Source organism: Drosophila novamexicana, unplaced genomic scaffold, assembly GCF_003285875.2.
Source record: "Drosophila novamexicana strain 15010-1031.04,08,12 unplaced genomic scaffold, DnovRS2.1 tig00001429-arrow-arrow-pilon, whole genome shotgun sequence".
NCBI classification, from domain to species: Eukaryota; Metazoa; Arthropoda; class Insecta; order Diptera; family Drosophilidae; genus Drosophila; species Drosophila novamexicana.
The window spans coordinates 17,501-1,001,209 of NW_020824857.1; the positions used below are offsets into that span (position 1 = coordinate 17,501).

General features: G+C 38.5%; 3 protein-coding genes, 3 long non-coding RNA genes and 10 pseudogenes across 12 annotated transcripts; 5 read left to right on the top strand and 11 right to left on the bottom strand.

Annotated features, from left to right (window-relative positions):
• The first annotated feature begins 45,403 nt into the window (after nt 1-45,403).
• On the top strand, nt 45,404-48,316 carry LOC115767624. The gene is made up of 2 exons (XM_030711922.1): nt 45,404-48,151; nt 48,205-48,316. The coding sequence occupies exon 1, from the start codon at nt 45,575-45,577 to the stop codon at nt 47,996-47,998; it is 2,424 nt and encodes an 807-aa protein (XP_030567782.1). The 5' UTR covers nt 45,404-45,574; the 3' UTR covers nt 47,999-48,151; nt 48,205-48,316.
• A 27,163-nt stretch (nt 48,317-75,479) lies between these two features.
• On the bottom strand, nt 75,480-128,894 carry LOC115767625 (annotated as a pseudogene).
• Nucleotides 128,895-128,989: 95 nt separating this feature from the next.
• Nucleotides 128,990-134,241, bottom strand: LOC115767626 (annotated as a pseudogene).
• A 1,603-nt stretch (nt 134,242-135,844) lies between these two features.
• LOC115767627 lies at nt 135,845-141,270 on the bottom strand (annotated as a pseudogene).
• Nucleotides 141,271-144,037: 2,767 nt separating this feature from the next.
• Nucleotides 144,038-144,768, bottom strand: LOC115767639. 4 transcript variants are annotated; one of them, XR_004018399.1, is made up of 5 exons: nt 144,611-144,768; nt 144,494-144,537; nt 144,407-144,418; nt 144,132-144,250; nt 144,038-144,068 (listed from the first exon to the last, which is right to left on the bottom strand). It is a non-coding gene; the product is annotated as an uncharacterized LOC115767639 (long non-coding RNA). The 4 variants fall into 4 exon arrangements; XR_004018398.1 differs by lacking the exon at nt 144,407-144,418; XR_004018400.1 differs by lacking the exon at nt 144,407-144,418 and having other exon boundaries at nt 144,132-144,291.
• Nucleotides 144,769-145,111: 343 nt separating this feature from the next.
• On the bottom strand, nt 145,112-146,725 carry LOC115767628 (annotated as a pseudogene).
• A 656-nt stretch (nt 146,726-147,381) lies between these two features.
• Nucleotides 147,382-148,085, bottom strand: LOC115767637. Of its 2 annotated transcripts, XR_004018394.1 has the most exons (4): nt 147,849-148,085; nt 147,626-147,791; nt 147,509-147,552; nt 147,382-147,421 (listed from the first exon to the last, which is right to left on the bottom strand). It is a non-coding gene; the product is annotated as an uncharacterized LOC115767637 (long non-coding RNA). The 2 variants fall into 2 exon arrangements; XR_004018393.1 differs by having other exon boundaries at nt 147,403-147,552; nt 147,849-148,083.
• A 41-nt stretch (nt 148,086-148,126) lies between these two features.
• LOC115767629 lies at nt 148,127-148,698 on the bottom strand (annotated as a pseudogene).
• A 1,524-nt stretch (nt 148,699-150,222) lies between these two features.
• Nucleotides 150,223-150,926, bottom strand: LOC115767638. Of its 2 annotated transcripts, XR_004018396.1 has the most exons (4): nt 150,690-150,926; nt 150,467-150,632; nt 150,350-150,393; nt 150,223-150,262 (listed from the first exon to the last, which is right to left on the bottom strand). It is a non-coding gene; the product is annotated as an uncharacterized LOC115767638 (long non-coding RNA). The 2 variants fall into 2 exon arrangements; XR_004018395.1 differs by having other exon boundaries at nt 150,244-150,393; nt 150,690-150,924.
• Nucleotides 150,927-150,967: 41 nt separating this feature from the next.
• On the bottom strand, nt 150,968-151,834 carry LOC115767630 (annotated as a pseudogene).
• A 570-nt stretch (nt 151,835-152,404) lies between these two features.
• LOC115767631 lies at nt 152,405-154,600 on the top strand (annotated as a pseudogene).
• Nucleotides 154,601-232,231: 77,631 nt separating this feature from the next.
• Nucleotides 232,232-237,506, bottom strand: LOC115767636. 2 transcript variants are annotated; one of them, XM_030711927.1, is made up of 2 exons: nt 236,622-237,506; nt 232,232-232,869 (listed from the first exon to the last, which is right to left on the bottom strand). In XM_030711927.1, the coding sequence occupies exons 1-2, from the start codon at nt 237,495-237,497 to the stop codon at nt 232,786-232,788; spliced, it is 960 nt and encodes a 319-aa protein (XP_030567787.1). In that variant the 5' UTR covers nt 237,498-237,506; the 3' UTR covers nt 232,232-232,785. The 2 variants fall into 2 exon arrangements, with proteins under 2 accessions (XP_030567787.1, XP_030567786.1); XM_030711926.1 differs by having other exon boundaries at nt 236,610-237,506.
• An 11,521-nt stretch (nt 237,507-249,027) lies between these two features.
• LOC115767632 lies at nt 249,028-250,194 on the top strand (annotated as a pseudogene).
• A 10,005-nt stretch (nt 250,195-260,199) lies between these two features.
• Nucleotides 260,200-261,563, bottom strand: LOC115767634 (annotated as a pseudogene).
• Nucleotides 261,564-358,885: 97,322 nt separating this feature from the next.
• Nucleotides 358,886-959,081, top strand: LOC115767635 (dynein beta chain, ciliary-like). Its single transcript, XM_030711924.1, has 14 exons — nt 358,886-358,894; nt 359,376-359,549; nt 359,603-359,862; nt 442,978-443,317; nt 443,374-443,639; nt 443,701-444,268; nt 444,328-444,440; nt 444,498-444,789; nt 444,845-444,998; nt 643,921-644,754; nt 819,096-819,550; nt 821,211-824,018; nt 885,939-886,036; nt 958,913-959,081. Exons 1-14 carry the CDS (start codon nt 358,886-358,888, stop codon nt 959,079-959,081), a joined length of 6,540 nt encoding a protein of 2,179 aa, XP_030567784.1.
• On the top strand, nt 439,532-440,088 carry LOC115767623 (annotated as a pseudogene).
• Nucleotides 959,082-983,709: the final 24,628 nt, after the last annotated feature.

Sequence of the window (983,709 nt, forward strand, 5' to 3'; positions counted from 1 at the left end):
TTGTACTATAATTTTTTTCAGGTTTGTTTAGAGTTCTGGAAACAAAAGCAATAGGTTGCTCTTGCTGTGTTAAACAGCGCCAAGTGCAAAGTCAATGCATCTGTATTAACTGTAAATTGTTTGTCAAATTCTGGATATTTAGATATCGGATGTGATATAATTAGTGCTTTTTGGTTTTCGAAAGCATCTATATATTGTGGGTCGTTTTGATTGATTGCACAACCTTTTTGCAAATATCTAATCATTGGGTGAGCTTTTTTAGAGTTGTATTTTATAAATTTTCTATATTCTGATTATTTTGTTGAAAATTTTGCTGCTGTCTAGTATTCTGACTTTGGTTGTAATTATGATTTTGATTATAGTTATAGTTTTGATTGTAATTTTTGTTTTGATTATAATTTTGGTTTTGATTACAATTTTGATTATTTCTTACATTTTGGCTTTGATTTCCCTGATTTTGTTCATTCTTCTGATTCCTATTGTTCGAGTTATTATTATTGGCTTGCCTGTTATTTTTGTTGTTACGTCCAGAGTTCTGGTTAAGATTATCTTGGCTTTGAATATTTTGATTTTGATTCTGTCCTTGATTAGAATAGTTGTTGTCAGTGTTTTGTTTAAATAATAGTGTTCGATTTAAATTTCCATAATTTTGTCCGATCCATTTTACAATTTCTGTCCTTACTTTAGATAATGTTGTTTTGGTCATTAATGAAATTGCCATAGGGCCGGATGCTAATTCCTTGACTCGTATTAGCAAGCCACTTTATATGTCCACTATTCTATCATTATTTTCAAATACTAAAAAATCTGTAATTTCTTCAACAATCTGACGAACATTATGATCTAAATCTCGAATGGTTATTACCCTTAAATTATTAATATTTCTGGTGAGGCCCATCCAGATGCACTGGTCCAGAGCACTGGTCTGCTCTGGGGCGGTAATGTTTAAAATTGTTCTTGCCTGACCTTGAATTTTGGTAAGAATATGTCTGGCCACTGTTTCCATACTCCTGCATAACCTGGTCCACCGATGCAATAAAGCCATGTGGGGTACCCTCTTCTCCAGTGAACACAGGTAAGTATCTGGTTTCTCGTTCAATGCTGTTTCGTTGTTTCCTTATTGGGGTGGTATTGTTGCTGCTGCTCCAGTATTATTGATGTTAATGCTTGAATGCATTGCATCATTGTTGTTGTATCGCGATAATTTTCCATATTGTTTAATTTGTTAAAAGTGATTTTAAAATTTTTTTATTATTTCCGACACCGGCTGCGCCAATTATATATGTTTGAGATGTACACAAGAAATAATACAACACTCGAATTTAATTTAATTTAATTTTTGCGTTATTCGTACTGGTTAGATCTGTGGTTTTCTTTCAACTGAATTATAATTCTAAGACAAAATAGTGCAAAGGCTCAGTTGGCGATTTGGGGCTTTTGTTTATAGAGAGCGCCAAGCAGAGAAGCTGCAGAGAGCAACTGAGGCTTTGTTTTATATTTACATTAATGCATCGGAGCGGCATAGCCACTTATGGTTAAATGCTGCGAGGCTCTGGGCTGATCGATTAGGAATTGTTTATATAAAGTGGTCACCATCAGTGAAGCTGTTGTGGTGACTTAACCGAATAATTAATGGGATCTATTTCAAAAGAAGTTGTATTTCAGAAGAAGTCGTATTTATGTGTCAAAATATTTTATATCACTTTGATCTTTAAGAGTTATTATTTTTTATACCCTGAACCCATTTAAAATGGGTACAAGGGTATATTGTATTTGTGCAAAATTCAAATGTATGTAACAGGCTGAAGGAAGCATCTCCGACCCCATAAAGTGTATATATTCGTGATCAGCATCAATAGCCGAATCGATCTAGCCATGTCCGTCCATCCGTCCGTCCGTATATATGAACGCAAGGATCTCAGAACCTATAAGAGCTAGAGACTTGAAATTTTACATGTAGATGCTCCTAGTTCCCGCGCAGATCGAGTTTGCCTATAATCGAAAACTTACACCGATTCCAAGCAATCGATAAAGATCGATATCGAATCCTGTTTTTTTTGGCAAACTTGACATATAGATTCTAAAATAGAATATATATATGCATTTGATGTTGGAAGAAGAGGGTTCAGGGTATCCACTAGTCGGGAGCCCCCGACTAGAACCACTTACTTGTTGTTTCTTTAAGTATAAATATATAAAGATGATTACAGCTACAAAAGTTAATACAAATATAGTGAATAACCTTACTTACTCTTTTTTCGTATTTAAGCTCTGTTATTTCTTTTAAATTTTCAAAATTTTTTATCGACAAATGATCAAAATTTATTGTGTTTTTATAAGTTTGATTGAGTTATTTGGTTGAATAATAATTTAATTTCACAGTTTACAAACTGATATTATTAAATATGAAATTGCATATGTTATAAATAGTACAGCTTTTACTTTATTTTTATTCTTTAAATATTGAGTTTTGTTTGTAGTCGTATGTTATGTTTTCTATTTCTACTACAAATGAATTCTTTTGGTCGATTTGTATAAATTCAGTATTAGGTATGGGAATTAATAACATAATATAAGTTTTTATATATGTTTCTGGTAATTTAATTGCCATTTATTTCATCTGTTGACAATATTCCTGACATAAAAATGTTATTTTTAGCTAAAGCTATATTTTCCTTAATATAATTTATTTTGTATTTAAAATTTTTCAGTTTCTGCATCATTCAATACGATATTTCTATTTTGTTCATTTATATTTTCCATAGTGTCATTTATAATGAGTCTGTCATGCATTATTGTGTCCGCTAAGATATGAATGGTATCGTTAAAGTGTAATTCTATATACACTTAATGATTCATATTATTAATTAAATTGTGATTGTTCTATTCTATAATACTCAAATGTTCTAAAATATCCGTTCTGTCCTCTTCGACCATGAGTCCGAAAGCCATTTCGTTTCATTCTATTGTTGGGACTTTAAGATCTTATTTTTGCTTTTAGTGTATCTATTTCATCTAATAGTAATTTTTTATCTGTGATATTTATGTTTTATATTGTTTTCAACTTTATTAACTATATAAGTGATTTCATCAATGTTTATAATATGTAAAATAATAATTGTTTCATTAACTATTTCCGCTGGATATATTTGCACTGGAACATATCCTGCGTTTTCCTAAATTGGCATAATATGCAACCGTGTGTCTCTCAAAGTCAATGTTGTTAGTATGCAACATATGAAAAATGGGATCTGTAACGCAGTATTTTTATTTTTTATTTATTCTAAGTATTTTTGGCTTATGGCAATGGCTAGAGTAATTAGTAAAAAGTTTTACTGTGCATTGCTATTTGCTTTTAGGTTAGTTTCAAGCTGTAATGGAATTTTTATATTTGAATGTTTGATTCACTTGATAAGTCATTGCCTATTAGTTTAGTATTTCAATTATTGTAGAATGTAAACTTTCAATACCTGCGTTTCCTGTACGTGAGTTGGGTTTTGTAAAATGTACTTCTACCTGTTTTGATTCTAAAAATTTTATTTTTTGTTCTGATCTGAATTTATTGTCCATAATTATCTTTTTAGGTTTGTTAAATTTTGTAAAACGTTCAATTATAATGTGCATCTTTGTTCTCCAATTTCAGTCTTTTATATTATACGCTACCGCAAATTTAGTGAGCTTATCTATAGTGGGTAAAAAACTTTTGTGTTTTATATGAAATATGTCTAAATGAATAATTTCTTTTTTTATTTTGGGCGTTTCAGTGTTATATTAAAATTTGCTTTTATCGGGTTTCTGTCATACTTTATTCCTTTACATTTGTTACAGTTAGATATTATTAAGTGAATATGGTTTCTTAATCTTGAAAAATAAATTTTGTCCTTTAAACTTATATACATTTTATAATGTTTCACTTATGCCACTGTGCAGTGATTCTTTTGTATGATAAAATGAAATTTGCGAATGCAGTTCATCTTCATTTGATATTTCCAAAGCTCGCTTTGTGCATTTATAAAATTTATAATTATTTGTTTCAGAAAATTTCCTTTGGGAAAGCAACATCGGGGCTTATTGGCTTCCGTTAACAGAGGAGCATTGTCGGCGCTATCAAATTGGTAGTGAACACGGCACGGAAGGCTATAGAAGGGATCGGTCGTAAACCAGGTTTTTGACCAAAAACCTTTTTTGGTTATCAGATATCTTGACCAAACTCGGCATTTACTATTTTCCCGGTACTTTTTAGATAGAGTCAAAGCACTATGAGCATTATGAAAAGGTTGGGTCTGCAAGGGTATTAGATCTTCGTCGAGCCGACGATAGCCCTTCTTTCTCGTTCTAAGTATTTTTTGCTTATGGCAATGGCTAGAGTAATAGTAAAAATTTTTATTGTGATTTGCTATTTTCTTTTGGGTTAGGTTCAAGCTGTAATGGTCTTTTTATATAACATGGCTGAACATTTTGTAATTTGGTAAATCTGAAGTAGGTTTCGTCCTTGTGTCTGACTCGCTTATAATTTTTTATTGGTCCTTCTCGTTGTTCTTCGGTGAGCATTTAATTTCAATTATTTTAGAATGTAATCTTTCAATACCTGCGTTTCCTGTATGTGAGTTGGGTTTTGTAAAATGTTCTTTTACCTGTTCTGATTCAAAAAAATTTTATTTTTTGTTTTGATCTGAATTCATTGTCCATAATTATCTATTTAGGTTTGTTAAATTTTGTAAAATGTTCAATTATAATTTGAATCTTTGTTCTCCAATTCCTGTCTTTTCTCTTACACGCTACCGCAAATTTAATGAGCTTTGTTTTGGGCGTTTCAGTTCTATTAAAATTTGATTTAACAGGTTTTTGTCATACTTAATTTCTTTACATTTGTTACAGTTAGATATTATTAAGTGAATATGGACTTTTAATCTTGGAAAACAAATTTTGTCTTTTAAACTATAAAATGTTTCATTTATGCCACTGTGCAGTGATTCTTTTGTATGATAAAATGAAATTTGCTTATGCAGTTCATCTTCAATTGATATTTCTTAAGTTCGCTTTGTGCATTTATAAAATTTATAATAATTTCTTTCAGAAAAAAGGTTAATTAAGATGCATTGAATCTTATGATATTCTTTACCTGGTACCTCTGAATATATTCCTACTGTTCCTTTATGTAGTAAGTTATTTTGAAGTTTCTGTTCTATATCCATTTTAGAATCTGCTGGATTTATTTATATTATTTTTCTGCAATGCAAGTTAATAATATTATCTACTGCAGTATATGCTATGATTATTTGTGTTTTATACGTATAAACAATTTCATTTTTTATTTAAAAATGTCTTAGTTGTTCTTCTTCTGCTGAATGTTGAGTGTCTGATAATTCAAAATTTGATTCTTCATTAATGTTTTTATTTATTAGTTCGGCAGTTTCCTGTCTACTCAAAAAGTCTGCTACTTTATTATCTTTTCTTTTCAAATATAATATTTCATAATCAAACTCCTGCAATTTTAGCAGCCATTTTTGATGTGTGGATGTCATTTCTTTACCTTTAAATTTATAATTGAGATATTTAATGGGGGCATGGTCTGTAACAATTTGAAATTTGTTACCAAATAAAAAGTGTCTGAAATAGTCCACTGCTTGAACAATGGATAGAAATTCCATTGTACTATAATTTTTTTCATGTTTGTTTAGAGTTCTAGAAACAAAAGCAATAGGTTGCTCTTGCTGTGTTAAAACAGCGCCAAGTGCAAAGTCAATGCATCTGTAATAACTGTAAATGGTTTGTCAAATTCTGGATATTTAAGTATCGGATGTGATATAATAAGTGCTTTTAAGTTTTCGAAAGCATCTATATATTGTGGGTCGTTTTGATTGATTGCACAACCTTTTTGCAAATATCTAATCATTGGGTGAGCTATTTTAGAGTTGTCTTTTATAAATTTTCTATAAAATCCTGTCATTCCTTAAAATCTTTTTAGCTTTTTTTCTGCTTTTAGAAGTGGTATCAGTTTAATTGATTCAATTTTATTTGGGTTTGGTTTTAACCCTTCTTTCGTTAGAATGTGACCTGAAAATTCTGTATTTTGTTTCATAAACGAGCACTTATCTGCTTAAATTTTCAAATTATACTCTTGAAGCTTTCTGAAAATTTTTTCTAATGCATATTTGTGTTCCTCCAGAGTTGTTGAAAAAATTAATATGTCATCCAAATATACAACACAGATTTTGTTAATAAAGGCCCCTAATATTTCGTTCATTAATCTTTGAAACGATGCTGGTGCATTTTTTAATCCAAAAGGCATTCTTATATACTCGTATAAGCCCATTTGTGTAACGAAAGCTGCCTTTTCTATGTCTTGTTCATCCATTAATATCTTCTGATATCCTTTTGCTAAATCTAAAGTGCTGAAATACTGAGATTTCCACAACTTGTCTAATATTGCGTCCATGATAGGTAATGGATACTTATCAGGAACGGTAACCTGATTTAAGCGTCGATAATCTACACATATTCGAAATTTTTGTACTCCTGATTGATCAATTTTTTTAGGTATCACACAAATAGGCGAACTGTATCTGCTTTTACTTTCCCTGATTATACCACTTCTTTCCATATCTATAAATTTTTGTTTCATTCATCTACATTGAGGTCTTCAATTCGAATGCAGATTCCATTTTTTCAATCCGCTTGAACAGCACCGCTTGAATGACACCGTGTTTGTAGGCTGGGCCAACTTTTCAGCACTAGAACTTTTCATGGCAACCGAAGAAAGAGGGTCAAAAAAATCGAATTAAGGCTGCACACGAAAATCGTTGGCCGTTGACTTAGTGTCAGCACTGTACTCTAAAGCACGCGCAACAGTTAGTAGATTCAAAACACAAGTAGAATGCAGATAGCGAGACCCAACGCGTCTGTATGTAGGAGTATATATGCTTATGTTCACAGACTCACCTTTACTGCAATTTACCGCATGACACTTGCTCATACATATGTATGTATACAAGAACGGTTTTAAATTGCTGCCGAAACTAGTAACTAGCTAAATTTTAATTTAAATAATTTTATGCAACAATATAATGTTAAATAAAAAGAATCAAGTCGGGGTCACCATAATGTAGGGCTAACAAGCTTTTTTATTAGCAATTAATAGAGAGAGTTAAGGATGTTATAAAAATTCCATTCTTTTTCTTAAAAGTTTATGCAACGGGTTGATTTTTTTATATGCTTATAGCAAGCATATTAACAATATGCGAAAATGTACAATTTTTTGCCAAGTGAACGAAAAGAAATCAGGTATAGCGAACTTACGAGACAGGAGTGCATTGCGGAGTCGCTAGCATTGATACGCAAGTCGCTTAAGACAAAGTGCAAAAGGTAACAGAGCGCGATAACGGAAACTACGATGAGCGCAAAGCGATAAGCGCAAGATAGTTAACAGAAAATAATATTAAGCTATTTAATGACATGCGAGAAGCGCCAAACAAAACAAAATAGTGGCATTGCTTGCCTCGCAGGGAAATATGTAATAGAAATGTTATGCGAACATAATAACAATTTAATTTTTAGCTGCTGAGCCGAACACACTTTTCTTAAGGAAAAAAGTATGGCGGAAAAATATGGCAGATATTGCCGAATATAAATATTTGGGAAAGAAATTTTATATATACTTATCTTTGCCAAAAAAATAATGTGTAGGGGCGAACGGTTGATAAATTCGGCTCGAAGGACCAATGTTTGTGAGGGTGGCTTCAGATAAATAATCCTCAGGTTGTGATTTGAGAAAACCAGTGGTTGTTGTAATTGCACTTTATTTGAAAAATTCATATGCATATAACAAGCTTTGCATTAGAAGTAATTTGCATATTTTTTCGTTGGAGTGGAGACCACAAGGAGAGTAGCGTAGTAGTGGGTGAGTCTGTCTCACTGAGTGCCCCTCTCACACTAAGTGAGGCTCAGTCAATGCTATGTTCAGACAGGCAATCTTGGCATGAACAGTATATTCTGCAGGCATTTTTGAGTTGATTGTTATTCTTATAATTGCTCCTGTACCTGTAGCCATTACCGCAATAGGAATTACCTCTTTTGGAATATAATACAGTATTCACATTGCCAGTATGTCTCGTGATAGCCTGCTCTTCCGGTATACCTTCATATATTGTAGCTGGCTGTGCAATGTCTCCACGTATATTCGCAGAAGGGGCTTAAAAGCGGACCTTCGCAATTCTGTGGACAATTCTCCTGGGCTTCGGCAGGCTTACGGGGGTGGGTGGTTTAATTTTGTTAGTTATTTGGTGTGTAATAATTTGGATATTTTCTGAGTGAGTAGCGGCGTTTGGTTTATCCTGCTTAGTAAAATTTTGCAGGTAGTTGAGCTCGGTTTGTAGCTTCTAAGCTGTCGACCATGCGGGTGTTGTTTTTGTGTATAACACCTATTCTATTTTTATACCCTGAACCCATTGAAAACAGCGGTTGTATTGTTTTCTGTGCTGTTATTTTAATTTATTTTTTTTTTCTCAACTATACACAATTGAGTAGAGGCGGGGGCAAGTGGTGTGGTATGTCGCGAGCTGGAGCCCTACCGAGGAAACTATTTTTTTTTGGTTGTCTAGTGTGGCTGTTGAGTAGAGATGGCGGCAAGTAGTGCGGTTAGTTGCGAATTCGAACACTGCCCAAGGAACTTTTTTCATTTATATTTATTACTACAAATGAGCGCAAAGCGAAGGTTCAATGTATCCCTAGTCGGGAACGCCCGAATATAACCTCTTACTTGCTTTAATTTGATTTATGGGTTGATCAGGCCATTTTCATGAAAACTTTCAGTTATTATACTTTTTTAGCCTATCCTTATGAACTCTATTTTATATTCTTAGAATCTGATATTATTATATTATCCCTATCTTCTATACTAGTGACCTTACATAGTGACCTACATAAATAGCTTTTCCGCTTAGATACTTTACCCAATGAAGTGCTGTTTGTCTCTGTTCGGTTGTACTCCTGTTACTTTATCCATTGGTTAATGATCTGGTTGCGTATGCAACTGGAAGTTGGAGTCAGTTGTGGTTTTAATGGCGTCGTATTTCTTGTCCTCTGCTAAGATTCCTTTGTCTGTGCATTTGTGCCCTACAAATGTGACTTCAGGATATAGCTTTAAGTTGTATTTCCTGCATATGTCAAAAACATCAGTTAGGTTTTAAACCATGTGTTTTTCGGAACAATCTTACTATTAGGTCATCCATATAGTCATCATTCTCTGAAATGAATTCGGCGCTGTTTTTAGACTAGGAGCCATTGCGCGTCGAAAACAACGATATATCTCTTAAATTATTGTCAAGTTCAATTTGGTGAAAAATATTTCACTCTACCTAGTTTATCTAAAATATCATCAATTCTAGGTAGTGAGAACTTATCAGCTAGCAGCTTTTTTTTAATTTGACGATATTCAAATAACAATCGCCATTTTTATACCCTTGCAGAGGGTATAACAATTTTGTTGTGAAATGTGTAACTCATAGGAGACATCTCCGACCCCATAAAGGATATATATTATTGATCAGCATCAACAGCCGAGCCGATATAGCCATGTCCGTCTGTCCGTCTGTCTGTTTCTATGCGAACTAGTCTCTCAGTTTAAAGCTATCTTAATAAAATTTTGCAAAAGTCCGTCTTTCTGTTGCACGCAGCACATATGTGAAAACCAGTTGGATCGGACCACTAAAACATTTTGTTTATCGAGATATCTTGACCAAACTCGGCATTTATTAATTTTAATATGCTCCTCATATATATAAAAAATCCTTCTCAGATCGGACCACTATATCATATAGCTGCCATAGGAACGATCGTTCGAAAATTAAGTTTTTGTATGAAAAAACATTTTGTTTATCAAGATATCTTGACCTAACTCGGTATTTATTAATTTTACTATGCTCCTCATATATATGCAAAATCCTATTAAGATCGGACCACTTAATCATATAGCTGCCATAGGAACGACCGGTCGAAAATTATTAGTTTAACCATGCTCCTTATATAAATACAAAATCGTATCAACATCGGACCACTATATAATATAACTGCCATAAGAGCGATCGGTCGAAACCCAGGTTTTTGATTAAAAACATTTTTTGGTTATCAAGATATCTTGACCAACCTCGGCATTTATTAGTTTTACTAAGCTATTCATATATATGCAAAATCCTATTAAGATCGGACCACTATATAATAAAGCTGCCATAGGAACGATCGGTCGAAAATTAAATTGTTGTATGAAAAAAGAGCGCAGGAGCCGGACAGTATCCACCCGAAGACCGTGTTTTAGGCCAGTGGTGCGCCTTGGAGAATTAAATCTGGATAGATGTCCGAGCCCAAAACCAGATTGGAGATTTCCGGCTGGAGCCAGCGATCGTCTGCCAATCGAACGTTGTTGAAAGGCTCGTTCAGTTTCTCGCTGACGAGCTTCGTTGGAGTTCGTTACCGGAGATTTGGCATCACCTGCAGGATGACCTCTCGCTGGAAGCTAGAGGTCCTGGAACTGATAATGGCCGAGCAAGCGTTGTCTTTACCGACGCGGGTGAAGGATAGCCCGGAGGCCTTTGCCAAGGATGCGTCGATAAGGCTTACCGGACAGCACGGGTCTAAAAGTGCCCGAGTGTCGCGAGTCGCCGTCAGATGTAGCTTCTAGGTGGATGGCTTTGGTGCTGAAGCACACAAAGACGCACACGTAGCCTTTTGTAATAAGACAGGCTCGACCTGTGTAATTTTTTAGGGGCCTGCAAAATCGACTCCTGCGTGAGTGAACGGCCGAGAGAATGTGACTCTCTCCACAGGCAAGTCGCCCATGAGCTGCGTTTGCAATTTCTCTTTTCGAATGACGCAGATTTTGCAGGAATGGATTGTGGATTTGACCAACACCTTCAGCTTTGGAATCCAGTACTGTGATCGTATTAAACGCTTCATGAGCTGGTTGCCTCCATGCAAGGATATAAGATGGGTGAAAGCGGTCAGAAGACGCGAATATGCACATGTGTATGGCAGTATGGTTGGATGCCGCTCATCGTAGCAGAGTGCTTCGGCCGCTCCTACAAGACCACATGCTCGAATAAATCCCTTACCATATAGAAAGGGGTTCAAATTAAGGAGTTTGCTGGAAGTGAGCTGTTTCTTCGTGCTCAAGCAAGTGTACTTCAAAGAGTATGCTTGTCTCTGGGTCAGGAGAATGAGTCTTTCTTGTGCATAAGAAATCTCGCTGCTGTCAATTTCAATATTTGACGGGAGCGACAATCGTTTGCAACGCTTAAAGAAGCGATAGATGTATGCTAACACTCGCAGGGCTCCATCGAACTTGGAGAAGCGCTCGAGGAAAGAAAATGAGGGAGCCGTGTTTGCGAGGTTTACTTTAATCGTACGTTGCTCTATTGTCGTATCTGGGAGGGGATCTGAAGGAATGGGCCATTGGTTCTGAGGTAGGCGTAACCATTTTGGCCCGTGCCACCACAGCTCATTGTTGACTAATACTTGTGGTGGGGCACCTCTGCTCGCTAGGTCCGCTGGATTGTACTCGGATCTTACATGGGACCATTTATTGGAGTCGGTGGCCTGAGTAATTTTTGCGACTCTGTTTGCTACAAAGGTAGTCCAGGCGCATGGTGGCTTATGAAGCCAAGCTAGCACAATTGTGGAATCTGTCCAATAGAACCAGTCGCCACCAGCGGAAGGTAGCTGGGGACTGAGTGCAGCGGATAACTCGGACAGAAGTGCTGCTCCGCACAGCTCTAGTCGTAGGAAGAGGATACCGTCTTGACCGGAGCGACCCGCGTTTTCGCTGTTAGGAGATGTACTGAGATGCGATCTTGTATCTCAGTGCGCATGTAAATGGCGGCCCCATATGCACGCTGCGAAGTGTCACAAAACCCGTGGTATTGAATAGTCCCCTGTGGGCGGAATTCGACCCATCTAGGGATGCAAATCGCACTAAGGCCCGGATACTCTTGCAGAAATAAATTCCACTTACAGGTAGCGGATCGTCCCAGCCCAGTTCTTGGAGCCAGATCTCCTGCATGAATATTTTTGCCTGAATAATGACTGGATCCAGCCAACCTGCTGGATCGAACAGTTTGGCAATCTGTGAAAGGACTTCACGTTTGGAGATGGACTGTTTGGTTGTTAGCTCGGATGGAGCGAAAAAGAACTCATCGGTGTCAGCTTTCCATCTGATCCCGAGTCTTTGCCGAACAGGCTTCTTCGATCTCTAAGAAGTCGGCGCGAAGCAAGTGGTCCTTGGGAATCGCTCTTAGCAAGTCCCTTTTCATTGGGGAACCCGGCAGATTCAAGGGCTTTGCGGAGTTCTGCAATTGCTTGATCTGCCGTTGATTTGAAATGGGCTCCCGCTAGTACATCGTTGACATACATATTGTTTGCGATAATGTGACTTGCTAAGGGATAGAGCGAACGAACGTCATCAGATAACTGATGTAGTACACGGATTGCCAAAAAGGGGGCACAGTTAACTCCAAACGTGACTGCGCTGAGTTCGAAGTCACGAAGTTCGTTGTCCTTTGTTCGGAACAGAATTCTCTGATAGGGCGTGTGTTTGGGATGCACAAGTATCTGCCGATACATTTTCGTGATATCGGCGTTGAAGACATCGGAAGAAGCGCCATCTTAGAATTTGAATGGTTAAGTCGGATTGCAGAACGGGCCCTGCATGTAGCACTTTTACCATTCGATGACGGGTGGGAGGCGTTAAATACTACGCGGAGCTTGGTCGTGGTGCTGTCAGGCTTGTGAACAGCATGGTGTGGTAGATAAAAGTTATCTGAACCATTGCTTGGAGGGACTTGTCGCATGTGACCTAAGTCCAGATATTCCTGGATCACCGCATCGTACTGCTCCTTACGGGGCGCATTTTTTGCCAGACGATTCTCATTTCGTAGAAATTGAGCTAGTGCGATGGACCTTGAATGGCCTAACTGGATGTGATCGGAATTCTTGAATGGCAGTGTGACCAAGTATCTGCCGTTTTTATCACTTTTAGTGTTTTTTTGAAAATTGCGCTCACAAAAAAGGTCGGATTCCTTTTCCAGCTTAACTGGAATATCCTCCACCTCCCAAAATTTTGTGAGCAGTTTATCCAAGCTCGCATTTGGATTCAGCGAGACTTGAGTCAAAAAGGATGCGACAGATTTGGCACTGGTCTTAGAAACGGGGCCTGTAAGGATCCAGCCGAAAATCGTTTCTTGACCAAGGAGAGTGCCACATATGTAGGGATAGGAGCCACCTAACAATATGGATGGGAGGATATCGGCGCCGAGAAGCACGTCTATCTGTGAGCTCCTATAGAAAGAGGGATCGGCCAAGTGTAATTTTGGAAGTTCTTCCAAATCGGTTTGGGGGATGGTATAGGAGGGCAAATTGCCTGCTAGCTTTGGAAGAACATAAGCTGAGGTTTCAATATGAACCCTGGGCTTTATCGGAGAGCCAATATTAAAATGGCAAAGTTTTTGAGGTTGAGCCGAAATAGCTTGATTCAAACCGGAGACCTGTGCGTCGACGGGTTGATAAGGAAGTTTAACCCTTTTGAACAATCGCTCTGAAATAAAGGTCGCTTCAGACCCAGAGTCGATTAATGCCCGAGCTGTATACTTTGTGCCCAAATGACACACTTGGAAGACAGCCGTGCCGAGGAGAACACTATGTGAGTTTGCGGAAAAGTAGTTTTGAACGGTAGCTTGGGTTGAAGTCGAAGTGGACTGTATAGACGAAGGAGGGTTCAAAACTATTGGTGTCGTGGAAGCTGAGGGCACCTGGGGTCTGTCACGGTGGAGCAGCGTGTTGTGACGTCCCTTGCACGTAAAACAACTATGTGCGCTGGTGCAGTCTTTCAACTGGTGCTGTCTGGCGAAGCAGTTTAAGCACAACTTTTGTTCCTTAATGACGGAAACTCTCTCGGGTACGGACATTTGTAGAAAACGTGGGCATAGACGCACGGGATGGTTTTCCTTCTGACACAATTTGCAGTGTTGTGACTTTGTAGTCACTGTTGCTTCGAAGGTTCTCAGGTGGTTGGACTCTTTTCTTGTGGGTTTGGACTGGGGTGGCATATGTGCGGTAGTACATCCTCTATCGCCTCCAAGGTGCGATATCGGTCGATCAGAAATGAATTCATCTCGGACCATTGAGGTATCTCTGCCTTATCGTGGAGGGATTGTTCCCATAACGACAGCGTGAGCTTAGGCAATTTACAAGTCGAGAGCCGTTAAACATCCCTTGATTGTGCCCTGAAGCTCTTTAAAGGCGGCTCCATACTCTTGTGTTGCTGAGGGGAGATTGAAAAGAATTTTCAATTGACTATTGACTAATAGTCGCTTATTCTCAAATCTCTCCGTCAGGCTCGCCTACGCTGACTGAAAGCCGTCATTCGTGAGCGGGGACTTGGAGACAATTGCCCTAGCTTCGCCGCTGGTTTTGGAATTAAGATGGAACAATTTTTCCACCGGCGTCAATCTTGGATTGTTAATATAAACCGCTGTAAACAAGTCTCGGAAAGTAGGCCAGCGTAGGTAATCCCCACTGAAAACTTCAGTGTCGCATGGCGGGAGACTGCAACCCCTGGACATGGAGAAGTTGGAGGGGGGTTGCTCAGCTTGTCTATTTAAAGCCGTGGCTCTTTCTATTTTTTCACTTAGTTGAGCCGCACATCGCTCGTAAACGGAGTACGAGTAATCATATTTGGCTTGCATAGCCACCAGGTCACTGCTGCTGCAAGCGCCTTGGTTGAGAGCTTTGGAACATAACTCGTACTCGCGTTCTACCTTTTCCCATAAAGTATTAATCTGATCTCGGCGGACTTGGAGAGTGAACAGTGACACGTCACTGTCCGCTGCGTCATTGATCTTCACTTCAAACTGGCTTAGTCGGTCAGTTATAGAAACAAAGTCGTTCAGTGCCATTTCGCTTGACTTCTGCATTTTTTGCGTAGTCGAACGGGTAATTTTTGGGGTAATATCTCTTGTTGGAATCGGACTCACAGTCTTGCGGACGGTTGTGCTGGAACTCTCGACCTTGAGTTTCCCGAAAACTGCTCTAAGTGAGGTTAAAGGTCGCTTTGACTCCTTAACGGACGGTGCTATGAGTCGTTTGTGGCTGTTTTGATCACCACCGATTGGCATACTAGGCTCTTCATCGAGCCAAAAATTATAATAACCAGGTGAAATGTGATCAAATACAAATAATTTGAATCAGCCTAGCGAAAACGGACTAAGAAATGGCTCAGGAACAATGAAATCGAGATATCAGAAAAATATGGAATGACCGAAATGGTGTTCACTATTGAGTCCAACGAAATCGGAAAGTTTTGTTAAATTAATTATTTTACTAATAATTTACTAAATTGATTCGTTTATTCTAAACGCAGCTCAATGGAAGGTTTTCTGTCATAGAATTATTTGTATAATTTGTTATCTTATGAAAAATCGCACGGATATTCGATTTATTACGCAACTTGAAAAAGTCTTGACTTATAATTATGATTTATAAATTTTTATAAGAATAAGAAAAAGTAATGCATATGTTTGTATTTTATTAAGTTAAGAACGCAGCTCAATGGCAAAGTGGAAACATACAAAATATAAAAGTTTCTCAGAAAAAGTTTATCGAAAAACGATCTTGATACTTGACAACCCTGATGTTTGTTTACCTTTTGCACTTGCAATTAATTGGTAAAAATAAAAATATAAATTGATCGTGAAGCTGCTGTGGAGCAAAAATAGCAAACGATACACATATAATATGATGTGCGTGTGTGTGTATAGTTGCAGGTGCATTTGCACAGTGTGGTTTTAATTAACTAAAGACCAATCAGAATTGTGTGTCTTATTTTTTATATTTAGGTATGTGATTATTTGGTGATGGTTAGAATGGAGAAGCGCATACACTTGTTGTTCAACGGAGCGAAAGCCTATGTGTGCAGATATGTCTTGATGTACTTGCGTACATCAATATGGCGATCGGTTAAATTTTTGGGTATGCACTTGTACATATATGTATATACATATGTACAGATACCAATATGGCGACCTTATTGGAGTCACTTTCTGTTTTATTTGTTTTAATATTTGTCACTTTGTAGATGCCCTTATGTCCACGAACAATATTTTATTTGGGTTTTTTTTTTTTTTTTGGAATTTTTTTTTAAATACAATTGCCACTCGCTTTATCCACGGACAATGTGAAGCGAAAAAATATGTTCAGACATACAAATATGACTTAATCGGACTGGAGTTGCCGGTCTGGTTTGGCTGTTTAGCTGTTCCTGGGACCTTTTATTGCATATCCACCAATGCTTGCTGCGGCGAACTGGATATGCCAAATGTAGATGAAGTATCCGGCTCGAAGGACCAAAATGTTGTGGTAGGGCGTCTGCAGGGCTTCCAGATGAACTTTGCTAAATTCTGTATCGTTGGGGAGGCGTTTCTGCTCTGCACAAATTTTTAAGAAGGTTTTCAAGAAAACACGTTTGTTCGCTTGCAGGTTATTTTTTTCTTCTCGTATTTTCAGACTACATTACAATGTATAAGTGTAAGTGAGGTGAATTTCGTGTTCCCTGTACTGGTTCCGGAGTTGCATGGCGGTTGGATGGCGACTGCCGGATACACTTCTTGTGTGAACACACTTCTTTTGTGAACATGCCGCCCGCCTTGCAGTATTGCAAAAAGAAAAAGGGAGAGGGAAGTGGCTCTATTCCTACTGGTGAGCGCAGGAGCCGGACAGTATCCACCCGAAGACCGTGTTTTGGGCCAGTGGTGCGCCGCCATGGCTCGGCAGGACGCCTTGGAGAATTAAATCTGGATAGATGTCCGAGCCCAAAACCAGATTGGAGATTTCCGGCTGGAGCCAGCGATCGTCTGCCAATCGAACGTTGTTGAAAGGCTCGTTCAGTTTCTCGCTGACGAGCTTCGTTGGAGTTCGATACCGGAGATGACCTCTCGCTGGAAGCTAGAGGTCCTGGAACTGATAATGGCCGAGCAAGCGTTGTCTTTACCGACGCGGGTGACGGATAGCCCGGAGGCCTTTGCCAAGGATGCGTCGATAAGGCTTACCGGACAGCACGGGTCTAAAAGTGCCCGAGTGTCGCGGGTCGCCTTGCCGTTTCCAATTCGGATGAGTGCTCTCGGGAGCACGGTTGTCCTTTTGTGTTCCATTAAAGTAGACAAGGAGATGGAACCAGCGGATGAAGGCGGCGCGGAGCGTCGCTCTTGGCCCTTGGTGCTGCGCATTTTTTGGGATCGCTCTGGAGATCGCGATGGCATGCGACGCGCTTCTTGGAAATGAAGCAAGGTGTGATGGTCGCCGTGGCACTTGCGGCACTTGTCGTTGCGGCGACAGGACTCCCCGGAATGTTGGTGAGCCAGGCAGTTTGGGCAGTATTTGTTGACCAGAACTGCTCGGAGTCTCTTCTCTGGAGACAGCCGCATGAACCGCTGGTACTTTCGCAGCGCGTGGACTCCTCGGCATACTCGGCATCGGAACGATTGCGTTGCCGGTCGGCTCTTGGATCGGCCTTGTTGTTGGCGTGGAGACACCGTGCTGTTACGTGAAGAAGGTTGAAAAAATATGGTCCGCAGACCAATGGATCGAGAATTCTAGTCTTTACTGGAGATTCTACTGGATGGAGAAAGGAGACTAGATTCTATCGGGAGCAGGATCAGCTTAGAGATAGGTCTCTTGGAGACACCTCGGGCTGTTAACACGTCGACCACTCGGACTCTTTGGTCGTCGCCAGGATAGGTCGTTTGGGTTCGACCAAGACGCCAGTCATTAACTGGAAGATTATCTTCTTAAATAATGACTAGATCGTCCCGTTGTAAGTCTCGCGTTGGAGTTTGCCATTTGTTTCTTTTGTGTAACTCTAAAAGATACTCATGCTTCCAACGGAGACAGAACTGTTGTGCAAAGCCTTCAAGTGCTGACAGCGGTTGATGATGGACGCGGCGTTTTCCTTGATCTCTCGCTCTGTTGCGGAAAGTAGAGGACCCCCGACTAGAAAATGACCGGGAGTCAGAGCTAGCAGTAGGATCTTCCGACATTGGAGATATCGGTCTTAAATTCTGGCATGCTTCAACTTTGGATAGGAGCGTCGAAAGCTCTTCGAAGGTGTATTCGGAGGTCGATGTAGACTTATAAAATAGATTTTTGAAACTCTTTACACCTGCCTCCCACAGGCCACATATGCGGTGCACTAGGAGGATTAATGTGCCAGGACAGTTTCTGGAGACTGTAAGTGGCATGGAGTTGAGTCTTAAGCGCTTCTACAAAATCGCGCGAAAGGACTTTGGCCGTTCCGACGAAGGTTTTGCCGTTGTCGGAATGCATTTGACTTGGGCACCCTCGTCGTGCCACAAATCTCGCAAATGCCGCTAGGAATTTTTCTGTGGTCAGGTCAGATGTAGTTTCTAGGTGGATGGCTTTGGTGCTGAAGCACACAAAGACGCACACGTAGCCTTTTGTAATAAGACAGGCTCGACCTGTGTAATTTTTTAGGGGCCTGCAAAATCGACTCCTGTGTGAGTGAACGGCCGAGAGAATGTGACTCTCTCCACAGGCAAGTCGCCCATGAGCTGCGTTTGCAATTTCTCTTTTCGAATGGCGCAGATTTTGCAGGAATGGATTGTGGATTTGACCAACACCTTCAGCTTTGGAATCCAGTACTGTGATCGTATTAAACGCTTCATGAGCTGGTTGCCTCCATGCAAGGATATAAGATGGGTGAAAGCGGTCAGAAGACGCGAATACGCACATGTGTATGGCAGTATTATAGGATACCGCTCATCGCAGCCGAGTGCTTCGGCCGCTCTTACGCGACCACATGCTCGAATAATTCCCTTACCATCTAGAAAGGAGTTCAAATTAAGGAGTTTGCTGGAAGTGATCTGTCTTTTCGTGCTCAAGCAAATGTACTCTGACGAGTATGCTTGTCTCTGGGTCAGGAGAATGAGTCTTTCTTGTGCGTAAGAAATCTCGTTGCTGTCAATTTCGATAGTTGATGGGAGCGACAATCGTTTGCTTCATTTCTAGACATCACATACCACATATCTTGTTGCTCCGAAAGCTGACATTTTCAAATTGTATCGCTGTGGCTGAGCGACTTCGCCTGATAGTTACTTCCAGTAAAATTCGGGACCAAATCAGCATAATTTCAGTCCAGTGCATGCTGTGGATGGACTCGCCTCAGAAGGACTTGGAAATCTTCAGTCTCCGCAGCCAACTCAGTTTCTGAAGCCAGAGAGAAAACTCGTCAGATGGCCGGGATGTTGTCTCGTGGAATAGCTTATGAGATCCAGTTGCTATTATTGTTATTGGCTGTTAACGTGCCCGATACTCAGCTATCGTGAGTGGGCGGGGTCCATCGGCTGGACACACCTAAAGTGCCTCTCTCAGCGTCGGTGCGTCCCCTTGCTCGTGGTTTTTGTATAAAAAATAGTGTGATTTGGTGATAGAGCGTCTGGACCATTTTTTTGAATTCTGTCTTTATTCTTCAGTCTTATTTTATACATGTAATGAACTTAAGCTAAATACAGTTACCTAGCCCGTCTATGTATATGAGAATTTTTGGGAGCTTCATAATTGCAGTTTTAATTTTGCAGTAGATCCAATTTAATCATCGGGGTCTCCAAATGTTGAGTTTCTAATGTTTTTTAGCAACTGTTTTTCAAACTATTGCCGAGAAATAAAGTCAATTTTGGCTTTTCAAAACAATACGTTATAATTCAGTTTATTTTACCTAATTTGGCTGTGGGTCAAGAAATTCTTTTCTTCGCCTCGATCAATAACGATAGTGTCCCTCGGAACATATCGCCACTCAATACTGGCGGAAAGTTGTTATATGTTGGCTTCACTATTTTCCACGATAACATTGAATTTAAAGGGCCCATCCCTTATCCAGGATAGAGTCACGGACAATTCGCAATTTTCAACGAGATATTAAATTTAATATCGACTTAAGCTATTGTCTCTGTATAGTTCCAAATTTTAAAACAGATTATAATGCATTTGGCAACTTTACCGGACTGTTTTCCGACCGCCAATGGACCAGTATTGGAGAAGAATCGAAGCCAATAAAGCGCGAGGACAAGCACGTAAGTTCCGCTTATGAAAGTGGACTATGATTGCTCGCGTCCCAGGATGCTGGCGAGGCAATATAAACTTGTAAATGTAAGCAAACTCGCGTTGCAGCTTAGAGAACGAGCTGATGACTTGCAGCCTATCGAGAGATCAAGTTGCACTGCAGCTCTTGGTAATACCTTCTGTTGAAGTTCTGGCAAGGATTCGACAGGTACACAGGAGGCAGGCCACTCTTCCTTTTCTTTGCTGAGAAAACTCGGGCCATGGGTCCATAACGGAGACCTGGACAGCACACTGGGCGGCGCTCCTCGTGAAATCATATCTGCCGGGTTTATTTCAGTAGTAATATGATGCCATTCCATGCCAGTGCTAAGCTGCGACTCGATTGGCAACGAAAATATTGAATATGGAAGAATCATTGCGAATCCAATCCAAAACTACAGCAGAGTCTGACCAACAGTAATATCGAGCCAATAATGCAGCTCCGCAGATCTCCAGCTTTGGTACAGTGATGGTTTTCACGTGGCTCTTGAAACTGTGTAGACGCATGCTCCATAAGCGCTCAGGCTGGCATCACAAAATCCGTTAACCTCAACTGGAATTGCTGAGTATGCTCAAAATCAGCGCAGAAGTTGACCCAGGCTGTGTTTAAGGGTACCGGCAAGCTCTCATCCCAGTCCAGTTTTTCTCTCCAGAGATCCTGCATAAAGATGTTAGATTTTGTTATTACAGGACCAACAAGACCAAGGGGGTCGTAAAAACAAGCAATTGAGAAGAGAATTGATCGTTTTGTTAGTCTCCAGGGTAGCCTCAGTGGCGAAAAAGAAAAAAGAAAACAGTTGAGGCTGGATCCCAAATGAGGCCTAACGTTTTCGTGATGTTGCTTTTATCGTTGAACTTAAGCAGCGAATCTCTATCCTCTTCCGGTATGTTTTGGAGTACAGTAGCGTCGCTAAAACACCTTTTTCGCAGCTTGGCGAGTAGTACAAACGTTTGCATCAATATCTCAACTGCTTCTTGAGCACAGCTCCCACCAGATATGAGATCACCCACGTAGAAGTCCCTTTTAACAATGTCAGCGCGAAAAGGGAATGCTTTCTACTCAACCATGGCCAGTTGGTGCATAGCCCGCACTGTATCTTCTGATGCTGAGAATCACGCCACAGGATACCTTGAAGGTAGCTGTATGCTGGTTCGACTCGTACGCATCGATACATGTTGCATATGCACGAAAACGTATCAGTATCGAAAACAGTTTCGGTTGGATGGTAGGCTGCCATCAGTGTATCATCCAGCGAGTGTCCGGAGGTAGTAGCTGAATAACTATCAAACACGACCTTTAGCTTGGTGTAGTGCTATTCTCCTTCAGCACGCAGTGGTGTGGCAGATAGTACCTGCCTTGGCCCAGTGCAGCCAAGCTGTCAAATAACACATGATTAAAGTCAAGATATTCATTGATAAATGCTACATACCGGGTTTTCAAAATTGGGTTGCGGTCTAGTTTCCATTCTAACTTAAGCAATCGGCGAAGCACCTGTTGATAGGAGTCGCCCAGCTGATCCATGCTTAGTCGAAGCGGTAAACGAACCGAATACTCGCCAGTCGGCAGACGTTTACAATAGGCCTGGAAGTGTATCTCAAACAAAAGCGAGTCTTTTGCAGTATCGGCAGTCCAGCAGTTAGTTTAATCTGGCCAACGCAGAGCAGATCGGAAAACAGACTACCTCCAAGCAACATTTTATTTTCTGATAAATTTAAGAATTGAGGATCAGCTAGTTGTAGGGTTGACGGAATGTTCCATGATGCAGGGTCAAGATTGCAGCCAGGCCGATTTTGTGACAAGATCGCTGCAATTGCCAAGAAGGGCTGCGGTGGCTTGCGTTGGTTGTGTCCAGAATGCATCGACAAGTAAATTGATTTCACCAGATTGTATAATTCTGTGAGAAATCAATTCTTAAAATTGAAGTATGTGGCTAAGCAGCTCTCTAGTAATTTTGACTCGAGTTTCGAGTTGCTTGGCATATATAAATTCGAGTCCCCAACCAATCGCCGGTTGGAATTTCAACGTTTGCAATTGCCCTCTACGTCTGATCAGACACCTACGCCTTTCTTGTCCCTTCCTAGCAACTTGGTTGTATCTCCAATGTTGTCCTTATCGCCTTCTCCAAGCGACTGTCCATTACCCCTGTTTCAACAACTGTAGTAGTCCCATCTCTTTGGAAAGAATCATTTGTCTCCACAAGAAAGGTGGGAAGTCTGATACACAAAATTACTGGGGCATTGCAAAACTGTCCGCTATTCCTAAATTATTTGAAATAATAATCACTTCGAATTTGCAGCATTTCTGCAAATCAGTTGCTTCCACTGTTCAATCTGCTTGAGTTTACTTCCTTGGTAAATGATGCTTTCCTTTCGAAAATGCAAACTGATGTCATGTACACTGACTTCAGTAAGGCGTTTGACTCTGTGCACCATGACATTTTACTTTTTAAACTTGACCGAATAGGTTTCCCTCTGTCCCTTTTACTTTGGATTAGCTCTTATATAAAAGGTAGGATCCAAAGAGTAATGCTGAGGCTGACTACCTCTAAATGGATTCACGTTACTTCTGGTGTTCCTCAAGGTAGTCATCTTGTACCTTTACTCTTTACTCTTTTTATAAATGATCTCCCCTCTGTTATATCACATGCCCGTGTCCTCATATATGCGGACGATGTCAAACTGCTTCTATCATACACAAATCCGCTACATCATTTTCGTCTACAAGACGATTTGAACGCTATGCAACTTTGGTGTTCGGCCAATCAATTGCATCTAAATTTTTTCAACGTGTATGTTTATGACATTTAATCGTACTACACCTTATCTTATCTTATACAATCGACAATATCCCTTTGCAACGTATACTAACAGTTAAGGATCTAGGCGTTATTTTTGATTCTAAACTCTGTTTCAATCTTCACATAGATACCATCGTTAATGAGGCAAAAGGTGTTCTTAGATTCATTACGCGATGGTCTAAAGAGTTTAACGATCCTTTTATAACAAAACTTCTGTACATCTCTCTTGTTCGCCCTATCCTTGAATACTGTTCATGCATCTGGACTCCACAGTATAACAATAGCCAGGATCGTATTGAATCTGTTCAGAAGCAATTTCTGCGCTATGCACAATCCTTTTCGCGTACTATGTAAAAATTATAATAGTTTGCATCACGTTTTCTCTACAGAACGGTCTCTACCCCTAATAAAATCGTTGCTTTCAGGATACCTTCGGGAAGTCGCTGACCGTTCCCAGCTATGAGCAGCCGGGCAGGCTGAAAAATTTCCCTCCACAGGGTCGGTGATTTCCCATTACTTTTCTCTTTGTCCTATCTACTTAACACTTTTTATCTAACTTACATTGCTTTACTTTATTAACAATCTTCTTACTTTATTTTTTCCTATTTATTATATTTTCTTTATTAATATAGCAAATAAAGATTATTTTTAATTTTACTTGAGAACACTTTTTTCCTACTTACAACCTTCTGCTTAGATGTAGGCTCTAATAGGGTCACTGACAAAATTAGCTGTGAAAAGGGGCACAGCTGGCCGGACTGGCAAATAAAACAACTCCATCAGTCTGTGATGCTATTTAGAACATTGTATTCTTTAACTAGGCTTTTAGCATATAATTCTATTGTTGTATAACCTATTGAATAATGAGGAAGACACTCGGTTTGTCGACCATTAATAAGTTAAAAAAAAATAAATAAATAAATAAATAAATATCATATAGCTGCCATAGGAACGATCGGTCGAAAATTAAGTTTTTGTATGAAAAAACATTTTGTTTTCCAAGATATATTGACCAAACTCGGCATTTATTAGTTTTACTTTACTCCTCATATATAGGCAAAATCCTATTAAGATCGAACCACTATATCATATAGCTGCAATAGGATCGATCGGTCAAAAATTAAGTTTTTGTATGGAAAAATATTTTGTTTTTCAAGATATCTTGACCAAACTCGGCATTTATTAGTTTTACTATGCTCCTCATATATATGCAAAATACTATTAAGATCGGACCACTATATCATATAGCTGCCATAGAAACGATCGGTCGAAAATTAAGCTTTTGTATAAAAAAAGATTTTGTTTAACAAGATATCTTGACCAAACTCGGCATTTATTAGTTTTACTATTGCTATATGCTCCTCATATATATGCAAAATACTATTAAGATCGGACCACTATATCATATAGCTGCCATGGGAACGATCGGTCGAAAATTAAGTTATTGTATGGACAAGAATGCATTGCGGCGTCGGTAGCATTGATGCGCTAGCCGCTTAAGAAAAAGTACAAAAGGTAAAAGATCGCGATAACAGAAACTACGATGAGCGCAAAGCGATAAGCGCTAGATAGTTAACAGCAAATAATATTGACCTATTTATGACATGCTAGAGGCGCCAAACAAAACAAAATGGTGACATTGCTTGCCTCGCAGGGCAACATGTAACTGAAATGTTATGCGAACATAATACTAGTTTAATTTTTAGCTGCTGAGCCGAACATATTCGCCCCGTTGAACGATTGAGCTTCAACAAGATCGTTAATGGGAAGCAGACACAGGATATAATTGCTCGCTTTATGATTCTATTAGCTGTGTTAAGAACTGCAACGTGTGTGCTCTCATCAGTTCCTTTGACCAATTCAACCACTCTAGCTATTGGCCATTTCAAAGGAGGTAAGTTCTCGTCTTTGACAAGAACGATGTCATTGAGAGCCACAGCTGGCTTGGGAGTCCGCCATTTGGAACGCTGTTGCAGAAGATTTAAATATTCTTCTCGCCAGCGAGACCAAAAGACAATGTGCATGTAGGACACTCGCTGCCAGCTATCTAGACGATTAAAATTAAGCCGTGTCACATCTGGTTCTGTGAACGTGGCTTGTGGGCCACCAACCAAAAAATAAGCTGGGGTAAGAACATCAAGGTCTTCTGGATATTCTGAAACGGGAAGCAGTGGTCTAGAATTAATGACTGCCGTTATGGGGCACACAAGGGTACGAAGCTCTTCGAATCCCAGAACAGTTGCAGTTTTGCAGTTTTACCGCCGCTTCCAAAGGCCACTTAAGTGAGGGGAGCGCGATGGAATGAAGCGCCAGTCAATTGTTTCCGCCGAACAAAACTGGAGCACAGCCTCTTGATGAGCTACTGAGGAAGAGATTTTTTAGCTCCAACAGCTCGTCTTTGGCGCCGACAAGGTTGGTGGCGTTGTCAGTCCAAATCTGAAGTGGCTTGCCACGAGTGCATATAAAGCGCTTTAGAGCATTGAGAAATGCACACGTAGAGAGATCCTTGACCACCTCTAAATGAATGGCTTTCGTGGCGAAGCAAATAAATACGCTGATGTAGCATTTTATATTAGCTTTGTTTCGAGTGTCAGGCTGGTAGAAAAATGGTCCGCAAAAGTCCACACCAGCTATATCAAACGCTCGAGTTTCAACAATCGCCATTAGCCAAGCGGGGCTTGTTCCGGAAACATCCGATGCATGTGTTTACAATGCTGGAAACTGTTTTGCGGCCACCAATCGGCCAATATTGCAAACGAATTGCTCCCAACAAGGCTCGTGGTCCAGCATGGAGACTCCGCTCATGAAAGTGAATGACAATGGCGATGCTAACTGGATGTTGTCTAGGCAGTATAATAGAATGACGGGCCTCATAAGGGTTGACTTTTCGAGGCGCCCCCCAACTCAAAGAATACCAAATTCATCCTGAAAGGGCAATAATGATGAGATTATACTGGAACGAGCGTCCACGCGGGATTGCACGTTCTTTATATTATCCCAAAGAGAGCCCTTTTGAACGTTACGTAAATGTATGAAGGATCCAAAACGTATGTCGGAGATCAAAAGTCCGGGGCGCCGAATACGATGGATAAACTTGTATACAAAGGCAAATACTCGTTGAATAGCAGAGACAGAATTCACATATTTGCACCTTAATATAGCATAATCTGCAGGATCTGTGATGAGCAACACTCTATTGCGTAACTCCAGTATTGTTTTTTCAAGAAGACAAGTCGCAGGCCAGCACCTTTGTGGACCAGTCAAAAATTCAAGACCACATGACCAAGGTTTTAACTGTATAAGCACGTTGGGAGTGGCCCCTCTGGAGAGAATGTCAGCTGGATTAATGGCTGTTGGAACATAATGCCACTGGAAGCCCGCTGTGAACTCCTGGATGGTGGCCATCCGATGACCATCCAATACAACGACACGGAACTTGAATCCCAGACCGATTCTTAACTAGTACAATAGCAGTGGCCAGGAACACAACATTGTTGCTGAGGTTGTGGGCAACAAGAGAGGTAGAGGCGTGGGCTGAAGAAGCTGCATTAAAGTGACAGAGTGAGGAATCGAATGCAAAAGGTCTAAATGCAGAAGTGTGTGGTGTTTGGAGCCACATGTGCGACAAGTTCCGGAAAGATGTCCCCTTTTAAGGCAGTCGAGGCATGAAGCTAATCGTTTTGCTTCCTTGAGACGCATCTCTTGATACAAATTGCCCAAAATCCGGGCATTGCCATATATTATGCTCTTCACCATTACAAAATACAGCAAGTAGTGAGTTAGTAGCAACTTGTGATGTCCTACTGGGCTTAGTCTTTATATTCTTGCCCACCTGAGAGCTCTGCGTATAGGTTGCCATAGCATAATCCACACTCTCGAGGGTTCTGCAGCGTTTCTCCAAAAAGGTAGCAATTTGTGCCCATGATGGAATTAAATTTACAAAGGCGGGATCCTCCAGGCAGGATCCAGTTTTTGCAGTAGCACCTGAACAAGGATGCAACCAGCAATTTGCTCCTTGCTACCCAAACTGGCGATTGCACGAATATGGACATTAATCTTATCCGACAATTCGCGCAGCATGCCAGCGGAGTCATTCGCTACCTTCTTGAGCCCCAGCAGTTCAACGATGTGTGCCTGAAATACTAATCGACGGTTATCAAATCGTTTTTGTAATAAATTATTTGCTATGCAATAATTAGCCTCTGATATTTCCAATAATCGAATGGTATCCAGCGCAGAGACCTTCAAGCAGAGCCGCAAATGGTGCACTTTTCAATTCGTCTGAGTTCGGGATGATTTTCGATTAACATTGAAAAGAAGTCTGACCACTTTGTATAACCTCCAGAAAACGTTGCCAATTTGATTGGCGGTAAGGTCGGTAACGCTCTGGATCTAGTCATTGACGCAGTAGCAATAGGTTCATTTACAAATGTGGAGCTGGACGGCAATGCTCTGCTGCGCTTAGCGATTTCAAACCTCACTGAAGTCTCTAAACTTACTGAAAGATCTCTGCCGATTTCTTCAAAGTCTAGTTCTTCCAATTTGTTTTGAGCGTCTTCGAATGCAGATCCCATTTTTTCAATCCGCTTGAGCAGCACCGACAATAAAAATTCATCATTATTGGCAAGGGGCGTTTGGTTGAGGCTAGATTGAAGCCTGCAACCGCTCAGATGAGGACGCCACCTTGCGCATTAAAAATGACACCCTGTTTGCTTATGTAAAATGTCATGGTGCACAGAGACAAACACCTTACTGAAGATAGTGTAAATGACATTAGTTTGCATTTTCGAAAGGATAGCACCATTTACTAAGAAAGTAAACTTAAGCAGATTGGTCGTAGTTGACCGATTCTTTACGAATTCATGTTGAACAGAGGAAACAACTGAGTTGCAGAAATTCGGCAAATTCGAAGTAATTATTTTTTTAAATAATTTAGGAATACCAGACAGTTTTGCAATTCCCCCGTAATTTTTGTATATCAGATTTTCCGCCTTTCTTGTGAAGAGGAATGATATAAGATTCTTTCCAAAGAGATGAAAATATAGAAGTTTCAAGGGATAGATTAAAAAGCTTTAGCAATGGATTGAGTAGACAACTAGGAATATTGTCCTTCCCAGGAAAGTAGGAACATTTTAAAGGGCTTATAGCTGAAAAGAGAGGAGTGTCAAATAATGGGAGGAGGTATAGAACTAGTGGAAGAAATAGTATAGGGGTAAGAATTAGTATTAGGACAGACTGAAGAGTAAGTTGATTGGAAAAAATTAGAAAAGAGGTTAGCAGAATCAGTGTCATTGCTAGCTTTATCCATCCCAAGAGAAAAAGAAGATAGCAAACTTGAAGACTTACGCTTCAAATTTACAAAATTGAAAAACTATCTCGGATTTTGGGCAAACTGCCTTTTGCAACGAGTTAAATAATTTTCATATTCTTGAGAACTCAAAAGAAAGAAGTTCGCCATGGCTATGGTATATTCAGCCAAGTTTGTACACGAACCAGACTTATTAAACTTTTTAAAATATTAAGATTTTACATTTTTAGATTTGATAATCTGGGAGTAAACCAGGGTGGCTTTGAAGAAGTAGTCGAAGAAATTTATTTGGAAATACATATATCCAAGACGGAGTTTAGGGTGTTATAAAAAAAATTAATAGCAGTATTCATATCATCCGAGTCATATAGGAATGACTAATAATTTAAATAATTTGATTCAGCAATGAATAATTTCGTTTGCCACGGCGGGGCTTATTGGGTGATGAGCACGATATGAGAGGATTACAATTGAACATTGAAACCTCTAAAATAGAATGATATATATCCTCAGAAGGAGATAAAGGAGGGGACCTAGACACAATAGAAATAAGGTAGTCATTAACAAATACAAGGTCAATTTTTCAATTCAAAATTTTAATTGAATTAATTTAAATTAAAATTAAATATTGAATTGATTTGAAGCAACGAATGTTCTAGCATGCAATGTATAAAGTCATGCTGTGCTGAGGGTACTAGATACTTTTCGGCAGTGAATAATAACCAGGAGATGTTTGGAAAATTAAAATCACTGTTGGGCTAACTTACAGTTGTCACCAAATAAACAAATTTTCGAGGTTAAGTCATTAAATAAATTTACAAATATGGCCAAAAATATTTAAATACATTAAAAGCAGCGCTACTAACGAAAGTGACACAAACAGACAAAAATGACGAAAGTCAAATAAAAGCATTACTGTCCAAATATGATGATTCTATAGAGGGAGGCCAGATACCGCATTTAGTAAAGTTTTATTAGACACAATCGGTCCATTACCCCGTACAGAGGATGGCAAAGTGTATGCAATTACTATAATATGCGATCACCCTAAATATCTAGTAGCAATACCAGTAAAAGATAAAAGTGCAAAAACAGTATGTAAAGCAATATTTGAATCTTTTGTACTGAAGTTCGGTCATATGAAGACGTTCGTAACGGACATTGGTACTGAATACAAAAATTCGCTCATAAATGACCTGTGCAATTATATGAATGTATGTAATATACAATCAACAGCACATCATAACCAAACATTAGGAACAGTACATTTAACGAATTTATTCCTCCATATATTTCGAATGGCAAAGACTGTTGGGACATATGGTTGAATTATTTTACATATTGTTTCAACACTCCAACATCGACAGTACATGAATACTGTCCATGCCCATTTATGGTAGATTACCAAGACAGTTCATAGAATTTAATAACGAAACTAGAGTTGACCCTTTACATGACATAGACGACTACGCAAAAGAATTTAAGTTTAGGTTAGAAATAGCTTGTTGGGCTAACAAGCTTTTTTATTAGCACTTAATAGCGAGAAGTTAAGGATGTTAGAAACACTCCAATTTTTCTTATAAGTTTATGCAACGGGTTGATTAATTTATATGCTTATAGCGAGCGTATTGACAATATGCGAAAATATACAATTTTTAGCGAAGCGATCGATAAGAGATCCGATATAGCGAACATACGAGACAACAATGCATTGCGGCGTCGCTATAATTGATGCGCTAGCCGCTGAAGACAAATGCAAAAGGTAAAAGAGTGCCATAACAGAAACTACAACGACAGCAAATAATATTGTGCTATTTTATGACATGCGAGATGCGCCAAACAAAACGAAATTGTGACTTTGCTTGCCTCGCAGGGCAATATGTAACTGAAATGTTATGCGAACATAATACTAGTTTAATTTTAAGCTGCTGAGCCAAACATACTCCCCCCGTTGAACGATTGAGCTTCATCAAGATCGTTAAGAGGAAGCAGACACAGCTTATTTATGATTCCAATAGCTGTCTTGAGAACTGCAACGTGTGTGATGTTCCTTTGACCAATTCAACCACTCTAGCTAGTGGCCATTTCAAAGGAGGTAACTTCCCGTCTTTGCCAAGAACGATTTCATTGAGAGCCACACTTGGCTTGGGAGTCTGCCATTCGGAACGCTGTTGCAGTAGATTTAACTTTTCTTCTTGCCAGCGAGACCAAAAGACTTTGTGCATGTAGTTCGGCCAATCAATTGCGTCTAAATTTTTTCAACGTGTATGTTTATGACATTTAATCGTACTACACCTTATCTTATCTTATACAATCGACAATATCCCTTTGCAACGTATACTAACAGTTAAGGATCTAGGCGTTATTTTTGATTCTAAACTCTGTTTCAATCTTCACATAGATACCATCGTTAATGAGGCAAAAGGTGTTCTTAGATTCATTACGCGATGGTCTAAAGAGTTTAACGATCCTTTTATAACAAAACTTCTGTACATCTCTCTTGTTCGCCCTATCCTTGAATACTGTTCATGCATCTGGACTCCACAGTATAACAATAGCCAGGATCGTATTGAATCTGTTCAGAAGCAATTTCTGCGCTATGCACAATTCTTTTCGCGTACTATGTAAAAATTATAATAGTTTGCATCAAGTTTTCTCTACAGAACGGTCTCTACCCCTAATAAAATCGTTGCTTTCAGGATACCTTCGGGAAGTCGCTGACCGTTCCCAGCTATGAGCAGCCAGGCAGGCTGAAAAATTTCCCTCCACAGGGTCGGTGATTTCCCATTACTTTTCTCTTTGTCCTATCTACTTAACACTTTTTATCTAACTTACATTGCTTTACTTTATTAACAATCTTCTTACTTTATTTTTTCCTATTTATTATATTTTCTTTATTAATATAGCAAATAAAGATTATTTTTAATTTTACTTGAGAACACTTTTTTCCTACTTACAACCTTCTGCTTAGATGTAGGCTCTAATAGGGTCACTGACAAAATTAGCTGTGAAAAGGGGCACAGCTGGCCGGACTGGCAAATAAAACAACTCCATCAGTCTGTGATGCTATTTAGAACATTGTATTCTTTAACTAGGCTTTTAGCATATAATTCTATTGTTGTATAACCTATTGAATAATGAGGAAGACACTCGGTTTGTCGACCATTAATAAATAAAAAAAAAATAAATAAATAAATAAATAAATATCATATAGCTGCCATAGGAACGATCGGTCGAAAATTAAGTTTTTGTATGAAAAAACATTTTGTTTTCCAAGATATATTGACCAAACTCGGCATTTATAAGTTTTACTTTACTCCTCATATATAGGCAAAATCCTATTAAGATCGAACCACTATATCATATAGCTGCAATAGGATCGATCGGTCAAAAATTAAGTTTTTGTATGGAAAAATATTTTGTTTTTCAAGATATCTTGACCAAACTCGGCATTTATTAGTTTTACTATGCTCCTCATATATATGCAAAATACTATTAAGATCGGACCACTATATCATATAGCTGCCATAGAAACGATCGGTCGAAAATTAAGTTATTGTATGGACAAGAATGCATTGCGGCGTCGGTAGCATTGATGCGCTAGCCGCTTAAGAAAAAGTACAAAAGGTAAAAGATCGCGATAACAGAAACTACGATGAGCGCAAAGCGATAAGCGCTAGATAGTTAACAGCAAATAATATTGACCTATTTATGACATGCTAGAGGCGCCAAACAAAACAAAATAGTGACATTGCTTGCCTCGCAGGGCAACATGTAACTGAAATGTTATGCGAACATAATACTAGTTTAATTTTTAGCTGCTGAGCCGAACATATTCGCCCCGTTGAACGATTGAGCTTCAACAAGATCGTTAATGGGAAGCAGACACAGGATATAATTGCTCGCTTTATGATTCTATTAGCTGTGTTAAGAACTGCAACGTGTGTGCTCTCATCAGTTCCTTTGACCAATTCAACCACTCTAGCTATTGGCCATTTCAAAGGAGGTAAGTTCTCGTCTTTGACAAGAACGATGTCATTGAGAGCCACAGCTGGCTTGGGAGTCCGCCATTTGGAACGCTGGTGCAGAAGATTTAAATATTCTTCTCGCCAGCGAGACCAAAAGACAATGTGCATGTAGGACACTCGCTGCCAGCTATCTAGACGATTAAAATTAAGCCGTGTCACATCTGGTTCTGTGAACGTGGCTTGTGGGCCACCAACCAAAAAATAAGCTGGGGTAAGAACATCAAGGTCTTCTGGATATTCTGAAACGGGAAGCAGTGGTCTAGAATTAATGACTGCCGTTATGGGGCACACAAGGGTACGAAGCTCTTCGAATCCCAGAACAGTTGCAGTTTTGCAGTTTTACCGCCGCTTCCAAAGGCCACTTAAGTGAGGGGAGCGCGATGGAATGAAGCGCCAGTCAATTGTTTCCGCCGAACAAAACTGGAGCTCAGCCTCTTGATGAGCTACTGAGGAAGAGATTTTTTTAGCTCCAACAGCTCGTCTTTGGCGCCGACAAGGTTGGTGGCGTTGTCAGTCCAAATCTGAAGTGGCTTGCCACGAGTGCATATAAAGCGCTTTAGAGCATTGAGAAATGCGCACGTAGAGAGATCCTTGACCACCTCTAAATGAATGGCTTTCGTGGCGAAGCAAATAAATACGCTGATGTAGCATTTTATATTAGCTTTGTTTCGAGTGTCAGGCTGGTAGAAAAATGGTCCGCAAAAGTCCACACCAGCTATATCAAACGCTCGAGTTTCAACAATCGCCATTAGCCAAGCGGGGCTTGTTCCGGAAACATCCGATGCATGTGTTTACAATGCTGGAAACTGTTTTGCGGCCACCAATCGGCCAATATTGCAAACGAATTGCTCCCAACAAGGCTCGTGGTCCAGCATGGAGACTCCGCTCATGAAAGTGAATGACAATGGCGATGCTAACTGGATGTTGTCTAGGCAGTATAATAGAATGACGGGCCTCATAAGGGTTGACTTTTCGAGGCGCCCACCAACTCAAAGAATACCAAATTCATCCTGAAAGGGCAATAATGATGAGATTATACTGGAACGAGCGTCCACGCGGGATTGCACGTTCTTTATATTATCCCAAAGAGAGCCCTTTTGAACGTTACGTAAATGTATGAAGGATCCAAAACGTATGTCGGAGATCAAAAGTCCGGGGCGCCGAATACGATGGATAAACTTGTATACAAAGGCAAATACTCGTTGAATAGCAGAGACAGAATTCACATATTTGCACCTTAATATAGCATAATCTGCAGGATCTGTGATGAGCAACACTCTATTGCGTAACTCCAGTATTGGTTTTTCAAGAAGACAAGTCGCAGGCCAGCACCTTTGTGGACCAGTCAAAAATTCAAGACCACATGACCAAGGTTTTAACTGTATAAGCACGTCGGGAGTGGCCCCACTGGAGAGAATGTCAGCTGGATTAATGGCTGTTGGAACATAATGCCACTGGAAGCCCGCTGTGAACTCCTGGATGGTGGCCATCCGATGACCATCCAATACAACGACACGGAACTTGAATCCCAGACCGATTCTTAACTAGTACAATAGCAGTGGCCAGGAACACAACATTATTGCTGAGGTTGTGGGCAACAAGCGAGGTAGAGGCGTGGGCTGAAGAAGCTGCAGTAAAGTGACAGAGTGAGGGATCGAATGCAAAAGGTCTAAATGCAGAAGTGTGTGGTGTTTGGAGCCACATGTGCGACAAGTTCCGGAAAGATGTCCCCTTTTAAGGCAGTCGAGGCATGAAGCTAATCGTTTTGCTTCCTTGAGACGCATCTCTTGATACAAATTGCCCAAAATCCGGGCATTGCCATATATTATGCTCTTCACCATTACAAAATACAGCAAGTAGTGAGTTAGTAGCAACTTGTGATGTCCTACTGGGCTTAGTCTTTATATTCTTGCCCACCTGAGAGCTCTGCGTATAGGTTGCCATAGCATAATCCACACTCTCGAGGGTTCTGCAGCGTTTCTCCAAAAAGGTAGCAATTTGTGCCCATGATGGAATTAAATTTACAAAGGCGGGATCCTCCAGGCAGGATCCAGTTTTTGCAGTAGCACCTGAACAAGGATGCAACCAGCAATTTGCTCCTTGCTACCCAAACTGGCGATTGCACGAATATGGACATTAATCTTATCCGACAATTCGCGCAGCATGCCAGCGGAGTCATTCGCTACCTTCTTGAGCCCCAGCAGTTCAACGATGTGTGCCTGAAATACTAATCGACGGTTATCAAATCGTTTTTGTAATAAATTATTTGCTATGCAATAATTAGCCTCTGATATTTCCAATAATCGAATGGTATCCAGCGCAGAGACCTTCAAGCAGAGCCGCAAATGGTGCACTTTTCAATTCGTCTGAGTTCGGGATGATTTTCGATTAACATTGAAAAGAAGTCTGACCACTTTGTATAACCTCCAGAAAACGTTGCCAATTTGATTGGCGGTAAGGTCGGTAACGCTCTGGATCTAGTCATTGACGCAGTAGCAATAGGTTCATTTACAAATGTGGAGCTGGACGGCAATGCTCTGCTGCGCTTAGCGATTTCAAACCTCACTGAAGTCTCTAAACTTACTGAAAGATCTCTGCCGATTTCTTCAAAGTCTAGTTCTTCCAATTTGTTTTGAGCGTCTTCGAATGCAGATCCCATTTTTTCAATCCGCTTGAGCAGCACCGACAATAAAAATTCATCATTATTGGCAAGGGGCGTTTGGTTGAGGCTAGATTGAAGCCTGCAACCGCTCAGATGAGGACGCCACCTTGCGCATTAAAAATGACACCCTGTTTGCTTATGTAAAATGTCATGGTGCACAGAGACAAACACCTTACTGAAGATAGTGTAAATGACATTAGTTTGCATTTTCGAAAGGATAGCACCATTTACTAAGAAAGTAAACTTAAGCAGATTGGTCGTAGTTGACCGATTCTTTACGAATTCATGTTGAACAGAGGAAACAACTGAGTTGCAGAAATTCGGCAAATTCGAAGTAATTATTTTTTTAAATAATTTAGGAATACCAGACAGTTTTGCAATTCCCCCGTAATTTTTGTATATCAGATTTTCCGCCTTTCTTGTGAAGAGGAATGATATAAGATTCTTTCCAAAGAGATGAAAATATAGAAGTTTCAAGGGATAGATTAAAAAGCTTTAGCAATGGATTGAGTAGACAACTAGGAATATTGTCCTTCCCAGGAAAGTAGGAACATTTTAAAGGGCTTATAGCTGAAAAGAGAGGAGTGTCAAATAATGGGAGGAGGTATAGAACTAGTGGAAGAAATAGTATAGGGGTAAGAATTAGTATTAGGACAGACTGAAGAGTAAGTTGATTGGAAAAAATTAGAAAAGAGGTTAGCAGAATCAGTGTCATTGCTAGCTTTATCCATCCCAAGAGAAAAAGAAGATAGCAAACTTGAAGACTTACGCTTCAAATTTACAAAATTGAAAAACTATCTCGGATTTTGGGCAAACTGCCTTTTGCAACGAGTTAAATAATTTTCATATTCTTGAGAACTCAAAAGAAAGAAGTTCGCCATGGCTATGGCATTAATCTTATCCGACAATTCGCGCAGCATGCCAGCGGAGCCCCCTTCTTGAGCCCCAGTAGTTCAACGATGTGTGCCTGAAATACTAATCGACGGTTATCGTTGTTGTAATAAATTTAATGCTATGGAATAATTAGCCTCTGAGTCCTTCAAGCAGAACGGCAAATGCTGCATTTTTTCAATGTTTGTAAGTTCGGGATGATTTTCGATTAAAGTTGTGAACATTGAAAAGAAATCTGACCACTCCGTATAACCTCCAGAAAACGTTGCCAATTTGATTGGCGGTAAGGTCAGTAACGCTCTGGATCTAGTCATTGACGCAGCAGCAATAAGTTCATTTACAAATGTGGAGCTGGACGGCAATGCTCTGCTGCGCTTAGCGATTTCAAACCGCACCGAACTCTCGAAAGTTACTGAAAGCTCATCAAAAACCTCGCGTAACTCACTGCCGATTTCGTCAAAGTCTAGTTGTTCCAATTTGTTTTGAGCTTCTTCGCATGCAGATTCCATTTTTTTAATCCGCTTGAGCAGCACCATCATTATTGGCAAGGGGCGTTTGGTTGAGAATAGATTGAAGCGCCGGCAACCGGTCAAACGAGGACGCCACTTTGCGCTTTAAAAATGACACCGTGTTTGTAGGCTGGGTCAGCGATTCAGCACTAGAACTTTCCATGGCAACCGAAGAAAACGAAAAAGGTTAAAAAAAACCGAATTAAAACTGCACACGAAAGTGCGTTGACCGTTGACTTATTGTCAGCACTGTACTCTTAAGCGCGCGCAACAGTTCGTCGGATTAAAAACACAAGTAAAATGCAAATAGCGAGAGCCTACGCGTCTGTATGCAGTTGTATATATGCTTATGTACACAGACTCCACTTTACTGCAATTTACCGCATGACACTTGCTCGTACATATGTATATAAGAGCGGTTTTTAATTGCTGCCGAAATAAGTAATAACTAGCTCACTTTTAATTCAAATAATTTTATGCAACACTATAATGTTAAATAGAACGAGAAAGAAAGGCTATCTTCGGCACGCCGAAGATCTAATACCCTTGCAGACCCAACCTTTTCATAATGCTTATAGTGCTTTGCCCGTGTCTAAGAAGCACAGGGAAAATAGTTAATGCCGAGTTTGGGCAAGATATCTTGATAAACAAAATGTTTTTTCATACAACAAATTATTATTCGACCGATCGTTCCTATAGCAGCTATATGATATAGTAGTCCGATCTTAATAGGATTTTGCATATATATGAGGAGCATACTAATAAATTTTGAGTTTGGTCAAGATATCTTAAAAAAAAAAATGTTTTTTCATACAACAACTTAATTTTCGACCGATTATTGCTATGGCAGCTACATGATATAGTGGTCCGATCTTAATAGGATTTTGCATATATATGAGGAGCATAGTAAAACTAATAAATGCCGAGTTTGGTTAACATATCTTGAAAAACAAAATGTTTTTCAAACAAAAACTTAATTTTCTATACTATATATATATATATATATATATAACTTAATTTTCGACCGATCGTTCCTAAGGCAGCTATATGATATAGTGGTCCGATATAGCGGGTTTTCCCATATGAGCTGCGTGCAACAGAAAGACGGACTTCTGCAAACTTTCATTAAGATAGCTTTAAAACTGAGAGACTAGTTCGCATAGAAACAGACAGACGGATAGACGGTCAGACGGACAGACGGACAGACGGACATGGCTATATCGACTCGGTTGTTGATGCTGATCAAGAATATATATACTTTATGGGGTCGGACATGTCTCCTTCTATGCGTTACACATTTCACGATCAAATTAAATATTGAATTGATTTGAAGCAACGAATGTTCTAGCATGCAATGTATAAAGTCATGCTGTGCTGAGGGTACTAGATACTTTTCGGCAGTGAATAATAACCAGGAGATGTTTGGAAAATTAAAATCACTGTTGGGCTAACTTACAGTTGTCACCAAATAAACAAATTTTCGAGGTTAAGTCATTAAATAAATTTACAAATATGGCCAAAAATATTTAAATACATTAAAAGCAGCGCTACTAACGAAAGTGACACAGACAAAAATGACGAAAGTCAAATAAAAGCATTACTGTCCAAATATGATGATTCTATAGAGGGAGGCCAGATACCGCATTTAGTAAAGTTTTATTAGACACAATCGGTCCATTACCCCGTACAGAGGATGGCAAAGTGTATGCAATTACTATAATATGCGATCACCCTAAATATCTAGTAGCAATACCAGTAAAAGATAAAAGTGCAAAAACAGTATGTAAAGCAATATTTGAATCTTTTGTACTGAAGTTCGGTCATATGAAGACGTTCGTAACGGACATTGGTACTGAATACAAAAATTCGCTCATAAATGACCTGTGCAATTATATGAATGTATGTAATATACAATCAACAGCACATCATAACCAAACATTAGGAACAGTACATTTAACGAATTTATTCCTCCATATATTTCGAATGGCAAAGACTGTTGGGACATATGGTTGAATTATTTTACATATTGTTTCAACACTCCAACATCGACAGTACATGAATACTGTCCATGCCCATTTATGGTAGATTACCAAGACAGTTCATAGAATTTAATAACGAAACTAGAGTTGACCCTTTACATGACATAGACGACTACGCAAAAGAATTTAAGTTTAGGTTAGAAATAGCTTGTTGGGCTAACAAGCTTTTTTATTAGCACTTAATAGCGAGAAGTTAAGGATGTTAGAAACACTCCAATTTTTCTTATAAGTTTATGCAACGGGTTGATTAATTTATATGCTTATAGCGAGCGTATTGACAATATGCGAAAATATACAATTTTTAGCGAAGCGATCGATAAGAGATCCGATATAGCGAACATACGAGACAAGAATGCATTGCGGCGTCGCTATAATTGATGCGCTAGCCGCTGAAGACAAATGCAAAAGGTAAAAGAGTGCCATAACAGAAACTACAACGACAGCAAATAATATTGTGCTATTTTATGACATGCGAGATGCGCCAAACAAAACGAAATTGTGACTTTGCTTGCCTCGCAGGGCAATATGAAACTGAAATGTTATGCGAACATAATACTAGTTTAATTTTAAGCTGCTGAGCCAAACATACTCCCCCCGTTGAACGATTGAGCTTCATCAAGATCGTTAAGAGGAAGCAGACACAGCTTATTTATGATTCCAATAGCTGTCTTGAGAACTGCAACGTGTGTGATGTTCCTTTGACCAATTCAACCACTCTAGCTAGTGGCCATTTCAAAGGAGGTAACTTCCCGTCTTTGCCAAGAACGATTTCATTGAGAGCCAAACTTGGCTTGGGAGTCTGCCATTCGGAACGCTGTTGCAGTAGATTTAACTTTTCTTCTTGCCAGCGAGACCAAAAGACTTGGTGCATGTAGAACACTCGCTGCCAGCTATCTAGGCGATTAAAATTGAGCCGTGTCACATCTGGTTCTGTGAACGTGGCTTGTGGGCCACCAACCAAAAAATACGCTGGGGTAAGAACATCAAGGTCTTCGGGATCTTTTGAAACGGGAAGCAGTGGTCTAGAATTAATGACTGCCGTTATGGGGCACACAAGGGTACGAAGCTCTTCGAATCGAACAGTTGACCCGACAACCCGATAGAAGTGATGTTTTGCAGTTTTTACCGCCGCCTCCCAAAGGCCACCAAAGTGAGGGGAGCGCGGTGGAATGAAGCGCCAGTCAATTGTGTCCGCCAAACCAAACAGGAGCACAGCCTCTTGATGGCAGCTACTGAGGAAGAGATTCTTTAGCTCCAACAGCTCGTTTTTGGCGCCGACAAAGTTGGTAGCATTGTCAGACCAAATCTGACGTGGCTTGCCACGAGTGCATATAAAGCGCTTTAGAGCATTGAGAAATGCACACGTAGATAGATCCCTGACCAACTCCAAATGAATGGCTTTCGCGGCGAAGCAAATAAATACGCTGATGTAACATTTTATAGGAGCTTTGTTTCGAGTGTCAGGCTTGTAGAAGAATGGTCCGCAAAAGTCCGCACCAGTTTGTCAAACGCTCGAGTTTCAACAAATCGTTCTTTTGGAAGATTAGCCACTACGTGCTCCACCAAGCGGGGCTTGTTCCGGAAACATCTGATGCATTTGTTTACAATGCTGGAAACTGTTTTGCGGCACCATTTTCTGAGTTCAAAGCAACCTTTAGATAGGATGCCCTTTGTTTGACTTAATACGGCGATCGCCTCTTAGACCGAGCCATCGCCAGATGTAAGGTCATCTACATAGAAATTGCTGCATTGCTCGAACGGCCAGAAAGGAAGTTGCTTTTGTGCCATACGTAACTGTGCCCAACTTGCAGACACTTATTTCAGAATCAGTAGAATTTCGCCACAAGATGCATTGTAGGTAGTTATCTGGGACCGTAACTCTGACACAGCGATACATCTTGCCAATGTCTCCAGTAAGGGCAACAGGGAACGTGCGAAATCGGATCAAAATGTTAAACAGCTTCGGCTGTATGACGGGCCTAGCCATCAACACTCCACTCAGCGAACATCCAATGCTGGTGATAGCTGAACCATCAAACGCGACACGAAGTTTGGTGCTCGTGCTTTGTTCCTTCAGCACGCAATGATGAGGGAGAAAATATTTGCATAAACGTAACGACTCTGTTGGCAACCTTTGAAAATGCTCCTCGCAATTAAGCTCTTCCTTTGTTGCTTTAGCAACAGGGTCTGGAAAACTTTCTATTTCCCAAAATCGTTGAATTAACTCATCAGTTCGGCCATTCGAATAAGTGCGGGCATCAAACGACACACGATTGGTACCGCCTTGCTGGGCACCGCCACCTGAAACTATCCATCCAAAGCGTGTTTTCTGCTGAAGAGGCAATCCCGGAAGCAGTTTTATTTGACCGACACACATTAGCTAGTAGAATAGACCAGCTCCGATTACAAAGTCAACTCGCTGCGGCTTGTAAAAGCAAAGATCAAAAAGGCGAATATATTCAGGCACATTCCATTTAGTTGTATTAAGGGCGATGATTGGCTGGCGATCTGCTATAGTGGAAGCTACGATGGCTGCGATGATTGCAGAGTACTCTGACAGCCGCAGTGCATCCATCAGTAGCGAAAGGGGCGCTTTTCAGGCCAGCAACTGCGGCTGAAGATGGACTTTTCTTCAAATGAAGCTGTTGAGCGAATCGGGATGTAATTAAATGTAGCTGTGACCCACCATCCAATACAGCACGACACGGAACTAGAGTTCCAGACTGATTTTTAACTAGTACAATAGCAGTGGCCAGGAACACAACATTGTTGCTGAGGTTTTGGGCAACAAGAAGGGTAGAGGCGGGGGCTTAAGAAGATGCAGTAGGAGTGACAGAGTGATGAATCGAATGCAAAACGTGCAGAAGTGTGTGGTGTGTGGTGTCTGGAGCCACATGTGCGATAAGTTCCGGAATTGCATGTTCGTAAAAGATGTCCCCTTTTAAGGCAGTTGACGCATAAAGATAATCGTTTCCTTTCTTGAGACGCATCTCTGGCATTGCCATATATTATGCTCTTCACCATTACAAAATACGCAAACAGCCATTGAGTTAGTAGTCCTACTGGGGTTAGTCTCTTTGTTCTTGCCCACCTAAGAGCTCTGCGTATAGGTTGCCATAGCATAATCCACACTCTCGAGGGCTCTGCAGCGTTTCTCCAAAAATTTAGCAATTTGTGCCCATGATGGAATTAAATTTACAAAGGCGGGATCCTCCAGCTTCTCTTCCCACTTCGCCTGCGTAGCAGGATCCAGTTTTTGGAGTAGCACCTGAACAAGGATGCAACCAGCAATTTGCTCCTTGCTACCCAAACTGGCGATTGCACGAATATGGGCATTGTTGCGGGACGAATTAAGTTATCGATTGTTTAGTATTAAGTATATTCTGAGAGTATGTATTTTTGCCCTGTGAATGTACGGGCACATTGTATTTGGCTTGTTGCCGCCATCACTTAAATGTTAAGCTCATTATTGTCGTGAGTTAGAAGGCCGTAGGAGGGAAGACTGCGGTAAGATTCTGAGGGAATATATATTTAGGTTCTAACCTATATAATCCGTTCAGAATAAAACACTTGCACTAGCACGTTTTGCATTACGCTGTCTCTATTAACATCGGAGTAACATGGCCAGTGGCCAGGCGTAAACCTTGCAGTGTTCAAATTGCAACTCCACCTTCGTTTGGCGCGCGACATGATCTTTTATTCGCAGTTCTTATTGTAAGAAACTGCAAGGGCGACTTGCACTGGAGATAAGACGTGGTGTAACTTTGGAGTTACAGTGCGTGTAGATAGACACAGCACAGGCAGGGCCTCCACCCCAGTTATAGAGTTACCATTGGTACGCAGCCAGCGTAAAATATAGTAGAAGTCATCTCCGAGCTGAACAGGATGACACAACGGTCACCCAGGAAAAGCCCACGCCTGAATGATGGCCAGGAGATAACTACCACGGCGAGTGAGGTGCCACCGAAGCGGACAAGTAGAATGGTGAGCACTGTATCACAAATGCAAGTTCCCGCTGTGAGCGCGCCACAAAGCCCCAGCACCGAGGATGTGGGCACAAGGGTACAACCTGCCGGCACTGTGGCCGCAGGAGTGAGTGCACGAGCCAGCATATTGACAGGAGCGCCAAGCCCAAGCACGCAACTCTCAAGTGCTCAAGTCATGGATTTGATAAAGAGAGTCGCTGCGCTAGAGCACGAGTTGCAGAGGTCAAAAACTGGTCAAGCACATGTGAGTACAGTTACTGATCCCGTTAAATTGAGTGATGCTGGCGTGGGTCGTACAGCTAACCTGCCGCCATTTTTGAGTGGAGAGCCATCGTCGAGTGGAAGTTTGAGAGAAACTGCAATTATGAGTGGAGCCCCAAATTCAAGTGTTAGTTTGAGTGAAACTGCAATATTGAGTGGAACTGCCATTTTGAGCAGATCGCCATCTTTGAGTGAGGCATTGCCTACTTCATTGAGTGGAAATTTGGGACCACAGTTGCAAACGGTAGAACGAGCTACAGTTATGGATAACTGTTCTACAACATCAAGCCGCTCGACGCCATATTGTTCTGCAGGCATTGCGCAGTCAACGCTCAGCCACACGCCGGCACAAGAGAACCAACCTGTGATCATTTTGGAGCCAACGCAGGCAACTGGGAACTTCGCATGGGCGACACCCAGGAACGATGTATGCCTGCTACGCAAATTACCAGATCTACCCGAGTTTGGAGGCCAACCTGAGGATTGGCCTATATTCTTCTGCGCGTTTACGGAAACAACTTTGGCGTACAACTGTACGAATCTGGAGAATAACCAGCGATTGTTGAAGGCACTCAAAGGCGAAGCACGTGATACTGTGAAGTCGTTGCTCATACATCCCAGGAATGTGAACAACGTGATGGAACAATTACGTTTTAGATATGGCCGTCCAGAACAACTAATACGCAGCCAGCTAATTAGTATTCGAGAGGTGCAGCCAATTCAAGAGCACAGCATAGCGAAAATCGTGCCATTTGCTACACGAGTGAGTAACCTTGCCGCCTTTCTACGATCAGCTAACGGAGAACAGCATTTAGCGAATCCTACACTGATGGAGGATTTGGTCGCTAAGCTACCACCAAGCAAGAGGGTGGAGTGGGCCAGACATGCAGCTACGATTAGGCCTTTCCCGACTGTCGTACATTTTAGCGCGTGGTTAACGGACTACGCCAATTTGGTATGTATGATTGTGGACGTCGATGGTAAGGAGCAGAAGCGTAGAGTGCTGCATGCCAGCATTGACCAGAATAATGAAGGGCGACACCGAGGTCGCACCAAACAGTGTCCAATCTGTAATGGACAACACGCAGTCAGGGACTGCAACGAGTTTAACTTAGCCTCTCCGCTAAAAAGGTGGACGTTTGTTAAAAGGCACCGGCTTTGTTTCTCGTGCCTACGAGATGGCCACATGGCAAGAGTCTGCAAAAGGGCAAACGAATGTCAAGTCAATGGTTGCCGAAAGAGGCATCATCGCCTTTTACATGATCATGATGCTATGAGTCACAATGCACCGCAGCCAGCGGGTGATAGAGTGATGAATATTGGACGGATGCCGCAGCCAGCGGATCCGCACACAAGGGCACCGCAGCCAGTGGATGCTCAATTGACGCAACAAACGAATTTAAGTTGTGTCGATTCGGATGGAGAACGCCTACTATTCCGCATATTGCCAGTGACATTGCACGGGGCCAATAAGCGGATCGATACGTATGCACTCCTCGACGAGGGCTCGTCCGTAACTATGATAGACGACGAGCTACTGCGCGACCTAGATGTCAAAGGGGAACGCAGGCAACTAAATATACAGTGGTTTGGTGGAAGAGCAACCAGGGAGCCGACCACAGTGGTAAGCATGGAAATTAGTGGAGCGGACAAACGCAAACGTTATGTGCTGCGAAATGTGTACGCCGTGTCCAACCTGAGCTTACCGATGCAAAGTCTGCATCGACGTGATGTACAAATGTTGGACAACGGTGCACGACTTCCAATGAAACCGTATCGCGGGGCGGTACCAAAACTTCTGATTGGACTGGACCATGCGCATCTTGGACTGCCAATGCAAACAAGAAGGTTTGCACCACAGGGACCATATGCCGCAGCCACCGAACTTGGATGGGTGGTTTTTGGGCCGGTAAGAGGTCAACCAACGGCAAGGACAACAAAGTCATGCCTCCTAGCAGTGTCGCAGGAGGATGCAATCCAAAAGATGGTAAACGACTATTTTGATATCGAGAACTTCGGTGTGAAGCTTACGTCACCAGTCGCAGCCAGCGACGATGCACGAGCACAGAAGATACTCGAAGACACCACGGTGAAAATAGGGGAACGTTACCAGACAGGTTTGTTATGGAACCGTGATAATGTTGAGTTGCCACGAAGCTACGATATGGCATACAAAAGATTGGTCAACATTGAGAGAAAGATGAAGCGTAACGATCAGTTTAAACGAGCCTATATGAAAATTATGGACGATTATGTTCATAAAGGATATGCTCGACGCTTGAAGCATCATGAGGTCGCTTTAGCCAACAGCGACAAACTTTGGTATCTGCCGCACTTTGGAGTTGAAAATCCAAATAAGCCCGGTAAGATAAGACTGGTGTTCGACGCGGCAGCAAAGGTCGGTGACATTTCATTGAATTCGGCATTATCCAAGGGGCCGCAGCACTACAAGTCGCTGCCGGCTGTTCTCTTCCATTTCCGGGAAGGTGCGGTTGGCGTTTGTGGAGACATCAGAGAGATGTTCCATCAAGTGTTGATTCGACCGCAGGATAGATGCGCCCAGCGATTCTTGTGGCGAAACGGCGATGACCGCCGGGAGCCTGATGTTTATGAGATGAGGGTAATGACATTTGGAGCAGCATGCTCGCCAAGCACCGCGCACTATGTGAAGACCTTGAATGCCCTGCAGTATCAGGATTCAGACCCTCGTGCGGTTAAAGCTATTCTTGAATGTCATTATGTGGACGACTATGTGGATAGTTTTGATAGTGAAGGCGACGCCATCGCCATATCAACAAGAATAAGAGAAATACATGCAAATGCTGGATTTGAATTGTGCCAGTTTACTTCCAGTTCGCCAACCGTAGCTGACGCCCTGGGCCAACATGGGGCTGCTAGGAGCATCGGATGGGGCGAAGCTGAAGAAAAGATTCTGGGCATGTGTTGGCAGCCAGCCACGGACGATTTCAAATTCAACATGAGGTACCACAAAGTACCCCGATGTGTGCTAAATTTGGAGCGAGTACCTACGAAGAGGGAATTCTTGAGCTTGATCATGTCAACATTTGATCCCTTGGGATTTCTTAGCTGTCTCATGATAACTGGAAAGTTACTTATGCGTGAGATCTGGCGACGAAATGTGCAATGGGATGAACCCTTACCAGATGAGATCGCCCGCGCCTTTAGTAAATGGTTTCAGGATATGAACAATGTGGAAGGATTTCGAAGCTCGCGCCATTACTTTGGCCCAATACCCGTGCGGGCAATACAACTGCACGTTTTTGTCGACGCTAGCCAGTCAGCATTCGCAGCTGTGGCTTACTTAAGGGTAACCTACGACAACAACGACGTGCGAGTATGCTTCGTATGTGCCAAGACGAAATGTGCCCCAATGAAAACGATGTCAATTCCACGACTGGAATTGCAAGCTGCTGTGTTAGGAACGAGGCTGATGGACACTGTCAAAAAGGAGCACAGTATAGCGATCAGCGATGCCATACTATGGACTGACTCAAAGACAGTGCTGCGTTGGATAGGCAGCACCCACCGTCGATATAAGCAGTTCGTCGGAAATCGAGTGGGAGAAATTTTGGAGTCAACAAAGGTTACCCAATGGAGATGGGTACCTACTGCTGAAAATGCAGCAGACGACGCAACGAGGCCGCACTGCCACGTAGACCTCAGCCAACGGTCACGATGGTTAGACGGGCCAACATTTTTGCGGCAGCCGGAAAGCAGCTGGCCGCAGCCCGAACCGGGCACCGAACACTCATCCTGCGATGATGAAGAAGAGATGCCGAGTGAATTTGCCTTAGTTGCAGCAAATAACTTTTTCATTTCATTTCAGAGATTCTCTAGCTACAGTCGGCTGGTGAGGACGACGGCTTGGGTTCTAAGGTTCACGCGCTGGTGCCGTGGACATAGGACTGAACTTGAGAGATTCGGCCTCACCGCTACGGAATGTGAGGACGCTGAGAAATTGCTGATACGGCGAGCGCAATGCGAAGCATTCCCTGACGAGGTTCGAGCCTCGTACAATGAAGAATCAGTCGGTCATCGAAGCGAAATAAGAGGGCTGGCGCCCTACTTGGATGACAATGGAGTCTTGCGTGCGTATGGCAGGATCGATGCCGCACTGTGTATACCGCATAGTGCGAGAAGGCCAATAATCTTGTCACACCGGCACGCACTGACGGAACTGATTGTGTATCACTACCATGTGAAAATGAAGCATCAAAACGTGGATGCAACGATGGGCGACATCAGGACCAGGTTTTGGATAACAAAGCTGCGTCGAGTGTTGCGTACAGTAATATCTGGATGTAGTGTGTGCAAGCTACATAGAGCGCAGCCAGCGCCACCTATAATGGGTCCTTTGCCAGAGGACAGACTGGAGGCCAATGGATGGCCATTTAAGTTTACGGGTCTGGACTACTTTGGACCACTTCTTGTGACCAACGGACGTCGAAAGGAAAAGAGATGGGTTGCCTTGTTTACGTGTCTGACAACAAGGGCCATACACTTGGAGTTGGCACATGACCTGTCAACTGATTCCTGCATAATCGTGATCAGGAACTTTCTTTGCCGTCGCGGGCCTGTACTGAGGTTGCGCAGTGACAACGGAAAGAACTTTGTTGGGGCCGATAGAGAAGCCAAAAGGCTCATAGATGTATTCGAGCCGGAGAAGATTCAGGGTGAGCTATCTTCTAGGGGCATTGAATGGATTTTTAACTGCCCAGCGAACCCAGCTGAAGGAGGAGCCTGGGAAAGGATGGTGCAGTGTGTCAAGAGAGTGCTTCGCCACACAGTAAAGGAGGTGGCACCGAAGCAACATGTGTTGGAGAGTTTCCTGATTGAGGCCGAGAATGTTGTGAATTCGCGCCCGCTTACTCACTTGCCAGTATCTGTGGATCAGGAAGCCCCCCTAACACCGAACGATCTACTCAAGGGAGTAGCCAATCTGCCTGACACACCCACTATTCATGAGCAGCCGGACGAGAGATGCGCCACAAGGAGGCAGTGGCGCATAGCGCGGCTATTACGAGATCGTTTTTGGAAGCGGTGGGTCTTGGAGTACCTGCCTACACTTGTGCGACGCGTGAAATGGTGTGCGCGCGTTGAGCCGATACGCCATGGAGATGTGGTGTTTATATGCGACCCAGCCGTGCCACGCAGGGAGTGGCGAAGGGGCATAGTGGAGGAGCTCTACCCTGGACCAGATGGAGTACCTCGACGCGCCAGCGTACGCGTAGCGGACGGCAATCGAGTGCGACTGATGACTCGTCCCGTGGCTAAACTAGCCATATTGGATGTGAGTGAAGCAGGGCCTTCACGGGGGCGGGGATGTTGCGGGACGAATTAAGTTATCGATTGTTTAGTATTAAGTATATTCTGAGAGTATGTATTTTTGCCCTGTGAATGTACGGGCACATTGTATTTGGCTTGTTGCCGCCATCACTTAAATGTTAAGCTCATTATTGTCGTGAGTTAGAAGGCCGTAGGAGGGAAGACTGCGGTAAGATTCTGAGGGAATATATATTTAGGTTCTAACCTATATAATCCGTTCAGAATAAAACACTTGCACTAGCACGTTTTGCATTACGCTGTCTCTATTAACATCGGAGTAACATGGCCAGTGGCCAGGCGTAAACCTTGCAGTGTTCAAATTGCAACTCCACCTTCGTTTGGCGCGCGACAGGCATTAATCTTATCCGACAATTCGCGCAGCATGCCAGCGGAGTCATTCGCTACCTTCTTGAGCCCCAGCAGTTCAACGATGTGTGCCTGAAATACTAATCGACGGTTATCAAATCGTTTTTGTAATAAATTATTTGCTATGCAATAATTAGCCTCTGATATTTCCAATAATCGAATGGTATCCAGCGCAGAGACCTTCAAGCAGAGCCGCAAATGGTGCACTTTTCAATGCGTCTGAGTTCGGGATGATTTTCGATTAACATTGAAAAGAAGTCTGACCACTTTGTATAACCTCCAGAAAACGTTGCCAATTTGATTGGCGGTAAGGTCGGTAACGCTCTGGATCTAGTCATTGACGCAGTAGCAATAGGTTCATTTACAAATGTGGAGCTGGACGGCAATGCTCTGCTGCGTTTAGCGATTTCAAACCTCACTGAAGTCTCTAAACTTACTGAAAGATCTCTGCCGATTTCTTCAAAGTCTAGTTCTTCCAATTTGTTTTGAGCGTCTTCGAATGCAGATCCCATTTTTTCAATCCGCTTGAGCAGCACCGACAATAAAAATTCATCATTATTGGCAAGGGGCGTTTGGTTGAGGCTAGATTGAAGCCTGCAACCGCTCAGATGAGGACGCCACCTTGCGCATTAAAAATGACACCCTGTTTGCTTATGTAAAATGTCATGGTGCACAGAGACAAACACCTTACTGAAGATAGTGTAAATGACATTAGTTTGCATTTTCGAAAGGATAGCACCATTTACTAAGAAAGTAAACTTAAGCAGATTGGTCGTAGTTGACCGATTCTTTACGAATTCATGTTGAACAGAGGAAACAACTGAGTTGCAGAAATTCGGCAAATTCGAAGTAATTATTTTTTTAAATAATTTAGGAATACCAGACAGTTTTGCAATTCCCCCGTAATTTTTGTATATCAGATTTTCCGCCTTTCTTGTGAAGAGGAATGATATAAGATTCTTTCCAAAGAGATGGAAATATAGAAGTTTCAAGGGATAGATTAAAAAGCTTTAGCAATGGATTGAGTAGACAACTAGGAATATTGTCCTTCCCATGAAAGTAGGAACATTTTAAAGGGCTTATAGCTGAAAGGAGAGGAGTGTCAAATAATGGGAGGAGGTATAGAACTAGTGGAAGAAATAGTATAGGGGTAAGAATTAGTATTAGGACAGACTGAAGAGTAAGTTGATTGGAAAAAATTAGAAAAGAGGTTAGCAGAATCAGTGTCATTGCTAGCTTTATCCATCCCAAGAGAAAAAGAAGATAGCAAACTTGAAGACTTACGCTTCAAATTTACAAAATTGAAAAACTATCTCGGATTTTGGGCAAACTGCCTTTTGCAACGAGTTAAATAATTTTCATATTCTTGAGAACTCAAAAGAAAGAAGTTCGCCATGGCTATGGCATTAATCTTATCCGACAATTCGCGCAGCATGCCAGCGGAGCCCCCTTCTTGAGCCCCAGTAGTTCAACGATGTGTGCCTGAAATACTAATCGACGGTTATCGTTGTTGTAATAAATTTAATGCTATGGAATAATTAGCCTCTGAGTCCTTCAAGCAGAACGGCAAATGCTGCATTTTTTCAATGTTTGTAAGTTCGGGATGATTTTCGATTAAAGTTGTGAACATTGAAAAGAAATCTGACCACTCCGTATAACCTCCAGAAAACGTTGCCAATTTGATTGGCGGTAAGGTCAGTAACGCTCTGGATCTAGTCATTGACGCAGCAGCAATAAGTTCATTTACAAATGTGGAGCTGGACGGCAATGCTCTGCTGCGCTTAGCGATTTCAAACCGCACCGAACTCTCGAAAGTTACTGAAAGCTCATCAAAAACCTCGCGTAACTCACTGCCGATTTCGTCAAAGTCTAGTTGTTCCAATTTGTTTTGAGCTTCTTCGCATGCAGATTCCATTTTTTTAATCCGCTTGAGCAGCACCATCATTATTGGCAAGGGGCGTTTGGTTGAGAATAGATTGAAGCGCCGGCAACCGGTCAAACGAGGACGCCACTTTGCGCTTTAAAAATGACACCGTGTTTGTAGGCTGGGTCAGCGATTCAGCACTAGAACTTTCCATGGCAACCGAAGAAAACGAAAAAGGTTAAAAAAAACCGAATTAAAACTGCACACGAAAGTGCGTTGACCGTTGACTTATTGTCAGCACTGTACTCTTAAGCGCGCGCAACAGTTAGTGGAATAAAAACACAAGTAAAATGCAGATAGCGAGAGCCAACAAGTCTGTATGTAGGTGTATATATGCCTCACAGACTCCGCTTTACTGCAATTTACCGCATGACACTTGCTCGTACATATGTATGTAAATAAGTGCGGTTTTTAATTGCTGCCGAAACTGGTAACAACTACCTCAATTTTAATTTGAATAACTATGCAACAATATAATTTTAAATTAAAAGAATCACGTCGGGGTCACCAAAATGTTGGGCTAACAAGCTTTTTTGTTAGCTCTTAATAGTAAGAAGTTAATTATGTTATAAAAATTCCGCTTTTTCTTATAATTTTTTATTTTTTTATATGCCTATATCGAGCGTATTGCCAATATGCGAAAATGTACAATTTTTAGCGAAGCGATTGATAAGAGATACGGTATAGCGAACATACGAGACAAGAGTGCATTGCGGCTTCGCTATAATTGATGCGCTAGCCGCTGAAGACAAATGCAAAAGGTAAAAGAGTGCCATAACAGAAACTACAACGACAGCAAATAATATTGTGCTATTTTATGACATGCGAGATGCGCCAAACAAAACGAAATTGTGACTTTGCTTGCCTCGCAGGGCAATATGTAACTGAAATGTTATGCGAACATAATACTAGTTTAATTTGAAGCTTGCTGAGCCAAACATACTCCCCCGTTGAACGATTGAGCTTCATCAAGATCGTTAAGAGGAAGCAGACACAGCTTATTAGTGGCTCGCTTTATGATTCCAATAGCTGTCTTGAGAACTGCAACGTGTGTGCTCTCATATATATATATATATATACATATACGTATATACATACATATGAATAAGGCTGCAACACTTTGTTGTTATGCCAACATAAGCAGCGACTTTGTCGCAGCGCGCCTAACGCTAAGTGCCCTCTGCGCATATTCAAGAGCATACGAAATATGATCCGCACTTGATAGCAACGACCGCCCAAATGGCTAAGTCAGCGTTCTCACGCTTGACCGTCGCTGTGTATACATATGTGCGCGCATGACTCTCTCTGACTCTCTTGTTGTATATAAGCCTAAAAAGCATGTATGTAAAACGGCTGCTCACTGCTTCACGGTGGACAGCTCTAACTCCAAGAATCATTGAATAAAGAACCATCAAGAAAGTCTGACGTCTTCTAATCAGGGAACTATTATATGGCGACCGTGACTAAGGTCAAGCCAGACCTGGACATGGAAAAGCAGCAACGGCAGTAACAACAACAACAGCAGAAACAACATAATGCAAAGAAGAAGAAAAAGAGAGCTCCTAGCAGGATCGCCAAAATAAAAAAAAAAAAGGCAGTGAGTAGAGTGTGTGTGCAGAGCGAAGCGGTGTGGTAAAAGACTTAAGGCCAGAAAGGCAGAATTGTTAAAGCTGTTAAACAGCAAAAATGTCATAAGTTGGGACAACTCGGTTAAGTTACATGCCGAAGTTGAACACATAAAAAACTTACTTTCAACACGAAAAAGTCAAACACCAGCCGCGCACACATCCACCTACCCTGATATCAAAAATATTGCAAAGCAACAATTAATCCAACAACCACCCAAATTAAAGGAGATTCCGAAGCTGAATAAAGAAATTGCTCACATTAAGTGGCAATTATATTCACCCAAGGCCAACACACCGTGGAAAGCAACAGCAAGGCTACAGGCCATGCTTGACTTTTATCAGCAACAGCTGAAACAAATTAAAGAAAACCCAACACCACAGACTCACTCAGTGAATATCAAAAATATTCAAATTGTTAATAACAAAGCTATAACCACACCACCTCCCAAAAGCAAAGTGCCTAAGTACGTCAAGCAATGCCCAGCAGATTGCCCTGGACCTCTGGACAGCCCACACTGCAGATCGACTTGCCTGGTAAGGCAATAACCTGTGCGAAGACCGGCACCGGTTCCGCCTGAGCCCATAGGCCCAGGACAACAGCAGCTGAGAAATCAACAAGCGCGAGAGGCACCCCCGCCCCTTGCGCCTTCGAAGGGAGCGTCAGCGCAACCATAATGGTGATGACCAGCTGACGCGGAAGAACAGGAACAGCGGACACCAGCAATAATTTTAAAATATATATATTATTATCGAAACAATTTATGGAAAATTGAGCAGAAAATCTTTTGCCCAATCAGAAGTGAGGCCCATAAAGCCAAACTAAAAAATTAGGCAGGTTGCTATGTCAAAAAAAGAAAATTTTTTTTTACACGTCTCAGGCACTGGGTAAATTACCCAGTAGCAAACAAATTAATCCAAATCTTAAATTCCAAATAAATTTGAAATTTTAAAAATGAAAAAAAATAATAAGTTTTCAGTTCAGTCAGTTTAATCAGAAATCAGAAGAAAAAAAAACAAATCAAATCAAATTGAAGCCATAGGCAGGAAAAATGTTCCATTTATGAATAGTAATGCAATAAGCAAGTTTTCCAAAGATTTTCTAATTCAATCGAATCATAATTTTGAACAAAACTCCAAAATGGGACTATTAGACGTTAAGTCAGTGGATTCCACTGCTAACGTTATAAATAAAGTTGAATCAAACAACACCGATTTAAAATTAACAAATATATTACTGATAATCATAGTTGTTATAATGTGTGCAAATTGTTTTTATAAAATATATAAACTGCATAACAAATGCCTAAAGAAAAGATTCATGAGCCGAGCAAATGACTTGGACAAAATTTAAATTTGCACAGCACAAACAACAATGATTAATCATAATTGACAATATAATAACTATAAGATACCAGTTAAGCAAAAAAAAAGAAAAAAAAAATAAATAATAATGAATAGTAAGAATATCCCAGAATAATCTAAAAAAAAAAAACAAAGTAGCTTGTCGATATTATGGAATGGCCAGAACTTCTTGAGCGGATCCAAAATATTAAAACGACATTTGAAAAAGCGTATAAATGTCTAACACAAAATAGACAAACGCATATAGATACAGTTAATAGGCACTCCATAACATTGATCGACAGCTTTAACGAAGCTCGATTATTGATATATCAACATAAAGATGTATTAACCAATGAAGATTGGTCAGAAACGTCAAGGTTGCTAATAAGACTGAGAAATAATATACAAACAGTTAAAGACAAGCATAATTTAAATTTAATACTACCTTCTATTTTGAATACACCTGCAAAGTTAGAACTCGGTGAAAACCTTGAGGTTCGGACTGAGGATATTCAATTAGAAGAAGAAGATTTAACAAATCTAACAATCCCTGCTGTTATCACACTGGATTCCAAAGATATTTTATCCGAAAGTGAAGAAAGTGATGATAATATCCGTATAATGGTTGACACAGCCGCTGCCCAGAGGGCATATATTAGGGAAATTGCACAAGCAGTCCCAGAATTTGACGGAAAGAAAACCCGTCTTGAAAAATTCTTAACGGCATTAAGACTTGTCAACTTAACAAAGGGAACTTATGAGGAAATTGCCATAGAGTTGATTAAATCAAAAATAACGGGCACAACCCTCAACAAAATAAAAAATGAAACCACAATAGATGGAATTATTGCAAAATTAAAAGCCGTAGTTGTCGGTGAAACACCCGCCAACATAAAGGCAAAAATGGACACTTTAACGCAGAAAGGCAAAACAGCCACTCAGTTCACAACTGAACTAGAAAATCTGCGACAGCTTCTTGAAGCTGCTTATATTGACCAAGGCATACCATCTGAAAATGCTGACACGCTCAGCACTACAGAAGCCATTAACACAATGATTAGTAAAACTAGTCACGAAAGTGTTAAAACCGTTATGGAGTCAGGTATTTTCAGTACCATGGATGCTGCCGTTAGTGCATACATCCGTACTAGCACAAGACTTACTGGTAGTGTGAATACAGTGATGTACTCTAAAAGAGGGAATAACAACAATCGTGGTAACTATCGTGGTAGAGGCAATGGTAACTACCAAAACAGAGGAAATAATAACTACGGTAATCAAAACAACAATTACCATAGAGGCCGAGGAAATGGAAACAACAATTCAAACCGAGGCCGAAACAATCAAAATAATAATAATACAAACAATGTTAGAGTAACCCAGAACAATCAGGGAAACTCTCAACAACCCTCAGATATTCAGCAGTAGAAAATTATGCGGTTCATACCATCAATCTTAGTTTGAATATATTTGTAAACTTTTTCAATGTGAAGACAAATAAAAAACTTGTATTTTTAATAGATACTGGTGCAGACATATCTCTGTTAAAGGAAAATTCTGATATCTTTCATGATATTCAAAAAAAATAAAAAGATCAATATTCAAAGCATAGGCCAAGCATAATACAGTCCAAAGGACACGATTTTCACTTAGTAGATTTGCATTTCGCAATACGTTGTGATGGAATAATAGGCATTGACTTCATTAAGAAATTCAATTGCCAGTTAGATTTCAAACCAAATGAATATTTGGTTCTGGTAATAATTCCATTGTTCTACCAGCAAGATCCCAAGTAGTCAGAAAAATTCACCTATCATTAGATGAAGATAGTGTACTAATTCCAAACCAGGAAATTAAAGAAGGCATTTATGTTGCAAACACAGTTGCAACAACCAAAAATGCATTTGTCCGATTACTGAATACGACCAGTACCGATCAAGTAGTAGATATTAAAAATTTGTCATATGAACCACTTTCGAACTACGATATAGTTCAAAACAATCCCGAAAATAGAGAAAAAACTGTCTTATCTCAATTAGCTAAAAATTTTCCACCACAATTCAAAAACGAATTGACTAACTTATGCACCCAGTTTAGTGACGTATTCGGACTCGAAACCGAATCGATCACTACCAATAACTTCTACAAACAAAAGCTAAGATTGAAGGATGATGAACCAGTCTACATAAAAAATTATAGAAACCCTCAAAGTCAAATAAATGAGATACAGGTACAAGTACAAAAATTAATCGACAATAAAATAGTCGAACCGTCTGTATCCCCTTATAACAGCCCACTTTTGTTAGTTCCGAAGAAATCTCTTCCAGGTTCTGACAAGAAAAAATGGCGACTAGTAATTGACTATCGTCAAATTAATAAAAAACTGTTGTCGGATGAATTTCCACTACCTAGAATTGATGACATTTTGGATCAACTAGGAAGAGCAAAATACTTTTCATGCCTTGATTTAATGTCAGGATTTCATCAAATTGAACTCGAAAAAAGTTCAAGAGATATAACGTCTTTCTCAACAAGCAATGGCTCGTATCGCTTCACGCGATTGCCATTCGGTTTAAAAATAGCGCCAAATTTTTTCCAGAGAATGATGACTATAGCATTTTCCGGATTAGAACCTTCTCAAGCTTTTCTTTATATGGATGATTTAATAGTCATTGGTTGTTCCGAAACACATATGCTCAAAAACTTAACTGATGTTTTCGAGAAATGTAGGAAATACTTAAATTACTTCTTACTTAAATTACTTCCTTCTTAAATTACATCCTGAAAAATGTTCATTTTTCATGCATGAAGTCACATTTTTGGGACACAAATGCACGGATAAGGGAATCTTGCCTGACGACAAAAAATACGACGTTATTAAAAATTACCCAGTTCCACATGATGCGGACAGCGCCAGACGATTCGTTGCATTCTGCAACTACTATAGACTATGCTCGTCCCATAACAAGATTATGTAAAAAAGATGTAGAATTCGAATGGACAGCTGATTGTCAGCATGCTTTCGAACATCTCAAATCGGCACTAATAAATCCGAATTTATTACAATACCCAGATTTCAGCAAAGAATTTTGCATAATAACAGATGCAAGTAAACAAGCATGTGGAGCAGTTTTAACTCAAAACAAAAATGGACTCCAACTTCCAGTTGCTTATGCATCAAGATCGTTTACTAAGGGTGAAAGTAATAAAAGTACAACAGAACAGGAATTGGCAGCAATTCATTGGGCAATAACTTATTTCAGACCATATGGTAGACACTTCAATGTCAAAACAGATCACAGACCATTAACATACTTGTTCTCAATGGTAAATCCAAGCTCTAAGCTAACTCGTATGAGTCTTGAACTAGAGGAGTATAATTTTACAGTCGAATATCTGAAGGGTAAAGACAATTTTGTAGCGGATGCGTTATCAAGAATAACCATTCAACAGCTACAACAAATAAATGGATCAATAAAGAAAGTCACTACAAGATATCAAAGTAGACAAAATTCCTGCGCAGGAAAAGAAAAAATAGAATTGCCATGGCAATCTATAGAAAAAGCTTCAAAGCCCAACGTATATAAAGTCATTAACAATGACGAAGTACGTAAAGTAGTGACCTTGCATGTAAAAAATATGCGATGTTTTTTTAAACATGGTAAGAAAGTTACTGCAAGATATGATGTTAGCGATTTATATACCAATGGAACTCTTGACTTAGGTCAATTTTTCCAAAGGCTTGAAACACTAGCTGGTATAAATAAAATCAGCCAACTCAAAGTGGCACCGTGGGAAAATATCTTTGAACACGTTTCAATCGATAATTTCAAAAATATGGGCAATAAAATATTAATTTCATTGAGAGTAGCGCTACTCAACCCGGTGACCCAAATAGAAACAATAAAAGAAAAAGAAGCTCTATTGTCTACATTCCATGATGATCCAATACAAGGAGGTCACACAGGCATCTCAAAAACCTTGGCCAAGGTCAAAAGACATTATTATTGGAAAGGTATGACTCGAGATATTACTGAGTACATACGAAAATGTCCAAAATGCCAAAAATCAAAAGTGACAAGAAAAATAAAAACTCCTTTAACAATAACTGATACACCAATACACGCTTTCGACAGGGTTATAGTAGACACCATTGGTCCACTACCCAAGTCTGAAAATGGAAATGAATACGCAGTCACTTTAATTTGTGATCTGACTAAATATCTAGTCGCGATTCCAATTCAAAAAAAAAGTGCTAACACAGTAGCAAAAGCGATTTTTGAGAATTTCATTCTAAAGTACGGTCCAATGAAGACGTTCATTACGGACATGGGAACAGAATACAAAAATTCTATAATAAATGATTTGTGCAAGTATTTACAAATAAATAACATAACATCAACTGCACACCACCACCAGACAGTTGGAACAGTTGATAGAAGTCACAGAACTTTTAATGAATACATACGTTCATACATATCGGTTGATAAAACTGATTGGGACGTATGGATCCAATATTTCGTTTACTGTTTCAACACAACCCCATCTATGGCGCATGACTATTGTCCATATGAACTTGTTTTCGGTAAAACAAACAATTTATTAAAACATTTTAATAGCACAGACACCATAGAACCTTTATATAGTATAGATGATTATGCTAAGGAAAATAAATATAGATTAGAAATAGCATATAAAAGAGCTTGAATTATGTTAGAAGAAAATAAGAGAAATAATAAGGAATTATATGATAAAAAAGTAATAAGCATAGATATATCGGTAGGAGATAAAGTCCTACTTAAGAATGAAACAGGACATAAATTAGATCCAACTTATTTAGGACCCTATACAGTAGAAAAGTTAGAAGATAACGATAATATAATAATTAGGGATACTAAAAAGAAAAAACAAAAAGTACATAAGGATAGATTAAAATTTTATAATAATTGAATTGAAAACTTTAATATAAACAAAGAAAATTGTTCAAACAAAATAATACAAAACAATAAAAAGAAAAATGGAATTCAAGAAAAGGAAAAAAAAAAAAGAAAAGAGACAACATTAAAAATAAAATACTAAAACATACATATATTTTTTTAAATACACATAGTTTTAAACATATACATTTACACATAAATATTATCAAACATTTTTATATTAAAATAATATAAACAAAAACAAAAAAAAAAAAAAATCAAAAACAAAAATAATTAACATTAATACTTAAAATAACTACATAAATTACGTTATTTTTTAAAAGGAGGGAGATGTAGCATGCGTACATATGTATATACATACATATGAATAAGGCTGCAACACTTTGTTGTTATGCCAACATAATGCAAACATAAGCAGCGACTTTGTCGCAGCGCGCCTAACGCTAAGTGCCCTCTGCGCATATTCAAGTGCATACGAAATATGATCCGCACTTGATAGCAACGACCGCCCAAATGGCTAAGTCTGCGTTCTCACGCTTGACCGTCGCTGTGTATACATATGTGCGCGCATGACTCTCTCTGACTCTCTTGTTGTATATAAGCCTAAAAACCATGTATGTAAAACGGCTGCTCACTGCTTCACGGTGGACAGCTCTAACTCCAAGAATCATTGAATAAAGAACCATCAAGTCTGACGTCTTCTAATCAGGGAACTATTATACTCTAGCTAGTGGCCATTTCAAAGGAGGTAAGTTCTAGTCTTTGACAAGAACGATGTCATTGAGAGCCACATCTGTACAATTTTTAGCGAAGCGGTGGATAAGAGATCCGATATAGCGAACATACGAGACAAGAATGCATTGCGGCGTCGCTAGCATGATGCGCTAGGCTCTTAAGACAAAGTGCAAAAGGTACAAGAGCGCGAACTCAGAAACTGCGATGAGCGCAAAGCGATAAGCGCTAGATAGTTGACAATAAATAATATTGAGCTATTTTATGACATGCGAGAAGCGCCAAACAAAACAAAATAGTGACATTTCTTGCCTCGCAGGGCAATATGTAACTGAATTGTTATGCGAACATAAGACATGCCCTTATTGGCTACTGTGAATATTATTATGTTCTTGCCCACCAATGAGGCAGATCACTAATATGGCCAATAAATGTTAAAGTATGTGATGTATGTATGTTGGCAAGTGAGCATATAAAATTGCGCTCCTATTCTTTAAGCACGTATGCATACAATACAACTGTAACTCTTAATATGATACTGTACATTTGTATGAACAGTTGCCGCACTTTATTGCCAATACTACATGTAACAAATTTTCAAGGCTGATTTACAAATCTTTTGACACTTTTCACATAAATCGCCGGCCTGTTTTCTGGGTGAATTAAGTGTATTCCAATTAATTAAATTAATTTAGTGTATTAATGTTAAGCTTCTTCGGATTTAGACCTTATCCTCAGGTCGTCCGAGCGTTGGAATTAAAACTTACTCGACGGACAAACTGATTACAGTTCAATGTACAATACATCGATCGACAATATCGATAGTTGCTCAATTCAATTAAAATTTCAAGGCATGAAGCAAAAATACAAAGTAGCGCTGATACCAATCACTAACGCTGCCGTCAAACACATTATGTATGTAGCAAGCTAACAATTCAAAACGAGTACCAGAGAATTTAAGCTACTATTTACTTATCAGGTTTACGCGAACGTGAATTTTATTGAAGCTTGTGAGGTTATATGACTGGTAAGCCAGATAACACAGTTTGAAAGCCAGTGTTCACATTTCCGTGTGAATTGGCATTGTTTGCAACTGAGCCACACAGTTTTCGTAACCGTAGTACTGAAACAAAGCCAGTGAAAGGTCCAAAACTGGTGGACAACAAGTGTGCCGAGTATTCCATATTACCATAGATAACACTGTATATCACCAACTAAATCTTCATAGCTACGCGTTGTCAACATGACAATGTTGACTACCTAAGCTATTTGGGGCAACAACAAAATATTCTCGCCAATCAAAATATAGTAAAAGACACAATAAACAGCTAAAAAAAATAAAAATGGTAAAGCACATCCGAAAATCATGAATCACTCTCAGGAGAGACACAGAGGGAGGTTGCTTAGTTGCTAGACACTTATTGCCACCATTTAGCTAAAACACTAAAACAACGACCAAACGCATATCAAATGGCAACATGTTTGATCATCAGAGTAATATCGAAGATAACTATAATAGCTTCATGCGTGCACTCATCTGGCGATTCAATAATATATCTTCTTTTAATAGATTACCTACAATTGATAAAGGCAACCCTGTTGTTAGTGATAAATTCTGCTTGCTTTCATAACAGAAAAAAACACAAAAAAAAAAACGACCCAGTAGGCTGTGCTGGAAAGGGTGTCCGATCTTTGTTGTGCAATCCAGAAGAATATTTACCAAAAGGGGCAAGGAAAAAAACATCAAAGTGAACTCATTACAGATCTAACTTGTAAAACACTCCTGAAAAAGAAATGAAAAAGAGAAGAAAAAGATAATGGGATATTTGGAGGGTCTGGGAACAGTATCACATTTCCTCATGACGCATTAATAGCGGTGCTTGACTAATAACGAAGAATAAATCCAGCTAATCTTATCTAAACTGCAAATGTAGTAGATTTCAGATGTCAAATCTTAGTGAGTTGGGTTTTTGGGTCGGGGCTTGCCGGATAATTCGAGCGGCTGAATGGCTTTCACGGGCCCCACGTTGGGCTACATAATTTATTTAATTAAAAAACATGTAATATACAATCTAAGATTGTATATTGCATAGGTTGATGAATGAACTTTTGAAGAAGTACGCGCTGGATCCAGCTCATCTTCGTCGGCAATATGGGCTGTCGATCACATAATGACCACAATGATTCTCGCATGTTTTTTTAGTTTTTTAAAATTGATACTCGCGTACTGTTTTGAAGGGAGAATCTTTGGAGGCCGATTGAAAAAGCCTCGCTGGGTAAGGAAAAGAGATTTATAGATTTCCTCAAGCATCCATAGTGGTGTTATGGCCACTACATGTTGGGATACCGTGACTTGATGCCCCACCCTACCGTGGTCACCATGCTGCTCGCCTAGCTTTCGAATAATGGTAACCCCTTTGACACACTATGGCATTTTTCTGTTGGCAACGGCGTACTTCGGTGCGACACAATTTTCGGATTAAAACGGTAGTTTATTAAAGATTCATTGTAAACATTTTATTTCTGAACATTATTATTCATACTAAAGAAAATAATAATAAGGAAGTTCAAAAGATACACTTCTTGAAGTAACCATAAAATATTATTATATTATTATACTAGCGGATAAATGGAAAATAATTTTGAAAATAACGGTAAGCAAATAACTGTCATATAATCGCTTTTCGCCAATTTACCACTGTTGCCGGTGGTATTTCCAAATCGCTGAAACAGGTATTCCTATGTAGAGCTGAAAATAAGTTTGAAACAAATCGCACTTTTTACCGAGGATGCTTTGATTCTGCGAAAAATGTGAAACACGTTTCAAATGATTTTTTATATAGATCCGAGGATATTTTCTCAACAAATCTTATAGTTAGCGGTGCTTGACGTATAATGAAGAAGAAATCCAGCTCATCTTATCTAAACAGCAAATGCTTAATGCTTCAAAGTTATTCAAGGTTATTATCAACAAAACAAATAAAGGAAAAAGACCCAAGGATGGGTTTGTTTGGTGGGCGATTGTATTCGTGGCTACTACTAATGTAGTTGACTTGGTGGACACGTAAACATAAATGAACACTGTACTGACTGTACAAGAGCTGCAGGATTGGCAATGGAGACAAGCAATAAATATTTGGCTTAACTATGCGGATCTTTATTAGAACAATTTCATTCAACAATAATCAAGAACGAGAAGTCGTAAAAAACAAAAAATTTGTCCAAACAATATCTAAATTTTCGACCGGTCATTCCTATGGCAGCTATATGATATAGTGGTACGATCTTAATAGGATTTTGCATTTATATGAGTATAGTAAAACTAACAAATACCGAGTTCGGTCGAGTTATCTTGATAAACAAAATCTTTTTTCATACAACAACTTAATTTTCGACCGATCGTTCCTATGGCAGCTATGTGATATAGTGGTCCGATTTTAATAGGAGTATAGTAAAACTAATAAATGCCGAGTTTGGTCAAGATATCTTGAAAAACAAAAGATTTTTTTCATACTTGCATCTACTTTTCACCAGATCGTTCCTCTGGCAGCTATATGATATAGTGGTCCGATCTTAATATGATTTTGCATATGTGTGAGGAGTATAGTAAAACTAATAAATGTAGAGTTTGGTCAAGATATCTTTATAAACGAAATGTTTTTTCATACAAGAACTTAATTTTCGACCGATCGTTCCTATGGCAGTTATATGATTTCGTGGTCCGATGATAATAGGTTTTGCATATATATGAGGAGCTTAGTAAAACTAATAAATGCCGAGTTTGGTCAAGACATCTTGAAAAAAAAAATGTTTTTTCATACTTGTATCTACTTTTAATAGGATTTTGCATGCATATGAGGAGTATAGTAAAACTAATAAATGCCGAGTTTGGTCAAGACACTTTGAAAAATAAAATGTTTTTCATACAACTTAATTTTCGACCGATCGTTTCCATGGCAGCTATATGATATAGTCGCCCGATCCAGCTGGTTTTGATATATGTGCTGCGTGCAACAGAAAGAGGAAGTTCTGCAAAGTTTCATTAAGATTTATTAGATAAGCTTTAAAACTGAGGGACTAGTTCGCATAGAGACAGACGGTCAGACGGACAGACGGACATGGTTATATCGACTCGCCTGTTGATGCTGATCAAGAATATATATACTTTATGGGATCGGAGATGTCTCCTTCTAAGCGTTACACATTTCACGACATAATTATAATATCCTCTGCAAGGGTATAAAAACCACTAGGAAGGAGGGATAACTTGGACGACCTTACAATCACCAATAAAGAAAGAACCTTTACGTGAGCCATCAGAATTTTTCTTTTATCTATTTTATATCACATGACCGTGTACTCATGTATGCGGACGATGTCAAACTTTTTCTTTCATACACTAATCCCCTACATCATTTTCGTCTACAAGACGATTTGAACGCCATGCAACTTTGGTGTTCGGCCAATCAATTGCATCTAAATTGTTCAGTTATACAATCGACAATATCCCTTTGCAACGTATACTAACAGTATATTTTTGATTCTAAACACTATTTCGATCTTCACATAGATACCATCGTTAATGAGGCAAAAGGTGTACTTGGATTCATTAAACGATGGTCTAAAGAGTTTAACGATCCTTTTATAACGAAACTTCTGTACATCTCTCTTGTTCGCCCTATCCTTGAATACTGCTCTTGCATCTGGTCTCCACAGTATAACAATAGCCAGGATCGTATTGAATCTGTTCAGGAGCAATTTCTGCTTTTTGCCTTACGAGGTTTAAATTGGAACCCGAATCTTCGGTTGCCATCCTACTCCAGCAGACTGCTTCTTCTTAACCTTTCGTCGATAACCAACCGTAGGACAATTCTCGGTGTTGTCGTTCTACATAAGTTGATTATTGGCGAGATAGAATCTCCTTTTCTGCTAGGGCGTCTTCAATTCTGTGTTCCGGCTAGACCAACTAGAAATTATCGCGCCTTATTCCTATCTACGTTCACAACTACGCTATGCACAATCCTTTTCGCGTGCTATGTAAAAATTATAATAGTTTGCATCACGTTTTCTCTACCGAACTGTCTCTACCCCTAATAAAATCGTTGCTTTCAGGATACCTTCGGGAAGTCGCTGACCATTCCCAGCTATGAGCAGGGGTATAGCTTGCCGGACAGGCTGAAAAAATTTCCCCCAACGGGTCGGTGATTTTCCATTACTTTTCTCTTTATCCTATCTACTTAACACTCTTCATCTAACTTACATTGCATTACTTTATTAACAATCTTCTTACTCTCTTTTTTCCTATTTATTGTATTTTCTTTATTATAATATAGCAAATTAAGATTATTTTTAATTTTACTTAAGAACACTCCTTTCCTACTGACACCCTTCTGCTTAGATTGTAGGCTCTAATAGCGTCACTGACAAAATTAGCTGTGAAAAGGGGCACAGCTGGCCGGACTGGCAAATAAAACACCTCCATCGGTCGGTGATGCTATTTAGATAATTGTATTCTTTATCTAGGCTTTTAGCATATAATTTCATTATCTATTGTATAATATATTGAATAATGACGAAGACACTCGTTTTGTCGACCATTAATGAATAAAAGAAATATAACTCGATTTAGTATCATAATTTGCTTCTCTTGATATCTCTTCTAAGTTCATATGATGTATTTTTAAAATAATAATACTTCATTCATAATAATACTTAATAATTTCATGTTTTTATGATAATAATTTCATTGTGACCCTGCTTAAAAGACATTGCCGTCTTTGACATTAAGTCAGTTACGGCGTATGTGGGGAAGCCGTCCTTCCATTTCTGCGGCAACTTGGTCTCGCACGTTGGGCGGTAGCTTTCCGTTCGCTGTGCGCACCGTCCGGAATCACGGGTCGCCATTCATCTGCGTCGTCCTCTGCCGCCGTTACCGCGTCTTCGAGGCCAGGTTCCCAACCCTCGATCCACCTAGTATCGACTTTAGCCATTCAATCTGCTCTACTAAGTTTCTACGATGCAGCTTGCGACTTTTCTTATAGAAAGTTAAAAATGTTAGTTATTATAAGTCATTCGTCATCTACTATTCGTCTGTTTGGTCTTCTCTCGGTCCTCCGCTTTCACCGGGGTCTTCCTCTTGTGGCCCGTGATAGATCTTCAGCTGGGCAATCTTAGCTATCCGCTTCTTCCGTTCGCCATTGCGCGCTAAGCGCACGATATTGGGCGACACGAATTTTACGATCCGATCCTGGCCTCCATGTCGCATTGTGGCACTCCTGCAAGACTGCCTCTGATTGCTGGCGACACATAATTTCCACGGTACGTAGTCTTCGTCGTCAGCTCGGTATCCTAGGTGGCGGTGGATTTGGCCGTTCTGGACAGCGTAGTCCGGTTACTTCTCTGGCACCTTAGTAAGTTTTTCCAGCCAGCTTTTAATGGCTGTTGGGATAGTGCGTCAGTTTTCACGTTCCCCTTTCCTTGTTGGTAATGCACGTTAAGCTGGAATTGCTCTCTAAGGCGTGTGATTGTTCCAGACGCACTCTCTATTGAATTGAGCCATTTCAATACCATGTGGTCGGTAATGACGTCGAACCTGTAACCCTCCAAATAGCACCTCAACTTGCGACATTCTTTCTGCGTGGCTAAATAGTTGATCTCTGCCTTCAGGAGCTTCCTACTGGCGTACGCAATGACTCGTTCCACCTCATCGGCGCCGAGGCCATGCAGCATGAACTTTTTGCTGAAATCCGGGCAGGCGACGACCGTGTGCCGCCCCTTGAGTTGCCCCAATGCATTCTGCTGCTCTACGCCCCACGACCATGACTTGCCCTTTTTCAGGAGATGTGTCATCCGCTGCACCACCAACGCAAAATTGGGCACGAAGCGTCTATATCACGAGGCCCCAGGCACTGTCGCATCTCCCTACAATTCGTTGGGGCTGTCAGTCGTTGGATCGCAAGTACCTTTGAGGGGTACGTGCGGATTCCTTCACCGTTCGCAATGTGCTCCAAAAACACCAGCGCCTTCCGGAAGAATCAGCATTTTCTCTGTTCAATCTCAGGTTCGTTTCTCACAGTCTTCGGAATCTTCTCTCTTGCTTCCAGATTGGCCACGTGCAGCTTCTTGGTCGCACCTATGACGATTATGTCGTCCAGATAGCCGAAAGAGTTTTCCTATGGCTCCATTTATAGCTACTCCTCCTCCCTCGGTGCCAATAGTGCCCCTGGAACCACCCCACTGAGAGCCACTCCGCCCACTGGCGATGAAACCACCCTGAACGGATAGTTTATGCCGGTCGTTGTCTACGCTTGCTCGTCGCCTAGATACGTACCCATGCTATTCCCTAGTCGACATCGCGAACCAGATGGGTACTGTTGACCCTGCTGCATTATCCCTTCGTATTCAACAGGTACCTGTAAGAGTTTCGACAAATCGTGTCGCCGCACATACAATTTAAACGCCCTCGTTCATCGCCCTAGGTAACCTGTCCGGGTCGATGTCGTATGATAGGGATCGATCGTCGATGGCCTTTACGAAGGACAATGGATCAGTTTGTCCATCGAATCGTTTACCCCACTTCCTGACTTGTTCGGGTACGATGCAGTGTCCCCTCAACGCCAATGGTCAGCGCGTCGGTGCTTATGGGACACCCTCAGCAACACGAGATATCACCGATTCCTTTACCCTATCTCCCGCATCACGGATCTTCTGGCTCGGGATCACCGGGAATTATATAAGAGGGGGGGAGTTATATAAGAAAGATCAATCGGTTGCATAAATAAGCTTGTTCAGCAAAGAATAATTTCCTTTGCGAAAGCAACATCGGGGCTTATTGGCTGATGAGCACGAATGAAAGGATTACAATTGAGCATTGCAATCTCTAAAGGATGATAGACATCCTCAGGAAGAGATAAAGAAGGGGACCTAGACACATTAGAAATAAGGTAGTCGTTAACAAATACAAGGTCAAGTGTGCTATCCAAATGTTTGGAAATTAAATTGATTTGAAACAATGAAAGATCGAGCATGCAGTCTATAAAATCGTGCTGTGCTGAGGGCACTAGATAATTTTTAGCAGTAAATAATGACCAAGAGATGTTCGGCAACTTAAAATCACCCAACACCATAAATAGGTCATTATCACGCACGTGTGAAGAAACTTCTTTAATACAAGTAATATATTTCATATAAACTTGAATATCAGAAGAAGTTGGGACATAAGTGCATGCTACATAGATATTCCGTGTGGGAAAAGACACCTTAACTGAGACAATCTCAGCGTCAGTAGGCGTACTAAAACAGAAAAGTTCTGACTGGAGAGTGGCTTTAACGGCAATTAACACCCCACCACCTCGAGTCGGCCGATCATTTCTATCGAAATAAAGTTATTTGATAAAATCTCAAAATCAGATATGGTTGAGTTCAACCATGTTTCTGAAAATGCTATTATATCCGAATTGAAGGAAGTGCTGGCCATGAAAAGATTTTTAAGTTTTGAAATGAGACCTCTAACATTCTGATAATGAATAAAGATTTGGTCAGAAGATGAAGCTAGTTTTTTGGTTCAGAAATGGTACCCTGTATTGAAGGGACTGGAAGGGTGACAGGCTGGTTACGCTTTTTAGGCTTGAGCTCGTAAACAATCATGTGTGGAGGCCAAATTTTGGGATCACAAATGATTGGGAACATATCATGTGAAACATTTATTTTGAATGATGATATTTCACGAGGGGTGGAGAAATTAAATTTGGTTATTGACACGCTAGCAGAAGATTTGCTAGCATTATAGGCTGCCAATGACTCAGAAGTGGTGTCCGACGAAAGTCGAGACACAAAAACTTGCCTACGAGGGGCAACTACCGTTAAAGTAGGCGCTGATGGGGCTGTAGGTAATACAGGAGTTGGAGGAGCTAACGAGGCACAATGATTGTTTTTAACAATCTGGGCAAGATTGCGCTACCTTTGCGGCCAGGAGCTGATGGGGCTGAGGCAGTGTGATTAATTGGGACGGGATCAGGTACGGGCTCTACTGGGACTAGTACAGGGGTTGAAACAGGGGTAATTGGACAGTCGGTCATATTCTAGTCGGGGGTTCTCTTAGAAAATGCCACGACCATCATCAACCGCTTGCAGCGCGAGTATCTTTCAGAACTACAAAAAAGAAACATATGGCAAACTTCAACGAGAGACTTACACCTGGGACGATCTAGTTATTTTTAAAGAAGATAATCTTCAAGTTAATGATTGGCGTCTGGGTCGAATTCAAACGACCTATCCTGGCGACGACCAAAGAGTCCAAAGAGGTGTCTCCAAGAGACCGATCTCTAATCAGATCCTACTCCCGATAGAACCTAGTCTCCATTTTAATGATTCAGCATATTTATGCAGAACAATTTCCTTTGCTAAAGCAACAGCGGGGCTTATTGGCTGATGAGCACGATATGAAAGGATTACCATTGAACATTGCAATCTCTAAAGTAGGATAATATACATCCCCATGAAGAGATAAAGAAGGGGACCTAGACATATAAGAAATAAGGTAGTCGTTAACAATTACAAGGTCAAGTGTTCTATTCAAATGATTAGAAATTGAATTGATTTAAAGCAACGAAAGATCAAGCATGCAGTCTATTAAATCGTGCTGTGCTAAGGGTACTTGATAATTTTCGGCAGTGAATAATGACCAAGAGATGTTCGGCAAATTAAAATCACCCAACACCATGAATAGGTCATTATCACGCACGTGTGAAGAAACTTCTTTAATACAAGTAATATGTTTCTTATGAACTTGAATATCAGAAGAAGGAGGGACATAAGTGCATGCTACATAGATATTCCGTGTAGAAAAAGACACCTTAACTGAGACAATCTCAGCGTCAGTAGGCGTACTAAAACAGAAAAGTTCTGACTGGAGAGTAGCTTTAACGGCAATTAACACCCCACCACCTCGAGTCGTTGAGTTTAATCATGTCCGAATCGAAGGAAGTGCTGGCCATGAAAAGATTTTTAAGCTTTGAAATGAGACCTCTGACATTCTGATAATGAATACAGATTTGGACAGAAGATGAAGCTAGTTTTTTGGGGCAGAAATGGTGCCCAGTATACTGGTTACACCTTTTAGACTTGAGCTCGTGAACAATCATCTGTGGAGGCCAAAATTTGGGATCACAAATGATTGGGAACATATCATGTGAAACATTTATTTTGAATGATGATATTTCACGAGGGGTGGAGAAATTAAATTTGGTTATTGACACGCTAGCAGAAGATTTGCTAGCAATATAGGCTGCCAATGAGTCGGAAGTGGTGTCCGACGAAAGTCGAGACACAAAAACTTGCCTGCAAGGGGCAACTTCCGTTAAAGAAGGCGCTGATGGGGCTGCAGGTAATACAGGAGTTGGAGGAGCTTAAGAGGAACCATGATTGCTTTTAACAATCTGGGCAAGATTTCGCGCAGGTCTACCTTTGCGGCCAGGAGCTAACGGGGCTTAGGCAGTTTGGATAACTGGGACAGGATCAGGTACGGGCTCTACTGGGACTATTACAGGGGCTGAAACAGGGGTAATTGGGCAGTCGCTCGGAGAAGGCGATAAAGACAACATTGCAGATAAATCCAAGTTGCTACGTAGGGACAAGAAAGGCGTAGGTGACTGAACAGACGTAGATGGCAATTGCAAAATGTGGGGCTCCAACCGGCGATTGGTTGGAGACTCGAATTTGTATTTGCCAAGCAACTCAAAACTCGAGTCAAAATTACTCGAGAACTGCTTAGCCACATTATTCAATTTTAAGAATTGATTTCTAAAAGAATTATACATTCTATATCATATATCTGCCATAGGAACGATCTGTCGAAAATTAAGCTTCGTATGAAAAAACAATTTGTTTTTCAAGATATCTTGACCAAACGGCATTTATTAAGTTTACTACACTCCTCATAACAGTCAATTTCCTTTTAATATCGGACCACTATATTATATAGCTGCCATAGGTACGATCGGTCGAAAATTAGGTTGTACGAAAAAACATTTTGTGTTTCAAGATATCTTGAACAAACTGGGGATTTATTAGTTTTACTATACGCCTCATAATCGGCAAAATCATATTAAGATCGGACCACTATATCATATAGCTGCCATAGGAACGATCGGTCGGAAATTAAGTTGTTGTATGAAAAAAAATTTTGTTTATCAAGATATCTTGCCCAAGCTCGGCATTTACTATTTTCCCTGTGCTTCTTATATACGGGCAAAGCACTATTATGAAAACGTTGGATCTGCAAGGGTATTAGATCCCCGGCGTGACAGAGATAGCCTTTCTTTCTCACTTGTTTGTTGTTGTATTTATAAAACAGGTTCCACATAACATAAGGCAACGTATGCCGACGCCGCTTATTACTTCACTTTTCGCACTTTCCCCGCTGTCTTATTCACAGCGCGATTTCGGCCCGTACCAAACGATTTGCCCCACGGTAGGCTCAGGCGCTCTGCCAACTAGCGACACACGCTTATGCTTGTGAGCATTCATTAGTATGTCATCGTAAGCACTAGAGCGCTCAAACGAATTCGCTCACTCAACGAGAAATTTTATGGGCGTCCGTTAGTTTCTCGCGTCTCTTCCTTGCTATTCCTCTCCTATCACCACTTATCTGCCTGCACGTGTGGGTTTAACGCTGACACCACAGAGGGACTTTTGATGCTCCCTTTTCTATGCAGCTAACTTCTCAGCTAGCACTGCCTTTTTGGCCTCATATATCGGCGAAATCCTAGTCAGATCAGACCACAATATAATATAGCTGCCATAGGAACGGACGGTCAAAAATTATGTTGTATGAAAAATATTTTGTTTTTCAAGATATCTTGACTAAACCTGGCATTAATTGGTTTTAGTATACTCCTCATATATATGCAAAATCATATTAAGATCGGACCACTATAGCATATAGATGCCATAGGAACGATCGATCGAAAATTAAGTTGTATAAAAAAACATTTTGTTTTAACTATACTTCTCATAATAGGCAAAATCATTTAAAGAGCCGGACCACCATATCATATAGCTGTCATAGCAATGATTGGTCCAAAGGTAGAAGAATCTACTTTGGTATGGTAAACAATTTGTTTTTGAAGAAATCTTGACCGAACTTGACATTTATTAGTTTTACTATGCTCCCCACATATATGCAAAATCCTATTAAGATCGGACCACTATATCATATAGTAGCCATAGGAACGACCGGTCGAAAATTAAGTTGTTGTATGGACAAATTTGTTATTTTCCCTGTGCAAAGCACTATTACATTATGAAAAGGTTGGGTCTGCAAGGGTATTAGATCTTCGGCGTGCCGATGATAGCCCTTCTTTCTCGTTTTTTTTCTATTAGGGTCAGCGGGATGAGTAGCGCTACTTGTAATATTTTCAATATTTTATTGCCCATTTGATTGAAATTCTTAATTGAAACTTGTTCAAAGATATTTTCCCACGGTGCCACTTTGAGTTGGCTGATTTTATAAATACCGACTTGCATTTCGAGCCCTTCGATGAACTGACCTAATTTAAGAATTGCTGTAATTTTTTCCATGTTTTAAGAAACATAGCATATTTTTTTCTTGCAAGATCACTACCTTACGTATTTCGTCATTGTTGATGATTTCATATACGTTGGGCTTCGAAGCTTTTTCTATAGTTCGCCTAGGCTTTGGTTGTAAGTTACTTTTTTTCTGCTAATTTTCTGTTACTTTTTACTTTTAGCAACTTTTATAAGTGTGAGTTTTAGTTAATGAAAGCTTAAGTTAAATATTTCCAATCTGTATATTTATGTACATGTTAATTTTGCTTCATTATAGTCGGCGTTTGGCCGGGTCTATACGATAACTCTTTTTAAGCCTCCTTCTTCGTCTCCTTAGCAGGTTTCTTGCCAAGACGTTAGGGTGGTTGCGGAGCTAAAATAAGTGACTTGCTGTTTGTTGGTTAATAAGGTCTCCTACCATAGTTACCTTTAGGTCCTTTCCAATGTCTCGTGTTCGAATATACCATTCGGCTCCAGAGATTTTTTGCAAGATCTTGTCCTGCATGATGCGAAGTTTGTTAAGGTGCGTCTTCGCGGCAGTTCCGTATACCTGGAGTCCATATCGCCATGCAGGGGCAAGTATTACTTTATATATTAGGACTTTATTCCTGAGCGAGAGTTTGTTGTTTGGGTTTAGCAGTCAGCTCAGACGCCTGATTTTGCTTTTCAAGTTGTTGGTTACCTCGGTGACATGTTTTTTGAACGTAAGTCGTCTGTCGAGTGTAATCCCTAGGTATTTATGGCCACGCACCTGCTCTAAGAGCTCTCCATGAAGAAAAAGTCCAGGGGATGAGTCCTTGCGCAGGGTGTCTGTTGCTTCGTAGACGCAATTATTCTTGGCAAGGATTGCCGTGTCATCAGCAAACGTAGCCACCAGGGGATCCTGCCGACTGACGAGGGCTATTCCGCTTGCCTTGGGCATATCGTGCGTGAAGAGGCTGTAAAGAGTGGGACCCAAAACGCTAAGTTGTGGAACTCCCGCTCTTATGCGTTTGGTATGAGAGGCTATGCCATTCTGTACCACTCTAAATGTCCTCTCGTTCAAGAAGCTCGCAATGATGTTAAAGAGCTGCGGATTCAATTTGCCCTTAATCTTGGAGCGGAGTCCTGCGTGCCACACCCGGTCAAAAGCTTGTTGGATGTCGAAGTATGCTGCCTCCACATACTCCTTTCTGTGAAAGCCGTCCAAAATAAAATTTGTGGCCCGATGGAGTTGCTCAGGGGTACCGTGTTTCAGTCTAAGCCCAAACTGGAACTTCGGGATTAAGCGTTTTATTTCCGGGGTATCCAGGATCCTTCTAAGGATGCACCTTTCCAGTATCTTGCCAAAGGTAGGCAGGAGGCTGATGGGGCGATAAGAGTCCAGTTGATTAGGGGGTTATCCGCTCTTGTGCAACATAATGATATGCGCCTTCTTCCAGGCTACTGGAAAATGACTTAGCCGAAGAGTTGCATTAAAAATGGCTACGAGAAAAAGCACCGCCTTGTATGGCAATAGCTTAATTGTCTGGTTGTCCAACCAATCTTCCCCAGGGGCTTTGTTGTTTTTTAGGCTCTTTATCTCCTGCTTTACTTCTTGGAAGGTGATTGGTGATAAAGGGAGTGCCGTTTGGAGCGGCGCCTCCAGGATTTGCGCGACTCGCTGTATCCTTCTATGCGATGCGGTCTCAAACGGGTTGAAACGCTCCTCCAGGTTACAGGCGAAGGCTTCGGCTCTTTCCATTGGCGACCTGGCCCAGGTGCCATCGGGATGTCGAATGGGAAATTTTGGTGCAGGTTGCCGTTTGTATCGACTGGTAAGTTTCCACAGTGCGAATTTGGAGCTCTCGTCTGCCGTTGCTTCCTCCAGCATGGTGTCTGTGGCATTTCTTCTCAGTAAGGTTAACTCCTTTCTGACTCTGTTGGCGATACGGCGATAGATCGTATCGATTCTGGGGTCCTGGGTCCGGACGTGTGCCGCTCCTTGAGTTGCCCCAATGCATTCTGCTGCTCTACGCCCCACGACCATGACTTGCCCTTTTTCAGGAGATGTGTCATCCGCTGCACCACCAACGCAAAATTGGGCACGAAGCGTCGATATCACGAGGCCCCAGGCACTGTCGCATCTCCCTACAATTCGTTGGGGCTGTCAGTCGTTGGATCGCAAGTACCTTTGAGGGGTACGTGCGGATTCCTTCACCGTTCACCATGTGCTCCAAAAACACCAGCGCCTTCCGCAAGAATCAGTATTTTCTCTGTTCAATCTCAGGTTCGTTTCTCACAGTCTTCGGAATCTTCTCTCTCGCTTCCAGATTGGCCACGTGCAGCTTCTTGGTCGCACCTATGACGATTATGTCGTCCAGATAGGCGAAAGCGTAGATAACGCGGCATACTGCTACCTTCCATTGTTATGCCAATATTTTTGCTTTAAATCCAGCATCCATATGTAACGCGCGTGCCGTAGGCGCTGTAAAATGTGGTTTATCTGGGGTTCTGGGTATGCGACAGGGATCGAATGTGCATTGAGCTGCCTATAATAGATGCACATTCGTTATTTCTCCGTCTTATTTTTCACCAGCACAATCGGCTCAATGGCTCCCGTCCGGAGCAATTCCTCCACTTGCTTGACTTGACTTGCTGCATTGCCAGGTTCCTCAGGTAGTACGTCTGCTTGATGGGCTCGTTGTCCTTCATCATAATACGATGGCTGGCTCCGTGAGACACGCCCTTCAATACCCCGAATCGCGCCAACTCCGCCTCTAGAAACACCTGTACACTGGGTTCCAGGTCTGCTGGCCAGATGTCCTCACTATTAGGCCTCTCCTCTCCAGACCCTTCACCGATACTAGCCTCGTGACTAGTTCTCGCGGCCGGGCTTTCCCCCGCGATTAGCTCACCTGCTATCACGACCTTTTCTGAGGTGTTAGGTTGATCCTCTTGCCCGTTGGATCCACCCTTCCCAGCTTCGCGCCTTTAGATGCTGATCCACGCATAAGGTCCGAATTCCAGACTTTACTGACCTCCGTCGTTGCCGGCCCTAACTTTTGTCGAGTTCCCCTTACGCTCCAGTTTCCAACGTTTTACTGGCGCTTTAGACACTCCCGTGTTGTCTGATCGCGTCTCTAGCGGCACCCTGGACACCGTACTCCAGGATTCTCTCCACGGATGGACTGCCACCCCCCTGCCGAATCCCTAACCTTGCTGCCGGGATCAGCTCAACAGGACGACCAGTCGCCCCTTCCTGATAGCCAGTTTTTCCGGCGTTCCTACCGTCATATGGATGTCCCCACAACGTATCGTCGTGCCTACCGCTCGAAAAAGTCTATACCTAGAATCACTTGGTCGATGCCATTATTAGTAGAGGCACGCGATAGTGCACCCCTCTAAACTGATTTCCGCGTTAACCATCCGTGCGACAGCTATCTCTGATCCATCCGTTAGCCGTATCCTATCCACTAGTGCTGCGTATTCATCCTCGCCGATTTTCATGGCCGCGACGACACGACCCCATTCGACACGCAAGATCCTTACTGGTTCCAGGCTCCGTTGACATCACTGCCCATCAGCTCCCGGTCCGGATGGAGTCGCTGCCCGTTTTCCAATGGCTCCATTTATAGCTACTCCTCATCCCTCGGTGCCAATAGTGCCCCTGGAACCACCCCACTGAGAGCCACTCCGCCCACTGGCGATGAAACCACCCTGAGCGGATAGTTTATGCCGGTCGTTGTCTACGCTTGCTCGTCGCCTAGATACGTCCCATGCTATTCCCTAGTCGAGATCGCGAAGCAGATGGGTACTGTTGACCCTGCTGCATTATCCCTTCGTATTCAACAGGTACCTGTAAGAGTTTCGACAAATCGTGTCGCCGCACATACAATTTAAACGCCCTCGTTCATCGCCCTAGGTAACCTGTCCGAAGGACAAAGGATCAGTTTGTCCATCGAATCGTTTACCCCACTTCCTGACTTGTTCGGGTACGATGCAGTGTCCCCTCAACGCCAATGGTCAGCGCGTCGGTGCTTATGGGACACCCTTAGCAACACGAGATATCACCGATTCCTTTACCCTATCTCCCGCATCTCGGATCTTCTGGCTCGGGATCACCGGGAATTCGAGCAGGAAAGGAGTGCTCAGGTGGGGGCCGGAATCCGAATCGGATTTCGACCGCCGAACCCATTCAACAGGGTCGGGTTCGTGCTGCATCTAAGAAGGAGCTTAGGGTGTTGTAAAAAAAATTAATGGCAGTATTCATATCAACCGAGTTATATAAGAAAGATCAATCGGTTGCATAAATAAGCTTGTTCAGCAAAGAATAATTTCCTTTGCGAAAGCAACATCGGGGCTTATTGGCTGATGAGCACGAATGAAAGGATTACAATTGAGCATTGCAATCTCTAAAGGAGGATGGTAGATATCCTCAGGAAGAGATATAGGAGTGGACCTAGACACATTAGAAATAAGGTAGTCGTTAACAAATACAAGGTCAAGTGTGCTATCCAACTGATTTGAAATTGAATTGATTTGAAACAACGAAAGATCGAGCATGCAGTCTATAAAGTCGTGCTGTTCTGAGGGCACTAGATTATTTTTAGCAGTAAGTAATGACCAAGATATGTTCGGCAACTTAAAATCACCCAACACCATAAATAGGTCATTATCACGCACGTGTGAAGAAACGTCTTTAATACAAGTAATATTTTTCATATAAACTTGAATATCAGAAGAAGTTGGGACATAAGTGCATGCTACATAGATATTCCGTGTAGAAAAAGACACCTTAACTGAGACAATCTCAGCGTCAGTAGGCGTACTAAAACAGAAAAGTTCTGACTGGAGAGTAGCTTTAACGGCAATTAACACCCTACCACCTCGAGTCGTTGAGTTTAACCATATCCGAATCGAAGGAAGTGCTGGCCATGAAGAGTTTTTTAAGCTTTGAAATGAGACCTCTGAAATTCTGATAATGAATACAGATTTGGACAGAAGATGAAGCTAGTTTTTTGGGGCAGAAATGGTGCCCACTATTGATGGGACTGGAAGGGTGACAGGCTGGTTACACTTTTTAGGCTTGAGCTCGTGAACAATCATCTGTGGAGGCCAAAATTTGGGATCACAAATGATTGGGAACATATCACGTGAAACATTTATGTTGAATGATGATATTTCACGAGGGGTGGAGAAATTAAATTTGGTTATTGACACGCTAGCAGGAGATTTGCTAGCAATATAGGCTGCCAATGAGTCGGAAGTGGTGTCCGACGAAAGTCGAGGCACAAAAACTTGCCTGCAAGGGGCAACTTCCGTTAAAGAAGGCGCTGATGGGGCTGTAGGTAATACAGGAGTTGGAGGAGCTAAAGAGGAACCATGATTGCTTTTAACAATCTGGGCAAGATTTCGCGCAGGTCTACCTTTGCGGCCAGGAGCTAATGGGGTTAGGCAGTTTGGATAACTGGGACAGGATCAGGTACGGGCTCTACTAGGACTATTACAGTGGCTGAAACAGGGGTAATTGGGCAGTCGCTCGGAGAAGGCGATAAAGACAACATTGCAGATAAATCCAAGTTGCTACGTAGGGTCAAGAAAGGCGTAGGTGTCTGAACAGACGTAGAGGGCAATTGCAAAATGTGGAGCTCCAACCGGCGATTGGTTGGAGACTCGAATTTGTATTTGCCAAGCAACTCAAAACTCGAGTAAAAATTACTCGAGAACTGCTTAGCCACATTATTCAATTTTAAGAATTGATTTCTAACAGAATTATACATTCTATATCATATAGCTGCCATGGGAACGATCGGTCGAAAATTAAGTTTTTGTATGAAAAAACATTTTGTTTTTAAGATATCTTGACCAAACTCTACAATTATTAGTTTTACTGTACCTCTCGTATATATGCAAAATACTATTAATATCGGACCACTATATCATATAGCTGCCATAAGAACGATCGATCGAAAATTAAGTTTTTGTATGAAAAAACATTTTGTTTTTCAAGATATCTTGACCAAACTCGGCATTTATTAGTGTTACTATATTCCTCATATATATGCAAAGTCCTATTAAGATCTGACCACTATATCATATATCTGCCATAGGAACGATCTGTCGAAAATTAAGCTTCGCATGAAAAAACATTTTGTTTTTCAAGATATCTTGACCAAACGGCATTTATTACCTTTACTACACTCCTCATAACAGGCAATTTCCTTTTAATTTTTTTACTTTACTATACGCCTCATATATCGGCAAAATCATATTAAGATCGGACCACTATATCATATAGCTGTCATAGCAATGATTGGTCCAAAGGTAGAAGAATCTACTTTGGTATGGTAAACAATTTGTTTTTGAAGAAATCTTGACTATGCTCCCCACTTATATGCAAAATCCTATTAAGATCGGACCACTATATCATATAGTAGCCATAGGAACGACCGGTCGAAAATTAAGTTTTTGTATGGACAAATTTGTTATTTTCCCTGTGCTTCTTATATGCGGACAAAGCACTATTAGCATTATGAAAAGGTTGGGTCTGCAAGGGTATTAGATCTTCGGCGTGCCGATGATAGCCCTTCTTTCTCGTTCTTTTTCTATTAGGGTCAGCGGGATGAGCAGCGCTACTTGTAATGTTTTCAATATTTTATTGCCCATTTGATTGAAATTCTTAATTGAAACTTGTTCAAAGATATTTTCCCACGGTGCCACTTAGAGTTGGCTGATTTTATAAATACCGACTTGCATTTCGAGCCCTTCGATGAACTGACCTAATTTAAGAATTGCTGTAATTTTTTCCATGTTTTAAGAAACATAGCATATTTTTTTCTTGCAAGATCACTACCTTACGTATTTCGTCATTGTTGATGATTTCATATACGTTGGGCTTCGAAGCTTTTTCTATAGTTCGCCTAGGCTTTGGTTGTAAGTTACTTTTTTTCTGCTAATTTTCTGTTACTTTTTACTTTTAGCAACTTTTATAAGCGTGAGTTTTAGTTAATGAAAGCTTAAGTTAAATATTTCCAATCTGTATATTTATGTACATGTTAATTTTGCTTCATTATAGTCGGCGTTTGGCCGGGTCTATACGATAACTCTTTTTAAGCCTCCTTCTTCGTCTCCTTAGCAGGTTTCTTGCCAAGACGTTAGGGTGGTTGCGGAGCTAAAATAAGTGACTTGCTGTTTGTTGGTTAATAAGGTCTCCTACCATAGTTACCTTTAGGTCCTTTCCAATGTCTCGTGTTCGAATATACCATTCGGCTCCAGAGATTTTTTGCAAGATCTTGTCCTGCATGATGCGAAGTTTGTTAAGGTGCGTCTTTGCGGCAGTTCCGTATACCTGGAGTCCATATCGCCATGCAGGGGCAAGTATTACTTTATATATTAGGACTTTATTCCTGAGCGAGAGTTTGTTGTTTGGGTTTAGCAGCCAGGTCAGACGCCTGATTTTGCTTTTCAAGTTGTTGGTTACCTCGGTGACATGTTTTTTGAACGTAAGTCGTCTGTCGAGTGTAATCCCTAGGTATTTATGGCCACGCATCTGCTCTAAGAGCTCACCATGAAGAAAAAGTCCAGGAGTCCTTGCGCAGGGGGTGAGTGACCGTAGCACATTTTTGGGGGTTCACGGAGATATTCCACCTGCAAGCCTAGTTTTCGAAGCGTTTCAGATACTCTTGAAGGTTGTCTGTTGCTGCGTAGACGCAATTATTCTTGGCAAGGATTGCCGGGTCATCAGCAAACGTAGCCACCAGGAGATCCTGCCGACTGACGAGGGCTATTTCGCTTGCCTTGGGCATAACGTGCGTGAAGAGGCTGTAGAGAGTGGGACCCAAAACGCTACCTTGTGGAACTCCCGCTCTTATGCGTTTGGTATGAGAGGCTATGCCATTCTGTACCACTCTAAATGTCCTCTCGTTCAAGAAGCTCGCAATGATGTTAAAGAGCTGCGGATTCAATTTGCCCTTAATCTTGGAGCGGAGTCCTGCGTGCCACACCCGGTCAAAAGCTTGTTGGATGGCGAGGTATGCTGCCTCCACATACTCCTTTCTGTGAAAGCCGTCCAAAATAAAATTTGTGGCCCGATGGAGTTGCTCAGGGGTACCGTGTTTCAGTCTAAGCCCAATCTGGAACTTTGGGATTAAGCGTTTTATTTTCGGGCTTTCCGCTCTTGTGCAACATAATAATATGCGGGGGGCATTGTTGTTTTTTAAGCTCTTAGCTCCTGCTTTATTTCTTGGAAGATGATTGGTTATAAAGGGAGTGCCGTTTGGAGCGGCGCCTCCAGGATTTGCGCGACTCGCTGTATCCTTCTATGCGATGCGGTCTCAAACGGGTTGAAACGCTCCTCCAGGTTACAGGCGAAAGCTTCGGCTATTTCCATTGGTGACCTGGCCCAGGTGCCATCGGGATGTCGAACGGGAAACTTTGGTGCAGCTTGCCGATTGTATCGACTGGTAAGTTTCCACAGTGCGAATTTGGAGCTCTCGTCTGCCGTTGCTTCCTCCAGCATGGTGTCTGTGGCATTTCTTCTCAGTAAGGTCAACTCCTTTCTGACTCTGTTGGCGATACGGCGATAGATCCTATCGATTCTGGGGTCCTGGGTCCGGACGTACTCCCTCCTCAGTCGTTTTTTCAGGCAAAAAAGGCCGGCAGCCGCGGTATGTACTTGATACAGCAGGGTTTGAACTGCAGCGTCGGCATCCTCGGCTGTCAAGATTGGCATGCTTAGATCAATCATGCCATCAAAGCTGAACTTGAAGCGTTGTATGTTCGACTGGGGGTGACAAGCCTTCGCTTTTTTACAGTCCTTTGACCAGACGTAGATACCGTTGCAAGTAGTGGTAGATGGTCGGATGAAAGCTCATACTCTTCGCGAACTGATATTAAGCTGTTGGGAATACCCTTGTGTACATAGAAGTCAATGCTCGAAGGAGTACTTTGCCTGTTATACGGGAAGTGGGTTGGTCTCCCGGTGGCCAAGGCCTGGGCTGAGCAGCTGGTGAGCGCTTCATTTAGCGCAATGCCTCTGTTGTCAGCTCTGTAGCTTCCCCACAGCCGGTGTTTGGCGTTGAAGTCACCTCCAACGATGAATTTATGACCAAATTGATCAAGGAGAGAATCGAATCCAGCTCGGCTCCAGGATAGATTTGGTGGTAAGTACACTGCAGCTACAGGTATTTCGCCCAAAGGAGTCCCCACCATAATAGCAGCCATTTGTGTTGCGCTGAAAGTCGCCTGAGGTAGTTGGTAGTGCACCAAGTTCTGCTTGACAAGCACCGCAGCACCTCCTCTGGCTTGATTTGCTGGGTGATCCGCACGGTAGCAAACATATCCCTCCATGGCGAAGTACAGGCCGGCGTGTAGGTGGGTTTCTGAGACAAGCATGATGTCTATTTCATGTTTTCTCAAAAACAGTCTGAGCTCGTTTGCATTTTGTAGGATGCTGCGAGCGTTCCACGATTCGAGGCGCATCTGGGCAGCCATTATTTGCGGTGAGTGGGAAGACCGAGCTGTAGAGCTTGCGCGTCCTTCAGCTCCTTGATGCTGACCAGGATACTTGTGACTGCCGCATTAAGTGCTGCGATCGACTGCTGGAGTTCTTGAAGGATACTTCCGAGGGTGTCTTGCCCCTGAGATCGATTTTGGAGGTATTGGGGCTGCATTGTTGTAGCGGTGGGCTGATTGCACACGCTTGTGCATTTTGCTGGTACGTGTTGCGTCCTGGCCGCAACGCGTTAGTATACGACAGGCCTTGCTGCACAATTCAGGAGGGTACGAACTGCGAGTTGATGCGCCGTGCAGGTTGCTGTTGTGTCGTGCCGGGAGGGCAACATTGATGGCCGGTTGTCGGGCATTCAAGCGCTGCTGGAATGCTTTGCATCCTTTATAATAAGCAGCATGGTTTGGGAACCATGTGATGGGTCACAGTTTGAGCATCGCAGGTCTGCCACCGTTTTGGCCTGACATTGCTCCGAAGTCGTCCAGTGGGGTTGGCCGCACCGTCCACATATGGGCTTTTGAGGCAATAGTTTTTTGTGTGGGCGAACTCATAGCAGCGATAACAATGCCTGATGCTTTTATTCTTTCTCGGAAGCTCAACTTGGACCCTCTGACGACCAACCTTGCTAATTAGAAGCGCGTCCCTGTTGTTTTGGGCCTGCTTCAGATCTACGAACCAGTAGTTGCGAATTGGCGAATCGTTTGCGGGGTCAGCATCAGCGTCACTTGTAGGTAGCCTGGTCCCCGGGTTGTAACGATTTTTTACAACGTGGCCGTGCATTGCAAAGGCATTTTCGATTTGGCTTCTGGGAGTAGAAGCGGGACAGTTTTTGACGACTATGCGATATGGTCTGTCCTCCTTGAGACAGAAGTGCGTGAACTGGACCCTGACATCAGTGAGTTTGCGAATAATGGCTCTATGAGTGTCGGAATCTTTCGCGTATATTCTCAGCGTGCCGGAGGGAGAGACCTTAAATTCGTAGGCATCTGGGCCAGCTGCCTGGTCAAGTGTCTGTTCCATTGCGACGATGTCGTTAACTCTAGGAAGTGTTATGGGCCTGGGCTTAGGGACCTTTTTTGCAGGGATGAGGTTCGGGACGAGCTGGCGGAGCTTCGTCTGCTATTTCTATTTCGTCGTGTTCGATGTCAGAGGCTAGTGGAGCATATCCGTTCCCATTTGTCAGGGAGGCACTGCGAGCTGTTGACCTTTCTCCTGCCTTGCTGGTTTTCCCGTTTTTTGTAGGTACTTTCCCTTTTTTGATGGCTTCGGCCTTTAGTGTTGTTCATTGTCGTTTTTTGTTTTAGTCGGTTGCCAATTGACCAGCGCTTCTTGGAAGGCTGGCATATTACCTTTGCTCTTTAGTGGGTGCAGAACAGGGATATGGCTGCAAAGACCGCTGCAAGACGCAGCTGCTGGGAAAGAGCTCTGGCCGCTATATGTTTTTACCGGGATAGCTTCATTGGTGCTTTTGCGGTATGTTCCAGAGGGCTCCAGTGCGGCACAGCTTGGTCCTGCAGCCGCTACTTGAGGACACGGTGGTTGTAGTTGCTGTGGTTGCCGTTGTGCACACAATGCCGTGTTGTTGTAGTTGTAGCTGGTGCGACTGTACCCATCCCTCAGGAGTGTACACGTGAACCTCGTTCATGTAATGAAGTGAAGATCTACTTGCTTCAGTGAGCGGGGTTAGAAGACTGTGTACTTGATTGCTGTTGACTTCGGGGTTAGTTGGCGGTGGGATATTGCTAAACACTGCATGACTGGAGCAGGTGTTGCTGCGTGTGTTGTATGCATGGGTAGCAGGGACGTCATCGTTTTTTAAGTTTTTATTTGCCATGGAAGCCTGAACGATATTTAAGCTGGCTGCTATTTTTGTAGGCAACTCGGCATTGTCGTTGGCAGCACTGACTTTGACAGCTCCCAGTTTTTGCTTGTTTGCAAATTGCACATTTGCAGTTTTGATTTTTGGGTCTTTCTTTATTTTAGGCACTTTAACGAAGTTTTTTATTTTTTTGGGGCGCAATTCACTTTTAGATGTATTATTATGCAACTGTTAGGTGGGCTAGTCCGTTTTTTGTCACTTTTTTCCACGATTTTTGAGGAGCACAATTCACAAAGCGATATCGATAGTTATTCGATACGACTTGAACTGACCTCGCTTAGGCAATTCTATATCTTTATCTCCTTGCGCAGGATTTTTGTCTACTTTGATATCTGGTACTCACTTTCATTATATTTCTTGCGATGTCTTGCAGTTTTTTGATGGTTATTGTTGATAACGCATTAGCTACATAATTTTTTTTCCCCTTTAAATAGTCAACTGTGAAATCGTATTCTTCTAATGAGCCGCATGCGTGTTAACTTTGAACTAGGATTTACCATTGAAAACAAATATGTTAATGGACTGTGATCTGTTCGGACTGTAAAATGTTTGCCATAAATATATGGTTGAAAATGTTAAATTGCCTAGTGTATTGCTGCTAATTCTTGATCTGTTGTACTTTTATTACTTTCTCCCTTAGTAAATGAATATGATGCATAAGCAATTGGGAGTTGGAGTCTATTATGGCTTCCTTACTTGCATCAGTTATTATGCAAAATTCTATTCTGAAATCTGGGTATTGTAATAATATTGGGTTTATTAGTGCCGATTTGAGATGTTCGAAGGCATACTGGCAGTCGGCTGTCCATTCGAACTTAACATCCTTTTTACATAATCTTGTTACGTGACGAGAATAGTCGGCAAAATTTTATATTAAACGTCTGTAATAATTGCAGAATGTAACAAATTTTCTAGCTCTGTCCGCATCGTGTGGGACTGGATAGTTTTTATTGACGTTAAATTTTTTGTCGATTCCTTTATCGGTGCATTTGTGTCCCAGAAATGTTATTTCATGCATAAAAAATGAACCCTCTTCTTCCAACATCAAATGCATATATATATATTCTATTTTAGAAGCTATGTCAAGTTTGGTGACTCTAGCTCTTATTATTTACCCAATTTGCTAAAAAAAAAAACATGATGTCGAAATCGATTTTTATCGATTTCTTGGAAACGGAGTAAGTTATCGATTATCGGAAACAAACTCGATCTGCACGCGAACTACGAGCATCTACATCTAAAATTTTTCCAGCTCTTATAGGTTCTGAGACAGACAGGAAAAACAGGATGTCTAAATCGATTATTATCGATTTCTTGGAAACGGAGTAAGTTATCGATTATCGGAAACAAACTCGATCTGCGCGGGAATTACGATAATGAACTTTAGATCCCCCGGAGGCTCTGTTATTATTATTATTATTATTATTATTATTATTACAACCATGGCTGTTAATACCACCGCGGTAGTAGCCATGGACGTATGAGTTGTTACCATATGAGCCGGTTACCTCAACCGCGGTTACCGCCGCGCTAAGAGTAATTCTGGCAGAATAAGATACTGTTGGACTGCCGTGTTGCTTTTGTGCAACTATTTACAAACTTCGATACCGCTTCGTTTATTATATAGAAGGTGCCTGCTTGAATGATAAGATTTACCTTATCAATGGCGCAATTTTGTCAATCTGTATTTCTTAGATAGTTCCGGGCTTAGACCATCACTGATATAAGCTCCTTCAAGAGACTGGGTAAATTTTTCGACCTCTTGGGTATACTGATTTGCCGTTTTCCTCTTTTGCTGCTTTGGATAATTGATTAATAATGGCAAGAATTGTCTGCTCATAACTTATCAAATTTCTAGCGGGGCCTTTATATTTAATCTTTAGAATGCTTACAGGAGTTAGTTCATGAGCTCCTTTTAAGGAACCTATTAGAATCAATGCATCCAAGGAACTTTGTAGGTTTTCGGCTTTTCCATCGAACTCTGTTAAAAGTGACGAGGCTAATTTTAAAAACTCTATAACTGTCTGTGCCATGTTTACTAATTTTATGTCTTCTATCTGGTCGTTTTCCGTTGAGTTTGTCTATAGTGACTTATCAAACGTTACTGCCAATGGCAAATAAAGCTGTAGTCGTAGCACGTTTAGTGCGCGTGTAAGAAAATCTATATATGAGCCTCTTTATTGAGTCTATATCTGACATGGTATTTAATCTGTTTGTTTGCCTTATTATTTATTATTTGAATATCTAATCTGTTTATCATAGCCAATTCTGCCTAAAAACATTTTATATTACTAACGAGAAAGAAGGGCCATCTTCGGCACGCCGAAGATATAATACCCTGGTTTTCGACCGATCGTTCCTATGGCAGCTATATGATATAGTGTACCGATCTTAATAGGATTTTGCATATATGACCGATCGCTCCAATGGCAGCTATATGATATAGTGGTCCGATGTTGATAGGATATTGTATATATATAAGGAGCATAGTTAAACCAAGAAATGCTGAGTTTGTGTCAAGATATCTTGAAAAACACAATATTTTTTTATACAACTTAATTTTCGACCGATTGTTCCTATGGCAGTTATATGACATAGTGGTTTTGACATATCTGCTGAGTGCAACAGAAAAAAGGGACTTCTGCAAAGTTTCATTAAGATAGCTTTTAAACTGAGGGACTAGTTCGCATAGAAACAGACTGACGGACAGCCGGTTAGACGGACAGACGGACATGGCTATATCGACTCGGCTATGGATGCTGATCAAGAATATATATACTTTATGGAGTCAGCATCTCCGACTCCCTCTGCCTGTTACATAAATTTGCATTTCGCACAAATACAATATACCCTTATACCCATTTTTAATGGGTTCAGGGTATAAAAATACCATTGTAACAATCTCTAGAAATAATAACAATAATAAACACACATAGAATAATCTCCAAAGCTAGATACAAAGAAACAGGAGAAATAGAATTTTTAATATTCAGTTTTCAACCGTTCTTTGACGGATTACTGGGGCTGGACATCCTAAACTGACAATGAGCAACAATAGACCTGGACACAAAAGTATTAGAAACACCTAATACAGTTAACCCTCAGGATGGAAACATAGTTTCAGACTTAATATTAATACCAGTAAAAAGCCAAGATGTTGCCCCAAATAACAGTTAAGATTGAAAAAAGGGATATTTTCTGCCGCATGACATTTATTACCCCAGAAGTTATAATCTCAGAAGGAGTATACACGAAGCACAAAACTACACAGCTCAGGTCTAAATAAGAAACGAAGGCTCGCAAGACCACAAAATATGTATAGAAATACCCCAAACGGTACAGAAATATAACCACAAACACGTTGAAATACACAGCTTAAGAATAAAGAACGAAGGGGAGCAAAATAATAAAGTAGACATAAACATGGACCACCTTAATAAAGAAGAACGAGAAAGAAAGGCTATCTTCGGCACGGCGAAGTTCTAATACCCTTGCAGACCCAACCTTTTCATGATGCTTATAGTGCTCTGCACGTATCTAAGAAGCACAGTGAAAATAGTAAATGCCGAGTTTGGTCAAGATATCTTGATTAACAAAAAGGTTTTTAATCAAGGCCCTAGTTTTCAACCGATCGTTCCTATAGCAGATTTATGATATAGTAGTCCGCTGTAAATAAGATTTTGCAAAAATGAAGGGAGCATAGTGAAATCTTTGAATGCCGTTCTTAATCAATATATCTAGAATGAGATAAGTCTTAGTTTTCGACCGATCGTTCCTGTGGCAGCTATGTGATTTAGTGGTCCGATCCAGCTGGTTTTGACATATGTGCTGCAAGCAACAGAAAAAGGGTCTTCTGCAAAGATTCATTAAGATAGCTTTTAAACTGAGAGACTGGTTCGCATAGAAACAGACAGACGGACATACGGGTATGGCTATATCGACTCGGCTGTTGATGCTGATGAAGAATATATATACTTTATGGGGTCGGAGATGTCTCCTTCTATGCGTTACACATTTCAAGATAAAATTATTATACCCTCTGAAAGGGTATAAAAACAGGAACTATATTTTACAAAGAAAGACAATAGTTAACCTTCACATGAACAGACGAAGTACCAATCTCTATTAGACCTTTTAGATACGCACAAACAGAAATAACAGAAGTTATTAGACAGAAACGAAATGCTAGATCAGGGCATTATTCAACATAGCCACTGACAATGAGGTGCCCCATTCTGGCAAGTACGAAAAAAGACAGACACCGCAGGAAATAGAAATGGAGACTACCAGTAGACTTCAGAAAACTAAACCAAGTCTTTCAGACAGATACCCCTTACCAATAATATCCGACATCTTAGACCAAATTGGTAGAGCTAAATACTTATCCGAACCAGAACCCTAAGGACCTACAGAAAACGGCGATTACAGCCGAAGGAGGACACTTTGCGTTTTTAAGAAGGACGTTTGCGCTGACAAACGCCCCAGCTAAATTCCAGAGGGTCATAAACAACGTTCTTGGGGAACTAATAGGAAAAAATTGTATGTTTTATATGTAGTATTCTCTCCATTGCTACAAGACCACATAATATATTTAGAAAAAGTCTTTAATTATCTATGACAGGCAAATTTCAACTGCAACAAGAAAAGTCAAAATTTTTAAAAAGAAGAAAAAAACAAATATTTGGTACACAATCACACAAGAAGGGATTTAACCATACCCAAACAAAATGAAGCGATAAAAAAGCTTTTCTAGGAATGTTACGGTACTATAGGAAGCTCATCAAAGACTTCGCGAGGCTGACAAAACCATAAACCCAACAACTAAAAGGAAACAAAACAGTGGAAATAGACGAAAAATACAAAAAACCTATTGAAAACTATTAACTATGTTGTGTAACGCCCAATACCCATGTATGACTAGGGAATACTCTTAACCCTCTTATTCCAACACCAAATAAATTAAAATATTTCCTTGGCAGGGTTCAAACTCGCAACTGCCCGCAATACTTGCTATCGACTCTACTCAACAGCCACACCAGCAAAAAAAAAAAATACTTTCCCCGGCAGGGCTCGAACTCGCGACGGACCGCACCACTTGCTATGCCTCCACTCAGCAGCTACACCGATAATTTAATACTTATGATAAAAAAGAAACTAAAATAGAATTACAGAAAAAAGTCGCAATTACAATGGTGTTAGAATGGGAAGCAGACGCGCATGAATGTGTGTGTGCATGTATACAAAAATTCTTAAAGCTGCTGCTCCATCCAATTGCGCAGTTGCATATAACTTTGTTTTTTTCTTATCCAATCTTTATGAAATTTTGTACAGTATATCTAATTGTACCGTAGAATATTTGTGTGTTCTGAAAAATTCAATTGTATTTAAATTGTGGCTTAAATTGGTTCGCAATAAAAGTTGGGTTATTAACTTGATTTATAGCTCTGTGGTGGTAGCGGGGAGGTAGCGATAGGTATAAAATTAAAGATACTTGACATATATATAATATTCTAGAAGCAACATATCATGTTTGGTGACTCTAGCTCTTATTATTTACCCAATTTGCTCAAAAAAAAGCAGAAGTCGATATCGATTTCTTTGAAACGGAGTAAGTTGTCAATTATCGGAAACAAACTCGATCTGCGCAGGCACTAGGGGCACCTACATCTAAAATTTCAAGTCCCTAGCTCTTATAGGTTCTGAGATCCTTGCGTTCATACATACGAACGGGCGGGCGAACAGACAGACGGACATAGCTAGATCGACTCCGCTATTGATGCTGATCAAGAATATAAATACTTTGTGGTCGAAGATGCTTCCTTCTGCCTATTACATACATTTGGATTTTTCCAAACACAATATACCCTTTTTACCCATTTTCAATGGGTTCAGGGTATAAAAATCATTCATACTGAAAACAGACGCAAGCAATTAAGCGATAGGAGCTGTTTCAAACTCAAGAGAGGCTTCAATAAGGAGCGTTTCCTTGCGTTCCCTCTAAGCTGGTTCTCTGCCGTCGCACTCCCACGTCCGGTAGTTACGCTCGCGGCTTCCGCCTCCGCGGCACACTTATCTGTCCGGTGGGCAACAACTGGAGTCACTACGCGTGTGACGGGCACCAACGGCGGCATCACGTCTACCGGGCCGAACCATGCCTCCTCCATCTCCCTTCAGGAAGTGGTGTCGGGTGCCTGTGCGCGTATTATAGGTACTAGATCGCATCCTCATCTCTGGTCTGCTGCTCCTTTGCAACCATCTGGGAGACGGTTATTGGCGCCCCAAGGATTGGAGCATCCACCTGGGGGAGTGACCGCGGCTCCGGAACTACGGTTATCCTTCCCACGCCGGGGTGGATCCTTTTGGTGCTCGTGGGGTGAACGCGGCACGCGTAGTTTCGGTTCATCAGACCCCTCGGGCTACGAGCGAGACCTTTTGGGGGCCGATACCACCGTTCCCTCGACACTGGGTTGCCGTTGGCTCCCACTTCGGCGACGCTTACCTCGGGTGGCTGTTTGACGACGCTGGCGGTTTTGCCGACGTTTTCCGCCAAGACCTTCTCCCATGCTCACTTTCCTACGCTTTGAGAGGCCAGAACGGGATACATCCACCCACCTCAGGGATCTTTGACAGGTAGCGCAGAGTGATCCGCGGGAAACGGGGGTTGGCGAGGACTCCGGTGCCGGTTGGTACATTTTCTCGACGGGGTCCGCAAATTTGATTTATTCGTTAGCTTTTCCCATTACTTAGTTGTTAAGTTGTTATTCCTACAGTGCGGCTCTCATTCTACTAAGCCCCTCCTAGCAACGCTGCTAGTGTTAGTCTCATCTAAATTTAGAAAGTGGTTACGTAGGGTGACGGGTGCCGACGGTAGCCTATCTGCCTTCGTCCTAGGGTCTAACGCACTAGTTGCGGACCCCGAAATCAACGTATACAGCAGCCGGATGCCCTGCATCAGGAATGAATTCCGTCGAGTCCGACGCAGTCGTGTTAACCGCTAGCGATATCTCGGGCAAAACCTCGCCCCACGAACTCTGATGGCCCTCAATAAATTGCGCTATAATAGTTTTCACGGTCCTGTTCGTCCTCACTATAGAATTCTCTTGTGGACAGTACGCTAGTGAACGTCAAATTGGAAGTGGTGCAGTTCCAATGCCAATCGTGCAATCCTTCCTGAAGGGCTCTCGTTTGAGTTGAGCCACTTGAGTGCCAGATGATCCGTTATCACGTCGAACCGGTACCCTTATAGGTAGCAACGCAACTTCCGGATCCACCATATAATTGCCAGGCACTCTCGGCTTTCAGCAACTTCCGGCTCTCGTACGCTATCACCCGCTCCTGTCCCTCTGTCAGCACTGCCTCGGAGCAGTCACTCAGTCGCGTCACAGTCACTCTCTCGCGTCAGTCTGCAAGACGAATTTGGCGGATAAGTCCGGACAAGCCAACACGTTGACGCAATGCATACTCCTATTCTTCATCCTACGACCATTTCCACTCTTTTGTGATGTATGTGAGTCACGAAGTTGGGAACGAGGGGCCTGTACGATGAAGCCATCCCAAAACACTGCCGCAACTCCTTACAATTAGTCTGGGCCTAAGGTTACGTATCGGCTCCACCTTCTGTGGATCGGTTGGTATCCCTTCCTGGCAAGTAAAATGTCTCATATAGACCAACCTCTCCCCGAAGATGTTGCAACCTACGAAATACCCCAAATTGACTATATGTTGCTCTTTCGTGGCCCCTATTTCCAAGATATCGTCTAGATAGGCGAACGCATGATGCTCCATCTCTGGTCCTATTATCGTGTCCAATGTTCGCTGGAAGGTCGCACACGCTGAGTGCATTTCAAATGGCATCACCCGCCAATAGGCCTCCTGTTGGGACGGTGAGTGCCGTACACCCTACTTTTGTCTTTGTCTTTTGCCTTTGTTCCTTATAATTTGTTCTTTTTTTCCCTGGGTCACTCCACAGAAAATAAAAAACAAATTTCACTTTCGCCACTTTTATTGACGAGTTTTTACCGCACGTAAGCTGAATTCGTCCCACTGTACACCCGATGCCGCGATGCCTTAAGGACCCTTTGACGCGGGTCCTATGACCGTTTCCAGTGCTCGCTGAAGAGTCGCACACGCTGAGTGCAGTCCAAATGGCAACGCTCGCCATTGCAATAGGTCTCTTCATAGTACAGTAAATTCCGGGCTGTCCCTACTTTTGTATTTACCTTCCGTTTTTCCAGTCCCGATAATATAGAAAACAAAAAATTGCACTTGACGTTCTTTCTAAAGCCGCTGCCGCAATGCCTTAACGGCCTTATCGGCCAATTTATCACCAAAAACTATTCGGTCAGCAATAGTTAAACAAAACTTTTAATAAACACAATGTATGCATGTGGCAAAATAAGTCGCGAAATTACATACATAACTTATGTACTTATGTATGTAATTTCGCGACTGAATGTGAAGAGCACATAAAATATATAAACATAATAAGTTGTCTACTCTGCAACATGATATACACGCCTCTGATATACGCCGCCTGTGAATGACAGCTATATACATAGGTTCTATAAGAACAATGACACTTTTGAATAAAACAGCTTATATCGTGCCTTCTAAATGAATAGTTAATTTATCTAAACGAGGATACTTAGAGCTACTTTGACAAAAGAGGACCAAGGCACATCATCGAAAACAAGGAACAACATAAATAAATATAATAAGGCGAGAGAAGACCCCTGCAGGAAACCTTGTACCACCCATACTCAACGTCCACATCGTGACTTAACTGGCGCAGCCGACAACCTTGCAGGACCGGGAAGAGGGCCAAGGAGAAGAATCAAGAGAAATGCAGACATTATTATTAACAATCACGTTATAGTGTGAAGCACGACAAAAATATATTAATAGTTAAAATAAAAAAATCACACAGGCATTACTGAAACAAAAGTAAATAACAATAAAATTGCGTAAAACTATCAAAAATATTCAAAGCGAAAAGCCGACACAATTAACAAAGTTCAAGTGTTCATTCCCAATGAACCCATAACACTAAAACAACAAATAATTATGTCAAACAAAAAGATACAATATACCATTTAGAGTGCAACAGGTGTGACCACCCACCCAAATTGGCTGTTCGGTATTCAGAATGATATCGCGAGTGCCCTAGCGGGAAGGCTAATATGCTTCAACGTTCTTAGTTGATATCTGGCGAGAAGCCGCCACTAACCATAATGTCAGATTTTGGCCCCAGAATCCGTAGCTGTAGCAGGCAGGACGTGTAGGACATATTAAAAACAAATATTTATATATTATTACATCTATACAATATCTATTTAACATAAATCCGTTATAAACACATTATGCACGATTAAAAAACTGTGTGGCGTAAGAACACAGATTAAGCACTATTATAAGTACATAAATACTTAGCTAAGAAGAAAATATTCAGTACAAAAAGTTCACAAGTATATATACATATGTCGGGTTTTCTTTCGGGTTGTTACTCATTTTTATAAGGACAGTCATATACAAACAGGCCAACTACGCTGCAAAATTAAACATACCTATAACATAATACAAACAAGATTCAATTATATTTTATCGGAAACCGATAAGCGAACAAGCATCTGGCAGAAATATTAAATATCAGGTCTATGACACAACCCCAGAAGTATTAAGTGTCAGAGCTATGTCACAGCCCCAATATCAAAAGCCCTAGCAAAAAGACCAAATCCATAGGAAAGAAACTGATTCCCAAAACAATGAGTCTAGACGAAATTTTTGAATCCATGAGAGCAACAACCTCGCTAATAGACCCGATATTGGTAATTCCAGAATAAAAAATACCATTGTAATAATCGATAACAATAAAAATGATAATAAACCCACATAGAATAAACTCCAATGCTAGATACAAAGAAAGAGGAGAAATAGAATTTTTAATATTCAGTTTTCAACCGTTCTTTGACGGATTACTGGGGCTGGACATCCTAAACTGACAATAAGGAACAATAGAGCTGGACACAAAAATATTAGAAACACCTAACACAAAGTTAACCCTCCGGATGGAAACAGAGTTTCAGACTTAATCTTAATACCAGTAAGAAACCAAGATGTTGGCCCAAATAGAAAAAGGATACATTTTCTGCCGCATGACATTTATTACCTCAGAAGTTATAATCTCAGAAGGACTATAGGAAGCACAAAATTACACAGCTCAGGTCTAAATAAGAAACGAAAACAGGCAAGACCACAAAATATGTATAGAAATATCCCTAACGGTACAGAAATGTAACCACGAATACGTTGAAATACACAGCTTAAGAATAAAGAACGAAGGGGAGCAAAATAATAAAGTAGACATAAACATGGACCACCTTAATAAAGAAGAACGAGAAAGAAAGGCTATCTTCGGCACTGCGAAGATCTAATACCCTTGCAGATCCAACCTTCTATAATGCTTATAGTGCTCTCCCCGTATCTAAGAAGCACAGGGAAAATATTTAATGCCGAGTTTGGTCAAGATATCTTGATAGCCATAAAAGGTTTTTAATCCAAAACCTGCTTTTCGACCGATCGTGCCCAACTATATGATATAGTGGTCCGATAGTAATATGATTTGCTTATCTATGATGCGTATAGTAAAACAAATGCCGAGTTTGGTCAAGATATCTTGAAAAACAAAATGTTTTTTCATACAATCAAGAGATTAACAAAAAGGTTTTTAATCAATAACCTAGTTTTCGACCGATCGTTCCTCTAGCAGAATTATGATATAGTAGTCCGATGTAAATAAGATTTTGCAAAAATGAAGGGAGCATAGAGAAATCTTTATGTGCCGTGCTTAATCAAATTTTTAGAGTGACATACAACAACTTAGTTTTCGACCGATCGTTCATGTGGCAGCTATATGATTTAGTGATCCGATCCAGCCGGTTTTGACATATGTGCTGCGTGCAACATAAAAAGGTAGTTCGGCAAAGATTCATTAAGAGCTTTAAAGCTGAGAGACTAGTTCGCATGGAAACAGACAGACGGACAGACGGTCATCGACTCGTTGATGATGCTGATCACGAATATATATTCTTTATGGGGTCGGAGATATCTCCTTCTATGCGTTACACATCTCTCGGCAAAATTATAATACCCTCTGCAAGGGTATAAAAAAAAGGAAAGAAAAATAAATCAAAATCGCACCTGTATTAAATATAACAAAACATGAATAAATAAAGTAAATTACACACACATGGCAGTACAAACAGTGAAGTTGAAACAGTTGCAGTTGAACTCGTATTTCAAGGCGACTCACGAATTTCAACGCAACGTTATGTTCATAATTACTAAAAATTATATTTCTTCTATATTGCAAGTTCGTACCGCATTACGAGCCAATTTTCTGCAATTGATGATCCAATGTTTCTGCCACAAGAATGCGCATAACGATTGAGCCGCGGCATGTAAATTGATTCGATGAGTGTAACTTATTTATTGCCTCAAAAAAATCAGGGTCCTCCCACCATAAGGTTGCATTGTTCAAGTTCGTTGGTTACAATCCCCTGGGTACAATATTTACTGGGTTTAATTTTGACTCAACTTTATACCAATCCTGAATATTGCATAACTTTCGTATTGCAGCTACCCGGTTGAGCCCAATTGTGGAGTCTGTAAAATATCGTCCCTTTACCATAAGTCTCGCAATTGAAAGTGCTCCTTGCAGCTCTAAGCGGGGCAAGGAAGCCACTCTGACTGGAGCGACCTTGCACTTGACAGTCACTAGGCGCACTTTATTACGCACGCGAGCTTAAATCGCTGCACCATAAGCTCGATTGGATGCGTCAGAGAACCCGAAGTGCTCTAATGAGTCCACCTTAAACGTGATGGAAACCACTGATCGCGGCACGGAACTCTGATTTATGAGACGCCGTTACTGGACTTGCACGAAGCGTCAAATACGACGCGCAATTCGGTCGTCAGAATTTCCGGCCTGAGCACAGGATGACAGGGCATAAAGTACAATATGTCCTTTATCCTAGCGGCCTCTACTATTTCGAAATGGCCCAAATTTTTTTATTCTTCAATAAATTCGGAATACTATTTCTGTAGAGAGGGATTGCGATTCAACTACTTTTCTAAATTTAAAAATCTAGTAATTAAAATCTGGTATGTATTCGCTAGTACTATCTCGGGACTTTTGAATGGATGTGCTACAGTTAAATGCCGAGTTTGGTCATGAGGAGGAGTATAGTAAAACTAATAAATGCCGAGTTTGGTTAAGATATCTTCAAAAACAAAATGTTTTTTCATACAACTTAATTTTCGACCGATCGGTCCTGTGGCAGCTATATTATATAGCGGTGACTTAAAATGTTTCAAAACAAAAGAAACTTCCCTCGCACAATCGGTTCGAAAACAGCTGCAATTGGATATGTATTTCAGTGCGACTTACATAGCCAAAGGCGGCAATGCAAACGAACCAACAAGCAACACGTCACAACAAGTTTGAAGAAGTCGCAGCCGTGGCTATATATCAGGGCGACTTATAGACCAAAGGCAGCAACAACACACAACACACACCTAACAAGTCGCCTACACGACACAACAAGTTCGAATATACGGCAAGTGGTGCTACATTTCAAAGCGACTTGCACAGCAAACGCAGATTCTCAATTTATTAAAAAAAAGACTCATCCCAAACACCAGAAGTATACAAAGAATCAGTTCTAGCGTTTCGGACGTTAGACTTGTTAGAGCGGACGACAACACTCCAATGACGTCAATATCAAGCCCTAAAAGAAAGAGAAATATATTTCTGACAAGAAAATAGAAAAAACAAGTAAGAGGTTCTAGTCGGGAGCTCCCGACTAGGGGATACCCTGAACCCTCTTATTCCAACACCAAATAAATTAATAAAAAAAAGTTCCCTTGGCAGGGCTCGAATTTGCAACTGACCGCATTACTTACTGTCGACTCTACTCAACAGCCACACCAGCAAAAAAAAAATAATAATACTTTCCCTGGTAGGGCTCGAACTCGCGACAGACCGCACCACTTGCTATGCCTCTACTCAGCAGCCACACCAACAATTAAGTACTTATGATACAAAAGGAACTAAAAGAACATTACAAAAAAAGATGCAATTACCATGCTATTAGAATGCGAAGCTGACGCGCATGAATGTGTGTGTGTAGATGTATACAGAAATTCTTAAAGCTGCACCCCATTCAATTGCGCAGTTGCATATAACTTTGGTTTTTATTAACCGATCTTTATGAAATTTTCTACAGTATATCTTATTGTACCATAGAATATTTGTGTATTCTGAAAAAATCAATTGCATTATAATTGTGGTATAAATTGGTTGGCAATAAAAGTTGGGTTATTAACTTGATTTATAGCTCTGTGGTGGTAGCGGGGAGGTGGCGATAGGTATGACATGAAAGATACTTGAAATATCTATAATATTCTAGAAGCAACATATCATGTTTGGTGGCTCTAGCTATTATTATTTACCCAATTTGCTAAAAAAAAAAAACAGGATGTCGATATCTATTTTTATCGACTGCTTGGAAACGGAGTAAGTTATCGATTATCGGAAACAAAGTCGATCTGCGCGGGCACTAGGAGCATCTACATCTAAAATTTCAAGTCTCTAGCTCTTATAGGTTCTGAGATCCTTGCGTTCATACATACGAACGGGCGGTCTGGTATTCAGAGTGATATCGAGTGCCCTAGCGGTACGGCTAATTTGTTTCGACATTCTTAGTTCATACATAGCGAGAAGCCGCCACTCACCATCACGTCAGAATCTGGTCCCAGAATCCGTAGCTGCAGTAAGGCAATAAAATTCTCGCAGAATTGTGTTGTATAACTAAATATACATGTTCTTAAAACATGTAAAATCTTCACTCATTTTATACCCTGAACCCATTAAAAATGGGTATAAGGGTATATTGTATTTGTGCAAAATACAAATGTATGTAACAGGCAGAAGGAAGCATCTCCGACCCCATAAAGTATATATATTCTTGATCAGCACCAATAGCCGAGTCGATCTAGTCATGTCCGTCTGTCTGTCCGTCCCCCCGTCCGCCCGTATGTATGAACGCAAGGATCTCAGAACCTATAAGAGCTAGAGACATGAAATTTTAGATGTAGGTGCTCCTAGTGCCTGCGCAGATCGAGTTTGTTTCCGAAAATCGATAACTTACTCTGTTTCCAATCAATTGATAAAAATCGATATCGATATCCGGTTTTTGGGCAATTTCGGTAAATAATAAGAGCTAGAGACACCAAACTTGACAGCTTATAAAATAGAATATATATATGCATTTGAGGTTGGAAGAACAGGGTATTCCCTGGTCGGGAGCTCCCGACTAGAACCTTTTACTCGTTTTTCGTACATTCGCCAGTTGCCTGCTTACCAAAACCTGAACCAACCCAATAATAGTGCAAAATTCATCAAATTTGATCGTCTGTTGATTATCATTGTTACAACTCGGCTGCAATGGAGTGGTGTCTGAACTTATTTTGTTTGTCGGTAGATTACTTATTTTCTACTAAATTAAATAAAATTAAATATGTCTTCGTGACAAAATTAATATGGACTTCAACAACGACATATGTCTTAATTCGTTTCTGTCAGGAATTAGGGGCCCATTGTAAGCTACTGTTCGGTCCATGAGACCAACCAACCTTCGAGAGGCCCTAGAATGGAGGGCCCATGCACTAAAAGAAAGAGAAATATATATCTGACAAGAAAATAGAAAAATAAGATCAAAATCGGAAATATAGACCACGAGATAACAAGCCTGGACGCAACGATAGTAACAACAAAAATCAAAACAATAACGAGAGACATGCTTAATTGCATAATTATAACGAGGATGCAAATTTTCAAATAAGCGCCTCGCCGAACAGACAGGAAAATAGTAAATGCCTAGTTTGGTCAAGATATTTTAATAACCAGAAAAAGTTTTTATCAAAAACCTCGTTTTCGGCCGATCGTTCCTATGACAGCTATATGATATAGTGGTCCGATCTTAATTAGATTTTGCCTATATATGAGGAGTATAGTAAAATTAATAAATGCCGAGTTTGGTTAAGATATCTTGAAAAATAAAATATTTTTTCATACAACAATTTAATTTTCGATCGATCGTTCCTATGGCAGCAATATGGTATATTGGGTATATTGTATTTGTGCAAAATCGAAATGTATGTCACAGGCAAAAGGAAGCATCTCCGACCCCATAAAGTATATATATTCTTGATCAGCACCAATAGCCGAGTCGATCTAGTCATGTCCGTCTCTCTGTCCGTCCCCCCGTCCGCCCGTATGTATGAACGCAAGGATCTCAGAACCTATAAGAGCTAGAGACATGAAATTTTAGATGTAGGTGCTCCTAGTGCCTGCGCAGATCGAGTTTGTTTCAGAAAATCGATAACTTACTCTGTTTCCAAGCAATCGATAAAAATCGATATCGATATCCGGTTTTTTGGGCAATTTCGGTAAATAATAAGAGCTAGAGACACCAAACTTGACATAGCTTTTAAAATAGAATATATATGTGCATTTGAGGTTGGAAGAACAGGGTTCAGGGTATCCCCTGGTCGGGAGCTCCCGACTAGAACCTTTTACTCGTTTTTCGTACATTCGCCAGTTGCCTGCTTACCAAAACCTGAACCAACCCAATAATAGCGCAAAATTCATCAAATTTGATCGTCTGTTGATTATCATTGTTACAACTCGGCTGCAATGGAGTGGTGTCTGAACTTATTTTGCTTGTCGGTAGATTACTTATTTTCTACTAAACTAAATAAAATTAAATATGTCTTCGTGACAAAATTAATATGGACTTCAACAACGACATATGTCTTAATTCGTTTCTGTCAGGAATTAGGGGCCCATTATAAGCTACTGTTCGGTCCATGAGACCAACCAACCTTCGAGAGGCCCTAGAATGGAGGGCCCATGCACTAAAAGAAAGAGAAATATATATCTGACAAGAAAATAGAAAAAACAAGATCAAAATCGGGAATATAGACCACGAGATAACAAGCCTGGACGCAACGATAGTAACAACAAAAATCAAAACAATAACGAGAGACATGTTCAATTGCATAATTATAACGAGGACGCAAATTTTCAAATAAGCGCCTCGCCGAACAGACAGGAAAATAGTAAATGCCTAGTTTGGTCAAGATATTTTAATAACCAGAAAAAGTTTTTATCAAAAACCTGGTTTTCGGCCGATCGTTCCTATGACAGCTATATGATATAGTGGTCCGATCTTAATTAGATTTTGCCTATATATTAGGAGTATAGTAAAATTAATAAATGCCGAGTTTGGTTAAGATATCTTGAAAAATAAAATATTTTTTCATACAACAATTTAATTTTCGATCGATCGTTCCTATGGCAGCAATATGGTATATTGGGTATATTGTATTTGTGCAAAATCGAAATGTATGTCACAGGCAGAAGGAAGCATCTCCGACCCCATAAAGTATATATATTCTTGATCAGCACCAATAGCCGAGTCGATCTAGTTATGTCCGTCTGTCTGTCCGTCCGTCCGTATGTATGAACGCAAGGATCTCAGAACCTATAAGAGATAGAGACATGAAATTTAAGATGTAGGTGCTCCTAGTGCCTGCGCAGATCGAGTTTGTTTCCGAAAATCAATAACTTACTCTGTTTCCAAGCAATCGATAAAAATCGATATCGATATCCGGTTTTTTGGGCAATTTCGGTAAATAATAAGAGTTAGAGACACCAAACTTGACATAGATTTTAAAATAGAATATATATTTGCATTTGAGGTTGGAAGAACAGGGTTCAGGGTATCCCCTGGTCGGGAGCTCCCGACTAGAACCTTTTACTCGTTTTTCGTACATTCGCCAGTTACCTGCTTACCAAAACCTGAACCAACCCAATAATAGCGCAAAATTCATCAAATTTGATCGTCTGTTGATTATCATTGTTACAACTCGGCTGCAATGGAGTGGTGTCTGAACCTATTTTGTTTGTCGGTAGATTACTTATTTTCTACTAAATTAAATAAAATTAAATATGTCTTCGTGACAAAATTAATATGGACTTCAATCTAGCCTCTAATAGGAATAATTTTCCCTCCTAATCCATAACATTTTTCCAAGCATGGTCTTAATACTAAAGATTTTGAAACTAATGATTCATTAATGAAACTTACTGGAACACCGGAATCAAGAAAAGCACGAATATTGTGTCTCTGCTCACCAGGCACTACTCATAAATCAATCAGCGGCATCATAGAAATTGTCGTACACTCCTCTAATTTTGCTCCAGATTTGGATTCCTCTTGCGACATCACTGTGCAGCCATTAACCCCCTGCCGCGGGCACTGACGATACTGATGCTCGTTGCTCCAAAACTTAAAGCAGGATCCCTCCGTTATTTTGGGCTGCTTAATATCAGATATCCGATACCCCAACTGACGGCACTTAAAGCACCTTATTTCTTGTTGAATCAAAGATGTCCTCGGCTTAGAATTTCCGCTAACTTCAGCTTGAGCAATAGCAACTGCTGGCACTTCTCGAAACTGATCACAAATGAGGAGATTACACGCAATTCACCCAGTGATGTACAATACCCCATAGACGCAGCAGCGCCTGTTTTATTTTGCAGTCCGTTGACAATAAACTGAATGACGTCCCTCGTTGCCAACTCAGCTTGCATAGCAAGGCTGCACATTGCAACTAAATACTGTTTTTTTTGTTTTCCATGTATGGATTAGCTTCTCTTTTATGTCCTTCCAAGTTAATATTCCAGTATTGTGAATATATAATTGGGCAGATCTGGCCAGCAAATGTTTAGCGTAAATAAATCGCTTCATCGACTTTACGTTGTTGAGATCCATAATATCCTCAAAATCACGTGTCCACATTGACACGGGGCAGTTTTCGTCCCCAGAGAAATAACGTACCAAAACTTCAACATCTTTGATGTTCAAAGCACCTTTTTTCACTGGCTCAGTGCGAATTTCATTTTCTGTACTGCCACCTGCAGCTCGGCAACTCGTTTTTTGGCAGAAAAAAGTTTTTTCAACCGGTCCAAAGGTTGCATTTCGGCCTCATCGTTTTCCGGCTTTCCGTATAATTGGTCTGCATTTGCGTCGTTCGAGATTTGTGCTGTACATAACGGTTGTTCTGCCATTTTGTTTATTCCCAGAATTTCATTGAAGGCCGGCGCCAAGTTGTCGGCGTTGCTTGTCTCGAAATCTGGTTTGGATCCTCCTCATCGATCAGATTGTCCACATTTTCCATATTTACAATCTGATTTACAGCCGAACGCAATTGTTGAATTCACGCACGTTCACTTATTCACCCGCCAAAATTTTTAATTTAGTACTTAGTTCTGATTTGGTTTTACAAACGATTTCGCTATATTGCATTACTTGAAAATCAGCGAAAGATCTGGGCAGATCTCATAAATGATATGTAAAATTTTCAGTCTTCTCTTATTCTCTTCATATATCTTTATTTCAGATCTTCTTAATGTCCATTCAGTTCAACCGCTCAAACTTTTGCGCCGTCTCCCCTCCTTTTATCTTATTTCTAACATCGATGTTTTATTTCCAACATCGATACATTCACTTTTTCTATCGATACAGACATCGCCTAAATCTCATACCTGAGTATTTACTACCATCCTTACAAACAAAAACGAGAAATAAAGACTATCTTCGGCACGCCGAATATCTAGTGTCTAAGAAGCACGGGGAAAATAGTTAATGCCGAGCTTGTGCAAGATATTTTGATAAGCAAAATGTTTTTTCATACAACTTAATTTTCGACCGATCGTTCCTATGGCAGCTATATGATATAGTGGTCCGATCTTAATATGATTTTGCTTGTATATGAAGATTATAGTAAAACTAATAAATCGAGTTTCGTCAAGATATCATGAAAAACAAAATGTTTTTTCATACAACTTAATTTTCGGCATCTATGATATAGTGGTTCGATCTTAATATGATTCTGTCTATATATGAGGCGTAAAATAAAACTAATAAATGCCTAGTTTGGTCAAAATATCTTGAAAAACAAAATGTATTTTCATACAAAAACCTAATTTTCGACCGATCGTTCCTATGGCAGCTATATGATATAGTGGTCCGAACTTAATAGGGTATCCTAGACGGGAGTTCCCGACTAGAACCTCTTGCTTGCTATAATGTAGAATCAGGAAAAAACTGGTATTTTGAATAGATACAGGTGCAGACATCTCAATTTTAAAAGAAGATTCCTATGTCTTCAATAACATCCAGTTGAATAACTATAGACATTCGAGGTATAGGTCAAAGAGTCATAAAATCCAAAGGCCTCGCCCCAATAGAGTTACAAGCAGACAAATATATAATTCCAATAAAGACCAATTTATTAATATAAGTAATCTAAGCTTTGAACCACTTTCGAACTACGACGTGGTTCAAACTACTCCTGAAAAGAGAAAAAACACAGTAATAGCTCAATTAAATAAAACAACTTTCCAAAACAATTTTAACCACAATCAATAGAATTATGCACCAGTATAGTTATGTTTTTGGACTTAAAACCGAATCAATAACAACAAGTAATTAGTATAAGCAAAGATTGAAGGATAGTGAACCAATTTATATTAAAAACTATCGAAGCCCGCATAGTCAGGTAGATTAAATTAATAAACAAGTATGCAAATTAGTCTCCGATAAAATTGTCGAACCATCAGTTTCAGAATACAATAGCCCACCTTTACTAGTTCTAGAGATAGCACTTCCAGACTCAGAAGATAAGAAATGGCGATTAATAATTGACTATCGTCAGATTAATAAAAGCTATTGTCTGATGAATTTCCACTACCTAGAATTGATGATATTTTAGATCAACTAGGTAGAGCAAAATATTTCTCATGCTTTGAGTTAATGTCAGGCTTTCACCAAATTGAACTTGAAGAAAGTTCAAGAAATAAAACGTATTTTTTTTGGTTTAACAATAGCGCCAAATTTATTTCAGAGACTATGTCATTCTCTGGACTCGAACCTTCTCAAGCACACCTTTACATGGATGATCTAAAATATAAAGCGCTGTCCGCATTGTGTGGGACTTGACTTGTTTTTAATAGTTTTCAGTTAAAAGTGATCGACGTGTTTTACTTGTGCTCCAAGATTTTTATTTATTTTTGCGCTTCTTGAATCCTGCTTTTTATTTCTAAATTTTCCTTTTTGTGTTATTTAAAAAGCTTTTATAAATTGTGCAAAGTGTTATCTTTCGTGCAGCGTATGTCTGTTAATTATTGCATTTATAACACGTGGCGTCAGTTCCGCGTTGTTGTTATTGCCTGTTTTGATTCTTTTGCTTTGGTGCTCCCCTGTGTATACACTTGCTTGTGCGTGTGTTCGCTGCATACTTTCTGCTTGTGCATCGCGCTCTCTCAAACAATTTGTGTACGAATAATTGTTTTTTGAGTGTTTACTTGCTCTATCTTGTGCACCGTTTTCGTTTTGTTCTGCGCTCTCGCAACTTGCATACGCATTAAATAATTATGTCGTGCAGTAAGAAACCGTGCACAATCAAGCAGACTGATGATTCTGCACTGCCGCAATTTGTTAATTGCTGGCTGTGTGAGAATATGATGCATGCTAAATGTGCAGATCTCACTGGGCGTGATTGCGACAAGATCGCTGCAATTGCCAAGAAGGGCTGCGGTGGCTTGCGTTGGTTGTGCCCAGAATGCGGCGACAAGCAAATTGATTTCTCCAGATTGTATAATTCTGTGAGAAATCAATTCTTAAAATTAAATAATGTGGCTAAGCAGCTCACGAGTAAGCTGACTCTCGCGTTCGATACCCTCCCAACCATGATCTTCAGCGTTTAAGGTTTTGAAGATCCCAAAAAAACATTCTTCTACTACATTATATCACCATGTCACTAGGAAAGAAAACTTAGCAATTCATAATCAAAATCCGTAATTAATATTTATTATAAACAAAAGCATTATTCTATGAAACTGAATCCTTCCGTTAGATGATCTGCATCTTATTACAAGTGGCATTAATGATTCAACAAGAATTCAGTAACTAAAACTAGTCAGTTAATATTTTTACAATGGCTCAAAAATTCTTCAAAAATAATTTATTTTATAAACTATTCAGTTAATATTTTTTTTCTTATTGAGCAAAATAAAAAAAAAAACTCTCAAAATTTCGCTAAAGTGCATTTTAATAATTATAGAATACAGCTAGGCAAGAAAAGCTAGGCAATGAAAATGAATGAGAAAATGAAAAATTATTATAATAGAGTCAATACAATTGTAGTTGATGGTTAATTGTATGGTCGAAAAAAAACTATGGGCAACAGAAGGTTAATCTCGAAGCGCATGGGCAAATCGGAGCGCAGCGCAACCAGCTGATCAGTGAATACGATGATACATCTTTGTGTACATATATTTGATTCTGTTAAAAATCTTTTCTTTTAGGTTGCTTCTGTTTCAGCTAATAATTGAGCGGGGTGTAGGTAGAATCAAAGATGGTAAGCATTCACCAGACTGACACGGTCATAAACATATTGATCGGAGCTAAAGCGTAATGTGAAACAGAAAAAAAAACTCAGCAGGTGCGCATGTCAGTTTGGCTGTGCTTATCTGTGCCAAAATAAGAAAATATACTCAAAACAAAACGTACAAACTTACATGTATTCCTCGATGAAAGGCCTTCCAGCGGAGAGTTTGCAGCAAATTTTATTTTATTTTTTCTTTCATTTGTTTTCTTTTGTCTTCTGTGGGGCTTTAAATTGTTTTGATTATATTATTATGGCACAGTCGGGTTTTTTAAATTGTGAGTACTAAGAAGATACTCTCCGAAACTAAGTGGGAAAATTAAAAAAATAAAAAAATTAAATTAAAAAATAAAAAAATTCAGAAATGACTTTGGACTCTACCCCAACAAGAAGGGGGATAGATTTATACTATTATTCCTTTCTATATATATAAAGATATGTATATAGATGTACATTTTTTCTTTTTTCACTGCACTTGCACGCGGTTTTTTGAGGGCCCTAATAAATGCACTTTGCACAAACTTTTGGATGTCTCTCACAAGATTTAATTAACAATTTTTTTACTAAAAACATTTAACAGCAATTTTCATGCATCTGTACGTTCCGGCCAACTTAATGGGCGATGTCATCTGGGCTTCTGATCAGCGGCGCGTCAAAGGGGCCCAAAAGGCTACTCCCTCTTCCGGATTCCAGACTGTGGAAACGGCGCCTGCCCGTTCTTGCTGGCATGAGCAAGGGAATCTAAATAGACGTCATTAAATATGGGGGCAGAAATGACATTGCCGTCCCAAGAAATTACAGTGTCGTCCAATGGGCACACATGGCGGTTGCCTCAAAATAAGTGGGTTTTTATGTCAGAGACGGCGGCGGCAAGATTGATTCCTCCAAAAATTACTTTCGGCAGGCAGACAAGAACTGGTTAAAACAGTGACCAGATCTTGACACAAAGAAATATATGCCGGTGAGGTGCTGGTGGCCGGCTGGCGTAGCGAAAGGTTTATCATCAAACGAACAAAAAAAATTGATATTTCGCCCATCGGCCACTTTTTTTATTTTTTTGTTTTTGGTTCAATTTAGTTGGAATTTAAATTCAACGAATTAAACGACTGATGCTTTTAGTTTAATTTTTTTGGTGGGGCTATGTCCGAACCGCCGTAGCCAGACCTTCGATGGTCAAGAAATTTTTGAAAAAAGAATGGTTATATCCGGGACCTACAGGCTTATATAGGGTCGCAGAGCTTTTTTCTTTCGCGGATTAGATTGAAGATAGCTGCGCTGCCAACGTGCACGCAGGCGGTTTATAGCAGCGGCAGAATCATTCGCAGCTGACCGTGACAGACAAAAGCTGATCGCTATAGCGTCGTTATACAAACGCAAGCTGTTAGGATCGCTTACGCGGTTTAATTCAAATAGGAAAATTGCGACCATTACAAATGCAACCTTTGGACCGGTTGGAAAAACTTTTTTCTGTCAAAAAACGAGTTTGCGAGCTGCCGGTGGCAGTACAGAAAATGATACTCGCACTGAGCCAGTGCAAAAAGATGCTTTAAATATCAAAGATGTTGAAGCTTTGGTACCTTATTTCTCTGGGTAGGTTACTGCCCTGTGTCAATGAGGACACGTGATTTTGAGGATATTATGGATCTCAACAACGTAAACGCGATGAAGCGATTTATTTACGCTAAACATTTGCTGGCCAGATCTGCCAAAATATATATTCACAATACTGGAATATTAACTTGGAAGGACATAAAAGAGGAGCTAATCCATTTAGGCATAGAGTGTGTAGCGTGTGCGTACTGAGCAGATAGATTTTATCTCGCCTACTTGTGCATAGCGGAATCAGAAGTCGTGCACTTCTACCCTTCTTCTTTAGACTAAGCTCGTCGGATGGGCTATGGGCTCTTTCTTCATCCTGCTATGCTACACACTAGCACAATGATAAGTGGACTTTCACAACGATAAAACTACAAGTTCAAAAAAAGAAATGTTGAAATTGAAAACGGTAACCGGTATTATGTCAGTCGTTGTCGGCTCAGACGTTTGATTTGGTTGTGGGGTAACAAGGATGTTAATTTACCCCACGGTCTGTACCACCCTACCTTAGTGGCACGGCGAATGTCACGGCCACCCCTTGTTCATTAATTTACTGGCTTGCACATTTTTTAACCACGAAACCACGAAAGTTTTTAGTTAAGCATATTAATTTCGATTTCCATATTATTTATTGCCCATTTGTTTCGTACAGGACATGTTTATGCGGAAAGCACTAACGATCAGTCAAAACTGTATCATGGCTACAGGATAAACTATATAACTGATTATAACTCTGAGATTGTAAAAAAAAAAAACACAGAAATCATACTGCCTGGCAAATGTTAAAGGGCTTTGGAGACGGTACATTCAAATTACATGAGATTCCTATATCGGGTAGTGCTGAAGGCTCGCCGATTTACAATTATTATTTTATACTTCAAACTTTTCTGCTGGCTTATGTGGCCATTGCATACTCACAAATTGAAACAAATAAATCCATCGATGCGTACGTTGGGCCCATCGTCAGCATTGTGGTAATATCTGTGGAGCAATTTACATTAGTTAATCTATTTACAAATAATTTGCGATATACCGTACACTCGTCGCCTAATTCTCATGGCACATAGATTTCAGTTTACTTTAAGTTTAACATTCTTACGTTAGCAACATATTTTTAAAGGTTATGTTTCAAAATTACAAAATAGCTTGGCTCTATTGTTTTGCCAAAGAAAGGAAGTTTCTAAGACAGTCGCATTTTATACTATTATAATTTCATTTAAGCAAAGCGAAAATGGTTTAAAAATACTAATTCATGAGCATTTAGATCGACGCGGGTACACAAAAGAAATCCAACCGAACACGTTACGCTCAATCAAAGTGCGAACTCCTTGAGGCCATTCCCTTGGCAATTTGTATTTGATCTTGGTATGCGGACACCTAATTGGTTCAATTCCTTGCCAGCGGCACTCCGTTCATCGGGCTGGAACGGTAAGTTCGACCAGGAGGTAGCTTGGTTACAAATGGATAAGTGCGGGGTGCAGGCTCAGCCGCAATGTACTGGTGTTGCCCCAGTCTTTTTTTGTAGCGATCCTACAAAAATCTTAAGTCCTCTTGACCTTTTCCACTTTCAAAATTTCCAAGTTGGCTATGACCGACCAGCCGCGCTGAATTTGTCGGTATATATATATAAGAATACACGAAGCGTGGCTGGCCGGTAGCTAAATAAGATTGTACCCACTGATGGCGGAAAACTTCTGAGCGTGGAGTTATGAACACTGGAGACTTGAAATTCGTTGGGTAGTAGTAAAACTTATGCGCACTCAAAATATGCGTCTTGCTTGTTCTGCTGTCAAATTAAAAAGAACGCAGCGTGGCAATCGGACCTTCTGTCTAACTTCAATTTCAGCAAAAACACACCTACAAATACAATTGTATTTCACATCTAAATTATAACGGTGATATGGCCTGATCTATCGAGCATTCCTTCATTCTCGCGTGAGTGCGAGCAAAGCAACGCACCGTCGCTGAGATAACGCATTTTGCAGCATCACGTAAAAGCAAAAAGCGATTACCATGGGATGAATGCATACATTTCTGGTAACTTTTCTGACTGTTAACGGCTGCTGGTACAATGGGACGAATCAATCAATATAGTGCCAGCTGGTCCCTACAGGCTTTTTCCAAATTGAACTTGAAGAAAGTTCAAGAAATTAAACGTATTTTTCAAAGAGAAATGGCTCATATCGCTTATCGCGATTACCTTTTGGTTAATAAATAGCGCCAAATTTATTTCAGAGACTATGTCATTCTCTGGACTCGAACCTTCTCAAGCATACCTTTACAAGGATGATCTAAAGTATAAAGCGTTGTCCGCATTGTGTGCGACTTGATAGTTTTTAATGACGTCGTATTTTTTGTTGTCTGGCAAGATTCCTTCATTGCTGCATTTGTGTCCCAGAAAAGTGTCTTCATGTACAAAAAATTAACATTATTCAGGATGTAACTTCAGGATGTATTTGCTACATTTCTCAAAAACATTAGATCGTCCATATAAATTACTTGTTTTACTTGTGCTCCAAGATTTTTATATATTTTTGCGCTTCTTGAATCCTGCTTTTTATTTCTACATTTTCCTTTTTGTGTTTTATTTAAAAAGCATTTATAAATTGTGCACAGTCTTATCTGTCGTGCAGCGTAAGTCTGTTAATTATTGCATTTATAACACGTGGCGTCAGTTCCGCGTTGTTGTTATTGCCTGTTTTGATTCTTTTGCTTTGGTGCTCCCCTGTGTATACACTTGCTTGTGCGTGTGTTCCCTGCATACTTTCTGCTTGTGCATCGCGCTCTCGCAAATTTTTTCTATTGCTTTTCACTCCAAACAATTTGTGTACGAATAATTGTTTTTTGAGTGTTTACTTGCTCTATCTTGTGCACCGTTTTCGTTTTGTTCTGCGCTCTCGCAACTTGCATACGCATTAAATAATTATGTCGTGCTGTAAGAAACCGTGCACAATCAAGCAGACTGATGATTCTGCACTGCCGCAAATTGTTAATTGCTGTCTGTGTGAGAATATGATGCATGCTAAATGTGCAGATCTCACTGGGCGTGATTGCGACAAGATCGCTGCAATTGCTAAGAAGGGCTGCGGTGGCTTGCGTTGGTTGTGCCCAGAATGCAGCGACAAGCAAATTGATTTCTCCAGATTGTATAATTCTGTGAGAAATCTATTCCTAAAATTAAATAATGTGGCTAAGCAGCTCTCGAGTTGCTTGGCAAATACAAATTCGATTCTCCAACCAATCGCCTGTTGGAGCCCCACATTTTGTAATTGCCCTCTACGTATGTTCAGACACCTACGCCTTTCTTGTCCCTACGTAGCAACTTGGATTTATCTGCAATGTTGTATTTATCGCCTTCTCCGACCGACTGCCCAATTACCCCTGTTTCAGCTCCTGTAATAGTCCCAGTAGAGCCCGTACCTGATCCTGTCCCAGCTATCCAAACAGCCTAAGCCCCGTCAGATTCTGGCCGCAAAGGTAGACCTGCGAGAAGTCTTGCCCAGATTGTTAAAAACAATCATGGTTCCTCTTTAGCTCCTCCAACTCCTGTATTACCTGCAGCCCCATCAGCGCTTACTTTAACGGTTGTTGCCCCTCGAAGGTAAGTTTTTGTGTCTCGACTTTCGTCGGACACCGCTTCTTAGTCATTGGCAGCCTATATTGCTAGCAATTATTCTGCTAGCCTGTCAATAACCAAATTTAATTTCTCCACCCCTCGTGAAATATCATCATTCAAAATAAATGTTTCACATGATATATTCCCAATCACATGTGATCCCAAATTTTGGCCTCCACACGTGATTGTTCACGAGTTCCAACCTAAAAAGCGTAACCAGCCTGTCACCCTTCCAGTCCCTCCAATACAGGGTACCATTTCTGCCCCATTTCTCTCATTTCTCTCATTTCAAAGCTTAAAAATCTTTTCATGGCCAGCACTTCCTTCGAATCGAAACATGGTTAAATTCAACCATATCTGATTTTGAATTTTTGTCGAATAATTTTATTTTGTATAGAAATGATCGGCCGACTCGAGGTGGTGGGGTGTTAATTGCCGTTAAAGCAACACTCATGTCAGAACTTTTCTGTTTTAGTACGCCTACTAACGCTGAGATTGTCTCAGTTAAGGTGTCTTTTCCTTCACGGAATATCTATATTACATGCTCTTATGTCCCTCCTTCTTCTTATATTCAAGTTTATAAGAAACATATTAGTTGTATTAAAGAAGCTTCTTCACACGTGCGTGATAATGACCCATTCATGGTGTTGGGTGATTTTAATTTGTCGAACATCTCTTGATCATTTTTCACTGCCGAAAATTATCAAGTACCCTCAGCACAGCACGATTTTATAGATTGCATGCTTGATCTTTCGTTGTTTCAAATCAATTCAATTTCTTATCATTTGAATAGAACACTTGACCTTGTAATTGTTAACGACTACCTTATTTCTAATATGTCTAGGTCCCCTCCTTTATCTCTTCCTGAGGATGTATATCATCCTACCTTAGAGATTGCAATGCTCAATGGTAATCCTTTCATTTCGTGCTTATCAGCCAATAAGGCCCGCTGTTGCTTTCGCAAAGGAAATTATTCTTTGCTGAATCAGCTTATTTATGCAACCGATTGGTCTTTCTTATATGACTCGGTTAATATGAATACTGCCATTATTTTTTTTTATATCACCCTAAACTCCCTCTTAGATGTGTGCATTCCTAATTCAATTCCTTCGACTTCATCTTCAAAGCCAAATTTTTACATCTAAAAAATGTAAAATCTAAATATTTTAAAAAGTTTGAAAAGTCCGAGATAGTTTTTCAATTTTGTAAACTTGAAGCGTAAATCTTCAAGTTTGCTATCTTCTTTTTCTCTCGGGATGTATAAAGTTAGCATGACTCTGATTCTGCTAACCTCTTGGCTAATTTTTTCCAATCAACTTACTCTTCAGTCTGTCCTAATACTTATTTTTACCCTTATACTATTTCTTCCGCTAGTTCTATACCTCCTCCCATTATTTCACACTCCTCTCCTTTCAGCTATAAACCCTTTAAAATGTTCCTACTCTCCTGGGCCTGACAATATTCCTAGTTGCCTACTCAACAAATTTTTTCCCTTCTTTATCCATTGCTAAAGCTTTTTAACCTATCCCTTGTCTTTCCATCTCTTTGGAAAGAATCTTAAATCATTCCTCTTCAAAATAAAGGTGGAAAGTCTGATATACAAAATTACAGGGGCATTACAAAACTGTACGCTATATCTAAATTATTTAAAAAAATAATCATTTCGAATTTGCGGCATTTCTGCAAATCAGTTGTTTCCCCTGTTCAACATGGATTCATATAGAATCGGTCAACTACGACCAATCTGCTTGAGTTTACTTCCTTGGTAAATGATGCTTTCCTTTCGAAAATGCAAACTGATGTCATTTACACTGACTTCAGTAAGGCGTTTGACTCTGTGCACCTTGACATTTTACTTTTTAAACTTGACCGAATAGGTTTCCCTCCGTTTCTTTTGCTTCGGATTAATTCTGATTTATAAGGTAGGACCCAAAAAGTAATGCTGAGGCTGACTACCTCTTAACAGGTTCACGTTACTTCTGGTGTTCCTCAAGGTAGTCATCTTGGATCTTTACTCTTTACTCTTTTTATAAATGATCTCCCCTCTGTTATATCACATGCCCGTGTACTCATGTATGCGGATGATGTGAAACCTTTTCTATTATACACAAATCCCCTACATCATTCTCGTCTACAAGACGATTTGAACGCTATGCAACTTTGGTGTTCGGCCAATCATATAGCCATGTCCGTCTGACGTCTGACCGTCTGTCAGTCTGGCTGTTTCTATGCGAACTAGTCTCTCAGTTTCAAAGCTATCTTTATGAAACTTTGCAGAACACAGTTACAACACAAAAGAATACATATGTCCGACTTCTTAATATGACCAATAAAGACCAATTTATTAATATAGGAAACCACCTTCGAGCTACGACGTATTTCAAACTTCTCCTGAAAACAAAAAAACACACTAATAGCTCAATTAAAGAAAAAACTTTCCAAAACAATTTAAGCCACAATCAATAGAATTATGCACCAGTATAGTTATGTTTTTGGACTTAACACCCAATCAATAACAATATGTAATTAGTATAAGCAAAGATTGAAGGATAGTGAACCAATTTATATTAAAATCTATCAAAGACCGCATAGTCAGGTAGATTAAATTCAAAAACAAGTAGGCCAAAACAAGTAGGCCCACTTTTACTAGTTCTAAAGAAAGCACTTCCCGACTCAGAAGGTAAGAAATGGCGATTAGTAATTGACTATCGTCAGATTATTAAAAGCTATTGTCTGATGAATTTCCACTGCCTAGAATTGATGATATTTTAGATGAACTTGAAGAAAGTTCAAGAAATTAAACGTATTTTGCAACGAGAAATGGCTCATATCGCTTATCGCGATTACCTTTTGGTTTATAAATAGCGCCAAATTTATTTCAGAGACTATGTCATTCTCTGGACTCGAACCTTCTCAAGCATACCTTTACAAGGATGATCTAAAGTATAAAGCGTTGTCCGCATTGTGTGCGACTTGATAGTTTTTAATGACGTCGTATTTTTTGTTGTCTGGCAAGATTCCTTCATTGCTGCATTTGTGCCCCAGAAAAGTGTCTTCATGTATAAAAAATTAACATTATTCAGGATGTAACTTCGGGATGTATTTGCTACATTTCTCAAAAACATTAGATCGTCCATATAAATAGAGATGTTCAGTTAAGAGTGATCGACGTGTTTTACTTGTGCTCCAAGATTTTTATATATTTTTGCGCTTCTTGAATCCTGCTTTTTATTTCTAAATTTTCCTTTTTGTGCTTTATTTAAAGCATTTATAAATTGTGCACAGTCTCATCTGTCGTGCAGCGTAAGTCTGTTAATTATTGCATTTATAAAACGTGGCGTTAGTTCCGTATTGTTGTTATTGCCTGTTTTGATTCTTTTGCTTTGGTGGTCCCCTGTGCATACACTTGTTTGTGCGTGTGTTCGCTGCAGACTATCTGCTTGTGCATCGCGCTCTCGTAAATTTTTTCTATTGCTTTTCACTCCAAACAATTTGTGTACGAATAATTGTTTTTTGAGTGTTTACTTGCTCTATCTTGTGCACCGTTTTCGTTGTGCTCTGCGCTCTCGCAACTTGCATACGCATTTAATAATTATGTCGTGCTGTAAGAAACCGTACACGTTCAAGCAGACTGATGATTCTTCACTGCCGCAATTTGTTAATTGCTTGCTGTGTGAGAATATGATGCATGCTAAATGTGCAGATCTCACTGGGCGTGATTGCGACAAGATCGCTGCAATTGCCAAGAAGGGCTGCGGTGGCTTGCGTTGGTTGTGCCCAGAATGCAGCGACAAGCAATTTGATTTCTCCAGATTGTATAATTCTGTGAGAAATCTATTCCTAAAATTAAATAATGTGGCTAAGCAGCTCTCGAGTAATTTTGACTCGAGTTTTGAAGTGCTTGGCAAATACAAATTCGATTCTCCAACCAATCACCGGTTGGAGCCCCACATTTTGCAATTGCCCTCTACGTCTGTTCAGACACCTACGCCTTTCTTGACCCTACGTAGCAACTTGGATTTATCTGCAATGTTGTATTTATCGCCTTCTCCGACCGACTGCCCAATTACCCCTGTTTCAGCTCCTGTAATAGTCCCAGTAGAGCCCGTACCTGATCCTGTCCCAGCTATCCAAACAGCCTAAGCCCCGTCAGCTCCTGGCCGCAAAGGTAGACCTGCGCGAAGTCTTGCCCAGATTGTTAAAAACAATCATGGTTCCTCTTTAGCTCCTCCAACTCCTGTATTACCTGCAGCCCCATCAGCGCTTACTTTAACGGTTGTTGCCCCTCGAAGGCAAGTTTTTGTGTCTCGACTTTCGTCGGACACCGCTTCTGAGTCATTGGCAGCCTATATTGCTAGCAAATATTCTGCTAGCGTGTCAATAACCAAATTTAATTTCTCCACCCCTCGTGAAATATCATCATTCAAAATAAATGTTTCACATGATATATTCCCAATCACATGTGATCCCAAATTTTGGTCTCCACACGTGATTGTTCACGAGTTCCAACCTAAAAAGCGTAACCAGCCTGTCACCCTTCCAGTCCCTTCAATACAGGGTACCATTTCTGCCCCGGAAAACTAACTTTATCTTCTGAACAAATCTTTATTCATTATCAGAATGTCAGAGGTCTCATTTCAAAGCTTAAAAATCTTTTCATGGCCAGCACTTCCTTCGAATCGGATATAATCGCATTTTCAGAAACATGGTTAAATTCAACCATATCTGATTTTGAGATTTTATCGAATGACTTAATTTTATTTATTTTCTTGGGGTGTTAATTGCCGTTAAAGCCACTCTCCAGTCACAACTTTTCTGTCTTAGTACGCCTACTAACGCTGAGATTGTCTCAGTTAAGGTGTCTTTTCCTTCACGAAATATCTATATTGCATGCTCTTATGTCCCTCCTTCTTCTGATATTCAAGTTCATAAGAAACATATTACTTGTATTAAAGAAGTTTCTTTACACGTGCGTGATAATGACCTATTCATGGTGTTGGGTGATTTTAATTTGCCGAACATCTCTTGGTTATTATTCACTGTCGAAAATTATCTAGTGCCCTCAGCACAGCACGATTTTATAGACTGCATGCTTGATCTTTCGTTGCTTTAAATCAATTCAATTTCTAATCATTTGAATAGAACACTTGACCTTGTAATTGTTAACGACTACCTTATTTCTAATATGTCTAGGTCCCCTCCTTTATCTCTTCCTGAGGATGTATATCATCCTACCTTAGAGATTGCAATGCTCAATGGTAATCCTTTCATTTCGTGCTTATCAGCCAATAAGGCCCGCTGTTGCTTTCGCAAAGGAAATTTATTTTAAAAAGTTTGAAAAGTCCGAGATAGTTTTTAAATTTTGTAAACTTGAAGCGTAAATCTTCAAGTTTGCTATCTTCTTTTTCTCTCGGGATGTATAAAGCTAGCATGACTCTGATTCTGCTAACCTCTTGGCTAATTTTTTCCAATCAACTTACTCTTCAGTCTGTCCTAATACTTATTTTTACCCTTATACTATTTCTTCCGCTAGTTCTATACCTCCTCCCATTATTTCACACTCCTCTCCTTTCAGCTATAAACCCTTTAAAATGTTCCTACTCTCCTGGGCCTGGGCCAATATTCCTAGTTGCCTACTCAACGAATTTTTTCCCTTTTTTATCCATTGCTAAAGCTTTTTAACCTATCCCTTGAATCTTCTGTCTTTCCATCTCTTTGGAAAGAATCTTAAATCATTCCTCTTCAAAATAAAGGTGGAAAGTCTGATATACAAAATTACAGGGGCATTACAAAAATAATCATTTCGAATTTGCGGCATTTCTGCAAATCAGTTGTTTCCCCTGTTCAACATGGATTCATATAGAATCGGTCAACTACGACCAATCTGCTTGAGTTTACTTCCTTGGTAAATGATGCTTTCCTTTCGAAAATGCAAACTGATGTCATTTACACTGACTTCAGTAAGGCGTTTGACTCTGTGCACCTTGACATTTTACTTTTAAACTTGACCGAATAGGTTTCCCTCCGTCTCTTTTGCTTCGGATTAATTCTGATTTATAAGGTAGGACCCAAAAAGTAATGCTGAGGCTGACTACCTCTTAACAGGTTCACGTTACTTCTGGTGTTCCTCAAGGTAGTCATCTTGGATCTTTACTCTTTACTCTTTTTATAAATGATCTCCCCTCTGTTATATCACATGCTCGTGTACTCATGTATGCGGACGATGTGAAACCTTTTCACTATATATTATATTAAAAACTATCAAAGACCGCATAGTCAGGTAGATTAAATTCAAAAACAAGTAGGCCAAAACAAGTAGGCCCACTTTTACTAGTTCTAAAGAAAGCACTTCCCGACTCAGAAGGTAAGAAATGGCGATTAGTAATTGACTATCGTCAGATTATTAAAAGCTATTGTCTGATGAATTTCCACTGCCTAGAATTGATGATATTTTAGATGAACTTGAAGAAAGTTCAAGAAATTAAACGTATTTTGCAACGAGAAATGGCTCATATCGCTTATCGCGATTACCTTTTGGTTTATAAATAGCGCCAAATTTATTTCAGAGACTATGTCATTCTCTGGACTCGAACCTTCTCAAGCATACCTTTACAAGGATGATCTAAAGTATAAAGCGTTGTCCGCATTGTGTGCGACTTGATAGTTTTTAATGACGTCGTATTTTTTGTTGTCTGGCAAGATTCCTTCATTGCTGCATTTGTGTCCCAGAAAAGTGTCTTCATGTATAAAAAATTAACATTATTCAGGATGTAACTTCAGGATGTATTTGCTACATTTCTCAAAAACATTAGATCGTCCATATAAATAGAGATGTTCAGTTAAGAGTGATCGACGTGTTTTACTTGTGCTCCAAGATTTTTATATATTTTTGCGCTTCTTGAATCCTGCTTTTTATTTCTAAATTTTCCTTTTTGTGCTTTATTTAAAGCATTTATAAATTGTGCACAGTCTCATCTGTCGTGCAGCGTAAGTCTGTTAATTATTGCATTTATAAAACGTGGCGTTAGTTCCGTATTGTTGTTATTGCCTGTTTTGATTCTTTTGCTTTGGTGGTCCCCTGTGCATACACTTGTTTGTGCGTGTGTTCGCTGCAGACTATCTGCTTGTGCATCGCGCTCTCGTAAATTTTTTCTATTGCTTTTCACTCCAAACATTTTGTGTACGAATAATTGTTTTTAGAGTGTTTACTTGCTCTATCTTGTGCACCGTTTTCGTTGTGCTCTGCGCTCTCGCAACTTGCATACGCATTTAATAATAATGTCGTGCTGTAAGAAACCGTACACGTTCAAGCAGACTAATTGCTTGCTTTGTGAGAATATGATGCATGCTAAATGTGCAGATCTCACTGGGCGTGATTGCGACAAGATCGCTGCAATTGCCAAGAAGGGCTGCGGTGGCTTGCGTTGGTTGTGCCCAGAATGCAGCGACAAGCAATTTGATTTCTCCAGATTGTATAATTCTGTGAGAAATCTATTCCTAAAATTAAATAATGTGGCTAAGCAGCTCTCGAGTAATTTTGACTCGAGTTTTGAAGTGCTTGGCAAATACAAATTCGATTCTCCAACCAATCACCGGTTGGAGCCCCACATTTTGCAATTGCCCTCTACGTCTGTTCAGACACCTACGCCTTTCTTGACCCTACGTAGCAACTTGGATTTATCTGCAATGTTGTATTTATCGCCTTCTCCGACCGACTGCCCAATTACCCCTGTTTCAGCTCCTGTAATAGTCCCAGTAGAGCCCGTACCTGATCCTGTCCCAGCTATCCAAACAGCCTAAGCCCCGTCAGCTCCTGGCCGCAAAGGTAGACCTGCGCGAAGTCTTGCCCAGATTGTTAAAAACAATCTTGGTTCCTCTTTAGCTCCTCCAACTCCTGTATTACCTGCAGCCCCATCAGCGCTTACTTTAACGGTTGTTGCCCCTCGAAGGCAAGTTTTTGTGTCTCGACTTTCGTCGGACACCGCTTCTGAGTCATTGGCAGCCTATATTGCTAGCAAATATTCTGCTAGCGTGTCAATAACCAAATTTAATTTCTCCACCCCTCGTGAAATATCATCATTCAAAATAAATGTTTCACATGATATATTCCCAATCACATGTGATCCCAAATTTTGGTCTCCACACGTGATTGTTCACGAGTTCCAACCTAAAAGGCGTAACCAGCCTGTCACCTTTCCAGTCCCTTCAATACAGGGTACCATTTCTGCCCCGGAAAACTAACTTTATCTTCTGAACAAATCTTTATTCATTATCAGAATGTCAGAGGTCTCATTTCAAAGCTTAAAAATCTTTTCATGGCCAGCACTTCCTTCGAATCGGATATAATCGCATTTTCAGAAACATGGTTAAATTCAACCATATCTGATTTTGAGATTTTATCGAATGACTTTATTTTATTTATTTTCTTGGGGTGTTAATTGCCGTTAAAGCCACTATCCAGTCACAACTTTTCTGTCTTAGTACGCCTACTAACGCTGAGATTGTCTCAGTTAAGGTGTCTTTTCCTTCACGAAATATCTATATTGCATGCTCTTATGTCCCTCCTTCTTCTGATATTCAAGTTCATAAGAAACATATTACTTGTATTAAAGAAGTTTCTTCACACGTGCGTGATAATGACCTATTCATGGTGTTGGGTGATTTTAATTTGCCGAACATCTGTTGGTCATTATTCACTGCCGAAAATTATCAAGCACCCTTAGCACAGCACTATTTTATAGACTGCATGCTTGATCTTACGTTGCTTCAAATCAATTCATCCGGCATAGGAGATATCGGTCTTGAATTCAGGCATGGATAGGAGCGTGGAAAGCTCTTCGAAGGTGTATATGGAGGTCGATGTGGATGTTATAAAATAGAGTTTTAAAACTCTTTACACCTGCTTTCCACAGGCCGCCTATGTGTGGCGAACTAGGGGGGTTGAAGTGCCAGGACAGTAAGTGGCCTGGAGTTGCGTCTTAAGCGTTTCCACAAAAGTTTTGCTCCAACGAAAGTTTTGCCGTTGTCGGAATGCATTTGACTTGGGCACCCTCGTCGTGTCACAAATCTCGCAAATGCCGCTAGGAATTTTTCGGTCGGGTTAGATGTACCTTCTGGCTCTGGTGCTGAAACACACAAAGACGCACACGTAGCCTTTTGGGCCTGCAAAATCGACTCCTGTGTGAGTGAACGGCATGGAGAATGTGACTCTCCACAGGCAACTCGCCTATGAGCTGCGTTTGCAGTTTCTTTTTTTGGATGACGCAGATTTTGCAAGAATGGATTGTGGATTTGACCAACACCTTGAGCTTTGGAATCCGGTACTTTGATCGTATTAAGCGCATCATGAGCTGGTTGCTTCCATGCAAGGATATAAGCTGAGTGCATGCGGTCAAGAGACGCGAATACGCACTTGTGTATGGCAGTATTATAGAATGCCGATCATCGTAGCCGAGTGCTTCGGCCGCTCTTACGCGACCACATGCTCGAATAATTCCCTTACCATCTAGAAAGGAGTTCAAATTAAGGAATTTGCTTGAAGTGATCTGTCTTTTCGTGTTCAAGCAAATGTACTCTGACGAGTATGCTTGTCTCTGGGTCAGGAGAACGAGTCTTTCTTATGCGTAAGAAATCTCGTTGCTGTAAATTTCGATAGATGACGGGAGCGACAATCGTTTGCAACGCTTGAAGAAGCGATAAATGTATGCCAACACTCGCAGGGCTCAATCGAACTTGGAGAAGCGTTCAAAGAAAAAATACATTACATCCAGCATCGGTACCGCCAGCGCAACAAGCTGTGCCATCGGAATAAGTGCGAGAGGCACACCGCCACTTGCGCATACGAGGGAGCATCAGCGTGCCACATCCGGCGACGCCCAGCTGATGCAACGATGAACAGTTGCAGTTATACCCTTAATTACTTTTAATTAAATAAAAAAATTTTTGTAAAATTGAGCGGAAACACCTCCGCCCGATAAGCAGCATAGCCCGTAAAGCTATGTGAAATGCTAGGTAGTATTTTGTGTTAATAGCAATATTGAAACCTTGAAACTAAAAACATTGGCATTTAAAACTAAAAACACTATTGTTACATAAAAACATTATATGAATTTAAAAACATTATATAAATTTTTTTATGAAATTTTAATTAATATGGGTTTGAAAAATCAGCTGCAAATGTAATAAATAACGTCAAAGTAATTGACCATAAAGAACATTTACTATTTTGCTATTTATAATTACTACAGTATCTCTTGTATCACTATTCAAAGTGTATGCAATGCATACAAAGAAAATTAAGAAACGCTATAGCAATAGAGCAGACGGACTAGATAAGGTATGAATATATTTCAATATGCCAGATACAGACGCACTCATTGCGCTTACGTATAGAGATGAGCCAGATCTTTGTACTCACGCACTAAACGTGCAGCGACGGAATGGAATCAAATCGTTACCATTCTAAGGGAACAACGTGAGGAATTTAATAAATCTTTCAAGTGCCTTAACAAAAGCGCACCTGTCTCAAACGAGACAAAGTTAAAATTCGTTAAAATTCTTGTAGTTTCCTACAATATCTGCCGCCAACTTATATGCGAGAATGCAACTAGACTAAAAGATTTGCATTTAACACAGACAACTGATGTATTAAGCACGTTAAGAGACAACATTAGACGAATTTCGGAAGGGCATAATATAACAATATTCCTTCCAAATTCTCTTAACACTTCAGCTTCATTCGACGAGAAACAACTTTCATTGTCAGCTGATACTAAACCATCACATTCTGAAATCAATACCCAATAAATTGACAACACAATGGCCCAAACAGCTATAACTTTTCTCAAACCAGCCTCATCGCTCTTGCCAGAGTTTAATGGAAAGGCAGAAAACTTACAAAGCTTCAAAGATGCTTTGAGTCTTATAGACTCTCCAAATAAAGATCATGAAGCAACAGCTGTCAGTCTTATAAAGACAAAATTAAAAGGCCATGCACGAAACTTGATATGCAACGAAAAAGCAATCGTCGAAATAATATCAAAATTATCAAGAACGGTAAAATGAGAATCAGCAAAAGAGCAAAACTGCCAACATTTATACACAAGAAGTTGAGCAACTGGCAATAGCTCTGGCAGGTGCTTATATTAATGATGGTTTAAATTTAGATTTAGCTACCAAATATAGCACTGCCCAAGCCGTAAAAGCTATGACAAAGAACTGCGCTATAGATAAGGTAAAACTTATCATGCAGGCAGGCACATTCCATAACATGAATGATGTCGTCTCAAATTATGTTAATAGTTGCACAGAAGCAACCGGACAAACTAATACTGACCTTTATTACCAAAATTACTCTGATGGCAGTGGAAACTGCGGTAGAGGTAATTACACATACAACAGAGGCGGCTACAAATAAAAATAACAAAAGAGGACAAGGTCAAAATAGAGGAAACTTTAGAGGCCGTGGAAAATCGAACCGAGACCACAACAATAACAGAAACAATGTTATGGTAGCCCTAAATAATTCGGGAAACCAACAACCCCCCTTAGTACACAACTAATAAAGGTTCATTCAATAAACTTCAATATCAATAATTTTTGTCTCTTTTTATAATATAGAATCAGGAAAGAAACTGGTATTTTTAATAGATACTGGTGCAGACATCTCAATTCTAAAAGAAGATTCCTATGTCTTCAGCATCCAGTTAAATAACTATAGACATTCGATTTAATTAATTTAATTAATTAGTTTAATTAAAGGTCTTAATTGTAAAATATACCTAGAACCGCCCGAAGATTGGTTTATAATAAGACCAAACAATATAAATATTAAAATTTATGTTCTCACAAAATAAATAAAATATAAATAAACAAAAATAAATTTTTATAATTATTATACTTATAAACTCTTTCTCTTGCCATAAACATTAATGAACAAATTCATAAACTCAATAAAACTAACCCATAAGAAAGTATATCACTCCCTAAACAATAAGAAATATTTATTCAATAATTTATAAAATTATTTTTTAATAAAAATAAAAATCTAATAAAAAATAATAAAACTTGTTCCATTCAAATATATATATTCATAAAACAAAGAGGTAATAAAAATATTAAAATAAAAATTAATGTTAACATTATATAATTCTAAAAGATTGAAAATAATCATTCCCATGTGTTCGAATTATAGATACTAAAATAGATAAACCTAAAGCACCTTCACAGACTCTAAAAGTTAAAAATATTATTCTAAAATAACTTTCTTTTTTTTACTATATTTAAGCAAATAAATGAAATAAAAAATAAAATTGAAAGCATTTATAATAAATGTTTTATAATCATTAGTTTTAAAAGTTTAATAAAAACATTGGTCTTGTAAATAAAATATGATATATTCTTTTAAAACTTCAAAAGAAAAGAATTTCTTTTTCATTAATCACCAAAATTAATATTTTATATAAACTACCTCTTGAAATTCCTCAATTAATTTTATATTCTTTAATTTTCTTAACTTCAATTATTTTTATAAATATAATTCATCCATTAGCTATAGGGTTGACACTTTTAATCCAAACAATTTTAATTTCTTTAACCACACGGCTTATAACAAAACCATTTTCATTTTTAAATATTTTATTTTTAATTTTTCTAAGAGGTATATTAGTTTTATTTATTTACGTTATATCACTAGCTTCTAATGAAATATTTAATTTATCAATTAAATTAACTTTAATTTCAATTATATTATTTTATGTAAGTTTAATTTTAATTTTTTTTATAGATAAACCCTCGATAAGATTTTTTTACTAAACAATGAAATAGAATCAATTTCATCAAACTACTCTTGTTGGCACCGAGATTAGTGCCGGGGCGCGTATTCGGCAGGGATTTCTAGCGTCGAAAGAAACAACTCGATTCAATTCGATTCGTACGAGGCGGTACGATATAATATAATTCGAACGCTGAAATCATTATTATTCTTTCATTATTTAACAAACTACATTTTACATGATTATGAGACTTACATTCGTGCTCCGCACGCGCTTCTGTTCTCTTTCACTTCTGCTCAGCTGCAAGCACAAAACGAAAATGAACCTCGACAAAAATGCAGATTGTGCAGCTGCGTGCGATCGATTTATCATGTCAAAACTAATTCTAACGGGGCGCTTCCAGTGTAAGCAGCGAGGGCTGCTTACAGAAAAAATGCGAGACCCAGTAGGACTTAGTCAACAGCTATTTTCACTTCGCCCCGTAACATTCCTCATCCCGTAATTCACAAACGTCCGTGCAGTGTGTTACCAATTTTAATGTCAAGCTTAGCTAGCTTGACAGCAGGACGAGTATTCCATCGGCGGTTCGCACCACGGCACTTCGGACCTGGCCATCCTTTGAATGGTGCACATCTACGACCACTCCTCTTGTCCAACAGTTTCGCTTGGCACCGTCGTCCACTATTATGACGATGTCGTCGACTGATATTGGTTCGAGTGGCGGTTGAAACCACTTAGTACGTCTGGTGAGTGTAGGCAGATACTCGCGCAGCCATCTCTTCCAAAATTTATCAAAATTTGACTGGCGACTCAGAAACCTCGTGCCAAGCTAGCTCCGCCTTGCTCCCGTAATCCTCTCTCACGCAATCCGCTTGAATGACCTATGAGAAAATGATTTGGAGCCAGGGCTTCGGATTCAGATGTCCCCAAGGGAACATAAGTGAGTGGCCTTGAGTTGAGCACGCTTTCTACGTCAGCCAATGCTGCTCGTAGCACCTCCTTTCGTAACCCAGAGGGCTGCAGAATTTCCGACAGTATTGACTTTGTAGAGCGAACCATTTTTTCCTACGATCCTCCCATGTGGGGTGATCCTGGCGGGATAAAGGTAAACTCGAGTTCTGGGTGCTGTCGCTCGATCAGAGCCGGCGATATACGTTCAATTTCATCTTTTAATACTCTGCTGGCGCCTCTGAAATTTGTGCCATTGTCCGACAGCATGCGGCGGGGGCAGCCGCGTCTGGCCACGAACGACTTCAGAATGCATAAGTATGAGTCAGTTGAGAGCGACGTAGCTATATCTAGGTGAACGGCGCGCACCGTGAGGCATGTAAATAGAACGCCCCAGCGCTTCTCGCGACGCCGTCCAACGACAATGTCGTAGGGGCCGAAGTAATCCACTCCAGTATATGTGAACGGTGGAGTATAGGGCGATAATCGTTCGATTGGCAGGTCGCCCATCCCTGGCGGCTTTGGGCGGGCGCGTCGTATGCGGCACGCTGGGCAGGTATTGGAAACTTCTCTCACCAAAGCTCGTAAGCCACAAATATTTACTTCAATAATTATTTTATCAACTTTATTATTACAAAGAGGAGAAGCCCCATTTCATTTAATTAAATTTAATTAAAAAAATAACATCAATAATATAATTCAATTAATTAAATTTAATTAAAAAAATAACATCAATAACATAATTCAATAAAAGTAAATTTTAAGGCTATTCAAAAATCTTTATTTTTTTTTTTTTTGCAATTTATGAAAAAATAAGTATAAAGAAAATATATCTATTTTAAAATTAATAAATTTGAAAAAAAAAAAACATTTTTGTATACTAAGTCTAGATTAATAGATAATCTATATATATATATAAATATTTAATATATTACAATAGAGTTACCAATTTAAATAAAAAATTTCGCACCATTTCATTTTTGATTCCCTTATTTAATAGAGGGGTTAACTTGAAGAAACGCTCTTCTTTTAATAACATGACAAAAATTTCTCTTTTAATGTTAATTTCTTATTGAAATTTTAAAAATTTATTACTTAGTGTAATTCTTTCTGTAATTATCGGAGCAATTGGAGGTTTAAACCAAACTTCTTTACGAAAACTTATGGCTTTTTCTTCTATTAATCATTTAGGTTGAATATTAAGAGCACTCATAATTAAAGAATCGATTTGAATAGTTTATTTTTTATTTGATTCTTTTTTATCATTTTTTTTAACTTTTATATTTTATATTTTCAAATTATTTCATTTGAACCAATTATTTTCATGATACAAAGAAAATTTATAAAATTTACTTTACTTATAAACTTCTTATCTTTAGGTGGATTACCCCCATTTTTAGGATTCTTACCAAAATTAGTAGTAATTCAACAATTAACTTTTTGTAACCAATATTTTCAATTAATTATATTATTAATATCAACTTTAATTACACTATTTTTATACCCTGAACCCATTAAAAATGGGTATAAGGGTATATTGTATTTGTGCAAAATCCAAATGTATGTAACAGGCAGAAGGAAGCAACTCCGACTCCATAAAGTATATATTTTTGATCAGCATCAATAGCCGAGTCGATCTAGCCATGTCCGTCCGTCCGCCCGTCCGTCCGTTCGTCCGTCCGTTAGATGTAGATGCTCCTAGTTCCCGCGCAGATCGAGTTTGTTTCCGATAATCGATAACTTACTCCGTTTCCAAGCAATCGATAAAAATCGATATCGACATCCTGTTTTTTTTTAGCAAATTGGGTAAATAATAAGAGCTAGAGCCACCAAACATGATATGTTGCTTCTAGAATATTATAGATATTTCAAGTATCTTTCATTTCATACCTATCGCCACCTCCCCGCTACCACTACAGAGCTATAAATCAAGTTAATAACCCAACTTTTATTGCCAATCAATTTAAACCACAATTTATATGCAATTGATTTTTTCAGAATACACAAATATTCTATGGTACAATAAGATATACTGTAGAAAATTTCATAAAGATCGGTTAAGAAACACCAAAGTTATATGCAACTGCGCATTTCAATGGGGCAGCAGCTTTAAGAATTTCTGTATACATGTACACACCACATTCATGCGCGTCTGCTTCGCATTCTAATAGCATGGTAATTGCATCTTTTTTTTTGTAACGTTATTATGGTGTGGCTGTTGAGTAGAGTCGACAGTAAGTAATGCGGTCATTTGCAAATTCGAGCCCTGCCAAGGGAACTTTTCTTATGCACTTGCAGAGGGTATTATAATTTTGGTGTTGGAATAAGAGGGTTGACGGTATCCCCTAGTCGGGAGCTCCCTACTAGAACCTCTTGTTTATATTTTATTTTATTTTGTTCTATAAATTATTACGCTTATATACCCTCTTCACCTAAATCAAATGAATTAAAATATATTAATTTAATTTCAATAACTTGAAAATGATAACAAATTTATTTTCTGTATTTGACCCATCAGCAATTTTTGGATTATCAATAAACTGAATAAGAACATTTTTAGGTCTTTTTATAATTCCTTCTATTTATTGATTAATACTGTTGGTTATATACTGTTTTTAAAGTGGAACTAAACAGGAAACTGAATCGGATTAATAGGTTTTTCTTTTTATTACGCATCTGTACGTCTACATTGGTCGGTAGTTCATAAGCGACAGAGAATGGTAAACTTAAGAATAAGAATAAGCACAAAGCAAAACAAAAGATTTAAGTGTGACCAGGATTCAAATATTAGTTGTTGCCGAAAAACTTATGCATATTTCAATACTCCTCAACAATTACATACTTGAAAACTTATTAATAACAATTCATTTCATTAATACATTTTACATGCTTGTTCTTTTGCAAATTTTTAGTTAGTACACAGCTCCAATTAAATGATTAACTTTATTTTTTATTTTTTCTATTTTATTTTATTTTGTTTTATAAATTATTACGCTTATATACCCTCTTCACCTAAATCAAATGAATTAAAATATATTAATTTAAATTCAATAACTTGAAAATGATAACAAATTTATTTTCTGTATTTGACCCATCAGCAATTTTTGGATTATCAATAAACTGAATAAAATTTTTATAATTCTTTCTATTTATTGATTAATACCTTCTGCTTAGATGTGGGTTCTATAGCGTCACTGACAAAATTAGCTGTGAAAAGGGGCACAGCTGGCCGGACTGGCAAATAAACCACATCCATCGGTCGGTGATGCTATTTAGAAAATTGTATTCTTTAACTAGTCTTTTAGCATATAATTCTATTATCTATTGTATAACCTATTGAAAAATGAGGAAGACACTCGGTTTGCCGACCATTAATAAATAAATAAATAAATAAATAATTAAATAACATACAGTTATTCATTTTATTAAATTTATTTAAATACATATATTTATATTTACACATTAATTTAAATAATTATATTATACTCTAATAAAAATAAATGTCTACACATTTAAATCACCCATTTCACTTAGTTGATTACAGACAATGACCATTAACAAGAGCAATTGGTACTATAACTACTGTTTCAGGAATAATTAAATGATTTCATCAATATGAAAACTCATTATTTTTTTAGGAAATATTATTACAATTTTAACTGTTTACCAATGATGACCAGATGTCTCTCGAGAAGGAACATATCAAGGATTACATACTTACCCAGTAACTATTGGTTTACGATGAGGAATAATTTTATTTATTTTATCAGAAATTTTATTTTTTGTAAGTTTTAATTTGAGCATTTTTCCATAGAAGTTTATCGCCAGCAATTGAATTAGGAGCCCCATGGCCACCTGCTGGAATTATTTTTTTTAACCCTTTTCAAATTCCTTTTTTAAATACTGCAATTTTATTAACATCAGGAGTTACTGTAACATGAGGAGTTTACTTGAAGCTTACTTCAAGCTTATGAATATATTGAAGTTCCATTTACAATTGCTGACTAGCCACAGGATTTCATGGAATTCATGTTCTTATTGAAAAAACATTTTTATTAATTTGTTTACTACGACATTTAAATAATCATTTCTCTAAAAATTATCACTTTGGATTTGAAGCAGCAGCATGATACTGACATTTTGTTGACTTAGTTTGATTATTTTTGTATATTACAATCTATTGATGGTTAATAAATTTATTATGTCAATATAGTATAAAAGTATATATGACTTCAAATCATAAGGTCTATTAATAAATAGTATTGATAATTTTTTCAATTCTTGTTATCGCCTCAGTAATTATAATAATTTCATTTATTGTAATAATTCTAGCTTCAATTTTATCTAAAAAAAAACTTTAGTTGATCGAAAAAAAGATCCCCATTTGAATGTGAATTTGATCCTAAATCATCATCTCGTTTACCGTTTTCTTTAAGACTTTTTTAATTACAATTATTTTTTTAAGTTTTGATGTTGAAATCGCTTTAATTCTTCCTATAATTATTATTTTTAAATTTTCAAATTTAATAATCTGATCAACAACTTCAATTACTTTCATTTTAATTTTATTAATTGGATTATACCATAAATGAAATCAAGGAATACTAAACTGATCTTAATAAATAATAGGGTTGTAGTTCATTATAACATTTGATTTGCATTTAAAAAGTATTAATTTTTCAGTCTACCTTATATTAATGTATGAATATGAAGCGATTTATTGCATTTATTTTCGACCAAATTTTAGGTAATTTTACGCTTATTCTTTGAAGCCTTGAAGCCAAACTAGAAGCCTATCACTGTTAATGCTAGAATTGAGCTTTTACTCCAATTAACGAAGTATGGTCAAGTATGGTCAACTTTTTTCTTTTAATGGTTAAATTCAATTTATACTTCTAATCACATAGTATAAAATAAAACTTTACATTTTCATTGTAAAAATAAAATTTTTATTTTATAAATTTCTAAAATAAATTCACTATATTTAAAAATTAAATAATCTTCCCAACATCTTCAGTGTTGTACTCTAAATATAAGTTATTTAAATATAAAAATACAAAACAAATTTACTAAAATTAAAATCCAGAATACAAATAATATTAAATAAATTTTTAAGTTATTATGAATTAAAAACAAAGTTTGAGAATAACCTAATAATTTTTAATATAAATGTTGACCTCCAAAATATTCTGATCAACTTTGATCAAATCTTTTACCAACAATTTGCCCATAATTTAAAGAATAAAAAATAGCTCCATAAGTACTAATATAAGGTATAAACCATATTGAACCTATAAAATTTGTTAAATTATATAAAATTATTGATTTAATATTCTACCTCCAATAATTCTTATAACTAATAAACCTATTATTTCCCGTAATATAACTCAACTTTCATCATTTAATTCATTTAAACCTATACAATTTAAATCCCCAGTTATTGAATAATAAACTAAACGAAATGAACAAACAGTTAAGCCAGTTGACAAAAAGTATAAAAAAAAGAAAAAATGTTATTATTACTAATTATCACAATTTCTAAAATTATATCCTTTGAAGAAAACCCTACATTAAAACAAGCATGGGGTAACAAGTGAAATATAGCTAGTTTATAAGAGCCTATAGATAAGATTCTTATTATTAATCCCAATTGACTTAAAGTGGATAATGCAATAATTTTTTTAAATCAAATTCAAAATTGGCTCCTAAACCTGCTATAAATATAGTTAAACCTGATAATAAAAGTAAAAACTGTCCTATTCATGTATTTATTAATAAAATATTAAGTCGAATCAATAAATACACTCCTGCAGTTACCAGTGTTGATGAATGAACTAAAACAGAAACAGGAGTTGGTGAAGCTATCGCAGCAGGTAACCATAATTTAATATTCATGCAATAGCCAATATTAAAGCTACATCCCGAATTCGATTTGATAAAGCTGTCAACATACCAGCATTATAAGATTAAATATTTTGAACATAAATAACTAAACAATATTAAACTAATCCTAAACCAACTCACCCTAATCTAAATTAGGTCTAATAATTAATATTATATATATTAAAGCTAGTATAATAATACGATTAATATTAATATCTCCTTATATACACTTTTCTGTAAAAAATAACTAAAGAAGAAATTATTAACACAAAAGATATAAGTAATAAACTTATTCACTCAAACAAAAAAGTCATAGTAATTGATATAGAATTTAAAGAAAGTACTTTTCATTCAATAAAGTAAACTAAATTATTCAATAAAAAATAAAATCTACAAAAAAAAAAAATTATTCTAATAAAAATTAAATTTAAAAATCTAATTCTAAAAATTGACGAATATTTCACGATCTAAAATGAATTTAGAAAATTGTATTCTTTAACTAGTCTTTTAGCATATAATTCAATTATCTATTGTATAACCTATTGAAAAATGAGGAAGACACTCGGTTTGCCGACCATTAATAAATAAATAAATAAATAAATAATTAAATAACATACAGTTCTGATAACAATTCAATACTTCAACCATCAAGCTCAGAAGTTATCCGAAAAGTGGAACTAACTTCAAGTGAAGATAGTATTTGAATCCCAAATTAGGAAATTCAACCTGGCACTTACGTTGCAAACACAGTTGCAACACAAAAGAAAACATATGTCCGACTTCTTAATACGACCATAAAGACCAATTTATTAATATAAGTAATCTAAGCTTTGAACCACTTTCGAACTACGACGTGGTTCAAACTACTCCTGAAAAGAGAAAAAACACAGTAATAGCTCAATTAAATAAAAAAAACTTTCCAAAACAATTTTAACCACAATCAATAGAATTATGCACCAGTATAGTTATGTTTTTGGACTTGAAACTGAATCAGTAACAACAAGTAATTAGTATAAGCAAAGATTGAAGGATAGTCAACCAATTTATATTAAAAACTATCAAAGCCCGCATAGTCAGGTAGATTAAATTCAAAAACAAGTAGGCAAATTAATCTCCAATAAAATTGTCGAACCATCAGTTTCAGAATACAATAGCCCACCTTTACTAGTTCTAAAGAAAGCACTTCCAGACTCAGAAGATAAGAAATGACGATTAGTAATTGACTATCGTCAGATTAATAAAAGCTATTGTCTGATGAATTTCCACAACCTAGAATTGATGATATTTTAGATCAACTAGGTAGAGCAAAATATTTCTCATGCTTTGAGTTAATGTCAGGCTTTCACCAAATTGAACTTGAAGAAAGTTCAAGAAATTTAACGTATTTTTTTTGGTTTAACAATAGCGCCAAATTTACTTCAGAGACTATGTCATTCTCTGGACTCGATCCTTCTCAAGCATACCTTTACATGGATGATCTAAAATATAAAGCGCTGTCCGCATTGTGTGGGACTTGATAGTTTTTAATAGTTTTCAGTTAAAAGTGATCGACGTGTTTTACTTGTGCTCCAAGATTTTTATTTATTTTTGGGCTTCTTGAATCCTGCTTTTTATTTCTAAATTTTCCCTTTGGTGCTTTATTTAAAAAGCTTTTATGAATTGTGCAAAGTGTTATCTGTCGTGCAGCGTAAGTATGTTAATTATTATTGCCTGTTTTAATTCTTTTGCTTTGGTGCTCCCCTGTGTATACACTTGTTTGTGCGTGTGTTCGCTGCATACTTTCTGCTTGTGCATCGCGCTCTCGCAAATTTTTTCTATTGTTTTTCACTCCAAACAATTTGTATACGAATAATTGTTTTTTGATCGTTTACTTGCTGTATCTTGTGCACCGTTTTCGTTTTGTTCTGCGCTCTCGAAACTTGCATACGCATTTAATAATTATGTCGTGCTGTAAGAAACCGTGCACGTTCAAGCAGACTGATGATTCTGTACTGCCGCATTTGTTAATTGCTGGCTGTGTGAGAATATGATGTATGCTAAATGTGCAGGTCTCACTGGGCGTGATTGCGCCAAATCGCTGCAATTGCCAAGAAGGGCTGCGGTGGCTTGCGTTGGTTGTGCCCAGAATGCAGCGACAAGCAAATTGATTTCTCCAGATTGTATAATTCTGTGAGAAATCAATTCTTAAAATTGAATAATGTGGCTAAGTAGCTCTCGAGTAATTTTGACTCGAGCTTTGCTTGGCAAATACAAATTCGAGTCTCCAACCAATCGCCGGTTGGAGCTCCACATTTTGCAATTGCCCTCTACGTCTGTTCAGGCACCTACGGCTTTCTTGTCCCTACCTATCAACTTGGATTTATCTGCAATGTTGTGTTTATCGCCTTCTCCGAGCGACTGCCCAATTACCCCTGTTTCAGCCCCTGTAATAGTCCCAGTAGAGCCCGTACCTGATCCTGTCCCAGTTATCCAAACTGCCTAAGCCCCGTCAGCTCCTGGCCGCAAAGGTAGACCTGCCGGAAATCTTGCCCAAATTGTTAAAAACAATCATGGTTCCTCTTTAGCTCCTCCAACTCCTGTATTACCTGCAGCCCCATCAGCGCCTTCTTTAACGGTTGTTGCCCCTCGAAGGCAAGTTTTTGTGTCTCGACTTTCGTCGGACACTACTTCTGAGTCGTTGGCAGCCTATATTGCTAGCAAATCTTCTGCTAGCGTGTCAATAACCAAATTTAATTTCTCCACCCCTCGTGAAATATCATCATTCAAAATAAATGTTTCACATGATATGTTCCCAATCATTTGTGATCCCGAATTTCGGCCTCCACACATGATTGCTCACGAGTTCAAACCTAAAAAGCGTAACCAGCCTGTCACCCTTCCAGTCCCTTTAATACAGGGTACCATTTCTGCCCCGAAAAACTAACTTTATCTTCAGAACAAATCTTTATTCATTATCAGAATGTTGGAGGTCTCATTTCAAAGCTTAAAAATCTTTTCATGGCCAGCAATTTCTTCGAATCGGATATAATCGCATTTTCAGAAACATGGTTAAATTCAATCATATCTGATTTTGAGGTTTTTGTCAAATAATTTTATTTTGCATAGAAATGATCGGCCGACTCGAGGTAGTGGGGTGTTAATTGCCGTTAAAACCACACTCCAGTCAGAACTTTTCTATTTTAGAACGCCTGCTAACGCTGAGATTGTCTCAGTAAGGGTGTCTTTTCCTTCACGGTATATCTATATTACATGCTCTTATGTCCTTCCTTCTTCTGATATTCAAGCTTATATTTTTTTATTTATTGCATTTCCATCATTACGTTTATTATATTTACTGGATGAAATGAATAAACCTTCAGTAACTTTAAAAAGAATTGGTCAACAATGATACTGAAGTTATGAATATTCAGATTTTAACAATGTTGATTCATATATAATTCCTACAAATGAAATTTCAAAAGATAGAATTCGTTTATTAGATGTAGATAACCGAATTGTTCTGCCTATAAATTCCCAAATTCGAATTTTAGTAACCGCCGCTGACGTAATTCATTCATGAACAATCCGTCCAGGTTTATTTTATGGCCAATGTTCAGAAATTTGTGGCTAATCATAGTTTTATACCAATTGTAATTGAAAGAGTTCCTGTAAATTATTTTATTAAATGAAGTTCTAATAACGTATATTCTTCATTAGATTACTGAAAGCAAGTACTGGTCTCTTAAACCATTTTATAGTAAATTAGCACTTCTAATGAATTATAAAAAAATTAGTTAAAATTATAACATTAGTATGTCAAACTAAAATTATTAAACGATTAATATTTTTTAATTCCACAAATAGCTCCAATTAAATGATTAACTTTATTTTTTATTTTTTCTATTTTATTTTATTTTGTTTTATAAATTATTACGCTTATATACCCTCTTCACCTAAATCAAATGAATTAAAATATATTAATTTAAATTCAATAACTTGAAAATGATAACAAATTTATTTTCTGTATTTGACCCATCAGCAATTTTTGGATTATCAATAAACTGAATAAAAACATTTTTAGGTCTTTTTATAATTCTTTCTATTTATTGATTAATACCTTCTGCTTAGATGTGGGTTCTATAGCGTCACTGACAAAATTAGCTGTGAAAAGGGGCACAGCTGGCCGGACTGGCAAATAAACCACATCCATCGGTCGGTGATGCTATTTAGAAAATTGTATTCTTTAACTAGTCTTTTAGCATATAATTCTATTATCTATTGTATAACCTATTGAAAAATGAGGAGGACACTCGGTTTGCCGACCATTAATAAATAAATAAATAAATAAATAATTAAATAACATACAGTTATTCATTTTATTAAATTTATTTAAATACATATATTTATATTTACACATTAATTTAAATAATTATATTATACTCTAATAAAAATAAATGTCTACACATTTAAATCACCCATTTCACTTAGTTGATTACAGACTATGACCATTAACAAGAGCAATTGGTACTATAACTACTGTTTCAGGAATAATTAAATGATTTCATCAATATGAAAACTCATTATTTTTTTAGGAAATATTATTACAATTTTAACTGTTTACCAATGATGACCAGATGTCTCTCGAGAATGAACATATCTAGGATTACATACTTACCCAGTAACAATTGGTTTACGATGAGGAATAATATTATTTATTTTATCAAATTTTATTTTTTGTAAGTTTTAATTTGAGCATTTTTCCACAGAAGTTTATCGCCAGCAATTGAATTAGGAGCCTCATGGCCACCTGCTGGAATTATTTCTTTTAACCCTTTTCAAATTCCTTTTTTAAATACTGCAATTTTGTTAATATCAGGAGTTACTGTAACATGAGCACACCATAGATTAATAGAAGGAAACCATTCACAAACTACTCAAGGTCTAATTTTTACTGTTCTTTTAGGAGTTTACTTGAAGCTTACTTCAAGCTTATGAATATATTGAAGTTCCATTTACAATTGCTGACTCAGTTTATGGTTCAACATTTTTATAGCCACAGGATTTCATGGAATTCATGTTCTTATTGAAAAAACATTTTTATTAATTTGTTTACTACGACATTTAAATAATCATTTCTCTAAAAATTATCACTTTGGATTTGAAGCAGCAGCATGATACTGACATTTTGTTGACTTAGTTTGATTATTTTTGTATATTACAATCTATTGATGGTTAATAAATTTATTATATCAATATAGTATAAAAGTATATATGACTTCAAATCATAAGGTCTATTAATAAATAGTATTGATAATTTTTTCAATTCTTGTTATCGCCTCAGTAATTATAATAATTTCATTTATTGTAATAATTCTAGCTTCAATTTTATCTAAAAAAAAACTTTAGTTGATCGAAAAAAAGATCCCCATTTGAATGTGAATTTGATCCTAAATCATCATCTCGTTTACCGGTTTCTTTAAGACTTTTTTAATTACAATTATTTTTTAAGTTTTGATGTTGAAATCGCTTTAATTCTTCCTATAATTATTATTTTTAAATTTTCAAATTTAATAATCTGATCAACAACTTCAATTACTTTCATTTTAATTTTATTAATTGGATTATACCATGAATGAAATCAAGGAATACTAAACTGATCTTAATAAATAATAGGGTTGTAGTTCATTATAACATTTGATTTGCATTTAAAAAGTATTAATTTTTCAGTCTACCTTATATTAATGTATGAATATGAAGCGATTTATTGCATTTATTTTCGACCAAATTTTAGGTAATTTTACGCTTATTCTTTGAAGCCTTGAAGCCAAACTAGAAGCCTATCACTGTTAATGCCAGAATTGAGCTTTTACTCCAATTAACGAAGTATGGTCAAGTATGGTCAACTTTTTTCTTTTAATGGTTAAATTCCATTTATACTTCTAATTACATAGTATAAAATAAAACTTTACATTTTCATTGTAAAAATAAAATTTTTATTTTATAAATTTCTAAAATAAATTCACTATATTTAAAAATTAAATAATCTTCCCAACATCTTCAGTGTTGTACTCTAAATATAAGTTATTTAAATATAAAAATACAAAACAAATTTACTAAAATTAAAATCTAGAATACAAATAATATTAAATAAATTTTTAAGTTATTATGAATTAAAAACAAAGTTTGAGAATAACCTAATAATTTTTAATATAAATGTTGACCTCCAAAATATTCTGATCAACTTTGATCAAATCTTTTACCAACAATTTGCCCATAATTTAAAGAATAAAAAATAACTCCATAAGTACTAATATAAGGTATAAACCATATTGAACCTATAAAATTTGTTAAATTATATAAAATTATTGATTTATTAGTAGTGTAACAATTTCTTACTGAAATTAAATAACCAAATAAACCTCCAAAAATACATACAAATAAAGTTAATAATTAAAAAAAAAGGGAAACAAATTATATAAGGTACAGGAAAAATTAACCAATTTAATATTCTACCTCCAATAATTCTTATAACTAATAAACCTATTATTTCCCGTAATATAACTCAACTTTCATCATTTAATTCATTTAAACCTATACAATTTAAATCTCCAGTTATTGAATAATAAACTAAACGAAATGAACAAACAGTTAAGCCAGTTGACAAAAAGTATAAAAAAAAGAAAAAATTTTATTATTACTAATTATCACAATTTCTAAAATTATGTCCTTTGAAGAAAACCCTACATTAAAACAAGCATGGGGTAACAAGTGAAATATAGCTAGTTTATAAGAGCCTATAGATAAGATTCTTATTATTAATCCCAATTGACTTAAAGTGGATAATGCAATAATTTTTTTTAAATCAAATTCAAAATTGGCTCCTAAACCTGCTATAAATATAGTTAAACCTGATAATAAAAGTAAAAACTGTCCTATTCATGTATTTCTTAATAAAATATTAAGTCGAATCAATAAATACACTCCTGCAGTTACCAGTGTTGATGAATGAACTAAAACAGAAACAGGAGTTGGTGAAGCTATCGCAGCAGGTAACCATAATTTAATATTCATGCAATAGCCAATATTAAAGCTACATCCCGAATTCGATTTGATAAAGCTGTCAACATACCAGCATTATAAGATTAAATATTTTGAACATAAATAACTAAACAATATTAAACTAATCCTAAACCAACTCACCCTAATCTAAATTAGGTCTAATAATTAATATTATAGATAAAACAAATATTAAAGCTAGTATAATAATACGATTAATATTAATATCTCCTTATATACACTTTTCTGTAAAAAATAACTAAAGAAGAAATTATTAACACAAAAGATATAATTAATAAACTTATTCACTCAAACAAAAAAGTCATAGTAATTGATATAGAATTTAAAGAAAGTACTTTTCATTCAATAAAGTAAACTAAATTATTCAATAAAAAATAAAATCTACAAAAAAAAAAATTATTCTAATAAAATTTAAATTTAAAAATCTAATTCTAAAAATTGACGAATATTTCACGATCTAAAATGAATTTAGAAAATTGTATTCTTTAACTAGTCTTTTAGCATATAATTCAATTATCTATTGTATAACCTATTGAAAAATGAGGAAGACACTCGGTTTGCCGACCATTAATAAATAAATAAATAAATAAATAATTAAATAACATACAGTTCTGATAACAATTCAATACTTCAACCACCAAGCTCAGAAGTTATCCGAAAAGTGGAACTAACTTCAAGTGAAGATAGTATTTGAATCCCAAATTAGGAAATTCAACCTGGCACTTACGTTGCAAACACAGTTGCAACACAAAAGAAAACATATGTCCGACTTCTTAATACGACCATAAAGACCAATTTATTAATATAAGTAATCTAAGCTTTGAACCACTTTCGAACTACGACGTGGTTCAAACTACTCCTGAAAAGAGAAAAAACACAGTAATAGCTCAATTAAATAAAAAAAACTTTCCAAAACAATTTTAACCACAATCAATAGAATTATGCACCAGTATAGTTATGTTTTTGGATTTGAAACTGAATCAGTAACAACAAGTAATTAGTATAAGCAAAGATTGAAGGATAGTCAACCAATTTATATTAAAAACTATCAAAGCCCGCATAGTCAGGTAGATTAAATTCAAAAACAAGTAGGCAAATTAATCTCCAATAAAATTGTCGAACCATCAGTTTCAGAATACAATAGCCCACCTTTACTAGTTCTAAAGAAAGCACTTCCAGACTCAGAAGATAAGAAATGACGATTAGTAATTGACTATCGTCAGATTAATAAAAGCTATTGTCTGATGAATTTCCACAACCTAGAATTGATGATATTTTAGATCAACTAGGTAGAGCAAAATATTTCTCATGCTTTTAGTTAATGTCAGGCTTTCACCAAATTGGACTTGAAGAAAGTTCAAGAAATTTAACGTATTTTTTTTGGTTTAACAATAGCGCCAAATTTACTTCAGAGACTATGTCATTCTCTGGACTCGATCCTTCTCAAGCATACCTTTACATGGATGATCTAAAATATAAAGCGCTGTCCGCATTGTGTGGGACTTGATAGTTTTTAATAGTTTTCAGTTAAAAGTGATCGACGTGTTTTACTTGTGCTCCAAGATTTTTATTTATTTTTGGGCTTGACTCCTGCTTTTTATTTCTAAATTTTCCCTTTGGTGCTTTATTTAAAAAGCTTTTATAAATTGTGCAAAGTGTTATCTGTCGTGCAGCGTAAGTATGTTAATTATTATTGCCTGTTTTAATTCTTTTGCTTTGGTGCTCCCCTATGTATACACTTGTTTGTGCGTGTGTTCGCTGCATACTTTCTGCTTGTGCATCGCGCTCTCGCAAATTTTTTCTATTGTTTTTCACTCCAAACAATTTGTATACGAATAATTGTTTTTTGAGTGTTTACTTGCTGTATCTTGTGCACCGTTTTCGTTTTGTTCTGCGCTCTCGAAACTTGCATACGCATTTAATAATTATGTCGTGCTGTAAGAAACCGTGCACGTTCAAGCAGACTGATGATTCTGTACTGCCGCATTTGTTAATTGCTGAGAATATGATGTATGCTAAATGTGCAGGTCTCACTGGGCGTGATTGCGCCAAATCGCTGCAATTGCCAAGAAGGGCTGCGGTGGCTTGCGTTGGTTGTGCCCAGAATGCAGCGACAAGCAAATTGATTTCTCCAGATTGTATAATTCTGTGAGAAATCAATTCTTAAAATTGAATAATGTGGCTAAGTAGCTCTCGAGTAATTTTGACTCGAGTTTTGAGTTGCTTGGCAAATACAAATTCGAGTCTCCAACCAATCGCCGGTTGGAGCTCCACATTTTGCAATTGCCCTCTACGTCTGTTCAGGCACCTACGGCTTTCTTGTCCCTACCTATCAACTTGGATTTATCTGCAATGTTGTCTTTATCGCCTTCTCCGAGCGACTGCCCAATTACCCCTGTTTCAGCCCCTGTAATAGTCCCAGTAGAGCCCGTACCTGATCCTGTCCCAGTTATCCAAACTGCCTAAGCCCCGTCAGCTCCTGGCCGCAAAGGTAGACCTGCCGGAAATCTTGTCCAAATTGTTAAAAACAATCATGGTTCCTCTTTAGCTCCTCCAACTCCTGTATTACCTGCAGCCCCATCAGCGCCTTCTTTAACGGTTGTTGCCCCTCGAAGGCAAGTTTTTGTGTCTCGACTTTCGTCGGACACTACTTCTGAGTCGTTGGCAGCCTATATTGCTAGCAAATCTTCTGCTAGCGTGTCAATAACCAAATTTAATTTCTCCACCCCTCGTGAAATATCATCATTCAAAATAAATGTTTCACATGATATGTTCCCAATCATTTGTGATCCCGAATTTCGGCCTCCACACATGATTGCTCACGAGTTCAAACCTAAAAAGCGTAACCAGCCTGTCACCCTTCCAGTCCCTTTAATACAGGGTACCATTTCTGCCCCGAAAAACTAACTTTATCTTCAGAACAAATCTTTATTCATTATCAGAATGTTAGAGGTCTCATTTCAAAGCTTAAAAATCTTTTCATGGCCAGCAATTCCTTCGAATCGGATATAATCGCATTTTCAGAAACATGGTTAAATTCAATCATATCTGATTTTGAGGTTTTTGTCAAATAATTTTATTTTGCATAGAAATGATCGGCCGACTCGAGGTAGTGGGGTGTTAATTGCCGTTAAAACCACACTCCAGTCAGAACTTTTCTATTTTAGAACGCCTGCTAACGCTGAGATTGTCTCAGTAAGGGTGTCTTTTCCTTCACGGTATATCTATATTACATGCTCTTATGTCCTTCCTTCTTCTGATATTCAAGCTTATATATTTTTATTTATTGCATTTCCATCTTTACGTTTATTATATTTACTGGATGAAATGAATAAACCTTCAGTAACTTTAAAAAGAATTGGTCAACAATGATACTGAAGTTATGAATATTCAGATTTTAACAATGTTGATTCATATATAATTCCTACAAATGAAATTTCAAAAGATAGAATTCGTTAATTAGATGTAGATAACCGAATTGTTCTGCCTATAAATTCCCAAATTCGAATTTTAGTAACCGCCGCTGACGTAATTCATTCATGAACAATCCGTCCAGGATTATTTTATGGCCAATGTTCAGAAATTTGTGGCTAATCATAGTTTTATACCAATTGTAATTGAAAGAGTTCCTGTAAATTATTTTATTAAATGAAGTTCTAATAACGTATATTCTTCATTAGATTACTGAAAGCAAGTACTGGTCTCTTAAACCATTTTATAGTAAATTAGCACTTCTAATGAATTATAAAAAAATTAGTTAAAATTATAACATTAGTATGTCAAACTAAAATTATTAAACGATTAATATTTTTTAATTCCACAAATAGCTCCAATTAAATGATTAACTTTATTTTTTATTTTTTCTATTTTATTTTATTTTGTTTTATAAATTATTACGCTTATATACCCTCTTCACCTAAATCAAATGAATTAAAATATATTAATTTAAATTCAATAACTTGAAAATGATAACAAATTTATTTTCTGTATTTGACCCATCAGCAATTTTTGGATTATCAATAAACTGAATAAAATTTTTATAATTCTTTCTATTTATTGATTAATACCTTCTGCTTAGATGTGGGTTCTATAGCGTCACTGACAAAATTAGCTGTGAAAAGGGGCACAGCTGGCCGGACTGGCAAATAAACCACATCCATCGGTCGGTGATGCTATTTAGAAAATTGTATTCTTTAACTAGTCTTTTAGCATATAATTCTATTATCTATTGTATAACCTATTGAAAAATGAGGAAGACACTCGGTTTGCCGACCATTAATAAATAAATAAATAAATAAATAATTAAATAACATACAGTTATTCATTTTATTAAATTTATTTAAATACATATATTTATATTTACACATTAATTTAAATAATTATATTATACTCTAATAAAAATAAATGTCTACACATTTAAATCACCCATTTCACTTAGTTGATTACAGACTATGACCATTAACAAGAGCAATTGGTACTATAACTACTGTTTCAGGAATAATTAAATGATTTCATCAATATGAAAACTCATTATTTTTTTAGGAAATATTATTACAATTTTAACTGTTTACCAATGATGACCAGATGTCTCTCGAGAATGAACATATCTAGGATTACATACTTACCCAGTAACAATTGGTTTACGATGAGGAATAATATTATTTATTTTATCAGAAATTTTATTTTTTGTAAGTTTTAATTTGAGCATTTTTCCACAGAAGTTTATCGCCAGCAATTGAATTAGGAGCCTCATGGCCACCTGCTGGAATTATTTCTTTTAACCCTTTTCAAATTCCTTTTTTAAATACTGCAATTTTGTTAATATCAGGAGTTACTGTAACATGAGCACACCATAGATTAATAGAAGGAAACCATTCACAAACTACTCAAGGTCTAATTTTTACTGTTCTTTTAGGAGTTTACTTGAAGCTTACTTCAAGCTTATGAATATATTGAAGTTCCATTTACAATTGCTGACTCAGTTTATGGTTCAACATTTTTATAGCCACAGGATTTCATGGAATTCATGTTCTTATTGAAAAAACATTTTTATTAATTTGTTTACTACGACATTTAAATAATCATTTCTCTAAAAATTATCACTTTGGATTTGAAGCAGCAGCATGATACTGACATTTTGTTGACTTAGTTTGATTATTTTTGTATATTACAATCTATTGATGGTTAATAAATTTATTATATCAATATAGTATAAAAGTATATATGACTTCAAATCATAAGGTCTATTAATAAATAGTATTGATAATTTTTTCAATTCTTGTTATCGCCTCAGTAATTATAATAATTTCATTTATTGTAATAATTCTAGCTTCAATTTTATCTAAAAAAAAACTTTAGTTGATCGAAAAAAAGATCCCCATTTGAATGTGAATTTGATCCTAAATCATCATCTCGTTTACCGTTTTCTTTAAGACTTTTTTAATTACAATTATTTTTTTAAGTTTTGATGTTGAAATCGCTTTAATTCTTCCTATAATTATTATTTTTAAATTTTCAAATTTAATAATCTGATCAACAACTTCAATTACTTTCATTTTAATTTTATTAATTGGATTATACCATGAATGAAATCAAGGAATACTAAACTGATCTTAATAAATAATAGGGTTGTAGTTCATTATAACATTTGATTTGCATTTAAAAAGTATTAATTTTTCAGTCTACCTTATATTAATGTATGAATATGAAGCGATTTATTGCATTTATTTTCGACCAAATTTTAGGTAATTTTACGCTTATTCTTTGAAGCCTTGAAGCCAAACTAGAAGCCTATCACTGTTAATGCTAGAATTGAGCTTTTACTCCAATTAACGAAGTATGGTCAAGTATGGTCAACTTTTTTCTTTTAATGGTTAAATTCCATTTATACTTCTAATTACATAGTATAAAATAAAACTTTACATTTTCATTGTAAAAATAAAATTGTTATTTTATAAATTTCTAAAATAAATTCACTATATTTAAAAATTAAATAATCTTCCCAACATCTTCAGTGTTGTACTCTAAATATAAGTTATTCAAATATAAAAATACAAAACAAATTTACTAAAATTAAAATCCAGAATACAAATAATATTAAATAAATTTTTAAGTTATTATGAATTAAAAACAAAGTTTGAGAATAACCTAATAATTTTTAATATAAATGTTGACCTCCAAAATATTCTGATCAACTTTGATCAAATCTTTTACCAACAATTTGCCCATAATTTAAGGAATAAAAAATAACTCCATAAGTACTAATATAAGGTATAAACCATATTGAACCTATAAAATTTGTTAAATTATATAAAATTATTGATTTATTAGTAGTGTAACAATTTCTTACTGAAATTAAATAACCAAATAAACCTCCAAAAATACATACAAATAAAGTTAATAATTAAAAAAAAAAGGGAAACAAATTATATAAGGTACAGGAAAAATTAACCAATTTAATATTCTACCTCCAATAATTCTTATAACTAATAAACCTATTATTTCCCGTAATATAACTCAACTTTCATCATTTAATTCATTTAAACCTATACAATTTAAATCCCCAGTTATTTGTTGCATTTGACGTTATCGGCAGCACCGAGGGTTACTCAGTTGGTTGCGTGCGATATTATCGGCCACGCCGATATCTTTTGTCATATGGTCGGAGTATGCGGGGTGACGCTGGGCCCACGGCGGAGCCCAAATTTTTGAAGGGTGGCAACGCCAGACATGCGATCCACGGCGCCAAAAGCGACGATTGCTATTGGCCGCCCGGTTCGCTCTTAAAGAGAATATGAGGAGAGTGGATCGCATGCCCTTGGATATGCCCTTGGCCTTCATTTGGGCCGTTGACCCAAAAAAATGCAGCTGTGCAGATGAGCAGCAACGGTGCCCGCCTCGCAAATGTATGCGTGTGCCGAAATTCGGCACCGATGGTGTGGCTGCCCAAAATGTCGGGGCGTTCGATTTGTTCAGCGGTTAACGGCGGGCGTGCCAGCTCGAAGTGAGCAAAAAAGTTGTATATTGCATATCTGCTCAAAACTCTCGAATTTTTTCCCTTCTACAAATTAAGCCGGCGCGTAACACAAATGACTTAACAGACAAATAAAAGTTTTGGTTTTGTGTTTTTTTTGCCCTTTAATAAATATATCCAAATCAAACCGCTCGAGTCACAAAAAAAAAAATATAATAAAAAAATTAAAAGAGATTTAAAACTTAAGTGCGACGAGAGACGAACCAAATAAGCCAAAAATTAACGGCTCCGGCACCAAGGAGACCAGCTCGCGCACCAGAGAGGCCCACGAAACATTCAAAGGCCAGGATTCAGTTCAGCGGCGCAAACCAGCCATATCCGCGACGCCGCCAGCAAGCGTCGGCGCAAACCTGAAGGCGACGAGACGAGCCACCAACGACCGGGCTCCAACAACGAAGAAGCGGCCACAGGCGAGACCCCGCCCACATCCACCGAGTGAGTCCGTTCCATATTTTTGCCCATCCTCGTTCGAGCCCCTGGCAGAGTCAGAAGAAGACTCCTAATTGCACTCCCTGAAGAGGAGTAGATTTTTTTTATCGTTAAATTTAGTTAATTTGTATTTATAAAATATATTTATACATACATAGGCACTTACGCCGAGCTTCACTTTAGAGTGCGAACGGTGAGGGAAACTCCAAAGGTGATGCATCTGCGCCTGTAAAATATAAAAATCTAAAATTAGCACTTGCGCGAACTATGCTCACATACTTACCCAATTTGAATTTACGCATTTATATCGCCCCTTACCACCCCCAGAGAGCTCTTTAGGTAGGGTAAGGTAGAATTAAGCGATTTAATACATACAATACATAATACGTGACATACCCAGTTTTAAGTAATTGTGTGGGCCATTGTTCCTAAATCGGCGCAACGATCGCCTCTAAAGTGCCTTCTGGCGCGTTTATTTTGTGGCGACTAGCAATATCCTTGTAGTATTTCGTCGCCTGTTCCATTCAGTGTTGTAAAAAAAATAAAAAAATTAATTCTATAATATAAGAGAAAAATTTAGGAATTAATGCACTTTGTCAATTAGTATAAATATATGCAACAGTAATACGCACCTGGAGAAGAAATGTTCACGTGCATGAATACGAATTTACCTGAATAGAGACCTCGTGCAAATTGGACAGAAATAAAAGAAATATTAATGCCAATAATTATAAGAGTACACAAACCATTATACGCACCTGTGAAGTTAATGAATTATCCGCTTGCATGAGATCCTAAACAGCTGCAAGATAAATGCTATAAGCAATGATTATGATTGTTATACATTTTAAGAAAACGCAACCAATTATACGCACCTATTGAAAGAAATCATGTCCGGCTAAAATAATATTGTTGGGGAGAGTGGGCATTATGGCCGACACGGGCTAATATAGGCCATTTAGTGGCCAAAATGAGGGAGACGAGTGGAGGTGATCGTCTCATGGTAGGGCGGGTACGCTGGGTCCGGAACCGGGGCCCGTTCTGGAAGAGTAAGGTGGATAAATAGTGTTTTTTGTTAATTTATATTGAGTGTCTTACCTTTGTTGTTTACATTTTCATAGTTTTTACAGCTGTGTAGTTTGTTCATGAGTTAGTAGTTCCGAATATTTGTTACCGATTATGCGGTTCATTTTGAGTAGTGTTGTGTGAGTCTGTTTTGCTGCAGACGTGTAGCTTTGTTGTTATCGATTGTGCGGACTGCGGGCCAGGGATGGGACCACACCCAGAGAATCCGATGAGCCAGCCGGCGCGGCCCACTGAGAAACAAGCAGTTCCGTAACATATTGAATAATAAACTAAACGAAATGAACAAACAGTTAAGCCAGTTGACAAAAAGTATAAAAAAAAGAAAAAATTTTATTATTACTAATTATCACAATTTCTAAAATTATGTCCTTTGAAGAAAACCCTACATTAAAACAAGCATGGGGTAACAAGTGAAATATAGCTAGTTTATAAGAGCCTATAGATAAGATTCTTATTATTAATCCCAATTGACTTAAAGTGGATAATGCAATAATTTTTTTTAAATCAAATTCAAAATTGGCTCCTTAACCTGCTATAAATATAGTTAAACCTGATAATAAAAGTAAAAACTGTCCTATTCATGTATTTCTTAATAAAATATTAAGTCGAATCAATAAATACACTCCTGCAGTTACCAGTGTTGATGAATGAACTAAAACAGAAACAGCAGTTGGTGAAGCTATCGCAGCAGGTAACCATAATTTAATATTCATGCAATAGCCAATAATAAAGCTACATCCCGAATTCGATTTGATAAAGCTGTCAACATACCAGCATTATAAGATTAAATATTTTGAAAATAAATAACTAAACAATATTAAACTAATCCTAAACCATCTCACCCTAATAAAATTTGTACTAAATTAGGTATAATAAATATAGATATACAAATATAGGTAAAACAAATATTTAAGCTAGTATGATTAAACGATTATTATTAATATCTCCTTATATACACTTTTCTGTAAAAAATAACTAAAGAAGAAATTATTAACACAAAAGATATAAATAATAAACTTATTCACTCAAACAAAAAAGTCATAGTAATTGATATAGAATTTAAAGAAAGTACTTCTCATTCAATAAAGTATACTAAATTATTCAATAAAAAATAAAATCTACAAAAAAGAACATGTTATTCTAATAGAAATTAAATTTAAAAATCTAATTCTACAAATTGATGAATATTTTACGATCTAAAATGAATTACTCATATCACTAACACCACAAATTAGTATTTTTTTTAACTATTTAAATATAATCACAATAATTAATAAATATTCACGAATTTTACCTATTCTTTAGAATAAGCCCCAGAAAAAATTTTTCCATGTTGACTAAATAAATATAAATATAAAGTATACGCTGCTCTAAAAAAAGATAATAAAGTAAGTATAATAATAGATCAAGAAACAATTCTATTTAATTAAGAAATTTCACCCAATAAATTTAATGTTGGAGGAGCTTCTATATTAGCTGATCTTAATAAAAATATAAATAAAAATATATAAAATTTAATAATCCCTTATTAATTAATAAACTTCGTCTACCTAATCGCTCATAAGATACATTAGCTAAACAAAATAACCCAGATGAACAAAGCCCATGAGCAATTATTAATCTATAAGACCCACTTAGCCCTCAATAAGATATAGTTAAAAGTCCTGCTAATGCAATTCCTATATGAGCCACTGAAGAATAAGCAATTAAAGCCTTTAAATCAGTTTGACATAAACACACAAATCTAATTAATCCTCCCCCAACTAATCTGATTCTAATTCAAATAAATCTATATTTTAAACTTATTACCTGTAAAATTGATAAAACCCGTAATATACCGTAACCTCCTATTTTTAATATAATCCCAGCTAAAATTATAGAACCAGAAACAAGAGCTTCAACATGAGCTTAAGGTAATCACAAATGAACTAAAAATATCGGTATTTTTACTAAAAATGAACATACTAAACAAAAATATAATAGGTCATTAAATATAAAATTATTTATTAAATAAAAATTTATTTATCCTATTTAATTTATCAAATAAAAAATACCAATTAATATAGGTAAAGAAACTATAAAGTATAAAATAATAAATAAATACCAGCTTGTAATCGTTCAGGTTGGTACCCTCAACCTAAATAAAAAATAATATTCAATATGATAATAGAATTATATGCTAAAAGACTAGTTAAAGAATACAATATTCTAAAAAGCACCGATGGAGGTGCTTTATTGCCAGTCCGGCCAGCTGTGCCCCTTTTCACAGCTAATTTTGTCAGTGACTCTATTAGAGCCTACATCTAAGCAGCAGGTTGTAAGTAGGAAAAAAGTGTTCTCAAGTAACATTAAAATAATCTTAATTTGCTATATTAATAAAGAAAATACAATAAATAGGAAAAATGAAAGTAAGAAGATTGTTAATAAAGTAAAGCAATGTAAGTTAGGTAAAGAGTGTTAAGTAGATAGGACAGAGAGAAAAGTAATGGGAAATCACCGACCCGGTAGGGGAAAATTGCACTTTGTCAATTAGTATAAATATATGCAACAGTAATACGCACCTGGAGAAGAAATGTTCACGTGCATGAATACGAATTTACCTGAATAGAGACCTCGTGCAAATTGGACAGAAATAAAAGAAATATTAATGCCAATAATTATAAGAGTACACAAACCATTATACGCACCTGTGAAGTTAATGAATTATCCGCTTGCATGAGATCCTAAACAGCTGCAAGATAAATGCCATAAGCAATGATTATGATTGTTATACATTTTAAGAAAACGCAACCAATTATACGCACCTATTGAAAGAAATCATGTCCGGCTAAAATAATATTGTTGGGGAGAGTGGGCATTATGGCCGACACGGGCTAATATAGGCCATTTAGTGGCCAAAATGAGGGAGACGAGTGGAGGTGATCGTCTCATGGTAGGGCGGGTACGCTGGGTCCGGAACCGGGGCCCGATCTGGAAGAGTAAGGTGGATAAATAGTGTTTTTTGTTAATTTATATTGAGTGTCTTACCTTTGTTGTTTACATTTTCATAGTTGTTACAGCTGTGTAGTTTGTTCATGAGTTAGTAGTTCCGAATATTTGTTACCGATTATGCGGTTCATTTTGAGTAGTGTTGTGTGAGTCTGTTTTGCTGCAGACGTGTAGCTTTGTTGTTATCGATTGTGCGGACTGCGGGTCAGGGATGGGACCACACCCAGAGAATCCGATGAGCCAGCCGGCGCGGCCCACTGAGAAACAAGCAGTTCCGTAACATATTGAATAATAAACTAAACGAAATGAACAAACAGTTAAGCCAGTTGACAAAAAGTATAAAAAAAAGAAAAAATTTTATTATTACTAATTATCACAATTTCTAAAATTATGTCCTTTGAAGAAAACCCTACATTAAAACAAGCATGGGGTAACAAGTGAAATATAGCTAGTTTATAAGAGCCTATAGATAAGATTCTTATTATTAATCCCAATTGACTTAAAGTGGATAATGCAATAATTTTTTTTAAATCAAATTCAAAATTGGCTCCTAAACCTGCTATAAATATAGTTAAACCTGATAATAAAAGTAAAAACTGTCCTATTCATGTATTTCTTAATAAAATATTAAGTCGAATCAATAAATACACTCCTGCAGTTACCAGTGTTGATGAATGAACTAAAACAGAAACAGGAGTTGGTGAAGCTATCGCAGCAGGTAACCATAATTTAATATTCATGCAATAGCCAATAATAAAGCTACATCCCGAATTCGATTTGATAAAGCTGTCAACATACCAGCATTATAAGATTAAATATTTTGAAAATAAATAACTAAACAATATTAAACTAATCCTAAACCATCTCACCCTAATAAAATTTGTACTAAATTAGGTATAATAAATATAGATATACAAATATAGGTAAAACAAATATTTAAGCTATTAAATTATTCAATAAAAAATAAAATCTACAAAAAAGAACATGTTATTCTAATAGAAATTAAATTTAAAAATCTAATTCTACAAATTGATGAATATTTTACGATCTAAAATGAATTACTCATATCACTAACACCACAAATTAGTATTTTTTTTTAACTATTTAAATATAATCACAATAATTAATAAATATTCACGAATTTTACCTATTCTTTAGAATAAGCCCCAGAAAAAATTTTTCCATGTTGACTAAATAAATATAAATATAAAGTATACGCTGCTCTAAAAAAAGATAATAAAGTAAGTATAATAATAGATCAAGAAACAATTCTATTTAATTAAGAAATTTCACCCAATAAATTTAATGTTGGAGGAGCTTCTATATTAGCTGATCTTAATAAAAATATAAATAAAAATATATAAAATTTAATAATCCCTTATTAATTAATAAACTTCGTCTACCTAATCGCTCATAAGATACATTAGCTAAACAAAATAACCCAGATGAACAAAGCCCATGAGCAATTATTAATCTATAAGACCCACTTAGCCCTCAATAAGATATAGTTAAAAGTCCTGCTAATACAATTCCTATATGAGCCACTGAAGAATAAGCAATTAAAGCCTTTAAATCAGTTTCACATAAACACACAAATCTAATTAATCCTCCCCCAACTAATCTGATTCTAATTCAAATAAATCTATATTTTAAACTTATTACCTGTAAAATTGATAAAACCCGTAATATACCGTAACCTCCTATTTTTAATATAATCCCAGCTAAAATTATAGAACCAGAAACAAGAGCTTCAACATGAGCTTAAGGTAATCACAAATGAACTAAAAATATCGGTATTTTTACTAAAAATGAACATACTAAACAAAAATATAATAGGTCATTAAATATAAAATTATTTATTAAATAAAAATTTATTTATCCTATTTAATTTATCAAATAAAAAATACCAATTAATATAGGTAAAGAAACTATAAAGTATAAAATAATAAATAAATACCAGCTTGTAATCGTTCAGGTTGGTACCCTCAACCTAAATAAAAAATAATATTCAATATGATAATAGAATTATATGCTAAAAGACTAGTTAAAGAATACAATATTCTAAAAAGCACCGATGGAGGTGCTTTATTGCCAGTCCGGCCAGCTGTGCCCCTTTTCACAGCTAATTTTGTCAGTGACTCTATTAGAGCCTACATCTAAGCAGCAGGTTGTAAGTAGGAAAAAAGTGTTCTCAAGTAACATTAAAATAATCTTAATTTGCTATATTAATAAAGAAAATACAATAAATAGGAAAAATGAAAGTAAGAAGGTTGTTAATAAAGTAAAGCAATGTAAGTTAGGTAAAGAGTGTTAAGTAGATAGGACAGAGAGAAAAGTAATGGGAAATCACCGACCCGGTAGGGGAAAATTGCACTTTGTCAATTAGTATAAATATATGCAACAGTAATACGCACCTGGAGAAGAAATGTTCACGTGCATGAATACGAATTTACCTGAATAGAGACCTCGTGCAAATTGGACAGAAATAAAAGAAATATTAATGCCAATAATTATAAGAGTACACAAACCATTATACGCACCTGTGAAGTTAATGAATTATCCGCTTGCATGAGATCCTAAACAGCTGCAAGATAAATGCCATAAGCAATGATTATGATTGTTATACATTTTAAGAAAACGCAACCAATTATACGCACCTATTGAAAGAAATCATGTCCGGCTAAAATAATATTGTTGGGGAGAGTGGGCATTATGGCCGACACGGGCTAATATAGGCCATTTAGTGGCCAAAATGAGGGAGACGAGTGGAGGTGATCGTCTCATGGTAGGGCGGGTACGCTGGGTCCGGAACCGGGGCCCGATCTGGAAGAGTAAGGTGGATAAATAGTGTTTTTTGTTAATTTATATTGAGTGTCTTACCTTTGTTGTTTACATTTTCATAGTTGTTACAGCTGTGTAGTTTGTTCATGAGTTAGTAGTTCCGAATATTTGTTACCGATTATGCGGTTCATTTTGAGTAGTGTTGTGTGAGTCTGTTTTGCTGCAGACGTGTAGCTTTGTTGTTATCGATTGTGCGGACTGCGGGTCAGGGATGGGACCACACCCAGAGAATCCGATGAGCCAGCCGGCGCGGCCCACTGAGAAACAAGCAGTTCCGTAACATATTGAATAATAAACTAAACGAAATGAACAAACAGTTAAGCCAGTTGACAAAAAGTATAAAAAAAAGAAAAAATTTTATTATTACTAATTATCACAATTTCTAAAATTATGTCCTTTGAAGAAAACCCTACATTAAAACAAGCATGGGGTAACAAGTGAAATATAGCTAGTTTATAAGAGCCTATAGATAAGATTCTTATTATTAATCCCAATTGACTTAAAGTGGATAATGCAATAATTTTTTTTAAATCAAATTCAAAATTGGCTCCTAAACCTGCTATAAATATAGTTAAACCTGATAATAAAAGTAAAAACTGTCCTATTCATGTATTTCTTAATAAAATATTAAGTCGAATCAATAAATACACTCCTGCAGTTACCAGTGTTGATGAATGAACTAAAACAGAAACAGGAGTTGGTGAAGCTATCGCAGCAGGTAACCATAATTTAATATTCATGCAATAGCCAATAATAAAGCTACATCCCGAATTCGATTTGATAAAGCTGTCAACATACCAGCATTATAAGATTAAATATTTTGAAAATAAATAACTAAACAATATTAAACTAATCCTAAACCATCTCACCCTAATAAAATTTGTACTAAATTAGGTATAATAAATATAGATATACTAATATAGGTAAAACAAATATTTAAGCTATTAAATTATTCAATAAAAAATAAAATCTACAAAAAAGAACATGTTATTCTAATAGAAATTAAATTTAAAAATCTAATTCTACAAATTGATGAATATTTTACGATCTAAAATGAATTACTCATATCACTAACACCACAAATTAGTATTTTTTTTAACTATTTAAATATAATCACAATAATTAATAAATATTCACGAATTTTACCTATTCTTTAGAATAAGCCCCAGAAAAAATTTTTCCATGTTGACTAAATAAATATAAATATAAAGTATACGCTGCTCTAAAAAAAGATAATAAAGTAAGTATAATAATAGATCAAGAAACAATTCTATTTAATTAAGAAATTTCACCCAATAAATTTAATGTTGGAGGAGCTTCTATATTAGCTGATCTTAATAAAAATATAAATAAAAATATATAAAATTTAATAATCCCTTATTAATTAATAAACTTCGTCTACCTAATCGCTCATAAGATACATTAGCTAAACAAAATAACCCAGATGAACAAAGCCCATGAGCAATTATTAATCTATAAGACCCACTTAGCCCTCAATAAGATATAGTTAAAAGTCCTGCTAATACAATTCCTATATGAGCCACTGAAGAATAAGCAATTAAAGCCTTTAAATCAGTTTCACATAAACACACAAATCTAATTAATCCTCCCCCAACTAATCTGATTCTAATTCAAATAAATCTATATTTTAAACTTATTACCTGTAAAATTGATAAAACCCGTAATATACCGTAACCTCCTATTTTTAATATAATCCCAGCTAAAATTATAGAACCAGAAACAAGAGCTTCAACATGAGCTTAAGGTAATCACAAATGAACTAAAAATATCGGTATTTTTACTAAAAATGAACATACTAAACAAAAATATAATAGGTCATTAAATATAAAATTATTTATTAAATAAAAATTTATTTATCCTATTTAATTTATCAAATAGTATAAAATAATAAATAAATACCAGCTTGTAATCGTTCAGGTTGGTACCCTCAACCTAAATAAAAAATAATATTCAATATGATAATAGAATTATATGCTAAAAGACTAGTTAAAGAATACAATATTCTAAAAAGCACCGATGGAGGTGTTTTATTGCCAGTCCGGCCAGCTGTGCCCCTTTTCACAGCTAATTTTGTCAGTGACTCTATTAGAGCCTACATCTAAGCAGAAGGTTGTAAGTAGGAAAAAAGTGTTCTCAAGTAACATTAAAATAATCTTAATTTGCTATATTAATAAAGAAAATACAATAAATAGGAAAAATGAAAGTAAGAAGATTGTTAATAAAGTAAAGCAATGTAAGTTAGGTAAAGAGTGTTAAGTAGATAGGACAGAGAGAAAAGTAATGGGAAATCACCGACCCGGTAGGGGAAAATTTTGTAGCCTGTCCGGCAAGCTATGCACCTGCTCATAGCTGGGAATGGTCAGCGACTTCCCGAAGGTATCCTGAAAGCAACGATTTTATTAGGGGTAGAGACAGTTCGGTAGAGAAAACGTGATGCAAACTATTAGTTCCACTTTTCGGATAACTTCTGAGCTTGGTGGTTGAAGTATTGAATTGTTATCAGAACTGTATGTTATTTAATTATTTATTTATTTATTTATTTATTAATGGTCGGCAAACCGAGTGTCTTCCTCACTAATGTATCTTATGAGCGATTAGGTAGACGAAGTTTATTAATTAATAAGGGATTATTCAATTTTATATATTTTTATTTTTATTTATATTTTTATTAAGATCAGCTAATATAGAAGCTCCTCCAACATTAAATTTATTGGGTGAAATTTCTTTATTAAATAGAATTGTTTCTTGATCTATTATTATACTTTCTTTATTATCTTTTTTTAGAGCAGCGTATACTTTATATTTATATTTATTTAGTCAACATGGAAAAATTTTTTCTGGGGCTTATTCTAAAGAAGAGGTAAAATTCCTGAATATTTATTAATATTACATTGATTACCTTTAAATTTATTAATTATAAAAAGAGGTATATGTTTATTGTGATTATATTTAAATAGTTAAAAAAAATACTAATTTGTGGTGTTAGTGATATGAGTAATTCATTTTAGATCGTGAAATATTCGTCAATTTGTAGAATTCGATTTTTAAATTTAATTTTTATTAGATTAATTTTTTTTTGTAGACTTTATTTTTTATTGAATAATTTAGTTTACTTTATTGAATGAAAAGTACTTTCTTTAAATTCTATATCAATTACTATGACTTTTTTGTTTGAGTGAATAAGTTTATTATTTATATCTTTTGTGTTAATAATTTCTTCTTTAGTTATTTTATACAGAAAAGTGTATATAAGGAGATATTAATATTAATCGTTTTATTATACTAGCTTTAATATTTGTTTTATCTATAATATTAATTATTAGACCTAATTTAAATTAGGGTGAGTTGGTTTAGGATTAGTTTCATATTGTTTAGTTATTTATGTTCAAAATATTTAATCTTATAATGCTGGTATGTTGACAGCTTTATCAAATCGAATTCGGGATGTAGCTTTATTATTGGCTATTGCATGAATATTAAATTATGGTTACCTGCAGCGATAGCTGCACCAACTCCTGTTTCTGTTTTAGTTCATTCATCAACACTGGTAACTGCAGGAGTGTATTTATTAATTCGACTTCATATTTTATTAAGAAATACATGAATAGGACAGTTTTTACTATTATTATCAGGTTTAACTATATTTATAGCAGGTTTAGGAGCTAATTTTGAATTTGATTTAAAAAAAATTATTGCATTATCCACTTTTAAGTCAATTGGGATTAATAATAAGAATCTTATCTATAGGCTCTTATAAACTAGCTATATTTCACTTGTTACCCCATGCTTGTTTTAATGTATCTTATTTAGCTTTATGTGGTATGCCTTTTTTAGCAGGGTTTTCTTCAAAGGACATAATTTTAGAAATTGTGATAATTAGTATTAATAAAATTTTTTCTTTTTTTTATACTTTTTGTCAACTGGCTTAACTGTTTGTTCATTTCGTTTAGTTTATTATTCAATAACTGGGGATTTAAATTGTATAGGTTTAAATGAATTAAATGATGAAAGTTGAGTTATATTACGGGAAATAATAGGTTTATTAGTTATATAATTATTGGAGGTAGAATATTAAATTGGTTAATTTTTCCTGTACCTTATATAATTTGTTTCCCTTTTTTTTTAATTATTAACTTTATTTGTATGTATTTTTGGAGGTTTATTTGGTTATTTAATTTCAGTAAGAAATTGATACACTACTAATAAATCAATAATTTTATATAATTTAACAAATTTTATAGGTTCAATATGGTTTATTCCTTATATTAGTACTTATGGAGCTATTTTTTATCCTTTAAATTATGGGCAAATTGTTGGTTAAAGATTTGATCAAGGTTGATCAGAATATTTTGGAGGTCAACATTTATATAAAAAATTATTAGGTTATTCTCAAACTTTATTTTTAATTCATAATAATAACTTAAAAATTTATTTAATATTATTAGTATTCTGGATTTTTATTGAAATATGCATAAGTTTTTCGGCAACAACTAATATTTGAATCCTGGTCACACTTAAGTCTTTTGTTTTGCTTTGTGCTTATTCTTATTCTTAAGTATACCATTGGTCTGTCGCTTATGAACTGCCGATCAATGTAGACGTACAGATGCGTAATAAAAAGAAAAGCCTATTAATCCGGTTCAGTTTCCTGTTTAGTTCCACTTTAAAAACATTATATAACCAACAGGTTATGGGCCCAGGGCTCTAAACACGAAATTGTGCGATTAACCTTAATTACTGTGTGTGATTATACAAAAAAAAAAAAAAAATTATAAACATGAGTGGACAAGGGTTATATTCCATCGAAAAGTTGGATGACGAAAATTACGCGGTGTGGTCAGTGCAAATGAAAAGCATATTGGTACAAAATGATCTATGGCCGATAGTATGCGGAAGAATCGTTAAAAATGAAGGTGACAGCGAAGAACAGAAGGCTCAGTTTGATACACGGGACGAAAAGGCACTAGCAAACATATTGCTGGCTGTTAAAGCGTCGCAGATTAATTTCATAAAAAATTGCGTGTCGTCTAAAGAAGCATGGGAGAAGCTAATAAGTGTGTATCAACCGCGCGGGCCAGCAAGAAAAATTGCGTTATTTAAAAGTTTGCTTCGATTGAGTATGCCAGAAGGTGCAAGTGTGCAAAACTATATAAATGAGTTTTCCAACATAGTTGAAAAATTAAAAGAAATCGAAATGAATATAAATGAAGACATGCTCACAATTTTGCTGTTAGCGGGATTAGGAAAAAAGTTCGAAAACTTTGTTGTAGCGATCGAAACGCGTGAACAGTTGCCGTCCTTGTCTGATTTGAAAATCAAAATTATTGAAGAAGGACAAAGACAACAAGCAAACAACGAAGAAGTGGGTAATGGCATACAGCAAGCATTTGTGTCGCGTACAAAAAATGCGCATCAGAAAACAGATCCGAAAAGGAATAAAAAATGTTATAGATGCGGCCGCGAAGGTCATTTTATTGCTGAGTGCAAGGAAAACGAGAAAAGTAAAGAAGGCAAAGAGAGAAACGCTGAAATAAGGCGATCGTTAGCCATACTTGCGAATGTGCAGAAAAGCGACAACTTGACAAAATCGACGTGGTGTCTGGATAGTGGCGCCACTGCTCACATGTGTTGTGATAGGTCATGGTTTGTAGATATTAGAGAGCACAAAGAGAAAATATTGCTTGCAGGAGAAAATTTTATAGTTGCCGACGGCATTGGTACTGTATGTATTACTGTCGGAAATTTTTATCTTGAACTGCAAAATGTGTTGTTTGTTAATGAGTTGCAAGCAAACTTCATATCGGTATCAAAAGCTGTAGAAAAAGGATACAGAGTTACTTTTGATAAAGACAGAGCAGTGATAAAAGACAGAGATAATGTGAATATACTGAGAGCATACAAGAGAGGTGATTTGTTCACCATTGATGTTAAAATGAAACAGTGTATGTACTCTAAGGCAAGCAGCACTGAGTTATGGAAATGGCATTATCGATTTGGACACTTAAATCTGGCCAGTTTAAGGAAAATGGCAAGTGGTGAGATGGTACATGGCTTAAAATCAATCAATAAAAATTTTGAAATAAAAAACGATTTGTGTGAAACCTGTGCAAAAAGTAAAATAAGTGTAAAACCATTTCCAAAAGCTTCTGAAAATCGTGCGACTCAATTATTGAGTTTGATTCACACTGACATTTGTGGACCAATTAGCAAACCGTCTGCCGGGGGCGCACGATACTTTGCAACATTTATTGACGATTACTCACGTCACACAGTTGTGTATTTTTTGAAGTCTCGCGACCAAATATTAAGCGCGTTTAAGGACTTTGTTTTGTTTGCCGAGAGACAATGCGGCAAAAAGGTAAAATCAATTCGAAGCGATAACGGGCGCGAGTATGTTAGTCATGAATTTGAAAAATTCTTGTCAGAACACGGAATTAAAAGACAACTGACAGTACCCTATACTCCGCAGCAAAATGGAGTTGCTGAGCGAGCAAATCGCACACTGGTAGAGATGGCCAGAAGTATGCTAGTACACTCGGGCGTAGATGAAACACTATGGGGTGAGGCAGTAGGGACTGCAGTATACTTACGCAACAGGTCAGAAACCAAGACATTGGCTAACAAAACACCATTCGAGGTTTGGACTGGCAAGAAACCGTCTGTATCGCATTTGAAGGTTTTCGGCTCAAAAGCAATTGTCTTAAAGAAAGGGCACAGAAATAAGTTTAGTCCAAAGGGAATCGAATATGTAATGGTTGGCTATTCGATGGCAGCAAAAGCATATCGCCTATTTTGTCCAGAGTCGAAGAAAGTTGTCGAAAGCAGAGAAGTTATTTTTATAGAAAATAATTTAGGTGGATCTGCAAGCGATAAAAAAGAAACAGTGCTGTTTGATGATTGTGCAACAGTAAATCAGCAGGCTGAGGCTGAGAATGTCCTGCAGACACAGGCAGAGATTGAAATCGGAGGGCAACATACTGAAAGGGAAGACACTGACGAGTATGAGAGTGCAAAAAGTGATGATGCAGAACCGCCCGTAAACTGTGAAGCTCGTGGTCCAGGGCGTCCACGAAAGATAAAAACTGGAAAACCAGGTAGACCCCGCAAGCAGTATAACTGTCTGAATATGCTGAAGGCAGAGGAAATCGTCATTCCTGAAAATTTAAGCGAAGCAAATGAGTCAGAAATGAGCCAAGAATGGTCAGCATCGATTCAGAAGGAGATAAAAGCACTTGAAGACAATAAGACTTGGGAGCTTGTGGAATTGCCAGCGAATAAGAAAGCGATAGGCTGCAAATGGGTCTTTGGCATAAAAGTTGACAAGGATGGCTATGTAGAGCGCTTTAAGTCAAGATTAGTTGCCAAAGGATGTGCGCAGCGATATGGCGTTGATTTCTTTGAGACATTCTCTCCAGTTGTGAGATACTCGTCTGTACGAATGATTATGGCATTGGCAGTCGAACATAAGTTGTTTGTGCATCAGATGGACGTGTCTACTGCCTACCTGAATAGTGAGCTTTCAGAGGAAGTTTATATGAAACAACCGGACGGATTCGTCAGCGATGAATTCCCTGATAAAGTCTTGAAACTAAAAAAATCTCTCTATGGGCTAAAGCAAAACGGTAGAGAGTGAAACAGTAGACTGGACGCAGTCTTGAAAAAACTGGGTTTTACTCCATGTGTCAGCGAGCCCTGTGTATATATACGCAATGGGCAAGGTAAAATTAATATAATTGCAGTTTATGTTGATGATATTTTACTTGCCAGCTCAAATAAAGACGAATTGTTGAAAATCAAAGCGTCCATTGCCAGGGAATTCGACATTGTTGATGGCGGCCAGATCAACCATTTCTTGGGCATAGAAATTGAGCGCGAAGGGGAGACTGGAAGCATAACAATCGGCCACAAGCAGTATGTGGAACAAATGCTACATACTTGGGGCATGTCAACGTGTAGGCCTGTAGCTACACCACTGGATGCAGGTCACCAAGTCAAATGTGATGACGTCAACTGCGAGATGGTTAATGAAAAGAGCTACCAATCATTGATAGGTTCTTTGATGTATTTAGCCATAACAACCAGGCCGGACATACTACATTCGGTAGCGAAACTGGCACAACGAAATACCAGCCCTCACAAGGAGCATGAAGTTGCAGCGAAGCGTGTGCTAAGGTATTTAAAAGGCACGGCTAATATGAGACTTCATTATCAGGATACTGGCAAGCAGATCTATGGATACGTCGACGCAGACTGGGCGAACGATGCTGCAGATCGGAAATCATATAGTGGATATGTCTTCATTGGTGCAGGCAGCGCGATTTCGTGGGAATCGAAGAAACAAAGTCTGGTGGCGTTAAGCAGCACTGAAGCCGAATATATTGCCTTATCTACCGCAGCAAGGGAAGCAACATATATTAAAAAATTGTTGCATGAAATGGAATTTATTGAAACCAAGCCTATTTTATTGTATTGCGATAATCAAAGCGCACAGTGCTTAGCTAAAAATCCAATTTTACATAAACGTAGTAAGCACATCGACATAAAGTTTCACCATGTACGCGAGCTATATTCTAAGAACGAAATAGATGTTAAATATATAGGTACTAATGATATGATTGCCGATGTACTAACTAAAAATTTGCAAAAGAACAAGCATGTAAAATGTATTAATGAAATGAATTGTTATTAATAAGTTTTCAAGTATGTAATTGTTGAGAAGGAGTATTGAAATATGCATAAGTTTTTCGGCAACAACTAATATTTGAATCCTGGTCACACTTAAGTCTTTTGTTTTGCTTTGTGCTTATTCTTATTCTTAAGTATACCATTGGTCTGTCGCTTATGAACTGCCGATCAATGTAGACGTACAGATGCGTAATAAAAAGAAAAGCCTATTAATCCGGTTCAGTTTCCTGTTTAGTTCCACTTTAAAAACATTATATAACCAACAATTTTAATTTTAGTAAATTTTTTTTATTTTTATATTTAAATAACTTATATTAAGAGTACAACACTGAAGATGGTGGGAAGATTATTTAATCTTTAAATATAGTGAATTTATTTTAGAAATTTATAAAATAAAAATTTTATTTTTACAATGAAAATGTAAAGTTTTATTTGATACTATATAATTAGAAGTATAAATGGAATTTAACCATTAAAAGAAAAACGTTGGCAGCTTTTACTTGATTACCATACTTCGTTAATTGGAGTAAAAGCTCAATTCTAGCATTAACAGTGATAAGCCTATAGTTTGCCTTCAAGGCTTCAAAAAATAAGCGTAAAATTACCTAAGATTTGGTCGAAACTAAATGCAATAAATCGCTTCATATTCATAGATTAATATAAGGTAGACTGAAAAATTAATACTTTTTAAATACAAATCAAATATTATAATGAACTACAACCCTATTATTTATTAAGATCAGTTTAGTATTCCTTGATTTCATTCATTAATAAAATTAGAATGAAAGTAATTGAAGTTGTTGATCAGATTATTAAATTTGAAAATTTAAAAATAATAATTATAGGGAGAATTAAAGCGATTTCTGCAAATCAGTTGTTTCTCCTGTTCAACATGGATTCGTAAAGAATTGGTCAACTACGATCAATCTGCTTGAGTTTACTTCCTTGGTAAATGATGCTTTCCTTTCGAAAATGCAAACTGATGTCGTTTACACTGACTTCAGGCGTTTGACTCTGTGCACCATGACATTTTACTTTTTAAACTTGACCGAATAGGTTTCCCCCTGTCTCTTTTGCTTTGGATTAATTCTTATTTTAAAGGTAAAGGTTAATGCCGAGGCTGACTACCTCTAAACGGGTTCACGTTACTTCTGGTGTTCCTCAAGGTAGTCATCTTGGACCTTTACTCTTTACCCTTTTTATAAATGATCTCCCCTCTGTCATATCACATGCCCGTGTACTCATGTATGCGGACGATGTCAAACTTTTTCTATCATACACAAATCCCCTGCATCATTCTCGTCTACAAGACGATTTGAACGCTATGCAACTATGGTGTTCAATTGCATCTAAATTGTTCAAAGTGTATGTTTATGACCTTTATTCGTACTACACCTCATCTTGTCAGTTATTCAATCGAGAATACCTATTTGCAACGAGAATACCTATTTACTAACAGTAAAGGATCTAGGCGTTATTTTTGATTCTAAACTCTTTTTCAATCTTCACATAGATACCATCGTTAATTAGGCAAAATGTGTACTTGGATTCATTAAACGATGGTCTAAAGAGTTTAACGATCCTTTTATAACAAAACTTCTGTACATCTCTCTTGTTCGCCCTATCCTTGAATACTGCTCTTGCATCTGGTCTCCACAGTATAACAATAGCCAGGATCGTATTGAATCTGTTCAGAAGCAATTTCTTGTTTTTGCTTTAAATTGGGACCCTAATCTTCGGTTGCCATCCTACTCCAGCAGACTACTTCTTAATCTTCCGTCGTTAACCAACCGTAAGACAATTCTCGGTGTTGTCTTCCTACATAAGTTGATTGTTGGCGATATAGATTCTCCTTTTCTGCTAGGGCGTCATCAACTCTGTGTTCCGGCTAGACCAGCCAGAAATTATCGACCATTTTTTCTTTCCACGTGCACAACAGACTACGCTATGCACAATCCTTTCCGCGTGCTGTATAAAAATTACAATAGTTTGCATCACGTTTTCTCTTCCGAACTTTCTCTGCCACTAATAAAATCAATGCTTTCAGGATTCCTTCCGGAAGTCACTGACCATTCCCAGCTATTAGCAGGGGCATAGCTTGCCGGACAGGCTGAAAAATGTTCCCCCACCGTGTCGGTGATTTCCCATTACTTTTCTCTTTGTCCTATCTACTTAACACTCTTTATATCTAGCTTACATTTCTTTACTCTATTAACAATCTTCTTACTTTCTTATTCCTATTATTGTATTCCTATTTATTGTTTAATATATATATTATTATTTCTTAATTAATATAGCAAACTAGATTATTATACCCTGCATTCGAGCTAGAGTACAGGGAAATTATTAATTAAAAGGAAAATTTCATTCCTAGCAGAAATGCCCATCAGATCCGCTTCAACTCTTTTACTCTACTCCGAAACTGATTACAGTTCAATGTACAATACATCTATCGACAAAATCGATAGTTATTCAATTCAATTAACATTTCAAGGAATGTAAGCAAAAATAATAAATAGCGCTGACATCTTTACTAAATACTTTATACTACATTGTTGCGCGAACATACTCGCCGCCTTGGAAGCGCCTTCCAAAACACCATCTATTGTTGACTCCAGTGGCAAGGGGCAAACTCTATGTACATTGGGCTTGAGAAACCCCGTCTTGGTCTTGAGAGTCACGACACGCAGTGCACCATCGCATCCGGGATGTAATTTTGACAGTATTCCTAGTTACCATTGGCCTGGTACGTTGTCTTCGGCGATCAAAACAAGACTTCCAATCTGAACGTTGCTCGCAGCTGTCCTCCATTTTGAGCGTTCGTGCATCAAGGGCAGGTACTTAGTTTTTCAGCGACTTCAAAACATGTGGTGTACTACGAGAATCCTCTTCTAATGGTTGGTCAGCGATAGTTTGACCAGTGCTCAGTCAAATGGTTCCACTAGCGCATTGAGTGGGCGGCCAACCAAAATGTGATGATAAGGGATACAGCGGCCTCGAATTAATCACGGCTTCCACCTGCGTAACTGCTGATGAGAGATCCTCGTAGTTGAGTGCCGTTCTGTTTACGCAGTGGACCCGCAGCTGCTTCGCAACCTTTACGGCGCTCTCCCATAACCTTCCAAAGTGAGGTAGCGTGGTGGGATAAAATGAAATTTGACTCATCGTTGCCTGATCGTGTCGTTGATAACACACTTGTCAAAACTTTTGACCAGTTGTCGTGAAGCGCCTAGAAAGTTAGTGGCGTTGTCGCAGAACAGGTCGGAGCTTAGTCCACGTCTGCCAAAGAACCGTTTAAGTGCCGCTATGAAGGCGTTGGCAGTCAAGTCCAACATGATCTCTATATGGAATGCCTTCGTCAGGAAACATACGAACACAGCTAAATTAAAATGCATCCAAAGTGGTCCTGCGAAGTCTAGTCCCTGATTGCCCAAGACAGGTCGAAGTCGAAAGCAGGTAATGCAAGCTCGTATCGCATTACGAGCCAATTTTCTGCAATTAATGATCTAATATTTCTGCCGCAAGAATGCGCATAACGATTGAGCCCCGGCATGTAAATTGATTCGATGAGTGTAACTCCCACCATAAGGTTGCATTGTTCAAGTTCGTTGGTTACAATCCCCTGGGTACAATATCTACTGGGTTTAATTTTGACTCAACTTTATACCAATCCTGAATATTGCTTAACTTTCGTATTGCAGCTACCCGGTTGAGCCCAATTGTGGAGTCTTTGCCATAAGTCTCGCAATTAAAAGTGCTCCTTGCAGCTCTAAGCGGGGCAAGGAAGCCACTCTGACTGGAGCGACCTTGCACTTGACAGTCACTAGGCGCACTGAAAGCGCACCGTCTTTATTACGCACGCAAGCTTAAATCGCTCCACCATAAGCTCGATTGGATGCGTCAGAGAACCCGAAGTGCTCTAATGAGTCCACCCTAAACGTGATGCGAACCACTGATCGCGGCTGCGAACTCTGATTTATGAGACGACGTTACTGGACTTGCACGAAGCGTCAAATGCGTTGCGCAATTAGGTCGTCAGAATTTCCGGCCTGAGGACAGGTTGACGGGGCATAAAGTACAATATGTCCTTTATCCTAGCGGACTCTACTATTTCGAAATGGCCCAAATTTTTTTATTTTTTCAATAAATCAATGCCGATTTTGGTCCAGATATCTTGAAAAACAAAATGTTTTTTTCATACAACAACTTAATTTTCGACCGATCGGTCCAATGGCAGCTAAATTATATAGCGGTCCGATCTTAATCTTGCCTATATATTAGGAGTATAGTTAAACTAATAAATGCCGAGTTTAGTCAAAATATCTTGAAAAGAACTGCAAAAACAGCTGCAAAACAAATATAAATTTAAATATAAAATGTGGTACAAATAGTGAGGCAAAACCGTTTGCAACCGAAACGGTATATCAGAGCGACTTAAAATTTTCAACGCAACAAGATGTTTCAAAACAAAAGAAACTTCCCTCGCAAAATTGGTTCGAAAACAGCTGCAATTGGATATGTATTTCAGTGCGCCTTACATAGCCAAAGGCGTCAATGCAGTTTTAAAAAGTTGCAGTTGAAAGGCAGCAACACATTATCAAACCCAGCGAACAAGTCGCCTACAAGACACAACAAGTTCGAATATAAGGCAAGTGGTGCTACATTTCAAAGACAAGTCTCTGCAAACGCAGAAATTCCCAATTTATTAAAAAGACTCATCCCAAACACCAGAAGTATACAAAAAATCAGTTCTAGCCTTTCGGACGTTAGATTTGTTAGAGCGGACGACAACACTCCAATGACGTCAATATCAAGTTCGCCTCCTTTTAATCAATAAGAGGCATTAAGAAACCAAATGGACACGATACCAGCTTAAACGTGACCCGATTTCTACCATCATTCGACGGTAACCCTAAGACACTGAGCGAGGAAGAAATTCTTCTACTTTTTTGAGGAACCGATCAGACCCCTTATGGGCAGATGCTCTTAAAAGCAATTAGGAGCAACACTGAGGGCAAAGCCAACGAGGCTATCATAGAAGCCGAAGCTAGCCTCAACTGGGACGAGATTAAAGAGGCACTTATTGCATATTGCGCAGATAAAAGAGATGAACCCACTCTTATGTATGAATTACATAATTTAGTTCAAGGGGGATCGTCCCTACGCGTTTTATACGACAAAGTCTGTGAAATCAGATTAACCGAAACAAAGGAATCTGAACCCTTATTGATAAAAACCAAGAAAAACTTATTTGCAGACATATGTCTTAATTTGTTTCTGTCAGGAATTAGGGGTCCATTAAGAGCTACTGTTCGGTCCATGAGACCAACCAACCTTCGAGAGGACCTAGAATGGGCACTAAAAGAAAGAGAAATATATATCTGACAAGAAAATAGAAAAAACAATATCAAAATCGGGAATATAGACCACGAGATAACAAGCCTGGACGCATCGATATTAACAACCGCAAGTAAGAGGCTCAAGTCGAGAACTCCCGACTAGGGGATACCCTGAACCCTCTTCTTCCAACATCAAATGCATATGTATATTCTAGTTTAGAAGCTATGTCAAGTTTGGTGACTGTAGCTCTTATTATTTACCAAAATCTATATCAATTTTTATCGATTGCTTGGAAACGGAGTAAGTAATCGATTATCGGAAGCAAACTCGATCTGCGCAGGCACTAGGAGGACCTACATCTAAAATTTCAAGTCTCTGGCTCTTATAGGTTCTGAGATCCTTGCGTTCATACATACGAACGGGCGGACGAACAGACAGACGGACATGGCTAGATCGACTCCGTTATTGATGCTGATCAAGAATATATATACTGGGGTCGGAGAAGCTTCCTTCTGCCTGTTACATACATTTGGATTTTGCACAAATACAATATACCCTTATAGCCATTTTTGATGGGTTCAGGGTATAAAAATCAAAACAATAACGAGAGACATGCTCAATTACATAATTATAACGAGGACGCAAATTTTCAAATAAGCGCCTCGCCGAAAAGACAGGAAAATAGTAAATGCCGAGTTTGGTCAAGATATTTTAATAACCAGAAAAAGTTTTTCATCAAAAACCTGGTTTTCTACCGATCGTTCCTATCACAGCTATATGATATAGTGGTTCGATCTCAATAGGATTTTGCCTATATATAGGGAGTTTAGTAAAACTAATAAATGCCGAGCTTGGTCAAGATATCCTGAAAAACAAATTGTTTTTTCATACAAAGAAGACCAAAATCAGGATCAGGATCAGGAACACTCATTTTGTCAAGCGCCTAAAGGGCAACCCTCAAGAACAGACTAACCACAACCGATGGAGGTTGACTCATTTTCTAAGTCTAGGCAGCGCACTGAATACAGTAAACGTCAACCTAAGGACTCGGTTAAGAAGGAATTTAAGAGTATGATAATGAAAAGGAAAAAGCTTTTTCAACAGCTAACGAAGCTCTCCCTTTCAACACCGCTGTCATTGCCACGATTCGGGCAGTAAATAACGAACCGGTGTACTCCAAAGCCTACCCAAACCTTATGGGCGTTTCCGACTTTGTAAACAACGAAGTCAAACAAATACTAAAAGACGGCAACTTGGGTTGTTGACAAGAAAGGTACTGACGCTTATGGTAACCCGAACAAGAGGTTAGTCGTCGATTTCAGGAAGCTGAACGAACGAACTATTCCAGACCGTTACCCAAATCCCAGCATTCCCATGATTCTACCTTTCAGAGCACGACCGCGAAAAGACATCGTTCTCAGTAAATAGCGGCAAATACGAAGTCGTCTGCCGTTCGGCCTACAAAATTCAAGCAGCATTTTTCAAAGGGCATTGGACGATGTTCTAAGGGAACATATTGGAAAGATATTCTACGCATATATAAATGACGTAATAGTATTTTCAAATAATGAATCAGACCATGTTCGCCACATCGATGCTGTACTCAAGTGTCTAATCGATGCTAACATGAGAAAGCGTAGGTTTCATTGTGAGCAAGGACGGAGCAAAATCCGACCCGCAAAAGGTAAAAGATATTCAAGAATACCCTGAACCGAAAAGCGTATCAGATCCTTCATAGCAAGTTACTACAATAACGGATATACTAAAAGCCGTAATGCGTTCGAGCGCCTTCGCAACATTTTGGCATCAGAAGATGTCATACTTATGTACCCCGATGCCCTTCCAGGCAGAATCTTAACGCTCTTCAAGATGAGCCTAAGTCGGACGCTGCCACCGTTCACAGCTAAATCTCACTAACCTACACAATCGAGGCTAGTCATAAACCACTGAACCGCTTCAGGAACCAAATTGCTCTTGAGGAAGCACGTTTTCCGCTAAATCGGAATCTAGTGATGTTTCGCAGCAAAACATGTCACTTTATCAATTTCACCGATAAGAGCAGCATTTTAAAGTCTCTTAAAGAGCGCGTGAACACAGACGTCATTAACGCTATACACTGCGACCAGATTGCTTATCTCGCTGGCAGCGGCTAATGCACGGATCACCGACTTTTCGCACGCTAACTACATCCCGGTAATAGACGGTGAGGTGTTAGTGTTCGAACAAAGGGAATATTTGGGACACTCAAGTAACCTTTCAGAGTTTAGCAGTATGATAGATGAAACAGAAAAATTGTCCGATTCCTTTTCCCAATCGCATGTGCGCAAATTGCTAGACGTCTATACAGACCACCATAGATTTGCTAGAAGCTTAGACTTTTTAGCGACGGCATTGAGGGCGGTTGCAGTCACACCTGATGCAGCAGATTTCTTGAAGATCAAAATCACCGAGGCGCAACTAGTAGAGTCCAATTCTAGACAGATTACCATAAACTCCGAAACTCAGAAACAGATAAACATAGTTAACAACTAAGGAGGTATAGAATTAGAGGAAGAAATATTATAAGGGTAAAAATAAGTATTAGGACAGACTGAAGAGTAAGTTGATTGCACGACAGATAACAATTTGCACAATTTATAAAAGCTTTTTAAATAAAGCACTAAAAGGAAAATTTAGAAATAAAATGCCGGTTTAAAAAGCAAAAATATACACGTCGACCACTCTTAACTGAAAACTCTCTCTATGTATATGGACGATCTTATGTTTTTGAGAAATGTAGCAAATACAACCTGAAGTTAGATCCTGAAAAATGTTAATTTTTTATACATGGAGACACTTTTCTGGGACACAAATGCACCAATGAAGGAATCTTGCCAGACAACAAAAAATACGACGTCATTAAATACTATCAAGTCTCACACAATGCGGACAACGCTTTATATTTTAGATCATCCATGTAAAGGTATGCTTGAGAAGGATCGAGTCCAGAGAATGACATAGTCTCTGAAGTAAATTTGGCGCTATTGTTAAACCAAAAAAAATACGTTAAATTTCTTGAACTTTCTTCAAGTTCAATTTGGTGAAAGCCTGACATTAACTCAAAGCATGAGAAATATTTTGCTCTACCTAGTTGATCTAAAATATCATCAATTCTAGGTTGTGGAAATTCATCAGACAATAGCTTTTATTAATCTGACGATAGTCAATTACTAATCGTCATTTCTTATCTTCTGAGTCTGGAAGTGCTTTCTTTAGAACTAGTAAAAGTGGGCCTACTTGTTTTGGCCTACTTGTTTTTGAATTTAATCTACCTGACTATGCGGTCTTTGATAGATTTTAATATAAATTGGTTCACTATCCTTCAATCTTTGCTTATACTAATTACATATTGTTATTGATTGGGTGTTAAGTCCAAAAACATAACTATACTGGTGCATAATTCTATTGATTGTAGTAAAAATTGTTTAGGAAAGTTTTTTATTTAATTGAGCTGTTACTGTGTTTTTCTGTTTTCAGGAGTAGTTTGAACTACGTCGTAGTTCGAAAGTGGTTCAAAGCTTAGATTACTTATGTTAATAAATTGGTCTTTATTGGTCGTATTAAGAAGTCGGACATATGTATTTTTTTGTGTTGCAATTCAATGTGTTGGGATTCAAATACTATCTTCATTATAAGTAAGTTCCACTTTTCGGATAACTTTTGAGCTTGGTGGTTGAAGTATTGAATTGTTATCAGAACTGTATGTTTCCGGAACATAAATTTGGATATTTATATTGTTTGGTCTTATTATAAACCAATCTTCGGACGGTTCTAGGTCTATTTTGCAATTAAGACCTTTAATTAAATCTATGCCTCTTATTCCGTCACACGGTAAAGCGAAATTTGTATCGACTTTATGAAAATTTTGACGAATTATATATTTGTCTGCTTGTAACTATTGGGGCGAGGCCTTTGGATTTTATGACTCTTTGACCTATACCTCGAATGTCTATAGTTATTCAACTGGATGTTATTGAAGACATAGGAATCTTATTTTAAAATTGAGATGTCTGCACCAGTATCTATTAAAAATACCAGTTTCTTTCCTGATTCTACATTATAATAAAAGAGACAAAAATATTGAGATTGAAGTTTATTAAATGAACCTTTATTTGTTGTGTATCTAAAGGGGGTAGCCGCCTCTGTTATATGTATAATAACCTCTACCGCAGTTTCCACTACGATCAGAGTAATTTTGGTAATAAAGGACAGTATTAGTTTGTCCGGTTGCTTCTGTGCATCTATTTACATATTTTGATATAAAATCATTCATGTTATGGAATGTGCCTGCCTGCATGATAAGTTTTACCTTATCTATAGCGCAGTTCTTTGTCTTAGCTTGTACGGCTTGGGCTGAGCTATATTTGGTGGCTAAATCTAAATTTAAACCATCATTAATATAAGCACCTGCCAGAGCTATTGCCAGTTGCTCAACTTCTTGTGTATAAATGTTGGCAGTTTAGCTCTTTTGCTGAAGGCTTAGGAGTTTATTATTAACAATCTTCTTACTTTCATTTTTCCTATTTATTGTATTTTCTTAATTAATATAGCAAACTAGATTATTATACCCTGTATTCGATCTAGAGTACAGGGAAATTATTAATTAAAAGGAAAATTTCATTCCTAGCAGAAATGCCCATCAGCTCCGCTTCAACTCTTTTACTCTACTCCGAAACTGATTACAGTTTAATGTACAACACATCTATCGACAAAATCGATAGTTATTCAATTCAATTAACAACAAGGAATGTAAGCAAAAATAATAAATAGCGCTGACATCGTTACTAAATACTTTATACTACATTGTTGCGCGAACATACTCGCCGCCTTGGAAGCGCCTTCCAAAACACCATCTATTGTTGACTCCAGTGGCAAGGGGCAAATTCTATGTACATTGGGCTTGAGAAACCCCGTCTTGGTCTTGAGAGTCACGACACGCAGTGCACCATCGCATCCGGGATGTAATTTTGACAGTATTCCTAGTTACCATTGGCCTGGTACGTTGTCTTCGGCGATCAAAACAAGACTTCCAATCTGAACGTTGCTCGCAGCTGTCCTCCATTTTGAGCGTTCGTGCATCAAGGGCAGGTACTTAGTTTTTCAGCGACTTCAAAACATGTGGTGTACTACGAGAATCCTCTTCTAATGGTTGGTCAGCGATAGTTTGACCAGTGCTCAGTCAAATGGTTCCACTAGCGCATTGAGTGGGCGGCCAACCAAAATGTGATGATAAGGGATACAGCGGCCTCGAATTAATCACGGCTTCCACCTGCGTAACTGCTGATGAGAGATCCTCGTAGTTGAGTGCCGTTCTGTTTACGCAGTGGACCAGCAGCTGCTTCGCAACCTTTACGGCGCTCTCCCATAACCTTCCAAAGTGAGGTAGCGTGGTGGGATAAAATGAAATTTGACTCATCGTTGCCTGATCGTGTCGTTGATAACACACTTGTCAAAACTTTTGACCAGTTGTCGTGAAGCGCCTAGAAAGTTAGTGGCGTTGTCGCAGAACAGGTCGGAGCTTAGTCCACGTCTGCCAAAGAACCGTTTAAGTGCCGCTATGAAGGCGTTGGCAGTCAAGTCCAACATGATCTCTATATGGAATGCCTTCGTCAGGAAACATACGAACACAGCTAAATTAAAATGCATCCAAAGTGGTCCTGCGAAGTCTAGTCCCTGATTGCCCAAGACAGGTCGAAGTCGAAAGCAGGTAATGCAAGCTCGTACCGCATTACGAGCCAATTTTCTGCAATTGATGATCTAATATTTCTGCCGCAAGAATGCGCATAACGATTGAGCCCCGGCATGTAAATTGATTCGATGAGTGTAACTTATATATTGCCTCAAAAAAATAAGGGCCCTCCCACCATAAGGTTGCATTGTTCAAGTTCGTTGGTTACAATCCCCTGGGTACAATATCTACTGGGTTTAATTTTGACTCAACTTTATACCAATCCTGAATATTGCTTAACTTTCGTATTGCAGCTACCCGGTTGAGCCCAATTGTGGAGTCTTTGCCATAAGTCTCGCAATTAAAAGTGCTCCTTGCAGCTCTAAGCGGGGCAAGGAAGCCACTCTGACTGGAGCGACCTTGCACTTGACAGTCACTAGGCGCACTGAAAGCGCACCGTCTTTATTACGCACGCAAGCTTAAATCGCTCCACCATAAGCTCGATTGGATGCGTCAGAGAACCCGAAGTGCTCTAATGAGTCCACCCTAAACGTGATGCGAACCACTGATCGCGCCTGCGAACTCTGATTTATGAGACGACGTTACTGGACGTGCACGAAGCGTCAAATACGTTGCGCAATTAGGTCGTCAGAATTTCCGGCCTGAGGACAGGTTGACGGGGCATAAAGTACAATATGTCCTTTATCCTAGCGGACTCTACTATTTCGAAATGGCCCAAATTTTTTATTTTTTCAATAAATCAATGCCGAGTTTGGTCCAGATATCTTGAAAAACAAAATGTTTTTTTCATACAACAACTTAATTTTCGACCGATCGGTCCAATGGCAGCTAAATTATATAGCGGTCCGATCTTAATCTTGCCTATATATTAGGAGTATAGTTAAACTAATAAATGCCGAGTTTAGTCAAAATATCTTGAAAAGAACTGCAAAAACAGCTGCAAAACAAATATAAATTTAAATATAAAATGTGGTACAAATAGTGAGGCAAAACCGTTTGCAACCGAAACGGTATATCAGAGCGACTTAAAATTTTCAACGCAACAAGATGTTTCAAAACAAAAGAAACTTCCCTCGCAAAATTGGTTCGAAAACAGCTGCAATTGGATATGTATTTCAGTGCGACTTACATAGCCAAAGGCGTCAATGCAGTTTGAAAAAGTTGCAGTTGAAAGGCAGCAACACATTATCAAACCCAGCGAACAAGTCGCCTACAAGACACAACAAGTTCGAATATACGGCAAGTGGTGCTACATTTCAAAGACAAGTCTCTGCAAACGCAGAAATTCCCAATTTATTAAAAAGACTCATCCCAAACACCAGAAGTATACAAAAAATCAGTTCTAGCCTTTCGGACGTTAGATTTGTTAGAGCGGACGACAACACTCCAATGACGTCAATATCAAGTTCGCCTCCTTTTAATCAATAAGAGGCATTAAGAAACCAAATGGACACGATACCAGCTTAAACGTGACCCGATTTCTACCATCATTCGACGGTAACCCTAAGACACTGAGCGAGGAAGAAATTCTTCTACTTTTTTGAGGAACCGATCAGACCCCTTATGGGCAGATGCTCTTAAAAGCAATTAGGAGCAACACTGAGGGCAAAGCCAACGAGGCTATCATAGAAGCCGAAGCTAGCCTCAACTGGGACGAGATTAAAGAGGCACTTATTGCATATTGCGCAGATAAAAGAGATGAACCCACTCTTATGTATGAATTACATAATTTAGTTCAAGGGGGATCGTCCCTACGCGTTTTATACGACAAAGTCTGTGAAATCAGATTAACCGAAACAAAGGAATCTGAACCCTTATTGATAAAAACCAAGAAAAACTTATTTGCAGACATATGTCTTAATTTGTTTCTGTCAGGAATTAGGGGCCCATTAAGAGCTACTGTTCGGTCCATGAGACCAACCAACCTTCGAGAGGACCTAGAATGGGCACTAAAAGAAAGAGAAATATATATCTGACAAGAAAATAGAAAAAACAATATCAAAATCGGGAATATAGACCACGAGATAACAAGCCTGGACGCATCGATATTAACAACCGCAAGTAAGAGGCTCAAGTCGAGAACTCCCGACTAGGGGATACCCTGAACCCTCTTCTTCCAACATCAAATGCATATGTATATTCTAGTTTAGAAGCTATGTCAAGTTTGGTGACTGTAGCTCTTATTATTTACCAAAATCTATATCAATTTTTATCGATTGCTTGGAAACGGAGTAAGTAATCGATTATCGGAAGCAAACTCGATCTGCGCAGGCACTAGGAGGACCTACATCTAAAATTTCAAGTCTCTGGCTCTTATAGGTTCTGAGATCCTCCCGTTCATACATACGGACGGACGGACGGACATGGCTAGATCGACTCCTTTATTGATGCTGATCAAGAATATATATACTTTATGGGGTCGGAGAAGCTTCCTTCTGCCTGTTACATACATTTGGATTTTGCACAAATACAATATACCCTTATACCCATTTTTGATGGGTTCAGGGTATAAAAATCAAAACAATAACGAGAGACATGCTCAATTACATAATTATAACGAGGACGCAAATTTTCAAATAAGCGCCTCGCCGAAAAGACAGGAAAATAGTAAATGCCGAGTTTGGTCAAGATATTTTAATAACCAGAAAAAGTTTTTCATCAAAAACCTGGTTTTCGACCGATCGTTCCTATCACAGCTATATGATATAGTGGTCCGATCTCAATAGGATTTTGCCTATATATAGGGAGTTTAGTAAAACTAATAAATGCCGAGCTTGGTCAAGTTATCCTGAAAAACAAATTGTTTTTTCATACAAAGAAGACCAAAATCAGGATCAGGAACCCTCATTTTGTCAAGCGCCTAAAGGGCAACCCTCAAGAACAGACTAACAGGGACAACCAAGCGCAGGCCCCACAACCGATGGAGGTTGACTCATCTTCTAAGTCTAGGCAGCGCACTGAATACAGTAAACGTCAACCTAAGGACTCGGTTAAGAAGGAATTTAAGAGTATGATAATGAAAAGGAAAAAGCTTTTTCAACAGCTAACGAAGCTCTCCCTTTCAACACCGCTGTCATTGCCACGATTCGGGCAGTAAATAACGAACCGGTGTGCTCCAGAGCCTACCCAAACCTTATAGGCGTTTCCGACTTTGTAAACAACGAAGTCAAACAAATACTAAAAGACGGCAACTTGGGTTGTTGACAAGAAAGGTACTGACGCTTATGGTAACCCGAACAAGAGGTTAGTCATCGATTTCAGGAAGCTGAACGAACGAACTATTCCAGACCGTTACCCAAATCCCAGCATTCCCATGATTCTACCTTTCAGAGCACGACCGCGAAAAGACATCGTTCTCAGTAAATAGCGGCAAATACGAAGTCGTCTGCCGTTCGGCCTACAAAATTCAAGCAGCATTTTTCAAAGGGCATTGGACGATGTTCTAAGGGAACATATTGGAAAGATATTCTTCGCATATATAAATGACGTAATAGTATTTTCAAACAATGAATCAGACCATGTTCGCCACATCGATGCTGTACTCAAGTGTCTAATCGATGCTAACATAAGAAAGCGTAGGTTTCATTGTGAGCAAGGACGGAGCAAAATCCGACCCGCAAAAGGTAAAAGATATTCAAGAATACCCTGAACCGAAAAGCGTATCAGATCCTTCATAGCAAGTTACTACAATAACGGATATACTAAAAGCCGTAATGCGTTCGAGCGCCTTCGCAACAATTTGGCATCAGAAGATGTCATACTTATGTACCCCGATGCCCTTCCAGGCAGAATCTTAACGCTCTTCAAGATGAGCCTAAGTCGGACGCTGCCACCGTTCACAGCTAAATCTCACTAACCTACACAATCGAGGCTAGTCATAAACCACTGAACCGCTTCAGGAACCAAATTGCTCTTGAGGAAGCACGTTTTCCGCTAAATCGGAATCTAGTGATGTTTCGCAGCAAAAAATGTCACTTTATCAATTTCACCGATAAGAGAAGCATTTTAAAGTCTCTTAAAGAGCGCGTGAACACAGACGTCATTAACGCTATACACTGCGACCTGCCTACAGGTTTGCCCTCAGATTGCTTATCTCGCTGGCAGCGGCTAATGCACGGATCACCGACTTTTCGCACGCTAACTACATCCCGGTAATAGACGGTGAGGTGTTAGTGTTCGAACAAAGGGAATATTTGGGACACTCAAGTAACCTTTCAGAGTTTAGCAGTGTGATAGATGAAACAGAAAAATTGTCCGATTCCTTTCCCCAATCGCAAGAGGTTAGCAGAATCAAAATCATGCTAGCTTTATACATCCCGAGAGAAAAAGAAGATAGCAAACTTGAAGATTTACGCTTCAAGTTTACAAAATTGAAAATCAGTCTCGGATTTTGGGCAAATTTTCTTTTACAACGAGTTTGATAATTCTCATAGCATTGAGAATTCAGAAGAAAGAGATTCGCCTTGGCTATGGAATATTTAGCCAAGCTTGTACAAGAACCAGACTTTTTAAACTTAAAATATTTAGATTTTACATTTTTTAGATGTGACAATCTGGGTGGCTTTCAAGAAGTAGTCGAAGAAATTGAATTTGGAATGCACACATCTAAGAGGGAGTTTAGGGTGATATAAAAAAAATGAATGGCAGTATTCATATCAGCCGAGTCATATAAGAAAGACCAATCGGTTGCATAAATAAACTGATTCAGCAAAGAATAATTTCCTTTGCTAAAGCAACAGCGGGGCTTATTGGCTGATGAGCACGAAATGAAAGGATTACCATTGAGCATTGCAATCTCTAAAGTAGGATAATATACATCCCCATGAAGAGATAAAGAAGGGGACCTAGACATATAAGAAATAAGGTAGTCGTTAACAATTACAAGGTCAAGTGTTCTATTCAAATGATTAGAAATTGAATTGATTTAAAGCAACGAAAGATCAAGCATGCAGTCTATAAAATCGTGCTGTGCTGAGGGCACTAGATAATTTTCGACTGTGAATAATAACCAAGAGATGTTCGGCAAATTAAAATCACCCAACACCATAAATAGGTCATTATCACGCACGTGTGAAGAAACTTCTTTAATACAAGTAATATGTTTCATATAAACTTGAATATCAGAAGAAGGTGGGACATAAGAGCATGTTACATAGACATTCCGTGTGGGAAAAGACACCTTAACTGAGACAATCTCAGCGTCAGTAGGCGTACTAAAACAGAAAAATTCTGACTGGAGAGTGGCTTTAACGGCAATTAACACCAAACCTCCTCGAGTCGGCCGATCATTTCTATACAAAATAAAGTCATTCGACAAAATCTCAAAATCAGATATGGTTGAGTTCAACCATCTTGCTGAAAAGATTTTTAAGCTTTGAAATGAGACCTCTGACATTCTGATAATGAATAAAAATTTGGTCAGAAGATAAAATTAGTTTTTCGGGGTAGAAATGTTACCCTGTATTGAAGGGACTAGATGGGTGACAGGCTGATTTCGCTTTTTAGGTTTGAACTCGTGAACAATCATGTGTGGAGGCCAAAATTTGGGATCACAAATGATTGGGAACATATCATGTGAAACATATATTAAATATGGTTATTGACACGCTAGCAGAAGATTTGCTAGCAATATAGGCTGCCAACGACTCAGAAGTGGTGTCCGACGAAAGTCGAGACACAAAAACTTGCCTTCGAGGGGCAACAACCGTTAAAGTAGGCGCTGATGGGGCTGCAGGTAATACAGGAATTGGAGGAGCTAAAAAGGAACCATGATTGTTTTTAACAATCTGGGCAAGATTTCGCGCAGGTCTACCTTTGCGGGCAGGAGCTGACGGGGCTTAGGCAGTTTGGATAACGGACAGGATCAGGTACGGGCTCTACTGGGACTATTACAGGGGTTGGAAACAGAAGGCAACATTGCAGATAAATCCAAGTTGCTAGGTAGGGACAAGAAAGGCGTAGGTGTCTGAACAGACGTAGAGGGCAATTGCAAAATGTGGGGCTCCAACCGGCTATTGGTTGGAGACTCGAATTTGTATTTGCCAAGCAACTCAAAACGCGAGTCAAAATTACTCGAGAGCTGCTTAGCCACATTATTTAATTTTAGGAATAGATTTCTCCCAGAATTATAAAATCTGGAGAAATCAAATTGCTTGTCGCTGCATTCTGGGCACAACCAACGCAAGCCACCGCAGCCCTTCTTGGCAATTGCAGCGATCTTGTCGCAATCACGCCCAGTGAGACCTGCACATTTAGCATACATCATATTCTCACACAGCCAGCAATTAACAAATGCGGCAGTACAGAATCATCAGTCTGCTTGAACGTGCACGGTTTCTTACAGCACGACATAATTATTAAATGCGTATGCAAGCTTCGAGAGCGCAGAACAAAACGAAAACGATGCACAAGATAACACACGCACAAACAAGTGTATGCACAGGGGAGCACCATACAAAAGAATTAAAACAGGCAATAACAACAACACGGAACTGACGCCACGTTTTATAATTGCAATAATTAACAGGCTTACGCTGCACGACAGATAACCCTTTGCACAATTTATAAAAGCTTTTTAAATAAAGCACTAAAAGGAAAATTTAGAAATAAACAGGCGGTTTAAAAAGCAAAAATATATAAAAGTCTTGGAGCACAAGTAAAACACATCGATCACTCTTAACTGAAAACTCCATGTATATGGACGATCTTATGTTTTTGAGAAATGTAGCAAATACAACCTGAAGTTAGATCCTGAAAAATGTTAATTTTTTATACATGGAGACACTTTTCTGGGACACAAATGCACCAATGAAGGAATCTTGCCAGACAACAAAAAATACGACGTCATTTTTTGTGTTGCAATTCAATGTGTTGGGATTCAAATACTATCTTCATTATAAGTTAGTTCAACTTTTCGGATAACTTTTGAGCTTGGTGGTTGAAGTATTGAATTGTTATCAGAACTGTATGTTATCGGAACATAAATTTGGATATTTATATTGTTTGGTCTTATTATAAACCAATCTTCGGACGGTTCTAGGTCTATTTTGCAATTAAGACCTTTAATTAGATTAACCGAAACAAAGGAATCTGAACCCTTATTGATAAAAACCAAGAAAAACTTATTTGCAGACATATGTCTTAATTTGTTTCTGTCAGGAATTAGGGGCCCATTAAGAGCTACTGTTCGGTCCATGAGACCAACCAACCTTCGAGAGGACCTAGAATGGGCACTAAAAGAAAGAGAAATATATATCTGACAAGAAAATAGAAAAAACAATATCAAAATCGGGAATATAGACCACGAGATAACAAGCCTGGACGCATCGATATTAACAACCGCAAGTAAGAGGCTCAAGTCGAGAACTCCCGACTAGGGGATACCCTGAACCCTCTTCTTCCAACATCAAATGCATATGTATATTCTAGTTTAGAAGCTATGTCAAGTTTGGTGACTGTAGCTCTTATTATTTACCAAAATCTATATCAATTTTTATCGATTGCTTGGAAACGGAGTAAGTAATCGATTATCGGAAGCAAACTCGATCTGCGCAGGCACTAGGAGGACCTACATCTAAAATTTCAAGTCTCTGGCTCTTATAGGTTCTGAGATCCTCCCGTTCATACATACGGACGGACGGACGGACATGGCTAGATCGACTCCTTTATTGATGCTGATCAAGAATATATATACTTTATGGGGTCGGAGAAGCTTCCTTCTGCCTGTTACATACATTTGGATTTTGCACAAATACAATATACCCTTATACCCATTTTTGATGGGTTCAGGGTATAAAAATCAAAACAATAACGAGAGACATGCTCAATTACATAATTATAACGAGGACGCAAATTTTCAAATAAGCGCCTCGCCGAAAAGACAGGAAAATAGTAAATGCCGAGTTTGGTCAAGATATTTTAATAACCAGAAAAAGTTTTTCATCAAAAACCTGGTTTTCGACCGATCGTTCCTATCACAGCTATATGATATAGTGGTCCGATCTCAATAGGATTTTGCCTATATATAGGGAGTTTAGTAAAACTAATAAATGCCGAGCTTGGTCAAGTTATCCTGAAAAACAAATTGTTTTTTCATACAAAGAAGACCAAAATCAGGATCAGGAACCCTCATTTTGTCAAGCGCCTAAAGGGCAACCCTCAAGAACAGACTAACAGGGACAACCAAGCGCAGGCCCCACAACCGATGGAGGTTGACTCATCTTCTAAGTCTAGGCAGCGCACTGAATACAGTAAACGTCAACCTAAGGACTCGGTTAAGAAGGAATTTAAGAGTATGATAATGAAAAGGAAAAAGCTTTTTCAACAGCTAACGAAGCTCTCCCTTTCAACACCGCTGTCATTGCCACGATTCGGGCAGTAAATAACGAACCGGTGTGCTCCAGAGCCTACCCAAACCTTATAGGCGTTTCCGACTTTGTAAACAACGAAGTCAAACAAATACTAAAAGACGGCAACTTGGGTTGTTGACAAGAAAGGTACTGACGCTTATGGTAACCCGAACAAGAGGTTAGTCATCGATTTCAGGAAGCTGAACGAACGAACTATTCCAGACCGTTACCCAAATCCCAGCATTCCCATGATTCTACCTTTCAGAGCACGACCGCGAAAAGACATCGTTCTCAGTAAATAGCGGCAAATACGAAGTCGTCTGCCGTTCGGCCTACAAAATTCAAGCAGCATTTTTCAAAGGGCATTGGACGATGTTCTAAGGGAACATATTGGAAAGATATTCTTCGCATATATAAATGACGTAATAGTATTTTCAAACAATGAATCAGACCATGTTCGCCACATCGATGCTGTACTCAAGTGTCTAATCGATGCTAACATAAGAAAGCGTAGGTTTCATTGTGAGCAAGGACGGAGCAAAATCCGACCCGCAAAAGGTAAAAGATATTCAAGAATACCCTGAACCGAAAAGCGTATCAGATCCTTCATAGCAAGTTACTACAATAACGGATATACTAAAAGCCGTAATGCGTTCGAGCGCCTTCGCAACAATTTGGCATCAGAAGATGTCATACTTATGTACCCCGATGCCCTTCCAGGCAGAATCTTAACGCTCTTCAAGATGAGCCTAAGTCGGACGCTGCCACCGTTCACAGCTAAATCTCACTAACCTACACAATCGAGGCTAGTCATAAACCACTGAACCGCTTCAGGAACCAAATTGCTCTTGAGGAAGCACGTTTTCCGCTAAATCGGAATCTAGTGATGTTTCGCAGCAAAAAATGTCACTTTATCAATTTCACCGATAAGAGAAGCATTTTAAAGTCTCTTAAAGAGCGCGTGAACACAGACGTCATTAACGCTATACACTGCGACCTGCCTACAGGTTTGCCCTCAGATTGCTTATCTCGCTGGCAGCGGCTAATGCACGGATCACCGACTTTTCGCACGCTAACTACATCCCGGTAATAGACGGTGAGGTGTTAGTGTTCGAACAAAGGGAATATTTGGGACACTCAAGTAACCTTTCAGAGTTTAGCAGTGTGATAGATGAAACAGAAAAATTGTCCGATTCCTTTCCCCAATCGCAAGAGGTTAGCAGAATCAAAATCATGCTAGCTTTATACATCCCGAGAGAAAAAGAAGATAGCAAACTTGAAGATTTACGCTTCAAGTTTACAAAATTGAAAATCAGTCTCGGATTTTGGGCAAATTTTCTTTTACAACGAGTTTGATAATTCTCATAGCATTGAGAATTCAGAAGAAAGAGATTCGCCTTGGCTATGGAATATTTAGCCAAGCTTGTACAAGAACCAGACTTTTTAAACTTAAAATATTTAGATTTTACATTTTTTAGATGTGACAATCTGGGTGGCTTTCAAGAAGTAGTCGAAGAAATTGAATTTGGAATGCACACATCTAAGAGGGAGTTTAGGGTGATATAAAAAAAATGAATGGCAGTATTCATATCAGCCGAGTCATATAAGAAAGACCAATCGGTTGCATAAATAAACTGATTCAGCAAAGAATAATTTCCTTTGCTAAAGCAACAGCGGGGCTTATTGGCTGATGAGCACGAAATGAAAGGATTACCATTGAGCATTGCAATCTCTAAAGTAGGATAATATACATCCCCATGAAGAGATAAAGAAGGGGACCTAGACATATAAGAAATAAGGTAGTCGTTAACAATTACAAGGTCAAGTGTTCTATTCAAATGATTAGAAATTGAATTGATTTAAAGCAACGAAAGATCAAGCATGCAGTCTATAAAATCGTGCTGTGCTGAGGGCACTAGATAATTTTCGACTGTGAATAATAACCAAGAGATGTTCGGCAAATTAAAATCACCCAACACCATAAATAGGTCATTATCACGCACGTGTGAAGAAACTTCTTTAATACAAGTAATATGTTTCATATAAACTTGAATATCAGAAGAAGGTGGGACATAAGAGCATGTTACATAGACATTCCGTGTGGGAAAAGACACCTTAACTGAGACAATCTCAGCGTCAGTAGGCGTACTAAAACAGAAAAATTCTGACTGGAGAGTGGCTTTAACGGCAATTAACACCAAACCTCCTCGAGTCGGCCGATCATTTCTATACAAAATAAAGTCATTCGACAAAATCTCAAAATCAGATATGGTTGAGTTCAACCATCTTGCTGAAAAGATTTTTAAGCTTTGAAATGAGACCTCTGACATTCTGATAATGAATAAAAATTTGGTCAGAAGATAAAATTAGTTTTTCGGGGTAGAAATGTTACCCTGTATTGAAGGGACTAGATGGGTGACAGGCTGATTTCGCTTTTTAGGTTTGAACTCGTGAACAATCATGTGTGGAGGCCAAAATTTGGGATCACAAATGATTGGGAACATATCATGTGAAACATATATTAAATATGGTTATTGACACGCTAGCAGAAGATTTGCTAGCAATATAGGCTGCCAACGACTCAGAAGTGGTGTCCGACGAAAGTCGAGACACAAAAACTTGCCTTCGAGGGGCAACAACCGTTAAAGTAGGCGCTGATGGGGCTGCAGGTAATACAGGAATTGGAGGAGCTAAAAAGGAACCATGATTGTTTTTAACAATCTGGGCAAGATTTCGCGCAGGTCTACCTTTGCGGGCAGGAGCTGACGGGGCTTAGGCAGTTTGGATAACGGACAGGATCAGGTACGGGCTCTACTGGGACTATTACAGGGGTTGGAAACAGAAGGCAACATTGCAGATAAATCCAAGTTGCTAGGTAGGGACAAGAAAGGCGTAGGTGTCTGAACAGACGTAGAGGGCAATTGCAAAATGTGGGGCTCCAACCGGCTATTGGTTGGAGACTCGAATTTGTATTTGCCAAGCAACTCAAAACGCGAGTCAAAATTACTCGAGAGCTGCTTAGCCACATTATTTAATTTTAGGAATAGATTTCTCCCAGAATTATAAAATCTGGAGAAATCAAATTGCTTGTCGCTGCATTCTGGGCACAACCAACGCAAGCCACCGCAGCCCTTCTTGGCAATTGCAGCGATCTTGTCGCAATCACGCCCAGTGAGACCTGCACATTTAGCATACATCATATTCTCACACAGCCAGCAATTAACAAATGCGGCAGTACAGAATCATCAGTCTGCTTGAACGTGCACGGTTTCTTACAGCACGACATAATTATTAAATGCGTATGCAAGCTTCGAGAGCGCAGAACAAAACGAAAACGATGCACAAGATAACACACGCACAAACAAGTGTATGCACAGGGGAGCACCATACAAAAGAATTAAAACAGGCAATAACAACAACACGGAACTGACGCCACGTTTTATAATTGCAATAATTAACAGGCTTACGCTGCACGACAGATAACCCTTTGCACAATTTATAAAAGCTTTTTAAATAAAGCACTAAAAGGAAAATTTAGAAATAAACAGGCGGTTTAAAAAGCAAAAATATATAAAAGTCTTGGAGCACAAGTAAAACACATCGATCACTCTTAACTGAAAACTCCATGTATATGGACGATCTTATGTTTTTGAGAAATGTAGCAAATACAACCTGAAGTTAGATCCTGAAAAATGTTAATTTTTTATACATGGAGACACTTTTCTGGGACACAAATGCACCAATGAAGGAATCTTGCCAGACAACAAAAAATACGACGTCATTTTTTGTGTTGCAATTCAATGTGTTGGGATTCAAATACTATCTTCATTATAAGTTAGTTCAACTTTTCGGATAACTTTTGAGCTTGGTGGTTGAAGTATTGAATTGTTATCAGAACTGTATGTTATCGGAACATAAATTTGGATATTTATATTGTTTGGTCTTATTATAAACCAATCTTCGGACGGTTCTAGGTCTATTTTGCAATTAAGACCTTTAATTAAATCTATGCCTCTTATTCCGTCACACGGTAAAGCGAAATTTGTATCGACTTTATGAAAATTTTGACGAATTATATATTTGTCTGCTTGTAACTCTATTGGGGCGAGGCCTTTGGATTTTATGACTCTTTGACCTATACCTCGAATGTCTATAGTTATTCAACTGGATGTTATTGAAGACATAGGAATCTTATTTTAAAATTGAGATGTCTGCACCAGTATCTATCAAAAATACCAGTTTCTTTCCTGATTCTACATTATAATAAAAAGAGACAAAAATATTGAGATTGAAGTTTATTAAATGCACCTTTATTAGTTGTGTATCTAAAGGGGGTAGCCGCCTCTGTTGTATGTATAATAACCTCTACCGCAGTTTCCACTACGATCAGAGTAATTTTGGTAATAAAGGACAGTATTAGTTTGTCCGGTTGCTTCTGTGCAATTATTAACATATTATGATATGACATCATTCATGTTATGTAATGTGCCTGCCTGAATGATAAGTTTTACCTTATCTATAGCGCAGTTCTTTGTTATAGCTTTTACGGCTTGGGCTGTGCTATATTTGGTGGCTAAATCTGAATTTAAACCATCATTAATATAAGCACCTGCCAGTAGTTATAGTACCAATTGCTCTTGTTAATGGTCATTGTCTGTAATCAACTAAGTGAAATGGGTGATTGGAATGTTTAGACATTTATTTTTATTAGAGTATATTATAATTATTTAAATTAATGTTTAAATATAAATATATGTATTTAAATTTAATAAAATAAATTAACTTCTCTAGAGTAAAGTGTTATAGCTACAGCTGATTCAAGAACTAATAAAGCAATTTGAGCAATTAATAAAAAAGTAACTAATATATAAGATATAGAGGGTCCAGTATTCCCCAATAAAGTTAATAATATATGACCTGCAATTATATTAGCAGTTAATCGAACTGCTAAAGTTCCAGGTCGAATTACATTTCTTATTGTTTCAATACAAACTATAAAAGGTATTAAGACTGCCGGAGTTCCTTGAGGTACAAGGTGAGCAAATATATGTTGGGTATGGTTAATTCATCCATAAATTATAAAGGATAGTTATAAAGGTAAAGCTAATGAAAGGGTTAACGTTAAATGACTTGTTCTTGTAAAAATATAAGCGAATAGACCTATAAAATTATTAAAAAGAATTAGAGAAAATAAAGAAATAAAAATAAAAGTTGATCCATTGTGGCCTGAAGGTCCTAAAAGAGTTTTAAATTTTTTGTGTAAAGTTGATAAAATTGTGTTTCAAAAAATATTATAACGTGAATAAATAGAAAGAATTATAAAAAGACCTAAAAATGTTTTTATTCAGTTTATTGATAATCCAAAAATTGCCGATGGGTCAAATACAGAAAATAAATTTGTTATCATTTTAAGTTATTGAATTTAAATTAATATTTTTTAATTCATTTGATTTAGGTGAAGAGGGTATATAAGCGTAATAATTTATAGAACAAAATAAAATAAAATAGAAAAAATAAAAAATAAAGTTAATCATTTAATTGGAGCTACTTGTGGAATTAAAAAATATTAATCGTTTAATAATTTTAGTTTGACATACTAATGTTATAATTTTAAATAATTTTTTTATAATTCATTAGAAGTAAGTGCTAATTTACTATAAAATGGTTTAAGAGACCAGTACTTGCTTTCAGTAATCTAATGAAGAATATACGTTATTAGAACTTCATTTAATAAAATAATTTACAGGAACTCTTTCAATTACAATTGGTATAAAACTATGATTAGCCACAAATTTCTGAGCATTGGCCATAAAATAATCCTGGACGGATTGTTCATGAATGAATTACGTCAGCGGCGGTTACTAAAATTCGAATTTGGGAATTTATAGGCAGAACAATTCGGTTATCTACATCTAATAAACGAATTCGATCTTTTGAAATTTCATTTGTAGGAATTATATATGAATCAACATTGTTAAAATCTGAATATTCATAACTTCAGTATCATTGTTGACCAATTCTTTTTAAAGTTACTGAAGGTTTATTCATTTCATCCAGTAAATATAATAAACGTAAAGATGGGAATGCAATAAATAATAAAATATAAGCTTGAATATCAGAAGATGGAGGGACATAAGAGCATGTAATATATATATACCGTGAAGGAAAAGACACCTTAACTGAGACAATCTCAGCGTTAGCAGGCGTTCTAAAACAGAAAAGTTCGGACTGGGGTGTGGTTTTAACGGCAATTAACACCCCACTACCTCGAGTCGGCCGATCATTTCTATGCAAAATAAAATTATTTGACAACCTCAAAATCAGATATGATTGAATTTAACCATGTTTCTGAAAATGCGATTATATCCGATTCGAAGGAAGTACTGGCCATGAAAAGATTTTTAAGCTTTGAAATGAGACCTCTAACATTCTGATAATGAATAAAGATTTGTTCTGAAGATAAAGTTAGTTTTTCGGGGCAGAAATGGTACCCTGTATTAAAGGGACTGGAAGGGTGACAGGCTGGTTACGCTTTTTAGGTTTGAACTCGTGAGCAATCATGTGTGGAGCCCGAAATTCGGGATCACAAATGATTGGGAACATATCATGTGAAACATTTATTTTGAATGATGATATTTCACGAGGGGTGGAGAAATTAAATTTGGTTATTGACACGCTATCAGAAGATTTGCTAGCAATATAGGCTGCCAACGACTCAGAAGTGGTGTCCGACGAAAGTCGAGACACAAAAACTTGCCTTCGAGGGGCAACAACCGTTAAAGAAGGCGTTGATGGGGCTGCAGGTAATACAGGAGTTGGAGGAGCTAAAGAGGAACCATGATTGTTTATAACAATCTGGGCAAGATTTCGCGCAGGTCTACCTTTGCGGCCAGGAGCTGACGGAGCTTAGGCAGTTTGGATAACTGGGACAGGATCAGGTACGGGCTCTACTGGGACTATTACAGGGGCTGAAACAGAGGTAATTGGGCAGTCGCTCGGAGAAGGCGATAAAGACAACATTGCAGATAAATCCAAGTTGATAGGTAGGGACAAGAAAGCCGTAGGTGCCTGAACAGACGTAGAGGGCAATTGCAAAATGTGGAGCTCCAACCGGCGATTGGTTGGAGACTCGAATTTGTATTTGCCAAGCAACTCAAAACGCGAGTCAAAATTACTCGAGAGCTACTTAGCCACATTATTCAATTTTAAGAATTGATTTCTCACAGAATTATACAATCTGGAGAAATCAATTTGCTTGTCGCTGCATTCTGGGCACAACCAACGCAAGCCACCGCAGCCCTTCTTGGCAATTGCAGCGATCTTGTCGCAATCACGCCCAGTGAGACCTGCACATTTAGCATACATCATATTCTCACACAGCCAGCAATTAACAAATGCGGCAGTACAGAATCATCAGTCTGCTTGAACGTGCACGGTTTCTTACAGCACGACATAATTATTAAATGCGTATGCAAGCTTCGAGAGCGCAGAACAAAACGAAAACGATGCACAAGATAACACACGCACAAACAAGTGTATGCACAGGGGAGCACCATACAAAAGAATTAAAACAGGCAATAACAACAACACGGAACTGACGCCACGTTTTATAATTGCAATAATTAACAGGCTTACGCTGCACGACAGATAACCCTTTGCACAATTTATAAAAGCTTTTTAAATAAAGCACTAAAAGGAAAATTTAGAAATAAACAGGCGGTTTAAAAAGCAAAAATATATAAAAGTCTTGGAGCACAAGTAAAACACATCGATCACTCTTAACTGAAAACTCCATGTATATGGACGATCTTATGTTTTTGAGAAATGTAGCAAATACAACCTGAAGTTAGATCCTGAAAAATGTTAATTTTTTATACATGGAGACACTTTTCTGGGACACAAATGCACCAATGAAGGAATCTTGCCAGACAACAAAAAATACGACGTCATTTTTTGTGTTGCAATTCAATGTGTTGGGATTCAAATACTATCTTCATTATAAGTTAGTTCAACTTTTCGGATAACTTTTGAGCTTGGTGGTTGAAGTATTGAATTGTTATCTGAACTGTATGTTATCGGAACATAAATTTGGATATTTATATTGTTTGGTCTTATTATAAACCAATCTTCGGACGGTTCTAGGTCTATTTTGCAATTAAGACCTTTAATTAAATCTATGCCTCTTATTCCGTCACACGGTAAAGCGAAATTTGTATCGACTTTATGAAAATTTTGACGAATTATATATTTGTCTGCTTGTAACTCTATTGGGGCGAGGCCTTTGGATTTTATGACTCTTTGACCTATACCTCGAATGTCTATAGTTATTCAACTGGATGTTATTGAAGACATAGGAATCTTATTTTAAAATTGAGATGTCTGCACCAGTATCTATCAAAAATACCAGTTTCTTTCCTGATTCTACATTATAATAAAAAGAGACAAAAATATTGAGATTGAAGTTTATTAAATGCACCTTTATTAGTTGTGTATCTAAAGGGGGTAGCCGCCTCTGTTGTATGTATAATAACCTCTACCGCAGTTTCCACTACGATCAGAGTAATTTTGGTAATAAAGGACAGTATTAGTTTGTCCGGTTGCTTCTGTGCAATTATTAACATATTTTGATATGACATCATTCATGTTATGTAATGTGCCTGCCTGAATGATAAGTTTTACCTTATCTATAGCGCAGTTCTTTGTTATAGCTTTTACGGCTTGGGCTGTGCTATATTTGGTGGCTAAATCTGAATTTAAACCATCATTAATATAAGCACCTGCCAGTAGTTATAGTACCAATTGCTCTTGTTAATGGTCATTGTCTGTAATCAACTAAGTGAAATGGGTGATTGGAATGTTTAGACATTTATTTTTATTAGAGTATATTATAATTATTTAAATTAATGTTTAAATATAAATATATGTATTTAAATTTAATAAAATAAATTAACTTCTCTAGAGTAAAGTGTTATAGCTACAGCTGATTCAAGAACTAATAAAGCAATTTGAGCAATTAATAAAAAAGTAACTAATATATAAGATATAGAGGGTCCAGTATTCCCCAATAAAGTTAATAATATATGACCTGCAATTATATTAGCAGTTAATCGAACTGCTAAAGTTCCAGGTCGAATTACATTTCTTATTGTTTCAATACAAACTATAAAAGGTATTAAGACTGCCGGAGTTCCTTGAGGTACAAGGTGAGCAAATATATGTTGGGTATGGTTAATTCATCCATAAATTATAAAGGATAGTTATAAAGGTAAAGCTAATGAAAGGGTTAACGTTAAATGACTTGTTCTTGTAAAAATATAAGCGAATAGACCTATAAAATTATTAAAAAGAATTAGAGAAAATAAAGAAATAAAAATAAAAGTTGATCCATTGTGGCCTGAAGGTCCTAAAAGAGTTTTAAATTTTTTGTGTAAAGTTGATAAAATTGTGTTTCAAAAAATATTATAACGTGAATAAATAGAAAGAATTATAAAAAGACCTAAAAATGTTTTTATTCAGTTTATTGATAATCCAAAAATTGCCGATGGGTCAAATACAGAAAATAAATTTGTTATCATTTTAAGTTATTGAATTTAAATTAATATTTTTTAATTCATTTGATTTAGGTGAAGAGGGTATATAAGCGTAATAATTTATAGAACAAAATAAAATAAAATAGAAAAAATAAAAAATAAAGTTAATCATTTAATTGGAGCTACTTGTGGAATTAAAAAATATTAATCGTTTAATAATTTTAGTTTGACATACTAATGTTATAATTTTAAATAATTTTTTTATAATTCATTAGAAGTAAGTGCTAATTTACTATAAAATGGTTTAAGAGACCAGTACTTGCTTTCAGTAATCTAATGAAGAATATACGTTATTAGAACTTCATTTAATAAAATAATTTACAGGAACTCTTTCAATTACAATTGGTATAAAACTATGATTAGCCACAAATTTCTGAGCATTGGCCATAAAATAATCCTGGACGGATTGTTCATGAATGAATTACGTCAGCGGCGGTTACTAAAATTCGAATTTGGGAATTTATAGGCAGAACAATTCGGTTATCTACATCTAATAAACGAATTCGATCTTTTGAAATTTCATTTGTAGGAATTATATATGAATCAACATTGTTAAAATCTGAATATTCATAACTTCAGTATCATTGTTGACCAATTCTTTTTAAAGTTACTGAAGGTTTATTCATTTCATCCAGTAAATATAATAAACGTAAAGATGGGAATGCAATAAATAATAAAATATAAGCTTGAATATCAGAAGATGGAGGGACATAAGAGCATGTAATATATATATACCGTGAAGGAAAAGACACCTTAACTGAGACAATCTCAGCGTTAGCAGGCGTTCTAAAACAGAAAAGTTCGGACTGGAGTGTGGTTTTAACGGCAATTAACACCCCACTACCTCGAGTCGGCCGATCATTTCTATGCAAAATAAAATTATTTGACAAAAACCTCAAAATCAGATATGATTGAATTTAACCATGTTTCTGAAAATGCGATTATATCCGATTCGAAGGAAGTACTGGCCATGAAAAGATTTTTAAGCTTTGAAATGAGACCTCTAACATTCTGATAATGAATAAAGATTTGTTCTGAAGATAAAGTTAGTTTTTCGGGGCAGAAATGGTACCCTGTATTAAAGGGACTGGAAGGGTGACAGGCTGGTTACGCTTTTTAGGTTTGAACTCGTGAGCAATCATGTGTGGAGCCCGAAATTCGGGATCACAAATGATTGGGAACATATCATGTGAAACATTTATTTTGAATGATGATATTTCACGAGGGGTGGAGAAATTAAATTTGGTTATTGACACGCTATCAGAAGATTTGCTAGCAATATAGGCTGCCAACGACTCAGAAGTGGTGTCCGACGAAAGTCGAGACACAAAAACTTGCCTTCGAGGGGCAACAACCGTTAAAGAAGGCGTTGATGGGGCTGCAGGTAATACAGGAGTTGGAGGAGCTAAAGAGGAACCATGATTGTTTATAACAATCTGGGCAAGATTTCGCGCAGGTCTACCTTTGCGGCCAGGAGCTGACGGGGCTTAGGCAGTTTGGATAACTGGGACAGGATCAGGTACGGGCTCTACTGGGACTATTACAGGGGCTGAAACAGAGGTAATTGGGCAGTCGCTCGGAGAAGGCGATAAAGACAACATTGCAGATAAATCCAAGTTGATAGGTAGGGACAAGAAAGCCGTAGGTGCCTGAACAGACGTAGAGGGCAATTGCAAAATGTGGAGCTCCAACCGGCGATTGGTTGGAGACTCGAATTTGTATTTGCCAAGCAACTCAAAACGCGAGTCAAAATTACTCGAGAGCTACTTAGCCACATTATTCAATTTTAAGAATTGATTTCTCACAGAATTATACAATCTGGAGAAATCAATTTGCTTGTCGCTGCATTCTGGGCACAACCAACGCAAGCCACCGCAGCCCTTCTTGGCAATTGCAGCGATCTTGTCGCAATCACGCCCAGTGAGACCTGCACATTTAGCATACATCATATTCTCACACAGCCAGCAATTAACAAATGCGGCAGTACAGAATCATCAGTCTGCTTGAACGTGCACGGTTTCTTACAGCACGACATAATTATTAAATGCGTATGCAAGCTTCGAGAGCGCAGAACAAAACGAAAACGATGCACAAGATAACACACGCACAAACAAGTGTATGCACAGGGGAGCACCATACAAAAGAATTAAAACAGGCAATAACAACAGCACGGAACTGACGCCACATTTTATAAATGCAATAATTAACATACTTACGCTGCACGACAGATAACCCTTTGCACAATTTATAAAAGCTTTTTATATAAAGCAAATAAAAAGCAGGATTCAAGAAGCGCAAAAATAAATAAAAATCTTGGAGCCTTAGTAAAACACGTCGATCACTCTTAACTGAAAACTATTAAAAACTATCAAGTCCCACACAATGCGGACAGCGCTTTATATTTTAGATTATCCATGTAAAGGTATGCTTGAGAAGCTTCGAGTCCAGAGAATGACATAGTCTCTGAAATAAATTTGAGCTATTGTTAAACCAAAAAAAATACGTTTAATTTCTTGAACTTTCTTCAAGTTCAATTTGGTGAAAGCCTGACATTAACTCAAAGCATTAGAAATATTTTGCTCTACCTAGTTGATCTAAAATATCATCAATTCTAGGTAGTGGAAATTCATCAGACAATAGCTTTTATTAATCTGACGATAGTCAATTACTAATCGTCATTTCTTATCTTCTGAGTCTGGGAAGTGCTTTCTTTAGAACTAGTAAAGGTGGGCTATTGTATTCTGAAACTGATGGTTCGACAATTTTATCGGAGATTAATTTGCCTACTTGTTTTTGAATTTAATCTACCTGACTATGCGGGCTTCGATAGTTTTTAATATAAATTGGTTGACTATCCTTCAATCTTTGCTTATACTAATTACTTGTTGTTATTGATTCGGTTTCAAGTCCAAAAACATAACTATACTGGTGCATAATTCTATTGATTGTGGTTAAAATTGTTGTGGAAGGTTTTTTTATTTAATTGAGCTATTACTGCGTTTTTCTCTTTTCAGGAGTAGTTTGAACCACGTCGTAGTTCGAATGTGGTTCAAAGCTTAGATTACTTATATTAATAAATTGGTCTTTATTGGTCGTATTAAGAAGTCGGACATATGTATTCTTTTGTGCTGCAACTCTATTTGCAACGTAAGTACCAGTTTGAATTTCCTAATTTGGGATTCAAATACTATCTTCACTTGAAGTTAGTTCCACTTTTCGGATAACTTCTGAGCTTGGTGGTTGAAGTATTGAATTGTTATCTGAACTGTATGTTATCGGAACATAAATTTGGATATTTATATTATTTGGTCTTATTATAAACCAATCTTCGGACGGTTCTAGGTCTATTTTGCAATTAAGACCTTTAATTAAATCTATGCCTCTTATTCCGTCACACGGTATAGCAAAATTTGCATCGACTTTATGAAAATTTTGAGGAATTATATATTTGTCTGCTTGTAACTCTATTGGGACGAGGCCTTTGGATTTTATAACTCTTTGACCTATACCTCGAATGTCTATAGTTATTCAACTGGATGTTATTGAAGACATAGGAATCTTCTTTTAAAATTGAGATGTCTGCACCAGTATCTATTAAAAATACCAGTTTCTTTCCTGATTCTACATTATAAAATGAGACAAAAATATTGAGATTGAAGTTTATTAAATGAACCTTTATTAGTTGCGTATCCAAAGGGGGTAGCCGCCTCTGTTGTATGTATAATTACCTCTACCGCAGTTTCCACTACGATCAGAGTAATTTTGGTAATAAAGGACAGTATTAGTTTGTCCGGTTGCTTCTGTGCAACTATTAACATATTTTGATATGACATCATTCATGTTATGGAATGTGCCTGCCTGCATGATAAGTTTTACCTTATCTATAGCGCAGTTCTTTGTCATAGCCTTTAGGGCTTGGGCTGTGCTATATTTGGTTTAAATCTAAATTTAAACCATCATTAATATAAGCACCTGCCAGAGCTTTTGCCAGTTGCTCAACTTCTTGTGTATAAATGTTGGCAGTTTTGCTCTTTTGCTGAAGGTTTAGGAGTTTAGCTGATAGCACTTTTACTAATTCTCCTTTTACCGTTCTTGATAATTTTGATATCAAGTTTCATGCATGGCCTTTTAATTTTGTCTTTATAAGACTGACAGCTGTTGCTTCATGATCTTTATTTGGTGAGTCTATAAGACTCAAAGCATCTTTGAAGCTTTGTAAGTTTGCTGCCTTTCCATCAAACTCTGGCAAGAGCGATGAGGCTGGTTTGAGAAAAGTTATAGCTGTTTGGGCCATTGTGTTGTCAATTTATTGGGTATTGATTTCAGAATGTGATGGTTTAGTATCAGCTGATAATGAAAGTTGTTTCTCGTCGAATGAAGCTGAAGTGTTAAGAGAATTTGGAAGGAATATTGTTAAATTATGCCTTTCCGAAATTCGTCTAATGTTTTCTCTTAACGTGCTTAATACATCAGTTGTCTGTGTTAAATGCAAATCTTTTAGTCTAGTTGGATTGTCGCATATAAGTTGGCAGAGGATATTGTTGAAATCTACAAGAATTTTAACGAGTTTTAAGTATGTCTCGTATGAGACAGGTGCGCTTTTGTTAAGGCACTTGAAAAATGTATTAAATTCCTCACGTTGTTAGGGAACAAGGGTAGAATGGTAACGATTTGATTCCATACCGTCGCTGCACGTTTAGTGCGTGAGTACGAAGATCTGGCTCATCTCTATACGTAAGCGCAATGAGTGCCTTATCTAATCCGTCTGCTCTATTGGTATATCGTTTCTTAATTTTCTTTGTATGCATTGCATACACTTTGAATGCTAGTGATACAAGAGATACTGTAGTAATTATAAATAGCAAAATAGTAAATGTTCTTTATGGTCAATTACTTTGACGTTATTTATAACATTTGCGGCTGATTTTTCAACCTTGGATTCGTTCGAACCCATTTTAATTAAAATTTCTTACAAAAATTGATATAATGTTTTTAAATTCATATAATGCTTTTATGTAACAATAGTGTTTTTAGTTTTAAATGCCAATGTTTTTAGTTTCAAGGTTTCAATATTGCTATTAACACAAAATACTACCAAGCATTTCACATAGCTTTACGGGCTATGCTGCTAATCGGGCGGAGGTGTTTCCGCTCAATTTTACAAATTTTTTTTTATTTAATTAAAAGTAATTAAGGGTATAACTGCAACTGTTCATCGTTGCATCAGCTGGGCGTCGCCAGATGTGGCACGCTGATGCTCCCTCGTATGCGCAAGTGGCGGTGTGCCTCTCGCACTTATTCCGATGGCACAGCTTGTTGCGCTGGCGGTACCGATGCTGGATGTAATGTATTTTTTTCTTTGAACGCTTCTCCATGTTCGGTCGAGCCCTGCGAGTGTTGGCATACATTTATTGCTTCTTCAAGCGTTGCAAATGATTGTCGCTCCCATCAACTATCGAAATTGACAGCAACGAGATTTCTTACGCACAAGAAAGATTCGTTCTCCTGACCCAGAGACAAGCATACTCGTCAGAGTACATTTGCTTGAGCACGAAAAGACAGATCACTTCAAGCAAACTCCTTAATTTGAACCCCTTTCTAGATGGTAAGGGAATTATTCGAGCATGTGGTCGCGTAAGAGCGGCCGAAGCACTCGGCTGTGATGAGCTTCATCCTATAATACTGCCATACACATGTGCGTTTTCGCGTCTCTTAACCGCATTCACCCAGCTTATATCCTTGCATGGAGGCAACCAGCTCATGATGCGCTTAATACGATCAAAGTACTGGATTCCAAAGCTCAAGGTGTTGGTCAAATCCACAATCCATTCTTGCAAAATCTGCGTCATCCAAAAAAATAAACTGCAAACGCAGCTCATAGGCGAGTTGCCTGTGGAGAGTGTCACATTCTCTCGGCCGTTCACTCACACTGGAGTCGATTTTGCAGGCCCAAAAGGCTACGTGTGTGTCTTTGTGTGTTTCAGCACCAGAGCCATCCACCTAGAAGGTACATCTGACCTGACCGAAAAATTCCTAGCGGCATTTGCGAGATTTGTGGCACGACGAGGGTGCCCAAGTCAAATGCATTCCGACAACGGCAAAACTTTTGTGAAAACGCTTAAGACGTTTCTCCAGGCCACTAACAGTCTCTATAAACTGTCCTGGCACTTCAACCCCCCTAGTGCGCCACACATAGGCGGCCTGTGGGAGGCATGTGTAAAGAGTTTTAAAACTCTATTTTATAACATCTACATCGACCTCCAAATACACCTTCGAAGAGCTTTCCACGCTCCTATCCAAAGTTGAAGCATGCCTGAATTCAAGACCGATATCTCCAATGCCTGAAGATTCTATTGATCTCTTAGCTCTGACTCCCGGTCATTTTCTAGTCGGGGGTTCTCCACGACCATCATCAACCGCTGGCAGCGTGAATATCTTTCAGAACTACAAAAAAGAAACATATGGCAAACTTCAACGCGAGATTGACACCGGGACGATCTAGTTATTTTTAAAGAAGATAATCTTCCAGTTAATGACTGGCGTCTGGGTCGAATTCAACCAACCTATCCTGGCGACGACCAAAGAGTCCAAAGAGGTGTCTCCAAGAGACCGATCTCTAAGCAGATCCTACTCCCGATAGAACCTAGTCTCCATTTTCATGATTCAGCATATTTATGCAGAATAATTTCCTTTGCTAAAGCAACAGTGGGGCTTATTGGATGATGAGCACGAAATGAAAGGATTACCATTGAGCATTGCAATCTCTAAAGTAGGATGATATACATCCTCAGGAAGAGATATAGGAGGGGACCTAGACATTAGAAATAAGGTAGTCGTTAACAATTACAAGGTCAAGTGTTCTATTGAAATGATTAGAAATTGAATTGATTTGAAACAACGAAAGATCAAGCATGCAGTCTATAAATTCGTGCTGTGCTGAGGGCACTAGATAATTTTCGGCAGTGAATAATGACCAAGAGATGTTCGGCAAATTAAAATCACCATAGCACCATAAATAGGATATTATCACGCACGTGTGAAGAAACTTTAATACAAGTAATATGTTTCATATAAACTTGAATATCAGAAGAAGGGACATAAGAGCATGTAATATAGATATTCCGTGAAATAATTAGAGGAGGTATATAACTTGCGGAAGAAATAGTATAAGGGTAAGAATTAGTATTAGGACAGACTGAAGGGTAAGTTGATTGGAAAAAATTAGCAAGAAGGTTAGCAGAATCAGTGTCATTGCTAGCTTTATCCAAGCCAAGTAAAAAAGAAGATGGCAAACTTGAAGATTTACGCTTCAAGTTTACAAAATTATAAAACTGTCTCGGATTTCGGGCGAATTGAGAATTAAGAAGAAAGAAGTTCGACTTGGCTATGGAATATTTAGCCAAGTCTGTACACGAACCAGACTTTTAAAACTTTTTAAAATATTTGGATTTTACATTTTTTAGATGTGATAATCTGGTAGTAAACCAGGGTGGTTTTGAAAAAGTAGTCGAAGGAATTTACTTAGGAATACACACATCTAAGAGGGAGATTAGGGTGATGTAAAAAAAATTAATGGCTGTATTCATATCAACTGAGTCATATAAGAAAGACCAATCGGTTGAATAAATAAGCTGATTCAGCATAGAATAATTTCCTTTGCGAAAGCAATAGCGGGGCTTATTGGCTGATGAGCACGAAATGAAAGGATTACAATTTAGCATTGCAATCTCTAAAGTTGGATGATAGACATCCTCAGGAAGAGATAAAGGAGGGGACCTAGACACATTAGAAATAAGGTAGTCATTAACAAATACAAGATCAAGTGTTCTTTTCATATGATTAGAAATTGAATTGATTTGAAACAACGAAAGATCAAGCATGCAATCTATAAAATCGTGGTGTGCTGAGGGCACTAGATAATTTTCATAAGTGAATAATGACCTAGAGATGTTCGGCAAATTAAAATCACCCAACACAATTAATAGGTCATTATCACGCACGTGTGAAGAAACTTCTTTAATACAAGTAATATGATTCATATAAACTTGAATATCAGAAGAAGGTGGGACATAAGAGCATGTTACATAGATATTTCGTGTAGGAAAAGACACCTTAACTGAGACAATCTCAGCGTTAGCAGGCGTTCTAAAACAGAAAAGTTCTGACTGGAGTGTGGTTTTAACGGCAATTAACACCCCACTACCTCGAGTCGGCCGATCATTTCTATGCAAAATAAAATTATTTGACAAAAACCTCAAAATCAGATATGATTGAATTTAACCATGTTTCTGAAAATGCGATTATATCCGATTCGAAGGAAGTACTGGCCATGAAAAGATTTTTAAGCTTTGAAATGAGACCTCTAACATTCTGATAATGAATAAAGATTTGTTCTGAAGATAAAGTTAGTTTTTCGGGGCAGAAATGGTACCCTGTATTAAAGGGACTGGAAGGGTGACAGGCTGGTTACGCTTTTTAGGTTTGAACTCGTGAGCAATCATGTGTGGAGCCCGAAATTCGGGATCACAAATGATTGGGAACATATCATGTGAAACATTTATTTTGAATGATGATATTTCACGAGGGGTGGAGAAATTAAATTTGGTTATTGACACGCTATCAGAAGATTTGCTAGCAATATAGGCTGCCAACGACTCAGAAGTGGTGTCCGACGAAAGTCGAGACACAAAAACTTGCCTTCGAGGGGCAACAACCGTTAAAGAAGGCGTTGATGGGGCTGCAGGTAATACAGGAGTTGGAGGAGCTAAAGAGGAACCATGATTGTTTATAACAATCGGGGCAAGATTTCGCGCAGGTCTACCTTTGCGGCCAGGAGCTGACGGGGCTTAGGCAGTTTGGATAACTGGGACAGGATCAGGTACGGGCTCTACTGGGACTATTACAGGGGCTGAAACAGAGGTAATTGGGCAGTCGCTCGGAGAAGGCGATAAAGACAACATTGCAGATAAATCCAAGTTGATAGGTAGGGACAAGAAAGCCGTAGGTGCCTGAACAGACGTAGAGGGCAATTGCAAAATGTGGAGCTCCAACCGGCGATTGGTTGGAGACTCGAATTTGTATTTGCCAAGCAACTCAAAACGCGAGTCAAAATTACTCGAGAGCTGTTTAGCCACATTATTCAATTTTAAGAATTGATTTCTCACAGAATTATACAATCTGGAGAAATCAATTTGCTTGTCGCTGCATTCTGGGCACAACCAACGCAAGCCACCGCAGCCCTTCTTGGCAATTGCAGCGATCTTGTCGCAATCACGCCCAGTGAGACCTGCACATTTAGCATACATCATATTCTCACACAGCCAGCAATTAACAAATGCGGCAGTACAGAATCATCAGTCTGCTTGAACGTGCACGGTTTCTTACAGCACGACATAATTATTAAATGCGTATGCAAGCTTCGAGAGCGCAGAACAAAACGAAAACGATGCACAAGATAACACACACACTAACAAGTGTATGCACAGGGGAGCACCATACAAAAGAATTAAAACAGGCAATAACAACAGCACGGAACTGACGCCACATTTTATAAATGCAATAATTAACATACTTACGCTGCACGACAGATAACCCTTTGCACAATTTATAAAAGCTTTTTATATAAAGCACCAAAAGGAAAATTTAGAAATAAAAAGCAGGATTCAAGCAGCGCAAAAATAAATACAAATCTTGGAGCCTTAGTAAAACACGTCGATCACTCTTAACTGAAAACTATTAAAAACTATCAAGTCCCACACAATGCGGACAGCGCTTTATATTTTAGATTATCCATGTAAAGGTATGCTTGAGAAGCTTCGAGTCCAGAGAATGACATAGTCTCTGAAATAAATTTGAGCTATTGTTAAACCAAAAAAAATACGTTTAATTTCTTGAACTTTCTTCAAGTTCAATTTGGTGAAAGCCTGACATTAACTCAAAGCATTAGAAATATTTTGCTCTACCTAGTTGATCTAAAATATCATCAATTCTAGGTAGTGGAAATTCATCAGACAATAGCTTTTATTAATCTGACGATAGTCAATTACTAATCGTCATTTCTTATCTTCTGAGTCTGGGAAGTGCTTTCTTTAGAACTAGTAAAGGTGGGCTATTGTATTCTGAAACTGATGGTTCGACAATTTTATCGGAGATTAATTTGCCTACTTGTTTTTGAATTTAATCTACCTGACTATGCGGGCTTCGATAGTTTTTAATATAAATTGGTTGACTATCCTTCAATCTTTGCTTATACTAATTACTTGTTGTTATTGATTCGGTTTCAAGTCCAAAAACATAACTATACTGGTGCATAATTCTATTGATTGTGGTTAAAATTGTTGTGGAAGGTTTTTTTATTTAATTGAGCTATTACTGCGTTTTTCTCTTTTCAGGAGTAGTTTGAACCACGTCGTAGTTCGAATGTGGTTCAAAGCTTAGATTACTTATATTAATAAATTGGTCTTTATTAGTCGTATTAAGAAGTCGGACATATGTATTCTTTTGTGCTGCAACTCTATTTGCAACGTAAGTACCAGTTTGAATTTCCTAATTTGGGATTCAAATACTATCTTCACTTGAAGTTAGTTCCACTTTTTGGATAACTTCTGAGATTGGTGGTTGAAGTATTGAATTGTTATCAGAACTGTATGTTATCGGAACATAAATTTGGATATTTATATTGTTTGGTCTTATTATAAACCAATCTTCGGACGGTTCTAGGTCTATTTTGCAATTAAGACCTTTAATTAAATCTAAATTTGCATCGACTTTATGAAAATTTTGAGAAATTATATATTTGTCAGCTTGTAACTCTATTGGGACGAGGCCTTTGGATTTTATGACTCTTTGACCTATACCTCGAATGTCTATAGTTATTCAACTGGATGTTATTGAAGACATAGGAATCTTCTTTTAAAATTGAGATGTCTGCACCAGTATCTATTAAAAATACCAGTTTCTTTCCTGATTCTACATTATAAAATGAGACAAAAATATTGAGATTGAAGTTTATTAAATGAACCTTTATTAGTTGTGTATCCAAAGGGGGTAGCCGCCTCTGTTGTATGTATAATTACCTCTACCGCAGTTTCCACTACGATCAGAGTAATTTTGGTAATAAAGGACAGTATTAGTTTGTCCGGTTGCTTCTGTGCAACTATTAACATATTTTGATATGACATCATTCATGTTATGGAATGTGCCTGCCTGCATGATAAGTTTTACCTTATCTATAGCGCAGTTCTTTGTCATAGCCTGTAGGGCTTGGGCTGTGCTATATTTGGTGGCTAAATCTAAATTTAAACCATCATTAATATAAGCACCTGCCAGAGCTTTTGCCAGTTGCTCAACTTCTTGTGTATAAATGTTGGCAGTTTTGCTCTTTTGCTGAAGGTTTAGGAGTTTAGCTGATAGCACTTTTACTAATTCTCCTTTTACCGTTCTTGATAATTTTGATATCAAGTTTCATGCATGGCCTTTTAATTTTGTCTTTATAAGACTGACAGCTGTTGCTTCATGAAAAGTTATAGCTGTTTGGGCCATTGTGTTGTCAATTTATTGGGTATTGATTTCAGAATGTGATGGTTTAGTATCAGCTGACAATGAAAGTTGTTTCTCGTCGAATGAAGCTGAAGTGTTAAGAGAATTTGGAAGGAATATTGTTAAATTATGCCTTTCCGAAATTCGTCTAATATTTTCTCTTAACGTGCTTAATACATCAGTTGTCTGTGTTAAATTCAAATCTTTTAGTCTAGTTGGATTGTCGCATATAAGTTGGCAGAGGATATTGTTGAAATCTACAAGAATTTTAACGAGTTTTAAGTATGTCTCGTTTGAGACAGGTGCGCTTTTGTTAAGGCACTTGAGCTTGGTGGTTGAAGTATTGAATTGTTATCAGAACTGTATGTTATCGGCACATAAATTTGGATATTTATATTGTTTTGTCTTTTTATAAACCAACCTTCGGACGGTTCAAGGTCTATTTTGCAATTAAGACCTTTAATTAAATCTATGCCTCTTATTCCGTCACACGGTATAGCGAAATTTGTATCGACTTTATGAAAATTTTGACGAATTATATATTTGTCTTCTTGTAACTCTATTGGGGCGAGGCATTTGAATTTTATGACTTTGACTGGATGTTATTGAAGACATAGGAATCTTATTTTAAAATTGAGATGTCTGCACCAGTATCTATTAAAATACCAGTTTCTTTCCTGATTCTACATTATAATAAAAAGAGACAAAAATATTGAGATTGAAGTTTATTAAATGAACCTTTATTAGTTGTGTATCTAAAGGGGGTAGCCGCATCTGTCGTATGTATAATTACCTTTTACCGCAGTTTCCACTACGATCAGATGGTAAGGGAATTATTCGAGCATGTGGTCGCGTAAGAGCGGCCGAAGCACTCGACTACGATGAGCGGCATCCTATAGTACTGCCATAAACATGAGCGTCTCTTAACCGCATTCACTCAGCTTATATCCTTGCATGGAGGCAACCAGCTCATGATGCGCTTAATACGATCAAAGTACTGGATTCCAAAGCTCAAGGTGTTGGTCAAATCCACAATCCATTCTTGCAAAATCTGCGTCATCCAAAAAAAGAAATTGCAAACGCAGCTTACAGGCGAGTTACCTGTGGATAGTGTCACATTCTCTCGGCCGTTCACTCACACAGGAGTCGATTTTGCAGGCCCAAAAGGCTACGTGTGCGTCTTTGTGTGTTTCAGCACCGGAGCCATCCACCTAGAAGGTACATCTGACCTGACCGAAAAATTCCTAGCGGCATTTGCGAGATTTGTGGCACGACGAGGGTGCCCAAGTATTCCGACAACGGCAAAACTTTCGTCGAGCAAAACTTGTGTGGAAACGCTTAAGACGTAACTCCAGGCCACTTACAGTCTCTATAAACTGTCCTGGCACTTCAACCCCCGAGTGCGCCACACATAGGCGGCCTGTGGGAGGCAGGTGTAAAGAGTTTTAAACCTCTAATTTATAACATCTACATCGACCTCCAAATACACCTTCGAATAGCTTTCCACGCTCCTATGCAAAGTTGAGGCATGCCTGAATTCAAGACCGATATCTCCAATGCCTGAAGATTCTATTGATCTCTTAGCTCTGACTCCCGGTCATTTTCTAGTCGGGGGTTCTCTACTTTCCAACACAGAGCCAGAAATCAAAGAAATTGCCACGACCATCATCAACCGCTTGCAGCGCGAGTATCTTTCAGAACTACAAAAAAGAAACATGTGGCAAACTCCAACGCGAGACTTACACCTGGGACGATCTAGTTATTTTTAAAGAAGATAATCTTCCAGTTAATGATTGGCGTCTGGGAAGAATTCAAAGGACCTATCCTGGCGACGACCAAAGAGTCCAAAGAGGTGTCTCCAAGAGACCGATCTCTAAGCAGATCCTACTCCCGATAGAACCTAGTCTCCATTTTAATGATTCAGCATATTTATGCAGAACAATTATTGGCTGATAAGCACGAAATGAAAGGATTACCATTGAGCATTGCAATCTCTAAAGTAGGATGATATACATCCTCAGGAAGAGATAAAGGAGGGGACCTAGACATATTAGAAATAAGGTAGTCGTTAACAATTACAACGTCAAGTGTTCTATTCAAATGATTAGAAATTGAATTGATTTGAAACAACGAAAGATCAAGCATGCAGTCTATAAAATCGTGCTGTGTTGAGGGCACTAGATAATTTTCGGCAGTGAATAATGACCAAGAGATGTTCGGCAAATTAAAATCACCATAACACCATAAATAGGTCATTATCACGCACGTGTGAAGAAACTTCTTTAATGGCGTCACTGACAAAATTAGCTGTGAAAAGGGGCACAGCTGGCCGGTCTGTCAAATAAAACACCTCCATCGGTCGGTGATGCTATTTAGAAAATTGTATTCTTTAACTAGGCTTTTAGCATATAATTCTTTTATCTATTGTATACCCTATTGAATAATGAGGAAGACACTCGGTTTGTCGACCATTAATAAATAAATAAATAAATAAAACAAGAAGTTTAATTCCAATTTTATTTTTAATTTTAGGTTGAGAGTACCAATCTGAACGATTACAAGCTGGTATTTATTTATTATTTTATACTTTATTAGTTTCTTTACCTATATAAATTGGTATTTTTTATTTAATAAATAAAATAGGAACAATAAATTTTTATTTAATAAATAATTTTATATATAATGACCTATTATATTTTTGTTTAGTATGCGCATTTTTAGTAAAAATACCGATATTTTTAGTTCATTTGTGATAATCATTCATTGCATTCCTGCTAAACCTAAAAAATGTTGTGGAAAAACGTTAGGTTTACTCCAATAAATATAATAATAAATTGACTTTTTAATCATTTTTTATTTATAGTTAATCCTGTAAATAAAGGATATCAATGAATAAATCCAGCTATAATAGCAAATACAACTCCTATAGATAATACATAATGAAAGTGAGCAACTACATAATATTTATCATGTACAATAATATAATCGGATGAATTTGCTAATACAACTCCAGTTAATCCCCCAATTGTAAATAAAAATACAAATCCTAAAGCTCAGAAAATAGCTGGTGAGTAAGAAAGTTGTGTTCCGTGAAGGGTAGCAAATCAACTAAAAATTTTAATTCCTGTAGGTACCGCAATAATTATTGTTGCTGATGTGAAATAAGGTCGGGTATCTACGTCTATTCCGACTGTAAATATATGATGAGCTCACACAATAAATCCTAAAAATCCATTTGCTAGTATTGCGTAAATTATCCCTGAAGACCCAAAAGTATCCTTTTTACCTAATTCTTGGCTAATAAATGGGAAATTATTCCTAATCCAGGTAAAATTAAAATATAAACTTCTGGGTGACCAAAAAATCTAAATAAATGTTGATATAAAATGAAGTATTAAAATTTCGGCCTGTTAAAGCAGGAAGTGATAAAAGAACTAAAAGAGCTGTAATTACAACAGATCAAACAAGTAACGGTATACGGTCTAAAGTAATTCCTGAGGGTCGTATATTAATTACTGTTGTGATAAAATTTACAGCCCCTAAAATTGAGGAAATTCCTGCTAAATGTAAAGAAAAAATAGCTAAATCTACTGAACCTCCTCCATGAGCGATTCCTGCTGATAATGGTGGGTAAACTGTTCACCCTGTTCCGGCTCCATTTTCAACTATTCTTCTGACTAATAATAATGATAATGTAGGGGGTAAAAGTCAAAATCTTATATTATTTATACGAGGAAAAGCTATATCAGGAGCTCCTAATATTAAAGGTACAAGTCAATTACCAAATCCTCCAATCATAATTGGCATAACTATAAAAGAAATTATAATAAAAGCATGGACTGTAACAATTACATTATAAATTTGGTCATCACCAATTAGGGCTCCAGGATGACCCAATTCAGCTCGGATTAAAATTCTTAATGATGTTCCAACTATTCCACCGAAAATAAAATTTAATGTTCCAATATCTTTATGCTTTTTTGAAAATAATCATTGTCGCGATTAAGTGGCTGAAATTAGGCGATAGATTGTAAATCTATTTATAAGAAATATTCTTCTTAATCAATTGATTAGTAAAATTATTAATTGGTCTTATAGTCAACAATGACATCAAACTGCAATTTTGAAGGAGTAATTTATTACTAAGGCTTAAAGGATTTCCTAATTTAACTTAAAGCCTTTAATCTAAAATATAGAATAATATATTGAAATTATAAATAATCTAATTCTAATCTAAAATCTAGGTACAATTTTATACTAAAATTATTGATTTGAATGTTAATAACCCAGTTACTCTCTTAGTAATTTAATATAAATGCCGAATAACAAATTCGTAGATAAAAAATAGTGTAATTAAAGTTGATATTAATAAAATTATTAATTGAAAATATTGTTTACAAAAAGTTAATTTTTGAATTACTACTCATTTTGGTAAGAATCCTAAAAATGCGGGTAATCCAGCTATAGATAAAAAGTTTATAAATAAAGTACATTTTATAAATTTTCTTTATAAATAAATCATGAAAATAATTGGTTCAAATGAAATAATTTGAAAATATAAAATATAAAAGTTAAAATAAATGATAAAAAAGTATAAAATAAAAAATAAACTATTCAAAGAAAGAAGAAAAAGCCATAAGTTTTCGTAAAGAAGTTTGGTTTAAACCTCCAATTGCTCCGATAATTACAGAAAGAATTACACTAATAAGTAATAAATTTTTAAAATTTAAATAAGAAATTAACATTAAAAAAGAAATTTTTTGTCATGTTATTAAAAGAAGAGCGTTTATTTAAGAAAATCCCTCTATTAAATTAGGGAATAAAAAATGAAATGGGGCGAAATTTTTTATTTAAATTGGTAACTATATAATAATAATATATTAAATATTTATATATATATAGATTATCTATTAATCTAGACTTAGTATACAAAAATGTTTTTTTTTTAAATTTATTAATTTTAAAATAGATATATTTTCTTTATACTTATTTTTTTATTTATTATATGTTATAAATGTTAATTTTTTATACATGAAGACACTTTTCTGGGACACAAATGCACCAATGAAGGAATCTTGCCAGACAACAAAAAATACGACGTCATTAAAAACTATCAAGTCCAACACAATGCGGACAGCGCTTTATACTTTAGATCATCCATGTAAAGGTATGCTTGAGAAGGTTCGAGTCCAGAGAATGACAGTCTCTGAAATAAATTTGGCGCTATTTTTAAACCAAAAGGTAATCGCGATAAGCGATATGAGCCATTTCTCATTGAAAAATGCGTTTAATTTCTTAAACTTTCTTCAAGTTCAATTTGGTGAAAGCCTGACATTAGGTCAAGGCATGAGAAATATTTTGCCCTACCTAGTTGATCTAAAATATCATCAATTCTAGGTAGTGGAAATTCATCAGACAATTGCTTTTATTAATCTGACGATAGTCAATTACTAATCGCCATTTCTTATCTTCTGAGTCTGAAAGTGCTTTCTTTAGAACTAGTAAAAGTGGGCTATAGTAATCTGCTATTGTATTCTGCTTTTCGGATAAATTCTGAGCTTGGTGGTTGAAGTATTGAATTGTTATCAGAACTATATGTTATCGGAACATAAATTTGGATATTTATATTGTTTGGTCTTATTATAAACCAATCTTCGGACGGTTCAAGGTCTATTTTGCAATTAAGACCTTTAATTAAATCTATGCCTCTTATAGCGGTATAGCGAAATTTGTATTGACTTTATGAAAATTTTGACGAATTATATATTTGTCTGCTTGTAACTCTATTGGGGCGAGGCATTTGGATTTTATGACTCTTTGACCTATACCTCGAATGTCTATAGTTATTCAACTGGATGTTATTGAAGACATAGGAATCTTATTTTAAAATTGAGATGTCTGCACCAGTATCTATTAAAAATACCAGTTTCTTTCCTGATTCTACATTATAAAAAAAAGAGACAAAAATATTGAGATTGACGTTTATTAAATGAACCTTTATTAGTTGTGTATCTAAAGGGGGTAGCCGCCTCTGTTGTATGTATAATTACCTTTTACCGCAGTTTCCACTACGATCAGAGTAATTTTGGTAATAAAGGACAGTATTAGTTTGTCCGTTTGCTTCTGTGCAACTATTAACATATTTTGATATGACATCATTCATGTTATGTAATGTGCCTGCCTGAATGATAAGTTTTACCTTATCTATAGCGCAGTTCTTTGTCATAGCTTTTACGGCTTGGGCTGTGCTATATTTGGTGGCTAAATCGGAATTTAAACCATTATTAATATAAGCACCTGCCAGAGCTTTTGCCAGTTGCTCAACTTCTTGTGTATAAATGTTGGCAGTTTTGCTCTTTTGCTGAAGGTTTAGGAGTTTAACTGATAGCACTTTTACTAATTCTCCTTTTACCCTTCTTGATAATTTTGATATCAAGTTTCATGCATGGCCTTTTAATTTTGTCTTTATAAGACTGACAGCTGTTGCTTCATGATCTTTATTTGGTGAGTCTATAAGACTCAAAGCATCTTTGAAACTTTGTAAGTTTTCTGCCTTTCCATCAAACTATGGCAAGAGCGATGATGCTTGTTTGAGAAAACTTATAGCTGTTTGGGCCATTGTGTTGTTAATTTATAGGTATTGATTTCAGAATGTGATGGTTTAGTATCAGCTGACAATGAAAGTTGTTTCTCGTCGAATGAAGCTGAAGTGTTAAGAGAATTTGGAAGGAATATTGTTATATTATGCCTTTCCGAAATTCGTCTAATGTTTTCTCTCAACGTGCTTAATACATCAGTTGTCTGTGTTAAATTCAAATCTTTTAGTCTAGTTGCATTGTCGCATATAAGTTGGCGGCAGATATTGTAGAAATCTACAAGAATTTTAACGAGTTTTAACTTTGTCTCGTTTGAGACAGGTGCGCTTTTGTTAAGGCACTTGAAAAATGTATTAAATTCCTCACGTTGTTCCCTTAGAATGGTAACGATTTGATTCCATTCCGTCGCTGCACGTTTAGTGCGTGAGTACAAAGATCTGGCTCATCTCTATACGTAGGCGCAATGAGTGCGTCTGTATCTGGCATATTCAAATATATTTATACCTTATCTAGTCCGTCTGCTCTATTGCTATATCGTTTCTTAATTTTCTTTGTATGCATTGCATACACTTTGAATGCTAGTGATACAAGAGATACTGTAGTAATTATAAATAGCAAAATAGTAAATGTTCTTTATGGTCAATTACTTTGACGTTATTTATAACATTTGCAGCTGATTTTTCAACCTTGGATTCGTTCGAACCCATTTGAATTAAAATTTCTTACAAAAATTGATATAATGTTTTTAAATTCATATGTTTTTATGTAACAATAATGTTTTTAGTTTTAAATGGCAATGTTTTTAGTTTCAAGGTTTGAATATTGCTATTAACACAAAATACTACCTAGCATTTCACATAGCTTTACGGGCTATGCTGCCAATCGGGCGGAGGTGCTCCCGCTCAATTTTACAAATTTTTTTTTATTTAATTAAAAGTAATTAAGGGTATAACTGCAACTGTTCATCGTTGCATCAGCTGGGCGTCGCCGGATGTGGCACGCTGATGCTCCCTCGTATGCGCAAGTGGCGGTGTGCCTCTCGCACTTATTCCGATGGCACAGCTTGTTGCGCTGGCGGTACCGATGCTGGATGTAATGTATTTTTTCTTTGAACGCTTCTCCAAGTTCGATTGAGCCCTGCGAGTGTTGGCATACATTTATCGCTTCTTCAAGCGTTGCAAACGATTGTCGCTCCCGTCATCTATCGAAATTGACAGCAACGAGATTTCCTACGCACAAGAAAGACTGATTCTCCTGACCCAGAGCACGAAAAGACAGATCACTTCAAGCAAACTCCTTAATTTGAACCCCTTTCTAGATGGTAAGGGAATTATTCGAGCATGTGGTCGCGTAAGAGCGGCCCAAGCACTCGGCTACGATGAGCGGCATCCTATAATACATCCATACACATGTGCGTTTTCGCGTCTCTTGGCGAGGCGAGGCAACCAGCTCACGATGCGCTTAATACGATCAAAGTACTGGATTCCAAATCTCAAGGTGTAGGTCAAATCCACAATCCATTCTTGCAAAATCTGCGTCATCCAAAAAAAGAAATTGCAAACGCAGCTCATAGGCGAGTTGCCTGTGGAGAGTATCTTTCAGAACTACAAAAAAGAAACATATGGCAAACTCCAACGCGAGATTTACACCGGGACGATCTAGTTATTTTTAAAGAAGATAATCTTCCAGTTAATGACTGGCGTCTGGGTCGATTTTAAACGACCTATCCTGGCGACGACCAAAGAGTCCAAAGAGGTGTCTCCAAGAGACCGATTTATAAGCAGATCCTACTGCCGATAGAACCTAGTATCCATTTTCATGATTCTTATGCATAATGATTTCCTTTGCTAAAGCAACAGCGGGGCTTATTGGCTGATGAGCACGAAATGAAAGGATTACCATTGAGGATGATATACATCCTCAGGAAGAGATAAAGGAGGGGACCTAGACATATTAGAAATAAGGTAGTCGTTAACAATTACAAGGTCAAGTGTTCTATTCAAATGATTAGAAATTGAATTGATTTGAAACAACGAAAGATCAAGCATGCAGTCTATAAAATCGTGCTGTGCTGAGGGCACTAGATAATTTTCGGCAGTGAATAATGACCAAGAGATGTTCGGCAAATTAAAATCACCATAACACCATAAATAGGTCATTATCACGCACGTGTGAAGAAACTTCTTTAATACAAGTAATATGTTTCATATAAACTTGAATATCAGAAGAAGGAGGGACATAGAGCATGTAATATCTATATACAGAAAAGTTCTGACTGGAGTGTGGTTTTAGCGGCAATTAACAACCCACCACCTCGAGTCGGCCGATCATTTCTATGCAAAATAAAATTATTCAACAAAAACCTCAAAATCAGATATGGTTGAATTTAACCATGTTTTTGAAAATGCGATTATAGCCGATTCGAAGGAAGTGCTGGCCTTGAAAAGATTTTTAAGCTTTGAAATGAGACCTCTGACATTCTGATAATGAATAAAGAGTTGTTCAGAAGATAAAGTTAGTTTTTCGGGGCAGAAATGGCACCCTGTATTGAAGGGACTGGAAGGGTGACAGGCTGGTCACGCTTTTTAGGTTTGAACTCGTGAACAATCATGTGTGGAGGCCAAAATTTGGGATCACAAAAGATTGGGAACATATCATGTGAAACATATATTAAATTTGGTTATTGACACGCTAGCAGAAGATTTGCTAGCAATATAGGCTGCCAACGACTCAGAAGTGGTGTCTGACGAAAGTCGAGACACAAACATTTTCCTTCGACGGGCAAAACCGTTAAAGTATGCGCTGATGGGGCTGCAGGTAATACAGGAATTGGAGGAGCTAAAGAGGAACCATGATTGTTTTTAGCAATCTGGCCAAGATTTTCGGCAGGTCTACCTTTGCGGCCAGGAGTTGACGGGGCTTAGGCAGTTTGAATAACTGGAACAGGATCAGGTACGGGCTCTACTGGAACTATTACAGGGGTTGAAACAGGGGTAATTGGGCAGTCCGCTTGGAGAGGGCGTCAAAGGCAAAGGCATTGCAGATAAATCCAAGTTGATAGGTAGGGACAAGAAAGGCGTAAGTGTCTGAACAGACGTAGAGGGCAACTGCAAAATGTGGGGCTCCAGCCGACGATTGGTTGGAGACTCGAATTTGTATTTGCCAAGCAACTCAAAACGCGAGTCAAAATTACTCGAGAGCTACTTAGCCACATTATTCAATTTTAAGAATTGATTTCTCACAGAATTATACAAATTGGAGAAATCAATTTGCTTGTCGCTGCATTCTGGGCACAACCAACGCAAGCCACCGCAGCCCTTCTTGGCAATTGCAGCGATCTTGTCGCAATCACGCCCAGTGAGATCTGCACATTTAGCATGCATCATATTCTCACACAGCCAGCAATTAACAAATTGCGGCAGTGCAGAATCATCAGTCTGCTTGAACGTGCACGGTTTCTTACAGCACGACATAGTTATTAAATGCGTATGCAAGTTGTGAGAGCGCAGAGCAAAACGAAAACGGTGCACAAGATAGAGCAAGTAAACACTCAAAAAACAATTATTCGTACACAAATTGTTTGGAGTGAAAAGCAATAGAACAAATTTGCGAGAGCACGATGCACAAGCAGAAAGTTGACACGGCAATCCTTGCCAAGAATAATTGCGTCTACGAAGCAACAGACATCCTGCAAGAGTATCTGAAACGCTTCGAAAACTGGGCTTGCAGGTGGAATATCTCTGTGAACCCCCAAAAATGTGCTACGGTCACTCACACCCTGCGCAAGGACTCCTCCCCTGGACTTTTTCTTCATGGCGAGCTCTTAGAGCAGGTGCGTGGCCATAAATACCTAGGGATAACACTCGACAGACGACTTACGTTCAAAAAACATGTCACCGAGGTAACCAACAACTTGAAAAGCAAAATCAGACGTCTGAGCTGGCTGCTAAACCCAAACAACAAACTCTCGCTCCGAAATAAAGTCCAAATATATAAAGTAATACTTGCCCCTGCATGGCGATATGGACTCCAGGTATACGGAATTGCCGCGAAGACGCACCTTAACAAACTTCGCATCATGCAGGCCAAGATCTTGCGAAAAATCTCTGGAGCCGAATGGTATATTCGAACACGAGACATTGCAAAGGACCTTAAGGTTACTATGGTAGGAGACCTTATTAACCAACAAACAGCAAGTCATTTATGTAAGCTCCGCAACCACCCTAACGTCTTGGCAAGAAACCTGCTAAGGAGGCGAAGAAGGAGGCTTAAAAAGTGTTATCCTATAGACCTGGCCAAACGCCGACTATAATGAAGCAAAATTAACATGTACATATACACACATTGTAAATATTTAACTTAAGCTTTCATTACCCAAAACTCACGCTGATAAAAGTTGCTAAAAGTGAAAAGTAACAGAAAATTAGCAAAAATAAAAGTAACTTAAAACCAACAAAAAAAAAAAAAAAAAAAAAAAAAAAACAAGCAGAAAGTATGCAGCGAACACAGGCACAAGCAAGTGTATGCACAGGGGAGCACCAAAGCAAACAAATTAAAACAGGCAATAACAACACGGAACTGACGCCACTTTTTATAATTGCAATAATTAACAGACGTACGCTGCACGACAGATAACAATTTGCACAATTTATAAAAGCTTTTTAAATAAAGCACTCAAAGGAAAATTTAGAAATAAAATGCCGGTTTAAAGAGCAAAAATATACACGTCGATCACTCTTAACTGAAAACTCTCTCTATGTATATGGACGGTCTAATGTTTTTGAGAAATGTAGCAGATACAACCTAAAGTTACATCCTGAAAAATGATAATTTTTTATACATGTAGACACTTTTCTGGGAAACAAATGCACCAATGAAGGAATCTTGCTAGACAACAAAAAATACGACGTCATTAAAAACTATCAAGTCCAACACAATGCAGACAGCGCTTTATATTTTAGATCATCCATGTAAAGGTATGCTTGAGAAGGTTCGAGTCCAGAGAATGACAGTCTCTGAAATAAATTTGGCGCTATTTTTAAGCCAAAAGGTAATCGCGATAAGCGATATGAGCCATTTCTCGTTGAAATATACGTTTAATTTCTTGAACTTTCTTCAAGTTAAATTTGGTGAAAGCCTGACAATAAGTCAAGGCATGAGAAATATTTTGCTCTACCTAGTTGATCTAAAATATCATCAATTCATCAGACAATAGTTTGTATTAATCTGACGATAGTCAATTACTAATCGCCATTTCTTATCTTCTGAGTCTGAAAGTGCTTTCTTTAGAACTAGTAAAAGTGGTCTATTGTAATCTGCTATTCTGCTTTTCATATAAATTCTGAGCTTGGTGGTTGAAGTACTGTACTGTATGTTATCGGAACATAAATTTGAATATTTATATTGTTTCGTCTTATTATAAACCAGTCTTAGGACGGTTCTAGGTCTATTTTGCAATTAAGACCTTTAATTAAATCTATGCCTCTTATTCGGTCACATGGTATAGCGAAATTTGTATCGACTTTATGAACAATTTGACGAATTAAATATTTGTCTGCTTGTAACTCTATTGGGGCGAGGCCTTTTGATTTTATGACTCTTTGACCTATACCTCGAATGTCTATAGTTATTCAACTGGATGTTATTGAAGACGTAGGAATCTTATTTTAAAATTGAGATGTCTGCACCAATATCTTAAAAATACCAGTTTCTTTCCTGATTCTACATTATAATAAAATGAGACAAAAATATTGAGATTGAAGTTTATTACATGAACCATTATTAGTTGTGTATCTAAAGGGGGTAGCCGCCTCTGTTGTATTTTTACTTTTACCGCAGTTTCCACTACGATCAGAGTAATTTTGGTAATAAAGGACAGTATTAGTTTGTCCGGTTGCTTCTGTGCAACTATTAACATATTTTGACATCATTCAAGCTATGTAATGTGCCTGCCTGCATGATAAGTTTTACCTTATCTATAGCCCAGTTCTTTGTCATAGCCTTTAGGGCTTGGGCTGTGCTATATTTGGTGGCTAAATCTGAATTTAAACCATCATTAATATAACCGCCTGCCAGAGCTTTTGCCAGTTGCTCAACTTCTTGTGTATAAATGTTGGCAGTTTTGCTCTTTTGCTGAAGGCTTAGCAGTTTAGCTGATAGCACTTTAACTAATTCTCCTTTTACCGTTCTTGATAATTTTGATATTATTTCGACGATTGCTTTTTCGTCGCATATCAAGTTTCGTGCATGGCCTTTTAATTTTGTCTTTATAAGACTGACAGCTGTTGCTTCATGATCTTTATTTGGTGAGTCTATAAGACTCAAAGCATCTTTGAAGCTTTGTAAGTTTGCTGCCTTTCCATCAAACTCTGGCAAGAGTGATGAGGCTGGTTTGAGAAAACTTATAGCTGTTTGGGCCATTGTGTTGTCAATTTATAGGGTATTGATTTCAGAATGTGATGGCTTAGTATCAGCTGACAATGAAAGTTGTTTCTCGTCGAAGTGCGTGAGTACAAAGATCTGGCTCATCTCTATACGTAAGCGCAATAAGTGCGTCTGTATCTGTCATAGTCAAATATATTTATACCTTATCTAGTCCGTCTGCTCTATTGCTATATCGTTTCTTAATTTTCTTTGTATGCATTGCATACACTTTGAATGCTAGTGATACAAGAGATACTGTAGTAATTATAAATAGCAAAATAGTAAATGTTCTTTATGGTCAATTACTTTGACGTTATTTATAACATTTGCGGCTGATTTTTCAACCTTGGATTCGTTCGAACCCATTTTAATTAAAATTTCTTACAAAAATTGATATAATGTTTTTAAATTCATATAATGTTTTTATGTAACAATAATGTTTTTAGTTTTAAATGGAAATGTTTTTAGTTTCAAGGTTTCAATATTGCTATTAACACAAAATACTACCTAGCATTTCACATAGCTTTACGGGCTATGCTGCTAATCGGGCGGAGGTGCTCCCGCTCAATTTTACAAATTTTTTTTTATTTAATTAAAAGTAATTAAGGGTATAATAAACCCCTTATAACTTATTCCCCGTAATATAACTCAACCTTCATCATTTAATACATTTAAACTTCAACAATTTAAAAATGTATAAAAAAAAAGAAAAAATGTTAATATTACTAATTATCACAATTTTTAAAATTATATCCTTTGAATAAAACCCTGCTAAAAAAGGCATACCACATAAAGCTAAATTAGATACATTAAAACAAGCTGAAGTTAAAGGTATATGAATTCCTAACCCCTTATCAAACGAATATCCTGAGAATTATTTATATTTTGAATAATTGCCCCCTGCACATATGAATAGTAAAGCTTTAAATAAAGCATGGGGTAACAAGTGAAATATAGCTAGTTTATAAAAACCTATAGATAAGATTCTTTTTATTAATCCCAATTGACTTAAAGTTGACAATGCAATAATTTTTTTAAAATCAAATTCAAAATTAGCTCGTAAACCTGCTATAATATAGTTAAACCTAATAATAAAAGTAAAAACTGTCATATTCATGTATTTTTTAATAAAATATTAAATCGAATTAATAAATACACTCCTGCAGTTACCAGTGTTGATAAATGAACTAAAGCAGAAACAGGAGTTGAGGCAGCTATCGAAGCAGGTAACCAAGAAGAAAAGGAATTTGTTCACTTTTAGTTATAGCAGCCAATATAACTAATGACCCAATTAATATTTTTTCAAATTCAGTTTGTATAACTTCTAAACAAAATACATAATTTCATCTTCCATAATTTAATATTCATGCAATAGCCAATAATAAAGCTACATCCCGAATTCGATTTGATAAAGCAATCAACATACCAGCATTATAAGATTAAATATTTTGAAAATAAATAACTAAACAATATGAAACTAATCCTAAACCAGCTCACCCTAATAAAATTCTTACTAAATTAAGTCTAATAATTAATATTATAGATAAAACAAATATTAAAGCTAGTATAATAAAACGATTAATATTAATATCTGCTTATATAAAAAATTTGTTGGTTATATAATGTTTTTAAAGTGGAACTAAACAGGAAACTGAACCGGAGTAATAGGTTTTTCTTTTTATTACGCATCTGTACGTCTACATTGTTCGGTGGTTCATAAGCGACAGAGAATGGTAAACTTAAGAATAAGAATAAGCACAAAGCAAAACAAAAGACTTAAGTGTGACCAGGATTCAAATATTAGTTGTTGCCGAAAAACTTATGCATATTTCAATACTCCTTCTCAACAATTACATACTTGAAAACTTATTAATAACAATTCATTTCATTAGTACATTTTATATGCTTGTTCTTTTGCAAATTTTTAGTTTGTACATCGGTAATCATATCATTAGTAATATTAATAATATTTAACATTTATTTCGTTCTTAGAATACAGCTCGCGTACATGGTGAAACTTTATGTCGATGTGCTTACTACGTTTATGTAAAATTGGATTTTTAGCTAAGCACTGTGCGCTTTGATTATCGCAATACAATAAAATAGGCTTGGTTTCAATAAATCCCATTTCATGCAACAATTTTTTAATATATGTTGCTTTCCTTGCTGCGGTAGATATTCGGCTTCAGTGCTGCTTAACGCCACCAGATTTTGTTTCTTCGATTCCCACGAAATCGCGCTGCCTGCACCAATAAAGACATATCCACCATATGATTTTCGATCTGCAGCATCGTTCGCCCAGTCTGCGTCGACGTATCCATAGATCTGCTTGCCAGTATCCTGATAATGAAGTCTCATATTAGCTGTGCATTTCAAATACCTTAGCACACGCTTCGCTGCAACTTCATGCTCCTTGTGAGGGCTGGCATTTCGTTGTGCCAGTTTCGCTACCGAATGTAGTATGTCCGGCCTGGTTGTTATGGCTAAATACATCAAAGAACCTATCAATGATTGGTAGCTCTTTCCATTAACCATCTCGCAGTTGACGTCATCACATTTGACTTGGTGACCTGCATCCAGTGGTGTAGCTACAGGCCTACACGTTGACATGCCCCAAGTATGTAGCATTTGTTCCACATACTGCTTGTGGCCGATTGTTATGCTTCCAGTCTCCCCTTCGCGCTCAATTTCTATGCCCAAGAAATGGTTGATCTGGCCGCCATCAACAATGTCGAATTCCCTGGCAATGGACGCTTTGATTTTCAACAATTCGTCTTTATTTGAGCTGGCAAGTAAAATATCATCAACATAAACTGCAATTATATTAATTTTACCTTGCCCATTGCGTATATATACACAAGGCTCGCTGACACATGGATTAAAACCCAGTTTTTTCAAGACTGCGTCCAGTCTACTGTCCCACTCTCTACCGCTTTGCTTTAGCCCACAGAGAGATTTTTTTAGTTTCAAGACTTTATCAGGGAATTCATCGCTGACGAATCCGTCCGGTTGTTTCATATAAACTTTCTCTGAAAGCTCACTATTCAGGTAGGCAGTAGACACGTCCATCTGATGCACAAACAACTTATGTTCGACTGCCAATGCCATAATCATTCGTACAGACGAGTATCTCACAACTGGAGAGAACGTCTCAAAGAAATCAACGCCATATCGCTGCTCACATCCTTTGGCAACTAATCTTGACTTAAAGCGCTCTACATAGCCATCCTTGTCAACTTTTATGCCAAAGACCCATTTGCAGCCTATCGCTTTCTTATTCGCTGGCAATTCCACAAGCTCCCAAGTCTTATTGTCTTCAAGTGCTTTTATCTCCTTCTGAATCGATGCTGACCATTCATGGCTCATTTCTGACTCATTTGCTTCGCTAAAATTTTCAGGAATGACGATTTCCTCTGCCTTCAGTATATTCAGACAATTATACTGCTTGCGGGGTCTACCTGGTTTTCCAGTTTTTATCTTTCGTGGACGCCCTGGACCACGAGCTTCACAGTTTACGGGCGGTTCTCCATCATCACTTTTTGCACTCTCATACTCGTCAGTATTTCTCCTTTCAGTATGTTGCCCTCCGATTTCAATCTCTGCCTGTGTCTGCAGGACATTCTCAGCCTCAGCCTGCTGATTTACTGTTGCACAATCATCAAACAGCACTGTTTCCATTTTATCGCTTGCAGATCCATCTAAATTATTTTCTATAAAAATAACTTCACTGTTTTCGACAACTTTCTTCGACTCTGGACAAAATAGGCGATATGCTTTTGCTGCCATCGAATAGCCAACCATTACATATTCGATTCCCTTTGGACTAAACTTATTTCTGTGCCCTTTCTTTAAGACAATTGCTTTTGAGCCGAAAACCTTCAAATGCGATACAGACGGTTTCTTGCCAGTCCAAGCCTCGAATGGTGTTTTGTTAGCCAATATCTTGGTTTCTGACCTGTTGCGTAAGTATACTGCAGTCCCTACTGCCTCACCCCATAGTGTTTCATCTACGCCCGAGTGTACTAGCATACTTCTGGCCATCTCTACCAGTGTGCGATTTGCTCGCTCAGCAACTCCATTTTGCTGCGGAGTATAGGGTACTGTCAGTTGTCTTTTAATTCCGTGTTCCGACAAGAATTTTTCAAATTCATGACTAACATACTCGCGCCCGTTATCGCTTCGAATTGATTTTACCTTTTTGCCGCATTGTCTCTCGGCAAACAAAACAAAGTCCTTAAACGCGCTTAATATTTGGTCGCGAGACTTCAAAAAATACACAACTGTGTGACGTGAGTAATCGTCAATAAATGTTGCAAAGTATCGTGCGCCCCCGGCAGACGGTCTGCTTATTGGTCCACAAATGTCAGTGTGAATCAAACTCAATAATTGAGTCGCACGATTTTCAGAGGCTTTTGGAAATGGTTTTACACTTATTTTAATTTTTGCACAGGTTTCACACAATTCATTTTTTATTTCAAAATGTTTATTGATTGATTTTAAGCCATGCACCATCTCACCACTTGCCATTTTCCTTAAACTGGCCAGATTTAAGTATCCAAATCGATAATGCCATTTCCATAACTAAGTGCTGTTTGCCTTAGAGTACATTCACTGTTTCATTTTAACATCAATGGTGAACAAATCACCTCTCTTGTATGCTCTCAGTATATTCACATTATCTCTGTCTTTTATAACTGCTCTGTCTTTATCAAAAGTAACTCTGTATCCTTTTTCTACAGCTTTTGATACCGATATGAAGTTTGCTTGCAACTCATTAACAAACAACACATTTTGCAGTTCAAGATAAAAATTTCCGACAGTAATACATACAGTACCAATGCCGTCGGCAACTATAAAATTTTCTCCTGCAAGCAATATTTTCTCTTTGTGCTTTCTAATATCTACAAACCATGACCTATCACAACACATGTGAGCAGTGGCGCCACTATCCAGACACCACGTCGATTTTGTCAAGTTGTCGCTTTTCTGCACATTCGCAAGTATGGCTAACGATCGCTTCATTTCAGCGTTTCTCTCTTTGCCTTCTTTACTTTTCTCTTTTTCCTTGCACTCAGCAATAAAATAACCTTCGCGGCCGCATCTATAACATTTTTTATTCCTTTTCGGATCTGTTTTCTGATGCGCATTTTTTGTACGCGACACATATTTCAATAATGTACAATAATATAATCGGATGAATTTGCTAAAACAACTCCAGCTAATCCCCCAACTGTAAATAAAAATACAAATCCTAAAGCTCAGAAAATAGCTGGTGAGTAAGAAAGTTGTGTTCCGTGAAGGGTAGCAAATCAACTAAAAATTTTAATTCCTGTAGGTACCGCAATAATTATTGTTGCTGATGTGAAATAAGCTCGGGTATCTACGTCTATTCCGACTGTAAATATATGATGAGCTCACACAATAAATCCTAAAAATCCATTTGCTAGTATTGCGTAAATTATCCCTAAAGACCCAAAAGTTTCCTTTTTACCTAATTCTTGGCTAATAAATGGGAAATCATTCGTAATCCAGCTAAAATTAAAATATAAACTTCTGGGTGACCAAAAAATCTAAATAAATGTTGATATAAAATGAAGTATTAACATTTCGGTCTGTTAATAATATAATAATAGCTCCTGCTAAAACCTCCAATCTAACTATAAAAAAAATTATAATAAAAGCATGGACTGTAACAATTACATTATAAATTTGTTCATCACCAATTAGGGCTCCAGGATGACCCAATTCAGCTCGGATTAAAATTCTTAATGATGTTCCAACTATTCCACCGAAAATAAAATTTAATGTTCCAATATCTTTATGCTTTGTTGAAAATAATCATTGTCGCGATTAAGTGGCTGAAATTAGGCGATAGATTGTAAATCTATTTATAAGAAATATTCTTCTTAATCAATTGATTAGTAAAATTATTAATTGGTCTTATAGTCAACAATGACATCAAACTGCAATTTTGAAGGAGTAATTTATTACTAAGGCTTAAAGGATTTCCTAATTTAACTTAAAGCCTTTAATCTAAAATATAGAATAAAATATTGAAATTATAAATAATCTAATTCTAATCTAAAATCTAGGTAAAATTTTATACTACAATTATTGATTTGAATGTTAATAACCCAGTTACTTTCGTAGTAATTTTATATAAATGCCGAATAACAAATTCGCAGATAAAAATTAGTGTAACTAAAGTTGATATTATTAAAATTATTAATTGAAAATATTGGTTACAAAAAGTTAATTGTTGAATTACTACTGATTTTGGTAAGAATCCTAAAAATGCGGGTAATCCAGCTATAGATAAAAAGTTTATAAATAAAGTACATTTTATAAATTTTCTTTATAAATAAATCATGAAAATAATTGGTTCAAATGAAATAATTTGAAAATATAAAATATAAAAGTTAAAATAAATGATAAAAAAGTATAAAATAAAAAATAAACTATTCAAAGAAAGAAGAAAAAGCCATAAGTTTTCGTAAAGAAGTTTGGTTTAAACCTCCAATTGCTCCGATAATTACAGAAAGAATTACACTAATAAGTAATAAATTTTTTAAATTTAAATAAGAATTAACATTAAAGGAGAAATTTTTTGTCATGTTAATAAAAGAAGAGCGTTTATTTAAGAAAATCCCTCTATTAAATTAGGGAATCAAAAATGAAATGGGGCGAAATTTTTTATTTAAATTGGTAACTATATAATAATATATTAAATATTTATATATATATAGATTATCTATTAATCTAGACTTAGTATACAAAAATGTTTTTTTTTTCAAATTTATTAATTTTAAAATAGATATATTTTCTTTATACTTATTTTTTCATAAATTGCAAAAAAAAAAAAAAATCGAAAGATTTTTGAATAGCCTTAAAATTTACTTTAATTGAATTATATTATTGATGTTATTTTTTTAATTTTTTATTTATTTATTTATTAATGGTCGACAAAACGAGTGTCTTCCTCATTATTCAATATATTATACAATAGAATTTTATGCTAAAAGCCTAGTTAAAGGATACAATTTTCTAAATAGCATCACCGACCGATGGAGGTGTTATATTTGCCAGTCCGGCCAGCTGTGCCCCTTTTCACAGCTAATTTTGTCAGTGATTATTTATCTTGTAAATATATTATCATCTTGTAAATTATTATCATATATTAATAAATTTATAAAAATTAATTTTATTTAACTTATTTATTAAAAAATTTTTAAATTTTTTTTCATATTGCGATTTTTGAAAATTATCTTAAGTATAAATTAATTGGATTTATACAATACTAAACTGTAATATTATGTTTAAAATTATTTATTTTTAAATTATGTAAAATTTTTAAAAATTAGGTATTAATATGAAAAAGTAAATAATAAATAATTTTCATTTGTTTGTTTTAAATGAAAATTTTATTAATAGGGGTTTATTTTTGATTATTCTATGATTTAGTGATTAATAAAGTTTATTTATAAATTTACTATAATACAATTTATAATTAATTATATTTATATTAAATTTTTAAATTAAATTCATAAAGTTTTATTTTGGCTTAAAAATTTGTTATTAATTTGATTTATATGTAAATTTTTGTGTGAATATTTAATAATTTTAAAAATTATTTTATTTATTATATGTTATAAATGTTAATTTTTTATACATGAAGACACTTTTCTGGAATCTTCACCAATGAAGGAATCTTGCCAGACAACAAAAAATACGACGTCATTAAGAACTATGAAGTCCAACACAATGCGGACAGCGCTTTATACTTTAGATCATCCATGTAAAGGTATGCTTGAGAAGGTTCGAGTCCAGAGAATGACAGTCTCTGAAATAAATTTGGCGCTATTTTTAATCCAAAAGGTAATCGCGATAAGCGATATGAACCATTTCTCATTGAAAAATACGTTTAATTTCTTGAACTTTCTTCAAGTACAATTTGGTGAAAGCCTGACATTAAGTCAAGGCATGAGAAATATTTTGCTCTACCTAGTTGATCTAAAATATCATCAATTCTAGGTTGTGGAAATTCATCAGACAATTGCTTTTAATAATCTGACGATAGTCAATTACTAATCGCCATTTCATATCTTCTGAGTCTGAAAGTGCTTTCTTTAGAACTAGTAAAAGTGGGCTATAGTAATCTGCTATTGTATTCTGCTTTTCGGATAAATTCTGAGCTTGGTGGTATCTGAACTGTATGTTATCGGAACATAAATTTGGATATTTATATTGTTTTGTCTATTTATAAACCAATCTTCGGACGGTTCAAGGTCTATTTTGCAATTAAGACCTTTAATTAAATCTATGCCTCTTATTCCGTCACACGGTATAGCGAAATTTGTGTCGACTTTATGAAAATTTTGACGAATTATATACTTGTCTGCTTGTAACTCTATTGGGGCGAGGCATTTGGATTTTATGACTCTTTGACCTATACCTCGAATGTCTATAGTTATTCAACTGGATGTTATAGAAGACATAGGAATCTTATTTTAAAATTGAGATGTCCAGTATCTATTAAAAATACCAGTTTCTTTCCTGATTCTACATTATAATAAAAAGAGACAAAAATATTGAGATTGAAGTTTATTAAATGAACCTTTATTAGTTGTGTATCTAAAGGGGGTAGCCGCCTCTGTTGTATGTATAATTACCTTTTACCGCAGTTTCCACTACGATCAGAGTAATTTTGGTAAAAAAGGACAGTATTAGTTTGTCCGTTTGCTTCTGTGCAACTATTAACATATTTTGATATGACATCATTCATGTTATGTAATGTGCCTGCCTGAATTTTTCTTTGTCATAGCTTTTACGGCTTGGGCTGTGCTATATTTGGTGGCTAAATCTGAATTTAAACCATTATTAATATAAGCACCTGCCAGAGCTTTTGCCAGTTGCTCAACTTCTTGTGTATAAATGTTGGCAGTTTTGCTGTTTTGCTGAAGGCTTAGGAGTTTAGCTGATAGCACTTTAACTTGCACTTTTACCGTTCTTGATAATTTTGATATTATTTCGACGATTGCTTTTTCGTCGCATATCAAGTTTCGTGCATGGCCTTTTAATTTTGTCTTTATAGGACTGACAGCTGTTGCTTCATGATCTTTATTTGGTGAGTCTATAAGACTCAAAGCATCTTTGAAGCTTTGTAAGTTTGCTACCTTTCCATCAAACTCTGGCAAGAGCGATGAGGCTGGTTTGAGAAAAGTTATAGCTGTTTGGGCCATTGTGTTGTCAATTTATTGGGTATTGATTTCAGAATGTGATGGTTTAGTATCAGCTGACAATAAAAGTTGTTTCTCGTCGAATGAAGCTGAAGTGTTAAGAGAATTTGGAAGGAATATTGTTATATTTTGCCTTTCCGAAATTCGTCTAATGTTTTCTCTCAACGTGCTTTATACATCAGTTGTCTGTGTTAAATGCAAATCTTTTAGTCTAGTTGCATTGTCGCATATAAGTTGGCGGCAGATATTGTAGGAATCTACAAGAATTTTAACGAGTTTTAACTTTGTCTCATTTGAGACAGGTGCGGTTTTGTTAAGGCACTTGAAAGATTTATTAAATTCCTCACGTTGTTCCCTTAGAATGGTAACGATTTGATTCCATTCCGTCGCTGCACGTTTAGTGCGTGAGTACAAAGATCTGGCTCATCTCTATACGTAAGCGCAATGAGTGCGTTTGTATCTGGCATATTCAAATATATTTATACCTTATCTAGTCCGTCTGCTCTATTGCTATAGCGTTTCTTAATTTTTTTGTATGCATTGCATACACTTTGAATAGTGATACAAGAGATACTGTAGTAATTATAAATAGCAAAATAGTAAATGTTCTTTATGGTCAATTACTTTGACGTTACTTATAACATTTGCGGCTGATTTTTCAATCTTGGATTCCTTCGAACCCATTTTAATTAAAATTTCTTACAAAATTGATATAATGTTTTTAAATTCATATAATGTTTTTATGTAACAATAGTGTTTTTAGGTTTCTGTTTTTAGTTTCAAGGTTTCAATATTGCTATTAACACAAAATACTACTTAGCATTTCACATAGCTTTACGGGCTATGCTGCTAATCGGGCGGAGGTGTTTCCGCTCAATTTTACAACAATTTTTGTATTTAATTAAAAGTAATTAAGGGTATAACTGCAACTGTTCATCGTTGCATCAGCTGGGCGTCGCCGGATGTGGCACGCTGATGCTCCCTTGTATGCGCAAGTGGCTGTGTGCCTCTCGCACTTATTCCGATGGCACAGCTTGTTGCGCTGGCGGTACCGATGCTGGATGTAATATATTTTTTTCTTAGAATGCTTCTCCAAGTTCGATTGAGCCCTGCGAGTGTTGGCATACATTTATCGCTTCTTCAAGCGTTGCAAACGATTGTCGCTCCCGTCATCTATCGAAATTGACAGCAACGAGATTTCTTACGCACAAGAAGGACTCATTCTCCTGACCCAGAGAAAAGCATACTCGTTAGAGTACATTTGCTTGAGCACGAAAAGACAGATCACATCAAGCAAATTCCTTAATTTGAATCCCTTTCTAGATGGTAAGGGAATTATTCGAGCATGTGGTTGCGTAAGAGCGGCCGAAGCACTCGGCTACGATGAGCGGCATCCTATAATACTGCCATACACATGTGCGTTTTCGCGTCTCTTAACCGCATTCACTCATCTTATATCCTTGCATGGAGGCAACCAGAGAGAGAGTTCTCAGTTGTGAGTGATTGACGTGTTTTACTTGTGCTCCAAGATTTTTATATATTTTTGCGCTTTTATCCTGCTTTTTATTTCAAAATTTTGCCTTTTTCGGTGCTTTATTTAAAAAGCTTTTATAAACTGTGCAAAGTGTTATCTGTTGTGCAGCGTAAGTCTGTTAATTATTGCATTTTATAAAACGCTGCATCAGTTCCGTGTTGTTGTTATTGCCTGTTTTGGTTATTTTGCTTTGGTGCTCCCCTGTGCATACACTTGTTTGTGCGTGTGTTCGCTGCATACTTTCTGCTTGTGCATCGAGCTCTCGCAAACTTTTTCTTTTGCTTTTCGCTCCAAACAATTTGTTTGTGTATTTACTTGCTCTATCTTGTGCACCGTTTTCGTTTTGCTCTGTGCTCTCGCAATTTGCGTACGCATTAAATAATTATGTTGTGCTGTAAAAAACCGTGTACGTTCAAGCAGGCTGATGATTCTGCACTGCCGCAATTTGTTAATTGCTGGTTGTGTGAGAATATGATGCATGCTAAATGTGCAGGTCTCACTGGGCTTGATTGCGACAAGATCGCTGCTATTGCCAAGAAGGGCTGTGGTGGCTTGCGTTGGTCGTGCCCAGAATGCATCGACAAGCAAATTGATTTCTCTAGAATGTATAATTCTGTGAGAAGTCAATTCTTAAAATTAAATAATGTGGCTAAGCAGCTCTCGAGTAATTTTGACTCGAGTTTCGAGTTGCTTGGCAAATATAAATTTGAGTCCCCAACCAATCGTCGGTTGGAGCCCCACATTTTGCAGTTGCCCTCTACGTCTGTTCAGACACTTACGCCTTTCTTGTCCCTACCTATCAACTTGGATTTATCTGCAATGCCTTTGCCTTTGACGCCCTCTCCAAGCGGACTGCCCAATTACCCCTGTTTCAACCCCTGTAATAGTTCCAGTAGAGCCCGTACCTGATCCTGTTCCAGTTATTCAAACTGCCTAAGCCCCGTCAACTCCTGGCCGCAAAGGTAGACCTGCCGAAAATCTTGGCCAGATTGCTAAAAACAATCATGGTTCCTCTTTAGCTCCTCCAATTCCTGTATTACCTGCAGCCCCATCAGCGCATACTTTAACGGTTTTGCCCGTCGAAGGAAAATGTTTGTGTCTCGACTTTCGTCAGACACCACTTCTGAGTCGTTGGCAGCCTATATTGCTAGCAAATCTTCTGCTAGCGTGTCAATAACCAAATTTAATATATGTTTCACATGATATGTTCCCAATCTTTTGTGATCCCAAATTTTGGCCTCCACACATGATTGTTCACGAGTTCAAACCTAAAAAGCGTGACCAGCCTGTCACCCTTCCAGTCCCTTCAATACAGGGTGCCATTTCTGCCCCGAAAAACTAACTTTATCTTCTGAACAACTCTTTATTCATTATCAGAATGTCAGAGGTCTCATTTCAAAGCTTAAAAATCTTTTCAAGGCCAGCACTTCCTTCGAATCGGCTATAATCGCATTTTCAAAAACATGGTTAAATTCAACCATATCTGATTTTGAGGTTTTTGTTGAATAATTTTATTTTGCATAGAAATGATCGGCCGACTCGAGGTGGTGGGTTGTTAATTGCCGCTAAAACCACACTCCAGTCAGAACTTTTCTGTTTTAGTACGCCTACTAACGCTGAGATTGTCTCAGTTAATTTCCTTCACGGAATATAGATATTACATGCTCTATGTCCCTCCTTCTTCTGATATTCAAGTTTATATGAAACATATTACTTGTATTAAAGAAGTTTCTTCACACGTGCGTGATAATGACCTATTTATGGTGTTATGGTGATTTTAATTTGCCGAACATCTCTTGGTCATTATTCACTGCCGAAAATTATCTAGTGCCCTCAGCACAGCACGATTTTATAGACTGCATGCTTGATCTTTCGTTGTTTCAAATCAATTCAATTTCTAATCATTTGAATAGAACACTTGACCTTGTAATTGTTAACGACTACCTTATTTCTAATATGTCTAGGTCCCCTCCTTTATCTCTTCCTGAGGATGTATATCATCCTCAATGGTAATCCTTTCATTTCGTGCTCATCAGCCAATAAGCCCCACTGTTGCTTTAGCAAAGGAAATTATTCTGCATAAATATGCTGAATCATGAAAATGGAGACTAGGTTCTATCGGGAGTAGGATCTGCTTAGAGATCGGTCTCTTGGAGATACCTCTTTGGACTCTTTGGTCGTCGCCAGGATAGGTTGGTTGAATTCGACCCAGACGCCAGTCATTAACTGGAAGATTATCTTCTTTAAAAATAACTAGATCGTCCCGGTGTCAATCTCGCGTTGAAGTTTGCCATATGTTTCTTTTTTGTAGTTCTGAAAGATATTCACGCTGCCAGCGGTTGATGATGGTCGTGGAGAACCCCCGACTAGAAAATGACCGGGAGTCAGAGCTAAGAGATCAATAGAATCTTCAGGCATTGGAGATATCGGTCTTGTCCTCTGTTGTTATTGTTGTAGCCGCCTCTGTTTTACGTATAATTACCTCTACCGCAGTTTCCGCTACGATCAGAGTAATTTTGGTAATAAAGGACAGTATTAGTTTGTCCGGTTGCTTCTGTGCATCTATTAACATATTTTGATATGAAATCATTCATGTTATAGAATGCGCCTGCCTGCATCATAAGTTTTACCTTATCTATAGCGCAGTTCTTTGTCATAGCTTTTACGGCTTGGGCTGTGCTATATTTGGTGGCTAAATCTGAATTTAAACCATCATCAAAGAGAGAGTTCTCAGTTGAGAGTGATTGACGTGTTTTACTTGTGCTCCAAGATTTTTATATATTTTTGCGCTTTTATCCTGCTTTTTATTTCAAAATTTTGCATTTTTCGGTGCTTTATTTAAGAAGCTTTAATAAACTGTGCAAAGTGTTATCTGTTGTGCAGCGTAAGTCTGTTAATTATTACATTTTATAAAACGCGGCATCAGCTCCGTGTTGTTGTTATTGCCTGTTTTGATTCTTTTGCTTTGGTGCTCCCCTGTGCATACACTTGTTTGTGCGTGTGTTCGCTGCATACTTTCTGCTTGTGCATCGCGCTCTCGCAAACTTTTTCTATTGCTTTTTGCTCCAAACAATTTGTTTGTGTATTTACTTGCTCTATCTTGTGCACCGTTTTCGTTTTGCTCTGTGCTCTCGCAATTTGCATACGCATTAAATAATTATGTTGTGCTGTAAGAAACCGTGCACGTTCAAGCAGGCTGATGATTCTGCACTGCCGCAATTTGTTAATTGCTGGCTGTGTGAGAATATGATGCATGCTAAATGTGCAGGTCTCACTGGGCGTGATTGCGACAAGATCGCTGCTATTGCCAAGAAGGGCTGTGGTGGCTTGCGTTGGTCGTGCCCAGAATGCATCGACAAGCAAATTGATTTCTCTAGAATGTATAATTCTGTGAGAAGTCAATTCTTAAAATTAAATAATGTGGCTAAGCAGCTCTCGAGTAATTTTGACTCGAGTTTCGAGCTGCTTGGCAAATATAAATTTGAGTCCCCAACCAATCGCCGGTTGGAGCCTCAACTTTTGCAATTGCCCTCTACGTCTGTTCAGACACCTACGACTTTCTTGTCCCTTCCTAGCAACTTGGAGGTATCTCCAATGTTGTCTTTATCGCCTTCTCCAAGCGACTGTCCCTGTTTCAACCCCTGTACTAGTCCCAGTAGAGCCCGTACCTGATCCCGTCCCAATTAATCAAACTGCCTCAGCCCCATCAGCTCCTGGCCGCAAAGGTAGACCTGCGCGCAATCTTGCCCAGATTGTTAAAAACAATCATTGTGCCTCGTCAGCTCCTCCAACTCCTGTATTACCTACAGCCCCTTCAGCGCCTACTTTAACGGTATTTGCCCCTCGTAGGCAAGTTTTTGTGTCTCGACTTTCGTCGGACACCACTTCTGAGTCATTGGCAGCCTATATTGCTAGCAAATCTTCTGCTAGCGTGTCAATAACCAAATTTAATTTCTCCACCCCTCGTGAAATATCATCATTCAAAATAAATGTTTCACATGATATGTTCCCAATCATTTGTGATCCCAAACTTTGGCCTCCACACATGATTGTTCACGACTTCAAGCCTAAAAAGCGTAACCAGCCTGTCACCCTTCCAGTCCCTTTAATACAGGGTACCATTTCTGCCCCATAAAACTAGCTTCATCTTCTGACCAAATCTTTATTCATTATCAGAATGTCAGAGGTCTCATTTCAAAGCTTAAAAATCCTTTCATGGCCAGCACTTCCTTTGATTCGAATATAATAGCATTTTCAGAAACATGGTTGAACTCAACCATATCTGATTTTGAGATTTTATCTAATAACTTTATTTTGTATAGAAACGATCGGCCGACTTGAGGTGGTGGGTTGTTAATTGCCGTTAAAGCCACTCTCCAGTCAGAACTTTTCTGTTTTAGTACGCCTACTGACGCTGAGATTGTCTCAGTTAAGGTGTCTTTTCCTACACGAAATATCTATGTAACATGCTCTTATGTCCCACCTTCTTCTGATATTCAAGTTTATATGAATCATATTACTTGTATTAAAGAAGTTTCTTCACACGTGCGTGATAATGACCTATTAATTGTGTTGGGTGATTTTAATTTGCCGAACATCTCTTGGTCATTATTTACTGCCAAAAATTATCTAGTGCCCTCAACACAGGACGATTTTATAGACTGCATGCTTGATATTTCGTTGTTTCAAATCAATTCAATTTCTAATCATTTGATTGGAACACTTGACCTTGTATTTGTTAACGACTACCTTATTTCTAATGTGTCTAGGTCCCCTCCTTTATCTCTTCCTGAGGATGTCTATCATCCAACTTTAGAGATTGCAATGCTAAATTGTAATCCTTTCATTTCGTGCTCATCAGCCAATAAGCCCCGCTATTGCTTTCGCAAAGGAAATTATTCTATGCTGAATCAGCTTATTTATTCAACCGATTGGTCTTTCTTATATGACTCAGTTGATATGAATACAGCCATTAATTTTTTTTACATCACCCTAATCTCCCTCTTAGATGTGTGTATTCCTAAGTAAATTCCTTCGACTACTTTTTCAAAACCACCCTGGTTTACTACCAGATTATCACATCTAAAAAATGTAAAATCCAAATATTTTAAAAAGTTTTAAAAGTCTGGTTCGTGTACAGACTTGGCTAAATATTCCATAGCCAAGTCGAACTTCTTTCTTCTTAATTCTCAATTCGCCCGAAATCCGAGACAGTTTTATAATTTTGTAAACTTGAAGCGTAAATCTTCAAGTTTGCCATCTTCTTTTTTACTTGGCTTGGATAAAGCTAGCAATGACACTGATTCTGCTAACCTTCTTGCTAATTTTTTCCAATCAACTTACCCTTCAGTCTGTCCTAATACTAATTCTTACCCTTATACTATTTCTTCCGCAAGTTATATACCTCCTCTAATTATTTCACACTCCTCTCTCCTATTAGCTATAAACTCTTTAAAGTCTTCTTACTCTCCTGGGCCGGACAATATTCCTAGTTGTCTACTCAAGGAGTGTAGTTCTTCCCTTCTTTATCCATTGCTAAAGCTTTTTAATCTATCCCTTGAAACTTCTGTCTTTCCATCTCTTTGGAAAGAATCTTATATCATTCCTCTTCACAAGAAAGGTGGGAAGTCTGATATACGAAATTACAGGGGCATTGCAAAACTGTCCGCTATTCCTAAATTATTTGAAAAAATAATCACTTCGAATTTGCAGCATTTCCGCAAATCTGTTGCTTCCCCTGTTCAACATGGATTCGTAAAGAATCGGTCAACTACGACCAATCTGCTTGAGTTTACTTCCTTGGTAAACGATGCTTTCCTTTCGAAAATGCAAACTGATGTCATTTACACTGACTTCAGTAAGGCGTTTGACTCTGTGCATCATGACATTTTACTTTTTAATCTTGACCGAATAGATAATACATAATGAAAGTGAGCAACTACATAATATTTATTATGTACAATAATATAATCGGATGAATTTGCTAAAACAACTCCAGTTAATCCCCCAACTGTAAATAAAAATACAAATCCTAAAGCTCAGAAAATAGCTGGTGAGTAAGGATGTTGTGTTCCGTGAAGGGTAGCAAATCAACTAAAAATTTTAATTCCTATAGGTACCGCAATAATTATTGTTGCTGATGTGAAATAAGATCGGGTATCTACGTCTATTCCGACTGTAAATATATGATGAGCTCACACAATAAATCCTAAAAATCCATTTGCTAGTATTGCGTAAATTATCCCTAAAGTCCCAAAAGTTTCCTTTTTACTTAATTCTTGGCTAATAAATGGGAAATCAATCCTAATCCAGGTAAAATTAAAATATAAACTTCTGGGTGACCAAAAATATAAATAAATGTTGATATAAAATGAAGTATTAAAATTTCGGTCTGTTAATAATATAGTAATAGCTCCTGCTAAAACAGGAAGTGATAAAAGAAGTAAAAGAGCTGTAATTACAACAGATCAAACAAATAAAGGTATACGGTCTAAAGTAATTCCTGAGGATCGTATATTAAATTCTGTTGTGATAAAATTTACAGTCCCTAAAATTGAGGAAATTCCTGCTAAATGTAAAGCAAAAATAGATAAATCTACTGAACCTCCTCCATGAGCGATTCCTGCTGATAATGGGGGGTAAACTGTTCACCCTGTTCCGGCTCCATTTTCAACTATTCTTCTGACTAATAATAATGATAATGTAGGGGGTAAAAGTCAAAATCTTATATTATTTATACGAGGAAAAGCTATATCAGGAGCTCCTAATATTAAAGGTACAAGTCAATTACCAAATCCTCCAATCTAACTATAAAAAAAAGTATAATAAAAGCATGGACTGTAACAATTACATTATAAATTTGGTCATCACCAATTAGGGCTCCAGGATGACCTAATTCAGCTCGGATTAAAATTCTTAATGATGTTCCAACTATTCCACCGAAAATAAAATATAATGTTCCAATATCTTTATGCTTTGTTGAAAATAATCATTGTCGCGAATAAGTGGCTGAAATTAGGCGATAGATTGTAAATCTATTTATAAGAAATATTCTTCTTAATCAATTGATTAGTAAAATTATTAATTGGTCTTATAGTCAACAATGACATCAAACTGCAATTTTGAAGGAGTAATTTATTACTAAGGCTTAAAGGATTTCATATATTTACGGCTTTGAAGGCTATTAGTTTAATTTAACTTAAAGCCTTTAATCTAAAATATAGAATAAAATATTGAAATTATAAATAATCCAAAAATAGATAAAATTGTACAAATTAGGTTTAATTTTATACTAAAATTATTGATTTGAATGTTAATAACCCAGTTACTTTCGTAGTAATTTTATATAAATGCCGAATAACAAATTCGCAGATAAAAAATAGTGTAACTAAAGTTGATATTATTAAAATTATTAATTGAAAATATTGGTTACAAAAAGTTAATTGTTGAATTACTACTGATTTTGGTAAGAATCCTAAAAATGCGGGTAATCCAGCTATAGATAAAAAGTTTATAAATAAAGTACATTTTATAAATTTTCTTTATAAATAAATCATGAAAATAATTGGTTCAAATGAAATAATTTGAAAATATAAAATATAAAAGTTAAAATAAATGATAAAAAAGTATAAAATAAAAAATAAACTATTCAAATCGATTATTTAATTATTAGTGCTTTTAATATTCAACCTAAATGATTAATACAAGAAAAAGCCATAAGTTTTCGTAAAGAAGTTTGGTTTAAACCTCCAATTGCTCCGATAATTACAGAAAGAATTACACTAAGTAATAAATTTTTAAAATTTAAATAAGAAATTAACATTAAAAGAGAAATTTTTTGTCATGTTATTAAAAGAAGAGCGTTTATTTAAGAAAATCCCTCTATTAAATTAGGGAATCAAAAATGAAATGGTGCGAAATTTTTTATTTAAATTGGTAACTCTATTGTAATATATTAAATATTTATATATATATATAGATTATCTATTAATCTAGACTTAGTATACAAAAATTTTTTTTTGTTTTTTAAATTTATTAATTTTAAAATAGATATATTTTCTTTATACTTATTTTTTCATAAATTGCAAAAAAAAAAAATAAAGATTTTTGAATAGCCTTAAAATTTACTTTTATTGAATTATGTTATTGATGTTATTTTTTTAATTAAATTTAATTAATTGAATTATATTATTGATGTTATTTTTTTAATTAAATTTAATTATCTTGTGAATTTATTATCATCGATATTGTTTTATTTAAATAAATTTATTAAAATTAATTTTATTTAACTTATTTATTAATAAATTTTTAAAATTTTTTTTTAATATTGTGATTTTTGAAAATTATTGTAATTATAAATTAGATTTATACTATACTAAAATGTAATATGTTTAAAATTATTTATTTTTAAATTATGTAAAATTTTTAAAAATTAGGTATTAATATGAAAAAGTAAAAAATAAATTGTTTTGAGGAGATGCTAGTTTGCACCCCTCTTCGGCCCTTTTATGTTTTATAAATTTAAATAAAAATCAAAGGAGCCTTTAGACTGCTTGTAATGCGTGATTTACTTCTCGAACTTTCAACAATAACTATCGATAGATTAGTGGTGAGCAATTTACAATGGTATTTTATGGTGGTTTAAAAATAATAGTATGTGACTTCAATATCGTGATTTGAGAAGTAAAGATATATTGTAATTCAGATATAATATTATTCAGAGGGCGTTCTGCTGCGAACATGCTCCCCCCGTTGGAAGATACAAGCTTTCAACCGATGTGGTCTCGATTGGCAGAACGGCGATTTTGGCAATGGCTCTCTTGACCAGACCATTTTGTGTACGAATGACTGCTACTCTCACAATGCCGTCGTCACCCGTGATGACGCTGTCGACTCGACCAAGCGGCCACCTGAGTGGTGGTGCATTGTCCTCCTTGAGCAGCACGATGCTGCCGGCCTGAAGATTTTGCTTGGACGATCGCCATTTCCCGCGCTCTTGGAGCAACGACAAATACGATGTACTCCATTTCTTCCAAAATGATTGCTGCATGTGACATATTCGCTGCCAACGGCTGAGGCGACCTATGCTTAGGTGAGTTATGTCTGGCTCGTCGATAGTGGCATTGGCTTTGCCCCAGATGAAGTGCCCAGGCGTGAGTATCTCCAAGTCATTCGGGTTTTCTGTAATAGAGCAAAGCGGTCTTGAGTTAAGCATTGCGGATATTTGACAGATGAGAGTTCGGAATTCGTGGAATGAGAGAAGAGAATTTCCAACGACGCGGTAAAAATGATATTTTGCTGACTTGACAGCGGCCTCCCACAATCCTCCAAAATGTGGCGAACGGGGCGGAATGAATTTCCAGTTGATTCCCAGAGCTAGGCAGTTGCGAACAATCTCATTGCGCTGGGGATCGCTTATAAACAGGTCGCGCAGTTCCTTTAGCTCATTTCGAGCACCCACGAAATTTGTGGCGTTGTCTGTCCATATTGTAAGCGGTTTCCCTCGAAGGCTGATGAATCTCTTCAAGGCAGCGATAAACGATGACGTGGACAGGTCCTCTACCAACTCTAAATGCGTTGCTTTCGTTGCAAAGCATATAAAAATTGAGATGTAGCATTTCGTTGGTGAGCGATTCCTGACCTCTGATTTGACGTAGAAAGGACCGCAAAAGTCGATGCCAGTTACGTGAAACGTCGGACTTGGCTGCACACGCTCAGCTGGTAGCGGGGCCATGACTTGCTCCAGAAGTTTAGGTCGCATTCGAAAGCAGCGCACGCACCTGTTGATGATATTTGAGACAGCCTTGAGACCTCCGATGGGCCAGTATCGCTGGCGGAGTGTTGCTAGAAGGAATTGCGGACCAGCATGAAGAAATTCCAAATGATAATATGTGATCATAGCTGCGGTGACTGGGTGGCGTTTAGGCAACAATAACGGATGCTTTGCTTCATATTCCAAGTTTGAGTTCTGAAGGCGCCCGCCGATGCGCAAGAGTCCCTCAGCGTCCAACAGTGGGCACAATGAACGAAGTTTGCTTCTTGTTGGAAGCGGCCTTTTTAAGCTGAGTGCTTTGTACTCTTCGGCGAAGTGCGTAAGTTGAATGTTTTTTATAAGTAAATGCGTTCCGCACTTGATATCATCTGGAGTGAGTGGACCTTTTGAACTCGTCGAATCAGATCTTTTTAGCGCAATAAATCGATACACGTATGCGAAAGTGCGCTGTTACTTGGCAAATGTGTTGTTGAATTTACAAGATGCCGATAGGTCCGTCTTCGTTGATACTACCAGCACTTTCTGGCGTCGTTCTGGAAGCTCAATGGGATAGGCGACGTTTTGAGGCCAAGTCGAGCTAGCGGCCTGTATAAATGGGGGTCCATTATGCCATAGCTGTGAGTCTAAAAGTTCCAAAGGTGTGCATCCACGTGATAAAATGTCCGCAGGGTTCAGCTGAGAGGGTACATGATGCCAGGTCATGCCCTTGGTCCGCTCCTGTATTTGTGATACCCTGTTGGATACAAAGACGTTAAACTTTGAAGGTGATTCACGAATCCATGCAAGCGCTACTGTTGAGTCGGTCCAGCAATGATATCTGCATTCGAACTGAATGCACTTGGCAATGTTTCCTATGAGCTCTGATAATAAAAGTGCAGCTGCCAGCTCAAGCTTTGGGATTGTCAGCGTCTTTAATGGGGCGACCCTTGATTTAGAGCATAGCAAATGTGATGAAAATACCCCTTGCATTTCGGATCTGACAAATACGCAAGCACCATAAGCGGCTGTGCTGGCGTCGCAAAACCATGCAGCTCATACGTAGCTAGCGGCATCAATACAAAACGGGAGAATTTCAAGCTGCTGACAAATGAGAGTTTCGATATGAGTTTGATCCATTCGAAGTGTAGCGACTACGACAGGCATTCGTCCTAATTGACCCTTTCCTTCCACAGTGCTTGGAGAAATACCTTTAACCTGGTAACGATGGGAGCGATCAATCCGAGCGGATCGTAAAATCTCGCTATCATTGATAATATGCTCCACTTTGTGACTGGTCCTTCGGGTACGATCTCCGCAAAGTTGAAAAGCAGGCTATCCGAGCTAGGGCTCCAAGCTAAGCCAAGCGTCTTTGCAATGTTGGTGCCATCCTTGAACTCCATTAGCTTCTCACAATCGGATTCGCTTTCTCCTTTTAATGCATCAGGCTCGTTTGAGCACCACTTTCTGATTGGAAAGTGACCTTTAGCCAGTAGCAGTTTTACTTGCTGTCGGATCTGAATGGCTTCTTGTATAGAGTCCCCTCCAGAAACTAAATCGTCTACGTAAAAGTCGCGACAAACTATCTTTGCAGCTAGTGGAAAGGTAGGCTCTTCGTCGTGGGCCAGCTGCTGCATCGCTCGAATTGCTAGAAACGCAGCGGGTTTGGTTCCATACGTTACTGTATCCAGGGTATACGTCCTTATGCTTTCATTTTTGTGATCACGCCATAAGATGCATTGCAGAAATTGATCTGGATGCGTTATTCGGGCACAGCGGTACATCTTACAGATGTCACCGCACATGGCAACCTTTAAAAAACGAAACTGAATTAGAATGTTGAATAATTTGGGTTGAATTGCTGGGCCTGTATGCAAAAGATCATTCAGAGATGCGCCTGACGTGGATTTGGCTGATCCATCAAAAACGACGCGCAATTTGGTGGTTAAGCTATCTGGCTTTTCTACGCAGTGGTGGGGTAAATAGAATTGTGGGACAAGCTGCTGCTTGGAAGCCAAAGACATGTGGCCCAAGTCGATGTATTCGCGCATGAATGCAGTGAATACTGCCCTGACTTTAGTCGCGTGTAGCCTTGGAGAAATAACTGCTCACATAGTGCGTCTTCATCAGAGAGCGCAGGGGTTGTACCGCAGCAATTGTCGACTTCCCAGAATCGTTTTACAATATCCGACAGTGGATCCTCCCATGGATTAGGTTCCTTGTAAAGGGCTGAAAGGGATGTGTGTTTGTTGTGTACGCGAGAGAGTCCGCCAGACGCAATCCATCCGAGCTTGGTCTTTTGGAGCGTTGGTAGGTTATCCGCCATTCGAATTTGGCCGATGCAAATGAGATCGAAAAATAGTCCGGCACCAAGTAATAAATCTATTCTTTGAGATTTGAAAAACGTTGGATCCGCGAGCGAGATGTTTTTGGGGATATTCCACCCAGAGATGTCTAACCCAAAGTGGGGCTGATAATCCGTTATAGTGCGAATAACGACTGCTGAAAATGATGTGCTGAAGCTCCTATCACGTGACTGCGCTGATATGTCAGTGGACATGTTAGAAGATAGGGTTGATTCGCCTATACCAGATATTGATACGGCAGCATGATGAGTTTTGAGTTGGAGCTGCTTTACTAGACGAGCGGTGATAAAGTTGAGTTGAGATCCAGAATCCAGTAATGCACGACAGGGTATGAATAAACCTGAGTGGCTCTTTGCATATAAGATGGCGGTTGGAAGCACCACATAGTCTACAGGCAGGGCATTCGTGGCTTCAGGCGCGAATTCAAGAGCAGTGCTGACGAGAGTTGAAGATGGTGGATTACTTGAAGACGATGCGTGAGGCTGGATCGTGGCTGCAGCCTGCAAGCTTGGTGTACACAGGGCAAATGATTGAGTTGTGATGGGGCTCATGTGCAGCAACGAATGATGTTTTTGTTGACAATGCCTGCAGTGACCTGAGCGACATTGCTGCAAGCCATGGCCTTTGCGCAAGCAGTTTAGGCAAAGATGCAATCGCTTGGCCTCCTTGTGGCGCAAACTTGGGGACAGATTAAAAAATAACGGGCATTTAACAAGAAAATGCTCTTTTGAGTCGCAAAAATTACAATTTTGCTGGTAATTGTTAGATGAGGATGCAATGAATGTGTTACGATTCAATTTTTGTACATTTCTGGTAACCTGGTGGCTAGGCGTAGGTGCCGTAGCGCCTTTCAAGTTTTCCATCATGCGGCATCTCTTCTCTAAGAACGCCGACATATCCGTCCACCTGGGTAGCTTATCCGTTGCAAGCGCTTCCTGCCACTTTTCCTGGGTGTGGTGATCGAGCTTGTGCGATATTGTGTGTATGAGTAATCCGTCAGCCAGCTCCTCAGTTGTTGACATGGTGCTAAGCGCCCGAAGATGAGAGTTAATTTTGTCACTCAACTCACGCAACGCCTCTGCTGATCCCTTTTCAACGCCTGGCAGGCCGACTATAGCCCGCACGTGGCCCTGAAAATGTAGCAACTTATTATCAAAACGCTTTATGAGTAACTCCAACGCCTTGTCGTAATTCACGTCGACAGGCTCTAACGATTTGATTGTGTTGAGAGCAGCACCATCCAAGCACGCACGTAAATGTTGTAATTTCTCAATCTTACTCAGGTCCTCATTGCTGCCAATGACAGTCTTGTACATGGCGTAGAAATCCGGCCAATCCTCGTAGGAGCCGCTGAACCTGGGCAGCTGCAATTCCGGTAGGCGAGACTTACGGTTGAACGAGTGAGCAAATGTGTGCGTACTTTCAGCAAAGCGTGGGATAGTTGTTGAATTGGCGTCAGTCATACGTCCCTTAGTGACTATGTCCATTTGACGAGCGAGAGTGGATTTGATCTTCCAGTAAACCTTCTCGAAGTCTGAGCGAGCGTCCGTTGAAAGCTCGAGCAAATCTAATTTTTCTAGCCTTGACTGGCTGATATCAAACTCGGCCTTCAAGCTCTCCGCCGATTCTATACGCACCATCAGATCGGCCTCGTCAAAGCTGATCATCTCACCAGCGTGGAAGAATTCGTTCATTGCTAATAGTTGGCGTTGAACAGAAGCGCATTTGGCTTTGCAAAAGTCTTTTTCACTTGTCGAATTTTCCATTCTGTTGTTGGCGAGGTTATGTTCGGTTGGTACGTTTTGTTGAGTGCTCACTGTACTCCGGCCTGTCACCAAAGTCCACTTATGGAGAAGAGCTTTGCCCTTAACCACAGAGTGAGCAATGCGAGAATGAGATTACCGTTTTATGTGTGCAGCGGCTTGTGTATGTGTATGTATCGAGATCAATTGTAGCGGCACTTGCATTCACATTCATATGTATGTATGTAAGTATGTAGGTATCTGCTCGACGGCTTCTTTTCTACATATGTACATATGTCTGTACTTGAGTTTAGTGCCTATGCTGCAGCAGCAAAAGAGCGATGAACAACGAAAGTGAGATTTGCGGCAAGACGAGAAGCAAGAAATAAAAAAAATCACGTCGGGGTCACCAATGTTTTGAGGAGATGCTAGTTTGCACCCCACTTCGGCCCCTTTTATGTTTTATAAATTTAAAGTTTTGTTATTAAAAATTTGTTATTAATTTGATTTATATGTAAATTTTTGTGTGAATATTTAATAATTTTAAAAATTATTTTATTTATTATATTTTATAAATGTTAATTTTTTATACATGAAGACACTTTTCTGGGACACAAATGCACCAATGAAGGAATCTTGCCAGACAACAAAAAATACGACGTCATTAAAAACTATCAAGTCCAACACAATGCGGACAGCGCTTTATACTTTAGATCATCCATGTAAAGGTATGCTTGAGAAGGTTCGAGTCCAGAGAATGACAGTCTCTGAAATAAATTTGGCGCTATTTTTAAACCAAAAGGTAATCGCGATAAGCGATATGAGGCATTTCTCATTTAAAAATACGTTTAATTTCTTAAACTTTCTTCAAGTTCAATTTGGTGAAAGCCTGACATTAAGTCAAGGCATGAGAAATATTTTGCCCTACCTAGTTGATCTAAAATATCATCAATTCTAGGTAGTGGAAATTCATCAGACAATTGCTTTTATTAATCTGACGATAGTCAATTACTAATCGCCATTTCTTATCTTCTGAGTCTGAAAGTGCTTTCTTTAGAGCTAGTAAAAGTGGGCTATAGTAATCTGCTATTGTATTCTGCTTTTCGGATAAATTCTGAGCTTGGTGGTTGAAGTATTGAATTGTTATCAGAACTGTATGTTATCGGAACATAAATTTGGATATTTATATTGTTTGGTCTTATTATAAACCAATCTTCGGACGGTTCAAGGTCTATTTTGCAATTAAGACCTTTAATTAAATCTATGCCTCTTATTCCGTCACACGGTATAGCGAAATTTGTATCGACTTTATGAAAATTTTGACGAATTATATATTTGTCTGCTTGTAACTCTATTGGGGCGGGGCCTTTGGATTTTATGACTCTTTGACCTATTCCTCGAATGTCTATAGTTATTCAACTGGATGTTATTGAAGACATAGGAATCTTATTTTAAAATTGAGATGTCTGCACCAGTATCTATTAAAAATACAAGTTTCTTTCCTGATTCTACATTATAATAAAAAGAGACAAAAATATTGAGATTTAAGTTTATTAAATGTACGTTTATTAGTTGTGTATCTAAAGAGGGTTGTTGGTTTCCCGAATTATTTTGGGCTACCCTAACATTATTTCTGTTATTGTTGTGGCCTCGGTTCGATTTGCCACGGCCTCTAAAGTTTCCTCTATTTTGACCTTGTCCTCTGTTGTTATTGTTGTAGCCGCCTCTGTTGTACGTATAATTACCTCTACCGCAGTTTCCGCTACGATCAGAGTAATTTTGGTAATAAAGGACAGTATTAGTTTGTCCGGTTGCTTCTGTGCATCTATTAACATATTTTGATATGAAATCATTCATGTTATAGAATGCGCCTGCCTGCATCATAAGTTTTACCTTATCTATAGCGCAGTTCTTTGTCATAGCTTTTACGGCTTGGGCTGTGCTATATTTGGTGGCTAAATCTGAATTTAAACCATCATCAAAGAGAGAGTTCTCAGTTGAGAGTGATTGACGTGTTTTACTTGTGCTCCAAGATTTTTATATATTTTTGCGCTTTTATCCTGCTTTTTATTTCAAAATTTTGCATTTTTCGGTGCTTTATTTAAGAAGCTTTAATAAACTGTGCAAAGTGTTATCTGTTGTGCAGCGTAAGTCTGTTAATTATTACATTTTATAAAACGCGGCATCAGCTCCGTGTTGTTGTTATTGCCTGTTTTGATTCTTTTGCTTTGGTGCTCCCCTGTGCATACACTTGTTTGTGCGTGTGTTCGCTGCATACTTTCTGCTTGTGCATCGCGCTCTCGCAAACTTTTTCTATTGCTTTTTGCTCCAAACAATTTGTTTGTGTATTTACTTGCTCTATCTTGTGCACCGTTTTCGTTTTGCTCTGTGCTCTCGCAATTTGCATACGCATTAAATAATTATGTTGTGCTGTAAGAAACCGTGCACGTTCAAGCAGGCTGATGATTCTGCACTGCCGCAATTTGTTAATTGCTGGCTGTGTGAGAATATGATGCATGCTAAATGTGCAGGTCTCACTGGGCGTGATTGCGACAAGATCGCTGCTATTGCCAAGAAGGGCTGTGGTGGCTTGCGTTGGTCGTGCCCAGAATGCATCGACAAGCAAATTGATTTCTCTAGAATGTATAATTCTGTGAGAAGTCAATTCTTAAAATTAAATAATGTGGCTAAGCAGCTCTCGAGTAATTTTGACTCGAGTTTCGAGCTGCTTGGCAAATATAAATTTGAGTCCCCAACCAATCGCCGGTTGGAGCCTCAACTTTTGCAATTGCCCTCTACGTCTGTTCAGACACCTACTACTTTCTTGTCCCTTCCTAGCAACTTGGAGGTATCTCCAATGTTGTCTTTATCGCCTTCTCCAAGCGACTGTCCAATTACCCCTGTTTCAACCCCTGTACTAGTCCCAGTAGAGCTCGTACCTGATCCCGTCCCAATTAATCAAACTGCCTCAGCCCCATCAGCTCCTGGCCGCAAAGGTAGACCTGCGCGCAATCTTGCCCAGATTGTTAAAAACAATCATTGTGCCTCGCTAGCTCCCCCAACCCCTGTATTACCTACAGCCCCACCAGCGCCTACTTTAACGGTAGTTGCCCCTCGTAGGCAAGTCTTTGTGTCTCGACTTTCGTCGGACACCACTTCTGAGTCATTGGCAGCCTATATTGCTAGCAAATCTTCTGCTAGCGTGTCAATAACTAAATTTAATTTCTCCACCCCTCGTGAAATATCATCATTCAAAATAAATGTTTCACATGATATGTTCCCAATCATTTGTGATCCCAAATTTTGGCCTCCACACATGATTGTTCACGAGTTCAAGCCTAAAAAGCGTAACCAGCCTGTCACCCTTCCAGTCCCTTCAATACAGGGTACCATTTCTGCCCCAAAAAACTAGCTTCATCTTCTGACCAAATCTTTATTCATTATCAGAATGTTAGAGGTCTTATTTCAAAACTTAAAAATCTATTCATGGCCAGCACTTCCTTCAATTCGGATATAATAGCATTTTCAAAAACATGGTTGAACTCAACCATATCTGATTTTGAGATTTTATCAAATAACTTTAGTTTGTATCGAAATGATCGGCCGACTCGAGGTGGTGGGGTGTTAATTGCCGTTAAAGCCACTCTCCAGTCTGAACTTTTCTGTTTTAGTACGCCTACTGACGCTGAGATTGTCTCAGTTAAGGTGTCTTTTCCTACACGGAATGTCTATGTAACATGCTCTTATGTCCCACCTTCTTCTGATATTCAAGTTTATATGAAACATATTACTTGTATTAAAGAAGTTTCTTCACACGTGCGTGATAGTGACCTATTTATGGTGTTGGGTGATTTTAATTTGCCCAACATCTCTTGGTCATTATTTACTGCCAAAAATTATCTAGTGCCCTCAGCACAGCACGATTTTATAGACTGCATGCTTGATCTTTCGTTGTTTCAAATCAATTCAATTTCTAATCATTTGACTAGAACACTTGACCTTGTATTTGTTAACGACTACCTTATTTCTAATGTGTCTAGGTCCCCTCCTTTATCTCTTCCTGAGGATGTCTATCATCCAACTTTAGAGATTGCAATGCTAAATTGTAATCCTCTCATTTCGTGCTCATCAGCCAATAAGCCCCGCTATTGCTTTCGCAAAGGAAATTATTCTTTGCTGAATCAGCTTATTTATTCAACCGATTGGTCTTTCTTATATGACTCAGTTGATATGAATACAGCTATTAATTTTTTTTACATCACCCTAATCTCCCTCTTAGATGTGTGTATTCCTAAGTCAATTCCTTCGACTACTTTTTCAAAACCACCCTGGTTTACTACCAGATTATCACATCTAAAAAATGTAAAATCCAAATATTTTAAAAAGTTTAAAAAGTCTGGTTCGTGTACAGACTTGGCTAAATATTCCATAGCCAAGTCGAACTTCTTTCTTCTTAATTCTCAATGCTATGAGAATTATCTAATACGTTGTAAAAGACAATTTTCCCGAAATCCGAGACAGTTTTATAATTTTGTAAACTTGAAGCGTAAATCTTCAAGTTTGCCATCTTCTTTTTTTCTTGGCTTGGATAAAGCTAGCAATGACACTGATTCTGCTAACCTGTTTGCTAATTTTTTCCAATCAACTTACTCTTCAGTCTGTCCTAATACTAATGCTTACCCTTATACTATTTCTTCCGCAAGTTATATACCTCCTCTAATTATTTCACACTCCTCTCTCCTATTAGCTATAAACTCTTTAAAGTCTTCTTACTCTCCTGGGCCGGACAATATTCCTAGTTGTCTTCTCAAGGAGTGTAGTTCTTCCCTTATTTATCCATTGCTAAAGCTTTTTAATCTATCCCTTGAAACTTCTGTCTTTCCATCTCTTTGGAAAGAATCTTATATCATTCCTCTTCACAAGAAAGGTGGGAAGTCTGATATACAAAATTACAGGGGCATTGCAAAACTGTCCGCTATTCCTAAATTATTTGAAAAAATAATCACTTCGAATTTGCAGCATTTCTGCAAATCAGTTGTTTCCCCTGTTCAACACGGATTCGTAAAGAATCGGTCAACTACGACCAATCTGCTTGAGTTTACTTCCTTGGTAAACGATGCTTTCCTTTCGAAAATGCAAACTGATGTCATTTACACTGACTTCAGTAAGGCGTTTGACTCTGTGCACCATGACATTTTACTTTTTAAACTTGACCGAATAGGTTTCCCCCTGTCTCTTCTGCTTTGGATTAATTCGTATTTAAAAGGTAGGACCCAAAGAGTAATGCTGAGGCTGACTACCTCTAAACGGGTTCACGTTACTTCTGGTGTTCCTCAAGGTAGTCATCTTGGACCTTTACTCTTTACCCTTTTTATAAATGATCTCCCCTCTGTCATATCACATGCCCGTGTACTCATGTATGCGGACGATGTCAAACTTTTTCTATCATACACTAATCCCCTACATCATTCTCGTCTACAAGACGATTTGAACGCTATGCAACTATGGTGTTCGGCCAATCAATTGCATCTAAACTGTTCAAAGTGTATGTTTATGACTTTTAATCGTACTACACCTTATCTTGTCAGTTATACAATCGACAATATCCCTTTGCAACGTATACTAACAGTTAAGGATCTAGGCGTAATTTTTGATTCTAAACTCTGTTTCAATCTTCACATAGATACCATCGTTAATGAGGCAAAAGGTGTACTTGGATTCATTAAACGATGGTCTAAAGAGTTTAACGATCCTTTTATAACAAAACTTCTGTACATCTCTCTTGTTCGCCCTATCCTTGAATACTGCTCTTGCATTTGGTCTCCACAGTATAACAACAGCCAGGATCGTATTGAATCTGTTCAGAAGCAATTTCTGCTTTTTGCCTTACGAGGTTTAAATTGGGACCCTAATCTTCGGTTGCCATCCTACTCCAGCAGACTGCTTCTTCTCAACCTTCCGTCGTTAACCAACCGTAGGACAATTCTCGGTGTTGTCCTTCTACATAAGTTGATTATTGGCGACATAGATTCTCCTTTTCTGCTAGGGCGTCTTCAATTCTCTGTTCCGGCTAGACCAACCAGAAATTATCGCCCCTTTTTACTATCTACGTGCACAACAGACTACGCTATGCACAATCCTTTTCGCGTGCTATGTAAAAATTATAATAGTTTGCATCACGTTTTCTCTACCGAACTGTCTCTACCCCTAATAAAATCGTTGCTTTCAGGATACCTTCGGGAAGTCGCTGACCATTCCCAGCTATGAGCAGGGGCATAGCTTGCCCGACAGGCTGAAAAATTTTCCCCCACCGGGTCGGTGATTTCCCATTACTTTTCTCTCTGTCCTATCTACTTAACACTCTTTATCTAACTTACATTGCTTTACTTTATTAACAATTCTTCTTACTTTCATTTTTCCTATTTATTGTATTTTCTTTATTAATATAGCAAATTAAGATTATTTTAATGCTACTTGAAAACACTTTTTTCCTACTTACAACCTTATGCTTAGATGTAGGCTCTAATAGCGTCACTGACAAAATTAGCTGTGAAAAGGGGCACAGCTGGCCGGACTGGCAAATAAAACACCTCCATCGGTCGGTGATGCTATTTAGAAAATTGTATCCTTTAACTAGGCTTTTAGCATAAAATTCTATTGTATATTCTATTGAATAATGAGGAAGACACTCGTTTTGTCGACCATTAATAAATAAATAAATAAATAAAAATAAATAAATTAATATAAGCACCTGCCAGAGCTTTTGCCAGTTGCTCAACTTCTTGTGTATAAATGTTTTGCTCTTTTGCTGAAGGCTTAGGAGTTTAGCTGATAACACTTCAACTGATTCTCCTTTTATTTTTAATTTTGATATTATTTCGACGATTGCATTTTCGTCGCGTATCAAGTTTCGTGCATGGCCTTTTAATTTTGTCTTTATAAGACTGACAGCTGTTGCTTCATGATCTTTCTTTCGTGAGTCTATAAGACTCAAAGCATCTTTGAAGCTTTGTAAGTTTTCTGCCTTTCGATCAAACTCTGGCAAGAGCGATGAGGCTGGTTTGAGAAAAGTTATAGCTGTTTGGGCCATTGTGTTGTCAATTTATTGGGTATTGATTTCAGAATGTGATGGTTTAGTATCAGCTGACAATGAAAGTTGTTTCTCGTCGAATGAAGCTGAAGTGTTAAGAGAATTTGGAAGGAATATTTTTATATTATGCCTTTCCGAAATGCGTCTAATGTTTTCTTTTAACGTGCTTAATACATCAGTTGTCTGTGTTAAATGCAAATCTTTTAGTCTAGTTGCATTGTCGCATATAAGTTGGCGGCAGATATTGTAGGAATCTACAAGAATTTTAACGAGTTTTAACTTTGTCTCGTTTGAGACAGGTGCGCTTTTGTTAAGGCAGTTGAAAGATTTATTAAATTCCTCACGTTGTTCCCTTAGAATGGTAACGATTTGATTCAATTCCGTCGCTGCACGTTTAGTGCGTGAGTACAAAGATCTGGCTCATCTCTATACGTAAGCGCATATATTTACACCTTATCTAGTCCGTCTGCTCTATTGCTATAGCGTTTCTTAATTTTTTTTGTATGCATTGCATACACTTTGAATAGTGATACTAGAGATAATATAGTAATTATAAATAGCAAAATAGTAAATGTTCTTTATGGTCAATTATTTTGAGGTTATTTATAACATTTGCGGCTGATTTTTCAACCTTGAATTCCTTCGAACCCATTTTAAATAAAATTTCTTACAAAAATTGATATAATGTTTTTAAATTCATATAATGTTTTTATGTAACAACAGTGTTTTTAGGTTTAAATGCCAATGTTTTTAGTTTCAAGGTTTCAATATTGCTATTAACACAAAATACTATCTAGCATTTCACATAGCTTTACGGGCTATGCTGCTAATCGGGCGGAGGTGTTTCCGCTCAATTTTACAACAATTTTTGTATTTAATTAAAAGTAATGAAGGGTATAACTGCAACTGTTCATCGTTGCATCAGCTGGGCGTCGCCGGATGTGGCACGCTGATGCTCCCTCGTAGGCGCAAGTGGCGGTGTGCCTCTCGCACTTATTCCGATGGCACAGCTTGTTGCGCTGGCGGTACCGATGCTGGATGTAATGTATTTTTTCTTAGAACGCTTCTCCAAGTTCGATTGAGCCCTGCGAGTGTTGGCATACATTTATCGCTTCTTCAAGCGTTGCAAACGATTGTCGCTCCCATCAACTATCGAAATTGACAGCAACGAGATTTCTTACGCACAAGAAAGACTCATTCTCCTGACCCAGAGACAAGCATACTCGTTAGAGTACATTTGCTTGAGCACGAAAAGACAGATCACTTAAAGCAAACTCCTTAATTTGAACCCCTTTCTAGATGGTAATGGAATTATTCGAGCATGTGGTCGCGTAAGAGTAGCCGAAGCACTCGGCTACGATGAGCGGCATCCTATAATACTGCCATACATATGTGCGTTTTCGCGTCTCTTAACCGCATTGCATGGAGGCAACCAGCTCATAATGCGCTTAATACGATCAAAGTACTGGATTCCAAAGCTCAAGGTGTTGGTCAAATCCACAATCCATTCTTGTAAAATCTGCGTCATCCAAAAAAAGAAATTGCAAACGCAGCTTATAGGCGAGTTACCTGTGGATAGTGTCACATTCTCTCGGCCGTTCACTCACACAGGAGTCGATTTTGCAGGCCCAAAAGGCTACGTGTGCGTCCTTGTGTGTTTCAGGACCGGAGCCATCCACCTAGAAGGTACATCTGACCTGACCGAAAAATTCCTAGCGGCATTTGCGAGATTTGTGGCACGACGAGGGTGCCCAACTTAAATGTATTCCGACAACGGCAAAACTTTCGTCGGAGCAAAACTTTTGTAGAAACGCTTAAGACGTAACTCCAGGCCACTTACAGTCTCTATAAACTGTCCTGGCACTTCAACCCCCGAGTGCGCCACACATAGGCGGCCTGTGTGGAGGCAGGTGTAAAGACTTTTAAAACTCTATTTTATAACATCTACATCGACCTCCAAATACACCTTCGAAGAGCTTTCCACGCTCCTATCCAAAGTTGAAGCATGCCTGAATTCAAGACCGATATCTCCAATGCCTGAAGATTCTATTGATTTCTTAGCTCTGACTCCCGGTCATTTTCTAGTCGGGGGTTCTCTACTTTCCAACACAGAGCCAGAAATAAAAGAAAATGCCACGACCATCATCAACCGCTTGCAGCGCGAGTATCTTTCAGAACTACAAAAAAGAAACATATGGCAAACTCCAACGAGAGACTTACACCTGGGACGATCTAGTTATTTTTAAAGATGATAATCTTCAATGATTGGCGTCTGGGTCAAATTCAAACGACCTATCCTGGCGACGACCAAAGAGTCCAAAGAGGTGTCTCCAAGAGACCGATCTCTAAGCAGATCCTACTCCCGATAGAACCTAGTCTCCATTTTAATGATTCAGCATATTTATGCAGAACAATTTCCTTTGCTAAAACAACAGCGGGGCTTATTGGCTGATGAGCACGAAATGAAAGGATTACCATTGAGCATTGCAATCTCTAAAGTAGGATGATATACATCCTCAGGAAGAGATAAAGGAGGGGACCTAGACATATTAGAAATAAGGTAGTCGTTAACAATTACAACGTCAAGTGTTCTATTCAAATGATTAGAAATTGAATTGATTTGAAACAACGAAAGATCAAGCATGCAGTCTATAAAATCGTGCTGTGTTGAGGGCACTAGATAATTTTCGGCAGTAAATAATGACCAAGAGATGTTCGGCAAATTAAAATCACCATAACACCATAAATAGGTCATTATCACGCACGTGTGAAGAAACTTCTTTAATGGCGTCACTGACAAAATTAGCTGTGAAAAGGGGCACAGCTGGCCGGTCTGTCAAATAAAACACCTCCATCGGTCGGTGATGCTATTTAGAAAATTGTATTCTTTAACTAGGCTTTTAGCATATAATTCTTTTATCTATTGTATAGCCTATTGAATAATGAGGAAGACACTCGGTTTGTCGACCATTAATAAATAAATAAATAAATAAAATAAAATAAGTTTAATTCCAAGTTTATTTTTAATTTTAGGTTGAGGGTACCAACCTGAACGATTACAAGCTGGTATTTATATATTATTTTATACTTTATTAGTTTCTTTACCTATATTAATTGATATTTTTTATTTGATAAATAAAATAGAAACAATAAATTTTAATTTAATAAATAATTTTATATTTAATGACCTATTATATTTTTGTTTAGTATGTGCATTTTTAGTAAAAATACCGATATTTTTAGTTCATTTGTGATAATCTAAAGCTCATGTTGAAGCTCCTGTTTCTGGTTCTATAATTTTAGCTGGGATTATATTGAATATAGGAGGTTATGGTATATTACGGGTTTTATCAATTATAATAAATTTAAAATATAGATTTATTTGAATTAGAATCAGATTAGTTGGGGGAGGATTAATTAGATTTGTGTGTTTACGTCAAACTGATTAATTGATTTAATTGCTTTAGCTATGTGGGTCTTAAAGATTAATAATTGCTCATGGGCTTTGTTCATCTGGGTTATTTTGTTTAGATAATGTATCTCTTATAGACTAATAATTGCTCATGGGCTTTGTTCATCTGGGTTATTTTGTTTAGCTAATGTATATCATGAACGATTAGGTAGACGAAGTTTAATAATTAATAAGGGGTTATTAAATTTTATACCAGCTATAGCTTTATGTTGATTTTTATTAAGATCAGCTAATATAGCAGCTCCTCCAACATTAAATTAATTGGGTGAAATTTCTTTATTAAATAGAATTGTTTCTTGATCTCGAGTTTCTATAATTATACTTTCTTTATTATCTTTCTTTAGAGCAGCGTATACTTTATATTTATATTCATTTAGTCAACATGGAAAAATTTTTTCTGGGGTTTATTCTAAAGAAGAGGTAAAATTCGTGAATATTTATTAATATTATTACATTGATTACCTTTAAATTTATTAATTATAAAAAGAGGTATATGTTTATTGTGATAAGATTTAAATATTTAAAAAAAATACTAATTTGTTGTGTTAGTGATATTAGTAATTCATTTTAGATCGTGAAATATTTGTCAATTTGTAGAATTAGATTTTTAAATTTAACTTCTATAAGAATATCATGTTTTTTTGTAGACTTTACTATGCCTTTTTTGTTTGATTGAATAAGTTTATTATTTATATCTTTTGTGTTGATAATTTCTTCTTTAGTTATGTTTTACAGAAAAGTGTATATAAGGAGATATTAATATTAATCGTTTTATTATACTAGCTTTAATATTTGTTTTATCTATAATATTAATTATTAGACCTAATTTAGTAAGAAATTTATTAGGGTGAGATGGTTTAGGATAAGTATCATATTGTTTAGTTATTTATTTTCAAAATATTTAATCTTATAATGCTGGTATGTTGACAGCTTTATCAAGTCGAATTCGGGATGTAGCTTTATTATTGGCTATTGCATGAATATTAAATGATGGAAGATGAAATTATGTATTTTGTTTAGAAGTTATACAAAATGAATTCGAAATAATATTAATTGGGTCATTAGTTATATTGGCTGCTATTACTAAAAGTGCACAAATTCCTTTTCTTCTTGGTTACCTGCTGCGGTAGCTGCCTCAACTCCTGTTTCTGCTTTAGTTCATTTATCAACACTGGTAACTGCAGGAGTGTATTTATTAATTCGATTTAATATTTTATTATCAGGTTTAACTATATTTATAGGTATACAAGCTAATTTTGAATTTGATTTAAAAAAAATTATTGCAATATCAACTTTAAGTCAATTGGGATTAATAATAAGAATCTTATCTATAGGTTTTTATAAACTAGCTATATTTCACTTGTTACCCCATGCTTTATTTAAAGCTTTACTATTCATATGTGCAGGGGGCAACTATTCAAAATATAAATAATTCTCAGGATATTCGTTTGATAAGGGGTTTATGAATTCATATACCTTTAACTTCAGCTTGTTTTAATGTATCTAATTTAGCTTTATGTGGTATGCCTTTTTTAGCAGGTTTTTATTCAAAGGATATAATTTTAGAAATTGTGATAATTAGTAATATTAACATTTTTTCTTTTTTTTTATACTTTTTGTCAACTGGTTTAACTGTTTGTTATTCATTTCGTTTAGTTTATTATTCAATAACTGGGGATTTAAATTGTAGAAGATTAAATGTATTAAATTATGAATGTTGAGTTATATTACGGGGAATAATAGGTTTATTAGTTATAAGAATTATTGGAGGTAGAATATTAAATTGGTTAATTTTTCCTGTACCTTATATAATTCGTTTCCGCTTTTTTTTAATTATTAACATTATTTGTATGTATTTTTGGTAAAAGATTTGACAAAGGTTGATCAGAATATTTTGGAGGTCAACATTTATATAAAAATTATTAAGTTATTCTCAAACTTTATTTTTAATTCATAATAATAACTTAAAAATTTATTTAATATTATTAGTATTATGGATTTTAATTTTAGTAAATTTTTTATTATTCTTATATATAAATACCTTATATTTAGAGTACAACACTGAAGATGTTGGGGAGATTATTTAATCTTTAAATATAGTGAATTTATTTTAGTGATTTATAAAAGTAATAGAAATTTTATTTTTTCAATGAAAATGTAAAGTTTTATTTTATACTATATAAATAGAAGTATAAATGGAATTTAACCATTAAAAGAAAAAAGTTGGCAGCTTTTACTTGATCACCATACTTCGTTAATTGGAGTAAAAGTTCAATTCTAGCATTAACAGTGATAAGCCTCTAGTTTGGCTTCAATTAAAGAATAAGGGTAAAACTACCTAAGATTTGGTCGAAACTAAATGCAATAATTCGCTTCATATTCATAGATTAATATAAGGTAGATTGAAAAATCAAGATTAAAGAGTCTTGATTTTTCATGCATATCAAATGTTATAATTAACTACAACCCTATTATTTATTAAGATCAGTTTAGTATTCCTTGATTTCATTCATGGTATAGTCCAATTAATAAAATTAAAAGGAAAGTAATTGAAGTTGTTGATCAGATTATTAAATTTGAAATTTTAAAAATAATAATTATAGGAAGAATTCAAGCGATTTCAACATCAAAAATTAAAAAAATAATTTTAATTAAAAAAAATCGTAAAGAAAACGGTAAACGAGATGATGATTTAGGATCAAATCCACATAGGGATCTTTTTCTCGATCAACTAAAGTTTTTTTTAGATAAAATTGAAGCTAGTATTATTACAATAAATGAAATTATTATATTTACTGAGGCGATAACAAGAATTGAAAAAATTATCAATACTATTTATTAATAGACCTTATGATTGGAAGTCATATATACTTTTATACTATATTGATATAATAAATTTATTAACCTCCTCATCAATAGATTGTAATATACAAAAATAATCAAACTACGTCAAAATGTCAGTATCATGCTGCTGCTTTAAATCCAAAGTGATGATTTTTAGAGAAATGATTATTTAAATGTCGTAGTAAACAAATTAATAAAAATGTTGTTCCAATAAGAACATGAATTCCATGAAATCCTGTGGCTATAAAAATGTTGAACCATAAACTGAGTCAGCAATTGTAAATGGAGCTTCAATATATTTATAAGCTTGAAGCTTCAAGTAAACTCCTAAAAGAACAGTAAAAAATAAACCTTGAGTAGTTTGTGAGTGGTTTCCTTCTTTTAATCTATGGTGTGCTCATGTTACAGTAACTCCTGATGTTAATAAAATTGCAGTATTTAAAAAAGGAATTTGAAAAGGGTTAAAAAAAATAATTCCAGCAGGTGGCCATGAGGCTCCTAATTCAATTGCTGGCGATAAACTTCTATGGAAAAATGCTCAAAAAAACTTACAAAAAATAAAATTTCTGATAAAATAAATAAAATTATTCCTCATCGTAAACCAATAGTTACTGGGTAAGTATGTAATCCTAGATATGTTCATTCTCGAGAGACATCTGGTCATCATAAGTAAACAGTTAAAATTGTAATAATATTTCCTTAAAAAAATAATGATGTGTCATATTGATGAAATCATTTAATTATTCCTGAAACAGAAGTTATAGTACCAATTGCTCTTGTTAATGGTCATAGTCTGTAATCAACTAAGTGAAATGGGTGATTTGAATGTGTAGACATTTATTTATAAAAGAATTAGAGAAAATAAAGAAATAAAAATAAAAGTTGATCCATTGTGGGCTGAAGGTCCTAAAAGAGTTTTAAATTCTTTGTGTAAAGTTAATAAAATTGTGTTTCAAACAATATTATAACGTGAAGGTATTAATCAATAAATAGAAGGAATTATAAAAAGACCTAAAAATGTTCTTATTCAGTTTATTGATAATCCAAAAATTGCTGATGTGTCAAATACAGAAAATAAATTTGTTATCATTTTCAAGTTATTGAATTTAAATTAATATTTTTTAATTCATTTGATTTAGGTGAAGAGGGTATATAAGCGTAAAAATTTATAGAACAAAATAAAATAAAATAGAAAAAATAAAAAATAAGGTTAATCATTTAATTGGAGCTATTTGTGGAATTAAAAAATATTAATAGTTTAATAATTTTAGTTTGACATACTAATGTTATAATTTTAAATAATTTTTTATAATTCATTAGAAGTAAGTGCTAATTTACTATAAAATGGTTTAAGAGTACTTGCTTTCAGTAATCTAATGAAGAATATACGTTATTAGAACTTCATTTAATTAAATAATTTACAGGTACTCTTTCAATTTCAATTGGTATAAAACTATGATTAGCCCCACAAATTTTTGAACATTGGCCATAAACTAATCCTGGACGGTTTATTAAAAACTTAGTTTGGTTTAAACGTTCCGGGGTTCCATCAACTTTTACCCCTAAAGCTGGGATTGTTCATGAATGAATTACGTCAGTGGCTCTTACTTAAATTCGAATTTGGGAATTTATAGGCAGAACAATTCGGTTATCTACATCTAATAAACCAAATCCATCATTTAAAATTTCATTTGTAGGAATTATATATGAATCAAATTCAACATTGTTAAAATCTGTATATTCATTACTTCAGTATCATTGTTGATCAATTCTTTTAGAGTTACTGAAGGTTCATTCATTTCATCCAGTAAATATAATAAGCGTAAAGATGGTAATGTAATAAATAATTAAAAGCTGGTAAAATTGTTTAAATTATTTCAATTAATTGTCCATGTAAGAGGAATCGATTAATATAACTATTAAAAAATAATATAAATATTAAATATCCTACTAAAACAGTAATTATTATTCCTAATAAAGAAATTGATGACCCGATAGTTGAAATTACATTTCATGTTGTGTAGGCATCTGGATAGTCAGAGTAACGACGTTGCATTACTGCTAAACCTAAAAAATGTTGTGGAAAAACGTTAGGTTTACTCGAATAAATATAATAAATTGACTATTTAATCATTTTTTATTTATAGTTAATCCTGTAAATAAAGGATATCAATGAATAAATCCAGCTATAATAGCAAATACAACTCCTATGAAAGTGAGCAACTACATAATATTTATCATGTACAATAATATAATCGGATGAATTTGCTAAAACAACTCCAGTTAATCCCCCAACTGTAAATAAAAATACAAATCCTAAAGCTCAGAAAATAGCTGGTGAGTAAGAAAGTTGTGTTCCGTGAAGGGTAGCAAATCAACTAAAAATTTTAATTCCTATAGGTACCGCAATAATTATTGTTGCTGATGTGAAATAAGCTCGTGTATCTACGTCTATTCCGACTGTAAATATATGATGAGCTCACACAATAAATCCTAAAAATCCATTTGCTAGTATTGCGTAAATTATCCCTAAAGGCCCAAAAGTTTCCTTTTTACCTAATTCTTGGCTAATAAATGGGAAATCATTCCTAATCCAGGTAAAATTAAAATATAAACTTCTGGGTGACCAAAAAATTTAAATAAATGTTGATATAAAATGAAGTATTAAAATTTCGGTCTGTTAATAATATAGTAATAGCTCCTGCTAAAACAGGAAGTGATAAAAGAAGTAAAAGAGCTGTAATTACAACAAATCAAACAAATAAAGATATACGGTCTAAAGTAATTCCTGAGGATCGTATATTAATTACTGTTGTGATAAAATGTACAGCCCCTAAAATTGAGGAAATTCCTGTTAAATGTAAAGAAAAAATAGCTAAATCTACTGAACCTTCTCCATGAGCGATTCCTGCTGATAATGGGGGAACCTGTTCACCCTGTTCCGGCTCCATTTTCAACTATTCTTCTGACTAATAATAATGATAATGCAGAGGGTAAAAGTCAAAATCTTATATTATTTATACGAGGAAAAGCTATATCAGGGGAGCTCCTAATATTAAAGATACAAGTCAATTACCAAATACTCCAATCATAATTGGCATAACTATAAAAAAAATTATAATAAAAGCATGGACTGTAACAATTACATTATAAATTTGGTCATCACCAATTAGGGCTCCAGGATGACCTAATTCAGCTCGGATTAAAATTCTTAATGATGTTCCAACTATTCCACCGAAAATAAAATATAATGTTCCAATATCTTTATGCTTTGTTGAAAATAATCATTGTCGCGATTAAGTGGCTGAAATTAGGCGATAGATTGTAAATCTTTTTATAAGAAATATTCTTCTTAATCAATTGATTAGTAAAATTATTAATTGGTCTTATTGTCAACAATGACATCAAACTGCAATTTTGAAGGAGTAATTTATTACTAAGGCTTAAAGGATTTCCTATATTTACAGCTTTGAAGGCTATTAGTTTAATTTAACTTAAAGCCTTTAATCTAAAATATAGAATAAAATATTGAAATTATAAATAATCCAAAAATAGATAAAATTGTACAAATTAGGTATAGTTTTATACTAAAATTATTGATTTGAATGTTAATAACCCAGTTACTTTCGTAGTAATTTAATATAAATGCCGAATAACAAATTCGTAGATAAAAAATAGTGTAATTAAAGTTGATATTAATAAATTTATTAATTACTACTCATTTTGGTAAGAATCCTAAAAATGCGGGTAATCCACCTATAGATAAAAAGCTTATAAATAAAGTAAATTTTATAAATTTTCGTTGTATAAAGTATGAAAATAATTGGTTCAAATGAAATAATTGGAAAATATAAAATATAAAAGTTAAAATAACTGATAAAAAGTATTAAATAAAAAATAAACTTTCAAATCGATTATTTAATTATTAGTGCTCTTAATATTCAACCTAAATGATTAATAGAAGAAAAAGCTATAAGTTTTCGTAAAGAAGTTTGGTTTAAACCTCCAATTGCTCCGATAATTACAGAAAGAATTACACTAATAAGTAATAAATTTTTAAAATTTAAATAAGAAATTAACATTAAAAGAGAAATTTTTTGTCATGTTATTAAAAGAAGAGCGTTTATTTAAGAAAATCCCTCTATTAAATTAGGGAATAAAAAATGAAATGGGGCGAAATTTTTTATTTAAATTGGTAACTATATAATAATATATTAAATATTTATATATATAAAGATTATCTATTAATCTAGACTTAGTATACAAAAATGTTTTTTTTTTGTTTTTAAATTTGTTAGTTTTAAAATAGATATATTTTCTTTATACCTAGTTTTTCATAAATTGCAAAAAAAAAAAAAAAAAAAATAGAAAGATTTTTGAATAGCCTTAAAATTTACTTTAATTGAATTATATTATTTTTTAAATTAAATTTTATTATCTTGTGAATTTATTATCATCGATATTGTTTTATTTTAATAAATTTATTAAAATTAATTTTATTTAACTTATTTATTAATACATTTTAAAATTTTTTTTTTCTTATGTTGTGATTTTTGAAAATTGTTGTAATTATAAATTAATTGGATTTATCTATACTAAAATGTAATATTATGTTTAAAATTATTTATTTTTAAATTATGTAAAATTTTTAAAAATTAGGTATTAATATGAAAAATAAATAAATAAATAAAGTCGCAGTAATTAATTTTATTGATTAAAGAAATAAAAAAATATAGGAAATAGCAATATTAAAAAGTATAGATTAAATTGGTGCCAGCAATCGCGGTTACACCAATTATACAAATGAATTTTATTAGTAAGATAATTAAATTTATTAAGTGAAATTTTAAATTTAAAGTTTTTATAAAGTGAATAATTGAAGCTTAAAAATTTTAACTAAAAACTAGGATTAGATACCCTATTATTTAATATGTAAATATTAATACTTAAGTAGTAATAGATAAGTTCTTGAAACATAAAAAATTTGGCGGTATTTTAGTCTATCCAGAGGAACCAGTTTTGTAATCGATAATCCACGATGGACCTTACTTAAGTTTGTAATCAGTTTATATATCGTCGATATCAGAATATTATATAAGAATATTAATATTCAATAATTTTTATTAAAATTTATACTAAATCAAGGTGTAGCTTACATTTAAGTAATAATGGGTTACAATAAATTTATTTAAACGGATAAAATTATGAAAAAATTTTGAAGGTGGATGTGGTAGTAAAATTATAAAGATTAATAATTTGATTTTAGCTCTAAAATATGTACACATCGCCCGTCGCTCTTATTATTAAGGTAAGATAATTAATTAAGATAATAAGATAAGATTGATAAGATTTTTGTGCAAATCAATATAAATTGATTAAATTATAATTATTTTTATTTGTTTTATTTTAAAATATTAAAAATATATAAGAAAAAGTTTTAGTATTGTTTAAAGAAAAAATGACTTTAATAATAGTTTAATAGTATTGTAAAAGAAAATTGAAATATTTTGAAAAATTTTTAGTATAAAAGAAAATTTAATTTTTTGTACCTTGTGTATCACCGTTTATTAAATAAAATATATTGAAATTTATTTTTCTCGATTTTAAAAGAGTTATATTAAAATTTCTAAATTTATTTAAAAAATTTTTTAATTAAATAATTTATAATTTTAATATTTTATGGGATAAGCTATAAAATAAATTTTTAAAAATGATAGATAAATTTAAAACATATATGCTTAGAATTAGCTATTATTAAAAATTGTGTTATAATTTATTTTATAAATTAAATTATTTATCATATTTTAAATTTTTATTGAAATGTTAATTTTAATTTTTAAAATTAAGTCATAAAGATAGAATTAGTATATTTTATTGTAAAATAAATTTAAATGATAAGTTTAAGTAAAGAATTCGTCAAAAATAATACCCGCCTGTTTAACAAAAACATGTCTTTTAGAATTAAATTTAAAGTCTAAAAAATTTGTAAATGGCCGCAGTATTTTAACTGTGCAAAGGTAGCATAATCATTAGTCTTATAATTGATGGCTGGAATGAATGTTTGGACGAGATATTAACTGTTTCATTTAAATTTTTTATAGCATTTTATTTTTTAGTCAAAAAGCTAAAATTAATTTAAAAGACGAGTAGACCCTATAAGCCTTTATATTTTATTTATTTTAATTATAAAGATTATTATACCCTGAACCCATTAAAAATGGGTACAAGGGTATATTGTATTTGTGCAATATCCAAATGTATGTAACAGACAGAAGGAAGCATCTCCGACCCCATAAAGTATATATATTCTTGATCAGCATCAATAGCCGAGTCGATCTAGCCATGTCCGTCTGTCTGTCCGTCCGTCCGTCCGTCCGCCCGTATGTATGAACGCAAGGATCTAAAAAACTATAAGAAATTTTAGATCTAGATGCTCCTAGCTCCTGCGCAGATCGAGTTTGTTTCCGATAATCGATAACATACTCCGTTTCCAAGCAATCGATAAAAATCTATATCGATATCCTGTTTTTTTGGCAATTTTGGTAAATAATAGAGTCACCAAACTTGACATATAGCTTCTAAAATAGAATATATATATGCATTTGATGTTGGAAGAAGAGGGTTCAGGGTATCCCCTAGTCGGGAGCTCCCGAGTAGAACCTCTTACTTGTTTTTATTATAATAAATTAAAATATTTTATTGGGGTGATATTAAAATTTAAAAAACTTTTAATGATTAAAATCATTAATGTATGAATATTTGATCCATTAATAATGATTAAAAATTTAAGTTACTTTAGGGATAACAGCGTAATTTTTTTGGAGAGTTCATATCGATAAAAAAGATTGCGACCTCGATGGGGTGTAGCCGTTCAAATTTTCGACTTTTAAATTCTTACATGATCTGAGTTCAAGCCGGCGTAAGCCAGGTTGGTTTCTATCCTTAAAAATGTATAATATTTTAGTACGAAAGGATCAAATATTAGAATAATTTTATTTTTATATAGAATAATATTAATTAATATAACTATTTTGGCAGATTAGTGCAATAAATTTAGAATTTATTTATGTAATATTTATTACAAATAGTACTTGTTTTATATAGAATTGATTATATCTTTAGCAGGGAGTTTATTAATTATTTGTTAATTAGTAAGAGTAGCTTTTTTAACATTATAGGAACGAAAAGTTTTAGGTTATATTCAAATTTGTTACTCCTCCAATTCCTCCTCCTAGTTTGTTAGAAATAGACGGAAGAATTGCGTAGGCAAATAAAAAAAACCATTCTGGTTGAATATGAGCTAGTGTTACTAATGGGTTAGCTGGAATGAAATGATCTGGGTCTCCTAATAAATAAGGGTTAATTAAGATAAAAGAAATTAATAAAAAAAATGATAATGATAAATCCTACAATATCCTTGTAAGTAAAATAAGGATGAAATGGAATTTTATCTCTATTTGAATTTAATCCAATTGGGTTATTTGATCCTGTTTGGTGTAGAAATAGTAAATGAATTAATGTTATTGCTAATACAATAAAAAGTAAAATAAAGTGGAATGTAAAAAATCGACTTAATGTTGCGTTATCAACAGCAAACCTTCCTCAAACTCATTATACAAAATTAATTCCTAAGTAAGGTATTGCTGATGATTTGTAATAACTGTTGCTCCTCAGGAACATGTTTGTCCTCATGCTCTACATAACCGATAAAAGTTGTTCCTATACTACTACTAGAAATAAAATGATAACTCCAATTATTCATGTTGGTGTAAATAAATAAGATCCATAATAAATTCCCCGACCTACATAAGAGTAAATACAAATAAAGAAAAAAAAGCACCGTTAGCGTGTTTTGTTCGTAATAATCATCCGTAATTTACATCACTGCAGATACGATTAACACTATTAAAAGCTAAATTTACATCTGCGGTGTAATATATAGCTAAAAATAATCCATTTAAAATTTGAATAATTAAACATAATCCTAGTAAAGATCCAAAATTGTATCATCTTGAAATATTTACAGGTGCAGGAAGATCAACTAATGCATTATTAGCAATTTTAAATAAAGGGTGGGAGGTTCGTAAAATTTTGTTCATTAATTTCGTAATTCGTAATTTGTAATAGTCCTTTGAATATTTTAGTAATTTTAACAATGACAATTAAAGTAATTAATAAATAATTTATTAAAAGAATTGTAATTAAGTTGGTAGGAAAATAATAAAGTTTATTTAATGATAATGAATTTTCTATGAAATAAGAGTGGTTACGGGGCGAAGTGAAAATAGCTGTTGACTAAGTCCTACTGGGTATAAGGGTATATTGTATTTGTGAAAAATGTATATAACAGGCAGAAGGAAGCTTCTCCGAGCCCATAAAGTCGATCTAGCCATGTCCGTCTGTTTATCCGTCCGTCCGTATGTATGAACGCAAGGATCTCAGAACCTATAAGAGCTAGAGACTTGAAATTGTTTTAAATGTAGAGGCTCCTAGCTCTTGTGCAGATCGAGTTTGTTTCCGATAATCGATAACTTACTCCGTTTCCAAGCAATCAATAAAAATCTATATCGATATCCTGTTTTTTGGGCAATTTTGGTAAATAATAAGAGCTAGATTCACCAAACTTGACATATAGCTTCTAAAATAGAATATATATATGCATTTGATGTTGGAAGAAGAGGGTTCAGGGTATCCCCTAGTCGGGAGCTCCCGTCTAGAACCTCTTACTTGTTTTTATTATAATAAATTAAAATATTTTATTGGGGTGATATTAAAATTTAAAAAACTTTTAATGATTAAAATCATTAATGTATGAATATTTGATCCATTAATAATGATTAAAAATTTAAGTTACTTTAGGGATAACAGCGTAATTTTTTTGGAGAGTTCATATCGATAAAAAAGATTGCGACCTCGATGGGGTGTAGCCGTTCAAATTTTAAGTCTGTTCGACTTTTAAATTCTTACATGATCTGGCGTAAGCCAGGTTGGTTTCTATCTTTAAAAATTTATAATATTTTAGTACGAAAGGATCAAATATTAGAATAATTTTATTTTTATATAGAATAATATTAATTAATATAACTATTTTGGCAGATTAGTGCAATAAATTTAGAATTTATTTATGTAATATTTATTACAAATAGTACTTGTTTTATATAGAATTGATTATATCTTTAGCAGGGAGTTTATTAATTATTTGTTAATTAGTAAGAGTAGCTTTTTTAACATTATAGGAACGAAAAGTTTTAGGTTATATTCAAATTCGTTACTCCTCCAATTCCTCCTACTAGTATGTTAGAAATAGACCGAAGAATTGCGTAGGCAAATAAAAAATACCATTCTGGTTGAATATGAGCTGGTGTTACTAATGGTTTAGCTGGAATGAAATGATCTGGGTCTCCTAATAAATAAGGGTTAATTAAGATAAAAGAAATTAATAAAAAAGATGATAATGATAAATCCTACAATATCCTTGTAAGTAAAATAAGGATGAAATGGAATTTTATCTCTATTTGAATTTAATCCAATTGGGTTATTTGATCCTGTTTGGTGTAGAAATAGTAAATGAATTAATGTTATTGCTAATACAATAAAAAGGAAAATAAAGTGGAATGTAAAAAATCGACTTAATGTTGCGTTATCAACAGCAAACCTTCCTCAAACTCATTGTACAAGATTAATTCCTAAGTAAGGTACTGCTGATGGTTTGTAATAACTGTTGCTCCTCAGGAACATATTTGTCCTCATGCTCTACATAACCTATAAAAGTTGTTCCTATTACTAGGAATAAAATGATAACTCCAATTATTCATGTTGGGGTAAATAAATAAGATCCATAATAAATTCCCTGACCTACATGTAAGTAAATACAAATAAAGAAAAAAGAAGCACCGTTAGCGTGTTTTGTTCGTAATAATCATCCGTAATTTACATCACGGCAGATACGATTAACTCTATTAAAAGCTAAATTTACATCTGCGGTGTAATATATAGCTAAAAATAATCCAGTTAAAAGCAGGAAGATCAACTAATGCATTATTAGCAATTTTAAATAAAGGGAGGTTCGTAAAGGTTTGTTCATTAATTTCGTAATTCGTAATTCGTAATGGTCCTTTGAATATTTTAGTAATTTTAACAATGACAATTAAAGTAATTAATAAATAATTTATTAACCGAATTGTAATTAAGTTGGTAGGAAAATTGAAAAGTTTACTTAATGATAATGAATTTTCTATGAAGTAAGAGTAGTTTGATGAAATTGATTCTATTTCATTGTTTAGTAAAAAAAATCTTATCGAGGGTTTAGCTATAAAAAAAATTAAAATTAAGTTTACAGAAAATAATATAATTGAAATTAAAGTTAATTTAATTGATAAATTAAATATTTCATTAGAAGCTAGTGATGTAACGTAAATTAATAAAATAAAATATATGAAAATCAAAATGTTTTTGATATAAGCTCTGTGGTTAAAGAAATTAAAATTATTTGGGTTAAAAGTGTCAACCCTATAGCTAATGGGTGAATTATATTTATAAAAATAATTGAAGTTAAGAAAATTAAAGAATATAAAATTAATTGAAGAATTTCAAGAGGTTGTTCTTCTTTCATTAGAGTATACCTTATTTTTGATTTACAAGAGCAATGTTTTTTTAAACTATTAAAACTAATGATTATAATTTTATACTGAACACATGGGAATGATTATTTTCAATATTTTAGAACTATATAACGTTAAAATTAATTTTTTTTTTTAATATTTTTATTACCTCTTTGTTTTATTAATAATATATTTTGAATAGTACAAGTTTTATTATTTTTTATTAGTTTATTTTTATCAATAAATAATTTTATAAATTATTGAATAAATATTTCTTATTTTTTAGGGTTTGATATACTTTCTTATGGGTTAGTTTTATTGAGTTTATGAATTTGTTCATTAATGTTAATGGCAAGAGAAAGAGTTTATAAGTATAATAATTTAAAAATTTATTTTTGTTTATTTATATTTTATTTATTTTTTGATAACATAAATTTGAATATTTATATTGTTTGGTCTTATTATAAACCAATCTTCGGACGGTTCTAGGTCTATTTTGCAATTAAGACCTTTAATTAAATCTATGCCTTTTATTCCGTCACACGGTATAGCGAAATTTGTATCGACTTTATGAAAATTTTGAGGAATTATATATTTGTCTGCTTGTAACTTTATTGGGGCGAGGCCTTTGGATTTAATGACTCTTTGACCTATACCTCGAATGCCTATAGTTATTCAACTGGATGTTATTGCAGACATAGGAAACTTCTTTTAAAATTGAGATATCTACACCAGTATCTATTAAAAATACCAGTTTCTTTCCTGATTCTACATTATTATAAAGAGACAAAAATATTGAGATTGAAGTTTATTAAATGAACGGTTATTAGTTGTGTATCTAAAGGGGGTTGTTGGTTTCCCGAATTATTTTGGGCTACCCTAACATTATTTCTGTTATTGTTGTGGCCTCTGTTCGATTTGCCACGGCCTCTAAAGTTTCCTCTATTTTGACCTTGTCCTCTGTTGTTATTGTTGTAGCCGCCTCTGTTGTATGTATAATTACCTCTACCGCAGTTTCCACTACGATCAGAGTAATTTTGGTAAAAAAGGACAGTATTAACATATTTTGATATGACAATCATTCATGTTATGGAATGTGCCTGCCTGCATGATAAGTTTTACCTTATCTATAGCGCAGTTCTTTGTCATAGCTTTTAGGCTGTGCTATATTTGGTGGCACCTGCCAGAGCTTTTGTCAGTTGCTCAACTTCTTGTGTATAAATGTAGGCAGTTTTGCTCTTTTGCTGAAGGCTTAGGAGTTTAGCTGATAGCACTTCAACTGATTCTCCTTTTACCGTTCTTGATAATTTTGATATTATTTCGACGATTGCTTTTTCGTCGCATATCATGTTTCGTGCATGGCCTTTTAATTTTGTCTTTATAAGACTGAAAGCTGTTGCTTCATGATCTTTATTTGGTGAGTCTATAAGACTCAAAGCATCTTTGAAGCTTTGTAAGATTTCTGCCTTTCCAGTAAACTCTGGCAAGAGCGATGAGGCTGGTTGGAGAAAACTTATAGCTGTTTGGGCCATTGTGTTGTCAATTTATTGGGAATTGATTTCAGAATGTGATGGTTTAGTATCAGCTGACAATGAAAGTTGTTTCTCGTCGAATGAATCTGAAGTGTTAAGAGAATTTGAAAGGAATATTGCTATATTATGCCTTTCCGAAATTCGTATGTTTTCCTTTAGCGTGCTTAATACATCAGTTGTCTGTGTTAAATGCAAATCTTTTAGTCTAGTTGCATTGGCGCATTTATATGCGACAGATATTGTAGGAATCTACAAGAATTTTAACTAGTTTTAACTTTGTCTCGTTTGAGACAGGTGCGCTTTTGTTAAGGCACTTGAAAGATTTATTAAATTCCTCACATTGTTCCCTTAGAATGGTAACGATTTGATTCCATTCCGTCGCTGCACGTTTAGTGCGTGAGTACGAAGATCTGGCTCATAACTATACGTAAGCGCAATGAGTGCGCCTGTATCTGGCATATTCAAATATATTCATACCTTATCTAGTCGGTCTGCTCTATTTCTATAGCGTTTCTTAATTTTCTTTGTATGCATTGCATACACTTTGAATGGTAGTGATACAAGAGATACTGTAGTAATTATAAATAGCAAAATAGTAAATGTTCTTTATAGTCAATTACTTTGACGTTATTTATAACATTTGCGGCTGATTTTTCAACCTTGGATTCGTTCGAACCCATTTAAATTAAAATTTCATACAAAATTTGATATAATGTTTTTAAATTTATGTTTTTATGCAATAATAGTGTTTTTAGTTTTAAATGCCAATGTTTTTAGTTTCAAGGTTTCAATATTGCTATTAACAGAAAATACTACCTAGCATTTCACATATCTTTACGGGCTATGCTGCTAATCGGGCGGAGGTGTTTCCGCTCAATTTTACAAAAATATTTTTATTTAATTAAAAGTAATTAAGGGTATAACTGCAACTGTTCATCGTTGCATCAGCTGGGCGTCGCCGGATGTGGCAGGCTGATGCTCCCTCGTATGCGCAATTGGCGGTGTGCCTCCCGCACTTATTCCGATGGCACAGCTTGTTGCGCTGGCGGAACCGATGCTGGATGTAATGTATTTTTTTCTTTGAACGCTTCTCCAAGTTCGATCGAGTATACATTTATCGCTTCTTCAAGCGTTGCAAACGATTGCCGCTCCCGTCAACTATCGAAATTGATAACAACGAGATTTCTTACGCACAAGAAAGACTCATTCTCCTGACCCAGAGACAAGCATACTCGTCAGAGTACATTTGCTTGAGCACGAAAAGACAGATCACTTCAAGCAAACTCCTTAATTTGAACCCCTTTCTAGATGGTAAGGGAATTATTCGATCATGTGGTCGCGTAAGAGCGGCCGAAGCACTCGGCTACGATGAGCGGTATCCTATAATACTGCCATACACATGTGCGTATTCGCGTCTCTTGACCGCATATACTCAGCTTATAGCCTTGCATGGAGGCAACCAGCTCAATACGATCAAAGTACTGGATTCCAAAGCTCAAGGTGTTGGTTAAATCCACAATCCATTCTTGCAAAATCTGCGTCATCCAAAAAAAGAAACTGCAAACGCAGCTCATAGGCGAGTTGCCTGTGGAGAGTGTCACATTCTCTCGACCGTTCACTCACACAGTAGTCGATTTTGCAGGCCCAAAAGGCTACGTGTGCGTCTTTGTGTGTTTCAGCACCAGAGCCATCCACCTAGAAGGTACATCTGACCTGACCGAAAAATTCCTAGCGGCATTTGCGAGATTTGTGACACGTCGAGGGTGCCCAAGTCAAATGCATTCCGACAACGGCAAGACTTTCGTCGGAGCAAAACTTTTGTGGAAACGCTTAAGACGTAACTCCAGGCCACTTAAGTCTCTATAAACTGTCCTAGCACTTCAACCCCCCTAGTGCGCCACACATAGGCGGCCTGTGGGATGCCTGAATTCAAGACCGATATCTCCAATGCTGGATGAATTGATTTGAAACAACGAAAGATCAAGCATGCAGTCTATAAAATAGTGCTGTGCTAAGGGCACTAGATTATTTTCGGCAGTGAATAATGACCAATAGATGTTCGGCAAATTAAAATCACCCAACACCATGAATAGGTCATTATCACGCACGTGTGGAGAAACTTATTTAATACAAGTAAAATGTTTGATATAAACTTGAATATCAGAAGAAGGAGGGACATTAGAGCATGTAGTATAGATATTCCGTGAAGGAAAAGACACCTTAACTGAGACAATCTCAGCGTTTGTAGGCGTACTAAAACAGAAAAGTTGTGACTGGAGTGCGGCCTTAACGGCAATTATCACCCCACCATCTCGATCATTTCTATGCAAAATAAAATTATTCGACAAAAACTTCTAAATCAGATATGGTTGAATTTAACCATGTTTCTGAAAATGCGATTATATCCGAATTGAAGGAAGTGCTGGCCATGAAAAGATTTTTAAGTTTTGAAATGAGACCTCTAACATTCTGATAATGAATAAAGATTTGGTCAGAAGATGAAGCTAGTTTTTTGGGGCAGAAATGGTACCCTGTATTGAAGGGATTGGAAGGGTGACAGGCTGGTTACGCTTTTTAGGCTTGAACTCGTGAACAATCATGTGTGGAGGCCAAAATTTGGGATCACAAATGATTGGGAACATATCATGTGAAACATTTATTTTGAATGATGATATTTCACGAGGGGTGGAGAAATTAAATTTGGTTATTGACACGATAGCAGAAGATTTGCTAGCAATATAGGCTGCCAACGACTCAGAAGTGGTCTCCGACGAAAGTCGAGACACAAAAACTTGCCTTCGAGGGGCAACAACCGTTAAAGAAGGCGCTGATGGGGCTGCAGGTAATACAGGAGTTGGAGGAGCTAAAGAGGAACCATGATTGTTTTTTACAATCTGGGCAAGATTTCGCGCAGGTCTACCTTTGCTGCCAGGAGCTGACGGGGCTAATGCAATTTGATATGAATACTGCCATAAATTTTTTTTATATCACCCTAATCTCCCTCTTATATGTGTGTATTCCTAAGTTAAATTTTTTCGACTATTTTTTCTAAACACTCTGGTTTACTCCCAAACTATCACATCTAAAAAATGTAAAATCTTAATATTTTAAAAAGTTTAAAATGTCTGGTTCGTGTACAGACTTGGCTAAATATTCCATAGCCAAGTCTAACTTCTTTCTTCATAAATCTCAATGCTATGAGAATTATCTAACTCGTTGTAAAAGGCAATTTTCCGACACAGTTTTATTATTTTTTTAACTTGCGCAAAAATATATAAAAACCTTGGAGCACAAGAAAAATGTTCATTTTTTATACATGAAGACACTTTTCTGGGACACAAATGCACCAATGAAGGAATCTTGCCAGACAACAAAAAATACGACGTCATTAAAAACTATCAAGTCTCACACAATGCGGACAGCGCTTTATACTTTAGATCATCCATGTAAAGATATGCTTGAGAAGGTTCGAGTACCGAGATTGACATAGTCTCTGAAAAAAATTTGGCGCTATTTTTGAACCAAAAGGCGATATGAGCCATTTCTCGTTGAAAAATTCTATTAAGATCGGACCACTATATCATATAGCTGCCATAGGAACGATCGGTCGAAAATTCAGTTTTTGTAAGAAAACACATTTTGCTTATCAAGATATCTTGCACAAGCTCGGCATTAACTATTTTCCCTGTGCTTCTTAGATACGGGCAAAGCACTATAAGCATTGTGAAAAAGTTGGATCTGCAAGGGTATTAGATATTCGGCGTGCCGAAGAAAGTCTTTATTTCTCGTTTTTGTTTGTAGAGATGGTAATAAATACTCAGGTATTAGATTTAAGCGATGTATGTATCGATAGTAAAAGTGAATGTATCGATGTTGGACATAAAACATCGATATTAGAAATAAGACAACGATGTTGGAGATCAATAAAAGGTGGGGAGACGGCGCTAATGTTTGAGCGGTTGAACTGAATATACATTAAGAAAAGTTGTGAAATAAAGATATATGAAAAGAATAAGAGAAGACTGAAAATTTTACATATCATTTATGGGGTTTGCCCAGTTCTTTCGCTGATTTTCAAGTAATGCAATATAGCGAAATCGTTTGTAAAACCAAATCAGAACTAAGTACTAAATTAAAAAATTTTGGCGGGTGAATAAGTGAACGTGCGTGAATCCAACAATTGCGTTTGGCTGTAAATCAGATTGTAAATATGGAAAATGTGGACAATCTGATCGATGTGGAGGTTCCAAAGCAGATTTCGAGACAAGCAACGCCGACAACTTGGCGCCGGCCTCCAAGGATATTCTGGGAATAAACAAAATGGTAGAACAACCGTTATGTACAGCACAAATCACGAACGACGCAAATGCAGACCAATTATGCGGAAAACCGGAAAACTATGAGACCGAAATGTGTAGCATGTACTGTGGTGAAGCTACTCTAGCAATACATATCGGGTAGCAACGGTGACGGCGGTTGTCAGCCAATCTTCACAAAATAATTCGGGAAGTATTCACCGAGGCTCCTCGTGGTTGAGTTAGCATGGCCGGGCGGGATCCTTTTGCTCCCTAGCTCTTTCGGGTGGGGGGGTTCTTTTTCTTATGTCTCGACCTGCATACACAATTTTTTTTTTAGGATCCCTACAGAATCTAAATTGGAGACCGATACTCCGAAGAAACAAAATCTCAAAAAAACATTCTTCTACTACATTATATCACCATGTCACCAGGAAAGAAAACTTAGCAATTCATAATCAAAATCCGTAATTAATATTTATTATAAACAAAAACATTATTCAATGAAACTGAATCCTTCCGTTAGATAATCTGCATCTTATTACAAGTGGCATTAATGATTCAACAAGAATTCAGTAACTAAAACTAGTCAGTTAATATTTTTACAATGGCTCAAAAATTCTTCAAAAATAATTTATTTTATAAACTATTCAGTTAATATTTTTTTTCTTATTGAGCAAAATAAAAAAAAAAACTCAAAATTTCGCTAAAGTGCATTTTAATAATTATAGAATACAGCTAGGCAAGAAAAAAAATGACATTAGTAAATTGAACTAAAGTGTATTCAGCAAAAGCAAAACAGTTATTATAATAGAGTCAATACAATTGTAGTTGATGGTTAATTGTATGGTCGAAAAAAAACTATGGGCAACAGAAGGTTAAGCTCGAAGCGCATGGGCAAATCGGAGCGCAGCGCAACCAGCTGATCAGTGAATACGATGATACATCTTTGTGTACATATATTTGATTCTGTTAAAAATCTTTTCTTTTAGGTTGCTTCTGTTTCAGCTAATAATTGAGCGGGGTGTAGGTAGAATCAAAGATGGTAAGCATTCACCAGACTGACACGGTCATAAACATATTGATCGGAGCTAAAGCGTAATGTGAAACAGAAAGTCGAAAAAAAAAATTAACAGGTGCGCATGCCAGTTTGGCTGTGCTTATCTGTGCCAAAACAAGAAAATATACTCAAAACAAACTTACATGTATTTCTCGATGAAAGGCCTTCCAGCGGAGAGTTTGCAGCAAATTTTATTTTATTTTTTCTTTAATTTGTTTTCTTTTGTCTTCTGTGGGGCTTTAAATTGTTTTGATTATATTATTATGGCACAGGCGGGTTTTTTAAATTGTGAGTACTAAGAATATACTCTCCGAAACTAAGTGGGAAAATTAAAAAAATAAAAAAATAAAATTAAAAAATAAAAAAATTCAGAAATGACTTTGGACTCTACCCCAACAAGAAGGGGGATAGATTTATACTATTATTCCTTTCTATATATATAAAGATATGTATATAGATGTACATTTTTCTTTTTTCACTGCACTTGCACGCGGTTTTTTGAGGGCCCTAATAAATGCACTTTGCACAAACTTTTGGATGTCTCTCACAAGATTTAATTAACAATTTTTTTACTAAAAACATTTAACAGCAATTTTCATGCATCTGCACGTTCCGGCCAACTTAATGGGCGATGTCATCTGGGCTTCTGATCAGCGGCGCGTCAAAGGGGCCCAAAAGGCTACTCCCTCTTCCGGATTCCAGACTGTGGAAACGGCGCCTGCCCGTTCTTGCTGGCATGAGCAAGGGAATGGCAGCTGATCCGCAGTTGAGACTGACGTCTAAATAGACGTCATTAAATATGGGGGCAGATGTGACATTGCCGTCCCAAGAAATTACAGTGTCGTCCAATGGGCACACGTGGCGGTTGCCTCAAAATAAGTGGGTTTTTATGTCAGAGACGGCGGCGGCAAGATTGATTCCTCCAAAAATTACTTTCGGCAGGCAGACAAGAACTGGTTAAAACAGTGTCCAGATCTTGGCACAAAGAAATATATGCCGGTGAGGTGCTGGTGGCCGGCTGGCGTAGCGAAAGGTTTATCATCAAACGAACAAAAAAAATTGATATTTCGCCCATCGGCCACTTTTTTTTTTTTTGGTTCAATTTAGTTGGAAATTAAATTCAACGAATTAAACGACTGATGCTTTTAGTTTAATTTTTTTGGTGGGGCTATGTCCGAACCGCCGTAGCCAGACCTTCGATGGTCAAGAAATTTTTGGAAAAAAGAAGGGTTATATCCGGGACCTACAGGCTTATATAGGGTCGCAGAGCTTTTTTCTTTCGCGGATTAGATTGAAGATAGCTGCGCTGCCAACGTGCACGCAGGCGGTTTATAGCAGCGGCAGAATCATTCGCAGCTGACCGTGACAGACAAAAGCTGATCGCTATAGCGTCGTTATACAAACGCAAGCTGTTAGGATCGCTTACGCGGTTTAATTCAAATAGGAAAATTGCGACCATTACACCACCCGATAATATCCTACCGTTAGACGGGTATATTAACGGGAATTAGACTCTAATGTCCTTGGCATGAAAAGTGCCAATTTCTTTTCCTTGCTGATTTTCAAGGGAATAAAAACAATTGCCGAGTTTCTTTTTGACACGGCATTTAATAAACTGGGGAGCCAGTTTAGCATTAAAATTGTGTCCTTCACGAAAAGAAACAGGCTTGCTGCGTAAATTATATTGAGCCGCATTGCCCTCATAGGCTTTCCTGATGTTTTTCTGAATATCTGTCCTTAGCAATGCCAAATGGTCAGACCGCAACAGGGGGACCAGCGGTTCTTCCAATAAGGACAACGCCTTCAATAATTTGTAATCGGTACCATGAGTGATCATATCCACCCCGAATAGGGCACGGTATGGAGAACACCCAATCGATTGGTGCAGAGCAAACCTTAAGGAACATGAAATCCCTGTAATATGGTCATCCCAATGGGTCTGATCCTGTTTTAAATACGAGCGAATGGTGGCGAGTATTGAGCGGTTAACTCATTCTGCAGCATTGCTTTGCGGTGAATATAGAGCTGTATACAGATGTTCAATGCCAAGTTCGGCTAAGAAGGCATTGAACTCACGAGCTTTGAACTGGGTGCCGTTGTCACTTATTATAGTTTGTGGCACACCAAAACAATGGAAAATTTGTTCAAGAAGAAATTTTTGTATCACAGCTGAGGTGAATTTCTTCAGGGGCTGCAACCAATGATACTTGCTAAAGTGATCTAAGACTATTAACAATCCCACATGACCGCTTTTGCTTCTAGGGTATGGCTCAAGCAGGTCAACATAAAGCCTTTGAAATGGTTTGCAAGTTGGGATGTGAGCACCGAAGGGTATAGTTTGGAGCCTTAGTTTCTTTACATATCTCGCAATTTCGTATGTATTCACGTACATCTTTAACTAATCCTGGTTGAAAATCTGCGGATTTTCTCAATGGTTTTTTGCATGCCGGCGTGAAACGATGTTATGCTGTCATGGGCTTGTTTGAGCACATCGAGTTTAAGTCGATCAGGCACCCATTGTTTCCACGAGGGACTTTCTTGTGTTGAGTCTCCTCTTGAATGTTCGGTGCGTACATACAAAAACTTATCAACGATTTTTATGTTCGGAACTGAGTAAAATTTTGGGAAAATTTATTTTTAATTTGTACATAGCTAGCGTCCATAAATGTATCGTACTCAAGATCTATTTCAGGACCTATGTCTAATTGAGCGATTTCATTCTCAGGCGACCGAGACAAAGCGTGGGGAACAATGTGTTCTTTGCCTTTCCGATGGGAGACGGAAAATTCAAATTGTTGCAGTCTAAAAACCCAGTCTACCCTATATATTTTGGTGGCGTATAAGCCATAGCAAACTAGAATGGTCGGTAACCACTTCAAATTCCTGGAGTTCCAAATAACTTCGGAACTTCTCGATGGCTAATATGACTGCTAGGCATTCACACTCGGTAACACTATAGTTTCGCTGCGCACGGCTTAATTTTTTTGATATGAAAGCTATCGGTGAAGACATTATCTTCAGACATCTGTACTAAAACGGCGCCAATGCCAACTAGCGTCACAATGTAAGAAACATTTATTCTTAAAGTCAGCAGTTTTTAAAACCAGCGAGGATGTTAGCACTCTTTTTAAGTTGTCTATTGCGGTCTGTGCTTCAGGAGTCTTTTTCTTTTCTTTGTCGATAATATGTCCGTTATTGGGCAAGTGAGATCGGAAAAGTTATATATAAACCGACGATTCCAACCGAAAACTCCTAGAAATCCTCGAACTTGTTCAAGTTTTTTGGCGGCAGCCAATTTACAATACAAGCTACTTTTTCCGGATATGTACAGATACCTCCGCTACCAATCACGTAACCAAGATAATTGATACCTGTTACACAAAATTGACTTTTCGAAATATTTAAAGTCAAGTTGGCTTTTCTAAACTGCTCAGCGATGCGAACTAATACCGCCAGATGTGAGCTAAAATCCTCTGACACATTACACAGGTCATCTAAATAACCAAATACACAATAGCACAGGTCAGAAGGAATTATCTCGTCCATTAACCGACACATGGTACAAGGCGCGTTTCAAAGGCCAAAGGGCATGACCTTAAACTGATATAGCGGTCTTCCGGGGACCGTAAAAGCAGTTAGAGGCTTTGAATCCTCGGAAAGTTCTATTTGCCAATAGGCATCTTTCAAGTCTAGTTTGGAAATTATATTCGCCTTAGGGAGCCGCGAAAAAAATGCCATCGTTGCTCGGCAGAGGATAAGCATCTTTTTTTGTGGAGTCATTCACTCTTCGAGCATCCAGACAAAGGCGAACCTTGTTGGGCTTAAGGTCGAGTCGCATAGGCGAGCTCCAGGCGCTTACAGACGGCTCAATAACTCCAAGCTGCAACATGCGATCAGTTTCTGCATATAACAACTTTTCTACGGCTGGACTTACAGGATTGAATCTTTGTTTCACTGGACGTGCGTCTTCTATATCTATATGGTGTTGGACCAATGTTAAGCGGCCTAATCTATCAGGCTCGTAGGGGAACAACTGCTTTAGCTGTTGCGTTTGCTGGCTATCTAAGGGGTATGCAATCGACTCTGTTTCCTGCTCTTTTTCCATTGAGTTCAGTTCTACAGAATTTATAATGCTTGGCGCAAGCTCAAAGGCTCTCCAAAAATCATGACCCAAAATTAGATTTTGGTTTATAGAAGGAATCACATACAGTTTCAAGGACTTGGTAGCCGATTTATACTGCATTTTAACTTCGAGCACTCCGATGACTTTCTGACTATGGCCATCTGCTGTTCTGACATGCGATTTAATAGGCTTAAATTCCGGCATTGCGATAAAATCTTGTTGCGCAAGCGTAGAACCTATGCAGCTAATATTCGCGCCTGTATCCAATTGACCAATCTCGGTAAAGGTTAAAAATGACACTTCGGCATAGCTGCGCATATCGGTGGGATTGCAAAAAACTGTCGAAACTAAAAGCTTGCTATGTTGCTTGATTTTTGAATAATTATTTTTTAAGCGCTGCGTTCGCTGAGAAATACGGGGTTTTTCTTCATAAAAAATCTTATTTCGGACATGCAAATAATTAGCTAACCGTTCATGATACGGTAAAAATCGTAATTTAATAGTTTTAGCTATTTCTAAATTGTTGGAATGTGACTTTAAAGTCGGTGTAGGGACCAAGCTTTTGCTTCGGTCCACAGGTACACAGTTCGTATGGGAATTAATTAGATTTTTGGGGGCATCCGACTGCTGCTGGATGCACCCTTCTGTTGGTTTTCCGAAGCTTTACGGATACAGTTTTGTCACTGGGGCTTATAAATGTTGGGTGCCCCGCATCCGTAACAGAATATACGGCGGTCAGCAAGGCAATTTTCCCACAGATGCCCTTGCTCTTCGCAGTTCCAACATTTAAAGTTGGCATGACATCTACGAATTGCTGCGATGTCAAAGTTTGTATCTTCTGAATTTTCTACCTCCGGTTCAATAAAAGACTCTTCTAGTCCATATACTTGGCGACGGCCAATAGTTCTGGATTTATTCATACCATCAGTGCGACAACTGAGCATATGAACTAAATTCTCGTTCATTTGGACCAATCTACGTAGATGGCCAACTGAACTTATTGGCTGGTATAGCAGTTTATGTCGGGTTTCGGGTAATAAATTATTTTTTAAAATTTCGATTAACTCCTCCTCGTCAATTTTAATTGCAAATTTATCGATCAGTGACGCTACAGCGTCATGGAACGACACAAATGATTCCCCAGGGTTTTGCTTCCTAGCTCTTACTAGTTCCTTGCTCATAAAATCAGAGCGATAATCTTTGTACTGATGGCGAAGTGCAGTAAAAAATTCAGTCCAGACTATGTGGTCTACCTGCTTGTGGTACCACCAGTACCAGTCACGGGCTTTGCCTAAAAATAGCACATGTAAGTGCTTACAGAGACCCAGTTTTTTTTTTTTTTTTTTTTTTTTTTTGATTTTAAGTTACTTTTATTTTTGCTAATTTTCTGTTACTTTTTACTTTTAGCAACTTTTTTCAGCGTGAGTTTTGGTTAATGAAAGCTTAAGTTAAATATTTACAATGTGTATATATATGTACATGTTAATTTTGCTTCATTATAGTCGGCGTTTGGCCAGGTCTATAGGATAACACTTTTTAAGCCTCCTTCTTCGCCTCCTTAGCAGGTTTCTTGCCAAGACGTTAGGGTGGTTGCGGAGCTAAAATAAGTGACTTGCTGTTTGTTGGTTAATAAGGTCTCCTACCATAGTTACCTTTAGGTCCTTTGCAATGTCTCGTGTTCGAATATACCATTCGGCTCCAGAGATTTTTCGCAAGATCTTGTCCTGCATGATGGGAAGTTTGTTAAGGTGCGTCTTCGCGGCAATTCCGTATACCTGGAGTCCATATCGCCATGCAGGGGCAAGTATTACTTTATATATTTGGACTTTATTTCGGAGCGAGAGTTTGTTGTTTGGGTTTAGCAGCCAGCTTAGACGCCTGATTTTGCTTTTCAAGTTGTTGGTTACCTCGGTGACATGTTTTTTGAACGTAAGTCGTCTGTCGAGTGTTATCCCTAGGTATTTATGGCCACGCACCTGCTCTAAGAGCTCGCCATGAAGAAAAAGTCCAGGGGAGGAGTCCTTGCGCAGGGTGTGAGTGACCGTAGCACATTTTTGGGGGTTCGCAGAGATATTCCACCTGCAAGCCCAGTTTTCGAAGCGTTTCAGATACTCTTGCCGGATGTCTGTTGCTTCGTAGACGCAATTATTCTTGGCAAGGATTGCCGTGTCATCAGCAAACGTAGCCACCAGGAGATCCTGCCGACTGACGAGGGGTATTTCGCTTGCCTTGGGCATATCGTGCGTGAAGAGGCTGTAAAGAGTGGGACCCAAAACGCTACCTTGTGGAACTCCCGCTCTTATGCGTTTGGTATGAGAGGCTATGCCATCCTGTACCACTCTAAATGTCCTCTCGTTCAAGAAGCTCGCAATGATGTTAAAGAGCTGCGTATTCAGTTTGCCCTTAATCTTGGAGAGGAGTCCTGCGTGCCACACCCGGTCAAAAGCTTCTTGGATGTCGAGGTATGCTGCCACCACATACTCCTTCCTGTTAAAGCCGTCCAAAATAAAATTTGTGACCCGATGGAGTTGCTCAGGGGTACCGTGTTTCAGTCTAAACCCAAACTGGAGCTTCGGGATTAAGCGTTTTATTTCCGGGGTATCCAGGATCCTTCTAAGGATGCACCTTTCCAGTATCTTGCCAAAGGTAGGCAGGCTGATGGGGCGATAAGAGTCCAGTTGATTAGGGGGTTTTCCGCTCTTGTGCAACATAATGATATGCGCCTTCTTCCCGGCTACTGGAAAATGACCTAGCCGAAGAGTTGCATTAAAAATGGCTACGAGAAAAAGCACCGCCTTGTATGGCAATAGCTTAATTGTCTGGTTGTCCAACCGATCTTCCCCAGGGGCTTTGTTGTTTTTTAGGCTCTTTATCTCCTGCTTAACTTCTTGGAAGGTGATTGGTGCCGTTTGGAGCGGCGCCTCCAGGATTTGCGCGACTCGCTTTATCCTTCTATGCGATGCGGTCTCAAACGGGTTGAAACGCTCCTCCAGGTTACAGGCGAAGGCTTCGGCTCTTTCCATTGGCGACCTGGCCCAGGTGCCATCGGGATGTCGAATGGGAAATTTTGGTGCAGGTTGCCGTTTGTATCGACTGGTAAGTTTCCACAGTGCGAATTTGGAGCTCTCGTCTGCCGTTGCCTTCTTCTCAGTAAGGTCAACTCCTTTCTGACTCTGTTGGCGATACGGCGATAGATCCTATCGATTCTGGGGTCCTGGGTCCGGACGTACTCCCTCCTCAGTCGCTTTTTCAGGCAAAGAAGGCCTTCAACGATGGGCGGAAGCGTCCTCGTGGGTTGGCTTGTAGGCGTAAAATACATTTGTGCTGGCGCAGCGTTGGCAGCCGCGGTATGTACTTGATACAGCAGGGTTTGAACTGCAGCGTCGGCATCCTCGGCTGTCAAGATTGGCATGCTTAGATCAATCATGCCATTCAGTTCAGCTTTGAAGCGTTGTATGTTCGACTGGGGGGTGACAAGCCTTCGCTTTTTTACAGTCCTTTGAGCAGACGTAGATACCGTTGCAAGTAAGGGTAGATGGTCGGATGAAAGCTCATACTCTTCGCGAACTGATATTAAGCTGTTGGGAATACCCTTGTATATATAGAAGTCAATGCACGAGGGAGTACTTTGCCTGTTATACGGGAAGTGGGTAGGTCTCCCGGTGGCCAAGACCTGGGCTGAGCAGCTGGTGAGCGCTTCATGTAGCGCAATGCCTCTGTTGTCAGCTTTGTAGCTTCCCCACAGCCGGTGTTTGGCGTTGAAGTCACCTCCAACGATGAATTTATGACCAAATTTATCAAGGAGAGAATCGAATCCAGCTCGGCTCCAGGATAGATTTGGTGGTAAGTACACTGCAGCTACAGGTATTTCGCCCAAAGGAGTCCCCACCATAATAGCAGCCATTTGTGTTGCGCTGGAAGTCGCCTGAGGTAGTTGGTAGTGCACCAAGTTCTGCTTGACAAGCACCGCAGCACCTCCTCTGGCTCGATTTGCTGGGTGATCCGCACGGTAGCAAACATATCCCTCCATGGCGAAGTACAGGCCGGCGTGTAGGTGGATTTCTGAGACAAGCATGATGTCTATTTCATGTTTTCTCAAAAACAGTTTGAGCTCGTTTGCATTTTGTATGATGCTGCGAGCGTTCCACATTTGCGGTGAGTGTAAAGACCGGGCTGTGGAGCTTGCGCGTCCTTCAGCTCCTTGATGCTGACCAGGATACTTGTGACTGCTGGAGTCCTTGAAGGATACTTCCGAGGGACGTGTCTTGCCCCTTAGATCCATTCTAGAGGTATTGGGGCTGCATTGTTGTAGCGGTGGGCTGATTGCACACAGGGGGTTGGCACGCTTGTGCATTTTGCTGGTACGTGTTGCGGCCTTGTTGCACAATTCGGGAGGGTACGAACTGCGAGTTGATGCGCCGTGCAGGTTGCTGTTGGTTGTGTCGGACCGGGAGGGTTGTCGGGCATTCAAGCGCTGCTGGAATGCTTTGCATCCTTTATAATAAGCAGCATGGTTCCCATCACAGTTTGAGCATCGCAGGTCTGCCACCGTTTTGGCCTGACATTGCTCCGAGTTGGTCCAGTGGGGTTGGCCCCACCGTCCACATATGGGTTTTTTGAGGCAATAGTTTTTTGTGTGGTCAAACTCATAGCAGCGATAACATTGCCCGATGCTTTTATTCTTTCTCGGAAGCTCAACTTGGACCCTTTGACGACCAACCTTGCTAATTAGAAGCGCGTCCCTGTTGTTTGGGGCCTGCTTAAGATCTACGAACCAGTAGTTGCGATTTGGCGAATCGTTGCGGGGTCAGCATCAGCGTCACTTGTAGGTCGCCTGGTCCCCGGGTTGTATAGATTTTTTACAACGTGGCCGTGTATTGCAAAGACATTTTCGATTTGGCTTCTGGGACCTTTAGTGTTGTTCCTTGTCGTTTTTTTTGTTTTAGTCGTTTGCCAATTGACCAGCGCTTCTTGGAAGGCTGGCATATTACCTTTGCTCTTTAGAGGGTGCAGAGCAGGGATTTGGCTGCAAAGACCGCTGTCTTGCAGCTGCCGGGAAAGAGCTCTGGGCGCTATATGTTTCTACTGGGATAAGCTGGAAAGCTTCATTGGTGCTTTTGCGGTGTGTTCCAGAGGGATCCAGTGCGGCACAGCTTGTACCATTGGAGGCAGAGGTCCTGCAGCCGCTACTTGAGGACACGGTGGTTGTAGTTGTTGTGGTTGCTGTTGTGCACACAATGCCGTGTTGTTGTAGTTGCAGCTGGTTCGACTGTCCCCATCCCTCAGGAGTGTACACGTAAACCTCGTTCATGTAATCAGGTGAAAATCTACTTGCTTCAGTGAGCGGGGCTAGAAGACCGTGTACTTGATTGCTGTTGACTTCGGTGTTAGTTGGCGGTGGAATATTGCTAAACACTGCATGACTGGAGCAGGTGTTGCTGCGTGTGTTGTATGCATGGGTACCAGGGACGTCATCGTTTTGATGACTCCCAGCTTTGACAGCTCCCAGTTTTTGCTTGTGTGCAAATTGCACATTTGCAGTTTTGATTTTTGGGTCTTTCTTTATTTTAGGCACTTTAACGCAGTTTTTGATTTTTTTTGGGGTTCAATTCACTTTCAGCTGTATTATTATGCCACTGTTAGGTGGGCTTGTCCGTTTCTTGTCACTTTTTTCCAAGATTTTTTAGGAGCACAATTCACACGGCGATATCGATAGTTATTCGATACGACTTGAACTGATACAGAGACCCAAAAAGTCGCTGTCCAAAGTTTCATCAGTCAATGTTTTGACTCTATATAGAAATTCTTCTACCCCTAATCCTTCGGTAGACCCATCGAAATTAAGATTCCATTTTTGCATGGTGTCAGCAATTTTTCCATTTCGGAATGACGAACTACTAGGCGACACCGGGATCGGGGTTGGCAACACTCTTGGAAAGGGTGTTGCTTGTATTTGCAGTGATGACATGACGCGAGTGATTGATTGTTCGATCATCTCCTGAATTATCCTATAGTCCACTCCCTGATTTTGGCGGGTATTATTGGACTGAGTGGGTCTTCCTCTTCTTCTTACACCAGGAGCTGGTCGTGCAGGAGCGATTTCAGGTGGATTCGTGCTATTGCTAGCGTCGAGTCCTGATTGTGGTACATCACTAACATCTAATAACCTTGCTGTTGGATTCTCGCCACTCAGGGTCGGACCAGGATTTAGAGATTTTGCTAGACTGCGCGTTACCGTTCTCCCTATGTTCGTAGGTGGAGGTGGAGCAGATTGTTTTCCTCTCGACGAGCAATCTCCAACAACTAATTTAATTGAGGCTGGGTCAATCACAGCACTACAACTGGGACATTTAGCATGGTTTACCAACCAACCTTCCAAGCAAAGTTTGTAAAAAACATGCCTACAAGGGGTGCAATAGCAAGACTGTGTATTGTCCATTACTAACTGGTATAGAACACAGTGGTTATCAGCTCTCTCTGACGACGGCTGTACATTTTGTGGGCTGCGTAAAGGCAACATGATTAATTAAATTTTTCCTGATTCGTGACATTGGTTTGGTAACATAATAGAGTAGAAGTTTTTTTTTTTTTTTTTTAATTTTAATTACGAATGAAAGTAGGTAATTTATCTGGTTTATTGAAACTACTTTAGAAAGCGGTTTGTAACATTCAACATTTTAATCCAGTCAGAAATGTTCGGCAAGGATATGCAAAGCAGCATATGATCAAGTTCCGGGCAACATTCTAACTATCTTTGATAGTATCGTTAATACAAAACCATTCAATCTGACTTTATAACTTTTGGCTCCACGAAGACTGAGATTTACTTAACCATCCACAAGCTATCAAGTAGCAATCAGTACTGATATCTTATCAAAATATGCAGTATTCTAAAATTGCATATGAAAGTATTTCTACCTAAGCAAACCTAATCTGTTGTTTCTCCAAAATTATAAGAAAGAAAACCAGCAAATGTATGGGACCGATTGTATAGCTGGTGTTAATAACTATAGTCGTGTTTATATATAGGCACTCAACAATATAGTAAGGTCAGATTCTCGGCATAATTCAAGCTCTGAATTGTAAGCATCGTAGACCTAATTACTATCTTGTATACTACCAGTATCTGCGCATACGGAAGATAGACTAAACCAGTCACATCGACGACAGCGTGCGTGGACAATAATATAAAGACTCATTTTTTTTTTTTTATATAGACAACCTCGGGCCCCATGATTGGGCGCCTAAAATTTATGTTGCATGTACTGTGGTGAAGCTACTCTAGCAATACATATCGGGTAGCAACGGTGACGGCGGTTGTCAGCCAATCTTCACAAAATAATTCGGGAAGTATTCACCGAGGCTCCTCGTGGTTGAGTTAGCATGGCCGGGCGGGATCCTCTTGCTCCCTAGCTCTTTCGGGTGGGTGGGTTCTTTTTCCCATGTCTCGACCTGCATACACAATTTTTTTTTTTAGGATCCCTACAGAATCTAAATTGGAGACCGATACTCCGAAGAAACAAAATCTCAAACAGGCATAACTTAACGAGCACTTAAAGTGCCAATACAATGGTGATAGCTTTCATTAGGGCATATATATTCCGAAGAGGCGAAGTCTCGGATGTAAGCTGACTCTCGCGTTCGATACCCTCCCAACCATGATCTTCAGCGTTTAAGGTTTTGAAGATCCCAAAAAAACATTCTTCTACTACATTATATCACCATGTCACCAGGAAAGAAAACTTAGCAATTCATAATCAAAATCCGTAATTAATATTTATTATAAACAAAAGCATTATTCAATGAAACTGAATCCTTCCGTTAGATGATCTGCATCTTATTACAAGTGGCATTAATGATTCAACAAGAATTCAGTAACTAAAACTAGTCAGTTAATATTTTTACAATGGCTCAAAAATTCTTCAAAAATAATTTATTTTATAAACTATTCAGTTAATATTTTTTTTCTTATTGAGCAAAATAAAAAAAAAAACTCTCAAAATTTCGCTAAAGTGCATTTTAATAATTATAGAATACAGCTAGGCAAGAAAAGCTAGGCAATGAAAATGAATGAGAAAATGAAAAATTATTATAATAGAGTCAATACAATTGTAGTTGATGGTTAATTGTATGGTCGAAAAAAAACGATGGGCAACAGAAGGTTAATCTCGAAGCGCATGGGCAAATCGGAGCGCAGCGCAACCAGCTGATCAGTGAATACGATGATACATCTTTGTGTACATATATTTGATTCTGTTAAAAATCTTTTCTTTTAGGTTGCTTCTGTTTCAGCTAATAATTGAGCGGGGTGTAGGTAGAATCAAAGATGGTAAGCATTCACCAGACTGACACGGTCATAAACATATTGATCGGAGCTAAAGCGTAATGTGAAACAGAAAAAAAAACTCAGCAGGTGCGCATGTCAGTTTGGCTGTGCTTATCTGTGCCAAAATAAGAAAATATACTCAAAACAAAACGTACAAACTTACATGTATTCCTCGATGAAAGGCCTTCCAGCGGAGAGTTTGCAGCAAATTTTATTTTATTTTTTCTTTCATTTGTTTTCTTTTGTCTTCTGTGGGGCTTTAAATTGTTTTGATTATATTATTATGGCACAGTCGGGTTTTTTAAATTGTGAGTACTAAGAAGATACTCTCCGAAACTAAGTGGGAAAATTAAAAAAATAAAAAAATTAAATTAAAAAATAAAAAAATTCAGAAATGACTTTGGACTCTACCCCAACAAGAAGGGGGATAGATTTATACTATTATTCCTTTCTATATATATAAAGATATGTATATAGATGTACATTTTTCTTTTTTCACTGCACTTGCACGCGGTTTTTTGAGGGCCCTAATAAATGCACTTTGCACAAACTTTTGGATGTCTCTCACAAGATTTAATTAACAATTTTTTTACTAAAACCATTTAACAGCAATTTTCATGCATCTGTACGTTCCGGCCAACTTAATGGGCGATGTCATCTGGGCTTCTGATCAGCGGCGCGTCAAAGGGGCCCAAAAGGCTACTCCCTCTTCCGGATTCCAGACTGTGGAAACGGCGCCTGCCCGTTCTTGCTGGCATGAGCAAGGGAATCTAAATAGACGTCATTAAATATGGGGGCAGAAATGACATTGCCGTCCCAAGAAATTACAGTGTCGTCCAATGGGCACACGTGGCGGTTGCCTCAAAATAAGTGGGTTTTTATGTCAGAGACGGCGGCGGCAAGATTGATTCCTCCAAAAATTACTTTCGGCACGCAGACAAGAACTGGTTAAAACAGTGTCCAGATCTTGGCACAAAGAAATATATGCCGGTGAGGTGCTGGTGGCCGGCTGGCGTAGCGAAAGGTTTATCATCAAACGAACAAAAAAAATTGATATTTCGCCCATCGGCCACTTTTTTATTTTTTTGTTTTTGGTTCAATTTAGTTGGAAATTAAATTCAACGAATTAAACGACTGATGCTTTTAGTTTAATTTTTTTTGGTGGGGCTATGTCCGAACCGCCATAGCCAGACCTTCGATGGTCAAGAAATTTTTGGAAAAAAGAAGGGTTATATCCGGGACCTACAGGCTTATATAGGGTCGCAGAGCTTTTTTCTTTCGCGGATTAGATTGAAGATAGCTGCGCTGCCAACGTGCACGCAGGCGGTTTATAGCAGCGGCAGAATCATTCGCAGCTGACCGTGACAGACAAAAGCTGATCGCTATAGCGTCGTTATACAAACGCAAGCTGTTAGGATCGCTTACGCGGTTTAATTCAAATAGGAAAATTGCGACCATTACACCACCCGATAATATCCTACCGTTAGACGGGTATATTAACGGGAATTAGACTCTAATGTCCTTGGCATGAAAAGTGCCAATTTCTTTTCCTTGCTGATTTTCAAGGGAATAAAAACAAAGGCCGAGTTTCTTTTTGACACGGCATTTAATAAACTGGGGAGCCAGTTTAGCATTAAAATTGTGTCCTTCACGAAAAGAAACAGGCTTGCTGCGTAAATTATATTGAGTCGCATTGCCCTCATAGGCTTTCCTGATGTTTTTCTGAATATCTGTCCTTAGCAATGCCAAATGGTCAGACCGCAACAGGGGGACCAGCGGTTCTTCCAATAAGGACAACGCCTTCAATAATTTGTAATCGGTACCATGAGTGATCATATCCACCCCGAATAGGGCACGGTATGGAGAACACCCAATCGATTGGTGCAGAGCAAACCTTAAGGAACATGAAATCCGTGTAATATGGTCATCCCAATGGGTCTGATCCTGTTTTAAATACGAGCGAATGGTGGCGAGTATTGAGCGGTTAACTCATTCTGCAGCATTGCTTTGCGGTGAATATAGAGCTGTATACAGATGTTCAATGCCAAGTTCGGCTAAGAAGGCATTGAACTCACGAGCTTTGAACTGGGTGCCGTTGTCACTTATTATAGTTTGTGGCACACCAAAACAATGGAAAATTTGTTCAAGAAGAAATTTTTGTATCACAGCTGAGGTGAATTTCTTCAGGGGCTGCAACCAATGATACTTGCTAAAGTGATCTAAGACTATTAACAATCCCACATGACCGCTTTTGCTTCTAGGGTATGGCCCAAGCAGGTCAACATAAAGCCTTTGAAATGGTTTGCAAGTTGGGATGTGAGCACCGAAGGGTATAGTTTGGAGCCTTAGTTTCTTTACATATCTCGCAATTTCGTATGTATTCACGTACATCTTTAACTAATCCTGGTTAGAACAAATGTCTGCGGATTTTCTCAATGGTTTTTTGCATGCCGGCGTGAAACGATGTTATGCTGTCATGGGCTTGTTTGAGCACATCGAGTTTAAGTCGATCAGGTACATTAAAATTACATGAGATTCCTATATCGGGTAGTGCTGAAGGCTCGCCGATTTACAATTATTATTTTATACTTCAAACTTTTCTGCTGGCTTATGTGGCCATTGCATACTCACAAATTGAAACAAATAAATCCATCGATGCGTACGTTGGGCCCATCGTCAGCATTGTGGTAATATCTGCGCAGCAATTTACATTAGTTAATCTATTTACAAATAATTTGCGATATACCGTACACTCGTCGCCTAATTCTCATGGCACATAGATTTCAGTTTACTTTAAGTTTAACGTTCTTACGTTAGCAACATATTTTTAAAGGTTATGTTTCAAAATTACAAAATAGCTTGGCTCTATTGATTTTCCAAAGAAAGGAAGTATCTAAGACCGTCGTCGCAAAGCGAAAATGGTTTTAAAATAATAATTCATGAGCATTTAGATCGACGCGGGTACACAAAAAAAAATTGAGGCCATTCCCTTGGCAATTTGTATTTGATCTTGGTATGCGGACACCTAATCGGTTCAATTCCTTGCCAGCGACACTCCGTTCATCGGGCTGGAACGGTAAGTTCGACCAGGAGGTAGCTCGGTTACAAATGGATAAGTGCGGGGTGCAGGCTCAGCCGCAATGTACTGGTGTTGCCGCAGTCTTTGTTTGTAGCGATCCTACAGAAATCTTAATTCCTCTTGACCTTCTCCACACCTGTATGGCTGTCGCTCCCTTGGGCGGACGAATGCTTTCAAAATTTTCAAGTTGGCTATGACCGACCAGCCGTGCTGAATTTGTATGTATATAAATATATATATATATAAGAATACACGAAGCGTGGTTGCGCAATGGCTGGCCGGTAGCTGAATAAGATTGTACCCACTGATGGCGGAAAACTTCTGAGCGTGGAATTATGAACACTGGAGACTTGAAATTTGTTGGGCTCAATATGCCCTGGACAAGCCGAAGCTGTGTACAGCCTCTGCACTTTTAATTAGTAAAACTTATGCGCACTCAAAATATGCGTCTTGCTTGTTCTGCTGTCAAATTAAAAAGAACGCAGCGTGGCGAGCATTCCTTCATTCTCGCGTGAATGCGAGCGAAGCAACGCACCGTCGCTGAGATAACGCATTTTGCAGCATCACGTAAAAGCAAAAAGCGATTACCATGGGATGAATGCATACATTTCTGGTAACTTTTCTGACTCTTACCGGGTGCTGGTACAATGGAACGAGTTAATGAATATTGTGCCAGCTGGTCCCTACAACGCAGTTACGTCGGCTAAGATTTTCTATAGAGGACGTTAACTGAAAAAAGAGCAGCTGGTAATCCAGACTCAAGTTCGTATATCCTTAAGACAATATACGCCCACAATTTTTCCTGACTCATTTCCTAATTCATAATAAGACTGACCAAGCTTTCGAACAACTGTGGCTCTCTTAAATACAGGTGCTATCTCTATCTCCACTATCTCCAATCCTAAGTTCTTTAACGCGACTGCGCAAGTTATATTTGCGAGCATTTGTATCATTGGTTTCGGCTATCTTCGTTTTCGCTGCTCTACGCGCTAGCTGCATCATATCAGTCCGATTTAAAATGGTATCGTCGCTCACCAGATTCAGTTTACGCAAAAGTGCGTAGTCGCGACCGTCTACGATCATATTCTGGACGAAGCATAAGAAGTATGGCGAGTAACCAGTGCTACGGTGTATGGATGCTCTTAAGGAACCGCTTATCTCATCAAGATGTAGGTCCCAATTTGAGTGATCCGTACCTATGTACGCTCGAATGGCTGTATAGTTTCGCTGCGCTTTCGACAACTTCACCGACAAATATGCTATGGGCATTTCCGAGCCATCATCGCTTTCTTGAGCTAAAACGCAACCAAGTCCATGTAGACTTGCATCACATATCAACAAAAATAGCTTGGAGAAGTTCGGCGAACTTAAGACAGGAGCCGAGGTCAACTTTGCCTTAAGGTGGTCAAATGCGTGCTGAGCTGAACTATTCCAAACGAATGGCTTGCTTTTTCTCAATAAATCAGTTAGCGGCTAACACTAGCATAGTTCTTTACGAATCGTTGGTACCATCCCGAAAGTCCTAAAAATCTTCGCAGCTGAATAGCGCTGACCTTATCAGGATCAGTACTCAAATTTCCATAGCCGAAAATGAACCCCAGATACTTAATGTCTTTCATTTAAAATGATTTAGCAATGTTGATGGTCAAGTTCGCTTTTCTAAAACACAGAGCCACTTCGGTTAGGAGACTAATGTGAGACTCGAAATCATCAAAAAGGAGAAGCAGATCGTCTAAGTAGACGAAAACTCTTGTTCGAAGGTGAGGCGGAATGACACGATCCATTAAACGACATAGCGTCTGCGAGGCGTTACACAATCCGAACGGCATCACCCTGTACTGATACAGCGGACGGTTCGGGATCGTGAACGCCGTACATTCGCGAGACATTTCTTCTAAAGGGATCTGCCAAAAAGCATGCTTCATATCTAGCCCCGTAATGAAACGAGCAGGAGGAAGTCTGCTTAGAATCCCGTCGATATGCGGAAGGGGATATGCATCTGTCCGAGTGAATTTATTGACTTCCCTAGAATCCAAACATAGACGAACTTTTGCTCCTTTTTTAACCGGAATACAGTTGCTGCTCCATGGACTTTGGACTCCTCAATGACTCCTAGAGCCAACATGTGCTCAATTTCTGCAAACATGTCCTTCTCCTTAGTTAGAGAGACTGGCCAATGTCGCTGTTTAATGGGGGTGGTGTTTCCAATATCGATTTTATGTTCGATCAGATCAGTGCGCCCTAATCCTTCCTTTTCGAAGGATGATATCTTGCATATAGCATTCATTAGTATTTGTTGTTGATGTTCGTTCAAAATGTGTACTTTTGGTATCTCTTCATCATCTCTACCAACATCAAGTTCTTGTATGTCCCCAAAAATCAACGCCAAGATGCTTGAGGTCAGGTATTATGTAAAAGTCGATTCCTTTAGTGATGCCTCGATATGTCACGTTTGACAGAAGACGACCCACTACTATACACTCTGAATTGCTTGCGGTTCGAATACGACCTGAACATCTCTTGACTTTTGGATGCATCACTAACTGTTCCGCAGCCTTAGCGCCTATGCAAATAATCGTAGCGCCGGAATCTAGTAAAGCGACATAATCATGGCCTTCTACGCAAATCTGGGTGAAAATACGATTGTCAGAACAGTGTAGTATTGAAGACACAAGTTTGTCGCGACTGGAACGGATCTGTTTCCAGAATGATCGCATTCGCAAAGTAGAACGTCTAGGTGGTTTGAATTGCCTAAATTGACTAACTTCTCCAAAGATTCGATTTCAAGCAGCCATGTAGTGCGCTAGCCGAATGTGGTAAGGTAGACAAAAATTATTAGTTGGCTTAGTTTGACCGACAAGGTTACTCTGAACGCCCTGTCGGCTATAGTCTGAATCGGCGTCGTCTTCAGACTTCGAAGAATCGCTTTGGATGGGATGGAAGATCTCTCTTCTGTGCATCCTTCAGTGCGTTTCCCGAAGGGTTACATACTGAGCATTTTGACTTAAATGTGTCCTTGGCCCCGCATCCATAGCAAAATATAGTGCGTGGCTCCAGACAATCATCAAACCGGTGACCTGGATGGCCACAATTCCAACATTTTAGCGGCTTTCGCTGAATAGCAGACACCTCCGCTGAATCATCCAATTCCGAAACGCCGGTTCGATACGGAAAACTATTCGTTTGGACTGGCAGCGTCTGCTGTCTACAGAACTGCTCATGGGTGCGTATTTCCTCTCTCAAACGGGATAGTGTGCCAATGCCCAGGTGCATAAGCTCATATCTAAGCGAAGTTTTCGCATTCCGAATTAAGACTATCGATCGGACTATCGAAAGTTCGGAAATTGAATTACGCAACCTCCCTACTAATTTTTCCACAGAGAATTGATATTCTTCAAAGGGTTCCCTCTCTCCTTGCCGTCTGGAGTTAATCGATTCCCAGATATCCATATCGGTATCGCTGTCTTCGAATTTCTTACGAAAATCAACACAAAACTGTTCCCATGTGAAGCTTGTATTGGCTTGGTGGAATTTCCAATACCAGTCGTTTGCTTTGCCCCCAAAAAGAAGATGCAAATGGTCACATAACAGGCTATAATCTCCTTGCAAATTCTGCTTAGTCAACGCGCGAATCCTGTAGAGGAATTCTTCCGTCAGGAGACCTTCTTTGGAACCTTCAAATTTGACACGCCAGCCTTGGATAATATTACCAACTTTCTCAGGTGGGATGGGACCACGAATGGTGGTGTTTCGACTACTGTAAGCAGTATCACTGTCTGCCCTGCTACTTGAGCTCTGGTCAATTGACCGGATGGTTCAGCCTGTTCCGTTGAGTCATTAGAGTCCGAACTACTAACCTGAGTCGTGGATAGCTGCGTTTGAATCAAGGCCGTCAATTGTTGCATCAGTACTTGCTGTTGATATTGCACAGCCCCTTGAACGATTTTGGTAATCTCGGCTGGTTCCTGTTCACACGAAATATTTACTGATCTATTGCCAGTGGCAGCGTTGTCGCTATTATTTGCCATAAGACTTATCTTAGTATTTCTAGTCGACATTCCTCTCCGTAGACTATTAAATTTACCCCGAGATTCACTTCTACTGCAGACGTTTTTACTGGAAGTTTGCACTGGTTGGGGATTCACTGATTGTCTTGATTGAGCTCGTGAAACTGTAGCTCCAGCTGTGTCACTGGCTTCACCCAACTCTGCAGCGAGGTTGTTATTGGACAGTGACAATTGTTGTGCCGAGCAGGCTTGCTTTCAAACAGGACAACTATTTGTACTTTGCAGCGCCTCTGTAATGCAACGATGGTGGTATTTGTGCTTGCAAGGTGACACTGCCGTGAGAACATTAAGAGAAATAATTTCATAGCAAACTCCGCAAAAAGATTCTTGCTGCTGAAAAGCGGTAACTAAATCTTCACTACTACGGTGGACTGCCATCTTTTATTTTCACTGTTTTTAACAAATTTAGAATTTTCGAGTATAAACTTACGTTCGTCACTTTCCCCAAATGAAAGAAAATAATGTGCAAAACAATAATCGAAACTCTTTACCGTCGTCAGACTGATTGATAGGCTTATCTATTTATTGATCTGAATTGAACGCTGTCAGATGCATGGTCAAGCTCTCAAACGCTTCTCTAGGTGCTTGCAACTCCAAATGCGAAAGAGCAAAGTTCAACAACAGACTTGGGTTATGAATTGCAGATTTCTTACGAAATTGCAGAAATATGTAACACGCTCTATCTGGTCGACCAATCCGTATATAGAATCGAATTGAAGTCGCTATTCCGAAATACGAGATTCTGAAAGACAAACTACATATTGTAAGATTCTACTCTTCACTTTGAATGGGCTTCATTTCAGGACGTTAACGTCAATGTTGTGAGATGGGTCCCTTCTCTGGGCGACCAATCCGCATATAGAATCGAATTGAAGTCGCAATTCCAAGAGTTAGATTTCCCTATCCCCTTAACGTCAAGTCGAGAAACTTAAACGCATTTTGAAAATACAAAAGGGTTAAATAAATTTGGATGTATAAGAACAATTTCCGTGGCACTGATTGACTTTCTGCATGTTAGCAACTCCAAATGCGAAATAGCAAAGTTCAACAACAGACGGGTTATGAATTGCAGATTTCTTACGAAATTGCAGAAATATGACTGCTAACGGCTGCTGGTACAATGGGACGAGTTAATGAATATTATGCTGGTCCCTACAAGTGACAGTTTGGGAAACTGGAAGGCAGATGGAGTCAAGAAAAATTAAAAAAAAAAAAACTGTAGTTAGTTGCAATGTGCAGCCTTGCTATGCAAGCTGAGTTGGCAACGAGGGACGTCATTCAGTTAATTGTCAACGGACTGCAGAATAAAACAGGCGCTGCTGCGTCTATGAGGTATTGTACATCGCTGGGTGAATTGCGTGAAATCTCCTCTTTGTGATCAGTTTCGAGAAGTGCCAGCAGTTGCCATTGCTCAAGCTGAAAGTAGAGGAAATCCTAAACCGAGAACATATTTGATTCAACAAGAAATAAGGTGCTTTAACTGCCGTCAGTTGGGGCATCGGATATCTGATAGTAAGCAGCCCAAAATAACGGAGGGATCCTGCTTTAAGTGTTGGAGCACCGAGCATCAGTATCGTCAGTGCCCGCGGCAGGGGGTTAATGGCTGCACAATGATGCTGCAAGAGGAATCCAAATCTGGAGAAAAATTAGAGGAGTGTACGACAATTTCTATGATGCCGCTGATTGATTTATGAGTAGTGCCTGGTGAGCAGAGACACAATATTCGTGCTTTTCTTGATACCGGTGTTCCAGTAAGTTTCATTAATGAATCATTAGTTTCAAAATCTTTAGTATTTAGACCATGCTTGAAAAAATATTATGGATTAGGAGGGAAAATTATCCTCATTAAAGGCTAGATTGAAGCCCATATAAATTTTGTCACGAAGATATATTTAATTTTATTTAATTTAGTAGAAAATAAGTTATCTACCGACTAACAAAATAAGTTCAGACACCACTCCATTGCAGCCGAGTTGTAACAATGATAATCAACAGACGATCAAATTTGATCAATTTTGTGCTATTATTGGGCTGGTTCAGGTTTTGGTAAGCAGGCAACTGACGAATGTACGAAAAACGAGTAAAAGGTTCTAGTCGGGAGCTCCCGACCAGGGGATACCCTGAACCCTGTTCTTCCAACATCAAATACATATTATTTTCTATTTTAGAAGCTATGTCAAGTTTGGTGTCTCTAGCTCTTATTATTTACCGAAATTGCCCAAAAAACAGGATACCGATATCTATTTTTATCGATTGCTTGGAAACAGAGTAAGTTATCTATTTTCGGAAACAAACTCGATCTGCGCAGGCACTAGGAGCACCTACATCTTAAATTTCATGTCTCTAGCTCTTATAGGTTCTGAGATCCTTGCGTTCATACATACGGGCGGACGGGGGGACGGACAGACAGACGGACATGACTAGATCGACTCGGCTATTGGTGCTGATCAAGAATATATATACTTTATGGGGTCGGAGATGCTTCCTTCTGCCTGTTACATACATTTGGATTTTGCACAAATACAATATACCCTTATACCCATTTTTAATGGGTTCAGGGTATAAAATGAGTGAAGATTTTACATGTTTTAAGAACATGTATATTTAGTTATACAACACAATTCTGCGAGAATTTTATTGCCTTACTGCAGCTACGGATTCTGGGGCCAGATTCTGACGTGATGGTGAGTGGCGGCTTCTCGCTATATATGAACTAAGAATGTCGAAACAAATTAGCCGTACCGCTAGGGCACTCGATATCACTCTGAATACCAGACCGTCAGTTTTAAAGCTATCTTAATGAAACTTTGCAGAAGTCCTTTTTTCTATTGCACGCACCACATATGTCAAAACCAGCTGGATCGGACCACTACATAGGAACGATCGGTCGAAAATTAAGTTGTATAAGAAAACATTTTGTTTTTCAAGATATCTTGACCAGTCTCGGCATTTATTAGTTTAACTATACTCCTCATATATAGGCAAAATCCTATTAATATCGAACCGCTATTTCATATAGCTGCCATAGGAACGATCGGTCGAAAATTAAATTGTTGTATGAAAGAATATTTTGCTTTTCAAGATATCTTAACCAAACTCGGCATTTATTAGTTTTACTTTACTCCTCATATATAGGCAAAATCTTATTAAGATCGGACCACTATATCATATAGATGCTTTAGAAACGATCGGTCGAAAACCAGGCTTTTGATGAAAAACTTTTTCTGGTCATTAAGATATCTTGAACAAACTCCGCATTTACTATTTTCCCGGTACTTAAGATACGGGCAAAGCACTATGAGCATTATGAAAAGGTTGGGTTTGCAAGACTATTAGATCTACGGCGTGCCGAAGATAGCACTTCGTTCCCGTTGTATTTGTTCTTGAATTTGCTGTCGTTCTTTTATATTATACCGAAATGGTTTGGTATAGATTGGTATTTCGTCCGTTGTCTTGACTCTATGTTTCGCTACGTTAGTGAAGGAAAGGGTTTCCTACTTGGTAAAATAGGTTTGGAAATTTTAAGCAGCTTTTTTTAGTTCATTTTTCTCCTCGCTGTTTAAGTGGTCAATACGTATACTAGAGATGAAAATTTGTCCCTTAAAGGGTTCTAATATGAGGTTAACTTGCAAATAGTCTTCCTATATTTATCGACTTCTAGTCGTGTATCTTCTTTGCAGAGTATAGTCCTCTTGATATAAATAAGTATTTGTTAATAGTAGTTGGCTCGCACCAGGCTAGTTGTATTACTTTCTTAGATTCTACTTCTACAGTATGTAGGCTTGATACTATTTATCTTCGATTTTGATCTCGATGTTGAAGGTTTTTGTTTGCATACGATTGCTTCTAATTAATGTAGAATACCTTTTCATCAATCAAACCATCAAAATATGGGTGGAATAGGTTATACAATAGATATAGAATTATATGCTAAAAGCCTAGTTAAAGAATACAATTTTCTAAATAGCATCACCGATCGATGGAGGTGTTTTATTTGACAGACCGGCCAGCTGTGCCCCTTTTCACAGCTAATTTTGTCAGTCACGCTATTAGAGCCTACATCTAAGCAGAAGGTTGTAAGTAGGAAAAAAGTGTTCTCAAGTAACATTAAAATAATCTTAATTTGCTATATTAATAAAGAAAATACAATAAATATGAAAAATGAAAGTAAGAAGATTGTTAATAAAGTAAAGCAATGTAAGTTAGATAAAGAGTGTTAAGTAGATAGGACAAAGAGAAAAGTAATGGGAAATCACCGACCCGGTGGGGGAAAATTTTTCAGCCTGTCCGGCAAGCTATGCCCTTGCTCATAGCTGGGAATGGTCAGCGACTTCCCGAAGGTATCCTGAAAGCAACGATTTTATTAGGGGTAGAGACAGTTCGGTAGAGAAAACGTGATGCAAACTAATATGCTCAATTACCCGTTTCAGCCCCTGTAATAGTCCCAGTAGAGCCCGTACCTGATCCTGTCCCAATTAATCTAACTGCCTAAGCCCCGTCAGCTCCTGGCCGCAAAGGTAGACCTGCGCGAAATCTTGCCCAGATTGTTAAAAACAATCATGGTTCCTCTTTAGCTCCTCCAACTCCTGTATTACCTGCAGCCCCATCAGCGCCTTCTTTAACGGTTGTTGCCCCTCGAAGGCAAGTTTTTGTGTCTCGACTTTCGTCGGACACCACTTCTGAGTTGTTGGCAGCCTATATTGCTAGCAAATCTTCTGATAGTGTGTCAATAACCAAATTTAATTTCTCCACCCCTCGTGAAATATCATCATTCAAAATAAATGTTTCACATGATATGTTCCCAATCATTTGTGATCCCGAATTTCGGGCTCCACACATGATTGCTCACGAGTTCAAACCTAAAAAGCGTAACCAGCCTTCACCCTTCCAGTCCCTTTAATACAGGCTACCATTTCTGCCCCGAAAAACTAACTTTATCTTCAGAACAAAACTTTATTCATTATCAGAATGTTAGAGGTCTCATTTCAAAGCTTAAAAATCTTTTCATGGCCAGTACTTCCTTCGAATCGGATATAATCGCATTTTCAGAAACATGGTTAAATTCAATCATATCTGATTTTGAGGTTTTTGTCGAGTAATTTTATTTTGCATAGAAATGATCGGCCGACTCGAGGTAGTGGGGTGTTAATTGCCGTTAAAACCACACTCCTGTCAGAACTTTTCTGTTTTAGAACGCCTGCTAACGCTGAGATTGTCTCAGTTAAGGTGTCATTTCCTTCACGGTATATATATATATTACATGCTCTTATGTCCCTCCATCTTCTGATATTCAAGCTTATATTTTATTATTTATTGCATTCCCATCTTTACGTTTATTATATATACTGGATGCAATGAATAAACCTTCAGTAACTTTAAAAAGAATTGGTCAACATTGATACTGAAGTTATGAATATTCAAATTTTAACAATGTTGATTCATATATGCTAAAAGCCTACTTAAAAAATACAATTTTCTAAATAGCATCACCGACCGATGGAGGTGTTTTATTTGCCAGTCCGGCCAGCTGTGCCCCTTCACAGCTAATTTTGTCAGTGACGCTATTAGAGCCTACCTCTAAGCGGAAGGTTGTAAGTAGGAAAAAAGTGTTCTTAAGTAAAATTAAAAATAATCTTAATTTGCTATATTTATAAAGAAAATACAATAAATAGGAAAAAAGAGAGTAAGATTATTAATAAAGTAAAGCAATGTAAGTTAGATGAAGAGTGTTAAGTAGATAGAATAATGAGAAAAGTAATGGGAAATCACCTACCCGGTGGGGGAAATTTTTTCAGCCTGTCCGGCTAGCTATGCCCCTGCTCATAGCTGGGAATGGTCAGCGACTTTCCGAAGGTATCCTGAAAGCAACGATTTTATTATTAGGGGTGGAGACAGTTCTGTAGAGAAAACGTGATGCAAACTATTATAATTTTTACATAGCACGCGAAAAGGATTGTGCATAGCGTAGTCTGTTGTGCACGTAGATAGTAAAAAGGGGCGATAATTTCTGGTTGGTCTAGCTGGAACAGAGAATTGAAGACGCCCTAGCAGAAAAGGAGAATCTATGTCGCCAATAATCAACTTATGTAGAAGGACAACACCGAGAATTGTCCTACAGTTGGTTAACGACGGAAGATTAAGAAGTAGTCTGCTGGAGTAGGTTGGCAATCGAAGATTAGGGTCCCAATTTAAACCTCGTAAGGCAAAAGCCAGAAATTGCTTCTGAACAGATTCAATACGATCCTGGCTATTGTTATACTGTGGAGACCAGATGCAAGAGCAGTATTCAAGGATAGGGCGAACAAGAGAGATGTACAGAAGTTTTGTTATAAAAGGATCGTTAAACTCTTTAGACCATCGATTAACGAATCCAAGTACACATTTTGTCTAATTAACGATGGTATCTATGTGAAGATTGAAAAAGAGTTTAAAATCAAAAATAACGCCTATATCCTTTACTGTTAGTATACGTTGCAAATAGGTATTCTCGATTGTATAACTGACATGATGAGGTGTAGTACGAATAAAGGTCATAAACATACACTTTGAACAATTTAGATGCAATTGAACACCATAGTTGCATAGCGTTCAAATCGTCTTGTAGACGAGAATGATGCAGGGGATTTGTGTATGATAGAAAAAGTTTGACATCGTCCGCTTACATGAGTACACGGGCATGTGATATAACAGAGGGGAGATCATATATAAAACAGTAAAGGTCCAAGATGACTACCTTGAAGAACATCAGAAGTAACGTGAACCCGTTTAGAGGTAGTCAGCCTCGGCATTACTCCTTTACCTTTAAAATAAGAATTAATCCAAAGCAAAAGAGACAGGGGGAAACCTATTCGGTCAAGTTTAAAAAGTAAAATGTCATGTGCACAGAGTCAAACGCCTGAAGCCAGTGTAAATGACATCAGTTTGCATTTTCGAAAGGAAAGCATCATTTACCAAGGAAGTAAACTCAAGCAGATTGGTCGTAGTTGACCGATTCTTTACGAATCCATGTTGAACAGGAGAAACAACTGATTTGCAGAAATGCTGCAAATTCTAAGTGATTATTATTTCAAATAATTTAGGAATAGCGGACAGTTTTGCAATGCCCCTGTAATTTCGTATATCAGACTTCCCACCTTTCTTGTGAAGAGGAATGATATAAGATTCTTTCCAAAGAGATGGAAAGACAGACAGTTTCAAGGAATAGATTAAAAAGCTTTAGCAATGGATAAAGAAGGGAAGAACTGCAATCCTTGAGTAGACAACTAGGAATATTGTCCGGCCCAGGAGAGCAAGAAGATTTTAAAGAGTTTATAGCTAATAGGAAAGAGAAGAGAAGAGAGAACAATGGGAGGAGGTATAGAACTAGCGGGAGAAATAGTATAAGGGTAAAAATTAGTATTAGGACAGACTGAAGAGTAAGTTGATTGGAAAAAATTAGCCAAGAGGTTAGCAGAATCAGTGTCATTGCTAGCTTTATCCAAGCCAAGAAAAAAAGGAGATGGCAAACTTGAACATTTACGCTTCAAGTTTACATCTCGGATTTTGGGCAAATTGCCTTTTACTACGAGTTAGATAATTCTCATAGCATTGAGAATTAAGAAGAAAGAAGTTCGACTTGGCTATGGAATATTTAGCCAAGTCTGTACACGAACCAGACTTTTTAAACTTCTTAAAATATTTAGATTTTACATTTTTTAGATGTGATAATCTGGGAGTAAACCAGGGTGGTTTGGAAAAAGTAGTCGAAGGAATTGACTTAGGAATACATACATCTAAGAGGGAGTTTAGGGTGTTATAAAAAAAATTAATGGCAGCATTCATATCAACCGAGTCATATAAGAAAGACCAATCGGTTGCATAAATAAGCTGATTCAGCAAAGAATAATTTCCTTTGCGAAAGCAACATCGGGGCTTATTGGCTGATGAGCACGAAATAAAAGGATTACAATTGAGCATTGCAATCTCTAAAGTAGGATGATAGACATCCTTAGGAAGAGATAAAGGAAGGGACCTAGACACATTAGAAATAAGGTAGTCGTTAACAAATACAAGGTCAAGTGTTCCAATCAAATGATTAGAAATTGAATTGATTTGAAACAACGAAATATCAAGCATGCAGTCTATAAAATCGTGCTGTGCTGAGGGCACTGGATAATTTTTGGCAGTAAATAATGTCCAAGAGACTTTGGGCAAAATAAAATCACCCAACAAGAGGTCATTATCACGCACGTGTGAAGAAACTTCTTTAATATGTTTCATATAAACTTGAATATCAGAAGAAGGTGGGACATGAGAGCATGTTACATAGACATTCCGTGTGGGAAAAGACACCTTAACTGAGACAATCTCAGCGTCAGTAGGCGTACTAAAACAGAAAAGTTCTGAGTGGAGAGTGGCTTTAACGGCAATTAACAACCCACCACCTCGAGTCGGCCGATCATTTCTATACAAAATAAAGTTATTAGATAAAATCTCAAAATCAGATATGGTTAAGTTTAACCATCTTTCTGAAAATGCTATTATATCCGAATCAAAGGAGGTACTGGCAATGAACAGATTTTTAAGCTTTGAAATGAGACCTCTAACATTCTGATAATGAATAAAGATTTGTTCAGAAGATGAAGCTAGTTTTTTGGGGCAGAAATGGTACCCTGTATTGAAGGGACTGGAAGGGTGAAAAAAGGAAGGTGAAAAAGGCGTGTCGTTAGCAAATTCTTTTAAAAGTGGAAGGATCGTTTTGTTGTGTAATTCGTGTACGTTCAGTACGGTTTTAATCGCTATTGGCGTTTGAAGTTTTGTTTATTTTGCATGAGTTACAAGTTTAGGACTTATGAAGGAAAAGGTTGCACCAGTGTCAATTAAAAATTTTGAAGGGATACCAGAATCTAGGTGCAGTAAGAAATAAGGTAATGGTGACACTGCGTTTTCTTTGATTAGGCATCCTGTCTGTTCGGCGAGGCGCTTATTTGAAAATTTGCGTCCTCGTTTTAATTATGCAATTGAGCATGTTGTTGCTCGACATTATGCATGGAGCCTTTAGGTTGCGAATTCCCTGGAATTGTCTCTTTCATAACTTTTGTTATGTATGTATGTCGTACCGTCTCTCGTTATTGTTTTGATTTTTGTTGTTACTATCGTTGCGTCCAGGCTTGTTATCTCGTGGTCTATATTCCCGATTTTGATCTTGTATTTTCTATTTTCTTGTCAGAAATATATTTCTCTTTCTTTTAGTGCCCATCCTAGGGCTTGATATTGACGTCATTGGAGTGTTGTCGTCCGCTCTAACAAGTCTAACGTCCGAAACGCTAGAACTGATTCTTTGTATACTTCCGGTGTTAAAGCTGATATCGTGTCCATTTTGTTTTTTAATGCCTCTCATTGATTAGAAGGAGGAAAACTTGATATTGACGTCATTGGAGTGTTGTCGTCCGCTCTAACAAGTCTAATGTCCGAAAGGCTAGAACTGATTCTTTGTATACTTCTGGTGTTTGGGATGAGTCTTTTTTTTAATAAATTGAGAATCTGCGTTTGCTGTACAAGTCGCTTTGAAATGTAGCACCACTTGCCGTATATTCGACCTTGTTGTGTCGTGTAGGCGACTTGTTTGCTGTGTTTGATAATGTGTTGCTGCCTTTAGTCTATAAGTCGCCCTGATATATAGCCACGGCTACAACTTCTTCAAACTTGTTGTGACGTGTTGCTTGTTGGTTCGTTTGCATTGCCGCCTTTGGCTATGTAAGTCGCACTGAAATACATATCCAGTTGCAGCTGTTTTCGAACCGATTGTGCGAGGGAAGTTTCTTTTGTTTTGAAACATTTTAAGTCACCGCTATATAATATAGCTGCCACAGGACCGATCGGTCGAAAATTAAGTTGTATGAAAAAACATTTTGTTTTTGAAGATATCTTAACCAAACTCGGCATTTATTAGTTTTACTATACTCCTCCTCATGACCAAACTCGGCATTTAACTGTAGCACATCCATTCAAAAGTCCCGAGATAGTACTAGCGAATACATACCAGATTTTAATTACTAGATTTTTAAATTTAGAAAAGTAGTTGAATCGCAATCCCTCTCTACAGAAATAGTATTCCGAATTTATTGAAGAATAAAAAAATTTGGGCCATTTCGAAATAGTAGAGGCCGCTAGGATAAAGGACATATTGTACTTTATGCCCTGTCATCCTGTGCTCAGGCCGGAAATTCTGACGACCGAATTGCGCGTCGTATTTGACGCTTCGTGCAAGTCCAGTAACGGCGTCTCATAAATCAGAGTTCCGTGCCGCGATCAGTGGTTTCCATCACGTTTAAGGTGGACTCATTAGAGCACTTCGGGTTCTCTGACGCATCCAATCGAGCTTATGGTGCAGCGATTTAAGCTCGCGTGCGTAATAAAGTGCGCCTAGTGACTGTCAAGTGCAAGGTCGCTCCAGTCAGAGTGGCTTCCTTGCCCCGCTTAGAGTTGCAAGGAGCACTTTTAATTGCGAGACTTATGGCAAATGCACGATATTTTACAGACTCCACAATTAGGCTCAACCGGGTAGCTGCAATACGAAAGTTATGCAATATACAGGATTGGTATAAAGTTGAGTCAAAATTAAACCCAGTAGATATTGTACCCAGGGGATTGTAACCAACGAACTTGAACAATGCAACCTTACGGTGGGAGGGCCCTGATTTTTTTGAGGCAATGTATAAGTTACACTCAATGAATCAATTTACATGCCGGGGCTCAATCGTTATGCGCATTCTTGCGGCAGAAATATTGGATCATCAATTGCAGAAAATTGGCTCGTAATGCGGTACGAACTTGCATTACCTGCTTTCGACTTCGACCTGTCTTGGGCAATCAGGGACTAGACTTCGCAGGACCACTTTGGATGCATTTTAATTTAGCTGTGTTCGTATACTTCCTGACGAAGGCATGCCATATAGAGATCATGTCGGACTTGAGTGCCAGCGCCTTCATAGCGGCACTTGAAGGGTTCTTTACTAATTGTACGAGAAATATATTTTTTAGTAATTATGAACATAACGTTGCGTTGAAATTCGTAAGTCGCCTTGAAATACGAGTTCAACTGCAACTGTTTCAACCTTACTGTTTGTACTGCCATGTGTGTGTAATTTACTTTATTTATTCATGTTTTGTTATATTTAATACAGGTGCGACTTTGATTTCTTTTTCTTTCCTTTTTTTTATACCCTTGCAGAGGGTATTATAATTTTGCCGTGAGATGTGTAACGCATAGAAGGAGACATCTCCCACGCCATAAAGAATATATATTCGTGATCAGCATCAACAGCCGAGTCGATGACCGTCTGTCCGTCTGTCTGTTTCCATGCGAACTAGTCTCTCAGATTTAAAGCTGTCTTAATAAAACTTTGCAGACGTCCCTTTTTCTGTTGCACGCAGCACATATGTCAGAAGTACCTTTTTCTGTTGCACGCAGCACATATGTCAAAACCAGCTGGATCGGACCACTACATCATATAGCTGCCACAGGAACGATCGGTCGAAAACTAAGTTGTTGTATGTCATTCTAAAAATTTGATTGAGCACGGCACATAAAGATTTCACTATGCTCCCTTCATTTTTGCAAAATCTTTTTAACATCGGACTACTATATCATAAATCTGCTAGAGGAACGATCGGTCGAAAACTAGGTTTTTGATTAAAAACCTTTTTTGTTAATCTCTTGATTGTATAAAAAAACATTTTGTTTTTCAAGATATCTTGACAAACTCGGCATTTATTTGTTTTACTATACGCCTCATAGATAAGCAAATCATATTAATATCGGACCACTATATCATATAGCTGGGCACGATCGGTCGAAACGCAGGTTTTTGATTAAAAACCTTTTATGGCTATCAAGATATCTTGACCAAACTCGGCATTAAATATTTTCCCTGTGCTTCTTAGATACGGGGAGAGCACTATAAGCACTATAGAAGGTTGGGTCTGCAAGGGTATTAGATCTTCGCCGTGCCGAAGATAGCCTTTCTTTCTCGTTCTTCTTTATTAAGGTGGTCCATGCTTATCTCTACCTTATTGTTTTGCTCCCCTTCATTCTTTTTTCTGAAACTGTATATTTCAACGTATTCGTGGTTACATTTCTCTACCGTTAGGGATATTTCTATACATATTTTTTGGTCTTGCGAGTTTTCGTTTCTTATTTAGACCTGAGCGGTGTAATTTTGTGCTTCTTATAGTCCTTTTGAGATTATAACTTCTGAGGTAATAACTGTCATGCGGCACATTGTTGCTCATTGTCAGTTTAGGATGTGCAGCCCTAGTAATCCGTTAAAGAACGGTTGAAAACTGAATATTAAATATTCTATTTCTCCTCTTTCTTTGTATCTAGCTTTGGAGTTTATTCTATGTGTGTTTATTATCATTTTTATTTCTATCGATTATTACAATGGTATTTTATTCTGGAATTACCAATATCGGGTCTATTAGCGCGGCTGTTGCTCTCATGGATTCAAAAATTTCGTCTAGACTTATTGTTTTGGGAATCAGTTTCTTCCCTATGGATCTGGTCTTTTTTCTAGGGCTTTTGATATTGGGACTGTGACATAGCCCTGCCACTTAATACTTCTGGGGTTGTGTCATAGCCCTGATATTTCATACTTCTGGACACACCCAGATGCTTGTTCGCTTATCGGTTTCCGATAAAATATAATTGAATCTTGTTTGTATTATGTTATAGGTATGTTTAATTTTTCAGAGTAGTTGGCCTGTTTGTATATGACTGTCCTTATAAAAATGATTAACAACCCGAAAGAAAACCCGACATATGTATATATACTTGTGAACTTTTTGTACTGAATATTTTTTTCTTAGCTAAGTATTTATGTACTTACAATAGTGCTTACTCTGTGTTCTTAGCCCACCCAGTTTTGTAATCTTGCATAATGTGTTTATATCGGATTTATGTTAAATAGATATTGTATATGCATATGTAATAATATATAAATATTTGTTTTTAATATGTCCTACACGTCCTGCCTGATGCAGCTACGGATTCTGGGGCCAAAATCTGACATTATGGTTAGTGGCGGCGTCTCGCCAGATATCAACTAAGAACGTTGAAGCATATTACCCTTCCCGCTAGGGCACTCGCGATATCACTCTGAATACCGAACAGCCAATTTGGGTGGGTGGTCACACCTGTTGCACTCTAAATGGTATATTGTATCTTTTTGTTTGACATAATTATTTGTTCTTTTAGTGTTATGGGTTCATTGGGAATGAACACTTGAACTTTGTTAATTGTGTCGGCTTTTCGCTTTGAATATTTTTGATAGTTTTACGCAATTTTATTGTTATTTACTTTTGTTTGAGTAATGCTTGTGTATTTTTTATTTTAATTATTAATATATTTTTGTCGCGCTTCACACTAAAACGTGATTGTTAATAATAATGTCTGCATTTCTCTTGGTTCTTCTCCTTGGCCCTCTTCCCGGTCCTGCAAGGTTGTCGGCTGCGCCAGTTAAGTCACGATGTGGACGTTGAGTATGGGTGGTACAAGGTTTCCTGCAGGGGTCTTCTCTCGCCTTATTATATTTCTTGATGTTCTTCCTTGGTTTCGATGATGTGCCTTGGTCCTCTTTTGTCAAAGTAGCTCTAAGTATCCTTGTTTAGATAAATTAACTATTGCCGACCGAATAGTTTTTGGTGATAAATTGGCCGATAAGGCCGTTAAGGCATTGCGGCAGCGGCCTTAGAAAGAACGTCAAGTGCAATTTTTTGTTTTCTATATTATCTGGACTGGAAAAATGGAAGACAAATACAAAAGTAGAGACAGTCCGGAATTTACTGTACTATGAAGAGACCTATTGCAATGGCGAGCGTTGCCATTTGGACTGCCCTCAGCTTGTGCGATTCTTCAGCGAGCACTGGAAACGGTCATAGGACCCGCGTCAAAGGGTCCTTAAGGCATCGCGGCATCGGGTGTACAGTGGGACGAATTCAGCTTACTTGTTGCGATGGAACCTCATGCGTTCGCCTACCTAGACGATATCTTGGAAATAGGGACCACGAAAGAGCAACATATAGTCAATTTGGGTAAGGTGTTCCGTAGGTTGCAGCTTTTTCAGGGAGAGGTTGGTCTATCTGAGACATTTCATTAACCGGGAAGAGATACCAACCGATCCACAGAAGGTGCAGCCGATACGTACTTAGGCCCAGACTAATTGTAAGGAGTTGCGGCAGTGTTTTGGGATGGCTTCATCGTACAAGCCCCTCGTTCTCAACTTCGTGACTCACATACATCTGCTCATATCGCTCTTAAAAAAGAGTGGAAATGGTCGTAGGATGAAGAATAGGAGTATGCATTTCGTCAACGTGTTGGCTTGGTCTTGGTCTTGCAGACTGACGCGAGAGAGTGTGACGCGAGTGAGTGACTGCTCCGAGGCAGTGCTGACAGAGGGACAGGAGCGGGTGATAGCGCACGCGAGCCGGAAGTTGCTGAAAGCCGAGAGTGCCTGGCAATTGTATGGTGGATCCGGAAGTTCCGCTGCTACCTATAAGGGTACCGGTTCCACGTGATAACGGATCATCTGGCACTCAAGTGGCTCAACTCGAACGAGAGCCCTTCAGGAAGGATTGCACGATTGGCATTGGAACTGCAACATTTCCAATTTGAAGTTCACTAGCGTACTGTCCACAAGAGAATCCTATCGTGAGGACAAACAGGACCGTGAAAACTTATTGAGGGCCATGGGACGAGGTTTTGCCCGAGATATCGCTAGCGGTTAACACGACTGCGTCAGACTTGTAGCGTGTGCGTACTGAGGAGATAGATTATATCTCGCCTACTTGTGCATAGCGGAATCAGAAGTCGTGCACTTCTACCCTTCTTTTTTAAACTTAGCTCGTCAGATGGGGTATGGGTTCTTTCTTCATCCTGCTATGCTACACACTAGCACAATGATAAGTGCGCTTTCACAACGATAAAACTACAAGTTCAAAAAAAGAAATGTTGAAATTGGAAACGGCAACCGGTATTATGTCAGTCGTTGTCGGCTCAGACGTTTGATTTGGTTGTGGGGTAACAAGGATGTTAATTTACCCCACGGTCTGTACCCACCCTACCTTGGTGGCACGGCGAATGTCACGGCCACCCCTTGTTCATTAATTTACTGGTTTGCACATTTTTTAACCACGAAACCACGAAAGTTTTTAGTTAAGCATATTAATTTCGATTTCCATATTATTTATTGCCCATTTGTTTCGTATAGGACATGTTTATGCGGAAAGCACTAACGATCAGTCAAAACTGTATCATGGCTACAAGATAAACTATATAACTGATTATAACTCTATGAGATAGTAAAAAAAAAAACACACAAATCATACTGCCTGGCAAATGTTAATGGGCTTTGGAGACGGTACATTCAAATTACATGAGATTCCTATATCGGGTAGTGCTGAAGGCTCGCCGATTTACAATTATTATTTTATACTTCAAACTTTTCTGCTGGCTTATGTGGCCATTGCATACTCACAAATTGAAACAAATAAATCCATCGATGCGTACGTTGGGCCCATCGTCAGCATTGTGGTAATATCTGCGCAGCAATTTACATTAGTTAATCTATTTACAAATAATTTGCGATATACCGTACACTCGTCGCCTAATTCTCATGGCACATAGATTTCAGTTTACTTTAAGTTTAACGTTCTTACGTTAGCAACATATTTTTAAAGGTTATGTTTCAAAATTACAAAATAGCTTGGCTCTATTGATTTTCCAAAGAAAGGAAGTTTCTAAGACCGTCGTTTTTTATACTTTTATGATTTCATTTAAGCAAAGCGAAAATGGTTTTAAAATACAAATTCATGAGCATTTAGATCGACGCGGGCAATTTCCCTTGGCAATTTGTATTTGATCTTGGTATGCGGACACCTAATCGGTTCAATTCCTTGCCAGCGACACTCCGTTCATCGGGCTGGAACAGTAAGTTCGACCAGGCAGGCTCAGCCGCAATGTACTGGTGTTGCCGCAGTCTTTGTTTGTAGCGATCCTACAAAAATCTTAAGTCCTCTTGACCTTCTCCGCTCCCGTAGGGCTGTCGCTCCCTTGGGCGGACGAATGCTTTCAAAATTTTCAAGTTGGCTATGACCGACCAGCCGTGCTGAGTTTGTATGTATATATATATATATATATAAGAATACACGAAGCGTGGTTGCGCAATGGCTGGCCGGTAGCTAAATAAGATTGTACCCACTGATGGCGGAAAACTTCTGAGCGTGGAATTATGAACACTGGAGACTTGAAATTTGTTGGGCTCAATATGCCCTGGACAAGCCGAAGCTGTGTACAGCCTCTGCACTTTTAATTAGTAAAACTTATGCGCACTCAAAATATGCGTCTTGCTTGTTCTGCTGTCAAATTAAAAAGAACGCAGCGTGGCAATCGGACCTTCTGTCTAACTTCTATTTCAGCAAGAACACACCTAGAAATACAATTGTATTTCACCACATCTAAATTATAACGGTGATATGGCCTGATCTATAGAACATTCCTTCATTCTCGCGTGAGTGCGAGCGAAGCAACGCACCGTCGCTGAGATAACGCATTTTGCAGCATCACGTAAAAGCAAAAAGCGATTACCATGGGATGAATGCATACATTTCTAGTAACTTTTCTGACTCTTAACGAGTGCTGGTACAATGGTATGAGTTAATGAATATTGTGCCAGCTGGTCCCTACAGTTACGTCGGCTGAGATTTTCTTTATAGGACGTTAACTGAAAAAAGAGCAGCTGGTAATCCAGACTCAAGTTTGTATATTCTTAAGATAATATACGCTCACAATTTTTCCTGACTCATTTCCTAATTCATAATAAGACTGACTAAGCTTTCGAACAACTGTGGCTCTATTAAATACAGGTGCTAATTAACTATTGAATTTGTTTTTGGCATCGCTCTGGGCAAAATTCCTCGCGTATACCCAATCTCCAACCCTAAGTTCTTTAACGCGACTTCGCATGTTATATTTGCGAGAATTTGTATCATGGGTTTCGGCTATCTTCGATTTCGCTGCTCTACGCGCTAGCTGCATCAGATCAGTCCGATTTAAAATGGTATCCTCGCTCACCAGATTCAGTTTACGTCTATGATCATATTCTGGCCGAAGCATAAGAAGTATGGCGAGTACCCGGTGCTACGGTGTATGGATGCTCTTAAGGAACCGCTTATCTCATCAAGATGTAGGTTCCAATTCGAGTGATCCGTACCTATGTACGCTCGAATGGCTGCCAAAACCGACCGATTAAGACGCTCACTTGCGTTGGCTTGTGGCGAATGTATAGCCGTACAAAGTTGCGAGACACCAAACCGAGTCAAGAATGCCTTAAAATATCCGGACTTAAACTGCGATCCGTTATCCGTCAGCACAATTTCAGGAACTCCGAAAGTGTATAATATAAACTGTTCCAAATATGTACAAGTCTGAGGAGCAATAAACTTTTTCAAAGGGTGCAAAAAGTGAAATTTAATGTTGTGATCAACCACAATCAGGAGCCCAATATTTCCATTCTTGGAGCGAGGGTATGGCCCCAATATTGTCCATTATCTTACTCAAGCCAAAAATCAACGCCAAGATATACGTCTTGCTTGAGGTCAGGTCTTTTCTTCTAATGGAATCTGCCAAAAAGCATGCTTCATATCTCGCCCCGTAATGAAACGATCAGGAGGAAGTCTACTTACAATCCCGTCGATATGCGGAAGGGGATATGCATCTGTTCGAGTGAATTTATTGACTTCCCTAGAATCCTAACATAGACGAACTTTTGCTCCTTTTTTAAACGGAATACAGTTGCTGCTCCATGGACTTTTGGACTCCTCAATGACTTCCTCAATGTCCTTCTCCTTAGTTAGAGAGACTGGCCAATGTCGGTGTTTAATGGGGGTGGTTCAATATCGATTTTATGTTCGATCAAATCAGTGCGCCCTAATCCTTCCTTTTCGAAGGATGGTATCTTGCATATAGCATTCATTAGTATTTGTTGTTGATGTTCGTTCAAAATGTTTACTTTCGGTATCTCTTCATCATTTCTACCAACATCAAGTTCTTGAATGTCCCCAAAAATCAACGCCAAGATATACGTCTTGCTTGAGGTCAGGTATTATGTAAAAGTCGATTACTTTAGTAATGCCTCGATATGTCACGTTTGACAGAAGACGACCCACTACTAGACACTCTGAATTGTTTGCGGTTCGAATACGACCTGAACATCTCTTGACTTTTGGATGCGTCACTTACTGTTCCGCAGCCTTAGCGCCTATGCAACTAATCGTAGCGTAGATTAGTAAAGCCACATAATCATGACCTTCTACGCAAATCTGGGTGGAAATACGATTGTCAGAACAGTGTAGTATTGAAGACACAAGTTTCTCGCGAATGGAACGGATCTCTTTCCAGAATGATCGAATTCGCAAGGTAGAACGTCTAGGTGGTTTGAATTGCCTAAATTGACTAACTTCTCCAAAGATTCGATTTCGAGCAGCCATGACTGCGCTAGCCGAATGTGGTAAGGTAGACAAAAATTAATAGTTGGCTTATTTTGACCGGCAAGGTTACTCTGAACGCCCTGTCGGCTATAGTCTGAATCGGCGTCGACTTCAGACTTCAAAGAATCATCGAGTTTTACTGCTTTAGATGCGACAGAAGATCTCTCTTCTGTGCATCCTTCAGTGCGTTTCCCGAAGGGTTACATACTGAGCATTTTGGTTTAAACGTGTCCTTGGCCCCGCATCCATAGCAAAATATAGTGCGTGGCTCCAGATAATCATCAAACCGGTGACCTGGATGGCCACAATTCCAACATTTTAGCGGCTTTCGCTGAATAGCAGACACCTCCGCTGAATCATCCAATTCCGAAACGCCGGTGCGATCCGGAAAACTATTCTTTTGGACTGGCAGCTTCTGCTGTCTACAGAACTGCTCATGGGTGCGTATTTCCTCTCTCAAACGGGATAGTGTACCAATGCCCAGGTGCATAAGCTCATATCTAAGCGAAGTTTTCGCATTCCGAATTAAGAGTCGGACTATCGGTATCGCTGTCTTTGAATTTCTTACGAAAATCAACACAAAACTGTTCCCATGTGAAGCTTGTATTGGCTTGGTGGAATTTCCAATACCAGTCGTTTGCTTTGCCCCCAAAAAGAAGATGCAAATGGTCACATAACAGGCTATAATCTCCTTGCAAATTCTGCTTAGTCAACGCGCGAATCCTATAGAAGGAATTCTTCGGTCAGGAGACCTTCCTTGGAACCTTCTAATTTGACACGCCAGCCTTGGATAATATTACCAACTTTCTCAGGTGGGATGGCACCGCGACTGGTGGTGTTTCGACTACTGTGAGCAGTATCACTAGTCTGCCCTGCTACTTGAGCTCTGGCCAATTGACCGGATGGTTCAGCCTGTCCCGTTGAGTCATTAGAGTCCGAACTCCTAACCTGACTCGTGGATAGCTGCGTTTGAATCAAGGCCGTCAATTGTTGCATCAGTACTTGCTGTTGATATTGCACAGCCCCTTGAACGATTTTGGTAATCTCGGCTGGTTCCTGTTCACACGAAATATTTACTGATCTATTGCCAGTGGCAGCGTTGTCGCTATTATTTGCCATAAGACTTCTCTTAGCATTTCTAGTCGACATTCCTCTCCGTAGACTATTCCATTTACCCCGAGATTCACTTCTACTGCAGACGTTTTTACTGGAAGTTTGCACTGGTTGGGGATTCACTGATTGTCTTGATTGAGCTCGTGAAACTGTAGCTCCAGCTGTGTCACTGGCTTCACCCAACTCTGCAGCGAGGTTGTTATTGGACAGTGACAATTGTTGTGCCGAGCAGGCTTGCTTTCAAACAGGACAACTATTTGTACTTTGCAGCGCCTCTGTAATGCAACGATGGTGGTATTTGTGCTTGCAAGGTGACACTGCCGTGAGAACATTAAGAGAAATAATTTCATAGCAAACTCCGCAAAAAGATTCTTGCTGCTGAAAAGCGGTAACTAAATCTTCACTACTACGGTGGACTGCCATCTTTTATTTTCACTGTGTTTAACAAATTTCGAATTTTAGAGTATAAACTTACGTTTGTCACTTTCCCCAAATGAAAGAAATTAATGTGCAAAACAATAATCGAAACTCTTTACCGTCGTCGGACTGATTGATAGGCTTATCTATTTATTGATCTGAATTGACCGCTGTCAGATGCATGGTCAAGCTCCCAAACGCTTCTCTAGGTGCTGAATGAATTGCAGATTTCTTACGAAATTGCAGAAATATGTAACAGACTATATCTGGTCGAACAATCCGTATATAGAATTGAATTGAAGTCGCTATTCCGAGATACGAGATTCTGAAAGACAAACTACATATTGTAAGATTCTACTCTTCACTTTGAATGGGCTTCATTTCAGGACGTTAACGTCAATGTTGTGAGATGGGTCCGTTCTCTGGTCGACCAATCCGCATATAGAATCGAATTGAAGTCGCAATTCCAAGAGTTAGATTTCCATATCCTTTTAACGTCAAGTCGAGAAACTTAAACGCATTTTGAAAATACAAAAGGGTTAAATAAATTTAGATGTATAAGAAGAACCATTTCCGTGAGACTGATTGACTTTCTGCATGTTAACAAAAAAATCAGTTCGGCCCCACGTTTGGGCGCCAATTATGTAGCGTGTGCGTACTGAGGCGATAGATTTTATCTCGCCTACTTGTGCATAGCGGAATCAGAAGTCGTGCACTTCTAGCCTTCTTCTTAAGACTTAGCTCGTCGGATGGGGTATGGGTTCTTTCTTCATCCTGCTATGCTACACACTAGCACAATGATAAGTGCACTTTCACAAAGATAAAACTACAAGTTCAAAAAAAAAATATTGAAATTGGGAACGGTAACCGGTATTATGTCAGTCGTTGGCAGCTCAGACGTTTGATTTGGTTGTGGGGTAACAATGATGTTAATTTACCCCACGGTCTGTACCCACCCTAGCTTGGTGGCACGGCGAATGTCACGGCCACCCCTTGTTCATTAATTTACTGGTTTGCACATTTTTTAACCACGAATCCACGAAAGTTTTTAGTTAAGCATATTAATTTCGATTTCCATATTATTTATTGCCCCTTTGTTTCGTATAGGACATGTTTATGCGGAAAGCACTAACGATCAGTCAAAATTGTATCATGGCTACAAGATAAACTATATAACTGATTATAACTCTATGAGATAGTAAAAAAAAAAACACAGAAATCATACTGCCTGGCAACTGTTAATGGGCTTTGGAGACGGTACATTCAAATTACATGAGATTCCTATATCGGGTAGTGCTGAAGGCTCGCCGATTTACAATTATTATTTTATACTTCAAACTTTTCTGCTGGCTTATGTGGCCATTGCATACTCACAAATTGAAACAAATAAATCCATCGATACGTACGTTGGGCCCATCGTCAGCATTGTGGTAATATCTGCGCAGCAATTTACATTAGTTAATCTATTTACAAATAATTTGCGATATACCGTACACTCGTCGCCTAATTCTCATGGCACATAGATTTCAGTTTAGTTTAAGTTTAACGTTCTTTTAAAAGGTTATGTTTCAAAATTACAAAATAGCTTGGCTCTATTGATTTTCCAAAGAAAGGAAGTTTCTAAGACCGTCGCTTTTTATACTATTATGATTTCACTTAAGCAAAGCAAAAATGGTTTTAAAATACTAATTCATGAGCATTTAGATCGACGCGGGTACACAAAAGAAATCCAACCGAACACTTTTACGCTCACTCAAATTGCGAACTCCTTGAGGCCATTCCCTTGGCAATTTGTATTTGATCTTGGTATGCGGACACCTAATCGGTACAATTCCTCGCCAGCGACATTCCGTTCAGCGGGCTGGAACGGTAAGTTCGACCAGGAGGTAGTTTGGTCGCAAATGGATAAGTGCGGGGTGCAGGCTCAGCCGCAATGTACTGGTGTTGCCGCAGTCTTTGTTTGTAGCGATCCTACAGAAATCTTAAGTCCTCTTGACCTTTTCCACTCCCGTAGGGCTGTCGCTCCCTTGGGCGGACGAATACTTTCAAAATTTCCAAGTTGGCTATGACGGACCAGCCGTGCTGAATTTGTATGTATATATATATATATATATATATATAAGAATACACGAAACGTGGTTGCGCAATGGCTGGCCGGTAGCTAAATAAGATTGTACCCACTGATGGCGGAAAACTTCTGAGCGTGGAATTATGAACACTGGAGACTTGAAATTTGTTGGGCTCAATATGCCCTGGACAAGCCGAAGCTGTGTACAGCCTCTGCACTTTTAATTAGTAAAACTTATGCGCACTTAAAATATGCTTCTTGCTTGTTCTGCTGCCAAATTAAAAAGAACGCAGTGTGGCAATCGGACCTTCTGTCTAACTTCAATTTCAGCAAGAACACACCTACAAATACAATTGTATTTCACCACATCTAAATTATAACGGTGATATGACCTGATCTATCGAACATTCCTTCATTCTCGCGTGAGTGTGAGCGAAGCAACGCACCGTCGCTGAGATAACGCATTTTGCAGCATCACGTAAAAGCAAAAAGCGATTACCATGGGATGAATGCATACATTTCTAGTAACTTTTCTGACTCTTAACGAGTGCTGGTACAATGGTACGAGGTAATGAATATTGTGCCAGCTGGTCCCTACAGTTACGTCGGCTAAGATTTTCTTTATAGGACGTTAGCTGAAAAAAGATGTAGGTCCCAATTCGAGTGATCCGTACCTATGTACGCTCGAATGGTTGCCAAAACCGACCGATTAAGACGCTCACTTGCGTTGGCTTGTGGCGAATGTATAGCCGTACAAAGTTGCGAGACACCAAACCGAGTCAAGAATGCCTTAAAATATCCGGACTTAAACTGCGATCCGTTATCCGTCAGCACAATTTCAGGAACTCCGAAAGTGTATAATATAAACTGTTCCAAATATGTACAAATCTGAGGAGCAATAAACTTTTTCAAAGGGTGCAAAAAGTGAAATTTAGTGTTGTGATCAACCACAATCAGGAGCCCAATATTTCCATTCTTGGAGCGAGGGTATGGCCCCAATATTGTCCATTATCTTACTCAACAAGCCAAAATCTTTCCAAAAATCAACGCCAAGATATACGTCTTGCTTGAGATCAGGTCTTTTCTTCTAATGGAATCTGCCAAAAAGCATGCTTTATATCTAGCCCCGTAATGAAACGAGCAGGAGGAAGTCTGCTTACATCCCGTCGATATGCGGAAGGGGATATGCATCTGTTCGAGTGAATTTATTGACTTCCCTAGAATCCAAACATACACGAACTTTTGCTCCTTTTTTAACCGGAATACAGTTGCTGCTCCATGGACTTTTGGACTCCTCAATGACTCCTAGAGCCAAAATGTGCTCAATTTCAGCAAACATGTCCTTCTCCTTAGTTAGAGAGACTGGCCAATGTCGCTGTTTAATGGGAGTGGTGTTGCCAATATCGATTTTATTCGATATTCGATCAAATCAGTGCGCCCTAATCCTTCCTTTTCGAAGGATGGTATCTTGCATATAGCATTCATTAGTATTTGTTGTTGATGTTCGTTCAAAATGTTTACTTTCGGTATCTCTTCATCATTTCTACCAACATCAAGTTCTTGAATGTCCCCAAAAATCAACGCCAAGATATACGTCTTGCTTGAGGTCAGGTATTATGTAAAAGTCGATTACTTTAGTGATGCCTCGATATATCACGTTTGACAGAAGACGACCCACTACTAGACACTCTGAATTGTTTGCGGTTCGAATACGACCTGAACATCTCTTGACTTTTGGATGCGTCACTTACTGTTCCGCAGCCTTAGCGCCTATGCAACTAATCGTAGCGTAGATTAGTAAAGCGACATAATCATGACCTTCTACGCAAATCTGGGTGGAAATACGATTGTCAGAACAGTGTAGTATTGAAGACACAAGTTTCTCGCGAATGGAACGGATCTCTTTCCAGAATGATCGAATTCGCAAGGTAGAACGTCTAGGTGGTTTGAATTGCCTAAATTGACTAACTTCTCCAAAGATTCGATTTCGAGCAGCCATGTACTGCGCTAGCCGAATGTGGTAAGGTAGACAAAAATTAATAGTTGGCTTAGTTTGACCGGCAAGGTTACTCTGAACGCCCTGTCGGCGTCGACTTCAAAGAATCATCGAGTTTTACTGCTTTAGATGCGACAGAATATCTCTCTTCTGTGCATCCTTCAGTGCGTTTCCCGAAGGGTTACATACTGAGCATTTTGGCTTAAATGTGTCCTTGGCCCCGCATCCATAGCAAAATATAGTGCGTGGCTCCAGACAATCATCAAACCGGTGACCTGGATGGCCACAATTCCAACATTTTAGCGGCTTTCGCTGAATAGCAGACACCTCCGCTGAATCATCCAATTCCGAAACGCCGGTGCAATACGGAAAACTATTCTTTTGGACTGGCAGCTTCTGCTGTCTACAGAACTGCTCATGGGTGCGTATTTCCTCTCTCAAACGGGATAGTGTGCCAATGTGCATAAGCTCATATCTAAGCGAAATTTTCGCATTCCGAATTAAGAGTCGGACTATCGAAAGTTCGGAAATTGAATTACGCAACCTCCCTACTAATTTTTCCACAGAGAATTGATATTCTTCAAAGGGTTCCCTCTCTCCTTGCCGTCTGGAGTTAATCGATTCCCAGATATCCATATCGGTATCGCTGTCTTCGAATTTGTTACGAAAATCAACACAAAACTGTTCCCATGTGAAGCTTGTATTGGCTTGGTGGAATTTCCAATACCAGTCGTTTGCTTTGCCCCCAAAAAGAAGATGCAAATGGTCACATAACAGGCTATAATCTCCTTGCAAATTCTGCTTAGTCAACGCGCGAATCCTGTAGAGGAATTCTTCCGTCTAGAGACCTTCTTTGGGACCTTCAAATTTGACACGCCAGCCTTGGATAATATTACCAACTTTCTCAGGTGGGATGGCACCGCGACTGGTGGTGTTTCGACTACTGTGAGCAGTATTACTAGTCTGCCCTGCTACTTGAGCTCTGGCCAATTGACCGGATGGTTCAGCCTGTCCCGTTGAGTCATTAGAGTCCGAACTCCTAACCTGACTCGTGGATAGCTGCGTTTGAATCAAGGCCGTCAATTGTTGCATCAGTACTTGCTGTTGGTATTGCACAGCCCCTTAACGATTTTGGTAATCTCGGCTGGCTATTTACTGATCTATTGCCAGTGGCAGCGTTGTCGCTATTATTGGCCATAAGACTTCTCTTAGTATTTCTGGTCGACATTCCTCTCCGTAGACTATTCCATTTACCCCGAGTTTCACTTCTACTGCAGACGTTTCTACTAGTTTGCATTGGTTGGGGATTCACTGATTGTCTTGATTGAGCTCGTGAAACTGTAGCTCCAGCTGTGTCACTGGCTTCACCCAACTCTGCAGCGAGGTTGTTATTGGACAGTGACAATTGTTGTGCCGAGCAGGCTTGCTTTCAAACAGGACAACTCTTTGTACTTTGCAGCGCCTCTGTAATGCAACGATGGCGGAATTTGTGCTTGCAAGGTGGCACTGCCGTGAGAACATTAAGAGAAATAATTTCATAGCAAACTCCGCAAAAAGATTCTTGCTCCTGAAAAGCGGTAACTAAATCTTCACTACTACAGTGGACTGCCATCTTTTCTTTTCACTGTTTTTAACAAATTTCGAATTTTCGAGTATAAACTTAGGTTCGTCACTTTCCCCAAATGAAAGAAAATAATGTTCAAAACAATAATCGAAACTCTTTACCGTCGTCGGACTGATTGATAGGCTTAGAAATTGACTGAATAAAACCTTCCCGCTTTCGCACTAAATGTCTAAGTTGCGCGATAGAATGTATGGGCTTATAAAGAAGCTCGTGCTGAATTTCTGGCAGCAAATTTGAGCGCAACGATTCCAGCAAGGAGGAATTCGATAAGGGTAGAGACAGTTTGTCGGTCAATATAATAATTGCATCGTAAAAGTCATCGATAGACTCACCCTCTTTTTGTTTACGACGATCAATTGCCGCACGTATGTCAACATCAGTTCGCTCTTCTTTGAACTGAGCACGTAAAGCGACACATAATTCCGACCATACGATAATAGGGACACTCTTATGGTAGCGCTAGAACCAATCGTTAGCGCTGCCTTCAAATAGATGGCTTATATGACGAGCCAACAACTCATTATTTCCATCTAATGTCTCGGCTGTTAACGCCTCGACGCGGTAGATAAACTCATCTATACCCATGCCCGATCGACCAGAAAATCGAAGTTTCCAGTTACTGATTATTTGGCTAAGTCGGTCTGGACGCAAGTTTTCTAATATTGGAGAACTCCTAGACTCGTTTCGTATAGAATTAGCCGGTCTGGGCTGAGGATGATCGACAATACTCATGTTCGAAGTTGGTTGCTGAGCTAATATCTTCTTGCTTTTTCAACAACGGATAATGGTTAGGTTGAGATCCGGCTTACTCTTATGATGTGACCAGTACGAGATCAAAAAGGCAAAAGACAACAGTTTGATCCACTTGGTATAACACTCGTCAGTAAGGCTCCAGAAGCTCTCTCATAAGAAAAAAAAGATTAGGATGCAAGGGATAGCCGTTGCCTAGGTAACGACTTAATATGAAAGTAGTGTTAACTCCATAGCGCAACAGAAGAGTATAATTGAATCGGTGTAGCAGTAATCGGGATTGCCGCAGCACATTTCTCCGCGTATAACAAATATCCAAAGTCTACTACGCACGACCAAGCAATCATACTGGGATTTACATTGTTTTGTAATTATAGATCACGGATTTATAATAATTTAAAGTTAAAACGCATCCAGTTACTCTAAACAAAACATGTGTAATTCGCTATAATAAGTCTTGGCAGTTACACTAATTTAAAGCTGTAGCTGATCCAAAAGAAAAAAGTATTGCAAAAAACAGGATAATGGGTAGTGACGAAACAAATCGATCTAGCTGTGTATTGTCAGGTATTGTTGACAAATGTAAAGATAATGGTTAGTCGGGACCAGCCAGAGTGGCTGCTTCATGCCCCTTAGTTGGGCGCCAAATATATAAATATATGATATATACTATATATACAACGTATGTAAGCGAGCTGATGTCCGTGTAGCGTCTAGCGAAGCACGCGCTCTTAATCGCGGCATTAAATTATCTATTAAATTATTATTAGGCCATTCTCTTTTTTTTATTTTATCGGAAATTAAGTCAAAGAAAAATAAAATTTAAGAGTTTTTCTTTTTTGCTTCACTTACATGCATTCACTCCATCTCCGAAAGCGCTTCCATCGATGTAATGTGCGATGATCTGCTGAAAAAAAAATCACTTCGAATTGCACACCAAAAAAAAAATTTAGAAGAAAAAATAAAAAAGAAGGCACTAGATAACAAAATTATTTTTCGAACTTCATGTGACTTGTATTCTCTCTCTTTCTCTTTAAAATCTGGCTCTCACCAGCAATATGTCGATCCGAATTTTGGAGCATGGAAGGAGAGATACAAATAGGCCAATGGAAAGAATATGTAGGGCAAGAAAAAACGGAGTTAAAGAAAAAAAAAAATGCGGAATAAGAATTTGACCATGCTATTGCACTCTTGCCGAAAAAAAAGAAACTCGCACATACCTAATGAAAAATTTTAAATTATGCGCTTAAGGCGACTTGACTACGCCCATGGCGTTCACAATAGGAATTCAGTTTTTTTTTTCACTTTTTTTGTTAGCTAAGCTAATTATTCATTTTTCCAGCAAAAATATAACACTAAAAAAATAAGATTTCGTTTTGCTTATAAAAAAAATTATTGCGCGACCAAGATAAACGTAGCTTGCTTTGACGACGTCAGCCACCAGGGAACGATTTCCAACTAATTTTTGGAGTTTCGGCGACGGCGATCGTCTCTTACTAATTCATCTTTCGAACTCCCATTTTCGAGTAGGCTAGAGAGCACGAAACGAAACAACGAGATTTGACGATGCGATAAAGATGGACGCAGCTGATTAAGCTATTTGCAACAAGGCGAATTAAAGATGACAATTACAGGCGCTCTGCATATTTTGGGCTTCGGCAGGCAAACAAGAAATGTTTGCCGCTGCTACTTGCAGAAAGTCGAAAGACTATAATATCTCATTATATTTTGTTGATGAGAATATTACGAGCGCCATACCTGCAATAGACAGGTTGAAATATAAGTGCTTTTAAGTCTTTTGGTTCAACAAAAAAAACTGTCTAGCAAAAATCTAACTTACCTCTGATTGGGTCTGGAATTTTTTTTATTTTTTTGTTTTCTCAATTAATTTGCGACCAACTGGCGGCTGAGAAGTGGTTCATCAATATGGGCACTTAACTTAAATGATGCTTCCGAAAATACTGTTTCTAGAGGTTAAGCGCGATTTTAAATAGGCGCACTTTCTTACTTTTTTTTTTTTGTGAGTCAGCCTTTCTCCACGGTGGACCAAAGGTAAAAGAAAGATCTGAGCTCCGATCGGCTTAAGGAAAGCTATTTACAGCGACACCAGGACAGACGCCATTTCCAATTATCAAATTAACATTCCTCTACTATTTTTTTCTCTTTCACTCGTTACAAGCCATATTACGCCCGGGTTGAGCCATAGATGGCGAGATCTACTAGGGGAAGCAAGGTACAAGACGTTGGCTGGATTTACATTGTCTATTTTTGGACTGTTTATTTAAACTCAAACAAATTGTTCTTGCCTCAAGCGCCACTACAATTCCCCTCCGCCAAAATCTGACTTTGGGGGGCTTACATAATTTATTTATTTGAAACCACCAAAGTGCGATCCACGCTTGGAGCGAATATTTTTTTCACCATTTAATTATTGTTTTATGTCTTTCGCATGGTACTTTCCCACGAACTGCCCTTGTAGGTTCTCCAACTCATAGTAACTATTACCAAGTTACGTCGTTTCTTGCCTTGATAAAAGTAGGAGCTAGCTTAGCACTAAAATCTTGAGAGAAATTGCTCTGTTGGAAGTTCCTTCGAAAAACTTCTTGTCCTACAGTAAACAATACTGGACTACACCTTAGATTGTAGGAGTTTTCATTTCGTAGGTGCTGCTTTTGAGTAGCTTTGGCAGCCTGATTTCTCATTAAATCAAAGGAATCATCTCTGCTAAATTGCACTGTTCGATCTTCTAATAAATTCAAGTCTCGTAATAATTTATATGTTGACCCATTGGTAATCATATTCTGACCAAAAGCCAAGCGATACGGACTATAGCTGAATGCCAACTGGATCGCAGTGAACAACAGATACTGCTGCGTTTTTCATCCCAATTAGACTGATTAGGATTTATATAAGCTTTCATGGCTGCTACAACAGATCTATTGACACGCTCGGATGCGTTTGCTTGAGGTGCGTGAACTGCAGTGTACGAGTGGTGTATCGAATATTTTTGAAGTAAATCATTAAGCACTTGTGATTTAAATTGAACACCATTGTCCGACACAATCACTTCTGAGACCCCGAAGCAGTGAAACAACTCTTGTTCCAAAAACGGTAGAATAGCATCTGCGGTCAATTTGCGAACCGGTTTCAAAAAAGGAAACTTTGTGAAATGGTCGAGCACAATAAATATGCCAATATGACCAGCCTTGGAACGGGGATACGGTCCAAGATAATCAACATACAATTTTTGAAAAAATCGACAAGTTTCACCACTTTTTCCCATAGGATGTCTCAAAACACGATTCGGATGTTTAGTCGCTTTGCAAATTTCACATTTATTGATATACTCTTTCACGTCTGAAACTAAATTTGGCCAATAATAATATCGTCGTAATCTCTCTAGTGTCTTATTCATTCCACAATGCGACGCTAAGGGATCATCATGAGCTAATTTCAAAGCATGGGGAACCAATTCTTTGGGTAGCCATAATTTCCAAGCCATGTCATCGGCAACTCTGTTTGCTGAGGCATGCTCGGACCTTCGATAAATAAAGCCATCGATAACTTTGACGTCCGGCATTTGAGTCTGATTCTGCAAAACTTAGACTTCAACAACTCATAACCCTGGGATTTAAAATATGGAGACTGCATATCAATAAAGTCATCGACATCTAAAGCCGATAAATCCTCCGTGGGAGTACGGGATAAAGCATCTGGTACAATATTCTTACTGCCCTTCCGATGTTGTAGAGAAAATATTTATCCTTGAAGCTTGAGAGCCCATCGAGCTAGACGACTACGGAGATCTGCTTGATTCATGAGCCATTTAAGGGATGCATGGTCGGTAATAATAGTAAATGGATGGCCTTCGACGTAAGCTCGAAACTTGCGGATGCTTAAAATTGCTGCTAGACATTCCTTCTCCGTAACTGAATAATTACGTTGGCACTTGTTCAAACATAAATGCTATGGGGACCTCGTCACCTGTATCATTAATTTGAACGAGAACACCACCCACACCAGTGTGACTAGCATCACAATGTATATAGAAGGGAGCTTCAAACACAGGGCCCTTGCACATTTCACTTTTAAGCGCCTGGAAAGCTTGCTCTGCCGCTTCTGACCATTCAAACTTCTTGCGAGTTGTCAGGGCGTCAGTCAATGGCGAAACTATAGAAGCGTAATTTCGAATGAACTTATGGTACCACCCAGTCATACCGAGAAAGCGACGCAATTGTTTAAGCGAGCGAGGCGCTGGATATTCGGTAATAGCAGTTATTTTATCAGCATTCATCCGAATAATACCAACAACATGACCAAGATTAATTAAGAATTAACTTCCTTTAGACAAAACTTGCTTTTTTCAACGTTAATTGTCAACCCGGCATCCTTTATTTTTCCCGCTAGTTCACTTAACACGGAAAGATAACGGTCGAATGTATCAGACACTATAAGAAGATCATCTAAATATATAAACACTTCATTTCTTAAGTAAGCTGGAATTATCCTATCCATCAATTTGGACATCGTTGCAGGGGCGTTAGACAAACCAAATGGCATTACCGTGTATTGGTAAAGGGGTCTACCTGGTACTACAAACGCTGTTTTGTCACGAGAACTGGGCTCTAAGGGTATTTGCCAATAAGCGTCTTTTAAGTCGAGACTGGTAATATATTCAGCCTTAGGAAGACGACATAATTCCATCAATTAGGGGCATCGGATAAGCATCCTTTCGAGTAACGCCAAGGGAAAGCATACGATCAATTTCTTTGAACATTAATTTCTCCCTTGCAGGAGATACGGAATAGTGTCGTTGTTTGATAGGAATTGCGTTACCTACATCTATGACATGAGACAGTAAGGTGGTTTTTCCTAACCCTTTTTCCGCGAATGAAGGAAATAGCTTCACACTTTCTGCAAGACGTTGCTGTTGGTGTGCAGTTAAAGCTCGCAAGGCTGGCCTTAACAAGCATGGACGCAACAGCTCAAACGTTGACCAAAAGTCTATGCCCAAATAAAGCGGTTGAACAAGAGAAGGGATAATAAGGGAAATAATTCGTTTAACCTTTCCACCATAATAAACTTCTGTGCGTAACCGTCCCAATATTTGTTGGGTTTTTCCATCGGCGGTTTTCACCTGTGAAGTAATCGGTTTATACCGTACTTTGTATTCAAAAATTCCACAGCGAAACTACCACCAAAAGAACTTATCGACGCACCGGTATCCAATAATCCTGTAACAGTTTTTCCCAATACGGTTACTTCAGCGTAAGGCCTTGAATCGGTACACACGATCGCTGACACAAGAGCTTGTTTCTCGATCTTACATCGCTAAAAGAAATTTATTCGCCGTAATCGCGCTCGTAATATCTTGCGACTTACAGAAGTATTTTTATTAACAGATTGAGATTGCAAACGAGTATGTAAGGTAAATTGTGGGATAAATGACAAGTCAGGTAAAGATTGAGTAGAGAATTCTACTTCTCCCTCTAGTCGGTATTTGTTGCCTTGGATGCAAATGGTTTGCGTGTACCGGTCAATGGTACACGAGACAGGTAGTTTTTTGGCACATTGTTACACTTGGTACAAGTTGGCTTGTAAGTGTTTGTCTGACCACAGCCATAGCAAAACACTTTGCGTTCGGCGACACAATCTTGATACCGATGGCAAGATTTCCTGCAGTTCCAGCAGACTAGATTGATGGCTGATACATCATTATCGAGAACGACTATCGCATCGGTTCTGCTTCACTTTCAGTTTGTACCTCTATAGCGTGCAATGAGCGACGAGGCGCAGGGCGGGGTGCAAACACTCGAGTCAATGGCGAAACTATAGAAGCGTAATTTCGAATGAATTTATGGTACCACCCAGTCATACCGAGAAAGCGACGCAATTGTTTAAGCGAGAGAGGCGCTGGATATTCGGTAATAGCAGTTATTTTATCAGCATTCATCCGAATAATACCAACAACATGACCAAGATTAATTAAGAATTAACTTTCTTTAGACAAAACTTGCTTTTTTCAACGTTAATTGTCAACCCGGCATCCTTTATTTTTCCCGCTAGTTCACTTAACACGGCAAGATGACGATCGAATGTATCAGACACTATAAGAAGATCATCTAAATATATAAACACTTCATTTCTTAAGTAAGCTGGAATTATCCTATCCATTAATTTGGACATCGTTGCAGGGGCGTTAGACAAACCAAATGGCATTACCGTGTATTGGTAAAGGGGTCTACCTGGTACTACAAACGCTGTTTTGTCACAAGAACTGGGCTCTAAGGGTATTTGTCAATTAGTGTCTTTTAAGTCGAGACTGGTAATATATTCAGCCTTAGGAAGACGACATAATTCCATCAATTAGGGGCATCGGATAAGCATCCTTTCGAGTAACCTCGCTAACTTTTCTGCGGAAGACCAAGAACTCTCCGATTGTTCAATAACGCCAAGGGAAAGCATACGATCAATTTCTTTGAACATTAATTTCTCCCTTGCAGGAGATACGGAATAGTGTCGTTGTTTGATAGGAATTGCGTTACCTACATCTATGACATGAGACAGTAAGGTGGTTTTTCCTAACCCTTTTTCCGCGAATGAAGGAAATAGCTTCACCATTTCTGCAAGACGTTGCTGTTGGTTGCTGTTGGTGTGCTCGCAGCGGATCCTCAATGCATGCAATACTTGGCTGCAAGGCTGGCCTTAACAAGCATGGACGCAACAGCTCAAACGTTGACCAAAAGTCTATGCCTAAATAAAGCGGTTGAATAAGAGAAGGGACTATATAAAGAGTAATTCGTTTAACCTTTCCACCATAATAAACTTCTGTGCGTAACCGTCCCAATATTTGTTGGGTTTTTCCATCGGCGATTTTCACCTGTGAAGTAATCGGGTTATATCGTAGATTTGTATTCAACAATTCTACAGCGAAACTACCACCAAAACAACTTATCGACGCACCGGTATCCAATAATCCTGTAACAGTTTTTTCCAATACGGTTACTTCAGCGTAAGGCCTTGAATCGGTAAACACGATCGCTGACACGAGAGCTTGTTTCTCGATCTTACATCGCTTAAAGAAATTTATTCGCCGTAATCGCGCTCGTAATATCTTGCGACTTACAGAAGTATTTTTATTAACAGATTGAGATTGCAAACGAGTTAAATGACAAGTCAGGTAAAGATTGAGTAGAGAATTCTACTTCTCCCTCTAGTCGGTATTTGTTGCCTTGGATGCAACTGGTTTGCGTGTACTGGTCAATGGTACACGAGACAGGTAGTTTTTTGGCACATTGTTACACTTGGTACAAGTTGGCTTGTAAGTGTTTGTCTGACCACAGCCATAGCAAAACACTTTGCGTTCGGCGACACAATCTTGATACCGATGGCAAGATTTCCTGCAGTTCCAGCAGACTAGATTGATGGCTGATACATCATTATCGAGAACGTCCATCGCATCGGACTCTGCTTCACTTTCAGTTTGTACCTCTATAGCGTGCAATGAGCGACGAGGCGCAGGGCGGGGTGCAAACACTCGAGCTTTAAAAATGGACTGAATAAAACCTTCCCACTTTCGCACTAAATGTCTAAGTTGCGCGATAGAATGTATGGGCTCATAAAGAAGCTCGTGCTGAATTTCTGGCAGCAAATTTGAGCGCAACGATTCCAGCAAGGAGGAATTCGATAAGGGTAGAGACAGTTAGTCGGTCAATATAATAATTGCATCGTAAAAGTCATCGATAGACTCACCCTCTTTTTGTTTACGACGATCAATTGCCGCACGTATGTCAACATCAGTTCGCTCTTCTTTGAACTGAGCACGTAAAGCGACACATAATTCCGACCATACGATAATAGGGACACTCTTATGGTAGCGCTAGAACCAATCGTTAGCGCTGCCTTCAAATAGATGGCTTATATGACGAGCCAACAACTCATTATTTCCATCTAATGTCTCGGCTGTTAACGCCTCGACGCGGTAGATAAACTCATCTATACCCATGCCCGATCGACCAGAAAATCGAAGTTTCCAGTTACTGATTATTTGGCTAAGTCGGTCTGGACGCAAGTTTTCTAATATTGGAGAACTCCTAGACTCAATTCGTATAGAATTAGCCAGTCTGGGCTGAGGATGATCGACAATACTCATGTTCGAAGTTGGTTGCTGAGCTGTGGAGCTGCCTAGTTGAGCTGTAAAAGCAGTCAAAAGATTTTGGAATCCTGACTGTAAAGTTTGGGTCAGGGAGGCTGTTTGTCTTTTTGTGGCTGCTGCCATTGAATCAGAAATTGACTGCTGTATTTCGCTTACCGTGGGGGATACACGAGAGCATGCATCTGGCTCGGCTGCCAAAGGCGGAATACTTCGCGGACGAGGATTCTTCGACATGATGCCTTGGGACAAAATCTCTTCTGGGGGCCCTTGACTTCGGGTTCCAATTGGCATAGTAACTATCGTCGGTTGCTTTGCGAGGGCGTCGTCTACCACACTTAGGTTAGACGGTGAAATTGTTGTTTTGCAAACAGGACAAATATTTTTCTTTCCTACTCTAGTATTATAGCATGCACGATGGAATGTGTGCTTGCAACTCGTTTTGAGGCAAATATAGCACTGTTTCTTATCAATCGAAGCAGTTGTTAAGATTTCGCAACTGCGATGTATTAACATTTCCGGCCTATGCTTTAAAGAAAATACTAACAAGAATTAAAATTACAAAAAAATAAAAGGTGCAAAATCGATAAACAGATCGAAAGTATAGAACAGTATTTCATAAAAATGTGTGGATGCCATGCAGTCGTTTTCATGAATGGTTATAATCTGCATCAGCTTCAAAACTAATCAACTAGTACAAGTAAGGGTATAGGGATGAGAAAACAAAAATTTAATAATTAAGTGACAAGTGGCAGTTCTACACCAAGTACACTTGACTCCAGCAGTAACTAATATTTTCTTGCTTTCTCAACAACGGATAATGGTTAGGTTGAGATCCGGCTTACTCTTATGATGTGACCAGTAAGAGATCAAAAAGGCAAAAGACAACAGTTTGATCCACTTGGTATAACACTCGTCAGTAAGGCTCCAGAAGCTCTCTCATAAAAAAAAAAAGATTAGGATGCAAGGGATAGCCGTTGCCTAGGTAACGACTTAATATGGAAGTAGTGTTAACTCCATAGCGCAACAGAAGAGTATAATTGAATCGGTGTAGCAGTAATCGGGTTGCCGCTGCACATTTCTCCGCGTACAACAAATATCTAAAGTCTACTACCCAACGACCAAGCAATCATTCTGGGATTTACATTGTTTTGTAATTATAGATCACGGATTTATAACAATTTAAAGTTAAAACGCATCCAGTTACTCTAAACAAAATATGTGTTATTCGCTATAATAAGTCTTGGCAGTTACACTAATTTAAAGCTGTAGCTGATCTAAAAGAAAAAAGTATTGCAAATAACAGGATAATGGGTAGTGACGAAACAAATCGATCTAGCTGTGTATTGTCAGGTATTGTTGACAAATGTAAAGAGTTATTAGTCGGGACTAGCCAGAGTGGCTGCTTCATGCCCCTTAGTTGGGCGCCAAATATATAAATATATAATATATACTGTAACATACAACGTATGTAAGCGAGCTGATGTCCGTGTAGCGTATAGCGAAGCACGCGCTGGTTCCGGCACAGTGAAGTCGGCTGGGGTGGGTTGTCTCATAAATGGCTAAGCTACCTGGTCGCAAGCTCTTATTTATTTATTTATTTATTAATGGTCGACAAAACGAGTGTCTTCCTCATTATTCAATAGAATATACAATAGAATTTTATGCTAAAAGCCTAGTTAAAGGATACAATTTTCTAAATAGCATCACCGACCGATGGAGGTGTTTTATTTGCCAGTCCGGCCAGCTGTGCCCCTTTTCACAGCTAATTTTGTCAGTGACGCTATTAGAGCCTACATCTAAGCAGAAGGTTGTAAGTAGGAAAAAAGTGTTTTCAAGTAGCATTAAAATAATCTTAATTTGCTATATTAATAAAGAAAATACAATAAATAGGAAAAATGAAAGTAAGAAGAATTGTTAATAAAGTACAGCAATGTAAGTTAGATAAAGAGTGTTAAGTAGATAGGACAGAGAGAAAAGTAATGGGAAATCACCGACCCGGTGGGGGAAAATTTTTCAGCCTGTCCGGCAAGCTATGCCCCTGCTCATAGCTGGGAATGGTCAGCGACTTCCCGAAGGTATCCTGAAAGCAACGATTTTATTAGGGGTAGAGACAGTTCGGTAGAGAAAACGTGATGCAAACTATTATAATTTTTACATAGCACGCGAAAAGGATTGTGCATAGCGTAGTCTGTTGTGCACGTAGATAGTAAAAAGGGGCGATAATTTCTGGTTGGTCTAGCCGGAACAGAGAATTGAAGACGCCCTAGCAGAAAAGGAGAATCTATGTCGCCAATAATCAACTTATGTAGAAGGACAACACCGAGAATTGTCCTACGGTTGGTTAACGACGGAAGGTTGAGAAGAAGCAGTCTGCTGGAGTAGGATGGCAACCGAAGATTAGGGTCCCAATTTAAACCTCGTAAGGCAAAAAGCAGAAATTGCTTCTGAACAGATTCAATACGATCCTGGCTGTTGTTATACTGTGGAGACCAAATGCAAGAGCAGTATTCAAGGATAGGGCGAACAAGAGAGATGTACAGAAGTTTTGTTATAAAAGGATCGTTAAACTCTTTAGACCATCGTTTAATGAATCCAAGTACACCTTTTGCCTCATAACGATGGTATCTATGTGAAGATTGAAACAGAGTTTAGAATCAAAAATTACGCCTAGATCCTTAACTGTTAGTATACGTTGCAAAGGGATATTGTCGATTGTATAACTGACAAGATAAGGTGTAGTACGATTAAAAGTCATAAACATACACTTTGAACAGTTTAGATGCAATTGATTGGCCGAACACCATAGTTGCATAGCGTTCAAATCGTCTTGTAGACGAGAATGATGTAGGGGATTAGTGTATGATAGAAAAAGTTTGACATCGTCCGCATACATGAGTACACGGGCATGTGATATGACAGAGGGGAGATCATTTATAAAAAGGGTAAAGAGTAAAGGTCCAAGATGACTACCTTGAGGAACACCAGAAGTAACGTGAACCCGTTTAGAGGTAGTCAGCCTCAGCATTACTCTTTGGGTCCTACCTTTTAAATAAGAATTAATCCAAAGCAGAAGAGACAGGGGGAAACCTATTCGGTCAAGTTTAAAAAGTAAAATGTCATGGTGCACAGAGTCAAACGCCTTACTGAAGTCAGTGTAAATGACATCAGTTTGCATTTTCGAAAGGAAAGCATCGTTTACCAAGGAAGTAAACTCAAGCAGATTGGTCGTAGTTGACCGATTCTTTACGAATCCGTGTTGAACAGGGGAAACAACTGATTTGCAGAAATGCTGCAAATTCGAAGTGATTATTTTTTCAAATAATTTAGGAATAGCGGACAGTTTTGCAATGCCCCTGTAATTTTGTATATCAGACTTCCCACCTTTCTTGTGAAGAGGAATGATATAAGATTCTTTCCAAAGAGATGGAAAGACAGAAGTTTCAAGGGATAGATTAAAAAGCTTTAGCAATGGATAAAGAAGGGAAGAACTACACTCCTTGAGAAGACAACTAGGAATATTGTCCGGCCCAGGAGAGTAAGAAGACTTTAAAGAGTTTATAGCTAATAGGAGAGAGGAGTGTGAAATAATTAGAGGAGGTATATAACTTGCGGAAGAAATAGTATAAGGGTAAGCATTAGTATTAGGACAGACTGAAGAGTAAGTTGATTGGAAAAAATTAGCAAACAGGTTAGCAGAATCAGTGTCATTGCTAGCTTTATCCAAGCCAAGAAAAAAAGAAGATGGCAAACTTGAAGATTTACGCTTCAAGTTTACAAAATTATAAAACTGTCTCGGATTTCGGGAAAATTGTCTTTTACAACGTATTAGATAATTCTCATAGCATTGAGAATTAAGAAGAAAGAAGTTCGACTTGGCTATGGAATATTTAGCCAAGTCTGTACACGAACCAGACTTTTTAAACTTTTTAAAATATTTGGATTTTACATTTTTTAGATGTGATAATCTGGCAGTAAACCAGGGTGGTTTTGAAAAAGTAGTCGAAGGAATTGACTTAGGAATACACACATCTAAGAGGGAGATTAGGGTGATGTAAAAAAAATTAATAGCTGTATTCATATCATATTATATATAAAAAATTTCGCGTGCTATTAAAATGTCTAGTTCGATTGCACAAACAAAATTACGGGGGTTAGGAAAAAATCTACAGAGTTACTGAAATTGTATTAGATTGATTAGGGACCGTAGCTGTATATGTTGTTGTTATGCTGCGCTGGTATCAATGCGACAGCTGTTGCCCACCCTACCATGATCACCGGGGCCGCTTGACCAGACAAAAAAGTCGGTGATCCCTAAAACAACACATATTACATTACCCTAACATTCCGACGACGCATGGCTCCAACATATTTGTTGCCTTGGATGCAACTGGTTTGTGTGTACCGGTCAATGGTACACGAGACAGGTAGTTTTTTGGCACATTGTTACACTTGGTACAAGTTGGCTTGTAAGTGGTTGTCTGACCACAGCCATAGCAAAACACTTTGCGTTCGGCGACACAATCTTGATAAGGATGGCCAGATTTCTTGCAGTTCCAGCAGACTAGATTGATGGCTGATACATCATTATCGAGAACGTCCATCGCATCGGACTCTGCTTCGCTTTCAGTTTGTACCTCTATAGCGTGCAATGAGCGACGAGGCGCAGGGCGGGGTGCAAACACTCGAGCTTTAGAAATTGAGAAATTGAAAGTAGTGTTAACTCCATAGCGCAACAGAAGAGTATAATTGAATCGGTGTAGCAGTAATCGGGATTGCCGCAGCACATTTCTCCGCGTATAACAAATATCCAAAGTCTACTACGCACGACCAAGCAATCATACTGGGATTTACATTGTTTTGTAATTATAGATCACGGATTTATAATAATTTAAAGTTAAAACGCATCCAGTTACTCTAAAAAAAACATGTGTAATTCGCTATAATAAGTCTTGGCAGTTACACTAATTTAAAGCTGTAGCTGATCCAAAAGAAAAAAGTATTGCAAAAAACAGGATAATGGGTAGTGACGAAACAAATCGATCTAGCTGTGTATTGTCAGGTATTGTTGACAAATGTAAAGATAATGGTTAGTCGGGACCAGCCAGAGTGGCTGCTTCATGCCCCTTAGTTGGGCGCCAAATATATAAATATATAATATATACTGTAACATACAACGTATGTAAGCGAGCTGATGTCCGTGTAGCGTCTAGCGAAACACGCGCTGGTTACGGCACAGTGAAGTCGGCTGGGGTGGGTTGACTCATAAATGGCTAAGCTACCTGCTCGCAAGCTCTTATAATTATATATAAAAATTTCGGGTGTTATTAAAATGTCTAGTTCGATTGCACAAACAAAATTACGGGGGTTAGGAAAAAATCTAGAGAATTACTGAAATTGTATTAGATTGATTAGGGACCGTAGCTGTATATGTTATTGTTATGCTGCGCTGGTATCAATGCGACAGCTGTTGCCCATCCTACCATGATCACCGGGGCCGCTTGACCAGACAAATGGTCGGTGATCCCTAAAACAACACAGATTACATTATCCTAACATTCCGACGACGCATGGCTCTAACATAAATAGGGCAAATTAGCACATAATTATAAGTTCGTTACACATATTTATTTTTGTAGTGAATTGGGGAGTTAAATCGAAATTTTTCTTAGCCATTAAACATTTTTTTTTTTTATTAGAAAAGAAAAGAAAATTAATAAAAAACTTATATTACACATAGATAAAGAATTTTTGTAGGTGAGGTTCTAATTTGGTCTATGACCCAAATTGGTAAAGGTAAAAACTATTCCTTTCTTTTTTTAATGTGCGATGATCTGCTGAAAAAAAAAAATAAAATCACTTCGAATTGCACACCAAAAAAAATTTAGAAAAAAAAATAAAAAAAGAAGGCACTAGATAACAAAATTATTTTTCGAACTTCATGTGACTTGTATTCTCTCAATTTCAGTTTTAAGCGCCTGGAAAGCTTGCTCTGCCGCTTCTGACCATTCAAACTTCTTGCGAGTTGTCAGGGCGTCAGTCAATGGCGAAACTATAGAAGCGTAATTTCGAATGAATTTATGGTACCACCCAGTCATACCGAGAAAGCGACGCAATTGTTTAAGCGAGCGAGGCGCTGGATATTCGGTAATAGCAGTTATTTTATCAGCATTCATCCGAATAATACCAACAACATGACCAAGATTAATTAAGAATTAACTTCCTTTAGACAAAACTTGCTTTTTTCAACGTTAATTGTCAACCCGGCATCCTTTATTTTTCCCGCTAGTTCACTTAACACGGCAAGATGACGATCGAATGTATCAGACACTATAAGAAGATCATCTAAATATATAAACACTTCATTTCTTAAGTAAGCTGGAATTATCCTATCCATCAATTTGGACATCGTTGCAGGGGCGTTAGACAAACCAAATGGCATTACCGTGTATTGGTAAAGGGGTCTACCTGGTACTACAAACGCTGTTTTGTCACGAGAACTGGGCTCTAAGGGTATTTGCCAATAAGCGTCTTTTAAGTCGAGACTGGTAATATATTCAGCCTTAGGAAGACGACATAATTCCATCAATTAGGGGCATCGGATAAGCATCCTTTCGAGTAACCTCGCTAACTTTTCTGCGGAAGACCAAGAACTCTCCGATTGTTCAATAACGCCAAGGGAAAGCATACGATCAATTTCTTTGAACATTAATTTCTCCCTTGCAGAAGATACGGAATAGTGTCGTTGTTTGATAGGAATTGCGTTACCTACATCTATGACATGAGACAGTAAGGTGGTTTTTCCTAACCCTTTTTCCGCGAATGATTTTTTCTGCAAGACGTTGCTGTTGGTGTGCAGTTAAAGCTCGCAGCGGATCCTCAATGCATGCAATACTTGGCTGCAAGGCTGGCCTTAACAAGCATGGACGCAACAGCTCAAACGTTGACCAAAAGTCTATGCCCAAATAAAGCGGTTGAATAAGAGAAGGGACTATATAAAGAGTAATTCGTTTAACCTTTCCACCATAATAAACTTCTGTGCGTAACCGTCCCAATATTTGTTGGGTTTTTCCATCGGCGGTTTTCACCTGTGAAGTAATCGGTTTATATCGTAGATTTGTATTCAACAATTCTACAGCGAAACTACCACCAAAACAACTTATCGACGCACCGGTATCCAATAATCCTGTAACAGTTTTTTCCAATACGGTTACTTCAGCGTAAGGCCTTGAATCGGTAAACACGATCGCTGATACGAGAGCTTGTTTCTCGATCTTACATCGCTTAAAGAAATTTATTCGCCGTAATCGCGCTCGTAATATCTTGCGACTTACAGAAGTATTTTTATTAACAGATTGAGATTGCAAACGAGTATGTAAGGTAAATTCTGGGTTAAATGACAAGTCAGGTAAAGATTGAGTAGAGAATTCTACTTCTCCCTCTAGTCGGTATTTGTTGCCTTGGATGCAACTGGTTTGCGTGTACCGGTCAATGGTACACGAGACAGGTAGTTTTTTGGCACATTGTTACACTTGGTACAAGTTGGCTTGTAAGTGTTTGTCTGACCACAGCCATAGCAAAACACTTTGCGTTCGGCGACACAATCTTGATACCGATGGCAAGATTTCCTGCAGTTCCAGCAGACTAGATTGATGGCTGATACATCATTATCGAGAACGACTATCGCATCAGACTCTGCTTCACTTTCAGTTTGTACCTCTATAGCGTGCAATGAGCGACGAGGCGCAGGGCGGGGTGCAAACACTCGAGCTTTAAAAATGGACTGAATAAAACCTTCCCGCTTTCGCACTAAATGTCTAAGTTGCGCGATAGAATGTATGGGCTCATAAAGAAGCTCGTGCTGAATTTCTGGCAGCAAATTTGAGAGCAACAGCGCCAGAACCAATCGTTAGCGCTGCCTTCAAATAGATGGCTTATACGACGAGCCAACAACTCATTATTTCCATCTAATGTCTCGGCTGTTAACGCCTCGACGCGGTAGATAAACTCATCTATACCCATGCCCGATCGACCAGAAAATCGAAGTTTCCAGTTTCTGATTATTTGGCTAAGTCGGTCTGGACGCAAGTTTTCTAATATTGGAGAACTCCTAGACTCGTTTAGTATAGAATTAGCCGGTCTGGGCTGAGGATGATCGACAATACTCATGTTCGAAGTTGGTTGCTGAGCTGTGGAGCTGCCTAGTTGAGCTGTAAAAGCAGACAAAAGATTTTGGAATCCTGACTGTAAAGTTTGGGTCAGGGAGGCTGTTTGTCTTTCTGTGGCTGCTGCCATTGAATCAGAAATTGACTGCTGTATTTCGCTTACCGTGGGGGATACACGAGAGCATGCATCTGGCTCGGCTGCCAAAGGCGGTACACTTGGCGGACAAGGATTCTTCGACATGGTGCCTTGGGACAAAATCTCTTCTGGGGGCCCTTGACTTCGGGTTCCAATTGGCATAGTAACTATCGTCGGTTGCTTTGCGAGGGCGTCGTCTACCACACTTGGGTTAGACGGTGAAATTGTTGTTTTGCAAACAGGACAAATATTTTTCTTACCTACTCTAGTATTATAGCATGCACGATGGAATGTGTGCTCGCAACTGGCAACTAATTGTGTAGAAAACTCGATCGCTTTGAGGCAAATATAGCACTGTTCCTTATCAATCGAAGCAGTTGCTAAGATTTCGCAACTGCGATGTATAGACATTTCCGACCTATGCTTAAAATAAAATACTAACAAGAATTAACATTACAAAAAAAAAATAAAAGGTGCAAAACCGATAAACAGATCGAAAATATAGAACAATATTTCATAAAAATGTGTGGATGCCATGCAGTCGTTTTCATGAATGGTTATAATCTGCATCAGCTTCAAAACTGATCAACTAATACAAGGAAGGCTATAGAGATGAGAAAACAAAAATTTAATAATTAAGCGGCAAGTGGCAGTTCTACACCAAGTACACTTGACTCCAGCAGTAACTAATATCTTCTTGTTTTCTCAACAACGGATAATGGTTAGGTTGAGATCCGGCTTACTCTTATGATGTGACCAGTACGAGATCAAAAAGGCAAAAGACAACAGTTTGATCCACTTGGTATAACACTCGTCAGTAAGGCTCCAGAAGCTCTCTCATAAGAAAAAAAAAGATTAGGATGCAAGGGATAGCCGTTGCCTAGGTAACGACTTAATCTGAAAGTAGTGTTAACTCCATAGCGCAACAGAAGAGTATAATTGAATCGGTGTAGCAGTAATCGGGATTGCCGCGTATAACAAATATCCAAAGTCTACTACGCACGACCAAGCAATCATACTGGGATTTACATTGTTTTGTAATTATAGATCACGGATTTATAACAATTTAAAGTTAAAACGCATCCAGTTACTCTAAACAAAACATGTGTTATTCGCTATAATAAGTCTTGGCAGTTACACTAATTTAAAGCTGTAGCTGATCCAAAAGAAAAAAGTATTGCAAATAACAGGATAATGGGTAGTGACGTTGCTGTTGGTGTGCAGTTAAAGCTCGCAGCGGATCCTCAATGCATGCAATACTTGGCTGCAAGGCTGGCCTTAACAAGCATGGAGGCAACAGCTCAAACGTTGACCAAAAGTCTATGCCCAAATAAAGCGGTTGAACAAGAGAAGGGACTATATAAAAAGTAATTCGTTTAACCTTTCCACCATAATAAGCTTCTGTGCGTAACCGTCCCAATATTTGTTGGGTTTTTCCATCGGCGGTTTTCACCTGTGAAGAAATCGGTTTATACCGTACTTTGTATTCAAAAATTCCACAGCGAAACTACCACCAAAATAACTTATCGACGCACCGGTATCCAATAATCCTGTAACAGTTTTTCCAAATACAGCTACTTCAGCGTAAGGCCTTGAATCGGTAAACACGATCGCTGACACGAGAGCTTGTTTCTCGATCTTACATCGCTTAAAGAAATTTATTCGCCGTAATCGCGCTCGTAATATCTTGCGACTTACAGAAGTATTTTTATTAACAAATTGAGATTGCAAACGAATATGTAAGGTAAATTCTGCGTTAAATGACAAGTCAGGTAAAGATTAATTAGAGGATTCTACTTCTCCCTCTAGTCGGTATTTGTTGTCTTGGATGCAACTGGTTTGCGTGTACCGGTCAATGGTACACGAGACAGGTAGTTTTTTGGCATATTGTTACACTTGGTACAAGTTGGCTTGTGTTTGTCTGACCACAGCCATAGCAAAACACTTTGAGTTCGGCGACACAATCTTGATACCGATGGCCAGATTTCCTGCAGTTCCAGCAGACTAGATTGATGGCTGATACATCATTATCGAGAACAACTATCGCATCGGATAGTTCTTCACTCTCAGTTTGTACCTTCACTTTCAGTTTCTACCTCTATAGCGTGCAATGAGCGACGAGGCGCAGGGCGGGGTGCAAACACTCGAGCTTTAGAAATTGACTGAATAAAACCTTCCCGCTTTCGCGATAGAATGTATGGGCTCATAAAGAAGCTCGTGCTGAATTTCTGGCAGCAAATTTGAGCGCAACGATTCCAGCAAGGAGGAATTCGATAAGAGTAGAGACAGTTTGTCGGTCAATATAATAATTGCATCGTAAAAGTCATCGATAGACTCACCCTCTTTTTGTTTACGACGATCAATTGCCGCACGTATGTCATCATCAGTTCGCTCTTCTTTGAACTGAGCACGTAAAGCGACACATAATTCTGACCATACGATAATAGGGACACTCTTATGGTAGCGCTAGAACCAATCGTTAGCGCTGCCTTCAAATAGATGGCTTATATGACGAGCCAACAACTCATTATTTCCATCTAATGTCTCGACTGTTAACGCCTCGACGCGGTAGATAAACTCATCTATACCCATGCCCGATCGACCAGAAAATCTAAGTTTCCAGTTACTGATTATTTGGCTAAGTCGGTCTGGACGCAAGTTTTCTAATATTGGAGAACTCCTAGACTCGATTCGTATAGAATTAGCCAGTCTGGGCTGAGGATGATCGACAATACTCATGTTCGAAGTTGGTTGCTGAGCTGTGGAGCTGCCTAGTTGAGCTGTAAAAGCAGTCAAAAGATTTTGGAATCCTGACTGTAAAGTTTGGGTCAGGGAGGCTGTTTGTCTTTTTGTGGCTGCTGCCATTGAATCAGAAATTGACTGCTGTATTTCGCTTACCGTGGGGGATACACGAGAGCATGCATCTGGCTCGGCTGCCAAAGGCGGAATACTTCGCGGACGAGGATTCTTCGACATGATGCCTTGGGACAAAATCTCTTCTGGGGGCCCTTGACTTCGGGTTCCAATTGGCATAGTAACTATCGTCGGTTGCTTTGCGAGGGCGTCGTCTACCACACTTAGGTTAGACGGTGAAATTGTTGTTTTGCAAACAGGACAAATATTTTTCTTTCCTACTCTAGTATTATAGCACGCACGATGGAATGTGTGCTTGCAACTCGTTTTGAGGCAAATATAGCACTGTTTCTTATCAATCGAAGCAGTTGTTAAGATTTCGCAACTGCGATGTATTAACATTTCCGGCCTATGCTTTAAAGAAAATACTAACAAGAATTAAAATTACAAAAAAAATAAAAGGTGCAAAATCGATAAACAGATCGAAAATATAGAACAATATTTCATAAAAATGTGTGGATGCCCTGCAGTCGTTTTCATGAATGGTTATAATCTGCATCAGCTTCAAAACTGATCAACTAATACAAGGAAGGGTATAGGGATGAGAAAACAAAAATTTAATAATTAAGTGACAAGTGGCAGTTCTATACCAAGTACACTTGACTCCAGCAGTAACTAATATTTTCTTGCTTTCTCAACAACGGATAATGGTTAGGTTGAGATCCGGCTTACTCTTATGATGTGACCAGTACGAGATCAAAAAGGCAAAAGACAACAGTTTGATCCACTTGGTATAACACTCGTCAGTAAGGCTCCAGAAGCTCTCTCATAAGAAAAAAAAGATTAGGATGCAAGGGATAGCCGTTGCATAGGTAACGACTTAATATGGAAGTAGTGTATAATTGAATCGATGTAGCAGTAATCGGGTTGCCGCTGCACATTTCTCCGCGTACAACAAATATCTAAAGTCTACTTCCCACGACCAAGCAATCATACAGGGATTTACATTGTTTTGTAATTATAGATCACGGATTTATAACAATTTAAAGTTAAAACGCATCCAGTTACTCTAAACAAAACATGTGTTATTCGCTATAATAAGTCTTGGCAGTTACACTAATTTAAAGCTGTAGCTGATCCAAAAGAAGAAAGTATTGCAAATAACAGGATAATGGGTAGTGACGAAACAAATCGATCTAGCTGTGTATTGTCAGGTATTGTTGACAAATGTAAAGAGTTATTAGTCGGGACTAGCCAGAGTGGCTGCTTCATGCCCCTTAGTTGGGCGCCAAATATATAAATATATAATATATACTGTAACATACAACGCATGTAAGCGAGCTGATGTCCGTGTAGCGTCTAGCGAAGCACGCGCTGGTTCCGGCACAGTGAAGTCGGCTGGGGTGGGTTGTCTCATAAATGGCTAAGCTACCTGCTCGCAAGCTCTTATAATTATATAAAAAATTTCGCGTGCTATTAAAATGTCTAGTTCGATTGCACAAACAAAATTACGGGGGTTAGGAAAAAATCTACAGAGTTACTGAAATTGTATTAGATTGATTAGGGACCGTAGCTGTATATGTTGTTATGCTGCGCTGGTATCAATGCGACAGCTGTTGCCCACCCTACCATGATCACCGGGGCCGCTTGACCAGACAAAAAAGTCGGTGATCCCTAAAACAACACATTACATTACCCTAACATTCCGACGACGCATGGCTCCAACATTAATAAGGCAAATTAGCACATAATTATAAGTCGAAATAAATCGAAATTTTTCTTAGCCATTAAATATTTTTTTTTTTTATAGTAGAAAAGAAAAGAAAATTAATAAAAAACTTATATTACACATAGATAAAGAATTTTTCCAGGTGAGTTTCTAATTTGGTCTATGACCCAAATTGGGAAAAGTAAAAACTATTCCTTTTTTTTTATGTTTTTTTTTTTTTTTGCTTTAAACGCAGCATTAAATTATCTATTAAATTATTATTAGGCCATTCTCTTTTTTTCATTTTATCGGAAATTAAGTCAAAGAAAAATAAAATTTAAGAGTTTTTCTTTTTTGCTTCACTTACATGCATTCACTCCATCTCCGAAAGCGCTTCCATCGATGTAATGTGCGATGATCTGCTGAAAAAAAAATTACTTCGAATTGCACACCAAAAAAAAAATTTAGAAAAAAAAATAAAAAAGAAGGCACTAGATAACAAAATTATTTTTCGAACTTCATGTGACTTGTATTCTCTCTCTTTCTCTTTAAAATCTGGCTCTCACCAGCAATATGGCGATCCGAATTTCGGAGCATGGAAGGAGAGAAGGAAAGATACAAATAGGCCAATGGAAAGAATATGTAGGGCAAGAAAAAACGGAGTTAAAGAAAAAAAAAATGCGGAATAAGAATTTGACCATGCTATTGCACTCTTTTGCCGAAAAAAAAGAAACTCGCACATACCTAATGTAAAATTTTAAATTATGCGCTTAAGGCGACTTGACTACGCCCATGGCGTTCACAATAGGACTTATTCAGTTTTTTTTTCACTTTTTTTGTTAGCTAAGCTAATTATTCATTTTTCCAGCAAAAATATAACACTAAAAAAATAAGATTTCGTTTTGCTTATAAAAAAATTATTGCGCGACCAAGATAAACGTAGCTTGCTTTGACGACGTCAGCCACCAGGGAACGATTTCCAACTAATTTTTGGAGTTTCGGCGACGGCGATCGTCTCTTACTAATTCATCTTTCGAACTCCCATTTTCGAGTAGGCTAGAGAGCACGAAACGAAACAACGAGACTTGACGATGCGATAAAGCTGGACGCAGCTGATTAAGCTATTTGCAACAAGGCGAATTAAAGATGACAATTACAGGCGCTCTGCATATTTTGGGCTTCGGCAGGCAAACAAGAAATGTTTGCCGCTGCTACTTGCAGAAAGTCGAAAGACTATAATATCTCATTATATTTTGTTGATGAGAATATTACGAGCGCCATACCTGCAATAGACAGGTTGAAATATAAGTGCTTTTAAGTCTTTTTGTTCAACAAAAAAAACTGTCTAGCAAAAATCTAACTTACCCCTGATTGGGTCTGGAATTTTTTTTATTTTTTTTTGTTTTCTCAATTATTTTGCGACCAACTGGCGGCTGAGAAGTGGTTCATCAATGCGGGCACTTAGAATTTTTTTCCTTTTTTTTTTTTTGAAATTACTTCTATTAAAAATGATGCTTCCGAAAATACTGTTTCTCAGAGGTTAAGCGCGATTGTAAATAGGCGCACTTTCTTACTTTTTTTTTTGTGAGTCAGCCTTTCTCCACGGTGGACCAAAGGTAAAAGAAAGATCTGAGCTCCGATCGGCTTAAGGAAAGCTATTTACAGCGACACCAGGACAGACACCATTTCCAATTATCAAATTAACATTCCTCTACTATTTTTTCTCTTTCACTCGTTACAAGCGATATTACGCCCGGGTTGAGCCATAGATGGCGAGATCTACTAGGGGAAGCAAGGTACAAGACGTTGGCTGGATTTACATTGTCTATTTTTGGACTGTTAATTTAAACTCAAACAAATTGTTCTTGCTTCAAGCGCCACTACAAACGATCGGTCGAAAAAAACATTTTGTATAAAAAAACATTTTGTTTTTCAAGATATCTTGACCAAACTCGGCATTTATTAGTTTTACTATACTCGTCATATATAGGCAAATCATATTAATATCTTGTGTGAACACACTTCTTGTGTGAACATGCCGCCCGCCTTTCAGTATTGTAAAAACATATGAAAAATGAGGAGGTAGTGGCTCTATTTTGCTGGTGAGCGCAGGAGCCGGACAGTATCCACCCGAAAACCGTGTTTTGGGCTAATGATGCGCCGCCATTACTCGGCAGGACGCCTTGGAGAATCAGTTCGGGTGGATGTCCGAGCCCAACACCAGCTTTTTAGATTTCCGGCGATAGTCTGCCAGTCGGACGTTGTGAAGGGCTCATTCAGTTTCTCACTGATGAGCTTCGATGGGGTCCGCTACTGACGACGAGGCATCACCTGCAGGATGACCTCTCGCTGGAAGCTGGAGGTCCTGGAACGGATGACGTCCGAACAAGCGCAGTCTATACCGATGCTGGTGACGGACACCCCGAAGGCCGTTGCCAAAGATGCGTCGATAAGACTTACCGGACAGTACAGGTCTAAAAGTGCCCGAGTGTGGCGGGTCACTTGCCGTATCCAAGACGGATTAATGCTCTCGGGAACACCGTTTTCCTTTTGTGCTCCATCAAGGTGGACAGGGAGATGGAGCCAGCGGACGAAGGCGGCGCGGAGCGTCGCACTTGGGCCTTGGTAGTGCGCATTTGTTGGGATCGCTCTGGAGATCGCATTGTGGTGCGACGCGCTTCTTGGAGGTGAAGCAGGGTGTAATGTTCGCCCTGGCCCGTGCGGCACTTGTCCTTGCGTCGACAGGACTCCCCGGAGTGTTGGTGAGCTACGCAGCTTGGACAGTATTTGTTCACCAGAACTACTCGAAGTCTCTTCTCGGGAGACAGCCGCATAAATCCTTGACATTTCCGTAGCGCGTGGACTCCTTGGCATAACATTAATTGTGCGGCTTTATACGGATGTTCCACAGACCTGTGGATCTAAGATTCTAGTCTCTACTGGAGATTCTACTTGATGGAAAATGGAGACTAGGCTCTATCGGGAGTAGGATCTGCTAGAGATCGGTCTCTTGGAGACACCTCGGGCTGTTAGCACGTCGACCACTCGGACTCTTTGGTCGTCGCCAGGATAGGTCGTTTGAATTCGACCCAGACGCCAGTCATTAACTGAAAGATTATCTTCTTTAAAAATAACTAGATCGTCCCGGTGTAAATCTCACGTTGGAGTTTGCCATATGTTTCTTTTTTGTAATTCTGAAAGATACTTGCGCTGCCAGCGGTTGATGATGGTCGTGGCGTTTTCTTTGATTTCTGGCTCTGTGTCGGAAAGTAGAGGACCCCCGACTAGAAAATGACCGGGAGTCAGAGCTAAGAGATCAATAGAATCTTCCGGCATTGGAGATATCGGTCTTGAATTCAGGCATGCTTCAACTTTAGATAGCAGCGTGGAAAGCTCTCCTAAGGTGTATTTGGAGGTCGATGTAGATGTTATAAATTAGAGTTTTAAAACTATTTACACCTGCCTCCCACAAGCCGTCCATGTGTGGCGCACTAGAGACTGTAATTGGCCTGGAGTTGCGTCTTAAGCGTTTCCACAAAAGTTTTGCTCCGACGAAAGTTTCGCCGTTGTCGGAATGCATTTGACTTGGGCACCCTCGTCGTGCCACAAATCTCGCAAATGCCGCTAGGAATTTTTCGGGTCAGATGTACCTTCTAGGTGGATGGCTCTGGTGCTCAAACACAAAGACGCACACGTAGCCTTTGGGGCTTGCAAAATCGACTCCTGTGTGAGTGGACGGCCGAGAGAATGTAACACTCTCCACAGGCAACTCACCTAAGAGCTGCGTTTGCAGTTTCTTTTTTTGGATGACGCAGATTTTGCAAGAATGGATTGTGGATTTGACCAACACCTTGAGCTTTGGAATCCAGTACTTTCGTATTAGGCGCATCATGAGCTGGTTGCCTCCATGCAAGGATATAAGCTCAGTGAAGGCGGTCAAGACACGCGAATACGCACATGTGTATGGCAGTATTATAGGCTACCGCTCATCGTAGCCGAGTGCTTCGGCCGCTCTTACGCGACCACATGCTCGAATAATTCCCTTACCATCCAGAAAGGGGTTCAAATTAGGGTGTTTGCTGGAAGTGAGCTGTTTCTTCGTGCTCAAGCAAATGTACTCTGACGAGTATGCTTGTCTCTTGGTCAAGAGTATGAGTCTTTCCTGTGCGGAAGAAATCTCGTTGCTGTCAATTTCGATAGTTGACGGGAGCGACAATCGTTTGCAACGCTTGAAGAAGCGATAAATGTATGCCAACACTCGCAGGGCTCAATCGATCTTGAAGAAGCGTTTAAAGAAAAAAATACATTACATCCAGCATTGGTACCGCCAGCGCAACAAGCTGTGCCATCGGAATAAGTGCGAGAGGCACACCGCCACTTGCGCATACGAGGGAGCATCAGCGTTCCTTATCCGGCGACGCCCATTTGATGCAACAATGAACAGTTGCAGTTATACCCTTAATTACTTTTAATTAAATAAAAAAATGTTTGTAAAATTGAGCGGTTTAATCCGCCCGATTAGCAGCATAGCCCGTAAAGCTATGTGAAATGCTAGGTAGTATTTTGTGTTAATAGCAATATTGAAACCTTGAAACTAAAAACATTGGCATTTAAACCTAAAAACACTATTGTTACATTATATCAAATTTTGTAAGAAATTTTAATTAAAATGGGTTCGAACGAATCCAAGGTTAAAAAATCAGCCGCAAATGTTATAAGTAACGTCAAAGTAATTGACCATAAAGAACATTTACTATTTTGCTATTTATAATTACTACAGTATCTCTTGTATCACTATTCAAAGTGTATGCAATGCATACAAAAAAAATAAGAAACGCTATAGCAATAGAGCAGACGGACTAGATAAGGTATAAATATATTTGAATATGCCAGATACAGACGCACTCATTGCGCTTACGTATAGAGATGATCCAGATCTTCGTACTCACGCACTAAACGTGTACCGACGGAATGAAATCAAATCGTTACCATTCTAAGGGAACAACGTGAGGAATTTAATAATTCTTTCAAGTGCCTTAACAAAAGCGCACCTGTCTCAAACGAGATAAAGTTAAAACTCGTTAAAATTTTTGTAGATTTCTACAATATCTGCCGCCCACTTATATGCGACAATGCAACTAGAATAAAAGATGTGCATTTAACACAGACAACTGATGTTTTAAGCACGTTAAGAGAAAACAGACGAATTTCGGAAAGGCATAATATAACAATATTCCTTCCAAATTCTCTTAACACTTCAGCTTCATTCGACGAGAAACAACTTTCATTGTCAGCTGACACTAAACCATCACATTCTGAAATCAATACCCAATAAATTGACAACACAATGGCCGAAACAGCTATAAGTTTTCTCAAACCAGCCTCATCGCTCTTGCCAGAGTTTGATGGAAAGGCAGAAAACTTACAAAGCTTCAAAGATGCTTTGAGTCTTATAGACTCACTAAATAAAGATCATTCAGATTTAGCCACCAAATATAGCACAGCCCAAGCCGTAAAAGCTATGACAAAGAACTGCGCTATAGATAAGGTAAAACTTTTCATGCATCCATAATATGAATGATGCCATATCAAAATATGTTAATAGTTGCACAGAAGCAACCGGACAAACTAATACTGTCCTTTATTAACAAAATTACAAACAATATAAATGTCCAAATTTATGTCCCAATAACATACAGTTCTGGTAACAATTCAATACTTATACCAGCAAGATCAGAAGTTGTCCGAAAAATTGAAATAATAATATAATAAAATAATATAAAAACTCATTCCAAATCAGGAAATTCAATCTGGTATTTACGTTGCAAACATAGTTTCAATACAAAAAATTACATTTGTCCGATTTTATAATACGACCAATAAAGACCAATTAACTAATATAAATAATCTAAACTTTAAACCACTTTCAAACTAAGACGTTGTTCGAACCACTTCAGAAAATAGAAAGAACACAGTGCTAGATCAATTAAGTAAAAACTTTCCAAACCAATTTAAACCACTATTAAAAGAATTATGCACCAAGTATGGGAATGTCTTCGGACTTGAATCCGAATCAATAACAACAAATAATTTTTATAAACAAAAATTGAGATTGCAGGATATTGAACCAATTTATATTAAAAACTATCGAAGCCCGCATAGTCAAGTAGAAGAAATTAAAAAAAAAGTAGGCAAATTAATCTCCGATAAAATTGTCAAACCACCAGTATCAGAATACAATAGCCCACTTCTACTAGTCCCGAAAAAAGCACTTCCAGGCTTAGAAGATAAGAAATGGCGATTAGTAATTGACTATCGTCAGATTAATAAAAGCAATTGTCCGATAAGTTTCCACTACCTAGAATTGATGGTATTTTAAATCAAATTGAACTTGAAGAGAGTTCAAGAAATATAACGTCTTTTTCAACGAGCAATGGCTCATATCGCTTTACGCGATTACCTTTTGGTTTAAAATAGCGCCAAATTCATTTCAGAGAAATGTAGGAAATACAACCTTGGGTTACATCCTGAAAAATGTTCAATTTTTATGCATGAAGTCACATTTCTGGGATACAAATACACCGATAAAGGAATCTCGCTAGAATACAAAAAATTTGACGTCATTAAAAACTATTCAGTCCCACACGATGCGGACAGCGCTAGAAGATTCGTTGCATTCTGCAATTGTTACAGACGTTTTATAAAAAAATTTTGCCGACTATTCTCGTCACATAACAAGATTATGTAAAAAGGATGTTAAGTTCGAATGGACAGCCGACTGCCAGCATGCATTCGAACATCTTAAGTTTGCACTAATAAACCCAATATTATTACAATAACCAGATTTCATTAAAGAATTTTGTATAATAACTGTTGCATGTAGGTAAGCTTGTGGAGCGGTTTTAACTCAAAACCACAATGGACTCCAACCTCCAATGCATCCCGTTCATTTACTAAGGGAGAAAATAATAAAAGTACAACAGAACAAGAATTAGCAGCAATTCATTGGGCAATAACACATTTCAGACCATATATTTATGGTAGATATTTCACTGTCAAAACAGATCATTGACCACTTACATATTTATTTTCAATGGTCAATCCAAGTTCCAAATTAACACGTATGCGGCTCGAATTAGAAGAATACGATTTAACAGTAGAGTATCTAAAGGGTAAAGATAACTATGTAGCTGATGCGTTATCAAGAATAACCATCAAAGAACTAAAAGATTTACAAGTTAAAGTCCTGAAAGTCACTACAAGACAAGCAAGCAGACAAGAATTCTGCGCAGGAGAGAAAGAAATAGAATTGCCTAGGCCTTCTATAGAAAAAGCTTCAAAGCCCAAAGTGTACCAAGTCATTAACAATGACGAGATACGAAAAGTAGTGACAATAGGTCCATTACCTAGATCAGAGAATGGGAACGAGTATGCAGTTACACTCATTTGTGATTAATCGAAATACCTCGTCTCCATTCCGATCCCAAATAGAAGTGCAAGCTAAAGCTATTGGAATCTTAAATTCTGAAGTACAGTCCAATGAAGACGTTCATTACGGACATGGGTACGGAATATACGGATTCAATTATAAACAATTTGTGCAAGTATATGAAAAATAAACAACATAACATCAACTGCACATCATCAGCAGACAGTTGGAACAGTAGAAAGAAGTCACAGGACTTTTAACGAATATATATCAGTTGATAAAACTGATTTGGACGTATGGATCAAATACTTCGTATACTGTTTTAACACGACCCCCTCTATGGCACGCAATTATTGTCCATATGAGCTAATTTTTGGTAAAACACCCAATTTACCAAAAGATTTTTATAATATAAATAGAATAGACCCACTATATAATGTAGAAGATTATGTTAAAGAAGTTAAGTTTAGATTAGAAATAGCATATAAAAGGTCTAGGATAATGCTTGAAAAACATAAAGCAAAAAGTAAGGAACTTTTTGATAAAAAGTTATAGATTTTCAAGTAAAAATAGGAGATACAGTATGTCAAGAAATTGTTTTCGCTTTTTCATTGAATGAATAAGCTTTTTAAAATCATAATGGCTCGGCAACTGCTGCCACTCTTTTAGTATAGCAGTTTTAAGTGCAGTTCGGTTCGTTGGATGCCTTTTAGCCACTCTTTTCTTTAACAAAGCCCAGACATTTTCTATGGGATTAAGATCAGGACTTTGTGCAGGTGTATCGAAGACTACCACAGTTATAAAGTAGCCACAAGCGTATCATATGCGCCTTATGCTTTGGGTCGTTATCCTGATAAAATTTAAAATTCGGCATATTATTGTTTATAAACCCAAATTTATTCGCGCTGCTTGTCAACTGGTTCTTCAAAATGCTTAAATATTGTTGTGCGTCCATCGTGTTTTCAATAAAAGCCAAATCTCCGACTCCTTGGCTTGAGATGCACCCCCAAATCATAATGGACAGTTTGCCAAATTTAACTGTCGGAATGATGTTTCGGTTTTCTAAAGATGTTAAGGGCTTACGCCATACCCTTGTTGGCCCATCATTATAATATAGCATCATTTTCGTCTCATCGCAGATGATGACGTCATCCCAATATTCGGCAGGTTGGTTGTGGTACATTGTGGCAAAGGACAAGCGTTTTCCAACATTTACATCAGAGAGCATTGGTTTCTTGCGAGCAGCTCTTGATTTGTACTCGTGTCGTAGTATGACCTGACGTACAGTTTCGTGGGATACGTCTAGATCCAACTCTTCCTTAAGATCTCTTGCAAGAGTTCTCGTCGAAATCATCGGATTTTGGTCCAGTTTTTTCACCAATGCGCGCTCCGCTCGTTTATTTATTTTTTGCTTCCGACCGGCTCCTTTCTTTGGCTCCAATCTTCCCTCGTTTTCAGCGCGATTTATAATATTATAAATGGTCTTACGGGTTACAGAAAACATTTCTGATAATTCCAGCGCACTTTTACCCAATTGGTGATTAAAATACACTAACTGGGCATTTTTAAGAGTGTCTAAATAATTTCTGACGCGCAACAAACGAAAAATAATTTTTTTTCTAGTGTGAAAACAATTTCTTGACATACTGTATTAAGAAACGAAACTGGCAAAAAATTGGATCCAGTATATATAGGTCCATATACAATAGCTAACATTGAAAATAGGGATAACATTCTAATTAAAGATAACAAAAATAAGACCCAAAAAGTTCATAAGAATAGACTAAATTTTTTTTAACGAATAAAACATATAAATGTTCTTTATGAAGTCTTTACGTTCATTTATGAATTCCCAACAAAAAAAAAAAATTTGCCTGATCAACCAACTGAAAAAAAACACAAGTAAGAGGTTCTAGTCGGGAGCTCCTGACTATAGGATACCCTGAACCCTCTTCTTCGAACATCAAATGCATATATATATATTCTATTTTAGAAGCTATATGTAGTTTCTTTATTACTATAGAATTACAAAGTTTCTTATTATAATTTGTTTCAAAGCGGTTAACTTTTACAAATATGTTTAACATTATAAGATGATTGATTAATATTATTTTTAAGTTATTATGGGATGATTTACGTTATAATTAAAACTTTAACTCTTCGACGGACGGCGAGTTCTTCAGTCAACTCCCAAATGCAAAGTGTCCGCATTTTCTTTTCGCGTTGCGCAGCCTGCTCTTTGATGCAAAACTGCAAAGCTACAAGTGAGCGAAGAGAGAGCGATCAGAAGCAACGACCGCTGCCCGTTGTTCTATGTTGCTCGCCTTCTAGGGTTCCCACATTCGGCCCTCCTGACACGTCCTTCGACCCGAAGGAATCCCACATCTTCATATACTCTGAAACTGTTGTCGTCTTACACGGTCCTTCTCCACTGCCTAGTTTCTCAACTTCATATCTACCATGATTCTTAACGTCCACCATCTTACATGGCCCCAAAAATTTTCCCTTTAATTTTAATCCCGTACCATACTGAGTGCGCTTTATATCTACTAAATCGTTTATTTTGTACTGAATATCATTTTCCTTTTTAGATCAAATTTCCTTCTATTTTCATCTTGCAGCTTTTGGATATATTCCCGCGCCTGCTCACGCGTTGCCCTTCGTTCGTCTTCCAACTCATCGATCAAACTTTCTTTCACTAGTTTATTTAACTCTAGATCGTCTGGTATACGCATTTCCAGACCTGTTAGAATATTGAAAGGGGATACTTTTGTGCTCCTTGGTGCAGTCCGGTTGATCACTTGTTGAACTCTTCCCAAATGTTTATGCCAACTGCCAGGACTATCATGGCTTAACTTAGAAAGCATTGGCACAACTATTTTATGCATTCGCTCTACCTGACCATTTCCTCGCGGTACTCCTGTAGCTATAATCAGGTGCGCTATGCTTTGTTTCTTTAAAAAGATGTGACGTAAATGCAGTACCTCTATCAGAAACGATTCGCTCTGGATTTCCAAACAGGACAGATTGCCTTTCTAAGCAATTTAAAACTTCATCAACACCAGTGCTGCGGGTGGGGTACAACCACTCAAATTTGGAGAACCCATCTACCACCACTAGGATGTGGTTATAACGTTTGCTGGTTAGCTCCATTGGCCCTACGTGATCGATATGATAAGTACACAATAGATAAGGGATCTATCGGGGTCAGAAATCCTTCCTTTTTCCCAGTTTTAGCATTCATAATAATGCATTCTATGCAACTATCTACAGTTCGGGCCACCTTCTCCTTTAGTTTTGGTATAAAATAGTTTATCTCCACGAGATCCTGAGTCTTTTTAGCGGAAAAATGACCCTGCTTGTGTGCAATACGAATGATTTCCGTTTCCATTTGACATGGCACAACAATTAACTCCCGATTCGGGTCTTTATACAAGATTTTGTTTTCAATGTAGAAATCTTCATACCCCTTTTCCTCAACAATTTGGCGAATTATCTTTGTCCATTCATCCCCCAACTGTGCTTCTCTCAAACGATGTACTAAGCTATCGGTCAACACATAGCAGAAAACACGGCTCAAGGCGTCAACATGACGCATTTTGGAACCCAAACGATGCTCAATTTCATAGTCGAAGTCTTGCAAGTACATTGCCCATCTGGCTACACGCAAAGGCACTTCTTTTTTCCTCATCGTCATTGTAAACGCATTGCAATCGGTTATGATTTTAAACTTTATGCCTAATACGTACACACGCCATTTTATTAGAGCAGACATGACGGCAAGGGCTTCTAATTCGTATGAATCGTACTTTTCTTCAGCTGCATTTGTCTTACGGCTCATATACTGAACAGGATGAAACAAACAGTCTTCTGGGTCTTTCTGCAGCAATACTCCACCAAAACTAAACTTGCTAGCATCCGTGTGAATTTTCGTTTGTAACTTAGGACTATACAATTTTAATACAGGTCCACTGGTCAAAGCTGCTTTCAATTGCTCAAATGCGACATGCTGCAAGTCTTTAAATTCAAACATTGCATCCTTTCGCAAAATGTCGGACAACGGTTTTGCAATTACTGCGTACCCCTCTACAAACCTACGAAAATAGGATGTCAGCCCCAAAAATCGCTGAATATCCTTTTTATCCCGGGGTATCGGAAAATTTGCAACAGCCTGGGTCTTTTCCTCGCTCGGAGTTATAGTGCCCTTTTGCACTATATACCCTAAGAAGCTAACTTTCCCTTGCAACAGTTGACACTTCGACCAATTTATGCGTAGACCATTCTTTCCTGCAACCTGCAACACTCTTTTAAGCTTCACCAGGCCTTCTTCGACATTGCTGCTCGGAATTATGACGTCGTCCATATAAACGACCGCATCATTATTTTGTATTAATTCTCGCATAACTGCCATTATGAATCTAGTAAACACTGCTGGAGAGTTTGAAATTCCGAAAGGCACGTATAAAAATTCATACTGCCCATTTTGAGTCACAAATGAAGTATATTTTTGCGGGCCTGTTTCAACTGGTACATGGAAAAATCCATTTGTCAAATCTAGAGTAGTGAAAATTGACACACCTTGCAGCTTCTCAATTACAGTATCCATTTGAGGCATAGGAAAATTATCACGAATCACCTTTTCGTTTAGCTTACGGTAGTCGCAGCACAAACGCTTTTTGCCATTCTTTTTGGCCACTAAAACAACTGGTGAGGCGTACTCTGACATACTGGGCTTGATAATTTTCTCCGCTAGCCATTCTTTCACTTGCTCATCAACAATTTTCTGATCACACACGGCTATACGTCTCGGATGCTGAAATACTGGCAGCTCGTCTGTTAAAAGAATCTTCATCTCAATTGGAGAGCTTGGATTTCTGGTTGGTTTGTACGAATGTACTAGTTGCCTAACCTCTTTTTGTTGCAACTTACTCAAATGGGAAAAATCTAATTCGATCGTAACCGCCTCTTGGTCCACAGCTAACATGCACATACTTTCAAACTCATGAAACAGTTCAAAACCAGAACTATTGTCAGCGCTGATCATTTTATTTTCTACATCAACTTTCGGTTTTAATAAAGTCCCCTTTTTAGTCACTTGCAAGTCAACATGATCCAAAATGATTCTGCCAAGAATTGCTTCGAAACTTATATCCTCATCTGGTACGACATGAAATTCGATTTCCATTTGAATGTATTCAATCTTGACGGGTATTATAAAGCTTCCAAACGTCAGAATTTGGCTATCAGCTATACCCGTTAGAGTCTTAGAACATCCTGTTAACTGTCTGATTCCTAACTTCCGATATACACACCTACGCATAAGACACAGGTCCGCTCCGGTATCCACTAAACCTTTGCAAATCACTGCGCCACAAACGACATCTTTTAATTCTAAGCCAGAAGAAGTGAATGTGCTTAATGACTTTAACGACCACTTTTCGTCTCGGACAACATTCGTCGATTTTTCTTGTTTATATTGGCTCTCACCATTACACTGCACGGCACGGTGTCCTGGCTTACCACATTTAAAACAAGAAAAAGTATTTTTGGGACAGTCCTTTATTACATGTGAGTCGGCGCCACATTTAAAACATTTACGGCTTTTGTTTGCTTGAAAGTATTGACCCACGGTAGGTTCTCTTTTTGCAATTGTCGATCCAGGTTTTCTGGGCGGTGGGCAAGAAGCACGAACTTTTTGATAGGTTTCTATCTGAGCTTTCAACTGTTTGATTGTTCTTGCTTGATACAATAGCGACTTGTTAGTTTTAGAATCCGGTATGCCTTCTATAAAATAGTCAATCAAACTCTCATCCTCGAGATCGATAGATTTTGCTATTTCCATCAACGCATATAAAAATTCTAACAATGTCTCGCCCTTTTTTTGCTGTCGCTTTCCCAAACGTCTATGAACTTCTGCTGATGACAACCTTACTCCAAATTCATTTTTCAATGCGTTCTTTAGCGCTTCCCAGTTATTAATACCCCGCTGACTACGAATAAATGATTTAGCGGCACCCTCAAGCAACTGTTTGGCATAGATAAATAACTGTAAGTCGCTCCACTGTACTGTTATAGCGCATTCTTCTAGCTCACTCACCCACTGTTCAATATCTCTCGAGCTCGACCCATCAAATTTGTACACGCTACCCTCAACATCTTTCAGCGTAAACCACGACCTAGCTCTTTCTGGACTCTGCATCAAAGGTGCTGTATTAACCGACGTATCATCACCTGAACCCTCTTCTTCTATTTCCATGCCATAATGTTCAAATAGTCTTGCTTGCAGTTCAGCTTTGCGTCCTGCAGTACTCAATTGCAAATCTGTTAATTTTTCGCGTAATTGATCGACACGAAGACTTAGAATCTAGTTTCTCTCCATTTTACAAAATCGTCACTCGGTTACTTAGATTTTAGGTTTTCAAATTATTCTTATTTACTATTTTCAGTTTTGATATTCTTACATGTAAATTTTCAGCACAACAGCTTCAGTTTGTCCTATGTTAATTAGTAATAACAGCGGCTGCTCTCTTTTGTAGCTTAAGTTTAACAGCCTCGACGGACACTCTCTTTTGTATCTTGAGTTTAACAGCGCTAATTTACAGACGACACGATCAGAACCGATAGCCACTACGTATTTGACGTTGATTATCATATCCTACATTCGGCTGTCCTGACGGACAATTCGCCTCGGATTGGTCAAGCCATGGTTTCATAAACTCTGCCACTGTCAACGTCTTACACGGGCCTTCTGTATCTGCCATTTTTTCTACCTCATACCTTCCGTGATTATTTACCTTCACAACTTTATACGGTCAGAGATACTTTCCCTTAAGTTTTAAGCCTGTCCCGTATTATGTACGCTTTATAGCTACCATGTATTTTCCTTATATTTTCACGAGCTTCCTCTCTACATTTTTCACGTTCCTCGTCGAGCTCTGTAATTAACGACTGCTTCACTAACTCTCTTAAGTTCGGCTCGCTGCGTCTTCGCACTCGCTGCCTCCGACGTTGCCTCTGCTGTCACCGAATTTCACAACTTGAAATTCTGCACTGAGCTTGCTGCGTCTTCGCACTCGCTGCCTCCGACGATGCCTCTGCTGTCACCAAATTTCACACAATGAAATTCTGCACTGAGCTTGCTGCGTCTTCGCACTCGCTGCCTCCGACGATGCCTCTGCTGTCACCGAATTTCACACAATGAAATTCTGCACTGAGCTTGCTGCGTCTACGCACTCGCTGCCTCCGACGATGCCTCTGCTGTCACCGAATTTCACACAATGAAATTCTGCACTGAGCTTGCTGCGTCTTCGCACTCGCTGCCTCCGACGTTGCCTCTGCTGTAACCGAATTTTACAATCCCATGAAATTCTGCATTGAGCCTTCTGCGTTTTCCGCGCACGTCCCCTTAAGTCAACGTCTTACACGGGCCTTCTGTACCTGCCATTTTTTCTACCTCATACCTTCCGTGATTATTTACCTTCACAACTTTATACGGTCCGAGATACTTTCCCTTAAGTTTTAAGCCTGTCCCGTATTGTGTACGCTTTATAGCTACCATGTCATTAACTTGATATTGTCTGTCTGGTTTTCTCTTAGAGTTGAAAGCCTTTTTATTTTCTTCTTATATTTTCCTTATATTTTCACGAGCTTCCTCTCTACATTTTTCACGTTCCTCGTCGAGCTCTGTAATTAACGACTGCTTCACTAACTCTCTTAAGTTCGGCTCGCTACTTATACGCATGTCCATTCCAGTTAATATCTTGAAAGGTGAGACTTTAGTGCTTCGCGGCTCTATGCTATTTATGATTTGTTGAACTTTACTCAAGTGTTTGTACCAGGCACCTGCATCTCCTAGACTCAACTTCGATAGCATCGGTACCACAATTTTGTGCATGCGTTCTACCTGCCCATTACCACGCGGAACTCCAGTTGCAATCATTAAATGTTGAATATTACGCTTTTCACAATATTCACTAAATAAATGGGACGTGAATGCAGCGCCTCTATCTGACACTATTCGTAAAGGATTACCAAAGTTTGTAGCCTGTACTTCCAAGCTCTTAATGACTTCATCTATACCTGTGCTTCGAGTAGAGTACAACCAAACATATTTCGAGAGTGCATCAACCACCACAAAGATATAATTGTACAGCTTTTTGGTTATCTCCATTGGCCCAACGTGGTCAATGTGGTAAGTCAAAAAGGGTCTATCGCCCTTATCTATAGGCGTTAAATACCCCTCCCGCTTTCCAAATTTCTCGTTAACAATAATGCACTCTATACAACTGTGAACAATTCGTGCTACTTTGTCCTTCAATTTCGGAATGAAATACGATCGCTCAACTAAGTCCTGTGTCTTCTTTGACAGAAACGAAGACCTAAGTGAGGGATGGTCAAAATTTTTTTTTATCAAGCGGGATGGCAGTCATTTATCCGAAATTTGGGCTCGGCTTGCCGATATGCCAAAACAATAGAGCCACCATCTGGGGCGTCCTATTTGACGTGGGTGGATGACCGCGTCAGATATCGGAGGGGAGGGTAAATATGTCAGAAGAGATGGAGCCCGCATGGAGGCGGGAAATGGGCAACGGCGTCGCCGACACACTCGGACCAAGCAATAGGACACTCGCTGAAGGTAAATGTTGGCCGAATCGTTGCTACGATGGAAATTGGCGGGCGAGCGAGCGATGCCTGCAACAATCGACACTGGAGCCACCCGCAGCTGTATGAGTGAGGACTGCGTAAGCAGGTGGGCGATTCGGGGAAGAGCGGAGGACGTACAGACGATTATTCGTCTGGCAGACGGGTCTACGCTGGATGTAGGGAAGGCGTTGTGGTTGGACGTTGGCCTAGCGGGGTAGGTGATCAGCATGTCGATGCTTATCATGCCCTCAATGTTAGCCCACGGGAAGGCAGAACTGCTCTTAGAGACGGTGGCGGCACGGTCGCAAAGCCTGGGGCCTTGAAGCAGAGATATAATCCGAAGAATCCGGCCATGCAGAGGGTGATCGACGAGCATGTGGATGAGCTGATCCAGGCAGGTGCCATTGAGCATTTGCGTAGTCCGCACAGCTCCCCAATCGTCTTAGTCACGGAGAAAACTCGCGAGTTGTGCATGTACATCGACTACAGGCAACTCAACGCGCATTCCATCCCAGATGCTTGTCCTATTCCTCGGATTAATCACATGCTTGAGCGGTTACGTCACGCACGGCTCATCTCCACTCTGGACTTGAAGCACGGGTACTGGCAGACACCGATGGCAGCTGATAGTCGGGAATGCACGGTATTCACAGTCCCAGTAAGAAGTCTCTCTCAATGGTAGGTCATGCCCTTTGGACTACATTCGGCGTGTGTGAACTTTTAGCGAGCCTTGGACACGATAATAGGGCCGGATATGGATCCTAATGCGTTCGCCTACCTGGACGATATCGTGGTAATAGGGGCAACGAAAGAGCAACATGTTTGAGGTATTCCGCCGGCTGAGAGCGGCCAATCTCAGGCTAAATAGGAAGTGGTGCAGCTTTAGGGGGAGGCTGGGCTACCTGAGGCACGTCATTTGTACGGAATATGTAAGGATCCAGAGAAAGTGGAGGCGGTAACCTTAGGGTCCCGACTAATTGTTAGGAGTTGCGGCAGTGTCTCGGGATGGCGTCATGGTACACGCACTTCCTTCCCAACTTCGCGACTCAGCTACAGCCGCAAACGGCGCTCTTAAACACAAGAACTGCAACAGTTTCAATTTAAAGCTCAACGTTGTGGCCGACGCACGTTCAAGACATCCTCTAGAGACCTGTCAGCAAGCAGTGGTCGCCGAGTCACTCTGCAAATGGGTCGCGTGTTTGCGTGCTAGAATCGCCGAAGAGCCGGTCAATTTCCCGGACTACACTGAAGAAAATGGGCATCTATATAGGCATTTGGGCCATCGGACGGACGACGAGCACTACATTCCCTGGTAGCTATGTGTGGCTAGTGATCCACGGCAGATGGTATTTAGTGAATGTCATGATACTCCCACGGCCGTGTATTAAGGCGTGAGGAAAACCGTGTCGAGGTTGGTTCAGAAATACTACTGGCCGGGCAGATTCCGCGACACCGCCAAATACGACGAGTGCTGTGAAATCTGCCAGAAGTTCAAGAGCTAGAAACTCAAACCGGCTGGACGTATGCTGACGACAGGTAGCAGAGCCGATGGCAGTACTCTGCGCGGATTTCGTTGGGCCCCTTCCACGGTCGAAACATGATAACACAATGCTACGGGTGTTCCATGGTGCCTTTTCGAAGTGGGTGAAATTGGTCCCTCTCAGGAGAGCCACGGCCGCGCACCTGCAAACAGCGCTCCGAGAGAGGATTTTGGGCAGGTTCGGCGTACCGAAGAAGTTCGTGTGTGACACCGGGGTACAATTCACAAGCCAGAGCTTCAAGGCTTTTCTGGAATCCTGCGTGTAGAGGTCCAGTATACTGCCCCGTACTCTCCGCAAGAGAATCCTTCCGAGAGGACCAACAACAGCCGAGGGACGAGTATTTGCCCGAGATATCGCTAGCGGTAAACACAAGTGTGGACGTGATTCAGTCCCGCTTTCCTGCAGGGCAGGGAGCCGCGGTTGCCTGCTGCTTTGTACGATCAGGTGACTCCGGGGTGCATTCGACCCTAGGACGAAGACGGATAGGCTAAAATAAATCTTTTATATCGCCCCTAGCAACCTTCAGCGCGCATCAAAGGACCATGGTAGACACTACAACCTGCGGAGACAAGAGTAGCGGCCTTCGTTGGACTCGATGGTCCTGATACGGCAGCACCAACTGTCCAACGCCGCTGAGGGCTTTTCTGAAAATTTGGACCCAAATTTGACGGTCGCTGTCGGTTTGTCAAAATCATATCTCCCATCATTGTGCGCCTAGCAAAGCCAGGCGAACTATAGAGGGTGGCCAATATTTCGCAACAGAAGCCATTCCACCAAAAGATGACTGATGACGAAGAAGAGAAACCAGGACTTATGGACGCCCACGAGTGGGCTGTACTTCCAACGGACCAATATAATGACTTCAGTAAGGCGTTTGATTCTGTCCACCATGACATTTTACTTTTTAAGCTTGACCGAGTAGGTTCTTTTTTATAATTTGGTAAACTTGAAGCGTAAGTCTTCAAATAAGTTGTTTCCCCTGTTCAACATGGATTCGTAAAGAATTGGTCAACTACGACCAATCGGCTTGAGTTAACTTCTTTGGTAAATGATGCTTTCCTTTCGAAAATGCAAACTAATGTCATTTACACTGACTTCAGTAAGGCGTTTGACTCTGTGCACCATGATTAATTCTTATTTAAAAGGTAGCACCCAAAGACTATTTGTACTACACCTTTATTCGTACTACACCTCATCTTGTCAGTTATACAATGCTGAGGCAGACTACCTTAAAGCAGGTTCAAGTTAATTCTGGTGTCCTCAAGGTAGTCATCTTGGTCTTTTACTCTTTATTGTTTTTATAAATGATATCCACTCGGTTATATCACATATCATGGTACTTATGTATGCAGATAATGTGAAACTTATTCTATCATACACTAATCCCCTACATCATTCTCGTCTACAAGACGATTTGAACAACTTTGGTGTTCGGATAATCAATTGCATCTCAATTGTTCAAAGTGCATGTTTATGACCTTTATTCGTACTACACCTCATCTTGTCAGTTATACAATCGAGAATACCTTATTGCAACGTATTCTAATAGTTGTGGATCTAGGCGCTCTTTTTGATTCTAATCTCTGTTTCAATCTTCACATAGATACCATCGTTAATGAGGCAAAAGGTGTACTTGGATTCATTAAACGATGGTAAAGAGAGAGAATCGTTAGATCCATTTATAACGAAAATTCTGTACATCTCTCTTGTTCGCCCTATCCTTGAATACTGCTCTTGCATCTGGTATCCGCAGTATAACAATAGCCAAGATCGTTTGAATCTGTTCAGAAGCAATTTCTGCTTTTTGGCTTACGTGGTTTAAATTGGGACCCTAATCTTCGGTTGCCATCCTACTCCAGCAGACTACTTCTTAATCTTCCGTCGTTAACCAACTGTAGGGCAATTCTCGGTGTTGTCTTCCTACAAAAGTTGATTGTTGGCGATATAGATTCTCCTTTACTGTTAGGGCGTCTTCAATTCTCTGTTCCTTACAGACCAACCAGAAATTATCTCCCCTTATTCCTATCTACGTGCACAACATAATATGTCATGCACAATTCCCTCCACGTGCTGTTTGAAATTACTATAAATTACAATAGTTTAGATTACGTTTTCTCTACCGAAGTTTCTCTTCCGCAAATGAACTCGTTGCTTTCAGGATACCTTCGGGAAGTCATTGTGACCATTCCCAGCTATGAGCACGGGCATAGCTTGCCTGACAGGGTATACATTTTTTCTCACCGGCTCCGTGATTTACCATTACTATCGCTCTATCCTATCTACATAACATTCTATATATCATGTTTAATACCTTTACTTTATTAATAATTTCCCTTTTTCTTTTTCCCTATTTATTGTATATTCTTAATTAATATAGTAAATTAAGATTATTTTTAATTTTAGCTAAAGAACACTATTTTCTCTACTAACACCTTTCTTCTTAGCTGTAGGCTCTAATAGCGTCACTGACAAAATTAGCTGTGAATAGGAGCACAGCTGGCAGGACTGGCGAATAAAACACCTCCATCGGTTGGTGATGCTATTAGAAAATTTTGTACTCTAACTAGGCTTTTAGCATTAAATTTTAATATATATGTATATAATATTGAATAATTAGGAAGACACTCGTTTTGTCGATTATTAATAAACAAATAAATAAAATAACAATATTCAATCAAGGTCAACAAAATGTGAAGATCGATATGAATATATCAAATTTGTCAATTATGCTGGAAAAATAAATATGGCTTCCTTTTGATTAGCAAGGATGGCCCAATAGACAATGAAAGATATATAATAGATACATTAATTATAATTTAAATAATTAACTAAAATAAGATTATTGAACATATCACTTTTATGAGGTCTTTCTGTAATCGCAGCACGTTTAGTGCGCGATTACGAAAATCTGGCTCATCTCATATGTAAGTGTAATGATTGAGGCTATGTCTGACATAGTTGTAGTATACTTTGTGCCTATCAAATGTTTTTAGTATAGCCAATGCTTTCAAAATACATTTTACATTATTAAAAATGCGTTTATATACATACAAATTATTGTTACTCTTTAATCTTCGTTATATATATATCGGTTCACAGAAATTCCTTTACAATTAGGCATAGTGGCACCACAGCAAGTCGTTGTAGTCACAAAAAAATAATAAAATGTGCCCTATTACAGGACACTACACTTGCTCTTGTCATTTTACATTCTTCTCTGACTTTAAGTACTGTTAGTGAGCACTTATCAGTAAATACCACACTGAACGCTACACAACACACTCGAGCCATGCTCGATAGAGACTAATTTATTTGTCTCACACCATGCTTTCAGTAGCAACCCTAATACAAATAGGATAGTATTCTATGTTTTACATTCCAAAAAATAGTCACAATAATTGTTTGATATACGACACGTCCTTCCTGACATTTCACACAACCTCGTGTGTTCTTTTCGCTTGGATCATTCCATACTCAAAATTATTGGGTAATATTTATTAGTCATTTATTTACTTTAAATTTCACTTCTCATACGGCAGTATCATCGGTCAATGTAGATTTTGTTTTCTTTCATTCTTTATACCCTTGTAGAGGGTATTATGATTTTGTCGTGAAATGTGTAACGCACAGAAGTATATATATTCTTGATCAGCATCAACAGCCGAGTCGATATAGCCATGTCCGTCTGTCCGTCTGTCCGTCTGACCGTCTGTCCGTCTGTCTGTTTCTATGCGAACTAGTCCCTCAGTTTTAAAGCTATCTTAATGAAACTTTGCAGATCTTCTCGCAGCACATACGTCAAAACCTGCTGGATCGAACCACTGTATCATATAGCTGCCATAGGAACGATCGGTCGAAAATTAAGTTATTGTATGGAAAAATTTTTTGTTTTTCACGATATATTGACCCGATATATATTGACTCGGCATTTATTAGTTTAACTATGCCCCTTATATATACAAAATCCTATCATCATCGGACCACTATATCATATAGATGACATAAGAGCGATCGGTCGAAAACCAGGTTTTTGATTAAAAACCTTTTTTGGTTATCAAGATATCTTGACCGAAATCGGCATTTACTATTTTCCCAGTACTTTTTAGATAGGGGCAAAGCACTATGAGCATTATGTAAAGGTTGGTCTGCAAGGGTATTAGATCTTAGGCGTGCCGAAGATAACCTTTCTTTCTCGTTCTTCTTTATTAAGGTGGTCCATGCTTATCTCTACCTTACTGTTTTGCTCCCCTTCATTCTTTTTTCTGAAACTGTGTATGAACAAATTTTTTATTTTTCACGATATCTTGACCAAACTCGGCATTTATTAGTTTTACTTTACTACTCATATATATGCAAAATCCTATTAAGATCGGACCACTATATCATACAGCTGCCATAGGAACGATCGGTCGAAAATTAAGTTTTTGCATGGGAAAACATTTTTGTTTTTGCGATATCTTGACCAAACTCGGCATTTATTAATTTAACTGTGCTTCTTAGATACGGGCAAAGCACAATAAGGATTATGAAAAGGTTGGGTCTGCAAGGGTATTAGATCTTCGGCGTGCCGAAGATAGTCCTTTCTCGTTTTGTGTTGTTGTTCTGTCATCACACATCTATAGGCTGTGGCTGCCCAGCAACGATAACATGGAGCGGATACAGGTGCTTCACCACGCCATGATCGAGCACTTGTGGAAGGGTCGACTATTGTGGTGGCGTCTAGGTTATAATGTATGAGTTTTTTTCCACCCTAAATGCATTAATGCCTCATAGACATTATTAATGACTGACCATCTGAAGGCTGTGGGTATTACAGGCAGACACTATGTGCTTCCATTTCTTTAAATCTTTCGTACGTCGCTGAGATAGCTACTCCCATATCTTGGTTCTGCAATTTCAAGATTATGGTAGCAATGTCAGAATCTCGTTGCTGTTCGGCTAGAAGCCAATCGTCAGTTATATCAGCTAGGTTTATGCACATTTATACCGTTTTCGCTGAGGATTTATAGTCAATGGGCAATGAATTGCGCGAGAAGAAATCAGCATGCAACATGCGTTCTCCCTTTCTGTATTCAATACTGAAATCGAATGATTAAATATATGCCCACTATCGATGTACCCTTGGAGTAATGCCAATTTTTTTGATACTTACTTTCAGAAATTTGCAATCTGAATGCACAATACATTTTAGACCATGTAAATTAAGGCGAAAGTGTTTTACTGCGGTATAAACCGCGAGGATTGCAAGCTCGTACGATTGACATTTTGCTTAAGTAACTCTGAGTCCATTTTTTATTTTATGCATTAAAATGGCACCATGTCCAATAGAACTTTGGTCCGTGTGTAGTTCAATTGGCTTCGGTCGAAAATAAAGTTATTGTATGAAAAAACATTTTGTTTTTCAAGATATCTTGACGAAACTCGACATTTATTAGTTTTACTATACTCCTCATATGTAGGCAAAATCCTATTAGGATCGGACCACTATATCATATAGCGGCCAAAGGAACTATCGGTCGATAATCATTTATCAAGCAATTTTGATTAAAACCCTTATTTGTTTATCGAAATATCTTGACCAAACTCGGCATTTACTATTTTCCTGGTTCTTCTTAGATACGGGAAAAGGACTATGAGCATTATGATAAGGTTGGGTATGCAAGGGTATTAGATCTTCGTCGAGCCGACGATAGCCCTTCTTTCTCGTTCTAAGTATTTTTTGCTTATGGCAATGGCTAGAGTAATAGTAAAAATTTTATTGTGATTTGCTATTTTCTTTTGGGTTAGGTTCAAGCTGTAATGGTCTTTTTATATAACATGGCTGAACATTTTGTAATTTGGTAAATCTGAAGTAGGTTTCGTCCTTGTGTCTGACTCGCTTATAATTTTTTATTGGTCCTTCTCGTTGTTCTTCGGTGAGCATTTAATTTCAATTATTTTAGAATGTAATCTTTCAATACCTGCTTAACCTGTATGTGAGTTGGGTTTTGTAAAATGTTCTTCTACCTGTTCTGATTCAAAAAAATTTTATTTTTTGTTTTGATCTGAATTCATTGTCCATAATTATCTATTTAGGTTTGTTAAATTTTGTAAAATGTTCAATTATAATTTGACTTTCTCCCTTAAATATTTTTCCAGATAGTCGTATCGATCCTCGATACTGTATATGCAGTATATTAATAGAAATGTTAATGAATCATTTTGTTTCTGCTTTCTTACAGGATTTAATAAAAGAATTTTTAAACAATCCCTTCAAGCCGCGATTAATATTTAGCGTAAATTCGTCGGGACAACTCTACCCCACATTTAATTTCCCTGTGAAGATATATGCAAAAGTGGCCTATTTTATTCGCATCCTTACACCCTTGGAGCTTACTGACGATAACATGTTACAGGTTTGTTTTGAATTCAAATCGTTCTAGTTCCTATAACCATAATTTTCGTAAAGTCTCTTATGATAGGTGATTTACTGCCTAATGCACTTGCAAATCTATCTGTACTGTGCGATGATGTCTTCTTTCCGTTGCTGAACAACACTGTTAATCAAGAAGGATGGACACGAGTAATTGTAAATGATATGAAAACTGAGTCTCAAGAGATGCGAAATGGTATAGCTCAAATGAAAGGACTAGTGATAAACCGCACAATATTTCCTTTGCCTATTTGCATCGATGAAGTCATGAAGGAGGCACCCCATATTGCTGCAATGTGCGTATTATACATATCTGCTATACTTAGACATTCTAGGCCTTCAATAATTAATTTACCCATTTTAAGTATTTATGTCAAATTTTTACTATATACCTATTCCCTATTATGCGAAAGGTTTGTGTGTTCACATGCTAAATGTGTGCAGCGTCGTGACAATTGTTTTTGACTGCTCCTCGCCCTTAGGCATTGACCCCTGCAAAATATTGCGCTTTGGCTTAATTTTCCTCACGATAAATTTAAGATTAAATATTTGCCTTTTTTAAGCATGACGTGTTTTCTCTCAGCGCGGTATGACTTTATAGATTGCATGCTAGGCATTTCCTTGCTTCCAATCAATTCCATTTCTAATCATTTTTTTTGATCATTTTTAAATGTCTTGGGTGATATGAATACTGCTCTTAATTTTTCTTATAACACCCTAAATTCCCTCTTTGATAAGAGTACTTCCAATTTAATTCCTTCGACTACTTCATCAAAACCACCCTGGTTTACTCCCAGATTATCAAATCTAAAAAATTTTAAATTCAAATATTTTAAAAAGTTTAATAAGTCTGGTTCGTAATCCTTTCATTTCGTGCTCATCAGCCAATAAGCCCCGATGTTGCTTTCGCAAGGAAAATTATTCGTTGCTGAATCAGCTTATTTATGCAACCGACGGGTCTTTCTTATATGATATATATCACCCTAATCTCCCTCTTACATGTGTGTATTCCTAAGTCAAATTCCTTCGACTACATTTTCAAAACCCCCCATCTAAAAAATGTAAAATCTTAAAATTTTAAAAAGTTTAAAAAGTCTGGTTCGTGTACAGACTTGGCTAAATATTCCATAGCCAAGTCGAACTTGTTTCTTCATAAATCGCAATGCTATGAGAATTATCTAACTCGTTGTAAAAGGCAATTTGCCGACACAGTTTTATTATTTTGTAAACTTGAAGCGTAAATCTTCAAGTTTGCCATCTTCTTTTTTTTCCAATCAATTTACTCTTCAGTCAGTCCTAATATTTATTCTTACCCTTATACTATTTCTTCCGCTAGTTCTATACCTCCTCCCATTATTTCACACTCCTCTCTCCTATTAGCTATAAACTCTTTAAAATCTTATTCTCCTGGGCCGGACAATATTCCTGATTGTCTACTCAAGGAACGTAGCTCTTCTCTTCTTTATCCATTGCATAAGCTTTTTAATCTATCCCTTGAATCTTCTGTCTTTCTATCTCTTTGGAAAGAATCTTATAAAATTCCTCTCCACAAGAAAGGTAGAAAGTCTGATATACAAAATTAAGGGCATTGCAAAACTGTCCACTATTCCAAACTTATTTAAAAAAATAATCAATTCGGATCAGTTCAACATTGATTCGTATAGAATCGGTCAGCTACGACCAATCTGCTTGAGTTTATTTCCCTGGCAAATGATGCTTCCCTTTCGAAAATGCAAACTGATCTCATTTACACTATAAGGCGTTTGACTTTGTGCACCATGACATTAAACTTTTAAAACATGACCGAAAAGGTTTCCCTCCGTCTCTTGCTTAAGATTAATTCTCATTTAAAAGGTAGGACCCAAAGACTAATGCTGAGGTTGACTACCTCTAAGCAGGATCACGTTACTTCTGGTGTTCCTCAAGGTTGTCATCTTGGACCTTTACCTTTATTCTTTTAATAAATGTTAAATCACATTCCCGTGTACTATGCAATTTTGGTGTTCGGCCAATCAATTGCATCTAAATTGTTCAAAGTGTATGTTTATGACTTTTAATCGTACTACACCTTATCTTGTCAGTTATACAATCGACAATATCCCTTTGCGACGTATACTAACAGTTAAGGATCTAGGCGTAATGTTTGATTCTAAACTCTGTTTCAATCTTCACATAGATACCATCGTTATGAGGCAAAAGGTGTACTTGGATTCATTAAACGATGGTCTAAAGAGTTTACCGATCCTTTCATAACGAAACTTCTGTACATCTCTCTTGTTCGCCCTATCCTTGAATACTGCTCTTGCATCTGGTATCCGCAGTATAACAATATCCAGGATCGTATTGAATCTGTTCAGAAGCAATTTCTGCTTTTTGCATTAAGAGGTTTAAATTGGAACCCTAGTCTTCGGTTGCCATCCTACTCCAGCAGGCTGCTTCTCCTTAACCTTCCGTCGTTACCCAACCGTAGGACAATTCTCAGTGTTGTCCTTCTACATACGTTGATTATTGGCGAAGAAATTATCGCCCATATTCTTATCAACGTGCACAGCAGACTACGCTATGCACAATTCTTTTCGCGTGCTATTTTAAATTACTATCAAATACAATAGTTTGCATTACGTCTTACGCGTACTCGTCAATGACTTTAATTAGTACCTGGATCCATTAAGTATTTTATTATCTCAAAAGGTCCCTTAAACCTGGGATCCAGCATCGATTGATTTTGCTCTTTCCTCTTGAGTAGGACATGATCACCAAGCTTATGTTGTACATCCTTTGCTTTGTTTCTGTTGAACCTAGCCTTATCAATTTTTCTTTCATCTACTATTGTTATCATTCCTAACGGTTTTGCATCTTCTGTGAAGAACAAAAGTCCCTAAGCCTGGAGCTCGCAAAACATATTCCCTGATCAGCTATGATGTGCCGGCACTCCGAATAGTGCAATGGTTTCTTTGACTGCCTTAATGCAGTTTTCCATATCAAGGTTCAGCATATGTTGCTACTTAATTTGCCGTCATGTCAATATGCACGGTGTGCCAGGGAATGCCATCTTAAGAAATCGGGTGCATTTCTATTTGTGGTTTGCCAGATGAAGGTTTTGACATTTAACAAGTAATGGAATTTTCTATAAAACTTTCTTACACATTAGACATTCTCAAACCAGTAGTTGGCATACTGCCATTTATTTGAATCTTTCGTACGTCGCTGAGATAGCTACTCCCATCTCTTGGATCTGCAATTTTAAGATTATGGTAGCAATGTCTGAATGTCGTTTCTGTTCGGCTAGAAGCCTATCGTTAGTTATCTCAGATGGGTTTATGTACATTTCAACCGCTTTCGCTGAGGATTTATAGTCAATGGGCAATGAATTGTGCGAGAAGAAATCAGCATGCAACATGCGTTCTCGCTTCCTGTATTCAATACTGAACTCGAATGATTAAATATGTGCTCACCATCGATGTACACTTGGGGTATTTGTTAGTGACTACCTTGTTGCTAATGTGTCCGTCCCCTCCTTTAGAGGTTGCAATGCTCAATTGTAATCATTTTATTTCGTGCTCATCTGCCAATAAGCCCCGCCGTTGCTTTCACAAAGGAAATTATTCATTGCTGAATCAGCTTATTTATGCAACCGATTGGTCTTTCTTATATAACTCGGTTGATATGAATGCTGCTATTAATTTTTTTTTATTCACCCTAAACTCCCTCCTATATATGTGTATTCCCAAGTCAATATCCTCGACTACTTCTTCTTAAAAAGTCTGGGTCGTGTACAGACTTGGCTAAATAGCCAAGTCGAATTTCTTTCTTCGGAATTCTCAATGCTATGAGAATTATCTAACTCGTTGCAATGGTTTCTTTGACTGCCTTAATGCAGTTTTCCATATCAAGGTTCAGCATATGTTGGAGGTGAACAAATTTTGTAAATGCATCAACTTGAACTATAATATACTATTTCAACTCATTTTTGCTACTTAATTTGCCGGTTATGTCAATATGCACGGTTTGCCAGGAAATGCCTTACACTCGTGCTCCGTACGCGCTTATCTTCTCTTAAACTTCTGCTCAGTTGCAAGCACAAAACGAAAGTGAACCTGCAAATTATGCAGCAGCGTGGTATCGACTTCCATATGTACAAACTAATTCTAACGGTGCTCTTCCAATGTAAGAAGCGAGCGCTGCTTACAGAGAAATGCGAGATCCACCCTGTAATTCACGAACGTCCGTGCATAGTGTTACCAACTTTAATGTCAAACTTAACTAGCTTGACGGCGGGGCGAGTAATAATTCCATCGGCTCGCACCACGGCGCTTCGGACCTGGCGATCTTTCGAACGGTGCACGTCGACTACCACTCCTTTTGTCCAACAATTTCGTTTCGCACCATCTTCCACTATTATGACGATGTCGTTGACTGATATTGGTTCGATTGGCGGTTGGAACCACTTTGTACGTCTTGTGAGTGCGGGCAGATACTCGCTCAACCATCTCTTCCAAACAGGATTGACTTCGTAAAACGCACCATTCGTTCCCACGTTCCTCCCATATGGGGTGATCCTGTTGGGATAAAGGTAAACTCCCAACAGGATCACAGCGACAATATAAGTTCAATTTCATCTTATAATATTCTGCTATCGCCTCTGAAATTTGTGCCTTTGTGACTTAAGTTGAGAGATACGTGGCTATATCTGGGTGAACACCCCAGCGCTTCTCACGAATCCGTCCAACAACAATGTCGTAGGGTACAAAGTTATCCACTCCAGTATATGTCAACGGTGGAGTATAGGGTGATAATCGTTCGATTGGCAGGTCGCTCATTTCTGGTAGCTTTGGGCATAAAGCAGGCGCGTCGTATACGAGCACGCTGGGCAAGCACTGGAGACTTTTCTCACCAAAGCTCGCAAGCTACAAACCCAGTACTGCTGACGCAGTTCATTTACGACGATTTCGTTGTGCAGGTGATGATATTTGCGGTGATAAAACTCAACAAGGAGATACGTCAATCGATGTCGTCTTTGCAGAATTATCGAGTCATTTACATAAGGAGAGGCTTTTGTGATCCGACTTTAAGGAGGTAATCTCACATTAAACTCCTCTTCTTGGCATATCCGAATAAAAATCACAACCATTTCTTTGCTGCGTGTAGGGAGCACCATCTTCTGCAGCTCTAATCGTCCGTCCAATTTGGTCATCTTAGTAACAATCAGTAGGAAATCTAGTACGCATAGCTGTACGGGTCTTATTTTCTCCAGCTTGCTGAAGCGCTGCAAATCTGGCAGGATACATTTCCAAGAGGACGTGTGATTGGCTTGTTCTTCAGCATGGCCACTGCGATTCATTCAGACTCAAAAATAGTGTTCCATTGAACCACCTGGTTGAGCAGTGAATTTCGGGCGTTCTGGTCCATTTTGTGCCATCGTCTGCCACGTTTTGAGCTGATGAGACCCAGTGCCAGCTGTCCACATCTAATCCTTTTAAAATCTCTCCAATACGAAGCGCTACGAATTGTTGGAACTTTCGAGCATCGGACTGGATCCAGTAGAGCACGCCCCTTGAATCCGTCCAAAATGTTCGTCTATGTATGCGTACCGACATTTCCTTTTGGATACATTTGGCCAGTCTCAGACCATACGAGGTATGGACACGGGTTTCAAAGGTGCTACTCTCGTTTTCGAGGCGGCTAAACTGCAATGTACTTGGCCGAAAAAATACAACTCCCGTATAAGCACTAATGCTGGCGTTCACGAATGTATGCATCTTGATTCAAAAACGAGAAAGAATGGCTATCTTCGGCACGCCGAAGATCTAATACCCTGCCGACCCAACCTTTTCATAATGCTCAGAGTGCTTTGCCCGTATCAAAGAAGCACAGGGAAAATGGTTAATGCCGAGTTTGGTCAAGATATCTTGATAACCAAAAAAGGTTATTAATCAAAAACCCGGTTTTCGACCAATCGTTCCAATGGCAGCTATATGATATAGTAATCCGATCTCAATAGGATTTTTCATATATATATGAGAGGCTTAGTGGCTTACTAATAACTGCCGAGATTGGTCAAGATATCTTGAAAAACAAAATTATTTAATTTATTAATTTTCGACCGATGTGCCGTGTCTGCCGTGTATGATATAGTGGTCCGATCTTAATAGGATTTTGCATATCTATGAGGAGTATAGTAGAACTAATAACTGTCGAGCTTGGTACAGATATCCTGATAACCTAAAAAGGTTATTAATCAAAAAACTAGACTGATCGTTCCTATGGCAGCTATATAATATAGTGGTCCGATCTTAAAAGGATTTTGCATATATATGAGGATTATAGTAAAACTAATAAATGCCGAGTTTGGTCAAGATATCTAGATGAACAAAATGTTTTTTCATACATCAACTTAATTTTCGACCGATTGTTCCTATGGCAGCTATATGATATAGTGGTCCGATCTTAAAAGGATTTTGCCTATATATGTGGAGCATAGTAGAACTAATGACGAGTTTGGTCAAGATTGTAAGGAAGATTCCGGCCGGGGTATCATTCTCAGTCTTTCCAGGTCTAGCGAGTTACAAGTTATTTATAATTTTGCTGGGAGAGTGGGCTTAACGGGGGGGGAGGGTGAGTATCCTGACCAAACCAAACCCAGATCTACCTCTACACACCTACACCATCGGGCCGTGGCCTCGCACCATCTATGCTAGCGGGCCGTGGCCTCGCACCAACTCCACTGCCTAATCGCTCTATCTTTCTGCCGGGCCGTGGCCTCGTACCACTATGCTAGCGGGCCGTGGCCTCGCACCAACTACACTATCGGGCCGTGGCCTCGCACCAACTCCACTACCTAAACACCAACCGGCATTGCCCACCCCGGAGCCACAATCTCGTACCGCATGCCCCTCGTTCGAGGTTAGGTCGAACACCGGTTAGTTCCGATGTTAAGGTAAGCCGGGTTACCAGGAAACAGAGAATAATCCAATACTTTCTAGATAATTACAACGTTGGCACTTTATTCACTATTATTCCTTCCGACCTTATCGTAAATCCTAAGCTAAGCCCTGCCGCACTGTTTTCTGGAGCCCTAGCGCTCCACTATACCATCTATGATTTCGTTTCTCTCGCGCAGCACTTCTACCCACCCTTAATGTTCAATCCCAAGTGCCGGCACGCTCGCCGGCAAGGCATGCGCTCGCTTCGCTTGCTCAACTTCGCCGCGAGCTTTCGCAACTTCGCCTCGGAGCTTTCGCTCTTCGCCGCCGAATTGAAGTTGCGCTCTCAAAGACGGTGTTGAGCAACCGATCGACAACGCACGGTTGCAGCGGCGGCCGGCGGTTAAATTCAAACTCACTATTTAAATTAATTATATTATTCGCGGCTCCTTGCCTCTTTACTACTAATGGAACTGCTTATATTACTGATGGCTCCTTGCCTCTTATTTCACTAAGATATTCACCTAATATAATTAATACTTATAACTAAAGAAAATTAATACGTTGTCCCGCCAGCGGCTCCTTGCCGTAATTTGGCCAAAGGGATGAGGGCTCCTTGCCGTAAAAAATGTGGGGTGGCTGGTCTCATTAGCCGCCTCACACCCCCCTCACTTCGGACAGATGACGGTCACGTCGCCTTTCGCGTTCAGCGTAACGCTGTACTCGCTCTCCCCATCGGACACGTGGAACCGAGTACGTCGGCACCGGAAGTGGCGGATTCGCGCCTCTCTGGCGATTAGGTCCACCACGCCCGACGACAACGGTGTTCCAAGAGGAAACACCTTCCAGCCTGCGGGGGTGGAATCGGGTACGGGTTCCTCGACGGGGCCCTCCGGCTTTACCCCAACGTCAGCACTGTGGGCGATCGCCTCGACCTCGGTGTCGGCTTTCTTGGGGTGGCTCTCCGGTGTGACCCTCACGTCGGCACTGCAGGCGACCGTGTCGACCTCGGTGTCGGGTTCCTCTGAAAGTTCAGCTTATTGTTTAACTTACTCTTTACTTATTTGTTAATGCCCTATTCTCTCAGTGCGGCTCACACTTTACTATGCCTATTCTGAATTATGTTGTTAATGTTAGTTTTATCTAAGCTTAATCATAATAGTTTCGTTGGGCGACGGGTGTTGCTCTCATCCTTCGCTTACTCATGGGCATTTACGTGCCCTAGATCTTCTTTTCTTCTTTGTCGCTCGTCGTCTTTCTGTAGAATGGTTTCAATTGTGAGATGTTGGCCACCCTCTTGCGGTCGTCTGATTTCACCAGCCGCACAATATTGGGGGATATGAATTTGACGACTTTGTAGGGGCCGTCAAATTTGGGTGCCAACTTTGCGGCGAAACCTTCGGCAGCGTTGGACAACTGGTGCTGCCTCAACAGGACCATCGAGTCCAACAAAGGCCGCCACTCTCGTCTCCGCAAGTTTCTTTTAGCCTATCAGCCTTTGTCCTAGGGTCGAGTGCACTAGTTGCGGCCCCGGAGTTACCTGATCGTACAGAGCTGCGGGTAACCGAGGTTCCCTGCCCTGCATCAGGAAAGCGGGACTAAAGCCCGTTGAATCTGCCACGCTCGTGTTGACCGCCAGCCAAATCTCTGGCAAGAGTTCATCCCATGAACTCTGGTGGCCCTCAATAAATTGCGCTATCATGGTCTTTACAGTCCGGTTAGTCCTCTCAGTGGGATTCTCTTGCGGACAGTACGGGGCGGTATACTGAATCTCTACACCCAGGGACCCCAAAAATGACATGAAGCTCCGACTCGTAAATTGTACCCCGTTGTCGCACGCAAACATTCTAGGTACCCCGAACCTACTTAGAATCCTCTCTCGAAACGCAGTTTGCAGGTGTGCTGCCGTGGCTCTTCTGAGAGGGACCAACTCCACCCATTTCGAGAAAGCGTCATGGAACACCAATAGCATCGTGTTTCCATGTTTCGAAGGAAGGAGTCCGACGAAGTCCGCGCAAAGTACCGCCAACGGCTCTGCCACCTGCCTCGTCAGCATGCGACCAGCCGGTTTGAGTTGCTCACTCTTGAATTTTTGGCAGTCTTCGCAACATTTCACGTATCTAGTAGTACCGCTGGGCTAACCTCGCCACCGTTTTTCTGACACCTTGATGTCCGGCCGTGGGAGCATCATGACATTCCCGCAGTACCCTCTGGCGTTGACCACTGCCTATGCATAGTTTCCAAGGGATGTAGTCCTCATCTCTATCCGGTGACCCAAATGCCTATATAGCTGTCCGTTTTGCTCGGTGTAATCCGGGAACTTGGCTGGCTCTCCGGCGATTCTAGCACGCATCCTCGCGACCCATTTGCAGGGGGCCTCGGCCACCACTGCTTGTTGACAGGTCTCTGAAGGATGCCTCGACATGGCATCGGCCATGACGTTGAGCTTCCCTCGACGATAATGAACGTCAAATTGGAATTGCTGCAGTTCCAATGCCCATCGCGCAATCCTTCCTGACGGGCTTTCGATCGAATTCAGCCACTTGAGCCCTGGTCCGTTATTACGTCGAATCGGTACCCTTCTAGGTAGCAACGCACTTCCGGATCGACCACACGATTGCCAGGCACTCTTTCTCAGTGGCGGAATAGTTTACCTCGGCATTCAGCAACTTTCGGCTCGCGTATGCTATCACCCGCCCTTGTCCATCGATCGTCTGCGTCAGCACTGCACCGAGACCATACTCACTCGCGTCAGTCTGCAAGACGAACTTGGCGGAAAAGTCGGGGCAAGCCAACACAGGGGCAGTCGTTAAGCTCTCCTTCAATTGACGCAATGCCTCCTCCTGTTCTTGCTCCCATGCCCATTTCTGCCCCTTCTTTAAGAGCGCCGAGACACTGTCGCAGATCTTTGCAATTTGTTGGGGCCCTCAGGTTTCGTATCGCCTCCACTTTCTCCGGATCGGTCCGTATCCCTTCTCCGCAAATTACATGTCCTAGGTAGACTAACCTCTCCCGGAAGAAGCTGAATTTTTTTCTATATAACCGGAGATTGGCCGCCCTTAGCCGGCGGAATACCTCCCTCAAATTCTCTACATGCTGTGTTTTCGTCGCTCCAGGCTGTCGATTCGGGCCGGACTTTACTCCCCTTTTCCTGAACTTTTCCGTCGAAGGCCGAGCAGGTACTCCCTTCTCATGACTTGGGAGGCCTCCCTTTGGCTCCCTCTGTAGCCGAGCAGGTGCCCCCCTGTCATGACTTGGGAGGCCTTCCTCCGGCTCCCTTGTAGCCGAGCAGGTGCTCCCTTGTCATGACTTGGGAGGACTTCCCCCGGCTCCCTCTGTAGCCGAGCAGGTGCTCCCTTTCCATGCCTTGGGAGGCCTTCCTCCGGCTCCCTCTGTAGCCGAGTAGGTGCTCCCTTTTGATGCCTTGGGCGGCCTTCCTCCGACTCCTCGCTCGTTCCTGGCCTCACGCCCGGTGTCGTCGCTGCTTCTAGGACCAGTTCCGCCTCGCCGCAGCGTATTGTGGTACCCATCGCCCCCAAAAAATCCATACTCAGGATTACATGGTCCAGCATTGAGGGCATGATGAGCATCGTCATGCTGATCGTTTTTCCCGTTCCCGGGCTCTTGACTCATCAACTGATGGGCCACCTCTGCGTGAGTTGCAGCGGGTGGGGTGGAGACCCTGATGTCCACAACGGTCGTCCCAGGTCCGTTGGGAGCAGACCGGAACGGATTGAGATGTCCCAAGGACAGCGCCGTCCTCGCCCACTCTGCACTATTTGAACTAGAGACAAGGGTTGGCTGCCTGAGTACTCCGCCCTCTGCCTCACGACGGTCTCGTATTCTACGGCCAGTTGAGTTAGCTGGGATAGGGTAGAAAAGTCTTGCCGTCGCACATAGAGCCTGTATTCCGGAGCGGCGTTCTCGTAGATCCGATGCAGCTCTTGTGCCGGCTCGTATCTAGCGTGGTGCATAAGAGCCCTCAGCTCTATCAAATATTCCTTGAACGCTTCACCTACGCGCTGCCTCCGGGATCGGATCTCGTCCTCAAGCCTCTCGAAGTAACGAGGGGTAAGAAAAACTCCAAGAAATCCCTCCTAAACACGGCCCACGGCACATCCCTTAGCCCACTGCTCAGAAACCAACGAGCAGCCCTATCGCAGAACACCTCGCTCATTGGCCTGGGCATACGGCCGAGGGCTATACCATAGGTGATAGCGCGCTCCTCGAGATCCTCTAAGAACCCAAGGGGGTCGGAGCGTCCATCGTACCTCATACCCCACTTCCGAACTTGCTCCGGGACATTGGGAAGTGGCCTCGCCTCCGATGCCGATAGCCGGACCACCACCCGGTTCAATAGGGGACCTCCCCACCTCTGCGTTGACCGCAGTTGCTCGGCGGTCTTCATTCCCACCGAGAGCAGGAACTGCCTCCACGCTCGAGACGGTCAAACTCGGGGTGGGCGCCTGCAAAAGCCCGTACAGCTGAGAGCTTCTGAGGTCAGGTTCCGACTTTTGCCGGGGCCGTCCACCAAAGTCGGGTGGGACGCCCCAGCTCGGCGAGCCGAGCCCAAATCCCAATCGAATGACCGCCCTCCTGCACGTAGGTGGACAGCCGCTTACGTAGCTCCTCCACGCGCCCCTCCTTTTCCAGCCCAAACTCCTGGACGATCGCCACTAACTCCTCTTTGCGTCGCTAGTGAATCCAGCGGACGCCTACCCCCGGGTTTTGGCAATCACCTGCCTCCATCCTTTATTGTATACTTCCTTGCTAGTCGACGTCGCTGTTTCACTCTCTTTTCGTTCTAGGGGTTCCGTTGGTCCCTTTACTATTGCTCTCTCCTTTTCTTGGTGTTGGTGTCTTTTCACTTTTACGCCGATCTTGCTCAGTCACTTTGGTTCCTTTTAGTTTTCTTCCTTAGTTGTTGTTGTTTTTTTTTCCTTTTTATCTTTATCACCAAACAAAAATACAAAACAATATTCCACAAAAATATTTCCCACCTTTTTTTTTTTTAAAAAACTCAACAAAAGGTATTTCAAAATGTTCTTTTCTCACTTTTCCGCTTTTAGGCTGTTCCTTATGTGGTCGCTGCCTTTATCTTTATTGTGAACCTCGGTTTATTTTAATTTTATTATTATCCACTCATTTTTATTTATTTTTGTTTAGTTAATTTTATTTATAAAAGAAAATTTTATTATTATTCACTTATTTTTATTTATTTTTGTTTGATTAATTTTATTTATAAAAGAAAGTTTTATCCTTATCCTCTCGTTTTTATTTATTTTTGTTTAATTAATTTTATTTATAAATAGAAAATTTTATTATTATCCACTTATTTTTATTTGGCACTTGTTTCGCTCTTATTGTTCCCTTTGTTCACATTCACTTGAAAGGTGACCACTTCACTGTCCCCGACAGCTGTGCTGACGAATTCAACTTTTCACCGCGCGTGAGTTGGATTCGCCTCGCTGCCGCGACGCCTTAACGGTCCTTCGACGCCGACGTCGACTGCGCCGTGCGTGTGGGCTCCCGTGTGCGAGCTGTACTCTCACGACCGACCGTTATGTTTTCGTCTCTTTATCTTACTTGCCGGCTTGCTGCTAGCATTTTTGTCACTCACCAGCTGCACGTGTTCATTTTCTGGCTATGCCTAACACAGGGTATAGAAATGTTCTCTGGGGTATACCGGACTACTTAATACCCTATTTTCATATTTCGCACATACATGACCTTCTCATTTTCTTGCTCTCCGCTAGGTTACCTTCCCTCTAGGGTATACCCGACTAGAAATACCCTATATATATATAATTTTTTTTTTTGCTTTTTGGAAAATACCTATTCGGGCATATTTGCTGGCGTTAATCCGCCGACATACCACACTCCTAAACGCCTCTTGGTCCCTGCTCGGGCGCCACTTGTAAGGAAGCTTCTGGCCGGCGTATAATTCTCAGTCTTACCAGGTTTAGCGAGTTACAAGTTATTTATAATTTCGCTGGGAGAGAGGGCTTAAAGGGGGGGATGAGTATCCTGACCAAACCAAACCCAGATCTACCTCTACACACCTACACCATCGGGCCGTGGCCTCGAACCACTATGCTAGCGGGCCGTGGCCTCGCACCAAACACACTAGCCGGCCGTGGCCTCGCACCAATTACACTAGCGGGCCGTTGCCTCGCACCAACTCCACTGCCTAATCGCTCTATCTTTCTGCCGGGCCCTGGCCTCGTTCCACTATGCTAGCGGGCCGTGGCCTCGCACCAACCACACTAGCGGGCCGTGGCCTCGCACCAACTCCACTACCTAAACACCAACCGGCAATGCCCACCCCAGAGCCACAATCTCGTACCGCATGCCCCTCGTTCGAGGTTAGGTCGAACGCCGGTTAGTTCCGATGTTAAGATAAGCCGGGTTACCAGGAAACAGAGAATAATCCAATACTTTCTAGATAATTACAACGTTGGCACTTTATTCACTATTATTCATTCCGACCTTATCGTAAATCCTAAGCTAAACCCTCCCGCACTGTTTTTTGTAGCCCTAGCGCTCCACTATACCATCTATGATTTCGTTTATATCGCGCAGCACTTCTACTCACCCTTAATGTTCAATCCCAAGTGCCGGCACGCTCGTCGGCAAGGCATGCGCTCGCTTCGCTTGCTCAACTTCGCCGCGAGCTTTCGCAACTTCGCCTCGGAGCTTTCGCTCTTCGCCGCCGAATTGAAGTTGCGCTCTCAAAGACGGTGTTAAGCAACCGATCGACAACGCACGGTTGCAGCGGCGGCCGGCGGTTAAATTCAAACTCACTATTTAAATCAATTATAATATTCGCGGCTCCTTGCCTCTTTACTACTAATCGAACTGTTTATATTACTGATGGCTCCTTGCCTCTTTACTACTAATCGAACTGCTTATATTACTCATGGCTCCTTGCCTCTTATTTCACTAAGATCCTCACCTAATATAATTAATACTTACAACTAAAGAAAATTAATACGTTGTCCCGCCAGCGGCTCCTTGCCGTAATTTGGCCAAAGGGATGGCGGCTCCTTGCCGTGAAAACTGTGGGGTGGCTGGTCTCATTAGCCGCCTTACAAGATATCTTGAAAAACAAAATGTGTTTTCATACAACAACTTAATTTTCGACCGATCGTTCCCATGGCAGCTATATGATATAGTGGTCCGATCTAGCTGGTTTTGACATATGTGCCGCGTACAACAGAAAACGGGACTTGTGCACAGCTTCATTGAGATAGCTTTAAAACTGAAAGACTAGTTCGCATAGAAACAGACAGATGACAGACGGACAGACGGTCAGACGGACTGACGGACATGGCTATATCGACTCGGCTCTTGATGCTGATCAAGAATATATATACTTTATGGGGCCGGAGATGTCTCCTTCTATGCGTTACACATTTCACGACAAAATTAAATTACCCTCTGCAAGGGTAAAAGAAAATACACTCAACAATGAGAACACCCTATTTTAGGAACTAACGACATTATTATGGTGCGTTTGCACAGATAAAATAAAAATGTCTATGAGTGGAATGGATGCTCATCGTTACCATTCTTAGGGAACAGATTGAGGAGTTTGATAAATCCTTCAAGTGCCTACAAAGCTTCGTATAGACTCACTAAAAGAAGAACATGAAGCAACATCTTTCAGTCTTATAAAAACAAATCTAAAAGGCCATGCACGAAACTTGATAAGCGCCGAAATAATATCAAAATTGTCAAGAACGGTAAAAGGAGAATCAGTTGAAGTTCTATCAGCTAAACTCCTAAGCCTACAGTAAAATAGGAAAACTGCCAACACTTATACACAAAAAAGCAAAAGCTCGGGCAGGTGCTTATATTAATGATGGCTTAAATTCAGATTTAGCCACCAAATATAGCACAGCCCAAGCTGTAAAGGCCATGACCAAGAACTGCGGTATATATAAGGTTAAACTTATCATGCAGGCAGGCACATTCCATAATGATGCCAAATTTGTCGATAGTTGCACAGAAGTACTGTCCTTTATTACTAAAATTACTCTCCTCGTGGTGGAAACCGCGGCAGAGGTAATTATAGAGGCTGACCATACAACAGAGACGGCTACAGAAATAACAATAATGATAATAGAAACATTAATAATAGAGGCAATCCTCGAAGCGGCTCGAACAGAGGACCCAGATCCAGTTAGACCAGGCAACTCAGAAAACCAACAAAACCCCTTGAGCTGTAGTCCATATATTAAATACATGTAGTAAACACATTCACTACAAGAATATGAAATCAAAATAAATAATATTAATACCTGCAATAAAACAAATAAAGTCATAAATAAATTATAATTCCCTGAACAATTTAAAAACAAGCTTACTGATTTTTGTACCAAATACAGTGACAAATTTGGTCTAGAAACAGAAGATTTTCAAGTAATAATTTTTATAAACAAAAATTAAGATTAGCAGAAATTAAAAACTACAGAAATGCAGAAACAGAAAAGCCAGAATATGACAGACAGGTCGATAAGCTAATAAAAGATGGTATAGTAGAACCATCTATCTCAGAATACAATAGCCCACCTCTCTACCCAAGAAATCTCCCCAAATTCCAAGTATAAAATATGGCGTTTAGTAGTTGATTATCGCCAAATTTTAGCAGACAAATGTCCAGTGCCAAGAATTGAGGAAATACTTGACCAATTAGGACGAGCTAAATACTTTTTTGTATCGATCTTATTTCAGGTTTTCATCAAATTGAACTAGATGAAAAATCTAGAAATATAACATCATTTTCAAGAAGCAGTGGCTCTTATCGCTTTACGCGGCTACCATATGGTCTTAAGTCACCAAAGTCATTTATGCGAATGATGACACTGGCATTTTCAGGCCAAGACTCATCCCAATCATTTCTCTACATAGATGACCTAGAGGTTATCGGCTGCTCAGAGCAGCACATGTTCAAGAATTTGACAAGCATATTTGATTTTTGTCGAAAACATAATTTAAAATTAAGCCCAGAGAAATGTGCGTTCTTCATGCACGAGGTAACATCCCTTGGGCATAAGTGCACAGACCATGGCATCCTTCCAGATGACAAAAAGTACGATGTTATAAAAAAACTATGCAACCCCTACTGACGCGCATAGTGCAAGACGTTTCGTCGCGTTCTGTAATTACTGCAGAAGATTTGTACACATCTACGCACAACAATCGCGTGCGTAAAATCCCACATCAAAATTAACCACACATAGAAGAATACCAATTTACGGTAGAATGCCTCAAGGGGAAAGATAACCATGTAGCGAATGCATTATGACATGAATAGGAAAATATTAATGGTTTAAACAAAATCATCAAAAAATCGGGAAAACACCTGCGAAGATGATAAAACAAAATTGCAAAAAGATCTAAAAGAGCCCAATGCCTATGAAGTCGATAGTAATTCGGTAAAATAAATTGTTTATTTAAATGAGGAAAACGAATGATTTCACAATTTTCAGTTATTGATTTTTACTCCGAAGGAAAATTTGACTTAAGTCAATTTTTTCAAAGGCTTAATTCAGAAGCCGGAATACATAAAATTGCTAACTTACAGTTGTCATCAAATGAACAAGTTTTCGAGGTTAAGTCATTAAATGAATTTACAAATATGGCCAAAAATATTTTAATACATCAAAAGTAGCGCTACTAACGAAAGTGACACAAACAGACAAAAATGACGAAAGTCAAATAAAAGCATTACTCTCCAAATATCATGATTCTATAGAGGGAGGCCATACAGGGACTAAGAAACACTTATGGTTGAATTATTTCACATATTGTTTCAACACTAATACCAAAATAGACAAAAATGATGAAAGTCAAATAAAAGCAATACTGTCGAAATATCATGATGATCCTAATGAGGGAGGCCATACAAGCATTTCGCGTAACTTGTTAAAAATTAAGGAATACCATTTCTGGCCCCAAATGGCTAAGACCATTACAAAGTATGTGAAAACTTGTGTGAAATGCCAATTAGCAAAAACTACAACACATACTAAAGCCCCAATGATATTAACGAATAGTCCAGATACCGCATTTAGTAAAGTTTTATTAGACACAATCGGTCCATTACCCCGTACAGAAGATGACAAAGTGTATGCAATTACTATAATATGCGATCACCCTAAATATCTAGTTGCAATACTAGTAAAAGATAAAAGTGCAAAAACAGTAGGTAAAGCAATATTTGAATCTTTTGTACTGAAGTTCGGTCATATGAAGACGTTCATAACGGACATGGGTAGTGAATACAAAAATTCGCTCATAAATCACCTGTGCAAGTATATGAATGTATGTAACATACAATCAACAGCACATCATAACCAAACATTAGGCTGAGCCGAACATACTCCCCCCGTTGAACGATTGAGCTTCAACAGGATCGTTGAGGGGAAGCAGACACAGCTTATTGGTTGCTTGCTTTATGATTCCATTAGTTGTCTTACGAACTGCAACGCGTGTGATGTCATCAGTTCCTTTTACCAATTTAAATGCAGAATATATATAATTAATATTCTTCTCGCCAGCGAGACCAAAAGACTTGCTGCATGTAGGACACTCGCTGCCAGCTATCTAGACGATTAAAATTGAGCCGTGTCACATCTGGTTCTGTAAACGTAGCTTGTGGGCCACCACCGAAAAAATGAGCTGGGGTAAGAACATCAAGGTCTTCTGGATCTTCTGATATGGGAAGCAGAGGTCTAGAATTAATAACTGCCGTTATGTGGCACACAAGGGTACGAAGCTCCTCGAATCCCGGAATAGTTGACCCCACAGCCCGATAGAAAAGATCTTTTGCAGTTTTTACCGCCGTCTCCCAAATGCCACCAAAGTGAGGGGAGCGCGGTGGGATGAAGCGCCAGTCATTGTGTCCGCCAAACAAAACTGGAGCACAGCCTCTTGATGACAGCTACTGAGGAAGAGATTTTTTAGCTCCAACAGATCGTTTTTGGAGCCGACAAAGTTGGTGGCATGATCAGTCCAAATCTGACAAACCCTTGACCAACTCCAAATGAATGGCTTTCGTGGCGAAGCAAATAAATACGCTCATGTAGCATTTTATAGGAGCTTTGTTTCGAGTATCAGGATTGTAGAAGAATGGTCCGCAAAAGTCTACACCAGTTATATCGAACGCTCGAGTTTCAAAAAATCGCTCCTTTGGGAGATTAGCTATTACGTGCTCCACCAAGCGGGGCTTGTTCCGGAAATGCATTTGTTTACAATGCTGGAAACTGTTTTGCGGCCACCAATTGCCCAATATTGCAGACTAATTGCTCCCAACAAGGCTCGTGGTCTAGCATGGAGATTCCGCTCATGAAAGTGAGTGACAATAGCGATGGTAACTGGATGTTGTCTAGGCAGTATGATAGGATGACGGGCCTTATAAGGAAGGGTTGACTTTTCGAGGCGCCCACCAACTCGAAGAATATAAAATTCATCCTGAAAGGGCAATAATGATGAGAGTATACTGGAACGAGCGACCACGCCCTTTGATTGCAAGTTCTTTATATCATCCCAAGGAGAGCCCCTTTGAACGGGGCGCCGAATACAATGGATAAACTTGTACACAAAGGAATTCACATATATGCACCTTAATATGGCATCATCTGCAGGATCTTTGTTGAGCCACACTCTTTTGCGTAACTCCAGTATTGGTTTTTCAAGAAGACAAGTCGCAGGCCAGCACCTTTGTGGACCAGTCAAAAATTCAGGACCACATGACCGAAGTTTTGACTGCATAAGCTCGTCAGGAGGGGCCCCTCTGGAGAGAATATCAGCTGGATTACTGGCTGTTGGAACATAATGCCACTGAAAGCCCGTTCCTGGATAGTAGCTATCCGATTTGCAACGAATACGTTCAACTTCGACGATTCATCTTTGATCCATGGCAAACATACTGATGAATGTGACCAACAATGGAATGTACCGGTAAATAATTTAATTTCAGCTACTTCCTGCATCAAGTGGGCTAACAAAAGTGTGCCACAAAGCTCGAGTTTTGGTACCGTAAGAGTTTTAAGTGCAGCCACTCGTGATTTAGAACTGAGAAGGCGTGAACTCGAATGATGTCCCTTTGAAACCACATAAATGCAAGCTCCGTTCGCGGTAATGCTAGCGTCACAGAAGCGGTAAACCTCAACATCGCACATTGTATTGCAAACCAACCGGGGTTAGGTGGATAATTGGAAATTCCTGAAAGTTTGGCAAAATTCCTGCCAGGCAGTATTTAGAGAAGTTGGAAGACTCTCATCCCTTCCAAAGAAGCTGTGGTGGACAGAACAGATATCTTGCCAGGTTTAAGTGTCTGATTGGCTGCCGTGAGAGAAAACATTAATTTATCAGTTGAAGGATCCCACGCAAGGCCCAAGGTTTTGGTAATGTCGCTTCCATCGCTAAATTTTAAAAACGAGTCCTTATCCTTGTCAGGAATGCCTTAAAGCACTGCAGAGTAACTCGATCACCATTTTCTGAGTTGAAAGCAACCTTTAGATAGGATTCCCTTTGTTTGATTTAATACGTCACTCGCCTCTTGGACCGAGCCACCGCCAGAAAATATTTGCATAAACGTAACGACTCTGGAGGCACAGGAGTCATATGTCCGAGCTCCATATACCCTTGAATGAACGCGCAATACTGGGATTTAAGGTTGGGATGACGATGCAACTTTTTCTCAAGCGATATAAATCTGCGAAAAGCCTGTTGATAAGATTCGCCAAATTGATCCAGCGTGAGTTTAATAGGGAGTCGCACGGAATATGCTCCTGTTGGCAACCTTTGGAAATTCTTAACAAAATGCTCCTCGCAGTCAAGTTCTTCCTTTGTTGCTTTAGCAAGAGGGTCTGGAAAAGTTTCTACTTCCTAAAATCATTGAAATAATTCATCGGTTCGGCCATCAGAATCAGTGCGGTCATCAGACGATACACGATTGGCGAAAAGAGAGGTACCGCCTTGCTGGGAACCGCCACCTGCAACTATCCATCCAAAGCGTGTCTTCTGCAGAAGAGGCAATCCCGGTAGCAGTTTTATTTGGCCGACACACACCAGCTCCGATTAATAAGTCAACTTGCTGCGGCTTCTAAAAGCAAGGATCAGCGAGGCGAATACTTCCAGGCACATTTAAATTAGATGTATTAAGGGCGATGCTTGGCTGGCGATCTGCTATTGTGGAAGCTACGATGGCTGTGATGATTGCAGAGTACTCTTACGTTTGAGATTGTGGATTGACGGTCAGAGTGCATCCATTAGTAGCGAAAGGAACGTTGCCCAGGCCAGCAACCGCGGTTGAAGATGGACTTTTCTTCAACTGAAGCTGTTGAGCGAATCGGGCTGTAGTTAAATGTACCTGTGACCTTCCGATACAGCACGACACGGAACTAGAGTTCCAGACCGATTTTTAACTAGTACAATAGCAGTGGCCAGGAACACAACATCGCTGCTGTGTTGGGTTGTGGGCAATAAGAGAGGCGGGGGCTGAAGAAGCTGCCGTAGGTGTGACAGAGTGATGAATTGAATGCAAAACGTCTAAATGCAGATGTGTGTGGTGCTTGGAGCCATATGTGCGACAAGTTACGGAATTGTATGTTCGTAACAAATGTCCCCTTTTTGTAAGGAAGCTTCCAGCCGAGGTATAATTCTCAGTCTTACCAGGTCTAGCGAGTTACAAGTTATTTATAATTTCGCTGGGAGAGAGTACTTAAAGGGGGGGGGGGGGGGGGGGGGGGGGGGGGGGGGGGGGGGGGGATGAGTATCCTGACCAAACCAAACCCAGATCTACCTCTACACACCTACACCATCGGGCCGTAGGTCGTACCATCTATGCTCGCGGCCCGTGGCCTCGCTCCAACCACACTAGCGGGCCGTGGCCTCGCACCAACTCTACTGCCTAATCGCTCTATCTTTCTGCCGTGCCCTGGCCTCGTACCACTTGCTAGCGGGCCGTGGCCTCGCACCAACCACACTAGCGGGCCGTGGCCTCGCACCAACTCCACTACCTAAACACCAACCGGCAATGCCCACCCCAGAGCCACAATCTCGTACCGCATGCCCCTCGTTCGAGGTTAGGTCGAACACCGGTTAGTTCCGATGTTAAGATAAGCCGGGTTACCAGGAAACAGAATAATCCAATACTTTCTAGATAATTACAACGTTGGCACTTTATTCACTATTATTCATTCCGACCTTATCGTAAATCCTAAGCTAAACCCTGCCGCACTGTTTTCTGGAGCCCTAGCGCTCCACTATACCATCTATGATTTCGTTTATATCGCGCAGCACTTCTACTCACCCTTAATGTTCAATCCCAAGTGCCGGCACGCTTGCCGGCAAGCCATGCGCTCGCTTCTCTTGCTGCGCAGAGAGCAAGAAAATGAGAAGGTCATGTATGTGCGAAATATGAAAATAGGGTATTAAGTAGTCCGGTATACCCTAGAGAACATTTCTATACCCTGTGTTAGGCATAGCCAGAAAATGAACACGTGCAGCTGGTGAGTGACAAAAATGCTAGCAGCAAACCGGCAAGTAAGATAAAGAGACGAAAACATAACGGCCGGTCGTGAAAGTACAGCGCGCGCGCCAGCCGGGCGACGTCGCCCACACGCGCGGCGCAGTCGACGTCGGCGTCGTAGGACCGTTAAGGCGTCGCGGCAGCGGTTGTACAGAAAAGATGAAGTCAGTACAGCTGTCGGGGGCAGTGAAGTGGTCACCCTTCAAGTGAATGTGAACAAAGGGAACAATAAGAGCGAAACAAGTGCCAAATAAAAATAAGTGGGTAATAATAAAATTTCCTTTTATAAATAAAATTAATTAAACAAAAATAAGTGAATAATAATAAAATTTTCTTTTATAAATAAAATTAATTAAACAAAAATAAATAAAAATGAGTGGATTATAATAAAATTAAAATAAACCGAGGTTCACAATAAAGATAAAGGCAGCGACCACATAAGGAACAGACTAAAAGCGGAAAAGTGAAAAAAGAACATTTTGAAATACCTTTTGTTGAGTTTTTTTTTTTAAAAAAAAGGTGGGAAATATTTTTGTGGAATATTGTTTTGTATTTTTGTTTGCTGAAAGATATAAAGGCAAAAAGGAAAAAAAAAAAAAACAACTAAAGAAGAAAACTAATAGGAACCAAAGTGGCTGAGCAAGATCGGCGTAAAAGTGAAAAGACACCAACACCAAGAAAAGGAGAGAGGAATAGTAAAGGGACCGACGAAACCCCTAGAACGGAAAGAGAGGGAAATGCGACGTCGACTAGCAAGGAAGTATACAATAAAGGATGGAGGCAGGTGAGTGCCAAAACCCGGGGGTAGGCGTCCGCTGGATTCACTAGCGACGCAAAGAGGAGTTGGTGGCGATCGCCGAGGAGTTTGGGCTGGAAAAGGAGGGGCGCGTGGAGGAGCTACGTAAGCGGCTGTCCACCTACGTGCAGGAGGGCGGTCATTCGACTGGGATTTGGGCTCGGCTCGCCGAGCTGGAATCCCAGTATGCTAAAACTCTTGAGCCGCCATCTTGGGGCGTCCCACCCGACGAAATGAAGACCGCCGAGCAACTGCGGTCAACGCAGAGGTGGGGAGGTCCCCTGTTGAACCGGGTGGTGGCCCCTGCTACACTAGGCCGCATCATCGATCGGAGGCGAGGCCACTTCCCAATGTCCCGGAGCAAGTTCGGTTGTGGGGTATGAGGAACGATGGACGCTCTGACCCCCTTGGGTTCTTAGAGGACCTCGAGGAGCGCGCTATCACCTATGGTATAGCCCTCGACCGTATGCCCAGGGCAATGAGCGAGGTGTTCTGCGATAGGGCTGCTCGTTGGTTTCTGAGCAGTGGGCTAAGTGATGTGCGGTGGGCCGTGTTTAGGAGGGATTTCTTGGAGTTTTTCTTGCCCCCTCGTTACTTCGAGAGGCTTGAGGACGAGATCCGATCCCGGAGGCAGCGCGTAGGTGAAGCGTTCAAGGAATATTTGATAGAGCTGAGGGCTCTTATGCACCACGCTAGATACGAGCCGGCACAAGAGCTGCATCGGATCTACGAGAACGCCGCTCCGGAATACAGGCTCTATGTGCGACGGCAAGACTTTTCTACCCTATCCCAGCTAACTCAACTGGCCGTAGAATACGAGACCGTCGTGAGGCAGAGGGCGGAGTACTCAGGCAGCCAACCCTTGGGACGACCGTTGTGGACAACAGGGTCTCCACCCCACCCGCTGCAACTAACGCAGAGGTGGCCCATCAGATGATGAGCCAAGAGGCCGGGAACGGATATGATCCGCGACGGGCGTGTCGTAGGTGCGCACAGGAGGGGCATTTTGCCAGGGAATGTCCCAACGCCCCTGTTTTATTTTTTTGGGTATGTGGAAGCCGGGGCCGAAGTAGTCGGGAGTGTTGCCGCCGCGCGGAGACGGGAAACGGGCAACGGCGTCGTCCGGACCAGGATCGGGTCAGCGCCAATACACACGGAACGCAGCAATAGGACACCCACTGAAGGTGGACGGTGGCCGGATCGTCGCTACGGTAGAGATTGGCGGACGAATGATGCCCGCCACGATCGATACCGGAGCCACTCGTAGCTTCATGAGTGAGGAGTGCGTACGCAAATGGACGATCCGGGGAAGAGCGGAGGAGATACAGGCACGTATCCGCCTGGCAGATGGGTCCACCCTAGAGGTAGAAAAGGCTTTGAGAGTAGACGCCAGCTTAGGGGGAAAAACGATCAGCATGACGATGCTCATCATGCCCTCAATGCTGGACCATGTAAACCTGGGTATGGATTTTTTGGGGGCGATGGGTACCACAATACGCTGCGGCGAGGCGGAACTGGTCCTAGAAGCAGCGACGACACCAGGCGTGAGGTCAGGAACGAGCGAGGAGTCGGAGGAAGGCCGCCCAAGGCATGAAAAGGGAGCACCTGCTCGGCTACAGAGGGAGCCGGAGGAAGGCCTCCCAAGTCATGAAAAGGGAGCACCTGCTCGGCTACAGAGGGAGCCGGAGGAAGGCCTCCCAAGGCATGGAAAGGGAGCACCTGCTCGGCTACAGAGGGAGCCGGAGAAAGGCCTCCCAAGTCATGACAAGGGAGCACCTGCTCGGCTACAGAGAGAGCCGGAGGAAGGCCTCCCAAGTCATGATAGGGGGACACCTGCTCGGCTACAGAGGGAGCCAAAGGCAGGCCTCCCAAGTCATTAGAAGGGAGTACCCGCTCGGCCTTCGACGGAAAAGGTCAGGAAAAGGGGAGTAAAGTCCGGCCCGAATCGACAGCCTGGAGAACCCAAGAGGTGGCGCATAGAGCTGCAGAGGCAGACTTCTAATGGCTATGGAAGCGGCACGGCGGGAACGTGCAAGAGAAAGGACGGAGTAGGAGCGTTGACCAGAATCCACACGGACATAGAAAGCCAGGAGCGATCGCCAGAATCGAGCGGCCACGGAGTTCTATCTGGAATCGAAATGGTCCCAGGATGGGGCGATAACGGCATCTAAGAGGCGGATTGGCCAGCGGATCTGGACCCAGAACTGAGGGAGTTCCTGGAGTCAGAGCTGGCTCTCTTCGAGGGGCTGCAGGGAATCTCGCACATCGCGGAGCACCGAATCCGGCTGAAGGATGACAAGCCGTTGAAACAAAGGTACTACCCCAAGAATCCGGCCATGCAGAGGGTGATCGACGAGCAAGTGGATGAGTTGATCCGGGCAAATGCCATCGAGCCGTCGCGTAGTCCGCACAGCGCCCCGATCGTCTTGGTCAAGAAGAAGACTGGCGAGTGGCGTATGTGCATTGACTACCGACAACTCAACGCGCATTCCATTCCGGACGCTTATCCGGTGCCTCGTATTAACCACATCCTGGAGCGGTTGCGCCACGCCCGGTTCATCTCCACTCTGGATTTGAAGCACGGGTACTGGCAGATACCGATGGCAGCCGATAGTCGGGAGTGTACGGCGTTCACAGTCCCTGGAAGAGGTCTTTTCCAATGGCGGGTGATGCCATTCGGCTTACACTCGGCGTGTGCGACATTCCAGCGCGCTTTGGATACGGTAATAGGGCCGCAGATGGAGCCTTATGCGTTCGCTTACCTAGACGACATCGTGGTAATAGGAGCGACGAAAACACAGCATGTAGAGAATTTGAGGGAGGTATTCCGCCGGATAAGGGCGGCCAATCTCCGGTTAAATAGAAAAAATGCAGCTTCTTCATGTAATCTGCGGAGAAGGGATACGGACCGCTCCGGTGAAAGTGGAGGCGATACGAAACCTGAGGGCCCCAACAAATTGCAAAGAACTGCGACAGTGTCTCGGGATGGCTTCAGGCGTTTCGTACCCAATTTCGCGACCCAGGTACAGCCACTCACAGCGCTCTTAAAGAAGGGGCAGAAATGGGCATGGGAGCAAGAACAGGAGGAGGCATTGCGTCAATTGAAGGAGAGCTTAACGACTGCCCCTGTGTTGGCTTGCCCCGACTTTTCCGCCAAGTTCGTCTTGCAGACTGACGCGAGTGAGTATGGTCTCGGTGCAGTGCTGACGCAGACGATCGATGGACAAGAGCGGGTGATAGCATACGCGAGCCGAAAGTTGCTGAATGCCGAGGTAAACTATTCCGCCACTGAGAAAGAGTGCCTGGCAATCGTGTGGTCGATCCGGAAGTTGCGTTGCTACCCAGAAGGGTACCGATTCGACGTAATAACGGACCATCTAGCGCTCAAGTGGCTGAATTCGATCGAGAGCCCGTCAGGAAGGATTGCGCGATGGGCATTGGAACTGCAGCAATTCCAGCGTTCATTATCGTCGAGGGAAGCTCAACGTCGTGGCCGATGCCCTGTCGAGGCATCCTCTAGAGACCTGTCAACAAGCAGTGGTGGCCGAGGCCCCCTGCAAATGGGTCGCGAGGATGCGTGCTAGAATCGCCGAAGAGCCAGCCAAGTTCCCGGATTACACCGAGGAAAACGGACAGCTATATAGGCATTTGGGTCACCGGATAGACGATGAGGACTACATTCTTTGGAAACTATGCGTAGGCAGTGGTCAACGCCAGAGGGTACTGCGGGAATGTCATGATGCTCCCACGGCCGGACATCAAGGTGTCAGAAAAACGGTGGCGAGGTTAGCCCAGCGGTACTACTGGCCGGGTATGTTCCGCGATGCCGCCAGATACGTAAAATGTTGCGAAGACTGCCAAAAATTCAAGAGTGAGCAACTCAAACCGGCTGGTCGCATGCTGACGAGGCAGGTGGCAGAGCCGATGGCGGTACTTTGCGCGGACTTCGTCGGACCCCTTCCACGGTCGAAACATGGAAACACGATGCTATTGGTGTTCCATGACGCTTTCTCGAAATGGGTGGAGTTGGTCCCTCTCAGAAGAGCCACGGCAGCACACCTGCAAACTGCGTTTCGAGAGAGGATTCTAAGTAGGTTCGGGGTACCTAGAATGTTTGTGTGCGACAACGGGGTACAATTTACGAGTCGGAGCTTCAAGTCATTTTTGGGGTCCCTGGGTGTAGAGATCCAGTATACCGCCCCGTACTGTCCGCAAGAGAATCCCACTGAGAGGACTAACCGGACTGTAAAGACCATGATAGCGCAATTTATTGAGGGCCACCAGAGTTCATGGGATGAACTCTTGCCCGAGATCTGGCTGGCGGTAAACGCGAGCGTGGCAGATTCAACGGGCTTTAGTCCCGCTCTCCTGATGAAGGGCAGGGAACCTCGGTTACCCGCAGCTCTGTACGATCAGGTAACTCCGGGGTCCGCAACTAGTACGCTCGACCCTAGGACAAAGGCGGATAGGCTAAAAGAAATTTTTGATATCGTCCACAGCAACCTCCAGCGCGCATCAAAGGACCAGGGCAGGCATTACAACTTCGTTGGACTCGATGGTCCTGTTGAGGCAGCACCAGTTGTCCAACGCTGCCGAAGATTTCGCCGCAAAGTTGGCACCCAAATTTGACGGCCCCTACAAAGTCGTCAAATTCATATCCCCCAATATTGTGCGGCTGGTGAAATCAGACGACCGCAAGAAGAGGGTGGCCAACATCTCACAATTGAAATCATTCTACAGAAAGACGACGAGCGACGAAGAAGACGAAGATCCAGGGCACGTAAATGCCCACGAGTAAGCGAAGGATGAGAGCAACACCCGTCGCCCAACGAAACTATAATGATTAACCTTTAATAAAACTAACATTAACAACATAATTCAGAAACGAAATCATAGATGGTATAGTGGAGCGCTAGGGCTCCAGAAAACAGTGCGGCAGGGTTTAGCTTAGGATTTACGATAAGGTCGGAATGAATAATAGTGAATAAAGTGCCAACGTTGTAATTATCTCGAAAGTATTGGATTATTCTGTTTCCTGGTAACCCGGCTTATCTTAACATCGGAACTAACCGGCGTTCGACCTAACCTCGAACGAGGGGCATGCGGTACGAGATTGTGGCTCTGGGGTGGGCATTGCCGGTTGGTGTTTAGGTAGTGGAGTTGGTGCGAGGCCACGGCCCGCTAGTGTAGTTGGTACGAGGACACGGCCCGCTAGCATAGTGGTACGAGGCCACGCCCGGCAGAGAGATAGGGTGTTTATGTAGTGGAGTTGGTGCGAGGCCACGGCCCGCTAGCATAGATGGTACGAGGCCACGGCCCGATGGTGTAAGTGTGTATATGTAGATCTGGGTTTGGTTTGGTCAGGATATTCACCCCCCCTTTGAAGCCATCTCTCCCAGCGAAATTATAAATAACTTGTAACTCGCTAGACCTGGTGTGACTGAGAATTATACCCCGGCCGGAAGCTTCCTTACAAGAGGCTTCCGAGCAGGGACTAATAGGCGTTTAGGGGTGTGGCATGTCGGCGGATTAAAGCCCGCAAGCATGCCCGAATAGGTATTTACCAACAAAAAAAAAAAAAAAAAAAAGGGTATTTCTAGTCAGGTATACCCTAGAGGGAAGGTAACCTAGCAGAGAGCAAGAAAATGAGAAGTCATGTATGTGCGAAATATGAAAATAGGGTATTAAGTAGTCCGGTATACCCCAGAGAACATTTCTATACCCTGTGTTAGGCATAGCCAGAAAATGAACACGTGCAGCTGGTGAGTGACAAATGCTAGCAGCAAACCGGCAAGTAAGATAAAGAGACGAAAACATAACGGCCGGTCGTGAAAGTACAGCGCGCGCGCGCCAGCCGGGCGACGTCGAGACCACGCTCGCACACGGGTGCCCACACGCGCGGCGCAGTCGACGTCGGCGTCGAAGGACCGTTAAGGCGTCGCGGCAGCGGTTGTACAGTGGGGCGAATCCAACTCACGCGCGGTGAAAAGATGAATTCGTCAGTACAGCTGTCGGGGGCAGTGAAGTGGTCACCCTTCAAGTGAATGTGAACAAAGGGAACAATAAGAGCGAAACAAGTGCCAAATAAAAATAAGTGGGTAATAATAAAATTTCCTTTTATAAATAAAATTAATTAAACAAAAATAAGTGAATAATAATAAAATTTTCTTTTATAAATAAAATTAATTAAACAAAAATAAATAAAAATGAGTGGATTATAATAAAATTAAAATAAACCGAGGTTCACAATAAAGATAAAGGCAGCGACCACATAAGGAACAGCCTAAAAGCGGAAAAGTGAAAAAAGAACATTTTGAAATACCTTTTGTTGAGTTTTTTTTTTAAAAAAAAGGTGGGAAATATTTTTGTGGAATATTGTTTTGTATTTTTGTTTGCTGAAAGATATAAAGGCAAAAAGGAAAAAAAAAAAAAACAACTAAAGAAGAAAACTAATAGGAACCAAAGTGGCTGAGCAAGATCGGCGTAAAAGTGAAAAGACACCAACACCAAGAAAAGGAGAGAGGAATAGTAAAGGGACCGACGAAACCCCTAGAACGGAAAGAGAGGGAAATGCGACGTCGACTAGCAAGGAAGTATACAATAAAGGATGGAGGCAGGTGAGTGCCAAAACCCGGGGGTAGGCGTCCGCTGGATTCACCAGCGACGCAAAGAGGAGTTGGTGGCGATCGCCGAGGAGTTTGGGCTGGAAAAGGAGGGGCGCGTGGAGGAGCTACGTAAGCGGCTGTCCACCTACGTGCAGGAGGGCGGTCATTCGACTGGGATTTGGGCTCGGCTCGCCGAGCTGGAATCCCAGTATGCTAAAACTCTTGAGCCGCCATCTTGGGGCGTCCCACCCGACGAAATGAAGACCGCCGAGCAACTGCGGTCAACGCAGAGGTGGGGAGGTCCCCTGTTGAACCGGGTGGTGGCCCCTGCTACACTAGGCCGCATCAACGATCGGAGGCGAGGCCACTTCCCAATGTCCCGGAGCAAGTTCGGTTGTGGGGTATGAGGAACGATGGACGCTCTGACCCCCTTGGGTTCTTAGAGGACCTCGAGGAGCGCGCTATCACCTATGGTATAGCCCTCGACCGTATGCCCAGGGCAATGAGCGAGGTGTTCTGCGATAGGGCTGCTCGTTGGTTTCTGAGCAGTGGGCTAAGGGATGTGCCGTGGGCCGTGTTTAGGAGGGATATCTTAGAGTTTTTCTTGCCCCTCGTTACTTCGAGAGGCTTGAGGACGAGATCCGATCCCGGAGGCAGCGCGTAGGTGAAGCGTTCAAGGAATATTTGATAGAGCTGAGGGCTCTTATGCACCACGCTAGATACGAGCCGGCACAAGAGCTGCATCGGATCTACGAGAACGCCGCTCCGGAATACAGGCTCTATGTGCGACGGCAAGACTTTTCTACCCTATCCCAGCTAACTCAACTGGCTGTAGAATACGAGACCGTCGTGAGGCAGAGGGCGGAGTACTCAGGCAGCCAACCCTTGGGTCAGGGTGTCTTTAGTTCAAATAGTGCAGAGTGGGCGAGGACGGCGCAGTCCTCGGGACATCTCAATCCGTTCCGGTCTGCTCCCAGCGGATCCGGGACGACTGTTGTGGACAACAGGGTCTCCACCCCACCCGCTGCAACTCACGCAGAGGTGGCCCATCAGATGATGAGCCAAGAGGCCGGATATGATCCGCGACGGGCGTGTCGTAGGTGCGCACAGGAGGGGCATTTTGCCAGGGAATGTCCCAACGAATGTCTTATTTTGTTGAGTATGTGGAAGCCGGGCCGAAGTAGCCGGGAGTGTTGCCGCCGCGCGGGTATGGGAAACGGGCAGCGGCGTCATCCGGACCAGGATCGGGTCGGCGCCAATACACACGGAACGCAGCAATAGGACACCCACTGAAGGTGGACGGTGGCCGGATCGTCGCTACGGTAGAGATTGGCGGACGAACGATGCCCGCCACGATCGATACCGGACCCACTCGTAGCTTCATGAGTGAGGACTGCGTACGCAAATGGACGATCCGGGGAAGCGCGGAGGAAATACAGGCACGTATCCGCCTGGCAGATGGGTCCACCCTAGAGGTAGAAAAGGCTTTGAGAGTAGACGCCAGCTTAGGGGGAAAAACGATCAGCATGACGATGCTCATCATGCCCTCAATGCTGGACCATGTAATCCTGGGTATGGATTTTTTGGGGGCGATGGGTACCACAATACGCTGCGGCGAGGCGGAAATGGTCCTAGAAGCAGCGACGACACCGGGCGTGAGGCCAGGAACGAGCGAGGAGTCGGAGGAAGGCCGCCCAAGGCATGAAAAGGGATCACCTGCTCGGCTACAGAGGGAGTTGGAGGAAGGCCAGGGAATCTCGCACATCGCGGAGCACCGAATCCGGATGACAAGCCGTTGAAACAAAGGTACTACCCCAAGAATCCGGCCATGCAGAGGGTGATCGACGAGCAAGTGGATGAGATGATCCGGGCAAATGCCATCGAGCCGTCGCGTAGTCCACACAGCGCCCCGATCGTCTTGGTCAAGAAGAAGACTGACAGCTCAACCAATGTGTAATCGTCAAGTATAGTAATTCACAGAAATAATTATTGTCACGATAGAAGATTTTTTAAACTGCGAAACCAGTCTGTACGGAAGTATTTGTATGCCTCAAAAATTATGAATTGTAAGAAAATTGTTAGTAATATTAATAACAGAATTTAATAATATAATTAATTATAAGCATTAAAAATCCAGGGCAAACAAAATTAGAGTATGAGAACAAGAAAGCGCAAAACAAAAAGTACTCAGACCAATCAATCACAGGTAGAATACACGTTTGACGAGGAAGGAAACGCGCAAGGTAGAGGAAGACGGCGCACATATAGTCCGAGCTCAGCAGAATTGCCTACAGTCGAAGTAGAAAGTTTTCCAAACGTTAATATGGCGGAAGGTCCAGAAGCTAGTGGCTTAGGTGAAACTCTAAGCGCAGTGTTAGAAAGAGTTCTTACAATTAACAACAATACGATGATGAGAGAGATTGCTAATATGCAACGTAACTTAGTAGAAGCCGTACGCGAAGGAAGAGCTAGACCTTCATTAGAAAATTTTAACAATCATTTTGAATTGCCTAATGAAAATGGCACTTCTAGTCGTAACCAGTCACGTAATTTGAATAATTCCAATAATTTTCCTATAGCGAGCAATGACAAAGTGCAAGTGGATAAGTGGAATATTTCTTATGATGGAAGTGATGATGTCGAAGAATTTTTATTCAAAGTAGCTACATTAGTAAAAAGGCACAATTGCTCGAAATCTCGATTGTTAGCAGAGTTTCATGTACTGTTACGAGGGATAGCCAAAAAATGCTATTTGTTCTATCTGAAGCAAGAACCAGAAGCTACTTTCAAGGATTTAAAATTAGCTATTACTCAAGTTCGGAGAGACAGACAACGAATCTGAAAGGTTGATGCGTGTTATTGGGAGACAACAGCAATTTAAGGAAACGTTTGATGAATTGTATATGGATGTAGTCACAAAGAATTCCCGTCTGAAAGAATCGTTAAGTGATGCGAAACTAGCAGATATTATAAAAGGAAATGTTAGAGAATCTTAAGGCAACCTATTGTTCGCCCAAAGCATTTTTAGTTTAGATCACCTTTTGTCGGAAGCTCGTAAGGCCGAAAAGTTTATGGCTCGTAAACAAATTAGACGTTTGCAGCAGACAACTGGTAAATTCGCAAATGAAATAGAAGTATCGGATCCAAAGGCAGAAGAATCTGACAGCGAGAAAGAAATTGAATTATCCGTGTTCACACAAGAAGTGTATCCGACAGTCGCCATCCAACCGCCATGTAACTCCGGAACCAGTACATGGAACATGTACTGAAATTTCACCACACTTATACCAATACACTTGTAGGCACTCTTGTAATGTACTCTGAAAAAATAATATAGATGAAAATAACCTTCAAGCGAACAAAACGTGTTTTTCTCTCAAACCTGAATTAAATTTTTGCAGAGCAGAAACGCTCCCCCAACGACAATTCATTTTATAAAAGTTCACCTGGAAGCCCTGCGGACGCCCTACTACAACATTTGGTCCTTCGAGCCGGATACTTCTACAACATTTGGTATATCCAGTTCGCCCCAGCAAGCATTGGTGGATCTGCAAGAAAAGGTTCCAGGAACAGCTATAAATTCAAACAAGATAAGTAGCAGTGCACCTACCTCAACTTGTCCATTGCCAAATTTCCGGCAACTCCAGTTAATTAATTCTTTTGTGTGTCTGAACATATTTTTTCGCTTCACATTGTCCGTGGTTAAAGCGAGGGGCAATTGTATTTAAAAAATTCAACAAAAAAAACCCGCAGATAAAATATTGTTGGTGGCCATTAAGGCGTCTAAAAAGTGATAAATATTGAAAGAAATAAAACAGAAAGTGACTCCGATAAGGTCGCCATATTGGTGTCTGTACATATATATATACATATATGTACAAGTGCATACCCAAAAATTTAACCGATCGCCATATTGATGTACGCAAGTACATCCAGACATATCTGCACACATAGGCTTTCGCTCCGTTGAACAACAAGTGTATGCGCTTCTCCATTCCAACCTTCACCAAAGAATCACACACTAAATACATATATAAAAACACACAATTCTAATTGGTATTTAATTAAATAAAACCACACTGTGCAAATTCACCTGCATGTATACACACACACACATCCTATTATATGTGTATCGTTTGTTATTTTTCCTCCACAGCAGCTTCAATATTAATTTATATATTTATTTTTACCAATTAATTGGCAAGTGTAAAACGTAAACAAACAACAGGGTTGTAAAGTGTCAAGATCGGTTTTCGATAAACTGATTCTGTGAAACTTTTATATTTTGTATGTTTCCACCTTGCCATTGAGCTGCGTTTACTTAATAAAATACAAACATATACATTACTTTTTCTTATTCTTATAAAAAATTTATAAAACATAATTATAAGTTAAGACGTTTCCAAGTTGCGTATTAAATCGAATATCCGTGCGATTTTTTATTAAAATAACAATTTATCACAAGTAATTCTATGATAAAAAACCTTTTCGTTGAGCTGCGTTTAGAATAAACGTGCTTTTTCTTGAGCTCAACCATCAATAAGCAATAAGCGATAAGCATCATTTTTTTGCGCGATCCGTTTCCCCTACACGGCCGCTTTGTCAAAAGAGAATAAATCCTTTTCTCTGGTGTTTCAATAAAGAAATAATTAGATTTTTTCTCAATTAAAGGAAACTAAATAAGAATCAATTTGGTAAATTATTAGTAAAATAATTAATTTAACAAAATTTTCCGATTTCGTTGGACTCAATAGTGCACACCATTTCGGTCATTCCATTTTATTCTGATATCTCGATTCCATCGTTCCTGTGCCATTTCTTATTCCGTTTTCTCTCTGCTGATTCAAATTATTTGTATTTGATCACATTTCACCTGGTTAGTACAATTTTTGGCTCTGTGAAGAGCCTAGTATGCCAATCGGTGGTGATCAAAACAGCCAAAAACGACTCACAGCACCGTCCGTCAAGGAGTCAAAGCGACCTTTAACCTCACCTAGAGCAGTTTTCGGGAAACTCAAGGTCGAGAGTACCAGCACAACCGTCCGCAAGACTGTGAGTCCGATTCCAACAAGAGATATTACCCCAAAAATTACCCGTTCGACTACGCAAAAAATGCAGAAGTCAAGCGAAATGGCACTGAACGACTTCGTTTCTATAACTGACCGACTAGGCCAGTTTGAAGTGAAGATCAATGACGCAGCGGACAGTGACGTGTCACTGTTCACTCTCCAAGTCCGACGAGATCAGATTAAAACTTTATGGGAAAAGGTAGAACGCGAGTACGAGTTATGTTCCAAAGCTCTCAACCAAAGCGCTTGCAGCAGCAGTGACCTGGTGGCTATGCAAGCTAAATATGATTACTCGTACTCCGTTTACGAGCGATGTGCGGCTCAACTAAGCGAAAAAATAGAAAGATCCACGGCGTTAAATAGACAAGCTGAGCAACCCCCTCCAACTTCTCCATGTCCAGGGGTTGCAGTCTCCCGCCATGCGACACTGAAGTTTTCAGTGGGGATTACCTACGCTGGCCTACTTTCCGAGACTTGTTTACAGCTGTTTATATTAACAATCCAAGATTGACGCCGGTGGAAAAATTGTTCCATCTTAATTCCAAAACCAGCGGCGAAGCTAGAGCAATTGTCTCCAAGTCCCCGCTCACGAACGACGGCTTTCAGTCAGCGTGGGCGAGCCTGACGGAGAGATTTGAGAATAAGCGACTATTAGTCAATAGTCAATTGAAAATTCTTTTCAATCTCCCCTCAGCAACACAAGAGTCTGGAGCCGCCCTTAAAGAGCTTCAGGGCACAATCCAGGGATGTTTAACGGCTCTCGACTTGTCCAGGGTGAGCACCGAAAATTGGGATTGTCTGCTAATTTTCTTGTGCTCCTCTAAATTGCCTAAGCTCACGCTGTCGTTGTGGGAACAATCGCTCCACGATAAGGCAGAGATCCCTCAATGGTCCGAGATGAATTTATTTCTGATCGACCGATATCGCACCTTGGAGGCGATAGAGGATGTACGACCTACCGCACATACGCCACTCCAGTCCAAACCCACAAGAAAAGAGTCCAACCACCTGAGAACCTTCGAAGCAACAGTGACTGCAAAGCCACAGCACTGCAAATTGTGTCAGAAGGAAAACCATCCCGTGGTCACACTGCCATTCAAGAATTCCGATCACATCCAGTTAGGCCATTCAAGGTCCATCGCACTAGCTCAATTTCTACGAAATGAGAATCGTCTGGCAAAAAATGCCCCCCTTAAGGAGCAGTACGATGCGGTGATCCAGGAATATCTGGACTTAGGTCACATGCGACAAGTCCCTCCAAGCAATGGTTCAGATAACTTTTATCTACCACACCATGCTGTTCACAAGCCTGACAGCACCACGACCAAGCTCCGCGTAGTATTTAACGCCTCCCACCCGTCATCGAATGGTAAAAGGGCCCGTTCTGCAATCCGACTTAACCATTCAAATTCTAAGATGGCGCTTCTTCCGATATGTGTTCAATGCCGATATCACAAAAATGTATCGGCAAATACTTGTGCATCCCAACCACACGCCCTATCAGAGAATTCTGTTCCGAACAAAGGACAACGAGCTTCGTGACTTCGAACTCAGCACAGTCACGTTTGGAGTTAACTGTGCCCCCTTTTTGGCAATCCGGGTACTACATCAGCTATCTGATGACGTTCGTTCGCTCTATCCCTTAGCAAGTCATATTATCGCAAACAATATGTATGTCGACGATGTACTAGCGGGAGCCCATTCCAAATCAACAGCAGATCAAGCAATTGCAGAACTCCGCAAGGCCCTTGAATCTGCCGGGTTCCCCTTGCGAAAATGGACATCCAATGAAAAGGACTTGCTAAGAGCGATTCCCAAGGACCACTTGCTTCACGCCGACTTTTTAGAGATCGAGGAAGCCTGTTCGGCAAAGACTCCCGGGATCAGATGGAAAGCTGACACCGATAAGTTCTTTTTCGCTCCATCCGAGCTAACAGCCAAACAGTCCGTCTCCAAACGTGAAGTCCTTTCACAGATTGCCAAACTGTTCGACCCAGCAGGTTGGCTGGGTCCAGTCATTATCCAGGCAAAAATATTCATGCAGGAGATCTGGCTCCAAGAACTGGGCTGGGACGATCCGCTACCTGAGAGTCTTCTCATTAAGTGGAATTTATTTCTGCAAGAGTTTCCGGGCCTCAGTGCGATTCGCATCCCTAGATGGGTCGAATTCCGCCCACAGGGGACTATCCAATACCATGGGTTTTGTGACGCTTCGCAGCGTGCATATGGGGCCGCCATTTACGTGCGCACTGAGATACAAGATCGCATCTCAGTACATCTCCTAACAGCGAAAACGAGGGTCGCTCCGGTCAAGACGATATCCTTGCCACGACTAGAGCTGTGCGGAGCAGCACTTCTGTCCGAGTTATCCGCTGCACTCAGTCCCCAGCTACCTTCCGCTGGCGGCGACTGGTTCTATTGGACAGATTCCACAATTGTGCTGGCTTGGCTTCATAAGCCACCATGCGCCTGGACTACCTTTGTAGCAAACAGAGTCGCAAAAATTACTCAGGCCACCGACTCCAATAAATGGTCCCATGTACGATCCGAGTGCAATCCAGCGGACCTAGCGAGCAGAGGTGCCCCACCACACGCGTTAGTCAACAATGAGCTGTGGTGGCACGGGCCAGAATGGTTACGCCTACCTCAGAACCAATGGCCCATTCCTTCAGATCCCCTCCCAGATACGACAATAGAGCAACGTACAATTAAGGTAAACCTCGTAAACACGGCTCCCTCATTTTCCTTCCTCGAGCGCTTCTCCAAGTTCGATCGAGCCCTGCGAGTGTTAGCCTACATCTATCGCTTATTCAAGCGTTGCAAACGATTGTCGCTCCCGTCAACTATTGAAATTAACAGCAACGAGATTTCTTATGCACAAGAAAAACTCATTCTCCTGACCCAGAGACAAGCATACTCGTCAGAGTACACTTGCTTGAGCACGAAAAAACAGCTCACTTCCAGCAAAATCCTTAATTTGAACCCCTTTTTAGATGGTAAGGGAATTATTCGAGCATGTGGTCGTGTAAGAGCGGCCGAAGCACTCGGCTACGATGAGCGGCATCCAATCATACTGTCATACACATGTGCATTTTCGCGTCTCTTGACCGCTTTCACCCATCTTATATCCTTGCATGGAGGCAACCAGCTCATGATGCGTTTAATACGATCACAGTACTGGATTCCAAAGCTGAAGGTGTTGGTCAAATCCACAATTCATTCCTGCAAAATCTGCGTCATCCGAAAAAAGAAATTGCAAACGCAGCTCAAGGGCGACTTGCCTGTGGAGAGAGTCACATTCTCTCGACCGTTCACTCACACAGGAGTCGATTTTGCAGGCCCCTTCGATGTAAAAAATTACACAGGTCGAGCCTGTCTTATTACGAAAGGCTACGTGTGCGTCTTTGTGTGCTTCAGCACCAAAGCCATCCACCTAGAAGCTACATCTGACCTGACCACAGAAAAATTCCTAGCGGCATTTGCGAGATTTGTGGCACGACGAGGGTGCCCAAGTCAAATGCATTCCGACAACGGCAAAACCTTCGTCGGAGCGGCCAAAGTCCTCTCGCGCGATTTTGTAGAAGCGCTTAAGACTCAACTCCAGGCCACTTACAGTCTCCAGAAACTGTCCTGGCACTTCAACCCTCCTAGTGCACCGCATATGGGTGGCCTGTGGGAGGCAGGTGTAAAGAGTTTCAAAAATCTATTTTATAAATCTACATCGACCTCCAAATACACCTTCGAAGAGCTTTCCACGCTCCTATCCAAAGTTGAAGCATGCCTGAATTCAAGACCGATATCTCCAATGTCGGAAGATCCTACTGATCTCCTAGCTCTGACTCCCGGTCATTTTCTAGTCGGGGGTTCTCTACTTTCCGCAACAGAGCCAGAGATCAAGGAAAACGCCGCGTCCTACATCAACCGCTGACAGCGCTTGAAGGCTTTGGACAAACAGTTCTGTCTCCGTTGGAAACATGAGTATCTTTTAGAGTTACACAAAAGAAACAAATGGCAAACTCCAACGCGAGACTTACAACGGGGCGATCTAGTCATTATTAAAGAAGATAATCTTCCAGTTAATGACTGGCGTCTAGGTCGAATCCAAACGACCTATCCTGGCGACGACCAAAGAGTCCGAGTGGTCGACGTCTTAACAGCCCGAGGTGTCTCCAAAAGACCTATCGCTAAGCTGATCCTGCTCCCGATAGAATCTAGTCTCCATTTTCCATCCAGTAAAATTTCCAGTAAAGACTAGAATCCTAGATCCATAGGTCTGCGGACCATCCGTATAAAGCCGCATCAGTAATGTCTACTATGTTTTTTTTTCACATTCTTCACGTAACAGCACGATGTCTCCACGCCAACAACAAGGCCGATCCAAGAGCCGACCGGCAACGGAATCGTTCGGATGCCGAGTATGCCGAGGAGTCCACGCGCTGCGCAAGTGCCAGCGGTTCATGCGGCTGTCTCCAGAGAAGAGACTCCGAGCAGTTCTAGTTAATAAATACTGCCCAAACTGCCTGGCTCACCAACATTCCGGGGAGTCATGTCGCCGCAAGGACAAGTGCCGCAAGTGCCAGGGCGACCATCACACCTTGCTTCATTTGCAAGAAGCGCGTCGCATGCCATCTCCAGAGCGATCCCAGACAAGGCGCAGCACCAAGGCCCAAGCGCGACGCTCCGCGCCGCCTTCATCCGCTGGTTCCATCTCCTTATCATCATTAATGGAACACAAAAGGACAACCGTGCTCCCGAGAGCACTCATCCGACTCGGAAACGGCAAGGCGACCCGCGACACTCGGGCACTTTTAGACCCGTGCTGTCCGGTAAGTCTTATCGACGCATCCTTGGCAAAGGCCTCCGGGCTATCCGTCACCCGCGTCGGTAAAGACAACGCTTGCTCGGCTTCAATAAGCTCTAGGACCTCTAGCTTCCAGCGAGAGGTCATCCTGCAAGTGATGCCAAATCTCCGGTATCGAACTCCAACGAAGCCCATCAGCGAGGAACTGAACGAGCCCTTCACCAACATTCGATTGGCCGACGATCGCTGGTTCCAGCCAGAAATCTCCAATCTGGTTTTGGGCTCGGATATATATCCGGATTTAATTCTCCAAGGCGTCCTGCCGAGTCTTGGCGGCGCACCACTGGCCCAAAACACGGTCTTTGGGTGGATATTGTCCGGCTCCTGTGCTCAATAGTAGGAACAGAGCCACGTCCCTCTCCCTTTTTCTTTTGCAATACTGCAAGGCGGGCGGCATGTTCACACAAGAAGTGTATCCGACAGTCGCCATCCAACCGCCATGTAACTCCGGAACCAGTACATGGAACATGTACTGAAATTTCACCACCCTTATACCAATACACTTGTAGGCACTCTTGTAATGTACTCTGAAAAAATAATATAGATGAAAATAACCTTCAAGCGAACAAAACGTGTTTTTCTCTCAAACCTGAATTAAATTTGTGCAGAGCAGAAACGCTCCCCCAACGACAATTCATTTTATAAAAGTTCACCTGGAAGCCCTGCGGACGCCCTACTACAACAATCCGCTTTTACGAAATTCGAGAAAAGTTATGAAAGGGCAGTAGATAAGTCCAAGTATAGGTGATGGAACTGTAATCAAATAGGTCACTCGTTTTATGACTGTCCGTCTGCAACAAGGATTCTTTTCTGTTACCGATGTGGAGAGAAGAATGTAACCTCGATTACTTGTCCTAAGCATAAGGGAAACAATTAGCCGAACGTGTGATTAAAGGGGTTACCTCGTTCGAGAAAGAAACCCCAATCAAACAATTAGATAAATCTAAATCAGAGAAATTAAGTGAATTTAAAGTGAATGAATTACATACATTACGTTTAGTGCAAGTTAAGTCTAAGAAAAATATCATCTAAAATATTAAAATGTAGAGAAAGACTTAAAAATAGAATGCATTTACGAAAGGTATTAGAAACTATTATTTGCAGCAAGAGCAATGATAATAGGCCATATGCAAAAATTCGGATAGGCGATGAAGAAGTATATGGTTTATTAGATTCAGGAGCATCAGTTAGTGTATTAAGAAAAAATTGTTTGGAGAGAATGGATAAAATGCGTTTATCAATCAAAGAATTAAAATACTCAATTAAAACAGCTGATGGAAAGTTACAAGACATTTTGGGAACGGTAGAAACAGGGGTTTCTTATAACGGATTAGAGAAAAACATTTTATTTTATTTAGTACCCTGTCTACAACAAGAAGTTTATTTAGGTGTTAATTTTTGGAAAGAGTTTGATATAGCTCCAAAATTGATTTCTGCATTAGAAGTGCAACCAGATAATGTTCCAATGATTAAAAGCAAATCGTTGTCGAATACTCAAACCAGACAACTTAAGGAAGTTATTGAAGAATTTCCATCGTTTACTAAATTAGGACTAGGTCTTACCAATCTAGATATCCATGATATTGATACGGGGACATCAGAGCCATTTAAGCTCAAGCACTATCCTTTGTCACCACCCAGACAAAAAGAAGTTTATTCAGAATTAGATCGTATGTTAGCTTTGGGAGTAATAGAAGAAAGCAACTCTCCTTGGTGCAGTCCCATGGTATTAGTTAGAAAACCTGGAAAGGTCAGGCTGTGTATTGATTCTCGTCGATTAAATTCTATTACTAAGAAAGATGCATATCCACTGCCTCATATCAATGGATTACTCAGTCGATTGTAAGATACATACTTCATCTCAGGTATAGATGTGAAAGATGCTTATTGGCAAATACCGTTAGATGAAGCATAGAGAGAAGAAACGGCTTTCGCTATACCAGGAAGACCTTTGTACCAATTCACTGTTATGCCCTTCGGCTTGTGTAATTCAGCACAAAGAATGAGTAGATTAATGGATAAGGTAATACCAGGATCGTTGAGAGAAAAAGTTTTTAGTTTTTTCAACAAGAAATTAAATACCTAGGTTATATTGTGGGTCAAGGAACCTTGAAAACTGACCCGGGGAAAGTAGAGGATATCGTTCGTTTTCCAGTACCATCAACACAACGGCAAGTCAGACGATTTCTAGGCATGACTGGATATTATAGACAGTTCATCCCAAATTATGCTGAATTAGCAGCACCATTAACGGATTCTTTGCCGAAATCATTGGAATTCGCATTATTGCCTGAAGCAGCACAGGTAGTTGTAAATCTTAAACAAGCACTGATAACCGCCCCAGTGTTGGTACAGCCGGACTTTAATAAAGAGTTTACTATTCAATGTGACGCTTCGCGGGCAGGAGTAGGTGGCGTTTTATCCTAATGCGATATAAACGGCAAGGAACACCCTATAGCTTACGTCTCTCAGAAATTAAAGAAACGAGAAAAAAATTATACAGTCACGGAACTAGAATGCTTAGCAGCTATAGTATGTTTGAAAAGATTTAGACCCTATGTGGAAGTCTTACCATTTAAAGTGATAACTGATCATGCCAGTCTTAAATGGCTTATGACACAAAAAGATGTAATAGGGAGACTAGGCAGATGGAGCTTAAAATTGCAGCAATATGATTTCAAAATTGAGTACCGTAAAGGCTCACTTAATGTAGTACCCGATACTCTGTCTAGGGGATATTTAGACTGTTTAGATGCACCCCAGAAGCTATCAGAAATTGATTTGGAAAATCAATGTTTTCAATCACCCGAGTATGACAAATTGAGAACACTAGTTAGTAAAAATGCCAATTCATTGCCAGATACTTGTGTTTCGCGCAATTTCGTATACCAAAGAGTTCAATTTCGAAAAGGAGAATTTGAAGAGGAAGTCAGCTTATGGCGATTGTGGTTACCTAGTGAGTTACGAGCTCAAGTTATTGCAAGTAATCATGAGGACTCATCGTGTCATGCAGGTTTTGGTAAAACTCTCGCGCGAATTAGAGAAAAGTATTATTGGCCCAATATGTGTAAGGAAGTTAAGGTATTTGTAGATCAATGTGAAAATTGTAAGATGGCAAAGCCAAGTAACATAATTCAAAGACCGCCCATGGGAAAACAAATAATTACTGAGAGACCTTTTCAGAGAATATATATGGATTTGTTAGGACCGTATCCGAGAACTAAACTAGGTAATTCTATGGTATTTATTGCTATTGACCATTTTACGAAGTACATATTCTAAAAAGCACTAAAAAAAGGCAATTGTATAAATATTATGCAGTATTTAGAATAACACATTTCATACTTTTGGTGTTCCAAAATATATTCATAGCGACAATGGTAAACAGTTTGTGTGCGTACAGGCTTATATTCTCCTCAAGCAAATGTCAGTGAGAGAGTAAATAGAGAAATCTTAATTAAACTAAGGATTTTACTTAAGAAAAAAAACGATCAGTGGGATAAGCATTTGTCAAAAATTTGTAGTGTCTAAAATGTACTCCATATTTTAACTTGTTTGGTCAGCCGATGTTAAGGCATGGGAAAAGTTATAAACTGTTACAACAATTAGAAGCGCTGCGAGATAATCAGGTGAATGTAATGCCACATTGCAATAAAATGCAACTGCTACATGACAAAATAAAAGACAATCTATTTAAAAGCAGAAAAATGTTATAATCGAAGATCGAGATGGGTGAATTACTAAGAAGGACAGGAAATTTTTAGAAAGAATTTATTCAAAGCAACGCAAAGTAAAGGCATTAATGCAAAACTTTTACCAGCATATATCAAATGTCGAATTAAAAAAAAAATAGGAACAGCACTATATGAAATAGAAAATATGCAAGGGAAATTTGTAGGAAAATTTTATGCTAAAGATCTAAAAGCTATGTAAGGTGCCCGGCTTTATCTCAGGTTGTGGTCGAGCCTCACGAGAGAAAAATTGTAAAGGAGGATAAGTCAACCGTTTCTTCCTTTTCTTCGGCTTAGAGGCCCGCGAAGAAGGTGGTGTTACGGCTGCCTTGTAAAATACGAAAAGTATGTTTGTTTGTTTTAGCGTAGTCTGAAAGTGTCAGCTGATTCTTAATAATTTACATTTAAGTGGCAACCTTATCTGCTAAGAGAAAATTGTAAATCGGGTGATGTGGCAACGCTAGATGTCAAAAGCATTGGAAGGATCCCGTTGATTGGAGAGCTTTTTTTTTGTATACCGATGCTGAGACCAAACCAAAGCGCGTGGCGTGATTTCTTTTTAATTTCGGCGGCACTACGAAGCAGACGTACATTTAAGAGCTACATCAAGTAATCTTTTGCAAGTCGAGAAGACCGGTTGTCTAAAGACACGTGGAAGAAATTACCACCAACCGAGTACTGATCAGAAGGCCAATATAACAGCCGGCGAAGTTTAGGCCGTGAGAGTCTGACACCACGAGTGTGGAATTCTAGAAGAACTTTCTCTATTCACGGAAAGGCGAAAATTTCGACGGAATGCTGTTGGCATAAGTAGCTTCGACGGCCACAGTAACAGCTTAATTTTCACTGTGAAAGGAGCAACCAGCACGTATATCCTCGTATATAGCCTCAATGCTCAGATGTAGACTTTTAGGGACCACGCGTGCTTCTACATAACCTATATCTTCGGAACGCCAATATAAAAATGAACTCTGCCAAGCCATCTACATATACATAAGCAGCAGCCCTGCCTTCGTTATGAAATATGCTAAAGAAAACTAACAGCGATTTCAAAATAAGATCTTCGTAAATCCAAATTCTTAATGGTGCAGCGTGGACCGACCAGACAGTAGATCCAGAAGAACGAATGACGGGATGTAATTTTAATTGGAGCGCTCCTCTGGAATTTTTCCTAGTATATATAATTTTTTTTGTAAGCCAAGTTAAACAAATATTAACTGATCATGTTTTTCTTACAATGATTTTTGCAAGGAACGGTATACTTGCTTTTGGAATATAAGCTAATTCATATATACGTAAACTAAAGTCTTATTCATTTACAGATGGTGCTGATTTGAGCTCAAACATCACTTTCCTAAATCATCTTTCACCGACATCATTTAAAATTCATCCTTCATCATGTGTTAAACGCTATATTCGCACGTAAGTTGTATCGTATCCTCAATGAGCAAAAACAAGTTAATTAAAGACATGATCAAGATAGCATCCTCTTCTAGCATATAAAGTTTCAAAACTTTAAAAATCAGTTAGTTTGTGAAAGAAAACATATATTGTTAAATATAATATTCGTTATAAGCGTTGATATAATGATCAAGAACAAGATTATTAATATTTCATTAAATGTATCAGTAATATAATGATATTCACTTTGTTGTAAATCTCATTTGAGGCATGCAGATGTAGAAGTATAAAGACGGGGTAGAAGTTTAAAATGTAGCTAAATAGCACTAAAAGGGACAATCTCATATAATTTTACTAACGAGGATTGTCATGGCGTTGCTTTGATCAGAGCAATTTATAGGGAGGGAAAATTAAGTGTGTAGCCTCAGTTATGCCATCCAACTGACCCAAAAACTATCGTGAACGATAACGTCTGTCCGCTTTTCAGTTAGTACCGCTTTATAAGCACCAGTCTTGACACGTGTATTTGTTATTTATTGTTTCGGTAGCAGTAGCATTCCTAGGCTATGAGTTTTGTTAGTTTCAAGATCTCACACCCCATCCGGCGAGCTAAACAACGCAACCAGACGTGTCAAGCAGGAAACGAACACTCATAAGAATAGAGCATCCATAAGTTAAACAGCCCTAGGTATCATGCATATATCAGTGTACTATCCTAGCCGCCTACAGCGCCCAGCGTTACAAAAGAAGCACAGGGAAAATAGTAAATGCCGAGTTTTGGGCAAGATATCTTGATAAACAAATAAGGGTGTTAAACAAAAACCTAGTTTTCGACCGATCGTTCCTATGTAAATAAGATTTTGCAAAAATGAAGGGAGCATAGTGCAATTTTTAAATACCGTGTTTAATCGAAATATCTTGAATGACAACAAAGTTTTCCATACAACTTAATATTCGACCGACTATATGATATAGTGGTCCGATCTTAATATGATTTTTCATATATATGAGGAGCTTAGGAAAAGTAATAAAAACCGAGTTTGGTGATGATATCTTGAAAAACAAAATGTTTTTTCTTACAACAACTTAATTTTCGACCGATCGTTACTATGGCAGCTATATGATATAGTGGTACGATCCAGACGGACTTCTGCATTATTTCATTAAGATAGCTTTAAAACTGAGAGACTAGTTCGCATAGAACTAAACAGACAGACGGACAGACGAACATGGCTCTATCGACTCGGCTGTTGATGCTGATCAAGAATGTATATACTTTATGGAGTCGCAGATGATACCTTCCATGCGTTACACATTTCACCACAAAATTATAATACCTTCGGCAAGGGTATAAAAAAGTAGACAGTTAAGGTATGTCGGATTACCACGATTTATAGGGAGCGACTACGATCTGCAAGCAGAATATGTCAAATTGAGCTGAGGAGCTAAGATGTTGGCTACCCTCGGTCTTCACCGACCCTCCCTGTAGCTGCATCTGCGATTGTCATTGCAACTACCCTGTTGTATGCGATATTATTTACCTAAGGTGCCCAAAAAGAAATTAAGATATAATTTTATTATATAATTGTATTCAAAGAACATTTAAATTCATGATCGTACGCCATTTCTTTTTTTTTTTTAATAAAACTAAACTCAATCTGGGCAAAAACACACATGAATGAGATAACACTTCGAAACTAATATGAAGTTAAATCACTACTGATCTGAATGATCCACAAAAGTTTTATGTAATTACGAAAGCTGATTAGGAGTACACCCGCTGACTATAACCCCGATTCATACAATACGTACAATTAGATATGTTGGCTTAGTACCTTTTGTTCTTTCGCACAGTACTCACTACTTTAGTATAATCTAACGATGTCAGCAGGCCTGTTGACGACGATGATGTGCTGTGGGCTCTTAATTGAACTGTGTAACGTAGAAAAATAGTAGTCAGCGACATATACATCAGGATCGAAAGACAATGTCAGCGATATAAAACGGAAAGAATTGCAATTTAAATTTCATGTGTACTTATGTCCTTCGCTTATACTTACGGCCAGTATGCCGTTTAACAATTATATCAGATGTTGTAAATCCGAGTGAGGGTGCGCACTGGTTAGCTATCCACCAGATTTGCGCTCAAAAATGTCCGGGAATCAATGGGTCGAAAACGTGGTCACGTTGGTCTGCCTGTCCGTGCAGCAAGAACTATTGGTTAGCGAGGTCAAAGCTTATCTGCAGAAAATGAGACGATGCTGACATCTTGGTTCGGCCTTAGGAAATTCGCTCCCTGCTACCAGTGTAGATTGTCGTTTTTTGGTGCTTTGGGTTTTGGCTTTGGCTCCGATAAGGACTATACCCTCGGCATATGTTTGAGGAGTATAGTAAAACTAATAAATGCCGAGTTTGGTCAAGATATCTTGATAGACATATTTTTTCATACAACTTAATTTTCGACCGATCGTTTCTATGGCAGCTATATGATATAGTGGTCCGATCGTAATAGGTTTTTGCACATATATGAGGAGTAAAGTAAAACTAATAAATGCCGAGTTTGGTCAAGATGGTTTGATAAACAAAATGTTTTTTCATACAAAAATGTAATTTTCGACCGATCGTTCCTAGGGCAGCTATATGATATAGTGGTCCGATCCAACTGGTTTTGACATATGTGCTGCGTGAAATAGAAAGAGACTTCTGCAAAGTTTCTTTAAGATAGCTTTAAAACTGAGAGACTAGTTCGCATAGAAACAGACATGGCTATATCGACTCGGCTGTTGATGCTGATCAACAATACATCTTTAATAAACATGCAATTCCGGAACTTGTCGCACATGTGGCTCCAAAAACCATACCCTGCTCCATTAAGATGTTTTGCCTTAGATTCCTCACTCTGTCACTCCTACTGCAGCTTCTTCGGCCCCGCCTCTACCTCTCTTGTTTCCCACAACCTCAGCATCTATGTTGTGTTCCTGGCCACTGCTACTGTACTAGTTAAAAATCGGTATGGGACTTTAGTTCCGTATCGTGCTGTATTGAATGGTGGGTCACAGCTGCATTTAGGTACATTCCAATTCGCTCAACAGCTTCAGTTGAAGAAAAGTCCATCTTCAGCCGCAGTTGCTGTTGCTGACCTGGGAAAAAGTATTATTTAATATATTTTTTATACCCTAGACTCATTAGAATTGAACTTGCTTCCCGCGACCAAAAGCTCCCTGCGGCTTTTTACCTTGCAGCCATAGCGAAAGCTGGTACTACTTGAAAAGAAAACTGATCTAAAACAGGACCACATATGTACATAGAGCATTTGATCCAATCGCAATGGTAATTCTTTTTGTATGTTTTTGTGCACATGTATACAGAAATTCTAACGCTCTGTGCCAGCTGCCGCTGACTCGTGACTGCCAATATAAATGTATATAATCGCATGGCTTCTTTAATAACTTCATAAAAATTTCCTGCATCTTAATGTACTATTGAATATTCGTGCATCATCAAAAGGTCAATTGCATTAAAATTGTTTCTTATATTGGTGAGCAGCATACATTGGTTTATTAACTTGATTTATAGCTATGAGGTAGTAGCGGGGAGGTGGCGATAGGTATTAAATGAAGGAAACTTGATAATATATATACTATTCTAGAAGCAACATGTCATGTTTGCTGAACTCTAGCTTTAATTATTATTCCCAATTTGCTCAAAAAACAGTATTTTTATCGATTGCTTGGAAACGGAATAGTTTATCGATTATCGGAAGCAAACTATCTACGCGGGCACTAGAAGCACACCTACAGCGAAAATATCAAGTCTCTAGCTCTGATAGGTTCTGATATTCTTGCGTTCATACATACGGAAGGACGGACAGACAGATGGACATGGCTAGATCGGCTATTGAGGCTGATCAAGAATATATATACTTCATGGGGTCGCAGACGCTTCCTTCCAAGCATTTGCACAACTACATTTTAAATTTTTTACCCAATTTTAATCTAATGTAAAACTGAATTCAAAGTGGAAAAACATAAAAATCCAAAACTTAAATCAAAAAGCATAGAGATCCATAGGAAAACTGCATATACAACAACTAAGAGGTTCTAGTCGGTTCTAGTGCCGACTAGGGAATACCCTGAACCCTCCTACTCCAGCATCAAATAAATTTAAAAAAAAAGTTCCCTTGGCAGGGCTCGAACTCGAAACTGACCGTATTACTTGCCGTCGACTCTACTCAACAGCCACATCAGAAAAAAAAAAACTTTTCCCGGTAGGGCTCGAACTCGCGTCAGACCTAACCACTTGCTATGCCTCTACCCAGTAGCCACACCAATATTAAGTACTTATGTTAAAAGAAGGAACTAAAATATCATTACAGAAATAGGTCGCAATTACCATGCTGTTAGTACCTAAACAGTGATGCAACCAGCAATTTGCTCCTTGTTACCCAAACTGGAGAGTCCTTCAAGCAGAGCCGCAAATGCTGCATTTTCAATGTTTGCGAGTTCGGGATGATTTTCGATTAAAGTTGTGAACATTGAAAAGAAAACTGACCACTCAAGGTCGGTATAACCTCCAGAAAACATTGGAAATTTGATTGGCGGTATGGTCGGTAACGCTCTGGATCTAGTCGTTGACGCAGCAGCAGTAGGCTCATTTACAAATGTTGAGCTGGACGGCAATGCTCTACTGCGATTAGCAAAGTTACTGAAAGCTCATCAAAAGTCTTGCGTAGCTCACTGCCGCTTTCGTCAAAGTCTAGTTCTTCCAATTTGATTTGGTCATTTTCCAATGCAGATTCCATTTTTTCAATCCGTTTGAGCAATGCAATTCCATAATTGTTGGTAAGGTGCGTTTGGTTGAGGCTAGATTGAAGCTCCTGCAACCGCTCATACGAAGACGCCACCTTGCGCTTTAAAATTGACACCCTGTTTGTAGGCTGGACCAGCAATTCAGCACTAGAACTTTCCATGGCAACCGAAGAAACGAAACAAGTAAAAGGTCATAGTCGGAAGCTCCCGACTAGGGGATACCCTGAACCCTCTTCTTCCAGCACCAAATGCAAATATATATACTATCCTAGAAGCTGCATGTCAAGTTTGGTTACTATAGCTCTTATTATTTACAAGTTTGCCCAAAAAACACGATTTATATATCCATTTTTATATATCCATATTACTCGATAGGACGACCTCGATACGAGGAGGACCTACATCTAAAATTTCATTTCTCTAGCTTTTATAGGCACTCGAAATTTCGTTGACCCTTGACCCTTTGTCAGCACTGTACTCTTAAGCGCGCGAAACAGTAAGTCGAATCAAAACACAAGTAAAATGCAGATAGCGAGAGCCTACGCGACTGTATGAAGGTGTATATATGCCTATGTACACAGACTTCGCTTTATTGCAATTTACTGCATGACATGTACATATGTATGTATATAAGAACGGTTTTTAATTGCTGCCGAAACTAGTAACAACCAGCTCAACTTTAATTTAAATAATTTTGTGCAACAATATTATGTCAAATTAAATGTAAAAGAAGGGCTATCTTCGGCAGGCCGAAGGTCTAAGACCCAACCTTTGCCCGTATCTACGAAGTACCGGGGAAATAGTAAGTGCCGAGCTTGGTCAAGATATCTAGTTAACCAAAAAAAGTTTTTATTAAGAAACCTTGTTTTCGCTATGTGATATAGTAGTCCGATCTTAATAGGATTTTGCCTATATATGAGGAGTATAGTAAAACAAATAGATGCTAAGTTTGGTCAAGATATCTTGATAAACAATATGTTTTTTTATACAAAAACTTAATGTTCGACCGATCGTTCCTATGACAGCTATATGATATAGTGGTCTGAACCAGCTGGTTTTCACATATGTGCTGCGTGCAACAGAAAGACGGACTTCTGCCAATTTTCACTAAGATAGCTTCAAATCTGAGAGACTAGTTCGCATAGAAACAGTCAGACGGACAGAAGGTCAGATGCTGATCAAGAATATATATACTTTATGGGGTTGGAGATGTCTCCTTCTGTGCATTACACATTTCACGACAAAATTATAATACCCTCTGCAAGGGTATAAAAAATCACGTCGGGATCACGAAAATATTGGGCTAAAAAGCTTTTTTATTGGCACTTAATAGAGAGAAGTTAAAGATGTTATAAAAATGCCGCTTTTTCTTATTCATGTCCATGCAACGGGTTGTGTTGGATATCGGCTGCGCCTGGTGCGGACCCGCAATCTGCCCATAGGAATGATGCGGCTTGCGGCGTGGTTACCAAACGAGGCGGCTTTAAGGGTCTTAATTATTTATTTGACTTACACAGAGCATACGTCCGTTGACTTGCACTGACCTTCACAGACTCCCACATGTGTTGCACATTCCGCTGTTGCTAAGCGGGCAAATTCAAGTCCAAATAGAATTAACAAATGCACGAAAATACGATACTTAAAGTGTAACAGGACTGAATGCTCGGGCGCTTGAGAGAGCCACTAATTTCAACTCGAATCAACCGTGATAGCGCGTGATCCATTGAGTGATAAGACATTACTCAAATTCGGCTGATCTAAGTGCAGGTGTATTTTTGTTAATCGCTCTTCATGCGTCCTTTTATAATATCCACTCTTAAACCGGCGCGATTGCTCTTGCTGGTTGGCTGTAGCCCAAACATTCGGCCCCCTTTGTTGATTGCAGCATTCACCATCAAATTTACATCCACCGATGCACTAAACACTGTCGCAATTTCCTCAAAGGTTAACACTTGTTCTCCAATGGTTCTCTTGAGATGATACTTCATGGACTTAACGTAATTCTTCCCATTATCCACCAGTGTGGAGCTGATGAAGGGTTGAAATGCCAAGTGATTCCCTTATTCAGCAATTGTTTCTACCTATAAGCTTGTAGTGTTTTGAGCCACTATATACCACTGGTCACCAAGCATATAAACACGGGAACGTATCCATTTTGTGCTACACGTCCTCATCCCTTGTGAGGCGAAATATTAATACGTCCATGCATAGTCAACTCCGACGGACGAGAAAGCTCCCGAGTGCCGCACACGCACCGCTGGCAAATTTCCCACTTGTTGACTTGCAAACTGAGGCTTCATTTTAAAACATGTGATACATTTAAAACGAAGTGCATAACGCCCATTGATGATCCAATATTTATTTCTTATATAATTGAGTGTGATCGATTAGCCTCTATGCAAGGAACAAGCATGACTATAATTTACGACAAGACTCGTGAAATAATGTTTGGGCAATATATATGGATTATCTTCATTCACTTTGGCAACAATGCATGCGAAATCTTCCTTCGATGGGTTAAGAGGTAATAAACTGCTATCTCTTGTGACCGGCTTGTTAGAAGAGATTGCTTTCAATTCTTTTTCAATACAGTCCTTTTGCACCAATATTATTACTTTTCTGAGGCTTTCCTCTAATTTATCTGTTGTTACCTTACTTCGCTTACACTCAGACTCTATTATGAGACAGTTTCGAATAAAACGTTTAACATATGCCATAACTCGAAACAGTCGTATAAACGATGAATATTGACCTATAATCACCAAGCTAGGCATCTTTCCCAATGATATATCATGGCAAGTCAAGCTTCTTTTCTCAATACTCACATGTGAGAGTGACTGTTGATCAATGTTATTGCAAGGCCATCCTTCTTCCGAACCTTGTAACCACTGCGGTCCTTGTCACCACATTTCACATGGCGTCGACTTAGAGACGCTAATTCCCCGACTCAGATGGTCGGCATGATTATCATTCCAGGGAACATGTCTCCATTGTCTTCCATTCGAGATCTCCAGAAGTTTGTTTATGCGATTTGAAACAAATACTTTCCAGTTTGCAACTTCCTGCACGGATTTTGCAGCTTTAAAAGCAGCACACAGCTCAGCACTACTGGGTATGGTTAATTGTGGCTTAACATCACAAAAAATATGTAATTCTGGTGCTAAGTTATAAAATCCCATGTTATATATCGAGGTATGCGTATGTCTGAAATATTGGGCACCTCCGTTAAAAACTTCTCCCACTCTAATACAAGCAATTGTCAAATTCCCAATTCCAAAAACCCCAAAAGAAATTAAATCATTTCTAGGATTATGTGGTTTCTAAAGGAAATTTATACCAAATTTCGCTAATATAGTAAAACCATTAACACTTAAATTAAAAAAGGAGCAAAAATCAATATAAATGACAAAGACTACAAATTAGCGTTTGAAAAGCTAAAAGTACTCATAACATCCGACCCAATTTTAATATACCCTAATTTCGAAAAACCATTTTCATTAACTACCGACGCGAATAATATGGCAATAGGGGCCGTCCTTTCGCAAGAGCATAAGGCTATATGCTATGCAAGTAGAACTCTCAACTAGCATGAGATAAATTATTCAACGATTGAAAAAGAATTATGAGCAATCGTTTGGGCCACTAAATACTTTAGGTCCTATCTTTTTGGTCGACAATTTCAAATCCTTAGAGATCACAGACCACTCGTCTGGTTAAATAACATGAAAGAACCTAACATGAAATTACAACGATGGAAAATCAAGCTAAATGAGTTTGATTTCCAAATTAAATACGTTCCAGGAAAAGAAAATTATCTGGCAGATGCTCTGTGCAGAATACAATTAAACGAAAACTTCTTAGGCGAAGATACTATTAGTACAAGAGCAACCATACATATTGCTCAAGAAGACAACAGTAACCATTTACAAATCACAGAAAGACCCCTTAATTACTATAATCGACAAATAGAATTTGAAAAAGGAACCGCGAACGAAACAAAAGTTACGAATTACTTTCATAAAACCAACATAAAAATTACATACAAACACATGACTAACGCGCATGCCAAAGAATTAATAAAAGAATTCTTATGCACAAAGAATAGTGTGCTATACTTCCACAACGAAGCAGATTTTCCAATTTTTCAAGAAGCCTACTTAGAAATAATAAGTCCGAGTAATTCAACAAAGGCAATGAAAACTAGTAAAAAATTAATAGATCTTCTAACATTCGAAGAATTCAAAGAACTAATATTAAAACAACACAAAGAATTATTACATTCAGGAATTGAAAAAACTATCTGGTTCAAAGAAACCCTCTATTTCCCAGATTATCAAAATTTAATTCCAAATCTAACAAACGAATGTGACATTTACAACATCGCAAAAACAGAACACAGGGATACAAAATTAACTTTCGAAATAACAAACACTCAGCTTTTATGTGCACAGCTTTACAATTATGGTTAAAATCGGAAGCAGTAAATATTAATATAACCACTAGTAAAAATGGCATATCCGACGTAGAACGATAAGACAGTTAACGAAAAATTAAGAATCATTAACAGCGACTCAGACGTCCAAAATAAACTTACAAAACTTGAAACTATACTCTACACGTACAATCATAAGACAAAGCACAAAACGACTAACAGAACACCAGCGGTGTCATATACGCAGGTACACCAGAGTATGACACTCAAGCTGATAAAGAAAAACTAATAAATAACCTCAACAAAAAACGAACAAATTACGAAATTGACACTAGATACGAACATTCACCATTAGTTTAATCAAAGACGACAACCCCGTTCAAGAAGACAGGTGAACTAAGACAAATCGACGCCAAACATTTTGAGGAAACAAACAGAGGTCCTGCCTCACATTACACATTACAAATATAACAATTACAGGTCAACAACAGACAGCGGTCAAGACATACAAGCACCAGCTTAAACGTATTATTATAATATTACTATCAATAACTGTAAACCACATAAATGCACAAAGCATTGAAATTAATCCTATTAAAGCCCATAACGGCTATCTCATATTTAAAACAGGAACCATAGACATTCCGACAGATTATGAATTCCACTGTTTAACGGTTAACATAACAAAACCCGAAGAAACTAGTTAACATAGTAGGAACAGTATATAAATACTTATTTGGAACATTAGACCAAGAAGACAAGACAGAAATTGAACAAAAAATAAGCAGCTTAGCAGAAAACAGCGTTCAGGTTAACGAATTAAATCACATAATAAACAAAGGAACAGAAATCATGAACGAACTAAATCAAGAGAAACAAAGAGGAAATAAAATAGATATCCTTATATTTAACTTACAACACTTTACAGAATATATAGAAGACATTGAGTTGGGAATGCAACTCACAAGATTAGGCATTTTTAACCCAAAATTACTAAAACAGGACTATTTGTTGCATGTTTCTTCTGAGAAATTGTTGAATACAAAAACTTCCACTTGGTTTAAATCAGATACAAACGAAATACTGATAATATCCCATATTCCTCGAGAAATAATAAAAAGCCCGGTATTCGAAATAATTCCATACCCGGATGATAATAATAACATTTTGACAGAAATAGCTCATGAAAAAATATTTTACCCAAAACAAAAACAAAGAAACAAAAAAAATTATTAATAATGAATGTTTGACAGGAATTTTAAACCAAATAACATCAGAATGTAGTTATACTAAAACTTTGTAAAATTTTCAAATCAACTATGTTGAACCAAATATAATTTTAGCTTGGAATTTACCAAAAACTATATTAAACCATAACTGTATAAATAACGAAATAACATTAGAAGGAAACAATATAATAAAAATCTTTAATTGTTCCTTGCAAATTAATGAAATTTCAATTTCAAACAATATGTTAGATTATACTCAAAGCATTTACGTAAGTAATGATGTTATAAAATTAGAACCACTATCGTTTGTACAAACGAAACAAATTATAAATGAACATACAAAAATTAACAATGTATTTCAGAAAATTACAATAACCATATTTGTAATCATATTAATCAGTTTAACACTGTGTTTAACATATAAGCTTAAAAGCATACCTAAGAAATTAATTATAAAATATAACAAACCAAAAGCAGAAGAAACACCTACAATAGTAGAAGATACACCAATTGTAAAAGAAGAAAATGTTGTACTATACATAAACTTAAACACCTGAGGACATGTTCTTTTCTAATGGTTGGGGGAGTGACATATCCATAGTCGCACCCACCCTTTAATATAACTTAGCTCATAAGCACAACTATAAACTTGTAAACAAAGAGCCTGGTTATAGCATTGATAAAACTGTACCCCTTTGGTAGACATAAACAATTCACCCTAAAAGCAAGCCACTGTCAATGTTCTCACCAATTATGAGTCGAGCGAAGTTTACTAAGCGACGGCAATGGTTAGATAAATTAGTTCAGATTCGGTAACCAAAGCGGATTGTACTCAACATTCACCTTTAGTGAAAATAATAAATTGAAATATATATCATCAGCGATGTAGGTCTCCCACGATGTAGGTCTCTTCAAACACATCCCTGATTGCCGAATCTAAATACATTGTTCTAAGCTCTTCGTTGTCCGGAACTCGTACAAGCTGCTTATGGTTGCGTTTATATTCTGCGATAATTTCTACCATCGATTCGAGCGTGATTTCAAGCTGGGTTTCCGTAAGTGCCGATTCAACACCCTTGTATTTTTTCTGTGATTTATCCAACGGGGTTAACAGTGCAGTTTGCTAAAAAGTTAAATACATGAGATTTTCAACCATTATGAATACCTAACCTTACACGTCAAATTGCACTCACCCTTTCAATTAAGTCGCACTGCCTTCGGCAGTCACAATCCATTGTCCAATCCCGAACTCCTCAGTCCAACCACCAAGAACCGTTCCTTACAGGAGGCACCAACCGAGGCGGCTTTGAGGGTTTTGCACGCAAAAGGAGTAATGTTAAGATTAGTAAAAGACTTCCAGTTCACGAGCTTAGTTGTTTATTTTAATGCGTCAATTTTATTGAACCTAACCTAAATACTATAATTATTAATTTGACTTACACAGAACCTACATCCGTTCACTTGGACTGACCTTCATAGACTTCCACATGTGTCGCACATTCTGCTGTTGCTAAGCGGGCAAATTCAAGTCCTAATAGAATTAACTCAAACTCAAATCAACCGTGATAGCGCGTGATCCATTGAGTGATAAGACATTACTTAAATTCGGCTGATCTAAGCGCAGGTGTATTTTTGTTAATCGCTCTTTTCATGCGTCCTTTTAAAATATCCACTCTTAAACCGGCGCGATTGCTCTTGCTGTTTGGCTATAGCCCAAACATTCTCCCCCCTTGTTGATTGCAGCATTCACCATCAAATTTACATCCACCGATGCACTAAACTCAATTGAGGTAATTCAGCTGTAGGAGGCGACAAGATCGTATCATCAGAAAAAAAGTGACTGGGGGTTAACACCATCAAATCTTCAGGATCATTCGAAATGGGACACAGAGGCCTTGAATTAAAACATGACTCAATTTGTGCTAACTGTCGCAATTTCCTCAAAGGTTAACACTTGTTCTCCCATTATCCACCAAAGTTGATGGAGGGCTGAAATGCCAAGTGATTCCCTTATTCAGAAATTGTTTCTACCTATAAGCTTATAGTGTTTTGCTGGCTCTTAGAAAATTATACCACTGTCACTATAGACCACGTCTACCCATGAATCGATATAAGGCTACTAAAAACACCTCTGACTTTAAATCTCCAACTGGCTCTAAATGTATAGGTCACCAAACACGGCAACGTATCCATTTTGTGCTACACGTCGTCGTCCCTTGTATGGCGAAATATTAATACGTCCATGCATAGTCAACTCCGACAGACGAGAAAGCTCCCGAGGGCCGCACACGCACCGCTGGCAAATTTCCTATTTGTTGACTTGCAAACGGAGGCTTCATTTTAAAACATGTGATACATTTAAAACGAAGTGCATTACGCCCATTGATAATCAAATATTGGATCATTTCTTATATAATTGAGTGTGATCGATTAGCCTCTATGCAAGGAACAAGCATGACTATAATTTACGACAAGACTCGTGAAATGTTTGGGTAATATATATGGATTATCTTCATTCACTTTGGCAACAATGCATGCGAAATTTTCCTTCGAGTCGTAAGACGCGCACCCCCAAATTAAAATATGGGTCAAGAGGTAATAAACTGCTATCTCTTGTGACCGGCTTGTTTCCATTCCTTTTCAATACAGTCATTTTGCACCAATCTTATTACTTCTCTGAGGCTTGCCTCTAATTTATCTGTTATTACCTCACTTCGCTTACGCTCAGACTATATTATGAGACAGTTTCGAATAAAACGTTTAACATATGCCATAACTCGAAAAAGTCGTATATACGATGAATATTGACCTATGAACACCAAGCTAGGCATCTTTCCCAATGATATATCATGGCAAGTCAAGCTTCTTTTCTCAATACTCACAATGAACATGTCTCCATTGTCTTCCATTCGAGATCTCCAGAATTTTGTTTATGCGATTTGAAACACATACTTTCCAGTTTGCACCTCCTGCACCAAAAAACCGATATTTACATTAATTCGCAAATTCAGCTTTAAAAACATATCAATTTTGCAGCTTTAAAAGCAGCACACAGCTCAGCACTACTGGGTATGGTTAATTGTGGCTTAACATCACAAAAAATATGTAATTCTGGTGCTAAGTTATAAAATCTCATGTTATATATCGAGGTATGAGTATGTCTGAAATATTGGGCAGCTCCGTTAAAAACTTCTCCCACTCTCTTCTAACGGCTGAAAAGGCTCTATTTCATCCCAGCCAATCTTATCCTTCCATAGGCGCTGCATCATTTTACAACAATCGGACTCAGCTATCCTACTGGTAGTTCAAAATTAAATTGAAGTCGAAATTCATCCTCCACGGGGCTCCAATGTATACCCAGCGTACGAATTGTGTTCTTGCCATCAAAGTGCAACAATCCATTCGTTTCTCGAAACTCGATAGGTATCTTTTCTAACAATTTTGGGCAATTACTTGCCCACTTTCTTAAATCAAATGTGCCACTGCGTAACATACCAATGACTTGACTCTGGAAAGCTTCCCCCTCTGCAACACTATCCGCTCCAGAAAATATGTCATTAATACATCTGATGTTTCACCACAATGGATATGTCTCTAGTTCCAAACTTAACTGTTGAGCATGCATACTCCTCGATGTGATCGTTCTTATCGGATTTCCATATAATGCGCTGATATTGGGCATCTTCCCCTGGAATATTGTTGCACCTGTACATTTTTTGTACATCAGCGACAAACACGAATCTTAGACTACGCCAATTGAGAATAACTCCACGCAGCTGCAAGTGAAATTTTGGCCCAATGGCTAAAATATCATACAATGACTTCCCATTGCTTGACTAGCTCGAGCCATCGAACCCAACTCGGACCCTCGTATTTGATGATGTTTCCTTTATAACTGGGTGATGAGGTAGATATCAATGTTGAACTCCTCCTTCGGATGAAGGAGGCGCCTGCACGCAGGCACCTGTCCAGGTAATCTAGTCGCTTCAGTGTGCTTCGGTATGACGAACTAATCACCATACTTTTATATAGCCCAAATGCGTATTTTGAGCTAGAGGTGAACCTGTTGATCTTCGGTATGCTTCACATAGCATCAGCTCATCATAAATATCGCTCCCGAGCAAAATGTCCACAGCTTGTGGAATAAAATAATCTGCCACTTCGTGATAGATATTCTGCTATCAGGCATTCTTTGACTCACCTTGGGTAGGACATACGCAAATATCTAATGCTTTACCTGTGGATCATAAAGGGATCCAATTTTAAACTCAATTCGTGTAGATGCTTCGGTAATTCTTTCTTTCGCTAAACCATTGATTTTAATATGTACCCCATTCCTTGTAAGTCGTAGTTGTTGGGCTGCATTCTCCGAAATAAACGGCGCTTGGGAACCCTGATCCAAGAAAGCTCGAAAGTCCAAAGAGTACCCATCTTTGGACTCGATGAGTACCATTGCTGTTGGTAACAAGAGCTCCTGTTTTGCAAAATGTAGGACTTCATCCTTTCCGTTGATTCAATTTGAAGATACTTACTATGCTGTGATATGCTGCACATATATATATATATAAGTATTTAATATAACCGCTCCGCTTCCGGCATCGCTGGCAGCGCAGTTCGCGCGGTCTTAGCTAAGGAGTAGCTAAGTAAAGATTGTAAGAATTATTCATGATTAAGAAATCAAAGACGAAGCAATAAATCTTGCATAGGAGCAGAAGCTCCAACTACTACTACAAACTACTGAGAAAACTAAAATAAAAAAAAACTAAAATCAATTGAGCTCAGGAGTAGGAGGCGACAAGAGTACAACACCAGTGAGAAAGTGACCGGGGGTTATCACCATCTAATCCTCAGGATCATTCGAAATGGGACACAGAGGCCTTGAATTAAGACAACACCCAATTTGTGCTAACACTGTCGCAATTTTCTTAAAGGTTAACACTTGCTCTCCAATGGTTCTCTTGAGATGATACTTCATGGACTTAACTTAACTCTTCCCATTATCCCAATTACCAAATGGTGGAGCTGATGGAGGGTTGAAATGCCAAGTGATTCCCTTATTCAGCAATTGTTTCTACCTATAAGCTTGTAGTGTTTTGTTGGCTCCTAGAAAATTTATACCACTGTCGTTATAGACCACATCTCGCCATGAATCGATATAAGGCTCCTAAAAACACCTCTGAATTTAAGTCTCCAACTGGCTCTAAATATATAGCCTTGATCACCAAGCATATAAACACGGCAACGTATCCATTTTGTGCTACACGTCCTCATCCCTTCTATGGCGAAATATTAATACGTCCATGCATAGTCAACTCCGACAGACGAGAAAGCTCCCGAGGGCCGCACACGCACCGCTGGCAAATTTCCCATTTGTTGACTTGCAAACTGAGGCTTCATTTTAAAACATGTGATACATTTAAAACGAAGTGCATTACGCTCATTGATGATCCAATATTTATTTCTTATATAATTGAGTGTGATCGATTAGCCTCCATGCAAGGAACAAGCATGACTATAATTTACGACAAGACTCGTGAAATAATGTTTGGGCAATATATATGGATTATCTTCATTCACTTTGGCAACAATGCATGCGAAATCTTACTTCGAGTCGTAAGACGCGCTCCCCCAAATAAAAATATGGGTTAAGAGGTAATAAACTGCTATCTCTTGTGACCGGCTTGTTAGAAGAGATAGCTTTCCATTCCTTTTCAATACAGTCCTTTTGCACCAATCTTATTACTTCTCTGAGGCTTGCCTCTAATTTATCTGTTATGACCTCACTTCGCTTACGCTCAGACTCTATTATGAGACAGTTTCGAATAAAACGTTTAACATATGCCATAACTCGAAAAAGTCGTATATACGATGAATATTGACCTATAAACACCAAGCTAGGCATCATTTCCAATGATATATCATATGGCAAGTCACGCTTCTTGTCTCAATACTCACGTGTGAGAGTGACTGTTGATCAATGTTATTGCAAGGCCATCCTTCTTCCGAACCTTGTAACCACTGCGGTCCATGCCACCACATTTCCCATAACGTCGACTTAGAGACGCTAATTCCCCGACTCAGATGGTCGGCAGGATTATCATTCCGGGGAACATGTCTCCATTGTCTTCCATTCGAGATCTTTAGATTTGAAACAAATACCTTCCAGTTTGCACTTCCTGCACGGATGCAACTGATGGCTATCATTGAATCGGACGAAAAAATAGTACTGCTGAAGTTTATATTATTTCGCAAATTCTGTTTTAAAAACTTATTAATTTTGCAGCTTTAAGAGTAGCACACAGCTCAGCACTGCTGGGTATGGTTAATTGTGGCTTAACATCACAAAAAATATGTAATTCTGGTGCTAAGTTATAAATTCCCATGTTATATATCGAGGTATGCGTATGTCTGAAATATTGGGCAACTCCGTTAAAACCTTCTGCCATTCTCTTCTAACGGCTGAAATAGGTCTATGTCATCCCAACCAATCTTATCCTTCCATAGGCGCTGCATCATTTTACAACAATCGGACTCAGCCATCCCATAGGATCGAATAACCTCGCAACTGGTTGTTCAAAATTAAATTGAAATCGAAATTCATCCTCCACGGGGCTCCAAAGTATACCTAGCGTACGAATTGTGTTCTCGCCATCAAAGTGCAACAATCCCTTCGTTTCTCGAAACTCAAAAGGTATCTCTTCTACAATTTTGGGCAATTCCTTGCCCACTTCTCAAATTAAATCTGCCACTGCGTAACATACCAATGACTTGACTCTAGATAGCTCCCCCTCTGCAACACTATCCGCTCCAGAAAATATGTCATTAATACATCTGATGTTTCACCACATCCACTGCCAATGGATATGTCTCCTTTTCGTCCGCAGTTAACTGTTGCATGACTCGCAGAGCTAAATAGGGTGCTGAACTAGTTCCAAACTTAGCTGTTAAGCATGCATACTCCTCGATGTGATCGTTCTTATCGGATTTCCATATAATGCGCTGATATTGGGCATCTTCCCTTGGAATATTGTTGCACCTGTACATTTTTTCTATATCAGCGACAAACACAAATCTTAGACTTCGCCAATTGAGAATAACTCCACGCAGCTGCAAGTGAAATTTTGGCCCAATGGCTAAAATATCATACAATGACTTCCCATTGCTTGTCTAGCTCGAGCCATCGAACCCAACTCGGGCCCTCGTATTTGATGATGTTTCCTTTATAACTGGGTGATGAGGTAGATATCAATGTTGAACTCCTTCGGGTGAAGGAGGCGCCTGCACGCAGGCGCCTGTCCAGGTAATCTAGTCGCTTCAGTGAGCTTCGGTATGACGAACTAACTAACACCATAGTTTGATTCAAATAGGACAAAAAAGGAGACCAGATATAGCCCAAATGCGTATTTTGAGCTGGAGGTGAACCTGTTGATCTTCGGTCTGCTTCACATAGCATCAGCTCATCATAAATATCGCTCCCGAGCAAAATGTCCACAGCTTGTGGAATAAAATAATCTGCCACTTCGTGGTAGATATTCTGCTATCAGGCATTCTTTGACTCACCTTGGGTAGGACATACGCAAATATCTTATGCTTTACCTGTGGATCACATAGGGATCCAATTTTAAACTAAATTCGTGTAGACGCTTCGGTAATTCTTTCATTCGCTAAACCATTGATTTTAGTATGTACCCCATTCCTTGTAAGTCGTAGTTGTTGTTCTCCGAAATATACGACGCTTGGGAACCCTGATCCAAGAAAGCTCGAAAGTCCAAAGAGTACCCATCTTTGGACTCGATAAGTACCATTGCTGTTGGTAACAAGAGCTCCTGTTTTGCAAAATTTAGGTTTTCATCCTTTCCAATTTTTCAATTTGTAGATACTTACTCTGTGACATGCTTCACATATATATATATAAGTATTTAATATACCCCTCCGCTTCCGGCATCGCTGGCAGCGCAGTTCGCGCGGACTTAGCTAAGAAGTAGCTAAGTAAAGATTGTAAGAATTATTCATGATTAAGAAATCAAAGACGAAACAATAAATCTTGCATTGGAGCAGAAGCTCCAACTACTACTACAAACTACTGAGTGAGTAAAGTGCGCCAACAGGAAAATATAGGCGTGATCAGAAAACTAAAATAAAAAAAACTAAAATCAATTGAGCTCAGCAGTAGGAGGCGACAAGAGTACAACACCAGTGAGAAAGTGACCGGGGGTTAACACCATCTAATCCTCAGGATCATTCGAAATGGGACACAGAGGCCTTGAATTAAGACAACACCCAATTTGTGCTAACACTGTCGCAATTTTCTTAAAGGTTAACACTTGCTCTCCAATGGTTCTCTTGAGATGATACTTCATGGACTTAACTTAACTCTTCCCATTATCCCAATTACCAAAGTGTGGAGCTGATGGAGGGTTGAAATGCCAAGTGATTCCCTTATTCAGCAATTGTTTCTACCTATAAGCTTGTAGTGTTTTGTTGGCTCCTAGAAAATTTATACCACTGTCACTATAGACCACGTCTCCCTATGAATCGATATATGGCTCCTAAAAACACCTCTGAGTTTAAATCTCCAACTGACTCTAAATGTATAGCCTTGATCACCAAGCATATAAACACGGCAACGTATCCATTTTGTGCTACACGTCCTCATCCCTTGTATGGCGAAATATTAATACGTCCATGCATAGTCAACTCCGACAGACGAGAAAGCTCCCGAGGGCCGCACACGCACCGCTGGCAAATTTACCATTTGTGGACTTGCAAACTGAGGCTTCATTTTAAAACATGTGATACATTTAAAACGAAGTGCATTACGCCCATTGATGATCCAATATTTATTTCTTATATAATTGAGTGTGATCGATTAGCCTCCATGTAAGGAACAAGCATGACTATAATTTACGACAAGACTCGTGAAATAATGTTTGGGCAATATATATGGATTATCTTCATTCACTTTGGCAACAATGCATGCGAAATCTTCCTTCGAGTCGTAAGACGCGCACCCCCAAATTAAAATAAGGGTCAAGAGGTAATAAACTGCTATCTCTTGTGACCGGCTTGTTAGAAGAGATTGCTTTCCATTCCTTTTCAATACAGTCCTTTTGCACCAATCTTATTACTTCTCTGAGGCTTGCCTCTAATTTATCTGTTATGACCTCACTTCGCTTACGCTCAGACTCTATTATGAGACAGTTTCGAATAAAACGTTTAACATATGCCATAACTCGAAAAAGTCGTATATACGATGAATATTGACCTATGAACACCAAGCTAGGCATCTTTTCCAATGATATATCATGGCAAGTCAAGCTTCTTTTCTCAATACTCACATGTGAGAGTGACTGTTGATCAATGTTATTGCAAGGCCATCCTTCTTCCGAACCTTGTAACCACTGCGGTCCTTGCCACCACATTTCACATGACGTCGACTTAGAGAGGCTAATTCCCCGACTCAGATGGTCGGCATGATTATCATTCCAGGGAACATGTCTCCATTGTCTTCCATTCGAGATCTCCAGAATTTTGTTTATGCGTTTTGAACCGAATACTATCCAGTTTGCACCTGCACGGATCGAACTGATGGCTATCAATGAATCGCAAATTCTGTTTTAAAAACTTATTAATTTTGCAGCTTAAAAAGCAGCACATAGCTCAGCACTACTGGGTATGGTTAATTGTGGCTTAACATCACAAAAAATATGTAATTCTGGTGCTAAGTTATAAAATCCCATGTTATATATCGAGGTATGCGTATGTCTGAAATATTGGGCAGCTCCGTTAAAAACTTCTCCCACTTTCTTCTAACGGCTGAAAAGGCTCTATTTCATCCCAGCCAATCTTACAACAATCGGACTCAGCCATCCCATAGGATCGAATAACCTCGCAACAGTTGACATCTTCGTCGGTAAGCCTACTGGTAGTTCAAAATTAAATTGAAGTCGAAACTCATCCTCCACGGGGCTCCAATGTAAACCCAGCGTACGAATTGTGTTCTCGCCATCAAAGTGCAACAATCCATTCGTTTCTCGAAACTCGATAGGTATCTTTTCTAACAATTTTGGGCAATTACTTGCCCACTTTCTCAAATCAAATGTGCCACTGCGTAACATACCAATGACTTGACTCTGGAAAGCTTCCCCCTCTGCAACACTATCCGCTCCTGAAAATATGTCATTGACGTACATCTGATGTTTCACCACATCCACTACCAATGTATGTCTCTAGTTCCAAACTTAACTGTTAAGCATGTATACTCCTCGATGTGATCGTTCTTATTGGATTTCCATATAATGCGCTGATATTGGGCATCTTCCCTTGGAATATTGTTGCACCTGTACATTTTTTCTACATCAGCGACAAACACCAATCTTAGACTTCGCCAATTGAGAATAACTCCACGCAGCTGCAAGTGAAATTTTGGCCCAATGGCTAAAATATCATTCAATGACTTCCCATTGCTTGTCTTGCTCGAGCCATCGAACCCAACTCGGACCCTCGTATTTGATGATGTTTCCTTTATAACTGGGTGATGAGGTAGATAACAATGTTGAACTCCTCCTTCGGACGATTGCTTGAAATAATAAGTCGTAGGCGTAGCCCGTCCCATTTGGCACAGATACTCATTAATGGTGTGAAAATATGTTTTTTTCAACTTGGGGTCTGCACGCAGGCACCTGTCCAGGTAATCTAGTCGCTTCAGTGTGCTTCGGTATGACGAACCAATCACCATAGTTTGATCCAGATGGGACAAAAAAGGAGACCAGATATAGTCCAAATGCGTATTATGAGCTAGAGGTGAACCTGTTGATCTTCGGTATGCTTCACATAGCATCAGCTCATCATAAATATCGCTCCCGAGCAAAATGTCGACAGCTTGTGGAATAAAATAATCTGCCACTTCGTGGTAGATATTCTGCTATCAGGCATTCTTTGACTCACCTTGGGTAGGACATACGCAAATATCTTATGCTTTACCTGTGGATCATATAGGGATCCAATTTTAAACTCAAATCGTGTAGACGCTTCGGTAATTCTTTCATTCGCTAAACCATTGATTTTAATATGTATCCCATTCCTTGTAAGTCGTAGTGGTTGGGCAGCATTCTCCGAAATAAAAGACGCTTGGGAACCCTGATCCAAGAAAGCTCGAAAGTCCAAAGAGTACCCATCTTTGGACTCGATAAGTACCATTGCTGTTGGTAACAAGAGCTCCTGTTTTGCAAAATGTAGGACTTCATCGTTTCCATTGATTAAATTTGTAGATACTTACTGTGCTGTGATATGCTGCACATATATATAGTGACATATCCATAGTCGCACCCACCCTTTAATATAACTTAGCTCATACGCACAAGTATAAACATTTCCAGTTCTTGTAAACAAAGAGCCTGGTGATAGCATTGACATTGGGCAACATCAAACTGTCCCCCTTTGGTAGACATAAACAATTCACCCTAAAATCACGCCACTGTCAATGTTCTCACCATAGCATTATCCCACGCATAATTGCTGACGCAGCTCAAACTTCACTCAACTATGAGTCGAGCGAAGTTTGCTAAGCGACGGCAATGGTTAGATAAATTAGTTTAGATTCGGTAACCAAAGCGGATTGTACTCAACATAAGTACCCTTCAGTAAAAATAATAAATTGAAATATATTTTTTTACATTAACTGAACGCGTAAAACTTAATTGGCGCAGCCTGTAGAATACGTCGGGAAAAAGTAAAGATCGCTAAAGGATAATTGATTTCCATATCTAACGCACAATCGCGACCGAAATTGTTGTCGGTGTGTAATAAACGTTTCCTCGAATACGTATCCGCACAAGAACCTTCGGGTCACTAGTAGTCTAATAACATTGACCCTTTGGGCAATAAAGTTACTACAGTTAATAACGACTGGCTTTGCATATCTATTGATACCTGCAATAGAATATTACTGGGTCTTTTTAAGACACACACACAAAAAAAAAAGCTATTAAAACAAATAACCAATCACAAACAATAAACTAAATTAAATGTGCAAAGAACAAAAACAAAGTGCAAAATCAAAGAACAAAAAAGTTTAAAACTACAAACTCAAAACTATTTAAAATCATCCAACAAATAAAAACAAAAAAGTGTATTACACTAAGATGACCATGGAATTATCAGAACAACGCCTCAACCAGGCCCTTTCACAACTGAGACAGGTGCCAAGTTTTGACGGATCAACGGAAAATCTCAACGCATTCATTAAAAGGATCGATTACATCCTACACCTTTATCCGACCCGAGATGTTAGACAACACAGCATCTTATACGGAGCCATCAAATTACAAGTCACTGGAGATGCCCAGAGCCAACACTTGGCAGTAGCTGAGAAACGCATTGATTGAAGAGTATAAAGTGCAAACACTATTTGAAGAACTCCTTCGACGCTTATACAACACAAATTCCCAGGGAAACGTCCGTAAGTTCATCGAGGATCTCGAAAGTAAATCTTTTGTTATATTAAATAAGTTAGCATTAGAAAATATACCTAGCAATACGACACTTTACACAAATGCCATGAATAACACAATCAAAGATGTAATTACAAAAAATTACCAGATAGGCTTTTCATGATGTTAGCCAGATACGACATTACGTCGACACAAAAATTAAAGCAAGTAGCTCAAACAGAGGGATTATATGAAAACAGTGTAACTGATAAACCTAAAACTAATAATGTTCAGGGAAATCAAAATAACAATCGTAGGAACATGGGAAATTATCAGCAAAATGCTAACCCAACCACCACTTCAAGTGGCTATTCCAACACGAATCAGAGTTACCACGTACATAATAAACAGCATAATAATTCCGAAGACAATCAGAAAGCTCAACACGAGTTCCAACAGAAATTAAATCAAGGTATATCCCAAAATCCCTTAAATTATCAAAATCAGTCCCATTCACGTTTGAATGCGCCAAACAATCCGACTAAACGTCAAAGAGATAGTAACAGTGTGCAGATGAAAATGGATACATCCGAAAATTTTCATCAGCAAGCCTCGGAAAAATCATAAGAAATCCATTCATAAAATTGATTATGAATGACGAAGTTTTAAAATGTTGTCATTGACACAGGTTCAACAATAAGTCTAATGAAAACAAACCGCTTAATATTTCCTATTTACGAGGATACATTAAAGGTTCACAACATAAATGTTATTGAATTAAAACGGTTAGCAGCAAGCAAATATTGTCCGAGTGAACAAAAATGTTATATTCACGACTTCTCAGAGCATTATGATGTTCTGATTGGGAGAGAATACCTTTAAGCATGTCAAGCAAAAATAGACTATGCACAAGGATCCGTAACCTTAGGAGAATTTAACTTTTGTTTTAGATATAATGACGAAGAGGTTGAAGAGGACATGACCGCACAAGAGTGCCTTGATCCACCCTCAACAGAGGACAGACGATTTAACTTCGCTATTATTAACGAATTAACAGAAAACAATGAGTTTAGGCTAGAGCACCTAAACTCAGAAGAGAAAGAAAAAATTAAAAAAGTTTTACATGAATTTCGTGATATCCAGTACCATTAAACACAAAATTTTAACAAAACATGAGGACCCAATTTATAAGCGTCCATACAGTTAATAAAACAAATAAGCGATATGAAACAAAATATCATACGTAAATCCAAATCCCCTTACTGCTCACCAGTAATAATCGTTCCAAAGAAAAACAATGCATCTGGAAAGCAAAAATTCCGGTTAGTCATAGATTACCGCAATCTCAATGAACTATTAATGATAAATACCCTATCCCGATCATGGATGAAATATTAGACAAACTTGGAAAATGTCAATATTTCACAACCATTGATGTAGCCAAAGGCTTCCACCAAATCCATATATACCCTGGTTCAATACCCAAGACCGCATTTTCGACTAAACATGGCCAATACGAGTATGAACAATCTCTTAGAAGATTTAATTTTTAAGGATTGTCTGGTCTACTTAGACGACATTATCATTTTTTCCACTTCATTGGAGGAACACATTTTGTTGTTACAAAAAGTATTTGAGAAGCTTAGAGAAGCTAACTTAAAACTACAGTTGGATAAATGTGTGTTTATGAGAAAAGAAACTGAATTTCTCGGTCACATCATCACAACTGAGGGTATAAAAACAAATCTCAACAAAATACAAGCAATTGTCAAATTCCCAATTCCAAAAACCCCAAAAGAAATTAAATCATTTCTAGGATTATGTGGTTTCTAAAGGAAATTTATACCAAATTTCGCTAATATAGTAAAACCATTAACACTTAAATTAAAAAAGGAGCAAAAATCAATATAAATGACAAAGACTACAAATTAGCGTTTGAAAAGCTAAAAGTACTCATAACATCCGACCCAATTTTAATATACCCTAATTTCGAAAAACCATTTTCATTAACTACCGACGCGAGTAATATGGCAATAGGGGCCGTCCTTTCGCAAGAGCATAAGGCTATATGCTATGCAAGTAGAACTCTCAACTAGCATGAGATAAATTATTCAAAGATTGAAAAAGAATTATTAGCAATCGTTTGGGCCACTAAATACTTTAGGTCCTATCTTTTTGGTCGACAATTTCAAATCCTTAGTGATCACAGACCACTCGTCTGGTTAAATAACATGAAAGAACCTAACATGAAATTACAACGATGGAAAATCAAGCTAAATGAGTTTGATTTCCAAATTAAATACGTTCCAGGAAAAGAAAATTATCTGGCAGATGCTCTGTGCAGAATACAATTAAACGAAAACTTCTTAGGCGAAGATACTATTAGTACAAGAGCAACCATACATATTGCTCAAGAAGACAACAGTAACCATTTACAAATCACAGAAAGACCCCTTAATTACTATAATCGACAAATAGAATTTGAAAAAGGAACCGCGAACGAAACAAAAGTTACGAATTACTTTCATAAAACCAACATAAAAATTACATACAAACACATGACACGCGCATGCCAAAGAATTAATAAAAGAATTCTTATGCACAAAGAATAGTGTGCTATACTTCCACAACGAAGCAGATTTTCCAATTTTTCAAGAAGCCTACTTAGAAATAATAAGTCCGAGTAATTCAACAAAGGCAATGAAAACTAGTAAAAAATTAATAGATCTTCTAACATTCGAAGAATTTAAAGAACTAATAATAAAACAACACAAAGAATTATTACATTCAGGAATTGAAAAAACTATCAATTGGTTCAAAATTAACTTTCGAAATAACAAAGACTCAGCTTTTATGTGCACAGCTTTACAATTATGGTTAAAATCGGAAGCAGTAAATATTAATATAACCACTAGTAAAAATGGCATATCCGACGTAGAACGATAAGACAATTAACGAAAAATTAAGAATCATTAACAGCGACTCAGACGTCGAAAATAAACTTACAAAACTTGAAACTATACTCTACACGTACAATCATAAGACAAAGCACAAAACGACTAACAGAACACCAGCTGTGTCATATACGCAGGTACACCAGAGTATGACACTCAAGCTAATAAAGAAAAACTAATAAATAACCTCAACAAAAAACGAACAAATTACGAAATTGACACTAGATACGAACATTCACCATTAGTTTAATCAAAGACGACAACCCCGTTCAAGAAGACAGGTGAACTAAGACAAATCGACGCCAAACATTTTGAGGAAACAAACAGAGGTCCTGCCCCACATTACACATTACAATTACACATTACAAAACCAAATTCAAAAAGAAAAAGCAGACTAATCAAAGCAAATATAACAATTACAGGTAAACAACAGACAGCGGTCAAGACATACAAGCACCAGCTTAAACTTATTATTATAATATTACTATCAATAACTGTAAACCACAACAGATTATGAATTCCACTGTTTAACGGTTAACATAACAAAAGCCGAAGAAACTTTTAACAACTTAATTGAACAAAGTAAAGAATTTAATAACCTAATACAAATCGAATACCTAGTAGAAAAACTAAACAGAGAAATGAACGGCTTAAAAATATGCCAAACGCAGCAAAAGAGGGCTAGTTAACATAGGCGGAACAGTATATAAATACTTATTTGGAACATTAGAACATTAGACCAAGAAGACAAGACAGAAATTGAACAAAAAATAAGCAGCTTAGCAGAAAACAGCGTTCAGGTTAACGAATTAAATCACATAATAGAAGCTATAAACAACGGAACAGAAACATGAACGAACTAAATCAAGAGAAACAAAGAGGAAAGAAAATAGATATCCTTATATTTAACTTACAACACTTTACAGAATATATAGAAGACATTGAGTTGGGAATGCAACTCACAAGATTAGGCATTTTTAACCCAAAATTACTAAAACAGGACTATTTGTTGCATGTTTCTTCTGAGAAATTGTTGAATACAAAAACTTCCACTTGGTTAATATCAGATACAAACGAAATACTGATAATATCCCATATTCCTCGAGAAATAATAAAAAGCCCGGTATTCGAAATAATTCCATACCCGGATGATAATAATAACATTTTGACAGAAATAGCTCATGAAAAATATTTTACCCAAAACAAAAACAAAGAAACAAAAAAATTTATTAATAATGAATGTTTGACAGGAATTTTAAACCAAATAACATCAGAATGTAGTTATACTAAAACTTTGTAAAATTTTCAAATCAACTATGTTGAACCAAATATAATTTTAGCTTGGAATTTACCAAAAACTATATTAAGTCATAACTGTATAAATAACTAAATAACAATATAATAAAAATCTTTAATTGTTCCCTGCAAATTAATGAAATTTCAATTTCAAACAATATGTTAGATTATACTCAAAGCATTTACGTAAGTAATGATGTTATAAAATTAGAACCACTATCGTTTGTACAAACGAAACAAATTATAAATGAACATATAAAAATTAACAATGTATTTCAGAAAATTACAATAACCATATTTATAATCATATTAATAAGTTTAACACTGTGTTTTACATATAAGTTTAAAAGCATACCTAAGAAATTAATTATGAAATGTAACAAACCAAAAGCAGAAGAAACATCTACAATAGTAGAAAATACACCAATTGTAAAAGAAGAAAATGTTGTACTATACATAAACTTAAACACCTGAGGACATGTTCTTTTCTAATGGTTGGGGGAGTGACATATCCATAGTCGCACCCACCCTTTAATATAACTTAGCTCAAAAGCACAACTATAAACTTGTAAACAAAGAGCCTGGTTATAGCATTGATCAAACTGTACCCCTTTGGTAGACATAAACAATTCACCCTAAAAGCACGCCACTGTCAATGTTCTCACCATAGCATTATCCCATGCATAATTGCTGACGCAGCTCAAACTTCACTCAACTATGAGTCGAGCGAAGTTTGCTAAGCGACGGCAATGGTTAGATAAATTAGTTCAGATTCGGTAACCAAAGCGGATTGTACTCAACATTCACCTTTAGTGAAAATAATAAATTAAAATATATTTTTTTACATTAACTGAACGCGTAAAACTTAATTGGCGCAGCCTGTAGGATACGTCGGGAAAAAGTAAAGATCGCTAAAGGATAATTGATTCCCAGATCGAACACACAATCGCGACCGAAATTGTTGTCGGTGTGTAATAAACGTTTTCTCGAATACGTATCCGCACAAGAGCCTTCGGGTCACTAGTAGTCTAATAACATTGACCCTTTGGGCAATAAAGCTACTACAGTTAATAACGACTGGCTTTCCATATCTTTTGATCCCTGCAATACGTTATTGATGGGTCTTTTTAAGACACACACAAAAAAAAGCTATTAAAACAAATAACCAATCACAAACAATAAACTAGATTAAATGTGCAAAGTACAAAAACATAGTGCAAAGAAATAAAAGTGCAAAATCAAAGAATAAAAAAGTTCAAAACTTCAAACTCAAAACTACTTAAAATGATCCAACAAATAAAAACAAAAAAAGTGTATTACACTAAGATGACCATGGAATTATCAGAACAACACCTCAACCAGGCCCTTTCACAACTGAGACAAAATATTTTATATACAACAAGTTAACTATCGGTCGATCGTTCCTATGGCAGCTATATGATATAGAGGTCCGATATTAATAAGATTTGCATATATATCAGGAGCATAGTAAAACTAATAAATGGCGAGTTTGGTCAAAATATCTTGAAAAACAAAATATTTTATAAACAACAAGTTAACTTTCGGCCGATCGTTTCTATGGCAGCTATATGATATAGTGGTCCGATATTAATAGGATTTTGCATATATATCAGGAGCATAGTAAAACTAATAAATGGCGAGTTTGGTCAAAATATCATGAAAAATAAAATATTTTATAAACAACAAGTTAACTTTCGGCCGATCGTTCCTGTGGCACCTATGTGATTTAGTGGTCCGATCCAGCTGGTTTTGACATATGTGCTGCGTGCAACAGAAAGAGGGAGTTCTGAAAAGTTTCATTAAGATAGCTTTAAAACTGAGGGACTAGTTCGCATAGAAACAGACACACACACAGACGGACATGGCTATATCGACTCGGCTGTTGATGCTGATCAAGAATATATATACTTTATGGGGTCGGATATGTCTCCTTCTATGCATTACACATTTCACGACAAAATTATGATACCCTCTGCAAGGGTATAAAATCATATAACGGGATCTTTTCATCGCATGCTCTTTTTGTCATTGAGAGAGCATTCGAAACGGAATAAATGTAGCTGGCTTTCAGCAAAAAACAGAGCTAGAGCAATTTATATAATTTCATTTGGGGTGTGCTAAGCTGATGACGCGGAGTGTATATGTATGTAGGCAACAACGCGGCGTAAGCGTTGTTGCACCCAATGGGGTGCTCCTTTTTGCCGCAGACTGTGCATATATCCACTTGTCGAGTAATAAATAAAGCTTTTGCGTCGTGTTGGGCTTTGCACATAAGCCATATATGCTTTGCTTTTTATTCCTGCGGCTTTCTATTAGGTGCGTTTCCTCGCAACTTGCCGACGATGCCGTAATCATCGTTCGATATTGGGACTCGAGTTAAACATAAATGCTAATGAGCGTTCCCAATCTACTCTTGATTGCTTAGGCAGCTTTTGCATCATATAATATACTAAAAGTTGAGATTGCTGTTTTCTTCCAACCCCAGCTTTCTCCAACAATTTCACACATGAGCGACAGGTCTGCGCAAACCGCTTTAGACACTCGACGTGTCCATGTTTATCAGCTAATGATGATCAAAAACATTATGTAATGTAAAAATAATACTCGTTTATTGTCATATAAGTTCACCAGTATTTTCCATGCTACTGGGTAATTCGATTCTATCAAAATCAAATGCTCCATATCTTTAGCAACTTCCTCTGATAACGAATCCTTTAAATAAGAGGGTTGAAATGCCAAGTGATTCCCTTATTCAGCAATTGTGTCTACCTATAAGCTTGTAGTGTTTTGTTGGCTCCTAGAAAATTTATACCACTGTCACTATAGACCACGTCTCCCCATGAATCGATATAAGGCTCCTAAAAACACCTCTGACTTTAAATCTCCAACTGGCTCTAAATGTATAGGTCACCAGGCATATAAACACGGCAACGTATCCATTTTGTGCTACACGTCCTCGTCCCTTGTATGGCGAAATATTAATACGTCCATGCATAATCAACTCCGACAGACGAGAAAGCTCCCGAGGGCCGCACACGCACCGCTGGTAAATTTCCTATTTGTTGACTTGCAAACTGAGGCTTCATTTTAAAACATGTGAAACATTTAAAACGAAGTGCATTACGCCCATTGATAATCAAATATTGGATCATTTCTTATATAATTGACTGTGATCGATTAGCCTCTATGCAAGGAACAAGCATGACTATAATTTACGACAAGACTCGTGAAATAATGTTTGGGCAATATATATGGATTATCTTCATTCACTTTGGCAACAATGCATGCGAAATCTTCCTTCGAGTCGTAAGACACGCTCCCCCAAATTAAAATATGGGTCAAGAGGTAATAAACTGCTATCTCTTGTGACCGGCTTGTTAGAAGAGATAGCTTTCCATTCCTTTTCAATACAGTCCTTTTGCACCAATCTTATTACTTCTCTGAGGCTTTCCTCTAATTTATCTGTTGTTACCTCACTTCGCTTACGCTCAGACTCTATTATGAGACAGTTTCGAATAAAACGTTTAACATATGCCATAACTGGAAAAAGTCGTATATACGATGAATATTGACCTATGAACACCAAGCTAGGCATCATTTCCAATGATATATCATAGCAAGTCAAGCTTCTTTTCTCAATACTCTCATGTGAGAGTGACTGTTGATCAATGTTATTGCAAGGCCATCCTTCTTCCGAACCTTGTAACCACTGCGGTCCTTGCCACCACATTTCACATGACGTCGACTTAGATACGCTAATTCCCCGACTCAGATGATCGGCATGATTATTATTCCAGGGAACATGTCTCCATTGTCTTCCATTCGAGATCTCCAGAATTTTGTTTATGCGATTTGAAACAAATACTTTCCAGTTTGCACCTCCTGCACGGATCCAACTGATGGCTATCAATGAATCGCACCAAAAAAACGATGTTTATATTAATTCGCAAATTCAGTTTTAAAAACTTATTAATTTTGCAGCTTTAAAAGCAGCACACAGCTCAGCACTACTGGGTATGGTTAATTGTGGCTTAACATCACAAAAAAGATGTAATTCTGGTGCTAAGTTATAAAATCCCATGTTATATATCGAGGTATGCGTATGTCTGAAATATTGGGCAGCTCCGTTAAAAACTGCTCCCATTCTCTTCTAACGGCTGAAAAGACTCTATTTCATCCCAGCCAATCTTATCCTTCCATAGGCGCTGCATCATTTTACAACAATCGGACTCAGCCATCCCATAGGATCGAATAACCTTGCAACAGTTGACAGAATTGACATCTTCGTCGGTAAGCCTACTGGTAGTTCAAAATTAAATTGAAGTCGAAATTCATCCTCCACGGGGCTCCAATGTATACCCAGCGTACGAATTGTGTTCTCGCCATCAAAGTGCAACAATCCCTTCGTTTCTCGAAACTCGATAGGTATCTTTTCTAACATGTTGACAGCAGCAACTCCGTATGAAATGCGTGATCCCCGGTTGGAACACGTATATTTGCAACCGCTCCATAGGCTTGAGTTGATGCATCACAAATATATGTAGTTCTGCTGCTGTGTTATATAATCCCCATGTTATATATCGTGGTATGCGCATGTTTGAAATATTGGGCAAGTCCGTTGAAAACTCATCCCATTCTCTTCTAACGGCTGCTGGCACTATTTCAGCCAATCTTATCCTTCCACTGCCACTGCGTAACATACCAATGACTTGACTCTGGATAGCTGCCGCCTCTGCAACACTATCCGCTCCAGAAAATATGTCATCAATATACATCTGATGTTTCACCACATCCACTGCCAATGGAAATATCTCCTTTTCGTTCTCAGCTTACTGTTGCATGCTCGCAGAGCTAAATATGGTGCTGAACTATTTCTAAACATAACAGTTAAGCATGCATACTCCTCGATGTAATCGTTCTTATCGGATTTCCATATAATGCGCTGATATTGGGCATCTTCCCTTGGAATATTGTTGCACCTGTACATTTTTTCTACATCAGCGACAAACACGAATCTTAGACTTCGCCAATTGAGAATAACTCCACGCAGCTGCAAGTGAAATTTTGGCCCAATGGCTAAAATATCATACAATGACTTCCCATTGCTTGTCTAGCTCGAGCCATCGAACCCAACTCGGGCCCTCGTATTTGATGATGTTTCCTTTATAACTGGGTGATGAGGTAGATATCAATGTTGAACTCCTCCTTCGGATGAAGGAGGCGCCTGCACGCAGGCGCCTGTCCAGGTAATCTAGTCGCTTCAGTGAGCTTCGGTATGACGAACTAATCACCATAGTTTGATCCAAATGGGACAAAAAAGGAGACCAGATATAGCCCAAATGCGTATTTTGAGCTGGAGGTGAACCTGTTGATCTTCGGTATGCTTCACATAGCATCAGCTCATCATAAATATCGCTCCCGAGCAAAATGTCCACAGCTTGTGGAATAAAATAATCTGCCACTTCGTGGTAGATATTCTGCAATCAGGCATTCTTTGACTCACCTTGGGTAGGACATACGCAAATATCTTATGCTTTACCTGTGGATCACATAGGGATCCAATTTTAAACTAAATTCGTGTAGACGCTTCGGTAATTCTTTCATTCGCTAAACCATTGATTAATATGTACCCCATTCCTTGTAAGTCGTAGTTGTTGTTCTCCGAAATATACGACGCTTGGGAACCCTGATCCAAGAAAGCTCGAAAGTCCAAAGAGTACCCATCTTTGGACTCGATAAGTACCATTGCTGTTGGTAACAAGAGCTCCTGTTTTGCAAAATTTAGGTTTTCATCCTTTCCGTTGATTCAATTTGTAGATACTTACTCTGCTGTGATATGCTTCACATATATATATAAGTATTTAATATACCCCTCCGCTTCCGGCATCGCTGGCAGCGCAGTTCGCGCGGTCTTAGCTAAGAAGTAGCTAAGTAAAGATTGTAAGAATTATTCATGATTAAGAAATTGGAGCATTGGAGCAGAAGCTCCAACTACTACTACAAACTACTGAGTGAGTAAAGTGCGCCAACAGGAAAATATAGGCGTGATCAGAAAACTAAAATAAAAAAAAACTAAAATCAATTGAGCTCAGCAGTAGGAGGCGACAAGAGTACAATACCAGTGAGAAAGTGACCGGGGGTTAACACCATCTAATCCTCAGGGTCATTCGAAATGGGACACAGAGGCCTTGAATTAAGACAACACCCAATTTGTGCTAACACTGTCGCAATTTTCTCAAAGGTTAACACTTGCTCTCCAATGGTTCTCTTGAGATGATACTTCATGGACTTAACTTAACTCTTCCCATTATCCACCAAAGTGTGGAGCTGATGGAGGGTTGAAATGCCAAGTGATTCCCTTATTCAGCAATTGTTTCTACCTATAAGCTTGTAGTGTTTTGTTGGCTCCTAGAAAATTTATACCACTGTCACTATAGACCACGTCTCCCCATGAATCGATATATTACTCCTAAAAACACCTCTGAATTTAAATCTCCAACTGACTCTAAATGTATAGCCTTGATCACCAAGCATATAAACACGGCAACGTATCCATTTTGTGCTACACGTCCTCATCCCTTGTATGGCGAAATATTAATACGTCCATGCATAGTCAACTCCGACAGACGAGAAAGCTCCCGAGGGCCGCACACGCACCGCTGGCAAATTTCCCATTTGTGGACTTGCAAACTGAGGCTTCATTTTAAAACATGTGATACATTTAAAACGAAGTGCATTACGCTCATTGATGATCCAATATTTATTTCTTATATAATTGAGTGTGATCGATTAGCCTCCATGCAAGGAACAAGCATGACTATAATTTACGACAAGACTCGTGAAATAATGTTTGGGCAATATATATGGATTATCTTCATTCACTTTGGCAACAATGCATGCGAAATCTTCCTTCGAGTCGTAAGACGCGCTCCCCCAAATTAAAATATGGGTCAAGAGGTAATAAACTGCTATCTCTTGTGACCGGCTTGTAAGAAGAGATAGCTTTTCATTCCAGTTTCGAATAAAACGTTTAACATGTCTCCATTGTCTTCCATTCGAGATCTCCAGAATTTTGTTTATGCGATTTGAAACAAATACTTTCCAGTTTGCACCTCCTGCACGGATCCAACTGATGGCTATCATTGAGTCGGACCAAAAAATAGTACTGCAAAATTTTATATAAATTCGCTCACAGACTTCCCCATGTGTCGCCAATTACGCTGAAAGAGCCACTAAATTCAACTCATCTCAACCGTGATAGCGTATGATCCATTGGGTGATAAGACATTACTCAATTTCGGCTGATCTAAGCGCAGGTGCATTTTCGTTAATCGCTCTTTTCATGCGCTCTCTTATAATAACTTGCTAGTTGGGTAAAGCCCACGCAGGTTGATAATTTCTAAGGTCCTTTTCGATAGTTATACCCTGAACCCATTGAAAATGGCTAAAAGGTCATAATGTATTTGTGCAAATGTATGTAACAGGCTGAAGGAAGCATCTCCGACCCCATAAAGTATATATATTCTTGATCAGCATCAATAGACTATAATCGATAAAAATCTATATCGAAATACTTTTTTTTGAGCAATTTTGGTAAATAATGAGGGCTAGACTCACCAAACTTCACATGTAGCTTCTAGAATAGTATATATATTTGCATTTGGTGTTGGAATAGGAGGGCTTAGGGTATCTCCTAGTCGGGAGCTCCCGACTAAAACCTCCTTGTTTGCTTTGCACATTTAATCTTTTTTTTGTGAATTCCGAATCGGTGTTCAGTAAATGTGTATTGCAGGGCTCTAATGATTTGCCAGTCCATTCCAGTCGTTAGACTATTATGAAGTTATCTAATGCGCCTCCTTAATTCTGCTCTTTCAGTGCGATTACCTTCGATTGATTAACAGACGAGTCGATAATAAAATAAAACAAATTGCAATTATATTTAAAAAATCCAAAATTCTATATGAACACATTTATTTATAATAGCAGCACAAGCACATAACACCTAGCACACAATAAAACCACAATTGCAATTATATTTAAGAAATTCAAAATTCTATAAGTGCACATGTATTTAAAAATTCTAAACCAAGAATTCAGTTTAAACTAGAGAGTGAGCACATCTTCGGCACGCTGAATACCCTTGTAGACATTTCGCGCAGATCGAGTTTGATTCCGATAATCGATAACTTACTCCGTTTCCAAGCAATCGATAAAAATCGATATCGATATCCTGTTTTTTGGGAAATTTTGGTAAATAATAAGAGCTAGAGCTAGCTAGAAAATAGAATATATATATGCATTTGATTTTGGAAGAAGTGGGTTCAGGGTAACCCCAAGTCGGGAGCTCCCGACTAGAACCTCTTACTTGTTTTTTTGTTGGAGATTTAGTAATTTGGCTGAAACTACATCTACTGATTCTCCTTTGACTTTGGCTGTCAATTTATCATTTGAACAATTGTTTGCTCATGACTTATTAAATTTCTTGCATGATCCTTCCGCTTAGTCTTTATTAGGTTGATTTCTACTGTTTCATGCGCCTTTTAGGGAATTAAGTAGTTTCAATGTGTCTTTGAAAGTTTGTAAATTCTCTGCCTTTCCATCTAACTCAGGTATGAGTGATGTGGCTAATTTCAAAAATTCATCTACTGCTTGAGCCATGTTTACTGTGTTTCAATCTTCTAGTTTTTCGTGGCTTATCAAATGTTACCGGTGTATTTAACACCGATGGTAGATAAAAAGATCATGCTTTTTATTTAAATTTGTCAGTTTTTTTGCCACTCGTTAACCAAACTCCTGATTTCATTGTATTCGTATACAAGGATATCAGTGTATTTAATTATGGTGGATCTCAAATGGGTCTCTAGAAATGCCACCTAAAAAGCCTACCGAAGCGGCGATAAGAAGGCAGAGCAGAAAAGGGCGGCCGCAGAAGCGCGTGCTGCTGCCAGGAAGGAGCCACCCGCTGCAGCTAAACCTGCGGCTGCTGCCCCCAAGAAATCTGCTGCTCCTGCCAAAAACCCCGCTGCCTCTGCTGGTTCTGCCAATAAGCCAGCCGCTGACGCTGCTAAGAGGCCCCAGTCTGTGCTGGCCAAGCTCTCCGCCAGGGCACAAGCTGCTGCCAAGGGCAAGTAGCCCGTGGGCAAGGCTGGCGCCAAGCCCGCCAAGAAGGTGAAAATCATCAAGGGCGCTTTCGGTACACGCACATGCAAGACCCGCACCAATGTGCACTTCCGTCGTCCAACAACGTTGAAGCTTCCACGTAATCCCAAATACCCCAGGAAGGCGATGCCCACCAGGAAAAGCATGAATGCTTACAACATCATCAAATACCCGTTGACCACGGAAGCAGCCATGAAGAAGACCGAGGACAACAACACCTTGGTCTTCCTTTCTTTGGTTTTGTCTCTTTGTCTTTGGTTTTGATTTTAGTTGTAGGCGCGCCCTATACTCAGCTATTGTGTATAGTTGGAGCGTCCCTTTTTCTCGACTGGAGAAGTATCTTGTAGATCGAACTGCTTTGATTATTGTTGTCTGGCCATAGGCATGATGTTAATATGTTTGCTCACTGTATTGCGTACTTGTTTTATTTGATGCTGCACATGTTGTAGCTTGTTGGCCGATACGCCTTAGTTGTGGTTGCTTAGCTATTTGCAGGTAAATAATTTTATTGAGACCCTTTATTGTTCCCATTTTGATTGTTGTAATATTCTGTTAATTGTTTTTTTTTTTGGCGCTGCCACAGGTCCAGGTCTATTTAGACCTACTGCACGGTAGCCATGTAATAAATTGGACGTGATGGTTACCAAGTAATATGTTGGACATCAAATTAATGCTCTTGCATGATACTGCTCACTTCAATCAGAAACACATCCATGTGTTTTGAGCTGTCTTTATTTATTAAACTTTAATAATTCATATCTTATATTCTAAGCCTTAACTGCGCAACTTCGCTGCCAGTAAACGCCGGCATAGACGTTAAGAAGTCAAAGGCGAGAGAGTGTTATATACATACATAAAGAAGGGACGGTCGCGCATGCTAAGCATGCATACTCGGCACTTCTACTACCCATTGCATACTTGTACGATCATATAACTTTGTACTTGAATTATGCTTGTGACTTCGGCGTGTGTTTCAATTTAAATGACTCTGGATACAGTCTGTATTCGATATGTATATTTATTACATTTAAAGAGCACGTCTGCACGCTCCTATCCAAAGTTGAAGCATGCCTGAATTAAGACCGATTTCCCCAATGTCGGAAGATCCTACTGATCTCTTGGCTCTGACTCCCGAACATTTTCAGTGGCACAGCCAGAGATCAGCCGCTGGCAGCGCTTGAAGGCTTTGCAGCAACAGTTTTGCCCAAATAGTCTGGCCCGTCAGCAATCCGCGGAATCATGTCGGCTCAAGGGCAAGTGACGCAAGTGCCAGATGATAGCTGGTTTCATCAAGTCTGGTGTTGGGCTCGGACATTTATCCCGAGCTAATTTTTCAAGGCGACCTACCGAGCCATGGTGGCGCACCATTAGCCCACAATACTGTATTCGGGTAGATACTGTACGGATCCAGCGGACCAATAAAACAGAGCCACTTCCTTCTCCTTTTGTTTGCAATACTGCAAGGTGGGCGACATGTTTACAAAAGAAGTGTATCTAGCCGCCGATACTTCACTAAAGTTGGGTCTGACGCAGGAAATAAAACAAAAAATAATATTCACCGCTCACACTAACACTTACACTAAAACATTCTAACCTAAACTCTGAAAAATATAACCAGACAAACAAGTGTTTTTTTTTCCTACGAAGGAATATATCAATTTCTACAGGAGAAAACCCCCCATACGGGCAGCAATTTGTAAAGGTTCCAAGTGGAAGCCCTCCAGACGCCCCAGTAAAAACATATATTACAGCACATTATTACACCACAGCGGATGATCCCCGCGACCCAGCATTGTTATTCACAAGCATTTAAATTCAAACAGTTGGAGTTCGTAAACAGCTGTTTTTTTTTTAACAAACTTTGCAGGCCTTGTCGCAGCTGGTATAAAATGCATATTCTACTTTTTCCTCACTCACTAGCATTATAACATATTGTGTAAGACCAAATTTTTCTTTAATTCTTTGCTTTAGTTTTAAACAAGTTTTAAACTAGTCGGGAGCTCCCGACTAGGGAATACCCTGAACCCGCTTATTCCAACACCAAATTCAGTTCGCGCAACGCGCTCGACTAAAGTAATAAAATACAAATTTAAAAAAAAAATTCCCTTGGCAGGGTTCGAACTCGCAACTGACCGTATTACTTGCTATCGACTCTACTCAACAGCCACACCAGCAAAAAAAAAAAAACAACAGGTTCTAGTCGCGATCTTCCGACTAGGGAATACCCTGAACCCTCTTATGCCAACGCCAAATAAATTTAAAAAAAGTTCCCTTGGCAGGGTTCGAACTCGCATTACTTGCTGTCGACTCTACTAAACAGCCACACCAGCAATAAAAAAAAATGCTTTCCCCGGTGGGGCTCGAACTCGCCACAGACCGCACCACTTGCTATGCTTCTACTCAGCAGCCACACCAATAATTAAGTACTTATGAGGAAAAAAGAACTTAAATAGCATTACAGAAAATAGTCGCAATTATCATGCTGTTAGAATGCGATAGAACGCGATGCTGACGCGCATGAATGTGTATGTGTACATGTATACAGAAATTCTTGAAGTTTCGCTAGCTGTGCTTTCTAATTGCGCAGTTACATATAACTTTGGTTTTTTCTGAACCGATCTTTATGAAATTTTCTACAGTATATCTTATTGTACCATAGAATATTTGTGTTTTCTTAAAAAGTCAATTGCATTTAAATTGTGGCTTAAGTTGGTTGGCAATACAACTTGATTTATAGCTCTGAGGTGGTGGCGGTAAGGTGGCGATTGGAATAAAATGAAAGATGCTTGACATATATATACAATTTTAGAAGCAACGACTCGAACTCGCGACAGACCGCACCAGTTGCTATGCCTCTACTCAACAGCCTCGCCAATAATTAAGTATTATTGATGTTTTCTCAATTAAATATTAATTGATAATATATATTTCTTTATATATTTTGCAGTTAATTGTAATTGGGATATAGCTATACGAAAGTTCAGAAAACCTCGACCGAAAGATATACATTCCTAAAATAGGTCTCTTTCTAATATATGTTTAGAATATATATTTAGCTATATTTTTTGTATGCCGATCTAAAATCGGCACAATTAATTGCAATTGGTTTATAGCTATACAAAAGTTTGAAAAACATTTGCAATATAATTTTAGGGAGCATGCATCAGTTAACCACATGATGAAACATTCTATTGAATTTATGGTAGTAAAATGGTTGGACTCTGTGGAAAATCTTGTAGGTGTCAAGCCAACAGACAAGCTGTTTTCGACGGAAAGATATCCACTTCCAGAAGCGATATTTGCATACTGGGAATCTCGGCAAGAAAACCTTGAGAATCTTGCGCATCAATTGGGTGATATTCGAATCAAGACTATAGGATTTGTATTGGAAAAAATACAATCGGTTTTTGAGCATTCCTATCGACGAATTGTTGAGCTAGTTTTGGAGTCTTTAGCCGAGGCGCGGGACATAACAAAATGCTTAGCAGCTCTGGTAAGAAACTAAATCTTGCTAGATTTCTTTGATGAATTATATTGGCAATCTTATAGAAAAAGAAAATTGATAAGTTTGAAATGAACACTATGGATGATAATAGACCGGATATAAGACCCTTAATGCTAACAGTTGGACTTGTATGGGGACATTCTCGTTATTTTCACACCCTTGATAATATGACCCTCTTCTTTAATCTTTTTCATAATTCACTTATTGAATGCGTTATTCGTACAATTGAACCTGATTCCATGTTTCAGGGTGACGTTGAGGAAGCTTACAAGAAAATTATAATGAACATACAGCACCTCGAATATTATAAGTAAGTTGTACCATTATACTGATCGTGTGAATTTTGTAACCTAGCCTCGTTTTATTTACAGAACTATATACAGAGAATGCCGCAACTCATTAAAAAAATTTAAAATCGGTACTACATTCAATTCACAGGACTGGACATGGCAGGCAGCAAAAATTTTTCAACGCTTGGACGGCTTTATGGACCGACTTCATGAACTTAAAGAGATGTTCAATACAGGGCGTGATTTCATGAAGTTAGACAAAATAGTGATAGGTGGCCTAAAGGGACGTCAAATTTCTGCTGCTCTTGAAAAAATTGTCGAAGACTATAAAAACTGTTATCGTGAATGGACCAACATACAGTACAATCCCCTAGATCCGGAAGCTGAAAATTCACTTTTTGAAATAGATCGTCTGCACTTTAAGCAAAAAACAGATATGTTAGAGAGAATGATAGCGACTCAATTCGAAAAAGCTCTTGAGGACTCGCATGATTTGTTACTTGGTGGGCAAATACTACTTCGGCCTATAATTAGGGCTCATATTGATTCATTTATGCATATAATTGTTGACGATTTCGAGAAAGAAATTTTATATGTTAAAGAGGATTTTAATATTCTTAAGCAGATGTATACTGAGAAAGGTGTATTGGTCAGTAATTTTTATATAAATCATTAAACTAAATCTTACTAATAATGCAATACTAATAGGATATACCAACTGACGACTGTTTTCCAAAAACTTCAGGAACCATCGCATTGCTAAATAAACTTCGTCATCGTATTACTGCCATTTATAAAGACGCAGACATGTATGATTACCCGTAAGTATTTAAAGCAAGTAATAAGGTCTAAGGCAAATGTAATATTCTTATTTTTAGACTTTTTGAAAACGAAAGGGGAAAGAATATCTTAGATCTGTATAATCTTATGCTACAGGAAGTAAATAGTTTTATTAAAAATATACTAGCTAAGTGGGTTGTTGAATGTTGGGCCAGTATTCAAGAAAGCATGGCAATTTCTCTGCTAAAAAGTGATGAAAATGACAACATTTCTGTAAATTTTAACGAAAATCTTAAAACCGCTCTTAAGGATATAAAAGTCTTGCGTCTGCTGGAATGTGAGCTTACTCCAAACCTTATTAAATTTTTCAGTTTGGAAGAAGATCTTTGGGTGCGTAAAATACATTTGCCTGTTTTGACAATAAGTGGTCATACTCATATTACAGCAAGCTCGTATAAAATTAGAGAGAATCGCAGAATGGTGCAATGACATTAACGAGAGAGCGCACGAAACAGAGAGGGCGCTTATTGCGGTCGAGATGGCGATGATAAATGAACAAATAAAACCACTAATTGAAAAAATAACATGGGACGCATATAGTAAGTTTTTTATTTTAAGTGAAATATTAGAGTATTTTTAAGCAGAGGTATGAATATTAAGTTGCAAGAGGCATGTCATATTTCGAAGCATTTCGAGACCACTACAATACCTTGATATTATTAGGTCCGCAATGGATAAGAATCAGAAATTATAAAATTCCACATACATGTAAAGAAGATATTTAATCTTAGGAAAGTACAAAAAATCGTGTAACCGTCTGTCTGAACGAAGAATCTAGCATTTTAGGTCTATCAACATGATTTTAAATCTAATAAATGTTATATTACTTATGCACGCATTTACTTTTGTAGGTCATAAATATACTAACAAAGGTATTTTTCCGGGTGACGCAGCTAGGATATTTGCTGCATTTTGCAATTATTACAGACATTTATTACAAAATTATCGAATTATAGATTTTGGCTAAGATAATGTAAAATTCGAGTTGACAGCAGAGTCAGCTTTTGAATATCTACAAAAAATAAATGAATTATTTCATCACTATCCAGCTTTTAGCAAAGAATTTTACATTACAACCGACGAAAGTAAGCAAGCTCGCGTAGTATTTCTTACACAAGATGAAAACACATCTACTGTTAGCACATTCTGTAACTTACAACCTTAGATTATATTAGAGAATTTTTGGAAGCCGAATTACCAACCACGAGTCGTGGCAGGGGAAGGGGACGAGAGAAAAAGAAATATATTTAGAAAGATAGATTTCCTCAAGCGCCCGTATTGGTGTTATGACCACCCCATGGTGGTCAGCCACCTGGCTGCTAGCCTATCTTACGATTAATGGTGTTTTTCTTTAAGCGACGACGTACTTTGGTGCGATATGATTTTCGGATTAAAACGACAGCTTATTCAAGATTCATTATAAACATTTTATTTCTGAACATTATTATTCATACCCAGGCAAATAATAAAAATGTTTGAACGTGTACTTCATATCGGCCATAACGTTAATTTGTATATTCATATTTTTATACCCTTGCAGAAGGTATTATAATTTTGTCGTGAAATGTGTTTCGCATAGAAAAAAGACATCTCCGACGCCATAAAGTATATATATTCTTGATTAGTATCAACAGCCGAGTCGATATAGCCGTGTCCGTCTGTTCTATGTTTCTATGCGAACCAGTCTCTCAGTATCAAGCTATCCTTACGAAACTTTAAAGGAGTCTTTCTTTCTCTTGCACGCAGTACATATGTCAAAACCAGCTGGATCTGACCACTATAATATCATATAGCTGCCATAGAAACATATTTTTGTTCATCAAGATATCTTGACCAAACTCGAAAATTAAGTTGTATGAAGAACATTTTTGTTCATCAAGATATCTTGACCAAAGCTGCATTTATTAGTTTTACTATTCTCGTCATATATTTTGTTTATCAAAATTAAGTTGTTGTATGGACAACTTTTTTGTCATACAAGATATTTTGATGATACCGGACTACTACTACTACTATCTGCCATAGGAACGATCGGTCGAAAGCTAAGTTTTTGATTAAAAACATTTTTGTTTATCAAGATCAAACGCAGCTTTAAGTATTTTCACTGTGCTTTTTAGATACAGGCAAAGCAATGAGCATTATGAAAAGGTTGGGTCTGCAAGGATATTAGATCTTCGGCGAGCCGAAGATATCGTTTCCTTCCGTTTTATCTAATATAATGGAAATAATTAGTGTTTTCTTTTCTGAAGCCACATATGGGTAAGCTAAGGCTAATTGACCCGCCCCTCCAAGATGCAGAAAATAAAATTTTCGGTAAGTTTAAATTTTACACACTTATTATCGAAGAGGAGGGAAACCATGATTTATCACTTTCTCCGAAATTTCTGCGGCTAAATAAAGATTCCATATTAATGTTAGGATTGAATTATTGATAATGCACATTCTTATTTCGTTTGCTTTGTTTTGGGTTTTTTGTACATGCATTTACTCTTGTTTACTTTTCACTGGGTTGGTTATTCAACGACAAAATTAAAGCTTAACATATGTATATACATATATACATAAATACATACATACATATATGTATACATGTATACATGTATACATGTATACATATATACATATATACATATATACATATATACATATATACATATATACATATATACATATATACATATATACATATATACATATATACATATATACATATATACATATATACATATATACATATATACATATATACATATATACATATATACATATATACATATATACATATATACATATATACATTTATACATTTATACATTTATACATTTATACATTTATACATTTATACATTTATACATTAATACATTTATACATATATACATATATACATTTATACATATATACATTTATACATTTATACATATATACATATATACATTTATACATATATACATATATACATACATATACATATATACATACATATACATATATACATATATACATATATACATATATACATATATACATATATACATATATACATATATACATATATACATATTGTAAGCGTCTGGCAATCTCAACCCATTGCCATTCACAGCGAATCTATAATTAGGCGAAGAAGTATCGAGCTAAGCATCACTAGAAAAAAGCATCAAGCCAATAGAGAAAGAGGACGGACGCTTCTTTAGAATCTATGATATAAGCTAATCTTTGTAAAGTTAACGCAGTATACTATTCTATCTTTTACTTATGTTTGCATAAGAGTATTTCACTCAGTCGACCTGACCAATTCTTACAGTAGGCTCTAATATCGTCACTGACAAAATTAGCTATGAAAAGGGGAACAGCTGGCCGGACTGGCAAATAAAACAATTCCATCGGTCGGTGATGCTATTTAGAAAATTGTATTCTTTAACTAGGCTTTAAGCATATAATTCTATTATCTATTGTATAACCTATTGAAAAATAAGGAAGACACTCGGTTTGTCGACCATTAATAAATAAATAAATAATAATAAAAAAAAATGAAAATTATTTATTAACAAATATGTAAGAGTCGGCAATCTCAACCCATTGCCATTCACAGCGAATCGATAATTAGGCGAAAAAGTAGCGAGTTAAGCATCACTAGAGAAAAAGCAGCAAGCCAATAAAGAAGGAGGACGGACGCTTCTTAAGAATCTAAGATATAAGCTAATCTTTGTGAAGTTAACGCATTAAACTATTCTATCATTTACTTATGTTTGTATAAGCGTATCTCACTCAGTTGACCTGACCAATTCTTACAGTTCAGAAATGGGATAGATCTATGTATGGACACAGATATGCCGTGTTCGCCTACACGCAGAGAAGAAACGCATAGAAGTCTGGATGAGAAGTTTGCAGTGGGATATGCTCCCAAAGGTCTAAGTGACAAAGATTACTGCAAGCTGGGATAAGTTCCCACGATCTTAACATCAGACTGTTTCATAAGTTGGAATACATTTCCTGCAGCGTCGGGGTGTATAATTCTCTTGGGAATTCTCTTCGAATTTCACAGATTGAGCTAACATTGCGATTGCCGTTGCGGAGAAGCAATCCACAGAAGAGTACAAGCAAAGCCATGAAGAGGGAGGATCACTTTATCAGCTACAAAATGAAATAATAAGGTTAAATGAAATTATGAGTCAGTTTATAAACATGCAATGCGCTAGTGCTAGTGGACAAGTGTCGAGCAAGCCACCGGCTATAAACAACTTAGTGCAAGATACAGAAAGCGAGGTGGATGATGAGTATCAACAAAGCACAGCCACACGTCAAGCTTCGGTCAAGGATATTGCTAACACGTTGCCTGAGTTTGACCCGACAGATGCCATTTCAGTCATCAGTTCATTGATCGTGTCAACAAAGTGGTTGAGGCATATCAGTGGGACGAAAAGTTTTTAATGCTCGCAATCTACACTCGACTCAAATGTACAGCCAGAATGTGGTTTAACTCTTCGCCAAGACTTCATGCGACATGGCACCACTTTGCAAACGCACTTCGCGACGAATTAGCTTCACATGAAGCAGAAATCCACTACGCCATGGCAAAATCGATTAGACGTCCAAAAGAGACAATAAAGGAATATTGTTTTCGTATGTCCCAGAATCGATAGGATCTATCGCCGTATCGCCAACAGAGTCAGAAAGGAGTTGACCTTACTGAGAAGAAAAGCCACAGACACCATGCTGGAGGAAGCAACGGCAGACGAGAGCTCCAAATTCGCACTGTGGAAACTTACCAGTCGATACAAGCGGCAACCTGCACCAAAGTTTCCCGTTCGACATCCCGATGGCACCTGGGCCAGGTCGCCAATGGAAAGAGCCGAAGCCTTCGCCTGTAACCTGGAGGAGCGTTTCAACCCGTTTGAGACCGCATCGCATAGAAGGATACAGCGAGTCGCGCAAATCCTGGAGGCGCCGCTACAAACGGCACTCCCTTTATCACCAATCACCTTCCAAGAAGTAAAGCAGGAGATAAAGACCCTAAAAAACAACAAAGCCCCTGGGGAAGATCGGTTGGACAACCAGACAATTAAGCTATTGCCATACAAGGCGGTGCTTTTTCTCGTAGCCATTTTTAATGCAACTCTTCGGCTAGGTCATTTTCCAGTAGCCTGGAAGAAGGCGCATATCATTATGTTGCACAAGAGCGGAAAATCCCCTAATCAACTGGACTCTTATCGCCCCATCAGCCTCCTGCCTACCTTTGGCAAGATACTGGAAAGGTGCATCCTTAGAAGGATCCTGGATACTCCGGAAATAAAACGCTTAATCCCGAAGTTCCAGTTTGGGTTTAGACTGAAACACGGTACCCCTGAGCAACTCCATCGGGTCACAAATTTTATTTTGGACGGCTTTAACAGGAAGGAGTATGTGGTGGCAGCATACCTCGACATCCAACAAGCTTTTGACCGGGTGTGGCACGCAGGACTCCTCTCCAAGATTAAGGGCAAATTGAATCCGCAGCTTGAACGAGAGGACATTTAGAGTGGTACAGGATGGCATAGCCTCTCATACCAAACGCATAAGAGCGGGAGTTCCACAAGGTAGCGTTTTGGGTCCCACTCTTTATAGCCTCTTCACGCACGATATGCCCAAGGCAAGCGAAATACCCCTCGTCAGTCGGCAGGATTTCCTGGTGGCTACGTTTGCTGATGACACGGCAATCCTTGCCAAGAATAATTGCGTCTACGAAGCAACAGACATCCTGCAAGAGTATCTGAAACGCTTCGAAAACTGGGCTTGCAGGTGGAATATCTCTGTGAACCCCCAAAAATGTGCTACGGTCACTCACACCCTGCGCAAGGACTCCTCCCCTGGACTTTTTCTTCATGGCGACCAACAACTTGAAAAGCAAAATCAGACGTCTGAGCTGGCTGCTAAACCCAAACAACAAACTCTCGCTCCGAAATAAAGTCCAAATATATAAAGTAATACTTGCCCCTGCATGGCGATATGGACTCCAGGTATACGGAATTGCCGCGAAGACGCACCTTAACAAACTTCGCATCATGCAGGCCAAGATCTTGCGAAAAATCTCTGGAGCCGAATGGTATATTCGAACACGAGACATTGCAAAGGACCTTAAGGTTACTATGGTAGGAGACCTTATTAATCAACAAACAGCAAGTCACTTATGTAAGCTCCGCAACCACCCTAACGTCTTGGCAAGAAACCTGCTAAGGAGGCGAAGAAGGAGGCTTAAAAAGTGTTATCCTATAGACCTGGCCAAACGCCGACTATAATGAAGCAAAATTAACATGTACATATATATACACATTGTAAATATTTAACTTAAGCTTTCATTACCCAAAACTCACGCTGATAAAAGTTGCTAAAAGTGAAAAGTAACAGAAAATTAGCAAAAATAAAAGTAACTTAAACCATAAAAAAAAAAAAAAAAAAAAAAAAAAAAAAAGAATTGATTTCTCACAGAATTATTTCTGAATAAATCAATTTGCTTGTCGATATATTCTGAGCACGAATAACGAAAGCGGCCGCATTCCTTCTTGGCAATTGCGGCGATCTTGCCGGAATCACGCCCAGTAAGACCTACACACTTAGCATGCATCATATTCTCACACAAATTACGGCAGTGCAGAATCATCAGCCTGCTTGATCGTGCAGCGTTTCTTACAGCACGACATAATTATTAAATGCTTATGCAAGTTGCGAGAGCGCAAACCAAAACGAAAACGGTGCACAAGATTAGTTAACACTCAAAAAACAATTATTCTCACACACACAGGGCAGGCTCATGATGCCTGCTTGAATGCGCCAGGCTTCTTACAACACGACATAATAACCAGCAGCGTTAAAAGATAGGTAGAAGCTGCTAGAGCGCAGAGCAAAACGAATCTGTATTTGCCAAGCAACTCAAAACTCGAGTCAAAATTACTCGGGAGCTGCTTAGCCACATTATGCAATTTGCGAGAGCGCAGAGCAAAATGAAAATGGTGCACAAGATAGAGCAAGTAAGCACTCAAAAAATAATTATTCGTACACAAGCAAATTGTTTGGAGCAAAAAGCAACAGCAAAAATTTGCGAGAACGCGTAGCACAAGCAGAAATATGCAGCAGCGAACACACGCACGTATGCCCAGGGAAGCACCAAAGCAAAATAATCAAACAGGCAATGCAACAATATGGAACTGACGCCGCGTTTAATAAATGCAATAATTGACAGACTTACACTCCTCAACAGATAACACTTTGCACAAGCTATAAAAACTTTAAATAAAACACCAAAAATGCAAAATTTAGAAATAAAATGCAGGATTATAGCGTAAAAACATATAAAAATCTTGGAGCACAAGTAAAGGACGTCAATTATTATAAACTGAGAACTCTCTGTGCCCTTTTGGATAGCGTTTATTGTTGTAATTTAATTAATTGTAATTACTTGTGCGAAATGCCAATAAGCAAAAACCACTCAATTATCATTGGGGTTTTATGTGTTGTATGTTGTATGTGTTGTGGTTTTTGCTAATTGGCATTTCGCACAAGTAAATTACAACTACTTTATAATTGTTTTAGTCATTTGGGGCCTGTAATAGTACTTCTTTATTTTCATCAAGGTACACGAAATCGCGTCCTTCTATAGGGTCATAATGATATATTGACAGAATTGATTTATTTGACTTCCGTCATTTTTGTTTATTTGTGTCACCTTTGTTAGTAGCGCTTCTTCTATTATATTTAAATATTTATTGCCCATATTTTTAAATTCATTTTATTTGTTCATTTGGTAACAACTGTTTGTGAACAATTTTATGTATTTCGGCTTCTGAATTAAGACTTTGGAAGAATTGAAATAAGTCGAATTTTCCATTAGAGTAAAAACCGTTAACTGAATATTGTGAAATGATTCGTTTTCCTCTTTTAAGTAAACAATTTGTTTTCACAAAGTTCTTTACGTCGTTATTACTAACGACTTCATAGACATTTGGCTCTTTAAGATCTATTTTGCAATTTTATTTCGCATTCTAGTAAGTTGATTTTTGATTGCTATTTTTTATTTAAAACAATTAGGTTAGAGGTCTATGGTCTGTTTCAACGAAGAATTGGCTTCCGTTAACATGATCTGAAAAGTGTTTTATTGCCCATTGAATAGCAGCTAATTTCTGCTCTTTAGTTGATTTATTGCTTTCTCCCTATGTGAAGGCTCGTTGCGCATATGCGATTGGTAATTTCTTCACGTTGTACTTTTCTGATAGTACTGTGGTAATCTTGGTTTTATTAAATGCGTCATTGCATTCTTTTGTCTTCTCGAATTTTTTGCACAATCTAGTCAAATGACGTGAATATTTTGCGAAATTGTGAATAAATCGTCTGTAATAACTACAGAACGCGATAACATGATGCCATATCTTTATGTGCAAGGCATAATTTCTCATTATCAGCATACATTAATACTCGAGAGTGAGACAAAATCGGCAAAAATGGCGATGACCAAACGAAATCTGGGAGATTAAAGTCCCCAAGAACAAAGTAGGGAGGAGATAGATTTAAAAGCGTTCAGGCTTTGGTAAATAAACATGTTAGATAGTGGAGGCATATAGGAACATAAAATTACGATACGGAAACTTCAAAACACAACTCTTAAATCAACTAACTCAATCCGTTAGATAGGAAGTTCAATGCGTTCTGACTAGCATACTCGACAGCTATGAGTACTCCTCCTCCAATACGGGAAACTCGATCACATAAGTGGTGTGAATTAAACAAGGTCTCAGTAAAAAAGTAAAGCAAGTTTAGATTTAAGTCCTCTAGCTAATTGTCACTTCAGCGGCGGTCGGTTCTCTGCTTCACAAGGAGGATATCGTTAACGGGACCAACATACTTGTAGATATATGACGCGCTGAAAATAGTTAAGGCGATTGAAATTAAGCTTCCTTAAAGCCCTGAAAGTGTAAGTAATGGTCGAAAATTAATAATTGCTGTGATGTGGCAGACGAGCATGCGCAGCGAATCGAAATCGAAGATGGAAGGGCCAACAAAGTGATAAAAATGGTGCTTCGCAGTCTTCACAGCGGCGGGATAAACAACCATTCAATTGAGTCGGATAGGCAAAACTCGTGAACAGCCTTGTTCTTCACTCAGGAACAGGCGGCTCAGATCTCCCAGCTCATTCTTAGCACCTACCAGGTTTGTCGCATTGTCAGACCAGATCCTTGACGGTCGAAAGCGAGTCAGGATGAAGCGATTTAGGGCGTTAAGAATTGATATTGTAGACAAACCCTTTACAAGCGCTAGGTGCACAGCCTTTAGAAGAATGGTCCACAGTGATCATCGCTGACCATAAAGGGATACGATGTGTCGAGACGATTAGCTGGTAGGTCTATGTGCTCTGTTAATTGTGGCTTGGCTCACTTGGCAACAATACTAGAAACTTTTTTACGACCGCCAATGCACCAGATCCGAATTGATGCTAATAAGGCGCGAGGTCCAGCAAGTGGATTATGATTGCTCGAGTCACATAATGTTGGCCAGGCGATATAATCGGTTGTCGCGCTGAGAAGTCCAACATCGAATTTTTCAGCCGTCCACCGATGTGGAGTAGGCCGAAGTCGTAAAGGCGCAAGAGAGGCCATTGAGCTAAACGGTTTGACAGTTCTTCCTTCTATCAAGGCCTTGTAGTCATCGCGAGGAGTGGCCATTTGCACTGATCGCAGCAACAGATGTGTGCCATGATGCACTTACTTTACAGTTACTTCAGCTCCTCGGATCGATTTAAAAACTTGTAAATGTTAGCAATGATCCGCTGCAGCTTGGATAACGAGTTGATGAGCTTGCAGCCAATCGCGAGATCAGGTTGCGCTGCAGTTCCGAGTAATACCTTGTGTACTTCGTAAACGGATAAATATAATAATGCGTAAAATTGGGGGCACCCCCGTCAGGAAGCAAATCGAGCGAACGCGGCCAAAAATTTTTCTGTCGTCAGGTCCAAAGTGCCTTCTAAGTGCTATGCTCGTTTGCTGACGCATACAAAGACGTATACATAGCTTTTAGAGGAGACATATAAAAGTATTTCCATAAGGAAGAAGCATTTGATGTCTTTCGTCATAGCGCAAAGACTCAGAAGTCTTCACACGCCTCGGTTGCGTGCTTGCCCAAGGGCGAGATGGGGTTGAGTTGCCGATAGCCTATATGTCGGACAAATTATCCAAAGCTCAACGGAACTATTCTGTTAGTGAATTAGAATGTTTGGCGGTATTGAAAGGGCTTGAGAAATTTCGTGCGTATAGTGTCAGGATGGGCTTATGCGTCAAAGGGATTTGTCCGGCAGATTGGCCAGGTAGTGAAACTTCAAGCGTTCACGTTTACGAGAAAGCATATTGGTCCTGAAAACGTCGTTGCTGACGCGTTATCGCATCGAAATGAATCTATAGTTGACGAATTTGAGTCAATAAGCCCCATTATCGATTTACAGTCTGTCCCACGAATACTTAAACTTGATAGAACGTATTCGGGTAAGTTAAGCTTATCTACCCGACCTGAAAGTAGTTGGTTACGTGTATACTGAGACACTTTCGAGCAGCACTAACATGACTCACTCCAATTGTGACGTTTGTCATTCTACAAAGTGCCCGAATGAAACCCCCGATACGCAAACCATTGACGTCTGATAGGCCCTTTAAAAACTATATTAAGATCTGCTAAGCCCATATCCGAAAACTAAAGTTGGCAACATTGGTTTACTCATCGTCGTAGATCACAACACTAAATTCGACTTTCGAAAGCCCGTTTAAGAAGTTTACGGCTTCGAAAAATACAAGTACTACCTGGAAAGCACAGTATTATTAACGGATCAAGCTTCCTTGAAGCCTTCCTAACCAAATTTAGCACAACACATCGAGAGGTTGAACCGGTCGGTATTGCCAGCTATGCGCGCTTATGTTAGCAACGAGCGGTCTAATTAGGATGCGAATCTCAGTGCTATAGCAGAGGCTTACGAGCGATTGTGCACCGAAGCACGGGACAAAACATGATCCTTAACGGGAAAGATTCAAAATAATGATACGAGGGCCAATAATCTAAATGCACTATGTTTGTTCGATATTAAACAAGTATAGCTCGTCACTAGGTGTCGCTGCTAGTCTATGAACTTTGTATTACTTCCAAAATTTTCTGTACATTAAGCTTAAGCTGTCGCAAGAGGTCTTTTCTATTTCACTAGAATCCTAGGGATGAGAGTTAGTGGAGCCCCCATATGGGGATACCCATATTGCTAAACTCTCTCGATATCAATCGCTACGACTCCTTGGATGTCCTCATTGGCCACAAATGCTCGCTTGAGTCGATCCACCGAAACTGCAACTTTCTTGCCGTTTATCTCCAGCTCTGTGGCTCCGGCGTTGAATGACTTAATGGCGCCCGTATAACGGGGCTCCAGCGGATGCTTGACTGCGTCTGTACGATTGAAAACATGCTTGTATTTGTCCAATTCTTTTAGAAGAAACATCCTTTGGCATGTAATCACGAAAAGTGCTTATAAAAGTTGAAGGGCAAGTGGTCATGTCTGCGTTATCAAAATATTTATTTGGTAAGCGAATTGGGATGTGCCATACAACATTACAGCAGCTGACGAGTCTGTCTTGCTTTTAGCACGTGCGGATCCCAGAAGCATGATTGGCATAAGTTGAGTCCATGGCGTGTTCGAGTGGCACAAAGGGGTTGCTTCCAAACATCGGTGTAACCCTCTAAAAGTCCGTTTGATTTTGGATGATAGCCAGTGGTCTGAATCTGTTCGCTACCGTATAAATGTGTTCGGTTTTAGTTGCTCCAAACCGCCATATCCATTGTGACCAAAAAGCTTGCGCAATTGTTTCAGCAATGATACTTGTAAGGGGAACTACTTCTGGCCGATCAATCATTGTGAGACAATATCGAAAGTTTTGATGCGGCGGCATGACCACGATGTCTAGATGGACATGATCAAATCTGCGGTTGTGAACGATGATTTTCTCCAGATGATTATGTTTACTGATTTTCGCGCGTTGACATGGCAAACAATTCCTGCACCAGCTAACAATGTCTTTGTTAATGGCTGGCCAGACAAACTTCTGCCAAATTTGATGCAGAGTTGCCCTGCCACTCGGCTCTGAGAGATTATGTGCGAAGCTCTTGCTGTTGCAGAGCTTTTGGTACATACGGACGCACGTATCCCGTGGAACCATCGCAGAATAGGTTTACATTGTAACGACTCTCCTTGTAAAAGGTCTGCTAGCTCATGGTCAGCGGTTTGCACTTCTTCTATCTGCTCTTGTTTCACGGCCGCTGGCATGGAAATCGTGTGTCTGTTCCTTTTACGTGGATTATATAAGTAAAAAATTGTGAAATTAAACCTAGCTGGCGAGGTTGACGAGGTGAGGCTTTATCAGCTCGTTGCTTAAAAGCAAAGAAAGAGCAAGTTTTGTATGTGGAGATGGATGTGACAGGATCGCTGCGTCAGCCACACAGGCATCGAAAGAGCTACGAGTTCCGCTGTCCAATGAATCTTTCGTTGATCGTTTTTTAACCGCTACCGCTGTCTGTGAAATGTCACTTTCTGCCATTGATAAAAAGCTTTTACGAGATCCAGGTTCGAAAATATTTTTCTACTATTCATCTCCGCGTGCGAATGATATGTTCGCTACTTGAGCCGTCGCATGTGGGCCAAAATCTCGGAAGGTTTTATGCCTGCCTCTGCAAATTTCTCCAGCAAACGATTTTTTAAGGCTTGGTATTTGTTTGTGGGTGGAGGGCACATCAGCTCTCAATTTAACGGCGATGATCAAACTTATCATCGTCATTGTTGATGCCATATAGGCGGAACGATCGTTTTTCTTGAGCAAACCACAAGTTAGAGTTGTTGCCGTTGAGCTTTGACAGATGAATTGCAGAGCGTTTTGTTGTCGGAGCAAAACAGCCGCCATTGCAGCTTGTGATGAAGACGCACCAATTTGCAGAGCATTAAATTGCCGCTGCAGTTCTTGAATCTGTTCAGAAGCCCCAAGCATATTGGAGACTTTATTGGACTCCTTCACAAAGATCAGCTCTTTGTTTTAGTGATCGTAAATTGTAACCAGACTTGTGCATAAACTGTGTTTTGTAGTATTAATTTTGTTTGCAAGCGTGTGTAAGTGGCGTCCTTATGCTAGCGCGTCCATAAGGCGCCGTCAAGCCGATCGTGGTTGTGTGTGCGTGTATGTACACATGTGTAGTCTACCGAATGTCAACAGTGTGGCGGAACATCAATTAAGTAATACAATTAATGCAGTAACGCGACGTTGTTTCAATTGTGGTAATGATTACTCGGAAAACCATTTAGAAACATGCAAAACCAAAAATATCAATTGCAGATAATGTGAACTCAAAGGCTATTTCCATCTGTTTTGCAGATCAAAAGGAAAGCAAACGGACAGCAAGGGAACAAAAACGGAGAGCTACGGGGTTAACAACAATGGAATACAAAAACACACACTCAACTGGGAGGGCTCGGATAACTCTGTAAAAATCATTGATGGAAGTGTGAATAGGGCTATTAAAGTATATCGTATTTATAGAATAAATTGGGGTAACGTTGGTAATCAGAAGAAGCGATGGTACAAGGAATATCAGATAGCGAATCAAGTGGTATTGTTAAAGCTTGATACTGGCTCTGATGTGGACTGCACTCCGGCCAAAATAGTGTAAAACATAAAAACAAATTAAATTAATTTGCGTTGATCCAATGTCAAAAATGGAGCAAAAGAATTGGAAACTTCTCACTTTATTGTTGTCGATGATATACATTGTGAACCAATTCTGGGTCTTAAGTCATGCAAGACATTTGGATTGGTTAAGCGATTTGACGTTAGGACTGTCGCTTGCTTGTCACAAACAAATGGGTAACTACAAAGCAATCGTGATGTTTTTGAAGGTTTGGGGAAAAGAAAATTCAATGCCAGTTCTTCACTATAAGAAACGGATACTAAACTTTTTATTGGAGATACTGATACTTATATTGCGGAAAATGATACAAAATGGAATCATTTCACCTGTAGATTACCAAACTTACTGGGTCAATAATTTGAAAATAGTCGAAAAACCAAATTCAGATGAACTTCGAATTTGTTTAGATATCAAACCGCAACATTTTTTGATCCCGACGAGTGATAATTCAAAGTCGGGCTTAGGAAATAAGCGTGTACTTTCAGTTCTCGATTTAAAAAGCAGCTATTGGTAAATGGAATTGGACAACAACGTTCGTGACTCCATTTTGAAAGTTTAAATTGAATCGCGTTTCGTTTGGACCCATTTCGTACATGAGTTGTTTCACCGTGAAATAAATAGAATGTTTTAATAAATTGAGAGGTCATAATTTATTTCGATGTTATGGGTATTTGCGCGGAGAACGAAAAGGAACATGCCTGTATTATGGAGTAAGTAATTGAAAGAGCGCGAAGAAATAATAGAACAATTTAATCCGGATAAATCTCAATATGAGGTGAGGTTAAACTTATGGGAAATATTTTATCGAAAGGGAAAATTAAGGAGGATCTAAAGTATCGCGACGCGATTTTAAAAATGAAAAAAACTGAAAGTAAAGCGGACATTTTTAGATTTTTGGGCATAGTTAAATATTTGGCTAAATATATTCCAAATTTGTCAAAAGAAACCGGCTGGATTGTGTAATGTAACTCGAAATGATGTGGAATTTGAATGGACGGATAATCATGGCTGTTTATGATCCAAAGTTGCCTGCCATTGCTCAAACGGATGCATCATCGAGAGGTTGAACCGGTCGGTATTGGCAGCTATGCGCGCTTATGTTAGCAACGAGCAGTCTAATTAGGATGCGAATCTCAGTGCTATAGCAGAGGTTTACGAGCGATTGTGCACCGAAGCACGGGACAAAACATGATCCTTAACGGGAAAGATTCTAAATAATGACACGAGGGCCAATAATCTAAATGCACTAAAATTGACAAGGCAAGCAGCCAGACACAACATAAATAAATCTCACGCGAAAAGCGCTTCGCTGCCGGTTTGCACAGTCGTAAATTTCAACTCATTGTGGGAGATGCAGTTTTCGCCAGGAATTTTACTCAGAGCAATGCACAAAAAAGGTTTAACCCAAAGTTTGTTTGTTCGATATTAAACAAGTATAGCTCGTCACTAGGTGTCGCTGCTAGTCTATGAACTTTGTATTACTTCCAAAAATTTTCTGTACATTAAGCTAGAGCTGTCGCAAGAGGTCTTTTCTATTTCACTAGAATCCTAGGGATGAGAGTTAGTGGAGCCCCCATAACAACATTTCAGCAGCTGATGAGTTTGTCATGCTTTTAGCACGTGCGGATCCCAGAAGCACGATTGGCATAAGTTGAGTCCATGGCGTGTCCGAGTGGCACATCAGGGCTGCTTCCAAAGATCGGTGCCACCTCTCTAAAAGTCCGTTTGATTTTGGATGATAGCCAGTGGTCTGAATGTTTCCGCTACCGTATAAATGTGTTCGGTTTTAGTTGCTCCAAACCGCCATATCCATTGTGGCCAAAGGGCTTGTGCAATTGTTTCAGCAATGATATTTGTAAGGGGAACTGCTTCTGGCCAGCGTATAAAACGATCAATCATTGTGAGACAATATCGAAAGTTTTGATGCGGCGGCATGACCACGATGTCTAGATGAACATGATCAAATCTGCGGTTGTGAACGATGATTTTCTCCAGATGATTATGTTTACTGATTTTCGCGCGTTGACATGGCAAACAATTCCTGCACCAGCTAACAATGTCTTTGTTAATGGCTGCCCAGACAAACTTCTGCCAAATTTGATGCAGAGTTGCCCTGCCACTCGGCTCTTGCTGTTGCAGAGCTTTTGGTATATACGGTTGTAATAGGTCTGCTAGCTCATGGTCAGCGGCTTGCGCTTCTTCTATCTGCTCTTGTTTCACGGCCGCTGGCATGGAAATCGTGTGTCTGTTCCTTTTACGTGGATTATATAAGTAAAAAATTGTGAAATTAAACCTAGCTGGCGAGGTTGACGAGGTGAGGCTTTATCAGCTCGTTGCTTAAAAGCAAAGAAAGAGCAAGTTTTGTATGTGGAGATGGATGTGACAGGATCGCTGCGTCAGCCACACAGGCATCGAAAGAGCTACGAGTTCCGCTGTCCAATGAATCTTTCGTTCATCGTTTTTTAACCGCTACCGCTGTCTGTGAAATGTCACTTTCTGCCATTGATAAAAAGCTTTTACGAGATCCAGGTTCGAAAATATTTTTCTACTATTCATCTCCGCGTGCGAATGATATGTTCGCTACTTGAGCCGTCGCATGTGGGCCAAAATCTCGGAAGGTTTTATGCCTGCCTCTGCAAATTTCTCCAGCAAACGATTTTTTAAGGCTTGGTATTTGTTTGTGGGTGGAGGGCACATCAGCTCTCAATTTAACGGCGATGATCAAACTTATCATCGTCATTGTTGATGCCATATAGGCGGAACGATCGTTTTTCTTGAGCAAACCACAAGTTAGAGTTGTTGCCGTTGAGCTTTGACAGATGAATTGCAGAGCGTTTTGTTGTCGGAGCAGAAACAGCCGCCATGGCAGCTTGTGATGAAGACGCACCAATTTGCAGAGCATTAAGCCGCTGCAGTTCTTGAATCTGTTCAGAAGCCCCAAGCGTGTGTGAGTGGCGTCCTTTTGCGTGATTGTGTGTGCGTGTATGTACACTTTCATAAGAATTGGTGATCGTACTGCGTTTTTAGATCAAGTGGGGATCACCAATGTGGTAATCTGTATTACTCCCAAGAAGTTTGTTAATGTTCTTTATTGGTCCAAAACTCTCTGTACATTTAGCTTGAGCTATCGCTAGAGGTCTTCTCTATTTCACAAGAATCCTAGGGATGAGAGCTAGTGATGCCAGGGATACCCATCGGCTAAAGTCGTTGACATCAATAAATACTAATCTTACAATATGTTGGACTACATACAACAGATGGCGTGTTATACAGTACCTCCACAAAACTATTTATGTAGTTATAAAGAACAAACACATCAATGCCAGTCACTAGATATATGGAGTGGCAGTCAAGCGTCAACCATCACGAAGAAAATATGATTCAGAGATACAAAAAATGCATGCCATTTAACTTAAATAATTAAAGTCTACTAATTATAATAATTGAACAAGTATTACATGTTGTCAGAAGTAAAAAGTTAGAATACGATAAGGAAAACGAATTGTGTTCGGTACCGAACAAAGGAAACAACGGTGACGTCACGTTTGTGAAATAGCGTGCTAAATTGCATATTGTGGTGAAATACCTAACAAAAATTGGAAAATCATCGGGCGTTGGGAGCGTCATAGTATGAAAAGTTTATATGACCATCAGGTCTTTTCTTTTTTAAACAGTCAGTTAAAGGTAAATGATGTCAAATGATCGATTAACAAAAGAATTGGATTGCACTCACGTGGCACTCACGTGGCAAAGGAGTGGCGACGATAGAAAATTAAATTTTTGATGTACATGCAAGCAACAAAGGCGAAGGAACTGAAAAAATTGCAACGGTGGTTATTGGCCGACAGGCTCGTCAAATCTACGTAAACGGAATTCTTGGAATAGAAAATGTTGTGGTACCGGCTGGGGATGAAAATGCTGAACCAAATGAAAACGATGCTATCGCAGTAGCCAATCGAAAAGCATTTTATTCTTAAATTCAAAAATATTGCGCAAAAAGAGAAACAACCGTTTGTTGAATTTGAAACAAAACTATGGAAAAATGGAGTATAACGAGCGAGTGTTAAAAGATCGTAAAATAATTGGTGTGTATGACAAAAAATGCAATTGAAATTTTTGGATGGCAAGGATGAGCCAATGCAAGAAGAAAATCAGGTATTGTTGAACACAAATAGTTTACCGAGTGTCAACAGTGTGGCGGATCATCAATTAAGTAATCACAATTAATGCAGTAACACGACGTTGTTTCAATTGTGGTAATGATTACTCGGAAAACCATTTAGAAACATGCAAAACCAAAAATATCAATTGCAGATCATGTGAACTCAAAGGCTATTTCCATCTGTTTTGCAGATCAAAAGGAAAGCAAACGGACAGCAAGGGAACAAAAACGGAGAGCTACGGGGGATAACAACAATGGAATACAAAAACACACACTCAACAGGGAGGGTTCAGGTAATTCTGTAAAAATCATTGATGGAAGTGTGAATAGGGCTATTAAAGTAGATCGTATTTATAGAATAAATTAAAGTAACGTTGGTAATCATAAGAAGCGATGGTACAAGGAATATCAGATAGCGAATCACGTGGTATGGTTAAAGCTTGATACTGGCTCTGATGTGGACTGCATTCCGGCCAAAATAGTGTAAAACTTAAAAACAAATTAAATTAATTTGCGTTAATTCAATGTCAAAAATGGAACAAAAGAATTGGAATCTTCTCACTTTATTGTTGTCGATGATATACATTGTGAACCAATTCTGGGTCTTAAGTCATGCAAGACATTTGGCTTGGTTAAGCGAGTTGACGTCAGGTCTGTCGCTTTCTTATCACAAACAAATGGGTAACTGCAAAGCAATCGTGATGTTTTTGAAGGTTTGGGGGAAAAGAAAATTCAATGCCAGTTCTTCACTATAAGAAACGGATACTAAACTTTTTATTGGAGGTACTGAAACTTATATTGCGGAAAATGATACAGAATGGAATCATTTCACCTGTAGATTACCAAACTTACTGGGTCAATAATTTGAAAATAGTCGAAAAACCAAATTTGTTTAGATATCAAACCGGAACATTTTTTGATCCCGACGAGTGATGATTCAAAGTCGGGTTTAGGAAATAAGCGTGTACTTTCAATTCTCGATTTAAAAAGCAGCTATTGGTAAATGGAATTAGACAACAACGTTCGTAATTAATAATAAATATAATAAAATAATAAATAGAATGTTTTAATAAATTGAGGTCATAATTTATTTCGATGTTATGGGTATTTGCGCGGAGGACAAAAAGGAACATGCCTGTATTATGGAGTAAATAATTGAAAGAGCGCGAAGAAATAATAGAACAATTTAATCCGGATAAATCTCAATATCTTCAGCGTGAGGTTAAACTTATGGGAAATATTTTATGGAAAGGGAAAATTAAGAAGGATCTAAAGTATCGCGACGCGATTTTAAAAATGAAAAAAACTGAAAGTAAAGCGGACATTTTTAGATTTTTGGGGATAGTTAAATATTTGGCTAAATATATTCCAAATTTGTCAAAGCAACCGGCTGGATTGCGTAATCTAACTCGAAATGATGTGGAATTTGAATGGACGGAAAATCATGGCTATTTATGATCCAAAGTTGCCTGCCATTGCTCAAACGGATGCATCAAAGGATAGACTGAGTTGTGTATTTGTTCAAAACGGACACCCAGTAGCATATGAACAAAAGTGGGCTAAGATCGAAAAGAAGTTGTTGGCAATAGTTTTCGCATGTCAATTATTTCATTATATTTTGTAGGGACATGAATTTACCGTAAAAAGTGATCATAAGCCGTCGAACACATTAGTCAGGCGTGATATCGATGATGTGACAATGCGACTCCGCATTCTTCTGGCTAACTGCCTTTTACGGGCCCAATTATCGGAATGATATGAGGACACGGATTTAACGGAAATAATTCATACGGTCACTAAATCGGCGTGTTTATCGAAAAACAGTTATGATTTATATGATGAGAGAGTTCTCAGTTGAGAGTGATTGACGTGTTTTACTTGTGCTCCAAGATTTTTATATATTTTTGCGCTTTTATCCTGCTTTTTATTTCAAAATTTTGCATTTTTCGGTGCTTTATCTAAAAAGCTTTTATAAACTGTGCAAAGTGTTATCTGTTGTGCAGCGAAAGTCTGTTAATTATTGCATTTTATAAAGCGCGGCATCAGTTCCGTGTTGTTGTAATAACAACAGTCAATAGCCTGTTTTGATTCATTTGCTTTGGTGCTCCCCTGTGCATACACTTGTTTGTGCGTGTGTTCGCTGCATACTTTCTGCTTGTGCATCGCGCTTTCTCAAACTTTTTTTTATTGCTTTTCGCTCCGAAAAATTTGTTTGTGTATTTACTTGCTCTATCTTGTGTACCGTTTTCGTTTTGCTCTGTGATCTCGCAATTTGCATACGCATTAAATAATTATGTTGTGCGGTAAGAAACCGTGCACGTTCAAGCAGGCTGATGATTCCGCACTGCCGCAATTTGTTATTTGCTGGCTGTGTGAGAATATGATGCACGCTAAATGTGCAGGTCTCACTGGGCGTGATTGCGACAAGATCGCTGCTGTGGTAGATTGCGTTGGTCGTGCCCAGAATGCATCGACAAGCAAATTGATTTCTCCAGAATGTATAATTCTGTGAGAAGTCAATTCTTAAAATTAAATAATGTGGCTAAGCAGCTCTCGAGTAATTTTGACTCGAGCTTCGAGTTGCTTGGCAAATATAAATTTGAGTCCCCAACCAATCGCCGGTTGGAGCCTCAACTTTTGCAATTGCCCTCTACGTCTGTTCAGACACCTACGACTTTCTTGTCCCTTCCTAGCAACTTGGAGGTATCTCCAATGTTGCCTTTATCGCCTTCTCCAAGCGACTGTCCAATTACCCCTGTTTCAACCCCTGTACTAGTCCCAGTAGAGCCCGTACCTGATCCCGTCCCAATTAATCAAACTGCCTCAGCCCCATCAGCTCCTGCCTGCAAGGGTAGACCTGCGCGCGATCTTACCCAGATTGTTAAGAACAATCATTGTGCCTCGTTATCTCTCCCAACTCCTGTATTACCTACAGCCCCATCAGCGCCTACTTTAACGGTAGTTGTCCCTCGTAGGCAAGTTTTTGTGTCTCGACTTTCGTCGGACACCACTTCTGAGTCATTGGCAGCCTATATTGCTAGCAAATCTTCTCCTAGCGTGTCAATAACCAAATTTAATTTCTCCACCCCTCGTGAAATATCATCATTCAAAATAAATGTTTCACATGATATGATCCCAATCATTTGTGATCCCAAATTTTGGCCTCCACACATGATTGTTCACGAGTTCAAGCCTAAAAAGCGTAACCAGCCTGTCACCCTTCCAGTCCCTTCAATACAGGGTACCATTTCTGCCCCAAAAAACTAGTTTCATCTTCTGACCAAATCTTTATTCATTATCAGAATGTCAGAGGTCTCATTTCAAAGCTTAAAAATCTTTTCATGGCCAGCACTTCCTTTGATTCGGATATAATAGCATTTTCAGAAACATGGTTAAGCCAAAGATAATATAAACATTGTCTTTGGTTAAACTCAACCATATCTGATTTTGAGATTTTACCGAATAACTTTAATTTGTTTAGAAATGATCGGCCGACTCGAGGTGGTGGGGTGTTAATTGCCATTAAAGCCACTCTCCAGTCTGAACTATTCTGTTTTAGTACGCCTACTGACGCTGAGATTGTCTCAGTTAAGGTGTCTTTTCCTACACGGAATATCTATGTAACATGCTCTTATGTCCCACCTTCTTCTGATATTCAAGTTTATATGAATCATATTACTTGTATTAAAGAAGTTTCTTCACACGTGCGTGATAATGACCTATTAATTGTGTTGGGTGATTTTAATTTGCCGAACATCTCTTGGTCATTATTCACTGCTGAAAATTATCTAGTGCCCTCAGCACACCACGATTTTATAGATTGCATACTTGATCTTTCGTTGTTTCAAATCAATTCAATATCTAATCATATGAATAGAACACTTGACCTTGTATTTGTTAATGACTACCTTATTTCAAATGTGTCTAGGTCCCCTCCTTTATCTCTTCCTGAGGATGCAATGCTAAATTGTAATCCTTTCATTTCGTGCTCATCAGCCAATAATCCCGCTATTGCTTTCGCAAAGGAAATTATTCTTTGCTGAATCAGCTTATATATTCAACCGATTGGTCTTTCTTATATGACTCAGTTGATATGAATACAGCCATTAATTTTTTTTACATCACCCTAATCTCCCTCTTAGATGTGTGTATTGCTAAGTCAATTCCTTCGACTACTTTTTCAAAACCCAGGGCTTACTCCCAGATTATCACATCTAAAAAATGTAAAATCTAAATATTTTAAGAAGTTTAAAAAGTCTAAAAAATCTATCCCTTGAAACTTCTGTCTTTCCATCTCTTTTGAAAGAATCTTATCATTCCTCTTCACAAGAAAGGTGGGAAGTCTGATATACGAAATTATAGGGGCATTGCAAAACTGTCCGCTATTCCTAAATTATTTGAAAAAATAATCACTTCGAATTTGCAGCATTTCTGCAAATCAGCTGTTTCCCCTGTTCAACATGGATTCGTAAAGAATCGATCAACTACGACCAATCTGCTTGAGTTTACTTCCTTGGTAAATGATGCTTTCCTTTCGAAAATGCAAACTGATGTCATTTACACTGACTTCAGTAAGGCGTTTGACTCTGTGCACCATGACACTGTCTCTTTTGCTTTGGACTAATTCTTATTTAAAAGGTAGGACCCAAAGAGTAATGCTGAGGCTGACTACCTCTAAACGGGTTCACGTTACTTCTGGTGTTCCTCAAGGTAGTCATCTTGGACCTTTACACTTTACTCTTTTTATAAATGATCTCCCCTCTGTTATATCACATGCCCGTGTACTCATGTATGCGAACGATGTCAAACTTTTTCTATCATACACTAATCCCCTACATCATTTTCGTTTACAATACGATTTGAACGCTATGCAACTATGGTGTTCGGCCAATCAATTGCATCTAAATTGTTCAAAGTGTATGTTTATGACTTTTAATCGTACTACACCTTATCTTGTCAGTTATACAATCGAAAATATCCCTTTGCAATGTATACCTACAGTTAAGGATCTAGGCGTAATTTTTGATTCTAAACTCTGTTTCAATCTTCATTTAGATACCATCGTTAATGAGGCAAAAGGTGTACTTGGATTCATTAAACGGTGGTATAAAGAGTTTAACGATCCTTTTATAACAAAACTTCTGTACACTTCGCCCTATCCTTAAATACTTCTCTTGCATCTGGTCTCCACAGTATAACAATAGCCAGGATCATATTGAATCTGTTCAGAAGCAATTTCTGCTTTTTGCCTTACGAGGTTTAAATTGGGACCCTAATCTTCGGTTGCCATCCTACTCCAGCAGTCTGCTTCTTCTCAACCTTCCGTCTTTAACCAACCGTAGAACAATTCTCGGTGTTGTCCTTCTACATAAGTTGATTATTGGCGACATAGATTCCCCTTTTCTGTTAGGGCGTCTCCAATTCTCTGTTCCGGCTAGACCAACTAGAAATTATCGCCCCTTATTCCTATCTACGTGCACAACAGACTACGCTATGCACAATCTTTTTCGCGTGCTATGTAAAAATTATAATAGTTTGCATCACGTTTTCTCTACCGAACTGTCTCTACCCCTAATAAATTCGTTGCTTTCAAGATACTTTCGGGAAGTCGCTGTCCATTCCCAGCTATGAGCAGGGGCATAGCTTGCCGGACAGGCTGAAAAATTTTCCCCCACCGGGTCGTTGATTTCCCATTACTTTTCTCTCTGTCCTATCTACTTAACACTCTTTATCTAACTTACATTGCTTTACTTTATAAATAATCTTCTTACTCTCTTTTTTCCTATTTATTGTTTTTTCTTTATTAATATAGCAAATTAAGTTTATTTTTAATTTTACTTGAGAACAATTTTGTCCTACTTATAACCTTCTGCTTAGATGTAGGCTCTAATAGCGTCACTGACAAAATTAGCTGTGAAAAGGGGCACAGCTGGCCGGAAAGGTTTCGTCTGGCTCCTCGGCGCGGGCTGTGGAAGCGGCCGAGTTCGCCGCGTCCTTGGTGCTGAGATGGTGGTCCTCCACGACCATCTGGCAGACCGCAATCGGTATCGGCCAGGGTTCGGGATGCCCTCCTCGAGAAGCGATCTTGCAGCGACGGTTATCCTTCCCGTGCTGGGAAGGACCCTCCTGGCGCTCGCCGGGCGAACGCGGCACGCACCGCTCCGATCCTTCGGGCTTCTCGGTCTCCGTGCGATGCCTCTTCGTGGCCAACGAGGATGCTCCCTCGGAACTGGGTCGGCGATGGCCTCCACTCCGGTGACGATTGCCCCTGGCGGCTCTCCGTCGACGATGGCGGCTGCGTCGGCGCTTTCCGCCGGGGCCTTCTTCGGCACCCCCCCATTCACGCTTTGCAGGGTTCAGACGGGGTTTGTTGGACTTTTGGTAGGTACCGCAGCGTTATCCTGGGAAACTGGCTGCCCGGGTTTACCTCCAGACGGTGGGTGGCAAGGCGGCGACGGATTTCCGGCTCGTCCTCCGTTGACGGGTCCCCTCCCACTAAGGGTTCTGGGTCGAGGCTTCCCCGTCGTTTGCGCGGATGCCGTTCGGCACCTCCGTCGGTGGCGACTCCGAATCTCCGGCCGACGGGGATATCTCTTCTCCTACCGCCTCCACGTCCTGCGTGTGCTCCTCCGTTCCGAACGGTGCGGACTCTTCCTCGTCCATCTCGCCGGCCGCGGTTGGGGTTGCCGGCTCTGATGATTGTGCCGAGTGGGATGCGAGGGGCGGAGATGCAGGCTCTTCCGCGTACGGTGGCGAGTTCCGGGCGAATGGTGCCTCCACGAACATTGTCGTGACCTCGAATGCCATCAGCAAGACCATCCCGTCTAGCCTCTCCATTATGTTGGTCCGCCGGGAGAATAGTGTATGGCGGAACTGGCGAGGCGGTCCTTCTTGCCGTTCTCTTCGATAGTACTCACGCCCCAGTTTTAAAGCTATCTTAATGAAATTTTGCAGAAATCCGTCTTTCTGTTGCACGCAGCATATATGTGAAAACCAGCTGGATCGGACCACTACATCATATAGCTGCCATAGGAACGATCGGTCGAAAATTAAGTTTTTGTATGAAAAAACATATTGTTTATCAAGATATCTTGACCAAACTCGGCATTTATTAGTTTTACTTTACTCCTCATATATATGCAAAATCCTATTAAGATCGGACCACTATATCATATAGCTGCCATAGGAACGATCGGTCGAAAATTAAGTTTTTGTATGAAAAAACATTTTGTTTTTAAAGACATCTTGACCAAACTCGGCATTTATTAGTTTTACTATGCTCCTCATACACATACAAAATCCTAATAAGATAGGACCTCTATTTCATATAGCTGCCATGGGAACGATCGGTCGAAAATTAAGTTGTTGTTTAAAAAACACTTTGTTTATCAAGATATCTTGCCCAAACTTGGCATTAACTATTTCCCCTGTGCTTCTTAGTTACGGACAAAGCATTATAAGCATTATGAAAAGGTTTGGTCTACAAGGGAATTAGATCTTCGGCGTGCCGAAGATAGCCTTTCTTTCTCGTTAGGCTTCAACTCGCGAAAAATCATGTGTGGAGACCAAATTTTGGGATCACAATTGATTGGGAATATATCATGTGAAACATTTATTTTGAATGATGATATTTCACGAGGTGTGGAGAAATTAAATTTGGTTATTGACACGCTAGCAAAAAATTTGCTAGCCATATAGGCTGCCAATGTCTCAGAAGTCGTGTCCGACGAAGGTCGAGACACAAAAACTTGCCTACGAGGGGCAACAACCATTAAAGTAGGCGCTGATTAATTTTAAGAATTGATTTCTCACAGAATTATACATTCTGGAGAAGTCAATTTGCTTGTCGATACATTCTGGGCACGACCAACGCAAGCCGCCGCAGCCCTACTTGTCAATTGCAGCGATCTTGTCGCAATCACGCCCAGTGACATCTGCACATTTAGCATGAATCATATTCACACACAGCCAGCAATTAACAAATTGCGGCAGTGCAGAATCATCAGCCAACTTGAACGTGCACGGTTTCTTACAGCACGACATAATTATTAAATGCGTATACAAGTTGCGAGAGCGCAGAGCAATATGATGATACTGGATCAAAATATTTTAAAATTTGAAAACAAAGTTGGAAAAGGAAAATAAAAATTATTCTGTCTGATTAAAACGGGAGTAAAGTAAATGCTTTTGGGACAGTTAAATTAAATTGCGTAGAACAAATGTCAAAGTTAGCTCCAGTTGTCATCCCTGCCATGGTGATAAAGAAACAAAGTCCATATTATTATGAATTAATCGACCCTACATATAAGAATCCCGATGTTTTTCATGTAAAGAAAAAACCAAAGTAGTAATATATAAATTCAAAATAGGCGGAACCCTTATGTAAATTAATTTTAAGCTTATATAGTTAGACACCCTGCTCTAGTTTTTTTTTTTGTTTATCTACATAAAGGAATTAAAAACGTGCTGCTGCACGATTGGGAAATTGTACAGACGGTCCCATGTCGGGATGAAAACACGTTTAATCCGGAAATATACAAAGAGCAAGAATAAAGTGCGGATATATAAGTTATAGTGGAGTTAAGCTTAACGAAGGTGCGTTAGATAATCACTGAAACGCGTAGGCTAAACTATAGGTCTCCATTGCAGGCGGGTACCAGCCATATTAATTTAAGAGGTAAAAACTAGGTGATCTCAACAGCTCAGTTAAGAGTTAAGTGGAAAACAGAATAACGGCAGCTCGGCCACAAGTTTGGCTGCTTGGCCATTAAACCGGAGCCAACAAACTACCAGGCTGTACCGGCGTTAAGAGTTATTCTCTGGCGCTCCGCGCCTCCACTTATCGGCATCAGGCATAAAGTGCCAACAACGTCACTTCTACTTCACGGCAGAATTTTCATCGTTAGTGTGTATGACAAAAAATTGAATGAAATTGTTGGATGGCAAGGATGAGTCAATGCAAAAAGATGCGGAAAATAAGGTGTTGTTGAACACCAATAGTCTACCGAGTGTCAACAGTGTGGCGGAACATATATTAAGTAATACAATTAATGCAGTAACACGACGATGTTTCAATTGTGGTAATGATTACTCGGAAAACCAGAGATGAAACATTAGAAACATGCAAAACCAAGAATATCAATTGCCGATCATGTGAACGCAAAGGCCGTTTCCATTGATTTTGCAGATCAAAAGGAAAGCAAACGGGCAGCAAAGGAACAAAAACGGAAAGCTACGGGGGAAATTGCCAGATGATAACAACAATGGAATACAAAAACACACTCAACAGGGAGGGTTCAGGTAATTCTGTAAAAATCATTGATGGAAGTGTGAATAGGGCTATTAAAGTAGATCGTATTTATAGAATAAATTGAAATAAGGTTGGTAATCATTAGAAGCGGTGGTGCAAGGAATATCAGATAGCGAATCAAGTGGTTAGGTTATTTTTTATTTTATTTTTTTATTTATTTATTAATGGTCGACAAAACGAGCGTCTTCCTCATTGTTCAATAGATTATATAATAGATAAATAGATTGTAAATATAGATAAATAATTATATGCTAAAAGCCTACTTAAAGAATACAATTTTCTAAATAGCATCACCGACTGATGAAGGTGTTTTATTTGCCAGTCCGGCCAGCTGTGCCCATTTTCACAGCTAGTTTTGTCAGTGACGCTATTAGAGCCTTCATCTAAGCAGAAGGTTGTAAGTAGGAAAAAAGTGTTCTCTAGTAAAATTAAAAATAATCTTAATTTGCTATATTAATAAAAAAAATACAATAAATAGGAATAAGAAAGTAAAGTAATGTAAGTTAGATAAAGAGTATTAAGTAGATAGGACAAAGAGAAAAGTAATGGGAAATCACCGACCCGGTGGGGGAAAATTTTTTCAGCCTGTCCGGGAAGCTATGCCCCTGCTCATAGCTGGGAATGGTCAGCGACTTCCCGAAGGTATCCTGAAAGCAACGATTTTATTACGGGTAGAGAAAGTTCGGTAGAGAAAATGTGATGCAAACTATTATAATTTTTACATAGCACGCGGAAAGGATTGTGCATAGCATAGTCAGTTGTGCACATAGATAGGAATAAGGGGCGATAATTTCTGGTTGGTCTAGCCGGAACAGAGAATTGAAGACGCAGTATTTAAGGATAGGGCGAAGTGTACAGAAGTTTTGTTATAAAAGGATCGTTAAACTCTTTAGACCATCGTTTAATGAATCCAAGTACACCTTTTGCCTCATTAACGATGGTATCTATGTGAAGATTGAAACAGAGTTTAGAATCAAAAATTACCCCTAGATCCTTAACTGTTAGTATACGTTGCAAAGGGATATTGTCGATTGTATAACTGACAAGATAAGGTGTAGTGCGATTAAATATCATAAACATACACTTTGAACAATTTAGATGCAATTGATTGGCCGAACACCATAGTTGCATAGCGTTCAAATCGTCTTGTAGACGAGAATGATGTAGGGGATTAGTGTATGATAGAAAAAGTTTGACATCGTCCGCATACATGAGTACACGGGCATGTAATATAACAGAGGGGAGATCATTTATAAAAAGAGTAAAGAGTTAAGGTCCAAGATGACTACCTTGAGGAACACCAGAAGTAACGTGAACCCGTTTAGAGGTAGTCAGCCTCAGCATTACTTTTTGGGTCCTACCTTTTAAATAAGAATTAATCATGGTGCACAGAGTCAAACGCCTTACTGAAGTCAGTGTAAATGACATCAGTTTGCATTTTCGAAAGGAAAGCATCATTTACCAAAGAAGTAAACTCAAGCAGATTGGTCGTAATTGACCGATTCTTTACAAATCCATGTTGAACAGGGGAAACAACTTATTTGAAGACTTACGCTTCGAGTTTATAAAATTATAAAACTGTGTCGGCAAATTGCCTTTTACAACGAGTGAGATAATTCTCAAAGCATTGAGATTTATGAAGAAGTTCGACTTGGCTATGGAATATTTAGCCAAGTCTGTACACGAACCAGACTTTTTAATCTTTTTAAAATATTTAGATTTTAAATTTTTAAGATGTGATAATCTGGGAGTAAACCAGGAAGATTTTGAAAAAGTAGTCGAAGGAATTTGACTTAGGAATGCACACATCTAAGAGGGAGCCTAGGGTGATATAAAAAAAATTAATGGCAGTATTCATATCAACCGAGTCATATAAGAAAGACCCGTCGGTTGCATAAATAAGCTGTCTCGGCAATGACTTGGCTTATTGACTGCTGAGCGAAAAATGAAAGGATTGCAATTGAGGATGATAGACATCCTCAGGAAGAGATAAAGGAAGGGACCTACACACATTAGAAATAAGGTAGTCATTAACAAATACAAGGTCAAGTGTTCTATTGAAATGATTAGAAATTGAATTGATTTGAAACAACGAAATATCAAGCATGCAGTCTATAAAATCGTGCTGTGTTGAGGGCACTAGATAATTTTCAGCAACACCATAAATAGGTCATTATCACGCACGTGTGAAGAAACTACTTTAATACAAGTAATATGTTACATATAAACTTTAATATCAGAAGAAGGAGGGACAAACTGGAAGCATTGTACCGTCAGCTGGGACTGGAAAACTGTCGACAGGCAACATTAACTGACAGTGTTGAGTAATGAAGTTTGCCAATTTGAAGCTGCAGCGTGCTAAGGTTGAACAGAATAATGCTGAGTAAGGCAGATAAGAGCATGTTATATAGATATTCCGTGTAGGAAAAGATACCTTAACGGCAAATATCACCCCCACCACCTCGAGACGGCCGATCATTTCTATACAAAATAAAGTTATTCGATAAAACCTCAAAATTAGATATAGTTGAGTTTAACCTTGTTTCTGAAAATGCTATTATATCCGAATCGAAGGAAGTGCTGGCCATGAAAAGATTTTTAAGCTTAGAAATGAGACCTCATAATGATAATGAATAAAGATTTGGTTAGAAGATGAAGCTAGTTTTTTGGGGCAGAAATGGTACACTGTATCGAAGGGACTGGAAGGGTGACAGGCTGGTTACGCTTTTCAGGCTTGAACTCATGAACAATCATGTGTGGAGACCAAATTTTGGGAACACAATTGATTGGGAACATATAATGTGAAACATTTATTTTGAATGATGATTTTCACGAGGGGTGGAGAAATTAAATTTGGTTATTGACACGCTAGGAGAAGATTTGATAGCAATATAGGCTGCCAATGACTCAGAAGTGGTGTCAGACGAAAGTCGAGACACAAAAACTTGCCTACGAGGGGCAACAACCATTAAAGTAGGCGCTGATTAATTTTAAGAATTGATTTCTCACAGAATTATACATTCTGGAGAAGTCAATTTGCTTGTCGATACATTCTGGGCACAACCAACGCAAGCCGCCGCAGCCCTACTTGTCAATTGCAGCGATCTTGTCGCAATCACGCCCAGTGACATCTGCACATTTAGCATGAATCATATTCACACACAGCCAGCAATTAACAAATTACGGCAGTGCAGAATCATCAGCCAACTTGAACGTGCACGGTTTCTTACAGCACGACATAATTATTAAATGCGTATACAAGTTGCGAGAGCGCAGAGCAATATGATGATACTGGATCAAAATATTTTAAAATTTGAAAACAAAGTTGGAAAAGGAAAATAAAAATTATTCTGTCTGATTAAAACGGGAATAAAGTAAATGCTTTTGGGACAGTTAAATTAAATTGCGTAGAACAAATGTCAAAGTTAGCTCCAGTTGTCATCCCTGCCATGGTGATAAAGAAACAAAGTCCATATTATTATGAATTAATCGACCCTACATATAAGAATCCCGATGTTTTTCATGTAAAGAAAAAACCAAAGTAGTAATATATAAATTCAAAATAGGCGGAACCCTTATGTAAATTAATTTTAAGCTTATATAGTTAGACACCCTGCTCTAGTTTTTTTTTTTGTTTATCTACATAAAGGAATTAAAAACGTGCTGCTGCACGATTGGGAAATTGTACAGACGGTCCCATGTCGGGATGAAAACACGTTTAATCCGGAAATATACAAAGAGCAAGAATAAAGTGCGGATATATAAGTTATAGTGGAGTTAAGCTTAACGAAGGTGCGTTAGATAATCACTGAAACGCGTAGGCTAAACTATAGGTCTCCATTGCAGGCGGGTACCAGCCATATTAATTTAAGAGGTAAAAACTAGGTGATCTCAACAGCTCAGTTAAGAGTTAAGTGGAAAACAGAATAACGGCAGCTCGGCCACAAGTTTAGCTGCTTGGCCATTAAACCGGAGCCAACCAACTACCAGGCTGTACCGGCGTTAAGAGTTACTCTCTGGCGCTCCGCGCCTCCACTTATCGGCATCAGGCATAAAGTGCCAACAACGTCACTTCTACTTCACGGCAGAATTTTCATCGTTAGTGTGTATGACAAAAAATTGAATGAAATTGTTGGATGGCAAGGATGAGCCAATGCAAAAAGATGCGGCTAAGGAAAATAAGGTGTTGTTAAACACCAATAGTCTACCGAGTGTCAACAGTGTGGTGGAACATATATTAAGTAATACAATTAATGCAGTAACACGACGATGTTTCAATTGTGGTAATGATTACTCGGAAAACCAGAGATGAAACATTAGAAACATGCAAAACCAAGAATATCAATTGCCGATCATATGAACGCAAAGGCCATTTCCATTGGTTTTGCAGATCAAAAGGAAAGCAAACGGGCAGCAAAGGAACAAAAACGGAAAGCTACGGGGAAAATTGCCAGATGATAACAACAATGGAATACAAAAACACACTCAACAGGGAGGGTTCAGGTAATTCTGTAAAAATCATTGATGGAAGTGTGAATAGGGCTATTAAAATAGATCGTATTTATAGAATAAATTGAAATAAGGTTGGTAATCATTAGAAGCGGTGGTGCAAGGAATATCAGATATCAGATATAGAATCAAGTGGTTAGGTTATTTTTTATTTTATTTTTTTATTTATTTATTAATGGTCGACAAAACGAGCGTCTTCCTCATTGTTCAATAGATTATATAATAGATAAATAGATTATATATATAGATAAATAATTATATGCTAAAAGCCTACTTAAAGAATACAATTTTCTAAATAGCATCACCGACTGATGAAGGTGTTTTATTTGCCAGTCCGGCCAGCTGTGCCCATTTTCACAGCTAGTTTTGTCAGTGACGCTATTAGAGCCTTCATCTAAGCAGAAGGTTGTAAGTAGGAAAAAAGTGTTCTCTAGTAAAATTAAAAATAATCTTAATTTGCTATATTAATAAAAATAATACAATAAATAGGAATAAGAAAGTAAGGAGATTGTTAATAAAGTAAAGTAATGTAAGTTAGATAAAGAGTATTAAGTAGATAGGAAGAAGAGAAAAGTAATGGGAAATCACCGACCCGGTGGGGGAAAATTTTTTCAGCCTGTCCGGGAAGCTATGCCCCTGCTCATAGCTGGGAATGGTCAGCGACTTCCCGAAGGTATCCTGAAAGCAACGATTTTATTACGGGTAGAGAAAGTTCGGTAGAGAAAATGTGATGCAAACTATTATAATTTTTACATAGCACGCGGAAAGGATTGTGCATAGCATAGTCAGTTGTGCACATAGATAGGAATAAGGGGCGATAATTTCTGGTTGGTCTAGCCGGAACAGAGAATTGAAGACGCCCTAACAAAAAAGGAGAATCTATGTCGCCAATAATCAACTTATGTAGAAGGACAACACCGAGAATTGTCCTACGGTTGGTTAACGACGGAAGATTGAGAAGCAGCAGTCTGCCGGAGTAGGATGGCAACCGAAGATTAGGGTCCCAATTTAAAGCAAAAACCAGAAATTGCTTCTGAACAGATTCAATACGATCCTGGCTATTGTTATACTGTGGAGACCAGATGCACGAGCAGTATTTAAGGATAGGGCGAAGTGTACAGAAGTTTTTGTTATAAAAGGATCGTTAAACTCTTTAGACCATCGTTTAATGAATCCAAGTACACCTTTTGCCTCATTAACGATGGTATCTATGTGAAGATTGAAACAGAGTTTAGAATCAAAAATTACGCCTAGATCCTTAACTGTTAGTATACGTTGCAAAGGGATATTGTCGATTGTATAACTGACAAGATAAGGTGTAGTGCGATTAAATATCATAAACATACACTTTGAACAATTTAGATGCAATTGATTGGCCGAACACCATAGTTGCATAGCGTTCAAATCGTCTTGTAGACGAGAACGATGTAGGGGATTAGTGTATGATAGAAAAAGTTTGACATCGTCCGCATACATGAGTACACGGGCATGTGATATAACAGAGGGGAGATCATTTATAAAAAGAGTAAAGAGTTAAGGTCCAAGATGACTACCTTGAGGAACACCAGAAGTAACGTGAACCCGTTTAGAGGTAGTCAGCCTCAGCATTACTTTTTGGGTCCTACCTTTTAAATAAGAATTAATCATGGTGCACAGAGTCAAACGCCTTACTGAAGTCAGTGTAAATGACATCAGTTTGCATTTTCGAAAGGAAAGCATCATTTACCAAAGAAGTAAACTCAAGCCGATTGGTCGTAATTGACCGATTCTTTACGAATCCATGTTGAACAGGGGAAACAACTTATTTGAAGACTTACGCTTTAAGTTTATAAAATTATAAAACTGTGTCGGCAAATTGCCTTTTACAACGAGTGAGATAATTCTCAAAGCATTGAGATTTATGAAGAAGTTCGACTTGGCTATGGAATATTTAGCCAAGTCTGTACACGAACCAGACTTTTTAATCTTTTTAAAATATTTAGATTTTAAATTTTTCAGATGTGATAATCTGGGAGTAAACCAGGAAGATTTTGAAAAAGGAATTTGACTTAGGAATGCACACATCTAAGAGGGAGCCTAGGGTGATATAAAAAAATTAATGGCAGTATTCATATCAACCGAGTCATATAAGAAAGACCCGTCGGTTGCATAAATAAGCTGTCTCGGCAATGACTTGGCTTATTGACTGCTGAGCGAAAAATGAAAGGATTACAATTGAGCAATGCAATCTCTAAAGTAGGATGATAGACATCCTCAGGAAGAGATAAAGGAAGGGACCTACACACATTAGAAATAAGGTAGTCATTAACAAATACAAGGTCAAGTGTTCTATTGAAATGATTAGAAATTGAATTGATTTGAAACAACGAAAGATCAAGCACGCAGTCTATAAAATCGTGCTGTGCTGAGGGCACTAGATAATTTTCAGCAACACCATAAATAGGTCATTATCACGCACGTGTGAAGAAACTACTTTAATACAAGTAATATGTTACATATAAACTTTAATATCAGAAGAAGGAGGGACAAACTGGAAGCATTGTACCGTCAGCTGGGACTGGAAAACTGTCGACAGGCAACATTAACTGACAGTGTTGAGTAATGAAGTTTGCCAATTTGAAGCTGCAGCGTGCTAAGGTTGAACAGAATAATGCTGAGTAAGGCAGATAAGAGCATGTTATATAGATATTCCGTGTAGGAAAAGATACCTTAACGGCAAATATCACCCCCACCACCTCGAGACGGCCGATCATTTCTATACAAAATAAAGTTATTCGATAAAACCTCAAAATTAGATATGGTTGAGTTTAACCTTGTTTCTGAAAATGCTATTATATCCGAATCGAAGGAAGTGCTGGCCATGAAAAGATTTTTAAGCTTAGAAATGAGACCTCAAAACATTCTGATAATGAATAAAGATTTGGTTAGAAGATGAAGCTAGTTTTTTGGGGCAGAAATGGTACACTGTATCGAAGGGACTGGAAGGGTGACAGGCTGGTAACGCTTTTTAGGCTTGAACTCATGAACAATCATGTGTGGAGACCAAATTTTGGGAACACAATTGATTGGGAACATATAATGTGAAACATTTATTTTGAATGATGATTTTCACGAGGGGTGGAGAAATTAAATTTGGTTATTGACACGCTAGGAGAAGATTTGATAGCAATATAGGCTGCCAATGACTCAGAAGTGGTGTCAGACGAAAGTCGAGACACAAAAACTTGCCTACGAGGGGCAACTACCATTAAAATAGGCGCTGATGGGGCTGTAGGTAATACAGGAGTTGGAGGAGCTAGAGGCAAAATGATTGCAATCAAAGATTGCGCGCAGGTCTACCTTTGCGGCCAGGAGCTGACGGGGCTGAGGCAGTTTGATTAAGTGGGACGGGATCAGGTACGGGCTCTACTACAGAGGTTGAAACAGGGGTAATTGGCCAGTCGCTTGGAGAAGGCGATAAGGACAACATTGGAGATACATCCAAGATGCTAGGAAGGGACAAGAAAGGTGTAGGTGTCTGAACAGACGTAGAGGGCAATTGCGAAAGTTGAGGCTCCAACCGGCGATTGGTTGGGGGCTCAAATTTATATTTGCCAAGCAACTCGAAACTCGAGTCAAAATTACTGGAGAGCTGCTTAGCCACATTATTCAATTTTAAGAATTGATTTCTCACAGAATTATACATTCTGGAGAAATCGCAGCGATTTTGTCGCAATCACGCCTAGTGAGACCTGCACAATTATCGTGCATCATATTCTCACACAGCCAGCAATTAACATATTGCGGCAGTGCAGCATCATCAGCCTGCTTGAACGTGCACGGTTTCTTACAGCACGACATAATTAGTAAATGCGTGTACAAGTTGCGAGAGCGCAGAGCAATATGATGATACTGGATCAAAATAGTTTTAAATTTAAAAACAAAATTGGAAAAGAAAAATAAAAATTATTCTATCTGATTAAAACTGGAATAAAGTAAATGTTTTTGCGACAGTTAAATAAAATTGCATAGACCAAATGTCAAAGTTAGCCCCAGTTGTCATCCTGCCATAATGATAAAGAAACAAAGTCCATATTATGAATTAATAGACCCTACATATAAGAATCCCGATGTTTTTCATGTAAAGCATATCCATGTGAAGAAAAAACCAAAGTGGCAGTAATATATAAATTTAAAATAGGCGGAAGCGTTATGTAAAAGAAATTTTAAGCTAGTGTAGTAGACACCCTGCTCTAGTTTTTTTTTGAGTTCTTTTCTTATCTACATAAAGGAATTAAAAACGTGCTGCTGCACGATTGGGAAATTGTACAGACGGTCCCATGTCGGGATGAAAACATGTTTATTCCGGAAATATACAAAGAGCCAGAATAAAGTGCGGAATATAAGTTCTAGTGGAGTTAAGCTTAACGAAGGTACTTTAGATAATCACTGAAACGCTTAGGCTAAACAATAGGTCTCCATTGCAGGCGGGTACCAGCCGTATTAATTTAAGAGGTAAAAACTAGGTGATCACAACAGCTCATTTAAGAGTTCAGTGGAAAACACAATAACGGCAGCCCGGCCACAAGTTTGTCTGCCTGGTCATATAAACCAGAGCCAACCGAATACCAGGCTGTACCGGCGTTAAGAGTTATTCTCTGGCGCTCCGCGCCACCACTTATCGGCATCCGGCATAAAGTGCCAACAACGTCACTTTTACTTCACGGCACAATTTTCATCATTGGTGTGTATGACAATAAAATGCAATTGAAATTGTTGGATGGCAAGGATGAGCCAATGCAAAAAGATGCGGCTAAGGAAAAAAAGGTGTTGTTGAACACCAATTGTCTACCGAGTGTCAACAGTGTGGCGGAACATCAATTAAGTAATACAATTAATGCAGTATCACGACGATGTTTCAATTGTGGCAATGATTACTCGGAAAACCAGAGATGAAACATTAGAAACATGCAAAACCAAGAATATCAATTGCCGATCATGTGAACGCAAAGGCCATTTCCATTGGTTTTGCAGATCAAAAGGAAAGCAAACGGGCAGCAAAGGAACAAAAACAGAAAGCTACGGGGAAATTGCCAGATGATAACAACAATGGAATACAAAAACACACACTCAACAGGGAGGGTTCAGGTAATTCTGTAAAAATCATTGATGGAAGTGTGAATAGGGCTATTAAAGTATTTATAGAATAAATTGAAATAAGGTTGGTAATCATTAGAAGCGATGGTGCAAGGAATATCAGATAGCGAATCAATGATGAAGGTGGTTTATTTGCTAGTCCGGCTAGCTAGTCTTAATTTGCTATATTAATAAAGAAAATACAATAAATAGGAATAAGAAAGTAAGGAGATTGTTAATAAAGTAAAGTAATGTAAGTTAGAAAAAGAGTGTTAAGTAGATAGGACAAAGAGAAAAGTAATGGGAAATCACCGACCCGGTGGGGGAAAATTTTTTCAGCCTGTCCTGGAAGCTATGCCCCTGCTCATAGCTGGGAATGGTCAGTGACTTCCCGAAGGTATCCTGAAAGCAACGATTTTATAAGGGGTAGAGAAAGTTCGGTAGAGAAAATGTGATGCAAACTATTATAATTTTTACATAGCACGAGGAAAGGATTGTGCATAGCGTACTCAGTTGTGCACGTAGATAGGAATAAGGGTAAATAATTTCTGGTTGGTCTAGCCACAACAAATGTCGCCAATAATCAACTTATGTAGAAGGACAACACCGAGAATCTTATGAAGAGGAATGCTATAAGATTCTTTGCAAAGACTTGGAAAGACAGTAGTTTTAAGGGATAGATTAAAAAGCTTTAGCGATGGATAAAGAAGGGAAGAGATACATTCCTTGAGTAGACAACTAGAAATATTGTCCGGCCCAGGAGAGTAAAAAGATTTTAAAGAGTTTATAGCTAATAGGAGAGAGAAGTGTGAAATAATGGGAGGAGGTATAGAACTAGCGGAAGAATAGTATAAGGGTAAGAATTAGTATTAGGACTGACTAAAGAGTAAGCTGATTGGAAAAAATTAGCAAAGAGGTTAGCAGAATCAGTCATTGCTAGCTGCATCCATCCCAAAAGAAAAGAAGATGGCAAACTTGAAGATTTACGCTTCAAGTTTACAAAATAATAAAACTGTGTCGGCAAATTGTCTTTTACAACGAGTTAGATAATTCTCAAAGAATTGAGATTTATGAAGAAAGAAGTTTGACTTGGCTATGGAATATTTAGCCAAGTCTGTACACGAACCAGACTTTTTAAACTTTTTAAAATATTTAGATTTTACATTTTTTAGATGTGATAGTTTGGGAGTAAACCAGGGTGGTTTTGAAAAAGTAGTCAAAGGAATATGACTTAGGAATACACACATCTAAGAGGGAGATTAGGGTGATATAAAAAAAATTATTGGCAGTATTCATATCATCCGAGTCATATATGAAAGACCCATCGGTTGCATAAAGAGATAATGGAAGTGACTTAGACAGATTAGAAATAAGGTAGTCATTAACAAATAAAGGTCAAGTGTTCTATTGAAATGATTAACAATTAAATTGATTTGAAACAACGAAAGATCAAGCATGCAGTCTATAAAATCGTTCTGTGCTGAGGGCACTAGATAATTTTCAGCAACACCATAAATAGGTCATTATCACGCACGTGTGGAGAAACTTCTTTAATACAAGTAATATGTTTCATGTAAACTTGAATATCAGAAGAAGGTGGGACATAAGAGCATGTTACATAGACATTCCATGTGGGAAAAGACACCTTAACTGAGACAATCTCAGCGTCAGTAGGCGTACTAAAACAGAAAAGCTCTGGAGAGTGGCTTTAACGGCAATTAACTCCCCACCACCTCGAGACGGCCGATCATTTCTATACAAAATAAAGTTATTAGATAAAACCTCAAAATCAGATATGGTTGAGTTTAACCTTGTTTCTGAAAATGCTGTTATATCCGAATCGATGGAAGTGCTGGCCATGAAAAGATTTTTAAGCTTTGATATGAGGCCTCTAACATTCTGATAATGAATAAGGCTTTGGCCAGAAGATGAAGCTAGTTTTTTGGGGCAGAAATGGTACCCTGTTATGAAGGGACTGGAAGGGTGACAGGTTGGTTACGCTTTTTAGTATTGAGCTCGTGAACAATCATGTGTGGAGGCCAAAATTTGAGATCACAAATGATTGGGAATATATAATGTGAAATATTTATTTTGAATGATGATATTTCACGAGGGGTGGAGAAATTAAATTTGGTTATTGACACGCTAGCAGAAGATTTGCTAGCAATATAGGCTACCAATGACTCATAATGACTCAAATTGCGGCAGTGCAGAATCATCAGCCTGCTTGCACGGCTTCTTACAGCACGACATAATTATTAAATGCGTATACAAGTAGCGAGAGCGCAGAGCAATATGATGTTACTGGATGAAAATAGTTTAAAATTTAAAAACAAAATTGGTAAAGGAAAATAAAATGATTCTGTCTAATTAAAACGGGAATAAAGTAAATGTTTTTGGGGCAGTTAAATTAAATTGCGTAGACCAAATGTCAAAGTTAGCCCCAATTGTCATCCCTGCCATGGTGATAAAGAAACAAAGTCCATATTATTATGAATTAATAGACCCCACATATAAGAATCCCGATGTTTTTCATGTAAAGGTTATTCCATGAAGAAAAAACCAAAGGGACAGTAATATAAATTCATAATAGGCGGAAGCCTTATGTAAATTAATTTTAAGCTAATGTAGTGAGACACCCTGCATACATAAAGGAATTAAAAACGTGCTGCTGCACGATCGGGAAATTGTACAGACGGTCCCATGTCGGGATGAAAACATGTTTATTCTGGAAATATACAAAGATCAAGAATAAAGTGCGGAATATAAGTTCTAGTGGAGTTAAGCTTAACGAAGGTACGTTAGATAATCACTGAAACGCTTAGGCTAAACTATAGGTCTCCATTGCAGGCGGGTACCAGGCTATACCGGCGTTAAGAGTTATTCTCTGGCGCTCCGCGCCACCACTTATCGGCATCCGGCATAAAGTGCTAACAAAACGTCACTTCTACTCTCACGGCACAATTTTAGAGACATCCAGCCATCCACTCTATGATCGGTAGCAAGAACAGTGCAATCCGTCGAGGATTGGTGACAATTGGACATACCGTTGGACCTATCGGCACCCTTGCACTAAGCGAAACTAGACCCTCTTCCAACATCAAATGCATATATTTATTCTATTTTAGAAGCTATATGTCAAGTTTGGTGACTGTAGCTCTTATTATTTACCAAAATTGCCCAAAAACAGGATATCGATATCGATTTTTATCGATCGTTTAGAAACGGAGTAAGTTACCGACTATCGGAAACAAACTCGATCTGCGCAGACAAGAGGAGCACCTACATTTAAAATGATATGCTAATGCTTAGTAGTAGTAGTAAGATATCCTAATGCTTAATGCTGAGTAAAGCAAATAAGAGGTAGTAACCTATGTGTCATCGAAAGACAATTGGTAAATACTAGACAAGGTATCTCACATAAAAAAATAATATCCCCATCCGGCTTTCTCTGGTGCCGCCGAGGAAGATTGATGCTCCTAACAGCATGGCAAACTGTGAGCTCGTGAAAACTCGACGTTACGAAGGCGGAGGCTTCGATTTGGATCCTCGATTAGATGGGGATCCAATCTTGAAGTGATATTACTTCTTTGCATTGGCTGAGATGTCTTGACTTAAGCTGGTCATTTCTGTTCGGACTGAATGGAAGGGATAAACGTTGCTTCCGAACCCGAATCAATAAATGTACGTGATGTGTAACAAGTACAAATGTCATATGTTAATAATAGCCGTGCCGTTGGCTGAAAGAGGACTGATACGGGAGGGAGTGTATTGTGGCGACCCTTGTACGTGAAACAGTTATGTTCACTCGTGCAATCCTGGGCGGCTGCCCAGAGCAGTTTAGCAGTTATAATTTGATTGTTTTGTTTTGTTTTAGTTTTAAAGCATCATAAGTTTTAGTAATAAGGAAGGCAAAGACCCGTTCATGATATCGATAGGATATAAGCAATGTTAAACATTTTAAACATTGTATTAGAATAAGAGTATATTTAATGATTGCCCTTCAAGGATTCAAGGGAATAATTTGAGTTTGAATATAACCGCAGGCCGCCGCACCGTCAACACCGTCTGCGAGAGCGTTCCGAGGTGAAGTTGCGAAATCTCGCGGCGAAGTTGAGCGACCGTGGAAAGCGCACGGCTCGCATGTGAGCGTCCCTTAGGAACGAGCATAATCATGATGCTGCGAGCAGGGCCCATAATAAGGGAAACACAGTATGGTGGTGCCTAATAAGTAAGAAAGTACGAATGTGAATAGAACAAAGTTAAGAAAGTTGGTTTATTCTTTTTTTTCATTTTTTATTAATCCTAACCTAGGACACTGGAGCTAGCTGGTGTTCAACATAAACTCTATCTATAAACTAGCGTAGGATCATGAGGTAGTGTAGGTAGAAGTAGTACGAGGCACGATTTGGTCGAAGCACATTTTCCCCTCTCTAAACCCGCCCTCCTAACAAATTAAAAAATGTCTTGTAACTTGCTAACCCTATACACTTTTTCTTTAAAAATGAAATATTATCTTACATATGTGTTTTCAATAGCGGTACACGATGGACACTGCAGTCTCTCCAGGCGGTTGGCTGTTATTGCCTGGGCGTGGAACCATGTGGCAAAAGAAGAAAACAAGAAGCCTTTTTTTTTTAATTTTGTTTTTTTAGACGCAGGAAAGCACAGTTGTTAGTTGGTATGTATGTACCTACAGAATCGTGGCATTGGAATCATGCATAAAAGGTGGACGAGCTTAGCCACGGGCTTTTTGATAACGCCGCGGGCAGCAAGGACATCTACCACGCGAACCATGTCATCCTTGCCTGGATGCGTGGCTTGAGTCGGCCGAGCCGCCATCCGTTTGAATTGGCCTTGTAAAAGATGCTCTTGAAGCTCTTTACTCCCTCCTCCCATAAGCCAACATGCGGGTGGCGCCAGGATGGTTGTATGAAGTAACGCGATTAGGCTTAAGAGGCTTCAACGAAAATTTTACGTTGTCCCAGTACATTTATTGAGGGCATTCCCGTTAAGAAAAAAATCGAGCGAAAGGGGAAATTTTTCAGTCGTCAGGTCAGAAGTGTCTCGAGCGCTGAAGCATACAAGGACGCATACATAACCCTTAGAGAAGCCATGTGAAAGTACTTACATAAGGAAGAAGTATTGAGTGTCTTTCGTCGTAACTTTGCCGAATTTTGAGAAGCCATCTACGATTTGAGATTTTGGAGGAACTTTGCTAACTTGCATTTCACAGGACGTAACTCTTCACCATTTGATTGAGTTGCTGGATTATTCAATCTTAACGACTCTATTATCCACGAAAATCTTCCATTAGCTGTTTTTCGACAGACAGCTGTGGTAGGAGTGCTGTCGACAGTTCCGCAAGCAGAACAGCGCCACACAACTGTTTCGCAGAGGATTGTTTGAAATAGGATGTGTGTTGGGTCAACGCGGATTTTCCGATACATTTTTGTGTATCGGCTTTGAAAACATAGCGGAATAAACGAAAAAGAACGTAAAGAAAGAAAAAGGTTCCTTTTTATTCTCTTGCAGACGGTATTATAATTTAAAGGATGATCAAGTTGATCAGTATCAACAGCCGAGTCGATATAGCCATGTCTGTCTGTCTGCACAAGAATCCCTAGACAACGAACACGCTTACAGATGAACGACGAATACCAGATGATGACAACGAGCAAAGAGAACGCCGAGTTCGCAGACGGCGAGTTATCCAAAAAACGGCGATCAACCAAAATAGTACAAAATCACGAGGGCGAAGTGCTGTACGACCGGCAGAAGACGTTTGCTCGTTAAGACGGAAAGTTCAACGCTAGACCTGTGTGGTATGAGAGCTGAGAACAACAACGCGTAACTTTTAATCGAATGTTAACAGTCATAAGCAATTTCCGCTGTTAAATAATACACTTATATGTAATAAACTATTAATATAAAACCACCATTTTTTGGGGCCGAGCCGGGATTGACCAGGATTGAGCAAGATTCAGTAAGATTGAGCAGGATTAAGCAAAGTTGAAAACGATCTTTCGTTGCACGTTTCAAATACATGTAGTGTGATCACCTTTAAAAGAACACCCTATACACAAATAACAATTATACAGTAAACAAGCCCAGAGCCACTTTATATCAATATAAAGATCCAATTTCCGGCTCATATTACGCAGCGCAGTCCACTAGCCTCTTTAGCTGACCGTTAATGCTTACGCTGCACATCTCACGCTCCGTCTGAGCGCATTGCATGAGCAACACAGGCATATGCAAGCTATTCACTCTCCATTTCTTTTTAGCGGCTAACCAATAACAGCATAAGTATCTACATGTATCCATAGGCTAAGTGCATTATATTTACTTAGAATAAAGACGTTCTCAAATTCCAATTCAGTCAGCACTGACGTGCTTTTGTTATATTCATATATCTTTAAATATGGCGACCGTGACATGGTCACGATTCCCTGCGTGGATGCAAGCATTTATAAGATTTACTATGCTCCTCATATAGATGCAAAATTCTATGAAGATCGGACCACTATATCATATAGCTACAGGTTTTTGATTAAAAACCTTTTTTGTTTATCAAGATATCTTGACTAAACTCGGTATTTACTAGTTTCCCTTTACTTTTACTGTAGGATCTTGTAAAAACCATAATAATCCTATGTATGAGGATAATAAAATAAGTAAAACCGAATTTCTATCTCACAATAGGCCATATATATGGCATAATATCCTTAATCAACATAGGAAACAGACCCAAAATGGGGTTAGTAGATACCAAGAAAGTGAAGTCCACTGCTAATGTTGTAAATAAAGTTGAAGTCGATCCAGATCAGAAGCTGATTTTAGCATTGTTAATAATAATAGTAATTATAATGTGCATAAATAGGTTTTATAAAATTTACGTACTGCACAATTAATGTATACAAAAGAAATACTTAAGCACGACTAATGATCTGGAAAAAATATAACAATGTAAGAGAAGTATAAAATTTAAAAATGTGAATAATGAGATATGAAACGAAGAAATAAAACAATAAAATTAAATTAAAAATGAAATGTGTGTACTACTCAAGACAGGCTATTGCCCACTTTCGACGTACTTATAACAACAACGAGATCCCTAGACAATAACCATTTAACACACAACGAAGGCGAATTCGTCAGTCGGCGAATCCGCTAAAACAGAAGACGAAAACGTGCACGATGCAAAGAAGAGCAGCGTGCCGAAAACGACGAAGACGAGAGTTGGAGTTCGGCCTTAGACGAGAAAAGTTGTGGGAGCTGCTTCCCAAAGGAGGAAAGTCGACGATTCGCTGATCCTATAATCCAACTATTTTTAACTTTAAACATTTCAATAATATTTGTATAACCTTATCCAAAAACCCCACATATTTGGGAGCTCATCCGGCAAAAGAAGTAAAGTGGTTAAAAGGCTCATCAAAGACGATTAACGAAGTTAAGTAAAGTGATAGTGAACATTTTTTGTAGACAACATGAGAAGTAGAAAGCTGCAAAATTGTTTCAGAGGTGTAAAAGAGGAAGGACTGAAGTGTTGAAATTGCGTGAGAAATAAAAGATAGTACTTTTTTTTTCTCCACCTCTCATTTTTAAAATATCAAATTTTACACTTTTTCTTTAAAAATGAAATATTATCTTACATATTTGTTATCAATAGCGGTTCACGATGGTCACTGCACTCTCTCCAGGCGGTTAGCTGTTGTCGCCTGGGCGAGGAACCATGTCATAATAGAAGGAAACAAGAAGCCTTTTTATACCCTTGCAGAGGATATTATAATTTTGTCGCCAAATGTGTAACGCATAGAAGCAGACATCTCCGACCCCATAAAGTATATATATTCTACATCAGCATCAACATCCGAGTCGATATAGCCAAGTCCGTCGGACCGTCTGTCCGTCTGTCTGCCTCTATGCGAACTAGTCCCTCAGTTTTAAAGCTATTTTAATGAAACTTTGCAGAACTCCCTCTTTCTGTTGCACGCAGCACATATGTCAAAACCAGCTGGATCGGACCACTATATCATATAGCTCCCATAGGAGCGATCGGTCGAAAATTAGGTTTTTGTATGAAAAAACATTTTGTTTTTAAAGACATCTTATCCAAACTCGGCATTTATTATTTTACAATATAAAGCATACAAAATAAAGTTATTCGATAAAGCCTCAAAATCAGAGATGGTTGAGTTTAACCTTGTTTCTGAAAATGCTGTTATATCCGAATCGAAGGAAGTGCTGGCCATGAAAAGATTTTTAAGCTTAGAAATTAGAAACCTCGAACATTCTGATAATAAATAAAGATATGATCAGAAGATGAAGCTAGTTTTTTGGGGCAGAAATGGAACACTGTATTGAAGGGACTGGAAGGGTGACAGGCTGGTTACGCTTTTTAGGCTTGAACTCGTGAACAATGTGGAGACCAAATTTTGGGATCCCAATTGATAGGGAACATATAATGTGAAATATTTATTTTCTATGATGATATTTCACGAGGGGTGGAGAAATTAAATTTGGTTATTGACACGCTAGCAGGAGATTTGCTAGCAATATAGGCTACCAATGACTCAGAAGTGGTGTCAGACGAAAGTCGAGACACAAAAACTTGACTATGAGGGGCAACTACCGTTAAGGTTGGCGCTGATGGGGCTGTAGGTAATACAGGAGTTGGAGGAGCTAGACGAAAAGGCAAATGCGAAAGTTGAGGCTCCAACCGGCGATTGGTTGGGGACTCGAATTTATATTCGCCAAGCAACTCGAACCTCGAGTCAAAATTACTGGAGAGCTGCTTAGCCACATTATTCAATTTTAAGAATTGATTTCTCACAGAATTATACATTCTGGAGCAATCGCAGCGATCTTGTCGTTCATGTTCATGTAATGGATATCCATGTGAAGAAAAAACCAAAGGAGCAGTAATATAAATTCATAATAGGCGGAAGCCTTATGTAAATTAATTTTAAGCTAATGTAGTGAGACACCCTGCTCTAGTTTTTTTTTGAGTTCTTTTCTTATCTACATAAAGGAATTAAAAACGTGCTGCTGCACGATTGGGAAATTGTACAGACGGTCCCATGTCGGGATGAAAACATGTTTATTCCGGAAATATACAAAGAGCCAGAATAAAGTGCGGAATATAAGTTCTAGTGGAGTTAAGCTTAACGAAGGTACTTTAGATAATCACTGAAACGCTTAGGCTAAACAATAGGTCTCCATTGCAGGCGGGTACCAGCCATATTAATTTAAGAGGTAAAAACTAGGTGATCACAACAGCTCATTTAAGAGTTCAGTGGAAAACCCAATAACGGCAGCCCGGCCACAAGTTTGTCTGCCTGGTCATATAAACCAGAGCCAACCAAATACCAGGCTGTACCGGCGTTAAGAGTTATTCTCTGGCGCTCCGCGCCACCACTTATCGGCATCCGGCATAAAGTGCCAACAACGTCACTTTTACTTCACGGCACAATTTTCGTCATTGGTGTGTATGACAATAAAATGCAATTGAAATTGTTGGATGGCAAGGATGAGCCAATGCAAAAAGATGCGGCTAAGGAAAATAAGGTGTTGTTGAACACCAATTGTCTACCGAGTGTCAACAGTGTGGCGGAACATCAATTAAGTAATACAATTAATGCAGTATCACGACGATGTTTCAATTGTGGTAATGATTACTCGGAAAACCAGAGATGAAACATTAGAAACATGCAAAACCAAGAATATCAATTGCCGATCATGTGAACGCAAAGGCCATTTCCATTGGTTTTGCAGATCAAAAGGAAAGCAAACGGGCAGCAAAGGAACAAAAACGGAAAGCTACGGGGAAATTGCCAGATGATAACAACAATGGAATACAAAAACACACACTCAACAGAGAGGGTTCAGGTAATTCTGTAAAAATCATTGATGGAAGTGTGAATAGGGCTATTAAAGTAGATCGTATTTATAGAATAAATTGAAATAAGGTTGGTAATCATTAGAAGCGATGGTGCAAGGAATATCAGATAGCGAATCAAGTGGTTAGGTTATTTTTTATTTTATTTTTTTATTTATTTATTAATGGTCGACAAAAGAGCGTCTTCCTCATTGTTCAATAGATTATATAATAGATAATAGAATTATATGCTACAGAATACAATTTTCTAAATAGCATCACCGACTGATGAAGGTGGTTTATTTGCTAGTCCGGCCAGCTGTGCCCCTTTTCACAGCTAGTTTTGTCAGTGACGCTATTAGAGCCTTCATCTAAGCAGAAGGTTGTAAGTAGGAAAAAAGTGTTCTCTAGTAAAATTAAAAATAATCTTAATTTGCTATATTAATAAAAAAAATACAATAAATAGGAATAAGAAAGTAAGGAGATTGTTAATAAAGTAAAGTAATGTAAGTTAGATAAAGAGTATTAAGTAGATAGGACAAAGAGAAAAGTAATGGGAAATCACCGACCCGGTGGGGGAAAATTTTTTCAGCCTGTCCGGGAAGCTATGCCCCTGCTCATAGCTGGGAATGGTCAGCGACTTCCCGAAGGTATCCTGAAAGCAACGATTTTATTAGGGGTAGAGAAAGTTCGGTAGAGAAAATGTGATGCAAACTATTATAATTTTTACATAGCACGCGGAAAGGATTGTGCATAGCATAGTCAGTTGTGCACATAGATAGGAATAAGGGGCGATAATTTCTGGTTGGTCTAGCCGGAACAGAGAATTGAAGACGCCCTAACAAAAAAGGAGAATCTATGTCGCCAATAATCAACTTATGTAGAAGGACAACACCGAGGACACACAGAGAATTGTCCTACGTTTGGTTAACGACGGAAGATTGAGAAGCAGCAGTCTGCCGGAGTAGGATGGCAACCGAAGATTAGAGTCCCAATTTAAAGCAAAAACCAGAAATTGCTTCTGAACAGATTCAATACGATCCTGGCTATTGTTATACTGTTTTTTTTTTTTTTTTTTTGGTTTTAAGTTACTTTTATTTTTGCTAATTTTCTGTTACTTTTCACTTTTAGCAACTTTTATCAGCGTGAGTTTTGGGTAATGAAAGCTTAAGTTAAATATTTACAATGTGTATATATATGTACATGTTAATTTTGCTTCATTATAGTCGGCGTTTGGCCAGGTCTATAGGATAACACTTTTTAAGCCTCCTTCTTCGCCTCCTTAGCTGGTTTCTTGCCAAGACGTTAGGGTGGTTGCGGAGCTTACATAAGTGACTTGCTGTTTGTTGGTTAATAAGGTCTCCTACCATAGTAACCTTAAGGTCCTTTGCAATGTCTCGTGTTCGAATATACCATTCGGCTCCAGAGATTTTTCGCAAGATCTTGGCCTGCATGATGCGAAGTTTGTTAAGGTGCGTCTTCGCGGCAATTCAGTATACCTGGAGTCCATATCGCCATGCAGGGGCAAGTATTACTTTATATATTTGGACTTTATTTCGGAGCGAGAGTTTGTTGTTTGGGTTTAGCAGCCAGCTCAGATGTCTGATTTTGCTTTTCAAGTTGTTGGTCGCCATGAAGAAAAAGTCCAGGGGAGGAGTCCTTGCGCAGGGTGTGAGTGACCGTAGCACATTTTTGGGGGTTCACAGAGATATTCCACCTGCAAGCCCAGTTTTCGAAGCGTTTCAGATACTCTTGCAGGATGTCTGTTGCTTCGTAGACGCAATTATTCTTGGCAAGGATTGCCGTGTCATCAGCAAACGTAGCCACCAGGAAATCCTGCCGACTGACGAGGGGTATTTCGCTTGCCTTGGGCATATCGTGCGTGAAGAGGCTATAAAGAGTGGGACCCAAAACGCTACCTTGTGGAACTCCCGCTCTTATGCGTTTGGTATGAGAGGCTATGCCATCCTGTACCACTCTAAATGTCCTCTCGTTCAAGAAGCTCGCAATGATGTTAAAGAGCTGCGGATTCAATTTGCCCTTAATCTTGGAGAGGAGTCCTGCGTGCCACACCCGGTCAAAAGCTTGTTGGATGTCGAGGTATGCTGCCACCACATACTCCTTCCTGTTAAAGCCGTCCAAAATAAAATTTGTGACCCGATGGAGTTGCTCAGGGGTACCGTGTTTCAGTCTAAACCCAAACTGGAACTTCGGGATTAAGCGTTTTATTTCCGGAGTATCCAGGATCCTTCTAAGGATGCACCTTTCCAGTATCTTGCCAAAGGTAGGCAGGAGGCTGATGGGGCGATAAGAGTCCAGTTGATTAGGGGATTTTCCGCTCTTGTGCAACATAATGATATGCGCCTTCTTCCAGGCTACTGGAAAATGACCTAGCCGAAGAGTTGCATTAAAAATGGCTACGAGAAAAAGCACCGCCTTGTATGGCAATAGCTTAATTGTCTGGTTGTCCAACCGATCTTCCCCAGGGGCTTTGTTGATTTTTAGGGTCTTTATCTCCTGCTTTACTTCTTGGAAGGTGATTGGTGATAAAGGGAGTGCCGTTTGTAGCGGCGCCTCCAGGATTTGCGCGACTCGCTGTATCCTTCTATGCGATGCGGTCTCAAACGGGTTGAAACGCTCCTCCAGGTTACAGGCGAAGGCTTCGGCTCTTTCCATTGGCGACCTGGCCCAGGTGCCATCGGGATGTCGAACGGGAAACTTTGGTGCAGGTTGCCGCTTGTATCGACTGGTAAGTTTCCACAGTGCGAATTTGGAGCTCTCGTCTGCCGTTGCTTCCTCCAGCATGGTGTCTGTGGCTTTTCTTCTCAGTAAGGTCAACTCCTTTCTGACTCTGTTGGCGATACGGCGATAGATCCTATCGATTCTGGGGTCCTGGGTCCGGACGTACTCCCTCCTCAGCCGCTTTTTCAGGCAAAGAAGGCCTTCAACGATGGGGGGAAGCGTCCTCGTAGGTTGGCTTGTAGGCGTAAAATACATTTGTGCTGGCGCAGCGTTGGCAGCCGCGGTATGTATTTGATACAGCAGGGTTTGAACTGCAGCGTCGGCATCCTCGGCTGTCAAGATTGGCATGCTTAGATCAATCATGCCATTCAGTTCAGCTTTGAAGCGTTGTATGTTCGACTGGGGGGTGACAAGCCTTCGCTTTTTTACAGTCCTTTGAGCAGACGTAGATACCGTTGCAAGTAAGGGTAGATGGTCAGATGAAAGCTCATACTCTTCGCGAACTGATATTAAGCTGTTGGGAATACCCTTGTATATATAGAATCAATGCACGAAGGAGTACTTTGCCTGTTATACGGGAAGTGGGTAGGTCTCCCGGTGGCCAAGACCTGGGCTGAGCAGCTGGTGAGCGCTTCATGTAGCGCAATGCCTCTGTTGTCAGCTCTGTAGCTTCCCCACAGCCGGTGTTTGGCGTTGAAGTCACCTCCAACGATGAATTTATGACCAAATTGATCAAGGAGAGAATCGAATCCAGCTCGCCTCCAGGATAGATTTGGTGGTAAGTACACTGCAGCTACAGGTATTTCGCCCAAAGGAGTCCCCACCATAATAGCAGCCATTTGTGTTGCGCTGGAAGTCACCTGAGATAGTTGGTAGTGCACCAAGTTCTGCTTGACAAGCACCGCAGCACCTCCTCTGGCTCGATTTGCTGGGTGATCCGCACGGTAGCAAACATATCCCTCCATGGCGAAGTACAGGCTGGCGTGTAGGTGGGTTTCTGAGACAAGCATGATGTCTATTTCATGTTTTCTCAAAAACAGTTTGAGCTCGTTTGCATTTTGTAAGATGCTGCGAGCGTTCCACGATCCGAGGCGCATCTGGGCAGCCATTATTTGCGGTGAGTGGGAAGACCGAGCTGTGGAGCTTGCGCGTCCTTCAGCTCCTTGATGCTGACCAGGATACTTGTGACTGCTGCATTCAGTGCTGCGATCGACTGCTGGAGTCCTTGAAGGATACTTCCGAGGGACGTGTCTTGCCCCTGAGATCCATGCTGGAGGTATTGGGGCTGCATTGTTGTAGCGGTGGGCTGATTGCACACAGGGGGTTGGCACGCTTGTGCATTTTGCTGGTACGTGTTGCGGACTTGTTGCACAATTCGGGAGGGTACGAACTGCGAGTTGATGCGCCGTGCAGGTTGCTGTTGGTTGTGTCGGACCGGGAGGGTTGTCGGGCATTCAAGCGCTGCTGGAATGCTTTGCATCCTTTGTAATAAGCAGCATGGTTCCCATCACAGTTTGAGCATCGCAGGTCTGCCACCGTTTTGGCCTGACCTTGCTCCGAGTTCGCCCAGTGGGGTTGGCCGCAGCGTCCACATATGGGCTTTTTGAGGCAATAGTTTTTTGTGTGGTCGAACTCATAGCAGCGATAACATTGCCTGATGCTTTTATTTTTTCTCGGAAGCTCAACTTGGACCCTCTGACGACCAACCTTGCTAATTAGAAGCGCGTCCCTGTTGTTTTGGGCCTGCTTCAGATCTACGAACCAGTAGTTGCGATTTGGCGAATCGTTTGCGGGTCAGCACCAGCGTCACTTGTAGGTAGCCTGGTCCCCGGGTTGTATAGATTTTTTACAACGTGGCCGTGTATTGCAAAGACCTTTTCGATTTAGCTTCTGGGAGTAGAAGCGGCCAAGTTTTTGACGACTACGCGATATGGTCTGTCCTCTTTGAGACAGAAGTGCGTGAACTGGACCCTGACCTCAGTGAGTTTGCGAATAATGGCTCTATGAGTGTCGGAATCTTTCGCGTATATTCTCAGCGTGCCGGAGGGAGAGACCTTAAATTCGTAGGCATCTGGGCCAGCTGCCTGGTCAAATGTCTGTTCCATTGCGACGATGTCGTTAACTCCAGGAAGTGTTATGGGCCTGGGCTTAGGGACCTTTTTTTTCAGGATGAGGTTCGGGACGAGCTGGCGGAGCTTCATCTGCAATTTCTATCTCGTCGTCTTCGATGTCAGAGGCTTCTTCCAGAGGCGCAAGTGGAGCATATCTGTTCCCATATGTCAGGGAGGCACTGGGTGCAGTTGAACTTTCTCCTGCCTTGCTGGTTTTCCTGTTTTTTGTGGGTACTTTCCCTTTTTTGATGGCTCCGGCCCTTAGTGTTGTTCCTTGTCGTTTTTTTGTTTTTTTTTTGTCGTTTGCCAATTGACCAGCGCTTCTTGGAAGGCTGGCATATTACCTTTGCTCTTTAGAGGGTGCAGAGCAGGGATTTGGCTGCAAAGACCGCTGCAGGACGCAGCTCCCGGGAAAGAGCTTTGGCCGCTATATGTTTCTACCGGGATAAGCTGGAAAGCTTCATTGGTGCTTTTGCGGTGTGTTCCAGAGGGCTCCAGTGCGGCACAGCTTGTACCATTGGAGGCAGAGGTCCTGCAGCCGCTACTTGGGGACACGGTGGTTGTAGTTGTTGTGGTTGCTGTTGTGCACACAATGTTGTTGTAGTTGTAGCTGGTGCGACTGTCCCCATCCCTCAGGATTGTACACGTGAACCTCGATCATGTAATCAGGTGGAGATCTACTTGCTTCAGTGATCGGGGCTAGAAGACAGTGCACTTGATTGCTGTTGACTTCGGGGTTAGTTGGCGGTGGGATATTGCTAAACACTGCATGACTGGAGCAGGTGTTGCTGCGTGTGTTGAATGCATGGGTAGCAGGGACGTCATCGTTTTTTAAGTTTTTATTTGCCATGGAAGCCTGAACGATATTTAAGCTGGCTGCTAATTTTTCAGGCAACTCGGCATTGTCGTTGGCAGCACTGGCTTTGACAGCTCCCAGTTTTTGCTTGTTTGCAAATTGCACATTTGCAGTTTTGATTGTTGGGTCTTTCTTTATTTTAGGCACTTTAACGCAGTTTTTGATCGTTCCTATGGCAGCTATATGATATAGTGGTCCAGTCCAGCTGGTTTTGACATATGTGCTGCGTGCAACAGAAAGAGCGAGTTCTGCAAAGTTTCAGTAAGATAGCTTTAAAACTCAGGGACTAGTTCGCAAAGAAACAGACAGACGGACATACGGTCAGACGGACAAACGGACAGACGGACATGGCTATATCGACTCGGCTGTTGATGCTGATCAAGAATATATATACTTTATGGGGTCGGAAATGTCTCCTTCTATGCGTTACATATTTCACGACAAAATTATAATACCCTCTGCACGGGTATAAAAAGAATATATAGAAAGTGCTTATAAAAGAGCAAAAACTCTAACCATTCTAAGAAAGAAGGGCTTTCTTCGGCACAAGAAGATCTAATACCCTTGCAGACCCAACCTTTTCATAATGCTCTTAGTGCTTTGTCCTTACCCAAGTTTGGTCAAGATATCTTGATAACCAAGAAAGGTTTTTAATCAAAAACCTGGTTTTCGACAAAAACCTGGTTTTGCTCCGATGTTGATAGGATTTTGTATATATATATGGAGCATTGCTAAACTAATAAACGCCGAGATTGGCCAATATATCCTGAAAAACAAAAAATTTGTTTATACAACCAATCTTAATAGCGTTTTGCATATATATGAGGAGTATAGTAAAACTAGTATATACCGAGTTTGGTCAATATATCTTGAAAAAATGTTTTTTCATACAATAACTTAATTTTCGATCGATCGTTTCTATGGCAGCTATATGATATAGTGGTCCGATCTTAAAAGGATTTTGCATATATATGTGGAGTAGAGTAAAACTAATTAATGCCGAGTTTGGTCAATTTATCTCGAAAAACAAAATATTTTTTCATACAACTTAATTTTTGACCGATCTTTCCTATGGCAGCTATATGATATAGCGGTCCGATCTTAATAGGATTTTGCAAATATATGAGGAGCATAGTAAAACTAACAAATTTCGAGTTTGGTCAAGATATCTTGAAATACAAAATGTTTTTTCATACAACAAAATTTTCGACCGATCGTTCCTATGGCAGCTATATGATATAGTGGTCCGATCTGGCTGGTTTTGACATATGTGCTACGTGCAACAGAAAAGTTTCATTAAGATAGCTTTAAAACTGAGAGACTTGATCGCATAGAAACAGACAGGCGGTCAGACGGACAGACGGACATGGCTATATCGACTCGGCTGTTGATGTTGATCAAGAATATATATGCTTTATGGGGTCGGAGATGTCTCCTTCTATGCGTTAGATATTTCACGACAAAATAATGATACCCTCTGCAGGGGTATAAAAAAAATACCGTTACAAAAAATTAAATTTTTTTATGATACATATTTTATCCAATCGGGCAAGAAAGGATATATACACAAAAATATTTGATACAGTAAAAATCTAAGATCTAGCCTTACAATATAAAATGTTAAGAATATACGAGTTTGAATACTGAAGAAAAAAAAATTGTATTACGTTATTCTTCTAAAAGGGAAGGTGTAGTGTGTATATGCATTAGATAACACCCTGCATTTAAATACATAAGTGTGTGACCCATTGTTGCATACAATAACAAACAAAGCCAAAAGCGCAGAGCCAATTGACCTAGGCTTATATACCGCATATTCACCTAGACTCATATTATGCAGCGTCGACCGCTAGTACTCCAGCTTTCAGTTTAGCTGACGGCGCATATCCCATGCTACGCTTAAGTAGCGCAAGCCAAGTGTAAGGCAATTCTTATTGAAATCATAAACAACATTTCAGTATAAGTCGCTGTCCCAATTACTTAGCCCTTTCAGACTTATTAGACCCGTTTCAATCACTACGTCCACTTAACGCACAGCTGCAGCTCTGCTAACATAAATATCCAGATTCCCGGCTCTAACATAAACATAACAGCGCAACCACTTAGCATAAAGATTCATATTCTCATGCGCAATTTAAAACGTAAACTAAAGACCCAGTCTCTAGAACGCAATTGCTATCGTAAACATGACTCAAAGCGTCTAGCTTACGCAAGCCACCCCAGCGAGCTTTTAAACTTTAAGGAAAGAAGCCTTATCATAACCATAGCTGACTTGCAGCATACGTTCTCAATTGTACTCTAGTTCTAATATTGGATTCAAATAAATCGGAAGCCTTCAGCCTCCCACTTAAAAACATCGCTTAATTGGCGCCCAACGTGGGGTTCGCGAGTATAAACACAAAAAAGGATAATTAAAAGAAACAAAATCCTTAGTGATTCGCGAATGAGCATAGGTACCGATTTACCAGTCCAAGATTGTCTCAAAAGAGCATTGAAAATTTTCTAAGAACTAAAAAATATCGAGTGCCTCTAAAAGAAACATTAAAAATTTCCAACGAACGGAAATACCCTGATTCTGAAAACTTGAAGAATAGTGAAAATACCCTGAGCTGGAAATATTGATTGTTCACAAAAACACACCTATCAAAAACTTTTAACCAAATAAAAAATATCACGTCAACCTGAGACCCCAATAAAAAGAAGACCCTAAAACCCAGAAAGAAGGAAGGAATGAAGGAAGGAAGGAAGGAAGACTTGAACGACATATGTTTCACCCATAAAGAAAGACCTTTTACGTAAGCCATCATCATTTACTTTAAAAATAAATTTTTTTTTACTTAAGTAATTAGAGTTTAAATTTGTGTAAGCATTTGTTAGAATAGTAAATGTTATAAACTGGATAACCATATAGAAAGTTTAATTGAAGATTTTCAAAATTTAAAAATGGCTAACAATAATAACTTGACAGCTGATTTGGTAGCTCAGTTGATTGCAACTCAGACCAGAGCGCTTCAAGAGCAAATTGAAGTTACGAATCACTCTCTCATCTAATAATGAACAAGAATATAAGATTACTGAAATAAATGACCTTATTCGTTGCGATGAGTCTTTTGATGTTATCAAGTCCATACCAGATTTCTCAGGCAGCTATAACGCATATGTTAGTTGGCGCAAAGCCGCTTGCTGTACCATGCGAATGTATAAAGAAGGAAGTAGAAAGTACGTAGGTGCTTTAACAATATTAAGAAATAAAATAACAGGTAAAGCTAATGACACCTTGACTAATCACGGTACCGTTCTTAATTTTGAAGCTATACTTGCAAGGTTGGATTTCGCCTACAGTGATAGACGACCAATCTATATAATTGAACAGGAGTTAAGTATTTTACGACAGGGTAACTTATCCGTTCTCGAATACTACAATTTAGTTAATAAAAAATTAACCTCCTAGTAACTCAATCATCGCGCTGTATTTACCAGTCAACACCACCATAAAGATATGCGTTGTATTTTAACGCCTCCAGCCCTTCCTCAAATACTAAAAGTCTGTACGATGTCCCACACACAGGACAAGTTTTGCAATCCAATCTAGCCATTATAGTGTACAGGCGATCCTATATTTCGAACAACCGTACCATAGGATGTAAAATGTGCAATTTGGTTCGAAATACGCATTCTAGCTATGATGTAGTCTAGCTTAATTAAAGAAAATTACCATCACGGTTATTTCGCTCAATCATCCCTTTTCTTTACTCTTCCAAAAATGAGAACCGCTAAAATCTTGGCGTTTCCCAAACAGAAAAGGTTCTGTAACCCTTCTAAAGCATTCGTTAAGAATCTACTGGAAAGACCATAATGATCTACTTTTATCGTTTCATTTCCAAACCAATATCTTAATTTTTAACTAGTCGCAGTTCAAACTTAGGATCTCCATGATATCTAGCGTACCTATTATAAATTTGAACAACCGATGTCCACTCAACTTAGCTTAAGTTCTAAATAAATTCGGGTCTCATAATTTACTGAGCCCGAAGGTGCTTGATGCTGAGCTTTGAATTGGCGATGACCAAAGAGGTGGCTGTGGAGCCGGATGGGGATATTATTTTTTTATGAGAGATACCTTGTCTAGTATTTACCAATTGTCTTTAGATGACACATAGGTTACTACCTCTTATTTGCCTTACTCAGCATTAAGCATTAGGATATCTTACTACTACTACTAAGCATTAGCATATCTTTCTCTTTATTTTTATACCCTGAACCCATTGAAAATGGTTAAAGGGGTATATTGTATTTGTGCAAAATCCAAATGTATGTAACAGCAGAAGGAAGCATCTCCGACCCCATAAAGTATATATATGTCCGTCTGTCCGTCCGTCCGTCCGTATGTATTAACGCAAGGATCTCAGAATCTATAAGAGCTAGAGACTTGAAATTTTGGATGAAGATGCTCATAGCCCCCGTGCAGATCGAGTTTGTTTCCGATAATCGATAACTTACTCCGTTTCCAAGAAATTGATATCGATATCCTGTTTTTTTTTCAGCGAATTGGGTAAATAATAAAACAAATGTAATGCATGAGAGTGATTGACGTGTTTTACTTGTGCTCCAAGATTTTTATATATTTTTGCGCTTTTATCCTGCTTTTTATTTCAAAATTTTGCATTTTTCGGTGCTTTATTTAAGAAGCTTTAATAAAATGTGCAAAGTGTTATCTGTTGTGCAGCGTAAGTCTGTTAATTATTACATTTTATAAAACGCGGCATCAGCTCCGTGTTGTTGTTATTGCCTGTTTTGATTCTTTTGCTTTGGTGCTCCCCTGTGCATACACTTGTTTGTGCGTGTGTTCGCTGCATACTTTCTGCTTGTGCATCGCGCTCTCGCAAACTTTTTCTATTGCTTTTTGCTCCAAACAATTTGTTTGTGTATTTACTTGCTCTATCTTGTGCACCGTTTTCGTTTTGCTCTGTGCTCTCGCAATTTGCATACGCATTAAATAATTATGTTGTGCTGTAAGAAACCGTGCACGTTCAAGCAGGCTGATGATTCTGCACTGCCGCAATTTGTTAATTGCTGGCTGTGTGAGAATATGATGCATGCTAAATGTGCAGGTCTCACTGGGCGTGATTGCGACAAGATCGCTGCTATTGCCAAGAAGGGCTGTGGTGGCTTGCGTTGGTCGTGCCCAGAATGCATCGACAAGCAAATTGATTTCTCTAGAATGTATAATTCTGTGAGAAGTCAATTCTTAAAATTAAATAATGTGGCTAAGCAGCTCTCGAGTAATTTTGACTCGAGTTTCGAGCTGCTTGGCAAATATAAATTTGAGTCCCCAACCAATCGCCGGTTGGAGCCTCAACTTTTGCAATTGCCCTCTACGTCTGTTCAGACACCTACTACTTTCTTGTCCCTTCCTAGCAACTTGGAGGTATCTCCAATGTTGTCTTTATCGCCTTCTCCAAGCGACTGTCCAATTACCCCTGTTTCAACCCCTGTACTAGTCCCAGTAGAGCCCGTACCTGATCCCGTCCCAATTAATCAAACTGCCTCAGCCCCATCAGCTCCTGGCCGCAAAGGTAGACCTGCGCGCAATCTTGCCCAGATTGTTAAAAACAATCATTGTGCCTCGCTAGCTCCCCCAACCCCTGTATTACCTACAGCCCCACCAGCGCCTACTTTAACGGTAGTTGCCCCTAGTAGGCAAGTCTTTGTGTCTCGACTTTCGTCGGACACCACTTCTGAGTCATTGGCAGCCTATATTGCTAGCAAATATTCTGCTAGCGTGTCAATAACTAAATTTAATTTCTCCACCCCTCGTGAAATATCATCATTCAAAATAAATGTTTCACATGATATGTTCCCAATCATTTGTGATCCCAAATTTTGGCCTCCACACATGATTGTTCACGAGTTCAAGCCTAAAAAGCGTAACCAGCCTGTCACCCTTCCAGTCCCTTCAATACAGGGTACCATTTCTGCCCCAAAAAACTAGCTTCATCTTCTGACCAAATCTTTATTCATTATCAGAATGTTAGAGGTCTTATTTCAAAACTTAAAAATCTATTCATGGCCAGCACTTCCTTCAATTCGGATATAATAGCATTTTCAGAAACATGGTTGAACTCAACCATATCTGATTTTGAGATTTTATCAAATAACTTTAGTTTGTATCGAAATGATCGGCCGACTCGAGGTGGTGGGGTGTTAATTGCCGTTAAAGCCACTCTCCAGTCTGAACTTTTCTGTTTTAGTACGCCTACTGACGCTGAGATTGTCTCAGTTAGATGTCTTTTCCTACACGGAATATCTATGTAACATGCTCTTATGTCCCACCTTCTTCTGATATTCAAGTTTATATGAAACATATTACTTGTATTAAAGAAGTTTCTTCACACGTGCGTGATAGTGACCTATTTATGGTGTTGGGTGATTTTAATTTGCCCAACATCTCTTAGTCATTATTTACTGCCAAAAATTATCTAGTGCCCTCAGCACAGCACGATTTTATAGACTGCATGCTTGATCTTTCGTTGTTTCAAATCAATTCAATTTCTAATCATTTGACTAGAACACTTGACCTTGTATTTGTTAACGACTACCTTATTTCTAATGTGTCTAGGTCCCCTCCTTTATCTCTTCCTGAGGATGTCTATCATCCAACTTTAGAGATTGCAATGCTAAATTGTAATCCTCTCATTTCGTGCTCATCAGCCAATAAGCCCCGCTATTGCTTTCGCAAAGGAAATTATTCTTTGCTGAATCAGCTTATTTATTCAACCGATTGGTCTTTCTTATATGACTCAGTTGATATGAATACAGCTATTAATTTTTTTTACATCACCCTAATCTCCCTCTTAGATGTGTGTATTCCTAAGTCAATTCCTTCGACTACTTTTTCAAAACCACCCTGGTTTACTACCAGATTATCACATCTAAAAAATGTAAAATCCAAATATTTTAAAAAGTTTAAAAAGTCTGGTTCGTGTACAGACTTGGCTAAATATTCCATAGCCAAGTCGAACTTCTTTCTTCTTAATTCTCAATACTATGAGAATTATCTAATACGTTGTAAAAGACAATTTTCCCGAAATCCGAGACAGTTTTATAATTTTGTAAACTTGAAGCGTAAATCTTCAAGTTTGCCATCTTCTTTTTTTCTTGGCTTGGATAAAGCTAGCAATGACACTGATTCTGCTAACCTGTTTGCAAATTTTTTCCAATCAACTTACTCTTCAGTCTGTCCTAATACTAATGCTTACCCTTATACTATTTCTTCCGCAAGTTATATACCTCCTCTAATTATTTCACACTCCTCTCTCCTATTAGCTATAAACTCTTTAAAGTCTTCTTACTCTCCTGGGCCGGACAATATTCCTAGTTGTCTTCTCAAGGAGTGTAGTTCTTCCCTTCTTTATCCATTGCTAAAGCTTTTTAATCTATCCCTTGAAACTTCTGTCTTTCCATCTCTTTGGAAAGAATCTTATATCATTCCTCTTCACAAGAAAGGTGGGAAGTCTGATATACAAAATTACAGGGGCATTGCAAAACTGTCCGCTATTCCTAAATTATTTGAAAAAATAATCACTTCGAATTTGCAGCATTTCTGCAAATCAGTTGTTTCCCCTGTTCAACACGGATTCGTAAAGAATCGGTCAACTACGACCAATCTGCTTGAGTTTACTTCCTTGGTAAACGATGCTTTCCTTTCGAAAATGCAAACTGATGTCATTTACACTGACTTCAGTAAGGCGTTTGACTCTGTGCACCATGACATTTTACTTTTTAAACTTGACCGAATAGGTTTCCCCCTGTCTCTTCTGCTTTGGATTAATTCTTATTTAAAAGGTAGGACCCAAAGAGTAATGCTGAGGCTGACTACCTCTAAACGGGTTCACGTTACTTCTGGTGTTCCTCAAGGTAGTCATCTTGGACCTTTACTCTTTACCCTTTTTATAAATGATCTCCCCTCTGTCATATCACATGCCCGTGTACTCATGTATGCGGACGATGTCAAACTTTTTCTATCATACACTAATCCCCTACATCATTCTCGTCTACAAGACGATTTGAACGCTATGCAACTATGGTGTTCGGCCAATCAATTGCATCTAAACTGTTCAAAGTGTATGTTTATGACTTTTAATCGTACTACACCTTATCTTGTCAGTTATACAATCGACAATATCCCTTTGCAACGTATACTAACAGTTAAGGATCTAGGCGTAATTTTTGATTCTAAACTCTGTTTCAATCTTCACATAGATACCATCGTTAATGAGGCAAAAGGTGTACTTGGATTCATTAAACGATGGTCTAAAGAGTTTAACGATCCTTTTATAACAAAACTTCTGTACATCTCTCTTGTTCGCCCTATCCTTGAATACTGCTCTTGCATTTGGTCTCCACAGTATAACAACAGCCAGGATCGTATTGAATCTGTTCAGAAGCAATTTCTGCTTTTTGCCTTACGAGGTTTAAATTGGGACCCTAATCTTCGGTTGCCATCCTACTCCAGCAGACTGCTTCTTCTCAACCTTCCGTCGTTAACCAACCGTAGGACAATTCTCGGTGTTGTCCTTCTACATAAGTTGATTATTGGCGACATAGATTCTCCTTTTCTGCTAGGGCGTCTTCAATTCTCTGTTCCGGCTAGACCAACCAGAAATTATCGCCCCTTTTTACTATCTACGTGCACAACAGACTACGCTATGCACAATCCTTTTCGCGTGCTATGTAAAAATTATAATAGTTTGCATCACGTTTTCTCTACCGAACTGTCTCTACCCCTAATAAAATCGTTGCTTTCAGGATACCTTCGGGAAGTCGCTGACCATTCCCAGCTATGAGCAGGGGCATAGCTTGCCCGACAGGCTGAAAAATTTTCCCCCACCGGGTCGGTGATTTCCCATTACTTTTCTCTCTGTCCTATCTACTTAACACTCTTTATCTAACTTACATTGCTTTACTTTATTAACAATTCTTCTTACTTTCATTTTTCCTATTTATTGTATTTTCTTTATTAATATAGCAAATTAAGATTATTTTAATGCTACTTGAAAACACTTTTTTCCTACTTACAACCTTCTGCTTAGATGTAGGCTCTAATAGCGTCACTGACAAAATTAGCTGTGAAAAGGGGCACAGCTGGCCGGACTGGCAAATAAAACACCTCCATCGGTCGGTGATGCTATTTAGAAAATTGTATCCTTTAACTAGGCTTTTAGCATAAAATTCTATTGTATATTCTATTGAATAATGAGGAAGACACTCGTTTTGTCGACCATTAATAAATAAATAAATAAATATAGGCGCCAAAATAGAGCCACCAAACATGATATGTTGCTTCTAGAATATTTTAGATTTTTCAATTATCTTTCATTTCATACCTATCGCCACCTCCCCGCTACCACCATAGAGCTATAAATCAAGTCAATAACCCAACTTTTATTGCCAACCAATTTAAACCATAATTTAAATGCAATTAATTTTTTCAGAATACACAAATATTCTATGGTACAATAAGATATACTGTAGAAAATTTCATAAAGATCGGTTAAGAAAAACCAAAGTTATATGCAACTGCGTATGTATGAACGCAAGGATATCATAGATACCATCGTTAATGAGGCAAAAGGTGTACTTGGATTCATTAAACGGTGGTATAAAGAGTTTAACGATCCTTTTATAACAAAACTTCTGTAAATCTCTCTTGTTCGCCCTATCCTTAAATACTGCTCTTGCATCTGGTCTCCACAGTATAACAATAGCCAGGATCGTTTTGAATCTGTTCAAAAACAATTTTTGCTTTTAGCCTTACTCCAGCAGGCTGCTTCTTCTTAACCTTCCGTCTTTAACCAACCGTAGGATGACTCTCGATGTTGTCCTTCTACATAAATTGATTATTGGCGACAGATTCTCCTTTTCTGCTAGGGCATCTTCAATTCTCTGTTCCGGCTAGACCAACTAGAAATTATCGCCCCTTATTCCTATCTACGTGCACAACAGACTACGCTATGCACAATCTTTTTCGCGTGCTATGTAAAAATTATAATAGTTTGCATCACGTTTTCTCTACCGAACTGTCTCTACCCCTAATAAATTCGTTGCTTTCAGGATACTTTCGGGAAGTCGCTGTCCATTCCCAGCTATGAGCAGGGGCATAGCTTGCCGGACAGGCTGAAAAATTTTCCCCCACCGGGTCGTTGATTTCCCATTACTTTTCTCTCTGTCCTATCTACTTAACACTCTTTATCTAACTTACATTGCTTTACTTTATAAATAATCTTCTTACTCTCTTTTTTCCTATTTATTGTTTTTTCTTTATTAATATAGCAAATTAAGTTTATTTTTAATTTTACTTGAGAACAATTTTGTCCTACTTATAACCTTCTGCTTAGATGTAGGCTCTAATAGCGTCACTGACAAAATTAGCTGTGAAAAGGGGCACAGCTGGCCGGAAAGGTTTCGTCTGGCTCCTCGGCGCGGGCTGTGGAAACGGCCGAGTTCGCCGCGTCCTTGGTGCTGAGATGGTGGTCCTCCACGACCATCTGGCAGACCGCAATCGGTATCGGCCAGGGTTCGGGATGCCCTCCTCGAGAAGCGATCTTGCAGCGACGGTTATCCTTCCCGTGCTGGGAAGGACCCTCCTGGCGCTCGCCGGGCGAACGCGGCACGCACCGCTCCGATCCTTCGGGCTTCTCGGTCTCCGTGCGATGCCTCTTCGTGGCCAACGAGGATGCTCCCTCGGAACTGGGTCGGCGATGGCCTCCACTCCGGTGACGATTGCCCCTGGCGGCTCTCCGTCGACGATGGCGGCTGCGTCGGCGCTTTCCGCCGGGGCCTTCTTCGGCACCCCCCCATTCACGCTTTGCAGGGTTCAGACGGGGTTTGTTGGACTTTTGGTAGGTACCGCAGCGTTATCCTGGGAAACTGGCTGCCCGGGTCTACCTCCAGACGGTGGGTGGCAAGGCGGCGACGGATTTCCGGCTCGTCCTCCGTTGACGGGTCCCCTCCCACTAAGGGTTCTGGGTCGAGGCTTCCCCGTCGTTTGCGCGGATGCCGTTCGGCACCTCCGTCGGTGGCGACTCCGCATCTCCGGCCGACGGGGATATCTCTTCTCCTACCGCCTCCACGTCCTGCGTGTGCTCCTCCGTTCCGAACGGTGCGGACTCTTCCTCGTCCATCTCGCCGGCCGCGGTTGGGGTTGCCGGCTCTGATGATTGTGCCGAGTGGGATGCGAGGGGCGGAGATGCAGGCTCTTCCGCGTACGGTGGCGAGTTTCGGGCGAATGGTGCCTCCACGAACATTGTCGTGACCTCGAATGCCATCAGCAAGACCATCCCGTCTAGCCTCTCCATTATGTTGGTCCGCCGGGAGAATAGTGTATGGCGGAACTGGCGAGGCGGTCCTTCTTGCCGTTCTCTTCGATAGTACTCACGCCCCAGTTTTAAAGCTATCTTAATGAAATTTTGCAGAAATCCGTCTTTCTGTTGCACGCAGCATATATGTGAAAACCAGCTGGATCGGACCACTACATCATATAGCTGCCATAGGAACGATCGGTCGAAAATTAAGTTTTTGTATGAAAAACATATTGTTTATCAAGATATCTTGACCAAACTCGGCATTTATTAGTTTTACTTTACTCCTCATATATATGCAAAATCCTATTAAGATCGGACCACTATATCATATAGCTGCCATAGGAACGATCGGTCGAAAATTAAGTTTTTGTATGAAAAAACATTTTGTTTTTAAAGACATCTTGACCAAACTCGGCATTTATTAGTTTTACTATGCTCCTCATACACATACAAAATCCTAATAAGATAGGACCTCTATTTCATATAGCTGCCATAGGAACGATCGGTCGAAAATTAAGTTGTTGTTTAAAAAACACTTTGTTTATCAAGATATCTTGTCCAAACTTGGCATTAACTATTTCCCCTGTGCTTCTTAGTTACGGACAAAGCATTATAAGCATTATGAAAAGGTTTGGTCTACAAGGGAATTAGATCTTCGGCGTGCCGAAGATGGCCTTTCTTTCTCGTTAGGCTTCAACTCGCGAAAAATCATGTGTGGAGACCAAATTTTGGGATCACAATTGATTGGGAATATATCATGTGAAACATTTATTTTGAATGATGATATTTCACGAGGTGTGGAGAAATTAAATTTGGTTATTGACACGCTAGCAAAAAATTTGCTAGCCATATAGGCTGCCAATGTCTCAGAAGTCGTGTCCGACGAAGGTCGAGACACAAAAACTTGCCTACGAGGGGCAACAACCATTAAAGTAGGCGCTGATTAATTTTAAGAATTGATTTCTCACAGAATTATACATTCTGGAGAAGTCAATTTGCTTGTCGATACATTCTGGGCACGACCAACGCAAGCCGCCGCAGCCCTACTTGTCAATTGCAGCGATCTTGTCGCAATCACGCCCAGTGACATCTGCACATTTAGCATGAATCATATTCACACACAGCCAGCAATTAACAAATTGCGGCAGTGCAGAATCATCAGCCAACTTGAACGTGCACGGTTTCTTACAGCACGACATAATTATTAAATGCGTATACAAGTTGCGAGAGCGCAGAGCAATATGATGATACTGGATCAAAATAGTTAAAAATTTAAAAACAAAATTGGTAAAGGAAAATAAAATGATTCTGTCTGATTAAAACGGGAATAAAGTAAATGTTTTTGGGGCAGTTAAATTAAATGCGTAGACCAAATGTCAAAGTTAGCTCCAGTTGTCATCCCTGCCATGGTGATAAAGAAACAAAGTCCATATTATTATGAATTAATCGACCCTACATATAAGAATCCCGATGTTCATGTATGGACAAATTTTTTGTTTTAAACGATATATTGACCAAACTCGACATTTATTACTTTAACAATGCTCCTTATATAAATACAAAATCCTATCAACATCGGAGCACCATATCATATAACTGCCATAAAAGCGTTCGGTCGAAAACCAGCTTTGATTAAAAACCTTTTTTGGTTATCAAGATATCTTGACCAAACTCAGCATTTATTATTTTCCCGGCACTTCTTATATACGAGCAAAGCACTATGAGTATTTTGAAAAGGTTGGGTCTGCAAGGGTGATATATAGTCCTTCTTTCCCGTTTTTTTTTTAACGATAACCATGTCATTGTTCTGAAGGTTTCTAGTTGGATGTTGCCATTTGTTTATTGTGTGCAACTCCTTGAGGTATTCCTCTTTGCAACGGAAACAGAAATGCTCATTAAGGGCCATGAGACATTGCCAGTGGTTCAGGATGGACGCTGCATTTTCTTTAATTTCAGCTCCGAAATCGATACAAGGGCACCACCGACTAGGAAATGGCCTGGAATGAGGCACAGTAGGTCAGCCGCGTTCTCTGATAATGGAAAGATTGGCCTCGAATTGTGGCATGCTGCTCTTTTTGATAAGAGCGTGGATAACTCTTTAAACTATTACTTGAGAGAGGAATTGGCCTTGTAAAAGATGCATTTGAAGCTCTTTAATCCCGCTTCCAATAAACCATAAGCCAGGACAAGCTTGGATGTCTGTATGAAGTAACGTGATTAGGCTTAAGAGGCTTCAACGAAAATTTTACGTTGTACTTGTACATTTACTGGGGGCATTCCCATAGAAACAAATCGAACGAATGAGGAAATTTTTCATTCGTCAGGTCCGAAGTGTCTCGAGCGCTGAAGCATACAAGGACGCATACATAACCCTTAGAGAAGACATGTGAAAGTACTTCCATAAGGAAGAAGAATTGAGTGTCTTTCGCCGTAGCGTTGCCGAATTTGGAGAAGCGATCTACGATTTGAGATTTTGGAGGCAACTTTGCTAACTTGCATTTCACAGGACGTAACTAATTATTCAATCTTAACGACTCTATTATCCAAAAAAATCTTCCATTAGCTGTTTTTCGACAGACAGCTGTGGTAGGAGTGCTGTCGACAGTTCCGCAAGCAGAACAGCGCCACACAACTGTTCCGGCAGAGGATTGTTTGAAATAGGATGTGTGTTGGGTCAACGCGGATTTTCCGATACATTTTTGTGTATCGGCGTTGAAAACATAGCGGAATAAACGAAAAAGAACGTAAAGAAAGAAAAAGGGATTCCAAGAATCCCTAGACAACGAACACGCTTACAGATGAACGACGAATACCAGATGATGACAACGAGCAAAGAGAACGCCGAGTTCGCAGACGGCGAGTTATCCAAAAAACGGCGATCAACCAAAATAGTACAAAACCACGAGGGCGAAGTGCTGTACGACCGGCAGAAGACGTTTGCTCGTTAAGACGGAAAGTTCAACGCTAGACCTGTGTGGTATGAGAGCTGAGAACAACAACGCGTAACTTTTAATCGAATGTTAACAGTCATAAGCAATTTCCGCTGTTAAATAATACACTTATATGTAATAAACTATTAATATAAAACCACCATTTTTGGGTGCCGAACCGGGATTGACCAGGATTGAGCAAGATTCAGTAAGATTGAGCAGGATTAAGCAAAGTTGAAAACGATCTTTCGTTGCACGTTTCAAATACATACATGCTGCGAGCAGGGCCCATAATAAGGGAAACACAGTATGGTGGTGCCTAATAAGTAAGAAAGAACGAATGTGAATAGAACAAAGTTAAGAATGTTGGTTTATTCCTTTTTTTCATTTTTTATTATTCCTAACCTAGAACACTGGAGCTAGCCGGTGTTCAACATAAACACGCTCTATAAGCTAGCGTGGGATCATGAGGTAGTGTAGGTAGAAGTAGTTGGAGGCACGATTTGGTCGAAGCACATTTTCCCCTCTCTAAGCCCGCCCTCCTAACAAATTAAGAAATGTCTTGTAACTTGCTGACCCTGGTGAGACTGAGATCTGTACACCGGCCAGTTGCTCCCTTACACTTTTTTCTTTAAAAATGAAATATTATCTTACATATGTGTTGTCAATAGCGGTTCACGATAGACACTGCACTCTCTCCAGGCGGTTGGCTGTTATTGGCTGGGCGTGGATATTAGCAATGTTAAACATTCTTTTAGAATAAAGATATAGTTATTGATTGCCCTTCAAGGATTCAAGGGAATAATTTGAATTTGAATATAACCGCAGGCCGCCGCACCTCAACACCGTCTGCGAGAGCGCAACTTGGACTCGGCGGCGAAGAGTGAAGGTTCCGAGGTGAAGTTGCGAAATCTCGCGGCGAAGTTGAGCGACCGTGGAAAGCGCACGGCTCGTCTGTGAGCGTGCCTTAGGAACGAGCATCATCATGGTGCTGCGAGCAGGGCCTATAATAAGAGAAACACAGTATGGTGGTGCCGAATAAGTAAGAAAGAACGAATGTGAATAGAACAAAGTTAAGAAAGTTGGTTTATTCCTTTTTTTCATTTTTTATTAAATTAAAAAATGAAAAAATATTGCCTGGGCGTGGAACCATGTCGCAAAAGAAGAAAACAAGAAGCCTTTTTTTTTTAATTTTGTTTTTTTAGACGCAGGAAAGCACAGTTGTTAGTTGGTATGTATGTACCTACAGAATCGTGGCATTGGAATCATGCATAAAAGGTGGACGAGCTTAGCCACGGGCTTTTTGATAACGCCGCGGGCAGGAAGGACATCTACCACGCGAACCATGTCATCCTTGCCTGGATGCGTGGCTTGAGTCGGCCGAGCCACCATCCGTTAGAATTGACCTTGTAAAAGATGCTCTTGAAGCTCTTTACTCCCTCCTCCCATAAGCCACCATGTGGGGGGCGCTTGGAGGGTTGAAGCGCCAGGACAAGCTTGGATGGTTGTATAAAGTAACGCGATTAGGCTTAAGAGGCTTCAACGAAAATTTTACGTTGTCCCAGTACATTTATTGAGGGCATTCCCGTTGAGAAAAAAATCGAGCGAAAGGGGAAATTTTTCAGTCGTCAGGTCCGAAGTGTCTCGAGCGCTGAAGCATACAAGGACGCATACATAACCCTTAGAGAAGACATGTGAAAGTACTTCCATAAGGAAGAAGAATTGAGTGTCTTTCGCCGTAGCGTTGCCGAATTTGGAGAAGCGATCTACGATTTGAGATTTTGGAGGCAACTTTGCTAACTTGCATTTCACAGGACGTAACTAATTATTCAATCTTAACGACTCTATTATCCAAAAAAATCTTCCATTAGCTGTTTTTCGACAGACAGCTGTGGTAGGAGTGCTGTCGACAGTTCCGCAAGCAGAACAGCGCCACACAACTGTTCCGGCAGAGGATTGTTTGAAATAGGATGTGTGTTGGGTCAACGCGGATTTTCCGATACATTTTTGTGTATCGGCGTTGAAAACATAGCGGAATAAACGAAAAAGAACGTAAAGAAAGAAAAAGGGATTCCAAGAATCCCTAGACAACGAACACGCTTACAGATGAACGACGAATTCCAGATGATGACAACGAGCAAAGAGAACGCCGAGTTCGCAGACGGCGAGTTATCCAAAAAACGGCGATCAACCAAAATAGTACAAAACCACGAGGGCGAAGTGCTGTACGACCGGCAGAAGACGTTTGCTCGTTAAGACGGAAAGTTCAACGCTAGACCTGTGTGGTATGAGAGCTGAGAACTACAACGCGTAACTTTTAATCGAATGTTAACAGTCATAAGCAATTTCCGCTGTTAAATAATACACTTATATGTAATAAACTATTAATATAAAACCACCATTTTTGGGTGCCGAACCGGGATTGACCAGGATTGAGCAAGATTCAGTAAGATTGAGCAGGATTAAGCAAAGTTGAAAACGATCTTTCGTTGCACGTTTCAAATACATACATGCTGCGAGCAGGGCCCATAATAAGGGAAACACAGTATGGTGGTGCCTAATAAGTAAGAAAGAACGAATGTGAATAGAACAAAGTTAAGAATGTTGGTTTATTCCTTTTTTTCATTTTTTATTATTCCTAACCTAGAACACTGGAGCTAGCCGGTGTTCAACATAAACACGCTCTATAAGCTAGCGTGGGATCATGAGGTAGTGTAGGTAGAAGTAGTTGGAGGCACGATTTGGTCGAAGCACATTTTCCCCTCTCTAAGCCCGCCCTCCTAACAAATTAAGAAATGTCTTGTAACTTGCTGACCCTGGTGAGACTGAGATCTGTACACCGGCCAGTTGCTCCCTTACACTTTTTTCTTTAAAAATGAAATATTATCTTACATATGTGTTGTCAATAGCGGTTCACGATAGACACTGCACTCTCTCCAGGCGGTTGGCTGTTATTGGCTGGGCGTGGATATTAGCAATGTTAAACATTCTTTTAGAATAAAGATATAGTTATTGATTGCCCTTCAAGGATTCAAGGGAATAATTTGAATTTGAATATAACCGCAGGCCGCCGCACCTCAACACCGTCTGCGAGAGCGCAACTTGGACTCGGCGGCGAAGAGTGAAGGTTCCGAGGTGAAGTTGCGAAATCTCGCGGCGAAGTTGAGCGACCGTGGAAAGCGCACGGCTCGTCTGTGAGCGTGCCTTAGGAACGAGCATCATCATGGTGCTGCGAGCAGGGCCTATAATAAGAGAAACACAGTATGGTGGTGCCGAATAAGTAAGAAAGAACGAATGTGAATAGAACAAAGTTAAGAAAGTTGGTTTATTCCTTTTTTTCATTTTTTATTAAATTAAAAAATGAAAAAATATTGCCTGGGCGTGGAACCATGTCGCAAAAGAAGAAAACAAGAAGCCTTTTTTTTTTAATTTTGTTTTTTTAGACGCAGGAAAGCACAGTTGTTAGTTGGTATGTATGTACCTACAGAATCGTGGCATTGGAATCATGCATAAAAGGTGGACGAGCTTAGCCACGGGCTTTTTGATAACGCCGCGGGCAGGAAGGACATCTACCACGCGAACCATGTCATCCTTGCCTGGATGCGTGGCTTGAGTCGGCCGAGCCACCATCCGTTAGAATTGACCTTGTAAAAGATGCTCTTGAAGCTCTTTACTCCCTCCTCCCATAAGCCACCATGTGGGGGGCGCTTGGAGTGTTGAAGCGTCAGGACAAGCTTGGATGGTTGTATGAAGTAACGCGATTAGGCTTAAGAGGCTTCAACGAAAATTTTACGTTGTCCCAGTACATTTATTGAGGGCATTCCCGTTGAGAAAAAATCGAGCGAAAGGGGAAATTTTTCAGTCGTCAGGTCCGAAGTGTCTCGAGCGCTGAAGCATACAAGGACGCATACATAACCCTTAGAGAAGACATGTGGAAGTACTTCCATAAGGAAGAAGTATTAAGTGTCTTTCGTCGTAGCTTTGCCAAATTTTGAGAAGCCATCTACGATTTGAGATTTTGGAGGCAACTTTGCTAACTTGCATTTCACAGGACGTAACTAATTATTCAATCTTAACGACTCTATTATCCAAAAAAATCTTCCATTAGCTGTTTTTCGACAGACAGCTGTGGTAGGAGTGCTGTCGACAGTTCCGCAAGCAGAACAGCGCCACACAACTGTTCCGGCAGAGGATTGTTTGAAATAGGATGTGTGTTGGGTCAACGCGGATTTTCCGATACATTTTTGTGTATCGGCGTTGAAAACATAGCGGAATAAACGAAAAAGAACGTAAAGAAAGAAAAAGGGATTCCAAGAATCCCTAGACAACGAACACGCTTACAGATGAACGACGAATTCCAGATGATGACAACGAGCAAAGAGAACGCCGAGTTCGCAGACGGCGAGTTATCCAAAAAACGGCGATCAACCAAAATAGTACAAAACCACGAGGGCGAAGTGCTGTGCGACCGGCAGAAGACGTTTGCTCGTTAAGACGGAAAGTTCAACGCTAGACCTGTGTGGTATGAGAGCTGAGAACAACAACGCGTAACTTTTAATCGAATGTTAACAGTCATAAGCAATTTCCGCTGTTAAATAATACACTTATATGTAATAAACTATTAATATAAAACCACCATTTTTGGGGGCCGAACCGGGATTGAGCAGGATTAAGCAAGATTCAGTAAGATTGAGCAGGATTAAGCAAAGTTGAAAATGATCTTTCGTTGCACGTTTCAAATACATGTAGTGTGATCACCTTTAAAAGAACACCCTATACACAAATAACAATTATACAGTAAACAAGCCCAGAGCCACTTTATATCAATAGAAAGATCCAATTTCCGGCTCATATTACGCAGCGCAGTTCACTAGCCTCTTTAGCTGACCGTTTATGCTTACGCTGCACATCTCACGCTCCGTCTGAGCGCATAAAAACCTTTTTTGTTAATCAAGATATCTTGACTAAACTCGGTATTTACTAGTTTCCCTTTACTTTTTAGATACGGGCAAAACACTATGAGCATTATGAAAAGGTTGGGTATGCAAGGGTATTAGATCTACGGCATGCCGAAGATAGCCCTTCTTTCGCGTTTTAGTTAAAAACGTAAAATTTTTGTTTAATTGAGCAGGTAGGATCTTGTAAAAACCATAATAATCCTATGTATGAGGATAATAAAATAAGTAAAACCGAATTTCTATCTCACAATAGGCCATATATATGGCATAATATCCTTAATCAACATAGGAAACAGACCCAAAATGGGGTTATTAGATACCAAGAAAGTGAAGTCCACTGCTAATGTTGTAAATAAAGTTGAAGTCGATCCAGATCAGAAGCTGATTTTAGCATTGTTAATAATAATAGTTATTATAATGTGCATAAATAGGTTTTATAAAATTTACGTACTGCACAATTAATGTTTAAAAAAGAAATACTTAAGCACGACTTATGATCTGGAAAAAATATAACAATGATTTAGAAGTATAAAATTTAAAAATGTACACAATGAGATATGAAAATAAGAAATAAAACAATAAAATTAAATTAAAAATGAAATGTGTGTACTACTCAAGACAGGCTATTGCCCACTTTCGACGTACTTGTAACAACAACGAGATCCCTAGACAATAACCATTCAACACACAACGAAGGCGAATTCGTCAGTCGGCGAATCCGCTAAACCAGAAGACGAAAACGTGCACGATGCAAAGAAGAGCAGCGTGCCGAAAACGACGAAGACGAGAGTTGGAGTTCGGCCTTAGACGAGAAAGGTTGTGAGAGCTGCTTCCCAAAGGAGGAAATTCGACGATTCGCTGATCCTATAATCCAACTATTTTTAACTTTAAACATTACAATAATATTTGTATAACCTTATCCAAAATAAAACCCCACATATTTGGGAGCTCATCCGGCAAAAGAAGTAAAGTGGTTAAACGGCTCATCAAAGACGATTAACCAAGTTAAGTAAAGTGATAGTGAACATTTTTTGTAGACAACGTGAGAAGTAGAAAGCTGCAAAATTGTTTCAGAGGTGTAAAAGAGGAAGGACTGAAGTGTTGAAATTGCGTGAGAAATAAAAGATAGTACTTTTTTTTCTCCACCTCTCATTTTTAAAATATCAAATTTTACACTTTTTCTTTAAAAATGAAATATTATCTTACATATTTGTTATCAATAGCGGTTCACGATGGTCACTGCACTCTCTCCAGGCGGTTAGCTGTTGTTGCCTGGGCGAGGAACCATGTCATAATAGAAGGAAACAAGAAGCCTTTTTATACCCTTGCAGAGGGTATTATAATTTGTCGCGAAATGTGTAATGCATAGAAGGAGACATCTCCGACCCCATTAAGTATATATATTCTTCATCAGCATCAACAGCCGAGTCGATATAGCCATGTCCGTCTGACCGTCTGCCCATCTGTCTGCCTCTATGCGAACTAGTCCCTCAGTTTTAAAGCTAATTTAATGAAACTTTGCACAACTCCCTCCTTCTGTTGCACGCAGCACGATCGGTATGAAAAAACATTTTGTTTTTAAAGACATCTTGACCAAAACTCGGCATTTACTAGTTTTACTATACTCCTCGGACCACTATATCATATTGCTGCCATAGGAACTATCGGTCGCAAATTAAGTAATTGTATGAAAAAACAATATATTTTTCAAGATATCTTGACCAAAGTCGGCATTTATTAGTTTCACTAAGCTCCTCATATATATGCCAAATCCTATTAAGATCGGACCACTATATCATATAGCTGCCATAGGAACGACCGGTCGAAAACTAATATATTGTACGGACAAATTTTTTGTTTTGAACGATAATTTGACCAAACTCGGCATTTATTAGTTTAAATATGCTCCTTATATAATTACAAAATCCTATCAACATCGGACCACTATATCATTTAATTGCCATAAGATCGATTGGTCGAAAAACAAGCTTTTGATTAAAAACCTTTTTTTGGTTATCAAGATATCTTGACCAAACTCAACATTTATTATTTTCCCGGTACTTCTTAGATACGAGCAAAGCACTGTGAGCATTATAAAAAGGTTGGGTCAGCAAGGGTGTTATATCTTCGGCGTGCCGAAGATGGACCTTCTTTCTCGTTTCTTATTTGATTCAGAATGATATTTCTTTGGGACTAATAAGAGTGGGCTATTTATTATTTTTACTTTACTCCTAATATATATGCAAAATCCTATTAGGATCAGACCACTATATCATATAGCTGCCATAGGAACGATCGGCCGAAAATTAAGTTTTTGTATGTAAAAACATATTGTTTATCAAGATATCTTGACCAAACTCGGCATTTATTAGTTTTACTTTACTCCTCATATATATGCAAAATCCTATTAAGATCGGACCACTATATCATATAGCTGCCATAGGAACGATCGGTCGAAAATTAAGTTTTTGTATGAAAAAACATTTTGTTTTTAAAGACATCTTGACCAAACTCGGCATTTATTAGTTTTACTATGCTCCTCATACACATACAAAATCCTAATAAGATAGGACCTCTATATCATATAGCTGCCATACGAACGATCGGTCGAAAATTAAGTTGTTGTTTAAAAAACACTTTGTTTATCAAGATATCTTGCCCAAACTTGGCATTAACTATTTCCCCTGTGCTTCTTAGTTACGGACAAAGCATTATAAGCATTATGAAAAGGTTTGGTCTACAAGGGAATTAGATCTTCGGCGTGCCGAAGATAGCCTTTCTTTCTCGTTAGGCTTGAACTCGTGAAAAATCATGTGTGGAGACCAAATTTTGGGATCACAATTGATTGGGAATATATCATGTGAAACATTTATTTTGAATGATGATATTTCACGAGGTGTGGAGAAATTAAATTTGGTTATTGACACGCTAGCAGAAGATTTGCTAGCCATATAGGCTGCCAATGTCTCAGAAGTCGTGTCCGACGAAGGTCGAGACACAAAAACTTGACTATGAGGGGCAACAACCATTAAAGTAGGCGCTGATTAATTTTAAGAATTGATTTCTCACAGAATTATACATTCTGGAGAAGTCAATTTGCTTGTCGATACATTCTGGGCACGACCAACGCAAGCCGCCGCAGCCCTACTTGTCAATTGCAGCGATCTTGTCGCAATCACGCCCAGTGACATCTGCACATTTAGCATGAATCATATTCACACACAGCCAGCAATTAACAAATTGCGGCAGTGCAGAATCATCAGCCTGCTTGAACATGCACGGTTTCTTACAGCACGACATAATTAGTAAATGCGTGTACAAGTTGCTAGAGCGCAGAGCAATATGATGATACTGGATCAAAATAGTTAAAAATTTAAAAACAAAATTGGTAAAGGAAAATAAAATGATTCTGTCTGATTAAAACGGGAATAAAGTAAATGTTTTTGGGGCAGTTAAATTAATTGCGTAGACCAAATGTCAAAGTTAGCTCCAGTTGTCATCCCTGCCATGGTGATAAAGAAACAAAGTCCATATTATTATGAATTAATCGACCCTACATATAAGAATCCCGATGTTCATGTATGGACAAATTTTTTGTTTTAAACGATATATTGACCAAACTCGACATTTATTACTTTAACAATGCTCCTTATATAAATACAAAATCCTATCAACATCGGAGCACCATATCATATAACTGCCATAAAAGCGTTCGGTCGAAAACCAGCTTTGATTAAAAACCTTTTTTGGTTATCAAGATATCTTGACCAAACTCAGCATTTATTATTTTCCCGGCACTTCTTATATACGAGCAAAGCACTATGAGTATTTTGAAAAGGTTGGGTCTGCAAGGGTGATATATAGTCCTTCTTTCCCGTTTTTTTTTTAACGATAACCATGTCATTGTTCTGAAGGTTTCTAGTTGGATGTTGCCATTTGTTTATTGTGTGCAACTCCTTGAGGTATTCCTCTTTGCAACGGAAACAGAAATGCTCATTAAGGGCCATGAGACATTGCCAGTGGTTCAGGATGGACGCTGCATTTTCTTTAATTTCAGGCTCCGAAATCGATACAAGGGCACCACCGACTAGGAAATGGCCTGGAATGAGGCACAGTAGGTCAGCCGCGTTCTCTGATAATGGAAAGATTGGCCTCGAGTTGTGGCATGCTGCTCTTTTTGATAAGAGCGTGGATAACTCTTTAAACTATTACTTGAGAGAGGAATTGGCCTTGTAAAAGATGCATTTGAAGCTCTTTACTCCCGCTTCCAATAAACCATAAGCCAGGACAAGCTTGGATGTCTGTATGAAGTAACGTGATTAGGCTTAAGAGGCTTCAACGAAAATTTTACGTTGTACTTGTACATTTACTGGGGGCATTCCCATAGAAACAAATCGAACGAATGAGGAAATTTTTCATTCGTCAGGTCCGAAGTGTCTCGAGCGCTGAAGCATACAAGGACGCATACATAACCCTTAGAGAAGACATGTGAAAGTACTTCCATAAGGAAGAAGAATTGAGTGTCTTTCGCCATAGCGTTGCCGAATTTGGAGAAGCGATCTACGATATGAGATTTTGGAGGCAACTTTGCTAACTTGCATTTCACAGGACGTAACTCATCACCATTTGATGGAGTTACTGGATTATTCAATCTTGACGACTCTATTATCCACGAAAATCTTCCATTAGCTGTTTTTCGACAGACAGCTGTGGTAGGAGTGCTGTCGACAGTTCCGCAAGCAGAACAGCGCCACACAACTGTTCCGGTAGAGGATTGTTTGAAATGGGATGTGTGTTGGGTCAACGTGGATTTTCCGATACATTTTTGTGACATCGGCGTAAAAAACGAAAAAGAACGTAAAGAAAGAAAAAGGTTCCTTTTTATTCCCTTGCAGAGATTATTATAATCTAAAGGATGATCAAGTTGATCAGTATCAACAGCCGAGTCGATATAGCTATGTCCGTCTGTCTGTTTATATGCGAACTAGTCTACGTTTTAAATCCACGGAGTCCATTTGTCAGAACCAGCTGAATCGGACAACTATATCATACAGCTGCCATAGGAACGATCGGTCGAAAATTAAGTTGTTGTATGAAAAACATTTTGTTTATCAAGATATCTTGACCAATCTCAGCACTTATTAGGCATTATTAGTCAGAATGACATTTTCAGTCAGAATGCCCGAATGTGGGTTGGATTAATGCTGTATACCCAAATCCCACTCTGCACAACCAACAGCACAAGAATCAAAACCACGAGGGCGAAGTGCTGTACGACCGGCAGAAGACGTTTGCGCGTTAAGAAGGAAAGTTCAAGGCTAGACCTGTAACTTTTAATCATAAGCAATTTCAGCTGTTAATTAAATAATACACTTTTATGTAATAAACTATTAATATAAAACCACTATTTTTGGGGGCCAAGCCGGGATTGAGCAGGATTGAGAAAGATTCAGAAAGATTAAGCAGGATTAAGCAATCATTCGATATTTCGTTGCACGTTTCAAATATATGTAGTGTAATCACCATTATAAGAAACACCCTATATACAAATATAAAGAAGGCGGCACTTTGTCGCATACACAAACAATTATACAATAAACAGGCCCAGAGCCACTTTATATCAATATAAATATCAAATTTCCGGCTCATATTACGCAGCGCAGTTCACTAGCCTCTCTAGCTGACCGTTTATGCTTACGCTGCACATCTCACGCTCCGTCTGAGCGCATTCCATGAGCAACATACAGCAGCTCACTAGCACAGGCATATACAAGCTATTCACTCTCCATCTCTTTGTAGCTGTTAGCCAATAACAGTATAAATATCTACATGTATCCATAGGCTAAGTGCATTATATTTACTTTGAATAAAGACGTCCTCAATTTCCAAGTCAATCAGCACTGACGTGCCTTTTTTATATTCACATATTTTTATACATGGCGACCGTGACATGGTCACGATTCCCTGCCTGGAGGCAGGCATTATAAGCTTTACTATGCCCCTCATATATATGCAAAATTCTATGAAGATCGGACCACTATATCATATAGCTGTCATAGGAACGGTCGAAAAACAGGTTTTTGATTAAAAACCTTTTTTGTTTATAAAGATATCTTGACTAAACTCGGTATTTATTATTTTCCCGTTACTTTTTAGATACGGGCAAAACACTATGAGCATTATGAAAAGGTTGGGTATGCAAGGGTATTAGATCTACGGCATGCAGAAGATAGCCCTTCTTTCTCGTTTTAGTTAAAAACGTAAAATTTTGTTAAAATAAAGCAGCGACAAAGACAAATATTCGTGCATTGCACAAATTTGTTTTTGAAGCCGAAGGTGACAGGAATAACAGACGCTGTCTGCGTGAATTTAGTGGTTTTAAATATAATGAAAACGACGCAACATTTTTGGCGAAAAGCATTTACATACAAGAGAAATTGTTTGAGCATGACCTTGTATCGATTTGCACAGTGTTGGGAATAAACCACAGCGTTGAATACATTCCGTTACATATTTTTCGAAATTTGCTTGCCGGACAACTGCTTCGGCATAACAATAACGCAGACGAAGGAAGCAGCGATGAAGAAAATGAAGACCTTGAGAGCGGCGCGCACGGATTTGACGATTTCGCACACGACGAAGAGGAAGTAGCAGAAGAAGCAACGGCACAAAGCCGACAACACGTCAACGAATTGCAAACACAACGCTTTGCTATAAGTTTCCGCGACGTGGAAGAGTCCGTTCGAGTATATGATGGTAGTGAAGAAATGTCTATAGAAGTATGGGTGGCAGAATTCGAAAAACAAGCTTTGCTTATGTGTTGGAGTGATTTGCAAACGCTCATTTTCGCAAAGAAATCATTGCGAAGCATTGCGAAATTATTTGTATTGAGCGAAAAGCATCTCAATTCATGGGTTTCTCTGAAGAGTGCATTGTTGAGCGAATTCAAATCTGGAGTGAACAGTAAGCAAATACACTCACAGTTGACTGAGAGCAAGCGTCGAAATGGTGAGAACGCCTACGAATATTTTTTCGCATTAGAGACATTGCATCTCGTGGATTTTATATGGTGCAAAACAAATGAACGAGCTTAAAAACAAATTAAAACACTATGAAAAATTGAGTGGAAAAATAAGAAAAGTGATAAAATTGACAAAGAGAAAAAGGTGCAAAAGATGAACAGTGGTACGCATAGAGGAAAAAAAATCAATTGTTTTAGTTGTGGGGAAAAGGGGCATTTAGCCAACAATTGCATGAATAAACAAAAAGGAAAAAAATGTTTAATTTGTTGTAATTGTGTAAGCGTTCGAAAGACATATATAAAGAAAACGATATGACGAATGTAATATAATGAAAATTGATGCGGTAATTTATAATGGTCAAGTCGATATAAGCACTCAGATTGGTGATGTTACAAAAAACAAAGTACCTAAGATGGATCAAACTATAAGACGGAAAACTTTAAAACAACAAATGTCGAGATGAAAATAATTTTATAAGATGAAACTCCAATTTTTTCGCGGCCAAGAAGATTTGCATTTATAAAGGCTCGCATCATTGAAACGCAGGTTGATGAATGGCTGAAAAATTGTATTATCGAAGAGTCTGATTCGGAGTTTACCAAGTCCATTGGTTCTAGTAAAAAAGACTGATGGCACACCACGACTCTATCGATTACAGAAGAATAAATAAGATAATAAAAAGATCATTTCCCATTGCCACTAATGATCAGCTCGAATGCCTGCAAGAGGCTTTGATATTTAGCACAATCGACTTTAAGAATGGCTTCTTCCATGTGCCAGTAGCCGAGGACAGTAAGAAATACACCTCATTTGTTACGCAGAGCCGACAATATCAATTCCGCAAAGTGCCATTTGGCTTATCAAATTCACCTGGAATATTCCAACGGCACATTAATGCAATTTTTAGACCGTTATCTCGTAGAAATATTGCACTACCCTACGTAGACGACGTAATCATACTGGCTAAAGACGAAAAAGAGGCATTGGAAAATCTGATAGAAATTATGAATACCTGTAATTATGAATACCTGCTTATTTCCGTAAATGTATCCCTTATCAGATTTGACGAAAAGTACCACAAAATTTATGATTGGTCCTAAAGAAGAAAGCGTTACCCTAACCCTGAAAAAAATATTTGACCTCTAACCCGGTATTAGCTATATACAATCAAAAATACGAGACGGAAGTACACACTGATGCATCAATAGACGGTTTTGGAGCTGTGCTGATGCAAAAGTCACCAGACGATCGATTGACGCACGCACAGCGAAAATATTCAAGTTATGAGCTTGAGATATTATCTGTCATCGAAGCGTTAAACAAGTTTCGAGTTTACCTTTCAGGCATCCCATTTAAGTTGATCACAGACTGCAATGCATTTGCAAAAACGTTAGATAAGCAGAATCTATGCACAAGGGTGGCCCGGTGGGTGTCGTTTTTACAAGAGTTTAACTATGAAGTCGAGCACCGATCTGGTTCACGCATGAAACTTGTAGATGCGCTCTCGAGATATCCAATAATGACAATAAATAATGAAAGCATATCGATTCAGATAGGGAATGCACAAAAACAAGATGACCAATTGAAATCAATCATAAAAATAATCGATGACGAAAAGAATTATGAATATTATTTCATAAAGGCAGGCATTCTTTACAAGCTAGTCGTCGATGTTGAACTCAGTAGTTCCAAGGGATATGCAAAGACAAATTATCAAAAAGCTCACGATAGAGGGAGTTTCGCCATAAAAATGACAAAAGTGTTGATATGCAAAGAGTATTTTATACCGAACGTTGAAAAAAAAAAATTAAGAATCGTAAGCGAGGGAAACAAGGTTTGTTACATCCATTGCAAAAAGATGATGTCCCATTGAAAATATATTACATTGATTTTTTGGGTACACTGGAATCGATACACAAGGATTATAAACACATATTAGCTGTAATCGATGCTTTTACGAAGTTTTGTTGGCCTTATCCCACAAAGTCGTCTACAGCAAATGAAGTCATTTGGAAATCCAGCCTGAATAATTTCTGACCGCGGCTCAGCATTTACAGCTCAGGACTTTCTGATATACTGTGTCGAAGAAAATATCAAACTCATTAAGTCGACTACTAGACTACCCCTAGTGAATGGACAGGTGGAACAGTTATTATATCTGTATTGTCAAAACTAAGTATCGAAGACCCAACGAAATGGTATTAACATGTAGGAAAAGAACAACGGGCTGTAAACTCGACGTATACCTTTTGATCTTTTGATGGGAGTCAAGATGCGAAATAAAGATGACCACCAACTGCATGAAATGTTAAGAAAAGAGTCCGCAGTTGCATTCAAAGAAGTCCGCAACAAAGTAAGAGCCAAAGCGAAAACTCAAATTTTAAATCTACAACCGAAAATAAAAAGACGTATAATTTACGACGCAAAGCAGCAAGAAAATACAACGTTGGCGACTTAGTTGCCATTGAGCGAACACAATTTGGAAGTGGCCTCAAATTAAAACCAATGTTTTTGGGACCGCACCAAGTTGTTAAAGTAAAGCACAACAATGCTTATGATGTAAAAAGGTTGGTAACTCCGATGGCCCAAATAACTCTTCGACTTTCGCAAAGTATCTAAAGCCATGGTAGATTCTCGAAATCTACGATGACGACGACAATGTATTCGAGGCGAATACATAAGCAGGATGGCCGAAAGTGGGTCGGTATTACTCAAGGCAGGCCATTGTCCATTTTCGACGTACTCATAACAACAACGACATTCCTAGACAACAACCATTCAACACACAACGAAGGCGAATTCGCCAGTCGGCGAATCCGCTAAAACAGAAGACGAAAACGTGCACGATGCAAAGAAGATCAGCTTGCCGAAAACGACGAAGACGAGAGTTGGAGTTCGGCCTTAGACGAGAAAGGTTGTGAGAGCTGCTTCCCAAACGAGGAAATTCGACGATTCGCTGATCCTATAACTTAATCCAACTATTTTTAACTTAAAACATTACCATAATAGTTGTATAACCTTATCCAAAATAAAAGCCCACATATTTGGGAGCTCATCCGGAAAAAGAAGTAAAGTGGTTAATAAGCTCATCAAAGACAATTAAGGAAGTTAAGTAAAGTGATAGTGAACATTTTTAAGCTGCAAAGCTGCAAAATTGTTTCAGAGGTGTAAAAGAGAAAGGAATGAAGTGTTGAAATTGGCAAATATTACACCGTTTCTTTAAAAATGAAATATTATCTTACATATTTGTTTTCAATAGCGTTTCATGATGGTCACTGCACCCTCTCCAGGCGGTTAGCTGTTGCTGTCTGGGCGAGGAACCATGTCGTTGCACACTTTCAACACTTTCTGTTGCACACTGCACATATGTCAAAACCAGCTGGATCGGACCACTATATCATATAGCTGCTATAGGAACGATCGGTCGAAAATTAAGTTTTTGTATGAAAACACATTTTGTTTTTAAAGACATCTTGACCAAACTCGGCATTTATTATTTTACAATATAAAGCATACAAAATAAAGTTATTCGATAAAACCTCAAAATCTGATATGGTTGACTTTAACCTTGTTTCTGAAAATGCTATTATATCCGAATCGAAAGAAGTGCTGGCCATGAAAAGATTTTTAAGCTTAGAAATGAGACCTCGAACATTCTGATAATAAATAAAGATATGATCAGAAGATGAAGCTAGTTTTTTGGGGCAGAAATGGAACACTGTATTGAAGGGACTGGAAGGGTGACAGGCTGGTAACGACATTGCGCACATATTTATTTACTTAACACCTTTTCCACTCTATATTTTTGGAAATAAGCGACTAAGTGGAATGCAATTCATGGTAATGCATATTATGTCAATTGATATGAGGTTAATTAACTTTTGCTACCGCCTTTAAAAAGCTTTAGCTTAAGAAATTACACTGAAACAAAAACTGGAGTAGCAAGCGGAATAACATTTTGTTGACTTAACTTGGTTAGAAGCTAAACGAGTTTTCGACTGACGTCAAGAGAACCAAATCGCGTCCGTCAAAGATTCACAAATCCTCAAGAAAAACACAAAAGCCCAGAGAAATGTGGATGCTGACTAAAAACTAGTTCCAGCAACAATAAAAATACTTGTGCCTTAGTTTTGAGTAGAGTCAAAGACGCGCTGGAGAGGGGGCCACAATGGAAAATTACCTCAAAAACAAAAAAAGAGAAAAGGAAGAAACGCACGTTAGATATTAAAAATTACGAAAACTTATGAAAAATTTACCTTTTAGAGGAATAATAATATAATGTAGTTATTTTTAATTGATTTTATTTTATAAAAAGTGTAAAAGTAACTTTAAAAATATGAAAATATAAGATAATAAAAATATAATAATGTAAAAATAGGGAAATATAATTAGTTATAAGGAACTTTTTTTGTTTTGTTTTGCCTGATCAGGCCGTTATATATTAGTTTGTGCGAATATACTTTTGTCTGTAATGAAAATGAAAATTAAATTTCTTTTGTTTTTATTTCGTATTGAAGCTTAACATATAGGTTAACACGCGCAATGTTGCAATGCCAACCATTGCGATTAAGTTCTCAAGTGTTTACTCTAAGATTTGTTCCTGAATCAAACATACGTATTCAAATTAACCAGGCTCCCGTGCAGGGACCTACGAGAGGCAATCCGCGATTAAGTTCGACTAGTGAAAATTAATTTCTGTGCGACTCCGTTGGCCCAACTTTAACTATTTGGTGAGACTCTTCCTAATTAAGGAAACGAAATACTGCAAAGGCAATGACCAGGAGATCGAAGAAATTGGTTCGATACTGGACGAGCTGCTGTACATGTACCATGGTAAGCAGCCCGTGATAAGGCATATCTATCATACACTAATCCCCTAATCCCCTATGAGCAGGGGCAATACTTTGCCGGACAGGCTGTAAATTTTCCTCCACCGGGTCGGCGATCTCCCATTACTTCCCAATTCCTATCTCTTTATCCTATCTACTTAACACTCATAACGACACTAATGTTGTAGTTCAGTGAGGTTTTAAGAATGTTCTTCCGCTTCCAAAGCTTAGATATATATATTTATCGGAGAGGAAGTACTGTCGCATCTCGATAGGCATGAGACTTTAAGTTGTGACCATGGTATGTGCTGGTAGATACTAGTTCTGGTAGAATGGGGACTCAGTTTGCGAACTGAGGCCGTGTGGGCTTCGTATGCGTTGCTAGATCTGATCTCTCTCTCTCTCTCTCTCTTGTGGCTGTCCTATGATTCCGGATGCCACGCAGTGGTGCGCTACGGTCGACATCATTTTACGAGCAAACCCGTTAAGTGACAGCGCTCTTAAATTAGCGTTGAGTAAAGCTTTGCAAGGCGCATCGGCCCAGTGGTTATCACAAATATGCTCAGGCAATTGTTTGAGCAGCGATACGAGACATCAGAGATTGCGTAATTTGGATTCTGAACAAATTTCTACCACGCTAGTTCTTGGGCACATGGCTAATTGACCGGCGTTTGCAACGAATGATAAACACAACGAATGTAAGCAATCGACGTGAACTGCAAGCGGAGCTGCAAGTATTCTCAGCGCTGAAAGAGCCGTCCTATTACATCAAACTGAAACCAGAGATCAAGCGTGCTAAAACTGTGGAACTCAAATGTTATCAGTGTGGAAAGCCAGGTTATAAAAAAACGAGAAAGAAAGGCTATCTTCGGCACGCCGAAGATCTAATACCCTTGCAGACCCAACCTTTTCATAATGTTTATAGTACTCTGTCCGTATCTAAGAAGCACAGGGAAAATAGTTAATGCCGAAACAACAACTTAATTTTCGACCGATTGTTCCTATGGCAGCTATATGATATAGTTGTCCGATCTTAATAGGATTTTGTATATGTATGAGGAGCATAGTAAAACTAATAAATGCAGAGTTTGGGCAAGATGTCTTTAAAAACAAAATGTTTTTTCATACAAAAACTTAATTTTCGACCAATCCTTCCTATGGCAGCAGTGGTCCGATCTTAATAGGATTTTACATATATATGAGGATTAAATTAAAACTAATAAATAATGACGAGTTTGGTCAAAATATCTTTATAAACAATATGTTTTTTCATACTAAGTCTTAATTTTCGACCGATCGTTCCTATGGCAGTTACATAGTGGTCCGATCCAGCTGATTTTCACATATGTGCTGCGTGCAATAGAAAGACGGACTTCTGCAAAATTTAATTAAGATAGCTTTAAAACTGAGAGACTAGTTCGCATAGAAACAGACAGACTGACAGACGGACAGACGGACATGGCTCTATCGACAGCACGTCAGTGCTGTTTCGTATATTGATTCAGAATGAATCGTCTCTCTTTATTTAAAATGGACTTAGCCTAAAGTACATACTATAGTTTGGAGTTCTGCCGCTCAAAGCATCGGCAGAACGGGAGTACATAGCATGCCATATGTATTTGTATATATGTTGTTATATGTACATGCAGAAGGCATATACATTGGAATGCGCTTGGGACCGAACGGTCAAACCGTCATAGTGCTTACGCTGCAGATCTCACGCTGTAGGCCAGTCCACATAAGTGGCTGATCATATTACGGCACTTGGCGGTAGTTGTATTTTGTAAACATTGCGCTTGATACTCTAACTTTGAGATTGAGCATATGACCACTTAACATATTGTATATACTTCAATATGGTGGGCATATGCTTATTTGCATGAAACATTCTACACCTCCCTTTTTAGAGAAATAACGTAATATTAGTATGTAGTTATTTAATATTATATTGTGTAATTATTAAAAATTATATTTAAATTATATAATGTAATATATATTTCTATTTTATTATTAAAAAAAAAAAATTTTTTTTCTTTTAATTATTTATATTTTTGAAATAAAAATTACTGATATATGTATATATATATATTTATTATATTTTGGATTATTTATTATTTTCCGGATAATTTAATTTGAACGATTTCATAAACTGTATTGTTGTGTTGGGTTGAATTTTTTTAGTCTGTCTTTATTTACTTTCTGATTCTTTTTTTTCTCATTTCTTATTATTATGTTATTATTATCCTTTATACTAATTACCTCAAATGGGCCTGTATATCCTGATTCTAGTTTATGACCAGTTTCGTTTTTTAACAAAACTTGGTCTTTTATTTCTATTGTAAAATTATTAATGTTCTTATCTTTGTATTTCTTATTTGTAACCTTACGAGCTCTCTGATACGCGTATTCTAATCTGAACTTTACTTCCTTAGCATAATCATCTATATTATATAGGGGATCTATCTTATCTATATTATTAAAATCGATGAACTGTTTTGGTAGTCTGCCAAAAAATAGTTCGTATGGACAATAATTATGTGCTACCGAGGGTGTAGTATTGAAACAATAAGTGAAATATTGTATCCAAACATCCCAATCGGTCTTATCTGCAGAGATGTAAGAACGAACGTATTCATTGAATGTTCGAATGTACCTAAGGTTTGGTGATGATGTGCAGTAGACGTTATGTTGTCTATCTTTAAATATTTGCACAAATCATTTATTACTGAATTCTTATATTCTGTTCCCATGTCCGTAATGAACGTCTTCATTGGACCGTACTTTAGAATAAAGTTTTCAAATATAGCTTTGGCAACAGTTGTTGCACTTTTATTTGGAATTGGAATGGTTACTAAATACTTAGTTAAATCGCATATTAACGTAACTGCGTATTCATTTCCATTCTCTGAGTGTGGTAGTGGACCTATAGTATCTACTATCACTCTATCGAAAGCTTGTGTTGGTGTTTCTGTTAATGTCATTGGGGTCTGAACATGTGTTGTTATTTTAGATAGCTGGCATTTTTGACATCTACGTACGTACTCTTTGACATGACGAGTCATGTTTTTCCAATAGTAGTGTCTTTTGATTTTTGCTAGCGTTCTTGTAATGCCAGTATGACCACCTTGTATAGGATCATTATGGTATGTAGACATAATTGCTTCTTTATCTTTATCTTTTTCGATAATGGTCACCGGATGGAGTAGCGCTACTCTTAATGAATTCAATATTTTATTGCCCATTTCATTAAAAGATTCTATTGAAATAGTTTCAAATATCTTTTCACACGGTGCCAGTTTGAGTTGGCTGAGATGAGTATACCGGCTGGTTTTTCAAGCCTTTGAAAGAATCGACCTAAGTCAAGATTTCCGTTGGTGTGCAGATCGCTAACGTCAATTCTTCCTAAAACTTTTTTTCCATGTTTAAGTAAACATAAATTATTTGTTATGTGCAAGGTCACTACTTTCCGTACTTCATCATTGCAAATGACTTCATGTACGTTGGGCTTAGAAGCTTTATTAGGAACTTGCCTAAGCATAGTTTCAGTTTTGTTCTCTGGCCAGAGATTATTTTGTCTACTTTGTTGCCTGGTAGTGACTTTCAGGACTTTGTTTTGTATGTCTTTTAATTCGGATATTGTTATCCTCGATAGGGCATCTGCCACTAAATTGTCTTTTCCCTTTAAGTATTCCACAGTGAAGTCGTATTCCTCTAATTCTAGTCTCATGCGTGTTAGTTTTGAACTTGGGTTAACCATTGAAAAAAGGTACGTTAGTGGTCTGTTTTTACTGTAAAGTTTTTTCCATAGATATATGGTCGAAAATATACTATTGCCCAGTGAATTGCTGTTAATTCTTGTTCTGTAGTGCTCTTATTGCTTTCACCTTTCGTGAACGCTCTTGATGCATATGCAATGGGAAGTTGGAGTCTTTGCTTGCATCTGTGACTATGCAAAATTCTTTGCTTAAATCTGGGTATTTTAATAGAGTTGGTTCTATTAGCTTATCTTTTAGATATTGGAAGGCTTTCTGGCATTCATCTGTCCATTGAAAAGGAACATTCTTTTTACTTAATTTTGTTATATGCCGTGAATAATCGGCGAAGTTTTTTATAAAGCGTCTATAGTAATTGCAGAATGCAATAAAACGTCTCGCACTGTCCGCGTCATGTGGGACTGGATAATTCTTGATGACATTATATTTCTTGTCATCTGGTAATATTCCTTTGTCTGTACACTTGTGACCAAGAAATGTCACTTCGTGCATGAAAAATGAGCATTTTTCTGGATGTAACTTTAAAATATATTTTCTACAGAGTTCGAAAACGTCTTTTAAATTTTTAATCATTTGTTTTTCTGAACATCCAACAACGATTAAATCCTCCATATAAAGGAATGCTTGTGAAGGTTCTAGACCTGAAAACGCAATAGTCATCATTCTCTGAAATGAGTTTGGTGCTATTTTTAGTCCAAATGGTAATCGTGTGAAACGATATGAGCCATTGCTCGTTGAAAAGGACGTTATATTTCTAGAACTTGCTTCTAGTTCAATTTGATGGAATCCTGACATTAAATCAAGACATGAGAAATATTTTGCTCGACCCAGTTGATCTAGAATGTCATCAATTCTGGGGAGAGGAAATTTGTCAGATAAGAGCTTTTTATTGATTTGACGATAGTCGATTACTAATCGCCATTTCTTTTCTTCTGATCCCGGGAGGGATTTCTTGGGTACTAATAAAAGTGGGCTATTATATTCAGACACAGAAGGTTCGACTATATTGTCGTTAAAAAGTTTCCCAACTTGTTTTTGGATTTCATCTACATGACTATGAGGACTTCTGTAGTTTTTTATGTAAACAGGTTCATTATCTTTTAATCTCAATGCTTGCTTATAAAAGTTGTTTGTTGTGATTGATTCGGTCTGTAGTCCGAATACATCACAATATTTGGCGCACAGTTCTGTTAATTGATCATTGAATAGTTGTGGAAAATTTTTCCTTAGAAGCGATACAACTTTTTCATTTCCAATATATTGGTTGTTTTGAACTACTTCATAGTTCGAAAATGATTCGTATTTGATATTATTAATATATCGGAATAATAAATCGGAATTGGATGTATTTAATAATCGGACAAATGTACATTGGGATTTTGTTATTGTATTAGCAATATAAACTCCTTTTTGTATTTCTTGATTAGGTATATAAATGAAATTATCTTTCGAATCGATTTTTATATTTCTTATCACTTCAGATCTTGCTGGTAGAATTAGTGAGTTAGTAACAGAATTGTATGTTATTGGAACATAAATTGGATAAGTAAGATTTTGAGGTCGAATTATAAACCAGTCTTCAGTTGGTTTGAAATCTAGTAGGCAATTAAATTTTTTTATAAAATCGATGCCTATAATTCCATCACAAGGTATTGCGAAGTTTGCATTTACTATGTTAAATTCGTGTGGAATTGTATATTGTTTGAATTGAAGATCTATTAGAGTAGTGCCTTGGGACTTTATAACCCCTTGGCCTATTCCTTGCATATTTATAGTTTTATCTTCAGAAATTGTATCGAAGTGATCAGAATTAATTTTAAGAATTGAAATGTCTGCACCAGTATCGATTAAAAATGTTAAAATTGTTTTTGTAACATTGTTACGAAATTTTACAAAGATATTGAGATTAAAATTTATTGAATATGTTTTATTGATTATTGTGTGGTACTTAAAGGGTTTTGAGAATTTTCCGAACTGTTTTGTGCTACTCTCACATTATTATTATTTTGATTTTGGTTGCTTCGGCCTCTAAAGTTGCCTCTATTTTGACCATGAGCTCTATAACCTCCTTGGTTATTATTATTATGTTGGCCTCTGTTGTTGTTACTTTGGTAATAACCTCTTCCGCGATTATTACCACGACCACGACCACCTCTATTATTAATATAATTTTGTCGTTGTCGGTAGTGTAGAACACTGTTTGTTTGACCAGTTGCTTCTGTGCAACTGTTAACAAACTTTGAAATGGCATCATTCATGTTACTGAATGTACCTACCTGCATGATAAGTTTTACCTTATCAATGGTGCAGTTCTGAGTCAAAGCTTTGACAGCAATTGTTGTGCTGTACTGTGCTGGACAAACCATCACTGATATAAGCTCCTTCTAGAGACTTAGTCAATTTTTCTACCTCTTGGGTATATTGATTGGCTGTTTTGCTCTTTTGTTGTAAGTTTAGAAGTTTAGCAGAAATAACTTCTACTGACTCTCCTTTTACTTTGTCCGATAGTTTCGATATGAGAGCTGCAATAGTGCTCTCATCACTTATCAGGTTCCTGGCATGGCCTTTTAGTTTTGTCTTAATAAGACATACAGCAAGTGCTTCGTGTGTTACTTTTAGAGAATCTACCAGATTCAGAGCATCTATGAAGCTTTTTAAATTTTCTGCCTTGCCATCAAACTCTGGTAAGAGCAATGAGGCTAACTTAAGAAAATCTACTGGTGTTTGGGCCATGTCGACCATTTCGATTTGTTCTTGCTTTTGTTCAAGTTCTGATTCCATTAAATTAGTGATTTGGAATGTTGCTGGTGTATTTAGCGCATTTGGAACGAATATTTGAAAATTGTCTTTCCGAAATGTGTCTAATATTTTCACGCAGCCTTTTTAACACGTCAATTGATTGTGTTAAATGTAAATCGCTTAACCTACGTGCTCCTCATATATATGCAAAATCCTTTTAGGATCGGACCACTATATCATATAGCTGCCATAGGAACGATCGGTCGCAAATTAAGTAATTGTATGAAAAAACATTATATTTTTCAAGATATCTTAACCAAACTCGGCATTAATTTGTTTTACTAAACTCCTCATATATATGCAAAATCCTATTAAGATCTGACCACTATATCATATAGTTGCCATAGAAACGATCGGTTCAAATTAAGTTTTTGTATGAAAAAACATTTTGTTTTTAAGACATCTTGACCAAACTAGGCATTCATTAGTTTTAGTATGCTCCTCATATATATGCAAATACTATATAGATCGGAACACTATATCATATAGCTGCCATAAAAACGATCGGTCGAAAATTAAGTTGTATGAGAAAACATTTTGTTTATCAAGATATCTTGACCAAACTCGGCATTAACTATTTTCCCTAAACTTCTTAAATACGGCCAAAGCACTATAAGCATTATGAAAAGGTTGGGTCTGCTAGGGTATTAGATCAAAGGCAACGAAGACTCGCTGCATTCACCAGGACTGAGTATGAAACACCAGAATCTGTACGACCAAGCGACCAATAATGACGACCCGCAGGGATATGACATTAATTCTCCGACATATTGTTATATGTATCACTCTGTTGCAGCAGAGCATAATTAAAATAGAGACAGTGTGTGTTATATGCATGCATTGGTGAGTAAATATATGTCACTCTTGGCTTGCGCTTCTTAAGCATGGAATATGCGCCGTCAGGTGAACGGCCATCTAGAGTACTACCGGTCCACGCTGCATAATGAGTTAAGGTCAATTGGCTCAGCGCTTTTGGTTTTATGTTTATGTATTGTTATTGTATGCAACAAAGTGTATGTATTTAAATAGAGGGCATTATTTAATGCATATACACACTATACCTCCCCTTTTAGAAGACACATCAACCAAGTACAGCAGACAATCAATTCGACATTTTCCAAAAGTATTGATGCGACACCCTGCGAGCTTTTAGTTGGTGTGAAAATGAAAACAAAAGAAGATCGGAAGATAAGACATATAATCAATAAAGAAACATTAGCCTTATTTAATGACGATCTTACCGAATTAAGAGCAAAGGCAAAAACACGAATTTTAAAAATTTAAAGTGAAAATAAAAATACAAACAATATGAGACATAAGCATGCAAGACGTTATAAGGTTGTCGACCTTTTATGCTATAATTCGCACCCAGTTTGGTATTGGCCTAAAATTAAAGCCTACGTTTTTGAGGCCCTATCAAGTCTTTATGAATAGCATAACAACGGTTATGATGTCTAGAAAGTACGCAACAGCAATGGGCCGAAGAATTCTGCAACGTGTGCCGAATATATGGAGCCATGGTCCATGACGATGATGACGGCGGTGCATTCGGTCTGAATGCTTAGTCAGAATGGCTGAATGTGGGTTGGATTAATGCTGTGTACCCAAATCCCACTGTGCACAACCAAAAGCACAAGAGTCCCTAGACAAAGAAACCGCTTACAGATGAACGACCAACGCACGATGATGACAACGAGCAAAGAGGACGGCGAGTTCGCAGACAGCGAGTAATCCCAAAAACGACGATCGAGATCGCTGACGGCGAGTTACCCAAAAAACTACGATCAACGAAGACAGTACAAAACCACGAGGGCGAAGTGCTGTACGACCGGCAAAAGACGTTTGCTCGTTAACGGAAATTTCAACTTGCATCATTTTTTCACAAGCACAAAACCAAAGGGAGCACACTACATACGACGAATTGTGCAGCTGCTTATGTACAAGCGTATGTATATAAGCTGAGCCGGCGAATGACCACGCAAGTGGAAGAGAAAGTCAACTAGCGGCGTTTTTGTATATGCGAATAACTGTAAATGGTCAGCTCACACAGGCGGCTTGCACTTGCCTAATTATAACAATTTACGATGATTATGTTCTACTCGAATAATCACAATTTTAATTTACAATAGATTAATTATGCTTGTGTGCACTGCAATGTTAAGTCTCGCCAGGGCCTCCAAATGTTGAGTTGCTAATGTTTTTAGCAACTGTTTAGGGCCCAAGCCAAGAAATAAGTACATTTTTGGTTTTTCACAACAACACGTTATAATTCAGTTTACTAGGCAAATTTATTTAAATTATAAGGTTATTTGGCTGTGGCTCAAAATTGGTTCTTCGCTTCGCCTCGATTAACGACGAATTACGGAGCAAGACTAAAAGGAATATGCAATTTATAGCAGCTGCGACAAGTGCAAGAAAGGCTTGCCAACCTTGTTTATAATAAACAGCTGTTCCAAAAGACCAAAATTACGACCGCTTATGTTTATATGAATGCTTGCTTATGCTGATTTGATGCGGCTGCTGCAGAATCCAACAGCTTTTTTTTGCAACTTTGCAGAAGTCCCTGTTTCTGTTGCACGCAGCACATATGTCAAAACCAGCTGGATCGAACCACTATATCATATAGCTGCCATAGGAACGATCGGTCGAAAACTAAGTTGTATGAAAAAACATTTTGGTTTTCAATATATCTTGACCAATTTCGGCATTTATTAGTTTTACTTTACTTTTCATATATAGGCTGTCGCGCTATTAAGCTTTTTCAAAATCTTTCACAAATAGAAATAATTAACTATTTATTTTTTGTGTTCAAAATTGTTTTATATTTCTTAAAGTTACGAGAAGCAGGCAGACCCGAATTGGTCTGTGCTTATTATTTAAGAACAATTGTTTATATATAGGCAAGCGAACCCGAATTAGTGCGTGCCAATTTTAGCGAAGCGACAATTATTAGTTATATTTTTAAGTAATACAAGTGGCCGATACGTACCAAATGCGGACTAACTTAACTTACTCGATGCGCAGCATCGAGTCCTTCGCATAAGTAAAGCTAGGGCAATAAAACGATCGTTACAGCGAAGAGCGGCAGCTCTATGTAAATGAATTATTAAGGGTGAAATTTAGGCACTTGCTTTGCAGAGCGAGTATAATAAGATAAAATTAAGATGCTGCTCTTATCAGTTGCGAGGTCGTTCCAGTTGTTTTGCTGCGTAACCAGAGATTCTCCCCCCGTTGGAAGGCATGGGTTTTCAACAGATTCCCTGATGGACAATAGGCATAGCTTGTTTGCAGCTCTTCTCGTTTCTCCTATTGCGGTGCGCAAAATAGCTACTCGAGCGACTCTATCCTTTCCCACGATTAACTCTGTGATTCTCGCCAGTGGCCACCTTAGAGGTGGCAGATTTTCATCCTTGACGAGAACTATGTCGTTGACGCATAGGTCTGGTTTCGGAGTACGTCATTTGGAGCGCTGCTGAAGCAGTGTTAACTTTTCTTTACGCCAGCGAGACCAAAACAGTTGTTGGAGGTATGTTACGCGTTGCCAACTATCCAGACGATTGAATTAAAGGTGCGTCACATCAGGTTCATAGAACGATGAGCTGGGTCCACCAATTAAGAAATGGGCACATCTAGATCTGCTGGATCTTCTGAAAGAGGAAACAATGGCCTGGAATTAATTATCGATGCTATGTGGCAGACTAGGGTGCGAAACTCTTCGAAGTTGAGAACACAAGATCCAACAGCACGATAAAAATGATGTTTCGCTGTCTTCACTGCTGCTTCCCAAAGGCCGCCAAAATGCGGTGAACGAGTAGGTATAAATTTCCAATCAATGGAATCAGCCATGCAAAAATTATGCTATGATTACGACTTATAAATAGACGCTTGAGATCCAGAAGCTCGTTTTTGGCGCCGACAAAGTTGGTAGCGTTATCCGATCATATCTGAGATGGCCTGCCTCGAGTCGATATAAACCTCTTAAGCGCATTCAAGAAAGAAACTGTCGACCGATCTTTGACCACTTACAGGTGAACCGCGAAGCAGGTAGTCGCGAAGCAGACGAAGACAGCCATGTAACATTTGACTGGAGCTTTATTTCGTACGTCTGGCTTATAGAAAAATGGTCCACAATAGTCAACACCAGATTTCAAAGGCTCGACAAGCAGTCAAACGTTCTTTGGGCAGATCACCCATTATATGCTCTATTAATCGAGGCTTGGCACGAAAGCATCTCCCACATTTTCCAACCACCTTGGATACGGTCTTCCTTCCACCAATCGGCCAATACTGAAACCGAATATGAGCAAGAAGTGCCCGTGGACCAGCGTGTAAGTCCCGATTGTGAAACCGTGTGATGACTGAGTCTGAGATGGGATGGTGACACGGGAGAATTATTGGATGGCGAGCGTCGAAATCCAGCGAAGAGATTTTCAAGCGCCCATCAACTCTAAGAATTCCGAAATCATCCAAAAAAGGGTTAAGGGATGCGATACAACTGGACGGTTTAATAATTCTTCTCGATTGCAATGAGTTGATCTCTTCCCACAGGTGTGCTCTCTGGACGATCCTTAGTAAGAGTTGGGTCCCATGTTGTATATCAGACACTGTTAGTCCAGGATGCCTGCTTCTGTGTATGAATTCATAAATATATCCGAATATTCGCTGCATTGTATCAAATCAGTTGACGTATTTACAATTGACAGTTATATCAACGAAGGGAGATGACGCAATAAGGACCATTTTTTGAAGTTCGAGTTCTGTCCTTTCTGACAAGCAAGAAGCAGGCCAGTCCAATTTGTTTTTAACTAGAAATTCTGGGCCGTTGAACCAATGTGACGATTGATCTAATTCACTGGGCGTAGATCCTCTCGAGAGTGTATCTGCCGGGTTGAGTGAAGTAGGCACGTAACGCCATTCCATGCCATTAGTTAGCTCTTGAACTGCTGTGACGCGATTAGCCACAAACACATTGAGCTTGCAGGGCTCGGTCCTTATCCAGGAAAGTCATACAGAAAAATCCGACCAACAGTAGAATTTTCCATCGAACAGATTAATTTTAGATATCTTAGATAATAAGACGGCGCCACAGAGCTTTAGCTTTGGAACTGTGATTGTTTTCAGAGGAGCTACACGCGATTTGGAACACAACAACTGATAACTGGCTGATGTTCGTCGAGAAAGGACGTAGGCACCTACTGCAGGTATTGACACGAGACGAGGAAATTTAAGAAAATGCCTTCTCAAAACTGCAGCAAAGATCATGCCAAGCTGTTGCTAGTGATGATGGCAAGCTCTCGTCCCACTCAAGCTTCTCCTTCCAGATCTGCTGCATAAAGATTTTAGCCTTGATAATTACCGGCCCTATGAGTCCAAGCGGGTCCTACAAGCGAGCTTTGGTCGATAGTATTGACCTTTTGGATGGTTTAGATCTCTGCTGAATGGACGAAAAAGAAAACAACAATCGATCCGACGCTGAGTTCCAAGCGAGTCCAAGAGTTTTGGTGATGTCGCTACCATCATCAAACTTTAGGGAAGATTCTCTGTCCTCTACGTGTATCCCTTTCAGTACAGCAGCATTGTTTGAGCACCACTTTCGCAACTTGAAGCCCCCACTTGCCAAGAATCCAGCCATCTGATTAAGAATTTCCTTTGCTTCTTGAATTGAATCACCCCCTGAAATGAGGTAATCAACGTAGAAGTCACGCCGCAAAATCCGAGATCCAATTGGAAAATTAGTTTCCTCATCCATAGACAGCTGATGCATAGCACGGATAGAGGAGAATGAAGCTGGCTTTGTTCCGTATGTAACTGTATCCAGCTTAAAAATCTTTATATCCTGTTCTGGCGAGTCTCGCCACAGAATGCATTGGAGAAAATCATCCGGTGCTGAAACGCGTACGCAGCGATACAAATTACGAAAGCGAAAAAGGATATGAAATAGCGAGCTTTGAATAACAGGTCCAGCCATCAATAGTTCATTTAATGAATAACCTGACGAGGTAGCTGCTGAGCCGTCGAAAACGACTCGCAATTTTGTCGTTGAACTGTCTTCTTTAAAGACGGTGATGAGGAAGAAAGTATCGACAAAGTCCTATAGACTCTGGAGCAACAGGCGACACATGACGAAGATCCAAATATTCCTTTAGAAAGTTTGAATATTCAATCTTCAGATCTGGACGATTTTGTAGCTTGCGTTCCAGGGTCAGGAACCGACGAAAGGCTTGTTGGTATGACGTCCCCAGACATTCCAAACTTCGCTTGAAGGGTAAACGAACTGAATATTGGCCACTAGGCAATCTGATATGAGTCTTTACGAAATGTTCTTCACAGATGTGTTCTTCCTTTGAAGTGGTAGGTGTACTTTCCAAGCAGGATTCTATCTCCCAAAATCTTCGAACCAATTCATAGCACGTTCTTCAGAACTTGACTCAAATTTGCCCGCAATATGCTTTGCCATTAACATAGAACCACTCAAGCGCGCCCCGCCTCCAGAAACTACCCAACCAAGCCGTGTTTTTTGAAGACACGGTAGTCCTGGAAGAAGCCTTATCTGGCCGACGCTGAGAAGATCGTAAAACAGGCTAGTTATAAGCAGCAAGTCCACGCGTTGAGGCTTAAGGAAAGACGGATCTGCAAGTTTTAAGTTATCGGGATTGTCCCAATTCGTCGTGTTGATAGTAAAACTCGGTTGACCGTGTTTCCTTCTGTTTCAAAATGAGAATCTCCTAGACCAGAGACAATAGCTTAGGACTTGTGCTTCTTTAGCTGAAGCTGTTGAGCAAGGCGCGACGTTGTAAGGTAAAGCTGAGAACCGGAATGACAAGGTATTAAAGTGCCTGAGCGATTTTTAACAAAGATCAAAGCCGTAGCCAAGACGACATCACTACTGAAATACTGGGCAACAACAGATGTGGAGGTAGATGGTGGCGACTTAGCGTAGGCATGGGCTATCGGCGATGAATTTGCAGGCTCAGTCAGCTGACCAGACGGAAATACGGAATTGCTTAAATGTAGCAGACAATGATGTTTCGCCCCGCAGGTCACACAACATCCAAAACTGCATGATCGCAATTTATGACCTTTCTTTAGGCAATTCAAGCACAATGCAACTCGTTTTGCCTCCCTAAGCCGTAATGCAGGAGTCAAATTTCCAAATCGGGAACAATTATATATATTATGAACAAGGCTGTCACAAAAGACGCAGACAGGGGAGTCGTGGTTAGTGGCGATAAATGACGATCTACTGGTGTTAATTGCTCTAGTTTTTCCCACCTGATGGCTAGGGGCATAGCTTGCAATAGCAAAATTTACGGTTTTCATTGTTCGGCATCTCTGCTCCAGAAACGTAGCCATATGCTCCCACGATGGTATTAAGTTGACGAACGACGAATCTTCTAGCCTTTCTTCCCATTTGGCTTGTAATATTGGATCCAGCTTTTGTAAAATAATCTTCACAATGATGCATCCAGCGATTTGTTCGGAGTTGCCCATGCTCTTTAACGCGCGAAAATGTGCGTTGAATTGTTCGGATAACTCCCTTAGCGACACGGCAGATCCACTTGCCACCCTCTTGAGCCCCAATATCTCAAGTATGTGTGCCTGAAAAGCCAAACGTCTATTATTAAACCTTTTCTCCAATAAATTAAGTGCTATGGCATAATTATCGTTTGTTATTTCCAATGATCGAATCGCGTCCAGCGCTGTATCCTTCAGGCACGATCGAAGATGCTGCAGCTTTTCGATATCTGCTAGATCAGGATGACTTTCTATGACGGTTGTGAACATAGAATAAAAGTCGGCCCATTCTGTGTAATCACCACTGAACGTAGGCAACTTTATTGAGGGTAGTGTTGACGGTGCCTTAGCTCTAACTGTCTGCGAGGGCAGCACAGATTGGTCGCGAAATGTTGAGCAGGACAATATTGAGACACGTTTCGCAATTTCACTCCGAACCGAAATTTCCATAGAAACTTCTAACTCGTCGAAGTCCTCACGCAAGTGGTTACCGATTTCATCAAAGTATAGTTCTTCGAGGCTAGTGTGAGTAATATCAAATGAGGTCTGAAGCCGCTCGATTTGCTTCAGCCTAACACTAATACCGCACTCATCAATTGCACAAAGTGGCTAATTAGTTAGAGCATTTCGTAAATTGAAATGGCTTTGCGCTTCAGAAAGGTCACCCTGTTTGCAGAGGGCACTGCACTAGAGGCATTATTTTCGGTTGCCATTAGAAAGCGCGTGCGAAACTAGCTGAGTAACTAACAACGGTGATCGCTAGTACATGCAAACCGTTCAAAAAACAATAGTTGTACAATAATAACATCGGCGAACGCAAGTGTCAAGCTATGTAACGAAGCAACGGGAATAGCTTTTACATAAGTACCGCACGAATGAGCAAAGACTTTAAGCGACCGAAAAAGTAGGCAAAGCGACGGCGATAAGTATGTATGTATATAAAGTGCACAAAACGAAATGCCACGTGGTGTCTTTTAAGATTATTGCTTTAATGTAAAGCAAATAATCTTACAACAAAAATAATAAAAATCACCAAAATATTGTGCTATTGAGCTTTTTCAATAGCTTTTAAAAATAGAAATAATTAACTATTTATTTTTTGTGTTCAAATTTGTTTTATATTTCTTAAAGTTACGAGAAGCAGGCAGACCCGAATTGGTCTGTGCTTATTATTTAAGAACAATAGTTTACATATAGGCAAGCGAACCCGAATTAGTACGTGCCAATTTTAGCGAAACGACAATTATTAGTTATAATTTTGAGTAATTCAAGAGGCCGATGCGTACCAAATGCATGAAGCGAATTGAGGCACTTGCTTTGCAGAGCGAGAATTATAAGATATAATTAAGATGCTGCTCTTATCAGTTGCAAGGACGCTCCAGTTTTTTTGGCTGCGTAACCAGACATATTAAGATCGGACCACTATATCATATAGCTGCCATAAAAACGATCGGTCGAAAATTAAGTTGTATGAGAAAACATTTTGTTTATCAAGATATCTTGACCAAACTCGGCATTAACTATTTTCCCTGAGCTTCTCAAATACGGCCAAAGCACTATAAGCATTATGAAAAGGTTGGGTCCGCTAGGGTATTAGATCAAAGGCAACGAAGACTCGCTGCATTCACCAGGACTGAGTATGAAACATCAGAATCTGTACGACCAAGCGATCAATAATGATGACCCTCATGGATATGACATTAATTCTCCGACATATTGTTATATGTATCACTCTGTTGCAGCAGAGCAAACAGTGTGTGTTATATGCATGCATTGGGGAGTAAATATATGTCACTCTTGGATTGCGCTTCTTAAGCATGGAATATGCGCCGTCAGGTAAACGGCCATCTAGAGTACTACCGGTCCACGCTGCATAATGAGTTAATGTCAATTGGCTCAGCGCTTTTGGTTTTATATTTTCGTATTGTTATTGTATGCAACAAAGTGTATGAATTTAAATAGAGGTCATTATTTAATGCATATACACACTACACCTCCCCTTTTAGAAGACACATCAACCAAGTACAGCAAACAATCAATTCGACATTTTCCAAAAGTATTGATGCGACACCCTGCGAGCTTTTAGTTGGTGTGAAAATGAAAACAAAAGAAGATCGGAAGATAAGAGATATAATCAATAAAGAAACATTAGCCTTATTTAATGACGATCTTACCGAATTAAGAGCAAAGGCAAAAACACGAATTTTAAAAATTTAAAGTGAAAATAAAAATACAAACAATATGAGACGTAAGCATGCAAGACGTTATAAGGTTGTCGACCTTTTATGCTATTATTCGCACCCAGTTTGGTATTGGCCTAAAATTAAAGCCTACGTTTTTGAGGCCCTAACAAGTCTTTATGATTAGCATAACAACGCTTATGATGTCTAGAAAGTACGCAATTGCATAGAGCCGAAGAATTCTGCAACGTGTGCCGAATATATGGAGCCATGGTCCATGGGCAGCGATGACGATGATGACGGCGGAGCATTCGGTCTGAATGCTTAGGCAGTATGGCTGAATGTGGGTATAAGGGTATATTGTATTTGTGCAAAATCCAAATGTATGTAACAGGCAGAAGGAAGCTTCTCCGACCCTGTAAAGAATATATATTCTTGATCAGCATCAATAGCCGAGTCGATCTAGCCATGTCCGTCTGTCTGTCCGTCCGTCCGTATGTATGAACGCAAGGATCTCAGAACCTATAAGAGCTAGAGACTTGAAATTTTAGATGAACACGCTCCTAGTTCCCGCGCAGATCGCCCCCAACCAATCGCCGGTTGGAGCCTCAACTTTCGCAAGGACACCTACGCCTTTCTTGTCCCTTCCTAGCAACTTGGATGTATCTCCAATGTTGTCCTTATCGCCTTCTCCAAGCGACTGTCCAATTAGCCCTGTTTCAACCCCTGTAGTACTCCCAGTAGAGCCCGTACCTGATCCCGTCCCAGTTAATCAAACTGCCTCAGCCCCGTCAGCTCCTGGCCGCAAAGGTAGACCTGCGCGCAATCTTGCCCAGATTGTTAAAAACAATCATTTTGCCTCTAGCTCCTCCAACTCCTGCATTACCTACAGCCCCATCAGCGCCTACTTTAACGGTAGTTGCCCCTCGTAGGCAAGTTTTTGTGTCTCGATTTTCGTCGGACACCACTTCTGAGTCATTGGCGGCCTATATTGCTAGCAAATCTCCTGCTAACGTGTCAACTAAATTTAATTTCTCCACCCCTCGTGAAATATCATCATTCAAAATAAATGTTTTACATTATATGTTCCCAATCAATTGTGATCCCAAATTTTGGTCTCCACACATGATTGTTCACGAGTTCTAACCTAAAAAGCGTAACCAGCCTATCCCCCTTCCAGTCCCTTCAATACAGTGTACCATTTCTGCCCCAAAAGACTAGCTTCATATTCTGACCAAACCTTTATTCATTATTAGAACGTTAAAGGTCGTATTTCTAAGCTTAAAAATCTTTTCATGGCCAGCACTTCCTTCGATTCGGATATAATAGCATTTTCAGAAACAAGGTTAAACTCATCCATATCTGATTTTGCGGTTTTATCGAATAACTTTATTTTGTATAGAAATGATCGGCCGTGTCGAGGTGGTGGGGTGTTAATTGCCGTTAAAGCCACTCTCCATTCAGAACTTTTCTGTTTTAGAACGCCTACTGACGCTGAGATTGTCTCAGTTAAGGTGTCTTTTCCTACACGGAATGCCTATGTAACATGCTCTTATGTCCCTCCTTCTTCTGATATTCAAGTTTATATGAAACATATTACTTGTATTAAAGAAGTTTCTCCACACTTGCGTGATAATGACCTATTTATGGTGTTGCTGAAAATTATCTAGTGCCCTCAGCACATCACGATTTTATAGACTGCATGCTTGATCTTTCGTTTTTTCAAATCAATTCAATTGCTAATCATTTCAATTGAACACTTGCCCTTGTATTTCTTAATGACTAGCTCATTTCTAATGTGTCTAGGTCACTTCCTTTATCTCTTTATGCAACAGATGGGTCTTTCTTATATCACTCGGTTAATAGAAGTACTGCCATTAATTTTTTTTATATCACCCTAATCTCTTTCTTAGATGTGTGTATTCCTAAGTCAAATTCTTCCGACTACTTATTCAAAACCAGCCTGGTTTACTCCCAGACTATCACATCTAAAAAATGTAAAATCTTAATATTTTAAAAAGTTTAAAAAGTCTGGTTCGTGTACAGACTTGGCTAAAAATGCCATAGCCAAGTCGAACTTCTTTCTTCTTAATTCTCAATGCTATAAGAATTATCTAACTCGTTGTAAAAGGCAATTTGCCGACACAGTTTTATTATTTTTTAAACTTGAAGCGTAAATCTTCAAGTTTGCCATCTTCTTTTTCTCTTGGAATGGATACAGCTAGCAATGACTCTGATTCTGCTAACCTCTTTGCTAATTTTTTCCATTCAACTTACTCTTCAGTCAGTCCTAGTACTAATTCTTACCCTTATACTATTTCTAACTCTTTAAAATCTTCTTACTCTCCTGGGCCGGACAATATTTCTAGTTGTCTACTCAAGGAATGTAGCTCTTCCCTTCTTTATCCATTTCTAATGCTTTTTAATCTATCCCTTGAAACTTCTGTCTTTCCAACTCTTTGCAAAGTATCTCATGTCATTCCTCTTCACAAGAAAGGTGGGATATCTGATATGCAAAACTCCGCTATTCGTAAATTATTTAAAAAAATAATCACTTCGAATTTGCAGAATTTCTGCAAATAAGTTGTTTCCCCTGTTCAACATGGATTCGTAAAGAATCGGTCAACTACGACCAATCTACTTGAGTTTACTTCTTTGCTAAATGACGCTTTCCTTTCGAAAATGCAAACTGATGTCATTTATACTGACTTCAGAAAGGCGTTTGACTCTGTGCATAACATACATAACTTTTTACTTGTTAAACTTAACCGAATAGGTTTCCCTCCGTCTCTTTTGCTTTGGATTAATTCTTATTTAAAAGGTATTACCCAAAAAGTAATGCTGGTGCTGACTACCTCTAAACGTGTTCACATTACTTCTGGTGTTCCTCGAGGTAGTCATCTTGGACCTTTACACTTTACTCTTTTTAAAAATAATCTCCCCTCTGTTATATCACATGCCCGTGTACTCATGTATGCGAACGTTGTCAAACTTTTTTTATCATACACTAATCCCCAATATCAGTTTCGTCTACAAGACGATTTTAACGCTATGCAATTTTGGTGTTCTGCCAATCAATTGCATCTAAATTGTTCAAATTGTATGTTTATGACATTTAATCATACTACACCTTATCTTGTCAGTTATACAACCGACAATAAGCCTGCAACGCATACTAACAGTTAAGTATCTAGGCGTGATTTTTGATTCTAAACTCTGTTTCAATCTTCACATATATACCATCGTTAATGAGGCAAAAGGTGTACTTGGATTCATTAAACGATGATCTAAAGAGTTTAACGATCCTTTTATAACAAAACTTCTGTACACTTCGCCCTATCCTTGAATACTGCTCTTGCATCTGGTCTCCACAGTATAAAAATAGCCAGGATCGTATTGAATCTGTTCAGAAGCAATTTCTGGTTTTTGCTTTAAATTGGGACCCTAATCTTCGGTTGCCATCCTACTCCGGCAGACTGCTGCTTCTCAATCTTCCGTCGTTAACCAACCGTAGGATAATTCTCGGTGTTGTCCTTCTACATAAGTTGATTATTGGCGACATAGATTCTCCTTTTTTGTTAGGGCGTCTTCAATTCTCTGTTCCGGCTAGACCAACCAGAAATTATCGTATCTTATTCCCATCTACGTGCACAACCGAGTACGCTATGCACAATCCCTTCCGCGTGCTATGTAAAAATTAAAATAGTTTGCATCACGTTTTCTCTACCGAACTGTCTCTACCCCTAATAAATTCGTTGCTTTCAGGATACTTTCGGGAAGTCGCTGACCATTCCCAGCTATGAGTAGGGGCATAGCTTGCCGGACAGGCTGAAAAAATTTTCCCCCACCGGGTCGGTGATTTCCCATTAATTTTCTCTTTGTCCTATCTACTTAACACTCTTAATCTAACTTACGTTACTTAACTTTATTAACAATCTTCTTACTTTCTTTTTCCTATTTATTGTATTTTCTTTACTAATATAGCAAATTAAGATTATTTTTAATTTTACTCGAGATCACTTTTTTCCTACTTACAACCTTCTGCTTAGATGAAGGCTCTAATAGCGTCACTGACAAAACTAGCTGTGAAAAGGGGCACAGCTGGCCGGACTGGCAAATAAAACACCTCCATCACTCGGTGATGCTTTTTAGAATATTGTATTCTTTAAGTAGGCTTTTAGCATATAATTCTATTATCTATTATATAATCTATTAAATAATGAGGAAGACACTCGTTTTGTCGACAATTAATAAATAAATAAAAAAATAAAATAAACAAGTAAGAGGTTCTAGTCGGGAGCTCCCGACTAGGGGATACCCTGAACCGTCGTCTTCCAACATTAAATGCATATATATATTCATTTTTAGAAGCTATATGTCAAGTTTGGTGACTCTAGCTCTTATTATTTACCAAAATTGCCCAAAAAACATAATATCGATATCGATTTTTATCGATTGCTTGGAAACGGAGCAAGTTATCGATTATCGGAAACAGACTCGATCTGCGCGGGAGCTAGGAGCATCTACATCTAAAATTTCAATTCTCTAGCTCTTATAGGTTCTGAGATCCTTGGACGGATGGACGGACGGACAGACGGACATGGCTAGATCGACTCGGCTATTGATGCTGATCAAGAATATATATACTTTATGGGGTCGGAGGAGCTTCCTTCTGCCTGTTACATACATTTGGATTTTGCACAAATACAATATACCCTTGTACCCATTTTTAATGGGTTCAGGGTATAAAAATAACCTAACCACTTGATTCGCTATATGATATTCCTTGTACCATCGCTTCTAAAGATTCCCAACGTTATTTCAATTTATTCTATAAATACGATCTACTTTAATAGCCCTATTCACACTTCCATCAATGATTTTTACAGAATTACGTGAACCCTCCCTGTTGAGTGTATGTTTTTGTATTCCATTGTTGTTATCATCTGGCAATTTCCCCCGTAGCCTTCCGTTTTTGTTCCTTTGCTGCCCGTTTTCTTTCCTTTTGTCGTGTTACTGCATTAATTGTATTACTTAATATATGTTCCGCCACACTGTTGACACTCGGTAGACTATTGGTGGTCAACAACACCTTATTTTCCTTAGCCGCATCTTTTTGCATTGACTCTTCCTTGCCATCCAACAATTTCATTCAATTTTTTGTCATACACACCAATGATGAAAATTGTGCCGTGAAGTAGAAGTGACGTTGTTGGCACTTTATGCCTGATGCCGATAAGTGGAGGCGCGGAGCGCCAGAGAATAACTCTTAACGCCGGTACAGTCTGGTAGTTGGTTGGCTCCGGTTTAATGGCCAAGCAGCCAAACTTGTGGCCGGGCTGCCGTTATTGTGTTTTCCACTGAACTCTTAAATGAGCTGTTGGGATCACCTAGTTCTTACCTCTTAAATTAATATGGCTGGTAACCGCCTGCAATGGAGACCTATAGTTTAGCCTAAGCGTTTCAGTGATTATCTAACGCACCTTCTTTAAGCTTAACTCCACTATAACTTATATTCCGCACTTTATTCTTGCTCTTTGTATATTTCCTTTATGTAGATAAACAAAAAAAAACTAGAGCAGGGTGTCTAACTATATAAGCTTAAAATTAATTTACATAAGGGTTCCGCCTATTTTGAATTTATATATTACTACTTTGGTTTTTTCTTCACATGGATATTCTTTACATGAAAAACATCGGGATTCTTATATGTAGGGTCGATTAATTCATAATAATATGGACTTTGTTTCTTTATCACCAAGGCAGGGATAACAACTGGAGCTAACTTTGACATTTGTTCTACGCAATTTAATTTAACTGTCCCAAAAACATTTACTTTATTCCCGTTTTAATCAGACAGAATAATTTTTATTTTCCTTTTCCAACTTTGTTTTCAAAGTTTAAAATATTTTGATCCAGTATCATCATATTGCTCTGCGCTCTCGCAACTCGTACACGCATTTAATAATTATGTCGTGCTGTAAGAAACCGTGCACGTTCAAGTTGGCTGATGATTCTGCACTGCCGCAATTTGTTAATTGCTGGCTGTGTGTGAATATGATTCATGCTAAATGTGCAGATGTCACTGGGCGTGATTGCGACAAGATCGCTGCAATTGACAAGTAGGGCTGCGGCGGCTTTCGTTGGTCGTGCCCAGAATGTATCGACAAGCAAATTGATATCTCCAGAATGTATAATTCTGTGAGAAATCAATTCTTAAAATTGATCAGCGCCTACTTTAATGGTTGTTGCCCCTCGTAGGCAAGTTTTTGTGTCTCGACTTTCGTCGGACACCACTTCTGAGACATTGGCAGCCTATATGACTAGCAAATTTTTTGCTAGCGTGTCAATAACCAAATTTAATTTCTCCACTTCGTGAAATATCATCATTCAAAATAAATGTTTCACATGATATATTCCCAATCAATTGTGATCCCAAAATTTGGTCTACACACATGATTTTTCACGAGTTCAAGCCTAACGAGAAAGAAAGGCTATCTTCGGCACGCCGAAGATCTAATTTCCTTGGAGACCAAACCTTTTCATAATGCTTATAATGCTTTGTCCGTAACTAAGAAGCACAGGGGAAACAGTTAATGCCAAGTTTGGGTAAGATATCTTGATAAACAAAATATTTTTTAAACAACTTAATTTTCGACCGATCGTTCCTATGGCAGCTATATGATATAGTGGTCCTATCTTATTAGGATTTTGTATATGTATGAGGAGCATAGTAAAACTAATAAATGCCGAGTTTGGTCAAGATGTCTTTAAAAAAAATGTTTTTTCATACAAAAACTTAATTTTCGAATGATCGTTCCTATGGTAGCTATATGATATAGTGGTCCGATCTTAATAGGATTTTGCATATATATGAGGAGTAAAGTAAAACTAATAAATGCCGAGTTTGGTCAAGATATCTTGATGAACAAGATGTTTTTTCATACAAAAACTTAATTTTCGAGCGATCGTTCCTATGGCAGCTATATGATATAGTGGTCCGATCCAGCTGGTTTTCACATATATGCTGCGTGCAACAGAAAGACGGATTTCTGCAAAATTTCATTAAGATAGCTTTAAAACTGGGAGACTAGTTCGCATAGAAACAGACAGACGGACAGATGGACATGGCTCTATCGACTCGGCTTTATGGGTTCGGAGATGTCTCCTTCTATGCGTTACACATTTCACGACAAAATTATAATACCCTCTGCAATGGTATAAATATGGGCAATAAATATTTAAACACATTAAGCCTACTAGCAAAATGATATTATATTTTTAGATTTTTCATCTAGTTCAATTTGGTGAAAGAGATATGAAAAATATTTAGCTCTTCTTAATTGGTCAAGTATTTCCTCAATTCTTGGCAGTGGATAATTATCTGCTAAGTTTTTTGTTAATTTGGCGATAATCCAAGAGATTTCTTTAGGTACCAAGAGAAGTCGGCTATTGCTATCTTTCATTAGTTTTTCAACCTGCCTGTAAAGTATTATCGGCTATTATGTTTCTGCTCTTCTGTAACTTTTAATATATACGGGTGTTTTGTCTGCTATTCTTAACTTTTGTTTATAAAAATAAATAATTTAAATTGCTTCTGTTTCTAGACTAAATATGTCTCTGTATTTGGTACATAATTCAGTAAGCTTTTTTTAAATTGATCAGGGAATTTAAATTTATTTAAGACTTCATTTATTTGTCGAAGGGGCCGTAGGGTCAGAATTTTTCACATTTTGAGCAGCGAGTCCCGGCATCTTTGTTGGTGGCATTTGCTTCTCCTTTCTAAATTTCACAGTGCACAATCACGTCCGTTCTCTCAGACCATTTACTTCTGTCTGACCACATCAATCCTTTGCCTCGCCACGCCACGAATAGTAACGAAAACCAGCGGTAACCGCTTTTGCTTCTTGCAACGCAACGAAAACCAGCCGTAACCGCTTTTTCTTCTTGCAACGCTTTCTTCGTGTCCTTACACGAATCAGCTTACAACGAACTGCACGCACACCAACAACTCTATGCACGGGTCTCACTCAGTGAGAGAATTAACAGTTAGTCCTCTCACCGACTCTCAGTGATATAAGAAATACAAGTCGACAATGACAGTTACTCTGTTTTCTCTATTCTTCTTTCTTTTAATTTCGACTCATACAATATTCATGTTGCTGTACTTAAATTCGAATAACAATAACAATAACAACACGACACGGCCAATTCTGACAATTACACGTCCTCGTGTATAAATTTAGCGATTCATGTTGATATGCTCCGCTCAAGTGTTCTTTCGCCTTTCCTTAAATCAATGTTAAAATAATCTTTACAACTTATTTGATAGCCAAATCATACAGATGAATGTCCAGATAGCGCACCAAGTCTACACAATTATGCGCCTGTTTCAACGCTAGGACCTTCACTGGCACTGTCTCTTGCGTCTGTTTCAACGCTAGTACCTTCACTGGCACTGTCTCTTGCGTCTGTTTCAACGCTAGTACCTTCACTGGCACTGTCTCTTGCGTCTGTTTAAACGCCAACACCTGTACCTTCACTGGTACCAATTGCGTCTGTTTCAACGCCACTACTCATCATATCCTCATCCATCTCCGCAGAAACTGTCTCGACCGGTAACGCTCTTAAGCACTCACGAGGATACTTGTAGGTGCGCTTGCTTGTTAATTATTTTAAACAATATCGGTCTCCTTCAAGTACTTCTGTTATGACAAATGGGCTTTTAAATTTGGGATCTAGTTTGGTCTGATTTCTCTCTTCACACTTGAGCAGAACATGATCACCCACTTTATGCTTTACAACGTTTGCTTTGCCTTTATCGCTTCTGTTTTTATCATAATAGGCATTATTTTCTATATTCTCTTTTGCTTGTGCTCTTAGATTTTGTAGATTACCAAATTTTTCATCAACAATGTTCGATAGCATCCCTAATGGTCTTACATCTTTTCCAATTAAAAGCTGTAACGGACTAAACTTAGCGACCCGATTGACTGTGCAATTTATTGCTAACTGTACCTCTTTTAATGCCTCTTGCCACGAACGTTGGCCCGTCTCTACCGCTGTTAGTAAACTATTAAGTGTACTCATTACGCGTTCGACCTGTCCATTTGCTCGACTAGCTCCTGTGGCAATTAAATGCAACTCGATGTTATGTGCTGAGCAAAATTCCTTAAACCCAGATCCTGCAAAGCATCGCCCCTGATCTGCTATGATACGGGATGGTACACCAAACAAGGAAATAACCTCCTTCAGTGATACCATACAATTAGGTGCATCTATCTTCAGTGTATGGTGCAAATAAACGTACTTTGTAAACGCATCTATAAAGACTATAACATACTCTTTTTGGTCGTTCTTGCCACTTAGTTTACCGGTGATGTCTACATGTACCGTATGCCAGGGTATTTCGATTTTAGGAATCGGATGCATCTCTTGTTGAATTTTCCCAGATTGCGGTTTCGATAGCTTGCACGTGATGCAATTATCAACAAACTTTCGTACGTATTTCGTCATACCTTCAAACCAGTAACAACTGTACACTTTATCGAGGGTCTTTTCCCAACCAAGGTGCATTATAGCCTCATGAATGTGGTTAATGACAGCCCATCTATAAGATCTTGGAACTGCAGGTAACCAACGGGTTCTACCATTTCTTTGAATTTTACGATACAGCAAGCCTAGTCTCAATTCATACGTACTGTCATTTCGAGATCTCGCTGCTGTTCAGCTATAAGCCAGGTGTCACTTAATTCAGTTAAATTTACGCGCATTTCAGGAGCTTTGACAGCAAACTGTAACTTTTTTGTTATTGGGTTTCTTGAGAAGAAGTCTACATGCGCCATGCGTTTTCCCTTTCTATACACAATATCGAATTCAAAAGATTGTAAGTACAACCACCATCGATATACCTTGTCATCTAACTCAATCTTTTGTTGACTTGCCTTTAAAGAGTTACAGTCAGTATATACTGTAAACTTGATACCTTTTAAATAATGTTGATAATATTTTACTGCGTTAAATGCTGCCAAGGTTTCCAAAAGGTATGAGTTATACCTTGACTCTGCTGGGGTTGTACATTTACTGTAATACTCGATGACATGGTTTCTATCATTTATTTTGTGCATGAGTATTGCACCATAACCCACAGAGCTAGCATCTGTATGCAGCTCAACCGGATATTGTGGATCGAAAATGGTTAATACCGGGCTACGGGTCAGTGCAAAGATTATCTCCTTCCTCACTATTTCATGACTTTCTTTCCAATCAAAACTATTTTTGCCTTTAGACGTAAGACAAAATAGAGGCTTTAAAGTTTCGGAGAATTTCGGCACGAATTGTCTAAAGTATGATGCTAATCCAATGAACTGTCTTAGCTGCGTAACCGTTTGCGGCGGTGGCAATTCAACTAATGCCTGCAATTTTCGAGGATTAGGTCTAAGCTCACCTGCCTCTACTTCATAACCCAAATACTCTATTTTTGATTTTAAAAATGTACATTTTTCGAAATTAAATGAGAATCCAGCTTGAATAAGAATTTCTATGACTTTCTGCAATCTTGAAATTGCCTCATCTTTAGTTTCGGCCACGACCAATACATCATCTATGTAAACCACAACATACGAATACGAAAGTGGCCCCAACGCTTTTATTATTGCCCGCTGAAACACCGACGGAGCATTTTTTAAACAAAACGGCATTGCCAAAAACTCAAATTGCACTTCTGGCGTTACAAATGCTGTACGCTCTACTGAATCTGGGTGAATAGGTATTTGGTAAAATCCGCTGGCCATGTCCAAACAAGAAAAATACCTCCCGCCACGTAACCTTGCAATTTTGTCGGAGATAAGAGGCAATGGAAATTTATCCGAAACTGTGTTAGCGTTAAGCTCCCTATAGTCGACGCATAAGCGATCAGTTCCGTTTTCCTTTCTTACCAATAAAATCGGACTCGCAAATGGGGAACAGCTCGGTCTTATAATATTTGCCGCCATCAACTCATTAATTTTTTCGCGAACAGTTTGCTTCTCATCTACACTAAGCCTATATGGTCGCCTTTGTACCGTTTTATTTGGATCTATTAACCGAATTTCCAACTGGCCTGTGTTAACCTGTTTCTGTGGAACGCCAGAGATAAAATGTTCCATGTATGGTTTCAAAACGTTTACTAAACGGCTCTTGTCAGCTTCGTCTAACTCTACATTCTTCATATGTTTTGGGTTCAGTAACAACATTAATAAGCTTTACTTTATAAATGCAGAATCTGTCTGACTCGATCGTCACTCCGAAACCTTGACTTAAAATTTCCCTGCCTATCATAACATCGTGTTTCAAATACTTGTCCATAACGACATGGAATAACATTTCCAAAATAAAGTCATTAATGGTTACATAGGTCAAAATTTGCGTAGAGCTACATACAGAATCGTTTCCAATACCCTTAAGCATTACTACGTTAAAAAGTCTTTTTCTAGAGAATTTTCCAGCTGCGCTTTCCTGAATGAGTGAACACTCGTCAAAACAAAAATCAACGGACTCACCAGAATGAACGAGCACACCTTTTGGTTCCATTACCGAACATATGTTCACTCTCTTTTCAGAGCTTTGTCCAGTCGAAGGGCACCCAGTGGAAATGTGTCCAGCCTGCACTGTTCGCAGCTTCTCATAAAATAAAATTTCTATTTTGTTGCTCCAAAATTTGACGCAACTGAGAGTTAGGAGGATCCAATCCCACTTCTGATGTCGAAGGGGCCGTAGGGTCAGAATTTTTCACATTTTGAGCAGCGAGTCCCGGCATCTTTGTTGGTGGCATTTGCTTCTCCTTTCTAAATTTCACAGTGCACAATCACGTCCGTTCGCTCAGACCATTTATTTCTGTCTGACCACATCAATCCTTTGCCTCGCCACGCCACGAATAGTAACGAAAACCAGCGGTAACCGCTTTTGCTTCTTGCAACGCATCGAAAACCAGCCGTAACCGGGTTTGCTTCTTGCAACGCAACGAAAACCAGCCGTAACCGCTTTTTCTTCTTGCAACGCTTTCTTCGTGTCCTTACACGAATCAGCTTACAACGAACTGCACGCACACCAACAACTCTATGCACGGGTCTCACTCAGTGAGAGAATTAACAGTTAGTCCTCTCACCGACTCTCAGTGATATAAGAAATACAAGTCGACAATGACAGTTACTCTGTTTTCTCTATTCTTCTTTCTTTTAATTTCGACTCATACAATATTCATGTTGCTGTACTTAAATTCGAATAACAATAACAATAACAATAACAATAGCAATGCTCCGACATATTAATGTTATTTATTTTGATTTTATATTTTTGAAGTGACTCAAATTTTATTTTGTGATTCTGAATTTGTACAAATTTACTAGTTGTATTCAAAATACGGACTACTGCGCTATTACTTTTACGATACTGTTTACTATTATTACCCCCAGGGTGTATAAGAACTATATCTTCATTTGTCAGAAGCGTAATTATTCTAGTTTCATGATGAATTCATCATGTTGGTAATTTTTTATGCAATTAAATTTCATTCATTCATTGAAATTCGTTGTGGATTATTTGGATATTGTGAACGATTACGCAGTAGTACGAAAAGTAGATCAATTGTGATTTGTCTAATTGACTCTATTGATCCCTTTCCGATTTCCGTGATACTTTTTTTGAAGTCTTGATTTATATTTAAATCTTTTATTATTCTTTAAAAATGAGACATTCGCTCTTGTATCTACTAGCAGGGTTAATGGTATTTTATTTTCCCCATTATGTATTTTGATGAGACTACTGAGACTTAGATTTATATGGAAAAATTTTTATTATTCGTTGCTCAAGGGGGTTTGCTGGTTTTCCACCTTGCCTTATGTATCTTGGATCTGGTTTTGCTGTCTAGGTCCTCTGTTTGAGCCGGCTCTTTATGCGCCGCTTCGAGGATTGCCTCTATTATCATTGCTTCTATAAGCACTATTTCTGTTTTGTAGCGGCCTCTGTTGTATGGTCTCTATATTTACCTCTGTCGAGGTTTCCACCACGAGGAGAGTAGTTTTGGTGATAATTTTGCCAGTTGCACAACTTCTTGTGTATAAGTGTTGGCAGTTATGCTCTTGATGTTGGTTTAGGAGTTTAGCTCAAGTACTTCAACTGATTTTTCTTTTACCGTTCTTGATAATTTTGATAGTATTTTGTCGATTGTTTATTCCTCGTTTACCAACTTCGTTCATGGCCTTTTAGTTTTGTCTTTATAAGGCTGACAGCTGTTGCTTCATGATCTTCTTTCAGTTAGTCTATAAGCCTCAAAGCATCTTTGAAGCTTTGTAAGTTTTCTGCCTTTCCATCACACACTAGTAAGAGCGATGAGGATAGTTTGAGAAAACTTATAGCTGTTTGGGCCACTGTCTTGTCAATTGATGGGGTATTCATCTGATGGTATAGAATCTGATGGTTTAGTATCAGCTGGCAATGAAAGTTGTTTCTCGTCGACTGACGGTTAGTGTTAAGGAAGTTTGTAAGGAATATTGTTATACTATGCGTTTCCGAAATTCGGCAGTTTTCTCTTAACGTGCTTAATGCATCAACTGTCTGTGTTAAATGCAATTCTTTTAGTTTTGTTGCATTTTCACATAAGTTGACTGGCTGATATTTAAGGAATCTACAAGAAATTAAACGTGTTTTAACTTTGTTTCGTTTAAGATAGGTGCGTTTTTGTAAAGGAACTTGAGAGATCTATAAAACTCCTCAAACTGTTTCCTTAGAATGGTTACGATTTGCGTCCATTTTATTTATAGACATTTTTAATTTCTGTGCAAGCACACAATAATAGTGTCGGTAGGCTCTAAAATAGTGTGTTCTAATTGTGTTTTTTTAATGCTACAAAATCTAACGTTCTAACTTTTCTTTAATTACTAATTTGACTTGTATACCAGGAATAGTACTTAATACTTTTCCTTTTTGCGTTTTTGAGCAATGTATCAGAGGTGTGATCGATATTGAAAGTTTCCATATATAGATACATAAGTTCGTATATACTTATTCGAGTTGCAGTTAATAATTAGTGAACTTTTTCCCTAAAGTGTGGGGCTCATAAATGAACGTCAGCTATCTTAAGTCTTGTGTTTCCACCTCAACTTTATTAATAACGTTGGCAGTGGAATCCACCGTCTTTGTGTCTATTAATCCCATGGCGGACAAGGGAAGATGATTATGGAGTGTGAATAATATCTCCGTTTTAAAATATAAAATTGAAATAAAAAAATTGGAATAATTGACTTGAAATTTAATAATTTGTACTGAGACAATTGTTAGCTTTCGTACCTAGCGCAAGCGAAAGATGGGTCCTTAAAAAAATAATATTTGTTATTCCGCTTCTGTTTGAAATAATTAGTAGTAAAAATTAAATAGATGAAAGGCCGAAGTGGGATGCAAAGCAGCATCTCTCACCGAAACATTGGTGACCCCGACTTGATTTTTTTTCATTATTTTTCACTCTTTTCTTTCTCTTAATTTCTTTTCTCGTAATCGAAAGTCGCTGTCTGGGCCGCCGCAGTCAGACACACACATACGAACTCGTATCGGTTTCAGAGCGCCCCTTTTTCGTTGTGCCAAAATTATTACAAATCTATGTAATAATTTTATCTCGCGTTTTTATAAATCAAGTCGGCTCAATAATATCAAACCTGTTTAGTGCAGTTCAGCGCTAAACACAACCATTCTCGCACTCAAGAAAAGGCCTCAAACAAGTGCATACACACACACACTCAAACATTGCAGTTCGATGCCTCAGAGCTAGTAATACATATATACATACATACATATACGTGCTCGAAATTTGCTGTAATCGGCTCTAAGTACAGTGAACACTCTGTACAATGAACCCACAAGCAAGTTCGCATTCTACGGGCAGAGGTGAAATGGAGCCAAGCAAAAAAGACTTCGGCAGAGCTAATTGCGCATCAGTTAAGCGTCAGCTCGCAGCTATGAACCCATATTTGAGCGCTGACGACATGGAAAGCTTTGATGAAACCGACTGGATTCGGTGTACCACATGAAGTCAGCATTTGAGAACTCCCAGTCCAGGCTCGGAAATCTCGACCTGCTGGAATTAGCATCAGACATCCGTGCAGAATTTACTCAGCTATACTGGGACGTTAAATCGAAGCTAACTCGTCATCTGCATTGTGTAAAGAAGGCACGCATGACCTGCCCAACCTCTACTACAATCCGCGGCTACATTCAGAAGACAAATACAATGTCACAATCGCTTAGCCGTAAGTCTCCTTTACGAGGATTTTGCCTGATTTCTACACCATGTGAAACACAGTCATCGGAAACAACAAAGATCTGGCCTTGGCATTGCTTATTAAGCGGTTTGATAATAAATTATTGCATTTTCAGGGCCACGTACAGGCTATATTCGGGCTATCAGGTGTCGAGAAGGGTTCTGCAGACAGCTTACGCAAACTGAGTGATAAAATCAACGCACATCTTCGAGCACTCAGCACCATGGCATCAGCCCAGGAGCTTGCTGACGGACTGCTCATCCACATCATTGGCCGCAAGCTGATTAAGGCACTCAAGAGAGATGGGAAGAGGCACTTTCAGTAGATAAATTGCCAACGCTCTGGAGCATACGTACCCTGCCGCGCATTGCTGACTCTGCTTCTCAGCTCAATTTTATTACCAACAGACTCGATTTCAGGCATTGGCGAAGCAGCTTTAACCTCTTGTCTGCTGATGTTCCTGCTCAGTCGCATGACAGAAAATACAGCACAGTATTTTCCGCCGTCAAGAACAGAATATCAGCCTCATTTTTATATCGACGTTGCCGGTTGGAAAATTCCCATCGATCTACTACTTGGTGCTAGCCTATTTTTCGAGCTCATTCGTGTTGGTCAGATTCGCAAGGAGAATAACTTGCCGAGACTCCAGAAGACGAAACTCGGGTGGTTCGTCTCGCGGACTTTCGCGTAAAAAATCTTTAGCTGTTCTTTACAATGAGACTAACCCATGCCCAGTAGAGGATTCGCTGTCCTGCATCGTCATACGCTTTTGGGAGGTCGACAATTTCTGCGGCTCCACACCCATTCCTTTTGATGAAGACGCTCTCTGTGAAAAATTATTTGTGCAAGGCTGCACACGCCTCATCTCACGCCAATATTCCGTGTGCATGCCTGTATCGCTGCGAACGCATAACACCTCCAGACCAGTTACTGCAATGCATCTTATGGCGCGAAAATCCATGGATACGGTTATATACGGAACTAAGCCTGCTGCGTTTTTAGCCATCCGCACGATGAAACAGCTTACCTACGATTAGGTGCACAATTTCCCACTGGCTGCCAAGATCATCCGCCGGTCCGCAGTCATTTCAGTCTGGGTTCAGCTTACTTCGCAACTCTCATTTGTTCATAGTCTAAAATTTACACGATTTGCTATGATACCGGTAGCAAATTATGAAATACATGGCTTTTGCGACGCAAACATGGTTGCATATGGCGCTTGTATTTACATAAGATCCAAGTTTTAAGGATAAGTTTTAGATTTGCAACGCATCTGCTGTGCTCCAAATCTAGAACCCCTTAAAACGCCAACGATCCCGAAGCTTGGACCTTTAGCAGCAGTCACACTCTCGGAGCCAATCTACACCGTCGCCGATGTTCATATGCAAATCATTTTTGGACTGACTCAAGTATATCCAGGTACGCACTTAAGGCATAACCTTCCTGCGCTCCAGCAGCTCAGAATGCAATGAAGACAGGCCTTAACAATTCAAAGGGATTTAACAGAATCGTGCAAACTTAAAAATTCATTTAAAAAGGTCCAGAAAATACGTTTCGCATATATTTTTATATTCATTACGAACATACAAAGATTTCTTAATTCTAGACGAAATTAAGCAAGGAACACATCTACTCATCGAAAGTATCCACACTACACATTTCATTGAGGATTACAAGGCACTCCGCTCCAACAAACCCCTGCGTCCCATATTAGATACCAAAGGACTCATGCGCGTTGGTGGTAGGCTTCAGAATTCCAACCTTGAATACGAAGCCCTATCCTCTTATCCAAACAGCATCCGGGAACCTGCGCATTAATCATGCATTACTATAACACATTTCTGCATGCTGGCCCGCAGTTTCTGCATGCGGCCCTGCGACATCGGTACTGGTCCATCAGAGGACTTAAGGTCGTTTCTAGAGTCGTGAACAAATGTGTTCGTTGCTATCGCATGCGACCTAACATTTTGGATCAAGTCATGGATTCACTACCAACAGACCGCGTGGAACCCAGTCCAACGTTCCACGTAACTGAAATAGACTTTTGCGCAGAGGGTATTACAATTTTGTCGTGATATGTGTAACGCATAGAAGGAGACATCTCCGACCCCATAAAGTATATATTCTTGATCAGCATCAACAGCCGTGTCGATAGAGTCATGTCCGTCTGTCCGTCTGTCTGTTACTATGCGAACTAGTCTCTCAGTTTTAAAGCTATCTTAATGAAATTTTGCAGAAGTCCGTCATTCTGTTGCACGCAGCACATATGTGAAAACCATCTGGATCGGAACACTATATCATATAGCTGCCGTAGGAACGACCGCTCGAAAATTAAGTTTTTGTATGAAAAAAAATGTTGTTTTTCAAGATATCTTGACCACACTCGGCATTAATAAGTTTCACTTTACTCCTCATACATATACCAAGATCGGACCACTATAGCTGCCATAGGAGCGATCAGTTGAAAATTAAGTTTTTGTATGAAAAAACATTTTGTTTTTAAAGACATCTTGACCAAGCTCGGCATTTATTAGTTTTACTATGCTCCTCATACATATACAAAATCCTATTAAGATCGGACCACTATATCATATAGCTGCCATAGGATCGATCGGTCGAAAATTAAGTTGTTTAAAAAAAAAAATTTTGTTTATCAAGATATCTTGCCCAAACTCGGCATTAACTATTTTACCTGAGCTTCTCAGATACGGACAAAGCACTTTAAGCATTATGAGAAAGTTAGGTCTGCAAGGGTATTAGATCTTCGGAGTGCCGAAGATAGCCTTTCTTTCTTGTTAATTGTTGTTATTTACGACTTGGGGTTTCTTTTTTTCTACATCTACTTTTATGTTGTTTCTATATTCTATGCTTATAATTTTATAAGGGCTCAAAAATAAACATTCTAACTTATGCGCTGTATCGTTCTTTAGTATATCAAAATTTCATTTAATAATTAATTTATTTTTTTATTGTATTCTATCTTTCGTTTTTCTTTTTCTAAATCTACTAGAGTTTTTACTCTTTTATAAGCTATTTGTAACATAAACTTTAATTCTTGTGCGAGTCGTCAATGTTATATATAGAGTCAATTCTAGTTTGGTTATTTAATTCTATGAACTGTCTTGGTAAGCGACCATAAGCAAGTTCGTATGGACAGTATTCATGTACTGTCGATATCGTAGAGTTGAAACAATATGTGAAATAATTCAACCATATGATTGTATATTACTTATATTCATATACTTGCACAGGTCGTTTATTTGCGAATTTTTGTATTCAGTACCCATGTCCGTTATGAACGTCTTCATTGTACAATAGGCTCAGATATTGCTTTACCTACTGCTTTTGCACTTTTATCTTTTACTGGTATTGTAACTATATTTATCGTTGCCATTCTCTTTACGAGGTAATGGACCGACTGTGTCTATTAAAACAGTATCAAATGCAGTATTTGGGATATTCGTTAATCTCATTGGCATTTCACACAAGTTTTCACATACTTTGTACTGGTAATAGTGTTTCTTAATTCATAACAAGGTGCGCGTAATCCATGTATGGCCTCCCTATAGGATCATCATAATATATCGACAGTATTGCTTTTATTTGACTTTCGTTTTTTTGCCTATTTGTGTCACTTTTGTTAGTAGCGCTACTTTTAATGTATTTAAATATTTACTGCCCGTATTTTTAAATTCATTTAATGATACAAATTCGAAAATTTGTTCATTTGGTGACAACTGTAAGTTAGCAATTTTATGTATTCCGTCGTTTTTATACCCTGAACCCATTAAAAATGGGTATAAGGGTATATTGTATTTGTGCAAAATCCAAATGTATGTAACAGACAGAAGGAAGCATCTCCGACCTCATAAAGTATATATATTCTTGACCAGCATCAATAACCTAGTCGATCTAGGCATGTCCGTCTATCTGTCCGTCCGTCCGTCCGTCCGTATGTATGAACGCAAGGATCTCAGAACCTATAAGAGCTAGAGAAATTTTAGATGTAGACGCTCCTAGTTCCCGCGCAGATCGAGTTTGTTTCCGATAATCGATAACTTACTCCGTTTCCAAGCAATCGATAAAAATCGATATGGATATCCTGTTTTTTTTTGGCAAGTTTGGTAAATAATAGGTGCTAGAGTCACCAAAGTTGACATATAGCTTCTAAAATAGAATATATATATGGAGGATTTGATGTTGGAAGAGGGTTCAGGGTATCCCCTAGTCGGGAGCTCCCGACTAGAACCTCTAACGATATTATTACTTATACTAGAATCCGTGGTAACCGTAGTAACCGAATCTTCTATTCATCATTTACATACAAAAGATAGGTGAATAGTATTCCATTTTCTATATACTATCATTATTTGCTGGTGTAAGTGCTCTCCCAGTTGACCCTATCTCTACTGTGGAGTATGACGACTGCTTAGTATTACAGGTTTCCACACGTTTTTATACCCTTGCAGACGGTATTATAATTTTGTCGTGAAATGTGTAACGCATAGAAGGAGACGTCTCCGACCCCATAAAGTCTATATATGAAGGATATGATAATCAACGTCAAACACGTAGTGGCTGTCGGTTCTGATCGTGTCGTCTGTAAATTAGCAGAAGTCGCTCGAACGTTTACAGAATGTAAACGAAGTAGAGTCAGTCGATACCAATAACTCATAAGCATCGCACGCACGTATAATTTTGTAACTCCTAAAAGATTAAAACTACATCTAAGCCGCATTCATGTTCTTTTAAGTTAATTCCACAATCAATAAAAAACATTTGCGTTATACCGGCACCTGGGATCGTACAAATTAGGGGCTCAACCGGGATTTTTGATTGAATAGACAAGAAAAGAACGAATGCAGGGCTGTGTTATATAGGCATAAATTGCATATACTACGTGTGTTGGCGATGGTAAAGTTTGACGCTGATATAAATTGCAAAGTTGCGACTTAAGGAGACGTGCGCGGAAAACGCAGAAGGCTCAATGCAGAATTTCATGGGATTGTAAAATTCGGTTACAACAGAGGCAACGTCGGAGGCGGCGAGTGCGAAGACGCAGCAAGCTCAGTGCAGAATTTCATTGTGTGAAATTCGGTGACAGCAGAGGCATCGTCGAAGGCAGCGAGTGCGTAGACGCAGCAAGCTCAGTGCAGAATTTCATTGTGTGAAATTCGGTGACAGCAGAGGCATCGTCGGAGGCAGCGAGTGCGAAGACGCAGCAAGCTCAGTGCAGAATTTCATTGTGTGAAATTAGGTGACAGCAGAGGCATCGTCGGAGGCAGCGAGTGCGAAGACGCAGCAAGCTCAGTGCAGCAAGCTCAGTGCAGAATTTCAAGTTGTGAAATTCGGTGACAGCAGAGGCAACGTCGGAGGCAGCGAGTGCGAACACGCAGCGAGCTCAGTGCAGAATTTCCTGGTGTTGTGAAATTCAACGACAGAAGCAATGCGCATTAGCAACGAACAGGCAGCGAAAACGGCACAAAACAACGAAGGCAAGAGGCTTATGCATCGTGGTGAGTTAAGCAAAGCAATTTCGTATTAGAGACGAGAGCAGCGTTCGATAGTCGTCAGCGCGGAAAAGCAACGAGAGGCAGCCAATTAAGTTTTGCATGTGCAGAAAGTGGACGTTAGCAGAAGCGGTGGCAGTTCGATTTATCTGAATAAACACATAAAAGCTATTTCGATATTATCCGATAAACGTATGCAGTTGCATTTTGCATGTTAGAAATAAGTTATGATAATTTTTTTTAGCAATAAGATCTGAAAATATCAATTCTTTATATTTAAAATATTAGTGCAGTTGTAACGATGCAGGTCGATGAGATAATGGTATTGAGAGTCGCGGACTTGCGACTAAAATTATCCGAGCTTAGTTTGCAGACGACCGGTGTAAAACGCGACTTACAAAACAGATTGTTACTTCATTATGGCCACCACGACGACGAAGACGACGATGAGTCTGTTATAACAGCTTTAAGTAGCCCAGGACAGAATGTTGCATCAAATGAAGAACGAACAGAAAACAGATCGTGGTTTACGTTAAAAGATGTAGAAGGCAGTGTTTCACAATTCTCAGGCTCTAATAGTCAGACATTAATCAATGGGTTGAAGAGTTAGAGGAATGTGCGATGACAGTGCAGTGGAGCAGACTACAACTTTTTATATATGCTAAACAGTTGTTAACTGGGGCTGCAAAATCATTTGTTCGAAGTTTGCGAGAAGTTAGAGACTGGGAGTCTTTAAAAACCGCACTTCTTGAAGAATTTACAATAAAATTGTCCACGGCAGAGATTCATAGAACTTTACAGAAGCGCCAAATGAAGAAAGGAGAATCCTTGCAAGAGTTTCTGTATGCTTTAATGGAAATTGCAAAGCCAATAAACTTGGATGACGCTAGTTTGATTCAATATTTTGTTGCAGGCATTCCAGATAGCAGAACAAACAAAGCAATGTTGTATCAGGCCAGGGATATTAGGCAGCTAAAAGTTCAAATTGAGTCCTACAAAAAGTCTCGCGGCGGGTCGGAACAAAAGAGCAAGAATTGGTCGCACACAAACAGAGAGGATCAACCAGTCGAGTCGACCGAAAAGGCAAAAAAGTGTTTTAAGTGCGGAGACGATTCTCATTTTAAGAAAGACTGCAAAATAGTTTCTTTCAAGTTTTAAATGTTTTAAATGCGGACAGCCAGGGCATCGCGCCGCAAGCTGCAAAGTTCAAATTGCGATAAAACAGGAAAATAGCTTAAACACACATAGTGTTCAAAATATGGAAAAGATCAGAAAGCCGACTAGCAGTTTTACTTCAACAGGACCTGAGCTCAAAGACATTGTGTATGCAGATGTAAAATTTAAAGGCCTCGTTGATACAGGCGATTTGTGTTTACTTCGCAGAAGCATATTCTTAAAAATTGGAAATTTAAGAGTAAGTGGCCTTGAAAAATGTCTAACAGGTATCGGGAAAGTCAAGTTCTAACCTTCGGAAGCATTACCATACCCGTCACCATTGACAAGATTGAAATACAGATAGAGTTCCACGTTATTCAAGATGAGGACATTAGGTTTGAAGCAATTTTAGGAAGAACTATTCTTGAACATATTGACATGCAGGTCACTAAAAACGGAATGCAGTTTATTCTTCGAAGCCGCAAGATCTGAGGCTACGTTCTTCTTGCGCAGAATTGCTCTCGGAATTTGAAGGTATTTGCATGACAGGTACAGAGAATGGAGAAATTACGGATAATTTGAATTTGCCTCATCTCAGTCAGGAGTATGAAGGCAAGCTTAGGAATATCGTACAAAGTTATCAACCGCAACAAAATGTGAATGCGCCCGTCAAAATGAAAATAATTTTAAGTAACGAAGTTCCAGTTTTCCAGCACCCTAGGCGGCTAGCACATAGTGAGCAGAAAATTGTCGACAATCAGGTAGAAGAATGGCTAGCCCATTCGTATCAGAATTTGCCTCTCCAGTGGTTTTGGTTGCAAAGAAAAATGGGCAGAAACGATTATGTTGCGACTACAGGAAACTTAACGTAAAAATTGTTCGTGATAATTTTCCAATGGCACACATGTCCACAGTATTAGAAAAGATTCGGGGTGCAAAGGTGTTTACCACAGTTGACTTGACCAATGGTTTCTTTCACGTCCCAGTAGATGAAGACTCGCAAAAATACACTTCCTTTGTTACGCAGAACGGTCAATATGAGTTTCTGTATGTACCGTTTGGAATTTCAAACTCCCCAGCATTATTTACACGATTCATAATGGCTGTTTTGTGCGACTTAGTTAAGAGTAATGACGCAGTTGTATACATGGATGACGTCATCATTCCAAGTAAGGATATAAACGAGGGGGTACAGAAACTAAGTAGAGTTTTGACGGTGGCTGCAAAAAATGGATTGCGCATAAATTGGACCAAGTGCCAGCTGTTGCAAACAAAAGTACACTTTCTGGGATACATAATTGAAGACAACTCTATTAGGCCAAGTAAAGAAAAAACTGAGGCAGTAGCTAACTTTCCCATCCCAAAAGATAAAAAAGCTATTCAACGATTTCTGGGAATCACGTCATATTTCCGAAAATTTATTGAGGGCTATTCTGTTATTGCTAAACCACTATCCGACTTGTTACGCAAGTTCTCTAAGCTTGAATTCAATGATCAACAACAGGTTGCAATTGAGCAGTTAAATGTTGCTTTGACCAGCAAACCTGTTTTGCAGTTATGTAGTCCGGATTTAGAGACAGAAATACATACAGATGCGTCGAAATGGGGCTATGGGGCAGTTATGTTGCAAAAGAGTTTTGAAGATGGTTTCTATCATCCAGTGCAGTACATGAGTCGTAAGACTAAACCTTGCGAAGAAAAGTACCCAGCTTACGATCTCGAAGTTCTTGCTATTATTGAATTCTTAACTAAATGGCGTGTTTATCTGTTGGGAATAAAATTCAAAATAGTCACGGATTGTAATGCATTCACAATGACAATGAAAAAAAAAAGACGTTCCATTGAGGGTAGCGCGCTGGGCAATGTACTTGCAGGACTACGATTTTATAATAGAACATCGATCAGGTTCAAAGATGAGGCACGTTGATGCCTTAAGCCGTGTTTCCTGTTATATGCTTACCGACACTATCGTACACCGGTTAAGATAAGCGTAATTAGCGGACGAATGGGTGAAAGTTATACGGAGTCTTGTTGAAGAGAGAGCATTTGAAGACTATTACATAGATAATAAAGTTTTATTTAAGGACCCAAACAAAGAGCTCATTGTAGTTACCAGCCCAAGTGGAAAATGAGATTATATTGATAGCGCACAAACAAGGTCACTTTTCTGCAAAAAAGACACAGGACTTAGTTGAGCGATCGTATTTCATTCCGAAATTGAAGGACAAAGTAGCACGAATTGTTGACAGTTGTATAGAGTGCATTATTGTTAACGAGAAATTTGGCAAGCGGGAGGGGTATTTAACGCCTATAGATAAGGGCGATAGACCCTTATTGACTTACCACATTGACCACGTTGGGCCAATGGAGATAACCAAAAGGCTGTACAATTATATATTTGTGGTGGTTGATGCATTCTCGAAATATGTTTGGTTGTACTCTTCTCGAAGCACAGGTATAGATGAAGTCATTAAGAGCTTGGAAGTACAGGCTGTAGCTTTGGTAATCCTTTACGAATAGTGTCAGATAGAGGCGCTGCATTCACGTCCCATTTATTTAGTGAATATTGTGAAAAGCGTAATATTCAACATTTAATGAATGTAACTGGAGTTCCGCGTGGTAATGGGCAGGTAGAACGCATTCACAAAATTGTGGTACCGATGCTATCGATGTTGAGTCTAGGAGATGCAGGTGCCTGGTACAAACACTTGAGTAAAGTTCAACAAATCATAAATAGCGTAGAGCAGCGAAGCACTAGTCTCACCTTTCAAGATATTAACTGGAATGGACATGCGTATAAGTAGCGAGCCGAACTTAAGAGAGTTAGTGAAGCAGTCGTTAATTACAGAGCTCGACGAGGAACATGAAAAATGTAGAGAGGAAGCTCGTGAAAATATAAGGAAAATATAAGAAGAAAATAAAAAGGCTTTCAACTCTAAGAGAAAACCAGACAGACAATATCAAGTTAATGACATGGTAGCTATAAAGCGTACACAAACGGGACAGGCTTAAAACTTAAGGGAAAGTATCTCGGACCGTATAAAGTTGTGAAGGTAAATAATCACGGAAGGTATGAGGTAGAAAAAATGGCAGGTACAGAAGGCCCGTGTAAGACGTTGACTTAAGGGGACGTGCGCGGAAAACGCAGAAGGCTCAATGCAGAATTTCATGGGATTGTAAAATTCGGTTACAGCAGAGGCAACGTCGGAGGCAGCGAGTGCGAAGACGCAGCAAGCTCAGTGCAGAATTTCATTGTGTGAAATTCGGTGACAGCAGAGGCATCGTCGGAGGCAGCGAGTGCGTAGACGCAGCAAGCTCAGTGCAGAATTTCATTGTGTGAAATTCGGTGACAGCAGAGGCATCGTCGGAGGCAGCGAGTGCGAAGACGCAGCAAGCTCAGTGCAGAATTTCATTGTGTGAAATTCGGTGACAGCAGAGGCATCGTCGGAGGCAGCGAGTGCGAAGACGCAGCAAGCTCAGTGCAGCAAGCTCAGTGCAGAATTTCAAGTTGTGAAATTCGGTGACAGCAGAGGCAACGTCGGAGGCAGCGAGTGCGAACACGCAGCGAGCTCAGTGCAGAATTTCATGGTGTTGTGAAATTCAACGACAGAAGCAATGCGCATTAGCAACGAACAGGCAGCGAAAACGGCACAAAACAACGAAGGCAAGAGGCTTATGCATCGTGGTGAGTTAAGCAAAGCAATTTCGTATTAGAGACGAGAGCAGCATTCGATAGTCGACAGCGCGGAAAAGCAACGAGAGGCAGCCAATTAAGTTTTGCATGTGCAGAAAGTGGACGTTAGCAGAAGCGGTGGCAGTTCGATTTATCTGAATAAACACATAAAAGCTATATCGATATTATCCGATAAACGTATGCAGTTGCATTTTGCATGTTAGAAATAAGTTATTGATAATTTTTTTTAGCAATAAGATCTGAAAATATCAATTCTTAATATTTAAAATATTAGTGCAGTTGTAACGATGCAGGTCGATGAGATAATGGTATTGAGAGTCGCGGACTTTCGACTAAAATTATCCGAGCTTAGTTTGCAGACGACCGGTGTAAAACGCGACTTACAAAACAGATTGTTACTTCATTATGGCCACCAAGACGAGGAAGACGACGATGAGTCTGTTATAACAGCTTTAAGTAGCCCAGGACAGAATGTTGCATCAAATGAAGAACGAACAGAAAACAATTCGTGGTTTACGTTAAAAGATGTAGAAGGCAGTGTTTCACAATTCTCAGGCTCTAATAGTCGTGACATTAATCAATGGGTTGAAGAGTTAGAGGAATGTGCGATGACAGTGCAGTGGAGCAGACTACAACTTTTTATATATGCTAAACAGTTGTTAACTGGGGCTGCAAAATCATTTGTTCGAAGTTTGCGAGAAGTTAGAGACTGGGAGTCTTTAAAAACCGCACTTCTTGAAGAATTTACAATAAAATTGTCCACGGCAGAGATTCATAGAAATTTACAGAAGCGCCAAATGAAGAAGGGAGAATCCTTGCAAGAGTTTCTGTATGCTTTAATGGAAATTGCAAAGCCAATAAACTTGGATGACGCTAGTTTGATTCAATATTTTGTTGCAGGCATTCCAGATAGCAGAACAAACAAAGCAATGTTGTATCAGGCCAGGGATATTAGGCAGCTAAAAGTTCAAATTGAGTCCTACAAAAAGTCTCGCGGCGGGTCGGAACAAAAGAGCAAGAATTGGTCGCACACAAACAGAGAGGATCAACCAGTCGAGTCGACCGAAAAGGCAAAAAAGTGTTTTAAGTGCGGAGACGATTCTCATTTTAAGAAAGACTGCAAAATAGTTTCTTTCAAGTTTTAAATGTTTTAAATGCGGACAGCCAGGGCATCGCGCCGCAAGCTGCAAAGTTCAAATTGCGATAAAACAGGAAAATAGCTTAAACACACATAGTGTTCAAAATATGGAAAAGATCAGAAAGCCGACTAGCAGTTTTACTTCAACAGGACCTGAGCTCAAAGACATTGTGTATGCAGATGTAAAATTTAAAGGCCTCGTTGATACAGGCGATTTGTGTTTACTTCGCAGAAGCATATTCTTAAAAATTGGAAATTTAAGAGTAAGTGGCCTTGAAAAATGTCTAACAGGTATCGGGAAAGTCAAGTTCTAACCTTCGGAAGCATTACCATACCCGTCACCATTGACAAGATTGAAATACAGATAGAGTTCCACGTTATTCAAGATGAGGACATTAGGTTTGAAGCAATTTTAGGAAGAACTATTCTTGAACATATTGACATGCAGGTCACTAAAAACGGAATGCAGTTTATTCTTCGAATCGTCGACAATAACGTTAAAATTGATAGGAAGCCGCAAGATCTGAGGCTACGTTCTTCTTGCGCAGAATTGCTCTCGGAATTTGAAGGTATTTGCATGACAGGTACAGAGAATGGAGAAATTACGGATAATTTGAATTTGCCTCATCTCAGTCAGGAGTATGAAAGCAAGCTTAGGAATATCGTACAAAGTTATCAACCGCAACGAAATGTGAATGCGCCCGTCAAAATGAAAATAATTTTAAGTAACGAAGTTCCAGTTTTCCAGCACCCTAGGCGGCTAGCACATAGTGAGCAGAAAATTGTCGACAATCAGGTAGAAGAATGGCTAGCCCATTCGTATCAGAATTTGCCTCTCCAGTGGTTTTGGTTGCAAAGAAAAATGGGCAGAAACGATTATGTTGCGACTACAGGAAACTTAACGTAAAAATTATTCGTGATAATTTTCCAATGGCACACATGTCCACAGTATTAGAAAAGATTCGGGGTGCAAAGGTGTTTACCACAGTTGACTTGACCAATGGTTTCTTTCACGTCCCAGTAGATGAAGACTCGCAAAAATACACTTCCTTTGTTACGCAGAACGGTCAATATGAGTTTCTGTATGTACCGTTTGGAATTTCAAACTCCCCAGCATTATTTACACGATTCATAATGGCTGTTTTGTGCGACTTAGTTAAGAGTAATGACGCAGTTGTATACATGGATGACGTCATCATTCCAAGTAAGGATATAAACGAGGGGGTACAGAAACTAAGTAGAGTTTTGACGGTGGCTGCAAAAAATGGATTGCGCATAAATTGGACCAAGTGCCAGCTGTTGCAAACAAAAGTACACTTTCTGGGATACATAATTGAAGACAACTCTATTAGGCCAAGTAAAGAAAAAACTGAGGCAGTAGCTAACTTTCCCATCCCAAAAGATAAAAAAGCTATTCAACGATTTCTGGGAATCACGTCATATTTCCGAAAATTTATTGAGGGCTATTCTGTTATTGCTAAACCACTATCCGACTTGTTACGCAAGTTCTCTAAGCTTGAATTCAATGATCAACAACAGGTTGCAATTGAGCAGTTAAATGTTGCTTTGACCAGCAAACCTGTTTTGCAGTTATGTAGTCCGGATTTAGAGACAGAAATACATACAGATGCGTCGAAATGGGGCTATGGGGCAGTTATGTTGCAAAAGAGTTTTGAAGATGGTTTCTATCATCCAGTGCAGTACATGAGTCGTAAGACTAAACCTTGCGAAGAAAAGTACCCAGCTTACGATCTCGAAGTTCTTGCTATTATTGAATTCTTAACTAAATGGCGTGTTTATCTGTTGGGAATAAAATTCAAAATAGTCACGGATTGTAATGCATTCACAATGACAATGAAAAAAAAGACGTTCCATTGAGGGTAGCCCGCTGGGCAATGTACTTGCAGGACTACGATTTTATAATAGAACATCGATCAGGTTCAAAGATGAGGCACGTTGATGCCTTAAGCCGTGTTTCCTGTTATATGCTTACCGACACTATCGTACACCGGTTAAGATAAGCGTAATTAGCGGACGAATGGGTGAAAGTTATACGGAGTCTTGTTGAAGAGAGAGCATTTGAAGACTATTACATAGATAATAAAGTTTTATTTAAGGACCCAAACAAAGAGCTCATTGTAGTTACCAGCCCAAGTGGAAAATGAGATTATATTGATAGCGCACAAACAAGGTCACTTTTCTGCAAAAAAGACACAGGACTTAGTTGAGCGATCGTATTTCATTCCGAAATTGAAGGACAAAGTAGCACGAATTGTTGACAGTTGTATAGAGTGCATTATTGTTAACGAGAAATTTGGCAAGCGGGAGGGGTATTTAACGCCTATAGATAAGGGCGATAGACCCTTATTGACTTACCATATTGACCACGTTGGGCCAATGGAGATAACCAAAAGGCTGTACAATTATATATTTGTGGTGGTTGATGCATTCTCGAAATATGTTTGGTTGTACTCTTCTCGAAGCACAGGTATAGATGAAGTCATTAAGAGCTTGGCAGTACAGGCTGTAGCTTTGGTAATCCTTTACGAATAGTGTCAGATAGAGGCGCTGCATTCACGTCCCATTTATTTAGTGAATATTGTGAAAAGCGTAATATTCAACATTTAATGAATGTAACTGGAGTTCCGCGTGGTAATGGGCAGGTAGAACGCATTCACAAAATTGTGGTACCGATGCTATCGATGTTGAGTCTAGGAGATGCAGGTGCCTGGTACAAACACTTGAGTAAAGTTCAACAAATCATAAATAGCGTAGAGCAGCGAAGCACTAGTCTCACCTTTCAAGATATTAACTGGAATGGACATGCGTATAAGTAGCGAGCCGAACTTAAGAGAGTTAGTGAAGCAGTCGTTAATTACAGAGCTCGACGAGGAACGTGAAAAATGTAGAGAGGAAGCTCGTGAAAATATAAGGAAAATATAAGAAGAAAATAAAAAGGCTTTCAACTCTAAGAGAAAACCAGACAGACAATATCAAGTTAATGACATGGTAGCTATAAAGAGAACACAATACGGGACAGGCTTAAAACTTAAGGGAAAGTATCTCGGACCGTATAAAGTTGTGAAGGTAAATAATCACGGAAGGTATGAGGTAGAAAAAATGGCAGGTACAGAAGGCCCGTGTAAGACGTTGACTTAAGGGGACGTGCGCGGAAAACGCAGAAGGCTCAATGCAGAATTTCATGGGATTGTAAAATTCGGTTACAGCAGAGGCAACGTCGGAGGCAGCGAGTGCGAAGACGCAGCAAGCTCAGTGCAGAATTTCATTGTGTGAAATTCGGTGACAGCAGAGGCATCGTCGGAGGCAGCGAGTGCGTAGACGCAGCAAGCTCAGTGCAGAATTTCATTGTGTGAAATTCGGTGACAGCAGAGGCATCGTCGGAGGCAGCGAGTGCGAAGACGCAGCAAGCTCAGTGCAGAATTTCATTGTGTGAAATTCGGTGACAGCAGAGGCATCGTCGGAGGCAGCGAGTGCGAAGACGCAGCAAGCTCAGTGCAGAATTTCAAGTTGTGAAATTCGGTGACAGCAGAGGCAACGTCGGAGGCAGCGAGTGCGAACACGCAGCGAGCTCAGTGCAGAATTTCCTGGTGTTGTGAAATTCAACGACAGAAGCAATGCGCATTAGCAACGAACAGGCAGCGAAAACGGCACAAAACAACGAAGGCAAGAGGCTTATGCATCGTGGTGAGTTAAGCAAAGCAATTTCGTATTAGAGACGAGAGCAGCATTCGATAGTCGACAGCGCGGAAAAGCAACGAGAGGCAGCCAATTAAGTTTTGCATGTGCAGAAAGTGGACGTTAGCAGAAGCGGTGGCAGTTCGATTTATCTGAATAAACACATAAAAGCTATATCGATATTATCCGATAAACGTATGCAGTTGCATTTTGCATGTTAGAAATAAGTTATTGATAATTTTTTTTAGCAATAAGATCTGAAAATATCAATTCTTAATATTTAAAATATTAGTGCAGTTGTAACGATGCAGGTCGATGAGATAATGGTATTGAGAGTCGCGGACTTGCGACTAAAATTATCCGAGCTTAGTTTGCAGACGACCGGTGTAAAACGCGACTTACAAAACAGATTGTTACTTCATTATGGCCACCACGACGAGGAAGACGACGATGAGTCTGTTATAACAGCTTTAAGTAGCCCAGGACAGAATGTTGCATCAAATGAAGAACGAACAGAAAACAGATCGTGGTTTACGTTAAAAGATGTAGAAGGCAGTGTTTCACAATTCTCAGGCTCTAATAGTCGAGACATTAATCAATGGGTTGAAGAGTTAGAGGAATGTGCGATGACAGTGCAGTGGAGCAGACTACAACTTTTTATATATGCTAAACAGTTGTTAACTGGGGCTGCAAAATCATTTGTTCGAACTTTGCGAGAAGTTAGAGACTGGGAGTCTTTAAAAACCGCACTTCTTGAAGAATTTACAATAAAATTGTCCACGGCAGAGATTCATAGAACTTTACAGAAGCGCCAAATGAAGAAAGGAGAATCCTTGCAAGAGTTTCTGTATGCTTTAATGGAAATTGCAAAGCCAATAAACTTGGATGACGCTAGTTTGATTGAATATTTTGTTGCAGGCATTCCAGATAGCAGAACAAACAAAGCAATGTTGTATCAGGCCAGGGATATTAGGCAGCTAAAAGTTCAAATTGAGTCCTACAAAAAGTCTCGCGGCGGGTCGGAACAAAAGAGCAAGAATTGGTCGCACACAAACAGAGAGGATCAACCAGTCGAGTCGACCGAAAAGGCAAAAAAGTGTTTTAAGTGCGGAGACGATTCTCATTTTAAGAAAGACTGCAAAATAGTTTCTTTCAATTGTTTTAAATGCGGACAGCCAGGGCATCGCGCCGCAAGCTGCAAAGTTCAAATTGCGATAAAACAGGAAAATAGCTTAAACACACATAGTGTTCAAAATATGGAAAAGATCAGAAAGCCGACTAGCAGTTTTACTTCAACAGGACCTGAGCTCAAAGACATTGTGTATGCAAATGTAAAATTTAAAGGCCTCGTTGATACAGGCGCCGATTTGTGTTTACTTCGCAGAAGCATATTCTTAAAACTTGGAAATTTAAGAGTAAGTGGCCTTGAAAAATGTCTAACAGGTATCGGGAAAGTCAAGTTCTAACCTTCGGAAGCATTACCATACCCGTCACCATTGACAAGATTGAAATACAGATAGAGTTCCACGTTATGCAAGATGAGGACATTAGGTTTGAAGCAATTTTAGGAAGAACTATTCTTGAACATATTGACATGCAGGTCACTAAAAACGGAATGCAGTTTATTCTTCGAATCGTCGACAATAACGTTAAAATTGATAGGAAGCCGCAAGATCTGAGGCTACGTTCTTCTTGCGCAGAATTGCTCTCGGAATTTGAAGGTATTTGCATGACAGGTACAGAGAATGGAGAAATTACGGATAATTTGAATTTGCCTCATCTCAGTCAGGAGTATGAAAGCAAGGTTAGGAATATCGTACAAAGTTATCAACCGCAACGAAATGTGAATGCGCCCGTCAAAATGAAAATAATTTTAAATAACGAAGTTCCAGTTTTCCAGCACCCTAGGCGGCTAGCACATAGTGAGCAGAAAATTGTCGACAATCAGGTAGAAGAATGGCTAGCCCAGAAGATTATTAAGCCGAGCGTATCAGAATTTGCCTCTCCAGTGGTTTTGGTTGCAAAGAAAAATGGGCAGAAACGATTATGTTGCGACTACAGGAAACTTAACGTAAAAATTGTTCGTGATAATTTTCCAATGGCACACATGTACACAGTATTAGAAAAGATTCGGGGTGCAAAGGTGTTTACCACACTTGACTTGACCAATGGTTTCTTTCACGTCCCAGTAGATGAAGACTCGCAAAAATACACTTCCTTTGTTACTCAGAACGGTCAATATGAGTTTCTGTATGTACCGTTTGGAATTTCAAACTCCCCAGCAGTATTTACACGATTCATAATGGCTGTTTTGTGCGACTTAGTTAAGAGTAATGACGCAGTTGTATACATGGATGACGTCATCATTCCAAGTAAGGATATAAACGAGTGGGTACAGAAACTATGTAGAGTTTTGACGGTGGCTGCAAAAAATGGATTGCGCATAAATTGGACCAAGTGCCAGCTGTTGCAAACAAAAGTACACTTTCTGGGATACATAATTGAAGACAACTCTATTAGGCCAAGTAAAGAAAAAACTGAGGCAGTAGCTAACTTTCCCATCCCAAAAGATAAAAAAGCTATTCAACGATTTCTGGGAATCACGTCATATTTCCGAAAATTTATTGAGGGCTATTCTGTTATTGCTAAACCACTATCCGACTTGTTACGCAAGTTCTCTAAGCTTGAATTCAATGATCAACAACAGGTTGCAATTGAGCAGTTAAAGGTTGCTTTGACCAGCAAACCTGTTTTGCAGTTATATAGTCCGGATTTAGAGACAGAAATACATACAGATGCGTCGAAATGGGGCTATGGGGCAGTTATGTTGCAAAAGAGTTTTGAAGATGGTTTCTATCATCCAGTGCAGTACATGAGTCGTAAGACTAAACCTTGCGAAGAAAAGTACCCAGCTTACGATCTCGAAGTTCTTGCTATTATTGAATTCTTAACTAAATGGCGTGTTTATCTGTTGGGAATAAAATTCAAAATAGTCACGGATTGTAATGCATTCACAATGACAATGAAAAAGAAAGACGTTCCATTGAGGGTAGCGCGCTGGGCAATGTACTTGCAGGACTACGATTTTATAATAGAACATCGATCAGGTTCAAAGATGAGGCACGTTGATGCCTTAAGCCGTGTTTCCTGTTATATGCTTACCGACACTATCGTACACCGGTTAAGATAAGCGTAATTAGCGGACGAATGGGTGAAAGTTATACGGAGTCTTGTTGAAGAGAGAGCATTTGAAGACTATTACATAGATAATAAAGTTTTATTTAAGGACCCAAAAAAGAGCTCATTGTAGTACCAGCCCAAGTGGAAAATGAGATTATATTGATAGCGCACAAACAAGGTCACTTTTCTGCAAAAAAGACACAGGACTTAGTTGAGCGATCGTATTTCATTCCGAAATTGAAGGACAAAGTAGCACGAATTGTTGACAGTTGTATAGAGTGCATTATTGTTAACGAGAAATTTGGCAAGCGGGAGGGGTATTTAACGCCTATAGATAAGGGCGATAGACCCTTATTGACTTACCACATTGACCACGTTGGGCCAATGGAGATAACCAAAAGGCTGTACAATTATATATTTGTGGTGGTTGATGCATTCTCGAAATATGTTTGGTTGTACTCTTCTCGAAGCACAGGTATAGATGAAGTCATTAAGAGCTTGGAAGTACAGGCTGTAGCTTTGGTAATCCTTTACGAATAGTGTCAGATAGAGGCGCTGCATTCACGTCCCATTTATTTAGTGAATATTGTGAAAAGCGTAATATTCAACATTTAATGATTGTAACTGGAGTTCCGCGTGGTAATGGGCAGGTAGAACGCATTCACAAAATTGTGGTACCGATGCTATCGATGTTGAGTCTAGGAGATGCAGTTGCCTGGTACAAACACTTGAGTAAAGCTCAACAAATCATAAATAGCGTAGAGCAGCGAAGCACTAGTCTCACCTTTCAAGATATTAACTGGAATGGACATGCGTATAAGTAGCGAGGCGAACTTAAGAGAGTTAGTGAAGCAGTCGTTAATTACAGAGCTCGACGAGGAACGTGAAAAATGTAGAGAGGAAGCTCGTGAAAATATAAGGAAAATATAAGAAGAAAATAAAAAGGCTTTCAACTCTAAGAGAAAACCAGACAGACAACATCAAGTTAATGACATGGTAGCTATAAAGCGTACACAATACGGGACAGGCTTAAAACTTAAGGGAAAGTATCTCGGACCGTATAAAGTTGTGAAGGTAAATAATCACGGAAGGTATGAGGTAGAAAAAATGGCAGGTACAGAAGGCCCGTGTAAGACGTTGACTTAAGGGGACGTGCGCGGAAAACGCAGAAGGCTCAATGCAGAATTTCATGGGATTGTAAAATTCGGTTACAGCAGAGGCAACGTCGGAGGCAGCGAGTGCGAACACGCAGCGAGCTCAGTGCAGAATTTCATTGTGTGAAATTCGGTGACAGCAGAGGCATCGTCGGAGGCAGCGAGTGCGTAGACGCAGCAAGCTCAGTGCAGCAAGCTCAGTGCAGAATTTCAAGTTGTGAAATTCGGTGACAGCAGAGGCAACGTCGGAGGCAGCGAGTGCGAACACGCAGCGAGCTCAGTGCAGCAAGCTCAGTGCAGAATTTCAAGTTGTGAAATTCGGTGACAGCAGAGGCAACGTTGGAGGCAGCGAGTGCGAACACGCAGCGAGCTCAGTGCAGAATTTCCTGGTGTTGTGAAATTCAACGACAGAAGCAATGCGCATTATCAACGAACAGGCAGCGAAAACGGCACAAAACAACGAAGGCAAGAGGCTTATGCATCGTGGTGAGTTAAGCAAAGCAATTTCGTATTAGAGACGAGAGCAGCATTCGATAGTCGACAGCGCGGAAAAGCAACGAGAGGCAGCCAATTAAGTTTTGCATGTGCAGAAAGTGGACGTTAGCAGAAGCGGTGGCAGTTCGATTTATCTGAATAAACACATAAAAGCTATATCGATATTATCCGATAAACGTATGCAGTTGCATTTTGCATGTTAGAAATAAGTTATTGATAATTTTTTTTAGCAATAAGATCTGAAAATATCAATTCTTAATATTTAAAATATTAGTGCAGTTGTAACGATGCAGGTCGATGAGATAATGGTATTGAGAGTCGCGGACTTGCGACTAAAATTATCCGAGCTTAGTTTGCAGACGACCGGTGTAAAACGCGACTTACAAAACAGATTGTTACTTCATTATGGCCACCACGACGAGGAAGACGACGATGAGTCTGTTATAACAGCTTTAAGTAGCCCAGGACAGAATGTTGCATCAAATGAAGAACGAACAGAAAACAGATCGTGGTTTACGTTAAAAGATGTAGAAGGCAGTGTTTCACAATTCTCAGGCTCTAATAGTCGAGACATTAATCAATGGGTTGAAGAGTTAGAGGAATGTGCGACGACAGTGCAGTGGAGCAGACTACAACTTTTTATATATGCTAAACAGTTGTTAACTGGGGCTGCAAAATCATTTGTTCGAAGTTTGCGAGAAGTTAGAGACTGGGAGTCTTTAAAAACCGCACTTCTTGAAGAATTTACAATAAAATTGTCCACGGCAGAGATTCATAGAACTTTACAGAAGCGCCAAATGAAGAAAGGAGAATCCTTGCAAGAGTTTCTGTATGCTTTAATGGAAATTGCAAAGCCAATAAACTTGGATGACGCTAGTTTGATTGAATATTTTGTTGCAGGCATTCCAGATAGCAGAACAAACAAAGCAATGTTGTATCAGGCCAGGGATATTAGGCAGCTAAAAGTTCAAATTGAGTCCTACAAAAAGTCTCGCGGCGGGTCGGAACAAAAGAGCAAGAATTGCTCGCACACAAACAGAGAGGATCAACCAGTCGAGTCGACCGAAAAGGCAGAAAAGTGTTTTAAGTGCGGAGACGATTCTCATTTTAAGAAAGACTGCAAAATAGTTTCTTTCAATTGTTTTAAATGCGGACAGCCAGGGCATCGCGCCGCAAGCTGCAAAGTTCAAATTGCGATAAAACAGGAAAATAGCTTAAACACACATAGTGTTCAAAATATGGAAAAGATCAGAAAGCCGACTAGCAGTTTTACTTCAACAGGACCTGAGCTCAAAGACATTGTGTATGCAAATGTAAAATTTAAAGGCCTCGTTGATACAGGCGCCGATTTGTGTTTACTTCGCAGAAGCATATTCTTAAAACTTGGAAATTTAAGAGTAAGTGGCCTTGAAAAATGTCTAACAGGTATCGGGAAAGTCAAGTTCTAACCTTCGGAAGCATTACCATACCCGTCACCATTGACAAGATTGAAATACAGATAGAGTTCCACGTTATGCAAGATGAGGACATTAGGTTTGAAGCAATTTTAGGAAGAACTATTCTTGAACATATTGACATGCAGGTCACTAAAAACGGAATGCAGTTTATTCTTCGAATCGTCGACAATAACGTTAAAATTGATAGGAAGCCGCAAGATCTGAGGCTACGTTCTTCTTGCGCAGAATTGCTCTCGGAATTTGAAGGTATTTGCATGACAGGTACAGAGAATGGAGAAATTACGGATAATTTGAATTTGCCTCATCTCAGTCAGGAGTATGAAAGCAAGGTTAGGAATATCGTACAAAGTTATCAACCGCAACGAAATGTGAATGCGCCCGTCAAAATGAAAATAATTTTAAATAACGAAGTTCCAGTTTTCCAGCACCCTAGGCGGCTAGCACATAGTGAGCAGAAAATTGTCGACAATCAGGTAGAAGAATGGCTAGCCCATTCGTATCAGAATTTGCCTCTCCAGTGGTTTTGGTTGCAAAGAAAAATGGGCAGAAACGATTATGTTGCGACTACAGGAAACTAAACGTAAAAATTGTTCGTGATAATTTTCCAATGGCACACATGTACACAGTATTAGAAAAGATTCGGGGTGCAAAGGTGTTTACCACACTTGACTTGACCAATGGTTTCTTTCACGTCCCAGTAGATGAAGACTCGCAAAAATACACTTCCTTTGTTACTCAGAACGGTCAATATGAGTTTCTGTATTTACACGATTCATAATGGCTGTTTTGTGCGACTTAGTTAAGAGTAATGACGCAGTTGTATACATGGATGACGTCATCATTCCAAGTAAGGATATAAACGAGGGGGTACAGAAACTAAGTAGAGTTTTGACGGTGGCTGCAAAAAATGGATTGCGCATAAATTGGACCAAGTGCCAGCTGTTGCAAACAAAAGTACACTTTCTGGGATACATAATTGAAGACAACTCTATTAGGCCAAGTAAAGAAAAAACTGAGGCAGTAGCTAACTTTCCCATCCCAAAAGATAAAAAAGCTATTCAACGATTTCTGGGAATCACGTCATATTTCCGAAAATTTATTGAGGGCTATTCTGTTATTGCTAAACCACTATCCGACTTGTTACGCAAGTTCTCTAAGCTTGAATTCAATGATCAACAACAGGTTGCAGTTGAGCAGTTAAAGGTTGCTTTGACCAGCAAACCTGTTTTGCAGTTATATAGTCCGGATTTAGAGACAGAAATACATACAGATGCGTCGAAATGGGGCTATGGGGCAGTTATGTTGCAAAAGAGTTTTGAAGATGGTTTCTATCATCCAGTGCAGTACATGAGTCGTAAGACTAAACCTTGCGAAGAAAAGTACCCAGCTTACGATCTCGAAGTTCTTGCTATTATTGAATTCTTAACTAAATGGCGTGTTTATCTGTTGGGAATAAAATTCAAAATAGTCACGGATTGTAATGCATTCACAATGACAATGAAAAAGAAAGACGTTCCATTGAGGGTAGCGCGCTGGGCAATGTACTTGCAGGACTACGATTTTATAATAGAACATCGATCAGGTTCAAAGATGAGGCACGTTGATGCCTTAAGCCGTGTTTCCTGTTATATGCTTACCGACACTATCGTACACCGGTTAAGATAAGCGTAATTAGCGGACGAATGGGTGAAAGTTATACGGAGTCTTGTTGAAGAGAGAGCATTTGAAGACTATTACATAGATAATAAAGTTTTATTTAAGGACCCAAAAAAAGAGCTCATTGTAGTACCAGCCCAAGTGGAAAATGAGATTATATTGATAGCGCACAAACAAGGTCACTTTTCTGCAAAAAAGACACAGGACTTAGTTGAGCGATCGTATTTCATTCCGAAATTGAAGGACAAAGTAGCACGAATTGTTGACAGTTGTATAGAGTGCATTATTGTTAACGAGAAATTTGGCAAGCGGGAGGGGTATTTAACGCCTATAGATAAGGGCGATAGACCCTTATTGACTTACCACATTTACCACGTTGGGCCAATGGAGATAACCAAAAGGCTGTACAATTATATATTTGTGGTGGTTGATGCATTCTCGAAATATGTTTGGTTGTACTCTTCTCGAAGCACAGGTATAGATGAAGTCATTAAGAGCTTGGAAGTACAGGCTGTAGCTTTGGTAATCCTTTACGAATAGTGTCAGATAGAGGCGCTGCATTCACGTCCCATTTATTTAGTGAATATTGTGAAAAGCGTAATATTCAACATTTAATGAATGTAACTGGAGTTCCGCGTGGTAATGGGCAGGTAGAACGCATTCACAAAATTGTGGTACCGATGCTATCGATGTTGAGTCTAGGAGATGCAGGTGCCTGGTACAAACACTTGAGTAAAGTTCAACAAATCATAAATAGCGTAGAGCAGCGAAGCACTAGTCTCACCTTTCAAGATATTAACTGGAATGGACATGCGTATAAGTAGCGAGCCGAACTTAAGAGAGTTAGTGAAGCAGTCGTTAATTACAGAGCTCGACGAGGAACGTGAAAAATGTAGAGAGGAAGCTCGTGAAAATATAAGGAAAATATAAGAAGAAAATAAAAAGGCTTTCAACTCTAAGAGAAAACCAGACAGACAATATCAAGTTAATGACATGATAGCTATAAAGCGTACACAATACGGGACAGGCTTAAAACTTAAGGGAAGGTATCTCGGACCGTATAAAGTTGTGAAGGTAAATAATCACGGAAGGTATGAGGTAGAAAAAATGGCAAGTACAGAAGGCCCGTGTAAGACGTTGACAGTGGCAGAGTTTATGAAACCATGGCTTGACCAAACCGAGGCGAATTGTCCGTCAGGACAGCCGAATGTAGGATATGATAATCAACGTCAAATACGTAGTGGCTATCGGTTCTGATCGTGTCGTCTGTAAATTAGCAGAAGTCGCTCGAACGTTTACAGAATGTAAACGAAGTAGAGTTAGTCGATACCAATAACTCATAAGCATCGCACGCACGTATAATTTTGTAACTCCTAAAAGATTAAAACTACATCTAAGCCGCATTCATGTTCTTTTAAGTTAATTCCACAATCAATAAAAAACATTTGCGTTATACCGAAACCTGGGATCGTACATATATTCTTGATCAGCATCAACAGCCGAGTCGATGTAGCTATGTCCGTCTGTCCGTCTGTCTGTTACTATGCGAACTAGTCTCTCAGTTTTAATTCTATCTTAATGAAATTTCGCAGAAGTTCGTCTTTCTGTTGCACGCAGCACATATGGATCGGACCACTATATCATATAGCTGCCATAGGAACGATCGGTCGAAAATTAGGTTTTTGTATGAAAAAACATATTGCTTATTAAGATATCTTGACCAAACTTGGCATTTATTAGTTTTACTTTACACCTCATATGTATGCAAAATCCTATTAATATCGGACCACTATATCATATAGCTGCCATCGGTCGAAAATTAAGTTTTTGTATAAAAAAACATATTGTTTAACAAGATATCTTGACCAAACTAGGCATTTATTAGTTTTACTTTACTCCTCATATATATGCAAAATCCTATTAAGATCGGACCACTATATCATATAGCTGCCATAGGAACGATCGGTCAAAATTAAGTTTTTGTATGAAAAAACATTTTGTTTTTCAAGATATCTTGACCAAACTCGGGATTCATTAGTTTTAGTATGCTCCTGAAATATATGCAAAATACTATATAGATCGGAACACTATATCATATAGCTGCCATAGGAACAATCGGTCGAAAATTAAGTTTTTGCATGATATACATTTTGTTTTTGAAGATATCTTGACCAAACTCGGCATTTATAAGTTTTACTTCCTCCTCATATATATGCAAAATCTTATTAAGATCGGACCACTATATCATATAGCTGCCATAGGAACGATCGGTCGAATATTAAGTTGTTGTTTGAAGAAACATATTGTTTATCAAGATATCTTGACCAAACTAGGTATTTATTAGTTTTACTTTACTCCTCATATATATGCAAAATCCTATTAAGATCGGAGCACTATATCATATAGCTGCCATAGGAACGATCGGTCGAAAACTAAGTTTTTGTATGAAAAAACATTTTGTTTTTCAAGATATCTTGACCAAACTCGGAATATTTTGTTATTTCAAAATCCTATTAAGATCGGACCACTATATCATATAGCTGCCATAGGAACGATCGATCGAAAATTAAGTTGTTGAATAAAAAACAATTTATTTATCTAAATATCTTGCCCAAACTCGGCATTAACTATTTTCCTATTAAGATTGGACCACTACATCATATAGCTGCCATAGGAACGATCGGTCGAAAATAAGGTTTTTGTATGAAAACACATTTTGTTTTTAAAGACATCTTGAGCAAACTCGGCATTTATTAGTTTTACTATGCTCCTCATACATATACAAAATCTTATTAAGATCGGACCATTATATCATATAGCTGCCATAGGAACGATCGGCCGGACAATATTCCTAGTTGTCTACTCAAGGAGTGTAGTTCTTCCCTTCTTTATCCATTGCTAAAGCTTTTTAATCTATCCCTTGAAACTTCTGTCTCTTCATCTATTTGGAAGGAATCTTCTATCATTCTTCTTCACAAGAAAGGTGGGAAGCCTGATATACAAAATTACAGGGGCATTAATTACTTCGAATTTGCCGCATTTCTGCAAATCAGTTGTTTCCCCTCCTTGGTAAATGATGCTCTTCTTTCGAAACTGTAAGGCGTTTGACTCTGTGCACCATGACACTTTACTTTTTAAACATTATCGAATAGGTTTTCCTCCGACTCTTTTGCTTTGGATTGGCTCTTATATAAAAGGTAGGATCCAAAGAGTAATGCTGAGGCTGAATACCTCTAAGCAGGTTCACGTTACTTCTGGTGTTCATCAAGGCAGTCATCTTAGTCCCTTACTCTTTACTCTTTTTATAAATGATCTGCCCTCTGTTATATCACATGGCCGTGAACTCATGTATGCGGACGATGTGGAACTTTTTCTATCATACACTAATCCCCTACATCATTTTCGTTTACAATACGATTTAAACGCTATGCAACTTTAGTGTTCGGCCAATCAATTGCATATAAATTGTTCAAAATGTATGTTTATTATATTTAATCGTACTACACCTTATCTTGTCAGTTATACAATCGACAATATCCCTTTGCAACGTATACTAATAATTAAGGATCTAGGCGTTATTTTGGATTTATTAAACGATGGTCTAAAGAGTTTAACGATCCTTTTATAACCAAAACTTTTGTACATCTCTCTTGTTCGCCCTATCCTTAAATACTGCTCTTGCATCTGGTCTCCATAGTATAACAATAGCCAGGATCGTTTTGAATCTGTTCAAAAACAATTTCTGCTTTTTGCCTTACGAGGTTTAAATTGGGACCCTAATCTTCGGTTGCCATCCTACTCCAGCAGTCTGCTTCTTCTCAACCTTCCGTCGTTAACCACCCGAAGGACGATTCTCGGTGTTGTCCTTCTACATAAGTTGATTATTGGCGACATAGATTATACTTTTCTGCTAGTGCATCTTCAATTCTCTTTCCCGGCTAGACCAACCAGAAATTATCGCTCCTTATTCCGATCTACGTGCACAACAAATTACGCTATGCACAATCCTTTTCGCGTGCTTTGTAAGAATTATAATAGTTTGCATCACGTTTTCTCTAGCGTACTTTCTCTACCCCTAATTAAATCATTGCTTTCAGGATACCTTCGGGAAGTCGCTAACCATTCCCAGCCCTGCTCATAAGCAGGGGCATACCTTGCCGGTCAGGCTGAAAAAAATTTTCCCCCACCGGGTCGGTTATTTCCCATTACTTTTCTCTTTGTCCTATCTACTTAACACTCTTAATCTAACTTACATTATTTATTGACAATTTTCTTATTTTCCTTTTCCTATTGATTGCATTTTTTTTATTAATATAGCAAATTAAGATTATTTTTAATTTTACTTAAGAACACTTTTCCTACTTACAACCTTCTGCTTAGATGTAGGCTGTTATATCGTCATTGACAAAATTAGCTGTGAAAAGGGGCAAAGCTGGCCGGACTGGCAAATAACACATACATCGGTCGGTGATGCTATTTAGAAAATTGTATTATTTAACTAGGCTTTTAGCATATAATTCTAGTATCTATTGTATAATCTATTGAATATTGAGGAAAACACTCGTTTTGTCGACCATTAGTAAACAAAAATTAAAAAAAAATAAATAATGAGCTGGTTGCCTCCATGCAAGGATATAAGATGAGTGAAGTCGGTCAAGAAACGCGAATACTCACATGTGTATGGCAGTATTATAGGATGCCGGTCATCGTAGCCGAGTGCTTCGGCCACTCTTACGCGACCACATGCTCGAATAATTCCCTTACCATCGAGAAAGGGTTTCAAATTAAGGAGTTTGCTGGAAGTGAGCTGTTTTGTCATGCTCAAGCAAATGTACTCTGACGAGTATGCTTGTCTCTTGGCCAAGAGTATAAGTCTTTCTTGTGCGGAAGAAATCTCGTTGCTGTCAATTTCGATAGTTGACGGGAGCGACAATCGTTTGCAGTGCTTGAAGGAGCGATAAATTTATGCCGATTTGCAGGGCTCGATCAAACTTGGAAAAGCGTTCGATGAAGGAAAATGAGGGAGCCGTGTTTGCGAGGTTTACTTTAATCGTGCGTTGCTCTATTGTCGTATCTGGGTTGGGTTCCGAAGGAATGGGCCTTGGCTCTGAGGTAGGCGTAACCATTCTGGACCATTTATTGGAGTCGGCGGCCTGCGTAATTTTTGCGCCTCTGTTTGCTACAAAGGTAGTCCAGGCGCAAGGTTAGGCATCACCTGCAGTATGACCTCTCGTTGGAAGCTGGAAGTTCTGGAAACGATGACGGCCGAACAAGCGCTGACTGTACCGACGCGGGTGACGGATAGCCTGAAGGCAGGGTGAAGCAGGGTGTGATGGTCCGAGGACTTCCCGGATTGTTGGTGAGCTTGGCAGTTTGGACAATATTTATTACCAGAGCTGCTCGGAGTCTCTTCTCGGGAGACAACCGCATAAATCTCTGATACTTTCGTAGCGCATGGACTCCTCGGCATACTCGGCATCGGAACGACTCCGTTGCCGGGCGACTCTTGGATCGGCCTTGTGCGGTTTTATATGGATGGTCGACAGACCTGTGTAGGATTCTAGTCTCTACTGGAGATTCTATGAAAAATGATGGAAAATGGAGACTAGGTTCTATCGGGAGCAGGATCAGCTTAGAAATAGGTCTCTTGGACGTCGACCAGACGGACTCTTTGTCGCCAGAATAGGTCATTTGGATTCGACCCAGACGCCAGTCATTAACTGGAAGATTATCTTATTTAACAATGACTAGATCGCCATTTATTTCTTTTTTATAGTTCTTAAAGATACTCATGTTTCCAACGGAGACAGAACTGTTTGTCCAAAGCCTTCAAGTGCTGCCAGCGGTTGATGGACGTGGTGTTTTCTTTGATCTCTGGCACTGTGGCGGAAAGTAGAGGACCCCCGACTAGAAAATGACCGGGAGTCAGATCTAAGAGATCACTGGGATCTTCCGACATTGGAGATATCGGTCTTGAATTCAGGCATGCTTCAACTTTAGATAGCAGCGTGGAAAGCTCTTCGAAGGAGTAGAGTTTTAAAACTCTTTACATCTGCCTCCAACAGGCCGCCCATGTGTGGCGCACTAGGGGCGTTGAAGTGCCAGGACAGTTTCTAGACACTGTAAGTGGCCTGCAGTTGCGTCTTAAGCGTTTCCACAAAAGTTTTGCTCCGACGACAGTTTTGCCGTTGTCAGAATGCATTTGGGCACCATCGTCGTGCCACAAATCTCGCAAATGCCGCTAGGAATTTTTCTATGGTCAGGTCAGATGTAGTTTCTAGGTGGATGTCTCTGGTACTCAAACACACAAAGACGCACACGTAGCCTTTTGTAATAAGGCAGGCGCGACCTGTGTAATTTTTAACATCGAAGGCGCCTGCAAAATCGACTTCAGTGTGAGTGAACGGCCGAGAAAATGTGACTCTCCACAGGCAAGTCGCTCATGAGCTGCGTTTGCAGTTTCTTTTTTTGGATGATGCAGATTTTGCAAGAATGGATTGTCCTTTTGCATCAGCAGCTCTCTAGCGGCTGTTCGACGTATATTGGTGTACGTGTGTGTGGGCGTGTGTTTTTATACCCTTGCAGAGGGTATATAATTTTGTCGTGAAATGTGTAACGCATAGAAGGAGACATCTCCTCATATATATGCAAAATCCTATTAAGTTCGGACCACTATATCATATAGCTGTCATAGGAACGATCGGTCGAAAATTAAGTTTTTGTATGAAAAAACATTTTGTTTTTCAAGATATCTTGACCAAACTCGGAATTTTTAGTTTTACTTATTTTTTAGTCATACTTATACAAAATCCTATTAAGATCGGACCACTATATCATATAGCTGCCATAGGAACGAGGGGTCGAAAATTAAATTGTTGTATACAAAACATTTTGTTTATCAAGATATATTGCCCAAACTCGGCATTAACTATTTTTCCTGTGCTTCTTAGATACGGACAAAGCACTATAAACATTATGAAAAGGTTGGGTCTGCAAGGGTATTAGATCTTCGGCGTGCCGAAGATAGCCTTTCTTTCTCGTTAAGTTTGTTTTTATTACTACAAACGAGCGCGAAGATAAAGCTGCATTTGTTGTTGGAATAAGATGGTTCAGGGTATCCCTTAGTCGGGAGCTCTTGGGTAGAACCTCTTACTTGTTGCTTATGTGAGGCTACAGACTGAAAATTTTCGTTGTCAATTATATTGTATGTTTCTTCCTGATTGCTGCCCTGGGTTTGGTTGTTCCTAGAGTTCCCTGACCTATACTACGATTGGTGAAAAAAGTTTGTTGTGCTTGTCTGTCCACTAGATTTATCATCTTGATTGTCTCTGTCGTTGTTGTACCCTTTTTGTTGTCGTTGTCTATTGCTACTCTGGTCTCGTAGTCAGTTTGAAAATGGAAATTGAAGATTGGCTTTTCGTTCAACTTTTTAAAGTCTATCAGTAATATCCATTGCCTTACTCCTGATGCATCTGCTTTCTTGTTTACTAACCATACAGGTGCACTCCATGGGGAGCGACTGTGTCTAATTATTTTTTGTTCCAGTAGTTTGTTAGTTGATAGTCTTGGGAAAAGATAGTTGATTTCATCCGTCATAAAAAAATTCTTGAAATTCTAAGCAGAGTCTAGTTTCTTTCATTCTTCTGCGTTAATCAGTAGAATTCTTATTTTCTCATCAAAATTGTTTGTATATCATAAGGTTTCTGTTTCCTTTTAAAAGGCCAAATTATCTTCGATATAATAGGTATCTATATGTTCTTTTACGTCTAGTGGCTTGTCAAAGTTAATGAGTATCTGCATCTGTATAATTGGTTACTAACATCATGCGTCTTCTATTGCTTGTTTTTCTCCTATTTTATGTTGTTTCGAGTTACTGAAGACCACTCGACTCGACGAGCTTATTCTCCTGTTAGACAACAGGAACAATCAACAAATACTTCGCTTCGATCGAGACGCAGGTGTCAGCAGTGGTTGAGGCTGAAAACCAAATCGTCTGCGCTCAAAATTTAAATATAATTCATCGTATGGATATGTTTCTGAGTTCATATGAACTTATAAATTTATTTAAAAAATTGTTTGTAATCATTTTTCCCTCCGAAATAAATACGTATGTTCTCTATTAGCTGCTAGCTTAACATTCCAAGTGTGTTGACCGCCATCTGTGAGTGATGGATTCATATAACAGTCCCAGCTGCGGAATGCTGTTAGGAGAGAAATTCCACTCTTAACCACATTTGGAGTTTTGCTGAATCATTTCGTATTTAGTACATGTCGAATTTTCCAGGTTTATCTTTGTAGCTGTTTAATATTAGTAGACATCATTATTCAATTGATTAAAGTAGTCCGATTTCAAATAGTATATACATATACCCGCTCGATAGCTGCACACATCATGCTGATTTTAATGTTAACCACACGATAAAAATAGACGCTGATTTGATCTTATCAGCTCACGTTTACAATTTAATATGATTTTGTTATAGCAAGTCCGAGTGAACATTTTAGAGGTATATTAAAAATAAAAACCCCTTGTCATTAATTTCCGATAGTTCGCGAGTTTCGCCTGTAAACCATCCAGCGGGCTTAAGCACTTCTCTCTCTGATTTATTTAAAGAAATTTAGAGTTCTATGGTTGAAATAACTCCAACTTCACTGCCATTACGTTGAAATGAAACGAATTTCATAAAAAAAATATACTTTGCTGTTATTTTAGAGATAATTTTATACCCTTAACCTATTAAAAATGGGTTTAAGGGTATATTGTATTTGTGCAAAATCCAAATGTATGTAACAGGCAGAATGAAGCATCTCCGACCTCATAAAGTATATATATTCTTGACCAGCATCAATAACCGAGTCGATCTAGGCATGTCCGTCTATCTGTCCGTCCGTCCGTCCGTCCGTATGTATGAACGCAAGGATCTCAGAACCTATAAGAGCTAGAGAAATTTTAGATGTAGACGCTCCTAGTTCCCGCGCATATCGAGTTTGTTTCCGATAATCGATAACTTACTCCGTTTCCAAGCAATCGATAAAAATCGATATGGATATCCTGTTTTTTTTGCCAATTTTGGTAAATAATAAGAGCTAGAGTCACCAAAGTTGACATATAGTTTCTAAAATAGAATATATATATGCATTTGATGTTGGAAGAGGGTTCAGGGTATCCCCTAGTCGGGAGCTCCCTACTAGAACCTCTTACTATGTTATTACTTATACTAGAATCCGTGGTAAGCGTAGTAACCGAATCTTCTATTCATCATTTACATACAAAAGATAGGGTGAATAAGTATAGTATTCCATTTTCTATATACTATCATTATTTGCTGGTGTAAGTGCTTTCCCAGTTGACCCTCGTTCTACTGTGGAGTATGAGCGACTGTTTCGTATTACAGGTTTCCAAACGTTTTTATACCCTTGCAGACGGTATTAAGTAAAGTAATATATTCTTGATCAGCATCAACAGCCGAGTCGATGTAGCCATGTCCGTCTGTCCGTCTGTCTGTTTCTATGCGAACTAGTCTCTCAGTTTTAATGCTATCTTAATGAAATTTTGCAGAAGTTCGTCTTTCTGTTGCACGCAGCACATATGTATCGGACGACTATATCATATAGCTGCCATAGGAGCGATCGGTCGAAAATTAAGTTTTTGTATGAAAAAACATATTGCTTATTAAGATATCTTAACCAAACTCGGCATTTATTAGTTTTACTTTACACCTCAAATATATGCAAAATCCTATTAAGATCGGACCACTATATCATATAGCCGCCATAGGAACGATCGGTCGAAAATTAAGTTGTTGTATGAAAAAACATTTTGTTTTTCAGGATATCTTGACCTAACTCGGCATTCATTAGTTTTAGTATGCTCCTCATATATATGCAAATACTATATAGATCGGAACACTATATCATATAGCTGCCATAGAAACGATCGGTCGAAAATTAAGTTGTTGTTTGAAAAACATATTGTTTATCAAGATATGTTGACCAAATCAGGCATTAATTAGTTTTAGTATGCTCCTCATATATATGCAAAATCCTATTAAGATCGGACCACTATATCATCTAACTGCCATAGGAACGATCGGTCGAAAATTAAGTTTTTGTATGAAAAAACATTTTGTTTTTCAAGATATCTTGACCAAACTCGGCATTTTTTTTTATTTCTTTAATCCTCATATATATGCAATATCCTATTTAGATCGGACCACTATATCATATAGCTGCCATAGGAACGATCGGTCGAAAATTAAGTTTTTGTATGAAAACCCATTTTGTTTTTAAAGACATCTTGACCAAACTCGGCATTTATTAGTTTTACTAAGCTCCTCATACATATACAAAATCTTATTAATATCCGACCACTATATCATATAGCTGCCACAGGAACGATCGGCCGGACAATATTCCTATTTAATCTATCCCTTGAAACTTCTGTCTCTTCATCTTTTTGGAAAGAATCTTCTATCATTCTTCTTCACAAGAAAGGTGAGACTTCTGATATACAAAATTACAGGGGCATTGCAAAACTGTCCACTATTCCGTGATTATTTGAAAAATTAATTACTTCGAATTGGCCGCATTTCTGCAAATCAGTTGTTTGGTAAATGACGCTTTTCTTTCGAAACTGCAAACTGATGTCATTTACACTGTAAGGCGTTTGACTCTGTGCACCATGACACTTTACTTTTTAAACATTATCGAATAGGTTTTCCTCCGACTCTTTTGCTTTGGATTAGCTCTTATATAAAAGGTAGGATCTAAAGAGAAATCGAGGCAGTCATCTTAGTCCCTTACTCTTTACTCTTTTTATAAATGATCTGCCCTCTGTTATATCACATGGCCGTGAACTCATGTATGCGGACGATGTGGAACTTTTCCTATCATACACTAATCCCCTACCTCATTTTCGTTTACAATACGATTTAAACGCTATGCAACTTTAATGTTCGGCCAATCAATTGCATATAAATTGTTCAAAGTGTATGTTTATGATATTTAATCGTACTACACCTTATCTTGTCAGTTATACAATCGACAATATCCCTTTGCAGCGTATACTAACAATTAAGGATCTAGGCGTTATTTTGGATTTATTAAACGATGTTCTAAAGAGTTTAACGATCCTTTTATAACCAAAACTGCTGTACATCTCTCTTGTTCGCCCTATCCTTAAATACTGCTCTTGCATCTGGTCTCCACAGTAAAACAATAGGCAGGATCATATTGAATCTGCAATTTCTGCTTTTTGCCTTACGAGGTTTTAATTTGGACCCTAATCTTCGGTTGCCATCCTACTCCAGCAGTTTGTTTCTTCTCAACCTTTCGTCGTTAACCAACCGTAGGATAATTCTCGGTGTTGACCTTCTACATAAGTTGATTATTGGCGACATAGATTCTCCTTTTCTGCTAGTGCGTCTTCAATTCTCTTTCCCGGCTAGACCAACCAGAAATTATCGCTCCTTATTCCGATCTACGTGCACAACAAACTACGCTATGCACAATCCTTTTCGCGTGCTTTGTAAAAATTATAATAGTTTGCATCACATTTGCTCTAGCGTACTTTCTCTACCTCTAATAAAATCGTTGCTTTCAGGATACCTTCGGGAAGTCGCTGACCATTCCCTGCTATGAGCTGGGGCATAGCTTGCCGGACAGGCTGAAAAAAATTTTCCCCCACCGGGTCGGTGATTTCCCATTACTTTTCTCTTTGTCCTATCTACTTAACACTCTTAATCTAACTTACATTACTTTACTTTATTGACAATTTTCTTATTTTCTTTTTTCCTATTGATTGCATTTTCTTTTTTATTATTTTTAATTTTACTTAAGAACACTTCCTACTTACAACCTTCTGCTTAGATGTAGGCTGTTATATCGTCATTGACAAAATTAGCTGTGAAAGGGGGCAAAGCTGGCCGGACTGGCAAATAACACATACATCGGTCGGTGATGCTATTTAGAAAATTGTATTATTTAACTAGGCTTTTAGCATATAATTCTATTATCTATTGTATAATCTATTGATAATTAAGAAGGCGGTCAAGAAACGCGAATACTCACATGTGTATGGCAGTATTATAGGATGCCGGTCATCGTAGCCGAGTGCTTCGGCCACTCTTACGCGACCACATGCTCAAATAATTCCCTTACCATCGAGAAAGGGTTTCAAATTAAGGAGTTTGCTGGAAGTGAGCTGTTTTGTCGTGCTCAAGCAAATGTACTCTGACGAGTATGTTTGTCTCTTGGTCAAGAGTATGAGTCTTTCCTGTGCGGAAGAAATCTCGTTGCTGTCAATTTCGATAGTTGACGGGAGCGACAATCGTTTGCAGTGCTTGAAGAAGCGATAAATTTATGCCGATTTGCAGGGCTCGATCAAACTTGGAAAAGCGTTCGATGAAGGAAAATGAGGGAGCCGTGTTTGCGAGGTTTACTTTAATCGTGCGTTGCTCTATTGTCGTATCTGGGATGGGTTCCGAAGGAATGGGCCTTGGCTCTGAGGTAGGCGTAACCATTCTGGACCATTTATTGGAGTCGGCGGCCTGCGTAATTTTTGCGACTCTGTTTGCTACAAAGGTAGTCCAGGCGCAAGGTTAGGCATCATCTGCAGTATGACCTCTCGTTGGAAGCTGGAGGTCCTGGAAACGATGACGGCCGAACAAGCGCTGACTGTACCGACGCGGGTGACGGATTGCCCGAAGGCAGGGTGAAGCAGGGTGTGATGGTCCGAGGAAAGTTTTGCCGTTGTCAGAATGTATTTGGGCACCCTCGTCGTGCCACAAATCTCGAAAATGCCGCTAGGAATTTTTCTGTAGTCAGGTCAGATGTAGTTTCTAGGTGGGTGGCTCTGGTGCTGAAACACACAAAGACGGGCACGTAGCCTTTTGTAATAAGGCAGGCGCGAACTGTGTAATTTTTAACATCGAATGGGCCTGCAAAATCGACTCCAGTGTGAGTGAACGGCAGAGACAATGTGACTCTGTCCGCAGGCAAGTCGCCCATGAGCTGCGTTTGCAGTTTCTTTTTTTGGATGACGCAGATTTTGCAAGAATGGATTGTCCTTTTGCATCAGCAGCTCTCTCGCGGCTGTTCGACGTATATTGGTGTACGTGTGTGTGTGTGTGTTTTTATACCCTTGCAGAGGGTATTATATTTTTGTGGTGAAATGTGGAACGCATAGAAGGAGACATCTCCGACCCCAGCCGAGTCGATATAGCCATGTCCGCCTGTCCGTCTGTCCGTCTGTCTGTTTCTATGTGAACTAGTCTCTCAGTCTAAGTTTTTGTATGAAACAACATTTTGTTTATCAAGATATCTTGACCAAACTCGGCACACGGCACTCGACATAGCACTATAAGCATTATGAAAAGGTTGGGTCTGCAAGGGTATTAGATCTTCGGCGTGCCGGAGATAGCCTTTCTTTCTCGTTTACGTTCAACTATTTAAGTTTCTTGTATCGGCATTCCAGTGTTTCTTTGTTCCGAGCATCGCAACTCATACTACCAGGAGCAGGCATCCCCGTTATTCTACCCAATCGCTTTCGCCTAGTATGCCAACTGGCAATGGGGAGGAGACAAAACACCAATTAGCAGTTCCGTCTCCAACAGCATTTATTAGTTTTACTATACACCCTATAAATATGTAAAATCCCATTGAGATCGGACCACTATATCATAAAGCTGCCATAGGAACGATCGGTCGAAAAGTAGATTCTTGTATGAAAAACATTTTGTTTTTCAATAAATCTTTACCAAAATCGGCATATACTATTTTCCCTATATTTTTTAGATACGGGCAAAGCACTATGAGCGTTATGAAAAGTTTGGGTCTGCAAGGGTATTAGATCTTCGGCGTGCCGAAGATATCCCTTATTTCTATCTTGTTTGTTTAGGCATCGCAACCTCTACTAATAGGAGCGAGCACATCTGTTTTTTCTACCCAATCGCTTCCGCCTAGTATGCCACCTGGCAAAGGGGTAGAGACAATATACCACTTAGCAGTTCCATCCGCAAGCACCGCCAGAACTTCGCCGTCTCCAACAGCAGCCCTTAGAGTCAAAAGGGAAACATCGGCCCGGAATAAAAGCGAATCATCCGCATCCACGCCAAGGGGAATTGTTAAGGCACCTCTTAGTTCGAGGCCAAGGCCTAGGCAACCATTATTCCAAGAACTAGTCCGGTTTTCACGCGAGCCAACACTAAAACTGCCCATAATATGACCGACGCGGCCCTTATCAATTTTATTGCTGTCACTGAAAGTCAGGCTAAGTCAGTTTGAGGCAAAAATAAATACTCCTGGAGGCTCTAACCCGTCTCTCTGTACGTGCCAGGTCCGCAGGGACCAAGTGCGAGCCTTGTGGGAGAAGGTTGAAAAAGAGTACGAGGTTGGCTCAAAATTATTCTTAGGTATTCAATAGAAACAGTACGCCTACTGTTACTCGGTATATGAGAGATGCGCCGCTAAGCTTAGCGAGCAAATTGACACTACTAACGCCCATAATAGACTTTCCGCTGAAGTCGCTTACCTACTTGCGACACAGAAATCTTCAGCGGAGATTACATACCGCAATTTACATATATAATTTTAGGTTATCAGAGGTCGAGAACTTATTCCATCTCAATTCGAAAAACAGGAGTGAGGCTCAGGCGATTGTTTCGAAGTCACCTTTGACAAATGATGTTTTCCGTCGGCCTGGGCCAATCTAACTGAGCGTTTTGAGAACCGATAATTATTAGTCAACTGCCAGCTCAAGGCTCTGGTCAACCTGCAGTTATCCGAGATTAATATCGAAACTGGGACTGAGAGAGCAGCACGACTCCGTGATTCGGGAGTACTTCGACTTAGGACATATGACACAAGTCACTCTTTTTACTTGTCGCATCATGCCGACAGCTTGACAGCACAACGAAGCCCTTCTTCCAATGGCAAAAGCCTAAATGATATCCTACACACGCGACCAGTACTATCCTATCTTACGATTCAGATACTAAAGTACTGAAGTACTATCACAGATTGCGAAATTGTTTGATCCTGCTAGATGGCTAGCACCTCTGATAGTTTGAGCAAAGATTTTCATGCAAGAGATCTGGGGTGGGATAATTCCCTGCCGGAAGATCTGGTTCAACATTGGTACGATTTCCTAACCGTCTATCCGTATCCCAAGATGGATGGATTTTCAGCAAAAGGCAAATGTGCAGTTTCACGGCTTCTGCGACGCGTCCCAGCGCGCATATGGTGCTGCACTTTATTTGCGCGTCGCGATAAATGGATGCATCTTCACTCATCAAAAACTAGAGTCGCGCCAGTTACGACGGTATCACTACCACGCTTAGAGCTGTGTGGAGCTGTTCTTCTTTCCGAGCGGCTTTTATTCACCAGCTCCCTATCCAGAGTAGAGAACATTTCAATTGGACGGACTCCACTATTGTTCTTGCCTGGTTGGATAACCGGGTAGCCAAGATAGCATCAACCCATGGAAAATGGTCCCATGTTCGATCCGAACATATAACCCAGCTGACTAAGTTAGTCGGGGGGTCTCTCCTCGGGATCTATTGGGCAGCACTTTGTGCACCAATGGCCAGTTCCCGTTACGGTACTTAAGACAGAGATTGAATATCGCGCAGTTAAGTGCAATGTCTCACAGCTACCCTCCTATAACTTTCTGGAACGATTCTCCAGATTCGACAAGGCATTGCGAGTTATCGCATAAGTCTATCGCTTTATCCAGCGCTGTAGATATCCGCGATCCACCTCCCCGCTAAGCTCCGTAATGTATAACTTACGAGAGTTTAGGGCCTACTTATTGAGTATACTCATCGCCAAGCTTATCCGAAGGAGTATAGCTATTTGCTCGATAAGATGCAAATTCAAGGATCAAGCAGCATTCGCCATTCAAACCCTTTCATCGATCAAAGGGGTATTCTGCGATCCTATGGATTTTTCACGCCTCCTAGTCCGATTTACCCACCTCATTTGTTTTCACAGAGGCAATCAGTTGGCAATGCGCCTCATAAGAGCCAAATACTGGATCCCAAAGCACAAGGTCCTGGTAAAATCTACCATAAACTCCTGCAAGGTCTGTGTAATACACCGTCGACGATTCCAGACCCAACCTATGGGCGAGCTCCCAGGGGCGAGATCAACCTTTTCCCGACCCTTCACACGGGTGTAGATTTTGCCGGACCTTTCGATATTCAAAGCTACATAGGTCAGGCGTGCAAAATTACCAAGGGTTATGTCTGTATTTTCTTTTGTTCCATCACGAAAGCAATCCATTTAGAAGCCGCCACGGAGAGATTCCTGGCCGCAATTTCGCGATTAATAGCATCAAGTGGCCTTCCCCAACAGATGTACTCAGATAATGGGAAAGCATTTGTGGGAGCCTAATCAGTTCATTCAAAAGATTTCTTGTAAGCGACCAGGGAGCTCATCTTATCTAAGCACAGCCATCAAAACTAGTGTTGGCATTTTAATGCTCCTGGCGCTCCTCATATGGGCGGATTGTGGGAGGCAGGTGTTAAAGGCTTTAAGATATATACATTTGAGGAATTCGCAACTCTCCAAAATTGAAGCCTGCATTAAAACACAGAAAATAATAATAAAGATCGATTCGATAATTTTATTATTATATTGCTAATATTTTGAATGCGGTAACGGATAATTTTTTTTTACTTTTTGTGGTACTCATGTGTGTGTGTGTGTGTAAGTGCGTGTGTGTGTGTGTATGTATGTATATTTATAATTATAAAATTTGCTGTGGTATATGTTTTAATGAATATTTTGCACTAAAAATATAATATTTTGTGGACACACATAGTACATATGATTTGTGGAATTGTTTATCGGATGATGTATGTACCATGTGGTTGCACAAATATATTCGTTTGCACTATGCAATAAATAATAAGTTAAGAAATTGAACTGGAGTTTGTGTTTATTTTTATCAAATATTACAAGGTGTGTATTCAAAATGCATAGGGACAATTATATTCGGATTTAATATATGTAATTATGTACAATACGTGCTGGTCAACCTGGTGTACATTTGTGTGTCGGACCAATAACATGAATTAATAATATTAATTGGGAAACAATATTGTGAAGTAGCTTGTCGGATTAAATTCGAACACGTAATTAATTCACCTTTTTTTTTTTTGATAGTTAGGAAAGTGCACTTGTGCACTACGTATGTACATACAAAACAAATTTTGAAGTGGATTTATTTTGTAGTTGGAAGTAATTACCACAAAATTTAACTTAACTTAGTTTGGATCGATAATTGATCTATATATATATATATAAGGAAAAAATTATGGCTGAAAAATATGGCGGATATTGCCGAATATATATATGGGAAAGAAATTTTTTATTTACTTATCTTTGGTAGATTATCTTTTTTGTTAATCACCATATCACCGACTTGGAGGTCCCTTGTAGGGGACTGCCATTTGTTTCGCTTATAGAGCTCTCTTAAATACTCATTCTTCCACCGGAAGCAGAATTGCTGGGGGAGCGCTTTGAGTCGCTGCCAATGGTTAATGGCTCGTTAATTGACAGTAGAGGGCCGCCAACTAGGAAGTGACCTGGACTTAGAGCCAATAAATCGGTCGGGTCTTCCGACATTAGAGAGATTGACCTGGAGTTAATGCAGGCTTCAATCTTGGAGAGTCGCAAACTCCTTAAGTGTATATATCTTAAAGTCTTTAACACCTGCCTCCCACAATCCGCCCATACGAGGAGGATTAAAATGCCAACACTAGTTTTGATGGCTGTGCTTGGATAATATGAGCTCCTTGGTTGCAAGAAATCTCTCGAAAGAACGGATGAGGCTCCCACAAAAGTTTTCCCATTATCTGAGTACTTCTGTTGGGGAAGGCCACTTGATGCTATAAATCGCGAAATTAGTAGCTTTAAATATCGAAAGGTCCCGCAAAATCTACACCCGTGTGAAGGGTCGGGAAAAGGTTGATCTCGCCCCTGGGAGCGCGGCCATAAGTTGGGTCTGGAATCGTCGACGGTGTATTACACAGACCTTGCAGGAGTTTATGGTAGATTTTACCAGGACCTTGAGCTTTGGGATCCAGTATTTGGCTCTTATGAGGCACATTACCAACTGAAAACAAATGAAGGTGGGTAAATCGGACCAGGAGGCGTGAAAAATCTCATAGCTTAATGAGGATGACGCTCTCACATGTCCACAGGATCGCAGAATACCCCTTTGATCGGTGAAAGGGTTTGAAAGGGTGAATTTGCTTCTTATCGAGCAAAAAGCTATACTAATTCGGATAAGCTGGGCGATGAGTATACTCAATAAGTAGGCCCTAAACTCTCGTAAGTTCTTCATTACGGAGCTCAGATGGGAGGTGGATCGCGAACTTCCTCAGCGCTGGATAAAGCGAGACTTATGCGATAACTCGCAATGCCTTGTTGAATCTGGAGAATCGTTCCAGAAAGTTATAGGAGGGTAGCTGTGAGACATTGCACTTAACTGCGCGATGTTCAATCTCTGTCTCAAGTACCGTACCAGGAACTGGCCATTGGTGCACAAAGTGCTGCCCAATAGATCCCGAGGAGAGACCCCCCGACAAACTAAGTCAGCTGGGTTATATGTTCGGATCGAACATAGGACCATTTTCCATGGGTTGATGTTATCTTGGCTACCCGGTTATCCAACCAGGCAAGAACAATAGTGGAGTCCGTCACACAGCTCTAAGCGCGGTAGTGATACCGTCGTAATTGGCGCGACTCTCGTTTTTGATGAGTGGATATGCATCCATTTATCTTGACGCGCAAATAAAGTGCAGTACCATATGCGCGCTGGGATGCGTCGCAGAAGCCGTGAAACTGCACCTTTGCCTTTTGCTGAAAATCCATCCATCTTGGGATACGGATCTCTTCGAGAGAGAGTTCTCAGTTGAGAGTGATTGACGTGTTTTACTTGTGCTCCAAGATTTTTATATATTTTTGCGCTTTTATCCTGCATTTTATTTCAAAATTTTGCATTTTTCGGTGCTTTATTTAAGAAGCTTTAATAAACTGTGCAAAGTGTTATCTGTTGTGCAGCGTAAGTCTGTTAATTATTACATTTTATAAAACGCGGCATCAGTACCGTGTTGTTGTTATTGCCTGTTTTGATTCTTTTGCTTTGGTGCTCCCCTGTGCATACACTTGTTTGTGCGTGTGTTCGCTGCATACTTTCTGCTTGTGCATCGCGCTCTCGCAAACTTTTTCTATTGCTTTTCGCTCCAAACAATTTGTTTGTGTATTTACTTGCTCTATCTTGTGCACCGTTTTCGTTTTGCTCTGTGCTCTCGCAGTTTGCATACGCATTAAATAATTATGTTGTGCTGTAAGAAACCGTGCACGTTCAAGCAGGCTGATGATTCTGCACTGCCGCAATTCGTTAATTGCTGGCTGTGTCAGAATATGATGCATGCTAAATCTGCAGGTCTCACTGGGCGTAATTGCGACAAGATCGCTGCTATTGCCAAGAAGGGCTGTGGTGGCTTGCGTTGGTCGTGCCCAGAATGCATCGACAAGCAAATTGATTTCTCTAGAATGTATAATTCTGTGAGAAGTCAATTCTTAAAATTAAATAATGTGGCTAAGCAGCTCTCGAGTAATTTTGACTCGAGTTTCGAGTTGCTTGGCAAATATAAATTTGAGTCCCCAACCAATCGCCGGTTGGAGCCTCAACTTTTGCAATTGCCCTCTACGTCTGTTCAGACACCTACTACTTTCTTGTCCCTTCCTAGCAACTTGGAGGTATCTCCAATGTTGTCTTTATCGCCTTCTCCAAGCGACTGTCCAATTACCCCTGTTTCAACCCCTGTACTAGTCCCAGTAGAGCCCGTACCTGATCCCGTCCCAATTAATCAAACTGCCTCAGCCCCATAAGCTCCTGGCTGCAAGGGTAGACCTGCGCGCGATCTTGCCCAGATTGTTAAGAACAATCATTGTGCCTCGTTATCTCCCCCAACTCCTGTATTACCTACAGCCCCATCAGCGCCTACTTTAACGGTAGTTGCCCCTCGTAGGCAAGTTTTTGTGTCTCGACTTTCGTCGGACACCACTTCTGAGTCATTGGCAGATTAATATCGAAACTGGGACTGAGAGAGCAGCACGACTCCGTGATTCGGGAGTACTTCGACTTAGGACATATGACACAAGTCACTCTTTTTACTTGTCGCATCATGCCGACAGCTTGACAGCACAATGAAGTCCTTCTTCCAATGGCAAAAGCCTAAATGATATCCTACACACGCGACCAGTACTATCCTATCTTACGATTCAGATACTAAAGTACTGAAGTACTATCACAGATTGCGAAATTGTTTGATCCTGCTAGATGGCTAGCACCTCTGATAGTTTGAGCAAAGATTTTCATGCAAGAGATCTGGGGTGGGATAATTCCCTGCCGGAAGATCTGGTTCAACATTGGTACGATTTCCTAACCGTCTATCCGTATCCCAAGATGGATGGATTTTCAGCAAAAGGCAAATGTGCAGTTTCACGGCTTCTGCGACGCGTCCCAGCGCGCATATGGTGCTGCACTTTATTTGCGCGTCGCGATAAATGGATGCAGTTACGACGGTATCACTACCACGCTTAGAGCTGTGTGGAGCTGTTCTTCTTTCCGAGCGGCTTTTATTCACCAGCTCCCTATCCAGAGTAGAGAACATTTCAATTGGACGGACTCCACTATTGTTCTTGCCTGGTTGGATAACCGGGTAGCCAAGATAGCATCAACCCATGGAAAATGGTCCCATGTTCGATCCGAACATATAACCCAGCTGACTAAGTTAGTCGGGGGGTCTCTCCTCGGGATCTATTGGGCAGCACTTTGTGCACCAATGGCCAGTTCCTGTTACGGTACTTAAGACAGAGATTGAATATCGCGCAGTTAAGTGCAATGTCTCACAGCTACCCTCCTATAACTTTCTGGAACGATTCTCCAGATTCGACAAGGCATTGCGAGTTATCGCATAAGTCTATCGCTTTATCCAGCGCTGTAGATATCCGTGATCCACCTCCCCGCTAAGCTTCGTAATGTATAACTTACGAGAGTTTAGGGCCTACTTATTGAGTATACTCATCGCCAAGCTTATGCGAAGGAGTATAGCTTTTTGCTCGATAAGATGCAAATTCAAGGATCAAGCAGCATTCGCCATTGAAACCCTTTCATCGATCAAAGGGGTATTCTGCGATCCTATGGATTTTTCACGCCTCCTAGTCCGATTTACCCACCTCATTTGTTTTCACAGAGGCAATCAGTTGGCAATGCGCCTCATAAGAGCCAAATACTGGATCCCAAAGCACAAGGTCCTGGTAAAATCTACCATAAACTCCTGCAAGGTCTGTGTAATACACCGTCGACGATTCCAGACCCAACCTATGGGCGAGCTCCCAGGGGCGAGATCAACCTTTTCCCGACCCTTCACACGGGTGTAGATTTTGCCGGACCTTTCGATATTCAAAGCTACATAGGTCAGGCGTGCAAAATTACCAAGGGTTATGTCTGTATTTTCTTTTGTTCCATCACGAAAGCAATCCATTTAGAAGCCGCCACGGAGAGATTCCTGGCCGCAATTTCGCGATTAATAGCATCAAGTGGCCTTCCCCAACAGATGTACTCAGATAATGGGAAAGCATTTGTGGGAGCCTAATCAGTTCATTCAAAAGATTTCTTGTAAGCGACCAGGGAGCTCATCTTATCTAAGCACAGCCATCAAAACTAGTGTTGGCATTTTAATGCTCCTGGCGCTCCTCATATGGGCGGATTGTGGGAGGCAGGTGTTAAAGGCTTTAAGATATATACATTTGAGGAATTCGCAACTCTCCAAAATTGAAGCGTGCATTAAAACAGAAAATAATAATAAAGAATTTCGATGGTAATTTTCGATAATTTTATTATTATTTTGCTAATATTTTGAATGCGGTAACGGATAATTTTTTTTTACTTTTTGTGGTACTCATGTGTGTGTGTGTGTGTGTAAGTGTGTGTGTGTGTGTGTATGTATGTATATTTATAATTATAAAATTTGCTGTGGTATATGTTTTAATGAATATTTTGCACTAAAAAATATAATATTTTGTGGACACACATAGTACATATGATTTGTGGAATTGTTTATCGGATGATGTATGTACCATGTGGTTGCACAAATATATTCGTTTGCACTATGCAATAAATAATAAGTTAAGAAATTGAACTGGAGTTTGTGTTTATTTTTATCAAATATTACAAGGTGTGTATTCAAAATGCATAGGGACAATTATATTCGGATTTAATATATGTAATTATGTACAATACGTGCTGGTCAACCTGGTGTACATTTGTGTGTCGGACCAAGAACATGAATTAATAATATTAATTGGGAAACAATATTGTGAAGTAGCTTGTCGGATTAAATTCGAACACGTAATTAATTCACCTTTTTTTTTTTTGATAGTTAGGAAAGTGCACTTGTGCACTACGTATGTACATACAAAACAAATTTTGAAGTGGATTTATTTTGTAGTTGGAAGTAATTACCACAAAATTTAACTTAACTTAGTTTGGATCGATAATTGATCTATATATATATATATAAGGAAAAAATTATGGCTGAAAAATATGGCGGATATTGCCGAATATATATATGGGAAAGAAATTTTTTATTTACTTATCTTTGGTAGATTATCTTTTTTGTTAATCACCATATCACCGACTTGGAGGTCCCTTGTAGGGGACTGCCATTTGTTTCGCTTATAGAGCTCTCTTAAATACTCATTCTTCCACCGGAAGCAGAATTGCTGGGGGAGCGCTTTGAGTCGCTGCCAATGGTTAATGGCTCGTTAATTGACAGTAGAGGGCCGCCAACTAGGAAGTGACCTGGACTTAGAGCCAATAAATCGGTCGGGTCTTCTGACATTAGAGAGATTGACCTGGAGTTAATGCAGGCTTCAATCTTGGAGAGTCGCAAACTCCTTAAGTGTATATATCTTAAAGTCTTTAACACCTGCCTCCCACAATCCGCCCATACGAGGAGGATTAAAATGCCAACACTAGTTTTGATGGCTGTGCTTGGATAATATGAGCTCCTTGGTTGCAAGAAATCTCTCGAAAGAACGGATGAGGCTCCCACAAAAGTTTTCCCATTATCTGAGTACTTCTGTTGGGGAAGGCCACTTGATGCTATAAATCGCGAAATTAGTAGCTTTAAATATCGAAAGGTCCCGCAAAATCTACACCCGTGTGAAGGGTCGGGAAAAGGTTGATCTCGCCCCTGGGAGCGCGCCCATAAGTTGGGTCTGGAATCGTCGACGGTGTATTACACAGACCTTGCAGGAGTTTATGGTAGATTTTACCAGGACCTTGAGCTTTGGGATCCAGTATTTGGCTCTTGTGAGGCACATTACCAACTGGAAACAAATGAAGGTGGGTAAATCGGACCAGGAGGCGTGAAAAATCTCATAGCTTAATGAGGATGACGCTCTCACATGTCCACAGGATCGCAGAATACCCCTTTGATCGGTGAAAGGGTTTGAAAGGGTGAATTTGCTTCTTATCGAGCAAAAAGCTATACTAATTCGGATAAGCTGGGCGATGAGTATACTCAATAAGTAGGCCCTAAACTCTCGTAAGTTCTTCATTACGGAGCTCAGATGGGAGGTGGATCGCGAACTTCCTCAGCGCTGGATAAAGCGAGACTTATGCGATAACTCGCAATGCCTTGTTGAATCTGGAGAATCGTTCCAGAAAGTTATAGGAGGGTAGCTGTGAGACATTGCACTTAACTGCGCGATGTTCAATCTCTGTCTCAAGTACCGTACCAGGAACTGGCCATTGGTGCACAAAGTGCTGCCCAATAGATCCCGAGGAGAGACCCCCCGACAAACTAAGTCAGCTGGGTTATATGTTCGGATCGAACATAGGACCATTTTCCATGGGTTGATGTTATCTTGGCTACCCGGTTATCCAACCAGGCAAGAACAATAGTGGAGTCCGTCACACAGCTCTAAGCGCGGTAGTGATACCGTCGTAATTGGCGCGACTCTCGTTTTTGATGAGTGGATATGCATCCATTTATCTTGACGCGCAAATAAAGTGCAGTACCATATGCGCGCTGGGATGCGTCGCAGAAGCCGTGAAACCTTTGCCTTTTGCTGAAAATCCATCCATCTTGGGATACGGATCTCTTCGAGAGAGAGTTCTCAGTTGAGAGTGATTGACGTGTTTTACTTGTGCTCCAAGATTTTTATATATTTTTGCGCTTTTATCCTGCTTTTTATTTCAAAATTTTGCATTTTTCGGTGCTTTATTTAAGAAGCTTTAATAAACTGTGCAAAGTGTTATCTGTTGTGCAGCGTAAGTCTGTTAATTATTACATTTTATAAAACGCGGCATCAGTTCCGTGTTGTTGTTATTGCCTGTTTTGATTCTTTTGCTTTGGTGCTCCCCTGTGCATACACTTGTTTGTGCGTGTGTTCGCTGCATACTTTCTGCTTGTGCATCGCGCTCTCGCAAACTTTTTCTATTGCTTTTCGCTCCAAACAATTTGTTTGTGTATTTACTTGCTCTACCTTGTGCACCGTTTTCGTTTTGCTCTGTGCTCTCGCAATTTGCATACGCATTAAATAATTATCTTGTGCTGTAAGAAACCGTGCACGTTCAAGCAGGCTGATGATTCTGCACTACCGCAATTCGTTAATTGCTGGCTGTGTCAGAATATGATGCATGCTAAATGTGCAGGTCTCACTGGGCGTGATTGCGACAAGATCGCTGCTATTGCCAAGAAGGGCTGTGGTGGCTTGCGTTGGTCGTGCCCAGAATGCATCGACAAGCAAATTGATTTCTCTAGAATGTATAATTCTGTGAGAAGTCAATTCTTAAAATTAAATAATGTGGCTAAGCAGCTCTCGAGTAATTTTGACTCGAGTTTCAAGTTGCTTGGCAAATATAAATTTGAGTCCCCAACCAATCGCCGGTTGGAGCCTCAACTTTTGCAATTGCCCTCTACGTCTGTTCAGACACCTACTACTTTCTTGTCCCTTCCTAGCAACTTGGAGGTATCTCCAATGTTGTCTTTATCGCCTTCTCCAAGCGACTGTCCAATTACCCCTGTTTCAACCCCTGTACTAGTCCCAGTAGAGCCCGTACCTGATCCCGTCCCAATTAATCAAACTGCCTCAGCCCCATCAGCTCCTGGCTGCAAGGGTAGACCTGCGCGCGATCTTGCCCAGATTGTTAAGAACAATCATTGTGCCTCGTTATCTCCCCCAACTCCTGTATTACCTACAGCCCCATCAGCGCCTACAGTTGCGTCTTAAGCGTTTCCACAAAAGTTTTCCTCCGACGACAGTTTTGCCGTTGTCAGAATGCATTTGGGCACCCTCGTCGTGCCACAAATCTCGCAAATGCCGCTAGGAATTTTTCTGTAGTCAGGTCAGATGTAGTTTCTAGGTGGGTGGCTCTGGTGCTGAAACACACAAAGACGGGCACGTAGCTTTTGTAATAAGGCAGGCGCGAACTGTGTAATTTTTAACATCGAATGGGCCTGCAAAATCGACTCCAGTGTGAGTGAACGGCAGAGACAATGTGACTCTCTCCGCAGGCAAGTCGCCCATGAGCTGCGTTTGCAGTTTCTTTTTTTGGATGACGCAGATTTTGCAAGAATGGATTGTCCTTTTGCATCAGCAGCTCTCTAGCGGCTGTTCGACCTATATTGGTGTACGTGTGTGTGTGTGTGTTTTTATACCCTTGCAGAGGGTATTATAATTTTGTGGTGAAATGTGTAACGCATAGAAGGAGACATCTCCGACCATGCCATGTCCATGTCCGCCTGTCCGTCTGTCCGTCTGTCTGTTTCTATGCGAACTAGTCTCTCTATCTTGACCAAACTCGGCACACGGCACTCGACATAGCACTATGAGCGTTATGAAAAGTTTGGGTCTGCAAGGGTATTAGATCTTCGGCGTGCCGAAGATATCCCTTATTTCTTTCTTGTTTGTTTAGGCATCGCAACCTCTACTAATAGGAGCGAGCACATCTGTTTTTTCTACCCAATCGCTTCCGCCTAGTATGCCACCTGGCAAAGGGGTAGAGACAATAGACCACTTAGCAGTTCCATCCGCAAGCACCGCCAGAACTTCGCCGTCTCCAACAGCAGCCCTTAGAGTCAAAAGGGAAACATCGGCCCGGAATAAAATCGAATCATCCGCATCCACGCCAAGGGGAATTGTTAAGGCACCTCTTAGTTCGAGGCCAAGGCCTACGCAACCATTATTCCAAGAACAAGTCCAGTTTTCACGCGAGCCAACACCAAAACTGCCCATAATATGACCGACGCGGCCCTTATCAATTTTATTGCTGTCACTGAAAGTCAGGCTAAGTCAGTTTGAGGCAAAAATAAATACTCCTGGAGGCTCTAACCCGTCTCTCTGTACGTGCCAGGTCCGCAGGGACCAAGTGCGAGCCTTGTGGGACAAGGTTGAAAAAGAGTACGAGGTTGGCTCAAAAGTATGCTCAGGTATTCAATAGAAACAGTACGCCTACTGTTACTCGCGCCGCTAAGCTTAGCGAGCAAATCGACACTACTAACGCCCAAAATAGACTTTCCGCTCAGTCCGCCAATCCGACATATGTTCCCACTGTCTGTCGCATACCTACTTGCGACACAGAAATCTTCAGCGGAGATTACATACCGCAATTTACATATATAATTTAAGGTTATCAGAGGTCGAGAAATTAATCCATCTCAATTCGAAAAACAGGAGTGACGCTCAGGCGATTGTGTCGAAGTCACCTTTGACAAATGATGGTTTCCGTCGGCCTGGGCCAATCTAACTGAGCGTTTTGAGAACCGATAATTATTAGTCAACAGTCAGCTCAAGGCTCTTGTCAACCTGCAATTATACGAGATTATATCGAAACTGGGACTGAGGGAGCAGTACGACTCCGTGATTCGGGAGTACTTCGACTTAGTACATTGACACAAGTCTCTCTTTTTACTTGTCGTATCATGCCGACAGCATAACAGCACAACAAAGGTTCGTTGTGTTTAACGCCTCCAGCCCTTCTTCCAATGGCAAAAGCCTAAATGATATCCTACTCCAATCCTATCTTACGATTCAGATACTAAAGTACTGAAGTACTATCACAGATTGCGAAATTGTTTGATCCTGCTGGATGGCTAGCACATCTGATAGTTTGACCAAACATTTTCATTCAAGAGATCTGGGGTGGGATAATTCCCTGCCGGAAGATCTAGTTCAACATTGGTACGATTTCCTAACCGTCTATCCCTCTCTCGAAGAGATCCGTATCCCAAGATGGATGGATTTTCAGCAAAAGGCAAAGGTGCAGTTCACGGCTTCTGCGACGCGTCCCAGCGCGCATATGGTGCTGTACTTTATTTGCGCGTCGAGATAAATGGATGCATCTTCACTCATCAAAAACTAGAGTCGCGCCAGTTACGACGGTATCACTACCACGCTTAGAGCTGTGTGGAGCTGTTCTTCTTTTCGAGCGGCTCTTATTCCTCAGCTCCTATCCCCATCCAGAGTAGAGAACATTTCAATTGACCGGAACCACCATTGTTCTTGCCTGGATGGATAACCGGGTAGCCAAGAAAGTATCAACCCATGGAAAATGGTCCCATGTTCGAACCGATCATATAACCCAGCTGACTTAGTTAGTCGGGGGGTCTCTCCTCGGGATCTATTGGGCAGCACTTTGTGCACTAACGGCCAGCTCCTGTTACGGTACTTTAGACAGAGATTGAACGCGCAGTTAAGTGCAATGTCAAAACTTAATTTTCGACCGATCGTTCCTATGGCAGCTATATGATATAGTGGTCCGATATTAATGATGCATGCATATGAGGAGTATAGTAAAAATAATAAATGCCGAGTTTGTTCACGATATCCTGAAAAACAATATGTTTTTTCAAACATCAACTTAATTTTCGACCGATCGTTCCTATGTCAGGTATATAATATAGTAGTCCGATCTTAATAGGCTTTTGCATGCATATGAGGAGTATGGCAAAACTAATAAATGCCGAGTTTGGTCAAGTTATCTTGAAAAATAAAATGTTTTTTCATACAACAACTTAATTTGCGACCTATCGTTCCTATGGCAGCTATATGATATAGTGGTCCGATCTTAATATGATTTTGCCTATATATGAGGAGAAAAGAAAAACTAAAAAATGCCGAGTTTGGTCAAGATATCTTGAAAAACAAAATGTTTTTTCAAACAAAAATGTTAGCTATATGATATGTTATGTTAGCTATATGATATAGTGGTCCGATATTAATAGGTGTTTGCATACATATGAGGAGTATAGGAAAAATAATAAATGCCGAGTTTGGTCACAATATCCTGAAAATCAAAATGTTTTTTTAAACAACAACTTAATTTTCGACCGATCGTTCCTATGGCAGCTATATGGTATAGTGGTCTTATCTGAATAGGATTATATGAGGAGCATAGTAAAATTAATAAATGCCGAGTTTGGTCAAGATATCTTGATAAACAAAATATTTTTTCATTAACAAACTTAATTTTCGACCGATCGATCCTATGGCAGCTATATGATATAGTGTTCCGATCTTAATATGATTTTGCCTATATATGAGGAGTAAAGTAAAACTAATAAATGCCGAGTTTGGTCAAGATGTCTTGAAAAACAAAATGTTACAACTTAATTTTTGACCGATCGTTGCTATGGCAGCTATATGGTATAGTGGTCCGATATTAATAGGATTTTGCATGCATATGAGGAGTATAGTAAAAATAATAAATGCCGAGTTTGGTCACGATATCCTGAAATACAAAATGTTTTTTTAAACATCAACTTAATTTTCGACCGGTCGTTCCTATGGCAGGTATATAATATAGTAGTCCGATCTTAATATGCTTTTGCATGCATAAGAGGAGTATGGTAAAACTAATAAATGCCGAGTTTGGTCAAGTTATCTTTAAAAATAAAATGTTTTTTGATACAACAACTTAATTTGCGACCTATCGTTCCTATGGCAGTTATATGATATAGTGGTCCGATCTTAATAGGATTTTGCATATATATGAGGGGTAAAGTAAAACTAATAAATGCTGAGGTTGGTCAAGACATGTTGAAAAACAAAATGTTTATCATACAAAAACTTTATTTTCGACCGATCGTTCCTATGGCAGCTATATGATATAGTGGTCCGATATTAATAGGATTTTGCATGCATATGAGGAGTATAGTAAAAATAATAAATGCCGAGTTTGGTCACGATATCCTGAAAAACAAAATGTTTTTTCATACAACAACTTAATTTGCGACCTATCGTTCCTATGGCAGCTATATGATATAGTGGTCCGATCTTAATATGATTTTGCGTATATCTGAGGAGCATAGTAAATCCAATAAATGCCAAGTTTAGTAAAGATATCTTGGTAAACAAAATGTTTTTTCATACAAAAACTTAATTTTCGACCGCTCGTTCCTATGGCAGCTATATGATATAGTGGTCCGATATTAATAGGATTTTGCATGCATATGAGGAGTATAGTAAAACTAATAAACGCCGAGTTTGGTCAAGATATCTTGAAAAACAAAATGTTTTTTCATACAACAACTTAATTTGCGACGTTCCTATGGCAGCTATGTGGTATAGAGGTCCGATCTGAATAGGATTATATGAGGAGCATAGTAAAAATAATAAAGGCCGAGTTTGGTCAAGATATCTTGATAAACAAAATATTTTTTCATAAAAAAACTTAATTTTCGACCGATCGATCCTATGGCAGCTATATGATATAGTGTTCCGATCTTAATATGATTTTGCCTATATATGAGGAGTTAAGTAAAACTTATTAATGCCGAGTGTGGTCAAGATTATCTTGAAAAACAAAAAGTTTTTTCATTCAAAAACTTAATTTTCGACCTATCGTTCCTATGACAGCTATATGATATAGTGGTCGGATCTTAATAGGAATTAGCATATATATGAGGAGTAAAGTAAAACAAAAAATGCCGAGTTTGGTCACGATATCCTGAAAAACAAAATGTTTTTTCAAACATCAACTTAATTTTCGACCGTTCGTTCCTATGGCAGCGATATAATATAGTAGTCCGATCTTAATAGGCTTTTGCATGCATATGAGGAGTATAGTAAAACTAATAAATGCCGAGTTTGGTCAAGTTATCTTGAAAAATAAAATGTTTTTTCATACAACAACTTAATTTGCGACCTATCGTTCCTATGGCAGCTATATGATATAGTGGTCCGATCTTAATATGATTTTGCGTATATCTGAGGAGCTTAGTAAATCCAATAAATGCCGAGTTTAGTAAAGATATCTTGATAAACAAAATGTTTTTTCATACAAAAACTTAATTTTCGACCGCTCGTTCCTATGGCAGCTATATGATATAGTGGTCCGATATTAATAGGATTTTGCATGCATATCAGGAGTATAGTAAAATTAATAAACGCCGAGTTTGGTCAAGATATCTTGAAAAACAAAATGTTTTTTCAAACAACAACTTAATTTTCGACCGATCGTTCCTATGGCAGCTATGTGGTATAGAGGTCCGATCTGAATAGGATTATATGAGGAGCATAGTAAAATTAATAAATGCCGAGTTTGGTCAAGATATCTTGATAAACAAAATATTTTTTCATTAAAAAACTTAATTTTCGACCGATCGATCCTATGGCAGTTATATGATATAGTGTTCCGATCTTAATATGATTTTGCCTATATATGAGGAGTAAAGTAAAACTAATAAATGCCGAGTTTGGTCAAGATGTCTTGAAAAACAAAATGTTACAACAACTTAATTTTTGACCGATTTTTCCTATGGCAGCTATATGGTATAGTGGACCGATCTGAATAGGATTATATGAGGAGCATAGTAAAAATAATAAATGCCGAGTTTGGTTAAGATATCTTGGTAAATAAAATGTTTTTTCATAAAAAAACGACCGATCGTTCCTATGCCAGCTATATGATATAGTGGTCCGATCCTGCTGGATTTGACATATGTGCTGCGTGCAACAGAAAGAGGGAGTTCTGCAAAGTTTCATTAAGATAGCTTTAAAACTGAGGGACTAGTTCGCATAGAAACGGACAGACGTACAGACGGACATGGCTAAATCGACTCGGCTGTTGATGTTGATCAAGAATATATATACTTTATGGGGTCGGAGATGTCTTCTTCTATGCGTTACACAATTTAAGACAAAATTATATAGCCCTCTGCAAGGGTATAAAAAAACGAATAGATGCTGTACGATGTTAATCGGGGTACGTATTTATATATTGAACAAGCATCGATATTAAAGTCCTAACAAAATCATTCAAAAAAATGTTAAACGAGAAAGAAAGGCTATCTTCGGCACGCCGAAGATCTAATACCCTTGCAGACAACTTTTTCATAATGCTTATAGTGCTTATAGTGCTTATAGTGCTTTGTCCGTATCTAAGAAGCACAGGGAAAGTAGTTAATGGCGAGTTTGGGCAAGATATCTTAATAAACAAGATGTTTTTTCAAACAACTTAATTTTCGACCGATCGTTCCTATGGCAGCTATATGATATAGTGGTCCGATCTTAATAGGATTTTGCATATATATGAGGAGTAAAGTAAAACTAATAAATGCTGAGTTTGGTCACGATATCCTGAAAAACAAAATATTTTTTCAAACATCAACTTAATTTTCGACCGTTCGTTCCTATGGCAGGGATATAATATAGTAGTCCGATCTTAATAGGCTTTTGCATGCATATGAGGAGTATGGTAAAACTAATAAATGCCGAGTTTGGTCAAGTTATCTTGAAAAATAAAATGTTTTTTCATACAACTTAATTTTAGAGCGATCATTCCTATAGCAGCTATATGATATAGTGGTCCGATCTGAATAGGATTATATGAGGAGCATAGTAAAATTAATAAATGCCGAGTTTGGTCAAGTTGTCTTGAAAAATAAAATGTTTTTTCATACAACAACTTAATTTGCGACCTATCGTTCCTATGGCAGCTATATGATATAGTGGTCCGATCTTAAGAGGATTTTGCGTATATCTGAGTAGCGTAGTAAATCCAATAAATGCTGAGTTTAGTAAAGTTATCTTGAAAAATAAAATGTTTTTTCATACAACAACTTAATTTGCGACCTATCGTTCCTATGACAGCTATATGATGAAGTGGTCCGATTTTAATAGGATTTTGCGTATATCTGAGGAGCTTAGTAAATCCAATAAATGCCGAGTTTAGTAAAGTTATCTTGAAAAATAAAATGTTTTTTCATACAACAACTTAATTTGCGACCTATCGTTCCTATGACAGCTATATGATATAGTGGTCCGATCTTAATAGGATTTTGCATATATATGAGGAGTAAAGTAAAAATAATTAATGCTGAGTTTGGTCACGATATCCTGAAAAACAAAATGTTTTTTCAAACATCAACTTAATTTTCGACCGATCGTTTCTATGGCAGATATATAATGTAGTAGTCCGATATTAATAGGCTTTTGCATGCATATGAGGAGTATGGTCAAACTAATAAATGCCGAGTTTGGTCAAGTTATCTCGAAAAATAAAATGTTTTTTCATACAACAACTTAATTTGCGACCTATCGTTCCTATGGCAGCTATATGATATAGTGGTCCGATCTTAATAGGATTTTGCATATATATGAGGAGTAAAGTAAAACTAATAAATGCAGAGTTTGGTCACGATATCCAGAAAAACAAAATATTTTTTCAAACATCAACTTAATTTTCGACCGTTCGTTCCTATGGCAGGGATATAATATAGTAGTCCGACCTTAATAGGCTTTTGCATGCATATGAGGAGTATGGTAAAACTAATGCCGAGTTTGGTCAAGTTATCTTGAAAAATAAAATGTTTTTTCATACAACTTAATTTGCGACCTATCGTTCCTATGGCAGCTATATGATATAGTGGTCCGATCTTAATAGGATTTTGCGTATATCTGAGGAGCTTAGTAAATCCAATAAATGCCGAGTTTAGTAAAGATATCTTGATAAACAAAATGTTTTTTCATACAAAAACTTAATTTTCGACCGCTCGTTCCTATGGCAGCTATATGATATAGTGGTCCGATATTAATAGGATTTTGCATGCACATGAGGAGTATAGTAAAACTTATAAACGCCGAGTTTGGTCAAGATATCTTGAAAAACAAAATGTTTTTTCAAACAACAACTTAATTTTCGACCGATCGTTCCTATGGCAGCTATGTGGTATAGAGGTCCGATCTGAATATTGAGGAGCATATGAGGATTATATGAGGAGCATAGTAAAAATAATAAATGCCGAGTTTGGTCAAGATATCTTGATAAACAAAATATTTTTTCATAAAAAAACTTAATTTTCGACCGATCGATCCTATGGCAGCTATATGATATAGTGTTCCGATCTTAATATGATTTTGCCTATATATGAGGAGTAAAGTAAAACTAATAAATGCCGAGTTTGGTCAAGATGTCTTGAAAAACAAAATGTTACAACAACTTAATTTTTGACCGATTTTTCCTATGGCAGCTATATGGTATAGTGGACCGATCTGAATAGGATTATATGAGGAGCATAGTAAAAATAATAAATGCCGAGTTTGGTTAAGATATCTTGGTAAATAAAATGTTTTTTCATAAAAAAACGACCGATCGTTCCTATGCCAGCTATATGATATAGTGGTCCGATCCTGCTGGATTTGACATATGTGCTGCGTGCAACAGAAAGAGGGAGTTCTGCAAAGTTTCATTAAGATAGCTTTAAAACTGAGGGACTAGTTCGCATAGAAACAGACAGACGTACAGACGGACATGGCTAAATCGACTCGGCTGTTGATGTTGATCAAGAATATATATACTTTATGGGGTCGGAGATGTCTTCTTCTATGCGTTACACAATTTAAGACAAAATTATATAGCCCTCTGCAAGGGTATAAAAAAACGAATAGATGCTGTACGATGTTAATCGGGGTACGTATTTATATATTGAACAAGCATCGATATTAAAGTCCTAACAAAATCATTCAAAAAAATGTTAAACGAGAAAGAAAGGCTATCTTCGGCACGCCGAAGATCTAATACCCTTGCAGACAACTTTTTCATAATGCTTATAGTGCTTATAGTGCTTATAGTGCTTTGTCCGTATCTAAGAAGCACAGGGAAAGTAGTTAATGGCGAGTTTGGGCAAGATATCTTAATAAACAAGATGTTTTTTCAAACAACTTAATTTTCGACCGATCGTTCCTATGGCAGCTATATGATATAGTGGTCCGATCTTAATAGGATTTTGCATATATATGAGGAGTAAAGTAAAACTAATAAATGCTGAGTTTGGTCACGATATCCTGAAAAACAAAATATTTTTTCAAACATCAACTTAATTTTCGACCGTTCGTTCCTATGGCAGGGATATAATATAGTAGTCCGATCTTAATAGGCTTTTGCATGCATATGAGGAGTATGGTAAAACTAATAAATGCCGAGTTTGGTCAAGTTATCTTGAAAAATAAAATGTTTTTTCATACAACTTAATTTTAGAGCGATCATTCCTATAGCAGCTATATGATATAGTGGTCCGATCTGAATAGGATTATATGAGGAGCATAGTAAAATTAATAAATGCCGAGTTTGGTCAAGTTGTCTTGAAAAATAAAATGTTTTTTCATACAACAACTTAATTTGCGACCTATCGTTCCTATGGCAGCTATATGATATAGTGGTCCGATCTTAAGAGGATTTTGCGTATATCTGAGTAGCGTAGTAAATCCAATAAATGCTGAGTTTAGTAAAGTTATCTTGAAAAATAAAATGTTTTTTCATACAACAACTTAATTTGCGACCTATCGTTCCTATGACAGCTATATGATGAAGTGGTCCGATTTTAATAGGATTTTGCGTATATCTGAGGAGCTTAGTAAATCCAATAAATGCCGAGTTTAGTAAAGTTATCTTGAAAAATAAAATGTTTTTTCATACAACAACTTAATTTGCGACCTATCGTTCCTATGACAGCTATATGATATAGTGGTCCGATCTTAATAGGATTTTGCATATATATGAGGAGTAAAGTAAAAATAATTAATGCTGAGTTTGGTCACGATATCCTGAAAAACAAAATGTTTTTTCAAACATCAACTTAATTTTCGACCGATCGTTTCTATGGCAGATATATAATGTAGTAGTCCGATATTAATAGGCTTTTGCATGCATATGAGGAGTATGGTCAAACTAATAAATGCCGAGTTTGGTCAAGTTATCTCGAAAAATAAAATGTTTTTTCATACAACAACTTAATTTGCGACCTATCGTTCCTATGGCAGCTATATGATATAGTGGTCCGATCTTAATAGGATTTTGCATATATATGAGGAGTAAAGTAAAACTAATAAATGCAGAGTTTGGTCACGATATCCAGAAAAACAAAATATTTTTTCAAACATCAACTTAATTTTCGACCGTTCGTTCCTATGGCAGGGATATAATATAGTAGTCCGACCTTAATAGGCTTTTGCATGCATATGAGGAGTATGGTAAAACTAATGCCGAGTTTGGTCAAGTTATCTTGAAAAATAAAATGTTTTTTCATACAACTTAATTTGCGACCTATCGTTCCTATGGCAGCTATATGATATAGTGGTCCGATCTTAATAGGATTTTGCGTATATCTGAGGAGCTTAGTAAATCCAATAAATGCCGAGTTTAGTAAAGATATCTTGATAAACAAAATGTTTTTTCATACAAAAACTTAATTTTCGACCGCTCGTTCCTATGGCAGCTATATGATATAGTGGTCCGATATTAATAGGATTTTGCATGCACATGAGGAGTATAGTAAAACTTATAAACGCCGAGTTTGGTCAAGATATCTTGAAAAACAAAATGTTTTTTCAAACAACAACTTAATTTTCGACCGATCGTTCCTATGGCAGCTATGTGGTATAGAGGTCCGATCTGAATATTGAGGAGCATATGAGGATTATATGAGGAGCATAGTAAAAATAATAAATGCCGAGTTTGGTCAAGATATCTTGATAAACAAAATATTTTTTCATAAAAAAACTTAATTTTCGACCGATCGATCCTATGGCAGCTATATGATATAGTGTTCCGATCTTAATATGATTTTGCCTATATATGAGGAGTAAAGTAAAACTAATAAATGCCGAGTTTGGTCAAGATGTCTTGAAAAACAAAATGTTACAACAACTTAATTTTTGACCGATTTTTCCTATGGCAGCTATATGGTATAGTGGACCGATCTGAATAGGATTATATGAGGAGCATAGTAAAAATAATAAATGCCGAGTTTGGTTAAGATATCTTGGTAAATAAAATGTTTTTTCATAAAAAAACGACCGATCGTTCCTATGCCAGCTATATGATATAGTGGTCCGATCCTGCTGGATTTGACATATGTGCTGCGTGCAACAGAAAGAGGGAGTTCTGCAAAGTTTCATTAAGATAGCTTTAAAACTGAGGGACTAGTTCGCATAGAAACAGACAGACGTACAGACGGACATGGCTAAATCGACTCGGCTGTTGATGTTGATCAAGAATATATATACTTTATGGGGTCGGAGATGTCTTCTTCTATGCGTTACACAATTTAAGACAAAATTATATAGCCCTCTGCAAGGGTATAAAAAAACGAATAGATGCTGTACGATGTTAATCGGGGTACGTATTTATATATTGAACAAGCATCGATATTAAAGTCCTAACAAAATCATTCAAAAAAATGTTAAACGAGAAAGAAAGGCTATCTTCGGCACGCCGAAGATCTAATACCCTTGCAGACAACTTTTTCATAATGCTTATAGTGCTTATAGTGCTTATAGTGCTTTGTCCGTATCTAAGAAGCACAGGGAAAGTAGTTAATGGCGAGTTTGGGCAAGATATCTTAATAAACAAGATGTTTTTTCAAACAACTTAATTTTCGACCGATCGTTCCTATGGCAGCTATATGATATAGTGGTCCGATCTTAATAGGATTTTGCATATATATGAGGAGTAAAGTAAAACTAATAAATGCTGAGTTTGGTCACGATATCCTGAAAAACAAAATATTTTTTCAAACATCAACTTAATTTTCGACCGTTCGTTCCTATGGCAGGGATATAATATAGTAGTCCGATCTTAATAGGCTTTTGCATGCATATGAGGAGTATGGTAAAACTAATAAATGCCGAGTTTGGTCAAGTTATCTTGAAAAATAAAATGTTTTTTCATACAACTTAATTTTAGAGCGATCATTCCTATAGCAGCTATATGATATAGTGGTCTGATCTTAATAGGATTTTGAACATATATGAGGAGTTGGTAAAACTAAAAAATGCCGAGTTTGGTCACGATATCTTGAAAAACAAATTGTTTTTTTTCATACAACAACTTAATTATCGACCGATCGTTCCTATGGAAGCTATATGATATAGTGGTCCCACCTTAAAATGATTTTTCATATATATAAGGAATATAGTCAAACTAATAAATGCCGAGTTTGGTCAAGATATCTTGAAAAAAAAAATGTTTTTCATACAAAAACTTAATTTTGGACCTATCGTTCCTATGACAGCTATATGATATAGTGGTCCGATCTTAATAGGATTTAGCATATATATGAGGAGTAAAGTAAAACAAAAAATGCCGAGTTTGGTCACGATATCCTGAAAAACAAAATGTTTTTTCAAACATCAACTTAATTTTCGACCGTTCGTTCCTATGGCAGCGATATAATATAGTAGTCCGATCTTAATAGGCTTTTGCATGCATATGAGGAGTATGGTAAAACTAATAAATGCCGAGTTTGGTCAAGTTATCTTGACAAATAAAATCTTTTTTCATACAACTTAATTTGCGACCTATCGTTCCTATGGCAGCTATATGATATAGTGGTCCGATCTTAATAGGATTTTGCGTATATCTGAGGAGCTTAGTAAATCCAATAAATGCCGAGTTTAGTAAAGATATCTTGATAAACAAAATGTTTTTTCATACAAAAACTTAATTTTCGACCGCTCGTTCCTATGGCATCTATATGATATAGTGGTCCGATTTTAATAGGATTTTGCATGCATATGAGGAGTATGGTAAAACTAATAAATGCCGAGTTTGGTCAAGTTATCTTGAAAAATAAAATGTTTTTTCATACAACTTAATTTTAGAGCGATCATTCCTATAGCAGCTATATGATATAGTGGTCTGATCTTAATAGGATTTTGAACATATATGAGGAGTTGGTAAAACTAATAAACGCCGAGTTTGGTCAAGATATCTTGAAAAACAAAATGTTTTTTTCAAACAACAACTTAATTTTCGACCGATCGTTCCTATGGCAGCTATGTGGTATAGAGGTCCGATCTGAATAGGATTATATGAGGAGCATAGTAAAATTAATAAATGCGCAGTTTGGTCAAGATATCTTGATAAACAAAATATTTTTTCATTAAAAAACTTAATTTTCGACCGATCGATCCTATGGCAGCTATATGATATAGTGTTCCGATCTTAATATGATTTTGCCTATATATGAGGAGTAAAGTAAAACTAATAAATGCCGAGTTTGGTCAAGATGTCTTGAAAAACAAAATGTTTTTTCGAACGTCAACTTAATTTTCGACCGATCGTTCCTATGGCAGCTATGTGGTATAGAGGTCCGATCTGAATAGGATTATATGAGGAGCATAGTAAAATTAATAAATGCGCAGTTTGGTCAAGATATCTTGATAAACAAAATATTTTTTCATTAAAAAACTTAATTTTCGACCGATCGATCCTATGGCAGCTATATGATATAGTGTTCCGATCTTAATATGATTTTGCCTATATATGAGGAGTAAAGTAAAACTAATAAACGCCGAGTTTGGTCAAGATATCTTGAAAAACAAAATGTTTTTTCAAACAACAACTTAATTTTCGACCGATCGTTCCTATGGCAGCTATGTGGTATAGAGGTCCGATCTGAATAGGATTATATGAGGAGCATAGTAAAATTAATAAATGCGCAGTTTGGTCAAGATATCTTGATAAACAAAATATTTTTTCATTAAAAAACTTAATTTTCGACCGATCGATCCTATGGCAGCTATATGATATAGTGTTCCGATCTTAATATGATTTTGCCTATATATGAGGAGTAAAGTAAAATTAATAAATGCGCAGTTTGGTCAAGATATCTTGATAAACAAAATATTTTTTCATTAAAAAACTTAATTTTCGACCGATCGATCCTATGGCAGCTATATGATATAGTGTTCCGATCTTAATATGATTTTGCCTATATATGAGGAGTAAAGTAAAACTAATAAATGCCGAGTTTGGTCAAGATGTCTTGAAAAACAAAATGTTTTTTCAAACGTCAACTTAATTTGCGACCTATCGTTCCTATGGCAGCTATATGATATAGTGGTCCGATCTTAAGAGGATTTTGCGTATATCTGAGGAGCTTAGTAAATCCAATAAATGCCGAGTTTAGTAAAGTTATCTTGAAAAATAAAATGTTTTTTCATACAACAACTTAATTTGCGACCTATCGTTCCTATGACAGCTATATGATGAAGTGGTCCGATCTTAAGAGGATTTTGCGTATATCTGAGGAGCTTAGTAAATCCAATAAATGCCGAGTTTAGTAAAGGTATCTTGAAAAATAAAATGTTTTTTCATACAACAACTTAATTTTCGACCGATCGATCCTATGACAGCTATATGATATAGTGGTCCGATATTAATAGGATTTTGCATGCATATGAGGAGTATAGTAAAACTAATAAACGCCGAGTTTGGTCAAGATATCTTGAAAAACAAAATGTTTTTTCAAACAACAACTTAATTTTCGACCGATCGTTCCTATGGCAGCTATGTGGTATAGAGGTCCGATCTGAATAGGATTATATGAGGAGCATAGTAAAATTAATAAATGCGCAGTTTGGTCAAGATATCTTGATAAACAAAATATTTTTTCATTAAAAAACTTAATTTTCGACCGATCGATCCTATGGCAGCTATATGATATAGTGTTCCGATCTTAATATGATTTTGCCTATATATGAGGAGTAAAGTAAAACTAATAAATGCCGAGTTTGGTCAAGATGTCTTGAAAAACAAAATGTTTTTTCAAACGTCAACTTAATTTTTGACCGATCGTTCCTATGGCAGCTTTATGGTATAGTGGTCCGATCTGAATAGGATTATATGAGGAGCATAGTAAAATTAATAAATGCCGAGTTTGGTCAAGTTGTCTTGAAAAATAAAATGTTTTTTCATACAACAACTTAATTTGCGACCTATCGTTCCTATGGCAGCTATATGATATAGTGGTCCGATCTTAAGAGGATTTTGCGTATATATGAGGAGCTTTGTAAATCCAATAAATGCCGAGTTTAGTAAAGTTATCTTGAAAAATAAAATGTTTTTTCATACAACAACTTAATTTGCGACCTATCGTTCCTATGACAGCTATATGATGAAGTGGTCCGATCTTAAGAGGATTTTGCGTATATCTGAGGAGCTTAGTAAATCCAATAAATGCCGAGTTTAGTAAAGTTATCTTGAAAAATAAAATGTTTTTTCATACAACAACTTAATTTGCGACCTATCGTTCCTATGACAGCTATATGATGAAGTGGTCCGATCTTAAGAGGATTTTGCGTATATCTGAGGAGCTTAGTAAATCCAATAAATGCCGAGTTTAGTAAAGGTATCTTGAAAAATAAAATGTTTTTTCATACAACAACTTAATTTTCGACCGATCGATCCTATGACAGCTATATGATATAGTGGTCCGATATTAATAGGATTTTGCATGCATATGAGGAGTATAGTAAAACTAATAAACGCCGAGTTTGGTCAAGATATCTTGAAAAACAAAATGTTTTTTCAAACAACAACTTAATTTTCGACCGATCGTTCCTATGGCAGCTATGTGGTATAGAGGTCCGATCTGAATAGGATTATATGAGGAGCATAGTAAAAATAATAAATGCCGAGTTTGGTCAAGATATCTTGATAAACAAAATATTTTTTCATAAAAAAACTTAATTTTCGACCGATCGATTTTATGGCAGCTATATGATATAGTGGTCCGATCCTGCTGGATTTGACATATGTGCTGCGTGCAACAGAAAGAGGGAGTTCTGCAAAGTTTCATTAAGATAGCTTTAAAACTGAGGGACTAGTTCGCATAGAAACAGACAGACGGACAGACGAACATGGCTAAATCGACTCGGCTGTTGATGTTGATCAAGAATATATATACTTTATGGGGTCGGAGATGTCTTCTTCTATGCGTTACATAATTTAAGACAAAATTATATAACCCTCTGCAAGGGTATAAAAAACGAATAGATGCTGTACGATGTTAATCGGGGTACGTATTTATATATTGAACAAGCATCGATATTAAAGTCCTAACAAAATCATTCAAAAAAATGTTAAACGAGAAAGAAAGGCTATCTTCGGCACGCCGAAGATTTAATACCCTTGCAGACAACTTTTTCATAATGCTTATAATGCTTATAGTGCTTATAGTGCTTTGTCCGTATCTAAGAAGCACAGGGAAAGTAGTTAATGGCGAGTTTGGGCAAGATATCTTAATAAACAAAATGTTTTTTCAAACAACAACTTAATTTTCGACCGATCGTTCCTATGGCAGCTATATGATATAGTGGTCCGATCTTAATAGGATTTTGCATATATATGAGGAGTAAAGTAAAACTAATAAATGCTGAGTTTGGTCACGATATCCTGAAAAACAAAATATTTTTTCAAACATCAACTTAATTTTCGACCGTTCGTTCCTATGGCAGGGATATAATATAGTAGTCCGATCTTAATAGGCTTTTGCATGCATATGAGGAGTATGGTAAAACTAATAAATGCCGAGTTTGGTCAAGTTATCTTGAAAAATAAAATGTTTTTTCATACAACTTAATTTGCGACCTATCGTTCCTATGGCAGCTATATGATATAGTGGTCCGATCTTAATAGGATTTTGCGTATATCTGAGGAGCTTAGTAAATCCAATAAATGCCGAGTTTAGTAAAGATATCTTGAAAAATAAAATGTTTTTTCAAACAGCAACTTAATTTTCGACCGATCGTTCCTATGGCAGCTATGTGGTATAGAGGTCCGATCTGAATAGAATTATATGAGGAGCATAGTAAAATTAATAAATGCCGAGTTTGGTCAAGATATCTTGATAAACAAAATATTTTTTCATAAAAAAACTTAATTTTCGACCGATCGATCCTATGGCAGCTACATGATATAGTGTTCCGATCTTAGCATGATTTTGCCTATATATGAGGAGTAAAGTAAAACTAATAAATGCCGAGTTTGGTCAAGATGTCTTGAAAAACAAAATGTTTTTTCAAACATCAACTTAATTTTTGACCGATCGTTCCTATGGCAGCTATATGGTATAGTGGTCCGATCTGAATAGGATTATATGAGGAGCATAGTAAAATTAATAAATGCCGAGTTTTGTTAAGATATCTTGGTAAACAAAATGTTTTTTCATAAAAAAACTTAATTTTCGACCGATCGTTCCTATGGCAGCTATGTGGTATAGAGGTCCGATCTGAATAGGATTATATGAGGAGCATAGTAAAATTAATAAATGCCGAGTTTGGTCAAGATATCATGATAAACAAAATATTTTTTCATAAAAAAACCTAATTTTCGACCGATCGATCCTATGGCAGCTATATGATATAGTGTTCCGATCTTAGCATGATTTTGCCTATATATGAGGAGTAAAGTAAAACTAATAAATGCCGAGTTTGGTCAAGATGTCTTGAAAAACAAAATGTTACAACAACTTAATTTTTGACCGACCGTTCCTATGGCAGCTATATGGTATAGTGGTCCGATCTGAATAGGATTATATGAGGAGCATAGTAAAATTAATAAATGCCGAGTTTTGTTAAGATATTTTGGTAAACAAAATGTTTTTTCATAAAAAAACTTAATTTTCGACCGATCGTTCCTATGCCAGCTATATGATATAGTGGTCCGATCCTGCTGGATTTGACATATGTGCTGCGTGCAACAGAAAGAGGGAGTTCTGCAAAGTTTCATTAAGATAGCTTTAAAACTGAGGGACTAGTTCGCATAGAAACAGACAGACGGACAGACGGACATGGCTAAATCGACTCGGCTGTTGATGTTGATCACGAATATATATACTTTATGGGGTCGGAGATGTCTTCTTCTATGCGTTACACAATTTAAGACAAAATTATATAACCCTCTGCAAGGGTATAAAAAAACGAATAGATGCTGTACGATGTTAATTAGGGGTACGTATTTATATATTGAACAAGCATCGATATTAAAGTCCTAACAAAATCATTCAAAAAAATGTTAAACGAGAAAGAAAGGCTATCTTCGGCACGCCGAAGATCTAATACCCTTGCAGACAACTTTTTCATAATGCTTATAGTACTTTGTCCGTATCTACGAAGCACAGGGAAAGTAGTTAATGGCGAGTTTGGGCAAGATATCTTGAAAAACAAAATGTTTTTTTAATCAACAACTTAATTTTCGACCGATCGTTCTAATGGTCCGATCTTAATAGGATTTTGCTTATATATGAGGAGTAAAGTGTAATTAATAAATGCTGAGTTTGGTCAAGATATCTTGAAAAACAAAATGTTTTTTCAAACATCTTAATTCTCGACCGATCGTTCCTATGGCAGCTATATGATATAGTGGTCCGATCTTAATAGGATTTTGCATATATATGAGGAGTAAAGTGTAACTAATAAATGCCGAGTTTGGTCAAGATATCTTGATAAACAATGTTTTTTCATACAAAAACTTTTTTTCGGTCGATCGTTTCTATGACAGCTATATGCTATAGTTGTCCGATCTTAATAGGATCTTTCATGCATATGAGGAGTGAAGTAAAACTAATAAATGCCAAGTTTGGTCAAGATATCTTGATAAACAATATGTTTTTTCATACAAAAACTTAATTTTCGGCCGATCGTCTATGACAGCTAAATTATATAGTAGTCCGATCTTAATAGGATCTTGCATGCATATGAGGAGTAAAGTAAAACTAATAAATGCTGAGTTTGGTCAAGATATTTTGAAAAACAAAATGTTTTTTTTAACAACAACTTAATTTTAGACCGATCGTTCCTCCGGCAGCTATATTATATAGTAATCCGATCTTAATAGGATTTTGCGTATATCTGAGGATCTTAGTAAATCCAATAAATGCCGAGTTTAGTAAAGATATCTTGATAAACAAAATGTTTTTTCATACAAAAACTTAATTTTCGACCGATCGTTCCAATGGTCCGATCTTAATAGGATTTTGCTTATATATGAGGAGTAAAGTGTAACTAATAAATGCTGAGTTTGGTCAAGATATCTTGATAAACAATATGTTTTTTCATACAAAAACTTAATTTTCGGCCGATCGTTTCTATGACAGCCATATGATATAGTTGTCCGATCTTAATAGGATCTTGCATGCATATGAGGAGTAAAGTAAAACTAATAAATGCTGAGTTTGGTCAAGATATTTTGAAAAACAAAATGTTTTTTTAACAACAACTTAATTTTAGACCGATCGTTCCTCCGGCAGCTATATTATATAGTAATCCGATCTTAATAGGATTTTGCATATATATGAGGAGCTGAGTAAAACTAATTAATGCCGAGTTTGGTCAAGATATCTTAAAAAACAAAATATTTTTCATAGAAAAACTTAATTTTCGACCAATCGTTCCTATGACAGCTATATGATATAGTGGTCCGATATTAATAGGATTTTGCATGCATATGAGGAGTATAGTAAAACTAATAAATGCCAAGTTTGGTCAAGATATATTGATAAACAATATGTTTTTTCATACAAAAACTTAATTTTCGGCCGATCGTTCCAATGGCAGCTATATGATATAGTGGTCCGATATTAATAGGATTTTGCATGCATATGAGGAGTGAAGTAAAACTAATAAATGCCAAGTTTGGTCAAGATATCTTGATAAACAATATGTTTTTTCATACAAAAACTTAATTTTCGACCTATCGTTTCAATGGCAGCTATATGATATAGTGGTCCGATCTTAATATGATTTTGCCTTTATATGAGGAGTAAAGTAAAACTAATTATTGACGAGTTTGGTCAAGATATCTTGAAAAACAAAATGTTTTTTTATACTAAAACTTAATTTTCGACCTTAATTTTGGACCGTTCGTTCCTATGGTAGCTATATGATATAGTGGTCCGATCTTAATAGGATTTTGCATATATATGAGGAGTAAAGTAAAACTAATGCTGAGTTTGGTCAAGATATCTTGAAAAACAAAATGTTTTTTTATACAACAACTTAATTTTCGACCTATCGTTCCGATGGCAGCTATATGATATAGTGGTCCGATCTTAATATGATTTTGCCTTTATATGAGCATTACAGTAAAACTAATTATTGACGAGTTTGGTCAAGATATCTTGAAAAACAAAATGTTTTTTTATACTAAAACTTAATTTTCGACCGATCGTTCCTATGGCAGCTATATGATATAGTGGACCGATCTGAATTGGATTATATGAGGAGCACAGTAAAATTAATAAACGCCGAGTTCGGTTAAGATATCTTGGTAAACAAAATGTTTTTTCATAAAAAATCTTAATTTTCGACCGATCGTTCCTGTGGCAGCTATATGATATAGTGTTCCGATCTTAATTGGATTTTGCATATATATGAGGAGTATAGTAAAACTAATAAATGCTGAGTTTGGTCAAGATATCTTGAAAAACAAAATGTTTTTTTAAACATCAACATAATTTTCGACCGATCGTTCCTATAACAGCTATATAATATAGTGATCCGATCTCAATAGGATTTTGCGTATATCTGAGGAGCTTATTACATCCAATAAATGCCAAGTTTAGTAAAGATATCTTCAAAAACAAAATGTTTTTTCAAAAAAAAACTTAATTTGCGACCGCTCTTAATATGATTTTGCCTATATATGAGGAGTAAAGTAGAACTTAAAACTATGGTCAAGATATCTTGAAAAACAAAATGTTTTTTTAAACAACATAATTTTCGACCGATCGTTCCTATGGCAGCTATATGGTATAGTGGTCCGATCTGAATAGGATTTTATGAGGAGCATAGTAAAATTAATAAATGCCGAGTTTGGTTAAGATATCTTGGTAAACAAAATGTTTTTTCATAAAAAAACTTAATTTTCGACCTATCGTTCCAATGGCAGCTATATGATATAGTGGTCCGATCTTAATATGATTTTGCCTACATATGAGGAGTATAGTAAATCTAATAAATGCCGAGTTTGGTCAAGATATCTTGAAAAACAAATTGTTTTTTTTTATACAAAAACTTAATTTTCGACCGATCGTTCCTATGGCAGCTATATGATATAGTGGTCCGCTCTTTGCATCTATATGAGGAGTAAAGTAAAACTAATAAATGCTGAGTTTGGTCAAAATATCTTGAAAAACAAAATGTTTCTCATGCAAAAACTTAATTTTCGGCCGATCGTTTCTATGACAGCTATATCATATAGTGGTCCGATATTAATAGGATTATGCATGCATATGAGGAGTATAGTAAAACTAATAAATGCCACGTTTGGTCAAGATATCTTGATAAACAATAAGTTTTTTCATACAAAAACTTAATTTTCGACCTATCGTTCCAATGACAGCTATATGATATAGTGGGCCGATCTTAATATGATTTTTCCTATATATGAAGAGTAAAGTAAAACTAATAAATGACGAGTTTGGTCAAGATATCTTGAAAAACAAAATGTTTTTTTTTATACAAAAACTTAATTTTCGACGGATCGTTCCTATGGCAGCTATATGATATAGTGGTCCGATCTTAATAGGATTTTGCATCTATATGAGGAGTAAATCAGAACTAATAAATGCTGAGTTTGGAAAAGATATCTTAAAAAACAAAATGTTTTTTCAAACAAATTTATTTTTTGACCGATCGTTCCTACGACAGCTATATGATATAGTTGTCCGATCTTAATAGGATTTTGCGAATATATGAGGAGCTTAGTAAAACTAATTAATGCCCAGTTTGGTCAAGATATCTTGAAAAACAAAATGTTTTTCATGCAAAAACTTAATTTTCGGCCGATCGTTTCTATGACAGCTATATGATATAGTGGTCCGATATTAATAGGATTATGCATGCATATGAGGAGTATAGTAAAACTAATAAATGCCAAGTTTGGTCAAGATATCTTGAAAAACAAAACGTTTTTTTTTATACAAAAAGTTAATTTTCGACCGACCGTTCCTATGGCAGCTATATGGTATAGTGGTCCGATCTGAATAGGATTATATGAGGAGCATAGTAAAATTAATAAATACCGAGTTTGGTCAAGATATCTTAATAAACAAAATGTTTTTTTTTATACAAAAACTTAATTTTCGACCGATCGTTCCTATGGCAGCTATATGATATAGTGGTATGAGGAGTAAAGTAAAACTAATCAATACTAAGTTTGGTCAAGATATCTTGAAAAACCAAATTGTTTTTTTAAACAACAACATTATTTTCGACCGATCGTTCCTACGACAGCTATATGATATAGTTGTCCGATCTTAATAGGATTTTGCTTATATATGAGGAGTAAAGCAAAACTAATAAATGCCGAGTTTAGTAAAGATATCTTGATAAACAATATGTTTCTTCATGCAAAAACTTAATTTTCGGCCGATTGTTTCTATGATAGCTGTATGATATAGTGGTCCGATATTAATAGGATTATGCATGCATATGAGGAGTATAGTAAAACTAATATATGCCAAGTTTCGTCAAGATATCTTGATAAACAATATGTTTTTTCATACAAAAACTTAATTTTTGACTTATCGTTCCGATGGCAGCTATATGATATAGTGGTCCGATCTTAATATGATTTTGCCTATATATGAGGAGTATAGTAAAACTAATAAATGCTGAGTTTGGTCAAGATATCTAGAAAAACAAAATGTTTTTTCAAACAAAAACTTAATTTGCGACCTATCGTTCCAATTGCAGCTATATGAAATAGTAATCAGATCTTAATATGATTTTGCCGAAATATGAGGAGTAAAGTAAAACTAATAAATGCCGAGTTTGGTCAAGATATCTTGAAAAATAAAATGTTTTTTCATAAAAAAACTTAATTTTCGACCGATCGTTCCTATGGCAGCTATATGATATGGTGGTCCGATATTAATAGGATTATGCATGCATATGAGGAGTATAGTAAAACTAATAAATGCCAAGTTTGGTCGAGATATCTTGATAAACAATATGTTTTTTCATACAAAAACTTAATTTTCGACGGATCGTTTCGATGGCAGCTATATGATATAGTGGTCCGATCTTAATAGGATTTTGCATATCTATGAGGAGCTTAGTGAAACTAATTAATGTCGAGTTTGGTTAAGTTATCTTGAAAAACAAAATGTTTTTTCGAACAAAAGCTTAATTTGCGACCTATCGTTCCTATGACAGCTATATAATAAAGTGGTCCGATCTTAATAGAATTTTGCGTATATCTGAGGAGCTTAGTAAGTCCAATATATGCCGAGTTTAGTAAAGATATCTTGATAAACAAAATGTTTTTCATACAAAAACTTAATTTTCGACCGCTCGTTCCTATGGCAGCTATATGATATAGTGGACCGATATTAATAGGATTTTGCATGCATATGAGGAGTATAGTAAAACAAATAAATGCCGAGTTTGGTCAAGATGTCTTGAAAAACAAAATGTTATTTCAAACAACTTAATTTGCGACCGATTGCTCCTATGTCAGCTATATGGTATAGTGGTCCGATCTGAATAGGATTATATGAGGAGCATAGTAAAATTAATAAATGCCGAGTTTGGTCAAGATATCTTGATAAACAATATGTTTTTTCATACTTTCGACCTATCGTTCCAATGGCAGCTATATGATATAGTGGACCGATATTAATAGGATTTTGCATGCATATGAGGAGTATAGTAAAACAAATAAATGCCGAGTTTGGTCAAGATATCTTGAAAAATAAAATGTTTTTTCAAACAACAACTTAATTTTCGACCGATCGTTCCTATGGCAGCTTGGTAAACAAAATGTTTTTTCATAAAAAACTTTATTTTCGACCGATCGATTCAATGGCAGCTATATGATATAGTGGTCCGATATTAATAGGATTTTGCATGCATATGAGGAGTATAGTAAAACTAATAAATGCCAAGTTTGGTCAAGATATCTTGATAAACAATATGTTTTTTCATACTTTCGACCTATCGTTCCAATGGCAGCTATATGATATAGTGGTCCGATATTAATAGGATTTTGCATGCATATGAGGAGTATAGTAAAACAAATAAATGCCGAGTTTGGTCAAGATATCTTGAAAAATAAAATGTTTTTTCAAACAACAACTTAATTTTCGACCGATCGTTCCTATGGCAGCTATATTATATAGTAGTCCGATCTTAATAGGATTTTGCATATATATGAGGAGCTTAGTAAAACTAATTAATGCCGAGTTTGGTTAAGATATCTTGAAAAACAAAATGTTTTTTCAAACAAAAACTTAATTTGCGACCTATCGTTCCTATGACAGCTATATAATAAAGTGGTCCGATCTTAATAGAATTTTGCATGCATATGAGGAGTATAGTAAAACTAATAAATGCCACGTTTGGTCAAGATATCTTGATAAACAATAAGTTTTTTCATACAAAAACTTAATTTTCGACCTATCGTTCCAATGACAGCTATATGATATAGTGGGCCGATCTTAATATGATTTTTCCTATATATGAAGAGTAAAGTAAAACTAATAAATGACGAGTTTGGTCAAGATATCTTGAAAAACAAAATGTTTTTTTTTATACAAAAACTTAATTTTCGACGGATCGTTCCTATGGCAGCTATATGATATAGTGGTCCGATCTTAATAGGATTTTGCATCTATATGAGGAGTAAATCAGAACTAATAAATGCTGAGTTTGGAAAAGATATCTTAAAAAACAAAATGTTTTTTCAAACAAATTTACTTTTTGACCGATCGTTCCTACGACAGCTATATGATATAGTTGTCCGATCTTAATAGGATTTTGCGAATATGAGGAGCTTAGTAAAACTAATTAATGCCCAGTTTGGTCAAGATATCTTGAAAAACAAAATGTTTTTCATGCAAAAACTTAATTTTCGGCCGATCGTTTCTATGACAGCTATATGATATAGTGGTCCGATATTAATAGGATTATGCATGCATATGAGGAGTATAGTAAAACTAATAAATGCCAAGTTTGGTCAAGATATCTTGAAAAACAAAACGTTTTTTTTTATACAAAAAGTTAATTTTCGACCGACCGTTCCTATGGCAGCTATATGGTATAGTGGTCCGATCTGAATAGGATTATATGAGGAGCATAGTAAAATTAATAAATACCGAGTTTGGTCAAGATATCTTAATAAACAAAATGTTTTTTTTTATACAAAAACTTAATTTTCGACCGATCGTTCCTATGGCAGCTATATGATATAGTGGTATGAGGAGTAAAGTAAAACTAATCAATACTGAGTTTGGTCAAGATATCTTGAAAAACCAAATTGTTTTTTTAAACAACAACATTATTTTCGACCGATCGTTCCTACGACAGCTATATGATATAGTTGTCCGATCTTAATAGGATTTTGCTTATATATGAGGAGCTTAGTGAAACTAATTAATGTCGAGTTTGGTTAAGTTATCTTGAAAAACAAAATGTTTTTCAAACAAAAGCTTAATTTGCGACCTATCGTTCCTATGACAGCTATATAATAAAGTGGTCCGATCTTAATAGAATTTTGCGTATATCTGAGGAGCTTATTAAGTCCAATATATGCCGAGTTTAGTAAGGATATCTTGATAAACAAAATGTTTTTCATACAAAAACTTAATTTTCGACCGCTCGTTCCTATGACAGCTATATGATATAGTGGTCCGATATTAATAGGATTATGCATGCATATGAGGAGTATAGTAAAACTAATAAATGCCAAGTTTGGTCAAGATATCTTGATAAACAATATGTTTTTTCATACAAAAACTTAATTTTCGACCTATCGTTTCAATGACAGCTATATGATATAGTGGTCCGATATTAATAGGATTATGCATGCATATGAGGAGTATAGTAAAACTAATAAATGCCAAGTTTGGTCAAGATATCTTGAAAAACAAAACGTTTTTTTTTATACAAAAAGTTAATTTTCGACCGACCGTTCCTATGGCAGCTATATGGTATAGTGGTCCGATCTGAATAGGATTATATGAGGAGCATAGTAAAATGCCGAGTTTGGTCAAGATATCTTAATAAACAAAATGTTTTTTTTTATACAAAAACTTAATTTTCGACCGATCGTTCCTATGGCAGCTATATGATATAGTGGTATGAGGAGTAAAGTAAAACTAATCAATACTGAGTTTGGTCAAGATATCTTGAAAAACAAAATGTTTTTTCAAACAACATTATTTTCGACCGATCGTTCCTACGACAGCTATATGATATAGTTGTCCGATCTTAATAGGATTTTGCTTATATATGAGGAGTAAAGCAAAACTAATAAATGCCGAGTTTAGTAAAGATATCTTGATAAACAATATGTTTCTTCATGCAAAAACTTAATTTTCGGCCGATTGTTTCTATGATAGCTGTATGATATAGTGGTCCGATATTAATAGGATTATGCATGCATATGAGGAGTATAGTAAAACTAATATATGCCAAGTTTCGTCAAGATATCTTGATAAACAATATGTTTTTTCATACAAAAACTTAATTTTTGACTTATCGTTCCGATGGCAGCTATATGATATAGTGGTCCGATCTTAATATGATTTTGCCTATATATGAGGAGTATAGTAAAACTAATAAATGCTGAGTTTGGTCAAGATATCTAGAAAAACAAAATGTTTTTTCAAACAAAAACTTAATTTGCGACCTATCGTTCCAATTGCAGCTATATGAAATAGTAATCAGATCTTAATATGATTTTGCCGAAATATGAGGAGTAAAGTAAAACTAATAAATGCCGAGTTTGGTCAAGATATCTTGAAAAATAAAATGTTTTTTCATAAAAAAACTTAATTTTCGACCGATCGTTCCTATGGCAGCTATATGATATGGTGGTCCGATATTAATAGGATTATGCATGCATATGAGGAGTATAGTAAAACTAATAAATGCCAAGTTTGGTCGAGATATCTTGATAAACAATATGTTTTTTCATACAAAAACTTAATTTTCGACGGATCGTTTCGATGGCAGCTATGTGATATAGTGGTCCGATCTTAATAGGATTTTGCATATCTATGAGGAGCTTAGTGAAACTAATTAATGTCGAGTTTGGTTAAGTTATCTTGAAAAACAAAATGTTTTTTCAAACAAAAGCTTAATTTGCGACCTATCGTTCCTATGACAGCTATATAATAAAGTGGTCCGATCTTAATAGAATTTTGCGTATATCTGAGGAGCTTAGTAAGTCCAATATATGCCGAGTTTAGTAAAGATATCTTGATAAACAAAATGTTTTTCATACAAAAACTTAATTTTCGACCGCTCGTTCCTATGGCAGCTATATGATATAGTGGACCGATATTAATAGGATTTTGCATGCATATGAGGAGTATAGTAAAACAAATAAATGCCGAGTTTGGTCAAGATGTCTTGAAAAACAAAATGTTATTTCAAACAACTTAATTTGCGACCGATTGCTCCTATGTCAGCTATATGGTATAGTGGTCCGATCTGAATAGGATTATATGAGGAGCATAGTAAAATTAATAAATGCCGAGTTTGGTCAAGATATCTTGATAAACAATATGTTTTTTCATACTTTCGACCTATCGTTCCAATGGCAGCTATATGATATAGTGGACCGATATTAATAGGATTGTGCATGCATATGAGGAGTATAGTAAAACAAATAAATGCCGAGTTTGGTCAAGATATCTTGAAAAATAAAAGGTTTTTTCAAACAACAACTTAATTTTCGACCGATCGTTCCTATGGCAGCTTGGTAAACAAAATGTTTTTTCATAAAAAACTTTATTTTCGACCGATCGATTCAATGGCAGCTATATGATATAGTGGTCCGATATTAATAGGATTTTGCATGCATATGAGGAGTATAGTAAAACAAATAAATGCCGAGTTTGGTCAAGATATCTTGAAAAATAAAATGTTTTTTCAAACAACAACTTAATTTTCGACCGATCGTTCCTATGGCAGCTTGGTAAACAAAATGTTTTTTCATAAAAAACTTTATTTTCGACCGATCGATTCAATGGCAGCTATATGATATAGTGGTCCGATATTAATAGGATTTTGCATGCATATGAGGAGTATAGTAAAACTAATAAATGCCAAGTTTGGTCAAGATATCTTGATAAACAATATGTTTTTTCATACTTTCGACCTATCGTTCCAATGGCAGCTATATGATATAGTGGTCCGATATTAATAGGATTTTGCATGCATATGAGGAGTATAGTAAAACAAATAAATGCCGAGTTTGGTCAAGATATCTTGAAAAATAAAATGTTTTTTCAAACAACAACTTAATTTTCGACCGATCGTTCCTATGGCAGCTATATTATATAGTAGTCCGATCCTAATAGGATTTTGCATATATATGAGGAGCTTAGTAAAACTAATTAATGCCGAGTTTGGTTAAGATATCTTGAAAAACAAAATGTTTTTTCAAACAAAAACTTAATTTGCGACCTATCGTTCCTATGACAGCTATATAATAAAGTGGTCCGATCTTAATAGAATTTTGCGTATATCTGTGGAGCTTAGTAAATCCAATATATGCCGAGTTTAGTAAAGATATCTTGATAAACAAAATGTTTTTCATACAAAAACTTAATTTTCGACCGCTCGTTCCTATGGCAGCTATATTATATAGTGGACCGATATTAATAGGATTTTGCATGCATATGAGGAGTATAGTAAAACAAATAAATGCCGAGTTTGGTCAAGATATCTAGAAAAATAAAATGTTTTTTCAAACAAAAATTTAATTTGCGACCGATCGTTCCTATGGCAGCTATATGATATAGTGGATATAGGATTATGCATGCATATGAGGAGTATAATAAAACTAATAAATGCCAAGTTTGGTCAAGATATCTAGAAAAACAAAATGTTTTTTCAAACAAAAACTTAATTTGCGACCTATCGTTCCAATTGCAGCTATATGATATAGTAATCCGATCTTAATATGATTTTGCCTTTAAATGAGGAGTAAAGTAAAACTAATTATTGACGAGCTTGGTCAAGATATCTTGAAAAACAAAATGTTTTTTTATACTAAAACTTAATTTTCGACCGATCGTTCCTATGGCAGCTATATGATAAAGTGGACTGATCTGCATATGAGGAGTAAAGTAAAACTAATAAATGCCGAGTTTGGTCAAGATATCTTGAAAAATAAAATGTTTTTTTATAAAAAAACTTAATTTTCGACCGATCGTTCCTATGGCAGCTATAAGATATAGTGGTCCGATATTAATAGGATTTTGCATGCATATGAGGAGTATAGTAAAACAAATAAATGCCAAGTTTGGTCAAGATATCTTGAAAAACAAAACGTTTTTTTTTATACAAAAAGTTAATTTTCGACCGACCGTTCCTATTGCAGCTATATTATATAGTAGTCCGTTCTTAATAGGATTTTGCATAACATGAGTAGCTTAGTAAAACTAATTAATGCCGAGTTTGGTTAAGATATCTTGAAAAACAAAATGTTTTTCAAACAAAAACTTAATTTGCGACCTATCGTTCCTATGACAGCTATATAATAAAGTGGTCCGATCTTAATAGAATTTTGCGTAAATCTGAGGAGCTTAGTAAATCCAATATATGCCGAGTTTAGTAAAGATATCTTGATAAACAAAATGTTTTTCATACAAAAACTTAATTTTCGACCGATCGTTCCTATGGCAGCTATATGATATAGGGGACCGATATTAATAGGATTTTGCATGCCGATCTGAATAGGATTATATGAGGAGCATAGTAAAATTAATAAATGCAGAGTTTGGTTAAGATATCTTGGTAAACAAAATGTTTTTTCATAAAAAAACTTAATTTTCGACCGATCGTTTCAATGGCAGCTATATGATATAGTGGTCCGATATTAATAGGATTGCATGCACATGAGGAGTATAGTAAAACTAATAAATGCCAAGTTTGGTCAAGATATCTTGATAAACAATATGTTTTTTCATACGAAAACTTATTTTCGACCGATCGTTCATTCATACGGACGGCCGAATGGACGGGCGGACGGACAGATAGACAGACGGACATGGCTCTATCGACTCGGCTGTTGATGCTAATCAAGAATATATATACTTTACGGGGTCGGAGATGTCACCTTCTATGCATTACACATTTCACAACAAAATTATAATACCCTCTGCAAGGGTATAAATACGAATAAATTCGTTTAACGTTCTATGACTTCATTAAAATGTGTAGCTATTAAATGAATTTAATTATTGTAACATTTTTTTTTTGTTGTTGCATACATATTTTTTGGTATATGATGATAGTAAAATGTAAAAAATTTTTTTTTTTATTTTAAGAATTGTTTAAAATATATTGATATAAAAATTGAAAAAATTGTGATTATCAAAAATAAAAATGTGAGAATATAAAAATTGAAAAGTACAAAAATTTGATATAACAATAATTTGTTTTCTTTTTTTTTTAATTGTTTTGTTATTTCAGATTTCATAATCCTTGCTCTTTTATATGCTAATTCTAATCTATTTTTAGATTCCTCAGCATAGTCTTCTAGTGGTTCTATTTAATTTATGCGATTAAAAAGTTTGAGTATGTTTGAGTTTTTGCTAAAAATTAGATCGTATGGACGTATGGAATTGTATTGTAACAATAAACGAAGTATTGAAGCCAATTGTCCCAATCAGTTTTACTGATGTAGGAACGTATGTAGGAACGTATGTCCTCATTAAACGCTCTGTGGCTTCTTTCAACAGTACCAACTGTTTGGTGATGGTGTGCTGTTTATGTTATATGATCTATTTTTAGGTATTTACATATGTCCCTTTTTATTTAATTCTTATATTCGGTACCCATATCCGTTATGAACGTCTTCATTGGACCGTACTTCAGAATAAAAGATTCGAATATTGCTTTAGAAACAGTTTATGTATGTTTTATTTTTATGTTTTCCAATGTTGATAGGATTTTGTATATATATGAGCATTATAGTTAAACTTATAAATGCCGAGATTGCTAAAGCTATCGTGAAAAACAAAAATTGTTTCCATACAACTTAATTTGGACAGAGGTGGCGACAAGTGATTTTTTTTTTTTTTTTTTGCTAGTGTGACTGTTGAGTTGAGTCGACAGCAAGTAATGCGGTCAGTTGCGAGTTCGAAGCCTGCCAAAGGAACTTTTGTTTTAATATATTTGGTGTTGGAAAGGGGGGTTCAGGGAGGGGTTCGGGAGCTCCCGAGTAGAACCTCTTACTTATCACATTTGGCATTTAGGACATCTACGTATGTACGCTTTTATATGCCAGATTCAAATTTCAAATTTTTCCAATAGCAGTGTCTTAATTTTCGCTTGCGTTTTTGTTTTGCCAGTATTACCTCCGTGATGCATATGCTAAATCTTTGCGAAAGTCTGGGTATTATAATAGCGTAGGGTGCATTAGCTTTTAATACCCTGTACCCATTGAAAATGCGTAATGTTTTTGTGCAAATTTATGAAATAGAAGTAAGGCAGAAGGAAGTATCTCCGGCCACATAAAGATTACAAGTTCTTGATCAGCATCTAGCCGTGTCCGTCTGTCTGTCCGTCTGTCCGTATGTATTAACAGAGAGCTCTCAGTTGAGAGTGATTGACGTGTTTTACTTGTGCTCCAAGATTTTTATATATTTTTGCGCTTTTATCCTGCTTTTTATTTCAAAATTTTGCATTTTTCGGTGCTTTATTTGAAAAGCTTTAATAAACTGTGCAAAGTGTTATCTGTTGTGCAGCGTAAGTCTGTTAATTATTACATTTTATAAAGCGCGGCATCAGTTCCGTGTTGTTGTTATTGCCTGTTTTGATTCTTTTGCTTTGGTGCTCCCCTGTGCATACACTTGTTTGTGCGTGTGTTCGCTGCATACTTTCTGCTTGTGCATCGCGCTCTCGCAAACTTTTTCTATTGCTTTTCGCTCCAAACAATTTGTTTGTGTATTTACTTGCTCTATCTTGTGCACCGTTTTCGTTTTGCTCTGTGCTCTCGCAATTTGCATACGCATTAAATAATTATGTTGTGCTGTAAGAAACCGTGCACGTTCAAGCAGGCTGATGATTCTGCACTGCCGCACTTTGTTAATTGCTGGCTGTGTGAGAATATGATGCATGCTAAATGTGCAGGTCTCACTGGGCGTGATTGCGACAAGATCGCTGCTATTGCCAAGAAGGGCTGTGGTGGCTTGCGTTGGTCGTGCCCAGAATGCATCGAAAAGCAAATTGATTTCTCTAGAATGTATAATTCTGTGAGAAGTCAATTCTTAAAATTAAATAATGTGGCTAAGCAGCTCTCGAGTAATTTTGACTCGAGTTTCGAGTTGCTTGGCAAATATAAATTTGAGTCCCCAACCAATCGCCGGTTGGAGCATCAACTTTTGCAATTGCCCTCTACGTCTGTTCAGACACCTAGGACTTTCTTGTCCCTTCCTAGCAACTTGGAGGTATCTCCAATGTTGTCTTTATCGCCTTCTCCAAGCGACTGTCCAATTACCCCTGTTTCAACCCCTGTACTAGTCCCAGTAGAGCCCGTACCTGATCCCGTCCCAATTAATCAAACTGCCTCAGCCCCATCAGCTCCTGGCCGCAAAGGTAGACCTGCGCGCAATCTTGCCCAGATTGTTAAAAACAATCATTGTGCCTCGTTAGCTCCCCCAACTCCTGTATTACCTACAGTCCCATCAGCACCTACTTTAACGGCAGTTGCCCCTCGTAGGCAAGTTTTTGTGTCTCGACTTTCGGCGGACACCACTTCTGAGTCATTGGCAGCCTATATTGCTAGCAAATCTTCTGCTAGCGTGTCAATAACCAAATTTAATTTCTCCACCCCTCGTGAAATATCATCATTCAAAATAAATGTTTCACATGATATGTTCCCAATCACATGTGATCCCAAATTTTGGCCTCCACACGTGATTGTTCACGAGTTCCAACCTAAAAAGTGTAACCAGCCTGTCACCCTTCCAGTCCCTTCAATACAGGGTACCATTTCTGCCCCGGAAAACTAACTTTATCTTCTGAACAAATCTTTATTCATTATCAGAATGTCAGAGGTCTCATGTCAAAGCTTAAAAAATTTCATGGCCAGCACTTCCTTCGAATCGGATATAATAGCATTTTCAGAAACATGGTTGAACTCAACCATATCTGATTTTGAGATTTTATCAAATAACTTTATTTTGTATAGAAATGATCGGCCGACTCGAGGTGGTGGGGTGTTAATTGCCGTTTAAGCCACTCTCCAGTCTGAACTTTTCTGTTTTATTACGCTTACTGACGCTGAGATTGTCTCAGTTAAGGTGTCTTTTCCTACACGGAATGTCTATGTAACATGCTCTTATGTCCCACCTTCTTCTGATATTCAAGTTTATATGAAACATATTACTTGTATTAAAGAAGTTTCTTCACACGTGCGTGATAATGACCTATTAATGGTGTTGGGTGATTTTAATTTGCCCAACATCTCTTGGTCATTATTTACTGCCAAAAATTATCTAGTGCCCTCAGCACAACACGATTTTATAGACTGCATGCTTGATCTTTCGTTGTTTCAAATCAATTCAATTTCTAATCATTTGATTAGAACACTTGACCTTGTATTTGTTAACGACTACCTTATTTCTAATGTGTCTAGGTCCCCTCCTTTATCTCTTCCTGAGGATGTCTATCATCCAACTTTAGAGATTGCAATGCTAAATTGTAATCCTTTCATTTCGTGCTCATCAGCCAATAAGCCCCGCTATTGCTTTCGCAAAGGAAATTATTCTTTGCTGAATCAGCTTATTTATTCAACCGATTGGTTTTTCTTATATGACTCAGTTGATATGAATACAGCCCTTAATTTTTTTTACATCACCCTAATCTCCCTCTTAGATGTGTGTATTCCTAAGTCAATTCCTTCGACTACTTTTTCAAAACCACCCTGGTTTACTACCAGATTATCACATCTAAAAAATGTAAAATCTAAATATTTTAAAAGTTTAAAAAGTCTGGTTCGTGTACAGACTTGGCTAAATATTCCATAGCCAAGTCGAACTTCTTTCTTAATAAATCTCAATGCTACACTGACTTCAGTAAGGCGTTTAACTCTGTGCCCCATGACATTTTGCTTTTTAAACTTGACCGAATAGGTTTCCCCCTGTCTCTTCTGCTTTGGATTAATTTTTATTTAAAAGGTAGGACCCAAAGAGTAATGCTGAAGCTGACTACCTCTAAACGGGTTCACGTTACTTCTGGTGTTCCTCAAGGTAGTCATCTTGGACCTTTACTCTTTACTCTTTTTATAAATGATCTCCCCTCTGTTATATCACATGCCCGTGTACTCATGTATGCGGACGATGTCAAACTTTTTCTATCATACACTAATTCCCTACATCATTCTCGTCTACAAGACGATTTGAACGCTATGCAACTATGTTGTTCGGCCAATCAATTGCATCTAAATTGTTCAAAGTGTATGTTTATGACTTTTAATCGTACTACGCCTTATCTTGTCAGTTATACAATCAACAATATCCCTTTGCAACGTATACTAACAGTTAAGGATCTAGGCGTAATTTTTGATTCTAAACTCTGTTTCAATCTTCACATAGATACCATCGTTAATGAGGCAAAAGGTGTACTTGGATTCATTAAACGATGGTCTAAAGACCTTTTATAACAAAACTTCTGTACATCCCTCTTGTTCGCCCTATCCTTGAATACTGCTCTTGCATCTGGTCTCCACAGTATAACAATAGCCAGGATCGTATTGAATCTGTTCAGAAGCAATTTCTGCTTTTTGCCTTACGAGGTTTAAATTGGGACCCTAATCTTCGGCTGCCATCCTACTCCAGCAGACTGCTTCTTCTCAACCTTCCGTCTTTAACCAACCGAAAAACAATTCTCGGTGTTGTCTCTTCTGTTCCGGCTAGACCAACCCTTTTTACTATCTATCTACGTGCACAACAGACTACGCTATGCACAATCCTTTTCGCGTGCTATGTAAAAATTATAATAGTTTGCATCACGTTTTCTCTACCGAACTGTCTCTACCCCTAATAAAATCTTTGCTTTCAGGATACCTTCGGGAAGTCGCTGACCATTCCCAGCTATGAAAAGGGGCATAGCTTGCCGGACTGGCAAATAAAACACCTCCATCGGTCGATGATGCTATTTAGAAAATTGTATCCTTTAACTAGGCTTTTAGCATAAAATTTTATCGTATAATCTATTGAATAATGAGGAAGACACTCGTTTTGTCGACCATTAATAAATAAATACAATAAATAAAATAAAATACAAATAACGCCAGGTAATCAGAGCCTATAAGAGCTAGAGAATTGAAATTTTAGCTGTAGGTTCTCCTAGTTCCTGCGCAGACTTTGCCCGTTTTCAAGCAATCGATAAAAATCGATTGATAAAATAATAAGAGCTTAAGTTACCAATTTGATATGTTGCCTCTAGAACAGTATATATAAATATCAAGTATCTTTCATTTTATATCTATCGCCACCTCCACGATACCACCGAACAGCTATAAATCAAGTTAATAACCCAAATTGTATTGCCCTCCTATTTAAGCTTAAATTTTATTGCAATTGTCATTTTGATAACAAGATCGGTTAACAAACACAAGTGAAAATGTGCTTTGGCTGCCCACCCCACTTGTTTGCGGCAGCCAGCGCAAATTCCAGGAATTTCATGCGTGTCTGCTTCGAGCTCTACCTCTAGGCAAAATATATGTTTCTGTCGAATGCGTTTGTAATCCTTAATGCTTATATCGGGAGAACGAGTTTGGGTAGAAGGTATCTCCTAGTTGACCACTCGCGCATAGAGCAATCATTATTTTCTTTTTAAGAGATGGGAACTGTGAACTTATGGCGTACTCTCGCATTTATAATTACCATTTAATCTATATCTACAATTTTTCTGTTTATTTACCAGGTCAAAAGTTCATAGTCAAGATTTTTAAATTGGTAAAGTACTTGCACGATCGGCTTGTTGCTGCACAAGAAAATCTTCTGGTTATCAAGGAAAGTATTAGAGCTTGGGGTAAGGTGCCACTGTTTCAGCGAAAAGATCTTAACCCGCAGCTAATGCTTCACACGGATCCGCGAGATGTTATACTAATGGAGCGCGCTGAAAAAGCTGCGGTTACTCAACGGCTTATTGACCTTCTTATGTATGTGAACTTGAAACTCTTTTTTGATATTCCTCGACGGTATACGCTGCCTTCTGGAGAGGGAGGGGAAGAAGAAGATGATGGTGATGACATTTGGCCACCAGTTTTAAGCCTTTCTGCCATATCGAAAGTAGTCAAGTCCAAAAAGAAAAATGAAAAACATAAAAATGAAAAGCAAGAGGATAGAGAAGAAGAAGAACGTTCTGGAAGCGAAGAAGAAACTATAACGCCATTTCACAGGTTCGAGTTGCTCAAAGGCATTACTGAAGAAGAGCGGAACCTCTTTCGAGAGTATGAGAAATATGTAGACACTATTATTGCTCAATGCCTGCTAGATAGTGTTATAACGAGCGTTACATATCTGCGGTTGGAGGTTGAAAATCGTTATGAAAATAATGCACCCATATTTGAAATATTCATGGAGCTACAAGAGCCAATCGTTGTATATTTTCTAAATCTTGATCCAAATTCAAAGACAGGTTTTGTATTCTTTGCGGAAACTCTGCTGGATGATGTTTACGAAACAATGAATTTGTTATATCGCGTAGCTCAAGATCCACCAGAAATCACCGAAGAGGACGCATTACGTTTTATGGGTAAGCACGTCGCCTTCAACAAGCGTTATTATGGTTAATAATAAATATAATTTGTTTTAATTTAATGAGGAATAACACAGACCGTTCTCTCTTATTTGCATTTGATTTCCATTGGCGAGTATGTTAAGAGATTTGCATAAGATTTATGTATATTAGAAATAGATGAACCTAACAGCTACAAAATTAAATGCTACAAAGGAATGTCAATGAAAAGAAGAAGACAAATTATTTCAAATGTATTCGTTCCCTTACAACATTTTTAATAATATTATTATTTTACCCTGAAACTATTGAAAACGAGTAAAAAGTGTACAATGTTTTTGTGCAAATGTATGTAACAGGCACAAGGAAGCATCTCCGACCCCATTAAGTGTATATATTCTTGATCAGCATCAATGTTCGAGTCGATCTAGCCATGTCCGTCTGTCTGTCCGTATGTTCGTCCGTCCGTCCGTCCGTATGTTGAAATTTTAGCTATAGAAAAGTATATATATATCAAGTATCTTTTATATTATACTTATTGCCACCTCTCCGCTACCACTACAGAGCTATAAGTCAAGTTAGTAACCGAACTTGTATTTAAGTCACAATTTTAATGCAATTGACTTTTAAAGAACACACAAATATTCTATAGTACAATAATAACGGATTAAAAAAAAAAAACAAAGTTATGCTTCACTGCGCAATTGGATGGGGTGCACATTCGAAGAATTACTCTATACACATTTATGTGCGTCTGCTGCGAATCACATATACCAACAGCATTGCAATTGCGATTCCTTTCTGTACTGCTATTGTAATCCGATTTTTTTTTTATATTCCGCAATATCCGCCCTTTTTTCTTACAAGAAAAGTGATTGCAATTATTTTTCTCCATATATATATATACTAGCGGGTATAGTCCGGCCTTGCCCGTGGCAAATAAATAACTTTCATTCAAACGTTTTCCTCCAATTTACCACTATTGCGGGTGGAATTTTCTAAATCTTTAAAATACGTATTCATTAGGGTTTTATGTATAGCTTTAAAAAAAATTTTGAAGCAAATCGGAAAAAAATTCAATCACCAAAGAAGTCTTTTAATTGCACTTTTTACCGAGGATGCTTTGATTCTGCGAAAAAACACTCGGCATACAGTGTTTTGGGCCAATGGTGGCTCGACAGGACGCCTTGGAGAATGAACTTGGGAAACCTAACCGTGGACCCAAGACCTGGCACTTGCGACACTTGTCCTTGCTGGTGGTGGGCCAGGCGATTTGGGCAGTATTTGTTCACCATTTGTTAATCGAGGATTCTAATCTCTACTGGGGGTTGGATTAATGAAAAATTGGAGACTAGGTTCTACTGGCAGACTAGGTCTTCATGTTGGAAATCTCGCGTTGGAGTTTGCCATTTGTTTAATTTTTCTTCCAGATGTTAATTTTTCCAACGGAGGAAGAACTGTTGTTGCAAAGCCGTCAATCGCTACCAGCGGTTGATGATGTACGTGGCTTTTTCCTTTATCTCTGGCTCTGCGACTGAAAGTAGAGGACACCCTACAGGGAAATGTCCGGGAGTCAGAGCCAAGAGATCAGTATGATCTTCCGAAGTTGGAGAAATCGGTCTCGAATTCAGACATGCTTCAACCTTGGATAGGAGCGTGGAGAGGTTTTCCAACATGTATTTAAAGGACGTTATGGACTTAGAAGGATTGAAGGGCGAGGCCATTCTGAGACTATAAGTGGATTTCCACAAAATCGCGTGACAGAACTTTGGCCTCTCCAACGAAAGTCTTGCCGTTGCCAGAATGCATTCGACCTGGGCACCCATGTCGTGCCACAAATCTCGCAAATGACCGCTAGGAAATTTTCCGTGGTTAGGTCAGATGTAGCCTCTAGACGGATGGTTTTGGTGCTGAAGCACACGAAGACGCACACGTGGCCTTTTGTAATAATTCAGGCACAGCCGGCTCTTGTGTGAGTGAATGACCGAGAGAATGTGACTCTCTCCACATGTAAGTCGCCCATGAGATGCAGAAGTGCACAAATCCAGTCGTGGCAAGCATACCGCCTTGAAGGAAGCGACCCACGTTTTTGCTGTTTTATAAGCGAAAATGTATCTCAGTCCGCATGTAAACAGCAGCGTCACAAAATTGAATATTCCCCTGAGGGCGGAATTTGACCCATTTATAATTGCACTAAAGTCCGCATATTCTTAGAGGAATAACTGCCTATCCCAGGTGTTCGAGCCAGATCTCTTATATAAATATTTTTGCCTGAACCATGACTGGACCCAGCCATCATGCAGTATCGAATAGTTTGTCAATCTGTGGGAGGACCTAACATTTAGAGACGGACTGCTTGGTTATCATCTCGGATAGAGAACTAGAACTCATCGGCGACAGCTTTCCATCTGATCCATCTTAGCAAGTCCTTTTCATTGGATGTGACAGATGGTGCAGCATGGTGTGGAAGATAAAAGTTATCCGACCCACTGCTTGGATGGACTTGATGCATATGACTTAAGTCCAGATATTCCTGGATCACCGCGTCGTACTGCTCTTTAAGGTAGGCATTTTTTGACAAACGATTCTTGGTTCGAAGGAATTGAGCTAGTAGTAATCTCAGAATCCGGTTCAATGGCAACCATTTCAATCATGCAGTCCAAGTACGACTACTGTTACTCGGTATATAAACTTAGCGAGCAAATCGCCCAAAATAAGCCGCCCGCTAAGTCCGCCATTCCGACATATGTTCCCACTTACCTCCTTGCCACACAGAAATCTTCAGCGGAGATTACATACGTTGGCCCACATTTAGATACCTCTTTACAGCAATGTATATAAAGAATCCTAGGTTATCGAGGCCTCACCGAAAATGAGGATCCCATATATTTTAAATTGTATCCATATCCAATGGACGTAGCAAACTTCGTAAATTCCGAAATGCGAGATTTTCTCAAAGATGGATTAATCAGACCATCAACGTCACCATACAACAACCCCGTAGGGGTCGTTGACAAAAAAGGAACTGATGAAGATGATGAACGCTTTCATTAAATTCTACTCGCGGAAAAACATAGAGAAAAAACAGCTTCACACAGAAATCTTCAGTGAGATTACATACGTTGGCCCACATTTCGAGACCTCTTTACCGCAATTTACATAAATAATCCTAGGTTATCCGAGGTCGAGAAATTATTCCATCTCAACGCGAGAACCAGCGGTGAGGCTCAGGCGATTGTATCGAAGTCACCTTTGATAAACGATGGCTTCCGATCAGCCTGGGCCAATCTGACTGATCGTTTTGAGAACAAGACATTGTTAGTCAACAGCCAGCTCAAGGCTCTTTTTCAACCTGCAGCCAACCTCCCAAGATTCTGGAACGGCAATAAAGGATCTTTAGAGCACCATTCAGGGTTGCTTAACAGCTCTGGAGTTATCCGAGATTAATATCGAAAACTGGGACTGTATCCTCGTGTTTCAATTACCTTTCAAGCTATCCAAATTAACACTCTCCTTATGTGAACAGTTAATCTCGAAAAAGAATAACATCTCACCTTGGCGAATGCCTTTTTCTTAGAATGCTATCGCACTCTAGATGCGATTGAAGGGCTTAAGCCAAGCGTAAAGACTCCAGCGCTGTCAAGAATTGTTCGCACAGAATCTCCTACCACAAAAAGGCTTAACTCATTAGAGAATAAGGTCGCTAACAAGCCGCAAACCTGCAAATTTTGCTCCAGTGAGAATCACCCTATCCGTCTGTGCCATCAATTTCTCCAAACTCACATCAGCGAACATGGAGCTTACATCAAACAGCAAAACCTATCTTTGAACTGTCTGGCTAGGGTTCATCAGTTAAGGGATTGCACAAGTGCTCACAATTGTTTTTTTGTGCAAGGGTCGTCACAATACGCCCCTGCAACGTAGTGACACTACACAATTGGCCCCTGCGGTAGTCGCCACAAGCAACAGCTCCAATCCAATCAATCCATATAGTCCACTCCATCCCAACAAACGAATGTTCACAATTATGTTGCAATTAACACCCACGGTGTTCTTCTAAGCACGGCCAGAGTGCTTCTCGACACCGGAACACCAGTGGCGCAGAAGGAGCGTGCACAGCCGTGCTACGCTCCAAGACAACTCAAATGTCTCGAGACTTAATCATCTTAAAGGCTAACCCCCAATTCAACTGTATAACTCCAGTCAGATCCATCAGAGCAGATATAAAGGACCCGTTCAGCAACGTCGTTTTGGCCGACAACAACTGGTTCCGCCCAGCTCCAGTACCATTGGTACTTGGCGCCGACTTCTACCCTCACATAATCTTACCGGATATCCACCCGCGCCAAGGAGGAATTAAAGAATCAAGGAATATCCAATCACCAAATGGTATGTCTGTGTCTTCGTGTGGTTCAGCACGAAGGTAATTCATCAAGAAGCTACCACCGACTTAATCACGGAAAGATTCCTGGCTGCTTTTTTACGGTTCATAGAAAGACGTGGCCTTTCCCAGCAGATGTATTCAGATAATGGAAAACAGCCATTAAAACTTGTGTTGGCATTGCAACCCTCCATAAATCCACCTCATCCTCAAAATATACATTTGAGGAGTTCACGACTCTCCTCTCCAAGATTGAAGCCTGCCTTAACTCCAGGTCAATCTCTCCAATGTCGGAAGATCCGACTGATTTATTGGCTCGAAGTCCAGGGCACTTCCTAGTTGTCGGTCCTCTACTGTCAATTAACGAGCCAGTAATCAAAGAACACGCTATTTCTTATTAACCGCTGGCAGCGACTCAAAGCGCTCCACCAGCAATTCTGCTTCCGATGGAAAAACGAGTATTTAAAAGGGCTCCATAAGCGAAACAAATGGCAGTCCCCTACAAGGGACCTCCAAGTCGGTGATATGGTGATTGTTAAGGAAGATAACCAACCAATAAATGAATAGCGCCTTGGTCGAGTCCAGCTGGCTTGCCCAGACACAGATGAAAAGGTCCGCGTATTGGACGTGCTTACCGCTCGTAGTGTCATCTGAAGGCCAATAGCAAAATTGGTCCTCCTCCCTACTGAGGCGAATAATACCACGAACTAATCCTCTTTAAAAAAGGAAACATCACATATTAACACCTCTCTCCTACATATTATTCTCCAGTTCACTCCCCTGTAGAGAACCAGCATGGCACCGTCAACGAAGGGATCCAACCAACGCCAAGGAACGGACTCCTTTAGATGCCGGGTATGTAGAGGCATCCATGCGCTACGCAAGTGCCAGCGTTTTATGAGCCTTACGACCGAGAAGCGCCTCTGAGCCGTTCTAATAAACAAGTACTGTTCCAACTGCCTGGCTCATCAGCACTCAGGCCAGTCATGTCGCAGTGGAGCCAAGTGCAGAATTTGCAATAAACATCACCACACCCTACTCCACATGCGTGAAGGTTGTTCTAACTCCAGTCCAATCTCTCTCAACGGAGTGTATATGTGCATGCACACTGGCTTTTCTTGGCATGCTTTTGATGCAGGCTCCGTTCCACTGCAGTTGCAGCAATTGCCCATCCAATTCGAATTTTTCCAATTTTAAGAAGCTGTTCTGCTTTGGGTAGAACAACTTTTGCCATTTGTGTTCCTCGGTATGCTCGGTATGGCTTCTACGGGAATGTCCCTGTTGATTTTGGCAAACTGCATCCAAAACATCGGTAGGTGAGCACCACTCGGGAATATGTTTGACCTCCAGCATAACCTACAGCATGACCTCCAGCATGACCTTTTCAGAGATTGTTTTTACCCGCGCGAGCTCTCCCATCTTCTCTTGCACAGCCTTGAGTAATTTCACTGTTACATCGTCTCTTGCTTTTTATACCATTGCAGAGGGTATTATAATTTTGTCGTGAAATGTGTAAAGCATAGAAGGAGACATCTCCGACCCCATAAAGTATTCTTAATCAGCATCAACAGCCGAGTCGATAGAGCCATGTCCGTCTGTCTGCTTCTATGCGAACTAGTCTCTCAGTTAAAGCTATCTTAATGAAATTTTGCAGAAGTCCGTCTTTCTGTTGCACGCAGCACATATGTCAAAACAGCTGGATCGGACCACTATATCAAATAGTTGCCATTTTGTTTTTCAAGATATCTTGAACAAACTCGGCATTAATAATTTTTACTTTACTCCTCACATATATGCAAAACCCTATTAAGATCGGACCACTATATTATATAGCTGCCATAGGTACGATCGGTCGAAAACTAAGTTGTTGTTTGAAAAATCATTTTGTTTTTTAAGATATCTTGACCAAACTCGGCATTTATTAGTTTTACTATACTCTTCATATGTAGGCAAAAACATATTAAGATCGGACCACTAAATCATAAAGCTGCCATAGGAACGATCGGTCGAAAATTAAGTTGTATGAAAAAACGTTTTGTTTTTCAAGCTATCTTAACCAAACTCGGCATTTATTTGTTTTACTATACTCCTCATATATATGCAAAATACTATTAAGATCGGACCACTATATCATTTAGCTGTCGTAGGAACGATCGGTCGAAAATTAAGTTTTTGTATAAAAAAACATTTTGTTTATCAAGAAATCTTGACCAAACTCGGCATTTGTTAGTTTTAATATACTCCTCATATAAATGCAAAATCCTATTAAGATCTGAAGACTATATCATATAGCTGCCATAGGAACGACCGGTCGACAATTAAATTGTTGTATGTACAAATTTTTTGTTTTTCGCGATATATTGACCAAACTCGGCTTTTGTTAGTTTAACTGTGCTCCTTATATATATACAAAATCCTATCAACATCGGAACACTATGTCATATAGCTGCCATAGGAACGATCGGTCGAAAATTATGTTTTTGTATGAAAAAATATTTTGTTTTTCAAGATATCTTGACCAAACTCGGTATTTATTAGTCTTACTTTACTCCTCATATATATGCAAAATCCTATTAAGATCGGACCACTATGTCATATAGCTACCATAGGAACGATTGGTCGAAAATTAAGTTTTTGTTTAAAAAAACAAATTGTTTATTAAGATATCTTGACCAAACTCGGCATTAATTAGTTTTACTAAACTCCTCATATATATGCAAAATCCTATTAAGATCGGAACACTATATCATATAGCTGCCTTAGGAACGATCGGTCGAAAATTAAGTTTTTGTATGAAAAAACATTTTGTTTTTCAAGATATCTTGACCAAACTCGGCATTTATTAGTTTCACTTTATTCCTCATATATATGAAAAATCCTTTTAAGATCGGACCACTATATTATATAGCTGCCATAGGAACGATCGGTCGATCGTTTTGTATGAAAAAACATTTTGTTTTTCAAGATATCTTGGCCAAAAATTATATAATTATATAAATTATATATATATATGTATACAACTCTTTGTCATGAAATGCATTACGCATCTACGACCCCATAAGGTATATATATTCTTGATCAGCATCAACAGCCGAGTCGATATAGCCCGTCTGTCCGTCTGACAGTCTGTCCGTCTAACTTTTTCTATACTAGTCCCTCAGTTTTAAAGCTATCTTAATGAAACTTTGCAGAACTCCCTCTTTCTGTTGCACGCAGCACATATATTAAAACCAGCTGGATCGTATCACTATATCATATAGCTGCCATAGGAACGATCGCTCGAGAATTAATTATTTGCATGAAAAACATTTTGTTTATCAAGATATCTTGACCAAACTCGGCATTTATTAGTTTTACTAAGATCTTCTTATATATGTCAAATCCTATTAAGATTGGCACACTATATCATAAAGCTGCCATAGGAACGATCGGTCGAAAATTAATTCTTATGAAAAAACATTTTGTGTTCAAGATATTTCGACCAAACTCAGCATTTATTAGTTTTACTAAGCTCCTCATATGTATGCAAAATCCTATTAAGATCGGTGCACTATATCATATATCTGCCATAGGAACGATGAGTCGAAAACTAGGTTTTTGATTAAACCCCTTTTTTGTTTATCAAGATATCTCGACCAAATTCGGCATTAACTCTTTTCCCTGTGCTTTTTAGATACGGGCAAGGCACTATAAGCATCATGAAAAGGTTGGGTCTGCAAGGGTATTAAATCTTCGGCGTGCCAAAGATAGCCTTTCCTTCTCGTTTTTTATTATATATGGTATATACAATCTCCCTCCCTCTCTATTGCATAAAAAATGAAAGTGATACATGTATATATAGTTACATACTCTATTATTTGTCTTTAATATTCAGTCATCTCTTTAACTGCTAACTGAACAGTCAGCCTGTATATCAGCTATTCATAACAAGATGTTTAACTGCTATAAAACCGTTCATAATAGGCTGTTTAACTGCTATAAAACCGAATAACAGATTAGTTACTGCTCTAAAAATGTATAGTAGTTCAGAAAACGGATGAGAATTTACTAAAGGAATTATCAAAGTCTAGAAACGTTTTGAAAACAAAATTTCTAGGTATTAAATTAGGAAAAACTGAATACGCTTTACAACTGGATGAAACTTTTAAGCCAATAACAGCACCATTGCAGAAACTCGTTATTAAGAGTAATAAGTTTTATAATATATTTTTAAAACCGAAGAAAGAAGAGCAGAGAGAAACACGCCCCTTATTTCAAATACTGGAATTAGGCCAGACTTAGATAGTTCGAATTTTCGACGACGGAAACTAGATGAGAAGAATGATTATAATGTTGATGATGATGATTTTATTGATAGTAATACGACACTTAATCAAACTGATGACTATGCTGATTCGGATGATGATGATGATGATGATATTAATGATAATACAATTAATCAACTCTACTCTCAATCTAATGTTTGAGTTGAAAATATGTTTAATCTAAGTGAATTAGCTAAGAGAAAGATACCTTATAAAGCGTATCGACCATATTAGATAGATTTAAATGGTGAATTAAGGTTAGGAAATTCTATTATTCATATATCAGAAGAAAAATTTATTCTAGACACTGGTGAAACACGGTATCTCACTACAGGCTTATATTCTTTAATTTATGCTCCTCAGAATTATAACGACCTAGACCTACAAAATTTTAAAGACATTCTAATAAAATCTTCTGCTTCCAGAAAACATAACAAACTTGATGAACAATTTAAAGGAAATCGTTCGAAAAAATATTTAACTATAATTAAACGTCTTCTTCCAAAATTATCTCCAAAATTCTTTTTCATAAAACAATACCAATTGCCATGTCAACTCCAATTTATAGTGGTATAATGAAGTTCAATACAAATAAACCAAACTATATTTACTGTTGATCGATTAAAGCTTCAAATCGCCTCACAAACAGCTGGTCATAGTAATCATAACAATGAGATAATTATAATAGTTAAAGAACTTCGGGAAGCAAAAATTATCAAATAAATTTATAAAAGGGAATAATATTTGTATTAAACTGGCATTATTAAATTGGGCACACGCTGATAAGTTGCTAAAAGTAAAAAGTAACAGAAAAAATAAAAAGTTAAAAAAAATAAAAGTAACTTACAAAAAAAAAAATAAAAATAAAATGAGTATCGAGAAGTTTGGGCATTGCTCCACAGCTAAAAAGAGAGATTCTGCTGACAATAAACTTTATGTTCAAAATATATTATACAAATAAAAGAGGATTTGGATCTTCTCATACATAATAAAATTGATGAAGTGGATAAGTCTATAAACGAATGTTTAAAAAAAATTTGATATTGAGAAAATCTTAGAAGAATCAAAAAACTATTTGTATATACGTTTATAAATAGTGAAAAGAATGAATATAAGTGAAAATGTTAAATGAAAGAGTATTAATACAAATAACATTAACGAATTTAACACGTTATTGATTACTTATATCAATAATGAAAATATTGCGTTTAGAGAGTATATTAATAAGGAAATTGCTAAAATTAGGGAGTCAATTACATTGCTGAAAGATTGACTTAAGACAATAGAGCTATTATAAATATTATAAATATTGAATGGTTAAGCTATTCACATTTCCGTAGACAAGTTTGGTCACTTTTCAAGTGATAAATACAATACTGAGAATTTTAAGAAAAATGGTGCTACATTTTTTGGGCTATTTATGGATAACGATCAAAACATTGATATATTTTTTTTCTGTATCTATTTATTTATTTTTTAATGGTCGACAAAACGAGTGTCTTCCTCATTATTCAATAAATTATACAATAGAATTTTATGCTAAAAGCCTAGTCAAAGGATACAATTTTCTAAATAGCATCACCGATCGATGGAGGTGTTTTATTTGCCAGGTCGGCCAGCTGTGCCCCTTTTCACAGCTAATAATAAAATTAAAAATAAAAAAAGTTAAATTAAAAATAATCTGAATTTGCTATATTAATAAAGAAAATACAATAAATAGGAAAAAAGAAAGTAAGAAGATTTTTAATAAAGAAAAGCAATGTAAGTTAGATAAAGAGTGTTAAGTAGATGGGACAAAGAGAAAAGTAATGGGAAATCATAATCTGTTCTGCACGTAGATAGGAATAAGGGGCGATAATTTCTGGTTGGTCTAGCCGGAATAGAGAATTGAAGACGCCCTAGCAGAAAAGGAGAATCTATGTCGCCAATAATCAACTTATGTAAAAGGACAACACCGAGAATTGTCCTTCGGTTGGTTAACGGCGGAAGGTTGAGAAGAAGCAGTCTGCTGGAGTAGGAAGAAGATTAGGGACCAAATTTAAACCTCGTAAGGCAAAAAGCAGAAATTGCTTCTGAGCAGATTCAATACGATCATGGCTATTGTTTTTCTGTAGAGACCACATGCCAGAGCAGTATTCAAGGATGGGGCGAACAAAAGGGATGTACAGAAGTTTTTTTATAAAAGGATCGGTAATCTCTTTAGACCATCGTTTAATGAATCCAAGTATACCTTTTGCCTTATTAACGATGGTATCTATATGAAGATTGAAACAGATTTAAGAATCAATGGAAAAAAAGGGCTATCTTCGCCACGCCGAAGATATAACACCGTTGCAGACCCAACCTTTTCATAATGCTCATAGTGCTTTTCTCGTATCTGAGAAGTACCAGGAAAATAGTAAATGCCGAGTTTGGTCAAGATATCTTGATAACCAAAAAAGATTTTTAATCAAAAACCTGGTTTTCGACCGATCGCTCTTATGGCAGCTATATGATATAGTGGTTCGATGTTGATAGGATTTTGTATTTATATAAGGAGCATGGTTAAACTAATAAATGACGAGTTTGGTCAATATATCGTTAATAACAAAAAATTTGTCCGATTAAATGTTATAAACATACACTTTAAGCAATTTAGATGCAATTGATTGGCCGAACACCAAAGTTGCATAGCGTTCAAATCGTCTTGTAGACGAGAATGATGTACGGGATTAGTGTATGATAGAGAAAGTTTGACATCGTCCGCATACATGACTACACGGGCATGTGATATAACAGAGGGGAGATCATTTATAAAAAGAGTAAAGAGTAAAGGTCCAAGATGACTACCTTGAGGAACACCAGAAGTAACGTGAACCCATTTGGAGGTCATCTTCAGCATTACTCTTTGGGTCCTACCTTTTAAAAAAGAATTTATCCAAAGCAAAAGAGACGGAGGGAAAGCTTCAGAAAGTAAAATGTCATGGTGCACAGAGTCAATCGCCTTACTGAAGTCAGTGTAAATGACATCAGTTTGCATTTTCGAAAGGAAAGCATCATTTACCAAGGAAGTAAACTCAAGCAGATTGGTCGTAGTTGACCGATTCTTTACGAATCCATGTTGAACAGGGGAAACAAGTAATATGCAGAAATAATGCAAATTCGATTATTATTTTTTCAAATAATTTAGAAATAGCGGATAGTTTGGCAATGACCCTGTAATTTTGTATATCAGACTTTCCACCTTTCTTGTGAAGAGGAATGATATAAGATTCTTTCCAAAGAGTTGGAAAGACAGAAGTTTCAAGGGATAGATTAAAAAGCTTTAGCAATGGATAACGAAGGAAAGAACTACACCCCTTGAGTAGACAACTAGGAAAATTGTCCGGCTTATGAGAGTAAGATTTTAAGGAGATTATAGCTGATAGGAGAGAGGAGTGTGAAATAATGGGAGGAGGTATAGAACTAGCGGAAGAAATAGTATTAGGGTACGAATTAGTATTAGGACAGACTGAAGAGTAAGTTGATTAGAAAAAATTAGCAAAGAGGTTAGCAGAATCAGTGTCAATGCTAGTTTTATCCATCCCAAGAGAAAAAGAAAATGGAAAACTTGAAGATTTACGCTTCAAGTTTACAAAATTATAAAACTGTCTCGGATTTTGGGCAAATTGCCTTTTACAACGAGTTAGATAATGGTTTTGAAAAAGTAGTCGAAGGAATTGTAGTAGGATAAATACATGTATGTACAGACAGACACATAGTCAAGGCCATCTACGCAACAATCTCCCGTTTGTCTTAAGTTCGCTTAACTCTAACATTCCTGTTGTACTCTAGTTCGTGTAAGTAGAGCTCGACAAGTCGAATCACTCCTTGTCTCGCTTATACATGCATAAACCGATTGTCTCTTCTCCTTTAGTAAAACGAACGCAGAACGAATAAAGAAGACGTACCGAAATAATTGTGTTTTACTTTGCATGCGACATTTGTCTTCTACAGTATTGATTTAGGAAAACACACATCTAAGAGCTAGTTTAGGGTGATATAAAAAAAATTAATGGCAGTATTCATATCAACCAAGTCATATTAGAAAGACAAATCGGTTGCATAAATAAGCTGATTTAGTAAAGAATAATTTTCTTTGCGAAAGCAACAGCGGGGCTTATTGGCTGATGAGCACGAAATGAAAGGATTACAATTTAGCATTGCAATCTCTAAAGTTGGATGATAGCCATCCTCAGGAAGAGATAAAGGAGGGGACCCAGATACATTATAAATAAGGTAGTCGTTGACAAATACAAGGTCGAGTGTTCTATTCAAATGATTAGAAATTGAATTGATATGAAACAACGAAAGATCAAACATGCAGTCTATAAAATCGTGCTGTGCTGAGGGCACTAGAAAATTTTCAGCAGTGAATAATGACCAAGAGATGTTCGGCTAATTGCAATCACCCAACACCATAAATAGGTCATTATAACGCACGTGTTAAGAAACTTCTTTAATACAAGTAACATGTTTCATATAAACTTGAATATCAGAAGAAGGAGGGACATAAGAGCATGTTACATAGACATTCCGTGTAGGAAAAGACACCTTAACTGAGACAATCTCAGCGTCAGTAGGCGTAATAAAACAGAAAAGTTCTAACTGGAGTGTGGCTTTAACGGCAATTAACACCCCACCACCTCGAGTCGGCCGATCATTTCTATACAAAATAAAGTTATTAGATAAAATCTCAAAATCAGATAGGGTTGAGTTTAACCATGTTTCTGAAATTGCTATTATATCCGAATCGAAGGAAGTGCTGGCCATGAGAATATTTTAAAGCCTTGAAATGAGACCTCTAACATTCTGATAATGAATAAAGATTTGAAAAATGAAGCAATTTTTTTTGGGGTAGAAATGGTACCCTTTATTGAAGGGACTGGACAGGCTGGTTACGCTTTTTAGGCTCTAACCATTACTTTTCTCTCTGTCCTATCTACTTAACACTCTTTATCTAACTTACATTGCTTTACTTTATTAACAATCTTCTTACTTTCATTTTTCCTATTTATTGTATTTTCTTTATTAATATAGCAAATTAAGATTATTTTAATGTTACTTGAGAACACTTTTTTCCTACTTACAACTTTCTGCTTAGATGTAGGCTCTAATAGCGTCACTGACAAAATTAGCTGTGAAAAGGGGCACAGCTGGCCGGACTGGCAAATAAAACACCTCCATCGGTCGGTGATGCTATTTAGAAAATTGTATCCTTTAACTAGGCTTTTAGCATACAATTCTATTGTTTAATCTATTGAATAATGAGGAAGACACTCGTTTTGTCGACCATTAATAAATAAATAAATAAATAAATAAATAAATAAATAAATAAATAAATAAAGGAACAGTATGAATATATTCAGAGGTACCAGAAAAAGAATATCATAAGATTCAATGCATCTTAATTAACCTTTTTTCTGAAAGAAATTATTATAAATTTTATAAATGCACAAAGCGAGCTTAAGAAATATCAAATGAAGATGAACTGCATAAGCAAATTTCATTTTATCATACAAAAGAATCACTGCACAGTGGCATAAATGAAACATTTTATAGTTTAAAAGACAAAATTTGTTTTCCAAGATTAAAAGTCCATATTCACTTAATAATCTCTAACTGTAACAAATGTAAAGAAATAAAGTATGACAAAAACCCGATAAAAGCAAATTTTAATATAACTGAAACGCCAAAAACAAAGCTCATTAAATTTGCGGTAGCGTGTAAGAGAACAGACAGGAATTGGAGAACAAAGATGCAAATTATAATTGAACATTTTACAAAATTTAACAAATCTAAATAGATAATTATGGACAATGAATTCAGATCAAAACAAAAAATAAAATTTTTTGAATCAGAAGTGGAAGTACATTTTACAAAACCCAATTCACATACAGGAAACGCAGATATTGAAAGATTACATTCTAAAATAATTGAAGCAAACATTCAAATAGCTATTGGAGCTTATAATTACCGTTACCACTCCACAATTAAATGCTCACCGAATTACATAAAAAATACGGAAGATGACGAAAAACTTAACACTTTATATCAGATTTTAAAAACAAAATTATGAATCATCGAAACATTATAAGAGAAAATTATGAAGAACAACGAGAAGAAGGACCAATAAAAAATTATAAACGAGTCAGACACAAGGACGAAACCTACTTCAGATTTACCAAATTACAAAATGTTCAGCCATGAAATATAAAAAGACCATTACAGCTTGAAACTAGCCCAAACGAAAATAGCAAATCACAGTAAATATTTGTTCTATTTCCCTAGCCATTGCCATAAGCAAAACATACTTAGAACGAGAAAGAAGGGCTATCGTCGGCTCGACGAAGATCTAATACCCTAGCAAACCCAACCTTTTCATAATGCTCATAGTGCTTTGCCTCTATCTAAAAAGTACCGGGAAAATAGTTAATGCCGAGCTTGGTCAAGATATCTGATAACCAAAAAGGTTTTTGGTCAAAAACCAGGTTTACGACCGATACTTCTTTCTCGTTATTTTTAAATTTTTTATGCAAGATAGCTGCTGACAAGTGAGAGTTGCGATATGAGTTTGATCCCTTCGAAGTGCAGCGACTGCGACGGGCATTCATCCCAATTGACCCTTTCCTTCCACAGTGCTTGGAGAAATACCTTTAACCTGGTAACGCTATCATTGATAACTGACTGATCCTTCGGGTATGATTTCCTCAAAGTTGAAAAGCAGGATATTAGAGCAAGGGCTCCAAGCTAAACCAAGCTTTTCAATGTTGGTGCCATCCTTGAACTCCTTTAGCTTCTCACAATCGGATTCGCTTTTTCCTTTTAATGCATCAGGCTCGTTTGAGCACCACTTTCTGATTAGAAAGTGACCTTTAGCCAGTAGCAGTTTTACTTGCTGTCTATAGAGAGAGTTCTCAGTTAAGAGTGATTGACGTGATTTACTTGTGCTCCAAGATTTTTATATATTTTTGCGCTTTAATCCTGCTTTTCGTTTCAAAATTTTGCATTTTTCGGTGCTTTATATAAAAAGCTTTTATAAACTGTGTAAAAAGCATTTATAAACTGTGCCAAGTGTTATGTGTTGTGCAGCGTAAGTCTGTTAATTATTACATTTTATAAAACGCGGCATCAGTTCCGTGTTGTTGTTATTGCCTGTTTTGATTCTTTTGCTTTGGTGCTCTCCTGTGCATACACTTGTTTGTGCGTGTGTTCGCTGCATACTTTCTGCTTGTGCATCGCGCTCTCGCAAACTTTTTATTGCTTTTCGCTCCAAACAATTTGTTTGTGTATTTACTTGCTCTACCTTGTGCACCGTTTTCGCTTTGCTCTGTGCTCTCGCAATTTGCATACGCATTAAATAATTATGTTGTGCTGTAAGAAACCGTGCACGTTCAAGCAGGCTGATGATTCTGCACTGCCGCAATTTGTTAATTGCTGGCTGTGTGAGAATATGATGCATGCTAAATGTGCAGGTCTCACTGGGCGTGATTGCGACAAGATCGCTGCTATTGCCAAGAAGGGCTGTGGTGGCTTGCGTTGGTCGTGCCCAGAATGCATCGACAAGCAAATTGATTTCTCCAGAATGTATAATTCTGTGAGAAATCAATTCTTAAAATTAAATAATGTGGCTAAGCAGCTCTCGAGTAATTCCGACTCGAGTTTTGAGTTGCTTGGCAAATATAAATTCGAGTTGCAATTGCCCCCTACGTCTGTTTAGACACCTACGTCATTCTTGTCCCTTCCTAGCAACTTGGATTTATCTCCAATGTTGTCTTTATCGCCTTCTCCAAGCGACTGCCCACTTACCCCTGTTTCAACCCCTCTAGTAGTACCCTCCAGTAGAGCCCGTACCTTATCCCGTCCCAGTTACCCAAACTGCCTCAGCCCCGTCAGCTCCTGGCCGCAAAGGTAGACCTGCGCGCAATCTTGTTAAAAACAATCATGGTGCCTCTTGAGCTCCTCCAACTCCTGTATTACCTGCATCCCCATCAGTGCATACTTTAACGGTTGTTGACCCTCGTAGGCAAGTTTTTGTCTCTCGACTTTCGTCGGACACCACTTTTGAGTCATTGGCAGCCTATATTGCTAGCAAATCTTCTGCTAGCGTGTCAACAACCAAATTATATTTCTCCACCTGTGTTTACCCACGGCCGTACGTCCGAGACTTTGCGTTTGGTCCAGCTGCCATTGTGGGAAGACGCCCATCGTGCTTTCCATTCTTCTAGTGTTGTCTCCCGGCTGCGTGCTGTGGTGCGGTTTTCTGTTGAAAGTAGATCCATCGGGGGCTTTTCGGCCAGCATTAGAGCAGCGTCGTCTGAGACGGTCCGAAAGGCGCAGAGGACTCGGAGTGCGCAACTTCTGTACGATGCCCTGCATTTGCGCCATCTAGTCACCTTTTGGGCTGCTTCATAGGTTTTACTTTCCACCTGCGCTTTTCCTTTCGCCGCCGTGACAGTTGCGATGTCGTCTGCGAAGTCTGTTATGCTGCAGCCAGGTGGTAGGGCAAGTCTGACATTACGTTTCCAAGCAAGGATCCAAGCACCGATCCGAGCGTCGTCCTCCAGTCGTGACGTATATGAGTACCCGGTCTTTAAAGTATTCGGCAACAAGAGTGCCAGAAGTATAGTCGCCAGATTGCCTAGTTTTTATATCTTGCGTTGTCACAAGATAGTACTTTTTGTATCCGCCGCGCCATTGCGTGCCTTCTATGGCCTTCCGTGCCGTGTCCACTACCAATTTGATAGCGCCGACAATGCTCCTCTGTTAACGGAAGCCGAACTGCTGGTCCGAGAATCCGTGGCGCTTAGCGATGGATGGTGGCGTAGCTCTGTCTGGCCGGTAAGGGGCATCTTGCGAGTTTGCCCATTACCGTCTCCTAGGCTTGGCAGAATCGCCTACTGTTGGCTTCGTCGCATAGTTGCATCCAGCATTTTCGCTTGCTTCGCTTGATAGCCTTGGTGTGCATAGTTCGCCACCCCTACCAGGAGTGGTAGGGTGCGCGAGCTTCTTCGGATTCATGCTTCAAAGCCAGGTTTGGTGTTTCCTGTCGCTGTGTGGCACCTTTTACGCGCATTCTCGATGTTGCCATTCTACCAACGGACTGGCTTCTGCTTGTTGCATCATTTCTTTATCCTCGTCATCGCAGCATCGCAGTCTCGTTGCATTTCCCGTGATAGGTAGTTGGCACGCTCTTCTGCGTTTCCAATAACTGCGCTGGGTTCAAACACCGCTAAGCGTTCTTCTTTATTGAGCGTCACAAGGTCCCAAGCGATGTGGTGTGTTCTGCCTGTCGGGTTTAGTTGTCCTCCATTAGTATTGCTCACAATACCATGCGTGTACATCTGGGACACCTCACATGTAGCCCGTCTTGCTATTGAGGGGTTGGAGGACGTCAGGTCAATAATTGAGCCACTCCCTGCCTTGTTGACGGTGTGCTCGGTCCCGGTGTTCAGCAGTGTTAAGTTAAGGGCTGCGAAGGTGTCTAGCATTCCACTGCCCACGCGTTAAAATCGGGAATGACCAGTGCGGAGTGCGTTTGAGCGTCCGCCGTTAGTTCGTCGAGCAATTGTGTGTGTATCCTAGGGACGTTTTCCTGTCGTTGATTGGTGGGTTTCCGCAGCACCATATAACAGCACAATGCTCGGTGTTTTAGACCCAGGTCTCTTCTTAAATTGCTGTGTATGGTTCTCTCAGTAATGCCACGTCGGCTTGTGTCTCTCTGGCTGTTTGGGACAGTGACTCCTGCGCGGCTCTGCATTGGTTCAAATTGAGCTATATTCTCCTCATTTTTAATTCCTTTTATTTACGGTCTTTACAAATAGTGGACATGACCTGCTAAGGGCACTTGAAGCATCTCATTTTTACGCCGAATGCGGCAGATTGGCCATCCAATTCTAATTTGCCGATTTTTAGCAGTTGGTCTGCTAATTCTTTGGGTAGGAGAACTCTAACCGTCTGGGTTCCCCGTACGCTGCTAGCAGCTAGGGAGTGGCTTCTACGGGAATGTCCCCGTAGATTTTTTTTAAAAACTGCATTCAAAACTGCAGTAGACCTTGTCAGAGATCGTTTTTACCTCCGCGAGGTCTCCCATCTTCTCTTGCACAGCCTTGAGTAGTTGCGGTGTTGCTTTTTCTCCTGCTTTTTCCATCTGTTGCAGCAGTTCTCCAGCGGTTGTTCGACGTATTGTAGTGACGTTTTCTCTTTACTTTGGCAGGGATTCATCCTTTGGCCCTAAGGACCTTGGCATAAGAAGCCGTATTCTTATACTTGACCAGCAAGGCATCTGGTCTGCTAGGCATTTTACTTGACTTTTTTGGTCGGTGACTCACTTGATGCTCTCTTTGGCGGTTTCCTCCTTAAGTCGAGGCGCCGGTCGTGCATGGCTGTTGTTCGCACGGCGACCGCTTTCGGTAAGTGTGGTGTTACGAGTTGGTGGCTCTTCTGGTTTTCTTTGCCTTAATTGTTTGCCTGTATTTACGCATCTCCTTGTTGCTGCTGTTCTTGATCCGCAAATAGTCTTCCATTTTGGGCACACACTGCCTCCTGGATTTTCTTCATTTGTGCCAGCGGATCCTTCATTCCCAGGTTTATGTGTCGCACCACAGAATTTTGCCTAGTTGCCTCATCTGGCTGAAGCAGGAGTTTTTAGTGCTCTTTGCTCGCTCAGACGGTGTTTACCGGGCGTGCTTTCTGGGCTTCGCAAATTTCTGCTCTCTTCGGCGTATTCGTACTCAAGCCCGCTGCGATGCAGTTAAAAGCGTCGCATTTGGTCGGCAGAGGCGCATCGGCTTGGTCGGCTTGCAGTGCAGTTTTAGCAACTCTGCTAGATTTCGCAAAGGCAAGACCATCTTCGTGATCCCATGTGTGCCTTTCCAGGGAGTGAGGTCCACACGAGGGTTGACCGCGCTCCTTATGAGAGCCGGGACTCAGAGCCATATCGGTGTTAGTAGTCAGGACAATGTCGACTGATCCTGCACGAGCAACTTAATGGTTATGGCAACAAGCGTTTCTCGAGGCCTTGACATGGTTTTAACGGGGCGGGGGCAGGTGCAACATTAGCCCAGCAACCATTTTCACTCAATTGCACTCGGTTTACTGATGGAATACTGCGTCCTGTTAGCCCGGTGTCGTCAGATATATATAATTGAAACATTACTGGGCTGGGGTCTCAATGGATCCTGTAGAATCCTCGGTGAACATCAAATAAATAGCGAGAGCTTGTGTGATTTGGTGATGGAGCGTCTGCTCCATTTGGCTTCTGTCTTTATTCTGATGAAATATTGGCCTGTCAGCCCGGTGTCGTCAGATATATATAATTGACACATTACTGGGCTGGGCTCTCAATGGATCCTATAAAATCCTCAGTGAACGTCAAATAAATAGCGAGAGCTTGTCCCGTAGGGCGTCCAACATTGGTTTCAAGTTTTCCCGTAGCGTTTGACCGATGGGAGGTATGCCGCCCCCACTCCACGCCCCACGCCGCCGGAAAGGAGGATATGTGTAAATTTGACAATTGGCAAATTTTTATTTATTTATTTATTTATTTATTAATGGTCGACAAACCGAGTGTCTTCCTCATTATTCAATAGGTTATACAATAGATAATAGCTAAATAGATAATATGCTAAAAGCCTAGTTAAAAAATATAATTTTCTAAATAGCATCACCGACCGATGGAGGTGTTTTATTTGCCAATCCGGCCAGCTGTGCCCCATTTCACAGCTAATTTTGTCAGTGACGCTATTAGAGCCTACATCTAAGCAGAAGGTTGTAAGTGGGAAAAAAGTGTTCTTAAGTAATATTAAAAATAATCTTAATTTGCTATATTAATAAAGAAAATACAATAAATAGGAAAAATGAAAGTAAGAAGATTGTTAATAAAGTAAAGCAATGTAAGTTAGATAAATAGTGTTAAGTAGATAGGACAAAGAGAAAAGTAATGGTTAGAGCCTAAAAAGCGTAACCAGCCTGTCCAGTCCCTTCACGCACGTGTGAAGAAACTTCTTTAATACAAGTAATATGTTTCATATAAACTTGAATATCAGAAGAAGGTGGGACATAAGAGCATGTTACATCGACATTCCGTGTAGGAAAAGACACCTTAACTGAGACAATCTCAGCGTTAGTAGGCGTATTACAACAGAAAAGTTCTGACTGGAGAGTGGCTTTAACGGAAATTAACACCCCACCACCTCGAGTCGGCCGATCATTTCTATGCAAAATAAAATTATTCGAAAAAACCTCAATCAGATACGGTTGAGTTCAACCATATTTCTGAAAATGCTATTATATCCGAATCGAAGGAAGCTGGCCATAAAAAGATTTTTAAGCTTTGAGATGAGACCTCTGACATTCTGATAATGAATAAAGATTTGGTCAGAAGATGAAGCTAGTTTTTTGGGGCAGAAATGGTACCCTATATTGAGCGGATTGGAAGGGTGACAGGCTGGTCACGCTTTTTAGGCTTGAACTCGTGAACAATCATATGTGGAGGCCAAAATTTGGGATCACAAATGATTGGGAACATATCTTTTTTTTTTTTTTTTTTTTTTAGTTTCTTTTATTTTTGCTAATTTTCTGTTACTTTTTTCTTTTAGCAACTTTTAAGGGAACATGTCATGTGAAACATTTATTTTGAATGATGATATTTCATAGGGGTGGAGAAATTAAATTTGGTTATTGAAACGCTAACAGAAGATTTGCTAGCAATATAGGCTGCCAATGACTGAGAATTGGTGTCCGACGAAAGTCGAGACACAAAAACATCCCTACGAGGGGCAACTACCGTTAAAATAGGCGCTGATGTGTAGGCGCTCGTGGTTCTTGTATTCAAAATAGTGTGATTAGATGATGGAGCGTCTGCTCCATTTGGCTTCTGTCCTTATTCTGAATTCTTATTTTATACTTGTAATCAACTTAAGCTAAATACATAATGTTCTTATTCCATGTATTTGGTATATATGTTTAACCAAAAGGCATACAAATAATATATATGTATAGCGCAACCATGCTCATGCTCCTGCATCGGTTTGCACATAAGTGGCTGATCGAGTTACAAGAGCGTTGGAACGTTTATATATTTATGTGTGGTTAGCTTTATATATTTATTAATGCATATTGCGACAAAGTTTCACAAAGTATATTTTATATAGATACACTACAATATACTGGGTGTACATACTACACCTCCCTTTTTAGAGAAATTACGTAACATTCTATGGAGTTATTCTAAAGTGTAGTGTATATATTATTTGAATATATTATTATTATTTTTATAACAAAAAATTTTTTGTATACCCCTATAAAAAAACCAAATTTCTCAATACACATACACACACAACCATGAGCGTCTGCTTCGCATTCTAACAGCATGGTAAGTGCGACTTTTTTCTGTTATGCCATTTTAGTTCCTTTTTTATCATAAGTAGCTAATTATTGGGGTGGCTGCTAAGTAGAGGCATAGCAAGTGGTGCGGTCTGTCGCGAATTCGAGCCCTACCAGGGAAAGTAATTTTTTTGTATTGCTGGTGTGGCTGTTGAGTAGAGTCGACAGCAAGTAATGCGGTCAGTTGCGAGTTCGAACCCTGCCAGGGGAACTTCTTTTTTATACCCTGAACCCATTAAATGTATGTATAAGGGTATATTTTAATTGTGCAAAATCTAAATGTATGTAACAGCCAGAAGGAAGCATCTCCGACCCCATAAAGTATATATATCTTTGATCAGCACAAATAGCCGAGTCGATATAGCCATGTCCGTCTATCTGTCCGTCCAAACTTGAATATATATTTGTATTTGATCTTGGAAGAAGAGGGTTCAGGGTATCGCCTAGTCAGGAGCTCCCGACTAGAACCTCTTACTTGTTTCTTATTGGATTCAGAATGAGATATCTTTGGGACTCATTAGATTGGGCTATTATATTATTACACGGATGGTTCGACAATTTTGTCGTCAATTGATTTTTTTACTTGGGTTTGAAATTCTTTTTTTTTGCCTGTGAGGACTTCTTTTATTTTGTATGAAGACATGTTCATACCCTTGCAGAGGGTATTATAATTTTGTCGTGAAATATGTAACGCATAGAAGGAGACATCTCCGACCCCATAAAGTATATATATTCTTGACCAGCATCAACAGGTTTTTCATTAAAAACCTTTTTTGGTTATCAAGATATCTTCACCAAACTCAGCATTTACTATTTTCCCGGTACTTCTTAGATACGAGCAAAGCACTATGAGCATTATGAAAAGGTTGTGTCTGCAAGGTTGCAACATCTTCGGCGTGCCGAAGATAGTCCTTCTTTCTCGGTTTTCTAAAAATTATTCATTGAAATAAATTCGGTTTCTAGTCTGAATATATCTGATTATAATCAGTGCATAATTTAGTTAATTTTGCTTTAAACTGTAGTGGATAATTTTTGGATAATCAAGACATGACTTCTTTTCTACTTCGATTGTTTGTTTGAACCACATCGTAGTTCGATAATTGCGTTTCGTTTGGTTACAACGGTGTTTGCAACATAAAATACACGTTTGAACTTTCTGGTTTAAAATTAGTACACTATCTTCACTTGAAGTTAATTGATATTGTAGGAATCTACAAGCACTTTAACGTGTTTTACCTCTGTCTCGTTTGAGACAAGTTCGCTTTTGTTAAGGCACTTGTAAGATATATTAATTCAGTATGTCCTAAAATAGGGTGTCCTTATGGTTTTGTATTTTTTTGAATGCTACAAAATCTAACGTTCTGTCTAATATTGGGTGTTGATTAATTACTGTTTTTTTTTTTTCAATTTAAGCAGCGGCTTAGACCTTGTTCTGTAACGCTTCCTCAGTGATTTTTTATGGAGAAGATTAATCTTCAGAAGGATGCTTACGGAAGCTGTTACAAACGCAAACAGGGTGTAAAATATAAAGATGTGGTTTGTCGCGATGCTTTTCATCTGAATAATGTCGTTTCGTTAAAGCTAACAGGTGGAGTTTGTGTAGGCTCAGGTCTTCGATGGCGTTGTTAATTTTTTAAACCTTAAAAACTTTTATCGATTGCTGATTTATTTGTTTCTATTGCCATTCTGAATCGTCGTATATTAAACCATTGATGTTCAGCGTACAGTTCTTGTAGGTAACAATTGCTGCACGTTTGATCGTTCGAGGTCTGCTGCTAAATCAAGCTACTGTGGTGTTGATGTGGTTGTGGTTCTCTGATGGTTTCTTCGTCGCCTATATCTCTAAGATCACACGTAGTGGTTTGGTCTAAGTGTGCCTATTGGGGCATTTGTTATTAATCTATCTATTATGGACAGCTTGGTTATAAGTTAAATAATTGGAAAAAATTAACATTTTCGATTCGTTATCTTAATATCATAAATAACAATCGTTTCGTGGTATATAAGAAAAAATTCCGCGCCTTGATTACAAATGATCTTCTCCGGAATGCCGAAGTAGGTGAAAAAATTTCTCGTGGATTTTACAATACTTAAGCTGTCCCTGGTCGGAATTGTGTATCCGGTCGCAAACTTGGAAAATGTATCGATAATTGTAAGAATGGTATTGCCATTGATGGTATATAAATCAATATGTATGATTTGCAATGGTTGCTAGGGTTTCGGTTTCTTGAAAAATTGAACTGTCTATCATATTTTAAAGTTTGACATATCGCAATCATTTGTAATAGCTGCCGTCTTACAATTTAGCAAGGGTGAGTACAGTTTCCTTCTGAGATGGACTACTGTTTCTTCTAAACCCCTGTGGTTGCAATCCTCGTGGTATTTTTTGATTTTTTGTTCTAATTTGTTTGAGTTTGTCTGTTTTCTAACATAATTGTACATCTAATAATTTTGTACATGTTTGTGGTTAAGAAGTATTCTTTTAATGATTCTCCTATGAAATTGAAAATATTGTTGGGGGCGATACCTACGTAAGTTCTGTTAGGCTTTAGGATTTTTCTTAGTACTTGGGTTATTATGCCCTTATAGAAATGGGGCTTTAATATTGTTCTTCTAATTTTGTTTTAGAATAGGCTTGAAACTTTAATTTGCGGGGTGTCGCTTATTAGGTATACTAATTGTAGGTTATATTCCTTAGCTGGTTTATTTCTTACCAGACCTTCATTTGTTGGGCTTAGTTCGTTTGCTTGTTTATTAACGTTTACGTTTACTGTGACGGAACCTTTTTTATAAGAAATCTTATAATTATTATAATTATAATAATTATAATTTCTACTGATAAATAGTTTAATTTTGGGTATCCTTTAGCGTTCGGCTAGCGAAAGATATCGGTTTTTCGTTATTAGGAGTACCTTGGGAGAGTACTGCCCTTATAGCGACGTTACTAGCATCAGTATTAAGAGTGAATGTTTTCGTAAAATCTGGGCATTCTAATAGTGGATCATTACAAAGAAGGTTTTTACACGTTTCGAATGCAGATCCGAATTCTTCGCTAATAATAAGAGCTTTTTTTCCCTTAAACTGTTGTGTCAGAGGTTTCGTCATTTTTGCGAAGTCCCTAATGAGTTTTCGGTAATACCCCAATAATCCCAGAAAAGACTTGATTTGTTTTTTGGTCTTTGGGATTGGGAAAAGCTTGATAGCGTTAATCTTCTTTGGATTAGGCTAAATTTCCTTGTCAGTGATGACGTGTCCTAAATATTCTATCTCTTTCCTTAGGAACTTTGATTTGGCTGGTTGGAGCTTTAAATATGCTTTAGTGAGTTTATTAAATACTGTTTTTAAATCTCTAAGGTGCTCTTGTAGGGATGCCGAACAAATGATTAAATCGTCCTATTTGGACGATATTAAACAACATTTGCTATGAATAGCAATAAATTTGAAAATCGTCTAATACGTTGTCCATGCCCGAATGGCATTCGAAGTGTCCACCTTCCGCAGTAAAGGCTGTTTTATCAATATCTTTTGGATGCATCTCAATTTGATGGTATCCGCTAGCTAAGTGTAGGGCAGTGAAATACTTTGCCCTGCCTATTTTGTCTAATATGTTGTTTAATTTCCGATAGTCTATTACTAGTCTCCATTTCTTTTCATTGGACGCATCCATCTTTTTTGATACCAAAAAGGTTGGAGCGCTCTATGGAGAGGAGCTGTGTCGCATGATATTCTGATCTAACAGTTTTTGTATTGTTTCTTGAATTTGCTGTCGTTCTTTTATACTATACCGAAATGGTTTAGTAAAGATTGGTATTTCGTCCGTTGTCTTGACTCTATGTTTCACTAGGTTAGTAAAAGTAAGAGGGTCTCCTTCTTGGTAAAATAGGTTTGGAAATTTTAAGCAGAGTTTTTTAAGTTCTTTTTTTCTTCGCTGCTTAAGTGGTCAGTACGTACACTAGAATAGAAATATTGTCTTTTGAAAATAGTTTCATTATTGGGATCTAATATGAGGTTAACTTCCAAATAGTCTTGTTTTCTATATTGGGATTGGGATTCGATTTCTAGTCGTGTATCTAGACAAAAGTTCTGAGTCTCATTCGAAAGGGTTTAAATCTCCATGTAGCTCAAGTTGTTCTATGCAGAGTACAGTCAATGGTAGTTGGTTCGCACCAGAAGGTTGCGTTTTCAACATTAACGGGTAGTTGTATTACTTTCTTAGATTCTTCTTTTATAGTATGTAGGCTTGATACTATTTTATCTTCGAGTTTGATCTAGATGTTGAAGGTTTTTGTTTTAAGTGACCGTTGTGGTGTGTTTACGATTGTTGTAGAATGCTTCTAATTGTTGTAGAATGTCTATTCCAATTAAGCCATCGAAATATTGGTGGAATTGGAAAATAAGTAATGAAAAATGCGTGCCATTAGAAAATTCTTTAAAAAGTGGAAGGATCGTAAGGTTGTGTAGTTCGTGTACGTTCAGAAGGGTTTTAATCGCTACTGGCGTTTGAAGTTTCTTTGGTTTTGCATGAGTTACAATTTTCGGACTTATGAAGGAAAAGGTTGCACCAGTGTCAATTAAAAATTTGGAAGGGCTACCAGAATCTAGGTGCAGTAAGGAAATGGTGACATTCAGTTTTCTTTTATTGGGTATCCTGTCTGTTCGGCGAGGCGCTTGTTTGAAAATTTGCGTCCTTGTTATAATTGTGCAATTGTGCATGCTGTTGCTCGAGCCTTTAGGCTGCGAGTCCCTGGATATCTGTTCGACTGGCTGTATTGTTGGTCGGAACTGTTATCGTTAGGCATGATTACCGGAGTGTTATTATGCTTTCTCTGATTATAATTGTCTCTTTCATAACTTTTGTTATGAGTGAGGTTGTCGTAGCGTCTCTCGTTACTGTTTTGATTTTTGTTGTTACTATCGTTGCGTCCAGGCCTGTCCCGTGGTCTATATTCCCGATTTTGATCTTGTTTTTTCCTATTTTCTTGTGAGAAATATATTTCTCTTTCCGACAGTAGCCGAACAGTAGCTTCTAATTCCTGACAGAAACGAATTTAGATATATGTCTGCAAACAGGTTTTTCTTGGTTTTAAGCCATAAGTGTTCAGATTCTTTTGTTTCGGTTAATCTGAACAATGCAAGTTTGATTTCACAGACTTTGTCGTATAAAACGCGTAGTGACGATCCCCCTTGAACTATATTATGTAATTCATACATAAGAGTGGGTTCATCTCATTTATCTGTGCAATATGCAATAAGTGCCTCTTTAATCTCGTCCCAGTTGAGGCTAGCTCCGGCCTCGTCGGTGGCTTTGCCTTCAATCTTGTCCCTTTAATAAGTAGAAAAATAACTTCCACATTAATAAGGAAATCGGTCAGTGTCTTTGGGCTACCGTAGAATGATGGCAAGCATCGGATCTCGTCAGGTATCTTTAAAGATGAAATCGCGTCCATTAAGTTGCTTAATGCCTCTCCTTAATTAGGAGGAGGCGAACTTGATATTGATGTCATTGGACTGTTGTCGTCCGCTCTAACAAGTCTAACGTCCGAAAGGCTAGAACTGATTCTTTGTATACTTCTAATGTTTGGGATGAGTCTTTTAACTCTCCCAATATTCGACATTTACTAGATTCTGTCTGTAGCTTGGCTATCTGCTATTGTTATCCTGCTATCTTTTCAACTTCTCACTTGAAAAGGTAAACATCGCAAAAGGATAATTAATTCCCAGATCTAACGCACAATCGCGACCGAAATTGGGGTCGGTGTGTAACAAGCGTTTTCTCGAATACGTATCCCCACAAGAACCTTCGGGTCACTAGCAGTCTATTAACATTGACCCTTCGGGCAATAAAGCTACTGCAGATAATAACGACTGGCTTTTTATATCTTTTGATCCCTACAATAAGTTTTTAATCACAAACTATAAATTAAGTTAAAAGTACAAAGTACAAAAACAAAGTTCAAAGAAATAAAAGTGCAAAATCAAGAACTAAAAAGTTCAAAAACTACAAACTCAAAACTATTTAAAAAAAAAAATCAAACACCAAAAAGTCTTATACACTAAGATGACCATGAATTTTTCAGAACAACACCTCAACCAGGGCCTTTAAAAACTGATCGGTGACAGGTGCCAAGTTTTGACGGATCAACAGAAAATCTCAACGCTTTCATTAAAAGGATCGATTACATCCTACATCTTTATCCGACCCGGTATGTTAGTAAATGCCGAGTTTTGTGAAGATATCTTGATAACCAAAAAAGGTTTTTAATCAAAAACCTGGTTTTCGACCGATCGCTCTTATGGCAGCTAAATGATATAGTGGTCCGATGTTGATAGGATTTTGCTTATATATAAGGAGTATAGTATAGTAGTAGTAAATAAATACCGAGTTTGGTCAAGAATTTTGAAAAACAACATGTTTTTCATACAACAATTTAATTTTCGACCGATCGTTCCGGTGGCAGCTATTTGATATAGTGGTCCGATATTAATAGGATTTTCCATATATACGAGTACAGTAAAACTAACAATTGTAGAGTATGGTCAAGATATCTTAAAAACCAAATGTTTTTTCATACAAAAAGTTAGTTTTCGACCGATCGTTCCCATGGCAGCTTTATGATATAGTGGTCCGATCTTAATAGGATTTTACATGCATATGAGGAGTATAGTAAAACTAATAAATGCCGAGGTTGGTCGAGATATCTTGAAAAACAAAATATTTTTTCATACAACAACTTAATTTTCGACCGATCGTTCCTTTGGCAGCTATGTGATAAAGTGGTCCGATATTAATAGGATTTTCCATATATACGAGTACAGTAAAACTAACAATTGTAGAGTTTGGTCAAGATATCTTAAAAACCAAATGTTTTTTTATGCAACAACTTAATTTTCGACCGATCGTTCCTAAGGCAGCTATATGATATAGTGGTCCGATCTTAATATAATTTTGCCTATATATGAGGAGTAAAGTAAAAATAATAAATGCCGAGTTTGTTGAAGATATCATGAAAAACAAAATGTTTTTCATTCAACAGCTAAATTTTCGACTGGTTGTTCCTATGGCAGCTATATAATATAGTGGTCCGATCTTAATAGGATTTTGTATATATATGAGGAGCTTAGTAAAACCAATAAATGACGAGTTTGGTCAATGTATCTTGATAAACAAAATGTTTTTCATACAAAAGCTTAATTTTCGACCGATCGTTCCTATGGCAGCTATTTGATATGATGTGATGCGTGCAACAGAAAGAGAGAATTATGCAAAGTTTTATAAAAATAGCTTTAAAACTAGAAACAGACAGACGGACAGACGGTCAGACGGACAGACGGTCAGACGGACAGACGGTCAGACGGACAGACGAACATGGCTCTATCGACTCGACTGTTGATGTTGATCAAGAATATATATACTTTATGGGGTCGGAGATGTCTCCTTCTATGCGTTACACATTTCACGACAAAATAATAATACCCTCTGCAAGGGTATAAAAAGTAAAACAAGTCGGGAGCTCCAGACTTGGGAATACCCTGATCCTTCTAATTCAAACAGCAAATACAGTTAACGAAAAATTAAGAATCATTAACAGCGACTCAGACGTCGAAAATAAGCTTACAAAATTTCAAAATATAAGACAAAACACAAAACGACTAACAGAACACCAGCGGACATATTCATATATGCAGATACACCAGAGTATGGCACTCTAGTTAATAAAGAAAAACTAATAAATAACCTTAACAAATAACGATCTAATTATGAAATTGACACTATATACAAACATTCACCATTATTTAAATCCAAGACAACAGCCCTGTTTAAGAAAACAGCAGAACGAGGACAAATCTACGACAAACATTTTGAGGAAACAGGCAGGAAGATAAAACATAACAAAACCAAATTCAGAAGAAGAAAAAGAAGACTCAAGCAAATATAGCAATTACAGGTCAACAACAGACAGCGACCAGAACATACAAGCAACAGCTTAAACTAATTATTATTATTACTATCAATAACTGTAAACCATATAAATGCACAAAGCATTAAAATTAATCTTATTAAAGCCCATAACGGCTATCTCATATTTAAAACCGGAACCATAGATATTCCAACAGATTACGAATACCAATGTTTAACGGTTAACATAACAAAACCCGAAGAAACTTTTAACAATTTAATTGAACAAAGTAAAGAATTTAATAACCTAATACAAATCGAATACCTAGTAGAAAAATTAAACAGAGAAATAAACGGCTTAAAAATAGCAAAACGCAGCATAGGAGGTTTAATACATAGTAGAAACAGTATATAAATACCTCTTTGGGACATTAAACCAAGAAGACAAAACAAAAATTGACAAAACATAAGCAAAAAATTAGCAGAAAACAACGTTCAGGTTCCACTTGGCTTAAATCAGAAACAAACGAAATACTGATATGGTCCCATATTCCTCGAGAAATAATAAAAAACCTGGTATTCGAAATAATTCCATCATCTAATAATAATTTGACAGAAATAGCTAATGAAAAATATTTTACCCAAGACAAAAAGTTTATAGCATTGATTATTATTAAGTTTAGCTTTATTTTAATTTTTCTGTTATTATCTGGAACAACTTAAATTAAATTTGTATGAATATTTACAATCTACTTATTCTACTGGTAAGTCTTATATACAAATTTACAGTGTCAACTATATAAATCGATCTGGGAGATCTATTGGGTGAGACCTTCGTAGTCTCCTCCGCGTTCGGAGTCCTCCAATTCTGCGCCTATTCAGAAGACGCCTAGCCAGTCGATTAGGATGACTTCTCAGTCGCGCTATATAATTTGCGGCCTGTATATTTATTATGTCCCCGACTTTGGGCACTCCTAAGTCTTTTTCCAAGTCGGAGGTTCTCATATACCAGGGAGCACCAGACAGATATCGGAGCGTTTTTGCTTGGAGCACCCTGATTTTTGAAAGACTGGACTTTGCAGCAATGCCATATACCTGGATACCATAACGCCAGGCGGGAGCTATGCAGGATTTATAAATGGTGACTTTATTTTTCAAAGATAGCGCATTTCTACTGTTCAGAAGCCATCTTAGTTTTCTTATTCTGTTCTTTAGGGTTACTGAAACACTTGTGATGTGCTTGTTAAAGTTCAAGCGTCTGTCTAGGTGCACACCTAAGTATTTGTGGCTGTTGAAGTGCGTCACCAATTGGCCGCGCAAGAAAACTCCCGGACACATGTCCCTCCGTAGCGCATAGGTCACATTGGCGCATTTATTTAAATTAATGCCAATATTCCAGCGCTTGGCCCACATTTCAAATTGGTGGAGATATTGCTGCAGGACGTCGGTAGCTTCGTAGACACAATCGTTTCTTGACAAGATGGCTGTGTCATCTGCAAAAGTGGCGATTGTAAGGTCGTGGGGGTCCGCGACTTCAATTGTAGAGCCAGTGGGCATATCGTAGGTAAAGAGGGTGTAGAGCGTGGGCCCTAGCACACTCCCTTGAGGAACGCCAGCCCCGATGGCCTTCATGTTTGACTCAACTCCATCGAGTACTACCGAAAATGACCGGTTTGTCAAATAATTCTGCACAATTAAATATAGTTGAGGTGGCAGTAAGGGCTTAATTTTGCAGAGTAGCCCATCATGCCAGACTCTGTCGAAGGCTTGTTTTATGTCTAAGTACGCTGCCACTACGTACTCTTTGGCTTCGAAACCCTCGAGGATAAAATTCACCACCCTATTTAGCTGTTCCGGTGTGCCATGAGATTTTCGGAACCCAAACTGAAAGGGGGGAATTTTTTCTTTAATTCTGTCCAAAGACAGCAGTCTCGTAAGCAGACAACGTTCGAATAGTTTTCCGATCGTGGGCAACAAACTGATAGGCCTGTATGAGTCTAAGGACGAGGGGCTCATTCCAGCCTTATAGATCATGCATATTCTCGCCTTTTTCCATTGGCTTGGAACATGCCCCAATCTCAATACCGCATTAAAGATTAACACTAAAAATAGGACTGCTCTGACCGGCAATGCTTTTAGTGTTATGTTGTCGATGCCATCATCGCCAGGAGCTTTTCTTGTCTTAAGTGCTGCTATGTGGTCTGATACTTCGTTGACAGTGATTGGAGCAACTGGGAGGCTTAGCTGGCCTGGGCTCTCCAGTGTGAGTTGAACCCTTCTGTTCATGCTTGCCAAACTTACGAATCCATGTTGAACAGGGGAAACAACTGATTTGCAGAAATACTGCAAAATCGAAGTGATTATTTTTTCAAACAGTTTAGGAAAGCGGACAGTTTTGCAATGTATATCAGACATTCCATTATTCTTGTGGAGAGGAATAATATAAGATTTTTATTAAAGAGATGGAGAGACAGAAGATTTAAGGGATAGATTAAAAAGCTTTAGCAATGGATAAGGAAGGGCAGAACTACACTCCTTCAGTAGACAACTAGGAATATTGTCAAGCCCAGGAGAGTAAGAACATTTTCAAGAATTTATAGCTAAATGGGGAGAGGAGTGTGAATGGAGGCGGAGTTATAGAACTAGAGGAACAAATAGTATAAGGGCAAGAATTATTATTGGGACTGACTTAAGAGTAAGCTGATTAAAAACAAATTAGCAAAGAGATTAGCAGAATCAGTGCCATTGCTAGCTTTATCCATCCCGAGAAAAAAAGAAAATGACAAACTTGAAGATATACTCTTTAAGTTTACAAAATTGTAAAACTGTCTTGGATTTTGAGCAAATTGCCTTTTATAACGAGGTAGATAATTCTCATAGCATTGATATTTTAGAAGAAAGAGGTTCCGCTTGGTTAAAGCATATTAAGCATTACGTTTACATTTTTTAGATTCGACCATCTGGGAGCCACCCTGTTGGATTTGAAAAAGCAGTCGAAGAAATTGACTTGGGAATACACATATCCAAGAGGTAGTTTAAGGTGTTATACAAAAAATAAGAGCAGTATTCATACCACATACGGACGGACGGACAGACAGACGGACATAGCTAGATCCACTCGGCAATTGATGCTTGTTGATCAGCATATATACTTTATGGAACCCATTTTCAAGTTTGCAGTCATAAACACAAAAGATATACCATACATCGAATCATTTAAGAAGTTAAAATTACTTATAATGTCCGATCCGATACTTGTGTATCCCAATTTCAAGTTGCAATAGGAGCAGTATTATCTTATATTACAAGAGCATAAACCAATCTGCTATGCAAGCAGAACACTAAACGAACACGAAATTAATTATTCGGCAATAGAAAAAGAACTTTTAGCTATTGTCTGGGCCACCAAATACTTCAGGTCATATCCATCCGGTAGAAAATTCGAGATCCTTAGCGATCAAAAGTCCCTAGTTTGGTTAAATAGCATGAAAGAACCTAATAAAAAAATCTAAATGAGTTTGATTACCACATCAAATATGTGCCTGGGAAGGAAAATGATGTAGCAGATGCCTTATCACGAATTGAAATAGAGGAAAATCTATTAGGAGAAACTCCAGATAGCGTAGCCCCAACAATACACAGTTATTATTATAACAGGCAACTAGATTTAACAAAGTAGAAACGATACACTACTTTCATAAAATAAAAATTCAAATTTCTTACCTATGCACTAAGAAAAGTGTAATTTACTTCCATAATGAAGCAGACTTCATTATTTTCCAAAAAGCTTATGTTGAAATAATTAACTCAAATAACTTAACAAAAGTGTTGGGATCATCCAAAAAAGTTATAAATGTCCAAACCTATGCAAACAGGAAATCATCAAACAAGGAAATCATCCTTAAAAGTCATAGACTTATTGCATCCAGGTATAGAAAAAGTCACAGCCCTTTTTAAGGAAAAATTCCTTATGAATGCGAAAATTGCAATATAGCCAAAGCGGAACATAGAAATACTAAACTCTTCTTTCAAACGACTCCAGAAACGTTCAACCCCCGAGAGAAATACGTCGTGTATTTTAATATCAATGACAATAAACAGTTTCTATCTTGCATAGAAATTTATTCCAAATACGCAGCATTAATAAAAATAAATAGCAGAGATTGACATGAAAGAAAACGGGCAATCCTCCAAATTTTCAACCTAATGGGTAAACTTATAGAAATCAAAGCAGGTAAAGATTCAGCATTCATGTGCGCAGCACTCCAATTATGGTTACAGTCCGAAATGGTCCAAATAGTTATGATATTGAGAGATTTCACAAAACTGTTAATGAGTTTGAAATAGACACTTTATTTAAAGAATCATTCCAAGCTAATAAAGGTACAAAAATAACACATTACAAATCTAAATTTAAGAAGAAAAAGAATATTAATTTAAGCAAATACGATAATTCCAGATCAAATGGAGAAGACAGCCAAACTTAAACCGACAGAATATTTACTGTTTTTCCTAATAAGTACCTTCATCCGTTAAGTCCAACTCCAAAGCTTAGAAATCAACCCAACCAAAGCTAAAAATGGCTACTAAATCTTTAAGACAGTGTAATAAATGAAGACATGTGGTTCGTTTTGTAGTCAGAATCAGAATGAATTTATTCAGTATTTATAATGTTCGCTTAGCCTATGGATATACATATATACTTATGCTGTTATTCATTAACAGCTACAAAGAGAGGGAGAGTGAGTAGCTCGCATATGCGTGTATTAGTGAGCATATAAGTTAACAACAAATAAATTCACACAGTCCCAATAAGAAGCATTGCAGCACCTCATAAGAAGTGCAGCAAAATGCTGACTTGGTGTCTGTGCCATTTCCTCCACGCGCCGACTGGCAACCGCCGAAAATTCCAAGAAGAATTGACAGTGGCTTGACCAATGTGTATACTTGTGCTTATGTGCTAAGTTATATTAAAGGGTGAGTGCGACTATGGATATGTCACTATATAAGTTAACAACAAATAAATTCACACAGTCCCAATAAGAAGCATTGCAACACCTCATAAGAAGTGCAGCGAAATGCTGACTTGGTGTCTGTGCCATTTCCTCCACGCGCCGACTGGCAACCGCCGAAAATTCCAAGAAGAATTGCCCAACGGGCCAACAACATCAGCAGCGACGCCGCTGCCAACGCCGCTGCCGCTAAGCCACAGGTTACTAGGGCTAGAATTGATTTAAGTTTATTCAGTTGCAAATTACCATCAAATAAAGGAAGTCTTGCTTCCCTAAAAATAATAATTTTTTTTCATCGTTTAATAAACTTTGGAATTAACTGGCGCCCGAGCAGGGACCGGCTCGCGATACAAAAGAACAAAACGCTTCTACGTACGCGTTAGTCGGTTATACGCGAAAAAAAAACCAAGTGCAACTCGCGGTGATTAAATTCAACGGTTGGTGAAATTCGCGAAAGGCAATTGGAACTTAATTGTTCAATTTGGCCCATCGGTGGACAACGCATTCTGTAAGGCCCGCCCGCAGGATACTCTCGACGAAGACTGGTCGCAGGATCCCCAGTAGATACCCAAAGGCTTCAAAAAGGATGAAATCCGGACCGGCAGGGGAGGTTGCCACATCAGGAATAGTACTGTAAGTTAGAAATTAAGTGAAATACGAAAAAGAAAACAAGCAAAAAACTAACACAAAGGCAAAATATAATTATAAGAACAAAAAATACCAAACAACAACAATAATAAGCAAGATAAAAAAGTGTAAAACGATAAACAAATATAAAGACTACGAACGTAGTATAAACTATTTCCAACTTTGCGACTCCCAAGGGACCCTCCAAAGTAAAAGGAAGAAACCAGCCACTGGTTTTAAAAAGAACATAAAAACTATCAAAAATTCAATTAAAATATAGAGTAAGAAATTAACACTAGATTTAAATATACTTAGAAAACATCTTAAAACATACAAAATAAGTAATATATCTCGTTTATGGCTAATGAAAGCAATTTAGTTAGGCCCCCAGAGCAACCACAGGTAGGCGGACATAACTTGAACAGACAGCAACAACGACATATCGACAGACAAAACGAACATTTACAAAATAGAGTCATGGCGAATAACGCAGAGCAGATAATAGCAGCCACGGTTAGCCAGATTTTGACACAACAACTGCCGACATTAGTAAAGCAGTTAATCAACCCCTCTAGAGAGTTTAGTGACGTAGACGACCAAACAATAACTGCCAACCACAATTTGAATGACTTAGACAGAGTTCCGGACATTGTAAAAAGCCTCAGAGAATTCTCCGGTAATCCAGCGGAATTTAGCTCATGGAAGAAGAGTGTAGATCGTATACTCTCCGCCTATGCAGCCGAGGCAGGTTCGCCAAAATACTTTGGCATATTGCATACAGTGAGAAACAAAATCACTGGCAATGCAGACACGGCCCTCGAGTCGTATAATGTTCCCCTTAATTGGAGCGCTATCTCCAAATGTCTCACGCTGCACTACGCAGACAAAAGAGATCTGGGAACATTAGAATATCAGATGACAATGTTAGTGCAGGGTAACAACCAAACAGTAGAAGAATTCTACCAGGTTGTTTATAACCACTTGTCGCTGATATTAAATAAAGTCGGCTGCATGGAATTAAATAGGGAATCTGAAACCCTTATGACAAAAATTTACAGAGATAAAGCATTAGATACCTTCATTAGAGGTTTGAAGGGAGATTTACCCCGGATCCTTGGAATAAAGGAGCCAGCAGATCTACCTTCAGCCCTCCACTATTGTTTAAAACTAGAGAATCAAAGCTATCGCACTAACATGGCTTTGAATAGAAATCAACAGACACATGCCAGAAACCCAAATAGAAATATACCACCACCTACACTGCCACCCCGAACAGCTCAGCTTCCTTTCGTCCAAACTTTTAGGCCACCACCTATTAGCTTCAGGCCCCAACTCCCGATCCATACACCTTGGCCAACCAATACAAACCATGGACCACCGACTTACAACAATAACGGACAGATTCCACAATACCCCAACCAACGAACCTACCAGACACAACCACAACAAGTATACGCACCCAATAGACCTTCTGCACCAAAACCCCAACCACGTCCAGAGCCAATGGACGTGGACCAAAGCATCCGCACGAGGATGATAAATTACATGAACAGACCCAATTTTGAAGTAGGGAAAAGACCTCCACCTCCAACAAACGCCACGGACAAAAAACAAAGAAATTTTAACATACAAACAGGAGAAGAACAGACCGAGACAGAAAACACTGACAACTATGTGACCATGGAAGAATACGTACAATCAATGATAAACCACGAACAGCAGACTGAATACGAGCAGCCATTAAACGAATACGCCCAACAAATTGAAGAATCAGATGACGGACAAAATACCCAATACGAACTCTCAGACATTAATTTTTTAGGATAAAGAGCTCCTCTCTTCCTTACATAGAATGTAAGATGGGGAGCGGAAAATTACTCAAAATACTAATAGATACAGGATCAAACAGAAATTACGTCCAACCGAAATTTGTGTCCGAACCTATCGCAAACGAAAAACCCTTTGAGGCCGTCACAGTCGGCGGAAGCATTAAAATCACACACCACAAGTTCGCTAATCTTTTCAATAGAAACGACATAAAAATAAAATTCTTTCTCTTACCCACCTTAAAATCATTCGACGCCATATTAGGTAACGACAGTCTAAGGGAACTAGATGCTGTGATACAAAGCAGCAAGAATCTACTAATAATCAAAAACAATATTTGCATACCAATTAAACAGAAAAAAATAGAGGCGGTCAACACGGTAATACCACGGACAGAACATATGACAAACGAACAAAAAAATAGCCTTAATCAACTAGTTAAAATGCACCCACACTTATTCGCCAATCCGGACGAAAAACTGACATACACAACCAACGTCAGAGCAGAGATTCGAACAAAAACCAATTCCCCCATATATTCAAAATTTTACCAATTTCCAATGTCTTTAAAAGACGAAGTACACAGCCAAATTAAAGAACTTTTAGAGGACGGAATCATCCGACCCTCCCGATCCCCATACAATTCACCTGTGTGGATTGTTCCGAAAAAATTAGATGCCTCAGGGCAAAAGAAATATCGCATGGTTATAGATTACAGAAAACTAAATAAAGAAACTACCGCTGACAAATACCCTATACCCGAAATCAACGAAGTACTAGCACAGCTAGGCAATAACAAAGTTTTCTCTGTCTTAGATTTGAAAAGTGGCTTTCATCAAATACCCCTTAAGGAGTCAGACATAGAAAAAACTGCCTTCTCCGTTAACAACGGAAAATACGAGTTTACACGACTCCCATTCGGTCTCAAGAATGCGCCCTCAATTTTCCAGAGAGCTCTTGACGACATCCTTCGTGAGCATATTGGAAAAATATGCTTCATTTATATTGACGATATCATTATCTTTAGCAAAGATGATGAATCGCATGCGCAGCACCTTGCCGCCATATTCAGAACTCTACAAGAAGCCAACATGAAATGTCAGTTGGACAAATGCGAGTTCTTTAAAAGCAGAGTAGAATTCCTGGGATTTATCATCTCAGACAAGGGTATAGAAACTAATCCAAGCAAAATTGAGACAATAAGGAAGTACCCACTTCCAAAAACACTCAAACATTTAAGATCGTTTATTGGCCTCGCCAGCTATTATAGGAGGTTTATAAAAGACTTCGCTAAGTTGGCAAAGCCCCTTACCTCTCTTTTAAGAGGGGAAGATGGACGTGTGTCCAAAAACCAATCAGCTAAAAAGCTCATTAATCTCAACTCAGAAGCGATCGAAGCATTCAATAAAGTAAAAAATTCCCTAGTTTCAAATGAGGTAATACTTCATTACCCGGACTTCAGCAAAGAATTTCATCTGACAACAGATGCATCCAACTTTGCTATTGGGGCTGTCCTATCCCAGAACAAGCGACCCATTTGTTTCCTCTCTAGAACTCTATCTAAAACAGAGGAGAACTACGCCACCAATGAAAGGGAAATGTTGGCAATAATTTGGGCCTTAAAAGCTCTCAAGAATTACCTCTACGGTAAAGCGAGTGTAAAAATATACACCGACCATCAACCCTTAACCCACTCTCTTAGCAGTTGGAACGGCAACGCTAGGATAAAGAGGTGGAAAGCTTACCTAGAAGAGTTCGATTATGAACTCCTCTATAAGCCAGGTAGGGATAACATTGTAGCCGATGCGCTATCACGTATCCCCGAGATCAATAATATTGGATCTGTAGCCTCCACCCAGCACAGTGCAGACAGTTCAAGCCACAACTTAATTCCGAGCATAGAAGCTCCAATTAACGTATTCAAAAACCAGATATTTCTCAGTAAAGCCAACGAAACAAATTACGAATTCCATATCCCATTCCCAACATTCCACAGGCATACGATTACTCGACCACATTTCTCAGAACACGACCTTACGCAAATACTGAAAGCTCATCTAAACCCATCCGTAATCAACGGAATAATAACCTCAGAAGAAATAATGAACCAAATTCAGCAGATATATCCCCAACATTTTAGTAACTTCAAGATTAGATTCACACAGTCTCAAGTAAAAGATTTAACAAATGAAACCGAACAAGATGAGAAGATATTGGTTACACACAACAGAGCCCACCGCAACGCACTAGAAAACAAAATGCAATTGTCCGAAAGATTCTATTTCCCAAAAATGAAGCAACGAATAACAGAATTAGTTAAACAGTGTCAGGTTTGTAAAGAAGAAAAATACGATAGGCATCCCACTAACCCAAAACTCAAAGAAACACCAATCCCCGAATACCCAGGACATACAATCCACATCGACATATACACGACAGAAAAAAACTTAGTACTAACGGCAGTAGACAAATTTTCGAAATTAGCTCAGGGACGAATAATCAAATCTAGGGCAATAGAAGACATTAAAAAACCACTTCATGAAATCCTTTTTTATTTTGGTGTACCTAAAGCCGTTGTAATAGATAACGAAAAATCCCTTAATTCAGCCTCAATCACTTTTATGATGCAGGACCAATTAAATATAGAAGTTTATAAAACACCACCCTACAAAAGCGCAGTAAACGGTCAGGTAGAGAGATTTCATTCAACACTATCAGATATTATGAGATGCAACAAAAGAAAACAGGAACACAGAACATTCGAAGAATTACTTAACAAATCAATATACGACTACAACTACACCATACACTCGACAACTAACAAGAGACCATTAGACATATTCTTCGGCAGAAACGTGACTACAGACCCAGACCAATACGAAAAAGCTAGGCAGGAGAACATTGACAGACTCAAACAGAAACAATCGACCGACATGCAGAATCATAACAAAAAACGTAACGACATACGAACTTATATACCAGGTCAAGAAATATTCGTCAAAGTCAATACCAGATTAGGTACCAAACTGTCACCCAGATACAAAAAGGAAATAGTTAAAGAAAATAGAAACACAACCGTACTAACAACAACTGACAAAATAATACATAAAAGCAACATAAAAAATACATAAAAATTACAGATTCCTATTAGTGATGACAATAAAGGCAACAGAAGGACACTTGGATATCTTGAACTACACAGACGCACAAACAATTACAATTCTAAAAGGAATAGGGAAACTACAGACATCGACAACACGAATCGTACAAGTCATAGAGCTAGAACAGATCAAAAACGCATTAGATAATCTCCTTTTTTACATCGAAAAAGACTTAAGAACCAATACTTTATACCACACTTTACGGCACGAAATAACGCAAGCTATTGTCACTTTCAACACAATATCACTTTTTCATAAACGTAAGACTAGAGCGATCAACATTATAGGCACAGCTTGGAAGTTTGTAGCCGGCAGCCCGGACAATGACGACTTAGTAATGCTTACCGACAACATAAACAAACTTATAGAAAACGACAATAAACAGCTTATCATAAACAGGCAATTAGAAGAGCGAATTAATAAACTCACGAAAATCTCAAATGATTTAACCAATAGCATAAGAAAGGAATCTCTCATAAGTGATGAGATAGCTATTAGCCTACAAAATCAAATTAGGCTCATAAAAGAAGAAATAATTAATATTAAGTACGCCATACAATGGGCGAAATTGAATTTAATAAACACATTCCTACTTGGCGAAAAAGAAATAGAGATAGTAAATGATAATTTTAAAAAAAGTAACATGCCACCTTTAAATATTGAAGAAATGCTAGAATTCGCAGATGTATCCATTTTGCATAATGGAACCACTCTGTTTTATGTTGTAAAAATTCCAAATTTAGAAGAAATAGAATGCAAAAATACTTTAATAAAGCCAGTAGTGAAAAACAACAATATAATAAATTTAGAATTTAACGAACTGTTTCATTGTAATAAAACAATCTATGGCATAAACAACAATTGTAAAAGATACAATAATATTAAAATTTGTAACAAATCAAAAATTGTAAACTTGAATACTAATAATTGTATACCTAAGCTAGTTAGTGGAGAGCAAGCGCTCTGTGGCTTTAGCAATGCAGATCATATCCCGGAGATCGAGGAAATCGACGATGGACTTATACTAGTGAACGACTTCAACGGCACTATTAGATGGCAAGAAGAGAAGAAACGTGTGAGGGGCACCTACATGATTAACTTCTGGAACGAAACCTTATTCATCAACAACCAAGAGTTCAGCAACCTAGAGGTCACCTTTATGACCCCAGGAAATCCCACAATACAAATAACCCCAATAGAAAACGAAAGAATTAAGATTCTTTCTCTGGAAGCACTTGAAGAATTGCACATCAATAACATAAAAAACATGCAAAAACTTCAGACGCACTCTATAGCAAATAGAGTCGCTTTCATAACTCTGTTCACAGTTGCCATCCTTCTTACCTGTGTATTACACGTAATGAAGAAAAATAAGAAAAATATAATACTGCAACTGAACAAAGAACAAGAGAGACCCAGAAAAGAACAAGCACATATCCAAATACAAAATACAGATGCCAATAACCTCAGGTTCAACAACATACCTTTCTTCTGATGATCGCTTGAGGACAAGCTTAAATTAAAGGGGGAAGAGTTAACAACAAATAAATTCACACAGTCCCAATAAGAAGCATTGCAACACCTCATAAGAAGTGCAGCGAAATGCTGACTTGGTGTCTGTGCCATTTCCTCCACGCGCCGACTGGCAACCGCCGAAAATTCCAAGAAGAATTGCCCAACGGGCCAACAACATCAGCAGCGACGCCGCTGCCAACGCCGCTGCCGCTAAGCCACAGGTTACTAGGGCTAGAATTGATTTAAGTTTATTCAGTTGCAAATTACCATCAAATAAAGGAAGTCTTGCTTCCCTAAAAATAATAATTTTTTTTCATCGTTTAATAAACTTTGGAATTAACTTATATAAGTTAATTGAACAACTATATTGTATTACATTATTGTTCTAAAAGGGGAGCTGTAGTGTATATATGCATTAAATAACACCCTGTATTTAAATACATAATACATAATACATAGAATAGCAAACATAAAGCCAAAAGCGCAGAGCCGCTTGAGTTTATTGACTCAGGCTCATATTACGCAGCTGACGCCCTATATCCCACGCTTGACTTATAAACCAAGAGTAGCATATATGTACTCACTAATGCATGCACATACCACATACACTCTCTCTCTTTTAATTATGCTCTGCTGCAACAAAGCTATACATAGAGACAGAGTTCCAAATAGAGTTCCAAATAGAGAACATTTCAAAAATGATTATAAACCAGCACTGACGTGCATGAACTTTTTCTCTACATTTATATAAAAAACAAGTAAGAGGTTCTAGTCGGGAGCTCCCGACTAGGGGATACCCTGAACCCTCTTCTTCCAACATCAAATCCATATATATATTCTATTTTAGAAGCTATATGTCAAGTTGGTTACTCTAGCTCTTATTATTTACCAAAATTGCCAAAAAAAAAAGGATATCGATATCAATCTTTATCGATAGCTTGGAAACGGAGTAAGTTATCGATTATCGGGCACAAACTCGATCTTCGCGGGAACTAGGAGCACCTACATCTAAAATTTCAAGTCTCTAGCTCTTATAGGTTCTAAGATCCTTGCGTTCATACATACGGACGAACGGACGGACAGACAGACGGGCATGGCTAGATCGACTCGGCTTTTTATTCTGATCAATAATATATATACTTTATGGGGTCGGAGATGCTTCATTCTGCCTGTTACAAACATTTGGATTTTGCACAAATACAATATACCCTTATTCCCATTTTTAATGGCTTCAGGGTATAAAAATGTAGCAACTAATATGTAGTTTACATTTATGCTTGATACTGGAGCGGACATTTTTCATTATATATATCTTCGGTGACATACAAAAAGAAAAAACAATAAATATACAAGGCATGTTTCCATATCCAATGGCCTAGTACAAACAGAGCCACAGACAGATAGAAACATTATTACACACAATTTCCACTTAGTTACTTCCAGTTTAGCAATACCATACGATGGGATAATAGGTATCGATTTCATAAAAAATTTCAATTGTAAATTAGACTACAAACCATCAAACGATTGGTTCATAATTCGACCCAATAACTTATACTATCCAATTTCCAATAACATTCGAAGTTATCCGAAAGTTAGAATAAAATACTACAGTAAATAATGTATTAATTCCAAATCAGGAAATTATACTTGGTAGCTGTGTTGCAAATACAGTAGCAACATCCAAACAATTAGTAAATATAAATAATTTAAAATATGAACCATTTTCAAATTATAAAGTAATTCAATCAAGCCACATTCATAGCTCAATTAGCAAAAAATTTTCCAAAACAATTCAAATCGCAAATAGTAGATGTTTGTACTTTTTGACAAAAAAAATTAAGACTCAGTGTACATAATAAACTATTAAAGAAGATAATAGAAAATAATATTGTTGAACCGTCTGTGTCTGAATATAATAACCCACGTCTATTAGTACAAAAGAAATCGATCCCAGATTCAAATATGAAAAAAGTAAGAGGTTCTAGTCGGGAGCTTCCGACTAGGGGATACCCTGAACCCTCTTCTTCCAAAACCAAATATATATATATATATATATATATATTTTATTTTAGAAGCTATATGTCAAGTTTGGTGACTCTGGCTATTGGTGCTAATCAAGAATATATTTAATTTATGGGGTCGGTCTGTTACACACATTTGGATTTTGGACTATTGTATTTGTCCTATTTCACCTATTTTCAATGGGTTCAGGGTATAATTTGTGTTTGAACCTTGTAAAAAACACAACCCAAAGCTACATACACAGAAATGTTCATTTTTTATGCATAAAGTGAACTACCTCAGACATAAATGTAAAGATAAAGTTATCTTCAAAATTATCCAGTCCCACATGATGCGGACAGCGCAAGACTTTCTTAACGATCAGCTGCGGCTTTTCTTATTTATTTTTTATTTATTTATTTATTAATGGTCGACAAAACGAGTGTCTTCCTCATTATTCATAGATTATACATACAATACATAATGGAAATTAAATGCTAATAGCCTAGTTAAAAAACTAAATTTTCTAATAGCATCACCGACCGATGGAGGTGTTTTATTTGGCAGTCCGGCCAGCTGTGCCCCTTTTCACAGCTAATTTTGTCAGTGACAATATAAGAGCCTACATTTAAGCAGAGGGGTGTAAGTAGGAAAAATTATCCTATGTTTCGATATTAATTAAGAAAATACAATAAAAAAGAAAAAAAGTAAGAAGGTTGTTAATTAAGTAAAAAATTTATGCTAGATATATAGTGTTAAGTAGATAGGACAAAGAGAAATTTCAAATCACCGACCCGGTGGGGAAAATTAACAGCCAGTCTTGCAAGCTATGCCCCTGCTTATAGCTAGGAATAGGCAATGAGTTCCCGAAGGTATTCTGAAAGCAACGATTTTGTTAGGGGTTGAAAAAGTTCGATAGAGAAATGTGATGCAAACTGTTATAAGTTTGTAATTTTTAATTGGTCTAGCCGGAACAGAGAACTGAACAAACTTTAGCAAAAAAATAATATATATTCTTAACAATCTACTTATGTAGAAAGGCAACACCGAAAATTATCCTACGGTTGGTTAACGACTGAAGATTAAGAAAAAGCAGCCTGCTGGAGTAGGATGCAACCGAAGATTAGGGTCCCAATTTAAACCTCGTAAAGCAAAAAGCAGAAATTGCTCCTGAACAATTTCAATACGATCCTGGCTATTGTTATACTGCGGAGACCAGGTGCAAGAGCAGTATTTAAGGATAGGGCGAACAAGAGAGATACAGAAATTTCGTTATAAAAGGATCGTAAAACTCTTTAGACCATCGTTTAATGAATCCAAGTACACCTTTTGCCTTATTAACGATGGTATCTATGTGAAGATTAAAACAAAGTTTAGATTAAAAAGAATGCCTAGATTCTTAACTGTTATAATACGTTGCAAAGGGATATTGTCGATTGTATAACTGACAAGATAAGGTTCAAATCATCTTGTAGACGAGAATGATGTAGGGGATTAGTGTATGATAGAATAAGTTTGACATCGTCCGCATACATGAGTACACAGGCATGTGATATAACAGGGGGGAGATCATTTATAAAAAGAGTAAAGAGTAAAGGTCCAAGATGACTACCTTAAGGAACACTAGAAGTACCTTGAACCTGTTTAGAGGTAGTCAGCCTCAGTATTACTCTTTGGGTCCTACCTTTTAAATAAGAATTATTACAAAGCAAAAGAGATGGAGGGAAGCCTATTCGGTCAAGTTCAAAAAGTTGAATTTCATGGTGCACAGAGTCAAACGCCTTACTGAAGTCAGTGTAAATGACATCAGTTTGCATTTTCGAAAGGAAAGCATCACTTACCAAGGAAGTAAACTCAAGCAGATTGGTCGTAGTTAACCGATTCTTTACGAATCCATGTTGAACAGGGGAAACAACTGATTTGCAGAAATACTGCAAAATCGAAGTGATTATTTTTTCAAACAGTTTAGGAAAGCGGACAGTTTTGCAATGTATATCAGACATTCCATTATTCTTGTGGAGAGGAATAATATAAGACTTTTATTAAAGAGATGGAGAGACAGAAGATTTAAGGGATAGATTAAAAAGCTTTAGCAATGGATAAGGAAGGGCAGAACTACACTCCTTCAGTAGACAACTAGGAATATTGTCAAGCCCAGGAGAGTAAGAACATTTTCAAGAATTTATAGCTAAATGGGGAGAGGAGTGTGAATGGAGGCGGAGTTATAGAACTAGAGGAACAAATAGTATAAGGGCAAGAATTATTATTGGGACTGACTTAAGAGTAAGCTGATTAAAAACAAATTAGCAAAGAGATTAGCAGAATCAGTGCCATTGCTAGCTTTATCCATCCCGAGAAAAAAAGAAAATGACAAACTTGAAGATATACTCTTTAAGTTTACAAAATTGTAAAACTGTCTTGGATTTTGAGCAAATTGCCTTTTATAACGAGGTAGATAATTCTCATAGCATTGATATTTTAGAAGAAAGAGGTTCCGCTTGGTTAAAGCATATTAAGCATTACGTTTACATTTTTTAGATTCGACCATCTGGGAGCCACCCTGTTGGATTTGAAAAAGCAGTCGAAGAAATTGACTTGGGAATACACATATCCAAGAGGTAGTTTAAGGTGTTATACAAAAAATAAGAGCAGTATTCATACCACATACGGACGGACGGACAGACAGACGGACATAGCTAGATCCACTCGGCAATTGATGCTTGTTGATCAGCATATATACTTTATGGAACCCATTTTCAAGTTTGCAGTCATAAACACAAAAGATATACCATACATCGAATCATTTAAGAAGTTAAAATTACTTATAATGTCCGATCCGATACTTGTGTATCCCAATTTCAAGTTGCAATAGGAGCAGTATTATCTTATATTACAAGAGCATAAACCAATCTGCTATGCAAGCAGAACACTAAACGAACACGAAATTAATTATTCGGCAATAGAAAAAGAACTTTTAGCTATTGTCTGGGCCACCAAATACTTCAGGTCATATCTATCCGGTAGAAAATTCGAGATCCTAAGCGATCAAAAGTCCCTAGTTTGGTTAAACAGCATGAAAAAACCTAATATGAAACTAGAAAGATGGAAAATCTAAATGAGTTTGATTACCACATCAAATATTTGCCTGGGAAGGAAAATGATGTAGCAGATGCCTTATCACGAATTAAAATATAGGAAAATCTATTAGAAGAAACTCCAGATAGCGTAGCCCCAACAATACACTGTTATTATTATAACAGGCAACTAGATTTAACAAAGTAGAAACGATACACTACTTTCACAAAATAAAAATTCAAATTTCTTACCTATGCACTAAGAAAAGTGTAATTTACTTCCATAATGAAGCAGACTTCATTATTTTCCAAAAAGCTTATGTTGAAATAATTAACCCAAATAACTTAACACAAGTGTTGGGATCATCCAAAAAAGTTATAAATGTCCAAACCTATGCAAACAGGAAATCATCAAACAAGGAAATTATTCTTAAAAGTCATAGACTTATTGCATCCAGGTATAGAAAAAGTCACAGCCCTTTTTAAGGAAAAATTCCTTATGAATGCGAAAATTGCAATATAGCCAAAGCGGAACATAGAAATACTAAACTCTTCTTTCAAACAACTCCAGAAACGTTCAACCCCCGAGAGAAATACCTCATGGATTTTAATATCAATGATAGAAAACAGTTTCTATCTTGCATAGAAATGTATTCCAAATATGCAGCATCGAATCATTTAAGAAGTTAAAATTACTTATAATGTCCGATCCGATACTTGTGTATCCCAATTTCAAGTTGCAATAGGAGCAGTATTATCTTATATTACAAGCGCATAAGCCGATCTGCTATGCAAGCAGAACACTAAACGAACACGAAATTAATTATTCGGCAATAGAAAAAGAACTTTTAGCTATTGTCTGGGCCACCAAATACTTCAGGTCATATCCATCCGGTAGAAAATTCGAGATCCTTAGCGATCAAAAGTCCCTAGTTTGGTTAAATAGCATGAAAGAACCTAATAAAAAAATCTAAATGAGTTTGATTACCACATCAAATATGTGCCTGGGAAGGAAAATGATGTAGCAGATGCCTTATCACGAATTGAAATAGAGGAAAATCTATTAGGAGAAACTCCAGATAGCGTAGCCCCAACAATACACAGTTATTATTATAACAGGCAACTAGATTTAACAAAGTAGAAACGATACACTACTTTCATAAAATAAAAATTCAAATTTCTTACCTATGCACTAAGAAAAGTGTAATTTACTTCCATAATGAAGCAGACTTCATTATTTTCCAAAAAGCTTATGTTGAAATAATTAACCCAAATAACTTAACACAAGTGTTGGGATCATCCAAAAAAGTTATAAATGTCCAAACCTATGCAAACAGGAAATCATCAAACAAGGAAATTATTCTTAAAAGTCATAGACTTATTGCATCCAGGTATAGAAAAAGTCACAGCCCTTTTTAAGGAAAAATTCCTTATGAATGCGAAAATTGCAATATAGCCAAAGCGGAACATAGAAATACTAAACTCTTCTTTCAAACGACTCCAGAAACGTTCAACCCCCGAGAGAAATACGTCGTGTATTTTAATATCAATGACAATAAACAGTTTCTATCTTGCATAGAAATTTATTCCAAATACGCAGCATTAATAAAAATAAATAGCAGAGATTGACATGAAAGAAAACGGGCAATCCTCCAAATTTTCAACCTAATGGGTAAACTTATAGAAATCAAAGCAGGTAAAGATTCAGCATTCATGTGCGCAGCACTCCAATTATGGTTACAGTCCGAAATGATCCAAATAGTTATGATATTGAGAGATTTCACAAAACTGTTAATGAGTTTGAAATAGACACTTTATTTAAAGAATCTTTCCAAGCTAATAAAGGTAGAAAAATAACACATTACAAATCTAAATTTAAGAAGAAAAAGAATATTAATTTAAGCAAATACATACGATAATTCCAGATCAAATGGAGAAGACAGCCAAACTTAAACTGACAGAATATTTACTGTTTTTCCTAATAAGTACCTTCATCCGTTAAGTCCAACTCCAAAGCTTAGAAATCAACCCAACCAAAGCTAAAAATGGCTACTAAATCTTTAAGACAGTGTAATAAATGAAGACATGTGGTTCGTTTTGTAGTCAGAATCAGAATGAATTTATTCAGTATTTATAATGTTCGCTTAGCCTATGGATATACATATATACTTATGCTGTTATTCATTAACAGCTACAAAGAGAGGGAGAGTGAGTAGCTCGCATATGCGTGTATTAGTGAGCATATAAGTTAACAACAAATAAATTCACACAGTCCCAATAAGAAGCATTGCAGCACCTCATAAGAAGTGCAGCAAAATGCTGACTTGGTGTCTGTGCCATTTCCTCCACGCGCCGACTGGCAACCGCCGAAAATTCCAAGAAGAATTGCCCAACGGGCCAACAACATCAGCAGCGACGCCGCTGCCAACGCCGCTGCCGCTAAGCCACAGGTTACTAGGGCTAGAATTGATTTAAGTTTATTCAGTTGCAAATTACCATCAAATAAAGGAAGTCTTGCTTCCCTAAAAATAATAATTTTTTTCATCGTTTAATAAACTTTGGAATTAACTGGCGCCCGAGCAGGGACCGGCTCGTGTTACAAAAGAACAAAACGCTTCTACGTACGCGTTAGTCGGTTATACGCGAAAATAAAACCAAGTGCAACTCGCGGTGATTAAATTCAACGGTTGGTGAAATTCGCGAAAGGCAATTGGAACTTAATTGTTCAATTTGGCCCATCGGTGGACAACGCATCTTGTAAGGCCCGCCCGCAGGATACTCTCGACGAAGACTGGTCGCAGGATCCCCAGTAGATACCCAAAGGCTTCAAAAAGGATGAAATCCGGACCGGCAGGGGAGGTTGCCACATCAGGAATAGTACTGTAAGTTAGAAATTAAGTGAAATACGAAAAAGAAAACAAACAAAAAACTAACACAAAGGCAAAATATAATTATAAGAATAAAAAATACCAAACAACAACAACAATAAGCAAGATAAAGAAGTGTAAAACGATAAACAAATATAAAGACTACGAACGTAGTATAAACTATTTCCAACTTTGCGACTCCCAAGGGACCCTCCAAAGTAAAAGGAAGAAACCAGCCACTGGTTTTAAAAAGAAAACAAAAACTATCAAAAATTCAATAAAATTAACACTAGATTTAAATATACTTAGAAAACATCTTAAAACATACAAAATAAGTAATATATCTCGTTTATGGCTAACGAAAGCAATTTAGTTAGGCCCCCAATAGTATCAGATCAACCACAGGTAGGCGGACATAACTTGAACAGACAGCAACAACGACATATCGACAGACAAAACGAACATTTACAAAATAGAGTCATGGCGAATAACGCAGAGCAGATAATAGCAGCCACGGTTAGCCAGATTTTGACACAACAACTGCCGACATTAGTAAAGCAGTTAATCAACCCCTCTAGAGAGTTTAGTGACGTAGACGACCAAACAATAACTGCCAACCACAATTTGAATGACTTAGACAGAGTTCCGGACATAGTAAAAAGCCTCAGAGAATTCTCCGGTAATCCAGCGGAATTTAGCTCATGGAAGAAGAGTGTAGATCGTATACTCTCCGCCTATGCAGCCGAGGCAGGTTCGCCAAAATACTTTGGCATATTGCATACAGTGAGAAACAAAATCACTGGCAATGCAGACACGGCCCTCGAGTCGTATAATGTTCCCCTTAATTGGAGCGCTATCTCCAAATGTCTCACGCTGCACTACGCAGACAAAAGAGATCTGGGAACATTAGAATATCAGATGACAATGTTAGTGCAGGGTAACAACCAAACAGTAGAAGAATTCTACCAGGTTGTTTATAACCACTTGTCGCTGATATTAAATAAAGTCGGCTGCATGGAATTAAATAGGGAATCTGAAACCCTTATGACAAAAATTTACCGAGATAAAGCATTAGATACCTTCATTAGAGGTTTGAAGGGAGATTTACCCCGGATCCTTGGAATAAAGGAGCCAGCAGATCTACCTTCAGCCCTTCACTATTGTTTAAAACTAGAGAATCAAAGCTATCGCACTAACATGGCTTTGAATAGAAATCAACAGACACATGCCAGAAACCCAAATAGAAATATACCACCACCTACACTGCCACCCCGAACAGCTCAGCTTCCTTTCGTCCAAACTTTTAGGCCACCACCTATTAGCTTCAGGCCCCAACTCCCGATCCATACACCTTGGCCAACCAATACAAACCATGGACCACCGACTTACAACAATAACGGACAGATTCCACAATACCCCAACCAACGAACCTACCAGACACAACCACAACAAGTATACGTACCCAATAGACCTTCTGCACCAAAACCCCAACCACGACCAGAGCCAATGGACGTGGACCAAAGCATCCGCACGAGGATGATAAATTACATGAACAGACCCAATTTTGAAGTAGGGAAAAGACCTCCACCACCAACAAACGCCACGGACAAAAAACAAAGAAATTTCAACATACAAACAGGAGAAGAACAGACCGAGACAGAAAACACTGACAACTATGTGACCATGGAAGAATACGTACAATCAATGATAAACCACGAACAGCAGACTGAATACGAGCAGCCATTAAACGAATACGCCCAACAAATTGAAGAATCAGATGACGGACAAAATACCCAATACGAACACTCAGACATTAATTTTTTAGGATAAAGAGCTCCTCTCTTCCTTACATAGAATGTAAGATGGGGAGCGGAAAATTACTCAAAATACTAATAGATACAGGATCAAACCGAAATTATGTCCAACCGAAATTTGTGTCCGAACCTATCGCAAACGAAAAACCCTTTGAGGCCGTCACAGTCGGCGGAAGCATTAAAATCACACACCACAAGTTCGCTAATCTTTTCAATAGAAACGATATAAAAATAAAATTCTTTCTCTTACCCACCTTAAAATCATTCGACGCCATATTAGGTAACGATAGTCTAAAGGAACTAGATGCTGTGATACAAAGCAGCAAGAATCTACTAATAATCAAGAACAATATTTGCATACCAATTAAACAGAAAAAAATAGAGGCGGTCAACACGGTAATACCACGGACAGAACATATGACAAACGAACAAAAAAATAGCCTTAATCAACTAGTTAAAATACACCCACACTTATTCGCCAATCCGGACGAAAAACTGACATACACAACCAACGTCAGAGCAGAGATTCGAACAAAAACCGATTCCCCCATATATTCAAAATTTTACCAATTTCCAATGTCTTTAAAAGACGAAGTACACAACCAAATCAAAGAACTTTTAGAGGACGGAATCATCCGACCCTCCCGATCCCCATACAATTCACCTGTGTGGATTGTTCCGAAAAAATTAGATGCCTCAGGGCAAAAGAAATATCGCATGGTTATAGATTACAGAAAACTAAATAAAGAAACTACCGCTGACAAATACCCTATACCCGAAATCAACGAAGTACTAGCACAGCTAGGCAATAACAAAGTTTTCTCTGTCTTAGATTTGAAAAGTGGCTTTCATCAAATACCCCTTAAGGAGTCAGACATAGAAAAAACTGCCTTCTCCGCTAACAACGGAAAATACGAGTTTACACGACTCCCATTCGGTCTCAAGAATGCGCCCTCAATTTTCCAGAGAGCTCTTGACGACATCCTTCGTGAGCATATTGGAAAAATATGCTTCATTTATATTGACGATATCATTATCTTTAGCAAAGATGATGAATCGCATGCGCAGCACCTCGCCGCCATATTCAGAACTTTACAAGAAGCCAACATGAAATGTCAGTTGGACAAATGCGAGTTCTTTAAAAGCAGAGTAGAATTCCTGGGATTTATCATCTCAGACAGGGGTATAGAAACTAATCCAAGCAAAATTGAGACAATAAGGAAGTACCCACTTCCAAAAACACTCAAACATTTAAGATCGTTTATTGGCCTCGCCAGCTATTATAGGAGGTTTATAAAAGACTTCGCTAAGCTGGCAAAGCCCCTTACCTCTCTTTTAAGAGGGGAAGATAGACGTGTGTCCAAAAACCAATCAGCTAAAAAGCTCATTAATCTCAACTCAGAAGCGATCGAAGCATTCAATAAAGTAAAAAATTCCCTAGTTTCAAATGAGGTAATACTTCATTACCCGGACTTCAGCAAAGAATTTCATCTGACAACAGATGCTTCCAACTTTGCTATTGGGGCTGTCCTATCCCAGAACAAGCGACCCATTTGTTTCCTCTCTAGAACTCTATCTAAAACAGAGGAGAACTACGCCACCAATGAAAGGGAAATGTTGGCAATAATTTGGGCCTTAAAAGCCCTCAAGAATTACCTCTACGGTAAAGCGAGTGTAAAAATATACACCGACCATCAACCCTTAACCCTCTCTCTTAGCAGTTGGAACGGCAACGCTAGGATAAAGAGGTGGAAAGATTACCTAGAAGAGTTCGATTATGAACTCCTCTATAAGCCAGGTAGGGATAACATTGTAGCCGATGCGCTATCACGTATCCCTGAGATCAATAATATTGGATCTGTAGCCTCCACCCAGCACAGTGCAGACAGTTCAAGCCACAACTTAATTCCGAGCATAGAAGCTCCAATTAACGTATTCAAAAACCAGATATTTCTCAGTAAAGCCAACGAAACAAATTACGAATTCCATATCCCATTCCCAACATTCCACAGGCATACGATTACTCGACCACATTTCTCAGAACACGACCTTACGCAAATACTGAAAGCTCATCTAAACCCATCCGTAATCAACGGAATAATAACCTCAGAAGAAATAATGAACCAAATTCAGCAGATATATCCCCAACATTTTAGTAACTTCAAGATTAGATTCACACAGTCTCAAGTAAAAGATTTAACAAATGAAACAGAACAAGATGAGAAGATATTGGATACACACAACAGAGCCCACCGCAACGCACTAGAAAACAAAATGCAATTGTCCGAAAGATTCTATTTCCCAAAAATGAAGCAACGAATAACAGAATTAGTTAAACAGTGTCAGGTTTGTAAATAAGAAAAATACGATAGGCATCCCACTAACCCAAAACTCAAAGAAACACCAATCCCCGAATACCCAGGACATACAATCCACATCGACATATACACGACAGAAAAAAACTTAGTACTAACGGCAGTAGACAAATTTTCGAAATTAGCTCAGGGACGAATAATCAAATCTAGGGCAATAGAAGACATTAAAAAACCACTTCATGAAATCCTTTTTTATTTTGGCGTACCTAAAGTCGTTGTAATAGATAACGAAAAATCCCTTAATTCAGCCTCAATCACTTTTATGATGCAGGACCAATTAAATATAGAAGTTTATAAAACACCACCCTACAAAAGCGCAGTAAACGGTCAGGTAGAGAGATTTCATTCAACACTATCAGATATTATGAGATGCAACAAAAGAAAACAGGAACACAGAACATTCGAAGAATTACTTAACAAATCAATATACGACTACAACTACACCATACACTCGACAACTAACAAGAGACCATTAGACATATTCTTCGGCAGAAACGTGACTACAGACCCAGACCGTTAAGTCCAACTCCAAAGCTTAGAAATCAACCCAACCAAAGCTAAAAATGGCTACTAAATCTTTAAGACAGTGTAATAAATGAAGACATGTGGTTCGTTTTGTAGTCAGAATCAGAATGAATTTATTCAGTATTTATAATGTTCGCTTAGCCTATGGATATACATATATACTTATGCTGTTATTCATTAACAGCTACAAAGAGAGGGAGAGTGAGTAGCTCGCATATGCGTGTATTAGTGAGCATATAAGTTAACAACAAATAAATTCACACAGTCCCAATAAGAAGCATTGCAGCACCTCATAAGAAGTGCAGCAAAATGCTGACTTGGTGTCTGTGCCATTTCCTCCACGCGCCGACTGGCAACCGCCGAAAATTCCAAGAAGAATTGCCCAACGGGCCAACAACATCAGCAGCGACGCCGCTGCCAACGCCGCTGCCGCTAAGCCACAGGTTACTAGGGCTAGAATTGATTTAAGTTTATTCAGTTGCAAATTACCATCAAATAAAGGAAGTCTTGCTTCCCTAAAAATAATAATTTTTTTCATCGTTTAATAAACTTTGGAATTAACTGGCGCCCGAGCAGGGACCGGCTCGTGTTACAAAAGAACAAAACGCTTCTACGTACGCGTTAGTCGGTTATACGCGAAAATAAAACCAAGTGCAACTCGCGGTGATTAAATTCAACGGTTGGTGAAATTCGCGAAAGGCAATTGGAACTTAATTGTTCAATTTGGCCCATCGGTGGACAACGCATCTTGTAAGGCCCGCCCGCAGGATACTCTCGACGAAGACTGGTCGCAGGATCCCCAGTAGATACCCAAAGGCTTCAAAAAGGATGAAATCCGGACCGGCAGGGGAGGTTGCCACATCAGGAATAGTACTGTAAGTTAGAAATTAAGTGAAATACGAAAAAGAAAACAAACAAAAAACTAACACAAAGGCAAAATATAATTATAAGAATAAAAAATACCAAACAACAACAACAATAAGCAAGATAAAGAAGTGTAAAACGATAAACAAATATAAAGACTACGAACGTAGTATAAACTATTTCCAACTTTGCGACTCCCAAGGGACCCTCCAAAGTAAAAGGAAGAAACCAGCCACTGGTTTTAAAAAGAAAACAAAAACTATCAAAAATGCAATAAAATTAACACTAGATTTAAATATACTTAGAAAACATCTTAAAACATACAAAATAAGTAATATATCTCGTTTATGGCTAACGAAAGCAATTTAGTTAGGCCCCCAATAGTATCAGATCAACCACAGGTAGGCGGACATAACTTGAACAGACAGCAACAACGACATATCGACAGACAAAACGAACATTTACAAAATAGAGTCATGGCGAATAACGCAGAGCAGATAATAGCAGCCACGGTTAGCCAGATTTTGACACAACAACTGCCGACATTAGTAAAGCAGTTAATCAACCCCTCTAGAGAGTTTAGTGACGTAGACGACCAAACAATAACTGCCAACCACAATTTGAATGACTTAGACAGAGTTCCGGACATAGTAAAAAGCCTCAGAGAATTCTCCGGTAATCCAGCGGAATTTAGCTCATGGAAGAAGAGTGTAGATCGTATACTCTCCGCCTATGCAGCCGAGGCAGGTTCGCCAAAATACTTTGGCATATTGCATACAGTGAGAAACAAAATCACTGGCAATGCAGACACGGCCCTCGAGTCGTATAATGTTCCCCTTAATTGGAGCGCTATCTCCAAATGTCTCACGCTGCACTACGCAGACAAAAGAGATCTGGGAACATTAGAATATCAGATGACAATGTTAGTGCAGGATAACAACCAAACAGTAGAAGAATTCTACCAGGTTGTTTATAACCACTTGTCGCTGATATTAAATAAAGTCGGCTGCATGGAATTAAATAGGGAATCTGAAACCCTTATGACAAAAATTTACAGAGATAAAGCATTAGATACCTTCATTAGAGGTTTGAAGGGAGATTTACCCCGGATCCTTGGAATAAAGGAGCCAGCAGATCTACCTTCAGCCCTCCACTATTGTTTAAAACTAGAGAATCAAAGCTATCGCACTAACATGGCTTTGAATAGAAATCAACAGACACATGCCAGAAACCCAAATAGAAATATACCACCACCTACACTGCCACCCCGAACAGCTCAGCTTCCTTTCGTCCAAACTTTTAGGCCACCACCTATTAGCTTCAGGCCCCAACTCCCGATCCATACACCTTGGCCAACCAATACAAACCATGGACCACCGACTTACAACAATAACGGACAGATTCCACAATACCCCAACCAACGAACCTACCAGACACAACCACAACAAGTATACGTACCCAATAGACCTTCTGCACCAAAACCCCAACCACGACCAGAGCCAATGGACGTGGACCAAAGCATCCGCACGAGGATGATAAATTACATGAACAGACCCAATTTTGAAGTAGGGAAAAGACCTCCACCACCAACAAACGCCACGGACAAAAAACAAAGAAATTTTAACATACAAACAGGAGAAGAACAGACCGAGACAGAAAACACTGACAACTATGTGACCATGGAAGAATACGTACAATCAATGATAAACCACGAACAGCAGACTGAATACGAGCAGCCATTAAACGAATACGCCCAACAAATTGAAGAATCAGATGACGGACAAAATACCCAATACGAACACTCAGACATTAATTTTTTAGGATAAAGAGCTCCTCTCTTCCTTACATAGAATGTAAGATGGGGAGCGGAAAATTACTCAAAATACTAATAGATACAGGATCAAACCGAAATTATGTCCAACCGAAATTTGTGTCCGAACCTATCGCAAACGAAAAACCCTTTGAGGCCGTCACAGTCGGCGGAAGCATTAAAATCACACACCACAAGTTCGCTAATCTTTTCAATAGAAACGATATAAAAATAAAATTCTTTCTCTTACCCACCTTAAAATCATTCGACGCCATATTAGGTAACGATAGTCTAAAGGAACTAGATGCTGTGATACAAAGCAGCAAGAATCTACTAATAATCAAGAACAATATTTGCATACCAATTAAACAGAAAAAAATAGAGGCGGTCAACACGGTAATACCACGGACAGAACATATGACAAACGAACAAAAAAATAGCCTTAATCAACTAGTTAAAATACACCCACACTTATTCGCCAATCCGGACGAAAAACTGACATACACAACCAACGTCAGAGCAGAGATTCGAACAAAAACCGATTCCCCCATATATTCAAAATTTTACCAATTTCCAATGTCTTTAAAAGACGAAGTACACAACCAAATCAAAGAACTTTTAGAGGACGGAATCATCCGACCCTCCCGATCCCCATACAATTCACCTGTGTGGATTGTTCCGAAAAAATTAGATGCCTCAGGGCAAAAGAAATATCGCATGGTTATAGATTACAGAAAACTAAATAAAGAAACTACCGCTGACAAATACCCTATACCCGAAATCAACGAAGTACTAGCACAGCTAGGCAATAACAAAGTTTTCTCTGTCTTAGATTTGAAAAGTGGCTTTCATCAAATACCCCTTAAGGAGTCAGACATAGAAAAAACTGCCTTCTCCGCTAACAACGGAAAATACGAGTTTACACGACTCCCATTCGGTCTCAAGAATGCGCCCTCAATTTTCCAGAGAGCTCTTGACGACATCCTTCGTGAGCATATTGGAAAAATATGCTTCATTTATATTGACGATATCATTATCTTTAGCAAAGATGATGAATCGCATGCGCAGCACCTCGCCGCCATATTCAGAACTTTACAAGAAACCAACATGAAATGTCAGTTGGACAAATGCGAGTTCTTTAAAAGCAGAGTAGAATTCCTGGGATTTATCATCTCAGACAGGGGTATAGAAACTAATCCAAGCAAAATTGAGACAATAAGGAAGTACCCACTTCCAAAAACACTCAAACATTTAAGATCGTTTATTGGCCTCGCCAGCTATTATAGGAGGTTTATAAAAGACTTCGCTAAGCTGGCAAAGCCCCTTACCTCTCTTTTAAGAGGGGAAGATAGACGTGTGTCCAAAAACCAATCAGCTAAAAAGCTCATTAATCTCAACTCAGAAGCGATCGAAGCATTCAATAAAGTAAAAAATTCCCTAGTTTCAAATGAGGTAATACTTCATTACCCGGACTTCAGCAAAGAATTTCATCTGACAACAGATGCTTCCAACTTTGCTATTGGGGCTGTCCTATCCCAGAACAAGCGACCCATTTGTTTCCTCTCTAGAACTCTATCTAAAACAGAGGAGAACTACGCCACCAATGAAAGGGAAATGTTGGCAATAATTTGGGCCTTAAAAGCCCTCAAGAATTACCTCTACGGTAAAGCGAGTGTAAAAATATACACCGACCATCAACCCTTAACCCTCTCTCTTAGCAGTTGGAACGGCAACGCTAGGATAAAGAGGTGGAAAGATTACCTAGAAGAGTTCGATTATGAACTCCTCTATAAGCCAGGTAGGGATAACATTGTAGCCGATGCGCTATCACGTATCCCTGAGATCAATAATATTGGATCTGTAGCCTCCACCCAGCACAGTGCAGACAGTTCAAGCCACAACTTAATTCCGAGCATAGAAGCTCCAATTAACGTATTCAAAAACCAGATATTTCTCAGTAAAGCCAACGAAACAAATTACGAATTCCATATCCCATTCCCAACATTCCACAGGCATACGATTACTCGACCACATTTCTCAGAACACGACCTTACGCAAATACTGAAAGCTCATCTAAACCCATCCGTAATCAACGGAATAATAACCTCAGAAGAAATAATGAACCAAATTCAGCAGATATATCCCCAACATTTTAGTAACTTCAAGATTAGATTCACACAGTCTCAAGTAAAAGATTTAACAAATGAAACAGAACAAGATGAGAAGATATTGGATACACACAACAGAGCCCACCGCAACGCACTAGAAAACAAAATGCAATTGTCCGAAAGATTCTATTTCCCAAAAATGAAGCAACGAATAACAGAATTAGTTAAACAGTGTCAGGTTTGTAAATAAGAAAAATACGATAGGCATCCCACTAACCCAAAACTCAAAGAAACACCAATCCCCGAATACCCAGGACATACAATCCACATCGACATATACACGACAGAAAAAAACTTAGTACTAACGGCAGTAGACAAATTTTCGAAATTAGCTCAGGGACGAATAATCAAATCTAGGGCAATAGAAGACATTAAAAAACCACTTCATGAAATCCTTTTTTATTTTGGCGTACCTAAAGTCGTTGTAATAGATAACGAAAAATCCCTTAATTCAGCCTCAATCACTTTTATGATGCAGGACCAATTAAATATAGAAGTTTATAAAACACCACCCTACAAAAGCGCAGTAAACGGTCAGGTAGAGAGATTTCATTCAACACTATCAGATATAATGAGATGCAACAAAAGAAAACAGGAACACAGAACATTCGAAGAATTACTTAACAAATCAATATACGACTACAACTACACCATACACTCGACAACTAACAAGAGACCATTAGACATATTCTTCGGCAGAAACGTGACTACAGACCCAGACCAATACGAAAAAGCTAGGCAGGAGAACATTGACAGACTCAAACAGAAACAATCGACCGAAATGCAGAATCATAACAAAAACGTAACGACATACGAACTTATATACCAGGTCAAGAAATATTCGTCAAAGTCAATACCAGATTAGGTACCAAACTGTCACCCAGATACAAAAAGGAAATAGTTAAAGAAAATAGAAACACAACCGTAGTAACAACAACTGACAAAATAATACATAAAAGCAACATAAAAAATACATAAAAATTACAGATTCCTATTAATGATGACAAATTAGGCTCATAAAAGAAGAAATAATTAATATTAAGTACGCCATACAATGGGCGAAATTGAATTTAATAAATACATTCCTACTTGGCGAAAAAGAAATAGAGATAGTAAATGATAATTTTAATAAAAGTAACATGCCTCCTTTAAATATTGAAGAAATGCTAGAATTCGCAGATGTATCCATTTTGCATAATGGAACCACTCTGTTTTATGTTGTAAAAATTCCGAATTTAGAAGAAATAGAATGCAAAAATACTTTAATAAAGCCAGTAGTGAAAAACAGCAATATGATAAATTTAAAATTTAACGAACTGTTTCATTGTAATAAAACAATCTATGGCATAAACAACAATTGTAAAAGATACAATAATATTAAAATTTGTAACAAATCAAAAATTGTAAACTTGAACACTAATAATTGTATACCTAAGCTAGTTAGTGGAGAGCAAGCGCTCTGTGGCTTTAGCAATGCAGATCATATCCCGGAGATCGAGGAAATCGACGATGGACTTATACTAGTGAACGACTTCAACGGCACTATTAGATGGCAAGAAGAGAAGAAACGCGTGAGAGGCACCTACATGATTAACTTCTGGAACGAAACCTTATTCATCAACAACCAAGAGTTCAGCAACCTAGAGGTCACCTTTATGACCCCAGGAAATCCCACAATACAAATAACCCCAATAGAAAACGAAAGAATTAAGATTCTTTCTCTGGAAGCACTAGAAGAATTGCACATCAATAACATAAAAAACATGCAAAAACTTCAGACGCACTCGGTTTCATAACTCTGTTCACAGTTGCCATCCTTCTTACCTGTGTATTACACGTAATGAAGAAAAATAAAAAAAATATAATACTGCAACTGAACAAAGAACAAGAGAGACCCAGAAAAGAACCAGCACATATCCAAATACAAAATACCGATGCCAATAACCTCAGGTTCAACAACATACCTTTCTTCTGATGATCGCTTGAGGACAAGCTTAAATCAAAGGGGGAAGAGTTAACAACAAATAAATTCACACAGTCCCAATAAGAAGCATTGCAACACCTCATAAGAAGTGCAGCAAAATGCTGACTTGGTGTCTGTGCCATTTCCTCCACGCGCCGACTGGCAACCGCCGAAAATTCCAAGAAGAATTGCCCAACGGGCCAACAACATCAGCAGCGACGCCGCTGCCAACGCCGCTGCCGCTAAGCCACAGGTTACTAGGGCTAGAATTGATTTAAGTTTATTCAGTTGCAAATTACCATCAAATAAAGGAAGTCTTGCTTCCCTAAAAATAATAATTTTTTTCATCGTTTAATAAACTTTGGAATTAACTTATATATTGCTCACGGAATGCGCTCAGACGGAGCGTGGGATCTGCAGCGTAAGCATAAACGGCCAGCTAGTGAGGCTAGTGAACCGCGCTGCGTAATCTGAGACCGAGCCAATACATAAGCTGGCTCTGGGCTTGTTTACGTTATTATTGTTATTGTATGCAACAAAGTGCTGCATACTTTATATTTGAATACAGGGTATTCTGTACGGGCATATACGCACTACACCTCCCCTTTTAGAGAAATAACGTAACATTATGAATGTGTAGTTATTAAATGAACTTAATTATTAAGGTTTTTATTTTTTTTTTTTTATAAAAATTAAAATTTTTTTTTTGTTTTGAATATGACAAGAAATTTAAAAAATGTTGTAATATAAAAATACAAAATTATTTAAGGTATAAAAATTTATAATTCGTTTATTTGTAAAATTTTTTTTTTTTTTCATTCGGTTGATCAGGCCGTCATATATTTTTATTTTATTTTATTAAGAATTAAAAATTTTTAATCTATTCTTATGAACTTTTTGTTTTTTATCTTTACTATCTTTAATGAAAATGTTGTCATTATCTTCTATTTTCTCTACTATATATGGTCCTAAATATGCTGGGTCTAATTTGTGCCCTGTTTCGTTTCTTATAAGTACTTTATCTCCTACTTTTAATTCAAAGTTTTTTGTTTTTCCATCATATGCTAATTTCCTATAAGCTTTAGCTTTTTCTAACATAATTCTAGCTCTTTTGTATGCTATTTCTAATCTAAACTTTATTTCCTTAGAATAGTCATCTAAATTATAAATAGGATCTATGTAATTAGTTTTGTTTAAATCTATGAACTGTTTCGGTAGTCTGCCAAATACTAGTTCGTATGGACAATACTCATGCGTTGCTGATGGTGTCGTGTTGAAGCAATAAGTGAAATATTGAACCCAGACATCCCAATCAGATTTGTCTGCAGAGATGTATGAACGAATGTATTCATTAAAAGTTCGATGACTTCGTTCTATTGTCCTTTTCTATTGATCTTCAAATACTTGCATAAGTCAGTTAAAATCTGGTTTTTATACTCTGTTCCCATGTCCAAGATGAACGTCTTCATTGGACCAAACTTGAGTATGAAATTTTCGAATATAGCTTTTGCGACATTATTTGCGCTTTTGCTTTTTATTGGAATGGCTACTAAATATTTTGTAAGGTCGCATATTAATGTGACTATGTATTCATTACCATTTTCCGATTTGGGTAGCGGACCAACAGTATCCACTATCACTATATCGAAAGCATTCACAGGTGTTTCGGTGAGAGTCAGAGGAGTTTTTGTGTGCGTCTTTGTTTTAGACATTTGGCATTTTTGACATCTACGTACGTACTCTTTTATATGACGTGTCATATTTTTCCAGTAGTAGTGTCTTTTTATTTTCGCTAACGTTCTTGTTATGCCGCTATGACCTCCTTGAATTGGGTCGTCATGGTATGTAGACAATATTTGTTGTATCTCTTTTTCATCTTTTATTTGGGTCACCGGCTGGAGTAGCGCTACTCTTGAAGATTTTAATATTTCATTGCCCATCTTTTTAAAAGAATCTATTGAAACTGATTCAAAGATCTTTTCGCTCGGTGCCCCTTTGAGTTGGCTGATTTTTAATATACCGGTCTCTTTTTCGAGCCTTTGGAAGAACTGACCTAGGTCGAGAATTCCATTGGTATATAAATCGCTAACTTCAATTCTTGCGATAATTTTATTTCCATGTTTAAATAAACATTTAGATTCTGTTATGCGCAAGGTCACTACTTTTCGTACTTCATCATTTGTAATGACTTCATGTACGTTGGGCTTGGATACATTTTTATGACTTTGCCTTGGCAGAAGTTCATAATTTTCTACTGTACAGTTTTTATTTTGTCTACTTTGTCGCCTGGTAGTGACTTTCAGGACTTTATGTTGCATATCTTTAAGTTCCTTTATATTAATACGCGAAAGTGCGTCTGCTACGAAATTATCTTTCCCCTTTAGGTATTCTACTGTGAAGTCGTATTCTTCAAGCTCTAGCCGCATGCGAGTTAATTTAGAACTGGGATTAGTCATAGAAAAAAGATATGTCAATGGTCTGTGATCCGTTTTAATAGTAAAATGTTTGCCATAAATGTATTGTCTAAAATGGGTAATTGCCCAATGAATTGCCGCTAACTCTTGTTCTGTTGTGCTCTTATTGCTTTCCCCTTTTGTAAATGAACGAGATGCATAAGCTATTGGGAGCTGAATTCCATCACGGTTCTGAGTTAGAACTGCTGCGCAAGCTTGTTTACTTGCATCTGTTATAATGCAAAATTCTTTGCGAAAATCAGGATATTGTAATAATGTGGGGTGCATAAGCTTTTCTTTAAGGTATTGGAATGCGTTTTGGCATTCACTTGACCATTCAAAAGGAACATTCTTTTTACATAATCTAGTAATGTGCCGTGAATAATCGGCGAAGTTTTTTATAAATCGACGATAATAATTGCAGAATGCTACAAATCGTCTCGCGCTGTCCGCATCATGAGGGACAGGATAATTTTTGATGACGTCAAACTTCTTGTCATCTGGCAATACTCCTTTGTCAGTGCATTTGTGACCTAAAAATGTCAATTCATGCATTAAAAATGAACATTTTTCTGGATGCAACTTTAGGTTATATTTCCTACATACATTAAAAACATCAGTTAAGTTTTTAATCATGTGTTTTTCGGAACATCCTATCACCATTAACTCATCCATATAAAGGAATGCCTGAGAGGGCTCTAAACCCGAAAATGCTATAGTCATCATTCTCTGAAATGAATATGGTGCTATTTTAAGACCGAATGGTAATCGCGTGAAGCGATATGAGCCATTGCTCGTTGAAAAAGATGTTATATTTCTTGAATTTTCTTCAAGTTCAATTTGGTGGAAACCTGACATTAAGTCAAGGCATGAAAAGTATTTAGCTCTGCCCAGTTGGTCTAGAATATCATCAATTCTGGGGAGCGGGAATTTATCAGAAAGTAATTTTTTGTTGATTTGGCGATAGTCAATTACTAATCGCCATTTCTTTTCTTCCGAATTTGGTAATGATTTTTTCGGAACTAACAAGAGTGGGCTGTTATACTCGGATACAGACGGTTCTACGATTTTGTCGTTTATTAATTTCCCTACTTGTTTTTGAATTTCTTTAACGTGGCTATGCGGGCTTCTGTAGTTTTTAATATAAATGGGTTCATCATCTTTAAGTCTTAATGTTTGTTTATAGAAATTATTTGTCGCTATTGGTTCGGTTTCCAGTCCGAACACATCACTATACTTGGTGCATAATTCTGTTAGTTGCCTTTTGAATTGTTCTGGAAAATTTTTATTTAATTTTGAAAGTACTTGTTCGCTTCTATTTTCTGGAGTAGTGCTATGAATGTCGTAATCTTTTAAATTTTCATATTGGATTTTGTTTACTTTGACCAATCGGTCGAAATTAGTTGTGTTTAGAAGGCGAATGTATACATGTTTGGATGCTGCTATTGTATTTGCAACATAAATTCCATTATGTATTTCTTGATTAGGAACAAATATGTAATCATTTACTGTATTAATGTCTATTTTTCGAATTACTTGGGATCTGGCTGGCAAGAGAACTGTGTTGTTGCCAGCACTATATGTTATCGGAACATGAATTGGATAATTTAAATTTTGAGGTATAATTATAAACCAGTCTTCACTTGGTTTGAAATCTAATTGACAATTGAATTTTTTAATAAAATCAATGCCTATTATTCCATCACACGGTATTGAAAAATCGGAATCTACTAAATGAAATTCGTGTGGAATAATATATTTTGTGGATTGAAGTTCTATTGAAGTTGTTCCTTGAGATTTTATTACACCTTGGCCTATGCCTTGGATGTTTATAATTTTTTCTTCTCGAATTTTGAAATTATCTGAATTTATTTTTAAAAGTGAGATATCTGCACCAGTATCTATTAGGAATGTGAGTTTATTTTCAGTTGAATGATTATAAAAATTGACAAATATATTAAGACTGTAATTGATGGAATGAACCTTTACATTTACTGGTTGTTTCCTAAAGGGTTCTGAGAGTTTTCCGGCGTATTTTGCGCCATTCTCACCTGGTTACTATTATAACCTTGGTTGGAGTTACCTCGGCCTCTTCCTCTATTTTGGCCTCGTCTTCCTCCACGGTTATTGTAATTATTGCTATTGTTGTAATTTCTGCCACGATTATAACCTCGGCCTCCTCTATTATTATTGTTTGCACCTCGTCGATAATACAGGACAGTGTTACTTTGACCTGTTATCTCCGTGCAGCTATTGACAAATTTGGATACGGCATCATTCATATTTGTGAATGTGCCTGCCTGCATGATAAGTTTTACCTTATCAATCGAACAATTTTGGGTCATAGCTTTTACAGCTGTTGTAGTGCTGTATTTGTTTGCAAGTGATTGGCTTAGACCTTCACTGATATAGGCGCCTTCAAGGGCCTTTGTCAGTTTTTCCACCTCTTGGGTGTATTGGTTAGCCGTTTTGTTTTTCTGTTGCAGATTAGCTTGGCAGATACAACTTCTACCGATTCTCCTTTTACTGCATTTGACAGTTGCGTAATGATTGCAGCAATTGTCTGCTCATTACTTATTAGATTTCTTGCATGGCCTTTTAATTTTGTTTTTATAAGGCTTATGGCCGTTAGCTCATGTGTGCCTTTTAAGGTTTCTAATAGATTCAGAGAATCTAGAAAACTTTGTAGATTTTCCGGTTTACCGTCAAACTCTGGTATTAGAGATGTGGCTAGCTTGATAAATTCTACAACTGTTTGTGCCATGTTTACTAATTTTGTATCTTCTATTTGGTCGTTTGTCATTAGTGACTTATCAAACGTTACTGGTGTATTTAACACCGATGGTAGATAAAGCTGGAGATCATACTTTTTATTTAAGTTTACCAGATTATCCCTTAGACGCTGTAAAACGTCTGAAGTTTGGACTCTGTGTACACTTGTCAGTTTATTTTGACACTCGGTAACTATACTCCTGATTTCATTGTACTCATATACAAGGATCTCAGTATGTTTAATTATGGTGGGTCTTAAAACTGGTGCGCTTTTATTAAGGCACTTGTATGATTTATCGAAATTTTCCCTATGCCGCTTTATCTTTTCTACTATTTGGGACCAGTCCATGTAAGCTTCCGCTACTTAAATATTTTATTTAAGCAGTGGCTTAGACCTTGTCTAAGTCATTGGCTCGACTCATGTAACGCTTCCTCAGTGATTTTTTATGATGAAGATAAATTTTCAGAAGGATGTCTACTGAAGCTATTACAATGAGTATTATTAGCAGTATGTTCGTTAACTGCACATGGGGAGTGGTGTCTACGACTTCTACTACGTTAACTACATTGGCAGTGTTATCATCTGCCTTTGATTCTTTTCCCCCCATATTCCTATATAAATATTCTTGCCTTTTGGTTTGACTACTACCTATGCAGACGTACTAAGACAATTGTTATCTGCCCTAGAATCGGATGCTCGTCAATAATTGTTTTTATTTTGACGTAGGGTAGCGTAGACAAGATTATTCCGCTCTCTATTTTAGAACATGAATAGAGTGGACTTGTCACTGTGCCGAATGTTTCTATATATTCGTATTCGAACTCATATACTGGTATGAATTCTCTATGCCTTTGCAAAATTTGTATGGCTCGCATACGAAAGTCTGTATAATCGTTATATACCTTGTTGATCTTGTCCTTAATCATGCTAATTCTTGATTAAATGTTGAATTACCTAATGAGACAAACTGAACGAATTATAACTTCTCAATTTAGGCATTGGCAGTTTTGCAGCCCTTATTGCGTTGCTTCGCACCAGTACGAAGTTGTTTCTCGATGATTTCGAGATTCTTTAATTGTTCCTTTTTCTCCTGGGGCGTTGTCGCTGTCTTGATGAGATCCTGTAGGAGTCTTCTCTGTTGAAGCAGTTTGATCCTTCTTCCGCTTCGTTTAGTTTTCTTCTTTTCTTTCTTCTGTTGTCGTGCCCGGTACTCAGCTATTGTGAGTGGGCGTGGTCCATCGTTGGGGTACACCTCTAAAGCCTCTTGCAGGCTGGGTGCATCCCTTTGCTCAACAGGAGCAGCTTCTTCCAGTCCAACGTTGCTCATTTATTTCCTGCGTTGGTGCAAAGGGCGGACTGCCTTTCACACTTTTGGTATCTGCTGCTGCTGTCCGGGGCCTATGGGCTCAGGCGGCGCCCATGTGGGCGGCGTATTCGTGTATAATAACCACTTAATGTGTGCTATTCTTTTGTTTATTTTGTTTTTCTGGCCTCCGCGTTTGCCCATTACTCGCACTCTACTCAGTCATACTTTCGGGGTTTTTTTTTTTCTTTCAATCTCTAAGTCTCCCGCGCTGGCGTAAGGAACGGATTGCTTTTCACACTTGTTGACTGCTGGTCATCACTTGTAACACTTTTCATAGTTGTTGTTGTTTTGTATAGTTGTTGTTGTGTGTTTTTTTTTTTTTTTACTCCCGTTGCTGCTGTCCTTCCATGTCCAGGTCTGTTTTGACCTTAGTCACGGTCGCCATGTAATAAATGAAGACATGTGGTTCGTTTTGTAGTCAGAATCAGAATGAATTTATTCAGTATTTATAATGTTCGCTTAGCCTATGGATATACATATATACTTATGCTGTTATTCATTAACAGCTACAAAGAGAGGGAGAGTGAGTAGCTCGCATATGCGTGTATTAGTGAGCATATATATTGCTCACGGAATGCGCTCAGACGGAGCGTGGGATCTGCAGCGTAAGCATAAACGGCCAGCTAGTGAGGCTAGTGAACCGCGCTGCGTAATCTGAGACCGAGCCAATACATAAGCTGGCTCTGGGCTTGTTTACGTTATTATTGTTATTGTATGCAACAAAGTGCTGCATACTTTATATTTGAATACAGGGTATTCTGTACGGGCATATACGCACTACAACAGGAGTAATACACCTACCCGTAAACTACGAACACCACTATCGGTCTGTTAATATAACTAAAACAGAACAAACTTATAACAAAATAATTATAAACTGAAGAATACGAGACAAATCCACCTGCTAATTTCTTAGGGATGGGTAAGTGACATATGTACCACATCCACAACATATACTATAAGTTCACACACACTGATGTATCCTAATGCAGCATATATAACATATGTCCAAAGCACCCAATGCCAACCCCTTACACATAAGCCCTAGCAACTAAGCGCTCCACATATGTAACATGAGACACCCCAATTTGTAACAATAAACCCTAGAGCCCCAAAATCATGAATTCTTGGTGAAAATAACAATCAAAAAATCAAAAACCAGTAGACGTAAACATCCGCCACAATCGTTATTCCCACCAAATGCCCAAATTAGCAACGCAGCTCATATTCAGGCTCTAGAATATTCTAGAAACTTGTCAAGAGAATGCATTGTTTAAAGAGAGCGAGCTCATGATCTTGAGCCCTCAGCCGAGGTTTGCTAAGCGTTGACAATATTTTAGAAGTTGGTAAGAAAAGTCTGGTAAAAAAAAAGTTATATTTGGCGTTTGTAATTGGCGCAGCCGGTAGGATACGCGAGTGATATAAGACCATTAAAGGACAATCGTTGTCCCAGGCATTTAAACAAATCATGGTCGACGCTGATGATCGTCGCGAACGCACAATCATTCGAAAATCGTATCCGCAAAACGACAGACGCGAAACTTGCCGCGAGTGCCTATTGACCGTTCACGGATTATAAGATCCCAGGTCAATGAAGAACCCGACATTGCAATTTCATTGCAATTATTTAGTAGTCAACTAAGTATTGATCAGGTAGTGCATTTTATTCACTACACAACAATCATTGTGCCATTGGTCTTGCATATCCTCTGATCCCAGCAAGTCACATTCATTGGTAACGCGCGCGAAATAACGCTAAACCAAAAGACTACACCAAGAACTAACAACAATAAAGTCACTAATGATGACAAATACCCCATACCAGCAATGGATAGTATACCAGACACACATGGAAAATGTCAGTATTTTACTACCATTGACCTCGCTAAGGGACTTCACCAAATCCAAATGAATGAAAATTCAATTGCTAAGATAGCTTTTTAGCTAACGAGAAAGAAGGGCTATCTTCGGCACGACAAAGATTTAATACCCTTGCAGACCCAACCTTTTCATAATGCTTATAGTGATTTGCCCGTATCTAAGAAGCACAGGGTAAATAGTTAATGCCGAGTTTGGGCCAGATATCTTGAAAAGCAAAAAAGGTTTTTAATCCAAAGCCTAGTTTTCGACCGATAGTTCCTGTGGCAACTATATGATATAGTGTACCGATCTTAATAGGATTTTGAATTTATATGAAGAGCTTAGTAAAACTAATAAATGTCGAGTTTGGTCAAGATATCTTGAAAAACAAAATGTTTTTTCATACAACAATTTAATTTTCGACCGATCGTTCCTATGGCAGCTATATGATATAGTGTACCGATCTTAATAGGATTTTGCATATATATGAGGAGCTTAGTAAAACTAATAAATTCCGAGTTTGGTCAAGATATCTTGATAAACAAAATGCTTTTTCATACAACAACTTAATTTTCGACCGGTTGTTCCTATGGCAGCTAGTGGTCCGATCCAACTGGTTATGACATATGTGCTGCGTGCAACAGTAAGTGGGAGTTCTGAAAAGTTTCATTAAGATAGCTTTAAAACTGAGTGACAAGTTCGCATAGAAGCAGACAGACGGACAGACGGTCAGATGGTCAGACGGACAGACGGTGATGCTGATCAAAAATATATATACTTTATGGGGTCGGAGATGTCTCCTTCAATGCTTTACACATTTCACGACAAAATTATAATACCATCTGCAAGGCTATAAATAATGGACATTACGAGTACACTCGAATGCCGTTTGGGTTGAAAAACGCACGCTGCATGATTTAATCTACACAGATCGTCTTGTCTATGTGGACGACATTATTGTATACTCCACTTCATTGAAGGAACATATATTGCCATTGAGGAGGATATTCACGAAATAAAGGAAAGCAAATCTAAAATTGCTACTAGACAAATGTGAATTCATGAAAATACAAACTGAATTCCTAGGTTATATAATAACAACCGAAGATATAAAACCTAACCAAGCCAAAATTGAGGCAATTCAAAAATTCCCAATACCCAAAACAACGAAGGGAATCAAACCATTTTCAGGACTTTGATCATACCAAATTTTGCGAAAATAGCAAAACCAATGACAGCTAAACTGAACAAGAGCTTTTAGGCGGAAGGTCCCGACTAGGAAATGCCCTGAACCCTCTTATTCCAACATCAAATAAATAAAAAAAAAAAATCACTTATCAGGGTTCGAACACGCAACTGACCGCATTACTTGCTGTCGACTCTACTCAGCAGTCATACCAATAATTCAGTACTCATGATAAAACAAGTAAGAGGTTCTAGTCGGGAGCTCTCGACTAGGGAAGCCCTGAACCATGTTCTTCCAACATCAAATGCATATATATTCCATTTTAGAAGCTATATGTCAAGTTTGGTGACTCTAGCTCTTGTTATTTACCACATACGGACGGACGGACAGACAGACGGACATAGCTAGATCGACTCGGCAATTGATGCTGATCAACAATATATATACTTTATGGAACCCATTTTCAAAAAGTTTGCAGTCATAAACACAAAAGATATACCATACATCGAATCATTTAAGAAGTTAAAATTACTTATAATGTCCGATCCGATACTTGTGTATCCCAATTTCAAGTTGCAATAGGAGCAGTATTATCTTATATTACAAGAGCATAAACCAATCTGCTATGCAAGCAGAACACTAAACGAACACGAAATTAATTATTCGGCAATAGAAAAAGAACTTTTAGCTATTGTCTGGGCCACCAAATACTTCAGGTCATATCTATCCGGTAGAAATTTCGAGATCCTTAGCGATCAAAAGTCCCTAGTTTGGTTAAATAGCATGAAAGAACCTAATAAAAAAATCTAAATGAGTTTGATTACCACATCAAATATGTGCCTGGGAAGGAAAATGATGTAGCAGATGCCTTATCACGAATTGAAATAGAGGAAAATCTATTAGGAGAAACTCCAGATAGCGTAGCCCCAACAATACACAGTTATTATTATAACAGGCAACTAGATTTAACAAAGTAGAAACGATACACTACTTTCACAATATAAAAATTCAAATTTCTTACCTATGCACTAAGAAAAGTATAATTTACTTCCATAATGAAGCAGACTTCATTATTTTCCAAAAAGCTTATGTTGAAATAATTAACTCAAATAACTTAACAAAAGTGTTGGGATCATCCAAAAAAGTTATAAATGTCCAAACCTATGCAAACAGGAAATCATCAAACAAGGAAATCATCCTTAAAAGTCATAGACTTATTGCATCCAGGTATAGAAAAAGTCACAGCCCTTTTTAAGGAAAAATTCCTTATGAATGCGAAAATTGCAATATAGCCAAAGCGGAACATAGAAATACTAAACTCTTCTTTCAAACGACTCCAGAAACGTTCAACCCCCGAGAGAAATACGTCATGGATTTTAATATCAATGACAATAAACAGTTTCTATCTTGCATAGAAATTTATTCCAAATACGCAGCATTAATAAAAATAAATAGCAGAGATTGACATGAAAGAAAACGGGCAATCCTCCAAATTTTCAACCTAATGGGTAAACTTATAGAAATCAAAGCAGGTAAAGATTCAGCATTCATGTGCGCAGCACTCCAATTATGGTTACAGTCCGAAATGGTCCAAATAGTTATGATATTGAGAGATTTCACAAAACTGTTAATGAGTTTGAAATAGACACTTTATTTAAAGAATCATTCCAAGCTAATAAAGGTAGAAAAATCACACATTACAAATCTAAATTTAAGAAGAAAAAGAATATTAATTTAAGCAAATACGATAATTCCAGATCAAATGGAGAAGACAGCCAAACTTAAACCGACAGAATATTTACTGTTTTTCCTAATAAGTACCTTCATCCGTTAAGTCCAACTCCAAAGCTTAGAAATCAACCCAACCAAAGCTAAAAATGGCTACTAAATCTTTAAGACAGGAGTAATACACCTACCCGTAAACTACGAACACCACTATCGGTCTGTTAATATAACTAAAACAGAACAAACTTATAACAAAATAATTATAAACTGAAGAATACGAGACAAATCCACCTGCTAATTTCTTAGGGATGGGTAAGTGACATATGTATCACACCCACAACATATAATATAAGTACACATACACTCATGTATCCTAATACAGCATATATAACATACATAACAACCTCTGACACATAAGCCCTAGCAGCTAAGCGCACCACATATGTAACATGAAACACCCCAATATGTAACAATAAACCTTAGAGCCCCACAATCATGAATTCTTGATGAAAATAACAATTCTGGCGTGGGACCGATCATAAAATCAACGAGAAAGAAAGGCTATCTTCGGCACGCCGATAATCTGATACCCTTGCAGACGCAATCTTTTCATAATGCTCACAGTGATTTGCCTGTATCTAAGAAGTACCAGAAAAATAGTAAATGTCAAGTTTGGTCAAGATATCTTAATAACCAAAATAGGCTTTAAATCAAAAATTTGGTTTTCGAACGATCGTTCCTATGGCAGCTATATGATACAGTAGTCCGATCTTAATAGGATTTTGCATATATATGAGGAGTATAGTAAAACTAATAAATGTCGAGTTTGGTCAAGATATCTTGAAAAACTAAATGTTTTTTAATACAACTTAACTATCGACCGATCGTTCCTATGCTATGCAGCTATATGATATACTGGTCTGATCCAGCTTGTTTTAACATATGTGCTGCGTGCAACAGAAAAAGGGACTTCTGCAAAGTTTCATTAAGATAGATTTAAAACTGAAATAAATAAATAAAAGTGCAAAATCAAAGAACTAAGAACTTCAAAAACTATAAACTCCAAACTGTTTAAAAAAATCGTCAAACACCAAAAAGTGTATTACACTAAGATGACCATGGAATTATCAGAACACCTCAACCAGGCCCTTTTGACAACTGAGACAGGTGCCATGTTTTGACGAATCAACAAACTGTCCACCTTTGGTAGATAAACAAAAACATAAACAATTCACCTTAAAAATCACGCCACTGTCAATGTTCTCACCATAGCATTATCCCACGCATAATTGCTGACGCAGCTCAAACTTCACTCAATTATGAGTCGAGCGAAGTTTGCTTAGCGACGGCAATGGTTAGATAAATCAGTTCAGATTCGGTAATCAAAGCGGATTGTACTCAACATAAGTAACCGTCAGTGAAAATAATAAATTGAAATATATTTTATTAAAGTAACTGAACGTGTAAAACTTAATTATCGTAGCCGATAGGATACGTCGGGAAAAAGTAAAGATCGCTAAAGGATAATTAATTCCCAGATCTAACGCACAATCGCGACCGAAATTATTGTTGGTGTGTAATAAACGTTTTCTTGAATACGTATCCGTACAAGAACCTTCGGGTCACTAGTAGTCTAATAACATTGGGCAATAAAGCTACTACAGTTAATAACGACTGGCATTGCATATCTTTTGATCCCTGCAATACGTTATTGATGGGTCCTATCTATTAAGTAAGAACTAATCCAATCAGAAGAAACAGAGGGAAAAATATTCGGTCAAGCTTAAAAAGTAAAATATCATGGTGCTCAGTGTAAATGACATCAGTTTGCATTTTCGAAAGGAAAGCATCATTTTATAATAGTTCCCTGATGAGAAGACGTCAGTCTTTCTTGATGGTTCTTTATTCCATGATTCTTGGAGTTAGAGCTGTCCACCGTGAAGCAGTGAGCAGCCGCTTTACATACATGGTTTTTAGGCTTATTATATACAACAAGAGAATCAGAGAGAGTCATGCGCGCACATATGTATACACAGCGACGATCAAGCGTGAGAACGCTGCACTTGAATATGCGCAGAGGGCACTTAGCGTTAGGCGCGCTGCTATATTAATAAAGAAAATACAATAAATAGGAAAAAGCAAGTAAGAAGATTGTTAATAAAGTAAAGCAATGTAAGTTAGATAAAGAGTGTTAAGTAGATAGGACAAAGAGAAAAGTAATGGGAAATCACCGACCCGGTGGGGGAAAATTTTCAGCCTGTCCGGCAAGCTATGCCCCTGCTCATAGCTGGGAAAGGTCACCGACTTCCCGAAGGTATTTCCCGAAGGTATCCTGAAAGCAACGATTTTATTAGGGGTAGAGACAGTTCTGTAGAGAAAACGTGAGCAAACTATTATAATTTTTACATAGCACGCGAAAAGGATTGTGCATAGCGTAGTCTGTTGTGCACGTAGATAGTAATAAGGGGCGATAATTTCTAGTTGATCTAGCCGGAACAGAGAATTGAAGACGCCATAGCAGAAAAGGGGAATCTATGTCGCCAATAATCAACTTATGTAGAAGGACAACACCGAGAATTGTTCTACGGTTGGTTAATGACGGAAGGTTGAGAAGAAGCAGTCTGCTAGAGTAGGATGGCCGAAGATTAGGGTCCCAATTTAAACCTCGTAAGGCAAAAAGCAAAAATTGCCTCTGAACAGATTCAATACGATCCTGGCTATTGTTATACTGTTGAGACCAGATGCAAGAGCAGTATTCAAGGATAGGGCAAACAAGAGAGATGTACAGAATTTTTGTTATAAAAGGATCTTTAAACTCTTTAGACCATCGTTTAATGAATCCAAGTACACCTTTTGCCTCATTAACGATGGTATCTATGTGAAGATTGAAACAGAGTTTAGAATCCAAAATAACGCCGAGATCCTTAACTGTTAGTATACGTTGCAAAGGGATATTGTCGATTGTATAACTGACAAGATAAGGTGTAGTACGCTTAAAAGTCATAAACATACACTTTGAACAATTTAGATGCAATTGATTGGCCGAACACCATAGTTGCATAGCGTTCAAATCGTCTTGTAGACGAGAATGATGTAGGGGATTAGTGTATGATAGAATAAGTTTCACATTGTCCGCATACATGAGTACACACGGGCATGTGATATAACAGAGGGGAGATAATTTATAAAAAGAGTAAATAGTAAAGGTACAAGATGACTATCTTGAGGAACACCAGAAGTAACGTAAACATTTTTAGAGGTAGTCAGCCTCAGCATTACTCTTTGGGTCCTATCTATTAAGTAAGAACTAATCCACTCAGAAGAAACAAAGGGAACAATATTCGGTCAAGCTTAAAAAGTAAAATATCATGGTGCCTTACTGAAGTCAGTGTAAATGACATCAGTTTACATTTTCGAAAGGAAATCATTATTTACCAACGAAGTAAACTCAAGCAGACTTGTCGTACTTGACCGATTCTTTACGTATCCATGTTGAACAGGGGAAACAACTGAATTGCAGAAATGCTGCAAATCCGAAGTGATTATATTTTCAAATAATTTAGGAACAGCGGATAGTTTTGCAATGCCCCTATAATTTTGTATCTCAGACTTTCCACATTTCTTCAGAGAGGTATGATATAAGATTCTTAAAAGAGATAGAAATAGAGATTGTAAGAGAACAATGGTTTTTATTTCTCCATCGTCTACATCCAAAGGCCAATAGTGAGCCTACTTTTCCGTGCTTCGAGCGTGGTAATTCGTGACTGTTTGGTGATGGTTGACGCTGAGGCACTCGATATATGTGTTCACATCCATTGATGGGTGTGTTCCTTATAACTACAGCATCACGCTTTTTCTTTTAATTGTTATTAAGATTTAAATTAATATTCTACCTAAGTGATAGGAAGTTATCGAATTCACATGGTTGTTACTTAGATTTTATTCCAACCATATCGTTGGGGTGGACGTCTACTGCGACCACTATGAGATCTCTTAACATCTGGTCCATTAACTAATACTGGTTCGGGTGTCTCTTGATCACTTCCTGACTCTGCTCCTGAATCAGAACTGCCAGTGGTTTGATTTTCATCTGATGATACATTACTATCGTCCAACACTGGTAGACCTTGTTCATCCACATCACACATAATTGGTTCATTGCCATTGTTCACGTCATCTTGTCTGTTACACTCAAGTGGAGGTACTATTTACATCGGTTTTAAATTATCAGGACCAGCTAAGTTTCATTTGACATTTTCTTCAAACATACCCCCATTCACTTCGTTATTCTTAGTCCTGGCAATGAACCGTCGGTTGCATCTAAAATAGTTGCCGAAATTGTCTTTATTGATGTACGATTGACCATTATCACTACTAATATATTAAAATATTCTTAACAATTGCTTTGTGATTATGTATGTAATGTTTTAGTAGTAGTGTTTTAGCCGGGATTGTAAATCTCAGTCTCCCCAAGTTCACTCTACAAGCCATTTGTAGTTAGCCGAGACGCGATGCTGAAAAGGCGGGTTAGGGATTTGTTGGGACTACTCTGCCGTAGAGTGATTAATCTTTAGAAGAGATCAGTGATCGCTCCGCCACGGCTACGGTAATGCTTAGCGTGATGGGTGCTGCTGGGGTCGCTACACTAACAAGTGAAAAGCACTGAAAATAATCAATTCTTATTCGACCACGGCCGCTGGCTTGTCGGCAAAATAATACACAAATACTTTAAAGGTAATTACTCCTATATATTTAATTCAAAACTCTGCCCCTGCTACACCGTCAATTCTAAATTGCTCTCCCCTAACCTCACGGCCGCCTCGCAGTTTTTGGCTAAGTCTATCTTCGCTGTCGCGCACGAGCTACCAGTATGTTCAATGCGATAAGGTGGTATATATATAAAGTGACATCCATAGTCGCACCCACCCTTTAATATAACTTTGCACAAAAGCACAAGTATAAGCATTTCCAATCTTGTGAACAAAGAGCCTGGTGATAACATCGACATTGGCCAAGTTCAAACTGCCCCCCTTTGGTAGACATAAACAATTCACCCTAAATATCACACCACTGTCAATGTTCCCACCAGAGCATTATCCCACGCATAATTGCTGACGCAGCTCAAACTTCCCTCAATTTTGACTCAAGCTCTCTCAAAGCGAAGTTTGCTAAGCGACCGCAAAAGTTAGATAAATCAGTTCATATTCGGTAAGCAAATCTGAATGTACTAAACAGAAGTAGCCGTTAGAAAAATAATAAATTGAGATATATTTTATTAAAGTAACTAAACGTGTAAAACTTAATCATCGTAGCCGATAGGATACGTCGGGAAAAAGTAAACATCGCTAAAGGATAATTAGTTCCCAATCCCAACGCACAGTCGCGACCGAAAATGTTGTCGGTGTGTAACAAACGTTTTCTCGAATACGTATCCGCACAAGAGCCTTCGGGTCATTAGTAGTCTATTAACATTGACCCTTTGGGCAATAAAGCTACTACAGTTAATAACGACTGGCTTTGCATATCTTTTGATTCCTACAATACGTTATTACAGGTTCTTTTTAAGACACAAACACAAAAAAAAAAAAAATATTAAACAAATAACCAATCACAAACTATAAACTAAATGAAATGTACAAAGTACAAAAACAAAGTGTAAAGAAATAAAAGTGCAAAATCAAGGAACTAAAAAGTTCATTACACTAAGATGACCATGGAATTATCAGAATAACACCTCAACCAGGCCCTCTCACAACTGAGACAGGTGCCAAGCTTTGACGGATCAACGGAAAATCTCAACGCTTTTATTAAAAGGATCGATTACATCATACATCTTTATCCAACCTGAAATGTTAGACAACAAAGCATCTTATACGGAGCCTTCGAATTGCAATTCGCTGGAGATGCTTAAAAAGTTTCACAAAGGACAGCAGCCAACACTTGGCAGGAGCTTTGGAACGCAACGATTGAAGAATTAAAAGTGCAAACACCATTTGAAGAACTCCTTCGACGCCTATACAACACGAATTACCAGGAAAACGTTCGTAAGTTTATCGAGGATCTCGAAAATAAATCTTATGTTATATTAAATAAGGAAGCATTAGAAAACATACCTAGCAACACGACACTTTATTCAAATGCCATGAATAACACAATCAAAGATGTAATAACAAAATAAATTACCCGATAGGCTTTTCATGATGATAGACAGATACGACATTACGTCGACACAAAAACTAAACAAATAGCGCAAAGGAATGATTATTTGAAAATAGCGTAACTAATAGACCTAAATCTAATAATGTTCAGGGAAATTAAAATAACAATCGTAGGAACATGGGAAATTATAAGAGTTATCACGTTCAAAATAAATATCACAATAATTCCGTAGAGAACTAGAAGGTTCACCACGAGCTCTAACAGAAATTACGTCAAGGTAGATCTCAAAATCCCTTAAATTATCAAAATCAGTCCCATTCACGCTTAAATGTGCCAAACCCTTCGACTAAACGTCAAAGAGATTGCATCAGTAGGCAGATGAAAATGGACACATCTGTAAATTATCAGCAAGCCTCGGAACAAACAGAAGAAATATATTCATAAAATTGATTATGAATGACGAAGTTCTAAAATGTGTCATTGACACAGGTTCAACCATAAATCTAATGAAAACAAACCGCTTTAATGTTCCAATTTACAATGAAACATTAAAGGTTCACGCCATAAATGGTGTTATTGAATTAAACCAAAGCATACGATTAAGAGCAAGCAAAGTTTGTCCGAGTAAACAAAAATTCTATATTCACGACTTCTCAGAGCATTATGATGTTCTGATTGGGAGAGAATACCTTGAAGCATGTCTAGCAAAAATAAACTATGCACGAGGATCCGCAACCTTAGGAGAATTTATCTTTTGTTATAGATATAATGACGAAGAGGTCGAAGAGGAAATAGCGCACAAGATCCTTGATCCACCCTCAACAGAGGACTGATCATTTAACTTCTCTATTAATAACGAATAAATAGAAAACAATGAAGAAGAAGAAAAAATTAAAGTTTTACATGAATTTCGTGATATCCAGTAACATGAAGGTGACGATTTGACTTTCACTAGTACAATTAAACACAAAATTCTAACTAAACATGAGGACCCAATTTACGAGCGTAAATAAACAAATAAGCGATCTGTTAAAACAAAATACCATACGTAAATCCAAATCCCCTTACTGCTCACCAGTAATAATCGTTCCAAAGAAAAACAATGCATCTGGAAAGCAAAAATTCTGGTTCGACATAGATTACCGCAATCTCAATGAACTAACTATTAATGATAAATACCCTATCCCGATCATGAAATATTAGACAAACTTGGAAAATGTCATTATTTCACAGCCATTGATTTACCTAAAGGCTTCCACCAAGTCCAAATGCATCCTGGTTCAATACCCAAGATTTTTCGACTAAACATTGCCATTACGAGTAGACTCGCAGGCCATTTGTTCTTAAGAATGTACCTGCAACGTTGTATGAATAATCTCTTAGAAGATTTAATTTTTAAGGATTGTCTGGTCTACTTAGACGACATTATTATTTTTTCCACTTCATTGGATTAAAACATTTTGTCGCTACAAAAAGTATTTGAAAAGCTTAGAGAAGCTAACTTATTACTACAGTTTGATAAGTGCGAGTTTATGAGAAAATAAACTGAATTTCAACTGGGGGTATAAAATCAAATCCCAATAAAATACAAGCAATTGTCAAATTCCCAATTCCACAAACCCCAAAAGAAATTAAATCATTTCTAGGATTATGTGGTTTCTATAGGAAATTTATACAAAATTTCTTAATATAGTAAAACCATTGACACTTAAATTAAACAAGTGAGAGGGTCTAGTCGGGAGCTCTCGACTAAGAAATACCCTGCACCCTCTCATTCCAACATCAAATGCATGTATATATTCTATTTTAGAAGCTATATGTCAAGTTGGTGACTCTAGCTCTTATTATTTACTAAAATTGCCCAAAAAAGGATATCGATATCAATTTTTATCGATTGCTTGGAAACGGAGTAAGTTATCGATTATAGGAAACAAGCTCGATCTTCGCGGGAACTAGGAGCACCTACATCTAAAATTTCAAGTCTCTAGCTCTTATAGGCTCTAAGATCCTTACGTTCATACATACGGACAGACGGACGGACGGACAGACAGACGGGCATGGCTAGATCGACTCGGCTATTTATGCTGATCCAGAATATATATACTTGATGGGGTCGGAGATGCTTCCTTCTGCCTGTAACATTCATTTGGATTTTGCACAAAAACAATATACCCTTATACCCATTTTTAATTGGTTTAGAGTATAAAAAGCGTAACCAGCCTGTCACGAAACCAGTACCTTCAATACAAGGTACCATTTCTGCCCCAAAAAACCCGCTTCATCTTCTGACCAAATCTTATATCAAAGCTTAAAAATCTTTTCATGGTTTGGATATAATCGCATTTTCAGAAACATATCCAACCATATCTGATTTAAAGTGTTTTTCGCATAATTCTATTTTGCATAGAAATGATCGGCCGACTCGAGGTGGTGGGGTGTTATTTGCCGTTAAAGCCACTCTCCAGTCAGAACTTTTCTGTTTTAGTACGCCTGTCTTATCTCTTGAGATTGTCTCAGTTAAGGTGTCTTTTCCTACACGGAATATATATATTACAATCCCTTATATCCCTCTTTTTTCTGATATTCAAGTTTATATGAAACATTTTACTTGTATTTCAAAGGTTTCGTCACATGTGCGTGATTTTAATATGTCGAACATCTCTTGGTCATTATTCACTGCCGAAAATGATCTACTACCATCAGCACAGCATTATTTTATAGACTGCATGCTTGATCTTTTGTTGTTTCAAATCAATTCAATTTCTAATCGTTTGATTAGAAGACTTGATCTTGTATTCGTTTACGGCTACCTTATTTCTAATGTGTCTAGGTCCCCTTCTTTATCTCTTCCTGAGGATGTCTTCTATCCTACTTTAGAGATTGCAATGATCAATTGTAATCCTTTCATTTCTTGCTCATCAGCCAATAAGCCCCGCTATTGCTTTCGCAAAGGAAATTATTCTTGGCTGAATCGGCTTATTTATGCAACCGATTGGTTTTCTTATATGACTCGGTTGATATGAATACTGCCATTAATTTTTTTTATATCACCCTAAACTCCCTCTTAGATATGTGTATTCCTACGTCAATTCCTTCGAATACTTTTTCATAATCTTCCTGGTTTACTCCCAGATTATCACATCTAAAAAATTTTAAATCTAAATATTTTAAAAAGTGCACAGACTTGGCTAAATATTCGATAGCCAAGTTTGGTCAAGATATCTTGAAAAAAAAATGTTTTTTTATACAAAAACTTAATTTTTGACCGATCGTTCCTATGGCAGCTATACGATATAGTGGTCCGATCTTAATAGATTTTGCATGTATATGACGAGTAAAGTAAAACTAATAAATGCCGAGTTTGGTCAAGATATCTTGAAAAATAAAATGTTTTTTCATACAACAACTTAATTACGACCTATCGTACCTATGGCAGCTATACGATATAGTGGTCCGATCTTAATAGGATTTTGCATGCATATGGTTCGTTATATCTTGATAAAAAATGTTTTTTCATACAACAACTTAATTTGCGACCTATCGTTCCTATGGCAGCTATATGATATAGTGATCCGATCTTAATAGATTTTGCATCTATATGACGAGTAAAGTAAAACTAATAAATGCCGAGTTTGGTCAAGATATCTTGAAAAATAAAATGTTTTTTCATACAACAACTTAATTTGCGATCTATCGTTCCTGTGGCAGCTATATGATACAGTGGTCCGATCTGAAAAGGAGTATATGAGGAACATTAAAATTAATAAATGCCGAGTTTGGTCAAGATATCTTAATAAACAAAATGTTTTTTCATAAAAAAGCTATATGATATAGTAGTCCGATCTTAATAGGATTTTGCATATATAAGAGGAGTTTAGTAAAACTAATTAATGCCAAGTTTGGTCAAGATATAAACAATATGTTTTTTCATACAAAAACTTAATTTTCGACCGATCGTTCCTATGGCAGCTATATCCGATCTTAATAGATTTTGCATGTATATGACGAGTAAAGTAAAACTAATAAATGCCGAGTTTGGTCAAGATATGTTGAAAAATAAAATGTTTTTTCATACAACAACTTAATTTGCGACCTATCGTACCTATGGCAGCTATATGATATAGTGGTCCGATCTTAATAGGATTTTGCATGCATATGGTTCGTTATCTTGATAAACAAAATGTTTTTTCGCATAATTCTATTTTGCATAGAAATGATCGGCCGACTCGAGGTGGTGGGGTGTTATTTGCCGTTAAAGCCACTCTCCAGTCAGAACTTTTCTGTTTTAGTACGCCTATCTTATCTCTTGAGATTGTCTCAGTTAAGGTGTCTTTTCCTACAATCCCTTATGTTCCTCTCTTTTCTGATATTCAAGTTTATATGAAACATTTTACTTGTATTTCGAAAGATTCGTCACATGTGCGTGATAATGACCTATTTATGGGGTTGGTTGATTTTAATTTGTCGAACATCTCTTGGTCATTATTCACTACCGAAAATGATCTAGTACCATCAGCACAGCATTATTTTATAGACTGCATGCTTGATCGTTTGTTGTTTCAAATCAATTCAATTTCTAATCGTTTGATTAGAAGACTTGATCTTGTATTCGTTAACGGCTACCTTATTTCTAATGTGTCTAGGTCCCCTTCTTTATCTCTTCCTGAGGATGTCTTCTATCCTACTTTAGAGATTGCAATGATCAATTGTAATCCTTTCATTTCTTGCTCATCAGCCAATAAGCCCCGCTATTGCTTTCGCAAAGGAAATTATTCTTTGCTGAATCGGCTTATTTATGCAACCGATTGGTTTTCTTATATGACTCGGTTGATATGAATACTGCCATTAATTGTTTTTATATCACCCTAAACTCCCTCTTAGATATGTGTATTCCTACGTCAATTCCTTCGAATACTTTTTCATAATCTTCCTGGTTTACTCCCAGATTATCACATCTAAAAAATTTTAAATCTAAATATTTTAAAAAGTGCACAGACTTGGCTAAATATTCGATAGCCAAGTTTGGTCAAGATATCTTGAAAAAAAAATGTTTTTTTATACAAAAACTTAATTTTTGACCGATCGTTCCTATGGCAGCTATACGATATAGTGGTCCGATCTTAATAGGATTTTTCATGTATATGACGAGTAAAGTAAAACTAATAAATGCCGAGTTTGGTCAAGATATCTTGAAAAACAAAATGTTTTTTCATACAACTTAATGTTCGACCGATCGTTCCTATGGCAGCTATATGATATAGTGGTCTTAATAGGATTTTGCATGCATATGAGGAGTATAGTAAAACTAATAAATGCCGAGTTTGGTCAAGATATCTTGAAAAATAAAATGTTTCATACAACAACTTAATTTGCGACCTATCGTTCCTATGGCAGCTATATGATACAGTGATCCGATCTGAAAAGGATTATATGAGGAACATATTAAAATTAATAAATGCCGAGTTTGGTCAAGATATCTTAATAAACAAAATGTTTTTTCATAAAAAACTTAATTTTCGACCGGTCGTTCCAATGGCAGCTATATGATATAGTAGTCCGATCTTAATAGGATTTGGCATGTATATGAGGAGCTTAGTAAAACTAATTAATGCCGAGTTTGGTCGAGATATCTTAATAAACAATATGTTAATTCATAGAAAAACTTAATTTTTGACCGATCGTTCCTATGGCAGCTATACGATATAGTGGTCCGATCTTAATAGATTTTGCATGTATATGACGAGTAAAGTAAAACTAATAAATGCCGAGTTTGGTCAAGATATCTTGAAAAATAAAATGTTTTTTCATACAACAACTTAATTTACGACCTATCGTACCTATGGCAGCTATACGATATAGTGGTCCGATCTTAATAGGATTTTGCATGCATATGGTTCGTTATATCTTGATAAAAAATGTTTTTTCATACAACAACTTAATTTGCGACCTATCGTTCCTATGGCAGCTATATGATATAGTGATCCGATCTTAATAGATTTTGCATCTATATGACGAGTAAAGTAAAACTAATAAATGCCGAGTTTGGTCAAGATATCTTGAAAAATAAAATGTTTTTTCATACAACAACTTAATTTGCGATCTATCGTTCCTGTGGCAGCTATATGATACAGTGGTCCGATCTGAAAAGGAGTATATGAGGAACATTAAAATTAATAAATGCCGAGTTTGGTCAAGATATCTTAATAAACAAAATGTTTTTTCATAAAAAAGCTATATGATATAGTAGTCCGATCATAATAGGATTTTGCATATATAAGAGGAGTTTAGTAAAACTAATTAATGCCAAGTTTGGTCAAGATATAAACAATATGTTTTTTCATACAAAAACTTAATTTTCGACCGATCGTTCCTATGGCAGCTATATCCGATCTTAATAGATTTTGCATGTATATGACGAGTAAAGTAAAACTAATAAATGCCGAGTTTGGTCAAGATATGTTGAAAAATAAAATGTTTTTTCATACAACAACTTAATTTGCGACCTATCGTACCTATGGCAGCTATATGATATAGTGGTCCGATCTTAATAGGATTTTGCATGCATATGGTTCGTTATCTTGATAAACAAAATGTTTTTTCGCATAATTCTATTTTGCATAGAAATGATCGGCCGACTCGAGGTGGTGGGGTGTTATTTGCCGTTAAAGCCACTCTCCAGTCAGAACTTTTCTGTTTTAGTACGCCTATCTTATCTCTTGAGATTGTCTCAGTTAAGGTGTCTTTTCCTACAATCCCTTATGTTCCTCTCTTTTCTGATATTCAAGTTTATATGAAACATTTTACTTGTATTTCGAAAGTTTCGTCACATGTGCGTGATAATGACCTATTTATGGGGTTGGTTGATTTTAATTTGTCGAACATCTCTTGGTCATTATTCACTACCGAAAATGATCTAGTACCATCAGCACAGCATTATTTTATAGACTGCATGCTTGATCTTTTGTTGTTTCAAATCAATTCAATTTCTAATCATTTGATTAGAAGACTTGACCTTGTATTTGTTAACGGCTACCTTATTTCTAATGTGTCTAGGTCCCCTCCTTTATCTCTTCCTGAGGATGTCTTTTATCCTACTTTAGAGATTGCAATGATCAATTGTAATCCTTTCATTTCTTGCTCATCAGCCAATAAGCCCCGCTATTGCTTTCGCAAAGGAAATTATTCTTTGCTGAATTGGCTTATTTATGCAACCGATTGGTTTTCTTATATGACTCGGTTGATATGAATACTGCCATTAATTTTTTTTATATCACCCTAAACTCCCTCTTAGATATGTGTATTCCTACGTCAATTCCTTCGACTACTTTTTCATAATCTTCCTGGTTTACTCCCAGATTATCACATCTAAAAAATTTTAAATCTAAATATTTTAAAAAGTGCACAGACTTGGCTAAATATTCGATAGCCAAGTTTGGTCAAGATATCTTGAAAAAAAATGTTTTTTTATACAAAAACTTAATTTTCGACCGATCGTTCCTATGGCAGCTATATGATATAGTGGTCCGATCTTAATAGGATTTTTCATGTATATGACGAGTAAAGTAAAACTAATAAATGCCGAGTTTGGTCAAGATATCTTGAAAAACAAAATGTTTTTTCATACAACTTAATTTTCGACCGATCGTTCCTATGGCAGCTATATGATATAGTGGTCTTAATAGGATTTTGCATGCATATGAGGAGTATAGTAAAACTAATAAATGCCGAGTTTGGTCAAGATATCTTGAAAAATAAAATGTTTCATACAACAACTTAATTTGCGACCTATCGTTCCTATGGCAGCTATATGATACAGTGGTCCGATCTGAAAAGGATTATATGAGGAACATATTAAAATTAATAAATGCCGAGTTTGGTCAAGATATCTTAATAAACAAAATGTTTTTTCATAAAAAACTTAATTTTCGACCGGTCGTTCCTATGGCAGCTATATGATATAGTAGTCCGATCTTAATAGGATTTGGCATGTATATGAGGAGCTTAGTAAAACTAATTAATGCCGAGTTTGGTCGAGATATCTTAATAAACAATATGTTAATTCATAGAAAAACTTAATTTTTGACCGATCGTTCCTATGGCAGCTATACGATATAGTGGTCCGATCTTAATAGATTTTGCATGTATATGACGAGTAAAGTAAAACTAATAAATGCCGAGTTTGGTCAAGATATCTTGAAAAATAAAATGTTTTTTCATACAACAACTTAATTTACGACCTATCGTACCTATGGCAGCTATATGATATAGTGGTCCGATCTTAATAGGATTTTGCATGCATATGGTTCGTTATATCTTGATAAAAAATGTTTTTTCATACAACAACTTAATTTGCGACCTATCGTTCCTATGGCAGCTATATGATATAGTGATCCGATCTTAATAGATTTTGCATCTATATGACGAGTAAAGTAAAACTAATTGATGTAGTAGGGCGTCCGCAGGGCTTCCAGGTGAAGTTCTTTAGAATGAATCGTCGTTGGGGGAGCGTTTCTGCTCTGCACAAATTTATTTTAGGTTTTAAAGAAAAACACGTTTTGCTAGCTTGAAGGTTATTTTTCATCTATTTCATTTTTTCAGAGTACATTACAAGGGTACCTACAAGTGTATTAGTATACGTGTGGTGAAATTTCAGTACATGTTCCGTGTACTGGTTCCGGAGTTACATGGCGGTTGGATGGCGACTGTCGGATACACTTCTTGTGTGAACATGCCGCCCGCCTTGCAGTATTGCACAAGAAAAAGGGAGAGGGACGTGGCTCTGTTCCGACTATTGAGCACAGGAGCCGGACAATATCCACCCAAAGACCGTGTTTTGGGCCAGTGGTGCGCCGCCAAGACTCGGCAGGACGCCTTGGAGGATTAAGTCCGGATATATATCCGAGCCCAAAACCAGATTGGAGATTTCCGGCTGGAACCAGCGATCGTCTGCCAATCGAATGTTGGTGAAGGGCTCGTTCAGTTCCTCGCTGATGGGCTTCGTTGGAGTTCGATACCGGAGATTTGGCATCACTTGCAGGATGACCTCTCGCTGGAAGCTAGAGGTCCTAGAGCTTATTGAAGCCGAGCAAGCGTTGTCTTTACCGACGCGGGTGACGGATAGCCCGGAGGCCTTTGCCAAGGATGCGTCGATAAGACTTACCGGACAGCACGGGTCTAAAAGTGCCCGAGTTTCGCGGGTCGCCTTGCCGTTTCCGAGTCGGATGAGTGCTCTCGGGAGCACGGTTGTCCTTTTGTGTTCCATGAGTGATGATAAGGAGATGGAACCAGCGGATGAAGGCGGCGCGGAGCGTCGCGCTTGGGCCTTGGTGCTGCGCCTTGTCTGGGATCGCTCTGGAGATGGCATGCGACGCGCTTCTTGCAAATGAAGCAAGGTGTGATGGTCGCCCTGGCACTTGCGGCACTTGTCCTTGCGGCGACATGACTCCCCGGAATGTTGGTGAGCCAGGCAGTTTGGGCAGTATTTATTAACGAGAACTGCTCGGAGTCTCTTCTCTGGAGACAGCCGCATGAACCGCTGGCACTTGCGCAGCGCGTGGACTCCTCGGCATACTCGGCATCGGAACGATTCCGTTGCCGGTCGGCTCTTGGATCGGCCATGTTGTTGGCGTGGAGACATCGTGCTGTTACGTGAAGAATGTGAAAAAAAAACATAGTAGACATTACTGATGCGGCTTTATACGGATGGTCCGCAGACCTATGGATCTAGGATTCTAGTCTTTACTGGAAATTTTACTGGATGGAAAATGGAGACTAGATTCTATCGGGAGCAGGATCAGCTTAGAGATGGGTCTTTTGGAGACACCTCGGGCTGTTAAGACGTCGACCACTCGGACTCTTTGGTCGTCGCCAGGATAGGTCGTTTGGATTCGACCTAGACGCCAGTCATTAACTGGAAGATTATCTTCTTTAATAATGACTAGATCGCCCCGTTGTAAGTCTCGCGTTGGAGTTTGCCATTTGTTTCTTTTGTGTAACTCTAAAAGATACTCATGTTTCCAACGGAGACAGAACTGTTGTTGCAAAGCCTTCAAGCGCTGCCAGCGGTTGATGATGGACGCGGCGTTTTCCTTGATCTCTGGCTCTGTGGCGGAAAGTAGAGGACCCCCGACTAGAAAATGACCGGGAGTCAGAGCTAGGAGATCAGTAGGATCTTCCGACAATGGAGATATCGGTCTTGAATTCAGGCATGCTTCAACTTTGGATAGGAGCGTGGAAAGCTCTTCGAAGGTGTATTTGGAGGTCGATGTAGATTTATAAAATAGATTTTTGAAACTCTTTACACCTGCCTCCCACAGGCCACCCATATGCGGTGCACTAGGAGGGTTGAAGTGCCAGGACAGTTTCTGGAGACTGTAAGTGGCCTGGAGTTGAGTCTTAAGCGCTTCTACAAAATCGCGCGAGAGGACTTTGGCCGCTCCGACGAAGGTTTTGCCGTTGTCGGAATGCATTTGACTTGGGCACCCTCGTCGTGCCACAAATCTCGCAAATGCCGCTAGGAATCTTTCTGTGGTCAGGTCAGATGTAGCTTCTAGGTGGATGGCTTTGGTGCTGAAGCACACAAAGACGCACACGTAGCCTTTCGTAATAAGACAGGCTCGACCTGTGTAATTTTTTACATCGAAGGGGCCTGCAAAATCGACTCCTGTGTGAGTGAACGGTCGAGAGAATGTGACTCTCTCCACAGGCAAGTCGCCCATGAGCTGCGTTTGCAATTTCTTTTTTCGGATGACGCAGATTTTGCAGGAATGAATTGTGGATTTGACCAACACCTTCAGCTTTGGAATCCAGTACTGTGATCGTATTAAACGCATCATGAGCTGGTTGCCTCCATGCAAGGATATAAGATGGGTGAAAGCGGTCAAGAGACGCGAATATGCACATGTGTATGGCAGTATGATTGGATGCCGCTCATCGTAGCCGAGTGCTTCGGCCGCTCTTACACGACCACATGCTCGAATAATTCCCTTACCATCTAAAAAGGGGTTCAAATTAAGGATTTTGCTGGAAGTGAGCTGTTTTTTCGTGCTCAAGCAAGTGTACTCTGACGAGTATGCTTGTCTCTGGGTCAGGAGAATGAGTTTTTCTTGTGCATAAGAAATCTCGTTGCTGTCAATTTCAATAGTTGACGGGAGCGACAATCGTTTGCAACGCTTGAAGAAGCGATAGATGTAGGCTAACACTCGCAGGGCTCGATCGAACTTGGAGAAGCGCTCGAGGAAAGAAAATGAGGGAGCCGTGTTTACGAGGTTTACCTTAATCGTACGTTGCTCTATTGTCGTATCTGGGAGGGGATCAGAAGGAATGGGCCATTGGTTCTGAGGTAGGCGTAACCATTCTGGCCCGTGCCACCACAGCTCATTGTTGACTAACGCGTGTGGTGGGGCACCTCTGCTCGCTAGGTCCGCTGGATTGTACTCGGATCGTACATGGGACCATTTATTGGAGTCGGTGGCCTGAGTAATTTTTGCGACTCTGTTTGCTACAAAGGTAGTCCAGGCGCATGGTGGCTTATGAAGCCAAGCTAGCACAATTGTGGAATCTGTCCAATAGAACCAGTCGCCGCCAGCGGAAGGTAGCTGGGGACTGAGTGCAGCGGATAACTCGGACAGAAGTGCTGCTCCGCACAGCTCTAGTCGTGGCAAGGATATCGTCTTGACCGGAGCGACCCTCGTTTTCGCTGTTAGGAGATGTACTGAGATGCGATCTTGTATCTCAGTGCGCACGTAAATGGCGGCCCCATATGCACGCTGCGAAGCGTCACAAAACCCATGGTATTGGATAGTCCCCTGTGGGCGGAATTCGACCCATCTAGGGATGCGAATCGCACTAAGGCCTGGAAACTCTTGCAGAAATAAATTCCACTTAATGAGAAGACTCTCAGGTAGCGGATCGTCCCAGCCCAGTTCTTGGAGCCAGATCTCCTGCATGAATATTTTTGCCTGGATAATGACTGGACCCAGCCAACCTGCTGGGTCGAACAGTTTGGCAATCTGTGAAAGGACTTCACGTTTGGAGACGGACTGTTTGGCTGTTAGCTCGGATGGAGCGAAAAAGAACTGATCGGTGTCAGCTTTCCATCTGATCCCGAGAGTCTTTGCCGAACAGGCTTCCTCGATCTCTAAAAAGTCGGCGTGAAGCAAGTGGTCCTTGGGAATCGCTCTTAGCAAGTCCTTTTCATTGGATGTCCATTTTCGCAAGGGAAACCCGGCAGATTCAAGGGCCTTGCGGAGTTCTGCAATTGCTTGATCTGCTATTGATTTGGAATGGGCTCCCGCTAGTACATCGTCGACATACATATTGTTTGCGATAATATGACTTGCTAAGGGATAGAGCGAACGAACGTCATCAGATAGCTGATGTAGTACCCGGATTGCCAAAAAGGGGGCACAGTTAACTCCAAACGTGACTGTGCTGAGTTCGAAGTCACGAAGCTCGTTGTCCTTTGTTCGGAACAGAATTCTCTGATAGGGCGTGTGGTTGGGATGCACAAGTATTTGCCGATACATTTTTGTGATATCGGCATTGAACACATATCGGAAGAAACGCCATCTTAGAATTTGAATGGTTAAGTCGGATTGCAGAACGGGCCCTGCATGTAGCACGTCGTTCAGACCTTTACCATTCGATGACGGGTGGGAGGCGTTAAATACTACGCGGAGCTTGGTCGTGGTGCTGTCAGGCTTGTGAACAGCATGGTGTGGTAGATAAAAGTTATCTGAACCATTGCTTGGAGGGACTTGTCGCATGTGACCTAAGTCCAGATATTCCTGGATCACCGCATCGTACTGCTCCTTAAGGGGGGCATTTTTTGCCAGACGATTCTCATTTCGTAGAAATTGAGCTAGTGCGATGGACCTTGAATGGCCTAACTGGATGTGATCGGAATTCTTGAATGGCAGTGTGACCAAGTATCTGCCGTTTTTATCCCTTTTAGTGGTTTTTTGAAAATTGCGCTCACAAAAAAGGTCGGATTCCTTTTCCAGCTTAACTGGAATATCCTCCACCTCCCAAAATTTTGTGAGCAGTTTATCCAAGCTCGCATTTGGATTCAGCGAGACTTGAGTCGAAAAGGATGCGACAAATTTGGCACTGGTCTTAGAAACGGGGCCTGTAAGGATCCAGCCGAAAATCGTTTCTTGACCAAGGAGAGTGCCACATATGTTGGGATAGGAGCCACCTAACAATATGGATGGGAGGATATCGGCGCCGAGAAGCACGTCTATCTGTGAGCTCCTATAGAAAGAGGGATCGGCCAAGTGTAATTTTGGAAGTTCTTCCAAAGCAGTTTGGGGGATGGTGTAGGAGGGCAAATTGCCTGCCAGCTTTGGAAGAACATAAGCCGAGGTTTCAATATGAACCCTGGGCTTTATAGGAGAGCCAATATTAAAATGGCAAAGTTTTTGAGGTTGAGCCGAAATGGCTTGATTCAAACCGGAGACCTGTGCGTCGACGGGTTGATAAGGAAGTTTAACCCTTTTGAACAATCGCTCTGAAATAAAGGTCGCTTCAGACCCAGAGTCGATTAATGCCCGGGCTGTATACTTTGTGCCCAAATGACACACTTGGATGACAGCCGTGCCGAGGAGAACACCATGTGAGTTTGCGGAAAAATAGTTTTGAACGGTAGCTTGGGTTGAAGTAGCAGTGGACTGTATTGGTGAAGGAGGGTTCAAAACTATTGGTGTTGTGGAAGCTGAGGGCACCTGGGGTCTGTCACGGTGGAGTAGCGTGTTGTGACGTCCCTTGCACGTGAAACAACTATGTGCGCTAGGTGCAGTCTTTCAACTGGTGCTGTCTGGCGAAGCAGTTTAAGCACAGCTTTTGTTGCTTAATGACGGAAACTCTCTCGGGTACGGACATTTGTAGAAAACGCGGGCATAGACGCACGGGATGGTTTTCCTTCTGACACAATTTGCAGTGCTGTGGCTTTGCAGTCACTGTTGCTTCGAAGGTTCTCAGGTGGTTGGACTCTTTTCTTGTGGGTTTGGACTGGAGTGGCGTATGTGCGGTAGGTCGTACATCTTCTATCGCCTCCAAGGTGCGATATCGGTCGATCAGAAATAAATTCATCTCGGACCATTGAGGGATCTCTGCCTTATCGTGGAGCGATTGTTCCCATAACGACAGCGTGAGCTTAGGCAATTTAGAGGAGCACAAGAAAATTAGCAGACAATCCCAATTTTCGGTGCTCACCCTGGACAAGTCGAGAGCCGTTAAACATCCCTGGATTGTGCCCTGAAGCTCTTTAAGGGCGGCTCCAGACTCTTGTGTTGCTGAGGGGAGATTGAAAAGAATTTTCAATTGACTATTGACTAATAGTCGCTTATTCTCAAATCTCTCCGTCAGGCTCGCCCACGCTGACTGAAAGCCGTCATTCGTGAGCGGGGACTTGGAGACAATTGCTCTAGCTTCGCCGCTGGTTTTGGAATTAAGATGGAACAATTTTTCCACCGGCGTCAATCTTGGATTGTTAATATAAACAGCTGTAAACAAGTCTCGGAAAGTAGGCCAGCGTAGGTAATCCCCACTGAAAACTTCAGTGTCGCATGGCGGGAGACTGCAACCCCTGGACATGGAGAAGTTGGAGGGGGGTTGCTCAGCTTGTCTATTTAACGCCGTGGATCTTTCTATTTTTTCGCTTAGTTGAGCCGCACATCGCTCGTAAACGGAGTACGAGTAATCATATTTAGCTTGCATAGCCACCAGGTCACTGCTGCTGCAAGCGCCTTGGTTGAGAGCTTTGGAACATAACTCGTACTCGCGTTCTACCTTTTCCCATAAAGTCTTAATCTGATCTCGTCGGACTTGGAGAGTGAACAGTGACACGTCACTGTCCGCTGCGTCATTGATCTTCACTTCAAACTGGCCTAGTCGGTCAGTTATAGAAACGAAGTCGTTCAGTGCCATTTCGCTTGACTTCTGCATTTTTTGCGTAGTCGAACGGGTAATTTTTGGGGTAATATCTCTTGTTGGAATCGGACTCACAGTCTTGCGGACGGTTGTGCTGGTACTCTCGACCTTGAGTTTCCCGAAAACTGCTCTAGGTGAGGTTAAAGGTCGCTTTGACTCCTTGACGGACGGTGCTGTGAGTCGTTTTTGGCTGTTTTGATCACCACCGATTGGCATACTAGGCTCTTCACAGAGCCAAAAATTGTACTAACCAGGTGAAATGTGATCAAATACAAATAATTTGAATCAGCAGAGAGAAAACGGAATAAGAAATGGCACAGGAACGATGGAATCGAGATATCAGAATAAAATGGAATGACCGAAATGGTGTGCACTATTGAGTCCAACGAAATCGGAAAATTTTGTTAAATTAATTATTTTACTAATAATTTACCAAATTGATTCTTATTTAGTTTCCTTTAATTGAGAAAAAATCTAATTATTTCTTTATTGAAACACCAGAGAAAAGGATTTATTCTCTTTTGACAAAGCGGCCGTGTGGTGGAAACGGATCGCGCAAAAAAATGATGCTTATCGCTTATTGCTTATTGATGGTTGAGCTCAAGAAGAAGCACGTTTATTCTAAACGCAGCTCAACGAAAAGGTTTTTTGTCATAGAATTACTTGTGATAAATTGTTATTTTAATAAAAAATCGCACGGATATTCGATTTAATACGCAACTTGGAAACGTCTTAACTTATAATTATGTTTTATAAATTTTTTATAAGAATAAGAAAAAGTAATGTATATGTTTGTATTTTATTAAGTAAACGCAGCTCAATGGCAAGGTGGAAACATACAAAATATAAAAGTTTCACAGAATCAGTTTATCGAAAACCGATCTTGACACTTTACAACCCTGTTGTTTGTTTACGTTTCACACTTGCCAATTAATTGGTAAAAATAAATATATAAATTAATATTGAAGCTGCTGTGGAGGAAAAATAACAAACGATACACATATAATAGGATGTGTGTGTGTATACATGCAGGTGAATTTGCACAGTGTGGTTTTATTTAATTAAATACCAATTAGAATTGTGTGTTTTTATATATGTATTTAGTGTGTGATTCTTTGGTGAAGGTTGGAATGGAGAAGCGCATACACTTGTTGTTCAACGGAGCGAAAGCCTATGTGTGCAGATATGTCTGGATGTACTTGCGTACATCAATATGGCGATCGGTTAAATTTTTGGGTATGCACTTGTACATATATGTATATATATATGTACAGACACCAATATGGCGACCTTATCGGAGTCACTTTCTGTTTTATTTCTTTCAATATTTATCACTTTTTAGACGCCTTAATGGCCACGAACAATATTTTATCTGCGGGTTTTTTTTGTTGAATTTTTTAAATACAATTGCCCCTCGCTTTAACCACGGACAATGTGAAGCGAAAAAAAATATGTTCAGACACACAAAAGAATTAATTAACTGGAGTTGCCGGAAATTTGGCAATGGACAAGTTGAGGTAGGTGCACTGCTACTTATCTTGTTCGAATTTATGGCTGTTCCTGGAACCTTTTCTTGCAGATCCACCAATGCTTGCTGGGGCGAACTGGATATGCCAAACGTTGTAGAAGTATCCGGCTCGAAGGACCAAATGATGTAGTAGGGCGTCCGCAGGGCTTCCAGGTGAAGTTCTATAGAATGAATCGTCGTTGGGGGAGCGTTTCTGCTCTGCACAAATTTATTTTAGGTTTTAAAGAAAAACACGTTTTGCTAGCTTGAAGGTTATTTTTCATCTATTTCATTTTTTCAGAGTACATTACAAGGGTACCTACAAGTGTATTAGTATACGTGTGGTGAAATTTCAGTACATGTTCCGTGTACTGGTTCCGGAGTTACATGGCGGTTGGATGGCGACTGTCGGATACACTTCTTGTGTGAACACTAATAAATGCCGAGTTTGGTCAAGATATCTTGAAAAATAAAATGTTTTTTCATACAACAACTTAATTTGCGACCTATCGTTCCTGTGGCAGCTATATGATACAGTGGTCCGATCTGAAAAGGATTATATGAGGAACATATTAAAATTAATAAATGCCGAGTTTGGTCAAGATATCTTAATAAACAAAATGTTTTTTCATAAAAAACTTAATTTTCGACCGATCGTTCCTATGGTAGCTATATGATATAGTAGTCCGATCTTAATAGGATTTTGCATATATAAGAGGAGTTTAGTAAAACTAATTAATGCCAAGTTTGGTCAAGATATAAACAATATGTTTTTTCATACAAAAACTTAATTTTCGACCGATCGTTCCTATGGCAGCTATATCCGATCTTAATAGATTTTGCATGTATATGACGAGTAAAGTTAAACTAATAAATGCCGAGTTTGGTCAAGATATCTTGAAAAATAAAATGTTTTTTCATACAACAACTTAATTTGCGACCTATCGTACCTATGGCAGCTATATGATATAGTGGTCCGATCTTAATAGGATTTTGATGCATATGGTTCGTTACATCTTGATAAACAAAATGTTTTTTCGCATAATTCTATTTTGCATAGAAATGATCGGCCGACTCGAGGTGGTGGGGTGTTATTTGCCGTTAAAGCCACTCTCCAGTCAGAACTTTTCTGTTTTAGTACGCCTGTCTTATCTCTTGAGATTGTCTCAGTTAAGGTGTCTTTTCCTACAATCCCTTATGTTCCTCTCTTTTCTGATATTCAAGTTTATATGAAACATTTTACTTGTATTTCAACAGTTTCGTCACATGTGCGTGATAATGACCTATTTATGGGGTTGGTTGATTTTAATTTGTCGAACATCTCTTGGTCATTATTCACTACCGAAAATGATCTAGTACCATCAGCACAGCATTATTTTATAGACTGCATGCTTGATCTTTTGTTGTTTCAAATAAATTCAATTTCTAATCATTTGATTAGAAGACTTGACCTTGTATTTGTTAACGGCTACCTTATTTCTAATGTGTCTAGGTCCCCTCCTTTATCTCTTCCTGAGAATGTCTTTTATCCTACTTTAGAGATTGCAATGATCAATTGTAATCCTTTCATTTCGTGCTCATCAGCCAATAAGCCCCGCTATTGCTTTCGCAAAGGAAATTATTCTTTGCTGAATTGGCTTATTTATGCAACCGATTGGTTTTCTTATATGACTCGGTTGATATGAATACTGCCATTAATTTTTTTTATATCACCCTAAACTCCCTCTTAGATATGTGTATTCCTACGTCAATTCCTTCGACTACTTTTTCATAATCTTCCCGGTTTACTCCCAGATTATCACATCTAAAAAATTTTAAATCTAAATATTTTAAAAAGTGCACAGACTTGGCTAAATATTCGATAGCCAAGTTTGGTCAAGATATCTTGAAAAAAAATGTTTTTTTATACAAAAACTTAATTTTCGACCGATCGTTCCTATGGCAGCTATATGATATAGTGGTCCGATCTTAATAGGATTTTTCATGTATATGACGAGTAAAGTAAAACTAATAAATGCCGAGTTTGGTCAAGATATCTTGAAAAACAAAATGTTTTTTCATACAACAACTTAATTTGCGATCTATCGTTCCTGTGGCAGCTATATGATACAGTGGTCCGATCTGAAAAGGAGTATATGAGGAACATTAAAATTAATAAATGCCGAGTTTGGTCAAGATATCTTAATAAACAAAATGTTTTTTCATAAAAAAGCTATATGATATAGTAGTCCGATCTTAATAGGATTTTGCATATATAAGAGGAGTTTAGTAAAACTAATTAATGCCAAGTTTGGTCAAGATATAAACAATATGTTTTTTCATACAAAAACTTAATTTTCGACCGATCGTTCCTATGGCAGCTATATCCGATCTTAATAGATTTTGCATGTATATGACGAGTAAAGTAAAACTAATAAATGCCGAGTTTGGTCAAGATATGTTGAAAAATAAAATGTTTTTTCATACAACAACTTAATTTGCGACCTATCGTACCTATGGCAGCTATATGATATAGTGGTCCGATCTTAATAGGATTTTGCATGCATATGGTTCGTTATCTTGATAAACAAAATGTTTTTTCGCATAATTCTATTTTGCATAGAAATGATCGGCCGACTCGAGGTGGTGGGGTGTTATTTGCCGTTAAAGCCACTCTCCAGTCAGAACTTTTCTGTTTTAGTACGCCTATCTTATCTCTTGAGATTGTCTCAGTTAAGGTGTCTTTTCCTACAATCCCTTATGTTCCTCTCTTTTCTGATATTCAAGTTTATATGAAACATTTTACTTGTATTTCGAAAGTTTCGTCACATGTGCGTGATAATGACCTATTTATGGGGTTGGTTGATTTTAATTTGTCGAACATCTCTTGGTCATTATTCACTACCGAAAATGATCTAGTACCATCAGCACAGCATTATTTTATAGACTGCATGCTTGATCTTTTGTTGTTTCAAATCAATTCAATTTCTAATCATTTGATTAGAAGACTTGACCTTGTATTTGTTAACGGCTACCTTATTTCTAATGTGTCTAGGTCCCCTCCTTTATCTCTTCCTGAGGATGTCTTTTATCCTACTTTAGAGATTGCAATGATCAATTGTAATCCTTTCATTTCTTGCTCATCAGCCAATAAGCCCCGCTATTGCTTTCGCAAAGGAAATTATTCTTTGCTGAATTGGCTTATTTATGCAACCGATTGGTTTTCTTATATGACTCGGTTGATATGAATACTGCCATTAATTTTTTTTATATCACCCTAAACTCCCTCTTAGATATGTGTATTCCTACGTCAATTCCTTCGACTACTTTTTCATAATCTTCCTGGTTTACTCCCAGATTATCACATCTAAAAAATTTTAAATCTAAATATTTTAAAAAGTGCACAGACTTGGCTAAATATTCGATAGCCAAGTTTGGTCAAGATATCTTGAAAAAAAATGTTTTTTTATACAAAAACTTAATTTTCGACCGATCGTTCCTATGGCAGCTATATGATATAGTGGTCCGATCTTAATAGGATTTTGCATTTATATGACGAGTATAGTAAAACTAATAAATGCCGAGTTTGGTCAAGATATCTTGAAAAACAAAATGTTTTTTCATAGAACTTAATTTTCGACCGATCGTTCCTATGGCAGCTATATGATATAGTGGTCTTAATAGGATTTTGCATGCATATGAGGAGTATAGTAAAACTAATAAATGCCGAGTTTGGTCAAGATATCTTGAAAAATAAAATGTTTCATACAACAACTTAATTTGCGACCTATCGTTCCTATGGCAGCTATATGATACAGTGGTCCGATCTGAAAAGGATTATATGAGGAACATATTAAAATTAATAAATGCCGAGTTTGGTCAAGATATCTTAATAAACAAAATGTTTTTTTCATAAAAAACTTAATTTTCGACCGGTCGTTCCTATGGCAGCTATATGATATAGTAGTCCGATCTTAATAGGATTTGGCATGTATATGAGGAGCTTAGTAAAACTAATTAATGCCGAGTTTGGTCGAGATATCTTAATAAACAATATGTTAATTCATAGAAAAACTTAATTTTTGACCGATCGTTCCTATGGCAGCTATACGATATAGTGGTCCGATCTTAATAGATTTTGCATGTATATGACGAGTAAAGTAAAACTAATAAATGCCGAGTTTGGTCAAGATATCTTGAAAAATAAAATGTTTTTTCATACAACAACTTAATTTACGACCTATCGTACCTATGGCAGCTATATGATATAGTGGTCCGATCTTAATAGGATTTTGCATGCATATGGTTCGTTATATCTTGATAAAAAATGTTTTTTCATACAACAACTTAATTTGCGACCTATCGTTCCTGTGGCAGCTATATGATACAGTGGTCCGATCTGAAAAGGATTATATGAGGAACATATTAAAATTAATAAATGCCGAGTTTGGTCAAGATATCTTAATAAACAAAATGTTTTTTCATAAAAAACTTAATTTTCGACCGATCGTTCCTATGGTAGCTATATGATATAGTAGTCCGATCTTAATAGGATTTTGCATATATAAGAGGAGTTTAGTAAAACTAATTAATGCCAAGTTTGGTCAAGATATAAACAATATGTTTTTTCATACAAAAACTTAATTTTCGACCGATCGTTCCTATGGCAGCTATATCCGATCTTAATAGATTTTGCATGTATATGACGAGTAAAGTTAAACTAATAAATGCCGAGTTTGGTCAAGATATCTTGAAAAATAAAATGTTTTTTCATACAACAACTTAATTTGCGACCTATCGTACCTATGGCAGCTATATGATATAGTGGTCCGATCTTAATATGATTTTGCATGCATATGGTTCGTTATATCTTGATAAACGAAATGTTTTTTCGCATAATTCTATTTTGCATAGAAATGATCGGCCGACTCGAGGTGGTGGGGTGTTATTTGCCGTTAAAGCCACTCTCCAGTCAGAACTTTTCTGTTTTAGTACGCCTGTCTTATCTCTTGAGATTGTCTCAGTTAAGGTGTCTTTTCCTACAATCCCTTATGTTCCTCTCTTTTCTGATATTCAAGTTTATATGAAACATTTTACTTGTATTTCAACAGTTTCGTCACATGTGCGTGATAATGACCTATTTATGGGGTTGGTTGATTTTAATTTGTCGAACATCTCTTGGTCATTATTCACTACCGAAAATGATCTAGTACCATCAGCACAGCATTATTTTATAGACTGCATGCTTGATCTTTTGTTGTTTCAAATAAATTCAATTTCTAATCATTTGATTAGAAGACTTGACCTTGTATTTGTTAACGGCTACCTTATTTCTAATGTGTCTAGGTCCCCTCCTTTATCTCTTCCTGAGAATGTCTTTTATCCTACTTTAGAGATTGCAATGATCAATTGTAATCCTTTCATTTCGTGCTCATCAGCCAATAAGCCCCGCTATTGCTTTCGCAAAGGAAATTATTCTTTGTTGAATTGGCTTATTTATGCAACCGATTGGTTTTCTTATATGACTCGGTTGATATGAATACTGCCATTAATTTTTTTTATATCACCCTAAACTCCCTCTTAGATATGTGTATTCCTACGTCAATTCCTTCGACTACTTTTTCATAATCTTCCCGGTTTACTCCCAGATTATCACATCTAAAAAATTTTAAATCTAAATATTTTAAAAAGTGCACAGACTTGGCTAAATATTCGATAGCCAAGTTTGGTCAAGATATCTTGAAAAAAAATGTTTTTTTATACAAAAACTTAATTTTCGACCGATCGTTCCTATGGCAGCTATATGATATAGTGGTCCGATCTTAATAGGATTTTTCATGTATATGACGAGTAAAGTAAAACTAATAAATGCCGAGTTTGGTCAAGATATCTTGAAAAACAAAATGTTTTTTCATACAACTTAATTTTCGACCGATCGCTCCTATGGCAGCTATATGATATAGTGGTCTTAATAGGATTTTGCATGCATATGAGGAGTATAGTAAAACTAATAAATGCCGAGTTTGGTCAAGATATCTTGAAAAATAAAATGTTTCATACAACAACTTAATTTGCGACCTATCGTTCCTATGGCAGCTATATGATACAGTGGTCCGATCTGAAAAAGATTATATGAGGAACATATTAAAATTAATAAATGCCGAGTTTGGTCAAGATATCTTAATAAACAAAATGTTTTTTCATAAAAAACTTAATTTTCGACCGGTCGTTCCTATGGCAGCTATATGATATAGTAGTCCGATCTTAATAGGATTTGGCATGTATATGAGGAGCTTAGTGTAAAACTAATTATTGCCGAGTTTGGTCGAGATATCTTAATAAACAATATGTTAATTCATACAAAATCTTAATTTTTGACCGATCGTTCCAATGGCAGCTTTACGATATAGTGGTCCGATCTTAATAGATTTTGCATGTATATGACGAGTAAAGTAAAACTAATAAATGCCGAGTTTGGTCAAGATATCTTGAAAAATAAAATGTTTTTTCATACAACAACTTAATTTACGACCTATCGTACCTATGGCAGCTATATGATATAGTGGTCCGATCTTAATAGGATTTTGCATGCATATGGTTCGTTATATCTTGACAAAAAATGTTTTTTCATACAACAACTTAATTTGCGACCTATCGTTCCTATGGCAGCTATATGATATAGTGATCCGATCTTAATAGATTTTGCATCTATATGACGAGTAAAGTAAAACTAATAAATGCCGAGTTTGGTCAAGATATCTTGAAAAATAAAATGTTTTTTCATACAACAACTTAATTTGCGAGCTATCGTTCCTGTGGCAGCTATATGATACAGTGGTCCGATCTGAAAAGGATTATATGAGGAACACATTAAAATTAATAAATGCCGAGTTTGGTCAAGATATCTTAATAAACAAAATGTTTTTTCATAAAAAACTTAATTTTCGACCGATCGTTCCTATGGTAGCTATATGATATAGTAGTCCGATCTTAATAGGATTTTGCATATATAAGAGGAGTTTAGTAAAACTAATTAATGCCAAGTTTGGTCTAGATATAAACAATATGTTTTTTCATACAAAAACTTAATTTTCGACCGATCGTTCCTATGGCAGCTATATCCGATCTTAGTAGCTTTTGCATGTATATGACGAGTAAAGTAAAACTAATAAATGCCGAGTTTGGTCAAGATATCTTAATAAACAAAATGTTTTTTCATAAAAAACTTAATTTTCGACCGATCGTTCCTATGGTAGCTATATGATATAGTAGTCCGATCTTAATAGGATTTTGCATATATAAGAGGAGTTTAGTAAAACTAATGCCAAGTTTGGTCAAGATATAAACAATATGTTTTTTTATACAAAAACTTAATTTTTGACCGATCGTTCCGATCGTTCAGCTATACGATATAGTGGTCCGATCTTAATAGAATTTTGCGTGTATATGACGAGTAAAGTAAAACTAATAAATGCCGAGTTTGGTCAAGATATCTTGAAAAATAAAATGTTTTTTCATACAACAACTTAATTTACGACCTATCGTACCTATGGCAGCTATATGATATAGTGGTCCGATCTTAATAGGATTTTGCATGCATATGGTTCGTTATATCTTGATAAATGTTTTTTCATACAACAACTTAATTTGCGACCTATCGTTCCTATGGCAGCTATATGATATAGTGATCCGATCTTAATAGATTTTGCATCTATATGACGAGTAAAGTAAAACTAATAAATGCCGAGTTTGGTCAAGATATCTTGAAAAATAAAATGTTTTTTCATACAACAACTTAATTTACGACCTCTCGTACCTAGGGCAGCTATATGATATAGTGGTCCGATCTTAATAGGATTTTGCATGCATATGGTTCGTTATATCTTGATAAATGTTTTTTCATACAACAACTTAATTTGCGACCTATCGTACCTATGGCAGCTATATGATATAGTGGTCCGATCTTAATAGGATTTTGCATGCATATGGTTCGTTATATCTTGATAAACAAAATGTTTTTTCGCATAATTCTATTTTGCATAGAAATGATCGGCCGACTCGAGGTGGTGGGGTGTTATTTGCCGTTAAAGCCACTCTCCAGTCAGAACTTTTCTGTTTTAGTACGCCTGTCTTATCTCTTGAGATTGTCTCAGTTAAGGTGTCTTTTCCTACAATCCCTTATGTTCCTCTCTTTTCTGATATTCAAGTTTATATGAAACATTTTACTTGTATTTCAAAAGTTTCGTCACATGTGCGTGATAATGACCTATTTATGGGGTTGGTTGATTTTAATTTGTCGAACATCTCTTTGTCATTATTCACTACCGAAAATGATCTAGTACCATCAGCACAGCATTATTTTATAGACTGCATGCTTGATCTTTTGTTGTTTCAAATAAATTCAATTTCTAATCATTTGATTAGAAGACTTGACCTTGTATTTGTTAACGGCTACCTTATTTCTAATGTGTCTAGGTCCCCTCCTTTATCTCTTCCTGAGAATGTCTTTTATCCTACTTTAGAGATTGCAATGATCAATTGTAATCCTTTCATTTCGTGCTCATCAGCCAATAAGCCACGCTGTTTCTTTCGCAAAGGAAATTATTCTTTGCTGAATTGGCTTATTTATGCAACCGATTGGTTTTCTTATATGACTCGGTTGATATAAATACTGCCATTAATTTTTTTTATATCACCCTAAACTCCCTCTTAGATATGTGTATTCCTACGTCAATTCCTTCGACTACTTTTTCATAATCTTCCTGGTTTACTCCCAGATTATCACATCTAAAAAATTTAAAATCTAAATATTTTAAAAAGTGCACAGACTTGGTTAAATATTCGATAGCCAAGTTTGGTCAAGATATCTTAAAAAAAAATGGTTTTTTATACAAAAACTTAATTTTCGACCGATCGTTCCTATGGCAGCTGTATGATATAGTGGTCCGATCTGAATATGATTATATGAGGAGCAAAGTAAAATTAATAAATGCCGAGTTTGGAAAAGATATCTTGATAAACAAAATGTTTTTTCATAAAAAAACTTAATTTTCGACCGATCGTTCCTCTGGCAGCTATATGATATAGTGGTCCGATCTGAATATGATTATATGAGGAGCAAAGTAAAATTAATAAATGCCGTGTTTGGAAAAGATATCTTGATAAACAAAATGTTTTTTCATAAAAAAACTTAATTTTCGACCGATCGTTCCTATGGCAGCTATATGATATAGTTGCCCGATCCAGCTGGTTTTGACATATGTGCTGTGTGCAACAGACAGGAGTTCTGCAAAGTTTCATGAAGATATCTTTAAAACTGAGGGACTAGTTCGCATAGAAACGGACAGACGGACAGACGGACATGGCTATATCGACTCGGCTGTTGATGTTGATCAAGAATATATATACTTTATGGGGTCGGAGATGTCTCCTTTTATGCGTTACACATTTCAAGACATAATTATAATACCCTCTGCAAGGGTATAAAAACGAATAGATACTGTACGTCGTTAATCGGGGTACGTATTTATATATCGAACAAGCATCGTTATTAAAGTCCTAACAAAATTATTCAAACAAATTTTAAACGAGAAAGAAAGGGTATCTTTGGATCTAATACCCTTGTAGACCCAACTTTTTCTTAATGCTTATACTGCTTTGTCCGTATCTGAGAAGCTCAGGTAAAATAGTTAATGCCGAGTTTGGTAAAGATAACCTGAAAAACAAATTGTTTTTCCATACAACAACTTAATTTTCGCCCGATCGTTCCTATGACAGTTATATAATATAGTGGTCCGATCTTAATAGCTTTTGCATATATATGTGAAGTAAAGTAAAACTAATAAATGCTGAGTTTGGTCAAGATATCTTGAAAAACAAAATGTTTTTTCAAACATCAACTTGATTTTGGACCGATCGTTCCAATGGCAGCTATATGATATAGTAGTCCGATCTTATTAGGATTTTGCATGCATATGAGGAGTATAGTAAAACTAATAAATGCCGAGTTTGGTCAAGATATCTTGAAAAATAAAATGTTTTTTCATACAACAACTTAATTTGCAACCTATCGTACCTATGACAGCTATATGATATAGTGGTCCGATCTTAATAGGATTTTGCATGCATATGGTTCGTTATGATATCTTGATAAACAAGATGTTTTTTCATAAAAAGCTTAATTTTTGACCGATCGTTCCTATGGCAGCTATATGATATAGTGGTCTTAATAGGATTTTGCATGCATATGAGGAGTATAGTAAAACTAATAAATGCCCAGTTTGGTCAAGATATCTTGAAAAATAAAATGTTTTTTCATCATACAATTTAATTTGCGACCTATCGTTCCTATGGCAGCTATATGATACGGTGTTCCGATCTGAAAAGGATGATATGAGAAGCATATTAAAATAAATAAATGCCGAGTTTGGTCAAGATATCTTAATAAACAAAATGTTTTTTCATAAAAAAACTTAATTTTCGACCGATCGTTCCTATGGCAGCTATATGATATAGTAGTCCGATCTTAATAGGATTTTGCATATATATGAGGAGCTTAGTAAAACTAATTAATGCCGAGTTTGGTCAAGATTACTTGAAAAACAAAATGTTTTTTCATACAACTTAATTTTTGACCGATCGTTGCTATGGCAGTTATATGATATAGTGGTCTTAATGGGATTTTGCATGCATATGAGGAGTATAGTAAAACTAATAAATGCCGAGTTTGGTCAAGATATCTTGAAAAATAATATGTTTTTTCATACAACTTAATTTGCGACCTATCGTACCTATGGCAGCTATATGATATAGTGGTCCGCTCTTAATATGATTTTGCATGCATATGGTTGGTCAAGATATCTTGATAAACAAAATTTTTTTTCATAAAAAGCTTAATTTTCGACCGATCGTTGCTATGGCAGCTATATGAGATAGTGGTCTTAATAGGATTTTGCATGCATATGAGGAGTATAGTAAAACTAATTAATGCCGAGTTTGGTGTAAAATGTTTTTTCATCATACAATTTAATTTGCGACCTATCGTTCCTATGGCAGCTATATGATACGGTGGTCCGATCTGAAAAGGATTATATGAGGAGCATATTAAAATAAATAAATGCCGAGTTTGGTCAAGATATCTTAATAAACAAAATGTTTTTTCATAAAAAAACTTAATTTTCGACCGATCGTTCCTATGGCAGCTATATGATATAGTAGTCCAATCTTAATAGGATTTTGCATATATATGAGGAGCTTAGTAAAACTAATTAATGCCGAGTTTGGTCAAGATATAAACAATATGTTTTTTCATACAAAAACTTAATTTGCGACCGATCGTTTCTATGGCAGCTATATGATATAGTGGTCCTATCTTAATAGGATTTTGCATGTATATGACGAGTAAAGTAAAACTAGTAAATTCCGAGTTTGGTCAAGATATCTTGAAAAACAAAATGTTTTTTCATACAACTTAATTTTCGACCGATCGTTCCTATGGCAGCTATATAATATAGTGGTCCTAATAGGATTTTGCACGCATATGAGGAGTATAGTAAAATTAAAAAATGTCGAGTTTGGTCAAGATATCATGAAAAATAAAATGTTTTTTCATACAACTTAATTTGCGACCTATCGTACCTATGGCAGCTATATGATATAGTGGTCCGCTCTTAATAGGATTTTGCATGCATATGGTTGGTCAAGATATCTTGATAAACAAAATGTTTTTCATAAGAAGCTTAATTTTCGACCGATCGTTGCTATGGCAGCTATATGAGATAGTGGTCTTAATAGGATTTTGCATGCATATGAGGAGTATAGTAAAACTAATAAATGCCGAGTTTGGTCAAGATATCTTGAAAAATAAAATGTTTTTCATACAAAAACTTAATTTTCGACCGATTGTTCCTATGGCAGCTATATGATATAGTAGTTTTAATAGGATTTTGCATGCATATGAGGAGTATAGGAAAACTAATAAATAAAAAGTTTGGTAAAAATATCTTGAAAAATAAAATGTTTTTTCATACAACAACTTAATTTGCGACCTATCGTTCCTATGGCAGCTATTTGATATAGTGGTCCGATCTTAATAGGATTTTGCATGTATATGAGGAGTAAAGTAAAACTAATAAATGCCGAGTTTGGTCAAGATATCTTGAAAAACAAAATGTTTTTCTTACAAAAACTTAATTTTCGACCGATTGTTCCTATGGCAGCTATATGATATAGTAGTTTTAATAGGATTTTGCATGCATATGAGGAGTATAGGAAAACTAATAAATAAAAAGTTTGGTAAAGATATCTTGAAAAATAAAATGTTTTTTCATACAACAACTTAATTTGCGACCTATCGTTCCTATGGCAGCTATTTGATACAGTGGTCCGATCTGAAAAGGATTATATGAGGAACATATTAAAATTAATAAATGCTGAGTTTGGTCAAGATATCTTAATAAACAAAATGTTTTATGTAAAAAAACTTAATTTTCGACCGATCGTTCATATGGCAGCTATATGATATAGTAGTCCGATCTTAATAGGATTTTGCATATATATGAGGAACTAAGTAAACTAATTAATGCCGAGTTTGGTCAAGATATCTTAATAAACAATATGTTTTTTCATACAAAAACTTAATTTTCGACCGATCGTTCCTATGGCAGCTATATGATATAGTGGTCCGATCTTAATAGATTTTGCATGTATATGACGAGTAAAGTAAAACTAATAAATGCCGAGTTTGGTCAAGATATCTTGAAAAACAAAATGTTTTTTCATGCAACTTAATTTTTGACCGATCGTTCCTGTGGCAACTTTATTATATAGTGGTTTGATCCAGCTGGTTTTCACATATGTGCTGCTTGCAATAGAAAAATGGACTTCTGCAAAGTTTCATTAAGATAGCTTTAAAACTGATGGACTAGTTCGCATAGAAGCAGACAGACGGACAGACGGACATGGCTATATTGACTCGGCTGTTGATCAAGATCAAGATCAAGAATATATATATCTTATTGGGTCGGAGATGTCTCCTTCTATGCGTTACACATTTCACGACAAAATTATAATACCCTCTGCAAGGGTATAGTAATAAGAAAAGAAATATTCTACACTATATCTTATTGTACCATAGAATATTTGTGTATTCTGAAAAAATCAATTGTATTTAAATTTTGGCTTAAATTGGTTGGCAATAAAAGTTGGGTTATTAACTTGATTTATAGCTCTAGGGTTGTAGCGGGGAGGTTGCGATAGGTATAAAATGAAAGATACTGACATATATAATATTCTAGAAGCAACATATCATGTTTGGTGACCTTAGCTCTTATTATTTACCAAAATTGCCCAAAAAACAGGATGTCGATATCGATCTTTATCGATTGCTTGGAAACGGGGTAAGTTATCGATTATCGGAAACAAGCTCGATCTGCGCAGGCACTAGGAGGACCTTCATCTAAAATCAAGTCACTAGCTGTTATACGGACGGACAAACGGACGTACAGACGGACGGGCGGACGGACAGACAGGCGGACATGGCTAGATCTACTCGGCTATTGATGCTGATCAAGAATATAAATTTGTCGGCGGCAGGGTTATGTTTGTCGGCGGCAAAGGTATGTCATCCATGTTGATACTTCTGATGATTGACGCGGCTGCACAGCGAGTTCCGATCGGTTCAAATACCCAAGCTCAACTGACCATGTCAGCCTACGCACTCATGTCATAATCTCACTCATGTCGAGTGTATGTAGCCATCTCTGTCTTACTCGAGACTCTTGGTATCTTACCATCGAACCTCACTCAGCAGCAGAGCGTCTCTGCCTCTGCTGCCGTGCTTTCGTTCAATATCAGCTAGTAAAGCAAAAGCAGGGAATTCCCCGAATTCCCAGAATGCTACTGAGGAATGTACCCGCGTACAATTACTAGGAATCACACTGCGACACGGCCTTCCTGACCTATCACGCTGCGACACGGCCTTCCTGACCTATCACACGTCCTCGTGTGCTACATCCACCACCCATATCCAAGTCACATACCAGACTCTTTTAATTATGATATCTCTGGTTTTTAATAACATTATTTTCTCTTACAATTTACAAACTTACAGAGCCGCTTACACAAACATTAACTAACAATTTTTTTTAACAAGGAAACACAATTTCCTTTTGTTTACAAACATAATACTTTTTCAACTTCATGATCTTATTCATATCATTTAATTCTAATCAGAATTTTCCAATAATTCAGATTTTAAATAACTTAGATTTCTCTCTTAGTTTCTCAATTTAATTTGGTGTACACACTTACACCCAATCACCTTGACCCCCGCCATAACACTTCTCATCCCTGTGAGACAGCTGTTATGGTGCGGTCCTCAATTCCCCTCTTGGGACACAGACGCACGCTTACTAACGCCGTCGATTGGTTCGTTCCTCTCCTGGAAATCGCCATCACTTAGGCCATCGAATTCTTCGTTTAATTCGTTTATTATTTGTCTGCTTGGTAGCGCTCTTAGCCACTCATGTGAATATTTATACGTTCGCTTATTAACCAAGGATTTTAGTTAATATTGATCGCCGTCTAAGACTTTGATCACCTCAAATGGACCTTTAAATTTAGGGTCGAGCTTTGTCTGATGCCGTTCTTCGTTTTTCCGTAAAACACCTACGTTATGCTTCATAATCCTTGACTTATTTTTGTCAAACCTTTGTTTGTCATATCTTGCATTATTCTCCATGTTTTCCTTGGCTTGAATTCTAATCTGTTCTCTATCTACATCATTGTCTTCTTTGTTTATTGACAATAAACCAAAAGGCCTAGCTTCTTTTCCTATTAATAGCTCTAAAGCGCTCAACTTGGTGACTCGATTTGCAGTACAATTCATGGCCAGTTGTACTTCAGCCAATGCATCCTGCCATGATCTCTGACCCGTTTCAACTGCCATCAGCATTGTCTTAAGTGTGCTCATCACGCGTTCAACCTGTCCATTTGCCCCACTAGCTCCGGTAGCGATCAAATGCAGTTGAACCTTTTGAGACCAGACAGAAATTGCGAAAGCCTGAGCTAGCAAAACAACGACCTTGGTCCGCTATTATTCTAGTTGGCAACCCAAAAAGCGCCACAACCGATTTCACAGCTTTAATACAACTTTCAGTGTCTATATTCAGTGTGTGGTAAAAATAAACGAACTTGGTGAAGGCATCTATTAAAACAATGACGTATTCCTTCAAGTCGTTTTTGCCACTCATTTTACCCTTTATGTCGATGTGTACTGTGTGCCATGGTATCTAAATCTTAGGAATTGGATGCAATTCTGCCTGGACCTTTCCATTTGGGGGTCTTGCTAGTTTGCACGTGATACAATTTTCCACAAATCTACGTACATACTTGGACATATTCTCGAACCAGTAATATCCATATACCTTATCCAATGTTTTTTCCCATCCCAAATGCATAACAGATTCATGTACGTGGTTGATCACTGCCCACCTAAACGCCTTGGAATTACCGGCAAGCACCTTGTTTTACCATTTCTCTGTATTTTTCTATGCAATATGCCCTTTCCTAATTCAAACGTTTTATTTAAATTTTTCGGTAACTCGTTATTGCGTTACTTGGATGAAATATTGATTATTTCAGGATCGCGCTGCTGTTCGGACACCATCCAAATGTCGGTCACTTCAGTAAGATTAATATGCTTCTCAATTATTTTATCCGCACACTTATTTCCTTCTGACAGTGGATTTCGGGAAAGGAAATCGACATGCGCCATTCGCTCCTTTCTGTTGGGGCTGATGCTTTTCCCATTCGAGAGCGGCATTCTGCATATTTGTGGCCAGCCTTTCCACAAAAATGGCACTTCACCTGCGACTGCATTCTTGTTTTCTTCTCATCCGGACCAGTCGGATATCCGTCCTCCTCGTTGTTACGCTTCTTGAAAGCGTAAGCCTGCTGCAGCTCATTACGAGTCGTCACATTCGTTGTAAACAGCCAACGCAACAAATTATTATCAATTTGAGCCATGTGGGCTAACGCTACTGATACAGCAATCTCCTCCAAATTCTTTGCCTTCCACTTAGAGAGCAATAGGGTGACTATGCGACTGCCGTAATCAGCAAAACTCTCTCCAGTTTTGGGACGTCCGTTCAAAATGTTCATCAGTATGGCAGAAGTTGTCTCAATGCCCACGAAACGTTGGATGAAGAGTTCCTTAAACTGCGGCCATGTAATGTCAGCGAAGCATATTTGGGACAGCCATTGCGATGCACTGCCTTCTAATGCTTTGCTTAACGCAATCACAAGCGCACTGCCTTCGAGAGCATTATCCGCGAAGATTAGGTCCACTGTAGTACACCAAGCTGATGCATCTGCTCCAGCGGCGTCAGGGCAAAACTTGGGTAGAGTGACGTGGAGTGCTCTCCCGCCTATTGCCGGTGCTCTTGGTGCCTGCATGGATTTTATTATTTCCATTAGATTACGATTTTGCTCTTCTAAGGCTGCTCTTAATAAGTTAGAGCTGTCCTCTTTTGGCGGAGCTAATCCCACTTCTGATGTCGGCGGCAGAGGTATGTCTGTCGGCGGCAAAGGTATGTCATCCATGTTGATACTTCTGATGATTGACGCGGCTGCACAGCGAGTTCCGATCGGTTCAAATACCCAAGCTCAACTGACCATGTCAGCCTACGCACTCATGTCGTAAACTCACTCATGTCGAGTGTATGTAGCCATCTCTGTCTTACTCGAGACTCTTGGTATCTTACCATCGAATCTCACTCAGCAGCAGAGCGTCTCTGCCTCTGCTGCCGTGCTTTCGTTCAATATCAGCTAGTAAAGCAAAAGCAAGGAATTCCCCGAATTCCCAGAATGCTACTGAGGAATGTACCCGCGTACAATTACTAGGAATCACACTACGACACGGCCTTCCTGACCTATCACACTGCGACAAATACTTTATGGGGTCGGAGATGCTTACTTCTGCCTGTTACATATACTTGCATTTTGCACAAATACAATATACGCTTTTTACCCATTTTGAGTTTAGGGTATACAAAATATAACAAATTTAAATCAACTTTATATTTTAACCAACAAAGAAGATTCCGATAACCTCGAGGATTGTTCCTGTTGAGCAAAGGGATACATCGAGCCTGGCTGAGTCTTTAGAGGTGCATCCAAACGATGGACTCTGCTTACTGACATTAGCAGAGTACAGGGCAAAGCAACTGAAGAAACCATCTATGAAGACAAAGCTTGGTGGATGAATAAGGTAACATCTCTAGAAAAGATGACTGGAACTGGATCTACAAAAAACGTACCAACAAGATAAAAAATTTAAAAAAAAAATAAAAATATAGTTATGACAAGATCGATCAAATATACAAAGGCATAGGGAATTCATAATATGTTGCAACATACTGCACAACAACAAACCCACTGTGTTCATGTTCTAAAAATACAGAGGGGAATAGTCTTTTTAACTCTTACATAAGTAATCGTAAAAAAACATTGTTGAATCATTAATAAACGGAGCCGTCGCCTAGCAACGACGCAATCGAGAAACAAAATAGTAATTGGAGTCGCAGCTACAGCATCAGAAACATTTATTTTAAAAATAGAATGATGACGATAGCATTCTCAGGTCCCTCACAAGCACTCCTTTACATTGACGATTTAATCGTTGTTGGATGTTCATAAAAACACATGTAAAAAAATTTAAGAAACGTGTTTGAACTTTGTAGAAAACACAACCCAAAACCACCTTGGCCATAAATGTACAGATAAAGTAATCTTGCCAGATGAAAAAAAATTTGATGTCATACAAAGTTATCCAGTCCCAAATGATGCGGACAACGCTAGACGTTTCGTTGCACTATGTAATTTCTATCGATGTTTTATCCAAAATTTCACCGATTATTCACGGCCCATAAAAAGATTATGTAAAAAGAATGTTCCTTTTGAATAGACAAATGAATGCCAAAACGCATTTCAATACCTAAGCAAGTAAGAGGTTATAGGCGGGAGCTCCCGACTAGGGGATACCCTGAACCCTCTTCTTCCAACATCAAATGCATATATATATTATATTTTAGAAGCTATATGTCAAGTCAAACTCGATCTTCGCGGGAACTAGGAGCACCTACATCTAAAATTTCAAGTCTCTAGCTCTTATAGGTTCTTAGATCCTTTGGCTCATACATACGGACGGACGGACGGACGGACAGACAGACGGACATGGCTAGATCTAGGCTATTGATGCTGATCAAGAATATATATACTTTATGGGGTCGGAGATGCTTTCTTCTGCCTGTTACATACATTTGAATTTTGCACAAATACAATATACCCTTATACCCATTTTTTGGGTTGAGGGTATCAAAATTGAGACTTAAGGATGATGAACACGTGTACATAAAAAACAATCAAAGCCTGCACAGCCATTTAGATGAAATCCATAAACATGTTGGAAAATTAATAGAAGATAATATAATAATGTCTGGATTCCACCGGATTGCTTTTTATAAAGATTCTCGAAATATAACGTCTTTTTCGACGAGCAATGGCTCCCATCGTTTCTCTCGATTACGAGAAAGAAGGACTATCTTCGGCACGCCGAAGATGTTGCAACCTTGCAGACCCAACCTTTTCATAATGCTCATAGCGCTTTGCCCGTATCTAAGAAGTACCGGGAAAATAGTAAGTGCCGAGTTTGGTCAAGATATCTTGGTAACCTAAACAGGTTTTTCATCATAGTGAGTTTGGTCAAGATATCTTGAAAAAGAAAATGTTTTTCATACAATAACGAATCGACCGACCGTTCACATCGAAGCTATATGATATAGTCGTCCGATCCAGCTGGTTTTGACATATATGCTGCGTGTAACAGAAAGAGGGACTTCTGCAAAGTTTCAAGAAGATAGCTTTAAAACTGAGGGACAAGTTCGCATAGAAACAGGCAGACGGACATAGCTATATCGTCTCGGCTGTTGATGCTGATCAAGAATAAATATTTTGTATGGGGTCGGAGATGTCTTCTTCTATGCGTTACACATTTCTAGACATAATTATAATACCCTCTGCAAGGGTATAAAAACGAATAGATGCTGTACGTCGTTAATCGGGGTACGTATTTATATATCGAACAAGCATCGTTATTAAAGTCCTAACAAAATCATTCAAACAAATTTTAAACGAGAAAGAAAGGGTATCTTTGGCACTCCAAAGATCTAATACCCTTGTAGACCCAACTTTTTCTTAATGCTTATACTGCTTTGTCCGTATCTGAGAAGCTCAGGTAAAATAGTTAATGCCGAGTTTGGTAAAGATAACCTGAAAAACAAATTGTTTTTCCATACAACAACTTAATTTTCGCCCGATCGTTCCTATGACAGCTATATAATATAGTGGTCCGATCTTAATAGCTTTTGCATATATATGGATAACTTAATAGTAATAGGTTGTTCCGAAAAACACATAATTAAAAACCTAACAAATATTTTTGATGGAAATACAACCAACAAATACGACGTCATTAAAAAATATCCAGTCCCAAATGACGCAGATAGCGCTAGATTTTTTCCATTTTACAATTAATACACAGGTTTTATTAAAAATTTCTCGGGTTACTCTCGACAAAATGGATTTAAAATTCGAATGGACAACTGTATGTCAGTCAACTTTTGAATATCTAAAATAGAATTAATTAAGCCATCATTGCTACCATACCCCGATTTCAGAAAGGAATTTTGCAATACTACCGACGCAAGTAAGCTACACTTTTGGAGGAGTAGTCTATACACCCAGCATATTAAAATGTATCTATATACAGTACACTTTGCTCTTGAAACTCAATCAGCCACTTATGTGCAGACCAATTGAGGCGTATGAAAAACGCTGAGCGTGCACTTTGCCGCCTTCTGCATAAACATATTTACAGAAAACATAGAATAAGAACATTATGTATTTAGCTTAAGTTCATTCCATGTATCAAATAACAATCAAGAATACAGACAGAAGCCAAGCGGAGGAGCAGAAGCTCCTAAAAAAAGTAAACTATTATATTGAAGTGTACACCTTTTTACAAGTCGGCTCCAGCGGGACAACCGCAAAGTACTATTTCGCAGGGCGGGGGACAGCTGTATATCAGCCACTTATTCGTCGATGCCACGTCGAATCCTCTACCGTCAATGTAGTACCGCATACAGACATCGAATACATGCCACGTCAAGTGTCGGCCCGCTATGCTGTAGGTGCTTTTTGTTCCGCTGTTCAGTATACAGAGTTTCAGTGACGCGAGTATGTCCAGCAGGATGGCTGGAGCGTACCAGAGCCGACGCTATTAGAGTCCACGGAGTGGGCGACTGTACGTATACCGACATGCTCAGGTTCGTGAAGGGCGAGCCCACGATGGAAGCAACACAGCAAACTGGATTCGCACTGAGGCAAGGGTTAATAGCCAGAGGGAAACCGTTGGCCACCGAGGGACTTTCCTGTAGAGCCCATATAGTTACAGCAGGTGCCCAGAGCAAAAATGGAGGATGAGCTGCATGCCTTTGCGCGTCGCTCTGCACTACAGCGATCACCGCCACACCAGGCGGTCACGCCAGTGCAATAAAGAGTGGCTGCGTCGTCGCCGGCAAAAGCGAGTGAGGAGCTCCCAAGAACGCTAAGAGGCACGATTGAGAAGATGGCCTTAGTCCTAAACGGCTTAACGGCGCTGTTCAACGGACAACGCCACATTAACGGGCTGATGCGAGAGGAACTCGCGAGAGTAGAAAGCCTGCAGAAGGTGGCGCTCAAGCTCTGTGCGCCGGAAACGAAGTCCGACGAGGCGCAAACGACGCCGTCATTAGCCAGACGAGCGGAGCCGAACGTGCTAAAGACGCGCCCAACGAAGCTCGGGGCCAAAAAGAGGCAAGCACGCCCAAACGGCCGAGGGATGGCGTGCCAGAGCAGCGCAGAACCCACTCCAAGAAGGCTAAACGCCAGGGTCAAAATCCAGCGAAGCAGGCAGGGCTCACGCATCAACTTAGCTGGCCATAATGGCAACCCAGAGAACTGGACAGCAGTGAACGGACGAAAGCGAACGCAGAAGCGTCCCAGAGCCGACGCCATTACAGTCCACGGAGTGGGTGACTGCACATATGCCGATATGCTCAGGATCGGGAAGAGCGACCCGGCCCTCAAGCACCTAAGTGGTGATGTGCAGGGCATTCGGAAGACCGCGAAGGGCGATCTTCTGCTGCGCCTCATTAGAAACCCGGAGCACCCCCAAATGAGCTACAAGAAGCTGTAGGAAAGTCCTTGGGTGGCCGGGCAATAGTGAGAATGCTGACTGAGACGTCCCAGGTCGAGATCAGGGACCTGGATGAACTGTCGACTAAGGAAGAAGTGCTCGAAGCGGTTAAAGATGCCCTAAAGTCGTGAAGTGATCAAATCGCTGCGACCAGCATTTGGCGGCCAGCAAAGGTCCACATACTCTTCATGCCCCAAAGGCCAGGGCGCTAGTCGAGAAGTCTAATACCCTCTGTCCACTAGTTTAAGAAATGCCACATTTTGCAATTTCATATATTGGTGTTCCACCGGTCGGCGGTAACATGTAAGCAAAACTACCGCTTCTTTAAATAAACAGCTAATCGAGATTCTTTAATTTACATAAGCGCCGTAAAGTTTTTCTTCCAAAACTCAAAAATTGTGCTCTCGAAGTAAGGGATCCATTTTGGGTACTCTTCTCGAGATTTCGCCATGTTTAAATTCTAAAAACTGTGGGATTATTTTAATATTAAATTTATAATTAAAAGTTGCCGCTTGCCTTCGTTGATATATCAGCTCTTTATGGTTACGATACTTTCACATTTTTCACAACATCGATAGAAATCTCGATTAATCATCGCAAAAAACACGAGATGTTCGGATAAGTTAAAAACGCGTCCGCACTCTAGGTAAACAATCTCCTCTGTGTGTGTGTGTGTGTGTGTGTGTTTTATTTTTTTTTTTTGATTACGGCATGGAGTTGAAAATCTTCGTAAGATACTGATAGCCCGGGCCAACCCATGCACGATTTGCTGTCTCCTCAGCACCTACGTACTAAACTCACCCTCAACTCACACACCACATTCCCCGCGGGAGCACCGCAAAGTATTACTTCGCGGGGATGGGTTGCCTATTTTAGGCAGTATCCATTAGTCGTCGCTCCTTTTCGCATCGTCTCAGATCCCTCTGATGCCTATCATGAGCTGGCTTATATTTCTCCACTTGTCCTCTCCTTCCAGCATGAACGCTACCAGTACCTCCGGTGGAGGTACAGAGCCCACTACCTCTCTGTACCTCGAGCATTGGTACAGCACGTGTTCCGGGTCTTCGTCCAGATTTCGGCAGTTCGGGCACTCTGGAGAGTCCTCATGCCTGAACGTATGAAGATACTTCATATACCCGCCGTGTCAAGAGAAAAACTGTGTTAGGTGGAAGTTCATTTGCCATTCCGTCTCCTAATCCATTGCTCCAGATTGGGGATCAGTTTATGTGTCCATCTCCCCTTGTTCGCCGTGTTCCATCTATCCTGCCAAGTTGCTATTGATGTTGCTCTCTCCGACCGGATGACGTCCATTGAGACAGCGTCTCCCGTGACTATTCGGGCCATGTAGATTTTCTCCATTTCCTTGGCCAGTATATCTACTGGCATCATTCCTGCCAATACTGTGGCTGCCTCGTCCTTCCTGCAGAGCACTGAGCCTATAGGGGATTGACATCTTCCTTCGGAGGCATTTCTGGCTTGCAACCGCTGAAGCCCATATCGGTGCAGCATAGAGCATCCTCCTACTCCTCCTACCTGCTTTAGGTCCTCCTATGTTGGGTAGCATCCTCGAAAGGGCCGCCTGCGTTTTGGCTGCTTTATGGCTAACGTAATCTACGTGCAGTCGAAAGCTAAGCCTGTCGTCTAAGATACTAAGATACTTAATGGAATGTCTACCTGAAATCTAGCAAACTCGACTATTTTGCGGCTTGTGATGCGGACTACCTCTGTTTTATGGCCTGCCAGCTCCAGGCCAGCGCCACGCATCCAGCTGGTCACGATCCTTATGGCTGCATTCGCCGCTTCCGTCTTCTATTTCTTCCTCCACCACTACTAGAGCTAGGTCATCCGCGAATCCTATGATTCTGCATCCCTGGGGCAATTGCACTCTGAGCACCTCGTCGTACATTATGTTCCACAGGAGTGGTCCCAGGACCGACTCCTGTGGGACCCCTGCTGAGACCGTGTAACTCCTGGCACCGTCATCCGTATCATAACTCAATACCCGATTGGACAGGTAGTTGGATATTATTATTATTATTATTATACGGAAAAGGGAGGACGGTATCCCTAAGGCTTCCAGTATACGAGACCAGCTTGCGGAGTTAAAGGCATTGCGGATGTCCAACGTAATCACCGCGCAATACTCCTTGTCTCCCCACCTCTAGTATATGTGTTGGCGAAGGCGTCAGGTTTGGTTAGCATTGCTTACTTTAGCGCCTTGTTTGGCACCCCATCTGGTCCTGGAGCCTTTTTGTCGCCTAGTTTCTTGCCGCTAACACGTCGTCTGCCGACACCTGCTGCACTAGCTCCGTGCTCAGTGAGCGGTTGGCTACTTTCAGTCGTGGGTGTTGGGGGCAGGTCACCTGGGTTGTTCCCTGGCTGCGGATCTTCTTCGTGACGACCTTGTATGCCGTGCCCCACGGGTTAACATCGGCCTCATCGCATATTTTCTTAAAGCAGCTGGATTTGCTTCGTTTAATGCTTCTCTTGAGGTCTTGCTTGGCTGCCCGCAGGAGTTCCAGCCTAGATGCAAAGTCTGGGTGGTCTTGGGCACGCCGAGAGCGCCTTCTAGCACGCAGGCATACCTAAGTCGCTGATTTGCTCATTCCACCAGTAGTAAGGTGCTCCTCTTCTGTTTGGCATCCTCCTGCGCATGGATAAGTCGCACGCGTCCGAGATGTTTCCCATGAGCTGCCGCGCCATGTCGTCTGCTAACTCCGTGGCCCAAGTCCATTGAGCATGACGTAAGGAGTCTGTGTAGGTTTCCTCGTCTAGGCTGTTGTCCTTCCATTTGGGGCCTGTTGTTTTGGGCTGCTGTTTTCTCCGTCCTCTCTCGTGGATCTCGAAGTGCACAGCTCGGTGGTCGCTGAATGGGAATTCATTACTGACTTTCCATGTAGTAAGCCTATAAAGTGAGCTTCTGAGCAGGCTAAGGTCTATAATAGAGCCTCTACCGGACTTGCAGTACGTGAGCTCCTGCCCGTCGTTTGCAATGCCCAAGTCGAGCGCCGCGAACTCTTCTAGCAGGGTGGTCCCTCTCGCGTTAGGTTCCTTGCTTCCCCGTTCCACGGCCCAGGCGTTAAAGTCTCCGGCTATGACGAGAGGAGCTCTATTGCGAGCGTCTTCTGATATTTCTTCCAGCATGGTCTGAAATTGCCGAAGTTTCCAGCTTGGGGGTGCTTAGCAACTGTAAACTGTGATTCCGTTAATTTTTGCTGCTCGGACTTCCTGGACCGGTGATTTGAGAGACCAAATGGCCGCTTTTCCACATTTACTTGCCACCCAGCCACTTCCAGCGATAGGCTTGCATGGCTCGCAGATTATTGCGACGTCCGTATTTCTCTCCCGTATTGATTGTGTCAGCAGGGCCTGAGCAGCCTCGCAGTGGTTGAGGTTCAGCTGTGTCCACTTCATTTTCTGTTGGCCAGGGTGCTCCTAAACACGGGGCATCTGCCGCTGCCAGCAATGTGTTTGGAGTCGGCATTCCTTTCCTTACAGAGCATGCTCTGTGGCTCTTGTTTGCAGTCCTTAGCCAGATGGTCCTTTCCTCCGCATCGTCGGCACAGGTTCGATCTGTCTAGATCACTTTTACAGTGTCTTGCTAAATGTCCAAACTCAAGGCATCTGAAACATCTGGTGATGTTAATCCGTTCGCGGATTCTCGAGTTGACCCAGCCTACTTTCAGGAAACCTACTGAAACTCGTGGAGCACTCTGATGCTCTCTATCGAGTCACGCATTGGCTGGTGGATGGAGCGTCGCTTGCCATCTTCGAGCATGACTACCAGCTTTGAGATCTCCTGCCCGAGTTCTCGTAGTGCTGAGCTGCTCTGGTTTGCCGTCGTTGGCACCCGTCCGGAGTTCGTCTCTGTTGGGGCGGTTGTTGTCTTTGCAAGCAGTGAGGCTATGCGAGGGGACACCCGCCTTCATGGGGTCGGGTGTTCAGAGCCAGATCCGCGTTAATCAGGAATATCACATCTGAACCTATACTGCCAACTAAATGGCGACGATTTGAGGAGCGTGCTAGGAGATTAGCCATGTTTTAACGGGACGGGGGCGGTAACAGCATTAACCTAGCAGTCCTTTCGGCCAGATTTCACTCCGCTTACTGAAATGCTAGAATACTGTCAGCCGTCAGCCCAGGGATCGTCTTATAGTGTAAGGTTGTCCAGAGTTTGCAACCTAAGACGTTACTGGTCTCAGTCTTAGTCGCCTTCTCGTATTAGCTAGGCGCTTCACGAGGGTGCAGCGCCTACCCAGGGGATACCTGGCCACTGCCGGAGGTCACGAGTTGCTTTAATTGCCCAGGAACGGAATCGATCTGGCCATTATTGCCAGGTTAATGGCAGTCAGAACCTTTTCGCCTACTAGAGGGACCTCTCCGAGCAATGACATCCCCGTATCAGTTCAGTCACCTCGTACGAGAAGCAATGACAAGCTGTGGTAGTACTCTGTGGGCCGCTTGCCACACGGCTGTGTGTGTGTTTTATTTTTTTACTATTTTTTTTTTATAGGAGAGAAAAGCGCTTAAAGCCGAAAAGTTTGGGACTTGTGCACCCACTAAAAACTCACGAGGGAAGATGGCATGAAAGCCTCTTCTTATCTAGAGTTAGAACTTGAATAACGCTGTCTTTCAGCATTTCAGCAGGATTTGATAATTTCTGCCGCAATGTGGGTTACTGCAGCCAATATGTTTTGCGAGCTATGTAGGATATCTATTAAGTCACAGTAAAATTTCTCCCAATACATTGGCTTAGCTCTTCCCGTTCTGCTGAAAATCTGGGATAGACAAAAAATACGTGTTCTGCGTCTTCTATGGTCCGCGCACAGTGTGTGTATCCACTTCCTTTCAGTAGCTGGGTTAAGTATTTCCTGCTTAACTACGACCGTAGGTCCGGGAATATGCGTTTAGTCCAGCTGCTATTGTGGGAAGATGCCCATCGTTGCTGGTCCCCAGATCGATAACGCGTAGAGAGAATCGACTCGACCGCGTTGCAGATGAACCGTCTGCTACGCTGTCTACGGCCTACAGTTATCGCCATTATGCCGGATAACGCATTTGTCCGTGGCGGTCAGCTATCGCTGATATCCCTTCTCTAGCCGATCGCAGATGTTGCGCTCGAAGAGCTGTGGTCTGCATGCAGAGGGGCCTGCGGGTCCTTTCCGGCTGTAGGGACAAGGACCAGTCTCTTCAACTTCCAGCTCAACGGAAAAATTCTCTCTGCAATACATCGGGTGTCAGGGTGGGCGCTAGCGATGGTCTTTAGAATTGCATTGGGGATGCCGTCGGGTGCTGGCGCTTGGGCTTGGGAGGCATCACCGACGTGGCTTAACTCTTCCCGTTCTGCAGAAAATCTGGGACAGACAAAAAAGGCGAAATGTATAGTAGGGTGGTACCCTGTAGGAAAGTAGTAGTCTGTAGGATGTATACCCAGCATATTGTAGAGTAAATATATAAAATACACTTTGCGGCACTTTGTCGCATATGCATAACTAAATATATAAAACCAACCACACATAAGCAAATGAACATTCCAGCGCTCTTGTCCCGTCAGCGACAGTGGTTGCGTTATACATGTGGGTGTGTATTACTCAAGGCAGGCCAGGAGCATTGACACCACTCCTTTTGATCAATTTAAAACCAAAGTTTATGGGACCGTACCAATGATTTAAAAACTCTTCTACTTTCGCAGAGTATCTAAAGCCATAGTCGATTCTACGATGACGACGACAATGTTTTCGAGGCGAATACATAAGCAGGATGGCCGAATGTTGGTGGGTATTACTCAAGGCAGGCCATTGTCCATTTTCGACATACTCATAATAACAACGAGATCCCTAGACAACAACCATTCAACACACAACGAAGGCGAATTCGCCAGTCGGCGAATCCGCTAAGACAGAAGACGAAAACGTGCACGATACAAAGAAGAGTAGCGTGCCGAAAACGACGAAGACGGCAGTTGGAGTTCGGCCTTAGACGAGAAAGGTTGTGAGAGCTGCTTCCCAAACGAGCAAAGACGACGATTCGCTGACCCTATCACTTAATCCAACTATTTGTAACTTTAAACATTACAAAAATATTTGTATAACCTTATCCAAAATAAAACCCCACATATTTGGGAGCTCATCCGGAATAAAAGAAGTAAAGTGGTTAAAAGGCTCATCAAAGACGATAACCGAAGTAAAGTGAAGTGATAGTGAACATTTTTTGTAGACGACGTAAGAAGTGGAATGCTGCAAAATGGTTTCAGAGGTGTAAAAGAGAAATGACTGAAGTATTGAAATTGTGTGAGAAATAAAAGATAGTATATTTTTATTTCTCCACATCTCATTTGTAAAATGTCAAATTTAAACGAGTCAATTATAAGAAGTCTGAAAGCAGCGACAAAGACAAATATTTGTGCATTGCACAAATTTGTTTTTGAAGCCGAAGGTGACAGCATAACAAACGCCGTCTGCGTGAATTAAGTGGTTTTAAATATTATGAAAACGACGCAACATTTTTGGCGAAGAGCGTATACATACAAGAAAAATTATCTGAACATGACCTTGTATCGATTTGAACAGTGTTGGGAATAAACCACAGCGTTGAAAATATTCCGTTACATATTTTTCGAAATTTGCCGGATAACTGCTTCGGCACAACAATAACGCAGACGAGGGAAGCAGCGATGAAGAAAATGAAGACCTTGAGAGCGGCGCGCACGGATTTGATTGGTTTTGCACACGGCGAAGAAGTAGCAGAAGAAGCAACGGCTGAAAAGGAACGAGCAGGCGCAGTTCGAAACACAAAGCGAAATGACGACTGCCGACAACGCGTCAACGAATTGCAGACACAACGCTTTGCAGTTAAGCAATGTCTATAGAAGTATGGCTGGCAAAATTCGAACAACAAGCTTTGCTTATGTGTGATTTGCAAACGCTCATTTTCGCAAAGAAATCATTGCGAGGCATTGCGAAATTATTTGTTTTGAGCAAAAAGCATCTCATGTCGTGGAAATGTGAAGGACGAAGCACTCATGCAATACGTGATCGATGGTATATATGATTTTTCCAATAATAAATCGATTTTATATGGTGCAAAAAACATGAACGAGTTTAAAAACATATTAAAAGACTATGAAAAATTGAGTGGAAGAAATAAGAATAGTGATAAAATTGACAAAGAGAAAATGGTGCAAAAGATGAAAAGTGGTACGCACAGGGAAAAAAGAGAACTCAATTGTTTTAGTTGTGGAGAAATGAAAAGACTAACGTGTATTTGATTGGTTTTGGTAATGATCGTAATGCGAATAAAATAAAGTCGATTGGGCAGCTTAATTATAAGGTTCAGATTGATAAAAATGAGTATGTTTTGAATTTTTACGTGGTAACGCAAAGTTGTATGAACGTTAAACTAATAATTGACGAATAACTTTGTTTGTAGGCGGAAATATCATTTAATCGCAACGGTGTAAGCGTACGAAAGACATATGAAGAAAACGACGAAAGTAATATAATGAAAATTGATGCGGTAATTGATAATGATCAAATCGATATAAACACTCAGATTGGTGATGTTACAAAAAACAAAGTACTTGAGATGGTTCAAAACTATAAGCCGGGAAACTTTAAAACAACAAATGTCGAGATGAAAATAATTTTAAAAGATAAAACTCCAATTTTTTCGCAGCCAAGAAGATTTGCATTTACAGAGGCTCGCATCATTGAATCGCAGCTCGATGAATTGCTGAAAAATGGTATTATCGAAGAGTCAGATTCGGAGTTTACGAGTCCAGTGGTTATTGTAAAAAAGACTGATGGCCCACCACGACTCTGTATCGATTACAGAAGAATAAATAAGGTAATCATAAAAGATCATTTCCCATTGCCACTAATAGATGATCAGCTCGATCGCCTGCAAGAGGCTTTGATATTTAGCACAATCGACTTAAAGAATGGCTTCTTCCATGAGCCAGTAGCCGAGGGCAGTAAGAATTACACCTCATTTGTTACGCAGAGCGGACAATATCAGTTCCGCAAAGTGCCTGTTGGCTTATCAAATTCACCTGCAATATTCCAACGGCACATTAATGCAATTTTTAGACCGTTATCTCGTAGAAATATTGCACTACTCTACGTAGACGACGTAATCAAAGACGAAAAGGAGGCATTGAATACCTGTAAAGAGTACGGGCTTGAATTTAAAAAAGTGTCATTTTGTACAATCCAGAATCCAGTTTTTAGGTCATATTAGAAATTTCAAAAAGTTGTACCCGACACCGCAAAAGATTGAAGCTGTTTCAAAATTTAAGACGCCACATACACTAAAGCAGCTTGAAAGTTTTTTAGGCCTTACTGGTTATATCCGAAAATTTATACAGAATTATGCCATTATTTCAAAGCCCTTATCAGATTTGTCAAAAAGCAACACAAAATATATGATTGGTCCTAAAGAAGAAAGCGCTATCGAAACCCTGAAAAAATGTTTGACCTCTAACCCGGTATTTTGGAGCTGTGCTCATGCAAAAATCACCAGACGATCGACAGTTGCATCCAGTATACTTCATGAGTAAGAAAACGACGGACGCACAGCGAAAATTTTCAAGTAATGAGCTTGAGATGTTAGCTGTCATCGAAGCGTTAAACAAGTTTCGAGCTTACTTTTCAGACATCCCATTTAAGTCGATCACAGACTGCAAGAGTTTAACTATGAAGATGAGCACCGATACGGCTCACGCATGAAACATGTAGATGCGCTCTCGAGATATCCAATATTGTCAATAAATGATGAAAGCATATCGATTTGGATAGGGAATGCACAAAACAAGATGACCAATTGAAACCAATCATAAAAATAATCGATGACGAAAAGAAGAATTATGAAGATTATTTCATAAAGGCAGGCATTCTTTACAAGCTAGTCGACGATGTTGAACTCATGGTAGTTCCAAGGGATATGCAAAGACAAATTATCAGTAAAGCTCACGATAGAGGGCATTTCGCCATAAAAAAGAGTATTTTATACCGAATGATGAAGAAAAAAAAAGAAATATATTGACTGCTGCCTGCATTCTTACAAATCGTAAGTGAGGGAAACAAGAAGGTTTGTTACATCCATTACAAAAAGAAGATGTCCCATTGCATACATATCACATTGATTTTTTGGGTCCACTGGAATCGACACACAAGGATTATCTACGATAGTCGATGCTTTTACGAAGTTTTGTTGGCTTTATCCCACAAAGTCGACTACAGCAAATGAAGTCATTTCGAAGTTGCGCTGCCAGAGCGTAGTATTTGGAAATCCAGCCTGTATATTTTCTGACCGCGGCTCAGCATTTACCGCTCAAGACTTTTTGAAATACTGTGTCGAAGAAAATATCAAAATCACCAAGTTGACTACTAGACTACCCCGAGTGAATGGGCAGGTAAAACTACTTAATGCAGTTATTATATCTGTACTGTCAAGACTAAGTATCGAAGACCAAACGAAATGGTATAAACATGTAGAAAAAGTGCAAAGGGCTGTAAACTCGATGTATACCAGGAGCATTGACATCACTCTTTTTGATCTTTTAATGGGAGTCAAGATGCGAACTAAAGATGATCACCAACTGCATGAAATGCTAAAAAAAAGTCCGCAGTTGCATTCAACGAAGTCCGCAACGAACTAAGAGCCAAAGCGAAAACTCAAATTTCTAATACACAAACCGAAAATAAAAAGAAGTATAATTTACGACGCAAAGCAGCAAGAAAATACAACGTTGGCGACTTAGTTGCCATTAAGCGAACACATTTTGGAAGTGGCCTCAAATGAAAACCAAAGTTTTTGGGACCGTACCAAATTGTTAAAGTAAAGCACAACAATGCATATGATGTAAAAAGGTTGGTAGCTTCGATGGTTCAAATAACTCTTCGACTTTCGCAGAGTATCTAAAGCCATGGTCGATTCTCGAAATCTACGATGACGACGACAATGTATTCGAGGCGAATGCATAAGCAAAGTGGGTGGGTATTACTCAAGGCATTGTCCATTTTCGACGTACTCATAACAACAACAAGATCCCTAGACAACAACCATTCAACAAACGGCGAGGGCGAATTCGCCAGTCGGCGCATCCGCTAAAACAAGACGAAAACGTGCGATACAGAAAAGAGTAGAGTGCCGAAAACGACGAAGACAGCAATTGGAGTTTGGCATTAGGCGAGATACAGTATGTCAATAAAGTGTTTTTACTAACAAAAAAAAACTAATTTTTTGGGTTTAGTTGAAAATAAATGTACCTAAAAGTGAGAATTTTTTTTCAATTATAATTTATTTCGATTCTATATTTTTCCTAGAACTTAATGGCAAAAAGAATTGTTAAATAACATTACCCAAACATTTTATAAAATTAAAAAACTAAAAACATTCACATTTTATGCATTTTACATTTATTTTCAACTAAACCCAAAAAATTAGTTTTTTTTCGTTAGTAAAAACACTTTATTGACATGATGTAGGTTGTGAGAGCTGCTTCCCAAACGAACAAAGACGACGATTCGCTGATCCTATCAGTTAATCCAACTATTTGTAACTTTAAACATTACAATAATGTTTGTATAACCTTATTCAAAATAAAACCCCACATATTTGGGAGCTCATCCGGAATAAAAGAAGTAAAGTGGTTAAAAGGTTCATCAAAGACGATTAACGAAGTAAAGTGAAGTGATAGTGAACATTTTTTGTAGACGACGTAAGAAGAAAGCAGCAAAATTGTTTCAGAGGTGTAAAAGAGGAAGGTCTGAAGTGTTGAAATTGTGTGAGAAATAAAAGATAGTACTATTTTTTTTCTCCACATCTCATTTGTAAAATGGCAAACTTAAACGAGTTAATTCCAAGAAGTCTGAAAGCAGCGACAAAGACAAATATTTGTGCATTGCACAAATTTCTTTTTGAAGCCGAAGGTGACAGCATAACAGACGCCGTCTGCGTGAATTTAGTGAATTTTATGAAAACGACGCAACATTTTTGGCGAAAAGCGTATACATACAAGAAAAATTGTCTGAACATGACCTTGTATCGATTTGCACAGTGGTGGGAATAAACCACAGCGTTGAAAATATTCCGTTACATATTTTTCGAAATTTGCTCGCCGGATAACTGTTTCGGCACAACAATAACGCAGACGAGGGAAGCAGCGATGAAAAAAATGAAGAAGAAGTAGCAGAAGAAGCAACGGCAGGCCATTGCCCACTTTCGACGTACTCATAACAACAACGAGATCCATAGACAACAACCATTCATACATCTGTATGAATATGATGCAATTGTTAAATTTTACGATAAAAGGAAACACATTTGTTTACACGATGTAGTAACAATAAAATTATTACAAACAATATATCTTGGCTTGAAATTTCACAATTATCTTTTTCTTAATACCGTATGCCAAATGTTATACAACATAACAAATAACGATATATAACTCAAAAAACGAGTATATGACATACTTTAAAAATTATATACTTTCAGCACATAATGTGATGAGCATACACTGCTCACCATGAATAGGTTTTTTGACACGTCATCTATAATGGCGATATTTTTTCCAAATGCTACCATTCACCGTATTTTTTTCATGTACTTATTTCATAATAATTCATATTATTTTCATATAATATAAGTTGATAAAGATTATATATATTATAAAGATTAATATCATTTATAATTTTATTTGAATATAATAATCAAATACAGTCTGTCAAGAAAATTCAAAATTTTAAGCTTATAACAATGAGAATGAACTGTTTATTTCAGTATATTGTTTAATTTTTTTTTTAATATGTTAACTTATCCCTCTTACTTAAATATGTAACAAAAAAGGTAAAATTAGGTAGCAAATTCAACGAAGTAAAACAAAAAAAGAAGTAACTCTACATTTTTTAGGTGTCAAGAAACTCTTTACACAAATAATAAAAAGTGACTTTATACTTAATTTATAGGAAAAAAATGATCGAAATTGAAGTTTAATATTTAGTATGTCCACCCTTAGCATTAATGACACATTGTAGTCGGGTTTTCATTGAGTGGATTAATTTTTTTAAGTCATAATTTGTTGGTAACTTTTGCCACTCATCTAAAATGAAGGCTTTAAGTTCCGACCTAGTTTTTGGCTGCCTTTTAGCCACTTTTTTCTTGAGAAAACACCATACATTTTCTATGGGATTTAAGTCTGGACTCTGGGCAGGTGTATCCATCACTTTTCCACAGTTAAAGAGAAGCCACATGCGCACCATATTCGCTTTGTGCTTAGGGTCATTGTCTTGATAAAATTTAAAACATGGCTTGTTATCTCTTATGAGCCCAAATTTAAGAGCACTGTTCCACAAGTGACTTTTCAAAATATTGAGATATTGATGCGCATCCATAGTGGTCTCAATAAATGCTAAGTCTCCAACTCCACTGCTTGAAATGCACCCCCAAATCATCACCGACAATTTTCCAAATTTAACAGTGGGTATTATGTTCTGTTTTTCCAACGAAGTTAACGGCTTCCGCCATACTCTACTAGGCCCATCATTGTAGTAAAACATCATTTTTGTTTCATCACAAAATATGACGTTGTCCCAATAATCAATTGAATAAGAAATGTGCATATAGGCGAAGCACAATCGTTTTTCAATGTTTATTTTAGAAAGGAGCGGTTTTTTGCGCGCAACTCTTGACTTGAAATTATTGCGAATTATGGCTTGCCTTACTGTTTCATGAGAAACCGCAACATCAAATTCATCCTTCAGCTCCCTGGCAAGAGCCCTGGTTGAGATCTGAGGATTTAGAGCCACCTTCCTCATCATTAAACGCTCTGTACGCTCCGCTATTTCAGGCTTAGGTCCACCTCCACTTTTGGGTTCCAACGAACCTTCATTTTCAATGCGATTTAAGACGTTGTATATAGTCTTCCGTGTAACGGAAAACATTGCTGATAGCTCAAGCATACTTTTTCCCATCTGGTGGTTATAGAATATCAGCTGGACAACTTCAAACGATAATCTTTTGCCTGGCATCTTTTAAAAATCAAAAAGCTTCTCAAAACACGTGATATCATCAAAAATAATCGCCGAATTAAAATGAAATGCATTGAAAACAATGCAAAGCAAAGAATAGATAACGGTAAATGCACCGTTGTTCTTGGAATATTGAAAAAAAGGGAGAAGGAAAAGAATGTGTAAAGAGTTTCTTGACAGTAGTCAAACTGAGTCATTTTTGTATTTGTGTTTTTTTTTTGTTTTCTTATTGTTAAAATTTCCTTTTGATGTTACTGTTTCAATAAAAATAGCACCACTAACTATAAATTCCCAAAAGCAAGTTAAAAATGTCAGGGGGTGTTCATATTTTTAGTCTAATAGATGAAAAAGTATATTTTTATTCAATGTGTAAACTCATTCTTGACAGACTGTATATAAATAATCGCGTACAATATATAAAAATTTCATAATCAGAATTATTATCCAATGTGCAATTAACTCTTGTGTATTTTTATATAGTTTAGAAATGTCATTGTTATTTTATTATTATTATATATAGTTAAATATTGTTTTAGTTACAATTTAATTATGTATGTTAATATAGAATAGTCTTCAATTTTTCTATAAGTAATATTTAGAAATATTTCTTCATCCAGCAATTTCTTGATCACGTTTATAAAATTAAATTTTGTTTTAGAAGAGGCTGATTTCCATCCGCCAATTTCATGTTTTCATTATATATATTTCAACATTGCATTAATTATTGTATATATACTTTGTTCTATGTTATATGCTTTCCTCAATAATAATTGAAGTTTTAATACTGGTACCAATTTTATATATTTTCGTTCATCCAAAAATTTCAAAATATTGTATATGAGTGCATGACATTTTATAGATCTCAATACTCCCCCTTATACATGAAGTTTAAATTTAGTTATTGTGTATATATATTTTTCATATGTATATTCCATTCGTCAATTCCATATTTTCATATATATATCAATATTGGCTAAAGTATTGTATATACATATATATATATATATATATATATATATATATATATGCATATATATATATATATATATATATATATATATATATTCATATATATATATATATATATATATATATATATATTTCTATGTTATATGCTTTCCTCAATAATAATTGAACTTTTAAATCAGGTATTGTTGTGTATATATATTTTTCATATATTCCATCCGTCAATTCCATATTTTCATATATATATATATCAATATTGCCTTAAGTATTGTATATATATATATTGTTCTATCTTATATGCTTTCCTCAATAATAATTGATGTTTTTAATTCATGTATTGTTTATATATATTTTTCATATATTCCATCCGTCAATTCCATATTTTCATATATATATCAATATTGCCTTAAGTATTGTATATATATATATATATATATTATTCTATCTTATATGCTTTCCTCAATAATAATTGAAGTTTTAATTCATGTTTTGTTGTGTATATATATTTTTCATATATTCCATACGTCAATTCCATATATTCATATATATATATCAATATTGCCTTAAGTATTATATATATATATATATATATATATATATATATTGTTCTATGTTATATGCTTTCCTCAATAATAATTAAAGTTTTTATATTTAGGTATTGTGTATATATATGTTTCATATATTCCATCCGTCAATTCCATATTTTCATATATATATATATATATATATCAATATTGCCTTAAGTATTGAATATATATATATTATTCAATGTTAAATATTAAATATTTGAGAGCAACAAGATGAACTTTCGTACAGTAGGCATACATACATAAAAATATATATAACAACTATAAATTGATATATTTTAGGCGAATGTATAACCCATTTATACGAATTATGTTCGTCTAGTGCTGCTTTCTATCGAATCATCAAGCAAAGGATAAGCTTCAGTGGATCGCAGTATGGCAGCTGCTCAACCACTTACAACACCTTGCCTGTTACAAAAGTCGTTTACAATTGATTCTAGGCTTTGTAATTGTATTAAATAGGGTGATCGAAGATCCTCCCAATTTACTATGTTATAAATAACATTGGCATCACATCCATTGTCGTTGATAAAATAAATTAAAAACTTTTAATGGTTTAGAAGCCATACAATGCAAATTGCCCCTTATTTATCATTGCTGTCCAGCACGGAAACGACCTTAGAGGCGTTCAGGCATAATCCAACGGACGTAGCATCATACCACTGTTCGCTCGAACAAGTATTGTGCCATTGGTCCGTACCTGCGGTTCCTCTCGTACTACGCAGGAATGCTGTCGCAACAACGTTTTGTCATTAGTGGGGTAAAACTAACCTGTATCACGACGGTCTAAACCCAGCTCACGTTCCCTTGAATTCCCATGAGTGAATAATCCAACGCTTGGTGAATTTTGCTTCACAATGATAGGAAGAGCCGACATCGAAGGATCAAAAAGCGACGTCGCTATGAACGCTTGGCCGCCACAAGTCAGTTATCCCTATGGTAACTTTTCTGACACCTCTTGTTAAAAACTCTTTAAACCAAAAGGATCGATAGGCCGAGCTTTTGCTGTCCCTGTGTGTACTGAACACCGAGATCAAGTCCGCATGCTGTTTTTCTCTATGTGTGGTTTCTGTCCGCACTGAGCTGGCCTTGGGACACATCCGTTATTATTTGAGAGATGTACCGCCCCAATCAAACTCCCTACCTGGCAATGTTCTTGAATTGGATCATACCTGAGTAATTGGAGTTATACCAAATTTTTAAATCAATAATTTATAAATGCATTCTCTCATTAAAGAATTTGTTTGCGATTATATAACAAACTCGTGATACTTTGATCAAGAAGCTTGCATCAAAACCCTATACCATAAGACATAATAATTATATCCGTATAATGGCTAGGAAATGATACACGTTCCATTTAATCAAGTAAGTAAGGAAACAATAAGAGTAGTGGTATTTCATTGTCGATACCAAACCGAAGTCTAATATCTCCCACCCTTTATGTCCTTACACTGCCAGATTAGAGTCAAGCTCAAAAGGGTCTTTCCCCGCTAATTATTCCAAGCCCGTTCCCTTGGCTGTGGTTTCGCTATATAGTAGATAGAGACATGAAAGTCAGTGGGCTTAACGTGAGCACCTGCCACGATGGCTTAATCTCACGGTTCCTAGTATAGGATTAATTCAAGCGTCAATCACCGCCCCCTTGGAACAATTTCGCAGGTACCAATTAAAGACACGACTGTTTGGTTGTGACTTACCTTGGTTTGGTAGGACGACTATCTAAGCTTCTTCCGAAATCTGGATTATGGAACCCGGTTGTATTTGGGTGTTAAACCACAACCACCACGATACTCCCCGAAGGGCCGCACCAACTAACCAGGACGGAACAAGTTCCGTGGGCTCCTGGTTACCCGTGGTACCAGATTAAAGACATCTGGTCAGGCCTCGTACCAGAAGGGTACTTCCAATTTAAACTCCAAAACAGTTAAGGGTTGGTGGCCCCAGAAACGATAAAACACTGCTGCAGGGAATTTAACGGAATTGATGTAAAACAGCAATTGACAGGTGGAACAGTATACACCATGTTCATGGCATGGCTTTCTCACTGTGAGGAGGGAGGCTTATTCCTGCCTCTTCCGCGACGGCATTTTCAAGTTGATCATAGATCAAACCGCTAAGCGGCCAGCTGGTGTCACCAACAAGTCCCAAAAGACTAAAGCTGAGAGAGCAGAGAGCCGAGACCGCCTCTGTGTTCCCTAACGCTTGTGGTCCCAAATCAATCCTCTGGTCAGAACTCGTATCCTAAAAGGACACTTCCGGTATTAGCTTCATGATGCTGGGGACTGGTAGCCCCGGACAACACAATGTTCAACAAAATGCCCATTCAGACACACTCCCACGTTACACCACCATTCGTACCCCACCATTCGCACCCCCACATTCGTACATCTACCATCCATCTTCATTCATACAATTCCTTCCTGCAATTGCAAACGTCGCCTGGAAAATGCAGCTCTCGCAAACTCACTCATTCTTCTAACCAATAGGCCAATACTGCAACCGAATATGAGCAAGAAATGCACGTGGACCAGGATGTAAAACCAGATTGTGAAACCGTGTGATGACTGAATCTGTGATGGGATGGTGACGCTGGAGAATTATTAGATGGCGAGCTTCAGCTTCAGCTTCCAACGAAAAGTTTTTCAAGCGGCCATCAAATCTAAGAATGCCGAAATCAGCAAAAAATGGGTTTAGTGATGCGATACAACTGGACGGCTTCTCGTTTGCATTGATTTGATCTCTTCCCACAGGTGCGCTCTCTGGACGAGCCCTAATAAGAGTTGGGTCCCATGTTGTATATCAGACACTGTTAGTCCAGGATGCCTGCTTCTGTGTAGGAATTTATAAATATCCGAATATACGCTGCATTGTAGCTAATAAATTGACATATTTAAAATTGACAGTTATATCAACGACGGGAGATAACGCAGTTCGAGGTCTGGGTTTTCTGACAAACAAGAAGCAGGCCAGTCCAATTTGTTTCCAATTGGAATTTCCGTTGAAACACAGTGACGATTGATCTAATTCACTGCGTGTAGGCCCTCTCGAGAGTATATCTGCCGGGTTGAGTGAAGTAGGAACGTAGCGCCATTCCATGCTATTAGTTAGCTCTTGAACTGCTGTGACGCGATTATCTACAAGCACATTCAGCTTACAAGGGTCGGTCTTTATCCAGGAAAGATATCGAAGAGATTTATTTTAGATATCTCACGCATGAGATTAGATAAGAAGACGGCGCCATAGAGCTTAAGGTTTGGAACTGTGATTGTTTTCAGAGAATCTACACGCGATTTGGAGCAAAACAGCTGACAGCTGGCTGATGTTCGTCGAGAAAGGACGTAGACACATGCCCCATATGCTGGCGTCGCAGAAACCGTGAACTTCTAACTCTGCTGCAGGTATTGACACGAGACGAGGAAATTTAAGAAACTGTTCCTTCTCAAAACTGCAGCAAGCTGTCGCTAGTTATGATGGCAAGCTCTCGTTCCAAAAGATTTAAGCCTTGGCGATTACCGGCCCAATGAGTCCAATGGGGTCATACAAGCGAGCTATAGTCAACAACATTGACCTTTTGAATGGTATGGATCTCTGCTGATTGGTCGAAATAAAAAACAGCAACTGATCCGACGCCGAGTCCCAAGCGAGTCCAAGAGTTTTTATGATGTCGCTACCATCATCAAAGTTTAGAGAAGATTCTCTGTCCTCTTCGGGGATCCCTTCCAGTACAGCTGTTTGAGCACCACTTTTGCAACTTGAAGCCCCTACTTGCCAAGATTCCAGCCGTCTGATTAAGAATTTCCTTTGCTTCTTGAGTCACCCCCTGAAATGAGGACATCATCGTAGGAAAATTAGTTTTCTCATTCATAATGGCTGATGCATAACACAGACGGAGAGGAATGAAGCTGGGTTTATTCCGTATGTAATTGTATCCAGCTTAAAAATCTTAACATCCTGTTCCGGCGAGTCGCGCCATAGAATGCATTGGAGAAAATTGATCGATGTTGAAACGCGTACACATTGATACATTTTTCCAATATCTCTTAAGCCGACTGGGAAATTACGAAAATAAATGAGAATATGAAACAGCGCGCTTAGAATAACAGGTAAAGCCATCAATAGTTCGTTTAATGAATAACCTGACGAGGTAGCTGCTGAGCCGTCAAAAAGACTCGCAACTTTGTCGTTGAACTGTCTTCTTTATGGACTCATGAGCGACATGAGACATGACCCAGATCCAAGAATTCCTTTAAAAAATTTGAATATTCAATCTTCATTTCTGGAGGATTTCTTAGTTTGCGTTCCAGGGTCAGAAACCGACGAAAGGCTTGTTGGTATGACGTCCCCAGACATTCCAAACTTCGCTTAAAGGGTATTCAAACTGAATATTGGCAACGAGACTACGAAATGTTCTTCATAAATATTTTTTTCCTTTGAAGGGGTAGGTGTTATTTCCATGCTGGATTCTATCTCCCAAAATCTTTGCACCAATTCAACAGCACGCTGTTCAGAACTTGTCGTGGTCGTGGTTAGTGGCGATAAATGACGATCTGCTTGCATTAATTGCACTAGTTTTTCCCACCTGATGGTTTAGGGGCATAGCTTGCCATAGCAAAATTTACGGTTTCCATTGTTTGGCCTGTCTGATCCAGAAACATAGTCATATGCTCCCACGATGGTATTAAGTTGACGAACGACGAATCCTCTAGCCTTTCATCCCACTTGGCTTGTGATGTTGGGTCTAGCTTTTGTAAAATAATCTGCACAATGATGCATCCAGCGATCTGTTCGGAGTTGTTCATGCTCTTTAACGCGCGAATATGTGCGTTGAATTGGTGGGATAACTCTCACCCTCTTGAGCCCCGATATCTCAAATATGTGTGCCTGAATAACCAAACATCTATTATTAAACCTTTTCTCCGTTTGTTATTTCCAATGATCGAATCGCGTCCCGCGCTGAATCCTTCAGGCACGATCGAAGATACTGCAGCTTTTCGATATCTGCTAGATCAGGATGATTTTCTATGACGGTTGTGAACATAGAATAAAAGTCGGCCCATTCTGTGTAACCACCACTGAACGTAGGCGGGTAGTGCCGGCGGTGCCTTAGCTCTAACTGTCTGCGGGGGGAGTACAGATTGGTTACGAAATGTTGAGCAGGGCAATATTGAGCCACGTTTAAACTGCTAACTCGTGGAAGTCCTCATGCAATTGGTTACCAATTTCATCAAAGTCTAGTTCTTCGAGGCTAGTGTGAGTAATATCACTAACCAAACAACATATAGACTGGACTATCGGTGGACGGCGATGGGGCATATCGTTTTCTGTGCGGCTGGTCCAAAGTCGCCTTCGTTTTTGTTCGGGTTCATAAAACGGCATCGCTGCTGTTTTTTATTCCCCTGCACTGCAGGAAGCTGCTTTGGCTTACTCTCAGTGCTCTTAAAATTGGTGTATTTACCATTGTACTGTCTGTGTGTGTTTTTGTCCGCACAGGCAAAAATGCCCGAAAATTCAATTTTTCTCAAAAGTCGGTAGCTTTCTTCCCTTTTAAAGGGACGAGTAAATGAATTAATGAAAGGGTTTGCCACGTAGTTGCGAAATTCTTGCATTTTAGCTCGATATTTAAAATATTTTGGACTCGCTATTCACGCATACTTGCAGATTTTGTATATGAATAGAGTTTGTGCGCTTGTGTGCCTGTTGGTCGCAATATGATAAAATTGGCAGTTTGTGATTTCTGTATTTCGGGCGCTAAAAACACACGCACACAAATATGTGTGAATGGGCAGATCTTGGGCAAACCACGGTGTAGCTACCCTGCCGCTAGTTTAACACACCTATTCACTCCTCGTGTAAACAGACTTGGAGGAAAAACGGCGTCTCTCCAAAACGGCCGAGTCTACATTCAGCTCTCGCTGGATACCAGTAAAATGCTATTTCAGCCTGTTCATATGCTTCGCTGAAAAGGCTGTGCACTTATGAGCTTGTGAAGGACTGGCCTTTTACAATATTTGTGAGCGCCCTAAAACGATTCATCCTGACTTGCTTTCGACGAGTTTTGCCTATCTGACTGAATTTAAAGGTTGTTCATCCCTCCTCGCTCTCCGTACTTTGGCGGACTATAAGAAGCCGCCGTGAAAGCTGCAGAGCTCCACTTTTATCGCTGTTGGCCCTTCCATTATCATTATGTCATCACGGCAATAATAAATTCGCGAGCATTACTTCCACTTTCAGAGCATCCAGTCGATCTTAAATAAGAAATAAATATAATCACAAGGCATATTCAATACTTCTTCTCAGCTATCTATATCATTAAAACATATACGATTAACATCAATTCATTCTTGAAATATAGCTTTCGTACATGGTGAAAATTTATGTCGATGTACTTACTAATGTCTTACGTATGCCAATTTAAATTCTTAGGTAAGCATTGTGCGCTTCGATTAGCGCAACATAAAAAAATAGGTTTGTTTTCTACAAATCCCATTTCATACATCAATTTTTTTAAATATGTAAATTCCTTTGCTGCGGTAGATAAGGCAATATATTCCGCTTCGGTACTGCCTAACGTATCCTCATTCTCCTTGTGAAACTTAAAAAATTTGGCGGTATTTTAGTCTAACCAGAGGAACCTGTTTTGTAATCGATAATCCACGATGGACCTTACTTAAGTTTGTAATCAGTTTATATACCGTCGTTATCAGAATATTTTATAAGAATAATAATATTCAATAATTTTTATTAAAATGTATATCAGATCAAGGTGTAGCTTATATTTAAGTAATAATGGGTTATAATAAATTTATTTAAACAGATAAAACTATGAAAAAATTTTTGAAGGTGGATTTGGTAGTAAAATTATAAAGATTAATAATTTGATTTTAGCTCTAAAATATGTACACATCGCCCGTCGCTCTTATTAGTAAGGTAAGATAAGTCGTAACATAGTAGATGTACTGGAAAGTGTATCTAGAATGACAATTTAAAGCTTATTCAGGAAAGCATTTCATTTACATTGAAAAGATTTTTGTGCAAATCAATATAAATTGATTAGATTTTATTTATTAATTTTATTTATTTTATTTTAAAATATTAAAAAAATTTATATATAAGAAAAAGTTTTAGTGTTTTTTAAAGAAAAAATAATTTTAATAATAGTTTAATAGTATTGTAAAAGAAAATTGAAATATTTTGAAAAATTTTTATTGTAAAAGAAAATTTAATTTATTGTACCTTGTGTATCAGCGTTTATTAAATAAAAAATATTTAAATATATTTTTCTCGATTTTAAAAGAGTTAATATAATATAATATTTTATGGGATAAGCTATAAAATAAATTTTTAAAAATAATAAATAAATTTAAAATATATATGCTTAGAATTAGCAATTATTAAAAATTGTGTTATAATTTATTTTATAAATTAAATTATTTATTTATATTTTAAATTTTTATTGGGATATTAATTTTAATTTTTGAAATTAAGAAATAATGATAGAATTAGTATATTTTATTGTAAAATAAATTTAAATGATAAGTTTAGATAAAGAATTCGGCAAAAATAATGTTCGCCTGTTTAACAAAACATGTCTTTTTGAATTAAATTTAAAGTCTAACCTGCCCACTGAAAATTTTTAATATGCGTAGTATTTTAACTGTGCAAAGGTAGCATAATCATTAGTCTTTTAATTGGAGGCTGGAATGAATGGTTGGACGAAATATTAACTGTTCCATTTAAATTTTTTATAGAATTTTATTTTTTAGTCAAAAAGCTAAAATTTATTTAAAAGACGAGAAGACCCTATAAATCTTTATATTTTATTTATTTTAATTATAAAGATTATTTTTATTATAATAAATAAAAATATTTTATTGGGGTGATATTAAAATTTAAAAAACTTTTAATGATTAAAATCATTAATGTATGAATATTTGATCCATTAATAATGATTAAAAATTTAAGTTACTTTAGGGATAACAGCGTAATTTTTTTGGAGAGTTCATATCGATAAAAAAGATTGCGACCTCGATGTTGGATTAAGATATAATTTTGGGTGTAGCCGTTCAAATTTTAAGTCTGTTCGACTTTTAAATTCTTACATGATCTGAGTTCAAACCGGCGTAAGCCAGGTTGGTTTCTATCTTTAAAAATTTATAATATTTTAGTACGAAAGGACCAAATATTAGAATAATTTTATTTTTATATAGAATAATATTAATTAATATAACTGTTTTGGCAGATTAGTGCAATAAATTTAGAATTTATTTATGTAATATTTATTACAAATAGTACTTGTTTTATATAGAATTGATTATACCTTTAGTAGGGAGTTTATTATTAATTATTTGTGTATTAGTAAGAGTAGCTTTTTTAACATTATTAGAACGAAAAGTTTTAGGTTATATTCAAATTCGTAAAGGTCCTAATAAAGTTGGTTTAATAGGAATTCCTCAACCTTTTTGTGATGCAATTAAATTATTTACAAAGGAACAAACTTATCCTTTATTATCTAATTATTTGAGATATTATATTTCACCTATTTTTTCATTATTTTTATCTTTAGTAGTTTGAATATGTATACCGTTTTTTGTAAAATTATATTCTTTTAATTTAGGGGGGCTATTTTTTTTATGTTGTACTAGACTAGGGGTTTACAATGTTATAGTAGCAGGTTGATCATCTAATTCAAATTATGCTTTATTAGGGGGTTTGCGAGCTGTTGCTCAAACTATTTTTTATGAAGTTAGTTTAGCTTTAGTTTTATTATCTTTTGTGTTTTTAATTGGAGGGTATAATTTTTTATACTTTTATTACTATCAGGTTTATATTTGATTTTTATTTATTTTATTTCCTATAGCTTTAGTTTGATTAACTATTTCTTTAGCTGAGACTAATCGGACACCTTTTGATTTTGCTGAAGGTGAATCTGAATTAGTATCGGGGTTTAATGTTGAGTATAGAAGAGGTGGATTTCCGTTAATTTTTTTAGCTGAATATGCGAGAATTTTATTTATAAGAATATTATTTTGTGTAATTTTTTTAGGATGTGATGTATTTAATTTATTATTTTATTTAAAGTTAATGTTAATTTCATTTATTTTTATTTGGGTCCGAGGAACTTTACCTCGATTTCGTTACGATAAATTAATGTATTTGGCATGAAAGTGTTTTTTATCTTTTTCATTAAATTATTTATTATTTTTTATTGGGTTAAAAATTCTATTATTTTCTTTATTATTATGAATTAAAATTAGTAGTGAGTTAAGTTAATAGAAAGTAAAATTTCTATCTTATGTTTTCAAAACATATGCTTATTCAAGCTCATTAACTAATTTAGTAGATTATCTCATCATTTATTTACTAAAGGGTTTATAATATAGTATAAGAAGTAAATAACAGTTAAAATTTGTCCAATTAAAATGTAAGGGTCTTCTACAGGTCGTGCTCCAATTCAAGTTAATAAAATTACTGTTACTACTATAATTCAAAATAAGATTTGATTAATAGGGTAAAATTGAATACCTCGGATTTTTCTTATATTATAAAATGGAAGAATTATTAAAATTGCGATTGAAAGAATTAAAGCAATCACTCCTCCAAGTTTATTAGGGATAGATCGAAGAATTGCGTAAGCAAATAAAAAATATCATTCTGGTTGAATGTGGGCTGGGGTTACTAAAGGGTTAGCTGGAATGAAATTATCTGGGTCTCCTAGTAAATTAGGGTTGATTAAGATTAAAGAAATAAATAAAAAAATTATAATAATGAATCCTACAATATTCTTGTAAGTAAAATAAGGGTGAAATGGAATTTTATCTCTATTTGAATGTAATCCAATTGGATTATTTGATCCTGTTTGGTGGAGAAATAGTAGATGAATTAAAGTTATTGCTAGAACAATAAAAGGTAAAATAAAGTGAAATGTAAAAAATCGAGTTAAAGTTGCGTTATCTACAGCAAATCCCCCTCAAACTCATTGTACAAGATCAATTCCTAAGTAAGGCACTGCTGATAATAAATTTGTAATAACTGTTGCTCCTCAGAAAGATATTTGTCCTCATGGTAAAACGTAACCCATAAAGGCTGATCCTATTACTAGAAAAAAGATAATTACCCCAATTATTCATGTTGGTGTAAATAAATATGATCCGTAATAAATTCCTCGCCCTACATGTAAATAAATACAAATAAAGAAAAAAGAAGCACCGGTAGCGTGTATTGTTCGTAATAATCACCCGTAATTTACATCACGGCAGATATGATTAACTCTATTAAATGCTAAATTTACATCTGCGGTGTAGTGTATAGCTAAAAATAAACCTGTTAAAATTTGAATGATTAAACATAATCCTAGTAAAGACCCAAAAGAAATTTTGATGAAAATCATCTTGAGATATTTACAGGTGCAGGGAGATCAACTAATGCGTTATTAGCAATTTTAAATAAAGGATGGGAGGTTCGTAAGTTAATAATTCATTAATTTATAATTCGTAATGGTCCTTTGAATATTTTAGTAATTTTAACAATAACAATTAAAGTAATTAATAAATAATTTATTAAAAGAATTGTAATTAAGTTTGTGGGAAAATTATAAAGTTTATTTAATGACAATGAATTTTCTATAAAATAAGAATAATTTGACGAAATTGATTCTATTTCGTTGTTTAATAAGAAAAATCTTATTGAGGTTTTGTCTATAAAAAAAATTAAAATTAAAGTTATAAAAAATAATGAAATTGAAATTAAAGTTAATTTAATTGATAAATTAAATATTTCATTAGAGGCTAAAGATGTGACGTAAATAAATAACACTAGTATACCTCCTAGAAAGATTAAAAATAAAATATATGAAAATCAAAATGTTTTTGCTATAAGGCCTGTAGTTAAAGAAATTAAAATTGTTTGGATTAAAAGTGTTAATCCTATAGCTAATGGGTGAATTATATTTATAAAAATAATTGAAGTTAAAAAAATTAAAGAGTATAAAATTAATTGAAGAATTTCAAGAGGTAGTTAATATAAAATATTAATTTTGGGGATTAATGAAAAAGAAATTCTTTTCTCTTGAAGTTTTAAAAGAATTTATCTTATTTTTGATTTACAAGACCAATGTTTTTATTAAACTATTAAAACTAATGATTATAATTTTATACTGAAGTTTACCAATAATTTTATTTATTTGTGGGTTATTTTGTTTTGTTTCTAATCGGAAACATTTATTATCAATGCTTTTAAGTTTTGAATTTATTGTTTTAATTTTATTTTTTATATTATTTATTTATTTGAATATAGTAAATTATGAAAGTTATTTTAAAATAATATTTTTAACTTTTAGAGTTTGTGAAGGTGCTTTAGGCTTATCTATTTTAGTATCAATAATTCGAACACATGGGATTGATTATTTTCAATCTTTTAGAATTATATAATGTTAAAATTAATTTTTTTTAGTATTTTTGTTACCTCTTTGTTTTATTAATAATATATTTTGAATGGTGCATACGTAAGGAACATGCTGCGGTCGCAGCACATGTGCGATGTTGCACCACTGTCAACGCACCAAAAACTCTTTTGCTTCTCCTTGACACACGTGTGCATTAAGCATAGAGACTTTTCGTCCTTTTGGCTCTTTTTATCATCCTTCTTTTTATTTCGGCAATCGCTCGCTCGATGCCCTTCTTTTTCGCAATTAAAACATTTGCCTCGGAATGGCTGCTTACTGCTATTCTTTCTGCCTTTGCTTTCGACACTGTTGTTGTCCCGCGGTCCATTATGTTTGTGTGTATACACTGCTTCTGGTGTCCCTATGCCGTCTCTGCTAGCTCTTTCTTGCTTTCGCGTGGCCTCTTCTAACATTTTAACCTTGACGACTTCGAATTTGGGCAGCTCATCGCGTGTCTCAATCGCTATTACAAAATTTTCCCATGTGTCTGGTAAACTGCTCAAAAACATGATGACCTGCAAGTCGTCATTGAGTTTGATGTCTAATTCTGCCAACTTTTCAATTGTCTCAACAAATGAATTGACATATGCGACTACATCGTCACCCTGCTGCATATTGAAACGTATTAATTTTTGATATAATTGGACCTTCCTAATCGGTCCAACTGAGACATGAATTTTCTTTTAGTTTTTTCCATACAGCTGCAGATGTTGGGCATGACTTGATATGCATCAACTGTGTTGGCTTCAGATTTAAAATTATGTAAGCCATCGCTTTTTGGTCGACACTAACCCATTTTTCGATATCCTCACCATTTCCTTCTGGCTTAACATATTTTCCACACACAACATTCCATAGGTCCGCCACCACCAAGACACTTTTCATGGCCATATGCCATACGTCATAATTGTCCTCACCAAGTTTTTCTATTTGATGCGACATGTTCATTTTGACAATTTCACCACGTTATTCTTCGCACGAAATAAACTTTTAAAAATTTAACAAAAAGGAAGCTTTCAAACCATAGACACTTTGTGTACTTATTTAACCGAAAAACAACGAGACCTGGGCCCATAACCAATGTTGGGATATTTCTAGTGTGCCTAAGATGCACATAAAGAAAACACACGTAGTGGTTCGGTTAAACGTTTAATGGAAACTTCTAAGCATGAGTACAAAAATCTGAACAAGTACTCAATTACAGAATGAGTACTATGCTGATACAATGTTGCCAGATTATAAAGAAGCTTAACAGCTTATTGTCACTATTTTAACAGTTTCTAATCGGAAACATTTATTATCAATGCTTTTAAGTCTTGAATTTATTGTTTTAATTTTATTTTTTATACTATTTATTTATTTGAATATAGTAAATTATGAAAGTTATTTTAGAATAATATTTTTAACTTTTAGAGTTTGTGAAGGTGCTTTAGGCTTATCTATTTTAGTATCAATAATTCGAACACATGGGATTGATTATTTTCAATCTTTTAGAATTATATAATGTTAAAATTAATTTTTTTTAGTATTTTTGTTACCTCTTTGTTTTATTAATAATATATTTTGAATGGTGCAGGTTTTATTATTTTTTATTAGTTTTTTATTTTTATTAATAAATAATTTTACAAATTATTGAATAAATATTTCTTATTTTTTAGGGTGTGATATACTTTCTTTTGGGTTGGTTTTATTAAGTTTATGAATTTGTTCATTAATATTAATAGCAAGAGAAAGAGTTTATAAATATAATAATTATAAAAAATTATTTTTATTAAATATTATTATATTATTATTATTACTTGTGTTAACATTTAGAAGAATGAGTTTATTTATATTTTATTTGTTTTTTGAAAGAAGCCTAATTCCAACATTATTCTTAATTTTAGGTTGAGGGTATCAACCTGAACGGCTACAAGCTGGTATTTATTTATTATTTTATACTTTATTAGTTTCTTTGCCCATATTAATCGGTATTTTCTATTTAATAAATAAAATAGGAACAATAAATTTTTATTTAATAAATAATTTTATATTTAATTATGATTTATTATATTTTTGTTTAGTATGCGCGTTTTTAGTAAAAATACCAATATTTTTAGTTCATTTGTGATTACCTAAAGCTCATGTTGAAGCTCCTGTTTCTGGTTCTATAATTTTAGCTGGGATTATATTAAAATTAGGGGGTTATGGTATATTACGGGTTTTATCTATTTTACAAGTAATAAATTTAAAATATAGATTTATTTGAATTAGAATTAGATTAGTTGGAGGAGTATTAGTTAATTTGTATGTTTACGTCAAACTGATTTAAAGGCTTTAATTGCATATTCTTCAGTAGCTCATATAGGAATTGTATTAGCAGGACTTTTAACTATGTCTTACTGAGGGTTATGTGGTTCTTATAGATTAATAATTGCTCATGGACTTTGTTCATCTGGGTTATTTTGTTTAGCTAATGTATCTTATGAACGATTAGGTAGACAAAGCTTATTAATTAATAAGGGGCTTTTAAATTTTATACCGGCTATAGCTTTATGATGATTTTTATTAAGATCAGCGAATATAGCTGCTCCTCCTACATTAAATTTATTAGGTGAAATTTCTTTATTAAATAGAATTGTTTCTTGGTCTTGAGTTTCTATAATTATACTTTCTTTATTATCTTTTTTTAGAGCTGCTTATACTTTGTATTTATATTCATTTAGTCAACACGGAAAAATTTTTTCTGGAATTTATTCGTTTAGAAGAGGTAAAATTCGTGAATATATATTAATACTATTACATTGATTACCTTTAAATATATTAATTATAAAAAAAAAATGTGTTTATTATGGTTATATTTAAATAGTTTAAAAAAAATACTAATTTGTGGTGTTAGTGATATGAGCAATTCATTTTAGATCGTGAAATATTTGTCAATTTGTAGAATTAGATTTTTAAATTTAATTTCTATTAGAATAACATGTTTTTTTTGAAGACTTTATTTTTTATTAAATAATTTAGTATACTTTATTGAATGAGAAGTAGTTTCTTTAAACTCTGTGTCAATTGTTATAACTTTTTTATTTGATTGAATAAGTTTACTATTTATATCTTTTGTGTTAATAATTTCTTCTTTAGTTATTTATTATAGAAAAGAATATATAAGAGGGGATATCAATATTAATCGTTTTATTATATTAGTTTTGATATTTGTTTTATCTATATTATTAATTATTAGACCTAATTTAGTGAGAATTTTATTAGGTTGAGATGGTTTAGGATTAGTTTCTTATTGTTTAGTTATTTATTTTCAAAATATTAAGTCTTATAATGCCGGTATATTAACAGCCCTATCAAATCGAATTGGGGACGTAGCTTTGTTACTGGCTATCGCATGAATATTAAATTATGGAAGATGAAATTATGTATTTTATTTAGAAGCTATGCAAAATGAATTTGAAATAATATTAATTGGTTCTTTAGTTATATTAGCTGCTATAACTAAAAGTGCACAAATTCATTTTTCTTCTTGGTTGCCAGCTGCAATAGCTGCACCAACACCTGTTTCTGCTCTGGTCCATTCATCAACACTAGTGACTGCAGGTGTGTATTTGTTATATAAATTAGCCATATTTCATTTGTTAACTCACGCTTTATTTAAAGCTTTACTATTTATATGTGCCGGTGCAATTATTCATAATATGAATAATTCTCAAGATATTCGTTTAATAGGAGGTTTAAGAATTCATATGCCTTTAACTTCGGCTTGTTTTAATGTATCTAATTTAGCTTTATGTGGGATACCATTTTTAGCAGGGTTTTATTCAAAGGACATAATTTTAGTCAACACGGAAAAATTTTTTCTGGAATTTATTCGTTTAGAAGAGGTAAAATTCGTGAATATTTATTAATACTATTACATTGATTACCTTTAAATATATTAATTATAAAAAGAGGAATGTGTTTATTATGGTTATATTTAAATAGTTTAAAAAAAATACTAATTTGTGGTGTTAGTGATATGAGCAATTCATTTTAGATCGTGAAATATTTGTCAATTTGTAGAATTAGATTTTAAAATTTAATTTCTATTAGAATAACATGTTTTTTTTGTAGACTTTATTTTTTATTAAATAATTTAGTATATTTTATTGAATGAGAAGTAGTTTCTTTAAACCTTGTGTCAATTGTTATAACTTTTTTTTTGATTGAATAAGTTTACTATTTATATCTTTTGTGTTAATAATTTCTTCTTTAGTTATTTATTATAGAAAAGAATATATGAGAGGGGATATCAATATTAATCGTTTTATTATATTAGTTTTGATATTTGTTTTATCTATATTATTAATTATTAGACCTAATTTAGTGAGAATTTTATTAGGTTGAGATGGTTTAGGATTAGTTTCTTATTGTTTAGTTATTTATTTTCAAAATATTAAGTCTTATAATGCCGGTATATTAACAGCCCTATCAAATCGAATTGGGGACGTAGCTTTGTTACTGGCTATCGCATGAATATTAAATTATGGAAGATGAAATTATGTATTTTATTTAGAAGCTATGCAAAATGAATTTGAAATAATATTAATAGGCTCTTTAGTTATATTAGCTGCTATAACTAAAAGTGCACAAATTCCTTTTTCTTCTTGATTACCAGCTGCAATAGCTGCACCAACACCTGTTTCTGCTCTGGTTCATTCATCAACATTAGTGACTGCAGGTGTGTATTTGTTAATTCGGTTTAATATTTTATTAAGAAATACATGAATAGGGCAGTTTTTAGTTTTATTATCTGGGTTGACTATATTTATAGCAGGTTTAGGGGCTAATTTTGAATTTGATTTAAAAAAAATTATTGCGTTATCAACTTTAAGCCAATTAGGTTTAATGATAAGAATTTTATCCATAGGGTTTTATAAATTAGCTATATTTCATTTGTTAACTCACGCTTTATTTAAAGCTTTACTATTTATATGTGCCGGGGCAATTATTCATAATATGAATAATTCTCAAGATATTCGTTTAATAGGAGGTTTAAGAATTCATATGCCTTTAACTTCGGCTTGTTTTAATGTATCTAATTTAGCTTTATGTGGGATACCATTTTTAGCAGGGTTTTATTCAAAGGACATAATTTTAGAAATTGTGATAATTAGAAATATTAATATATTTTCTTTTTTTTTATACTTTTTTTCAACTGGTTTAACTGTTTGTTATTCATTTCGTTTAGTTTATTACTCAATAACGGGGGATTTAAATTGTAGAAGTTTAAATGTGTTAAATGATGAACGATGGGTTATATTACGGGGAATAATAGGTTTATTAGTAATGAGAATTATTGGGGGAAGAATATTAAATTGGTTAATTTTTCCTGTACCTTATATAATTTGTTTACCTTTTTTTTTTAAATTAATAACTTTATTTGTGTGTATTTTTGGGGGGTTATTTGGTTATTTAATTTCAGTAAGAAATTTATACAGAATTAATAAATCAATGATTTTATATAATTTAACAAATTTTATAGGTTCAATATGGTTTATACCTTATATAAGAACTTACGGAGTTATTTTTTATCCTTTAAATTATGGGCAAATTGTTAGTAAAAGATTTGATCATGGTTGATCAGAGTATTTTGGGGGTCAACATTTATATCAAAAATTTTTAAATGATTCTCAAACTTTATTTTTAATTCATAATAATAATTTAAAAATTTATTTAATATTATTTGTATTTTGAATTTTAATTTTAGTAAATTTTTTATTATTTTTATATTTAAATAGCTTATATTTAGAGTATGACACTGAAGATGTTAGGGAGATTATTTAATCTTTAAATATAGTGAATTTATTTTAGTAATTTATAAAAATAATAAAAATTTTATTTTTACAATGAAAATGTAAAGTTTTATTTTAAACTATATAAATAGAAGTATAAATGGAATTTAACCATTAAAAGAAAAAGTTAGCAGCTTTTACTTGATCACCATACTTCCTTAATTGGAGTAAAAGCTCAATTCTATCATTAACAGTGATAAGCCTCTAGTTTGGCTTCAATTAAAGAATAAGGGTAAAATTACCTAAAATTAGGTCGAAACTAAATGCAATAAATCGCTTCATATAATACCAGTTTCACTACCGAATGTAGTATGTCCAGCCTGTTGTTATGGCCAAATACATTAAAGAGCCTATCAATGATTGGTAGCTCTATTAACATTTGTCGTCATCACACTTGACAATCCCCAGGAATGTGTCACTTGCTCCACATACCGATTGTTATGCTGCCAGTCTTTCCTTCGCGCTCAATTTCCATGCACAAGAAATGATTGAGCTGCCAGCCATCAACGTAAAATTTTATTGGCGATGGACGCTTTGGTTGACAATCATGCGTCTTTATTTGAGGTGGAATGTAAAAAAGCATCTACAAAAACTGCGAATTTATTAATTTTACCTTTCCTATTGCCTACATACAGACGGGGTTCGCTGACATATGGAGTAAAAACAGTTTAACCAAGGCTGCGCCCAATCTACTGTTTCAGTCTCTACCGCTTGCCTTATAAAGACTTCCTCTGAGATTTCACTTACTCACAACTAGAGAGAACGTCCCAAAGAATTTGACGCAATATCGGTGTGCACGTCCTTTGGCCACTAATCTTGACCTAAAGCACTCCACATGGGCTGCTCTGTCAATTTTATTGCCAAAAAGCCATTTGCAGCTAATGGCTTTCTTATTCGTAGCAAGTCCACAAATTCCACTTATTATTAGCTTGTGAGGCGGCCACCCAGAATAGCCACACCACAATTCTGTTTCGCGGCAAGGAGCCGTTAAATTTGTAATTTTATTGTTTTGTCAGTTTTAAGTAGCATAAGTATTAGTAGTAAGAAAGACAAGAAGCCGTTAGATTGGTAGTTTTATTGTCTTGTTAGTTTTAAGTAGCATAAGTATTTGTAGTAGAAAAGGCAAGCAGCCGTTAGATTTATAGTTCGGAAGTGGGGTACGAGGCTTGATGGCCGTTCCGACCCCTTTGGGTTCCTAGAGGACCTAGAGGAGCGCGCCATTACGTATAGTATAGCCCTCGATCGGTTGCCTCGGGCCATGAGCGAAGTATTCTGTGACCGGTCCGCTCGTTGGCTTTTGAGTAGCGGACGAAGGGATGTAGCATGGCTAGTGTTTAGAAGGGGCTCATTCGGTCCCGCCGACAGCGCGTGGGGAGGAATTTAAAGAATACTGAATAGAGCTGAGGGCTTTGATGCACCACGCCAGATATGAGCCGGCGCAGGAGTTGCACCGGATATATGAAAATGCCGCCCCCGAATACAGGCTTTACGTACGGCGGCAAGATTTTTCCACCTTGTCCCAGCTGACCCGGCTCGCTGTGGATTACGAGACAGTGATAAGGCAGAGAACGGAATACTCGAGGAGCAGGTCAGGGAATCAGATGGTCCCGAGTTCGAGTATCGCAAAGTGAGCAAGGACGGCACAGCCCCCGGGGGGACATCTGAACCCATTCCGGTCTACTCCCATCGGATCCGGAGCAACCGTTGTGGATAGACAGGTCTCCGCCCCACCGGCAACGGACCCTGCGGCAGTTTTTCATCAAATGATGAGCCAAGAGGCCGGAACCGGGTATGATCCGCGACGAGTATGTCGTAGGTGCGCGCAGGAGAGCCACTTCGCCAGAGAATGCCCCAACGCATCCGTCTTGTTCTGTTGGGAATGTGGGAACCGTGGCAAGAGTAGCCAGAATTGTTGTCGCCGCACGGAGGCGGGAAACGGGCGACGGCGCCACCCAGACCAGGACTGGGTCGGCGCCGACACACACGGGACTCTGAGATAGAACACCCACTAAAGGTGGACGGTGGCCGAATCGTAGCTACGGTGGAGATTGGCGGGCGAACGATGCCTACCGCCATCGATACCGGGGCCACTCGCAGCTTCATGAGCGAAGATTGCGTGCGCAAGTGGTCGATTCGGGAAAGAGGGGAGACACTCCGTTGATCAAAAAGGGGCTGCAAAATAGAAGTAGATCAGCAAAGTTTGGGTATCAATGGCTAAACACGCGATCGCGGGGTGTAGACTCAGCCGCTATGTGGCGGTGGCGCTGCAGTGTTAATCTGTAGTGATCCTTAAGAAATCCGTGGCCCTTTTGATATTTTCCACTCCGTTAGAGCTGTTGCAACTCACAAATTGGCTACGACCGACCAGCCACGCTGACTTTATATGTGTATATATATATATGAATACACGAACGCGTAGTTGCGCAATGGCTGGCCGGTAGCTAAGTTACATTTTAACCACTGAAAACAGGGGTTAATTCAGAATTACGCGCTTGATTAATTAAAAGCGAATATCACCTGAACGCGAAATCTATGAGCACTGGGGACTTTTTAGAAGAATTAGGCTCGATATGCCCTTAAAATCCGAAGCAGCGTATAGCCACTGCACTTTGAATTACTATGATTTATGCGCGCTCAAAATGTCAATTTAGAAAGAACGCAGCGTGGCAATCGGACCTTCTACTTTTCTTCAATTTCATCAAAAACAATTACAAACATAAATATTATTCACCACATCTAAATTATAACGGTGATGTGGCCTGATCTATCGAGCATTCCTTCATTCTCACGAAAGTGCGAGTGAAGAAACGCACCAACGCTGAGATAGCGAAATCATGCAGCGTCGTGCGAAAGCAAATAGCGACTACAATGGGATGCATGCATAGTATTTCGGTGACTTTTCTGACTATGAATGGGTGCTGGTATAATGGGATGAAATGATTAATTTTTGAGGCAGTTGGTCCCTACACAACCGATGGAAAGAGGAAGGGGTCCCACGCAGGATTGGACCCAGCGCTTAAAGACATCAAAAGGCGGCGGGTAGACTTTCAGCGAAGCTGGTCATGGCGGAAAGGTGCCAGATAATGGAGGGATTAGGAGCAATGGCTAGAATCCATACGGACGCAGGGGATCAGGACTGACTGCCAGAGGGGAGCGATCATGAGCTCTTTCTGGCGTTGGAGTGGTGCCCGGAGAGGCGAGACGCAATGCGAGCCCATCAACGAAAAGGCGGATTTGCCAGCGGATCTGGACCCGAAACTTATTGAGTTCCTGGTGTCACGATTGGCACTCTTCTAGGGGCTGCAGGAAGTCTCGCATATCGCGGAGCATCCGGCAAAAGGACGACAAGCCATTAAAACAGCGATATTATCCGAAGAATCCGGCCATGCAAAGGGTGATTGACGAACAGGTGGATGAGCTGATCCAGTCAGGTGCTATCGAGCCGTCGCGTAGTCCGCACAGCGCCCCAATCGTCCTAGTCAAAAAGAAGACTGGCGAATGGCGCATGTGCATCGACTACCGGAAACTCAACACGAATTCCATCCCAAATGCTTATCCTGTTTCCAGGATTAATCACATCCAGCCGATAGTCGGGAGTTTACGGCGTTCACTCTCTCTGGAAGAGGTCGTTTCCAATGGCTGATGTCATTTGGCTTACACACGGCGTGTGCGACCTTTCAGCGAGGCTTGGATACAGTAATAGGGCCGGAAATAGAGCTTCATGCGTTCGCCTACCTAGACGACATCGTGGTAATAGGGGCAACGAAATAGCTACATGTACAGAATTTAAGGGAGGTGTTCTGCCGGTTAAGAGCGGCCAATCTTAGACTAAATAGGAAGAAATGCAGTTTCTTCCGGAAGATGTTGGTCTACCTAGGACATGTCATTTGTGGGGAAGGAATACGTACCGATCCAGATAAAAGTGGAGGCGATAGGTAACCTGAGGGCCCCGACAAATTGTATGGATGGCGTCGTGGTACAGGAGCTTCGTTCCCAACTTCACGACTCAGGTACAGGCGCTCACAGCGCTCTTAAAGAAAGGGCGGAAATGGGCATGGGATCAAAAACAGGAGGAGGCATTGCGTCAATTGAAGGATAGCTTGACGACTGCCCCTCTGTTGGCTTGCCCGTACTTTCCCGCCAAATTCGTCTTGCAGACTGACCCGAGTGAGCATGGATTCGGCGCAGTGGTCGATCCAGAAGTTACGCTTCTACCTAGAAGGGTACCAGTTCGACGTGATAACGGATCATCTGGCACTCAAGTGGCTCAATTCGATCGAGAGTCCTTCATGAAGAATTGCGCGATGAGCATTGGAACTGCAACAGTTCCAATTGACGTTTACTCCCGACAAGGGAAGCTCAACTTCGTGGCCGATGCACTATCAAGGCATCCTCTAGAGACCTGTAAGCAAGCAGTGGTGGCGGAGCCACCTTGCAAATCGAAATTGCCCAAAAAACAGGATATCGACACAATTTTTATCGATTGCTTGGAAACGAAGTAAGTTATCGATTATCGGAAACAAACTTGATCTGCGCGGGACGGACAGATAGACGGACATGGCTAGATCGACTCGGCTATTGGTGCTGATCAAGAATTCTGCCTGTTACATGCATTTGGATTTTGCACAAATACATTTTTAATGGGTTCAGGGTATGAAAAGGGTAACCAGCCTGTCACCCTTCCAGTCCCTTCAATACGGGGTACCATTTCTGCCCCAAAAAACCAACATCATCTTCTTCATTCATTATCAGAATGTCCGAGGTCTCATTTCCGAGCTTAAAAATCTTTTCATGGCCAGCACTTCCTTCGATTCTGATATAATAGCATTTTCAGAAACATAGCTAAATTCAGCCATATCTGATTTTGAGTCTTACGAATAATTTTATTTTGCAAAGGATCAGCCTACTCGAGGTGGAGGGGTATTAATTGCCGTTAAAGCCATTCTCCAGTCAGAACTTTTCTATTTTAGTACGCCTACTGACGCTGAGATTGTCTCAGTTAAGGGTCTTCCTACACGGAATATCTATATAACATGCGCTTATGTTCCTCCTTCTTCTGATTTTCAAGTTTATATGAAACATATTTGGAGATTCTGTCCGCAGCAGCGGTCATAAGCTATTAGGTTTAATTAGGGTCTTTTCCCTACCCTTTCTACTTATGATTCTAACATAGAATCTTAAGCGAACACATGTGCGCTGTCTATTTTTATGCTGCTGGCTGCAGTTGTACAATGTGGTGTGAGATATGTTTTTACCTAGGGTCAAAGTGAGACTCGGTGTCATGTATTCATGTGTAAACATTCTGCGGAGGACCGACAAAGGTGATGGCCTGCAGTCTTTTTGTTAGTATTTTTCTTAAAAGATAAATAACAAGTAAGAGGTTCTAGTCGGGAGCTCCCGACTAGGCGATACCCTGAACCCTCTTCTTCCAACATCAATTGCATATATTCTAGTTTAGCAATATGTCACTTTGTTGACTCAAACTCTTATTACTTACCAAAAAACAGGATATGGATATCGATAATTATCGATTGCTTGGAAATAGAGTAAGCTATCGATTATCGAAAAAACTCGATCTGCGCAGGCATTTACCCATTTTCAATGGGTTCAGGGTATAAAAACAAGTAAGAGGTTCTAGTCGGGAGCTCCCGACTAGGGGATACCCTGAACCCTCTTCTTCCAATATCAAATGCATATATATATTCTATTTTAGAAGCTACATGTCAAGTTTAGTGACTCTAGCTCTTATTATTTAAAAACGGAGTAGGTTATCGATTATCGTAAACAAACTCGATTTACGCAGGCACTAGGAGCAGATACATCTAAAATTTCAAGCCTCTAGCTCTTATAGGTTCTGAGATCCCTACGTTCATACATACGGACAGACGGACAGACAGGCAGACGGACATGGCTAGATCGACTCGTCTATTGGTGCTGATCAAGAATATATATTTTTTATGGGGTCGGAGATGCTTCCTTCTGCCTGTTACATACATTTGGATTTTTCACAAATACAATATACCCTTATAAGCATTTTTAATGGGTTCAGGGTATAAAAGAACTAAGATTAATGCAATAATAACGAAGCATGTCCAGATACGTGGATCCCACACTACTTAAGGTATTTCTTTTAATTCTCCTATGTACGAATAATAGTGCCCTGCCTTTCTGATTGCATATTATGATGAGCAATTAGCAATTTATCTTCCGTTCTAGCTGTACAGTCAGATCTGATAGGTAAAATTCCTTGCTCTGGCAAGTTCACTATTTCTGGTGTTATTTTTTCGCAGTGGATTCTGGCTGTCGTGTTACGCAGGTTCTTGAGGATCTAACTGCGTTTGCCTTTCTAGTTCTAGTACCCAGTATGTTTTGGCTGTTATTATAGATTGATAACACAATTCGATGGTCTGCTTGGTTTAAAAGGTGAAGTTTCGCATGTGTTATCCCTAGCACTACTTGTAGTATGTGCATATATTGAGGGTACACTGTACCAATAAAATAACATCGTTTAAGCATAAATATATTAGCAACACATTGTTGCAGTACTCAAACAAAACCTTTTCAAGTGAGCGTGTTATATGATCGCCCACTTATGAGCTCCGCTAAGTCAGCAGTCCCACTCTGACCATTCGTAGCACATATACACATACATACAAATATGTACATAAGACTCTTTCTCTCCCGATTATGCTGATAAGACAAAATATGTATAAATCCGCTCCGCTGCTGGCGTTACCGGCATAGCTGCCATAAAAGCGATCGGCTTTTGACAAGGTTTTTGATTAAAAACATTTTTTAGTTATCAAGATATCTTGACCAAACTCGGCATTTACTAATTTCCCGGTACTTTTAAGATAGGGGCAAAGCACTATGAGCATTTTGAAAAGGTTGGGTCTGCTAGGGTATTAGATCTTCGGCGTGCCGAAGATAGCCCTTCTTTCTCGTTTTATACTTATTTCTGTTTCAATCTTCACATAGATACCATCGTTAATGAGGTCTATCTGGTCTAAAGAGTTTAATGAGACTTCTGTACATTTCTCTTGTTCGCCCTATCCTTGAATACTGCTCTTGCATCTGGTCTCCGCAGTATAACAATAGCCGGGATCGTATTGAGCAATTTCTGCTTTTGCCTTACGAGGGCACCCTAATTTTCGGTTGCCATCCTAATCCAGCAGGCTGCTTCTTCTTAACCTTCCGTCGTTAATCAACCGTAGGACGATTATCGGTGTTGTTCTTCCACATAAGTTGATTATTGGCGATAGATTCTCCTTTCTGCTAGTGCTCCTTATTCCGATCTACGTGCACAACAGACTACGCTATGCACAAACCTTTTCGCGTGCTTTGTAAAAATTATAATATTTTGCATCACGTGTTCTCTACCAAACTTTCTCTACCCCTAATAAAATCGATTCTTTCAGGATACCTTCGGGAATTCACCGACCATTCCCTATCTACTTAACACTCTTTATATCTAGATTACATTTCTTTATTTTATTAACAATATTCTTACTTTCTTTTTTTCTATTTATTGTATTTTCTTAATTAATATAGCAAATTAAGATTATTTTTAATTTTACTTAAGAGCACTTGTTTCCTACTTACACCCTTCTGCTTAGATGTAGGCTCTTATAGCGTCACTGACAAAATTAGCTATGAAAAGGGGCACAGCTGGCCGGACTGGCAAATAAAACAACTCCATCGGTCGGTGATGCTATTTAGAAAATTGTATTCTTTAACTAGACTTTTAGCATAAAATTTCATTACCTATTGTATAATCTATTGAAATCTGAAATGCACGCGGTGTCGGCGGGTCCGGATTTCGTCCTCCAGCTTCTCAAACTGGCCATGCCACATCCCTTAGTCCGCTCCTCAAAAACCAACGAGCGGTCGCAGAATACTTCGGTCAAGGCCCGAGGAGGAGCTAAAGAGGAGGCACCATGATTGTTTTTAACAATCAAGATTGCGCGCAGATTTGCGGCCAGGAGCTGACGAGGCTGAGGCAGTTTGGATATCTGGTACGGGATCAGGTTCGGGCTCTACTAGCACTAATACCGGGGTTGAAACAGTGGTAATTGGGCAGTCGCTCGGAGAAGGCCATAATGACAACATTCGAGATAAATCCAAGTTGCTAGGCAGGCATAGGTGTCTGAACAGAGGAAGAGGGCAACTGCGAAAATTGAGGCTCCAACAGGCGATTGGTTGGAAACTCGAATTTGTATTTAACAAGCAACTTAAAGCTCGAGTCAAAATTACTCGAGAGCTGCTTAGCCACATTACTCAATTTTAAGATTTCCAGAATTATACATTCTGGAGAAATGAATTTGTTTGTCGATGCATTCTGGGTACGACCAACGCAAAGCGCCTCAGCCCTTCTTGGCAGTTGCAGCGATCTTGTCGCAATCACGCCTAGTGAGACTTGCACAATTAGCATGCATCATATTATCACACAGCCACAGATATAAGCTAATCTTTGTGAAGTTAACGCATTAAGCTATTTTATCATTTTCCTATGTTTGTACGAGCACTTCGTAGACAAAAATTGACAAGAGAAAATAACAAATTTGGAAATATGCATATCCTTTGGAGATTTAAAAGTTGATCAGCTAAAATTCTTGTTGCGAGAGCGAGAATTGTCGACAAGTGGCGCCACGAGATGAATTAATTCGGCGATTACAGGAGCTCAGATGAAGTTGAAATGCCACATTCCCCTCGGCAGTGCCATGGAGAAGAGGAAGGATCACTTTATCAGCTACAGAATCAAATAAGCGAAATTATGAGTCAGCTTTTAAGCATGCAATGCGCCAGTGCTAGTGGACAAATGCCGAATTCGGCTATAAACAAGCTTGTGCTAGATACAGAAAGCGAGGTGGATGATGAGTATCCACAAAGCACAGCCATACGATAAGCTTCGGTCAAGGAATTTGCTAACACGTTGCCTGAATTTGACCCTACAGATGAGAATGCCATTTCAGTCAATCAGTTCATTGATCGTGTCAGCAAAGTGGTTGAGGCATACCAGTAGGACGAAAAGTTTTTAATGCTCTCAATCTACACTCGACTCAAAGGTCCAGCCAGAATGTGGTTTGACTCTGCCAATATTTCATACGACATGCCACGACTTTGCAGACGTACTTCGCGATGAATTTGGTGTTACACCAGATGAAGCAGAAATCCACTATGCCATGGCAAAATCGATTAGATGTCTAAACGAGGTAGCTGTAATACCATACACACGTTCAGGTCTTCAGCACCGTGACCTGTAGCAGAGTATCGCAGTAAAGCACCAGTCAAATAATTGCAACAAGTTTGGTCACTTTAATATTATATAGATATCGTAAAAGCAGATGCACATCAGTGCCAATCTGCATGGCTATTTATTTCCATTTATTGGTTAACAGCTACAAAGAAAGAGAGAGTGAAAGAAAGAAAGAGTGTGTGTGTTCGTGAGCATATATATGTTGCTCATGAAATGCGCTCAGGCGGAGCGTGGGATATGCAGTAAAAGCATAAACGGTCAGCCATAAGGCTAGTGAACCGATCTGCGCCATATGAGCCGGAGCTCTAGGCTTGTTTAATGTATAATTGTTATTGAATGCAAGAAAGTGTCGCATACGTTATATTAAAATATACCTCTTTTAAGGCATATACACACTCTCTTAGCGCTGTTAACAACACCATATATAAGATATACATTGAAATGAGTTCGGGGAAACGACACGACTGTTTTAGTTCAATGAGGTTTTAAGAATGTACTTTATTCGAAACTCTGTCCGCTTCCAAGATACAGATATTATGTTTATCGCTCTGTCGCAGCAGAGCTTAATAAAAATAGAGAGAGTGGGTGCTATGTGCATGCTTTGGTGAGTACATATATGTTATTCTTGGCTTGCGCTACTTAAGCGTAGCATGGGATATGCGCCGCCAGCTAAATTGCCAGCTGGAGTACTAGCGGTCGGCGCTGAATATTTTTATACCCTTGCAGAGCGTATAATTATTTTGTCGTGAAATGTGTAACGCATAGAAGGAGACATCTCCGACCCCATAAAGCATATATATTCTTGATCAGCATAAACAGCTGAGTCGATTTAGCCATGTCCGTCTGTTCGTCTGACCTGGTCTGTCTGTTTCTATGCGAACTAGTCTCTCAGTTTTAAAGCTATCTTAACGAAACTTTTCTGTTGCACGTAGCACATATGTCAAACCAGCCAGATCGGACCACTATATCATATAGCTGCCAATAGTGGTCTCATATTAATAGGATTTTGCATCTATACGAGGAGTACAATAAAACTAAAAATTGTAGAGTTTGGTCAAGATATCTTGAGAAAAAATGTTTTTTCATACAAAAAGTTAGTTTTCGACCGATCGTTCCCATGGCAGCTATATAATGTAGTGGTCCGATCTTAATAGGATCTTACATGCATACGAGGAGTATAGTAAAACAAAATGTTTTTTCATGGTTTCTGAACCGTCTCAAGCGATCTTTTGTATAGATCTTTAGAAATAAATTTGAACGGGAAACGTATTTCAATGCACGTCGAATTTCACAACTTGAGCTAACAGTGCGATTGCTGTTGCGTAGAAGCAATAGACAAAGATGTTGGCATCATTTTCTACGAGCAAAAATTCTACAAATTTCTAAATATATAAGGGAGATTTAAAAGTTGATCAACAAATCCCTTTCGACGATTACAGGAGAATGAAAAGCTTTTATTGCTTGCTATCTACACTCGACTCAAAGGTCCAGCCAGAATGTGGTTGGACTCTTTGCCAATACCTCATACGACATGCCACGACTTTGCAGACGCACTACGCGACGAATTTGGTGTTACAACAGATGATGCAGAATCCACTATGCCATGGCAAAATCGATTACATGTCTAAACGAGGTAGCTGTAATACGATACATACGATCAGATCTTCAGCACCGTGACCTGTAGCAGAGAATCGCAGCAAAGCACCAGTCAAATAATTATTTATAAGATATACATTGAAATAAGTTCAGGGAAACGACACGACTGTTTTAGTTCAATGAGGTTTTAAGAATGTACTTTATTAGAAACTCTGTCAGCTTCCAATCCTTAGATATAGATGTTATGTTTATCGCTCTGTCGCAGCAGAGTAAAATTAAAATAGAGAGAGTGTGTGCTATTTGCAAATTAACCGATTAGGGGCTACTAATTGGAAAAAATGTTTTTAAGTGGGAGGCTGAAGGCTTCCGATTTATTTGAATCCAACTAGAGTACAATTGAGAACTTATGCTGCAAGTCAGTTATGGTTATGATAAAGCTTATTCTCTTAAAGCTCAAAAGCTCGCGGTGATCTGTGTTTATGCTAAAGCTTCTTTCCTTAAAGTTTAAAAGCTCGCGGGGGTGGCTTGCGTAAGCTAGACGCTTTGAGTCATGTTTACGTTAGCAATTGCGTTCTAGAGACTGGGTGTTTAGTTTACGTTATAAATTGCGCATGAGAATATGAATCTTTATGTTAAGTGGTTGCGCTGTTATGTTTATGTTAGAGCCGGGAATCTGAATATTTATGTTAGCAGAGCTGCAGCTGTGCGTTAAGTGGACGTAGTGATTGAAACGGGTCTAATAAGTCTGAAAGGGCTAAGTAATTGGGATAGCGACTTATACTGAAATGTTGTTTATGATTGCAATAAGAATTGCCTTGCGGGCTGGGTGATAACTCCTCCCTTTCTTAAAAAGAATCGTCCCCGACTCTTAATGAGATCTTTTTAAAGATTCAATTTGTTCGTTTAATTGGTTTAATATGTCAAGCTCTGTTTCTGTAGCTTGTCTGTTATGGTACTTTTGATTACTTGACGATTTCAATTTCAGTATTTTGAGGGGATTTAGATTTATTAAAGGGTAGTGTTTAAGAAGCTTCACCATAATAAAAATCAAAATTAGTATAAATAATAAAAAGGTTATTTTTGAATGATTACTTTCTAATTTTATAACAATTTTTGATAGAGTATTTTTATTTTCTAATTGAAGTTCAGTATTATTAGTAACTTGATATTCACTAACTAAGTAGTTTGTGAATTTATTGTGTTTTGCATAATTAAGAATTTTTTCTTTTACATTGGTGTAGGTAACATTGTTTATGGTTACTATGGTTTTAAATGTAACCTGTAAGCCAGGTTTCGTTAATACAATTTGTGCCTGATACTAAAATAGCACCGTCTGTTATAAATTCTATTGGTTTATTTTTTTCAGATAATTTTATACAACTTGTAAATTTTTTACATTTACAAAACAGTTTGGTTCAAAATTAATGTGGTAAAACTATTATAAATTTCTCTTTTAAAGTTATCAATGAGGTAAAACGTGTTATTACATTTAGCAATTTTGTCGTTAACGAAAAATTTTCCATCTGTTTGGGATATGTCTTTAGCGTGGTATAACTTACAATTGTAATTAATTGTAGGGTATTTTATAAAAACTATGATTAAACCTTGGTATGAAACGATCGAAAAAGAGGAAATGTCTAAAAGATCGACTAGACTGATATTGAGTGTTTCGTGATTAAATATATTTATCATGTCTTGTTTATTTAAGATTTTTGGATTCAATATTCTGGCTTTGAAAATGTGATAGTATCCAGCAGATTTTGTAGGTCAAGTGATAACAACTTAAGTCGATATTTTTTCATAAATAATTCCTGATTAAATTTAATATCTCTTAAAAGATTTGTGATTTTAGTGACTTCTTTTTGTTTCTTATTGTTTTGAACAAGGTCATTGATTTTAGTTTGGATAGTTATCATGTCATCATGGTCTGGTGTTCCTGTGATCCATTTAAAAATTGTGCCTAGTTCATTGATACTACGTTTGGCAATTTTGTGAGGTGTAAGATCAGAAAGGAGTGCTTTGATTAAATTCAATTCCAAGGTTACTTCACAATCAATTGTATTGTTTTTGTTTTAAAAAGATTAATTCTTTTTCAAAAATATATATAATATATAATATACGATCCCTATTGTTTATTTTGACTTTATTTCCTAAGTCTTCTTTAACTACCTGTTTTTTAAATCTATGTTGTAGTTTGTTTCGTTCGCCATGTTTTTTTCATAAATTATTTCACCTACTTGGTAATTTTTTGGTAACTTCTTTTTGTTATGGTACTCTAACATTTTGGCGTGGGCTGATTTTAATTTTTCTGACAATTTTGGGTTCTATTCTATTTTGTTAAATAATATGTCACATGGTTTTTGTTGAGTTGTCGATTGAATTGTGTTGTTATACTCTTTAACTGCTCGGTATACGACTTCGGAATGATCCATTATATTGTATTCTTCTTGAATAGAACGAGAAATTTCGTTAATTGTTGAATGAACTCTTTCTACCTGACCGTTGCTTAAACTGTGTCTGCATAATAAATCGCTATACCTGAACGAGACATTGACGATTTGAATTGTGTCGAGGAAAACGTAGGTTCGATGTCCATCATTATGGATTTAGCGAAAGGAAAAGTTTGGATAAGTTCCAACACTTTGTTTGCCATATCTGATTTGTCATTGATTTCCTTAATCACTACAAATTTAGAATATGCGTCTAGGCATGTCAAGGATGTTAATTTTTGAGCATAAAAAATGTCAATATGTAATTTTTCACCTTCTCTCTTCGGAATAGGAGCTTTAGAAATAGGAATTTGCTTAGGGTTTCTGTTATATTTATTTTTATTACAAAGGGGGTATATAATGTTGGCCAATAATAGTATTTAAGAATTTGCTTAAGATTTTCGTCCAAACCTCTATGAGCACGAGCATGTGTTTCTTCTATTATAATTTCTTGGTCATTTTTGTTTTCGATGTCTAGGATAGACTTTTTAGTAAATACGTGCAGAAACTGCAAAAGAAAGTGGTTGATGGTCTGTTTGGATTTCTAAATTTGTAACACCATACAAGTAGTTCCTAAGGTTTTTTAATACCCATACAATGGCGTATAGTTCCCTTTCATTTGTGGCGTAATTTCTTTCTGTTTTATTTAAGGTTTTTGAAACAAAGGTGATTGGTTTGTTTTCCTGTGAAAGGACGACGCCTATGGCGATGTCGGAAGCGTCTGTGGTGAGGACGAACTTTTTTGTATAATCTGGCTGAGTTAGTTCGATGTTTGCAATCAAGTGTGATTTAAAGTTTTCAAACGCAGAGATTTCTTCTTCGTCTAGAGATATTTCTGTTTTTTTTTTTTTTGGACGTAACAATTTAGTGAGTGGTTTTGCTATAGTCGCGTAGTTTTTAACAAACTTCCTGCAGTAGCCTGTTAAACCAAGAAAACCTCGTAATTCCCTTAAATTATTAGGAGGAGGGTATTTCATGATTGATTCTATTTTTTCGGATCAGTTTTAATGATATTGTATGATACTATGTATCCTAAAAATTATATTTCTTTTCTAAAGAATTTTGATTTTTCCAAGGATATTTTCATGTTTGCTTTGAATAGAATTTCAATAATTTCTTGTAAATCATCAAAATGTTGTTCCAAATGGCAAACGAAGAAATTCATATTTTCCATTGTTAATGAAAAAAGCTGTTTTTTCGATGACTTCTTCTTTCATTAGAATCTGATGAAATCCCGATTCTAAGTCAATTGTCGAAAACATTTTGGCTTTGCCTAGGTTGGATAGAATGACTGAAGGATCAGGCATTGGATATCTATCAGGGATTGTATCGTTATTCAGTTTCTTAAAATCTATTACCAATCGATTCTTAGGCGTTCCATCTTCATTAAAATATTTTTCCCTACTACCCATCCGGGGAATTATGAGGACTTCTTCTGGGCCTTATTATATTTTCATTTAACATCCTGTTTATTTCCTGACTAACAAAATTGTAAGCTGAATGAGGATAAGGATATTGTTTACTATAAATTGCCTTTTCTTTTAATGTTCTTATCTCTCCTCTAATATCTGTTCTAAAAGGGAGACATGTTTGAATCTGAGAATGCTTTGTTTCTATTTGTTGAACGACTTGTTGCTCAAGGATATTCAAATTATCCATTTCATTAATGGAATGAATTATTTTGCATAAAGAAGAAGTTGTTGTAGAGGATACCGACATCTTTCGACGTCTGCTCTTTTTTAGTTTTAATTTCTTTAGCTTTCCTTCATTAAGAGTATCGTCAACTCTTCGATACGTGGGTTATCAGCGTCACTTAAAGACGATGATTCTGTATCGGATACATTAAATAAAGAAAATGATTTACATTTCCCACTTTGGTAGTTAAAATACGAAGCAACGTTATAGGCTTCGTCTGAACTTTTTAAATGGCCAACCGTTTCTTGGACATGTTTTGTAAAATTAATATTTTCCTTTTTGTTATTATAAAATAAAGCTCCCTTTGACAAGTCGATTACTGCCTTAATCTCCTTCAGTAGATTATAACCAGCTAATAGATCTGCCTCTAGATTATTAATTTCATAAAATCTGTGGCGTTTGCCAAATATGTTTGTTATGAAAATAAGTTATGATACTGTAGCCATTTACAGTTTTAATTCTTTTTTTTATAACTTATTCTTCTGCGTTATCGGAGAACAAAACTTCTGATAATGAACCGTTAAGACCTGTGATGAAAATTCTTAAAGCGTTGTCTCTGTTTTTCTTATTCATTTCTGTAATGATGTGGGCTTTGTCACCATACGTCATAAAAGTTTTGTTTATCAAAAGGGTTCATTTTTTATTAACTAAATTGTAGTATTCGAGAACCTTCAGTAGATTATAACCGGCTAATAGATCTGCGTCTAGATTACTAATTTCATAAAATCTGTGGCGTTTGCCAAATATGTTTATGTTATGAAAATGAGTTATGATACTGTAGCCATTTACAGTTTTAATTCTTTTTTTTATAACTAATTCTTCTGCGTTATCGTATATACCCACTTTTATATAACTAGCGGTGGCACCGGTGTCAATTAATATTTTTAAAATTTTATTTATTTACTTTGTCTATTCTGAAAAGTGATTGTCATATCTTTTATTAGGTTGTTTTGGGGATTCAGCTTTCTTTTGCTGCTTGTTATGCCCTGGGTTTAGATTGTTACGTTGATGGTGCGAAATGGTGGTAAGCGAAGTTAGCCCTTTGTTAATTCGCTTCCAGTTCCTGAGCTTTTGCCAAAGCATTAAGCAAATTTTCAGGTTTAAGGGAGAACAAAACTTCTGATAAAGAATCGTTAAGACCTGTGATGAAAATTCTTAAAGCGTTGTCTCTGTTTTTCTTATTCATTTCCGAAATGATGTGGGCTTTGTCACCATACGTCATAGTAGTTTTGTTTATCAAAAGGGTTAATTTTTTATTAACTAAATTGTAGTATTCGAGAACAGATAAGTTACCCTGTCGTAAAATACTTAACTCCTGTTCAATTATATAGATTGGTCGTCTATCACTGTAGGCGAAATCCAACCTTGCAAGTATAGCTTCAAAATTAAGAACGGTACCGTGATTAGTCAAGGTGTCATTAGCTTTACCTGTTATTTTATTTCTTAATATTGTTAAAGCACCTACGTACTTTCTACTTCCTTCTTTATACATTCGCATGGTACAGCAAGCGGCTTTGCGCCAACTAACATATGCGTTATAGCTGCCTGAGAAATCTGGTATGGACTTGATAACATCAAAAGACTCATCGCAACGAATAAGGTCATTTATTTCAGTAATCTTATATTCTTGTTCATTATTAGATGAGAGAGTGATTCGTAACTTCAATTTGCTCTTGAAGCGCTCTGGTCTGAGTTGCAATCAACTGAGCTACCAAATCAGCTGTCAAGTTATTATTGTTAGCCATTTTTAAATTTTGAAAATCTTCAATTAAACTTTTTAAGTAAAAAAAAATTTATTTTTAAAGTAAATGATGATGGCTTACGTAAAAGGTCTTTCTTTATGGGTGAAACATATGTCGTTCAAGTCTTCCTTCCTTCCTTCCTTCATTCCTTCCTTCCTTCTGGGTTTTAGGGTCTTCTTTTTATTGGGGTCTCAGGTTGACGTGATATTTTTTATTTGGTTAAAAGTTTTTGATAGGTGTGTTTTTGTGAACAATCAATATTTCCAGCTCAGGGTATTTTCACTATTCTTCAAGTTTTCAGAATCAGGGTATTTCCGTTCGTTGGAAATTTTTAATGTTTCTTTTAGAGGCACTCGATATTTTTTAGTTCTTAGAAAATTTTCAATGCTCTTTTGAGACAATCTTGGACTGGTAAATCGGTACCTATGCTCATTCGCGAATCACTAAGGATTTTGTTTCTTTTAATTATCCTTTTTTGTGTTTATACTCGCGAACCCCACGTTGGGCGCCAATTAAGCGATGTTTTTAAGTGGGAGGCTGAAGGCTTCCGATTTATTTGAATCCAATATTAGAACTAGAGTACAATTGAGAACGTATGCTGCAAGTCAGCTATGGTTATGATAAGGCTTCTTTCCTTAAAGTTTAAAAGCTCGCTGGGGTGGCTTGCGTAAGCTAGACGCTTTGAGTCATGTTTACGATAGCAATTGCGTTCTAGAGACTGGGTCTTTAGTTTACGTTTTAAATTGCGCATGAGAATATGAATCTTTATGCTAAGTGGTTGCGCTGTTATGTTTATGTTAGAGCCGGGAATCTGGATATTTATGTTAGCAGAGCTGCAGCTGTGCGTTAAGTGGACGTAGTGATTGAAACGGGTCTAATAAGTCTGAAAGGGCTAAGTAATTGGGACAGCGACTTATACTGAAATGTTGTTTATGATTTCAATAAGAATTGCCTTACACTTGGCTTGCGCTACTTAAGCGTAGCATGGGATATGCGCCGTCAGCTAAACTGAAAGCTGGAGTACTAGCGGTCGACGCTGCATAATATGAGTCTAGGTGAATATGCGGTATATAAGCCTAGGTCAATTGGCTCTGCGCTTTTGGCTTTGTTTGTTATTGTATGCAACAATGGGTCACACACTTATGTATTTAAATGCAGGGTGTTATCTAATGCATATACACACTACACCTTCCCTTTTAGAAGAATAACGTAATACAATTTTTTTTTCTTCAGTATTCAAACTCGTATATTCTTAACATTTTATATTGTAAGGCTAGATCTTAGATTTTTACTGTATCAAATATTTTTGTGTATATATCCTTTCTTGCCCGATTGGATAAAATATGTATCATAAAAAAATTTAATTTTTTGTAACGGTATTTTTTTTTATACCCCTGCAGAGGGTATCATTATTTTGTCGTGAAATATGTAACGCATAGAAGGAGACATCTCCGACCCCATAAAGCATATATATTCTTGATCAACATCAACAGCCGAGTCGATATAGCCATGTCCGTCTGTCCGTCTGACCGCCTGTCTGTTTCTATGCGATCAAGTCTCTCAGTTTTAAAGCTATCTTAATGAAACTTTTCTGTTGCACGTAGCACATATGTCAAAACCAGCCAGATCGGACCACTATATCATATAGCTGCCATAGGAACGATCGGTCGAAAATTTTGTTTTATTGAAAAAACATTTTGTATTTCAAGATATCTTGACCAAACTCGAAATTTGTTAGTTTTACTATGCTCCTCATATATTTGCAAAATCCTATTAAGATCGGACCGCTATATCATATAGCTGCCATAGGAAAGATCGGTCAAAAATTAAGTTGTATGAAAAAATATTTTGTTTTTCGAGATAAATTGACCAAACTCGGCATTAATTAGTTTTACTCTACTCCAGATATATATGCAAAATCCTTTTAAGATCGGACCACTATATCATATAGCTGCCATAGAAACGATCGGTCGAAAATTAAGTTATTGTATGAAAAAACATTTTTTCAAGATATCTTGACCAAACTCGGTATATACTAGTTTTACTATACTCCTCATATATATGCAAAACGCTATTAAGATTGGTTGTATAAACAAATTTTTTGTTTTTCAGGATATATTGGCCAATCTCGGCGTTTATTAGTTTAGCAATGCTCCATATATATATACAAAATCCTATCAACATCGGAGCAAAACCAGGTTTTTGTGGAAAACCAGGTTTTTGATTAAAAACCTTTCTTGGTTATCAAGATATCTTGACCAAACTTGGGTAAGGACAAAGCACTAAGAGCATTATGAAAAGGTTGGGTCTGCAAGGGTATTAGATCTTCTTGTGCCGAAGAAAGCCCTTCTTTCTTAGAATGGTTAGAGTTTTTGCTCTTTTATAAGCACTTTCTATATATTCTTTTTATACCCGTGCAGAGGGTATTATAATTTTGTCGTGAAATATGTAACGCATAGAAGGAGACATTTCCGACCCCATAAAGTATATATATTCTTGATCAGCATCAACAGCCGAGTCGATATAGCCATGTCCGTCTGTCCGTTTGTCCGTCTGACCGTATGTCCGTCTGTCTGTTTCTTTGCGGACTAGTCCCTCAGTTTTAAAGCTATCTTACTGAAACTTTGCAGAACTCGCTCTTTCTGTTGCACGCAGCACATATGTCAAAACCAGCTGGACTGGACCACTATATCATATAGCTGCCATAGGAACGATCAAAAACTGCGTTAAAGTGCCTAAAATAAAGAAAGACCCAAAAATCAAAACTGCAAATGTGCAATTTGCAAACAAGCAAAACTGGGAGCTGTCAAAGCCAGTGCTGCCAACGACAATGCCGAGTTGCCTGAAAAATTAGCAGCCAGCTTAAATATCGTTCAGGCTTCCATGGCAAATAAAAGCTTAAAAAACGATGACGTCCCTGCTACCCATGCATTCAACACACGCAGCAACACCTGCTCCAGTCATGCAGTGTTTAGCAATATCCCACCGCCAACTAACCCCGAAGTCAACAGCAATCAAGTACACTGTCTTCTAGCCCCGATCACTGAAGCAAGTAGATCTCCACCTGATTACATGATCGAGGTTCACGTGTACAATCCTGAGGGATGGGGACAGTCGCACCAGCTACAACTACAACAACATTGTGTGCACAACAGCAACCACAACAACTACAACCACCGTGTCCCCAAGTAGCGGCTGCAGGACCTCTGCCTCCAATGGTACAAGCTGTGCCGCACTGGAGCTCTCTGGAACACACCGCAAAAGCACCAATGAAGCTTTCCAGCTTATCCCGGTAGAAACATATAGCGGCCAAAGCTCTTTCCCGGGAGCTGCGTCCTGCAGCGGTCTTTGCAGCCAAATCCCTGCTCTGCACCCTCTAAAGAGCAAAGGTAATATGCCAGCCTTCCAAGAAGCGCTGGTCAATTGGCAAACGACAAAAAAAAAACAAAAAAACGACAAGGAACAACACTAAGGGCCGGAGCCATCAAAAAAGGGAGAGTACCCACAAAAAACAGGAAAACCAGCAAGGCAGGAGAAAGTTCAACTGCACCCAGTGCCTCCCTGACATATGGGAACAGATATGCTCCACTTGCGCCTCTGGAAGAAGCCTCTGACATCGAAGACGAAGCTCCGCCAGCTCGTCCCGAACCTCATCCTGCAAAAAGGGACCCTAAGCCCAGGCCCATAACACTTCGTGGAGTCTCTGCCTCCGGCACGCTGAGAATATATGCGAAAGATTCCGACACTCATAAAGCCATTATTCGCAAACTCACTGAGGTCAGGGTCCAGTTCACGCACAAGGAGGACAGACCATATCGCGTAGTCGTCAAAAACTTGGGCGCTTCTACTCCCAGAAGTCAAATCCAAATCCAGCAAGGCAGGAGAAAGTTCAACTGCTCCCAGTGCCTCCCTGACAAATGGGAACAGATATGCTCCACTTGCGCCTCTGCAAGAAGCCTCTGACATCGAAGACGACGAGATAGAAATTGCAGATGAAGCTCCGCCAGCTCGTCCCGAACCTCATCCTGAAAAAAAAGGTCCCTAAGCGCAGGCCCATAACACTTCCTGGAGTTAACGACATCGTCGCAATGGAACAGACACTTGACCAGGCAGCTGGCCCAGATGCCTACGAATTTAAGGTCTCTCCCTCCGGCACGCTGAGAATATACGCGAAAGATTCCGACACTCATAGAGCCATTATTCGCAAACTCACTGAGGTCAGGGTCCAGTTCACGCACTTCTGTCTCAAAGAGGACAGACCATATCGCGTAGTCGTCAAAAACTTGGCCGCTTCTACTCCCAGAAGCTAAATCGAAAAGGTCTTTGCAATACACGGCCACGTTGTAAAAAATCTATACAACCCGGGGACCAGGCTACCTACAAGTGACGCTGGTGCTGACCCGCAAACGATTCGCCAAATCGCAACTACTGGTTCGTAGATCTTTAGCAGGCCCCAAACAACAGGAACGCGCTTCTAATTAGCAAGGTTGGTCGTCAAAGGGTCCAAGTTGAGCTTCCGAGAAAAAATAAAAGCATCAGGCAATGTTATTGAGTTCGCTATGAGTTCGACCACACAAAAAACTATTGCCTCAAAAAGCCCATATGTGGACGCTGCGGCCAACCCCACTGGGCGAACTCGGAGCAAGGTCAGGCCAAAACGGTGGCAGACCTGCGATGCTCAAACTGTGATGGGAACCATGCTGCTTATTACAAAGGATGCAAAGCATTCCAGCAGCGCTTGAATGCCCGACAACCCTCCCGGTCCGACACAACCAACAGCAACCTGCACGGCGCATCAACTCGCAGTTCGTACCCTCCCGAATTGTGCAACAAGTCCGCAACACGTACCAGCAAAATGCACAAGCGTGCCAACCCCCTGTGTGCAATCAGCCCACCGCTACAACAATGCAGCCCCAATACCTCTAGAATGGATCTAAGGGGCAAGACACGTCCCTCGGAAGTATCCTTCAAGGACTCCAGCAGTCGATCGCAGCACTTAATGCAGTCACAAGTATCCTGGTCAGCATCAAGGAGCTGAAGGACGCGCAAGCTCCACAGCCCGGTCTTTACACTCACCGCAAATGTGGAACGCTCGCAGCACCATACAAAATGCAAACGAGCTCAAACTGTTTTTGAGAAAACATGAAATATATAAAATAAGCATGATGTCTGCTTATCTCAGAAACCCACCTACACGCCAGCCTGTACTTCGCCATGGAGGGATATGTTTGCTACCGTGCGGATCACCCAGCAAATCGAGCCAGAGGAGGTGCTGCGGTGCTTGTCAAGCAGAACTTGGTGCACTACCAACTACCTCAGGCGACTTCCAGCGCATCACAAATGGCTGCTATTATGGTGGGAACTCCTTTGGGCGAAATACCTGTAGCTGCAGTGTACTTACCACCAAATCTATCCTGTAGCCGAGCTGGATTCGATTCTCTCCTCGATCAATTTGGTCATAAATTCACCGTTGGAGGTGATTTCAACGCCAAACTCCGGCTGTGGGGAAGCTACAGAGCTGACAACAGAGGCATTGCGCTACATGAAGCGCTCACCAGCTGCTCAGCCCAAGTCTTGGCCACCGGGAGACCTACCCACTTCCCGTATAACAGGCAAAGTACTCCTTCGTGCATTGACTTCTATATATACAAGGGTATTCCCAACAGCTTAATATCAGTTCGCGAAGAGTATGAGCTTTCATCCGACCATCTACCCTTACTTGCAACGGTATCTACGTCTGCTCAAAGGACTGTAAAAAAGCGAAGGCTTGTCACCCCCAGTCGAACATACAACGCTTCAAAGCTGAACTGAATGGCATGATTGATCTAAGCATGCCAATCTTGACAGCCGAGGATGCCGACGCTGTAGTTCAAACCCTGCTGTATCAAGTACATACCGCGGCTACCAACGCTGCCCCAGCACAAATGTATTTTACGCCTACAAGCCAACCTACGTGGACGCTTCCCCCCATTGTTGAAGGCCTTCTTTGTCTGAAAAAGCGACTGAGGAGGGAGTACTTCCGGACCCAGGACCCCAGAATCGATAGGATGTATCGCCGTATCGCCAACAGAGTCAGAAAGGAGTTGACCTTACTGAGAAGAAAAGCCACAGTCACCATGCTGGAGGAAGCAACGGCAGACGAGAGCTTCAAATTCGCACTGTGGAAGCTTACCAGTCGATACAAGCGGCAAGCTGCACCAAAGTTTCCCGTTCGACAACCCGATGGCACCTGGGCCAGGTCGCCAATGGAAAGAGTCGAAGCCTTCGCCTGTAACCTGGAGGAGCGTTTCAACCCGTTTGAGACCGCATCGCATAGAAGCATACAGCGAGTCGCGCAAATCCTGGAGGCGCCGCTCCAAACGGCACTCCCTTTATCACCAATCACCTTCCAAGAAGTAAAGCAGGAGATAAAGAGCCTAAAAAACAACAAAGCCCCTGGGAAAGATCGGTTGGACAACCAGATAATTAAGCTATTGCCATACAAGACAGTGCTTTTTCTCGTCGCCATTTTTAATGCAACTCTTCGGCTAGGTCATTTTCCAGTAGCCTGGAAGAAGGCGCATATCATTATGTTGCACAAGAGCGGAAAGCCACCTAATCAACAGGACTCTTATCGCCCCATCAGCCTCCTGCCTACCTTTGGCAAGATACTGAAAAGGTGCATCCTTAGAAGGATCCTGGATACCCCGGAAATAAAACACTTAATCCCGAAGTTCCAGTTTGGGTTTAGACTGAAACACGGTACCCCTGAGCAACTCCATCGTATCACAAATTTTATTTTGGACGGCTTTCACAGGAAGGAGTATGTGGTGGCAGCATACCTCGACATCCAAGAAGCTTTTGACCTGGTGTGGCACGCAGGACTCCTCTCCAAGATTAAGGGCAAATTGAATCCGCAGCTCTTTAACATCATTGCGAGCTTGTTGAACGAGAGGACATTTAGAGTGGTACAGGATGGCATAGTCTCTCATACCAAACGCATAAGAGCCGGATAATAATCGGAGTGATGCTACAGGTGGAAGATAGCTAACTGAAACCAATAGCCTATTTTAATCGAGAAACTTCTAAGAGCGAAACGCACTTTCATAGCTATGAACTTGAAACATTATCCTTGGTCGAATCTTTTGAGCGTTTCAATTAGCATAATTTGTAAGCATATCAGACAAAATACTGTTTGTTTCGCATTATGAACTTCAATGGAAGCTAATACCGCGAATTGCACGATATTAGTTGCGTTTTCAAGAGTTCGATATCGATGTAATTCACCGATCAGTCTCTAGGATGGGACATGTCAATGCCTTAAGCTCTGCTCCACATGAGGATGCAAGCCAATCATCGATGAAGCGTATTGGTTATTTGCTATACAACTTGAAAATGAAAACATCCAAAACATTGTAAGCAATATGAAATCTGCCAAAGAACCAAAAATGATGAGTATGTCATTAATATCAGATCCTTTAAGAATGTCATGATAAATCAGCATCAAGAAATAAATGAGCCGTATTAGTATTTTTTGTATTTCACGTCAATATCATTACCATTTTCAACGATTCATATCGACCACTTGGGATCCTTCCCAAATAGTTCGAAACGCAACGAGCACATACGTGTTTACGTGTTACCAAATTAACGATTATGCACGTTAAAAGCACAGGAAGCAAGTACGTCATCGATATCCTTAAAGAAGTAAGCAGCTATCTGGGGGTGCCAGAAAGAACTGTCTCCGATCGGGGAACAGCTTTCACCTCAAAAGATTTTATAAGTTTTGTAAAGAAAATAATATTAAACACGTCCTTAATGCTGTACTAACCCCCAGAGACAACGGACATGTAGAATACGCTAGCGGAATCATAAATCGTTTATGTTTCTGCCTGTGTTTGACAATGAGAAACGTTGGGATGAAGAGCCTTAAGCCTGACGCTTTGAATGTCAGGAAAGCCAAATGTAAACGTCTGGCAACCTCGATCCATGGCCATTCACAGCGAATCGATAATTATGCGAAGAAAAATCGAGTTAAGCATCTCTAGACTGTGAGACTAGGCAGCAAGCCAAGTGGTCGGACGATACTTAAGAATTTAAGTTTGTAATTCCATCTTTGTAAAGTTAACCACATTAAACTATTACTCAGCCAACCAGACGATTCTTACACTAGCTCTTTCGGTTTATGCTGTGCGGTGATCACCAACCATTCATATTTCCTGACATAATATCATAAGTTTAGAAGCTGACTAGATATTAATGGTTCAAGCCATGTGTTTACCAAGTTCTTTATCGAACTCAAATATCCTCAACATCGCAAAATAAATAGCTTAGTTAACAAGTATATTAACTGGCTTGAGAGAGTGTTAAGATAATGGCTACTTTTAATCAGTGTGGCTCTCTTCGAGGTACTTAAGTATTACTTAACCGAAATGTTCCTTTTTTGGGGGATACGCCCACTTGGGAAAAGTAAAAGAATTAGTGTCGTGATTGCATGGTCTCATATGCAACCACTTTGACTCAACCACTATATCAATAAGCAAATTGCTTAGTTGGCTGGCTCGAGGCCCGGGTTTGTTTTAATAAAACAATGAAAACAGATTTATTAATTCTTGCTTCGAATATATTTCGTCTTGCTTCGGCAACCGTCTTCAGGGCAATTGTTTTACACGTCTGCGCGTTTTGACGTGGAGGTTGAAACTGAAGATGGTTGCCGAAGAGCATCCGAAATATATTGGAAGCAAGAACCAATAAAATTGTTTTCATTGTATTATTAAAACAAACCCGGACCTCGAGCCAGCCAACTAAACAATTATACAGTGGCATGGTCGCCAAAAAAAATATTAAATAACCAAAAATATATATATAACAAATCCACCAACTGTTCACATCGAAACTAATTAAATGTATTTCACTTACTTTTCCCATAGATGAGTTGGAGAACAAACCTGAAATCAGTAAACAGCGTACTGATATAATGAATAAAGTTAAACAGGCCTTACAGTCTATTCGCATTCATGGTAAAGGGTATATGGTCTATTCCTACTTATGGATTTGGGATAAAAACAATTATTTAAGCGAAGTTAAGAAATATGGTCGCAACTTGACATTAGCCGAACGTGACGCGGAATTGGAGCAGGAAGGAAGCTCTGGAATTAAGCCGATAGGAACTGGAGAGTACCCACCATTTTCAGTTTATAAAGAGCAACTGGATAAGTTTATAGATTTACAGGACCAAGTTCATCAGTGGGAAACATACGATATATTTTTTGGATTTCTGCGACTTAATATGGATGGCTTTAAGAGATCAGTTCTCAATCAAATTGGTCAGTGGATCAGTTTGTTTAAAATGGACCTCATTAATTTTGTACGAAACTCACTTCAGGTAAGGTTTATGGTACTCTAAATCAAAATATTTGTGGTAGTGGTAGGTGTATTGATTGATATTGGTGGTGTTGTGTGAACAAATATTTCTTAAGAGGGATCAGAAACTGGGGCATTTTCGGAACTTGGGCATCTCTGGTTGCATAAAGTGGAAAGTGGGCATCTCTGGTTACTCACCAGGAAAACATGCAGAGACGGTCTAGGCATGTATATCGACGCTCGGATATCTATACCACACAGGGTCATGACAAGACTGCATTACGTGGTTTTTGCAAAAAGCGTGAGACCCGTCTTAAAGTTTTAGTGGGATTGATGCTTTTGCCAGCTTCTAATAGTGATAGTTTTCGCAGTCTTCTAATAACCGTTATGGGGGATTGTCGCCACCGAAAGTCAGGGTTGGATTATAAAATTTTGCGTTTTCCGTATGTTAAAAGAAAGAAGATTGGCAGATTGTTTTCCCCTCGGTGAGCAAATAAGGCTGGCTCAAGTCACAAAGCATACAATATGTGTGCCCTTTAAAACGACCTAGAAGTTGTTGCATATTTTCTGTTGAGACATTTTATTATGGCCGATTCCTAAGAGAAGCAGAGAGCTCCAGGCTTTTCTTGTATGTATTTTTTAACTAATTACAGCCCAGAATGCTTCTCGCTCTCACAAATTTTTTGTGCGCTTTATATGCATCTGGATATCACTGCATAACTCTGAAAAAACCCGCGGCACATGCAGTCCTGCATTATGAGAATAATAATTATTTTTATTTAAGAAGAAAATAATTGTATTCTATTATACATTTTTATTATTTTGCGTGTGCACCTATTTCGCTAAAAAATGTGCATAGTAATGAAATAAATAAATTCTTAATAAAGGCGAAGTGTTGTAGCTTTTTGAAAAAACATCATGTCAAAAAGTATATATAAAAATTTTAGGCATCTAAAATTTCTAATATTTTCCTTAAATAACTAAAATGTATAATAAATCAAATTATAAGTAGAGATCATTACGTTTATACATACATGTTTATATATATAGTGACATATGTACCACACCCAAAACATATACTATAAGCACACATACACTTTGTATCCTAATACAGCATATATAACATATGTCCACAGCACCTAATGCCAAACCCTTACACATAAGCCTTAGCAACTAAGCGCACCATATATGTAACATGAGACACACGAATTTGTAACAATAAACGCTAGAACCCCTAATCATAAATTCTTGGTGAAAATAACAATTTTGGCGTGGGACCGATCATTAAAATCGAAAACCATAGAAATAAACATCCGTCACAATCGTTATTCTCACCGAATGCCCAAATTTCCAACGCAGCTCAAATTCGAGCTATTAAAATATTCTAGAAACTCATTAAGAAAATGAGAGCATTGTTTAAAGAGAGCGAGCTCATGACCTTGAGCCCTCAACCGAGGTTTGCTAAGCGTTGAGAAGACTTTAGAAATTGAGTTTTGCTAAAGACGTCAAGTTAATCGTGGACAATTAGTCAATTTGTCGCGTCTTTTGAAATAAAGTTGTATTTTTCTTTAACAACGCATAGTGACTTATTTATATAAGGAGTGATTTTGTTATATTATAAAAGTGATATTGGATGGGGAGTTCTATTGTATTACTGCTAATAATTTATATTTATATTTCAGGAACTGCAAGATTTTATAGACGAAGCCAAGGTTGTGCTAAAAATGGAATTAAAAAGAGATGATTTTGATGGCTTAGTTAAGATACTCTCTGTATTAAACCAAATAAATGAAAAGCAATTTGTCTTCGACAATATGTTTGAACCCCTTAGAGATATCGTAAACTTGCTCAGAAAGTATGGATACGAGTTCAAGGACACAGAGCTTTTACAACTTAACGAATTGCCTGATGCTTGGCTAAAAATAAAGCGTCAAGCCGCCATGACAAAACAGCTTATTGCACCCATACAAAGCTACCAGGTGGACCAAATAGAAAAACGTATATTGCTATGCAACAACATGGCAAGCACATATCGAAAAAAATTTATGCGAAAGAAATTTTTAAATGTTCCCTGTCCCAATTGCTATGAGCTTATTGACGAAACGGATTTAGAAATTGTTGAATTAGAAGAACGGCAACAAACTCTTACGGAGTCTGCAGTTCTTTTTGAGTTACAAGGCCCTGATCCTACGAAGATTGAACTTTGTCGGAACGATCTGAAGCTTGTTAAAATAATGTGGGACTTTGCTATTTCAATCGAATCTACTATAAATGACTGGAAAAAAACACCATGGAAAAAGATAGATATTGAAGCAATGGATCAAGAGTGTAAGAAGTTTGGAAGAGAGTTGCGAGGCTTAGACCCAGCAATGCGTAGCTGGGAACCATTTATATTCATGGAGGCGTCATTAAAAAATCTGATGACTTCTCTGCGTGCAGTCACCGAACTTCAAAACCCTGCAATACGGGACCGCCATTGGGTTGAGCTGATGCAGACCACTAAGGTAAAATTCAGCATGGATGATTCAACGACTTTAAAGTATCTTATTGATCTTAATTTGCATGAATACGAGGAAGAAGTTAAAAATATTGTTGATAAATCGGTTAAAGAAATGAACATGGAAAAGCAGCTACGCGATATAGCAGCAGCCTGGGCTGGCATGGAATTTGGTATTGAAGTACACGAACGCACTGGTATTAAATTATTGAAAGCATCTGAAGAAATGATTGAGACTCTAGAAGACCATCAAGCTCAGTTACAAAATATGACCTCATCGAAATATGTAACTTTTTTTCTGCAAGAAGTCTCATCCTGGCAACAGAAGCTATCAAATGCAGATCAAATCATTGGCTCTTGGTTTGAAGTTCAGCGAAAATGGCAGTATCTGGAAAGCATTTTTATAGGCTCTGAGGACATACGTTCACAACTGCCTGAAGATTCTAAGCGATTTGATTTTATTGATAGAGAGTTTCGAGCTCTATTGGCTCAAATGAACTCTGATCGTAATGTCGTTCGATCGACTAATCGTTCTGGTAGCAAACTATACGACCATTTGGAAACATTGCTTAAAATGCTGCTATTATGTGAAAAAGCACTTAACGACTATTTGGAGACAAAGCGACTGTCTTACCCTCGGTTTTATTTTGTTTCATCGGCAGATTTGTTAGATATTTTATCAAATGGGAATAATCCTGCAATGGTATCGCGTCATTTGACTAAGTTATACGATTCTATTGGAAAACTTAATCTCATAGCTGGTACAAGACAGGCAGGAGGAATGGTAGCTAAGGAGCTAGAGGAATATGTTCCTTTTTTGCAAAATTGTGATTGCAGTGGTAAAGTAGAGGTTTGGCTAAATCGAGTGACCGATAAAATGCGGGAAACGCTTCGAGATCAGCTGAGACGTTCTTTAACTCAATATGATCATAAGCCACGTCATGTTTGGATATTTGAATGGCCAGCTCAGCCAGCCTTGGTCGGCACGCAAATCATGTGGACAGCTGAAACAAATGATGCATTTGCTAAAGTACAGCTTCGGTATGAAAATGCTCTTAAGGATTATAATAGGAAACAAGTTAATCAACTGAATAACCTAATTATACTTTTGCTGGGAGATCTTACAGCGGCAGAGCGGCAGAAGGTCATGACCGTCTGTACCATCGATGTCCATAGTAGAGACGTTGTGTCTACTATCATATCAAAAAAAATAGAGGTACAGACGGCGTTTCAATGGCAAAGTCAGTTGCGCCATCGTTGGGACAGCAAAATTGACGATTGCTTTGCTAACATTTGCGATGCTCAGTTCCGTTACGACTATGAGTATCTTGGTAACACTCCACGTCTTGTAATTACTCCGCTAACAGATCGCTGCTACATTACATTAACTCAGTCTCTACATCTTGTAATGGGTGGTGCTCCAGCAGGGCCCGCTGGTACTGGAAAAACCGAAACAACCAAGGACTTAGGGCGTGCTTTAGGGATGATGGTGTACGTATTCAATTGCTCTGAGCAAATGGACTATAAATCAATAGGCAACATACATAAGGGTCTTGCGCAAACTGGAGCTTGGGGTTGCTTTGATGAATTTAATAGAATATCAGTTGAAGTGTTATCCGTTGTAGCTGTTCAGGTGAAGTGTATGCAGGACGCTATAAAAGCTAAAAAAACAACCTTCAGCTTCTTAGGCGAGTATATCGCCTTGAGAGCTACTGTTGGTGTGTTTATAACTATGAATCCAGGATACGCTGGTCGTGCAGAGCTACCAGAAAATTTAAAAGCCCTTTATCGTCCTTGTGCTATGGTAGTCCCCGACTTTGCTCTTATAAGTGAAATTATGTTGGTGGCCGAGGGATTTCAGGAGGCACGCTTGTTGGCAAGAAAATTTATCACACTTTATACACTATGCAGGGAGCTTCTCTCTAAGCAAGATCATTATGATTGGGGATTGCGTGCAATAAAATCCGTACTTGTTGTTGCTGGCGCTTTGAGGGTAAGTTCTACATGTATTAAGCATGAGAAAATATAACAGTAATTAAAGCTTTATCCATTTTCCATCGTGCCTACAACTATAATAATTATTTTTTAGCAGAGCTCGCTATTAGCAGCTGTATTTAAATACCAAAATGTTTTAGAAAAGTTCACACCCTATTTATGTGCACATCCCTTCGCTAAAAGCCGTGCCTTGTATCGCTCTGTTTGAACATCCGCTCCTCGTTTTTAGGTTGAAAACCTATTTACAGCCAATTGCGCGATGATCTTTTGGCAGTTCCTCAATGTGTCACGTTTTATTCAATATCAGAGTCACGACACATTGTAGCTTCGAAACAGTTGATGACCTCCTAGTAGGATGTAGGGACTGGTATTTCGCGCCCTTCCACAGCTCCAGGAATATTATACTGCTTCTTGGGTCGTCCACGCCTTCCACTGCGAACAAACTTAACCTTAACAATAACACTGACGAAATTGTCGATACTGCTGTCATTTTTATGCCGACGTTGACTTTGTGATCTGACCCATGGTCATTATTTAAGCCAGTGCTCGAATTATTTAATTATTTTTATACCCTGAACCCATTAAAAATGGCTATAAGGGTATACTGTGTTTATGCAAAATCCAAATGTATGTAACAGGCAGAAGGAAGCATCTCCGACCCCATAAAGTATATATATTCTTGATCAGCACCAATAGCCGAGTCGATCTAGCCTTGTCAGTCTGTCTGTCCGTCCGTATGTATGAACGCGAGGATCTCTGAACCTATAAGAGCTAGAGACATAAAATTTTAGATGCACATGGACAGGATAGATAGGGACGTAAATTTCTGGTTAGTCTAGCCGAAACAGAGAATTGAAGACGCCCTTACAGAAAAGGAGAACATATATTGTCAACAATCAACTTACGTAGTAAGACAACACCAAGAATCGTCCTACGGTTGGTTATCGCCGGAAGTTTAAGAATCATCCTGTTGGATCTGCTAGTTCTAAACAGATTCAATACGATCCTGGCTATTGTTATACTGCGGAGCAGAGCAGAGCAGTATTCAAGATATGTACAGAGGTTTCGTTATAAATGGATCGTTAAACTCTTTAGACCAGTCAGGCTCTCAAAATTTAAGTAGCCATAGCGTTTATGCCAAATTTCTCCGTCCACACTTTCCGCTGCAAAACAATTTTTGGTTTTATCTTCAAAAGTGTATAAAAATCTCACCTTCTAGACCATCAAGAGAGAGTTCTCAGTTAAGAGGGATTGACGTGTTTTACCATGATTTTTATATATTTTTGCGCTTTAATCCTGCTTTTTATTTATACATTTTGCATTTTTTGGTGCTCTGTTTAAAAAACTTTTATAAATTGAGCAAAGTGTTATCTGTTGTGCAGCGTAAGTCTGTTAATTATTGCATTTATAAAAAGCGGCGTCAGTTCCGTGTTGTTGTTATTGCCTGTTTTGATTCTTTTACTTTGGTGCTCCCCTGTGCATACACTTGTTTGTGCGTGTGTTCGATGCTGCATATTTCTTCTTGTGCATCGAACCCTCCCAAATCTTTGCTATTGATTTTCGCTCCAAACAATTTATTTGTGTACGAATAATTGCTTTTTGAGTGCTTACTTGCTCTATTTTTGTGCACCGTTCTCGTTTTGCTCTGCGCTGTCGCAACTTGCATATGCAAATAATAATCATGTCGTTCTGTAAGAAACCGTGCACATTCCAGCAGGTTAATGATTCCGCACTGCCGCAACTTATTAATTGCTGGCTGTGTGAGAATATGATGCATGCTAAATGTGAAGGTCTCGCTGGGCGTGCTTGCGAAAAGATCGCTGCAATTGCCAAGAAGGGCTGCGGTGAGTGGTTGGTCGTGCCCATAATGCATCGACAAGCAAATTGATTTCTCCAAAATGTATAATTCTGTGAGAAATCAATTCTTAAAATTGAATAATGTGGCTAAGCAGCTCTCGAGCAATTTTGACTTGAGTTTTGAGTTCCTTGGCAATACAAATTCGAGTCTCCAACCAATCGCCGGTTGGAGCCTCAACTTTTGCAATTGCCCTCAACCTACGCCTTTCTTGTCCCTTCCTAGAAACTTGGATTTATCTCCAATGTTGCCTTCTCCAAGCGACTGTCCAATTACCCCTATTTCAACCCCTGTAGTAGTTCCCAGTAAAGCCTGTACCTGATCCCCTCCCAGTTATCCAAACTGCCACAGCCCCTGGCCGCAAAGGTAGACCTGCGCGCAAGTTTGTCTAGATTGTTAAAAACAATCATGGTGCCAATTTAGCTCCTCCAACTCCTGTATTACCTACAGCCCCATCAGCGCCTACTTTAACGGTTGTTTTCCCTCGTAGGCAAGTTTTTGTGTTTCGACTTTCGTCGGACACCACTTCTGAGTCATTGGCAGCCTATATTGCTAGCAAATCCTCTGCTAGCGTGTCAATAACCAAATTTAATTTTTCCACCCGTCGTGAAATATCATTATTTAAAATATAAGTTTCACATGATATGTTCCCAATCATTTGTGATCCCAAATTTTGGTCTTCACACATGATTGTTCACGAGTTCAAGCCTAACAAGTAAGAGGTTCTAGTCGGGAGCTCCCGACTAGGGGATACCCTGAACCCTCCTTTTCCAACATCAAGTGCATATATATATTCTATTTTAGAAGCTATATGTCAGGATTGGTGACTCTAGCTATTATTATTTACCAAAATTGCCCAAAAAACAGGATATCGATATCGATTTTTATCGATTGGACGGACGGACAGACAGACAGACGGACATGGCTAGATCGACTCGGCTATTGGTGCTAATCAAGAGTATATACTTTATGTGCACGCAGCACATGTGTGATGTATAGCTGCCATAGGAACGATCGGTCGAAATTTAAGTTTTTGTATGAAAAAACATTTTATTTTTCAAGATATCTTGCCCAAACTCGGCATTAACTATTTTCCCTGTGCTTCTTAGATACGAGCAAAGCACTATTAGCATTATGAAAAGGTTGGGTCTGCAAGGGTATTAGATCTTCGGCGTGCCGAAGATAGCCTTTCTTTCTCGTTAAGTTTAAAGAGTCTGGTTCGTGTACAGACTTGGCTTTGTATTTCATAGCCAAGTCGAACTTCTTTCTTCTGAATTTCAAAGCTATGGGAATTATGTAATTCGTTGTAAAAGGCAATTTTCCCAAAATCCGAGACAGTTTTATAATATTGTAAACTTGAAGCGCAAATCTTCAAGTTTGCCATCTTCTTTTTCTCCTGGGATTGATAAAGCTAGCCATGACACTGATTCTGCTAACCTCTTTGCAAATTTTTTCCAATCAGCTTAATCTTCAGTCTGTCCTAATACTTATTGTTACGCTTATAGTATTTCTTCCGCTAGTTCTATACATCCTGCAATTATTTAACACTCCCCTCTCCGATTATCTATAAACTTTATAAAATCTTATAACTCTGCTGGGCCGGACAATATTCCTAGTTGTCTACTCAAGGAGTGTAGTTCTTTCCTTCTGTATCCATTGCTAAAGCTCTTTAATCAATCCCTTGAATCTTCTGTCTTTTCGTCTCTATGGAAAGAATCTTATATCATTCCTTTCCACAAGAATGGTGGAAAGTCTGATATACAAAATTATAGGGGCATTGCAAAACTGTCCGCTATTCCTAAATTATTTGAAAAATAATTACTTCGAATTCGCAGCATTTCTGCAAATCAGTTGTTTCCCCTGTTCAACATGGATTCGTAAAGAATCGGTCAACTACGACCAATCTGCTTGAGCTTACTTCCTTGCTAATTGATGCTTTCCGTTCGAAAATGCAAACTAATGTCATTTACACTTCAGTAAGGCGTTTGACTCTGCGCATCATAACATTTTACTCTTTAAACTTGACCGAATAGGTTTTCCCGTCTCTTTTGCTTTAGATTAATTCTTATTTAAAAGGTAGGACCCAAAGATTAATGCTGAGGTTGACTACTTCTAAACAGATTCACGTTACTTCTGGTGTTCCTCAAGGTAGTCATCTTGGACCCTTACTATTTACTCTTTTTATAAATGATCTCCCCTATGTTATATCACATGCCTGTGTGTACTCATGTATGCGGACGATGTGAAACTTATTCTATCACTAATCCCCTACATCATTCTTGTGTACAAGACGATTTGAACGCTATGCAACTTTGGTGTTTGGCCAATCAATTGCATCTGAATTGTTCAAAGTGTATGTTTATGACATTTAATCATACTACACCTTATCTTGTCAGTTATAAAAGCAACAATATCCCTTTGCAATCAACAATATCCCTATACTAACCGTTAAGGATCTAGGCGTTCTTTTTGATTCTAAACTCTATTTCAATCTTCACATAGATACCATCGTTAATGAGGCAGAAGGTGTACTTGGATTCATTAAACGATGGTCTAGAGAGCTTAAAGATTATTTTATAACGAAACTTCTGTACATCTCTCTTGTTCGCCCTATCCTTGAATACTGCTCTTGCATCTGGTTTCCGCAGTATAACAATAGCCAGGATCGTATTGAATCTGTTCAGAAGCAATTTTTGCTTTTAGCCTTACTCCAGCAGGCTGATTCTTCTTAACCTTCCGTCTTTAACCAGCCGTAGGATGACTCTCGATGTTGTCCTTCTACATAAATTGATTATTGGCGACAGATTCTCCTTTTCTGCTAGGGCATCTTCAATTCTCTGTTCCGGCTAGACCAACTAGAAATTATCGCCCCTTATTCCTATCTACGTGCACAACAGACAACGCTATGCACAATCCTTTTCTCGCGTGCTTTTTAAAAATTATAAAAGTTTGCATCACGTTTTCTCTATATCTAGATTACATTTCTACTTTATTAACAATCTTCTTACTTTCTTTTTTCCTATTTATGCTATTTTTTAATAATTATAGCAAATTAAGATTATTTTTAAATTTACTTAAGTGCACTTTTTTCCTATGCACACCGCTTAGATGTAGGCTCTAAGAGCGTCACTGATAAAATTAGGTGTGAAGAGGGGCACAGGTGGCCGGACTGGCAAATAAAACACCTCCATCGTGATGTCGGTGATGCTATTTAGAAATTTGTGTTCTTTAACTAGGCTTTTATCATATGATTTTCTTATCTATTGTATTCTCTATTGAATAATGAGGAAGACACTCGTTTTGTCGACCTTTAATAAAAAAATAAATAAATAAATCAAAATGAACTCAGCATCCTGATTAATTTTTGCATGTTCATTGCTGAAGTGCGCAAAATAGCATCTTGCCACAATTTGACTTACCTAAAGATCCGGCTGTCTATAGCATTGTTAATAGAAATTGACCTCACCTTTTCCATGTGCATGTAAAAAGCTCTATTCTGCCAAACCGATCATCTCTGTATGTTTTTCCATCTTGGTAAACATAGCCCGATTACAACACACGTGGCTTGTACCGTAACAGATACAGATGCAGATGCTTAGAAAAGCACAACTTGGAGCGATCAAAATCCATTTTTGTCTAAAGAACCTTACAAACTGAATTCCTTCTGTGTTTCTTCTTTGCTCGTGCTTCTACACTCTTCTTTTATGTGGCCTCGCTTGCCACAATTAACGCATGCGCATTAACCACTGCTTTTCACGTAAACTGTAAAAGTATGAATTTTTCCATTTTGTCAGCATCTGCCCTTCTCTGTCCCTCTTCCCTTACTTTTATATACAGAATATTAAATTCTGGCGACACGTCGCCCGTCTCAATGGCAACAACAAAGTTTTCGCCATCTTTCGGTAGACTAGAAAGAAGAATGATTACTTTCAGCTTGTCAGGCTTTCCAGCCAGTTACACAAACAGCATTTTGTATAAAGACACCGGTCCCGTTGGGTAAGGCACCTCATTCAGCTCTGTCAAATTGCGGTTGCTTGACGCTTAGAGTAATTATTGTTTGCTTCGCCAGCTTCTTGAGAGCACTCGATGACAAGTCCCACAGCTCTGCATGCACCAGAACATTTCGCATTTGTACAGCGTAAGAATCGTTATTCTTGTTTTCGAGTTTGTCTATTTGATATAGAGAACATATTATACTATATACTTTCTACTATTTTACTTTATGAAGCTTGTTAATTAAAATATAATTTTTCACTACGAGTTGTTTTTATGTGCTTCCTAATCATTGATCTTGAGGGGAGGTACCTCAATATCTGGTGATGGCTTATCCAAAGAGTTTATACTTTTTTATTTCGGTTTTTATGGCGCCAAAGTGTGACTCATAAATCATTGTTATATTTCAAAATATTGTTGCTAAATGTGGTAACAATTTATCTTCGACATTAGATCCAAATGTTGCTCCAACTTTAATTAAAAATTATTCAAACTTCTTAATCCCGGAGACGTCGATAAGTTCGACAGTTCTGAAGAATCCATTGGGTAACAACAGCTAAACCCTCCTGTTTCGGATATATTTGCTTCCTGTAAACTTAAAAACAGAAATACACATCTTACATGAAACAAGTTCAGCCAATTCCTATCCATTTTCGCATTTTATTTTTGAAAAAAATTGGCACACTTCGCTTCTGCCTCTCTTCTAAATCAAGCTATCCTCTCCGCTAATTTCCTTTGCACATACTGCTCTTTTTGAAACCTAAGTAAATTAATCTAAGCTCGAACAAAACAAACAAAACAAGCTATTAAGCAAAATGTATATATTATATATTTAAAATCAACAACAATAAAAACAAAACAATCAAGAGGTTCTAGTCGGGAGCTCCCGACTAGGGGACACCCGATCTGCGCGGGAACTAGGAGGACGGACGGACGAACGGAGGGACGGACAGACAGAAGGACATGGCTCGGCTATTAATGATGATCAAGAATATATATACTTTATGTGGTCGGAGAAGCTTCCTTCTGCCTGTTACATACATTTGGATTTTGCACAAATACAATATACCCTTATACCCATTTTTAATAGGTTCAGGGTATAAAAAGCAACTAAATGTGCATGCAAAATACAGTCTCGTCGTCGTTTTTTCTCCATCCATTTTTTTTGACTGCTTGCGCCTGTTGTATCACATCAAAAGGAGTAATTCGAGTTTCTTCGGATGTGCCAAATTTTTCATTTCGTTTTACACAACACGCACTCACATTGCTGCTGACGCCTTTCATTGTGTGCCGTGTACTCACTCATTTCAATGCAATTTGAGTCCATTCAATTTAACGTATGTTGCGAATGAAGCCTCGCTTGCCGTATTAAAAGTGAGGCTGCTGATGAGACGCGCCGTCTTACCACTCTTTTTCGTCCTTTTCGCCGTACGCTGAAAACTCTTTGTTTAGCCTATTCGCGAATCTGCTCCTCCTATCAACATCGACCAAACTCGGTATTCATTAGTTTTAGTAAGCACCTCACATATATGGAAAATCCTATTAAGAAATGACCACTATATCATATAGCTGCCATAGGAACGATCGGTCGAAAACCAGTTTTTTGATTAAGAACCTTTGTTGGTTAACAAGATATCTTGACGAAACTCGGCATTTACTATTTTCCCTGTACTTTTAAGATAGGGGCAAAGGACTATGCGCATTATGAAAAGGTTGGGTCTGCAAGGGTATTAGTATAGGGATATTGTCGATTGCAAAGGGATATTGTTGATTTTATAACTGACAAGATAAGGTGTACTACGATTAAATGTCATAAGCATGCACTTTTAACAATTTAGATGCAATTGAATACACACATCTAAGAGGGAGTTTAGGGTGTTATAAAAAAAATTAATGGCAGTATTCATATCAACCGAGTCATATAAGAAAGACCAATCGGTTGCATCAATAAGCTGATTCAGAAAACAATAATTTCCCTTGCGAAAGCAACATCGGGGCTTATTGGCTGATGAGCACAAAATGAAAGGATTACAATTGAGCATTGCAATCTCTAAAGTAGGATGATAGATATCCTCAGGAAGAGATAAAGGAGGGGACCTAGACACATTAGAAATAAGGTAGTCGTTAACAAATACAAGCTCAAGTGTTCTATTCAAATGGTTAGAAATTGAATTGATTTGAAACAACAAAAGATCATGCATGCAGTCTATAAAATCGTGCTGCGTTGAGGGCACTAGGTAATTTTTTGCAGTAAATAATGACCAAGAGAATTAAAATCACCCATTTATGGAGGTCATCATCACGCACGTGTGAAGAGACTTCTTTAATACAAGTAATATGTTTCATATAAACTTGAATATCAGAAGAAGGTGGGACATAAGAGCATGTTACATAGACATTCCGTGTAGGAAAAGACACCTTAACTGAGACAATCTCAGCGTCAGTAGGCGTACTAAAGCAGAAAAGTTCTGACTGGAGAGTGGCTTTAACGGCAATTAACACCCCACGACCTCCAGTCGGCCGATCATTTCTATACAAAATAAAGTTATTAGATAAAATCTCAAAATCAGATATGGTTGAGTTTATCCATGTTTCTGAAAATGCTATTATATCCGAATAGAAGGAAGTGCTGGCAATGAAAAGATTTTTACGCTTTGAAATGAGACCTCTAACATTCTGATAATGAATAAAGATTTGGTCAGAAGATGAAGCTAGTTTTTTGGGGCTTGAAGGCTTGAACTCGTGAACAATCATGTGTGGAGGCCAAAATTTGGGATCACAAATGATTGGGAACATATCATGTGAAACATTTATTTTGAATGATAATATTTCACGAGGGGTGGAGAAATTAAATTTGGTTATTGACACGCTAGCAGAAGATTTGCTAGCAATATAGGCTGCCAATGGCTAAGAATTGGTGTCCGACGAAAGTCGAGACACAAAAACTTGCCTACGAGGGCAACTACCGTTAAAATAGGCGCTGATGGGGCTGTAGGTAATACAGGAGTTGGAGGAGCTAAAGAGGCACAATGATTGTTTTTAACAATCTGGGCAAGATTGCGCGCAGGTCTACCTTTGCGGCCAGGAGCTGACAGGGCTGAGGCAGTTTGATTAACAGTGACGGGATCAGGTACAGGCTCTACTGGGAACTACTACAGGGGTTGAAATAAGGGTAATTGGACAGTCGCTTGGAGAAGGCGATAAGGACAACATTGGAGGTAAATCCAAGTTGCTAGGAAGGGACAAGGAAGGCGTAGGTGTCTTAACAGACGTATAGGGCAATTGCGAAAGTTGAGGCTCCAACCGGCGATTGGTTGGGGACTCGAATTTATAATTGCCAAGCAACTCGAAACTCAAGTCAAAATTACTCGAGAGGTCCTTAGCCACATTATTCAATTTTAAGAATTGATTTCTCACAGAATTATACATTTTGGTGAAATCAATTTGCTTGTCGATGCATTCTGGCCACGACCAACCACCCACCGCAGCCCTTCTTGGCAATTGCAGCGATCTTTTCGCAAACACGCCCAGCGAGACCTTCACATTTAGCATGCATCCTATTCTCACACAGCCAGCAATTAACAAATTGCGGCAGTGCAGAATCATCAGCCTGCTTGAAAGTGCACGGTTTCTTACAGAACGACATAATTATTAAATGCGTATGCAATTTGCGAGAGCGCAGAGCAAAACGAAAACGGTGCACAAGATAGAGCAAGTAAACACTCAAAAAACAATTATTCGTACACAAACAAATTGTTTGGAGCGAAAAGCAATAGAGAAAATTTGCGAGAGCGCGATGCACATGCAGAAAGTATGCAGCGAACACCCGCACAAACAAGTGTATGCACAGGGGAGCACCAAAGCAAAAGAATCAAAACAGGCAATAACAACAACACGGAACTGACGCTGCGTTTTATAAATGCAATAACAGTCTTACAACAAATAACACTTTGCACAATTTATAAAAGCTTTTTAAATAAAGCACCGAAAAATGCAAAATTTTGAAATAAAAAGCAGGATAAAAGCGCAAAAATATATAAAAATCTTGGAGCACAAGGAAAATACGTCAATCACTCTCAACTGAGAACTCTCTCTCCAGGCTCGCTGGAAGGTCGCATACGTACGTAGTGTAAACCAAATGAATGACCGTGAAAGCCGTACATTCCCGACTATCGCCTGCCATCGGTATCTGCCAGTACCCGTGCTTCAAATCCAGAGTGGAAATGAACCGGGCGTGACGCAACCGTTCAAGGATGTGAGTTATCCTGGGAACGGTATAAGCATCTGGGATTGAATGTGCGTTGAAATGCCGGTAGTCGATGTACATGCGCCATTCGCCAGTCTTCTTTTTGACTAAGACGATTGGGGCGCTGTGTGGGCTACGCGACGGCTCGATGGCACCTGCCCGGATCAGCTCATCTACCTGTTCGTCAATTAACCTCTGCATGGCCGGATTCTTCGGATAATATCGCTGTTTTAATGGCTTGTCGACCTTTAGCCGGATCCTGTGCTCCGCGATATGCGAGACCCCCTGCAGCCCCTCGAAGAGTACCAGTTCCGACTCCAGAACTCTCTTAGTTCCGGATCCAGATCCTCTTCGATGCTGGGCTCGCTTCGCGTCTCGCTTCCTCCGGGCACCACTCCAACCTCTGGCAGTCGCTCCTGATCACATGTGTCCGCATGGATTCTAGCAATTGCTCCTAGTCCCTCCGTTATCTGGCACCTTTCCGTGCCGCCTCCACGATCAGCATAGACCTGCCGCTGAAAGACTACTCGCCGCCTTTTGCACTCTTTAAGCGCTTGGTTCAATTCTGCGTGAGCCCCTTCGACGTTCCCTTCCTGGTTCCTCTTTCCATAGGTTGCCGGGCAGGTGCTCCCTCTTCCTGACTTGGGAGGCCTTCCTCCGGTTCCCTCTTGGTATCCTCTTTATATTACCGAGCAGGTGTTCCCTTTTCATGAGCTGGGAGGCCTTCCTTCGGTTCCCTCTTGGTATCCTCTCTCTATTGCCGAGCAGGCCTTCCTTCGGTTCCTTCTTGGTATCCTCTCTCTGTTGCCGAGCAGGTGCTCCCATTTCATGGCCTGGGAGGCCTTCGGTTCCTTCTTGGCATCCTCTTTCTGTTGCCGAGCAGGTGCTCCCCTTTCATGACCTGGGAGGCCTTCTTTCGGTTCTTTCTTAGTATCCGCCTTCCTGGTATCCTTGGGAAGTGAACGTACCGACCAAATCCTACTCCTCTCTCTTTGCCTACAACAATAACTCCACTAGGTGACAGCCCTGTATTACCTATTCTAGCGGGCGGCAGTCTCGCACCAGCTACACCAGCGGGCCTGGGCCATGCACCAGCTACACTATCGGGCCTTGGCCTCGCACCAACTACACTAGCGGGCCTTTATCTCGCATCTCCTGCACTAGCGGACTACAGCCTCGCACCTCCTGCACTGCCGGGCCTTAGCCTCGCACCAACCACAATATCCCTTTAGGTTAGGGTGAGCCTCGGATACTTCAATTCTCTGTTCCGTCCAGACCAACCAGAAATTATCCCCCCTTATTACTATCTACGTGCACAACAGACAGAACTTCCTTCGGGAAGTCACTGGCCACTACCAGCTATGAGCAGGAGCATTTTTCCTCACCGGGTCGGCGATTTCACACTACTTTTTTCGTTGTCCTATCTGCTTAACACTCTATATATCTAGTGTACATTTCTTTACTTTATTGTCAATCTTACTTTCTTTTTCCCTTTTTTATATATTTTTTTAATAAAAATAGTAATTTAAGATAATTTTTAATTTTAACTGAAGAAAACACACAAAGTTTTCTAATGGAAAAGCGCGTATGATCTGCAGAGAAGTATATTGTATATATATATAAGTTCATATATAAGTATATTGTATAAGTTCATTTGCTTAAATGTGTTAAGCAATGAAAAATAAATGTGAGCATTGGAAACATATAGAAAGTAGGCACTTAGTCATTTAGAAAAGTGGATGCAGGAAAGTTTTATGTGACGCGATACTCCTTGTGTAAAAAGGTTTAATTACCATCCCAAGTAACGTAAAATGATTGTTTAAACTTAAACCGATTTTGTGACTGGTGAAACTGATTTTCCAAATCAATCGGAAAATTTTCAAGATTGTGTTTGCATGTTTTGGTGCTTTAGTTTAAGACGGTTAAAGAAGCTATCATTAGTTCGTGATGGATTACATAATCCTCTGAAAATTATTCGGACGTAAATTTGTCGTATATAAGGACCTTTCTGAAGGCTAGTCGTACCAAAGTCATTAATTTCGATCTCGAAAATAGGAGTGGTGAGCGAATGGCAAATCCACTGACATATGAAAATAAGTGCCTGAATAAAATAACTGACAAGCGAATTAATTTGACTGAAATATCAGACAATTGGATAATTTCTGAGCAACAACGTGAAATAGCAACAAAATTACACAACAATCCAGTGCCCTAAAAAAATATTATATAGAAAAACCCAAAGAAACGGTAAAAGCAAATGTTTGCCAGTAAGAGCAATCACGTCCCTAAATCTATCATTCACTTGTGCTGGGAAAGACATTGAATAAAGTCTTAAAGTTAATTAATTTAGAAATAATAAATAAATAGATAAAGGGGCGAAGTGGGATGCAAAGCAGCATCTCCTCGAAACAGCCTTCATTTATTTAACCAACAACAGCAGCCACACCAATGATTAAGTACTTACGATAAAAAAGGAACTAAAATAGCATTACAAAAAAAAGTCTCAATTCCCATGCTGTAAGAATGCGATAGAATGCGAAACAGACGCGCATGAATGTGTGTGTGTACATGAATACAGATATTCTTGAAGTTTCGCTAGCTGCTCCATCCAATTGCATAGTTACGTTTAACCTGGTCTTTTTCTTAACCGACCTTTATGATCGGTATATCCTTATGTACCATAGAATATTTGTGTTTTCTTAAAAAGTCAATTGCATTTAGATTGTGGCCTTAATTGGTCCGCAATAAAAGTTAGGTTATCAACTTGATTTATATCTTTGCCCGATTATTTGCCCAATTTGCTCAAAAAACAGGATGTCGATATCGATTTTTATTGATTGCTTAGAAACAGAGGAAGTTATCGATTAACGGAAACAAACTCGATCAGCGCAGGCACTAGGAGCACCTACATCTAAAATTTCAAGTCTCTGGCACTTATAGGTTCTGAGACCAATTCCGCACTGCTCGCTGGAATGCGGAAAAAAGTTGTTGTGCATATTACACCAAGTCAAAACATTAAAATTTGTTGTTGTATGTAACATTAATATTTAAGTATCTTGTTATTTCTTCTTCCACTTATTCTTTATTTGTGTCAACTGGGTGAGCTTCTATATACCAAGATAATTTCATTAGCTGAATGGATTTCTGTTGTGGTACAAACACTGTCTTTTATAAAATTATATTTTTGCACTCGTTAATGTCTGTTTCCTTTTCAGTGTGTGAAAATTGTTTCAATTTGTTTTTGGGTGGGCAAAGAAACATTGTTATATTGTGATATATTCTAACTTTTCTAGTGCGTACTTTGATGATTAAATAATCTTAATATCATTACATTCGGTCTGACAGGTTTACTTTAAGTTATTTATAGTCGGAACAATCAAGGGAATAGTTGGACGTTTATTTTGTAATAAGAGGACTTGAATTATAAATTGAATAAGCCAGCACGTCAGAGCTGTTTCGTATATTGATTCAGAATGCATTTATTCACTTGTTATAATGTTCGCTTAGCCTATGGATATACATATATACTTATGCTGTTATTCGTTAACAGCTACAAAGAGAGGGAGAGTGAGTAGCTCGCATATGCCTGTATTAGTGAGCATATATATATTGCTCACGGAATGCGCTCAGACGGAGCGTGGGATATTCAGCATAAGCATAAACGGTCAGCTAGTGAGGCTAGTGAACCGCGCTGCGTAATATGAGACCGAGCCAATACATAATGTGGCTCTGGGCTCGTTTAGTATATTATCGTTATTGTATGCAACAAAGTGCTGCATACTTTATATTTAAGTACGGGGTATTCTGTAAGGGCATATACACCTCCCTTTTTAGAGAAATAACGTAACATTATGAATGTGTAGTTATTAAATGAACTTAATTATTGTGGGTTTTTTTTTTATTATTTTTTTTTTTATAAAAAAATTGAATTTTTTTTTTTTTTATATAAGAAATTTTAAATGTTGGAGTATAAAAATACAAAATTATTTAAGGTATAAAAATTTATAATTAATATTATTTTTATTTTATTTTAGTAAGAATTAAAAATTTTTGATCTATTCTTATGAACTTTTTGTTTTTTATCTTTACTATCTTTAATAAAAATGTTGTCATTATCTTCTATTTTCTCTACTATATATGGTCCTAAATATACTGGGTCTAATTTGTGCCCTGTTTTGTTTCTTATAAGTACTTTATGTCCTACTTTTAATTCTAAGTTTTTTGTTTTTCCGTCATATGCTAATTTCCTATAAGCTTTAGCTTCTTCTAACATATTTCTAGCTCTTTTGTATGCTATTTCTAATCTAAACTTTATTTCCTTAGAATAGTCATCTAAATTATAAATAGGATCTATGTAATTAGTTTTGTTTAAATCTATGAACTGTTTCGGTAGTCTGCCAAATACTAGTTCGTATGGACAATACTCATGCGTTGCTGATTGTGTCGTGTTGAAGCAATAAGTGAAATATTGAACCCAGACATCCCAATCAGATTTGTCTGCAGAGATGTATGAACGAATGTATTCATTAAAAGTTCGATGACTTCGTTCTATTGTCCTTTTCTATTGATCTTCAAATACTTGCATAAGTCAGTTAAAATCTGAACCCAGACATCCCAATCAGATTTGTCTGCAGAGATGTATGAATGAATGTATTCATTAAAAGTTCGATGAATTCGTTCTATTGTCCCTAATGTTTGATGATGATATGCAGTAGAGGGGCACTTTGTCAGGGAATGTCCCAACGCACCCGTCTTGTTCTGTTGGGTATGTGGCAACCGGGGCATAAGTAGGCGGCAAACGGGCAACGGCGCCGCCCAGGCCAGGATCAAGAGAGAGATCTCAGTTTACAGTGATTGACGTGTTTTATGTGCTCCAAGATTTTTATATATTTTTGTGCCTTAATCCTGCTTTTTATTTGTGCATTTTCATTTTTGGTGCTTTATTTATAAAGCTTTTATAAATTTTGCAAAGTGTTATCTGTCGTGCAGCGTAAGTCTGTTAATTATTGCATTTATAAAACGCGGCTCCCCTGTGCATACACTTGCTTGTGCGTGTGCTCGCTGCTGCATATTTCTGCTTGTGCAAATTTGTGCTATTGCTTTTCGCTCCGAACAATTTATTTGGGTACGAATAATTGTTTTTTGAGTGTTTACTTGATCTATTTTTGCACCGTTTTCGCTTATAAACGCTTATAATATAATAATTATGTCGTGCTGTAAGAAACCTTACACGTTCAAGCAGGCTGATGATTCTTGTGAGAATATGATGCCTGCTAAATGTGCAGGTCTCACTGGGGGTGATTGCGACAAGATCGCAGTAATTGCCACGAAGGGTTGCGGCGGCTTGCGTTGGTCTTGCCCAGAATGCATCGACAAGCAAATTGGTATAATTTTGTGGTACCTGATCCTGTCCCAGTTATCCAAACTTGCTCAGCCCTATTAGCTCTTGGCCGCAAAGGTAGACCTGCGCGCAATTTTGCCCAGATTGTTAAAAACATTAATGGTGCCTCTTTAGCTCCTCCAACTCCTGTATTACATGCAGCCCCTCAGCGCCTACTTTAACGGTTGTTGCCCCTCGTATGCATGTTTTCGTGTCTCGACTTTCGTTTGACACCACTTCTGAGTCATTGTCAGCCTATATTGCTAACAAATCTTCTGCTAGGGTGGCAATATCCATATTTAATTTCTTCACTCCTCTTCGTGAAATATCACCATTCAAAATAAATGTTTCACACGATATGTTCCCAATCATTTGCACCATTTGTACCAGGGTACCATTTCTGCCCCAAAAAACTAACTTCGTCTTCTCACCAAGTCTATTCATTATCAGAATGTTAGAGCTCTCATTCCAAGCTTAAAAATCTTTTCGTGGTCGGTACTTGCTTCGATTCGGATATAATCGTATTTTCAGAAACATGGTTAATTTCAACCATATCTGATTTTGAGGTTTTATCGAATATTTTTATTTGGCATAGAAATGATCGGCCGACTCGAGGTGGTGGGGTATTAATTGTCGTTAAACCCACTCTCCAGTCAGAACTTTTCTGTTTTAGTACGCCTACTGACGCTGAGATTGTCTCAGATAATGAGTCTTTTTTCTACACGGAATATCTATATTACATCCTCTTATGATTCATATTCAAGTTTATATGAAACATATTACTTGTATTAAAGAAGTTTCTTCACACGTGCCTGATAATGACCTATTTATGGTGTTGGGTGATTTTAATTTGCCGAACATCTATTGGTCATTATTAATGCCAAAAATTATCTAGTGCCCTCAACACAGCACGATTTTATAGACTGCATGCATGATTTTTCGTTGTTTCAAATCAATTCAATTTCTAACCATTTGAATAGAACACTTAACGTTATATTTGTTAAAGACTACCTTTTTTCTAATGTGTCTAGGTCCCCTCCTCCTGAGGATGTCCCCTCCTTCCTTAGAGGTTGCAATGTTCAATTAAAATCCTCTCATTACGTGCTCATCAGCCAATAAGCCCCATTTGTTTGATGGATCAACAATATGAATACTGCTATTAATTGTTTTTATAACTCCCTAAACTCCCTCTTAAATATGTGTATTCCCAAGTAAATTCCTTCGACTACTTCTTCAAAGCCGCCCTGGTTCACTCCCAGATTATCAAATCTAAGAATTATGGAATCTAAAAATTTAAAAAAAAAATAAGCTCCTTTTCATAACCCTTCAAGGGATAATGATGGAATATTTCATTTGTGATGCATATTTGGTGATGCATATACATTTGCTCTTACATATCATGTGATGTATCATGCTACATAGGCATATCGGGAATGTAATGGAGAAGATGCACTGCAAATAATGACCTTCCAGTGGTAGTAACAATAGACCAATAATATATTCTTTTCTTCTTCTTTTAACTAAGCAATGTCAAGTAGTAAGCTTTTCTCTGTATTAGTTTCACTATATATTCCCCCCTTATAACTTTGTAATTTGAATAATGATGCCTATCGAACATAGTCCTCAAAATATTTTGATTTCATCTGACGTCGCGGAAAAAACTTGTGTTATTTGTTGTCAGTCTATGACAAATACTCAGCCCTGTTATATTACAAAGTGTAAGCATAATTTTCACATAGTTTGTGTAAAAAATGGGTTACAAATACACCGTACTTGTCCAGATTGTGCGTCTGCACTAGATCCACAATTTAAATCTAGTAATGGGAAACTGTTCATGTCGTTCAAAGGAAACCTAGCCAGCAGTTGCGGGCCCGAGTTCTCGCGAAATTTAGCCAGAACCATGAAAGAAGTAGCGACCCAAAGAGAAATAAGCGATGGGCTGTTACTAGAGCTTGATGCCGGCAATGGGACTAACCCCCCAGACGCAGTTCCACCGAGAGGTGTATATCAGAATACCGAAGAAAAGGTAGCCCATATCGTTCCGCTAACACACGCCGTGAAGAATAATGACTTCTTTGAACGTGAGCCCACTCTCCCCTGCACAAGGTCCCTTATCATTAAGCCCCCTGCACAAGGTCCCTTATCATTAAGCCGTACATCGGTGCATCCAAGAAAGGTTGCTGAGATAATGCATAAATGGAATTTACATTTCGATCGTTCGGTAGAAGGTTTAAGTGTGGATGAATTCATGTATCGTGTGAAGGTGCTCACAGACGAATCTTTAGATGGAGACTTAAATGCCTTGAGCAAATATATGTAAGTCCTTTTATTGTTCCTCCTTACGACAGCAATATAGAGATTATCTGTCAGATTATCGGTCAGAATTTACAAGTAAAGAGCAAATACTTTCGCGTAAACAGACCCGGTGAGACTTTCGCAAACTTCTATGAAGCAGTGGTTTCTCTTATTGATAAATCGTCTGTTCGTATAAAAGAGAAGCACGCCAGTACATTCGGTCAGTTGCGTAGATATGTGCTAATGCATGAAAACTTGGTAAATGAGCTTAACGACAGCGACGACAAACATATGCGGTAGATGAACTTGATGCAAGGAGGACTTGAGGAGTTTGCCGCTATTTGCACATGTCGGTACAGCGATTTGCAAGGACATGTTTGGGAAAACTGTCTTGCACAGTGTAGAAAATTTTGCTACGAGAGCTCCCGACTAGGGATTACCCTGAACCCTCTTATTCCAACACTAAATAAATTTAAAAAAAAGTTCCCTTAGCAGCCGCACCAATAATTAAGTATTTATGACAAAAAAAGGAACTTAAATAGCATTACAGAAAAAAGTCGCATCATCCATGCCGTTAGAATGCGAAGCAGGCGCGCATGAATGTGTGTGCATGTATACAGAAATTATTAAAGCTGCTTTCCCATCCAATTGCTCAGTTGCATATATCTTTTTTTTTTCTTAACCGATCTTTATGAAATTTTCTACAGTATATCTGTACCATAGAATATTTGTGTCTTCTGAAAAAGTCAATTGCATTTAAATTGTGGCTTAAATTGGTTCGCAATAAAAGTTGGGTTATTAACTTGATTTATATATATATATCCGGCTTCTCTGTGCCGGAACCAGCGCGAGCTTCGCTAGACGCTACGCGGACATCAGCTCGCTTACATACGTTGTATGTTACAAAGCACGCATTAGTGATATTAGTTAAAGTCTAATAAACTTACACATAAAGTACATATGTATAGCCATATTAACTACATAGAATTGGAGGCTACAGCTATAAAAATAATATAAATAAACATTAAAATAATACAACGTCGTCTTAAAATTATTTACCACGAAAAAACTGGAGACCAAATTTTTGGGGGTCAACCGAGAGTTTTTAATTTTTTAATACCTATATGATAAAATTGTGTAAATTGTGCGGTGCTGTAGTGGACTTGTTGTGGTGTGAACTTTTACTATTGTCAAATTGAAAAGTATAACATCGTTGATGAAAGAGATCAAAGCTTTGTAAGAAAAATTCAGCTCAAGTGCGACCGAGAAAGCAACAGCGCGTCTGGTGAAATTCTAGGAATTGTGAAGTGCCTAGAATTGCGAAATTCAGCCGATGGCAGCTATATGATATAGTGTTCCGATCTTAATAGGATTTTGCATATATATATAAACTAATAAATGCCGAGTTTGGTCAAGATATCTTGAAAAACAAAATGCGTTTTCATACAAAAACTTAATTTTCGACCGATTATTCCTATGGCAGCTATATGATATAGTCTTCCGATCTTAATAGGATTTTGCATATATATGAGGAGCATAGAAAACTAATAAATCCCGATTTTGGTTAAGATATCTTGAAAAACAATGTTTTTTCAAACAACTTAATTTTCGACCGATCGTTCCTATGGCAGCTATATGATATAGTGTGTGATGGGGTGATAAGTTTTATTTCCGTAAACATAAACATACATTGCCATTGGCATGATCAGCTGATCAGAATCATCTTCAATGGGCAGCACTGCACCATAACATTTATGCAATTACATATGATCAGCGGAGGTTAATAACATAACCAGAGTGACCATGACATATGTTAATGACGCCGTTGCGAATGAAAATATTGTGTCTTGGGTGAATGCTTAATTGCCTCTTTTAGTTTTGGCGTGGCGTCATTCTTTATCATTTTATTCGCCAACGAGTACAGTCGGTTTAGATTGCTTTAAAAATTATAAAATGCAATTCTTCGCGTGCGCGTAATAAGCCCACGTGTATCGGCACTCAAGCTCGGAAGAAAAAAAAATAAAAATAAAAAAATAAAAAAAAATAAATAAACAAATAAAAGGGAAGGAAAAAAGGTCCCGTAAAGAAAAGAGGTAATATAGACATCATGCGCTCCCGAGAGCTTGGCTATAACATTTCACCGGAATAAAGAAAACTTTCAGAATTCGGACACTGACAAATCTTTACTAAGGGATCGTTACTGGAGTCGTGGGGTGCCTCGCTAACCAACAGTTCTTGCTGCACGCACAAGCAGACCAACGTGACCACGTGCTCGACCCATTGATTCCCGGACATTCTTGAGCGCAGATCTGGTGGATAGCTAACCAGTGCGCACCCTCACTCGGATTTACAACATCTGATATAATTGTTAAACGGCATACTGGCCATAGGTATAAGCGAAGGGCATAAGTACACATGAAATTTAAATTGCAATTTTTTCCGTTTTATATCGCTGACATTGTCTTTCGATCCTGATTTAACATGTATATGTCGCTGACTACTATATTTCTATGTTACACAGTTCAATTAAGAGTCCACAGCACATCATCGTCGTCAACAGGCCTGCTGACCTCGTTGGATCATACTAAAGTAGTGAGTACTGTGTGAAAAAACAAAAGGTAATAACCCAACATATCGAATTGTACGCATTGTTTGAATCGCGGTTATTGTCAGCGGGTGTACTCCTAATCAGCCTTCGTAATTACAGATAACTTTTGTGGATCATTCAGATCAGCAGTGATTTAACTTCATATTAGTTTCGAAGTGTAATCTCATTCATGTGTGTTTTTGCCCAGATTGAGTTTAGTTTTATATAAAAAAAAAGGAAAAAAACGTTGTTCTTCTCACGTAATGTATAATGAAGTACGATCATGAGTTTAAATCTTCTTTGAATACAATTATATGATAAAATTAAGTCTTAATTCCTTTTTGGGCACCTTAGGTAAATAATATCGCATACAAAAGGGTAGTTGCAATGACAATCGCAGATGCAGCTACAGGCAGGGTGGGTGAAGACCGAGGGTAGCCAACATCTTTGCTCCTCGGCTCTATATGATATATTCTGCTTGCAGATCGTAGTCGCTCCTTATATATCGTGTTATTCTGTCATACCTTAACTCTGTCTACCTTTTTTTTTTCTTTATTATACTTGACGCGTCGAGTATGTTAGGGAGCAAAAGAACCCACGCCACTTCCCTGAGCACGGTCGGAACCCGTAGAAGGAGTACGCTCCCAATGCACAACAAGAGTGTTAGGCGAGACGCGCCCAGCGTAGCCGTCGTGTTCGTTACATGGTATAATAATAAGAAAAATGGCGCCCAATGTGGGCCCGAGCTTCTGCTCTTCCGCTTCTCACCCCCGAGAACCGGAATGGGCCCACAAGAATTTAGGAGAGAGCCGATAGCATTGTTTGTAACATGATTTGTCACGAGCCAATCTGGACGATCCTACGTTAAATCCATGCAAGTTTTCACCCTTCTTCCTATCCTTATCACAATAAGTACACAGGAAGTAAATAGTCGAGCGATTTATTTAGTCGATCAGTTATACTGTTCTACTAGAAATCTTATTATATTTTCGCCACTTTTGATTCATTTAGGAGTTTTAGATCTGATTTCGAGTCGGTTCTCTACCAAGTGTTAGAAGGTTGGTAGGGCATAATAACATTCCTTTTGTTCTAGTTGAATTGAGAATTGTTCTGGTTGGGTTATTTCGACTCGTCCCTCTTCAACTTAGTTCACACAACTCAACACTGATTTAGTAAAATAGTTTGCTTGCTTTTTGTAAGGAGATATATCAAACATAGAGATTTAGATTATGCGATGTATTTACCTAAGGATAAGTCCCATGTTATAAAATGTTATAATATTATTATGTTATAATCGATTTAATGATGATGGCTGTTGTTCGTAGTCAGGAAAATTTAACTCTCAGCGAAGCACCTGCAATGTGTACTATTTGCAATGAATCATCGATTGGTGATGCAGACACTGTAGAAACTCCATGTGCTCATAAATTTAATCGATATTGCCTAAATCAATGGTTAAGAAGCAATGAGAAATGTCCCACTAGCAAACGAGTTTGTAGTCGAGAATTATTCGAAGATAGCAGTGACTTGAATGCAGTAACTTCACAAAGACTTACAAACACGGGGGCCGTTCCTCGGTCCCGAACTATTACCCAAAGTAATGCTCGAAATACTCCTAAAGCCGCCAGAGGTCGTCCTATTGTATCAGTAAGACATTGTAAGCCCATAAGGCTGAAATGGCGTCCTATTTGTCCGAAGAATTAAATGCCGCAGTTAGACATTTAAAATTGTATCAGGAGCCACGTGAGGAACCCCAATTAGAATGGGAAAATGATTTTCCATGTGATGCCCCGCGATCGAACAACGCTTCGAGATTACCGAATGCTAGAGTTCAGTCTGATGCGAGACGTGAATACGCAGTCGATAGGCCCGACAATATATCGAGTGTCATATCCAATTGGGAAGTCAGATTTTCAGGCGTGGCTAGTGATATCCCAGTCGACGACTTTATATATCGCATAAATTGCTTGACTTCACAATGTTTAAATGGCAATTTTAGGTTGTTATATCAGTTTGTCAATTTGGTTGTTATATAAGCTTGTCAATTTTTTTTGGAGGTATCACCGTACGACTGACCAAACAGGCTGGTTCAATTTGTGCACATGCTTGCGAGAAAGATATAAAGACCACAGATCAGACGCAAACAACGAGGGTCCGAAAGCTTTGATGAATTTTTTGATACGATTCTTGCCTTGTCAGATGCGTTATGGGAACCAATGTCAGATAGTCATCAATGTCAAGCGCAACCTAAAACCAGAATTAAGACACGAACTACTTCATGTAAATACTTCGTGTCTTGCGACATTACGCAAAAAATGTCACAAGCATGAAGCGTTCTATTCGAATTACCTTTCCAAGCCAATTTCTCGACCAATTAAACCACAACGAGTAGTCAACGAGAAAGTCCATGAAGATACCACAATAACGGATGTTACGCAGAATCTGGTAGAAACTGGGGACTTAAATGCTATACATTCTCCGGAAAAATTGATTTGCTGGAACTGCGAGGAAAAGGGACACAGATATCAAGAATGTTTAAAAGCTCGTCGTGTATTTTGTTACGGCTGTGGTGCCGTTGACACTTACAAACCCACTTGTAGAAAGTGTAACCCTGCTTCGGAAAACTCTCCGGAGGACCTTCGTCGTCTCTTAAACGCGAATGTCCGTCGTCAATAGCCTCGGATCCAGACTTAAATAAAGATACCTTAACACCTGATTCGACCTTCACACCAGACTTATCAAAACCGTGTCAGACAAAACTTAAACCTTACCACGTCCGTTTACACGAATATTTAGAGCAACTATTTTCGCTTCAGAACCCAAAGTTGAATTTAAGCCTCGTTCGTCAGAGAGACTAAGAAACCTATGGACTCAGCTCGCTAAATAAGCATCGTATTTCAGCAATTGATCATCGATCAAACGATGTGCGGCCGTTCACGAATTTGGAAATATTAAATCAGCATTACTTAGCCTTGTTAGATAGTGGGGCTTCGAAAAGCGTGATTGGAGGGATCTTAGCGAATAAAATTCTCGATTCGAAAATTGACTTTAACAAAATAAAAGGCCATGTGAGAACCGCAGACGGACAAAAACAACATGTTATTGGTTCCATTTCAATTCCTATCGTTCATAACTCCATTGCAAATAATTTCGAATTTTTAATTGTCCCGTCTATCAAGGAAAACGTTCTCTGTGGAATAGATTTCTGGAGAGCATTTGGCATTTCAGTACATCATTCGAATACATTGAATTCAGTGGATTTCGAAGAAGTGGAGTCGAATCAGTTGTCGTTAACACTAGCCCAAAAGAAACGCTTACAATCAGTAATCACTTCTTTTCCTTCTTTTGAAATTGATGGTCTAGGAAAGACTACTCTTGTAGAACATATCATCGATACTAGGGATGCCAAGCCCATGAAACAGAGGTTTTATCCGTTATCACCAGCAAGGGAAAAATTGTTGTGCGAAGAAGTAGATAGGATGAGATGATTCCTAGGAATGACCAGTTGGTGTCAACGGTTTATCCCTTAGTATTCGTCGATTATCTTTCACCTAACAGAATTGTTAAAGGGCACGTCATTTGTTTGGAATGATAATGCTCAAATTTCGTTTGAAGAAATCTAAAGAAAATTATCCTCAGCACCGTTCTTGATAAACGCAAACTATGAGAAGCCGTCCAATGCGACGCTTCCATGCATGGCGTAGGCGGTCTGTTAGCCCAATGTGATGAGTCAGAAATCGAGCGACCCATCGCATACATGTTGAAAAAACTAAATAAAGCGCAGCGAAATTATTCCGTTACGGAACTCGAATGTCTTGCCGTTGTATTGGCTGTTAGAAAATTTCGATTGTACATCGAAGGACACGATTTTAAAGTCGTAACTGATCATGCAAGTTTACGTTGGCTAATGAACCAAAAAGATCTAAGTGGTAGACTAGCTAGATGGTCATTCAAATTGCAAAGATATAATTTTTCTATCGAATATCGCAAAGGGTAGTGAGAATGTGGTCGCAGACACGCTTTCCCGTGCCTTTGAGCCATCAGACGAAGTAGCTGCGGTGGACCTAGAGGTATACCCTAAAATCGACTTGTCTTCGGAGGCATTTCGATCCAACGAATACTGCCGGCTAAAAGATAATATTCGTTCCAACTTGCCAGATTTTCGAGTTGTAGATGATTATATATATTTCCGAAATGAATCCTCAGCTAGTAGTCTATATGAGAACATGAAGGGTTGGAAATTATTTGTGGCATTAGAATTACGCTTAAATGTTATGAAAGCAGCACATGATCAACCAACATCCGCGCATTGTGGGATGGCCAAATGTTTGGAATGTATTCGCAGTCATTTGTATTTGCCGAACATGGTGGTTGACGTACGCGAGTACATACGCCACTGCGAGTTCTGTCAAACGTCGAAAGTTCCTAATCGATTCCTCAAGCCAACCATGGGAAACCAAGTGGTCAGCGAAAGGCCTTTCCAATTTAAAAGCCTGGAATTCTCCTCACTCTTGTCGAAGTACGGCATACAGCATATGTGTACCGGTGTATACTCTCCACAGGCAAACGCGGTGGAAAGAGTAAATCGTTCGATTAATGCTGCTTTGCGCACCGAATATATGTCCGACCAAAGCCTATGGGATGTATACATTAGTAGTATAAATAGTTCGTTACGAAACACAATACACCAGTCTATTGGGATTTCTCCATATTTCGTTGTGTTTGGGCAAAATATGATTAAGCACGGCAATGATTACAAGTTGCTCAAAAGCCTGAACATGATGAATGAAGGGCAATTAAAACTCGATCGAGCAGACGAATTTCTCTTAATAAGTTCTTATATTCAAAATACATGGAAAAGGCATATGAAAAGAATTTGCGAACGTATAACTTACGCACACGACCTGGTTCTTTTAAAGTTGGTCAAATAGTAATAAAACTCAACTTTTTTTAAGCAATTCGGCTAAGCACTTCAACGCAAAACTTGCACCAGTTGGAACTAAGGAATGTATCAAACGAAAAATTGGTAATTGTATATATTTGTTAGAAGACCTCAAGAGAAAAGAACTTGGTCATTACCATGCTAAAGACATTTGGGGATGTAAGTAATCACCCCTTTTTCAGCTTTGATCTCAGTATTAGTTAATCCTTTCGATTAAACCTGCGTTGTGATGGGGTGATAAGTTTTATTTCCGTAAACATAAACATACATTGCCATTGGCATGATCAGCTAATCGCAATCAACTTCAATGGGCAGCACTGCAACATAACATTTATGCAATTACATATCATCAGCGGAGGTTAATAACATAACCAGAGTGACCATGACATATGTTAATGACGCCGTTGCGAATAAAAATATTGTGTCTTGGGTGAATGCTTAATTGCCTCTTTTAGTTTTGCCGTGGCGTCATTCTTTATCATTTTAATCGCCAACGAGTACAGTCGGTTTAGATTGCTTTAAAAATTATAAAATTCAATTCTTCACGTGCGCGTAATAAGCCCACGTGTATCGGCACTCAAGCTCGGAAGAAAAAAAAAAAAAATAAAAAAATAAAAAAAAAATAAACAAATAAAAGGGAAGGAAAAAAGGTCCCGTAAAGAAAAGGGGTAATATAGACATCATGCGTTCCCGAGAGCTTGGCTATAACATTTCACCGGAATAAAGAAAACTTTCAGAATTCGGACACTGACAAATCTTCACTAAGGGATCGTTACTGGAGTCGTGGGGTGCCTCGCTAACCAATAGTTTTTGCTGCACGCACAGGCAGACCAACGTGACCACGTGCTCGACCCATTGATTCCCGGACATTCTTGAGCGCAGATCTGGTGGATAGCTGGTATAATTGTTAAACGGCATACTGGCCGGAGGTATAAGCGAAGGGCATAAGTACACATGAAATTTAAATTGCAATTTTTTCCGTTTTATATCGCTGACATTGTCTTTCGATCCTGATTTAGCATGTATAGGTCGCTGACTACTATATTTCTATGTTACACAGTTCAATTAAGAGTCCACAGCACATCATCGTCGTCAACAGGCCTACTGACATCGTTGGATCATACTAAAGTAGTGAGTAATGTGTGAAAAACAAAAGGTAATAACCCAACATATCGAATTGTACGCATTGTTTGAATCGCGGTTATAGTCAGCGGGTGTACTCCTAATCAGTCTTCGTAATTACAGATAACTTTTGTGGATCATTCAGATCAGCAGTGATTTAACTTCATATTAGTTTCGAAGGCCAATCTCATTCATGTGTGTTTTTGCCCAGATTGAGTTTAGTTTTATATAAAAAAAAGGAAGAAAAACGTTGTTCTTCTCACGTAATGTATAATGAAGTACGATCATGAGTTTAAATCTTCTTTGAATACAATTATATGATAAAATGAAGTCTTAATTCCTTTTTTGGCACCTTAGGTAAGTAATATCGCATACAAAAGGTAGTTGCAATGACAATCGCAGATGCAGCTACAGGCAGGGTGGGTGAAGACCGAGGGTAGCCAACATCTTAGCCCTCGGCTCTATATGATATATTCTGCTTGCAGATCGTAGTCGCTCCTTATATATCGTGTTATTCCGTCATACCTTAACTCTGTCTACCTTTTTTTTCTTTATTATACTTGACGCGTCGAGTGTGTTAGGGAGCAAAAGAACCCACGCCACTTCCCTGAGCACGGTCGAAACCCGTAGACGGAGTACGCTCCCAATGCACAACACGAGTGTTAGGCGAGACGCGCCCAGCGTAGCCATCGTGTTCGTTACAAGTGGTCCGATCTTAATAGGATTATGCATATATGTGATGAGTAAATTAAAACTAATAAATACCAAAGTTAGTCAGGATATCTTGAAAAACAAAATGTTTTTTCATACAAAAACTTAAATTTCGACACAGCTGGTTTTTACATATGAGCTGCGTGCAATAGAAAGAGGGACTTCTGCAAAATTTCATTAAGTTAGTTTTAAAACTGAGAGACTACTTCGCATAGAAACAGACAGACGGACAGACGGTCAGACGGACAGACGGACATGGCTATATCGACTCGGCTGTTGATGCTGATCAAGAATATATATACTTTATAGGGTTGGAGATGTCTCCTTTTATGCGTTACACATTTCACGACAAAATTATAATACCCTCTGCAAGTGCATAAGAAAAGTTCGCTTGGCAGGGCTCGAACTCGCAACTGCCCGCATTACTTGCTGTCGACTCTACTTAACAGCAACAACAGCAAAAAACGAGAAAGAAGGACTATCTTCGGCACGCCGAAGATATAAAACGCTTGCAGACCCAACCTTTCCATAATGCTCATAGTGCTTTGCTCGTATCTAAGAAGTACCGGGAAAATAGTAAATGCTATTTTTGTTTTGAGTTTGGTCAAGGTATCTTGATAACCAACAAACGTTTTTAATCAAAAACCTGGTTTTCGACCGATTGCTCTTATGGTACTTATATGATATAATAGTGGTCCGATGTTGATAGGATTTTGTATTTATATAAGGAGCATGGTTAAACTAATAAATGCCGAGTTTGGTCAATATATCGTTAATAACCAAAAATTTGTCCGTACAATAACTTAAGTTTCGACCGGTCGTTCCTATGGCAGCTATATGATATAGTGGTCCGATCTTAATAGGATTTTGCAGCCATATGAGGAGTACCGTTAAACTAATAAATGCCGAGTTTGCGCAAGATATCTTGATAAACAAAATGTTTTTTCATGCAACAACTAAATTTTCGACCGATCGTTCCTATGGCAGCTATATGATATAGTGGTCCGATGTTTATAGGACTTTGCATATATATAAGGAGCATAGTTACAGCATATAGTCTTCAGATCTTAATAGGATTTGCATTTATATGAAGAGTATAGTAAAACTAATAAATGCCGAGTTTAGTCAAGATATCTTGAAAAACAAAATGTTTTTTCATACAACTTAATTTTCGACCGATCGTTCCTATGGCAGCTATATTATATAATGGTCCGATCTTTATAGGACTTTTCCTATATATGAGGAGTATAGTAAAAGTAATAAATGCCGAGTTAGGTTAAGATATCTTGAAAAACAAAAATTTTTTCATGCAACAATTTAATTTTCGACCGATCGTTTCTATGTCAGCTATATGATATAGTGTTCCGATCTTAATAGGATTTTGCATATATATGAGGAGTAAAGTAAAACTAATAAATGCCGAGTTTGCGCAAGATATCTTGATAAACACAATGTTTTTTCATGCAACAACTTAATTTTCGACCGATCGTTCCTATGGCAGCTAAATGATATAGTGGTCCGATCTAAATAGGATTTTGCATACATATGAGGAGTAAAGTAAAAAACGCCGAGTTTGGTCAAGATATCTTTAAAAACAAAATGTTTTTTCATGTAACAAGTTTGGTCAAGATATCTTGAAAAACAAAATGTTTTTTCATGCAATAACTTAATTTTCGAACGATCGTTCCTATGGCAGCTATATGATATAGTGCTCCGATCTTAATAGGATTTTGCATATATATGAGGAGTAAAGTAAAACTAATAAATGCCGAGTTTTCGCAAGATATCTTGATAAACAAAATGTTTTTTCATGCAACAACTTAATTTTCGACCGATCGTTCCTATGGCACCTATATGATATAGTGGTCCGGATGTTAATAGGATTTTGCATATATATGAGGAGTAAAGTAAAACTAATAAATGCCGAGTTTGCGCAAGATTTCTTGAAAAACAAAATGTTTTTCATACAAAAACTTAATTTTCGACCGACCGTTCCTATCGCAGCTATATGATATAGTAGACCGATCTAAATAGGATTTCGCATATATATGAGGAGTATAGTATAACTAATAATTGCCGAGTTTGGTCAAGACATCTTGAAAAACAAAATGTTTTTTCATGTAACAAGTTTGGTCAAGATATCTTGAAAAAAACAAAATGTTTTTTAATGCAACAACTTAATTTTCGAGCGATCGTTCCTATGGCAGATATATGATATAGTGGTCCGATCTTAATAGGGTTTTGCATATATAGTATAGTAAAAATAATAAATGCCGAGTTTGATCAAGATATCTTAAAAAAACAAAATGTTTTTTCATGCAACTACTTAATTTTCGACCGATCGTTCCTATGGCAGCTATATGATATAGTGGTCCGATCTAAATAGGATTTCGCATATGTATGAGGAGTATAGTAAAACTAATAAAGGCCGAGTTTGGTCAAGATATCTTGAAAAACAAAATGTTTTTTCATGCAACATAATTTTCGACCGATCGTTCCTATGGCAGCTATATGATATAGTGTTCCGATGTTAATAGGATTTTGCATATATATGAGGAGTAAAGTAAAACTAATAAATGCCAAAGATATCTTGATAAACAAAATGTTTTTTCATGCAACAACAACGACCGATCGTTCCTATGGCAGCTAAATGATATAGTGGTCCGATCTAAATAGGATTTTGCATATATATGAGCAGTATAGTAAGACTAATAAATGCCGAGTTTGGTCAAGATATCTTGAAAAAGAAAATGTTTTTTTATACATCAACTTAATTTCCGTACGATCGTTCCTATTGCAGCTATATGATATAGTGTTCCATCCAGTTGGTTTTGACATATGTGCTACGTGCAACAGAAAGAGGGAGTTCTGAAAAGTTTCATTAAGATAGCTTTAAACTGAGGGACTAGTTCGCATAGAAACAGACAGACGGATAGACGGTCAGACGTACAAACGGACATGGCTATATCGACTCGGCTATTGTTGCTGATCAAGAATATATATACTTTATGGGGTCGGAGATGTCTCCTTCTATGCGCTACACATTTCACGACAAAATTATAATACACTCTGTAAGGGTATACAAATATAAGAAAAAACGAGAAAGAAAAGCTATCTTCGGCACGCCGAAGATCTAATACCCTTGCAGCGCCAACCTTAAATTTCGACCGATTATTCCTATAGCAGTTATATGATATAGTGGTCCGATGTTGATAGGACTTTGTATATATATAAGGAGCATAGTTACAGCATATAGTCTTCAGATCTTAATAGGATTTTGCATTTATATGAGGAGTATAGTAAAACTAATAAATGCCGAGTCTGGTCAAGATTTCTTGAAAAACGAAATATTTTACATACAAAAACTTAATTTTCGACCGACCGTTCCTATCGCAGCTATATAATATAGTGGTCCGATCTTAATAAGGTTTTGCATATATATGAGGAGTATAGTAAAAATAATAAATGCCGAGTTTGGTCAAGATATCTTGAAAAACAAAAATTTTTTCATGCAACAATTTATATTTCGACCGATCGTTTCTATGTCAGCTATATGATATAGTGTTCCGATCTTAATAGGATTTTGCATATATATGAGGAGTAAAGTAAAACTAATAAATGCCGAGTTTGCGCAAGATATCTTGATAAAAACAATGTTTTTCATGCAACAACTTAATTTTCGACCGATCGTTCCTATGGCAGCTAAATGATATAGTGGTCCGATCTAAATAGGATTTCGCATATATATGAGGAGTATAGTATAACTAATAATTGCCGAGTTTGGTCAAGATATCTTTAAAAACAAAATGTTTTTTCATGTAACAAGTTTGGTCAAGATATCTTGAAAAACAAAATGTTTTTTCATGCAATAACTTAATTTTCGAACGATCGTTCCTATGGCAGCTATATGATATAGTGCTCCGATCTTAATAGGATTTTGCATATATAATATGAGGAGTAAAGTAAAACTAATAAATGCCGAGTTTTCGCAAGATATCTTGATAAACAAAATGTTTTTTCATGCAACAACTTAATTTTCGACCGATCGTTCCTATGGCACCTATATGATATAGTGGTCCTGATGTTAATAGGATTTTGCATATATATGAGGAGTAAAGTAAAACTAATAAATGCCGAGTTTGCGCAAGATTTCTTGAAAAACAAAATGTTTTTCATACAAAAACTTAATTTTCGACCGACCGTTCCTATCGCAGCTATATGATATAGTAGACCGATCTAAATAGGATTTCGCATATATATGAGGAGTATAGTATAACTAATAATTGCCGAGTTTGGTCAAGACATCTTGAAAAAAACAAAATGTTTTTTAATGCAACAACTTAATTTTCGAGCGATCGTTCCTATGGCAGATATATGATATAGTGGTCCGATCTTAATAGGGTTTTGCATATATAGTATAGTAAAAATAATAAATGCCGAGTTTGATCAAGATATCTTAAAAAAACAAAATGTTTTTTCATGCAACAACTTAATTTTCGACCGATCGTTCCTATGGCAGCTATATGATATAGTGGTCCGATCTAAATAGGATTTCGCATATGTATGAGGAGTATAGTAAAACTAATAAAGGCCGAGTTTGGTCAAGATATCTTGAAAAAGAAAATGTTTTTTTATACATCAACTTAATTTCCGTACGATCGTTCCTATTGCAGCTATATGATATAGTGTTCCATCCAGTTGGTTTTGACATATGTGCTACGTGCAACAGAAAGAGGGAGTTCTGAAAAGTTTCATTAAGATAGCTTTAAACTGAGGGACTAGTTCGCATAGAAACAGACAGACGGATAGACGGTCAGACGTACAAACGGACATGGCTATATCGACTCGGCTATTGTTGCTGATCAAGAATATATATACTTTATGGGGTCGGAGATGTCTCCTTCTATGCGCTACACATTTCACGACAAAATTATAATACACTCTGTAAGGGTATACAAATATAAGAAAAAACGAGAAAGAAAAGCTATCTTCGGCACGCCGAAGATCTAATACCCTTGCAGCGCCAACCTTAAATTTCGACCGATTATTCCTATAGCAGTTATATGATATAGTGGTCCGATGTTGATAGGACTTTGTATATATATAAGGAGCATAGTTACAGCATATAGTCTTCAGATCTTAATAGGATTTTGCATTTATATGAGGAGTATAGTAAAACTAATAAATGCCGAGTCTGGTCAAGATTTCTTGAAAAACGAAATATTTTACATACAAAAACTTAATTTTCGACCGACCGTTCCTATCGCAGCTATATAATATAGTGGTCCGATCTTAATAAGGTTTTGCATATATATGAGGAGTATAGTAAAAATAATAAATGCCGAGTTTGGTCAAGATATCTTGAAAAAGAAAATGTTTTTTTATACATCAACTTAATTTTCGACCGATCGTTCCTATGGCAGCTAAATGATATAGTGGTCCGATCTAAATAGGATTTCGCATATATATGAGGAGTATAGTATAACTAATAATTGCCGAGTTTGGTCAAGATATCTTTAAAAACAAAATGTTTTTTCATGTAACAAGTTTGGTCAAGATATCTTGAAAAACAAAATGTTTTTTCATGCAATAACTTAATTTTCGAACGATCGTTCCTATGGCAGCTATATGATATAGTGCTCCGATCTTAATAGGATTTTGCATATATAATATGAGGAGTAAAGTAAAACTAATAAATGCCGAGTTTTCGCAAGATATCTTGATAAACAAAATGTTTTTTCATGCAACAACTTAATTTTCGACCGATCGTTCCTATGGCACCTATATGATATAGTGGTCCTGATGTTAATAGGATTTTGCATATATATGAGGAGTAAAGTAAAACTAATAAATGCCGAGTTTGCGCAAGATTTCTTGAAAAACAAAATGTTTTTCATACAAAAACTTAATTTTCGACCGACCGTTCCTATCGCAGCTATATGATATAGTAGACCGATCTAAATAGGATTTCGCATATATATGAGGAGTATAGTATAACTAATAATTGCCGAGTTTGGTCAAGATATCTTGAAAAAAACAAAATGTTTTTTAATGCAACAACTTAATTTTCGAGCGATCGTTCCTATGGCAGATATATGATATAGTGGTCCGATCTTAATAGGGTTTTGCATATATAGTATAGTAAAAATAATAAATGCCGAGTTTGATCAAGATATCTTAAAAAAACAAAATGTTTTTTCATGCAACAACTTAATTTTCGACCGATCGTTCCTATGGCAGCTAAATGATATAGTGGTCCGATCTAAATAGGATTTCGCATATGTATGAGGAGTATAGTAAAACTAATAAAGGCCGAGTTTGGTCAAGATATCTTGAAAAACAAAATGTTTTTTCATGCAACATAATTTTCGACCGATCGTTCCTATGGCAGCTATATGATATAGTGTTCCGATGTTAATAGGATTTTGCATATATATGAGGAGTAAAGTAAAACTAATAAATGCCAAAGATATCTTGATAAACAAAATGTTTTTTCATGCAACAACAACGACCGATCGTTCCTATGGCAGCTAAATGATATAGTGGTCCGATCTAAATAGGATTTTGCATATATATGAGGAGTATAGTAAGACTAATAAATGCCGAGTTTGGTCAAGATATCTTGAAAAAGAAAATGTTTTTTTATACATCAACTTAATTTCCGTACGATCGTTCCTATTGCAGCTATATGATATAGTGTTCTATCCAGTTGGTTTTGACATATGTGCTACGTGCAACAGAAAGAGGGAGTTCTGAAAAGTTTCATTAAGATAGCTTTAAACTGAGGGACTAGTTCGCATAGAAACAGACAGACGGATAGACGGTCAGACGTACAAACGGACATGGCTATATCGACTCGGCTATTGTTGCTGATCAAGAATATATATACTTTATGGGGTCGGAGATGTCTCCTTCTATGCGCTACACACTTCACGACAAAATTATAATACACTCTGTAAGGGTATACAAATATAAGAAAAAACGAGAAAGAAAAGCTATCTTCGGCACGCCGAAGATTTAATACCCTTGCAGCGCCAACCTTAAATTTCGACCGATTATTCCTATAGCAGTTATATGATATAGTGGTACGATGTTGATAGGACTTTGTATATATATAAGGAGCATAGTTACAGCATATAGTCTTCAGATCTTAATAGGATTTTGCATTTATATGAGGAGTATAGTAAAACTAATAAATGCCGAGTCTGGTCAAGATTTCTTGAAAAACGAAATATTTTACATACAAAAACTTAATTTTCGACCGACCGTTCCTATCGCAGCTATATAATATAGTGGTCCGATCTTAATAAGGTTTTGCATATATATGAGGAGTATATTAAAAATAATAAATGCCGAGTTTGGTCAAGATATCTTGAAAAACAAAAATTTTTTCATGCAACAATTTATATTTCGACCGATCGTTTCTATGTCAGCTATATGATATAGTGTTCCGATCTTTATAGGATTTTGCATATATATGAGGAGTAAAGTAAAACTAATAAATGCCGAGTTTGCGCAAGATATCTTGATAAAAACAATGTTTTTCATGCAACAACTTAATTTTCGACCGATCGTTCCTATGGCAGCTAAATGATATAGTGGTCCGATCTAAATAGTATTTTGCATACATATGAGGAGTATAGTAAAACTAATAAACGCCGAGTTTGGTCAAGATATCTTGAAAAACAAACTGTTTTTTCATGTAACAATTTTGGTCAAGATATCTTGAAAAACAAAATGTTTTTTCATGCAATAACTTAATTTTCGAACGATCGTTCCTATGGCAGCTATATGATATAGTGTTCCGATCTTAATAGGATTTTGCATATATATGAGGAGTAAAGTAAAACTAATAAATGCCGAGTTTGCGCAAGATATCTTGATAAGCAAAATGTTTTTTCATGCAACAACTTAATTTTCGACCGATCGTTCCTATGGCAGCTATATGATATAGTGGTCCGGATGTTAATAGGATTTTGCATATATATGAGGAGTAAAGTAAAACTAATAAATGCCGAGTTTGCGCAAGATTTCTTGAAAAACAAAATGTTTTTCATACAAAAACTTAATTTTCGACCGACCGTTCCTATCGCAGCTATATGATATAGTAGACCGATCTAAATAGGATTTCGCATATATATGAGGAGTATAGTATAACTAATAATTGCCGAGTTTGGTCAAGACATCTTGAAAAATAAAATGTTTTTTCATGTAACAAGTTTGGTCAAGATATCTTGAAAAAAACAAAATGTTTTTTAATGCAACAACTTAATTTTCGAGCGATCGTTCCTATGGCAGATATATGATATAGTGGTCCGATCTTAATAGGGTTTTGCATATATAGTATAGTAAAAATAATAAATGCCGAGTTTGATCAAGATATCTTAAAAAAACAAAATGTTTTTTCATGCAACAACTTAATTTTCGACCGATCGTTCCTATGGCAGCTATATGATATAGTGGTCCGATCTAAATAGGATTTCGCATATGTATGAGGAGTATAGTAAAACTAATAAAGGCCGAGTTTGGTCAAGATATCTTGAAAAACAAACTGTTTTTTCATGCAACATAATTTTCGACCTATCGTTTCTATGGCAGCTATATTATATAATGGTCCGATTATTATAGGATTTCGCCTATATATAAGATGTATAGTAAAGCTAATAAATGCCGAGTTTGGTCAATATATCTAGAAAAAGAAAATGTGTTTTCATACAACTTAATTTTCGACCGATCGTTCCTATGGCAGCTATATGATATAGTGTTCCGATGTTAATAGGATTTTGCATATATATGAGGAGTAAAGTAAAACTAATAAATGCCAAATTTGCGCAAGATATCTTGATAAACAAAATGTTTTTTCATGCAACAACAACGACCGATCGTTCCTATGGCAGCTAAATGATATAGTGGTCCGATCTAAATAGGATTTTGCATTTATATGAGGAGTATAGGAAAACTAATAAATGCCGAGTTTGGTCAAGATTTCTCGAAAAACGAAATATTTTACATACAAAAACTTAATTTTCGACCGACCGTTCCTATGGCAGATATATGATATAGTGGTCCGATCTTAATAGGGTTTTGCATATATAGTATAGTAAAAATAATAAATGCCGAGTTTGGTCAAGATATCTTGAAAAAACAAAATGTTTTTTCATGCAACAATTTAATTTTCGACCGATCGTTCCTATGGTAGCTATATGATATAGTGGTCCGATCTAAATAGGATTTCGCATATATATGAGGAGTACTATACTAATAAATGCCGAGTTTGGCCAAGATATCTTGAAAAACAAAATGTGTTTTCATACAACTTTATTGTCGACCGATCGTTCCTATGGCAGCTATATTATATAATGGTCCGATCTTTATAGGACTTTGCCTACATATGAGGAGTATAGCAAAAGTAAAAAATGCCGAGTTAGGTCGAGATATCTTGAAAAACCAAATGTTTTTTTCATGCACCAATTTAATTTTCGACCGATCGTTTCTATCGCAGCTATATGATATAGTGTTCCGATGTTAATAGGATTTTGCATATATATGAGGAGTAAAGTAAAACTAATAAATGCCAAATTTGCGCAAGATATCTTGATAAACAAAATGTTTTTTCATGCAACAACAACGACCGATCGTTCCTATGGCAGCTAAATGGTATAGTGGTCCGATCTAAATAGGATTTTGCATTTATATGAGGAGTATAGGAAAACTAATAAATGCCGAGTTTGGTCAAGATTTCTTGAAAAACGAAATATTTTACATACAAAAACTTAATTTTCGACCGACCGTTCCTATGGCAGATATATGATATAGTGGTCCGATCTAAATAGGATTTTGCATTTATATGAGGAGTATAGTAAAACTAATAAATGCCGAGTTTGGTCAAGATTTCTTGAAAAACGAAATGTTTTTTCATGCAACAATTTAATTTTCGACCGATCGTTCCTATGGTAGCTATATGATATAGTGGTCCGATCTAAATAGGATTTCGCATATATATGAGGAGTATAGTAAAACTAATAAATGCCGAGTTTGGCCAAGATATCTTGATAAACAAAATTTTTTTTTTCATACAACTTAGTTTTCGACTAATCGTTCCTATGGCAGCTATATGATATAGTGGTCCGATCTAAATAGGATTTTGCCTGTATATCAGATGTATAGTAAAGCTAATAAATGCCGAGTTTGGTCAAGATATCTTGAAAAACAAAATGTTTTTTTATACAACTTTATTTTCGACCGATCGTTCCTATGGCAGCTATATGATATAGTGGTCCGATCTAAATAGGATTTCGCATATGTATGAGGAGTATAGTAAAACTAATAAAGGCCGAGTTTGGTCAAGATATCTTGATAAACAAAATTTTTTTTTCATAGTTAGTTTTCGACTGATCGTTCCTATGGCAGCTATATGATATAGTGGTCCGATCTTAATAAGATTTTGCCTATATATTAGATGTATAGTAAAGCTAATTAATGCCGAGTTTTATCAAGATATCTTTAAAAACAAAATGTTTTTTCATGCAACATAATTTTCGACCTATCGTTTCTATGGCAGCTATATTATATAATGGTCCGATCTTTATAGGATTTGTCCTATATATAAGATGTATAGCAAAGCTAATAAATGCCGAGTTTGGTCAATATATCTAGAAAAAGATAATGTTTTTTCATACAACTTAATTTTCGACCGATCGTTCCTATGGCAGCTATATGATATAGTGTTCCGATATTAATAGGATTTTGCATATATATGAGGAGTAAAGTAAAACTAATAAATGCCGAGTTTGCGCAAGATATCTTGATAAACAAAATGTTTTTTCATGCAACAACTTAATTTTCGACCGATCGTTCCTATGGCAGCTAAATGATATAGTGGTCCGATCTAAATAGGATTTTGCATATATATGAGGAGTATAGTAAAACTAATAAATGCCGAGTTTGGTCAAGATACCTTGAAAAAGAAATCGTTTTTTTATACATCAACTTAATTTCCGTACGATCGTTCCTATTGCAGCTATATGATATAGTGTTCCATCCAGTTGGTTTTGACATATGTGCTACGTGCAACAGAAAGATGGAGTTCTGAAAAGTTTCATTAAGATAGCTTTAAACTGAGGGACTTGTTCGCATAGAAACAGACAGACGGACAGACGGTCAGACGGACAGACGGACATGGCTATACCGACTCGGCTGTTGTTGCTGATCAAGAATATATATACTTTATGGGGTCGGAGATGTCTCCTTCTATGCGCTACACATTTCACGACAAAATTATAATACCCCCTGTAAGTGTATAAAAATATAAGAAAAAACGAGAAAGAAAAGCTATCTTCGGCACGCCGAAAATCTAATACCCTTGTAGCGCCAACCTTAAATTTCGACCGATTATTCCTATGGCAGCTATATGATATAGTGGTCCGATGTTGATAGGACTTTGTATATATATAAGGAGCATAGTTACAGCATATAGTCTGCAGATCTTAATAGAATTTTGCATTTATATGAAGAGTATAGTAAAACTAATAAATGCCGAGTTTGGTCAAGATTTCTTGAAAAACGAAATGTTTTACATACAAAAACTTAATTTTCCACCGACCGTTCCTATCGCAGCTATATGATATAGTGGTCCGATCTTAAAAAGGTTTAGCATATATATGAGGAGTATTGTAAAAATAATAAATGCCGAGTTTGGTCAAGATATCTTGAAAAACCAAAATGTTTTTTCATGCAACAATTTAATTTTCGACCGATCGTTCCTATGGCAGCTATATGAAATAGTGGTCCGATCTTAATAGGATTTTGCCTATATATCAGATGTATAGTAAAGCTAATAAATGCCGAGTTTGGTCAAGATATCTTGAAAAACAAAATGTTTTTTCATACAACTTTATTTTCGACCGATCGTTCCTATGGCAGCTATATTATATAATGGTCCGATCTTGATAGGATTTTGCCTATATATGAGGAGTTCCTATGGCAGCTATATTATATAATCGTCCGATCTTTATAGGACTTTGCCTATATATGAGGAGTATAGCAAAAGTAAAAAATGCCGAGTTAGGTCAAGATATCTTGAAAAACCAAATGTTTTTTTCATGCAACAATTTAATTTTCGACCGATCGTTCCTATGGCAGCTATATGATATAGCGGCCCGATCTTAATAGGATTTTGCCTATATATGAGGAGTATAGTAAACTAATAAATGCCGAGTTTGGTCAAGATATCTTGAAAAACAATGTTTTTTCATGCAACATAATTTTCGACCGATCGTTTCTATGGCAGCTATATTATATAATGGTCCGATCTTTATAGGATTTGTCCTATATATAAGATGTATAGATATCTTAAAAAAACAAAATGTTTTTTCATGCAACAACTTAATTTTCGACCGATCGTTCCTATGGCAGCTATATGATATAGTGGTCCGATCTAAATAGGATTTCGCATATGTATGAGGAGTATAGTAAAACTAATAAAGGCCGAGTTTGGTCAAGATATCTTGATAAACAAAATTTTTTTTTCAAACAACTTAGTTTTCGACTGATCGTTCCTATGGCAGCTATATGATATAGTGGTCCGATCTTAATAAGATTTTTTCCTATATATTAGATGTATAGTAAAGCTAATAAATGCAACATAATTTTCGACCTATCGTTTCTATGGCAGCTATATTATATAATGGTCCGATCTTTATAGGATTTGTCCTATATATAAGATGTACAGTAAAGCTAATAAATGCCGAGTTTGGTCAATATATCTAGAAAAACAAAATGTTTTTTCATACAACAATTTAATTTTCGACCGATCGTTCCCAGTGGCAGCTACATGATATAATGGCCCGATATTGATATGGTTTTGCCGATAGATAAGGCAGCTATAGGATATAGTGGTCCGATCTTGATAGGATTTTGCCTATATATGAGGAGTTCCTATGGCAGCTATATTATATAATCGTCCGATCTTTATAGGACTTTGCCTATATATGAGGAGTATAGTAAAACTAATAAATGCCGAGTTTGGTCACGATTTCTTGATAAACAAAATGTTTTTTCATACAAAAACTTAATTTTCGACCGGTCGTTCCTATGGCAGCTGTATGATATAGTGGTCCGATCTTAATAGGATTTTGCATATGTATGAGGAGCATAGTAAAACTAATAAATGACGAGTTTGGTCAAGATATCTTGATAACCAAAAAAGGTTTTTAATCAAAACCCTGGGTTTCGACCGATTGCTCTTGTGGCAGTTATATGATATAGTGGTCCGATGTTGATAGGATTTTGTATTTAGGTAAGGAGCATGGTTAAACTAATAAATGCCGAGTTTGGTGAATAAATCGTTAATAACGAAAAATTTATCCATACAATAATGATAAATTTCGACCGGACGTTTCTATGGCAGCTATATGGTATAGTGGCCCGATCGTAATAGGATTTTGCCTATATATGAGGAGTATAGTAAAACTAATAAATGCCGCTTAGAAACAGACAGACGGACATGGCTATATCGACTCGGCTGTTGATGCTGATCAAGAATATATATATGTAGAATTTGGTCAAGATATCTTAAAAAATAATATGTTTTTTCATACAACAACTTAATTTTAGACCGATCGTTCCTATGGCAGCTATATGGTATAGTGGTCCGATCTTAATATGATTTTGCCTATATATGAGGAGAAAAGTAAAACTTATAAATGCCGAGTTTGGTCAAGATATCTTGGAAAACAAAATATTTTTATACAACAGGAACCGATCGTTTCGAAGACAGCTATATGATATAGTGGTCCGATCTTAATAGGATATATATTAAACCTAATAAATGCCGAGTTTGGTCAAGTTATCTTGAAAAACAAAATGTTTTTCATACAACAACTTAATTTTTGACCGATCGTTCCTATGGCAGCTATATGATATAGTGTTCCATCCAGCTGGTTTTGACATATGTGCTGCGTGCAACAGAAAGAGGGAGTTCTGATAAGTTTCATTAAGATAGCTTTAAAACTGAGGGACTAGTTCGCATAGTAACAAACAGACGGATAGACGGACAGACGGACATGGCTATATCGACTCGGTTGTTGATGCTGATCAAGAATATATATACTTGATGGGGTCAGAGATATCTCCTTCTATGCGTTACACATTTCACGACACAATTATAATACCCTCGGCAAGGGTATTTAAAACCAACAAAACAAAAAATGTTACTATAATTAAGGTCATTAAATAACAAAACATTTTTAATGTTAAGTTATTCCTCCAAAAGGGGAGGTGTAGTGTGTATATTCCTTAAAAGAACTTTGTTGCATACAATAACAATTATACATTAAACAAGCCCAGAGCCAGTTAATGTTTTGGCTCCGGATCGTATTACGCAGCGCGGTTCATTAGCCTTCTAGCTGACCGTTTATGTTTACGCTGCATATCCCACGCTCCGTCAGAGCGCATTTCTTGAGCAATATATATGTGCTCAGGAACACACGCATATGCAAGCTGCACACTCTTCCTCTCTTTGTAGCTGTTAACCAATAACAGCATAAGGACACATGTATCTATAGGCTAAGTATAAGCCCTTAATTATTGAATAAAATTATTCTCATAAAATAACCTAACCAGCACAGACGTGCTAAAACATTTTATATATAATACTGTAATAGTAAATATATTACAATAGATTCTTTTCCTTTGGGCTTATATTTCTTGTGCTGCAATTTTTCCAGCGCGTAGACCGGTGACCTAAAAATGCGTAGATGAGACACTGATGGTTTGCGGCCACTCCAAGCTTCATAAGGAGGAGCGCGTTGCAGTTCCTTGGAGGGGGACCTATTCCGCTTATAAGCAGCAGTTGCAACAGCTTCAGCCTATAGGCATTTTTGAACTTTGCATGGACCATCATAGGGCGACAGCTTTTTAGCAACGCATTGAGTTTACCTTTGGCATATTTTAAGTCAATACCGTGGACACGTTCAATATTTAATAGCTCATTTAAGCTGCGAAAGTTTAGGTGCCCATTACGATTGTGCCAAACTATTGCTTTTCCTTGCATTAAAAACAATGTAAATTGATTCACATCATCAAGGGAAAACAAATTTCCGATTAAATCAGCCATTAGTAGCACTGAACCGTTCTTGCATTTAACCGCTTGATTTTGAAATCTACTGAATGTCCGAATTTCAACGCTTTCCTGACCGGAGATAAGTTTATATTTAGAGTCGGGACATAGAAAACATCATCCAACAGAGTTTCACAATTATGCGTTTTTATTTTCACGACTCCTTTGACTGCCGATTCTATGTCAATCTCCCGCTAAAACACATCCGCAGTGGCACCATTGTCTGGACAGTGTCTGGTGTCTGGACACCAAATACCTTTTCTTGCATGTTCTTTTTGCATTGCTGTGTATGCGGCGTACGAGCATTTCTGTTGTTGCCCTTCGTTTTGATTTTCGCATTGCTTTTGCTTCTCTCTTATCTTTTCATGCCGCCGATTTATGGCCACGTTTACCGCAATTGAAACATAAATCAATGCTCAGTTCAGTTAACTTGTCAATAACCTCAAACCAATTAATATGTTGCTACACATTTTCGTTTGGCCTAAACATTCTGTTTCCTTTAAGAATTCGCACTTGTCTAATGCGAGTTTAAAATTTTCGCGTATTCAATTAACAAAAACTGTATTAATTGAATACAATAATGTCATTAAATAAACGCGGTTGCTGGCACATTTTTAAGTCCAAATGATACTCGAGTATACTCGTAACGTCCGTATTTGGTGGAAAATAAATTTTTTTTAATAACAAAAACTTAAAGTGTACATATGCGATAGTTTTCAGATTGGACTTTCATTAAATAAAATTCAGGCGAGTTAATTTTAAAGTTATTAAGTTGCGTGTGGGCAACATTGGGCAATTGAGTTTATATACATATTTGTGTTTAGATATGAGACCGCAAGAGAAAGTTTTGTCAAGACGACATTCAGAGAACCTTAGACTTTGATTGGGATTTATAGGATTTGGCCTATATATAAGATGTATAGTAAAGCTAATAAATGTTTGGTCAATATATTTAGAAAAAAAAAATGTTTTTTCATAAAACTTAATTTTCGACCGATCGTTCCTATGGCAGCTATATGATATAGTGTTCCGATCTTAATAGGATTTTGCATATATATGAGGAGTAAAGTAAAACTAATATATGCCGAGTTTGCGCAAGATATCTTGATAAACAAAATGTTTTTTCATGCAACAACTTAATTTTCGACCGATCGTTCCTATGGCAGCTAAATGATATAGTGGTCCGATCTAAATAGGATTTTGCATATATATGAGGAGTATAGTAAAACTAATAAATGCCAGGTTTGGTCAAGATATCTTGAAAAAGAAAATGTTTTTTTATACATCAACTTAATTTCCGTACGATCGATCCTATGGCAGCTATATGATATAGTGTTCCATCCAGTTGGTTTTGACATATGTGCTACGTGCAACAGAAAGAGGGAGTTCTGAAAAGTTTCATTAAGATAGCTTTAAACTGAGGGACTAGTTCGTATAGAAACAGACAGACGGACAGACGGTCAGACGGACAGACGGACATGGCTATATCGACTCGGCTGTTGTTGCTGATCAAGAATATATATACTTTATGGGGTCGGAGATGTCTCCTTCTATGCGCTACACATTTCACGACAAAATTATATAACCCCCTGTAAGGGTATAAAAACATAAGAAAAAACGAGAAAGAAAAGCTATCTTCGGCACGCCGAAGATCTAATACCCTTGCAGCGCCAACCTTAAATTTCGACCGATTATTCCTATGGCAGCTATATGATATAGTGGTCCGATGTTGATAGGACTTTGTATATATAAGGAGCATAGTTACAGCATATAGTCTGCAGATCTTAATAGGATTTTGCATTTATATGAGGAGTATAGTAAAACTAATAAATGCCGAGTTTGGTCAAGATTTCTTGAAAAACGAAATGTTTTACATACAAAAACTTAATTTTCCACCGACCGTTCCTATCGCAGCTATATGATATAGTGGTCCGATCTTAATAAGGTTTTGCATATATATGAGGAGTATAGTAAAAATAATAAATGCCGAGTTTGGTCAAGATATCTTGAAAAAACAAAATGTTTTTTCATGCAACAATTTAATTTTCGACCGATCGTTCCTATGGTAGCTATATGATATAGTGGTCCGATCTAAATAGGATTCCCCATATATATGAGGAGCATAGTAAAACTAATAAATGCCGAGTTTGGCCAAGATATCTTGATAAACAAAATTTTTTTTTTCATACAACTTAGTTTTCGACTAATCGTTCCTATGGCAGCTATATGATATAGTGGTCCGATCTTAATAGGATTTTGCCTATATATCAGATGTATAGTAAAGCTAATAAATGCCGAGTTTGGTCAAGATATCTTGAAAAACAAAATGTTTTTTCATGCAAAAACTTGATATTCGACCGATCGTTCCTATGGCAGCTATATTATATAATGGTCCGATCTTTATAGGACTTTGCCTATATATGAGGAGTATAGCAAAAGTAAAAAATGCCGAGTTAGGTCAAGACATCTTGAAAAACCAAATGTTTTTTTCATGCAACAATTTAATTTTCGACCGATCGTTCCTATGGCAGCTATATGATATAGTGGTCCGATCTTAATAGGATTTTGCCTATATATGAGGAGTATAGTAAAGCTAATAAATGCCGAGTTTGGTCAAGATATCTTGAAAAACAAAATGTTTTTTTATGCAACATAATTTTCGACCGATCGTTTCTATGGCAGCTATATTATATAATGGTCCGATATTAAAGGATTTTGCTATATATAAGATGTATAGTAAAGCTAATAAATGCCAGGTATGGTAAAGATATTTTGAAAAAGAAAATATTTTTTCATACAACTTATTTATCGACCGATCGTTCCTACGGCAGCTATATGATATAGTGTTCCGATCTTAATAGGATTTTGCATATATATGAGGAGTAAAGTAAAACTAATAAATGCCGAGTTTGCGCAAGATATCTTAATAAACAAAATGTTTTTTCATGCAACAACTTAATTTTCGACCGATCGCTCCTATGGCAGCTAAATGATATAGTGGTCCGATCTAAATAGGGTTTTGCATATATATGAGGAGTATAGTAAAACTAATAAATGCCGAGTTTGGTCAAGATATCTAGATAACCAAAAAAGGTTTTTAATCAAAACCCTGGTTTTCGACCGATTGCTCTTATGGCAGTTATATGATATACTGGTCCGATGTTGATAGGATTTTGTATTTAGGTAAGAAGCATGGTTAAACTAATAAATGCCGAGTTTGGTCAATAAATCGTTAATAACGAAAATTTTATCCATACAATAATGATAAATTTCGACCGGCCGTTTCTATGGCAGCTATATGGTATAGTGGCCCGATCGTAAAAGGATTTTGCCTATATATGAGGAGTATAGTAAAACTAATAAATGCCGCTTAGAAACAGACAGACGGACATGGCTATATCGACTCGGCTGTTGATGCTGATCAAGAATATATATATGTAGAATTTGGTCAAGATATCTTAAAAAATAATATGTTTTTTCATACAACAACTTAATTTTAGACCGATCGTTCCTATGGCAGCTATATGGTATAGTGGTCCGATCTTAATATGATTTTGCCTATATATGAGGAGAAAAGTAAAACTTATAAATGCCGAGTTTGGTCAAGATATCTTGATAAACAAAATGTTTTTTCATACAAAAACTTAATTCTCGACCGGTCGTTCCTATGGCAGCTATATGATATAGTGGTCCGATCTTAATAGGATTTTGCATATGTATGAGGAGCATAGTAAGACTAATAAATGACGAGTTTGGTCAAGATATCTAGATAACCAAAAAAGGTTTTTAATCAAAACCCTGGTTTTCGACCGATTGCTCTTATGGCAGTTATATGATATAGTGGTCCGATGTTGATAGGATTTTGTATTTAGGTAAGAAGCATGGTTAAACTAATAAATGCCGAGTTTGGTCAATAAATCGTTAATAACGAAAATTTTATCCATACAATAATGATAAATTTCGACCGGCCGTTTCTATGGCAGCTATATGGTATAGTGGCCCGATCGTAATAGGATTTTGCCTATATATGAGGAGTATAGTAAAACTAATAAATGCCGCTTAGAAACAGACAGACGGACATGGCTATATCGACTCGGCTGTTGATGCTGATCAAGAATATATATATGTAGAATTTGGTCAAGATATCTTAAAAAATAATATGTTTTTTCATACAACAACTTAATTTTAGACCGATCGTTCCTATGGCAGCTATATGGTATAGTGGTCCGATCTTAATATGATTTTGCCTATATATGAGGAGAAAAGTAAAACTTATAAATGCCGAGTTTGGACAAGATATCTTGGAAAAAAAAAAATTTTTATACAACAGGAACCGATCGTTTCAAAGACAGCTATATGATATAGTGGTCCGATCTTAATAGGATATATATTAAACCTAATAAATGCCGAGTTTGGTCAAGTTATCTTGAAAAACAAAATGTTTTTCATACAACAACTTAATTTTCGACCGATCGTTCCTATGGCAGCTATTTGATATAGTGTTCCATCCAGCTGGTTTTGTGCTGCGTGCAACAGAAAGAGGGAGTTCTGATAAGTTTCATTAAGATAGCTTTAAAACTGAGGGACTAGTTCGCATAGTAACAAACAGACGGATAGACGGACAGACGGTCATGGCTATATCGACTCGGTTGTTGATGCTGATCAAGAATATATATACTTGATGGGGTCAGAGATATCTCCTTCTATGCGTTACACATTTTACGACACAATTATAATACCCTCCGCAAGGGTATAAAAAACCAACAAAACAAAAAATGTTACTATAATTAAGGTCATTAAATAACAAAACATTTTTAATGTTAAGTTATTCCTCTAAAAGGGGAGGTGTAGTGTGTATATGCCTTAAAAGAACTTTGTTGCATACAATAACAATTATACATTAAACAAGCCCAGAGCCAGTTAATGTTTTGGCTCCGGATCGTATTACGCAGCGCGGTTCATTAGCCTTCTAGCTGACCGTTTATGTTTACGCTGCATATCCCACGCTCCGTCAGAGCGCATTTCTTGAGCAATATATATGTGCTCAAGAACACACGCATATGCAAGCTGCACACTCTTCCTCTCTTTGTAGCTGTTAACCAATAACAGCATAAGGACACATGTATCTATAGGCTAAGTATAAGCCCTTAATTATTGAATAAAATTATTCTCATGAAATAACCTAACCAGCACAGACTTGCTAAAACATTTTATATATAATACTGTAATAGTAAATATATTACAATAGATTCTTTTCCTTTGGGCTTATATTTCTTGTGCTGCAATTTTTCCAGCGCGTAGACGGGTGACCTAAAAATGCGTAGATGAGACACTGATGGTTTGCGGCCACTCCAAGCTTCATAAGGAGGAGCGCCTTGCAGTTCCTTGGAGGGGGACCTATTCCGCTTATAAGCAGCAGTTGCAACAGCTTCAGCCTATAGGCATTTTTGAACTTTGCATGGACCATCATAGGGCGACAGCTTTTTAGCAACGCATTGAGTTTACCTTTGGCATATTTTAAGTCAATACCGTGGACACGTTCAATATTTAATAGCTCATTTAAGCTGCGAAAGTTTAGGTGCCCATTACGATTGTGCCAAACTATTGCTTTTCCTTGCATTAAAAACAATGTAAGTTGATTCACATCATCAAGGGAAAACAAATTTCCGATTAAATCAGCCATTAGTAGCACTGAACCGTTCTTGCATTTAACCGCTTGATTTTGAAATCTACTGAATGTCCGAATTTCAACGCTTTCCTGACGGGAGATAAGTTTATATTTAGAGTCGGGACATAGAAAACATCATCCAACAGAGTTTCACAATTATGCGTTTTTATTTTGACGACTCCTTTGACTGCCGATTCTATGTCAATCTCCCGCTAAAACACATCCGCAGTGGCACCATTGTCTGGACAGTGTCTGGTGTCTGGACACCAAATACCTTTTCTTGCATGTTCTTTTTGCATTGCTGTGTATGCGGCGTACGAGCATTTCTGTTGTTGCCCCTCGTTTTGATTTTCGCATTGCTTTTGCTTCTCTCTTATCTTTTCATGCCGCCGATTTATGGCCACGTTTACCGCAATTGAAACATAAATCAATGCTCAGTTCAGTTAACTTGTCAATAACCTCAAACCAATTAATATGTTGCTACACATTTTCGTTTGGCCTAAACATTCTGTTTCCTTTAAGAATTCGCACTTGTCTTTGCGAGTTTAAAATTTGCGCGTATTCAATTAACAAAAACTGTATTAATTGAATACAATAATGTCATTAAATAAACGCGGTTGCTGGCACATTTTTAAGTCCAAATGATACTCGAGTATACTCGTAACGTCCGTATTTGGTGGAAAATAAATTTGTTTTAATAACAAAAACTTAAAGTGTACATATGCGATAGTTTTCAGATTGGACTTTCATTAAATAAAATTCAGGCGAGTTAATTTTAAAGTTATTAAGTTGCGTGTGGGCAACATTGGGCAATTGAGTTTATATACATATTTGTGTTTAGATATGAGACCGCAAGAGAAAGTTTTGTCAAGACGACATTCAGAGAACCTTAGACTTTGATTGGGATTTATAGGATTTGGCCTATATATAAGATGTATAGTAAAGCTAATAAATGCCGAGTTTGGTCAATATATTTAGAAAAAAAAAATGTTTTTTCATAAAACTTAATTTTCGACCGATCGTTCCTATGGCAGCTATATGATATAGTGTTCCGATCTTAATAGGATTTTGCATATATATGAGGAGTAAAGTAAAACTAATAAATGCCGAGTTTGCGCAAGATATCTTGATAAACAAAATGTTTTTTCATGCAAAAACTTGATTTTCGACCGATCGTTCCTATGGCAGCTAAATGATATAGTGGTCCGATCTAAATAGGATTTTGCATATATATGAGGAGTATAGTAAAACTAATAAATGCCGAGTTTGGTCAAGATATCTTGAAAAAGAAAATGTTTTTTTATACAACTTATTTATCGACCCATCGTTCCTACGGCAGCTATATGATAAAGTGTTCCGATCTCAATAGGATTTTGCATATATATGAGGAGTAAAGTAAAACTAATAAATGCCGAGCTTGCGCAAGATATCTTAATAAACAAAATGTTTTTTCATGCAACAACTTAATTTTCGATCGATCGTTCCTATGGCAGCTAAATGATATAGTGGTCCGATCTAAATAGGATTTTGCATATACATGGGGAGTATATTAAAACTAATAAATGCCGAGTTTGGTCAAGATATCTTGAAAAATAAAATGTTTTTTCATACAACAACTTAATTTGCGACCTATCGTTCCTATGGCAGCTATATGATACAGTGGTCCGATCTGAAAAGGATTATATGAGGAACATATTAAAATTTATAAATGCTGAGTTTGGTCAAGATATCTTGATACACAAAATTTTTTTTTCATACAACTTAATCTTCGACAGATCGTTCCTATGGCAGCTATATGATATAGTGGTCCGATCTTTATAGGACTTTGCCTATATATGAGGAGTAAAGTAAGGCTAATAAATGCCGAGTTTGGTCAAGATATCTTGATAAACAAAATGTTTTTTCATACAAAAACTTAATTTTCGACCGGTCGTTCCGATGGCAGCTATATGATATAGTGGTCCGATCTTAATAGGATTTTGCATATGTATGAGGAGCATAGTAAAACTAATAAATGACGAGTTTGGTCAAGATATCTTGATAACCAAAAAAGGTTTTTAATCAAAACCCTGGTTTTCGACCGATTGCTCTTATGGCAGTTATATGATAGAGTGGTCCGATGTTGATGGGATTTTGTATTTAGGTAAGGAGCATTGTTAAACTAATAAATGCCGAGTTTGGTGAATAAATCGTTAATAACGAAAAATTTATCCATACAATAATGATAAATTTCGACCGGCCGTTTCTATGGCAGCTATATGGTATAGTGGCCCGATCGTAATAGGATTTTGCCTATATATGAGGAGTATAGTAAAACTAATAAATGCCGCTTAGAAACAGACAGACGGATATGGCTATATCGACTCGGCTGTTGATGCTGATCAAGAATATATATATGTAGAATTTGGTCCAGAGTCGGGACATAGAAAACATCATCCAACAGAGTTTCACAATTATGCGTTTTTATTTTCACGACTCCTTTGACTGCCGATTCTATGTCAATCTCCTGCTAAAACACATATCCGCAGTGGCACCATTGTCTGGACAGTGTCTGGTGTCTGGACATCAAATACCTTTTCTTGCATGTTCTTTTTGCATTGCTGTGTATGCGGCGTACGAGCATTTCTGTTGTTGCCCCTCGTTTTGATTTTCGCATTGCTTTTGCTTCTCTCTTATCTTTTCATGCCGCCGATTTATGGCCACGTTTACCGCAATTGAAACATAAGTCAATGCTCAGTTCAGTTAACTTGTCAATAACCTCAAACCAATTAATATGTTGCTACACATTTTCGTTTGGCCTAAACATTCTGTTTCCTTTAAGAATTCGCACTTGTCTAATGCGAGTTTAAAATTTGCGCGTATTCAATTAACAAAAACTGTATTAATTGAATACAATAATGTCATTAAATAAACGCGGTTGCTGGCACATTTTTAAGTCCAAATGATACTCGAGTATACTCGTAACGTCCGTATTTGGTGGAAAATAAATTTTTTTTAATAACAAAAACTAAAAGTGTACATATGCGATAGTTTTCAGATTGGACTTTCATTAAATAAAATTCAGGCGAGTTAATTTTAAAGTTATAAAGTTGCGTGTGGGCAACATTGGGCAATTGAGTTTATATACATATTTGTGTTTAGATATGAGACCGAAGATTTTTCTGCTGTGCTGAGGATGAATTTCGAAGGAATCGTGGAAAGAGGAGAAACTATAGAGATCAGCTTTCTTGACAATTTAATTGCGGATGAACGTGAACAAGAACTTTGCAGTGTTGCTGATACTTGCTTTGAAAAAGTCCAGTTCAACTTATATCTTCAAGCGTTGGAGCCCACAAGAAAAAGCTTACATTGATGTTGCAAGGCCTGCGATTGTTGATTGGTACAGTAGGGGAATGGGAGGATTTTACAGATATGCTCATGGAGCTCTACAAGGTCAATCACCGCTCAAGAAAATGGTACATGTGTATCTTTTGTTGGTGCTTAGGAACATCTAATAGGAAAGATTAACAATTTCTATATCCGAAGCAGAAACATATTCTTCTACTAAGATTTCAACTGGAAGTTTCTGGTGCACTTTTGCAATCTACTGCCTCTGCCTCAATCCCAAAAACAACCAAAAAGAAAGAAGGACTATCTTCGGCACGCTGAAGATATAACAGCCTTGCAGACCCAACCTTTTCATAATGCTTATAGTGCTTTGCTCGTATCTAAGAAGTACTGGGAAAATAGTAAATGCCGAGTTTGGTCAAGATATCTTGATAACCAAAAAAGTTTATAATCAAAAACCTGGGTTTCGACCGATTGCTCTTACGGCAGTTATATGATATAGTGGTCCGATGTTGATAGGATTTTACCTTTATATGATGAATATAGTAAAACTAATAAATGCCGAGTTTGGTCAAGATATCTTGAAAAACAAAATTGTTTTTTATACAACAACTTAATATTCGACCGATCGTTCCTATGGCAGCTATGTAATATCGTGGTCCGATATTAATAGGATTTTGCATATATATGAGGAGTATAGTAAAACTAATAAATGCCGAGTTTGGTCAAGATATCTTGATACACAAAATGTTTTTTCATACAAAAACTTAATTTTCGACCGATCGTTACTATGGCAGCTGTATGATATAGTGGTCCGATCCAGCTGGTTTTGACATATGTGCTGCGTGCAACAGAAAGAGGCAGTTCTGCAAAATTTCATTAAGATAGCTTTAAAACTGAGAGACTAGTTCGCATAGAAACAGACAGACGGTCATGGCTATATCGACTCGGCTGTTGATGCTGATCAAGAATATATATACCTTATGGGGTCGGAGATGTCTCCTTCTAAGCGTTACGCATTTCACGACAAAATTATGATACCCTCTGCAAGGGTATAACGATTAAAGACAGGTGCTAGTTTGCTGTTGAATTTCTTTTTGGCATCGCTCCGGTCAAAATTCCTCGCGTATACATTATTTCCGATCCTCAGTTCTTTAACACGACTTCGTAAGTTATATTTCCGAGCATTTGCATCATGGGTTTCGGCTATCTTCGTTTTCGCTGCTCTACGCGCTAGCTGCATCAAATCAGGCCGATTTAAGACGGTATCGTCGGTTACCAGATTTAGCTTACGCAAAAGAGCGTAGTCGCCATTATTTTCCATAAGACTTATATTAGTATTCCTAGTCGAGATTCCTTTCCGTAGACTATTTTATCTACCCCGCGTTTCGCTTCTGCTGCGGACGTTTCTACTGGAAGCTTGCGTTAGCATGATTGTCTTGATGGATTTCGTGAAGCTGTGGCTCCAGCTGAATCTCTAGCTTCACCCAATTTTGCGGCGAGATTGTTATTGGACAGTGTCAATTGTTGTGCCGGGCAAGCTTGCTTGCAAACTGGACAACAATTTGTACTTTGCAGTGCCTCTGAAATGCAGCGATGGTGAAATTCGTGCTTGCAAGGTGGCACTGCCGTGAGACCATTAATGGAAATAATTTCATAACAAACTTCGCAAAACGATTCTTGCTCCTGAAGAGCGGTAACTAAGTCTTCACTACTACGGTGAACTGCCATATATTCTTATAACTGTTTTTTAACAAATTTCGAATTTCTACTATTAACTTGGGTTCGTCGCTTTTCCAAAATAAGAGACAATAATATGCAAAACAATAATCGAAACTCCTTACTGCCGTCGGAATGACTTATAAACTTTGGCTATTTATTGATCTGCCTTGAGCCTTGCCAGATGCATTGGTCAAGCTCCCCAAAGGCTTCTCTAGGTGCCTGCAACTCCAAATGCGAAATAGCAAGGTTCATCAACAGACTTGGGTTATGAATTACAAAGCTCTTACGAAATTGCAGAAATGTGAAACAGTCTCTATCTGGTTGACCAATCCGTGTATCAAAACGAATTGAAATCGCAATTCAAAGATTTAGATTTCCCGATCCCCCTGATGTCAAGTCGAGAAATTTTAAAGGATTTAAGAATACAAAAGGGTCAATTAAACTTGTATGTATAAGAAGAATAATTTCCATGAGGCTGATGTTTCTAATGTTAACGCACTTTTTCTGTTTACTTTCTAAGCTTCCCCTTTGGGTGCAAATTTTTCGGCATGTTAACAAAAATCAGATCGGTCCGCCACGTTGGGCGCCAATTATGAAGCGTGTGCGTACTGAGAAGACTTTATCTCGCTTACTTGTGCATAGTGGAATCAGAATTCGTGCACTTCTAGCCTTCTTCTTTAGACTTAGCTCGTCGGATGGGGTCTGGGTTCTTTAGTCATCCTACTATGCTACACACTAGCACACTGATAAGTGTACTTTAACAAAAAAGGGGGGTCAAAACTACGAGTCCAGCAATGTCGTGGCTGCGAATGGTAACGGGTACAATGTCAGTCGTCGACGGGTCGATTTGGTTGTAGGGTACCAAAGATGTTAGTTGCCGGTCTGTACCCACCCTACCTTGGTGGCACGGAGAAAGTCACGACCTTCCCTTATTCGAACCTTTTGTCGGTTAATTGATTGTTTTGCACATATTTAGTTTCCTAAGGTACTGGCGAAGAAACAATTTTCATATTATTTATTGCCTATTTGCTTCATATAGGACGTGTTTGAAACCAAGATATAAAGATAATAAAAGAAGACTTATGTTAAGAGCAATAACGCTCGGTCGACACTGTGTCGTGATTACAAAAGATTCTATATGCATTTCCTATGTCGGGTAGTGCTGAAGGCTTGCCGATTTACAATTATTTTTCAATATTTCAAACTCATGCTGGCTTATGTGGCCATGACATACACACAAAATTGAACAAATAAATCCATCGATGCGTACTTTGGACCCATCGTTAGCATGATGGTAATATCTGTGCAGCAATTCGAATTATTTTATCTATTTACAAAAAATTTGGGATATACCGTACACTCATCGCCTAATTGTCATGGCACTTAGTTTTCCGTTTAGTTTGTTACTTTAAATGGTCGATTTAAAAAAAAATTAAGAAATACGATAGATCTTAACTATATTGATTTGGCTAAAGAAATAAATTTTCTAAAGCAGCATTTTTTCTATACTTTCATAATTTAAGCAAAACGAAAGAGGTTTTTAAATATTTAGCATGAGCATTTAGATCGAAGCGTGTACGCAAAAATTCCAACCAATCGCCTAGCACGTATATTCGATCTCGATCTGCGGACACTTAAGCAGTCCCATTCCTTGTTGGAGACACTCCGTTGATCGAAAAGGGGCGGCAAAGTAGAAGTAGATCAGCAAAGCTTGGTAAATGGCTAAACACGCAGTCGCGGATGTAGAGTCTGCCGCTATGTGCCGGTGGCGCCGCGGTGTTAATCTGAAGTGATCCTTAAGAAATCCACTCCCGTAGAGCTGTGGCTACGACCGACCAGCCGCGCTGAATTTATATTTGTATATATATATATGAATACACGAACGCGAAGTTGCGCAATGGCTGGCCGGTAGCTAAGTAAGATTTAACCCACTGAAAAAAAGGGGTTAATTCGGAATTACGCGCTTGATTATTTAAAAGCGAATATCACCTGGTGGCGGAAAACTGCTGAACTCGGAATCTATGAGCACTGGGGACTTTTGAAAAGAGTTGGGCTCGATATGCCCTTAAAATCCGAAGCGGTCTACAGCCACTGCACCTTTAATTACTATGATTTATGCGCGCTAAAATATGCGTCTTGCTTGTTCCGCTGTCGAATTAAAAAGAACGCACCGTGGTAATCGGACCTTCTACAGTTCTTTAATTTCAGCAAAAACTCAAACACAAACATTATTATTCACCACATCTAAATTATAACGGTGATGTGGCCTGATCTATCGAGCATTCCTTCATTCTCACGAAAGTGCGAGTGAAGAAACGCACCGACGCTGAGATAGCGAAATCATGTAGCGTCGTGCGAAAGCAAATAGCGACTACAATGGGATGCATGCATAATATTTCGGTGACTTTTTTTGACTATGAACGGGTGCTGGTATAATGGGATGAGATGATGAATTTTTGTGCCAGTTGGTCCCTACACAACCGATGGAAAGAGGAAGGGATCTCACGAAGGTTGGACCCAGCGCTTAAAGAGTCCAAAAGGCGGTGGGTAGACTTTCAGCGTCAGGTGTACGCTGGTCATGGAGGTGGCACGGAAAGGTGGCAGAGGGGTGCGATCATGGAGCTCTTTCTGGGGTTGGAGTGGTGCCCAGAGGAGACGAGACGCAAAGCGAGCCCAGTATCGAAGAGGCAGATTGGCCAGCGGATCTGGATCCGGAACTTTGGGAGTCCCTGGTGTCAAAACTGGCACTCTTCGAGGGGCTGCAGGGAGTCTCGCATATCGCGGAGCACAGGATACGGCTAAAGGACGACAAGCATTTAAAATAGCGATATTACCCGAAGGTAGATGTAGATGAGCTGGTCCGGGCAGGTGCCATCGAGCCGTCGCGTAGTAGGCACAGCGCCCCAATCGTCTTAGTCAAAAAGAAGACTGGCGAATGGCGCATGTGCATCGACTACCGGCAACTCAACGCTTATTCCATCCCAGATGCTTATCGTGTTCCCAGGATTAATCACATTCTTGAGCGGTTGAGTCACAACCGGTTCATCTCCACTCTGGATTTAAAGCACGGGTACTGGCAGATACCGATGGCAGCCGATAGTCGGGAATGTACGGCCTTCACGGTCCCCGGAAGAGGTCTTTTCCAATGGCGGGTGATGCCATTCGGCTTACCTTCGGCGTGTGCGACCTTCCAATGGGCCTTAGACACGGTCAGAGGGCCGGAAATGTAGCCTCATGCGTTCCCCTACCTAGACGACATCGTGCCAATAGGGGTAACGTAAGAGAAACATGTAGAGAACTTGAGGGAGGCGTTCCGCCGGTTAAGGGCGGCTAATTTCAGGCTGAATAGGAAGAATCGCAGTTTCTTCCGGGAGACGTTGGTCTACCTAGGACATGTCATTTGTGGGGAAGGAATACGTACCGATCCAGAGAAGGTGTAGGCGATACGTGACTTGAGGGCCCCGACAAATTGTAAGGAGTTGCGGCAGTGTCTCGGGATGGCGTCATGGTACAGGCGCTTCCTTCCGAACTTCGCAACTCAGGTACTGCCACTAGCAGCAACTAGAAATGGGCATGGGATCAAGAACAGGAAAGACAGCTTGACGACTGCCCCTGTGTTGGCTTGTCCAGACTTTTCCGCCAGATTCGTCCTACAGACTGACGCGAGCGAGTACGGCCTCGGCGCAGTGCTGACGCAGACGATAGTAGATCAGGAGCAGGCTATAGCGTACGCGAGTAGAAAGTTGCTGAAGGCAAGAAGGGTAACGTTTCGACGTGGCTCAACTAGTTCAAGAGCCCTTCAGGCAGGATCGCGTGATGGGCACTGGAGCTACAACAGTTCCCATTCGACGTCCACTACCGTCGAGGGAAGCTCAACGTCGTGGCCGACACACTATCAAGACATCCTCTAGAGACCTGTCAACAAGCAGTGGTAGCCGAGTCAACATGCATTTGGGCCACCGGACGGACTATGATGGCTACATTCCCTGGAAGCAATGTGTGGCCAGTGGTCAACGGCAGAGGGTATTGGCGGAATGCCATGATGCTCCCACGGCCGGTCATCAAGGCATGAGGAAAACAGTGTCGAGGTTAGCTCAAAGGTACTATTGGCCGGGTATGTTCCGTGACGCCGCCAAGTACGTGAAGTGTTGCGCAACCTGCAAAAAGTTCAAGAGCGAGCAACTCAACCCGGCTGGACGCATGCTGACGAGGATCAGGATTCGTGGGACGAGCGCTTTCCGGATATATCGCTAGCGGTCATCATAAGCGTGGCGGACTGGACAGGATTCAGTCTCGCTTTCCTGATGCAGGGAAGGGACCCACGGTTTCCCGCCGCAGTGTACGATCAGCTAACTCCGAGCGACTCTTCCACTTGATCAAGCTGCCGTACAAATCCGTACAGGCACAAGTATCGGGATTAAATCAAGTTGTTGCAGCCCAGCCTCGCAAACTCTGCCATTTTAATATTGGCTCTCCTTCCTTCACAGTTTCAAAGACCGCATCCACCGCTCGAATATCCGTCTCTCGAGAAGAGCAATTAGACATTATTCTCACAACATTTTGGGACGTGGAGGACACACCAGTCAAGCTGGTAAACAGCTCCGACTCTTTCTGTGAGAGTAATTTAATCCGAGCAACAACAGAACCTAACCACATAGACTTAGGTCATTTAAGATCTATCGCACTAGCTCAATTTCTAAAGAAGGACAATCGTTTAAAAAGAAACCCTCCTTTGAAAGAGCAGTACGACTCCGTGATTCGGGAGTACTTCGACTTAGGTCATATGACACAAGTCTCTCCAAACAGCAACCCCAATAATTTTTACCTGCCGCATCATGCTGTTTTTAAGCCCGACAGCACCACAACAAAGGTTCGCGTTGTGTTTAACGCCTCCAGCCCGTCTTCCAATGGCAAAAGCCTGAATGATATCCTACACTCGGGGAAGTACTGGTCACTCCAATCCGATCTCGGAGTATACAGACCGCTAACTTCAATTCTTGCTATAACTTTCCTTCCATGTTTAAAGAAACATATATTATATAAGCAAGGCCACTTTTCGTACTTCGTCATTACAAATGACTTCATATACATTGGGCTCAGAAGCGTTTTCAAGAGTTTGCATAGGCAAATCTACTTGATCTTTTCCTGCGCAGGAGTTTTTCTGTTTACTTTGGTGCCTGGTAGTGACTTTCACTACTTTTCGTACCTCGTCATTGGTTATGAATTGCCTAGGCAATTCTATTTCTTTCTCTCCTGCGCAGGATTCTTGTCTACTTGCTTGTCTTGTAGTGAGTTTAACTTGTAAATCTTTTAGTTCTTTGATGGTTATTCTTGATAACGCATCAGCTACATAGTTATCTTTACCCTTTAGAAACTCTACTGTGAAATCGTATTCTTCTAATTCGAGTCGCATACGTGTTAATTTGGAACTTGGATTGACCATTGAAAATAAATATGTAAGTAGTCTATGATCTGTTTTGACAGTGAAATGTCTCCATAAATATATGGTCTGAAATTTGTTATTGCCCAATGAATTGCTGCTTATTCTTGTTCTGTTGTACTTTTATTATTTTCTCCCTTAGTAAATGAACGTGATGCATAAGCAATTGGGAGTTACAGTCCATTAAATGTTCTTTGGCTTCTTTCTAGTGTTCCAACAGTTTGATGATGATGTGCAGTCTTTATTTTTAAATATTTGCACAAATCATTTATAATTGAATTTGTATATTCCATTCCCATGTCCGAAATGAACGTCTTCATTGGACCATTGAGAATAAATGATTAATATATTGCTGTTGCAACAGTTGCAGCGCTTTTATTTGCGACAGATATAGCAACTAAATATTTAGTCAAGTCACATATGAGCGTGACTGCATATTCGTTGCCTTAATTTTGGTAGTGGACCAATTGTATCCACTATCACTATGTCAAAAGCCTTCACAAATATGTGAGTGGTCTGTGATCTGTTTTGACAGTGAAATGTCTACCATAAATATGTGGTCTGAAATGTGTTTTTGCGGATAGGTTAAAAGAAATCTTTTATATCGTCCACAGCAATCTCCAGCGCGCATCGCAGGTCCATGGCAGACATTACAGCCTGCGGAGACGAGAGTGGCGGCCTTCGTTGGACTCGTAGTCCTATTAAGGCAACACCAAATAGGTAACGAATAAGTTAACAAATAAGTCGAATTTACAGATGGAACCCGAGACCATCACAATCTCATCAGACGAGGACGCCAGCAGCGGAGATACCTTTGCCTGGGCTTGGTGCTGAAGGCCGTCCGCGTGACCTTCGTCGGGGTCGCGAATACTACGGGAGAGGACGGGAAGAGGAAACCCCTCGCCAGTTCCGACACACCTTCCCGCGGCGGATCAACGTCATGGAGAGACTGGACGGGATGGTCATGCTGATGGCTGTCGAGGTCACGACCATGTTCGTGGAGGCGACGTTCACACGCAATTGGCCACCGTATGCGGAGGAGCCCCCGTGCTCCCCGCTTGCATTCCCCTCGCCTAGGTCTTCCGGAACGACAATATCGATAGCAACCGGCAAGGTGGACGATCCTGAGGACGAGGAGGAGCTCCCATCGCTCGAAACGGGCAGGCAGGGGCCGTCAGCGCAAAAATCCAAGGTGATAGACGTAGAGAAGGAGGGAATTTCCCCGTCGGCGCCAGAGACAAAGTCGGCCCGATGGAGGCAGCAAGCGACGTCCCAGTGGCCCGTACGGAAACGGACCAGATCAACCGCAGCTCGGATCCCACACCGGAGGGGAACCCGACGGCGCCGAAACCCATGCCGGCTTTTGAGCCGTTAACAGAGGAGGAGGGAGACGAACCGGCATTCCGCCACCCCTTCACCACCTACCGTCTAGAGGTAGACCACGAGAGCAATTTCCCCCGGATAACCCCGCGCTACTTGCCAAAGGTTCCCGAGGAAGTTAGTGCACCCCATTCTGAGCTCCACACAGGGGAAGACCCTGGCGGAAAACGCCGACGAAACCATCACCACCGACAGACGGTCACCCAGAGTAGGCGCCGTCGAAGCAGGAGCCAATGCCAGCCTAGTCCTGAGGGAACGTCGACACCGACCCAGAAGAAGCTTCGCTCGGAGACCGAGAAGCCCGGAGGCCCGCAGCTGCGTGTGCCGCGTTCGCTCCGCAGCTGCGCGTGGAGGACCCTAGCTAGCGCCAATCTCAGTCTGCCAAATGGTCGCGGAAGAGCGGCGATTCGACGTCAAGGACGCGACCACCGCTCGTGCCCATGGCCTGTGCCAAATCGCAATTTCCCACCTCTCAGCAGAATTGGAGAATGCGTGGTTTGGCCACGAGGACGCGATGCCCGCACTCGTGCCCATAACACGCGCCGAATCGCCCGACACTACTTCTCGGAGAGAATTAGAGGAATCGTGGTTCGTCCAAGAAAGCGAGACGCCGTTCGTAATGGCATTCCTTGCCACTCGCGAGAAGGCATGGGTGAAGCGCGTTCCGAGGACGCGGACGCGATGGCAACGCCCCCATCCCCCAAGTCAGGTGCTACGACCGAGGTTCCTTCCCCAAGTGATCCGAAGACCCTCATCGAGGCCACTGAGGTCAGCCACCCCACAGTTTTGAATCCACTGTAAGGAGCCATCGTTTTATGGCCAAGATCACGGCAAGGAGCCGTTGAGCTCATAGTTCATATCGTGCGCATTAAGCGCATAGTTAAGGGCAAGGAGCCCAGTTCAGGTTTGGATTTAACAGCCAGCCGCCGCTACAACCGTGACAAATCGCTACCGCTACAAATCGGAGAGCGAAAGCTCCGAAGCGAGGCTGCGAAAGCTCGCGGCGAAGTTGAGCGGTCGAGGCAAGCGCACGGCTCTCTAGCGAGCAAGGCGGCATTTTTTGTAGACGTGTCAAGAAAAGGAGCGCGAGCTATAACAGTGAGGTGTACAGCAGAACGCTAATGCTCCAAGGCATTGCTGCAGGGCCTTAGATTAGGAGACCCAGGAGGATATAAGTTACTAAAACTAGTAATAAAGTGGATATAATCAAAGCAATGAAGAGAAATGTTGATCTTTGTATAATTGTACTAAACATCGGAACTAACCGAGATTCACCCTAACCTATGGGGCTCGTGTAGATGGTGCGAGGCCAAGGCCCGGCAGTGCAGGAGGTGCGAGGCTGTAGCCCGCTAGTGTAGTTGGTGCGTGGCCAAGGCCCGATAGTGTAGTTGGTGCGACGCCAAGGCCCGCTAGTGTAGTTAGTGCGAGGTAAAGGCCCGCTAGAATATGTAGTACGGGGCTGCGACCCAGTAGAGTAGGTGTTGTGAACATAGAGAAAAAGGCATGTTTTGGTCGGTACTTTCATTTCCAATCTTAATAGAATTTGGATATATATGAGAAGCATAGGAACGATCGGTCGAAAATTAAGTTTTTTTATGACAAAACATTTTGTTTTTCAAGATATCTTGACCAAACGCGGCATTAATTAGTTTTACTATGCTCCTCATATATACGGACCACTATATCATATAGCTGTCATAGAAATGAACCGTCGAAATTAAGTTTTTGTATGAAAAAACATTTTGTTTTTCAAGACATCTTGACTAACTCGGCAATTATTGGTTTTACTATGCTCCTCATATATATGCAAAATCCTATTAAGATCGGATCACTATATCATATAGCTGCCATAGGAGCAATCGGTCGAAAATAAATAGCCCTTCTTTCTCGTTTTATATTTTTATTTATTTATTTTTTTTTGTTGCTTTGGGGTTTTTTTTTCCTCTGCGTGAGAGCAGAGCTGACCTGCTTTGAACACACTTGCTTTCTTATACACACAAAAAAGTGAAAAAATGTCAATACTTATTTCCTGCTAGAGGGTTTAACTCCTATAGCAATGCAGACAATAATTTTAGAAATGTTTTCCTGTTCAATTAAGTCGGTTGTTTTGTTTGTTTTTTATTTTGCACTAGGTTTGCGATCGGTATCCGGATAGGCTTGATGAGACCGCCGTGAGCCGTCCAATTGGCACAGCAGATGCGTTTCAAGCAATGGCACTTTGGTGGCCAGAGTATTAGCCCATAACCCAGAAGAATGTTGGTTGGCTGTCTTAGTGGTCCTATGGAGCACTAGCAACGATTCGGATGAGGACGATCGAGATAAAATAAAATTATATAATTTTTCATGGTCTGGAAAAATATTACTATGTGGCGCATACCTACAGCTCTTTCCCCTCTTCTCAGCTTTATTAGATGCTGCTAAAAATAAAGCAAAGGGTTTTGGTTGTCCGTCTCACGTGAGCGTCTTGGTTCCCCGGGGATTGCGACAACGCAAGCATTTCTGGCCCCTTTCGTGCCCTATTGTTCAAGCAAATGTATGGCCTAATTTTACGAAGTTTCTATGATTGTTTTGTATTTCATAAAAACAATCTTCTTCCTTGGGGGGTTATATTGGCAAAAAAAGGCCTTCTGATACTATCCGCAGGTTTTTATAGTCTTCCAAAGAAAAAGCTCATTACCCGGATGACAAGTGGAGACAACGAAGTTGGGGTGATCATATAAAGCTCCCATGTGGAGATATATGAGCGGTGCAAGCTTACAAAAGCTCGACTTTCGTTAAGCACTTTAGCTAAAGCTTGAGTTGGTGCATTACGAAAGCAAGCTTTTGGGTGTTACAACACAGGCTACAATTTTGTCTTAAGCGATGTGGTGGAGATGTGATTATTATTTTTTTTTTTTTTTTTGAACGCGAATCCCGATGCAACGTACTACATCCCACCTCCCGCCCAACCGACCGAGGGGCGCAGTCGTATAACGTACGACACGAAATGCAAAGTAAATATGAAGAAAAAAAAAATATTAAAAAAAAAGTCGTTACAAACAACGAGTACGTGTACAAATACAATTACAAATAAAAATAGGACTATCTACTTGCTAAATAGTTTAGAATAGAAGACTTTATACGAGGAAGAGAAGCTTCCGAGCAGAATACTCTGTAATGCTTGTTATAGTCATCACAGAGAACCCTGAACGGTTCATGCAAGGCATAATTAGTTGAGCAAAATTGAACCGATAAAGGTACAAAATTACGTGTTAGTCTAGTAGGGATAGAGAAATTTAATTGGCTAATCAACACAGAAGAGTCGATTTCACCAGTAATTTATTTATGAATAAATATTACACCCAGCATGGTTCTACGATTAATTAAAGAAGGAAGGTTAATCATCAGAAGTCTACTGGAGTATGACGGTAGCCGCACACGAGGATCCCAATTTAAACCACTAAGGGCAAACAACAAGAATTGTTTCTGAACGGATTCAATTCTGTCCTGATGGGTAGCATATTGTGGTGACCAGATACATGAGGCAAACTCAAGAATAGGGCGTACCAAAGATATATAAAGTATTCTTGTCGTGTACGGATCGTCAAACTCCTTTGACCATCGCTTGATGAAACCCATAACTATTCTGGCTTTATTGACCACGGTATTAACATGAGAGTCGAATTAAAGTTTATGATCAAGGATGACACCTAGATCATTAACTTCATTAGAAGTACTATTAACACGCTCAAGCGGTATGCTATCAAGGATGTAAGAAACAAATTAAGGAGGGCTTCTATAGAAGGTCATTACCTTACATTTAGAGCAGTTTAAGTTTAACAGGTTGGCTAGACACCAAGCCTGAAACGCATCAATGTCCGCTTGTAAGAGATAACATGATGCAATATCCTTATATGCAAGGCATAATTTTACATCATCAGCATACATTAAAACTCGGGAGTGAGACAGTATCGAGGGAAGGTCATTGATGAAAAGAGTAAAGAGTAGCGGGCCAAGATGACTACCTTGAGGAACACCGGAAGTCACCAGAATACGTTTAGAGAATGAATTTCTGAAAAGAACCTTTTGGGTTCTGTCACGCAAATACTCTGATATCCAGTTCAAAAGATTGACTGGGAAGCCGAGAAGGCTTATTTTATGAAGCAACAAGGAATGGTTGACAGAATCGAAAGCCTTACTGAAATCAGTATAGATGACGTCAGTCTGCTTTTTTTCCTTAAACCCATCAATTACAAACGAAGTAAACTCAAGAAGGTTAGTGGTTGTAGATCTGCGCTTCACGAACCCATGTTGGGAAGGTGAAATAATAGAACTACATAAATGCTGCAGTTGAGATGTTATAATTCTCTCAAAAGCTTTAGGTATAGCGGATAATTTGGAAATACCTCTATAGTTTTCAACATCGGATTTACTCCCTTTCTTATGGAGAGGGATAATGTATGATTCCTTCCAGATGGTCGGAAAAGATGAAGTGTTTACGGACAATTCAAAAAGTTTTAAAACAGGTTTACATAATGCTGCAGGCGCAGTATCTAAGCACGCAGCAGGAAAACCATCAGGGTCCGGCGAGTAAACCGGCTTGATAGTATTAAGGTCGCTAAGAAGCGAACTTTCGGTAATAATGAGATTAAAGATGCAGTTTGACCTCTGTAACTGATAAGGATAAGGCTGATTTTTATTATACCTAATGGAGGAGTAGGTAGTTTGAAAAAAGTTTGCGAACAGATCGGCTATGCCTGGATCAGTGTTCGCGCTCTCATCTGCAAACTTAACCGAAGAAGGCAAAGTAGATGTCTTTCGTTTAGAATTGACAAAGTTACAAAATTGCTTAGGATTATGTGAAAATTGAAGGCGACAACGCCGAAGGTAATTCTTATAGCAGATGGAATTTTGGGTGGAAAAATTTGATCGGGCAACTGCATAGCGGGAGAAATCAGAGTGATTTCCCGATTTCTTAAACTTATTATAACACCTCGACTTCACGTTTTTTAACCTCATCAGTTCCTTTGAGAACCAGGGAGGCCTATCAGGCCTCGCTGCGTAATCAAGAGGAACGCAGACATCAAAAATCGAGTACAAGGTGTCATAAAAAAGTTTCAAGGCAACATCAATGTCTGCACAATTGTACAGTTGGGACCCGTCGACTTGCAGAATAAGATCATTAAGCTTATGAAAATCAGCCTTTCTGAAAAAACGCATACGTTCAGCTAATTCCGATTCCTTGATAGGGACTCGGGCTGGTAAATCAATGACCATTTCCAGAGCTGGATGAAAAAGGTCTTCAGGAAGTGTAAGCGGATTGATCCTGTGCACAACACTGTTGAACGAATCCAACACGAAAATTAGATCAAGAGATCTGTTTCTTGAATTGCGCACACGATTAACCTGCCGTAAGGACATTTCATGTAGACCATCAATAAATTCGTTTGACGATGACGGCAACAGAAAGTTTGAGTCTGATGGCGATGACCACTCGACAACAGGAAGATTAAAGTCCCCAAGAACTACTAAAAGGTCTCTATCAGAAAGTAGGGAGGAGATAGATTTAATAGCATTAAGATGGGTTTGATAGGTAGACAATTCAGATAAAGGAGGTAAATATGAACATGTAATAAAGATAGAAAAAGTACCAAATACAACTCGTACAGCCACCAACTCAATCTCTGAGATGGGAAGATCAATGCGTTCCGACGAAAGAGCAGACTCGACAGCTATAAGTACTCCTCCTCCGATACGGGAGGCTCGATAGCATCTGTAAGTGGTGTATTTGGAGGTAAAAATTGAAGAGTCTGAGATGTCCGGCATCAGCCAGGTCTCAGTAAAAGCGATAATTTGAAAATTGAAAGCAAGAGAGTCTAAATACAGTTTAGCGAGTTTAGATTTAAGACCTCTAACATTCTGGTATGCTCTGGTAGCTCGAAAGATGGAAATAGTTTTTTGACGCAGCAACTAAAGTTGATGCGCCATTAGAAATAGGTGGTAATAAAATCGGAGTCCTATTTTTCTTTTTGGCCTTATATTCTTTTACTATTAAGTTCTCCGGCCAAAACTCTTTACAACAAATATCAGTAAATATTTCTGGCGGAACACTTATTTTAAAGGACGCAATATCCGTTTCATACGCGAACTTAAATTTCTCCACCAGTATACCTGGGGCTTGAATTTTTGCCTGTATAAAGGCTTTTACATCATCTGATGAAAAGTGAGGGGCAAGCCTAGAAACAAAAATAAGTCTCTTCGGTGGAACACCGACTAGATGCTTAGGTGCCACAGGTAGGTCAGTGGGAACACTATTAACTATGGTACCTAAAACAGCTGGTAGTCCGGACGACGAGCCATCTAGCGGCTGTTGAAAATTTAATTGTTGCTGTCGCCCTTTCGGAACACCCACGACAGCGGACGACACGGATAATTCGATTGGTTTTTCTCGTGCCGATGTCACACTTTTCGGGACAGAATCAGTGTCCACAGCAGACCTCACAGCTACCGGAGTAACAAACGAGATGAGCTGCTGTGTAATCGGTGTAGTAGGCTGCTGCATAGCAGTCGGAGGCTGAAGGGTATTAGGCAACGGCAGATCACAAGGAGTGGGCTTTTTAGGCCCCGGAGACTCATCTAACAGTTTAAGGCTATTAAATTGGGTGTCCAGGGCTGTGAGCTGATCGTTAAGTTTACGAAAACCAACAATCAGACCCCTAAAGCCACTCCTGGTCTGACGCATAAACGCCCGCATTTCACCATCAATCTCCCTACACGAGTCGCAACTATAGTGCAAGCATCCCCCACAAGACCAGTGTAACCCACACATTTAGAATGCACGACATTATCACACAGCCAACAAGGTATGCTGGATTGACTTGCCGTAATTGGCATTTGGCAAGTTTTTATAAAACAGACAATTTTATGGTCCATTATTATGGGTCTCTACTGTAATAACACAGCCAAATGTAAAAAGAGAGTTATTTAGATTAGATTAATAGCGTATGGAGCACCAACAAGCGGCAGATAGTAGAAAAAGATCAAAGCGCAGTTAAACATAAACAACAAACAACAACAAGAAGCTTACCCATAGAGCTAAATAGCGCAAGCGCACAAACAAAAATGCACAAGAACACAAGTTTGAAAGAAACAATATTTAAATAACAAAAGTGCACAGACCACAAGCATGCACTCGCACTATATGCAACAGTTTGTAAGCCCACAGGTGGGCGAAGAACGTAGTTGGGCGCTATGGTTCCCTTACACGTGTCGCAGTTACGAATGTAATTACGCACATTGTTTGCTAATCCAGCCAAAAAAACATTTCCGCGTAATTTCTCGATAGTTTTGTGCAACCCACAGTGAGACGAATCCATAATTTCCACACAATGTTATCGTGTGTTTTGGTTCCATTCGCATGTTCACATTTGATATAAATAATTTGATTGGATATTTTAATATCTGGAAATTTAGACTGCTGCAGAGTAAATTTCTCTTTTAGCTTTATATATTCTTTATATATTAAAAGAAAGTAGATAATTCTTAATTTGTTATTGGGCCATTTTCCAGGTCTGTCAATTCAGCGTCACCCAACCTCGATAACGCATCGGGGACGAGGTGGTCTTTACCTTTTTGGTTCGAATTGTTATAAGGATGCAAGCGAAAATTCCACCTAGCGAGTAATTCCGGCTGCAATTTGTTGGCGCATGAGCCACAACAGACTCGAGTGATCCGTATTCACTTCGAACCTACTTAGCACCCAAACTTTTCAATAGCCAAGATAACCGCCAGACACTCACTCGCGACTCAACTTTTTTATACCCTGAACACATTAAAATTGGGTATAAGGGTATATTGTATTTGTTTGTTTCCGATAATCGATAACTTACTCCGTTTTCAAGCAATCGATAAAAATCGATATCGATATCCTGTTCTTTGGGCAATTTTGGTAAATAATAAAAGCTAGATTCACCATATATGACATATAGCTTCTAAAATAGAATATATATATGCACTTGATGTTGGAAAAAGAGGGTTCAGGGTATCCCCTAGTCGGGAGCTCCCGACTAAAACCTCTTAATTGTTGATAATAAAGCGATTGGCACTTCGTCATTATCAGATGAACAAGAACAGCCCCTATTCCATAATTACTGACGTCGCAATGAAGGTAGAATTTTTTTGGAAATCAGGATTCTGTAACACAGGTGCAGTGGTAAAAATAATTTTTAACTTTTCCGTAGCCTTTTGGGCTTATGCTGGCCAAGCAAACTTTTATTTGCGGCCAACACGACCGCAATGGGGCATTTTAGCTCTGCGTAATTATATATAAAACGTCGATACCAGCCGCATACTTCTAAGAACCAGCGAACCTGCTTAAGGTTTCTAGTTGCTGACCAGTTAAGAATACAATAAATTTTTGCGGGATTAATTTACTCTATTTATGCAAGTGACTCTTGTCAATGTTCACGGTTAAGTTGGCTTAGTGAAAGTGCTCTGCGCCACGGACCTATCGCTTAGTCAGAATATTAATTTAAATCTTAATTACTAAATGCAAAAGCGTGTAATAATATTGCTTCTTCGACATTAAACTGCTGCTGTATAGGTATCCGACATACAGGCCCCGTACATCAAAACGACTTTACGAAGCAGCTCTTAAAATAAATCTTCAATGCTGACATTATGATAAATATTGTCAAAACCTCATACTTATTATTTATTTTCTTATTAATTAATTTATTTTTATTTATTTATTTATTATTATTCAATAGATTATACATACATAATGGAAATTTAATGCCAAAAGCCTAGATAGAGAACACAATTTTCTAATTTATCCCGACCGGTTGAGTTGTCTTGTTTGCCAGTCCGGCAAGCTGTGCCTCTTGTTACAGCTTATGCTGTAAGTGACGCTTTTAGAGTCTACATCTAAGAAGAAGGGTGAAATTAGGAAAAAGTTTCCTGGATTAGGATGGCAACCGAAGATTATCGTCGAAGATTATCGGAAATTGCTTATAATCCTGGCTATTGTTATACTGCGGAGACCAGATGCAAGAGCAGTATTCAAGAATAGGGCGAACAACAGAGATGTACAGGTCGAACAACAGAGATGTACAGAGATGTACAGACGTTATAAAAGTATTGTTAAACTCTTTAGACCATCGTTTAAAAAATCCAAGTACACCTTTTGCCTCATTAACGATGTTATTTATGTGAAGATTGAAGCAAAGCTTAGAGAACGCCTAGATCCTTAACTGTTAGTATGCGTTGCAACTGAGTAATAATCATTCTCTTTGAGCAATTCAGATGTAATTGATTGGCCAAACATCAAAGTTGCATAGCGTTCAAATCGTCCGCATACCTGAGTACACGGGCATGTGATATAACAGAAGTGGGATCATTTAAAAACAGAGTAAAGAGTAAAGGTCCAAGAAGGCTACATTGAGGAACACCAGAAGTAACGTGAACATGTTTAGAGGTAGTCAGCCTCAGCATTACTCTTTAGGTCCTACCTGATAAGTAAGAACTAATCCAATCAAAAGAGACCGAGGGAAAATTATTCGGTCAAGCTTAAAAAGTAAAATGTCATGGTTTTCAGAGCCAACGGCTTACTGAAGTCAGTGTAAGTGACATCAGTTTGCATTTTCGAAAGGAAAGCATCATTTTATAATAGTTCCCTGATGAGAAGACGTCAGTCTTTCTTGATGGTTCTTTATTCCATGATTCTTGGAGTTAGAGCTGTCCACCGTGAAGCAGTGAGCAGCCGCTTTACATACATGGTTTTTAGGCTTATTATATACAACAAGAGAATCAGAGAGAGTCATGCGCGCACATATGTATACACAGCGACGGTCAAGCGTGAGAACGCTGCACTTGAATATGCGCAGAGGGCACTTAGCGTTAGGCGCGCTGCTATATTAATAAAGAAAATACAATAAATAGGAAAAAGCAAGTAAGAAGATTGTTAATAAAGTAAAGCAATGTAAGTTAGATAAAGAGTGTTAAGTAGATAGGACAAAGAGAAAAGTAATGGGAAATCACCGAACCGGTGGGGGAAAATTTTTCAGCCTGTCCGGCAAGCTATGCCCCTGCTCATAGCTGGGAAAGGTCAGCGACTTCCCGAAGGTATTTTCCGAAGGTATCCTGAAAGCAACGATTTTATTAGGGGTAGAGACAGTTCTGTAGAGAAAACGTGAGCAAACTATTATAATTTTTACATAGCACGCGAAAAGGATTGTGCATAGCGTAGTCTGTTGTGCACGTAGATAGGAATAAGGGGCAATAATTTCTAGTTGATCTAGTCGGAACAGAGAATTGAAGACGCCCTAGCAGAAAAGGGGAATCTATGTCGCCAATAATCAACTTATGTAGAAGGACAACACCGAGAATTGTTCTACGGTTGGTTAATGACGGAAGGTTGAGAAGAAGCAGTCTGCTAAAGTAGGAAGGCAACCGAAGATTAGGGTCCCAATTTAAACCTCGTAAGGCAAAAAGCAAAAATTGCCTCTGAACAGATTCAATACGATCCTGGCTATTGTTATACTGTTGAGACCAGATGCAAGAGCAGTATTCAAGGATAGGGCGAACAAGAGAGATGTACAGAAGTTTTGTTATAAAAGGAGCGTTAAACTCTTTAGACCATCGTTTAATGAATCCAAGTACACCTTTTGCCTCATTAACGATGGTATCTATGTGAAGATTGAAACAGAGTTTAGAATCAAAAATAACGCCGAGATCCTTAACTGTTAGTATACGTTGCAAAGGGATATTGTCGATTGTATAACTGACAAGATAAGGTGTAGTACGATTAAAAGTCATAAACATACACTTTGAACAATTTAGATGCAATTGATTGGCCGAACACCATAGTTGCATAGCGTTCAAATCGTCTTGTAGACGAGAATGATGTAGGGGATTAGTGTATGATAGAATAAGTTTCAGATTGTCCGCATACATGAGTACACACGGGCATGTGATATAACAGAGGGGAGATCATTTATAAAAAGAGTAAATAGTAAAGGTACAAGATGACTATCTTGAGGAACACAAGAAGTAACGTGAACATTTTTAGAGGTAGTCAGCCTCAGCATTACTCTTTGGGTCCTATCTATTAAGTAAGAACTAATCCAATCAGAAGAAACAGAGGGAAAAATATTCGGTCAAGCTTAAAAAGTAAAATATCATGGTGCTCAGAGCCAACGCCTTACTGAAGTCAGTGTAAATGACATCAGTTGACATTTACGTAAGGAAATCTTCATTTACCAAGGAAGTAAACTCAAGCAGACAAGCAGACAGTACTTCCGATTCTTTACGAATCCATGTTGAACAGGGGATTTGCAGAAATGCTGCAAATTCGAAGTGATTATATTTTCAAATAATTCAGGAACAGCGGACAGTTTTGCAATGCCCCTATAATTTTGTATCTCAAACTTTCCACATTTCTTTAGAGAGGTATGATATTAGATTCTTTCCAAAGAGATAGATAGACTGAAGATTCAAGGGATAGATTCAAAAGCTTTAGCAACGGATAAAGATGGCAACTAGAAATATTGTCAAGCCCAGGAGAGTAAGAAGATTTTAAAGAATTTATAGCTAAAAGGAGAAAGGAATGGGAAACAATAGGAGGTATAAAACGAGAGATTGTAATAGTACAATGGTTTATACTTCTCCAGCGTCAACATCCAAAGGCCAATAGTGAGCCTACTTTTCCGTGCTTCGAGCGTGGTAAGGCGGGACTGCTTGGTGATGGTTGATGCTAAACTGGGGCACTTGATATATGTGTTCACATCTATTGATGGGTGTGTTCCTTATAACTTTAGCATCAGTTTAATATCGAACAAGCAATATTATTACACGCTTTTTCTTTTAATAGTTATTAAGATTTAAATTATTATTCTATCTGACTAATTGATAGGAAGTTATCGAATTCATATGGTTGTTACTTTGATTTTATTCCAACCATATCGTTGGGGTGGACGTCCACTGCGACCACTACGAGTTCTCTTAATATCTGGTTCATTAACTAATACTGGTTCGGGTTCTCGATCACTTCCTGACACTGCTCCTGAATCAGAACTACCAGTGGTTTAATTTTCATCTGATGATACATTACTATCATCCACATCACACATAATTGGTTCATTGCCATTGTTCACGTCATCTTGTCTGTTACACTCAAGTGGAGGTACTATTTCCATCGGTTTTAAATTATCAGGACCAGCTAACTTTCATTTGACATTTTCTTCAGACATTACTTCTCCACCATTCACTTCATTATTCTTAGTCTTGGCAATGAACCGTCGGTTGCATCTAAAATAGTTGCCGACATTGTCTTTATTAATATAAGATCGACCATTATCATTACTAATATATTAAAATATTCTTAACATTTGCTTTGTGAGTATGTATGTAATGTTTTAGTAGTGTTTTAGCCGGGATCGTAAGTCTCAGTCTCCCCAAGTTCACTCTACAAGCCTTTTGTAATTAGCCGAGACGCGATGCTGAAAAGGCGGGTTAGGGATTTGTTGGGACTACTCTGCCGTAGAGTGATTAATCTTTAGAAGAGATCAGTGATCGCTCCGCCGCGGCTAGGGTAATGCTTAATGATGGGTGCTGCTGGGTTTCGCTACTCTAACAAGTCAAAAACACTTTTTGTTCGACCACGGCCGCTGGTTTGTCGGCGTTTTTTTGCTAAGTCTGTCCTCGTTGTCGCGCACGAGTTTTCAGTATCGTCAATGCGATAAGGTGGTATATATATAAAGTGACATATCCATAGTCGCACCCACCCTTTTATATAATTTAGCACAAAATCACAAGTATAAACATTGGCCAAGTTCAAACTGTCCCCCTTTGGTAGACATAAGCAATTCACCCTAAATATCACACCACTGTCAATGTTCCCACCAAAGCATTACGCATAATTGCTGACGCAGCTCAAACTTCACTCAATTTTGACTTAAGCTCTCTCAAAGCGAAGTTTGCTAAGTGACCGCAATAGTTAGATAAATTAGTTTATATTCGGCAAGCAAATCTGAGTTAATGAAAATATTTTCATTAACGGATAAAACCTCTGTTTTATGGGCTTGGCATCCCCAGTATTCATGATATTTTCTACAAGAGTAGTCTTTCCTAGACCAATCACTTTCAAAAGAAGGAAAAGAGGTGATTTCTGATTGTAAGCGTTTATTTTGGGCTGGTGTTGCACAGACCACAAGCATGCACTCGCGATAAATATAAAATAAACCGAGAAGGCGAACAGAATAGTAGAAATATATAAAAATATAAATAATTAAAACGCCGGTGTTTTATTAAATTAAAAACAAAACGGAGAGCACAAAAAAAACACGTCGTTTCAAGTGGAGAACGAAAAGTTTGAGACGGTAGTTGGAAGATTAGCGGGAATTAGCTACGAATGTCTTTGGCGTCATATGTTTTGTTTGAAAATTTCGCGAGAATTTGCTGAGAGCAAAGTTCCGCCGAAAAATTTCTTTGCCATCTTAAAAGGAAACAGGCTTGGAACGAAAATTATATTGCGCCGCATTATTTTCATATGCTTTGCGAATATTGGCTTGGATATCTTTTCTTAGCAAGACAAAATTATCTGATCTTTGTAATGGCCATATAGGCTCTTCTAAAAGCGACGATAATCAGCTCCATTAGTAATCATGTCTATCCCAAAAAGAGGTTAATATGGGGCGCAACTCAAAGATTGGTGCAGGGATGATAGCAGTGCAGGTTTTTAAGGTATGCACGGACAGCTGCTAAAAGAGAACGATTCACCTGTTCTGCCGCATTACTCTGTGGCGAGTAGTACGCTGTATGAACGTGTTTTCTGGTCATTGGCTCGGAACTGTGTTCCGTTGTCACTAACCACCACCAACCAAAAACTACTCAATAGAGGAAGATGTGATTTTTTTTTAACGCATCCGTTAAAAAAAAAGCCAATGGACAATTTTGCTAAAATGATCTAACACAAATAGTAATCCCACATGACCACTATATGCAACAGTTTGTAAGCCCACAGGTGGGCGAAGAACGTAGTTGGGCGCTATGGTTCCCTTACACGTGTCGCAGTTACGAATGTAATTACGCACATTGTTTGCTAATCCAGCCAAAAAAACATTTCCGCGTAATTTCTCGATAGTTTTGTGAAACCCACAGTGAGACGAATCCATAATTTCCACACAATGTTATCGTGTGTTTTGTTTCCATTCGCATGTTCACATTTGATATAAATAATTTGATTGGATATTTTAATATCTGGAAATTTAGACTGCTGCAGAGTAAATTTCTCTTTTAGCTTTATATATTCTTTATATATTAAAAGAAAGTAGATGATTCTAAATTTGTTATTGGGCCATTTTCCAGGTCTGTCAATTCAGCGTCACCCAACCTCGATAACGCATCGGGGACGAGGTGGTCTTTACCTTTTTGGTTCGAATTGTTATAAGGATGCAAGCGAAAATTTCACCTAGCGAGTAATTCCGGCTGCAATTTGTTGGCGCATGAGCCACAACAGACTCGAGTGATCCGTATTCACTTCGAACCTACTTAGCACCCAAGCTTTTCAATAGCCAAGATAACCGCCAGACACTCACTCGCGACTCAACTTTTTTATACCCTGAACACATTAAAATTGGGTATAAGGGTATATTGTATTTGTTTGTTTCCGATAATCGATAACTTACTCCGTTTTCAAGCAATCGATAAAAATCGATATCGATATCCTGTTCTTTGGGCAATTTTGGTAAATAATAAAAGCTAGATTCACCATATATGACATATAGCTTCTAAAATATAATATATATATGCACTTGATGTTGGAAAAAGAGGGTTCAGGGTATCCCCTAGTCGGGAGCTCCCGACTAAAACCTCTTAATTGTTGATAATAAAGCGATTGGCACTTCGTCATTATCAGATGAACAAGAACAGCCCCTATTCCATAATTACTGACGTCGCAATGAAGGTAGAATTTTTTTGGAAATCAGGATTCTGTAACACAGGTGCAGTGGTAAAAATAATTTTTAACTTTTCCGTAGCCTTTTGGGCTTATGGTGGCCAAGCAAACTTTTATTTGCGGCCAACACGACCGCAATGGGGCATTTTAGCTCTGCGTAATTATATATAAAACGTCGATTCCAGCCGCATACTTTTAAGAACCAGCGAACCTGCTTAAGGTTTCTAGTTGCTGACCAGTTAAGAATACAATAAATTTTTGCGGGATTAATTTACTCTATTTATGCAAGTGACTCTTGTCAATGCTCACGGTTAAGTTGGCTTAGTGAAAGTGCTCTGCGCCACGGACCTATCACTTAGTCAGAATATTAATTTAAATCTTAATTACTAAATGCAAAAGCGTGTAATAATATTGCTTCTTCGACATTAAACTGCTGCTGTATAGGTATCCGACATACAGGCCCCGTACATCAAAACGACTTTACGAAGCAGCTCTTAAAATAAATCTTCAATGCTGACATTATGATAAATATTGTCAAAACCTCATACTTATTATTTATTTTCTTATTAATTAATTTATTTTTATTTATTTATTTATTATTATTCAATAGATTATACACACATAATGGAAATTTAATGCCAAAAGCCTAGATAGAGAACACAATTTTCTAATTTATCCCGACCGGTTGAGTTGTCTTGTTTGCCAGTCCGGCAAGCTGTGCCTCTTGTTACAGCTTATGCTGTAAGTGACGCTTTCAGAGTCTACATCTAAGAAGAAGGGTGAAATTAGGAAAAAGTTTCCTGGATTAGGATGGCAGCCGAAGATTATCGTCGAAGATTATCGGAAATTGCTTATAATCCTGGCTATTGTTATACTGCGGAGACCAAATGCAAGAGCAGTATTCAAGAATAGGGCGAACAACAGAGATGTACAGGTCGAACAACAGAGATGTACAGAGATGTACAGACGTTATAAAAGTATTGTTAAACTCTTTAGACCATCGTTTAAAAAATCCAAGTACACCTTTTGCCTCATTAACGATGTTATTTATGTGAAGATTGAAGCAAAGCTTAGAGAACGCCTAGATCCTTAACTGTTAGTATGCGTTGCAACTCTCTTTGAGCAATTCAGATGCAATTGATTGGCCAAACATCAAAGTTGCATAGCGTTCAAATCGTCCGCATACCTGAGTACACGGGCTGATATAACAGAAGGGGGATCATTTAAAAACAGAGTAAAGAGTAAAGGTCCAAGAAGGCTACATTGAGGAACACCAGAAGTAACGTGAACATGTTTAGAGGTAGTCAGCCTCAGCATTACTCTTTAGGTCCTACCTGATAAGTAAGAACTAATCCAATCAAAAGAGACCGAGGGAAAATTATTCGGTCAAGCTTAAAAAGTAAAATGTCATGGTTTTCAGAGCCAACGGCTTACTGAAGTCAGTGTAAGTGACATCAGTTTGCATTTTCGAAAGGAAAGCATCATTTTATAATAGTTCCCTGATGAGAAGACGTCAGTCTTTCTTGATGGTTCTTTATTCCATGATTCTTGGAGTTAGAGCTGTCCACCGTGAAGCAGTGAGCAGCCGCTTTACATACATGGTTTTTAGGCTTATTATATACAAAAGAGAATCAGAGAGAGTCATGCGCGCACATATGTATACACAGCGACGGTCAAGCGTGAGAACGCTGCACTTGAATATGCGCAGAGGGCACTTAGCGTTAGGCGCGCTGCTATATTAATAAAGAAAATACAATAAATAGGAAAAAGCAAGTAAGAAGATTGTTAATAAAGTAAAGCAATGTAAGTTAGATAAAGAGTGTTAAGTAGATAGGACAAAGAGAAAAGTAATGGGAAATCACCGAACCGGTGGGGGAAAATTTTTCAGCCTGTCCGGCAAGCTATGCCCCTGCTCATAGCTGGGAAAGGTCAGCGACTTCCCGAAGGTATTTCCCGAAGGTATCCTGAAAGCAACGATTTTATTAGGGGTAGAGACAGTTCTGTAGAGAAAACGTGAGCAAACTATTATAATTTTTACATAGCACGCGAAAAGGATTGTGCATAGCGTAGTCTGTTGTGCACGTAGATAGGAATAAGGGGCAATAATTTCTAGTTGATCTAGTCGGAACAGAGAATTGAAGACGCCCTAGCAGAAAAGGGGAATCTATGTCGCCAATAATCAACTTATGTAGAAGGACAACACCGAGAATTGTTCTACGGTTGGTTAATGACGGAAGGTTGAGAAGAAGCAGTCTGCTAAAGTAGGAAGGCAACCGAAGATTAGGGTCCCAATTTAAACCTCGTAAGGCAAAAAGCAAAAATTGCCTCTGAACAGATTCAATACGATCCTGGCTATTGTTATACTGTTGAGACCAGATGCAAGAGCAGTATTCAAGGATAGGGCGAACAAGAGAGATGTACAGAAGTTTTGTTATAAAAGGAGCGTTAAACTCTTTAGACCATCGTTTAATGAATCCAAGTACACCTTTTGCCTCATTAACGATGGTATCTATGTGAAGATTGAAACAGAGTTTAGAATCAAAAATAACGCCGAGATCCTTAACTGTTAGTATACGTTGCAAAGGGATATTGTCGATTGTATAACTGACAAGATAAGGAGTAGTACGATTAAAAGTCATAAACATACACTTTGAACAATTTAGATGCAATTGATTGGCCGAACACCATAGTTGCATAGCGTTCAAATCGTCTTGTAGACGAGAATGATGTAGGGGATTAGTGTATGATAGAATAAGTTTCGGATTGTCCGCATACATGAGTACACACGGGCATGTGATATAACAGAGGGGGGATCATTTAAAAACAGAGTAAAGAGTAAAGGTCCAAGAAGGCTACCTTGAGGAACACCAGAAGTAACGTGAACATTTTTAGAGGTAGTCAGCCTCAGCATTACTCTTTGGGTCCTATCTATTAAGTAAGAACTAATCCAATCAGAAGAAACAGAGGGAAAAATATTCGGTCAAGCTTAAAAAGTAAAATATCATGATGCTCAGAGCCAACGCCTTACTGAAGTCAGTGTAAATGACATCAGTTTACATTTACGTAAGGAAATCATCATTTACCAAGGAAGTAAACTCAAGCAGACAAGCAGATAGTACTTGACCGATTCTTTACGAATCCATGATGAACAGGGGATTTGCAGAAATGCTGCAAATTCGAAGTGATTATATTTTCAAATAATTCAGGAACAGCGGACAGTTTTGCAATGCCCCTATAATTTTGTATCTCAGACTTTCCACATTTCTTTAGAGAGGTATGATATTAGATTCTTTCCAAAGAGATAGATAGACTGAAGATTCAAGGGATAGATTTAAAAGCTTTAGCAACGGATAAAGATGGCAACTAGAAATATTGTCAAGCCCAGGAGAGTAAGAAGATTTTAAAGAATTTATAGCTAAAAGGAGAAAGGAATGGGAAACAATAGGAGGTATAAAACGAGAGATTGTAATAGTACAATGGTTTATACTTCTCCAGCGTCAACATCCAAAGGCCAATAGTGAGCCTACTTTTCCGTGCTTCGAGCGTGGTAAGGCGGGACTGCTTGGTGATGGTTGATGCTAAACTGGGGCACTTGATATATGTGTTCACATCTATTGATGGGTGTGTTCCTTATAACTTTAGCATCAGTTTAATATCGAACAAGCAATATTATTACACGCTTTTTCTTTTAATAGTTATTAAGATTTAAATTATTATTCTATCTGACTAATTGATAGGAAGTTATCGAATTCATATGGTTGTTACTTTGATTTTATTCCAACCATATCGTTGGGGTGGACGTCCACTGCGACCACTACGAGTTCTCTTAATATCTGGTTCATTAACTAATACTGGTTCGGGTTCTCGATCACTTCCTGACACTGCTCCTGAATCAGAACTACCAGTGGTTTAATTTTCATCTGATGATACATTACTATCATCCACATCACACATAATTGGTTCATTGCCATTGTTCACGTCATCTTGTCTGTTACACTCAAGTGGAGGTACTATTTCCATCGGTTTTAAATTATCAGGACCAGCTAACTTTCATTTGACATTTTCTTCAGACATTACTTCTCCACCATTCACTTCATTATTCTTAGTCTTGGCAATGAACCGTCGGTTGCATCTAAAATAGTTGCCGACATTGTCTTTATTAATATAAGATCGACCATTATCATTACTAATATATTAAAATATTCTTAACATTTGCTTTGTGAGTATGTATGTAATGTTTTAGTAGTGTTTTAGCCGGGATCGTAAGTCTCAGTCTCCCCAAGTTCACTCTACAAGCCTTTTGTAATTAGCCGAGACGCGATGCTGAAAAGGCGGGTTAGGGATTTGTTGGGACTACTCTGCCGTAGAGTGATTAATCTTTAGAAGAGATCAGTGATCGCTCCGCCGCGGCTAGGGTAATGCTTAATGATGGGTGCTGCTGGGTTTCGCTACTCTAACAAGTCAAAAACACTTTTTGTTCGACCACGGCCGCTGGTTTGTCGGCGTTTTTTTGCTAAGTCTGTCCTCGTTGTCGCGCACGAGTTTTCAGTATCGTCAATGCGATAAGGTGGTATATATATAAAGTGACATATCCATAGTCGCACCCACCCTTTTATATAATTTAGCACAAAATCACAAGTATAAACATTGGCCAAGTTCAAACTGTCCCCCTTTGGTAGACATAAGCAATTCACCCTAAATATCACACCACTGTCAATGTTCCCACCAAAGCATTACGCATAATTGCTGACGCAGCTCAAACTTCACTCAATTTTGACTTAAGCTCTCTCAAAGCGAAGTTTGCTAAGTGACCGCAATAGTTAGATAAATTAGTTTATATTCGGCAAGCAAATCTGAGTTAATGAAAATATTTTCATTAACGGATAAAACCTCTGTTTTATGGGCTTGGCATCCCCAGTATTCATGATATTTTCTACAAGAGTAGTCTTTCCTAGACCAATCACTTTCAAAAGAAGGAAAAGAGGTGATTTCTGATTGTAAGCGTTTATTTTGGGCTGGTGTTGACAACTGTGTCAACTTCTTTGAACTCCACTGAATTCAGGGCATTCGAATGATGTACTGAAATGCCAAATGCTCTCCACAAATCTATTGCACAGAGAACGTTTTCCTTTATAGACGGGACAATTAAGAATTCGAAATTTTTTGCAATGAATTGAAATGGAACCTACAGGCTGGGACCTCTGTCTGATACGCGATGATTTCATCAAAGAACTAGGAGAGGTTGAACTGAATAATGAAAAATAGTCTCTTGCTGGCATCTGTAATAGTGAGCTAAATACACTAAGAAGCTTTCTCACTTAAGTCGAAGTTGATAGTAAATTACTGGATAGAACCTTTTATGTTACGAGCAGAGACGACATTTAATACTCAGCAGTATTAGGAAATAGCGTATTGAAGCAAGCGGACTTAATAGTTTTGGAAAATTTTGTAGAATTTCCACCCAAAGTGAAGGTCAAGGCGAATAAGAGAGAAATTAACAAGACATCAACAATTACAGAAGATACTGTCGAAAAAAAGAAGCCAGACAAAGAGCTTTTACAAGAATTCAAAGCTGTGTGCTTTTTTGTAGAGTCAGGAAGCTGAAATCGATCTAGGAAAACCTGTTCAAGCAATATTTAGAATCTATTCACCTGAAATGAAGAACTGTCCTATTGAAATGCAAATCTTTATTAAATGATGAGCGTCTAGTTTTCGAACGCTCTAGGCGCATATCACGATGTGATTAAGAGATTGCACTCGATCTCGCAAGCAGATTTTTTCATGTTCCAATTGAAATAAACTAGCAAAAGTCGAGAGTGTTCTGGGTCTGATGAAATAAACGATTATGATCTTGACAAATACAATCAGAGCACGAATATGCAAAAGCAGATTGATGAGCTTAAAAGTATGGTGGACAATTTTACACAAGCGATGCATGAGTGTGCAGTTAAATGGGCAATCCCAAGGAGTGGATCTTGCGTTGAGTCAGTCCAACAATGATATTTGCATTTGAGCTGAATGTCTGCAACGATTTTGTATCTTAGCTCCGAAAGTATGAGCGCTGCTTCAAGTTCAAGCTTCGGGATCACAGCTGTAGATACAAGCGCCATATGCAGCCATACTTGTATCGCAAAAGCCATTTATTTCATAATTTGCTAGAGGTGTCATAGCAAATCGTGGTAATTTCAGACTACAACTGAGCTGAACCCAAACTGAATGCAATGACTGTGGAAGTTGTAAAATTGATTTATTATTATTTATTATTTCTGCAAAGTTGAAGATCAAATTGTCAGAGCTGGGGACCCAGGCTAAGCCCAGAGCTGTAGGAATGCTGGTGCTGTCGGAAATTGAAAAACCTTGAAAAGATTAAATCTAACCAGTGTGTTGAAGAATGTGCAATTTTTTTGACGTGCTGTCCGGTTTCTCCACGCACTGATGCTGCAAATATAACTGAGGCTTAGTTTTTTGTTAGTGGCAGGTGACATGCCCCAGACTTATATATTCTTGCATGAACGCAAAACATTTATATTTTAGCGGTGATTCTTGCTAAGTTGCATTCAAGAGTTTTGAAGCGTTTTAAAGCGCGATGATAAGAATCAACCAAGGCATCAAACTTCGTTCTCGCAGGCAGGCGCTTGAGATGCACAAAGAATTTCGCACAGAGAGCGTTTTCAGAAAAAATGGGAGTGAAGCCACAGCATTTGACGACCTCCCAGAAGCATTTGACGACGCAGGACAGCGAATCCTCTGCTGGGCGTGGGTTGGCCTCATTGTGAAGAACAGCTAAAGAAGTTTTACGCGAAAGTCCGCCAAAGACGATCCACCCGAGTTCCGTCTTCTGGAGTCTCGGCAAGGTATTCTCCTTGCGAATCTGACCAGCACAAATGAGCTCGAAAAATAGGTCAGTACCAAGTAGTAGATCGATCCGCTGGCTCTTGAAGAACGAATTTTCAAACCTGAAATCGACACGCTCGAATGTTGAGTTCTCAGCAAAAGAGCTTTGGTCTGCTGGTAATAAAATTGAGCTAAGTTTGCTCCAGGCTAGATTCTTTAGATGAGGCAATGAGTGTGTTGCGATTTGGTTTGGATAAGTTTTTGCCCACCTGAAGGCTAGGTGTATGTGCCGTAGCGCTTTTCAAGTTTTTCAAAATGAGACATCTTTTCCAGATATGCTGATATATCCTTCCACGTTGGCAATTTATATACTGAAAGTGCCTCTTCCCATCTCTTCTGAGTGCCTTGATCAAGCTTGCGGCCAATGATGTGGATGAGCAGTCCGTCAGCAAGCTCCTGGGCTGATGCCATTGTGCTGAGTGCTCGAAGATGTGCGTTAATTTTATCACTCAGTTCGCCTAAGCTGTCTGCAGAACCTTTCTCGACACCTGATAGCCCGAATATAGCCCGTACGAGGTCCTGAAAGTGTAATAATTTATTATCAAATCGCTTAATAAGCAATTCTTAGGCTTTGTCGTAATTAGCGTCCGTAGGCTCCAATGACCTTATCGTGTCGATAGCAGCGCCATCTGCGGAACCCTTCCCGGCACCTGATAGCCCGAATATAGCCCGTACGTTACCCTGAAAGTGCAATATTTTATTATCAAATCGCCTAATAAGCAATTCCAAGGCTTTATCGTAATTAGCATCGGTAGACTCCACTGACTTTATCGTGTCGATAGCAGTGCCATCTAGGCAAGAGAGTAGATGTTGCAGTTTTTCAATCTTACTCAGATCTTCGTTGTTTCCGGTGACTGTGTTGTACATGGCGTAGAAATCAGGCCATTCCTCGTAGGCACCGCTGAACCTGGGTAGCTGCAACTCGGGTAAACAAGTTGTATTTGTCTCCTCAATGTACCCGCGGATTTTAGAAGAGTTAAGGCAGGTAATGTAACGAGTGTTAGTATTGCCGCAAAATACGCGCGAGAGGTCACCAGATGCCCTTGACAAACAGCGTAGGTTAAACGGAGGCAAAGCGCAGAGACGGTCACAGTTGGTTTCGATCACGTATATGTATGTTTGTATTGCTAGCTCTGAGGCATCGAACTGAAATGTGTGAGTGTATGCGTGTGCACTGGCTTGCGGGCTTTATTTTCGAATGCGAAATGGTTGTGTTTAGCACTGAACTGCACTAAACAGCTTTGTTATTATTATGCCAACTTGATTTGTAATGGCTTCATGAAAAGGGGGCGCCCCTAAACCGACACGCGTGCGTATGTGTGTGACCGACTTTAGAGGAGATGCTGCTTTGCATCCCACTTCGGCATTTTATCCATTTAATTTTTACTATTAATTATTTCAAACATATAAGACCCGAGTTCTAGTTCGGTGCGTGTACTTAAATTGCTTACAATCCTGGCTATTGTTATACCTCGGAAACCAGATGCAAAAACAGTATTCAAGGATAGGGCGAACAACAGAGATATACAGAAGTTTCGTTATAAAAGTATTTTTTAACTCTTTAGACCATCGTCACTTTTACAACACTGCTTGTCAAACGCAGAGGTAAATTTTCATCAAAAAAAAAAATAAAAATTGTGTACCATTAAATTTATAATTTTCGTGAAAAATTAATAAGAAAAAAACAACATTGAGCCAAACAACATTGGGCATGGATGTTAGTGCATCCACGCCCTCTCAACCGAGAGAGCTGCGACCAGAATTCGCTAAAATGATGAGAATTGCTGGCGCTACACCTGCGGAAATTCGTGAAATGATTTCCCTAAATACTGTAAGTGCTTCAAATACTGCAATTAAGTGCAGTAGTAGCAATTTTGCAGCAACGACATGCACATTGACGTCGACAAACTCCATCTACGCGTCTACCTACACTGTCACAACTTCAAGTGGAGGAGTGTGCACCATCCCAAATATTAACTACAAAAGTGTAGTTGCAGGCGCATCAGAAAATAATATCAATGAACTAGGAAAGTCATCAGTGAAATCACTCAGCTGGATGACGACCAAAATAAAACGTAAGCAGCCTTCAAGCTTTCCAAAAGCAAATGGTAAAAAAGGGAGGTTAATTGCATCTCAGATATCGATGGACAGACGTCTAAAGGAGATCCCAATAAACTCAAAAAACCAATTTGCAATACTGGATAATGAAGAAAACGATGATCCTACAGAGGAGGAAATAGCCCATGCCGAGGCACTGGCAGAAGAGATGGAAGTAGAGCTGAATGCGGAAAAAGAAACCAGAGTACCCAGATCCAGGAAGCCACCCCCCATCTTCATTGAAAATGTAAACAATGTGACCCAGATGGAGGCAGAGCTTGATACAGTCATTGGGTCAGATAGTTATACCCTCCACGTTGGAACACAAGGAAAAGTAAGAGTTCACGTTGAAAACTCGAATTCATATCGAAGCCTAGTGCAGTTTCTCAAAGAAAATAATGCACATCACTTTACATACCAACTGAAGGAAGACAAGGTCTTCAGGCTTATCGTCCGCAATTTGGCTAGCACCACCCCTGGAGATAGCATTAAAGAGGAGTTTATGCGATATGGACACAATGTCCTTCGTATCCACAATCCTCGTCCTCGTAAGGCCCAACAACAGGAAAACGGTGAAGCTATTGAGGAACTAATACAAAATAATTTCTTTTTCATTGATTTGGCTCGCGAGCCTAATAATAAGGATGCGCTGAAAATCAAGCAAATAGGGCGACAAAGAGTCTTGGTTGAAATACCAAAGAAAAATTTGAATGCCATCCTGTGCCACAGATGCCAAGGAATTGGACATACAAAAAACTACTGTATGAGGCCTTATACCTGTGGAAAGTGTGCTCAAAATCATCCAACAGCTCAATGCAAAGAAACCTTGGTTGAGAATCTTTGCTGTATCAACTGCGGTGGAAACCATGAGGCTTGGCATAAGGGATGCAATGTGTTCAAAGCTAGAACGCAAGAAAGAAGACCAAAAGTAAGTCTAGGATTTAAAAGTAATGTCAGTGGCAAAAAAGACCGTCAGCAACACATTCCAGCAACCTTAGTGCGAGGAAATATTTCGTACGCCGATACTCTGCGTACTGGGCTGGAAAAGTTCAATAAAGAGACGTCAATTAGGAACCCTACCCCCAAGCACCAAGATACCCCACCCCACAATAGTTCAAGGCTGGAGGCTGCAATAGAAGCACTCACTGTGAAAGTCGACACTCTACAAGCTATGTTTAAGGAACTTCAGGAGATGAATCAGTTCCTTAAACAAATGTGTCTGAGTCTATTGAACGCCAAAAAATGACGCACAGTTCACTATGCCTCGGATTGTGGAATGCCCGTGGTATCTCTGGGCATGTGGAGGAGCTTAAGCACTTCCTAACTGAACATAATATTGACGTTATGCTAATTACAGAGACCTGGCTTCAGACCACCGGTGTATCCATCTTTATTCCAGGCTACAAAATTCACAAAGCGGATCATCCTAGCGATAGAGCAAGAGGAGGAGCGGCGGTGCTTATTAAGCAGGAGATCGAATATTTCCAAAATGAACCAGTAAGGATGGAGAAATTGCAAATGGCCAGCATCCAGATTGCAACTAGCAGGGGTGAATTAACCATTGCTTCGGCATATCTCCCGCCGCAACTGTCGTGGTCAGCAATGGAATTCCAGCAACTTTTCAGCGGACTAGGAAGAATGTTCCTTATAGGAGGCGATTTTAACGCCAAAAACAGATGCTGGGGTTGCTTTAGAGCTAACGCAAGAGGCACCTGCTTACTGGACGCGGTGCAAAACTCATCATCTGAAATACTAGCGACTGGGCAAGCCACTCATTTCCCGTTTGCCCAAAGTTACACGCCGAGTGCCATTGACTTCTTTATTTATAACGGACTTCACCCAGATGGCTTAAGTATAAGGCCTGAGTTTCAGCTATCCTCCGATCATATCCCACTAGTAGTTGGTTACGACTGTATTCCAAAGGGCAAAACAATTAAAGGTCGTCTGCTGCCTCCTGGAGCCAACATTGCTGCTTTTCGACGAGATCTAGAGGAAACTCTAGACCTAAACTTGGAAATACTTGCACCAGAAGACATCGAAGATGTATATGCGCTATTCCTGAATAAGGTTCACTCGGCAGCCCTCATTTCTGCGCCTGTAAGTCGATCAGAAAGCTCACGACCACAAGTGAGACTTCCGCCAGCAATCCATACACTACTGCTGATTAAGAGAAGGATTAGAAGGCAGTACTGTCGAACCGGAGATCCAATTGTGGACAGTATCTACCGTAGAGTGTCGAACCGTGTCAAAAAGCTGCTGCAGCTGAATAGACAAAGGGAAACCGACCGTTTTTTGGAAAATGTTTCTCCAGATGAATCCTCAAGTCACTCCCTATGGAGACTGACGAGAAGGTACAAACAGCAAGTGTCCCCCAAATTTCCGATAAGAAAGCCTGATGGATCTTGGGCCAGATCCCCAAAGGAACGGGCTGATGCATTTGCCGAAGACTTGGAGGATCGCTTCAAGCCTTTTAATATAAGTTCGGCAAGCATGAACAGAAGGGTTCAACTCACACTGGAGAGCCCAGGCCATCTAAGCCTCCCAGTTGCTCCAATCACTGTCAACGAAGTATCAGACCACATAGCAGCACTTAAGACAAGAAAAGCTCCTGGCGATGATGGCATCGACAACATAACACTAAAAGCATTGCCGGTCAGAGCAGTCCTATTTTTAGTGTTAATCTTTAATGCGGTATTGAGATTGGGGCATGTTCCAAGCCAATGGAAAAAGGCGAGAATATGCATGATCTATAAGGCTGGAATGAGCCCCTCGTCCTTAGACTCATACAGGCCTATCAGTTTGTTGCCCACGATCGGAAAACTATTCGAACGTTGTCTGCTTACGAGACTGCTGTCTTTGGACAGAATTAAAGAAAAAATTCCCCCCTTTCAGTTTGGGTTCCGAAAATCTCATGGCACACCGGAACAGCTAAATAGGGTGGTGAATTTTATCCTCGAGGGTTTCGAAGCCAAAGAGTACGTAGTGGCAGCGTACTTAGACAAGCCTTCGACAGAGTCTGGCATGATGGGCTACTCTGCAAAATTAAGCCCCTACTGCCACCTCAACTATATTTAATTGTGCAGAGTTATTTGACAAACCGGTCATTTTCGGTAGTACTCGATGGAGTTGAGTCCAACATGAAGGCCATCGGGGCTGGCGTTCCTCAAGGGAGTGTGCTAGGGCCCACGCTCTACACCCTCTTTACCTACGATATGCCCACTGGCTCTACAATTGAAGTCGCGGACCCCCACGACCTTACAATCGCCACTTTTGCAGATGACACAGCCATCTTGTCAAGAAATGAATGTGTCTACGAAGCTACCGACGTCCTGCAGCAATATCTCCACCAATTTGAAATGTGGGCCAAGCGCTGGAATATTGGCATTAACTTAAATAAATGCGCCAATGTGACCTATGCGCTACGGAGGGACATGTGTCCGGGAGTTTTCTTGCGCGGCCAATTGGTGACGCACTTCAACAGCCACAAATACTTAGGTGTGCACCTAGACAGACGCTTGAACTTTAACAAGCACATCTCAAGTGTCTCTGTAACCCTAAAGAACAGAATAGGAAAACTAAGATGGCGTCTGAGGAGTAGAAATGCGTTGTCATTGAAAAATAAAGTCACCATTTATAAATCCTGCATAGCTCCCGCCTGGCGTTATGGTATCCAGGTATATGGCATTGCTGCAAAGTCCAGTCTTTCAAAAATCAGGGTGCTCCAAGCAAAAACGCTCCGATATCTGTCTGGTGCCCCCTGGTATATGAGAACCTCCGACTTGGAAAAAGACTTAGGAGTGCCCAAAGTCGGGGACATAATAAATACACAGGCCGCAAATTATATAGCGCGACTGAGAAGTCATCCTAATCGACTGGCTAGGCGTCTTCTGAATAGGCGCAGAATTGGAGGACTCCGAACGCGGAGGAGACTACGAAGGTCTCACCCAATAGATCTCCCACTTTTACAACACTGCTTGTCAAACGCAGAGGTAAATTTTCATCAAAAAAAAAAAAATAAAAATTGTGTACCATTAAATTTATAATTTTCGTGAAAAATGAATAAGAAAAAAACAACATTGAGCCAAACAACATTGGGCATGGATGTTAGTGCATCCACGCCCTCTCAACCGAGAGAGCTGCGACCAGAATTCGCTAAAATGATGAGAATTGCTGGCGCTACACCTGCGGAAATTCGTGAAATGATTTCCCTAAATACTGTAAGTGCTTCAAATACTGCAATTAAGTGCAGTAGTAGCAATTTTGCAGCAACAACATGCACATTGACGTCGACAAACTCCATCTACGCGTCTACCTACACTGTCACAACTTCAAGTGGAGGAGTGTGCACCATCCCAAATATTAACTACAAAAGTGTAGTTGCAGGCGCATCAGAAAATAATATCAATGAACTAGGAAAGTCATCAGTGAAATCACTCAGCTGGATGACGACCAAAATAAAACGTAAGCTGCCTTCAAGCTTTCCAAAAGCAAATGGTAAAAAAGGGAGGTTAATTGCATCTCAGATATCGATGGACAGACGTCTAAAGGAGATCCCAATAAACTCAAAAAACCAATTTGCAATACTGGATAATGAAGAAAACGATGATCCTACAGAGGAGGAAATAGCCCATGCCGAGGCACTGGCAGAAGAGATGGAAGTAGAGCTGAATGCGGAAAAAGAAGCCAGAGTACCCAGATCCAGGAAGCCACCCCCCATCTTCATTGAAAATGTAAACAATGTGACCCAGATGGAGGCAGAGCTTGATACAGTCATTGGGTCAGATAGTTATACCCTCCACGTTGGAACACAAGGAAAAGTAAGTTCACGTTGAAAACTCGAATTCATATCGAAGCCTAGTGCAGTTTCTCAAAGAAAATAATGCACATCACTTTACATACCAACTGAAGGAAGACAAGGTCTTCAGGCTTATCGTCCGCAATTTGGCTAGCACCACCCCTGGAGATAGCATTAAAGAGGAGTTTATGCGATATGGACACAATGTCCTTCGTATCCACAATCCTCGTCCTCGTAAGGCCCAACAACAGGAAAACGGTGAAGCTATTGAGGAACTAATACAAAATAATTTCTTTTTCATTGATTTGGCTCGCGAGCCTAATAATAAGGATGCGCTGAAAATCAAGCAAATAGGGCGACAAAGAGTCTTGGTTGAAATACCAAAGAAAAATTTGAATGCCATCCTGTGCCACAGATGCCAAGGATTTGGACATACAAAAAACTACTGTATGAGGCCTTGTACCTGTGGAAAGTGTGCTCAAAATCATCCAACAGCTCAATGCAAAGAAACCTTGGTTGAGAATCTTTGCTGTATCAACTGCGGTGGAAACCATGAGGCTTGGCATAAGGGATGCAATGTGTTCAAAGCTAGAACGCAAGAAAGAAGACCAAAAGTAAGTCTAGGATTTAAAAGTAATGTCAGTGGCAAAAAAGACCGTCAGCAACACATTCCAGCAACCTTAGTGCGAGGAAATATTTCGTACGCCGATACTCTGCGTACTGGGCTGGAAAAGTTCAATAAAGAGACGTCAATTAGGAACCCTACCCCCAAGCACCAAGATACCCCACCCCACAATAGTTCAAGGCTGGAGGCTGCAATAGAAGCACTCACTGTGAAAGTCGACACTCTACAAGCTATGTTTAAGGAACTTCAGGAGACGAATCAGTTCCTTAAACAAATGTGTCTGAGTCTATTGAACACCAAAAAATGATGCACAGTTCACTATGCCTCGGATTGTGGAATGCCCGTGGTATCTCTGGGCATGTGGAGGAGCTTAAGCACTTCCTAACTGAACATAATATTGACGTTATGCTAATTACAGAGACCTGGCCGCAGACCGGTGTATCCATCTTTATTCCAGGCTACAAAATTCACAAAGCGGATCATCCTAGCGATAGAGCAAGAGGAGGAGCGGCGGTGCTTATTAAGCAGGAGATCGAATATTTCCAAAATGAACCAGTAAGGATGGAGAAATTGCAAATGGCCAGCATCCAGATTGCAACTAGCAGGGGTGAATTAACCATTGCTTCGGCATATCTCCCGCCGCAACTGTCGTGGTCAGCAATGGAATTCCAGCAACTTTTCAGCGGACTAGGAAGAATGTTCCTTATAGGAGGCGATTTTAACGCCAAAAACAGATGCTGGGGTTGCTTTAGAGCTAACGCAAGAGGCACCTGCTTACTGGACGCGGTGCAAAACTGAAATACTAGCGACTGGGCAAGCCACTCATTTCCCGTTTGCCCAAAGTTACACGCCGAGTGCCATTGACTTCTTTATTTATAACGGACTTCACCCAGATGGCTTAAGTATAAGGCCTGAGTTTTAGCTATCCTCCGATCATATCCCACTAGTAGTTGGTTACGACTGTATTCCAAAGGGCAAAACAATTAAAGGTCGTCTGCTGCCTCCTGGAGCCAACATTGCTGCTTTTCGACGAGATCTAGAGGAAACTCTAGACCTAAACTTGGAAATACTTGCACTAGAAGACATCGAAGATGTATATGCGCTATTCCTGAATAAGGTTCACTCGGCGGCCCTCATTTCTGCGCCTGTAAGCCGATCAGAAAGCTCACGACCACAAGTGAGACTTCCGCCAGCAATCCATACACTACTGCTGATTAAGAGAAGGATTAGAAGGCAGTACTGTCGAACCGGAGATCCAATTGTGGACAGTATCTACCGTAGAGTGTCGAACCGTGTCAAAAAGCTGCTGCAGCTGAATAGACAAAGGGAAACCGACCGTTTTTTGGAAAATGTTTCTCCAGATGAATCCTCAAGTCACTCCCTATGGAGACTGACGAGAAGGTACAAACAGCAAGTGTCCCCCAAATTTCCGATAAGAAAGCCTGATGGATCTTGGGCCAGATCCCCAAAGGAACGGGCTGATGCATTTGCCGAAGACTTGGAGGATCGCTTCAAGCCTTTTAATATGTTTGGCAAGCATGAACAGAAGGGTTCAACTCACACTGGAGAGCCCAGGCCAGCTAAGCCTCCCAGTTGCTCCAATCACTGTCAACGAAGTATCAGACCACATAGCAGCACTTAAGACAAGAAAAGCTCCTGGCGATGATGGCATCGACAACATAACACTAAAAGCATTGCCGGTCAGAGCAGTCCTATTTTTAGTGTTAATCTTTAATGCGGTATTGAGATTGGGGCATGTTCCAAGCCAATGGAAAAAGGCGAGAATATGCATGATCTATAAGGCTGGAATGAGCCCCTCGTCCTTAGACTCATACAGGCCTATCAGTTTGTTGCCCACGATCGGAAAACTATTCGAACGTTGTCTGCTTACGAGACTGCTGTCTTTGGACAGAATTAAAGAAAAAATTCCCCCCTTTCAGTTTGGGTTCCGAAAATCTCATGGCACACCGGAACAGCTAAATAGGGTGGTGAATTTTATCCTCGAGGGTTTCGAAGCCAAAGAGTACGTAGTGGCAGCGTACTTAGACATAAAACAAGCCTTCGACAGAGTCTGGCATGATGGGCTACTCTGCAAAATTAAGCCCCTACTGCCACCTCAACTATATTTAATTGTGCAGAGTTATTTGACAAACCGGTCATTTTCGGTAGTACTCGATGGAGTTGAGTCCAACATGAAGGCCATCGGGGCTGGCGTTCCTCAAGGGAGTGTGCTAGGGCCCACGCTCTACACCCTCTTTACCTACGATATGCCCACTGGCTCTACAATTGAAGTCGCGGACCCCCACGACCTTACAATCGCCACTTTTGCAGATGACACAGCCATCTTGTCAAGAAATGAATGTGTCTACGAAGCTACCGACGTCCTGCAGCAATATCTCCACCAATTTGAAATGTGGGCCAAGCGCTGGAATATTGGCATTAACTTAAATAAATGCGCCAATGTGACCTATGCGCTACGGAGGGACATGTGTCCGGGAGTTTTCTTGCGCGGCCAATTGGTGACGCACTTCAACAGCCACAAATACTTAGGTGTGCACCTAGACAGACGCTTGAACTTTAACAAGCACATCACAAGTGTCTCTGTAACCCTAAAGAACAGAATAGGAAAACTAAGATGGCTTCTGAGGAGTAGAAATGCGTTGTCATTGAAAAATAAAGTCACCATTTATAAATCCTGCATAGCTCCCGCCTGGCGTTATGGTATCCAGGTATATGGCATTGCTGCAAAGTCCAGTCTTTCAAAAATCAGGGTGCTCCAAGCAAAAACGCTCCGATATCTGTCTGGTGCCCCCTGGTATATGAGAACCTCCGACTTGGAAAAAGACTTAGGAGTGCCCAAAGTCGGGGACATAATAAATACACAGGCCGCAAATTATATAGCGCGACTGAGAAGTCATCCTAATCGACTGGCTAGGCGTCTTCTGAATAGGCGCAGAATTGGAGGACTCCGAACGCGGAGGAGACTACGAAGGTCTCACCCAATAGATCTCCCAGATCGATTTATATAGTTGACACTGTAAATTTGTATATAAGACTTACCAGTAGAATAAGTAGATTGTAAATATTCATACAAATTTAATTTAAGTTGTACCAGATAATAACAGAAAAATTAAAATAAAGCTAAACTTAATAATAATAATAATATTATTTAACTATGCATTTACAACAATAAAAAAAAAATAAAAAAAAAAAAAATTAGACCATCGTTTAATGAATCTAAGTACACGTTTTGCCTCATTGACGATGGGATTTATGTGAAGATTGAAGCAGAGCTTAGAGAACGCCTAGATCCTTAACTGTTAGAATTCGTTGCAATTGGGTAATAATCATTCTCTTTGAGCAATTCAGATGCATAGTTTCACATCGTCCGCATACCTGAGTACACGGGCATGTGACATAACAGAGGGGGGATCATTTATAAAAAGAGGTAAGAGTAAAGGTCCAAGAAGACTACCTTGAGGAACACCAGAAGTAACGTGAACATTTTTAGAGGTAGTCAGCCTCAGCATTACTCTTTGGGTCCTATCTATTAAGTAAGAACTAATCCAATCAGAAGAAACAGAGGGAAAAATATTCGGTCAAGCTTAAAAAGTAAAATATCATGGTGCTCAGTGTAAATGACATCAGTTTGCATTTTCGAAAGGAAAGCATCATTTTATAATAGTTCCCTGATGAGAAGACGTCAGTCTTTCTTGATGGTTCTTTATTCCATGATTCTTGGAGTTAGAGCTGTCCACCGTGAAGCAGTGAGCAGCCGCTTTACATACATGGTTTTTAGGCTTATTATATACAACAAGAGAATCAGAGAGAGTCATGCGCGCACATATGTATACACAGCGACGATCAAGCGTGAGAACGCTGCACTTGAATATGCGCAGAGGGCACTTAGCGTTAGGCGCGCTGCTATATTAATAAAGAAAATACAATAAATAGGAAAAAGCAAGTAAGAAGATTGTTAATAAAGTAAAGCAATGTAAGTTAGATAAAGAGTGTTAAGTAGATAGGACAAAGAGAAAAGTAATGGGAAATCACCGACCCGGTGGGGGAAAATTTTCAGCCTGTCCGGCAAGCTAGGCCCCTGCTCATAGCTGGGAAAGGTCACCGACTTCCCGAAGGTATTTCCCGAAGGTATCCTGAAAGCAACGATTTTATTAGGGGTAGAGACAGTTCTGTAGAGAAAACGTGAGCAAACTATTATAATTTTTACATAGCACGCGAAAAGGATTGTGCATAGCGTAGTCTGTTGTGCACGTAGATAGTAATAAGGGGCGATAATTTCTAGTTGATCTAGCCGGAACAGAGAATTGAAGACGCCATAGCAGAAAAGGGGAATCTATGTCGCCAATAATCAACTTATGTAGAAGGACAACACCGAGAATTATTCTACGGTTGGTTAATGACGGAAGGTTGGGAAGAAGCAGTCTGCTAGAGTAGGATGGCCGAAGATTAGGGTCCCAATTTAAACCTCGTAAGGCAAAAAGCAAAAATTGCCTCTGAACAGATTCAATACGATCCTGGCTATTGTTATACTGTTGAGACCAGATGCAAGAGCAGTATTCAAGGATAGGGCAAACAAGAGAGATGTACAGAATTTTTGTTATAAAAGGATCTTTAAACTCTTTAGACCATCGTTTAATGAATCCAAGTACACCTTTTGCCTCATTAACGATGGTATCTATGTGAAGATTGAAACAGAGTTTAGAATCCAAAATAACGCCGAGATCCTTAACTGTTAGTATACGTTGCAAAGGGATATTGTCGATTGTATAACTGACAAGATAAGGTGTAGTACGCTTAAAAGTCATAAACATACACTTTGAAGAATTTAGATGCAATTGATTGGCCGAACACCATAGTTGCATAGCGTTCAAATCGTCTTGTAGACGAGAATGATGTAGGGGATTAGTGTATGATAGAATAAGTTTCACATTGTCCGCATACATGAGTACACACGGGCATGTGATATAACAGAGGGGAGATAATTTATAAAAAGAGTAAATAGTAAAGGTACAAGATGACTATCTTGAGGAACACCAGAAGTAACGTAAACATTTTTAGAGGTAGTCAGCCTCAGCATTACTCTTTGGGTCCTATCTATTAAGTAAGAACTAATCCACTCAGAAGAAACAAAGGGAACAATATTCGGTCAAGCTTAAAAAGTAAAATATCATGGTGCCTTACTGAAGTCAGTGTAAATGACATCAGTTTACATTTTCGAAAGGAAATCATTATTTACCAACGAAGTAAACTCAAGCAGACTTGTCATACTTGACCGATTCTTTACGTATCCATGTTGAACAGGGGAAACAACTGAATTGCAGAAATGCTGCAAATCCGAAGTGATTATATTTTCAAATAATTTAGGAACAGCGGATAGTTTTGCAATGCCCCTATAATTTTGTATCTCAGACTTTCCACATTTCTTTAGAGAGGTATGATATAAGATTCTTAAAAGAGATAGAAATAGAGATTGTAAGAGAACAATGGTTTTTATTTCTCCATCGTCTACATCCAAAGGCCAATAGTGAGCCTACTTTTCCGTGCTTCGAGCGTGGTAATTCGTGACTGTTTGGTGATGGTTGACGCTGAGGCACTCGATATATGTGTTCACATCCATTGATGGGTGTGTTCCTTATAACTACAGCATCACGCTTTTTCTTTTAATTGTTATTAAGATTTAAATTAATATTCTACCTAAGTGATAGGAAGTTATCGAATTCACATGGTTGTTACTTAGATTTTATTCCAACCATATCGTTGGGGTGGACGTCTACTGCGACCACTATGAGATCTCTTAACATCTGGTCCATTAACTAATACTGGTTCGGGTGTCTCTTGATCACTTCCTGACTCTGCTCCTGAATCAGAACTGCCAGTGGTTTGATTTTCATCTGATGATACATTACTATCGTCCAACACTGGTAGACCTTGTTCATCCACATCACACATAATTGGTTCATTGCCATTGTTCACGTCATCTTGTCTGTTACACTCAAGTGGAGGTACTATTTACATCGGTTTTAAATTATCAGGACCAGCTAAGTTTCATTTGACATTTTCTTCAAACATACCCCCATTCACTTCATTATTCTTAGTCCTGGCAATGAACCGTCGGTTGCATCTAAAATAGTTGCCGAAATTGTCTTTATTGATGTACGATTGACCATTATCACTACTAATATATTAAAATATTCTTAACAATTGCTTTGTGATTATGTATGTAATGTTTTAGTAGTAGTGTTTTAGCCGGGATTGTAAATCTCAGTCTCCCCAAGTTCACTCTACAAGCCATTTGTAGTTAGCCGAGACGCGATGCTGAAAAGGCGGGTTAGGGATTTGTTGGGACTACTCTGCCGTAGAGTGATTAATCTTTAGAAGAGATCAGTGATCGCTCCGCCGCGGCTACGGTAATGCTTAGCGTGATGGGTGCTGCTGGGGTCGCTACACTAACAAGTGAAAAGCACTGAAAATAATCAATTCTTATTCGACCACGGCCGCTGGCTTGTCGGCAAAATAATACACAAATACTTTAAAGGTAATTACTCCTATATATTTAATTCAAAACTCTGCCCCTGCTACACCGTCAATTCTAAATTGCTCTCCCCTAACCTCACGGCCGCCTCGCAGTTTTTGGCTAAGTCTATCTTCGCTGTCGCGCACGAGCTACCAGTATGTTCAATGCGATAAGGTGGTATATATATAAAGTGACATCCATAGTCGCACCCACCCTTTAATATAACTTTGCACAAAAGCACAAGTATAAGCATTTCCAATCTTGTGAACAAAGAGCCTGGTGATAACATCGACATTGGCCAAGTTCAAACTGCCCCCCTTTGGTAGACATAAACAATTCACCCTAAATATCACACCACTGTCAATGTTCCCACCAGAGCATTATCCCACGCATAATTGCTGACGCAGCTCAAACTTCCCTCAATTTTGACTCAAGCTCTCTCAAAGCGAAGTTTGCTAAGCGACCGCAAAAGTTAGATAAATCAGTTCATATTCGGTAAGCAAATCTGAATGTACTAAACAGAAGTAGCCGTTAGAAAAATAATAAATTGAGATATATTTTATTAAAGTAACTAAACGTGTAAAACTTAATCATCGTAGCCGATAGGATACGTCGGGAAAAAGTAAACATCGCTAAAGGATAATTAGTTCCCAGACCCAACGCACAGTCGCGACCGAAAATGTTGTCGGTGTGTAACAAACGTTTTCTCGAATACGTATCCGCACAAGAGCCTTCGGGTCATTAGTAGTCTATTAACATTGACCCTTTGGGCAATAAAGCTACTACAGTTAATAACGACTGGCTTTGCATATCTTTTGATTCCTACAATACGTTATTACAGGTTCTTTTTAAGACACACACACACACAAAACAAAAACAGTAAAACAATAACCAATCACAAACAATAAACTAAATGAAATGTACAAAGTACAAAAATAAAGTGCAAAGAAATAAAAGTGCAAAATCAAAGAACTAAAAAGTTTAAAACTACAAACTTAAAACTATTTAAAAAAATTCATCAAAGACCAAAAAATGTATAGCACTACGATGACCATGGAATTAACAGTACAACACCTCAACCAGGCCCTTTCACAACTAAGACGGAAAATCTCAACGCTTTCAATAAGAGGAGCGATTACATCCACCACCTTTATCCAACCCGAGATGTAAGACAACACAGCATCTTATCAAATTGCAAGTCACTGGAGATGCTCAGAGTTTCACAAAGGACAGCAGCCAACACTTGGCAGGAGCTAAGAAACGCATTGATTGAAGAGTATAAAGTGCAATCACCATTGTAAGAACTCCTTCTACGCTTATACAACACGAATTACCTGGGAAACGTTCGTAAATTCATCGAAGATCTCGAAAATAAATCTTTTGTTATATTAAATAGGTTAGCGTTAGAAAATATACCTAGCAATACGACACTTTATACAAATGCTATGAATAACACAATCAAAGATGTAATTACAAAGAAATTACCCGATAGGCGTTTCATGATGTTAGCCAGATAAGACATTAAGTCCACACAAAAGCTAAAGCAAGTAGATCAAAGAGAGTACAAAATAAACAGCACAATAATTCCGAAGACAATCAGTCCCATTCACGCTTGAATGCGCCAAACTAAATGTTAAAGAGATAGCAACAGTGGGCAGATGAAAACGGATACATCCGAAAATTTTCATCAGCAAGCCTCGGAACAAACAGAAGAAAACCATTCATAAAATTGATTATGAATGACGAAGTTTTAAAATGTGTCATTGACACAGGTTCAACCACAAATCTAATGAAAATAAACCGCTTAAATTTTCCAGTTTACAACGAAACATTAAAGGTTCACACCATAAATGGTGTTATCGAATTAAAACAAAGCATATGATTAGGAGCAAGCAAAATTTGTCCTAGTGAACAAAAATTTTATATTTACGACTTCTCAGAGCAATTTGATGTTCTGATTGGGAGAGTATACCTTGAAGCATGTCAAGCAAAAATAGACTATGCACAAGGATCCGTAACATTAGGAGAATTTATCTTTTTTTTTAGATATAATGACGAAGAGTTCGAAGAGGACATGACCGCACAAGAGTGCATTGATCCACCCTCAACAGAGGAGAGACCATTTAACTTCGCTATTTATTACAAATTAATAGAAAATAATGAGTTTAGTCGAGAGCACCTAAACTTAGAAGAAAAAGAAAAAATTAAAAAAGTCTTACATGAATTTCATGATATCCAGTGCCATTCACTAGTACAATTAAACACAAAATTCTAACAAAACATGAGGACCCAATTTACAAGCGTCCATACAAATATCCTCAAATATACGATGAGGAAGTAAATAAACAAATAAGCGATATGATAAAAGAAAATATCATACGTAAATCAAAATCCCCTTACTGCTCACCAGTAATAATCGTTCCAAAGAAAAACGATGCATCTGGAAAGAAAAATTCCGGTTAATCATAGATTACCGCAATCTCAAAGAATTAACTTTTAATGATAAATACCCTATCCCGATCATGTATGAAATATTAGACAAACTTGGAAAATGTCAATATTTCACAACCATTCCACCAAATCCAAATGGATCCTGGTTCAATACCCAAGACCGCATTTTTGACTAAACATGGCCATTTTGAGTACACTCGCATGCCATTTGGTCTAAAGAATGCACCTGCAACGTTCCAACGTTGTATGAACAATCTCTTAGAATATTTAATTTTTAAGGATTGTCTGGTCTACTTAGACGACATTATTATTTTTTCCACTTCATTAGAGGAACAAATTTGGAGCTATAAAAAGTATTTAGGAAGCTTAAAGAAGCTAACTTAAAACTACAGATGGATAAATGCGAGTTTATGAGAAAAGAAACTGAATTTATCAGTCACATCATCACGGCTGAGGGTATAACCCCAAACCAAATCCCAACAAAATACAAGCAATTGTCAAATTCCCAATTCCAAAAACCACAAAAGAAATTAAATAATTTCTAGGATTATGTGGTTTCTCTAGGAAATTTATAACAAATTTCGCTAATATAGTAAAACCATTAACACTTAAATTAAAAAAGGGACAGCAGCCAACACTTGGCAGGAGCTGAGAAGCGCATTGACTAAAGAGAATAAAGTGCAAACACCATTTGAAGAACCCCTTCGACGCTTATACAACACAAATTACCAGGGAAACGTCCGTAAGTTCATCGAGGATCTCGAAAATAAATCTTGTTATACTAAATAAGTTAGCATTAGAAAATATACCTAGCAATACGACACTTTACACAAATGCCATGAATAACACAATCAAAGATGTAATTACAAAAAAATTACCAGATAGGGTTTTTATGATGTTAGCCAGATACGACATTACGTCGACACAAAAATTAAAGCAAGTAGCTCAAAGAGAGGGATTATATGAAAACAGTGTAACTGATAAACCTAAAACTAATAATGTTCAGGGAAATCAAAATAACAATCGTAGGAACATGGGAAATTATCAGCAATATGCTAACCCAACCACCACTTCAAGTGGCTATTCCAACACGAATCAGAGTTACCATGTACATAATAAACAGAATAATAGTTCTGAAGACAACCAGAAAGCTAAACACGAGTTCCAACAGAAATTAAATCAAGGTAGATCCCAAAATCCCTTAAATTATCAAAATCAATCCCATTTACGCTTGAATGCGCCAAACCCTCCGACTAAACGTCAAAGAGATAGTAACAGTGGGCAGATGAAAATGGATACATCCGCAAATTTTCATCAGCAAGCCTCGGAACAAACAGAAGAAATCCATTCATAAAATAATGAATGACGAAGTTTTAAAATGCGTCATTGACACAGGTTCAACAATAAATCTTATGAAAACAAACCGCTTAAATTTTCCTATTTACAAGGATACATTAAAGGTTCACACCATAAATGGTGTTATTGAATTAAAACAAAGCATACGATTAGGAGCAAGCAAAATTTGCCCGAGTGAACAAAAATTTTATATTCACGACTTCTCAGAGCATTATGATGTTCTGATTGGAAGAGAATACCTTGAAGCATGTCAAGCAAAAATAGACTATGCACAAGGATCCGTAACCTTAGGAGAATTTAACTTTTGTTTTAGATATAATGACGAAGAGGTTGAAGAGGACATGACCGCACAAGAGTGCCTTGATCCACCCTCAACAGAGGACAGACCATTTAACTTCGCTATTAATAATGAATTAACAGAAAACTATGAGTTTAGGCTAGAGCACCTAAACTTAGAAGAAAAAGAAAAAATTAAAAAAGTTTTACATGAATTTCGTGATATTCAGTACCATGAAGGTGACAATTTGACTTTCACTAGTACAATTAAACACAAAATCCTAACAAAACATGAGGACCCAATTTACAAGCGTCCATACAAATATCCTCAAATATACGATGAGGAAGTTAATAAACAAATAAGCGATATGATAAAACAAAATATCATACGTAAATCCAAATCCCCTTACTGCTCACCAGTAATAATCGTTCCAAAGAAAAACGATGCATCTGGAAAGCAAAAATTCCGGTTAGTCATAGATTACCGCAATCTCAATGAACTAACTATTAATGATAAATACCCTATCCCGATCATGGATGAAATATTAGACAAACTTGGAAAATGTCAATATTTCACAACCATTGACCTAGCCAAAGGCTTCCACCAAATCCAAATCGATCCTGGTTCAATACCCAATACCTCATTTTCGACTAAACATGGCCATTACGAGTACACTCGCACGGTCTTAAGAATGCACCTGCAACGTTCCAACGTTGTATGAACAATCTCTTAGAAGATTTAATTTTTAAGGATTGTCTGGTCTACTTAGACGACATTATCATTTTTTCCACTTCATTTTGTCGCTACAAAAGGTATTTGAGAAGCTTAGAGAAGCTAATTTAAAACTACAGTTGGATAAATGTGAGTTTATGAGAAAAGAAACTGAATTTCTCGGTCACATCATCACAACTGAGGGTATAAAACCAAATCCCAACAAAATACAAACAATTGTCAAATTCCCAATTCCAAAAACCCCAAAAGAAATTAAATCATTTCTAGGATTATGTGGTTTCTATAGGAAATTTATACCAAATTTCGCTAATATAGTAAAACCATTAACACTTAAATTAAAAAAAGGAGCAAAAATCAATATAAATGACAAAGACTACAAATTAGCGTTTGAAAAGCTAAAACTACTCATAACATCCGACCCAATTTTAATATACCCTAATTTCGAAAAACCATTTTCATTAACTACTTACGCGAGTAATATGGCAATAGGGGCCGTCCTTTCGCAAGAGCATAAGCCTATATGCTATGCAAGTAGAACTCTCAACGAGCATGAGATAAATTTTTCAACGATTGAAAAAGAATTATTATCAATCTTTAGGTCCTACCTTTTTGGTCGACAATTTCAAATTCTTAGTGATCACAGACCACTCGTGTGGTTAAACAACATGAAAGAACCTAACATGAAATTACAACGATGGAAAATGAAGCTAAATGAGTTTGATTTGCAAATTAAATACGAAAAGAATATTATGTGGCAGATGCTCTATCCAGAATTCAATTAAACGAAAACTTCTTAGGCGAAGATAGCATTAGCACAAGAGCAACCATGCATAGTGCTCAAGAAAACAACAGTAACCATTTACAAATCACAAAGACCCCGTAATTATTATAGTCGACAAATAGAATTTGAAAAAGGAACCGAGAACGAAACAAAAGTTACGAATTACTTTCATAAAACCAACATAAAAACAAGAAAGAGGTTCTAGTCGGGAGCTCCCGACCCTGAACCCTGTTCTTCCAACATCAAATGCATATATATATTCTATTTTAGAAGCTATATGTAAAGTTTGGTGACTCTAGCTCTTGTTATTTACCAAAATTGGCCAAAAACAGGATATCGATATCGATTTTTATCGATTTGTTAGAAACGGAGTAAGTTATCGATTATCGGAAACAAACTCGATCTGCGCGGGCACTAGGAGCACCTACATCTAAAATTTCGAGTCTCTAGCTCTTATAGGCTCTGAGATCCTCGCGTTCATACATACGGACGGACGGACGGATGGACGGACGGACAGACAGACGGACCTGGCTAGATAGACTCGGCTATTGATGCTGATCAAGAATATATATACTGTATGGGGTCGGAGATGCTTCCTTCTGCCTGTTAGATACATTTGAATTTTGCACAAATACCCATTTTTAATGGGTTCAGGGTATAAAAGAAGACTAATCAAAGCAAATATAACAATTACAGATCAACAACAGACGGCGATCAAAACATACAAGCACCAGCTTAAACTAATTATTACAATATTACTAACAATAATTGTAAACCATATAAATGCACAAAGCATTGAAATTCTTATAAAAGCCCATAACGGCTATCTCTTATTTAAAACAGGAACCATAGACATTCCGACAGATTACGAATTTCACTATTTAACGATTAACATAGCAAAAACCGAAGAAACTTAACAACTTAATTGAACAAGGTAAAGAATTTAAAAGCCTAATACAAATCGAATACCCAGTAGAAAACTTAAACAAAAATAAACGGCTTAAAAATAGCCAAACGTAGCAAAAGAGCTTTAGTTAACATAATAGGAACAGTATATAAATCTTATTTGGAACATTAGACCAAGAAGACAAAACAGAAATTGAACAAAAAATAAGCAGTTTAGCTTAGTTTAGGTTAACGAATTAAATCACATAATAGAAGGTATAAACAAAGGAATAGAAATCATGAACGAACTAAATCAAGAAGAACAAAAAGGAAAGAAATTAGAAATCCTTATATATAACTTACAACACTTTAAAGAGTATATAGAAGACATTGAGAGGGGAATGCAGTTCACAAGATTAGGCACTTTTACCCCGAAATTGCTAAAACCTGACTATTTGTTGCATGTTAATTCTGACAAATTGTTGAATATAAAAACTTCCACTTGGCTTAAATCAGATACAAACGAAATACTGATAATATCCCATATTCCTCGAGAAATAATAAAAAGCCCGGTATTCGAAATAATTCCATACCCGGATGATAATATTAACATATTGACAGAAATACCTCATTTTACCCAAGACAAAAAGTTTATAGCGAAGAAACAAAAAAATTAATTAATAATGAATGTTTGACAGGAATTTTAAACCAAATAACATCATAATGTAGTTATACTAGAACCAAATATAATATTAACTTGGAATTTACCAAAAACTTTATTAAACCACAATTGTATAAATAACGAAATAACAATAGAAGGAAACAATATAATAAAGATCTTTAAATTTTCACTGCAAATTAATGAAATTTCAATTTCAAACAATATGTTAGATTATACTCAAAGAATTTACGTAAGCAATGATGTTATAAAATTAGAACCACTTTCGTTTGGACAAATGAAACAAATTATAAATGAACACACAAAATTTAACAATGTATTCCAGATAATTACAATAATCATATTTGTAATCATATAAGTTTTAAAGCATACCTAAGAAATTAATTATAAAATATTAAAAATCAAATGCAGAAGAAACACCTACATTAATAGAAGATACACCAATTGTAAAAGAAGAAAATGTTACACTATACCCAAACTTAAGCACCTTAGGACAGGCACTTTTATAATGGTTGGGGGAGTGACATATTCATAGTCGCACCCACCCTTTAATATAACCTAGCACATAAGCACAAGTATAAACATTTCCAATCTTGTAAACAAAGAGCCTGGTATTAACATCGACATTGGTCAAGTTGAAACTGTCTCCCTTTGGAAGACATAAACAATTCACCCTAAATATCACACCACTGTCAATGCTCCCACCAGAGCATTATCCCACGCATAACTGCTGGCGCAGCTCAAACTTCACTCAATTTTGACTCTAGCTCTCTCAAAGCGAAGTTTGCTAAGCGACCGCAATAGTTAGATAAATCAGTTCATATTCGGTAAGCAAATCTGAATGTAATCAACAGAAGTAACCGTTAGTGAAAATAATAAATTGTAATATATTCTTTTAAAGTAACTGAACGTGTAAAACTTAATTATATATATATATTTAAGAATTTAATAAAGACTGCAACTTTTTCTTTAAATGTTCCAAACTGAACTGAGTGTATATTTATTCTTCGAGCTTCAGTAAAACTAAATATGTACAATGGGTTTTTTAAAAGCTAGCAACATGTATCTGACAAATTGCCGTTGCAGCAGTTCAAGTGTCTTGCTTGAGAACTGTCGCAACCAACATCCTGTTAAAGTGCTGGATCACCATTGCAACATAGTGTCACAATGCTGTGCAGCCGCCGCCGTTTCTCTGCGGCTTGGCGGGTGGGACCGAATCATATATACCCTGTATGGTTTCTTCGGTAACTCCTCCCCCCTGAAATGGAGTGACGGCCACATCGATGAAATGGGCACGCATATCGCTAGAGGCTCCGCCGGGGTGAAGATGATGTTTCTTCTTTTGAGTGTCCAGATGCATACTGTAGATTTTGTCAGTATGGTTAGCAGTATATAAAGTGTGAAAAGGTGGCTGTCGTCATGACAATTAGGTCGTTGCGGCTTGATAATGTCTGTAAATGTAGCTTTTGTAGATTTAAATCTTCGAATGTGTTGTTTATGTTCATTTGCTTGAACGATTCTATAGACAGTTCTGTCCTTTGTTCAAACTCCATTACAGTATCATCGTATGGTAAGCCGTTTTTATGAACGGTCTGTGACATGAAGACGACATTGGTGTTTACATTGTTAATGAGGAATATAGGTCGTCGTTCCACTTTTCTGATGACCTCTTGACGGCCGACATCCAAGATGTCGCATGTTGCCGTCTAGTCAAAGAGAATGCCCTTAAGGCAGTGGATATTGACTAAGTTCGTTTGTGTAGATGCGTCTTCGCATATAAATGTGTGATGGACTTTGGGACATTTGTTTTCAAGATACAAGATTTGACCGTTTTGGTCGTACAAACCCCGATGTTTCTTTCGCAAAGGAAATTATTCTTTGCTGAATCAGCTTATTTATGCAACCGATTGGTCTTTCTTATATGACTCGGTTGCTATCAATACTGCCATTAATTTTTTTTATAAACCCTAAACTCCCTCTTAGATGTGTGTATTCCTAAGTCAATTCCTTCGACTACTACTTTTTCCAAACCACCCTGGCTTACTCCAAGATTATCACATCTAAATAATGTAAAATATAAATATTTTAAGAAGTTTAAAAAGTCTGGTTCGTGTACAGACTTGGCTAAATATTCCATAGCCAAGTCGAACTTCTTTCTTCTTAATTCTCAATGCTATGAGAATTATCTAACTCGTTGTAAAAGACAATTTGCCCGAAATCCGAGACAGTTTTATAATTTTGTAAACTTGAAGCGTATTTCTTTAAGTTTGCCATCTTCTTTTTTTCTTGGCTTGGATAAAGCTAGCAATGACACTGATTCTACTAAACTCTTTGCTAATTTTTTCCAATCGACTTACTCTTCAGTCTGTCCTAATACTAATTCTTACCCTTATACTATTTCTTCCGCTAGTTCTATACCTCCTCCCATTATTTCACACTCCTCTCTCCTATTAGCTATAAACTCTTTAAAATCTTCTTACTCTCCTGGGCCGGACAATATTCATAGTTGTCTACTCAAGGAGTGTAGTTCTTCCCTTCCTTATCCATTGCTAAAGCATTTTAATCTATCCCTTGAAACTTCTGTCTTTCCATCTCTTTAGAAAGAATCCTTTATCATTCCTCTTCACAAGAAAGGTGGGAAGTCTGATATACGAAATTATAGGGGCATTGCAAAACTGTCCGCTATTCCTAAATTATTTGAAAAAATAATCACTTCGAATTTGCAGCATTTCTGCAAATCAGTTGTTTCCCCTGTTCAACATGGATTCGTAAAGAATCGGTCAACTACGACCAATCTGCTTGAGTTTACTTCCTTGGTAAATGATGCTTTCCTTCCGAAAATGCAAACTGATGTCATTTACACAGACTTCAGTAAGGCGTTTGACTCTGTGCACCATGACATTTTACTTTTTAAACTTGACCGAATAGGGTTCCCCTTGTCTCTTCTGCTTTGGATTAATTCTTATTTAAAAGGTAGGACCCAAAGAGTAATACTGAGGCTGACTATCTCTAAACGGGTTCACGTTACTTCTGGTGTTCCTTAAGGTAGTCATCTTGGACCCTTACTATTTACTCTTTTTATAAATGATCTCCCCTATGTTATATCACATGCCCGTGTGTACTCATGTATGCGGACGATGTGAAACTTATTCTATCATACACTAATCCCCTACATCATTCTCGTCTACAAGACGATTTGAACGCTATGCAACTATGGTGTTCGGCCAATCATTGCATCTAAATTGTTCAAAGTGTATGCTTATGACTTTTAAGCGTACTACACCTTATCTTGTCAGTTATACAATCGACAATATCCCTTTGCAACGTATACTAACAGTTAAGGATCTCGGCGTTATTTTTGATTCTAAACTCTGTTTCAATCTTCACATAGATACCATCGTTAATGAGGCAAAAGGTGTACTTGGATTCATTAAACGATTTTTGCAATTTTTGCTTTTTGCCTTACGAGGTTTAAATTGGGACCCTAATCTTCGGTTGCCATCCTACTCTAGCAGACTGCTTCTTCTCAACTTTCCGTCATTAACCAACCGTAGAACAATTCTCGGTGTTGCCCTTCTACATAAGATGATTATTGGCGACATAGATTCCCCTTTTCTGCTAGGGCGTCTTCAATTCTCTGTTCCGGCTAGACCAACTATAAATTATCGCCCCTTATCGCCCCTTTTCGCGTGCTATGTAAAAATTATAATAGTTTGCATCACTTTTTCTCTACAGAACTGTCTCTACCCCTAATAAAATCGTTGCTTTCAGGATACCTTCGGGAAATACCTTCGGGAAGTCGCTGACCTTTCCCAGCTATGAGCAGGGGCATAGCTTGCCGGACAGGCTGAAAAATTTTACTATTTATCTATGTGGTCGTATAATACATCTATATTAAAATTAATTCTTGTTATATACTGAAGTAGGTGAATTTCATTATGTTCTACGTTTAATGTTTTGTAAATGTTATTTTTATAATATTTAATGAAATTATTAATTTTACCCTGTTCTTGGTTAATATGTTCGGTAATGTTTTGAAAACTTTAAATAATTTCTTGATTAAATATTATTTGTTTGCTGACATTTTCAGTAATTTGGTTTTCGTTTTCTTTAATAACATTGAAATTATCGGCAATAGATTGGGCGTCTTTTTCGTCCTTATTTCCTGTTACTTCCTTTATTGCACTACCGAGACCATTTATTGAACCTCTCTTTTCCCTTTTTGGCGTTTATTTTGATTCTTAGCTTTTTTTTTTTTCCTTTAGACTGTCTATAATTTCTCCTGAAAACTTTACTTGTCTTAGGTCATTTAATGCTGTTTCGAATTTTTTTGTGTTTTCTAACAAGTTTTGTGTGTTGATTTTGTGTAATAGGTGTTTATATGATGTTATAACTCCTGCGTTCCCCACGTTTATTTTTGCCAGTTTGTCGAGCTCCTCCAGCTGTTTTACTTTAATAATCAGTGCTGTCGCACAGCGGAATCTGTACAATATGACTGTAATTACTATTTTTTTCTTTTTTTAATTTTTGATTTGTGTATCTTTTGATTTTTGTGTGATATAAGGCATTATTTTATTTCTCCTATTTTCTTTTCTAAAAACTGTGTCGCTCTCATTAAGGGTTTCTGGGGAATCTCTGTTTTCGTTCAGCTATGTTATTCTATCTTTCATACTATTTTCTATGTTCTCCTTTATCTGGGGGTAGATGATATTTCGAAATTCCTTAAGTTTTTGGAGATAATCGTGTTCGTTATTTGGGAATGCGTTCTGAGTTAGTATGTGCGGTCTTCCGTGTTAAATCTCGTAGGGTGTCTATTTTGCTCTTGAATGGATAGAGTCTTTGTATGTTGTCGGTGTCTCGAAAATGTCCATGTTCGTTGTTGAGTTTTTCTTTTTTTTTTTTTTGTCTAAAATTGTTTTGTATATCTCTGTTAGAGACGAATTGAGTCTTTCCACTGGGGAACTACTCGAGGATTGTTGAAATGAAGTAAAATGCACTAATATGTTATATGGTGCGCAAAAATCTTTGAAAAGTTTGTTTAAACTATCTCTGGTTGGAATTGTATAGCCTGAAGCAAATTTTCAGAATTTGTCTATGATAGTCAAGATGGTTTTTCCGTTAATTGTATAAATGTCTGTTTGTATTATCTGCATAGGGCATGACGGGGTTTCTGTTTCAGAATATTCTAGTTTCTGTGGTTATCTGTCGCACCTGAGTGTTTGGCATATATCGCAGTCATTAATCATATGCGAAATTTTGGTTTTTAATAATGGGAAATATATGTCTTCTTAGGTGAGCTACTGCTTCGTCTTTTCCCCTGTGGTTGTTTGCCACGTGGTATTGGCGTATTTCTAGTTCTTATACGTTTGGGTCGGTTATGTCTCTTAGTAGTGTGTCACATCTAATGAACTTATATTAAATTGAGTTGGTAGGAAGAATTCTTTTATGGTTTCCTCAATAGTTTTACAAATTTCGTCAGGTGCAAAAATTGCGCATGTTTTGTTAAGTTTAAGGATCTTTTTCAATGGTTTTGTTTTTATCGTACGGTGTTTCTGATATCGTTCTTCTGATTTTGTTTTTGAAAGGTATGAAAGTCAAGATTTCAGCTTGTGTTCCAACTATGAATACAGTCTGTAGATTGAATTCGTTCTAAGGTTTGTTGGAAATAGGAACCGTATTAATGTTATTCCTATTTATGGGGAGAACAACGTCGTTAATATTCACGTCGCCAGTGACGTAGCTAAGGGCGTCGGCTACTACTTTTTTGGGTCCTTTCTTGTATATTATCTCGTAGTCGTACTCGAGTAGCTGTAGTTTCCATCGAACCAATTTTTAATTAGGTTTCTTGAAGTGCATAAGCCTATAATCCGTAACTATTTTGAATTTCAGTCCGTATAAGTAGGGACGAAAATGTCTTGTAGCCCAGATTATAGCTAACATACCGTATTCTACAGTTGAATAGTTTATCTCTGTGTCTAATAAGGTTAGCGAAAGACACCGGTTTGTCGTGTTTAAGGGACAAAACTGCCCCAATAGCGAAATTAGTAGCGCCCGTAGTAAGTATAAAAGGTTTTTGAAAATCTGGATATTGAAGGATCGTGTCGTTACATAGCAGTTTTGCAAGTTGCAAATGCTTTAGTATAAACCTCACTTATTATACCCTTGCAGAGGGTATTATAATTTTGTCGTGAATGTAACGGATCTCCGACCCCATAAAGTGTATATATTCTTGATCAGCATCAACAGCCGAGTTGATATAGCCATTTCCGTCTGACCGTCTGTCCGTCTGTCTGTTTCTATGCGAACTACTCTTTTAGTTTTGAAGCTATCTTAATGAAACTTTGCAGAAGTCCCTGTTTCCGCACGCAGCACATATGTGAAAACCAGCTGGATCGGACCACTATATCATATAGCTTTCATAGGGACGATCGGTCGAAAATTAAGTTTTTTTTATGAAAAAACATTTTGTTTTTCAACATATCTTGACCAAACTCGGCATTTATTAGTTTTACTTTACTCCTCATATATATGCAACATCCTATTAAGATCGGACCACTATATCATATAGCTGCCATAGGAACGATCGGTCGAAAATTAAGTTTTTTTATGAAAAACATTTTGTTTATCAAGATATCTTGATATCTTTTTGTATGAAAAACATTTTGTTTATCAAGATATCGTGACCAAACTCGGCATTTACAAGTATTACCATACTCCTCATATATAGGCAAAATCCTAATAAGATCGAACCACTATCTCGTATAGCGGCCATAGGAACGATCGGTCGAAAATTAAGTTTTTGTATGAAAAAACATTTTGTTTTTCAAGATATCTTGACCAAACTCAGCATTTATTAGTTTAACTTTACTGCTCAAATATATGTAACGTCCTATTAAGATCGGACCACTATATCATATAGCTGCCATAGGAACGATCGGTCGAAAATTAAGTTTTTTTATGAAAAAACATTTTGTTTTTCAACATATCTTGACCAAACTCGGCATTTATTAGATTTACTTTACTCCTCATATATATGCAAAATCCTATTAAGATCGGACCACTTTATCATATAGCTGCCTTTATTTATTTATTTATTTATTTATTAATGGTCGACAAAACGAGTGTCTTCCTCATTATTCAATAGATTATACAATAGAATTTTATGCTAAAAGCTTAGTTAAAGGATACAATTTTCTAAATAGCATCACCGACCGATGGAGGTGTTTTATTTGCCAGTCCGGCCAGCTGTGCCCCTTTTCACAGCTAATTTTGTCAGTGACGCTATTAGAGCCTACATCTAAGCAGAAGGTTGTAAGTAGGAAAAATGTGTTCTCAAATAACATTAAAATAATCTTAATTTGCTATATTAATTAAGAAAATACAATAAATAGGAAAAATGAAAGTAAGAAGATTGTTAATAAAGTAAAGCAATGTAAGTTAGATAAAGAGTGTTAAGTAGATAGGACAAATGGAAAAGTAATGGGAAATCACCGACCCGGTGGGGGAACATTTTTCAGCCTGTCCGGCAAGCTATGCCCCTGCTCATAGCTGGGAATGGTCAGCGACTTCCCGAAGGTATCCTGAAAGCAACGATTTTATTAGGGGTAGAGACATTTCGGTAGAGAAAACGTGATGCAAACTATTATAATTTTTACATAGCACGCGAAAAGGATTGTGCATAGCGTAGTCTGTTGTGCACGTAGATAGTAAAAAGGGGCGATAATTTCTGGTTGGTGTAGCCGGAACAGAGAATTGAAGACGCCCTAGCAGAAAAGGAGAATCTATGTCGCCAATAATCAACTTATGTAGAAGGACAACACCGAGAATCGTCCTACGGTTGGTTAACGACGGAAGGTTGAGAAGAAGCAGTCTGCTGGAGTAGGACGGCAACCGAAGATTAGGCGCCCAATTTAAAAATCGTAAGGCAAAAAGCGGAAATTGCTTCTGAACAGATTCAATACGATCCTGGGTGTTGTTATACTGTGGAGACCAGAGTCAAGAGCAGTATTCAAGGATAGGGCGAACAAGAGAGATGTACAGAAGTTTTGTTATAAAAGGATCGTTAAACTCTTAAGACCATAGCTTATTGAATCCAAGTAAACCTTTTGCCTCATTAACGATGGTATCTATGTGAAGATTGAATGATTGAGTTTGGAATCAAAAATTACGCCTAGATCCTTAACTGTTAGTATACGTTGCAAAGGGATATTGTCGATTGTATAACTGACAAGATAAGGTGTAGTACGCTTAAAAGTCATAAACATACACTTTGAACAATTTAGATGCAATGATTGGCCGAACACCATAGTTGCATAGCGTTCAAATCGTCTCGTAGACGAGAATGATGTAGGGGATTAGTGTATGATAGAAAAAGTTTGACATCGTCCGCATACATGAGTACACGGGCATGTGATATAACAGAGGGGAGATCATTTATAAAAAGAGTAAAGAGTAAAGGTCCAAGATGACTACCTTGAGGAACACCAGAAGTAGCGTGAACCCGTTTAGAGGTAGTCAGCCTCAGCATTACTCTTTGGGTCCTACCTTTAAAATAAAAATTAATCCAAAGCAGAAGAGACAGGGGGAAACCTATTCGGTCAAGTTTAAAAAGCAAAATGTCATGGGGCACAGAGTTAAACGCCTTACTGAAGTCAGTGTAGCATTGAGATTTATTAAGAAAGAAGTTCGACTTGGCTATGGAATATTTAGCCAAGTCTGTACACGAACCAGACTTTTTAAACTTTTAAAATATTTAGATTTTACATTTTTTAGATGTGATAATCTGGTAGTAAACCAGGGTGGTTTTGAAAAAGTAGTCGAAGGAATTGACTTAGGAATACACACATCTAAGAGGGAGATTAGGGTGATGTAAAAAAAATTAAGGGCTGTATTCATATCAACTGAGTCATATAAGAAAAACCAATCGGTTGAATAAATAAGCTGATTCAGCAAAGAATAATTTCCTTTGCGAAAGCAATAGCGGGGCTTATTGGCTGATGAGCACGAAATGAAAGGATTACAATTTAGCATTGCAATCTCTAAAGTTGGATGATAGACATCCTCAGGAAGAGATAAAGGAGGGGACCTAGACACATTAGAAATAAGGTAGTCGTTAACAAATACAAGGTCAAGTGTTCTAATCAAATGATTAGAAATTGAATTGATTTGAAACAACGAAAGATCAAGCATGCAGTCTATAAAATCGTGTTGTGCTGAGGGCACTAGATAATTTTTGGCAGTAAATAATGACCAAGAGATGTTGGGCAAATTAAAATCACCCAACACCATTAATAGGTCATTATCACGCACGTGTGAAGAAACTTCTTTAATACAAGTAATATGTTTCATATAAACTTGAATATCAGAAGAAGGTGGGACATAAGAGCATGTTACATAGACATTCCGTGTAGGAAAAGACACCTTAACTGAGACAATCTCAGCGTCAGTAGGCGTACTAAAATAGAAAAGTTCAGACTGGAGAGTGGCTTTAACGGCAATTAACACCCCACCACCTCGAGTCGGCCGATCATTTCTATACAAAATAAAGTTATTTGATAAAATCTCAAAATCAGATATGGTTGAGTTCAACCATGTTTCTGAAAATGCTATTATATCCGAATTGAAGGAAGTGCTGGCCATGAAAAGATTTTTAAGTTTTGAAATGAGACCTCTAACATTCTGATAATGAATAAAGATTTGGTCAGAAGATGAAGCTAGTTTTTTGGGGCAGAAATGGTACCCTGTATTGAAGGGAATGGAAGGGTGCTAGGCTGGTTACGCTTTTTAGGCTTGAACTCGTGAACAATCATGTGTGGAGGCCAAAATTTGGGATCACAAATGATTGGGAACATATCATGTGAAACATTTATTTTGAATGATGATATTTCACGAGGGGTGGAGAAATTAAATTTGGTTATTGACACGCTAGCAAAAGATTTGCTAGCAATATAGGCTGCCAATGACTCAGAAGTGGTGTTTGATTGTTTTTAACAATCTGGGCAAGATTGCGCGCAGGTCTACCTTTGCGGCCAGGAGCTGATGGGGCTGAGGCAGTTTGATTAATTGGGACGGGATCAGGTACGGGCTCTACTGGGACTAGTACAGGGGTTGAAACAGGGGTAATTGGACAGTCGCTTGGAGAAGGCGATAAAGACAACATTGGAGACACCTCCAAGTTGCTAGGAAGGGACAAGAAAGTCGTAGGTGTCTGAACAGACGTAGAGGGCAATTGCAAAAGTTGAGGCTCCAACCGGCGATTGGTTGGGGACTCAAATTTATATTTGCCAAGCAACTCGAAACTCGAGTCAAAATTACTCGAGAGCTGCTTAGCCACATTATTTAATTTTAAGAATTGACTTCTCACAGAATTATACATTCTGGAGAAATCAATTTGCTTGTCGATGCATTCTGGGCACGACCAACGCAAGCCACCACAGCACTTCTTGGCAATAGCAGCGATCTTGTCGCAATCACGCCCAGTGAGACCTGCACATTTAGCATGCATCATATTCTCACACAGGCAGCAATTAACAAATTGCGGCAGTGCAGAATCATCAGCCTGCTTGAACGTGCACGGTTTCTTACAGCACAACATAATTATTTAATGCGTATGCAAATTGCGAGAGCACAGAGCAAAACGAAAACGGTGCACAAGATGGAGCAAGTAAATACACAAACAAATTGTTTGGAGCGAAAAGCAATAGAAAAAGTTTGCGAAAGCGCAATGCACAAGCAGAAAGTATGCAGCGAACACACGCACAAACAAGTGTATGCACGGGGGAGCACCAAAGCAAAAGAATCAAAACAGGCAATAACAACAACACGGAACTGATGCCGCGTTTTATAAAATGCAATAATTAACAGACTTATGCTGCACAACAGATAACACTTTGCACAGTTTATAAAAGCTTTTAAAATAAAGCACCGAAAAATGCAAAATTTTGAAATAAAAAGCAGGATAAAAGCGCAGAAATATATAAAAATCTTGGAGCACAAGTAAAACACGTCAATCACTCTCAACTGAGAACTCTCTCCTTAGGAACGATCGGTCGAAAATTATGTTTTTTTATGAAAAAACATTTTGTTTATCAAGATATCTTGACCAAACTCGTCATATATAAGTTTCACTATGCTCCTCATATGTATGTTAAATGCTATTCAGATCGGACCACTATATCATATAGCTGCCATAGGAATGATCGGTTGAAAATTAAGTTGTTGTATGAAAAACATTTTGTTTTTCATGTAAATCTTGACCAAGCTCGGCATTTATTAGTTTTACTATATTCTTCATATATATGAAAAGTCCTATCAACATCGGACCACTATATCATATAGCTGCCATAGGAACAACTATCGGTCGAAAACCAGGTTTTTGATTAAAACCCTGTTTTGGTTATCAAGATATCTTGACCAAACTCGGCATTTACTATTTTCCCGATACTTCTTGGATATAGGCAAAGCACTATGAGCATTATGAATTGGTCTGCAAGGGTATAAGATGTTCGGCGTACTGTGGCTCTGTCTTTAAGTTGTTGTGTCAAGGGTTTAGTGATTGCTGCGAAATCTTTTATGAAATTTCTATAGTTACCGAGCAGTCCTAGTAAGGACTTGATTTGTCGTCTGGTTTTTGGCATAGGGAATGCTTTAATGGCAATTTACTTGTTGTGGCTAGGTTTTATACCAGAATCGGTAGGTATTCGATTTATTATCTGAAAAATTCAGATTTTTCTGGTTGAAGCTTTAAATTTTCTCTATTTAACCTGTCGAATGCTAACTTTAGGTCATTGATGTGTTCTTGGAGTGAAGATGAAAATACTATAATGTCAAGATAGATTAAGCAACAATTGCCGTTAAGGTCTGCTAAGCTGTTGTCCATCACCCTTTGGAAGGTGGCTGTGGCGTTGGAAAGCCCGAAGGGCATTCGTACAAATTCAAAATGTCCTATTGTCTAAAAGGCTGTTTTGTATCCCGTGGGTCCATCTCAACTTGACTGAAATTATTTTTGGCTTCGTACAGTCCTCCAGATATGAGGTCATCTTCGAAAATCTTTGTGGTTTCGCACCAAAATGCGCCGTTAGCGATGCTGACGGGTAGTTTTACTATGTTCTTGGACAATTCGTCCAAAATGTGAAGGTCTGAAGTTGTATTGTTTCCTATGTGTATCTTAATGTTGAAACGTAGTCTCTAGTGTTAATTTGGAGATATGTACTACCACTTTTAACTGTTGTAAAATATCGGTTCCAATTAATCCGTCGAAGTATGGGTGGAATTGAAGTAAGATTCGACGATAATGTGTATTATCTGAAAATTCCTTCAACAGGGGTAGCATTGTTTTTTGATAAAGGGTATGTACGTTGAGTACTGTTTTGATTGAAATTGGGTTTGTTAGGTGATTTGGTCTAAATCAGTGTCAATTTTTGGGTTTATGAATGACAAGGTTTAAAATTTGAGTCCTCATCTATATTGTGTAGTTGAGAACTATGCGCATAATCCGTAGAAGTCTGTTTCTTGTTATGTACGGTACCTCTGGTTCTGTTCGAGTTTTCATGTTTTCTTTGATCATTCTGGTGGTCTTTTGGTCTATTGCCGGTACGTTATTTTTTTTATCTTGATAATTGTCGTTTTCATACGGGGCGTACTGTCGATAGTCCCTTTTCTTTCCGTTCTCTTTTTGTTTGTAGGCGTTACTTTGGTTGCCCTGATATCCCTTATGTTGTCCGTCAGATTGGCTATTCAGTTTTATGTTTCTAGTTTCTTGTTTCAACCTATTTTCTTGGAAGTAAATGTCCCTTTCTTTAATAGCCCATTCGAAGGCTTCCTGAATGTGAGTGTGTCTAATCGTTCTTACTGCTAATCCTAGTGGACCTCTGAGCACTGTTAAGAGCGTATTTAAACAAGTGTTTGCGAACAATTCTTTCTTTGATTTAATCAATATTGTTTCGCATTCTTTTGTATCTGTCAATTTGAAAAGGACTGACCTGATATCGCAAATTTTTTCAAATAAAACCTGAAATGGGTATTGAGCAAATGCGAGGTTATATAATAAAACATGACAGCTTGCTCGTCTCGCCTGTCGGAACAATGCAGAATTAAAGCATTTTTGATCTCATCCAAATTAAGGCCGGCTCCAGATGTGTGCACCGCATCAGCCTTGCCTTCGATTTGCTGCCTAATTGGCATTAGGAGCATTTGTCCATGTGGGGTCTTATCCGTTCCTCTAATTAGAAGAAGGATTTCCTCTACATTATTAATAAAATCGCTTAGTTTTTTAGGATTACCGTCATAGGAAGGTAGGAAGAGGATCACGTCCGGGATTCTAAGGGACGAAACCACGTCTATATGGTTTGCTGGGAGCTTGAAGTCGACGTCATTGATGGCGTTGAGGGTATTCTTTTTACAGTTTGTAGTTGTTTGTCGGGATCTTCTCTAATGACCGATAAACTTTTGCTAATCCTGATCCTTCTCCCGGTGTTTGGGATAAGTTTTTAAATTTTTTAATTGTTGACATCTAACTTTGGTGGGTATGAATATTTAATTTTGAGTTGGTTCTTGGTTTTAACTGTCTGATGTTAATTAATTAGATTTTGAGTTGTTAAAAGAACTTAACAGACAGACGGACAGACGGTAAGACGGACAAACGGACGTGGCTATATCGACTTGGCTGTTGATGCTGATCAAGAATATATGTACTTTATTGGGTTGGAAATGTCTCTTTCTATGCGTTACACATTTCACGCAAAATTATAATATCCTCTGCAAGGGTATAATAAGACTATCTGTATAGTTTAGAATAGAAGACTTTGTACAGGGAAGAGAAGACTCCGAGCACAATACTCTGTAGTGCTTGTTATAGTCATCACAGAGAACCCTGAACGGTTAATGCAAAGCATAATAAGTTGATCAAAATTGAAACGATAGAAGTACAAAATTACGTGTTAGTCTAGAAGGGATAGAGAAATTTAATTGGCTAGTCACCAGTAATTAATTTATGAATAAGTAATACACCTTGCATGATTCTACTATTAATCGAAGAAGGAAGGGGTGATCATCAGAAGTCTGGAGTACGACGGTAACCGTACACGGCTATGCCTGAATCAGTGCTCGCGCTCTCATCTGCAAACTTAACCGAAAAAGGCAAAATAGATTTTTCGTTTAGAATTGACAAAGTTAAAAATTGCTTAGGATTATGTGAAAATTGAAGGCGACAACGGCGAAGGTAATCCATATAGCAAATGGAATTTTGAGTGGAAAACTTGGATCAAGAAACTGCAAAACGGGAGACTTCACGTTTTTTACCTCATAAGTTCACTTGAGAACCAGGGAGGCCTATTAGGTCATCATCTGCCTGTATAAAGGCATCATCTGATGAGAAGTGGGGCAAGCCTAGAAACAAAAATGTGTCTCTTCTAACTGTGGTACCTAAGACAGCCGGTAGTCCGGACTACGAGCCTTGGTACAGCCTTCGGCTGTTGTAAAATAAATTGATGCTGTCGCCCTTTCGGAACTCCTACGACAGCGGACGACACAGATTATTCGACTGGTTTTTCTCGTGTCAATATCACACTTCTCGGGACAGAATCAGTGTCCACAGCAGACTCACTTCCCTAATCCAACAGTTCAAATTGGGTGTCCAGGGTGTCCAACAATCAGAAGAATCTGACATTGAGAAAGAATTAGAATTAGCCGCTTATAAGAAGTTCGAGAAAAATTCTGACAAAGCAGGAGATAAGTCCAGATATAAGTGTTGGAACTGTGATTAAATAGGTCTCTCGTTTTATGACTGTCCGTCTGAAACAAGGATTCTTTTCTGTTATCGTTGTGGAGAGAATATAACCTCGATTACTTGTTCTAAGCATGAGAGAAACATCTAAAATATTGAAATGTAGTGAGATATATGTAAGCTCACACACTAATACACGCTCGGCACGCCGAAGATCTAATACCCTTGCAGACCCAACCTATATAGTGCTTTGCCCGTATCTAAGAAGCAACGGGGAAAATGTTAATGCCGAGTTTGGGCAAGATATCTTGATAAACAAAGTGTTTTTTCATACAAAAACTTAATTTTCGACGGTTCATTCCTATGGCAGCTATATGATATAGTAATCAGTATATATGAGGAACATAGTAAAACTAATAAATGCCGAGTTTGGTCAAGATATCTTGAAAAACAAAATGTTTTTTCATACAAAAACTTAATTTTCGACCGATCTTTCCAATGGCAGCTATATGATATAGTGGTCCGATCTTAATAGGATTTTGTATATACATGTTATTGTAAAACAAATAAATGCCGAGTTTGGTCAAAATATCTTAATAAACAACATGTTTTTTCATACAACTTAATTTTTGACCGATCGTTCCTATGGCAGCTATTTGATATGATGTGATGCGTGCAACAGAAAGAGGGAGTTATGCAAAGTTTTATAAAGATAGCTTTAAAACTAGAAACAGACAGACGGACAGACGGTCAGACGGACGTACGGACATGACTATATCGACTCGGCTGTTGATGCTGATCAAGAATACTTTAAAGGGTCGGAGATGTCTCCTTCTATGCGTTACACATTTCACGACAAAATTATAATACCCTCTGCAAGGGTATAAAAAGTGAACAAGAAAAACGCAAGTGAACTGGGACGAGGAACGTGCGCTAAAGTTTTTTTTGTGATATTTTTGTGTGTTCTGAAAATGGAATATATATATATATATATATATATATATATATAAGTATAAGACGAGGTGCGACGAGTAGCCAGACTCGGCGTGCAAAGTAACAAGAAGTCAACAAAAGTGCGAAGTGAATTTTGTTTTGCGGCTCGGTAAAATTAAAAAAAAAATACTTAAAATAAAATAATAATAACAAACAAAATAAAAACAAAATAAAAATAATTTAAGCAAAATAATACAAATAAAATTAATGATAAAAATAATTAAAATAAAATTAATTAAAATTCAAAACAAAAATAAATTAATTAAAGATTAAAATAATGAAAATAAAAGTTATTATAAATAAAAGAGATTAAAATAAAATAAATAAAATAAAAACAAAATAAAATTATAATGATTAATTCTAATAAAAATACTTAAAATAATTCGAAATAAAATAATCAGCAAGCGCGGACAAGAAAGACTGACAAGCTTACGGAGATAAGGCGGAGTTGGCGTGATTCGAGGGGTTGAAGTGCGTCTCCCACATAGCCAGCCATCGTATTGTGATAATGCCCATCAAGCAGAGATACTACCCGAGGAACCCGGCGATGCAACAGGTCATCGACAAGCAGGTGGAGGAATTTCTCCGGACGGGAGCCATCGAGCCTTCCCGAAGCCCAACTAGCACGCCGATTCTGCTAGTGAAAAAGAAGTCAGGAGGTGCGAGTCATTGCGTATGCCAATAGGAAGCTCCTGAATGCGGAGATGAACTATTTAGCCACGGATTAAGAATATCTGGCTATAGTTTGGTTAATCCGCAAGTTGAGGTGCTATTTGGCGGGTTACAGGTTCGACGTCATTGCCGATCACATGGCACTCAAATGGCTCAATTCAATAGAGAGTCCGTCTGGAAGAATCGCTCGATGGGCCTTAGAATTAGAGCAGTTCCAGTTTGACGTGCAGTACCGGCGAGGGAAGGTGAACGTGGTAGCTGACGCACTGTCCCGACAGCCATTAAAGACATGTTGTCATGCCATGGGGGCGCAGCACCCCTGCGTATGATGGAAAAGCTAAAGAGCCAGAGATGTACCCGGACTACGCTGTCGAGAACGTTCAAATCTACCGCCACACACTACAGGCCAGGAATGTTCCCGACGCCAGCCGACGTGCGAGGTGTGCCAAAAATTTAAGATAGAACAGGTGAGGCCGGCAGGACGAATGCTGGCGCCCCATCCTATGAGCCGACTTCGTGGGCCCACGTTCGAAGCATGGGAACACTATGCTGCTTTCACGACGCGTTCAGCAAGTGAGTGGAACTGGTTCCCTTAAGGGGGGCAACGGCGGAACAGAGAGGGCGTTCCGGAGTCCCTTGGAAGTTTGTTTGTAGTTTGCGACAACAGGGTGCAATTCACGAGTCGGACACTTAAGCCTTTTCTGCTATCGATCGGACTAGATGCGACCCGAAGTAGCGTTGGCGGTGAGCACTAGCGTGGCTGACTCGACCGGATATTCACCCTCATTCTTGGTACAAAGTCGCGAGCCTCGTCTCCCCGCTGCCTTATACGACGAGGTTACGCGCGGATCCGCCACTATTCAGTAAACGCCAGGGGATGAGGCCGGGCGTTTGAGAGAGGTGTTTGACATCGTTCGTCACAACCTGCAGCGTGCTTCCCAGGACCAGGGGAGGCATTACAACTTACGTCGAAGAGAGTGGCGACCTAAGATCAATGAGCGCGTGTGGCTACGTCAGCAACAGCTATCCAAGGCTGCCGACGGATTCGCGCTGAAGTTGGCCCCGAAGTTTGACGATTCCTACTGGGTCTTAAGGGTCGTCTTGCACAATATCGCGGTTGGCGCGCGACAGTGAGCAGAAGAGGCGGGTAGCCAACGTTGCCCAATTAAAAATCTATCACGGACCAGGCCACGGTTACAATAAGATTATTACCACTAAGAAAACAAAAAAAATGAGTTATATAACTATGAATGAAGTGTTATTTTTATATATGATCAATGACTTTGAAGTGAAATATTAGTATGTTAAGAATAAATAACATGACCTTGAAATAGAGAGTGATTGTGGGGGTATTATCTGTCCGTATCGTGGAAGTGCTTGCGCGACGGCGAGGAGCCAGAAGCTCTTCTTGTGGGCCTGTTGTCTGACCGAGAGGTTCGAGCGCCACGGGCATCATGTGGAGTAGGGTGTGGTGATCCTTTTTGCAAATTTTCCACTTGGCTCCACTGCGACATGACTGCCCTGAGTGCTGATGAGCCAGGCAGTTGGAACAATAATTGCTTATTAAAACGGCTTGGAGGCGCTTCTCGGGGGTGAGCCTCATGAAACGCTGGCACTTGCATAGCGCATGGATGCCTCTATATACGCGGCATCTAAAGGAGTCCGTTCCTTGGCGTTGGTAGGATCCCTTCGTTGACGGTGCCATGCTGGTTCTCTACAGGGGAGTGGAGAATAAGATGTAGGAGGAGAGGTGTGATGATTGTGTTTTGTAAAGAGGGATAAATTGGTTTTAAGGATTAGTCGGTGGTATTATTCGCCTTAGTAGGAAGAAGGACCAATTTGGCTATTGGCCTTCGAATGACACCACGAGCGGTAAGCATGTCCACTACGCGGACCTTGTCATCTGTGTCTGGGCAAGCGAGCTGTAGTCGGCCAAAGCGCCATTCATTTATTGGTATTCATTATCTTCCTTCATAATCACCATATCACCGATTTGGAGGTCCGTTGTAGGGGACTGCCATTTGTTTCGCTCATGGAGCTGTTTTAAATACTCATTCTTCCACCGGAAGCAGAATTGGTGGTGGAAGTCGCTGCCAGCGGTTAGTTATAAAAATGGCGTCTTCTTAGTTTACTGGTTTGTTAATTGACAGTAGAGGGCCGCCAACTAGGAAGTGGCCCGGACTTAGAGCCAATAAATCAGTCGGATCTTCCGACATTGGAGAGATTGGCCTAAGCCAGGCCTTAATCTTGGAGAGGAGAGTCGCGAACTCCTCAGATGTATATTTTGAGGAGGAGGTGGAATTGTAGAAGTGGGTCTTAAAGCTTTTAACATCTGCTTCCCACAATCCGCACGTGCGAGGAGGGCCAGTAGGATTAAAATTCCAACACAAGTTTTATTGGCTGTGCTTGGTCGCTTGCAAGAAATCTTTCCAAAGAACGGATGAGGGTCCCACAAATGTTTTCCCATTACAGTACATCTCTTGGGGAAGGCCTCGTCTTGGTATAAATCGCGAAACACCGGGCAGGAATCTCTCCGTGATTAGGCCTGTGGTGGCTTCTAAATGGATTACTTTTGTACTGAAACACACGAAGACACAGACATAACCCTTGGCAATTTTGCATGGCTCTACTGCGAAATGACTCCCCTGACGAGCCAGGCAGTTGGAGCAATATTTGTTAATCAAAACGGCTCGAGACGCTTCTCGGGCGTGAGCTTCAAGAAACGCTGGCACTTGCGAAGCGCATGGATGCCTCTACACACCCGGCATCTAAAGGAGTGCGTTCCTTAGCGTTGATTGGAGGCCTTCGTTGACGGTGCCATGCGGGTTCTCTACAGGGGAGTGAACTGGAGAATAAGATGTAGGAGAGGTGTTATTATGTGATGGTTTTGTTTTGAAAGAGGGATTAGTTGCTTTTAAGGATTAGTCGGTGGTGCTATTTGCCTCAGTAGGAAGAAGGATCAATTTGGCTATTAGCCTTCGGATGACACCGGTAAGTTATCTCCCTTGATAATCACCATATCACCGACTTGGAGGTCCCTTGTAGGGGACTGCCATTTGTTTCGCTTATGGAGCTCTTTTATCAATCCAGAAAGTTATGGGAGGGTAGCTGTGAAAGTGTATGCAATGCATACTAAGAAAATTAAGAAACGCTATAGCAGTAGACCAGACGGAGTAGACAAGGTATGAATATGTGTGAATATGCCAGATATAGACGCACTCATTTCGTTTACGTATAAAGATGAGATCTACGTACTCAGCCTAATCGCTCTTGCCTCTTGGAAAGGCAGAAGGACTAGATAAGGTATAAATATATTTGAATATGTCAGATATAGAGGCAATCATTAGATTTACGTATAGAGATAGGTCAAACTGTGAAAGTGTATGCAATGCATACTAAGAAAATTAAGAAACGCTATAGCAGTAGACCAGACGGAGTAGACAAGGTATGAATATGTGTGAATATGCCAGATATAGACGCACTCATTTCGTTTACGTATAAAGATGAGATCTACGTACTCAGCCTAATCGCTCTTGCCTCTTGGAAAGGCAGAAGGACTAGATAAGGTATAAATATATTTGAATATGTCAGATATAGAGGCAATCATTAGATTTACGTATAGAGATAGGTCAAACTTTCGTACTCGCGCACTAAACGTACTGCGATTACATAGAGCTTTTATAAAAGTGTGTGATTTTGAATACGAATACACGGACATATTCAATACTCATATGGGTCCATTGATACATTGCTCAAAAATCAAAAAGGGAATCATACTAAGTACGCTGCCAGATGTCTCACTAAAACTAGTAACTCAAGATCACCCAATTTTGGGACCAGCAACAATACTAATGGTGAGACTGCATCGAAAGATATCTTTTATAATAATATGGAATGGAGTATATTAGTGAAAAATATCAATGACTTCAAAGACCAATTTGACAAGTCATATAAATGCATCAATAAATGCATACCTATAAAGGTAGAAACACTAATATACCATGTACAAATATGATATAGCAATATAGTACATGCACTAGATTCCATTAAAGATAAATTAACACAAGAATATGGCAAACAATGCCTTAAAGTCATACAATCTTTAAATACAAGATTGAAAAGCATTGGTATTAGACAGAATATCATAATAAACGTTCCAGAAGATCTATTTTTACCAGCAAAGTTTGAACCAAACTAGCTGCAAGATGTGTATGATTCGAAACCAATTACCGATGTAAATATCGATATCGACATTGACAACACAATGGCCCAAAACAGCTATAAGTTTTCTCAAACTAGCCTCATCGCTCTTGCCAGAGTTTGATGGTAAGGCAGAAAACTTACAAAGCTTCAAAGATGCTTTGAGTCTTAAAGACTCACTAAAAGAAGATCATAAGGCAACAGCTGTCAGTCTTATAAAGACAAAATTAAAAGGCCATGCACGAAACTTGATAAGCAACGAAAAAACAATCGCCGAAATAATATCAAAATTATCAAGAACGGTGAAAGGAGAATCAGTTAAAGTGCTATCAGCTAAACTCCTAAACCTTCAGAAAAAGAGCAAAACTGCCAACATTTATACACAAGAAGTTGAGCAACTGGCAAAAGCTCTGGCAGGTGCTTATATTAATGATGGCTTAAATTCAGATTTAGCCACCAAATATAGCACAGCCCAAGCCGTAAAAGCTATGACAAACAACTGCGCTATAGATAAGGTAAAACTTATAATGCAGGCAGGCACATTCCATAATATGAATGATGCCATATCAAAATTTGTTGATAGTTGCACAGAAGCAACAACAAACTTATACTGTCCTTTGTAGTGGAAGCCGCGGCAGAGGTATTTAATGAGGCCCACCATACAACAGAGGCGGCTACAATAATAACAACAGAGGACAAGGTCAAAATAGAGGAAACTCTAGAGGCGGTGGCAACTCGAAACGAGGCCACAATAACAACAGAAACAATTTTAGGGTAGCCCAAAATAATTAGGGAAACCAACAACCCCCTTTAGATACACAGAACTAATAAAGGTTCATTCAATAAACTCAATATATTTGTCTCTTTTTATAATGTAGGATCAGGAAAAAACTGGTAATTTAATAGATACAGGTGCAGATATATATAATTTTAAAAGAAGATTCTGTTGTCTTCAACGACATCCAGTTGAATAGCACTATAGACATTCAAGGTATAGGCCCAGGAATTATAAAATATATAATCCCTCACTATTTTCATATAGTCAATGCAAATTTTGCTATACCGTGTGACGGAATAATAGGCATAGACTTCATAAAAGGTCTTAATTGCAAAATAGACCTAGAACCGTCCAAAGATTGGCTTATAATAAGACCAAACAATATAAATGTCCAAATTTATGTCCCAATAACATACAGTTCTGGTAACAATTCAATACTTATACCACCAAGATCAGAAGTTGTCCGAAAAATTGAAATAAGCTCAAGTGAAGATAGTATATTCATTCCAAATCAGGAAATTCAACCTGCTATTTACGTTGCAAGCACAGTTTCAACACAAAAAAATACATTTTTCCGATTTCCTCATACGACCAACAAAGACCAATTATCTTATATAAATAATCTAAACTTTGAACAACTTTCAAACTACGACGTAGGTCAAACCACTCCAGAAAATATAAAGAACACAGTACTAGCTCAATTAAGTAAAAACTTTCCAAACCAATTTAAACCACAATTAAAAGAATTATGCACCGAGTATAGCGATGTATTCGGACTTGAATCCGAATCAATAATAACAAATAATTTTTATAAACAAAAATTGAGATTGCAGGATATTGAACCAATTTATATTAAAAACTATCGAAGCCCGCATAGTCAAGTAGAAGAAATTAAAAAAAAAGTAGGCAAATTAATCTCCGATAAAATTGTCAAACCACCAGTATCAGAATACAATAGCCCACTTCTACTAGTCCCGAAAAAAGCACTTCCAGGCTTAGAAGATAAGAAATGGCGATTAGTAATTGACTATCGTCAGATAAATAAAAAACTGTTGTCCGATAAGTTTGCACTACCTAGAATTGATGATATTTTAGATTAACTAGGTAGAACAAAATACTTTTCATGCCTTGACTTAATTGAACTTGAAGAGAGTTCAAGAACTATATCGCCTTTTTCAACGAGACATGGCTCATATCGCTTTACGCGATCACCTTTTGGTTTAAAAATAGCGCCAAATTCATTTCAGAGAATGATGACTATTTTATTCTCTGGACTAGAACCTTCTCAAGAATTCCTTTATATGGAAGATCTAATAGTTATAGGTTGTTCCGAAAAACATGCTTAAAAACTTAGCTGATGTTTTTGAGAAATGTAGGAAATACGACCTTAGGTTACATCCTGAAAAATGTTCATTTTTTATGCATGAATTGACATTTCTGGGACACAAATGCACCGATAAAGGAATCTTGCATTCTGCAATTATTACAGACGTGTTATCTAAAATTTTGCGGACTATTCTCGTCACATAACAAGATTATGTAAAAAGGATCTTAAGTTCGAATGGAAAGCCGACTGCCAGCATGCATTCGAATATCTTAAATCGGCACCAATAAACCCAATATTATTACCATACCCAGATTTCAGGAAAGAATTTTGGATAATAACTGATGTAAGTAAGCAAGCTTGTGGAGCGGTTTCAAATCAAAACCATAATGGAATCCAACTCCAAATTGCTTATGCATCGCGTTTATTTACTAAGGGGGGAAGTCATAAAAGTACAACAGAACAAGAATCAGCTGCAATCCATTGGGCAAAAACACATTTTAGAACACATATTTATGGTAGACATTTCACTGTCAAAACAGATCACAGACCACTTACATATTTATGAAGGCTTTTGACATAGTGATAGTGGATACAATTGGTCCACTACCAAAATTAAGGCAACGAATATCAACTGTATCATCATATCAACATCATCATCATGCATCACGTTCATTTACTAAGGGAGAAAATAATAAAAGTACAACAGAACAAGAATAAGCAGCAATTCATTGGGCAATAACAAATTTCAGACCATATATTTATGGAGACATTTCACTGTCAAAACAGATCATAGACTACTTACATATTTATTTTCAATGGTCAATCCAAGTTCCAAATTAACACGTATGCGACTCGAATTAGAAGAATACGATTTCACAGTAGAGTTTCTAAAGGGTAAAGATAACTATGTAGCTGATGCGTTATCAAGAATAACCATCAAAGAACTAAAAGATTTACAAGTTAAAGTCACTACAAGACAAGCAAGTAGACAAGAATCCTGCGCAGTAGAGAAAGAAGTAGAATTGCCTAGGCAATTCATAACCAATGACGAGGTACGAAAAGTAGTGAAAGTCACTACCAGGCACCAAAGTAAACAGAAAAACTCCTGCGCAGGAAAAGATCAAGTAGATTTGCCTATGCAAACTCTTGAAAACGCTTCTGAGCCCAATGTATATGAAGTCATTTGTAATGACGAAGTACGAAAAGTGGCCTTGCTTATATAATATATGTTTCTTTAAACATGGAAGGAAAGTTATAGCAAGAATTGAAGTTAGCGGTCTGTATACTCCGAGATCGGATTGGAGTGACCAGTACTTCCCCGAGTGTAGGATATCATTTAGGCTTTTGCCATTGGAAGACGGGCTGGAGGCGTTAAACACAACGCGAACCTTTGTTGTGGTGCTGTCGGGCTTAAAAACAGCATGATGCGGCAGGTAAAAATTATTGGGGTTGCTGTTTGGAGAGACTTGTGTCATATGACCTAAGTCGAAGTACTCCCGAATCACGGAGTCGTACTGCTCTTTCCGGGATTTCCTTTTAAACGAATGTCCTTCTTTAGAAATTGAGCTAGTGCGATAGATCTTAAATGACCTAAGTCTATGTGGTTAGGTTTCCGGAAAGGTAGGGTGACTACATATCTGTCATTCTCGTTCCCTGTTGTTGCTCGGATTAAATTACTCTCACAGAAAGAGTCGGAGCTGTTTACCAGCTTGACTGGTATGTCCTCCACGTCCCAAAATGTTGTGAGAATAATGTCTAATTGCTCTTCTCGAGAGACGGATATTCGAGCGGTGGATGCGGTCTTTGAAACTGTGAAGGAAGGAGAGCCAATATAAAAATGGCAGAGTTTGCGAGGCTGGGCTGCAACAAATTGATTTAATCCCGATACTTGTGCCTGTACGGATTTGTACGGCAGCTTGATCAAGTGGAAGAGTCGCTCGGAAATAAATGTTGCCTGTGATACCGAGTCGATCAGTGCACGAGCTGTATAATTTACACCCAAATGGCGAGCATATATAACAGCGGTGCTTAGGAGATCACCGTGGGTGTTAACTGCAACATAATTGTGAACATTCGTTTGTTGGGATGTATGTATGGATTGATTGGAGAGAGCTGTTGCTTGAGGCATAGAGATTACCTCAGGGTCCAATTGTGGAGTGTCACTACGATGAACGTAAAACAATTGTGAGCACTTGTGTATTCCCTTAACTGATGACCCCTAGCGAAAAAGTTCAAACATAGTTTTAGCTGTCTGATGTATGTTGCCCGTTCGCTGACGGGCATTTGGAGAAAACGTGGACACAGACAGGGTGATTCTCCCTGCAGCACAATTTGCAGGCTTGCGGCTTGTTATCGACCTTATTCTCAAATGAGTTAAGCCTTCTGTTGGTAGGAGGATCTGTGCGAACAATTCTGGAGTGCGCTGATGTATTTGCGCTTGGCTTGAGCTCTTCTATCGCTTCTAGAGTGCTATAGCGTTCTAAGAGAAAGGCGGTTATCTTTTTCAAGCCAAGATGAGATGTCGTTCTTAATCGAGATGGACTGTTCCCATAAGGGGAGTGTTAGTTTGGGTAATTTAGAGGAACATAAGAACACGAGGATTAACCAACCTTGAATGGTGCTCTGAAGTTCCTTTATTGCCGTTCCAGACTCTTGGTAGATTGGCTGCAGGTTGAAAAGAACATTGATCTGGCTGTTACTAACAATTTTCGTTTCTCAAAACGCTGTAAGAGTGACCCCGGCTGATGGGAAGCCATCGTCAAAGGTGACTTTGATACAATCGCCTGAGCCTCACCGCTGGTTTTTGCATTGAGATGGAATAATTTCTCGACCTCTGATAATCTAGTATATATATTTATCTAAATTACGGTAAAGAGGTCTCGAAATGTGGGCCAACGTATGTAATCTCCGCTGAAGATTTATGTGTCGCAAGGAGGTAAGCGGCAGCTGGTCGGAATATGTCGGAATGGCGGACTGAGCGGATGGTCTATTTGGGGCGTTAGCAGTCTCGATTTGCTCGCTAAGTTTGGCGGCGTATGACTCATATACCGAGTAACAATAGTCGTACTTGGACTGCATTACTGAAATGGTTTCCATTGAAAAGGCTTCCAAAGTCACTGTTGAGCCGACCTCGTACTCTTTTTCAACCTTGTCCCACAAGGCTCGCACTTGGTCCTGACGGACCTGGCACGTATAGAGGGACGGGTCAGAGCCTCCAGGAGTGTTTATTTTTGCCTCAAACTGAATTAGCCTATCAGTGATAGCAATAACTCGGTTAAGGCCGCGTTTATCATTTTGGGACGTTTTAATATTGACTCGCGTGGAAATCAGACTAGTTATTGTGCTAATGGTTGCATTAGTGCTTTAGGGATGTTTCGCTTTAAGCTTTGGACGGCGGGAGACTTATTTTTATCAGTCTCTATCAGACTTGTCCTCGAACTAAGAGGTGCCTTAACAATTCCCCTTGGCGTGGATGCGGATGATTCCCTTTTAGTCCGGGACGATGTTTCCCTTTTGACTCTATGGGATGTTGTTGGAGACGGAGAAGCTTTTGAGGTGTTTGCGGACGGAACTCCTAATTGGTATTTTTTCTCTACCCCTTTGCCAGTTGGCATACTAGGCGGAATCGCTTGGCTAGAAAAAACAGGGATGCTATATTATTCTTTGAATAGTGACGGATAAATTATTTTTACTTTTTGTGGTATTCATTAAATACCCACTATTGTGGCTGAGTACACCCCGCTGACAATTGTGGAACTTTGAGTTGATGTATAGTGCTTTTCCTTACTTATAATAGATAAATAATTAATATTATTAAATTAATTATAATCGTCGTGTTTTATTTGTGCGTCTCGGAACAACAATAATTATATTGGACTGTGTGGAATTGCATACAAACATGTAAACAGAAATGCAGTTCGGCAGCACAAATGTGAAATGAAAAACCAATGGTTGTTCTAATGGCACTTTATTAATAAAACTTCGGTTGCTTAAGAAGAACTCTGAACTTGAAGTTCATTAGGAGAGTGCTGAGCGTATTAGGAATCGTATTAGTGAGTGAGTCTTTCCCACTGATTACTAACATTAGAAGCTTATTTACAGGAAAAATAGTTATTTTTAATATTAAGATACCGATATTTGATTGTTCCATTACCTATAAATAAATCGAAAATGTTCATTTTACCCAATTATGTAACTTATACGATTCAGAATGGAAATATGAAGAAACAAATCAGCTATCGATACAAGCTTTTGATGATTTGACAATTAACAACACCATCGAAGAAATAAGCCTACATAAACTTCATCTGCAAGCTTTAACTAGCCGAAACGACATTATTCAGATGAAAAGCATCGTGACAAACCACATCTTTTTAGTTTATACCCTGTTTTCGTTAGCCGCCACAATAAAAAGCGTAGTATGGGTATGTAAACCAAGGAAAATTTCATTCATTCCAATGGACACACCCTCAACCGACATCTCTGCCATAGCATCCTTAGGGCCCTCAAGATGGCACCCCTAAGCCTCAACTAAGGAAGCCATCATAGACAATCTTCATTGTGTGAGTGACTAACACCCTGTATTTGACCAAAAGTGCGCACAACATTGTAACACTATGTTGCTACATAAGCCCAAAAACGTAACATCAGCAATAGACGGATGTTGATTTTTGTCGGGTTATCATTATGGTTTTCTTGCGGGTTCCTGCGTAACTCTTTCTTGAAACCTCAGTCTAACATAATTTTGGCACGTACGCCTCTTATGACCTTACGCAACATTTCTCTACATCTGCATCGAACTAAGCTGACCATCTGGCGAATAACGGAACAACAGCGCAGTAGTCACACTGTAGTCACAAAAGTGTTCTACTACAGTGTCGTCTATAATATATACTGACACTTTCACGACCTCGTGTACAATAGAACATCAACAGACTTTACCATACAATCTAAAAGTAAATTAACAGACGTTATCCAAATCACATTTCTTAATTTAAATTTTCATTTTATATCTCAATATTAATATCTTGTTTCATTAAATAATTGGATGTCTTAACATTTTAGTGAGTTGTATATTAAGGGTTCACAATTCGACTATAGTTATTTTCTCTATGATTTCGGTTTGATTATGAGCATGGTTCCGTTAAAAGCGCCTCACGCCATGTTCTAACTTTCCAAAATCGACCAAATATTGCAATGCCACAACAATGCATCAATTATACATTCGCCAGGTTATTTCCACTCGAATTCTCAAACACCATCTCCATGGTCTTCTGCCATTCATTGCAACTAACCACATCATAAATGGACAATTTTTTTCGCGCAATATATCCTCTCACACGGATATCTCACAATAATGTTGACAAATCTCAGGCGGGTATTCCAATTCCTCCGGAACATAACCATCTGGCATCTTTCTCAAATCCTCATGGCAATATTTATATGTTCTCTTATTATGCAAACTTCAAAATGTACCTGTCGCCTTCTAAAACTTCACTAACCAAAATTGGTCCTTTAAACTTTGCATCCAGCATGGTCTGATGCCGCTCTTCATTTTTCAATAGAACATAGTCCTCAACTTTGTGTCTAATGACAGCCGATTTATTTTTATCGAATCTGATTTTGTCGTAGCCTGGTTATTTACGTTTTCTAATACCCAATTACTAACTGTTAACTAATTCAACGCAAGCTGTACCTCGCCAAGAGCATCCTGCCAAGACTGTAAATATGCAATCTGTATACACAACGAATTCACAACCAAGCAAATAATGCCGAAAATGCCTAACATGACAGACTTAACAACTCCCAAGGTTTCCAATTCATAAGAATGGTATCTGGACTCAGCAGGGGAAGTTGTTTTACTAAAATATTCCTTGCATATAAATTGCCTCGGATACTGTGGTCAAATATTATAAGCACTGGCTCATTTGTAAGAACCGCAATGATTTGTTTTCTATTTGCTTTCAATTCATCATTCCAACTAAACGTTTTTGCTCGAAGTTAGTGAATATATCAGTTTCATAATCTGAGAGAATTGAGGCACGAATTTACGGAAATAAGACCCCAATCCAATGAATTGTCACACACTACTAATTGTTGGTGGCGGATTAGGTCCCAACTCTCCAGCTCGCACCACATACCCCATGTACTCTACAGTAGCTTTTAGAAACCTACATTTAGCAATATTGAATGAGAATCCAGCCGTAGTCAGCACATCTCTCAAAACCCAATTCTATTGTTGGTGATATTACCATGATATCGTCCATGTACACTATCACGTATTTGGCATTGCCAAATACTTGTATTGCCCTTCAGATGTCACAAAAGCAGTATATTCAATAGTATCAGGGTGAATCTTATGGTACCCGCTAGCCATATCTAAACACGTAAAATACTTTGAACCCCTGAGTTGAGCAATTTGGTCATTAATAAGTGGCAAAGGAAACCTATCAGAAACCGTACTGGTGTTTAGCTCACGATAATCAATGCAAAGGCGGTCTGATCCATTTTTCTTTTTAACCAATAATATAGGACTAGGATAGGAATAACAACAAGGTCAAATGATGTTACAGTTTAACAATTAATTAAATTTATATGAACGCCTCTGCACCGTCTTGTAAGGGTCTATTAACCTAATGGTGATTTCACCTGTATTAACCTTTGTGCAAGAGATACCATCAATAAATGCTGCTGAATAGTTTTTAAGTTATTTAGTCAAGTTTTCTTTGTCGATACCAAGTAATTCAGTATCAATATTAAATGAAGGAGCAGATTACAATATCATTGGTGAGATGCTTTTCTGATATAATAATATATATAAAATAGTATTTTTATGATATTTGCGTTAATCGAACATATGCATAACTTTTGGAGCTTGCCATCAAAATTATCGGCAACACTGCTTCGAATAAGCGAGCACTCCGCTCCAAAGTCAAAATAAATTGGAAAGGCCTCACCTCGGTGTATCATAACTTCCTTTGGCACAGACACAGAGCACTGATTACATTTCTTCTCGGAAACCACTCCAGATTTTGTTGCATTACTCGCGCAGCGAATTGCAAGATGTCCAAGTTGTCCACATCGGTAACAGTTTACACTCCGCAAGTCTCGCTGTGGTTTATTTTCCGATTCAGAACGTTTAAGCTTACAGTCCGCCATTTTGTGTCCTGTTTTCTTGCGTAAGTGGCACACAACTTTTGCTCGCTTGTAGTCACCACTACCTTCATCAGAAACTTTAGCACTGCGCTTTTTGTCAGTTCCATTTGAAGTTGACTTCTCGTTTGTATATTGGACGAGAACACCATGCGCTGCAAACGACTGTCGAAATTTGCCATGCGTGCAAGCACAGTTGATGCAGCTATTTCCTCTGTACTCATGTTTCGCTATTTTGATGTTAGGGTCGTGACCATGCGGCTTGCATATAGTGCAAGGCACTCGCAGCAGGTTCAAGAATGTAGCTGCTGAAGTTTCCTTAATTTCGAAACGCTGCACAAACAATTCTTTGAACTGTTCCCGGGATAACAGATCTGCGTAAGCCACGGTGAAGCACTGCCCTACATACAGCTGCTCAACAACACAATAACCGCGCTTCCATCGACCGGCTGCTCATCTATAATTTTGCTTGCTGTTGCACACCATTGAGGTTAAATTTTGGTAAATCCACATGATTTTGCTGACTCGCAGACGCCTGCGTTATGGAAATGTGCAATTCCATAAAATTCCGATAATGCATTTCCAAAATAGCAAGCCACTGATCGGTAGACAATGCAGGAGTTGGCACAGATGCCACTGCTGATGTCGGGTTATCATTATGGTTTTCTTGCGGGTTGCTACTCATATTTATACCCTGAACCCATTAAAAATGGGTATAAGCGTATATTGTATTTGTGCAAAATCCAAATGTATGTAACAGGCAGAAGGATGCATCTCCGACCCCATAAAGTATATATATTCTTGATCAGCATCAAGTCGATCTAGCCATGTCCGTCTGTCCGTCCGTCCGTCCGTCTGTCTGTCTGTCCGTCCGTCCGTTCGTCCGTATGTATGAACGCAAGTCTCTTTGAACCTATAAGAGCTAGAGACTTGAAATTTTAGATGTAGGTGCTCCTAGTTCTCGAGCAGATCGAGTTTGTTTCCGATAATCGATAACTTATTTCGTTTCCAAGCAATCGATAAAAATCGATATGGATATCCCGTTTTTTTTGGCAATTTTGGTAAATAATAAGAGCTAAAGTCACCAAACTTGACATAACCCCTAAAATAGAATATATATATATACATTTGATGTTGGAAGAAGAGGGTTTAGGGTATCCCATAGTCGGAAGCTCCAGACTAGAACCTCTTAATTGTTTCACTCTCGTTTGATCACTCCAATTACTTAAAATACATATAAAATATACTAGCGGGTATAGCCCGACCTTGCCCCTGGCACGTATTAAATAAATGCTCTCAAAAAGGTTTGACATTGATTTTAAAACTGATCGGACATTAAATAATCAACTTTCATACCAACGTTTTCCACCAATTTACCACTGTTGCGGGTTGAATTTGTCAAATCGTTAAAGCACATATTCATGAAGTTGTTATGTATAGCCTTAAAAATAATTTTGATGCAAATCGAAAAAAATTAAAACATCCCCAAAATATGTTTGAATTGCACCTTTTTTCTGCGAAAAATCTAAAACAGGTCTCAATTGATTTTTATAATGGATCCTTGGAGATGAATTTAAGCGCGAAACTTCACCCACCAAATCTTTGACAGCCATTCCCACCAATGGATGGATTTTCCAATAGGTGTGTAACACCCCTAAATAAATTTGAGCAAAGATCTTTGAAAATGAGTTTGAGGCCGATCCGATTGTTAACAAAAAAGTTGCGTTTTTAACTAATTAACCACTGTTGTAGGTGGAATTTCCCACATCGTGCGTAGAGCTTTGAAAATAAATTTGAGGCAAATCGGACACGACTTAAAACTTCTCCCAAAATATCTTTGAATCGCATTTCTACCGAAGAAGTTTAGATTTTGCGAAAATTGTGGAACTCGTCTCAAATAATTTTCCATATAAATCCTTGAAAATGAGTTTGAGGGCGAAACGTCATCCACAATAATGTAGATGTATATGTATTTTTTATTTGTATATGTATATATGTTGTTCACACAAGTGTGTTCACACAAGAAGTGTATCCGGCAGTCGCCATCCAACCGCCATGTAACTCCGGGACCAGTACAGGGAACACGAAATTCACCTCACTTACACTAATACATTGTAATGTACTCTGAAAATAGAGAAGAAAAAATAACCTGCAAGCGAGAAACGTGTTTTCTCGAAAACCTGCACCTTTGTGCATAGCAGAAACTCTCCCCCAACGATACAGAATTAGCAAAGTTCAGCTGGAAGCCCTGCAGACGCCCTTCTACAACATTTTGGTCCTTCGAGCCGGATACTTCAGCTACATTTGGCATGTCCAGTTCGCCCCAGCAAGCATTGGTGGATCTGCAATAAAAGGTCCCAGGAACAGCTACACATTCAAACCAGATAAGTAGCAGTGCACCTACCTCAACTCGTCCATTGCCAAATTTCCGGCAACTCCAGTCCGATTAAGTCATATTTGTGTGTCTGAACATATTTTTTCGCTTCACATGTCCGTGGTTAAAGCGAGTGGCAATTGTGTTTAAAAAATTCAAAAACAAAAAACCGCAAATAAAATATTGTTTGTGGCCATAAAGGCATCTACAAAGTGACAAATATTAAAACAAATAAAACAGAAAGTGACTCCAATAAGGTCGCCATATTGGTGTCTGTACATATGTACATATGTATATACATATATGTACAAGTGCATACCCAAAAATTTAACCAATCGCCATATTGATGTACGCAACTACATCAAGACATCTGCACACATAGGCTTTCGCTCCGTTGAACAACAAGTGTATGCGCTTCTCCATTCTAACCTTCACCAAATAATCACATACCTAAATATAAAAAATAAGACACACAATTCTGATTGGTCTTTAGTTAATTACAACCACACTGTGCAAATTCACCTGCAACTATACACACACACGCACATCATATTATATGTGTATCGTTTGCTATTTTTCCTCCACTGCAGCTTCAAGATCAATTTATACATTTATTTTTACCAATTAATTGGCAAGTGCAAAAGGTAAACAAACATCAGGATTGTCAAGTATCAAGATCGTTTTTCGATACACTTTTTCTGAGAAACTTTTATATTTTGTATGTTTCCACTTTGCCATTGAGCTGCGTTCTTAACTTAATAAAATACAAACATATGCATTACTTTTTCTTATTCTTATAAAAATTTATAAATCATAATTATAAGTCAAGACGTTTCCAAGTTGCATAATAAATCGAATATCCGTGCGATTTTTCATAAAATAACAAATTATACAAATAATTCTATGACAGAAAACCTTCCATTGAGCTGCGTTTAGAATAAACGTCCTTTTCTTGAGCTCAACAATTAATAAGCAATAAGCATCAATTTAGTAAATTATTGGTAAAATAATTAATTTAACAAAACTTTCCGATTTCGTTGGACTCAATAGTGAACGCCATTTCGGTCATTCCATTTTTTTCTGATATCTCGATTCCATTGTTCCTGTGCCATTTCTTAGTCCGTTTTCGCTCGGCTGATTCAAATTATTTGTATTTGATCACATTTCACCTGGTTATTACAATTTCTGGCTCTGTGAAGAGCCTAGTATGCCAATCGGTGGTGATCAAAACAGCCACAAACGACACACAGCACCGTCCGTTAAGGAGTCAAAGCGACCTTTAACCTCATCTAGTGCAGTTTTCGGGAAACTCAAGGTCGAGAGTTCCAGCACAACCGTCCGCAAGACTGTGAGTCCGGTTCCAACAAGAGATATTATCCCAAAAATTACCCGTTCAACTACGCAAAAAATGCAGAAGTCAAGCGAAATGGCACTGAACGACTTTGTTTCTATAACTGACCGACTAGGCCAGTTTGAAGTGAAGATCAATGACGCAGCGGACAGTGACGTGTCACTGTTCACTCTCCAAGTCCGACGAGATCAGATTAAGACTTTATGTTCCAAAGCTCTCAACCAAGGCGCTTGCAGCAGCAGTGACCTGGTGGCTACGCAAGCCAAACATGATTACTCGTACTCCGTTTACGAGCGTTGTGCGGCTGAACTAAGTGAAAAAATAGAAAGAGCCACGGCTTTAAATAGACAAGCTGAGCAAACCGCCTCCAACTTCATCATGTCCAGGGGTTGCAGTCTCCCGCCATGCGACACTGAAGTTTTCAGTGGAGATTACCTACGCTGGCCTACTTTCCGAGACTTGTTTACAGCGGTTTATATTAACAATCCAAGATTGACGCCGGTGGAAAAATTGTTCCATCTAAATTCCAGAACCAGCGGCGAAGCTAGGGCAATTGTCTCCAAGTCCCCGCTCACGAATGACGGCTTTCAGTCAGCTTTCAGTGGGCGAGCCTGACGGAGAGATTTGAGAATAAGCGACTATTAGTCAATAGTCAACTGAAAATTCTTTTCAATCTCCCCTCAGCAACACAAGAGTCTGGAGCCGCCCTTAAAGAGCTTCAGGGCACAATCCAGGGATGTTTAACGGCTCTCGACTTGTTCAGGGTGAGCACGGAAAATTGGGATTGTCTGCTTATTTTCTTGTGCTCCTCTAAATTGCCTAAGCTCACGATGTCGTTATGGGAACAATCACTCCACGATAAGGCAGAGATACCTCAATGGTCCGAGATGAATTCATTTCTGATCGACCGATATCGCACCTTGGAGGCGATAGAGGATGTACGACCTACCGCACATACGCCACCCCAGTCCAAGCCCACAAGAAAAGAGTCCAACCACCTGAGAACTTTCGAAGCAACAGTGACTACAAAGTCACAACACTGCAAATTGTGTCAGAAGGAAAACCATTCCGTGCGTCTATGCCCACGTTTTCTACAAATGTCCGTACCCGAGAGAGTTTCCGTCATTAAGCAACAAAAGTTATGCTTAAACTGCTTCGCCAGACTGCACCAGTTGAAAGACTGCACCAGCGCACATAGTTGTTTCACGTGCAAGGGACGTCACAACACGCTGCTCCACCGTGACAGACCCCAGGTGACCTCAGCTTCCACAACACCAATAGTTTTGAACCCTCCTTCGTCTATACAGTCCACTTCGACTTCAACCCAAGCTACCGTTCAAAACTACTTTTCCGCAAACTCACATGGTGTTTTCCTCGGCACGGCTGTCATCCAAGTGTGTCATTTGGGCACAAAGTATACAGCTCGGGCATTAATCGACTCTGGGTCTGAAGCGACCTTTATTTCAGAGCGATTGTTCAAAAGGGTTAAACTTCCTTATCAACCCGTCGACGCACAGGTCTCCGGTTTGAATCAAGCTATTTCAGCTCAACCTCAAAAACTTTGCCATTTTAATATTGGCTCTCCGATAAAGCCCAGGGTTCATATTGAAACCTCGGCTTATGTTCTTCCAAAGCTAGCAGGCAATTTGCCCTCCTACACCATCCCCCAAACCGCTTTGGAAGAACTTCCAAAATTACACTTGGCCGATCCCTCTTTCTATAGAAGCTCACAGATAGACGTGCTTCTCGGCGCCGATATCCTCCCATCCATATTGTTAGGTGGTTCCCATCACAAAATATGTGGCACTCTCCTTGGTCAAGAAACGATTTTCGGCTGGATCCTTACAGGCCCCGTTTCTAAGACCAGTGCCAGATCTGTCGCATCCTTTTCGACTCAAGTCTCGCTGAATCCAATGCGAGCTTGGATAAACTGCTCACAAAATTTTGGGAGGTGGAGGATATTCCAGTAAAGCTGGAAAAGGAATCCGACCTGTTTTGTGAGCGCACTTTCCAAAAAACCACTAAAAGGGATAAAAACGGCAGATACTTGGTCACACTACCATTAAAGAATTCCGATCACATCCACTTAGGCCATTCAAGGTCCATCGCACTAGCTCAATTTCTACGAAATGAGAATCGTCTGGCAAAAAATGCCCCCCTTAAGGAGCAGTACGATGCGGTGATCCAGGAATATCTGGACTTAGGTCACATTCGACAAGTCCCTCCAAGCAATGGTTCGGATAACTTTTATCTACCACACCATGCTGTTCACAAGCCTGACAGCACCACGACCAAGCTCCGCGTTGTATTTAATGCCACCCACCCGTCATCGAATGGTAAAAGTCTGAACGATGTGAATCATGCAGGGCCCGTTCTGCAATTCGACTTAACCATTCAAATTCTAAGATGGCGCTTCTTCCGATATGTCTTCAACGCCGATATCACGAAAATGTATCGGCAGATACTTGTGCATCCCAAACACACGCCCTATCAGAGGATTCTGTTTCGAACAAAGGACAACGAACTTCGTGACTTCGAACTCGGCACAGTCACGTTTGGAGTTAACTGTGTTCCCTTTTTAGCCATCCGGGTACTACATCAGTGACGTTCGTTCGCTCTATCCCCTAGCAAGTCACATTATCGCAAACAATATGTATGTCGACGATGTACTAGCGGGACCCAATTCCAAATCAACGGCAGATCAAGCAATTGCAGAACTCCGCAAAGCCCTTGAATCTGCCGGGTTCCCCTTGCGAAAATGGACATCCAATGAAAAGGACTTGCTAAGAGCGATTCCCAAGGACCACTTGCTTCGCGCCGACTTCTTAGAGATCAAAGAAGCCTGTTCGGCAAAGACTCTCGGGATCAGATGGAAAGCTGACACCGATGAGTTCTTTTTCGCTCCATCCGAGCTAACAACCAAACAGTCCGTCTCCAAACGTGAAGTCCTTTCACAGATGGCCAAACTGTTCGATCCAGCAGGTTGGCTGGGTCCAGTCATTATTCAGGCAAAAATATTCATGCAGGAGATCTGGCTCCAAGAACTGGGCTGGGACGATCCGCTACCTGAGAGTCTTCTCAGTAAGTGGAATTCATTTCTGCAAGAGTATCCGGGCCTTAGTGCTATTCGCATCCCTAGATGGGTCGAATTCCGCCCACAGGGGACTATTCAATACCACGGGTTTTGTGCCGCTTTGCAGCGTGCATAAGATACAAGATCGCATCTCAGTACATCTCCTAACAGCGCTCCGGTCAAGACGGTATCCTTGCAACGACTAGAGCTGTGCGGAGCAGCACTTCTGTAAGAGTTATCCGCTGCACTCAGTCCCCAGCTACCTTCCGCTGGCGGCGACTGGTTCTATTGGATAGATTCCACAATTATGCTAGCTTTGCTTCATAAGCCACCATGCGCCTGGACTACCTTTGTAGCAAACAGAGTCGCAAAAATTACTAAGGCCACCAACTCCAATAAATGGTCCCATGTACGATCCGAGTACAATCCAGCGGACCTAGCGAGCAGAGGTGCCCCACCACAAGTGTTAATCAACAATGAGCTGGGGTGGCACGGGCCAGAATGGTTACGCCTACCTCAGAACCAATGGCCCATTCCTTCAGATCCCCTCCCAGATACGACAATAGAGCAACGTACGATTAAAGTAAACCTCGCAAACACGGCTCCCTCATTTTCTTTCCTCGAGCGCTTCTCCAAGTTCGATCGAGCCCTGCGAGTGTTAGCATACACCATACACATGTGCATATTCGCGTCTTCTGACTGCTTTCACCCATCTTATATCCTTGCATGGAGGCAACCAGCTCATGATGCGTTTAATACGATCACAGAACTGGATTCCAAAGCTGAAGGTGTTGGTCAAATCCACAATCCATTCCTGCAAAATCTGCGTCATCTAAAAAAAGAAACTGCAAACGCAGCTCATGGGCTACTTACCTGTGGAGAGAGTCACATTCTCTCGCCGTTCACTCACACAGGAGTCGATTTTGCAGGCCCCTTCGATGTGAAAAATTACACAGGTCGAGCCTGTCTTATTACAAAAGGCTACGTGTGCGTCTTTGTGTTCTTCAGCACCAAAGCCATCCACCTAGAAGCTACATCTGACCTGACCACAGAAAAATTCCTAGCGGCATTTGCGAGATTTGTGGCACGACGAGGGTGCCCAAGTCAAATGCATTCCGACAACGGCAAAACCTTCGTCGGAGCGGCCAAAGTCCTCTCCCGCGATTTTGTAGAAGCGCTTAAGACTCAACTCCAGGCCACTTACAGTCTCCATAAAATGTCGTGGCACTTCAACCCTCCTAGTGCACCGCATATGGGTGGCCTGTGGGAGGCAGGTGTAAAGAGTTTCAAAAATTTATTTTATAAGTCTACATCGACCTCCAAATACACCTTCGAAGAGCTTTCCACGCTCCTATCCAAAGTTGAAGCATGCCTGAATTCAAGACCGATATCTCCAATGTCGGAAGATCCTACTGATCTCCTAGCTCTGACTCCCGGTCATTTTCTAGTCGGGGGTTCTCTACTTTCCGCAACAGAGCCAGAGATCAAGGAAAACGCCGCGTCCTACATCAACCGCTGGCAGCGCTTGAAGGCTTTGGACAAACAGTTCTGTCTCCGTTGGAAACATGAGTATCTTTTAGAGTTACACAAAAGAAACAAATGGCAAACTCCAACGCGAGACTTACAACGGGACAATCTAGTCAGTATTAAAGAAGATAATCTTCCAGTTAATGACTGGCGTCTTGGTCGAATCCAAACGACCTATCCTGGCGACGACCAAAGAGTCCGAGTGGTCGACGTGTTAACAGCCCGAGGTATCTCCAAGAGACCGATCTCTAAGCTGATCCTGCTCCCGATAGAATCTAGTCTCCTTTCTAGATCCATTGGTCTGCGGACCATCCGTATAAAGCCGCATCAGTAATGTCTATTATGTATTTTTTCAACCTTCTTCACGTAACAGCACGATGTCTCCACGCCAACAACAAGGCCGATCCAAGAGCTGACCGGCAACGGAATCGCTCCGATGCCGAGTATGTCGAGGAGTCCACGCGCTGCGAAAGTGCGGCTGTCTCCAGAGAAGAGACTCCGAGCAGTTCTGGTCAACAAATACTGCCCAAACTGCCTGGCTCACCAACATTCCGGGGAGTCCTGTGCCGTAGATCAAGTGCCGCAAGTGCCAGGGCGACCATCACACCTTGCTTCATTTCCAAGAAGCGCCCAAGAGCGACGCTCCGCGCCGCCTTCATCCGCTGGTTCCATCTCCTTGTCTACTTTAATGGAACACAAAAGGACAACCGTGCTCCCGAGAGCACTCATCCGGCTTGAAAACGGCAAGGCGACCCTCGACACTCGGGCACTTTTAGATCCGTGCTGTCCGGTAAGTCTTATCGACGCATCCTTAGCAAAGGCCTCCGGGCTATCCGTCACCCGCGTCGGTAAAGACAACGCTTGCTCGGCCATTATCAGTTCCAGGACCTCTAGCTTCCACCGAGAGGTCATCCTGCAGGTGATGCCAAATCTCCGGTATCGAACTCCAACGAAGCTCGTCAGCGAGAAACTGAACGAGCCTTTCAACAACGTTCGATTGGCAGACGATCGCTGGTTCCAGCCGGAAATCTCCAATCTGGTTTTGGGCTCGGACATCTATCCAGATTTAATTCTCCAAGGCGTCCTGCCGAGCCATGGCGGCGCACCACTGGCCCAAAACACGGTCTTCGGATGGATACTGTCCGGCTCCTGCGCTCACCAGTAGGAACAGAGCCACTTCCCTCTCCCTTTTTCTTTTTGCAATACTGCAAGGTGGGCGGCATGTTCACACAAGAAGTGTGTTCACACAAGAAGTGTATCCGGCAGTCGCCATCCAACCGCCATGTAACTCCGGAACCAGTACAGGGAACACGAAATTCACCTCACTTACACTAATACATTGTAATGTACTCTGAAAATAGAGAAGAAAAAATAGCCTGCAAGCGAACAAACGTTTTTTCTTGAAAACCCCAAAAATTTGTGCAGAGCAGAAACGCTCCCCCAACGATACAGAAGTAGCAAAGTTCAGCTGGAAGCCCTGCAGACGCCCTACTACAACATATGTATATATGTATATATGTATATATGTATATATGTATATATGTATATATGTATATATGTATATATGTATATATGTATATATGTATATATGTATATATGTATATGTATATATGTATATATGTATATAAGTATATATATATATATATGTATGTATTTCTGTAGATTCTTTATTACTTTAGAATTACAAAGTTTCTTATTATAATTTCTATCTCATTTTTAAAACAGGAACCATAGACATTCCGACAGATTATGAATTCCACTGTTTAACGGTTAACATAACAAAAACCGAAGAAACTTTTAACAACTTAATTGAACAATGTAAAGAATTTAATAACCTAATACAAATCGAATACCTAGTAGAAAAACTAAACAGAGAAATAAACGGCTTAAAAATAGCCAAACGCAGCAAAAGACGTTTAGTTAACATAGTAGGAACAGTATATAAATACTTATTTGGAACATTAGATCAAGAAGACAAGACAGAAATTGAACAAAAAATAAGCAGCTTAGCAGAAAACAGCGTTCAGGTTAACGAATTAAATCACATAATAGAAGCTATAAACAAAGGAATAGAAATTATGAATGAACTAGATCAAGAGAAACAAAAAGGAAAGAAATTAGATATCCTTATATTTAACTTACAACACTTTACAGAATATATAGAAGACATTGAGATGGGTATGCAGCTCACAAGACTAGGCATTTTTAACCCGAAATTACTAAAACATGACTATGTGTTGCATGTTAACTCTGAGAAATTGTTGAATAAAAAAACTTCCACTTTAAATCAGATACAAACGAAATTCTGATATTATCCCATATTCCTCGAGAAATAATAAAAAGCCCGGTATTCAAAATAATTCCATACCCGGATGATAATAATAAGATTTTGTCAGAAATAGCTCACGAAAAAAGTTTTACCCAAGACAAAAAAGTTTATAGCAAAGAAACAAAAAAATTAATCAATAATGAATGTTTGACAGGAATTTTAAACCAAATAACATCAGAATGTAGTTATACTAAAACTTTACAAAATTTTCAAATCAACTATGTTGAACCAAATATAATTTTAACTTGGAATTTACCAAAAACTATATTAAACCATAACTGTATAAATAACGAAATAACAATAGAAGGAAACAATATAATAAAAATCTTTAATTGTTCCCTGCAAATTAATGAAATTTCAATTTCAAACAAAATGTTAGATTATACTCAAAACATTTACGTAAGCAATGATGTTATAAAATTAGAACCACTTTCGTTTGGACAAATGAAACAAATTATAAATGAACACACAAAATTTAACAATGTATTCCAGATAATTACAATAATCATAGTTGTAATCATATAAGTCTTAAAGCATACCTAAGAAATTAATTATAAAATATTAAAAATCAAATGCAGAAGAAACACCTACATTAATAGAAGATACACCAATTGTAAAAGAAGAAAATGTTACACATTTCACGCAAAATTATAATATCCTCTGCAAGGGTATAATAAGACTATCTGTATAGTTTAGAATAGAAGACTTTGTACAGGGAAGAGAAGACTCCGAGCACAATACTCTGTAGTGCTTGTTATAGTCATCACAGAGAACCCTGAACGGTTAATGCAAAGCATAATAAGTTGATCAAAATTGAAACGATAGAAGTACAAAATTACGTGTTAGTCTAGAAGGGATAGAGAAATTTAATTGGCTAGTCACCAGTAATTAATTTATGAATAAGTAATACACCTTGCATGATTCTACTATTAATCGAAGAAGGAAGGGGTGATCATCAGAAGTCTGGAGTACGACGGTAACCGTACACGGCTATGCCTGAATCAGTGCTCGCGCTCTCATCTGCAAACTTAACCGAAAAAGGCAAAATAGATTTTTCGTTTAGAATTGACAAAGTTAAAAATTGCTTAGGATTATGTGAAAATTGAAGGCGACAACGGCGAAGGTAATCCATATAGCAAATGGAATTTTGAGTGGAAAACTTTGATCAAGAAACTGCAAAACGGGAGACTTCACGTTTTTTACCTCATAAGTTCACTTGAGAACCAGGGAGGCCTATTAGGTCATCATCTGCCTGTATAAAGGCATCATCTGATGAGAAGTGGGGCAAGCCTAGAAACAAAAATATGTCTCTTCTAACTGTGGTACCTAAGACAGCCGGTAGTCCGGACTACGAGCCTTGGTACAGCCTTCGGCTGTTGTAAAATAAATTGATGCTGTCGCCCTTTCGGAACTCCTACGACAGCGGACGACACAGATTATTCGACTGGTTTTTCTCGTGTCAATATCACACTTCTCGGGACAGAATCAGTGTCCACAGCAGACTCACTTCCCTAATCCAACAGTTCAAATTGGGTGTCCAGGGTGTCCAACAATCAGAAGAATCTGACATTGAGAAAGAATTAGAATTAGCCGCTTATAAGAAGTTCGAGAAAAATTCTGACAAAGCAGGAGATAAGTCCAGATATAAGTGTTGGAACTGTGATTAAATAGGTCTCTCGTTTTATGACTGTCCGTCTGAAACAAGGATTCTTTTCTGTTATCGTTGTGGAGAGAATATAACCTCGATTACTTGTTCTAAGCATGAGAGAAACATCTAAAATATTGAAATGTAGTGAGATACATGTAAGCTCACACACTAATACACGCTCGGCACGCCGAAGATCTAATACCCTTGCAGACCCAACCTATATAGTGCTTTGCCCGTATCTAAGAAGCAACGGGGAAAATGTTAATGCCGAGTTTGGGCAAGATATCTTGATAAACAAAGTGTTTTTTCATACAAAAACTTAATTTTCGACGGTTCATTCCTATGGCAGCTATATGATATAGTAATCAGTATATATGAGGAACATAGTAAAACTAATAAATGCCGAGTTTGGTCAAGATATCTTGAAAAACAAAATGTTTTTTCATACAAAAACTTAATTTTCGACCGATCTTTCCAATGGCAGCTATATGATATAGTGGTCCGATCTTAATAGGATTTTGTATATACATGTTATTGTAAAACAAATAAATGCCGAGTTTGGTCAAAATATCTTAATAAACAACATGTTTTTTCATACAACTTAATTTTTGACCGATCGTTCCTATGGCAGCTATTTGATATGATGTGATGCGTGCAACAGAAAGAGGGAGTTATGCAAAGTTTTATAAAGATAGCTTTAAAACTAGAAACAGACAGACGGACAGACGGTCAGACGGACGTACGGACATGACTATATCGACTCGGCTGTTGATGCTGATCAAGAATACTTTAAAGGGTCGGAGATGTCTCCTTCTATGCGTTACACATTTCACGACAAAATTATAATACCCTCTGCAAGGGTATAAAAAGTGAACAAGAAAAACGCAAGTGAACTGGGACGAGGAACGTGCGCTAAAGTTTTTTTTGTGATATTTTTGTGTGTTCTGAAAATGGAATATATATATATATATATATATATATATATATATAAGTATAAGACGAGGTGCGACGAGTAGCCAGACTCGGCGTGCAAAGTAACAAGAAGTCAACAAAAGTGCGAAGTGAATTTTGTTTTGCGGCTCGGTAAAATTAAAAAAAAAATACTTAAAATAAAATAATAATAACAAACAAAATAAAAACAAAATAAAAATAATTTAAGCAAAATAATACAAATAAAATTAATGATAAAAATAATTAAAATAAAATTAATTAAAATTCAAAACAAAAATAAATTAATTAAAGATTAAAATAATGAAAATAAAAGTTATTATAAATAAAAGAGATTAAAATAAAATAAATAAAATAAAAACAAAATAAAATTATAATGATTAATTCTAATAAAAATACTTAAAATAATTCGAAATAAAATAATCAGCAAGCGCGGACAAGAAAGACTGACAAGCTTACGGAGATAAGGCGGAGTTGGCGTGATTCGAGGGGTTGAAGTGCGTCTCCCACATAGCCAGCCATCGTATTGTGATAATGCCCATCAAGCAGAGATACTACCCGAGGAACCCGGCGATGCAACAGGTCATCGACAAGCAGGTGGAGGAATTTCTCCGGACGGGAGCCATCGAGCCTTCCCGAAGCCCAACTAGCACGCCGATTCTGCTAGTGAAAAAGAAGTCAGGAGGTGCGAGTCATTGCGTATGCCAATAGGAAGCTCCTGAATGCGGAGATGAACTATTTAACCACGGATTAAGAATATCTGGCTATAGTTTGGTTAATCCGCAAGTTGAGGTGCTATTTGGCGGGTTACAGGTTCGACGTCATTGCCGATCACATGGCACTCAAATGGCTCAATTCAATAGAGAGTCCGTCTGGAAGAATCGCTCGATGGGCCTTAGAATTACAGCAGTTCCAGTTTGACGTGCAGTACCGGCGAGGGAAGGTGAACGTGGTAGCTGACGCACTGTCCCGACAGCCATTAAAGACATGTTGTCATGCCATGGGGGCGCAGCACCCCTGCGTATGATGGAAAAGCTAAAGAGCCAGAGATGTACCCGGACTACGCTGTCGAGAACGTTCAAATCTACCGCCACACACTACAGGCCAGGAATATTCCCGACGCCAGCCGACGTGCGAGGTGTGCCAAAAATTTAAGATAGAACAGGTGAGGCCGGCAGGACGAATGCTGGCGCCCCATCCTATGAGCCGACTTCGTGGGCCCACGTTCGAAGCATGGGAACACTATGCTGCTTTCACGACGCGTTCAGCAAGTGAGTGGAACTGGTTCCCTTAAGGGGGGCAACGGCGGAACAGAGAGGGCGTTCCGGAGTCCCTTGGAAGTTTGTTTGTAGTTTGCGACAACAGGGTGCAATTCACGAGTCGGACACTTAAGCCTTTTCTGCTATCGATCGGACTAGATGCGACCCGAAGTAGCGTTGGCGGTGAGCACTAGCGTGGCTGACTCGACCGGATATTCACCCTCATTCTTGGTACAAAGTCGCGAGCCTCGTCTCCCCGCTGCCTTATACGACGAGGTTACGCGCGGATCCGCCACTATTCAGTAAACGCCAGGGGATGAGGCCGGGCGTTTGAGAGAGGTGTTTGACATCGTTCGTCACAACCTGCAGCGTGCTTCCCAGGACCAGGGGAGGCATTACAACTTACGTCGAAGAGAGTGGCGACCTAAGATCAATGAGCGCGTGTGGCTACGTCAGCAACAGCTATCCAAGGCTGCCGACGGATTCGCGCTGAAGTTGGCCCCGAAGTTTGACGATTCCTACTGGGTCTTAAGGGTCGTCTTGCACAATATCGCGGTTGGCGCGCGACAGTGAGCAGAAGAGGCGGGTAGCCAACGTTGCCCAATTAAAAATCTATCACGGACCAGGCCACGGTTACAATAAGATTATTACCACTAAGAAAACAAAAAAAATGAGTTATATAACTATGAATGAAGTGTTATTTTTATATATGATCAATGACTTTGAAGTGAAATATTAGTATGTTAAGAATAAATAACATGACCTTGAAATAGAGAGTGATTGTGGGGGTATTATCTGTCCGTATCGTGGAAGTGCTTGCGCGACGGCGAGGAGCCAGAAGCTCTTCTTGTGGGCCTGTTGTCTGACCGAGAGGTTCGAGCGCCACGGGCATCATGTGGAGTAGGGTGTGGTGATCCTTTTTGCAAATTTTCCACTTGGCTCCACTGCGACATGACTGCCCTGAGTGCTGATGAGCCAGGCAGTTGGAACAATAATTGCTTATTAAAACGGCTTGGAGGCGCTTCTCGGGGGTGAGCCTCATGAAACGCTGGCACTTGCATAGCGCATGGATGCCTCTATATACGCGGCATCTAAAGGAGTCCGTTCCTTGGCGTTGGTAGGATCCCTTCGTTGACGGTGCCATGCTGGTTCTCTACAGGGGAGTGGAGAATAAGATGTAGGAGGAGAGGTGTGATGATTGTGTTTTGTAAAGAGGGATAAATTGGTTTTAAGGATTAGTCGGTGGTATTATTCGCCTTAGTAGGAAGAAGGACCAATTTGGCTATTGGCCTTCGAATGACACCACGAGCGGTAAGCATGTCCACTACGCGGACCTTGTCATCTGTGTCTGGGCAAGCGAGCTGTAGTCGGCCAAAGCGCCATTCATTTATTGGTATTCATTATCTTCCTTCATAATCACCATATCACCGATTTGGAGGTCCGTTGTAGGGGACTGCCATTTGTTTCGCTCATGGAGCTGTTTTAAATACTCATTCTTCCACCGGAAGCAGAATTGGTGGTGGAAGTCGCTGCCAGCGGTTAGTTATAAAAATGGCGTCTTCTTAGTTTACTGGTTTGTTAATTGACAGTAGAGGGCCGCCAACTAGGAAGTGGCCCGGACTTAGAGCCAATAAATCAGTCGGATCTTCCGACATTGGAGAGATTGGCCTAAGCCAGGCCTTAATCTTGGAGAGGAGAGTCGCGAACTCCTCAGATGTATATTTTGAGGAGGAGGTGGAATTGTAGAAGTGGGTCTTAAAGCTTTTAACATCTGCTTCCCACAATCCGCACGTGCGAGGAGGGCCAGTAGGATTAAAATTCCAACACAAGTTTTATTGGCTGTGCTTGGTCGCTTGCAAGAAATCTTTCCAAAGAACGGATGAGGGTCCCACAAATGTTTTCCCATTACAGTACATCTCTTGGGGAAGGCCTCGTCTTGGTATAAATCGCGAAACACCGGGCAGGAATCTCTCCGTGATTAGGCCTGTGGTGGCTTCTAAATGGATTACTTTTGTACTGAAACACACGAAGACACAGACATAACCCTTGGCAATTTTGCATGGCTCTACTGCGAAATGACTCCCCTGACGAGCCAGGCAGTTGGAGCAATATTTGTTAATCAAAACGGCTCGAGACGCTTCTCGGGCGTGAGCTTCAAGAAACGCTGGCACTTGCGAAGCGCATGGATGCCTCTACACACCCGGCATCTAAAGGAGTGCGTTCCTTAGCGTTGATTGGAGGCCTTCGTTGACGGTGCCATGCGGGTTCTCTACAGGGGAGTGAACTGGAGAATAAGATGTAGGCGAGGTGTTATTATGTGATGGTTTTGTTTTGAAAGAGGGATTAGTTGCTTTTAAGGATTAGTCGGTGGTGCTATTTGCCTCAGTAGGAAGAAGGATCAATTTGGCTATTAGCCTTCGGATGACACCGGTAAGTTATCTCCCTTGATAATCACCATATCACCGACTTGGAGGTCCCTTGTAGGGGACTGCCATTTGTTTCGCTTATGGAGCTCTTTTATCAATCCAGAAAGTTATGGGAGGGTAGCTGTGAAAGTGTATGCAATGCATACTAAGAAAATTAAGAAACGCTATAGCAGTAGACCAGACGGAGTAGACAAGGTATGAATATGTGTGAATATGCCAGATATAGACGCACTCATTTCGTTTACGTATAAAGATGAGATCTACGTACTCAGCCTAATCGCTCTTGCCTCTTGGAAAGGCAGAAGGACTAGATAAGGTATAAATATATTTGAATATGTCAGATATAGAGGCAATCATTAGATTTACGTATAGAGATAGGTCAAACTTTCGTACTCGCGCACTAAACGTACTGCGATTACATAGAGCTTTTATAAAAGTGTGTGATTTTGAATACGAATACACGGACATATTCAATACTCATATGGGTCCATTGATACATTGCTCAAAAATCAAAAAGGGAATCATACTAAGTACGCTGCCAGATGTCTCACTAAAACTAGTAACTCAAGATCACCCAATTTTGGGACCAGCAACAATACTAATGGTGAGACTGCATCGAAAGATATCTTTTATAATAATATGGAATGGAGTATATTAGTGAAAAATATCAATGACTTCAAAGACCAATTTGACAAGTCATATAAATGCATCAATAAATGCATACCTATAAAGGTAGAAACACTAATATACCATGTACAAATATGATATAGCAATATAGTACATGCACTAGATTCCATTAAAGATAAATTAACACAAGAATATGGCAAACAATGCCTTAAAGTCATACAATCTTTAAATACAAGATTGAAAAGCATTGGTATTAGACAGAATATCATAATAAACGTTCCAGAAGATCTATTTTTACCAGCAAAGTTTGAACCAAACTAGCTGCAAGATGTGTATGATTCGAAACCAATTACCGATGTAAATATCGATATCGACATTGACAACACAATGGCCCAAAACAGCTATAAGTTTTCTCAAACTAGCCTCATCGCTCTTGCCAGAGTTTGATGGTAAGGCAGAAAACTTACAAAGCTTCAAAGATGCTTTGAGTCTTAAAGACTCACTAAAAGAAGATCATAAGGCAACAGCTGTCAGTCTTATAAAGACAAAATTAAAAGGCCATGCACGAAACTTGATAAGCAACGAAAAAACAATCGCCGAATAATATCAAAATTATCAAGAACGGTGAAAGGAGAATCAGTTAAAGTGCTATCAGCTAAACTCCTAAACCTTCAGAAAAAGAGCAAAACTGCCAACATTTATACACAAGAAGTTGAGCAACTGGCAAAAGCTCTGGCAGGTGCTTATATTAATGATGGCTTAAATTCAGATTTAGCCACCAAATATAGCACAGCCCAAGCCGTAAAAGCTATGACAAACAACTGCGCTATAGATAAGGTAAAACTTATAATGCAGGCAGGCACATTCCATAATATGAATGATGCCATATCAAAATTTGTTGATAGTTGCACAGAAGCAACAACAAACTTATACTGTCCTTTGTAGTGGAAGCCGCGGCAGAGGTATTTAATGAGGCCCACCATACAACAGAGGCGGCTACAATAATAACAACAGAGGACAAGGTCAAAATAGAGGAAACTCTAGAGGCGGTGGCAACTCGAAACGAGGCCACAATAACAACAGAAACAATTTTAGGGTAGCCCAAAATAATTAGGGAAACCAACAACCCCCTTTAGATACACAGAACTAATAAAGGTTCATTCAATAAACTCAATATATTTGTCTCTTTTTATAATGTAGGATCAGGAAAAAACTGGTAATTTAATAGATACAGGTGCAGATATATATAATTTTAAAAGAAGATTCTGTTGTCTTCAACGACATCCAGTTGAATAGCACTATAGACATTCAAGGTATAGGCCCAGGAATTATAAAATATATAATCCCTCACTATTTTCATATAGTCAATGCAAATTTTGCTATACCGTGTGACGGAATAATAGGCATAGACTTCATAAAAGGTCTTAATTGCAAAATAGACCTAGAACCGTCCAAAGATTGGCTTATAATAAGACCAAACAATATAAATGTCCAAATTTATGTCCCAATAACATACAGTTCTGGTAACAATTCAATACTTATACCACCAAGATCAGAAGTTGTCCGAAAAATTGAAATAAGCTCAAGTGAAGATAGTATATTCATTCCAAATCAGGAAATTCAACCTGCTATTTACGTTGCAAGCACAGTTTCAACACAAAAAAATACATTTTTCCGATTTCCTCATACGACCAACAAAGACCAATTATCTTATATAAATAATCTAAACTTTGAACAACTTTCAAACTACGACGTAGGTCAAACCACTCCAGAAAATATAAAGAACACAGTACTAGCTCAATTAAGTAAAAACTTTCCAAACCAATTTAAACCACAATTAAAAGAATTATGCACCGAGTATAGCGATGTATTCGGACTTGAATCCGAATCAATAATAACAAATAATTTTTATAAACAAAAATTGAGATTGCAGGATATTGAACCAATTTATATTAAAAACTATCGAAGCCCGCATAGTCAAGTAGAAGAAATTAAAAAAAAAGTAGGCAAATTAATCTCCGATAAAATTGTCAAACCACCAGTATCAGAATACAATAGCCCACTTCTACTAGTCCCGAAAAAAGCACTTCCAGGCTTAGAAGATAAGAAATGGCGATTAGTAATTGACTATCGTCAGATAAATAAAAAACTGTTGTCCGATAAGTTTGCACTACCTAGAATTGATGATATTTTAGATTAACTAGGTAGAACAAAATACTTTTCATGCCTTGACTTAATTGAACTTGAAGAGAGTTCAAGAACTATATCGCCTTTTTCAACGAGACATGGCTCATATCGCTTTACGCGATCACCTTTTGGTTTAAAAATAGCGCCAAATTCATTTCAGAGAATGATGACTATTTTATTCTCTGGACTAGAACCTTCTCAAGAATTCCTTTATATGGAAGATCTAATAGTTATAGGTTGTTCCGAAAAACATGCTTAAAAACTTAGCTGATGTTTTTGAGAAATGTAGGAAATACGACCTTAGGTTACATCCTGAAAAATGTTCATTTTTTATGCATGAATTGACATTTCTGGGACACAAATGCACCGATAAAGGAATCTTGCATTCTGCAATTATTACAGACGTGTTATCTAAAATTTTGCGGACTATTCTCGTCACATAACAAGATTATGTAAAAAGGATCTTAAGTTCGAATGGAAAGCCGACTGCCAGCATGCATTCGAATATCTTAAATCGGCACCAATAAACCCAATATTATTACCATACCCAGATTTCAGGAAAGAATTTTGGATAATAACTGATGTAAGTAAGCAAGCTTGTGGAGCGGTTTCAAATCAAAACCATAATGGAATCCAACTCCAAATTGCTTATGCATCGCGTTTATTTACTAAGGGGGGAAGTCATAAAAGTACAACAGAACAAGAATCAGCTGCAATCCATTGGGCAAAAACACATTTTAGAACACATATTTATGGTAGACATTTCACTGTCAAAACAGATCACAGACCACTTACATATTTATGAAGGCTTTTGACATAGTGATAGTGGATACAATTGGTCCACTACCAAAATTAAGGCAACGAATATCAACTGTATCATCATATCAACATCATCATCATGCATCACGTTCATTTACTAAGGGAGAAAATAATAAAAGTACAACAGAACAAGAATAAGCAGCAATTCATTGGGCAATAACAAATTTCAGACCATATATTTATGGAGACATTTCACTGTCAAAACAGATCATAGACTACTTACATATTTATTTTCAATGGTCAATCCAAGTTCCAAATTAACACGTATGCGACTCGAATTAGAAGAATACGATTTCACAGTAGAGTTTCTAAAGGGTAAAGATAACTATGTAGCTGATGCGTTATCAAGAATAACCATCAAAGAACTAAAAGATTTACAAGTTAAAGTCACTACAAGACAAGCAAGTAGACAAGAATCCTGCGCAGGAGAGAAAGAAGTAGAATTGCCTAGGCAATTCATAACCAATGACGAGGTACGAAAAGTAGTGAAAGTCACTACCAGGCACCAAAGTAAACAGAAAAACTCCTGCGCAGGAAAAGATCAAGTAGATTTGCCTATGCAAACTCTTGAAAACGCTTCTGAGCCCAATGTATATGAAGTCATTTGTAATGACGAAGTACGAAAAGTGGCCTTGCTTATATAATATATGTTTCTTTAAACATGGAAGGAAAGTTATAGCAAGAATTGAAGTTAGCGGTCTGTATACTCCGAGATCGGATTGGAGTGACCAGTACTTCCCCGAGTGTAGGATATCATTTAGGCTTTTGCCATTGGAAGACGGGCTGGAGGCGTTAAACACAACGCGAACCTTTGTTGTGGTGCTGTCGGGCTTAAAAACAGCATGATGCGGCAGGTAAAAATTATTGGGGTTGCTGTTTGGAGAGACTTGTGTCATATGACCTAAGTCGAAGTACTCCCGAATCACGGAGTCGTACTGCTCTTTCCGGGATTTCCTTTTAAACGAATGTCCTTCTTTAGAAAGGAGTCTATGTGGTTAGGTTTCCGGAAAGGTAGGGTGACTACATATCTGTCATTCTCGTTCCCTGTTGTTGCTCGGATTAAATTACTCTCACAGAAAGAGTCGGAGCTGTTTACCAGCTTGACTGGTATGTCCTCCACGTCCCAAAATGTTGTGAGAATAATGTCTAATTGCTCTTCTCGAGAGACGGATATTCGAGCGGTGGATGCGGTCTTTGAAACTGTGAAGGAAGGAGAGCCAATATAAAAATGGCAGAGTTTGCGAGGCTGGGCTGCAACAAATTGATTTAATCCCGATACTTGTGCCTGTACGGATTTGTACGGCAGCTTGATCAAGTGGAAGAGTCGCTCGGAAATAAATGTTGCCTGTGATACCGAGTCGATCAGTGCACGAGCTGTATAATTTACACCCAAATGGCGAGCATATATAACAGCGGTGCTTAGGAGATCACCGTGGGTGTTAACTGCAACATAATTGTGAACATTCGTTTGTTGGGATGTATGTATGGATTGATTGGAGAGAGCTGTTGCTTGAGGCATAGAGATTACCTCAGGGTCCAATTGTGGAGTGTCACTACGATGAACGTAAAACAATTGTGAGCACTTGTGTATTCCCTTAACTGATGACCCCTAGCGAAAAAGTTCAAACATAGTTTTAGCTGTCTGATGTATGTTGCCCGTTCGCTGACGGGCATTTGGAGAAAACGTGGACACAGACAGGGTGATTCTCCCTGCAGCACAATTTGCAGGCTTGCGGCTTGTTATCGACCTTATTCTCAAATGAGTTAAGCCTTCTGTTGGTAGGAGGATCTGTGCGAACAATTCTGGAGTGCGCTGATGTATTTGCGCTTGGCTTGAGCTCTTCTATCGCTTCTAGAGTGCTATAGCGTTCTAAGAGAAAGGCGGTTATCTTTTTCAAGCCAAGATGAGATGTCGTTCTTAATCGAGATGGACTGTTCCCATAAGGGGAGTGTTAGTTTGGGTAATTTAGAGGAACATAAGAACACGAGGATTAACCAACCTTGAATGGTGCTCTGAAGTTCCTTTATTGCCGTTCCAGACTCTTGGTAGATTGGCTGCAGGTTGAAAAGAACATTGATCTGGCTGTTACTAACAATTTTCGTTTCTCAAAACGCTGTAAGAGTGACCCCGGCTGATGGGAAGCCATCGTCAAAGGTGACTTTGATACAATCGCCTGAGCCTCACCGCTGGTTTTTGCATTGAGATGGAATAATTTCTCGACCTCTGATAATCTAGTATATATATTTATCTAAATTACGGTAAAGAGGTCTCGAAATGTGGGCCAACGTATGTAATCTCCGCTGAAGATTTATGTGTCGCAAGGAGGTAAGCGGCAGCTGGTCGGAATATGTCGGAATGGCGGACTGAGCGGATGGTCTATTTGGGGCGTTAGCAGTCTCGATTTGCTCGCTAAGTTTGGCGGCGTATGACTCATATACCGAGTAACAATAGTCGTACTTGGACTGCATTACTGAAATGGTTTCCATTGAAAAGGCTTCCAAAGTCACTGTTGAGCCGACCTCGTACTCTTTTTCAACCTTGTCCCACAAGGCTCGCACTTGGTCCTGACGGACCTGGCACGTATAGAGGGACGGGTCAGAGCCTCCAGGAGTGTTTATTTTTGCCTCAAACTGAATTAGCCTATCAGTGATAGCAATAACTCGGTTAAGGCCGCGTTTATCATTTTGGGACGTTTTAATATTGACTCGCGTGGAAATCAAACTAGTTATTGTGCTAATGGTTGCATTAGTGCTTTAGGGATGTTTCGCTTTAAGCTTTGGACGGCGGGAGACTTATTTTTATCAGTCTCTATCAGACTTGTCCTCGAACTAAGAGGTGCCTTAACAATTCCCCTTGGCGTGGATGCGGATGATTCCCTTTTAGTCCGGGACGATGTTTCCCTTTTGACTCTATGGGATGTTGTTGGAGACGGAGAAGCTTTTGAGGTGTTTGCGGACGGAACTCCTAATTGGTATTTTTTCTCTACCCCTTTGCCAGTTGGCATACTAGGCGGAATCGCTTGGCTAGAAAAAACAGGGATGCTATATTATTCTTTGAATAGTGACGGATAAATTATTTTTACTTTTTGTGGTATTCATTAAATACCCACTATTGTGGCTGAGTACACCCCGCTGACAATTGTGGAACTTTGAGTTGATGTATAGTGCTTTTCCTTACTTATAATAGATAAATAATTAATATTATTAAATTAATTATAATCGTCGTGTTTTATTTGTGCGTCTCGGAACAACAATAATTATATTGGACTGTGTGGAATTGCACACAAACATGTAAACAGAAATGCAGTTCGGCAGCACAAATGTGAAATGAAAAACCAATGGTTGTTCTAATGGCACTTTATTAATAAAACTTCGGTTGCTTAAGAAGAACTCTGAACTTGAAGTTCATTAGGAGAGTGCTGAGCGTATTAGGAATCGTATTAGTGAGTGAGTCTTTCCCACTGATTACTAACATTAGAAGCTTATTTACAGGAAAAATAGTTATTTTTAATATTAAGATACCGATATTTGATTGTTCCATTACCTATAAATAAATCGAAAATGTTCATTTTACCCAATTATGTAACTTATACGATTCAGAATGGAAATATGAAGAAACAAATCAGCTATCGATACAAGCTTTTGATGATTTGACAATTAACAACACCATCGAAGAAATAAGCCTACATAAACTTCATCTGCAAGCTTTAACTAGCCGAAACGACATTATTCAGATGAAAAGCATCGTGACAAACCACATCTTTTTAGTTTATACCCTGTTTTCGTTAGCCGCCACAATAAAAGCGTAGTATGGGTATGTAAACCAAGGAAAATTTCATTCATTCCAATGGACACACCCTCACCCGACATCTCTGCCATAGCATCCTTAGGGCCCTCAAGATGGCACCCCTAAGCCTCAACTAAGGAAGCCATCATAGACAATCTTCATTGTGTGAGTGACTCTAACACCCTGTATTTGACCAAAAGTGCGCACAACATTGTAACACTATGTTGCTACATAAGCCCAAAAACGTAACATCAGCAATAGACGGATGTTGATTTTTGTCGGGTTATCATTATGGTTTTCTTGCGGGTTCCTGCGTAACTCTTTCTTGAAACCTCAGTCTAACATAATTTTGGCACGTACGCCTCTTATGACCTTACGCAAACATTTCTCTACATCTGCATCGAACTAAGCTGACCATCTGGCGAATAACGGAACAACAGCGCAGTAGTCACACTGTAGTCACAAAAGTGTTCTACTACAGTGTCGTCTATAATATATACTGACACTTTCACGACCTCGTGTACAATAGAACATCAACAGACTTTACCATACAATCTAAAAGTAAATTAACAGACGTTATCCAAATCACATTTCTTAATTTAAATTTTCATTTTATATCTCAATATTAATATCTTGTTTCATTAAATAATTGGATGTCTTAACATTTTAGTGAGTTGTATATTAAGGGTTCACAATTCGACTATAGTTATTTTCTCTATGATTTCGGTTTGATTATGAGCATGGTTCCGTTAAAAGCGCCTCACGCCATGTTCTAACTTTCCAAAATCGACCAAATATTGCAATGCCACAACAATGCATCAATTATACATTCGCCAGGTTATTTCCACTCGAATTCTCAAACACCATCTCCATGGTCTTCTGCCATTCATTGCAACTAACCACATCATAAATGGACAATTTTTTCGCGCCAATATATCCTCTCACACGGATATCTCACAATAATGTTGACAAATCTCAGGCGGGTATTCCAATTCTCCGGAACATAACCATCTGCATCTTTCTCAAATCCTCATGGCAATTATTTATATGTTCTCTTATTATGCAAACTTCAAAATTGTACCTGTCGCCCTTCTAAAACGTCACTAACCAAAATTGGTCCTTTTTAAACTTTGCATCCAGCATGGTCTGATGCCGCTCTTCATTTTTTCAATAGAACATAGTCCTCAACTTTGTGTCTAATGACAGCCCGATTTATTTTTATCGAATCTGATTTTGTCGTAGCCTGGTTATTTACGTTTTCTAATACCCAATTACTAATGTTAACTAATTCAACGCAAGCTTTTACCTCGCCAAGAGCATCCTGCCAAGACTGTAAATATGCAATCTGTATACACAACGAATTCACAACCAAGCAAATATGCCGAAAATGCCTAACAGACTTAACAACTCCCAAGGTTTCCAATTCATAAGAATGGTATCTGGACTCAGCAGGGGAAGTTGTTTTACTAAAATATTCCTTGCATATAAATTGCCTCGGATACTGTGGTCAAATATTATAAGCACTGGCTCATTTGTAAGAACCGCAATGATTTGTTTTCTATTTGCTTTCAATTCATCATTCCAACTAAACGTTTTTGCTCGAAGTTAGTGAATATATCAGTTTCATAATCTGAGAGAATTGAGGCACGAATTTACGGAAATAAGACCCCAATCCAATGAATTTCAACACTACTAATTGTTGGTGGCGGATTAGGTCCCAACTCTCCAGCTCGCACCACATACCCCATGTACTCTACGTAGCTTTTAGAAACCTACATTTAGCAATATTGAATGAGAATCCAGCCGTAGTCAGCACATCTCTCAAACCCAATTCTATTGTTGGTGATATTACCATGATATCGTCCATGTACACTATCACGTATTGGCATTGCCAAATACTTGTATTGCCTTCAGATGTCACAAAGCAGTATATTCAATAGTATCAGGGTGACTCTTATGGTACCCGCTAGCCATATCTAACACGTAAAATACTTTGAACCCCTGAGTTGAGCAATTTGGTCATTAATAAGTGGCAAAGGAAACCTATCAGAAACCGTACTGGTGTTTAGCTCACGATATCAATGCAAAGGCGGTCTGATCCATTTTTCTTTTAACCAATAATAGGACTAGGATAGGAATAACAACAAGGTCAAATGTGTTACAGTTTAACAATTAATTAAATTTATATGAACGCCTCTGCACCGTCTTGTAAGGGTCTATTAACCTAATGGTGATTTCAACCTGTATTAACCTTTGTGCAAGAGATACCATCAATAAATGCTGCTGAATAGTTTTTAAGTTATTTAGTCAAGTTTTCTTTGTCGATACCAAGTAATTCAGTATCATATTAAATGAAGGAGCAGATTACAATATCATTGGTGAGATGCTTTTCTGATATAATATATATATAAAATAGTATTTTTATGATATTGCGTTAATCGAAACATATGCATAACTTTGGAGCTTGCCATCAAAATATCGGCAACACTGCTTCGAATAAGCGAGCACTCCGCTCCAAAGTCAAATAAATTGGAAAGGCCTCACCTCGGTGTATCATAACTTCCTTTGGCACAGACACAGAGCACTGATTACATTTCTTCTCGGAAACCACTCCAGATTTGTTGCATTACTCGCGCAGTGAATTGCAAGATGTCCAAGTTGTCCA

What these genes read in the sequence shown, in the direction of transcription:
- LOC115767624 (XM_030711922.1), top strand. Translation starts at nt 45,575, where the DNA reads ATGTGTTGGCAGCCAGCCACGGACGATTTCAAATTCAACATGAGGTAC.
- LOC115767636 (XM_030711926.1), bottom strand. Translation starts at nt 237,497, where the DNA reads ATGAACGAATTCTTCCACGCTGGTGAGATGATCAGCTTTGACGAGGCC. An exon ending in GCCACCAGGTTACCAGAAAT is followed by an intron (nt 232,870 to 236,609) that starts GTACAAAAATTG and finishes GCTCTATTACAG; the next exon opens with AAAACCCGAATGACTTGGAG.
- LOC115767635 (XM_030711924.1), top strand. An exon ending in CAGCACCTCGAATATTATAA is followed by an intron (nt 443,640 to 443,700) that starts GTAAGTTGTACC and finishes TTTTATTTACAG; the next exon opens with AACTATATACAGAGAATGCC. An exon ending in ATACTGAGAAAGGTGTATTG is followed by an intron (nt 444,269 to 444,327) that starts GTCAGTAATTTT and finishes CAATACTAATAG; the next exon opens with GATATACCAACTGACGACTG.